A 1,139,070-nucleotide genomic window follows, 5' to 3' on the forward strand; every position below is an offset into this window, starting at 1 on the left:
AAAATATATTAAAAAAAAACGAAAAAACCGCGATAACATTAAGGGTTAATTTCGCCCCTTCAGAGTGAATTGCCGTAGAAAAAAAGATTCCTCCTTACATACTCCAATGTGCTCTACATTCGCACGAAGCTTAATTAAAATCAGAATTTTCAGGTTGGTAACGATTGCTTGTGGGTAGAATGTATGTACAGATGTACATTTTCCCGTGGTGCAGTTTTATCTGTGATAAGTAAGAGTTGATATCGTATTTTTAGAATCACGCGCGACAGTAGATCGAAATCGCGAACAGGCCGATACACGAAAGCGGCAGATAATGTATTAAACCTGCTGAAAGGGTTTAAGGAATCGAAATCCCCCTTAGCTGCTGCGCAAAGCACGAAAACGATCTCGATTCCGCCAGTCTTACAGGATTTACTGATTGCGATCGCAGGGGAGGGCTGCGTGGAGAAACCAGTGTCGACCTTGTGGCGCAATTACGTTACCAGCAACAGGCCGGACGTGTCGATGAGGCTGACGGTCACGAACGGTGGTTTGACCGCCACGACGAAGGACCACGGCCTGACGGAGTACTGGGCGCACAGGGTGACCTATTGTACAGCGCCTGCATCCCACCCGCGCCTCTTCGTCTGGGTCTATAGACACGAGGGACGCAGGCTGAGGCCCGAGCTCAGGTGTCATGCCGCCCTCTGCAGCAAGGAGTCCACCGCCAGGAGGCTAGCCTCGACCTTGAATGCCAGGCTACAACAGGCGCTCCTGGAATTCCGACGGGACAAGGTCTCCAGGCAAAATGCTAGGTAAGCAGATCGATCGTGAACGCACCGAGGACGTTCGAACGCATGCCTATACTACGATCAGCTCGAGTTCCTCTCGACCCGTTAACTGAGTCGTTCCTTCGCCCAAAAACGCTTCGGCGACACATAAAAATCTGTACATATTTAATCACGACTGACTTATTTAGCGAGAACGACAAGGTTGGCTGGTCATGTGAACACAGATTGTATGTAACTCGTCATGCGAAAGGTTACACGACTCGCGTATAAAGAATTTACTCGTCATGAAAGCTTCAACCTTTTGAAGATAGAAGACGAACCTAGCGAGTTACCTACATCAACAGCACTTTTCGCTATTGCCGTTGCAAAATTCTTCAGCTTGCTTTTTAATACAGCGTTTACGCGGTAACGTAAACTAAGTAGGGTAATATTGCTAGTCACTTAGCGTGTATTAAAGAAGAAGAGGGACAAAAGTTTTATGCACTTTCGCAGGATTTCATAGAGCACTTAAAGCAAATGTAAAATTGTTGATTTTTATATTATATAACAAAATGTTACAGAAGCGTGTCAATGTTCCCCCGGTTTAGGGGATATGCGCGCTGTTGGAAAATAAATGTTTCATTCAGCGGATTACAGTTCAACGCGAGTAATATTCTCTCCTTTTGGTTCAGCGTAATTGTAAAGCTTTTGCCCTCTGGGAAAACTTTTCTGAACGGCGCTTTATCTTCCCCAGTTAACAGGTTAACAGTCTGTGTTATTTAATTACCGGCAGAGTGTTCGAATAAAAGGACTGAAACGGTGATGTGTATTACGGAAAGTTAGTTGAACAGCTTTCACGATGTATTAGTTTCACTCTCACTGATTTTGGGTACAGTTACTTTAAGCGGCAATAACGTCGAATGTATTTAACGTATTTAAACATTCTATCTATCTCTGTAAACAATAAAATACCTGCTGAGCTGGCTCCGAATAATAATACATTTTTATTACAGTATATACTATATATTATACATGACAATTTGACAAAAAAGTATAACATAAATTGTTAGAGATTGTGATTTACAGTAACGTAAAAGACTAAATTCAACGGTGAGTATTTTCAGCCGTTAAACTTGCCTTTGAATTGATAGTCAACTGAAGTATCGATATAATCAAGAATATTGTGAACTACTACGGGGAAACTATGTTTAGCAAGTTAACTAAAAACTGTAAAGGAGAAACTTTTTAATTTATCCTCATTCTTCTGATTCTCATACAGACCATGGCACCGTCATATTTTGCATACGTATATATAAGAACAGTATTCTTTGGAATATTCACTTATCCTCAAACTGTCGCTAATAATTTATAGACGTTGATCGAAATTTTCCTATAAATCTTGCCACTAAATCTATCCCCAACAACTCACGAGGAAAGATCAGAGACGCGCGGGCCCAGTTCATAGCTATTGGAAAGGTCCCGCACTGTCGTTTGCCTTGGCACACGAAAGTCAAGGATAGTAGCTTCCTCGATTAATTCGATAACGGGGAAATCGGTCGCTTTTCTGTGCTGGTAGACACGAGCTACCGTAAGACCGCGACCTCTCCGTTTCGAGACAATTTGGGTCACGTCCGTAGATCACGGTGCACACGACTAAGTCACGATCCAGTTCGTACAGATCGTCCAACGACTTGTGTTTGACTCACAATCAGTGTGTGTATGGATCTAGGAAAATCACGAGAGGTCAATAGGCTCTTCCCTGAATGTATCGTCGGCGCAAGTGACGTTAGAAATGCCGGTCGTAAATCACAGACGGCTGTCCTGAATATCTGAGCCCTCGCGCGAGAAATCGAATAATTTACCGCGACAAGGAAAAACGAGGATCCAAGTATCGAAGTATAATCTTTATTTATTTGCGAACCTGTTGCTTTCAGATTGTCCCTAGCAAACGCCCTGTACGAGAACCCTTCGTTACCACGGCGAAAGCTACTGCTAAGCACCGGTGGGCAAAATTATCGGCCACCCCTCGAGAGATCCAAAAGCGCGCCGAAACTTTCAGCGATCGAGGAGGACATCGTCGCCGAAGAGATAGAGCAGGAGAGGATCCTCGAGGAGCTGAGGACCCTGGAGAGCGTGGCGTGCAGCTGGCAGGAACAAGACAGCTGGAGGCTTGCTCGACTCTTGGACGCTCTGAATCGTGAATCCTCCGATGAGAACGGAAGCATATCCAGCGGATGCGAGACAGCCAGTACAGCGACGAGCGAAGAAAGGGCTCCTGGACCGGAAGATAATCACGCTACAGGTCAATAGACTGCTTTAATACAATAGTCCCTCTCGCTATATGCACGTATACCATGCTTGCCACATTTATTCGGTACTCTAAGTCTAGGTAACGAGCCCTTCGCCCATATGCAGCTGAAAACAACTCAGGGGTTAGAAAGATAAATACTCAGAATTAGAATTTTTATATTTTTCACTAGATTCTTCGCGAATGCGTTAGCAGTCTAAATCAGAGATGAGCAACATTTTTATTTAAATAAAAATTTCGAATATCGAATAAAGAATAAAAGTTAAAAAAAAAAGTTATTCGTCATGTGGTGAATAAATATAACCCGGGTTAACGAAAGTTCTCCCAAACTATATAATCAGAAGTTTTTAATATTTTTACTTTAAATCTCACTTACCGTTCCAACATAAACAAACGTTCGCTTTTAAGCGTCTTATCACTAATACTAAAATGATGCAGACAGATGTGGATGGCGATTAATTCTGCTTAACATGGTAAGAGAGTTTTACCCTCGTTCCGTAACCCTGCAATGTATGTGCTTCGCAGGTGAAACAGAGCAACAGGCGAACAGGAGGGTCATGTTTTCTGACGAGGTCGTGAGAAGGGGTCCAGGACCGCGAAGGAACTCCGAGGGTTCGCCAAATTTCATGACCTGCGCCGGGAGCCCGCGTTTTCACCGTCGCAACATCGCCGTCAGCCGCAAGAGGTTCTCGTCGCGGAACGAGGAGGACGAGTCGATGGAAGAGGAGGAGGAGGAAGAAGAGGAAGAGGAGGAAGAGATAGAAGATGCGAGCTCGCATGTGTTCGACTTCGAAGATGTCGAGGATTTCGACGACGTGGTCGACTACAGGCCGAGGGGCGAGATACTGCGTAGGATCGAGGATCCACAGGACAGAGAGAGACGGGTTATGGAGAAGTATCCCGGTAGGATGAGTCACGACATGTCGCAAAATGACGAGTCCCCATTCCTGACCTTGGATTCCCTCGACGAGGAAGTGGACAGCGACGAAAGTGGCTACGTGGAAGCTCCGCCCAAGTCATTTCTGGGCCAGGACGACCGGAAGGACGAAGAGGAAACCAATAACAGCCGCGCGGAGTCACGTCAGGGTCAGGCCCAATCACCAGACGTTCTCAGAGGATCGAAAGCCAACGCGCAGGAGCCTCAGAAAGCGAAACACGATGATTCCAAAGGATCGATGGAGGAAGAAAGGGGCGAAGAGGATGTCGAAGCCAAGGACGCGTCGGTGGTCGTCGACGACAATCAGAGGATGAAGGAGAAAGAGAGGGAGAGGGCTGATTTCATCAAGTGTCCTATCTCAGAGACAATAAAGAAGCTGGCGAACGCGTCGCTGAAGAGCTCCAAGTCCTTGGAGATGACCACAAATAGCTGTCTGAAGGCACTGAATAATTTGAAGGCGTCGAAATCTTTCGAGGGTGTTAAAACTGTCGAGATGGATGGAGAATCGCCGAGCCTTCACCAGAGGAAGCAGCTGTTAGCTCAGCAGGGTGTTGTCGTTTGAACACTCCCCTGAATATGAACGTCAGCCTGAAGACGCTCGAGCGGTTTATCCTCTTCCGATCTCCAATGTTCCAGCATCGGAACGGGTAGACTGATGCGCACCATGTATTGTAGATTCAAATTCTAAGGCGAATAGGAAACTTTGTAAAGAAATAGCAACAGACGCTTTTCGTTAGACACACCCGGGGAGTTCGTTTTGTTCACTCAATAAGAGTCTTTTAGCGAAGTCGTTGTATGCGTGTTGTTGATTTAACAGAAACGAAACGTCGCTTCGAGGATCGAACGAAATGCGTAACGTTCCAACTTAAGAAAATACGTATTGTTCTACCGAATTGTTGGAAGTCATGGCGAGTTTTCAACGTTTTCCTGAGGAGAGTGTCGCGAGGGATAATTTTAATATAGCGTCGTCCATTGTTATACGTCATCTCGATCGTGACGTTAACGATAATTAATAAAATTATTTGTTACATCGGCACACTAACGGTAAAGGGAATGTTGCGCGATATGTTGTTGCGAGACGTTGTAAAATTATCAATGGCTATCGAGTTATGAGTGTGTACTTACAAAGAGAGGGAGAGTCGAGTGAGTTTTGTTCGTGGTTGGAGGAACCTTCGAATTAAAGGAATACCATCGATTAATGAGAAATGAATACCTTCGTGAAGTTAATTACCGTAAACTTGCACAATTAGCTGCAACGAAAGCAAAGATCTTGTAAATACATTTAGAGAACGTTAAGAATAATAGAATTTAAAGTTTCGTTATCCAAATTCTGTATCGAGTGTTTTTAAAGTGAAATAAACTCTTTTTTTCGTAACGTTACGAGAAATTGGCCTCTGATTGTAATTTTACCAAAAAACGCAACATCTTGTGCGCGACATATTATGTATGTATAAACCTTTGTTACTGGCGAGCAAATTTACGTTCAACACACTTCTCTAAAATTAGATTAAACGTTACGTCCTGTGCTAGTCACGTGGAATTTATTCGTGAAATTTATTTATAAATTCTGAACAGTCGTCATTCGAAATAGTAACAATAATTAATGATCCACGTTTCTTGGAGCAAGAACGTGCTGTACACGTGCAACAAGCCAGACACCTTTACTCAAATTTTTATTACAGTTTCCACTCTCTTGCGCACTGAAGATTCATTGAAATGTACCTAAAACGAGCAGTCCGGATCGAACATATTGAAAACCAGTGTTTTAATAAAATCCAAAACGCTCGTCGGCCACGATAATGTCACGCGAGATAGAAAAATGTCCGGGGATAATTGCTAATTGTGATAATCGCTGTACGAGAAAGATTTGAGGAACAATAAAAAAAATCCCTAAAAATCGAGAATCTTCCTTTCCTCTCGTTCTATGACCTGTACACGCGTGGGCCTCCCTGAACTTATTCAAAATGTCGATGGAGTATGTAGCATCACGGTCACGAATTGGTCGATCATCACACAGATCGCGTGCAGAACCACAGAAAACGCGAACTTGCTGATCCCCAGGGTGTAAATCTCTAGCTACGGATTCGGGTCAATCGATAGGTATGGAACTACTCCATGGCCAATAACCCCGCGCCATCTTCTAAAGGGCCAACATGATGATCACGTTTTTCGAAAAATATAGCATATTATGCAACATGCCTATTTGAAAATATCCCATTTTACTGTTACATAAATGATCCGAATGTCGGTTACATAACTTGCATTAAAGCACCACCATTAGGAAAATATCGTTTCTGGAAGGAGCAAAATTGGAATATAGTATATTTTTTATTGAGAATATTCTTTAATAATTATATTTCGTATTAGTAGGTAGGCTAACACAGTTCTGGCTCATCGGTGAGGGGGTGAGGGGTACCGCAGTTTGTGGCGCGGTGTTGAGGCGGGGAGAGGATATCCAGTTAGAGAAAGGGGTGACGTCACAGGGGAGGGGATGTAGTTTGATTAGTTGAAGAGTTGGTGGTGATGGTAGTGGGAGCAATTGGTTAATTTTTGCAGCGAAAAGTCCCTGGATTCGATCTAGTGACACCGCCGATCGGCGCAAGTTTCTTAGGTTTCTCATAGTTTCCGTATTACCGCCACCTGTTGAATGTTTAAAGTACTTTGGCCACGGCGTCACTCACTTGGCGCTGGCGTCGGTTCGTCTTTTGCGCGATTCTGTGGGGATTTCAAAATAGACGACGGGTCCGTGCCCGTGGAGCGCTGAAGCACTCAGCTCACGAGTTGCGCGGGAATTTCAACGATGGAATGAAAATAAAGTGAAACCCTTCTGAATACTTTCTATGTTTGGATTTTTAATGAGTAGCTAGACGTTGACTGTTCTGCTAACAAGTTCGATCTCTCGTTTCTACAAAGTCGCTCCTCGCTTGTGCCCTCCGAGCGCCCTACACCTCTGACTCCAGGGTATCCTTCGAAGTTCCTCCTTAGGCCTTTCGTCTAATCAAAACGGTGATGTCCTTCAAGCTTCGTCAGTGGGTTGTTCTCTAGCCCTCTCTCCGTCCTTGGCCCTTCCTTCGCGCTTCCCTCCACTCTCGGCTGGTGGTCGAGACAGGCTTTCCGATTACATAGATTACATAAGCTAGTTACATTACTTATAAGACTTTTTCAGAAACTGAAGAATGTTTAAAAACAGAAAATGATTTTGTAATCGTGTGCAATCATGCGGCATCCTCTACTAACTTAGTAGCTAATAAAGGATGCCGAATGCTTAAGCATTTGCTTAAGAATAAGTAGCAACTATGAATACCGGCCTTTGTACTGCTCACAAGGTATTAATATACTTCTACCGTCCAGTGTACTTCGTAGGTATCGCCGGTAGATGGGAAGCGTTCCTTCGTCTATGAACTGCTATGAACACAATTATATACATGATATACATAACATTACGATTACGTATAGAAGTGTCTTTCTTCAATGATAAAATGCAAACTATCCATTTGCTATAAAAATTTCATTAAAAGAGCACTTTTCCTCCGAAAACATCGAGATATCATGAACTAAAGCCTTCAAACTGCTGGCTTTTGTACACAACCTATTTACATATATGCGTTCAAGCAAGTAAATTAAAAAAGAAAGCAACAAATGTTTTCATTACATTGACATTCTTTGTTCACATTGTTGTTTAACGAAAATAATATGAATAAAAGTTGTTCCCACTAATCTGTAGTTCAACAGTGTTTATTTATAATTCACCATTGGTTTGCAAGACATTGTAGCGTAATACTATAATATCATTAACCATGAGCAGCATCATATTTGTCTTGAATTCGTTCAAACAAATTAAATCCTCGAAAGCGTGTCATAAATTGTTAGGCGAATGTTTTATTAAAAAACGTTTCGTTCAATATAAGAATGCATTTCTTTGCAATTTCCAACAATGTCAAATGTTACATTTGACTGCTGCTGAATTAGAAGCGTCTAAAGAGGTTAATAAAAAAGCTACCGACCTGACAGAATTCAGAGAGCTGTCAAAGAATGGCCCCTCGTTAAAAAACTTCATGACTCATGAGCGTATAGATGTTATCGATCCTATCATCGTACCGAATATCCCTTACATTAAAAGTATCGATGGCAGTGACCAAAAGGGTAAATACTTACAGAGACTATAAATCAATAAACCACTTACAAAGTGCTAATAATATTAAGAGAATACTCTTATTTCGATTTCAGTTTATTTTGAAATTTACGGTTGCCAAATGAATGTTAACGACACGGAGGTGATTTGGTCAATTCTGAAATCGAACGGATACAAGAAAGTAGAAAGTATAGAGGAAGCGAATATAGTTCTACTCGTCACGTGTTCCATCAGAGATAGCGCCGAACAGAAGATATGGAACAAGCTACAGACGTTGAATGGTATCAGAAAGAGAAAGAAATCTATGAAGATCGGCTTATTAGGTATAACTGTGAATTTCTACCAGTTTGTAAATAATGCGACAGGGCGACCTTGCAACGACTTGATTTATTACACGCAGGATGCATGGCGGAGCGATTAAAGGAGAAAATATTAGACCGAGGTCGGCTCGTTGACGTAATAGCTGGACCAGATAGTTACAAGGACTTACCAAGGCTTCTCTCTGCACCGGATCACGAAACTGCTGTTAATGTCCTCCTGTCATTCGACGAAACGTATGCAGACATTACGCCGGTACGATTGGATCCAGACTCCAAAAGGGCTTTTGTGTAATGACTCATCCTATTTTATGAACGAACGAAATGATCGTGTTCCACAGTATTAGCTTGCAACACGTAGTGTACACCAGGGCTGTGGGGTCGGCAGTCAAAACTCCCGACTCCGACCCCGACTCCTCTTTTTTTTATATATATATATATAACTAAATTACTAATATTTAATATATAGTATGTTTGTATATATTATATATCTACAGTATAAAAAGCTAAAGCAATCGCCGCGATTGTAATCTAAGAACTGAGTCGGAGTCTGACTTTGAAAGTTGGGCCACAATGGCCCTGCATTCGTCGTGCGAGTGTTAAACAAAAATATATCGCGAGCGTGTGTAAACATGTAGAGGTCAACAGACTCGGATGTTTATAAAATTTACTAATATGGAGTCGGTGTTGGAGTCGGCATATATTTTTTCGACTCCGACTCCGGTAATCAGAAATTCCTTCTGAACTCCGACTCCGCGACTCCGACTCCACAGCCCTGGTCTGCACTGTGAATATAATATTCTGTACTGGTGTTTTTAGTACAATAATGCGAGGTTGCGATAACATGTGTACATACTGCATCGTGCCGTTCACGCGAGGAAGAGAACGATCACGACCGATCGACAGTATAGTCGCCGAAATTCAATCGTTGTCCGATGAAGGTGTAAAGGAGGTAGTGCTTCTCGGGCAGAATGTGAACAGTTACAGAGACACGTCACGATCAGAGTTTTATACAGCTCCTAATGCAGAGACACATCTCGCGAAGGGTTTCAAAACGGTATACAAAAAGAAGAAAGGGGGACGCAGATTTTCCGACCTGTTAGACGAGGTGTCGCTTATTAATCCAGAAATGAGGATAAGGTACAGATTGTGTATATTTATATCTACAGCTGTTCACCTCTGCGAAATGCAGCGTTCGTTGAGAATCATTTTTTAGATTCACATCGCCACATCCCAAGGACTTCCCCGACGAAGTTCTGCAACTGATAGCCGAGAGGCCGAATATTTGCAACGAAATTCACCTGCCCGCACAAAGTGGCAATTCTACGGTCTTGGAGAGAATGAGAAGGGGATACACGAGAGAAGCATACTTGGAGCTGGTACACCATGTACGCGACATCCTCCCAAATATATATCTTTCCAGTGATTTTATTGCTGGATTCTGTGGGGAAACGGAGGAAGAGTTTGAAGATACGTTATCACTGATAAAACTCGTGAAATACAATAAAGCTTTCTTATTCTTGTACAGCATGCGGGAGGTAACTCACACTTGTATACATCTGTTCCAGTTCGTATTGGATAATACTTTGTAAATTACAATTATGCAACAGGGACTACAGGTATTTATTGCTATAAAACTGTTCCTTACTTTCAGAAAACTACTGCACATCGCCGTTTAAAGGACGACGTGGAAGAGAGCGTGAAGAAGGATCGTCTCGGTAGGATGATTTCGTTGTATAGGAGTGAAGTAGAGAAAGCGAATAAATTACAGATTGGACAGCTGCAGCTTGTACTTGTCGACGGGGTAAAATAATTTTATCGAATTCGGAATAATACAATCGTAGTGTAACAATAATAGTATGTCGGAGGCGGATTTGGAGATTTCGTGCCCCTTGGCTAACAAGCGTCTGCCGCCCTTTCCGTGAAATATCATCAAATATTTTAATTTAAAAGAATTGAGACAATTTGAAAATTAATTGAATATGACCACTGACGTATGAGTTATTGCTAATTTGCTAGATGATAAAAAAGTTAATTGTTTTTAAAGTTGTCCCAAGCCTCTGTATCTATCCTTTTTCAATTTCATTCGCTCGAAATTCGCCGCTCTCCAAAATTTGCCGCTTCCGAAAATTTGCCGCTCCCCAAAATTTGCCGCTCCCCAAAATTTTCCGCCCTAGACTGCAGCCTACTTAGCCTATATATGTACAAATCCGCCCCTGTGGTAGGCTCTGTAGTATTTGAAATGGTTTTAATTAATTTTGATTTGAACCTTAGGTCAGTAAACGTACGACCGAGTACCTTCAGGGAAGAAATGATGGTAACACGAGGGTTTTGATTCAGAATATGGAAGCGGCAACTGAACGAGGCTCTGACATCAAGAGGCCCGTAAAGAATGGGGATTACGTCGTTGTGGAAATCTGTAACGCTAATTCGAACTCTTTAACGGGCATACCTTTGTATCATTCATCGATAGCAGAGTACGCTTCACCGTCTGTATTATAAATAAAACGGCACGATAGTTTGCGAAAGTATCGTTTGTTATTTAATCACGTCTATCGCTGCAGAGTACATTTCAGATTTGCAACGAGAGAATTAAACTGTAATTAATCGTACGAGACTAAACCGAGATATTTACCATTAACGTGACAATATTGTGAATAAAGAAAAGCATGTACATACTATGATACACGTATATAATAAATAGATATAATTTAACCTAATTCTGTAGTACATGCATTGAGCTATAAAAATACGTGGAGAGTGAACAGCAGTGGGAAGAAGTAGAGGCGACAGCGGTCCGAGGGAAATAGAAGATAACGGCTGAACCTGTCTGTTCAGGCTCAATATTATTCAGTTTTGCGGGTAGCAGAGTGGGAGGTAAAGAAGCCAAGCCAAGCCAAACTTTGACACCTGTTTGTAGCCATTGATAGCCATTTGTAGCTGTTTGTAGTGGGCTTGGGATATTCGTGGATTGGTGATGAAAGTGTAGAAAATGGTTCGTTGTCGCGTTAAAAAAGGATGCCATAGATCACAAGCCAAAGACAAAAATCACCACTTTTTCTCATAACCTGTAAATTTAATGATGTACGTATAATGATTTCAAGCAATAACCGAACTTTCGATGTTATTAAATAACGAAGTTAATGAAATTAGTATCAATAAAGAAATCTCTTTTCACCTTCAATTACTTCCTTATACTTATACTTTATGTATAATTTTAAAAATTAATCAACTTCATTATGTTTTATTTATGTATGTATATGTAACGTAATGTATGTAATATGTCTGTAATATTCATAACATAATTCATCATAAATTTTAACATAATATCAAATTTACAGTTCTTTTCATTATTTCTGCTTTAATTAATATTTTAATTCATTCATTTCTGACTTTAAAATTTTTAAATCTTGCCTCTTTTATCGGAATTTCGAGGGCCTCACCAGAGGGCGCTGAATCTCGTATATTACTTTTTAACACGGGCTCTTATGGGATGCTTTCACTCTATCTTATCCTCTTTGATCTGTACTATCTGTGTTATGTTGTGGTTATGAATTTATGTTGTGCGCGGGTAATTTCACTCCCATGCACTATACATCCATAGCCTGTTGTGAGACAGAGATAAGTTCGCCCGTTATCTTCCCTCTTTCTCGGACCGGCCGTCATTGCTCAGTTCACTCTCCAGGTATTTTATAGCTCAATGAGTACATGGCAACCTACGTGTAAATACACAACGCTTCCTACAATAGAGACGACGACATGATCTCTCCTTCTAAAAGAACGATATACATAAACACGTCGATAAAAGAAGTAACAATGCCGTCGCGCAATTTGGCGAAGCGCGGCGATACGAAGAGAAAAGTTTGTAAACAATAAAATTGATTCTTATGGAGCCGCGTATACTAGACCGAAGCGCAGCGATAATTAATTAGTCATTATTAATTTCCTTCGATTCGATTTGCTTTGCCACGCTGCGCTTCGCCAAAATGCGCAATGGTCTTTAACCGGACAACAGTCTTCTCTATCATCTACTCAATTTTTACAAAATACATCTCGTAATCAGTGGCGCACCCAGATGGGGGCTCCAGGGGTCCTGACACCCCCAAAGAAGGGACTTTATAAAAAGCGAAGAAAGCTGACTTTTATTCTTTAAATAAATTTGTATAATCACCTAAAGAATTTCACTGAACTTGGATTAAAAATATTTTTACCCGATCAACCCTGCTCCCCCTACGATTAAATCCTGAGTGCGCCACTGCTCGTAATACTTGTCTTCTTAAAATTACATTTATAAAATCCACTTCGGTGCCTTCGGTGCCTCTTCAAATAAATACGTGCCGGGATAGAAATTTGGATGAACCTTCAGCGAGAGTCTACAATTCCACAAGCTTATATCCTAAAGTATAATAATTATAGACTATTTACAAAACGATAACGCCTCCTCGGTCTCTGAAGCAAGGGGCATTTTGTACAAAATCGCTTAATACCGAATAAATGTTTATACACGACAGTTTCGTTATTTTGTAAACACCTGAGTACCTAGGTATCGCTAAGTCATGGAGAATGGATGTCTTTGGAAGTACGCGAAACGTCGTGCCATTTAAATGATGCGCTCCACGTTTTAAACGAGGCTCGCGGTTCCGATGTTAATGACAACGTTGTCGGCACCGCATTCGTAGACCGTGAGATCGTGGTTCCTTGGTTGTTCTAACAGCGCGGCCAGCTGCTCACCGCTGGGAAATGCGTTTGGGGCGGTTGGGAGAATCACGTCGCATTCCAATTGACCTGAAACGTACGAACTTACTATCTGCTCTTTTTTAAAAAAAAAAAAAAATACTTGTTCTATGATGAAAATGAAACTCCGGACGTGAGATAATATTACTATAGTGATGTCGAGAGGCACAGACATTTATAAAAATATGTATAGGTACATACAAGGGTGTAGAAATATAGATAAGGGTATTACGACAAACAGATAAATTTGTATAAAAAGATAGCTTGAGTTCTATTAGAATAGTGCTATGGACGCAAGTAACAGGACACTATTTTTACCTGATAACGAAGGTGAAGCACCCTTGCTTGAACCATACATGCGAGTGCTATACCCTGAATCATTGTGTGCATCGTGCAAAGGCGGTGTCGGGCTATAAACCGCATTACGGGACCTAAATGGCATTCTGGCGATACTGTTGTAATGCACGTGCTCCGATATCACTCCTTTCCCAGCGATCCCTCCGCTAAGTGCTTCCGGTTGCTCGTCGTCCTCCCCCTCGCTGCTCTCGCTATCGTTACCTATGTTCAACGGTTGTGGCGATAATTTCAAAGAGAACTCGCGCGTGTCACTGGATCATATTCGACTACAATAAATTTAATTCTCTCTAATGCAATACTGATTTCACTGTTGTTATCCAGAAGCTATTTGATCCCAGAGCTAGAGGGGACATTGAACGATAAAGAAGCACCGAAACTTCACAGAAATTTGTCAAATTGCTTAAGATTCAAATTCACCTTCTCCATGCCAGCCATTTCCCACGCCACCCTGTGGTTGAACCCTCTGGTTTTGGGAGCACTGGCTATGCTCGGGGCTAGTCGGTTCGCTGCTCCCTGAGCGTGCGCCTCGCCACCCGTTATGCATGCCAGGTACTTGCTGAAACCGCTTGATCATCTCGTGAACGCTCCGCCGACCGGAGGACCTCCACTCGCTGGAGGTGTCCTCGCTCTTCCGCGTCGCGCTGCCCTCTTCCTGGCAGGAGCCCATGCCGTGGTCCCGAGACGAAAGATCCTGAGGAATTCAGAACGGCAACTTTTCATAATTCCGAACAGATTTATTAGAGGAACTTCTCCTTTCCTAACACACCCGGCGTAAAATATTTATAAACGTCTACGAAGGTAATTTAAGAAGCTCTACCTATCGCACTCATAATTCCAACACCCATAAAATTAAAAAATGTCAATTCTACCTTCGCGTTTACTCTAGATTCTAAACTACGATGCGAAAGACTTTATTAGCGAGAAGAATTGTTTCGCTGCGCAGTGATACAAGGGGCAAATAGAAATGCTTGAAAAGAACCCGTTTCGCCTCCAGTTCCGTCCCGTTAATAGACCCAGGACTCCATTCAAAGTCGACAAGCCGCGTCGGTTTGATTTCCCTCGCGCGCAAGGGGTGTCATTAAACCCGCGGCTTAATCAACACCTCCGTGGCCACTCGGTGACCAGCGGAATTACCAGCGATTACACACTCACGCGTTGCTGATGGACCTGTTGCCTGGAGCCGATGGACGGCGAGGAGGCGGCCCCGAGAGGCGAGCTGCGGTCCTGCTTGATCACCCCGTCGAAAGTCTCGTTGAGCCTGGCAGGCACGTCGAGGACCCTCAGGGTTGACCTGGAGACGCCGGAGCCGGAGGGTAGGTCCCTCATGGACTTGCTGAGCCTCGGTATGGCTGGTATATCGAGGTCGTCCAAGCTGCCGCGGTGGATGGTAGTCTCGCCAGGTATCTCGAAGCTCCTCTCGTGCGGTCTGTCGTCCAGCAGGTCCTCCAGCGACCTGGCACGGGCTGGTGGGCACGAGTGTTCCCCGCTGAACGCTGCTTTGGCTGGTCTCTCGCTGTGCCTGCCTCTGCCGCCGCGCGCGAGCCGTTGCTGGAGGTGCACGTGCCTCTCGTCGCACCTGGACCTCTCCGCTGCCACGCATCTGGTCAGCTCCGAGATCTGTCCCCTGGTCCTCCTCTCTAGATTAGCCACCTTCAGGTCGAGCCTCTCGTGGGCCTGGTCTATGTGCGCCTTCAGCTCCGCCTTGTCCCTCTCTAGCTTAGCCTCCATGTGCCGGAAGAACGGAGCACAGTAGCACGTGTAACCCACCCCCACTGGGCCCTTCCTGATGTTCCCGGCCAGGTCCAGGTAGTACTGCTCGCCGCGGGCCAACGGGTCCGGGGGCAGGGAGTCCAAACGGGGCTGGGGAAATGCTTCCGGGTCGGGGTAGTAGTGGCAGCCGTATGGGGACCACTGCCTCCCCATCACCGCCTTCTCGAAGTGGACCCTGTTCTGCTTGCCACCGGACGGTTTTAACTTCTTCTTCTCCTTCTTCGTGCAACTGTCCCTGCTGCCGCTGGTTCCGCTACCCGCCTTCTCCCGCTTCTTCTCGCTCTTGCCGCCGCTCTTCCCGTCCACCTTGTCCGCCTTATCCACCTTGTCCACCACGACCGCCACGTCCTCCTCTCGGCTCTTGCTGCGCGTCCTGCTCTTGCTCCGCGCCTTACCGATTATCTCCAGTATCTCGGCGAGGTTCTTGCGTCGCGCTATGTCCTTCGCGGTCTCTCCCTGCTTGTTACGCAGGCTACGGTCGCAGCCTGCCTCCAGCAGGATCCTCGTCAGCTTTCGACGGCCCATCGCCGCCGCGATGTGCAGCGCCGTGTCGCCGTTCTACGGTTGGAAATCACGGCTGATAAGTACGGCTTTGGCTCGGGACGAGTATCAGAGGGAACGAGGGGGAAGTATCATGCGGGGGTGAACGAATGTGTGAAGCTTTGGGAGGAGGAACTCGAGCGGGTGCTTTGGCAGTGTGCGACGGTTTGCAAGAGCGCATAGGCTCGATCTAGCTCCTCCACTGCTCTGAGCAACAATGATTTTTACCGCACTTTATAAATATAAATTAAATAATTATAAATAATTATTTTAAAATATAATTTTTGACAGTGAGTGAAAATTTTTCTAGCTATTTTTTGAATAGCAAAAGCCTGTTGTTGTATAAAAAATGTAATATTCAGAAATTACCAACTAACTATTTTCACATCCCCAAAGAGTGTCCCAAGAAATAGCCCCTTTTTGGGTCCCACGATTTTGGAACTAAATTTTATGCCAAATGATAGCTTATGCTGTGACATCAATCACTCGAAATTTTCAAGTTGAGGTGACAATTAGTTTCTGAGATATGAGAGGAGAAAGAAGTGACAATTCATTAACGCGTCAGCCCATATGCTTCGATGTATAAACAGTTGTGAGCTTAATGGTGGTAAAATATGAATTGCACAAAAATGGACCTGGTAAATTTTCCCGCCGCGCCCGCGATATAGGTACATACAGTCTTTGGTGGGAGTTCGAAGAGTCGCGAAAAAGTGGAGGTAACATCGTAGATTGCTTCCCTTCGAAATCTATAGAAAATTCTAAACACCGAAGAAATGAATACCTACGTGATTCTCACTTACTTTATTTTGGTCAGAGACGCGGCAGAGCGCAGAGATCAGGATCCGCGTGACGCCCGCGTGGCCGTATCGCGCGGAAGTGTGCAGGGGTGTATCGCCGTACTAAAAAAGTAAAATACAACACACTCTCGCACCAAGCATTGTACGACTCTACCTACTAATCAAAACGTAAAGCAAACTACGCCTCCCTCCCCGACGGGCATTTAAATTCCAACACACAGAGCTTCTTCGCCGCGCAACGGAAGCTGCGCAAAAACCAGGCCGAGTCGAGGATCGTATATTTTAATCGCTGGCGTTTAAGCGCGATAAACGTGTCCAGTTGTGAAGGGAGAAGCGCGTGTGGACGCAGGCCGGGCCTATTACTCACGTTGTTTTGAAGGTCGGGATTGCACCCCGCCAGGAGTAGTTCGCGGCAGCTTTGGTTGTGCCCGTTTTGGCAGGCGAGGTGAAGCGGCGCGAATCCAGCGAGATTCCTCGCGTGCAGGGGCGCGCGCTGAGTCCCGAGCGCCTTCGCCAGGGCGGCCACGGTTCGGCTGTAGCCCCGCCAGGACGCTTCGTGCAGCGCCGAGTTTCCATGCTGAAAACACGCAGCTCGATTGATGGAACAGCCTCGTCGAACGCGGCTCGTTTCAATATCGATCGATCAAATGCCCCGGCGTGCTCCGCCGCCTGTCGATCACCGTCGGGATTACCGGGAACGCGACGGCGGAGAGCGGAAGGGGCAGGGATGAACGCGCGCGCAACTTTCCAGGCAAATCGAGTACCAATGAAATCGGGCAAAACGACAATGAATCGTTGATCGCTGATTTCCCTCTGTTCTCGTTGGATACATTGATTAATTGATTCAGTTTTTCTCAGGGGAAACGTAATCGAGGAAGCGACAGGTGGGGGTTGAGAAGGGTTAGTACTTGCATGGGGCAGATTTCTGGGGGGATGGATCGTCAGTTTGGGATTTCTTTGGTATCAGTGCTGGGAGGTGATAGATCACGTAGAAAGGTGAAGATTGTGATTTTAGAATCATCCAATTTGGGGTTGGTTTACTACTACTACTACTACTACTACTACTAATAATAATAATAATAATAATATTCGTTAACGGACAGTACCCTTTGGCGCAGATATGAATAATGGACGGTTTAAAGTGTACTGTTAAGAAGTACAGAATATAGAATTAAGATTGATAGCTCATACGATAGGTATAAGGTCGCCTATCAAGTTACCTATTTAGAGTTTGGTGTTTATAACAAGTTCAACTTCTCGCTGAATTTACCATACTGTATGAATTTAGATGGAAGACTTCCCTTCTCGCAAGAGAACATCCCGAACCCGGAAATTCAAAAAATTCTAAAACTTTGTGAATATCTAAGGAATTTCTCCTGATTACAACGCAATGTTTTTTTGCTTCCCAAATTCACTCTAAGGGGGTGTAAGTGACTCGACCAACTCTCCGGCTCCACCGCGTCTCCCGGATTTCACTGTATACTCCTTGAGTGAATAACGATGTCCCGTTTAAGTTTGCGCAGTGTTGAAAAATGTAAACGTAATAGCTGACGGAAGTGGGCAGAGAAACGGGGATCGCGTGGTTTCGAGACGCGAATCCGCAAAATGGCATATCGGCGACGGTTATCCGGACAAGTGGCGAGCGCGTACACGCGAATACAAGCGGGGCTGATCTAAATTGAATAGACGTTTTGTGATGTAGTGCGCGACGTTACCCACCCTGAAGGGAACCGCCCACGATAAGCTTCGCTGGCTGGTACCTCCGGCTACGTTCACATCTCCATTACCTGGACTCTCCACTTTGGGGTCGTTCACGTGCCTGTGCACGCTTTACCTCCGCGATTGACATGTTTACCGAGTCGCAAATATCATTTCTACGAGGGATACGGGAACGCAAGGTGGTAACCACTGGCAAATACGTTCGATATTCCACTGTTCAACAATGATCTACTGCAGCCATAGCGGACCTACGGCACGCAGAGAAATTTTGCTGGCACGTAAATGATTCGCAGGTGATGTCATTAATATCTGTACGTTAATCTAAAATAATTGGTATATGATTACATACACTAAAATATTTTTGGCCAGCTTTTACTGTACTATGTCATGTCACGAGTTCATTCCTATGAATTTCTATGTTAATTTTTAAACTTGTCTAAATAGAATTCGGTAATGATTACTTTTCTATTAATTGTTTCCTCTACTAGGGGGTCTCCCTACTTTGCGGCCTGAAAAGGAGCGTAATATATTTGGGACTTTTTTTAAGAAAAACCCTCACATTATATTAACTGAAAACTTTATGTCTATGTTTGTACATATTTAGGCAACATTAAAAAAAAAAATAAAAAAACGGTATCTAAAACTTTAAACGCGTTTTTCACATAACGTGTGCAATAACTAAATATTTCTATACCAAAACAGAACATAATAACCTGTTAAAGTGTCCTTCGTCTCAATTCAAAAGCCAATGCATAGAAATATGCATGTACTTTCTGAAATAAATTCCCAAAGATTCGTTTCTTTTTCCACCTCCTGACGGTAGGTAACCCCTTAAGGATGCCGGCACGTCACCAATTCGATGAATATTATTTATAAATTTTCTGCACGCGCAGATAAAAAGGTTCTCCACCACTGATCTACTGTACAGGCACCTGATCTATTTTAATCTCGGCACGATTTGAAATCACACCAATATCTGTACAATAAATATTTCCTACATTGAACGTTAGCTCTAAAACGTCGAATAGTTCACCTCATTACGGTCCTCCAAACACTTTACTTATCCCCACACAAATTCACGAGGAGTTCAACAGTTGTTCGATGTACTTGCACCGCACTGTTCCCGACCAATATCCGCCGGTTCTCGGTAGCATCTTAATTACAGGCGCGATATGGGTTCCCCGGAATACGCGAGCCTTCTTCCGTGTGAACGGGAGGATGACCGGCGACCTCCTTGCCGTGGGGTTAATGCAGCGTCCTTGGAAAAGAGACGAAGAGGAAAGTACGAGAGATGTAGCGACTATCGCGTCAAATCTCGTGGCATTTGACGCGGAATGACTCGCATACCAGCTTCCACGGTATTCCAGGCCTCTATTTTCTCTGTTTGCGCGGGCAATTTGCCGCTGGTGTCCCGCGGCGAATACACCCAGCCCGCGTATCGGTTTCGCGCAGTGACGTCGATGATCCGAGGATCGCGCGTATTACCGGCGAGCGTTTTTCAGGGGCCGCCTAATAGAAAGAGGATTCCTCTCGTCAGGGATAAATCTAGCGACGGCCAGTCGACGGAGCGACCCTTTCTCATCTCCATTCGCCTCTGAGTGGCTTAAAGTTTAATCCCCCGGTATTCACTGTTGACGATCGCACGCGAGGGATTCATAAAGTCGCCCGAGTCCTGCGGGTAAATTGGAATTTAGTGGGGAACTGTGGCAACGATACTGTAACGAAGAACGTTACAGCAGGGTGGTCCTGCGCGCTATTATTTGCGTCACAGACGCTGATTGAGAATTATATGACCAGCCGAGGTTCGTATAAGATGGGGCTGTAGTTAACGGCGATGGTAATACCGCGGATGATTAAAAACTCAGAGGCAAGTGTTTCCGTTGGGGACCAAAAGATTGCAAACGTGCAAGAAACAAAACCTGCTGGAACGCTCGGCAGCTTTCCAACAGCTCGGACCGCCGGCACTAAACGAAGAGCCGTAAATGATGACAATACTAACAGTAAACGTCACATTCATCACTATTCGCCTATTGCATAGATTACGCACTTCCATTCCTCTCTACGAGGTTGCTCGCTTCCGCGATACCCACTTCCTCGTACGCGCAACCCTCAATGACGCGTTCAGTCGGGGATATTAATTTTCCCGCTTTTCTGTTATTCCCGCGCGGTGGAAATAGTGCACGTCGGCTGGCAATGACGTCGCGGCGTTTAGCATAATGCATTACGCGTGATTTATTATATATTTATTCAGGCTGTTGAACCCCCCTCGTGCGCCGAGCCTATTCATCCGAGCCGCGCTCCTCTTGCTTTCACTGTTCTAGCCTTCGTTGACCCTGAGCGGCGCGATCACGACGCGCCTCCGCGGCGAAGGCACGTCGATATACGCCCGTAGACAACGGCGACCGCGATGGGTCAACCATAGCGCGTCAGGGTTTGGAGGCGACCGCTCCGAGGGTCACGACGATGCTATCGCTCAAGCGAGAGAAAGAACGGCTTATTCTTTGCCACGGCCGGGGGGAGGAGGACGTTGCATGCGAGCTGCACGAGCCACCGACACGAGCTTCGGGAGTTCCTGGCCAACGGCAATGCATCATCCGATTTTTACCCTCTACTCTCAACAATCATCCGCGCAGGCAACGCTATTTGTAGTCGCTCGGTGCGGTGGCAGGGGAGTTACGACGATTCTGGATCAAACGTGGATGCCAGAATGTGGGAAGAAGGTGGGGACACTTCTGATCACCTCTATTTTCCATTATTTCGATTATTCCATATTAATTCAGAGAGTCCCGTCGAATAGGGACCCCGTGCAATCTTGAATCAGGGAAATTTTGGCGACCGAAGTTGGAGGAGTTATTATTATGAAATGACTATGTTTATTTATTCCGTTTTCTTTTATATTTCCCAGGTGTTCATAAAGTAATTCTGATGTTCAAAAAATCCCGAAATTCTCAGGATTAGTTACATCGAATCCCGGGATTTTCGGGATATAAAGAACAGCCGGGGTTGTTTTCCCTACGAGTAAGTAATCGTCCTCGGTTGCCTTTGGTAAGAACCGCGTTCCCTCGATATGAAACTGAACGAAACCGAAAACACAAACTTCCCCTATCACCCGTTACGAATATTAAGCAGCACGAGATCCAAAATGAATGCAAAACCCTTCTAAGTAAGTCAAAGTTGGCCCACCATCCGGCACATCGATGGACTGCCAATCCATTCACCAGCCAACAGTTGAACTACTAAAAAATAAATACCTCACTCGAGCAAAAACATTCCATTAACCAAACTACCACTCTATCCATCCCCTGCGACACACCCTCGCAAACACGCGCCATATGCAACACCTCCTGCATCCTCGTTCTATTCCCTCGATTACCATTCCGCGGCGCTTCTTGCGACGGGCCATCTTGCCTTTATTCCGGCCGCATCGATTCGATCGACCCATCAGTGGGTCGTATCGCGCGTAATAACGAGAGGATACAGGAGGAGGACGACGCGTGTACGCACAGGAGAAGGGGAGGAGGGGGCCGTGATGCGCGCGTGTATAGTCGCGTGGTGCCACGGTTCATTGACCAGCAGCATCGTCTTGTTCGCCAGGTACGGTCAGGTCTGGCTGGTTGCCGCTCGAATGCCGGCTGGTCTGCCACACGGTCTTCTTCTTCTCTTCCTTGCAGCGTGTGGCTTTTTTCCTTTGTTGCCCGCGCGCGCTGCTCTCTACACTTTCTGTAAGTACCAGGGGCCCGCGGTTCGCCGCCGCCGCGCCGGTTGCTCCGCTGCCCGTCGAATAAACCACAATGCAGTGGCCAGGGGCGGACAAGGCGCGAAACCGATCGCCTCCGCCGAGCTGACATTCCTCTAATTTCGGCGGGCCACGGAGCATCTACGGCCGCGCACTGCTCTCGCCTACGCGGGCCCAGGCAGCGGGCCCAGCGGCCGCGCGGACGCTTTCGGGGAACCGGTTCCCCTTCACTGTTTACCTCGCCGCGTTTTAACGCGCGATCGGTAACACGATAATGCAATCCGTTTTCTGCGGGCTTTTTTCGTCCGCTGGTGGCTTAAGTTTGGGCCTCGGCGGCCCATCTGCTCGGGCACCCACGAGCTTGCGAGATACACTGGCTGGAGGGGATTGGAGGGAGTGTCGAAGCTGGGGACCGGATTCATATGAAATATAAGCTGAAATAGAGTCCAATAAGTCCCGCTGTTTCTAAACGACTTTATTTAACTTCGCTACTCTGTCTGTTTATTTGGTTTATTATTCCATTAACATTGTTTGAATGGTGGGTTCGTGTTCGTACTGTTGTAAAGCTTGTAGTTTTATGTGTTTTAATATGTTGAAGATTTCCTTATCTGGCTTTTCATTTCTTTGCTGTGAATTTAAAATTCTGGGTGCCAAGATGATAAATACGAACATTTCGGGCAGCTGCTGTTATCCGAGTTTAATCGAGTTGTACCACGTCCCAAGCCGCTCGAAACATATGTGCCATTTATGGAGGAGACTCCGTTGCAGAGAGAACAGCTCGAATACGGTTTTCGATTTTCAGATCTCTGACGAGCCACCTTCTGGACAACCGTCAGCCTTCAATGAAGACAGAGTGGAGGACTTAATTCTGGAGGATTCTGTCAAGGTGCACTGTTCACCATAAATATCTGAAGCCAATAGGAAAGTTTGAAGAATAATATATTTCTATTAGGGTGTGCGAATTTAATGGGTAAATTTAATTTTTTTTTTAATTTTAAAATGACTATTGACAAAGTAATACTGTTTTTAATCCTGACTCTGAAACTGTCTTCAGAAATTGATTTGAGTGAGGTTTAGCTACTTCAAATCACAGTTGAAAAAAGTGAAAATTAAGTAAGATTTAACTAAAATCTACATATTCATATACTGCTTAAAGTTGCTGACATAAAAGCATGAGAATGAAAACAAAAATATGTGGAAATTAGTATTTATTACATTCGCGTGGAAATGTATGCAAATGTGTATTTATTACAAAATTAAAATACATGTAACTTTAGCAACAGATCTAGCCATATGTCATTTATGTAGTAAATTTAATGCTATTTAACAAAGTCCACCGAAGAAGTGATATCTTGTTTGCTTCTGTTACGGTTCATAAGCTCAATTATTATTTTTTTTTATAATTTTAGTAATTTTGGTATTTGTCTATAATTTCAAATGAAATTCCAACTAAGTAGGTAAATAATGTGGGTATTACACAAAATGTAAAGGTAGAGGTTAATTTTAAACCTGAAATTGTACAGTTTGTCCACTAGTCGTTTTTAAAATTGAAACATTGAAAAAATTGACACACCCTAATACACATCCTTTGTACCGTCTCCCCAAAATCCCTTCTCCAAGTTTAAAAATGTGGTGAACTATTTGAAGCTTGTATCAACTGATCTGTGAAGCGGGTTATTTAAAAGTATAAGCTGTCAGATTTGTCTTTGGCCATTCCCTACATGGCCTTAAGGGGGTGTACCCGTTTGAACCTTCGGAAAATGTGTACATTTTGTGGATTTTTTTACAAGTCAACGGCTCGATGAAGATTTCCCGTTTTTTTACTATCTTTACATAGTATTATGAACTACTTAAAAAAAAAGTTTCAGTTAAATAACTATTATTTTTCGGAAGTTATGCATACATATCCAAAAGTCTCTCGATTTTAGACGGCGAAACGGTGGGCCTAAAAACTCGCGCTACGTTCAACCAATTCACTTCCAATTTTGTATGCAGGATCGTAATAAGATTCCACATCGTCCAACAAGGGCTTTTTTTATTCCGATTCCCCGTTTATTATTTATAAAGAAATAAGGTGGCCTTTTCTCTTAGAAAAAAGTAACTTTACCTTTTATCTCTCACCATTTCCTTATTTTTCAAAATTTTCAAAATCGGCCCCGTTGGACGATAGCTATTGACATACTTTATAAGAAGATTTTATTGTTTTTGATTTCAGACACGACATACCGCTGTTTTCAGGCCCACCGTTTAGCCGTCTAAAATCGAGAGACTTTCGGATAAGTATGCATAACTTCCGAAAAACAATAGCTTTTTAACTGAAACTTTTTTTTAAGGTAGTTCATAATACTATGTAAAGATAGTAAAAAAACGGGAAATCTTCATCGAGCCGTTGACTTGTAAAAAAATCCACAAAATGTACACATTTTCCGAGGATTCAAACGGATATACCCCCTTAAGGCCCAAAATGTCTGTCCACCTTGACTCGCTTATAGTCTTGAAATATTAATGCGATGGGTAAGAATGTTACCATCTTTCGGTAACCGTTTTAACAAGCGTTGAAATTTTTCAGTGGTTCAAAGAGGAATGTTATTGTGACAGAAGGAAATTCGTTCTTTCCGTGTCCATTCTGTGAGAAGTAGCGATAGAAGTAAAGACACTTTGGTAGGAGTTTTAAAATTTAAAGAAGCAGATATACTTGCTTTTATGTAAATGCAGGGAAGCAATCGGTAGTCATAATACATTAACCTCGATCTCAAATGCTGAATAATTTTGACCCTATTGCCCTATTTAGACTCTCCGGCATCTAGGCTGAAAGATACAAAAGTCTTCCTAATCAATTCCAATTAACACGGAATGAGGAAAAGGGACAGAGATTCCTAAAAAAAGGAACTATGTGGACAAACGAAGCCATAGATTCTGCGCTTAATTGATCGTAAGAATACCTGGATAACGGTGGCCGCCTGATAGGCATCTGACATCTATAAACAGTCACCTGGAAATCCTGCGTGCCGTAATCAGACTGAGTATGCTAAAAGTATGCTGATTTATGAACGGATGCGTCGATGCAACTTTCAATGCGATTTTCCACCCGGTTCTTTTCCAGAAGAAGAATAAAATAAATAAATCTCTACGAATAAATCCCTGAAATAAATAAATCTTAACGTAGCAACTATTATTTGAAATGAAATTTCAATGTATATAACTTTAACACTTGACTACAGAAACATTATTTTTCCACACATGGCTCTAAACCCTGTGTCTTCTTAAATTTTTTTAAATTAATCTTCTTCTATTGTTAACAATTTGCTGAATAAATATTGCGTCCAATAAAAGCGTATTAAGCATACAGATAATTCCTTTTTTTTGGTTCCAAATGGGTTCTGAAATAACTCTCCCAAGAACCTACCAATCGTGGAACATTTTATCGTTTGTTTTGCAGGGGGCACCGTTAAAGAGTTAAATATACAGTATTCGTTCGGGTACACCAATGCTCCACAACATTCTGCAACATTATTTCCGTCCGAGGGCGCGCTGGAACAGGATCTGACAAAAGCAAAGGGCGGATTTCTTGATGCGTCCCTGACACGTACCACTCAGAAAGCCGATCGGTGGCTTTGTAAAGATGATCCTTGCCCGGGGCATTGTTGCATGTGCATAATATAGCCGAGCCATTATTCTGACTCACGCCACGAACACTTTGCTTCTCGTTTCGTGAATTTCTGCACACCACGATATTAAACTACTGCTTCGACGTACAGTGACTCGCATTAATGTTCGGACACTTTTTAAAATCGCATAACTTTTTTAGAATTAATCCAAACGACTTGAGTTTTTTTGAGAAGCTAGAAGGATTAGTTTGCTAACTGACGCGTTTCGTCGTTTTGAAAAAAAATGTATTTGGTCGGAATAGCGAAAAGAATAGTAAAGGTCGATTTTTAAACTTGTTTTTTGTGAGCTTGTAATGAAAATTCAAAAAAAAAAAATCGTTTGTAGATTGCAGTAAGTTGTATACGTGCCTAAAATTTTGATCAAAATCGGTTAACGTTGCTCCCAGCTACAAACGTTTAAAGATCGCAGAATAAGGTCGAGAATCGCGAAAATTCCCGAAATCAGCGTTCAAAGTTTAAAAATCGACCTTTACTATTCTTTTCGCTGTTCCGACCAAATAAATTTTTTTTCAAAACGACCAAATATGTCATTTAGCAAACTAATCCTTCTAGCTTCTCAAAAAAACTCAAGTCGTTTGGACCAATTCTAAAAAAGTTATGCGATTTTAAAAAGTGTCCGAATATTAATGCGAGCCACTGTATGCACCATTTACGGTCGACCCCTTTGTCTACGCTTAGCAATACAAGACAAGGCAACTGTCACCCCAAAATCGCTATTTAAATAATAATATCCAGTATTCGGGGGTTATAATTATATTCACGAATTAAAGAGACTTAATCATTCATCGCGATGTAAAAATTAAATTCAGGACAGAAAAGAAGTTCATATAAAAAAAAGCACCCTCTACCCATACAGTTCACGGACAAGTAATGGTGCTGTAAATAAACAGACTCCACGGACATGTTTTTCTCGGTATCGACCGCGTTAGTGGTCCCTGTAAACCGCGGCGTGAAAATTCCACTCGGTTCTTAAAAAAAAAAGAAGATTTAAGAAACGAGGGAAAAAAGGTGGACGGAGACCACGAGGTCGCTGAATGCAGTAGGTGCGATATCTGATCGGTGTCGTGATTTAAAACACACACTGTTCTCGAAACCGCAACCCGTTCGCGGTTTTACAGCCAGGAATCCAGATCGTTTCTGCATGGATGTTTATTCGTCGTTTGGTTCTCCTCCAGCGATTCGAGAACAACGCTGTGCTTTATTACAGGACGCCTCCCAGCCAGACAATTCACAGCAAATTTGCGTAAAGTTTATCGAATATCAAATCACGTAATGCAACAATGTTGCGCGCTTTTTGAGTGCTCACCTCGGCGTTAAATTTAAGACATGTAATGATGCAATTAGAACAGAAAATATCGTAGCAATCTTTATGCACTCGGTGAGGATAGTCTGTTCAGGTCATATTTGAATCATATTTGAGTCACGACGTGCTGCTAATATTTACACAAAATCAAAAATTATCCGATCATTCTCGAAAGCGGATTGCGAACGTTCCCGCGTCAGACCGCCATCTATTTACCTTATATTCGTGCAAAAATTACCTACAGTTGTGCATTGAAAAATAGGGATGATATTTGAATCACATTTGCAGCAATCGATGCGGCACACAATGATTGCAAATTGCTATCATCACTTTACGTTATATTTACAACGTACGTTTTAGTCATATTTAGTAAATTAACATGATTCTAACGATGTAGCAATATTGATCAAACATGTAGTAAATGTATTGGTTCATTGCATGATCAAGAATTTAACTCATGCTACGATGTAAAATTTGGATAAATTTGATGTTATATATTTATTCGAACAGAATTTACTGTACATTGCTTCAAATTTTCGATAAATTCATTTCGGCATCTCAGGACGATCTCATGAATTCACTTTAAAGTCTATCTGGGCTGGCATCCCTTTATACTGGACAAATGCGAACAACGACCGAAACTATTGTAACCGTGTAAAACGGCGAGGATTAGAATTTTTGGTGTAAAATTTCAAACTCGGATTTAGCGGTGCTTTGAAATTCTGAGCGGATCGGTTTCTTTTAATATAAACTGGGGGGGTATTACTGGTGATATGCAAATTGGGTCTTCTATTCTTTCGGATGGTTCTTACGCGCACAAATTGATGCTGTTGGTTTCTTTTAGGGTTAGCTGAACTCCCCGACAAAGTGCTTTCTTTCGTTCGCGACGATCGTAATCGGCCAATGAAATCGATTCCATTTACTTCCATTTTCTACAGAAGGACATCCAGCTTCTTGGCTTCTTTACGAGCCAGCTGCGTCGAATCACCGTAAGATTGATCATCGCTGTCCGTTCTGGCACGCTGGAAATTACGGAAACCGATTCCGGTTTCTAAGCGCGCAAAGTGCACCAATCGCCATCTTTTTTGCCAAGCAAAATCGCGGAAGGGGAGCACGGTGTTTTACACGCGAGGTCTTCGCAACGCTCCAGCAGTTCTTGCGACTCTGTAGAAGGATAGTCCTCGCAGGAGTTTACACCGTGTTAGCCCTTCCACCAGCCGCGAGTCAAACCTCCCCAAAGTTCTCCATTTTAATGCACCAAGCTTCTATATTTTTATTCCGTGTCAGATTTGAATTTAGCTCAAAAGGGGAGGACACCACGTGATAGACATCGATTCTGATGGGCCTTGGCACGATGGATCTTTATCCAAAATAAGTAAATAGGTGTCCGAGCGTTTCGGAAAATAGGCCTTAATAATAGAGATGTTTATAAGTAAATTATTAAAAATTTCATAGTAGCCGTGGGGTTTTAGTGGGTAAAAATCCCACAACTACCCTGGCGCCCGCGGGGAATTCCCTTCTGGATTCTGGCCATTTCTGAAGAAGCTTCGAATAAACACCTGGCAAGTCCCTGTAACAATTCACCTATTTTCCCCTCCACTTCGTACCCATTAATATAAAATCAAATCCGGTGATTTCTCTCCAGGGGATACGACCTACGAACACTGCGACAGCTCCCCCAGCGAAAACAACATGGCTTCCTCAGCCCTCCTTGGCGTAGCAGCGACGAAACTCAAAGCGTAACGAACTCCGCGCATTATCATTCCACGCGACGTGCGTTCCGAAAGGGAAGAGCCAGGCTGCTCGAGGAATCCGCCGAGGCAAAACTCGCCGTCGTAGCCTTGTTCCCCATCTGTACCACCGCTTTGTATCCTCCACCTAAGTAAGGAACGCGGCGAGACGCGCGCGCGAGTAAGGACAAATGCGCGCACGCCCACGAAGCACCGGCCACGGGCTTCTAAATCACCAGCGAAAGCTGGCATTGTTAACTTCTGATGTTTCCCCTGGCCGCCATGCATCAGCCGCGGAAGGTATCCGTTTACGCGAAACGGTGGAACGGAGTCCAAGTGGAGGAACGATGGGGATTTCCGTGGCGCGCCTTCGGTTCACCTGGCTCGCGTGCGAACGTTGCTGTCGTTGCTGAGGTGTGTGCTTCGATGCGGTTAGGGAATTCAATCCCGGAATACGGTATCCGCGATCCTGGCTGCTTTTTTTGGATTCCAAAAAACCCGGGATTCGATATGACTAATCCCGAGAATTTCGGGACTTTTTACAAATGTGAATTACTTTATCGACAACTGAATTGAAAGACTAAGTTACGCCAGAGAAGAAAGTGGAGATGAAGGAAATATTAATCGCGGCAAATCAGCCTATTGAGATACGAGATATTAGTCAGCCTACGTTACAGGGAAAGTTGCAAAAAGAAATCGAAAAGAGTACGAAGCGAACGGAACCTGAAAAATCCCCAAAAATCTGATTTACTGACAAGCCAAAGAAAAGGGATGAGCCTCTTCGAGGATGGTAGAATCTGTGGACATCATCTAGAACACAGTTGTGTTAATTGAATTACACTGTAATTTAATTACGTAGTTTAATTACATTGTATTTCAATTATATAGTAATTCGATTACAACGTAATTCAATTACATAGTTCGAACTTTTTAATTAACTCAATTCCTAATTACAGCAATCATGCGTGTAACTGAATTACAATGTAATTGAAATACAATGTAATTAAATTACAGCTCAGAACTCTGAAGAAGTGAGATAAATGATTATATTTATCTTTACTCCCGGAATCCCGAGATAGACTTTAAAAAATCCTGCACTCCCGGGCTAGTAAATAATGGCCGGGATTGTATTGGCGATGGATTTAGGATAAAGGATCCCAATCAGGGTAAAATCGATTAAAAAAAAAGGGGGATCACGGTTTGTTACCATTTACACTCTATTATTTAAGCGTAACAAGGAGGTTCAAAGAGTTTTGCACGGAGCACAGTGCGAGCCTCCAAAACGACTATGCGAACAATCAAATCACGTAGCTCGTTTAAAAGACCGATCACTGCGAATAACGCCCATCACTCACACGAAATGAAACTCCTGTTCTATAACAAGATCATCAATCACGACCTATCCTCGACGGGGATATACCAGGAAAACCACTGGAATGAAAAAAAATTCTTTACTAACACATTTTAAATCCACCGCCCTCCGAAGTCTCTCCATTGATCGATATAGGCACGCCACGATTATAAAAGTCCTTACTTAGACACCAATAAACATCACCACCAGCGTATTCCGTAAAGCAAAGTATCAAACCAGATGTGAGTAAAAATCGGATTATATCGTATCAAAGTTTCAGTTCTCCGTTCGCCAGAGTAAAACACTGGAGGGAGGGCTGCGCCATTATCTTTGCTCTCTGGCGTCGTTCGTCGGTGCCATGGCAAGCGTGTAATTTATGTAACTTATTATTCAAGGTCCACGGCACCGAGAGCCGAAGTTGTCGATCGTCACGGGGCTATCTATCAGTCCCGAGTCATTAGAGGAGTCGGCGGCGGCTGCGATGGCCTACCTTGCAAAGGATCATTACTACGTTCTCGCATCGCTGCCTCCTCCGAACGAGAGATCGTCTTAACCATAACGAAAAACCACCACGCGAAACCTGTATCCGCACAGGGAACGCCGAATTGGGCTGAAATAAAGCGAGTCGGCTTGCAACTACGCCAAGGCAGAGTTGGGCAAAACGTAATCTAATTACAATTTACAAAATTGCGATTGAACTGTAATTGTGTAATTAATTACGCGTTATTTTCTGTAATTGTTAATTTAGGCAGTTGACCATTTGGTTTTTGCCAATTGTCTAAATCAACGATTACTGAGAATAATGCGTAATCAATTACACAATTACAGTTTAATCGTACTTTGTAAATTGTAATTAGATTACATTTTGCCCAACTCTGCGCCAAGAAACACCTTTTCTTGGTGTTTCTTTTTCTAAGAAATTGTGTTACTTCCTTCAGAGTTTCCTGGGCGGTGAACAAAGCGTGACAGTGTTAGTATTGGAAATGGCTTGCTACGTTATATTCGCGGTGGATGGCGAGGTGCACGCGATAAGGGAGGATTTCTACGATCTTCTGCTACACCTGCCCCCGAGCGCTGGTATAATGGGCAATTTTACTTCGGAACGCGAATTGAACGTTCCTGCGCAGGACTGCGAGGTAAAACGATCGCGAAATTACCGTGATCTCTTATTCGCAGTCGGAGACAGGACGCTGTAAATTCTGTTGGTTTTCTCTCGAGGAATGTAAGCGGGGCAGCCACGAATCGCGGTGTATTTTAGTTGGGGCATCCAATGCGAGGCACTCCGCTAATTTCTGTGGGTGATTGGCAACGAAGCAATCGCTGAGCTACCGTAATTTCCATTCAGAAGAACTTCGAAGGTGTTATTATATTTACTTACGACTGCACGCGGAACGATCAGGAATCGTAATATCTTTGTTACGGTAAGAAACGCGTGGAATACGAATTGCCCTAATTTCACGTGCGATTCTAAACACCCAATGCAATTGCAAGATTATAATTCGACTCTTGATTGAGCGCAAAAGAATGACAAATTATCCCAACACGAATCACTATTTCAAAAGGCAAACATTAATTTTCCCTTGTGACTTCATTGTCGAATTTCGTTGCTCCTTGAATTGAAAGTATTAGAAAGGGTGTAATGCAATCGCGAATATACCTCGACGAGTAACGCCGTAAAGTTTCTTCCGATCTATGACCACTCGGGGCTGGGCGCTAGTAGAATTATTAGGAGCTTTAAATGTCCAACACGGAGATCTGGTGCTCGGAATTTATGGGAAACATAAAAGTGGGGTGAAGTTTTAACGATCGTCGGGCATCTTTCAGGCACGAGTTTTTAAACCGCTCTGCGTGGAATAATAACCGATTTCGAAGGACCTACGGGGACGCGTGTTTCCGTGGCTTTTCCACTTCACGTGGGACTCTCGGCAGGGTTTTGATTTGAGGGCCATAACAAAGCCGTAAAAACGGAGAGATTGGGTGCGAATGTTAATAGGAGTCGTTAGTATCTATGGGGGACCTGGTAACGCGCTTCTGAAATTGAATTAAATATCGAAATACCGAGAGCCCTCGGTTTGTAATCGGATTGCCAGGCGCCTCGTTCGTGCGCGTTATAAAAAGTTAATTTGACGGGAATTCGAACAAGTGGAAGGCCGAGGGAAAAGTCGAACGATCGGGGCGAGTTAGTTCGACATCACTCGAGATTAAGCACGGTGGAGTGACTTTTACGGCTGGTCCCCGAGGTGTCGGCGGGCTTTTACTTCGCAACAAATTATTCCGGGCTGTTTCGGAGAGGGATTTGAAACGAATACAGTGCGATAACTGTTAACAGGTACTTACTTGATCAGTGATAAAGAATCGCCGACGATTAAAGTCATTTATAACTCTTTTAATGAACTTTGAATTGTATTGTACTGACCCTTTCTTATCGTTCTTCTCCGACTTTCTCTGTAAATATAATTCGCACTAATTACCCAGATGCTGCGTAAATGTAAATACTGCGCCGTCCCTGCTACCCATCGTTATCTTAGCCAATGCGTCACCTATCCAAAATCCTGCGATTCTGCCCTATCCCGTCATCCCCTCTCTTACATTCGGAAACCTTTAAAACCCATCACAGTCCCTTATCCTACAGCATTACTATTCCAAAAGCCACCAGTGTCAGTCACGGAGTCAAGTTAAAACAGTTGAATCTCCAATATTCTTACTTTAATTGAATAAATATCTTTATAAGTATTATTCGTAAAAACGATAGTTTAAGGGGTTATGCCTAGCCAGGCGGTCGAAAAGAGGCGAATATTTGTGAATTTTTTTTGAAGAAGCGGAAGCGTGTATTTTTACAGAACCTTTTGCGCTTCGAAGAGCAACATTTAAAGAACATTTGGTAATTTTTTCGTGGAAAAATATTTAAGTTTATAAGAAAATAACAAGCGACATCCAAGAAGCATTTTTAAAATTTTGCTTTCGCGGTGAGCACTGCCATTCGTAACCAGATTATCTAAAATCAAAAAACAAAAAAGATTTCGTTAGTGTATTAACGTATCCTCAGGTTGACGGAGAGAATTTTCCGAAATATTAAGTTCAAACAACGTGGCAGCTATTTAAAGTTGAAATCCTGATTTTTTCGCGTAATTTTTGCAGGAATCGTTATCAGCGAGTCGCACTTCTACCGGTCTGACGAAGAACAGGGGTTCGCGGAAACGGCCCCGACGCGTGTCACGCCGGTTGCAGCCGTACAGGGTACCGTTCACCTTTCCGCGGTTCACCTCTAACCGCGTTAAACGCCTGAAATACATGTCCCCGCGGTTGTAGCCGCGCTGCTAATTAAACTATAAATTCTCGTCCGGAAACAGTGGCTGTTCGACTCGGCTCGGGGGCTAACGATTTCGCGAGAAAGCTTCTAACGAGGGGAAAAGAAAAGTAACGCGAGCTTGTCGCTGCCAGGTGATGTCACGCGAGACGAGGCGAAGGACGACGCGGGGAGAAGCAGTATATACGGGGTGTTCGGGGTGGAAATGGCTTGAAAAAATTGGGGAAGTAGTTCTAGGTGGAGAAGGTTGTGGCAATTAATACTCAATTTGTGGCAGCAACTGAGTATCTGTTTTTTTTTAAGATTTCGATGTAATAGGGGTGTTCACTGTTCACATGGCCTTAGATTTTTATTTACAAGGGGAGGACACCACGTGGTGGACACCGATTTTGATGAGCCCTGGCACGCTGGATCTATGTCGAAACCCGAGTAGCACAAAATATTGCTTAAATATCTTTTCCAAATATTATAAAAATATTTTTTTGGCCTCACTTTTTAATATGACAAAAATGTTGATTACAAATATTATATGCACGTACTGAAAATGCGAAATAAATTTTTTGAAAATATCCTGCAGGCCAGGATAGGTTTTGTGCCTACACACGAATATATACGACTAGGGTATCTAAGGGTTCTCCCGATTAAAATCATATCAAACATCATGCAAATCGGACTACTTTCACATAAGGAATACAAATAGCTTGTGTCAAAATAGTCCGATTTCCATGATGTTTGGTATGATTTTAATCGGCGGAACGCCAGGAATCCATTGGCGTCGCTTTCGCACGGATCTGATGAGAAATGAGGAATTCGAAGATTTCTCATTTTTAATAGGTACTCCAACTCCTCCGAGGGTCGAAAGCCATAACTTCGGAGAGACACCACGGGGGGTTGATCTCGTCACGGTTGCCAGGCGGATCAGGCGTTTCGAGCCAATCACCCTGTATATATAAACAACTGATTTAGGCACGCGACAGCAACGTTCCTGTTGCGTATACATCAACACGAAGACTAAGACTAACTGCTACAATGAAAAGGAGCGCCGAAAGTTCTGGGTAGCCGAAGCTATCGTCGATCACACATTCTATCATGTTCAATGAAAAATTCGTTACGTACTGGCGAGCACCTGTACACAACTTCTGCATCGGAACCTTGAAGAGTTCAGAAATTTCAGTAACTGTTACGACTCGAACACGAGTTACCCAGTTTTCACTAAGAATTCCCGGCAGAATGGCCCAAAGACACTTCCTTCACTGGACACCCTATATATCAAAGCCCACGGCCATAGTCGGCAAACAGATCTGTTCGCGGAAGCTCTTCTGCTTTCACGACGGTGCGACACTGGCTACGTGTCATTGCTGTTGCTGTCGTGCTTCCGTGCGTTAACGGGGCGCGTTGCACGTGTAATGATGATGACTACATACAAGGGAGCGTAATGTCGACATTGAATGTTGCGCCAAGTCTTTCATCTGTGCCTCCAACCATGCGCTCCGGTAATAGGAGAGCAAGTAGTTGATACATAATACGTTTTCTAAAAGGTCTATGTAGACTCGTGACTCGCGTATTTTTGGGGTGCAATCGTGAGAGTCCAAGATCAATTGTAGGGGGATCGAGTTAGGGGTTTTGGATACTATCTGGGTTTATGAAATTTTCGCCTAATTTTGGAGGCTAAGAGGAATTTCGGACGTCTGGAAACCTCTAGGAGGCAGACAGAAGAAATCCGTATGGATAAAATGAATTCTGACACCCTCGACTCCTATTTAGACTAAAAGGGACGGTTGCGCTCGCAGTGACGACTCTTTGACTTGACGGTTTGAAAATAAGGGAGCTATTTAGCTCATTGTCGGGTATCCCGGGATCGCTAGTTCTCGTCTTGAAGATATGCTTCAAGGAATAGCCATCTATGAAGCAAGCCCCAAACCCTAGGGGAGAGTGACACTGATACTTGATTTTGCACATGTTTGAAAGAGCAAATAGTAGTATTTAAATACTTAAATGCTAAGTATTCCTAGTAGCACGAAATATTGGTTAAATATTTTTTCCAAATATTAAAAAAATATTTTTTAGCCACGCTTTTTAATATGAGAAAAATGTTGATTCCAAATATTATATGTACATACAAAAAATGTGAAGTAAATGTTTAGAAAGTATGAACTAAATATTCGTGGAATATAAAAGAAATATTTAGAAAATTTAAAGCAAATATTCTGGAAATGTGAAATTAATAATTCAGAGAATGTGAAATAAATATTCAGAAAATGTGAAGTTAATATTTAAAAAATGTAAAGTAAATATTCAGAAAATATGAAATAAGAATTTAGGAAATGCGAAATTAATATTTAAAAAATGTGAAATAAATATTCAGAAAATGTGAAATAAATATTCGGAAAATGTGAAATAAATATTCGGAAAGTGTGTAATTAATATTTAAAAAATGTGATTCGAATATTCAGGCAATATTGAGTAAATACTTGAAAAACATTTAAATAAGCATTAATTTTGAATTTATTTAAACACTTTAAGACCTAGAGTCGTAAAATCTGAAATTTTACACCGAAACTTCACGCCCCCATTTTGAATAAACACTCAAAGCGCGAGAGTTAGAAGCTCCAAGGTCTTAGGTTCTACACTTCTAACTCTCACGTTTTGAAATTTGAAACTCTGGGTTCTGCTTTTTAACACATCAAGCATGACAGTTGGAAGACCCAATTCATAGATTCCAAATATCTAATACTAAGTCTCAGGTTCTAAATGAAAGCCCCTCCAATCCTCCCAAACTCCTAAACCCCCAGATCTAATCTTCCAGACCTAACTCAGTCCCAAATTCCGAAGTCTTAACTACCTTAAAAATCCTCATTTCCCTGAAGAAGGATCTCGAAGGTACGCCACGATTTCCTCTCGATTTCCAACGAGCCCCAGTGGAAATCCCGGCGCGCCATTAACTCCCCCTTAGGTCCGAGGCTGGCCGCTTTCAGAGCGCGTTGAATTCGCGGTATGTAGATGTCCCTTTCTTTCAGGGAAGATGCATTGCGCGCGCGAGGCATCCGCTGCCGGCGCGCGCGCACGGAAATCGGCGCCGCGCGGCGAAAGAATACGAAATACCGGCGAGAATTCGCCGGTATTATTCACCGGCCGAGCGGAAAAATGCCCCGCATTAATCGCGCCGGCAAGAACCACTGGATCACCTGCCTCGGTACGGCAACTACACGCTATATTTCCATATACGAGCACCGGGCCAGATGCAGCTGCCGCGATGCGCATCACGGTTGCAGCGATCTCATCGGACGGAGACTCGAATCGCATCTCCGGTTTCTTATTTCGCGCCGTGTCCGGAGGGTTTTTCCCACTCGAGGGGCTTTATTGGACGCGGGTGCAAGTAGCAACTTCATTTTTCGGACGGAGCTCGGCAGGAGTTGCTATTGTTGGAAATTACTCCGCAGAGGTTGAAAATAAATGTCACACTATAAACACAACTATGGTTTATTGTATAGATAGACAATACACAGTGTGTCCACGTATTAATGTTAGTTGGTTATATATAAAAGTATACAAGAAAAAAAGAAACTTTAAGAGACGGAACGCGATCTGCACGGTTTGGTCAGAATTTTCAGACTGGCTACGGTCGTCACCTTATGCCCCGGTCAAGACCCTTCGCCCCTCTTCTCCAGAAATAGAGAAACGCAGCCCCTTAGTCCTAACACTGAGACTCGTTGAACTCCAACAGCTATTTCTAATTTTTGGCGGAGTCCGCAAAAGTTGATGGTTCTAGTTTTTGGTGGGCTCGGTAGAAATTGAGAATTGTAATTTTCGGCGGAATTGTCCGAGGGGGAATTTTTGCAGTGTCCACTTTTCCAGATAAAGTAGGATCTACTGCGATCGAGTGGGGGATATCGTGGTACAGGTAAACAAATGTTGCTGTAGCGTGAGTGAATGAACTTGTAAAGTTCAGCAATGTAGGTGCTTATTATATACCGCGTCGAAAAAGAGATATCTCCCAGAAGAAAAGGTTTTGTCGTGTAAACAGGACGCGAGGGACTCGGTTAGCACCCCAGGACCTATAGGTTCAAGGGCAAGTGCATTCCTCGCTTATTTTACCACTCACTTTATCCTGGCCTTTATCCTGAACAAAACCTGCTGTCAGCTCGGCAAAAAGTATCCCGTTAACAGTTTACTTTTTCTCATTTCTCATTCCTTTTAATATAATCGCAAAAATGAAAGGTAAACTGCGAATTCGTAAAAGTTATTTTAGCAACGCAAGCGAAGGACATTTAATACAGTGCCATTACCCTTTATAATTGATAAACCACAATTGAAGGGTCGGCTGCAATGAGGGGACTAGCGCTCGAAAATGGGAAAAATTATTGTCCAAATACTAAGAAACATTGGAAAATTAATTATTTACTTCTGAAATTTTCAACATCCAGAAAGTATATTCAGAGAATATTTAAGCCAATTAATGCCCCGAGGACTGAAGTGTCAAAAAGCAGGTGTAATTAAAATTTCTCAAAGTGGCCTTAAAAATCCGAAACGTACCAATATAAAGCTAAAACTAGACTAAACTATGCTCGCTATATTAAACAGTGCTGAACGCCTAAAAGTCCCCAGTGGCGATCGCCAGTGGCACGCATCCCTCTCCCGCAATTCCATTGCGCGGCCAAAAAAAATGCATCTGAATCTCCAACGATCGCTCGGACCAGAAAGCTGCGTTCCCGTGCATCCTCGGGCATGTGGAACGCTAACGGTTCCACGAAGCATTTTCAACTCATTTCTGCGACGCTGAGCAGCGCGTCGAGATAGACGCGCGCACTCAATGCCATATCGATCCTTCGCATACGAAGAAAGATGAAAGGATCAGCGAGATGACAAAGGCGCATCCTTCCCGGGAGAAACAAAGGGACCAAGGATATTAAAACGGCCCTAATCGATTTTCGCGTGCACGTTGGTCCTTTTTCTATTCTGTGAACGCTGCTCGGCTGCGTTCCTCTTCTGCGAACGTCGAAACGATATAATCGGTCCGCGCCCATGCAAATGGCCCTCACTTTCCGGTGGCGGGACTCGCCTGGCCTCTCTGCTCATTGTCAGAGCAGCCGATGGAGGACGGTACCGCGAGGGAGCGACGACTGCTCCCCTGCATCGATTACAGGATGCTCGGCAAGGTAAATGAATTACGAGTCAATTGTGCGCGGCTATCTGCCCGGCCAGATGCAGGAAGCGAGGACCGCGCGATTATTTCGCTGGGAGACGCTGCCTGTCCCGCGTGTACGGGTATAAACGAGCGGTGGTCCACCACTGTGCATGCGCAGGCGCGAGGCTCCGCGACGCAATTTTGGAATTCTGCGGGGTAGAAGGTCACCCCAAAATCAGGCCCTTTTTAGCCCCTTTTTGGTCCCACGATTTTGCAACTGAACTTTGCGCCAAATGATAGCTTATGATGAGACATCGATCCCGATAAATTTTCAAGTTGAGGTGGCAATTTGTTTCTGAGATATGAGAGTGTTGATTTATATTGAAATCCGATATAACAGGATTATGAATTGTTGCTTGTGAATTACTTGGCACAATTCTATTTGAATCCTCTACTGTACCCAGACTCCGATTCTGGAAAAAAGCTATCTCTTTCTTTATAAATTTATACTTTTGGTAACGATTACGTTTCTCCGACGTTTTTAAATACGGAGTTACTGAAAAGTATAAAATGGGATACGAGGAAATACTATATATCATTGCGAACTTTAATTGTGAATTAACGGTTATGCAGAGCATGAAATAAATACATTGCATATGTAAATGGACTTGCCTTCTCTGCGAATGACAAAACTAGTGATAATCGATCTCTTAACAATTATTTCTCGGTTCACTGTCTCACAGCGTGATGGCTAACTGGTGTCGAGATTGACGAGACGCTACACGACCATATTGAATTGCTACGCAAACAATCGATTGTCAACTGTTCAGTCGCCAACGCGGTATATTAATTTTTCCATAATATAAAATGAATATTTCCCGAACATTCGGAAAAAAATATTTTGTTTCTACCATTGCATAAATATTTACTTTATATTTGAAAAAAAAATTGTTTTCATAATATAAAATGAATATTTCCAGTATATTTGAAAAAAATATTTGCTTCTTAATCTGAAATAAATATTGTATGTATATTTAAATATCAAAAAGAGATTGAACCTCTTTTTAATATCGGATGTATGTGCATTCAATATTTTATGCCACTAGGGGTTCATCTGACAAATAACCCAAATATGCGACGAATTCTCATTGTTCAAGTTACACTTCGTAACATAATTAGTTGTATTTAGAGTTCTTCTTGCGAGTGATTTATTTCGTTACCATTCCGCATGAACGTGGGTCCATTAATTTATATCTGCAGTCAACGGTTCTGCAATTACGTACGAGCATTTATTTGCACAACAATCTTCCAAAGTTCCCTCCCTTCGCTGCTTCCTCCCCATATCATTCTCATGCCCCAACTTCAGCATCCCATTTTCCCGAAAACCTTAAACTTCCCGCTCCCTTAATCCGTTCCCCGAAATCACCGTTCTGAGATGAAGAATCCGTTACTGTTACTCTCTCGCCCGTCGACTTCCTACCCTGACGAACACCTGGGGAGCCCGTGCAACGAACCGAGGCGCGCGGAAAAAAAGAAATAGGGACACTCGCTAGTTATAAATTCCACGGTCGATTTTCCGGCCTCTCCAGCCATTCACCTTCAGGACGCGTCGCGGCCGTGGCAGCGCGATGCGTTCGTTGCGTGCGACATATGTATTTACCTGGGGCACGGTGTTTTATTTGGAGCAGGCAGAGGAGACACGTACACGGTGACGGTCTAACGCGCCGTAGAAGAAATGTAAATTTGCCGGCGCTGGTATCCCCGCGGACCGTGAGATTCCGGCCGCGGGCGGAACGATTTACCGCGGTAATTATTGCAAGTTATCGGGAATTGTACAAGAAACGCATGCACGGCAGGGATTGGCCATCTGCTGTCCCGACGCACGAGCATCCGTTCGCGTTACAGTTCTTGCCATCCGCGGTTTAGTAGCTCGCACGGCTCTGATTCCGGGGAATTAGTCGTTTCTTCTGGGGCACGATGGCCGACGCTGGGCGTTGTTGCTCGAGGGGTTGCGTGATAGTTTAGCGCGTTAAGGTCGGGGCGCGTAGAATCAGTTCCGTGTTAGCTCCGTGCAACTGGTAAGAAGAAGAGATCCTCTAATGCCGCTCTTCAGAAGAAGAATATCACTGACACGTTGGAACCGATACGCGTGCACAGGCCTTTAAGGGGTAACATCCACCTAAAGGTCCGGGAAAAGCATACAGTGACTCGCATTAATATTCGGACACTTTTTAAAATCGCATTACTTTTTTAGAATTGGTCCAAACAACTTGAGTTTTTTTGAGAAGCTAGAAGGATTAGTTTGCTAACTGACGCGTTTCGTCGTTTTGAAAAAAATGCATTTGGTCGGAATAGAAAAAAAAATTTGTAAAGATCGTTTTTTTAACTTTTTTTTGTGAGCTTGTAATGAAAATTAAAAAACAACCGTTTGTAGATTGCAGTAAGTTGTATACGTGCCTAAAATTTCATGAAAATCGGTTAACGTTGCTCCGAGCTACAAACGTTTAAAGATCGTCTACGCACACATTTTAGCTACGTGACGGCTCAGTGAAGTCAGTGTCAACGGTCTGTTTGTTTCAGCGTCAGTAACAGATATAGACAAGGTTGAACTGCTCGATTCCAGAATAGGGAAACGATATATTTTGCCATTCACACTCAGGGAACTGATACGTGTGCGTAGGCCTTAAATGGCTGGTACATAGTGGGTGATTGGAGATTAAGGGGGTATACCCGTTTGAACCCTCGGAAAATGTATACATTTTGTGGATTTTTTTACAAGTCAACGGTTTGATGCAGATTTCCCGTTTTTTAACTATGTTTACATAGTATTATGAACTACTTATAAAAAAAGTTTCAGTTAAAAAACTATTGTTTTTCGGAAGTTACGGATACATGTCCGAAAGTCTCTCGATTTTAGACGGCTAAACGGTGGCCCTAAAAACTCGCGCTACGTTCAACCAATTCACTTCCAATTTTGCATGCAGAATCATAATAAGATTCCGCATCGTCCAACGAAGGCTTTTTTTATTTCGATTCCCCGTTTATTATTTATAAAGGAAAAAGGTGGATTTTTCTCTTAGAAAAATTTAACTTTACCTTTGATCTCTCACCATTTCTTTATTTTTCAAAATTTTCAAAATCGCCTTCGTTGGACGATGTGGAATCTTATTATGATTCTGCATGCAAAATTTGAAGTAAATTGGTTGAACGTAGCGCGAGTTTTTAGGGCCACCGTTTAGCCGTCTAAAATCGAGAGACTTTCGGACATGTATCCGTAACTTCCGAAAAACAATAGTTTTTTAACTGAAACTTTTTTATAAGTAGTTCATAATACTATGTAAACATAGTTAAAAAACGGGAAATCTGCATCAAACCGTTGACTTGTAAAAAAATCCACAAAATGTATACATTTTCCGAGGGTTCAAACGGGTATACCCCCTTAAGTAAATAGAGATTTCAGATGCGCAATTTGGGAATGAAGTTTTTAATCTGATTTTCAATAGTCGTGGACGGTATATAGAGTAAGTTCTTGTACTAGTACCGATGGTTGCTGATGGTTGGAGCTGTGGAGAATCATTATGTGGGACTTTGGTTGGAAGAGGAATGTAACTTGAAGCTGCGTGGGTGTTTTAAATCTAAATACAGGTGTTGGTAGATTGTAAGTACTGTTTAATTAGAGATCATGGGAATTTGGTGAATACGGTGTACATCGATGTCGATCTTGCACGTCACATGGGAAAGCAATGGAAAATATATAAGGAATTCTCCACGACCAGTTCTCCAACGTGCACGTCCTCAAAGCTCTTACTTCTTCGAAAGAAGTTTAGAGTGGCACAATGATTCGTCAGACCAGTTGAAGCGTACACTTTCTTACACGCAGCCTTTCGTTCGAGGTAAGCAAAACAGGCGGGCGTATCCTCGAATACACGCAACGGCAAGAAACCTGTTGCAGTGTAACGCAACTATTTTCCGTCATTACGGAATCGCAACGCGTACCCTGAGACTGAACAGCGGGGCGTTTAATACCATTTTTAGAGTGTACCGTCTGCCGCAGCCCAGAGAGAATGCTATTCGCCGGGCAGCGTGCTTGAACTTGCAATTTTGATAGCCTTCTGCATAAACCCGGTGGCTCGAAGCTTCCACGTTCTTTGGATTCTCGATTATAATACTTTGCCCCACCTGTGACACAGGAAGACATTTCCAATACGGGGATAAATTAGCTAAAATAGAATTTTTATCACTGCTTCATCTTGAATTTTATCGATCAAGTCTCAAAGGAAGGATTCAGGAGAATATACTACGTTCCATCACGCCTCTGAAAATTTCCTTAATTACTTACTTTAATTTATTTTCGAATTTTCAGAAAACCTTCCCCACCAAAAGTCACCCAAACATTTTTCTCCCGCCTTTTCCAGTGAAATCGTGATAATTCCCTTGCGAACAGCAGACAACTAATTGCCACTCCGGCACAGTGAACAGTGAAAGTGTCGGAGAAGGAAGTCAACACAAACACGACACTAATCTCATTACGCAACCTGACGTCCCCTAATAAACGAAACATATTAATACCCACGCCTAACGCGAAACATCTCTCGCCGGGGATATCGAAACGATTTATCAAACGGGCAAATGAAAATCTAAATGTGCTCGGAGCACTGACGCCCAGTCATTGAATGTTAACGCGGAGGGGCAAAAAGCTCGGTGTACCGTACGTACGGAGCCAAGTGTCGGGCGTGCTTGTTATGTGACAGGTTTACGTTGAAGAGGCCTGGCGACTCCACTTCCGCTGATCTAGTAATGATACTGCATGAACGCAGAAAGCGCCGTAGAAGACACTTTGCGCAGAGTAGTCGAGATTACCAAGGCTGAAGCCATCACGGGCCTAGCCTTGCCAAGGGGCAACGGCGTCGATCTAGTCGATTTTGAAATTCCTCACCGCGGAAAGCCTGTTGTAATTTCGAACACTTAAACAAATTTCTTCCATTCACTGTTGTAATTTTCTCTACGTGTCTAACAGTAACTTTCTTGGACTATCAGTTGAAGCGCTCCGAAAATTCATAACCCCATAAAATCATAAACTCACATAATCATAAACGACCTTCAGGTCATTCCTGTTCGCGACTTTTCCGGCTTTCGCTCTTTCTTCTAACCAATTCGTTTTACTCGATTCTTTAACCCCTCTAACATGTCCATACAATTTTATGTTTATTTAATCCTTTCGCTGCTCACTAAATTAAGAGAGTGTGGTAAAAAAGTGTCTACTCTTCTTATGATTTGTATTGCTGGTGTAAAAGTATTCCGGTTTACGCGACATTTGGTACGATTTTAATCAGGAGAACGCCAGGAATCCATTGGCGTCACTTTCGTATCGATAAGATGAACAATAAAGAACATCTTAATATACTGTAATGAATATTTTACTGCGGTCAGCCGTGGATTTATACCTGTTTCAGAAAAACTGCATTCTTTATTCTTTATCGTATCGATACGGAAGTGACACCGCTGGATTCCTTATGTTTTTCCAATGAAAATCGTAATCAATTTCATGTAAATCGGACTATTTTTAAAGAAGTTAGCTTTAAATTATATAAATCATTTTTTCATGTGATTTCCTTCATTATAGTCCGAATTGCGTCGTTCTTGGTGTTATTTTCATCGGAGAAACATAAGGAATCGATTGGCGTCGTTTTCGCAAAGATCTGATGAGAAATGCGGAACTGGAGATTTCTCACTTCTTAATGTGTAATTCCTGTCTCCTCGGGGGTCGAACCCTTCGACCCGAAGGACATGACATCTCGGATGTCTCGAGTACCTCGGGTAGTTTACCCGGATAGCGCTTACCCGGGACATTCATCTCTACCCGGGAAATTTTTCTCCCCCCCGGGTATCTCACGGGTACCCGGGTACTCGTCTCCCGGGAATCAACAGCTCTAGTAGAGACCTCTAGTAGCCACGAAATAATTTGCAAGGATGGTTTTACTGTTCCTTCAGAGGGCAATCTTCTTCCCTTACTTCCTTTCTGCAAGCACAGGATTTCACTGAAATACGTTTTAACGAAGTGTGTAATGAGCTCCCGTGAAGATTATCGTCCACTCCACTCGCGAACATCGATAACACAGAGCTCGATTGTCCCACAGCAAGCGCTTGTGTTGGGACCAGCGCATTCAGGGGACGAGCGACCACGGTCTGGAAGGTCTCTCCAGTCATCCTGCGGTTTCTCCGTGGACATAAACGCGATGTACATTCGATTTTTTCGTGGCTGACTTCGTGCCACCGAGTCAGAAGTCTCCCGGACACCTACCTCGGCCATCATTCACGATCGTAACGGTGGCTGGCGATCGTGAAAAGCGACAGGGACAATGGAAGCTAACTGCATTGTCGCGGCAGGCGAATTCGATAACAATAGCAGGCTGCTAAATTCGAGTTCCGATGCAGGGAATAGTGCAGAATGGAGTTGAAAGCGATTTGTTGAGTTTGGCGAGTTTATAAGGATGGATTTAATTTTCAAATCCCTTCAGACTTTAGAGGTCGAATCATCATTTTACTGTGGACCTTCCGAGGATTTTCCACTCGATAGAAAATCAGAAATGTTATCTAAATGCGACTAATCTTCGATATAAGATGGGGCGCTGATGGGAATACAACTTCGTAATGAAATTCAAACTTCGTGGTCACAATTGCTGATTTCTGTAAATACCCAGCAGGATTTACCGAATTTTATATATCACGCGAAGCTCAATAAATCATTTCTAAGGAAATTTCATTGATTTAATTTTCTACCGCGTCGTCACAGGTTCCCCGTAACCGCTTCCCTAAAAGAAGACAGAGTAGCTTCTAACAGCAATTTCCTTTGTCGTAATTCTGAAAACGTTCGCGAGACCTGTCAAGGGAAATAGCAGCGACGTAACTTCACCATTGACAGCCATCTCCACAATTTTGCAACAATCAACCATCAACGGTACAATCTTGTCATCATCAACCACAGGACGGTGGAGTTTTACTGCAAATCGCTTATCAAGGAACCTTAATGGTTTCCGCGTGAAAATTCATTTAGCTACACAATCGAACTTTTTTTTCCTTCCCCTCCGTCACGGTTTCACAATTTCCACTCGAGGACCACAAAAGACTGAAACGAGATTCCCCGCGCGATACTTCCGCCCTTTTCACCGTCTAATCGACAATTCGCGTTCTCACCAGATTCACCAGGTCGCGGTTACTTACTTCGCAGCGTGGACAGATTTAGCTCGCTGTAAATTAGTCAGGAATCTGACCGTCACGATTACCATCGTGACTTCCCCACTCGTACTTCCTTTACGAATAAACGTGACTCATTTACTCCGCGGTCACTGGCGAACGATCCATGATTAATTACTGTCCGGGGGGATTTCGATCATCCACGCGTATCTGACATTAAGCTCAATTAAACTTGTCCCAGCGTCACGTGTTATCTCTCTCTGTTGCGGTTTAGAAATATTAATTAAGGCTGGCCGTCTCCTTTGAAAAGTTGCTTTCGATTCCTCTCGAAACTGAGTTTCGTTTGTTTTCTTCGAAACCAGTTTCGTCTTTTTGAAAAGCTTTCGTGTGGCATTTAATTGGCGTGATTCAGGATCCAGTTTGCTGTTTAATCAATTAGTAATTAGTAACTACGTATTTAATTATTGCTATATAAATAGGTACCAATGTAATGACTAGTAACTATTAAATAAATAATATTAATAATACTATTTGTGTTCGAAGCTATTCTGCAGTCAGAAGCGTGGAAAATTGGGGTTGATACGATTTTAGAGGCAGACAGAAGCGAGAATGATAAAGCTAGAAGGGAAAGTGGCCTCTCGGTATCAATCGTCACAGATCTCGCCGCTCATCCATCATTTCGTGTTCCCAACGAGACGAGCATCCTGTCGTATCAACCCGATGCGTGATGCAGACGAGCCAACTACCGCATGAAATCACCTGGAACGCTGGCTGAACGGTGAGCGAGATAAAACGAAGTAGAAACTTCAATCTACTTCGGTCGGGAGTCGCGATGATTAATCGTCTTTGCGGTAATACGGTTTGGCGCAACTTTTTCCCTATGATTCACAATTAAATTTGCACTCTCGTCGCGAGAAGTGTCCGGCTGCTGACTTTAGATGAAATGCAAATTTAAGATTAACTCGAAAACAGTGCAATTTTCGTAGTACAACGTCGTGTTAATTTTATAAATATTTAGGAAGGCTTTGGAGCATTAAATATTCCATGGAGACCTCGATGTATAACCTTTGCACTACTTTTTTGTGCTTTTAAATACAGTTGGATAATTAAGTAATTATTAAATTAATCTAAATTTAAAATAATCTGTATTTAAGGGTGATCGAATTTTATAAATTTAAAGGTTGTGTAGAGTTATTTGATATTAAAAATATTTATATTTAGAGTTATTTGATATTTAATTTCATTAAAAATATTGATATCTTTTATCTTATTATTTTATATTTAATATAAATATTTAAAAAAAAAAATTTTTTATCTTATTATTTTATATTTAATATAAATATTTAAAAAAATATTTTTTTATCTTATTATTTTATATTTAATATAAATATTCTTAATGAAATTAAATATCAAATAACTCTGAATATAAATATTTTAAACGCAATTAAGTATCAAATAACTCTACAGAGCCTTCAAATTTATAAAATTCAATTATCCTTAAATACATTTGCCACTTCGAACACAAGCAATTCAGTTTTGTCCGATACCAGATCGAGGTGAAAAGCTTTGCTTGATCAGCCACAAAGATCAATTTTACTGCTCTCCGAAACGGTATAACCGAGATAATACAGGGGATTCCATCCTTCGAATAACTCCAATCACTTATCTCGCCGATCTAATCGAGCACCGACATAATTGACATGCAACTTACAAGTTAGTGCAAGTTGAGTACATTTAATGCCAAACCAGGCCAGGTTGATAAATGTTAAACGATCTTCAGATGGCTACTGATAAATCCCGATGTTTTGATGTTTTTGATGAATATCTTCCGACGACACGTAAAACATTATATAATGCTTTGATACGGTAAACGCGTGTTAGGTATAAATGCCGATCGAGACAAAGTGCATGCTGAGGAAGCAGTCGTAGCTACCAATAGTTGATGGATGAAATTGGCGAGCAAATTGCTAGCTGCAACTCATCTTTCATATTCCATATTCAAGTTTAACATTCCTCGTCTACTAAACTTTTCTTATTCACTCACATTTCCTCCTCGCTTTACACTGTTTATTAAACCTCAATTTAATTCACGATTTAAAATATTCATAAAGAGAGAATCACGAAACCTCGTCGCTTGATTCGATCGATCCATAAAAAAAGAACAAGTGTCATTTAAATAATCCTTCTTACGAAGCAACTGCTTTTAAGCTCCCATCAAACGAAGACCCCCCTGTAAAGATCCCTGTTCTTACAGCCGTTGTAATTAATTCGTGTACCGTGAAAGACGAGCATCCGCTGCGCCGAAACGCCGACGATGCACTTAATTTATTCAGCGTTGACCAGCCCCCGTACGACTTCCGCCGCAATTCGTCTTACGCGATCATTATTGACACACTTTCGCGAAAATGCTGGCGTTATTACGGGCCGCACCAGCCGCCGAAGAGGCGCTCCATGACGAAATTGGAACGGATGCAAATTACACGAGCGCGGAACACTGCGTTTCGATCAATCTCCGCTGTAATGAAACGTGCTCCGCTGCGATGAGCGTAATTGCGAATATTTTCTGTACGCCGTACACGCTGGGCAAGTATGTTTTTCATCGAGATTACTGTATTAACGGTCGGGGGGAAAATTTCGCTCACTTTCGTTCATTTTCAATCGAACAACTGCGCTGCGATTAAGATGACTCTGTTGGAAAGCTTTCATCGAGAGAAATCGTATCACCCTCCTTTTAAATTTAACCCTCGGACGGCCGCGCCTGGGACTATTCTGACCCACGTTTTCAATGCTTTTGAATAGTTTATATCAAGGAAACGATATCCAGGGGCGGACTTGGAGATTCGACGACCCCAGACTGATAAGCGTCTGCCGTCCTTCCCGCGAAATATCGCCAAATATTTTAATTCAAAGCAGTCGAAACTATTTCAAAATTAATTCAATATGGCAAGTCACGTACAGAGGGTGGCCAAATTATTATACTCGAAACATTCTCGTCAAAATCTGTGAATGTCGTAGCTGTAATTAAAGCGACAATGCATGAATGTTATTGTTTTTTTCGTTTATCGATTAGCTACATCATCTGGCAACATTGCGAGTAATTTTTCAACATATAAATCTCATTTGATTTTAAAACGGCGGGGATAAAATTATTAGAAATCAGACAGAAATAATAGAGAATATCATCAGAGTACGGTAGAATATTTGAAAATTGCAGGAAGTAGCCACAGAATGCATTGAAAGCGTGCAACGCCGTCCAAGCGGTGATAAAAGCTAAAGGCGGAGTCACCAAATGTTGAGTAATAATTGTATTTCTCGTACAATATAGACTTAAACAAATGTATTTAATTTGCATTCTTAAATGCAAATAGTATTAAAGAATAATATCATAATATTAAAAACGAGAGACCTATTTTATTCCATCGCTTAAAATCTCAAGACCTTTTGTTTGAGTGTAAGAATTTGGCCACCCACTGTATGAGTTATCGTTAATTCGCTCCATGAAAAAAAGTGAATTGTTTTGAAAGTTGTCTCAAGCTCCTTTGTTTAAAGCTTTCCCAATTTATTTCGCTGAAAATTTGTCGCCCCTTGTAACTCCATAGCTTTCCAAAAATATAACTCAATCCCAACACACACTTCAGAGCACTACTGCCCTCTTTAGTTAAAATGTCCTGTCTAACATTTTGAAATAACCAAGAACACCGAAGTTTTATCATTTACTTTATACCGTCCTTATTTCCCTTCGTTAAAATTAAAACACGTTGTCATTATTTCGTAACAGCCTAATATAATTTTTTTGCGATAGGTGTACCGGCAGGTGTGATGTATTATTAACGTGCCAATTAATTAATTAATTATTTAGATAGGACATTATAAGCATTTGGAAAGAAGATAGGTTAAATACACTGTACTGTTTATAAATCTTTACGAAGCACGTAGAGTTTTCTAACTTTACTTAAGGGGGTGTACCCGTTTGAACCCTCGGAAAATGTATACATTTTGTGGATTTTTTTACAAGTCAACGGTTTGATGCAGATTTCCCGTTTTTTAACTATGTTTACATAGTATTATGAACTACTTATAAAAAAAGTTTCAGTTAAAAAACTATTGTTTTTCGGAAGTTACGGATACATGTCCGAAAGTCTCTCGATTTTAGACGGCTAAACGGTGGCCCTAAAAACTCGCGCTACGTTCAACCAATTTACTTCAAATTTTGCATGCAGAATCATAATAAGATTCCACATCGTCCAACGAAGGCTTTTTTTATTTCGATTCCCCGTTTATTATTTATAAAGGAAAAAGGTGGATTTTTCTCTTAGAAAAATTTAACTTTACCTTTGATCTCTCACCATTTCTTTATTTTTCGAAATTTTCAAAATCGCCTTCGTTAGACGATGTGGAATCTTATTATGCTTCTGCATGCAAAATTTGAAGTAAATTGGTTGAACGTAGCGCGAGTTTTTAGGGCCACCGTTTAGCCGTCTAAAATCGAGAGACTTTCGGACATGTATCCGTAACTTCCGAAAAACAATAGTTTTTTAACTGAAACTTTTTTTATAAGTAGTTCATAATACTATGTAAACATAGTTTAAAAACGGGAAATCTGCATCAAACCGTTGACTTGTAAAAAAATCCACAAAATGTATACATTTTCCGAGGGTTCAAACGGGTATACCCCCTTAAAAGGTAAAAGACGCGTGGAACTTCAGATATTTCAACGTATCTCAAGAAATGAGAAAATGCTAGGATAGGACGGTTTAACTAAGGAGGGCAGACTACTAAACTAAAAAACCTCCCCAAATCAATCCCATCCGAACCTTACACCACAGAGATCTCCCTGAAAATCATCAAGAACCAGACACCCGCAGCCTTCGAATAGAACGACAACACGGATATCACGTGTCCCCGTTGAACGACGTGCGCAAGCCCTTAGTGGGCCCACGGCGTCCAGGTAAAGGGGATCGCCGTCGTAGGTGCTCGAGGAAGCGGTGAATGGGTGAAACGAGCCGTCCACTAAGTAGCCTTTTCGCATGTTGATTGCGCAGCGGGCACGCGGCATTACCATAACTCGATGTCTTCGAGGACCGTCAACCGTAACCGCGGCTTAACGGCCGCCGTTCCCGTTAGGAAATGCTGGCCGTTGGACGCGGCTCGGTCGCGTTTCCCCGTGGCTACGAATTAAATGCCGAAACACGTCTGCGCAATAACGATCGGGATGCCTCGTGTTCACGCGACCACTTCCCTCCCGGAGGGGCCTCATAGAGCCGTTGGGGGCATTACGCTTGGGTCTGATTGTTCTTCCGGTGATATGTAAATGGGGGACGGCAGTGTAGGCGGCACGGCCATTTCGAGTGGCCGGTTTGGGGAAAGGTATCTGTCCACGGACTGGATAGCTCAATCGGTGAGTGAGCTGCTCGCTGGACGAGAGATCCGGGTTCGAATTCTTATCTCACCAAACGATCCCACGATTCTTTTTCTACCTTTTGGGTCACCAGTCTATTAGGAAGCTGGGGTGATGTGGATTGAAGTTTCGTCGACGAGTAGGTGATAGGTTTGGCTGTATTACTGTTGCAGGTTTTGTGGATACTGTTCATCTTGGGCATGGCTAACTTTGTGGGCTGCTGGTGTAGTTGTCGGGATTGCTTTTCCGGGGGTTGAAGCGCGAAGGGCGTAAAATTCGTGAGAGTAGTTCAGAAACACCCGGTAGATTGGGAGTAGTAGCGGTGCCCTGCATTCCTACGAGAAAAACGAAGCCCACTGGATTCATTTATCACACTTACTTTTGGCATTATGCGCCAGATAACGGTCCTGATTCACGATTACTTACTAGAAATAAGGCGAACTCGCTGGTACTGGTATGTTAATAATTTCTTCGTATATTTCTGCGGGCGAAATTAGTGTTTTGATAAGTGGTAGTGGAGCTGGAATGTTGTCAGGTATAAGTAGGGGAGAGCGAGGACAAAAGTAAGACTTTTTACATTTGGCCTAGCTTACAATTGTCTTTTATAGATATAAAAATGAAAATTATGCCTTAAGATAGGTACTATGTTCCTTGGTCTATCATTTGGGCCGAGATTCAGCCTTGCGTGATAAGTAGTTAAAAATTTATGGCAGTTATATTTTATTAATATCTATAGTTTAACTATAAATATTAAAAAAAAAACAAAATAGGAGAAACTTAGCTGAACGATCTAAATAACAAATTTAGCTTGCCCAGTAGAATAAAAGAGACACTATACACATGTAACTGTGCAAAGCAAACGTTTTCGAAATGATTGTGGAAGGGAGGAGAAGGCGTGTTACTTTCATGACGCCGTTACGTTTCTCCCCGCTCTCCCCTAGTTTTGAATCCTCCTAGTCGCCTTGCTGAAAAGTTGTCGCGAGAGTAATTCGATTTAAAATATGGGAGAATATTCTTACAGATGTAAAGCAGCAATATTGACAAATGTTTGAGAAACAGCGGAAAGATCAGAGCACTGTATTAATTGCATTTGAGTATTTTGTAAATAAGCGAAGCTACTTGTACGCTTTGCTTGCGTTTGATAAAGGAAATGGGGGAAGGGTAAAGACTACGTCCGCGGCAAGAAAGAAACGCTCCCCTCGCGATTGGTAGCACCGTTTGAAGGAGTAATTACTCTGGAATTATAAAAACCCCGCCGGCGGGTTTCAGCCACGGTTTTAATTACTTTATCCTTCGCGCTGCGCGAGTACTGTTTTCTCTGTTTTATTCGCCACGGCGCAACGATTTTACACGCTACTTAACTTGGACGTATCCTTTCGGGGAAGAAAGCAAACGTTTCGTGTAATTCGAATTGTCGAACCGAGTCTGCGCGCTGACAGCGTCGCGGATTAAAACAGACACTGTCACAAAGATCTGCCTCATAGCAGAACCTTTCAAAACTCTAAAACTTTGTGAATGTGTAGGGAATTTCCTCCTCAGTACAATGCAATTTTTGTTTGCCGCCCAAATTCACTCTAAGCGGGTGTAATTAACCGCTGAAAATCCGGTTATTTTCCGATTTTGTGCTATAACTCGTGAACCGTAAAATAATTTTCTTCACCAAATGATAGATCTAATTAAAAGAAGTAACATTTGTCTTGAAACCTTTTCTAGATCCCTTACAGATCGCGAGTTACAAAATCGAAAAATAGCCGAATTTTCAGGGGTTAATAAATTCCACCCGCTTAGAGTGGATTTGGGCAACAAACAAAAATTGCGTTGCAATCAGGACGAAATCCCCTACGTACTCGCAAAGTTTCAGAATTTTCAGAATTTTCGGGTTCGGGATCTTGCGAATCAAAGACTCGCGATGCGTACATTCAGATGGGAATTCTTTCTTAAAGCTGTCACATAAACTGCTTATTCAATTAGTCAAAGGAATCCATTCAGGCACAAATGAAGTAAACAAGGAGCATTATACTGTAACATTCTACCAACTGTCCATATAATATCATCGGCTAGTTGGTAAAACTGACCAAGTCCACTTTTTTTAAGAAATCAGAGGGCCTTTACTATAACATAATCCACGTGGCATTTGCTAAATCTCAGAATCTGATTTTTTAAAAAGAAAGTGGACCTGCTCAGTTATACCAACAAGCCGACGATATACCGAGTGTCCAAGAGCAGAACTTCAGATTTCAAACAAATAAATGTTATTACTCCAAAGAACTCATCCGAAGAATTTTCTCTTCCACCGAACTGTTCCTTTGTCAAAGCCACCGGTATCATTGATATTCATTTTAAACACAACGTGCCACCCTTTGCACGTTTCGCCTGAAAACTAGCCCGCTTCAGGAACTTAGATCCAAAGCGTAATACCAATCGGACAAAATCAAACTGTACCGTCTCGTCGATCACAAGACCGAGACAGTAAACTCCCCAGTTCGATAAGAGAAGAATCGTATGCTGAGCCTAACAGGCGCCCAACTACGCTAATACGTGCGCCTCGCATGAAATAGACAGTCAATTAGATACACCCCGTCCAATTACTCGGATCCTCCTCAATTACCAAGCACGATTTTTCGCCACGCGGCAGAAGGATTCAATTTACGATCCACGGATCTCCGCCCTGCGCCCTCTGTCTTCCTCTCTCCGCCGCCCGGCTAATAGGAGCCGTGTGTGCATCTCATCTCGCGATCCGAGTTACTTGATTAGCGGTGTCTTTACAACGCTGCAACATTCGCGGGAATCGCTGCTCTTGCGCTCGGCTCATTGCGAAAGGTCAACCGTAATGTCAACGATTTACTCTCACCTTGCCGGCAATCTAATGCGAATTAGGCGACGCTTTACACGGAGCCGATACTCCGCCACGGTGTGGCGCAGGTACTTAATCGCTATTCCAATGCTAACGAACCGCCGGAACGCTGATTAGAAATTTAATGCCCTCCTGCTGGATAGATATCTTGATAGCGCGAGCATCGGTTCCAAGAGGACGCCTTTGAACGGTCCCTGTGCAGAGGTAACGCGATGCGCGGGTCTATCAGGCGGAGAGGAGAGGTGAAATCTTGAGGGAGGATAAAAAAGTTGAATCTGTCGATAGCGAGGAAGGTGTCGGAGGTGAGTGTAATGGCGCTAACCTCTGACTTGCTAAGAGCTGATCGGGTACTTATTACAGAGCTTTATGAAACTTCTGACTCGTATCTAATTGCAAGCTCAGCGAAACTGGCAGTTAGCTGTGTAACAGCAACGTGAGCGATTGGAAGACTGAAGAAGAGTGTGCAAAAATCTAAGCGGTCGTGTCTTCGGCTTCGGATCCTCCTGGATGAAAGGATTATTCAGACGATAATCGAGGGAGAATTTTATCCGAATAATGCTGCCCCGTTGCGCTGGAAAGGTGAGCGAAACTGTGCGCAAGAAGAGGAATCCTCTTCCTGGTGGAAAAAGCGCTAACGCGGTCTATATCGCGGTGCTTACGCCGGTATTATATGGACTGCGAACGCCGCGGAATGATAAACAATGATTAAGCGCATAATAACTGTCAGTCCATGGCAAGGAATGAAGGAGAGACTTGGTCGAGATCAAGGAAGTGCAGGCACGCACGTGAACTCACGTTGAGTGTCTGGCGCATTTGATGCACGCGTGCATTTCGTGCCAGAACCCCCTCAGACTCTCGACTCCTATCCACGCATGGGTAGAACGGGCCTTTGTCTGCGCTGGCTATCCTTCCTCTCGGCGCACGGAATTTGCTACTTGAAATAACAACGCGCAACACTTTGATAACGAAGTAGAAGCGCGGAGATGTGGAAGAAGCTGATCTGGGCTCGTTGCACGTAAATTCGTTTATTTTACAGAAATCCCGCTTTCGCATTTTAGCGGGTAAGTGGAATTTCAGATACAGGTAGGTACTCTGAAATTGTAATCACCGATATTCTGAATATTCACCGACGATACCTCAGAATTTAAAATTCGAGGAATTTTATAATATTCCTCTCTGGTGCCGCAAGGGTTTAAAATTTCAATATCTAAGAGGGCTGATTCCACTCCCTCGGAGTGAATTGCCTCGGGAGAAAGAAATTGCTCTGTGTACACTCCAATATGGATTACTCTGCGTTTTATTAGTTTCATTAGGATCAGAATTTTCCGCCTGTGAGCCACTTTCATTTCTGGGGAGTTGATCGGGAATGAAATTTTAGTTTTCAAGCGCACTTATCCCGAAACTTAATGAACTCGGGCGAATCGTTTTCCTGCTATCCACGATCCACCCACGTCGCATGCTTTCGTTGGAATATTTATGACGCGCGCCATTGCGCGTGTTGATCTTATCAGGGTGGTGTGAATCGACTGTGAAAGAGAGGAAGGGAGATAGGCAGAAAGGTGAAGGAGAAGTTAGAGTTTAATGCAAGCCGGGTCACGACGCCCGACCGGGATCACAAGTTCGTCGTCGTTGTCTTCGTGGTTGCATTAACAACGCCTGGCACAGTCATGGTTCACCGTGAAGACATTATCCAGCCCGGGGCTATTACTCTCTGTGTCGTTTATTCCTGCATTGTTTTCCACTCGGAATAGCCTTTTGTGCGTCTGATGCTTTTATGGCTTTCATATTTTCGTTGGCAACTCCAAGGATCTAATAATTGATATTATAGTATGCTAAAGTCCGGCAATGGCAGTGTAATATAGTTCTTCGCTAGATATTTTCACGCAGAGCTACGTCTTTCTATCGAAAGAAATACTTTTTTCCAAACCGAAACGATTTCTGCACTGCCCAAAGAAGAGGAATCAGCTAAAGTAGCTTCCCAAGTCACCGAATAATTGTATTAATCCTGCGTGAAATTACTTGTGAAAGTTTTTACGAGTTGAAGGAATATTTGAGTTTCTTTTATAAAATGAAAAATCTGAACTTTGTAAACCCTTCTCATCCCTGTTCAGTGTTATAGTTAGATAGTTGGCGTGGAAGCCTTAAATATTACAAGCGTAATGGTTTCGCTGAAACCTTGAGGAACAACGGTCTCTGTTCAGTTTGAAGAATCTCTGAAGGAGCTATCACACTTCTCAGACGCGGAGGAACTATCTCGAAAACCAGTTCCTCCACCAGTGCTCGAATGCACCTTTGCCACGGTAAACTGATACGGATTTATCTCGGCCGATGCTCCTACTATTATTCGTGTTACCTGGTTGACAGTCGGTCTGATAACGAGGTAATTGGCGACCGCTCGGCGCTGGAGATTAGAATCGTCACTTGGGCTAGGATATTCTTGCCAATTCACGAAAACCTCCCCCTGCCCTACAGACTTCGTCAAGAAACTTTCAACCTTTGAAGACAGACCATATAAACAAATACGTACACTAATCGTTTAATAAGCTTTAAACTTGCCTCTAGTACACTTCCCACTTCAGATAACAAACAACCTACTAACAAATTACACCATTCACACGAGATCCATCAGAGCTTAGGGGGGAACACCACTGTGACGGCCGGAAAAGTAAGCCATTTCTAAAAGAAAATTTTCAGGAATAATTTAGAATTTTCATAGAAACTTTTTACCTTTAGTACGCTGTCTTAAGAGACTATACAAAGAAATAAATAGAAAACCATCCATAAATTTTAATATATTAATTAATCTTCTAGACCCCCCGCGCGAGCTGGTCGATTGCGTAATATGGAACGGCAGGTCCGAAATCAAATTATATTTTTTTTTTATAAACTATATGAGTGTAGTTTTCGTTGTACGTACCGATTTCTTAAACAAATTATTTTCGTAAAAATGGTGCGCTTTAGAAGAAAAGTTTCGAAAATCCGCAAATAAGATGGACAACGGAAACTACACCCATATAGTTTATAAAAGAAATGAAATTTGACAGAGTTACACATTCGACCAGCTCGCGTGGGGGGTCTAGAAGATTAATTAATATATTAAAATTTATGGATGCTTTTCTATTTATTTTATTTTTATATAGTCTCTTAAGACAGCGCACTAAAGGTAGGTAATAAGAATGTTCTATGAATGCAAATTATTCCTGAAAAAAATCTTAATAAAGGTGGCTTACTTTTCCGACCGTCCCAGTGGTGTTTTCCCTTCACGTTCAACCAGAACAAATTCAGAACGGCCCAGAATAACTACGCATGATATCACCAATGCAATCCAAAACTCCAAGACTGAAGACTTCCACCACTTTGTCAGTGTGATATCTGATGCAACCTTATTACCTAAAAGGACCATAAATTCCCCCCCTCGATTCGTCCCCCACAAACACACCACCGTATCATTAGCTTTAATATAAAAACCCTTGCAGCCAAACCCAAGCAGGTCAATAAACCCCAACGTGATACCGTGTCGAATCTCTGTCGGTCAGAACTCCGGCCAAGTGTGGCTCTAATTCTAATTGTAAAACGCGTATCTTCATTAAACTGTTGTTGCGAAGCTGACTCGAGTGTCCGTGGATCGAGGAAACCTCTCCGGAGCTATCTCCCCTTCATCCAAATGGTAACTACGTCGAGGCAAGGCTAACCACCTAAGAATCTCCTAGGAATCGGTTCTGCGCTGCTGCGTGTCGACACGTTTCAGCTCCCTTCTCTGTTATCAATGTAGGTTAGCCTGATAACGAGGTAACGAACACCTGGCAAGTGGCACGGACAGATTCGCCAGGCCTGATAACCGGCCAATTGACGATTGTCCAGCCGAACAGAGAGATTTATCGCGTTGATAACGAAATAATTGACAAGCAGTGGGTCCTACTGGCAGATTTACGGTAGCCAACCGGCGCATAATACGACGAGGAGGGATGGGGAGGGCCAAGAGAGATTCCCTCCGCGGGATAACGCATCTGCATGCCGGATTAAGGACGAGGCAGAGTCCAGGAACCGCGGACGAAACGTTCTGTGAGGTCGAAACCAGTTCCACCGTATCCGTTTAGACGGATCTAGGCGCTCGAGCAACAGCATAATGCAGATTCATCTCGGGTACAGTCTTACCCTCGCCGGCCATCGTCTCGGGCCTGATAACAACGTAATTGACAAGTGGTTAGATCGTGCAATTACGCGTCATTACACGCGGCTCCTCGCAGATACGCCAAGCCCGAAAAATGGGGGGATACACTCTGGTGAATCGACGCGAAATCAACTCTCCAATTGCAGCTTCCTATTCTTCTTTCTATTGTATCTTCGGCTTTAGACGAGTCCACAGTGCGCTATGCTTGAACTGCAGTTAGGCAGGGTTCGAAGGAAATTTCTTACCGAACCTTATTTCTGCGCGAGAATCGTGGAGTTACTTCGACCATAAAAGCTTGCCCATCTCTCCATCACTCAACCCTTTAGCGTCCGGATAACCATAGAAAGGATGTTTCCCAAAATTATTTACTACCTATCGAGTTTTTCTATACGTTCGAAAATGATGTGACGCATACGTCACGGTGGGCGTTAAAGGGTTAAAACACTGATTTCTATAATAAGGAAGTCAGGCATTGGCTGTTGATTCTAGAGTTAGAAAGCTGCTGAAATCAGTGGAAAGGTTAATGCTAAATTCTCATGTGAGATGTTGAACAAGTATTAAGATCGCAAAGGCGATTTGAAGGGAATAGAAGATGTTCAAGAATCTTATTTCTAAATATCGATTTCGGGAGACGTTTACCAGCAAGGAAGCATTATGTAGCGAGGTATGTATGAGTTTTTTTTTCTTCAAACTTTCCGTCGAATTTACCCTGACTCACCTCAGATTGACATCGTTTAGGTACTCGAGTTTCGTTCTTGTTGCTCGAGTTCAACATGGCGAGGCGGACTCATTAAGGCTGTCGAACGCGATCCCCATGGACCAACGTCGATGGACGTGTATACACACGTTTCCCCGGGATTCCGCGACGTTAGCCCTCGATTCAGGCGTAAAGTAATTTATCGAAGGTTCTAAGGGGCCGCCGATTTATGAGCAAAAAGAGAATCGACGTCAGAAGTTGCCAGCAGCAGAGCGCCCATTATCTCGCGGACGCAGCGAGACGGCTCGGTGAGGCCGCAGGATTTCCAGCCTGATAAGTGGTTATCATCTTTGAAAATGATCCTGCTTCGAATATATATCATGCTGCGCTGTGTGATACCGATCACACGCTTCTAGGGAGTTTGGATAAACTTATGAGCTGCATCAAGGATTCCTTTAACGTCAAATACTTTCGTTTACGTCCTATCATGGGTTGAGACCTTTCATACTTTTAGAGAATCTCAGGATGAGGTCTGGAATGGAGGTAGGTGCTTATTATTCTATGAGTACAGCAGTAGAAGAAAATTTGAGGGTTGCTCCTGGGAATTTGGTGTTTTGCAATTGTATAGGTATAATTTTACAAATTTCTTCTGATTTCTGCTGATTCCTTTTGCTTTTCTTTTAATTTTCTTTAATTTTATAAATTTCTTCTGATTTCTGCTAATTCTCTTTGACCATCTTTTCATTTTCTTTAATTTTATGAATTTCTTCTGATTTCTGCTGATTCCTTTTGATTTTCTTTTAATTTTCTTTAATTTTATAAATTTCTTCTGATTTCTGCTGATTCCTTTTGATTTTCTTTCAATTTTCTTTAATTTTATAAATTTCTTCTGATTTCTGCTAATTCTCTTTGACTTTCTTTTCATTTTCTTTAATCTTATGAATTTCTTCTGATTTCTGCTAATTCCTTTTGATTTTCTTTAATTTTATAAATTTCTTTCGATTTCTGCTAATTCTCTTTGACTTTCGTTTCGTTTTCTTTAATTTTATAAATTTCTTCCGATTTCTGCTAATTCTCCTTGATTTTCTTTTAATTTTCTTTTAATTGTCTTTAAATGCTGAGTATTTCAATGTTACTTCATTAATATACTTACTTTTTCTTCGTCGGTTCATTTGGATCGATGACAGGTGAAAAATGATTCGAGTTAAGAGTTCCGTTCGTCGCTGCGATCAAGGCGCGGCTCGTTTCCTTTCTCTATGAATAATTCCACGAAGACACGCGGAAAGCTCGAGATGTATCATTGTCATACCACGTACATCGCAAAAAATGTATGATACGCGCAAAATTAAGCTTCGCGGCCAAGGAATGACGATCTAACGTTTAATTAACTGTCCACCGGGAATGGAGCACCTCGGGCAAAAATACAACACCTTAATCTTGCCGTACACCTATTCTATGCACCTGTGTGAATCGCAGAAGCTGTTACACAGCTGTTACACAGAAGCTGGTACATATTTCAAGGAAATAAACCACTGAAATTGTTTAACACTACCTTCCCCCATGCCACAGGAAGCAGAATTTTAAAACACCAATTAAATTGACCAATTTAACCATCAAATCGTCTTCAAAATAATAATAACAAATACAAACGATTAATATTCCTTTCATACAAGAGATTTATATATTCCAAGTTTCCAGACATTTAATCAAACAACTAAATACCCCGCCTTCCTCTTCCCACTCTCCAAACCACAAATTCTTCACTTAAAAGGAACAACTAAAAATTTCATACGGAGTACATATATTTTTTTTACTTAGGATAATCGCATTGTTTAGCATTTCTCCATAAATAAATATAACGTAACTGCGGGTAATAGGGTCAGTAAGGGTTTATACAAAAATCGACTTTTGAAAAAACCGGTTTTCGAATTCCACTATTTCTAAAAAACCGGTTGAACCGGTGTTTGAATTTTCACAAAAAAATATTATTAAAATAGAAAATAAATATTTGTACGTTTTCAGTTTTTTCAATGCTTATGGAATTAGAAAAATATAACACATTAAAATATACTATATCAATACAAAATCAAAACAAAATATAATTTAAATAACTAAAATCCGTACAATTTTTCAGTTCCTTTAATATTTATGGATCTACAAAAATATAACGCAATAAAATACACTGCACGCAAAATCAAATGAAAAAAAACTAAAATAAGTAAATAAAATCCGTACAAAATATAAATCAGAAATCTTTATTTCATTCAGTATTTTTATTCCGAAAATATGAACTCATGAAGATTAGTTTTACAGTAAACTGTTACCTACTGCGATATGCTTGTGTCCGAGGCGATTTCAGGTTGAAATGTCAAACGTTTTTAATTAAATAATTAATTCATTCTTATATATTAATTCTAGTATATAAAACCAGTTTATTAAAATTGAAAACCCAGTTTTCGGATTTTACAAATTTATTAAAACACACCGACACTCCCAGCTGTCATTTTTCCTTGGTAGGTCAATCTACGATACCGGTATTGCTCCCTGTCGCTTTTATCATACGACATGTCATTCGAAGAGTTCGCCTTGTCGTACGTAACGGAGACTGCAACTATTCCCAGCGTCAATCTTTTTCGCTACCTCCGACTGCCGGCGCAGAGTAGCTCTGGAAAGCCAGCTTCTATTAGCCACGGAGTTATTTGCAATGAAATAAGCGCAGCTGAATATAGACGGATACATATTGCAATATTAAACAGACGAGAGAGTTTGTTCACCTCTGCCGGCGTCTCGTGTAACGCCGGCCGTAAGTATAGCCATGGCCGACGCAAGAGCGCATAACATCTTTGCATACGCTGCACGCGGCTGCATTCTAGTCGCAGCTCGGGGCTGCAGATTCGCTCATCCGTTTGATCGCCAAGAGCTGCGAGATCTCGACATTCCGTGTCGGTCACGGTGCAGGAAGAGGCACACTCTTTTTCTTGCGCCTCCTCGAGCTGGATAGCCAAGTGAGCGCGCTCGCCCTTGCACTTTTCTTCGGCATCGGACGGACTGGCAGAGCGAAGCCGGACGAAATTGATGCGGGGGGTGGTTGTTCACGGATTAGTAGTAGGTACTACACGATGTTAGATACCCTCGAGCTGGAAGTCCGCGTGGACGCGTTCGCCCTTGCACTTTTCTTCGGCATTCGACGAACCGAGAGAGGGAGGCTGGACGAAATTTATGCGCGGGGTGGTAGTTCACGGGTTAGTACTATATAGACGAGTTTAGACAGTGCCGCATCCAGAGGGGGGCCAAGGGACCCTGGCACCCCCAAGAAAAAGGTACAAGTAGATTAATGTAACCACGACTGAAGTAACTCAAGAGCGTTGTTTTTAACCATGACTCAAGTAACTCAAGAGCGTAAAAAGTTGTAAAAAACAACGCTCTTGAGTTACTTTGTTTGAGCGTTGATTTTTACAACTTTTAACGAGTTTAGACAGTGCCGCGTCCAGAGGGGGGGCCAAGGGACCCTGGCACCCCCAAGAAAAAGGTACAAGTAGATTAATGTAACCACGACTGAAGTAACTTAAGAGCGTAAAAAGTTGTAAAAAACAACGCTCTTGAGTTACTTTGTTTGAGCGTTGTTTTTTACAACTTTTCACGCTCTTAAGTTACTTCAGTCGTGGTTACATTAATCTACTTGTACCTTTTTCTTGGGGGTGCCAGGGTCCCTTGGCCCCCCTCTGGACGCGGCACTGTCTAAACTCGTCTATATAGTACTAAACCGTGAACTACCACCCCGCGCATAAATTCCGTCCAGCTTCCAGGTGATTACGCAATTTTATTCATTAAATAAATTTGCATAACCACCTAACGAATTTTATTGAATTTGCGTTAAAAATATTTTTATCCCTCCAACTCGGCTCCCCTCAAGATTAAATCCTGGGGGCGCTACGATCTTAGATATAAGAAGTGTACTTGCACCCCCTTCGATAATAAACTGATATGAATTTTGTAGAAAATTGGTGAGGTCAATTAATCCTGCCACGGAATCATAAGCACGATTATTTTACCTATGCTCCTATTTAAAAAAAAAAAAAATGCAGGAAGAATAGAAATTTCCTGAATTGTATTATCCTATCAAGTAGTATTGGCGCCTCATTTCTAGAGTACTACCGTATACATCACCCTAAAACTGATACCTCAAGCTTCCTGAAGATTCTCGAATGTGTTAACCGAACCCTCCCCAGCTCCCAGAAATTGCAACCTCCCGACTCCCTCGCCTCTAATCCTTTTTCCTTCCCTAACCTTTCGGCACCCGCCGTCGGGCACAAATGTCAACCGCCGCGGAAATGTTAGCGTAGCTAAGTGGCGGCCCTACGGATCGTGGGGCACGTTTTTCCCCATATAAAGCGCGCAGAGAAATCTGGGCCACGCTGGCGTAAAATACCACCGTGTCTCCGCGACAACGTTGAAATGCGTGTCAACTTAATTGGATAAAGGTACGACGCGGTTTTACTGGTATCGGGTATCGACGACACGGCTAGAGACAGTTTTTCCGCCAGCCACGGCGATTTCTCCTCGGCCCCGGTGGCAGTCGGAAGATTGATAACGTGATCACCACCGCGCGCACCGTGGAAAAATGGACAGGTTCCTCTTCTTTCTCCCAGCCAGCGCTTTTTACCGATACACTTTCACGGCTAATTATCCCGGCTGCGGTGCCCGGTGTACGCCGCGGCAGCGTTTTTCGCGGACGGTTCGTCGCACTTTCACTCCGGGAATCGTCACCCCGCGGTAAACGTTGCTAATAAATTGCAATCACAGCGATCGTTTCGCGAAACCAGTCCTCCGCGGTGCGCAGGCAAAAATTCAACGGGGATTAATTCGTTCGCGTCGCCGCGCGGGTACTTGCTTTCAATTACAGCCCCGCGAAACGGAGTCGCTTCTTCTTTTTCCAGGGGAACAAGATTCACAGGCCGGGATCTAATAAATGTTTCGCTGCGTATGTAGATACGTATCTTCGATTTGGTGGCATTAATTAGAAAGCTTGTGAAAAAAATTGGTTCGACAGTGGTAGCTATGAGGAGAGTCAGTGAGAATAGAATTTTAACTCACTCTGTGTTCGGCAACGAAGAGTTTCTCTGAAATTCCGGTAAATGGTAAGATATTTTCTCCTGAACGGTGAAATATTTTATCGAGAATCCGGAATATTCTTCGAACCCTGCAGGCGTTTTAAATAACGAAGGATTTCACAAAAAAATCTGTATACTTTAAGGAGAATCGAAAACTAATACCTCCTTCTGAATAATGGAAACTTTCGTAAAGGTATCTGAATATATGATACTGAATTCTTCCTCCACTTTACAGTGTCGGTCTAGGGTTAAGGGGAGGTTCCGGGCTAAAATGCGATTTTTTATTTATTTCATTTTTCGAATGTTCCAGCTTTTAGGGATACGTGTATAGAAGGATTTTTTATTTGATATTCTCTAAGAGCCATCGGGCTAAATTTTTGAATTTTTAGAAAATAAGAACATTTTGCCATTTTGAAGAAAGCAGTCGATTTTTCGTCTACAATTTCGATCTTTAAATGGTGAAAGAAATATTAAAAATTAAAAATTTCAAAAAATGGCCCAACAGCCCTTAGATTGTCATTCTACATAGATCAACGTAATGTTCATGAAAAAGTTTGTAAATTGTCGAAGTTATCATGCTGATAAGGAGGTTGCATAGGTTGCAGAAAATGAACGGCAATATACTTCAGAAGTGTGTCAAATAAATCTTTTTATATGAATAAAGGTCCCAAGAACAAGATACAATTATAAACTTTTCAATTTATTTCACACCTCTCGAGCAAAAAAATCCCAAAAGTGATAAATTATTTAGGCGCCAAGAACCCCTTAATACGCTCGGATGTCACCCCAACTTAATAAAATCAACTTACCCTTATAAAATTGGTAAAGGTCAATTAGACTCATGGTTGTGGGCCAAAGTCCTCTGGGTACCCATAATGACACGCGCATCTTCGATGCGAGCATTTTGGTGGGCTAGGATCTAGATGATCCCCATTTAACGACCATCGTATAATAATCTCGAAATATGACGCTCCAACTGGCACCTCCGCTGCTCCCACGCCACTGTCGGACTCGTGGGTGGCTCCTAGTGCTCTTGATTTAACCGGTTCTACCTAACGCCACTGTCGGATGATTCGACCAATGTCATCTCCTCGTAGAACGTTTCTAGGAAGTCCACTGATCTTTCTTTTCAAATGGAATCTTTTACAGTCAGACACGTTGACCTGGAGGAAACGAGGTCTAACAGTGGAGTCTTGGGACTTTATGATCATGATCTGCTGTGTATGCATCTATATAGTACGGCGTCTTGCCCCATTGAAAGTCAGTTGGCGAAACTTCGTCCCTTGAAAATGTACTGTAGCTACTTTAGCTACCGGACATCGCTTTTGTAGTTACTGCACAGTGGATTTTTGGGGGAAGGAAGGTATTTTGTAAGAGGGTAGCAATTGCGTGGTTCAAATGTTGGTTCCGAAGTAATATAATGGAATGAAAAGGTATTTAGAGACGAATGAAGCAGATACTACACTTGGATTCAGGGTTAAATATCCGGTTTTCAAGATCTATATGGGTGGATCCATGGCAATGAGCCATTTATAGTATCTCTGCCCCTTGTTCCCTTTCATACGTTCTTCTTTTTGGGACAGATTGACGGAGGGAACGAAGTTCGGGTCCCGGGACCAGATAAGAATGAGTGGAATTGGTAGTGATGGATTGGAACTAATGCCTGAAAAAAAACTATCGAATCTTTATTCGTTTCCAGATGCTACTTCGGCGTTACTGAAGACTTCGACTAATTTCGAAATTAGTTTCCTTTCCTTCGCGTTAACTACCTTCGAAACTAAAATCTTATAATGTTAAAGGATAAAGAGTTTGGCTTTAACTTTAATCGACTCCGTTACTATGCATCGATCGCTCGTACATTATCGGAGTTCCGCGAAATCGAGTTCTCCAAGAGACAAACCGGTGCTAATTTATTTCATGCGCGAAGAGATTCATCTGCGAGACACGTGTGCACGGATATTATTCGAGTTATTTCAACGTCACGATCTTAGATTGATTCCTGCGATTACAGTGTTTGCGCAAAACTCTGCGTGCTAAAATAAAATTAATACTAAGGTCCCTCAACCTTTATTACTTTTTTACTAAATATATCGCAATACTTGTTTTCGTAATAATAAATGCACGAATCTATACTATTATATGAAGAGAGAGCCGATTTTTATGTTCGCACAAAACTCAAGACCTATTGAACCGATCTTCCTCAAATTTTAACACGTTATTCGTGCATACTCTAGGATGGACATAGGCTATGTAGCATATCTCATAAACGCGTTATTAACATGTAATTTATGTGTAAACATTTCAAGTGTACGGCTGTTTTGTAGACCACGTGACCCGTGTATACGACAGTCTGTCTCGCGCGCATGCGCGTATTCGGCCTGCGCGATACCTCGCCCGCAGCAGTACCGTGATGTCACCACCAGATGGCGAAGCTTTTCGTGCACTTTCTCGCTCGAGAAGTGGATTACCGCGGACATATATGTTAGAATGATCATACGGTTCCAAATTGTTGTTGCAGATTTATTTGTACCGCGTGTGGTTGTTACAATGCCCCGGGTGAGATCAAATTTGTCAAGATCCGTCCACACCTGCTCGATGTATGCAATACTAGCTTTTACCACCAGTGTTGCCAACTCAGTTTTTTGAAAATCCGTAGAGAAAAGTTCAACATTCCGTAGAATTCCCCTTTGAAAAATCCGTTGATCTACGGAAAAATCTGTAGGGTTGGTAACACTGTTTACCACTCAGCTTTCACCCGAAATTTAGATTCTGATTTGGTAAAAAAATTGTTTTTTATTTATTTATCATTTTTGTGAAAATAACCACGTTCATCTGGATTAGGTAGGTATAATGAGCTAGGAGAAATTTCCTGCCACCTGAGTTTTTACCGTTCGAATGTTTTTAGGCAACAGACAAAACACACAAAAACACTTTCTGCTTTATATATTAAGATACACTGGTAAATCCTGGACTTATAAGAGTGAATGTTACCGGAAGGTTTGCACTGAATTATGATCCAGGAATTAACTAGATATGTTAACTTAGGAGAAGTTCAAATAGGAGCGATGGATAATATTTGCCATCATTGCTCCGGCAGGTGATGCGCAATAACAATTCACCCTAATGTCAGAAAATCATTATACCAAGAATGTTATCTTCCCCGAAATGTTACGAGGAAATCAAGCTTTTCTTCAAAACACTTAATTTCCTTAAAAGATATTAATTCTAATAAACATGAATTAGTCACGCTAATATCTCGGGCGAGGCCTAGATGGGGGACGCTAGTGATAATATATTTATTCCCAGTAGAATGTGAACCATTAAAGTTTTGAGGTGATATATGTACCATACTTATAAATCACTATTAGTAATTTTGATGTATATAGAAAATTGAAAGCAAAGATATTTTTAAATAATTTTTCTAATTATCTCATTGATGATCACAACGTATAACACAAGTGTTTTCATTCATGGCATATTTAAAACTATATGCAACTCGTAACTTGTCATTATGAATTTAGACATAGGCTTCCACAATGTCAGGATGGCCGAGCGGTCTAAGGCGCCAGACTCAAGGTGATACCTTGCCCGTTCGACGGGTCCATGAGGCTTCTGGTCCTCTCTGAGGGCGTGGGTTCGAATCCCACTTCTGACAAATTCTTTTGCACCTACTCACTCTACCATCGACACCATTAATCAAGTTAAAAAACTAATTACACGCTAAACAATCGTCGATAATGTCTCTCGTGACGCGCCCGAGCGCAGCGTCGAACAGCCCCCGCGCTGTCGCGTGTTCAAATCCCGTTACACTCAATATACTTTTTTTTTATTTTAAAATATTTAATATGCTACTGTATAACCAATCCTGTCTTCTAGATATATCGAAAAACACATATAGTACAATTAATACGAAATAATTAACAAATATAAATACCAAAATGGAATAAAAATTATATCTATGAAACAGTCTCAGTGAGCCGAATTTAGGCTCGTGAGGAGGAAAGTAAATTCACACGAAATCACTTTGAAATTTAAACGAATGGAACGTCACAACTGTGCGCTGCGAAATGCGCAAAGATTTTTAAAACATCTGATATATCCTAAAGTGAACATTACAAACCCATGTTGAAACAATGTTCGTTTCTTTCTGAACAGCCGCTACTTAACACCGTACAATTAACGACCGTAATTTCGAAATCTACAGTGTTTCTGAGACAACCTGCCGATAAAATAACACGAACAACGACTGTGCCTAGCCTCCATAGCGCGGCCTATTTCTGGCGTTGCTATTTTTCCTCTTTCCCACACGCTGTTGCTAGTTACCAGCGCCCTATGACACAATAGACACGAGCTTCAACATACAATGAACCAAGGTGCGCTGAGAATCACGGTGTGGCGTAATAATGCCCTTAAAAGGCGTCGAGTGGCATTTCTAATGCACTAAACGAATTGGCATATAGGCCGTATTATCTTCCCGCTGTCGCTTAATGAAATTTACAGTCTTCGAAATACGGTCTCTTAGAGGCGCGACTTACCGCGTCTGAAACGCGATTACGGTCGAACAGTTAATCGTGGATTAAAGTCAGAAATTACATTTCTTCGAGTCTTGTAATTTCTTTTCAGGTTCCACTTAGGAATTTCGTATCCTTCTAGGAAATCGTCTACCTTGAAACTTGAAGAAAATTAAACGAACTCCACTTTCCTTTAAGCTGGAATAATAAGCTCTACCTTCTCTAAACGCAGCGACTAATAATAAACTATACGTCTCGAAATTTAAATCGTCAATTCTAATTTCCCTCCCATGGTCCCAAGTCACTGATTTCTCTCCCACCCAGAGATGCGCAAATTTTTTTTTTTAAATAAAACTTTCGAGTAACGAATAAAAATTAACAAAATTATTCATGTGTGGAATAAAGTTAAAGTTGCAGTTGAAGTTAAAGTCGAAAAATGTATTAGACGAATAAAAAAATGAACTTATTAATAACATAAGTCAATTATACCTGAATAATCTTTTACTCAGCTCATGCCGAACTCTGCTCCCACAGAAACGAAGCATTACCATCCACCGAATTACGTTCGTATGAGCGAAACAAGGCAATTGAATAAAGGACGTGGCCGACAAAATTCTCGAGCCAGCGGCGAGCAACGCTAATCAACCATATTATGTCAAAGCCGACATTCCAGGGCCAGACACGTCCACTTCATCATCCACGGGGGAAAAAGAAGTAACTGTCCACCGATCGATACATCTTGGAAGCGAGCGCGGCTTGTCGGAAGCACGGAAAGCCAGTTCCTCGGCCGCGTTATCGACCTACATTAAAAGCGAAACGTCATTTGCTCCGTGACTTATGACTCGGCTCGGCTCCCCTGGACTTTGTTCCACCCGTGTACCATGCCTTCTACTAACGAGCACCACGCTGGCTGCCCTGATTGATGCTCGATCGACGTTCCTGAAAAGAGCAACGGGTGCACACGTAGACCTAGCCGACTTTCGCGTAAGCTACATTCGGATTGCCATTTGCCTTTCCCTTCTAATTTCTTGGCCGTGGCAATTAGGTGGACAACGTATCATTACCGGCAAGAGTTACGAGCAGGGTGGGGTCCGAGAGTTTTTACATTTCGGCGACACCTCGTTGTTAGGCGAGCCCCTCGACCGTCTTTCATGCGGTTGAAGTCGTTGCCTCGGATAGGGGACATCCTGGATTATTTCCTGGTTATTTTCTGCGCGAGCTAATTGCGGACCAATATGACTGGACTCGTGCGCTTATGTAATAGGCTTGGCAAGTAATAGGGAGATTTCCAAGAGAGCATATTTAAATAGGCGGAAGCTCTGCAAGTGAAATTGGTAACTCTGTGGGGATGGGGATGATTAGATTCAAGACCTGGCAGGTTATGTACTGTCAATGTGAAATTGCTAATTCTGTGGAGATGGGGATTTTTATTGCTATATCATATCATTAATAATATTAGGTTATTATATTAGAAATTATATTCTAAGTTACTTTCTAACAGCCGTCGCATACCATGGTATAGTCACCACAACCACAATTAATTGAAATTCAAGTAGGTTTATAAAATTAAATTAATTTCAATGAAATACGAATTTTTCGTTCTCATTTTTTGTTTTTCCTTTCTCTTTTCCTCATTCTTCCGTTTTCTAGGGCCCCTGTACGGCCCGGGGCCCGGGTGGCCGGCCCTACCCCAAATCAAACTATCGCTACCAACGTGGCAAACAGAGTTGATATTAAAGTTGGCTGGCAGACGCGTAGCAAAGTATCATTTTAAACTTTCTTCTAACCACCATTGCATCTCCCCCTTGTTCCCTGGCCAACGAGTGGAACCGATTTCTCCGAAACCACAATTGGAGCGACCGCAAATGAAGCTGCGCCGGGGGTAAAAAAAAACGTGGAAGGTGAAAACAGTGATACAGACGGCTGCACCGCAGTGGTGTATATTCGCGAATCGCATTTTCCCCCGTCCGACGGTCCTGTTTGTTTAATGCTGCATTCCTGGCCGTGCTGGCCACGCGACGCAAGGTCCACCGCGAGCTTCTGCAGCGGTCGAACGTGTTGCACTTGAATACGCTTGCACACGAGCGAGGACGTGAAAGTTCAACAAATCACGAGCCTGGCAGAAAGAGTAATAGATGAGCAGCGACACGCTCGCTTTCACTCGACCACGGCTACCGACAGTGTTTGTAACTGTCTCGGGAATGCGTTTTCTGGGTCGCCAATGTGCTTAGGGCCTTTCCATACGAGATTACTGGTATGTGCCTTGGGGTATAACAAAGGTAGGTGTAATGTCATAGTGTAGTAAGGGTAAGAAGGAAGGAAATTTCACATTTTCTGAATATCTACTTTACATTTTTTAAATATTAATTTTACATTTCCTGAATATTTATTTCACATTCTCTGAATATCTATTTCACATTTTCTGAATATTTGCTTTATATTTTTTAAATATTAATTTTACATTTCCTGAATATTTATTTTGAAATTCTGAATATTAATTTCACATTTTCTGAATATCTACTTTACATTTTTTAAATATTAATTTTACATTTCCTGAATATTTATTTCACATTTTCTGAATATTTACTTCATATTTTTCAAATATTAATTTTACATTTCCTGAATATTTATTTCACATTCTCTGAATACTTATTTCACATTTTCTGAATATTTACTTCATATTTTTTAAATATTAATTTTACATTTCCTGAATATTTATTTTGAAATTCTGAATATAATTTTCACATTTCCAGAATATTTGCTTTACATTTTCTAAATATTTCTTTTATATTCCTCGAATATTTAGTTCATATTTTCTAAACATTTATTTCACATTTTCAGTATGTGTATATAATATTTGGAATCAACATTTTTTTCATATTAAAAAGTGTGGCTAAAAAAATATTTCTTTAATATTTGGAAAAAATATTTAACCAATATTTTGTGCTACTAGGGTGTACACATGTAACTGTGTAAAGCAAACGTTTTGGAAATGTTTGTGGAAGTGGGCAGATGGCGTGTTACTTTCGTGACGCTGTTACGTTTGTCCCCGCTCTCTCCTACATTTATTGCTTACACGGAAAAATATTATATTTTTTAAGAAGTGGCCACACATGGTGCATCCACCCTATCTGGCTTCGACCTTAGTTTTGGAAAAGTGAAGGCTGAAAATGTGTGAATGTAGCTTCCTCTGAAGTTTCTGATGCGAAAAGGCTCTTAGGCTTCTACTGTGCCTTGGTACAGTTTGATATTCGAAGCATGTATTAAATTAATCTGGTCGGCTTGTTTCCTGGTATCTTTTTAAAAGACGATGTACCGCGCGTTTCACAGTTACGTGAAAAACGAATGAGTACGTAGAGATAATGTTCGATTATATTTTGCACCGCGTGTTTGCTCTATGCGCATATCTTGCTTGATAATGAATCGCTTCCCAAGCTTTTAATCGCGGATGATAACCTCTTCGAAAATGGAACGTGTTCATTATCAAACATACTTCCCCCCATTCTTTCATCGTTCTTATTATGAAATTACATTTTTCTCAACATTCTACGTGCTTCGTCGCTTACAACCCTCTAATTTAACCTTCTATTTCAGTATCAGAAATGCTCAATTACCGAGTAATTATCATCAGAATATTCCGTATAGGTTCGATAAAAGTGAGCCTCGAATTAATTGGTTATCGCGTAATAAGCGAATTCTATTACGGTCACTCTGCGTCCAAGCTCCCGTTCCACTTAACATGGTCCAATTAATTGATAAGACGATGAACGCGCGCGCGTGCGCGTACGCGTTCAGGAAGCGCCTCGTTTAATTAGCGCCATCATAAAAGACCAGCCGCGTCATTACGTAAATTATTTCGTGCTTTTAGACAGAGCGTATTAATTATTCTGTATGCGAGGGCTCCGCAGAATGGCGGGCATCGAGGAACATTGTGCAACGTCTGCGAATACAGTGGAAGTAATCTTTTACAATTCAGACGCCATGTCCAGAATTTCTTCCAAAATGGTTAAAAGACACATTTTTTCATTTAACAGCCAAGGTAGCTATATATAAAACGTGAAAATATAAGAGTAAAAGATTTTGCCACAAAAAAGAAACAGATTCGCTGCCACTACATTAGACGCATTGTGCTATTTAAAAATAAATTTTAAAACCAAAAGGTAATGTTTCGCTTTGTACAGATTTTGTATTAAATAAATAAATTTACCAATTATATTTAATATCTATTATTTCACTTACACAAGTTTCGTATAAATTAGACAGGAACAATCATTTAGTTAAAGTTCTCTTGCGTTTTTGATAAGTATTATCAAACGTTATTCCAAAAATATAATTTTTTTTTCAATATTTTTTTCAATTTCTCGAGGATTCTCAAGAAATACGATCTCATTTCTGATTTCTCGAGAAGCAAAAAATATGGAGAAATCGGGAACACTGTCTCCGCCCATAACGCAACACCTACCAAATACCTTGCAAATGAAATGACCGCAAAAGCCTCTGTCTTCGCCAGTCAGTCTCGCAAAAGCAACAGAAACGAAGAGAAAAATCCAAATCGAATCTCCAGCTAGAAAGCTGACGCGGGATGCAACTCGCGGCGTCGCGATTCCCATACATATATCCTCTTCCCTTACACGCGAATCGGGTTTCGAATACCGATTAAGGCGAACGAAACGTTACACCGAGCGATCGCTGCCGCGTACTTGCACTTTCGCTACGCGAACGATTAAGTGCACGCTAGATACAACAATTTCTCTGAACCCTATTTACAGAAGCAATTTATGGAGGGCCTAGCGCAAGCGAAGCGGCCGACGATCAATAAAGAATTCACGATCCCCAGGCCGATCTCGCGTGTTCGGTGCACGGCAACGGCGATTTATAAGGTATCGGGCCCCGTTTCGTTTCGCATTAGTTAACGATTACACATCGTTTAGATCGCGTTTCTTATCGTCCCGCGGTTTCGTGCGCCACGGCCGATTCGCAAGGCCGCTGGACGTGCCTGGCCACCGCCGATCGATCGCCCTTTTTGCTCGGCAAGAAGGAAGCTGAGCAGGATCGAACCCATGGTCTATTTACCTTCTTGCTTGCCGCTCGTTTTTTTCGGCTGTCCTGTTCTTTAATCGTATCGGTGGAACGAGGCTCTTAGCCTGATTGGCTTTGTAAGAAGCAGCCACTTTAGGTGTATTTAATTTGGGGGGGAGAGATTGTGGGAAAAAATTGTTCTGGAAGTCGAGGATCCTTTGGTTTGATCTTGAAACGATAACTTGATTAATACAATTTTGGTCTGTTTTTCTCTTCTCTTTTATTCAATTTTAATTGAGGCAAAAAACCGCGTTCTTGTTGACACTCAGATGTTAGATGTCTACTTAATTCGCGTTTGAATATTTTTGATGAAGGCTCGCAAGGGAAGATTCCGAAGCCGAAAATCCAAAAAATTCTGGAACTTTGTGAATATGTAGGGGATTTCCTCCTGATTAGGGTAAATGTCCCAATTACTGCCAGCGTCCCTATTACTGCCACTTCGTTTATTTTACTTAATAAACACGCAACGTATAAAGAATAGTGTAAAAAAGAATTTATCTCAAAATTGGGACTGTTTTTCTTCTTATTATTGTAGTACACTCTTTATACGTCTATTCTTTATACGTTACGTTTTTTTAAAGTGAAATAAATAAAGTGGCAGTAATAGGGACACTGACAGTAAATGGGACATCTTCCCTACAACGGAATTTTTGTTTGCTGCCCAAATTCACTCGAAGGGGGTGAAATTAACCCCCGAAAATTCGGCTATTTTCCGACTTTGTGCTATAACTCGCGAAATGTAAGAGATAGAAAAAGAGTTTTAAGACAAAAGTTACTTCTTTTAATTGGATCTAGCATTTGGTAAAAAAATATTTTACAGTTCACGAGTTATAATAGAAAATCGGAAAATTACCGGATTTTCAGGGGTCAATTACACCACCTTAGAGTGAATTTGGGCGGCAAACAAAAATCGCATTGTACTGAGGAGGAAATTCCCTACATATTCACAAAGTTTCAGAGTTTTTTGAATTTCCGGATTCGGGATGTTCCCTTGTCAGTGAAATGCTTCGGTTACTAAATGGACGCGGCAAGATCTCTTATTTCAACCCTTTGCACTCCCAAGCAGAGTTGGGCATTATTTAAATAAACTTTTCTTCGAATAATCTTCGAATAAAAATTTCGAATAAAATAGAGTGATTCGAGAATCTTAATATATAAAGCAGGAAGCTTCTCTATGTGTGTGTGTTTGTCTGTCACCTAAAAACTTTCGAAGGATAAACTCTGGGATCACGAAACGTACCTCAGCTCATTATGCCTGACTAATCCAGATGAATGTGATCATTTTAAAAAAAAATATCTAAAAAAATTTTTTTTTTTATAAAATCAGAATCTAAATTTCGGGCGAAGGCCTGACTAATCCAGATGAATGTGATCATTTTAAAAAAAATATCTAAAAAAAATTTTTTTTTTATAAAATCAGAATCTAAATTTCGGGCGAAGCCCAGTAGTAAAGCTAGTAACAAATAAATTTGTATTCGAGATCATTGGAATAAAAATTCATTAGACTAATATCCAATTCACGTCCCCAGTATTCCTCCATGGAGCACATCGTACTTGAAACTTTCTAATAGAAGCACAAGAAATCGTAGTTCCTAATAAATTACTTACTGGTAAACTGCTGCTACTTTATTATTTCCTATCCTACCACAAGCTCTGCAGTTGACAAGCGCATCTTCGGACAAAGGCACCCCTGATCGATTCACGATCGAACATGCTAATGCCCAAGCTCGCCAGAAGAACATTCTCTGTCCCGTGTTCACGGATGCGTGCACGGGGCCCGATGCTTTTCGTTCTAGGGGAAGCTTGTTCGTGCACCGGCGTTCTTGCCCATCCGCTCAATGATCTTGCGCCGTTACGCTAGGCCTCGTAAGTGAATTTAGAGCACTTACTGCCTCCGTCGTGCTGGTACCGAGTTACCTTTACGATCTAGTAATTTCAGGCTTCAACAGCGGATCGACGATTTCCCGGTTACCGCGCTACGTGTCGTGACGGACGATCGCGTGTGTTTCCAGCCACGGTTTGCTTTACATGCGTATATACCTCACGTGCCCAGGTGCCCGGTCTGTGTTCTGCACGAGACCGTCGCGACTGTTCGCGCCCGGCCATTCAAATGGAATGCGTTCAGCCTTAGAAACACCAGTCGACGTTGCACCTAGCTGAAGCTGCTAAGAGTGTGTACTCTGCGGAGATGTAGCGAGTGCGACTGGAAACCTAGTCTAGTGGTTTGCAAAGAGGTGTCTCTGAAGATGCAAACCACCAAACATAGGTACACTTTTCTTTATCCCGTTCTTGCACACCCTGCAGGCTTGAAATTCGCAAGTTCCCGACCTGAGGACTCGCTCTTGGGAGTCGAAACACATACAGAGGCAAGTCCCAAGCCCTGGGGAACAGTAGAAACGACAGTGGTATTGCGGTTGAAACGGAGATGCGTATAAAAGTTGTTGATACCCACCCGAGTGGTTTGTAAATCGATACCTTCGATGGTAGAAGTCGTCGGATGTGTTTTTCACCACTCACTGCAAGGTTCTACACTCCCGAAGTCAGGACTTTAAAACACATACACTTGAGAATAACCTGTACATTAAATTTCGACTTGTTTGTAATCCAAGCTCCCTAGGTTTTCGAAGAGGTGATACTAGCGGATAAGGAATAACGCGAGTAGCTTCATAAATGCGCAGGGTGAGTCAAAATGGACCCCGGCCAAACAGGAGCTAATTGGACACTGGCACGTAGGTTCCGCGAATCGACGTCGTTATAAGTGGCATCGGGGGAGATCGTTCGAGCCGAAAGTAGCAAGAACCAAAAGTGGATCACGCTGCGGCCGGCTCAGTTGAAGAAAATCTCTGGCCGCGAAGCTCGACCTCGGTTCGCCGAGAATCGTGGTCGACATACGCGGTCAAGTGTGCTCGGCCATAAGGCGTTGCAAATGCGACAAATGAGAGAGGAAGAGAAGGCTGGCACGCGGAGAGTGGACTTGTCCGCGGGAAATCGTTCCACGTTCGCGCGTCCGAGGGCCCTTCGCGATTGTGAAGCATCATGTCGGTTAACCGCGCTCGCGTCCAGACTCCGCCAGCCGGTTTCTGGCCGCTGAAACTCCATTTCACATTCTCCACGGTGCTTTGGAAATTAAAACGTCCCGCGCTTCCGTGCCCGTCGGGACTGGCCCCCATCGGGCCCAAGTCAATTAAGTCATCGAACGGAGAAAGATGAGGCCGCGAGGACGAACAGATTTCGAGCGCGTTCACGCAGACGCGCCGGGAAATTCTGCGTGCATAGTTCGGGGGTGCAAGGGTGAAGGGAGGATGGAATAGGAGATGGAAATTAGAGGTGTGGAGGAGGTGTTAGGTACTTTTTCATTTGGGGACTGAATATTATGAGATTACTTGGCGACTATTCTCTTTCGACGGGAAAATGGAGATACGATATATAAAGTTGTGTTGAATGTAGATATGTAATATAGAGTAGTGTATGTAGTGTTGAATGTTGTAGTATCTAAATGTTGTAGTACCTACTGAGTGCGGAGATACTAAGTAGACCTTAAGGGGTTATACCTACCTGTATGGTCTGAAACCAAAAGTATATTCGGGATTTTTTTTTTAAAAACTTGAAGACTTTTTTTAAATAAACAGTTGTTTATTCGAAAGTACATATTTTAACGTTCTTGTAGATTTTTTTGCAATGCGATATCTAAATAAATAATGGAATTATATCCGATCTCCCGGCAGCGTTTTCTTTTATTACGGCGACCACTGTAGCTTTTACCTGGTTCATCGGAAATAAAAAATTCGACCAAATTTAGTTAGTATACTCGATTATCTAGTCCTTAATCATGGCTTCTTTATTTTCGTTGCGTAGTTTTCATTTTACAGAGGAAAAATGACAGCGATTCCGTGGCGAAAATCGATACTTTTGCTATGAGAAGCTGATTAAGGACTAGGTAATCTAATATACTAGCAAAATTCCCACGAATTTTTTATTTCAGATGAACCAGGTAGAAATTACAGTGGTCACCGCAAACTATATATTCTTCATTTATTTATATTCGCCATCGCAACAATTACTACAAGTAATTTAACATGTACACTTTCGAATGCACAAAGGTTTGATTAAAAAAGCCTTCAAGCGTTTCCCCCAAAAATTTCCGAATACACATGTTGTTTCAGACCTCGCAGGCATAATCCCTTAAATCTGCAATACAAGCACGAGAGTAGCATTCTTTTTCTAGACACTGGAGTTTAGGTGCGCCAGAAAAATATTGTCTTCGATAAAATTGATATTCTATTCTACATTTTACCTTTCCCATATCTTATTTGCAGGCTCGAGATGTTTTCCCTGAGTACACCTAAGGTTCTCGATATTTCATTCTTTCTTTAACCCTTCCGCATCGACAGTACCCTACAAAGTACTTTAGAAAGAGATTGAGACGATCCTATCCATTCTTAATGGTCCAAAAGGACATCCTGCATCCTGAGGAGACTCGAATGAACAAAACTGACGCCGAATGTGCGCACTCGAAGTCAACCTCGACTCGAGTTGTCGTTCCTCCAACTCGGTTTCTCTCTTCGGGGATCTGGAGGGCTCTCCAGGCTCTAATGCGTCGCTTTATAAAAATTTCCGACGGTCTTTTACGTCCGTTTGCTCAAGATGTGCATGCAGACACGAATGCGCGGCTTTTAGATTCTCAAAATAGAACTGCTTATACTTGACTTCTATCCACAGTTTCTACGCTTCGTATTGCATATTCCAGAATAAAAAAATATCGTTCGCTTCAGATCGTACTAATACGCGACACAATTTTGCATTTCACAGACGCCACTTTGTACTTACTTCTATATATACCCACTTCAAAGTAACTTTTAGATCCCGTCGATTTACATACCGCAATTCATTTAACTTTCGCGTTGTTTAAATTATACGCAGAGAGTAATGATCATTGCACGAGCCTGGAGTGGTGGAATGCAGTTCGAGGGGCAGATAGAAGGGGCGGCAAGAAAATTGGCGGGGTATAAGCAGCGAGTCGCCGCGAGATAGGTACGTGACAAAAGGATGCTGTCGGTGAAGCAAGCACTCCCGTAAATTCTTACCAGCAATAAGACGAAATTATCGTTACCCCTGCTTAATAGCAATATCCAAATTTTTCTCCCCCCGCGCTGCATTAAACGACCAGGACTTTAATGCCCGCGATGGACTGATTAGCGTATAAGTACTTTCCCTTGTACGCTAGAAACCGATTTATCATCCCTGAATATCCTATAAATTTTCGTCGAGTGAGATACTTATGACGTCCAAGCATTCTAAGAATGCCGTAATACTTGCACGATTTACGTTCGCGAGTTGGCCCATAATGCGTACAAAACAACAAAAAAAAACAGGTTAAATTATATACGTGCGATGAATAGCCATTAAGAAATTACAAGCGAGATAAGAGGAATATTGTGTAAACACGAGACTAATAATGATTAATTCGGTACATAATGCGAGGTAATTAAGTAGTTACCGTCCATTTTAAGTAGCGGTGCACAACGATAAAATTTTTGCATCCCCCAGTCGAGTTCTAAATTAAAAGAAATAGTCACCGGAATGGTAAAATGAAAATTCTAGGTGCTGTTGGATGCAAAACGCGTAATTAGATTCTTCGTTCTCTTCTGCATATGTCCTCTAAATTTCATTTCCGTATGTTTAAAATTGACAGAGCTATGGTTAATTTTGTGAATCGATGTTGATCAACTAAGTTTCTCTTCGTCAGAAATCTTGTCATTTCAGTACCATTGTTAATAAATTTAGTCATCGTTATTGTTAACTGTGTGTAATGATGTTCACCCTCACGGACTACTCCTACAGGGCGATAATTCCAATTAATTTCACTGATTAATTTATTACATAATCCCGATTTGAAATAATGCAACTACAAAGGAGATATATAAATTTTCTAAATATTACCTACAGACAGTTCTGCAACAACTTCACTGTGTATAACAAATATCTAACTTCGTAATGTTTACAGATACCTACTTTTCTCGAAAGTCACTTTTTCCACTGAGGCCCTTCTTGCATCCAACAGTACAATAATTGTAAAGCTACTGCAAGTTTGATATTTATTTATTTATTTATTTATTTATTTATTTATTTATTTGTTTATTTATTTATTCATTCATTCATTCATTCATTCATTTATTTATTTATTTATTGATAAAAGGGGAAGGGTCCCCATTAGTGTACAAGATTGGTATTACAGTTAAGACGGACAAATCACAAATTATGCAAGTTACTACGAACCGAGTCTCTAAAGCTGCTTATGTTAACATCAAATAAGTCCATGCTTTCACAATATGTATTAGCTACGCCACATATGCGGTTTACAGGGTCCGAGTTGATCAATGAGGAAATATACTGCTGGGGAAGAAAAGTACGTGTGAATCTAAACGATCTCACAGGAGCATAGAAGTTAATCAACTCAAGTCGTTGGGGGCAATTAATGCGGCTGTCAATAATCTTAAAAAGGAAAAGCAACCACACGAAATACGAAACACGAAGTACGTATTAATATACTTTCCATACAACTATACCTCAGCACTTCTGTACGCAGAATAACTTGAAGTATCAATTTATACACAGATATAAATTAATGTCACTTACAAGATTCCACTTAAGAGAACTAGATCCCTAAAAACTGCCCACCAATTCCCACGAAATTTCACAATCACCACAGAAAAAGCGACCCACTTTCACCCCCTCCGAAAACACCGAAATGAAGCAATTATCAGCGCGCGCGCGCGCGTTGCTCGAGGGCAGATCGCGATGCCCGTTCAAATGATACGGAACCAGGCATGTACACCGAGGCGAGCAAGGCAGAAAAAGTCTCCAACGACGCCGGGATTATCGGAAAAAATCCTGTAAAACCGTCAGAGGAAACTGTCGAACATCGTCGGGCATTTCGACGGCGCGTATCTGCCGCTGGGATCTTCCCGCGCGCGCGCCAATCCACGGATTCCCTTTCCCTCTTGTCGGGGATGAAAAATCGGCTGGCGGATTCGAGGTGGTTCCGCTTAGCGGCCAAGGGGCACGGGGACGTCGGGCTGCCGTCGAAAAAGGACATAATGGAAGTTTCGCGAGGCTCGACGGGGTCGCGGACGAAACCACCGACATCCAGACGCCGGTGCAGCGGCGAGAGAATGCAAGCCGTTCGCGGGTAGCGCATTGCCGACGTTTCTTTCTTTCCGCGATCGTGGATCGATGCACGCCGAGCGTCGATAGCGCCACGCTCGCCAGCTTGCTACGACATTTCGCTTCAGCCTCTAGCGCCAATCTTTTGACATTTGCATCCTGGCTGCGGGGAATACGCTGGATGCCGCGGGATATCGAGGCGTCACTCTATCCTGGATAACATCGGGAACGTGTACCGCTAGGGGAAGAGGATGGGGCTGAGGACTCCCCGCTGAGAGAGATCCTGCGTCTGAGGACTCGCCGTACCGACGTGGGAAGAGCGATTTAATGAAACGTTGGATGGGGATTAAGTTTGAAGAGCCGGTAGGTCTTTTTGCGCAGCTTTTTCAGCAGGTGTATATCCCTGAATGATGGTCTGGGTTAGGTCTGGGTCACCATGCGCGGGGAATAAATTCTGGGGGTTTCCGTGCGGCCGATTGTGAGGATAGATATAATTGCGGGAAAGTAGGGGAGACCGGGGCTAAAAGTTCCGGGGGTAAGTTGTTCCGACGGCTCTATCTTCATAAATAAAAAGAGCATTGCACTTTAAATTATTTCTTCCGTGTGAGTTCATCACGCCACTCTGTCACCCACTTTAATAGCGTCCGCGACAGCGAATCGTGCGGTTGTAAGCAAGGACCTAATAGTCGCGTACCAGATAAGTAAGAAAATTTCTATCACCATTTTTTGGTCTATTTCAATTATTTAACGTCGATATTATAGATTTATTCGTTCTTATGGATCAAATGACGTTTAAGAACAAGGTGTAATAGCGTTTATCGTTTCAATATATGTATAAGCAGAATAGCCCAAGTTACCCCAATGCGATAACAACTTGCCCCAAATAGGGGTAAGAAGTTCCGCTTGGATCGGCCACAAATAAATTACTTTCTATGAAAAACCTATTACAATATATTAAATACAAGCTTAAAATCAGAAGATATAATAAATTTAACAAGAAATTAGCCAATAGCGAAGAGAATAACTACATTATTTTCCAGTCATTTTTTATGTTTTATCGAAATCGCAACTTTTAGCCCCGGTCTCCCCTATTGTTATTTATTGCGCGATCGTATTTGTTTCTTATACGATGCATATAATGCGCTCGAGTGCTTTTAAGCGTTTAAAGAGTTACGAGTCAGCCACGCGCAATCCACCCGGGGAATAATAAATTCTCCTCTTCTTACGGCTAACCGCTTCCCGAAATAACCGATTCATCTTACACGCGTACCGTCGAATTCCGCGAAACAAGTGGACGGGGACAGAGAGAGGATAAATATTTTCTGCTGGTTAATACCATACATTACGGCGGCGGGAGGGGATCGGTCCTGCCGGCGTAAGTACGTGCCCGATGCTCATTAAACGATTCCACCGATACCGGCCATCATTATCGGCGCGATAATAATCAATCGGAGATGTTTCGTTCCGCGAGGCGCGGATTAATCGATCCCGGATCCGTTGCACGTCGATAGGCAGCGCGCGTTCGACGGCAGGCGCTTGTATTCGCATGTACTAATAAATAACAAACGTCGAGCGCGATTCTTTGCTACGAGAAAATCAATTTTGAGTACAAAGCTTGGTAAGCGGGGAGCCTGGCTTTCCGAGGACTTCGATTATACAGAATAATTGAATATATTAATATATAAAGCAGAAAGTGTACGTGCGTTTGTCTGTCGCTTAAAAACTTTCGAACGGTGAACTCTGGGGTCACGAAATGTGTACCAGCTCATTATGGTTGCAAGGGGAGGACACCATGTGGTAGGCATCGGTTTTGATGAGCCTCGGCACGATGGATCTATGTCGAAAATAAGTAAATAGGTGTCCGAGCGTTTCTGTCAATGGGCCTTAATAATAGAGATGTTTACATGGAAATTATTAAAAATTTCATAGCGGCCGTGTGGTTTTAGTGGGTAAAAATCTCACTACTACCTTGGCGCCCGCGGGGATTCCCCTCTGGAGGAGTCGGAGTGCCTTTTGAAGATTTCCCCAAGTTAAAAAAAATTTATAAAAAAAAATTTATTAAAAAAAAATTTATAAAAAATTTATTTTTTTTTAACGCGAAGATATCATCAAAAGGCACCCCGACGCCTCCAGAAGGGAATTCCCCGCGGGCGCCAGGGTAGTTGTGGGATTTTTACCCACTAAAGCCCCACGGCGACTATGAAATTTTTAATAATTTCCATGTAAATATCTCTATTATTAAGGCCCATTGGCAGAAACGCTCGGACACTTATTTACTTATTTTCGACGTAGATCCATCGTGCTAAGACTCATCAAAATCGATGTCTACCACATGGTTGTCCTCCCCTTGTTAGCTAACCCAGATGAATGCGACTATTTTCACAAAAAAAAAGTAAATAATTCTTTTTTATAAAATCAGAATCTAAATTTCGGGCGAATCCGAGTAGTAAAGCTAGTGTCTAATAATCACAAAACTTCGAAATAAAAAAAAAGCTTCGAGATACAAAAAAGTAACCACTTCCGAATAAACGACAGTGATTCTAATTCGAATATGACCGAATTAAACACGTAGATTTGCATTCGAAAAGAAATACTGTTCCTCGTTTTCTGAAAAGCTCAGGTCACTTGGTTGCTCCTAATTACGCACTCGAAACGGGCCATCTTCGTTACACATTTCTTTCAGCGACCGCCCCTAACCTACCCGAAAGATTATAAACACCGTTTAAGATAACATCGACCGTGTTTCGCAGCTGATCGTGGCAAATATCGAGATCAATCGCTGGTCGCCATTAAGACGTAAAGTATACACGCCCATCATGATTTTCGTGTCGTTTATCTCGTGTGTGTTCCGCTGGCGAAATTGGTAGTTGGTACTCAAGGGACGACTTTCGGAGCAGATTGCTCGGGCTGTGTCCTCTGGGGAGACGAAGAGAGACTTCTTGGCGCGAAGCTTGGTAAATGTGATACAATATCTGTAATGGCAGCCATTAACTACTTTACGACGTAATGATAGCGTGGATATCGATCCCACTATACTTCTGACATTTGGATCGCAGGATCCACGCCGTCGACTCCGATGAGGACAAGATAATTGTCGGCGAAAGGTGACCGAGTCCTGATGCGCATCGTGCTGCATTTACTCGGAAGAAAAACACCCGAAGAAAGACGCTGCACTCGATTTGCATACGATATTAGCGTAGCCGAGGTTAGTGGCCACAAATTGTTCTTTAACAATTACAGTGCTGTTATTTTTTAATTAAATATTTTTTAAAATATTGCCTTAATATGTACAAATGTAGGCATGAAGTTTTTAATTAATATAATTAAAGGTGTTCGCTTAAAAAGGAATTCCAAGTATCGCCTTCTTTTCAGACCGTCATACTATAGAGAGACCCCTTAAGAATGTATTGGGCCTATCTTCAAAATGGTACCAGGTTGATGAAAATTTGTGAGATTGTTCTTTCTAATCTTCCTGAGATGCTCCAAAAAATTTAAACTAATTCATTAAACGGTTGCTGAGTTATAACGATTTTAATTTTCACTGATTTTACACGTCGGTGCTGTTACGGAAACAGACGATCTTGACAGATAAAACGGCTGAAGAAATTTTGAATAAATGGTACCTATGTTTTCATTTTTTTTGTACACGTAGTATATGGATAAATGAAAATATCTGCCGAGTTTCAATTGTTTTCAGTATACCGTTTTAAAGAAATAAATTATAACTAAAAGTTCAACAAATAATGCTTGAAAAAGCATTTGTGCAATGAAAAATACTTTTCTGGGAGTAAAAATAAGCCTCCAACTGTCGTTCGAGTTCCTTACATTTAAATTTACTATGCGTAACACGTAGATATTAAAATTTCATGTACTTTTGTCTAATATTGTACGCCCGACACATCCTTAAGTACCTAATATGAGAGCTCCAGATACGAACTAACTAATCTACTCTCTACATTCTCCATCATCAATCTTGAATCCCCAAACTCTACAGACCCTCCACGTACGATCATCGCCCACTCTCCCAAGTCTAACTGACCTCCATTCAGCTTTCATCCTGAGCACAGCACAGCCACCAAACCACGCTGCCAGAAAAATGAGCTGCTCCGTCGGCTGCGAGACCGCCGATTTCACAATTTACCACTCGTCGACTCGCGACAGTCGGCCTGCCAGGCGGCTATATTTTATTCTTCCTTCCCATAATCGCATCTATCAACCGACCAGTCTCCGGGCCGCAGATTTATGTCCCACCGTCGGAGTGTCGCGTTCTCGTTAACAACCACGGACGCACGTCAGCTATTACGAAACGAACGAACGTCCCAGCCCCGAGGGAGCAGCTCCGAGAAAGTGATAAAGGACCGCTGCCACTGCTGGCCGCGCAAAAATCCCCGTAAATTGTTTCTCCCGAAAGAACGCGAAATTATTGCCACCGTCCTCCAGCATTCCCTGGTAGCGATTTCTCCGCGCTTTTTCCGTGCCGCTTCTTTTTTTTTCATTCGGGGACCACGTGCTGCGTGCCAGGGACTCTTATTACAAATATACGCGTATCGGCGCGCACAAGCGATATTCTCCCGTCCATTGGGTCGAGCCGGTCGTAAAGCGACGGAGAGAAATGCGTTTATGCGAGTGTGGCGTGAGAGTTTCGATTTTCCACGGGCGGACCCCGGGGCTCTGACGCGACGCCTCTCTTTGTATTAAATTCCATTCGAAAGCGTTGTAATTGCAGCTAAAGTGTGCATCGGCTGCATTACTGCGGCTACTGGAGTATGTAATGGAGTGTCGACGAGGGACTTTGTACGCTGAAGAGTGCTAGCGGACCTTTTGGAAGCCTCTGTGACTTGGAATGTGTAATTTGGGTAGCTTCGAGGGATGCAGAGAGTGCTGGCTTTAGGAAGTGATAGTAATATGTCGTTATTGTACAGTAAGGTCTGTGATAATAAGACAGAGGTGTGTAGGAAGGTAGGTGTTTGAATTAAACGAAAGCGAAAATTGTTCATTGCTGTTAAAGCTGTTTAGAAAAACTGTGAATATGATCAGAATAATAGCTGAGAGATAAAAGGGCGATCAGTCTGGAGGAGCCTTTACAACGTTCGCGCTTGACCACGCGTCGAAGTCACCAGTCGACGAGAGCACCAGTGTGAAAGATCCTTAAATATTCCTTTTTTTAACACTTCTGCCACAGAAGCTATTAGCGATTCTTATTTATACGAGCAGACGATACTAATTTATACCTAAGTCTTCCATTTTGCAAAAGCATTACCTCAAAACTATGGTAATATTTTTCTTATAATTTAAAAGGTTGTTATCCCACTTTTTTCTCTAACATTAAATGTGCTCGACGAAATTCTGCGTGACGAAGCGATACATCGTCGATAGCTGAGGCTATGCGACAGCCATTTAATTATCGGGTGATAATTAATTGAAATACAACTCGATGATTACTCACTACATTATCCTGACGCGCCACATCCGCCTCGTGCTTCAGCAGCAACTCGACCACCTCCAAATGGCCTTCCGAAGCTCCCTTTTGCAAAGCTGTGACGCCAGTCTGAAATAGAACGAATAAAAGTTATCAATGCCATTGCGCATATCGCTCGGTGAACACCCCCTCTTGTTATTTAACATTAGAAACGCGCTGATCTCGTTCTTGCGTGTATTGCAAGATCCTTAAGACTCCTAGCAACTTTCTAAACCATGAAAGATTTATCAGCTGCTTTCTTCTACTTATAAATATTGCAGCCGCGAACGTGTTATTTTCCTTTTTAAAATTGAAATGCAGCAGTTCTTGTAGAAAACGTGTCTGAACTCGGAATCTCTTGTACCTACGCAGTTTTTACTGAAAATAAGTTTTAATAGTCGCTCCACGACAATCCTGTATCAGGAATTTTCTTGTAGACGATGGAATTCTATATTTCACTGCTTAGATCCACTGGAAGGCGCATTAAATATTAAGACTACCAAGTTATTTTCAAAATACAAAGTTATCCAACGACTCAATTTTGTCGATATCTTCCCAGCTTCTCTGAAAAAGACACTCAGATAGGAGCAAAGAAATAAACTCTTCAGCGCGACCATTCCAATCTCATTAAAAGGTAACAGAGACACGAAACTCAGGTTTCGGGGACTTTTCGTACGGTCACAAATTAAGCAATCCCACGGTAAGGGGGGCGTGTTATCTCTATCACTGCTCGAAGGGTCTTGGACGATCGTATTCCCAGGAAAAGGTTTACCAAAGCTAGAGGAACTGTGAAGTAACCCGTAGGGGAAGAGGAGCATTAGAACCGAGGAAACTGTCGCGCATAAATTGTTAAGGCTGCCTCACATGCTCGACGTTTCACGTGAGTTTGTACCGTTAGGGTGGACACAAAGGAAACGAGGCACCGACCACTTCGACGTGGGCGTTAAAGAGACCCCCTATTCACCAATTTTAAAAGATTTAGTACTAGAAAACTGAATAATATCTTAAATACAAGAAGCTTCTTTTTGAATATAATACACAGCTTCACGTAATCAAGAACCAAAAGTGTGATTGATCTGTTCTTCGCTGAATAATCGATTGGCGTTTCGATTTAAAAATTCAACATGCAGTTTCGACACAAGTTCCCAGCAAACACCCATCCAGTACCATTTGTATAGATTACTCGAGAATTTTTCTCCAGAGGTGCCCAATGGCGGTTGCTGCTCGTAGGTCGGCGCATCGACGAGATCACGAGCGGACAAATGACCATCGGGACTATTTGACGTGGCAGGATACTACCGTCTTACAATCAGGACGACAACCGCGACGAAGACGTATCAGTATCCTGCCAATAATTCCAACGCGGTAGGTACTCGACGCATCCTCCATAAATCATGAAGCCATCCCTCGGAGCGAAACTTTCCCTCCCCTTCGCCCAGCGCCAAGCCACAGAGACTCTCAACGAGCGGCGAGGAGTCATTGACAAGCCCTACACGAAAATTGCGAGTCCGCGTCCCTGTAAATGGAAAGTTTACTTCGTTTTTTTTTTCCCCCCCTCTTGCCCCTCGCGGGTTACGGCGCGGATGCGCGACGTGTGCACTCATGAATCATTGAAATTGCCTGCGCGAGCGATGGAACACTCGCTGCGAGGAGCAATCTTCCTTTAACAAGGAGAAAACACGCGCTGCTTCCATTTCTGGCCGCGCAACGTGATCCCGCCTTTACATAATTTTGGAATATTTGCAAATTACGGTCCCAGCACTGGGGAACACGAGTGCGCCGAGCTTCTGGTGGTTTTCTGGTTGTACACGGTGCTTCGCTGTGTATTCAACAAACTTTTCTATTTTAGTATTTTATTTTAATGTAAAGGATACGGGCCAATTAGAGTTTCAAAGTCGTCCTCTCATGGGGTGTCAAAGGTGTAGTTTGAAATTTGAAATGCTTTTTATAAGCACTGGTGAAACATCGATTAAAACGTTGTAGACCCCATCCTTTGGTGTTAGTAGTGTTCCTTCTCGAGAATGCTTCCTCGAGAATTGCTCGAGAAATTTTATAATCGCTAATTTCTTATTTCTCGAGAAATACTGTAATTTCTCGAGAAACTTAAGTCTAGGAAAAATATTATAAATCTCATTTATTTTCGTAAATGAATGTATTACTGGTATAACCACATCTACAGTTTATAATACATCTTATTAATAACATTAGAACCTATATGAATTCCAATAGAAAATCACATTACAGAAGATTCGGTATTATTAACTGCTGAAGGTGCTCTTAAATTCTTATTTAAAAATTTAGAAAAATTGTATACTGAATTAAGTATCTAATGAGTTTGTTGTGGCTATTAAGAAAGAAATATAGAAAAGAGGAGATAAGACTATTCTATCCCGTATAAAATTTTTCCACGATCCAGAATTTCTTCCAAAATGGTCAAAAGACGCATTTTTTCATTTAACAGCCAAGATAGACACAAAAAATAAATAGATTCGCTGGCGCTACATTAGACGCATTGTGCTATTAAAAAATAAATTTTAAAACCAAAAAGTAATGTTTCGCTTTGTACAAATTTTGTATTAAATAAATAAATTTACCAATTATATTTAATATCTATTCATTCGTTCACACGAGTTTCGTATAAATTAGACAGGAATAATCATTTAGTTAAAGTTTTCTTGTGTTTTTGATAGATATTATCAACGTTATTCCAAAAATATAAGTTTTACAATATTTCTTTCAAGTTCTCGAGAATTCTCAAGAAATACGATCTCTTTTCTGATTTCTCGAGAAACAAAACATATGGAAAAATAAGGAACTCTAGGTATTAGTGACTTGAAGTCAGATAAGGAATTAATTTCCTACCTCATTGATAAACTCCACCCAGAGTAGTCGACTTTGTGCCAAGTATCAAGGTAGGGTAAAGGTACCAGCAGTTGACCATGTATCAGTAGTTGACAACTTTTCAGAAAAAACGTGAAAAATAAGGTTTTTCGAAGTGGCGACCTGTGGGTATTAGGAGCCGCGGCGCGCTGTTGAAAACAGATAGTTGCTCTTCTAAAATCCTTATTTTTCACGTTTTTCTGAAAAGTTGTCAACTACTAGTACCTTCACCCTACACTATCGCGCGACGACTACATACCGCGTAATTTAGCAATGAACTTCTCAGTGGCGACATGGTGGCCAAGGGACCAAGTTAGCGCGAATCGTTTTTTACAGCGTTCGTCAACATTTACGGCGCCATTGGTCACTCGCAGGATCTCTGGTCGAGTAGCCAAGCAATAACTGGCTGCCCCTGTTGCTAATAAAATGCTTGTCGGTCGCCATGTCGCCCTTTGTTCCTCACTGTCATTACGGAAATGAATGCCTTACAGCAGAATGAGTATTAATTAACCCGTGGTTAGTTTGCGGTCTCCGTCCAGCTCGCGGTTAGGAGTGTGGAACTCCTGAAAGGGGTCGGCGTCTGGGCTCTGAAAATCGACCTAAAGTCTGGTTCGGAGTTGGGCAAAATGTAATCTAATTACAACTTACAAATTAGGATTAAAATGTAATTGTGTAGTTGATTACACATTATTTTCTGCAATCGTACGTTTAGGTAGTTGACGAAACCAAATGGTCGACTACCTAAATTAACGATTACAGAAAATAATGTGTAATCAACTACACAATTACATTTTAACCCTAATTTGTAAGTTGTAATTAGATTACATTTTGCCCGACTCATCTGGTCTGGTTCATACTGAAGGGGAAGTATTCGATAGTGCATCTATCGAGGGAGCATTTGCAATATTTTTATGGCTGAACGTGTTGCTTGCGTTGGTTCTGATTTGGAAATGGATGAACATCCTTCGTGAGCCACTAAGTGTTTTCACAAGAGGGACCAAATTTTGAAAATTATTAAAACTACATGTTCGCAGAGACGAAGATCGTTCGTGCCTTTCTGATTATTTTATACGCGCAGAAAGAATAAAATAATGTGAGAAATAAAGGGAATCATTGAGTGATGCCAACAAGTATCGATCCCATTAGAAGTTTTCCTTTTTACGAAACATAATTCTTTGTAAGAAGTCACTTCCTATCGGATTTTTTAAATTTCAGTGCGGAACGAACTCCTGTCCCGTTAGCAAAGTGCAGAACTGCTCCAAGAAGGCGTCGATTTCACGCGACGTTAGCCCGAGTAACGACCGAGCACCTAACAAGAAGGGGGACACGCTGCGCAAAGGAAAATCGCGTTAATACACATGCTAACGTCCCTTTGCCTTCTGGAAATGAACCTTGTAAAGAACTTAACTCCCCTGTCGTGATTACCCTACGACGATCTCGGTGATACTGTGAAATGTCCTTGCAGGCATGTCGTATTTGTCCGGATACAGTGCCTTAAGCCACTTTTCCACGTGCAAAAATTACGGTGCAGTTGTTACTTAAAATTTGTATAAAGAATTACTTTTCGAAGAATCTATGCATTACTACTTTCATAGCCGCGTTCCCACAGGTGAAATATGCGGTGCAGGAGTATATTAATTGATATGAGATTAAGTGTAAACCGTGTCGAATATTGTACACGCGAAAATGTGGCTTATTGTTAGTATGAAAGGAGCCTCATCCTCCCACATAGTTTAATAGTGCTTAATAGTACGTACGATATCAAGCAAGGTGCGTTTAATCATAATCCCTCATCCTTTATACTCAGGAGCATTTAATCCACGCGCGATATGCGTTTCCTCCTCATCAAGTGCCTTAGAATCACGATCATGATTTGTTTGCGCAGCTAAATGGGAAATTCATACAGTTCGCTCGGAGATTCTCCAAGTTAATTGACATAGGTTTATCGTGATTATAATTATCGTTGCTTCGGTGCAACCTCGCACATTTACAATTAGGGGAGGCCGGGGCAAAGTGGGACGAAAAATGTTTGAAGTCGAATAAAATTTTTCCCTTTCGATAAAAATGTGTGAAAATAGATTTATAATACAATTTGAACATTACTATTGATAAATGACGAATATCAATAGTTAAAATAAACTTAAAGTATATTAAAATTCAACTTGAAAAGAAAATGCAAAATCGACCACTTTACCCCATATATGGGGTAAAGTGAGCTTCTGTCTGGGGTAAAATGAGCTGAAATAAAATATGAGTTTTAATGAAGGATATAATTATTAAATCAACTTTATTAGAACTTTTAAACTATTTAAACTATTTTTTTTAAATATATTTCATTAATACAAGCTTAATGTTAATAATTTGTACTTTGTAACTTTGTACTTTGTGTTACTAACCTAAACTCATTTTCTCCTGAAAATGTGTTTTTAAAGGAACTTTGTTTACACGAACAGTCTGACGTATTATAAATAAAACAAATACATACATAATTTTTAATAAAATACGTTCGGTTCCCAGCTAGCTGACAGGTTAGGTTATTGCGCATCTTTTCTTTGCAACTCAGTTTACCCCGGTCACTTTGCCTCGAATATGTACTCACTGGAAAATTAATTATTTAATAATGTTAGAATTAATGTTTTCTCAAACGCGTGTACATGTATGTTTATAAGCTTGTTATAAACACGCAGAAAAAAATGGAGTTAAAATAACACATTTAAGAATCATTTATCCAAAAACCTAAATTGAAAAAAAAAACAATTGGAAGCCTCTAAAACATGATTTTTTTTTAAATGAATTTCCATTGTTCGATACCTGAATGTGCATACTTATCATTGTCGTATTACATACGTTTATTACGTCACCAAAATTTCTAAATATATTCTATCGTTAAAGAATAAATTAAGGAAGCTCATTTTACCCCGGGGTTCACTTTGCCCCGGTCTCCCCTGCCAAAGACGGTAATATCGGTAAGCTTACACGTCCACCCTGGGTTAACAGATAGGTAATTTAAAATTCAATCAATAGACTGCCATTTAGTGAGCAGAAAATTCGATCATAAAATATTCCCGTGCAACAAAGTAACTACTTTACATTGACTTTAAAAGCTTTTCAGAAACTTCATGGGTAAAATGTCCCATGCCCCATCAAGTCCCTACAATTCTCCTATTTCGAGTGATAATTATGCAAAGAGGCCTCTAACCAATAATTACAGCTGAATCCCGACGATTAACGTTAAAATTACTGACTGAACATCTGGGAATCCAACAAAATCGCTCGTACAGGAAGTGGTGGACGGACGCGGCCATTGAAAGCCGCACGCAACACCTTGCGCCTTCCTTTTGCGCAAGAAGCAACACCGTGGCCTCCTCCTGTCAGCTGTACAGCGAACACATTTAATCCGGGGATTAGGCAAGCGCCGGGACACCGGGCTTCTCCTATTTGCCGTTAATCTCTGAAAATGCGACGACGGAAAGCCACCGGCGATCGCACTCGCGCCGATAGCCGATAATAAAACAGGGCATTATGCATTTATCGCTCGCCGTCCAAGCGTCATATTTACCGATAGGCACTCGCGCTAATACTATCGTAAAACATGCTACGTAATTAAGCAGTGGCCGACTCTAATGATTGGGATTAATGTCCAGTGACTGTCGTAAAATGGATATTGGAAATGGTCGTGCGGGGAGATTCAACAAGTACAAAACGCACGCTGCAAGCCGAAGACTACTCAGACTGGACCTGGCTTGATATTCCACTGCTAATTAATCGCGACAGAAGTAGAATCAACCCCTAAGAATTGGTAGTTCAACTCGTAAGAATTGAAACTGATAATGAGACTATGCGATTGAATCTGAGGTTCGAACATGCCACTGCAGGTTCTAGGATCTTAAAACACCGCACAGTGTTGCTAAACCATGCTTCGAACGCGAAGAAAGTAAAAAAAAAAAGGTCTTCGAATATTGCTTTTGAGTATTTATTAGGGCTGTATAGGTAAGTACATCTTAGAGTACTGGAAATCATAAAACATTTTAAGAGATGGCAATCGGGAAACACGTGGGAACCAGGTATACTACAGGTATATTGTCTTCAGTTTTTAGTGGTGTATAATCGTGAATTGCAAGCATTTTCCATTTTTTTTTATATTTTTCTGTGATAGCCTGTGTTTCTCTAAGTATGTAACATGCTTTTGTATTAATTTTTTACACATTTCATACATAAATTTGTGGAAGTTCTTCTCATACTTTCTGTCAGCAGGTATTCTAAATTAAAAATTGCACACGTTTGCATTTGTTGCACTTTTCGTATATAATAACATATATTTAAGATATTATTTGACTTCCAGGCCGCGGATATCTAGGCAAATATCTAGATGTTACATTTTATCTTTACATTATTAAAATGTCCGCGATGTAAGTGTCCAATTTTTTTTTTTTAGAATTTCATAGGAATACTTAAGCTTTTCATTGCAACATTTTTTAGGACTTTCTCGCTATTTTTAAGGACTCTGTGTAACATTTTATAGAAATTTCATCGCTTCTCCCATAACAGGCTGTGTATAAGAGCGCAACTTTCATTTCAATTTTCTCATAAACCGTGCTGTCAATCGACTTGAAATTTTAACACAATGCGAACCACAATTTGGAAATTAGATGAAAACACTTTTCAAAGATTTCTCATTATTTTTGCTGCGGTATCGAAGCTCCTTAAGCATTCCCCGGCTCAACAAAGCGCCCCAAGGTAGACCAAGTTAATTTAGATTCCTGCGTGCGCCTCGTTCAGCGGAGAGGTAACGTCGAAACGTCCCGGGCAAAAGCTCGCGCGGTGGTTGAACGTTACGTGATGGAAGCCACGACTAAACCGCGTAATTGACGTAACAACGTGCATCATGAACTTTCGCATAGCCGCTGCCCGTTCCCATTTATGGCGCTAACTAACGACGAGTGGCATAACGCGTCCAGAAGGGCTGCCATACACCGATGCCCGCGGATCACGGGATGGAGGAGTCGCGGTGAAAGCGGACCATTGTCTCTACGCTCGCCGGTGGTTTCGAGCGGACAAGTGTTTCCTCGCGATCCCCGCGAGCACGTATCAGCTCTTTGTGATTTATTCAAGCTTTGTGCATCGGTAGGCCCTAGAATCCACCGCGATTAATCCCACGGCGATAAATCTTTTACCGACTAGCGCCAGCGAAAACGTTCACTTTGCACCGTTTACTTCGCCATCTTCGCGACCAGCACTCCGCGTTGATCTCCCGCTTCGCTTTTCGCGAATGAGAATCGATCGAGCCGTTCGCTTACGCGGAATAAATCTGGGTGATTGTCCGGATTGTTTAGCTTCGATCTTGCAGAACGCGTGGGAGAGAGAGAAGCGGCGACGAGTAGCTAATAGATTCTTCTGGGGTGTAAGCAATCTGTGATATAATCTTCGATGATTGAAAATGGACGTACAAAAGTTGAGACTTTAAACTTTTTTTTTTTATATAATTTTTCTTCCACTGAAGGATGAAGATTTCGTTGATGTATGTGCGCTGCGCGCGCAGGAACCTTTAAGTGGCACGGTTTCTATGAAATAAATATGTTGCACGGGTGCGTCGTGCACGACGCTCACAGAAATACGCTCTCCCACGCACGATCGACGAGTATCCGGAGAGGAGTGTTTAATGTATTCACCCCTCTTTTACAGAAGAGTCAGCCGAGGCATGCTAATTGCCTTTTGGACAATAGTGGGATACCACTCCGGCATGCGATCCTCTGAGCACGTTCCACCGTACATCGGGAATAATTTCGTCTGAGCTCGGTGCTACGTGTGATCGTGATTCCAGAATCACATTATTACCGCGAAGTCACAAAAAAAAAACAGAATTCTTTGCTTCCTTTCGTACAGTAGACATAAACTCCAAGTACCTAATACTTCAAGTGTACGCACATATGTTTTATACAATCTTCATCGAGTAATAATTGAAAGTCAAAGTATATAACTTACAATTAAATATGAATGAATATTAACTTAAGTAAGATTATTACTAATTTCAATTTCTGAAGTGTCTAGCTGAATAAGCATAGGGAAAACTGCCCTAGCACCAATTTTAGTAAAATTATATAGTATTTATTTTTATTTATATATATATATATTTTTAATTAAAAATATATATAAATAAAAATAAACACTATATTTATTTTTATTTATATATATATATATTTTTAATTAAAAATATATATATAAATAAAAATAAACACTATATAATTTTACTAAAATTGGTGCTAGGGCAGTTTTCCCTATGCTTACTCAGCTAGACACTTCAGAAATTGAAATTAGAAATAATCTTACTTAAGTTAATATTCAGTTGTAAGTTATATACTTTGACTTTCAATTATTACTCGATGAAGATTGTATAATACATATGTGCGTACATTTGAAGTATTAGGTACTTGGAGTCGGAGTGCCTTTTGAAGATTTCTCCAAGTTAAAAAAAAAATTATAAAACATAATTTATAAAAAAAATGAATAAAGTTTTTTTAACGTGGAGACATCTTCAAAAGGCACCCCGACGCCTCCAGAAAGGAATCTCCCGCGGGCGCCAGGGTAGTGTGGGATTTTTACCCACTAAAACCCCACGGCCACTATGAAATTTTGAATAATTTCCATGTAAATATCTCTATTATTAAAACCTATTGGCTGAAACGTTCGGACACCTATTTACTTATTTCCGACATTGTCCTCCCCTTGTGAGAAAAATTTCAGACCTCTACCCCATGTCGTTAGGGTGATATACGGATAACAACCCTAAACTTTACCAATTTTTTTTTCAACAACTATTTAAGATATTTGAATGCTTCCAAATGCAATTATTAGGTACTTAGCTATATACTTTCTTCGAAGTATCGTACAATACGTGTTCACCCATCGTTGCAGCATAAGTATTAGGTGGTTGCAAAAGTTCGTTCGCTTTATTCAACCAAAATCTTCGTCAAAACTGAAAACAGAACAAGTTCTTTTAATCAAACTACCCTTATCCTTGGCTATCTATGACCGTTCAAGACATAAAACAAGACATTTCCGTATACTTCCGTAAACATCGCGTAACAATGAGCGAACGAACTTTTGCACCGACTTAATATATTCAGTGATTCGAAGTAAAAGCAACAGGATCTCCTACACGGCAAAGTTCCAGGGAACACCGCGCAACGAGGGCTCACAGCGAGGGCGAAATTCGAAGGACGAGCCGTGGCATTTGTCCGAATGAAACCGGCCCCGCTTTTATCGTCCAAATAAAGGCGGGATCGCGAGAACGTCTCTCCCCTTGGACAAGAAAGGGAGAACACCAACGGCACGGCGCAGCATTTGTCTAACTAACAAGCAACGCACACACCTGGGCGACTGTTAAATCATCCTGTATCGGTATATTCAACGGAGGATAACACGTCGGACTCTTCGGAATTTATTGCACGGCCTTGATTTATCCCACGAGGTGGATCCCTGCTAGCCGTTTCGTGCGCGCGTACCATCGAACGAAACGGGTATTTATCGGCGATAAAACGTGTATACATATGTGGGATTATATAAGAGGGTTAAAGACAGTAGGTACCAATAGGTACTTTCCAAGAACCTGAGGAAAATGATGACTATATTAACCAGGAAGTCGAGGCCGAAACAGTGACCGAAATTCGTGACCGGTTACATTTCCTTCAATAACCTGTGATCGACATGAGAGATGAGAAATTGTAGAGCTTCCAGCAAGAGTAATCAGTTGGCTTCGTTTCTTGGTCCCTAATGTCTTGATATTTCTATCATTTTTAATGTATCACGCAAAGTTTCATCGAAGGAATTCATTTGTGAAATGTTTTACCATTAAAATATGTGTTATAAACATTAAATTTGCATAGCAGCAGTCGAAAATATTTGTACATTTACCCGTGTATTTCCCTTCCCAATGTATCGTACATCTTAGTCCTCCCTTAATAAAGAACGAGGAAAAAAGTAATGCTATACGCTTTTATACGCAAAGAGAAGAAATTCTTCATTTCAAGTACACTGCCTAGAAGGATACGCAACTGAAAAATTTTGCTATAATTTGCTACCCTATAAGATATTTACATTTAAAGTGCTTAAGAGGGTCTTCTACAGTTATAGACAATTTTTTGCATCCTCCGGAATTTTTTTATAACGAAACTATGAAACTTCTTCCATTGACGTTTTTTTTTACATGTATTTGTTCATTTTTCAACAATACGTACAAATTTTTACATTGAGAAATACTCAAAATTGGTGGCAGTACAGAGCCTCGTACGCAGAAGGTTGTACCGAAAGGATATTCTCATTGCTCTCATAAAATCTCAAGATCTATTTAACCGATTTCATTCAAATTTGGTGTGTATCTTCAATACACATGTTGCTATAGCCCGTACTAGAACGAAGTCAAGATTATTATTTTTTCCTACTTTTCTTTACTCTGGAAATGTTAACAAAAATTTCGAAAATTTGTATTTCAATTTCAAAACACCACTTTTTCTAATTGTCAATGTTCAATGAAAACAATTTTTCTAAGCTAAAAATATGCCATTCATCGCCTATTGAACGAATAAATAATTAAACGGTCCATTGATTTTCGCAGCATTAAACACGTTTAACGAAAAAAATACGTAAAAGACAATATTTACGCAAGCGGTATTACATCCTCCATTACGAATTTTATATTTTCGACGACACATTTGGTATCAGCGACCACGAAAACTGTAAAGTACTAGGTGTCTGTTAGATTTGATATTTTTTTCAGGTACTCGACCACCATTTCTTTTCTTTTTGCAAATTTCACTTCAGATTCTGAATCAGCGACCTCGAAGACCCATGTACACCAATGTTTGTACAAATCGGAAAATGCCTTCATATTTTGGCAAGCTTTTTGGCGAATTAGACCACTGTGCGTCACGTGCAAAATCTAACAACACCCGAACGATCTGAATGATCAACCACGGGTGTTAACAATTATTGCTTTGACTTAACATTGGAAAGAGATACAGTAATTGAAAAACATATTTTCACGCAATAAGTACACCGTAGTAGTTATCGAGTTGATAAGTTTTTATTTCTATTTTTGGCAAATTTCTCAAATCCAGAGCATTCTGGAGAGTTTACTGGAGAATTTGTCATAACTCGAAAACAGTGAAAAATGGAGCGGCACCCCTCTTGCTGCAAGGTCTTCAATTATGATCGTAATAGTGCGAGACTCGAGCGAAATGCTTCACTGAAATTATTGCCCTTTATTTTCTATGTTCTTCTGCCAAGTGTTGCAGACTTTATTATTCTCGCAGAAATTATTTTCACGCAGCGACCAATGTTTATGCCGCGAAGCTTACGTAGGAAGAGGCATACACCTCGAATGCTTGGACGATAATTGCCGCGTGTCTAGCACCCCATCGTTACTTTCATTAAGTTGAACAGAACGGGCAGTGCTAAGTGTATAGTTATATCTGATGAATCTGTCGATGGAACTGATAAGCCTCCCCGCAACAAGGTGTAGTGTTTCTTTGATCAAACAGTGGATTCTCATCGGCCGGATTTGATGTTCTTGTAGATAGCGTTTCGCTGGTTTGATTTATGAAACAGGTGTAACAAAATATTCAATTTTTAGTGCAACCGAAATTGAGAGACGAGAAGTTATTGTAATTAAAATTCCAACGACAGCTGAATAATTTTTGACGCTTTAGTAACCGTTTGCAGTAAATTGGACTATAGAATTTTGAAGCGTAATGGGAAATAGTAGAGTCGCTAAGAAACTCGTTATCAGAAAGAACGAAATTATACTTTCGAAAGCCGGGCTCGAATGAGAACTGTGCCACTACGGCCGTGCGGAGAACCTACTCCCTGGTAAGCTTGTATCGGCCGCGGAACGCCCATGTGCGTTTACCGCACGCGTAGAGTCGCTCATTGAATCCCCGCGTTTTCATGAAAACGATCGTCGTAAATTCGAGAATAACCCAGACAACATGGAAATACGTACCGCGTAATCACGACAAATATTATTCCCCGCTACTTTTATAGAACTTGCATATACGAATATAGAAATGATAAATCTCCCAGAGGAATAAAGAAGTATTATAATATTTCTGAATTTTCTTTTCAATCGACAGTAGTAGAAGCATTCAAGCTGCTATATCGTTTGTCAAATATTTTAAATGATTAATAGAGTGGAGTAAACTACGATGTATGTTAGGGGTGGTTCACCCCTTCTGTGACTTTAATCTTTTGCTAAGTCTGAAGTTATACATTGGTAGTACACCGACATTGAAAGCGAAAGGTAGAGAATTGGAGAAACTAATCGTGCGTTAATTCGATTTAAACGTGATTTGAAATTGCTCGGTACGAGAGGCTTCCATGTTTGGGGTAGTTACCCCTATACGACCGTGTGGCCTAACGGATAAGGCGTCGGACTTCGGATCCGAAGATTGCAGGTTCGAATCCTGTCACGGTCGACGCGAATTTTTTTTTCGCTATTCTCAACTAAATAGCGCGGTTGAAATGTCGCGTAAAATATTTTGCCAAATGAAACTCGCCAAAAATTCATTGGCACGATATGTTCTTTTCGCGTGCATTCTGCCATTCTACGGATACTTTCGAGAACGCAATGAACGACAAATTCGAAGATAAAAAATTGTAAACGAATATTTACTTCTTCACTAATATTTAAGTGGATGATAGAATTGACTACATCCGCCACATTCTCTGCGAAATAAACTTCATTTCTCCGGTAATATGTTGTTAGTGACTGCGCTTACTACCACTAACGAAATATTCAAGTGTTATCTAGCACAGAAGACTCTATTTGAGCAGATTACACGCTTCTCCCGGAAGCTAGGCTACGCCGCGGCTGCGATAAGCAAAGTGCTCGCGTCAAAGTGTTGATAAATTTGACTGTGACTAATACGGGCAACGATACGGGAATAAGTAAACGCGATAATATTTTTACGTTGCGTAAAATTGCAGGAAAGTATTATTTCGATATCCCAGTGAACGCGTGAATTTTCAAATGGAAAAATAATTCCCACGTAATTACGAAAATTCGTCCGAGACATTCTGCACAATTAATGCACTTCGCATAATATTATTTGCTTCATTAAATACTGAACGGACACGAGAGGCTGCTTAAAATATCGCGAGAAAATTTTGTTATAATATCTCTCTGACGTATAAATCGTATAAATCTAATTCCTAAAAAATATTTCCAGTAACTTGTCCCATCTGCTTAACAGATAACTACACACAGCGCGTGTACGCAAATTGCACCCCGAAATTCAACCCATTTTGTAATTCCAACTTCGTAGAATGAAGAGGAAGGTCAGGCGGAGACAAAGAGGATTCGATGTTTTGTGTCCCAAAGGCGATTACGTAGTAACAGCGTAAGCCAAGGGTGGCGGAGCAGAGAACAGCGGGCCGGGGGTGCAATTACCACCGGTGTACACGTAATTACGTTTGTTACACGATGGAAACGGGACTCTCGCCTAGGTAGCGGCGTGCAGTTCGCTTGAAACGGACGCCGGCAAAGGTTGCGGCCGAACACTCTATAATTCACCGCGCATACTCCCTCGGTATCGACCTACGATAGTGTCGTCGGTTAATTTGTTGCTTTCACGACTGGCCACGTTCTACGGCCAGGCGCCGATCCGCCCGGGGGAAATAAAATTATCCACGTTAAGCAGGCGGCGCGATGCACACTCGCGATGAAGGGAGAGCGAGGCGATAGACAAAGCGTTGGAGGAGGACGGCGGCAGATTGTCGATAGTGGCGTTGGGGGAGGAAAGGGGTGAGCAGAGCGTGGAGCAGAAAAGGTGAGGGCTAGGAGATGATCGCGAGATTCGGAGGGATGGATGGAGGAATGGTTGAAGGAGCGAGGAAGTGCTGTTGTATTCCGTATTTTTCGTATTACTTTTATTTTATTAAATAACTTTATACGAATAACGGAAACTAAGACGATTACAGATAAATACTAGATTATAGATTCAGAACTAGATTCTCGTGTCCAGACTATTCGGACTGAAGTGCTCAAGTGCTTCTGACTGGAAGAATTGCGTGTAATATATATATATATGTACGGTTTTCGGTAAGCTGAAAAGTGGGGGTTGTCCTGAGTTTAACGGTCGTTAAGGGATGAGGCATAGAGATCGAGGTTCAAGGATGAGTAATAGGGTACGGATAAGGTGATAAAAGAAGGACTTCAGGATGCTTACTATTGCTATCTGGAGAAACTAACGCGCTGACTAATACTTTATATAGATTTAAATGACGTTGGTATACAACAGTGCAAGGAACGGGCAAAGCTATGAAAGAAGACACAGAGAGTAGAGTAAATGAAGAAAGAGCCGCGTGACTTGGCGAGGACGAAGAAGCGAAGAATTCGGAATAAAATATTAGGGAAGAAACAAGTGGTACAGACGCAACGAGAAAGTGAGACGTATAAAATACGGATCAGACGAGAGATTCTAGTTGGCCCACGACCGGAACTCGTACGTGAGGCGAGAGAAGGGCGCATATCCGCTTGCAGAGGGTAGCCTCCACGGCGAGAGGCAGCGGAGGGAGGATTAGGTGCTATAAATCAATGCGTAGGCGTTGCGCTGCACGTCTTGCATCGAGGTTCCCTCCGATTGTTTACATTTACTCGAGCGGAGTAATTGATTCTACCACGGGGCATTGAAATATTTTTGCAAATTACGATCAAGCGTAGGATCGAGTTGGCGAACAGGTACCTACTCTTCCTGATTCGATTTTTAATAATTGCTACTCGACTCTTGCCGTTCAATGCACCACGTCTATTAGAGTTAAACTTTAAAGTTCGATTATTACAATGGCGGTGAAAAGGAAGTTTAAAGGGTTTAAATTGATATCTAGTGACTCTAGTAATATCTAGTAACTGCTTTTAAGTCTTTGAACTTAACTTCTACCACTAAAGGCAAAGAAAAATTTCAAACCAAATTTGACGAGATGCACCTTTTTCCGCGAAAGGAATCTTCGAAGGCCTATTCAGATTCGACGATTATAGAACACATTAATAACCCAAGTGTCTAATCTAATTGAAAGCGCGTATACTGGAGTGCAATACGTGTTAATTCGTGTTTAGTCGGTTCCCACTTATCTGCCGGCATGAAATGTTTAATTGTTTGGCCGCTTTCTACCGTTAAATCACTCACTGTCGAAGAATTACTTTGCCAGTAGAGATCGCTTCATCTGGCGGCGTCCACGGAGCAAGGTAAGTCGTGCTAGAAGCAGCGATTACGAATTGATTTACTATGTAAAAGGCTTTTCCACGTTGCACTTTCATGTCGTAGATCAGAATGATCTGTTGTCGCGTCCTTGACAGTCGATATATTACCGTCGCCCGAGGATTAATAACCCTGCTGCTAACAACATTATTATGCACTTGCGATTGTGCATCTACGTGGGTAACGTTAATGCACCCGATTCCTCCTGCAGGTGAACGTATATAACGATCCCTGTTGCACGAAACCCAACAGAAACCTCAAGGAAATCGTCTTAATGCGTCCAACTATCGTTCTTCGGGAATTAATAGAAGCTAACTTCATGTCTGTGGTATGAGGAACCCAAAGTCCTTGAAGAATTCCAAATTTGAATACTGGTTCTTTTGATAAAAGGTATTTGGACAACCCAAATTATCTATACTATTATATAAAGAGAGAGGCGATTTTTATTATCGCTAGATTTATGTTAAAACTATAAATTCTCTATCCTTACACGCATAGTTTTCTTTTAATTGACGAAAATCAGGCAGGATTTATGATAAAAATTGAAACTTTTACTTTAAACATCAGCCATTTTTTCCGAAATCAATATTTCGAAAAATCCTTCGTTCAAATACTAGATGATATAATATAATAAGTAAATTCTTTTGAATTTTTTATTTTAGATGATCGACTTTCGAGCAGCAGTGGTGTTTTTTTTTTTAGAGAGCCTTCGAGTGATGGATAATAACTTAGTTATTGATAAATATTTTTAAATAAAAAAATTACGATGCACGGTACTAGATGCAACCCTTAAAAGGAAAAAAGATTTTTTGTGAAATGTGTCATAGCTTTTGAGTAAAAAATTTCCAAATACCACCCTTTCTTCGGCCTCCTGACTGAGCATGCCCCCTTAAAAGATATTGATTCTAATAAACATGAATTAGTCACGCTAATATCTCGGGCGAAGCTGAGATGGGGGACGCTAGTTACATAATACAGCAATGAAGAAAAGCTACAAGCAAACTATCATAGGATAAGACTAATTATGAGACTCCTAAGAAGGCACCAGATTACAATCGACACCCACATACCCACCTTCGTAGAAGGCTCTAAAAAATCAGCCAACTGTACTGTAAACCTTCCATTCCACAAATTATTTTCCACCATCACCGGCGACAAAACCTCGCGTCAACCTGTCGCCACTGCGCGATCCACCCGTGATCTCCGCGAAATCGAAATCCTCGGTGGACGGAGCGTAGCCACGAACGAGGAAGTCCCGTGTATTCGCCGGGGAAGAAACTAACTCGTGGACGTGAGCTGAAAGGAAACGGGCTGGGTGGGAGTCGAAGCGAAGTCATCCAGCATCCGCGAAAAAAGAACTCGCGAGACCTCGTCGTGGCTCGCCTCGACTCATCTTCCAGCTAGATATCCGCGCTGACAGCGCGACTTGAGTACATCATCAACCGTTCTCCAACTTGCCGCACGACAATTACGAGACGTGAGACTATTTAGTTTCGGCCTCGGGACAGTGCACGCGCTCGTGAATCACCGTTCTACGTTCAACATGCTCGCTGTCGCGTGATTGACCTGGTAGGACTGGTGGCGTGAAAATGACATTTATTTAACAACATTAATGGGGGTGCCTCAGAAAATAACTAATTGCAAGCTTCAAAATTATACTCTATACTGTCTGATGATTATCTAGTTAACTCAGAAGCTCTTAACTTTAATCGAAAACTCTTGGCTCTATGAGTTGAAGAACTCTTCTTTTTTCAATCGCTAAACTCTCAACTTAGCGTAGCGTGCGTAGCATCGAATTTTCGAGCGGAGTAGAAGGCGACCAGGTAAGGTCATACAGTTCAACTGACGACGAAACCTCCCTTGTTCTCAGGGCCCGGGGTTTTCCCAAATTTCTGCACGCGGCACGCGTTTCCTGCGGTTCTGGAAGGAACGCGACCGTGGTGGCATTCGGTTTCAAGCAAGCGTCTTGAGCGGTTGCGCTTTTCGTCCGCTCAACATTTTCTCTCTAAAGAAGCTTTTGGTGTACATCCTTAAATAAACCATATGCTTTGTTGAGTTTTATTAAGACGCGTAAGTTATTACTACCCTCGCGTCTTCCGCCTCATTAGGATCTGACATTCATATAGTCATAGAAAGTGTCACCATGCATTCAAATTCCTGGTCTAGACCTAACCCAAATTCTCTTCTTTTGTTTTCTAAGAATCCTTCTGCTCTTATCACTGATGCTTGGATATAAAAATTCCAAACACTAGTGTTAAGTTGGCGCATATGAAATTGCCGTTTCGCGCAGAGAAGTCTGAGTGGAAATATTTCTTTGCTTTTTAACTATGTTATTCATTTGCTTTTTGAGTTTCTGCGACATATTTCATATTTATCACCGATAGAACTGTACCGTTCAAATATGTATACCCTATCTATAATAACGCTATTTTAATAGTTTTCAAAAATCAGTAGATAGTTGAAAAAATGCAAAAACATCGACAGCGAACGTAAGTTCACCCCAAAAGGTGCGGCCAACAGGGTGTCAGAACGATCGGGACGTCCGGAGGCTCGGTTTTACTAATTATTTTTGTGATAATGTTGTAAATTACTAGGCACTCTTATTTAACAGAATAAAACCAAAAGATACCGTTTTTACATCGCGTCAATTTTGCCACTGAAGATTTCGCTTGCACTGACCCCCCGGTGGGTCACACCCTCCTGAACGTGTTAATACAGCCCGTCTGTGTACAGGTTGGAACGCTGGGTCAGCGAAGCAGCCGGCAGTATGTTTTTTATCTCGAAACAGGCTTCTTAGCGGTTTTTACGTCTGCCCGCGATAACTGTAACAGCGGCCGTACGACTGCTGAAGAAGCGTACGCGAGCCTCTTAATAAATACGTTTTATCAGGAACCGTAAGAAGTGACAGGGACGGATAAAACTTCACTGCTGGAGGTTCTCAGTGTCGCCTTTCCCAGATTTAGATTCGATCTTGGCGCTGTAACGACCGCGGACGTAGGCATCGGTTACGCCATATACAGGGAACGGCAGCCTTTGGTGGAAGATTTTTTATGGTCAGGAAGGTTGCATGTAATGGTGGTGGAAAGATGTACAATGATTGGAGAAGTTGCAGGATGAAAGGGAAGCGGTGTGGAGGTGCTGGATTCCTGCACATGTTTTGGTAAAATTTTAATGCGAATAAATATTTTATTCAACATACTTGGCGCTGCGTCAAGTATTTTGTTTTAAGTCGACTTCATAGTTCTTTCTTATACAACGCCCGCTAATTCATTGAAACCGAAGCTGAAAATCTGAGCACTGAATCGATTTGTGGCCAATAAAGGAATGCCAAGTGTAAAAAGTGACAGAGGAATCAGTGTTCGAACGGAGAACGAGAGTACAATTGGAATTAGCACAGTTGATTTCACAATCTTTGCGCGAGAAGGTTTTTAATGTTTTTCGCGAATTAAAGGGTTGAAGGTGCAATTGGAATTAGCAAAGATGATTTCACAATCTTTGCGTGAGAACTTTTTTCGTGAATTAAAGGGAATTAGCTTGTTTCATACATGAGTCCTGTTTATGGGGGGGATTGCAAGTTACAGAAATTCTTATTGGTATCACTGCAGAGCTCCCAGGTATAAGCATAGGCTTACCTCTCTCGCCGCCTACCCCGCAAGTGAGGTATCGAACCTCCTTAAGTAAGTTTTGTTCAGATCTCATGTTCCTTAAATAAGTAAAGTAGATTCGAAATGTTATAATATTAATCCAGATTTAACTGCTACCTGTTTTTTTTTAAATATTACATTATACATACTTGTATTATATATACACTAGCTTTACTACTCGGCTTCGCCCGAAATTTACATTGCGATTTTATAAAAAAATTTTTTTTAGTTGTTTTTGTGAAAATGGTCACATTCATCTGGATTAGTCAGACATAATGAGCTGAGGCTCGTTTCGTGATCCCAGAGTTTATCGTTCGAAAGTTTTTAGGCGACAGACAAACACACAAACATATAGAAGCTTTCTGCTTTATATATTAAGATTAATTAATGTGTCGGTTGATTTCGATGGTGTTAAGGAATGATTTCTCGAGGAATACTTGGGTGTCCTTCTTCCCATGTAAATGATTATTAATAATGTCTGTAAAAGGAATACTTAGGAATATTTCCATTTTTTAATATTGTTATATGGAGTATCCATAAGCCACTGTATGTTCAAAGGTAATATCTTCAACTAACTTTCTTCCAGCTCCAGCCCTGAAGGAGTCACATTCGTAGTTCAAACATTCACACTCGAACATCCAACAGAAGAGCCCTCAGGATTTATGAAATTTGATATGCACACTTCAGGTGGTCCTTAAAAAAATCTCGAAGCTAACAGCCAACCCCAAAGTAGAAACTCAAACAAGAGACCTAAACACATCTCAGATTCCCAGTTTGCTCGTCAAACAGACTTCCTTCTATCCTGAATTCCTAAAAAGCGCTAGTAGCTCTCCTCCCATGCCACTTTCACTTACGTGTAGACGCCGACGGTCGTAAAAAAACGAGTCGATCCATTCATTAAACCTTACACCTCGCCGCCGAACCAGTCTCGATAACCCCGATGCCTGCGAACCCGTTAATGAACGCGCTTCTACGTTTCCGCGTGTCTTATAATCACCATTACCGCCGGCGATGCATATTCATTGGTAGAAGGTAGAACGAACGGGCCGAAACCGGATCGCGGAATATTCATTTCGAGAATTATTGTACACAGCGCTGCAAGAAGAAGCGCTGCCACGATGCAGCAGGAATTGGAGCTGGATTAGAATAAGACAGAACTGGTATGGGATGCAGAGTAGACTGGTACTGGATTCGCTCTGAACTGGTACCGTACTCCAGTTTGATTGAAGGATATACAGCTTCTCAAGGACCTTTTCAAGCACGAGCGAAGGTCAAAGTCGAGGCGAGACTCGAGGACTTCTGTTCAATGGGATGGGAGGCCTAGGATAGCGCAAGACTAACAGAGCATATAAACGACGTAATAAGATAGGGTAGGTTTGAATGGTATAGGAGTGATCCAGAGGAAGATTAAGAACATCTATTTTTCAGAGAATATTTCATTTCGAAGGGATTGATAGATTATATCAGTGCCACAAGCTGCACTCAATCCTGTATAAATATTTAACTAGTAGCACTGTACCTGTCCTCAGTTGACAGGAACAAGTACCAGGTCTCCCACGTTCTTTCTTTGTTGCGTTGCACGTGACTGTTTCGCGATGCGAGTACCTGTAAATAATTTATTCGAAGAATTACGAGTAAACGGACTTCTCGGAGTATTAAGATTGTTGTTGGAGTCGTTGCCCGAGTTTCCCCATCCGAGTAACTGTAAAAGCCCAAGGAAGCCAGCTAGCAAGGACGCCTGTAGACGCAACCAGCAGCGTTCCGATGAGCGATGGAGCACACCTACCGGATCATTTGCTCTAATGCAGCCTGAACGAGCGAATCCGCTCATTATCCGGATGGGGAACATTTAGTTGAGCACCTATCCAGCACGGTGCCGGGCCCTCGCTACAAATTACAATCATCTCGACAGATTACAGCCAGCTTCGTCGGTTTCCGAGGCGTCCGCGTATATCGCCGGCATTAGTCCACTGACATCGATTAACTTCTGAGTGAGACATTTGGCGCTCGAAATTGCTCTCGCCTACCGACCTACGCTCGCCTACTTGATGAGGAGTTCGATGGAGCTCGACAAAAAGCCGGAAACACCGGGGGAAGGCGCTTCATTAACCTCGCCAGAGCTCCTTCAAGCGGTTCGGTTACGGTTGGTTTTGTTGGCACTTGGAAAGTAGTAGGGGAACGCTGTTTGCTAAGAAATCTTCGTCCTTGAGAGTTTTTCGCTCGAACAGTTTGATTTCAGGAGTTTAGAGTTGAGAGATTTGGAGGTGAGGGGTTTGCAATTTCGAATAGAGGGATTTGAAGTTTGAGGAATTTGAAGTTGAAGGATTTGAAGCTGAAGGATTTGAAGTTGAAGGATTTGAAGCTGAAGGATTTGAAGCTGAAGGATTTGAAGCTGAATGATTTGAAGCTGAAGGATTTGAAGTTGAAGGATTTGAAGCTGAAGGATTTGAAGCTGAAGGATTTGAAGCTGAAGGATTTGAAGTTGAAGGATTTGAAGCTGAAGGATTTGAAGCTGAAGGATTTGAAACTCAGTAATTCCTTCATTTTTTTAAATTTCGGGGCCCGGTTGCACTTAAAATACGTAGAAAAGATGTAGCTAGCGGAATATGCAAACATCCTAAAAAACAATTTTGGAAAATTTTGAGGGTAACCTACCCCCTTAAAGCAATTCTGTGTCAAACACATTGAAAGTAGTGTTCCTGATTTCTCGATATTTTTTGTTTCTAGAGAAATCAGAAATGAGATCATATTTCTTGAGGATTCTCGAGAATTCTCGAGAAATTGAAAAAAATATTGCAAAAATTTTATTTTTGGAATAATGTTGATAATATTTATCAAAAACACAAGAAAAATTTAAATAAATTATTATTCCTGTCTAATTTATACAAAACTTGTGTAAATGAAAAAATAGATATTAAATATAATTGGTAAACTTATTTATTTAATACAAAATTTGTACAAAGCGAAACATTACTTTTTGGTATTAAAATTTATTTTCAAATAGCACAACGCGTCTAATGTAGTGTCAGCGAATCTATTTCTTTTTTGTGACAAAATCTATTACTGTTATATTTTCACGTTTTATATATAGCTATTTTGGCTGTTAAATGAAAAAATGCGTCTTTTGACAATTTTGGAAGAAATTCTGGATCATGCAAAAATTTTATACGGGATACAATAGTCTTATCTCCTCTTTTCTACATTTCTTCTTTAATAGCCACAAGAAACTCTATATACTTAATTCAGTATACGATTTTTCTAAATTTTTAAATAAGAATTTAAAGGCACCTTCAGCAGTTATTAATATCGAATCTTCTGTACTGTGATTTTCTATTGGAATTCATGTAGGTTCTAATGTTATTAGTAAGATGTATTATAAATTGTAGATGTGGTTATATATACACGTTCGCGATTAACAAGTAATACATTCATTTACGAAAATAAATGAGATTTATAATTTTTTTCCTAGACATAAGTTTCTCGAGAAATTATAGTATTTCTCGAGAAATAAGAAATTAGCAATTATAAAATTTCTCGAGAAATTCTCTTAATAATTTCTGATAATTTTCTTAATTAGCCCCCAAATTCATCAAGGAGATTTATAGTAACAGGTAGGTACACACAGGAGGAAGTATTCTAAAATGTTTCTTCGCATAATTCAGCCTTTGTTGTACTATCCCAAGACTCACTTTAATTTAACATAAAACAATTCCTAATGTATCTGAATCAAGCCTTCCCCGGAGTAAAGAGCCAGCGGCTGACCTTCATCAGCGACGTCCATGATGAAATAAAACAAAGTGCCCGGTAAGTATGGAGCAAGAATGGATCTCTTCGAAGAAACTGTACTGATATTAGGAGTAACTAGATGATAGACCCGCTTTCAGAAAATAAAGGATTTTCATATCCCGCGGTGTTAAATACCAGCTATAATAATACGTGCTGTCGGCGGATGATTAATAGCTGCTAATAAAACGTACTTGCGCGTACTCCCAACTTCCTGTGTCTCGTAATCAGCCACTGCGAAAAGGAATTTTCAGTTCCTAATTAAAGGGCCGAGATTTTCCTGGCGCCAATCCGTACAACAATCTCCGATGATATTGCTGTAATTTAATCCGACCTATGCTCAATCAACGTACCATTAGCTAGCGCGGTATAAATTAGAAAACGCGGAACTGCATCCTATGCTCTACATTAATCTTCATCAGCAACATTCGCGGCAACTATTAAGAAATTTACGTTTCTGGAAAATGCAATTATCGCGGTGGGAGGTCGTGCTGGGCCTGAAGCAATTTCAATTAATTAATAATACGCTCATAAAGCAGTGTTCTACATATATTTTCTTCGAGACACACGTCACGATCCAATTGGGAAAACTTCAGATATGGATTTGAGAAGATTTCAATGGTATTCTGGTTGCTGTCAAGAGAAGGTTGAGACATAAGGTCTAAACATACTTGTTAGTTCCGTGTCAGTACCGTCGCGTCGTGCCAGTGGTAAAAAGAAGAGACCCTCTATGCCCCTCTTCTTCTTACCACTGGCACGACGGAACTGACCGGTACTGAAACGGAACTGATATGTGTGCGCAGACCTTTAGGAGTCGTCCTTAAATTACGTAAGGCCTGGGGGGTTAGGGGTCAGGTAGCGTCTTATGTAATATTTTTCACTTAATTTTCAATATGAATGGCTCAAAAAACAATGTTTCATCGCACACCCGAAACCGATTTAAATGAATTATATAAATCTTAATAACTGAAAGAATGCAATGTAAAAAATATTACGTAGGACGGGGGGGGATATAAAATCTCACGAATTTTTATACTGGGGGAAGGAGGGGGTAAGAAATCGCCAAAATTACCCTTACGTAATTAAAGGACGGCCCCTTAAAGTAGAAATTTTGTAATTAAGAAATTCGACTTGAAATTTAAATCGAGTTGAAACTTTTTGAATTAAGGAATTTCGAGTTATAGCTTGAGTTCACTCAACAATTATCGAATTCTCAACGAAACTTTTGTCTCTGAGAAGAGTTTCCCAGATTCGACCTCATTAATGGCGCCAAGAACAGATGAATCAACGTTCCTCGAAGGTTAGTGTGTTAGAAATAAGTGTCACAATGCCTCGAATTAGAGTGCGGGTTTCAAAGCTCCCCTCGTTAATTTCTCGTCGAACAGCGAGACAAAAAAGATGGCGGGAGGGCTAGGAAAACTTGGAATTAAATTTCGCGCTGTTCGACGTCTATCCACGTGTACGCTACTTGGTCTAATGAGTTCCTGATGCAGCGAGCATACATCACTGTCACCGAAACGATTAATACCTCGCCTCTGCGGCAGAGTAAGCGATACACGCACAAATAATTCTGTACAATTTGCAAAAAAAGGGGTGCAACGCCAGCGATGCTTCAAAAATTCTCTTTCCTGAAAAAACTGAAAACTATCAATTTAAAATACTACTGCATAATTACCGCCCTTGATAATTGATACCTCGAGCAATCTTCTCCAAGAATATTTTACTCGTAATTTCACTCCTAATTAGTCTCGTGTCTATTAATTTCCTAGTTTAAGGATTTACCTTCTATGTAATTACTATTCCCTTAATTAACACTTTGCATAATCACCTCTAACAGTAATCCATTGTAATTTATATAGTCAAATCTTGCGAATAACGCTGCTGAAAATAGTTTAACAAAAAAAGATCTGTCCTCAACAAATTGTGTTTAGAAGGATAATTTAGATTATGCAGCAGTCGTTGTGTCTAGCAGCAAATTTTTGTTGAATGTTTCTTTGATCGTTTATTAGAGGTAATTTTCTCGAACACCTTTATGTTTAATCCTCCTCTGTAGATCCTTCAAAGAAACGAAAGAGCAATTCGCCAGAGATACCTTCCTGGAAAGATACTACCTTTAAAGTGTACCAAGTCGTGACTTTCGAGATGTTGTCTGAGAGATCCTCGGAAAGGATCGGCACGAGTCCTTCTCAGAATTCATGATTTCGTTTCCACGGGTCAGCGGGTCGCGCTTATAATTGCTTATTAAAACGGAACGGCGTCCAGTTAACGAGGCCGATCCTTGGGAAATATGTGCGCGTGATAAGAGGGATTTGTATTACGACGGGCGTCTTCGTGAGCTGCAGGCCCTTCTAAATCACATTGCCACAGGCCTCACGAAAGGATGTATCCTCTAAATAACTTTCAGAATGAAATAGAGAAGCTTCGTGGAGATGAAGTATATGAAAATAAAATGTGAAATAAATTTTCTACTTTTAGTTACATATACCATTTCTTTCGAAATGAACTGTATATGAAATTGAAATCTGAAATAACTTTTCTAATTTTACTTAAATATACTATTTCTTTCAAAACGAAATAGAGAAGCTTCATGGCGATGAACCATATAGTAATAAAGTGTGAAATCAATTTTCTAGGCTTAGGTAAATACAGTGGCGGATTTAAGAAAAAAAGGCCCAGGGAAAAACGTTCTGAGGGGCCCAATTTCGGGAAAATGAAGAGGTAGTTTACTAAACACGGGCCAAGCGTAGTAGTACAGAAAAAAATGTAGTGCTTGGTTAAAATTATAATTGTTTTTAAAATAGGGCCCTAGGGCTTCTGGGCAGGGGCCCATTTTTTGGGAAAATGAAGAGGTAGTTTACTAAACACGGGCCAAGTGTAGTAGTACAGAAAGAAAATTAGTATTTGGTTAAAACCATAATTGTTTTTAAGAAAGGGCCCCAGGGCTTCTGGGCAGGGGCCCATTTTTCAGGAAAATGAAGAGGTAGTTTACTAAACACGGGCCAAGTGTAGTAGTACAGAAAAAAATTAGTATTTGATTAAAACCATAATTGTTTTTAAGAAAGGGCCCTAGGGCTTCTGGGCAGGGGCCCATTTTTCGGGAAAATGAAGAGATAGTTTACTAAACACGGGCCAAGTGTAGTAGCATGAAAAAAATGTGTTTGGATACCTATACCTAATCATAAATTTTTTTTTGGTTACGGGGCCCTAAGGGGGCCTTTTGTGCAGGGTCCAAGGCGACAACTGCTCATCAGCCGCCCTGTTAAATCCGCCACTGGGTAAATATACTATTCCTTTTAACTTCGGTTCTTATCTAATAAAATACACTACCCTTCATCATTCTTGCTTCACACACGTCACACAAAAGCTTGGCAACCCCAGCCACGAATTAGAAGGGAAACTGATTGAATATTCGAATGTCCAAACTCTCACAGCTAGAATCATCGGAAATGATCAAGCACCACTGTGCGACGTTTAATTCGCATACTAAAAGCATACATCAAACTCGTATCAATATTGTATGAACTTATGGTGATTGCGCAGATATCCAATACTATTATATAAAGCCTCGAATCGAAATGGAACACCGGGCAGTATTTTCGCCGGAATAATCGAAGTAGCAGGAACACAGCTCGCGGTACTTATAAATCGCACAGGCACCAGATAAATAATTTCACGAGCCCCGTTGCAAACTAAGTAGTATGAAGCGTTTATTTACGCGTAAATTAGGAGGCGAGGCCACGATGGCACCGCGAAAAGGCGATTTATCGCGGCCGAACAGTCGCAATTTTTGCGCGCGCAAATTTATGTTTTGCGGCCCCTCTGTCGAACAGTGCACACCATTAACCCCTCGCATGCTGCACATCCCACAGGCATTCTGGAAACACGTGTTGCACGAAAGCCAGGCATTTTTCCCCGCGAAATTACTAGTAAATCCCGGCGCGGTGTTAATAAATTTATACCCCGCGCGAAAGCAAATATCGGCGGGAATTATGAGCGCCGTCAGATTTATCGGGGATTAAGGCCGCGATTAAACAGTCTGGAAAGAAACGAGTCGTCAGTCCTGGTAATTTCTCGTCGAGGGTTTTCGCGCGATTGATCGGCCACTTTCGAGTTGTCGTAAAGTTTTTGCGAGGGATCCACCGGCGGCTGTTAATTAACCTGATACTGGATAGTGATTTTACGACGCCGTTGCGGAAATATTTAATTACACCCTCGGTTTCGATCTTTACTTCCATTTGGTTATTTGCGCGCCACATTGTTTTGTGCGTAAGTAGGTACATTGAACGCGAGGGTACACTTAAAGTTCGATTTATTTGATTTGCTAAGCTGCGCAGGATTTAGCGGGGTGTAATTTATTGAATTAATTTGCCGATGTCTACGGCTGAGTTTCCATGGTTTATCGAGTATAAATCTTACGGAATTTTATATAATTCGTGTTATTAGGGATTTATCGATTAAAGTGTTGGGATATTATTGAACACACGTTTTCCTGTTCGCCGTCAGAAATTATTACCTATTTTATCGCGATTAGCGCCTCAGTGTGTTATGACGCTGGGCTCGAGGTGCAATTAAGTGGGTCGTTAGAAAAATTCACCAGCGATCGCGCGTCTCACCAACATCGGCCCCTGGATGAACTTTAATTAAGCTGTGCCGTTTCGAAGCACTTCGGATCAGCCTGTACCACCTTAAACGGTGCAATTTCATTACGCTAATGCCGGAGTTTCACCATCTAACGAGGCACTAGGATCTATGTAAGTGGTTTCCGTGTACGAAACCCATTTTCGTGCACGTTGCACTGAGGTGAGAACGAAGGAAGCTTTTCTAACGTAACTGCCTCGCGTTAGCGAAATTTCTGTGTAAATATGTAAACCTTGCTTCCCTTCTCTCCTTGGATTCTGGTATACTCTGACTGCGTTCTCGCTTAACCTTGTATAATATATTTTCGTCGGTTGCGCGCTTGCTAATTGGCACAAGATGCCTGATGTGAAGCGGTTGTAACTGTACAATTTCTGTGAATCATAGTGTGTAATACGTGTGTTACAAAAATCAGAGTCTTTCACCTAGAAAAGAGTCTTTGAATCGCAGTGCATAATACAGTCCTCAAAAAAAAAAAAAACTGTTGTAACTGTAATAGTTTTTGCGCATGCGTATTCCAAAGTCAAAGTGTTACTACCACCCCCGGTCTACCCTACCTATTTTGCCAGTGAGGACGCGACTTATAAATTAATCTTCTCTATCCATCACAGCACCGACTCATATTCCAGGAACCTTCGTTCCCTCCCCCAATCGTTTCCCCCGTTTCAACACTTTCCCCCATCGCTCCAGCCACTTTCTCCTCCCCTCAATTTCCATCGAACCCATCAATCCTGCTCAGCCGCCATCCAACGGTCACTTTCCTCGCGTCGATGCTTCCTCGATCGTCGCCGTATAAATCGCCACCCCCCACCCCCCGTACGCGCGCGCAAAATTTTAATAACCGAGCGACCCAGACAGGCTATCGAGCCGCGACATAGAATTGATACTAACGAGCTTTCGCCCGGCTACCTGGTCATTAGCCATTCGCGAATGCGTGTCTCACGGGCAAATGGTGCGCGCCCGACTCGACTGTGGCAGATGCGAGAATCGATTCGGCCAAGCGGACGTTAGCAAGCACGAGACCGTACGGTGTAGGTAGCGGCGCTATTTATTAAAGAAGACGTTAATGCTGCCGCTGATTTATCATTACAATGACCTCGGCAGGACGCGCGAACGCTGCGTTTCGTGCGTTCGTAATGTGTGACAGGTGTTCTCGGTATGTGAGGCGCATGCGCTCGGTGACTGGTGTTAAGCCTAGGGTTGCCGAGTAACACAGACTGTACGTGGAACTCAAGGGTTCCTGTTTTATATTTATTTCGAGGCACATGTTTCACTTTATCTGGCTGAACTATGTGGAGTGACTTCTGTAGCTTACGAGGGAAGTTAGGTAACCCCGGAGATTCGGAAAATTCTGCAACTTTGCGTGCGAGTAGAGTAGTTGATGCGTGAGATAAACCTATTTTTGCTAGCGCCATAGTGCGATTTTAGGGGGTGAAATCACCCCTTGAAAAAAATGCAGAATTTACTTCTTGCAATATTTAGAAAACATTGAGGGATATTGGAACGAAGTGTAAACAAATGTTACATTTTTTTTTATATCCGCAAAACTGCGTAAAAGTAATTATCCAATTACGGATTAGCGGTGGCAGTAAATTGAACAGTTTTCAATAATTATTTTTATAATAATTTAGTAGGGGAGACCGGGGTAAAGTGAACCTCGGGGTAAAATGAGCTTCCATAATTTGTTCTTTAGCAAAAGAATAAATTTACAAATTTTAAGTTTATTTTAAGTATTGCTATTCGTCATTTATCAACAGTAATGTTTAAATTATATTACAAACCTATTTCCCCGCATTTTTCATTGAAAGGGAAAAATTTTATTCGACTTCAAACTTTTCCGGGCTCACTTCACCCCGGTCTCCCCTACTTAACTCATAAATGAATTCGTCCCAGGTGCCTGAGAAATCTGATTTAAATGGCCTCTATCAGCGAGGCGGTGTGTAAATCGCCCACGCTTTAAAAATTCATAAGGAGGTAATCGTTTAACCGCGTGTATCCCGTTGAAATTGCAACAGTACATCTTACCCCGCGAGACCGCTCGGAAAACACTTTTCCACCCGTGGATCCTCGCGACACGCCCTGTACAACCCTGAGCTAGCTCGCGCGTCGCGATTCAACGTTGCATCGGGCACGGCCAACAGGACCTGCGCACGCGAACCGCGCGAATTATGCATAAATTCGCCGCGAGTCTGTCGTAAAGAATCGTGCGACCGACGTAAAGCTCCTTCGAGATTTGTTGCTCAATATTACGCGTTCCCATGTAGCTTAACCACTTCTCGGGAGCGTCCTTTACGTTGCAGCAATTACAGACTGATAAGAGCGTTCTATGCGCGGCTATTTAAATATTACCGTGCTCCGCGTGTATTTTAAAAGCCACGGTTGAACGTGTAATGTATGAAAATTAGAGGGATCGTTGAATTGTAGAGGTAATGCCGCTAATTAGTTGCAATCAACAGGTTTCCGAGGACAAGTTTGATCGTTTACTTGTCGAGCTTGTAGATATCTGATTTCTGATAAAAGTGGCAGTGCAAAGTGATGCGTGGATGGTAAAATTGTTTATGAGTTTCATAGTGTCTACAGAGTTTCGAAATAATTCTAAGCATAATTGCTGGTCATTGTATCACACTTAAAGATAAAATACTGAACTTTAAAGAAAAGGAAGTGGAAAAGGATTTTGTACAGTGAAGTAGAAGCTTGAGATCGCGAAGCTGTGCAATCTGTAAATAAATAATTTTCCAATTTACCCAAGACCAGCACGTGGTAGAACATAAATTGATAGCAAATTTCCCATCGACTATCCAGGGATATTTGTGAATCGTATTTCAGCCATACGTTCTCTACCACAGCAAAGCAGAAATGCATTAAATTATAAACCTCGCTCCATTCCCTCCAGCTACCCTCCTACCCAACCAGAATAATCCTGAAAAGTCCTACACAAATACCAGCGCCTATTTGCTACTCCTTTTTGCTGCGCACTCGTTCAACAATCCAGCTGCTACCACTAGATCCCGTTGCACCTCGATAAACCACAGAAATCCCACTTTTCTCACGGCACGCGATTTTTTCTTTACGAGCCAGCTGCGATCACGAGCCTGCGTTTAAATGTACCGTGCGACTGAAGATTTATAAATATTGCGATCTCCTCGAGGCCTCGTATTTTCGAGGCGGCGCTGCAGCGCGAGTGGCACGAAGCTTCATTGATCAAAATCACCAGGCGATGCGGCTAGAGTATAAACCAACTTTGATTACGCCGACCGGGCGCGATCGTTAAGCTCCGAGTGTCCGTTTAAAGCGAGAGGATTTACGATGCTACCAGGACCGAGGAGGAGAGACGTTTCCAGCGGCCCAATTACTTGCCAGCGCGCGGAAACTGATTCCGTAAACCCGACGTTTATTCACCTCGATTCTGAATTTTAAGCGCCGTCCCCGCTGCGCGGCGAGTTTTAATTTGCGCCGATAACGACGCCTCAATCGCGCGGAATTCGTTCAGAGTTTCTTGAACTTCGAGGAGAACGCGTTTACAGGCACTCAGGCTCTGCCTGCGGCTCGATACCTTGCATCGCAAACGGTGGAAATGGGCGCAGGAGACGAACAAAGTATTCTCCGGGACCAGATTGTGCGATGTCTAGGATCCTATCACTAGTGGGAATATTTCACCACGAAATTTTAGTGGATCTTTAAAACGGTAACAGTAGACTTACAAGGGAAGATCCGGAAGCCGAAAATTCAATAAAAAAAATCTGTAACTTTGTGAACGTGTAGGGGATTTCCTCCTGGTTACAACGGAATTTTTGTTCGCTGCCCAAATTCACTCGAACGGGGTGGAATTAACCCCCGAAAATTTGGCTATTTTCCGATTTTGTGCTATAACTCGCGAACTGTAAGAGATAGAACAAAAAGTTTCAAGGCAAAAGTTACTTCTTTTAATTAGATCTAGCATTTGGTAAAGAAATTATTTTACAGTTCACGAGTTATAATAGAAAATCGGAAAATAACCGGATTTTCAGGGGTCAATTACACTCCCTTAGAGTGAATCTGGGCAGCAAACAAAAATTGCGGTGCAATCAGGGGGAAGTTCCCTACATATTCACGAAGTTTCAGGATTTTTTGAATTTCCGAGTTTGGGGTGTTCCCTTGTTAGAAGAGAAGACTACGGAAAGCTTGAAATTACTATTGAAATAAATTAACATTTCCTACATGTACAAGCTGACACAAACTTCAAAGTACCCTTGCTTCACTATCTTAACCCGGCGGGAGGCGCACCCCATATTGTAACACAGGTTGTCGCTACCGGGTCAGAAATACCCAAAATTGAAACGTAAAAGAACCAAGGTTTCAGAATATTCTTTTTTTTAACTTTGTAGTTTTTATGTTAAAGTACAGTGTTTTAAGAATCAAAGAAATTTTTTTGAATATCTTAAAATATTTATTAAAGTTCTTTAAAAAATTGTAACAAAAATTCAAACAGTCTTCATATTTTTGCAACTAGCGCTTCTGAAAAGAAATAATTTTCAATCTCATAGTATCGCTAAAAAAAATTCGTCTAGTTTAGTGCTGTTTCGAACGCCGCAGAGTGGCGCAACCCCTTGATATGTAACGCAGAAAGTGTTTGTGCGTTTGTCTGTCGCCTAAAAGCTTTCGAATGGTAAACTCTGAGGTCACGGAACGTATGCCAGCTCATCTAGATAAATGCGACTATTTTCTTATGTCAACTATTTTCTAAATGTGACTAAAAAAAAAACAAATAAATTTGTTTTTATAAAATCAGAATCTAAGTTTCGGGCGAAGCCGAGCAATAAAGCTACTTAGTTCTCAATAAATTCATCACGTCGATTATGAAAACTAAACTGACTAGACACATATATAAATTTCAAATCACATCTGAAATCCACCGAGTAAAAATCGCAGTAAAAAAAAATCTTCAATTACATTACCGTCAAAGTTTCCATCGATTCTTTTAAAAACGAAAGTTTCCCTAAAAATCGAAGTTTCAAATCGAAGTCTCTGAAGCCATAGCGAACGATTTCTCGCGTTCCCAGCGATCTTTCTCCCCTCCCGAATTCCAAACGCTTAGAACCGCGGATACGGGCACTCACTATCCAAAAGCGCGCGACATAGGTAAAACTCGTTAATTAGCCGAACGTGCGCGTTTCGTGGTAGCCCCCAGTGTTCCAGCAAAGAGGAGGATGCGTTTTACATGCGCGACGAGTGATCGCGGTCGGCGCGTGAAGGAGCGCGTCGACGTCGGGCCCCCATCGAGCCCCGGGGCGAAAGTCGCTAATCTCACCTGCAGAAACCCGGCGAAACGACAACGTAACTTTCCCCATCGGGCCAGGCGTGTCGCAATTTCGATCTACATACGCTTACACGTGTACGGGGCCCGAGATCTGCGCGGCTATCGCTGGATCATCGCGATTCTTCTGGTCACGAACTATAGCACCCTTTGTCGGTGCACACGCGATAACCGCTGCGAGCATTGGGCTGGTGTACACCATAGACTTTAGAACAGGGTGATCTTGAATTTAAGTAACGACACTTGTGCTTACATCGCAAAAGGATATTTTAGGGATTAAGTTGTAAAATGGATTTTCCATTTATGTTGTATCGTTCACAAAATACTCTCATCTCACGTCCCGTCTTATCTCTATTATATTCTTCGCAATAATCTTCCTTACCATGGGCCCAATTCTCGTTCTACTCGACACCAAAGTCTCCTCTCCATACCGACACACTTGGCATCTAAATTTCAATCATCCTTCGCTTATATTTAGGGTCATTACTATAATTCCCTCCCACCTGATATTCGAGGTTTAAATTCGTTTGCTGATTTTAAATGTAAAGCTCGGCGATATATAAGGTTACATTATGCGTCGCAATAACTTTCTAGTTTCTTAATGTTAGTTAGTTTTTAGTCATTTAGTTAGTTATTTAGTTATGGTTAGGATTCTAACAGTATTGTACTGTAGCCTGCCATTTACTTCGCTTCTCTTTATGCATTATTTTCTTCTGTGGATGTGTCAAGTAATAAAGACGAATAATAATAATAATAATAATAATAATAATAAAACATACGCTTGAAATTGCAGACGTAATAAGGTGAATGTCACAATTTCTGCCCACTTCGTAATTTTCTTATTATTATATGCGTTACGTTCGTACTATAGTTGCAACAAAATAATTCTAAATTATTTGAACATTTACGCGAGTGTTGCACGAGCGTGGAGCAATACATATACGTAATCGTGGGTTTTGGGAGCGAATAAAGGATGAGAATCCACCGGGTGAACTACACCGTGTGTGTTTAAGGAGGAACACCACTGTGACGGCCGGAGAAGTAAGCCATTTTTATGAATTTTTTTCAGGATTAATATACAGTTTTCATAGAAAAATTTGATTACCTAACTTTTGTACGCTGTCTTAAGAGACTATAGAAAAAAAAATAAATAGAAAAACATCCATAAATTTTAATATATTAATTAATCTTCTAGACCTCCCCACGCGAGCTGGTCGAAAGTGTAACTATGGAACAGCAGGTCCGAAATCAAATTTAATTTTTTTTTTTATAAACTATATGAGTGTAGTTTCCGTTGTAATATAATATGTATAATGTATAGTAACGTGTATAATACGTGTGCTCGGGCACACATCTGGAAATATCTTTCTTAAATAGTTTTTGAATTGGTTGATTCATTATTAAAGAATTAATCAATTACTCTGCAAATTTTGATGACAAACAAATTTTTCGCACCTTCTTCATGACGAGTTACCTCTTAAATCAGCAGAAATTGGGACATTCACCTCAGTCCGTGTTTATTAAACAAATTCGAAACCAGCGAAATGGTGACTTAGTCGCCCCTAATTTCACAGAATTAATTTTAAATGTATGCCCCCGGTACGAAGAAAAAACGAATGGAGAGAAGCGATTCGAGAAAATCCACCCTTATTTACATTTGATTTTTCCAGGGTTGCGCGTAAATGACGAATAGAGGAGAGATGAGAGACGGGGAGACTGGTTTTAGTTAGGCGTTTAGTGAGCGATTAGTTTTCTGTCGATTGGCTTGAGCTCGACTGACACTCCAGCAGACGTGGCCGCGACGCGCCTCTTCGTGGCATAATCTGCCCGCGAGAATTATTATTTACGACAGGCCGATAGAGAAATTACCGCGGTTTCCTAGGTAGAGAGGGGCCGCCCCTGATCGATTTTTCCCGCTCCTGAGCGGAATATATTACAGACGTGCGGCCTGGCTCGCGATAAAGACGAGCTGATTTATCGTTTAACTATTACACCGCTCGGAGGGCCGCCCTCTGAAGACTTGCTTAAGCTTGACCGACATACCGTTGATAGGCAGGTTCATTCGATCCTCTATCTTCCGCGGAACACTCTTCCGCGGGGTCTTTACTCCTAATGGACTGGCATCGCGAGCTGGAGCTCCGACGAGTCCAGCAGCCGAGGAATTTCGAGGCGAGGATCTTCGTTCACCTTCATCCCCGCGCAATTTTCCTTGGAATAGCGATGGACTCTGCTGCAGTGGGCGGAACAACACTTCCGCGACACAATTTAAAATACAGGCTCCTGTTTCTCTGGGAGTACTGATAGATACTTCAAGTACACCCAGGGGCAGGTGTAAGAAACGTAAGAATATCTTTCACCGCCAACTTGTACACCGAATAGTGAAGAAGAGACTCCTGAAAATTTAACTTTCGAACCCTCAAACTCCCAAGATCCACCAAGCGTCGAAGGTTCGTGAAACCTTTCGAGACTCACTGCCAACCCTTACCCTTCACATTAACAGATTGGAGTGATGTTCGACCTAATCGATGGAAAATTCGCAAGAGCCTCGGATCCAGAGTGGAACCGAGCCAGCGTTTGAACGCCGAAGAGTTTGCGCGTCAGGTACAGCGGCGGTAGACGCAGATCGTGCGGCAAGAAATCGATCGCGATCGAATCGAGATAAATAAAACATCGGAGGACGGGCAAGGTGGCTGCTGGTAACTGCGCACGCAATATCTGAGCTTCGATCGACGATACGGACAGTCTTTATTTCCGCGATAAGTCATCCGCCGTCGACGCGTTATAGGACCACTTCGCTGGGCCGATTAACCCGGACTTTAGTGGCCAGTTACTGTCGCGCCGAAAGGATATCTCTTCCGCGATATTGCGACGGTGGTTAACAAAGGACGTGTTCCAATCGACCGATCGACAGGCCGGGAAATTGTCTTCGGCACCCTCCGTGGCGCGCAGAATTCGTAATAAGGTCGTCGCTGGTGGAAGAAAGGAAGATCAGCGAGGAAACTCGTTCCATGATCAAGGCCGAGGATGGGGCAAGGGAATTGAAGCAAGAGGAACAGATGCTAGGATATATGAAGATACACGCGCGGGGATAGTTCTGCGAAAAATTACGACAGGTGTATCGAAGACTCACAGTCCTGTCATTAGTAGCCAGTAGCGTTCCTTCTCGAGAATACTTTCTCGAGAAATTTTATAATTGCTTATTATCTGTAGTCTGTACTGTAGTCTTACAATGAATATTCGTTTGATGCATCTTCTGCAACGGAATGCAGGATATTTATAAAATAAAAGATTTCATATTTTAATAAACTTTAGTTGCCATTTTTCTTTGTCTTTGCTTAGAAAAAAAATGTATCCTGACCCAGATTCTGGCACCACTTTACTATTTTAGGAAGTAGCTACGATGAAGCAATAAATAAATAAATTTACCAATTATATTTAATATCTATTTTTTCATTTACACAAGTTTCGTATAAATTAGACAGGAATAATCATTTAGTTAAAGTTTTCTTGTGTTCTTGATAAATATTATCAAACGTTATTCCAAAAATATAATTTTTTTTGCAATATTTTTTTCAATTTCTCGAGAATTCTCGAGAAATATGATCTCATTTCCGATTTCTCGAGAAACAAAAAATATAGAGAAATCAGGAACACTAGTAGCCAGTCAGGGGTACGCGTTTCTTAGGTCTGGGTGTAGGTACTTTGCGAATGTGCCTCGAGGCAGTGCCAGAAATCTGACGAAGCGAGAGCAGTTGGGACGGTTATGTTTTGTGTGAATTTCCAGGCTAGGAGAGAGGCTGCTACGATTAATGGATCTCTGTATTCTACATATGTTACGACGCGCCTATCGACTGCTTCGATTTTCGGGGAATCTGAACCTGAGTTATCTACGGACACCTACTTCAACTTTCCAATCGGGCTTCATTAAGACGTAAATCGAGGATGATATTCGGTGAGAGTAATCTAAATGTGACGCATACGAAACAGTTTCTTAATAAGGAATCCGAACAACCTCAGTTTGGAATAGAATCTTTTTTCATACTTGATTGCTTAGAGAATCTTGCGAGTATAATGCACCCTAATTTTAATTAATTATGGTAGTTTTGAATAAATCATTTAGAATTTTAGGAATTTCATGTTAATGTATTTATTTCATATATTTTAAGTGATCTACTCGTTCTACACGAGTAGGGGATTCAAATGTTCAGACGTGGGACGTAAGTCTTGAAGGAGAGAGGTAATCCTCGAATAACAGGTTCACAGCCTGAATATGTACCTTGAAACATTATGCACGCTAATCTTCTGTCACCTGCGGAGAAAGCTTAATGGAATGTCGTTCATGCTTCGTTATAATCGAAACATGAAATTCTTCCTTCTTTAAACGCTTTTACCCTAAATTTTATTTAAAAGTTTGTATAACTTCAATACTTATAACTTTACTCATGGAATCAATCACATTACTACAATTTGTAATGGGAATTATTTAAACACAGAATTGTGGCGAGGTCAGGTTAAGGCTAATGAGGCATTAAGAGCAAAAACGGACTAACCTACGTTGAAAGAAATTAATTTTTCCTGTTTTATTTGATTAGTAGAGCCTTTTGGAATACACTATTGCCACTAACTCAATTTCGCAAAAAATGTGGGTCAGTCCGTTTTTGCTCTTAATGCCTCAAATGTAAGTTACGTTAAGTTAGTTTACGTCTGGGTTAAGTTAGGGGAGATTTAAAACGTAAGGAAGGCTATAAGTGAAATAAATCTAATCTAATCTACTTAAGCGGGGATTCTCGTCTAACAGCCCCAAAAGTAACTGATATTTAAGATTTTTTTTTGAAAACCCTGTTGGTCATATTGGATTAAACTCTTTTGGGATATGTGGAGGCACCTTTAAACTCGCAGAAAATATTTTTTTTTATATCGATCCTTCTTATTATTTATTAATTATTGTGGAATCTTGTCCACCTCTTCGACGACGTAACTCCTGCTGGCGGGGTGTGTAGCACCTATCACAATTATGTGATTGCGAAAAAAACGAAGTTTCTTAAAGTTAGATAGTTTACGCTGGAATTGGTCTACTTTAAAGAAAGAAAAAAATGAACAATTGAATGAGTTATAGCGTTTGAAAAAAAAGTAAGTTTTTTCCTTAGACAAATTCTTCATGTTATCCTTTACATCGACGAAAAAAGTATTATAAATAAAAACTAAACTTAACAATTTAGGTCCAGCCCCAGCGTGAATTATTTAACTTTAAGAAAATTGTCTCCTCTTTGCAATCAGATGACTGCGACAGGTGCTCCACCTGGCGCCAACATCGTCGAAGAGGTTAACACGATTCCACGATAATTAATAAATAATAAAAAGGATCGACATAAAAAAAAAATTCTACAAGTTTAAAGCTGCCTCCTTATAACCCAAAAGAGTTTAATGCAATATTAACAATAGATTTTAAAACAAAAAAATCATAAATTTCGGGGGCTGTTGCGCGAGAATCTCCCCTTAAACACAGAAATGACTGCACCGGGTCAAAGAAGTTCATACAAAACCCACGTGGTATAAAACATCCAGCATAGATGCACGACTGAGACCTGACAGTTTTCCTAAATCGCACAGAAAGAGAAAGGCGCAATTACGTTTTACGATCTATTTCATCCGCCGTGATTCCACAATCGGTCAGCTCTACTAAATTCCATAGTCTCGCGACACCTCGTTCCCCGTCAACGCGCGCTATTACCATTTTCGTCGCAGCACAGTTTCGCGGACAGACACCACTTGCCTTTCCCCTTAAACAGTGCAGACAACCAGTCGGCGGCGTCTGCTCAGGGTTTACTGTTTCGCGCGTTTTGCACCGTGAAACGGCCCCGCCAGTATCTTTGTCGTCGCATCTCACGCTGCCGAGAGGCCGCGGCTGCGATCTCATCAACCGCATAATAGGCAGACGTCGGACGAGCTGGACGTGCTCATATTTGACTCCTCGGCCGGCGTTGCGACGCGAAATGGCAATTCCGTTCCCGTGCATTATACAAGAGCGTAAGTGCCATTTCGAGAGCAGGAAACAGGGGCGAGCAGAAGCACCCGTGTCGCGGCACAAAAGGGCGCACAAGCGGCAATGAGAGCCGAGGGAACTTCAAAGGCATCCTGCTTCTCGCGACATCGGTCGTGTATAACAGAGGACAAAGAATCGCAGGTACCGAGGGGAGGGTGATTTATGTTTCAGCAATCCTTAGAAATGTTTTAGCAAGGCTCCAGCAATGTTCTAAGTAGCATTAGCATTATTAAGGAGGTAGTGGAGCATTTCAGCTTCAGAAAATTGATTTTTCTTCACTGATTTTCAAAGTCTTATCCTTTACGACCGTTTTCAAAAAAATTGCATGAAGAAATTCAAATAATTGTCGAAGTTATTGCAGCGAACGTATTTGAGTAGACTGTCGAATAACGGCCTCGCAGAGCGATATTGGTATAGGGGACTTAAGGGGTTGTACCTAGTCAGGCGGCCAAAAGGAGGCGAATATTTGTGATTTTTTTTTGAAGAAGCGGAAGCGTATATTTTTACAAAACTTCTTGCGCTTAAAAGAGCAACGTCTAAAGAACATTTGGTAATTTTTTCGTAGAGAAATATTTAAGTTTATAATAAAATAACAAGCGACATCCAAGAAGCATTTTTAAAAATTTGGTTTTGCGGTGAGCATTGCCATTCGGAACCGGATTATCTAAAATCAAAAAACAAAAAAGATTTCGTTGGTATATTAACGTATCCTCAGGTTGACGGAGAGAATTTTCCGAAATATTAAGTTAAAACAACATGGCGGCTATTTAAAGTTGAAATCCTAATTTTTTCCTGCAAAAATCAAGCGAAATTAAAAAAAAATCTTTTAAATCTTTTTGTATAATATAGGAGTAGCTTAATAAATACCAGAAAAATTTATTGCATTATATGTTGTATCTACGGAGAAAAAAATCTTTAAAAAGAGCTTGATTTTCCAAACCATCACAGTGGACTGACTCCTTAAGCTACGTTTAGAGAATATTTCGGTAATGCGTCAGCAATTGTTTAACGATGTTTTAGCATTGTTTCAGCAGTATGCCAGCAATGTACAGTATTTCCTCGTTAGTGGCTCGCTGGTCGGGACGGGGCGTTGAGCCCGTATCGTGAACAGGGCCCTAATTCCGAGTGTTCGTTTCTCGCTTCTTTCTGGCCGAAGGGGAGAGCGAGATGGAACACTGCGTGCGCGGCGAGCGTGCGCGATGGTCGCGAGCGCTTACCGTGAGGACGAAAACTTGACGCAGGCCCGGCTCACGGTAAAGGACAGAGTGTCAGGCGTCCGAAAGACAGAGCGAGACAAAACATCAACGCGTCGTCTGTCTCGTACACGACCTCGCCCGCTTTCAGTGCCTCTCGCTCGCTCTCGCCTTCGCCGGACAAGAGTGAGACCGAAGCGGTGGGGATAGCGAAAAGTCCGTATCGTGTAACCGAGCCCTTAACGAAGAAATACTGTAGTCCCAGTGCTAAGAATATACGAGCAATTATCCAGTAATGTACCAGCAGTACACCAGAAATATAGCAGCAACGCGCCAAGAATGTTTCCCTAATTATATTCCAGCGATTTATCAAACTGTTCGTTACTCATCCAGCGCGCATACGCGCGCGTGCGCGTAGGATCGCGATCCACGCTTCACAATGAACCGGCGGGACCAAGCGTGTCGGTATTCTCGTTATGAATTTCAAGATCCAGCGTCTCTGGTCACCGGCGGACGAGTGAAAAAAGGAGTGGTCGCGGGCTCCCAACGTCCATCGGCATGCTGTTTCTTATTTCAGACCGCGCGCGGCGCATCCCGATCGAGGCAGCCTCTCGTTGCACCGAGGACACGTCGTTTTATTCGAGAAATTGTTCCCCTGGACATGGAATATCGCTTGATTCACAGCGATCTATCGCGAGGGTAAATAGATCGCAACTCGATCTGACGAGCCCTGTCGATGGGAACAGACACGCGCAAAGTAAACGGGCAGATAAAAAGTTCGGATTTCTTTCGGTGTCTGCCCGGAGTGAATTTCATTTCACTCGAAATTATCGCAAACCTATCGTAACCCATATCTCCTACTGCTTATTACATCAGTTTCAAATACGGACCTGAGATCTCATATCGACGATTACTCGACCGCCAGAGAGGGGTAAAAGCTGGTTGTTAATTAACGTCACCTCACTGCTGGGTCTTCTTCTTTTTATCTTACGCGTACAGGTGTCTGCCATTCCTGACATACGATTAGCCCCCGTCGATTTTTCTCGGCGTGTATACCGCGCTTTCAGCTTGTAATTCGATGGACAGACCGAAACGTAACGAGTCTGCGAGCTTCCCTCTGCTTGACGCGCGAATAAATTCTCAAATAACGCCGAGACTTCATCGTCCTTCTTGATCAATGACAAGCCAAACCAGGCGAAGCGAGTTTACCGTGCAAAGATCAGCTGTCGAAGAACTACGCGAATGAAAATATTTACGACGGCATTCTCGAATTTACGTGCCACGCACATTTTTCATAGTAATATGATTGATAAAATGATTATTATCCAACAGATTTTGGCCAAGACAGCGAGCTACACACCTGTGCAATAAATATTTTACAGTAGTATCTTCGTAGTACTTTTAATCAGCGAGATATAAGTGATAACGTGTTTAATATTCGAATGATACAATAAATATTTCCAGTACTTATATACATTCGCATGATAGCAAAGTATTTATCACGATAGATAGGGTAAAGGACCCAATTACTGACACCTAACCAATTACTGTCACCTTAAGCTATTTTACTTAAAATAAGGAATAAGTAAACTATAGTATATAATCTATAGTATAGATTATAGGTTGAACTACATACTTCCTTTTGTGTATGACTTTACAACGTTTATTTATTCGTTATTTTAAGTAAAATAGCTTAAGGTGACAGTAGTTGGTTAGGTGTCAGTGATTGGGTCCTTTACCCTAGGTGGTCCCCAAAACTGTGAATGGTTGGTAAAGTGGTGCCAGAATCTGGGTCAAGATACAATTTTTTTCTAAGCAAAAACGAAGAAAAATGGCAACTAAAGTTTATTAAAATATGGAATCTTTTATTTTACCAATTTTCTTCATGCTATCTTAGGAAAGATTTCCTGCATTTCTTTGCAGAAGATGCATCAAATGAATATTCATTGTAAGACTACTGTAATATGTTAAAAATTTGTTGCTTCATCGTAGCTACTTCCTAAAATAGTAAAGTGGTGCCAGAATCTGGATCAGGATACAATTTTTTCTAAGCAAAGACGAAGAAAAATAGCAACTAAACTTTATTAAAATATGGAATCTTTTATTTCACCAATTTCCTTCGTGCCATCCTAGGGAAGATGTCCATCACGGTGGAGCTCCCAAGATCTCCCTGTATGCTAAACAAATCGTAATTATGATATCTAATGAATCGATCTTACAAATGAGCATTTCCAGGCGAACACAATCAATTCGAATTATGCCAACCGGCTCGACAAACTTGCCCTGACGTCTTACATTATCTCAATAATTTGCTCCGCGTTCGCGGCACACTCGCGCTAATAAATCTAATTATCGCGAGGAAACGATCGTCTCGGTTACGTCTTGTCTCGTATGCAAACGAGTTACCGGCCTCTCTCATACACGTCGAAACGAGCACCGCGCGCTACCTTCTAACGCGCTGTCTACAGTCTATCGAATCAACAAACCGGATAATTTATCGAGCGTGACACGCTTAGAAAGTCCACGGCGATGTTTCGGCGGGGGATCGCGATACGAACCACGACTTTCCTTCGGTGCCTTTGAAATCCAGAAATCAAGTGCCACATCTCTCTCCAAGCTCCACCTAGCCCCAAGAAGAACCTGGACGCACCAGCGTCCCCAGGAATTATCAACGCGATAACGCGCGCTCCCTATTAGAAACGCATTCGCGAGAGTTAAGGGGGGCCTTTCTAAGGCTATCTGGCCAGAAGAATAATCCAGTTGCAGCGCGGTTGTCAAAGAAACTAATGTGCGATAACGCCAACAATACGGAGATATAAGGGTGCAATTAACCCCGCCGTCCCGTGTCCAATCTTCAATTACGATTGCGCCGTGGTTTCTCTCGTTTTCATACGAAGGACCCCGCGAGCCGGTGCACCGGCTCTTATCCGGTGTTGCATCGAGCCTCGCCGCGGATGCACAATAGGCGACCGACGATGCACGAAGATCCCAGCAACGATGCTCCACATAAAGAGTGATCGATCCCTCGATGGCGGGCCGCTCTTGGGAAACGCGAACTCCGCGGGCGAGGAACAACGCTGCGCGGCCATTTGAAACGCCTGCAATTTCCACCGGAGCATTCACGGCGCACAATACTTCGGGGGAAATGCACATAAAGCTGCCTAACTGCGCGCCATTGTATGCCTCGAGTTAAAGGCCGGACAATAGAGATAGCTTGGAATCCGTAATTGAAAGGAGGGAATAGAAAGTGCTCCATCCAGATCTACGTCTCGGCTTATCCTGGATCTGGGTTTGCATTTTCAAGCGGGCTGGATCGAGGGTGCTTTGATACTGGTAATTGAACGGTAATTTCTTCGTTGCTGAGTGAAGCTAATTTTCGCGAGTGCGGGGTAATTGTGCATTGGGTTCTAGTTGAAGAAGAAACGGAGGACTTTGAATTGCTAGCTTCGAATTAGTAGGAATCTGCGTCAACGTCTTTCGTTGAACATTGGTTGAGGCATGCATGTCGAGGCAGATGTCGATGCCCGAATGACCCATTTTTAGCGCGAGGCCTTTGCACTTTCTCCTAATTAAAACGTTCGTATCCTTCGCGCCGTTCGATCGACGAAAACCGAAAGCGTGACAGCTCCACGGCGGATTTGCGCCAGCCCTATTCGCCCTCTGCGTTATTAAGGGGGTATACCCGTTTGAACCCTCGGAAAATGTATACATTTTGTGGATTTTTTTACAAGTCAACGGTTTGATGCAGATTTCCCGTTTTTTAACTATGTTTACATAGTATTATGAACTACTTATAAAAAAAGTTTCAGTTAAAAAACTATTGTTTTTCGGAAGTTACGGATACATGTCCGAAAGTCTCTCGATTTTAGACGGCTAAACGGTGGCCCTAAAAACTCGCGCTACGTTCAACCAATTTACTTCCAATTTCGCATGCAGAATCATAATAAGATTCCACATCGTCCAACGAAGGCGATTTTGAAAATTTTGAAAAATAAAGAAATGGTGAGAGATCAAAGGTAAAGTTAAATTTTTCTAAGAGAAAAATCCACCTTTTTCCTTTATAAATAATAAACGGGGAATCGAAATAAAAAAAGCCTTCGTTGGACGATGTGGAATCTTATTATGATTCTGCATGCAAAATTTGAAGTAAATTGGTTGAACGTAGCGCGAGTTTTTAGGGCCACCGTTTAGCCGTCTAAAATCGAGAGACTTTCGGACATGTATCCGTAACTTCCGAAAAACAATAGTTTTTTAACTGAAACTTTTTTTATAAGTAGTTCATAATACTATGTAAACATAGTTAAAAAACGGGAAATCTGCATCAAACCGTTGACTTGTAAAAAAATCCACAAAATGTATACATTTTCCGAGGGTTCAAACGGGTATACCCCCTTAAGGGGTTATGCCTAGTCAGGCGGTCGAAAAGAGGCGAATGTTTGTGAATTTTTTTGTATCTCTCTCATATATTCAACTTTATACTACCCCTAGGTGACAATCCTTTAATTCAACAGCAGAGGAAGGAAACGTGCAAGGAACACCTAAAAGTCTCTTTGCCTATGTACCCACTTAATACACAGTGTAATTCAATTTTTAAATGGAACAGATCCAAATGTAACCCGTTCGTGGACAACAAGGCACGATAATTAATACAAGAATTCGAGAAAAAAGCGACCCGTTTGCCATTGAAAATGCAGTTTCATTGCTGCTTGCAACATCATCCTAAGTAGTCGACTTGCTTCTTTACATCCCCATTACGCGGATAGTACCTACCGGCGGCTAGTATCGATACCGCGAGACTCCTTCTATTTTCGAATGCTTGAAGAGCGCAGTTAAATCCTGGCGCGTGTCATTGGTCCTTATCAGCTTGCCTATGCAGGCTGCAACTGCTGGCAACTGCCGCGATACGCTCGGGACCTGGCGTTGCGTATGTACGAGGATGCAACGAGCGAGCGCATCGGATCGCGATACAGTGCGCCCTGCACTCGCAGAGTGGGAGAAGCGCACCAGTCAAACTGGTATCATTGTTCCAGGCGTGCGCTGACGCACACGCACGCCTGCGACTGCACCGATGCGCCGTGCAGCCGTACGCAAATAGTCCGAGTCCGGACCTTCGTGCAACCGCGGTCTTGGGTGCTGTTTCTTCGGAGGCTCTAGGAGCTACACTGCATTTATCGTATTAATGAATAGGGAATACAATGAAGGGAATTTTGTGGTATCATTTTTTTGAATTTTAAGAATGGATTATAAATTTTAGTGAAGATATTTATGTTACAGTTGGTTCAGACTGAAGGTTGTTTCGTGGGAGTTGTAAAGTAATTTTTGGTAATTTAATGAATATCACAGATGAAAATTTGTGGTGTCTTTCTTTTTTTTTAATTTGAAGAGTGGAATAGAAATTTCTGTGGAAGTATTTAATCTGTTTCACTTGGGGCATCTTTGGAAGATTCTGTTTCAAAGTTGTTTCATAGGAATTGCAAAATAATTTTTGGTAATTTAATCAATTTAATGAATTTAATGAATTTTAAGGGAATGATAGAAATTTCTGTGTAAGTATTTATGCTTCGCTTCGGACATCTTTTGGGAGGTTCGGATTGGGAGTTGCAAAGTAATTTTTGGTAATTTAATGAATATGACAGATGAAAATTTGTGGTGTCTTTCTTTTTTTTTAATTTGAAGAGTGGAATAGAAATTTCTGTGGAAGTATTTAATCTGTTTCACTTGGGGCATCTTTGGAAGATTCTGTTTCAAAGTTGTTTCATAGGAATTGCAAAATAATTTTTGGTAATTTAATCAATTTAATGAATTTAATGAATTTTAAGGGAATGATAGAAATTTCTGTGTAAGTATTTATGCTTCGCTTGGGACATCTTTGGGAGGTTCGGATTGGGAGTTGCAAAGTAATTTTTGGTAATTTAATGAATATCACAAATGAAAATTTGTGGTATCTTTTTTTTTTAATTTGAAGAGTGGAATAGAAATTTCTGTGGAAGTATTTAATCTGTTTCACTTGGGGCATCTTTGGAAGATTCTGTTTCAAAGTTGTTTCATAGGAATTGCAAAATAATTTTTGGTAATTTAATCAATTTAATGAATTTAATGAATTTTAGGAGAATCATAGAAATTTCTGTGTAAGTATTTATGCTTCGCTTCGGACATCTTTGGGAGGTTCGGATTGGGAGTTGCAAAGTAATTTTTGGTAATTTAATGAATATGACAGATGAAAATTTGTGGTGTCTTTCTTTTTTTTTAATTTGAAGAGTGGAATAGAAATTTCTGTGGAAGTATTTAATCTGTTTCACTTGGGGCATCTTTGGAAGATTCTGTTTCAAAGTTGTTTCATAGGAATTGCAAAATAATTTTTGGTAATTTAATCAATTTAATGAATTTAATGAATTTTAAGGGAATCATAGAAATTTCTGTGTAAGTATTTATGCTTCGCTTGGGACATCTTTGGGAGGTTCGGATTGGGAGTTGCAGAGTAATTTTTGGTAATTATATACTCTCCATTCATGGGATGAAATTTCGTTGCGACGAGTAAGCAGTGCGACAAAGTAACGTAATTATAAAACTTGATATAAAAAAATCACAAACTTGAACTCTGCATTGCAATGTAAATTACCTGTGGTTTTAGAAATATTCGTCTTTTGAAATCAATGTTGTGCTATCTAAATAGCTGCGCTTATCATGTCCAGATACATATAATTCTACCGCGAGCGTAGGTTTGAGGATGTAATGACCACTTCTTCAGAATTTCATCTTGATTAAGACGCAGATCTTTACTTTGATCAAATTTCTGTGGCTCCTAAATACCACGCCGCCTCGTTAACGCGACTTGTTTCGCAATAAACGGCGCCGCGGAAATTTTCAAGCGGTATCCCCCCCCCGACGAAAAAGCAGCCACGCCGCGAGATGAAAAAAACCGAGATATAACGAGGCGGTAAACCAGTCCCCGATAAAGTGTTAAAGTTCACTTTGAATAAATGGATGCTAGTTAAAATATATTAGTACAGGTGTTGCAACGCGAGCCAAGGAAATAAATCTCAGCTACTCTGCGCATGTAATGGTCACGGACTTAATAAAACACACATGTTTAATCTATCCACATTTCCGCTTCGAGTACAACTTACTCCAAGGCCCTCCGCAATGGTACGATCCAGTATTTTTTGCGAATCAGTAATGATTCTGATTCAAATTCATAATCAAAGAAACTGATCCCTTGTTTGACGATACAGATAAAGCGGAATTCTGAGAATTTTATTCGAGTCTTTTATTCGATTAACTTTTGAATTAAGGGGTTACACCTAGTCAGGCGGCCGAGAAGAGGCGAATATTTGTGAATTTTTTTTGAAGAAGCGGAAGCGTATATTTTTACAAAACTTCTTGCGCTTAAAAGAGCAACGTTTAAAGAACATTTGGTAATTTTTTCGTAGAAAAATATTTAAGTTTATAATAAAATAACAAGCGACATCCAAGAAGCCTTTTTAAAAATTTGGTTTTGCGGTGAGCACTGCCATTCGGAATCAGATTATCTAAAATCAACAAACAAAAAAGATTTCGTTAGTATATTAACGTATCCTCAGGTTGACGGAGAGAATTTTCCGAAATATTAATTTAAAACAAAATGGCCGCTACTTAAAGTTGAAATCCTGATTTTTCCCCTGATTTTTCATGATTTCAAATTTAAATAGCCGCGATTTTGTTTTAAATTAATATTTCGGAAAATTCTCTCCGTCAACCTGAGGATACATTAATATACTAACGAAATCTTTTTTGTTTTTTGATTTTAGATAATCTAGTTCCGAATGGCAGTGCTCACCGCAAAAGCAAATTTTTAAAAATGCTTCTTGGATGTCGCTTGTTATTTTATTATAAACTTAAATATTTTTCTACGAAAAAATTACCAAATGTTCTTTAAACGTTGCTCTTTTAAGTGCAAAATGTTCTGTAAGAATACATGCTTCCGCTATTTCAAAAAAAAATCACAAACATTCGCCTCTTCTCGGCCGCCTGACTAGGTACAGCCCCTTAAAGGACACCGCCAACTTCGTGAACATCTCATTCCCAATGCCCTCGCTAGAATATCGGATGCCGTTTCGACCCGATTGGTTAATGGGCGATAAACTTTTATTCGAACAGAAAACGACCCAGTCGCTGAAACATTCGGGTTCCTTTATACACACGTGTATTCTAAATTGAAACTTCTGGGACGATTAAAATTTTATAGATCCTTAACCTCTCAATGTTAATGTCCCAATTATACGTTCTATTTTAAGGACAATCAATTAACTCCTCGCGTAGGCTAGGTAAATTATAGTAACAAAGTAAAATATCATTTCAATGGATGACGAGAATTACCTACGTCTAAAATTCTTCACACGTGCCTTCAAACTGGACTTTACGTACTTATCTATGTAGCGGATGAAATTTTGAAACTGACATGGTAAAGAGTGTGTACGGTATGACTCGTGGCAGTAGGGAAGATCGGAAGGATACTTTCTAAAGCAACAATTAAAAACCTCGAGCTGTTTGCAGCCCGCGAAGGCTGCATCGTAAATCCTCGATTTCGACACGATCGCGCGAGCGCAAAACCGTCGAGGCCTATTATATCATGCGCGGAGCGCAAAAGTGAAAGCCCGTCAAACTCATAACCGAGAACATTTTCACCTCTCGCCGCGTAATCTTCGCGTGTTATCAGAGCCCCGCGTGACGAAAAGAAAGAGACTACGATGCACGGTGGAACGCGAAACAATATATCAGCGGCCGCGTGATTAGTTAATAACAGAGCATTCGTTATAAACGATCGGGAGCGCGGTCGGTAATTAGACCTTTAGATCGCCACTTTCGCGATAGGCACACTCGAAACAGAATCACGAGTGGAAAAATGCTCGGGCTCTCTGGATAATGCTGTTGAGGCCTGATGGCCACTTAAGGCACGCTCCCACATGCCTAATTAAGTGACGAGGAATATTTCTTCTAGTGCTTGTCCTAGGCTACAGTTTTACGCGTGTAATGCGCTGTGTGGGGTACACTTCGGAATTGAAAATAGGTTTAGGAAGTTGGAATTAAGATTATAAATTTACAATTAAATTTCGCAAGCTGGAATTCAGATTAGAAATTTAGAATTAAGATATAGGAAGGTGGAATTGAGATTGGAGACGTAGAATTGAGATTAGGAAGTTGGAATTCAGATTAGAATTTCAGAATTAAGAGTAGAATTGAGATTAGAATTTCAGAATTAAGATTATGACGTTGGAATTGAGATTAGAATTTCAGAATTAGATTAAGAAGCTGGAATTGAGATTAAAATTTCAGAATTGAAATTAGGAAGTTGGAATTGAGATTAGTATTTCAGAATTAAGATTAGGAAGTTGAAATTCAGATTATAATTTCAGTATTAAGACTAGGAAGGTAGAATTGAGATTAGAATTTCAGAATTAAGATTACGACGTTGGAATTGATATTAGAATTTTAAAATTGTATTATGAAGTCAGAAATAAGATTAGGAAGTTGGAATTGAGATTAGAATTTCAGAATTATATAATGAAGTCAGAAATAAGATTAGGAAGTTGGAATTGAGATTAAAATTTCAGAATTATGATTAGGAAGTTGGAATTGAGATTGGAATTTCAGTATTAAGACTAGGAAGGTAGAATTGAGATTAGAATTTCAGAATTAAGATTACGACGTTGGAATTGATATTAGAATTTTAAAATTGTATTATGAAGTCAGAAATAAGATTAGGAAGTTGGAATCAAGATTAGAATTTCAAAATTAAGATTCCGACGATCGAATTAAGATTCGAAATCTGAAATTAATAACTTTCCAAGTCAGAACCACCAAGCAGGGATCATTTTTAAAAAAGCAACACGTATTATCAGGATATCTAAATTACATTCCACTTCTGTGTATGTGCAGATCCAACTGGGTTTTCCGCTGTACGTTTCACATGTGGGAGCGCGGCTTTAGACCGTCCCGCAATAGCCACTGGCCTACCACTACGTTTCCAGGATTATTCGTCTTATCTCTGTTGTATAATTACGGAGAAAGTACCAGAAGATGAGTTCAGGCCGTTTTATTGCCAGGAAAGAAGCACGTCTCGTCGACGCGGACTCGAACCCTAGCTGGATTGCGCGAACCTGCTGTACGACAATTTTATGGAGTGGCAGATTGATGACTGTACTGCACACTGCACGCTTAATGTGAGAAAATATGTTTCTCTACTCGAGTGAAGGAAGTTGAAAATCTATTTGTCCGTCTGTCGACACCAGCTCTTGATGGATCGATCGAATTACGTATAATTCAATTCAATCTTTACGTAACCGTATCTTTCGTCCGTTTTTCGACGAGACAGTGGAGGAAGAAGCAACCTTTTGTTCCATTCTACGTTGCTTTTAATTTCTGAATTAAAATGCTAAAATAGAATAGCAGTTGCCAGGGACCATCAAAAGTAGTATACTTCTGGGCATCGATATACTAATTTATATTAGAATCCCTGATTACAGCTCTAAAGCTATCGTGGCTGTTCAAAGTGGACCGCGTTTTATATTAATTCAGAAACTACGAATCTTAGAACAAGTTAAAACCACTTTCCATAGAAACGACTCCTGAAATTATACAGAATAGTAATCTGCGTACAATTTGGCCTCCGCCCTAATTATAATTTGAAATTCATAAATCTCTTGGAGCAAGCATTTAATGACGCTGCAAGAAGCACCAGACACTGCGGATATTGGACGTAATAAATGAGGTTGGATTTAGTTTTTACTTTTGGGGGATTAAACAGGAGCCAGCGAAATATTGCCAGCCGGCCAAATAAACGAGATATCATGGCCAGATATATGGGATTGGAGTCACGTCGTTTGCTAAATTAAATCTCACTCGACACGCAAAAACATCTCGGGTCCGTGTCACTATTCTTTTTGGTCCCATTTTGCGGACCTTAGGGACCCCGAGGCAGGCGCATCAATCTGCGAAGAATCTTACCTGTTCCAAGATCTCTAATACCCGGTTATCCTTTCACAGTGGCGTAGAGCACAATGGCCGATAGTGAAACGATACCACTCCAATCGAAAGCAATCCCTAATAACATAAAATTCGAAAGAATCAGCGTTCGTTCTTTGTCCAGTAGCCTAGCCTCCTTCAATTACACGTAATTAACTACTTTAAATTTCCGAGGGCATCCAGAGGCACCCGAACAATGCAAGAATTTAAATATTGCCCCAAAGATTGCAGAAATTTAAATACTGCCCCAAATTCTACAGAAACATTGAAATCCGCGTGAATCGCAGAGTTTCAAATAAAAGATACAAAAAATATTTCAACTCAACTCCCAACTTCAAAATTCAAGTTGCCTGCATCAAAAATGTCACACCTCACTGTACCAGCCCCCCAGAACTCAGGACCCCCCTTTTGTGCGGCAGAAGTCTACAAGCTCCTTTCAATGAAGGATATTAAGGAGTCATGCTCAGTCAGGAGGCCGAAAAGAGGGTGGTATTTGGAAATTTTTTACTCAAAAGCTATAACACATTTCTCAAAAAATCTTTTCTCCTTTTAAAGATTCTCTAAAAGAAGGTTTCTGCGGTGACCACTGTTGCTCGAAAGTCGATCATCTAAAATATAAAATTCAAAAGAATTTACTTATTATATTATCTAGTACTTGAACGAAGGTTTTTTTTCGAAATATTGATTTCGGAGAAAATGGCAGATGTTTAAAGTAAGAGTTTCAATTTTTCTCATAAATCTTGCCTGATTTTCGTCGATTAAAAGAAAACTAAGCATCGGATAAAACAATCCCTCGTTCAAATACTAAATAATATAATATAATAAATAAATTCATTTGAATTTTTTATTTCAGGTGCTCGACTTTCGAGCAGCAGTGGTCACCGCAGAAGCCTTTCTTTTAGAGAACCTTCGAGTGATGGACAATAACTTAGTTATTTCTAAATATATTCAAATAAAAAAATTACGATGCACGGTACTAGATGCAATCCTTAAAAGGAGAAAAGATTTTTTGAGAAATGCGTTATAGCTTTTGAGTAAAAAATTTCCAAACACCACCCTCTTTTCGGCCTCCTGAGTGAGCATGACCCCTTAAAACCCTTTGGAGAGCGCAAGATAATCGCCACTTGGTCCAAAGAACTACTAAAAGGAACCCAACAGAAGCATCCCAACGGGCGAGGTTAGAAAAAGGAGCAATGCCAGCGACGGACGCCTATGCTCCCCTAAAAAGCTATTTTCAGGCCTCTCATAATTACAGACCTGGCATCGGACAAAATATAATGCACGGGCGAGGGACGTGCGCCAAATTCCTCCGGGCAGAATCTTTCAAAAACGCGCGAGCCGTAAAGGCGCGCGTATAAATCTCCTCCAGAAAGGAAGAAGAATCGGCGGAGGCATGCAAAGGGAGGAAGGGAGGGAGAAGGCTACAACGAAGCCCCGAAAGCATGGGCGCTGGGCACCAGGAGTTTATCGAGAGTGGCCACTCTCAGCGTGTGCGTGGAGATTTATCGGATTTATCCAGTGGCCCGTCGGATCTTAGGTCCACTTCGAGCTACGACGATACTTGGAAAGGGGGCTGAACGAAGGGGGGGAAGCTTATGGAACATATTAGGTGACGTGGGTCCGGGGCTCGCCCCTAGATGACATCAGCCTACACCGTTTTCAGGCTTCCAAAGATTCCTCCTGCTATTATATTACGCTATTAGTGGCTGCGATAAATCGTGGGATCGCTCCCTTTGTAACGATAAGCCGAGGCTTTTGTAATCGTGGCGCAATTAGGAGTGGTGGTTCGAAGTTTCAGAGGAATTTCTGTCTCTTTTTCTGTTACCGATTTGGACTGCGTGGGCGTATGAATCGAAGAAGTTTTGTGAGGAAGGAAACGTTGGTCCAGGTAATTTCGAAAATGTGAAGTGGTGGCGCCATTATGCGCGGTGAAAGTAGATAGGAAGGAATTACTTTGAATATTCCTCCGATGCTTCCAGAGGAAGCATCCGCGTCGCGTGATTTACACGCAGCTTTTACGGCTGCTTGAAGTAATCGATACAATATGACGCCTAATTTTTAATCTCCGAAGCATTAACGCTGTACGAATGTCACGAGCCTATTCCTCCAAATTGCTTCCTCGCAAATCCCGCTATAAATCTCCCCGAGCGAGAAGAATGCATCGATTTACAAAGCTTCGCAGATTCATCGTGAGTATCGGGCCAAGGTAGCAGCAGCAGCGCGGCGCAAATAAAACTAAAACGCGCACCACGGTAAATCGTCGTAAATTTCACGGCTGTAAATGCCATTCGAGCATCTCCTTTTATACGTATTCCCTTCCCAGCGCCGGGATCGCGTGCGTTGCACGACGGTTAGGGGAGGCCGGGGCTAAAAGTTCCGATTTCGATAAACCATAAAAATGATTGGAAAATAATGTAGTTATTCTCTTTACTATTGACTAATTTCTTGTTAAATTTATTATATCTTCTGATTTTAAGCTTGTGTTTAATATATTGTAATAAGTTTCCCATAGAAAGTAATTTATTTGTGGCTGATCGAAGCGGAACTTCTTACCCCTATATGGGGCAAGTTGTTATCGCATTGGGGTAAGTTGTTACTATGATATAAGAGTTGCCTTTTAATGAAATATTTCATTTTCTAATGAAGTAAAGCAGAATTTTATTAATAATGGTTATTTATGAAGGTTCGGACCAACAAAAATGTATTATCTTTAAAAGAAAACCAAAAGCGACAGTTTTTATTTATCTTTACGCATAACTTCGATCGAAGTCGTGTCCCTTTCCGCCTTTCATTCATATGTTCGCATCTTAAAGCACAGCGGAAACAATTTATACATTTGCGGTAGGTCTGTGACGATAGCACCCCCAAATTCGAATTTTTGGAAAAACTCAACGGCATTCGTTTGTCCATCGTTTGCCCACGTTTGCCCATAAAAATTTTTTTTATGCCCACCCTTCAAAAAAAAGTTATGAACAAAATAAAAAATTTGTCTTCATCACCCATCATGAATGCATTTCAATTTTTTAATAGAAGGATACGAATATACCCGATCTGGCCACGTTTGCCCACTCTCAGATTTCATTTGCCCACCCTCCAGAATTTAAATAAAAAATAAAAACCGCGAAAACATGGGTATAGATGAAGCGATCGCGTTAAAGTTCGATTATTCTCGAAAATATTATCAAAATCGTTCGTTCAACAGTGCAATTCGTTAGTTTAGATGTAGAAGAGATTTGCCCATCCATTAATTTCGTATGCCCACCCTTCAGAATCGAATTATTAATGAAGATAGCCAAGAAGTGCGGTACCCGTTAAAGCGATCGCGTTAAAGTTCGATTTTTCTGGAAAATATTATCAAAATCGTTCTTTCAACGATGCATATCGTTTGTCCAGATGTAGAAGAGATTTGTCCATCCATTAATTTCGTATGCCCACCCTCCAGAATCGAATTATTAATAAAGATAGCCAAGAAGTGCGGTACCCGTTGAACCGAATACCTTTCCGTTCGTTTTTTCCCGAATGAATTATCAAAATCAATTGTACTTACCGTAAAGGTTGAAGGTGTTTGGTGACATGTTATCCAAGAAATGTTGCACACACTTCTTTCTCACTTTATTCGAACGACACTTCAATTTGTATCGCTCATCGAACACTTCACACTTTTCACACATCTGCAGCATGTGCAGAATAACACCAGAGTGGTTTTCTAGTCATTTTTCACTAATTACCGCAATGATATCGCACAACGGAAATTAATATAATCTCACAGTTACTTCACAAACCGTAAATGAATGCACGGTCTCGCAAGAGTTGCGTCCGAACTCTGTAGACCGACTGACTTTCGTGCGTCGTTGGAAGGAATTCGAGGGTGTCGCAGACATCTGTTTACGTTTCGGCACGTTCGATGACGACACGCAGCGTTGATACCCTAAAGGGTAGCAGCGCCGAGTGCCACTGCCGAAACGTAAACAGATGTCTGCGATAGTCTCGAATTCTTTCCAACGACGCACTTCTTGGCTATCTTTATTAATAATTCGATTCTGGAGGGTGGGCATACGAAATTAATGCATGGGCAAATCTCTTCTACATCTAAACTAATGAACTGCATCGTTGAAAGAACGATTTCGATAATATTTTCCAGAAAAATCGAACTTTAACGCGATCGCTTCAACGGGTACCGCACTTCTTGGCTATCTTTATTAATAATTCGATTCTGGAGGGTGGGCATACGAAATTAATGCATGGGCAAATCTCTTTTACATCTAAACTAATGAACTGCATCGTTGAAAGAACGATTTCGATAATATTTTCCAGAAAAATCGAACTTTAACGCGATCGCTTCACCTGTACCCTTCTTTTCGAGGTTTTTATTTTTTATTTAAATTCTGGAGGGTGGGCAAATGAAATCTGAGAGTGGGCAAACGTGGCCAGGTCGGGTACATTCGTATCCTTCTATTAAAAAATTGAAATACATTCATGATGGGTGATGAAGACAAATTTTTTATTTTGTTCATAACTTTTTTTGGAGGGTGGGCAAAAAAAAATTTTTTTATGGGAAAACATGGGCATACGATGAACAAACGAATGCCGTTGAGTTTTTTTAAAAAATCGAATTTGGGGGTGCTATCTTCACAGACCTATTTGCGGCAGGGCAAGTTTTTACGGTAACAACGTGCCCCAAGTCACGGTAACAACTAGCCCCTACCGACACATGTAGCAATTTCAAAGACTATTCTGCTTATACATGTATTCAAACGATAAACACTATTACACCATGTTCTTAAATGTCATTTGATCCATAAGAACGATTCAATCTATAATATCGACGTTAAATAATTGAAATGGACCAAAAAGTAATGATAGAAAAATTTTTACTTATCTGGTACGCGACTAATAGGTCCTTGCTTACAACCACACAATTCGCTGTCGCGGACGCTATTAAAGTGGGCGACAGAGTAGCGTGATCAACTCACGCGGAAAAAATAATTTAAAGTACAACGCTCTTTTTATTTTGAAGATAGAGCCGTCGGAACAACTTACCCCCGGAACTTTTAGCCCCGGTCTCCCCTACTTGCGGAATTCTTGCCGCAACGTTCGCCTCGGAACCACCCCTAAACAGTTTTGAGTTTCTGCTAATTTCTAGTGAGACGTGCTCGCGAGAACTTGAACGTGAATCCCGTTGCGAAACATTCACGAAATCCATCGAAAATATTGTCTACAGTCCTCGCGAACTTCGACTGCGACTGACAAATTTTATTTTCAGTAAAACTGCGCGCCGATGCCACTTTTAATTAACGAAGAGGAATTTGAGATTCGAGGTGTGGAATTTGTTGGAGAACAGCTCGCTGTTCAACTTGCAGAGAGTCGAAAAACTTGTTCAAGCTCGGCAGAGCGTTTCCGTAGTCCTGGCAGCGCACGTGGAAACGAATCGAAAAGGGCATAGACAGGGGCCGCTGTGAGTTTCTAGTGTTTCTACGTCACCAATAAATATCGAACTTTCGTTTGCGGGTACCGAAGCTGCGCTCTGTGCAGCCCTGCTCTTCCCCAGATTGCCTTATGCAGAGAAAAGGTGCATGTACGCTCGTCAGTGCCCACTAATACTGTTCCCGATTAGCAAAAAGCTTGAGCCAAGGATCATTGACACTAATTAACCCTTCAGTCTCAAACGTTCGCATTGACGGAGCCTCTACGTTGCGGCGTCAAAAAATTTATCTACTTCGAATTAGGGGAGAGCGGGGACAAACGTAACGGCGTCGTTAAAGTAATTATTATTATTATTACTTTTATTGAAAATTAAACGGGCATTGCCCAATACAAAGCACAGTTACAACGACGTGATAGGATTTTCCTGACACGATAGTCTGAAGAGCTTTCAACTGAAAGAGGAACTACTACTGGAAAAGAAGTCGACATAGTCTACATAGGAGCCAGCACTGAACATTAAGCGATTCATTGGATCAAGTGACCCACATTTAGATTTGAATTTGCGGTATACGAAAGGTGGCCTTTTTCTGATATATAGATCAACGAGTTCCAGTAGTGCAGAACAATTAATTTCACTCTTTATGATCTTAAACGGAAAGGTTATGTCCGTTACAGTTCTGCGCGCAGAAAGCGTTGTCATATTAAGCTTAACAAGTGTCGATGCAAAATCATGATCCCAGACAGGCCTGTGAATGTGTAATTTATATTCTGCAAACCGCAGAAACCTATGTCGCACCCTTTCCAGTTGAGTATTGTATTTAATTGTATTTGGAGACCATATAATGGATGCATACTCTAAATGAGGCCTGACCAAGGATGCGTACAATAGCTTTAAGGTATGGGAAGGTGGGGTAAAACGGAACGCTTAACTTTGGAGGGTGATAACTTAAAATCGGGAGGAGAAAAAGACACGAGACTTCAACGGGAGTCTTCGGTGGACATTAGACTATAAGAAAATCAGAGTCATTGTTAAGAAAAATCTTTGGGAACGACGGAAAATGAAATTTACCGGAGGCATTGAAATCTTCGCCTCGCTGAAATGGTGGGGTGAGACGGAACACCCACTCGAAGACCGTGTAAACGTACAAAATCTTTATTTTTATGATTTAAAATGTATTCATTTATGTTAGAATCTATAAATATATGTTTTAGGTATAACTATTGCAAATAAAATATAACAAAAATATATATTATATATTAAGAGTACATATTTTATTAGATAACATGAAAATTACGGAAAATAATAAAATATAAATATAATATCGTAAAAGAAGGACAGATTAATACGGTTTGTTTATTATTTTATGAACAAAAATCACATACAAATGTATCATCTTCCTTTTCAGCACTGGTGCAGGCCTCATGGGCCTCAGGCCAAGTGTTTTGTACTTTGTGTTACTAACATAAACTCATTTTCGTCTGAAAATGTGTTTTCAAAGGAACTTTGTTTACACGAACAGTCTGACATATTACAAAAAAACAAATACATACATAATTTTTAATAAAATACGTACTTATAATATCTAAATAAATTTTTCAACAAAAACATATATTTTTCTATCTAAATTTTTTTCAAATGGGCTTCAATAATTTTTGGCAGACAGGTTTCACATAAAAATAAAGACGTTTTAATACGATGCTTAACGCACTCCTCATGAGCCCATAAATTGCACTCCTGACATTGAATCCTTTGCAGCTCAGTTTACCCCGGTCACTTTGCCCCGAATGTGTACTCAGTGGAAAATTAATTATTTAATAATGTTAGGATCAATGCTTTCTCAAACGCGCGTACACGTATGTTTATAAGCTTGTTATAAACACGCAGAAAAAACTGGAGTTAAAATAACACATTTAAGACTCATTTATCCAAAAAGCAAAATTGAAGAAAAAAAAACAATTGGAAGTCTCTAAAACTTGATTTTTAATTTTTTAAACGAATTTCCATTTTTCGATACCTGAATGTGCATAATTATCATTGTCGTATTACATACATTTATTACGTCACGAAAATTTGTAAATATATCCTATCGTTAAAGAATAAATTAAGGAAGCTCATTTTACCCCGGGATTCACTTTGCCCCGGCCTCCCCTATATTTTCATGTTCACGGAAATAAATACATTCCAAATGTATTAATTGGCTCTGCCACGCATTTAACTGCCCTTTCCCTTAAAATCGCCAGCAAGCTGGCGTGTGGTAAAGGCGAGGGAGAAAAAGGCACGGTTTCTGTCACAGTGCGAGGCGAAGCAAGGAGATATCCACGGGAATTTAGTACGAATATCCACTGGCCACCAGCAGCGTGTGTACGGACTCTAAATACAGGTACGTCGGTACCCCTTGCTGGCAAGATCTAGCCAAACGTGTTCTGCAGCCACGGGGAGAAGATTGGCCGTCAGTCACCGTGGCAATGGATGCATTGTGCCTACGCCAGAGCCTAGCTGGATCTCCCTAGGAGATAAGGAAGATGATCCCGATCGCTTTTTCGATGTTTCCAATGAATCATTGTCTTCGCTCGTTACGATATCAGATAGGCGCGGAACAACGTTCTTTTCTTCTATACTTATCCTTCGCAGACTGGATGGGGGTTCTGAGCTTTTCACTACTGGAATTCGATGACGCTTTTGATAATATTCGAGGGGCGTTTCGTCCAGTCGACGTGTAGTTTAAATAGGTGAGCGTATGAATGAATGGTGGGTTGTGGAAGGATCTGAAGAGAGCTAAATAATAGATGGGGTATCGTTTAAATGTGGACTGAAAAAGTTGATGGAGATGGTTTTTCTAAATCAATCTTTGCAGCTGTAAATTTCAGGTCTTGTGTGCCTGTAGCAGTTAGATGGAATGTCTTATTTGGGGGTGATAGCAGGGATGAATTGAGAATAATAGATTCCCGACTGAATCTCTGAGTGTTGATGGGGAAACTTGGGAATTTGATATGGCAGTAGAGAATACCTATTGGTTGCAGGCATGGAATGATGAAGATTTGATGGGATTACAAAACTTAATTCTGTCGATAGAGGAAACAAAGAGTGGATCGATGGAAAATTAGATTTTAAAGCTGCTTGACGACTTCATTTGGTTTTCAATTTCTGAAGATTGTCCTGCATCTAAAATTTCAAACTGGGATTCTGAAAATTCAGCTAATAGTAAGTCCAGCTATTATCTCATGATTTCCTTTTGCGATCCTTTATTGATTGATACAGTCAGTGGTCTAACCGCTGCCAACTGGTGCCTCGATAATTCGCAAGACCCTTCCTTCTTTTATTCGCGTATTTCAGATGCAGCCATCGAATGTAACCTATAGAACACCTTTCCATCGTCAACTCCGTAAACCTATAATTACACAGTAATTATCGCTGTACCGTTCGTTAGCAGGTATATTCGCATTGATATATTGCGCGACTGACGCGCAGAACAACCCACCCAGCCTCGTGAATTATTAGCCAATTCCGAGTTATTCGCCGCTTCAGGATTTAGTCCCCGTGCTTCTGGAAACGTACGTAACATGCAACCTCGAGGCATCGTAAAATAGTCGCTTCTAATTTTTCAATATTACATTCTCCAAATTGAATGCTCAATTTGCGAGCACGCGTGTTTGTAGAAAAAGTGCTATCCCAATTATTATTAACGCGAGATTGATGCGTAGGCCATCCGTGAAGCAATTATCGATCATCAATCTCTTGGAGCGATTTATTTCAGATAATCATCTTTGTACCTGTCTTCTTCTATCTGTTGTGGTCCGGAAATGTATTGAAAGAATATCACGGATGAAAAAGATGCTGTTTCTAAAGCTTCTCTTAAAATCCTACGACAATATTGAAAATGTAATAAATTATTTGCGACAGAAAGTCGAGGCTTTTAAAGCGATTGTATCTGCCTTGGGATAGCAGTTTTGATTAATTGAATACGTTTGTTCGTCCCTCTGTTTTCTCACGTAACGATTATAGGAGTTATGGGTATGTGATTTCCTGTGCAATCATCTCATCAAAGGAATAACAAGGCAGGAAAGTTGGTGGACAGGACTCACATTGTCTGCAGCGTTGACATCGGCTTCTCGAAGTAGCAGAGTCTCGCAGGCCTCGATGTGGCCAGCTGAAGCCGCCAGTAGAAGAGGACTTCTGCCATTCTATAACATAACACACATTTCTATTAAGGGGAGGTTCCAGTCTGGGGCCCCCAAAAATAGGTGATCTTTAGGAATTAATTAAAGGAGAACTATTATATATAATTTAATGGGACTTTCTGCATTGTATTAAGGATGTCTTAAATTATAGAAATATATTTTTTGTTTTATAATTAATCATTGCAGACGGCACTGGGGAGTCGTTAAAGTCAAGGCGTCAAAAAATTGATACAAAACGGTGAGACCTGTATTTCCAAAAATTATTATCTGATTCGACTGAAGCTTTTTTTTTATTTTAAAGAATATACTTCTGGCTAGGGGAGAAACTAGAAAAAAAAATACAAAAATTGAAAATTTATAATTTTCAAAGGCGTTGAAAGGACGAAAAATATAGGGGAAAAGTGATTTCAAACTTCAAATATCGTTATTTTCTTAAAAAATGTCATTCTTGCATTTTTTTTCTGGTTTCCCTCCTAGCCAGAAGTATATTCTTCAAAGTAAAAAAAGTTTCAGTCGAATCGGATAATAACTTTTGGAGATACAGGTCCCACCGTTTTGAGAAAAACGCGTTTAAAGTTTTAACAAAGGTTGAACATTCGAAAAATGAAATATAAAAAAAACGACTTTTAGACCGGAACCTCCCCTTAATACCTGTCCGTATAAATTCCTACAAATAGACCTGACACGTGAACTAAATTTTAACACCCATAATAAAATCCGACGAAGTGCGATGAAAATTGGGAACAATCAGTAAGGTACACAAAATACAAATTCAGGGACACGTGACAAAATTTCCACACTGTCGATTTCGCAGCTCCAATAGTGCCGATGGAGTTCAATGTGAAAGTAGTTCAGATTAGTTACACCTTTTCTTATTATTTCTGTGCAGGCTGGAAGCTGAGAAAGTCGATCGAAAAGGGAAAGCGCGAATCTCACCGACGAAACTGAACTCCCCAAACCGTTCCCTGGATCGATTCTTCGCGATTCATCAGCAGGTCAATTAGCGACGTAATTAATAGCTACCCGCATTTCGCTTTGTAGCACACGCATTTCTCGCGTCGAATTAGCTCGGGATCGAGCAGAACGCTGCCTTAATTAGCCGAACGGAGGTACGGGAGACAGGGCTTGATGTCTGTTGCGCGTTTAAACTCAGCCACGTCTCTAGAATATCCGCGAATCCTAATATTTGTCTGGCTGCTTTCGGGGCTGATTGCAATCTCCTTTGCAGAACACTAATAATAAGAAGAAGAAAGGCGAAAGAAGCGATAGATAATTATTTCATTGGACATTCCTCTGGTCACCTTAATTAGGTTTCGTAACAGCAGGACCGCTAAACTTTGCAAATTCATCACTCTAATTTCGTATTTTATGATGTAATAAAGTTCGTGATTATTATTAATACGAGGAGCGATTGCTAAATAAATTGGAGAGCGATATTTTCAAAGTGATAACTTTAGTAGGAGGCGTCGAAGCATTACGTCTTCCGTTGTTACAAAAATTGGACCTCTCCCGTGTTACAGTTAAGACATATGTTGCATTTTAATAAATTGCAGAGTATGTACATCATTTCGACGCGTTCTCAAGCTACGTTCGGATTTCCTGCACGGTTTTGCCTCGTTGCCTCGAGTAATAGAGCGAACTAACTCGGCGTGTTAATGAAGAAGTATATCTTATCCCCGTGTTCCCTGGTGGCGGGAAGCGTAATATATCAATATAGTAAATAGTTGTAGGCATAAATCACGTGGACGAGATTTATGGGTAACGTAAATTTCATACGAACCAACATTGTAATTCCGTGCAACGGACTAAATAACTCATTTAGATCGGGCAGAAATGTTCAACTATCACCTAGCGGCTAAAGTACTTCCTTCGAAAATGATATTGAACTTTCAGTGATTTCTTTTAGAATGAAAGAAATTTTGTACATTAAACCTCGCATTCCCCTCTTCAGGATGATCAAAATTAATATAAACAGAAGAATTTTAATGGATCAACACTTCGAAACCAGGGAAGGTACCGCAACTCAAGCATTGAAATCACCAATCACTCTCTATAGACTCCCTCGAAACTCATTACAGATTATAGAGAATCTATTCGAAAGACTAGCTAAAAAATTCATCTCCAGGAACAGAGTCACTGATCAGGTAAGCAAATCTCAGAAAATTCTCTTCCTCGCACGGTAAAATTCTCAGAAACCAAAGTGAACCAAACATCACAGAGTGTGAAGTATAGAAATTGCGGTATATGATTTTTTTTTTAGAGAAAAGAAGCTCGGGGGTACCAAGTAAATTTGAGATACGTGGCTCCACACGTGAGCCAAGTATCACTGTCACGGTTGCCTCGATCCCGTGATCGATCTTCATAATTTCAATTATTCCGCGCACTCGCCGTCGATGCATCAGCCAAGCGACTTGCCTATGCATCGCGCGCGCATAATAAAGCGCTTCGGCTCTTCAACTTCGCCAGCGGTGAGGGAAAAGCCGTTGGACGATTAATTTCATCGTCGCAATTAAGGAAGAAGTAATTGTAATGAATGCGCCGGTGCGATCTGGGGCCCCGTTGCCTCGCAGCGTACGGGACCAACGTTTTGACAAATGCCTACCGAACACGCTTATCTGCATTCCCACCGACGTCGACCGTCACAACGGAGATGCAAATACGTAACGCAATTAATATACCGCATTCCCGCGGCAGATATCTTTTATTAAGGCCCGCGGTCGATCAATCTGCGACTTCAGGGGCGATAATTAAAAATGGGGCGAGCGGTAATGATTTTATCCAGAGTGTTTCGCCAATCACAACGGAGTTGCGCAAAAGAACGCGCAGGGGATTGCTTCACTCTGGTCATTCTGTTCTCGTGGCACTAATGGAAGTGATATATATAGTTTATCTTAAATTTTTCAAAGAATATTTGCTATGTAAACTTCTTCCTAATTTTTTTTTAAAAAAATCCATATCTAAGCTGTGAATCGTATAATGTGTACTTGTTCCTAATTTTTTAAAGGAATTCTTTATATCTAACAAAGGAATATCCCGAAGCCGAAAATTCAAAAAATTCTGAAACATTGTGAATATGTAGGGAATTTTCTCCCGATTACAACGGAATTTTTGTTTGCTGCCCAAATTCACTCTAAGAGGGTATAATTGACCCGTGAAAATTCGGCTATTTTTCGATTTTATTTTGTAACTTGCAATCTGTAAGAGGTAGAAAAAAAGTTTTAACACAAAAGTTACCTCTTTTAATTAGATCTAGCATTTGGTAAAAAAAATATTTTACAGTTCACGAATTATAACAAAAAATTAGAAAATAACCTGATTATTTTACGATTCTGTGTTATAACTCATGAACTGTAAAATATTTTGTTTACCAAATGCTAGATCTAATTAAAAGAGGTAACTTTTGTGTTAAAACTTTATTCTATCTCTTACAGATTGCAAGTTACAAAATAAAATCGAAAAATAGCCGAATTTTCAGGGGTGAATTCCTACCCCTTCGAGTGAATTTGGGCAGCAAACAGAAAGTGCGTTGCAATCAGGAAGAAATTCCCTACATATTCACAAAGCTTCAGAATTTTTGAATTTTCGGCTTCGGGATCTTCCCCTGTAAGCTGTGAATCTTATAGTGTGTACCTCTTCCTAATTTGTTAAAGGAATTTTGCGCTACCTAATCTGTGGGTCGATTCGGTGCACTCTGAAATTTATAATTGACTAAATTTAGACACAAGGCTCTTGAAGAGTAGGATGTAAGTACGTGTACCAAGCAGTAGTGAGGTGCGAGAGAGGAGATAAAAGGAAGGTGTGAGAAACAACGGCGTCCATGGGAGGTCTTTGATCGCTAGTGACTAAATACTAATGCCTCGACACTACTTAGATCTCCTGCAAAATCTCGAATCTAATTATCGCCATCTCTACAGAATTCGCACCGCGGAGCTCCCTTCCGTTTCTGAGCATGTGTAGGTATTTGAAGACTTCACTATTGCTCTACATCTACGCACCAGCAACGTGTTCTATCTCTTATAATTAATCAGACGCGAACGTTTTATTAAACTGGCAGGTCGTTAATTCCTTATGTGCGTTACGAAAGGTATCTTTCCACAGATACTTTCTCGTGCCATCAAAAGTAACAGAGACTATTTCAAGTTCCAGATGACTCATTCGGTAACAAGGCGTAATTATCGCGTCCACGGTGAAATATATTAAACAGACTACATTTACGAGTCGCAATAAGCGCGCCACGAAGGTCTCGCGGACGAATCGAAAACGGCAGAGAGGAAAAGGACTCACCTCATCCGGCAGCGGTTTAATATCCTCGTCGAGGAGCCGCGCAACCCGCGCGGCGTCGCCACGTGCGGCCGCCTCGCGCAACTTTTCTGCCATTCCAGCCACGCATCTGCAAAAGAACAGGAGACGAACGATTATTAAAAGGACCCGCTTGAAATCTAGTGCTCTTCACCCGTCCGTGGCGGATTATTACGTCTGGCGTCTGAAATATATTGAAATAAATGAAACTTCTTTCATCCCCCTCCCTTCGAACATATCTCCGCGTCCAGGGTTTTCTAATCTTTTTGGAATTTCGATTTGTCTCATTTTTAATATATACCCCCTTTCCATTTAGAACTGATAATTTCTGTTAAGTATATAACTACTTAATTGCAAGCATTAAGCGCATACTGTTGGATAAAATGATGCAGCTTCTGTTAAGTGAAGAATTTTGCAGCTTCTTCAGTGAGGAATATACAGAGTTTATAGAATTACTAGCTTTACTGCTCGGCTTCGCCCGAAATTTAGATTCTTATTTTATAAAAAAGAAACTTTTTTTAGTTTTTTTTGGGGGGGGGGATTCATCTGGATTAGCCAGGCATTATGAGTAGATGCACCTTTCGTGATCCCAGAGTTTATCGTTAGGAAGTTTTTAGGCGATAGGTAAATGCACAAACATATAGAAGCATTCTGCTTTATATGTATACAGTGACTCGCTGATTTCGGGAATTTTCGCGATTCTCGACCTTATTCTGCGATCTTTAAACGTTTGTAGCTCGGAGCAACGTTAACCGATTTTCATGAAATTTTAGGCACGTATACAAATTACTGCAATCTACAAACGGTTTTTTTTTAATTTTCATTACAAGCTCACAAACAACAAGTTTAAAAATCGACCTTTACTATTCTTTTCGCTGTTCCGACCAAATGCATTTTTTTTCAAATCCACCAAATACGTCATTTAGCAAACTAATCCTTCTAGCCTCTCAAAAAAACTCAAGTCGTTTGGACCAATTCTAAAAAAGTTATGCGATTTTAAAAAGTATCCGAACATTAATGCGAGCCACTGTATTAAGATATTCCTGGACTGTATTTTCTTCGAATTCCACACTGCAAGGAAGGCGAGCAAGCCTTGAAAATAACGAAATCAGTGAAACTAGAGAACTTTCACCGCCGCATTATTTATCATTTCCGACGATAATCAGATAAGCTAATTGCTCCTTGATCCTTGCATCGAAAATTATCTGGCCGAGTGCTAATTAATTGATTTTAATTTTATACCACAAAAGAAACGACACATTTTATCGATATCCGCCTATATTATTCAGAAACTAGGAGATAAATCCCAGGAACTGCAGTTTCCGCCGGAAGTCAACCGGTTGAATGCGCTGTACGCGCATACGATAACGCGCAACGAGACTTGTACCGAGTGGTTCGCGAACAAGATATCGATTTATGTTAATTTTCAAGCGTGGATGTGAAAGGCATTCGCACTTTCTTCGCAATTATTAGAACTAGGAGAAATTTAAACCAGTTCTAGAAGCATTCGCGAGGAGACGCGTATAGAATCGATTAGGGTGTTTGTGTCACCTCTCGCAACAAACGGTCCGCACGGTGAAATGGGACTGAGTGGGGTCAGGCCCTAGGCGAACTGAAATATTTTGGTTCTGGTTTCGCGGCTTGAAGGACACGACGCAGTTGGAATTGAATTTGGTCAAAGTAAAGGCATTCGCAGGACGCGAAGCCCAGGGGTCTTGAATATTTAAAATTCATTTGGTTCTCCATATCATCCACAGCATATATTTTTTCAGTCCAGTGTTGATGTAAAATAATTTCTGGTTATTCCTAATGTTTCCAGATTAAAATTAGATTTCGATTTATTAATTTCAAGAAACTTCTAATTATGGATACACTCTGTTGTCTCGATGGAAGAAATCCGAGGTGGCAAGTAAGAATGTACAGCTACCGCAGGTAGCCGGGAAGTACGAGGATTATTCTTTGCACGGTGACACGTCGGAGGAGAATAAACGCGGGAGCACACCTCCAGCCAAATTAATATTACACACGAAATCACAATTCGTAGCCCGCGCAGCCAGATCTTCATTACAAGAGGAAGGAAGGGCGTGACGATGAAGAAAAAGGCGCGTATCCTCTCCAGAGGGAACAATGATACACGGCCCCATTGTTTCCGGAGACAATGGACGGGATGACTTCGCCAGTCGATAAAAACTGCTCGTCCATGGGGATGATCCATACGGTTCTGAGTCACTTCTGCGCTCATGAGAATATTAAATGACCTGCACGCGCACCCCAAATTTCCATGCATCGAGATTCGTACGTATATATGTCAATCGGTTGGACTTTAAAGCAGCAAGATAATTGATCTTGCGAGCTAAAAACAGAATGGTAGAAATAATGGTAATAAATATATTTACTTATCCGGTACGCGACTAATAATAGGTCCTTGCTTACAATCACGCGATTCGCTGTCGCGAACGCTATTAACATGAGCGAGACAGAGTGGCGTGATCAACTCGCACGGAAAAAATAATTTAAAGTACAAAAAGGCCTTTTTATTTTGAAGATAGAGCCGTCGGAAGAACTTACCCCCGGAACTTTTAGCCCCGCTCTCCCCTACATACATACATACATGATAGTGGATTTATGTTACGGAAACAATCGATAATTATCGACAGTGTTGGAATGTGTACAACGATGGACTGTTCCTGGAGTTGGAGTGTCAGGGACTTTGGGGACCCGGTGACTTGTGAGTTTTCCTTTCTTTCGCTACAGGAGACCCAAAAGAGGGGAAAACGGTCTTCTCGACCGCTGCGCTTCTCAGTCCGAGAAAACCCTCCGAACGGTTAACTTGTATCGCGCTAAAGACTATTCTTTCTATTACTTTTAGTTTAAGTTTTATACAGTTCTTATTATTATTATACTGACGATGGACTGTGTAACTTTTATTTTCTTAAATAAATAAACATTATATTCTAACAGACAGTAAGGATCAAACTGTCGATTACTATCGACCACCATCGATAGCCACGACCATCGATAATTCTCCACCACTACAACTGCTCATCAGCCGCCCTGTTAAATCCGCCACTGGCAGCGACCCATTTCTAGGACACACTTCGCTGCCTTGAACGCAACGGTGCATTTTCCTCGCTGTTATCTCGTTGCAGCGAGAAGGTGGGGACATGGAATTATCCCGCAGCTGATGCACTAAGTGGATGCACTCAGGATCCTCGACCCACGTACACTGGGCAGCGTCGCTTTTTCTTTAATAAGGACGCTCGCGTACTCGTCGAACGGCGTCTATTAAGTCGTTGTCCGCTTCCAAGCCGCGCGCTGTTTTTCGCCGGAGCCAATAGGGGGAGGAGAGCGATGAAAACGAACGGGATACGGAGGGAAAGCTCCGATTGATACCGCTTGTATCTCTCTCTTTCTGAACGATCATCTCCCAGGACACAAGATTACGTAATGTTCCCTCTGAATTGTAAAAAGCAAGCGTCATTATCCAATCAGGAAGCGGCCAGCGTCGCAGATATACGAGTACAAGATCGATTACTTAGTATTCTACGCGATGCGATTCCAGCCGAGGGAGAACGGTTATGCATCGCGCGGGTTCATTAACGGGATAAATTGTACCTGGGGAGCTAGGCTAACCGTAATGTAGAAAACTGTACACCGATTTCTTTCGAGGCCCCATGGTCTTTAGGGATGTACGTATATGTCGGGGCCGAGCACGCGGTGTCTTTCTGAAGGAACACTCTCGTGAATAGTGTTCCTGATTTCTCGATATTTTTTGTTTCTCGAGAAATCAGAAATGAGATCATGTTTCTTGAGAATTCTCGAGAATCCTCGAGAAATTGAAAAAGATATTGCGGAAATTATATTTTTGGAATAGTGTTGGTAATTTTTATCAAACGAATTTTTATTAAATATAATTGGTAAAGTTATTTATTTAATACAAAATTTGTACAAAGCGAAACATTACTTTTTGGTTTTAAAATTTATTTTTAAATAGCACAATGCGTTTAACGCAGCATCAGCGAATCTATTTTTTTTTTTTTTAGCAAAATCTGTTACTGTTATATTTTCACGTTTTAGAAATATCTATATTGGCTGTTAAATGAAAAAATGTGTCTTTTGACCCTTCTGGAAGAAATTCTGGAAATTCTTATCTCCTCTTTTCAATATTTCTTCTTTAATCGCCACAAGAAACTCATTAGGTACTTAATATAGTATACAATTTTTCTAAATTTTTAAATAAGAATTTAAGAGCACCTTCAGTAGTTAATAATATCGAATCTTCTGTACTGTGATTTTCTATTGGAATTCATGTGGGTTCTAATGTTATTAATAATATTATAAATTGTAGATATGTTTATACGTTCGCGATTAACTAGTAATACATTCATTTACGAAAATAAATAAGATTTATAATATTTTTCCTAGACTTAAGTTTCTCGAGAAATTATAGTATTTCTCGAGAAATAAGAAATAAGCAATTATAAAATTTCTCGAGAAGGAACACTCTCGTGAATACAGTGGGTGTTAGGGTTTTCGAGAGATTTCAGACGACTAGGATTATTACAAAGGTCCAAGGTTTTTGAGGGATGTAGAATTTTTAGGATTCTAAAAGGTATGGAGTTTCGAGGGTTTTCGAAGTTAAGTGGGTGTCAGAGATTCCAAAGGATCATGGAAGCCTCTGAAATGTCGATTTCCTAAGATTTGGAACGAGCCAACTGAAGGTTATCACGAAGAAGCTTCGCAAAGATTAAAAGACCCTGGATGTTCAAAAAATTTCGGTAACTCCATCAGTTTTATTAATTTTTGACAATTTAGAAATCTCGTTTTACCATCCTTAGGACCTCGAAGATCCTCTACTAACCTCCCAAAAATCTAAAAACTTCTAAAACCCCCGAGATCCCTGGATCCAATGCTCCCAAAACTCCTAGAACCCCCTATCTCTCAAAGTCTCCTCAATTCCTTGTTAAATCACCCGAAAAAGGAGGGAGAGACTCAAAGAAGAAGCAGACGAGTCTGAAACGCCGATTTTTCTCAGTAAAAGCGAAAAGAGCAACCTTGAAATAACGGTTCGCTTATTCCACTGCCTATTTACTCTAAGGTATCTTATTCCGCGAACAATATTTTAAGGTAGCCAAGCGTAAGGGAACATAAGGAAGCCCCTCGGGCTCTAGCACCTCTAATCATCGAGATCAGCGTAATCGGCGACATCCTCGGCGATCTAAACGCCTGAATAAAAATGTCTGATCTGGAACATAAACAGCGAATCCTGCGAAATTGATTCTCGGTAACCAAGCTGAGGATTAATTGTACGTTTCATTCAAGAATCGCGAATGAACGGATTATTTCACCAGCCGAGGCACTCGATGCTTCGGCACGGTGATCTATTAATTTCACGAGCATCGTAAATTAAAATGAAACGTCCTGTAGACACGCGTGCACGGGTGCACGCAGGTGCATCGGCGTGCAACGTGAAATTTTCAACGATCGACGTTGATTAATGATCCACGGTTTCCCTTTAACAACCGCGGCGCGTTAAGTTCGTATCGACTAATCGAAGAAAACTTTGCTCCGCGGCTCCGAACGAAAAGTAAAGCAAAACACACGGCAATACCTGTGTCACTCGGATTGTCGCGAACATGTCCCCATAATTAAATACAACGCCCAGAGCCTCTGCGTGGCAAATTTTTTAGCCGACATTAATTATCGATCAGTCAGAGCTCATTAAGGGATATTTGAGAAACTGATCTCGGGCCAGATACTTGCATATCTCGTACCGGCGACGAGAAAATCTGTTCTTTCTGCTTGATTGCTCTTAATCGTGGATGATCTTAAAAATTCGAAAGCGTGCTTGTAGAATTCGACGTGATAAATATTCATCGAAAGCGAACTTCGATTAAGGAATTTTAGAGCTTGAAATACGCGCGAAGTAAATTTAGCTGTACTTTGGTTGCTGGCTACCGTGGATTTTACTTTAAGAAAATTCTCCTGTGAATTACGGGAGGGGTACGTGTATCTACGTAGTAATTTAAAAGTCTCGACAGCAGTGACTGGTCTGAGTGCGAAAGAAACGAATCGATGACGGATATTAACAACGCCCAAGACGTTTTATAGCTTCAGCTGCACGCGTCGTTCAGTGGCTCTAATCTAAAATCGAGCCAATAAAATTACTTCTCTCTAATGCATCGTGAGTGATAATGTCAGAAATAACCTGCAGCTCGAATCTTGAGGATAAATTTCATTCATTCCCGCACCGTGTTCAAGGATTCTAATTTTATCATCGGGTTTGTAGAAATGGACCAGTGTATTTGTTTTCGGCTAATTGTGGTTTCTCCGTGCTGGGGGTTTAAAGGAAGCTGTAAGCGATTGGCGAAGATATTTTTACAATTGTACAAGGCAGAAGGGAATTGAAAGAAGTTGCATTCATCGTGAAATTGCTACGGGAAAATCGTTCGATTTTCTGTTCAGTTTGATGGAGTAGTGCATACAGATGGGGCAACTTAGACGGTGAACGGGTTCAGCTCGCAAGGATATACTCATGAATCCGGCGGCGATTTAATTATCGCGCATCCATCCTGCGTCATCGTGATCAATGAAGGAGGAACGTCTTTCACCGAAGCAATCACCGTGTCCAACAACGTAGCTTAATAACTTCGGAACAAAAAAGGAATTCAATGCATGCCGCGAATTCCTGCGTGTAATACGAATCCTGAATATATTGGTCCCGGGAATATGAATCTTGAATACGAGGAACCTGATTAGGTAGATCTCGAATATGTGGATCTTGAATAGGGTAATGGACCCAATTACTGTCACCTTAAGCTATTTTTCTTAAAATAGCGAATAAATAAACTATAGCGTGTAACACGGTACAACAGCCATCTGGACTTGTAACATTCAATAGCCGTTTCTTATAGGTTTTCGTGTCCTGAAAACGAATCCGCAACCCATTTGTCGACATCACCCTCAGTTTTTGAGAAAATCGATTTTGAAAAAAAATGCAAATTTTCAACTTTGAGCACCTTTTGTGTCGAAACGGTAACAGTTATTCGATTGTTCGTTGCGTCAGGTTATTCTATGAACCCTCCTGAATACAACAATAAAATTTTATTATTACATTATGAACATTTAAATATGTTTAAACAACGATCAAAGGGAAAAGGACACCCGAAATGCACCAATTTTTGCAGATATCTTTTAATTTATTTCCAAAACTAAGGGTCTGGGACAAAATCTGACCATCCCATACGATGCAGCAGACATTTTTCCTTCGAAAAGCATCGACAGCAGTGGCAAGTCTCGTTTTGTTTTCAATACAGAAGCGAAATAGTTTGGCAAAACGTGCGGCGGCGACAGTGGTAGTCACGCGCGTTAAGCGGTTGTGTTATACTGAGCGGCAATGGATCGCGCGCCGCCGTTGACTACCACTGTCGCCGCCGCACGTTTTGCCAAACTATTTCGCTTCTGTATTGAAAACAAAACGAGACTTGCAACTGCTGTCGATGCTTTTCGAAGGAAAAATGTCTGCTGCATCGCGTGGGATAGTCAGATTTTGTCCCAGACCATTAGTTTTGGAAATAAATTAAAAGATATCTGCAAAAATTGGTGCATTTCGGGTGTCCTTTTCCCTTTGATCGTTGTTTAAACATATTTATATGTTCATAATGTAATAATAAAATTTTATTGATGTATTCGGGAGGGTTCATAGAATAACCTGACGCGAACCATTACGATGCATTAGAGAGAAGTCACCTCGAACTCATTAATCCCAACCAAAACAGCCACAGCGAAACAATCCAATTTCGATTTCGATCTGTACCTACCCAAGCAATCACGAACCACTGGAATAATTATTCTACCCGTGGAAAAAGCGAAATTAGTCGAACAGTGTTAAATCACTCGAGACATCAAACGTTCCAAGCCCAGCCGTCAGGCCCAAGGTATTCATCAAGGTATCGGGACTGACGTTAAAGCAGGAGCGGCCCAGAGTGAACTCGAGCGATAACGTGGCCTGTGTACACATACGTCCTACCGATCTCACGATCCGATTATCCTATCGCTTCATCCTGATCGGAAAAGCGACGGGAATATCGGGCTGCGGCCCCGGTACATCCTCGACAGGGGATGCCAGGAGCGAGGCAAGCTCATCGAAGCCAGCCTCGTAAAGCATCCTTTTTTTCCAATTACGCGTCCGAGGGCACTAATTACTGTGCAACTCTCGTTGCCCCAGCTGCAGAAAATTCCCTTCGCCTCCTTTATTTCTTTCCTCCACTCCGCCCTTTTCGAAGGTAAACTCTCGCGGTCAGGCTCCATGAAAATTAAGAAAACCTCGACGAGGATAAACGTGATACTTGACGGGAATCAAACAAGAGGATCCGGTCAGAGTATCTGTATTAGCGAAGGGGTATCGATAGAGGCAAGAGTCTGTAATTTGTCCAGGTGGCATTGATTTAGGGTCAATTGATTCTCGTTTCAAGAGATTATGAAGAAATTTAACACAGAGTTCTGCGAATGGTAGTTAATAGTAGGTAGGGGAGACCGGGGCAGATTGTAAGAAGAAAAGTTTTCACAGTTTTTTCTCGAAAGTGCTTTCCTCGATCAGGAAATAATTTGCGTGATTTACTACTTACATATGTGGTGAAGTAATTGCGTGAAAGTACGTGACAAAATCTTGGACACTTAGAAAATTTATTACGGCAAGAACACCGTTGGATTCTATAGCCATTATGCTACATTCTGACGGTTTACCCAGTTCTTTACCTCACGCTGAAGCGTAAATATTAAATTACCTCATGTGGGGCAAAGCGGTACACTTTTGCGTGGGGTAAAACGGAACAACTCTTATCCCTAGTAGCACAAAATGTTGGTTAAATATTTTTTCCAAATATTAAGAAAATATTTTTTTGGCCACACTTTTTAATATGACAAAAATGTTGATTCCAAATATTATATACACATACTAAAAATGTGAAATAAATTTTGAAAATATCAACTAAATATTCGTGGAATATAAAAGAAATATTCAGAAAATATAAAGCAAATATTCTGGAAATGTGAAATAAATGTTTACTTTATATTTGGAAAAAAACATTTTTTTCTAATATAAAATGAATATTTCCAGTATATGTGGAAAAAATATTTGCTTCTTAATCTAGAATAAATATTGTATGTATATTTAAATATCAAAGAGAGATTGAACCTCTTTTTAATATTGGATGTATATGCATTCAATATTTTGTGCTACTAGGGATGTATGGGGAAGAATGGAAACGTCTCTTAGTACGTGTTTATTTTTTTCTTCCAATTATTAGATTGTAGATTGAAATTTTAATTACTATCCTTGTTTCCAAGAAAATTGATTTTGCATGGAAAATTATCATGTATGAGATACATCTTTCATTCCATCAAACTATTAGTTTAAATTGCAATAAATAATATAATTATTTAATGCAAATGCGTTCTCCACGCTCGTGTTGATATTCGTGTATAAATCCACGTGTATTTGATTACATTCAATAATTTTCATGTTATCTGGTAAAATATTTTTTCTTATATTTTATCTATAATACTTACACCTAAATCATGTACTTATAGTTTCTTACATAAACGAATACCTTTTAAATCGTAAAAATAAAGATTTTGTACGTTGGCATGATCTTCAAATGGGTTTTCCGTTTTACCCTACCACTTGAGCGAGGCGAATATTTCAATACCTCCAGTAAATATCATTTTCCTTCGTTGCCAAATATTTTTCCTAACAAAGTCTTTGATTTTTCTTATAGTCCATGGTCTTCTTAAGACTCCTACCGAAGTCCCTTTTCATTTTTTCCTTCCGATTTTATGTTCTCACCCTCCAAAGTTAAGCGTTCCATTTTACCCTACTCTCCCCCGCAGCGTATATTTTGCTTCCGAAAAGTATTTTCTAGGCTGAAGCAGCGCGAAGTAGAAAGAATTGAGCAAATTTCTAGGACGAGAGCTAAATTGAATTTTACAGAGTCAGATAGACGTCCAATCAAGGTTCTAGCAACATGAAAATACTGGAAAAGCGACGATTCACCAGCAGTCCGGGCAAGAAACCTTGAATCATCACAGGCAGCGATGGACCAATCTGTATAGCTCTATAATCAGAAGCAGTTGCTCGAAAGACAAGATCGTAAAGCATGCCTCCTCGGCTCGTTTGTCTTTCAGTAATAATTACACGGGGAAACTATCGCGAATGCAAAGGGAATTATCGTCCCCTTCGAGTCTCTCACAGCACCTGCTGTATCGATGAAGCCAGCAGAGGATCCAATTTCAGGATGCAGGGTGGTTTGTTTCATACCTGTTTGCATAGTGTGCAAAAACCGCGAAGGGATTAGTAGATCCTAGATAGTAGTCCGACGAAACAGAGTACGTCCGAATGCAAGAAACTATGTAATGACAGGTTACAGTTGCAAACGCGAGTGATGCTTCATGATGTTTCATTATTTCACATTCGAGTTGCAATCTGCGAGATGGTTCTAGAAACTAGGGTAGATTATAGATCACTCTTTGAATAAACATACGGACAGTTGATACCCTAGTAGCACAAAATATTGAATACATAAATATACATACTATATTAATTGTATATTGAAAAAAAATATTTTTGTCCAAGTATAAATAAAATATTTATTTAATATTAGAAACAAAATATTTTTTTCCGAATGTTCGTGAAATATTCATTTTATATTATGAAAAAAATATTTTTGTCCAAATATAAATAAAATATTTATTTAATATTAGAAACAAAATATTTTTTTCCGAATGTTCGGGAAATATTCATTTTATATTATGAAAATTTGTTTTTTTTTTCAAATATAAAGTAAACATTTATTTCACATTTTCTGAATATTTACTTTTTATTTTCTGAATATATTTCTTTTATATTCCACGAATATTTAGTTCATATTTTCGAAACATTTATTTCACATTTGCAGTATGTGTATATAATATTTGGCATCAACATTTTTGTCATATTAAAAAGTGTGGCCAAAATAATATTTTTTTAATATTTGGAAAAAATATTTAACCAATATTTTGTGCTACTAGGGATATGTATTTCGTATGTTTATATAGGAAACTCTTACTTTCGATTATACAGTAAGGTGCAAAACTGAACACGCACATTGAATTTTAGCATAAATTATATTTCATTCAAATATTATAAACACATACTGAAAATGTGAAATAAATTTTTTGAAAATATGAACTAAATATTCGTGGAATATAAAAGAAATATTGAGAAAGTATAAAGCAAATATTTTGGAAATGTGAAAATAATATTCAGAGTTCCAATATAAGTATTCAGGAAATGTAAAATATATATTTAAAAAATGTAAAGTAAATATTCAGAAAATGTGAAATAAATATTTAGGAAATATTAAATTGATATTTAAAAAAATGTAAAGTAAATATTTACTTTATATTTGAAAAAATATATTTTTTTATAATTTTGTTTCTACCATTAAATAAATATTTTATTTATATTTGGACAAAAATATTGTTTTCTAATACAAAATGAATATTTCCAGTATATTTGAAAAAAATATTTGCTTCTTAATCTAGAATAAATATTGTATGTATATTTCGATATTAGAAAGCTATTGAATCTCTTTTTAACATTGGATTATGTGTATTCAATATTTTGTGCTACTAGGGTAGGATATAAAAAACAAAACACGTAATATTACGTACGATGCTTTGGCTTTCCATGAAAAATATTAAATTCGTATTACTATCGTTATATTCGTTTAATAAAAATTTTCTTCTTGGAATCACTTTTGCACCGTAACTGATGTACAATAAACTGTCTTTTGCAGAATTAGTATTTGGTCCACAAACGTTTGCCTTTAATAATGGCTCGAGCACGGTTTGCTGTATTTAATATTACATTCTCGCAGCACTCTGGCGTTCGCGGTAGTTTACGAAGAACGAAACTTTACCGAAGAGCGTGGATCACTTTATATTTATTCGAGCATGTAGATTATTGAGTGAAATTTGATATTACCTCCGCTCTCCATTTCCAGATACCGGAGCAAGTAGTTGAATACTTAACTATAGCAGACTTACATTATGTACGCACGAGAAATCCCTCCGGCTTCGTGCGCGTACATATCCAACAGTACTTCAGCCCTGGTTCGAGGCATCTCTGACCCTGTTTCCAGCGTGAAACCCGAGTGATTCGAAAACGAAGAGCGTATCGTTTACTACAGTCGTAAAAGGATTAATCAAAGTGTTATTATAAGCTCAGATGGAATTAACGACCATGGTGAATTACGAATCAGATAATACCGACGGTGTTAATGGCTTTAATTAATTATCGTTCACCATTAGAGGTGAGCAAAGCAAATATTTAAAGTACAAACGAGGTGGAAGATTTCTGACTTCACAATGAAGGGAACGCGATTAGCGATGGCCATCCAATTCATTCACGCGAGAATTTCCAAGCGATTCAGTCACTCTACTTCGAATCCTATCCTGTGCTATTCAAATCTCCAGAACTTTCAGTCCCGATGGTTCTTAAATATTTCAACAAGTGCTGAATAAAGAGAAAAGCCGAGGGCACATAGAAAAGCTCTGAAATTAGTGAAATTCAAATAATAGTCGAACCGAGGCGAGGCCTACGTTAGCGTAAGAGTTCGAGGACCGGTAAATGCTAAAATTTACAGGTAAATTCCCAGATTCGCCGGTCTTTCAATTTTTACACACCTACATGACACATTCGAAGTGCTTCGAAGCATCCTATAAAACAATGCTAATCTCGCTCAGCAGATAGCTGCAGAAAATTAACAATAGAATTAATGGCCCGTAGCGTGAGATTCCTCTCCGTTTACTTCCCCCTGTATCGTCAGTTCTCCCACCGAGATTTCGCATGGACATGGCAGAGAAAAGGAGAAGAAAATCATTGAGTCGCATTTTCGGCGGCTGCCGCAAATTCGATTCACGTCGGTAATTATCCGCCGGCTGGGATCGGCGTCGATCAAGGGCCAACGTAGCTGTACGTCTCTGGCTGTCTCGCGGCGAAGGCGGGAACGTGGAGATCTTTTAATTAGAGATCTCGCGAGATAAGGATGTCCCTCCACCTTCGCGTTATCCGTCTCCCTGGCCAGGGGCTCGTCGACGAGCATTCCTCCCGTGGTCACGAGCGCGGAGAGTGACTTGGCCATCGGCAAAAACCACGGGGAACAAAGCGTTCAATTAAATACTCATCCTAGCTGGCCAGGCATCAACCGAGAGATCAACTTTCCGCCGATCCCAGAGGATGACCCCTGACGCGCGACATCATCTCCACATCCTTCGGCTCCTTTTGGGATATTCGATTATTAACGGGGCACTCGCCCCGAAGTGCATGAAAAGTGCGCAGCCTTTGTGAATAAAATTTCTTTACCACGAAATTAAGCTACTCTTTATATTCTACGTTCCCTACAGCACGCTTAAAGGGTTACGCCACCCTGAGGCGCTCGAAACAGCACTAAACTAGACGAATTTTTTTTACCGATACTATGAGGTTGAAAATTATTTATTTTCTTCTCATGGGTAGAGCATGTATTAGTGCATGTATTGTATAAATACTGTACAAAAATATTAAAAAATGACCGAGTTATTTGTTCTCCCGCGAAGCTCGTCCGCCGTTACACGCGTGACTAACCTAACAGATTATAACGAACATGTTCGTGTGAAATCAAAAACCGGCGTGTGTTGTACAATAACCGGCTTCGTCTTAAATTTTCTGTTTATTTCATTACCTTCCTAAAAAAAAATTCCGAAAATGACTGCAATTTTGCTCCGTCCGAGGTGACCTAACCCCTTAAAACCGTTTCTTAACTTCTATGTTGCAATCTGAACGGATTCAACTATAGATCGCAAAAGTAATAATTAGAAGGGTTTGAATAATAAGTATTTGCAAAATATTTCGTCCACCGATAGAACAGATTCGCGTAGAAGATTCCCAAAGCAGAAATTAATCAGACCAGTCTACCTAAAACGTCAGAAGGCGAAGTCGAAGTAAGTTCGATTGTTCTACTCCCAGGATTTTCCATCGCGTCCGCAAACCGGTTGGACTCGCTCTAGCGGAAAAAGGCTACCGATTCGCTATTGTGACTAAAAGGAACAGCACGCTGGGCCCGCAGGATGTAATCACGATATTTATTTACGGCGACGCTGGAGATCGTTAAACACATTCAGCTTCCAGTCGAAAAAGAAGCAACAGCCCTACCCAACCCGACAGAAACCTGAATCCTAACCAGGCCTCGAATGAAAACGAAAGCACTTGCGTTCAGTAAACAACGCGGCCGGTGTGATCGTCTCCTATTCCGAAGGAAGCGAAACTTTTTCCCCCACGATCCGGCACTTCTTCCTCGCGCACTGCGAGGCCCCTCTCCGAGCGCCGCGAGAGGAGCCACCGCTGCTTTCATCAGCTGCCTCCCCCCGTCACGGTCGGCGAGTGAAAAGGAGAAGGAAGGAGACGGACTTCTTCCAACCGATGGAAATTCGTGACCAATCCATTTCGTACCCCCATCGACTCACCAAATGGATAGTCCCCGAACGAACCGAGAAGCAAGCCGAGCGCTGGTTTTTACAGACTCGAGCCAGCCATTGCACGCTCATTTGCTTTTAAACGATCGCCGGGCGAAAAAGCAGCGTGACGGTGTTTCGAGGGAAAGGAAAGTGTGCGGAGCTGGAACATCGACGAGCAGCGGATAGGATACGCCTAACGATGTTTTACTTGGTACCAGTGTCCTGGCCTCTAATGAGGCATTCAGTCAAAACCGATCCACGAGCTCAGATACTGGCTGGCATTTCAAACGCGCTGCCGTTCTCGGTACCATTTGTAACATATTTGCACGGACCCGCGGGTCCCTGTTTACACTTTCAGCATATTTAACAGGTCCGCGAGATGGCTTGCATGATGCTGCACGGTCGATCACGTTTATTCAAATGCGTGCGACGGGAAATGGGAACACCGAGGAGTCTGATGATGGAATTGCTACGCGACGCAGTTTCTGGGGACGTTGGGATCCTGCAGGGGGTGTATGGCAGAGGTGTGCGGGTACCCGACTTTTCGGGCTCGGGTCCGGTCGGCTAAAGTCGGGCGCGCTCGGACGGGCCCACGGGTAGTTCGACTGTGTCGTGTCTGTGATGCCAGATCGGGGACGGGTTCCCTCGAGAATTTCCCCCACCTCGCGCATACTACGCCGGAGCAGCGTGTCCGTGAGCTCGGCGCTTCGGAGTCCAACTCACGGACACGCAGCTCCGGCGTAGTGTGCGCGAGGTGGGGGAAATTCTCGAGAGAACCCGTCCCCGATCTGGCATCACAGTGTCGTGTAGCCCGATTACTTCGGGTAGCGCGATCGTGTCGGGTAGCTCGATTATTTCGGGTAATGCGGTGTTTGATAAGTTCATATACGTATTCAGCTTCTTTAAACAACCGAGTAATCGACAAGCAAAATCTTTACCTATATGAAACTGCAGAATAAGATAATTTTCACGTGAAAAAGTAACGCTTCTAACGGGTTTATTCGAAATGAACTTCGTTTGATACAACCTGTATATTGATTTTGTATAAGGTGCATAAGTTGAATTTTTACTTAAGGAGGATTTCGAACAAATCCGTTAGGAGCATTATTTTTTCACGTGAAAATTATCGTATTCTGAAGTTTCATATAGGTAAACAGTTTTGTACATGCTTGTCGAGTACTCGGTTGTTTAAAAACACCGCATTACCCGAAATAATCGAGCTACCCGACACAGTCGGGCTATCCGTGGGCCCGTCTGTCCCGGGCCCCCGTGATGGAAGACACCGGTTCTCGTTAGATCACCGAAGTTAAGCATCACGGGGCGGTGTACTGGGGAAAGATGGGAGACCACCTTTCTCCCGGTGCGCTGCTGCTGCTGGGGCCCGAAGGAGAGAGGAGGGATAAAAAAATGGGACTATAGTTCGTTGGGCAATATAAGCAAAAATAAGCTTGAAACGCCATCCTGCTTAAAACACAGGAAAACAATAAAAACAAACAAACATTCTTTAGGGTGTGGAGTTAAAATTGAAGTGTTTTAAGAAATTTAATTTAATAAAATTTAATTTAATACAGATGGGACATTAGAGATTCGTTTAAATGTGACTTGTTCTTCTCTATTGGCTCGATGGTGTCTAACGTGAAAAAAGTGTGGAATTAAATTCTTGGTACATTTAATTCGATACGTAAGAAATTTGCGAGGTTGAACTGGGAATTTATGACCGGGTTGTCTGGGAGGCAACCATCCAATGGATATTCACGAGGTTACACCAATTCACGGTGGAACGTCGAATTCTTTGGAGATGCTTTCAACCTTTTTGCGCAACAATTCCCTTAGTCACTTCCGTTTGATATCGCCGTATGTTACGTGTGTTACGGGGCGTTTATAAACGATGCAGGGCAGCGATAAAATAAGAGGAGCAAATTAAGTTTACCGTGTGGTCACAATTCGGGCTTCCGCACGATGCAGCTGCTGTTCAAAAGGTCGTGAAGCGTTAATGAGAGGGTGAAGAGGGAATCTTAATTAATTTTATAAAAAGTGGGGTAATTCGGGACACGCTTATTATAAGGGGGAATTTTGCTACGTAATGCAAGCTTAGTTGAAGAAAGGAAGGGAAGAGAGAGGGCTCTGTAAGTAAATGGAGACGACAGAAGTGGAATTAGAGAAGAAGGAAAGAATGTAACTAACAAGTAATATTTTTCTGGTAATTCTATCGAATGCTGCTGCAAGTACTCACGAGTCATCTTCCTTCCGACGCTATCGCGATGACTTTACGTTCAGGATTAAACTCTTCGAGAAAGCAACGCGTTTCAACGTGGATCACATTCTTGGTGGAATGCTAGTATTTAATGTACAGAAGGTAGGTATCTAGTAACTTCGTTATGCGTGATCAAACGATGATAATTATTGAATGTACAGGGTGTTGCACGGTAGAATTTATTAGTGGAATTAGGAACTGGTTTCGGGTGAAATTATTCGATGAAATAGATAATACACAGAATAAATGTAGGGAACTATCAAGACAACCCTTAAGGGGCCATTCTACTTTAATTGGGCGAAAAATTAGGGTATAATTAAAGTTTTTTTCAGTAAATACAACAGATAATAAAATTAATATTTTTGGTATTTATTACGCTACTCTTATTATACAAAAAAAATTTAAAAGATTTTTTTTTTAAATTTGTTTAATGCTTTTTTTACAGCGTCAATATGGCACCTAAAAAGAGGTATGTAGTGGCGCAGGTGATTTTCGAATTTTTTGTTTCAGATAAGCCTGAGCCAGAAAATCACCACGAACACATCTGTTTTTTTAGGTGCCATATTGACGCTGTAAAAAACCATTAAAACAAATTTCAAAATTTCTTTTTTTTGTATAATATAAGAGTAGCTTAATAATGTCCAAAAAGATTTATTTCATTATATGTTGTATTTATTCAGAACAAATCTTTTAAAATATCTTAATTTTTCGGCCGATTAAGGGGGGACCCCACCCTGAAGCTACTAACAAAAGACAAAATTAGGGATTTATTTGTTCGTATAAATAAAAATATAGGGGTTGGATTTTTTATACAGCTTTAAAGTATGTATCTTTATTCTGCTAGAATTTTTTTTTTTTATGAAAAATTGTACAAAATAACGGCTTCCCGGGATACTGCAAAAAGCTGGCCCACACTCCCGGGAAAGACTGGATCATCTGAGAAGGAAATATAAAAAAGATATATAAACAGGGGTATATTATCCTTGATCTAACCTAGGATTTCCTCCAAATTCTAATTATTATTGAAAATTATAGCAGTTTCAAGAATTATTGACATTAATTTTTTACATAAAAATTTGCACTGAAATGCTTGTAAAAAAACGAATAATTGAAATATTCAAAAAAATCCTACGCTAGGTCAAAGATGATATATTCCTGTTTATATATCTTTTTTTGTATTTCCTTCGCAGATGATTCAGTCATTCCTTGGAGTGTGGGCCAGTTTTTTGCAGTGCTCCGGAAAGCCAGTTTGTTCGCCGTTATTTTGTACAATTTTTCAAAAAAAAAAATTCTCTAGCAGAATAAAAATTTATACTTTAAAACTGTATAAAAATCCAGCCCCTACATTTTTATAGATACGAACAAATAAATCCTTAACTTTGTTTTTTCTTAGTGGCTTCAGGGTGGGGTCTCCCCTTAAAGTAGAATGACCCCTTAAGTGACAAAAAACATTTTTTGAATACCTAATAATCACCTTCAGCTACCCTTCGCCCATGCACATCACATCTCTGCCGCCGTTCATTAGCAATTAAACGAGGGCCCTTGCAGCATTCAATTCTTTCGATACACTATTACATCGATTACAAAGATTACACCAACACAATGTCTGCCACCAACCAACCAAGTAGTGCGAGTCAACCTCAACTCCTACCTTGACTAATCCGCCAGAAAAGCCCCACATACTCCAACACCAACTTCAACTACTAACACTGATTACAAACAATAAAAGATCACACTCGCAACACACAATCGATGTTCCCTGAACCATCTATTCTTTTCTAAAAAAAAAAACGTTCTCAACTTGAATATTCTGATTTTAACGAAACTTCGTGTGAATGCAGAGCCCATTGAAATATACAAGGAGCGATTTTTTCTACAGAAATTCACAATACAGAATTCTACAGAATCCACTCGCATTTTTTCGACTTTTTTAAATAACTTTGTAATGGTACGAGATGGAACTAAACTTTAAATATACAAATTGTTGACTTCTTCATATACTCTCACATTACTGAAAGAAAAGTAAAGTTATATTAAAAAACGAAAAAACGCGATAACTTTAAGGGCTGATTGATTACCCTTCGGAGTGGATTTCTGCAGGGGAGAAAAATTGCCCCTCGCATACCTACTCGAATATGCTCTACAGTCTACGTTCACACGAAGTTTCGTTAGAATGAGAATTTTCCGGCTGGGAAGGCTTCCTTGTCAGAACGAGGCTCGACTCACTACGAAAACGGTGCGCGTGGAAGGGACGCCGTGGATTTATCGGCAGGTGTAGCACAGCGGAGGAGCACGCTGGATTCCAGGGTTGAACGACGACGGGGTGGAGAAATAAAGTCAACGAGATGCGAACGAGATAACGCACGGGGAATGACTGACGTGGCCGCGCAAGATTACGTCGCGACTTTAAAAGGACGACGCGCCCTGTCCGGTAGCGAGCTGCTCACCTATCGATTGCGTGACACGGTCACGCTCGTGAACGTCGAATTTGAATACAAGCGGAGAGACGCTTCAATGGAGCCCGCTCCCTCGCTACCTGAATTATCTGCGGTTACTGCGAGTCCTGCCTTTATTGAGTTCGTATCTATACGAGGCACACAGTCGCTGGTACCCTTCAGCCTATTCAAGATCCTGTGCTGAGTTTCTCTTGCGTCTTCGACGATCTTCGCGGTTGTTAATTGATAAATTTGTGGCCGGTGTGGAAACTAGTATCAGCGGGGATATTGGTAGTAGTTTACTTTTTACTTTTACGTGACTGTGATTCGTGACTCCTGCATTTATACGTGTTTATACGGGTTTTCGAATTTTCACAAAAAATATATAATTAAAATGGTAAGTAAATATTTCTACTTATTTTAAAAATGGTAAGTAAATATTTCTACTTATTTTAAAAATGTTCAGTTTCCTTAATATTTATGGAATTACAAAAATATAAGAAAATAAAATATACTGCATACAAAACCAAATGAAAAAAAAAATTACTAAAATCCGCACAAAATATAAATCTTTTACAGTGATACCAAATTGTAAATCTTTATTCCATTTAGTATTTTTCGTCAGAAAATATGAACCCATGACGATTAGTTTTACAGTAAACTATTATCTACTACGATATGTTTGTGTCTACGGCGATTTCAAGTAAAAATGTTAACGTTTCTAATTAAATAATTAATTCATTTCTGCATATTAATTCTACTACATAAAACCGTTTTTTTTTTCTAATTTAAAAACCGGTTTTCGAATTTTACAAATTTATAAATATAATCCGATTTTCAAACGCGGTTTTTTAAAAACGACAAACCCTAGTTACAGTTAAAGCTACAGTTAAAATTAAAATTGCAAGATTTATTCGACGTTGAAGTTGAAAAATCCGACGAATAAAAAAATTATCTTCATTCGACACATGACGAATGATTTTTTTTATTCGTTATTCGAAATTTATGTAAATAAAAATTTTGTCCACCTTTAACGCCAACCACCAAGAGCAACGCAACTTCAAACCATCCGCACAATTAAAGCCAGCGGTAAGTCATCGAGCTAATCATACACATTACGTCGTTTGGCGACTCATCAATTATCATACCAGCTTCCAATAGCCAGTCCCTCAATTGCGCCTAATCCTCCCCATGTCCCGCGCATACCCCGGCAAAGAACAGGGCGTAGCCGTTGACATTAACCCGCATCGTGGATCGTTCGCCTACTAGCAATCGGTCCAGCGAAACAACTTGCCAGAATACTTTAAACGACGCGCCCTAATGATACGGTGAAGCGATACGTCGCCAATTGAATGGGACGTGACGTGGCAACGCGACAAAACCATGACGATCTAAACTGGTCATCTCGGATGGCACGCCGCCGCGCCGTCGACGGTACCTGCTGATCCTTGTTGGCAGGATTTCGCTCTATTTATTTTAACCGCGACGTATCGATGATCGCAAACCACAGTGGAGAACGCTGGACGATGGTGAACAAGCACAGCGATACGCCCGCTGTCCGGTTTTGCCCGCGCCGCGCCGCCCGGCGCTATCGACGCGCAACGGGTTAACGAAATTGCTGTTGTAAGTGTTTCCAATCGATTTCACCGGATCCAACGACTTAATACTAACCTGGCCGTATCAAGGTCTTTATTAATTATTATCCACGGCGAGGAATGATAATCCTCGGCGGTACCGCGGACAACTCAGTCGCGTTACGATTAGCGGGCAAGATAGGGGGTTACATCGCGAGCCCTTCGCCTGTAATCGACTAATGTCGGGTAAATAATTCTTCCCCCTCTGTCTGATGGGGAATTGACTGGAAATCTGGCTGCAGACGATGGATCGATAAGCAGCAAGGGATGCCGCGAGTTGCAACGCTTCTTGCACGAGAGGATACTTTGTAAGTTATTAATTAGGGTTGATAGTTTATGGAACGAGGATATCCAATTTTTCTGCCGCGTATCTGAATCGGTGATCTGAATTGGGTTGATGAGGAGTACGATATGGGGGGTTGAGTTAATAATCTATACTATTATATAAACAGAGAGCCGATTTATATGTTCGCGCAAAACTCAAGACCTATTGAACCGATCTTCCTCAAATTTTAACACGGTATTTCTTCATACTCTAGGATGGACATAGGCTATGTAGCATGTCTCAGAAACGCGTTATTAACGTGTAATTTATGTGTAAACATTTCATGTGTACGGTTGTTTTGCAGACCACGTGACACGTGTATACGACAGTCTGTCTAGCGCGCATGCGCATATTCGGCCTGCGCGATACCTCGTCCGCAGCAGTACCGTGATGTCACCACCAGATGGCGAAGCTTTTCGCGCGCTTTTTCGCTAGAGAAAGTGGATTACCGCGGACATATATGTTAGAATGATCGTACAGTTCCAAATTGTTGTTGCAGGATTTATTTGTACCCCGTGTGGATGTTACAATGCCCCGGGTGCGATCAAATTTGTCAAGATCCATCCACACCTGCTCGACGTCTGCAATACTAGCTTTTAGAAAATATTCCTAATAATTCCTATTCTAAATTTCCCATTTCTCCAATTATATATTTTCCAACATTGCGTCTGGTTTCTACTCTACGAGGCCCTGAAAGCAAAGTTCGCTTGAACCGAGAAAGCAGCCCTCGAGATTTTAAAACTTGCGTGGCTACGCGGAGACATCGAAGCTGGATATCGGACCGTTCTCTATCACCGAGCTCGTAAGTCGATTCCTAACGAGTACAAAGCGGCATATCGTCGATTCTAATTCTATACGCACTATTGTATGCCAATTGTACAACGCTGAGAACGATGAGACTGCAAGAGGGTCTACACAGCAGATAACAAGTGGCGATACGCGGTCAGAGACGCGAAAGAGGAAAAGAAAGGATCCCAAGCAAGTAGAATTCACGGAGCATCACCGGAGACGCGAAACCAGTATCGACCTTATTGTTCCCGGGTAGTATTGTCTTCGCGGTTCGTTAAAATCGTAGGACAGACTGGACGACGCTACATATATAACAGATATCAACCTTCTGAAACACCAAAAGCTTATTGGGACTCAAATGCGTTGTGTCGAAATATTTAAAATTCTTTAGAATGGACGTGAATCCTCTAGTGAGATTTCTTCGCTTTCGCAGCTCCAAGTCCGTGAATAGAATATTAGAAGCTTCCACGAGTTGGGACTGTATTTTTGAACGTCGCATTCAAATGTACAGTGTCGCGTGAATACAATGGGACTCACGTTCTAATTAGCCGTACAGTTAGATGGCATACCAGGAGACAATGACGTTTATTATAATCATCGTACGTTCAAAATTGTCCACCACGGAAATCCATTGTATTCGAACGAGGACCGACACGATTTCCTTACACCCTTCATTATGCACATTCACTGACATATATATGAAAATAAAAGTCAATTCACTGTGAGAAACAGATTTATCTATCTGCTTTAGAGTTTCGACAGCTCTTATATAAAATCAAATTAAGGGGGAACATCGCTGTGACGGCCGGAAAAGTAAGCCACTTTTAAGATTTTTTTTCAGGAATAATTTACAGTTTTCATAAAAAAAATTTATAATAATAATAATAATAATATTATAATAAATAGAAAAACATCTATAAATTTTAATATATTAGTTATCTTTTGGACCCCCCCCCCCCCACTCGAGCTGGTCTGAAATCAAATTTAATTTTTTTGTTATAAACTATATGAGTGTAATTTCCGTTGTAGGTATGGATTCTTTGATTGAAAATAAATTTTTTAAAATACGCTCGAAAAACTGTCCATCTTATTCGCGGATTTTCGAAACTTTTCTTCTAAAGCGCACCATTTTTACAAAAATAATTTGTTTAAGAAATCGGCACGTACAACGGAAACTACACTCATATAGTTTATAAAAAAAAAATGAAATTTGATTTCGGACCTGTTGTTCCATAGTTATACCTTCGACCAGCTCGCGTAGGGGGTCTAGAAGATTAATTAATATATTAAAATTTATGGATGTTTTCCTATTTATTTTTTTTTGTATAGTCTCTTAAGACAGCGTACTAAAGGTGGGTAATCAATTTTTTTCATGAAAACTGTAAATTATTCCTGAAAAAAAATTCTTAAGAATGGCTTACTTTTCCGGCCGTCACAGTGGTGCTCCCCCTTAAAAGAGAAAATCATCTTCGGACATAGCAGCAACAGGATTCTTCACTTACAACGAAAAACATGAATTTCCCTTTTGTCGAGTCTTCAAATGTCACTGAGGTATTTCCGATCCCTCTATTCGATATTTCCAATCCTAACCAGAGGGACATTCACAAGCAACACCGATAGCAAGCCGCATAACGAGCAAACTAAGAGCATTCGTTGCGCCGATCTTTTGATGCCATCTCACCACTGTACGTTTCATGACTCGCTAGAATCGCGGTATCGATCCCTCGCGAGGGTATTGTTAGCCACTCGAACCCTCGAAATGGATCGTCACAGCCGGCAGAATGTGCATTTGCATCGTGATTCGTGAGTAATCTCTGGTACAACACGGGACGAACGTGAAAGGGAGAATAAGTATTTCGTATTAACAAGAACGAGGAGGAATAAATATACCTCTGGAAGGAATAAGAGAAAACAAAGGACATTCTTCGAACAAAGTACAGTGTTCCTCGCATTGTTGATACTCTATTAATGATCGAGGAACGAAAGTTGGCGGGTGGAGGCAAGAGGCACACGAACTTTCGTGACGAGGCCAATTTTATTTCCTGCAAACCGTATTGTTTTCAACTGTCATTAAAGTGCACCGGGGAGCGCGCACGACCGGGCCTAATCATACATCAAAGACCGATCCTGATGAAGAATCTGCGCGGCGCCCAACTCTATAATCTCCAGCTCAGTGCAGGATAAATTGTACACTGGCGATGAATCGACGGTGATCGATGTCCTCCATCGACCAGGATCATCCGCGATGGAGAAAAAAAAAATGGCGAGATGAAGAAAAATGTCGGATAGTATCTAGGCGGACGGAAAAATCGGGATGTGCTTCGAATGGTGTATTTATTTAATGCGCGATAGCAGGCGACGATGACAAATCTTGGCTGCATCAGTCAACCTCGAGAGATTCATTTATTTAAATAATTTCCCCTTGCAAGTCGTTGAGCTTGGAAGTCTCTCATAACGTCCCACAATATTTCAAGAAATAAAGCCAGAGATTACTACGAACTTTCCGGAATGTAGAAATAATATTTTCATAAATTATTACGATCGAATCTGGCAGCTTCTGAATTTCTTCGTACACAGTTATTGAAGTTGCCACGTAACAATTTGACGGGATGATGCCACTTACCACGCATCGAAATCCCCAGAATACCGTACAGTTGATAACTCATTTTCTACTAAATCCCAAAATTGCAGCTTCCTTTTTCGCAAATTTCTGAATGACACCATACTCCTCTCAACTCCCCAGTGCCCCGTACGAAATAATTATAAATAAATGGAAAGTCGACGAAGAGATTTGCAATTCAGAAGAATTGTTCATCCCAAAGCGCTATCAAACACCCACGCAACAGATCGCAAGTGTTAATTCGTTAATCAACGTGGGCATTGAATGAAATCGTTATCCTAAGGGATCAGAGCAGGCGATGGAGCAACGCTCGATCGGCCCGCTGCTTTGAATACAATCTGGGGTCGCTCAAAGTTATTAGCCCGCGACTGATTAGCAATTAATCTCGCTCGCTGTTCTAGCCCACAGAGCGGGTGATTTTTCTAAGCGATGGCACTCTGCCCTTTGTGCCGTTAATCCCCATGGACAGTTTAATTGCGCATCCTATGGGAGTGGTTCCTCATGGACGACCGTATAAGGAGCACGTCGCGGGACACTCGACCGTTCGCGCGCACGTGTGCTGGCAAAATATATTGATAGCCGCGTTATCACGTGCACGGCCGCGCTGGGGAACAAAAGCAACAAATGGACAGTACACCCCTTTCTCCTCCCCCCCCCCCCCCCTACGCGGGAATGTATCGAGCGTTCTTGGAAGCCAACGCGCGGCACGGGGCAGTGCTCGCTGGCATTAAACGCCAGGGTTTAGTGCTAATGGAAACGCTTCGATTTCGAAAGAAGCTTCCAGGGAGCGTTTAACAGGTCTCGGTTGAGTGCTTTGGCGAAGAATGTGGCAGGCTTAGAGGGCACGTTGCGAGGATATAGAAGGAGATTCGATCAACGCTTGTGTTGGGAGATAGTGAAAAGTTATTCTGCGAGCTGAAATTGATACTGTCGACAGTAGGCCATATTTCAAACCCCTGATCAGCTTCCGATCCCACCCTTAATAGAGTTTAGGTAGGATTTAGGAGCTGTTCTAGTGGTAGCGACTTCTAATGGTAGAATTTGGAAGCTGAGCAGGAATTTGAAGTGTTGACTACCTGCTGTATGATTTTGTAAGTACCATAGATTTCTGTTATTAGAGGAGTAATCATGGATTGAGATTTTTATGTGAAAAGTGAACGCAGAGGCGAATAGTATTGCGTGAGAGTAGCTACTGGAGTAGAGATTTTTAATCTCGAGCTCAAGTACCCTCAAGGCGTTGAAGTTAGATTTAAGGGGTTGCATCCACCTAGACGTCCGGAAAAAGCATACATGTTTAGGAATTTTTTTGGGGGGAAAAGTATAAGTGAAAATTATACACAATGTTTTTCTATTAAAAGATGCATCTTTTAACTATATTATACTAAATTTTCATGAGGTATTATCATTAACTAAGGGAGATGTCGGCTTGGATATGAGTCGTGTGTTTTTTAAGCATTACCTGGTGGATATTCTCTAGGCTGAACGGTGCATCTGAAAGCAAAAGTTCAAATAGATTTGAAAAGTAAATAACTTACGGAAGTCCGAATTTTAATGTTGTATTTTAGTAAAAAACGGCGAACGTTTGAAGTTGAAATATCGAATTTCGTGGAATTTTTTTTCTTTTTTCAAGAAGGCTTTGCAGGTATTTCCATTAGGTATTGCAAAATTGAAAGCAAAATTTAAAAATATGAAAACGTCGGGTACTTCCGAAAGTTATTTATTTTTAAGATCTATTTGAATTCTTGCTTTCAGATGCATCGTTCAGCCTAGAGAATATCCACCAGGTAATGCTTAAAAAAAAGCACGACTCATATCCAAGCCGATATCTCCTTTAGTTAATAATAATATCTCATGAAAATTTAGAATGATATAGTTAAAAGATGTATCTTTTAGTAGAAAAACATTGTGTATGATTTTCACTTATAGTTTTCCCCCAAAAATATTCCTGAATTTGTATGCATTTTGCGGACCTCTAGGTGGATGTAACCCCTTAAGGAAACCTTTCAGCTTGAATAGAAGAAGAATGCATTCCAATATTCTATTTTTATGCATTTAGAGAATAGGCCATAGCTTTCACCTAACTGACAAAGGGGTGCATGACAGAAAAGTTAAACCACTCGTGCGAGATACTCCTCAGATCCTCAGTAAAAGCTTAACAGTGAACTACTCACTCAGCAGTAAAACACGGAGAATTAGCCGATCATTCAACAGCACAATATGTAAAGTACTCAATCCATTTCACACTCACCGTTGCCGCTACATTATCGCCGCGACGTATTCCCTCGCCACCACGGCCCTTAGCTTTACGCGCGCGGGACACGAAAGATGCTAGTAACGTTATCTCGAAGAAGATTCAGAATCACAGTGTGGCAGAACCAGTGGTACAGGACGGGATCGTGAACTTCGGCTCCCGTCGAAAAGGGAGCATAATGAAGACGCGAGCGTATAAGAAAAGGCGTGCCAAGAATCCAATTAAACCAGCTTTACCTTCCTCGCTATCTTAATCGACCGCTATTAAATTTTACCAGCCACCCGATAAAGCAGCGAACTAAGCACCCGCGACGCGCCGCCAGTGCCCCGTCTAATAAACCCTATTTCATGACTGCGCGCGGTTTGATAATCCCTGGGGAAAATCCAAGAGTGCGCAATCGATCATCCGGGGCGAACTTTCGCTTGACCAGCATCGAAATTGAGCGATCAAGGGTAACGACGTGGTCGCCAACAGACGAGCTTGATGGATGCGAATCGGTAACGTCGTCTATAATTAACCGCCACGTAAGACCGAAAAAACGAAGAAGTCGCGATAAAGTTGCGGGCAAGTAAAACACGCCGGGGGACAAGTTAATGGAGCATACATATAAGAGTAGCCACGGCATAGGGGGACCCGTCCAATCAATATTTATATTAAACAGCAGCCGGATACAAAGTGTTCACCCGGTAATTAGCCGCGTCCTTGGCAAGACTGATAGGCGAAAAGTAAATTATTCATTACAAGGGAAGACGTTCTTTTCTCCTCTGTTTACTTTCTATTACCACACGAAACTGTGATGCGCAGTATATATATACCGAAGAAAGGGGACCAGGGTACGGCGAATATCAATTGGGCCCACTTGCAAGGAGAGTTTCCCAAGTGTCCGCCTCCGATTGCTTTGAACTTTGGATATGTTTTACGGGACCGAAAAATAAGAAACAGGTACCTGTTTCTTTTATTTTGGCCTGTTTGCATGTTTAGCGGGTGAAACCACCCCTCAAAGTTATAAGATTTTCAGGTGTTCACCTCCGATTGCTTTTGTTTTTGGATATGTTTTAGAATTTAGACGACCGAAAAATAAGAAATACGTGTCTTTTTGTTTCGACCCGTTTGCATGTTTAGGGGGTGGTACCACCCCTCAAAGTTCATAAGGGTTACAAAAGTGTGTTGAGTAAAACTTCATATAAATTTCATTTGCGGTGTAATTATCCAAAAACCAAAGCAATCGGAGACGAACACCTGAAAATCTTATAACTTTGAGGGGTTGTTTCACCCCCTAACTATGAAAAGGGGCCGCTATTAAAAAAAAACACGTATATCTTATTTTTCGGTACTTTAAAACATATCCAAAATTCAAAGCAATCGGAGGCGGACACCTGGGAGACTCTCCTTGTTAGTTATGCAGAAAGCTATCAACCCTCAAAATGACAAGAAATTAGTTAAAAGCAGTATATACTCCATGTCATTTAAGAAGGAGCCCGTTTCGCGCATGTAGAATGAGCTCATTGGCTCCGAAAAAGCGTTGGTGGGGGTACAGCCAATAGTGGCTTCTCCCGGCACCAATGAGCGTCAACCTGCGCAGAACCGGTCTAAACTCGTCGATCGGCGGGTTCCTTCTTAAATGACAGGGAGTATAGATCCCACAATGTTGTGATCTTTATTTTGCAAAAAAATGACCACCTCTTACCTTATATAATTAATATTAAAACTACCAAGCTATAGTTCCAATTTAAAGTTAAGAAACAAAAGCTGCAGAAAATTTAAAATAATATTCGTTACACTATCGAATAACCCATTAAAAAGCATTGTCAAAGAATAACAGGGAATAAAATATACACAATAGAAATAAAGCTACTTATCTTTAACAATTAAAATCCTCAAACTAAAACTCAGTTTCGGATCGTTGAGGATCGGTAGCTTTCTGCATAATCAGGCCCAATTAACAGTCCGCCGGAGTTTTCCTCCAGCGTACACATTCCCTTCGTACAGTTTCGCTGATCGCTGGTAAAAAAGGGGTTCGAGGGAACTGGTCGACGGGATTGCAAGAAATATCAAAAACACGGGGCTCCTTCTTGCCAGCGGAGATAGAGAAAGAGTATCGTCCGGGGCAGGAAGAAGGCGATACCGGTTTCGCCGAGATCGAGGATCGAGGAGGTTCGCCCCGGCTACCGAGGCACGACTGAAAATTACGCAACGCGTTTTCGTCGCCATCATCGTTCACTGGGAATCGATGATTCGTGGCACGGCGAGCGACTGGCCCGATGGAATCAAATAATATGCCCGCGACGGGGCCCCCAGCGCGGCTGAAATTGAAGGGGGCCCGTCGCGATAATTATCTCCGATTATTCCCGAAGATCAATGCAGAACGAATGAGCGGAAAGAGTCGTCAGAGCCGGCCGACGATTCTCGACTGAATATCGGTGATCTTAACGAAGGTGGATGCGCTAATTAAGCCGCGTATTCACCTGCGCATTCGCCCCGAATGTGCATTCGGCGCGCACCGATTTTTTGCCCGTTCGGAGCTCAGCGCGCGTTCGGCGCGCATTCGGCGCGCATTCGGGGTTGAGTGAAATTTGCGGCGTCCATTTCATGGTATTGTTCGGACCCGAATGCGCGCTTTGATGGACCGCCAACAAGCGGATCGGCCCGAATGCGCGCCGCGCCCCGAACACGCGCCGAACACCGGACGAGCAAAAAATCGGTGCGCGCCGAATGCACATTCGGGGCGAATGCGCAGGTGAATACGCGGCTTTACACGAGTCACGATCGTTCAAGACTTACGATCCCTCGGCCCAGGCAGAAAATAGACATCGCGATCTTGATCTGCGCGTCTGTTGCCGCTTTAGAGGGCCGGGCGAGCCGATCCCGTCGCTGGACTTGCACGATGGGCAATTTGTACGCGTTATCGGCATTAACTATTCGGAAACGCGACGAGAAATTAGGCCTCGTTAGCTTATTATAAGAAAGATAGGGTTATCTGGTGGCGGGATGTAGGAATGGTAACGACAAAGTGCGGTCTAATTGGTGCCATCGGGGCGATGTCGTTTGCGAAGGATGTAGATAAGTGTTTGAAGTGGTTCAGGGGTTGTTTTGTGGGTACTTAGAATCGTGCAAATTCTCTGTATGCAGGAGCTTGTTCAAAAGCGAGGGAGGAACAGATTTCTTTCTCGGCAGATGGCTGAGGAGTCTCTCCTTGGATTTGTATGCTTGAATGGAAATTTAGTAAAAATGGATTATCTAACACATTGTTAATCTAAGGTGTAACCTGAATCCCACAGGAAACAGAAGTGAAAGCGTCGCCACGAAAACTAACAAGCTTAATGGTGAGAAAACGTTCAACAAGTAATTTAAGCTAATTCTTCCTCCATTAAGCAAGATTAGATACGGAAATTACACGGCATTAAGAAGGACACGAGAGACAGGGGATTGTGTCATTCTACTTGCTGCTACTTAGTCGAAACCTGTGTTCGAGTTTAAACGAGATAGAAATCCCACTTTTACAACTGCAACATCCAAAGTATCTTATACTACAATGATTCCTTAAGGGGAGGTTCCGGTCTAAAAGTCGATTTTTCTTTATTTCATTTTTCGAATTTTCAATCTTTTAGGAATAAGTGTTTAAAATGGTTTGTTGAAATTCGTAAAATTCCCGAAGCTATAGGCATTTGAGTAGCACCAAATGCATGGGTAACACCCGGCTACTCGGCACTCGCGTAAAACTTTAAACGCGTTTTTCTCGAAACAGTGCTCTCAAAACGGTGGGGCCTGTATTTCCGAAAGTTATTATCCGATTTGACTGAAATTTTTTTTTTCGAAGAATATACTTCTGGCGAGGAAGGAAACCAGAAAAAAAAAATTATAATTTATAATTTTCAAAGGCGTTGAAAGGACGAAAAATATAGGGGAAAAGTGATTTCACACTTCAAGTGTCGTTATTTTCTTAAAAATGTCATTTTTGCATTTTTCTCTTGGTTTCCCCCCTAGCTAGAAATATATTCTTCAAAATAAAAAAATTTTCAGTCGAATCGGAGAATAACTTTTGGAGATACAGGTCCCACCGATTTTGATCAATTTTTTGACGCCTTGACTTTAACGACTCCCCAGTGCCGTCTGCGATGATTAATTATAAAACAAAAAATATATTTCTATAACTTAAGACATCCTTAATACAATGCAAAAAGTCCCATTAAATTATATACAGCAGTTTTCCTGTAATTAATTCCTAAAGACCACCTATTTTTTGGGCTCTAGACCGGAACCTCCCCTTAAACACAGTGTTCAATCTTTACTAAAAACACTACTATTCTAAAAGATTTTAAAAACAACGCAAATTTGCAATTCATAAATTTCGCTAACTTCGACTCTTCGTGGAACAGTCGAAGATGACCTTTTATACGACGAAGGTAGTACTATCCCAGGTTACGAATTAGAGATGCCTTTTCTCCCAGCCTTTAACTCTCGCGTCACAGTCGAAGACCACCATTTATTGGACAAAACCATCGCTATCCCAGTTTACGCATTAGCGATGTTTTACAACCAGGACGAGCTATAATTCCCCCCCCCCCCCCCTGTTAATGCCAGAATAAAGCGTACCTCCGCCAGCGGCCATCATGAGAATCGGCATTTCTCGCGAGCGCCGCAATGGTAATGGCTGGAATGCAGAGGAATGCGTGGCAGAGTGGACCGGCGTGTTTCATTCCCGCGGACAGCGAAAGGGATGAGTAGATAATTGTCCGCCATTTCTTTCGGTCCCGGAGCTGACCGACGCTGGATTCCCTCTGTCCTCGATAGGCTCTTGCGGCTATGTACGTATCCACCCTCGGATAAAATCATTTTCCCAATTAACCGCGGAATGAGAGGGACACCAGTTTCCCTTCCTGTCGGAGAAAAACCGCGGCGGACGCTAACGAGGGGCGGGAAATTCGATATCACGTCCCCGTGACGGAAAAAGGTATGCGCCTTCTGAACATGCGGGTGATGGGTACTCGAAACTTGAGAATTCTTTACGTACACTTCGAGGTAAGACTGCCTTCCTAACCATCTTACTCCAGTCATTTACCTCAGCTGGAATTATGCTTCGTAGAATTTCGAAGAAAGTTCACAATGATAGGGATGTGAATAAAGAATATTTAATCGTGCGTGCATCGAGTTGCTTAGCTACTTACTTCAACCTGATTGTACTATTTATTTGTTGCGTGAGACAATTTGCGATATTTACGTGGGAAATGCCGTTTTGTTTATTCTACCATTCAAAGTGACACGATTTGTATTTAATGGGCGTACTGATTTTATCGAGGGAATCTAACTGATAGTGAAGTGTTACGTATTCTTGCAAAAGATGTCGATGTACAGAATTGTCGAAATGAAGGAAGTAGTGCGCCATCTTTCAATGAGATACCACTTAGTAAACTAAAGCCTAATTAAGTCCCGAACACCAACGGTTAGGTTAAATAACACTTGAAAGAAATAATTATGACAGGCAGAGCAACGGACGAATTAACGATTAGGCTACTGCTCGCTCCTCTTCTTATTCTCGAGATCGAGGAGGCAGCCCCGGACGCCAAGGGAGCGATGCGAGACGCTCAACTACCAGTTTTACGTTTGAACAGCTTTTTACCGGGGTGAAGAATTTATTCTGAACTGGCTTGAATAAGAGGAGCGTCTTACGATTAGCAGATTATAGCAGGGATCTGGAAGCTTCATCTGTAGTAATGCAAGTAGGAATTAAGTCGTTGGGTTCGCGGCTCATCGCTGGAAGAACGAAGGGATGTGCAAACATTGAAGGATATGAACGATGCGTTTCGATTTGATAATGGAGTTATTGCGAACGATTACTGAAATTTGGGGTAATAAAAATTTATTGTAATGGAGGAGGTAGGAAGTGTTTCAATATACGCATCTTTTCCCGGTATAAGGATTCGTTATTGAATGATGAACTGGAACTTTCAGGAACTGAATTCAATGTTTCGTCTGCCTTCCTATTATCCTAAGTAGAAAGAAAGTTCCCTACTGAGTATTTGCTTAATTATCAAGCTCGCTGTTTCCCACGCATCGAAGTCTCCAGAACGACTTCAATGCTGCTACCACATTCAGAATTTTATTACACCAGAACCAACCACGTTATCAGGCTGAACTTTTTCTCCATCCAATTTAAATTCAGTTCTCTCGTAAATATCAAATTTTCAACTTGCCAGTTTAAAAACCACCATAGATAAAATGTTTTCTTTACACTTGAAAAGTTCACCCCCAGAAAATTAGTGAGTCGCTGAACAAGCTAATAATTAATCTCCAAATTAAAACTCTTACCAAAAACATTCAAAGGGAAAAGAATTTTGCGTTACTTTCTGAGAATCGCAGTTGTTAGAAATTCATAATGGACGACGAAACATTTTTAACGTACAGAGATAAATACCCAGCAGGTTCCATAGACCAACTGTTTCATAAAACTTCCTAATTACCTTTGTCGGTTAATTCGTTGCAAAATAACAGAATAAGAACTCTAAAAGAGCTTGAAATATCCCCCTTAAAAGTAATTGTCTCGTTAAAACCTACCCTAGCGGTCGCCAGCCCCCTTTTGCAGCACATAATTTTATGCGATTACGAAGTAACAGAGGGGTCGCGCAAACTGTAAAATAAGATCCATAAAAGAGCTTGCTGTGCGTAATACGCCTTCTCCTTATACTTTCTTCAATCGACGGACTCTATCGCGGTGTTACGAGTGGCTTGCACGCAACGAACGGAGATAAAGTCGCGACCGTTCGAAATGATGAATGGAAATCGCGGCATGATCTCGAGACCGAGCCGCGGCCTATTACTGGCTACTAGAAAAACCTCCTGTGGACGTTTTGCTGGATTATTCCGTCGGGTATCTGATCGAGGGGAACGAATCTCCTCCCGAAAGAAACCTGACTTCGAACGCCAAGGAGTAAAAAAGGGGGAAAAACTCGTAACGAATTTCACGACAGTCCGTGGCAAACGGCGTTAACCGCCCGGTAATTATTTTCAGTCTAAGAAAGAAGTCTTGTACCACCAAACCGGTACAAAACACAGACGAGTTTAGACGTCGACGCAGCTTTGGGCATACATGCGGCGTCTAAAAGATAGAATTCGACGAGCAGTGCAATATTTCCACTACTCATTATTAGAAAAGGTATTATTCCTCCAGGTGACAGAGGGATCCTGAATTTTATTTACTTATTTATTTATTTACACGTCGCAACTCAAAAACTGCAAGAAATGGGGTTGCACCCCTCTCGACGCAAGGGCCCCAATTTCTCCATTCGCGTAGAAACGAACTGAGAATAAATCGCTGAAATATATAGACAATTTGGAGAAGTAAGAACTCGAGGGAAATTTTACAATTGCCATACCTGCAACTGAATTTTCGAATCCTTCGCGAATACTTGAAACAGACCTTCCCATAGATAAAATCCTCGATGCGAGTAGACTTCATAGTAGAAGCATTACTCCGCTGCACAGTACACCCACTTCGATATTAAGACATAAGCGTTACGTCTATCGGGCTGCGAAAAGTTCGCTGAGTGCCTACGCACAAATTATCGAGGAGGCTCCGGTGTACCTCCGCGAGCAAAGAAACAAGTCCCCCATTAACGTGGCCGCGGAACAAGCGACGATCTATTCGCCATTGCGCTAGGGAAAAGTCGGCGAAACGTTTGCGCGTGGGCGCGAGTGAGAAATGCGTAAATTTACATCGACAGCAAGGTGTACGACGAAAGGTATCGTACGCGTACGTCATCGTTGGCACAGGACATACAAAGCGCGTAGTTAAAGCCGGACACGCGGCCGTGCTTGCACGCGCTTCGCCCGAAGTAATGCATTACACGGGACAACGGTTCCCTACCTCGCTCTTTACGGCTGGTAACATTAAGATATTTTACCGCGGAACGTGTTAATGCCGTCTCTAGAAAACGGACCCGTGTTATTGGTAATAACTGTGCGCGTGATACCGCGTCATTACGATTCCCATGTACCACGGGCTTGCGGATTGGATAATGGCGGCACGGTGCTTGATTAATTGGGGAATTAAGGATTATATCCCCACCTGAGTTATTATTCAACCATTTTTTGTTTATGGAAGATGTGGATCCCGGAGGTATCCTGCTCGGCGTGTTTATCGGTAATGTCAATAGGAAGTGGGTAATTCTGTAAGTCGTTAGAGAAGGCGACGTTTAAGGAGAGAATCGTGAAACAAAGAACATTCAGATTCCACTGTGTGCGTACAAAATAAATTAGGGTAAGTCAGGGAGAGATGGGCAGTGACAGTATTTTTTAGAAGGAAACGCCCGATGGCGCTACCTTCACGTGGATACAAAGGTTTGTAAATCCACTGTGAAATTTAAGCTAGTGCTTCAAAATGTTTGCTGTGTATTTTGGTCACCTTATTTGTGTTATTTATGCTGAATATTTTTAGCTCTCAAGATGTATTTTGGATAGTGTATTGTTTACAGTGTTTTTAACCGGAAAGTATTCAGGGTTACGTTTGTTAGTCTAAGTGAAATGGATTTGGCCATCTTGCCAGGGCTGTAAGGGGGAGATGGTCAGTTTTTGTCCGGGTGAGATTGCCATAGCTCTATTTGATGTAATTTCAGATATTTTAAAGGTTGTTTTTGTAGGTATATCCTCTAAGAAAATAAAATTTGGCAATAAATGTGATTCCGTTCAAGAGTCTGCCTTTGACATTGATAATTGCATTGGATTATTGGGCCCATGAAAATTGTACAGCGTTTGGTACTATGCGTGAAACATGCGGATTAGACGACTCACAGCAAAAGCCCAAAGAATTTTCGAGCTGGCAAAAGCAAAAGTGGACGAAAATTAGAAAGGATCTGCGATAATTAGGTAAGGTCCACAGCTTGTTAGCCTGAATTAAGGGAGAGATGGGCAATGACACTTTTTTTTCATTTGCAAAAATTTCTGTATTAAATAATAATTTCTCGTTTATTGATATTAGCGGATATCTAAACAGAGGATTGAATTTTGGTTCTACATCATTTTCGTTGGTTTATTTCAAATAGGTTGGCTGCAGGAGGCTCCAAACGAAACTATGACCATCTCCCCCGGACTTACCCCACCACAACTGAGCACCGAGGAACAAGAAACCTCAGTTCCCATTTTCCAAAAAAAAACTTGCCGCCAAGGATTCCACGAGAGAAATACAAACGACCCGTGACCAACAGCCCAAAGAAACTGTCGTCCCTTTACCAGCATCTCAATTACGAAAGTTGTCACAGTTCGCGTTAAGCGGACCCCTGTTCCTACTGGAGCCACCATATTGTACCAGCCATTGAGCATCCTAACGCCGGCACAGCGAGCGCCATTAACAGTTTTTCTAACGGTACGTCGGTGTATTATGGTCGTGAGATTACGGCCGAGGAGCGGGAGCCGGGATTTTTCGAATTCTAACGATGCAAGCCTATGGTGGGTAAGCACAATAAGTGCTTCCTAGGACGGCTCCGCTCCGCTGTCCCGCCGTGTACGTTCTGCATGCAAGAAGATCCTGGCAACAATGGCTGGCACGAATAGGCGGCTCCTAAGCCCGATGACCATAGACCCTCTCCTCGCGACCAATTACGAATAATGAGAGTAAACCGCGCTGTGTAATCGTCGATGCCTGAGCGGTCGGCTCGGCGAGCTGACCAGCCGGCCGAGATTTTAACGAATTCACCCTCCGCAACGGCGGAACAACGCCGATCTTGTAATCGCGCGGCCGAAGAGATCCCTGAGAAGCTCTCTGCAGGCTCGCGCGAAGGGACGTAGAACGGTGGGAATCGATGATTTCCGAGGATGAGTGATTTATTCAGATCCTCGCGGCTTTAATGGCACGGGTTGTTGGAATTAATGAGGCTGCAGGGTTCGGGATGTACCCTGTGGGTCATTAGTATTAGGACACCTACTCTGTGTGGAATAATTGCGACAAAAATATTGCCAATTTATTGAAGAGCTCTAACAAATTTCATTCTATTTGGTATTTTAAATTAAACGCAGTGGGGGGTATTCAATCTGCACCAAATAACACAGTTCCTGCGAATGCAGCAGCTGTCCTAATACTATCCTAATAGTATTTCACTGATGAGGAGTGGAAGACGCGAAGAAATATTTTAGGAACTAAAAATTAAAGGTCGTAGATGTAATATCATCGTGACGATGTAGAGTGTAGACAATCCGAAAGACCAACGCGGTTTCAGAACCCCAACGAAGCTAAGTTTAATGTCGGAAAAATAGAGTTAGAACCGTTCCCCAGGAAGTTTGCGGGGAAAAGGCTCTAACGGCTTCAACCACGAGTACTTTATTGCCCGAGTGCCGAGCTAAACCAGACAGAGTTGCGTAAGCGTGCAGTCTGCTGGCTACATTTCAGCGATTCAAAAGGAAAATGCTAAACTTCTTCCTGCAATAACATGTAAAATCCACCCAATTCATGTCACTTAAAACACACACTGCCGCGGTCGTGCAGGAAGTCATAAAATAGTTCGCCGAGCATTAAACGATGAAATTAACAGGCGGAATCGTTTATTCTATGGACAGAAACTACGTGCTTCATTCGTTTCGTTTTTGATTGACACCTACACAGCTGGCCAATGGCAAACGAACTTTGCGTTCTAACATTTTTTTTAAGACTTCAGTCAGTTGAGTCTCGGGCTAAATCACAGGTAGACACTTGGACCAGTGGGGGCCACGATTGTCCACGGGGTAAATGTAATCTCCGATACTCCTAATCATCGTGCTGAACGATTACACAGTCGCAGCAATGTTGAAACAAGTCGCTGCAGTACCGAGCCTCTCAAGCACCCGCTATCTGCGCGGTAATAGATTGCGCAATACCAGAGATCGATCTACCCCAAGGCGTAATTACAACCCATAACAGCTCTAATTAATAACAACAACCGGTATCGCGTTCGATTCGGACGCAATAGTTGCTAAATGAATCGCTAACTCTATCTTATGCCGTACGAACGCAGTTACACAGGGGATCCAATAGATCATGGTACATAGAACCACTTAAGTACCTCGTTCTTCCTGAACAACTGAGTAAAAAATATAGAAAAATTTCTTCCACTAGAGTCTAAAGGGAATAATATTCAGAAACTTCACTGCTTGGTACGAAGGCAAATTATTCCTTCGAATATTTTCTACAATAAAAAATTCTGCCAGAATTCTCACTCTCCTTTTCACGAAGAATCAACTGGTGACAGGTCACACCTCTTCACCCTGTATATAACCGAATCAACCTAACCTACCGAGCCCCGTTGAAGACCGGTAGGACTCGTGCCACCCGGAGGAGGGAAAGGCTGGTTGCGTTCGCTGGTATTCGATCTCAGCTGAAATTATTAATTCAATTACGCCGCCGTCGGCACATGGCAAATTACAGTGGATTTATCAAGCCCGCATGCGTCCACGTGAACGCGAAATACGGCGAAACCCTTGGGAGGAGCCCCCGCCCCCTTCTTTGCTACCCCCCCGAACGGTTATGAATTCCTTAAGCGCGCCATTAATTGTACGCTTATCCTTCTCCGTGGAGAACAGATGCGCTTCCGCGATGGCGGTTAATGCGCATGGGTGCCGACGTCCAGAGATATTTATGGGCATGCGCGTAAGCATCATGTGCGTGGTCGAAATATGGAAATGCCCGTGGAAACGAGAGATACGCGAAAGGAAATTTTAATTGCAACTGTACAAGGGCCTCTGCGAACAGAGAGCACCCATAGGATACGTTAAAATAGAGACGTGCCGAGTCGTACTACGCGCAACACTGCGGCTGAGCACTTGTGCATCGTTGCACAAGTTTCTTGGGTAGATCGTTAGCTGTGGGAAAAATATGTGACAGGTCGCTTGACATTTTTGGTTAAGGTTTGAATAAAGATACTGATTGGATGAACTGGAGATTTGTTATTTCGCAGAAGTTGGTAATCATTACACTGCGGATGTTTATGCGAATATATATTTTCACAGGAATGGACTGAGCATGTGGGACTTTGATAGAAATATGTTTCGTCATTAGAGGGTTTTAAAATATATTTTTTATTTTGCGTGTGTTACATATTTCTAACCTAAACTTCCAGAGTCTATATAGTAATCATTTGGTGGTAGCTTCCAGTGTAATAGGAAGTTCTAATACAATTTTGAACGATGTAACTACTCAGTAAGCTCGTCTACAAAGTGTACAATAATATTAAAAAGTAAAGGACTAGAGTTCGTTGGGCTACATAAGAAGTTTTCTTGAAATGCCGCTGTGGTATGGGGAGTACAATTTTTTGTAACTGTACCAAAGGAAAAACCTAACCTAACCTAATATCAAAAAGTTTCAAATAACGTCTTCAGCTAGCATTCCCCAATAATGTTCGCTATAAATATTCACCATGATTACGAAATTATATAAGTACTGCACAAACAGTTCACAAAAACTAAAGCCTCGGAACGCATCAAAATCCGCATGAGAAAATAAATAATTCCACGATTCTCCTCCTTAATACGTCTCACCACCTACTGATCAAATAATTCATCCATTATTCCAATCTTAATTCAATTAACCCAACTCCTCAACCGTCCATTCGTCTCTCCCCTACCTTCAACAGGAGTCCACCACGAACCAACCACGTCAAACTATTTATAATATATAACGCACACTGCCACCCGTTCACATTTGCATATCTAAACCAGATAGATAAGGGGGCTCAAGAACCCCTCAACGAAAAGTCGTCGCAGAGTGTAGACTTGGTCGAACAGAGCCCTCAAGCTTTATCGTCCGCAACAACGACGCGTCTCGTAATGCGAGCGTGTCGCTGGCATCCGAGCATCTTGAAAACGACAGGATCGTTTCCGACAGCCGATGTCCCATCGTACCGGCAGATACGCGCGGTTTTCTTGAAAATCCAGCAAGACCAGACGTCCGACGAGTTTTTTCCCCAGCCCGCGAACCGATGTCGTACCAAAGACAGGCCACTCGTACGTACGCTGAATCTACTAGCCGCGGCTGTTCAACACAAGACCAGATCCGCCGCAATCCGCCGCATGTCTCATTGCCCGTCGCGCACAGAGCGACGATCTCTTTCAACGACCCGTGGAAAAATGTCTCATGACCACCCGATCCACTGCTGGACGCCGGTTTAAGGCAGATTCACACGTATCAGTTGCGCGACGATGCAGTGGCGCTAGTGTCGGTGGTAAAAAATATCGGCTCCCTGTTTCGCGATGGAGCCGTTCACACTCGACGTGTCGCGGACATCAGTATTTCTCGGTTAAAGGCGGATTCGCACGTATACAGTTCCGAGACGGTGCGGTGGCGCTAGTGTCAGTGGTAACAAGTGACATGCCACGTTAAGGGCGGTATTCTCAGTCTGCTAATTCTTAAGCAAATGAAAAAGACTAAAGTTCGTTGGGCTATATAAGAATGCTTCTTGAAATGCCACTTATGGTATAGGATATATATATATATGTATGTGTACTGTACCAAGGAAAGAATAAACCTAACCTAACCTAACCTAATTAAGCAAATGACCAGCGGCCGTAGCCGTGATGGAAAACCCCGGTTCTCGTTAGATCGCCGAAGTTAACCTTTCTCCCGGTGCGCTGCTGCTGCTGGGACCCTAAGGAGAGAAGAGAGAAAAATGAAAGACTAATGTTCGTTGGGCAATATAAGCAAAATGCTTGAAACGCCATCCTGTGTAAAAACACAGGGAAAACAAAAATACAAATACAAATTCTTAAGCAAATGCTTAAGCATCCGGCATTCTTTACTAGCTACTAGGTTAGTAGAGGATGCCGCATGCTCAAGCATTTGCTTAAGAATAAGTAGCGACTGAGAATACCCCCCTAAGTGTGAACTGTTCTATTCCGAAACGGGGAAAATATATGTTTTCCACTGACATTGATGGCACTGAACCGTCCCGGAACTGATACGTGTGAATCCGCCTTTAACCGAGAAATAATAAAGCCGACCCGCACCGGGGAACTATCGCGGTGGCAACAGGGCCATTTGCAATACTCTCGCGCCTTCTGCCCACGTCTCCACGAGCACGCCTACATGTACAGGGTGTAACCGTGGACAAAAGCGTTCAAACACGGATCAGATGTGGGAAAAATATGGCTTCGACAATGGTGTATTAGCTGAGCGAGCGTTGTTCGCGAAATTTTACCGCGTGGGCTTAGGAGCACGGCTACTGGTTCATCGATGATAAAAGATACGAGGTGTATGCCTTGTGTTACATGCCTGCTTACATTTGTTGATTCAAGTGATGCGTGTCGAACGGTACTTTATCGTTTGATAGAATATGAATAGAATTTTACTGATTCCTGTTTGGTAATGCAATTCATGCGAGATTTGATCATTTCGTTCTTCAGTTTGTTACTTTGTAGTTTGGTTAGAGTTTCGGGCATTGCTGTCTCTTTCGGCACCACTTTGTATTCTTATATTAGTGTGCAATAAAGACTTATGTTATTACATTATTAGGTACGGTTTAATATTTCTTCCTAATGTTACCTACTGCAATGGACCTCCCCCTGAACCACTCCAAAATTGCATTTAAAACTCATCAAGAATTAAACCTTACCTAGTATATTATTTGACATTATTAATAAGCGTCTTAAGATCATTGTAGGCCCCTGGGCAAAGCATGTATTGGGGCCCTTGAATAGGACTTAAAGTGGGACCCTTTTTTATTTGAGGGCCCCTACTATCATGGGACCCCTGGCGAGTGCCCAGAATGCCCATGACATAAAGACGCCACTGATTTATTACTACTTGTTGAAAAAGATGAGGCTGTTAAATGATAACGAGATAAGAACCAAAGTTAAAAACTCATCCCCGGGTGTATACGAATGCATTTATAGGACAAAATGAGCTCCATGTTCGACCTGTGTTCAGACTATCCGCCGTTCAAGAGTTAAGTGAAGCCGCGCTACACCAACTACACACTCGGTAGCGGCAGAATACATAGAACGAGCTGCTGGAAACAGTGATTCGGCGGCGTGTCCGCAATACACCGTGTATGTTCGCGCTAGCACACCCAAAGGACAGGAGACTATTCCCGTTCGCGGCCAGGGTTAAGCGATTCCATCGTTTTCTTACCGTGAACCCGATCCGCCCTGGTGTGCACAGAAAGCGCGAGAACCGTGGTAGAATGCCGCGAGTCTTGTATAATTGTTATGGCGGAGTAATCGGCCGCACTGTTCTCACATGAGAGCCGGTCGATCGGGAATGCGATCGGCGTGAAAGTACTGACAGTTCCTAATGAGCGTCGGGGGGGAAGAAATACGAGGAGTGTGTGCGACCTTCGGTAGCGCTTTAAGGCGATACATTTTGTTTTTAACCCCTCCGCGATCTAGTTACGATCGATCTCCCCAGCTACGTGAGCTCTTTAACCCACCAGCGCCGTGGTGAAAATACTTCTTCCCTTTTAGATGTGATTGGACGTGGAGGACTGGCGCCTGCCTCCGTTGAGGTAGATGCGAAATTGGGAAAAAGAAGGTGATATGTATTCATCTGCAGAGGGCTGGATAGTGGAGGTTTCTGTGGAACTATATCAAAGTTGAGAGAAAGAAGACGACATGTATATTTATCTGTGGAGAGCTGGATAGTAGAGGTCTCTGTGGAGAGCTGGATAGTAGAGGTCTCTGTGCAGATGTATAAGAAATTCGGAGGAAGAGCTAAGTTAATATTTATATTCCCATGGATAGTGGAGATCTCTGTTTAGAAAAACGCAAAGTTGGGAGAAGAAGGCGAGTGAGTATCTAATTAAAACAGTAAGCTAATTAAGCAACGGAGATCTCTGTGCACAGAAACAGAGAATTGAGAGGCAGGCTTAAACGTTTTAAGACTTTCTCAGACGTCTTAAGACTTTCTTAAGACGTCTCAGGAGGAAGGTACAAATCGATACCTGCTCTGGAGATTAGATACGAAAGATCTCTGCGAAGACGAATGCAAAATCGACAAGAGTATGAAACGCTATCACTCGATTACAAACTTAAAAATCAACCATCACGATATCCGACAAAATCTGTAGAATAGGAACACAGGGGTAATCTAAATTCGCCAACCCTTTCCTTCCAAACGACTCGATTCTCACGATCGGTAGAAATTTGGAATAATTATATATGTATTAACGAGACAGTATTTCAACGGGCAAGTAGGGTCGCAAGGTACCTTAATTCTTTTTCGTACGTTGGCGTACGTTTATTTATGCGACCCTGGCAGACATTAAGTTTAATGCAGCGCCGATCGTCGAGCTCGTATTATCATAATACGCGACGATTAGCGGCACAGGAACTGCGGCGAGGAAACTCACGCTGTTTTATGCCCATAATAATTGTGCTCGATGAAACGTTGAAGCGAACGTGTACGCCAAGAGGGCATTAATTCGAACAACTGTGCCGGCTACCAGGCGTAACATTACACGTATGTCACGATAAAAACCCATCATTTTCCCTCCGTCCCTTGGTACGTCGATACGTCAACTTCATGTTCCGAATCGCTGGAAAAACACCCTTATATTTTTCCAATTTTCACGCGCTCCTCGCGACATCGACGGTACACTTAGCATCGCACAGTGCGTCCACTAAAGATACAGCGAAAGTAATTCCTATCCAGGGATCCTTTTAGACAATAAAACTCCCATTTCCATTCTACACAGTTTGGGGCACCCAAGATTACATATTACTCAGGAAACCTCAGAAACTGTGCCATTTAGAGAAACGACGAAAATCGATGATCCACAAATCTCGAGATACGTCTCGAGTTGAGACCAGAAGGGAGGCTAATTCAATTCAAAGCTGAGCCAGCGAATGGTCAAGGAGACGATAACAAGAGTACCTACTCGCAAGCCCGCGAACAGATACTCAAATTACAGTGATCGAGGCTTGACAACGGGCAGCGTTCGCACCGACGCAAGAAACTTGAACGTGAAAGGGGTATCAAGCCTGTCCGCGGTGTCTTCGCTCCCGTTTAATAGAAAAACCTTCGAATAGCGCGGCTCCATCGCAGACAGCGAGCCATTATTCCGCAACCCCTTGGATGCCTGGAGCCCGCCATTGAAACTGTCTCGCGAGAGCCCGGTCGAGGTGAACCGCGTGGCCCGCTCTGGAGGCCAGCCACGAAGCCCTGTAATCATCCTTGACTTCTCTATGCCGTTGCGCGCGTTTATCCGTGTAAAGCTAAGGGCGAGTTTGCGCGACGCCGTTCGCCAGGCCTGCATTAGCGTAATACGGGGCGATTAGCCTATGTAAGAAGCCCGCTCGGGCCAGCTCGTGCTCCTCCGTCGTCGCGAAGGAGTGCTAAGTGACGATGTCCTCCCTGTCGTTGCGCTTTCTGGAGGTGATCCGGTTGGATCGTTCTGCTTTTTCATCGGTGAGCGAGCCCGAGCAAAAAACCGGCAGCTACGGATACACGGCCAGCGCCCGCTGCCGGCCGCGACGAGGAAAATCAACGAGGACAGGGAGAAATAAAAGCAACGCTCGTTCACTGGACGTTTCCCTCGGCCCACACCTCTGTCGATTGTTTTGGTCCTGAAAAGGTACGGTGGGGACTCGAAGCGTCAGGTACTATTGCGAGATGAGAAGAAACAAGACTACCCCTAAGCTGAAATCTCACAGGGGCAAGGGGAATCGCCCGCTCGCTCCACCTTATCACCTCCAAGAAGTCCTACTTTTCGGTTCTTAGCGGCTGTCCATATCCGCGGGTTGTTGCATTTGGTTTCGTTCGCGTTCTTCCTCACGGGACGAACTGTGTTGGAATACCAGCGGCCATGGCCGTGATGGAAACACCGGTTCCCGTAAGATCACCGAAGTTAATCATCACGGGGCGGCGTACTGGGGAAAGATGGGTGACCATCACCTGTCTCCCGGTGCGTCGCTGCTGCTGGGACCCGAAGGAGAGAGGAGGGAAACAGGAAAAAAAATGACTATCGTTCGTTGGGCAATATAAGCGAACTGCTTGAAACGCCATCCTGTGTGTTAGAAACACACAGGAAAACAAAAAATACAAAATACAAATACAAACTGTGTTGGAGGGGATACGTTGACGCGAGTGGGCGATTCCCCTTGCGCCTGTGACATTTCAGCTTGGTGGTAGTCTAGTGTCTTCGAATCTCGCAATAGTAGAGTGACTCTTCTTGGATCCCTTGTTAACGAGCTACCGACGAGGGGCAGGGAATCATTATATAATTCATCGGGTTCGGTTTCTTTGGAATTTATCACTGGATAAAGCGCCATGGCAAGTGATCAGGGTACTACGTTTCAGGGTGTACAGTTTCAAGACGATGATGAAACTTAAGTGAAAGCTACATATCCCCCTCGTTCCGTCCTCCCGATTTCTACCCCATTAAGGTGTTGACGCGCGATTACAGATCATTCCGTATTCCTCGCACACGGGGAACTATGTACCTCGAGTGTGCCACGAGCTACGCCTCGGCCTGCGCGAGGGCAACGGTGGAGCGTCCTCGGTGTCCATAAGCCGAAAGAAAACGGGGCTTCGGATGGGAAGGGGATCGGTAATTATGCATACGATCTTCGAAACGATTCATGCGTGCAGCGGATCGGATCGAGGGGTCCTCTTATTCCTCCTTTTATTCCCTCCCTCCTTCCCTAACTGCGGCATCTTTTATTTTTCGCCGAGCGCGCCGTCATTATCTCGTCCCGATGGGACCGGTACGCCTCGCGGAGCAACCCGGCCTTTTTCCCGCGCAACGAAAACCTCCGCGTTTCCGGTATTCTCCGCGGCAGCGACGACAAGGCGAAAGAGGGGCCTCCTTTGCAGCGACGGCGGCGTTCCAGCCGATTTCCTGACTTATTGGAATTCGCCTCGCACCGCCGCACCGCCCGATCTCGAATTATCTACTTATTTAATCACGCTTGTTAACGCGGCCGGCGTCCGCGCGAATTAAGCGGGGATTTCATATGCAAATCGACGAGCGCACGGTCACTATGAATCAATTAATATGCGAAACTCGTTCCCAGAGCGATGATAAAAGTGCGCGGGACCCTCTCCGTTCCTTTTTCCGCGCATCCACGGCTAAAGGCGAAAGCGCTTTTATTTATTCCCGCTCGAGCGCCGCGCACGCAACGCACGGCGAGCGCACTGTACAGTGTTGCGCTTGGATCGCTGCGCAGGTGTAATAGGGAGGTTTGTGGGAGAAGTCAGACGGGGCGGTGGGAGATGTTTGTGGGAGATCATTGGTGGCGACCGACCAATGGGAATATTGGATAGCCTAAACAACTTAGAATCCTGATTGAAACCTGAAGTGTGGAGGTCTTTTGTTACAAAACGAAAATCTATCTTTTATTATTATCTATTATTGAAATTAGTGTTGTATAAAGCTCGAGTCTTCAAAGCTTTAAGCCTTAACCTTAGTGACTCAGCCTTTAAGGCTAATATCATATGAAGCTCGAGATCTCGAAGTTCGAGGTTCAAGCATTGAGGCTCAAGCCTCGAAGCTGAAGGCTCTTGTGTTTAATAGTAATGAAGTTAACTCCAAGTCCTTGATATTATATCTTATTTTGTGCAACCACTATTGTAAAACCTTAAAATTAAACACAGAGAAAGATGCTTTTTATGGTTCCACCAATTGGTTGGATCCGTGTTTTAATAATACAATAAAATTACAAAACTATACAATAGTATTTTTTTGTAATTGTAGTCATTTGCAACAAAACTCTTTGATAAAATTATGACAAAACACAGAAAGAACAACACAATCACTATAATATAAATTTCAGTATATTTTCTGGTCTTCTTATAACATTTGTAGCGTTCCTGCTCGCTACATTCTTGGTTTGAACGTTTCTCAACATGAGATTAATTGATCATTGTCGTACAACAGCAGTGTACCGACTGAGCTAACCGAGCAGATCATAAAGGCGATTTAACCGATTTCGTTTCAATCGTCAAGTGAACCGGAGTACATTGCGCCGACGATAACGGTCATTTTCATTTAGTTTTCTGTTCAGGAACGTTTAAAGAAAGAATATAGTGAGACAAACATTATAAATGTTATAAAAAAAACTCGTAATAAACTGAAATTAATATAATAGTGGCTTCCAAAACTCGAGCTTTGTACATATTCACTTCACTACGTACAATTTATACGACTCGAGCCTTCGAGCTTGAAGACTCGAGCTTTAAAGGCTAGAGCTCTCACGGCTACAGGCTTCGAGCCTTTAGAGTTTGAACCGCGACTCGACCTCTTGAAGCCCACGGCTCGATGCTCATTTCAACAACACTAGTTGAAATTGTTTGATTTTCAGCGATAGAACATTCATGCTACATTTAGTTAGTACAGCCCATGTTTCAATTAAGATCTACCGTTCCCGCTTTTATTTTGCCTCTAAACTATGATAACTACGATAAGTTATATAAGGTCGTAATTACAACCACAGAGTTAAATGACCTGCAATTTTGAAGCACCCCTTATACCACGATGCAATTTCTAAAGTAGCGTATATTGAATGACAAAATCAACCGAGGCTTTTCCTCCGATTAACCACATTCCACCCAGCGACTATTACTCGAGGCACATCTTAATCGTAAAAAGAATGTTTCCCTTCGAAGACATGCAAAGCTCGAGCTTCTATCTCGCAACGCGATTCCACCTTACAATTACCTTCATTCCACAGAATAATCGCCTATCGCGATCCAACGGCGACTAAGGCTACTCTGAATCCCCTTAAACCTTGTAGCCCCTGCGTACAAAGAACCTTCGGTACCGTTCCGGTAATTAATACAACACGGGGGGATACCAGATTTATCGTTCGAACCCTCGTCCGCGAATTATCTAATTATCTAATCGCGCTTGTTAACGCCGCCCGTTGCCCGCGCCGCGACAGATTAATTGGAATCCGTCCCGGCGACGATCGGGCCCCCGATCATAGGGATTCTTTCCAGGAATCATCGATCATAGGAATTCTCCCAGGCTCGTCTCATACGGCCAGCCCAATGGCGAGATTACGGGGAAAGAGTATTCCCCCGGTGACGAGCGTGTACTCGGAGAAGTGGACGTGAAATCAGCGAGTATGCAAAACGCGAAGGGCGCTAATCAAAGCGAGGATCGCCAGGGTACGTCGGACGCCTTAGGTCGTACAGCTTGACCGAGAAGTTTTTACGCAATAAAGCGAACGATGCGGGATAAGTACCGCATCTCTCTTATTCATTCGACGCGCAGATATCGCCTAGCTGTTTTGCCTCTTAATGTTCTTCGCTGCTGTGAATGATGATGTCAATCGAGCCGGCTGGCCTGTGCAACTGCCGTCGGAGTGTATACCTGAATTTTCTAAGCTGCAAGAGTACACACGCAGAATCGCGCGCTTCAACTTCGCGCGACTCCATAGACTTCGCTTCATATATGAGCCGAGGATGGCGATGAAAGTTCGAAACGAATTTTCTTAGAATTTACACGCCTTTACCGGGGATTATGGACAGGTGCTTTATCAAGTAATCAAGATACTCCGCGGAACGATGCCTGGGTTACTTTAGACTCTTCAGCTGTTAATACGGATATACTTGCGTTAAATGAAGTTCCGTGAAGCTGCACAGGCGAGGTGTATTTATATGCAGCTAAATACATGTTATAGGCCGACTCAGCAGTCGTGGCGTCTTATGGAAGAGGAGAATGGGGATTGAAGAAGAGAGGAGCCTGTGTGCCCACTATTCTACAACCCCTGGCAATGAGTTTGGAAGCAAACGCAAAAATACGAAATTAACGAGAAACACCAATATTTTGTATGTATAATATGCAACGGTATAGATATGAAACGCGTGGCAATGTTAAATTGGTCTGTTTTAAAGTAAAAGCACAAGAAATAATTAAGAATTTTATTGATTATGTAATACAAAGTATGGAAGAAACAAAACGTGTCTGGGAAATAAGTATGACCGATGTTCTGGAAAAAAGTATCGGTATATAAAATCAGTGGTTCCAGGATTTGGATGATCTTTATTTTCAACATGACAATGCAAGTTGTCATCGAAGCAAAATAGTTCAAAACTACCTTCAACAAAAAGGCTTTCGAACCATAAAGTGGCCAGCAAATAGCCCAGATTTAAGTCCAATCGAAAATTTGTGGGCACTTTGGAAACAATTTATACGCGACAGAAAACCAAAATATAAAAATGAACTTTTGGAAGCCGTTAAGCTGTGATGGGAACAAATTTTGCCATCACAGTGTGAAAACTTAATTACATCGATGCCAAAACGTATACAAGCTGTGACACGTGCACGTGGGAACGTCACAAAATACTAGGTAATATAAATATTAAATCAATTATTCTTAATTTCTTTGCAAATTCATAATGTTACATACTTTTTTCCAGAACATCGGCCCGTTCCATACTGATTTCCCAGACACATTTTGTTTCTTCCAGATTTCGTATTATAATAAACAAAATTCTTAATTATTTTTGGTGCTTTTACTTTAAAATAGACCAATTTACCATCACCACACGTTTCTTATATATACCGTTGCATATTATGCATAAAAAATATTGGTGTTTCTCGTTAATTTCGCATTGTTGCGTTTGGTTCCAAAGTTACTGCCAGGGGTTGTATTCGCGCGGATGAATTTAAAAGAATTTTCTGTCGATCTACCCATCATTTTTCGACTCTCTTCTGACCCGAGTGTTTGAAGATTAATCGGCGAGGAACGAAGCCTCCGCCGTAATTTTGTCACCAACCAAACGAGAAACACCAAACAAAGGAAACTAAACTGTTGTAAAAAAATGTCCGACACAAGCTTGGAATATTCATGTCGATTTCACGCGGGGACGGAAAAAGGAAGCTGGAGGGTCGCGGCACAAAGGGAGTGAGCGCTAAGAAAGGCGAAGGCTGGGCGAGAAGATGTCGAGATACAGGGGAGGCGTAGGAGAAACGGAAAGGAAAAGGAAGAGGAAAAGGGTGGCAGCGGGAGGGAGGGAAAACGTATGCGCAACATCGAGACCCCCTGGATACGTGTTTGCTTAGCACTTTTGGCCGGAGAGGAAACAAGCGTAGGAAGGCTGTCCGCCGCGAAGTTTACGGCCGCGGAATAAATTATCGTCGGTTTCGTTGCGTTCCTTCGAAATTCACCGTAAGTACAGGCGCGCGCGCGCGCGCTGATGGCAATGGTTACGCCGAGTAACAACGCACGGGGCAACAAAGGAAACGGTGAATCATAAAATCTGATACGCGTCTGGAGGGTTAATTCTCTGCTGGTGGGTTCCGTTGGTGCTTGTTGAACTCGGCGGTGGATGGGGCTGATGAAAGCTCCTTGTTACTGTCGTCTCGATCAAATTCGATAAATGGCTTCATTACGATGTATTATGGGGATGAAAGGGCTTTACGAGGGCGATTCAAGTATCGCGAAAATAGGGATTAGAAAGTGGAGGAAGCCGGAGCGGCTGATGAGGGAGTCGTGTGAAGTGTTACGTGTTAACTTCGATGGAAGTCGGGTGGTAGATAGGAGGGAAGAGTGTTGAACTCGTGTTGGATTGATTCTGTTGGATATTCGATGATTTAGCAGATACTTAGTGAAGATCGTGTTTCGGTCACTGATGGGTTAAGTAGGTATCTTCGATTTGGGTCGGATGGATGTGGTTTCGTGTGGTAGTCAGTGTTCTCGAAGGTGACCTAGGGGAATAAGAAAATTCAGAGCTTGAGAGATTGAGGGTGCAAAGTGATTAAAGAGTTATTGAGAATTTTTTTTATTATTACACGCCTTTATTACTTCCGTAAAAGGCGAGGTGCGGCCAGTGTGCTGTTACTATACCTGACCTTTGAAGAGTTCTCGTAGGAAGCACTGTAAGGGTGAAAATGAAATATTTTGCTTCTTTTATTGGAAAATGTTCTACGTGCGAATAATAATACTGTAATACAGAATTCGATTTTTGACAGTGTTTTCTACAAGGACTCTTCAATTAAAGACTTTGGAGCAAGATTCTGAATAGTGGGGAGTAATAGAAATATTTACTTTTTGGCTGCCAATAAGATCGAAGCGTCTAACAACAGTATTCTATGCCCCTGAACGAAAACTACAATGCGAAATATTCAGTGGATTGAGAGCAATAAATTAGCAAAAAAATATGCTGCAAGAATGGGATTGGTATCTTTCTTAGGTACAGAGATACAATAAATAGCTACGCCAGCTTAATATTACGGTAGCATAGCCATTGTTTCTCGAAAACGGCTGGAGCAAACAAATTAATTCTTTGGCAAATAATTAGCAAATAAATAGGAAAAAATATCGTATTAATTTTTGCGTTGGCCTTTCCAAATGGTTACGCCAGCTTAATATACGCGAGAGCAGGCACAAATTGCCAATGTATTAATTAAAAAACTGATATGATCGTGTATCCCTCCTGTTCAACTATCCGACCTGTCCCCTGTATACAAATAAAAGCACCTCCTGTAGCTAACATTTTTAACTTTATCAAGATACTACCGCAAAATACCCTTTCTTCCCCAAACCCACCGAATCCCACGAACCTCCTCCCCAATCTTTGGATACCAGAAAGCCTCGACTACTTTATCCCCCGATCATTCGCAGGCGAAAGTTTCGCCAGCGACCCAATACGCGCCAGTATATTTCGCGAGCTCTCCAAGCGGCCCACCAAATCGTGTTTACGCGAAACGGCGGAGGGACGCAAATAAAATGGCACGAGGCTAAAGAAATATACGCCTTTCTTGGCACGAAGTGGTAATTTGTCACGTCCGAGATTAAGAAGTCGGGTGATACTGAGCACGCCTAAGAAATGTGCGATGTCACCGTGTATCGTAGATACGAAACCGCAACGAGGATTTAAGGCCCCTGCTATCGGCTTGGAAGACGACAGTGTTCAGCGGAGACGTGTACCGTGCCGTTTCCTACGGTAGGATTATTCCTCTTTTCCCTTCTCCTCTTTTTTTCTTTTGTTCTCTTTCCTTCGTTCGTTTCCCTGCGGTTGTGGTGGGCAGACCGGTCCACAGAGAGCTAACCGAGACGTTGCGCTCGAACGCCAACACCTCTGCGCCCTTTGTCACGGTCAGCTCGAAACCCCCCCGAATCGGGATGTTCGAAATTTCGGTCGATATCTACCGAACCAAATCCAGCATCCACCTATCGTAATGTTAGGTGCCCGAGAGAGATCCCTTGCTAATTCACTTGCACCGATAAAAGCGGGGCAAGGAAAGTTTCAATATTTAAAGCTGTGTATCTTAGTGGGTGTTATTTGCAATTTTGAGTATCGTTTCCTGTGCATTGTGTAAAAAAAAAGTAGCAGGAATTTATCGTTTAAAAGTTCCCTGGTGCATATATTGAGACAGTTTTTTGTATGTAAGTTAGCAGCACTGTACTCGCAAGGGGAGGACACCATGTGGTAGACATCGATTTCGATGAGCCTTGGCACGATGGATCTATGTCGAAAATAAGTAAATAGGTGTCCGAGCGTTTCTGCCAATGGGTCTTAATAATAGAGATATGTACATGTAAATTATTACAAATTTCATAATGGCCGTGGGGTTTTAGTGGGTAAACATCCCACAACTACCCTGGCGCCCGCGGGATTCCCCTCTGGAGGAGTCGGGATGCCTTTTGAAAATTTTAAAAAAAGTTTTAAAAAAAATTTATAAAAAAAATAATTTATAATTTTTTTTTAACGCGAAGTTATTATCAAAAGGCTCCCTGACGCATCCAGAAGGGAATTCCCCGCGAATATATATATATATAATTTATTATATATAAAAAAATTTATATATATAAATATTTATTTGTTAAAATTATATATATATATATGTTGATTAAAAAAAGCATAACCTTGATATTTCTTTATATCTTTGCATTCCTCAAAATAGGGCCAATCACTGTCAGGTGGCCAACCACTGTACTCTTTACCCCTACCAAAGGAGCGAAAGGAAGAGAAAAGGAGTTACAAACGTGCAAAGGAATTTTCAAATGCCAAGGTAACTCATCTTCCCCACTTAACAGATTAAGAAGTATCCCCAAAACTGATCCTGCGAGGATAAAATTCTACACCTGACTAGCCAACGAAAAATATCGCTTCCCTGCTCGTGTTTCTCATCGTATTTCCTACCGATCTGTTAACAATAGCGAACGAGGAACTCGTGCCAGCGGGCAGGCACTTATGAAAGGCGACTCACGCTCGGCACAGTCGCATTACGTAAACGAGTTTCGGGAAGGGACGCTAAAAGGCGACCCGGCTTTTGATTAGTTAAGCCACGATTACATCTTCCCCCGTGTGTACCGCCTAACTATTACGGAATCTCGCCGTTTAACATCTATTCCGGGATTCTGCGAGCCTAGGGACACGGTTGCGCGCATCTCCCCGTACCGATTCCAGCGCCGCGATTAGGCTAATTAATGTCCGGGGCACAAGAATGTACACACGCGTGACGAGATATTAGATAAATGGCTGCCGGCTTTGCTATCCGCCTGCCACGGGAATTTTCCGCTCGAGTACCTTTCGGATCCATTGGAGACCCCGGCCGGTCTCTGCAATATCTGAGCGGCGTAGGAGGGATCGGGCGGATCGATTACAAGCGACAGAAATCCATTGGGAAATGTTAATCTCGAACGTCCACGCCAGGGTCTCGCTGCTTCCATGCAGCTTCTACTTAGGCATCAACGCGGACACCCACTATCGCGTACACGTAATCTATTGTTGCAGCAGGAGGAATGAATTGAACGATTTGTGCGCCCCTTCGGCACCGTCGATGTGGAATAATGTTAGAAGGGCAGGATTGATGATTGGTGATCGTCGAATAGGATCGAGTGGATTTCTGTAATTTTTATAAAATCCCTAACGCATGCCTACCCCCTACTCACTGGCAAGGAAACATCCCCAGCTGGAAACTCCGCGCGGATGTGATATCGCTAGAAACATTCGACGATAAAGATATATTTTCTGGTCGCGTATAAAAAGCGCAGCGTAGACGGCGGGATTATTTATCGCGTATAAAAAGTACACGCTAAATAAATCGAGGGATGAGTGTGTTATTAATCAAACCGCCCCCTCCGCTTCGGACCTTCCACCACGAGATTGCCCGAAGTAATAAAGCCCGTCGATCGAAGCTTAAACACGAACTTACGACCCCATTGATAAGTGCTCGGATAAAAGCCTCGCCCTCGAGCATCGGCTCCTCGAGGATCGGCCGGAACTTTGGGAACATTGCCATAAATTGCACCCACTTATAACTCGACCGGCCCGCGCATACTCCGCGGATAAATATTTACAGGCACGTCCATTAACTACGTATTTATTAATTCGTTAATTATAGCGCGACCAGAAGGCCCGGCGAATGCGCAGAAATGCGACCGTACCCGGGAGGGGTGGGACGCGAAAGGACGTACAAAGTATTACACGGCGCGGAACGCCGACCGTCAATAACGTTAAATATACACCCGGACGTATAAAATACGACGCCCAGGGACTCGGCGTTAACCCGCTTATCAATCTGCACACGTGAACTCGGCGTGTCCTTCGCCCGTCCCCACGGCGAGGCTGAATTATCGTTACGACGCCAATAACTCAGGAATAGTATGGACTTTCATCGCGGCCACGTTCATCCCCGAAGCAAGTGGATAATAAAAGAGTGGAGTCTAATTACTGGCTGTCCCTGCCCCCCCGGGAGGGTAGTAATAATCGGACCTCCTCCTCCTCCTCCCGATGCAAGTATGTAGCCGAGGGAATGTGTGCACCGAGAATCAGCTATCGGGCGACCTTGAGGGACAGCGCGCGGAGGGGGATTGCCAACGTTAATTGCCAGAACAAATAAGGATGGAGCCTGACGAATGAATGGTAAAGTCTGCCGGAGAGGCAGATGTTTATGCAGGGGTAATTAAAAGCGATTAAAGTTTCGAGTAATTAAAATTTCGCTGGAAAAAGGTATGGCGACGGATATGAAGCGACGTGAGGTTAATAAGAAAAAGGAAGTTAAGAAAGTTGCGGATGGTGTGAGGTAAAAAATTGATAGACTTCGGCGCATAATTACTGAGGGATTGAAATGGTAAACGATGCAAGTGTGAAAGAAATGAAAAATTATTTTTTCAGTAAACACTGTCAGGGATTATAACCGCCGCCTAACCCTAACCCGAATCCGGGTAACCGAGGGAAGGTTACTGCAACCCGTAGTAACCCTGAAGGAACGGCTCCCGAAGAGTACAGAGAGCCGGTTAACCCGCTCACAGCGGGTTACAAGTGACACGCGACATTCTACCTCCAAAATCCGACTATGGTCGCTCCGCGCTCATCCGTCGTTGCGATGCAACTGCAATTTTAACGAGAAAAGGGTTGCATGCAATAACGTCAATCACTTGCAGAGTTTTGTTTCTCGGTCTAATTTTTAATCCCTCGAAGAAAAATGTGACGAATTTCCTTGAGTTATACCCGCGACATTACACGCAAATCGTTCCTTGGTCGAATTTTTATTTGTAATAAAAATATTTTTTAACACAATTATTATATACGAAATTCAAAGAATATTGTCATTTTTTCAAATTTAGAAACATGTCACCCTCGAGGAGAAATTCGCGAAATAAAGATTTGTTTACAATTTGACGTTACATAAATAATTTTACAGTTTCAAAAAAATATTAATCAAATAGGTAAAACCTTCTGCATTAAAATAAAAAAAGAACGAACCTAATGCGATATACAGTTTCTGAGATAAAAATTCATAAGTACAGCTGGATTTCACGAAATTAGGGAAAATCTACGCCCTCTACCGTATTACTGTAACCCGCTCTGAGAGCGGGTTAACCGGGTAGATCTGTGCCTGGATGCCTCGGGTTACCCGGTTATGCGGGTTGGTCTACGGTACTGAGAACCGAACCGGCTCAGGGTTACGGTTACAATCCCTGAACACCGTGAACGCTGGAATAATTTCCTTTAGTTTCTAGAGCTGTCGCAAGATAAGTATGTATAGGTATACCAACGTCGCTGTAGTTGAGAAGAAAGTACTGAAAACTTCCACTTTTTACAGCCGTTCCCATTTCAACGACTCAATAATTGTAACCTACTCGATTTGAAGTGCGAATAGGGCAGGGTCGTCCGCGATTCTCAAACAATTATATTCGTCGCACCGCAGAATAGGAGATTTCAATTGTATACCTGCAGAAGTTGCGACGGTATAAGAAGAAGAGGCAAGGGAAATTAGGATTCAATAAGTGAAGATTCTAGAGGTATACGTGTTCCGTTCCTCCTTCGTTCTTCTCCCCCTGAAAACCGCTGTTATACCCACGTGTAAAAAGGGGTGCCATTAGCGGCAGCCTTTCGCCCGAAGAATCGCATTTCACCGGATTCTTTTACGGTCAGACTTACAGCCCATTGGGATCGACACGACCGATCAGCCTGGAAATTGAGTCATCAGCAACGCTTAATTGATCCCGCTCCACCTGGTGCGCGTCCAAGTCCCAGGCTACTCTGATCATGCGTGGCAGACAGACTGAGGCAAGACGCACGCAGAAGCGGAATGGCGGCCAGTGTGCTGTGACTTGTACGACAGTCGCGATATCACGCGCAAAGTTCTGCTCAAACGCACACGCTGCAATGCGATACGCCACTTCCTGCTACATTTCTGCTACTCCATTAGCAGCGCTAGGATAATCTTCTCACAAAAATTAAGCAGCTCGAGGACAAGCCCCTCCAGCAGCGCACTCAGGATTTATCCTTGAGGGCAGGCGAGTTGAAGGGATAAATATGTTTTTAATGAAAATTCATTTAAAAAGTACTTTCTGCATAATCACGCCCCCTATGAAAAATTTTATTTTCCTTTATACGCACCACCATAATTTTTCAAGCACACCACCAACCGAAATCTACCCTCGCACAATTCGAAGCGAATGGTACACTGCGCGTAATAGCCACAGATGAACATAACAAATTCACCTAACGCGAGTCGCTCGCTCCGCAGGAAGTCAAGCAGCAGAAACATCGGGAACTCGTTACTTCTGGATCGCCGCTGATGCATTGCCGCGAAATTTGCGCGATCCCTCTGTGTTGCACTCGCCGATACAATCGCGATAATATATCAGCTCGTTGCAAACGTAAATGTTACGCTCTGCTGCGGCTTACGATACCGGCCACGCGGAATTCCATAGGATTTATTCGCCCACCAAGGCCGTCCTTTTTAGCGAAACGAGCATAAATCCAGCCCTGATACAGTGATTTACCATAACGTTAGCCCCTTTAAACATCCCCCGCTCTCTTTCTCTTCGTCGCGCTAATTGCGACAAGGGAAGCATGGCGTCGGCGAAATTTTACGACGCCCTTGTAACGATAGCTCGCGACAGAGCAAAGTAACTCGAGCTTCGAAGCTGGGACACTCGGGTGAGAATGATTCTTAGTGCATTTTTATTTTTTGGGAAACAGTTTTATTTTTTTTTTTAATTTTTTTTATTAGAATATCGACTAGGAAATAGGAAATTTATTCCAAGTTGAAAAATGCCAATTTGCGAAGAGTTGAGTATTCACAAGTAGAGGTGATGGGGTGAAACCAACCCCCAAAGTTATAAGATTTTCAGGTGTTCATCTCCGATTGCTTTGGTTCTTGGATATATTTTAGAGGACCGAAAAATAAGAAATACGTGTCTTTTTATTTTGGCCCATCTGCATGTTTACGGGGTGAAACCACCCCTCAATTTTACAAGATGTTCAGGTGTTCGTCTCCGATTGCTTTGGTTTCTGGATATGTTTCAGAGTACAGAAAAATAAGAAATACGTGTCTTTTTATTTCGACCCGTTTGCATGTTTAGGGAGTGAAACCACCCCTCAAAGTTCATAAGGGTTACAAAATTGTGTTAAGTAAAACTTCATATAAATTTTACTTGCGTCATAATTATCCAAAAACCAAAGTAATCGCAGACGAACACCTGAAAATCTTATAACCTCGAGGGTTGGTTTCACCCCCTAAATATGAAAACGGGCCGCTATAAAAAAAACACGTATATCTTATTTTTCGGTCCCCTAAAACATATAAAAAATTCAAAGCAATCGGAGGCGGACACCTGGGAACCTCTCCTTGTCAGAGGAAATCGTAGTGAAGTGAATTGAGTACTGCAGTGTTTTCAGTAGCTTATTGGGAATTTTGGTAACTTAAATATATTCCGTGAAGAGTAATTTATTATTCCTACGTGAAGCGGGTGATTGAAGGAACTCTGTATATTTGATTATCGATGCAGATATCTTTGAATGCTCCTGTTAGGGTAGTTCGACAATTCCCCTTTAAACCTAATTCCATTCAATTCTAATTCTAATAGCGTTGACCCCTTAATTTCACAGACTTCCCTGAGAAGCTCAGAAATTGTAAAAATAAACTGCTCGTATATTTTCTACAATGATCGTGTGCAAAATTCGAGGGAAATCGCTCGTTCAAACTGTGTATGCTCCCTTAGTCGGTGAAGCAACGCGGGTGTAACATCGAAAACGTGCGAAACCAAGCTGTTGCCTCGACATGACCGTGTCCACACAGGGTGATTACACACGCGTTAGGAGGACCTCAAACAAAGACCTCGAGTCCCGCCACCGGAAAAGTTTCAGAGACCGTCATTGTCGCGTGACCAACGACAGACGCGTTGTTGCCCACGCCATGCAGCTAGCCGGACGCATATTGAATAAAGAAGACAAAAAATATGCATACAGGGTGTGACACAACATGTGGGAAACGTGTTCATATAAACATTGCATTTATGCTTTGCTCCCGAGTCGCAGCGACTCACAGTGGGGAAATTTCGCGATTTTGTGGCCAAAACCACAAAAATAAATTCTTCAATTCGACAAAATAAATGCAAATGTCAATTGAAGAACTAATATGAGTATCAAACAGTAAAATTGGTGGCATTTGATACTCATGTTAGTTCTTCAATTGACATTTGCATTTATTTTGTCGAATTGAAAAATTTATTTTTGTGGTTTTGGCCACAAAATCGCAAAATTTCCCCACTGTGCACCGTTGTGTGACAAAAGAGGTTAACTGTAACCTCAAATTACCTTTTATAGCCTATAAATCCAGAAAAATACAGACCATCCCGAACCCGGAAATTCAAAAAATTCTGAAACTTTGTAAATACGTAGAGAATTTCCTTCTGATTACAACACAATTTTTGTTTGCTGCCCAAATTCACTAATGTGGTGTAATTGACCCCTAAAAATCCAGTTATTTTCCGATTTTGTGTTATAACTCGCGAACTGTAAAATAATTTCTTCCCCAAATGATAGATCTAATTAAAAGAAGTAACTTTTGACTTGAAACTTTTATTCTATTTCTTACAGTTCGCGAGTTATAAGACAAAATCGAAAAATAGCCGAATATTCAGGGGTTAATTTCACCTCCTTCTAGTGAATTTGGGCAGCAAACCAAAATTTCGATGTAATCAGGAGGAAATCCCCTACTTACTCACGAAGTTCCCTTTTTTTTTTTAATTCTCGGGTTCGGGATCTTCATTTGTCAGTATCATTACATTAATCCTAATAATTTCGTACTGATCTCTCAGCTTGTTGACTTAAAAATGTTGTAAAAAGCCTAGCCTTTTGCGAGAAGGCTGACATTTGGAATTATCTCGCCACAGATATATTCCCGTGATGTTTGCCAGCATATAATCTCACACCCCGTGTGCACATGCAATATTTGCAGGCAGGCAAGCCCGCCAGGGAATTCAGGATACGTCCGTTGGGTGGCACGGGCACGTTTCGCGGCCCGTCGTCGTTCCCTTTCAGCATGAACGGGAACGTTAAACTCTGACTTCCACGAAACCACGGCGATGCCCTTTCGTCCATACAGAACCACGTCCCGGGCGTTTCGTCATTATGCTTTCAGTGAAAGAAACGCTTCGCGCATATTGGACGAGGCGTCGGAAAGAATGTAGCACATTCCCTTCGGGATCGCTTCTACCCGCCCGGAACACGAATAAAGTTCATACGCACGTGTACCTGATCACCTTTCGTTCCTCAGTTACAAGCAATTTTCGGGGCACGAGCGGTGGCGCCCGAAGTCCCGCAACTTGAGCTGCAACACGAGGCTTTGCCGTGCTTGCGTCTTTAATCTCTGAATGATTTGAGGTTTTCAACGTAATTTCTGGGGGTTATTAATACTAATTAAGGATAGATGGACTGTAGGTGTTCCGGTGGATATTTAAAAGAATACAAAGTAGCGTGGGAGCAAAGGGTTACTTAAGGGGTTAGGCGATTTTTCGATTAGTCTCGTGTTCTGTTCCTTATTAACAGATGAAAATGAAAACTTAAGTCGACAATCACGTGCTCGACTTTGAGTAGCTGGCGTTTTTAGAGAAATTAATTTTTTCAGAATCGGCACCGACCAGTGCTAGATTACAGTCTTGAGAATATTCCTGTAAAATTGTATTCAAATCGGTCCAGTGATCTCTGAAATAGTTTTGCTACCGCAAATGCTGTGACTATGAAGAGGCCTTGGGAGAAGGGGCTGCTATGGCCCCATTTCTCAAGATACGAAATTTCTTTTTGGAGAGGATACAGCACAATTTATACACAGCAAGGTGTATACCTTGATCTTTAAATACGATGTTTCTTTATGGGAAAAAAAATTCCCACTTGTCAAGGGTACGTGATCCCTTAAGGGGGGAGCCTGGTGTAGCGGATCGAAGAAATCGATTTTTTTTTTTTTTGCATAAATCCATAGTTAAACATCACGATAATATGCTCCCAAATCAGCAAAACGAAATTCGAAAAATTAAAGCGGATATAGCCGATTTTGCTACGGAGCGCCAGGCTACCACAAAACTTTAAATGCGTTTTTCTCGAAACGACAGTTTCACACTTTGCGGGCAATATTACTCCAAAAATATTCAACCAATCGACTTGGCCTTGTGCACGGATATTTGTGAACATTTTCTTCATAGTACTAAGTTATTAGTATAATGATATTGTTTAAATAAATAACTTTTTTTTAGACATTTAAGGCAAAATTTCGTTGGAAACAGTGAACTTTTTATTCAAGAGGCCGCCATTTGTTCATTTTGCATCTTTTAAGTTTCAAATTTCTTCATTCTGTGCGTACACTCATAAACTAAAAGAAAATTGTTCGATTTTTGGTTTCAGATGAAACCAAAAGACGCTACGTTGCCCGCAGTGCAATAATTGCGTCGCCAACGGACTGGGCATAACTTTGTTATTTGCCGCTCTTTTTTAATAATTTTTTTTTTGTTATATACCTTAACCTGTTAATACAATATCCTGAAAGTTTCAGAAAGATCTATCAAATACTTTCTTTAAAAAAAATTCCCGAAAAATGCCTCGATTTTCATTTAGTTACACCAGGCTCCCCCCTTAAGTGTTGTTGATCCGTGTAGGGTAAAGGGCCCAATTACTGACACCTAACCAACTACTGTCACCTTAAGCTATTTTACTTAAAATAACGAACGAACAAACGTTGTAAAATCATACGCAAAAAGAATTATGTAATTCAACCTGTAATCTATACTGCAGATTATACACTGTAGTTTATTTATTCGTTATCTTAAGTAAAATAGCTTAAGGTGACAGTAATTGGGCCCTTTACCCTGCGTGAAATTTGGGTGAAGCCAGGTTGATGTGCCGCAGTACTCACCAGCCATGCATGTTTCCCCAAAGCGAGTGTGCAGCGTTTGTAATCCAGGCAGAGGTGTAAATTATACCGTACTTCCAACACACTGTGTCAATTACATCTGAAAGCACATCACACTCACTCGCCAATGGAAACACTTTGGTCGCGCGAAAATGGTTCCCACTATGCCGGCAATTCGAAAGTAAAGCCACTTTCAAAACAAGCGTTACTTTGCTCATTTGTCTCCGCTTCCAACTGTTCTTATTGTCTCTGATTCTTCGCCGTAGAATAAGTTGAAGCTATGCCTGCGAGGATTGCGTAAATGTAATCAGCTGCAACGAGTAGGTGGAGAAGAATTCATCCACGGAAGTAAATGAAGAACGCTATCGAAGGGTTCGATTTTTAAACAAATGTTTCCTTTTCTAAGCTATTTCGAAACGACACTAATCCAGACATTCCTAGCCCGAGGACTTGGGAAACTGTTCCGCGAATTACACCTAAAAAAATCACTCCTTGAAATCTCATTCCTCGACTCTTGCAACGCCTGTTTGCCTCTTTCAAGTTAATTGCAGGCGTATAAGGCAGGCACGAGTTTCGCGTTGCATACGCAATCCACGTGAAAATCGCGGAAAACTTACTGCAAAAATTCAAGGAAAGGAGTAGTAAGCTTGAACAGGGGAAATTAAATCGTTCTAATTAATGAGACTTGGGTTAGGCGTGGAGTAAGCCTGTGGATCAAATAATACTGTTAGCTAATAGTATTCCCATTACTGCTCGATTTAATGCACGGGAGTCTGTATAAATTTCGCGACGATACACCTATTCCTCAACTCCGCGTTTAAAACCGTCAGATTTCTTCCTGCTTCGAACATTTTTTTTGGAATACCATTTTCGCCTCGAATAAGGACATAAAGTGTAATTTAGATGCAAATCCGTCTATCTATATTTACCTACAATCACCCTGCCTTCCATCATTAACATTACTAAACTCTGACGCTGCGGAACAATATTTCCACCAGAACGAACCAGAGACCGATATTCTTAATACCACAATGAGAATCCTCCACCCCCGCGGTAACATTCATTACCCAACTGCAATAGGGTAGTTAAATTAATTTCCGAAATTACTTCCCCGCCGGACAATAGGCACCTGCACTTGAAAAAAAGGAAATTTCAGCCGAAGAAGAATTTCATTAAATACCACTCCATATCCCCCCCAATTACCAGCAAAGCTACCCAACCTTCCCAACACATTCCACCGAATCTATCGACTCTCCCATACGATCCCATTGTTCCGTTACGAACTCCTCCGAGCTCCAATTAACCAAAAACAACAAATCCCCAAACTGTATCCACTTCCTTTCGCACAGCTGTGTACCTCAGCGGAGCTACGCCGAGCCAACGGAAGGCTTTCGTTCCGAGAGACCGTCTGCGCGTGCATCGAAGTCTCCGAGGGCCCCGGCCGAAACCCGCGCTACGGAACGGCCGACCGGAAATCCAGCTATGGCTTCGTCGCCTATGGAATTGCCGTATCACTATTGTACTCCTCGTTGACACAACGTTCACCACCGCACCGCATCCGCGCGACCGAAGTCGTGCCCCCCCCCCTCGAAGAACGTTTCGGTGCCCCGCACAAGATGCACAGAATCCTCTGGCAGCGAGAGGTGGTGGTCGCGATAGAGGCGCACTAAGTTACGGCGACGAAGGTGCCGGCACCTCGGTCCGGTGTATTTAAATCGATCCAACGTGGCGCGCGTCTGCGGTAGCAACCAGTTCGAAGGGACGGTTGCACTAAGACTGATCCATGGATCGCGGCACGTACGAACGAATGCCGCGAATCGAGCGAGGATCCATAGGATCCCCACCACACCTGCCACCCAACCCCTTCTGCCCGGCTCGGTTCCCCGCTCATTTCCAACCGCCCGACAACGGTCTCCTTTTTCTGCCGGCCCTTAACCCTCTTTTTCTCATCGATGAACGAACGATTTCTCTCTCGAGCACGGCTCGCGGCCGCGCGGGGCAATAAATGCAAACCGGGCACCGATCTCCACCACTACGCGCCATTTCCACTCCTCTGGCCAGCGTGCTTAATCACGGCACCGACCGGGCTTCCGGCCGCGATTTCCGCGGGACTCGCGTCCCGGCCGCGTTGCTTTGGATCGGTATTAATAACAATGGCGAGTTTATTACTAGGCCGATTGCGGGTAATTAAGTGGCGAGGCTCGACATTCCTGCTCGTTTCAAATCTGAGTCTGTAAATGTAATCACAGACGTAAGGGGACTAGGAAAAATCGATTTCTTATTGCAGTTTCCGAAAGTACTGTCTTTTCTGAATAAAATGCCGCTTGGTTTGTATTGAAATTCGCAAAATTGTAGATTTGCCGGCTAAAACAAATCTGGAGAAACTTTGCCCAGAAACTTTAAACGCGTTTGTCTGGAATCTTTTCTTCTCTTGGTTTGCGGCTAGTTGCGGATGAACCGAGGTTCAGATGGACGGGAAAAAATTACAGGATGTGTGAAACATGTGCCATTTCGCGCCAAACCTGTGATATGGTCCGTCAAAGTTCGAGATTTTCATTAAAAAAATTAAGAAGTCGCGGATTTTTAGTGGCGCACGAACGCGAGCTAAAAATCCGCGACGTTTTTCTTGGTTTCCCCCCTAGCCAGAAGTGTATTCTTCAAGATAAAAAAAGTTCCAGTCGAATCGGATAATAACTTTTGGGGATACAGGTTCCACCGGTTTGGATCAATTTTTTGACGCCTTGACTTTAACGTCTCCCCAGTGCCGTCTGTAACAATTAATTATGAAACAAAAAATATATTTCCGTAATTTAAGACATCGTTAATACAATGCCGAAAGTCCCATTAAATTATATGCAATAGTTTTCCTTTAATTAATTCCTAAAGATCGCCTATTTTTGGGGGCCCTAGACCGAAACCTCCCCTTAAAGGAAGTGGATAAGAATAAACGAATCGGTGGCAGGTTTAAAAGAGGAGAGTTATCGTAAAAAATTGTTGAATACTGTTGTTATTGTTAATGTTCCACGGGTGAAGCACCTTTTGGTTTGCGGTAGATAAATATTAGGTCGGTGCAAAAATTCGTTCGCTTCATTGAACCAACGTCTTTGTTAAAAGTAACGGTATATTACAAGTTTTTTTAATCAAAGTATTTCCTTTCGCTACCTTTGACCCTTTGCTACTTTTCTGGTAAAAGTATACGCAGGTAATGAAAGAAATATCATCTAATAGTAGGCGAACGAATTATTTTTGCACTGATGTAATGGTATGGAAATTACAATACAGAAATACTATATGCTAAGTGAGGTATAAAGTAAAAAGAAATTTACGTTAAGCTAACTGTGTAAAAGTGTACAGTGACCGATTGAAGATCTTTCACAATTTCGGCATAAGGTTTCGCTAGTTCTAGTTGATCAATTCCATTAATGGAGTTGTGAGAATTGAAGCTGTGCTGTGCCAAGGTAAATTTGTAGAAAAGGGAAGGAGATCTGACAGGCGCGTAACAGTAGGCGCATAGAAATTAAGGAAAGCTAAGGGATCAGAAAAAAAATTATTGGTTTGGCTTAAAACCAATTGGTTTAAAAATTTGTTAAATATTTGAAAAGGGATAAGGTGATGCCAGTGAACGTTATGGGGTGGCTGTGTTTAAATTGTGTTTCGAAGTTGAAGAAATGAAGATTCCAAAGACTTCAAGAAGTAAAGAGGTGTAAAATTGCTGTAATGAAAAATTGCTGCGTATTGATTTATCAAAGGAAAGTCGAAAACTCAATCCAGCGCAATAAAAGTGAAGGTAGTTGAAAATTGAACAAAATGTCAGAGTTAAAGGTTAACGCCGTCGCTTGTGTATCATAATTCAAAATCCTCTGTCAAAATTCAATAATGTGGAACAGTCGATTAAAAAATGTCTCATCTTCTAAAAAGTAAATACATATCCAAGAATTATGTTCATTCCTTCGTTATCCCCTTCGCAAATTTCCCCTTAAATTAAAAAATTTCCGAATAAGACTCCTTTCCCCTTCCTTCCATCAATTAATTCTCCCTGAAATCCCCCTAATCCAGAACCACATTAACATTCCTTATCACTATTCCAATAGAATGAAAAATAAAACCACCATAATGTAACACGGAGAAGGAGGAATACAATCAACCATCCCGCGAGCCTAAATTTCCCACCAAATTGTAGTAGAACATCCCGAAAGTAACGCCATGCAACATTCCAGCGAAACGTTAAACAGTAACAGCTTCCCGAGCTCAAGCGATAAACGCAAACAACAAAGCGATCGGGACAGGGCGGTGCGCCCGAGGCGGGCAAAGTCACGCGGCCGATACGCAGCCATAAAAAACACGACACTGTGGAAAATAAAATTCGCCAAGTGTCTAGTCGACGACCTAAAAAATTATGGACCTGCGGGGCTACTGCACATGGAAGCAGTAAGCAATGTAATTGGAAGACCCATCAAAATTTGGAAGTCGGATGGCCGCGTCTACCGGACCGTCAATAACGGTCGAAGCAATGAGAACGTTAACGTCCAATATCACCAACGGAGGCCTGAATCCATAGGTCACTGGACGTTGCCTGGTAATAGGGATCCGGGTAACGTCGAGACAGATTTAAACGCGTGTCTGTTTACGGTGATCGCCTCTCAGACTGGGAGAAGCGCCACCAAATTACGAGCGAGCACCGTGAACTACCTAACCAATAATCTGACTGCATTAACCGACATTATCGACGAGTTTTTACCATCGAATGGTAAGGAAGGGACGCCGCTGATGATCGGCGGGGCTTGGTACACTGGCACCTCGCCCCATGCAGCGCAGATCGTTCTGGACAATTCACAAAACGTTCTGTGCTATGGATGCCGGGATTACGGGCATCCAAGGGGGCACGCGTCACATGACCGCGCCACAGGTCCGAAGGACAGCGTAGAGAATTATTCCCGAACAACCGGCGAAATGAAATCCGGTTTCTTAAGCAGATCGGATCAGGACCACGTAGCACATTTCGCTCTTCGGCACGCGTTGGCTCAATCAGCGATGAGGAGCTTGAACGCAGGCGCGCAATCTCAAGCGGTAACGCTGATGGCGCGGGATTTGGAAGGCACGGGTTGCGTTTTGCCGAAAATGAAAGAGTGGTACAGTGGCCAAGAGTACAGCGGGGAACTTGATATTATCCGGCTAACGTTGGTGTTACGACACCATGACGGGAAATATAATGACGCGAACGCGGACGTGTTTGTGCACACGTTCTATCCACGAAGATATTAATCAACTGGTGGGAAATTGTTATTACAGTATTTCCTCGTTACGGGCTCGGTTTGGTGTACACCAGGCCTTCCCAAGTAAGGGAAAACCACTCCTGAAACACATTCGGTTCCCCCTCCAACGCTACGCCCTCAGCTAAGGTGAGACGATTCCTACTACCCTTTCTCCGAGGAGACAGTAACGCCGCTAGGAAGCATGTTGGGGCGCTTTAGGGTGGAAGTACCAAATGTGTCGAGTTTTTATAGGGAATTTCATAATCACTTAAAAATGGTAGGAAAAGTTAAAATTTAAACTAGCATTTCAAAATGACGTAAAAAGAATTTAAAGAATGTATTACATACAACCGTACAGTAATAATTGTATCGTTGCATGTAATAAATGTTTTAAAATTAAATAGTTTCTATTAAACATTGAATACATGGGAAATATTTTATGCAATTATTAGGAACAGAATTATCGAATTTTTTAACTACAGCCTTTTTGTAAATAAAAGTAAATAAAAAGAATTTTATACAAAGATAGCCCGAGTTGATTAAGAGTATTATTTTATTGAATTATACAGTCATTTATAAATTGTTTCGATATTTATAAAATACAAAGTAACAAATATATACAAACATTTCATAGTGATATTTACATTTATAAAGATCAATAGATATACTATGCTACTTGGTGGATGCACCATGTCCATACCATTGTTCTCATACAGTTCCTTGCTACTTCTATTTCATTGCTATTCTCTACACAATCTACTTTAGTTACATATTCACAACCAAACCGCAGCATATCTTCGCATTCATTCATATTCCCTAAAAGTCCTTTAGAAAATTCCAGAATGTCCATCAAGTGTTCTTTACTGACAATCGTCTTCATGTACTTAGACAGAAGCAACTTCTGCAAAATGTTTACGTATAACGTAAATATATCGATCTTAATATCTTTAGAACAATGCGACTTTAAATTCAGCGCGATATTTAAAAGCATCAACTTGTAGTGGAAGGTGTCCCCTTTTATATTTAACACAGTATTCAACACTTTATCCATTATTTTCACTATGAGCTCCATATACGGAGCTTCGCGAGTATAGGAATTCTTTGTGACTTCGAATAACCACGGAAGCAGTCCGTGACCTTCTATAAGAAGTACAGACGCCTTAGTAATTTTCAATGTAACATCGATGACTTCTAAAATAAGTTTCTGAAACACGAACATACAAGATCAACAAATTTAAGAACAGAAACTGTAATGTTAATTCTCAGAAAATCCATCGAACCTTAAAAGAGACTACTTATTAACAGTTTTAAATCTTACCTTCGTTTTCGAATCTGACAGATTACAAGTGTAGAAATCTAAAAGCATTTTAAATAAAACACACTTGAAAGCTACAGCCAACTCGTTCTCCGTCTTCATACCATCGCGAATAGTTTCCAAAACCCAATGCCTGTGTGCTTTATGTTCTACGTCAGAGCTGTGAAAGAGCTGCAGTAATTCCGGTATTGCGTTTATGTCTAACGCCGGTTTAGCCATCAGGAAAGTTTGTAAAGGTGAATAGAGAGGATTCAATGGTTGCGTAGCAATCAACGACGTCCTTGCCAAAAATGTAGAGACAAAACTATTTAAACGCACGTTGTCCAGCTCCGATTGCGACGATATAATACCATAACGTAGCGCATCTATTAGCCGCATCCATAATAACTTTGCTTTCGAGCTGTGAGAAAGAAGAGTGAAATAATTCCAGAATAAAGTAAAACAGTGCACGCAATTACTGTCACTAAAATTCTTTATGAATTACCTTGAAGCATCCAAATGTGTATAATATCTAGCAATGATGGTATAAGCTACCATACGAACATCGGAATGATTGCTACTGCACGCAGCAAATGCTAACGCCAGAGCACCACTTTGAGTAATTTTGTGACACGATACAACATTATTCTCGGACAATAAGAAACATAATAGTGGTAGATAAAACGCTGGATCGTAGATATTACTTGCATTCTGCACTTCGTTATTCTATAAAAAGATAGAAAAGGAGGTTGATATTACTTAATACTGATAAACACATTTCTTGAATGCACCCACCTTCAATGCTCTGTTCACAGGATAATTCTTTATAGTGTTATTAACAATGTTTTCCTCAAATAAGTTTAAAACTTCGGTAGTAGACGGTTGCCTCCACAAACTCATGTGTGCTTCACCTTTTACGCTGTAATGTATCGCTGCCGCATTCCCCCACAAATAAGGCCGATATTCGTAAATATTAATATTATTACTCTCGTAATACTGCAAAATCTGAAACCAATACCTTCGTTATTACTTGTTTAGAAGATATATGATAATTATTAACAACCCTCTTACAAGTAAAATGTATCGATCAGCTTCGCTTAAGGTAGCATTATAGGCTGCTAAATAAACGGGCACGTGCGTTGCTGCAATAACGGTTTTGTTCTTTTGCATAAGGATCCACAATAATTCTACTAGATACTCTGAAAAAGAAACAATCATTTAGCGAGTAAATAAGCGCATGCTCTTTTAATAGTATTGTTAATGCATGCATACTTTTTGTATCTGACGATTCCAACATAATGTTAACGAATTCAGAATGGGAAGTTGCCATTTCGAATAAAGTTTTAGCATATTCATCATTACTATCATTCTTATACGCAATATTGCATAAAATATTTAAAGTTTTCAGTACAGGCATTGGTTGCTTACTGGCCTTTAATTCTTTAAGACCCAACTTCAAGGAAAATCGTGTGAACTGCGACCACGCGTGACTAGCATTCAGCGCTTCGAATACAAAATCTCCTTTTCTCTCTTTTAGATGCTTGATAGCGTCACTTAATCCTTGACAAAGAATACAAAGTTTTTGTACATTTTTGGACTCCTTCTTCAGAGTTAAAGTAATTATATGAAGAAGAACTTGTATCAAATTCATAACCAGCTTCCCAGTGTCGTCTTTTAAAGCTGAACATCTATTGTATACACACTGAAGAATATGTATATACGGCATGGATACCATATCCAACTTATCTCCGATTTGTAAAATAGTATTACAAGCTTTGCTGCACGTTTCATAATCAAATGTGTTGTTAATTAAATAAGAGACTGCGGTAACATTCTCTTCTATCCAGACTTTTGTATCCTTGGGATTGCACAAATAAAGCAGAATCTCAGCCTCGTAATGTGTCCTTAATCTTTGCAGAAACTCCTGGCTCCATTTGAAATTTAAATTACTTGCAATTATTGGGAATACGGTATTACTTTCTTTTACACTCTCAGACTTCATCATGTATTCTATGAAGATTGGTATGAATTTTATATTTTTGCTAATTAGAAATGAAATTAGACTGACAGTTGTATCTGTCATCTTTGTTGCTAACAATGATGAGAAAGTATCTGTAAATACATCGTAGATATTAGATTCGCACGAGCAGAATAAAACAATATGATAATGTGCATGTATCTGATAACTCACCTCCATCGACACCAGCGATATTGAATGGAAATTTAGAAAGATACTCGTGTAAAGTTACTTCCCACTTTTCAACATTCGTAATTCCCTTCGACTTTAAAGCAAGTAGACAGGAACACAAAGATTTAACAAATTCTGCATCCAATTCAAAATATGCATCACGCTCGGATTTAACGTCATCGTTACTAGTAATTTCTAAAAGTTTCGGAATTATGTGCCCATACATCGACAAATCTGCACCGTCTTTAGAAACAAATATAGTGTCTTCTAATTTCACGAATTTCTTAAATAAATATACAATATCTTGCGGCGTTAGCTGCAACAACTCCACCAGACTTGTAATTGTTCCAACATCGTTTATCTTGTCGCCCCTTTGTCGTTTGTCTATCATTCTGTGTAATTGCATAAGTAACTTATTCTTGAAATGAGAAAATAGGTTCCTCGTGTTGGTCGTTTTACCCAAACGAAGTATTACGTTGCAAATATCAATGACTGTAAGAGTTATCGTATTCTTCGTGAAGTCTTTACTCTTCTGGTGGAACGGGGAGAAATAATATAAGATGACGGGGTGAGTGAAAATAGATTTCGCACATTCTTCCACCAGTATCGAATTGTCTGGATTTTCTTTTGCAATGTGTAATAAATATGTTAGAAGAATTTTATAATTATCAATTTGGGCTTTTGTAAGCTCGCCCCGTTTGGCAAATTGTGTTAAATAGAACACAGCCATCTTGAACAAACACGTGATTTCGTATGTTGACAAAGAGTGATGGATTGTGACAGTCTCGTTGTTATACTCAAAGGTAACTATATTGTCACCATTAAATACGTCATTTATCTGTAGCTTCGTATCACTCAGTAATACTAAATTCAGCTTAGATATTAAATTCATCGAGGGAAGTACCTGTTCAATACGAATAGGACGACTGCCTTCTAACCAGCTTAACAAATATTTTTGTACTGGTAATTCTTCCACACCATTTGTTAGATGTATTAAACATTCAGGCGCAACTTGATAATGCAATATGTGCGTCAAGACGTAAGATGCGTAAGATAATATTGTCGGATGTAAATTATTCTTCATTTTATGTAACATGCAACACGTGAGTGGTGATACCGACGTAAAGCGTTGCATACGCAAGCCATTATTCTCCAGATTTTCGTGAATATAATCCTTATCTATCAATTCTAAAGATTTAAAAGAAAATCATTGAAAAATTGTGAAACATAATGTAAACATATTTAATTAATTCTTACCGTCAAACGTGTCTTCTAATGGGCCAGTATGAGTTACTGTTTCATTAATGGCTTCTTCTGCTTCGATTATTTCATTCGCGTACTTCTCAATATCTCGGGACGTTCTCTTTATAATATTCACAAACCAACTTATTGCTTCGTCTTTTCCATCCAAGTTTACGAAACCATTAATCCAGATGTCCAACTGATCATTGGACCCTTCGAACATTCCAGTAGCGTTTAATAAAACTTTAATCGTTACTTTTATACTCGATGAAATCGAAGATACTTCTTCGTTCAAAAGAGATATTAAAAACGACAGCGCGTCGCTGAATATTTTCTGTAAAAAGATGTCCTTTTAGAATCTTACATAAATAAGGTAAAGCTTTACTTGAAATTATAATATCTTACATACCTTTTGCGGTGAGAATTCAGTAGGATTCAGGATAACTAAGAACTGTATAACTCTCACTTTTATAGAGTTAAATTCAATGATATCGTCTAATTGGTTCAATACGCTTAAGAATGCACTAGGTTGTAAATCAGACAGTGTGTGCAATAATTTCGGACATATTTCGTTATACATATGTAATAAATTTAAAGTGGCTGTCAAGTGCTCGTGTTTCTTTGGTTCTGGAATGTTTTCCTTATTACCATTCGTGTCTTCGATCGTGCTTGACACCAAAACAGAGTTCCACACCTCCAGTACCATATTTACATTGGGTGCAGTCTGTAATATTAAAAATTTGTTTAGTGTAGCAACAGAATCATTATTGCATTTAAAAATGTACATGAACACAAATCTGTAAGATATGTACCTTCATCGTAGACTCTACTACATAATTCTTAAAGGCACAGCAATCAATTTCCTCACTGTAAATTACTTTTGCAGCTAATAAACATTTTCGTATCTGCTCAAACATGGACACAAGTGTAAGTATTGCCTCGTGCCTTACTATGATATTAGAATGAATTAAGCTTGGCACGATTGCATGCTTCAATATTGTTCCTGATAAAGTTAAAGATACTATCGCATTAGCTAATTGATAAACATTTAATTCGGAGGAACATGTTCTTAGGCAAGTTTCTGCATCCACTGATTCTATTATCTGTAATAAAACATATTTAATAGGAATACTTCGGAAAATAAAGACTTCAAAAACCTATAGATGTATGCGATTACCTTTCTCACAAATTTCATTGCCGCGATCCATTTTGTCGACACTCTGGGTTCAATGTGTGGCTCCAAGAGAGTAAACTGGGACTTTATTAAATCTGGGCATGCTGTCATTATTTTGACTATTAAGTCCGATGGTTTCTCATGTTCCCATGGTCGATCTAAGCTTTGAATTATTGTGTTTACTAATTGATTATGTTTCACTTGTGCAGTACCAAGCGTGCGATCATGAAAAATAATGCCACATCGGTTAGATGTTAATAATGTAATTAAAAAATCGTGCACAATTTCTCTAACAACCTAAAATAATGAATGCATTGTAAGGTAATGGAATAAACATGAAAAACTTACAGCATATAAATATCGTCACAACTTAAAGTACTATTAATAATAAATACCTGTTTTTCATCAACATATTGCGGACTCAAAGTATCTCGAGTTTTACTTTGAGGCCAATTGTTCGGACCTTTCCAATTGTACAAATACACAAGGTTCTGAATAACCGATGTTGAAAATATATGTAACTTCATAGTCTTGCTGATTTTTGAATTTTTCAGAATATAAGTCTTGAGAGTGGTTATAACTAAAGCAACAATGTCTTTGGAATCAAATATCATATTAGGGAATATACTGGAAAGCAGATTGTGCTTATCCAATAGAGCTCTGATGATTGTGACATTGCCTTCTATCAGGAAAGACAGAATAAAATGAATGAGACAGTTCCTTATGTTCTGACTGTCCGTAGGCTTTGTGTGGCGCGCGAGGGATTTAATGACTTCTGGTAGCAAAGACAGATGTGCGAGCAGTTCCCGTGGAACATTACCCCCTAACGAAACCATTGCGGCGAGCAACTGTAAAACCACTTTTCGTTGTTTTGCGTTACTTTGTATGGAGAGCATGGAATGTATTAATGACAAATGCGAGTTGATTAAATGCCGGCACGCTCCCTCCGCACTAGTTTGGTATTTTGGATACTGTGCCAAAATTCTAAAAACATACAGAAGCTGATATAAATTTATCTATAATACGATAAATTGGACATTAAGGGGGGCAGACCACTGTAACGATCCGAAATGTAAGGGTGTTTTCAGGAATTTATTTCAACCAAACAACACAAGTAAATCAATGTATTGCTTAGTATAGTTAATAATGTACATATCGAAGAGTAAGAAAAAAATTTCTTCAATCAAATTCGTAAATCCGTTTCCTGTACACTCTTCGTCAAAATGTGGGCTGCGGCAAAATCGTGCTTGTCGTATTGACAGTGCCCAGGCCGTATGATTAATCCGAATTCAAAAAGACAAAAATATTTAGAAACTAGAAGCCTACATCTATTATGTGACGATCAAAAGAAATCAGAAAATGTGGAGAAGAAAAAATCGATTTTTCCGATTTTTTACAGTGGCCTGCCCCCTTAATTAAGCTACATTTAATACGTACTTTATTAATAATATCCTTACTGCAGAAAATACAACTGTAACGGTACCAATATCTTTTTTATCCGTAGTACTTAATAGTCTTATTACCTCGTGGATATTGCCACCCGCATTCAAATACTCTGCAGCCAAATCCCTTTCTTTGTCTTCGTGACAAACTTGCACAAACCTTCGCAGTGTATCTAAAGCGCTAGCAGAACTTAAACTGGCCCTTAAAAATTTACCATCTAATGGCTCTGTTTGTTTATTCATACTTTCTTCGTGTTTAGTACTAGTTTCTGCGTCTGTAATAAATTAATTATATACAATTCTTTTGGCGATCATTTTATACAAAACACGAGAATATGTGTACACATACCAGTTATTGATTCTGAAACCTGAACTTGTATCCTTCCTTCAGATTCTTTAGGTGCTTCTTCAGTGCATTCCCCGGCATTCGCATCTTTTGTGAATAAATCCATTTTAGTTTTCTTCTTTCGTTTTTTAACTACTCCATTCTCTTCGTACGATGAGTTCCTCTTGAGCATGTTTACATTGTTATGTTCCTTACCGTTAATATTACTACCATCTGCACAAATGATTCCCCCTTGAAATTACGAGTAAAATATATTATATTATCAACTAAGTATATGAAAATTTCTTGTTCAGATTATTCAAAAACCCATTGGAAGAACAAAGCATTTGTTGTAATACCAGAAATGAATTAATCACTGAGTGATCATTGTATTGTTAATGTAAAGTAATATAAACACACCCTCTTCCTCTACTGTGTCTTTCTTCTTCTTCCTTTTTCTAATGCCAGTTTGATTGTTCTGTAGTACATCATCCTTTTGATCAAATTTCATTTTCACAGAGTTTACTGTATATAAAAATTAAAGATTACACACTACAAGCACACTCAGCTTGTTCTTTAATTTAAGAAAAATCAATCCTACACAAATAAAACACGATTTCTACATTAAACAGGTGAAGTAACCTGTGCTATGAGTGTGAACCACGTGCACTGTTTTCATTGTATATATCGGTCAGAGCTGGTCTGGAATTCCTGAATAAATCCTACTCGTAGTGGAGGGGGGACACCACAGGAGTGGCGTTACTGTGTGCGTGAAATGCCGCCAGCGCCAACGCGAAGCCAGCCACGGCCAATCAACGTCGACAACCTATTTTCCGGCGACACTGATTGGCCGTGGTTGGCTTCGCGTTGGCGCTGACGTCGGCGGCAGTTCACGCGCCATTAACGCCAGTCCTGTAGGTGTTCCCCCTCCACTACGAGCAGGATTTATTTAGGAATTCCAAACCAGCTGTGATATCGGTTTATATCTAATATCTTACATCCATGCTTCTTACCCCCACTTTTAAGACCCAGGAGCGAATTTGTGTATAGCTTATAACAAGGACAGTTCGTTTTCCATCGCCTCCTATCTTGGCGTTGATTGGTTGACGTCGCGGCGTCATACGCGCATGTTCAGACGCCATCTTGAGCACTACGATCAGAGCGCCACCTCGAGCGAGTTTCACTGCGATACATCATCATGGACATACGTATCCCCATAAAAAACTTAAAAAAAGTAAAAAAAAATACGCCAAGTACATGAAATCAAATAAATCACAAAAAGTAGAAGATAATAATAATTACAAAATAAAAAAAAGATGTGAAATCAAAATGAGCTGCAAGTACATGAAGGTGCTTACAGTCAAATACTTGGCGTGGCGAGGTATTGAAATCTTCGCCTCGCTCAAGTGGTAGGGTAAAGTGGAACATCCACTTGAAGACCATGTAAACGTACAAAATCTTTATTTTTATGATTTAAAAAGTATTCATTTATGTAAAAAACTATAAATATATGTTTTAGGTATAACCATTACAAATAAAATATAACAAAAATATATATTATGCACATAAAAAATATTTTACCAGATAACATCAAATTTACTGAAAATAATCAAATACACTTGGATTTTTACATGTATAATGAATATCAACACGTGCATGGAGAACTTTAGTTTTTATTGCATTTTAAATAAAATCGTGTAACTTAAAAAAAAAGCTTTTGAATTTTTTTATTATTTACTTTTTAGTGTCTAAGTTTTGATTTGTGGTTACATGCTGATTGCATATCGATTGAATTGATTTGATTTGTGGTTACAGGGTGACTTCAAATCGTTTGAATCTGTGGTTATGGGTTATATTTATGATATACAAACATAACGCAAATCAAATTTGGCCAACTTACCTTGTGTTTGAGACTGCATTCTGGTTGCAATTCAATGGTACAGCAATACATATTTGTAAAAACAGGTGACATCTAAAATTTTGACAACGTACCTTATTTGACACTCGTCACATTATAAACTGGCTGTAAGCTGTCAAAATTTGAGTAGATTGCATAGTGAAGATAGCGATTGACAGACGAAACATGTATTAATTCGTTTTGGCTGAAGTGTAACGCGTATATACGTATTATGTTGACGAAAATTTTCTTGGAGAAGAAGAAAAATAAGAAAATCTTACCGTTTCCGACAGATCCATGAGACGATATTACGATATCTCTGTCATGCGTGGACCGATTTTATTGAATTTGGTTTTATTCGAAAGCTTATATGCGGTTTACATAAGAAAAATGCCTTTAAATTTAGGAAATATTGCAGGCGTGATGAGATATTGATGAAATAAGGTTCAGGTAAGGCTGGATTAGCCGGGCGACGAGTAAATGATAGCGGTAGCGACAGTCGACATATACAGGGTGTCGAAACATGTACTTGGCGTCGAGACGCTACCGCGTCTCTAGATATAGCTTAGAGCATATATACATGGAGGTCTCATGGCCTATGTCTCCTGTGGATCCAGTTGCCGACCAACATCGTGCGAGAGAGAAAGCATCGTGCGAACTGGTGCGAGAGAGTGAAGTATAGAAGAATAATCGACCGTAATGCGCATGCGCCGATATCGTGCGAGAGAGAAAGACATATAAATACGTCCGTAAAACCTGTAACAATATTTTTCCACACGTTTCGACCATCCGTAGATGGTATGCAGTGATCGATGGTCGACCAGGATTTACAAAAGAAGTATTCAAAGCTTTAAAATGTCAAGTTCTTAAACAACAAAGTCAAATATTTTGCAATTTAATGATGAAAGCATGCACCGCGTATCACTTCAAACCATACCGCTTGCAGCAAATTTTACGATATCGGCGCATGCGCATTACGGTCGATTGTTCCTCTATACTTCTCTCGCTCGCACGATGTCTTTCTCTCTCACACGATATCGGCGCATGCGCATTAGGGTCGATCGTCCCTCTATGCTTTTCCCGCTCGCACGATGTTTTTCTCTCTCGCACCATGTTGGCGACAGTTTCAAGCTTTCAATGAGACCTCCATGTACTTATATATGTTTTAAGAGATATAGGAACCATCCATGGACGTAAAGGACGGTGCACATTGAGCTATAAAAATACCTATAGCTCAATGAGTATGATACGTACCTAACCTATTTAATGTACACTGTTTCCCACATGCGCCCCCCGGTGGCGCTGTAATTCGTTATGTTGCTCGACATATTTAACCACTAATTAGTATTATTCCCATTAAAAGGATGAAAGTTCGTGATAGGAATGAAATATTCCGTATGACGAACACTTTTCACCCCGTAGGCGCACCCGGTGCCGATTCTAAAGGGCCGTTTGCAACAATAATAGGATCGTATTAAGAATGGCGCCAAGGTGTCGCCATTTTCATAAAACTTTACCAAGACGGTAAATTGAGAAGGCTGTCGGGAGGAAGAATTCCTCGAAGGGAGTGCGCGTGTCGGAATAGAGCAGGAAAAGTCGCCAAAAAGCAAGAATAATGCGCTGGCCGTAAGTATATCTTCCCTCCGTGCTATTTTCCGTCGATTTGAATCGCTTTCTGGCACAAAACACGGAACCTATGGCATGGGACTTCCGTTTAATGAACAGGAACAGGAAGTTCCTCGCAATCTGAAATGGCAAAATAAAAACATCCTGTGTCGAAGAAAATTTCGAAAAATACGCACGCTGCGTACCGGAGCAAGTAGGCAAAACTGAGTAGACTGCGCCCGTTCGATCGAATTCGAGTCAAATTTTCGTTTTCCGACCTACTTTCGATCCCGGCGATGCCTCAAGGTCGAGCAGCGCCGATGAATTGCACAGTGCGAAAAATGGAATGGTCACGGCTAGCCCTATTTATATTGAAAACCACCCAAACGATACCAACTATCATGGATCATTTGATTTTAGTGTGCGTCACAGAGAACGGGATTGATTTCGATACACGAAAATGCAAGCTGAAAGTATTTGCACCAATGATATCGAGGGTTTGGACTCAGACACCCTTATTCCTGTACGTACGCAACATGCATCGCTGCACCCTCGTGCCGCCTATCGCTCCGTAGACGCGTTGCTCTGTAACATATCTTGCAGGTTGAAATCCTTTCGTGCGATGTCTCTCATCGTGGACGGCCCCAAGATGCCTTAACGATAGTGGAACTGGGGAAGCAACTTCTCTTTAGCGCGAAATACGGGGACACCGATACTGTCCGCGACCTGATGTGCAGAGGCGCGCCGTTCACCACGGATTGGGTATGTACCTTAACGATAGAATCGCCATCGACGGTAACCAGCTTAATGGAATCGCTCTATTTCCAGCTGGGCACGAGCGCGTTGCATTTCGCTGCTCAGAATAACCACACCGATACTGCGGAGGTTCTGTTAAGAGCAGGGATCTCGAGAGATGCCAGGACAAAAGTGGATAGAACACCTCTGCACATGGCTGCGTACGAGGGCCATCATCAGATGGCACAGTTACTTCTTAATTATGGCGCGGATGTTGACAGTAGAGATATGGTAATTGAAATGGAGGTTGCGAGAGTAGAATTGGTATATAGTGTATTTAAGAGAAGTAATGTTTGCAGCTGAAAATGACTCCGTTACATTGGGCAGTGGAGCGAGAGCATATAGAAGTAATGCATATTCTGCTGGAGCACGGAGCTGACGCGAATGCTACTAGTAAATTTGATAAAACGCCGATCAGTCTCGCATTGGAACACGATAGATTAGACCTGGTAGATATATTACAGCAGGAAAGACAAATTGTAGGCCTGAGAGCTCATCAGCAGAGCGAGGCGAACTCGGAGGAACTCGAAGTAGCGACTCATAACTTAATACAGTTGGAATCTGAGAGAGAAGAGGAGCAAAAGTTCGAACTGTCTCACCAGTCGCAGTCTAGAAGGAAAATTACGCAAGGTGTGTTTATTAATGCCTAATTATTGTAGATGTTAATCGTTACCAAGATCACTAATCTTTCTTCGTTATTCAGTGCAAATGGGGAAGAAGCAACGAATGATCTTTCAACAGATCCACATTGGACCAAACATCGATGCTGATCAGGAGAAAGAAGTGGAGGATATGGACGAAATCAGCAACGCAAATAATGTTAATAGTGGTAGAAAGCGTAAAGATGTTACAGCTGTCGGCGGTGTGAACAAACAGTTTAGGTTATTAGAAGCTCACGGAATCACAATGATACCTGTAGATAATGATTCGTCTATCGTAGAAAATGCAATGGAAAGTGGAAGAACAGTCGTTTTGACTGGTATGGAATATTTGAAAGTAATAATGTAAATTCTACCTTCGTGGTCCCTTTGACATGATCTATTTTTGCAGAAGCTGGTAAACTTGCTTTAAATTTAACAAGGAACTCTCCGATAGGTGTGAAACGGCTGCAAGTAACCGGGAAGAAGGGGACTCCCAGGAAAGTGATAGCAATTAGAGCAGATCAGATTTTAAGTCACAATACGTCTACCCTCTCGTCCAGAGGGCCCAACATATTAAAAAGATCTTCTGTGGATAATAAGGCTGGGAAATTGTTCATCTCGTCAATTTCCAACGCTGCGGCCGTATCAACACCTGCGCAATCTAAACACATCATTTCTTCGCCAGAGGTACGAGCTTGAAGCTTGAATAGAATCGATTGACGATTTCTTATGATTATAATAATAAATGCTTTCGTTTTCTACTGCTTTAACAGAACAAGATTATTAGCTCTCCTACGAAAATGGCAGAACCAATAATTTTACAATTAGACGACGACATAGAAGAAATTACCGAAGATGCTAACGCGGATAATGAGCCAGTGATGGACATTGCCGTGCTGAATAGACAATTGGCGGAAGCGCGAAGGCAAGCGGCCGAGTACCGTAAGCGACTTCAGAAGAAAGAGGAAGAGGCAGAAATATATAAGCAGCAATTGAAAAACATTACAGCGCAAAGAGCGTCTAAGTGATTTTGTATGAGTATATATTTTGCATTAAGCTTCATTTTACGAGTAGCCCTGCTTTTTCTATACGAAAACTTTTTACGTACACAATTTTCAGCTTCGCGAGAGACTTCGATTGAAAACTCGTGCCCATACACTCTCACCCATCTTTCTTTCTCGACAACTCATTGCAAAGCATTGTAACAATAGTACTTACGCGAGCTTTTCATTACTAACTGCTTTTTGTAAAGTGTACCCTTAACAATTTACAAGATTCTTCTCATTTCTATGTCGCTAATACTGTGTACACGTACCAGAAAGTTTAATCATTTTAATTGAGCCTGATTCGCACGGGAAACGAGAGTGCTTTCCGAAAGTCTGCGAACACGCGAGACGTTTAATTTGCTTTCCACATAATGTCTCCTAATAAATCGTAATGAATCTCCTATTTTATACAGTGCCGCTGGTTTCAGAACAATTCACTTTGCACGCGTCAAGTTAGATATCGGTGTCTAGGAATGTTACGCGAGTTCACTGTTCTAACTAATGCTGTTACGAAGTACTATTAACGCATAGTATTTCTCGAAGCTGTATAAAACTTTCGTATCGAGCATATATTGTTAGGCAATACCGAAAATAAAACCGATACAAAAATGTAATAGATACTATAGAAAAAAACGCGTATTTTTAAATTATATACGATCTATTTTGTACATAGTAAATTTTTATATATATCGTAAGGTTGCATAATAATTAGAAAATGTTTATGCAGTATTGATAAATAACTAGTTACACGATGGAAAATAAAGCAGAAAATTTCTATAAAGTTTTGAAATTTTATGAGGGGGAACTTAATATAATAACGTTTCCTAACTATTTATATTTTGTAGACCAGAAGGTTGATAACATTTCGTGAAAGAAGTTTATCGTGTACATTACTTACGGGATAGGAGATAAATAACAGTTTCGTTAAATTTCCCCACTGTGTCAGCGAAAGAGATATTTTTTGCGGGACAACACGTTCGAAGCATAAAATGTGGAAAGCAAATAGACTCCTCATCGATGTAAATTAAAATTCCCTTAAAAGGCTAGGCAAGCATCGGTCGGATACTGTTGCCGCGTTGTATGTTCCCGTGCAAAACGAAGCAATTTCATTCGAAAGATTTTTCCCGTCAGTTCCGGCGCGACGAACCCATAATTCAAACCATGTTTCGCGAAAGGATGAATAACTATTTTTTTTTAATCTACCAATCTACACGGTGCTATACACTCTGATGAGATCCCGATATCAAAGCAGTTTAATTTAAGAAGACAGGACAAAGTGAAATCATGTACAGCGGACGAAAAAAGAAAGTAGTCTACTCAGGTACAAACGATGCAATGTATAAAGTACGACGGGGGATCGAACAGTATCAAACATCATCAAAAAGAACACAACCGATTACATAATACTAAGACTTTTCTAGTAATATATGTTGTAAATACAAACATTTATACATATGCTGATAGAAGTTGTTGATGAAGTTACGAACTTTCATTCAGAAATAAACATTTTATATTTCACGAGCCGTTTGTACTGATCCCGTCGCATAACGATCCCATAAATGATCATTCAAAAATCAAACGTACCACACATCGACTGCAATTCCGACCTGCAACAGACCTGCGTGGTGTGCGTCGAATGATCACCCAGGCATACAGATTCCAAACCCCTACAACCTTAAACAATCATCCGCAAACACAGAAAACTCCATAAATCATCGTACAAGAATGACCGAAGCGTTAAAAAAAACTGCATATCCTAGCTGTATAAAAAACATACCATCGATCGAAGTTATTTCTCACAATTCCTCTGGCCACGAACACGATCGATAACCTCGCGAAGGTGCCTCCCGCGCTATCGATTTGAACGGCGCTCGCGGCAGCACCGTCTACCACGAAAACTTTCATATTTTAAAAACTTTGCTTATCGATCAGTTCGATAGATTTCCGTTTCGCCTGCCGTCGCAGGGAGAGGCGTTGTCGCCCTAGTATTGCTCTCTGATCGGTGGATCCAGAGACGAGCTACGAATAGCGGACAGGGTTAAAGTAAGATCCTATCGTTTGCTGCAGGCTTAATGGTGCCGGGACAAGGAGTCCCGTCTCCACGCTCGCATATAGGTATACAGGCTCGTCCGTGTTTCTGGCTCGCGCGATCGATCGCAGCAGTCGCACAATCTCGGCCCGCTACGAACGTCGCGCGTGTTTACCGTGCGTTTGATGTATAGGCGGCGTATAGTAGAAGGCCATGTAAATGGTAGTCGTAAACAGTGCGGATAGCGAAACGGAGCATAGTACACGGCCGTGTCCGCTCCAGCCGCGCGTTTCTCTCTTCGGGGAATTCGTAACGGCCGCGAGTGTCCACGGTGGACGGGGTAAGGATTAGCTAGAAAAATATTCTCCTTCTCTGTATAGTCGGCACTGATCGATCGAATCGTTCGGCCCCCGCCTGCTCCAAGTCGCACGGAACTACGCAGAACTACGTCATTCGGCGAGAGCATCGTTCCCGAGGGGAGGGGGGGCCTTGAAATCTGCGCTCCGGACCTTCCGTCCCAAACTTTTCGCGCTCTTTCGACGTAATCGAAATTCAAAGGTGCATCGAGCAAAGCTCACGCGTGGATCGTTGATCCGTGGGCTGGCGGGGGTTGCTCGTTGAATGGATAGGGGTGGCGACGGAGACTCAGAGCTGAGTAAAATTTTTGGGCAGGATCGCGTGGATGGACACGGTTGTTGGAATAGTGGGAGTAACGTTGTATTGTTTGTGGGGGGGGAGTAAAATAAAGTGGGTGGGAAGAGGGGTATAGTAAGTTGGGAAATGAGATAGTTTTTTTGTTTTTAAATAGTAAATAGATGAAATGACAATAGTTTATTTTAAATCCTGAGGTATTTTAATATATGCGGTAGGAAAGGCACAAGATGGAAGAATTCTTGTGTGCATTCGTGCGTTTGGTAAGAGTAGGTTTCCGTAGGTTGCTTTGCAGTTTGTTGCATCGTCGAGGTTAGTTACTTTGCATTTCTAAATAGTAATTCAAGAATTTAATACAAATAAAATGCTATTATGTTATGATAATAATAGAATCAGATTTCAAAATAACCAACTACAAAGTAAATACGACAAGCAATATATAAAGGAAATAGCTTCCTCGTAATGGTCTGCGTGTTCCCAAAGAGTCACTAGCTTCATTATCCGATTCGCTATAAGTATACATTCTCTGAAGGTCGAAGGCTCTTCATGTACTATTTACAATTTTTTATGTCTTTGCTGAATCTTCAATGATCCATTCCCACCGTACAATCTCAATCGGCGAGACTGAACAGAAAATGTCAATGAACAACGAGCCGTAAGTCATTTATGAAATAACTGCCACAATTTCTGAACTCCGATGGTTGGGTAAAAAGAATTTTCAACAAGAACACCTGTTACGCAACAAGAAATGCACATTGCAGAGCGCGCAAGGTCAAGGCATTGGGAATGATTTTATCCAGACCTAGCGTCAATCAAAGTACAACTCCAAGTGCGAGTAACTTTTGGGACATGATTTTTGTAGCAGCCAAACTCGCCTAAAGCCCTCCAGCTGACCTTGGATCGATCATTAAAAAACAAAACTGTCCTTCCACTTCCCTTCCGTTTGAGCACACACACTCATACCAACGGATTCTTTGTCAATCTCAACCGAGGTATATGGTTCAAAAGTGGCGGCCACCCTTGCATGGCCCAGCCTATAGCCTAATTACGCGCTAAACCTCCGAGCAGCAAAACTATCTCACGTCCATCGGCTCTAAATCCGAGAACCACGTTTTACGCAGCTCTGAGTACAGTGCATTAAAGTCACAACGAAAAAGTAGCCCCCTCCCCCCCCTGGCGCCGCATAAACGCGGCTTAAAGGCTTGCAGGTAATCGTGCGTCGCGTCGCGGCAGGTTGAGAACCCCCCAAATGTTTCGCAGCCCGGACCCGAAGGCGATGTCCAGTGCGGCGCGCAGCAAGGAACAGGGCCGTTTTCGTTGTTGTTGTCGCCTCCGCGGTGGCTATTACTTCCCGGCTGCCTGTGTACCCTGTGATCCAACAGTGACGCCGATCCTCGCCGGATAGAACGGCCGAGGCAGCCAGCGAACGTGCCCGGGGAACGCGATACCCCGCGATTACGTGCATCGTTATTATTGCGCCCGAAGGTGCGCGCGCGCGCGCGCGTCGCGCGTGCACACACTACACACGTCGTGTATACATTATATACTCGAGAGGCGCAACGATCTCTCTCAACGCCTGCTGTGTATATCCCCCCTTCCCACCTCCTCCTCCTCCTATTCCCTACTCCCTCCCCCCTTGCGTGTGTGTTTGTGGTGGTCGAGCGCGCCGTGATATGTGGAAAAGTGCGAAGTGAACGAAGAACGGGAGAAGAGAGAGAAGAGCGCGCGCGCGCGCGCTCTCGTGTGTGTGTGAAAGTGTTGGCTTTTCTTGAATGCCCTGCTGAACGTTCCGGCCGAAAACAAAGTGGAAATATACGACGGGCGGACGGAACATAGAGCGCGTGTGTCCCTATCGGCGGTACGGCGGCTCGCCGTCGTTTTCTACCCCCGTGTGTGTCCCAACCGCCCGTGGCCTCTCTCGGTGTTCCTCTCCTGGTTCCCTCCTCGGTTCCCTCGCGAGCGAGGCGCGCGCGTGTGTGCTCCATTCGACCGAGCGTTTCTCTCGCGGCGGACCGACGCGCGCGGAGTGTTAGTGGCGGTGTGTGGCAGGTAGAGAAGCGATCAGCTCGGCGCGTATAAAGCGAAGGAAGTCGGAGGCGAAGCGGGAAGCGGCGTCGGAAGCTGGCTTAAACAGGGGCCCACCCCCCCGTCCACATCGTTGGCAGCGTCGCCTGGTCCTTCGCGGGGCGCAAGCTGTTGCCTCGGCTGCCACCACCAGACGCGGTTTCACGAAAATGCGATACGAGTTGTTAGGCCGCCTAGCGTAGTATATCGCCTAGCGGCCACGGGCCCAGAGAGAAGCGGCTGAAAAATGGCGTCCGATAACGAAGCCTCTTGCGCGAGTGACCCAAATTTCGCGGTGATCTGCTCGTTTCTGGAGTGCTTCGGCAAATCCTGCGGCGTCCTTTATCCCGATATCGCGCGCCTTCAAGAGATGCTCGAAAACACGCAGGAGGGTGAGTAAACTCGAGCGTGCATACGTGTATGGGTAGGATGGAGTGAGAAAGCGAGCGAAAGAGAGGGAAAGAGACGGACAGAGAGACAGAGAGAGAGAGAATGACTGACCCGCCCCCGCGAGGCCAAAAGTCTCGCGTGCGATATTATGTGTGTGGTTTTTTCATCCTACGTCCCGACGCTGGTTCCCCCCTTTACGAATTCTCTTTCTTTCTTTCGCGCCCGTCCCTGTTATGTTTCTGGGGGGCCGATTAATTCGTCTACGAGTAAACACGATACATGACTCTGTTTTCGTTTCCTTTTTTTATATTTCAATCGGAGACATTGCTTACGCGGATTCCCGTCTTCCGTCACGATTTAGCGGGCTTCTGCATCGCGGGGGATTATTGTGGATGAATTAGCGGCGCGAGAGGATCGCCTTGTGATCACGATTCATTGATAGGCTTGAATAATATTATTGACAGGCGAGTTCGATTTGCTCTCAACGCTGTTGTTATTTTCTCCCGTGCTGCCACCTCCCTTGTTGTCAACGTCGGTCACACGTGATTACAAGCCTGCGAACGTGAACCGTGTGTCCGTGGTTCAGCGTGGGGCCGTGTATGAAATTTCTTTTTACGCGGTGATTTTGAGAATGTTTATTTTAGTGATTACCGTTCGGAGTTTTTTTTCTCTCTTTTTTTCTCGAGCTTTTAGTCTGGAAGATCGAAGTGGTGTGTCGGCAAATAAAATTTTGGAATTTTCCGAGACATATATTCGTTTATGATTTAACGAGATTTGTGGTTGACTGAGACGAGTACTTGGTGTTCGCTGTTTCCTTCGAGTAATTTGCTTTTCTTTGTAGTACCGCAACAACTGGTAGATCTGCACATCAAATTGTTACGTAAAACGCGCAAGACAGTGTCGCCGGAGAAGTGGGAACGAGCGCTGGTGAAGTTCTGCCACACGTATTCGAACCAAGATGGATGGGAGCTGGAGCGGTTCGGTTACAAGAAGGCCCGCATTGCTGTCAAACTACGCTTACTTAAAGTATCTACACGATTACTTTATTATAAAGCTTGAGTTTAGTTTTTCAAAGTTATGTACTAAGCAACTGCCAGGTTCAATTTGTTCTACATGAAAAGCCTTGGTCATTGCAGGTTCTTTTGGAAACGCAGTTCGATCTGAATCAGAAGTTTAAAAACGAGGTGAACAAAGTAGCGGCCAGAGAGCTGCGCGTGGAGCCGCTCGGGAGAGATAAGTCTGGCTTGGCGTATTGGTGCCAGCTCGACGAAGAGTGCAATATAAGGGTTTATAGAGAAGATTTAGACGAAGAGAATTGGGAGCTTGTAGCTAAGTAAGTTTTGAACTTGCGTACGTTTCATGCTTTTCGAGCTACTCTTAAATGTATTCCAACATAGATGCTTAGTTAACATTTTGTTAACGCTAGGGATCGAGAAGGTGTTGTTAATCTTATAAACACCTTGTCGGATGGTGAGGTCGGACCTATACCGATCAATGAGGATAGTAATAGTTTAGAAATTTCTGAGAAACCTATTATTGACACGGGGCAAATAACAACGTCACCGAGCCTGGAGGATGAGGCTGTCCAGGAGAATGGTATCCACATTGAAGGTCGGGAAGAGAAGGAATTAGGCAAGAACGAGGGTGAAGATTCTGAGGATGATCAAGATGACACAAACGACGCTGACAACGCAGACGACGATATGGACGAGGACGAGCTAACGGATGACAGTTCTAAACAAAATACGGAAGAAGAGGACTCTCAGGAAGCAATACAGAACCAAGCGATAGAATCAAATTACACGGAGACCCCTCTCTTGGTATCGCCAGCATTAAAAACTGTAAATGGCAAGGTTGATATGTTATCGGAGAAAGGTACAGTTGCTTTGCACGAAAAGATGCACACACCTCAAGAGATAGTCAGTTCTGGTGCGTTCGATACCAAACCCATAGGAACGTATAAATCCGAGGAGCACATGGTAGTGAGTAGTTCAAAAGTTGATGCAGAGGAATCGATGCCCCTGAAATCAATCGGAACACCAGTTATCACCTCTCCTCTTAAATTGGTAAATCCCTCCGAAGCGAAACAGGCGTTCGAAGACAAAATGGCAGCTGGAATAACATCGGTCGGCGCTGCGTTAAATATAACAAAGAAACACGAAGAATCTGTGGAACAAATCGTGAGACCACTCGATAAATTGCCTGGAAAGAACAGTCTCTCTTTTCCATCTAGCGACATGCCAATGATGCACAGCAAACTGTCCGTCAAGCCGATAGACCAGTTGGCCGCGAACCTTGTCAGGATACAGTCCGAGAAGCTCGACAAGCCGAGTGGAATGAAGTCGTTGGAGAAGATAGCGGAGAACTTGGCAAGGTCGGGGAGCATCGTGGGAAGCGTGGTGAACGGGGACGACGACAGATTGCCGCAAGATTTCTGCGCGAGAAGTCAAGCGGAGAAAGCTAATGCGCTCAGGGGACACAGAGGCATGGATTTGTCTACTTCGCCCAGAGGCTGGGAAGTCGCCAACGAGCAGAACAGGCCGATGGATTTCTCTGGGATCGATCTATCTAGTCGAAAATTTAATAAGAGTATAGATCTACCCTCTCCTGGATACAGAGCACAGGATTTCCAGCACAGAGAGATGGATCTGAGTACGAAGAAGCTGAACAAACCGGAGGTTGCGAATTTACAATACGACGCTCGGGCTGTGATGATGCGCAACCACGCGATGGTAGCGGACTTGAGTAAAAGGCAAATGTCGTTCACTGCTTACGACATGCCGTCTGGCCCGTACCACAATGCCGCGAGGATACCCAGCAAGGAGGATCACAGATTACCAAACTACACGATACTTCCCGATCCAAGTAAGATAGCGGCTTTAAGGATGAACACGACACCGGTGAAGCGTCCATTGGAGGGAGACGATCTGCAGCAGGATATGCTGAAGAGGATAAGAGCGGACGTAATACCTATCCGAGGGTCTATGGACAAAAGACCCATGATAGGTAGCAATTGGAGGGACGAGGTTGGCGAAGCCATCGAGGAACCAGTGATGATGATCCAAGGCGAAGGCTCTGGCAGCGACTGCGACGCGGTGAACCCTGTCCTTGGCGAGGCAGTAGAAGAGCCCATCATTTTTTTTTACGGGGAAGGATCTGGCGAGGAATGTCAGACAGGTAACCCTGGCGACGATGCAGCTGACAATAAAGAAAGCACGGAATCAAAAAGCGAAGCCGATTCGGCTACTTCGTCTTTATCAGCGAACAAAACCTTAACCGAAGATAGCCTTACGAACGAAGTGACTGCTGGGCCTCTACTAGCGAATAAAGGTAGCATAAAGTTGAACAGGAATTACCCTCAGTCCAGCGATGGCGTAAAGGGTAACTGCCAGGTGGGCTCCACGCAGGAGAAGCCAAAATTCAAGCCGACGCTGGGTGTTCAGATCATACCTAAGAACAGTAGTAGCTCTGTGAAGAGGTTGTCCAGATGGGACGTGGGCAAGCCAGGGGAGAAGACCGAATGCGACAGCAGTATCATATCAAACGAAATAGACATATCACCGAAGAAAAGTGAAACCGACTGCGAGGACTCCGCTAGTGAAAGTCAAGACGTTAAGGTAGATGGAAACTCTATAAATATCGAGGCTGCAGCGTCGCAGAAGAGAAGCGTAGATCTCGGGGATCCGCAGGAGGATCCGGGCGAGAGTTCTGCCCAACAGAAACAAAGCACCACTGTCCAAGACTCCATCCAGTGCGATTCCTCTATATCTTTGTGCCAGGCAGATACTTCGGAAGCAGTTGAATCCTGTACAGAGACCACACCTTGCAAAGACGCTATGCAAAATATCTGCGACTCCGATAGCATAGCCTCGCACGAGACGGATGCTAAAGAAAAAGTGGATAACGAATGTAATCCAATGGCTTCGTCCCCGCCAAGATTTTTTTTTGGACCCAACTGCATTTCGTACACCTCGAGGTCAGGAATCTTCGAATCGCAATCTGATCATGTAGTTTCGACGACTATACAATCGAAGTCAGATACGCTGCAATACGAATGCGTGTCTTCTTCCAAACCTGTGGAAGACATGATCACCTCGTACAAATCGGAGGATTTCGATGTAACACAGACGAATAATAATTCACTGAAAGTCAAATCGTATACGTCTGAATCCGACAATTCGTCCTGCGAGAATGATAATACGAGTAAAGTAGAAAGTGTTGAAGGACCAACTAACACGTGGGAACAAACAGTCTCATCGAAATATTCCATAGAACAGAATCGTGCAGTACCGAAGGCAGAAGCAAGTCTGTCCAATTCTCAGCCGACACTAACGGTCGAAGAAAACTTCAAACCGTGCATTACGGACGCTGTGCAAGATCCAATCTCCAGCAGCGAAACTATGACAGAAGAATATTTGAAATCCGAAGAAGCAAAAACTCTGGACACTATTCCGCAACCTCACAGTACGAATGATTTAAGTAAAGATGATCTAGATACGAAAGCGGAGAACACAGTTGCCACACCGTCTATAACACAGTTTAACTTATCTGTCGAATCGATGGAACACGAGACATTAGAGCAAGGGTGCAGTAAATATGAAAGGCAGTTACAGAATGAAAAGTCAGATTTGGAGAGCAGTGCTCTCAAAGCAGTGACGATACCAATTTCTTCATCCGAGGACGAAGCTGACTGTAAATCCTTTGATGCGCTGGTGCTTAAAGAGAACGAATTGAAAACAGATTCAGTGTCTGTTAATAATTCGTGTTCATCCTCCCTTGTTCAATGTTCGCAGCTGGAGGCAGAACGCGAAAGTGATTCTTCTGAATCGAATCATGCGAATGGAGCAGAACTTTCCACGTATCAAGAAGTGGATAGTTCAGCGGGAAAGGAAGCAGAGAATGTTTGTGAAAAGGAATCTGATTCGTCCACTGAGAATTGCAGTAAACAGAATGAAAAGAGCGATAGCTTCTCAGGGTTCGATAGTCAAGAGGAGCAATCGATAGACACTGATAATGAGAAGAGCGAGAACCAGGTTGGTTCTGATACAGACTCGGCGTATGTTAATTGCGACAAAGACAAGATTGATACGTTAATGGATGGTACGCAAGACGAGGTTTCAGGAAACTCTGAGGGAACGAAAGAGAAGACAGTAGTTGGCTCGGTTATCAAAAACTCTGTGCCTGATGTTAATACTGAATTAGATTTTGCGGAGAATTTTGCTGTTACTAGTTCAGAGTCGATTGAACAGTGTAACAAAGACGCGTTAGTTCCTACGATAAGTAGCTCGGATGATGGTTGCATTCGCGACACTTCGCCCCATGAGGGTGTCAAGGTGCAAGCGGATTCTGAGAAATCGTCCTTTAAAGATGAATGTCCTATTTACAATGTATTACCAGAGATAGTACCTGACACAAATAATTTTAGACCATCCAAATCTGATGCTGTTGAGATTACGAAAGAAATGGATTTATCTAACTTAGTTCAACCTGGCAATGAAATCGAGGATGCTGCATCGAAGGATCAGAGTTCCTCTGTCGATGAAGAATCGAATGAAAATACAGTTGCTAGCGATCAATCGGTGGAGTCCGACGAATCTACCAAAACGCACGAAGAAGAGAGTTCCAGTGACAATGTGTCGCAGGACAAAGATGCCGATGGTACTTCGTTAGAATCAGGTGCCTCCTCCGTCGAAGGTAACAAAGATGATGCGTTGGACGTTCCTGACGCAGAAGAGACGGAGAACGTTGTAAATATTCAGCAGGACCCTCCTATTAACATGGTGGAGCGTACAACTTCAGAGCAGGAGAACACAGATCGGTGCAATGATGTTAAAGATTGTGTCGAAGAGAGCAGTAAAGAAAATAAGGAACAAGATTCGACAAATAATATACTAAAGAGTGCAAATAATCCAGGAGAAGAAAATAATATTACCGAAGAGCCATGCACGGAGGTAGCAAAATTCAATGAAGTAAATGCAGATCCTGTAAATCCTCAGGAATTAGCGAGCGATGTTAAACAATCCTTAGTTGCAAATTATGATAGCGGTGATTCGAATGATGGCAGCGATGATGTGTTTGAGCCTGTTGCTGCAGAATCTTCTGAGACTAAAAATAATTCGTTTGGCAATTTAGAAGAAACCGTGGTTAGCAGCGAGCAGAATGAAAAAGAAAGCGTTGAAAAAGCAACTGCGAACGCTGATGTGCTGGCCAATGAAATACAAAGTACATTTATTAACGATCAGCAAACAGGATCACCTATAGGAAGGAATATTGAGGAAACAGAGGAAGCTGAATGTAAAGTAAAACAGATAAGTAACGAAGAAACAGTTGGGAAAGAATACAAATGTAATGTTTTTCAATATGGTAAGAATGATAAATCAGTTACATCGGTTAATGAAAGCAAAATCGCTGATAGTCCCACGGAGACGGAGATCACAGAATTGGCAAAGACAGAGGCGCCGCCGGTCCTTTGTGAATCTGATTCTGGAAATCTGTGTAATCAAGTGAGCAGAGAATGTATGAATTTGGCATTAACTAAAACAAACAATTTAATGGACATGGTGAAAGCAGAAGAAGAGAGCAAAAGTTCAGTTCCAGTTACGGAGAAACTAGCGAACTTGGTTGAGGAACAAATAGATGATTCTAAATCAGAATGTTCTGAAAAGGAAATTAGAATTCTTGAGGGGACGAAAGTGGGAATTGAACCTAACGACACGAATAATGAAGTGACTCGTGCGAATTCGATGGAACAGCATGTTAAGTCTATAGAAGAGAAACTGGCAACAAATTTAGATAACGATATTAAGTTTAACAATACTAAAGCTATGGAGCATGCTGGAGAGGAGCTCCCACTCGTAGAACCATATAAGAAATTGAAGGAACTCTCACAGTTTGGCGACAAGGAGAATAAATTCGATATGAACTTGCAGGAAGAAAGTCACGTTAATAAAGAATTGTCGGAGGAAGTCGATGCGTCTGTTCACTCAGTACCAAATCTTTTGCCATTGAAATTTGACAATATATCCTCAGGTATAAATAAATCAGAAATATGTAAGAATAATATTTCAGCTATATCGGAAGGCTTCAAGCCCATAGACAATTGGCAGATTGTAAACTTCATGTGTGAGAAGCCAGAGAACTTGGACGTTATGGAAAATCATGAGAAGCGCAACGAATCGCTTGGCGTTATAAATAAAATGATAGAAACTTTGCCCGAGAGTATCGTCCCAAATGCGAACGACAGCGCAGCAATCTTTGGCGAGCAGGTAGCAGCACCGGAATCAGCTGTTGTTAAGAACGATTCTAAGAAAGAGGCTAGTAAAAGATTAAGCGACGTCTCTGACATTCAAGATGTTCCTCCGTTGAAATCGAAGCCCCCATACATAGAGTCTAACGAGCAAGTATTAGAAAATTTAACAAGTTCCGAAGTGCAATTGGACAAGAGTTTGGATAGCTTTAAACAAGTAGCTGTACCAGTCGAAGAAACTAAAATAAGCGGAGATGTCGTATCTGACACCAGCGTAACAAAGGATAAGTTGAGCACAGTTTCTAACGAAGCAGATACATTGAAAGACGTTCAACAGAACTGTGATGCGGATAACGAAGATGAGAAAGAAAGTTCAGAGATCCAGAGCGTGGATATAAAAGAAATCTCCTTAACGTCAGATGACTCTATGGGAGTGGACAACGAAAACATTTTTAATACAGCCCCCGAAGAGGTTGATCCTTTGGCGTGCACCGATGAAGATACGTTAAGAAAGCTGGGCGAAGAGCAGGCAGACACGTGTACACCTAAAATAGGCATACGAGTGAAGCCTGTGTCTGAACTCGTTTACGAGGGCTGGAAGTTGGACTCTACGGAGTCTCCAAAAGTATCTCGTAAACGGCGGAACAGCTCCCACGACTCCAACTCGGACGATGGAGGCACGAAGCAAGAGGAGGATGAAATGATGGGTGGCAAGAGGATAAGGTTGCGCGGGAAACGTTTATCTGACAAGCAGCTACGGAAATCTATAGAGGAGAGTCGCGTGGTGACGATAAGCTCGGAGGACGAGGCTGTGAAATGTAGTCCCGAGAAGTCGGACGAGCTTGACATTAAGGATGTTAGCGACGACCAAAGCACCCCCCACCTGGTTGCAATCGAGAGGAAAGCGAGAGGACGTCCCAGAGGAAGGCGACGGCGTGGGTACAGGGGAAACGCACGTGCAATTCGTCCCAAACACTCTGAATTTCGGGGCAATAAAGTTTCAGAGATATCGCCTGAGATTCACCTTAACGTAACACAGACTAACAATGATGCATTGAGCATGACACCAATCTCGCAGAAGAAACGAAAGAAAAGTGAGTACTTATGTTACATCAGTATGATTTAATAAGAGCTGATTGTGATTTACTGTACGCAAAAATATTATTCATAGGGAAAATGGTTTTGGGCCTCGAGGTAGGAAGAGACATCGCTGAGGTACAGTCAGGAACGGCACTGGACGAGGCACCAGTCAGACAGTCTAGACGAATAGCCCAGCAAAAGATCAAGGAAGAGGCGGATAAACGAAGAATCGAGGAGGAAGCTGTAGTCGAGAGAAAGGATAAGAAAGACTCCACGGAGAAGAAGAAACGAAAGAAGATAAAAGTACATTTCTATTGCGTGCGAACATTTGATGGATGTTGATGTATTGTTGTAACTCTTGTAACTTTTCCAGCCTGAAAGCGAGGAGGAGATTATAATAAAAGAAATAGAGAAGGAAAAGAAGTCTAGCAAGAAGCGTAGGAAAAGGAAAAAGAAGAAAATGCAGTCCAAATTTAACGAAGCGAATCCATGGCAGAGCTCCTCGGGTTCTAGTAGTGCCGAAGAGAATGAGAACGATGAGGAAGATGACGACGAAGAGGAAATAGAGAGCGAAGGTTCTCTGCTTTTCAAAAGTGACCATGAGTTTTCGCCAGAGAGTGATCTCGAGAAGGATCAGGAGTCCGAACCGCTAAGAAGAGCCAGAACTGCTCAAAAAGGTAATACGTAGCCATTTGCAGAGTCTCGCATGTTTTAGACCTACGTATCTTAACGAATACACTATTTTCTAATCAACCGTAGCTCAAAGTGATGTGGAAGAAGCAGACGATGAATATGCTTGCCAGAAATGTGGCAAGGCGGATCATCCAGAGTGGATACTTTTGTGTGACTCTTGCGACAAAGGCTGGCACTGCTCGTGCCTTAGGCCAGCTCTTATGCTGATACCTGAGGGTGATTGGTTCTGTCCTCCGTGTCAACACGTATGTTTACAATCATCATAACAGATTCGAATAAACTTTCCATCTGAAATTGAACGTACGTGAATTTAATTTCAGAATCTCCTTGTGGCTAAATTGCGGGAGAGTCTAAAGACGTACGATCAGTTAGCAAAGAGACACGAAAACGAGGTGTTAAGGAAGAAGCGATTAGCCTTCGTGGGTATCAGTTTAGATAATGTGCTTCACAAGAATGAGTCGCAGCGTCACCAGAATGGATCCAAGGCGTCCAGCCAGGAATCAGACAATGGTATTTATACTAAGCAGTTCTTGCAAATTAATACTGCATATGAAGAGCTGTACTTGTTGACTACATGACTGTATATTTCTGTTTACAGAATCCTCGTCTGCCTCCTCTTCCTCGAGCACAGAAACTTCCAGCAGCGAGGAGAGCGAGCCCGTGTACCAGTTGCGCGAGAGGCGATGTGCTAACAGGTACAAATTCAACGACTACGACGCCATGATCAATGCAGCGATCCAGGACGAAGTAGAGGCCGTTCGGGGGGCTGGGAATCAAGGAAGAGGGAAAGACATCGCGACGATAGTTAACGCGGAGAAAGAGGAGGCGCAGGTAAACTGATTTGTTACGTATTTGAATGTGGCACTAAGTCCTTTCTGTTTCAAGTTTCTCTAACGATTTTTCTCGCCCAGCTTCACTTTAAGAACGAAGTGTTGAACATGGAGGAAACGCAGGAGAGTAAAGACAATATAGAGAGGAAATCGGAGAAGGACAGCGACGAGGAATACAAGATCGAAGGGGACGACGGTATGGACGAGGAGGAAGAAGAGCAAAAGAGAGTCGTGAAGAAGTTCCTGTCGCGCAAGAAACATCGTAAATTGAACAGTCTCGATATCAGCAGCGAGGATGACCCAGAAAGCGACGAAGATTTCAAAGGCTCGAGTTCGGAGGAGGAGGAAGATTTCGACGATCATCTGACGTCCTCCGACGAAAGCACGTTTGCTGATGTGAAGCGACGCAGTAGAAAGGGGGATCCACGATCGGTGCGAAGAAGTACCAGGGCCAGAACTACTCGCTACGAGGGAGACTTCAGTGAGTACAGTGGAACAGATTTGTTAAAGCTACTTTTATCGTTGTTTCTTTATATAATAAGAAACTTCTAAATAATGGTACTTTTTACAGTAAACGATGATAGCGAGGAAAGCGATAGGCCAAAGAGGAAAAAATCTCGGTCCACGTGGGATTCTGATAACGAAGACAGTGACAATTCCTGGCGACAGAGGAAGAAGAAGTAAGATACCGTGTTCGTGTAATGAAACCCAGGTCGCTACTGTGCTCTAATAAAACTTTGTTCCAGAAGTAAAACTTTACCAACGTCTAGATACAAGACGTTGCCGAAACCGAAGAGCAGGAAGAAAAAAAAGAGAAAACGCATCATCGAATCTGACAATCAAAGCGATAACGACGACTCAAACGACGAAGCAAGGATCGAAGCGCAGTATGAGACGCAGCCACAGTTAGAGAACAGTGAGTCTGTGGTGTCCGAAGGGTTAGATGTGAAACTCGATAATGGGAATGAGATTAACGAGAACAGGGACGTTAGCGAGACAAACGATGGCAATTTGAAGGAGATGAATACAGAAATACCTGATGTACCAGCAACTTTGCCATTAGTAGTGCCGCAGCAAAAGAAGAAGAAAGTAAGTTTACCCTTTTCACCGTTTTTAACTTCTTTTTAAACACGTTCTCTTAATTTTGTTATAGGAAGTCACACAGAAATCTAAGAAGGCACCATCCATTCGAAGAAAAGTAAATTTCATTTCATTCTACTTCTTTTTTTTTTAATAGACGCGGTATTCAGGTCATGCAAGTTCCATTGCGTTTTTAGATAATCTACGGTGGTCTTCCAGACGATAATAAACCAGAGGAAGAAAGTGTATTAGGTAGACGAACTCGAGGGAGGAAGATCAATTACCAAGAGGAAATAGCGTCAGACAGCGAAGAGGTAAAAAAAATGGTATTAAAAATTCCTGTGGAATTAAAAAACATTGTAGAAGTACAATATATTTCTTGTACTATTATAGGAGTTGAAAAAAGCATTAAGGAGAACCGGAGAAAGTGAGGACGAGTTCGTTGTGAAGGAAGGTGAAGACGTAGATGAAGATGTTGAAAAAGATTCAGATTCAGGTAAGTTCGAAAGCGTGTTGCTGCATCGAGTTAATCTATTCATTAATGTACTTTCTATTGCTATCGGTAATATTTCGCAGGCGACATCTACAATCCAAAGAAAGACGGTCACAAGCAGAAAAACAAATCGCCAAAGAGTAGGAAACCTCGGAAGAGCAAAAGTCCAGGAGCTAAGCGAAAAACGAGTAGCGACGGGACTCCGAAACAGAGGAAGAAACCAGGCCCCAAGCCCGGTAGCAAGAACAAATCCCGGAAGCAGAATTTTCTGATGGGTTCCGTGATCCAGAAAAGAGACGACCAAGAGGCGGAGAAGGACATCATTGCGAATGTGATGGACAATCCTATAGGAGAGATGGACTCTAAAATTGACGACAATCTTTCAGAGAACGTGGGACTGACCGGCACGACTATGTCAGCGGCTGGTTCGTTCACGGGGGACGTGCCAGAGGGTTCCCTGACCGGCCTCGGACCCGGCGAGCTAGCCGACTTGGACGACGAGCAGCTGGAGCAGATGATGATGGAGGACGAAGAGTACGGTAGGCGCCAGTTGGAGCTAGCTGCCATCGAGATAGCCAAGAAGAAGAAGAAAGAGGAGAGGGAGGCCAAGAAGCTGGAAAAGGCGCGGCTAAAAGCATTGGAGATATTAGCGGCAGAGAGGCAGAGGGATCCGAACGCGCCGGAAGGGATCGACGGCGAGGTACCAAAGAAGAAGAAACGAGGCCGACGTAGCAAGGCGGAGATTCTCGCAGAGCAGATGCGCCGAGATGGCGCGCCAACCCTGAACACCAGCAGTTTGCCCGTCGCTGTGCCGCAGAGCATACCAAGTAATATACCAAGTAGCATACCAAGTAGCATGTCGCCTAACGTCAACCCCATTATGCCCACGATTATGACGCCTGACGCGGAGAGGATCAGCGAAGGACACATTCCCATGTTAACCGGACCAGAGGGGCACATCTTCAGCCCCGACGGGTCCCCCATGAAACCTAAAAGAAGAGGACGCGGCAAAGGTAAGAAGACACTCGCCCTGGAGGCAGCTAGAGCCGCGGAAGCAGCAGCGAAAGCCGCCTCTGACGTAGGTTTGATCGGCATGGGCACAGACTCGAATCCAGAGATGAAGCCTGGCGACATACCCAACGTGCTCCCGACGCCAGGAAGTAGCACCTCCGGCTCGGCACCGTCCACGCCGCCAGCTGTGATCGTCACCACCCAAGGGCCACCACCGTCCTCGCAGACTCCGACCCCGCAGTCCGTCTACCCGTCGATGCCACCCAGTAACCAGCAGCAACAACAGTCTTCCGTGATCACCAGGATGCTGCAGTCCCAGCCCGTGTCCAGCAGCCCGCAATCGTTCTCGGCTGCAGCGGCGGCGATGGGGCACAAGTACTTTGGTGGGCCAAACGCTGGCGGTCAAATCATGGCCGGCCCCAGGACGGGCTACGAGATGCAGCCGCGCGGGAGGATACCCTCGCCGTACAGGCAAGCCGGTCAATCGGCCATGCCGCCTCATTTCGCGGCGGTGAGATCGGGAACACCGCCGATGAGGATGAGGGTGCCTGGTCCGCAGATGTATCATACGCCCCACCACCCGATGGACCCGTCTCCGTCGGGCGGTGGGCCGATATCCATTAACAATCGAGATCGTAGCTCTCCGCTCGGACCTGGGCCGGCGATGATCCCGCCAGCCGCCGGGAGCCCTTTAGCGAAGGGTGGTCCTACACCTCCTCCACCGCCTCCTTACGTCAGGGGACCCCCGCCATTGTCCAGGTTCGCGGATAACCCGATGGGCCCCAGGCACCAGATGCCACCTTTCACGAACGCTTCTCCGGTGAACCACAGCATGCAGCAACCGTCGCCACCCCCTAATCGACCTCCCGGTAACTTCTCCCCCTATCATCCACCACCTCCACCCAACTATCATTACGGTGCCTATCCACCTCCTCCGCCCATGTCCACCGCCGACGACGCGGCCGCGTACCAGGGCTCTCCCTACCCTGCGGACCACTTCTCGTCCCCCGCGGACAATCAGCCCCCGATCCAGGCGCCGCCACCTCCCCAGCCCCATCCGTCGCCGCAGCAAGGGCATCCGAACGACGCTGGCTCCGGGAACAAGCAGTACGACGAGGAGGGTACCGGCGAGTTCGGCGGCCTGGTGTCGTACTTTAGTAGCCAGAGAGAGGACGATCTTGATTCGTAGCATGAGTGAGATCTTGGCCAACCCTGAATCGTTAGGTAGGGGCACGGTGTTTGGACGGGGCCGGGGCCAGGTTTACCTTTTTCAGACAACGGCCAGGTAAGATCGCAACTGTTGCTCGAGAGGGACAAGTACAAGAGCGAACGAGCGCGGGGAAAGATAATCGAGGAGAGGGATGTTACGTGTGAAATGTAATCGTAAATAAACAGTAGGTATTATAAACGTATGCATATACGGGATATGTGTCGGGGGCATTGAAAAGTTTTTCATGATATAACGAAAGAGTATTCGCATTAACATACGACGACGATGTACGTTCTAGCATTATTTTATACACTAAACGCGTACTTGTAATATGTTTCTAAAACGTAAGGGACAAGTAGAGATTAGAATCGTCTTCCTCTTCGACCTCTTAAGCAAACAGTTGTTTGATTGTCTTTGCACTTACAGAAGTGAAAAGAAAGACGGATATGCCGGGCGGTGACCGAAATCCATGGTTGGCCAAGGGAATAACGGAGAGGCGGGGAAATTTAATGTATCGCTATGGAGCCTATTTCCTAAGAGTTGTAAGCTTTTTGTAATTAGTTCGAGTTTGATTAAATTTATATAACGAAGCGAACAACCACGCGCGAGTAGGGACGCAAGCATAGAGGGGGAGTAACGATGGAGGGTGTTGCGTTTGCGTTAGAGAAAGGGATTACACACGAGACACACACACACACGCATACACACATACAGACACGTATACACACAAAGATCTGACCAGAATTTTAATCTATTATCCGTTTATTAGTATTCACAGATGAAAATTCCGTGCACAGTTACTTCCGGATCCGTCGTAGATGTGTAGATGTCCTTTCCCCGGAATAAACGTTTTGCTGTTCGAAGGAAAAAAGAAAGTCGGTGTTTTAGTAGCGATCCGAGAAGAATGGCGAGGAGAAATGAAACGGGGGAAAAGAAAAAGAAGAAAGGCGAGGAATTATTGACAAATTCGGACTACGCGCCGTTGTTACGTGTATATATGTAAATACGATAAGTCCTTTAGATTATATTACATGTATTATATATGAAACACAGTCACGCAGAATAACTATTAACGAGACAAAAGAAGAGGACGGGAAACGAGTTAGTGCGACGGGCACAAATGTAATATTTAAATTAAAAAGAAACGAAAGGAAACGGCATCCGATTATAATAAATTAACAAATGGTGTGAAGACTACTACTATAATAATTATTATTTATAACGAGAAAAAAAAAGAAAAGATTAAGAATTTATGATAGGTAGTATATTGTATTTTACAAATTTTACTTGATAATTATATTAAAAGGAAAAAGAGGGAGAACACAAAACAAACATTGAATATATAGTTATATTAGAGAACAGGAGGCTGCTGAGTCCAATCCTAAGAAAGTGTGCGAGAGTGTATGTGCGAGAGAGAGACCAGACGAGTGAAAGGAGAAAAAGAGGCGTGTAGATAATCGGCGAATAGTTTAAAATTGGAGAAATTTTTATTGTTTCTATCGTCGCGTGCAATTGAGAAAGATGAAAAGTTTACATAAATATATATGTACCTACGTGCGAGATTTATATGATTTTTCAGGCATGTGCAACCGTATCGACAGCTAACAAATTTTTTTCTTATTTTTTACTTTCTGTATCCTTTCTTTTCTTTTCTTTTCGGACGATCTTTCAAAGACGCTTTTCAAGCTTTTAAGGAAAAGGAGAAATAAAAATATATATAAATATATATTATATATATACATACGCAGATGGTTATATATGTATAATAAACTGTAAAAGAATCCATTATTGTACGAATATTTCGTATTGTAAATCACTATGTATTTGGCCCAAAGGTCACAGTTGCTCGTGCCTATAGCGAAGTCTCAACAAATTCGTTTGCTGAATCCTCTTCTTAGACCGAGCGCCTCGAGGGGGTGTCCTTAAACCGATGCTCCCTCGATTAACGAAGAAGATTCAGTATATGGGGAATGATTCGATCAAGTGATTCACTGAACAGATACGATTACGCGCGGGGCGAAGATATATATATATATACATATATATATATTCGCGGGAAACGAGAACGAGCAATGTTACTTCTGTTTGTATTATTTTGTATTCCGTTCGACGACGCGCGACAGCCTCCTGCTCTTTGATCGAGCCGCAAAGCTGGTAGTGTCTTTGCGCCACAAAAAATCATGTATCTGTTTAGTTATCACACGTACGTGCATACCTAATATAAATAGAAGTTATATAAATAAATACAAAAAAAGGAAGGAAATACATTATCTTAGGATTAGCTGCTTGGGATAGTTTCCTTTTAACTTGAATGAACGTTTAAACGAAACCGAATCGAACCGATTCTACCCACGATTCTTACACACCGCCGTATAACGTAATAGAGAGAGTTTCAAACTATCGCTAATTTTTATTATTTTTTACACACACCTATAACGATAATAACTTTTTCGGTTGTATACCGTTCAATGTACAATCTCTCCTATCGTCTTCTTTGAACGTAAACGTGCGTCTTCGGACCGATCGTAGTTAGGATGCGCTTCAAGGAAAATGCGAACTCGCGGTGGAAATCTCTGCACGGTTTCTATAAACTATCCACTCCTCCAATTCTCGAAACCCGATCTTTGGTAAAAAGGGAGAAAATAACGGAACAATCACCGGTTGAACATATATATATATATATAAATGGTGAGACGTTGAAATGTTTCAATATGTCCGAAGACTCGTTTTTTTTTTAATCGTCTTAAATCCACTGAATAAAACATGAAAATTAACAATAAGATAACGCGAAATCGATTTTTTCAGAAGATAATACATATACATACATACATATATATGTATATGTACATTCGTATATATTTGTATTGCTTTTATGCATGGCACGTCCGCATTTAGTGGAACCCTCGTATATTTCGTACGAAATATATTTGTGATAACACAGTGAATTCGATCTCAAAACCTTGGATAAACGTTTCTCAAAGCGTAAATCTAATGTAACACTCGGAACGTGTGGCGTTACGTTTTTGCATGTGTACCGAACATTTCTCGCATTTATGAGTGTTTCCTTGAAACGTAAACTGACGAAGTGTCTTGTCGGGACAAAACAGTAAATGTGGTGCAGTTTAGCTTTTCTTTTCATAAGGGTCTAGACCAAACGCAATTATTATATTACATGTTGTAGCCTAAATACAAAACATTTTGTAATAAAATTCAATATATTGAAATAATATTATAGGGCGGTTTTCTTTCACTTCTCGAGCATTCAGCGCTATATCGAAATAATTCGTTTATTCATGCCTCTGTGTTGCTTCATAATAATATAAAACTTTGTTCACATTACAAAAAATATGCATTATAGTCGCCGTGTCTTAAAATAAAAAATCAGATAGCTATCCGCTGTTCGACGTAAAACCGATAGCAGTATTTTTGTTATAAACGAAGAGAGAGATAGTGCCGCGACACTGCGTTTCACGTGAATTCTGTGTAAATCGTTTACGTAGCTCTTGGGAACATCTACGGGCGAGAAAGTATTTCAAACTAATGCCTAGCGTGTCGTTGCGTTGAACGAAAATAATATTATAGTTCGATTGTGCAAAGTATTTTATAACAAATACAATGATCTTGTATTATGTATACAATAATTGTACTGCAAATAAGGGAACTTAGAGTGAGACTTGCAATCTAAGTTGGTGTTTTGGTATATAACACTGAATATCATTTAACAATCTTAACTTTATTATGAAATACTTTGTCGCCAGCTGGCTTCACTTCACCGAATCTAGCTCTCCTTTTTTCTATTCTGGCTTCCAATTCTGCCTGAAAATATAGCGGTAAGCATTACGTGTCACACATGCGTTTAAATGCAATGATATTCGATCTATTACCTTCTCCATCAAAGTAGAAACAGAGGTGCCAAACCTTTCCGCTCGTTTCTTTAAAACTTCGTACGTCGTATGCTGCAAATATATATAACGAATAACACATCTGAGAATCACCGAGTATTTTAATTCTAATTAAACGGAAGTACGTACCACAGGCGTCTTCACGGACGCAGCTGATTTACTGTTCTGGTTAATAATACTGAATCTCGCAGACCTGGCTTCCTTTTTAGCAGCTTCCGATAAGGGCATACCAAATTTCTTGGCCCTCATTTCTAGCCTCTGTTTAAACGAGCAATGTGAATTACGTTAACAGATCATACTACAGCTGGAATTGTTACAATTTATACTAATTACCTCTTTGATGCCGAGCTCCGACAATTTAATAATTTTCCTCTCCGGCGGTGCAGTTTCAGTTATTTTTGTGTCGATTTCAGGCTTCTCCACTTGCTCAATCTTGACTTCTTCGATTACTGGTTTGCGGTTCAGAACTATTTTCTTTGCGCTCACATTACTCTCTGTAGACAATTTCCTTTTCTGGCTAACTTCCTGCGAGTCAGGTTTACTCGACAGCTCCTCTATTTCTTCGTCCTGTACAAAGATACTCGTTACCATTCCAATAGGACTATTACATCTGGTTTCACATATTATTGGATTACTTACACCAAGGACCGCATCTTCGTCTAAGATCTCTTCCGCTGTCTCGTCCAAGGATAACGCGGAATCTAATAAACAAAAGTATCGGTCTATCAATGCAAAACTCTCGCACAGAACGATGTACTCCAAATACGTATTCAAAAGCATATACCACCATGAATCGCTAACTGAAGCCTCTCGACTAACTCTGTCTTGTTACCAGTGGTAGGAAGTCCCCTCTGTTTCAATTCGATCTTCAAGTCTGCGACCTGTTCGGAAACATTCATTTAAAGCTGCGTCGCAACTACGCGCCCGACAATCTCAATAACAAGAAATACATTTTGTACAATCAATTCTTTCCGTAACACAGCGATTAACGTAAACATAATCGTTCCTTCAGCATCTCCTCCATTTTGGAGGTTAGCTTTCCGGGTACGTGGGATATTAATCAACCAAGATATACACGAGTTACCTTCATTTTCGAAAGCTCGGTAAGCCCTTTCTCGTACGACGAATCAGCCATGGTATTTCTGTATTATTTTATCTCAACTGATGGACCTTTTCGGTTTCCGTCTTACATGTCACTATTTGTTCACTGGATACTCTTCGAAAATCGGAGCGGAGACAAATCAAATCGAATTACACGCAACATGAAATGTTCGATATCACTGCTCCGCCGAGCGCGGCTTACCCCTGATCGATCAGGTTTCGATTGTAAATAGATAGCGTGCTCGTAAGCTGAACCATCAAACGTGTTACTCACGACCAGCGTAATACGATAGACCGTTTATCTAGGAAGTAACCCTCTCGCAGCGAAGTGCAATTATAACTAAAACTTTGAAATGTCTCTTGTTGCGATCCTCGCCCTAGCGGTGTTTAGCGTAAGCTTCTAAAGCGCGAAGTTTGAACCGAACAAGTTTCATTTATTAGAAAAGTGTTAAGGGTGAACGTTTCAACATTAGATATTTAGATGTTTGTCTTCGCCTCCTTCTTAAACGCTCGAAACAATGTATATATTGATAAAAAAAGAGGAACATACGAGAGAAAGTAGAAATTGGGGTTATGTGGAGCGAGCAAAAAGCAGTTATGCTCTCCATGAATCAGAAGCGATCACTGTTCTGCCTGCACCAATCAGAAGCGATCACGAAAATCATGGATCAATGTGAAAAATCACCGTGATTGGGAACGAACTTGATCGGATCACTCGTGATTCACAAATCGCGGTTCTAGCTAACACTAGTTAGAATCTAGACGTCTCACAATAAAAACCAGTTTGATCTCCACAAAATATCCGCGTTCTCTTCCTAAATATTTGTGAATTATTTAACAATTTAATTTAGTTCCAATTTATTTGGTTTATTGAGTTTTGAGTTATTTGTCACAAGTTAATTAGTCCATTTATACTAACGCGTTTCGCGAGCAGAGTTCTTCGGGGCTCCACGGGCGTCGAACCGCGCAGGAAATCCCCACCAGTCAGAAGTTTCCCCAGCCAGCCGCGCAACACTCTTCACTTTATTTTCTCCAACCATTTAAATTCCCGCGGAATCTCGCGAGCTGAGTGCTTTAGCACTCCATGGGCACGGACCCGCCGTGTAATTACAAAATCCCCACTGACCGTTCCCAACAATACCAACGGTGCAAACATCTCTCCGTATATACGCTGCGTAAGCCCCTTCGATATATCGATTATTATTGCGACACAGCTACCAAACCTAACCTTGAAACACGCGGCAATTGGTGTATATAGGTTAAGTGTTGGTTAGTGTTGTATGGAAAGCACAACCAGCGCAAACTATAGAGCACTATAGAACTGTCAAGTATCATCTTTGATAGTTGATAGTTGCTAAGGTTGACAATGGTAGATGATTCAACGAGGAAAACATTAAGTAACATTCCACTGTTACAAACGAAAGCAGGACCTAGGGACAAGGAGTTATGGGTGCAACGATTAAAGGAAGAATACCAAGCTTTAATTAAAGTAAATTCAAGTTTGTATATTACTCCATATGGCTGAGATTCTTGCTGAAAATTTAACGCTCCGTCGTCACACCTTATAATCACAAATTGGTCACACATTGTTCAGTTACCATTTTCGTATTTTTGATTCTTTCAACTTTTCAATGATAATCGTACATTCGTAATAGGGTAAACCAACCAGTAATTGACCGCATACCAGTGACTGACCATTAGGCAAAGAAATGTCAATTATAAATTGAAACATTATTATATGTTTATAAATGGAGTGTAGTTGCACTTTTAATATCCTATATTTTTAGTTACATGTATTAAGCAAACATTAATACGTACAATTCTTATTAAAAGTATGCAGTTATTTACTGGGCTGCTACACGTTTTGCATTTTATAATTTTTTTTTTGAATTGCGATAAGAATAAGTAATTATTTTTATAGAAATTTCAAGAAAAATAAATTTAAATGCAATTTCACCAGTTGTTTTGTTGTTATACATAAATATATTTGAGTATTAATCTCAAAGGTCCATTAGATTCAACAATTCAGTCATCCACTGGTTGGTTTACCCTACTCACACTGTAAGAATGTAAATTTTGATATGTTGAAATTTGTATTTGAAAAAATAAATATGGACAAAAGCGATGTTTCTTTGTTAAAATTTACAAAATTTCTCAATTCACCATTATTTACGTGGCAGAAACTAATGTAATTGCTGTTTAATGAAACTAATCTTTGCACACATTTCAGTATGTTAAAAATAACAAAGATTCAGATAACGATTGGTTCCGCTTGGAATCGAATAAAGAGGGGACAAGGTGGTTCGGCAAGTGCTGGCATATACAGGATTTCTTGAAGTATGAATTTGAAATTGAATTTGATGTAAGTACTGCTCCCTAGCATGTACAATGGTTATCAAAGTCTTGAATTCCATGTTAACGAGTAATATTATTGGTATTCCAGATACCTGTTACATACCCGACGACTGCACCAGAAATCGCTTTACCAGAACTGGACGGTAAAACTGCGAAAATGTATAGAGGTGGAAAGATTTGTTTAACGGACCATTTCAAGCCTCTATGGGCCCGCAATGTACCAAAATTTGGGATTGCTCATGCCATGGCACTTGGAGTAAGTTTCCTATTCATCGACGAATCTTTGACTCGCCATTTTCATGGTTTTACGAACTTAAGAAATTGTGCTTTTTAGCTGGGACCATGGCTGGCGGTTGAGATTCCTGATCTTGTAGAAAAAGGAGCGGTGGTGCATAAAGATAAAATCGACGAGCATAAATCGTAATACAGCAAAGGAATGTCGTGATACTTATTGTTAACTGCGATCAACGTACTTGTTAATATATTTGAACAGAATACAGAAAGATTTGTATAATGGGTATATTTTAGGCTGTACTTCCGAGAGGGGCCGGTGGCCGATCGAGATGAAAGTTGGTGGGTATTACGAGGGGTGTGGAAAGACCCCAAATATAAAATTTTAGCTTCGGCAATTAATGCGTTCAAAAAATACAGGGGTAAATGTGCATAAAAGGGTACGCCTTACCGATTTTTTCCCCCCTCTTAACAATATTTCTATTGACTTATACCGACACAACGCATTCCACTTTCCAACTTGTCCCGGGTATTAGTATTGGTTGGGGCTAGATTAGTGCGAGGGGCGCGCGACCGCTCGCGGGCGCGTAAAGCATGATAGCGAATGATGTGAGTTTAGCGATGCTAAGAATAAGACTGTGGTTACAAAATTTCAAAAATAAAAAATGGCAGGACAGGAGGGTTCCTGGGCAGGGGGTCTGCACCAACGCCAAAAAAAAAATAGTAATTTTTTATTAATATTTCGGAAACTAATAAATACCCGAAGCTACAATTTTAGATTTAGGGTCCACACCCCCTCCCCCAAACCTCCCAATCGGCCACCGGTCCCTTTCAGAATAATATCCATATTTGATACTAAATATAAATATTTACAATGCTTCGCATATTATTTACAGTTATTTGTCTTCGTCTATCTTAATTTTCTTAGTTTCTTTTACAATCTTGTCTAACTTGTACAGATCCTTAAGGGACACCTCTCCGGTACCTCTTCTTATAGGCTTCGGCTGCGACGGGTCCGGCTTCCAACCAAGTAGATATATCACTTGAAACGTAGCAGGTATAAATGGCACGCCGTCTTCTTTATTTTTCCCATACAGCTCCTTATATATCGCAGCAGCTGCCAGCATAGTATCTTTCTTTAAACGTAAATTTCGATTTCTTGCTGCGTTATTCTCAGCCATTCCTATAAAGTCAAACCTCTAAAGATAAACAAGTCAATTGGGAGGTACTAAAACCAGGGCTGTGGAGTCGGAGTCGGAGTTCAGAAGGAGTTTCTGATTACCGGAGTCGGAGTCGAAAAAATATATGCCGACTTCAACACTGAAATTCACTCAAAGGGGGTGAAATTAGCCCCTGAAAATTCGGCTATTTTTCGATTTTGTGTTATAACTCGGGAACTGTAAGAAATAGAAGAAAAAATCAAGACAAAAGTTACTTCTTTTAATTAGATCTATCGTTTGGTAAAAAAATTATTTTACAGTTCACGAGTTACAACACAAAATCGGAAAATAACCGGATTTTCAGGGGTCAATTTACACTTCCTTAGAGTGAATCTGGGCAGCAAACAGAAATTGCGTTGTAATCAGGAGGTAATTCCCTACATATTCACAAAGTTTTAGAATTTTTTTAATTTTCAGGTTCGGGATATTCCCTTGTCAGTTCTCAGATTACAATCGTGGCGATTGCTTTAGCTTTTTATACTGTAGATATGTAATATATACAAACATACTATATATTAAATATTAGTAATTTAGTTATATATATATATATATGCATGTACTGAGTATATTAACAATCTATTATAAATGCAGGAGTCGGGGTCGGAGATGGAGTAAGTGGTAAAAAAAAAAAGACGGGTCGGAATCGGGAGTTTCGACTGCTGACTCCGCAGCCCTGACTAAAACGCAAGAACTTTAATCGCTACCTTTCAAGTCCCACATTAACTCAAACATACTTGGATAACCGACAACCATTTCATCGGTATCAATAGTAAGCATCGTAAAGTTGGCCCTCGTTAACAAACCACCGACATCCCTGATGTCCGCGAATGGTGAAATGTGCGCCGAGATTCCGCCATCCCTTTCTAACTCCGCTAGTTGTAAAGAACTCCTGAAAAGAAGTGAAGTATAATATAATCCTACAATCCTGATATTCCACGCCTGTGTCGATTACCTCAATTCGTATAAAGTCTCTCCTCCGAACATAGCTGCCATGAAGACCCCATCGTTCCTCAAGCTCTCATTGATACTCCTGAAGCAGCCCGGTAAGTTGTTCACCCAGTGGAGACTCAGCGCGCTTATTACTAGATCTAAACTCTCCGGTTCAAACGAGAAATCTTCTTCATCCATAACTGTTCGCGTAACTTTAATCCCCTCCACAGTTTCAGCTTGGCCTACGAAGCTGGAGCACGCATCGGTCAATATCAACTCCTCTACGTAGTCTGGCAGAATGTGCTTCGAGACGTGGCCACGGCCACATCCTAAGTCAAGCGCTCTTTTGAATTTTCTCTTTATGTCAAATACTCTATCTGATAGCCTGTAACCTACTTCGTCCTTGATGTAATCATACAGATTCGCGTCAGAGGCTTGGGCTGCACGTTCCCTCTGGAGACGCTTCGCATTTCTGTCGAACACGTACATCACACTGTCCGCTGGTAAAGCGCAGTTCGATGTACCGGTAAATATGCTGCGGGCATTGCTCCAACTTTGAGTGTTCAACTCGAGCCGAAGTACGCAACGCTCGAGCAAGTGTAACATTCTTTTGTTTTCCTTCAAACGATTACGTGATGATAATATTCAGGCGAATTTTCTGGGCATGTGCTTTTCATTGAAAAGATTGATCGTTTTCGATGACCCTTGTGCGAGGTCTGCACGACATAACCTATTTTGAGATAGAGTAGAGAAATTGGAGCTCGATGGTTTTTCTTACGAATCGGATCATTGTTAGAAATTTTTAATTTCAATAAGTTTGATTTACTTAATAGGATATAATTAGTAATCTGTAAAGAAATTATAATAAATTTAATATTCTCTTTGGTATCGGGTACTAAGATTATATATACTTTTTATTAATAGTACCTAAATAGAGGAGAATTACTTTGTTAGGAGATATGAGTATAAAGTAATTAAACAGCAGCAAGAAATACATTTATGCTTGTCTTTTTAATTTTGCAATATTCTTGGAATACAGCTGAAATCAAAGTTTCCTGTGCCCAGATAACATTTCATTGTTACATTCTATTTATAATGAAAAGTATCGTATTTACTTTCTAGACGGTAACCGAAGATGGGTGCGAACGATTTGTATCTATCAACGGTTGACTATCAAACAATAAGTTACTTTACATATATCGTATATTTTGTGCATGCACATCTAATATTAGGAGATTCGTAAACTGCCTATGCTCGAATGTATAGATCTCTAATTTTTAACACGATATACTATTTCCGACGTGCGCATAAAAATTAGAATCTTAAAAGAGTAATACGATATCTTAAAATAAAATTTCAATGCCACAATTATTATCACATACGTCTTTAGTGGTAATGAAGCACAACAATGTCGAGAATAGCGCACGATGTTGCTCCAAACTCAAGGTACATTCAGTGAGATAGAAATCGATCATAAATGCACCATTGTTCGTTTAATCAAATATGCGTACTAAGATGCTAGAATAATTGCTATTCGAGTAAGAACAAAAATCACCATGTTTCTGCCCTAGAAGCATAAATAAAACTTGAAATTATCATATATTAATCGAATAAAAGGAATTTTATTTTCCTAATGAAAGAATAAGTATCATTTTAAACAGTTTCGAGACTGCATAACGTAATGTAAAAAATCAGTATAACTTTCAGATGCGTTTTAATAATTCTAAAAGTATACTATACAATTAATAAAGCGATTATTGTTTTGGTTTCGGAATAATATAATAAAATACTTTTAAGAATATCAAATTCGTAATTCAGTTTGTAAGGCAGCACCCACTTAGACGATTCTGACGCGATGCTTAATTACGAATATATTTGTTGAAACGCATCAGCAAAATGTGATATGATCGATACGAAAGATATAAAATAAGCGCTAATGATATTCAAGTACGTATCATTTAATATATAAAAATTTAAGAGCCACGTACAAAATGCAAGTGTTAAAGCGTAAAGTCCTACATAAGCTTACTTAACTTTAATCGTATGGTGAATATGAAGCTTTTCGTGACATAGGGTCAAAATTGCAAGGAAGATTTGTGCGAAAGTAACTGAAAGAAGTTGAAGGAAATGTAATTGTTCGACTGTGAGCGTAAAGATTCTAACTTCAGCTTCAATGTTTATCTGTGCTGCTTTTAATTCCGGCGGTCAGTATAAAGTTTTTTTTTTTACAACCGATTGAATGAGCTTCGATGTGAATGTTAATGCTATAATTAAGTACAAATATTAACTTCAATGCAGAAGTCATTCATGTACACCTACTGATGTGTGAAATCGAATGTACCTAATCTTCGCGGGTCCTGCCTTTTAACACGTTAAAATTTACTAATAATAAAAATGTTTCGCAACCGTGGAGAAAGATATTAAAAGAAATGTTCTATATAAAAGTCTTATTAATAGAAAAATTTGTACAGTTATATAAATCACAATGAAAACAAATATCAATATATTTAGAGGCACAATATATAATATTACACCTGAAACCTAGGAAAGCCTTTTAGAAATTCGTTGCATATTCGAGAATGTTGTTTAAACAGTAAAAAAGCAATTCACTATTGTTCGTTACAAATAAGCATGAGAAATGGTACTTGCATTCAGACAAACCACCTAATTAATAGTTGATGAAGTATAGATAGCGAAATAATGATATGAAAGCAATTATATATCTCTATTATATTTAACATAATTATTGAGACTTTGCGTTTTAGAACTGCGATTAAATTGCCATAAAAATATTTTCCTTCTTCTATAATACAATTTAATTTTAGAGCGCCACCGAGTACTTTTTAGCAATCAGCTGCGAAGTGTTGGAATTATATACTTTATACTTTCTACGCTTGCACGAACATGCAAGCGAACAAGTATATTAAATAGTTTCCACTCCGGGAACATGCAGATTCGCTGCAAGGGTACGTGTCTTAAAAGAACATGAAAAAAAAGAGAAGACGATCAATTAGAGTGTGTGAATTAAAGTTTTTAAACGGGGCATGTTTTACGAAGATAATATCGAAGCTTAAAACCTCGCGTGGTAAGAGTAACAAAGCCTCTTTGCTTTTCGAAAATCTCAATAATTGATGATGTTAACGATGATTACTTTGGCCTCAAACTATTGACAGGAGTGGGTAATGCGAAATGTGCGGACGCTGCAAGAGTTGTCGCAGTACATGTGGGGGCAGGAATATCACCGATAATTGCAGTAGCATTCGTTTCACTCTTGTAACGAATATTAGTATATTCCCGACCTAAATGCAGAGATTTCTGTAAAGATAACAACACACAGAGGATGAGTAAGCGAGGAAAGATCACAAAGGCGTAAGTGAAAGCCGCGCTCGATGTAATTACCTGTTCTGCCTGCACTCGCTGCGAAACGGTTTCTATGTAATGCAACACAGCGAGGTAAACGAATTTATACTGCGCTTCCGTCTGAACCATTCCTGATCTTTGCGAACGTACTCTTTGAATCGTTCTCTGAATATCGATCTCACAGTCCAGCCCTGCAAGCCGAACACATAAACAGTGAGTGCCACGCAGTGCATAGAATTTATACCAAAATCGTGCGATCGATTAAGTTTACCGTGTCGCTTGATCTGGTCAAGGATCATATCGATGACAATAAATGTTCCAGTCCTGCCAATTCCGGCGCTACAGTGCACAAGAACTGGCCCTATATTTGACACAGCTTGACCGCTCGATGCAAGAGAAGCAGCGATCGATTCTTGCCTCGCGTTCACATCGTGAAGAAAGTTCAGTACGCAGCCTGGATCTGACGGGACACCATGATCAGGCCATGCCTAAAATCAATTTTATTTCACGAAAGAAATTGAAGCGCTGTTGCGATAACAAGAGACTTACTTGAAAGTGGTAGTGATAAATTCTTCTGGACTCCGTAAAGCACGGTTCGCTTCCATGTAACAGAAACTCTCGCAATGTGTAGTCCGCCGTTGAAGTACGAGACAACGCACGCACCTTCCATTCAGCCCCGTACTCTGCGACTTCACCTTCTTCTGGCCAATAACGAGCGCATTTATTCTAAAATACACGCACACGTTTAGAATGGACTTTGAACACGCGCGTTGAAGTAACGCACCTTTCCTCTTTCCATCTCTTTGGTGGTCATAACTATCACTCGCGTGTTCTCTTGGTACACCATGTGCCAGAAGTCTGGTATTGTATTTGGGAGGCAGCCTTGCGTCGCGATGTAACATTTATTGAACGAGCCACCGTCTCCGCAAGTGCCGATTCCACCAGTCTGTCCATCTCCATCCTCGTTCTGTATATATTTGTGCGTCAACGAGATTCCAATGCATATACGTAAGATAAATTTCACATTATCCAGATAGATTTACCCTAATGTAGTTAGCATTGATGTAATCAGCCCCAGGAACGTTTAGATCGACCTCCTTCAAGCGCACTCTCGTGTGATCAACTACAGAAAAGTGATTCAGTAATTGAAATCTATACGTAAAGGCACGGTTAAACACGTGTAATTTTTATGGCTTGACGCGCAACGAGGGACCTCGTGCCGTATGAAGTTCGGAGTGTTCGGAGCGCAATGCGCGCTGTCGCGCGTGTTTAACTCTGCCTTTAGAGTGAGATTCAACAGCGAAACTGAAGACTATCTTACATGGTAAGATATTTTTGTACCGATTCTTCGCTCGGTTCTCAGGGCGTAAGCCTTCCTTTCTGGAAAACAAGTGGCGGCATTCTAACTGCTGCAATGACTCGAACTCTTCCCAGAAGCCAGCTTTTCCTTTACCACGCCCTGCTCCTCCTTCGTTACTTCCTGTAGCTCCGTTCCAACACAGCCACCCATTGGAGCAGCCATTTTCTTTATGCAGCTGCCTCACTCTGCTCTCAATGCCGCTGGCATTTATACGAGTGGCATTGAACGGTTGCCTTGAAGGTGGCACGAACGTTATAAGATATATTTACAAATATTTAAGAAGACGATATGTTATTACGCTTCCTACCTCAGGTGTACAACGCTCCCACTTGTCTCAACCATTGGATTACGCTTGTAATGTTCTATCAGATCACTGAGACTGTCAAACTTATCGCCTCCTCCAACATCGTACTTATTATCCTACAATATTTATCGCTTTTCAGTAACGGGGCGTCAGCCTTTCGCTTGTAACTCGTAATAAATTGATAGATACACATTTAAAGTGATACGTATAATATAAAATATGAAATGTAATTAACCTGAGATCGTATTATAACATGTGTAACACGATCGTCTGTGCGCACAGATAATACAAAGTCACCAGGTTTACTTTGGGATTCGCGAACCAGAAAAGATCCGTTTTTACCTCGCTCCAGCATTAAACGTTCTGCTTCTTTGGCTGATAAATGGCCATGGAACCACCTTTACCCATATTTTTACTATTAACACATACCATGCTATATGCGTGCATTCAAAGTAACAGTAACAAGAGAGAGAGTGTTTTCAAAGCATAACAGAACTGATTGTAATGTTCATTTGTGAAAATGGTGACTAGAGAATTCTGCCTCGAATGAAGGGATACCTTTCGGTAGTCGGGTCCGCACAGTTTAAGGGATATTTCAATTCAATAATTTCCCCGTTCTTTTCGCGCAACTGTCCACCGTTTTCCATATAAAATTGCACGAGTTCTGACAGAGTCGCAAACTTCTCGCCGCCGTACAGATCATAGAAGTCTCCAGTGTTTTGTATTTTAATATGAGTCACTTCGCCGTTTCGTCTGAGAATTAAATAAGGACATTCGACATTATACAATAGCGATTTTACCACGACGTCCATGAAATGTATATAATCGCTGGAAGAAATATTTTATGCATTTATGTACTCACCTAACGGACAGCGTAAAATCACCGGGATTAGATGAACTCGGGCGTGCTAAAAACGAGCTATCGTAACCTCGTTCCATTAATAAATGCTCTGCTTCTAAACCCGATATATTGGGATGAAACCATCTGTAATAAATATTTGGTCGTTACCTTGCGAAGGATTGTTTAGTCGTCAAAGTGGTAATTACGGGATACACAGGGCTGAATGTTTGAATATCATCTTGGTTCACATAAATATTAAGGGGGACATAAAAAGAGATTCTATTGAGTTATACGAGCGCATTACAGGCAAGAGATATTATTTTGTACTCGTGACTGTAGAAAACATTTTTTGTATAAATGATAGCGGTAGCATTAAATTGATAATGCACACATTAATTCCCCAATGTAATTACGATACAATTGGTAAAAAGGAAGATACCATTAATAAAAGGTTTAATCCGTTAATGCTCTGTAATCGTTGTATAACGTGATGAGAAAATACGTGTAAATAAGTCTGGAACACACATTGGACGGTAGAGGATACATGAAAGTGAGCGATCGAGTGGAGAAGTAAATATCCGTGCTGTAAATATCTGTGACAGATGCCTATATAAATTGGCACTGTTCTTATCCATTTTTGGACATCGGGGATTCGACGGCGTTAAATGATTTAAGTGCGCATACCTTACCTCTGACTGTGTTCGACTAATCCGCGGCTAACACTGATAAATAAGTAGGCCTGTTCCAGCAAACGTCCGTGAATTATGATAATTACATATTTTTTATGCAAGTACAAAAACGTGCCTCACCTGCGGGATGCCATGTCGTGACTCCGGCTATGACCACCTGGTTATTAATAATTCATTACGATTCATCGATACTCGCACTTATAATTCGCAATTGTAATTGCCCTCCTAACTTAGCGCACTAGCTAGACATCGCCATGGTCTTTGACATATTCACTTTGCGCAAAAACAAAAAGAAACCGAAAGCACTAAAAGATTCTGGCATAGAACAGCGCTTTTCAGATTAGGCTATTAGACGACTTTTTAGGCGGGCTGGCCGCCCAAACCTAATGCTGGTTTCATAAAACTGTGGAGCTTCTGAAGCTTACCGCTAGAAGGCTACAACTAACGGCTCGTTCTCGCATGTTCTGGGTATACCTTTTCAACGAGATAATTGACAGTGCCTTGAGATTATTTCAGATAATTTGTGATAATTCCTGTCAACCCCACTATTGCGTCCCGAAAAATGCTACGAAAAACGGCACTCCCATCTATGACCCAAGGTTCTATGCACTTAGCTGTTCAGCCGGTAATGGACTCGTTTCAATTTCTCACTTCCGTCTACAAATTTCTTCCACTTTTACACTGATAATTCGGGATAAGTTTCTCGAAGCGTCGAAACCTAGAAACGCAAGGCGGTTTTGAGTTTCGGGGATTCGAAACTTTCGAAAGCCAGATAAGAAAAAGTATTCTATCAATGCATACAAATTATTCGCAGCGAGAATTTGTAATTTGTTATATTTTTGTTTGTCTTTTCTTTAACTATGATCACATGATTTATGCAGAAATTTTGTTGACCTAAGTTCTTACAGCGAGATATACCCTAGGAAGCTCGAATACAATCGTATCTTGACCGGCCAAATCGTTTGAGCCGATTGTACGTGAGACGTCACGATTGGTGACGCCGCGGCCAACCAGCGTCGATAACATATTTCCCGGTGACGCTGGTTGGCCATGGTGTCGGTTCGCGTTGGCGCCATTTGGCTGGCTTGGCGCTGGCGTCAGTTCTTGGAGCGCGAAGTTCGAACTTTAAAGAGTTAAGCATGAAGTTTATTACATTTGAAATTTGTTTTCGCCTCCTTCCTTATCGCTCGAAAACAATGTATTAATTTAAAAAAGAGGAACGAACGTACAAAGAAGCCTGTTTCTTCGCCTCGCAATTCATCACCGACGTTGTAAAAGCACGGACGTGTTATAATAAAGCCGAACCTTTGATCAATCTTTAAATATCTCCGTTCGTTTCTTAATAGTTCTGGTTAATATTCAATAATTAAATTTAGTTCAGTTCAATAATCTTTATTTCGTTCAAAGTTATTCGTTACAAATTGTCTTGTCCAATCAACTTCGCACGATTTGCGAGCAGAACCCTTTTGGTTTTCACGAACATCGGACTACATTGAAATTCCCTCAAAAAGTTAGAATTCCCAGCCGGCCCCGCAACATCACGCACACATTACCACCGCTCCTGTAGGTGTTTCCCCCTCCATCATTGGAGCCAACTCCCTCCAAACACTGCAAGTTACAAGTTCAGTCACGCGGATGATTTTTTCGTAGGGTAGATCGCGCTGTAATCAGCGATTGAGCTGGGTTGCCGATTAATACGACTGATTGTTGATTCTGCCGGTTATGAACGATATTTGATCTCTGTGTGTACTGTATAGTTGCTAGTGTTAGCTAATACAAATGCAATTCGCGATTGTTGGTCGGGCAGGAGTCGCCCGGTGTGCGCGCGTTTAACAAAGCCGGGTAGAAAGTTTCTTCACGGCGAAGATGGGTCAACATGTGTCGAGGACCGATTTCGAGTGGGTTTACACGGAAGAGCCGCATGCGTCACGACGAAAAATAATATTAAGTATGAATATTAAATGGCACACATGTCCTTCAAAGCTTCTTCAATCTATCCGTGACCTTAGATATTTTTTCTATCAATTATTAATAAAATGACGAGGTAGAGTGATACCAGTCGATAACCGCAAAAGCAGTTTCAATTGCCATGCAGTATCTAATTTATGTAGACTGATTAAGAATTCTTTCCTCGATGATTTTATTATGAATATCACGTGTCGGCTTATGTATCTTGTTAGTGAAATGGCTTTCTTTTCAGGCAAATATCCACAGATAAAGAAACTCTTCGGATACGATCCAATGTTTAAATGGATAGTCACAGGGATGGTGTTAATCCAATTTATATCCATGTTCTTCGTAAAAGACTTAAGTTATCCGATGCTGTTCCTCGTAGCATACTGCTTCGGAGGTGTTATAAATCATTCCCTTATGCTAGGTATGTATAAGCTATTCCAATGTGAAACGCATTCGTATAATAGTGCCTGAGAAACTATTTTACACAGACCCTTATCAGAGTCTGCTAGTACTGACGCATCATTTCCAGTGAAATCAATTATCAATTCTTATCTGTGGAGTATATTACTTACGCATTAGATATGACTCATTGGGAGACCCTTTAAGTGCTTGTAACGGAATTTATTTATTAGTGTCTTATAGTTCCAAATGCACAATTTAATATTAAATTTTATTGCTTCGATGTTGAATATTAGGACTAATTAAATTTACTGCTGGTATGTTTATAGCGATACACGAAATAGCGCATAATCTTGCCTTTGGACATGCCAGGCCCATGGCGAACAGGTTATTCGGGTATTTTGCCAATTTACCTATAGGTTTACCAGTGTCTGTTAGTTTTAAGAAGTATCACCTTGTGCATCACCGTGTAAGTACAAATGAAAGATTACTTGCTCGTGAATTATATTTTAAATAAGCTGGTTATTACAACAAACAATTTACAGTATCAAGGGGACGAAGCATTAGATACTGATTTACCAACGTTACTAGAAGCAAAATTATTTTGCACGACATTGGGGAAATTTTGTTGGATAGGTTTACAGCCGTTTTTCTATGCATTTAGACCTCTGATAGTCTATCCATTGGCACCGACGCTATTGGAGTTTATAAATTTAGTGATACAACTCATTTTCGATGGGTTGGTTTGGTACTTCCTAGGTGAGTCTTTATGTTGAACGAAATTATTGTTTAATATCGGTTTTATAAGTAACGGAACATTAAGGGGGAGGCCTATCTAGAAATTTTCGAAAAATCGATCTTTTGATTTTCATATATTCTTGAAGTACATCTTGAAAATATTCCCTGAAAGTGTCAAGTTAATCCGACCAAAACTGATAAAGTTATATGCGTGTAAGTAGGTAGGTGTTCCTTGGTGTAGCGCTCAGATTCAAAACTTTAAACACGTCATCAAAATCATGTTTCCAAAGTTGGTGACATACATAACTCGAAAATTAATGAACTGATTTACTCGAGGCCTTGCAAGCCTATTTTAGGGTTAAAAATCTAAGTACTATCGGGAGCGTTTCCTTTTTTTTGTCTAGATTTTTTTACACTCGAAAAAACGATCGATTTTTTGCCAATTATCGATGCTTCAACTTTGCACAGTTGCTATTTTGTCCCAAAATAATTTTTCCAAAATCGGGCCCGATAGCGCCTAGATAATTTCATATATTATTTAAAAAAATTCGAATTTTCAATTTTGGATGATCCTGCATCGAGCTACGGTAGTCACCGCCAAGCACCTAAAAAAAAGGCCGTCTCGGGCATCACCTATAACTCGCAAACCTTTCAATACTTTTTACCACAAAAAATACTGAAATATCTGTAAGATATACTCTTTCCAATAGACTAATCTTTAATAATAAAAGTTTACCGATTTTTCAAAAAATAAAATTCCCAAAGAAGCATGTTGTTTTGACCGTTCTAGGTAGGCCTCGTCTCTTAATTTATCGTTCAAAGAAGGGATGTACTTATACAGCGGTGACTTGTTAACGATTGTAGTATTTTACTTTAATGCTATATTTTTATTTTCAATGCAATTATTTAGGTGGAAAAGTATTAGTTTATTTGCTTTGTGGATCTGCAATGGCAATGGGTTTACATCCTGTAGCTGGGCATTTTATATCGGAACATTACATGTATAAGAAAGGCTTTGAGACGTATAGTTACTATGGTCCATTAAATTGGATTACATTTAACGTTGGATATCATAACGAACATCATGATTTTCCAGCGGTTCCTGGTTCCAGGCTACCAGAGGCAAGAGCCAATCAATTTTAACAGTCTCATTCGTTGAAAAGCGATTTATTCCACTTACTCCATTTTGCTTAGAATAACATTATGTCTATGCTTCTTGTAGGTGAAACGAATAGCCTCCGAATTTTATGACAATTTACCACAGCATAACTCTTGGGTCTCTGTGCTGTATGATTTTGTTATGGACCCTGAGATAGGTCCATACGCAAGAATAAAGAGAAAGCACAAGGGGCTTAGTTCCTAAAGCCTAGAACCTTTTTTAGAATGATTAATCTAATAATTAGCATCTGGAACTTAAAATTATGCGTATGCCTAATGTATTGAGTATTATTATGAATTTATTATGTTATATTCAGTATTAATCGGTAGCCATCGTTGCTTTCTATTATTGGATACGTATACTAATGCAACGAACGTAACGAACTACAAATGCGAGGAGCATCGGAGCATAAGATTTCCTCAAGTTTCTATGGTACGTTGGAACATAGTAATTCTTACAGCGTTGCGTATCCAGTTTGAAAAATCTATAAAATTATATCGTACCTGCTCTATCGTTACAACATTTAGAGCGCAAGGGAAAGATGCTAAACTAGCGAGAATTTTTCTATTTTATGATGCCTGTAAATAACAAGTGTAATAAAGGAAACTATATATCTAACATGATAAATAACCAAAGATATGTGCGATGATATTTTTTCAGCTGCGCGCGCATAGTGGAAGCACAAATTTCACAATTTTGTAATCTAGTCATAATTGAATAAATTCTTTATTACGAATGATAGAGCTTTACTCAAATGAATGTATATTTTAAGGGAGTAATAAAGTGAAATTATTGTTGGCTCGTGTTCATTGCAGTACCGTGAAATCGTAATGTTAAATACTTTATTCAAACGATCCTTTAGGTAACGAGATTAATACACTCTTTTTTCATTCACAATCTAGGATAGATGTCCCAATTACCGTGCATTTATACTTAAAGAAGCCGTACAAAAAAACTCGCAATAAATAAAGAAGTAAAGAATTTTTTTAAATTAAGTTAAACTATTAATGTATGTGTTACAAACGAGAAGGTTGCATTTTTAATCAATTATAGTAAAGTAAAAAAAATTAAGTATAGTAAAAAAAATTCAAAAATGCGTATAAAGATTTCGATGGATTTACCCAAATCCTTACCGGAAACGGTAAGGAACACGTACTTTACAGAAGTGAATAAATTGATAATTATCATGATTTTCACTTATGTAAAGTATTTATTATATCATAAAAAGTTCAAATTTTATGAAAAAATAACGAAATGAGCACTTTTGAAACGTTTTCGTATTTTTAAAGTGAATCCGGTAATTGAGACAGGAATTTAACGCTTGTCCCTATTACCGTGCCCCTCGAATCTCTCTGGCTCCCAATGTAACTGCTAAATCTAATCTTACTTTCGTTTCTCAGAACGGGTGAACAGAAATTTATATTTGCATATTTTGTTTTTGTAATGAAAAGGTCATTTTAAAATTACATAAAAACACCTTTCGTAGAGAAAAAAATGTTTTGAACAGTTCAAAGTTCAAAGACATAACCTAACCGCGGGAACGTTATTCAAAAAAGGGCACGGGAATAGGGATAACGCATTTTTCAGGGCATGGTAATTGGGACAAAAACGTGTATTTTTATTTCAATTAAAAAAATATGAAAAATTAACATTTTCAACCCGAAAAAATGCCTTAATAAAGAGAAAAGTTCAAAATACCAATATAAATTTTCACCAAGCAAAATTAAAGTAAGGAAAGTCAGTAATTAATTCCTTCGCAAGCAAGTCGGCGTCAAAGCAAAGAGGAGATATAATAAGAGGCGTCACTCGACAAGGACAGAAATAATCTGGGGAAATCACTAAGACAGCCAATTTAAATGCCCATTCGGCAATGATCGGTAAACCACGGTAAACTTCGGCAATAATCAGAAAATTGCGGTAAGGTACATTTAGTCGATTTGAATATCCCGCTCGAATAGACAACCAATTTAAATGCCAAGGTCAAGTAAGGACTTCAAAGGTTCCGCCCGGAGTGACGCCTCTTATTATATCTCCTCTTTGTCCATGGGCTGCACACACTGCGTGATTGTAAACTATGCCCTAAACCAGGCAACCAACACCCGTTCCACATAGGGAGTGATCGATATAATCGCAGCCATCTCGGAGCAAAACCGGAAATATACATATCTATCTCTTTCTATCAGTATTTCTCTCTCTCTTTCTGTCAGTATTTCTGTCTCTTTCTATCAGTATTTCTGTCTCTTTCTTTTTTACGGTTTCTTTCTCTGTCCACTTCCGCTTTTGCTCCAAAATCGCGGCAACCAATCAGCGACGATACACGTTGTTCCGATCACTCCCTAGAGGTTCACTAGTTCCACATTCCACTGATTCCAGTCACGTATCCCATTCTGGAACCAAAGCACCCGGAACCACTGAATCGGCAGTCCTATATAGGTGTGCGCAACGAATTTTTTCACGTTTAGTAACTAACATCGGGCAAGTAGGAAAGTGGTTATCGATGTTTGTTTAACGCGACAATGGTAATACCAGTATCTCGCGCTAAGCGAATCCTCTGATACTGCCACGTTCGGTACCTCAATAGTAAGGAATAAACGAAGTGGCAGCTCAACTCCTCAATCTCTCAGCTTTGCCGCGAAGTGTACGTTTGTTAACTGAAACGCGAACGATGCCAGCACGCGTTTGGTTTCTTAATTCGTGGCGCGCGTACAGCGAAATTTGAAATAAAGGATCGATCAGGCTCGTCGCGAGCGATTCGCGTCTCTTGGGCTTTCGCATAGGCGTCGATACTTGTAATGCCCGTGACAGAAGGGAAGCGATAACAAGATAACGCTCGCCTGTTTATCGTACGATGGTTTCTCGCTCCGCGAGAACCTCCGACTGCGTGCTCGCGCTCCGTGCAACGCGTCTGCAATGGTGCATCGGTCTGGCCGTGGGAAAAGTAACGTGCACGTGAACGGCGGTATTGTGTACACATGTTTGTCTGTAGCACGGTAAACAGAATGGGAAAGCAAGAGGGCTCTTGTTGGTGGTTCGTGAAGGCCGTGAAATGGATCCCCGTTATTTTCATCCTCACCATTGTTATGTGGTCCTATTACACTTATGTGGTGCAGCTATGTTTTTGTAAGTGTCTTAGTCACATTAAAAAAAACACATGTCACTTTGTTTATGCGCTAGATGCATCATTACTATTGTTTCATTTCCCCGCATATGCAGTACGCTTGGTTGAAAAGTATTCCCGCAAACGCATGGCGGGGAATGGTAGCTCGTTTCGCGAACACCTCTGTAATATTTTACGGATATGGTCTAGGCGAGAGTGTGTGGCGTAGCTCTACTTGAATTCTTGATTTTAATGAAAACAGCACTCGACTGTGTTCAAAGAGAATTTAATTTGCTCCGAATTATACTCCAAAGCGTATAATTTAGAGGTATTATAATTTTCAACGTAAGGCTATGCATAAAACACGTAGAATTAATTTCCTGGTTGCATCGCTAAGTATAGAATGTCTTGTACAATTAATATCTCTTTTCGCTTGTTTACATGTGCTAATAGTTTCACTTTTCCTTCTTTCAGATACGATAGATAATTATGTTCAGAAAGGTACATATATTTTTTCTAAATATCATTAAATAATACTAAATAGTATTAAATTGGTGTTAATAATTTTTTGTTTTGTTACCAGCCTTTTACTTGTTTTTCTATCACGTCTTGTTTCTATTATTTTTGTGGTCCTATTGGCAAACTGTCTTCACAGACTTATTAGAAATACCAAACAAGGTAAGAATCTAATCCACGTAGTAATCGTGAAATAAATACAAACATAGTGTATTAACGATGCGTTATTCCATATAGTTTAGAATACCGGACCTAGAAATAGAGAAGTTTCACAAAGCTGAGACAGAAGAGAGCCAGAGGCAAATATTAGAAAGATTTGCGCAAGATCTTCCAGTGACGAATCGTACTTTAAAAGGAGGTAGAGTGCTCGTCGATTATCCATCGTTCGCGGATCACGGAGGGCGTGTAGATTTCATAGAAATCACTTGTTCCAGTAATACGCTTCTGCGAGAAATGTCAGTTGATTAAGCCAGATCGCGCGCACCACTGTAGCGTGTGCAGTACATGCGTCTTAAAGATGGATCATCATTGCCCGTGGGTAAACAACTGCGTAGGCTTTCACAACTATAAATTTTTCTTGCTGTTTCTGGCGTACGCTCTTCTTTACTGTATATTCATTACCGCTACATCTTTAGAATTCTTTATTCGTCTGTGGAAAGTAAGTACAATCCTCGTATACTTGAATTAGCCGCAGTAGCAAATTAGCTACGAATCGACGTATAGTTTACAATTATACGTTGTCGTCTATTATAAGATTGCTGTGCACGCCGCTTGTTTACACTTACAATAATATGAATATTTACTGCATAGTCAGAATTGGATGGAATGGGTAAATATCAGCTGCTGTTCTTATTCTTTGTGGCACTGATGTTCGCTGTCAGCCTAAATTCCCTTTTCTTCTATCATTGCTATCTCGTTATACATAATAGGTCTACGTTAGGTAATTAAAACCATTTCTATATGAACATTTGATTCGTTTATCGTCTAACATCCGAGACCATTTACATCATACGGCGTAATGTATTTGTAGAGGCGTTTACACCACCCATGTTCCGCACAGGAAAGGACAAGGATGGTTTTAGCCTTGGAAAGTACAATAATTTCCAAGAAGTATTCGGCGATAATCCTAAACTATGGTTCCTTCCTGTTTTTACTAGGTAAGCTAATGGAAGCGATTCGAACGCTTCGTATTCTTTAACATAATGCTTCTACTTCGATAATACAATACAGTTCCTCTTACAATAAGACTGTGAACCATTTGCACAATATACGAACGTAAAGGATTTAATGTATTTACCGCAGTCGTTTAAGCGTTTACAGTTCATGCTTATTTACTACGTGAAACGGCATGTGTACATTGTTATACGTACACTTATGCATACATCGTGTAACGTAGAAGTTACTGTGAACTTATGGATATTAAGTGTTGCATACCGCAGAGAAAGTTAGCACGTTCGAATATTAAATGTGACCGTGCATAGAGAATCAATATTTAGAAGTAACATGGACGTATTTCAGCCTGTAGTATCACCTATCGTATTGTATTCTTCTTTTCTTTTTTTATGTGCGCACTTCGAATCGAGTAGACATTGTAGCACGGTTTCATGAGAAAGTAAGTTATCGTTTCATAGGCGAGATATAAAAGTGAAGAAAATGGTGGAAATGAAAAAGTTTATGTGTATTACTTTGCATACAAATTGTATAAACTGCCTTAAAAATCAGACTCGTTAATAGAATCACTGAGTCGGAGCAGAATTCTACATTCTGATCGATTATGTCGTGTTAGTTTATGTTTGATTTCTTCAGAGATAAGTACATTAATACGGTAGCAATTGAATTACTGTTAAATCGCGATGGGTGCGTTGAATGTGTTCTAGTCTTGGAAATGGTGTCACCTATCCAGTGCGCGCTCAGCATCAGGGCACACCCAATACATACGACTCCATGGGCAGTACTCGAAACAGGTCAGCATTATAGAAATTTCAAGTGCCGTATGTAATGATAGTTGCATATAAAACTTTACTATGGAACTCATTAGTATCATTGATTGAAAGGCAGTTCATATTTAAATTACGCGAGCAGACCGATCCGGCATTCCGAATGCTTTTCAAAACGAAACATTTTCTTCATATTTTCTTTTCCTCTAGATTCATCTGTTACTCCATTTCATTCGAAGAAGGCCATCTTTCTTTCATTTCCAAAGGATTCTCATTTACTGTTTATTTTATACAGAGTTCCAGAGTAATGAAGACGCATACAAATCGCTTCCTGGATGCATGCGACTGTTTATTTCTATTGCGTTCTCATTCCTTTCCTAACTTACAACTGTAGCAAAAGGAACAGCTGTTATAAAGTGTGTTTGTTTCTTACTAACATTGATACTTATTTTGTGGTAACGTAATACTAATGAAATTATAACTCGGGGTCACCGTAGCTGTGCGTATTTAACACTTGCTGTCTGTTGATCGTTGAAATGCGTGCTTTGCAGTTTTATTGACGACTATGGTAGCGAACGATGCTAAAATTCTGATGGGAAGACTCGCGATATCTCGGAGAACAATTACAAAATCTCGTTACAGTTTTAATTCCCTCCGCGCGCTCTTATTTCAAATGGTACTAGCCGCGTACCATGACCAACGACACTTACAATTACTGAAAATATTTACATCTCTGTGTACGATAAGATTAAATCTGTACCCTTGTATTTAATCTGCAGATAATCAGTAATTGAGCCGGACTTTGAAATAGGTATTAGCTATATTTTTTTTAAATCGATATTTAAAAGTGCATGCATTCTTCGTAGATGCATCATATCGTGCATTAATGAAATGATATTTACTCGGTATAAATTCCTTGCAATTTTTGGAGGTATTGTGCATTTGGTTCTTACAGATCGATACTTATTGAATTATTAGATGTGGCGTAACTATGCTTTAATGTCAATCGTAATGCGTGGGGCATTATGAGGATGAATTAGGGACGAATCAGGGAAACGTACAAAAATTCCAAGCTCGAGACACTTTGTAGCTTATGTAGGCTTTTCAGAGATAAGTAGTTACGCTACCTCTGAGTAGAAATGGGATTACATCAAGTAGAAGGTAGGGTGTGGGTTACAGTTTTGGCGATGGGGTAAACTTTCCTGAACGGCTGTGCAATGAAGACACGCATACTCTATTGGGACATACTACCCAACAGTGGGGTGATGAGACCGAGCTTGACTCTCCACCTCCCTATGGGTCCCAAGCAGGTATTGTATAGTCTGAATCAGTATGTCGAGGCAGTACGATAGTCTACGTGCATTAGCCAGATTCATGTTACAGTATCCCTAGTACGAACCCCACATTAGCTACAATCATTTCCTACGTTACATTCATAGAGAACATACACACTTGTATGAACCGACATCCTTAATCGTCTTTTCTTTCCTTACAAATAATCATCGCATCATTCGACGGAAGGTAGCGCTCATTTTAGAGTATTTTAAATATCACAAATGCGCGTTAAGTGTACTTACTAAACACTTTATTGTATGCTGTTCACATTGATTTAATGAAACTGTATAGTGATTGAAGGGAGGGGTATATTATACAAGTATAGTATAATTTTGCATTTATATATCGCGCACAGTATTCTTTATCCATTAATATAATTCTGATCGTCGGACTATTAACCGATAAAGAGTCTACTATTCGTTTCTCGATGAGAACGAGTCAGTGCCGCTAAGACAGTGCTTTAACGTAGCAGTCAGGGGATGGCTGCGTACTTATAAATAAATAATTACCTGGTAATCGGTGTACATTTTTTATAGTGCTTGGTACAAACGCGTAATTTGTATAATAAGTAAAATAGGTAGACGCCTAAATGCACAAGGATTATATACGATATATGTCAGTGGACAATGTTACGTTCCTTACTTATGTATTTGCTAATGTACAGGAGATATACATATAAAATACCATGTATGAGACACACGCGAAATACTACTGTCTATTACTGAACAGAGCTGTAATAAAAAAAATAAAATAAATAAAATGGTAAAGTTGAAACGTTCTATGTATTTGTGGTACATAAAACTTCTTTCTATATTAACGCTTTCTCTACAAATACTATGCATCAGTGTAGAATTATTTCTTTAGATACGCATGTTCTGTCGGGTCAGATTAATACGTGGATATTTAGTACACTTGTAATTGTATGTTCGAAGGTAGTACTAATAAAATTAATACTAACACAAGTCTAATCGCTTATTATTGCTTGTTAATTAATGGAAAAGCATGGCAGCCGATGTATTATATTTTCCAGAATTTTATTACGCTTCGAGTGTATCACTCTTTAACTATTTTAAATTACAGCTTAATGCTTCTGTGAATGCATCACGTATGTACTCGATTCAATGCTTAAGTCTAGTTTTTGGCTGCAGGTCCACCATTGATCGGTTGACTTTGGTAGAAGAAGCTACAATATTGGCTCTTGGCACTGGGTAATGTCAGATACACCTTCGATTACGTTTTGATGTCCCATTGAAAACTGTTGACATTGATGAACTTCCTTCGTTGTAATAAATTGAAAGCGACAACGTAGTTTAAACGAAGCGCCAGTTAAAGAATCAACGTACAAGATGCGAAGTTTATCAAAGTTCATTAATTGTATTAACATTCTGATTCTATAGGGTCTTTCCATGCGAAATCGGACACTTTTCGGAGTAACATTTCAGGTTTAGGTGAAATATTGACGCACGTTCAATTAATTTTCATTTGGCCAATTTTAATGTGTCTGTATTTCTGAAAACGGGTCCGTAAAGAGGAAAAATAGGACTATATCCTTATTTTTCAAAATTTTAAATAGTGCCCTGCTATCAAAGCATGGCAGTCGTTTAGAAGAATTGCAAAATAAATGGTCAAAAAAAAATTTTTTTCAGTGAAATAATTTTTATTGGATACTTTTATGTCTTCGTCGTAAGCACCCAAAAGCTCACTTCCATCAGTTTGTTAGTTCAACAGTTATAATTTTTTGAAAAAAAAATTAACGCTATATTTCAAAGAGCTGTAAGATCAACAATTTTTGACATTCTGAAAAATTCGTCGAGATATATTTATATATCCCTAAAGACTACAACATATCCAAGTGTCACCTAAATCTGAAATGTTACTCCGATAAGTGTTCGACTTCGCATGGAATGACCCTATAATAACACGTTTGGACTACTTGGAAATGGTGTGAATGCGAAGTAACTGAAAGACATTGCGCCCGATGCGTAAAGTTAATTTCAGACGCAGTAGAATTCTTTGCGAGCAGTGTACCAAGAAGAAAGTTGCTCGATTTGACTTACACGCAAGCAATTTCGGTAATCGTAGATAGGGAAATTGTGCGCTGTGTCGTTGCATGCTATTTCTGTTTTAAAGGGTTACAGAAACTAACATTTCACGCTTCATTTCTTTGCGCCCCTAAAGCGCGACAATCTAAATCATTGTTTCTTTAGAGCCTTTTATAATTCTTTGTACTTTTATGCCAGATAACTTCAATAATTTTGGAAACTCTATAAATGTGTATATAACAAATCTCTATAGTCAATTGAAATTGGTGATCCTAAAGCTAATTAGATGCTTCTTAAATATTTTACAGCACTGCTGTGATAGGTCCTACTGCAGATGCCAACGAACCACTGGTGACTGCAACCGAAGTAGTATGACGCAAGAGTTTAAAGTTTCTTCACCTTCATTACGAACATATCTTTGTTACTAACACAATTTGGTTTTGCAGTCTTTATATGAATCTTTTGCATTTATGACATTTCATTGGGATTAAGCTGCTCGTTCAAAAAAAAAATTTGCAACGCTACTGTGTTGATCTCGTTAATGAGTTGCAAATTGAACCAGTTCGTCTCTATGTAGATCGGCTTATACATAGTTCGATACTTACCGTTCAAATTCCTTTTTGGATTCAATTATCCAATGATAAATGCGAAGGGTTGATGTTGAGACCACCTTCACAACTATTATACAATTCGAATTTTCTTCTATGTATTCTATATATTACTGATGATGGAAATGCAAAGTAATTTGCCCAAAACTTTTGACATTTCGTGTATGTGTGACATTATTAACAGTACAGTTATTATTGCGTACGATAGCGTATTTAATTATTATGCTGCATTGCTGTTAAAAATTTATATCTTTGGAATTTAGGGAGTGGAGAACAGATATGATGATAAATGTAAACTGTTATAACTGAAAGAAACTATTGCCATGAATTTAATAATATGTACAATAAAGAACTAGGGCTATTGGAAGATAATAGAATATTGTTTTCAGAAAATTATTAATATTTTAATATAATTGTCGGGATAATAGGACATTAAGAAAAATCCTATTAAACTGTACAACATATATATTTCATGCATATCGAAAGTAAAAGAATGCGTACAGTTTAATGGCCTGAAAAGGTTAATATAATTACGGACTTTAAAAGCATTGCTTTCATATTTATTAAAATAAAAGTATTTCTTCTTCTTTACCTGTCTGATACTTCGATCACTAATGATTTCAGTATTTAGTTATATATTTCAGCATATTGTTGCCGAGTTTCGTCTTTTAATACAGTAAACTTCTGCCACAACGTATTTTGTATTTAAAAGTTACTTTATTTCGAATTAAGTTATTTTTTAACGGAAACGCGAATAATCTATTTTATTTATGAGAGGATTATGTAACAGAACTAGCATATAGTTTGTGTAATTCTAATATATATCGGTGTGTTTAAAATTGACCAAGCCTTGCATTTTCATAGTGGTATTGTGTTCGGTGTAAATCAAAAGCTGAGGACTAATTAATGCATTATTATTAATTACAAATATTAAATACGAAACGAAATTTTGTTTATTTTCCGCTTTCTTATGTACATGATATTTGTAATAAAAATTGTGTAAAGAACATGTATGTAGCTTTATGCAGATTTCAGTATTCTACCCGTAGGCGACGATGAGAAATAAAAAGATCATTTCTACAATTTATAGCCGAATTTCTCCACCCAACTTAATCCTTTTACCGAACTTGATTTTGGGCGATACTCCAAACCAACATAGCCGCTGTAACCTTCTTTCTCCAGGGTGGAAAGAACGTATTTATAATCTATTTCTCCCGGGGTATCAGGCTCGTGTCTGTCTGGAACTTGAGCTACTTGCACGTGACCTATAAATCATAGAAGAAATTAATTACCTAAACCTCTACATTTATGCGTTAAAGACGGCGTATACCTATGTAAGGTAAAAGTTCTTTGATGTTGTCTGTAATATTGCCACAAATGTATTGCAGATGAAAGATATCAAATAGCAGCTTCAAGCTTGGACTGTTTATCTTCTTTACTACACTTAAACCTGCACAGAACGTTGTATGTTAGCAATAACGAGCGTTACTTATTTTACCGAATCTTTGTTTTGTGACATTACGAATGATTACCTTTCTGAAAGCTATTCATATAATAATTTGGCACTGCTATGTTATTGATAGGTTCGATGAGACCAACAATCCCTTCCTTTTGAAACTTTTCAGCAGCGTACGAAAGATTCTTTTCATAAACATCGTCGTTGGTAGATGTTGCCTCGCTGACCTTGCCCGACATTACATGAATCCTGTTGAAAGACATTAAGGGGAGAATTTGAGTAACATTGTATGATTCATCGGTGTACATGACCCTATTACCTTTTGCAGTTTAAAGCTTTCGCGTACTCTATCGTTAAATCAATACTCTTCTTGAAGTTGTCTTCCTCCCCGGGTATCGCTGCAAATCCCAATTCCCCTTTCGACACATCACCTATTGAAGTAATACGCTTATAAATATTCATAATCGACGAAGCCATCGTTTGTATTGATCTCTGTCAGACATAATTCTTAAATACCTGTGAATACATTTATGAGAATTTGTTCAACGCCTGCATTCTTTTTAGCTTCCAATACTTCCTTACTAGAATAGCCAAGAGGGAATCCGCTTTCCACTGCTTTAAACCCAGCGTCTTTCGCTAATTTGTATCTTTCAATGATGGTCGGTGCCTCCGTAAACATAAAGGACAAATTAGCGGCAAACTTTAGACTCATATTTGCTTCTTCTCCTGGAACAGAATCGCAACTGTGACCACTGACTGGTATAATATTTATGGTATTGTAGCATTATATAACTCCACTTATAAGAGGAAATAGTAGATAAGAATTATTCTGTTATCAAATACAAATAGATATACTTCAGCTTACAAAACTTTATAATTATTCTATCTTTCTATACATGCCAATACAGTTACAAGAATCTTCCTTTTTTACTACTTAAGATTTCTATCAATTATTATCAATATTGGCCATGGTATCAACAAGCATCAGACTAACCTCGATTACACAGGATCAAAAAAAAATTAGGAATTTCCTGGAGTGACGCGGAACTTTTATCAAACCATTCGCTGTCTGAAGATTGAAATCTAGTATTAAGTAATTGGAAGTACGTGTTAAAGATTCGTTACATCTAATCTTCGTTCAGTTAGCTCTATTTACCGAGTATCTGTTTCAAAACTAAATCCTCTAACTTACAAAATATCTTACACAGTAGCAGTGGAAGTAAGGAAAAATACCAATGTGTTATAATTAGAATTTTATTAAATACAGGAGAATTATTAAGTGCAATTATGTTTTAGAAGCAATATAAAATAACGTACAAATCAATTTTGTGTACGGCTAGTATGTTTTCGTTAAAAAATGTAAAGCTGTGTAACATCGTATATTATACGAAAGTGGATATCTCAACATTTTTACAAATGCCGTTCCTGCGCGACAAGTTTAATGCACTGAAAGCTGACGTAATGTAACATCGTAAACTAAACGCAAAAGTTGGTGAATAACGTGATTGCGATTATCAATCGTCATCGTCACGAACACCTCCGCTTGGTACTTTCGGACCTCCGGCGCGTTTTGCCATAATGATTTGATCGACCTTGAGAACAGTACACGCGACACCAACAGCGTACTGCAGGGCCCACTGTTTCGTCAGGAACAAATCGAAGATTTCAGCTTCGACCGTGTCGATGAGAGCTGCGCCTTTGTTCTGTAAATGAACATTCCGTTATTAAGATAAAAAATTTGGCGAAACCTAATAATTGCAGGTAAATGTATACGTACATCAATATCGAAGCCGTGATTCTTCTTGCCCTCCTTATGCGCAGCGTAAAGTTTCGATATCAGCTCATTAGCTTGGCTTCCACTGTTTTCCGCCAAGGTTTTTGGGAATATTTCCAAGGCGGTTGCAAATCTACGTGCCGCGTACTGGTCTAGGCCGGGCAGGGTGTCTGCGTACGTAGCCAGTTGCGAAGCTAGTTCGATTTCAGTGGCACCTGCGCCAGGGACGAATTGTCCGTTCCTTGTTATTCCTTTGAACGTATTGACACCGTCATCGATAGCACGCTCAATATCATCCATGTAATTTTCAGTGGATCCCCTAATGATCACAGTACTGACTCGGCTGTCGGTGCTGTCTATTGAGAATTTCACTACCATGGTGTCGCCTACTTCATTGATGCACACCGAATCCGCGTAACCCAACTCTTCTTTCGAAGGTGGGACCTTGAAACAGAAATTATCAATTAAAATTATCAACTCGTTAATGTTAGAAAATATTATCGTAGAAACGAGTTATTTACCAATTTAGGAAGCGCAGTAGCGCCAACAGTTTTGCACAATCTTCTAACGTCGAACTTGCTGGGTATACGAACAGCCATTAAACTATACTTGTTCATGTAATGTAAAGTCATGTCGCCAAACTTTCCACCAGATACAATCACAGACGCTCCGCTGTCAGCGATTGATTTTATTTGACTCTCTAACAAGGATTCCTCCCCGCGGGAGAATTTCATCAGCTCGTCCGCGGACTTTATTAAAACTGTCCCTTTTGTTTCCGTTTGCGTGACGTCCACGGCACAGGTATAGACAGCAATTTTTGCGTTTTCCTTCTTCGATACGTCCCCCTCCACTTGCCTTTTGAATACCATTCCCTGCACAACTTCGGAGCTCGAGAGCCCGCATCCAAGGATTTTGCAGACGCGTACATTGTCTACGTTGAAAGTCGTTTTCTCAGGTAAAATGGACACGCAAGCTCGGGTGACGAGGGAAGTGAGAGCGTCTTCGTTTCCATACTGTTTGCTCATAATGGCGGTTTTAATTCCAACTTTTACTTGCTTCTCATCTCGATAATCTTTTATTTCGTAGCAAATTAATGTTGGTAATATTTGCAATGCTTTCTTCAGCGAAGCTTCGTATCCTTCGACTATTTCAGACGTAGTAATTCCCTGTTGCAGAGGATATTTTTATACTCGTTACGTTTCGGTTTTTGGTAATAATGGAAAATGTCAGTGATTATGTCACAGGCGAGGTTTAGGATAAACCAAACATTCAATGGAAATTGTTGTCGCATGATTCGGAAGCTTTACATACAAGTCCAAGAGAGGCGGACAAACTTTCAGCCGTAACAAAGTTGCAAACCAAAATTTGGCTTCCGAAGAAAGCAGAACAAAGCTGCAAACTGGAATTTTGGTCCCCAAAGGCTTGAATTCCATTTGCAACACTGCTGATTTGAATATCCCAGTCACATGAAAGTTTCACAAAGTGAATAGCAACACGAACTCCCACAGGATGTTACATCCGTCTTACACCTCGCCTGTGGTAATGCTTAAAAATTTTACCAAACGGAGCAGTTCCTCCGCAGCTTCGAGAAGTGCTCCAGCGAAGATTATAACAAAATTTGTTCCGTCTCCAACTTCCGCCTCTTGCATCTTCGATGCTAAGACCAATAATTTGGCCGCTGGATGTTCAACCTCCAGCTCGTTGATAATGGTGGCCGCGTCATTAGTAACAAATAATTTCTCGATATGATTGATGACCATCTTATTCATGCCATTGGGACCATAGGCTGTTCGGACGGTTTGTGCAAATTGCTTGCATGCTGTTATGTTCCTATAAACTGCTTCCTCCAAACCTGAGAAATACTGATCGGAAAACAAAAAACTTGTGGTTACCAGGTAGACTGAATTCTAGTAATCGGGGAAGCTTCTAATTGGTAGCAATTAGAAAGATCAAAGCAGTGGGATTATTGACCCCAAGACTCGTGCTATAAATGCATACAAACGCTTTCTGCTCAAAGTTCATCGGAAAATGAATAGTTGAAATCAATACCATACAATTCTAAAGAGCTGGACATGTGCAGGCAAAAGTTGTGAGTGAAAATTATACGATCATTTGTGAATACAAATTCGGGTATTCAGAAATATTCAACTTATAGGAGGTGGGAATAATATTTTTGTCTGAAAGACTCTGATACCCCAAATCCTTTCATTGCAAATTTTACTCAACTCCATTTCAAAGTTGCATGCATTGAACTGACAATTTGTAGACTAAAAACCGGCTGCGAATAATTTGAGGAGTAAGGGGATTAAAGGAGCGTAGCTTGTTAAAAAATAACGCAGCTTTTAACGTGGTATAAGACTTTGTACGTGGGTTGTTCATATTATGCCTATAAAAGGTAACGTGTCATGGAACATTGTATCCCATCCCTTTGGGCGAGAAAACATTAGTTAGTCATGGTCCAGTAACATGGTTCGAAGGCATGTATAACGAGCCTCGCGGAATTTTATCGATGATGTCTGAAACTTACGCGGGCTCCGTCTTTCAGCATTTGGGCCATACCCGGCGCTTTCGGTACGTGTAAAGCCATGTTTTTCTCGAAATTGAAAGAGCTTTCTCTTCACGTGCGATTCACAGTTGATACACCGCTTCAATTTTCCGTAAAAAATGGTAGAGTCGAGATCTTTCTTCAGAATCGGTCACTGAAGCGACACCTTCAGTGTGCAGCGGAACGAATTTCCCTAGACAAATATTTCACTCTTTTGTTTCGTGCCTCGATCTTCATTAAACTCATCAAATCATGGGGTGGGTTCAGCAGACTCAACTGTTGAGTGATCTTACTACATTTTACTCTAAAGTTGCACGTTCATTAGTCGACGCGATTAAAATCTAGGGAAATCATTAGATCTTACTAGATTTTTGAGTGTGCTGAACGCATCCATGAACAAATGATAGGTTTGTTCCGATTCGACTTATAACAAGTAAATAAGTCGAGAAAAAAAGAATAAAATTTTTTGATATTTCGTTTCATTTCCGAGAAAATCGACTTTGAAATTCTTGACGGTGCGACCAGTCGCGTATAAGGAAACCTACCCTAATGAAATTCACGGGCGATTTGGGCGTAAGTGGAATACGCCCAGAAGCTACCGTAACTTCGCATAGGGAAATATCGGCTTCATGCGATGCTGCCTTAAGGGATAGGCTTGCTATGAGAAAACATTGATAAAATTTAGGAATCATCGGGGAGACGTGGGGAGACGGTATTAATAAATTGTAATAAATTATTAGGATTCAAATATAGTACAGTAACGGAAGTTATTGTTAGTGTAAATTCGGTGAGTTAAGTCGCACACTTTCGAAACTTCTAAAAGTAATAAATAAGAACGTAATGATTGAGAGGAATCTAAAGAGAGTACTTTGTTTGTCACAAGCATTTGACAGAATTTCGTTACCCGCAACTGTTATGGATATGGTGATTACGAATCTGCAACAACAGCGTCACATTACGGAGCAGCTGCGTCGCGAAGCTGCTATGAAACGGATCATGGTGAGCAAAGCCGTAGAGGACATCATGAAATACATCACGGAGCACGAGCAGGAAGATTGTCTCTTGGTCGGTTTCTCATCACAGAAGTCTAATCCCTTTCGTGAAAAAAGCTCATGTACCATTCTTTAAACTTGCGTGCTTAAAATGAAGGGAAAATCAGTTTCAGTTCCCTTACCGAGTAATTGGATTTTGTATTTATGTCATTTAACATTCTTCTTGGAAAAGCAACCTGTCAATTATCCTATGAATTATGTGCCTGAAGTAATCGAGTTCTTTGGCGCATGATATGTTTAATTTATTGTATTATTAGAAGTAGAAGTAGACGTGGAGGATGTTTGTATCTTTGATATTTAGATATTCATTTGAACGAGTTAATTTAATACGCCGCTGTTACCTTATCGCCATACAAGAATGATTCTTTTTTTTTAAAACAGAATCTCATATTTATCGGCCTAGAAAAACAACGAAATATATATTCGCAGAATATTTTAACAGTCTTACTTGCCTATGTATATTCATAAAACCGGAGAACTATTTTGTACAATGTTGATCTTATGAAATGTTTAACTATGACTGTTACGCGGTAGGGGCGAAACAAAAGTAAACTTCCGATGTTGATGTAACTTGTACAAGATTTAAAAGTATGTATGTTGATTCAATGACCAAATCATATTTCCACACCGCATCTGTACAACCGCATGTACGTGTATTTGAAGTGTCTGTATATAACAAAATTGATGTACTTTTGTATAATATATATCGCTAACTATATAATTGTACCAAGCGAGAGATTTGAATTCTAATAAAATGTTATAAGTATAAACTTTTAACTCATTGTAGCCTGATGATATGTTAGTACCATTTAATAGAATTAGTGAACACTTATAGGACTATTTATGTGATTCGTTACTATATAAGATTGATTTTATTTGTGAACAAAGTATCTATAAACATGGATTGTATTAAAAGTCTTACATGTCTAACTTCGATTTTAATTGGATACTTTAACATTTCTTGTTGGAGCAGCCTAATTTTTCGTAAACTTTGTTGAAATAAAATTCTACTTTAATTCATTTTCCGTTAAAATTCTAATTTGTTTACAGATAAAGGTATGCTACAGAATAATAGGAAAATGATCGTGTATTTAGAAAAATTAAAAAAAAAAATTATGTGCAACAGCCATGCGACTTGATGTGGCCTCAGAATTATAAACATAACCTAGAATTTGACATGCTTTTGCGTATTTACGAATGTCAACATTTTGAGAGACAGATGCCAAACAGGATTTACCACATAAAGATTTAAGTAAGATAGATAAACTTTCTTGCTCAAGTGGTAAAATATTAACGCGCGAAGAATGTATTATGATATTTTAGATATTCTTGCTCATTACTTCCTTCGATCATAACGAATATATCAGTTTCAGATATCAGCTATGTTTTCTATCAGTTTGGTAACGTTAGACAGTTACCAGTCAGCTCCGTTGCCCGAGCTCGATGTAACATTCTCAGATTTTCGCGGGACAGTAATTAGACACGTCCCAGTTATTAGAATATTTGGATCTACCCCTTTTGGTAAGTTGCATCGCAATATATATGAAATTCATCAATGTCTTACACGATGATTATACGTCTTCTTTCGTGTTACATTCAGGAGTAAAAACATGTTTGCATATACATGGTGTATTCCCTTATATGTACGTACCATGTACGATAGAAAAGAGTATAGACAGTTTCATTTACAAGCTAGCTGCAGCGATGGATTCTGCGATCAATGTGTCTTTGGGATCTGCGATGTCTAACACTCAGCACGTTTATAACATTCAACGAGTTTCTGGAATGTAAGACAGGACATAGGGTAAAGGTACCAGTAGTTGACCATGTATCAATAGTTGGCAACTTTTCAGAAAAACGTGAACAATAAGATTTTTAGAAGTGGTACCACCAATGGTACGCTACCGATTGCGTGCGGCGTTTCCACCATTGGTTCCTCTTTAAACCATGCTCCGTCCGAGGGACCCGCCTCAGGTCTCAACTCTCGAAAATCAGACTGTAGGAGCCGTGGCGCGCAGTTGAAAAGAGATAGTTGCACTTCTAAAAACCTTATTTTTCACGTTTTTCTGAAAAGTTGTCAACTACCGATACATGGTCAACTACTGGTACCTTTACCCTACATTGCGCAGATTAATAATACTTGATGACGTACAATATTTATTTCAGCCCTTTCTATGGATACCACGAAAAGGAACACCTGTTTTTTAAAATTTATTTTTATAATCCAGCAATGATTAAACGAGCAGCTGATCTATTGCAAGTAAATAATTTTCGTGCTTATAAATATCAATAGAGGTGTATTAGCATCGTAATAAGCGTATTATTTCAGAGCGGCGTGGTACTGAATCAAAGTTTGCAACCCCACGAAGCTCATATTCCATTTATCTTGCAATTTATGATGGACTACAATCTCTATGGTATGAGCTTAATAAATCTGAAGGACGTGAAGCACAGGCAACTTCTGTACACAGAATCGAAAGAACATTCTTTGAACCTTTCCGATTCGCAGAAGTACCTCCCTGCGTCTGTTCTTAGGCAGAGCACATGCAAACTGGAAGTAGACGCGCACGCATCTGCGATACTAAGGCAAGAGATTCAGAACGGTTTGGATTTAAATCCTGGCATCGCGGCAATTTGGAATGATGAGAATTGTAGAAGGGAAGCTAAAGGTTTAAAGCATACCGAGTCACAATTATTGTATACAAATACTAACGATAGAGTTTACGGTTCTACAGATAATGATATTTATCAAGAGGAAAGATTAGCACGGAGACTGCAAGCTGTTTCACAGGTACAGTACACATATTTGTTAGATTCTCAAAGAAATCTTAATGCTCACTGATTAATTTCTATGCTTAGATTAATGAAACTCCAACATCTGTGACGCCAAGTACGCTCAGTTACCCCTTGGAGGTAGGAAACGAAGAGGAAGAAAATAAAAAGGAACCGCCTTTGAACAGCGAATTGTTAGAGCTCGAGAAATCTTATTCGTCGGTGGAAAATTTGCTTCGAGAAGAAAGCGTTGACGCCAGTATCTGTAAGTTGTAACCAGTCTTCTTCAGGGCTCTAAATCTCAAAAATTTATTTACTGAAATTATTACATAGTTTGTTTACAGTGGATACAGAAGATCTGCATTTAGTCGAGATGTTAGCTAATTTGGCAGAAGCAAACTTGGAAGAGAAGATTGTGGACAACGATAGTGTGTTAGGCTCTCAATGCTCTACCTACAGTAATGAAGTCAAAGAGGATAATGAAGACGATGATGTTGAAGATCTAAATATTACGAGCTTAGATTTAGACAGCCTTAGTTCATGGAATTCAGTTTCTAAAGGCCCCAGTCAGTCAAGCGTATCTGAAATGGAGAACAAATATGCTGAATGTAATAAAGAAACAGCTGGCACAGTTGAGAATAATACCGAAGATGCTTTGCTGAACTTTCCACAGTACGATGGTTCGACTGACTTGCTTCTAAACAATGGAAAGGAATTTTCAAGGAAGTCCGATACTACTGAAATAAGCAAAGAAAAGTCACTGTGTAAAGAATTACTTAATAAGAATATTATATCCAGCCAATTAAATTTTACAAATATCCTGAAGCGTAGTGACTTCTTACAGAAAGTAATAGGTTTCGAATTCATTTTGAATGAAGGCATAAAAAGAAAGATATATGAAATTTTATATGAACGTTATTCCTCGAAGTTTATTGCATTTAATGCAGAATTATTTAGTAAAAATGCACACAATTGCATAGTAAACGTGAAACTTCGTCAAAACCAAACGCGTGAATTCAAGAGCAAGAGGAGGAAAGCAACGCAAGCTTTTAAACAGAATTCCCTGTATCCACGTTCGAAGAACATGCTAAACACGTGCAAATTAGATCATAAAGACTTAGACGTTTATGATTTAGAGGGAATAGAACTCGCATTGTCATCGGGGGATTATACAAATTTGAAACATATAGTTAATGAAAGTTGTTCTAATCGCATTAGTTGCGGTGATTCACTTTCAGTCGAATTGAAGGTACCTGCTCTTGATGGTAATACGATTGAAAGTTCCAGCGATTCTGAGTTAGATCAAGATCTTACTATTGACAGACAAGAGAGACGTATTTGTGTTTATAAATCATGCACAAAGTCTAAGAAGAACGAAGAAAACGTTGTTAACGTGTCGTTGAAAAAGCGAAGACTTGAGTTTGACCATCCAGAGTTGGAGTCGCCCCACAAGCGGCGTAATACCAATTCATTGCAAGATGAATCAGATTATACGCCTACCAAATCAAGAACCGTACGAAGCCCTCGCTCTTTGTCAGGAAAATATACTCCTCTCGATGTAAGGATACTATCCCCAAAAGCGGATAGAAATGCTTCTTTGGGAAATGATCCTGGTAGCTCGAGAACATATTCTGCGTCTCCCTGTACTACTCCGAGTCGTGCCAGTCGCCAATTGAGAATGAATTTGCTGCGTGAGAAAGTTTTTGGTTTGTCGCCGGACGTGAAACAAGGTAAGCAATATATTTGTATTATAATCGTTCCAAATCTTACGCATTCTACGTATCACCGTTTCTAGCACATCCTATATCTAACGAAGCTGAAAGTACTAAAGGGACGCTTGTTCTTGGCAAGCTCAGAGATAGGTGAGTGTAACGAATACGGTTTTTATGTTTGCGAGAGACTAATTACAATTTTTCTATGTATCTTCAATGTACGTAGCGCAGGTGTAAATGAGGAGGCTACTGATTCGAAGAACAAAGAAGGTAGTACAGTAAATATAAAAGATAAAAGTAATAAAGAGGTTCGTAAACGATTAAATTTTTTGAATGTTAATGAGAAAAAGATCGATCCTGTGAAGGATAATATTGATGAATCTGAACATTTGGCACTAACGGAAGAGATAATGAACGAATCGCGTGAAAATGCTTCTGCTAATGTTTCTATAATGAATTTCACTCATCACCAAAGTGTTATGAAAACATATATGGGAGAGGATGAGAAGGTAAATGATGAAGATAAAACTTTAGATTTGAGGGTAGACAGCTTCTCGGATGAGACATTGCAAGCGAACGAAGAAGGAAATATCGAAGCTCCACTAGACGACGAAGAAGATGTTTGCGACATGACATTTACGCAGTACCTTAGCAAGAAATTAGAATCAGAATCGGACGTCGCGAATGTTCTATCGGTGGAAACCACAAGCGATACCACGAAGGATAAATTAATTACTATTACGACTAAATTTAATCCGCCAAGCAGAGAAAGAATTGTAAATAGTATGAAGATGTATGATATCTCAGGATGCAAATCAACTGCACCGTTTTTCAGTAACAGGGTCGATCTTATAAAGCAAGAAGAAAATTCCAGGAAAAATAGCAGCCTTAGTGATTCAGTTCCTTTTAAATCTAGCTTGGAAAGAGTTACAAGTATTAAACTTTGGCGTAGAGTGAAGATAAATGAATTTTATCCTTCCGGAGCAAACATAAAGTCTTGCAACATAAAAAGAGTTCTTGCCGGATATAATTCAATTGTAATTCAACCTCTTATTCAACCACCGACACCAAAATGTATCAAAACTTGGTTGCGAGCCAAAGAGTATTTACTGAAAAAGAGTAAAAAGCATACAGAATCGAAAAGTGATCCGAGTACTGCAAAAGATACGAAGGTAGAGAAGACACATTCGTCGGATTCAAATAATGAAAAGACCGAAGAACATAACACGGTTATTGAAACTATCGCTGATAATAATGAACACGCAAAGGTTCCATCGCAAGTATCTAACACTTCGGAGTACTCAAGTGGATCTAATCATAGCATGAATCCTTCGTTACAAAAGATGCTTGAAAATCCACTGTTGTACAAAAATAAAGAAACGCAATATTTAGGAATTTCTTTCGGACAAATCGAATATAGTATGAAAGGACACACTGGTAATGTTGCGGATGAAAATCTTCAAAATGTCAGAGGTCTGACTGTGGTAAATATTTGATTTTAGAAACAGTTTCTGTTCTTGTGTGAAATAATAGTATACTTTACGTATCGCTAACACCTTGTATTGAAATCGTTACAGCATCAATATTTAACACTATTGTCAGTAGAAGTACACGTTGTCACGCGTGGCAAACTTCTTCCTGACCCAGAACATGATTCTATCGAAGCAATATTCTACGCTATTCACAACGATGTTCCATTATCGTCGCACATGGAGCGAATGGAACATGGTATGCATAACAGTAATGTCACTTGAGACCAGTGATTAAAGAATGATATTGTTTCAGGCGCAATTCTTGTGAATCCTTCTATACAGAATTCAAAAGTGAAAAACATCTACTCTTCTAGTACAACGTGTCCGGCCTCGTACGTATCGAGCGAAGAGGATTTATTCAACAGCCTTGTAACATTGATCAGACACTATGATCCAGATATTCTAGTCGGTTGGGAGATAGAATCTCTTTCGTGGGGCTATATCCAACAGAGGGCTTCGCGCATCAATTTTAATAACTTTATAAGGCAAATTTCAAGGATTTCGAATGTACCAAATCCTAAGGGGCAGGAAACAGATAAAGATAATGTAAATGATATGAAAGTACCGGGTCGGATTATTCTTGATGCTTGGAGAATAATGCGACACGAAACAGGTAAGATATACTCTAGAAGCATTTCAAGAATGAATTATGAAGTTACGTGTACATCATTTACAGCGTTACTGAATTACACATTTGAAAATGTGATGTATAATGTCATGCGCGAGAGGATTTCGTGCCCCACTTTTCAAACATTGACCGATTGGTGGAAGCACAAAAGTATAATGATACAATGGCGAGTGATCACGCATTATGTCACAAGAGTCGTAAGCACATTGAAGATATTGATACAGCATGATATTATTGGTTTGTATCTCTCGTTAAGGGGTCGTCCTTAAATTACGTAAGGCCTGTGGGGGAGGGAGGGGGTAAGAAATCGCCAAAATTACCCTTACGTAATTTAAGGACGACCTCTAACAAGTTTCAAAATTTTTTGAATTTCTGGGTTCGGGATGTTCCCTTGTAAGTGACATTACGTAGCTATATATTCTGCGTTCCGCTTCACATTTCATAATCATTCCAGGACGAACATGTGAACACGCAAGACTTTTTGGAATACAATTCTATGAAGTTTTCTCCCGAGGCTCGCAGTTTCGAGTTGAATCCATGATGCTGAGGCTTGTGAAACCTTTGAACTACATTCCCATTTCGCCATCCATACAGCAAAGAGCTCAAATGCGAGCACCGGAAGCTCTACCGCTTATAATGGAACCACAATCTGTATTTTATGCCGATCCACTGATCGTGCTTGATTTTCAAAGCTTATATCCCAGCATTATTATTGCTTACAATTATTGCTTCTCTACTTGTTTGGGTCGCGTAGAACACATTGGGCAGTAAGTATCGTATTAATACCTTCGCGTTCTTCGCGAGGTGTAATACACAGATATAATTTTTCTTATTTTCGAAGTCACGAGCCTTACGAGTTTGGCGCAGCGACATTAAGATTGAAAAGATCAAGGGTTCAAAAATTAAAAGGGAAGATAAACTTCTCGCCATGTGGCGTAGCTTTTGTTAAACCAGAAGTACGACAGGGAATATTGCCACGTATGCTCACAGAAATACTTGAGACACGATTAATGGTAAAAGAGTCCATGAAACTCCATAAAAACGACAGTAGTGTACTGCAGCGTATTCTACACTCGCAGCAGCTGGGTCTCAAACTGATTGCGAACGTTACGTATGGCTATACGGCCGCTAATTTCAGTGGAAGGATGCCCTGCATCGAAGTATGTCTGATGCAGTATTCTTCTAGAAACATCGAGTGAACTTAATTGTGATTACTATTTCAGATTGCTGACAGCGTTGTCAGTAAAGGAAGAGAAACATTGGAGCGAGCAATTAAAATAGTAGAATCTACAGCAAAATGGGGCGCACAAGTTGTTTATGGAGATACCGATTCGTTGTTTATTCTATTGCCAGGACGATCGAGGAAAGATGCATTTGTTATCGGGGCTGAAATGGCTGAGACTATTACTGCAGCTAATCCTCCTCCCGTAAAACTGAAATTTGAAAAAGTTCTACAGCCATCTTTATTACAAGTAATACTTCATTCCGTCGCCTTAATATTCAGTAGAAAAGATTAAATGCACAATGTTAAGATATGTTTTATGATTAGACTAAAAAGAGGTACTGCGGTTACATGTACGAATCTCCTGAACAAGAAGAACCTGAATATTTAGGCAAGGGTATCGAAACTGTCCGCAGAGACGGTTGTCCAGCCGTGGCTAAAGTAAGTTTAGTTGTAAAATACCAATACGGAGCACGCAATTAATTGCATCGATTCTATATTCTAGATACTCGAGAAGTCATTAAAAATTTTGTTCGATACCAAGGACCTTTCTTTGATAAAGCTATACGTTACTAGACAATTTGATAAGATTTTACGTAGGAAGATATCGATTCAGGACTTAACTTTCGCTAAGGAATTTAGAGGCTTGCGTGGCTATAAAGCTAACGCTTGTGTGCCTGCGTTGGCATTAACGCGAAGATTGATTCGCAAAGATCCCCGAGCAGTACCTAGGACGGGTGAACGAGTACGATATGTCATAGTAGCTGGTGCACCGAATCAGGCACTTATTCACTGCGTGAGGACTCCAATGGAAGTAATTTCAGATGAGGGCTTAACTCCGAATTCAGTGTATTATATAACGAAAGCTATCATACCGCCCCTTAATCGGTGCTTGAACCTGATTGGCGTTGACGTTAATACATGGTATAATAAATAGTGAATTTCATATTTCTGCATTTGTATATATAATTTGCTGTTTTAAACATTGATTGTGTAACGTGCTTGCAGGTACAGGGAAATGTCTCATCGTCAGACACCCGATAAAGCGGTCAGTCTGTTCACGGACAATCAAAAGTTAACTATACGGCAGTTTTTCAGTACTATCGTATGTGCCACTTGCGAAGATCAAACGCAAAGAGACATTTGCACAAACTGCATGGCGAATCCTACACGAACAGTTACCATTTTACACGAGAAGCTGAGATGGTTGGAACGTACTCATTGCGAGCTTACAATGGTAAATATAAGACTTTTATAATTCTAAATATGAGTTTTATAAACAGTTATCTGTCTTTCAGATCTGCCAGTCTTGCACTGGTTACAAGGACGACGTGAAATGTGAATCTTTAGATTGCCCCATTTTATACCGCGCAGCCCAAGCTCGAAGAGATCTCATTCAAATACCTTATTTAAACAGTATTATCTCTAACAGCAGTAATTTTTGTACAGGCGAAACGAACACGAGGTAGTAAATTTATATTATTCTGTGAGATTGTAGTTATACTAAATATTATTTTTATACAAGCGAGAATAAATCTTGGAGATGATTGCTAATGGAACGTGGTGCTGATATCTAAGTAATTTAGGCCTCTATACGAATAAAAGAATGCGATTCTAAGTGGAAGTAATGAAGGCTACCAAATTTACCGTTTGAGTAAACCATAAAGCTTTAAATGTGCAATTTCATACTGACGCTCGACGCTCGTTTTGAGCGTCAAAACCAATCACGTCATCACAGTCGAAATCCCGCGAAACCCAAGAAAGTTTCGAGAATTCAAAAGTTTGTTCTTTTTTCGGGATTTGAAACTCTCGAAACCCGAATAAGAAAAAGTATAGAATCAAAGAATAAGGAATCGTTTGCGACATGCCTCGAGAATTTGTAAATTGTTATATTTTTGTTTAAAAATGGTCAATAGAGATTTATGCAGAAATTTTGTTCACTTCAATTCTTAAAGCAAAATATTCCACGTATAAAATAGAATCATAATTCAAATTTCGAGAGCTTCGAATTTCGAAAGTTTCGAATTCGAGTTCTCCAGAATTTAAAAATTAGGTTCGAAGGTTTCGAACCCACCCCCTTTATGCCCTTTATTTAAAAAAAAGTATAGAGACGTATAGCGGTTAAAAGATTCAAGGGGCTGTAGGTCACGTTATCGACCACTTGCGCAAAGTAAATGCCACCCGTAGCCCTCTATTGCCGAATTTATAAACCATTTTAACGAGACGTCACCGTTCATTCCCGCCACCAGTGAAGAGATCTCGGGCGGGTTTCCTCGCGCATGCGCGGCTTTTGCAGTACCGGATCTATGCTGGCGGGAGGGGCAAGTAACGCGTGATCAGGTACCCCATGGGTGATCAATGAACCCCATTTTATCGAAACTTGTACTATACTGATGCTAAAATCGCTGCGCATGCGCGAGGAAACCCGCCCGAGATCTCATCACTGCACGCCATCTACATACATTTGTATTCAGTGGTTCACGAATTCTCGCAAAAGGGAGTGCTTCATCACGCTTTTGTCTAAAAGTCTCAATTAGCCCATTAAAGTAAAAGAAATTTTATCGATCAGACCCGAAAGGCGGACCGTCACGAAACCCGCACTGCCATCGAGATACATGGGCCTCTGTTAGAAATCCCCTACGATGTTATTTCGCGTATACGTTTTTCCCGCGCAGTGTTAGTTTGAAAATACGTGACTCCGTTATTGTACGATAAATAATTAATACTGTCATTAAGGCACAATCTATTAAACTTTTCGATACCGTCCTGTCTCCCGCGGATCGCCGCATCCGTCACTCATGGATAAATACATTCCGGGCCACATCAACCGCTGGCCTTTATAGTTAACAAGATGATCATTCATTTTGCCGACGTGCTGCAGATTCCGAAATCGACATTTGCACTGCAATCGCAATCCTTTTGATTGCACGCCTGTAAACCGTCTAACTCGTAGGATACTGTTTATGTCTAGCAACATACAGCATCCAATACACATACCTTGTATTTACCGTGACCTTAAGGGAAAACCGTTTATAAATTTTGTACGTATTATGTTGGCTGTGTTTTATTTACGTCCGAAAAATTTATCGTTGATCTCGTGGATATTACAATTGTATAGAGATTTCAACAAAGGAGCAACGTTCACAGACTGTATCGTGGCTTGCATGTATTCTACTCTCTACTCAATTAACACGATGTCGCATGTCCGTTCTTTGTATGCTCCATCGCAAACTGATTTTGCGTCCAATTCCTCAGGGGGTACAATGTCGTCGCGCAGCAAGTCGCACAGCTTAAGAGTCTGCTGTTTCTGCGGGCTCTCGGAGGACAATGAACTCGAGTTCGGGAAGTTTTACAGGCACGGCAATATCGTCACGCACTATTACTGCCTGGTATGCATCTAATGCAGTTCTCATTCTGTGGATAAGAGTTTCGATGCGTAAGGCGTGCACAATCGTTCTAAATGTACGTGTGATGTTTTGCAGCTTCTGTCGTCGAACATGGAACAAAAAGGGACCGATGACCAAGGGATTTTGGGATTTCTAAAAGTAGATATACAGAAAGAAGTTCGTAGGGGAAAGAGATTGGTAAATAATCTTATGTAAATATGAATAAAGTAGTTTCTTCAGTATTCGTTTGAACTTAGCGTTTCTTTAGCAAGTGGTGGGTAACTTGTAGCATTTCCTACCGACTGCTGCATCAAATTTTCCTCCACTTTGAGTCTTTAATAGCTTCTGTGTCTGGAATATTTGCTAAGAGGCGATTAAGGATTATTTAACGAATCTTTAATTGGCGGTGTTGATCTTTTAAGGTATGCTCGTACTGTAGGAAAAATGGCGCCACTTTGGGATGCTGCAACGTCAAGTGTAAACGAATATTTCATTATCCTTGTGGGCTAAGGGCTGGAACCTTAAACCAGTTTTTCGGTGAATTTAGGTACATTGCTCTTGGTTTATCCTCTTCTCACGGTTTAGATCCTGAAGTAGAGTAACTACAGTCTCGTTACATTTTAGGTCATTTTGTATAAATCATAGACCAAAGCAGAAGCTAGATATTCAAGTGAAAAATGAAATGGCGAAACCGAACGAAGTAGTATGTTATATATGTTACGATAACGTAGAGCCTAGTGACGTAATGAGCACAATATGGGCCCCGTGTTGTAAAAAGAACGCGTGGTTCCACAGGAAGTGTGTCCAAGTAAGACACCGATGATATCCCGCAGAGTATACGATTATTTAAGCGCATAGCAGTGCGTATCTGAGTACAGACATTTTGTTTCAGCAACTTGCTGTGAGCGCTGGGTACTTTTTCAAATGCCCTCTGTGCAATGATAAAAAATCGTTTCAGACAGCCATGCTAGAGTTTGGTATTTTTATTCCGAGTCAGTGAGTAGAAAATGAATCTTGTATGTTTGCAAGGGAAATCTATTGGGAGCGACAATTAATACGTTATCTCCTTTCCAGAGATGCCTCCTGGGAGCTTGTGCCAAATGCGTTTCAGGAACTTTTATACAGACACGACCAATGCGACTCTCCGATATGTCTTTGTCCTAAAGGCAGAAAATACACGAGCTTTAATGCGTAAGTGAAAAGAAATACCGTATAGGTACATCATTTATTTTCTAAATATGTTCCCGCAGAAAGTGGGAGCTGGCGCTTTGTCGAACTTGCGGTTCGCAAGGAATTCACATGGCCTGCGGACAACTTAAATGGGGCAATCCTATTTGGGAATGTAAGGAGTGCACTTCCATATTAGGTAAGCTACTTACGGATGATACATTCTCCCATAAGTTATCAATGAATTTAATTGAGAATGAATGTATTTTGATGTATTATGATGTATTTTTCCATTTCCATAGGCAAATCCAATGGAACTACTAATGTAAACATAAGTACATTACAGTATGTATTCGCTCTTATCACTTTGTCAATCTGAAGTATTTAAGGTCGTACAAGTATTAATACGAAATGAGAACAGCATTGCGCATTAGGGCGGGGCGATACTACATAGGCGAAAATTTAAATTTGAATTTTCAGTTGGCCTGAGTGCGGGATAGTTGTCTTTTGATTAACCAAACACAACTGTAAAAGAAATTTGGAAAAATATTCATGTCTGCAGGTTCCTTTTTCTCTTAAAAATGTAAAAATTCAGAATGTGATTTTTTTTTCTTTTTACATTTTGTAAAATGTAAAAAATAAGAGAAAAAACAGATTTTGAAGAGAAAAAGGAACCTGCAGACATGAATATTTTTCCAAATTTTGTTTACAGTTGTGTTTGGTTAATGAAAAGACAACTATCCCGCACCCAGGCCAACTGGAAATTCAAATTTAAATTTTCGCTTGTATAGTATCGCTCCGCCCTATTGTGCATTATGATACATTTGTAACTTTTTAATTAGGAATGATTCTGACTCGGAAGCCAGTGACATTTCTGTTGGTAAAGATTCACCTATACCGTTCGCATCAACAACACCGGTTCTCAGCTCTACGCCACACGCGTCAGCCATTAAGCTACGTCCTGGTCCACGGACGTTCAAGTTGAAGCAACTTAAAGCAGCTAAAGAAATGCTCAGGTTAATATGTATGAGATGAGAGAATATGCTCTAAGTGTATTACGCTAACAAAAGTGTATTTTATTCGCCAGTATGCGATTGAGCAATAGTAGTAACTCGCAAGCTACTCAGAATATGGTTGAAACCTTACGCCTATCCCACGTGGGAGAATCTACAAGTGACAATGGAGCTTCTCTGATTAAGTCCCATTCGTTATTATCGAATTTAATATCGCGTGATTGCGAAGAATATCCTAGGCCCGTGCCTGAACATTCCAAGTCGCTATTAACTCCATCGAATAATAATTTTTTTGCATTTGACAGTGACGATGATGTAGAAGTAACTATGCTCTTACATAAAATATAATGATATTCACGTGTACGTGCTGATAAAAGTATTTAAATGTTTCACAGATTACTAGCGAGAGTTTATCGAACAGTACACTTGATAGTGCTAATGGATCACGGTCTCAAAGCATTATCGAAGATGGGAAAAAGAATTCTAGTTCACTCACAGTGTCGAAGTTCTTGGGACGACATAATTTTAAAAAGACCGGAGACAATAGTTCTATGACGAGTAATTTAAAAGTTACTAAAACTGCCCGTTTAAATGAATCTAGTTCGCAGGATGTGGAGAAACCCAGTGTTTTAGAGGAGATAATAAACCTGGACCAGAAGGATGATGAATGCGATCGTACTGATTCCCTTTCGAACATCCAAATCACCAATGTAATATCTTTACCACCCGAGAATTTCGGAATTATGCCCTCTGTTAATGACGCGGAGGGAGCTGACGACATTGAATGTTTGACGTTACAAAATACAAATGACTCATTGAATCATAGTCGGCTGTCTCGATCGCTTCCTCAAAATGATAGTTCAGACACAAGGTTGAAAAGAAAATTTGACAAGGCTACGTTGAACGCAACCAGTTCGCTAGTAGATAAATCTAAGAAGATGAGAAGGAATCTGATCGCGCACGAACTGGGGCAAAAGTCATCGTTCACATTTGTAGACGTTAAGAATACTGCGAACTCTATCATGTCTCTGGATAACATTTCAGCCCCGACGTTTAATAAAACTGATGAGAAAATAGATAATAACACGAAGGAGAACAACGCTTCGGCGAATGTATCTAATTCACAAAGTAAGGATAATTCGTACATTGAGATCGACGATGATTGGGTTACGAGTAAAAGCACAGCATTCGTACGTACATACTGCGCAAAGCCTTCAGCGAAAGGTGCTGCATTGAAATATAAACAGAAAGACAATAGTAACGGTACAGTTGCATGTAGTACAAGCGACATAAATGAAAGCAATAAAATACATGGAAACATGAAGACGGAAGAAGTTGCAAGAAATGTAAGTAGTACGTAGTTTTTCTTATTACAGAAGGATTGCCTTCTTGATTTTCTTTTTTATTGCTGAAAATAGCTGTGTTGACAATACTGATATGACCTCTGTACCCTGTGCAACAAGTTATATCTATATAAAAATTATTAAACTAGAAGTATTCTTTCCTATATCAATTTTAAAACAGAGTCGTTAACCCTTAAGTTGTTCGCTCCGTTGGCTCACATAGCTTTCATGCGGTGAGCTTTTTCCTTTACTTTCACGCACCTTATAGTAATTCTTTTATGCGCAATGCTTTTTAAATGTGCCTTAAGTGGGTAGTATTGTGTCATTTCCTACGTGGTTTTTCAAAACGCGATCTTAAATGTGTAACGAGAAGGTTCACGCTACTTATGGGATGACTTAATATACCTAACTTAGAGACGGGCGTAAACTTGAGAATTTCTTTAATGCACCGCAGTTTAAGGGTTAATTCTGATGAAAAGTGGGGTACGGGGATTGCGTTGTTGTGTGAATTTCCCCGTACCTTCTCTTCAATGTATAACTGGAAATTCTAACAGTGTGACGGGGATGCAGGCACAAGTCCTGCTGCTCGATCAGGAAAGAGTAACCTCGCAAATGACACAGGAGAATCCAACAAACCGGATCGCTCCCATTCAAGATCGAACAGATCACATACAACAGGTCAACGCAGATCACAAAATGATAATGAGAAGTTAGTATCGTAAACCATGTTGGACGTCTATATCATATATCGTAACAGTCTGTTCGAATGAAACGTACCTATGATGATTCGTCTGAACACTTTCATTTGTGTAATAAGGGCACGTTACAAATCTGTGTGAATTATAGGGCAACCATTTCAACATCTACTGTATCAAACAACCTCTCAAACAGTGTTTTCCACCAGAAAGAAAAAGAAAACGGAAACGAGTGTCATCACCCTCGATTGACATCGGAGTACGTACATTTGCGCGACCTTAAATTTCGTGTGTGCAATTCAAATAATCTGCAGGTGATTATACGTATCTCTTTATCATTATCAATATAAGTTTGTGTTTTTAGAAGATATTTATATACGCACGATCAATTACCCTTTCACAGATGATCTTATACAATAAGTATCTTGTAAATATCAATATGGAAAGTGCAACAACCACCCCGAAGAGGAATACCAGGTTCAATGCATCTACGCGGAGGGCTGTCCAACAGAAGCCCTTTAAAGCGCAGAATGAAACAGTCTCGAATTGTAAATGCGAGGACAAATACAGCTTGCTTGTTACCGTTCAATCTGATAATTATCGCGACGATACGAAGGAGAACTTGGACCCAGTAACGCCGATCTCTTGTAAAAGCGTAGCGGACAATTTACCCACGAACACAGCTTTGATAGCGAATAATTTAACAGTTTCTGCGAGTAGTAATAATCAAAGCGACGGTGATAATCCGACAAAGTCCGTGTACAATGGGACTAAAGTAATCGCTGATAATAAGTGGTGCCATGGAGAGGATGCTAATTTAATCAGCAATACTGAAAGCATTTTCGATGCAGAGGAACCTCTTAATGCATCTCCATACGCGAATTGCGGCGACAAACACTTTAGAAGTATCAATAATGTAAAACGAACTATTCAAAGTCTAAGCTCCGATCTCGTGGCAAGCAGCATAAGTGCAACGAAATTATATCAACTTGACTCACGTCTCCACGATCATGCGAATGGTAAAATAGAGAGTAGAAGTAGGAGCGCAAGTAGAACTCCTTTCAAAGTGAGTATCGATCTGGAGAAGATAGAAGACTTCATGGGCGATAATCCAGACTTGTTCCACAAACACAAGAGTCAGAACTGCGAGCAAAGTCTTGAGGATGCACGTCTTTTAAAGGGGCGGAGTGATGTGGCGGAGAGAATTAGTTTACCGAGTAGACCTGCGACGAACTCGGCAACAGATGAATTGAAAAGTTTCGGGGATTTAACATTGTCTTTGCCTAGGAACAAAACAAAATTTAGAAGCCACGCGAACGAAACCAGTGAGAATATTGGAGATCTAATAGGAGCGGGCGATTTGGTTCAAGAAACGAGAAGCATAAATAATTCCTTGTCTCATAATCCGACATGTGATTTGAAACGTACTAGCAGCCGTTTCGAAAAACAATGTATTTTCAATAGATAACACAATATAAATATATATATATATATATATATGTGTGTGTGTATATATAGGCGAAATGTAGTTTATAGCTTATGAAGGTATTAGTTTAAGATTATTGAAAACAACTGCATTCGTAAACACTGGCATAAATAACAACTAATACCCTTACAACAATTACTCATGAACGTGTGTTTTTACACGTAATTAGATATACGTACGTACATACCCGCAAAGCAATAAATTTACTGTATTGTTTCGAAAAGTATACTACTTAATTGCTCGTATCTTTAAATTGAATTTTCGATTCTATATATACAAGGTTTGATGTTTCAGCCCATTCTACTTAGGCTTTTTTATTTTTCAAGATTTCGGACATGTATTCTTTTTTTTTTGTTACGTTTAATTACTTATTTAAGATAAAAAATAAACATAAGTTTTCTAAAGATAACTACGACATTTGTAACTCCTTTCACAAAGACATAAATTAAAATAAATAAATTTCAGAGGCGAGATTTTAAAGCAAACTTGGGCATAGCACTAATTTTAAGTTACATTTAAATGTTTATCGTAGAAATGAAAGAGAATCAGTCATGCAGAGTATTTAAGCGTAGCAAGCAAATAAAGAAGTGTTTACACATTTGTAGAAATGTGATAAGTACTCTACTAAGACAATATATTAGAAACGTATCCTTCGAAGTAATCTTTATTGAGTCAATTGCTTCAAATCTCTGTGGTAAAAAGATTTTAGTAGCTACGACCAAAAAGTGTATAAAATTTCGGTTTGCTCTGACAATTAGGATGGATGCACTTTTGTTTCTCGAGAGGTGTTGATGAAGTTGGCTGTTCGAATGGTATACAAAGACTTTTTGCGCCCATTGATACTGTTCCAGGCTCCTCCCCTGTGTCCTCTCTACGAAGAGAAAGAAGTATGTAAACGTATTTCATAACAAATAGAAACATATCAACAGCTTAGTGTAATATTTACCGTGCACTGTCAGCTTTAATGTTATCTTCGCAAGGTGATTCTCCACAAAATGGTGATAACAGTAGATTCTTTTTATTCAGCTCAGAACAGAAGTCATCCCAATTATCTGCTCGCTTGATGTGCTCATTCAGATTTTTTCTTGCTCTGTTAAAAAGAATGTTAACCATTTAATAAAGCAAGTAACCATTGAGAATCCCTTTCTAAACTGGTATTTACCTAGCCAGCATGCTTGACTGTATATCAGCCAACAACGTATGCAAAGCGACGACTACTTCGCCTCGCTTCGCAGTCACTCTTTCAGAAGTGTCTCTGCGCACAAATGTAACTTGATTCTTCTCCAAGTCTTTCGGGCCTAATTCAACCCTTACAGGAACACCTTTCAACTCCCAGTGGTTGAACTTCCAACCAGGAGTGCGATTACTGCGATAATCAGACTTCACTCTAAGCGCTTTATCTTTCGACAGTTCGCTCAGCAATTTGTTACATTCAGCGGACAAAAGTTCTCTCTGCTGAGGCGATGTACTCGCTGTGATACCGCAAGGTACTATGACCGCTTGGATACAAGCTACATTCGGTGGAAGCACTAAACCTTTATCGTCCCCATGAATCTGTAAATGAAGGTTCTTCTGCGTTTAAAGAATTTCACGCGACAGCGACAACCACGTACCATTATCATAACGCCAATCGTTCGAGTTGTTAAACCCCATGAATTCTGATAGACAAGTGTTTTCTCGTCTCCTTCCGCAGCACCCTCCACTTGAATATTAAACATTCTTGAGAAATTCTGCCCCAGGTGGTGACTCGTAGCTCCTTGTATCGCACGACCACTCGTCGAGATGAAAGCCTCCACTGTAGTAGTATAATCACCGCCAGCGAACTTTTCTTTTTCAGTCTTACGACCTTTAACAACAGGAACTGCTAGCAAGTCTTCGTACACTTTAGCGTACATATTTAAAATTATCATTACTTCTTCATCGGCCTCAGCTTTAGTGCTAAACGCAGTGTGCCCTTCCTGCCACAAAAACTCTCTTGTACGCAAGAAAGGCTTGGGGTCTTTGAATTCCCACCGCTGAAATAAAATAGGACAGACACCTTTGATCAATTACAAGTCAAAACACTTCTCAACGTAATCGTTATGTAAATTATATTTACCACTACGTTATTCCATTGATTGAGTTTCAGAGGAAGCTCAGTATCCGACCTCAGCCATTTGGCATAAGCAGGATACATTACGGTTTCTGACGTGGGTCGTATCGCAATGGGTTCTGCTAAATCTGATTCTCCGCACTTTGTGACCCATGCAACTTCAGGTGCAAAGTCTGCGATGTGAGTTTTTTCTTTCTCCAAGACTGCTCGCGTAACGAAAATAGGGAAATAACATTCCTGAACACCCAGCTCTGTTATTTCCTTATCGATGTACTCTTTTATTACCTTCCAAATGGCAAAGCTCCATGGGCGGAGAATGTAACAACCTGATACATCGTAATATTCAATCATACCACTCTTGGTGATAATTTGGGAATACCATTCGAAGAAATTTTCCTCTTTCTTCGCCTCCAATCCCAGTCTGGTTCCGGTTTTAGCAGTGTCTACATCTTTCGCGCCTTCGCTTTTAACTATTTCTTTGCTCGAAGCATTCTTTTGCTTCTCAGCCTTAGAAGTATCTTCTTTTTTCCTCTTTCTAGATGTTGCATCTGGCTTCGTTGGTGTCCACTCCTGACCAGTTAATGTTTTATAGTTAACTTTCAAATCTAACAGAATTTTTACTTCTTGGTCGATAATGCTCTTTTCAGCTTTAGAATCTTTCAATTGTCTTACTTTATCTCCTTGCTTTTGTACGCCCTCCGAAAGTTGAGCACTATTAGCTTCTTCCTCGTTCGCTACCTTAGTCGCTGGAGCAGCGGGTGGTTTCCACTCTTTTCCAGTTGCGGCTTTGTAGTCAGCTTTCAACTTCAGAAGTGCCTTTACTTCTTGGTCAACGATGTCTTTCTTTGCCTTCGAAGCTTTCAACTGCCTTACTTTATCCCCTTGTTCCTGTATTTTCTTGGACATTTCTTCGCTACCAATTGCTTTGCTCGTTGCATCGGCTGCTGCTTTCTTATCTGCTTTTGGGGAAGCAGTATTAGCTGGCTTCCAGTCCTGTCCAGTCGCAGACTTGTAATCCGATTTTAAAGCTAAGAGTTTCTTTATTTCTTCATCGATAATAGCTTTGTCTGCTTTCGAAGCTTTCAACTGCCTTACTTTATCCCCTTGTTCCTGTATTTCCTTGGACATTTCTTCGCTACCAATTGCTTTGCTTGTTGCATCGACTGCTGCTTTATTAACTGCTTTTGGGGAAGCAGTAGTACCTGGCTTCCAGTCCTGTCCAGTCGCAGACTTGTAATCCGATTTTAAAGCTAGGAGTTTCTTTACTTCTTCGTCGATAACAGCTTTGTCTGCTTTCAAAGCTTTCAACTGCCTTACTTTATCCCCTTGTTCCTGTATTACCTTGGACATTTCTTCGCTATCAATTGCTTTGCTTGTTGCATCGACTGCTGCTTTATTAACTGCTTTTGGGGAAGCAGTATTAACTGGCTTCCAGTCCAGTCCAGTCGCGGACTTGTAATCCGATTTTAAAGCTAGAAGTTTCTTTACTTCTTCATCGATAACAGCTTTGTCTGCTTTCGAAGCTTTCAACTGCCTTACTTTCTCGGCCACCGTTTGGGTTTCAATAAACAATGTGTCAACACACAAGCCTGTTGATACATTGTTCTGTGCTGCAGTCTCACTTTCTGTTCCTGTCCAATCAGTACCCACTTTGTTTCTATACTCCGTCTTCAAGCTTGCAAGGCGTTGCATTTCTTGATTTATCTTCAGCTGTAATTCTTTGATTTTGCTCTCTTGCTGGACGATATCTACGGATAATTCATTCCTGTTAGAATTAACAGGAGCTGCTTTCGGTGATTTATCTGAAGTCATTCCTGGTTTCCATTCCACTCCTGTGCACGTTTTGTATTCAGCTTTTAAATTTAGAAGGCCTTTTACTTCTGCGTCAATCGTAGCTTTGTCGGCTTTCTTGGATTTCAGACTACGTATTTTATCCCCTAGAGCGACAATCTTTTCATTGATCACATTTGCATCCTGCGTCGTATCCTAAAATAGACAATCGCAATTTCAAGAAACATATTACTAACTTACGATCATGAAATTATAAGATAGGGCATACATTTTTCCGAGGGGACTCTTTAACAGAAGTTGCTGGCGCAGCAGTGGCAGGAGAAGCAGTTTTCGTTGTGTTCGTAGTATGTCCATCGGGTACATGGAATAGAATTAAGGGTTGCTCTCTGGAGGAAAATGGACTGGCAGGTGCATAAGGCACATCGCACCGGAAGAACCCTTTCCTCTGTAACTGAACTATTTCTCCCTTCTTTACACGTTTCAGTTCTACTTCTCCGAGCATTTCTACCTCTGTCTGAAATGTTCATTGAATTCATAATAATAATTATCCACATTTCTAATCATGATGAAACACCAAAAACCTACTCTCGTGTCGTTTGCAATAAAATCCTTGAAATCATCATCTTTTCCCAAAACTGGTTTACTAATAATATGATCAAAGTAAACAGCGTAACATGGAATTAGATTAGCCTGACCACTATTGTTACTTTTATCAGACGGCACCGCTAACCACGTGATTTTCAATGTATTCTTGTAATCTTTATTCTCTAAATTCAATTGCGCTGTTATTTTCTTAACGACGCCATTCTCCTTCTCAATCTTTTGTATCAAGATGTTGCCCCAATTAATAAAGGTTGTATTCTGCCCTTCGACCAGCATGTTCGCATCATCTTTTTCTATGTACAGCGAGGGAGTTGCTAATACTCGCTTAGTACCCTTCGATGGATCTTTCGGATGATTCTGAACAGTTAACCATTCCTCTTTTGCATTAGTTATGTGTACCAGTACAAGTTTATCAGAATCTAAGGCAGTATACCTGAAAAAATGACGTTATACAAATGATTTCTATATTTCCCGATGTGCAATGATAACTTTCCATATCGCGACATACCTAGTGACAATTGGATCGATGACCTTTTTGTTGAACGCCCATATTTTATCCCACTCCATGAAAACGACAGACTTCGAGCTACCTTGAGCAATTATAAATTGCTTCAATCCTTCGACGGTCATTCCTCTCCTTAAAATACCTCTTACGGTTGGGAAACGTGGGTCGTCCCAACCATCGACTAGGCCTTCGTTGACAAACCAAGTTAATTTCCTCTTAGACAAAACTGTGTTGGTCATGTTCAAACGCGAGTACTCCCATATATAAGGACGTCTCAATCCCAATGCATCGATTAGCCAGTAAAATTGAACATCTCTGTCATGATACTCTGTCGTACGTAAAGTGTGAGTAACATTTTCAACAGCGTCGACAATGGGACAAGCGAAATCGTATATCGGATACACCCTAGTGAAAAATGAACACGTTTCACATTAAATGTTAATTTTCTTCAATCTCTTAAGGGGGAATAACCGTTTGACAGTGTCGAAAAACGTTTTTTTTTCTATTTTACATATTTTCATAGATTGATGTTTTAGGAATATTATAAATCAAGTCCGATGTAAAGATTCGGAAGATTGACGAAGTTATAGGCATTTGAGTGAAACAACCCAGGTAGCACGGAGCAGCGTGGCGCGGTGGCTCGACCGATCGCAGCGGAACTACATTTTTCATTACGGTGGCCTAAAAATTCGCGCTACGTACAACCATTTACTTCCAATTTTGCATGCAGAATCGTAATAAGATTCCACATCGATCTGCGACGCCTTTTTTTCATTCATTCCCCGTTTATTATTTATAAAGAAAAAACGTAGACTTTTCTCTTAGAAAAATCTAACTTTTTCTTTGATCTCTCACCATTTCTTTATTTTTCAAAATTTTCAAAATCAGCGCCGTAGATCGATAGCTATTAACATATTTTATAAAAAAATTATTGTTTACGATTTCAGACACGACATACAGCTTTTTTCAGTGCCACCGTATAGCCGTCTGAAATCAAGAGAGTTTCGGATATGTATCCATAACTTCCAAAAAACAATAGTTTTTTAACTGAAACTTTTTTTTTAAGTAGTTCATAATACTATGTAAACATAATACAAAAACGGAAAATTTTCCTCAAGCTGTTGACTTGTAAAAAAATCCACAAAATGTACACATTTTCCGAGCGTTCAAACGGATATAGAGTAAACGCGCCAATAAATTGAACACATAAGGCTAATGAATGAACGCTATTATAGAATTATGTTTGCAGCGCGATTGATTCCACGTGCTGCAAAAATTATTTGGATATGAAGCAAGAAATTAAAAGAAATCTTTAATTAATTAGTTGCTTATTTTAATAACTTATTTGACTCATTTTAATAGAAAATGTCCATTCACTGGTATACGTGTTCATTTACTGGTACAGCCACCCTACCCCCTCAATCTGCAATATATACTTGTATTTTGTTCCAGTTCGAGGATGTGGCTCTGGTTTGCACCGATAAATTGTGGGATCCCGTAAACACCCATTTGCTGATTGATAATCAATTTTAGCTCTAACACAGCATTCTTGACCTTTGGTAGTGCCTTGCTGCATTTCATTCCATAGCCCAAGATTCTTTTCAACAGCTGAAATGATAAACAGAAAACATCTTATTTGTTTCGTGAATTCTTAACGTAACATTGCCTTTGTACGATCTTCTAGAATCTAACGCTTACAATTATCTCTGTTCGATGACATTAATTTCTGATCACGTTGTTCCTTCATTATGGGAGCGGGAGTGTCATCCACGTACGCTTTCCCCTCTTTTATTAGTTTCGTACAGTATTCCAGCATTAAATCGAAGTAATCAGAAGAATGCGTAAAGCGGTCCGGTTTGATTTGCAGTAACTCCAAGTCTTCTAAAATAGCTTTCTCAAATTCCACATTCTCTTTAGCAGGGTTCGTATCATCGAATCGCATGATAAGCTGCCCTTGAAATGCCTCGGCGTAATACTGATTTAACAATGCTGCCTTGGCGTGACCGATATGCAGATACCCGCTTGCCTCTGGCGGGAAGCGTACTACAACCTATTACAGAACCAAATCAGATTATAAAAATACTCCTTGAAAACTAAAAGCGGTGTTAAAGATATAATTCACTCACTTTCCCCATTTCCGCTCCGGGTAAATCAATAAATTTACCTTCCTGTTTCCTTTGTCCACTCTGCTTAACAGACTTTTCTGGCTGTGCATTATTACAAACAGGCACCTTAGCATTCTTCTTAACAGACGACAATGCGTCCGCGACAGCAGGCAGTGAAAGCATCTGTTTATACCATCTACTTATATTGACAAATTCTTTCTCGAACTTTGCTAAAAAGTCTTTATCCAGAAGACTACAGAACACATGGATATCGGCTAACGTTAACTTCTTGGAGACCAACCAGGTGGTTGTCATCAACGCATTGTCCAAATAACGCAGCTCAGTCTCCTTCAGTGGCAGCGATCCCAGAGGTCCAATTGTGAAAGACAACCAGTGATCGACTTCAGTTTTTTCACGAGGATTGATACCGCCTGAGCGAAGTACGGAGTACAAATGAGTGACAAATTTAAAGTGGCATACAGCACGAGAAACGACAAAGACTGATTAGTTTACCACAGGCCTGCCCTTTAGGATGCAAATACCTCCTCAAGTTATGGGACCCGGGCAACAGCCAAGCGTGGAACTGTTACGTTGCTACCACAGCATGGGCTGCGGGAGGACAGCAAGACTGTGCGTGCGTCCATACTGGCTCGTACCACGAGTCTATGTAGCTGGGCCTCACTCGTATGGGCGCACACACTCTTGCAGTACTCCCAAAACCCACGCAATGGTTAACAAGGTAACAGTTCAGCCCTTGGCTCTTGCTCGGGTCCCAGAACTTGAGGAGGCATTTGCACCCTAATAGGCAGGCCTGGCTTACCATATAGATCGGTGTGCGTGGTTCTTCCAAAATAACGACCAACGTCATAGCTCCTTTCTCCTAATGCTTCATTCTGAGAATTCGTTAAGCGAACATTTCCATCGCCCTTCCATTCATCGCACCAAACCACCTCGATCTTCTCTGTTTTCTCTGAATTGACTACCTCTGCTACTATCAGAGCATCTACATAAATTAAACGTGTATTTAATAATGTCACTGAGCTGGGAAGAAACATTAATATTAGCCATGTCGAGTGAATGTTGATAGCCAGTCAAGAATGTTTCAACTGTCTTAAGTTTCGCCAACGATTACATCAGAAAGACGCTGTTTAACGTGCGTCTTCGTGTCTTCAGGATTTAACGTGCATTTGACGAAAAGGAATTGACGAAAGTACAAGTGTACGAAGAAACGAAGTGAGGCTAAGGTTTTTCAACAGGAAAGCATGTTGCAGATATTATACTTTACTCTAGTCGGCAAATTTTTTTCGACATCTGTTTTACGATTCCATCGAAACAAGCAAAAGTCATTATAGTTTTTGAAGTAACAGGTGTTATAAGATAACCTACCTGTAGGAGGATTTTTAGAATTAACTGTTAGCTTGTAATTCATATTTGTATGTTAGATCTCGGCTTAAACAACAACATTCATGAATAAGTCCACGTAGGTTAGAAACGCTCTTCCACGTGCACAAGTGTGCCCACTGATGGACACATGGACACGTGACATAGATAGTTTGTGCGTGTGTCACGAGCTTTCGGCGAACCTACAGTGGCGGACGAAAGAAAGTTTACAATTTTTAAAATCGTATAACTCTTTTCGAATTATTCCAAACGACATGAGTTTTTTTGAGAGGCTAGAAGGATTAGTTTGCTAAGTGACGTGTTTCGTCGTTTTGAAAAAATGCAATTGGTCGGAATAGCAAAAAAAAAATAGTAGAGGTAGTTTTTTAAACTTTTTTGTGGGTCTGCAATGAAAATTCAAAAAAACCCATTTGTAGATTGAAGTAAGTTGTATATATATGTGAAATTTCATTAAAATTATAAACGCTTAAAGATCGCAGAATTCCCAAAATCAGCGATATTCGACTTTATTCTGCGATCTTTAAGCGTTTATAGCTCAGAGCAATGTTAACCGATTTTGATGAAATTTTAGGCATGTATACAACTTACTTCGATCTACAAACGGTTTTTTTTACTAATCCTAGCTTCTCAAAAAAACTCATGTCGTTTGGACCAATTCTAAAAAAGTTATGCGATTTTAAAAGTTTCGTCGGACTTTCGTCCGCCACTGTATATACAGGGTACCCCGAAAGCACTAGCATTGCAAACTTAATAATGTAATAACGAAAAGAAGCTAAAGCTCGGATGATTCATTAGAATTTTGAAGAAAAAAATAAAGAATTGTTAAAAACTTATTGTTTTGAATTTTTTAATCGCATTATTATTATTATTATTCCTTTCGATTTGTATCCAAATGTTATTCTTATCGTGTTCAAAGTGCATCACCCGTTAAATAAATAAAGGGTAAAGTATTAAAGTTCCCTTTAAATCCCTACCATTACATTAAAAGCCCTCTAAAACTACAGAAGCATACCTAAGCAGCAATTGATTTTAACTATAATAATAAAAAATTTAGAAAGGTTGCATTTATATTTATATCTTCTCCAGCAACTGGCTAATAATAACATTTCTAAAATTCGCAATATCTATCGATCATCCCGTAACAAATGTACAAATCAGCCATTCTTCTTTTAACAAGCTTTTACTATTAGATATCAAATCGTTCTTCCCTCTTTCTCCCGCGTCTCTCCCCACGCGGTTACCTTTCATCGCTTTTGATTGGATTGATCGCGCCGTTACGCCGATCCCATTTCGCAACGATCCTTCGATAACCGCATGAAGTAAGAGTAAGGAGACTTATCTCTATATCCCAGACAGAAAAAAGTTGGTCACGATAAATGTTCCGTACAACGGGATGTTTGCCAAATGGAATAACTTGGACTTTGTCGTCGCCATCTTGAATATTCGTCTCATAGTACATGTTACGTGCAGTGCGTTCTGTTCAGTTCTGATGCAAATTGTACAAGAAGTGTTTAATGCTTTGGTTGTAGTTTTTATAATAAATTTTGAAGTGAGTATATTTTGGTTACAATATTATTTCTAATCACATGATATTATAGGGTTTAGAAGAAAAATGGTAGAATTTTCTTTAGCATAAATTCTATATAAACTTTACTTTTTATAACCTAAAAATATTTATATGTCCAGTGGATTAATATTAATATTTAGTGACGAGCAATATTTTTTATGTTATTATTAATAATTAAAGGGTATATTTCTAAGTATATTCAAATATTAATATGAATAATTTTTAACGGTATTAATATTTTCAATTTTTCTTATAAGATAATTGCGATGCATTTTAATTTTTAATACTTTTAATTTCTATAGTAACATCCTAAGTAAAATGGCCTGTTGCATCAAGGAATGCAGCTCTAGAAGAGAGAAAAATGGATCATGCAAAAAAAGGTTTTTTACTGCTTACACAGTAAATATTTATATTGTAAGAAATAATTCTTTTTTTTTTCAAAAGTTATACACACACACACACACACACAGACACGTGTGTGTGTGTGTTATATTACGTGTATTATATTTAAAAGTTGAAATGTATAATTTTTTTTATAGAATGACATGTTCATCTCATGGTCCAATGTTTTGTGTAATAAAAATATAAAATTAAGCAAGAAAAGCATGATTTGCGAACTGCACTTTAAACCAGGAGATGTTATTAGAGAAGATGCCTTTTTACAAGACGATGGAACAGTCATGTACGTGAAAACAGGAAAACCAAAATTAAAAAAAGAAGCAATTCCATCAATTTTTCCACCAGAAAAGGTACAATACTATCAGCAGATGGAACGTAGAAATAATAATGATGTTATGTCTTCTGAGCTGTCAACTGAATGTGAAATCTCTGAAAAATCACATTCGGTGGAAGAACCAATTCCTTCTACGTCGCATGAGGATAATAAGGAAAAAAAGGAAATCAGCAAGTTTTCTACTCAACATTTTGGAAAAAGTACAGAGCTTCCTACAAGCTATTGGGTTTCTTATTTCTTTTGTAACTCTTTGTATAGCATAAATAAATATTATATATTATTATACCTTTCAATATTGTTACTTCTTTTTCTCTGCAACAATGTATATATTCATTTCAATTTTAATTTTGTTGAATATTGATTATATACCTCCTATAGATAAGTATTCAAAAATATTCTCGTCCAGTGTTCTGCTCTTTGTGATATATTTAATTATACTAACTTTAATTAATGTAAACATAGTTTTTACTATAGAATTTATTTCTTTTAAATTTAATTTTTATATATATATATATATATTTTCTTTTACTTATATGATGATTATTTTACTCATACTGTAAGTTATGAATTTTTTTCTTTTAAAAAATAACATTACTTTCTTCCAATTTTTCACATTCACACGTCCTACTGTAATAGTATTTATTGCATCACCCGTACATTATTTTTTGATTTTCGGATATGTGTATATGTAATACATCTCCTGTAATGTAACCATGTATTTGTATTTCTAACCCTTTTATCTCATCATCTGTCACTTACAATTTCAAGATGGCGACAACAAAATCCAAGTTATTCCATTTGGCGAACATCCCGCTGTACGGAACAGTTTTTCTGACCACTTACAAAGTTTCAATCTAGGCAGATGAGTCTCCTTACTCTTACTTCATGGGTAACCGCTATGCGCCGCTCGCTAGGTTTTTGCGCGCACGTAGGCACGCTAGCAGGAAAGAGTAGACCTCATCGATTTGTTTGAAATTTCGCACGCTTCCGTAATAGCCTTCCGTCCCTTTTTCCTTTTCTTTTCCCCACAGGAATATCGAGCGGCGGCCTCCGAGAAATGGGAATTATTAACACGTTTTTAATTTAATCCGACACCTACGCGTAAAGCGCGCCGGTGCACGGGGGGAGGGGGTATAGAGCTGATACAGGAGTATACGCGAAGGTGGGTCGGTCACCTGGAGATAACTGTAAAATGTCATCAACGAATGTGTGTCAGGCATGGATCTGACGCTCCTCGGTGACACTTGTGGGATCCGTTGTCACGCTAATTATGTACCGTCGACGTTAATTTGATCGGAAAGAAAGCGGCTACCTTCGGGATAACGACATCCTTTCACGATTACTCGAATGTACGTAAATACATCCGTGTTGGAACGGAACGCTCGTGAATTGTCAGTCGCGACGCGCGATAGGTGCTGGCGTATTTTTCTCTCTCTCTTTGGTCTCTTTCACCCGTCGGGCGCTCGTATGGCTCGAACGCGGTTTGAATTTCGGGAACGTTTATCGGCGATAGCAGTTTCGCTGGTTTATTCGTCGTTTATTTGTTGATATCTTTCCGGGCACGTTTTATAATCTCATGATTGCGCGACTGACACGGAGAAAGATACGCCTGTATGCGCACGGCTTCGGAGATATTGTTTGTATGCCTCAAGGAAGAGATAGGAGAGCATATTGGGTGTATCGAAGTTTCACGACGGTTCGCTCTATTTCTCACTGATTTTTTATGCGACCCTTTAATTGCTTTTGTGGTACTTTGAGTACGTTCAAGTTGGATGTCCTCACACTTTTCTTCAGCGATATTTTGAATTGGGGTTGAAGGGTAATTTTCATGTTACTCTTGTGAATATGCAGGCTTCTCTATGATTTTCGTTCACTTTCATTCGTTCAAGCGTCGCTAATTTATTAATATGTTTTTGCATTGCAGATAATAATACGGGTAACATGGAGGGACCAGAAGTAACGTTTTTATTTCAATTCGGTTTGACCCGCGATACGGTCACCGTCGACAGCAGCACATTGACGCTCAAGGCTCTGAAGGAATTTGCCTGCGACTTTATAAATACCAAGTGCCCCGAGCACGGTTTAAATCATTTGTTCGAACGGCTGCTTTTATTCAAGCATGATTATAATTCCACTAATATCCTGCAACTTATTACGAACGCAACGGAGGTTGTCGACGAGACTTTGGTGGAGATTGTCTTGACTGGTACACGTCACTTTTATTCAGAATAAAGGCTGATTCAGACACGTTGAGTAATTTAGTCGAGTAGCGAGTAATTTAGTAATTTACCGTTGTTTTACTAAACTACTTGACTAAATTTTAGTGTTCACACACGAAAAAGTACTAAATTACTAAATTGCTCAACGTGTCTGAATCAGACTTAATGTTCGTTCAACGAGTCGAGTCACAGCTATAAACAAAGACGAGTGAAGGCGTTCAGGCGGAACAGAGATGGCAATGGCAAATCACCAATAGCAATTTTGTTTACAGCTGGTGACTTGACTCGTCAAATAGAGTATAATAACATAATCGTCTGGTTTTGGTTTAGCACAAGTGCCAAATGAAGAGGTTCCCCTTCGCCCCCATGCTTTAACGGTTCATTCTTACAAGGTCCCCACGTTTTGCGACTCTTGCGGGGAAATGTTGTTCGGTCTTGTTCGACAAGGCCTAAAATGCGAAGGTACTCGTAACATACAGTACGATGTTGGGTCGTTAGATTAAAACGGTGTCTCTGACTAGTGCGTTTTACTTCGCAGGTTGTGGGATGAATTATCATAAAAGATGCGTTATTAAAATACCTAACAATTGCTCACACGATGTCAGTCAAAGACGGCGCAGTTCGGCGATGCTGAACGTACCGAGATCGCCGAGTCAGGGATCCACAAGTAGCTTGACCAGCATCAGTGATGATAATCATAGTACAAATAATACGCCGAATGTGAGCCAAAATAATAGCACTTTGGTAGGACTTTAGACGTTACGCAACTTACGATACGTTTCACTTCTTATAGTATTGTAATAATCCCTTGTATGTAGACAATACCAAGTATAATGGCTCCGAAGCAATCCCGCTCTCCTTCGTTGGGAGGTAGACCGGTGTGGGTCGAACGAGAACTTGCGACGCGCATTAAAATTCCACACACCTTTGTAGTACACACTTACACTAGGCCGACCGTATGTGGGCACTGTAAAAAGCTGCTAAGAGGTTTATTTAAGCAAGGCCTACAATGCAAAGATTGCCAGTATAACGCGCACAAGAAGTGTATCGAAAAGATACCTAAAGACTGTACTGGAGAGAATCCGCGAGACAATACAGGTTTCATTTCTATTGCATCTCGTTACCTAGCTTTGATTAATGAGCACGGTTTTAACAGAAATTGTTACGCAGGTAATGAGTATCCTGACAGTGGCGTTGGTAGCGAGCCAGAAGGTAAATGCGATGGTAGAAACGAAGAAGGCGATGGCGACAGCGATGCTGAATCTCCGTCGCCACCTCAGCACTCTTCGTTCGCAGCAGATGAAACGAAAGCATCCGAGGAGTACACTGTATAAACGCTTTTATGATGGTCAATGTAAAATAGAGTAAGGTCTTCCTCACGTTTAATGTTATAACTAATAATACGTTAATCTTGTAGGATCAAGTTCCAAGCAATGATGATATTATTTACGACGAACTTCAAAAGTCACGGCCGTCGAGGTGAATTGTGCTCCTTTAGTTATTAGATCCTAACGCTCAACATCCTATAATGCATAACTTAATCGTAATAGTTGCAGCTCCACGCCGAGCAATAATATTCCTTTAATGCGTATAGTGCAGAGTGTAAAACACACAAAGCGACGTGGTTCGAAGGTTTTGAAGGAAGGTTGGATGGTGCATTTTACGAATCGTGACCCAGTGGTAAGTGATCGATTCGTACGGACATGAATACGCGTATGTAATATTGAATTTTTATGTCTTTAGAGGAAGAAGCATTATTGGCGTCTTGATACGAAAGCTATAACATTATTCCAAAGTGAAAGTAGCTCCAAGTATTATAAAGAGATTCCATTAGTTGAAATATTGTCTATCGAGAGTGCCAAGACATCGCGTTCAAGTACGTATTTAACAGTTACGTTTGAGCTTGAGGTATTAGAAATATTAAATCAAGTATCTTTTAGGCACAATGCATTGTTTCGAGTTTAAAACTGCGAATATTGATTACTACGTTGGGGAGGATCCTTCGTACGGAGATAATTGCAGCCAAGTTCCTCCTCCAGAAAGTGGTATCGGAGCTCATGTAGCTAGATCATGGGAAACTAGTATTAGACAAGCGCTTATGCCTGTAACTACTGTATCCAGCAGTGAGTATCTTCCTTTTTCGTCTTCTGCGTACGTAGAAGATTATAGAAAGAAGCGCTAACAATCCCGTGTTTCCTTAGATCAGGAACAATCCACGGAACCCGAGGAAAATATTACGGATATGTCTCAGTTGTATGAGATCTATCCGGACGAAGTGTTGGGCTCCGGTCAATTTGGCACAGTCTACGGAGGTGTTCATCGTAAAAGTGGCCGAGCAGTTGCCATAAAAGTGATTGATAAATTACGCTTTCCTACGAAGCAAGAAGCGCAACTGAAGAATGAAGTCGCTATTCTGCAGAATCTTTCGCATAGCGGGGTGGTGAATCTGGAGCGCATGTTCGAAACTCCAGAGCGGATATTCGTGGTGATGGAGAAGTTGAAGAGTGACATGTTGGAGATGATACTGAGTTCTGAGCGCGGTCGCCTCAGCGAAAGAGTGACCAAATTCTTGATCACCCAGATCTTGGTGGCGCTGAAGCATTTGCACAGCAAGAACATAGTACATTGTGATTTGAAACCCGAGAACGTGTTACTGAGCAGCGACAGTGAATTCACTCAAGTCAAGCTGTGCGACTTTGGCTTTGCCAGGATCATAGGAGAGAAGAGCTTCAGAAGGAGTGTCGTTGGCACTCCGGCGTATCTAGCTCCGGAAGTGTTAAGGAACAAAGGTTACAACCGCTCCTTGGATATGTGGAGCGTTGGAGTAATTATTTACGTATCTTTAAGTGGTACGTTCCCATTCAACGAGGAAGAGGATATTAACGAACAAATCCAGAATGCCGCTTTCATGTATCCACCCACTCCCTGGCAAGAAATCTCATCCGATGGTATGCAACCTAATGATTTAGAATAAACTCTAACAAGGGAACATCCCGGACCCGGAAATTTGAAAAATTCTGAAACTTTGGGAATATGTAGAGAATTTCCTACTGATTACAACGCAATTTTTGTTTGCTGCCCAAATTCACTCTAAGGGGGTGTAATTGACCCCTGAAAATCCGGTTATTTTCCAATTTTGTGTTATGACTCGTGAACTGTAAAATAATTTTGTTACCAAATGATAGATCTCATTAGAAGAAGTAACTTTTGTTTTGAAACTTTTTATCTATCTCTTACAGTTCGCGAGTTATAGCACAAAATCAGAAAATAGCCGAATTTTCAGGGGTTAATTTTATCCCCTTCGAGTGGATTTGGGCAGCAAATAAAAATTGCGTTTTAATAAGGAGGAAATATCGTACATATTCACAAAGTTTCAGAATCTTTTGCATTTTCGGGTTCGGGATCTTCCCTTGTAAGATTCCTTCGACAATAAACACTATTGCCTCTTTCCAGCGATCGACTTAATTAATAACTTGCTACAAGTGAAGCAAAGGAAGCGTTTCACCGTGGACAAGAGTTTGCAGCATGTGTGGCTTCAAGTAAGCATGAAATGCTTTCATGAAATCGCAACTAATTCTGGCTGACTTCGAAGCGCAGGATCGACCCTAATTATGCTTGCGATGTTTCAGGATTATCAGACGTGGTGTGATTTAAGAGAATTAGAAGCTAAAGTGGGATATCGTTACTTGACTCATGAAAGTGATGATGCCCGGTGGCTGGCGTACAGTAGCCAGCGTACATGACAGAACTCTCCGCCTACATTGAACATCGAAACATTGCCAAATAATCTGTCGATACACAAAGGCTGGGCACGCTGTGCCCGGGCCACGATACGGCGTTTTATTCGTGCCTGACTTGAACAAGTTCACATAAGGGAGTACAATTTTATCTGTCACTTTAAATGTTAGAATAACTGATGATAGTAAAGAACACATCATTAACGAACGTATCTTCCAAGATAATTTTACATAGGGGATAAGAACTTTTACTTAAATGACATCTCGATCAGACTGCAATATGTAAGATAAGGCACCGAACAAATGACTGTAGGGAAGAGCGCGCAGCGATGTTTATATAAATGTTCTAAAGGGAGCTGGACGTGCTTCGATGCTGTGAAGAATTCATTACACTGTTTCAGTATAGTTAACCAGATATTCGATGAAACAGTACGTACATACGTAGCACGATCGCGTCACTGGTAACAATTACTTCTCTCCTCGCGAGGCAAGTAATCGTTCCGTGCCCTTTTATCACTTTAACACACTTCTGGATGCATAATAACATTTTACAGATATCTTTAAGTGGTAACCTCTTTAAATGAATAATATACAAGATATTTTCCAGCTTAAATATAGAATTCAAGGTGTAGCATGTTTTATAACTGCACAAGCGTTGCTTACAGTTGGAACAGATAGATTTAATATATATAAATAAGTATATGTATTATATACTATATCTCAGTTTTTTTTAAACATTTGTCTGGAATTTGGAGACGGATTATTATCGTAGAATCTTCTTCGATGCATTTAGATTTTCATAGATTAGACGAATGTATACAAAATTATGCTAGATAGAAGACAAATTTACCGAGTCGCATTTTCTCTCTAAACTTTCCAAATTACAAAACTTCGATGTCTGTAATTCGTGTCTTACATCGCGAACACTTGAATTTACCAGGGGAGATCGTGAACAACAATAAACTCTGGATTATTTACTCTTATGTGATATAAAATATTAAGATCTTAACGTGTACGATACATATGAAAATGTAGTCTTCTTATGCTTCCAGTTTCGTATAACGCAATGAATCGTGCAGATATTTGATTCTATTGATCATAAGAGGAAAGAAAGGATTAGTGATTAAGTAAGCGCATTTCAAATGATAGGAGATCTATCATAAATATTCCGAAAGATGTTCTACATACGGTTATGGGCATAATCGCTATTGTGATCAATTTTGTATTAGAGAGTAGAAAACGAAATTTGTTGATATTATTGGATCATTGGAAAGTGGTGGAGGAGAAGATAAGTTGTACATTTTACGTATGCTTGATATTCCATTCGTACTATTGAACGATAGCTTTTTTGTTCGTCTCTCATTGTTCTGCAACAAACGAAGAAGAAATATTCCAAGATCACCCTATAAAAGACAAGAGATCGTATACTTCATTCTTCTACTGTGTTCATTCCTCTAATTATACTTGTTTCCATTAAGTGGCGCCTTTTGTTACTTAAACCATTAATGTTAATGGATATGCATTCCTTCGCAATCGAAAGATATATTTTCCATGGTTTGGTACTTAAACATTTGAAAGAATGTACGTTGTACAACATATAACTAGCTAATTGAATTTGTCTCGAGAGAGATTAATGGCACGTTACTTGTAATACTAACGCGATAGTTTTTAATATTTTTTATTACAGCAATGTTTCTAACTACTAGCGATAGTGGATTATAGAGATAGGGTGAACTGCATACATAATAAGGAGGCAAGAAATATTCAGAAGTAATTAATCTGAGAATCGAGAATCAAATAGGTATAAAGAAATGTAATCTCCAACTTAATCAATTATCTCCCAAAGACTGAGTTACTCTTGGATAGCTATATTTGGCATTTTAATAAAATTCACGTCTTTGCCCAGTGGTATGCAAACATTCCGAATGCAATGTATTTTAGAGTAACTTCCACTTTCCTTTTGCTAGATTTTTATATTTTTCTATAACAGACAAATTATTTTAATTGCGCCTCAGTTAAGTAATTGAATCTCGTTCGATTTATTTAGAGCTTCCGATCGCAAAGTATCTGATTATCTTATTTTACGTTACGCTTCTCACGTATATGTATTTAATTAATATATCATTCAGTGTACCGTTACAGACGGTATACGGCCTATATTTTTAAAAGTTTATTTCGAAGGAATTATTTCTGTTACGGGGCGCATGTAATGTGCTTATTGTAACGTCTATCCTTGTGATTAAGAGATATTTTATTAGACACCGTAATGGAGTTAAAAGCGCTAGATCGAAGCAGTTAGTACTGTTGATACAATATCTCTTAGGATATTAATACAACGTGCGTTATATTTTATAATAAATTTTCAAGACGTATTGTACTTTTAATTGTACGTAGAGAAACTTGTGCAATGTCAATAGGTATGATTATACTTATAGAGTTCTGTGCGCGCAAAATATGGTATCGGTATGCATAGCATGTTCTCGCAACATTTCCTGCACAATGTGCGCTGAATGTATCTTTTACTTATATGATTGATGTAAAAACAAATTTATTTGTACATATATATGCGTAGTTTATATATTTTTAAATTTTGTATCGCTTAAAGCGTACTTAATAATTCCTTTTTACATGGGTGTTTAATTTTACAAAAACTAACAACGCGTTACGATTGAGCTAAGTTTATGTTACAGCCACCCGATTAACAGAGAAAAAGTACTTAAAAGAAAGACGGTAATAAATTGTAACAGACGTAGGTCATAAGTAAAACTAACAAAATTTTCGTAAGAATATTAAAATGTTAATTCATTATTGTACTTATTATAATAATGTGAATAAATAAATTATCAATTACAGCGAGCTGTGCAATGGTTCCAAGATTTATAGCCCACTGTAAATATACTCCTGCAATTTCTGGGGAATTAATCATGCGTTTAAAATGGATTCTTAGCACATACAAAGAATGCGAAGCTTTAAGACAATTTGTTTAAATTGGACGTCATTACAACGCGTACATAATCTTTCATCTTGTCCTCGTTAATTCTAACAGAACTTCTACCTGAAATAATAACATCCTGGTTTGTGTCGCGCTCGTGTCCGAGCACGTCCCCTCAGTCGTAGCATAAACTTAAATCGGGTAGATACTTTTTCGTTTAACCGTGGGTTGGAATAAATTATCGCTTCATATTTTTATTGTACGTCATTAATCAGTAACAATGCTTATGACAAATATGTTAACGACTGCGTTATGTTTAAAGATATTTTTGTGGAACGCTAGTTTGGCAGAATGGATAGATATGCCACAGTTCTCTGACGAGAAAAAGGTATACAGGTAAGCACAGAAATGTTACGTTAGAAGGTATTAATTAGTTTATTTAAAAAATGTTTATTTCACTCGTTCGCAGAATGCCCTCCACAAAACAAGATCATTTTCATAAATTCGCCCAAGCAAGCACGACAAGTCAGTTTCCTTTCGAATACCAAAGTATGGTTCCCGAAGAGTTGGTAACAAAAGAAACAGTAGTTAACGGAGGTGGAGGAAATCTCTCCTATGAATTAGATCCTATTAATGAGTCTGGAAGTCGTGAGAAGTTCGACGAAGACGATACACTTGTAATCAGCACTGAGAAGTACGATGAACCAACGGTGGAGGTAAATACCGAAGTCTTCTTGTCGATGTAGATATTCAGAGACTGGAATATTCTATTCTGTGCTTCGTACATACTTTCCAGGAAGACAGTACAAACAAGGGATACTCTAACGAGTCTTCGCTCTCAAACGATACAGAAATTTTGAACTTCTTGCCGGTGGATGTGCTCAAAAGTGTGCACCGCACTTTAAAGTCGCAGTCTACATCTAGCGAGGGGAAGATGCTGTTTCTAAAAGCATTCGAAAAGACCTTAATGACTGAGATAGGTATCAGAAACTTAAATTAAGGGGGGGAACCTGGTATAGGACGCTGAAAGCACGGTGATTTTTTAAGAATTATTTATCAACAAATATAAAGAGAATTTTTCCAAAATTTTGAGGGTGTTTTACTGCATATTCAAACAAGAAAACTTTTTTTCATTCAATAATAATTCATTTAATATTGTTTTATTGGTACATCTTCGTAGCATCGCGCCGCCGGAGTTGTCAAATTGTTTACTACTAGCGGATCCAATTATTGCTGGAAATGAAAAAGCCGAAGTTTGTCTTAATTGACATGAATTTATATCGTTGATGTATTAAAAAAATTAGAAAGAAGTCTAAAGTTGACAAAGTTATTCGCTACTAATAAAACAATATTAAACGAATTATTATTGAATGAAAAAAAAAGTTTTCTTGTCTGAATATACAGTAAAACACCCTTAAAGTTTTGGAAAGATTCTCTTTATATATGTTGAGAAAATAATTCTTTAAAAATCACCGTGTTCTCAGCGTCCTAAACCAGGTTCCCCCTTAATGAAACACCAATCAAATGCAAAGAGCAAGTACTTACTCGCACTCTGGTTTTCTAGAATCTAGACTTACGCGGACTGTGATAGGTGGTAGAGAGAAAAGAGGCACCGAGCACTACGATCATGGTCACGATTACCATGAACACGACACAGGATTTCCTTCTATAGAAGGCGCGCTGATGGCTATATCCTTTCTCACATTCGCAGTGTATCTTGTTCGTCTAGTTATGGTAATTAGTTGATCGATTATGATACGTAGTATCGTAAACAGCAATCAGCATTCATCCTTACGCATTACGATTCTCCTCAGCTCTTATTCAGAAACATGAGCAACCCTGCACCGACTACTGGACCCACTCTACTCCTCGGCAGAAGAAAAAGATCTGTAAATGCTCTCGACGAGGACACAGCTAAAATACTCAGCTCCGTAGAAAGATTTTCCTCCAGCTTTCAGTGAGCTCCCAACTCTATTATATTAGACAATTCGTTATAAAGGATTATCATAAAACCAAATAAAAATAAAAAAAAAAAACACTTATGCATCGACTAGACAAATGGCTCTAACACTAATCACATTAAAACCTTCACAGCCAAAGAAATCCTTTGCCTGCCCAATTCGATTCATTGTAATACATGGCCATGGAGTTTTACGCAGCCTAAAATTTTACAATTTAGCTTGCAGAACTGGTTGAGATGTAGGTAACAATACCAAACTACGATATGAACCCGGTGGTCGTTTTAACGAAAGACTCTGCAGTTGTGCAAGAATTGGCCCCAGTCGGGCTTTGTCAATTTGGTATGTATTTCGGTTTTCGTATGGACTTAAAATACCTTGCAGTGTCAGATTCTGCACTGTTGTGTTATATAAATCGAGTGACAATGAATACGGGTGTTGCCCCCATTCATTTCCTTCGACAAACGCTTCTTCTATTCGCCTCTGCGCTTCGATTAAAACCGCTTGTACCGTTGCGTAATTTGACTTCGATTCATCCCACTGTAATTACAAAAGAGTTGCATTTAAGGGCACGCACCTTAAGAGTGCAGAACGTAATGAAAATATTTAATTTCACCTCGAACAGGGCAAGACATGTAACATATACTGCGTCGATGAATGGCAATATCGCATTATGCAAAAGGGAAAATACTTTTAGATCTTGTGCCTGCACGTATGTATCGTTGAGAATATTAACATAATTCCGTTTCGATAAGAATTCTAATGCCTCTTCCCATTCTGATTTTAATAGAGATTCTTCCTCTACCAGAGGTATCGCAAATTCCGTGCTCAGTAATGTTCTCAGTAATGCGTATCGTTGGAAGGCGACTCCTAGACGTATAGAACAGTAGAAGAATGTTTACTTCTTTCAATATGTACAGACAACAAGTCTGTAAGTGATTTCAATGTTACCAAGTTTAGCTCCTTCCGTTCCCACTGCCAGCGTGACAAGAGCTGGCTTGAACACGAACGACAAAGTGGGATTCAAGTAAATTGAAATATTAATAACTGAAACAGCAGTTTGCATAGTTTCCTCCGATAAGGTGTGTCCTTTGACGCGCGTGTCGTTCTTTACTTTTGTCGTCTTGTGTCTTTCTTTGAGCCTCAAAACTTCTGACGAATCAAATCCAAGTAATTCTTCGTGAGGCTTCAAGGTATCTAGTATTTCTTCTCTCGTATCGTTCGTATCGTCTGACCTACATAAAATTCATTCTGTGATAACATAATAGTAAAGTACCACTACTATTTCTTAAAGTGAACCTCACCTTCCTGTACGTATTGTCGCGTTAAATACTTGCAAAAGATCCTTACACCATAAGTAATCGCTGATTAAAGCGTCACATGTATATGGATCATCGGGGTGCGTTTGGACCCTCTGATTGAACAGCAGAGCAATTACGTTGAAAGGCATAAGAGTTGTGTTTCTCTTATGCGAATCTATTATACAGTAGGCTAATTCTTCGATGACAGTTGGCGGTAGCTTTGCGTAAGGCGATAGTACTCTCGCTTTACGATGCTCCATATTTAAAAATTGACACGCAGAAATAGGCTGGCCAATATTGAAAAAGACACGGCCATAAGCATAAGGTTTCTGTAAAATAGAGAGGGATTGGAAGAGACCAGCCGTAGATTCTTTCGGTTTCGGCACTCCTAAAAGCTCGTACGTGAATAACAATTCTTCCGGGGGTCGCTCGTAATTAATGCTTATAGGTATAAAATGTATATCAGGCACGTTGGCTTCTAATAAACTCTCTAACATGATTGATAAAAGACCTGAAAGCAAAACCATATGTTAATACTCTCGTTAATCAGTAGTTATGGGATCTGAAGCGCTTCGAGTCTATATATGTGACGAAAACTTCGAAGCACTTCGAACATGATTCGAAGCTTAAGGGGTAATGCCACTGTAGAGCCCGGAAAGGCAGCCTGATTTTGAGAATTTTTTATGCGAGTATAGTGAATAAAATACAAAATCTGTTTGAAGGCCTTTGTTGTACATACCTTGAAGTATGATCACAATTTTTTAAAAAATTTGTAAATATGTAATGGCGGCGCCACAGCTCAACAAAAGAAGCTTCTTCTGAAAAAGAAGGGTTCCGCGGCCGGAAAGATTTCTTCTTCAATTTTTTACCCAGGACAAGTAAACAAACATTTTTGAGTTCTATATAAGATTATCTCGGGAAGTACACGAGGAAATGAAAAATTACTGTTTTTTGTAAGAATGCTGCGTGATTGAACAAAAACTAACGTGAAAAATTGTTGAAACGTTTTGTTCAATCATGCAGCATTCTTACAAAAAACAGTATTTTTTAATTTCCTCGTGTACTTCTCGAACTAATCTTATATTGAATTAAAAAATTGTTGTTTTTTTGTTCTGAGTCAAAAATTGAAGGACAAATCTTTCCGGCCACGGAACACTGTTTTTCAGAAGAAGCTTCTTTTGTTGAGCTGTGGCGCCGCCATTTTATATTAATTTTTTTTTTAAATTGTGATCATACCTCAAGGTATGTACAATAAAGGCCTTCAAACAGATTTTGTATTCCATTCACTATTCTCGTATAAATAAATCTCAAAATCAGGCTGCTCTTCCAGGCTCTACAGTGGCATTACCCCTTAAAACTCTTGAAAGTCTTGAATCTTGATAGGTCTTGAAAGTCTTGAAAATGAATATCTAGTTGCCAAAAACTAGCCAGGTTGATCGGCCAGAGGGTCCCGCCAGAGTCGCGGTTTATGACTGTAGTGTCCCGTGAGTCGGCGGTGGACGTACATAAAGGTCCGAAACCTATCGAGACTTTGAAGCAAGAGTTTCAGAACTTCTAAGACATTCAAGACCTATCAAGACTTTCAAGAGTTTTAAGTTTCGAATCACATGTGGTGCATCAAAGTGCTGCAAATCCCATCGCTACTAATCAGTAATCGTCGTAGAGACATTAATTCCGACATACCAAACTTTGGTACTATGCTCTTCAGACTTCTACTTCGAGTGCCCTCGATAAAAAATTCCATCGCTCTATCGCTATGCTCCACAATGGACATTATGTACGCGCGAAATACCCTTTTATACAGTACGTCGTCCGAGAAACGACGTCGCATATAAAAGGCTCCAGTTTTTCTCAGCAATTCCCCTATTATGTACATCTGGTAAAAGTCCATGCCGCTCGCAATGTTTGGAAGAGCCATGTCATACGAGAACAACATATACGACAGTAATATAAAGTCCAAATAGCTTCTATGAGACGGCGCGTAGACGTACTGCACTTGAGAAATCTGCATCTCTTTCTTCATTCTGAATATCGCGCTCTCGTTTATGTAAATGCTTAAGAAAATTCTTTTCATCACTTTGGTGATGATTATACCTGCAACATAGAACTTATCTATAACGCACAATCGCTTCGCTTCCCTTCTTCTTTAAGCTTCATAGTTTACCTAGCCAGCGAACAGTCGCTAAATGCGCTTTACTAGCCATCTCGTTAACCATCACGCGAGCTTCCCTCTGGACCTTGCTTACGTCCATTTGATGCATCGCAGCCAAAGACGCGATAGCCAGCTTGACTCTCCGATCGTTCAGTACAGCTTTGATCATTTGACTCCTCGAATACTTGGATTCCGGCGAAAGTTTGTGCGGCAGCAATGGTTCCATGGACCGAGAAACCCATACGATATCGCAATCTTTACGTCTCGCTAGCAATAGATCCACAAATTCTGGGCACTGTTCCATTTTTGCAGCAGGATGACTATGACAATCTCATAAGATCTCCAGATTCCTTTGCAGCTGAATGACTACTGCTAAAAGCCCACTAACAGGATAAAGTCCAAAGATCAGTCTTCCTTAATTTGGAATTCAGATGACATTAACAAAACTTTACCTGGGGATCCTGTTTACAAAGTAAACAGTTGCATCAACGTATGCATTTGCATGTGCATAGGTTACTACCACAGATGAATGACAGATAACAGCACACACCGTGGTTACTGCACACGGTTCAGCGAATCTATTGCGCCTGCAGTAACAACTACACTCAACGCTCCGAACATTCCACCTTCGTGATCAATTTATCATTCTCTTATAATAAAATTTCACAGGCATATCTACTTCTGATAATTACGATCTGAAACACAAATTTCAATATCGATTGTTCGCCCAGTTCCACCGATTAATGGCAGTTGTCAAAACAAAATTCTGACGCTACATATTTTCATCGTCAGAATATAATATATTATGATTCATCGGTTATAAAAATCTCTGAAAACAATAAGTCCTCCGGACAAGGAGAATGATATTTATTCGCTAATTGGACAAATTCAAATGTGCATGACAATTAAATTCGCGCGCAATTGCGCCGCAGGCAGTGCCTGCGTTCGGCCTAGTTCGGAGTGCGCCCGCTTGGCGCTGCTCGCGCCCACTTGGCTCCCTTTCTGCCTAGCAGTCGTCTGTACTCTCGATTTTAAATGAGCGATTGCCTTTTTTAAAGTCTCCCTCGCGTGGTTTGCGTGCTCCATATACTGACTGAATGACTATGGGTGGCGAAGAAGGCCTAGGCGTGACCACCGGTCAGCCGAATCTTTACAAGCAAGATCTCTCGAAGCTAGTGAGTAATATATGCGCCGAGTTGCCCCAATAATCTGACAAGCTTTCATCATATTTCTCATAACCTCAATCTTTCCTGCCAGCACATACTGCAATACCCTTTGCTCACATTTACTTCGATGAAAATCCTCAGTGACACACCTTCGGGGAAGTAGTAGCGCGTTTAAAGGGTACACACTGTTCGGAGAGTTCCTTTTACTTCGTTCTTTGTCGTTAACGACATTAGGAGTTAGTTCGCATTGGCTTCTTCGCAGTCATAACACTTTATGTGTACTCTACTTTCTCGTAGAGTTATCTTCTTGTGTCTGTATCAGGACAGGTAGCGTGCACGATTTTATAGGTTATATAGGTTTCTTTTGGTCTCTGGGGAAGATAAATGTAAGTGTATGCACTCGCCGAAAGGTTTTGGTTTTGAATGGTTGATGTTGTAATGCGAATCGTGGAATGTTAAAGAGAAGGCTTCTATATGAGATTGTTCTGTTGTTTAGGATGTTAGTAAATTGACCGCATTATCACGCGAGGTCATCAGTAGACAAGCTACTATTAATATTGGTAAATACAGCTTCTATTTCAATAATTGTTTCGGTGAGAACGTGAAATCCTATGAAATATAATGGAAATTTTGTGCAGGTACCATTGGTCATGTAGCGCATGGAAAGTCCACAATTGTGAAAGCTATATCAGGAGTACAAACTGTTCGGTTTAAGAATGAATTAGAGAGGAACATTACAATTAAACTTGGTAAGTAGACTGAGACTTCTAGAGATTATCCAGAATGAGCACATTCTTCTGAGGTTTGCACTTGTTTAACGGGCTCAGTTAACACTCCCTGGGAATTTAACTTAACTGTTCCCAAATCGCATGCCATATTAACATAAGATTTAACTGCTTGAGAATACCAACTTTTCATAAACAATTTCATAGAAAATAATATCTCCAATGTAAGTCGTTTAAAGTGTAAATACAAGCTCAGCATTCTACTAAAAGAAAAGCGATAAATACATGGACTTCTCGTGTGAAACTAGGAATATAGTTACAGTGGCTCACTTTAAAATCGCATAACATCTTTAAAATTGGTCCCAACGATTTGAGTTTTTTTGAGAAGCTAGAAGGATTAGTTTGTTAAGTGATGGGTTTCGTAGTGTTGAAAAAAAAATGCAATTGGTCCGAATAGAAAAAAAAGTAATGGTCGTTTTTTTCAAATTTCTTTTCTTCTGAGCCTTTAATGAAAATTCAAAAAACCCGTTTGTAAATTTAAGAAAGTTGTATACATGCTGAAAATTTCATAAAAATCGGTTAATTCTCGAAATCTGCGATTTTCGACCTTATTCTGCGATCTGTAAACGTTGTAACTCAGAGCAACGTTAACCGATTTTCATGAAATTTTCAGCATGTATACAACTTACTTAAATCTACAAACGGGTTTTTTGAATTTTCATTACAGGCTCAGAAAAAAAAGTTGAAATAACGACCTTTACTATTTATTTTTGCTATTCCGACCAATTGCATTTTTTTTTCAACTCTACGAAACACGTCAATTAACAACTCAAGTCGTTTGGACCACTTTTAAAAATGTTATGCGATTTTACACAGTGTACGATTATGGCTGTGAGCCACTGTATATGTTATGGTTAAACTCATTTCAATAAATATTAAAGAAAGTCTAAGTTGCATTTAAAAAATAGATACTTAACGGCTTAAAAGGTGAATAGTCAAGTATGCCCTTGCTCCGATGGAGTCTGACTTCTCCAAAAGCAACAAAAATATTTAAAATTACAATATTACTACACACGCTCAATTTGAGTAAATGAATTTATAAATTAAAAGCTACTAGAAAAAGATAGATACGAACACCTAATATACTCTCTACTAACGACTACTAACTTATTCCGAATATCTCAACAAAAACATTTGTCTTGTCTCAATTTTGAGAAAGGATCAAATGTATCGTGTTCGCGTTTTGCCACGTAGGTGGCGCTGGGGGGCGATAAATTTCCTCGCCATTTTGTAATATTGTCTTATTTCCGGCTCGCGCGCATGGAAGATTGTTTCGTAGTATCGAAATGTTGGATTACGTTAAAAAATAATGTTTATCCACCGTACTATGTAACGATTTTAAATCTACATTTGCCCCTTTAATTTAAGGTAATAATAACGCCATGTTTCTGTTATTTCTCCGAAATGTTCTCGATGTTGAGTCCGTATGTGTACGATGTTTAAAACAATGGGGGAATGTTCGAAGTAGATTTTAATTGTTTCGCCGGCGCGATGAATTTTTGAACGATTACGGAGGCGTACCTCGTAACGCGAAAGAAAAATCGTTTTCAAGTAGACAGGCTGAAACGTAACGGAATTCTTGTAGCTATGATAATTCTAGGTGCATAGATACATCGCGTTTGTAGAGCTTAGAATTTTAGACAAGTATGGAATTATTATTATTAACAGCTAATCTTAATTTTTATTAATGCTCGTGCCTGTCGATACACACGCACTGTGTGTAATCCGAGGCGCAAAGAATTAAAGAGACCATTGATTAAAGCATACCTTAATAAGATTTCTTGGAATTGCTACAGTATTTATGTAAAAACGAAGGCGACAGATAGAAAGTGCTTGTTTGAACATGAAGTTCGAACAGAGTGTTGTAAATGTAAGTATAATGTTTCTTGTATTAGTGACAAACGAAGGTAAGTGTAATTATGCGTTAAGAACTTCTTAAGATTTCAACATATATGAATCTTTTGTATTTTTATACATATGTGTTAATAAATTTGCTACATTGTAAGTATGTGAAACGTAATAAAGCACAGGATTCTTTAACGGTGAAACTGATGTGTGTTCTACTTGTTGACACCTTAAACATAATATATTTATGTGATACTACTTTGTGCCTTAGCTCCTGGAGCAATTTAGAAATGTGTAATGCAGTTTTATGTAAATACAATGGACATATTCATGTGAAAAGTCTGTGCGATGAAAGATGTTAATGTTAATACCTGAAACCTTTGTACGAAGAACGATAAAGGAAACTTGCATAATGTACCCTAGGAAGTATCGTAAATGCAGAATAATGTGCGTAGAAAGAAGTTTAGCTAAATTGTGATTAAAAAGATTTCTGTTAAATATTCCGATGAATCGCTTTGAGGCAATTGGGATTCGTGGTGTACTTTAGCGTACCCTGTGGCGATAGCAAAAGTATTATTAAGGTATGCTTTAGTCGGTTAGTGTTTGCGCGTCTTTGGAAGCTGTAAATGAACCGCTCCGTGGTACACTTAATGTTATCTCGCTGAACGGTTTTTCACACGAGGCACTTTCCTTTGCGTAATAGTTTTACGAGTTGTATCGATTATATCGCGATATACCGAGCGAGCGTCTTGCTTACTAAATGAGAGAGAAGAACGAAGAGGATTCAAGGGATTTTCGAAATACAAGGTTGTACGTTAGTGCTAAGAGAGAAGGGAAGGACGATTATACAAGTTAAACAAAACATGGAACAATGTGACTGGAGAGAATGACATCCTTTAAATGTTTGGCATTACAGACGTTGATGCAGAGGACGGTACCGGAGGGGAACAGGAAGACAGTCTTGGCAGTTCGAGCGACATGTCTCCCATGCGTGAAAAAAGACCGGCTTCTCCAGGGAGCGTTCAGCCATCCGTCAAGCAACTGAAGTACGATCAGAAATTGAGCTACCCTGAAGGAGGTTGTAACGATAATGGCCTATCAACAGAGCATTTGAGTAGCAGCAATGCCCTCTTGAAACAGGATGGGGAGAGACAAGCCAAGAATAGGAGCAAGCTCAGAGAGAACTCGGATCGCCCAAGGAGTCGTGAAGCTAGTGTAGAAAGTACAAGACTGAATGAACTGAACGGTAGTGATAGGACTAATGCCAATGGTAAAAGCGATAGTAATATTGACAAATTAGAAGCAAAGTACAAATTAGAAAATGTTAAGTTAAAGGAGCTGAGGATCATACTGAAGGACATTAAATACGACGGTAAAAACGGGAAGAACTCGTCGGTGGATAACAATCTGTGGGAGGTAGAGAGGATCCTTGGAAAGAAAGTAAGTGGAAGCATGCTGACGTATTTGGTGAAGTGGAAAGACTGGGGACCGGAATACAACACGTGGGAGCCGACGTCGAATTTAGTAAATTGTTCGGATATATTAGAAAACTTCGAGGCACAGAGATCACAGCTGCTCGATCGTTTCAAGAGAAAGGTAAACTTTTATCCGACCGATCAGGACGTGGAGGAATACTGGAGCCAGCTTAAATATAAAGGGGAATCGCTGGCGTCCATTTATGTGGAGCAGAATGCAGTATTCACTAGCATAAGGAACTTCTTTAAGCAGAAGCTTGTTAGGAATTGTAAACTGGAGAAGTTTAGTAAATTTGGCATTCTTCGTATGTTACTCTGCGACGCGAGAAGAAAGCAGCTGCAGTCGCTGGAAGCGTGGGAGATCGGTATGAACAATGTCACCAAAGGTAAACCATTGATACGGGTAGAGAACATAGTGGATTTGGAGGGGGCGCCTCAAGACTTTTATTACATAGACGAGTACTTGCCCGGCTCTGGAGTTATAATACCCGACGACCCACCCATCGGATGCGAGTGTAAAACGTGCGACTCCAAGGCAGACTGCTGCTTCACTCAGTACGCCGGATACTGTCCTTATACCTCAACGTGTAAAGTTCGAGTTCCACCTGGGACGCCCATATACGAGTGCAACAAACGATGTACTTGCGACATAAATTGCATGAACCGAGTGGTACAGCGCGGCACACAGATGAAGCTTTGCATTTTCAGAACTGACAATGGAAGAGGCTGGGGCGTGAAGACTTTGCGAGCGATCAGAAAGGGGACTTTCGTGACGCAATACGTCGGCGAAGTGATCACGAGCGAGGAGGCCGAGAAACGTGGCAAGGAGTACGATGCTGCTGGTAGAACATACCTCTTCGATCTCGATTATAACGAGACCGAGGAACAGTGTCCGTATACTGTCGACGCTGCTATGTACGGCAACATCTCTCATTTCATTAACCATTCCTGCGACCCGAACCTGGCTGTCTACGGTGTCTGGATAAACTGCCTGGATCCCAATCTCCCTAAGCTCGCTCTGTTCGCAACCAGGGACATCAAGCAGAACGCAGAGATTACTTTCGACTACACGTGCCAATCCTCGAGGAACAGCGAGAACTCTATAAAGCAAGATGTATCGATGATGGCTGGTCGGGATCTAGGCATCACCACAGAATCTCAAGAGGAATTTGAAATACGACCAGAGACCCCCGAGTCCGACATATCGACCAATAAGACTTTGTGCAAATGTGGAGCACAGAGCTGTAGACGATACTTGTTTTAAAGTTTCTTTTCTCGCAAGTTCCACCATGTTATACGTTAGTATCGGATGAAGTTATATGAATACTGATTTTAGTTTCAATTGTTTTAGCGATCCTGTAGGAAATAGCATACGCTTTGCAGGATTAAACTATTTATATAAAATTACTAGAATCAAGAATGATCAAGTATAATGTATTGTTTAGTCTGTTAGATATTATTTTTTTCTTTCCCCCTTGTATTATGTTTGAGTATTGAGTCGCGGCTAGGCGAGGTCAACAGAGATCAGTGTCTTTAAGAATGAACGCCGGTACAAATAGTTTTTATAGTTACATGGATCGTTAGCGCGCACGTGCGTCGATTAAAGGCGACTCGCTCGGGGAAGCTTGAAGCCAGAAACGAGAATGGTATTTTATGATTCTGCATAGTTTATGTCATTGTTTCTCACGATTTGAACACCCCGATATGTTCATTCACTTAGACGCAAAGTGACTTACTTATAGTTGGATGCGCTTAATTTAAGTATGAACAATTACTGTGACTCTCTATACATTATAATAGTGTTTGAATAAAGATCAATTGTTTGTACTGAAAAGTAACTATACAACGCCGAGAGAAAATATTTTTGTTAAATGAATTGAATGCTGCCAGTAACGAGTACAGTGGGCCTACATAATTAGCGATGAGATGTTTCCTAGATGTGCATAATTTTATTCGAACGGAAATAAAGCATTTCATTACCGTAGGTGTAAAGGTCTAAGAATCTACGAGCGTATAACTTTACTACAAAACGTGAACGTACGCTGAAGTCTGGATACGTTTCATAATCCCTTAATGATTATTTCTCTTATAGTGTTCTTCTGACTTATGCGTAGAAATTGCTGACAATTTTAGTTTCGCTCTTCTATTATTTTTCGATACTAAGGGAATATATTTCTTCATTTATACTTATTTTCTTTTAGTACTAACGACACAATTTATCCCCTCCCCAAAACAAACTATTTATTACTAACACAGTATTGATGAAATGCTGCTCTCATTGTCACGTTGAAATACAGAATGATTATTACAATTATGGAAATATTGGTATTCTTTTTCAAGCTATGATAATGTATGTTCAATTATGTCAGTCGCTGTACGCGCTACCATTTTATACCACTTCTAGAGTTTTAAGGATAGAACTACGGTCCTTGAATTTTTAGCATCCTTTTTTCTCCATACATGTTGATGAATTCTCTTTCATTAGTATGCACGTATCCATTGAGAATTTATTTCTTGCTCGTTAGGTGTACGCTTTAAAACATTTGTACAACATATATTTGGCGTATCTGTTTTACAAGGTGATTTGTAATAATATACTCTATCTTCTTTGTATTAATGTTTCTATGAAATTACAATACTGCGTCATTCTGCCGGATAAGCATTTAGTTTTTCATTTAATGGGAGATAAATTTGTAATTGGACTCTTTCGACGGTACAGTTTCGCTTGACGATGCAGCGCATTTTATGGATGTTTAATTCATAATTAGAACTAATAGAAATGTTTGTGTACCTGTATCAATTTCGGTAAAACTTCAAAAGTTATTTGTTCACGATGTTACACGTAGACAGCTAGACTTGTGTTCACTATTTTCTATTTAACTAGCTTTACAGTTGATTAATGTTTAATGTACCAACAGTCGGAGGTTGAACGCACAACGCTTTAAAAAATTATACAAACCTCTAATATGCAGACAAATCGATACGTTTAGGAATTCATGAAATTGCGTTAAAATCGGTCTCTAGTAAATTCAAATTGAATGCTTGTCAGTGTTATCATAAAACCTTTGCCACGCGTTTATCATATCAGCGGTTTAAAATGTTGATTGCTCACAGAACAAGTACGTTGATTGAATATCTTTAAATTATTTAAGATCATAGATGTAAGGAGCATGTAATGTTTTCTTTGTGTATATGCGACGCATAAACAAATAAATGTAAATTACTATACCCATGCTTGATCCCTTTTTTCAACGCGATAATTGCTTCCGCAATAAGCTACGCTTTAACTGAGCCCCTGAGAATGAGTATCGTATTCAATCGAGAGTTCAGAATTAGCTAGCAAAAGAATTGTACTCGGCTGAAGCAAGGCCAGAAATTTCTTTAAACTGTTTCGTTTCAGGGTATGCGAACGCAAAGATTTACAAATGCGATAATGAGAAATGCCCAAGGCCAGCTTGTTACATATCCGGAGGGTCAAGCAAAGATGATTCATTCCCTTGCCTGCGCCAAGTTTGCACTGGACGGTTTCAGCTGGTGCGCCATGTGTCCTTCGTTGATTGCCCAGGGCACGATATCCTTATGGCAACTATGCTGAACGGTGCAGCTGTTATGGACGCAGCTTTACTCTTAATTGGTACATAGTTGATATACCTTTTATAAGATTCCAAATAATAGAACAGAGAAGAGCGGTCCACTGTTGAGTGACACGACACTTTAAGGGGGAACACCACTGTGACGGCCTGCAAAGTAAGCCATTTTTAAGAATTTTTTTCAGGAATAATTTACAGTTTTCATAGAAAATTTGTATTATCTACCTTTAGTACGCTGTCTTAAGAGACTATAAAAAAAATAGGAAAACCTATAAATTTTAATATATTAATTAATCTTCTAGACCCCCCACGCGAGCTGGACGAATGTGTAACTATGGAACAGCAGGTCCGAAATCAAATTTCATTTTTTTTTTATAAACCATATTTTTGTAAAAATGATTTAAAGGTAAAAAGAAAAGTTTCAAAAATCCGCGAATAAGATGGACAGTTTTTCGAACGTAAATAAAAAAATTTGTTTTCAATCAAAGAATCCATACGCACAACGGAAACTACACTCATATAGTTTATAAAAAAAAAAATAAATTTCATTTCGAACCTGCTGTTCCATAGTTACACATTCGACCAGCTCGCGTGGGGGGTCTAGAAGATTAATTAATATATTAAAATTTATGGATGTTTTTCTATTCATTTTTGTATAGTCTCTTAAGACAGCGTACTAAAGGTAGGTACAAAATTTTTCTATGAAAATCATTCCTGAAAAAAAAAATTCTTAAAAATGTCTTACTTTTCCGACCGTCACAGTGGTGTTCCCCCTTAAGATCTTCTTTGAAGGATACTAAAATCAATGGAACCTTATTTGTAGCTGGTAACGAATCGTGCCCTCAGCCGCAGACCTCTGAGCATTTGGCTGCTATTGAAATCATGAAACTGAAGCACATCGTAATCCTGCAAAACAAGATAGACTTGGTGAAAGAAGCTCAGGCGAAAGAGCAGTACGAACAGATCCTGAAATTCGTACAAGGTATTCTGCTCTCGACACTAATCCCCTGAATTATTACACTCATACGTTAACGAACAAATGATGCTTCCCTTGATCAGGCACAGTGGCCCAAGGAGCGCCTGTTATACCAATTTCTGCGCAACTGAAATACAACATCGAGGTCCTGTGCGAATATATCACGAAGAAGATTCCAGTACCGTTAAGAGATTTCACTTCAGAACCGAGATTAATTGTGATCCGGTCGTTTGACGTGAACAAGCCTGGTTGTGAAGTGGACGATCTGAAAGGAGGTGTTGCTGGAGGAAGTATTTTAAGAGGAGTATTAAAAGTACACGAGAAATATCCATTCTCCTATTCGTTCCTCTTCCATTGGCACAATAACTTGATACGTCCGTTACTTCGCAGGTGGGTATGGAAATCGAAGTACGGCCTGGGCTGGTATCGAAAGACAGTGAAGGGAAGTTGACCTGTCGTCCCATATTCTCACGCATAGTATCATTATTCGCTGAACAGAATGAACTGCAGTTCGCTGTCCCAGGTGGTCTCATAGGTAAGTTGTGTCATAAATGCTTAAAGAAGAAAGAACATAGAAATAGTCTCTGTGTAATAAATTTCTAGGTGTCGGGACAAAAATCGAGCCAACACTGTGCCGAGCGGATCGTTTAGTGGGTCAAATTTTGGGAGCTGTGGGAGCTCTGCCAAAAATATTTATTGAACTTGAAATATCATATTATCTCCTTAAACGACTGCTGGGAGTCCGAACAGAGGGCGACAAGAAAGGAGCAAGGGTAAGGCCAGCGTGCAAAATTGTTAAGGAAACACCACTCTGTATCATAACGGTGGGACTGTCTGATCAATAGGTACCGAAATTATCGAGGACCGAGGTGCTGCTGGTGAATATTGGATCCTTGAGTACCGGAGGTCGCGTGCTAGCCACTCGTGCTGACTTGGCGAAAATCAGCTTGACGAATCCCGTGTGTACAGAAATCGACGAGAAGATCGCGCTGTCGCGTCGCGTCGACAAGCATTGGCGGCTGATCGGCTGGGGCCAGATATGCGGCGGGCAAACCATAGAACCGGTTATAGATCGAAAATAATTTCAAACATCGCGGGGGCGAAAATCCAATGTAAACGAGGAGAAAGAATTGAACATAATTTCTACGTGAAATGTTGCTTGGAACGTTTATAATAAACTATAAAATACACACTATTTGCGTGTCGCGTGGAGCATTATTCCTAAGGTTCCTATTCACCCTATAATAAAAAATCAAAGAAGGAAGTTATTAATAGGCGTTTCGTTTGTATTGATACAAGGGTAATTAATACGAAGCTTGTTTTACCGAATCTGCTGTAATTGCGAGTCCCACATTGTGTTCCACAGAGGAATAAGTTAAGAGGAAGTAAATAATTAAATATTTTATTTTAGTTATGTCAAATTAGGTATAGATACAAGTCCCGGTTGAATGTATGAAATTGTCATTGACACGCACGCCAGAACTATCGGTGAATTATTCGCGTCTTGTAACAGACGGTGCAGTTCGATCGGTTGTAGAAATGGGCCGTCTTGTCTGAAATAGGAATGGAAAGATTATTAACCGCGTCAGATTCTGGAGCAGAATCTTAATACCGTATAGGCCAAAAATGGTAGGATAACTTTGGAGGTGATTTTATAGAAATTTATGAACATTATTAAAAATATAACATAAGGTTCTTCTTATGTTTTTTTTTAACAAAAAATCGCGGTATAATAGCCGCACCAATTTAAGTTTTCCAATTTCTTTAAAATCCTCTCCAAAGTTATCCTACCATTTTTTGTCTATCATCGTTATGCTTTAAGAAGCATTAGTTACCTTATTACAACCATTCGATACAGAGGGGGGCCGGGATTTGCCTTTCTATAATTCTGCGTACTGGAATAAACATTGTACGATATCTTGTATCTACTTTTCTTCCTCCTGACAGTCTTTTCGGGTGCGGACTTAATGATTCTAAGTTTGCTAAACACGTCCTCGAGACTCGCACTCTTTGGCCCAATAAGTGGACTACGCAGCTGTCCAACCACTTGCACTTCATTGCAGTCTTCGATCTCATCCTTCTCCTCATCGTCGATAGTAATTGTCTTCTCTTCGCGCCATTTAGTTTTCAACTCCGACCAAGAAGACATTCCCGGAAGCACTTTGAACGACGACTGATAACTTTCATTGTAGTTCGATGCGTACGAATTTTTGTGATGGTTTCGTGGCCAATACCTTTGACGAGGCTCTGGATGCGGCACATTTCTACCTACGCTGCAGTGAACTGATGTATTCTCTATAACTCTTTGGTGGTAAAACCTTCTGGGTAGCAAAGGACCCTGGCGAACATTGTGATAAATCTGGTTCCGAGTATAAAAGTTCCTTATCGGGTTATTTAAGTTTGGTACTTGAAAATTGTTCATTTGCACCGATAGAAACCTGTTTTGGTGAATAGCCGTGCTATGATTCTCCAGAGCAACGTAGACGTTTTGAAACATAGCACCTCTCTGGTGCCAGTACGAATTCTGGCTGTACGCAAATGGAAATCTATTATTGCACGCATAGTTCGGATCAAAGTTTGTGTACTGTCTGCGCTCCATGGAGAAGTAATCTCGCGTAAAAATATTTCTGTTATATACATTAGTTGTTAAATTCTGATTATAGGTAGCAACGTGTGGATTACTTCTCACATTATTGCTGGCATATGTGTTGCTGGGTCGTGACATATTCTGATTTACGTTGTTGTTCGTGTATTCTGAGCTTTCGCCGTATCGTTGCCTTCTATCTGATTGACGTAATTGTTTTAATTTTATCACATCGTAATGGTAAACAGTTTTCTGAGGTTTTATACTATGCGGCACGTAACCCCTTGAGATCTTCACTGTGATCATGAGCAGATGGGCAATGTTTGGAATTAGATTTAACAACTCCATTCGTGTCATAGGCTGTGGCACTTCTTGGATCTCGTCGTCGGAAAGTTCGATGACCTAGTCGAAAGGAAATTACTTGTGAAATTGGCTGTACTTCCGAAAGGGACCGGTGGCCGATCGAGATGAAACTTGGTGGGTATTACGAGGTGTGTGGAAAGACTCCAAATATAAAATTTTAGCTTCGGCAATTAATACGTTCAAAAGATACAGGGGTAATTGTGCATAAAAGGGTAGACCTTATTGATTTTTTTTAATCTCCTTACCACGGTCCCTCGTCTTAACAATATTTCTGTTGATTTTGTACCGACACAACGCATTCCACTTTCCAAATTGTCCCGGGTATTAGTATTGGTTGGAGCTAGATTAGTGCGGGGGGCGCGCGCCCGCTCGCGGTCGCGTAAAGCATGTTACCGAACCGATGTGAGTTTGGCGATGCTAAAAATGAGACTGTGACTATAAAATTTCAAAATTAAAAAATGGGGGGACGGGAGGGTTTCCGGGTAGGGGGGCCTGCACCAACGTCCAAAAAAATTTCTCCCCAAAAAATTAACAATATTTTTTTATTAATATTTCGAAAACTAATAAATACCCGAAGCTACAATTTTAGATTTAGGGTCCACACCCCCTCTCCACCCCTCCCCCCAAATCTCATCTCGATCGGCCCACCGGTCTCTTTCGGAATAATATCCGTGAAATTGCATTAGCGTTAATATTTTAACATTACAAATTATGGTTGTAGATATTACATATATTACCTCGTGTTTTGCTTTTTTACACTGAGGTTCCTCGTTGGGTGGCGAGGATACTTTATGCTTCTCTGAACACTGTTCAGGAGTCTTAGTATTAGATTCAATTATAGAAATGTCGGAAGGTAACGATAGCTTGTCGGTTCTCTTGGGTAACAATTTCACGTTTCGTTGTATACGCGCTGAACGCCAACTTGTCGCTGAATTATTGTTCCCCATGTCACAGTTATTCAAAGGTTCCGTGACGATCTTGATATTACCCAACAACGTTTCCTCCGATATAATCTCCAGTTTAGAATTCCGCTTCCTTTTGCTTTCATCGTTTTCAGCCGCCTGTGAATTGGTACCTAATTTTGAACAATTCTCTGCTGTGTCTTTACGCTCGGCATCTGCGTGTCGAGTCTCGGTATTTTCTACGGCGCAAAGAAGACCCTCTATAACGTTATGTACATCGTCTGGTATATTTAAGCGCTCCGTCGCATCTTGACAAATTTCTACACGAGAATCATTTGCCTCTGTATCGGCCACTTCTCGACTACCAGCATCCATTTCATCAGACTTATCTGTAGAAGCGTTGGTCTGTTGCTGGGAATCAGCCATCCAGAGACCATTTTCAGGCTCGACGATCACCTTACGCCTAGCGCTGGGACTCTCGTCGCTTTTCGTATTCTTCTCTGTGTCATAAACAAAGCGTTGTATACGATAACCGCAACGTACTAATTGACTGTAAACTCTATACTCCTCTATTGAACACTCAACATTATCGATTAAAAGTTCGTAAGCTTGTTGAATGGACAATGGGACATCGTTCCATGTAAGTTCCAAACAGTTCTAAAACAAAATAGTGTCTTACTTTCTCCCCGCTATATTAGACGGCGATCCAATTCTTTGTACAAATAATACATTTAAATCGTACGATAACATACAGCTTCTAAGAGAAACAATGCTTCTTCTGGTATTAAATACAAGGCACAGCTTTTCTCCAGGCCAAAATTACCCCAATCTTGCCCCGAGTATTTCTTTACTCTCGCCCTTTTCTGCGCTGGCAACCATTCGGCGCTAGCCAGCTGAGAACTCCGATCTACTCTTTCTACGGCTATTAAATTCTTGCGAGCCTTAATGCTCTTCTCGATCTGCATATTTTGTAGCCACGAACCATCTGGCTCGAATTGCTTCATTCCAGTCTTTGGAAGGGTTTTCACCGACCTCTCGTATTCGTCCCAAGCGTTGTATTTAAGACCCTTATTCTGCAACAGCTCTTCCGCTCTGTGAAAGATCGACGCTTACAGTGTTTTGACACGATAACAGACACATTCATACCGATCGAATACTTACGTTAACGCATTGGTGGGCAACTTCTCCCTTCCTTCCGTCATGTTTCCGCGGCTGCTTCTGCACAATTAGAAACAGCATTTTAATTTAACTACTTACGCTCGCTTCAGAATCCATCACAGTTTGTTACCTGCACTGTTAAAGAAGCATTAAACTCGCAGGAAGTTCAGAGACTGCACAATCCCTGGTCTCAAAAACTATGCTTTCATAATAAGACTTGCGAGTGTCCTAAGGATTACTAACATTAACTAGTATTACCACTGGCATGTGTGTTTCTGAGTCAAAATGCAAGACGCGTGTAACAGCGCTGTAAATATGCCGGTAAGTGCGTAAAGAGAAATAAGCAAAACGTCGGCGCGAATGTTTCAGTATGTCAATAAATTGTGATTCTTGTATATATTTTATCGATAATTTTTACGTACAGGTATATTAATCACGTCTCATTTTCCTCTTTTACAAAAAATTGGCGTAACTTTGCAGTATATACATGTAGAAATATACACGGTGTCCCACAGTAGAAAACGGTTTTTCAGGAACACGGATAATAAACAATTTTTTTCACATTTCGAGCTCACTAGGGTATTTCTTGTAATAAATTTGGCACTACAGTTGTGATACCCCCCCACCAACAGGGATCGGCGGGCTTAAGCTACACTGATAGAGGGGGAAACACTTACAGGAGCGGTGGTAATGTGTGCGTGAGACGCCACGATTGGAGACCATGAAGTAATATTTCATGTTGAAGACAAACCAACGCCAGCGCCCAACCAGCGTCGACAACATATTTCCCGGTGATGCTGTCAACAAAGAGGGACCCAAAAATGAGGCCTTGTTTAGCCTCTTTTTGGTCCCACAACTTTGCAACTGAATTTTGTGCCAAATGATACCTTTTATGATGAGACATCAATCACAACAAATTTTCGAGTTGAGGTGACAATTAGTTTCTCAGATATGGAAGGTCAAAGAAGTGAAAATTCGTTAACGCGTCAACCCATACGCTTCGATGTACGAACTTCTATGTCAGTCCGATAATTTAAACAATTATTTCCAGAGGTTTTGCTGACTGCTAACAACGAATTTGAATTAGATTTTCAAAATTCATGAAAAAAAATAAAAATCAAGAAATATAAATGTCTGTGTAGTGGGTGTTTTTGTTAAATATATCATCCCCCATATTGAATCGGCCATTGTGAATTTTGAAAATCTAAGTTCAAATTCGTTGTTAGCAGTCAGCAAAACCTCTGGAAATAATTGTTTAAATTATCGGACTGACATAAAAGTCCGTACATCGAAGCGTATGGGCTGACGCGTTAACGAATTTTCATTTCTTTGACCTCCCATATCTCAGAAACTAATTGTCACCTCAACTTGAAAATTTCGTGTGATTGATGTCTCATCATAAGGCATCGTTTCACATAAAATTCAGTTCCAAAATCGTTGGACCAAAAAGAGGCTATTTTTTGGGTTACTCTTTCGCGTTGGCGTCAGTACACGCACCCATTACCACCGCTCCTGTAGGTGTTTCCCCCTCCATCAGCGTAGCTTAAGTCCGCCGATCCCTGCCCACCAAGGGCTAGAAACGGCAGCAGCGCACTTTAATTCTTAATTAAAATACAAATTTCTTCGTTTTTGGATACTTCCGACGAAAATAAAGTGCATTATATATTTAGACATTCTTCTAAAACTCAAGTCCTAAAACATGAAAGAATTTTATTGCGGTAGTAAACAGGGCCGGCATGAGGCGGGTTCAGCGCGTTCCCGGAATCCGATCCCCCGCTTTAAAAGGTCCCTAGATAGATATTTATTATAAAATTTATTTAAAAGGCCCGGCCAGACCTAACCCAGACCACGAAAAATTCATCTTAAATTTTGCGGGGCCCTATGCACAGACAATTATTATTATAAAATTTATTTAAAAGGCCCCGCGGTCTACGAAAAGCTCATCTTAAATTTTGCGGGGCCCCATGCATAGATATGTATTACTATTATAAATTTTAGAAGTACATATAAATGCGCTTTTTTTCGCTCCGCAAAAGATTGGAACCCGGTTCCGCAAAAATTTACGCCGGCCCTGGTAGTAAATTCATTTTATATGGGACACCCTGTATGAACGACAAACGGGAAAATAAATAATTTTCGATTAGAAGAATATACCCAGCGAATTTATTATAAAACTATTTATACAAAGTCTTATCCTTTTTCTTACCAATGTATGTGTCCTTAGTGCTTTCCTGAAATAGATGGATATCAAAATAGCTTGCAACGAAACGCTCATTCGGTAGAATTTAAATACACCATGTAGGGCATGTTTACCTCACCTTCAAACCCACCGTCGCCATTGGGCAGTGGCAAAGGAACAGAGTGGAACCGTCCAATTACCACGGAACATCGGAGAACTATATTTGGAAATAAAAAGAAATTCCGCTACGCGCAATGTAACTGTAATCGGTTTTACCCGATGTGGGGGCTACAGTTGCCGCGTATGACAGGAATAAAATGCACGGCAGATCCTGCGGGGGAACAAGCAACATTTCCGCGCATCATCGATGGTAGGTGTAGGCGATTCCCATGGTGCGCCCACTCATTGTTAACACGCTAATGCGAAAGTAAATAATTGGGCGATCGTGTGTGTACACAGGCCTGAGTTTATGTTAGTGCGAGGTCGAGATGAGCTTCAGCCTTTGTCGCATAGAAATGATTGTAATTCGTCGCACAGACTTATTGGGCGTTACAGGACGGTGCCTTATCGCAGGATGCGCGGAGCACTGATATCGTGATATCTCAGATTATGATCGCGTTGTCTCCCGGATATCAGTGGCAACTAGCTGTCAACTGTCAGTTTTAGGGCGCGAGATATCCTTCCGATCATTACATACTTTCATGTTGTAAGTGATAACAGCCACGATCTCGAAAACCGCCGAACAGTGCTTGTGTTCTAAATAAATAGATTCGTCATTTGCGGGATGGGGGTGGGGGGCGTTAAATGTTTATCATCAAACGCCCGGATTCTATAATGCAGTAGTTCTAAGTTCTCGAATTGTTATTCTCTTTGTAACACAATTAGTGGGAATAAAGCGATATTAATATTAACATGTTGGGATCGATCCTTGAGCTGCTTTAAAGTGTTTCGTAATATATAAAGTTTCCTCGGGTACTAACGCCGGGGAATATTTATTACTTGTTTAAGGAAATCGTTGCTCTGTAACTGGTAAAGACCAATTCGTTGTATTTTGCTTCAGACAATTAGAAAGATGCTATGGCGTCCACAGGATCGCATAATGAGGACGGGGATGTCGAGAGCGATAAGTTTGAAGGATCGAAGATCGACCGGCATGGGTTTCTTCAGGATTCCAACTGCAGTACGGACAGGTAATGTCTTAATAAACAGACTCGACGATCGTAGGATATTTCTGACTGCGTTAATAAAAATGCATCTTTGTACACGGATGCACCAGCCTGGGGAAGCAAGGAATACCGCCCGAGATAATGCTGCGGAGAGAGCGGAAGTGGATTCAGATGTTAAACAACTGGAGCTACTTCATGAACACGAACTATCGTAAAGTCAGAGAGAGATGTAGAAAGGGCATTCCACCTTCCGTGAGGCTTCGCGCGTGGTTGAACCTCTGCGGAGGGCAGTTGTTAATGGACACTAATCCAAATTTGTTCGAGGAGTTGGTAGAACGATCTGGTGACCCGAAGTACATAGACGATATAAAGAAGGATCTCCATCGGCAATTTCCTCATCACATAATGTTCATCGGGGAAGCTCCCGGGCAGGAGGAATTGTTTAAAGTATTGAAGGCGTATTCAATTTTGAATAGCAAAGTTGGTTACTGCCAAGCTCAAGCACCTATCGCAGCATTCCTGCTGATGCATATGCCAGCGGTACAAGCGTTCTGGTGCCTTGTTGCGATATGCGACAAATACCTTATTGGGTATTATAGTCAAGGAATGGAAACGTTACTGCGCGACGGAGATATTCTCTTCGGTCTTCTCAAAAGAGTATCTCCCATCGCGTACAAGCATCTGGTCAGTGCGAATTAACTATTTCGAACTCAGCTGAGAGTTCAGACGCGTGTAGTTATTCTCATTGATTTCCGCAGAAAAAGCAGAAAATGGAACCAATCCTGTACATGACCGAATGGTTCCTGTGTGTCTATACGCGAACACTGCCATGGGAAAGTATTCTACGAGTGTGGGACATGTTTCTCTGCGAGGGCGTTAAGATTATATTTAAGGTTGGCTTGGTATTGTTAAAGAGCAGCCTGGGTCGCGCTTCTCTAGTTAAGCGTTGCCCGACGGTTTACGAAACGCTCCAAGTATTAAGGAATCCTTCTCAACATATTCCGGACGAGGAAACTCTAATTTATCAGGTAGAGTAGAAAAGCTTCCCCTTTCGTGCATGTGTTTTATTAAACGGACGCGACGTTACAGGTTCGAAAGTTAAATTTAACCGAAGAGGATTTCGAATACGAGCATCAGCGTCAAGTGCTGAAACGGAAAGCGGCAGAACAAGCGTCTCTTTCCGCTACCAATCGGTCAGACTGATTACAAGAAATAGATAGCGCGTAAACCGAGTAAAGAGCTTACAGGTATTACTCCAAAGTGTGCCTTCCTTTCTACTCTTCATATTGTACAGGTCATGAAATTTATACTTTTACAAAAGCATAGAAGTATGCGTAGTACATATTACGAAGCTTCTTTATTACAAGTTTAAACAACTCTTAAATATATCGTACATGCGCGTATACATTCCCCAAATAGACGAAGTAACTTATCCCTATTTTTCTCTACTGTAACGGAGTTACGAAAGATTGCACAATACTTCTAGATGTTCGTAGTATTGTCCGATGCTGTACTATTTCGAGCATATCTCTCTAGCTATTAACTTCATACAATCCTATCGGTATTTATGTACAAAAGAGAAATTGTATAACATTACATTTTTTTAAGAATAAAGTTTAGTATATATAATAATGTTATCGAACACAAAATTGTTTTGTTCAGCTCGATGTTGTTTTTGTTAAAATTTAAATACATGTTGTGAATATATTTTAGCAAGACCATTCCGTTTCATTCCAACCCTGCTAATTCCGGCCGCAGAGTTATGTAGATTCACGCATATTAACGCTTATACTTGCAGAAATAAAGATTCTTATCCTCATTGTCTAGTCGCATATATTCTAAGCTACCTGATGGAGTCCACGTGGCGTCCTTTAAATTTCTCCAAGAGATTGTATCGATCGATAGCGTTCGTGACGACGTTGGATAAGTAAAAGAAATCGTCTTGAATGCCCCGCGAGTGAAGTATGTCGAATTGGGGAAGTTTCGGTAAGAACAGAACGCTCATCATGAACACAATCGCCATGGTCACGAAAGTGCTCACGGCTACGAATAGTGGGCTTGACAGCTGTGTCTGAGTAGTTTGCGCAGCTTCCTTATTGTCAAACGCACTGGCAGGCTACAAAGAACGACAGCAATTTCATATTCAGAAGGTTAGAATAACAGTTAATCTCTTTTAAAACAAGACTGGATTCTTTAAAATTGTACATGGTGCTTCCGAAAGTGTAGACACAACCATAACTGGCCGATAGAACTCATGAAAAGAAACAAAATAATTCTCATAAACTTAGATCCTCGAGCTAATTGTCTTCGGGCAATGTTTATTCAGCCGACAAGTTAATAATTCCATGTGCAACAGTAAGTAGCGTGGAATGACTAATATCAATATTAACCGAGTGACCTCGGAATGAATATTTAGTAAACGGTAGGTCTTCGTTTGCTTACGTTTTCGCTAGCATACTGAATCACCACGAGTGGTTTCAGTCTCTTCCCCTTATGAGTTCTATCGTCCCACTTAAGGGGTAACGTCACTGTAGCGGCACAAAAACGTGGCGTAGGGGAGACCGGGGCTAGTTGGTACAGGGGGCAAGTTGATACAGGCAAGTTGATTCAAATAACATTTTTTCATGCATTTTGTATGTATTTTCTGAACTTTTCATTTACAATATATTAAAGAGGAAAGACCAAAGTATATTTTAGCATATTTGTTATCACGTAATTGATTAAAACAAAAATGAAAAAAAATTGAAAACTGAAAAACGTATCAACTAGCCCCGGTCTCCCCTACCTTCGAAAGTTGTTTGTGGGTAAAGAAAGAAATAAGTCGAAAATCGGTTTAAATGCTTCTATTATACTATTTTTTCTTTTCTTTTTTTCAAAATGGCACTTTAAACGCGTTCTTCTTGGAACCAATTTTTATTCGTTTTACTTGAAATTTTTAGAGAAGCATCAAAACTACATCTCCCATAGAAATACGTACTGAGATTGTAAAATATTGTTTTTCTGAGAAACGGTAAGCATTTGAACATACATTTTTCAGCTAAAAAATTGTTCATAACATTAAAAGTTTTCAACAAATCGTAAAATGGGTACGTATTTCCATGGAGAATGTAGTTTTAAGCGAATCAAATAAAATCTGTTTGAGTTATGCTGCAAGCCAGTTCGAAAAACGTGGTTCCGAGAAAAACATTTTGAAAAGAAGGAAAGAAAAGAAAAAAATAGCTTGGAACTACTTAAGATGGATATACTAAAGGGGTTTGAACAGATTTTCGACTTATATCCTTGTTTACCCACAAACAATTGCCAAAGGTACACTACGTGTTTGTGCCGTTACAGTGGCGTTACCCATTAAGTTAAGCCACCCTGTACTTATCGAGCGAGCGGTGGTGAACATCAGTACTACAATTGATTACTTACAATCGTCTTATAACCATGATCCTTTCTAAGCTCTGACACGAAGGTTTTCAGTGGGAAGAAGTAATATTGGTAGAGCGGCTGCTTGACTGGGAACTCCACATGAGTGTCCGTAACTTGAGGGGCCTCCCCAGTAGACAGTGCGTTAGTTAACGAAGACAGACCCATCGTCGAGCCCTTTTCCAGGGCGCTCTTGTACATCGCCGCTAGTTCAGCCCGCGTGAACCCGAGCATTTCCGGCTCGCTGACTTTGGTGACGGTAGGAGGCTGAAAGAACAATCACGTTCAATTCTCTATCCATTAACGAAACGTCCCTATGATTATCTAACAACAACTTCATCATTTCAGCCACGAGCACCGCGATTACAGCTAACTGTACTCTTCAGCGTTTCTTCGCGATATACCGGGTGGCCCGTCAGAACCGATCAGCGTGGTTCGAGAGGCAGCAGCGAATGTTTTGGAATTAACACAGCGAATTAACACGATGCTTCCTTCACCTGATAGTACTGTGATATACTCTCCGAGTCGACTCTGCGCAGATCGATCTTCTCGCTCGGCAGAACGTTGTAACGGGGGAACGTATGGTTCCTGTACCTCTGGACGTTCTGCCGCCCGTTCATGTTGATCCTCTGCACCGCGTACCCCTGCTTCTCATTGCTCTTGTAATCGTTCAGCCTGTCGTGAACGTTTACAGAGGACGGTACGTTGAATTCTTGAAGCTGGAACATCACCTTCTGTAGATACTCTCCGCTCGACTCGCCGCGCGCTGGTGTTCTCGCGTCGGCGGGCTTCAGCGCAATCAAAGCAAAACAGATCAGCTTTATTCTACGTGCCGCCTTCATCTTGCGTCCAATTATCAATTAGCGGCCGCCGTATAACATTCGCATGTTAGTTAACGACGACGATTATTAACGCTTCCACCACCGGAGGAACTTGTTCAATCAGTGGCACCGCGGAGGCACACTCAAACTCGATTACTTGCGAATTTTCTCACGCGATAAGGGAGCACTTGTAATTGCTTTGCCATATTTAAATCACGGGGTGCTTCTGTCAGGTACCGACGGAATTTTGGAAACCGAAGTGAGGAGCACCGTTCACCGTCATCTTTATTAATCGTTAAGCCGTTAGTATATATATATATATATATATATATATAATTAATAATCAGTGATCGCAGTGCTTCCTTTGCCACTGAATCTACAAATTCCACGGTCGTTCTCTTTATCTCCGCGAGCTCTACTCCATATCACGCACAAGCGCGGGGAACACTCGCGGCTCGCATATTCGCAATTGTACTACCGGGGATGGACTGCACGAGTATCCTCGGCTAGTTTATTCCCCACCAAGCCTTTAAAGAATCCTCTACTGGCCGTGTACCCGAGAGCGTCTATTAAGACACACGTGAACCTGTCAGAAGCTAGACGAGCGCGTGTCGTTAGCATGTTTCTGACTGGATTGACGCTTGACGTTCTAAACGCCTTATATCCGCCATGAAATGTACGATTTTTAATTTACCAATTGCGCCGCGCTATTTACAGCGTAATTTACGATATTCCACCCTGCTTCGCGAGCAGCAGGAGTACCGCGGGTTGCTTAGGGAGATTTATTATTACCCGTGAAATTCAATGTACCGCCGTTACTCGTTTCGGCGCGCGGAAGGAAATGCCGAACATGCGTGCGATGGTTTTAATGGAAGGGGCTCCAATAGGGATAACGGAGGATTCGAAGCTCATTACGCGCTGTTCCGTTATGGGACGAGCTTATTTCGCCCGGGGTTGCTGGGTTTCAAGAGTATAACGGACGTACCCGAATCCGCGGGAATACCGGACGGACTAGTTCCCTCCCGAATACGTGACACTTCGGGGACACGAACACTGGGCTGGGCGGGCGCCCTTTATTCCGTATTCTCGGCGAGCCGTTACGCGCGGATGGATGATTATTACGTGATTCGTAAGAAAAATGGGAACAGTACAGTAAACCAGACCGGCGGGGATGTGTGACGAGTCCCAACGCGGGGACAGTTTTGAAATATTTTTTTTCTGGGACTGTCGAGCCCAGAGCAATAGCCCGCGAAACTTTCTTGTTACATCTAAGCATACCAATTGCAAGGGGAACCGTATCGACCTGACTACGTGTTTAGAAATTTTAGAAATTTTACAGTTTGAAGTTGTTTGTAAAGATATTTTTCATTCTTAGGAGTTGTTTGTGATCGTCGCACCTCAGATTTTTAGCTTGCTATTAATTCCGAGGCATGCGAGGTCGCGACCTCCCTTGTGGGAAGATCAGTAGTCGTGTAATAACCACCCAGGTTCAACCCAGGCTCATTAACTTCGTTTAGTCGAAATGCGCGCCAGAAACCTGATTTTCCTTTGTTCCAACAACCATGTCGGATTGTTTCGTTCCGCTGCTCCGTCATTTAAAAGGAGCCATGGAATACGGTGATGGTGACGTTTGCGGTCTGCGGGTCTTATGAAAAATAATTAAAAAGGCTACTTCAGCTAATTGGATGATACGAGTGAAATGTACAGTAGGACTGTATTCTAGCGGTTCTTAATCTTTTTTACCGTGGACCCCCTTTAAAGCCCTGAAGTACCTGAAGTATTTATTTGAAACTGCACTAACGGCCTTCAAATTTGAGAAGAAGGGAAAAATAAATAGATACACGAACTCCTATTACAATATTTTTATTGCAATGGTTCCATACGATTTTAACATAATAATATATACATCGCGCTCCCCCCCCCCCCGTCGGGAGTCCGCGGACCAGAAGTTAAGAACCGCTGCTGGATTTAAATAATTGATCATTTAATTACGCGTACAATTTGGTTTGCTATTTATATACACGAGGCCCTCTGATCTCTAGGAGCACCAGAGAAAAAGTTCCAACGAAGCGGTTTGAAAAATGGCCCCCGTCCAGGATTAATCGTTCGTCAAGTTATTATGCAAATGATCCCAAGCTTGCAGCGGAGTACCGCGCGTACAACAAACCATTGAGGAATCGCGGTCCGCTGAATGGATCTACGAGGAGCCGTTAGACGACAACCCGCGATTTCCCTTAATTATCCGTCGTCCACCGTGATTATCCAGCCATTATTACTGATCATAATACTCCTTTCGTTAATACTTTTTTCCACTGGCCGAGAAGCGTGCATTCCCTGCCGTGGAATTAACTTGGAATTCCGCTCTTCTCTCTCTTCCTCCGTGAATAACGACTGAGAAATAGTTTAACGCCTCCATCGTGCTGAACGTTAGGCTTTTTTTTTCTCGAATGGAATAAGTAATAACAATGCTATCCGAGCTTCTACACGCATTTAACGGTGCATCGACCTACGAAAACGAACAGTTCCCCGGATCGAAAACAATCATCACAAGCGCAACCGATACCGAAACGGCTTGTGCCCCTCGAAATACCCGTCATTCCGAGGCAAATTTAGGTTAAGTACAATCATTCGCCGGTCGATACAGTATCATTTCCCGCGCTGCCCACGAATTACGCCTGGAATTCTATGAAAACGCTTAGGCTCGCAGTCACGCGAACGTTTGAGAACGTACCGTAACCTCTTCTGCCATAAATTCGACACTGCTCGGGTATAGCATTACTAAAATCAACATTCGAGCAGAGATTCGTACAGGGGATTCTCCAAACATCTGAACGAAGCGCAGTATTCGGTATTTTAATAAAATTTCGATAACTCCGAGGGTTTAACAAAAGGTAAGACAGAGGAGAGTAGTGGGGAGGAGTAAGGGACGAGCTGAAATCGCAGAGTACTTATATGGCTCATTATTGTGTCGTGTATTTCCTTTCACATCGAGTGCACCGTTACCGATATCGCTTTACAATTTTTTTCTTCTTTTCCTTTTCATACAAAAGAGACGATTCGATGATCACTGCCGTTAACATCGTTACCTTATAAGACTTAGAGCGTCTTTGTTACACATCGTGTCTCGTAGATACAATAATATATATAATACATATATATATATATATATATATATCTTTGTCCTTAGCGTAACCATCCTCTGTAAATAATCGAATATCATACAAAACCTAAGGCTACACGTAATTTAACCTCGACTCGCCGTTCTGTAATGTACGAACGTAAACATGCTAATGCGACACGCGGCTCAAATTTAATCGTCCGTCAATATCCCGCGCAAATTTACAAGAGTCTAGCTTGTAGAAATAATATCGGAGACGATGGCGATAGGCCCTAGAGCTGTTCGAGTGGCTCGAAATTCGATTCGAGCCGAGACTCGGTTTGGGGCCGTCCTTAAATTACGTAAAGGTAATTTTGGCGATTTCTTACCCCCTCCCTGCCCCAGTAAAAGAATTCGTAAGATTTGATATTGCAACCCCCTTCTTGTGTAATATTCTTTACATCGAATTTTTTCAGTTATTAAAATTCTTTTAAAGGTTTATAAAATTCATTTAACTCGGTTTCGGGAAATTTAAACTGAAACTACTTTTCTGGAACGTTAATGATAGAATTTGAATTTATTGAAAGTTAGGTTAAACATATTACGTAAGACGTTACCCGACTCCTCCCCCCCCCCTTGTAAGAAAACGTAAAAATATCGCGACCCCCCTCCAAAAAGCGTTACGTAATTTAAGGACGACCCCTTTCCGATCCGATCCGAGCGGCTTGAAGGAACCGAGCAGTTCGAACGTGTTTCAACCGGCTTGAAACAATCTAGTGGCACGAACGATCTGAGCAGATCCATACGTACAATGTACATCCTTCGTGCAGATTCATATTATTGAACAGTTCGCTATATCGAGTATGATAAATGTTTCGGATATTTTATCGTATGTTTTTCTAATGGAGTAGATATAATGATCACGCTGTCCGACAAGGTTTTTTAACCTTAATGAAATATATCGTTTCCGATGAACTTTTGCTCGCTGAAAACGAGTTTGGCGGTGAAAATGGCGTAGCACGTCATGATACATCGATGTTATGAGTCCACTAAACAAACAATTTGTTTAAACAAATGATTGCAAAATTACATGTTTCGGTACATATAGAATCGTGTTCTGCGGGGAAAATAACTAAACAAATATATTTATTCGAAAACTTTTTTCACAATATAATTTGTTAAACAAATTGTTTAAACAAATTAATTTTACAAATCGTATGTCGGATTCGGAATCAGTGAACTTATTACTGTAAGAAAAGTCTTAGCCCTTTCGCTACAGTTCCCTCTGTCGGAAACTATACTCGTACTCGTTTTTATATTAAACTCAATATTCGAATGTAAATGAAATAATTTTGTTCATAAAATTGTATTTGCAACGACCAGTTTCTTAGCGTAAATATTCTTTGTTTGTAACTGTCATGTGAAAATTTTCATTGCATGCTCGCTATTTTGAAACGTAAACGCTTTGCATTAGACGAATATAGTCCTCCATAGTAGCGAAAGGGTTAATATAGCTTGCAATATTCTAAGCACTCATATTTAATTCAGCCACTGCATTGCAGTAGCGCAGCTCGAAAGTTTTAATATTTCCAGATCGTTCGAGCCACCCGATTGTTTTAAGCCGCTCGGCTCGGATCGGTTATTCGAACCGAGTATATCCCGGCTCGCTTTTTCCGAGTACTCGAACGGCTCTAATAGGCCCTCTGTCCGGAGCGTGCACGTTCCCATTCCCCGATCCACTGTAAAAGCGATTTGAATTTGCGCGCGTCCGTCTCCATTGCGCCTGCGCGCGCAGTAACCGCCCACCACAGTTCGCGGAGAGGGGATCGATGCTGCCGCGGTTAATTCGAACGATCACGCGGATCGCCATCGACTTGAACTTCCGTTTGGCGACGAAGAGCACCTGAAACGGGTAAGTATATTCGTGTAAACATAGGCTCGTCATCGCTCAGTATCCTACTCAACTCGACACGATCAAGGTGTACTATTCGTGGTTTGCGACTGACATTAACTTCCTCTTCTTGCGATCGGTGTAATTTACTCGTCAACGGATCAAGGACGGATCCAGAGGGGGGCGATCGCCCCCCCCCAAGAGTAATAAAATAGAAAGATATTACGACATACTGTATTATTCTGTATAAATAATTAATATGAATTTAATTATTTAGGCTATAGTGTCAGATAGAGATATTAAAATATAAGTTACAAGCAAATTTTAAATCTTGTAAAAGAAGGTTAAAAAATAATACTTATTGTATATAAATACTTATGTACTTTTACATATTTCGCCCCCTCCAAAAAAGGCTCTTGAATCCGCCTCTACAACGGATAATGACAGCTGTCTATGTTTACTCGAAGTTTCTCCCGTTTCAGGTTAGTACCTAGAAGGGATACAGCGAGAGGAAAGCTGCTGGGTGTCCCTAAGTTTACAGCTCTGAGGTTTCGGAACAAAAGGCTCTTCCGGACCTCTTTTTACAAAACCTCAAAGCTGTACACTTTGGGACGCCCGTAGCTTCTGCTACCTTGAATGTGATTGGTTTTGAACGAAGTTCTTTGAATTGTCAATGATCAATCGAACGATTCGCTTTCGATAACTTTGGAGCGTAAGAGTTCGTCGCGCGATGGTTGTAGGTTAATGGCAGAGGTTCTCCCAGCTGGGCTGCAGATTTCCGATGGAGTGAAGGTAAATACACATTTGCGAGTGACGCCTAATCGCGACGGTGTACACGAATACACGCTGCGACGTATTGAAAAGGGAAATGGAACCGCGGTAATTCGTAACGCACTCTTAAATACGGGCGCAACGGAACCTACATGTTTGTACATGGTAATACGATACAGTAACGAATGGTCGCGCGTGTACACGCCGAGTCTCCGCTTAACGGATGGTCGTCAAATAAGCAGAAAACAGTTCGGTACAGGCTACTCATTGAAAATTAGTTTAACAAGTCTATACAAGTCACTAGAGGCTAGGTAAAATATTTATTGCTACGGAGGAGGGGTTAAGTGATCTCATTGAATTAATCGTAACGAATACTTTCGATAATACTTGTCCGTAGTATTCTTCTAACGTACCGTCAGCGTATACTTCCTCCGCGGCAAGGAAAGATCGCTGGGAATATAAACATACCGGGTGACCATTTTCATTGCAAGCGGATGCGTTTAGAAAAGCACGAATTTTTTAGCTCCAAATCCTATCGAAATATATCCGATTTGTAGGTCGAAATGGAGTACCCTATATACAGGGTGTCTTAAGAAATGTTACATCGAGGAATTACTATAACCGCAATAGTAATTGCCTCGGGCATTTTAGAATCAAGTTTTTCAGTTAATAGAGATAAGTAGATTTCTCTCACTTCTATGAAATTTCCGCGACCTTGATGCGACATTGGAAACCAAAGGGAAGAGATTTGAATGTAGTGATAAAATTTTCACCGCTCAGCAATTTTAAGAAACCCTGTATATATAAAACTATCTGTCCCCTGTCGTTTTGCTCCGAGTGTGTACCGTTTTAAAAACAAAAGGGGTAGTTACAAATGTGTGTAACGTTAGCCGGTGATTACACTGAAAGATTACTACATACATATCGCTGTATCAGTTGTTAATTATAGAGTATTAATATTCCGACATCATGCAGTCACTTGAACGCAACTAAATTAGGCTAGATCGTAAAACTTAACGAGCTCTGTTAGTTACAATGCCAGCGCTTCAGCAAACGCGCTGGAAACACGCAACGGCTCGCCATTTTCGTGAGCTACTTTCGCCCGGCATTTACACGAGTATCCTGTAAAAAGTCTTTAAAAAATCCGCGTGTATATGTACATCCCATGTATCAAATGTAAAGGTTGTCGGAAATTATTGAAATCAGCGGTTAATGGAAAATCACTAGTTATAAAAGTAGAAGATCGAGTGTACATAAAAAACGTGGCCAGCGTCGCCAGTTATACAAAAATTAGGGGCTCGTGATTAATCACATCTTAAAAATCATCAGTCGCATAGAATATCACAGGAACGTTAGTAGGTGCCACTGGATTTGTGTATACTGCTTGTGTACGCGAATATAGAATGATGATGAAAGAACTTTAATACCTGCACGCGTCATTAATTTCGCCGTAGCGTTTCGCTCTGGAATTCATTTCCAGACAACATTTCGTGCCCGCAAAGTCGCTCGAAGCCTGCGCAGAAAGCTTTCTGGACTGTGAGTAGCGGATGACGCATTATAAGAAACGTAAGAATGCCCTTGTCAACGATCTTATTCAATACCATTTCAAAATTCATTTCGTGTATCAAAATTGTATAAAACTTCTCGTTCCAAGCATCTCGACTTCCAAGCAAAATAGAATTTCTTTGTTTACGCGAGCAGACTGGGGTTCGCATTTCGATTGATCTATTATGCTTGGCAAGTCTTTTATTCCCTTGTTTCCTTAGTGTAATAAGTTTGTGCTGCTACGATGCTAGAGACCGGACTGCTTTGCCGAACAACAGTCGAGCGCATCTCCTTTAAAATAGCGAGTCCTTTTCTGTAAACAAATTTATTTCAGCTTCGTATCTTATAATTATTTGTCAAAGTGCAGCACAATCATATTCACAATATCATGGTTCACCGTTATGGCAATACAGCAGAATTTACAAAGTTCTACGCTAGGTCGTTCGAGTACTACGGTTAACGCTGCCTCCTCGCTATAGAGATGAATTTTCTTGAATGGCATCATTAACTCTTAGGTGGCAGGTGCTTAATCACCGCCGTCCGAGCGCAGGAGTATTTTCTTACATCTCGCACGAATTACTGTCCATTAGAAACCGCCGCCTCCACCATTACCGATACTCTAGTCATACAACAGACGTCACGCACACGTTCTTACGGGGCACGCTCTATTATAATTTGCACTACAAGTTTCTAGCCAGTTACATAGAGCCATTTACCTCGAGATGAATTAAAGTTAATTCCAGATCGCCGATTAATTCTTAACGTCGCTTCTCATTTAAATAAAAGCTAACGCGTTGACACGGCCCGATTGCAGTAATAATGTGTGCCGCAGTAACTTCCCCTCTGTTTGGCAAAGACACTGTTATTAACTTTAACTTATGTCCGAGGTATCGTTTTTAATATAATAGCGTGTTTCAATGTGCACCTTACAAAATAACAAGTTCGCTATCCTAATCGAAATATCAATGCGGCTGAAAAGAATTGGATACCCGAAGCTTCGTCTTCGAGGTGGGCCGTATCCTTGTGACAAAAGTAAAGAACGAAAGTTTGCGTAGATCAATTTATAACAATGCTTTTAATCCTTCTACTTCATACACTGGCTGCAAAAATGTCGATGTTTCCTTTATACACGTACTATAATATTAAGATGCGTATCGAGAACAATACATGCAACCGATTGTAAAGCCGCGATCACAGTTCCCTCGATTTAACCGCCAACGCTTTCGTTACATTTATTGTTCTCCGTCGCGCATTTCTGTGTGCACGTGTAACACGATCCCCAGCTTTGCGAAACAAGAGTCCGGGACACTTATTAGTTTTGCGTACGATTCTTATTAAATACTTAAAAACCGCAGAGTCTATAAATAACAGTTATTGTTCTGTACTTAAACATCACTTATTCTCTCACTGGTAGTAGTAATAACAATATAAATTAAAACAGATAGATTCGTTAGATGATCGGGCGCTGCGCTTGCGAGTTTTATTTCAGAAAATATAACTTTGTGAATTCGCTCGAATGAAGAATAGTTTAGTCCTTTCCGCATACAATGCCTGTACTTCCGACAGGTGCTTGTTGTGCGCGTTAATTTAACTTACAAGAAATTACGCCGAACAGAGATTTGAGGTGTATTCGTCGCACAAAATGTTTAAGAATCCCCACCGTGCTGAAAGTATCTCTAAACTCCACCCAAGGTTAATGCGAATAAAGTACAATCTCGCAAATATCTATATACAAATAGAGAAATCCAAAGAAGAATACTTGCGATTATAAAAACTTCTGCCTAATGATCGTAATACAAATTTATGATTGTGTCAGTAAAATTATTTACAGCTTGTCGAATAGATTCTTATAAAGCAGGCCTAGTTTAAAGTTATTATCTTCCGAGACTTCGAAGCGGTGGAAATTCATGTACACTTTGCACCGTTACAGGATACTTATACGTACGAAGTAAGCGTGTCACGAACATAAAAGAGATATTGTCACATCGTTCGTTAATAATACAGTAAGCAACAGCGACAGGCGATAGACAACGATATAATTACAGACGGAGAATATACGTCTCTGGGACTCCTATCAATTACAACATAATCGAAGCGCCAGCTAGCAATTAATTAGTCCTCGAGTAATGAGCCGATTATACACACATGTACATCGAGTAGGTGCGTGCCGTTCGGCACGGAAATGGAATGAAACTGATTCGAACGGTGAAAGGAAAGAAAAAACAGTTTGCCGACCGAGCGGGATGATAAATCAAATTTAACGTGATTGTCCCCTGCCACTACTAGTGAGTGGCTTAGCAGCGCACGTGCCGGAGTTAAAAACTTGACTAGAAATGAACGAGCGTGCGAAGGAATACAATGTATGGTAGTGATTTCGCGAATTTCCTTACACCAAAGATTCCATTTTTTCTTTCCTTATCTATAGTAATCTCGTCAACTCGCTTTCACCACTTTTCTGCCGACGCTATCCACCGTGCACCAGAACACTAACAGCTATAGGCAGTTCTTGCGTCGAACATAAAACCTCCCTCTATAGCTTCGGCGCAGTGACTCAACGTGGTTCTTAGATCGAAAACTTAAAACAGTTCCTTGCGAAGACGGCTACTAGAAAAATAATGCGTTCGATTAAGATGCGAGTAGCCCAAGCCGCTTCTCGACTTATACATGGCAGTGGTGGGGAATCGATCGACTAAATGAAAACTACATATGTCTGTCCGTGTTCTCAAGTGAAACCTAGCTCCTACCGTAAGCCCCCCCCTCCCAATTATGCGTAACATTTAGTCGGCGACTTACAGAGCACACTCGCTGGCACGCCACACACACAGAGATATCCCTAGAATTTTCTTGCGTATGAAAAAGTAAAAAATGATTCTCCCACATGTGTTACAATTCACAGCGGTTTACAATGCCGCGTACGAGCTAGGTACGCGCTCTCTTTCTTTCGCGCGCTCCCCAACTGAATTAGAGTATCAGTCTTTCTTTCGAAGAGAATTCAGCGCCGGGCGCGCGGTACACACGCTCCTATTTATATATGACACCTTATCTTACAGATAAATCTTCCACGCGTGCGTGATGTGATTGTTAGTAATCATAATGTAAGGTAGATCATATTAGCGTTTGATCTCTCCTTGTCACGGTAGAATAACAACGCGCGTCGGTAGAAACGTTTGGAAGAATACAAGAGTCCAGCATTCAAACCATATGAACTTTACCATCTACATTTGACCGTGCTCAAAGAAACTTGTTAAATTATCGATACGCTGAAATTAACACGCTGCTTGGATCCATAAAAGTTTGCCGGCTCCTATGAATCGTAATATCAATATCATATAAGTCGAAATATCATATAAACATTGGAATATACAAGACACGATCAATGTTAGATCGTAAGTTATATGGTCCACTTATCAGCATATTCATACGTCTTATAAATAGGCTCGGTACTTCGCTAGTCCACCAAGTAGCCGTATTTTGTTAGTAAAAAAAGAAGCACTTACTTTGCTGGGTCAGTGCTCTCTCCTCGACTCTTCCATTTCAATCACAAGATATTTAACACACCGTTTTCGTGGTTCCTTTCTCTTGGCATTGTCAATAAAAATAAGTGATCGAGATAGTTTCACAGCGTCGCTGAGGGTCATCACTGTACTACACTTTGTAATTATTTCATTCGTAGAATCCCATCGAACTGATTGTACGATTCAGTTGAAAATTGTCCAGCGTCCACTGCTTGTTGCATCAGCGAACGTCCTTGGTACACATTACCTGGTAGTCCGTGCACAAGTAGCTCGGGTTTGAAAAGTTTCTAGCTCCCCGTGCACGTGTAAGTCTAACGTACAATGCTGTCATCGTTCGCCAATACTCCAGCGATTTCTTTGGTTAGCCCAATACATGTTCTCTTGAGCGTTCGTACGTTGTCACTATCTTTTTCATACGTCGAATGTCTATTACGCACATCACCAAACATCATTTAAGGTATCTCAATCTTATCGTGGCATTAAGAGGCTGACTCGTCGTCCGCCAAATTGTACAGATCCGAGTAATTCACGATAGCACGGTATAGAAATTCGTATTGCGCCTGAAACGTTAATGGAAACATTAGCTTTGCATGCCTACCGTAGATTTTGATTTTCTCGCACGAAACTCAAGGTACGTACAAAGGTGCTGATCATGCCGTGTCTCTGTGAGCGCAGCTTCTTCGTCGTTGTGAAAATGTCCACTCGTTTCTCAGTCCGCAGCTGCTGAACCAGTATGCTAAGAGCAACGAACATCGAACTCCTGTCAGACCCGTAACTGCAGTGCACCACCAATGAACCGCTCGACTCCGTGACATTCGTAAGCGTTTGGTTCTCAAGCTCGATCAGACCACGGGTTACTTCAGGTACTTCTCCTTCCACTGTTGGCCATCCGTGGTACTGGTACTGCGTTACCACCACGTTCTCGTCGGTTTTCATATTGGAAACGGAGAATTCGCGGCGAGTGTAGTACGGGCAACTCTCGCTCTGAATGTATCTAACTCTTATGTGATCGTACACGGCTTCGTCGTCGGGCCAGTATCGTGGACACTTCCGTGGACCTTCGTTCAGCTGGAAGAAGTTCCATGTATCATATTAGAAAGCTCTCAGAGGGATTAGTAGTTGAAAGTAAGGGCAACGTTCGCAGTGCATAGTTCTTACATTCCTTTCGATTAAAACTTAACGACTCATTGAATGTAATTCTACAATTCTGAACCAATCTGAATACTAGTAGAGTCATCGCATTTAATGTTAGAAATCTAGTGTGCAACTTAGGCGCAGAGTTGGGCATTATTCGAATAAAAAATTATTCGTTATACTCATATAACTTCATTTTATTCTCAAATAACTTCATTTTATTCCCAATTCTTATTCGAGATCATTCGAATACAAATTTATTCGAATAATGCCCAACTCTGTTTAGGTCGTCCTTAAGTTACATAAGGTTTTTTGGGGGGAAGAGAGAGGGTCACAAATTTCTTACGTAATATTTTTTAAATGCAAATATAAAAAATATTACTTAAGGAAGGGCGAGGGATGGAGGAATATAAAATCTTACAAATTGTTATACTGGGGGAGAAGGTAAGAAATCGCCAAAATTACCTTTACATAATTTAAGAACGGCCCCTTAATATCATTCGCTCTCTAATATTCTTACCTACAGCCAGCGACCCAAACATATTTCTCGCTTGACTTGAAACAAAATTAATGATTCCTACGAAAGATAAGTTGCGTGCCATGTGCTGCACCTACGCAACATTGAGACCGCAGGACATGAAACTAAGAATATAAAACTGATCGTAGCTCGTTCCACCTCTTAAGAAACCACAAGTTTACTCACGTCGGACAGCATCACTATCGTAGAAATGCCCTGTTCCGAAATCATTCGCCAGAAGTCCGCTATGGTGGTCTCCAGCGGGTCTTGAGTGATAACGAACGACTCCGAGTTATCGTAGCCCTCGATAAACGAAGCGTTTATGTACGTCGAATGTTCTCTGCCCGGAACGGGCGTGAGTATCACCCGATTCCTGTCGTACGGTATTATCAATTCGCTTCTATTCTTGCTCTTGTTCTCCTCCCCTCCGCCCACGGAGAACGACTTTCTGTCCTCCAGCACCGAGTTGATTTTCTACAAACATACCACGTACAGCACGCGCCCCTTTACCTCATCGGAAACATTCCAAATCCAACATCCACTTACATCGTACTCCTCTTCCATCCTGCACTTCTCTTTACCATTCTCCCTCTGCCGCAGCTTGGCGACGGTGGCCTTCAGCTGGGAGGAAGGGATCTCCGTGTCGCCGTACTGCGCCATCTCCATCAGCGCGCGGTAAATGAAAATATACTGTTTCAACGATTGCACTAAGAAGTTCCGCTGGTGTCTCAGGTCGCACACCGTGTTGAAGATCGACACCTGACCCTCCTCGGCAAGCTGCTGCAGCAGCGAGTCCAACGCCACCAACGTCCCCGTTCGCCCGACGCCGGCGCTGCAGTGCACCAATATCGGCCCCTTCTCCAGTGAGTACGCCTCGTTCACTCTCTTAATGAACCTGAGTATCGCGTGAGGGTGCTCGGGCGCCATGAAGTCCTTCCACACCAAGAAATGGTACTGGACGATGGTGCGCGTGTCCCGTTCCCCTAATCGGGACATCTTCAATTCGCGCACCACGTAGTCCGAGTAAGCTCTCTCGCGGATATGCTCGACGGTGATGTCCCCGACGTTCTTGGTCTCCCCTTTGTCCGGCCAATACTTGGCGCACTTGGTCTTAGAGTATTCCTCGAGGTTGGTCAGCATGAGTATCAATTCGAGGTGCTGCTCCCAGATCATCCTCCAGTAATCGCAGACGGTGTTCTCCATCGGGCCCTGGGCGCATATGAACTTCTTCCGCTCCTTGTACCCCAGCACGAAGTTGGCGTTTATGTAGTCAGACCCGCAGATGCCGTCCATCTGCGCCAGGCGTATTCTGGTCTGGTCGTAGCACTTTATATCAGGGTAACGGTTCTTGTAGAGATTCTCCCGCGCCTCCGAGGCCCTCGTAGTGCGGTCCGTGAACTTGTCCGGCAGCAGCTCGAACTCGTGCTGGAAACCGTAGTCGGAGTCTCGGTGTCGCTCGAGGTAGGATTGAAGCAGGTCGCTTCTAGGAATCGGGGGCATGTCCGGCGGGCTTGCTGCGACGAGCTGATGCCTTCCTCTGAGACTCCTGCATAGGTGCCTAACAGAAAACATGTATTAGAGCTTGTGCACGCGTCGCGGTCGGAAGCACGCTCGTCGAACGCTTCTCCACACCTGAAACTATTCCTCAGCGTGATCACCTCTTCCCCCCTCTGCTGCGCGCGCTTCGTATACCTGTGCAATATGCAGAGCGCGATCAGGAGGATAAAGATGATCAGTATGAGGGCAATGGAGATCTGCAGGATCACGCTGAGCGTGGTCATGTCCGGCGACGTCGCGACCCCAGGCTCGGATCCTCCGTAAAGGGGATTGAAGTAGTTGCTGTAGGCTGGTAGAAACTTGTCCCCCTGGTTCCCGAACACTGCAAAATGAAAGCTCGCTGCACCGTTCGACAGAGAAACCGCGACATACAATCAGAAATATTAGCTGTACCGATCACTTCAATGAATCCAGTGTAATTAGCCTTCTCATCCAAGAAACCATCCTGCGGTAGGTACAGCGACAATTCGAGCGACCCGTCGCCGCCCTTCGTCTTCTGATTGGCCGCATTGTCTCTTTTCCTTCTCGCTATGTTCTCTGTGTGGTTACTATCCATCAGAGCAGCCACTGTTGTCTCTGTCTGCTGCGTAGTGACTGGTACCGTCGTCGTCGTCGTCGTCGTCATCGGAGTAGTCGTTGTTGTTGGAGCAGAGGTGGTGGTCGTCGTTGCCGGTGTCGTAGTCGTCGCTGGCGTGGTGTTTAACGGCGCCAGGGTCGTTTGAACTTCAGGAACGAAGTGTAATACTGGTGGGGCGGCTTTCGGCCGAAGTTCGATACATTTGTCGCACATGGTACTGCCGTTGAACGATTCCCCGTCCCCGAGGAACACCTCCGATATCAATCGGTCGCTGTCGAATGTCTCCGCGACGTAAGCGCCGCCGGAAGGTGAATTGTGGGCGTACTGGTAGGAATATATATCGATCTCCTCCGGCGGCGGTAGATCGCTCACGCTCTTCTGAGGCGCCAATTTGATCAAGTAAACTCGATAGCAACATATAGGCCCGTTCCTTTCGGTAATACGCGGCAGGTAAAGTTTGAACAGCTGTTTACCCTGGTTCTCGATCTTTCGCCACGTCCGCATGTTCAAGCTGTCCCTATCCGGAACTGTGACCGGTGTGGTGCAGTTCCCAACAGCGTCTCTCCCTTGCGTACGAGACCTGGTTACACCGTGCACGCGGACCTTTCGACAGAACGTTATTACTCACATAAAACGCCTGGACTCGATAAGACCAAGGGTTGCGAAGTACGTACCGTGTAGTTTGTATTAGGCGGTATTTGGTTGTAGTTTGTACTGTTCTTTTTGTGAACGCTCCAATTCTGCGGCCCCCAGATCTCGAAGTCCAGACGGCCCATGTCGTTCTTGAATTTAGCGGCGCCGGTTAACTGTATGTTGTAGCGTGTAATAACGCCATTTGGCTTCTCCGGATGGATCCACGTGATGGAGATAAAGCTGGAGCTGCTTATATTGTCGAATCGACAGTTGACGGAGAGATTCTGAGGTGGGCTGGCCACTAAAATTGAAATCAGATCAAGTTACTTGACAGTTTATAGAATACAGGAAATGATAGGGTTACGTGGAACCATTTCACCTCCATCTAACGTAGTGCCGTTCACTTCGATACTCCAGTTCCCACATTCCTTCGTGTACTCGCTGCACGCGGCAATCCTGAATTTGTACGTAGTCGCGGGATCAAGATCAACGAATGCGTACACAGTGAACGGCTGTGCTGGATAGACCGCCTCTCTTTTCTGGTCTCCATGCGTGGCCATTAAATTGTAATAGTGGACGTGCTCCTTTAAGTCAGCCGGTGGTACTGTCCACCCTATCGTGATGGAATTCTCTGTGACACCGTTCACAGAAACTTTTGGCACAAATATAGGATCTGCAATGAATTTTCCGAATAAGCTGCTCCGTCGAAAACAGAAATGCATATACGTAGGATCTGCGCCTTGTCCCTTACCTTTCTCTAGAGTGGTGATCCAACGTGGATCTAATCTAACGTGCGAAGCACCAACAGTGTTCATAGCAACGATACCAATCTGATATGCCGTGCCATTTTCGAAGCCTTTCAAAACGTAGCTGGAATTACCGCCGCCGATCTGTTCCGTGTAATAATGGTACTGATCGGTCCCATTTTTCATGTGCTGGATAAAATACTTCTTAATCGGTTCATTGCCGTCGTTTACGGTCCAATTCAAAAATATACTCCCCGCGCCAACTGCCTTCATGAAATCGATGCTGACTTTCGGCACGTCGATCACGAACAGATGCCGGAAAGCACTGATCTCGCCGTTGTAATCGTGCGCTTTGCAAGTATACGTCCCGTTGTCTTTACGCGTCAGGCTTGAGAATTCTAAATTTAATACGGTGTAAGTTTCGTTGATCTGCGTCACAGTAGTAAGATCTTTTAAATGCTCTGTACTTTCCGAATCGTTCCCTTTTACCCAGGCGAACTGGGACAACGGATAGCCATGTACGTGGCATGTCAGATTGGCCGATTCCATTACCTTCGCCCTGACGTCTTCTTCTGTCGTTATTCGACCCGGCTCTAAAGCAGAAACAATCCTTTGTTAGACACGCAATTACGAATTTACAACACCGACATATACTTAGAATCAGTACTACGATTGATAATCACCGATAATTCTGATATGAACGTCTTTCTCCGTCACTTCTCCTTCTATAGTCTGCGCCATGCACTTGTAGTCTCCGGTATCATTCCTGCTAGCTTGCTTAATGTCCAAACGTCCGCCGGATTCAAAATCCTTGATGGTGGTGAGATTCTTTCCATTCCTAGCCCACCATATGTGACCTGGCACGTTAAGTTTGCAGGTCAGCGAGGGCGTACTGCCAGCCTCTATACCCTCCAAATCTTGCGAAGCTGTAATTTCTATATTCGTCGGGTTCTCATTTCTTTGCTCCGTGGTTTCTATTTTTTCCATACCTGCGGGAAACATGCAAGCATATTTTTATCAGCGAGACCATTTAAGTAGCATAATTATTAATCTTTAGATATTGACGATATAATATTAATGCGCAAACAAATACCAAACATTACTTTGTTAAACTGCATTACTTTTAAGTATTTTATGCGTCTAAGTCGGAAAGTCCTTGCCAAGTAACGTGTGAATGAACCGAGTAGTTATCTCGTTAAGTCATTAAAATTGCAGCAGCCGAGTCACACAAACCAGGCAAGTTTTGTCTTAATGGTATGAGTAAGCCAGCGGCTTTAATGTCTTTTACTAAGACTTCTTTCCAAGGAATATCAGTTAATTATCGAATTAATTATCCAGGGTACATAAAAGCTTCATGCATCGTAGCTTGGTACATCTGATATAGAATCGTTTGCATGGGTTTTGAATTCTTTATTTACAGAAGACAATATTCCTTATCGCGATAAGATCGATGACTCAATGGGCAGTGACGTTCCTTCGCATTAAGCGTCTTCTTTAAATTACACTATCACGTTACGAGATTAGATTGTATTTACGTACCGTGCAAAAGTAAACATACGACCGAAAGAATACAAATCCCTTTACAGTCTCTCATTTGACTCTTCCGCCGGTTCGGATTGATCAACGATTCGACGATTCCGCGATTTCGAATCGAACCCTACCCATCCGCGAAAGCGGTAACTCGATATCGCACATACACAAATAGACGAGGTGAATATTCCTAGTAAACACGTAGGAGCGTAAACAAATGGGGAACATTTAAATATCCGTAGTTCCCCTACCGAAATTTAATTGCCAATCCACCCACTTCCTCCCTAAAATCAATCATACTCCCGCAACTGCTCCTAAGGATCATTAACCTTCTTAACGAAGTAATCCCACAATTTTTCTCATTGGTGCCAACGTTTCAAACACATTCCGTGGCGGTCAAATGAAACGGAAATCGATCGAGTTGTAACGCGATTACGCATCAATCTTGACCGGCTAATTCCCCATCAAAACAAAGGTCTCGACGAATTATGCAGGCTCCTTAAAGCTGCATAAAAGCCCTCGGAAGGTTCCAAGAAATAGAAGGTACACACTGTGCGCTGTCTGCTGTACACCCAGCGACACTGTTCTACCTATCATTTTTCCCGCAATTGCTGTGCCACGAGAGCCCCGACCATAAACAGAAGAGAGATCGCGTAGCGAGAGGAGAGATAAGGGAGGAGGGCGCGTCGAACGATAAAGGATTTAAAACGATCTCGATAGACCGGCGGAGTGACATACGATGTCGGTTTCTGTTGTTAATCAATCGTGCATGGCGGGCATCTCGCGCACGCTATTTCGTTCGACTCGATCCGCGTTCGATTTCCGTCGGCGCGTTTGATTGTTGCACGGGGATTATTTAACAGCGGGACCAGCGGCGGCGATAGCGGCACAGGCCGACGAATGACAGCGGCAGGGAGATCGTGCGTAGAGTGACTGGCCCCGCTTATGCATAAACGTTTATCGCAGCGGGCTCGGCGCGGCGCTGGACGGGATAAGAGCGGAGGAAGGCCACCGTGTCGCGTGCGGCTCGGTCGCGGGTCCGCTCGATGGAACGGTCGCAGGACTTACCGGGTTCGTCGAGGCCGGCGACGATGAGCACGGAGAGGCAGAGTACCGTCAAAGGGACACCCGACATCGGTAGGCCAGCTCGGGGAAACATGGCGTCGTGACAACCGGGCGTGAGCGTTGTGTATCCCTGGGCCCTTTTTCTCCCCGCTTCCTGCGAGCTTCGTGCACCGCTGCCCGATCCCCTTTCACAATCCCATGACGTGCGGGCCACTATCGCCTATCGTCCATTTGAATCCGCGGCCCTCCGGTTCACTGTTTCATATCACGCCCCGCACCTTACGTGCGACGCACTTATCCCGAGATGCTCGGCCACACTTCGCGAATCTCAACCCCGGAGCAGCAGCGCCTGGCGAAAACTCGATCACACATTAACGCCGACGCGTGTGTACACACGTAGGCGCCCACACGGCGAGCGGTGCGGAGCGGAGCGTGTGGCAGCGACGTCTGCGGAGGTGCGCTCGAACGAGGACGCTTGGGGTCCGCTGGCTTGGTTATCGACGGAGGTGGGATTGCACGCTGCATTTAAAGCATGCAGAGGGTGCGGGTGTGCGGGGAACGCCTGCCAGGCGTTCGGGGGCCGTGGGCGAGAGACGTGGCTGGAGTAATCCCGCACGCGGCGAGTGCTGAGCGGTTAAGTTATTAGTTGCAAAGGTTCGATAGGTTTTTTAAAGACATTTCCATAGCTGTGTGCGGAAATGTAACCAACGATTTCGGAGTTTAAGTTTAATTTATTGGAAATTCAAAGTTGATTCAATGCGCGCTGGTAGTGAAGTTCACTTTCCGAATGGCGGGAAACTATTGGGTGGAATTTCAAACGAAAGAATTCGAAATGCTACTGTTCGTTCAATTCTAATGTTTCGGAGTCGGAAGTAGCGTGAAGTGGTTGCTATTTAGTGTATACAAAGCGTACTTTATAGTTCCTCGTCTTATCCTATTCGAGGGAAATATTTAAAAAGACTGCCTTGTATATAACTCGCAATTATCATGATTAATAATGTAAACGGGTAGTAAATAGTATTTAGGATATTATACTGAGCTTATTAAATTTCTACGCACTGAATAATATTCCATCGTCATTATTATTGCTTCGCTTCATTATCGGTGAAGCTTGAAATCGTTATTTTTAGATTGCGTCCTCCAGGTGGCTCTCCATGAGTGTAACCGGCACTGACATGCACATATTCTTGCCTTCGTAAAATGTTCTTCGGCCTGTTTGGTTCTCTTACCTTTATTCTTTCCTCCTCGTGAATTTCGGGGCAGCGACAACTGCCATGGCTGAGTTGCTTTTAGATCCGAATATCCGGGGCTGGGTGTTCCTCCCGATTGTTGTGATCACGTTCCTCGTAGGTATTATTCGGCATTATGTCTCGATACTCGTTGCCTCACAGAAGAAGGTCGAGGTGCACCAAGTGCAGGACAGGTGATTTACTTTGGACCCCGGTTTTCGGAGGAATTAAATCGGAGGAATTAAAATTTATCTCCTTCCGCAGCCAAGTGATGATACGCTCCAGGCTACTCAGGGAGAACGGCCAATATATTCCAAAGATGGCATTTATCAGCCGAAGGCATTTCTTTAATAACGAAGAAACAGGGTATTTCAAAACGCAAAGGCGAGCCCCAGTGTCGCAGAATCCTATGGCCGATCCTAACATGATGAAAGACATGTTAAAGGGGAACGTAAGTAACGTCTTGCCGACGGTGCTCATAGGTGGCTGGATCAATTGGATGTTGTCCGGCTTCGTTACAAGTAAGTCTGCCTGGAAGTAACACTCGCAACCTTCCTTGCCCTTCGCTTCGGTTTTAAGAACGCGAATGATCGCATTGCAGCTAAAGTACCATTCCCACTGACGTTGCGCTTCAAGCCGATGCTGCAACGCGGTATAGAATTAGTTACTCTCGACGCCGCATGGGTGTCGTCCGCGTCCTGGTACTTTCTTAACGTGTTCGGCTTGAGGTCCATCTACACGCTGGTTCTCGGAGAAAGCAGCGCCACCGATATGTTCAGGCTTCAGCAGGACCAAGTGTCTGGCGCCGCGATGTCTATGCCGCCGGATCCAAAAGCTGCTTTCAAATCGGAGTGGGAAGTACTGGAGATATACGAGCATACTTGGGCGCTGCAGGGTGTCGAAGCGGATCTTATAGGGTCCCCGAGGACAGACACCAGTGAAAGTATGTGAATGTCAAGAGCTGCCCGACGTTAAGATGACTCTGTAATCTCTATAAGTTGTATGTTACAGGTAGTAAATGAAAGACAAACAATACATCTATATCGACAGATATAGCATGTGCCATTTCAGAAAAAACTAATCAAGGTTTTAAGTAAATATTAAATCAATTACTAGTTTTAATTAGCACAAGAAATAATATATTATTTATAACTCTCTCTCTCCGAAGCATCGCTTCGTGTTTGGATACACATTTTAATCACATTTCGGTAGCCCGTCAACGCTGTTCGTTTAACGTGTACAAAAGTTGTCTATGCCTATAAAAATAGCAACTTACTTTCAACTACTACACTCTTAAGGTACAAAGAATGCATCCGTATTTAATATTCATCAGTCATTAAGCAGTATGTACAATAAGATGTATTATAATAAATGTTTGTTTTATATATATATATATGTATGTTACGAAAATGTAATGACAAAGTTTTGAATCCTTGAATACATTTTATGTATGATATTGAATCATTAAACCATGATTCTCAATTATTTCCTACAACCGTGGTCTATGCACGAGCATCGGCTCGTATAATGTGCAAATTTAAATGCATGTATTTACAATAATTTATACATATTGTATATATGAAACATGTTATTATATAGCATCTACGTTGACGATTTCAGGCTCTTCATTTCGGGATATAAGTCTGTTCTACGATGATTTTCACACGGCATATTCTCTCGTATTTGTTGTAAAAGATCCAAGTGAATTTCCGCTACAGCCACGTCGGTTTTGTCGCTGCACTGCGCTATCACTGTTCCCCACGGATCTATGATCTAGTAAGGTTTCATAATTCATGTAAATAATAACGATACGTAATGTTTTAAAACACCTATATCCTAGTAAGATTATTTACCATGGCGTGGCCCCAGCTCACTCGTTTCTTGTTATGCGTACCAGTTTGAGCGGCAGCGACAACGTAGCACTGAGTTTCTATCGCCCTGGCACGTAACAATACTTCCCAATGCGCGGCACCTGTTTGGTATACAAACGCTGATGGGTACGTCAAAATCTCCGCCCCCATGTTCCTCAGTGCAAGAGACAATTCCGGGAAGCGCACGTCGTAGCACTAATTTCATCGTCAAGTACTTGCAACGTTCGATAACACAATTCGATAAAATTTTACTTTTTTTTCGGACTTGTAACATTCAATAGCCGTTTTCTTATAGGTTTTCGTGCGCTGAAAACGAATCCGCGAACCGTTTGTCGCCACCAAGCTCAGTTTTTGAGAAATTCGATTTTGAAAGAAACTGAAAAATTTTCAACTTTTAACATTTTTTGTGTCGAAACGGTAATAGTTATTCGGTTGCTTGCTGCGTCGAATTATTCTATGAACTCTCCCGAATACAACGATATAAGTTATTAGTGCATTATGAACATTTAAATATAATTAAATAATGATGAAAGGGAAAAGATTTCTCAAAAACTGAGCGTGACGGCGACAAACGGTTCGCGGATTCGTTTTCAGCGCATGAAATGTTACACGTCCAGATGTCGAACTCTGCAGGGAATGATATTATTTTTGTGTTCAAAGGATACGATGCTAAGAGCTAATTTACCAACTGGCGTTGATACTGGTGGTTCGATGCTTTCCCCTGGTATAACATAATCAGATTCCATTAATCGAACGCCGGTACTTTTATTATCCATGTCGTACAAATGAGCTTTACGATAAGTACTAACAATTTCACCTTCGCTATTTATTAAAATGTGAGTATTGTGTATACATTGTTTATTATCTGGTACCTACGAAGGTAATTAAAATGAGAAAGCTGAAAAATGAGCGCTGCGATCCATAAAGCCTTCTAAACTATCTCACCGCTTCGTGCAGCCCACCTAAAGACAGCCAAATTGTATTTGCCCTAGCAATTTCTTTGTAACTCGCTACTATCGGCCCATTCAAAGGTTGTGCCATAGCTATCGTATCCTTCTTATTATCTGCCAAGTAATCGCACGCTTCAGGCAAAAATGCGATCTATCAAATATTTCAGAAACATATGCGATCAAGGTCAGTTTCGAATAATTGAAATTGTCAGTGTCTCTTATACTTACGCAGGCTGATCTAGATTTGGCTTTCGCAGCGAGTTCGCTCACAGTTTGCAGATTCTTTTCCTTATCGTTCGTCGATGTCATTTGACAAACTGCGATTAATGGGTTCGCCATCGCACTGAAGGGCCTTCTGAACTGTCCTCTGAAAGAGCGTATACGCATGGCCGTAAAAGATGACAAAGCGAGCAGTACCATTATTTTGTTTATAATTTTATTCAATGAAAATTTGTAATATATATATATCTAACATTTATGACGAAACATTTGAAAGATAATTTCTACTGAACGAATACAAAGAATAGTCCAGATGGAAGCGAGTTACATTACGTTCAATTTGAATGGTTTATTCGATGCGCGTCCTTTCTTACAATTATTACCTGCAGCACTTGGCACTAGCAAAACCGATAATAAATCGCATGCTTATCATTTATTTACTTTACAATATCATTTCGACTCTATTACTCTTGTAAATACGAAACGGTGTAAAACAGTACACGGTGTATTAACGTTTCCGTCGATTGTACTAACACGTGTTCTTTTAAGGATTGAAGTAACAATTGTTATAAATCATTAATTACATCTATATGCAAGTTAAGTACATGTGACAGTAGCCTTGAAATTTCCAATTTATTTCTATGTCGAGCGAGAATCGTATTAGGTTAGGGAAAGGGGGCGGGGCCTAGGGTGAAATTGAATTGCGCGCGCATCACGTGCCGCCTGAAGTGAGACGCTTGTGTATTATTTCAATTAGTTTCAAATTCGCGCTCATCGAGTGCGGGTCGGTTGTTTGGCAAGAGTCGTGATTACTCGTGCTTTGAATTAATATTATCTAGCTGTAGAATTTTAATGCAATTGTTCGATTAACGTGACGAGTGCTATTAGTGATTAACGCGATAAGGATACCGTCAAGGAGATTCGGTGACCAGATTTCTTTAGAAAGAGTTCTGTATTCGCGAGAAAATAATGCAACTGGTGTAAGTCTATTTTTACTATATTTCTTTGTGCTTCTGATAATCATGGTGATATCTAAGATCGAGGCTTCGAGTGTTTTTCTTGCTACATTGTGTTATATTGAAAATGCACTTTATTTGGCAAAATAGTTTCCTCTTCAGCATATTTCGTTTCCTCTCTATATATACGCGGTAATGATTAACGAAATTTTTAAAAGTCTTTTGCAAGAAAACCACTCGAACGCGGTATAGAGTTTCATTTAAAGTGTCTATTCTTTTGCATAGTATAGTACATATGTAGTAATAAAAAACTTTGAAAGTAATACCACTGTGATGATTGAAAAAAAGGGAAGTAGGGGAAATCTGAAAGAGTCGCATGTTTCGAGCCAAGCAGTAACTTAGGGTAGCTGTAAGGTCTATTTACACACGATTCCGAGAACTTTCGTTCGCGCCAGAGACGAAACATATCGTTACTGTGGTTTTATATAGTTCAGTACAATGTTTTGTCTGTGAATTAGTATATTTTTGCTGTTTCACTGACGCGTCATTGATGCTTCCGGATTCTCCAATTTTTACAGATTTTTCAATTCGAAATGATTGACGAGCAATTTATAGAATTATTTCTTCGGTATCCAGTTCTCACATTCCTATATAGTGATATTCTTATTCATATTATTATTTCCCCCGATGCTTTTTTCCTCCGCCCAAAACTAGGTTATTCATCGCCAAGCTATTCCCCGAAATCGAGCGTGTAAACGTACCTTTATTTCGCTAAACGTGCGTGCTCCGCTATCGGGGGTGTTCCTAAACCTACGCAAAATAACTCCGCCGGCATAAGACGCGCCAATGTTTTTCTTTATTCTATTTTATTAAATCGTCATAGTATATAATACACAAGTGAAACATTCATTTATTAAATTCATCCGTTAAGCAGAAATAATTGTTCTCCTTCGTAGAATTACGTTACTTGTTTCGTTAAAAAGTCGATAACAAAAGGACAGTACATGTCTCTACGGAAATTGTCACCACTTACTAGTATTATCCCTTCGAGGACACTCAATAAATACTACTTGTTCTATTCGTAAATGCATCCATATCGTTGTTATGGAATAAAAAGACGGAAAATCATACTAGGGTTCGGGGGAGGGTTCGTGAGGAGAGCAGGAGGAGGAGAGGGGGGAACTAGTATGCAGAACACAAGAATATCACGCACTCGGATCATTTGTTCGACGAGATGGGGGTGGGGGGGAATAAAAAACGAATTCTCTCGAGTATCTGAATAAGGTGTGAAGGGGGCGGGGCAATGGCGTAGGAGGGGGGAGGGAGGAGAGGAGCAGGAGGATCAGGGGTTTCCAGAAACAACGTCGTACCAATGAATACTCTCCTGGGCGTGTAAGCTGCGAATGCAGTCGCGGTTTGAATCGAGACGCACGTGTTTTCTTTTCTTTTTTTGGAACGCACACACATACACACACAGTTATTTGCCTTTAGTGGCTCGTATCGCCTTGCAAATCTCGATCCACGGGTGCCCGTAGGAACTGCAAATGTCACAGACGTTCGACGAGCTTGACGATGGTTGACTAGGTTGGTGGCCGGGTGTGCTCTGCGAGGATGACCCCCCTTTCTTCGGCTTGCACGTGGACGACGAGAGGTGTAGAAAATCCACCGACTGCGGCAGAGAGGCGGACGAGCGTGTCTTGCGCGACGACGGCAGCGTCGACGAGTTGTACGACGACGAGGAGTTCGAGGATGGCAACGTCGAGGGCGATCGCTCCAGCGATGGAGATTTCGTCGCCTGCGCTGACCGGCTCGAAGGCGACGACAGGCGGATACACCGTAGGAGGTTGAGTCAATCATTGAGCAGACCCTGGGACACGCTGATCAGCTGCTCCTTCAGAACGCGGAAGGATGGTCGCACCTCCGGGCAGTGGGCCCAGCACTTTCGCATCACCTGCAAGGAATTCACAGGTAGACGAGGGGATTTCATTGGGGAAATCCGCTCCATGGGTCGTATAGCAAACCTCGTAGACTTCCTTGAAGCAGGCCTTCGGTCTCTCTAATATGATCCCACGTTGAACTCTCTCTACGACCTCGGTGTTCTTTAGACGTCCGTAAGGCATCTTTCCACAGGTGAACACTTCCCACATGAGCACTCCGTACGCCCAAACGTCTGACTTGGAGCTGAAGCGGGTGTAGTTCAGTACCTCCGGTGGTGCCCATTTGATGGGGAATTTAGTGCCTCCGCTACTGGTGTACTGATCATCGAGCACATACCTGCGAATGGTTTAGCTCTGTAAATTTAAGGGGTTCTAGTAATAGGACTTGGAAATGGTAGGAGTGTTCACCTCGCTAATCCAAAGTCTGCGACTTTCACTACGTTTTCTGAGCCCACTAGACAGTTGCGCGCAGCGAGATCTCTGTGAATGTAGTTGTGCCTTTCCAAGTAAGCCATTCCTTTGCAGACCTGTGATCAGAATTATGGGGCTAGTTGTATGTGAACCTTTTAAATTTGTGTTTGTGTTGGAATATCGACCCTTACCTGTATGCACATATCCAATAGAAGGCCAACGTTCGCTCCTAATGTTGCTTCGTGACGATGGAGGTAGTTGAGAAGAGATCCATGTCGCATGTACTCAGTGACAATGTATATCGGCCTATCTTTACTGCATACGCCATACAACTGGACCAAATTCTGGTGTTGGAGTTTCCTAGACGAGACACAATTCAATATTTAGCATCCGATAGCTTGGTTACAAACATTCAAGCTTCCCTGTTGACTTACGTCATCACTTTAGCTTCCTCTATAAAATCATCTTCGGACATAGTGCCTTCCTTCATCATTTTAACAGCGACATCTATAGAACCACGCCACTTTCCCCTTCGCACGACTCCAAACTGTCCAGAACCAAGTTCCTCCAGCAAATGTAGCTCCGCTGGATCAATCTCCCATTTGTCTACGTACGAAGCAGACATTAAACGTTTACGTAACTTATTTTGATTCTGAAAATTTGCCTCGAATGGGATTACGTACCATGACTAAGGCCAGCGGTTGCTGGTACAGGGCGATCGCAAGGGCTAGTCTTCAATCTGCTGGCCAATCCTCCGCTGTTGTGCCTGTGGTAGTTTACCAAGTCTGGTATAGAGTCGCAGCAGTGCTTCTCAGAGAAGTAAAACTCTCCCCTTGTGTTCTGCTTAATGTGATAGTGTTTCACGTGAGGATGTGGGCTGTAACGATACACACGTCTCCTCAGCATTCCTCTTTGGTGAAGATGTTAATGCACAAATGATAACGCTTACACTTTAGTGTAGAGGGAAAGCGTGTAGAGCCCTTTGGTAGAAGAATTACGAACAACGAAGCATCCTTCTTTGTCCTCCTGCTTGAGCAATGATTCTGCGCGTTGCCTAGACATATCACCCACGTACCATCTGCAATTCAGACCATTTATCACGTTGCAATTAGTATTTACAAATACCATATACCATTCCTCAACTAAACCAAGCTCTTACTCATATTTCTGAAGACCCAGGAGCTCCTTCTCCTTCACATAGTTACTAGGGATGTAACCGATGGATCTGAAATCAGCAAAAGGTTCCACTGTAGAGATACCCTACCAGGCAGTTTACTAATTATTAATTGGTTTGCGCTACGGAAACTGTATGAAAGTTCCACAAGCTATCCTGAATGAATGTCAGGTAGAGGTACTTAAGTTTTAACGAGATCCAATTAGTGATTAACAGCGAATATAGGAACTAGGGCTGTTAACGAGTTTCGGTGTTTCTCGGATCATTCGATGGGTCGCTGTTACGGTTTGATATTTTCACGTGGGATTAGCATTGCAAATATCACGCACGTTTGCGTCGATTAAGAGCACAGTAAATATCGGATCCTGTCCCAGGTCCCCTCGTGTTTCCTTGACACAAGCCGCGCTTCCTTACGCCGGTGTTTGCGAATCAAGGCTGTATCTCGAGGATCCTCGACCACTTGGCGCACGACAAACACAGCTCCCGCGTATAATCCGCTTTTGGGCATACTAAGTAGTCGTTATGGAATATGAAGTGATGGCTGGCGAGAGAGAGAGAGAGAGAGAAGGGGGAAACTAAGCCTTTAAAAGCACTCAATCTCCAAATATGTACTATGCTCACTGGGAACAGAAGGCAATTTGGATGCATCGCAGTGACAAAATTCAGTCCATGTTCACCTTCAACCGCAGAAGCATAAAACTGTTAGCGCAGTGCCAGGGTGGGGTTGTTTAATTTAAATCAGAAACCAGCTGGTACGTGGGATTCCACTTCGCTGAATATGCAACTACACTTGTGTCGATGCCAGACAAACTTATGAAACTGTTCGCTGCGAAAGCAGTGTAAGGAATTGTTGACGAAGGGCAGAGGCTCTACTACGTAGCATAGCTTATCGAGCGGAGATTCAATTAGGGAGATAGAGGAATAAGGAAGGTGGATCTTAAATGAAGAAATAAGGAGTAGCCATTGGCTGGTTTGGTCTTATCCTATCAGCTGATGGTCGAATAACATTCATTACAATTAGAACCCTTTCCAGACACATTTATCGTGTTCCTCTCTTGTTCGTATCCTGTGCTTTAGCTTTCTTATGGTAACGGTACTATTACATACCCATGCTCGTCTTTGACTTTCCACCAGTGCTCCTGAGAATCATCCAGCACCTCGTACTCTGCACCCTGAAACAACAGAAACTCATTTGCCTCTGGCGAGTACTGCGTTCCTAGAACTGCATCTCTCCCTACACTCTTCCCATGCAAGAAGGTACAGCGAGCTTTGTATCATAGTTCTCCAAGAAAGTGGCACATTGAATCCTCAGTTCTACAGCGTGATCACTACAAAGTGGTCAATAGGATTATCTTCCTTATTGGTGGTTCCAAAAAATACTTGACACGGAGGGGAATAGCTTGCGTTGGGAATCGATTATCGTGAATGGAAAGGTCAAGGACGTTTCAAGGTCAATCCAATTCTTTTCCAAAAACTGCTATATCTTTTATAAGAGTGTCTATCGCTTCCAAGGCGAATTTATCAATTTAACATTCAAGGTCACTCAAGGTCATTCAAGGTCACGAAGCCGCAAGGAATGTCGATAGCGTAGGAGTTCAAGGTCGAGAGTTGAAGCATCTGTCGTGGAACATAACGATGCAAGGCGCATTTTGGGAATCACTCGCATCAGTTGCTAGGCAATTCAATTTCGACCGTTTGAACAACAATCCCGTCGAAATTCCACATCGATTCCCGGTTTCTCCCCGTGATCCCTGCGTCATGGCTCGACCCAGTTCCTCCTATCGCGGAAAGCCCTCCGCGGTACATTGATTCGATGCCACAGGGACTTAGATCAAATTGAACGAAAACTCGAGAACGTTCCCGTCGGATCTCTTGAGCGTTCTGTCTTTCACGGCTGAGAACCATGCACGTATCGATTTATCGTCGAGGGGTAGGTGGCCCCTAGACCCTTCAGCCCTTTGTACACCAACGTATTCGCTCGTCGAATGGGATAGAGATCTTTCTCTCGAAGATGGAAATTCGGGATGGGAGGTTACCATAGGCAGGTCTCGATCTAACTCTTCCGCCATTCTGGGCAAAAATGATTTTCGTTACCCTTTATAATTAGTTTAAAATATAATTTTTCACAGCGAGTGAAATGTCTTGTAGGTATTTTCTGAATAACAAAAGCCTTGTGTTTTATAAAAAAAATGTAATATTCATAAATTACCAATTAACCAATTATGCCGCTCCGGGGCAGTTGCCCTTTTTGCGCCCCCTAGGTCGGGCCCTCAGCCCGATGTCGATACCGATGTCGGAACTAATAATTCAGAAACTTCTACTTCTATAAGCTCTAATGATGCCCCGTGTGTAACTGCAATTTAAAGTTTAATGCGAAGCGTACTCGGAGTGGAAAGGGTCAAGGCGCACACGTACGCTCCCGAGTGCCGTAAAACTTGGCAAGTGGTCCGTTTATAGTGGCATAAAGCAGCGCGCGACGGGCAGCGGCGCTGGTCCGAGTGTCTAATGAGGATCTGCGAGCGGTTACTCCGCATATTAGAGGATAACCGGTATCCACAGGATTCCGTGGATGCCCGCGCCGAACTCGGCGATAATTCGATCCAAACGGGACATTATCGAGACCGTTATCCGACCGCAGGAATCAGTGGCGCGAGAGGCCCATCCTCCGTCCAGGGATTAGAACTTTAATCGCGTTCGAGACCTAATACGTCCTGCTTGTTTGGCAACTCCCGTCCTCGCCGCGCGCTAAGAATTAAGGCCAGCCCCGCGAGCCTTAATCGCATCGGGCTTTCCCGAACTCAAGTTGGACGTGATTAGATGTAGTTGAACGTCGCCTGGAAGTGGTGATTTGCGACTGAAAGTAGTTTGGGTGAAAGCATATTATAGAGGGAGTTTAAAGCAGCTTTTTAGGGATTGCTATTCGATGCGATTCGCCGTAGTTTGATAAAGTTCGAGTGGGTTGAATTTCGTGCGACGTGATGCAAATTCTACTGGGCGTGGTTCTGCGTTCTGTAAGATTTACAAGGGGAGGCCGGCGACATCTGGGACACGGATTTTGATGAATCTCATATATGTTGTAGTGTAGGTGTAGCAGACCAATAACTGCGTCACATGTTGGGTCCACTACCCAAGAGTTTCTGAAATATTAATAAAAAAAGATGTTTATGCGTTGACGAACAGAAGCGATAGCGAAGTTTATTGCAACGATGAATAGCGGCGCGTGTAAAGGGCAGGTCTCGCACCGGAACTTTCACCGGTTCGATTCTCACTGGGATCACTTTTTTTCCTATAAATGTATTTTGTGTTTGGAACGTGCTCGCTATAGCGGGTCTTTTATAAGCAAGCTTATAAGCCGTGTAGGCGACGTATTTTCTTTTAAATTAAATGTAATGTCCACTAGAAACTAATTGTACAATTAAAAAATGTACCTGTGGCCGTACATCTTTTATTAGATGTGGATGGTGTCGTGAATTTTATTGTTTCATTTGTTTTTACGATAAATGTCATATTTTAGAATGTAAAATAGTACTTTATCTGTTGAGGAATAAAACAATACAAAATACATTTATAAAAAAAAATGATCCCAGTGAGAATCGAACCGGTGAAAGTTCCGATGCGAGGCCTGCCCTTTACACGCGCCGCTATTCATCGTTGCAATAAACTTCGCTATCGCTTTTGTTCGTCAACGCATAAACACCTTTTTTTATTAATATTTCGGAAACTCTGGAAACCCAGATGTCGCGGCTTCCCTTGTTAGTTCGAGAGACTCTCTTCCTTCAAATATGGCTCGATTCGGTTTGTGATTTGGGCCGCTTTGGGGTTCCTTATTCAAGCACGACTCTACTGGAATTCGGTGTGATGATGTTTGTGTAGTTCTGTAATGATTTCGTACGGCATGCTTGAGTATATTTATTTTATATTTAAGTGTAACAGAACCAAGGGCAGGTTTGGATATTTGGATTATTGTAGGAATAGGTTTTATAATTCCTATATGTTCGGGAGCACGTAAAAAATCGACCTCGCGGGTGGTGGGACTCGAACCCACTTTATCTTCGGGGTCCTCTGCGCTACTGGTCAGCCGCCTTACCAATGTCGCCAAAGTCCACCCTCCGAGGTCTCTTGTTCCGGGCTCCCTTTTACGGGGGTTTCTGATCCCCCAATATCATAAAACATTTCAATTTAAAAGAGTCGAGACAGTTTTAAAATTAATTCAATACGACAACTCACGTTATTGCTAATTCGCTGTATAAAAAAAAGCGAAGTGTTTTTAAAGTTGTCTCGAGCTTCGGAATACGAATCGATGAAATTCTCTTCCAAGGGAACGAAGAAAATCAGTTCATTTGCTCTGAGAGCCTGAAGAAGTATCGAGGGCCAATTCGCAACGGGACATCGACAACACCCGTTTTAACGCAGTCTGAATTTCCATGCCAATGGAATTTTAGGTACCCCGCAATGCGATTAAAACCGCGCTGTACAAATAACTGTCCGGCTAGTTCGAAAGCAATTCTTTCGCGGCGGCACAATCGCGCGTGAAAAACGCTGCACGCGTTTCCCAGAGTCGATGAACTCCGCCCCGTGCAAATTAACAGCTCGATTATTCCTCCATCGATGGTTTTCTTCAAAGGAACTCGAATTGAAACTCGCTTACCTTCTCGAGAGATAGATCGCCCCCCACTGTCGCTAGAAAAGGGTACAGAGCCACCACGACCTTCGTTCTCATCATTATTTTATCCTAGAAGATTGATTATTAATTTAAACTCCGTCGGAAGACACCGATTCTATTAATGGCATTGCGAGCGAATCGAGGGTATTACCTTTATCTTAGAAGACGGGGTCCCAGGCGTGCCCCCTGGCATTATCGGAGTTGAGGGGGTTCCTGAAAAATAAACAAAAACACCAATTCAGTGATCGCATAAATTAATTATACATAGCGCATATCTCGCTTTCATACGCGTTGAAGAAATAAAAGGACACTTTCCTAAACGCGTGACTTTTTAATTGCGCAACAATTGAAAAAAGTGCCATTGTTCTAAATTTTCTCTGCAAAGAAAGTCTCGCTTCTTTCATTAATGATAATATTGATAATCATTGAACGTAGCACGGAGAAACGGCTTTGCAAGAGAAACTTCATAACTTGCATCGTAACGAGCTCGTGTTGCTCACAATGAATGCTAACGAAGCCCCGCCAATTTTTCACAAAATATAACTCGCGGAACGGAACGAGTTTTTAAGAGAGAGTAACTGGGGTGCTCGTATAGCCTGCGAGCACGGAAAAGGAATCGTTGATCTCTCCTCCCCTAAATCTTCATATCGTCGCTGGAAAAGCTCTCTCGCGATGATCGGGACCGAGCGAGGCACGAGTAACGAGGCATTAATTTCTCGCTCGTTTCCACGATAAATTTCGAGTGGGCAGGGGCCGCGATTTTGATTTTTAATTAACAGAGAATCCATCGATGCCGGTCTCAGTTAGTTATAAATCGGAGCCGAGCAGGAATTAAAGCGGATTTCGTTGCCAGACCGCTACCAATTAACCGTCTCCGTGGCCAGCCAGTAATTAAACAAGGATTAAGAGTTATCGTTTCGTTTGCTTCCCTGTTGCAAGTACAGGCTGCAGTCTTTAGAAAGAATTAATTCGTGGCCCGCCGGTCGTAAGTCCTTTGGCCAAACGTTTCGCGATGTTGTGTCTTCTTAATTAGAATTGAAGATTGCAAATCGTCGTTATGTAGATGTAATATCGTCGACGCGCGGTCGTTAGGTAGTCGAGGTATAGTTGAGCTGTAGCTGTTACCGAGATGAGCTACCTGCTACAATCATTTGGGTATCTATAGTTGTAGTCTAGTAGAATTATAGTTTCGGCATAGTTGTCACCCAGAAACGACGGAATTCAGGTATAGTTGGGGCACCGTCCGGATATAGTTGTAACATAGTCGAGGTATAGTCGAAATACAATCTTAATACATAAAGCAGAAAGCTTTTATATGTTTGTGTGTTTGTCTGTCGCCTAAAAACTTTTGAACGATAAACTGCAGGATCACGAAACGAGCCTCAGCTCATTACGTCTTACTAATCCAGACAAATGCGACTATTTTCACAAATAAATAAAAATTTTTTTTTTATAAAATCAGACTAAATTTTGTGCGAAGCTGAGTAGCAAAGCTAGCTGCAATATAGTTGTGCCTCCATAATTATTATTATCATTGGTTCAGCCGTTGTATAGTGCATAAATATACTAGTACAGTAATACAGTTAGTAGCGCACTCAGGATTTAATCTTGGGGGGATCCGAGTTGAACGGACAAAGATATTTTTAATGCAAATTCAATAGAATTCATTGCATAATTATCAAACCTATTTAAAGAATAAAATCCAAGTTTCTTTTATTTTTGCAAAGCTCTTCAAGCGTGGTTACATTAATCTTCTTTTTCCTTTTTCTTTGGGGGTGCCAGGTGCCCATGGCTCCCTCTCTGGGTGCGCCACTGAATACAGTAACATACAGGCACCTACATGCTGCGTACATTCGCACCTAGCGAAACACGATTTTTACCTTGACGTCAGCAATAAGTATCATGTCTTGCAAATGTCACGCGAGCACCGTCGCAAAACACAGCGCAGAAGAATCCCCCTCAGCCGGGCAACTTCTTCCGTATCATTTTCATATCTGTCTCCGAAAATACGCCGCGACAACGGGAATACTAAAAGCAACGCGAATTCTCCGCTCCGGGCGCAGAAAAAGCTGCCGTCCGAAGTCACAAGAAACGTTTATTCCGCCCCTGGATCGGACGGTCGAGTAGACGTCTGGCGAATTAAACGAACGCGCCTGTTCTCTCGGCGGAATTCAATCTCGCCGGAGCCCGTCCCCCCGGTTCGCTTCTAACGCATCCCAATCGAATATCACGAAACAAGCCTGCGTCTGAACTTCCTAAGAAACATTCGAACGCGAGTAACGTACTCCCCGATTCTCCACCAAAAACCGTCCAGCAACGCGAACTTTAATCCACTGCACGGGAACGAGAAGCCACAGAGCCCCGGCCTGCACGGCAACTCTACCGGTATTTCATTCCACAACGGTGTCCCGTAACATGTCTGCTAATACGCGAAAATAATACCCCCCTTTTCCTACGTCCGAGGCAGCGTCCGATTCTTTGCGCCCGCGATTACCGCGCCGCCTAACGAGCGAAGCCCGTCGTTCGCTCGTTAGCCGGCTGATCCGTTTACAGACTGTACACATTTTATGTATATTTTCGCGGTGCTGCAACCCAGTCGGACTTCTCCAGAATCCCCTTCCGTCGCGGCCTCGCCCGTCGAACCCACCGCTCCGCTCATTTCTTATTCCCTCGTCGACCTTACGTCGCACTCGGTCGATCGCGATCCCACTGGTCAAAGTAATTCGTCGTCACATCTGCCACTCTGCCGGCACTCTACCACGGATTCTATCGGCCCGCTAGTGAAAGTGCCGGTTCGAACGCGTGTCTGCACCGTGGCCGGCTTTCACTCGCGATTGGCACTCGATCGAATTACACGCTGCGACTCCAGGCGAAGGGGGCCGAGGGAAGAACGAGGCGACGCACAGATTCGGATTGCCGTTTGGGAGAGTGCGGCTTCGGGCGGCAGGACGCGCACCGGAGTGCAGGTGCGTGCACCGTGTGCGCTCGGCTGTCGGAATATCAAGCGGCGAGCGAAGGACGATACCGCGGCTAGTCTCCACCCTGTCTAGACAAAATCAATGCGACCTCAACCTCCTGCATCCCCTCCAGCACCCCTTAGACCGTTCAACGTCCCCACGTGCGTGCCTGCTGTGTCCCTCTCTCGTTTTCTCGCCGAGGCCCCCCCTCTCCGTCGCTCTTCCGAACTTCCTCTTCGCGTCGAGTTTCATTACCGGAAGCAGTTCGTTCCTCCCTGTATGCGCGCGCGCGCGCGCGAGATCACAGGGATGGGGATAAGCAAGTCGCGTCTCCTCGAAACCTTCTTACAGAAGCTTAGTGTCTGTTTTAGCGTTCTTTTTTTTAGCTTTTGTGTTGGTTCAGGCGGGCGTCGAGCGTGTAGGTGGTATAGGAGCTGGGAGAGGTATAGTGCGGTTGTTGGTATTTGGTGGAGCGGTGGAATAAATATGTTAGAGTGTTGGCAATAATGAACTGACAAGGGATGATCCCCAAACCGCAAATTTAATCGATTTTAAAACCTTGGGGTATGCAGAACTGTGAGAATTGTAAATTACCAAATGATAGTTCTAATTAAAAGAAATAACTTTTGCTGGAAAATTTGTTTTATAATACAAAATTGGGAAGATAGCCGGATTTTCCGGGGCCAATTTTACACCCTTAGAGTGAATTTGGGCAGCAAAAAAAAGGGCGATACTTGTATTTATCTCCAAAATTTCATAATTTTTTTAATTGTCGGATTGGGGATTTTCTCTTTGAGAAATATTAGGAGATAATGATTGTATTGATGTATCAATCGGTACCGTCACTCGATGGCTTAATTCATGATCTTGACAAATTTCCCAGCTACAGATTTGTCTCTAAGTTTTATTTTTATTTTGGTAGCAGGATAGAGCATAACGCATAGTACGTTTCTTTTTTAATATTTAATTTTTTTTTCTACCTCGCAGCGTTACAAAGTTATATTAAAACACAAAAATGTGATAACTCTGAGGGCTGATTTCACCTCGTCAGAGTGAATTTCCACAAAAAAAAGAAAATTACTCGTTATATACTCAAATGTGTTCTACATTCACACGAAGTTTCATTAAAATCAGAATTTTCCTTTTTTTGTGAAAATTCACTCTGACGAGGTGAAAAATATATATATAGGTTACTTGATAGTACCTTTTTTATGCAAATATTGATTTTCTTACAATTAGTACTACGGTGTGTGCAAGACGTAGAAAAATATGAAACTTAGTACAGTAAACTGAGGAAATTTTGGCAGTACGGGTAATATTAGCAGTTAATTAGCATGTATTAAAAAAGGAAAAGGACAACAATTTTATGCATTTTGACACTTTTAGTATATTCACAGAAGATGCAATGTTATGATAGGATACTCAAAGCAAATGTAAAAATGTTAATTTGTATATTATATACCAAGATATATTCACTATTCAAACAAACGTAATACTCTGTAAACTGCACGAATATCACAAAATATAGTACTATCTGAACCACGCCGATTAGCGCCTCCCCCCCCACTAATCTCCCGTCATACCACACCGTGACTAATGGTTCCCTATCAGATGAATACGGACGTCGATATTCGCGATATTCCATTCGTTTCCTCGCTTTGTTCCCGAATTCACAACGTTATATCGGTCGCCCTTTTTTTTGCTTTCGGAATATAAACGTTCTCCTCCCAAAAAAAGAGAAATCTGAAAGGTCGACGACGCGGAGCATTGGTCTGAAAAATTGATGAACCGCGAGTTCGACAGTCACCTTTTCCCTTGCGCCGTTCGTACAGCAAACAAAAGAATTAAACACGCACGATAGAATCGTAGAGGTAAATGCTCGCTCACCCGGCAAAATGTTCGCTAGAATCGCAAAGTTCAAACCTCCCTCTATCGATACAAACGAGTGGCGAACAGGTGACCTGCTTCTGCGGTCCCGTGCCGAAACGGAACACGTAAAAACAGTATACTCGGATACAGATAATAAAAAATGAAACGGCTGATTCTACGCAACAAAATAAGGCGAAAGTGAAGACTAATAAAATCGCGGTGGAGGCTTAGTTTCTTAGTTATTAAGCTTTAAAAGTTCGGTTGAGGAACGCCTGAAGCACGGCAACTCAGCGGTCAAGTTACACGGTTTGCGTAGGTCAGTGAGGCCGCGCAGAGTCGCCGCGCGCGCCGCACAGTGGCACATAATGACATTTTTTTTTCAAATCAGTCTACTGACCGTAATTTTTCAGTAAACTTGACAATTTTTTTTTTAAATTCTTCGCAATTAAATTCTCTATCGAGCTGTCCTGTCCGATTATCGAATTTCGTTGCTGGTTTTTTTATATTTAGCGAAATATACTGATCTGAAAATTAAATGTCATTATTTTACCACTGTGTGTCGTCGAAAACCTAACTGGTGGTCAAAGCTAGCATAATAAACCGAAAGAAAATAGAAAATGTTATTCGTTTACTGAATTATAATATTTTGGAAATTCATGAGTATATTCTGAGGAAATTTGGGTTCACAAATTTTTTTTTGGGGAATAGAAAATGATGATCATCTAGCAAATAAAACGTTCGCAACGTTGCACGCAGGTTGTCCTTCACGAAATTCGATCCAAAGGCGATGCTACCCACGCCAATTGCTTTCTTTTAATTACCCACCCTCGATGCGCATAGTTTCGCCCGGTGCTTCGCATTCGTTTCTACCGTTTGTCCGTGACCCGTTAATTCATTACAAGGCCGACGATTCATCGTATCGTGGAGATTTCAGGCCTCTTGTTGAAAAGAGAGGCTCGCAGCGGGGCGAGGCGCTCCCTCGGCGCAAATTGTGAAAGAAAAATCCCCGTTTCGCCCGAAACGAGTTTCCCTCGGATTTTCGTCCGCCCCGGAAACTGGGACACGGCTCTTCCGCTAATTCCCCGCCACGTTATTCCTTGGTTTATTAATTCGCCGACGAAGCGGGCCAAGTTTCTTAAACGATAACCAGAAGATGTTCTACTCGAGATGATTATAATTAATTCAAAATTCTCGTTCAACGGGCGCGAGTGGAACGTGGGAGGTGGGTCACGCGTTCGCCGAATTTTCACGAAGGCCCGACGAAATTGAAGAAAATTATAATAAAAACTTTCATGTCACTTTCGAGTGAAAGGTGACACCAAATAATTTCTACTGGAAACGTACCTCCCTGCCTTCAAGCTTACACGGTACGCGCCACGGTGGATATTCAGTGATAATGAGAAAAGTAAATTGCAATATTTTTCATGAACTCAGCTGTTTTTGGTTTCATTCTGATTTCGATAATAATTTTTGAGAGATATCATTTTTCAATTTTCTTTTAATTTCCAATAAACATCGTGAGCCACCAGTAGCTCACGTGGCACGGAACGCGTTAAAGGAGTTATTCAGAAGGTATGTTTCGGCTACCCCACCCCTTGTACCGAGATTACGGTTAACCACGGAGATCCCCTTCATCGATTCGTGTTTACCCCAAAACCATATGGCGCATCCATCTGCGCTCAGCCATCGAAACCACCCCCCCCCCGCCCCGCCCACAATTGTGCAACCACAGAACCAGAAACATCTCAATCTCCCCAAAGTTCGTGGAAGCGATGAAGCATCAGGGAAGACGGAAAGTTGGAGGGTTCGAAAACCGAGATACGACCAGAGTTGTGCTGGGGATGGAAGCTCCTCCTTTGTGCAGCGATGATCGATACCCAATCACCGGATCCATCAGGATATCTGGACGTAGTGGTCACAGGTGGGGAAGATGCTTCTTATCATCGAGACTCGGAATATTACTGGACTGTCTTCAGTCGTCGTGCTTTAAAGCTTTGGAAGCTCGATTCATTTTCTTAGAATCTTCCTGTTCCACGTGGAAGCCGTTGCTTGATTCTAGATGACTTTGTATACCTTGAAGGGTCGATAGACTTGGAGGTTCTCTAACACTGAAGATCCTAGTTCTTTCCTCCACCTTTTGTTTCCTTCCGAGCGAGTGCAATAGGTGGAACAAGCAGTAGCGTGGTCCAGACTGCGCATGCGCAGGCGAACAGGCCGCGCCCACTTCACTTGGCTCCGCCCACTTCTCTTAGCCCCTCCCACTAACCTCTCTGTATTTCGATGTACCTGAGGAATTCTTTTCGTTCTTCTCTTAAACTATTTACATATTACTATACACAGCGGAGTCTCGGTAATTCGAGTAGCCGTTTATTTTGGATTGCCGAGGCTTGACTGTGATAGATGGCGCTGCATAAGAAGATCGTAAACACGAGATCGTTACCCCCGGTCCTTTCGTTAAGTAGCGAGATTTATGGAACAGAGGGAGATCATCGATCATTCTTTTTTCCCCTGAGACGAAGAGAACCTTGAAGAGGGCCCCTCCATTGATCTCGGCGCTGGTCCATTATACTTTTTTCCATGACGGAACGTCGGCATGTGTATACCGCTCGGTAAAGGGCGGCTCACTTTTCGGATATCTGGGGCGCACAAATCAACGTATAATGATCCAGGCGGGTCGGACTTTAGCGCCAAAGCCGGAGGATTTTCCTTAAGGGAGTCGTTATTCTGGTCGCGTCTGTCCTCCCTTTCCGCGGGTTTATCGTACATTTTTAACGGCCGTTGAATACACACCGACATAGAGGGGCGGTGTTCGAAATTCACGAGGTGACGCCTTTGCCTCATCATTTGAGAGAATCGCGGTGGGCGGGGAAGCAGACGCGTTAAATGTGTACGAAGTGTAAAAACAAACGTGTAAAAAATCCTCGGGAATTCATTATTAATAATGGGCCTTATTGCGCAAAGTGCAGAGTGAAATTATAACATTTGATAAGAAACAATTGAGCGGAAAGTGTAGCAGAATTCTGTATGTTATTACGCGTGGGTCAAGAAAGACCCACTCGTCGTCGACGAAGGTTTAAAAGCGAAGAAGGTTCGGGTGTTCGAGGATTTCGAGGTATCAGCGTTCGGTTAGCGACGAGGACAGGCGCGCGCCTGTAATTGTGCCGGGCGAAATCCGTGAAATTCGCGAGAGAAAGGAAAGTTTAAATCAGAACGCCGACTTCCTCCCCCGGAAGACTTCCATCTCGTCTCGTTCCCGTATAATTGCTGTTAAACGCCAGCGGGACAGTTACGTGCTCGTCGCGGGGAATTGGATTTCATTGATGGTTGATTGCGCTTCTCCAAAGCAGTTAAACATTGCGGACGCTTTAGTCCGAAATTGCGACCGAGACACGAGTGGTATAATATCGTGGCTCTATACCGTACATAAAAACGGAGACGTTTGAAATCACAATTACTGCATCCCGTCGTTACCATCTCCAACAAGAAAGTAACGAAGAAAAGTTACCTAGCTTCAGGGGCCACAATACACAATGCAGAGTTCCAGGAAGCTTGAACGAATTTAGCCTCGTCGAACACGAGGCATAAATTATACAATTCCCACCTCGTAATTCGTCGCTTTATACACAACGCGCAATTAATAAAAGCACTTGAATCAATGAAAGCAGAGTACGCGCCAATTAACGCGGAAACTGATCTCAAAATTCCGCTGATGAGAATTCATTCTCGCCCGGAAAATGTAGTCCGCTCGCACGGACCAGCAAATAAAGGCGGATTCACAAACGCCAGTTCCGTGACGGTTCAGTGCTATATCAGTGTCAGTGGGGTTTTTGTTACTCTGGTATAATACGTAGAAGGGATATAGGCGAGGTCGTAAATCTGCGGGAGTCCCAAAATTAACAGCTACAGTGACTCGCATTAATATTCGGACACTTTTTAAAATCGCATAACTTTTTTAGAATCGGTCCAAACAACTTGAGTTTTTCTGAGAAGCTAGAAGGATTAGTTTGCTAACTGACGCGTTTCGTCGTTTTGAAAAAAAATGTATTTGGTTGGAACAGCGAAAAGAATAGTAAAGGTCGATTTTTAAACTTTTTTTTGTGAAAAGAATTTCGCTATTCCAACCAAATACATTTTTTTTTTCAAAACTACGAAACGCGTCAGTTAGCAAACAAATCCTTCTAGCTTCTCAAAAAAACTCAAGTTGTTTGGACCAATTCTAAAAAAGTTATGCGATTTTAAAAAGTGTCCGAATATTAATGCGAGTCACTGTACGAGGTTTGGCATTCTTTTGGAGGTTAAGGTTTCCAGACGACCTCTTCTTCCCAAAACTTCGAAACTCACGCAGCTGTCGCAGTCTCGTTATATCCCTTTTACGTACTGTACTCTCATATCACACATCCGTCTCAGTTACTGCCGCTGAAACAAACAGGCTATTTATCGCCACTGACGCCACACAACCGACACATGTGAATCCGCCGTAAGGATTCGTGGAGCTGGATCGAAAATCGCCACGGGCGTTTCCGGGGCCCGAGCGACATTACCACCTTGGTGGGTACACAAAAACCGATTAATTACCGATCGTACGTGGCCGAGTGCCTAGCCGTTGCGCGTGTAGTGATATATTGTGTGCAGGTTGGTCGCAGGCATGCATTGTGCGCGAACAGTCGCGCATACAACGCCGAGGCCGTGCTGGGCGCATTGGCCGCGTCCCCGTAAAGACGTCGACGCAGAGTAAATACCAGCTGCGCGGAGACAATAGGGAATTTAAAGCTGTTACGCAAAGTAACTAGATTTCCCTCGGTAGCCATGGTGGGGATGGCGCGGCGTCGAGGGGGGGACGGTGTTCCGCGCCTATTGTGCAAGCATGACGCGTTCTTTCCGTTTGGTTCGTTGATTCGCGTGATTGTTGAGCCAGGTAATTGTTGAAATTTTAATTACGCTGCCGCGCTAATCGATCGAAGCGTTCCTGCGAGTGCAGGATGTTCGGGTGTAGGTTTGAACGACGGTAGTGGCGATGTGTGACGGGAGACAGGTATTATTAATTTAAGTGGAAAGTGTGGAACGTATTAGTAAATGGCACGGTACTGCGTGATATAGAGGAACGTGTCGTAACTCTCTAGCTGGGTCACTCGTGACCCATGCCATGAGTCACCTTCCCCTTTTTTGTTTCTTTGAACGATAAGATGCTTGGATGAATCCGGGGAAAGAACTTCGCAGGTAGTGGTCTCATTTAGAAATTTACTTTGAAGCAAGTGCAAGAGAAAATGTGCTACTGGTCGGAATTGACTCGGAGGCTACCTTGCGAGGGTTAAAGAGCATGGGACTTATTCCTGTGTAAGTGGCGTAAGATTACGTGTCTCATGGGAACCGATCTTTCTACCTACGCGATCACGAAGGAATACCCATCGAACGCGTTACGAATCTGTATATAAAGTCGCACAATGGCTGAATTACAATCCCTGACCAATCAGACGCCTCGAAAACTCAATTCAACTTCCGAACCGGCCATCTGTCTTTCCCCAGGAAATTAGAAACGGAATCTAGTCCCGTCCTGCGACGAGTCAAGTACTTGTACAGACAGCGCATTCGGTTTCGGTCGCGTGCCTTCGATTAGCCGAATAATCGATTTCACACGGTTGCCCTTTTTCTTCGCGAACGTTTTTATAGTATTTCGTGACCACTTCTGTAGTATCTTCTGAACGTTTGTAGGTATAGTATTTCGTGAACATTTAGGGCATTGCCAGGCCATAGCTTCCCGCCTAGAACCTTCGGCTCCGGCGGCCACAATCGAATGAGTCGGTGGCACCGTCAGCTTCGACGTTCAGTTTAACCGAAATTAAGTCGAGCCTATCCGAGGCTTTCTGGCCCTCCCGTTTATGTAAGTTCTCAATTAGCGCATAGACCGTCCAGGCAGCTCGGCTGCCAGCCATTTCTGTCGGGATATTTGAGCTGGGGTAAACGACCACGCGCTCCAGCCACCGTAGAATCTCGTAGGATCGTCTAAATTGTCGGCGTTTCCGCGAGATCAGTCCATAATCGTCGAGGATCCACGGATGAAATTTGAATCCCCGACGAACACCGTTATCACGACCCACTGCCACGTTTAATTTCCTCCACACACGCGCGGGGAACGCGGTGCTCAAATTCCTCCGTGCATTCGTTTCTTTTGGTAGTCGTTCATAATTCCCTCGATTTTCGTTAATTATCCACACTAAACTGGAGGCTGCCCTCTTGCTTGGGTCCTCTGTCGTTAATTGTACCGGTGCCGAGGGTCCTCCATACAATTATCTTCGCTCTTGAGCGTTAATTAGTACCACTCTACTGTGCTGCCCCCTTCATCGGCGTATCGGAGAATCGACGATGGCGCCGGCACTTCTGGGGGCACTTTTGTAGCTACACTGCTTTTCGATGGATCAGCAGTAAACGAGGCGTGTTTTGCTACCACTAACTTCAACCCTTCGTGGTCAGACGGGGTGTATCGCACCCCAGGATAAGCATTCGCCAATATTTCTGTAAATTTTTGGACCTTGGTAATAAAATTTAAAGAATTTAAGAATTTTAACTAAATTATCGCTTTTGTCCACAACTACTTTTCAAACACGAATGCCAACATATAAAAATTTACTGCATACTGTAATGAAATATTTATTGCATCACCTCGGAATCCACATCCTAGAAAATAATCTTCACGAAGTGGAAGTGGATGCTCGCTAAATAATCGAGTGGTATTTACGTTATCTATTTACCAATAAATATTCCTAGTAGTATTCAGCTAACAGATTAACGAGTTTGCATGCGGTATTGTCATGACTGTGCAGTGTGCAGCTTCGATAATAGTTGCTCGTATTGTAGGCCGACAAATGAAGACTAATCCAGAAGAATCGCCCCGTTATGGATGTTTCCCTCCGTGCAGGCGGCGATATATGCGCGGAATAAATGCCCCTCTGGCGATGGTTGTGCTTTATCGATCCCAACGGACATTTTTAATAAGGAGCAACTAATACAGGGGTATGCTGACTTTCGATAAATGGCACACCTGCGCAAAATACAGGGCGCTTCACTAACTATGAACATCTGAATGATTGCCGTTGTCGTTGAAAATTCGAAGAAATTACTAAAGGGGGTGCTTACAGGAAGGGCCATTTTTTTCTAACAAGGGAAGATCCACAATCCGGAAATTCAAAAAATTATAAAACTTTTGGGATACGTAGAGGATATATAGATATGTATTGCGCGATTTTTTTAAAAATGTAATTTAAATTAAAAAATTAGGAAAATTAACTGCTGCCTTGATACCATGCAATGTTTGCTCGAAACACTTTCCCACACAGCGAGTGGTTTACGAGTAATTTGAAGTGAAGTTAGGTGCCTCGACCTCCCTGTATATGTGGCCATTCTGGGCGGTTCGAAGTTCGACTACGACCCACCTCGATCTCCGCGGAACTAGTTCTCGACTCCCGGCTCGAATAACTCCTGGGAGTTGCAAACTTCCGAATGCTCCAAGTATTTTACGTATCATAAACCCCTATCGCAGTTCTTCATAATAGGGTCCACGAAATGCCCCCCCCCCCCGCTGCCTATTTTAATAACCCTCCGCGAGTGCATGAACTAGGGAGGATTATTAATATTCGGAAGTAGAAGGAACGACAGAGGGAACCGTTCTCGAGGGCCAGAATCGCGTAACTTCATCCAGCTCTGCGACTAGCGAGTAGTGGGAGGGAACGATCGGGGGTTAAGCCCCTCGTGCATCTCGAAGACAGGATCAAGAGGGCAAACGATGCTGCTGGTGCATCGGAGCTTGTGCAGATCTACTGGATATTACGCTGGGGGCATCGATCTGACAGCTCCCTCCATTGCACTCGTGCTTTCCACCCCCAACTTGTCAGCGGACGCTGTAATTTATCCGGCATCGGATGAAACCGCTTGAAAATGTTTCATTCAAAGGGTATTCTCTTCTTCCGCAAGTTTTACGAAGGCATTGCTACGATTCAAATCTTTCGACGACTAATTTCCAATTGAGGGTTGCGAAAGACCTTCCCTTCCTCAACGAAACATTCCCTTCCCACAAATCGCATAAAGGTACCGTAGCGGTTCAAATATTTCGATGATTAATTTCTAATTGAGAAGTGCAACAAAACACCCCCAATTCCTCCGCAAAGCATTCTCCTCCCCACTAAATTTCCCCGAGCACCAAAAACAGTCCACGACAATAACTCCAGTTTCTCCGCCGCCTGCTGCTCCCCCTTCATTTCAATTACCCCGAAACAAACGTCTTCCTTCGAGCTTCACCCCCCGCACGCAAGAAACCCCCAGCATCCAGCGATATGTCTGCTTCAGAGCGAACTGTATCGCTTCGAGTGCCACTGTACGTCTCCTCCACTCGCTCCTCGAAACCGGAAACACGGCTGCTGCAATAATCCAGAGGACAGAGGCAGGGAGGGTGGGGGCCTAGGTGGGGGTCGGGGGGGGGGGTTGGTAATGTATGCGTCTGGCATCGATCGCGTGACTTGGACACCTTCGAGAGACTGTGCGGTGGATTCGAGTCGAACGAGACGAATCGAAGGATCCTCTGGACAAGGAGGATCCTATATCAGGACTGAGGAGGGGGTAGGGGGTTGGGCACTCGGCACGGTGCCCGCGGAGGAAATTGCAGTGTCGCGTTCTGCAAAAATGCCACCGCCCCCTGCTGCTGGATTAGTTCCAGATCCGGTGAATATTAAATCGCGCGGGGGATGTTTTCCCCGCCACTAGGGGACCCAGTTGTTCCTAGGTGTGTCTTCGGGACGAATCCGAGTGTCGAATGCATGAGCTGCTTCTGAATAGTTATTGGCTTCCACGGGTAAAGAGGTAAACAGTGGCGAAATTCTGAAACGCTTGTTGTTAATTTCGAAAGCTGATAGGCGTTCGGAAGAGTCACTTCGGTGCAGGCGTTACCTTCGTGGAACCTATCTGTACTACGTATGTTCATTGGGGGTTAAGTGTAACGAAGAAACGAGGAAAGAATGCTTTGATTTTTTTTTAGTTTCACAGAGGAACTGTTTACCTGTAACCCATACTTGAAACCTACATGCTGGAAATATTTATTGCATCACTCTGAAATTTACGTAGTTAACTATCTAGTGAGCTGCACATTGTTGCAATACTATTTTCCTAGTACTAATAATAAGAGAAGTATAAAGTAATAACGTGTTTATTCGAGTGATGTAATAAATATTTCCCAGTACCTATATTTGACTGAATCTCCTCCATTACACCACAAAAAAAGCAACAACTAACTATGCATTAATCTAACACAATCTGACGGTGTAATAAAAACGTATTAGTATTGTTATTATTATATTGTTACGCGTTCATTGAGATTTTCCACCGCCAGTCGCTTTTCTAATCAACGAATCATCGTGCAAGTGCTAGAGAATGTTGAAAAGCGAAGTTACACTCGTCCCATCATACACTGTGCCTCCCACGTGCTAAGTCTCAAAGCTGTTCAGACACTGGAATCTCCTCGGCGTGTTTTCACGCCGACGCCAACCGAGGTACCACCCAGCAGCCGTCGCGTTTTCCAAAATTCCTCGCGAACAGTGAATAAGTAGCCGGTGGAGGAGAGTTCCTCCACGAAACGTGGCACACTCGGGCGTTCCACCCCGGCTTTTAATAACAATCCGACAGCCCTTAATCTGGATCGGTTCCAACTTGTTCGAGTACTAAGCCGCGCGAATGAAACACGAAATCGCCTTTCGTTCGCGCTTCATCCCCGCCCCCATTCTCTTCTTTCATCCGCCCGTACGAACCTGCATACGTGCGATTTCGCTTAAGAGAGATTAAAATTTCCCACCCTCCACGTCTACAATCTTCATAGTTCCACGATCCCTCGATTATCTGCGTCCGTGAGCCCTCTGCAGACTGTCTGCTCGAGTGGGGATTTTACGATACTTTCCTTCTTTTTTTTTTTTGGTTGAATATTGCTGCGCTAATTCGGATATGTGCAAACTGCAAGACCTAATGAGGATGTAAAATTCCACAGGGGCGTGTGATAGAAAGCAATGGGAGACTCTGCAGCAAGCGGTGCCTCGAAGTTGAGTAATTTTTGGGAGACTAATAAAAAGTATTAACGAAATATTTTTGCATATATATATATTCAAAGTATTTGACCCATTTAAAGTGTATACATTAGCAGAGTGTGTATTTTGCAATGTTACTAAGCAAAAATATTTTTTTTTCTTTGGTACGGTGATTTTTTAATTAGCTGCCTCCTGTTTAATGCAAATCCTTCAATTAACGTCTTGTCACGCTTTTTCTTCCGGGAAGTTTATCGCCGAGCATTGAACTTGCATCGGGACACCATAATTGGAGCTCGCGGAACCTGTTTTCTCGTTTGGTCTAGTCGATGTTCGAGGAGCCTCTGCGTGGCTGTTGAAAGCGCAGCCTCGGCCATCGTTGCTGTAAGAATGTCGATGATTTCACGTCCGACGAAACCTAAATTCGATTTCATCGCGTGGATTATGTGTTTGCTACACGGATTCCATGCGTAATTGTGGATGGTTCAGTTGATGTAAAACGCGAGTCACTTTGAGAATAAGCGAAGGAGGTGTTTAATTATCGAGACTGGGGGTAATTGGCAAGCTTGATGATAGATAAGCGCAGTGGTGATTAGAGAATGTGAGGAAAATTATATTATTGTAGTATCTTTGGGGATTCTATTGCACTTCGATTTATGGAATTATGGGAAGGGTAAATATTTGAAGGTTCGAAGAAAAAATTAAGGAATGAAAGGATCATTTTTCTGAAAGTCTTTGCTTTCGAGTTATTTTTTTAAATACAAAGGAAGCCGAAGATAAATTTTAAAATATGTACTTAACTTATGAGATATATCTTCTTGTTTTTTACCTCGAGTATTTTGAAACTATGAGAAGCATTGAATTTTAGAAAGTATGTCTTCTTCTTTAAACAAAGAAATTTTAGTTCCTGTTGATCCTAATCACCTTTAGATTTGTAAAATTCAATTAATTACCGGATATTCGGTCTACCCACTGGTCCCAATATCTTCTCGTTCAATGATCGATAGATCGAGGCTGTCCAGAAGAGGATCGCTGAGAAACATCGGCCAGTAATTACACGTGACTAATTAATCGCCTCAATTAACGACGGCGTGAATGCAGCGTTAATCATCCCCAATCAGATAATTGATTCGCTTCCAATATCCCATCCTTTAACGCGGCGTTGTCTTCAACCCATATCGCTAATTAATTCTCGATGAACTGTCCGGACGAGAATTTAAACAATTTCGAGGCATGCGGAATTATCATCGTTTATACTTGATTTCTCTCACGAGATATTTAAAATAAAAATCGTGTTTGCCCTTTGGCGCATTAAGTCCCTGAAACTTCACTCACGTAACAAGTAGCGACAGCGATTTTTATTTTAAATATCTCGTAAACAATCAAGTATCTACACTTTCAACCTAACATGGGTGAAATACTTTGTAATTCTCTACCTTGCCACGAATTTTCATGAAAATCGGTGCGTAACACTGCACGCGGTTCTGTCGTCAGTGTCCGCCGCGTCTGACCACGCAGCGACCGAGACTACTTGCCCCTTGATCGGGCCACCAGCCGACCGGTCGTGACAGAAAGTATCGCCACCTGGGACAGACACCCGAGGCGAAGCTCCTCGACGAAATCTGGCGGTCGAGGAACAATACAAAGGTTGTCTGCGCCGAGATCTAGAAGCACTTGAGCGTCAGACTCTGTTGAAGGTCCGACCAGAGGCATCGCAAACGATAGCATTGCTCTTGACATCGAGTGTCCCTAATAATATACCATGAAATTCCGGGGCTCCCGCGACGGCCCTAATTTCTGAAAGCGTTTGCGCATCCACTTCAAAGGGCAGGCGGCCGTTCAGCAGCTAACGAGACACGCCACCTCGTTTGAGAGATTAACTCCTCCTGGAGCGACGATTCTTCGACGTAACAAGCGGCGGAAACGCGACTAGCTTCATTAGGGGCTTGATCACGCCTTGCGCCGCTAATTAAATCGCCTTAAGAAAGGTTTATAACGCTTTGGAGGGTGTAGTAACGCTTCGACTGAACGTTCCGAACCTCAAATACAGCATTCCCTCGATATATGTACGTGGGTGGGCCCCATCGACGTGCTTATAAAGAGGGAGCATGTTTCATGGCGTTGCTTCTTCAGTTTTATGCTCGCAGAATATTTTTATAAGATTGTAACGTTTCAGCCTTACCATAGGTTGGCGAGAGTTAGTGCTAGCTGGTGCCACCAGAGGTCTAATCTCCCAAACTTTTTCTCGCAAGTGCCTGGTCCTAGTCTCGTTCGTATATATACAAGTTCCAAGTTTAGTCCCCACGCGTCTAGGGCCGGTATTCATAGTCGCTACTTATTCTTAAGCAAATGCTTAAGCATTCGGCATCCTTTACTACCTACCTAATAGGTTAGTGGGAGGATGCGCCCGCATGCTTAAGCATTTGCTTAAGAATAACTAGCGACTATGAATACCGGCTTAGGGCGGCAGGGCCCATCGACTGTAGCCCTACTGATGGGATGAGTCCCTCTGACGGTCCCAAGACGAAACGCCGCGCCTCTTCTTTTCCACCTCGATCTTTAAAACGTCAATCTACCTGCCCCGCACAGTACTCCATTGCGCGCAACAGGCCATTAAGGATTGATTACGGTTGTGTACACCCGAGGTGACGCGGCAAAGGAGGAGGGAGGACCCTTCTCGTCCAGGAATGGCGGTTCCGGACGTTACAGTTTTTCATAATCATCACCCTTGCAAACTTATCTTGCACATAGATAGTCAAGTGTAGAACACTTCGACGCTCTTACAGAGTACCACGTGTCCCCTCGTCAACTATGCCCGTGTTTCATCCCTCGGGGATATCGCGTTCAGATCCACGTGGCTCGCGATCGCAGCCAGCGAAAAGATTTAATTGCGGGTACAGGAGGGGTAGACAACTGGGGTACGCTAAAAAGGCTTCCGAAGTGGCACGTAACCACGCTAAACAAGCCAGCCAGCCGACTGGAGGGAGAGGTGGGGGGGAGAGATAGGTGGGCGACGCGACGTTCGTTTTATTCCCGTCGTAAACCGCCCGCGGGCATAAAAAGCTTGAGTAACCGTGCATTTCGGCCGGAACAATACCGCCGCCGGAAATGAATGGCCGCTGCCCGCGGAAACTGACCCAACTGTGTTTGCCGCGTTCCCTTGAATATAGAACTCTTCTTCGTTTCCTACCAGGAGACGAAGGGAGGTGGTGGAGGGAGAAAGAATGGGGTTGGTGAAATTTCTCGCTGGACAGTATTGTTTCTCAAATCTATTCTTCCATTGTTTCCCGATTCTTCAGACGACGTTTAAGTACACAGCTTTAGTCTCTGTATTTAGCTTTCAGGTAACTGATAGCTTTACGTGTTTAATTCTTCTCGTACTCCGGGGATTTTAAATATGAGGGGTACTGCAACCAAGGTACTATTATATGAAAAAACGGCAGGCTCTGAAATGGGACGTATTGCAGCAGAATTATAATGAACAAACTGGATATTTCGAATGTTATACACTTCGGGTGGTGCGTGTAGTAGAGCGAGAGAAGAGGGTGGAAAGTTGGATGGGAATTGTGCATTGCAAGGGGAACGTTTTACATGAGAGACTGTTGAAGTTTTGGGTAGTTGCATCGCGTAAGGGAGCTTCGAGGGGCGGAGCGTCCGCCCCTCCGCGTGTCGTGACGGTATCTAGAGAGGGGGAAGCGCTCCGCCCCCTGAAGTAGTTCTACGCGATCCAATTGGCTGAAACTTTAGTTCCTTTCCAACTAAACGCTAACACAGTTCTTTTTCAATTTGGCACTCTCATCGAGCAGAATATGTGGGAGCGAAAAAGAATTACTTACCGAATTATTTACCGATGGGATGAATATCCCCTGAGTCAACAAAAAACATTTCAGCTTCATTCATCGCAAAAGCTTTCAGGCGAAGTAATTATTTCGCAGTCCTTACGCCAACGATAATATTTGCATTCGTATTTGCGTAGCGAAGATTCCCGTTGTTCCCGTGTTCCCATATTCACGCACTTATCGATTCGGTTTCGTGCGCCCGATTTTGAAACGTTCCACCCCAATCACACGCTGCCAATTGCCTCCCTCTTTGCCGTAGAATCGCGAACAGCAAACGTTGCCGGCTTTCACCTATGTCCAGGGAGGCCGAAATGTCACATCTGATCACTGGTTTCGCTCAAATTCCAGGTATCAAGATAATAAAACCACCAAAGATCCTATGTACTCCTTATTTCCACGTTTCAGATTTCTCGTACGTTCATTTAGAGCAACAATTTCAACGAGACGTTGACAAGACGAACACTAATAAAATGAAACACAAATGGAAGTTGAGAATACACTGTGATTGGAATGAAAAGCTGAATGCAAGTGTATCTGCGCATGGTTGCGTCAAGCCCAACTAGAAGATGGACGAGTGGGCGGAGTCGGTGGTGGCGCCACAGGGCAATTCTGTGGGAGGGAACGTTGAGTACTAGTTTAGAGGTTCGACAGGTGATCTAGTACAGAGGTTTTACTACTTCTTGCACTTTTTTCTTCTCCATCATCTCCCACAAATCTCACTATTACTCAGTATACCTATAATATCGTATATTTTCATAATTCCATGGAAATGTACGGTTGCTTTAAGTTCTTCGCTGAAGAGGAGCAGGAAAGTCCCAGCTTGTATCTCGGTCAGCGTTGTTTGCGCACCTCTCCGCGCAGTCCTCTCGCTGATTTTTCGCAATCCTTCACGACATTTGTTTAACTCGATCTGTTTGCCTACCGTGAAACGGAGACCGTCAGTGTACCCACGCTATGTTTGATCGATCTTGTAATGACATGGCTCTGTGTATGGGTGAGCGTTCATGTGCATTTGTCTGTTCTACTGTGTCTCTATACCCCTCCAATTGTTCTTGGATGTCTGCGTTTTGTTTTTTATTTATCTGTCCCAATTGCGTTCTCATTTCGTCAACCCTGCTACGTCTCTTGGGTCCTTTTTGACCCAGTTTTTGACTCATATCCTGCCCCCGTCCACGGTGAACATGATTGAGAACTACGGAACTTGCACTGGGGACTCTGCTGCAACTGGCCCAGATAAAGTTTACCGTGGCCATTTGAGTAATTTTGTGTTTTGTTAGCCGATTAATTGAGCACGTTAATTGGGCTGTTTGGCGACGGGTAATTCCGCGTTTAGTTGCTCGATTAATTGGCCGTGTCGACGCAGAGGGCTGGTCAAATGTAAATGGGACATTGCCATAGTGTTCAGGCATAGTTGTTCCGGTGCTTCATGGGGCATTGATTGCATCGAGCCGCTCGACCATAATTCACCGTGACTTCCATGGAACGTTCAAGTAACGTACACTGATGACCAAAGGAAAGCTTAAAACACATAACCAACGATAAGTTAATACTAGTCCGTGCGGATAACGCCGATGGGCGTTCAGCGAGTACTGTGAGCAAATGAGCCTGAATGATTCCCGCACATGACAAAGGGTTACATATTATGTTGGTATCACTGTCCAGTTCTGGCAACCCACGGTATGTAAATTTTAAGATATTATTCTTTCCAATGGAACCATCTTACTTTTCCTATTCACAGTTTCAACCTTCTTTTTTACCACCACTGTAAACCTCCAGTTTTAAGAAACTTTTTCATAATTTGAGAATATCTATTTGAGTTACACGATACTCTTGATAGCTAGGGGAATCTTCTGGGGATCTAGGGGAAACTTCGTAAACAAAAAGTGGGTGTAACGAAGGAAACTAAAGAACATTTCTGCTTTCTAAGCTTCCGTGCGGTTCCAAACACTCTGATGATAGAAAATTCAGGGGGAGTGTGTGGAAAAATGCTTCTCACGATGTTCCATAAAAAAGAACGTCTATTTTGAAACCACACGCGGCTAACCACGAGGCACGACCACACGCCACGTCACAGGACGCTGGTAGTAAAGGGGGATATATCGAAGCGTGGCGGGTTGACGGCTGCCAGGGGCAAGTGGGAAACGCGGAACACCGTGCTGGGGGAAACTAGGGTGGTGAAACGTTGAAATTTGTGGTTCTGGGGAATTCTGGGAGCCTGTGCTCAGGCCTGACTCATTTTCCAGCGGTCTTGGCTCACCTTTCCTTCCCCACCTTTTATCTCGACCGTTTATCTCTGATCCTATGAATAGGAATGACTGGTGGAGGGTAAATGGATCCTTTCGTTGCGTTCAAGGATATTCTCAGACCGATAACTCGATTGATATATTCAGCAGCCACTCCACTTGTCCGCGCAAATCGTAGATTTCACGCAGACACCGTCGCCATCGATGTCACTGGCAAATTGTCCACGTGATGTAAACATAATCGCACTTCAATTAAGCACCTTTTAGACCTCAGCTTGATGTACAGTAGTGCAGTGGCTCCCAACCTGTGGGTCGCGATTTGTGTTCAATGTCAGCATTGAGTTATTTAAAAATGATAAAAACTTGCCATGTGATGCTAAAAGGAATAAAAAATATGTTTGGAAGAAATAAAAACTAATAAGATTAAAATGTACTTTTACTTTTTTGCAGCGTACTGTTTTAATTACTCCGCGAAAGGCAAATTTATTTTCCTGTAAAATACAATTGCGATCCCAGTCGCGACCCACAGGTTGGGAATCGCTGCTGACAGATGAGATGAGTGTTGGGTGATCTGAGTTTTCCTCTACAAAGTGTTTAAAGCATCGGGAAAGTTGATTTGCCGATTTTCATCAGGCGATTGGAGGTGGTATAAAGCCGTTTAATGGAATATATGATGAAGCTCGATCGCGATGGATTATCGGGGCACAGAAGCGAGAGCGCGTCGATACCGTTTGGAGAAGGAAAACAGTCGGCGCGATGTGGAATGGTCGAGGCAGCCTACTTGTTGCCACCGGATGAAGCAATTGTCGTAGGAGAGCGAGCTGGAAGGTCCCCGTATATCATTGCGCTCGATCCAATCTACTTCACATCGGAACGACAGTTTTAGGGTTGATCAGGCACGAGCTAAAAGCAGCGAATCACTTAATCCCGTTACAATCCGTCGTTTGCATCTGCTGTCATTGTCACGACTTTCCCACGGTGCAGGAAGTGTCTGGAGCCAGGGCTAAAATTGCAGTGGACGGCTGAAGTTCAAGAATTTCATAGCCTTCATGATTTTAAGCAGATCAGATAGTCGCGGTGGGTTTCTGTGGCTCTTCAGGCCTTGTGTGGATGTTCTGGGTAGCTGTGCTGGGTTCCTCAGATTTTAATTAGGCTTCTAAGTTGTGGGAACGGGTGTCGAGATTTTGAGGGTTTTAATTGCATTTTTTTTTAGTATTTTAGAGAGTGGGGTGTTCGCAGTTTTAGGTTGATCAGGTGATGGTATTAGAATTCTAGGATTGGGGACCTTTTGGTCAAATATTATTCGCAACTGTATGAAATTCTTGAGATTTTGTTAGGTTTCTAAATTGTAGGGAAGGGTATTGAGATTTTAAGAAGTTTAATTAAATTTTCTGATTACTTCAGGGCCTTGAAATTTCAAAATTCTATACTTCACTGTTCTAAATCCTCCACTCAAATATAATGCCAAATAATACAAAATATATCACTAAGATTCAAGTGCAACTGTTCAAGGTCCAAGAACTTAAGAATCTCCAAAGACCAAACTTTCAGCTAGATTCCCCTAGCCTTAATCGCATCAGAGCCCTAAAATTTTACACATTCTACGGAAGCATCCTTCACTCTTCACCACAGTCCCTGGAATTACAGTGCTTCTAAATATTCCAAATTTCTCAACACCCAGAAGAGATTTAAAATTCTAATCAACCTCATACACAAAACCTCGCAGGTACATGTCATCTTCACCAAAATAGAAGCATATTTATTACAAGGACTGACGTTTCGAGGCGTACCGGTCCGACCGGATATCGAATCGACGCGAGGCGCGGTGAAAGTGCGGCTCCTTAGCGCGTCTCCCGTTTCAGAAAGCAGATACTTGTGCGAGCCGCGGTGTCCAGGAGCAGCGGACGCTTGCGGCTTGATTTACAGCGGCGCGATCGCGGCGCATTCGAATGTGACACGGCGATCCGCGGAACGTGACCGGAACGCCGAGCCTCGGCGTGCATTAGATCGCCCGAGCAGCGTGAAATTATGCTCGAAAGAACCCTTCCACTAGGGTGCAACTGAACTGCTTCCTCAAGTCGAGTTTCCAGCCATTTAATGCGATTATTATCCCACTGTGCAACGAGATTGGCGTGAAAGGGATGATTGGAAATTTTTTATCTTGTTTCAAGCAAGGTTGGATCAAGGAGGTGGGGGCTAGGGGTGGTCGCAGCCCATGCCCCACTTTTCACGGGGGCCCCGATCTATTTAAGTAGAAAAATAACTGAATGAAATTTTGTTCGCTGCTTCCCTTTTGAAATAATTAGAAATCGCACTGAAAGTTTATTTTGAAAAATCTTTTCGATGTTTGTCTTTGAGAATTATTTATATTGCTTATGATTAAATGTTATTTAATCTTATTTAGAACAAATTTCAATTTTTGCAGATTTATTTTAGTGTATTTTTTGTTGGAAAACAATTTACATTCCCCCGCCGATTTTCAACCAATGGGGCCCTTGAAGGATTGATAGCTGCAGGCCCCAATAATTTTAATTCGTCCCTGGTTTAAAGCGTCCTTACTATTTCACTCCTGCACCACAAATTTTCTAACATCAACCCTTTGCAATCGAAAGCTAAATAGGTACACGGTGATCTCGTTAAATTTTGTGGAGATGAAGGAGCTCGTATTGCATGGGATTAGTTAAATCAGTGTTTCCCAATCGTTTTCGAGTCGTGATTCCCTTTTATAATATTCAAATAAGGTAAATTTAATAAGGTAACGAAAACATATTAAAAATAGGTATTTCAAAATATAATTCTAACTTAATAATACTAAAAAAAAACGTGGCGACCCCACAGAAAACACTTCGCGGCCCACAGGTTGGGAATCACTGAGTTCAATCATTAGTTCGGGAATTGGTCCACTGTATTACTTTCTTACTTTAGAGTGATTGATTTAAGGAGCACAGTATTGAGTAAAAATAAGTTTAGGGGTAAGTCACCCTTATCAACTCTCATTGCCATTACTACCACAGGAAAACAATTTATATAGTAACAGGATGAAAATCTGATTATAAAAGCTTGTTTAAAAAGTAATAAAAAAAAGAAATCATACTGTTATGGGTCAAAATTGACCCGGCGTCCGCTGCAGACGTCGGACTACCCACCATGAAAGGTTTTTCTGTCTCTTACTGCAGTGCGTTACGTTCTGAAGGAACGGAATTAAATGCTCAAGGCCACTGCAAGCATCCTGCCTCACAGAACATATAAATCAAAGAGTTTTAATCACCAGCGTCCGAATGAGTGATACTGTCACTGACACAGTTCCATGTTAACCCCTACCCCATTCGCCGCGACAGCTGACCCCTGTTTGACACACATTCCCACTGATAAACTAAGAACAAAAAGAAACGGAAGGCTAACCGATTACGCGAGTCAACAGTGAGCTTATCTAACGCCAGCGAGGAGCGATTAGCGAAAACACAGGAACGTGACATCATTCCGCGTAGGCGATCCTGGAAAGGAGAACGTCGAGCAGGTCGCAGAGTCCCGTGGAGCTTTGCACCATTCCTCCGATCAACAAATTGCACAACGTCGCGAACGATCATTCGCGACACCTCCGCCCATACCAAAGGATCAACGGAAAAAAAGCAGGGATCAGAGTGTTATGAAAACAAGTAACTCCTCCACGCCAGCCGAATATCCAAGCTCTTTATTCTCTCACTACCCTACATCCTTTCTCAAATTCAGAATATTTATCTCAACCAGGAGTTTCATGGTTACGTGTAGAGAATCGCCAGAGTAGGCAGCCCAAATTCCTTCCTGTCAACGTTGCTCATGTTATTGTTCCCAAGGTGGACGGTCCTCAGCGCGGGGCAGCCAGCAAAGGCTCCAGGATCCACGGCAGCGATCCTGTTATCCGACAGGTCGATCTTCTTCAAGCCGGACAGCCCACTGAGCATCGCTGGTTGAACGTGGCCCAGCTCGTTCTTCTTCAGGTCCAGCTGTTCTAGCTGGCCCAGGTCGGAGAAAGCACCAGCTTCAACATCGGCGATCCTGTTGTCCTGCAGGTGCAGGATCCTCAAGTCGATCAGTCCCTTGAAGTCCACTCTGGAGACGCGGGTCAGCTGATTCTGCTCCAGGAACAATCCATCCAGCTTGTGCAGTCCTCGGAAGGTTCCGGGCTCAATAGTGGCTAGTCGGTTGTTCTCCAGGTGAAGGCGGCTTAGTTCGGGCATCTGGCTGAAGCTACCAGCCTCTATGGCAGCGATCTTGTTGTCGTTCAGCCAGAGGAACATGAGCGAGGAGGATAATCCTGAGAGCGAGGCCTTGTCGATGGATTCGATGTCGTTGTGGCCCAGGTACAACCACATGAGGTTCGCCAGGCCAGCGAACGAGTCCCTGGGCACTTTGTTGATCTTGTTGAAGATGAGGGACAGGGAGTGCAGCTGATTGAGCTCGGCGAACAGGTTGGCTGACAGCGGCACCACGTTGCTGTCCAGGTCCAGTCGCTCTAGCTTCTCCAAGCCGCGGAAGGACTCTCTTTTCACAACGGAGATCTTGTTGCCGAAGCTGAAGCTCAGGCGTGTGGTGGTCAGGTTCTTGAAGGCGTTCTCCCTGATGGCTAGGAGATCCAGGTCCTCGATCTCTAGCTTGTCCTCTGATTGCTGCTGGGTCACCTCCACTAGCACCCCTTTATTGTGGCAGACTGTGTAGCCATTAGCTGGCTTGCAAGTCGGGTCACCCTTGGAGGATGCAACCGCGCAGGACAGCAGGAGGATCGTTGAGAAGAACGAGGATAGTTTGAACATGCTGAGGCTGAATTAAGAGGATTGAAGGCTCGGTGGCGACTGAAGAGCCGGAGGGTCGGAGATGTTTATATGCGTTACTCGCTGCATATTGCAGAGGCGATTAGATAGAAACTGACCTCTGACAGGGTTATCGAAGGAGCTGCAGATTCTTTTTGTGGAACTGGGGTTTTCAACCTTTTGATGGAATTTTGTGATTTAGGGTGTGATTAGCTTGTTGGTACTTTGTGGTAGTCGGCTCTTGGGGACTTGCGTTGAACACTTGGGGGAGGAACTCTTCTCTTCAAGTGTGTATTACAAATCAGAGGTTGAGGTCAGGTGGTAGTCTTTTCTTGGAGATTTGAGATTTATTCTTGAGGAAGGAACTCTTCTCTGCAAGATGGCGACGGTCTGATTAGAATATGGTGCATTAGTAATTAGGGGTTGAGGTCAGATGCTATTCTTTTCTCGAAGACTTGAGATTTAATATGAAGAGGGTAACTTCTTTTTCAAGGTGACAACATTTTTCTTGAAATATTGTGCATTCCAAATCAGAGGACTTAAGCTTGACAACTGGAAATCTGATCTGCCGGTTCGTCCTTACCCTCTAGTCTCCACGAAACCTTCCCTTTTCTTCGACTCACTAATGTAAAAAAATAACACGACTTCAACATCGAAACGGAGCCCCTGAAGTTGCATCGATCTACGTGTACAATTCAGGAGCCCATTTTTCCTTCCGTGGGGGATGACCTACTTCTCCCACCTGCACGAAACGGCCGCCTTGTGCTTTTCCAGGGTAATTAAGTGATCCAAAACAAGGCTAATTATTCCAGGGGCCATGCCGCACGGCACGGGGACACTCGTTCGGTAAAAGGAAGGAATGGGTGTCTGGCTTAGGTGGCGGAAGCTTTGCAAATTTGTCCATTCCTTCAAATATTGAAAGAGCCATATTTAGATACCCAAAGTGCCATATCTGGCTCGGGAAATGTATGTTGGCGACCTCTATCATAGCCCGTTGTTATGAGGGAATTGTTGAAGAGTTGAGTGAGTATAAAAGATTCCTAATACGCTCACTAACTTCACTAATATATTTATTATAATATACGGACACAATGTGTTCGGTATGAAAATATTTTTTCGTCCCCTCTCGCTCGCTCTTGGCTTTTTTCACTCGCGGCATTGCCGGCTCGGAATAGAGTCCGTTATTCGTTGTATGTTAACCGCCAGCCCCGAGCGTCGCGCTTATAACGAGAATTTACTGTAATTGGAAGAATGATAGAAGAACTCCGCCGCGATGAGGCACTAAAAATGTTGACAGGCCCCCGGACTACAATTAGAATTCGCACAACCTAAACCACCTACCTATTTTCCCAATCTCTTCCCCGTTACAATTGGGACATTCCACGCGAAATCGGACACTTTTTGGAGTAACATTTCGGATGTGGCTGAAATTTGAATATGTCGTAGTCTATAGGGATATATAAACATATCTCGAAGGATTTTTGAAAATTTTGAAAAATGTCGATTTTACAGCTGTTTGAAGGTAAGTGCTAACTTTTTTTCAATAAATTATAACTATGGAAGTAGTAAACGGATGGAGATGAGGTTTACGGCGATTTGTAGAAGAGACATTGAAGTTTTAAGAAAAAATTATTTCAGTTTCAGAAAGGGGAAGGATAGAACTATATTCTGTTTTTTCAGATTTTTAAAATCGCGCCCGTTGTTAAAAAAACTGCATTTGTTTAAAATAATTGCACAAAATTGCAAAAATTTGTTTCTGAAACTGAAATAATTTTTTCTTAAAACTTCAATATCTTTTCTATAAATCGCCATAAACCTCATCTCCATCCGTTTACTACATCCATAGTTATAATTTATTGAAAAAAAGTTAGCACTTACCTTCAAACAGCTGTAAAATCGACATTTTTCAAAATTTTCAAAATCCTTCGAGACATGTTTACATACCCCTAAAGACTACAACATATTTAAATTTCAGCCACATCCGAAATGTTACTCCAAAAAGTGTTCAATTTCGCGTGGAATGTCCCTATTCTCAGCACCCCTCCAAACGCAAGCACAATTCGCCTTTCAACCAGAAAATCACCCAAGTGAAAATCGAACACCTTCGAGACCTACGGTTAACAAGAAAAGGGCCCACGAGTTCGTCTTAATTCGTCGCAGCTTACCCACTAAACGGGGGCGCGGCTTGACTTCCGCCCCGATTCTAGATCGATGTCCTCCCCCTCCTCTGGCACGGCAAAGTTGCTCTCCAGGCTTTATTAGAAACCGTCGCGGCAAGGAAATATCTCGATCGAGCATCCACGTATCAGGGACGACCGGATATTTATCGGCGATATTTCTCGCTGAGTATCGGCCCCTCGTTTCCCTCCATCTTGAGGAAACGCGTACTTCCTCCCCCTCAGCCGCTTCCTGCCACTCCATTTTTCTCTCTTTCCACCCTCTATTTCCCTTCTTTCTCCGCTGCTTTCCCCTCGAGTTTCCCCAATCCTCCCGGGGGAAACGATTTATTCCAGACACCCATTTCTTGCTTTTATCGAACGGGTGTCCCCACACCGGGCGGCACGGCCCCTGGAATAATTATTCTTGTTTCGGACCACTTAATTACCCTGGAAAAGCACAAGGCGGCCGTTCCGTGCAGATGGGAGAAGTAGATCGTCCCCCGCGGAAGGAAAAATCGGCTCCTGGATCGTGCAGGTAGATCGATGCAAATTCGGGGTCTTCGTTTCGATGTTGAAGTCGCGCTGTTCTTTTTACATTAGCAAGTGGGAGAAATGGGACGTTTTGTGGAGGACAGAAGAAAACGGTAAACCCGCAGATCAGACTTCCAGTTGTCAAGTTTAAGTCCTCTGATTTTGAATGCACCATATTCCAAGCAAAACGTTGCCATCTTGAAGAAAAGGGTTCTCCCCTCAAGTGTGTAACCCAAGTCCCGAATATACTGAAAAAGAATTAAATTTTGCAGTTTGCAATTTAAGCATTCGCCGCTTTTTCCATTTGCCCCTTTCACCGTTTTGCCAATTTTCAACATTAATTATCTATTTTAGTGCGGACGATAACGACAAACCAAGAGAATCACCCCTTCGAGAATTGCAAAAAATTAATGAACACTTTCTAATTTGATTCTTAGATGGAAGTTTAAAAAATTCTTAAAATAATTGAAGTGCCTCGTGTATCGCGTTTCCATATTTCTTTACATTATCACATATGAATGATTCTAGTACAAGCGAAAATAGAAAGCATTTTGAATATGAAAATAATTTTGTTCTTCATTTCAGATGTGCACGAAAGACGAAATCGTGCTTACTGTCACTAAATGTACAGTTCAGGTCAAACCGTTTTCATTCAAATGTACTGATTTTTTTAAAACCAAATTCGCTATATATTATATTTAAAACCTACTAAAAACATTGTACAAAAATAGAAATTGTACATTGTTTCTTTCTATTAAAAAATAATTTACGAAACTCACCTATTTTTGGAACCTTGCAATGCGAATACCCCTTTAAAGAGCGAAATTGTTTTTAAGAAACGTTCGAAGGGGGATGGGTCGTGGTTTAGTCAGACAAGTAGGAAGTTTCTGTAGAATCATATCTCTTGGCCCCTCAATAATCATTGACTCAGAAAAATTTCAAACTTCCAACTAGAAACTGAAGAACCAATTTTCCCAAGTATCTTTCTCAATAAATAATCTTCCTTAAGGGGTTACGCCATCCTGAGATGCTCAAAACAGCACCAAAATAGACGAATTTTTTTATGATACTACAAGGTTAAAAATTATTTCTATACTTCTTATGTTTCGGGCATGTATCAATGAATATATCGTATAAATATTACATAGAAATATTAAAAAATGGCCGAGTTATGTTCCAGCGAAACTCCTCGGAATCACTTTTCCCAATCACGCAAATCACCTATTTTTGGGACCTTGAAACGCGAATATCCCCTCAAGGAAGCAACAATTTAACCTCCCACGCAACCGAGATATCCTCATCGCCACACCCCTCAAACTACATGTAACCACACCAAGAACAAATACAATTCCAACCCGCGCGTGCATCGCCACCCCAAAAGCAGGTACCTCAGCAAAGAAAACCACCCCCGTTTTCACAATCCCCCAGTTTCCATCCGCGCCAAGTGAAACAGAATCAGCCACGGAATCCACTCGATTTAAAATTCCTCCACCAATCAAGAGATTCCCAGCGAACCCCCTCCGTTCTCAATATTCAAAATGGATGACGTCTGGGGATAGTGCTCGAAAGCTTTCCACGAGATCAGACACGAAACGGTGAACGCTTGCGCTGGCGGTGGCGCGCGACAAAGAATCCCGTCGCGCGCTCCCCGGTCTAAATGGATTGAACGCTCCCCCACAAAGGGAGCGCGCTCGCGAAAACATGCGGGCAAGGTGGCAAAGGTCCGCCGCGCGAAATGTGTCAACGAGCACTATCCTTTCCACGAGCGTCTATCAATCTTCCTGTCTGCTTCTTTGGCGAATCTCGATCGCGGGGTCTACGCGTCGAGGGATCACGGAAATCGACGTCAGGGTCAATTTTGACCCGTATTAAGGGTCCGTTCTATTTCGCCGGCCGAAAAAGGGGCCTATTTTCAAGAATTATTTTCTTCGAGAAGTAATGTACAGATTTTAATTTTTTGGGGATTAAATATTTATTATTCTTTGGTATGTACTACTTTGGATAAAAATGTGGTAGAATGCTATATATTATAGTACGGTTGACGACTTAGTAAGAGGTCGCGGTAACAGAGGTGCGGTAAGAAATGTGGACCCGGCTTTAAGTGATTCCTGCCACTGTTACGCGAGGTGACGTTACGCTTGGGTCGAAAAAGTCCCAGGAGCTGGTGGTCGAGGGTTAATTGGTATTCGTGGGGGGCTGGCCGAGACCAGGAGCGTCGATTACATTTCAAATTCGACGTTTACCGTCCGTGACATCTTTTCGAACGCCGATAGGCCACTCGACGATGCCAGGTACGTCGTGGATGGCTCTCAAGGCTGTCGCTGGTCACTCCCAACTGTGCAACTTTCTATGGTAGCGGGTGGATGGCCAGATGGAGATTGCATTTCGTTTGAGTCCTTGAGCTTTCTTGGTTTAATGGTGCGTTCGGGATTAAGAGCCCAAGTTCTTCGACGTGGATGGAGGATGTGAGAGTTAGTTATTCTAGTTTGGGCGTTCGTTGAGAACTGTAGCTTGAGGGAAAGTGTTGGCAGATGGTTGGAACTGTTGGAAGTTTTATTGTGGTCAGTTTGCAATGGGATTTTCTTGATTTTCTTGATTTCTTGAGTCCTTGGGGATTAGAAGTCGAGGATCTTTGAGTTGTCTGATTGAAATGTGAGTAATTTTAGTTTGGACGCCCGTTGAGAACTGCCTTAAGAGGGGAACTGTTGGTGGATGGTTGAAAGTTTTATGTTGTTCAGTTTCTATTCGGGGTTTTGAAGGTTTTCTTGATATTATGATTACTCGAGGACCAAGAGCATCGACCCTTGGAGCTGGCTGGTTACAATGTGGCACATTCTACTTTGGACGCCCGTTGAGAACTGTGACTTGAGGGAAACTGTTGGTAGATAAAGTTTGGTAGTTAAAAGTTTCACGTTGTTCAGTGTCCAATTGAAATTTTGATGATTCCCTTGATATACTGGTTCATTAAGGGCCAGAAGCCTTGGTGTTGACTTTTTACAATATTATTCAATTTACTTTGGTCGCCCGTTGAGAACCATGCCCTAAGGAATCCTATTCGTATCTACTTAGATCTCCAAGTTTAGGAATTTTCTCATCACTTCAATTGCTTACAATTCCTCTCAGGGGCAAAGCAAACTCACCACTTGGTCCGCCCTTTCACAATATTATATTTCGCAATAGAATCACTTAGAAACCAATGCATCCCGAGGATAATCAGTAGAAGCCCCCCGAAATAACGCGGATCACCTTTCCTCGTCAATTCTTCCGCGGAACTTCATTGAAATTCGTGTTCGGTAGCTCGCGAATGCGAATAGCGACATGGAGAATCCGCGGCCTCGAGCGTTCGCGTTTGATTCGCGCGTTTTCGAGTCGCCAAGGCCGCTCGATACGAGGATCAGCCTTGTTAATGTCGTTTATAATTCGAGGTTGTACAACCGGCTCGTTATCTGCCTCGCAAAAGTGGCAGATGTTCTAGCAACGGTTTATTGTTTCTCTTCGTTTTTTTATTCGCTAGGGAACAACTATTTTCACAGAGAACACATGTGGATAATAAGGATAGAAATTTACGCGGAATGTTCGTTCCAAGTGGTTGTTTTTAGACGATTAAAATTATTTTTAATATAATTATTATACTATAAATATATTATCTTATAATTATTCTATAAAAATTATATTTACTACAATTCAATTATTTTTATATCATTATGAATGCAGTCTAGGGTTTATGCAAAAATGGATTTTGAAAAATCCGGTTTTCGAATTCCAGTATTAAAAGAAAACGGTTAAACCGGTTTTCGATTTTTTGCAAAACAAACATAATTAAACCGTAAACAAATATTTATTCTTATTTTGAATTATTTCAGTTTATTTAATATTTATGGACTTACAAAAATAAAATAAAATATAGGTACCTTCTCTCTATATGAAACCGAATAAATAAGAAAAAAACTAAAATAACTAAAATACATCCAATTCCGTGGAATCTTTCAGTTCATTTAATATTTATGCAACCACAAAAATATAACAAAATAAAATATACTCACAAATTATAAATTATAAATCATGATTTCACTCAGTATTTTTTTTCCGAAAATATGAATTCATTAAGATTAGTTTTACAGTAAACTTGAACTACAAACGTTAACGTTTTTAATTAGATAATTAATTAGTCTTCAACTTTACATATTAATTCTACTATCTAGAACCGGATTTCTCAATTTAATTTTCCCCTTAAGAAGGGGGGCTTTTAAACCCGCATTTCAAAAACCGACAAACCCTTATGGAGTGTATCAGTACAATAAATAAATAAAAAAAAAGATATCATGTGAGTAAATAAATTATTTACAGCTTAAACAAATTACCACGTAAATCGAGAGATGAGTGTAATTCTATGAATATCGATACCCCTAATTATCAAACCAATTACCGAAGAATAAACGAAATTAGATTACATAATATTCTGCCTGAAACAATAGCGGCACCTGTAAAAAGAAGCTACAGCTGCTCCATAGTTGCTGCACCTTATGCTTCACCGTTTAGTAGACAAAGGACGGGACTGAAAAGCTCGAAAGAACCAGCCTCCACTTCCCAACAAAAGAAATTAATATTTAACAATTCGCTCCAGTTCTATTTCGCGACATCCAGGCTCGCAGCTTCGTTTTTTATCTCGAGCCTACGGCTTCAATGAATATTTCCCGTCCACTTCGGAATAAATTTTCGGGAGGAAGAGGCGCCGGACTAATGTGCCGCCGCGTCCTCGATCTTTCCCCGGCGGAAAGAATTCCGTGACTACGCGCAAGGACGATCCGCTCGCGAGAAATCCACGGCAGAGGAGTGAAAGTCGCTAGTCGGACGGGCGAGAAGAAGAGGCATTCCATTCGATGGGTATCGCGGATCGTTCTATGGATCGTGGAAAGAACACTTCCGCGCCCGCGGTCGATTGCGAAACGCGGCGAGCTATGAAACTCAGACAGTTGCCGCGCGAATGTCTAGCTCGATAATCGCCAGCGCCGTGCACGTACGGGTAATTGTCGCGCGAGCAATTTCCTCCAAACGAGCCACGAGTCGCGCTTTAATCGTTTAACGTGTTGTTTTTTTTTTCATCCGCGTGGTTTGTCTTGGTGGGATTTCGACGAACGTGGGTGTGTTGAGCGGTAGAGAGACTTGAAAGGCGCGTGATCGGAGGGAGAGCTGAGTAGAGGGGCTCTGTGGGGATGAGGAGAGACTAGTTTCGGGGTTTGGTGAACTAGTATGGAGGTTTTGCTATTCCTTTGTTGATTTAAGTATTTAATTCCTTGTCCCACTTTTTGAGCCCTTAGAAACTTCACTATTGCTTGGTAAATCTATGTTTGATGGACCTACAGTTGTCTGCAAACTCAAAATTTGGATAATTATGGTAGAAGAATAATTTCTATTTCAATTCTTTTAAAAAGATTAGTTCCATGATTTCGATTTGCTTTTGTAGATTGCTGGGGATGCGAAGAGACTAGTTTCGGGGTTTGGTGAACTAGTATGGAGGTTTTACTATTTATTTGTAAATTGGAGGGGAGGGTCATTTGGATTGGGAATAAAGTGTGTCTTTTTCGGATTTTTTGTAGAAAAACTATTGAACCAAATGAGTTCAGGTTTTACATATATCTGACACATGCGATGAAAAAATTACATATTTTTTCAATCCAAATAACACATGGGTTTAAAAATACTGGCACTGGTGTGGAGACGTTTCTTCATTTATTTTTTTAAATTGCTGACCCTGTAAAACCAGAACCGCTGAATAAAAACGAAAAGCCGTAACGGAAATTAAATTACTATCGATATGACCGTACGGTGAACAACAAAAAAAACAGAAAAAACCATAATACAGGAAGATGTATCATTTAAACACAAAGGAATGCATTTTCTTACGCTCTTTTTTGAAGTTTTCTTGCACATACAATACTTTAGCGTATGGCTATACTTATAGTAATTAAAATTCCGTTCCGTTTTGTTGTTTCCGTTCAGCGGTTCTTGTCTGAGAGGGTCAGCAGTTTAAACAAAGAAACGAAGAAACGTCCCCACACCGATGCGAGTACATATTTTTATAACTATGTGTTATTTTGAGTAACAAAAAAATATATGCAACTTCTTCGCCGTATATAGCAGATGTACATAAAACCTGAATTTATCAGGTCAATAGATTTTGCTAGAAAAAATCTGTCAAAAAAAAATTGTATTCCCAATCCAAATAACACTCCTCTCTTAATTCCTTCCCCCTTTTATAACTTTTCTAAACCTCACTATTGCTTGGTACACCTCTGTCTAATCGCTTTATGATTATCTGCAAACTAGAAATTAGAATGATTATTCTACAAAACTACCCCCAATTTCAATTCGTTAAAAAAAAAGAAAACTAGTTTCACCCTTTCGATTCGTTCACATTCGCAATTAGACTGAATAGCCAAGCTCGCTACCTGACCCAGTACCTACTTCCCATCTCGCAAAAATGCAAACAGAGAAGACATTTACCGCCAAGATTGTGACACACGGGAACAGAATCGCAGCTCCTGCTGCCACGCCTAATGTCAAGATCGCAGGTGCCCCTGGCCGGTGTTTTTCCACTCGTCGTGCTGCACGTATCAATTATGGACCGGGTGTACAACCGCCCCCATTTCGAGGCGTACAGATTTCTAGCGGCAAGCGGCCGTTTAAACCCCCCTCCCCCCCGAATATAGATCTCGACCGGGCGGACACGGCCGACCCAGACCCCAGGTGGATATAAATCGCAGGCAACCGGTACACGCGTACGGCTTGCGTTATTAATCCCCCGTACAGCTCGATCAACTTTTCCCATTCTCGGCCAGGTCAGTCGGAGAATTAGTTCGGGAAAAACGCCCACGGGGATGGGCAGTGGATATATTTTTTTTAATCCAGTGGAAATAATTTTTTTGCCCGTCCCCTGAGAAAGTTTCGCGTCACTGTCCAATTTCGAGTGAAATCGAACGCGACGTGGGCGTTTCGAGCTGATTGGAATCGATGGACTCCGAGAGATCGGAAGCGCGCTTTTAGCGAGCGTACGGTGGCGAAAGTGGGCGATGCGTGGCGGTTTGTGTTGCAATATTGATTGTGCGAGGGATCTCCTTGCGCTTCAATCTAGCTTGCTCATATTTTACTGTTACAATCCTGATTTTACGTGGAACGGTCGGTGGCACGGGGTTTAAACTCAGGGAATCGATTCGGGGCGATAAAATGGATCGAAAATGTGGAATAAAGTTTTTCCGTAGGACCCTTTGTTTTTGGGCAATCGATTTTGAAAGTGTGTGCTCGCTTGGATAGACACCTACGACTTCAGTGGAGATTTTCTCGAGAACGAAGCCTTGAGGAGGGAAATGTTGTTCTACAGTTTTTGTTCGTTTTATCGAGACGAATCGATTGGTATGCTTCAATGTCGGAAATAATGTTAGCGTGAACAACAAATTAGTGAAATTTATCTGGAACGTTACAAAATTTCGAGGCTACTCTTTGAACCCCTATGACGACGATCTTGGAAGTAATTCCATCATCAATTTTGAATCGTGCACTTGATAAATTTCCAAAATGATTTTCCCTGCCCTTTTTCGAAAAAAGACCAATTTTAACCTTTCACTGTCAAGTACAGAGAGAGAGAGTACAATTGAATAACCTAGATTGTGAGATAGACCGTCGAAGAGTGCCGAGTGACTTCTCAATCGATAGAAATTGCCCGGTGAGCTGACATTAGGCGTCGAAAAGAAGGGAATTCTGTGCTTCTTATGAAACGGATAGAGGCTCGATCGTGCTCCGCAGCCGCGCCGTGTAACCTTTTGCATTTTGCGCAAGCGATATTTCAATAAGAATACAATCGCACGGGCTGCTTGGATGCTTTCCCCTCAACTGAACCGAAAAACGGCGAAAACGCGAGCAAGAAACAGCCTTACAGAATCACCCACCCTTCGAACCTCGCTGAGACAATAAAGCAAGCAAACTTTTGTAATTATTCATAAATCCTGACACGCTGTAACAGTCGATCTTCGCTTTATCCGAGGTAGAGTATTTCCCAAAAGAAGTCCATTCTTTTCGGAAAACAAAAGCCATTCAGAAACCCTCGCAATTATCAACGATGTCCCATTAACCTAAACAAATATAAACAGCCCCCTCCCCCCCCCCCCCACTCGAACGTTAAATCCGATGATATTTTCTAGCAATAAATTTCGAACCTAAATTTTGTCAGAGTTACTCGAATTCGAGGCTTCCTGTCAACAAAAGCATTTTGCCATTTCGCAGCCCACTCAATTACCGTCTGTGCAAGTGCATACATTACGCATTTAAATTCGAACGATTACGAGTGGCGGACGCGTTTACTGTTTACCATTCCCCGTCCATTCCGCGTATATAATTAAGCGGCATTATTAGATTAATAAACCAAAGGGAAATTAGATTCCGAGGCAGCAGCGTTTCCTGCTCGAAGCAACATATGGTCGGCCTTTCACGACTGTTTTAAATAAACTCTTATCAGTCCCTCCTATCGAGGAGTCCTATCGATATCACGTAATCAGCTGCATTTTAACTGTTAATTGTTTAAAGGGCAACATACCACCAACGACTAGAAAAACCAGGGTGAATTTTGACGATATTCTTTTTCATTGAAAATGTGTTTTAATTTGAAAATCTGTATGCGCGTCTTAAAATACATAGTGTAATGTGTAAAATTGTGTGAGTTTAATTATAAAACTAAGAAGACTGAATATGTAACAGTGCTTTTCTCCAAACGGCACTTTAAAAACGGTAAGCAAATATTTCGCGGGAACTAGTGGACCGGTTCAGTTGAAATTTGTAATTATTCCGTGTTCGTCGTAGGATTTTATTTTTATACGTCACAGTTCAGTTTTTATTAATTAAAAAAAGAATGATTTTTTACTGCACAATTGTACATCCGTATACAAATGCTCGCCATTTTGCGGAAAAAATAATACTTTTAAAATCAGCTGTGTCAAACTCCAGAGTCTTTTATGTATTTTTAGAGGGATGTTTTTTCTTTTGTTTCGGATAATCACTGTCGGAGATATTTCGGTTACCGCGGAAGCTGTTCTGGGAAAAACTATCTAACAGAAAAATTGTTATTACACGTTCAATCTTCTTAGTTTTATAATTAAATTTACAGAATTGTTACATTAAAGTATGTACTTTAAGTTGCGCGTAAATATTTTCAAATTAACAAATATTTTCAATGAGAAAAAAATTCTCAGAGTTCACCCTGGTATGTTGCTCCTTAAATCCTCTCCTCGTTCAGAGCACTTCTTTCACTCCTTCGCCATGAAATTTCAAGCACCTGCGAGCAACAATTGTCCGTCTGGTACCTGTGGCTCCTGCGAACCAGGCCCTTTAAACACGAAAGCTCCTACCGATACCCAAATTCAATTTCAAATTAAAAAAGACACGTACCACAGAGGAGCAGAAATTTCGAGTGAGCGTGTAACGATGGCCGAGGAGTTAGTCGATGCTTTAATCACTCCCCCGCCTGCGAGATCTCGTTCTGATTGATATACAGAAGATTTCACTGGAAAGTTACGTATACAGGTCGAGGCGGAGCAGATCAACGACCTGAAAAGTAGCTTCCAGACGAGCGGACGTATTTCTATGCGAAAGTGGAGGATGCGTCCGTCGGTGGGCGAAGGAAAGGTGTGAAAAGCTGCCTCGAAGGTACAAAAAGTTAATTAGAACGTACCGGAGTTGGCGTGGCCATGCCCAGCAGCGCTGTTGGTCGCTGAATGGACAGCGTTGGTCGCCGCGTTCGCGACGTGCTTCAGCGCGCTTATCACCATCATATCTCCTATCACACTTGGATCACAACTATCACGTACCTCCTACAGGTCACCCAGAATCCCCTCCACCTCCAGCACCAGCCCCAGTCAAATCCAACCCCGCACAACTGGTCCCCAAAGTTCACACTCCGAATCCTCCGAGGATCATGACCGACTCCTCACTGTGGCTCGCGAAAACCTTGCAAATCCATGCTTTAGACCCCCAGACTGGTGAAATAACGCTGTGAAGTAGTGTCCTGGAGATGCACTACCGGTTTCAAGGGACACATACGAAGAGCGAAGGAGTTAGCTTGCTCTAATTAACAGGATTCTTGAGCTCTCTGGAAGATTCACGTTCCACCACTGTTTTCGCCGGGTTCTTTGGTCGGGGAGGGTGATTTTTAGGCGGTCTGTTGGTTCTGGAGGCGGCAGCTAGGCTGTGCAGGGTCTATGGGCTTTGGAGAGGCGGCGCCGCGCGCGAAAATCGTCTCGGGGATGGCGAAAGAGCGCCTCGCGAGCGTCGTCTGGCGACTAAAGTGCGGCCTCAGCTCGCGGTAGACTGCGAAAGGCAGCCAGGTCTCTCGCCCCCCCTTCTGCTTCCTCGGCCTTCTTCGGAGTTTCACCTTCACGGAAGTCTCGGCTGACGCGAGTGTAGGTGTCGGGACACCGACGGATCCACTCTATTTCACCGCCAGAGGGGGATGACCTGGGAGCCGTCACGCCTATGGCTTCGCGATAATCGAATAGCTCGGGCTCTGGTTCCTTCGGCATTTCGACCCAGTTCGCCGGCGACACGAGGAGTCGCCACGAAGGAAGCGAGCTTCCACGGGTCGGTTGTAAGAGTTATTGGGGATTGAAGGGGGGCATTGATTGGTGTTGAGCCGAGGTTGTTGATCTTTTGGTTTGGGCGAAGGTGGTGATCGAGGGAGGTGAGTTGCTGGAGGACGGATATTGGGGTTGAATGATTTGTAGTGGAGGTTTCGAGAGGATATTGGTTGAGCTTAGGGGCTGCGACGAATATTAGAATAATCTATGCATTCGAATAATTGGGAGTATTTGAATAATTATAGGTAAACAAGATTGGCAAGATCGACAGTACTTGCGAATTTAAATGAATGACACATTCAGCTTTCCCTACAACTGAGAGGTAGCACATACAGTTATTTTATTTCACGTATTTGTATATTAATGCAAAAAATACCTAGACAATTTTCTGATGCATTTGGGTTGTTGCAATCAGAACAAATAAAATTTCTTAAATTATTCAAAGTCAGGGAAGATTTTTCTGGCTCCTGAAAATTTTCATTTTTGCCACGTACAGTGCTCTAGGACTCTTCAATTATCTCTGGTAGTAGAGAATTTGAGTGTTTTAGATAGGAGAGGTGAGGAGGTAGTCATTGTCTAATAATGAATTGGGTATTCAAAGAAAAATTATCAAAAATTAGGGGCGAGATTCGTATTGAACTGAGGATGCTGGACTTTCGGTTTGGGTGTATAAGGAAATTCAGTTATGGAGGAGTGAACAGAAGCTGTTGGGGTTGGATGATTAATATTGGACATGTGAAGGAGTAGTGACCTGCAGGTAAACTGTAGACTTGGATGCAACAAAATTTAATGGTTTAGAAAGGGTGTGAATTGGTAGCTATTGACTGAAGCTAGGTGGGGGGGTTTGATTGCTGTACAGTAGAGACTGTTGGTCTTCTAGCATGGCTGTAGAAGGTAATTAAGTCACTATGGTGTGAGTTGGTGGCTTGGAGGGAAGTTTGAGTTGCGTTGGAGACGCAGGGGTTGAATGATTGATATCCGAGGTGTGGAGAGACACTGGAGGAGGCCTGAGAGGGCACTGACCTCTAGGTAGACTGTAGAATTACGTGGAAACTAATTATCCCTGATAGCGGAGAATTTCAGGGTTTCAGGAATGGAGAACGAGGAGGTAGCCATTGAGGTACTTTGAATGGGGTATTAGAGGAAAATTGTTTCAATAAATTAGAGGTAGGAATTGTAATGCTCTTGAGTCGAGATTATTATTCCTTTAATTTTAACGTAAAGTGTACTTAAACCAAAGCAGAAAGAAACGTTGATGACTTTGGAAACTAGTTCTCTACAAGATCTGAAATTTAAATAATCACCCTTAGAAATTTCAACAGCCATTAGCTGAACTTGGGCAACTATCATACAGTGGTTCTCCTCAGGATCGCAAATTTAAATAATCACCCTTCGAAATTTCAATAGTTATTAGCTGAACCGTAGAAGAGCAGTGACAAAACTAGAAAATCCGACAAAGTGAAAGAGTTTTATTAGAAGACTAGAAGAAAGAGACCAGCTTGTATCCACCAGTTAGATATACGTATACCATAGACTACTCAGATTCATATTTGCATACCGTCGAAATTATTAAGGTACAATGGGGAACAGTGGCCCCATTCGTGCTAGCAGAACCTAGGAGTGCTTGAGGTGTCTGGTTCGCAAAGTTTGTCAAGAAACTGGAGTGTCGAGGTGGAAATCGGCGGAGGATCAAAGCGCTTAACTTCCAGACTCAATAAGATACCAGTTTCTGGCTGCACGCCGGTCAAACGGTACGTCAAATCAAGTTTCACGGGCGCGTTGACTCTAAAGGCAAGTTTGCTCTTCGCCAGTCGTTGCCAATCAGCCTCGTCAAGTATTCGAAACGTCGGTGGAGCATCTTTAACTGCTGTTACGCGGCTGCGCGACAGCAATTCTAACCGCAGCCACTTCAGAGCAACGAGTAATTAGACACAGGAAACATTTAATCAGAATGGTCAGAAACGAAATAGTTGGGTCTACCTGGCCCCAGGAATACATTGAAAATATGAATAATAATCTTAGATTGTTGAGAGGACAAGGATATTTGCATTCAGGGCTTGAAAAGGGCATTTTACGTTAGCTATAGTCAGGATAGAAAATATTTGGCTGCTGCAGGTCATTTTGCTGCAGAATTAAATAAGCTATAGCCACTGTGCCAGGTGCCTCTGTTTGAGAGGTAAAGAGGAATTCCTTTACCAACATTTCGATCTCTCGAATACAGTGGTAGGCGGAGCAATGGGAGGAGAGGTGCAGTAGTGGGGGAATCCTTGAGGCGTAATGTTGGGCGGAGCCTTGACGCGCAGTGGTGGGGTAGCCCCGCGAAGCGACCGCCGGCAGCCAATATCCACTGTTCAGACTATAAGGAGAAGTAAGGAGATCGCCCGCGTGGAACAACGAGCTTGTTGGTCCCCAGAGCTCGCGATACACCGATAATCCGTCGCTGGATCCCACCAGTGTTTGCTCCACTAACGTCACACGATATTCCACGTCGAAATTCAAGCCTCCGCGGCGTCCACTCCGCGGCATCTTTTCGCTGGAACTAATACGGTCGTTCGCCGACTTCGCGTGCGGTCGGTGAACGGTGGCCCCGGCGAATCGAGTTTCATTTACACACACGCTTCTGCCCGCATCCAGCAGGTGAACAAATCGAGGAACATGAAAAACATTACACGGCCACCTACCACTTTTGCAACGCCCTTTTTTGTTCGCCGCTGTTCACTGTTCGCGCCTGGCAGCGCGATCTCGTGAAAGCGTTCCTCCATCCAACGTTGAAAGTAATCGAGGTACACGGGGAACGCTGATTTAAAATTAGAAGTCTGGGATTATGGGGGAAAATATGACAGCCACTGTTTCTCCGTTGTTTGAGAAAAAGTTTCACGAGCAAAAGTTTTTCTCTCGTTGGGAATCGTAAATTTTTATTGCGGCCTTTTCATTCGCAGCTTTGCACGTCACGTGATAATAGCAGCGCTAAATTTCCCTTTTTTTTTATTGTTCACTTCACTTATCGTAAATTTCTCATCGTCACAAGCTATGAAGTTACAAGCCGTGAAAGGTGGCGTGTATAGAGTTCATGGTTAATCAAACTGAAAGGGTCCCAGCTGTCACGATTGATATTTCGTTTTTTATTTCGTTCCTTGTCTCGGAGAGATCGTGATAATAATTGAATCACGTGGAAGAGAATATATTCTCCGAGTTAAATATCGGGGGTTGGAAGATGAATATGTGTGGAAGGAACGACGAGGGGATTTCATACCAGAGAGAAAACTTAAAACAAAAACTCAAGGAAACAGTTTCGAGTTTTCCGACTATCAGGTAGGTGATTGCGTAACGAAGTTGCCGGGTTGCGGGTAATGGGATCAGGGCTTCGTTGTCCACTTCGTCACCCTAGGAAGTCCAAAGGCCCCTCGGAAACCACTTCATCTCCCACGAGATTGCAATTCGTATTTCGACCTCCTTGTCCTCGTGAATTCCACGCGAGCCTGTAGGACGGGTTGCGTCAAAGGTGCCAGGAAATGCCATTCTCAAAGAAAATACGGGAGACCGAGGAAGGAAAGCTTCTCTGCGAGGAGGAACAAAGAGCCTCCGCCCCATTTTCAGCTGGGGTTTTCGGGGCTCAAGGGCAAGGATTCGCGCCACTAGTGGCAATTCTCCGCGGAAAAGCTGTCACCCGTCGTCCTTGCCCGATCAGATCCTCGGTCGATCCTTTTTCCGGGGAGTCGTGGGCCGGGGAGAAGTCTCGAAGCTCCTGGATAATGGGGGACGACGCCTTAGTGGAGGGCGAGCTCAGCACTTTGCGACGAGCGGCTATCTCTGCCAGTCTCATCAATGTCCAATTAAGCGCAAGAAGATCACCGTCGCTGCTAACGTCTAATGCCTAACCGCTCGATGAACAGTCTTCCGTCTGGATAAGAGCTTTGGACCACCTAGAAGTGCGCGATGGACAGAAGACTGTCGAGGGTGAAGACACCGAGAGACACTTAGTGTCTTCATGGTTCTGGGGGGAAACAGAGTCCTTGGTTCCTCGGTTTAAGTACTCTGAATAGCACTGAGGCTCGTAGGAAGATTTAACAGCCCTGCTTCGATACTAGTTCACGAACCCCGATACTAGTTCATTGCCATCCCCAACGGAGTTTTACGCAGTAGGGAGCTGCTTACTACCACTGTATTTGTGCATGCGAAATCCAAAGGACGTAATATTACGTCGAACCCTTCCCTTCTTCGCAAATTTAGCACATAATGGGGATTATATAATAATTACTATCTGAAAACAGCGGAAGGAGTGTAATAACAGATGACCACTCAGCAAATGGTCACTAAGCGAGTCTGACTCGCGCGCAACGTACGCGAAACCAACTCTGCCGATGCCGATCGGCCGCGGCAAGTTCTCGCTGCCTCCGCGGGCTGAAGTTCGACACCCGGAGGCGGTGGCTCGTAATTTCATTTCCGCTGCTCGCCCTCGCCTCCGTTCCGACGCGACACGAGCTCTCCCGTCGCGTTTGTCCCGGAAAATCGGATGTCTGGAAAATAGAAGGTGACTGGCGTCCGTTTACTAATTTTTCACGCTCGATTGCGATCGGAAATGGCGGCGCCGATCAGCGGAACGAATAAATAGTGTACAGAACAATTTGTTTGCTACGCGTCGATCAAGGTACAGGTGAATCGAATCGCAACTGAACGTGGACGAGGGTACAGAATTTACAAAATGTATATACAGGGTGGTCCATAATGAGTAGTTTAGCAATGCAAGCGAAGTATTAAGAAGAGAACTCAACCTGCGGAAGGAGATTGAAAATGCAAACTACGATCTGCATTTAGGAGGAGTTGCAATAACCAAGAATGAAGCTACAGGGCGTTCCAAAATTTTTGCAAGCTGTGCAACAAATGGTCATCGAGAATCAACTTCCGCCATCGACGAAACTTTCGCTCGGAGGAATTGCAACCGTTCCCCCATTCCCCAGCTTTCAACGCTGCTGAACTACCCGCCGCGAGTATTTGCTTCCGCCGATGTTTGAATAAATATTCGACGAGTACGGACTCGTAAGGCGGGTTCGCAGAGACGCGACAGCCGCAGAACTCCATGTTACCTCCTGGAGAACTTACACGAGCGAAAATTCCGCGGGGCCATTTCTACGTGATTCATATCCCGCGGGCGGGGCGAGGGGAGGGGCGGGGCGGATGAAACAGTCAGCAAATTTAATTGGACGTTGACGATGCATTATATTCCGTTCCCGCCGCCGCTATTCCGCTGGGAATTTTACTCGCTTCTCCTCTAATTTCGAATTTCAATTAAAGGGAGGTGAAATATTTGCCCCCTCCCCCTCCATCTTCTCCGCTTCTGTTTCTATCCTAAATTGCTCGACGATTACTCCCTCGAGCAGCATTTCCTTGAATGCGGCCTTCCCAGACGGGAAGGAAGAGGTGCCATTTATTCTCGGTACTGTTTATCTTCGTTTCGAATTAGTCTTTTCCTAATTAATTGATTTTAGGGTGCGTAGGTACTTAGGTGTACATAAGGAACGAATATTTGAGTATCAATGGGAAATGAGTTTATTGGTATAACGAGGTCTCGTAATATAAACCTGCAAATGTCACTATTGCTTGGTACACTTATAAGCTAGGACTTAATTTTCTGAAACATTGTTTGAAGGCTTCATTCGCTCGATGTAAGAAAACAGTGGGAGCGTTCAGCGAAGGGACGGAGCAAGAGCTGCTGATTACACAGTTTCTGGACTCCGTTGATACAACCGCTTCTCAATAACCCCTCGTCGACTGCCTTTACAGTGGCATACAGGACCGAGGCCAAGATTCGTGCCGTCCAAGCAATTTTTATTAAAACTCCGCTCGCGACGCGGGGTGGGGAAATGCATTGTGTGTCACGAGGCGTGCCATTTCCTCCTCTATCGAGGTAAAGTGGCTCCAACCCCGGTCACGGAAACCCCGTGTCGCTTCGTAATTGCTGAATACCACTGTCGAACAAAAATTCATCGAGGCAACGTGATTTTTAATTATCACGATACGATGTCGTCATTTATATTCTAAACAAAAGAGGCCACTGGGTATAGCGAGCTGTATTGCTGAAGCACAATGGACTAGCTAATGAAAATTTCACTCACTCGGCTGAAAGGTTTGTCATAGCATTTCTGGTTACCAAAAGCAGAATTATAATTGAGGCAGATTCAATTGACCACTCAAGATCACTGGGCGTGGCTAACCCCTCCACACTGGCCACTCCCATTACAGAATAGCCACGCCCACTAATCCACTTTACCCAATTTCCTTCGCAAAAAAATTCCTCAGACATTCCACAGTTTGCGATCCTATGTACAACTTGAACCAGAAATTTACACGCGGAATACTTGCAGAAGCAAACTGCATCACTGAAACCATTGCAATTTCGCTGAAATCCTAGGCGAGCTCTTTAAAACCATTTACACCGCTGACTATCTATTCGCGTTTAAAGGAACTATGGAAACGCAGCCGGAAAAATTTTTCCGACCCAAGAGAGAGGAGAAAAAAAAGAGGAAACAGACGAATTGGAAAGTTAATCAAGTCGCAGAGGCGAACGGGAGCGTATCGAAGTTATTCGTCTCCCTGTTTCGATGCCCGGAACACCTGACGCGATAATTTATCGAGCTCTTTAACTTTCAAGTTTCGTCCGCCCCGCCCCTTTCCCCCACTCCGCCACAGCCGCGTGAATCACGTGGATAAAGGTTCGCCCCGAATATTCTGCGATTTCAATCGCTTCAACCGTGGCTTATTTCTCCCGATTCAACTCCCCTCCCCCTCTCTCTCGACCTCTTTCATCGTATCGAACAAGATCGCGAATTTACTTTCCATTTACGCGACGGAGAATAATGCCTCCTTTGACGCGCCACTGTTCGCCGGGGGGGAAAAAGAATTCACGCTTCTCCAAGAGCGCGTGAATGGAGCGAATAAAGAGGCTCGGGGATAGAATTGAACGGGAAATTCGCGAAGTCGAGGGAAGGGCACCTTTTTTTTCAAGCTAATGAAGAGACGCCCGACAACGTGGAAGAAGCTAGAAAGTTAATTAACGCTTCCGCGGCTGACGACGTATTACTGCGCTCTCTGTTTTGTGTCTCGGTAGCTTTTAACGCGCGCTTCCTTCTTTCAAGCCCGATAGTAACCATCCTCTTTGTCCTCTTACCTCGGTAAGCTGAAACGTGGAAATTGTTCGCGTGGTAAGGTGGTGGTTTAATTTTTGGCCCGGTATTCCTCTTTCTTTGTGGTTAGTTCTACTGTTGGTGGTAGTATCTTTATTAAGGGGAATAAAAATATAGGGAGGTTGGTAGGAAATGATAAATTCCTTTGATAGTTAACAAAAGATTCATCTCCTTGATTTGCATATTTATCTAATTAAAAATTTGAAATAACGAATAAAAGATAAACGATTCTATTCGTTAAAAGATAACTTGAATTATTGGAGCCTTGAATAAGGAATAAATTTTTTTCCATCTTAGATAAAGATTTTGCCCATCATTGGAGTAGAAGAGACCGCGTCCTTGATCTGCTAATACAGTCGCAACAAAGAAGGGGAACAGGAAACGTAGTAGAGGGGAGGGTCGGTGGGCGTGGCCAAATGGCACGATGGGCGTGTCCAGACAGCGTAGTGGGGGTTAACAGCTCCAGCAGCCAATTACTCACGATACTTTCAAATGCCACAACTCGAAGAGGAACCAACTACGAATATGATCGTAACGGAATATTCAAACTATCACCAACCAATTTAGGTCCACCCTCCGCATCATCCCTCCCAGATTGAAATCCCCAGGGCACCTTAAAAGGTGATACTTTTGCAGAAAAAAGCCCAGCAGAATCCTGAAACAAACTTTGCCACTCGTTTCGCTCGCCGCTCGAAGTCCTCCGCCCGTGGGGAGCGCGCTTCGAGGGCCCGCGCGCGATCCAGAGTCGGCGTAATTGCGAAAATATTAGTGGTAGGGCTGGCAGGATCGTGGGCAAACAAGTTATCGTATCGTCGGAGGGAAATCGGCCGTCCAAATACGGCGAATCGATATTCAATTACGGGTGTATCGCCGCGGAAGTGCGCGATAAGAGGCGACCGAGGAAAGCAGCTTTCACGGCAGAAATATCGACGCCGCGGCTGGAAAATGAGCCGCGGAACGCCCCTGATACTCGCAGCCCTGCAACCCGCCCGACAGGCCCCCCTGGCTCTCGTTGTTTATACACCCTCGACGGGACTATCGAGTACATCGAAACGCCATTTTAATCGTCCAGCTCGCTCTAACGCGATAAAGCTGGAGGCACTCTGAAAGTCGAGTCTACACGAACATTCTGGACCAGGTCATGCGAGGGTGGGGCGCTCTATTTTTCGGTTATTTTTAAAGTTAATTACTTATTTGTGGGGATTCTCTGCTGTGACTAGGAAAGATTCGGGGGAGGAGGATCTGATTGTAAAGATTGGCATTAAATTCGACTCTGATTTAAGGGGTTATAGCATTTTGAAAATGGAAGAAAAAAAATTTCCTTTAAATGATAGTTTCAGTCCCAAAAATACTTTAAACGCGTTTTTCTCGAAATGGTGATTTCACGTTGCGTTTTTCATTTTCGTTATCATTTTCTCAAACAAAAAAAATCTTAAAGATAGCTGCTATTTTCAGAATCCAAAGTGGCGTGCCCCCCTAAAATACTAGTGGGTAGGTGTACCAAGCAGTGGTGACATTTCTTGACTTTTTTTTTTAAATTGGGGAACTGTGGTGGACTTTAAATCAAGTCGATCCTGACCTGAATCTTTCTTTTGGCCATGTTCGCTGGAGCTGTCGCTATTGCTTGGTACACCTCTGTTCAATTTAACATTGGACCATTTTTAGACGTTGTATCGTGCTTACAAAATATTGTTTCCCATCGAATAATGGGTTTCAAATTGCAGGAGCCTTTACCTGGAAATACCAGCCCCTCTTTCAGCCGAGCAATAATTCGCGATTGTTAATTATTCCGAGAACGATAATGGCGAATCGATACTCATTGTTATTAATTACCGCTCGTTCACGGCTAATTACGAGGCCGCTCCCCTCCGGCTACAGCGGGGGCCCGCTCGAAACGGAAAACAGAGGTGAAATAAAAAATATGTAACAGCGATACAAACGAGAGAACGAGTGCTCGGGTATTATCGTTAATCGTTGCTAATTAGCGACTGCTAGTCGCAGCCTTTCTTCCCGTCGAACGTAAAGGAGGTAGGCTCGAAACTAAAGTTAACAATAGATGAGAGAAAATGTACATAGGAGGGTGGAAGGAAAGAGTTTTCAGAAATTGCACGCTTTTTAAACCACCACCGATCGGTACCTAATCGTTCGGAACTAATGAATGCCTGATTATACAGCTTGCACCGTCATTAATTAATACGCCCCGCGGTGCCATTAATTACCTCTACTTTGGATGAAGCGTGCGCCCATTGATATTATTACCGAAGCGTTATTGAACACAGTCTATACGCTTTTATGAATTCCAAAACATTAGTAAAAAGGATATTATCGAGCTGGAGATACAAAGGAACGTGATTATGTATTGATAATGTGATAAACAATGTCTATCGTTTCTGATCGGTCTCAAGAAATTGTTATACTCCATTTGTACATATTTTTTTTGCACGTGTTCTGTTTCCACTGTTATTTGTATATCAGTGTCTGGATTTTTTAATTCTATGTCATATGAGGATCAATGGATAGTTATTAATGTTTACAATGAGGAAGAATTAGGTATAGATATGCAGAAAGCTACGAACCCTCAATGATCTGAAACTGAGTCAATTTAATTTGAAGATTTTTAATACTTAAGGCAAAGTAGCTTTAACTTTATAGAGTATATTTTATTTCTTGTTGTTGTTTTATCATGTTTTTTAATGGCTCGTCTAATAGTGAGTAGTATAATTAATATTATTTTAAATTTTCTGTAGTATTTTGGTTGTATTTTCCGCAACTATGGTTTGCTGGTTTTAATAATTGTATAATGTAAGGGTTGGTAATTTTTTCAAAATAAAGATCACAGAACTATGGGATCCGTACTGTGTTTATCTAATTTTTTAGGATTAGTAGCTTTCTGCGTAACTAAATCCAATTAAGGGGAGGTTCCGGTGTAGAAGTCGATTTTTTTTTATTTCATAGAACCTCCCCTTAAAGAGCTATCATATGGAAGACAGTTTATTTGTCAGGAAAGGGTGACGAAAGAATTTAATTAATGCATCGAATGTTTCTCTAAAATGTTTACAGGAAAATACTAGTCACTATGTTTCTCCGTGCCCCGTCGCCGGCTGCTTAATCAATAAATCGAATCCTATTTATTATTCCAGCGGCGTCGCTCGTAAATCCCTTTCCGATGGCTTTACGCCCAGAAACCCGATATTCAGTGATTATCAAATTGTGATAATCCAATCGCGACTGCACTTTGTTAGGACATGTTTTTAGCACCTTTTGAAAGAAGTCACCGGTTACTTTCTTTACTTTTCAAAGAAAAGCTTTGCCTGCCAGAATTCTGCAGCTAAGAGGCTTCAATGTAAAGTGCAAGCGTCTTGGGAGTTACAGTCAGAAGGAAATCAAGTGGCTGCTAAGGTCAGTGAGACATTACCCCCCCTACACTGCTTTGTTCCTCCCACCGCGAGACTCTATTACTCTCTTGGCTCCGCCCACTGCACTTGAGTCATTCAAGTGGCACTTCGACTCTGCATGGTCGATTAGGTCTTAAAGAAACGCGTTCCAATAATTGTAATTTTACAATTATTGTACATTGGCAATCGTAACAAAATGACGTCAGTTTGAAAAACAGTTCGACAAAACAACCTTTTTCTCGATTACTTTTCGAAAAAAAATTGTTAATTGAGGTACGGTTGATAGCAACACTCATACAGATTAAGAATCTTTTCCAATTTTTTGTTTTAGATAATATAAAGAAAAACATTTAAAACTAAAAGAAAATCTTTTTTTGTAAAATGTAAGAGTGGCTTAATAAATTCGAAAAAGATTTATTTCATTATATGTTGTACCTATATACTGAGAAAAAATCTTTAAAAATAGCTTCATTTTTCGGCCGATCAAAGTAGAATGCCCCCTTAAGAACGCACACTAGTAATCAATTAACTTAAGCATATTATCTAGAATCCCCGACCTACAAAACAATTTAATCTTACAACGTCCCCGAGGCAAAACTCCCAAAGAACATTCATATGTATTCAATACATTGGGAACTACAATAACCCTATTACCCCCGACTAATTTAAAGATGTATCGCCACCGAAATTAACCGAACACCACCTCCACTCTTACGACCACAATGTCCCTCTAGAATTCCAAAACACCTTCCATACCCAAAGCATCAAACAAGGATACCCACGCATTCGTCATCCCCACCACGAATAACACAGAAGCGTCTACGTGTGGAGGCAATGGAGGCTCCAGTAAACCGCCAGCCATTTACCACCACCCAGGAGGGAAAGGGTGCACATCGCGACTCACAAGCACTCAAACACGAGCATCCTTGGGGTTGATATATTCCATTTTGCAGGATGGAACGAGCCCCGCGGAGGATTATCCCCAGGAATCGAATTATCGACACCCTGGAGTTGGTGAAGGTTGCGAGGGAGCGCACGGGTAGGAAAAAAAGTGGCAAGGTGTTGCCACCGCTGGCATTACACTTGCTAATGGGCGGAGAGCGGCAGGGGGGTGTACGGTCCTGGCCAAGTAGTCGAGAGATGCTTCGCGTCCAAGTACGAGCAGCAGGCGTACACACGATCATTAACCCCAATTACGTAGTGCGCACGACGGGTCCGAGTGCCAGGCCTCGGTCATAATGAGCTATCTATGTGCTCGTACAGAGAAGTTGGGCGCGAAGGGTGCGTCGATGACGTTGTGCACGCGTGCGCGAGCTTTCGTCCTGCACGGAGCGTGATAATGATGCGCCCTTGCGAGCTTCCTCTTCTGGATCGTTAAGCGAACGTCGGCTCCGCAGAAGTCCCGATTGGGATCTTGGTTGGAAGTCGTTTATGTCGGGGTTAAAAGCTGGCGAGTTGAGTTATTTAAATAATGTAGTGGTCGGAAAGCTTGTGGTAGGTGAAAGAAGACTTCTGCATCGATACTAGAACGCCTGGAATCCTCGAAACTAGTTCAGTGGGAGGAGTCACGGAGGTGGCGCCCTCTACTGTTTGCGCATGCGCAGTGCGGTCTTCGCGGCCGCTTGGTACACCTGTAGCACTGTTCTTGGAGGTCTTGATACATTAAATTAGAAAATTTTTTTTACACTTTGCTTCCACCGATATTGTGACTCCCCCGATATTCCATTTATCGAAAGAATAATGCGATTCGTACGACCCGAGGTCCTGTGAATTGAGACTGGCGAGGAATTTGGAGACCGGATTGAAGATTTTATGACGAGTTCTTGCGAGTCTTTGCCTTCTGTGAGTGGTAGGATTGTCCTGTGGGATTTAAAGGGTAACTATTTTTCTTAAATTAAGGTGGTACAGTGTAACTTTGTCAGACTTCTTTGAAAAGCAGCAATTTTTATACCGAACACCCAGTTTTCTTCATTGCCTTCTCTAGGTTAACATAAAACAGATCTTAATAAATCTTGAAAACTAACCTCACAAAATAATTTAGAAAATCCTGAATCATTTGGGAAAGAAATAATTTAGAAAATCCTGAATCATTTGGGAAAGAAATAATTTAGAAAATCCTGAATCATTTGGGAAAGAAATGATTCAGGATTTTTAAAATTACTTTGTGAGGTTAGTTTTCAAGATTTGTTAAGATCTGTTTTATGTTAACCTAGAGAAGGCAATGAGGAAAACTGGGTGCCCGAATTAAAAATTGCTGCTTTTCAAAGAAGTCTGACAAAGTTACACTGTACCACCTTAATTTAAGAAAAATAGTTACCCTTTAAATCCCACAGGACAATCCTACCACTCACAGGAGGCAAAGACTCGCAAGAACTCGTTATAAAATCTTCAATCTGGTCTCCAATCGCACAAATCGTCGAAGCAAATTCAAAAGCTTCAGCAACACGAGCTCCATTTTAATGTCAAGACTTCCATGCGAAATTCCTCGCCAGTCTCAATCCACAGGACCTTGGGTCGTACGAATCGCATTATTCTTTCGATAAATGGAATATCGGGGGAATAAATTACGAGAAACCTCCCAGGGCCTCGGCAGGCGTATCAAGGCTCTCGATTTTATTAAGCGATCGAATAAATAAGACAACCATGTCGCGTTCGGTTTATGAAAAGTTCGCCATTGGGATCCGGATCCAATGTACGCGCGCGGTGTCAGCTTTGCTAGGTTCGCCCGCAAATGGACGAATTCCTCCTTTGGAGGATAAAAAAACAAGGGTATCTTTTTAAAATTTATAGAGAATAAATTACCAGGTGGATTGTCCCCAAATTTTGCATACGCATTCCCCAGCTTTTTGACAATATAAATAAATTGTTTCGTGTGCACGCAATGAAAGGATAAATATTCCACAATCTCTGAAAATTCAAATCGGGAGCTTCATTATTTTTTGTGATACCAGTTCTAAATAAATCTCAAATCCAAATAAATAAACTTTTGCAAACTTGAAGAATGTAGTTCCGAGAAAAACGGCTACAAAAGTGTTTGCAATAATTCTTGCGCACTTACGAAGTTTGTGCATTTTATTCTCTACAAATCCGTAAGAAACACCTACGCTTTAGGGGCCTCCGAAGGAGAAACTTAAGCTGAACGACGCGGAGCAACCGAGGACAGAGGAATCGATAATGTCTTTATCGAAGCTCCAGCCAGCGATTGGACGGACGTTCACGCGTGGGACCGGTTTCGTTGCCAAGGTTCGAGAGGCGAAGATTATCGGTTAACTGTACCAGCCCCCCTTACCGTTGCTCGTGATAACGGTAGAGAGACCGCGCGAGTGCTCGATTCTCAACGATCGATGCTGCAATCGCGCCTCGCGACGCCGATGAAAAACGACCAGCCCCGCGAACTTACTTGCTCTCGACGGACAGCCGGTGAGAAATGGTACGCGTCTACTCACCTGCAACAGAAAAATATCGGTTCGGTTCAGATAAATGGGCCTCGGGCAACAGAGAATCGATGGTGGTCATTAAAAGATTCAATTTCATACGATTGCGAGCTTAATAATTCGAGGGATGCTTTCGTATATTCCTGATTTCACTGTTCCATATGTTGCACGATGAACAAATACGGGGAGAATATGGAAGCTCGGATATTGAACGAAGGGATAACAGATATTTTATTAGAATTGGAAGTAGGTACAACAGATATTTAATTAATTAATATCAAAAAGAGGGCCAAAAGATATTTAATTAATACCGAAAGAAGGGACAACGGATGGAAATTAAAAACGGACCTGGAACTTTACGAAATTTGACCAATTTCGGAAAAGTTGTGCAAAGGGACTGCCACCAGTGCTAGTACCTACAAAAGGGGGGAATGCGAGTACTCGGCTGACGCAAGATAAATGGTTCAAAGTGAAACGATTCTAGCTCGAAGCCATAAAGGGAACAGTTGGCGCGCGAAGTCTTATCGCGGGACGACGCGTTGACAATTTCAATTTAACGCCCACTATCGGTAGGTACATACGCGAGCCAGGAGCGAAACCATGGGCCGGACCCAGCTCCCAACAATTTCGCCAGTGGGAACGCGCGTAATTATCGTTCACGTCGCGTACGAGTGGAGTGCACGTTCCGCGAAGCAGCTAATCGACTATTTGCGTATATCGATGCATCATCAACGAAGCGATTCGCAGGCCGCGAGGAAACGTAATACCATCGGCGAGTTCCCAACCACGTTTCAAATATTAACCGTATTTTCCAATGGCCATCCGGGGATGATACTTCCGACGGCCCTCTGTTTGGCTCTCGATGCTGCGGTTACAACGCGAACGTAGTCGCTTGCTCGTAGTGGTGGTAAATACAGAGTAACTTCGAATTCAGTGCTCCGAGTTTAGAGTGTTATAGAGGACGATTAAACGAACAGTTTTTCCCTTTACGGTTTTTCTGTACGACGTCGCGTAACGGAGATACGGGTCTCTGAAAGTTGGGTCAGTGTGCGCCTGGCGACAGACAACCCGTAGGCCGCTTACAGCAGGTTGCCCGTCGCCAGGCGCTCGGTGACCGCAACTTCAGAGGCCTGTAACTTTCTTATACGACGTCGTACGACAAAATGATAAAGTGAAAAAGTGTTTGTCTCGGCGTCCTCTGTACCATCCTATGTTTACAATGCAGAGTTTTTAATCACCTTGCGTGTTATAAGTTAATTAGTGGTTTTAGAGCGGTTCAGTCGGTCGATATCGATTAAAAATCGCGAAAAGCTGAATTGTAATCGCGATTTTCGGTTGATACGAGGGTGAAATGTGAATTATAAAACAAGCGCGTACATTTATTTCGGCCAGCAACGCCGACATGTTGTCGCGTCATCGAATTAACCCCTGATTATGCGCGATAAAGGCTTATCTAGAATCGGGAATTAAATCAGATTAACGAGGCCCCTGCGCTGCCACTGGCAGACATTACGATCAATCCGCAGTTAAATTAAATCGGCTAGACATCCATTACCGGTAGCGAGGGCCGGGGGGGGGGGGGAGGGGCGGGGAATTGGAGCCGATCTGTCTCAATAGCTTCAAGCATATAGGTAGGATAGGATGTTCGTGGCGGCTGGCTGGAAGGCGGAATATTAAAATTACCCCCGTTATTCTTTGCTCGATGGCAAGACGGAGGAAGGTCGATTGACCCACTTCCTTCCTGTCCGTTTGTAAATGAAAAAAGTGGTCGATAGGGAATCGCCTTCTATACTTGCTGCGATTATACGAAGTTGGAGCACCTACTGCAATATCGACGACACCTTTTGGCGATGGAGAGGATGGAGAGAAAGAAAGACGAAAGCCGATCACTTTGTGTCCTTCATTTTACTAAAAATGGATCCTCCATATTTAAGTCGCGAGTACTTCACGATCGATCGTCGTTTCGCGAGGTTCTTCCCATTGGGAAACGGGATTTCTAATGAAAGCTGTTTATCGCAGATGCACGTTTCATTTATCATTAGTAACATAGTGACATCTCTCAGCGAACAGAAAAGTGGGGGAGCCGCTTGGCAAACTTCCAATCTAGCTCATCGTTATCCCCACAGTGAGAAAGGATGACTTTATCTAGTTTCTTATCTCCTGTTTGGGCGTGCCTATCGGAGACAATTTTGAAAGTAATTTTAAGAACAATTAATGGTGACTTAATAAGTGTCTCTAGTACAGTTTCCAACTACCAATAGTGTGATCTTTTGGCAGTAGTCCTTCGAAATTGAAATATTCCTCCAATTCCTCCCAATTCTCCAAAGCTATGGAGTATTTGTAAAATTGAAACAGTAATGTATTCAGACAGGGCATGGATCGATATCATTTTACATATTTAAACCGGCGAGCTCTTAATTGTTTCCCATCTGTTTTGCGTTATTGAAAGTACAACGTACAACGAGGCGGACATTGTTAGAGCCTGTATCTCATTACCGCGATATAACGGTGCCCCCTTTCGTCGTTATCATAATTGGACACGGAGGGAACGTGCTCCACTAATTAAATCGCCGACACGCGTAAGATGCACTCGGACATCGGCCATCGATTATCGCGCGGTATGTGCAATTAATCACGGGCTCCGTTATTAATTCTTTCGCGAGCAATGGTCGCCTCGACAACTTTCCGACAGGCATAATTGCACCGGTTTCATCGACCTGCACTTCCTCAGAAACATCTCTATTACTTCTACTAATCAAGAAACTCTTCCCTTCGCTCCGCCAGCTGTAGTGCGGTCCAAACACCGCGCAATAGAGAAGTCTCCAGCGCGCATGCGCAGGCACTAAGCTCCGCCCACAAGGCCCGCTATTACTTGGCAGACCTGTATCTCCTTCGCGCGTGGTTCAGTAAATAGCGACAATGCTGCTACGAAGAGAGGACAAGCGACAATCACAGTTGTAGCTGATTTATGCGCGCAGCCCGCCCGCAAGAATATTCGAAGAAACGTCCCCCGAATGAAGTTCTCTCTAAGATTAAACCGTCATCGACAAAGTTCCAGCGAGGACCTTCCGTCCTTCCACACCTTCAGACCTCGCCATTCCTCTCCCCTTCGAGATCTCATAAATACATCCCGTGGAATCTGCAATCCTGTCGTCACTTGGCCCTTTTACTATTCCTCCCGCCGAGTGCGCGCATTTTCATTCTCCGTTTGACTCCGCAGACGCTGCTCCTCAGTTCGCGAGCTCCTTCCCCCGTTTCCCCATTCTTCCTCGCATCGTATTTACGTTATATAAGCCAAGGGGGGCGAACAATGGCGGTGGAACGCGGTGTCTGTTCGTTATCTCGTGCCTAGGAGAGCCCCAGATGCGCGCCTGCCCCGACAATGCTCAAGACCCGACAAAGACTTCTGGGCTCTGGCTCCTAAACTTTTGTGCGGTCGTCCTCTTTCTCCCCCCTCCACCGTCCTCTTAATTCCTTCCACCCCCGCTCCGCCCCTTCCCTGTCACTCCTCTTTGTCTGACGAATGCGACGGCTCACGGTGCGCGCCTCAAAGCGAGCCATACGCCGCGCGGAGATACATTTCGCGCGTAATTTAACTTGAACCGCTACGTCGCTACACGCGAGTCGCAAAGGGGCGAGGACAACTCCGCTCCAGATGTCGACGGCACCGTGGCTCCACGCGCATACCCTCGACCATCCCGCTGCGGGGAGTCGCTAGGACTTGAGGGAGGATGTAGATGGTGTTTTTGAAAGCGTGGTGCAAGAAGGAGGAGGAGGTGATTCGTCGGGTAAAAGGGGGCTGGGAATACAGATTTGTCCCGTTAAGGAGACGACACTCGGGGGATTAGGCGGCGTCTTAACGGAATGGTGTGCTATTCGACTCGATTTTCGTCTTTGGTGTCTATTTTTAGTAATACGATGCCACTGTTTTCTTCAACGAAATTTGTGGCTTATCGTTTTCGCAGGCCCACTCGCTTACTCTTAGTCTCTCGCACTCGCCGCGGTAATTGCAGAAGAAGAAGCGGAGATAGAAGTGTTCTCTTAACGGAACGGGGGATGCGATCCTATGCCGGGACAACACTGGGTAGATTAGGCTATTCCATTCGTGACGATTTTTTTTACCGAAATATATGAGCATTATTGTGAGTCATAATGAGATATATATCATAATAATAGAGTTGAATTATTATAATAAAACAGAGTAATATTATTATATTAATATTTATATAATAATATTACTAATATTAATATAATAATATTACTAATATTAATATAATAATATTACTAATATTAATATAATAATATTAATATAATATTTATATAATAATATTACTAATATTAATATAATAATATTTATATAATATTACTAATATTAATATAATAATATTTATATAATATTACTAATATTAATATAATAATATTTATATAATATTACTAATATTAATATAATAATATTTAAATAATAATATTATTAGTCTGTTATACAAATATAATAATGTTATTACTCTCTTATATCAATATAATAATATTATTACTCCATTTTCTTATTATAATATATCATACTTATTATACTAAACATTAATATCAAATATTAATATAATATTATATAATACTACTGATATAGGTATAACATTACTTTTTTCACGTGAAAAAATCTCGCCGCCCGGATCCTTAGGATTGCAAGGAAGAATGGAGTATTAGCAACTGCATGCACCTATACACATTACTATTACAAGCAACTCAACCTGTTGCTCGAGGCAGACAATTTTCAATTTAAAAAAGGCAAACGCGTAGCTTCTATAAGTATTTGTTTGACTAGGGACTTCGGCTTTGCTAGCCGCGCTTCACGCGAGAGGTCTCGCTGTACGGCGTAGCCCCTGAGGCAGGCAACCCGTAGCACCGCAAGGAAGAATTCATTATTAACGCGACACCCAGTCGTCGGCAGGGCAGCTTGCAACACGCGGAGAGTCCGCGCAAACGAGTCGTTTACTCGCCAGCGGACATTCCAAACTGCTCGCAACGGGAACTTCCCTGTGCAGTTATGCAAACTCGGAGCTCAAAACGAGCTGGCTCCCGCGACAACAACGGCTGCAGGTGCTGCGTTTTCGAAACCGCTCACGATCGATCATACTGATTCTATTACTACAGATCGGTGCACGTGAGATTGCCGTTTCGCATGGGGAAGTTTGAATGAAAATATCTTTCGCCTTTTACCTAATTTAATTATTTCATTCTTTTGAGTCTATGTGGCATTTCTCGAGTCGCAAGCCAGCGTTAGCAATTGCCATTGTATCCCCAATATGAACACAAATTATTGACAGCTTTACGGAGCAATTACGTAAGGGTAATTTTGGCGATTTCTTACACCCTCCCACCCCCAGTATAAGAATTCGTAAGATTTTATATTCCAACCCCTTATCCCCCTTCCTTACATAATATTTTTTAAATTGCATTCTTTCAATAATTAAAATCCTTTTAAAGGTTTACATAATAAAATTCATTTAACTCGGCTTCGGGAAATTTCAATTAAAATTACTTTTCTGGAACATAAATTATAGAATTTGCATTTATTGAAAAGTAGGTTGAAAATTTTAGTGCCTTCAAAGTGATCTGACTCTGACACACGAAGAACTGCAAGTTGAAGCTCACTAGGGCTTTTATTCAGAGGATTAAATACTTAAAGTTTAAAAGTCAATATAATAGGAATTCTCGACAGCCTATTGCGCTGGGTTCAAAGTGCTCTAGCACAAAAACTTGAGGGCTCAGAGGCTCGGCGCATTGAAATTCTTGTTCGAGCGACCAAAATCTGCAACATTTCAAAAGCTAAGGCAATTTGACTGAAACCCTTTCTTCCCTATAAAACGTGCCGGGGTCCTTTTGATTAATTTAGTGTTTGGGCACGCTCCTATAATATACTAACCACAAAATGCTGCCTATTCACTGGCACGAAGTCCTATTTTATCAGTGGAACAAGTGTGAGAGCATCGACACGGCGCGGCAGATGGGAAATTCAATCGCGGGCTTAATTAAAATCAAGATCTCGCTGCGAGCGAACGGCCGCGTCAGGAATACTCGACGGGAGCTTGAACTTTGTAACTCCATCCAGGGAGGCGGAACGGTCCGAGCTTTGCATCCGGCGACACTCCAAAGTTGTTTAACCTTTACGACAAACGGCACGAAAGACTGCCGGCCTGCGAAAGGGATTTAAAGCGCACCCCGGCTAACTTTTGTTGCGTTTTTTTTCCATCCCACTCCCGCATTCCATGACGTTTCGAGCGCCAGTGGAAGGGTACGTCGGGAAATATTTCCCGATGAAACGCAAACATTCCTTGCTCCACTGCAATTATCCTTTTTTCATCTCTAACTATGCACTATTTGTTGGTGCACGCTCCTATAATTGTCCTTTTATTTAAAAGCGAGCGCCAACTGATTGAAGCTCGGTATAGGCCAACAAATGGTGTTATGATATGACTGATTGCGAATTTAAAATGAAATAATTAGAATTCATTTTATAGTTTCTTTCTTTTCGAGTACCGTAAACTGGGGGAACGTTGGCATGTTTTTGGAACATTTTCCTACATAATATAAAAATTAACATTTTTACGTTTGCTTTAAGTATCCCATCATAACATTGCATCTTTTGTGAATGCACTACAAGTGTAAAAATGCATAAAATTTGTGTCCTTATCCTTCTTCGATACATGTTAAATGCCTGCCGAAGTTACACCGTAACGGGGTAACATTGGCACATCATATATAAATAGCACTAAAAAGTTAAAGTTTTACTACATCTGAACTTCCATTAACACTTAAATTTGTTTCTTTTTATGTTCAATGTACTTTATTTTTTATTTTTCTTATTTTATTGTTTTCTTTATCTTTTTAATTAATATTGTTAAATTTGTTTTAGGTGTCCTATTATAACATTGCATCGTTTGCGATGGTAATACAAGTGTGAAAATGTATAAAATTTCTTTCCTTTTCCTTTTTAATAGATGTTAAGTAGATGCCAATGTTACCCCGTACTGCCAATGTTCCCCCAGTTTACGGTATTGTTCTTTGATTGAGTTTTATTTCCCGGCAGAAGTGGACCGGGTTGCAAGACGGAGAGGAAGAAAGGGAGCAAGTAGTGGAAGATATTTTTCTGGCTGGGTGAAGAACACCGAGGCTTCGACGCTTCCGGCATCACCCATTAACGCTCGATTAGAAACGTATCTTTCGTAAAATTGCCCGTGGAGCGTTACTGTTCGATCCGCCCCGGAATCTTCCTCTTCGACTAACAGCAGGGCGGTGCCTGGCCATTCTTTCTCGCTTCCGGTTGCGTGCACCAATTTCCGTCGAGGGAACTGGCGGGAAGACTTCAGGGAAGGGACACGAGACACGCCGACGGGTTGCCAGAAAAGTGTTGCAAAGTGAGTAATGAGTTTCAATGAATGACGTTTCTGTTACTAATTTCATAGAGTCAAAGGAATAAGATTCGACTAAGTTCCCTTATAGAAATCACACAGTAGTTCAGTTTTTAGTCTTTATTTATGGCAACGGTCGGGCGCTGTTGCCATTTAAACTGTTCGCACGAGCGCGGGTTGCAGGATAAAACGCTGACCCTGTACTTTTAGAAATTATGGACATATATAGATTGTGTCTCCACTTCTGATTATTAAGTTCGTGCTAACTTTGAACTTAGAATAAGAGTTCTGTATTGTAAACAATTGTTTACTCTTTTAGCGGCTTAAACGAAACGAGGTTAAATTTTTCCGTCAGCATTTTCTGATAGCCTTAGATCAGTGCTGGAAGTTTCGCTTCTATCTGCATAAAGGGTAATTCTAGGGATCCTAAACGTGTTCATCGCGTACGCTCACCACCGACACGTTCGCTCGATCGACCGGACATCTTTCGTTATCTGGATGCGGTAGGCCGATACAAGGGATTGTTCCAGATGCAAGATTAATCCCGTATGATATCGAAATGCTGTTCAACGATGGACGTCGGCATGTCCATCGGATTCGTCGTTACCAAATGGATAGGACAGCGTTCTATCGTTTAATCGGATTCGTTTCCGGCAAGCTGATAAACTATTTTTCAGTAGAACGAGCTTGATTGGGTATTTCTTCCCTCATCAATAGCGGATTCGACGTTTCAAACGGATACGATTTCGGCGCCGAGCACTTTCAAAGGAAATCTGCGACGCTTGCTATGAGCGGTATCAGTACTAACGAATCAACATCCATCAAAGTGCTTTTGTATTCAAAAGGGAGCTGTTTCTATTTGATAGCCAAAGCACTGGGTACCCAGCTGCCTCTGATTCCCATTAAAAAATATCGGCAGAAATTCGATCACCTAACTCCGGATCTTTGCTACTCGCTCAAGTGTGTCCCAAGTTGCCATTTCCATATCATGGTTGAGGTACCTACATGTCGTGTCTCTAAACCCTTATAGCAAGCCATCAAAACCACACCTTCCACCCCCAAGTCCACAGCTTCATCCCCAGCTCAAAACTCCCCCAAATCCCTCCATCCACACATCAGCTCTGCCCCAGAAACCCAGCCACCCCAAGTCAGCATCCCACCCGACGTGCCCCTGACTCACACACAATACCGCAATCATCCGGAAAGAAAGGCATCGTCAGCCGCGCGTCCGTCTCACCCCATCGAATCTGCTCGCGGAACTGAACGTCCAACTAGGTTTCCAGGGCAGACGCGTAATTCCGCGCGAGCATAATGAGAATGGCCGTAATTTCGGGGGGGCCAGCCAGCTCTCCATTTGCCAGCAGCTCCTCTGCCCTCCCGATTTCCTCGTCCGCGGCGGTGTTCCCGGCCGTTCCGCGGGAATCCTGAGCCCGGCGGAAGGTGGGCGAGGAAAAAGCTTCTCTTCGGAGCGCTGGAGCCGCGAGCGATACCGCGCGACGACGAGGGCCGCGGGAATGGCTCGAATCCAATCTCGATTGGGTCGAACAAGGGATGTTTAGCTAAGATCCGCGGAGTCGGCTGCTCTCGGCGGGTAAATAGGTTAAGGGGCACTTGGCTGGTTGGAACGAGCAGCGGCGCACGGACGTCGACGGATCGCGGTGTATTGTGACGACACGTACGGACAGGAATCGTGTATACATATGCACGTACACGGGCCGCCTTATTTTTACATCGGGAGCACGCCACCCTCGGGCTCCCCGCTTCGATAACATCTTTTTGTGCCGCCCCGAACCGCGGGGCGTTCCTTGACCCGTCTCTGTCGCGCACTTCTGCTGGGAAATGGTCCCCAGCCGTGACTTTTCCTCCGTTATTTCCTGCCTTTGCGGAGAGTGAAAGCTATAAGGTGCTCGGAGAGGATAATGGCACGTGGATTGAATTTGCGGTACAAAAGAGCGTTTTGATATCGGGGCAAGAAGCTGAGCTTTCACCCTTTCGCTCGCTAAACTAATGAAACATGGAGGAACATGCATCCAGTTCCTGTTTCAGACAAATATTTACCATAGACTAGCGAACAGGGCTTCGAAACCACAGAAAGAACGTCAAACCCCGATAGATGTTCGCTTTTCGTCCCCACTCACGAACATGTATCGAAGCATTCACTGTAACTTCTCCAAATTAAGCAGTACCCAAGAAGCCATTATACCTAAAATTAAATCACTCATACTGACACACGTTATCCATAAAAGAGCCACTATTTTCGCCCACACCGGAAAACAGAAACGAAAATTAGTAATCGCTGATGTGGAGCTCGGAGCCCCGAGACTTAATGAGCCCTCGACAGGCGTGCGGGAGGAAACAGGGTAGGGCAGAGGCCTCGATAACGAGTATATAGGCGTCAGAGCACGGCTGGCTCGGTCGCTACCAGACCCGTAATGAGGAATTCCTCCTAGGGACATTTCGTCGGGCGGATCCTAGTGGCTTTGTAGCGTTGCTTTATCGCCGCTGCGAGGCGCGCAACGGCTCCTAATTAGGCCGACGGAGGGCGGTCCGGCGAGTTTATGCGCGATTCCTTTCTTCGCCCGGCCTTATCTTGACACGCGTATTACGCGCACATGTTTCTTTCCGGGCGGGGATCGGGGGTGCGGCGCTGTTTTCCCGCGGCGAAAGCGGAGGACATTCGGCGCGGATGAAAGGCACGGGGGCAGCGCGTCAAAGCACCTGAGGCATTTCTCAATTACACACCCTGCTACACCGCCGAAGGAACACAGAGGCTGAGGAACGGGAAAATGGGACGAAGTCGGATGGCAAGGGGGCGAACTGGGGGATTTATTAACCTTTGAGGACCTATTGTGGTGGTACACTTCTGGGGTAATATTCTGTGTTGTGTGGAGGATAATATTAAATGCACAGGGTGTTTTTGTTAGTAACAGGAATTGAAACTTTGCAGAATTCTTCACTAGTTCAACTTGAGAACTTTATATAGTTGTATAGTTGATTGATAGTTACTTAATCTTATTTTCCTTTCTAAATTATTTTTCTTTTGTCCTGAACGTCTCTTTAGGAGTTTAGGTTGTAAAGCAGCAGTTATATGCTCAACCTCGCCTATTCGCCATTATTGTTATCTTTGTAATTGTAATTGTGCAATGGATACATTTTTAATGGTAATAATTTATTGCACTTTTCGATCTTAAGATTGGAATTGCCTTAAATTGTGTAAAAACCGCGGAAAAAACGGAGACCTCGGGCGATGGGCCTCGAACTTGGGATCTTCGGGAGGTCCTGGTACTGGCTAGTCGTGCCTTAACCACCTTGGCTACTGCTGCTCTTCTAGTGTATTTATTTTCCAGGCCCCTCTTATGTGTACAGAGCTCTCTGATCCCACAATTATAAAATATTGTCAAGTGCTCCAAACGAAACTTTTTACTATTTTTAAACACCCCCAAAATTGGTGAGAAAGAAATTCCGAAAAATAGTTTATTTTACCAAAATGTAACTCCCATTCCTCCCTCTTTCTAAAATCTTTACTATTTTCTTCAGAGGAATAAAGTCGTCGGTTTATTCTGAAACCGTCGGCGTATGGCAAAGTGTAATTGATATAATTAGGGGAAGGGTAATAATTCAATCTTGAAGCAGAGATGAATCTGATGGAAACGTCTTTGTCGTAATTGTTTAAGCAGAATTGTTCACTGGCAAATCGATAGTCTTTTGCTTCGAAACACAGTTTTCTGGACGAGCCGTCGACGATGGAAAAAAGTGGGCAACTTTCGGGCAAACAACTTTTTACGGGGATGTCAGACGAAGGAGCAGTTTCAAGATGAAAGTAAATGGAACACGGCGGCTGCGGTTTCATATGAAACTTTCCCGGAGTGGCGAACTTTCGTCCACTCGATAAAAAATTTATCCCCCGCCCCACCAACAGGCCGAATCGTTAGCGCGAGGCAAAGCTCCTCCTACGTACAGGATGTGTGCCTGCGGGGCTACCTAAAAGCAATAAAGTTACTTCGAAAATGTGTGCTCGTGTTATGACATCCTAGAATAGTATTTACTTTAATTACACAAATACAGAGGGGCAGCAGGTAATAGTGCTTTTGGAGATATTGCCCACTACTGTGTGCCTAAGGTAAGAAGAGAACAATTGGTTCTGATCAACCGGGTTATTGATCCTGCAGAAACAGAATAGAATTGAAACTAAATTCGAGCGGTGCATAGACAAATTTTAGTCTGCAAAGAATTACCAACCCTCCGCACTCCAACGTACTTACTAGTCAATGAACAACAGATCTTTTGTTTTTTGCTCCACTTATTAAACGTAATTTTTCATTAAAAGTTAAATACAAAACTTTGGAATCGAAGAAGAATATATTACACTGATTTTAAATTTAATAATTCCACAAAGGGTTCTTCAACTTCTCTTCAGAAGTCAACCTCAATAGTATTTATTTCCCATTATCATATTTCCTACTGGTAACGTTATCTGCATTTACTTCCTTTTCCCCCCCCTATTTTACATTTCCTATTTCCCCAATTTTTAACATAAGAATGCTGAAATCCCCGAGGCAGCTAACAATTGCTGAAAGCAACGTGGCATTAAAATGCATGGGGGAGAGTCAGGGGCCACAGAAGTCGTGCTAGGGTTAAAGGGGAATCGAGTTGGCGTCGTCCGGAGACCGAGGAGTCACCGTTTCCGCGCTGAAACGCTGAACTCGGCTGAATCCGTAGTCCCTTGTCACGCGACCACCACTTTTACGGGATATTTGCAACCGCAACGGTCGATGTCAGCTCCCGATGGAATATCAGCGCAGCCGGTGCAAAAACCCTCGGCAAATTGGCGTCCCACGTCTACGTGCAGCCCGTGTGTACATTTCAAAAATCGAAGGAGCACTGTTGACTTTCGAGTCCCGGTGGTCCCGCCCCTTGTGGCCAGGCAACCAGAAAATGGGAGCCGATGCCAAAGTGGGGGAAGCAGTGTCATCTGCACACGAAAATGTACTGGTGAAAGCAATGAAACAGTGATGTGTATTTTGTTAGAAAATATCGAAATTTGAATCTTAAGTTGGAGGTGAGTAGGACCCCCCCGTGCGGAATTTGGTTGGTCGTATTTGGAAAGTATATGGGTTCGACGCCTATGTGCGTCCAACGCACAGGGAGGACTGATTGAATGCATATGGGGGATAAAAGAAGATTGGAGGGTTTGTGGTGTGGTATAGATCCTTCTCCAGATCCTGAGCACGTGGAAGGTTAAATTAAACAAATTATGAATCTGCTAACATATATTTTAATGAAAAAAAAAAACAAGTTCGTCTGGCAGAAATAGAATTAATAAAAAAAATTGATACACAAAATGTCCACAGTTTAAGACTCCTTAAATTACATCTGAGAGATAGTACATTTCTATCCAACTCATACTATACTAGACTTCCAAGAAGATTTACATCACAAAACGACGATGAAATCTAAATTAAAAGGACATTCAGAAATATACACGATGTTACAGGAGTACCAAGCAATAGGAACGTCTCCAATGCGCATGTCCAATAGAATGCACAGACGTCACGAAGTAGGCGGAGCCACAGGCTCGCCTAGTCCATGATACGAGGTTTGTGGAACAGCGAACTAGTTTAGGGGTTCAGACGAACTAGTATCGAAGCATCATAATCCTCCGCCCACAAACCTCACCATTGGTCGGCACACCTGCACACTACACACAAAACTCAAGGGTCAACCCCTCAGCTACAAGTTTCACCCACACGCGTCATAAAATGGCAACGTCGCATCAACTGAATCTAATTTAAAGGAAAAAAATTGAAAAATTTATAGCGTTTGAAAGAAAAAAGACTTTTTTCCTTAGATTTTACTCTATATCGATAAAAGAGTATTATAAATAAAAGCTAACATTAAAATTGTAGGTTCAGTCTCAGCGTAAACTATCTAATTTTAAGAAATTTTTATTTTTCTTGCAATCAGGTGACTGTGACAGTTGCTGCACGTCACACTAACAGGAGTTAGGTTGTCAAAAAGCGATTACTAAATAATAAGAAGGATTGACATAGAACATTTTTTTTCTACAAGTTTGAAAATATCTCCTTACATTCCAAGAGAGTTTAATCCAATATTACCAATTATTTAAAAAAAAAGATCATAAATATCGTTAATTTTTGGAGCCGGTTACACGAGAACCCCCTCTAAACTCAAAAACATCAACTATCATCTACAATCCTTGTTTCTTGTTGCGTACCGCATAAGGAGCCAAAATGAAGCCACAAAGGAGCACATAGTGATCAATTGCAAATTGGAGCGAGCTATAACTAAAAGGTTAACCCCGATCTGCGTCGACCAAGTAGGGGGCTAGGGTGTTGCAAGGTCAGTAGATGTTGACTTCGCAGAAGAACGCGTTCAGCACTTGGCACTCCATGTCGTCCATCCCGCCCTCTTTGACGAGGGCCCCGCAGTTCTGATGGCCACCGTAATTGTCAGGCTGAGGCCACACCGTGGACCACTTGTCGTAGCCAGCCTTCTCCAGCGACTCCCCGGTCACAGTCACCCAGTCACCCTCCTCGAACAAATCGTGGGTTCCCACCCAGACTTCGTTCAGGTTCGCCTGTCTTACGAGATTTAGCAAGATGCTCTCCTCTGCCAACGAGTTTATCACCGCCAAGTCACCTATCGAATTGGTCACTTATTCCACGGGTTGCCGTCACAAGGGGCACAGAACTTCCGGGGCTAACAGTGAGGGATAACATGTTCAGAAGCTTCCACGGGAGCGAGTCGTTAAGAACTGTTGCCTACCCCACGGGGTGTTTAGAAAATCCCATTGCAAAAATTTACTATCGAATTTGGCACCTCAGAATTCAGGAAAAGGTCGGAGAGGAAGGTTGAACCGTTTGTCATACGTAGCGTGCGGAAATTATGATCCTCCATTTGTTTCCTGTACTCATTGAACGCCTATGTGCGTTCTCCGCACGGATTGAGTACATATACACAATTATCATTCGCAAAGGGTAAATAAAGGTGGGTCTACGATATCTGCAACTATCCCCATTGTCTCACGACTCCCCCTCGTTTAAGCGGCTATCTAACTTGATTCCCATCAGCGAAACCTCCCGATTCCCCCATCAAGCCTGCTTTTAAATGAATGATTTGCTTCACCTCCTTCGTTTAGACATGCCTGGCGAGCCGTGTTCCATTTCACCTTCTTCCGGTGCAGCTTGTGGGCCCCTATGCCGCGAGTGATGACATAGCCCTCCTTTAATGGCACGGTATTGGCCCTCCACTGTTTTCCGTGCACGTGGAACAACTGATTGTCTGCCTCGTAATTGTTCTGGCAGCTGGTGGTGTCTAATAACACTGGAGCTGAAAAGAGGGCGCCCCTCGCTGGTCAGCTTACTCGCCGTTACGCGCGCTGATTAAAGGCTCCGCGTGTCGACCACGCTTAAATTCCCTAGACTCGAGTTAAATGCCCCCTTTTCAAGTAGCTCCTCCGATCTCAACTATTTGGCAGCACGGATCTCGAGGCTTCTGTGGTGCGGACGAAAAAGGGATACACCTCTGCCCCTCGACGGGAAGCTTCCTTGTTCCCCATGAGAACTGGGTTTTACACTCGTGACATTTTGTCAGAATCAGTTGTACTCGCCAAAATAATAAGAGAAGTTGGTGCACGCGTATTGTACGGAGATTGATTTTTTTCGTCGCTCGCGTTACGTCTTGATACTTATGCGCATTTCTCGGGTTTCACAATCATTGTAGGTACTCTACATATTCCGTTTGCTTTCTTTTCTGTGTAATGTCCGCCTTTACTAGGTATCGTTTGTTACCAATTCTGTTAAGAAATGGGTCTTACCCGTATATATTAAATAAATAAATAAATAATAAGTTTTTTTTTTATATTTGGTAAAACACGAGCCCGAAATACCTATGAATGAAAATATGGTATGTTATAGGGATTACAAACCGGTAAATCGGTAAATCGGTTTGAAGCTTTTTTTCACTGATAACGTAGTAGATATCGACGGAATTATGCAAATATCGAGAAATACGTATTTCTCACGATCTACCGGTAAATATCGAGAAATACGTAATTTACCGGCAAATATCGAGAAATATGTAATTTACCGGTAAATATCAAGAAATACGTAATTTACCGGTAAATATCGAGAAATACGTAATTTATCAAATTACCGGTACAAATTTGGCGATTTACCGGTAAAAATTGGATGTATAGCAATGTAGCGCATATATATATAGCGCATAATTCCGTCGACATCTACTACGTTATCAGTGAAAAAAAACTTCAAACCGATTTACCGATTTACCGGTTTGCAATCCCTAGTATGTTAAGCCAATTGACGAACACGGCAGTCTGCCGATTGCCCTTTGACAGACATTTCGAGCTGGTGTTTTACGGAATATAAAAATGCTTGTAACTGACAAACTAAGCACTATCGGATGTACGAGTACACCAACTTTTCTTATCATTTTGACGAACAGAGTCGATCCTGAGAAAATATCCCACAGTTTTATAAACACCTTGTGCATAGATCTTTTATATTGTTTGCGAGCAGTAAGCTTTTAAAATGTGGCCCCAGTTGGCGCCTATTTAGCGCGGCTCATGGTAAATAAGGCCCTGCTCATACTAACAGCCTAAAGATTCCATATGGCATCGGATATTTTGTTTACTTCTCAGAAAACCCGAATAGCAAAGATCTCTGAATATCAAATTCCGCGTTTTTCTTTCTTAAATTTATATGAAAATTGAAAATAGCTTTATTCCTCCCCCACCCCCGTGATGATTGATGGACACCAAGCAGCACAGCTCTGAAGCAACGTGACTGTACGTACATTGGAATTGTAATTCATATTTAGCGCGGAGTTGCGATAAGTGCAGTTGGTAAGTATTACCGAATTCGTTATCGAAGTTCTCTGCGTCGTTACTGCACAAAGATGGCCTTCCACCTGCCTCCTTGACCGCGGTGAACTTTTAGATAACGCAAATGAAAGTGAAATGCAAACATACGTACGAATAATGATTTAAATATTTACTTAACGCGGATGTATCGGATGTGTTGTACACACTGTGCGATAATACACGTAGGAGAGAGAATCAAGAAGATTAGTGAATTCGATCATCTCTAATTTAAATCACTCGGCACTCTCGTCATGGGTTAGGACAAGTTCTCTTTTCCGTCGACACCACGAGTTTAACGCTTCCAACTGGCGACCACGCGTCAATGTTATTAAAATTTTCCGGACAGCTTCGAAGATTCCGATTCTGATTTCCCGGAGGAAGCTCGACTCGATGGGGCGTTTACCAAAACCTAGCGCCGCGTGAACTGCTGATCCCTTGATTAGACGTGGAACGTGTACCTGGCTCATTACCTGTGTCTGCTGCTCGCACCTCGCGGTGGATTCTTCCCGAGAAGCAGAGGATTATCAAGAAACTCTTATACATGGTGAGCGGGCCTTGCTGGACGTTCACGACCTATCGACAAACATCGGGAATAACGTCGGGAAAATCTTGGCGGAGAGCTTTTCAGTCACGCTGGAACGAGAAGTAACGAAGCGGGGTACAGAAATTTCATTGTACTGACTCGACCCAATCGTCTTGGTCCTCAGGCATTCAGTTTGGTAGAATTTCGAAAAAGGCCTTTTTGCAGTACAGTTGCTACCTTTTTCGAGGTAACATCCGAAGCATAGATTAATAAATAGTCCCGGGTCACGTGAAAAGATCCTTAAATTGGTATCTTTTAATTGGTATTCCAGACGTACTCATTGGCAGAAACAGTGCTGGTTTAAAAAGGACAGGTGATTTATAAATAAATCATTTATCACCCACTGACGAATCTTGCGTCAAAAGGCCTTAAGTGTCTCTTCAGAAGCTTCTCTGAAATCCTGATTTTTCCGTGCAAAAATCACGCGAAATAATCAGGACTTCAACTTTAAATAGCCGCCAATTTGTTTTAAATTAATATGTCGGAGATTCCCTGCGTTAATCAGAGGATACATTAATATACTAACGAAATTTTGTTTGTTCTTTGATTTTAGATAATCTGGTTCCGAATGGCAATGCTCACCGCAAAACCAAATTTTTAAAAATGCTTCTTGGATGTCGGTTGTTACGTTATTATAAACGTGAATATTTTTCCACGAAAAAATTACCAAATGTTCCTTAAATGTTGCTCTTCTAAGTGCAAAAAGTTCTGTAAAAATATATGCTTCCGCTTTTTCAAAAAAAATTCTCAAACATTCGCCACTTTTCGGCCGCGTGACTAGGTACAACCCCTTAAGGGGGTACACCACCTTGTGTTAAAAATTTTTTCTAGCCAGTTGACATTTCCTTAATTTATACAATTACTCAGAAATCGTAGTTGACACCGATGACAACCTACTCCTATTTAAGTTGACATAAGAATTCTTTATTTTTAATGTTCCAGTCGCTTTTGGAGATGGAAGCCAGCTGACAAGACACGAGGTAGGTAGACAATGTTATATAACTCCGCCATTTTAAAACATGGTGTGCCCCTTAAAGGAAAGCATAGGAAACGTATGAATATACCCAAAGTACCATCTAGCTGAAAATGAGTACCTACTTCAGAACTGTTTCCTTCGCACTAGCTCAATACAAATTAACACTATTCCTACCACGACCGCTCAAATGACCGTTTCTAAAATTCCGATTACAATTTCCTATATCCAACGTAACTGAATCGCCTATAAACTTCACGACTTTTCCTCAAATATACGTATGTGTACATGATATACTTCCGAATAAAAGAAACTATATTTTTATACTGTCAAATTGGCTATTATCTTCATTTTAAAAAATATAACTTGTGCTAAAGACCGATCATTTCACCGGTCGCGGTATGAATAGGTATACGCGAAGTGTCGGTAGGAGCAGCGTTAAAGAATCACAGAGAAACGTGTGAATACATCCAGAATACCAGGCACGAAGTGTCTTTACCTTGCCTCAAAGAAAGTCTACCAACCTACCAAAAGAGTAAAAGGCAAAAGAATCTCAGGAACTCGACCACCCCCACCTGGACGCACGGCGTTCCTTATACTGACCGTAATTCCCCCATATATCCCCGAAGGATCTAGCGGAATACTTCCAAGGAGAGCGTGCACTGTTCGCCAAAGGAGCGACTCGCGATGGAAAACCAAACACTGACGTGTCCGCTTCGCAAACTCCAACTGACCGTGCTATCATCGCTCGCGAGGCATCCTTGCGTTGTGTCTACGCCCCCCCTGCGCCCCTTAATCGCCAACCTCCCGCCGGCAGTAGTTCCTCCTTTTTCTTCCGTCGCGCGTCGAGCGGGCCCGACCAAACTGGAATGCCGGCATTCCAGTTTTCCCGATTGAACCACCGGGACCTTGGATTGCGATGATTCTCGTCGGATCGCTTAATTACGCACCGCGCATGACTCCGGAGATGCCACGTCGCCTCTGCGCTGGCTGGGAGCAGCGAGCTGCGGGCGGGTTCCTCGAACTGGCGCGCAAGAAGTCGCAAAGTGGCCCTGAAGCGAACGGCGATCTCCTTGGTCGGCTTCTGCGCTCCGAGAACAATTTGGACGATGGTCTTTTTCGCGCTTTAATGCGAACATTGTAGTTCGGTTTACGGGGTAGCCGCTGGGACGTTGAGCAGGTGTGGCGGAAGGATTTTTCTGGCAACGTGTGACGGAATAATCTTAGCAGGATTGTGTAGCTCGATGAGTAGTTGGCGGACGTTGAAGTATGGTCATAGGTAAGGACGATACTTATTAGATATAACTGCATTGCGGTGTTTACTGTAGTGCTTGTCGCGCACAAGTTTCCACAAGCGTGAGCAGCTTCAGTTTAGCTTTTAACACTCGATAATCCCATGCGACTTTGAGGTAAGATATTGAGGTGGTAGGTAGGGAGTGTTTATGGAAGTGAAGGTTGGATAGAAAAGGAGAAAAGTAAAGAAGCGTAGGGTTTGTCCTGGGGCCTGCTAGTGGGCTCATCAGTAAGGCTTAAGGGTAGGTTCGGATTTAAATGTCGATTTTTTTTTTAGTTCATTTTTCGGATGTTCGACCTTTTAGGAATGCGTGTTTAAAAGGATTTGTTGAAATTCGTGAAATTTCCGAAGTTATAGGCATTTGACTAGCGGCAAATGCATGGATAACACCCGGCCACTCGGCACTCGCGTAAAACTTTAAACGCGTTTTTCTCGAAACAGTGTTCTGAAAACGGTGGGATCTGTATCTCCGAAAGTTATTATCCGATTGGACTGAAACTTTTTTTACGTTGAAGAATATACTTCTGGCTAGGAGGGAAACCAGAAAAAAATACAAAAAATTGAAAATTTATAATTTTCAAAGGCGTTGAAAGGACGAAAAATACAGGGAAAAGTGATTTCAAACTTGAAGTGTGGTTATTTTCTAAAAAAATGTAATTTTTATAATTATTTTTAGTTCCCCCCTAGCCAAAAGAATAATCTTCGAAATAAACAAGGTTTCAGTCGAATCGGATAATAACTTTTGGAGATAGAGGTCCCACCGATTTGGATGATTTTTTTTACGCCTCGACTTTAACGACTCCGCAATGCCATCCGCAATGATTAATTGTAAAACAAAAAATATATTCCTATAATCTAAGGCATCCTTAATACAATGCAACAAGTCCCATTAAATTATATATAGTAGTTTTCCTTTAATTAATTCCTAAATATCATCTATTTTTTGGGCTCTAGACCAGAACCTCCCCTTAACTAGCAGCTATAAAGAGGCTTAACTACCTGCCTTAGACGCGGGGATGTTGGGAGATAGGACGAAACGGGTATATACAGGAGAGAGTAGATGGGGAAGCACTTGCGTAGATGAGAAAGCGGGATAGGTTGAGTCGTTGGTGGAAGAAGTGGAATTTGGACGATGGAATGACATTTTTGGATGACAGATTGTGGGAGGTTGTTTTCAATTGTGGAGCTGTAGGGGACAATGGGCCTGATGAATAAAAACTAAGCAATTCCTACAAGCAATTCCTTATTAGCCAAATCAATTGCTGAAAAAGCAATTACTTAAACAAAAAAGGAATTTCTTATTTTCATATGAATAAAAATCATAAGGAATTGCTGGTTTTGCTAGACCGTACAAGTAAAAGGTACCTGTGACTGCCGGTAACGTTCTCGGGCTACCCCTGCTCGCTCGCGTTCAGTGCTCCTGACTCGCGTCGATGATGACTCGGATGTTTTCAATTAGGGTCGCGAATTTCGAAAGGATTTGAGTAGCTACAGTATCTTCTGAAAATTTTAATTCTTAAACGAAGGTACCCTGAACATTGCGTAGAGAATAGAGTATCTAAACTCAGAGGGAATATTGAATTATTTAAAATCCTACATTACGTACACACATATCTCACAGATCAGATTTCTGTGAATTACAGTTCAAAATCTCATACACTTCCCCTAATTTGGTACCACAAATGCTCGAACGTCTTAAATGCCTCAAACACTTCAAATCTTCAAGCACCTAAAGTTTTTCAAACACTCAACCACCTAATACACACTAAACATCGATTACCACTAAAAAAAAAAAATTCAGATAAGTTGCACCCGCGATATATTTTATTGTAATCATTGAACATTATCGAAGTTTCGCAGACAATCGTCTCGGAGGTTCAGGTGTTCGTCCCGGGCAAGCTCCATCCACGATGACCACCAATTGTTCAGCATAACTTGATCTTACAGAAGTAGGGGAAGGATAAGTCGCACTCAATGTCGTCTATTCCACCCTCTTTTGTGAGGACCCCGCAGTTTTGCCGGCCGCCGTAATTGTCGGGCTGATTAGGCCACACCGTGGACCACTTGTCGTAGCCAGCAGCGTCCAACGTTTGGCCTGTCAAAGTCACCCAATCGCCCTCCTCGAACTGATCGTGAACACCTAGCCAAGTCGACTCGACATTCTCTCTTTTGGCCCAATTCAACAGCATCGCCTCCTCCTCAATCGAGTTTATGACGGCCAATAGACCTAATCAACAATGGGGAATCCTCTAATAAAACCCTGTGGCACGAACGTGTGACACCTCGATCAGACTTAGGTGTGCAGAAGTATTGAAATAAGTCACCCCTTGGATTTCCTTCGTGGGGGTGCTATGAGAAAATCTGAACAGTGGGGAATTAAGGGAGGGATGCATTTCGGGCTTGGAAGATGATTAAGTATTGAAAGAAAGAGGAATTTGGATGATCCGGGGGAAGTTAAGTCTCGGGTAAGTCTGAAGAGAAAATTCTCTGAGGTCTAAAGAAGAAATTGGGTAATCTGAGTCGGGTTAGGTCTGAAGGGGAAATTAGGTGATCTGAAGAGGGAGGGTGGGGGGGGGATGATTAGTGGTCAGTTGGATCGCGAACGATAGATTTCGAAATGGCTAAATGGAAATAATGTTTCGAGATTATCAGTGATATAGAAATAACGAGTGCTCCATCTTGGATTGCGTCATTTTGATACCACTGATCGATGAGATATCAGTGTAAACGATGCATCAGTTACTTGCGTCATGAGTAAGTCAGAGGTCAGAGGCAGCACAGAAATAGATGTTTTTGCTGTCTTAAATTACTGACCGTACTTCATATTGCGACATTGACAAATTATAATTTTAAGAGATCTTAACGCTCAAATTAAACAAGTACATATTTCGCGTCACAAGAAAGGCACAATTCATTTGTTAACACATGTAGAACGCAAATAGTTGACAAGGGGAATGTCCCAATTTCTGCTCATTTAAGAGGTACAGTGACTCGCATTAATTTTCGGACACTTTTTAAAATCGCATAACTTTTTTAGAATTGGTCCGAACAACTTGAGTTTTTTTGAGAAGCTGGATGGATTAGTTTGCTAACTGACGCGTTTCGTCGTTTTGAAAAAAAATGTATTTGGTTGGAATAGCGAAAAGAATAGTAAAGGTCGATTTTTAAACTTTTTTTTTGTGAGCTTGTAATGAAAATTAAAAAAAAAACGTTTGTAGATTGCAGTAAGGTGTATACGTGCCTAAAATTTCATCAAAATCGGTTAACGTTGCTCCGAACTACAAACGTTTAAAGATCGCAGAATAAGGTCGAGAATCGCTGATTTCGGGAATTTTCATTACAAGCCCACAAAAAATGTTTAAAAATCGACCTTTACTATTCTTTTCGCTATTCCAACCAAATACATTTTTTTCTCAAACCTACGAAACGCGTCATTTAGCAAACTAATCCTTCTAGCTTCTGAAAAAAACTCAAGTTGCTTGGACCAATTCTAAAAAAGTTATGCGATTCTACAAAGTCTCCGAATATTAATGCGAGCCACTGTAACTCGTCGTAAAGAAGGTGTACAAAATTTGTTTGTGATGAAAATCTGCAGAGTAATTGATTAATTCTTTAATAATGAATCAACCAATTCAAAAACTATATAAGAAAGATATTTCAAGGTGTTTAACTATTAGTAATTTGTAATTAAATATGTAATCCTCTAAATGTCTGTGTTTCTGCTTATGAAGAATGTTTAAACAATTTAGAATTATTTTCTCGCAACTATCGTACAAACGTAACGCATATAATAATAAGAAAAATACGAAATCAGCAGAAATGGGGATATGAGCAGAAATTGGGACATTCACCTCGCACAAATTATTTATTCCACCTTATTCCGCAAAAGTAACCCAAAATCCAATGATTTCCTCTTTCAGATCGCTGACCACTCATCAAATTACAAAACCTCCATATCGCGTTCGAAATCTAGTCCCAAGGTAGTCCCAAACATCCCCCCTTTTTCTGTTCTTTATCCACTTCACAATCCACATATACAAAATAATTTGCATCACCTCCTTCGTCCATGCAGGATTTTCGCGCCTGGTTCCACTTGACCCTGCGCTTGTGCAGCTTGTGGGCCCCCATGCCCACAGTGACCACGTAGTCATCCCGCTGCAAGTAAGTCATGCACCCCATCGCCCCCTTGCGCAACATGTCGGGCGGGCCGTTCACGAAGAACACCTGCTGGCCAGCGTGATAATTAAAGTGACCGTTCATGTTAACTATCGACGGCACGGAATCTGGAAGAATGAGTCCCTCTTCGTGAACTTTACCCATCTCCATCGCGACCCCTCCATTTCAAGCGTCCCTGCTCCTCGCGCTGGCAGTGCGTTAATTGAAGAGCTCCATTGCGAAAAACGGATTGCTGTAGACTTATCGCGTTCCACAGTCGCGCGTGACACGAGCAAAAGTAATTAAGGTTTGTTTACTAAACAGACGTCACTGAATACGAGTAATCGCTGGCCAAGGGAGAGGACGATTACTCGATATGAAATGATAAGTGAGTCTTCTGACTGGACACGATAAGACGCAATCAATTGTGTAAGAGTTCAGATTTGTTTCCCTGTTCTTTGGCAGAGTGGCGAGTGGATGATTGTAATTAACACCTCGAGCCCACTGGATATTGAGTAGCTTGGTAATTTTATGTTGGCATTCTTTTAAGTGACATTTTTTTGTGAGGAACACAGAATCTTTTTGTAATGGATTTTTACAATGGAAAATGTCCAAGTGTTTTAAAGAGAAGTTTAAATCAATTAAACTGTGAATATCATTGGATGCTGGTAGTACAGTAGAACCTCGATTATCTTCTAACTAACAGGATGATTATAATAATAACTCACCATTATGAACAAGTTGACTGAAATAATAAAAGAGAGGCACAAAAAGAAGGAAATCAAGAATTGTGAATGAAAGTGGCACGAAAAGGGTGATATTTAGGAATAGCATAGTTCAATGAACACTATTGGTTCTAACAATATCGTTGCAACTAAAATTGCCAAGAATCAATCTGTACTTAAATACCCATCAAAATTATAAGACTGACAAGGGAACATCCCGAACCCGGAAATTCGAAAAATTCTGAAACTTTGTGAATATGTAGGGAATTTCCTCCTGATTACAACGCAACGTTTGTTTGCTGCCCAAATTCACTCTAAGGGGGTGTAATTGACCGCTGAAAATCCGGTTATTTTCCGATTTTGTGTTACAACTCGTGAACTGTAAAATAATTTTTCACCAAATGCTGGATCTAATTAAAAGAAGTAATTTTTGTCTTGAAACTTTTTTCCTATCTCTTACAGATTGCGAGTTACAAAATAAAATCGGAAAATAGCCGAATTTTCAGGGGTTAATTCCACCCGCTTAGAGTGAATTTGGGCAGCAAACAAAAATTGCGTTGTAATCAGGAGGAAATCTCCTATATACTCAGAAAGTTTCAGAATTTTTTTAATATTCGGGTTCGGGATCTTCCCTTGTGAGTTTTTATTTATTTCAATGTTTGGCAGAGCGTGCAGTGATTAGTGCAATCTAAAGTCGTCGATGATAATACACTGTTGTTCGCAACAACTCGTACGAGGCAAAGTATCTTCAGTATATTAAGTCACACGGGAAAACCCATGGCATATCTGCTGGAAATACCGAAACGCGCTCCTTTCCCTGCAACAGGCGTCGTGATCAGGCGTTTCGGCTTTATCAATTCACTTCACGATCTCAGGCCGCTGAGTTCACGGAAAAACATTGTACAGGGTGAATCACTCGAGTGGACAGGTCATACCTCTCGCTTGGTTCAGTGCTGCAGGAAAAAGTTGAATGATTTTAGGTGATATCCTGTGATATTCTTGCAACAGCAGTGGCGCATTCACAAAACGGATTTACTCGGGTTTTCTGAATGAAACCCCACGTTTCTTTTATGTCAATAGATCCTGTAAGGTGTGCTGCTTATAGAAGTATTAGGGTAACGTAATTGGGAAACGAATATTTTCAAAAATATTTCGAGTTTTTGCATTGGCAAGTCATTGAAACTGTTCTTGACTCTTGGGGGCGTGAAACAGAGGGTAGGAGGGTGGAATTTGAATACTAGCCGAATATTAGGCGATTCTTTGGCGAGAAGTCAATCGAATATGTAGAATACAATTTTTTCGTACAAAGCTTGGTTTTCGAGAAAATCGATTTTGAAGATTCCTTAAGTATCGTTTCCAGTGACTATATGATACGTTCGAAGAGAGATAGTAAAATAGTTCTATGTATAACCCTATTGGGAGAATTTTATTAACTTTTTTCCATAATATTAGTCAAATAAAGCTTCGACTAAATTATCTTTACGTGATCGTAATTCCACTGTGTATTACGAAGGTGCTCAGGGAAAAGTTTAGTAATTGCAGTTTTGTCTATTTGTATGGACAATTTTGATACCTATTTTAATAGATGTTGCTTATCACGTTGGAGGTACTAGTACTTTGTGCCAGGTTTCTTGATTCGCCTTCTAAACACTTTTCTGACACTACTGCACCACTACCAGCATTCGAATGACTACAATACCTGGCACGAAGTGTTAAGGGCAAGCTCCATGGCCTCAAAGTCGCCCTTCGGAACAGAACAGCGATCACCACTGACTTCATACCACACAATTCCCTTTTCCACGAGTGCACTTGAATTTATCACCCAAACAATCAGCGTACCTGCAGTGGCGCGAGTCTCACGGCTCTTCACTATTCTCATCTGGTCCGACTTCAAGTCAACGGTGTCGGTTTGATTTCGTTCTCCATTGCAAAGCACTCCGCTTGAAAAAGCGACAAGAGTCAGCAATAGTTTGTACATGGTGCTTTCACGCGGGGAATCAAGTGTCTAAAACAACCTACAGACAGAAGTAACGTAAGAGAAATTAATACGGAAGGAAGATGGTATTAACTAGTAGTTTAAGTGCTAAGTGTTCACTCCAGTGCACTCTACGCCAGTGCGGGGAACGCGTATGGGCGTTCAATGTGCATTGTTGGGGTATACGAATGAGGGACTTCCGCACGGGGTGTACGCGGAATGTTTGACTCTGCCTGTAGAAAGGGTTAATTCGAAATTAAGCTAACTGCTTTGGGCAGGGTCACTTTATCTACCATAAGTTTGTCTTCAGTATTCATAGAAAGAGAGAAGCTTGCAGATTCACTTGTGTCATTTATGTAATACATATATAGCATTGAAAATATTTGTTGCGCAATGTATTTATTACAATAATGTGTAGCTCACTATCTTGATCAAAGGAAATCATTTTATCACTCATATCGCTACGAAAATTCTGCGCGCTATGAAAATTTCAGAGTGATGCAAATATTTCTCACTACTGTCAATTTACAAGAGGCTATTTGAGATCGTGGTCGAAGTTGATTCTCTGTTGAATTACACTGAGCCACCAGTGATTAAACGAAGTTAAGTAAACATTTTTCACTCACGATCGGTCCAACCAAGTGCTACGTACTCTGTAAGTCCTGAGCCCTTTTCCTAATACACCCTGTGCATACCAGTGTATTGACCGTAATTTTGGAAACACAGTTGGCAACAGTCCCTGGAGTTTCAGCAGGTAGGATCTTGGCCCACCACTGTTGGCTAATTGGTTGTCAAAGTTGCCACGCTGGTGCGCGAGAACTTGAAGGCGAGCACACTGGCGTCTGTGGTTCGCGAGATTCAACTGACCGTGCTACCATCGGTTGGAGTTTCTTCAGAGTGCACGCATATCCCCTCCCCGTTCTTCACCTTTTTCTCTTATTTTCTCGTCGGTTCTTCTCGCTGTTTCCTCGTGCTGCACGCCGAGCAGCTTAGCGAGAGTGGACAGTCGACATCCCACTACTCGAGTTCGTAATACGGAGACCTTCGGTTGTCTATTTTTAAATTGTGTACTTTTTGGGGGAACAGTGGATTCAGAAGAGATTCAAGACGTCTCAACTTGTTCAACATGCTCTACCCATAAGAAGAAAATAAATAATTTTCAACCTCATAGTACCGGTAAAAAAAATTCGTCTAATTTAGTTAGCTGTTTCGAGCGCCTCAGGGTGGCGTAACCCCGTAAGTGACATTTTTTCTGAGGAACACAGAATCTTTTTTCAATGGATTTTTACAATGGAAAATGTCGAAGTGTTTCAAAGAGAAATTTAAATCAATTGAACTGTGATTATCTTCTAACTAAAAGGATGAATTTAATCCTTAACTGGTATACTGTTTTTTCAAACGTAACTGTTATCTTGGGGTCGTGGCAGACCCCAAATAAAAAAGGACACAGAAATTTGTAAAGTCGACATTAGATCAACCTCTATGAATACCTATTTTGTTCGTAGGTAATGTATAAAATAATAGATACGTAGAAAGTTAAAGTATTATGATCAAATTAATTAGAAATTCAGTTTACAAACTTAGACAACCAAATATTTTGCAGCGAACCTTGCGTGCTTGGGGTCATGACTGACCCCAGGATACCAGTTAAGGGTTAATAATAACTCACCACTATGAACAAGTTGGCTGAAATAATAAAAGAGAGGTACAGAGAGAAAGAAATCAAGAATGGTCAACGTGTCGGTAAATAAACATTGTCGGCGAACTCAGTGTCGGTGAAATCGTGTCGATGGAAACATTGTCGGTGATTTAAGGGTAGCCGAAATCATATACGTGCACAGGCTCACTGCCCGGCGACATTTCAGACCCCTACCCAGAAACGAAATAATTCTCGATATTATTATAACAACTAATGTGTGAACAAAGACCCCGAATCAAGGAAATTCGTGGAGCATATTCACTGTTACAACAGCGGATTTTCGTTTGCCTCCATGAGAGCCCAAATAAAGAGCGCATTTCGAATCTGTGTTCAGCGCGCGTTTGTATCTCCACCACTTCTTGGAATCCTTCAGTCGAGAGTGAGAGAACAGGTGAGCGAACGGGAGAGGACGAAAGAGTCGACACGCGGTTCCTCGGCTACGAAAGAGAGAAAGCATGATGCTTTGCCTCGGTTCGTCTTTCACCTCGAGCTCGAGCTGGGCCCGCGTGCGGGCCCACATGTACAATGCGGTAGCAGCTTCTACATTGTACATAATATCTGTTTTAGGCCACTGGTACTACCCGTTATCGAATTTTCCAGGTTTTGGATTTTTTACGACATATTTGGGTGGATGGAAACTTCATGCCTGAACCTTGTAGGTCAGGGCTGCACAGGAGCTAGTTCTCAGCGCCTAACGGCGAGCAACCGGCCGAGCGTCGAGCTGTCCCGTTGCTAAGGGTAGAATCAGTGAGGAGAACTGCAGTAGCGTAGGTGCGTGCTCGTAGGCGCGTAGCGTAAGTATATATGGCTGGGTTCTTTGTGAGGCCCCAGGTCCTGTAATAGATCTGCTCTGCACTGGGGCACACAAGGCACCCAGCCATCTATACTTACGCTACGCGCCTACGAGCACGCACGCACCTACACTACTGCAGTTCTCCTCGCTGATTCTACCCTTAGCAACGGGACAGCTCGACGCTCGGCCGGTTGCTCGCCGCTAGGCGCTGAAAATTGAATTCATTTTGTTTATTTGGTTTTGTATAGAGAGTACATTTTATTTTGTTATATTTTTGTAATTCCATAAATATTAAGGAAACTGAACATTTAAAATTTTTGAACAAAACACGTACAAATATTTATTTACCATTTTAATTATATATTTCTTGTAAAAAAGGTATTTTTTTTTATATTTCTGTATAAAAAAGTACTAGGTGGTACTCTGCAAGTCGTGAACATTTTTCTTGAAAAACCCTGTGCATATCAGTGCACTGACTGAACGTAGTTTTGGAAACACAGTTAACAATCCCTGGAGTTTCAGCAGGTAGGATCTTGGCCCACCACGGTTGGCTAATTGGTTGTCAAGGTTGCAACGCTGGTGCACGAGAACTTGAAGGCGAGCACACTGGCGTCTGTGGTTCGCGAGATTCAACTGACCGTGCTGCCACCGGTTCGAGCTTCTTCAGAGTGCACGCATATCCCCTCCCCCTTCTTCTCCTTTTTCTCTTATTTCCTCGCCGGTTCTTGCTGCTGTTTCTTCGTGCTGGACGCCGAAGCAGCTTTGCGAGAATGGACAGTCGACATCCCAGTACCCGAGTTCGTAATACGGAGACCTTCGGTTGTGCATTTTTAAATTCTGTACTTTTTGGGGGAACAGTGGACTCAGAAGTGATTCAAGACGTCTCAACTCGTTCTGCCCGCAGTATTATAGTTACAGCTATGCGGGATTGTAATTACTAAAGTTTGATGTCGAGAGGATTCGAGTAGATTATATAGTGAGGAGGATTTTTACATGACGAGTTAACTCGTCCTACACAGTTCAGAAGAATTTTTACATGACGAGTTAACTCGTCCTGCACTGTTCAAAGAAATTTTTACGTGACGAGTTAACTCGTCCTGCACTGTTCAAAGAAATTTTTACGTGACGAGTTAACTCGTCCTGCACTGTTCAAAGAAATTTTTACGTGACGAGTTAACTCGTCCAATGTGGCGCTAACATGTATGTAGAATTAGGTGTGTTCAAGGTGATAGAGAGAGTGGGAACCACTAGTTTCCTGATTTACGGCATGTTTTCAATCAAGGTCACGAATCTTTAAGGGAATCCTTCAACTTATGAAATTAATTTTTTTTAAATAAATATTCATTGAACACTGAGTAGTGAGAAGAGTATCCAAACTTAGAGGGAATACTCAATAATTTAAAATCCTGCATTACCTACTCATGTACCGCATCGATCGGATTTCTCTGAATTACAATAAAAATTCCCATACAGTTCCCCTACTTTGGTATTATAAATTCTCGAATACCTTGAACACTTCAAACACCTCAAAGCTTCAAGCATCCAAAGTTCCTTAAACACTCAATCACCTAATCCACACTAAAAATCCATTGTCAGTAAAGAACAAAGATTCCAGATAAGTTGCACCCGCGATATATTTTATTCTAATCATCGAAAAATGTCGAAGTTTCCAATACAATCGCCCTGAAGCTTCAGGTATTCATCCCGGACAAGCTCCACCCAAGACCGTCGCCGGTGGATCAGCATAGATCGATCTTACAGAAGTAAGGAAAGTTATTGATGCAACCTTCGTCGTCCAATCCCCCTTGTTTTACGAGGACCCCGCAGTTTTGGTTGCCGCCGTAATTGTCAGGCTCATTAGGCCACACCGTGGTCCACGTATTGTAGCCAGCCGTCCCTAACGATTCGCCCGTCAAAGTCACCCAATCACCCTCCGTGAACTGATCGTGAACACCTAGCCAAGCCGAATCGACATTCTCTCTGTTCATCCAATCCACCAGCATCTTCTCCTCCTCAACCGAGTTTAGGATGGCCAATTGACCTAATCAACAATGAGGAATCCTCTAATAAACACTGTAGTACGAATAGCTGATACCTCGATCAGATTTCGGTGTGCAGAGGTTCGAATTGAGATACACCTTGGCGGTTCATTTGTGGGGGTGCTGCAAGGAAATTTGAACGGTGGGGAATTAAACGAGGGAGACATTTTGGGCTTCGGAGATGATTAAGTATTGAGAAGAAGAGAAATTTGGGTAATATGGAGGAGGTTAAGTCTGGGAGAAGCCAGAAGAGGAAAAATTTGATGATTTGGAGGGAGGCTAAGTTTGGATTAGGGTCTGAAGAGAAAATTCTCTAAGAGGTCTAAAGATGAAATTGAGTAATCTGAGAAGAATATTGGGTGTTATGAATGGCGTTAAGTCTGAAGAGGAAATTGGACGGGGTGTCAAATGATTTCCTCATAGATCATTGATCACTCATCAAATTACAAAACCTCCACATCACATTCGAAATCTAGTCCCAAGGCCAACCACTTCCCTCTTTTTCTGTACTTTATCCACCTAAAAGACCTCAAAACCCACATATACAAATAATTTGCATCACCTCCTTCGGCCATGCAGGCTTTCCGAGCCTCGTCCCACTTGACCCTGCGCTTGTTTAGCTTGTGAGCCCCTATGCCCACAGTGACCACGTAGTCATCCCTCCGCATGTGACTCACGCACCCCTTCTTCACCTTGCGCAACAGATCGAGCAGGCCGTTCACGAAGAACACCTGCTGCGCAGCAGTCATATTAACAATCGACGGTACGGAATCTGAAAGAACGAGTGAGTTTTACCCATCTCCATCTCGACCCCGCTATTTCAGTGTTCAGCTCCATTGTTAGAAACGAACTTTTCGAGCTGCATTGCAAAAAACCAACTGCTGTGACACGAATCGAGGGAAAAAAGTCGTAGTGTAGAAATAATTTCGTTTTGTTTACTGGACAGATTTACTCGGGTTTTCTGAATGAAACCCAAGAATTTTTTTATGCAGATAGATTCTGTGAAATGTGCTACTTATAAAAGTATTAGGGTAACTTGGTTGGGAAACGAATATATTCCAGGATATTTCCAGTTTTGGCATTTGCAAGTCTTGCAAGTGTTCTTGAAGCTTGAGGGGTTGAAAAAGATGGTGGGAGAGTGGAATTTAAGAACAGCGGAAAATAGGGTGATTCTTTGGAGAAAAATCAATCGAATATGTAGAATACAATTTTTTCGTACGAAACTTCGTTTTTTGAGAAAATCGATTTTGAAGATTCCTTCGAATTGCTTAATTTTCTGATTTAATTGTAAAGTTTTGTTTCTTATGACTACTTAGATGGTACGTTTCAACAGAGTTCTGTATGTTACTCCATTGGGGGAGTTTTAATAATTTTTCCCCATAATATTAGTCAAATAAATGTTAGGCTTAATTATCTTTACGTGGTCGACATTCCACAGTGTATTACGAAGGTGCTCAGAGAAAAATTTAATAATTGCAGTTTTGTCTATGTGTATGGACAATTTTGATACCTATTTAATAGATGGCTGCTTATCACGTTGGAATTACTAATAAGTACTTTGTACCAGGTTTCTTGATTCGCCTTTTAAACATTTTTCCGACACTACTGTACCACTACCAGCATTCGAATGACTACAATACCTGGCGCGAAGTGTTAAGGGCAAGCTCCATGGCCTCAAAGTCGCCCTTCGGAACAGAACAGCGATCACCACTGACTTCATACCACACAACCCTATTTTTCACCAGTGTACTTGAATGCAACACGCAAATAATCATGACTTAGAACGCGTACCTGCAGTAGCGCTACTCTCACGGCTGTTCATTATTTTCATCTGGTCCGAGCTCAAGGTAACTGTGTCGGGGAGATTTCGTTCTGCATTGCAAAGCACTCCGGTTGACAAAGCGACAAGAGTCAGCAACAGTTTGTGCATGGTGCTTTCACGCGGGGAATCAAGTGTCTAAAACAACCTACAGACAGAAGTAACGTAAGAGAAATTAATACGGAAGGAAGATGGTATTAACTAGTAGTTTAAGTGCTAAGTGTTCACTCCAGTGCACTCTACGCCAGTGCGGGGAACGCGTATGGGCGTTCAATGTGCATTGTTGGGGTATACGAATGAGGGACTTCCGCACGGGGTGTACGCGGAATGTTTGACTCTGCCTGTAGAAAGGGTTAATTCGAAATTAAGCTAACTGCTTTGGGCAGGGTCACTTTATCTACCATAAGTTTGTCTTCAGTATTCATAGAAAGAGAGAAGCTTGCAGATTCACTTGTGTCATTTATGTAATACATATTCAGTACTGGAAATATTTGTTGCGCAATGTATTTATTACAATAATGCGTAGCTCACTATCTTGATCAAAGGAAATCATTTTATCACTCATATCGCTACGAAAATTCTGCGTGCTATGAAAATTTCAGAGTGATATTTCTCACTACTGTCAATTTATAAGAGGCTATTTGAGATCGTGGTCGAAGTTGATTCTCTGTTGAATTACACTGAGCCACCAGTGATTGAACGAAGTTAAGTAAACATTTTTCACTCATTTTTTTTTCGTACTCTGCAAGTTCTGAGCCCATTTCCTAATACACCCTGTGCATACCAGTGTACTGACCGTAATTTTGGAAACACAGTTGGCAACAATCCCTGGAGTTTCAGCAGGTAGGATCTTGGCCCACCACTGTTGGCTAATTGGTTGTCAAAGTTGCCACGCTGGTGCACGAGAACTTGAAGGCGAGCACACTGGCGTCTGTGGTTCGCGAGATTCAACTGACCGTGCTACGATCGGTTCGAGCTTCTTCAGAGTGCACACATATCCCCTCCCCCTTCTTCTCCTTTTCTTCTCTTATTTTCTCGCTGCTTCCTCGTGCCGCACGTCGAGCAGTTTAGCGAGACTGGACAGTCGACATCCCACTACTCGAGTTCGTAATACGGTGACCTTTGGTTGTATAGTTTGAAATTGTGCACTTTTGGGGGACAGTGGATTCAGAAGTGATTCAAGACATCTCAACTCTGTCGAACTCTGTCGATTCTAATTACTAAAGTTTCTTGTCGAGAGGATTCGGGTGGGTTAGTGAGGAGGATTTTCGCGCGACGAGTTAACTCGTCGTACACAGTTCAGAAGAATTTTTACATGACGAGTTAACTCGTCATACCTAGCGCAAAGGAATATTTCAGTAATGTGTTAACTCGTCATGCCCAGTGCGGAGGAATTTTCAAATGACGAGTTAACTCGTCTTGCCCAGTGCAGAGGAATTTTCAAATGACGAGTTAACTCGTCTTGCGCGGCACATAAATGGCTAATCACCTCTATGATATACTCTGGGATTAGTTCAGTAAATTTCGGTGGACACAGACACAGGAAAGACCACAGAATTGATCATTTCGTGGCCCCAATAATCCGCGCTCTATCATTTTCCTAATTCGTCCATTCCCCTGGTACAATTCTATTTCGATCTACAGTAGGAAGGATAGCTAACGCTGGATCATCTATCTCGATAAATTTCGACCGACTCCGATCAATCATAGTTACTCGAGTTTCATTCGCACTATTCTTCAGACTCCGGCGACTCGAAGAAAAGAGGAAGCTTCCGAAACTTTGAAAGTTGCCAGTGTCATGATTAAAATCGTCCACGTTCTGAAGGTATCTATCATTCCAAAGTAATTCCTCGGAATTACAAATTGGGAGAAGACAATGAGAAACCGATTACCCCACACCCTTCCACGCCTCTAATTTGCTATCCAATATTTAAACATTACAATCGATGCCTACATCTTAACAATTCATATTCCATCGTTCCCCAGTTTATCGCCCCCACCCATTTTCCTGTAATCAATTACCTCGTACGCAAAAAAGATAATAATAATATTTATTTTATGGGACAAACCCATTACAACAAGTATGTGCAGTGCAGTAATTTGCACAGACCATATAGGAACAAACACCGTGTTCGAGTCAGCAAAAAACAAGTAAAAATATATTTATAAAGAGTGTAAAGAGTATAAAGATAAAGGATAACCTCTTGCACTGCGACGAACTCGCTCGTCGTACGACTAACGAGTGCAAAACTGTGGAACATCAAATAAAACGATAAAGCAACATCGAAAGCAGCAATTCTTATCAATATACAGTCCTGTCTCTCTGTATACGCGAGCGTCGGGGCCGGGCGCACGCAATTTGAGAGACGAGTAGCCTATTCGGCTTGCTTCGATTCCTCCTCGAGCGCTCGAGTGGTATGGCGCGACGCGCAGTTGTTTTCTCGTTCGGCATTTGGCTTCTTCGGATTTTTCTTTGATACGCGATACCCAAATTCTGTCGCTCAATCGAAGAAAATTAATTGATTCCCGGTATTTCGACTGTGCGGCGCGACTACAGAAGAAGTAGCGGGGATAGCTTCACGCGTATAGAGAATCTGAAAGCGCGTGCAATTTGAGAGACAACACTGTATTTTAAAAATTCTTCCATTCTCGCGGTGCAATCGCCACTTAAACCTATCATCCACGATTCATTACCAAATTAAACTCTAGTATCCCACAGTGAACAATATATTCTGTTATTTAGTGCATATTTTCTAAACATTTATTTCACATTTTCCGTGCGCGAAGAAACATACGTATTCAAATATGAAAAAAATATGTAACCAATATCTTGTGCTGCTAGGGAACTGTCCCAAAAGAAATCATCCTAGAGTTATAACCTCGAAGGAGTACCTTATTGGTACCCTTTGTTGGTAACAATTGCGTCAGCAAGAAGACAAAAATGAATTTGGTTACGTGTGACAACCGCCGACGAAAGCAGTAAACTAACTGTCAGCGGACCCATGGGTCTGTGAATGTTTGTTTATACCTGACTGACAACAGGGTAAAAGACAGAACGCAGGCCTGTCCGTTTATCTTAAGTGGCAACGGACTTTTCATATTGCCTTTGCGTTTTCTCTTCACTGCGAGTCTTGCCTTCAGTGCGGTACGACGTCCCTCCAAGCTTAGTTTAATAAACGAGAATTTCAAAAGAATAAGTATTTTGTGGTTTATTCAGCAACCCATTTCCAATACCTTTTCTACTTATGAGTAATTATATTCTTCTGTCATTATTATTAGTATTTTCTTATTATTCTCTGTTAGATTTAATAACAGCAAATTGACTGACTCTCGCCTATTGCATCTGGTCCAATTAGGCTCGCATTGCTCCAGCGCTGTTACAATTTTCTTAATTATACGTGGATGGGAACAGAACAGAGACCTGAAATTTCACATCCTTATTACTATTAAGGGAAGTAACAACTTCATTTCATGACTGACGGGGAATCGATATGAGTTTCCACCGTGTTGCTACGCACGTCAAAGAACAACTGAATCGGTGTGCAACGTTAATTTAAAGTTCGCCGTAACCGGGAGGCACGCCTATACACGCGAGGGGGTTGGAATCCAGGAAGCTGAAGGTGCAGGCAGCGTGTAAGGGAAGAGAAATGGATTTGCAGCTGCGAATTGTCGCGTTCGTGACACCAACCGAACGGGTTGGCGGACTTTTTACGGGGCTTTTCCATTTGCGGTTGTTGTGGTTGCGGATCAGCCCCCCACTGGGACGCGGTGCACGGCCGGGCCAACCCCCTGGCAGATGGATATTCGAATGCGCGCGTGTATTTAGGGTGCTGGTGATTCGAAGTAGTGGTAGGGTAGACCGGGAGCGATAGTAACACGTTAAATATCTCAAAATATATGATAGATATTAACACGAATTTTGGGTATATAATGAAGAATGACATTTCGAATACACACATGCATATCCTAGCAGTATAGATACACAATAGGCATGCACAGTGAAGAAAATAACTTTTCGATACCCTAAAGTAACTTTTCCTTACTGATCTAAAATTGTAATATAAATACTCCCTTTGCAAGTACGTGTTTTCTCTATTTTTTTAGTATTCAATCTGGCCATTTTTATAGTAATACCGATCGTTACATATCACTTTTAAGTGTCTCGATAATAAAAATTTATAATTCAAGTTCAAAAACCTGGTCGGGGGCGATTGTATAATATTGTCTTGTTTGCATGGAATCCTATAGCACAGCATAAGCAAACCAGATAAAAAATGGGTGCACTGTACTGAAGGTAAAGATTGATTGCATGAAGAATGCACCAGCCAAAACGTTTTCTATTTCTGCCACAATGGCGACACCGCAAAATCAGGATTTCAAATTTAAATAGCCGCCATTTTGTTTTAACTTAATATTTCGGAAAATTCTCTCCGTCAACCTCAGGATACATTAATATACTAACGAAATCTTTTTTGTTTTTTGATTTTAGATAATCTGGTTCCGAATGGCAATGCTCGCCGCAAAACCAAATTCTTAAAAATGCTACTTGGATGTCGCTTGTTATTTTATTATAAACTTAAATATTTTTCTACGATAAAATTACCAAATGTTCTTTAAATGTTGCTCTTTTAAGCGCAAAAAGTTCTGTAAAAATATACGCTTCCGCTTCTTCAAAAAAAAAATCACAAATATTCGCCTCTTTTCGACCGTCTGACTAGGCATAACCCCTTAAAGTTTTACACGAGTGCCGAGTGGCCGGGTGTTACCCATGCATTTGCCTCTACTCGAATGCCTATAACTTCGGGAATTTTACGAATTTCAACAAATCCTTTTAAACGCGCATTCCTAAAAGGTTGAACATTCGAAGAATGAAATAAAAAAAATCGACTCTTAGACCGGAATCTCCCCTTAAGCCTACAGGCTTAATGTAATGACAATTAAAAATTGTCTTTGTAGATTTATATAAGTTGGATACATGCTGAAAATTTCAAGGATTATGGAAGAACAATTTGTTGTCCTGGAAATCGAGTTTGGAGGCCCTAGAATCTTCCGTGTCTTTCCCACAAATGAGTGTTTCATGGAAACACCAAAGAAGTGTTCCTAGTTTCCACGGAGAATACAATGACAGGACTCCGCGTTTCGCGAAATTCTGCAGGCTGTTTAATATTCAGCCAATCCGCAACAGTCAAGGGCGTAGCAACTCCGCGAAACCATCGCGGAAAAACGAGGAAGACGTATTTAGAAATACAGCAGGCCGAGCATTATCCACTTGGAATTTCCATTCTGGCGTGCGTCTCGGTTAGCTCTTGAAGGGGGATAGAAGAGACTCTCTTCGGAGCCTCGTCATGAATATTCGCGGGACATGTCGTCCCCGAGCTGATAAATAAAGAGCACCAGACTCCACAAAAAAAAAGACGAAGAAAAAGAAAGCGAAAACAGTGGGAATGCACGATCAAAGCAGTCGAACGTGCCGGGCAAGAGAAGTTCCAAGAACGTCATCCCTCTTCCTGCGCGATCCTTGAAACGGATATTACCGTTCCCGAGCAACGGCGGTCGAAATAAGACTGGAACGAATAAAGGAAAACGAAGTTCTTCCCTGGGAAAGCTGTCGTCCAAAGTGCGCCGAACAACCAAGAAACAGATTTTTGGAGGAGGATTGGGGATTGTAGAATGTAAGCAGGAGACAAAGCGTAATCATGCGGCGTTCGGGAACGGCCTACGGCGCGATTGGCACATAGGTGGCGCCACTGAGGGGCCAAGGTGCCCTGGCACCCTCCGAAGAAGGGGCTTTGTGAATTTTATTCTTTAAATAAATTTGTATTATCACCTAATGAATTTCATTGAATTTGCATTAATGAAATTTTTCTTAAAAATATTTTTACCCCTTCAACTCGGCTCCCCACAAGATTAAATCCTGACTGCGCCACTGGATGGCGCTATTCGCTTTATTATATGTGATATATATTCTCGAGAATTCTCAAGAAATACGATCTCATTTCTGATTTCTCGAGAAATAAAAAATATTGAGAAATCAGGTACACTAGTCCCAGCGCCCGAGGAGTGTTTTTCTTCTACAAAAGGGAATAAAATCGGTTACATTTGGAGATAGGAAATGGCCTGGGTTAGGTCTGGGTTAGGCGAGCCGTGGCGCGAGATATCGAAAGGGTTCGCGGAGGGGAGGTTCTAGCAAACGGTTTCGACGGACGCGCGAAGAAGAGGAACGATCGATGCGCCGCGGTGGAGAGGGGGGGGGGGGAGGGAGGAATTAAAGAAAATTAGAAGGTGGCTGGGGAAGGGGAAGAATTCCGACGGTACGCGCTAAGTAGGGATTAAGCGAACCGCTGGACCGAAATTATGAAAAATATAGGAAGCTTCGAGGGGCGTGATGAGGAAGGGGTGGAGGGGGGGTGGCAAGGGCTCGCCCCAGGTTTCTCTCGGTTCAATTAGTCGGTGAGTAATAATTTACCCGCGTGGTTGTTTTGCCGGTCGAGAGATAAATGCCGGGGGGCGCACCCGAGAGCAGCGGAGAAAACGGTGCGGTCCGCGCGGCCGTTGTGCTTGTCGTTATTTCTCCATGATCGATCGATTATTGTTCCGCGAGATTCGAAAGAGCAGGGATTAAGAGGGTGGCGCGGGGGCGCTGGGCAATTTGTATTATCGTATCGAGTGGGACAATTGCAGGAGGAAACTCGGTAGCGACAACCGCCTTCCATCATCGAGAATAATGACGCCGATCGTGGCAGCTCGCAGCGGCATTGTTGCCACCTGGGGCACAATGTGGCAGCGGGAACAAACGTTCGGCACAATGGCAACGGCAGAGGATCGATGAATTCGCTTAGCAGGTAATGAGTGGACGATTACCTGTTGTAAGCGATAGGCGCTGCTTTTGACACGTTGCGACTGGACGAGTTGTTACGTTCGGTAGTTCGGCTGGCTCGTCGGATGGAAAAGGGGCTCGCGGGGGTGTGGTGGTTACGGCAGGGGGGCGTGGCCGGCCGCGGAATAGGGATTGGTATTTTCCAGCGCAGTTTTGGGTTTTGAAGATGTGGGCATGGAATTTGTGTGTGCTCAAGGAGAAAAAGATTTGTGGGTTTGGGAGTTGAAGGATTTGGGAACTGTTGAGTTGTGGATGATAACGATGCAGGGGTTCAAGTGTTCAAGGGCTCAGAAGATCAAGTTTTCACGAGTTCAAGTGTTCAAGTATTCAGCTGTTAAACTGTTTAAATGTTTCAGTCACCACGATTAAAAATTTCAAAGCTTTGGAGATTCAAAGGTTCAAAAGTTTGCAGGTTCAATCGTTCACATGTTCAAGAGCTTAAAGGTTCAAACATCCACGGGTTCGATTGTTTAAATGGCTAAGATTAAAAATTTCAAAGCTTCCAAGGTTTGCAGGTTCAATCGTTCACATGTTCAAGAGCTCGAAGGTTCAAGGGTTCAAGGTCCCAAGGATTTAAAGAGTTAAGACTCCAAGACTTTAAAGTTGAAATATTAATAGGTTCAAAGGTTCACCTTCCAAACCCCCAATCCCACTCTACATTTATCCACTACGCTCATTAAAAACGCGCCAGGTTCCAATGAATTCCAACTGCAACAGCACAACCTTCTCCACCTACCAGTTCAAGCAGAAATTTCAATCTCGCAAAATTTTCAAGCCGAAGGTTGTTACGAAACCCATGATACATCCACTTCGAAATCAGGTCAGATCAAGAATGCTCCACTTGCTTAGTGTCTTCAATACCCATACCTAAATTCCGCCCGGATATTCTCGATCCAGAGCCCCGAATTTAGATCCCGCAGATTGCCACGCGTAACGATACGCTCCCGGTTTCCCAACGAGTTCTCTCGAAAATCAGCGGGCGAGATCTGTCTGTTTGCCGCCGACTACTGGCAGCAGAGGGGAAAAAAAAATATTCACTATCCTCGACTGCAGATAATCTACAAAGATCTTTTCGGGGGCCCGTAAACGATTCGAATGTCTGGCGATGAAGGCGTCATTGTACTTTGGTACAGCGCGGATGCGGGACCCGTAGAGATTTCATCGTTTCCACATCGCTCGGCACAGTTTCTCGCAGTTCCGGCGAAAAATAGACCATCCTCCGCTGATGGATCTGGGTAAATTAGTTACGGAAGTCTCTAACGTTCGCCGATGGGAATTTTCTGAGCTCGTTCTTGCGTAGGTACCCTTTGACCGAGCAATCTTTATCACTTGGTGGTACTGTGGTACGTAATCTATCGATATTGTATGTAGATAAGGCTAGGAAGAGATCGGGGATGTAAGTCCAAGATTCCCAGGGATTATGAGGTCCCATTCACTGATTCAATAGATTCTGAAATTTTATAAAAGCTGCTGTAGCTTTGGGAAATTATATTTTATCATATACTTTTCAAACCTTCGGATTTGAACCTTTTTACACTAGAAATTTTAAGATACTAAATATAAAATTAATATAATTGAAGAGTCCTTATAGAAAACACTGTAAGTGCCAAAATTTAGAAAACATTTATCGGAAAATGTTCTATGTGCCAAATTAGCCAAACTCGCGAATTGTAAATTACCAAATGATAGTCCTCATTAAAAGAAGCAACTTTTGTCTCAAAACTTTCTTCCTACCTCTTACAGTTCGTGAGTTACAACAGAAAATTGGAAAATAGCCGGATTTTCAGGGGTTAATTTCACCCGCTTAGAGTGAATTTGGGCAGCTAAAAAAATTGCGTAATACGTACATATCAAATTCACTATAAGCAAGTGAAATTAACCCCTGAAAATTCGGATATTTTCCGATTTTCTGTCTATATATATATGTGCATATCCCTAGTTTCATAATTTTTTTTAAACCTATCACTTTCAATTACCCTATTCTTAACCCCATCACAAATTATTCAAACTTTCCCTTACCTCAAGTGTGCCTTGAAATTAACGAACACCCCAAGCTTCTTTCAATACACCCTCGCCGATTCCTCCTCAAATACATCCACCCCCCAAATCAACCAAAAAATCACACCATCCACCCACAACGCCCCCATAATCATCATCGATGTAACTCTCAAGAGGTTTCGCCACCTTGGAGCCAAGGAAATGCTCCGAGGATCGCTCCCTCATTGCGAGAGCAGCGAGGGGGTGAAACGCAGGCGAGGAACAATCCTCAGCGGTTATTGAATAATACAGCCCGTGCGACGTACCTGCGAGATTAGTCGCGAAACTCCAAAAGGACCATCGGCAGCCAAAGAGTTTCATCACGCGATCCTTGGTCCCCGAGGCGCGCCTAAGCGAGGATGCAGCCGGGAGGCGGGGCTGGCTCGTCCTGATTCCCCAAATCAGCCATCGGTCGGACGCTCTTCCGTAATCCAAGCGGCATTCACAGGGACCACGGCTCCCTGTGAAAAGGGCGGCCGCCCCCTCTGCCCTGCTGCAGCGGCCCTCGTATCCAGGCCGCGGGTAATCCGAGCGGGATTTCGCCGGTCGCGTCAGAACCCTCGCGCTGCGCGATAACGCGGCGCTTCCGCTCGCGTCCACGGGCCCGCGGGTTCCTTCGCTCCGCAGGGAACCCGTGATTTCATTCTCGAGCGAGCAGCAAGCGCGAGCTTCGTCGGGAACGGACGCGTTGCACTCGTCAGGGGTGTCCTGGGGCGGGGTCTGTCGAACGAGGAGAATAGCTGGGGTTGTGCTGGCGTCACGGGGTCCCGATTTAGGTGGTATGGTGTTGCTGTGGGAGTGTTGGTTGGTGGAAGGGTGGCAGAGCTATTGGTTGCGGGTGGAGGAATCTTGGTATGCTTTAGGTGAGCGTTTGTAGACACTCCATGGTTGTTCCTCTTCTTGTTTTTCACTTTTCTTGTACGTTCCAGTGCCACTGTAGCGGGAGAGTTGAGTGTCTGATAGGCGACTGGGTTATGCTACTATGTGGAGCAAGCAGAGGATTTGAATTGAGCAATCTTCCAATTAGTGCCCCCATAGAAGCTACAATTTTTAGAAAAGACTCTGATTATGACGTCTCTATCCTTTCTTTTGCAACAAAGTTTCTAGGTGAGCGCTTTGGTATAAATTTAATGGTACGCTGTGGTTATCCTTCTTTTTATGGTCGAGTGCTACTGCGGTGGAATAGTTGAGTGCCTGGGTTATGCTACATACTATGTGGACCAAGAAGAGGATTTGAATTGGGCATTCTTAGTGTCCCCGTGGAAGCTACAGTTTTTAGAAAAATTTCCGAGTATAATCTCTCTATCCTTTCTTCTGCAATATAGTTTCTAGGTGAGCTTTTGTATAAATTTCACGATCTGCTATTGTTGTCCTTCTTTTTATGCTTAATGTTGCATACTAGGTGGTTCAAGCAGAGGATCTGAATTTAATGATTTTAATATCACCAAGTAAGCTACGCTATTTTTACAAAATTTTCAGATCATGATCTCCCTATCCTTTCTTCTTCAACAACCTCCCGTTCCCCTAGGTTCCATCTCGCCTAATCCTCCATCCCTTCAGCTCCCCCCAACTAAAGTCCCCGAATTATCAGCGATAAATTCGCCGAACAAGCAACTCGCAATCTTTACAACTTCAACTATGCCCCTCCGTCAATAAAATACCCAGCCCATTCTCGACGTCGAATCTCCGCAAGTTCTCAACACCCATTACTCTGCGCAGGAATCGAACGGGACAAGCGCAGAATAATCAACGGCGCTAAAATTCTGCGAAATGGTTTGATCCGATTGGAAATGCCTGGACCAGGGCATTAAGGATCCCAGTGGGCTCGAAAGCAGTGGCCAGGCGATCGTAATAATCCCAATCGGCATTAAAGTTCGACAGGCTAATGGCTCGGGGCTCGCGAGATACGGCCAGCAGTACGGTTTATTGGCAGAAGAGCGCGCGGGACCGTTCATATCGAGTTTCTGCAACAACGGCGACGATATTTGTGGTCGAGTCAGCTGCTACCCTCGAGAATAACTCGCGCCCTCCGCGATCGAGGTGGAGCCCTGTGCGTGTGCCCCATTCTCGTCGAGAGATCTATGATCCCCCAGAAAATGGGGTTACCGACGATGCTTCCAACTTGGCGTCTTCAAGCGTGCATAGAGGCAGGGTGATTGGCCCTAAAAATATTGGCTGCCAGGAGACTAGGGGACCCACCCACAACTATTAGGCTATCATTTAATTGTTATAAAAAATAAGTAGAATTTTTAAAAAATACATGTGTCAAAAAAGTACCATTAAAATTTTTGTGAAATAATTGTACGTGGTTTAGTAATACTGTCTGACGTTTCTAGGAGCCCAGCTACAACTATAGGGGAGTCATTTAATTTTTATAAGAAGTATTTTAAAAAAATACACAGGTGGAAAGTACCATTAATATTTTTCTGCATTACACGCATATTTTTGCAGTAATATTTAGTAATATTGTCTCTTGTTTAAGTCGATACCCTGGCCAGTCCGCCACTGCTGAAGAGTTATGTTAAATGTGACACCCAACAGGTAAGCTTTACCTGGCGAATGTGATTCGAATCAATCCTGTAGAAGGAAATTTTCATCGTTTCTTTTTAGTCCACGAAATTTTGCGAATACAGGGAATCCTTTCGAGTAACTTCCTTAGAAGAAGTGAGTTCAGAGCAAACGGGTTCTCAATGAATTGGCTCAAGGACAGTTGGCAGAGTGAAGTGTTTGAAGACCCAGGAGATTTTTACACAGACGAATCAAGATCTTGGATAAAACACTCAGTACAGAGATTCCCTGGTAGATTCTTCCAAATTTCCCAGAGGACTATACTATCCCCTGAAACCCGAGTCCTAAATTCTAGAAATCCTCTTATAATTGTGGGATCAGGAACCTACATAAAAGGGAGCTCGGAACATAGACCTCGGAGGATCGACTTTGGTGGAGTCGGTTACGCGCCTGGGTAGTACGCCGAGGATCCGCAGGTCGCGAGTTCCGAGTCCCGTCGCTCGAGGTCCGTTTTTTTCCAAAAAATCTGCTGATAATCTACACTATCCACAGCCCACAACCGTGGTGGACATCCACTCCCGCGCGAGGCCCTTTAAAAGAATCTACGACCTCGACATTCTCATCTAAAAGATAACCTAAACAACTTGCCTCGCCCTTCAAAAGCAAACTAGAATAATTTCTTGTCTGAATTAGTTCTCCAGGCACTTAACCTCTAAAATGTCCCCCCTTCAGGCCCCTATTTAAACGATGTCCCTCGGTTTATCAGGCTTTAATCGCCAGACTGTCGCCCGCTGCCACCGTTAGACGCGATTTTTCTCGGCAAGGTGCGCCCCACCCTAGCCGCAGAGGCTGTTGAACGCGATATTACCCTGGCCGTACGCGTCCTCGAGTCTCCGTATTATGCAAATAAATGCTCGGTTAGATTCGTAACCGTGCGTTCTACCCAGGGCAAGTGGTTAATAATACGTCTGCGGCTAATGGGCCACGACGGTTCCCGTTGACTTAGCCACAGCGTCAGGGAAGACGGAGGCCCCCGAAGGCCGCGGATACACGGTCGATAGGGGTTCAGGTTTTCTTCGCCAGGAAGTTCGCTGCAGCCCTCGCTCCCTCTGTCTGTTTGACTATGGATCAGGCTACTGATTGCAGCCAAAACGTTTCGTGGAGTGGAGATGGTAGAACCTCGCGGCTGAGGGAAACTGATGGTTAGGCGGCTTGAATTGCGCGTAGAATTTGAATACAGGGGAGTCGAAATTCAACGACAAGCTCGTATCCCTTTTGAATCGGGGGAAAGCCTTGATGTACTCGCTATTTCTGGCGCCTACACATTTTCACTTTACTTCGCTTTTGGGGTGTTAGTAAGCTCTCGTGTGGCAGATGCTGAGTCAGCTTGGACCCAGGACTTATTTACTAGGATCGCTTTGCTTATTTCTAGGAAAATAGCTAATTATAAATTATGGTAAGATTGGAGTGTAATATATTAGGCTGGCAAGGATGAAATTTGTAGTTAAGAATATTGCCAACTTTAACAACTTATTATTTGACATTGGCTTAATATTTTACCGTTCTGTTTTTTTTGTTTTTTTTTTTGTTAGAAAGTTACATATCTCGCCTGTTTAAAGAAATCATTGTAAGCACTACAAAATATTAAAAACTTTTTTTAAAAATTAATGTGGGATGGTAATATTTTAGAGACATATTTTCGAAACCCTGAAATATTTGAGAATCAAACAAAAAAAAAATAGAATTTTTGGGTAAAATACCTACCCCCTTAAATGGCAAAAGGGTATAGACAATATGGGTGCATACTTCGGTGAATAAAATAATTCCTTATATTTGTAAGTTATCAACCAACTTTGCCTGTTTTTCTACAAATTTCATCCTTGACGACCTGATAAAAGCCTGTCCTGGGTGGAATTATGTGGGCCGAAATGGACCCGTGTACGTTGTGCGGGCGACTGATGAGAATTTCTGAAGTTGCCGCTGTCCACAAGTTGAAATTAAGTCATTCACCCTAGCTCTATGTCATGTGAAACAAAAACCCTTAAATTCAGCTTCTGAACAACTATATATATTAACTTCGAGTGCTACCAGTGTACCCACGTTATTGAGACTATTAATTCTGTTACGCAGACGTGTAGAAATGCGAGTCTTGAACATTCCTTCCACCACTACTGTCTAATAATAATCCAAAGCCCACCTGAATAAAAAATCCGCCATATTGAAATGGTCCAAAAAAACCATATGAAAAACAAACCTAAAACCGAACACAACCCCTACGCAATTAAAAATCCCAAAAAATTGAATCCTCGAAAAATTCCACTGTAATATTAGATGGCCAGAAAAATGTCAACTCTGGTGGTGGGAAATTTCGAGCGCTCCGATCGCGAAAAACTTGCGAGCATTGATGCTCCATAGGCACGAACCGTCCCAGCGTGAAACTCGACTCGACCCGCCACAGAGGACAGGGAAACGGCGCTTTCGATGGCAAGCGCTCGTCGCGACGAAATCTGTGGAGTGATAGAGGGCCAAGGGACGAGGGGCGTCAGGTGCATCCAAGCGTTTTCAATAAGTTCCACTCGACGCGAGCCGAGCAGTTCCAGAGTCGCCATCGATCTCGAGGATCAGAGCCGCGCGCGATACGCTTTTCCCAGCGGGGAATCCGCCTGGCCGAGGCTGTTCCCGTGGACTCCAACGGAATTTCCAATGCGACTGATGGAGGATTGGCCATCGATTGGCAGGAGGGCCCGTCTGTCGTGGAGGAGAAAGGTCCGGCTCTGGTGAAAAGGAAGAGGGGCAGCTTTTTGGGAGAAATGGGAGTAGGTGAGAACTTGAGGATGCTGAGGAATGGCACTGATTTTTTTTTAGTTGCTCGAGGCGCAGAGTAATGGTCCAAGGGGAGTTTGCGTTGACAGTGGGAATGGTAAATAAAATATTATAGGTTGAGAATGGGTGCGTATGTGGTCTAAAATGGAATTGTATAATATGGGAAGCAAGGGGTAGAATAGAATCTTTCCTATTTCTGAATATGGTATACTATTGCACAGTATCCTCGAATATGATTCCAATAAAAAACATTTCCTATCCGCCAATACAGTAACGAATAAAAAAGTTAGCATTTTTTTTATTTCTGGTATTTTTTAGCATCGACTTGGAACCGTGGTATGTGCTCAATATGCACATTCTGATGGAGAATTTAAAGCTGTATAAACCCCAGTTAAAGCTGAATTTATTTAACTAGCAAACGGAAGTTTTATACGGCATTGAACGGGAGGACACATTTTTGGGGCCGGCAGAGGAGTTACCATTTCTGGTAACTTTTTAAGCCGTCCTAAAAGCAAACGGTGCCCCCAGAGAATATTAGATTCTTTATCACTTCTCAAAAATGGTAACTTTCTGTCGGCTTTAAAAGTATATTATTACCTTGTTTAAAGTTACGTAAGGTTTTTGTTCGTTAATTAAATACATTCTGGGTTTCATACAGCTTTTAATTCTCCATCAGAGTATGCATATCGGGCGCATGCTGCAATTTTGAGTTCGATGTAAAAAAAAAGTAACAGAAGTAGAGTGGATCGAGGAAAGTGGTGAATGTTTCGTTCGCTACCTTGTGCGAACTTAAATATTCAAATTCCGAATTTAAAAAACTGCATCGGACTGCTCCCAGTTGTAAGTAAAAATTTCCTATAAAAAATATCTCTCAGACTACTCCCATCAGAGCACAAGGACCTCTATCTTTCAACGAAATATTTTTTCTCCACTCCCAGCGCTCAGCGGAAGAAACAATGCTCAAGATGGAGGTCTCTGAACCCTCCTTCAAATCCACTGCTCAATTCAACAGAAAGGGAAAGAAACCTTTGGCGGGCGGGGCCCCGGGTACACCCCGTTCACTTTTCACTGTTCACTAGGCGACGGTTCACAAGCACCCACCTTCGACGTTCGCGTGCAACAGTTACGCGTGGATAAGCAGGTGCGCCGCGGTGCGCGGAGTTTCACTGACTGAGCCTGCATCGTTCATGGCTTTTGCGTCTAACAGGAACCACCGTCCCCTTCCTCCCGCGCCTTTCTTCTACTCGCTGCCATTGGTCGGGCAGGTCGAACCTAACCGTGGCAGCCTACCTTCTGTCCCAGATGTCAGGTTCAGGGACCGTGAGTCCCAGCGACTCTCGATCGCGAACTCGATCGAAAACTCCACCTTTCTCGATCTCTATCGGGGAAACGCTGCGGTTGTGAAACAAGGGAGAGTTCGCTGAGAATTTGGAGACTATAGAACGACTTTATCAAACAGAGTTTTTAACTTTTTAGCTTGTCCTTGATTTTTCTTAGATTAGGTTAACAGCAGCGGAGCTACCGCAAAAGGTACTGCGCCTTTTGCGCGATGATTCAAGAGTCCTCGTAGAATATACTACAAGTACCAAAATTTTAAAAAAAGCTTTCTTTTATCGGAAAGTCTTCTTCGTGCAAATGGGATAGCTATAGTGTGGAATTTGATTTTTGGCTCTATAGTGTTTTCTTCAAGGGCTCTTGAATTTTTGTTCTTTTTATATTTTTTTATTGGGTTCTTTTTGCAATTCGCTATAGGCACACTGAAGTTCTTGTAGGTAGTGGTACTAATATATGGCCCTGGGGCTTAGGCCCCTCCTGGAGGCAGATACTTGATATTATGTTTTAATTAATATTTTAGCAGTGCTGGTCACTGGTTGCCAGAATAGTGGCAGTGAATTAAATATGTCAAAGAAGGAAAGGGACGAATGCATTTTCACACCTGTAGTACCTATAATCACAAAGGATGTCATGTTACAATAGAATACTCAAAGGAAACGTAAAAAATGTGAATTTTTATATTGCACCTATAACAAAATGTTACAAAAAAACCTGCCAATTTTCGTCCAGTTTACACGCTACTTCAAACTCAGGAATGTCGGTTTTACACTTTCGATTGACCACCACTGTGGGTTCTCAGATCCTGGACGAAGATGATCTGGAGACCTCAGAGGCTACCCCCAGTAAATACTGTCGGATCGCTACGTTTCTCTATTAAAAAAAAAACACCCTACCTCCATTGATAAAACAACATATCCCCTTCTACCTGTAACTTCACCACACTCAACACCACTCAACGTCTCCCCTATCTCCCAAATCCTCCTAGCACGAAATTTCCAAATTCTAACAACTCTTTGGACGCAGTCATAACGTTACCTCGTGTAACAGTAGCAGAAGAAGCTTCGGAATGAAAAAAAATCCTCCCTACTGTTTTAAGAAAAAAAAACATCTTTCAACATTGGAGGGGAGTGATACACAGAAGAATCTAAGGCCAAGAAGAGTTAAATAAAGAGAATTAAAATAAAGTAGCACGCACTCCCTCTTGAACCTCAACGTTCATTTCTTCCAAACGCAGGAGATCTCTCAGAAAAGTTCATCCTCCTACAAGTTACACCTGCAAGCTTCTATCACGGCGCGGTACACGCTGAATTGCCGTGATTATTTCGCGGTTACAGCAATTAATTGCCTCGCGCATGGCGGACGGTTTGATGCACGAGTCGCGGAGCGATCGTCGCTGCTCTGAAAACCGGCCGCCTAATGCCGGCGATTAATCACTGCTATCCTGGCGGGCCAACTAATTGCTCGGCTCGCGCCGCGCTCGCCCTGCAGCTCGATTGTTAGGTACACAGAGGAGGGAGAGCTGTCTCTCGACAGTGGAGCGTAGCGAGGGGGGAGAGGAAAAGAAAAAAGAGGAATTAGTCGAATTCACCGGATCCGCGGAGCGTGGGCTGCGCCGTGACGATAAGTCCGATATCGGGGCCGCGTTCATTACTTTTCCATGATAACTCGGGGATCGCTCCCATCCGCTTCGCGCGATAGGAGCGCGCCCCTTTCGCGTCACTGCCGCTGAATCGGTCGTGTCAGGTATCCCTGTGTGTGCTCGAGGGTATCGGGTAATGACGTAGTACTACATACGTGCTCCTGTGAACGAGGGTTCGTAGGAAAGAGATGCTGGTGCGAGAGGATGTGGTTGAGAGGCGTTTAGGGTGGAGTGCGCGGTTCTCTGAATGGGAGGTGGGTTTTTAAATGGGGTACTATGTGCGCACGTGTTTCTTGGATTATGGTTAATTTATTGGTTGGGAGTAGATGTTGTAATGCGTGAGTTATATAGGTAAAGGGACTAGAAATATGGAGCAGGGGAGACCGGGGCTAGTTGACTCAGAGGGGCAAGTTGATACGTGAATTATCTCGACACCGTATATATGTAGCTCCATTTCAGCGAGGTATGTGAAGATTGTTGTTCAATTCTTTCCTACGATCCAGCATTCGAGTGTGTGCATTGGCGTTGACAATCGTTTTTTAACTGTTTTCGTTTATATAGAGAAAAAGTAAATAGTTTTGATACATCAACATTGATCGTCAAAATAACATCTTTTCATTCATTTGATTTTTTTTTTCATTTTCTCAAGTTTCCGCTTACTATTTTACCACAAAAATAGTTATTATGGAATTTATAGCTCAGGAAATTCTCTACAAAACAGTTCCTATGAGTTCTTTTCGTAGGAGTAATCCTTTTCGTGTGTGTCGGGTTCCCAAGTTTCAACCCCCATACTTTTGACAGCGGAAGATCCGGAAACCGGAAATTCAAAAATTTATGAAACTTTCTAAATATGTAGGGGATATCCTCCTGACTACAACGCAATTTTATTTGCTGCCCACATTCACTCCAAGAGGGTAAAATTGACCCCTGAAAATTTGTTTTTTTTTTCGATTTTGTGTTATAACTCGCGAATCGTAAGAACAATAAAAACTGTAATTTACCAAATGATAGTCCTAATTAAAAGAAGTAACTTTTTCCTCAACACTTTTTTTCTAGCTGCTATAGTTCGCGAGTAATAATACAAAATAGAAAATTTTGTCAGGGATCAATTGCACCCTCTAGGGAAGAATGTGGGCAGCAAAAAAAATTTCGTTATAGTCAGGGGACCTTCCCCTACATATTTACAGAGTTTCATAATTTTTCGAATTTCCGGGTCCGCGATCTTCCCTCGTCAAAAGTACGGGGGTTGAAACTTGGTAACCCGACATACACGAAAATGATTACTCCTACGAAAAAAACTCATAGGACCTTTTTTGTAGAGAATTTCCTAAGCTATAAATTCCATAATAACTATTTTTGTCGTAAAATAGCTAGATAACGAGATATTCGTGAAATACTGTTTTTTTTTTAACCCCGATGCGGATTTTCGACATAATGTTTGAAACGACGAAATAAAGGTCCATACCAAAATTTAGATTGCTGGGATTTATTCCGTAGATTGGACAGAGTTCCGTCTAATGTCACTGGACTACTATGTGGGTTGACCTCGAGGAACAAGTTGCACTATGGGAGCAGATTTCAAGGTGGACTCAAGAAACACGTAGCAGATACTACGTTCACAGTTCTCAACACAATGCTGTCCTGTCAACAATCAACTCCGATTCACAGAAGCACGTAGTACTACGGATTTGTATTTTCATTTGATTAAGCGCGTCGAGCGGGCCTCTTTCCCCGTTTATATCTCGCAGATCCCGACGTTCATTCGTTAATGCACCGCCGACAGTCGAGATCGATATCGCCCGCCCGGTTTCCCTTTGCCGAGGATTTGGCCGCGTGTTTGTACGAAATCGTCGCGCGTCAGCCCACGATTGATTTTATTCATGACCTTCGCCACGGAAGTACTTTAGATGCGGCGTACAGGCCGGGAGGAAAAATAGCGGAAAGTTTTCCATTTTAGATGGGCCGCCGATAAAAAAAGAGGCACGTATGCGACGGCGACGTGCCTTTGAGCGCTGCCATTTCGAGGACGCAGGGTGCAGCTCAGTCCCGCTAAAACAATTCAATCCTCCTTCGGCATCGATTTATCTCCACGTCTCAATCTACGGAGAGAACCAACGCAAACCACCATTCCCCCTCTGGAATCCTTCATTGCCCTCAAAAACAAAGGAAGCCTTTCTGTATCCCGAATTTCTTCAAGCCTCTCCAACTGTCTCTCCAGCCATCAGAAATTATTATTCTAAATAGCACGCCAAGGACTGCACGTGGAACACTACAAAACTTAACAATCAATTTCCTGTAACTAAACTCGTAGAAATATCAATTCCCCTGCAGGAAGTGTAGTGGACTCGTGTCAGACAGCCTTTCGACAACACTTTTGGTACAGCAACCCTCAAATCGGGTAGCTCTAAAAAGAAAATTAGATTTTGAAACAAATTCCTCTGGCAACTATTGCAGAACTGGTGTTGTTCTCGGGCAAAGTGGCTTGGAGAGCTTTAATTGCCCACTTTAAGATGGACTCTGCCTGAGAATAATAACTTTTATACAGTAGGTGCTAGAGGAATTTGTTTTAAAATCTAGCTTTGTGGACAAAGCTGCCCCCTTTGAGGGTACATCGGGGTTACCACGAATCTTGCGTCATCAATCGTCACAACAGTACCATTCCAAAGTGATCACTCAAAGTCACGATTAACTCCTAACTGCTGAGGTGGGGTCTCATGGGATTAATGTACCTACTAACTGAGGGTCTTGGATGCTACGTGGCAAGGAAACAGGCAAACTTATACTCTGTGTATGGAAATAAAAATTAGTTTGTTAGTCCCCACCATACCACTTAAGTGACAAATTTTCCAGCTTATTAGTGAAGACTTCAGGGGGCTATATTAACATTCGCTCATTAAGCGAGACCTATAGTAAGTAAAAGTTCTTTAAAACGTAAAAGAAAGTTTAAACTAGTTTTGCTCGAAATTTTTGATTTCTCATAAATCTGAACGAACGGAGGTTCGGGTCGCCTTAAAAAAATTACAGGATGCGTAGAACAGATGCCAGTTCCCATGGAACCTCTAATACAGTAGGTGGAAATTCGAGATTTCCATTTAAAAAATGAAGAAGACACGGTTTCTTAGTAGCGCACAAACAAGGGAACTACTTAAGCAGTTGTGAGAAAAAGCTTTCTTCTTTTACTTTTTTCTTTTTGTGGGTTTCGAAGTGACTTAGGAGGACTAAGTAGGCAATCTTTTTCCTTGGAAAAAACTGTCTTCTTTATTTCTCTATTATTTTTGTTGACTTCAAAGTGACTTAGAGGGACCAGGGAATTATTTTCCGTGGAAAAAAGCTTTCTTTTTTATTTCTGTTTGCTTCGACGTGACTTCAGAGGACTAGGCAGTGTTTTTTTTTTCGTGAAAAAAACTTCCTCATTTATTTTATGTAATTTTTTCTATTTGTTGGCTTCGATGGGCCTTAAGGAGACAAGGCAATCATTTTCCGCGAAAGAAAACTCTTTATATTTAAAACAATTCTTTTATCCTTTTTATATCACTTGAAGATCAGACAATATGCATATCAATGCCCAACACGAGCCAGCCCCAGTCTCTAGATCCATAGCTACCTTCCAGACGAAGCATCGACCTGTCCTATAAGTCGCCGTCCCTGTGACGTCAATCGACCGTACGCCCGATTAAAAATGCAACGAAGTCGCGCGTCGAGAGGGCGAATTTCAATCCCGACGCGAGACAATGCGATCGAACGAGGAAGGAATTCGAATGCTCCGCGCAGCGGGTCTAAATACGTCTGCACGGTGAAAGATACCTCTCCGTCGTGACGCGTCGCCGCGAAGCAGAAATAAAAGGGAAATGTGGCCGCTATTTCATACACACCGCCGTCGAGGACAGGCTGGTGGATGCATTTTCGTTGCTCCCGTTTTTAGGGAGAATTCGGTTACGTCCCAGAAGGGAGGGCTGCGGTTCGGCTCACCAAGAAGCCGTGGATGGTTGCGTGGCACGAGGAAATAATTTTCCTCGACGAAAATGTGTGTCCCGGTCGCGTGAATCCGCGATCCTCGGCGTCAGTCACGTGACCTGCGACGACTTGCGACGCGATAGGAATACTTGAGTCGTTTCCTGCCAGGCTGACTCGAGACACTATTTTTAATATAATTCGTCGACTACTTAGAACCCCTAACTGTGTCGTTGTTATTATTATTACTACTACTACCACTACTGCGTTGCTGAATGCACCGTTGAATTCTGAACGAAGCCGAGAACCAGCAGAATAATTATATATCGAAAGGAACTGAATACTTCCAATTTGTAAAGAATTAATTTCGAAAGCCCATCAAGCACAGTGCACACGGTACACCAAAGAATCCCCTCAAACAATGTTGCTCGCGGTCTTTGAACGCTTTGAAGTGAAAACTGCGAGCACCAATCGACGTCAATCAGCTTTCAATGGACCCCCCCCCCCCCCCTAACGACATCATAATTTCGCAGTTCGCGTTAATCTACACCCGAGAGGAAAATTAATGGAGTCTAAAAACAGTCACGGCTGTAGCCGTCGGTGCTCCAACATCGATTACAAACGACTCCCCCCCACTCTCTGTTGCCACAAAAGCAAGCTGATCAGATATTCCCAGTGTGCTTCCCCAGTGTCGAGGCACGGTAATTCCAACGAAAATCCCTGCAAATGAATCAACGAGTGCGCTCCATTCTTCCACGAGCGCGTGGTCGTTGGACGCAACGCACGCGATATTAAATCCGGGGGTGAAAAGCGTGGCAGGGACCCCGGTGTTCGCAATTCGCGCTCGCGTTGAATCGCTAAGCTCGATTATATAAAAATCGAGCGAGGCAAATGATATTCCCAGGGCCTCGGGTCCCACGGCGATTCAAAGTCCACGGGGATGATCGATCGTTGCATAATGGGGGGCGGGGGTGGTTTCATTGGGACGCTTGTAAGGGGTTTTTTCGAGAACTGCAAGAGTTTATTGGATTGGGGAGGAAGAACTGTGTAAACTGGTTGGAATATGTGTTTAGAGGGGGTTGATTAAGTGGCTAATGATTAGTGTCTCCGTTATTGGGTTGGCAACTAACAAGGAGAGTATTTTAGGTGTCCGCCTCCGATCATTTTGATTTTTGGATATGTTACAGAGGACCGAAATTTTTGATTTCTGATTAACTGTTTATGCCAATATTAGCAATTGATTAAATTCATTCGCATAGATCCATCCTTCGTGATTAAAAAAAATATACGCAAGTCCATACCTTCAATAATTTAGGATTAGGTCATTAAAATTAATATCCGTAAGCGGGTTTCGTAAAAATCACCGAAAGCAGGTAACTTTGAAGATTTCTATTTTTTTCAACAATGCCGAATCTGCAAAAATGACGACTTAACCCTCCCTAATTTCAAACGGACTACCATATATTTCAATATCATGAAAATCCGAGACATCGAGGATTTCAGAAAAGTATCGTGTCTGCTTCTATCTTCCACGCCGAACGCAATGCACTCCAAACTCCCTTTGATGTGCGAAAGAAAACCTCACTCAATGTAGTGAAAGAAATGTACGCTAGATGGTGCTGCTCGCGCGAATATGCGGGGAGCGCCTCTCGTAGCGGCTCCCGGCGCGTACAGCGCCGCCATACGGGCAGGGATAAAACAAATCTCCTGGGAACAGTTTCCTCAAGAGAGTTTCCTCTGGGCATCACTGTTCCTGGCAACTCCGGCCAAAGCCCACGACTCTGTCGCTAAACTACCCTGGACTCCAGTGCGCTTGCCTTACAGTTCTCGTGCACCAGCGTTGCTACCTTCGCGACCGATTACCCAAAAGTGGTGGACCAAGAACCTCCTGCCTGCTGAAACTAGAGGGATCTTCCAACTGCATTTAAAAAATTACGGTCAGTATACTGGTATGCACAAAGTGTTTGGATAAAAGAACTGAGATGGCGCAGTGTACGTAGCACTTAGACTGATCGAGAGCGAAAAATCCTTACTTAACTTCGTTTGAACACGACTTTAACGGGTCGACGCGCAACGGTGGACCGCGTGCCGTACGAGACGCATGAGTGTGATTTCAGCTGCGCAGAGTAGTCGGCTGGCAATGCGCGCTGTTGCACGTGTTTAAGCCAGCCTTTATGAATTTGCAGTACTAGGAAATAATTACTGTATCACTCTGAAATTTACGCAGCACGCAGAATTTTCATAGCGATATGATTGGTGAAATGATTCGTGGTAAAGTTGTTGTTCAGCATGATGTTTGAACCCTCAGCGATTTCGATGACCTCAGCATGTGTTTATCTTTAACATATCTTTCTCCTATACATGTAACCGGCCGTGAGAAATATTTTACGAGGGGGGTCGGCAAAAGCGCGATAAACACAGCGTAAACCCTTCGACTACAATATCGCGCGAGAGTCGTTGTACGTCGATCGGGCCAAACGTAAACAGCAGGGGTCAACCGAAACGTGAAATGGCCCGAGGCGTGACAAACCTCTGGTGTTGATTATGCTCCGGCCGTCGGAACTTAAATCGTAGGGCGAGGAGTTAAATATAATTCCAAACTATGTTTTACAATAATATGATAATATATCGTACAAAAGACTCGGAGGGCTTCCACAGTGGCGGCCAGCGTATCGCAAAGACCGTACCAGAGGCCTAGTGGCGAAGTCGTAGCCATTGTTATGATATGGGACGGACCTTCTCGCGCATGCGCGTCGTTTGCAGTAATGTAATGTATGTAAGGTACCCGATTTTATCAAAACTTGTAGTATACTGACGCTAAAATCGCCACGCATGCATGAGAAAATCCGTCCCATATCTCATCACTGATCGTAGCGTCCTTCGGACCTGGGGTTCCCCACGTACTCCCGCGCAAACGGTCCCAGCCAGTGTGTTTGGGCTTCCGGGGGATAAGCCGCTGTTCCGGGACGCCACTCGAATATGCGTTCAACGGATTTTCTTACACGGCGGTCGCCTTAATTTCGAAGATATTCGCAAAAACTTTGGCACAATTTTTCCCGTGTATTTGAACGGGTTTTTTTTTTAACAGCTTTACCACGGCCCCCCTTCTCTACAGTATTTCCGTTGATTTATTCCGGCACAACGCATTCGACTTTGTAACTTTCCCCGGGTATTAGTAAATATTAACGAACCGATGCGAGTCCTAAACTCCCCTAGATGCTAAAAATGAGACTTGCGATTACAAGCGTCGCTCTGTCGAAAAGAAACACGAATGTTACGCGCCATCGAGCGATGCTCCTCTTGCAAACAGCAAGTTGAAGTAAAGATTTTTGCGAATATCTCGGAAAGTAGGAACGATGGTTACATGTGTAGGGATAAGTTGGTCAAAATGGCCACCTTGACAACGGCGAAGGACATGCTAATCGACAAGTTTACCTGCTTCGTATCCAACTTGTTTTGATCAAGATAGTGAGCTACACATTTCAATAATAAATAAATTTCGCAATAAATATTTTCAATGCTGTATATGTATTACATAAATGACGCAAGTGCATCTGCAAGCTTCTCCCGTCCTATGAACCCCGAAGACAAACTTATGGTAGAGAAAGAGACCCTGTGCAAATCAGTTTACTTAATTTCGAATTAACGCTTTCGGTACATAGAGTCGAACATGCCCCGTACACCCCGTGCGGAAATCCCCCATTCGTATTCCACAACAATGCACACTGAACGCCCATAAGCGTTCCCCGCACTGGAGTGAATGGCTCTGATCGAACACTTAGCACTCAAAGTACCAGTTAATATCAGCCAACCCCTGTATTAATTTCTCTTACGTTATTTCTGTCTGTAGGTTGTCTTAGACACTTGACCCCCCCCCCCCCCGCGTTAAAGTACCATGGGCAAACTGTTGCTGGGGCTGACTCTACTCGCTTTTCCAAGCGGAGTGCTGCTATGCAATGTAGGACCAAATCTGACCGACACCGCTAACTCGACCTTGGTGTCCTTGAACGAGACGGAAGTAAGGAACAGCCGTGTGAGTCGCGCGTCTGCAGGTACGCATTCTAAGTCAAGAGTGTTTGCATGATAAATTCAAGTACAATTGTGAAAAAAAGAGTTGTGTGGTATAAAGTGAATGGTGGTCGCTTTTCCGCCCTTAACACTTCGAGTCAGGCATTGTAGTCACTCAAATGCTGGTACTGGTACAGCAGTAGTCAGAAGAAGGTTCGAAAGGTGAGTCGAGAAAAAAATAATATGATTATGCAAAATGAGACTGAAACACTTTACTCTGTAATATGTTCAGAAATATCCTTTACTTTGAATAACTGTTATGTCAGAGGATATATCAGCTGCCATATTAGTTCTATAACCGTTATTTTTTAGGTTCTACAGACGTTTCAAAGCGGTTATAGAACCGATTCTTGTAGCGTTTGTACAGAATTTTACGATAAATGAAATCACAACATATTACAGTCGTAGATCAATGTGTATAAGGAAAATTGTTTAAAAATGATCGCACCAGATTAAGTAGTTCACGCTTAGAGTTGTGTTATTCATTGAATAAGGATGGACCTACCTGAACCTTGCATTCATTTGTTTTATGCATTTTAGACTCTGAAAGAAATAAATAAATAAAAAAAAACAAAATTCGTACAAGAGTATAAAAATTCAGATCATTTTTAACGATAAAAAAATGAAGAAAAAAAGAAAGCGGAATATTTTTCCTCGACGAGATCTAGTTGCCGGCGCTAAAGGGTTGAAATACTTCAATATTCTCAATTTTAAAAATCCATTCAAAGAGGAGTCTGTGTTCCGCGAAAAGAATTGGCTTAAAAGTATCTCGATATAAAATTACCAGACTAATTAATATCCAGTGGGCTCGAAGAGTTAATAACAATCATCAACAGGCCACTCTGCTAAAGAACAGAGAAACAAATCTGCCCTCGGACAGAATTAATCGCATCTTAGGATTACTCGTGTGCAGTGACATCTGTGTATTCAACACACTTATTAGATTATCTCTACCCGACTCCTTCTTTTTCCTCAATTCGTACCACGCACGACTACTGAACGCGATAAGTCTGCACCATTTCGATGTTTGCAATGGTTCAATTAACGCACTGTCAGCGCAAGGAGCACGGACATGGAGATGGATAAACTTCACGAAGAGGGACTTATTCTTCCAGACTCTATGCGGTCAACAACGCGCGGGGGGTGCGTGAATCACATGTGGAGGACCGACTATGTGATCACTGCGGACATGGGAGCCTACAAGCTGCACACGCGCTCGCTGGATTGGTACCAGGCACGGAAATCCTGCACGGAAGAAGGAGGCAAGCATTATCTCTGTTTAGGCACTTCGAAATCTCAGTTCTGCGATCCAAGTGACCATTAATAACCCCCTTCGGTTCACCCGTGTAGAGCACCCAAATTCCTCTTCTTGTTAAATACTTAATCATTCTTCCAGCCCAAAATATCTCCCTCCTTTAATTTCCCACCATTCAACTTTCTTTACAGCACCCCCACGAAGAAAATCCCAGGCGTAACTTAATTCGAACCTCTGCAAATTCGATCCAGACATTCATGCTACAGTGTTTTAATAGAGGATTCCCCATTGTTGATTAGGTCAATTGGTCATCATAAACTCGCAAGAGGAGGCGACTATGTTGCAGAGGTGGCTTCGTACAGAGTCGCGTGTCACCGGCACTTGGCTAGGTGTTCACGATCTATTCGTGGAGGGCGAATGGGTGACGTTGGCAGGCGAAACGCTGGAAGCGGCTGGCTACGATAAGTGGCAGAAGGGTGAGCCTAACAATCTTGGATTCTTACGCGGCGAACACTGCGGGTACCTCGGCAAGTACGCGGATGGAATCAATGACGAAGATTGCTACATCGACAGTCCTTACTTCTGTAAGATTTACATATGCTGAACCACCGGCGGCCATCTTTGGTGGAGCTTGCCCAGCATGAATGCCCGAAGCGTCAAGGAAATTGTGTGAGAAATGTCGACCATGTCTGAGAATTACAATAAAATATTTCGCCGTTGCAACTTATCTGGAATTTTTGTTCTTCAGTGAGTTCTTGAATGGAATCGTTATTAAGCCAAGCTCACCCCTTCTGTCCCGCCTAAGAGAGTGGCTCGACGTCGAGGCCTCGAGGAACTCATCGACCTGGCAAAAAGCGACGCTCCTTCGAGTGTCTCGCGGATCCATTAGAATCATTGCACCTCCGTTCGTAAAATATTTGACGACACTCGCGAATTCAAGCCCCCGCCAGCGGCAAGCTGCCGTGTCGGCTGGACAAATGTTTGCCATCGCGTGAAATTAACGTTTAGACACTCGATTAATTCACCCCCGCGAAGGGCTAACAGCGAAGTGAATCTCGTGTATTCAGCGTTTCCTTGGAATCTCATTTTCGCGAGGCTCCATTCGCGCGGTAATGGATTCTGCGAGCTCCGCGGGGCAGAAATTCTGATTACCCTGTCGGCGCTCCTTTTTTTGGGACCGCTTTTAATGGTATATTAAAATACAGTATCGCCGCGCGAGTATTAGGACACCTGCTTTGTGTAGAATGATTGTAAAAAGCATTGCAAATTTATCGAAGAATTTCGCTTCAGTTGGTGTTTTAAATTAAAAGCAGCGAAAGGTACCGAATATCGCATTTTCTGCAAATACAGCTGGTGTCCTATTACTTATGGACAGCAGTCTATGTAGACGGTACAATGAACCACTCACCGAAGAATAGCATGCAAATCGATGGTCCTCGAGGTGTACTCACCTGAAACAAAAAGAAGGTAATGGTTTAGTAATATGTTCGCTACCACGGTGGAATTTAAGGTTCGACAAAGAACTTGAGAATTCGAGGAAAAAGCAGTGACGGATTTAAGGAAAAAGGCCCAGGTGGCAAACGTTCTGGGACACCCTGTATACATAACAGAATTACAAATAAAATGCGCGTGTGGTATGCAAATTATGAGAAACAAAAATACAATATAGTTTGGATAAGATCAATTTCTTTTTTTTTTTTGAAGATTGGGCACTGGGTGCCTTCTGGGCCCCTCGTCTATCCAATGCAGAAATTGACAATAAACAACTTTACATAAATGTTCATTAGTGTTGGGAGATAGCTCGCAAAGGCTCGCGCGACTTGAAGGGGCATTTTTCAAAACCTTGGTCCCATCGAAGTGTTAAACCACGATGAGACAAAAATATCGTGTCTCACATATTTTATTGTTTTTTTAATTAATTCGTGATCAGTTTCATGAAACTAAACTCTAATGAAACAAGTTCGTGATATATTTTCAAAACTCTAATCAGGCCCTGTCCAGCGTAGGGGCCCCTCACGCGTCTGCTTCCCCTTCCAACCTTCCTTTCCAGCAGCGTGACTCCTCGTCAAGGAAACCTCGCGACGCTGAAAAGGAGACTGTGACATTTCCGTAGACAAGGAAGCTCAGCCGCCAAGCGCGACGCCGACGTTCACTGCTACTTTGAATCGGCCGCGTCTGTGCGCCATGCCAACGGCGGACGATGGTGGGGGCTTTTGCCTCCCGGGAGGCAAGTTGGACAGCGCTGATGACAAGTCTTTCGCGACTATTTCCATAATTTACATTTTTTTAGTTGTCGCTGAGATTTTTGTCTCGTGATAGAAAAGTCTCGCGTGAAACCTCGTCGTGGGTTTGCACCTTTAAGGTTTACGATGGCCCCCTAAAAATTGATCGAAAAGTAGCACTGCCATATTAAATTACAAAAAAAGTCGAGTTTGCTTTAAATTCCTCGAACTTCCATTCTTGCCAAATGCATTAACATTGTCTGCGTTATAAATGAATAATTCTAATGGACAGCGAAGAGAATTCACTTTTGGGGTAGGAATGGCAATTATGAAGAGATGAAGAGGGGCGCTCAGTATGAACGTTCAAAAAGCCGCAGCGGTGGCTTTAACGATTGGCTGCCATGCTCGTGTACCAGAACACCTGACCGATATTTACGGGGCCCGATAATCCAGCGGCGCGTAAAATGTCATAAAATATCGCGTCTCCGATGGTAAATACGAGGGGAAAACGGAATCGAGTCGGGTGGAATTTACATTTCACGTGCGGGATGTGTAAAGAAGCGACAGCTTGAAAAATGTTTTAAAAAAGAAAAATGTACCTTCGGATTAAAATTCAAAATCATTTCTCCTCTCTACATGTTCCTCTCAAAAAATGGATAAAAAGTCCAACACAAACTACAACCAATTGCAAACGAGCCATTTAAAAAAAAAAAAAAAAAACACTGACCAAAAGCCTCTTTCAGATGAAAAACGTATAACATTCACCGTGTGCGGGAATCCTCCACATGCATTTCCTAGCCATATCCACTGAACGCCCATTGGCGTTTCCCGCACAGCCTGAACACTCATACTCGGAGGGAGAAACCTTTCGTCATCCAAAATATTTTCAAACTACCACTAAAATTATTTCGAAGTTTCTCCACACCTTTCTATATCATTTCTGTATAACTAACCTACCCTCTTCCCAAGAATACTAAGTCTCCAATTTTACTTTAAATTCTACAAAACTAAAATAGATTTCTTCCACCCAGTGCGCACTTTTATTTAGTACTCGTCACTGGGAAATCAATAAAAACAGCCCTCGTAAACATTGCATCAGTGCATTCATAATCGAGCAGAAAGCACGCTGCAAAATAAAAAAGGGTCGGGGGGGGCGGTGGCGGTGGAGGGAAAAAGGGGAAAAAGTAGATGCATCCGCGTGACGTGTTTGCCAATGGAATTTTCGTTCTGAATAAATTTTCGTGGTAACGAAGGACGGGACAGAGGCGGGTGCAGTTCGACGGGGCTAACAACGTGACGATTTCGTCAACGGGCCCGCGAGAGCGAGGCATTAAAAAAGTTCCGTCTGCCGTTCGTTAAAATAAAGAGCGGCATTTCGTTTAATGCGCTTTTCGGTCTCCGTTTTACTTTTTCTTCCATTTTTTTTCCTTTTCCCGTTTTCACCTTTTTCCACGGGAGACTGTAATGGATTTCCCGACCAACTGTCCTTTATAAAAATGAATACGCAGTTTAATGTTTTTTCACTGGCCGTTGTCGGCTCAACGGATACGTTGAATGCTCCTCTGCGATTTATCGCGTTGTAGTACCCACCACGTTCTTTCCCTGAATTTTCTGAAGATTTAGATTCTTCGGAGAATTTCGAAGTTTTCTGAGGGATGGATTTGAAGTTCAGGGCTCTGCGTGTAGTACTAAGGTTTTAGTTACATGCTAGGTATTTTGCGTTTAGTAAGTACTATATTATTAGATAACTGAGCGTTCTGAAAGTAATGGTACGGTTTTCAAAGCTAGAATCTTCGAACGTGGTAGTAGATTCGTTTTTCAGTGGTGGAATATGCAGAATGTTGTACTCTGTTCTGCAGGTATTTTGCACGTAGTGTTACGTTTTGTAGTTATTTTGCATGTAATATTACGTTTTATAGGTTTTTTGCACGTAGTACTACGTTTTGTACGTAATTTGCAAATAGTACTATGCTTCGTAGGTATTTTGCACGTAGTACTACGTTTTGTAAGTATTTTGCAAGTGGCACTATATTTTGCAGATATTTTGCAAGTAGTACTACGTTTTGTAAGTATTTTGCAAGTGGCACTATGTTTTGCAGAGATTTTGCAAATAGTACTATGCTTCGCAGGTATTTTGCACGCAGTACTACGTTTTATAGGTATTTTGCACGTAGTACTATGTTTTGTACGTAATTTGCAAATAGTACTATCCTTCGTAGGTATTTTGCACGTAGTACTACGTTTTGTAAGTATTTTGCACGTAGTACATACTATATTTTGCAGATATTTTGCAAGTAGTACTACGCTTTGTAAGTATTTTGCAAGTGGCACTATGTTTTGCAGAGATTTTGCACGTAGTACTACGTTCTGTAGTTATTTTGCATGTAGTATTACGTTTTATAGGTATTTTGCACGTAGTACTATGTTTTGTACGTAATTTGCAAATAGTACTATGCTTCGTAGGTATTTTGCACGTAGTACTACGTTTTATAAGTATTTTGCACGTAGTACTACGTTTTATAAGTATTTTGCACGTAGTACACACTATATTTTGCAGATATTTTGCAAGTAGTACTACGCTTTGTAAGTATTTTGCAAGTGGTACTATGTTTTGCAGAGATTTTGCACGTAGTACTACGTTCTGTAGTTATTTTGCATGTAGTATTACGTTTTATAGGTATTCTGCATGTAGTACTACGTTTTGTACGTAATTTGCAAATAGTAATATGCTTCGTAGGTGTTTTGCACGTCGTGCTACGTTTTGTAAGTATTTTGCACGTAGTACTACGCTCCTGAATAACTAAGTATTCTAAACTCAGTCCTGCGTTTCCAAACACTAGACTCATAGAACGTGGTATATACTACATTTCTCAGTGGTTAAATATTTAGAACGAAGGTAATGCATACTACGTTATTGCCTACTATAAGCTTTCAGAAAGTGTTGCAGTAAGCTTTGCCTAAAGCTCACGCACGTACCAGTACGTTAACAGAGAAATTTGAATACACAGAAACTAAAGGCAAACCAGTCTTTATTATCACAATTTCGTAAGCGCAGAAATTAACACTCACGAAAGAAGCTTTCCAACACGTGTAATCAATCACACGTTATTACGCACATCCCCCCCCCCCCCATTCTACCCCGGTATGAATACTTTAGACGAATCCGAAACACGCAGAGAGAACACATGGTTTTTTAATTTCGCCTGGTCACTGGAAACTTTGCGGACATACTCGCGCGCGTTCGTTACCTCCTCGTAATTTATTTATCACCAGCGTCCGCGCGCATCATCCAACCTGAATGCTCCCACCCCCTCCCCCGCCCCTCATTCATATCCCGAGGCGTTGGGGAATTTTTAATCAAAGCAGCCCGCGCGTCACAGCCCCCCACCCCTTGCACGATTGCATAATTATTGAGACGCGACCCGTACCATTCGTGACCATTTAGCCCCATACCAAATCAAAAATCAAGTCAGAGTGACAGATTATCCAGCGAATAATTCTTCAACAATGTGCTGAAATGAAAATTGTGTGCTAGTTGACTCGGTAAAAGTTAATGAAAAATTATAAAAATTCCCCTAATAGAGATCCATTTTCAACTGTTTTTGAGGGATTTGCGTGACTCGCATTTTGTTCAATAATTTATGAATTAAATCTGTTGACTTCAGATCAGCTAATAAATATTTTCTGATTATTATTAATATTGTGTGATTTATTTTACAACAACAGCATCAAATGCGGATTCAATGGGAGATTTTCAGTTGTCTCTAGACTTTAGAATAATGGCGAAAGTATATGGTCCCATGTCCAGCAATTAGGGGTTGCAAAATATCGAATATTCTGATTAGAGGCTTCCTCCACTCCTGAAACTGAAGATAAATAGCTATCCTCTTCCTTAGATAACATTTTTTATACCCCATTTTGCCCCGTGGCGTATAACCGATGGAACGTAAGGCGAGTTTGCAAAGAGTTCCCCACCCCCTGCTGGCTTCTTTCAATGACACGGATATAAATTGGCGCGGTAGGTTAATTTCATGGCCGGCGATCGTCAAAGGGTTCGTCCTTTCAGACCCGTTCTTTCTTGTTCCTCGTTTTATTAGTTGAAATCTGACGTAATCCCTTCCACGAGGTGAAGCAATTACAGTAGTGTTCTCCTGATACCAATAGAACGAGAAGAAAATAATGTTACGATTCATTGCATCGCGGGGCAACCTTAATTAACAACCCCGCTCCCTTCATCGATCGTTTGTATTTACATTTCTAGAAATCGCGAAAAATAAGCAGAAACAGTGGAGCAACCCAAAGTTTCAGTAGTATGGACTAGAATAAATCAGACAGTAGTGCAACGCGAGTTTCACGCTGCCAAATTATTCTCAACAAGCTCAACTTTTCAGTCTACCATTCTGCCAAACTCTCATGCCCAATTATTCCGCTAATGAACTTACAAATATGAATCTTGTACACAGCTGTGCGTAAACCGCCGATGGGCGTTCCTCGACCACGCTCAACAGACGTAATTGCTAGATTTCCGCACACGGCCTACGCTCGCCGATTTCTATTCAAAACCGAAATGATTAATGTCCATTTACAAGTGCACTAGGTGGAAACAGCTCAATTTCCTCTAACTTCCCGCGCCCCTACACTCGCCCCGTAACACTGGCGCAACGAGGAACCCGAACTACCTCCAAACGATTCTCCAAAGTATTAAACAGCCAATCAAACTTCCCCTTCAAGGCCTGCTTCGCTAAAAAGGAAGAAGAAGAAGAAGAAACCCACAAAGGGGCGCTGATCACAAGAAAAGAAGGAAACCCTCGGATAAGCCCGCTGACGTCTTCCTCTCAGACTCGAATGGAGCTCGTTGAAAGGGCGGCAGTGAAGGGGTGGGGACAGAGAGGGGGGTAGGAAAGTTCCAGAATAGGCTAGGGCTACTCAACGGGGCGCACACAAGCCGTGGGGAGTTGAAAACGCGCGTTTATCTATCCCCCTCGTCGTCGGTGGTCCCTTTTATCAGCAGGCGCGACCGAGGCTCGCGACATCAGCGCGAGCAAAAAAGCTCCGATGCCAGGGGGTGAGGGAGGGAGGAGCCAGAGGGGAAGGTCCGCGGGAGAACGGAAGTATCAAGTTTTAACGAGGTCCCCCGTGTTCGGGTACACGACTCTGAGGGACACTTCGCAGACACAAAGACGTTGGCTGCAGAGCCCGCCCAGAGCACGTTTCTCGGGGGGGTTGAAAAGTGTTCCACTGCGAGATACACTGGCCTCTGCCCTTTTCAAATAGGGTGGTGGGGCTTGGGAGCTGGAACGGACAGGATTGGGCAGCATTGAACAGTGGATATAGGCCTTTTGGGGACTTGTAGTTTGGGAAGATTCAAGGGGGGTGAATGTAGTAGTGGCTGGTTTTTGGAACTGCAAGTGGATTGACAGTATTGTGGGAATGAAAGTTCTTTGTGAACGAGTGCAACGTTTCTGAGTAAGCTAGAGTTTTAAACGTGGCTGAAAGGTGTTTGGGAGTTCTGTTTTATAAAAAAAATTCATGGCGATATTCTTCTGTTTCTCTTGCAGTTAAGTTCATTTATACAGTAGCGGATAAAAAAGTCAACACTTTTTCGATCCACTCTACCTCTATTATTTTTTAACATCAACTCAAAACGGCAGCATGTGCCCAATATATATATTCTGATAGAGAATTTAAAACTGTATAGAACCCAGTTAAAGTTGAATTTATTTAACTAACAAACAAAATCCCAGCACAACATTAAAAACGACAACACCCTTTTAAAGCTGTTAAAAAGTTACCACTTTCGAAAAGTAACACATAAAATCTGATATTTCGGAAGGGCACCTTCTGCTTTCAGGACGGCCCAAAAGAATACCAAAAGTGGTAGCTCTTTTGTCGGCTCCAAAAATATGTTATCCCGTTAAATGTCATAAAATTGTTTTTTTTTGTTAGTTACATAAATTAAATTTTAACTGTGTTTTATATAGCTTTCAATTATCCATCAGAATATGTATATTAAACACATAAAACAGCTCCAAGTTGATGTTAAAAAATAACAAAAATAAAGCAAATCGAAAAAGTGGTAACTATTTTGTCCGCTAATAATAAAAATCTATTTTTGAATCTTTACTAGCATTGTCATTTCTTTTTTACAACTAATTTGTAAAAACCTTATTTATCTCGGTTTTAATGTTAATGGACTTGCACCGATTGGCTTCTAAACCTGCCATTTACATCGAGGATATGGATGATGGCCTCTCCTACCTGCCATGCAATTTTCTGTTAAATTGGTATTCAAAACTACACTGCTCTCGAAGTGAGATGCAGCAGTTGCAGTGAGTTTCTAGAGCCCCTCTGCTTCTCCCCACATCTTCAACCCCTCTCCTCCAACACAGAGCATCCCCCACGCGAGGACTGTTTACGCGGAATCTCCCAGATTATTAAAAGCCACGAAATCGTCCGCTGGAATTAACGTCGCTAATCGCGACAGTCTCCCACCCCCGCCGCTGAATAAAACATGAAATTAAAGCTTCCAACCGTGCTCCGCGAAAGTTTCGACGAAAATGCAGGGATGGAGACGAGGCCTCTCTATTTATTAGCGCGCGGTTCGACGATATCTTCGAGTGCTCGTAAATTTCAAGCAGCTGCCCCCGTTGCCCCGGGATAACGAGGTAAATGGAATTTCCAGGGAAGCAAGCAGGCACGATGCGCGCCTCGGCTTGTTTGCATTTTTCGTTACCGAACAGCGTACCGAAAAAAGAAGAGCGCCGGGAGGGGAGAAGAAGGGAAACAGAGTCGGCAAGTGGGGTGCAATTAATATCGCGTTGGATGCGAGCGGATATTTAAAGCCTCTCGAGGGTTGAAGGGGAGGCGGGGGGGGGGGGCTGAATCGTAATTCCGAATTTCATAAATCACTGTTCCGTCGTCGAGAGAGTAATAGGGGGAGGGTGTTGTGTGTTTACAGGTGTCGCCAGGGTGGAATATTTAAAGCGGAGTGGAGCGTGCACGGGGATAAATAAAGTCAGCCGGAGAAAATATTATTCTGCGGATAATTCAGCGGAAAATAAACTTCTCCGCTTTGAATGCAACGAATCTGGAAGAATGCCGGGACGTCGCGGGGAGAAACATTTTCCTCGGGGTGGAACGCGAGATTAAGCCCCGCGAATAATGGCTACTCACCCCTGGCCACTCGCCCCTTGCCCACCACCCTCCTTGCAGCCGCGGCAAGCTGTTTTACATTTAAATCAAACCTGGTGTCTCGAAATCAATTCGAGCCGTGGCCCCGGGTGTTTTACAATTTAAATACCTGGGATCGAGGCGGGGAATAAAAGAAGATCGCTCATAAAGCGTCCATTAAGTTGATGGCAGTCGCCTTCCGGGCTTCGTGGATTCACCTCCGGGACGACATTTTGTTTCTGCTGGGAACTGGGTGGAGGGCTCCCTCGAGGGGACTTAATCGCGTGAAAATTAGAGTGGTGGTAGATGAAGGCAGGTGTTGGCTTTGAGAGGCGTGATATTAGGAGTTGCGTTTTGGGGAGCAACCCTTATGGATTGGTTTCGCTGGGAATATTTCGGTGATGTTGTATTATTTAAAAGCTGTGGATTAAGGGTTTGCTTTGATACTGCGAATATGTTGAATACCAACTCAATCAGCGATGGAGTTATCGTTCTGGGGAGCAACCTTTGGACTTTGGTTTTGCTAGGAATATTTCTCTGGTGGCCGGGCCATGGAGTGGTAAGTCAGAATTATTAGTTCTGCAGGAAGACATTTGGAATGTTTAAAGTGCTATGGAAGATCAGGTGTTAAATTTTGGACGTGAAAGTTGATAACACAGATGTTGAAAGAAGCTTTTATTTTTAACTTCGATTCGCAAAACACAACAAGAAAGAAACTGTTTAGGCTGGAGGTGAGATATTCTTTATACTCATTTGCCTGCCCACCAGAGATTTAAGGGGAGGTTCCGGTCTAAAAGTCGATTTTTTTATTATTTCATTTTTCGAATGTTCAACCTTTTAGGAATGCGTGTTTAAAAGGATTTGTTGAAACTCGTGAAATTTCCGAAGTTATAGGCTTCTGAGTAGCGGCAAATGCATGGGTAGGGGAGGCCGGGGCTAAAAGTTCCGATTTCGATAAACCATAAAAATGATTGGAAAATAATGTAGTTATTCTCTTCACTATTGACTAATTTCTTGTTAAATTTATTATATCTTCTGATTTTAAGCTTGTGTTTAATATATTGTAATAGGTTTCCCGTAGAAAGTAATTTATTTGTGGCTGATCGAAGCGGAACTTCTTACCCCTATATGGGGCAAGTTGTTATCGCATTGGGGTAAGTTGTTACTATGATATAAGAGTTGCCTTTTAATGAAATATTTCATTTTCTAATGAAGTAAAGCAGAATTTTATTAATAATGGTTATTTATGAAGGTTCGGACCAACAAAAATGTATTATCTTTAAAAGAAAACCAAAAGCGACAGTTTTTATTTATCTTTACGCATAACTTCGATCGAAGTCGTGTCCCTTTCCGCCTTTCATTCATATGTTCGCATCTTAAAGCACAGCGGAAACAATTTATACATTTGCGGTAGGTCTGTGACGATAGCACCCCCAAATTCGAATTTTTGGAAAAACTCAACGGCATTCGTTTGTCCATCGTTTGCCCATAAAAAATTTTTTTTTGCCCACCCTCCAAAAAAAGTTATGAACAAAATAAAAAATTTGTCTTCATCACCCATCATGAATGCATTTCAATTTTTTAATAGAAGGATACGAATATACCCGATCTGGCCACGTTTGCCCACTCTCAGATTTCATTTGCCCACCCTCCAGAATTTAAATAAAAAATAAAAACCGCGAAAACATGGGTATAGATGAAGCGATCGCGTTAAAGTTCGATTATTCTCGAACATATTATCAAAATCGTTCGTTCAACAGTGCAATTCGTTAGTTTAGATGTAGAAGAGATTTGCCCATCCATTAATTTCGTATGCCCACCCTTCAGAATCGAATTATTAATGAAGATAGCCAAGAAGTGCGGTACCCGTTAAAGCGATCGCGTTAAAGTTCGATTTTTCTGGAAAATATTATCAAAATCGTTCTTTCAACGATGCATATCGTTTGTCCAGATGTAGAAGAGATTTGTCCATCCATTAATTTCGTATGCCCACCCTCCAGAATCGAATTATTAATAAAGATAGTCAAGAAGTGCGGTACCCGTTGAACCGAATACCTTTCCGTTCGTTTTTTCCCGAATGAATTATCAAAATCAATTGTACTTACCGTAAAGGTTGAAGGTGTTTGGTGACATGTTATCCAAGAAATGTTGCACACACTTCTTTCTCACTTTATTCGAACGACACTTCAATTTGTATCGCTCATCGAACACTTCACACTTTTCACACATCTGCAGCATGTGCAGAATAACACCAGAGTGGTTTTCTAGTCATTTTTCACTAATTACCGCAATGATATCGCACAACGGGAATTAATATAATCTCACAGTTACTTCACAAACCGTAAATGAATGCACGGTCTCGCAAGAGTTGCGTCCGAACTCTGTAGACCGACTGACTTTCGTGCGTCGTTGGAAGGAATTCGAGGGTATCGCAGACATCTGTTTACGTTTCGGCACGTTCGATGACGACACGCAGCGTTGATACCCTAAAGGGTAGCAGCGCCGAGTGCCACTGCCGAAACGTAAACAGATGTCTGCGATAGTCTCGAATTCTTTCCAACGACGCACTTCTTGGCTATCTTTATTAATAATTCGATTCTGGAGGGTGGGCATACGAAATTAATGCATGGGCAAATCTCTTCTACATCTAAACTAATGAACTGCATCGTTGAAAGAACGATTTCGATAATATTTTCCAGAAAAATCGAACTTTAACGCGATCGCTTCAACGGGTACCGCACTTCTTGGCTATCTTTATTAATAATTCGATTCTGGAGGGTGGGCATACGAAATTAATGCATGGGCAAATCTCTTTTACATCTAAACTAATGAACTGCATCGTTGAAAGAACGATTTCGATAATATTTTCCAGAAAAATCGAACTTTAACGCGATCGCTTCACCTGTACCCTTCTTTTCGAGGTTTTTATTTTTTATTTAAATTCTGGAGGGTGGGCAAATGAAATCTGAGAGTGGGCAAACGTGGCCAGGTCGGGTACATTCGTATCCTTCTATTAAAAAATTGAAATACATTCATGATGGGTGATGAAGACAAATTTTTTATTTTGTTCATAACTTTTTTTGGAGGGTGGGCAAAAAAAAAATTTTTTATGGGCAAACGTGGGCAAACGAAGGACAATCATTTCCCACCGATAAATCATTAAAACGTTTTCATGGGGGTGCTGATGAAAATTTTTTTTTGCCATAATTTTTTTTTTAAGGGTGGGCAAACGAAATTTTTTTATGGGAAAACATGGGCATACGATGAACAAACGAATGCCGTTGAGTTTTTTTAAAAAATCGAATTTGGGGGTGCTATCTTCACAGACCTATTTGCGGCAGGGCAAGTTTTTACGGTAACAACGTGCCCCAAGTCACGGTAACAACTAGCCCCTACCGACACATGTAGCAATTTCAAAGACTATTCTGCTTATACATGTATTCAAACGATAAACACTATTACACCATGTTCTTAAATGTCATTTGATCCATAAGAACGATTCAATCTATAATATCGACGTTAAATAATTGAAATAGACCAAAAAGTAATGATAGAAAAATTTTTACTTATCTGGTACGCGACTAATAGGTCCTTGCTTACAACCACACAATTCGCTGTCGCGGACGCTATTAAAGTGGGCGACAGAGTAGCGTGATCAACTCACACGGAAAAAATAATTTAAAGTACAACGCTCTTTTTATTTTGAAGATAGAGCCGTCGGAACAACTTACCCCCGGTCTCCCCTAACACCCGGCCACTCGGCACTCACGTAAAACTTTAAACGCGTTTTTCTCGAAACAGTGTTCTCAAAACGGTGGGACCTGTATCTCCAAAAGTTATTATCCGATTCGACTGAAACTTTTTTTACTTTGAAGAATATACTTCTGGCTAGGAGGGAAACCAGAAAAAATACAAAAAATTGAAGATTTATAATTTTCAAAGGCGTTGAAAGGACGAAAAATATGGGGGAAAAGTGATTTCAAACTTCAAGTGTCGTTATTTTCTAACAAAATGTAATTTTTTTATTTCTTCTGGTTTACCCCCTAGCCAGAAGTATATTCTTCAAAATAAAAAAAGTTTCAGTCGAATCGGATAATAACTTTTAGGGATACAGGCCCCACCGATTTGGATCAATTTTTTGACGCCTTGACTTTACCGACTCCCCAGTGCCGTCTGTAATGATTAATTATAAAACAAAAAATATATTTCTACAGTTTAAGACATCCTTAATACAATGCAAAAAGTCCCATTAAATTATATATAGTAGTTTTCCTTTAATTAATTCCTAAAGATCACCTATTTTGGGGGGCTCTAGACCGGAACATCCCCTTAAGGAAAACTGTATTCTTCGCAAGCTAAAAATTAGTTATAAGTATACAGGCAGTACGACCTCATTTAACGATGGATTATCCACTACCACGTACCATCCACAAGACCTATGTATGTAACCTAATACTCTTAACAAATAAAATTCTTAATACTTTCCTCCCTTTTTGTACATTCGTGCTTATTAAACCTCGAGCTTTAATTGCTGTAGGAATTCAAGGAAAGTTCATTGAGAGCCCCCTCAACCATCAATTGAGCGACACAAGTCGAACACCGTTGGGGTTCGTTATCGATTTCGTAAGAGTATCCACGGCGGCGAGATTCGAGCATCGCGTGGAAGCTGAGGAAACTTCACCAGTCGACGCTGCAAAGTTTTACGCGAAGGGAACATCCGTATCCTAGCGTCCTGAAATGTAAGCCCGTGGCCCCCGCAGCCCCCCCTGAATGCCGTGGAAAAATCACTCCGCGTAAAGAAGGCAGTCTAGTGTTAGCTATATGCCACGTGATGCCCGGAAAGTTGCAAGCCTCTTGAAAAGCCGGTGACAGGAACTCGTGGAAATTTTCACCTGAAATTAGGTATTTATATCGGGCTGCGCGTGGCAGCTCTCCATATAGGTCTCGCAAGCAGCTGCTGAGTCCTTCTCTATCGAATATGGGGGAAGAAGTTGGTTGGTAGCTTTGGTGAGTTGTAGCCCTAGGGTAGTCATTATTTCAGGACACTGGGATCCTTATTTTAAGGAGCTTGGTCTTTGGGAAACGAGAACCCTTACAATTAGGGTAGGATTTAATTTTTTCTTTTTTTTAAGTTTAGTTTTGGTATCTAGAACACTGTGACCTTTACTTCAAGGTCCTAGGACCCTTATTTTAGGAACCTAGGTCCTTAGAAAACTAGAACTCTTATTTTAAGCTCCTTGAGTCCTAGGGCTGTTGACTCCACTGAAAGTTTAGGTCCCTAGAACACTGGGCCCCTTATTTTGGGACCCCTAAGTTTTAGCACACTGGGAACCTTATTGTAGTAACCTAGGTCCTTAGAAAACTAGGGCCCTTACTTTAGGATTCTAGGTTCATAAAAATCCAGAACCCTTGTTTTATTATTTTACCCCATTCCGTTAATTTAGGACCCTTGAATCCTAAGACACTAAGATTTTCACCTGACCCTGCATCCTCACAACACCACCCGCTTCGTCTACAACTCTAGACCCCTAAAACCTAGTACCCTCGAAAGTTTTCTCCTCAAATCAGGGACCCAGGAAAGTATTCAGCACACTTTCTAACCCAGACCACTCCCAAGGTCCTGGGACATGTACAAATGTAACCAAGCAAGTACAACTCTGCGATAAATAACGAAGAATTTCTGCGAGGCATAGTGCACAACCCTCTTTCCGCGCAAATACATCAAACTTCCGCGTGGATACATGTATTTCCGCGGTCACAACTGAATCACACGCGAGCAAGGGATTATTCCCGAAAGAAAGCCTCGGTGGGCATTGAAAGGCCGCACTAACGGGGTTAAAAACAAAAGCTCCGCATTATACACGGGACGGTACACGGCGAATATTCGTTAGAAAGTAATGAAAGCTGTTGTTCGGATGCCTGCTGCTGGAAAAATCGCTGTTCCCCTCCGAAAACCTGGAGGAACGCTTGGAGTGATGAGCGCAAAAAAAGAGAGGAGAAGAGTAAAAATAGGGGAACAAGAGACGCGCGAGAATTCCGGCGAATTTTCCGCCGAACCATCCCCAGCCGACGATATTTTAACGTGCACGCCGCTGGTTTACACGACATCGCGGTATCATATTCGATCGGAGAGCGGGGGCAGAAGCGATGATAACGGGTGAGGGAAATTGAAAGAGTTTAAGAAGACTGTGACGGAAGAACGAAACATTCCGAAGATATTAAAGTTGAAGTTATTGAAATTGAATTTTCACTTCTTGCAGCTCACGCGCTTTGAAAATTTCGAGTGTAAGAGGAATAGATGTCCGCATAGTAACTTGTAGATATGTATACCTTAGATGTAGTCTTCCATGTTTCTATTCCAGCAGGAATAACTTCCACAATTTCAATAAAAAAATTTACACATACAGCAAATTCTCGTTATAAGCTCATTTCGACTATGCGTTATATGCTCGGTCGCTATCTCCGAGCATGGAGCCTATAACGAGAGTTTACTGTACTCAACACCAAATTCACAGATTTTCATCGACTGCCTCCACTCTGTAGATGGAATCTTACAGCATCGAAAATAATTAGAACCAAAATGGTACATCAAAAACACCAAGCGCAATGTTAATCTTACTACTACTTTCCTCGTCGACTACTTACTCAAAAAGCCGACAGAAGTGTTATGCATAGTAGAAAGAATGGCCCAAAAATGAGGGGGTTTTTCATTCGTTTTGAATGCCACCTTATGATGACGCATTAATCGCAATAAATTTTCAAGTTCAGTCGACAATTAGCTTCTGAGATATGGAAGGTCACAGTTAAATAAAACAAACAGTTACTACACAGACATTTATTTGTTTTTATCTTGACCAACTGCGACCTCCCATATCTCAGAAACTAATTACCACGTCAACCTGAACATTTGTTGCGACTGATGTCTCACCATAAATTATCATTTGGCACAGAATTCAGTTTGAAAATCATGGGACCAAAAGGAGCCATTTCTTGGGTCACTCTTTCTTTCAAATTAGCAACAGATATTCTTCGCAATTTCATTCGCTATTGGCCAACGTAGCTTAGGAAGCAAGGCGCAGCGAGGGCATTCAAAGCGCAGAGCTCGGAAGAAGAGATCGCAGGGAATCTGCTGATGCTGGAAGTCCGACGTTAATATCGAAGGAAGTTGGGCAAATTTAGAACGGCCATCGAGACGCAACAACGCATTCGAGTGAGCCATTCGGAACGATTCCGACAGTAATACGACCATAAAACCGACCTCGTTGCTTTTCATCCCCAAAGATTATCCCCAACCTCTTCCCTCCACTATGGCGGGACACACGGGAAATTCGTCGTTTATGAGCTCCCCTCCCGGCTAGCGTGCCTGAAACTTTTCCTTAATAACGTCATCGTCCTGAAACATCGTCGAGTCACGAAGAAAAAGGAGTGGGGGGGAAGTGCAGCCACTTTGCCCTAACCAGAGCCTCGATCTGTCAGTTTGTTTACTCTTGAGGCCACGAACAACCACCCTGGCCACCTCCGGATTAACCCTTTGCCCTAAAAATTTTCTAAAGCTTCCGAGCGCTGAGGTGAACTTAAATGGAGGAAAAAATAGATGTATTAATTGTTAATTTATGAATTAAATAGCGGGGATGCTTCGTCTTTTGTTGAATTGTTGGAATGTCGAAGCCAATGAAAACTGCAAACGTTAAAGCGTGGATATTTATTTATTTACTTATTTATTAAATATCACTGTACTAGGGATATTTAAAAATTCGGTGTTTGCTATATAGTGATCATTTTAAGTGGACCACCCTGTAGGGTACGCAACAGAGAGAGAAAACACCCTTAGCTTTCTCTGCAGCGATTCCCTGCGATTTCCATAGATAAATCTTTACAACCCCCTTTAAAGAATTCTCAGCCAATAAAACACAACCTACATCTGAACTTTCATCTTATCAGGCCTGTCAGAAGTTCCTGCCCAGCTCGCAGCATCCTGCTCACTTTTAGGATTCGAAGAAGCGTTACGAGCAGTCAGAAAGTTAAATTAAAGTTACAGAACTCAATAGCCTTCGTTTCGGAGACAAGAATCTATTTTACAAATTTTCATGATACAAACAAAGTAAGCAAGAACTTCTAACTGACTATATAGTATTAAGTATTCCAAGGGGGGATACAGGGAACTTGACCCACTTTTTAAGGAGCACAAATTGCGATTCTGTTACTCGGAATTTAAGGGTGGATCTGAACAATCCAGAAATACCAAACATTCTACTCCCACGGACCTGAAGGTGAAGTTACAACCCCCTCTTCGTTCTTCCTTGCTCGAGAGAAAGGCGTGCTACCCTCGACTTCGACCGAAGCCGATTCAATTTCCGCCCCAAGAATTACCGCCGATATTTCCCCGTCGCGCCCCAGCCCCCCCGGTCGAAACAGATATTTCTTCGTGACACACAGAATCGGCGACTCGCTCGACGTAATTATGCGCTCGAGGGGCCGAGGCGGGCCGACGGTGTTCGACTTCATTTCCGTAATTGATGCCGCATAAAGCCCGGCCCCGGAAGTTACGTAACTTTCGAGGGGGCTCCAGCTAACGAACTCGTAATCGAGGAAACAAGACCGAGGAACGTTCCTCGTCCCCGTCAAGGGTCGTATTTTTCCCCCACCACGGCGCGCAAACGGTGCGAGCGAAGAGTAAAAGAGGCGTTAACCCCCTTGGACGGCAGATAGATTCATAGTCGACAAAATCGAGTCCACTTTAACCCGTAATTTCATTCGGAGACATCTTGGAATAAACTTCTATATTAGATTTGGATCTTCTTACCATCTGAAATTCTTATTCTATTATTATACTGATTGGACCATTTAGAAGCACACGCAGACGTTACGAATAATAAACATAAATATTGCGTCAGACGAATAACTATACATATCGTTGGCTTACCTACTAGTAAAACTGATCAGGCCCACGTTTTTCAAAGATGAGATTTTTATCTGAGTTAACCATTTTACGGAATTTGTAAAGTTACAGTGATAAGAAAGTTTGGGTGAAATTGGCCCAATATCAAATATTTACTAGAACCAAGCGTGCAAAAATAAAACTCAGTTCATTTATTTATTACGGTTTAAGATTTTAAGCACTTGTTAAATTTTTACTAAATTAAAAATAAAATCAAAAATATAAAAAATAAAAATATTATTATTTTTATTTATTAACACATATTAGTTATTTAAAGATACGAACGAGTTTTAGTCCAAATAATATATCAGTAAAGGAGTGAGGATGTGTGACTCGATTTTGGGTCAAAATGACCCAATTTCCGTACAAGGGTTGTCTGTTACAGATCAACATTTCATTCTTGATAAAGAGTCTGACTTCGTCAGTTTTACCTGTTGGTATTGGCCAAGAATATGTATGAGAAAACAGAAGAATGTTATTTTTTTTATATGTAAAAAAGGGAGAAGGGAGAAAATAGTGACTATAATGGTTAGATCCAGTTTTTACAGGTTTTAATTGCATTAATGAGGGGGGGGATGCAAGTAATTTGATATTACGCCATTGGAGGATTAAAAACGAGGAGTACGTTTTCTCTGTACAGCGAACGGAGAAAGTTATATTTTCCCGTTGCTCCGGGGCAGAGCTCGGCGGAAAGGCGAGCTGGGGACGAGACAGCGAAATGAAAATCGGCAACAATAATCCAGCCAATTGAAAGCCATCCAATATGAAGCGGGCGCCGAAACGACTATCGGACTCGTCACGAGCAGATCCCATGTCCCTTTTGTTCGATCCCCGTCGACTTTTGCCTTTTTTTTTTGCCTCTCCCTCTATTCTTACTTTTCGCTCAGTCGAAACGTGGGCAGGAAGGACACGCCAATTTCGAGGCGCTTTTTTCGCGATGTACTCGGTACAGCGTGACCTGATTGGGCGGAGCCAGGACAATTAATTGGTAGCGTTGGTCTTGCAATAAAGCTCGGGAATCGTAGATTCTGAAAACTGGCACACATCTCTGTTATAAATACGCTGTGTGCCGGAAATATGCAACAGTTACATCCACGCATGAGCGTGTGCAGTGCGAAATTCAAAAGCAATCGTTTTTGCGTTCCCATACACGCATTCTGTTTGAAAAGAGGAGAAACAATTGAAGAAGAGACTATGCATCGCAACAGCATCGTTTTCCTGTAAAACGCCGCTGAAGTTTCAGCCAATGAGGTCTCGCAGACTGGTCCCCGGAAGGCGGAGCGCCACCCCCACTCTGCTCACTGCGCCAGCCCACAGTCCGCCTTTAGAAGCAACTCAGCGCCATCTGATTGGTTGAAACTTGAAGAAGCTTTTAACAGAGAACGGTGCACTTGTTGCACTTACTTCCAAATGATTTTCTTCTCGCCTTATCAAGCAGAACGCGTACAAATTAAATAAACAAATTATGTAAACCTACATTCTGCAGCAGCGAACGATTACTAGGTCTCGGGTTATCTTTTGCAACATAATTTCCATTTTTCCCACTTTCATTGTCTTTTCTTCCACAGCATACAATTCCCTATATGTGCGCACATCCTTTATTATCGTTACTACCCTTTGCAAAGCACTTGCATCTTAAGCTCCACACCTCCGCCAATCCCTCCGTCGCGCTAAAGAAATCAAAGTGCCACGAGGAAATTTACCGTCTCCCCAAGGACGGTAAATCGTGTCGAGCCAGGAATCTCATCGAGAAACACGATTCAGCCGGTAATTTTCGGGCCTGGCAGCTCGAGAATATTTTTCCATCAGATCCGAAGGTCTCTTTGCGGGGCTCGCTGAGAGCCGCGAAGAGATTGCGGGTTGTGAGATGGGCGGGAGGGGGCGCGCCCGCTTTGAGGCGGTGCTTATGTTCCCCCACCTCCCCCGAACGGAAACCGCTACGCTCAGAAACGCTCGGGATATTGTTGCTCGGCCAGCGGAAAAACCATTTTGTCCCCGGCACAATTCGACGGCCGAAATCGAACGCTATATATATATATATATATACCGATCCCGTGGAAAACTCGTTCCACCCCCGTCGCTGGCGGTGAATCGTTGGGGCGGGGGAAGGAACACGATGTAAATCGCTGGATCGCACATAATGTCCCCCGTAATTCAATATTAGGGTGGCACTACGCGCGCACGATAACGGCGGGCGTAGGATTAATTTTAACGCCCGCCACGCGATTACAATATCAATTCGCGCGGAAGCGTGTTATCCGGCCTCGCTACTTATTTAATTCCGCCGTCGAATAAAATTAATAGCTAGCTACGCGGACGCAAGCGAGTGGTTATCAAGCTGCACCTCGAGTTCCAGAACCGGCAGAGTCATAATTAATTAAAGTTACGTCGATGCGGTGCCGCGTGTGTCCGGGGGCCTGCCACAAAGGTCGTTTTAATTAAATCAAATGCGAAATATCCCCGAGTCGAACTGTTTGCTTTAATGTTCGACGCTGAACAGGGGCGAGATCTCTCGCGCAACGTTTCCCCCGGCGGCCGGAGAGGGGGGGGGGGGGGGGTGGGGCGTGTTTCGGTAAATAGCGAAGGCAGGCTAAAACGTTCCAGAAAAAAGTGGCTCGGAAAGATGTCAAGGTGCTTCTGAACGCGGAAAACGCTGGCGAAATGTCGCCCGGCCGAACTGGGTCACGGTGCACGCATAGATGTCGTAAATAACTCCTAATAACGCGTTCGCCGCGCACCGACCGCGGAAAAGCAACCTGTGCGCGTTTCCCAGAATCTCCGGACCGGTGGGATCGTGTAATCGACCGAGCGGGGAAGTGCGCGAAAACTATGCCACCAGTTGAACGCTCCAGCTCCCATTACGGGGGAGAATTTTTATAAGGGGGTGTAAGGGATGAAGGATCCGTGCGGAAGCTGGGATCCTGTTGACGAATGTGCGGTAGGTACTGGGAATATTTCACGCACGAATATAGTTGCAGGGAAACGGGGGCTTAAAGTACATGGAAGGGGCGTATCCAGAGGGGATGAGGGTACTACCCCCTCCCCCCCCCCAAAGGAGATTAATGTAACCACGACTGAAGTAATTCAAGAGCTTTATAAAAAAAACTGGATTTTATTGCTTAATACAGTAGACCACAATTATCCGAACTACTTGGGATCGAGATGGTTCGGAAATCGAATTAATCGGAGAATCAAGCATGCATGTGTTTACTCAGTTTATAACTATAGGAATTACGCCTGTAATTACTTATTAAATACAAGCGTACTACTGCTGTAATTTCTAGTGTAATGTATATTACGCGATATATATGTGTGTGTAGGTGCAATACATAATAACTTCTGGTTCCAAGAAGTGGTGGGGATAGCGATGATGCAACACCTGGTTCGGATAGTTCACACTTTACTGTACGTTTGTATAATCACCCCAATGAATTATATGAAATTTGCATTAAGAGTATTTTTATTCGTTCAACTCGGTTCCCCCTAAGATTGCACCCTGATTGCGCCACTGATTCCACACTTTCCAATGGAAATGTTGAAAAGCGTGCAATTAAGGAGGTGACCAATCAGCTGAGCGAGACCTCGTGGTGTACATACCTACTTGAAATATTATTAAATAGTAGGAATATTCACACATCCACGCTTCTATTACTATTTTACTATTTTTCATTTTGTTTTTTATAACTAACAAGGGAACATCCCGAAGCCGGAAATTCAAAAGATTCTGAAACTTTGCGAATATGTAGGAAATTTCCTCCTGATTATAACGCAATTTTTGCTTGCTGAGCGAATTCACTCTAAGAGGGTGTAATTTACCCCCGAGAATCTGGTTACTTTCCGATTTTCTGTTATAACTGTAAAATAATTTGTTCGCCAAATGATAGATCAAATTAAAAGAAGTAACTTTTGACTGCAAACTTTCATTCCATCTCTTACAGTTCGCGAGTTACACACAAAAAATCGGAAAATAGCCGAATTTTCAGGGGTTAATTTCACCCGCTTCGAGTGAATTTTACATATTCGCAAAGTTTCAGAATTTTTTTAATTTTCTGGTTCGGGATCTTCCCTTGTAAGTGACGATCCCTAACATATGTTCCAATTATCGAGGTTCCACGGTACTGCTTAGGAAAATATTATTGCAAAGTTTATTTGTTACAAAAATGCGGTGCTCACTCTGTCTTGCCTAAATACGTTGGATACGAATTATTTTATCATTTTCATATTGCTATGAAAATCATTATATTTTTGTATTATCAAGTCTTTATTACTCATACTAGAACAGTGTTTCTCAACCTTTTTTGAGTCGCGATCACTTTTTATAATACCCAAATAACCTGCGACCTTCCCTCCCCCACGTAATGTAAGATAAATTTAATAGGGTAAAGAAAACACATTAAAAATAGGCATTTCATAATATAATTCTAAATTATTAAAAATAATTCTTATTTAAAAAAATAAAATAAAAAACCGTTGTGAATTTCCAGAAAAACTTCGCGCCCCCCTCTCCCGATTGGGAATCACCGTGCTAGATTAATACATGCGAGATCAGTGAGAAGTAGAAAACCTTGTGCGTAGTATGTAAATTTGAGAGTGACGCAGTAAATATTTCCCAGTGGCTACAGCCGTGGGGATATTAGTCGGGAATTTCCCAGAGTCTTCGAGTCTAGCAATTTGCCGCAGTATTCAGCGTCGCCGGTGCAAATTGCTATTGTCTACGACGCGGGTTCCTGGAGACCAGGGGTATCCGTCGCGTTGCTCTCGACGACTTCGGGGTGTAATAAAGCAGGCGCGCATCCGCGGCATAATTCGTCGGATTTACCTGACGTCGCGTCTGGCACGGAGTCGAGGGCACCTGCCCTTAAAGGATGTCCCTTGAACCGTCGCGACGCTGCTCGGAGAATCTTTATCATTCTAGGGGAGGGGGGTATTCTTAATCGCGCCTGGTTGGATCCGCACTAGGTCGGAGGCGGGTGTAAAGCGGCTTTAACTTATTTGCTGAGCACTTGAAGAACGAGGTGCATGTTAATGGATGCTAGTGGGGCGAGGAAATCCTCGGGAAATAAATAGGGAGTGGTTGGAGCGCGAGACGGGATGCTGATGGAGCATCAGCGTTACAGCGGTAAGTTGTAATTACGGCTTTGGAAATTAGCCGTTACGGGTGGACAGTTATTTGCGATGTTTCCTGTTGCTTGGATCGCTGACGGGTTGTTTATCGGGCGGGTTGTGCTACGCTGCTTGGGAACGATGATGGTAGAGGATTTATCGTGAAGTGAGGTTTTCTGTGGGGTGGGTGGTATCTTCTTTGATATCGCGTTGCTGAATTATACATTTCTGGATGTCGCGCAGCAATGCGTTTTTGGAGATCACGTACTATAGTCTGATTTTCGAGAGTTAAGGTTTAAGGAGGAACCAATGGTACGCTACGGATTGCGTGCGAAGTTGCCACCATTGGTTCCTCCTTAAAGGCCAGTGGGTAAGAAGAAGAGAAGAGGGACGTAGAGGGTCTGTTCTTCTTACCACTGGCACGACGGATACGGAACTGACACGGAACGGATATGTGTGCGCAGACCTTAAGCCTCAGGTGTCAACTATCGAAAATCAGACTACGGTACGTTCTTGCCGCACTGATTCCGGGAATTTTCGCGATTCTCGACCTTATTCTGCGATCTTTAAACGTTTGTAGCTCGGAGTAACGTTAACCGAGTTTGATGAAATTTTAGGCACGTATACAACTTACTGCAATCTACAAACGGTTTTTTTTTTTAATTTTCATTACAAGCTCGCAAAAAAAAGTTTAAAAATCGACCTTTACTATTCTCTTCGCTATTCCAACCAAATACATTTTTTTCCAGGACGACGAAACGCGTCAGTTAGCAAACTAATCCTTCTAGCTTCTCAAAGAAACTCAAGTTGTTTGGACCGATTCTAAAAAAGTTATGCGATTTTAAAAAGTGTCCGAATATTAATGCGTGCGAAGGCTCATCAAAATAGGTGTCCTCCCCTTGTATGTTTTCGGCGACCACGTAGTACTTGTTTTTTTTTTTTGGAGGTCACGTGCTACTACGTCCTCTTAGTACTGCGTCTTTTCATTTCACTTACCACTACGTCCTTAAACATCGCGCCCTACGACATTAATACACCACGTTGCATCCCCTCACAATGAATTCAATCCGCAACTCCTCTGTGAAGTCACTACTTCCCAAACGCAATCCACAATTTCGAATCATCGTAGCCAAACATCCCTAGACACGTCAAGGACCTGATAATTAAAACCCACCGTCCAACAGCGAGGCAGCGCAAACAGCAAAAAGACCCAGCACCAGTCACCCCTTCCCCGGGCAACGGTTCCAGCGAACAGGGAAACGAATTCTAAAGTGCATTCAAACATCGTTCCGCCCCAGTCCCTTCGCGTTAGTCGGCAGCGACGTCGATGCCGGGAATTAACGATCTTTTGTTAGGATTCGGGAATCGCAGCATCAGCGCGTAAAACGGGCCGAGCTCGAAACGCGCTGGGGAGCCGTGCGCCGCTTCCGTTTCGCGTATCTTCCATGCCCATCGGCGCAATTCGGAATATTGCTTCGCCCACGCACACGCGGCCGAAATAAAAGGTCGAGGGATCGAATACGTTCCTAGCCAGGTGACAGAATTACACGCAGATTTCCCGATCCGCGGGGAATGATGGCTGCAAACAAGGCAAGTTAATACCGGGAATCCTCGTGCATCGGAAACGCGAAACCTGGTAATCCAATGACAAACCGGCGGGGAAAGTAAAGGCGATGCTGTCGAATGCTGAGTAACTGGGCTCGTATTTACTTCGCTGACAGGCGAAGGTTATTTAAAAAGGAGTTGAACTTTCGAGTGTAAAGAATTGAAATTTCAATTGCGAAGAACTGAATTTCAAGTGGAAAGAATTGATATTACGATAGAAAAGAATTGAAATTTCAATTGCAAAGAATTGCCATTTCAAGTGAAAAGAATTGAATTTCAAGTGAGAAGAATTGAATTTCAAGTGAAAAGAATTGAACTTTCAACTAAAAACAACTGAAACTTCATCTGAAAAGAATTGAAATTTCAATTGCAAAGAATTGCCATTTCAAGTGAAAAGAATTGAATTTCAAGTGAAAAGAATTGAATTTCAAGTGAAAAGAATTGAATTTCAAGTGAAAAGAATGGAATTTCAAGTGAAAAGAATTGAACTTTCAAGTGAAAAGAATTGAACTTTCAAGTGAAAAGAATTGAACTTTCAACTAAAAACAACTGAAACTTCATCTGAAAAGAACTGAAATTTCGAGTGGAAAGGACCGAAAAATTTTCAACCCCTACGCATTCTGTTCAATTTTTTTTAGATGGACCAGGATAACCTTCTATATTACCCCGAAATTCGTTGGAATATCTAAGAACGAAGTTCCATCCACAAAAGCACAGAGAATGGAAAGAGCGGTCGGTCCCTTTATCGAGGTTCGTAATTTTCGGATGAAATTAACATCCCGCCGATGTTTCGACGCCAAGAAACGCTGGAGGATCGGGGCCAGCGGGCGTTTTGTAAGTAAATAAGCGACACACGACGAGGGAAACGGAGAAGGGGTGCCGCCGTGTGCCTGGCAGCCTATTAAGCTGACCTGCTTCCCCTTAGCCTGGCGCTGAACTCGAGTCACAGTAACGCCCGTCGCCGAGACCTCTTCAAGGCCCGTTTTCAGACTAGAAGGGAAACTGCTCAAAGACGTCTGAAATGAGACGATGCTCTGAAAATGATATGAAACGACGATGAAACTTTCAAATCCCAAAGCTGTGAGTTAAAGAGGCCCTTTCTGCGAACCTGTGAGCCATCTCCGCTCGCGACAATGCCTCCCCGGGCAGAAAATATCGGGCAGCGTAATTGAAATGGAATCTCACAAAAGCCACCGTGGTTGGAACCTTCAAGGGCGGGTAGCTTGACCCTTCGAGGAATGCAGGGTCCATTCTGACCCATCGTTTCATTCATATACAGGATATACAGCTTGGGATGGGCTTTCAATTTAACTAGCTTTAATTTAAATAACATTAGTAACCAGTAACATATGTGGCTTCATATTTAGGACGGGTCAAGGTAGATCAGCATGGAAATGTATCGACAACGACAAAATTAACCAAACGAAATGGCCCAAAAACGCCAAAAATGTGTATATTCTTTTTTTGCAACGGCAAAATTGAAAAGAAATGATACGTTTAAACGATTTTATTCAGCTTCGATCCTCTGTTTGCTTCTTGTATGTTAGTTACGTATCTGAAAACTGGAATTTAACACAAAATCTACCAATCCACTGAATACGTATTACCACACGTATAACATAATTTACATATTTAATCAAGGTTAAAGGTAGGATTAATTAGAAAATATTTAATAAACTTATTAAAAAAAAAAGAAACATATCTGAGTTTAACGTAAACGACATCGACCTGCCCCTGGAAATCCAAAGAACAGGGGGCAGGAATGGAGTTATAACAGGGGATGGAATTATAGCAGCCCGGCGAATTCTATTTAACCGCGTGTCCCCGGGTCTCGTCAGCGGGTCCGCCCGTGAATTATGAGCGGGCTCGGTGCACTGTCGTCGCACGCGTGCATCCGCCGCACCGACGATAGCCATCGGCATACGGGATGCGTATGCTAATGGTAACGAGATTCCCGGGGCGACAAAGAGAATAAAGGACCGCCGCCCAAAGGATAACGGCGTAAACGTGCCGCGTGCAATTAAACCGCTCTCCATCAAAGGCACCAGGCGTAATTAACGCCGCCGTTAGATTATATAAATATTTGAGCAGGAACATGGCGACCTCCATGGGCGAGGGCAGAGGAAAGTCGTTCAAGGGGGGGTGGACCGAAGGAAGTCCGAACTCCTCGGCCACCTCCGCGAACGACTCACTGACTTTTTCCTCCTGCCCATAATTATACGAACTATATAGGACCTTGGGGCGACAGCGAGGACTCGAGGGCCTGGGGAACTAATTGCCAGGATGGGGGAAAAGTCAACAGAGGAGTGAAACGTCGCATCCCCTCGATGGGGATGAAGACGGTCCTTCGAGGATCTTTAGGGACTTGTTTCTCTTACCACTTTGTAGAGGATCGTAGAGCGATCTTTTTACTTGGATATTATCGAGCTGGGTATAGGTACTGTACTCTAATAACTGTAATTATTAATTACGAACGTGACTACGTGGTGCTGGGAAGCGAGACGTTCCCCGCGTGCGGAACGGAGATGGCAGTAGCTGTTATCCATTAGCGTTGGACGCCTTTAGGCGTTGTTCGCACGCGAGTCAGATTCTGGTCAGAAGCCGATAGTAGTCAAAGGGTTAATTTGATCACTGGGTCATTTGATCACTGGGTTTCTTCTAGGAAATGCCCTAGCACCCTATTTAGTAGACTAGTAGACTACCTAGTAGGCCGGTATTCGAAATTTTGGCGCGAAAACGCTTCCGCGCGCTGGGAAAAACCCTGACCTGGGCGAGTCTAGCCGCCAGATGCGTGCGTGGCCATAGCCTGACTCAAACAGGCCCACGGGGGAAAACCCAAGCGTACCGAAACTACAGAAATGTCGCCTCACAACTATGGAGGCGAAGTAAAATCAATCTCCATAAACAACTTCGGAAAAGTAAAAAAATTACGCCAAGTACATGAAATCAAATAAATCACAAAAAAATAGAAGATAATAATTATAAAATAAAAAAAGATGTGAAATCAAAATGAGCTGCACGTACATAATTTTCAATATTATAAGTTACAAATTATCACCGTGTCTCTAGATCTACATATCTCGTGTTGATGGAATGTCCAAGTGACGAGTTAACTCGTCTTCCACATTTACCAAGTTAATAGATAAAACCCGCTACATTTCAAACTCAATCCTTCGACTCTAAAATATCGTTGCAGTCACGAGAACATTCCGAAAGAAATGTTCATCAATCTTTCCCGTATCGCCGGGCAGGCGCGTTTCAATTGATCGAAATTGCGGCCCCGCTGATATCAGCTGCCTTTGAAGATGCCGCTGTGGCCACGGTTTCGCCGCGAGCAGCGGCGTAATTTAATTACGCCCCCGTTCGGAATTACTCGACTTTCTTGGTCGCCAGCTGGAGCGTGCAGCTCGCGGTACGATCGGGTATAATGCGATGCGGAGGGCCGCGGCATTGTCTTCCAACAGGGCAGACATGCATTTATGTATGCAATACCAGGCCCTACCGGCGCTCTAACGCCGCAGCAACAGCCACAAGCATCGGAACGCTCTAATACACGCTGTTATAATTTATAGCGCCAGCCAGGCCTCCTCTGTCTCGCCCTACGGTTTTCGATACATCATCGCCCTCCTGGCTGCTGCAATATTGATTACGCCTGGAAATTAATAGTCACGGTCATCGATCCGTCGCTTCATTATCGCATAGTGTTTCCACGAATAGTTTTCCCGAGCTTCCTGGTCGGGAATATTCTGATAGGAGTTAAGAAGGTGGAAGGAAGGGCGGAAAAGGGGGAAGCAAAGTTCTGTGAGCATTATTGTTAGATTTAGGGGTATTGGAAGGTAGGAGGGAGTTGATAAAGGGGGCAGGTGGTTGGTTAAATTTTTGCGAACTATCTCCACCACAATTTTTTGCACCATCTTCAAGCTTATCCTTTGTTACGAGCCGGGGCTGCGGCAACGCGAGAGGCCGGCGAGAAGGGTATTTCCCAAGGAATATGGTTAACGAATTTGTTAGTAAGGTGCGCGGACGAACCTGATGCGAAATCAGGGAGCCGCTTGGATTATTGACGGCGAGGACGAACCTGATGCGAAATCAGGGAGCCTCTAGGAATGGAGTCAAGCGCGGACGAACCTGATTTGAAATCAGGGAGCCGCAGGAGGGTGAAACGTCGTGAACGAACCCGATGCGAAATCGGGGTGTCACTAGGATGATGTTCACAGACGAACTCGACGCAAAGTCGAGGAGCTGTTAGGAGGTTGGATTATTCACAGACGAACCTGGTGCGAAACCAGGGAGCTGTTCGGAGGTTGGTAGACTTACAGACGAACCTGGTGCGAAACCAGGGAGCTGTAGGATACGGACGAACCTGATGCGAAATCAGGGAGCCGTAGGAGGGTTACACGTGGACGAACCCGATGCGAAATCGGGGAGCCACTAGGTTGGTAAAATTCCTTTATTTGGATGAAAGGTTGCTAACTAACCTGATGCTAGATCAGGGAGTCGCGGGAAATGTTATTAATGCCTCGTAACTCTTAATTTTTATTTGATACAACTCGAGCGGTAAAGTTGTATCAGTGGGTGAGCGCTACTAAGTTTAATAAGGATCGCTGGGTAAAAGATGGGTTTTAACGAATCAACTCGATTTAGAAGTGAACACCATTCGTGTATTCAAGATTAGTTGGTACAAATGTGAATGTCGCGATTAAATAGTGTAATAAATGTGTGAAAATTACCACTAATTTGCTCGGTGTTGACGCACTGGCGATGCGGGGCGTACGAGCGGCTATTACAAAGTGTCCAATAGAATGTAAACCGAACTCGCGGATTCTATGGGGTCAACTGTGATTCCGACAGAGACTTTAGCTCGATCTTACTGAATTTAACCGACTCGGTACGAGCGTGACACAACGTTACTCTACGCGTAACTGTACTGCTTTTAACCGCAGAGGGTAGAAACCAAAGGGTTTATATAGTCCCAAAAATGAGTGGGGATGCATTTGAAATTTCCATATAAGGAAATTCTTCGGGGTCGTCGTCGTGTCACTCCCGTTCCCATGGTCGTGATCCAGATGGTCGAGATCATGACCCCCCTTAGTGGTATGTGATAAGCAAAAGGATTTTTAGGGCGTTTTCCCTTCGTAGACGCGAGCTCGAAAAGTGGTTGAGAGCGGCGTATGGGGAAAAATCCACATACGTAACATCTCCCCCCGTAGACAAAACATCGCGATTCTCGCGATGCTTTTCAAAAGAAGGAAAAACGCCCCACAAATCCTTTTGTAAACAAGAGTGTGAGAAAGAATTGTCGGGTGTAGTGTAATGTAATGTGTACTTATCGCTAGGTGTTGCGGGGTGTAAAAGTTTAGTCGTCGCTGGGTATCACGTAGCCCAGCTCCAGCCAGTGGTCAATGACGTCTAGTGGAGGTTGTCCGGGTAGCCGGTCGAGCGTTAGCGTGGCCGTGAAGCCGTCCAGTGTTGACTGTATGTTGGCGAGGAGGCCCTTCCTTCTCGCCATTACCATCTCTGCGATCCGCGTCGTCCTCTGGAGCGGTCGGCGGGAGCGTAACTTAACGCCCCTCAGACGGATCCTCACTGTCTGCCAGGGGAGGGCATGGAACCGCGGTGGCAAGGATCGCAATTCCGCGACAGGGCAGTCCATCGTGATCCCATAATCGCCAAAGAAGATGCTGCAGATGGTCCCATTTACTGCGGTGACCTCGCCGCGAAGCCACCCCTTCCTGGGAGACTTTATAGTTACGAGTCGTCCTGGCCTGATGCTGGACATTGTTGGCAGGCATAGATGTTGTTTCGACATCATGTGTACGTTTAATTCGCGTATCATGACCTTCGCTGCCTCGCTGTACGTATCCAGGGCGACCCAGAACAGGGTGGGGTCCTCCACGCACATGACCAGGCAGCGGCAAGTGTTGCCGAGGTCACGCGCTGAGATGGTCCTCATGTTTGCGTTTTTTCGTGACGATCTGTTCGCCTGGTGTCCAATTACGAATGTTGTCGTCGGTTATTTCCCGGAGCACCAAACAGTCCGGGATGCAGCGATGGGGTTTAATGTCGGTTTTTTGGACGCCCACCGACTTGACACTGGTCTTCCGAGTCAAAGAGCTTCGGCCCCCCTTGACAATTCCTCCCGTGCTGCGGTTATACGGCCTTGGTGTGAGTGTAGTACCCACTCGGGATGAAGTTTCCCAAGATCCGTGATGTCCTGTTTGTACTGCTATGGTCCTTGTTCCCTCGTCTAGCGTGGTCTGTGTAGCGATGCTCTTAGACATGTAGAAGCAGGAGTTGTGCTGAGTTAAGGGGCCTGATGCCCTGCTTTTATAGGGAAGAAACCCTTATCGCGCCCCCACCCTGAAACTATACGTGTCCCAGAGGAGGGATTCTCGTGGGAGTGGTTTCATCCCTTTAGAAAACTGTGGCGCACGGACTGTGAGTTTCGGATGTGCTTGGTTTATTTATTGTTACTTCTTGGTTTTCTTTGGGAGACTCTGTTTTATTGTTGAGTTGACGAAGTTTGCATTTCATGACCAATATCGTGTTTACTATGATCAGAATTACTATTATGCCCCCAATGGAAGAAAAGGTTGAGACCTGTACCTGCCGAATGGATGTTTGGTAGGTGGCAAAATTCCTGGCTCGTTGTTCTATTTCCGTAAGTGATAATGCTGTTGGAAGATCCTCCCATTTTGTGGGTTTCTGCTCGTTCATTTTCAATACTTCGAAATGATGTTCGGTGACTTCTGGTATAATTACTGATAAATTGTAAGATTTAGAGGGATAATATTCAATGTTTTGTGAGGTATTGATGGTTTCCAATGATTTTAATTGTACCGAGTCTATTGTTGCTTGGCAACCGGGTTGTAGTTTAAGGATTCCAATGGTAGCGATATTTTGCGTTATAGGTTTCTTTCCTTTGCAATAAATTTGTGCCTTTTTATTTTCAGGCATGAAGTAAAGCCATGTAGCTGGTACATTTAAAGTCTGCCAGTACGGTTTTACTTGTGCGGTCAATTTAATGGTACAGGTGTTCCAATTTATCGAAGTGGGGTTTAATAACAGAGTAGATTCACAAGTTGGTTGTCGATCTGCTTGGTATACTGGTAGGGTAGTTGGGCCCAAAAATTGATTGTGGTGAAACCGGCAAATCTTCAAGTATTCTTCCGTTGGGGAAAAATATTGTTGCTCGTCTGATGAGACTGCAATGTACTGGGTTTGCGGCTGGATATACGAAACTACCCTTTTTGTTCCAAGGTTATGTGTCGATGGACATGGGTATATTTTATATAAGCTGTACGTTTTTTGCTCTAAAAGAGGTATGGTGAGTTCGAAAAGTATCCTTCCTCTGGTGAAAATTACATTTAAATTTGTTATTTTTTCAATTTGTTCCATAAGTAATTCTTCGGGTGTTAAGGGAAATTCATAAACAAGTGTTTCCTTAATTTTTTGAGCTGATCTCAATAATTGTTCTGGCGACAGAATAGCAGGGTGTAAAATGCCTTGTTTCGCTAACAATATTGCATCTATTAGCAACAGTAGGTTGGTGCTATAATCGTCTAACCCTCTTTCTATTTCGATTACAGAGTCCCTGATGGATGCTTCGAAACGTAATCTGCTAATGTCTGACTGTGTCTCTTGTAATGCTTCGGAGTGTATGACCATCGTTTTCGTCAGTTGCGATACAATTTGAGTTAAATTAACTAACCTTGCATGTGCGAGTGAAAATTCTCCTTTTATAATATGCGTTTGTTTAGCTATTATTTCGGTAATTTCGCGTTGATCCTTATAAACTTTGTTTAATTCGCGGTTGTAGTATTCTGCATCTTCTTGTGATAAAGTTCCAAATAATGTTTTGCTGAGAGTGCCGATGAATCCAAAAGGTACGCTGCGCCGTGGGGATGGTTTTTTAAAATGTGGGGTATCACCTATTGCAGTGCGTATCAGATTGCTGTAATGCACGGTGTTTTCTTCTTTCTTGATTAACCGAGGTCCCAATTCCTTGCTGAGGCAGTTGATGGAATCGTGGCGATTACAGAGTTGATTCATCGATGAAATGTAATGCTTCACATGCGGAGCATAGCTGAGGTACCGAGTAACATCTAGAGAGGTGACTAGGCGCCATTGTGATTGGAAGGTCCTTATATCAGGTAATTTTTCATAGAAGAGTCCGGTGTCTCCTTCGAGTGGTGTTATGATTTGATCGTCGCTAATGACAGCGAGTGGCAACAGGAGCAAATATGCGAAGATCATGGTTGGTTTTCAGCTGTGAATGGAGAGTAGGCATGTTTTAATTTGTCCTGATGCTTTGTGATTAACTTATTGTGCGTTCGTAATACTACGTTATTCAGGTCTGTCACGTCTATTATCTGGTATGGTCCAATGTAATGTGGATCAAATTTACTGGTGCGCGGTTCTTTGAGTACGTAGACAGAGTCGCCTTTGTTAAATGTTGCTGGTCTTGCGTGAGCATCGTAATAATTTTTCGAACGAATTTTTGCTTTGTTTAGGTTATCGGAAGCTATATTACGAATATTAGTCATGTGTGTTATTAATTCTATTAAGTAGTCTCCAAACGACTTTAATTTTTCGCCAGTTGGGAAAGAACTTGGTTCTCGAGCTGGTTTTCCAAAGATTAATTCGTATGGGGTGAAATTCGTTGCTTCGTGAACGGATGTGTTATAAGAGAACATTGCAAACGGTATTAGTAAATCCCAGTCTTCGTAATTATCCATGTAATGCTTGAGATATTCGGTGAGTACAATGTGACTTCGTTCTAAAGATCCGTTGGTTTGTGGTCTATATCCCGAGGTTGTGATTTGTTTGATTTTAAATATTTCGGATAAATTTGTCATAAGTGTTCCGATGAAGCTAGTTCCTTTGTCTGTTAATATTGCGCGGGGTGTACCGTAGATTGCGATGAAATGTCTAGCGAACGCATCTGCAATTGTAGCAGCTCGAATATTAGGTATTGCTACAGCTACGCAATATTTCGTTAGATTATCTTGAATAGTGAGAATATGTCTGTTCCCGCTGGGTGTAATTGGTAAAGGTCCCACTGTATCCAAGGAAATTTTGTCGAAGGCTCCTATAGGTGTGTCGGTGATCAACATCGGCTGACGAGTTTTCGCTCGAACTAATTTCTGCTCTTGACAACTTTGACATCTTCGGATGTAGTCTTGAATGTCGTTGCGCATTTGTGGCCAATAGAATTTTGATCGGATGCGTTTGTAGGTCTTCGTTACTCCTTTGTGTCCTCCAATTAAACTGTCGTGAGCTTCGCAAATGATGTGCTGTCTGTCCTCTTCGGATGGTGTAGTGATGATACAGTTGCATAAAGTAATCTGTAGGCAGGTTCCTATGAAAACCTCTTCTAATATCTTGACGAATTCATTGGACGGTATTTTGTGAAGGTCTCCCGTGGCAGAAATTCGAAATGATTTAATCTGATTTTGATCCAGGGTGTGTTGAAGAGTTTTCAATCCGTTAAGCACGTCTACTCTTTTAATATTATCAAAGAAGTTATCCGAGACTATTATACTAAAGGTTTTAAATGATCCATTGTCGGTTGTTATCACCCGTCCCTTTTTCGGTTGAGCTGCTAAAAGATTCGGTTTATTAATCATTTCGGTGTCCAGCAATAATTTTCCAACTGGGTTTACTAAATTGCAATCGGCAGAAATGAAGTGTACGTAATGTCCTTCTTCAGCGGTAAAGGTGTTTGAAGAAATGATAATCTTATGTGGTTGGTCTAGCGGGATCTCTTCCAGATTGTCAAGGTCATTTGAATTCTCGGTGTCGGTAGTGAAGAATGGGTAAGGGTCAAGCGTGCGGTCGAAAACCCTTGATTGAGTTGACCTGCTGTCAGGTGGTTGTTCCACACTGACTTCGGTCGTGGCTCCTGCAGGTAGCTGGTTTATTGAGGGTTGTAAAGGTTCATCCATGACTTCTGTTGATACTTGTGGTGTACCAAATAAATCTTGTTGAATGTTTCTTGCATTTTCTATTACAGTATTTTCGGCCGGTTCCTCAAAGGATATCAGATCGTCAAATAAGGTCTGGTCCTTATCTAAAGGAACGATTTGAGTGGAGTTTGCTGCGGGCGAAAAAGTGTTTATGGTTTCCTGGCGTTCATCTGGCATGGTTACCTCTTGAGATAAGCTGGGAAAAGATCTGTTCTTGTGTATAATTGGAGAATGTTGAACGTTCCCACGTGCGGTGTCTTCTATCTCGTCTGAACTGCTACTTGTCTCCCGGTACTTAGGTCGGTTTTCCCTGTCGCGACGTAGCTGTCGTATACGGTGCCCAATTGTCTCGGTGTTAGCGTCTGTTTTCGGTATCTGGACTTTGAAGTCAGGATCCTGGAGTTCTCGTGGAATAAGTGGTAGGCAGGCAGAAGAGGGGTTGCGCGATAATGCGTCTGCGTTCTTATTCGTCTTTCCGGATTTGTGGACAACCTGGTACTCGTACTCCAAAAGTCGGAGTTTCCATTTCATTAGTCTAGAAGTGGGGTCTTTGACAGAGTGTAGCCATAACAGTGGTCTGTGATCTGTAACGAGGGTGAATGGGGTTCCATAGATATAAGGCCTGAAGTATCTTACGGCGTAAACCATGGCCAAACATTCCTTTTCAGTAGCTGAGTAGTTCTTCTCAGGTTTATTTAGGCTGCGGGATGCGTAGGCAATCGGCAGGTCGCTTCCTATGTCGCCTTGGCTAAGTACAGCTCCAATAGCGTAATCGGAGGCATCTGTTGTTACAATAAATGGTTTACTGAAATCTGGATATTGCAATATGGGTTGTTGACAAAGTTCGTTACGTAATTGCTTAAAACTTTGGTCTTGTTCTTCAGTCCATTTGAATTTGATGCCTTTTCCTAATAGGTTAATTAAAGGTTTTGCCTTTGTGGTGAAATTAGGTACGAATCTTCGGTAATATCCTACAAGTCCTAAGAATTGTTGAATGTTCTTCTGCGTTGTAGGTGTAGGAAAATCTTGAACAGCTTTTAGTTTCCTAGGATCGGGTCTTACTCCTTCCTTTGAAATAATGTGTCCAAGGTATGCAACTTCCTTTCGCAAGAATTGACATTTGTTGGTCTGCAGGGTTAATCCATGTTCTCGAAGGCGATTTAGCAACTTTTTGACTTTAATATTATGTTCCTGTAAGGATGATGCATAGATCACTATGTCATCCAAGTAGACAAAGAGGTCTGTTCCTTGAAGTCCAGTGAGTGCTTGATCCATGAGGCGTTGAAAAGTGGGTGGTGCATTCTTTAATCCGAAAGGCATTCGAGAGAATTCGTAATGTCCATTTGGAGTAGTGAATGCTGTTTTTGCTTTATCTTTCGGATCCATCTCTATTTGATGAAATCCACTAGCGAGATCAAAGACTGAAAAATATTTAGCTCCTCCTAGTCGATCTAAAATCTCGGTGATTTGAGGTAATGGATATTTATCAGAAATTGTTATTTCGTTGAGACCGCGGAAATCTATCACCAATCGCCAACGTTTTACTCCATTTTCATCTTCTTTCTTTGGTACGATCCATAAAGGTGAATTATATGGAGATTTAGAAGGTGTAATTATACCATTTGATAATAAGGCGCTGATTTGTTTTTGAATTTCCTTTTGATGAATGAGAGGATAGCGATATTGTCTCGTATTGATTGGAATATCGTTAGATGTATGAATTGAATGTTTAAAGTCGGAAGCCTTACCTAGTTTATCTCCAGGAAGATAAAATCGGTCAGGAAATTCTTTAACTAAATTTGTAACAAAATTTAGTTCCTCCTTGTTCAAATGTTTGGTGTTTAGAGTTTCCAAGATTTTCTGTTTCTTATCTTCGTTAGTTTTAAAATTTAACGGGTGTTCTGCAGCTGAGTAAAAATCTTCATCTGATGAACTGAAGATATCAAACGGCTCCAATGTTTGCGGTTCTATCTCCACGTCTAGGGGTTCATCGCTGGTGTTTGTTGCCATAACGTAGCACTTTCCTTCACTGTTCTTTACAACTGCTTCCCCTATGTACAGATGTTCGAGGGTCTTGATACGTGGTAAATATCCTTCCCTAATCCTGGGGTTTGTTATTGTTATAGCAATCTGTTGCGACGTCCTAGGTTCAATACGATGTTTGGTAGACGTCGGTAGTTTGTTAGTTTGAGGTATGTCCTGATAATTTGAAAAACGTAGAGGTCGGGTAGGTTTATTTTTTAATACCAAAGTCCCATGGTAATAGGAAATTTCGGCCTCCTCCTGTTTTAAAAATGGGCTTCCTATTAGTCCGTCTGCCTCTATTGCAAGCTCTTTTACCACATAGAAAAGTGCGGGAGCTTCGTGGATGTGAAGAATTGTTGTTCCTAATGTATGAATTGGATTAGTTGTAATTCCAGTTAATTCAATTTCTTCCCGAGAGTTTATCGTAGCATTTTCTCCCAGGGCGGTAATAACTACTAAATTTACGGATGCTCCGCCATCAATTAAGAATTCTCCCGTTCCTGACTCCAGTTCTGGAACCTTGGTTTTGATGCGTGGGGCAGGTGCTTCCTTGACGAGGTTTCCTCTTCGAAGCGGACTGTCCTTTGGCGAGCTTCTTTGTTTCCGCTCATCGTGTCGCCTATACGTTGAGCGCGATCGAAGTTTAAAGACTTGTTAGATTCGACAGATGAATCTCGCGAGTCTCGTTGATATCTCGGACTACGCGGATGTTTCCTACAGGATTTTCCGTCATGTCCGGTCGTACCGCAATGCCAGCAGTATAAACTCGGCTTGCGATTTTTATCGGGATTTTTTAAGATGGAATAATGTTTTTCTCCATCATCTGCGTACGATGAGTCGGAGCGATAAGAAGGGGATTTCGAGGGGCTCCGGTGACGCAAAGTCCAGGCCGTCGTACGTGTCCGTCCTTCTCGTTCCTCTTCAAAACCAGATGTTCTTGTAGACCGATCCCTGTTTTCGTCGTACCTACTTGGAGAATGTGGATACGACACTTGACGGTCGTTGTGGCGAGAATCTTCAGCGTAATGTTCTCGACGAGACCACCTGGAGGGTGAATCATTACGGGGCGACTGTCGCCGATTCCTTAATTTTCTGTCTATCTGGAGCACGGCGTCGTAAGCTTGTTCAAGTGTTTTGATGTCTTGAGTTTGAGCCGACACTTTCCAGGAAATTCGATCTGGTAAACCATCGATGAAGTTTTCTTTAACGTCCTTTTCCATTTCTTTGACGAAGTCTTCAGCATGATCCAGATATCTTTCCCGAATAGCTCCGCGCGCACAATAAACGAGATGACTGGTCCTGTCGACGTATTGTCGCAGACTTTCTCCTTCACGAATATGTAATTTCGCGATTTCTACTTGGAAGTATGACAAACTTCTTCCCGGCGCGAATCTCTTTTTCAAATGTTGGACTAATGTCTTAACAGAGTTGAATTTGTGCTCTAACGTGCACCTACGTGCCGGACCGATCAGTTTTGTTAAAATTATCGCAAGATACTCAGCTTCCGTACCCTCAGGAATCAAAGTTAACCCGTCTTCCACATTTTGTGCAAAGCGCGTCAAGGGTGGACTTTCACCGTCGAAGGTTGGAATTGACATAGTAATGTTCTGTATACATGTCCGTTGCGTCAAAAGCGACATTGAGTTTGCAATTGAAACTGTCAGGTTCATAATGTCGTTAGAAGAGACGTTAGCCTGTGTGCTTGTCATTTTGAAACTTTCTTAAGTGACTTGACTAGCGAAAACTAGTATATTGTCAATAATAAATTACGAGTGATTTTAACGTATTTAAAAACCAAATTTTACGGCGATTCTAATGCAGTAGCATCCCACCGCTGTCACCAGTTCTGTTACGAGCCGGGGCTGCGGCAACGCGAGAGGCCGGCGAGAAGGGTATTTCCCAAGGAATATGGTTAACGAATTTGTTAGTAAGGTGCGCGGACGAACCTGATGCGAAATCAGGGAGCCGCTTGGATTATTGACGGCGAGGACGAACCTGATGCGAAATCAGGGAGCCTCTAGGAATGGAGTCAAGCGCGGACGAACCTGATTTGAAATCAGGGAGCCGCAGGAGGGTGAAACGTCGTGAACGAACCCGATGCGAAATCGGGGTGTCACTAGGATGATGTTCACAGACGAACTCGACGCAAAGTCGAGGAGCTGTTAGGAGGTTGGATTATTCACAGACGAACCTGGTGCGAAACCAGGGAGCTGTTCGGAGGTTGGTAGACTTACAGACGAACCTGGTGCGAAACCAGGGAGCTGTAGGATACGGACGAACCTGATGCGAAATCAGGGAGCCGTAGGAGGGTTACACGTGGACGAACCCGATGCGAAATCGGGGAGCCACTAGGTTGGTAAAATTCCTTTATTTGGATGAAAGGTTGCTAACTAACCTGATGCTAGATCAGGGAGTCGCGGGAAATGTTATTAATGCCTCGTAACTCTTAATTTTTATTTGATACAACTCGAGCGGTAAAGTTGTATCAGTGGGTGAGCGCTACTAAGTTTAATAAGGATCGCTGGGTAAAAGATGGGTTTTAACGAATCAACTCGATTTAGAAGTGAACACCATTCGTGTATTCAAGATTAGTTGGTACAAATGTGAATGTCGCGATTAAATAGTGTAATAAATGTGTGAAAATTACCACTAATTTGCTCGGTGTTGACGCACTGGCGATGCGGGGCGTACGAGCGGCTATTACAAAGTGTCCAATAGAATGTAAACCGAACTCGCGGATTCTATGGGGTCAACTGTGATTCCGACAGAGACTTTAGCTCGATCTTACTGAATTTAACCGACTCGGTACGAGCGTGACACAACGTTACTCTACGCGTAACTGTACTGCTTTTAACCGCAGAGGGTAGAAACCAAAGGGTTTATATAGTCCCAAAAATGAGTGGGGATGCATTTGAAATTTCCATATAAGGAAATTCTTCGGGGTCGTCGTCGTGTCACTCCCGTTCCCATGGTCGTGATCCAGATGGTCGAGATCATGACCCCCCTTAGTGGTATGTGATAAGCAAAAGGATTTTTAGGGCGTTTTCCCTTCGTAGACGCGAGCTCGAAAAGTGGTTGAGAGCGGCGTATGGGGAAAAATCCACATACGTAACACCTTCGTGCTTCCACCTCGAGCTCACGGAAAGGTAATTGATTGATAATGAATGTGAGGTGCATTTGGTTGCATTTGTGTAAATTTAGTATTAATTTACTTTCAATCCTTTTTAATTATACGTTTCTCCTGTATTATATACTCTAATTGTTTTTGCAAATGCATTTCAACATCAATATTAATCCCGCACAACCCTCACAGTCGAGGCCTAAAATCTCTACGATATCACAGCCCCCCTCCACCATATTCCAAATTCCGTCCCACCTAAAAGCCCAAACATTCACGCCCCCAAACTCGCTCCGGAACAATTCCATTCGCCGCGATATCCAGAGGGATTACGTTCCCAATGGATCGACGCTCCCGAGCGCGATTAAAATCCCGCACCCTCGACGTGGCCGTTATCCCCCGTCCAAAAAATAAAAAGCTTCAATAATCTTGCACGGATCGTCAGTTTCGCGGAGGAGGAGCAGGCGCGACGGTGCCGCGAGTTTTCAATCTAACCGAATGCACTTCCTCCCAGCGATGATCGTGTTAATCTGGCGGATCCGCGTAACGCGATCCAACCCGCGCCACGTAAAATGCAGCCGACGCTAGATCCAGATAGAGCACGCCCGCGGCCTGCACGGTTTTTCCGTGGACGCGGAACGCCGCGAGAAACAGGGGATGATGCGGCAAGTGTTGCGCCAGGCCGATGCAAAGCGTCCCTGTGCCTGATCTAGGCCACCCCTCGGCCACCCACACCCTGCTAATGGATTACGGGGAGGTTCGATAGCAATTAGGATGATATCGAGGGGGCCCGACGCTTGAAAGGAACCTCGCGAGCCTTCGACGTAATTGCTCGCGAGAATCCAGGGGGATTCTTCGTTATTTCATTAATTATTTATTTTGTAGAATTATTAGCGAGTCAGGGGGATTCTACTTTGGCTCTTGAACGTGGCAATTATTTCTACCGATTCTCTGTTCACCCCTTGCTTCGCGACAGAGTTGGGCATTCAAGGAATAAAAATTTATTCGTTGCTCTTGAATAACTTCATGTTAGTCGAAATTTCATATTTTGAGGGTTGAAGGTAGAATTTTGTATATTTGAAGAGTCCTCGTAGAAAGCGCTGTAGATGCCAAAAAAATGGAATTCTTCTCTCGAGACAAAAAACTTGAGTGGTTTTGAATTATTTACGAGATTTGATTTGTTTCGATTGCTAAATATGCTTAAGTATACGATACCCCAAATGCATCGCAAATTTTTTTAATTTTTGCATTAATATAATCCGAATTTGTGAAGAAAGAATTGTATTTGTAGGAAACTGTACCTTATTTACATAGGGAAATTGCGTCCAGAGAAATTGGCACGTGGGACATTGTCTGATAAAAAAAAAATAATAATTTTAGCATTTACAGTTGTGTCACTTTGTAAATGGTGTTGGATGTCGAGGAAGGAATCAAAGGTGAGCAGAAACTTTATTACAAGCATTGCTACGGAACGAAGCGAGAGGTACTTATTGTTATAGTTTCTCCGTATGCTACTTAATTATTAACTCGTCGAATCTCTGCCAGGTTCAAGTACCTCCTTCTACGACAGAGGAGAACGCCCAGTTCGGTGGGAAATGAATTCGTCGTCCCATTCGCTACAGTTTTAATAAGGAAGGCTCTTCATTAATTTCACGCGTAGCATGGGGAACTATCAGAAGTTCGGCGCAAGTTTCGAAAACTCCGCTGCCAAGTATTCGCAGTAATTCAGACTTCCCTTCCAGACGAATTAACTTCCATCTAATCCTAACTCTCCCCCTCCCCTGGCCAACTGATTAATTCGTCAAATTTTCATTAAACTCGAGTATTTCTGCTGTAATTACAGTGGAAGGTGAATGAAAGTGTTCTAGGTAGCGATGGGTATCGACAAACTTCGAGTCGATTCAAACAAGTGACGTTAATCTCGAATCACTTGGGACGTTGGTCCAATTTTTAGAATTTCAAGTCGTTTTAAGTCTGTTGCTTCTTTTTCATAGCATAAGTTGAATATGGAAGTTATGGAGAATAACGGTAGCAATGTTAAATATTAAAAATTAATTTTTTTCTATTCTAGTGACTCGAAACAGAGTAGTTTCGCAAAGTTTAATCTAATTCTGTGCTTTCGACTGTTCGCTAATTAAGTAAGCAACGATTGCTGAAAGACTGAAGAGATTGAACGCGTCTATCGCTACGTTTCGGTAGACCAAAGCGACGTCGCGCAGCTTCGATCGCCGCACTTTTGAAGCTCGTAATTGATAGGAATCGTCGCCCGACGAATTATCGACGTGTCCGACCGGTGAGTTCCAATCAGGAATGTGATATGGTGCGTACTGACCCGTCAGCTTGTAGCCAATTAGACGGATGCTTCTACATCGCGATCCCCAGCAAACCCTGACCTCGAACACGTGGACCGTTCGATTCCACCTTCGACCACTCGATCCCATCTCTCCCTTTCGTGTTTAACGCTGGCTGAACACGATTTAGACGAGGCCCGTCTTCCATCGAGGATATCGAGATTCAATTCTGACGAGACGGAGGATTAGCTCGTGTCTTGGGAAACAATTGTCGTTCCTACTATTCCCTCTACTCTTATTCGTGAAAAATTGATTTCCGAATGATAGCCACTGTATTTACCGCAGTTGGTAGTATTGGTTCGAGTATTTGTAATTCGCCAAGTTGAGGTAGCAAAAGAGGGTGAAGAGCGGCAATCAGGGCAGAGGGGGTAAGTAGATTTCCGGGGAGACAGTGGAGCAGATTCAATTGGTTGACTATCAGCGGTGGAAGTTAAGGAAGGATCGTTGTCGTAAACTTGCACGCGGAATTGAGTTTTCTATTTTCCCGCTGGTTGCCCCGTTCGAAAATGATCACCGAGCAGTACCATCTTCGGGCAGTATCCAACTCGATAGCGAAAATAAAGGGCACCATTGTAAACGGGCTGGCAGCCGTTACGGAGTAACGCCAGCAGCTTTAAAACTCCCCCGCGTGAAATCTATCGCGATCCCTTTAACGGTTTATTAGCTTGCATAAAACCTTATCGGCGTTTTATAGCGACGGTTAAAGAGTTACTGTCGAATATCGATTCCCAGAGCGTTATCTACCTCGCGGAGAATGTACGAGCCAATGGGACTGGCTTATACAGTCCATCGTTTTCGTGCAGCCTGTACCGCGAACTGGGGATTTCATGGGCCACGATTTTTAATTCACGGCTGAGTGTTGCACTCGCGCGAGTACAGTAGGGACGAAAGGAAGCGGACGCTCAAGGGTGGGGAAAGAGCTATCCCCACTACTGAGTTTTCATGTTCCCACCATAGAGTTTCGCTACCTCCACCGCAAAGTTCTGCTACTCCCGCTAGAGAGTTCTGCTATCCCTACCGTAGAGTTCTGGCTACTCCCACCACAAAGTTCTGGTACTCCTACCAATTTTTCTATCCCCACCACAGAGTTCTACTATGACCCCCACAGAGTTCTGTTACTCCCACTACAGTTTTGCTACCCCCACCATAGAGCTCTGTTACTCCCACCAGTTTTGCTATCCCCACCACAGAGTTCTACTATGACTACCACAGAGTTCTGCTACCCTCGCCGCGGAATTCTACTATGACTCCCACAGAGTTCTGTTACTCCCACTACAGTTTTGCTACCCCCACCATAGAGCTCTGTTACTCCCACCAGTTTTGCTATCCCCACCACAGAGTTCTCCTATGACTACCACAGAGTTCTGCTACCCTTGCCGCGGAATTCTACTATGACTCCCACAGAGTTCTGTTACTCCCACTACAGTGTTGCTACCCCCACCACGGAGTTCTGGTACCCCCACCCAAAGTTTTGCTACTCTGATCTACCGAGGAAGCCAACAAGCACGTTCTTCCTGCTACAAAGGGGACAAATGAGCTACCCCGAAGTATAAAATGAGTTACGTTTGAAGTGATTAAAGGTGAGGCACTAAATAGGCAACTTATCAAGCTCATTCCTATATAAAGTGTTCCAAAGTATTGATTGGGAACGGGTTTTCCCCATTTCTATCTTCTCTAGCGATAGAATAGGATGGAACAGAGAAACTAGTATCCAGCGCACTTGATCAAGTGTTCCAGCTGAAGCATTAAGAAGTTTCCGTGGGGATCGTGTTGAGATCAGTTTAGTAAGAAATCTTAGGAACAGCACACAGTAACCTCATAGTGCGGCGAAGTACGATCCGAGCGGAGGAGTTACGTGGGCAGCAAGACGATGTTACATAACGACCGCTAACTTCCGCGGAGGAAGTCGGACAATGGGAATCAAGGGGTTGCACCCTACGGGCAGGTGGTGTTCCTGTAACTGCTCTCAACAAATCCTTATTTCCCCCTAACGAGGGAGAGACAGAGCGATGGCCAGGCCTTATTGCATCACGTCCTCGCTTTATGTCGAGGTCTCGCGTGATCTCGCGTCGCTGGGGCGGTCCATTGTGAGGGGATACTTGAAACTCTGATGAGAATTTAGAAATTCCCGCTTCGGGGAAAGATGTTGTTCCAGATTCTTTCATATTTCGTCGTATACTTTTAGATCCTTTCATATTTCTTCATATTCGTTTAGAACTTTTAATGTTCTCCCATGGTTCTTCTAATTCTTCCTCAGGCTTTCATATTCTTCAGTGTTTTAGTAGATTCGTATATAGCCTCCCGCATTCTATGGTATTCTTACCACGTTCTGTCATAGCTTTCCATATTACTCCATATTCTTTTCCATTCCTCCACAGCTTTCCATCTTCCCCTTATTCTTCTCAATTCTTCCCCTAGATTCCCACATTCTTCTCCATTCCCACATTCTCCGTAATTCCCATTTATCCTCCTACATTCCCCCCTATCCTCCTATATTCTTCCACACCCTTTCGCATCCTCCAAAATTCTGCCACACTCCCCACAATCCTCCACATTCCTCAATATTTCCCCATTCCTCCCAGAAATTCATAACAAAGCCCACTCGAACCCACGCCCACCTCCACAACCTACAATCGACACCCGGCCCACGTCACCTCCACTCGGAATCTAAAATCCGAAACCCGCTTGTCCCGAAATCCCGCCAGCACGGGTACGCAACGCGGAATAATCGACGAGCGGCGTTTGGACGAAGAAGTTGAGCCATTTCGTGCAAGTTCGCGGCTGAAGAGGATCCGATGGAAAAAGTTGAAGCTCGGCTGCCTATTGCCAGCAACGGTTTCCTCGAGTGTTTGTCGAGCGATCCCGCGTTCCCCGTCGACTATCGTTCTTCCCCGAATCCGCAAGCATATGCACGGGACCGTCGATTTGCATGCCCTTCGCGCATGTATCACGAAACTCTGCCGGGTTCCCTTAGCCACGGGGAATTTAAGATTCGATTTCGGCTGGTTGCTTTAAATGGTAATCGATTCCCTTCGAGAGGGCAGTCGGCTTGATTTCCAGCAGCGATCTGGCAGCTCTCGAGCGAGCGGAGCCTGTAAAAGGTCTCGTTCGATATTCTCCCAACGGGACAGAAGCTTATTCTACAGCAGTCACTTATAGGACCGCGATACAATGGAAGTTGAAGTTCAATGAGAGGTGCTGTTTCCTCCAAATTGGTTACAGCTTCGCTTCAAGTGAGGGCTGCAGTTGGAACGAGCTCAATTGGCTGTTCAAGGCTACTCCTATGTTCATGAAGACTGGGATAGTTTATTCTTTATTGCGCAGAATGATTGCAGTAAATGTCAGAATATTGTTCAATTGAATACAAGGTAGAATTGAAATGTCCACAAATGGGACGTTCTGAGTGTCTTGAATAGTAAGTGGAAATCTATGAGCTACAGTTGAAACAAGATTAATTAGAATTGTTTCACCTTAGATTACCTCAGCCTTTCGTACCCGAGAAAATCAATTTGCATGAAGATGCAGAGTGGAGGTGCTCGCTCAGTGACTTTCAACAGACTATACTGACTCACACCTTGCAAAATATAACACTCCTCATCACTGACTCGAGAAATCTTATAAATTCCCAGTGACGAACGCCTATAACCAATATGTGCCGGAGAGATTAATTTAAAACGTCACACGTGGACCAAATGTCTCCCAAGAAAAGAATGAAAACACAAGAGAATGAATTTAGCCAATCTACTTTGGTTTTACCTTAATTATTCTGAGGATCCAAAATCCCAAATATCCTCCCAAATTGTTTTGCATTCACGAAGAAGGAACTGTAGGTGAATCCATTCCCAGGAACAGACACATGTCGCCACGTAACCGAACTCCTCGAAACGCGCTAAATCCCACGCTAATTCGGTTAGACCGAGGGCCGTGAAGTGTTAAAGCCAGGGGCTGGCCAACTTCTTAGACACAACCACCGCTGCAGGCAAATAGACCCGTTGCTCGAGCGAGCGAGGAAAGTAATCGGATGAATCGCTCTCTGGAAATTGAACTGCTGTATTCCTGGGGGATGCAAGCTGCTTAGACTTTCAAACAAACGCCTGCTTTACTTAACTCCGTCGTACAACTACGTTATGCTCCCGAAGGACCGCGGTTAGCGTCGGGAGAGCCTGTCGAATCGGTCGATCCTGATTACGGACCAGAGGCAACTGCTTTCCTCTTTCTTCAAACCCGGCAAGAAACATGTCTGATCGAGTGAGATGATTAGTGTATCAGACAGTTCGATTAAATAGTGATCTAATAGAGTATAAGCCTGCTATTAGTTCAAGAAAGAATACTACACAACAGCTGACAAGAATGAAAAAAATTGCTACAAAGAAAATTGAATGATTTTTTATGCTGCATGTAACCGAATTATTTAAAATTTGTGGTGGGTATAATTTTTTATTTAAACTACAAATTTTAAACAATTTCGTTGCATAGTTTTAGACAGCATAAAAGCTTTTAAGTTTTCATTGTAATAATTTCTTTATATCTACTATAGTTTCAAGACATACAGGAAAGTATGAAATTACACATCGAGCTTTAAGGGTTACATAGGGTGCATGCACCAGTTTTGGCCACCTCTTAAAAAATATAATATTTTCCGTGTAAGCAATAAATGTAACCTTATATTTCTGGTGGTATACTAAACAAAGTATTTACGATGTGAAATTCTCCACACAATAATGATCAGCAAGCAATTTAAATATGAGATAATGAAGCACATGGCCAAAACCAGTGCAATGGCCACAAACGGTACATCTACCTTCGACATGTCGGAGAATAGTGTCGTTTTATAATTTTTTTTTCATACAAAAAAAGGCCATGTTTAAAAATCGAGATGTACACCTTGTTGTGTATAAATTAAGCTGCATTTTCTTGTAAAAGAAATTTGGTATCAAATTTAAACCAAAGTAGATTCCCAAAGTTACTCAGAGGTCGAAGGAGTGGATTTTAATTTTAAAAGGACTTGTGCAGAGGAGAGTGGCACTGAGCAGCCACTTATTTTTCTTCAGACTATACCAAGCGACGAGACTGACATTCCGTGACCCATTTTATTTTTTCACTGTTCCTGTTTCCTTTCTGCCTTTCCGAGTGCAAGCTTCGGTAGGCGAATTTTTCGCGAAATCGTAAACAACTCGGTCGGGCTCCGCCGTTCCCGTGAACAAACGCAGCGCAGGAATGTCGCTCAAGGATTCCCTTTCGCTCGATCGCTTCTGTTTCACCGAAATATTAACGTCCCCGGAGGGAAGGTTACGCGCGAGGGGGAAAGAAGAGCCGGCTCCGAGGAAAACAGGGCAATATCGACGTGATATCGCAGACGGAAACTTTTCCCTTAGATCACGGATGCTCGACTCCGAAAGCATCCCCGCGATTTCGGGGCGCACCGTTGGAAAAACTGTCGTGGCCGGGCGTTATTTTTCGGCACGTCGAACTGCTCCACTTTCCGCGTCCTCTGTACGACACCGGAGGCTCCTTTCGAGCGACTGATTCTCCGGATTATTGCCGTTGTCTTCAGCTTCGTGAAATTGTAAGGAAATCGGGGAAATTAAAGTACACCTTCTTTGAGGCTATTCTTGCCATGGAATATTTTGTAGAAAGTGTTGGGAACACTGCCTGAGAACCCGCGGATGTTTAGTTTGAAAACAAGCCAAGCTTGGTGGTGACTTTATACAGGGTGTTCAAAAGAAGGGTCTGAGTTTAGAAATATTGATTTTGGAATGTAGTGGGTGATCAAATTATTAGAGCCACAGTACGAAATATGTTCATTGTGTTTGTGTGAAAATAAAATTAGTCAGTGTGACATGGTAATGGCCTGCAGTGTTGCCAAGTGTAGATTTGCAATTTGCAAACGACAGTTAATACTTCATGAAAGAATAATAAGAATTCAGTGTAACTGGGCTTTTATTTAAATATTAATTGTTTTAATATAAAATGGTCAATTTATACAGGCGACATGCATTTTTCAAAACCCTCTGTGGAGCTTTTTCAGCAGGAGCAAACGAAAACTTTTCAGAACATGAAAGTGCCCAATTTCATGTGTATTAAAAACAAGTTTTGATGTTTCGACCACGAAGATGGGAATAGTTGTTCAACTGACATTTGTATTTATTTTGTCAAATTCAAAAACTTCATTTTCGTTATTTTGGCCATGAAATCGTAAAATCTCCCCACTATGCGCCCCTCAAAGTGTTAGCAACCCTTTGCAAGTGGCTAACCTAACTACCCCCTCGCCTTGATACAATAAAAGCTAATAAAACATGAAAGGGATAATAGCTTGAAGAGCTTTGTCGCAGAACTACGATCGTAGATTATTTACTCGGCATTAGTTGAACGAGGAAATGTTGAAGGAAAAAAATTCTATACGAACCGATTGTTGAGCGTGCTTGAGAGTGGACGATGGGGTTGTTGTTGGCCTCCGAGTTGGTGGTCTGCGGTCGATCGGTTATAGAGGCAGTGGTGGAGGTGGCGATGGTGTTTCCAGATGCCGAGCTGAAGCTCGACGAGGACGTGGAGGACGGGTTGGTTGCGTTTAACGGCTTAGAGGACCAGGAACTGCAAGTGTCGCAGCCCTCCGCTGAACGTGTCGACAAACGGCAGCAGGACCAGCGTTTACCGCTCCATAGACCGGCGTGATAACGACCGCTCAGCCCCGGATTCTCGCTGCACACTGAGAACAGAAACAGGAGTGAAATTAGTGGTGGTGCGGATCGAGGGAAACGGAAGGTCGCCGACGCAAGAGGGGCTCAAAAAATCCTTAAGGGGACTAGGCTGTCGAAAAATCGATTTTCTTTATTGCACTTTCCGAAAGTACTATCCTTTCTGAATAAAATGCTGCTTGGTTTACAGTAAAATTCGCGAAATTGTAGATTTGGCAGCTAAAAATGTCAGGCGGCAACCTATAGCGTCGCCTTTACCCAGAAACTTTAAACGCGTTTTCCTCGAATATTCGTCACTCTTCATCTTTTTCCTGATTGCGAACGAATTGAGGTTCAGATCGACTTGGAAAAAATTACGGGATGTGTAAAACATGTGCCATTTCGGGGCAAACCTCTTATAGTATCTGTAAAAATACGAGATTCTCATAAAAAAATTAAGAAGTCACCGGATTTTTGTAGCGCACAAACAATGATGGTCTGGGTTAAAAAAATTCGGTGGCTTCTTAATTTTTTATGAAAATCTCGAATTTTTACGGAATTTTTACAGTAGATATTCCACAAAAAATTCCCGAGAATCGCGTTCTTTTTCGAAGGCTGACTAGGCATAACCCCTTAGTAACTTTTTCAAGATCAGTACAGGGTCAGTTCAAAATGACCTGGAGGTGAGTTGGGAGTTGTTTCAAGGTCAGTTCAAGATCAGGGCACGGTCATATCATTTCGGGGTGACCTTGGGGTGAGTTTGGAGTTACTTCAAAGTCAGTATAAAATCAGGGTTGTTTCAAATATTCAGAGTGACCTGAAAGTGACTTTAGAATCGCTTCAAGAATGGTTCGATACAATCTCGAAGTCAATCTCGGTTGATTTCGACATAAGTTGAAGTGAATATCCAAGCTAGTTTAGGGTGATTTCAAGGGTAACCTTAAATCCGTTTGATGTCCATTTTAAGGTTCCTGAACATCGCGCATATTCAATTTGAAAGCTCAGAGAAAAAAGGTCGCACGAGATAGGTGCCTCTTCTCTTATCCCGAAAACCAGACCGCAGGCACCTAATAAATCCACGGCTCTTCTTCTACACGGAATGTACTTTACGATAAAATCGGGGAACAGATGGGCGAAGTTCCCTCTGCCCACAACAGCGGAGTTTCTTCCCGCCAACTACACGAGAATCCTCTCTTCGCCGAGACAGTTTTTGTAACTAGTTCTCGGTTCAAATTAAACTGTCCAAGTCCGTTTACGCGGCTACCACTGTTACCTACTTGCAAATGCACCGATGGGAAGGAAAAGGCAAGCCTCCGCAGCTCCTTACGCCGGTATATAGCCGCAACAAACATAATTGGTCGCTCAAGGCTACCCCCACCACGCCGCTCGCTCCTACGCCCCGCCCACAGCGCACTCTATTCCTCGCCGAACGCATCACGCCGCAGTGCTTCCTCCGATAATAATCTAGCCACGAAATTATTCATCACCCCATTATGCTAAAAATCAAACAAATAACCGCTTTAAATTTCGAGCGAGTTCGCGACAGATTATGAAGATGTTTTCTCCAATTTAAAAGCCCCCTTTCGCGTAACACCCACTCACAACCAATTACGTTCCCCACCTCCCCAAGAAACTCCCTAGAAGCGAACCAACGTGACGCAAACTTAGGGGAAGAGTGGAGAGTCTTCTGTAGAGGGACAACAGTTACGTTGGATTAATAACTGGAAGAATTCGATGAAAACGATCGCCAATAAAAATACACCGATGCCCGGGCGAAGTTTATTAAACTAAAACCCCTAAACGCGGGCAAGCTTCTCGGGCCGCTGGTCCATCGAGATAGACCAATAACCATTACTCGCTCCGGCGGGAAAAAAAAATATTGAAATACCATTTGTCCCCAGCGACAACGTCCAATTTATTCGACGCGGTGCTTCGCTGGCCGTGGTGTATTTGACAAATTATCCACCGCGCTCCCCCCCACCCCACCTGCTACCGGTGCGCGTGAAATATCGCCGAAAAATCCTGTTACACCTACCGACGTTTCGTAAAGAGAGTTCCACACAATCGTTGCATGAGAAAAAAATGGAAATGAGCGAGTCTAACGAAAATGGGGACGTGAGATTTTTTGCGGTCACCTGGTGAAATTTGGAACTCGATTTTCTCAAGAAATTTTCGACCCTGCGTTCTGTAGCTTTGGTATGTTGTTGTACAGGGTGTGCGCTAAGTGCGTGCAAAATTTCAACTAAATCGATGACCTGAAATTTATACCCCCTCTCATACACCTCTGTAACTATAATAATTTGCAAAAACTGAGCACTGAATGGTAACTTTGAGAAACATAGATATATGATAGCATTCTGTGGAGAGAAGATGATCTTACAATTAGTCTTATGGAGGACTAGTTGACACAAAAGTCAAAGTTTATAGGACTTTGACCTTGAAAAGGAAAGCCTCTTCTTGTTTAACCTTCAGATGGTGAGAAGTCGATACCTGCGTCCATTTTGACCAGTAGTGATCACCCTACTACACGGATTTTAAACACCCTTCTTTTTTCAGAGAAATTCTACTTCCGTTTTTTTATTTTTTTTTTTTAGGATTTTTTCGCTTTCTGAGAATTCCTCTACCCATATCTCCGATTTCTGTGGATTCGTCTACCCATTTCTCCGACTTCTGGGGATCTTTCTATCCATTGTTCCGATTTCTCAGGATTCCCCTATCCATTTTCCGATTTCTGTGGATTTCACTACCCATTTCTTCAATTTATAAGGCTTCCTCAACCCACTTTTCTGATTTCTGAGAATTCCTCTATCTTACACTCGACGGTACTATGTTCGGGTCCAGGCAGACCCAGGCCCCGCTGGTGTTGTATTTCGGAAACTCCACGACCACCCCCTTCCCCCGGCGCGGGGAAAATTTTTTTAAGGTCACCGCTGCAACCCTTGGAAGTCCGTGGAATCGAATAACGCGACGACGAGCAAAGGAGATTCCTCGGGGCGGATCTCTTCCCTCGGAGGGGAAATCTAAGGGATTGTTGTTGGTACGTCTGAAACACCGAGAAAGACCAATTTCCTTTGGGGGATAGGGGGTCAAGATACTCGCTAACGAGGGAGAAAAATTAATTAATCCCAGTGGCTCGTTGGAGTACTGCGCGAGAGACGGAACTGCAATAATCGCGCTGTCGGAGGGTTGCTGTTGGCGCGAGGCTTCCTTTGGACGAGGAAAGCTGCGCAGGGGAGGAGGGACGTCGGGGATATTGCGATTGAATGGTTAAAAGAACGAGCGAAGTGTGTCAGAACGTCGGGGGTTTGGAATCCTGAGCTGAAAAGTGGAACAAGCGCGCCATTGGTCAGACAAGCCAGTAGTAGTGGTCAGCCATGGTGTACTAATGACGTTGGTCAATAGGGGGCTGTTTCGCACAAGTATGACTATATTAATTTGCAAAGAACAGTGAAAGATAGAAGAAAAGGAGGAATACAGTGTGTCAGAACGTTGAGAGTTTGGAATCTTGAACTGGCAAGTGGAACAAGTGCATCATTGGTCGGACAAGCAAGTAGTAGAGGTCAGTCATGGTGAACTCAGCCATTTCACAGAAGTATAATTACTATATTAATTTGCAAAAAAAAACACAGTAAAAGATAGAAAATATCTAAACAAATTCCAAATACAAAAAACTATTTTTTGTGTATATAAGGAACTTAAGAAACCATTTCCTAAATTTAAGCTGATAAAGCACGTTGATGGCGGAGATAATTTAAAAAAATTGAATTTTTCGATAATTATTTTTATACAGATTTGTAGATATAAAAAAAATGCAACTTTTGTTTAAACTTCGTTTCAATATCTCTTACCCTTCTCGAGATATTGCGCGAAAAAGAAAATTCTACATTTTTTCCAGGGTTTATTTCATCCCGTAAAACCGCACTATGGTAGCGACAAAAAAATAGGGTTGTGTTGCGGATTAACACAAAGCTGCATAATGCTCTGAACTTCCGGATCGCCGAACTTCCCTTGTGAGTGGGACGAGCTCCCAAAATGCGACCCACTTATTTCTAAGGCACCCCGCGTGAAATAATTGAATTTTTGCAGAGTGGAACTGGGACGAATTAGACAGGACAATAAATATCACATGCGAGAGGCTGTCAGGAAAACTTCTGACCCGTAAACGTCTTACGAGGGGACGTTTCACATCCGCGAACGAGAAGTGGTTGCACCTCGGAACACGTGAAAGGCTATTCAAGCTTCTTGCGCGCGGCAACGATCATCTTGAAGAGAATGCCGCGAGAGCGTTTCAAACGTACGCCAGCCGCCACATGAATCCGCGACTTTTTCAGAATTTACGCCGCCTCGCCCTCGAAAAAAAATGGGACCAACTCGCGGGTGCGACTCGTGGGCTCATTTCGAGAATTGAATTCGTGTAATGAAAGCGCGGAACTTTTCAAAGCTGCCTTCCATAATTGAGGGAACAATTTAACAAAATGTTGAAGAATATGTTGCATTCAGTTTCCTAAATTGTGTACGCAATTACTTTCTGCCAAGTGAAACCCTCCATTTTTGGTAAACTTCTGCGGCAAAGGGAAAGGTCTTTTACAATGCTAAATAAATTGTTTAATTATATTAATTTTTACTAATGATGAATGCAAATTGTTCAACGTGTGATGCCAGTATTTAGAAACATGAAGATTATGTGTGTGCCAGTTTGTGGCCTCTATTGTTGAGTAGACCGCTAGAGGGCGTGGATATGGGCGGAGCTAAGAAGTGGAAGCACCAGTGGTGGGGCTAGCTACTCCCACAAGGGACACCCTTGCTCACCGATTGGAGCGCAACTTTGTGGGTTTATAGAGTGACTCAAGACAAGAACAACGGTATATTTCATTCGCGCCCAACCGCCTTTTAAGGGTGTGCAAACTAACCTCAAAGTTAAACTGTCACTCCCACTTTTTTGCGTATAACTCCTAAAATACAAGAGACAGGAAAAATTGTTTCAAACAAAAATTTATTGGTGCAATAAGCGCTGCAAACTTGCGTTAACAAAATTTTGAAAAGTCTTTTTCAAGTATTTTTTTTAACTCCTCTCAAAATTGTGTTAACGCAAGTTTGCAGCACTTATTGTACCATTATACTTTTGTTTGAATTTTTTTTCTGTCTCTTGTACTCCAGCAGCCGATCTCTTCTCCCTCTACTATATCCTGCTGTATATGCAAAAGACAGAGCTCCCTTCTGTTCCCACTGGACTTGAAGATACAAAAGAATGAATGCAGTGTCTCTTTTGACTCCGAATCTCAGTCATGCACACACCCACAATGACTCTCCATATTAATTTCTGGTCTGAAAATTTAAAATTCATATCTTTTTCAAAAATAAGTATCGATAATAAATAACACATGTAGTTTTATATTCATAATGGATTCTAATGTACCCAGCAACCACCAAGCGAGCACTAATGCCTGAATTGCCCAGAAGCTCGTCGCAGTGGAGTGTTGGCGAGAGAAGAAAGGAAGGAAACATGGCAGAATCCATTCACCGACGCAATTAATCTTTATCAACGCCGACTTGCCGCGACGGAAGCTCTCGGCTGCATGCATATGCATTTGCCCCCGTGGCGCAAAAAATTCCAAAGGCTCAAAGGGACCGATCGATATCAGCTCCGAGGGATTTGTCCGCGGAGACAATATCGACGGGGAGCATCGCACGCGACAGCCCCGGGGCGGACACGAGAGCGCAAAATAGTCTGCTTCTGCTTATTCCTCTTTATCCGCCTCCCTTTCTAATTATCCCTCGTTCCTTGCTCACTCCCACCCCCGCTCCTTTCTCTCCTATCGAAATTCACGGGGATTACGTGTTGATCGTCCCGTTAGACTGTCCATTGGTCGATAAATTTCGCGAGGGCTTGGAACAGGGAGCTCTCCGCGAGGAATGCTAAGAGAGATCGTCCACCTCGTCCCAAGGGAACGAGTGACACGAAATTAGGTTCAATTACGCTCCGTTTGGGGAAACTTGGAAATTTGCTAGGTCTCTGTGGAGCCCGCGGAGAGAGTGTAATTTGGAGATTCGATTTAATCATACTTTTACCCCTGTTCCACTCAAAAGACCGTACAGTTCAGCTCCCTCGTTACTACGCTCAATATCGCTTTGTTCCGGAAGACATTTCGAAATTTAGTGGTCCTTTTTTGAACTTACAGTACAGTAACTCTCGGACTCAATTTGGTCGGAGTTTCAAGCAAGGTGGCTTCTGTCCAACACAAAAGACCGACCACTTTAACTCTCTTGTTACTACGCTCGATATAACGCTTTGTTTGGGAAGAAATTTTGAAATGTAGTAGTCCCTTTTGGAAATCACAGTAAAATAGACAGCGGTGGTCGGAGGAGCTTGATTAAATCGAAGTCTTTATTTAAAATAAAAATACATATATTACCTACAAGTCTTTTTAATCAAACCATTCTTCTCGGGTGTTTATGAACTGCTGTCACTTTTCTGGTAAAAGAGCAAGTAGGTGTAGTGAAAAAAAGACATTTATATACACGTAACCACTTAACAGTGAACGAATGAATTTTTGCACCGACCTAATATTTCCACTAAAAAGAATAAAAAATTGTGTTCCAGAATTTGTATCCAAAAGATTGGGGACTCCAGTAAACCCCAGGATTATTATTATTATTACGGCTTTATTAATCATATTAAATAAATAATATGAATTTAGCTGACTAGAGTAAAGGCGATGCTGCAACGGCAATACTATTGAAAAGCCTAACAACTATATAACTTAAACTAAAACTATTAAAAAGAACTACAGCTACCCAAAGACAGTACGTAGTTGATAAGGCAGACATATAGAAATATGAATTTTAACATTACATTGAGCCACCACTGTAACACCCTATTCCACTAAAATCACATAGAATCTCTCGATCCCTACAGAAACCCTCAAGAATAGCACCTCAAAAATTCCCAACACATCCAAAGAAATCTTTCTCCCTTGAACCAAATGAAAGCACAACCAACTGAGCTTCCGTCACAAGCAACGTCCGACGAGCTGCTTCACCAACTTGAAAATTCCAAGTATCACTTCAGGATGATCGCGATAAGTAGGGGAGGGGGTGTTAGTGAAACAGATCGTTTTTTTCCCGTCTGGGAATGTTGAAGCGAAACTCCAGCGAATGAGAATGGAATATACATAAGAGACGTGGGTTCGAGCGTCCCGCCAGAAACGCCGAGTAAGTCTCGCGGATATTAAGGCGAGGCTGGATGTGACGCGCAGAGATAGCGGAAAAAGTTGAAGATTCTATTTCTGAGCATGAATAATACCCCGGCACTACCCTCGGATGAGATTCTCGGGGAAACTCGTTAAAAGTTCGACCATTCACTAGGGCGGCGACAAATCAATCATCCCGGGCCCAGGAATCGGGGATACGTCAGCGATATCTTGGATCGACCCCGTCCACCGAATTCTGACGCCACTTCCGCTCATGAATCAACTCCGAAACTGAGAGAACTGATAGACGAAGAAGCTGCCTGTCGAGTTCTGCGACGGTGGCAATATCTCTGGGCGAAAGATTGCCGTGGATCACCGAGGCTGGGTCCAACTGTGCTTGAATTTCGGGGGATGGATTGAAAGATTAGGATCAGTTAAAGCGTTGAGTGACGCGAGGTTTTAAAAAATACCCCATCGAGTTGATCGGGCCTTCTCTAAGGATCGCTGCTGCGGTGACAGTCTTTTTTAATTCGCCTTGAAAATATGAGAAAAGTGGAGGATAGGGTGCAACGCGCATAGTGCGCGGGAAACGCCCATAGGCGTTCGGCGACTGTAGTTAAGATATGCGAGTAGATGAGTCCCGCACGTGGTGTATGCTCAGGCGTTCTAATTGTCAACATACCCAAGGGTTAAGGGAACTTTGGTTTAAGTGGAAGCGTTCGACTATGGGGATGTGGGTATATGATTATTGAGTGTGTTTAGGTGCCAGTTGGGTTTGGAGGGGACAACTGTTGGGGTTTATTGAAGCTGAAGTACAGAATGGTAATTTCTCTATTGATTTAGTGGATGAGGGAAAGTTTGGCTTGTTCAGGCTTAGGTAATTTTGAAGTTTGATTTTGAAGCGAAACTCGCATGCGACGAGTGGCAATTTTGAATCTAAGGCAATCAGAGTCGCGTGGGGTGGGAGGAGCATTTGGGCTTTAGGATTCCTGTGGTAATTGCGAATTTTGGGGAACGTTTCGTGTGGATGAAAACTCCCGAACAGACTTCGCGTGAAATCGATATTATAACTAGCTTTCAAGCCCTGTGTGTTTACAGCCCCCACTATAAATAGCCGCCATGTTGTTTTAATAATATTTCAGGTCTGTGAGATACATGAGTGGGTAATGTAGGATTCTAAATAATTGAGTGTTCCCTCTAAGTTTGGATACCCTGCTCGCTACTCAATGTTCAATGTACCTTCGTTTAAAAATCTCAAATTTCAAAAGTTACTGTCCTCAAATCCCTTGAAGATTCACGACCTTAATTGGAAACATGCCCTAAGTCAGGGAACTCGTGGTTCCCGCTGTCCCTTTCAATTTGAACACACCTAATTCTATATGCCAGGGCCGACCTTAGACCATACATTTATGTGTACTTATATGCACATAGGTGTAATGGATAATATCTACCTTTAACCCTTTCGCTACGGCGTACATTTCGGCGAAAGTGCTTTTTTCTAAAAAAATTTATTTTTTTTTTAAACTACTAGAGGCGCTGACTAAAGTCGACGCTGGGATCGGCAGCTCGTTCCGTGAAAGGGTTAAAAGAGTCGTTGCAAGATTCTCCAAAAATTGAGTGGCAATAAATCATCCCCCGTGGGACGACCCGATGGGCCAAGGAGGTTGCAAAAACAGAAAAGATTAGAAAAGTAAGGATGAACTCACCAGCACGGATGGCACGAATCCACTCGGCGCGGTCCTGTTCGCGGGCAGCGAGAAGGTAGAGCGTGTACTCCTGGCCAGCTTCTCGGTAGCCCACCTGGAAGGGTAGCCCCGGCGGTATACCACCCCCGCCGCCCCCACCGGTCCCCGCCTCGCTGCCCGCCACGTCGCTGCCGACGCCGCCGACGGCGTTGCTCCCAAGGCTCGCCGTCTCAACCACGTGGACGCTCTCCACCGCGATCCTACCTCGTTCCTTGCGACGCTGCGATATGCAACAGACAATCGTTCTGTTAGCCTCGTTTACGTCGTTGTGGATGGGTGGAGTGGTTGTTTGGGGAGAGGTGGAGAACACTTGAGAGGGCAGAGGGTTGCCGGTAGAAAGTAGGGTACAGTAAATCCCCGTTATGAGCCCGACGAACGGGGCTGGCGGCGAGCTCATAGCGGGTTGCGGACACGCTTCCGTGCGGCCAGTGGCTGTGTCGACTATTTCGCTTCTTCTCGCTCGTTGTCCGGTTCTCTCACTGTAGTCCACAGGCTTCCAAGAAATGGTGGGGATAGTCGCCGGGCTGTCAGCGGGAGGTAAAAACGGGCTCATAACGGGGATTTACTGTACAGGGTAAGCAGGAGAGTGGAGAGTAGACAGTAAAAAGTAGATAATGGAAAGTAGACAGTAAAGAGCAGACAGTAGAGGGTGGACAGTAAAAAGCAGACAGTAAAGAGTAGACAGTAAAAAGTTGATGATGGAATGTAGATAATACAGAGTAGACAGTAGGGGTGGACAGTATAGTTTAGACCAGGGTTTGCCAAACTATGTTCCTCGGAACACCAGTGTTCCGCTGAACCTGAATAGGTGTTCCGCGGCAATTTGGAAAGGTTTTATACACTGCAACGCATTTAAGAATCTTCTACTAACTAGGAATTACCCAACCTAAAAAATAAGCTAAGTGTTCCGTTAAAATTTTCGGGTTTGCGAAAGTGTTCCGTTGCAGAAATAGTTTGGATAACCCTGATGTAGACAGTAGAGGACGGACCATATAAATCAGACAGTAGAGAGTAGACAGTAAAAAGTAGATAATGGAAAGTAGCTAGTACAGAGTAGACAGTAAAAAGTAAATTATTAGCGTCACTTGAGCTACATTTCTGCAAAGTTTCAGATATTCTGAAATTGTCCAGTTCCCAAACTTCCCTTGTCAGTAGACAGTGGAAAGGAAAAAGTAGAGAGTAGATGAAAGAGCCCAAAGCAGAGAGAAGGACGTGTCTGGAGGGCCACTTAAGGGTGTACACAAACAGCCCCCTTCCGCTTCTCCTAAAAACGTCCGCCATCTTGTATCTCAGAAAGATCAAATACGCACAAAGTTTCAAATTACCAAACGGTACCTCCTACACTATAGAACAAATAATGCCACCACACAATCCCCCAATTATTCAGACCACCCAATCCCACAAACCGCTCCTCCTCCACAATATTTACGCATTCATCCCCATCCGGCAAGTTGGCTCGCCCGCCGCCCACGATCCGTAGGTACAAGCTGATTGACAATGCCATTCGATTTTTCGATATCTCCGAAACCGCCAGAGAAACGAAACCGACAGGCGTATTCCCATCGTGTCAGCCGTGCATCTCGACGTGCATTTATCAAAGCGGGGGATCTAGATTGCGTGTACGAATCCTATTTCGTCGGATACGCGCGTTATTTGCGCGAGTAGAATGCAAATGCTACTTAGACAGCGCCCAGGCAATGTCGACCCTGCTAATATTTGGATAAAAGCTTCACCATGCGCTGCTTTCAGTGGCAACGATCCTAGATAGAGCTCGCAATCCTGGGGACGCTTTCTGAAGGCTATCGAGGATCGTCGAAGGGGGTGGTGGAGCTTCAAGGAACATTGAAACAGAATGCGTGGAAGCGAGAGATTTCTATGTTATAATCGAGGTTGGCTGAACGAATCTCCTGCTTGGTGTGAATCACGAGTGTCTAAAGCTCTTAGAATGCACGCGGAGGAAATAGGTTCAGTACCTAGACTAGATATAGCGAGGTTGTGGAGGCTGCGAGAATCCCAAAGATTATAGCTTTGAGTTTTGGAATTTTTGGGGAGGTAAGGTTCCTAGATCTCTTGTTCCAAAACTTTAAAGCTCCAGAACTTTAAAGCTCCAAAATGTTAAAGCTTCAAAACTTTAAAGCTTCAAAACTTTAAAGCTCCAAAACGTTAAAGCTTCAAAACTTTAAAGCTTCAAAACTTTAAAGCTTCAAAACTTTATAGCTCCAAAACTTTATAGCTCCAAAACTTTAAAGCTTCAAAACTTTAAAGCTTCAAAACTTTAAAGCTTCAAAACGTTAGAGCTTCAAATCTTTACAGCTTCAAAACTTTAAAGCTCCAAAACGTTAAAGCTTCAAAACTTTAAAGCTTCAAAACTATAGAGCTTCAAAACTATAGAGCTTCAAAAGTTTAGAGCTCCAAAACTTTAAAGCTTCTATACTTTAAAGCTTCAAAACTATAGAGCTTCAAACCTTTAGAGCTCCAAATCTTTAGAGCTTCAAATCTTTAGAGTTTCAAAACTTTATAGCTCCAAAACTGTATAGCTCCAAAACTTTGTAGCTTCAAAACTTTAGAGCTTCAAATCTTTAGAGCTTCAAAACGTTAAAGCTTCAAAACTTTATAGCTCCAAAACTTTATAGCTCCAAAACTTTGTAGCTTCAAAACTTTAGAGCTTCAAAACGTTAAAGCTTCAAAACTTTATAGCTCCAAAACTTTATAGCTCCAAAACTTTATAGCTCCAAAACTTTGTAGCTTCAAAACTTTAGAGCTTCAAATCTTTAGAGCTTCAAAACGTTAAAGCTTATAAACTTCAAAATTTCAAACTTCGGGATTCTCTCAGCTTCTACAGCCACGCTATATTCTTTCTAGATACGGACTGTACATGGTTGCACGTAGCATATGCGGGAGAGACGCTGACAACTGTGGAATAATTGTGCGGAGAGCTTGGGGCAGTTGAAAATGAGTTGGGGAGCAGAATTCATAACCAGTTGTTTTGTTGGAAATGTTTTTTACTCCTCCTGCTCCAGAACCCAACATTCCTACACATATTCCAAACAAAATAGCGTCTGAAGCCTACTAATCGATTTGAAGAAAATGGACGATTATACCGCAGTTTCCTCAGCTACGATATAATGTAGCGGCTTCTTTCTCCGCCGTCTTATCTTTCCTTCATTTTGGGATTCCATCTCGGGCAGAATTCCTTCTCCCCTCGGGCGATAAAATCGCGGAAGTTCTTGTCAGAGCATCCAACTTGGGTCTTCCGTTTCACGCTCTCTCTATTATATAATTCCCTTCGTCCCTCTCTAAGTGCTTCCATTCGTTCCGTGCCCACCCCTCCCCCCTTACCTTTTCCTTGTCCCAATGGCAAAGGAACAAGCTACAGGATTTTAACCCCTTCAACCCCTTTACGTACTTAAACCTCAAGACTGTAAGCGTGTAAAAATTTTAAACAGTCTCCTTGTCATTCTTTGGGAAACTGCCAGTTATCTTCGATAGGAGTAAACAGTTTCGAAGGAACAGCTTAATGCAAGAAAAACAGTTTATTTTAGATAATTAATTGAATGCATCTGAATGTGGAAAGATTTGAATAATTTTCAGGAAAATCGTGTAACAGTGTCGTTCCATGATTTGTGAAGCTTACATTTCCGTTAGTTTATCTAAATATGAAACAATGAACGCCACAAAGCGAGCATTCCATAATCCCCTAATTCAAACAGTTATGTCCATCCATTAGCTCGCACAACGAATACTTCACTGCGCCAGAAATACCTCACACAACTAAATCCACGAGCACACACTCATCGTCTCCTCTCTACAAATAACAACCTCCCATATACTATCCAATAACGAAACAACGCCAGCGTAAATCAAGCCAAAATCTGAAACAATTCGTAACTCAGATAGCAAAATCACTCAGAACGATGGAGCAAAGCATTCGACAACAAATTCGATAACGCCCAACTTCGCGATCAGAATCATTCAAAGATGTCCAAAAGCAACTTCAAAATTCCTTGCCCACTGTCCACGGGCGAAGGTGGATCAACTTTGATCCGTATTTCATTTTACTAGACGAATATTTACAATATATGCGTAAAGAAAATATATTTTCTTTAATTTGTATCGAGCGCGCTTTGCATGCTCAGCGCACTCTCTGAACGGCTCTGACGTTTGAGAGAGATAGAGAGGGAAAGAGGGAGCGAAAGAATATACAGAGCACGTGTCCATAAAATAATTAAATAAAGATAGTTAATTAACAGAACAGGTTAGAACGATATAATTCGAGTGTAAATAACGAGAGTGAACAATAGACTCTAATTGTCGTTTCTTTATTTACAGGTGAGTTTGTAAATAGCTGTAAAAAGTGTAGATCAATAAGTATTTAATAAAACATACACTTTATTTACAGAGAAACAAATTTAGTCTGTTGTCTGATTATTAACATCCGATAGAATACTCAGTCTTATATATGCACTTGTAAATTCTGTGCAATCATTATGTCAAATAAGTTACATTACAAGCAGTAGAGTTGTATTTATACACTTACAAATAAATACCATAACTACATGAATAAATCGTAGAATTAAAATCTGAGGAAGTTCGTTCTCTGATGTCTACAGAAAAAAATTTTACTGTAGGTAAAAAATGACCCGGTCCCAGCGATTAAAAATCAGAATCATAAAAAATCATTACACTGCTCAAAGCCATTAGAGGATCATTTCTGTGAAAGGGAGGGAAGAAGCGCTATACTGTGAAAAAGATTGAGTTTAAGACAATCATTAATCAAAAATTAAATATTCCAAGTGAAAAGAAAAAAATCAGAACTACTCTAATTTTACACCTATTGCTCTTCAACGACAGCAGTCAATTATTTGAGACCACAGTCATCTTCTGTTTACATAAACACGCGCTTCTAACAACGAACTGTATTTTTGCCAAAAATTTCCCAGGAATTATGTACTTGCAATAAGTGATCCTGTAATTGTTTCGGGCAGCGTAGTTAACCGAGAATACCGTCCTTGAAAGCTTCCAGTTTATCCCCCCCAACGCACTTAGTCCCTCTCGAAAATCGTCTGTTCAAAAAACGCGTCGCTTCGAGCGCAAAAAAATATCACAAATTGCAGCGCGATATTATATCACTTTAACTGCGACACGTCGCTGTCCCAGCACCAGCAGCCTCTCCGATCCACGGCAGAATCGTAAATCACGGGGTGAAATTCGCAAAAACCAACCGCCGCCCCCTTACCGCCCGCGGAGAACGCGTTTTTATCGCCCGCTCGGCGAAGAAGCGAAACATCCACCAGCAAATAACGCAGAGTAACTTGACAACGCGTAAAATTGATACGGCAGTGTTTCATCGTGGCGTCCCCACGGGACGTTGAATCGCCGCTAAAAGGGGCTGGTTGCTTTCCTCTCGATCGAAGAACCACGATGACAGGTCCTCTGACACGCTCACTGCCACTCGGTTCTCCCGTGCTTTCCATTCACTCGCATTCCGTCAAATGTGTGTCGTCGGAAGCAAGAATATTTTGCGCTTCAATGTTGCTCTTAATATTTTGGAGCAGTCGCAGTGACAGTGATATTATTTGGAAGCTTGCAAATCTGAGGGCTGTTATGAGTATTCTATTATTTGAAAGCTTGCGAATCTGAGGGTTGTTATAAGTTTTGTGTTATTTAGAAGCTAGAAAATGTAGGGGTGGTTATCAGCATTCTATTATTTAGAAGCTGGCAAATGTAAGGGTTATTGTAAGTGTTATAAAATATATATGATATATATATAAAATAAAATATATAAAAAATATATTAATATAAAATATAAAATAAAATATAAAGTAAATAAATATAATTAACTGTCAATGAAATAAATAACTAATTATTCCTCGCTTAATAAACTGCATGGACCTAGAGTATAGCGTTTCATGCAATTATTCACGAATGCTTCATAAAATTCGCGGATAGTGGCAGTGAAGATACTGAAGGTCAATCTCGATCCCCCTGCAACCTTTCCTACAGTTCCTCGAGCCTACCACGCGATTTCCACTCCCTTGAAGGCGTTTATTGTTCCCTGCGAAACAGCCCAACGACACCACCATGGTGGCGTTAAGTTGGGCGTCGGTGGTAACGGCGTGAAGCTTGAAATCGCGAGAGGAAAATCGGTGAACAGACTCGCTTCGGAGTCTAAAGGGATGAAAGTGGCTCGGTGTGTCTGGAATTTGGCCAAAAGTTTGATCATCTTTTTCTAGGGGTCGTTCCCAGCACTTTCTCCCTCCCCTGCTTCCCACCCCCTGAGTGGAATACTTGGAACTAAATCTACCAAACATTTTCAAAGTAAAGGTGAGTCTTCCCAGATTCATCTATGCATATAAACCTCGACGGGTGTACCTTTTCTATACCCCCTACAGAAACGCCACAGTCGCAGGGGATTGCGCTAGGATCCAACGTCGGTGGAGGCCCACCCCTTCGTCCTCCGCGCACGCACACGCGACAAATCAAACAATTTTTATCCTCGTGGATCTTATTGGAAACAAGCCACCTGTGCAGCACAGCGAAAGGGAGGGACCTAACATAACTGGTAATACCGAGGGGGTAGCTCTTTCCGAATGGTGGAAATCCGGCGAGACAAATCGAGTTTCCTCCGTCTATGGAGGGATATTGGCTACGTATATACATCCAGAGGGCTTTATGCAATAATGCAGCCCCGGGCTGGCTGTGTACACGGCGCTCGAGCGCGCGCACGAAATTTTGTGAAACACTACGCGATAATATTCTCAACAGGTTATTCGGTATTTCGCCATCGTCCTCCCCGCGATAAATCGCATTACGCTTAATGCTTCCCCTCTTGATGGCATTTACGTCGCGGATTAAAAACGACGGGACGCGTTACCGGCGCGGTGGGAACAGGTGACGGGAATTATCTCGCGGATGGAAACTAAAAACCAGCGGGGGGAAGCGTGCTGAACGGTTTTCGTGGATAATGAATTTCAAGCGGGAGCGGTGCAAGCTGGAGCGCGAGGGAGACGGGAGGGTGTGCTTCGATACTAGGTCCAAAACCTCGAATCTAGTCGCTGATAACCTCAGGGAATTATTATTATTATTATTATTAAACGTCTTTGTTGCACAACACAATAGCTAAAAGAAGGAAAACAAAGACAAAAGCAAAGGCGACGTTCAGTCAGGGATTGTTTTTCAACCTGACCTAAGACGACGCTATTTAAGCCTAGGTTAAGTTGTCGTCTTAGGTCAGATTGAAGAACAATCCCTGACTGAACTTCGCCTTTGTTTTTTCTCGTACTAATTTTCATATACAATTTATACAAATTCTTGTATTAATTTTAATACAAGAAATTTGCTAGAAGAAAAGAAGGCAAAACGTACTGACCAGACGTAGATTGGGTTAAATAACATTATAACTGATGAAGAAGCAGAAAGGATTTGCAAAAACATCTGAAAGAGGAGAGGGTAGGAAGCGCGCGGATTTCAGAAGGAAGAGAATTATAATAATGGGGGGGGGGCGACGTAGGAGAAGGAAGCGTGAAGGTAGTTTGTACGATGACAAGGGATGAAAAGCATGTCTTGCGAACGAATACAGTGGGCAGTGTGAAAGGAAGCGTTGGTAGGGAGAAGGTTAAACAAATAAGGAGGGGAGCGGGAGCGTATAGTTTTGTATGTGATGCAACAGAGATTGGAGAATCTATCTTTGTCTCATCGAGAGCCAGCCGCATTTTTGCAGGAGAGACATGGGCAAATTTACGGGCACAAACCGAGAAGCGGAAGCAGGAGTTCTGAACGAGTTGAACGCGGGAGGCAAGACCGGCAGATAGACGAGGACCATACACGACATGATAAGCGATTGCGATAGGAGAAGCTTCCGATGAGTAGCAAGGAGGTATCGTGAAGGATGTGGAATACGGAGACGAGTATACGCAGCACGGTAAAGGTCGGAAATATGGTTTTCATAGTTTAAAAGCGGGTCGAAACGGAGCCCGAGACTTTTGAGAGTGCTGCTTGGGATGATGCTAGCTGAATCGGAGGAGAGTGAGAAGGGTGGTAGCTTGGGTAACAGAGTAGGGGAACCGATTACAATCAAGGAAGTCTTAGATGGGTTAAGGGATAGCCCATGCGATTCGGTCCAGCTCAGTATATCCCCTAATTCCTGTTCGAGTTCAGCGGTGGTTGTGTCGATATGAGCAGCGCTAGCAGAAGTAATAAGCTGCGGGTCATCCGCATACATGTGAGCAACCGAAAACTTAGGAACGTGTAGGAGGTCCACAACATAGATTAGAAATCACTGTGAACTGGAGCAGGATGTTTAAATTGTGATGGGTGGTGAAAATACGATAGCTCCATTGGGATGAATTATGTGTTACAACTTAAAACCTTTAGATTCGCTGCTTTAAATAGATCTGTTATTCAAAGCATTAACTTTGTTATGTAAAAATGTGAGAGGTAAACTTCCTTTTCACCACCACTGTAGCTAACTACTTTTATACCTTCTATTTCGGTATATGTGTGCATAAGAGGCTTCGCTGTTGGTACGTGTCTATTGAAGTAAACCTCGAATCCATACCATAGTCAACCCTATCCCTAGAGAACCCTGTCTCTATCTTCTATCTGATTGTGAGTATAAACTCAGAAGACCACTATTGCCCAATACAGGCTTACCATCTTAAAACTTAAAACTTAAAACTTAAAACTTAAAACTTAAAACTTAAAACTTAAAACTTAAAACTTAAAACTTAAAACTTAAAACTTACAACTTACAACTTACAACTTACAACTTAACCCTAACCCCATCGCTATCCCCAAAGACCTCTCCATCTTCTGATTGAGTACAAATTCCCATGAAGTACGAGTATGAAGACCCACTATTGCTCAGTACAGGCTTAGCAACATAAAATTTAAAACCTAACCGTATCCCAGCGCTATCCCCACAAAACTCGCACCGCGGAATAAACCCAACCCATTGCTCCGCCCACTTTCCCGCCTCCCGCCCCCGCATGCGCACTAGAGACCTCGCTACTGTTCCCAACACCCACAGAGCCCTCACTGAACCCTAATAATTCGCAATAAAGAAGCGTCCAGTACTCAACGACCACCCCAACCATACCCTGTCGACAATTTTCGAGAAGGGTACCCGAAGCTCAACCCGGAAGAAGCACCGCCGCCGGAAAATTTCATTTAGGCCGTTCCCAGCAACCCCCTCTGACGTCTTTATTAGATTCGCCCACCGACTATCCCTTAATTACCGACGTCATCCTTCGATAGAACAGCCGCTAGCACACCCTCCCTGTTCCTCTACGCTCCACCCAGGCGGGGCTCTCTCTCCGCCCGCCCACGCGACTCGCCCGTCCGCGCGGCCGTCGAATTTCGTTCATTAAATGAATAATCACGAACGGATAGAGACAGGGAGATGAAAAAGGACCGCGGGAAAGAGCAGTATAAAAGGAAAACGCGGTGTTCTTTCCCGCGCGAGCAACTTAACGACCGGTTCGCGGAGCGCGGCCGGTGAAAAAGCAAAACAGGAAAGACTCGGGGCTCGTTTTCTCTCTTTATACAGCCTCGCTCGAATCCGCGCGCTTTTGTGAGCGGGGGGGAAATAAAAAAAAATCGCCCCCCGCGTTTGAATTACTCGGTCCATTCGCCAGCTACTAGCGGATCTCCCTTTCCCTTCTTTTTCACCGTTAAGAAGTAACAACGAATAATGAGGCTGGTTTTTAATTAAATACTGCGCCCTTTTCCCGCCGTTCCATTTGCGCCAGAGGCCGGGGTAGGGGGGCGGCGTGGAACGGGGCCCTTTCAGCGGGGCAACCGACAACAAACGCGCTCCCAGAGGCTTGGGAAAACCGATTGGTCCGGTCGGTGGTTTTCGGAGCGGAAATATTATCGAGAGATCAATCCCCCCTGCTATCCTCCCCCGCCCCTTCCGGCGGGAAAGGTACAGTAATGGCGTGCAGGGGCCGTCGCAAGGCGGGCAGGGTGGGTCTGAAGGAAATATCGCGAAAATAGCGTTTCGATTGTCCTCCAGGAGGTAACTCGGTTGGTTGTTGGAAAACGCGAATGAAGTTAATTGCGAATCTTATGAATCGAGGGACCCAGTGGAAAGCAGGCATTTGTCATTGTTTTATGATCTTTTTATACTACATTGCAGGAACGAATTAAGAGTATAAAGGAACAAAAATTTATGCATATGTACCATGTGCCTGCTTTCCACTGAGCCCCTCAATTCTCTGCTCGGGGAAGTGTTGACGTATTCTGCTGCTATAAATTGAGATTCTGATTTTATGAAAAAAATGATTCTTTGTGAAAATAGTCACATTCATCTGGATTAGCCAGGCATGATTAGCTAAGGCGCAGTTCATGACCCCAGAGTTTATCGTTGGAATGTTTTTAGGCGATAGACAAACACGCAATCATTTAATCTTCCTGCTTTATATATTAAGCAGAGAAACTGTTGTTTGTGGTGGAGATATTAGAAATCGAGGAAAAGATTAAACTTCAGATAGTTTTATTAGAAAGAATTGTATTTGAAAACTTCAATTCCTATAGATTTGTATGCCCAGAATAGACTTATTGTTAAAAATATTAACTTTACTCGACAGATACGTGAAAATATGAGTTTCGCACTTGCCTTTGAAGTTTCCAACTCGAAAATTTTGACTCTAATGAAACTTCATGGGAATGTAGATAACTTAAGGGCTGATACTCCTTCAGAGTGAATTTCTTCAAAAGAATGAGCTATACGTTCCCAAGAATTTTCAGTGAGTTCAGAACTTTCGAGTTGGGAGGATTTCCTTGCCAGAAGAATTCGGAATAGGGGAACGAAGAAATATTAGCGAATATTCGTTCCACTTTGGTGGAATAATGATACCTATATGTGTAATGAATTAGCTGAGATAATCGAGGATCCACCCTGCAGAAACGTACGAAATTCTTCGCCTTTCAACGAGTCAAGCCAATGATCCAAAAGAACGTTCATCCTGAAGCAAGCCCCACTCGCAAATTTCACGCTCGCCGACACCCTGATTCCATTCAGAAATTCATTAAGCCAATCACGCCGATGGCTTTTGATCAGCGAAGGGCGGCTCTGAAAGGAGCCCGAGCGCAATTTGTCACGAGGGTCGGGCTCCGATAAAAAGGACCATCGGCGAGGTATCGATGGCAGAGGAGTGTTTAAAAAGTAATTTAGGATCGAACGCGAGGCTGCAGGTGACGCGAGCCTCAGACCGAGAAGGTGAAGAACGATTATGAGTGATCGTGGAAGATCCAGAGGAAGTGACTTACAAAGGGGATGGTGTCAAATTGATGTCTCACTTTTTGATGAGACTCGTATCGATAAAAGATACCCTTAATGGCTTCCCCCCCCCCCATGGGCCTTAATTTGTTTCTCAAAAACCGAAAGGAAGATTCATCACCACCTGATTACCAATACATATGAAATCATGGTCGAGTTGGTTCTGACAAGGATTCTTCTGCGGTAGAAACCTAGGAAATGCAGTTAGTAGATAGAATTAACTCTGCAGACGATGAACCCATACAATGCACGCAGTCTGTGCGGAGAACGCCAATGGGCGTTCAGTGAGTACCGCGAACAAATGGGACTGGGGGATTTCCGCACACGACATGTGCAAAGTGCTTAACACTATCAGTAATCAGGTGGTAAGCCTTTTTTCCTGATTTTCTTAGAAACTAGGGCCTATGGATAAGGAAACTAATGTGGCGAGCCTCTACTTTTACTGACACGAGTGTAATGAAGAAGTGAAGCATCAATTTGACTTCTCCTTGTTAGCTTCACCTCAAAGGGGGTGGAACTGGGATCTCACCTCCACGATGCACGTTGATGCCTTCAACTTGTGAAAGTCCTACGACGCTCGTTGACAACGCTCCTCCCACGTGGAGAGCAGTGTCGATGGGGAACACGAAGCTTCTGGACGCAAAGGTCGAAGAAGATGCACTCTAGGTGATTCAGCGATCAGAGTTGGTCCAAATTTTTCGCCGATATTTCTTGCAACCCCTCTGGATCTTTACATAGGTTTCGATGGAGGAACTAGGAGGGAAGATTCAGAAGTGGAGGTTGGAGAAGTATATTGTGGATTAATGGGTTGTGTCTAGTCCCTTGGGTTTTGGAATGGATCCCTGAGATTGTGATGAGGTAGCTCGAGGATCCCTTTTGTGGCGCGCGGAAGCCTCGGTAGATGAGGATTGATTGGGATCAGTTGCGTGTGGTTTCTGGTGGGTTGCTCGATCCCTCTTGCAGGACCTCCTGATGGGCTGGGGAAATTTCTTTAGGGGATTTCTTGGTAAGTTGTTCAAGGCTTCTTCCTTTATTTCCTGATGAATTGCTCGACCTTTCTTGTAGGATCTCTTGATAGGCTACCGGATTCGACACCGAGCTACTCGATCTTTCTCTCAGGACTTCTCGCTAGGCTACTTGACTGTTCCAAAACCCCCTAGAAAGTTACTCGAGCTTTCTTCCAGGGCTTCCAGACGAGTTACTCAACTGTGCAATCTTCGTGGATCCCAGATACCAGCGATCGAGCCTCCACTTCAAACTTATCGCCTCGATCCACCAACTCCAAACTGAGTCGATAATACTCCGAACGAGCAATCAAAGTCTCATCTGCCTCTTTCCTGGATCCCAGGACCCTTTCCACTCACTTTAGCTCTCAGTAGGTACCAACATTACCACAAACCACGAGCCCTCCACAAGATCCTCCAACTATTCAACGGCTGCTTTCGATCCTTTTGAACATCAATTTGGATATATCTGGGTCTGAGATCACGATCGATGGATCAGATGTGAAACAGTGGCCCAAGTAGCTGGACCTTGAATCTTCGATTAATTAGCAGGGGTCTGAGAAGTCATACAGGGGGCACGTGCAATGGGAAAGTCTAAGGTGTAGGGTCCTTTCTTGAAGCAAAAGCTGTCTTTTTGAGGTGACAACAATCTCCTTTAGGTGCAAAATTCCTTCTGTGGGTGGAGGCTACCTTTTCAAGGTGGACACTCTATTCTTCAAGCGAAAGCTACTTCTCCAAGGTGAAAGCTATCTCTTCAAGGTGGAATCAACCTCTTCAAGGTTTAAGCTACCTTCTTCAAGGTGTAAGCTACCTCTTCAAGGTGTAAGCTACCTCTTCAAGGTGTAAGCCACCTTCTCCAAGTAAGAACTTCCTTCTGGATCCGTAAACTCTATTGTCGAAGCAAAAGCTGCCTCTTCAAGGTACAAGCTACCTCTTCAAGGTGGAAGCCACCTTCTTCAATTAACAGCCACCTTCTCGCCTCTGCAAGCTACCTTGCCGAAGTGCAGCTCCTCGACGCAAGATCCGCCTTCTCAATCCAAAATCTCTCCACCAAAAGCTACCTCTTCAGGTACAGTCCACCTCCCCGACACCTTTGACCTCCATCCAAAGCACCCTTCTCGAATCAAAGCGCCTCCCTCGGAAGGGCTGCACGCGGAACGCGACTGTCTCAGTGAAGAATGACAAGACTCGCGGTGCTCGCGAGGCAGAATGGGCTAGCCCAATACGAACGAACGAAACGCTGAGCGCGACCCCGAGGACGACCACCGACTGAACCGCGGAGCGTGAGCAACTCGCGCGACCGCGCCACCGAAAGAAAGAGCCAAAGGAAACGCGGTGGAGGGGGCAGCGGGCGCAGGGCGCATGCGTTGCCCGCTTTACACATGGTCCGCGAGCACGTTACATCCACCCCCGTCGCCGGGGGTGGTCCCCACCCCCGTGGAAAGTGGCTGGTTGGCCGACACGGGCTGCGTTAGCTGTATACGCAGCTAACTACCTACCGCCCGTTAACCGTGACCGATGTGTACGAGGCGACGCATAAGCGCACAACGATGTCTCAGGGCAAATCTACGCTAATCTACAGCAGTGGTCGAAAGAAAGTCCAAACTGTGACTGGTAATCGTGATAAGATAGCTGCATTAGAAAGAATTACAGTGGTGCCCGGTTAAGAGGGCACACTCAGATAAAAATCAACTGCAAGTTGTTTTACAGATATAATTTTGAAAATATATATTTTAATAATATTTTGTACGCTGCATTGAATTATGTAAGAATTAATATAGTAAGAAAATTTGTTGTCATAATTTAAAGAAAAATCCCTTATCTCTTTACTGTCACATACACAGACTACAGACAAAATTTTAGCTCGAAAACTTCATTTTTGTCAGAGTTATTGTAATTCTAAAATGAATTGTTCACAGTATAGCTTATAGGTAAATTAAGATAAATATTTTCAAAATTTTATCTACAAAACAACTGGTAGTTGATTTTTACCCGAGTATCCCCCCTTTTTTAATGAAACGTTAATCCTTCATGCAAATATGTCAACTTCGAATTTTTCGCTCGACGCACGTTTCTCTTTACCTGCATTTTATACAACTTCCCTATCAGATAAGGAATATGTAATTACGCTTTTTGGAGTTACTAGAATGATTTGCAAATATTTTACGTTGGCAGTAAGGGCCAAGATTTGGCCATTTTGTATCATCCCCACCACCTTTCTTTGTGCATCCATCTTCATCCTCATGCTTCACCTCCTCAAGGTCAGAGAAACAAAACAGATTGACGAGGAAAGTGAAGATATATATCAAAATTTAACTTTCCATAATTTTCGTCCTATTTTTACAGAAATGGTACGAATTGATTGTTCAGGTTCTGCCGATGAAAATGAGTACAAACACGACATAATTCAGACTACTTTTAGGACCCAGGGCGAAGGAGCCCATAGGCGTCGCCAACCTACTAAACTGAGAGCCTCCTTCCCCCTCCCGTTAATTGAACCTTCGTGTAGCAACTGTATACTCCTAAGTGCTCTAAACGAAGAGAACAGGCGAGAAAACTGGGCATAGATCGCGATTTCGCTTCAAATGGGAACTGAAGAGGGGCTCTCGAGTGAGGGAAATGTTAAGGCCGCCTGGCGGTTCCCGCCCGAGCGTCATCCAGCCGGAGCCACGTTCAGTTTCCCAGAGAAAGCACGCTGCTCGCTTTAAAGACCTTTGGCCCCGTCACCTGAGCTGTCGCCGCCCCACAAAAGCTGTCCCCGTCCAAAAGCACGCTGGGAAATGTGATCGCGACGAGTGTTTTCACCGAGATGAAGGACTAAAGGCGACGCGGCTGAATCGGCTGGAATTCGCGGGGATTCAATGGAGGATCGCTCCAACGCGTGGCAACGGTTAGAATCGTCACCAACGTGCCACGATTGCTGGTTAACGCGAACAGAGCAATTATCGAATCACAGAATACGTTTCCCGAAGGACTTTCAGTACAGCGAACAACATTCGTGGGTGTACCGAGCAACAACGAGGCTCCGACCGCGCATGCGCAGGGAAGGACGTAGCAGAATGGGCGGAGCGGAGGGAGAGGATAGGATCCAAAGGCCTCCCACTGTCTATTTTCTTTCACGCAACAGTAGGTATATACTACTTACTAATACTAAAAAGCAGAAGTGGGGGATATGGAAGGCATGTATTCTATTTCTCAGCATTATTTGTCGATTTTGTATCGCCACTTGCTAGCCTTCGTAAAGAGGCACTGGAATTTTCTCTGCTGAAGTGTAGGGATGTAAAATTTTTCCAATATATCGATATATCGAAGCATACGTATCGATACACGATATGTCAGAGATGAGGTATCGATAATCGATATATCGTGTATGTCGATATTTTTCATGTTAGTAAAAAAATGATATTAATTCTTTAATATTGTTTATTAACCTTTATAATAAAAAATGAGATCATTTACTATCTGGATTTGTTGATTTTCATATATTTCCAATTCATTTTTCATTTACATAAAAAATTAATTGAAATTTCTACGAAAAGTAAGCAAATTTTTATTTATTCATTTATTATACGGGACTAAGCCCGATATGAACAACAGAAGTAAATGCCAAATTTTGTAGAAAAAGAATTCCTTCGACACGACGAACCCGAAGACAGCGCGTCAAATGTGAGGTTATGTTTTCAACGATGTTCTATTGTCAGAATAAGGAACTACGTTTATAAGGTTAGTATACAAAAGCAAATTTTAACCGATATTACAGTCGAACCTCGATAACTCGAATCTCAAGGGAAGGGAAAAAATCTTCGAATTATAGAGGTTTCGACTTATCGAGTTTTCGAATTGTAGGTGTTTACAGCAGAGCCGATGGGAATGAAAAAAAAATTCGACTTATAGAGGTTTTCGAGTTATCGAGGTTCGAGTCATCGAGGTTCGAGTCATCGAAGTTCGAGTCATCGAGGTTCGAGTCATCGAGGTTCGAGTTATCGAGGTTCGAGTCATCGAGGTTCGAGTCATCGAGGTTCGACTGTATTAGAATATATCGATACATATATTCGATATGCTTTTCGAAACTATCAATACAGAAATTTCGAAATATTTCTTCATTTTATCGATAAATTTAATATATAGATATATCGTTAACGTCTCCACTGGAGTGTACAGAGGTTTAATTTGGAGAAAGAGAGTTTTATACCGGGCAGGTTGTTTCCGTTATTTTAGAATGTATGAAGAAGCTTGTGAAAAGGGGGTAGATATTTATCTAGGTTTCACTATGTGTTCACGCTTCTATTTTCTACGAAAACCCAGGAGATAGAAACATATGTGTCTTCGAATTCAAACGAAGAAATAGTCGACACTCACCTCCCCATCGCCGTCGTAGTAAACGAGGAATCGCCTGGTGAGAACGAACCAGCGTTGCTTGTAGTTGACGGGGGTGAAACGCTTCTTGTTCTGGGAACGCTTCACCATAAACCCCTGCCTCACCACGTCCCCGCTTTTCGGCTCCAGCTTCCCATCTTTCCCCGCCATCGCCGAGGGAGGGCCACCCTGGGGAACACGCGTCCTTGTTAATTCCACTGGCGTTAATTAACTTTCAGTGGAGGTGAAAAGAAAGTTTAAAACATATAATACTTATTATAAATAATACTGGGCTTCAAGCGTTATTCTGGGACCACCCAACTCATGGGGTATAAATGTTTCGTTCACAGTTCAAACTTTTCTTTGACCACTACTGTAGGTACACCGAGCAATAGAGAGATTGCCAATGCGATGGAACAGCAATTTTTTTTAGGCTACTTCTGCGGGGATAGCGGTGAACTAGTTTCGAGGTTTCGCGGGTGATCTAGTATCGAGGCAAAGCTCCTTCTCTCTCCCACTTCCTATTTATAACTCTCTCTACAAATCTCACTACTGCTCGGCACTGCTGCTTAATTATTACAAGTATCAATTTACTATGGAAATTAGATTTCTAGTTGGACAATCTCGTATAAGTTACGAGCCTCGAGTTTTTGAATGAACCGTATCGTTGAATTCCATGCTCGTTAATTGTTTCCAGCCAATTGAATCGTTTCTCCAACCCCCTCCCTCCCTCTTCTGGGCGCTCGCACAACCTTGAGCTTTCCTCAGGGAACTTTAACTTTATGAAGCAGCAATTACGCAAGTTCCCCGATGAACTTTCAATTATCCCTATTCGATTATCCGCAACCGAGTTTCGCTTTGACTTTTTCATCCGGGGAAATAGTTTCGCGCCTCACGATAACGCGGAACCACGGACGAATGTTGTACGAAAGATTTCAATGGCACTTTTCTCTGAAGTACTACCAGCAGCATTTTATTTTGTTTAAATTTTATGCGAAGAAAAGGAAAATTCTTAGGTGTATCATTTTCGTAAGATTTATTTATTTCGAAATTAAGCCACGTCCGAGTTTCGAGAATGGAATGGTTCGCTTTTATACGAGAAAATGGTACATGGAAGCGTAGCTTACAATATGTACGAGACGCTTTGTGTTCGCCGTGTATAAAATAGTAAAACATTTGGGATACGAGGGGCCCCGAAGTACCTCCTATCTCGTTACGTGTATTCTGTAAGTGGTTCTCTGAATATGAAGACTTCACAGCCTCTGGGCCACCATGGGAGCCCAGCATGACTCGTCCACAAAGAATTCCCATCTAAAATAGTGAGCCAGAGGACTGACTTCGAAACTTCAGCTGCGCTATCGCGAAACGAACCTGAACCGTCTTTCTTTGTCATAACAAGAATTAAAAGCAACAAGACTTCCACGGTCCCGAATCGAATTCAGATTTTTATTTAAAAAGAGAACATCACGATACACCTTCTAATAATGTTACAGCTCTTTTTAAAGTAGTAGGACCAGACGGTTACCCTGTAGCGTGCGATTAAATTTGTCTACTCAGTTCCATTCGAAAAACGCATGAGTCATTTCGAAATATTGGAGAGTGTAACTCCTTCAAAATGGACACTTTCTCGTGTTAGTAAAATGTATGGAACTACCCAGAGGGCCGCATTAAAAGGAGCAGTCAATACACAGTGGAGGAGCAACAAAAACAATTGAAAAAGTCTCGGACCAGAAAATTAATCGTTCCCATTAAAACCAGCTTCCTAAAACGTCAAGGAATGTATAATGTTTTGCATTCGAGTGGGTGTTATCCTCCGGACGATTCGTCCTCGGGATCCGCCATTTTCTAATGCTAAAAATGTCCATCTGGTTCCACGGTGCAGAACTCGATTCGGTCCCAAAAATTCGGACGCATCAGCGTACAAAAACCACGAAATTCCTGATCGCGCGTAACTGTTAATAAAGAAGCTTGTATACCAGTATTCCCGAGCGTTTCCACTTCAATTTCCAAAAAGAAACAATGCCCAAGAAATGACGAAAATTGAACAAAGTACGCGGCGGCATGAAACAACGAAGCACAGTTGCCCCATCTGATCGCCTAATACGACTGACAATGAGCCTCCCTCGTGAATAGCGTCGTCGAAATTGAGAACCGCGAAAGATGTCGCTGAAACCGCGATATCACTTTGAATTTCCGGCCGTCGAGTTCCGTAGCCGCGATATGCTCCCGCGAGAACGCGGCATTATTAACCCAACCGTGAACAATGAATTTCATTTGATTTAATCGTTCGAGATTTATTACACCGAGTAACGAGTAACGTTAAGCCAAGGCGATATCGCTAGGTAATAGCTGGAAAGTTACATTTGCTTTGATCCGTGGACGATACATGTTATTTATAATATATTACCCACTACGTAGATATCCACCCACTATCAACTCTAGATACCCGCTATCAACTTGCCAACTCACTGAAATTACGCGATACTCTAATGTTGAATATCTCTTATTATTATGCGCAGCGCTTTGGACACACGCAGCTCCGCTCGAAAACCAGGTTTGAAACTGTGCGCAGCGCGAGGAATGAAATTAAAAGGATGCTACATCTGCGTGTAATCGTAAGAAGTTAAGGCTGCTTTCCAATAGACTTCGGTGGGGTTGATTAGAAAGTAATGGAGAATAAGGCAATGCGATGCGCTCTATGAAACTACAGGTTGAGAGCATTGTAAAACATTGAATGTTATAGTAGAATATATCACACGCAACAAGGTAGAAAGAAAAAGAGCCAGCGAGCGAACGCCAAAGAATGAAATCTAGTAAGAGCGCACCACGCGGTACATAAATACAACGGAATCCTACACAAGCTAACGCGTTCGTACACCACTCCACGCTTACAGAAGCTTCTCGAAGTTAAGGAATCTCGAAACCACAAAAGAAGCATTTAAAGCAGGAGATCAAAAGATAGCGATACATGGTATTTTCATATCTGCAAAAAAGGACGTGCATTCGAAGAATCAAGCGACTTTCCACAATTCAACGACACAGCCTCCCTTAATTTCAATTTCTCTTTCTATTGCCGACTATCGACTCACGAAGCCTGCCTTTTGTTTTGCAACTTCGTTATTTCTCGTCGAGCTTAAAGGCGTTTCGCTGGCAAACGTCGAGCATTGATTTAGCGAGGCATCGAGCTGAACGAAGCAATCGCCCCGCGATTGCCGACGGACAACAGGGCCGTGGACGGCAGCGCGACAATTTTGTGGTTATCCTGACACCTAAACCGTGCGGGGCTTCTGCTCGGCAGCCGTGGAGCCGGCGACGAGGGATTCTCCTGCGGGGTACCGGGAACGGGGAAACGGACTCACCATGCACCAGGTTACCGCTACCACGCCGCAGTTGCAACGCTTGTCAGGGGCATGACCGGTGCCCAAACAAAGAATTCACGTGGAACGGACGCATACACACACCGACAATCTGTCAAACGTAGACGTCGCCGGAGATTCACGAGACGGGGCAGGAAATACCTCACTACGTTAGTAGAGCATTTACCCGAGGAACGGCGCGAACGCGGGCACAGCCTCCCGGGGCGACGATGGGAATGCTGCTCGGTGCTCAGCGGCGCCGAATTGCTGGCGAAACCACGAAAATCCCCGGCCTGGGTTCGACGTCCGCTGGCGTTAACGTATTAACTGCCCAGCCAGAGAATACCTGTTGACTCATTTTAAAAAAACAAGATGGCCGACCCGAAGGCTGCGCTGCGCGTTGTTTTGCTCGTGGCCGAGCGATATTCCCTCGCCCTACGCGGCGCGCCTAATTCTTCCTAACCGGGGGGGTGAAAACAGAGGCCCGCGATACCTAGTTTCTGAGAATTTTACGGACAAGCATTGGCGTGGAGGTGTGTATTAAAACCATCGTTAAATCGAATTAATGCTAACCTAGTACTTGGTACCGTAATATCGTGTTAAGGAGTGGATATTATAATTCAGCGAGGCAACGTAATAATTTCGAGCTTACTGATACATTATAGTCTGAATTGTTTCAACGGATGTTTGTTGATTTGGTGTAAACGGTGCGTAAATTGTTCCAGGCGAAAGGGGGTGACGGCTGGGCGCGAAACTGCGCGCCTGCGCGGTGTGGCTCGGTGCATGGGACAGTTTGACAACAGTGCTTCCCTTCGGTGGAACTTAACCTGCGTTGTATGTCGGGGAGGAGTGGCTTGTTGGTACTTTTAGCGGAATAGAATCTTACTTAATCTTTAAGGACGACTTGGGGCGTCGGAGATGGCTGCTCCCGAGGCGATACAGGTCAGCTCGCTACCGTTGCCGCCCGTTCAGTACATCAATTTGTACACGGATGAAAATGTACGTCGAGGGAGGGCACCCAGGCCACCGCCGCCTATACACGACACCTATTCCATGTTCGGGAACGTGTTTAATGCGGATGATACTATTATCAGGCCTCTAGAGGCTCAGGGGATCAAGAGGCTGTACCCGCAACACTTTGATCGTCGAAGGGAGCTCAAGAAGCTCAATCACTCCTTGCTGGTTAACTTCTTGGACTTGATAGACTTGCTCGTGCAGTGCCCCGATAGTCCAAGACGCGCCGAGAAAGTGAGTATACATTAGTGTACTCGTCGCAGAGGCATGTTTCCAATAATCTCTTCTGTCGTTTGTAGGTGGAAGACCTTAGTCTGTTGTTTATTCATATACATCACCTGCTGAACGAGTTCAGGCCACATCAGGCCAGGGAAACGTTAAGAGTCATGATGGAGCTGCAGCGCAGGCAACGCATCGAGACTGCGCTCAGGTTTCAGAAACATTTAGACAAGGTACAAGGAGTATGGTCAAAGAGGAGATGTAATAAGAGGCGTCACTCCGGGTGGAACCTTTGAAGTCCTTACTTGACCTTGGCATTTAAATTGGTTGTCTAGTGATTTCCCTAGTTTATGTCTGTCCTTGTCGAGTGATGCCTCTTATTATACCTCCTCTTTGGTATGGTTTTGCACTCGGTATAGCACATAAGGTGGTGGATAGGAGGGTACAGATAGGGAATTCAATCCCGGGATCTCGGCTGTTTTTTGGATTCCATTTTTATATTTTTCAGTTGTTCATAAAGTAATTTACGTTTTTATTATTATTATTTCGATGGGAAAACCCTTTAGAGTACAAAGTGTTAACAGAGAAATACATTAAGACAAATGAAATAAAAATACAAACAAAGTGAAATAAAATAAAGTTTAGTTTTTAAAAATTCTCGGGATAAGTTATAACTTGATATATCAAATCCCGGGAGTTTTAGAATCCAAAAAAAAAAACAGCCGGGATCACGATCCCGGGATTGAATTCCCTAGGTACAGATGAATTTCGCTTCAGGTTCAAGAAATTCTGCAGCACGCGTTGCAAATGCTGCCGGACACTTCGGAACTGGATTCGAAGCTGGCGCTAAACACGGACGCTATGGAGTGCGTCGATAGTTTGGGATCGGAGCAACAGACCGCGGATCCGTGCAGCCCGTGCGATCGTATTATGTGCAAAGTAATAGACGATATGATCTCGTCGAATGGACTGTTCTAACTGATTAAGTAGTCGTAGATTCTCATTTCTGACGTTCGTCTTGTATAAACCACTGTAATTATGAATGTACCATATGATGTAACGATAATGATTCTAAAAGCATAGATAGTTTATTTATTAAATGAGTAAAAACGAGACTGTTTTCAGTTAATGTGTATAGGAAAAAAGACAGAGTACGATCTAGGTGGATGTTTCTTTATTCAATTACTAGTAGTGTAATAAATTTGATAAAATAACGTCTACATGCTTGAAACGATAGTAACTATGAACATTTGTCTTGGGAACATTACGGTACATTGATACGTAGAAGCAAATTTTTATGTGGCTGCAAAGTTGACAAATTAATAATTATAAAACGTTTGGATTAAATATTGCTCTCCGAATATATAGGTAACCTTTTTGTGACTGGAGTTTTTGGAGTGTTTAGAAATATTTTACGTTAACGGCAGGGGTGTGCGAGTACCCGGAATTTGCCGAAATTTACGAGTAATCGACAGTTTCAATTTTCCGAGCTGCTTGAAATTGACGAACTGTTTGAAAAGAATGCGGGCTACCTACGTAAGGAACTCAAACAGCTCGAGTATTCGGGCCGTCGTGAGACTTTAAATTACTCGAATATATTAAATAATAATAATAATATTCAAACGGATCTCCAACTTTTGAACTCGACTCGCCTCCACCAACCAATCATTATTCGATTCGAAATTCGAGTTCGCGCGCACCCCTAGTTATCGGGCATAAAGAATTACAACATATATTATTATGCAATAGCAATGTTTATTAAGTTAAATGATTATATTCATGAATGATTGTTATTACAGAATTTTTGTTCGACAGTGGATAGGAAAAGGACAAATTTTAGTTTTAAACTCACCTTACAAAACAGCTACCATCAATACATTAAATAAAAGACAATATACAGCCGTGTATCAGCTCCTGAAAAAAAAGATTACATTACAATCTCTCCTCCTCCGTAATCCTCCTCGATGGACCCACGAGCATTCTGCAATAAAGAAAATGATTATTTCCGCTCCACCCGCACTCTTGAGTTATTAGTCACCGCGCAGCATCTGCAAAATAAAAGCTGTATGATGAGTTATATCTTCTTTCCTCCGTAATCAAAGAAACTCTCAGGCTTGCTTGCTAGGTTTAAAGAAAACCTACTGCGAACGATATTCCATGTACAAGCACTAGTACTATTGCGTCGAACAAATATATGTTTTTAATAAGCTAAGACAGGAACGGTGTATGTGCCAGTAACATTGAAATACTATTTGTATACATAAAGGGCAACATACACAAATAGAATGAAGTAAATATAACGTTTACTACGCTAAGGATTGGAAAATAGGAGTCGCCTTTAAGTTTCTTTGATTTAATCAGCCGTCCAAGATCACGTCCTTCGCTCACGCCCTGGGCAGTTGCTGCGGCACAGTATCTGTCGACAAAGATATAACAGAGCAGGATCAAGGATGGCAAGTAGGAGGAATCAGGGGACAAGGGAATACACTTTGATACTATTTTAACGTCCGAAATTGTCTGTCTTTTCCAAATACGCGTGACACCAATGTCCATGTCATAGCACGAGCCAGTCATTCTACAATTTCAATTTTCAAATATTCGATCTTCGATACATGGCATTCTTTGCTGCAATGGCTGATGTTTCTCTTCGATCCCTTCGAATGGCTACCATAATGCCTTCGCACATTTCTCTCTTCGTTAGTTTACGCTGTAATGCCTGTTACGATATCTGCGATCGGTGCTTCGATTTCACTTCTTCAAATTCACTGCGTCGTTCCTGTCTTGATGGCGTTTCTTCACTTTCAGAAAGTCCTCTTCTCTCCGATCTTCTCCTTTGTCTTAACGATGTCCATACGAAAGAAAAAAATGAACGTCTTACAACACCATGAGTATATTACGTCACACGAATGTCCTCTTCTTTCAATGTCAATAAACTTCATCGAGAGCCAGTGGTTGCTACTGGGTTTAATGAACAATCGATTCGTACAATCTTGTATTTCGAAACCTGCGTACGTACTTAAAGCTGTCACAAAAAAAAAACACTTTCTTTACACTATGCGTATAGAACGAAAAACTTTATACTTTCGTCACTTGCTTTCAAACCACTCTCTGTAAATAATCACTTTTACATTTCCCGTTTGTATGTACATTTTACAGGCCAGTTCATAGTCTTTTATATTATTGCAGCTCTTGTGGTTTGGGTAGTTAGTAAAAATTTTTTCTCCATGTGCCACGGCCTCTGGGCCTGTAGCCACCTCGACCTCCTGACCTATTTCCTCGAAATCTACCTCGACCTGCAACGGAACAGAATGAATGACTACAGCCGTACTTCTATGTACCCCGCAGACCTGAGCAGTTTTGAAATCACATTATTTGAAATATTATTTTAAAGAATATTATTTATTTGAAATATTAGTTGAAATATTATTTCAAATAACAGGTTATTTTATTTCGTAATTATTTCATTTACGAAATACAATTGCGTTATTTTATTTCAAGAAATAACTTTGAAAATAATTATCTTGTATCTAAGATATTAAAATAATGAAATACTCATTCGATAGGTGCAACCGATATATTTCAATCGTATCGCGATTACTTTTCTGGTTATCCGATAATAAGAGACGTTTTTCTGAAGAATAATACCCCCTTCGATCTCCCGCACCAATAGAACGATTATTTTGTTTCGCAACTGTATCACATGGTCCCAAATAAAATTCTCTTACTGATGAATTTTTTGTGAAAGTTTCGCTCGAAGCAAACTGTTGTAAGAACTTCTTGAAATGAAATCTTTTAGCTGCATTATCGTGACTGATTAATGAAACAGTTCATTATTTGAAATTGCTATAATTTCAAATAACAGTATCGAAACTAACAAACCGGAATATTATTTCAAGTCGCTATTTCTTATTTTAATTTCAAATAAACTTTGCCCAGGTCTGGTACTCCATGTTCCAAAGAATAACAATTAATGCTCCTAAATACCATAATTTGATGATATGTTTGAACTGTATTTTCCACTAGGCGGAGTATATATTTCCCTCTTACTTTTGTCCTCTTTATTACGCTTATTCGAGTTACTATCGTTGCCAAATGTAATCGGTGTGTGCCTCTTCTGGGCAGACGAGTTCTTATCATTCTGGAATAAAGCGCAGCAAAATTCAGCGATTTCGTTGTACATTTGTCCAACGTAACGTACTTCCCAACGGACTTACGGGGTTACATCACTTTGGAGCCTAAATAAATCAGCTGTCATTAAGGTTTTTTCGGGGGAAAATGATAAAGAAAATTAAAAATATATAACAAAGCATTTATTGTACATCTATTGAAGTATACGACAAAATTTTCGGTTTCTTTCGTTCGAACAAAATGGCGTCGCTGGGACCGGTCCCACGTAAGCTTCTATTTCGAAGCAGGCGAAATTGCTGTGCAAGATAACTACAAAACAGTTGGACCTAGAGTAAAAAAAAACATTTTCATTTTCTACACGATACATACTAAAAAAAATATGTACCGGTTTTACGATATATCGAAAATTGACCTTGCTACGGACACGTTCATACTCAAATTCTTAGTTAAAAAATGGCATCTTTTTCAAATGTCCACCATTTCCGCAAAAAACCATACTTTAGAAAATCCGTACATATGTCTTAGTAAATATCATGTAGAAAATATAAATCCAGGGTTTTTTATTCTAAATCCAACTGCTTTGCAGTTATCTCGCACACCAATTTGACGCGCCCGAAAAAGAAGCTTACGTGGGAGTTGGGACCAGTCCCAGCGACGCCATTTTGTTCGCAGAAAAGAAGCAAAAAATGTTTTCGCGTACTTCAATAGCTATACAATAAACGCTGTTATATTTTCATTTTCTCAAAAAAAAAATCTTAAAGATAGCTGCTTTTTTTAGGCTCCAAAGCGATGTATACCCTCAAGTCTTCGCTCGACACTCACCTTCTTATCGTTGATCGACGTTTTCCATGAAAGATGTATAACGCTCTTGAAGCTAGGCGGCGAATGAAACAGATCTTTGATCAACGTATTAATATTATTCGTCGTCTTCAAAGCGACAACTTTCAACTGATTCTCCTCTGACTTTAATTCCTCCTCCGACTTCCCACTAATTGCTTCCCGTAACTTTTTTATATAACCTTGAATACCACGAGCAAAATACTGTAACCTTAATCTGAATTCCTTGAGCTGTTCTGGATCTTTCATTAAAAATTCCGGAGTTTGTTTGCATAATTTATGGAAGGCATACATAAGACATTCAACGTGACTAAATTGTAGTTTTGGTACCTCGGTTATTTCTGTAGCTGGTGGAAGTGGCATGTACGCCTAGAAGTAGCGAAACGTAAGTTTCCGTAGGGAACATTAAATATCTCTACTCTAGCTAAACAGAATCGTTACTCACTATAAGGGTATTGTAAAGCTGCTGCACTTTCTCTTCCGGCTTGTCGATCGTCCCACAGAATACAGCCAGCTCGGCAAGAATCTTTAATAATTCCAGCTGCACCTCTCTACCATCGGGCGCATTGATCAAAGAGAGATGCGGCAATACTTGTACACAAATGTAAGAAACGAATCGCGAGGAATCTATTTGAGACTGTAAACAAGAAGATACATGAAGAAACAAGCACAACTTTATTTACAGACGAAAAAATAATACTCACACTGAAGAATGGAAGTGCGTGTTTAATACACTGTACGAGCCTGTTCCATTGTTCGACATTAGTATGTTTGAATGCTTCGGATAGTTCTGCTTGCTCCACTGTGATATCCACTAGCTCCTGCTGTCCACTAACCGTCGAACCTAATCTAGTCCACGCAAGAATTTCCATGATACTGTGAAACTCGTCCGCGGTTACATCCTGCAAGAAGAAACATCATGAGAATCAGACGAGAAACAACACGCGCGACATATTTAGTCTAAAGCCGGCTACACGCGTAACTGCATACTTGAGCGATAGACTTGTACCGATTTATTGAACCGGGACCCAATTTTCAATTCCGCAAACTTTTATGTTGTGATTTTGCAGTGCGATCAGATGTAAAAATTGTTAAGTAAGGAGAATATTAAATACTAGCTTTACTACTCGGCTTCGCCCGAAATTTAGATTCTGATTTTAGAAGAAGAAAGTATTTTTTTTTGCGAAAATAGTCTGCTTTCTGCTTTATATATTAAGATAACGTGTGAAATATCATTTTAATTTAAATTCAAGTGAAAGAGACATAGCGTAAAGGTACCAGTAGTTGACCATGTATCAGTAGTTGACAACTTTTCAGAAAAACGTGAAAAATAAGGTTTTTACAAGTGCAACTATCTCTTTTCAACAGCGCGACGCGGCTCCAAATACCCACAGTTCGCCACTTCTAAAATCCACATTTTTCACGTTTTTCTGAAAAGTTGTCAACTACTGGCACCTTTACCCTAACTGTTACTAGACGGGAAAAATATGTTTTGAATCGAGCGTCGGATCCCAAATTGAAAATCAAGTATTGAAATAACGGGTGCCCGAATATATTTATCCATCGACAAACTTTCGGGATCCCGACCCGATTCGACCCGAGGCTCGGGTACCCGTAATTTCGTGTACCCGCACACCCCTACTCGTCACCCCTTTGATTAAAAGGAAGAACACTATCATGAGAAAGGCTATTACCCCACATAAGGCTGCTCCCGACTTGCACAAGTCTGTCCTTCTCCTACACATGCTCAAGTATACTTACAGGCACACAACCTGTGCAAATATACAGTTCAGAAGTTCAAACCAGTTCCATGTCGTTTGTATAATCAAAATACTTCTGTGACACTATCATACAAACGCTCATGTCTACTTGCGCGATAAATTTCTGCAGATATACCACCCAAGTACACAGTTACATGTGTAGCCGTCTTAATTGCAAATCAACGCGAGCCCTACCTGTAACACTTTCTTGCACTCTGAAATTAACAAATCCTCCGGTTCCTTCGTAATAACATCGTGCCCCACAGCTTTCAGCTTCGTTGCCAGAAACTTGATGCAACGTTCGCGTGTTCCATCATCTCCGTTGAGAATTTGACTAAAAAATCCGCTTATTGTACCTACAAGAAATCGAATTGTAAAAAAGAGACAACCTCGCCACGATATCCTTACACTGCGATATATATATACGAGTCATATATCTCTGTACCTTTGGGATCAGTTTTCATGAGAGACATAACACTGTTATGAACTACAGCTAATTCCGACGGGTCTTGAGCTTGAAGCAGCTGAGCTAAGATATCCGCGATCCTAGCTGTGTGCTCCTTGTTGTCTTTGCACAGCGCAGGTAAATCTTTAATAGCTTGCTTCCTGATCTGTAAATAGACCGTGCACACTTATACTCGCGATCTATAACGGCCAAACTATACAAGCGCCAATAAAACCTACAGCCATATCTTCATCTTCGCACAGATCTAAATGAGCATCTATAGCCTGGTCAGCCAATTTTGGGAAATACTTAAAAAACCTTGCGATGAACTGCGACGCCAGTCGCTTCTCTTTCGGCGACCCTTTCACTGCCGTAAGGATCTCCAAGTATTCCTTCTCATGCTGTAACGGACAGAAGCAACAACCTTAGATCACATTATACATATCCGCTGCCCCTGCCCCTCCCCCCCCCTGCCCGAATATCCGCGCAAAAAGGCGGATCGCGTCTGGACCAGAAATATTCGAAGCGCTTTGAGATTTTGTAGCAGCCGGGATCTAAAAGCTGAGACGCAACCCCAGACGCTCTCGAATGCGACGGGTCGCGGAAGCTAGATGGGGCCAAACGTGGTTAATCGGTATAACCAAATCAGTACGTTACCTCAGCCAGCTTGTCTTTGGCGTCAGCCAGAATGCCAAAATTTTTGTACAACTTCTCGATACTGTCCGTACTCATGTTAAACTGTTTATGTAATCTCTACACTTGGAAACACAAGACACATAAATACGATCATGTACTTGAAAATCAGAAATCTAGCCGGCCACGCACCACGCCAAGAAACGACAAAGATGGCAGCGATTCCATCTGTATACATATATGTCCGGAACACAAATGAACATGCCGCGCCGCGCCGCCGCGGCGCTCGCGTCGCCAGTGAAGCGATAATCGCTATCGAAAAAAATGACGATTAGGGTATTTCTTTGATTCCTTTTCAAACATTGAGGAAACCCACATGTATGCACTACGGTGGCCCTTATTTACTCTTGGTAAAAAAATTTTTCAAGATTTTCTTCGGGGCACCCTCCAGAATAGTTCCTAATAATTAAAAAACAAATCCGTGTAAAGTTTGAGCTCGATCGGATAACAGGAAAGGGTGCCCCTGGGCCCTTACACATTAAAATAATTATTTTACAGTTCGCGAAGTCGATTTTATATAATATCTTCCAAGCTATTGATCCGGACAAGGAGCATCTTTTATGTTGTATTACTTTTTCCCGTGCGACAGATTTTTTTTTAATTATTTGGAACTATTCTGGAGGGTGCCCCGAAGAAAATTCAAAAGTCGAAAATAAGTGCCACCCTAATATGCACTCTTTGAAGAAAAATGTGTAGATCATGTATGAGAGATTTATATTTCGCATATTGAGGAAAGAAACGCAGTTTCTAGCTCGCAAGCGTGATTATTGCAGCCAGAATGAGAATGAACAGTCGCATATAGGTTTTCGTGTAAAAATTTAATGTCTTCATCGAACTCTGCGTATATGTATAATTTTTACAAAAATATCCAAGTATTTTCCATTGAGATTTACAATTTCTCTGTAAGTTCTGGCACAGCCTTAAATAAATCAGCGACTAAGCCGTAATCGGCTACGTGGAAGATCGGAGCGTCCGGGTCCTTGTTGATCGCCACAATTGTTTTCGAGTCTTTCATGCCAGCAAGGTGCTGAATTGCCCCAGAGATACCCACGGCAATGTATAGATCCTACGAGAAATACATTAAAATGGGAGATACTTTGATAAGAGGGAGTCGGTCCAAAGTTTCACTTACAGGGGCAACAATCTTCCCCGTCTGTCCAACTTGCAGGTCGTTGGCCACATAGCCAGCATCCACTGCAGCTCGAGATGCACCAACCGCGGCGTTAAGCTTGTCCGCGAGCGTGTATAGCAGCTTGAAATTATCAGCGGACTTCAGTCCTCTGCCCCCGGAAACAACAACCTTGGCGGACGTCAGTTCTGGTCTATCAGACTTAGTCAGTTCTTGCTTAATAAACTCTATCGAACTCGACTTATAGTCGCCAGTAGGCACAGGGTCGCATTTGGCGCTGCCTCCTTCCAGAGGTGCCGGCTCGAAGGACGTGCCCCTGACTGAAGCTACTTTTACATTATCCTTGCACTTCAAGGTCTGAATCGCGTTCCCTGCGTAAACTGTGCGAACGAACGTATCCGGCGATTTAACTCCGATGATATCGCTTATGGGAGACACATCTAATTTAGCTGCGACCTTGAAAGACATACACACCCATTGGTACAATGAATGATCTTGCGCTGAGTTCCTAATCAGAAACACTCACCCTTGGTAGCAATGCTTTACCGAAAGCAGTCGCTCCGGCTAAAATATGAGTAAACTTGTGCTCATTTTGAGTGGCAACGATGAGAGGAGTTAATGCCTCTGGAAGAAATCCTTTAAATGCATCGTTATCTGCTACCAGTACCTTGGTAACTCCGCTGGATTTGCTAACACTTTGCGCAACCGCATCGCAGTTAGTACCAGCGACTAGGACAGTTATATCGCCGCCAATCTTTTTGGCTGCACTTATCGCGTTGCTGGTAACGGGTAGCAAGGTTTCATTATTGTGCTCTGCGATTACTAATGTAGACTCGTAGCGTGCCAATGAACCAAACTGTAATTATCGATGCATTCATCAAATTTCGTAAAAAGTTACTCGATAAAAATCCATCCGTGTGCCTAGTTTATCTATTAACTCAGCTTTATAAATATGCAGATGTATGAGTATGTATGTACGGTGGATTGTTTATGCGATGTTTTTCGACAGATGCTTAAGTAAATCAGGAATGAATACATGTATTATTATATGAAAGAAGTATAACGAAATTGTGCGAGCAGTAGGAATTATTTATTATATCCCTGTCTCATGAAAATTTACTTTAAAAATTCGAGTGATTCGTAAATGTTCGGTGCATGGTTAGTACATAAAACAGATGAGAATCGAAAATCAAAATCCATTCTACTCACTCTGTTACAAACTCGTAATGTTCTAAAACACGCGTGAAACATTTTTCACGATAATAATTCTGGAATATCGCTAGTTAATTGATTCTTAAATAATACAATGAACTTAATTCATGTCTAGAGTCTAGAGATAAGGTTCAAAGTCCTTTCTTACGGGGATAACGAGTAATGTACTCATTCATATTTGCGCATGTGTGTAATACGTGATATGATTATAAAACAGCAACGCATAATAAATTAGCAGCATTTTAATTTCTCCTTTAAAATGCATTTGTTAAAACATAACGCGCGAAACATATTCAACGTAATATCTTTTGAATCAAGCGAGTACAAAAGAATTAATGTAAAAAGATAAACGCAATTGTTGCGTTTTATCTAAACGGTAACATCATTTGTTTGGAATATTGTTAAACAATGTAATATTTTTGAGATTGATATCTAGTTATTTTTTAATTGTTGGTAACGTCCATCTAGTGACATTTTTTAATGGAGACACTGCCAGGAAATAACACAATGAAGTTCTCGTTCACTTCGTGAGTTGCTGCAAGAGCAAAATGGTAATTTCTAGGTTATATCGCCAAATCCGATGTCATCGTAGACATCCTACGGTTTATATTAAAATGATTTGTAGAAAATCAGTTGTGAAATGCTAATAAATATCGTGATCTGTTTCAGTCGGCTCACAAAACGTTTATTATCAAGCGAAAGCTTGCCAAAAAGCTGAAGCAAAACAGGCCGATTCCCCAATGGGTTAGAATGCGTACTGGCAATACGATTCGGTAAGAATTCTTGAAATATTTTATTTTAGTTTTTCGTTTATAACCGTCTTATCAGTTTATTATTTCCATTCATTGTTTTTCAAATATTAAGTAACGGTTACCTGAAAATGGTACTGAATAGTTACAAAATTATTTTCATAGCATGCGCTCTAACGATACAGTGGCTCACAGCCATAATCGTACACTCTTTAAAATCGCATTACATTTTTAAAATTGATCCAAACGAATTGAGGTTTTTTGAGAAGCTGGAAGGATTAGTTTGCTAAGTAACGTATTTCGTCGTTTTGAAAGAAATTGCAGTTGGTCGGAATAGCAAAAAAAACAGTAAAAGTCGTTTTTTCAACTTTTTTCTGAACCTGTAATGAAAATTCAAAAAACCTATGAGTTACTGTACATCGTTCAACAGCCTCTATTAGAAATTCTGCAAAAGACATTTACTTCGTGTTTGTGATATAATGTGTTCTGTTTCAGATACAATGCGAAGAGACGTCACTGGAGGAGAACAAAGTTGAAGCTGTAAATTAGTTATGATTTATATTCGCTTCAGCTCTACTGTTGCGCATTAATTGTTCATTCCTAAATAAATTCGATACATAACCTCCAATATGTAACCTTGTTTCTCGATACAATAAACCCAATTTCTTTGAACAGTATAAAACGTGTTACGCATTAAAAATTAAATGCCTAAGTTTATTTTTACGTGCAAGATACATTTATAATGAATAGTGTACTTTGCGATTGCGCATTTCAGTCATCCAATCTTGCAGCATCTCGTCGCCAGTCTTAGGAGCAGGCAGATAGTAGTTTTTGGGTGGCTTTCCTTCCTCTAGGCGTACAAAGTAATGACAGTACTTGTAACGTACTTCGCCAGGGCGTCCCCTGGCATGGCGACGTATTCCCTTTATTACTAAACCTTTCGTCGCGAATGATTCCGCTAAGGAAAGAGCAATACGACCATTAGAAGCAGAGACCTATGAAAGCACTGAATAATCGATATACTCACCGACCCATAGATTACTCTTAAATTCAATGTTATGTTCCTTGATAGCCAGTTGCTGCGCTTCTAATATCACTGCCTTTGCGATGGCAGCACCTTTCTTCGACATGAAACTTAACTGTTTAACAGCTTCGTCTACGGTCATGCCTCGCACGAAGCCCGCGATGTACCACATTTTTAACGGGCTGTATTTTACGTTCGCTTTCATGTGGCAAATGTACTGTAAAGCGTGTAAGAATGGTATTGTTCCTTGTGTAATAATGAGCACGTAAAGGGGCGCATTAATTTTCGTAGCCAGAAACTTACTCCGGGTCGTTTCTCTTCGCCTGGCTTTTGAGGATCAAAAATAACTTTGTTGTAGTTAAGAAACTTTGTAGGGCTTTCGTCTAATACCACCGGTGATCCATGAATATTAGAACATTGTATGGCATAAGGTGATCTTAATACACCGGCCAAACAATTTGCGTTAGCCGCAGTGAATATGTTGGTCGATGCGAATCGTTGCGCACACTGTTTTATGGACTGCATTTTCTGTGAGAAACACGCATTGACTTTCAATAAGTGAATGGTAATACCGCTGCTGAATCGATCTACTATAACTTGTCTGTAATGTAGTAACTATTCGAACTTCGAAGAGGCTAACATACATCGAAACATAACCCCTAATTGAAGAAATATCATTAATTACAAATAATATAAACAATGAAAAGTATACCTGTATTCGCTAAATATTGGTTATAAATACTAAGGAATTGTTCAAGTAACTTATAAACGATATTTCACTGTAAGTTCAAAAGAAAATGCGCACCGCGCAACTACAGCAAAGAGGTACAATTTAATAGCAGTGTGTCGGTATCGGCATCGCATACGGAATTATCAGTTCTTTTCGAGAATAGACTACCATTCCATTCATGTTAATACATGCAGGACAGTTTTCTAATGCGAGGTAATTATTTGCATTTCTCGAAAGGAGTAGGCATGTTGCTCCTCAAATTTTATTACAAGCAAATTCAAAGAGAAGATATAATAAGAGGCGTCACTCCGGGCGGAACCTTTGAAGTCCTTACTTGACCTTGGCATTTAAATTGTTGTCTATTCGAGCGGGATATTCAAATCGACTAAATGTACCTTACCGCAATTTTCTGATTATTGCCGAAGTTTACCGTGGTTTACCGATCATTGCCGAATGGGTATTTAAATTGGTTGTCTTAGTGATTTCCCCAGATTATTTCTGTCCTTGTCGAGTGACGCCTCTTATTATATCTCCTCTTTGAGAATAGGCCTGTTTACACGTGCGCTTTGAGTTCCAACTTCCAACTTCCAGCTTCCAACTGACGGTTTTTGGAGCGGCCGTGTAATGTAAACGAGCTTAAGGTCACACGCGCCTGGCACCACCTGGCGCTGTGATCCGCACTACAGAACAAGGTGTCATCGTGGCAAGAATAAGTAACGACTGTGAATACCCCCCATAGATGGAAACAGATGGAAATGCCGCGCTTCATTTTCTGGCACTAGCACAGAGTCAGTGCGAGATACCGAATTCGCTACATGCCCAGAATATGTATACACATACATACCTACACATAGAAGTTTTCAGCCGATTTTCTAATTTCGAATTTCGTGCCGAATTTGAACATCGATATCGCCCCCTTCCGAAGGCTTCCAAAGCTACGTTCGCGCGACAATTCTTGGCCCCCTAATGGCGAGTAGGAGAGTCGCCGCCACATTGGTCCGTCGCGGACGTCACCTATGTGACGTTTCCTCGGTTCCATTTAACAGAATGCTCTATCCGTTTTAGCGTGTTCGTGACGTAACTTATACCAAATTGCTATGGCGGAGAATTAGTGGAGCGATTGAATTTATTTACCATTCTGCCCCGTCATTGCGTTAGGATAAAGTTTGCTTCAGCCCGCGGCAGAAGATCATGGATAGCAACAAGGATGAGGCGGAACGGTGCATGGAACTCGCGGAACGGTATCTCCGCGAGAAGAAGTACGACGAGGCCGAGAAGTTTGTACGTAAAGCACAGAAACTTTATCCGACGAAGAAGGCGGAAGGTGAGCCCCCCAACTTACAAAATCCACGTCAGTGTTCCCCGTCTGTGGCGACATTAATCGATTGCCTTCTATCCACCTCCCTGTACGCACCGTGACCACCGAACCCGTCACGTCCCCGTTTTACACGGCACTCCTGTCACTGTGTCGCATCCGATTAATAAAACCTCAAGCTATCCAGCAGGGTCGTTAACTTCGTCCGAAATCATTTCGTTGCTTATCGCCGAGTCTCCTAAACGGTACGCCCTCTGCTCCGGGAGAATGATATCCCTCGCTTCCACTCGTTTCCATCATCGGATTCTGTATTCTTCAAGTTTGCTCGCAACAGTGGTCCGAGCGAACAGGCCGAGAATGTGAAATAGATAGATGTATCGTCGCGCACATCGCCCTCACGTAACCGACTTGTATTCGCAGATGTGTTAACGAAAGTGACGATGCTTTCGAAACCAAATCAAAAGTCTGAGTCCGAACCTACCGTTAGAAAACGTCAGACAACACCTAAGGAAACATCGTACACCCAACCTTCTAGCGATTATACAAAGGAACAACTCGAACATGTTAAAAGGTACACGTGTCAGACAAATTGTAAGACATATTAGCCAGAACGAGAACGTTGGAATAAGTGAGCTGAACGAGTTTTATGCAGATGGTCCGGCTTTGTGTGCGCTCTTGATAGTACTATATCTTAGTTATTCAGGGTTGACAACCTGGTGGCTCACGAGCCACCAGGGGCACCGCCGCCTTGCTGCCACGCTGAACGGCCTCTCTCTATGCTGACCAGACTCTGACGATTCGCAGTGGATTTCTCCTTCTTTCCTTCTCTTTTCGATTGCGATCGTCAGAGTTTGGGAGGTATGGAGGGGGCCATTCAGCGTGGCAGCAAGGCAGAGGTGTCCTGGTGGCTCGCGAGTAGTGGTGGAGAATTATCAATAGTTTTCAATATCGAAAGCTATCAATATTTTTATATGACTATCGATGGTGATCGATTTTAAGTAAATGAAGAACTTCAATCGTTGTCAGAGTTATGCAAGAAATATCTCTATATTCCGGCTAGTTTCGCAGAGTATGAAAGAATCTTTAGTAAAACTCAACAAATAATTTCCGAGAGGGGGTCCAGAATAAAAGCAAAAAATGTTGACTTAATCGTTTATTTAAATAAAAATCAATGGCTATTTTCGTACACTACTCTTTTTTTTTAAACACTTCCTATATTCTTCATTTTGAATTCTTTTCTATTTGGCATTGAACATCAATTATATTCAACTGTTGCTAATTTTTTCCAATAAAGATGACGATTATTATACACTTGTAATATGTAGGTACATACATGACAGTGGATTTATGTTATGGGAACAATTGATAATTATCGACAGTAGGGATCAAACTATCGATTACTATCAACCACCATCGATAGTCACGACCATCGATAATTCTCCACCACTACTCGCGAGCCACCAGTTAGTCAACCCTGTTTTAATATATAAAACAGGAAGCTTCTATATGTTTGTGTGTTTGTCTGTCGCCTAAAAACTTTCGAGCGATAATCTCTGGGATCCCAAAATGTGCCCCAGCTCATTATGCCTGACTAGTCCAGAGGAATGTGACCATTTTCACAAAAAGAAACTAAACAAATTTTTTTTTATAAAATCAGAATCTAAATTTCGGGCGAAGCCGAGTAGTAGAGCTAGTTATTTAATGGAATAAAGCAAGCACTCCTGGTATCAATAAGTGTATATGTAACATTGCCTCTAATTTGTAACATTTGTATCGCGAAAAGTTATGTAACCACAATTGTATACCTTTCTCTACTTATTTTGTATTAATCGTACATGTACATATCTTTAAACTGAATCGATAAGGCGGACGTAATTTCGTTTGGTTACAGAATTAAGAAATGCAAAGATTACTATGAGATTCTCGGTGTAAATAAAGATGCGACTGACAGCGATATCAAGAAAGCGTACAAAAAGCTGGCGCTGCAGTTACATCCGGACAAGAACAAGGCTCCGGGTGCTGCGGAATCCTTCAAAGGTAAACGCCGCTTTGTGAGGTACATTTGGGACCGTGTTTAATTTACGAGTATCGTTACGCGTGACTTGTATCGCAGCTATCGGAAATGCGGTCGCAATTCTCACTGACGCGGAGAAGCGGAAACAATACGACATGTATGGCCCCGAGGAGGAGAGAATGCAGAATGCTCAAGGCCGTCAAAATAATTCACATTACAATTACACGAGAGGGTTCGAAGGTACTATCAAAAGTCTATGTATATCTTTATTATAAATGTCTTAAAGATTTCTGTCGCTAACTGATATGGGACGATGAATTTCTTGCAGCTGACATTACGGCGGAAGAATTGTTTAACATGTTCTTTGGCAGCGGTTTTCCACAGCAAGAGTTTTATATGAGACGTCCCGGCGGAAGGTGGATGAGGCAGCAAGACGTTCAAGCCCAGCATGCTCATTCTCAGGTACGCCGACGGGGGCAAATGTCTAGCCACTGTATGATACCTATTTTACGAGTATCACGATGTATAAGAAGTATCTTGATTTTTAGCAAGCGAACGGATATACCACATTCCTTCAGATGTTGCCTGTCCTGTTATTAATATTATTAACTATGATGAGCAGTTTGTTTATATCAGATCCTGTATATAGCTTGCATTCTAACGCGTAAGTGTCTTTATAGTTTATGACGAATATGTATGACAAATGATGGCGAATGAAATAGTTTTTAATTAATACCCTTGCGGGGATGTCTCGATCTCACCGCTTCTGCTTTAATCTCTTGGCTGTTATCTCTGGTAGAATCTAAATTCTAAACCTAGCGAATGGTCTGTGTGAGAGTGATTATATGCACATTTTAATTTGTGCGCAGAAAATATTCTGTACTGAGAACGACTCAAGGATTAAAGGTGCCATACTATGTCAAAGAAAACTTTCATACTGAATATCAAGGCAGCTTGCGTAGGCTAGAAATTTCTGTCGAGGAAGAGTACCTGAATAATTTGAGACACGCCTGTTATAGAGAGAAGAGCTACAGTAAGTATCCCATTCACACTGTCGTCCCATGTGCTCTGGTACGGTGGGGGGGCAGGGTTATCTATGATTTTTCTGGGACTAATAGAGCGCGCAGAGACGCGTAAAAATTTGTAAATTTCTTTGATCTTTAGGGGAAACAATGATGTGGAAGGCACGGAACTTCGGGGATCAAGAGTTGTTTTTCAAAGCTAAGAATATCGATATGCCCTCGTGTAAGAGGGTACAAGAATTGCAAGCAGCATAGCGGCACCATATAATTGAATAGAACTTTGTTGTAGATAGGTGTATATTATATTCACACGTGTGTAGTTATATTACTGGATGAATCGAAGGGTATCGGACATAATATACGAGCGCATATATTATGCTTCTTCGCATGATGTACTTGGTCCGTCATGAATTTTTACATGGGCCATTCAAGCTGTTTGCTCTGTACTCAAATTGTAAATTGTTTGATACACGATCGATCGCAATAGCGTGCATGGCGAACCCCAGCATGAAATATAAATTATCGACGTATAATTTAATCGAGTTAACGTATAATTTCAATTCAAACAGACCGAGGGTCGCAATTTTACGACGAGTAAGCCACACGTTCGTTGGTCTACATGTAAGGCTAGAATTATTTATGTTTCATTGCTGTTACACAAGGAAGTACCAATGAAGCCGCGTAGTCAGTGGCGAACGTGATTTCGAAGCAGTCACGAATGCTGGCAGAGTTCGGACGTTAAAATATTTCGATTCTTGCCGCGTTGTTTCCGCCACTGATCGAAATAGCGCGATAAAGACAACTCGAGAAACTGATTAGCACCGATACAAATGATATCCACGAATACCATTGTTACGTTGAAGCTGCTTATACACGACGAGACTGTAGGCGACGAGAGAAAGTTTAGACGGTTGATTAAACTTTAATTGTAATCGCATAAAAGAACAAAGTATATAAGTCACACGAAAAAAAAAAACAATGTACGCTAAGTAAGGTTCATTAACAATACGAGGCAACGAGTGAGATTATTGCTTGCATTTCTTTCGACGAAAATCAATTGTTTCGACTTGCGAGAGTCGGGTCCGCTTTTCAAGGCCTAAGTTGGCTTTGAACGCTCGAATTTCATCCGCATTTCTTTCCCGCGTAGAAAAGCAAACTGGCTCACAGTATTAATATCCAAGATCACGAGAATATAGATAATTATCGACGTTATTGAAACTCCGTCTCGATTAAATTCAGAGGGCCGCTCTCTTCGGGTGGAACAGTGTCAGTTACATTCCTTCCGCCATGCAAACGACAAAGGAAGTCCGCGGTAGGTTGGCTCCACTTCCAAGATTCACGTAACTGAAGGCACGAGAGGGGAAGTAACCGTAGGAAGCATTACTCTTGTGAAATGGTAGCGAGCGATCGTTAACGAGGGATCGCAACTCATCCTCGCGTACGACGAATTTTTATATTAACGCAACGCTGAAGAGGAAGAGGAAGAGCAGAGAACATTTTCTACACTATCAGCCATCCACGGGTGTCCATTGTTATTATTATACAAATCACAGTGTTATCGTTACGAATAATACCGATTGTTATGCCTTTTTAATCGCGCCCCCCCCCCTCCCTCCACATCTGTAATGCCCGAAATCGTAGATTCCTCGAAATATTCATTGCGAGCTCTATCTTCGAACCGCACATATCAGATTTCTTTCACGATTCGGTCAGCCCGCATACTTTTAATGGCACTTAATTATCGGAATCATTGTATATTGTATATCTAAAAGTATTTTGATTAGCTTCGAAATAAAGACACTTCGAGAACAGTCGCCACTCTATGTACGCTCCTTTCCATGAAGAGTACACCGATGTACAGAGTCGAAGAAAAAGTAACACTCTTTGGGTTTCCACAAACACCTCGACCACTTATTTCGTAGAACGCTTAGAGATAAAAAGTAATCTAGTGTTTCCAGACGAAGAAGGTCCACCGGTACAAATGCAGAGATTCTTGAAGGCCTGGACCTTTATTTTTCTTGCAGCCTGTACACGTCGCGTACCGTGACCGTAGAGCAATGAATCCTTTTCAAACATTCTACTTGCTCGACAGCGATAAATGCACGCGCGTTATGCAAATTATCAAAGTGCATTTCGCATTGTCATCGTTGTTGAATTTGAATTTTCCCGCCATAACTTCGATCAGTTTTCATGGCGTCGTGGTTCTTGAGGTTCTTGACTTTGACGATTTCGATGTCTACATTGTTAAAACACTTGTACGCGTAAAGAATACGCGAATTAAATGTTAGAATCAACCATACGGCAATTTGTTATACGTGATTATTGCAAAGATCCACGCGTAAACGATACCCCAGCCCCATTCGAATCGCACCACTTTGGCGCGCGCTGCCGCGGCGCGGGAAAGTTGCGCGCCGAGAATGAATTCAAATCTTGGGGACCTGGAATATAGGCAGATATATGTATATTCCTCATCAAGCTCCAATTTCTCCGTTATCGCTCCCCGCTCAAACTTTTCTTCGTCGCACGTCCGAGACTATCTAGTCGTTTCCCGGTTTCTTTCTACGACTGGCTTGCGTCCTCTCGGGACTCGTATTTAAAGATGGGGTAGGTGGAGGATTGAAAGGGGGTAGGAGCTTTCTTCTAGCGGTCTTGGGCTTGAAGGCACCGTATTTGGTTTGCTCATCTTTCCGGAGGGAATCAAAGCTTCAAAAAAGTGCGAAAGCTTAATTGGAGTCTTTCGAAGGAATGCAAGGAAAGAAGATCCCAGAGTTAGGAGCGATGGGGCCGCAGTGATGGAGGGGGAAACACCTACAGGAGTGGTGGTTGCGTGCATGAACTGCGCCTGCGTCAGTCACGCACACATTACCACCGCTCCTGTAGGTGTTTCCCCCTCCATTCACTGCGGCCCCATCGCTCCTAACTCTGGAATGCCCGGTCTATTGCGTTCAATCTTCCTAGGCGAGAAGCATTTCGTTATCAGCCAGATAACGACGACTGGCAACGGCAAAGATCCGCAGAATGTTTCAGCGTGAATCGTCGCTGCTTAAATCCTCAGCTGCGTGATCGAATGTTTCGATGATCTGGAGTTGTAGTAATTCTAAGTCAACAGTGAATGGAATTCCGTTCAACAGTTACTAATCCAACGTCGAAAGGTCAAGTGTCCGTAACGATTTCAATTGATACGGAGTATTTATAACTGGAATGCATCAAGAGGAAAGAGTCAGCCGATCGGGAACCGTACCCGGGTTCTTTCGCTTCTCCAATATTAAACGTCTGTTCCAGATCGCTTCGTCCGTTCGACCACGTTCGACGATTAACGCGCCTTGCAATGTCGCCGACAGCATCGGTACCCGTGATCGTCTGGCTTCTCACGTTCGGTTCCTTAACCGCGACGACTCGATTTCGCGGCGGCTATGAAGACAGCGATCTCAACGACAGACCGATAATCGGTGAGTATCCGATCCTGAAATCTATAAAACAGAGATCAACTTAGAAAGAGATATCAGCTTGATACTGATCGGTCGTTCAGGGGGATGTTTTATTATTGTTGGAGCCTTACGAACGGGGCGAAGCCACGTGTGTAAGGCATCTACCTAGAAGAGAGATCAGTCGCGGTCGCTGGGCCCGTGACTCGTGCGCCTATTTCAGAGACAGCAACAATGTTGCGAGAAACATTTTTAGCCATTTAAGTTAGGATGCAAAATTCAGTTAAAACTGCGCCTTCAGAGCATGGCATTAAACATGTATATACAGGAGAATAATAAAGAGAATGCATTGAATAACTGTTGTATCCGATTCTCCGCTCTGTCGGTAAGGTAGGGCACGTCATTGAAATGGTAAAAAAAAATTTCGAGTCATCAAAAATCCTTCTCGCAAACCGGTTTTCGGAAGTATCGCCCAGCTGTCAGCTGTTATCAACGAAACTAATTATAATTTGCATGATTTCACTGTTGTAAAGGTATCGTAGCGCAGGAATTAAACGGACATCTGAACAGAACATACGGTGATAAGTACAGTAGCTACATCGCCGCGTCGTACGTGAAATTCGTTGAGGGCGCTGGCGGAAGGGTCGTGCCGATTTGGTGAGTATCGATGCTGCCTTAGATCGTACTTCCATCGGTTATCTCATCTCTTACTGTACACCACCGCAGATCCAGAAACTTAATGTTATAGGAAGAGCTTCTGTACAGAGCAGAAGTAGTGTCGACGGTGATATTCAGATAGTTTGAATGAGGAAGAATCTTTCCCGGAAGATGCCGCAACGCTCGGAGCAGAAGGCGCCACTAGCGCATGTACTGCGGTTTTGCATGAGTGCGCATGCGTGAATAGTTTGGGCGGGAATTTTTCATTTGTGGAATGTATGAAGTTGGTAGTTACATATTAATGTTTTATAGCACACCGACGACAAGTGGCACGTGCGTTGGTGGCGCCACGGGCTGTAAAAAGTTGCAGTCATCTTCCCCATTGTTGTAAAGTTTAGGGTGTCTGATTAGGTTTCGATGTTCACTTCCCCCTTCTTTCTTCCGTCATGTTGACTTTATTTTCGGCGAAAACGATGGAACTCGGCTGTAATTATTAGAGGGCTAATCTTCCCTTAGGATCGGTCGGAGGTACGCGTACTACGAAGACATAATGGGGAAAATAAACGGGTGAGTGGAAGCTAACGACAGCATAAAAATTTAAGGGCGACATCAGCACTGAAGGACGTTAAAAAGCAGTGCATATACAGGGTGTCTCGCTACAGGTGGTAAAGCTTTTAGGGGATGTTTCTACAAGCCAAAATTCAATTCTTTAATATCACGCTTCGTTTTCGAAAGAATTGACTTTGAACTTCAGCTAGATACGCGCTAAAATTAGTGGCGCCAATTTAATTAAAAATTTAAAATTGAAGTTGAAACATATTCGCTTTTTTAGAATAAATTTAATAAAGATTATTTTTTTAAAACAAGCGATTTTTTCTCAAGCCCCCTTAGCCGCACCTGCGGACGTCCGTACTATTATATAATGCTTTTATTTCTATAATGATCCATGCTTTCCACAGAGTTCTGTGGCCAGGTGGAGGCACTAATTTGACTAGTCCCAACAGCTACGGCGGTGCAGCGTATAAGATATACAAGTAAGAAAAATGACCAATTAGCGAGAGGAATCTCGCTGTCTCCAAATTTTTAGCGGCCATCTTTTAAACCACCCACTTACAGAATCGCGAAGAAAATGAACGACAAAGGCACTTTCTTTCCAATTTTCGGCACATGTATGGGATTTGAGTTACTCGCGTTCATCACCACGGATCGCAAACTGAATATGACGCCCTGCAACAGTGTAGATCAACGACTACCTCTCGAATTAAAGCAGAGTAACTGTTTCTCTTCTTTTTCTCTCTTTTAAATGGAAATTCATGCAATTGTCCCGTTTTCCGTTGCGTTCAGGTTACACCCACAGCAAACTGTTCGGGAACGCCCCGAGGTACGTTCTGGACATTCTGGCGAGCAGAAACGTCACCGCGAATTATCATCGGAACTGTGTCACAGAGAAAGTACGTTTCTGTTCGCTCTGACAAGACAGGGTGATTCCCCGTGCGAAATTCAGTTGGTACTACACGTTGAATGAAATTTTTAAGACTCCTTTTCCGAGAAAACTGAATTATTCGAATCGTTAGGTCCGCGTGACTAAAAGTCGGCAGAATTTAAGGAGCAAATATCGTATAACCGCGAATAGTGGGAATTTTACAACTTTTTTTACAAGTTTTTCTTCATTTGAAATGAAAAGTCGCTTCCACCTTCGAAACGGTTTTCTCTAGAAAACATAGCCCCGCGGAGTAAAAGTTATTCTACGATAAAATGACGAGTTGTCAGTCCACGAGGGTTAATTTCACTCGCAGTTGTGTCACGGTTGGCTGATAAGTTCTCCTGATCTTTACTCAACGAAAATTGAAATTCCGAGTCCCTCGAGAACGGAGGGATTTTTAATTCGAATATTTCGTTCCACATCTTCGACTTACTTTTGCATCAGGAATCACTTCCATCCCAGTTGCGCACTAATTTTTAAGACGCTCCGTATAAAGACGAATTCTTTAGAAGCGTGTTATCTGTCGCACCAAATTTCAGGCTCTGAATACTGCTGGCCCGAAGGACAAGCTCCGCGTGCTGTCTTTGAATCACGACCGGAATGGGGTTGAGTTCATCTCCTCCTTGGAATCTGTTGATTACCCGTTTTACGGGGTGCAGTTTCACCCCGAAAAGAATGCATACGAGTGGAAAATAGAGATGCGTATTCCACACTCGAAGGAGGCTGTTCTAATCAATCAATATTTTGCAGATTTTTTCGTCAACGAAGGTAAGTCTCTACGGAAGTCGCTATAAAGCACGAAATACTAAACGCTCTGTGCACGGATGTTACTAATAAGAATTCTTTTGTGAGCAGCGCGCAAGAACAGAAACAGATTCGTGTCTGCAAAGAACGAATCTGAGAGCCTGATCTACAACTACCCGACTACATACACTGGTTCGAAAGGGTCTTCGTTCACGCAGTGTTATTTATTCGAGTAACCGAAAATATGTGTGGTAGATAAGCGTAGGAGATGTTGCGAGTTGAAGGTAGCGTGCGTTTCGTCCTGGGCCTGCTAGTGGACTTTAGATGCTGCTTCAGACACGGGGATGTTAGGAGGTAGAGCGGAACAGAAATAGTACCTAGAAAGGAAATACTTAGCGGGGTTCTGAAAACTGCACAAGTCCCAAAGTTGACAACTTTGAGGTTTCGGAGCAAGAGGTTTGATATTACTTTTTGGAGGAAAGCTTCACCAGACCTCTTCTTCAGAAACCTCAAAACGGTAACATTGGGACACTCGCAGCATTTCATAATTCGTGTTGCTTTTAAAGATATTTTCGCATTCCTTGTCCCTACTCTACCCGCCTTACTTAAACTGTTCGATCTGGCATTTCAAAAAAATCGAGTGAACTGAAGTTTTATCAGCTTCCTTGTGCCGTCCTGGTTTTCCGCATTTCAATTTAAAAAATGTCACTATTTCATTACAGCCTAATACAATTTTTTGTAATAGGTGTAAGACAATGTATTATTAACGTAGCAGTTAAATATAGGATATTAAAAGTGCAAGTACACTCCATTTATGAACATATAATAATGTTTAAATTTATAATTCACATTTCTTTGCCGAATTCACTGGTATGCGGTCAATTGCTGGTTGGTTTACCCTACAACTCGAAAATTATATGGCCAATAAAGTATAAAGTATAATATCGAATTATATTTAAACTCCTGAACGGTACTGTGCGCAAATATCCCTTATGGTCCATTATTAATTGCCATCGAACCTGCATATGACACTGGCACGATTAAAAGTTCAACCTAAATCTATCATCGTCATCAGTATTACATAGAACTATGTTTGATCGGGAGCGTTCCTACCTGATCGCGCGAATTGCCGAAATAACTCAGTGACGATTATGGTATGGCGGTGGGAAGTAAGCTAGCGTTACAAGTTAAGCTCGGCGAGGTCTACCTAGACATTCCATTCCAATAGTATCTATTTTAAAGGATCGAGATCTACTTGTCCATCCGCTGTCTTGCGATTGTCTGTAACCACTTGTCGCATCTCTCAGAAGCCAATCCCCCCCTTTACAATTAAGTAACCGTTTATCTGGACAGTGGTCAGCTCTGTCTCAAGGTCCCCGAGAGGAAAGCTGTCCCAGGCTGCCAGGTGAAATGTCAGTCGATGCACCCACGTGATTTCACCGCGATTTACGTAGCAGCGCGTTCCAGCACTTCGCGGAACTGCCTGTGCCACATCGCTTATAGCCGCGAGCAGCCGATCGAACCACGTCGAATAACGTTTAACCATCCGCGCTGCCATTTCATTAGCGTCCGCTTCGTATCGCTGACTTTTAACACGGTCCGCGCCTCGGTGGAAATTCACATGTTCGGTCTGTAGACAGTGAGGAGGAAAGTGGATCGCCGTAATCAGTTACAGAAAAATAGTAGTCCTGTTACAGTCTTCGTAATTTCAGTTTCTTCTCCCTCTAGTTTCGAGTTCGGCACTGAATTAATTGGGAAATACGAGTTTCCTTTGAATGAACGTGTTAAAGAGGAAACACTAATAATTAATTGTCAAAATTTCCTCGATTACCTTGGCGATAAACATAACACGAACAATTTCCACGAGCATAGATATTATATAATCGGGGGGAGTGTCTAACGTGGCTGGAAAAATACATCGTTAATCGCTTCGCAGGTGACATCAGGTAGGATTCTGTTCCTTCTAATATACGTTCTTTGTCGTCCTCTATCTCCTTCGAACATAGCGCCTGTTCTTTCATCGTCTCTTGGTTTCCTCGAGCCTTCCAATGCCATTGCTGTACCTCGTACAAATAGTAATAAATTGCGTTGTTCCACAGCGACTGCACGCGGCCTCACTGACCTACGCCACGCGCGCAGCTGGCCGCCGAATTGCCGTTCTCCAGGCGTCCCTCGCCGGAATCTTCAAACCTTGAAAACTTAAAAACAAAGCCTCTACCTCATTTTCGGTACTCTTCAATTTCATCTTATATTCTTTTCGCGAAGAATTTTCCCGTCTCACTTTCTACTATTTCTACCAAACGCTCCGTGTATTTGTAAGCACTGCTCTTAGGTTTTTAACTTGTTACCAGGGGCGGACCCAAATTGTTGGGACTATCAAACCTTCAAAGGGTCCCATTGCTTAAAAAGCGTAGCCGGGGGATGTAAATATTTTTGTAACAAAACATGCAGGGAATACGTAAATATTTAAAATTGAAATTTATTCTGGACAAAAGTAAATAACATTTAATCATAACGAAAAATAATGATTTACAAATAAATAATATTATAAGACAGACATCGAAGAGATATTTTAAAATAAACTTCTACTGTGATTTATCATTATTTCGAAAAGGAAGTAGTAAACAAAATTTCGTTCAATAGTTTTTTTACATAAATCGAAGGCTTAGAAGACTTAGGGCTACGTTATTGCGTACTCTCTTCGTCCTCAGCTTCTGTTAAAACAGCGAAAACCTGTGGCCCGCTTTCCACACCATAATTTCGAATTTTTCTTATACTCTCTGCTTTATTTCTCCTGTAATGCGTTAGAATACAAAGCGTCTGCAATAGAGCAGCTATTATTGTTATATTAGAAGTCGGACTTTTCGTAAGATCTCGCGCGGGGGTCGGCGTAAGAAAGTCGCGTTCCACTTTCTCTGCTCGGCTGCCCTCCGCCAGATGTAAACATTTCACTGAAATTAAGGATGCGTGCTCGGCCAGACGCCGCGATTACTCGCGCGACTTTCGAACGATCCTGACGCGCCACGTTCTCCATCTTCCTGGAGGTTGGCTTTTGATCCTGGTTGCCTTTGCTCGTTAACAGATCGGCATGGAGGCAGAGGACAAGCTGGCGTGCGATCGCGGAGCCCTCAAGTTCGACGAGGCCTGCGTCCACTTGAGAACCGAGGATGAAGATTTGAACGCGTGGCTCTACTCCTTGTCGGCGGACTGCGCGTCGGTGAGTTGCGCGAAGATACAAGGCAGAGGCTTGGCCTGTTAACCGAGATAACTTTCTTTAAAAATTTTGAAAACTCCTCCGCTTTGTAGAAAGCAAGTTATTCATTTCTTTACAAGGGAGAGCCCTTTCGTGCGAAGATAAAATATTTTATAATCGGTAGCAAGGTCGAGACTAAATATAAAATACAAAATTACATTACAGTGGTTGATATTTGTTACTCTGTCGTAGAAAGAGAGAGTGCGATGTTAAAAAAAATTTAGTCCGCTGTTAGAGTTGATTCATCGACGAAATTTCAAAATTTCATCCGCGCAAAAGCTGCGAAATCAGTTAATTCCCATGCGATGATTTTTCAGTGGTCACTTTTGAGTAAACTGCAGGCGTTTTTGATCGCGAAATGACCCAGTGACGAGTTAACTGAGATTCGGCGTAGATTTAAATCGGACTTAATTTACAGCAGGGTTTAGTAGATGGTAATCTAATCTTGGTCCACTTTTTGCTTCACTATTGGCATAATTCTGCTCGAATCTTGACCTAATTCTGACCTAACGACGATAAAATCTTGAGCTAACCGAGACCCAACTGGAATCCAATTGTACAGCACAATTGTAGAACAGTTCGAAACTCAAATTCGATTTGAATCTTCTACTGCAGTTAAAGGAACCGCGCGATTTCCACAGAAATCTAGCCGTAGGTATCAAAGTTGAAGATGTTGATAAAAAGGTCATGATTCGTTTGTCACAGTGTCCTTACACCCGGATCAAACAGATATCAGCATTTTCTAGGACCAAAGTGATAATCGACACAGCAAGGCCAATGTCGTTTAGAGTGATAGATGCTGAGGACCCCAACGAGCACGTTTCCGTCCAAAATACGAGGTGCGCGCTTTAATTAAGCAGAATTTAAAATCTTCCAACTATCAAGGGAACACTAAAAAATTTGCAGTTTAAATGAAAAAGTATTTCTCGCTATAAATGTTAAACAGTTTCATTATACAGTTTTATAGAGCATAAAAACCATTCAATTTTCATTGTAACAATATTTATATATACTATAATCTTCAAGGTACTTATGCAGGAAAATATTCACCTTAAAGAACCAAAAAGCCTCTTTTATTGAGGTATTTTACAAACTTGTAAAGCTGCAAAGAAATTGGAATCTTTGGGTTACCAAAGTTAAGAAAGTTAACCCTGTGCAACTAACTCCCGCGCGATTTCCATTTCTCTCGTCGATATTATTGAAGCTTGGGTCATTTGCGTGATTTCGTGTTCCAGCAATGTGATCTGCGAGTTGTCGCCAAACCTGGGACAGTATGGCGTGTACGAGTTGACGGTGGCGAGCAGTGATTGCGATATAAAGGTCGTGGACAAGCCAACTTACCCTTACACAGGTAAGACACCGTTTCAAGTGGAGACTTTATTTTCTACTCAAATCGAAGTGCCTGGAAATTACGGTCGATCGTTGATAACTCAGTATTGATTCGACCATATCGCTGTATAATCACCCAGAGTTCCACAAACAGACGTGTTTTCGAATCAAGATGTAAAAATGTATCGATAAGGGATATCTGTCCGTGCTAACAGTGCGAAGTCAATAGTTAACAGGGATTTCGAATCCAGAGCGTAAAAGGCATTACTGTTATTAATAATTTTTTTTTTTTTTTAATATAATGTGGTCCCCTTATGTCTGTTCATTTATGGACGAACGTGTAGCCGATGATCTGTAGCAGTCCTAGACTAATGATCGTGAAATGGGAAGCTATTCGTTTTAAAAATGTAAAGTTATTATACAACCAAAGCATGTGTTTTTCAGAACTCTTCGTTATTTTTGGCGTGCTGCTGTTGGTCCTTTTCGGCCTGTCTGGTGTGAAATCGTTATGGAAGATGTGCAAAAAAAGATACGCGAAGCGCCAGGTGAACGAGGGGACGAAGCAACCCTTGAAACGTCGAGTGAAAGCTATCGATACGGTTCGAGGGTGAGTCACCAGGTGGAAAAGTGGGTAGCCAATTTGCGAGGCTAATTCTGTGGGGCTAGCGGTGAACTAGTTTCGAGGTCTGGTCAGCGATCTAGTATCGAGGGTATATAATTCTTTCGAATGGAACCATCTTATTTTTAAACTTCTTTCGACCACTACTATAGCACCCCTTCAGAGTTAAAGCTGCTACACCTACATAGAAATATCAATTTTTAAACATTCTTCTGTTACCTACAGTATTTACACAGATTTATCTGATGTCACAGGGCAAGCACCCTGTTCATGATATTCGTCAACGATGGGTCAGGTGGTTACAAGGTCCTAGGCCACGCGACTTGGAACGGTTTGCTGCTTGGGGACCTGGTGTTCCCTTGCTTCATCTGGGTCATGGGGGTGTGCATCCCTATATCCCTGTCCAGTCAGATGAAACGCATGATACCGAGGACCACCATACTGTACGGGATCATTAGGGTAATCAGGAATTTCAGCTGCAAACTCCGTAAGGTGGTAGAGAATGAAATTCTGAATAAGTTTCCCTCGTGAAATTTTCCCATAGGATGTCTTATAACAAAGTTACAGCCGTTTGAAGTTTTCAAAGTCGCCATTGGTGTAAGTAGATTGCATACCTACAGGGACAGGTCGCTAACACTTTTCAAACGCTTATATCTTTGTTATCCGACGCACTAGAGAAATTTTTTTTACAGAAAAGTTGCGTAGAATTCGATCCTCTATAAGCTCGCAAAGTTTGAACGGTTTCCGTGTACTTATGGGATTTTGTGCAGCGTAAAATTTTCATGAATTCGATATTTCAGAACGTGTGATACGATCTCCAACTTAATGATTAGTTAGTCTATTTTATACCTCGTCTGTGCTATTACCAGCAGCCCCCTCTTATCGTTAGCACATAATTGAGGAACACCTAGAACCATGAACAAATGAATACCTAAAACATTTCGACTTCCCATCTTACCTCTTTCATCGATACATATATACTGCTCAGCCATCATTCGCTGAAGTTTCGTGGAGGAACCTAAACAAGTACCCCATAAAGAGATCTGTCCCCCTCGCAATCATTTAATTCTGCATTTCCAACAGAGGAGCCTCCTGCTGTTTCTACTCGGGATATCCCTGAACTCCGCGTTCCGTGGTGCTCGGCTAGAAAGCATCCGCGTGTTCGGCGTTCTCCAGCGTTTCGGCCTAACGTACTTCGTCGTTTCCGTGACGTACCTCTGCCTGATGTCTAAGAGGCCAACGAGGGTTCAGGTAAACGTTCGCGGGCCCATATCGAATGATTAACGTCAGATTTTAAAGGAACTTTCGGCCTCCAGTATCCGATGTTGCGCCACGTGCAAGACTTCCTGCTGCTGTTACCCCAGTGGTGCGTGATGTTCGTCATTCTGGCTGCCCATTGCGCCCTCACCTTCTGCCTGCGCGTCCCCGGATGCCCCACGTATGTACGTGTAATTCGATGCAAGGCCTACCTTTCCGCGCCAAGTGATCGAACGAAATCTCCCTAGCGGTTACCTTGGACCTGGGGGCCTTCACGAAGACGGCAAGTACGTGGGCTGTGTGGGCGGCGCAGCTGGTTACATCGACAGAGTGGTACTCAAGGAGGCTCATCTGCTATACTTAAAGAACGTGTACAAGTCTGGGCCGTTCGATCCTGAGGGGATTCTGGGTACGCAGGGTTTAATAATGATGAAACTCGTGGTGTAAGAGGCTATGCGGTGATTCTTCACGGTAGAACGCTTCGAAATTGTAGAATGAAAATTCCTCATTTTCGAAAATGTCTGTCTCTCAGTGAGTCAAATAAAAGAAAAGTTTTTCGAATAAAAGTTGTTTGATATGCCCATACCAGGCCCCCTTTCACACCAATCAACTTTTAACAGAAATACTTTTCTCTTAATTCCATGGTTACGGAGATACTCAAGGTGGTAATTTTTATTAACCCACCCGGTATATTGCAGGGTGATTCTATGCGACAGATAAGACGAAAATGAAGAGTAACGAAATCGCGGTGGAGGCTTGCTGTCTTAGTTATTAATATTTAAAAGTACAGGCGAGGAACGCCTGAAGCACGGCAACTCAGCGGCACGTGTTGCGCAGGTCAGTGAGGTCGCGCGTAGCGAGCGCCCAAAAGCGAGCCATACCGCAATTTCGACTCGTTTTCTATCAAGATTCACCGCGTGCTCGCTTCTGCCAATAGTTCATCTCACTCTTTGCATAAAAATAACTGCTTTCATCGGTGCCACCTACGTCTGTCACAATCGAGATTCGAAATGGGTCGAGTTTCTTTTTTCAAGGTACTCTGACGTCAACGCTCCACGTGTTCCTCGGCCTGCACGCGGGTATAATCATGATGTCGTACAAGGACTGGAAGGAACGCGTGGTCAGGTGGCTCGCGTGGGCGGTCATCTTTGGTTGCATGGGATGCGCCCTCCACTTCACCAACGTGATCCCAGTGAACAAAAGCTTATGGTATATACTGTATACAGTGGTGGTCGAAGGAAAGATCGAAGCTCATATTGTTATCACTTGGTCTATTTTACACCCCGCCCCCCATGAGATACCAATTTTAAGATACAATTCTTCTGTCTATTTCTGTCACCATTTACAGTTCCATGGCAACTATCTGTTCGCTAATATTGCTCAACATTTTTGTTCCGTGACAGGTCTCTGTCGTTCGTGCTTGTAACGACGTCGTTCTGTCTCGCTTTTCTGACGGCGTGTTACTTGCTCGTGGACGTGGCCAAGGTGTGGAACGGTGGCCCCTTCCGAATATCTGGTACGCGCGACTTTCACGCGATTGCTCAACGCGAGTATAATATATTTTAAACTACACCGAGACAGATAGAGTATTCAGCCCTGTACTGGTTTGATTAATTGCAGGCATGAACGCTTTGCTGCTGTACGTCGGCCACTCGGTGTGCTACCGAATGTTCCCTTTCCACTGGCGCATCGGCGCCATGGAGAACCGCGCCGTGGTTTTGCTGGAGGCGATTTGGGGAGTCGCGTTGTGGACGATCATCGCGTACATCATGCACAGGAAGCGATCGTATATCACTCTCTGAGACTGTATCATAGATACCTGAGCAGTGAAACTCGAGTTACAGGGAGCTATTTGAATAATTGTCCAGTAATAAAATGACTGGTGGGTGAAGGAAGGTACCGGAGGACTTAAGGTGGCCTCTCATCTTCATGGTTCGTGTTAAATCTTGTGGTGGCTGGGGGAATCTTGCTTCCTGACTGTCTTGAAAACAAGCTTGCATGGAGGTTGTTCAAAGTCACTTGGGGGTCGCTCCAAAAGGATTTAAGGAGAGTCAAGTCTATTTGGGGATCACGTCATGGTGAATCAAGGTCACGTGAAGGTCGATCAAGGATACTCGAAGATAGCTTGAGATCTATTTCAGAGGAAGTCAAGGGTATTTCAAGGTCATTTCAGGGGAAGTCATTGAATCACATCGAGACTATTTCAAGAGCAACCCACGCCCCACCACATAGCTATTTCAGGGTTACTTCAAGATCTCTCCAAGGTCATTAAAGAAACTTGAAGATCACCACCGTATTGCTGTACCACTCGACTAGTCCCCTGAACCATCGAACTTACTGCAACCTCAATTCCATGCCACTTCAAAGTCATCTTCAGCTTTCCTCTTATCTCCCATACTTACAAAAGCCTCTCTATCTGCCACTCCTACGCACACATCCCGTACGAAAATAATTCGTATGCAGCGCCATCGGGCGGCTCTGTTATTAGTAGTTTTCTCTATCGGGCGGCGCTACTAATCAAATCATTTTGAAATACATTCAGTCATGTTTGTACCACCGGTGGTACGTGTCATCATAGACGAGGTATAGGCTCCTGAACCCCGAAATAGGTTTTCAGAAAGAAATCCGGCGTGAGTCGTTGACAAACCGAGCCAAAGCATAGCTTAGCGAAAGCTCGCCCTCTATGTTAAACTCTCACTTTAAACAAGTCACACGTATTCGACGTATAAGTTACTCTGCCACGGAAAAAACGACGAAAAAATCGGTTTTTAATTTTTTTAACTGCGGCGCACCGAATTGAAAAATCTGAAAAAATTTCAGGACAATAGTAACAATCATACGTACTTACAGTAAAAATATAATTATAATGCCAAGCCTGCTTCGATACACAATCGGCATTTTTCAGCATTTTTTGGCGTTTTTTATTTTTCACAGCTTGGTTTTTCAATTTAAAAATCTGAAAAAAATTCAGGACAATAGTAACAATCATACGTACTTACAGTAAAAATATAATTATAGTGCAAAGCCTGCTTCGATACACAATCGGCATTTTTCAGCATTTTTTGGCGTTTTTTATTTTTCACAGCTTGGTTTTTCAATTTAAAAATCTGAAACAATTCTCTAACATGTGCCCTGATGACAGAAATGCCTCTGATTTTTTTCAATATTTTTCATCCTCTAGTATAGGAGAAATTCGGCAAAAACCTGATTTCCTATTTTTGCCCTTTACTACCCTCCGGGTGGAGATACGAAGTTGAAAATTGCCACAAATGTTTCTTTTTTAATAAGCTTTCGAATGATTCATCGTGAGTCGAATTCGGTTCAAGGGCACATTTGACCATCTTAACCGGCTATACCCTTTAGTATACCTCTTTCCACTTCATGTTCTCCTGATATATTGGCCAAAATCTGGCGAAAATTTTGAGAACGCCCAAAAATTTGGCTATATACCAGGAGAACATGATGTCAAAAGATGTGGCACTAAGTAACGTCTTCGGAGAGAGAATCGAGGATGCCTTCGAAGCTGAAATTTAGTATACCTCTTTCCACTTCATGTTCTCCTGATATATTGGCCAAAATCTGGCGAAAATTTTCAGAATGCACAAAATTGGGCTTTGTAACAGGAGAACATGCCGTCGAAAGAGATGGCACAAAGTAACGTTTCCGGAGAGCAAATTAAAGAGCGAGAAGTGGCGTAGATGTTTCGAGACAGTGACTGTTTAACGAAGAGACGCAGAAGTTTTCAACGCCTCTTGAAAGGCCTGCGCCTCTTATTTGCAACTTTAAGGCGATGCCTTTGAAGCTGAAATAGCCACTAAACATTTGTTGTCATATAGCATATATTTAGGTTATATTTTCTGTCACTTCGAGGAGCCGACCACATAATAATCACGCGCATCCAGTCTGCGCATTTTCACTAGCCCAATTCAACATTCAATACAATTTTGTATATATAATGTTTGTTGATAACTGCTAAAAATGTCTAACCTAACAAATTTCATTTTCTGGGGACATTCCCTCATCTATTTTCCTTTTTCACTTAGAATTCCTTACTGCTAACGTAGAATATTGTAGCATAAGCACATTTCAAGTAATTAAAATGTACAATGAATTTTCTACGTTTACAGTACCAGCCGGCTTTCCGTTTAAATTTTTATAAGTATAACGGAACAGCTGAGAATTTCTTTCCTTATTCAGAATAGAATACAGAAATAGCAAACAACTCCCTCTCGCGTTCACCGGGTAATCGTCGATCTATCGGTATTACCATTTCTGTGCAGGAAAAAATGCTGTAATACCGACCTGCCGAATCGGCCAGGTCACGTGACGTGTCTACCCCCTTAAAGGTCGCCAGCCTCTTATGTATCATGGAAGAGGAATTAACCTCGTCCTTCGAAAATTCCTCCGCACTGGGTATGACGAGATAACTCGTCACGCAACAATTACTTTGAACTGGATATAACTAATTAACTCGCACGTGATAATCCTCGCTAATCTACTCGAACCTCTCGATAGCAAACTTCAGCAATTATATCAGTGGAAATCTGTAGATAACTATGCTATGTGCGCAATTTAAAAATTCACAATGGAAAGTATTACGAACTCGAGTAGGGGGATGTCGTCTGTCCTGTCTCGCTAAGCTGCTCGGCATACAGCAAGAGGAAACAGGGATTAGAACCGGCGTAAAAATAAGAGAAAGATGAGAAGAAGAACCCCCGTTCCTCTTATCCTCCCCGATAAGTGGGTACTATAAAAAAGCTCGAACCGATGCACGGTCAGTAGAATATCTCGACCCCACTGACGCCAGTCTGCTCGCCTTCAAGTTACCCTGCACCAGCGTTGCTACCTTCCCAACCAATTACCCAACAGTGGGAGGACCAAGGACCTCGTTCCTGCTGAAACTAGAGGGATTTTCGAACTGTGTTTTGAAAAATTACGGTCAGTATACTGGTATGCACAAAGTGTTTGAGGAAAGGGGCTGAGGTCGTGCAGTGTACATAGCACTTGGTTAGAATGATCAGCACTTGTTGGCGGTCCATCAAAGCGCGCATTCGGGTCCGAACAATACCATGAAATGGACGCCGCAAATTTGACTCAACCACAAACGCGCGCCGAATGCGCGGCGAACGCGGTTTATGCAACTTACTATGCGTTGTGAGCGCGCAACCGTGTGCACCTTGTACTTGCCATCCTATAGCTGCATAAGCCGGCGGTGCATTATACAATTCATATACATGGTTGAATTCGTAAAAAAGCACCATACATTTTTAGTTATTATGAAAATCTAAAAATTGCTAAAAATAACGTGAGGTAAAATTTTATTTTTAAGAAAAAAAACTTTTTCATAAATTTTTTTGACGGGAGTTTGTGGCGCTTATTGCACCATTAAACTTTTGTTTCAAACATTTTTCTCTATCTGTTGTACTTTGGGAGTTATACGCGAAAAGGTGAAAGTGCCAATTTGATTTTGAGGTTAGTTTTCACCCCCTTAAAGGGCGACAGAGCCCAAATGAAACACACCGTTGTTCTTGTCTTGAGTGACTCTATAAACCGGGTTCGCGGTGTTCCCTTGTTAGCACTGAAAGTACCAGTTAATACCAATCTGCCTTCGTATTAATTTCTCTGACATTACTTCTGTCTGTAGGTTACCATGGACAAACTGTTGCTGACGCTGACTCTTGTCGCTTTTTCAAGCGGAGTGCTTTGCAGCGTAGTACCAAATCTGCCCGACACCGCCAACTTGAGCTTGGACCGGATGGAAATAATGAACAACAATGACAATGAGATTAGCAACGTTACAGGTACGCGCTATTATTATTTTCACCGCGTTAGTTAGAAGATAATCGAAGTTCTACTGTACTGAGAGCGTACAATAACATTCATAGTTTAAACGATTTCAATTTATCTTTAAAGCACTTCAGCACTCTCAATTTTAAAAATCCATTAAAAAGAGATTGTGCGCCCCTAACAAAAAAATTTTGCTTAAAAGTTATTATCAGGCTAGTGATAAAATGAATAGGGTCTTATCGTGTTCAGTCAGAACAATCACTTATCATAATATCATATCGAGTAATTGCCCCCTTCCTTTATCAGCGATTACAGTAAATCCTCGTTATAGCCGCGTTTTTACCATGCGGCAGTACGCCCGGTGGCTATCCCCACCATTTCGAGAGCGAGGGCATCCGAGAACGAGCGAGAGGAAACGAAAGAGTCGAGGGCAACTTCGCGCCAACTATTTCCTTCCCTCTCGCTCGCTCTTGGACTTTCTCACTCCCGGCATTGGCCGCACGGAATAGTGTCCGCATCGCGTTGTACGCTCGCCGCCAGCCCCGTTCGTCAGGATTGATACAAGTCTTTACTGTACCCGTACTCAGTGACGCCTCTTTCCTAAACAAACCGAAATTATTTCTACACCACTCCTCCTTTTTTCTCGAATCCTGGCACAGGCGACTATTAGACGCTATAAGTCTACACCAGTTTTTTTTGCAACGGGGTTGTTCAATTAACGCACTGTCAGCGCAAAGAGCACGGACGCTTGGAATATAGGGGTTGTGGTGGAGATGGGCACAGTTCACGAAGTGGTACTCACTCTTCCAGATTCCGAGTTGTTGACAATTGAAGAGGATGACGATGTTGATTATCAATCTAGCCGCGACGTGAACGGCCAGCCCTTGGACATGCTCAATGTGATGAAGGGGTGCGTGGATAGCGTGTCGAGGGATGACTACGCGGTCGTTCCGAGCATGGGGGCCTACAAGCTGCACAAGCGCAGCAGGAAGTGGAACGATGCACGGAAATCCTGCCTGGCCGAAGGAGGTGATGGAAATTATTTGTATACGTGGGCTTCGAGGTCTTTTAGGTGGATAAGCACCAGAAAATGGGGGAAGGGGTTGACCCTGGAACTATATTTCGAAGGTGATGTGGAGGGTTTGCAATTTGATGTGTGATCATTGATCTATGAGGAAATTATTTGATATCGTGATATTTTGGCTCGTGCAATAAGTAATTTCTATATTAATTATTTGGTGCCTGAAATCTAACAAGGGGATGACACCGTGTGGTAGACACCGATTTTTATGAGCCTTGGCACGACGGATCTATGTCGAAAATAAGTAAATAGGTGCCCGAGCGTTTCAGCCAATAGGCCTTAATAAGAGAGATATTTACATGGAGATTATTAAAAATTTCATAGTGGCCGTGGGGTGTTAGTGGGTAAAAGTCCCACCATCGTCAACCTCCAGATCACCCAATTTCTTCTTCAGACTTAGCCCAGACTTAAACTTCCCCAGAGCACTCGAATTCCTCTTGTTCTGAATACTTAATCATCTTCTGAGCTCAAAATATCTCCTTCCATTAATTTCCCATCGTTCAAATTTCCTCTCAGCATCCCCCCCTCCCCCGAAGGATGTGACTTGAGGTATCAGACGTTCATGCTGCAGGGTTTATTAGAGGATTCCCCATTGTTGATTAGGTGTATTGGCCATCATAAACTCGGATGCGGAGGAGAGGATGCTGCTGAATTGGATGAAGAACGAGGATGTCCAGGATGTTTGGGTAGGTGCTCACGATCTGTTCCAGCAGGGCGAATGGGTGACTTTGACAGGCGAATCGTTGGAAGCGGCTGGCTACGATAACTGGTTACTGGGCGAGCCTAACAATTCGGGCGGCAACGAACACTGCGCGCACCTCAAAGATAAGAGAGGAATGAACGACATAGCGTGCTCCAATGCCTTTTATTACTTCTGTAAGATTTACCTATGCTGAACTAACCTCTTACATGGAACTTGCCCAGGATGAATACCTGAAGCTTCAAGGAGATTGTGTGTGAAACCTCGACATTGTTAGATGATTGCAATGAAATATATCGCTGCTGCAACTTATCTGGGATTTTTTTTTCAGTGACAATCGATGTTCTGTGTGTATTAGGCCGGGTACAGACTTGCGGCACGAACGCTAACGAGGCAAGCCGGGGCAGAGTGAGCATGCAAGTGTTGCACGTCTGTGTCCTTTTTTTCAATATGAAATTATACAAATCATTTTTTCATGTGATTTCCTTCATTATGGTCCGAATTACGTCGTTCTTGGTGTTATTTTCATCGGAGAAACATAAGGAATCGATTGGTGTCATTTTCGCAAAGATCTGATGAGAAATGCGGAACTGGATATTTTTCACTTCTTAATGGCTATTCCTCCCCCCGGTGGTCGAAGCTTTCGACCCGAAGGCCATGACGCCGAGTGAGGCATCAATTATGGAAAGGTACTCTGTGACGTCTCGGATGTCTCGAGTATCTTGGGTAGCACCTAGCCGGGAAATTCTTCTCTTCCCGGGTATCTCACGGGTACCCGATCTCCCGGGAATCGACAGCTCTAATTCCTACCACGCGCAGCGTTACAATCTGTTTCGAGACTTCACCGGTAACGTTACATGTGACCCTACAATGGTAATGGGGTCCTAGGACTCCGCAAACCGGTGACAGAGAAATGCATTGGGTGATAGGTCTATCCTATATCTAGTCTGTGGTGCCGTCGTGAAGATCTTCGCTCACGTCTATTACAAGCAATAAACTTCTCCAAGATTCTAAATCTCGCACTCCCCCGCCCCAGTGGAACGCTCGCCGACAGTGAAAGGCTCAAGGCGAACTTTACAAATAATTTATTTTACACAACTTACATAAATAGCACAATGACAGATCGAGGTAACGACAGTATCGATATACAAGTACAGATTCGACCGGTTACGTCGCGTCGATCGTTTCTTCTTTTCTCTCTCTAACGAAACCAATGGGGAAAAAGAAAAAATGGCACAACGAGGGTGGGTCGAGCGACCGACTATCCGCGTTAATCGAGCGCGTGTCTCCGCCGTGGAGGTTCAGGGCCTCGTTCGTTGCGCGCCCGTCGACGAGAGTCGCACGACTATAGCGACCCGCTTCGCAATTCCCGAGAACTTGTTCGTCCCTTGACAGACGTGCGCGCACAGTGGTGGTTAAAAAAAGGAGGACAATCAGGGGAACATATTTGTAAAGGATGGGAGCAACGAATACAGTGGATGAGGGAGTGATTCTTTAAGGGGAGGGGGAATCGTCGATAAGGTAGAGCGCGCACACCGACGGTCGTCGCGCGACCAATCGCCGCGGATCGTCGTCGTAAACGAAATAGAAAATAAAAAAAAGAAGAAGAAAAAGTGAAAACACACTAGCAATGTCATGTTTCCTAAGGTGGTACCCCGTCCTTGCTCAGTAGTCAGTTGCGTCGGGACCTGGAAACACGAGAAGAGCGCTGTTTTTAAAAAGAAAAATCGCAGGATGGTGAAATTCTGGTGCTACGGGACACTGGCGAGCAAGTAAAGGCGATCTATTCGCTTTCAATGGAAGAATCGTTCTTCCCCTTCGCTTAGGAATAAACCCGCGCGCTTTCGAGTAATTTGCTCAATTTGAGTTTATTTTTAAAACGCGAATTTATATCGAGAATGGCTATTTGCGGATTGCAATATTGCGAAGTGTAGTTTCGTTGGTGGAATGAAGCTGACCGAGGCAGTGAATGACGTTAATGTGCGATTTATTCGAAGCGTGGATCACTTTGACGAGCAATTCTGGAGAGTTGATATTGATTGAGATCGATGATCGATTTTCGAGAAGCTTTGATCGTTAATGGTCTACGATTTTCATTAGTTCGATGGATCACAGTGATCACCTCGATCTGATGGACCGGTTTCTTCGTCCATACCGAATGATTACGTCAGCGTGCACGGTGCATGCGCGCATGCGTGCTCGCTGCTGGCGCATGCGCAGTGTGGCTCGAGAAATTGGGCCGGAACTGTGGCCGCTGATTAAGGGGCGTTTTCAGGAATTTATGAAGAGTAAACTACTGGCTGGAATGCTTTCAAAATTTACACACATGTTCACTGGCTTTTCAGCAATACGTACAAATTTTTTCTACGATCTCCGAAAATTTGAAATCGATAGTTTTATTAGTTTTTGAGATACTACTTCGTGCAAACGCGAGAAAGGAAGCTTCGAGATAAACAGTTTTAAAGTTTTTACAATGATTCTTGTGTACTGGCGAAATTTGGGTGTATTGCGCTAAAGTCAACGAACATTTATGTAACATTTGTGAATAATCCACTCAGTACTTTATTCTCTATACATTCCGAAAAAAATATTTGTATTTTGGGTCTTCGAAGGAAAAACGCCCCTCAAGGGAAGAGGGAGAAAACTGTTTACAGCTTTACCTTTCTGTGGCTACATTTCTTTAATAATTCATTATTTCCATATTTCGAAAGAGACAGCAGAAGTTCACAAATAGCTCACTGAATGGTGTAAAAGTCTTCTATAACGCTTTTCTCCATCTTGGGAAATTACATCGATACCTGTATGGCAAGTTGGATGGCTGCAGATGCAATTCAAACACAAAAGCATGCAGGGAACAGTTAACGGAGCTACCTTTTTATTCCCGATGTATTGAATCGTTGCTTATAACTGAATTAGTTGAAAACTTGAATTGCGGGAGAAAATGTGTACAGACCACTCCAAGATTCCTGTGAACGCTAAATTATCTGGCTTCATTCGTTATCAATCGATCGATATCTGCATCGACCGTGTCTCAGAGTCACACTTCCATTAACAAATAAAGAAAAATGTAGAAGCATTAATTCTAAGTATCTCCAACTTCAAAAAAACATTGACTGGGGGGGGGGGGCAAAAAAAAATAAAAAATGAAAAACGAATGCACAAATCAAGCATTAATCCGCTCCAAAGAATAAAACCGTGTCACACGTGTCGAGTCGACGTCGTTCCTTCAGTTCGACGTTAGTTAGTAACAAATCCCAACAAAAATAGAAAATAATAAAAATAACAAAGAAACAAAGAACAGAAATTTCGAGTCACGTAGGATCGACACCGTAATCGCGAGATGGATGCTTAAACGAAAACCAAAAGAAAGAAAAGATCACCCGTGGACCTGGACGTTGGTGGCCATTTTTGGCGAGCGCAAAAAAAAAACGAAAGTGGTGCTGATGTAAAGAAGAGTAAGAAGAAGAAGAAATAGAAGGAAACAAACTGAACAAAGTAATAAAAAAAAAATAATCCAGAAAAAAATAAAGAAAAGTGCAGAGTGATGTACAGGGTGTTTCAGAAAAAGGTTACAAACTTTTGGAGCTCATGATGCTTGCGGAAGCAAGCAGAAAAATCTTGATAAATATAGTTCTGTCCACTATCGGTACTATGATAGCAGAGGTGTGGTTTGTTAGGTAAACAAACACTGTTTACATTTGCATTTCTTTATAAAAAATAGTTTACGTTTGCGTTTAAATGGAAATGATTCGAAACACCTGCTGAGTATCCTGTTTATCTCGGTAAATATTGTTTGCAGGACAGGTATTTATTAGCTCTTTGCACTCCAATTAATACGAATCTCTTACTGAACATTGCATTTGAATGCAGAACTTTAAAATGGAGAAAAAGTATTATATAACGATTTCGAGAACAATAATTCATTTAATTCTATGAAACAAAAATTTCCCCTCTTTTACTAGGTATTTTTGATGCATAGAAGTAGCTTTAACCATCCCGCTGCGTCACTTAACCTAATACCCACAATATTATCCACAACTAATAAAAATTCAATTAAAAATGCCACATCTCTAACTTCCCATAAAAATTTCCCAAATTCTCCTCAACTTCCACTGCAACATGTAAAATGGTAAAAACAAACATACACCAATCACCAGTATCCCCTCACGAATCACGCAGCGAGTGAGATAACTCAATCCTTTACATGCTATAAAACAATTCGACTACAAGTCATACGCCATATGCGGGACTCCCCTAACCACGTCTTCCTACCACAGACTCCGCACGCCCCACGCGCGTTCCCCGCACCCACTAGACATACCCCGAACAAACCCCCATCAGTCAAACTTCCCGCTTGGAGTGCAAAGGGCCCAGACTTCTCCGCTTCCTTCCCATGCATGACGACCCCTCTAACATCCCCGTAACCCCTTCCTTGAAGCACCCTCGCACAGAATATACATACACATATACTATACATGATATGGGAACGATATGTACCGATAGAAAAAAAAACCACGTAGCCTGTAGCCCCCCGGGCAATAAACGTCAGCCCAGTCTTGCGAATCTAGAGAAAAGTTGCGCGAGGCTCGTCCGTGGACCGGTTGCTCGCGGCCAAACTCGCGGCCTCATTCTGCACCGGGCCATCAGCAGCGGTCGTTTCTCAAGGTCACATAAGCGGAGGGATTAGGAGATATCAAGGGGGAGTCGATTTTGCCGGCACCCAGCGCTACGGGCACGCTCTTCGTGCTCTTGATCCTCGGGCAGAGCACGTTCACCCTGTACGACCACAATGGCCGCCTGCTCTCGAGGACTTTGAAGGCCTGCGAGGGCAGCACGTCGTGGTCGTTGGACGTCGGCGACTTGCACGTCTTCCACGATTGGTAATAGGGGTCGTCCTTGCAGAAGGCTCTCTCTTGCCTGCTCAGAGGGTGTCCATGATCCCTCCCAGCATCCCCATCTTGGACGGGTGGCCTCGGGTTCGTAGTCACGTTGGGGCGCTCCGTGTCGTGGAGCCGCCGCCACGTTTGCTCGCAGAGGGGCGAGTAGTCGGGCGAGGTAAGCCCGCTGGAATAGTTGGAGCAGTAGTTGTCGTCGTAGTTGAAGCTGTTCTTCAGAGGCAGGCTGAGGTAGTCCCTCCTGGAGGGTGGGTCTGGGGTCTTCTCTATGTCCTCTGGTAGAACAGAATCGTCGTTGAGGAGCTTGAATAGCCTGGAGTGTGTCTGGGTCCTCTGGTACTTCCTGTTCCTCGTGGAGGTGCACTCCGAGTCTGTGTCCACTTCAGAGATCATCCGACTCATGTCGGACGTCACGCCACTGTCCTCGTCGTCAGTCTCGTCCTTCGAGTTCTGCACGCTCAGAAGGTGCCTTGGTTCCTTTGTTGGCTCCCTCTCGGGGTCCTCTTCCTTCCTGTTGCTCTTGGAGGAATCACTGTCCTCTGACTTCTCGCTTCGCGCCATTTTTGGGTTAGCACTGTGCAAACTTCCTGGATCCTTGCACTCGGACACCACCACTTCTGGCTTGAGAATGTTCTTGTTGTAATCTAGTGGTTCGATGCTGCTTTCTTTCATATTAGAAGCATGAACTGTGTTCTCGGCTGTCTGAATGGGGTTAACTTCTTCACCTAAAGATTCACCATTGAGGATAGTTTTAGTCGAGGTGTCTGAGCAATTCTGTTCCTTGTCTCTGCTTTCTTCCTTCCTCGCGGAAGTTTTCCTCTTCACGGTGAACTCTGTTTCAATAGTCTCCCCGCAGTTCATCCGGCTCAACCTCGTTGGGATCTTCCTCAGAGTGAAGTTCACGTGAGGCACCACTGCATCCTCGCACTTGTCCGCCTTCCTCTCAGCCACTTCCTCTTTCTCCGTCTCCTTCGAGTGGTTCCTGGGCCTGCGCGTATCCGCCTTCTCCCTCTTGACAGTGAAGTCCACGCTGGTGTCATTGTCCACCAAGAAATTTGCTGAAACCTCCTCAGTCCTCTCCAGGCTCCTCTGCTCCTGCGCTTTCACACCCCTAGTCTCCTCCTTGCTATACACTCTTTCCGGCTTCACAGTGCTGTCTCCAACGATCACAGTGGTCACGTCTTCGTTATTCTCAGACACGGAGAACTTGAACCTGAGTGGCAGGCTGACGCTGACAGTCGTGGTGTCCTGTTCATCGGGAGGATCGTCTGTAGCCTCGAAAGGAGTCATGTTCCAGCCACCTCTGGGCTCCTGTGGCCTAGGACTCTCAGCATCTGCGTGCTCCACGTCTTCATAAATAACGCTAAGTTTGTGAGGGAAGCTCCCACTACCCGCTTCCTCAATTTGCCCATCCACCTGCTCCTCCCTCTCAGAATCGCTATTATTCTTCTCCAACGTGTTCTCAGATTCATGCCCACTATTGAGGGCTTCCTTATGAGACCCAGTCCTCGCTCCACTCTTCCCGGTATCTTTATCGAACCTCCCATGAGGATTCAGCCCCAGAGAGTACGCCATGTAGGAATCAGAATCCTCGCTGTCCGACGTCGTGTCCTCTGAGACCCTGTCGCTCTTCGAGGTCTCTATGACAGACTCGTTGTCTGACTGGGATTCGGAGTCGGTGGAGTCGGTGGAGTCGCTAGTGTCGATGTAAGTGTAATTGGGCACAGCTACGTTCAAGCTGCCATTTGCACAAGGCTTCTTTTCTAGGTTATCAGGCTGGGAGTCGTTGCCCTCGGACGCAGCCATAACCTCTGGTATCTCCTCCTCATCGGTGATGTTCATTGCAGTGGTGCAATCGCTGTCTTTACTATGAGTACTCGGTGTTCTAGACACGCTGTTCCCTCTGTCACTATTCCCTCTCCATCGAGGGAGGCCATTTAAACCGTTCAACTCAGCAATGTCCTCCTGAGCTTTGCCCTCGTTACTTCTGTCCTCGGGAATACCCGCTGGCTCCATGTTGGGTACTATGGCGCTGCCTCCTTGCCCACTGCGAGTGCAGATGGCGCTGCGCGCAGGGGCCACGCAAGATGGCGCTTGTGCGCCGGTGCACGCGGTTTTGTCGGTGTTAAGGGGGTTTACGTCGAACTGGGGATAGCCCGGGTAATTCTGGTTGTAAATTGGGAAGTAGATGTAGGCTGTGTGGTCGGGATGGGGGTAGGAGCCGTTCGCGACGCCTGGATACGGAAGGGGGTAGTAGCCCCACCAACCGCCATCTGGTGACCAGAATGGCGGCGGGCAGGGGGGGAGGAAGACGCCCTGCTGATTGCCCGGCACGTTATTCTCTGTTTGGCAGGTGTAATCTGCTTGACGATTTTCTTGCGTGGCTACAACAAAACAGCACAATGCATTCAGACAATGTGTTCAACTGTTCCCATTGGGGAAGTGTGGTGTGGCTCTTCCCCTCTGCCCCCTTCGCAGGTCCGACCTGTTCGCTGTTTCGAATTTGGTGCGCGTTCGCGGAAGACGGAAGAACGTTGCGGTAGACATTTACTTCGCGGGCTGAGTACGGTGGAGCTTTCTGTAAGCCCGCTGCGCCTCGCGACAGCTGTGCAAGTATTGGTACTCTTGAGATTTTTAGATTTTTTGATGGATTTGAATCGTGGAATCATGTATCTGCTGAAGAAATCAATCTTGATCGGATCATCGCGCTTGCGCAAGCGGGAGCTAGGGGAATTTTGCATGACAGGGGTTCGCATGATCACGGGAGCCTTTCACAGTTGGATCTGTTGCGCGTTAAGCGCTCGTGATCACAAGAACCCCTGTTCAGTAGAATTGCCCATGAATGGACGGGACCAATTCCCCTAACGCGCTACGCAATTTTACTGAACAGGGGTTCTCATGATCACTGACGCTTAACGCGCAATAGATTAAAATGTAAAAGGCTCCCGTGATGATGAGTGGAAGGGACCAATTCCCGCAGCTCGCGCCTACGCAAGCGCGATGGTCTGATCAAGCTGAAGACGAGTTAACTCGCGATTCGAAAATTCTTCTAGGTTAATTAAAACGAGTAGATTCATCGCTAAGTTGCAAAACTTTCATTCACCTAACAATTGTAAATAATTATATTATATCATACATCGCATTTGCTATATACAAAACTGAATAAATTCGTCTGTAACCATTTTTAAATATACAATTCCAAATAGACTGAAGGCGTTTCTGGCGAAGAATGACTCATTATCAGTTAACAGGTTAATGATCTTTGACTGTTTCACAGATTATTAGAAATGAGAAGAAACGCAACTATCGAGAAGCTTCTGAGCATTTCCTTGCTAAAGTAACATTTTCAATACTGAAGAAGTATGATTTTTTTTTTTTTTTAAAGAATCATCTTTGAACATAATTGTCTGTTGGAGTTTCATGTAATCGTGTAGGACTGCGTGTACAGAATTTTACAAGTATTTACAATTTTCCCTCCGTTGAAGCTCGAATGTATGTAAGATGGGCGAACTGGCGGCAGCGACGCGAGGCAAATGTCTAACGTGGCCGTACTTCCGCTAACTCGAAGTCGATAGACAAGCGAGGCGACACGAAACTGGAGCATCCGACGGCATTGATAAGCGACGTGTAATCGGTTACGAGAGAAAATTAAAAAAAAAATCCTGTGTTCAAAGGAAACCATCGAAAATTTCGCCGATGACCACCGACGGGAAGACATTCCCTCCGCAACGAGCGACTTCGTGTGAAAAACCACGGCTGCGCTCGACGAGGAAAGCATGCGAGTAATATTCTGGACGTAGTTCTTTCGTCGAGGAATCACTCTTCCTTTTACCTATCAACAGTAAAAACTCTCTCTGCTTCAATCTTGAAAAAGCGTTCCATCGGGAATGCTGGAGGAATATTATCTATTTATTTGTATCAACTATTTGAGAATTCACTTGGAAACATAACCGAAAATCAATTTGGCAATTTATATAACAATATAAATGGCAATTTATATTATTCCGCTGAATACTATTCGAAGGAAATCCTTTAAAAAATAAGCGACCCCGAAAAATAATTATTTACATAAGTCCGACGTTTCTAATATTCTTTTCCCCTCCAAAGTGACCAATCCGAACTAACATATACCATGAGCATAGCACCTCCCTAGGAACAATTCTGTCAAGATCGGCGTTCCCTTCTCCAAGTCCAAAATATTCGTGATCCAGATACATGCAAGTGACAACTCGTGACCACGATTAAATCCCAGCGATAGTGAACACGTGAAATCGATTAATGATAGCATGCAACATTCCCGGTTAAGTACCCAGTCCATTCCCAGTAGCTTGCCATACGCCCGTCCGTTAAGTTCCACGAAATTATTCCTGCACGGCTAACGTCATTGTTGCAGACAAATCGACCAGAAACAAGGTCGGGCAAAACAATTCGATCATCCATCTGCCGCAGACTCCTCGCGCGACGACCTCGATCAACCACTCGCGTTCAACAGCTCCGAATGGCAACCGTGACGTCGGTTGCAAAGGATCAGGCGAATTAATTATCCACGACCATCCCAACAGCAGGGATGTCTTTTTTATAATCCTCGCGTGAAATTGCACGTCGCAGCAAAGTCTGCCTCTGAATATCGTTCGGTACGTCATCATGATCGAGGCGAGTCCCGATCGAAGGGGAATGACGCGGGAACGTGTCGGACGTCCCTTAGACCGGGAGTCGGCCTGAACACCAAGGAATTTTCGTTTATTCCTGTGAACACAGGATTCGGGAATGTCCCAGCGACGGCACGCAACGATTACTTCGGCGTTTCATTAGAATGCGAGGACGCTTGTCGCTGAACGATTAATGGTACTGCGTCTTGCCGAGATATAGTGAATTGATTTAGCCGTTCGGGACCCAAGTGGCGTTTACGGCGATATCCCTAGGGATGGAAATCAGCGGATGTATTAATTACAAGGGAACGTTCCCAACCTTAGGATTCTGGTTACAATGAGACTTCGCGCGAATGTGGAGCATATTGGAGTCTGCAAGCAGCCATTCATTTTGAGAGGGTGAATCAACCCTTAAAGTTTTTTCGTTTTTTTTTTTATTATAAGTTTACAATGCTGTGAGATAGAAGGAAACTTTAAATGCAAGATACATTGTTCGATTTTGCATGCTCTATTACACTGCTGGAAGAAAAATAAAGTTATAGTGATACTTATGAACTTAATAATAGTAAAAGTAATTTCCACAGAAGAGAAATTGCTCCATGCGTGCTCGAATATGCTTTTCTCTACATTTACGTGAAGTTGGTATCAGAATTTTCGGTTTGGGAAGATTTCCCTGTTAGTCAACTATTGTGGGGATGAATTTGTTTGATTGGAATATTTATTGCATCACTGGGAGATTTTATATATTATCGCTTATAGTTCAAGTTTGCTTAAAGTTGTGATCGAAATAAGTATCGTGGTAGTATCGAGAAAGTGGGCTGAATATATCCCTAGGTTCTTGAGTCGAAATAAGACACTTAGGGGCACTTTGACTCGGTAACATCAGTATACCTCTGCAAGGCACTGTACAGAACGATTGGTCAATAGAAGCTGTTTTTTTTTTGCGATTAATTTCATGGACGAAGTAGCGTGTTTTCAGTATCCTGAATTATTATGAATTATTATTACTATTATCGATTATGAGAGTGTGTATTCGCGGAAAGGAGCACGATTACGACGGTGATACGACATTGAGGAGGATTACTCCTGCTTGTGGATACTCACCGATACTCTCTGGCGCCGTCATAGCTTGCAGTATCCTGAAGGACCTCGAGGGAATCGCGCTGCCCATGTATTTCTTTGGCTCTAGGACCTGTTGCTCGCTGGGTGGCAGGTTCGCTTGTGTTTCCTCTGAAACATTTCAATTTTGGGTAATAGGATTGGGAATTGTAACTCGTCAATGTTCGCGGGACGAGTTAACTCGTCGAAGCTCACCGGACGAGTTAACTCGTCGAAGCTCAGCGGACGAGTTAACTCGTCGAAGCTCAGCGGACGAGTTAACTCGTCGAACCTCACCGGACGAGTTAACTCGTCGAAGCTCAGCGGACGAGTTAACTCGTCGAAGCTCAGCGGACGAGTTAACTCGTCAAAATTCGCAGGACGAATTAATCCGTTAGTGTTCGCAAGACGAGTTAACTCGTCAGAGTAAATAGGACTATTTAACTCGTCACAGACAATCTGTGTGAATTTTTCCTAGTACTCACCAAATGTCTTCGAATTTCTGTTCACCCTCTTGTTTATGGCGGATTGGGGCCTCGGAGCTGCAACACACATATGTTTGATGATATTTAAAACCATCTTCCACCCTGATGGTTTTACCATTCTCTATCCAATCATTCGGATATAGATTTCTCTTCCTCAAAATAGTCAAGAGATATGCAATATTTACAACATATGTTATCACTGTGCAGCACCAAATCGAAGAAAACTCGGAACTCACTTATTGGCGCAACGGGAGCGTCACCACCTTCCGTCATGGTTTGCAGGAAGCGGAAAGCGCGCGATGGGATCGCTGCACCACGATATCTGGGATCCTCCTCCTGATGGAGGAAACAGTCATTGTCCACTGCAGAATCGAAAGAGAAGACGTCAAGTAAATCAGGATGAACAGTGAATGAAACGCTAAAAAAAAAACAATTTTCACGAGGCACTGTCTTACCCTGTTCTTTGACTCTGTTCATCAAGATCCTGTCGTCATCCGACAGCTGCAGCTTGCGAATCTGTTCTGGGTCGACGTCGTTCGTTGAATCTGTATCAGTGATCTTCTGGAGAACACGGAACGATCGAGATTGAACTGGACCTGAATCTGGCTGTACAACTGGCACTGGTCCACGTTGCGGTGCCCTGCCAGTGATTAATGATGTTCAGATCAATTCAGTTGTTTGTGTTATTAGCTATCAACGTGAATTTTAAGTAGTAGAAACTGCAACTACCCTACAGTCTAAATTGTTTTACTTAATGCAGTGATAGTACCTAATTATTCAGGTACTGACACTGATGAAAGGTGTAATGAAAAGGTCACTTTGACTTGACCTAAATCTAATTTAGATTTCCACATTATACTAATCCTCCTATACTAATTTAGATTCCCACGTTATACTAATCTTACTATACTGATTTAGATTTTCACGCTATACTAATCCTATCATACTAATTTCGACTTCCACACTATACTAATCTTACTATACTAATTTAGATTTCCACACTACACTAATCCTACTATACTAATTTAGATTTCCACACTACACTAATCCTCCCGCACTAATTTAGATTTCTGCATTATACTAATCCCCCTATACTAATTTAGATTCCCAGAGAACTATATAACAACTTACATCCTCACAGTCTGGTTCTCCACGTTAGGTGTATTGTTCCTAACTACCGGTTGCGAGTAGCCAGCATTCGAGGCTGGCCCACCAGCAGCTTTCTTTTCGCTGCCTTCCACCATGACGGGGATGATGAAGGCGCCACCCGACGATTGTTGAGGCTGAATAGGTGTCGCAGGCTGCTGCACCTGATTTTGCATTTGATTCGGAGCAGTCGGTGGTCCCCATCGCTGCTGATGATGGGGACTCGTTTGCTTGAACTGGTGGTGGCCACCCTCGCGATTCACGTCGAACACTGACGGTCTGTCCTCGAGCTGAATCAATTTAAATATGTCAATGTTCATTCCATCTTCATGGAGAATGTTACAAGTGCTTGGAGTAAAAGTGGTGTCAAAATGAATTTGAGTTTTTCATCATTTTCTACGAAGTTCTGCTATCCCAAAACCTCTATCCACCATAGTGCACCCAAGGTGTTTAAAATTTTATGTGCAGAAACTGTACTGAATGTTTATCAAAGGTGCCCATTCTGGACACTCAAGAGCTTCCCACTGTTTGCAACCCTTATTCCATCCGAAGTATTACCATGTTTATTCTACCAGAACTACAACTACAGTATACCAACTACATCTAAACTCTACTTAAATACACGTGTACCTAGCAATGGCGAGCTCGCCATCGCGCATGCCCAAACAGAAAGTGGATAGATAAATGAACCAAACTCACTCGGCACACTATTAACTACATTCAAGATTTTTCATAGACGATCTTGCACAATCCCTTATCCTTAACTGACCAACCCAAAACCTCCACAAACCCCCTCTTTCCCACCCTCTTCAATCTCCAACAAACCTCCACATATTCATTTTTCGAAGCATTCCTCCTCCCGTATCCTTCTCAAGTTTATATAACCTCCGACTATACGGTAATATAATTCGAGTCGATTTGATCAGTATGGAGGCTTACACGAATGGGTATCACGCGTTCCGGCTGCTGACTCTGCGCGCTCTGAGTCCCCGGGGGACTCGAATACGGGCGTTTCTGTTGCTGCTGACTGAACTGCTGCGGCGGCTGTTGGTACTGGTACTGCTGAGGCTGCTGGGACTGCGGCCTCTGCTGAGCAGGCTGCTGTTTCTGCTGAGCCGGTTGCCACAGCGGCGGCTGCTGAACCGACACATAAACCGGCGGCGACGTCGGGCTATCCGGTGATGAGCTCAGCTTGCCCGCGCCCGGCCGTTTTGCCCACTCCGGCAACTCCTCCTGAGGCTTGTTCTTGTTCTGGAGCCAAGGCGTCGGAGCTTTGGCCAGAGTCACCTGGGTCGGCGTGTTGGGGCTCTCGGGGGTGGACGGCTGCACCGAAATCGTCACCGTTGGCGTCACTTTGTTTAGCTCCGGCTGCTTCTCTAGACCTGCAATTTTGAAGGACTTAATATACTTTCTGGCGTTTTGTTCATTCCCTGAAATTTATAAACATCTGACGTACCCATAAGAAATCTATTTCTGTGAAAAAAAACCTCATTTTATGACACCACCTGAATTTATAAAGTGAAATTATGACTTGCGTCGACGTTTTTTCACGTTTTCATTCTCTGTACCGATCGCTCGAAAGAATTTTATGTCAAGGAGCATTCCTCCAAATCTTGCGCCACTCAAAGTGTCGAAAATTTTTTGGAATCGAAAATCTCCATCTCAAATCTCAAATATCTCTTTCAACATAAAAACAAAAAACCCGAAATTTCTCCCACGAAATGTTTTGTAAACGAAAATCTCCACCTTAAACGCCTCTTCCAGCATAAAAAGAAGAAACCTGAAATCCATCCCAAAAAAAATTTTGGAAACAAAAATCTCCATCTCAAATATCTCTTTCAGCATAAAAACAAAAAACCTGATATCTCTTCCAAAAATTTCTTAGAAATGAAAATCTCCACCTCAAACGTCTCTTCCAGCATAAAAGCAATATTTCGAAATTTCTCAATCTTGTTTATTGCAACGCACCATTTGACGGAGTCTTGCTGGCAGGCGAAGTGGGAGGTGTCCTATTTCCTGGTGGCGTCGGCGGCGTCCTGTTCCCAGGAGGTGTCTGTGGTGTCTTGTTGGCGGGTGGAGTCGAGGGTGTCCTGTTTGCGGGGGGTTGGACTGGAACGTTGGTGGGGAACACTGGGATCGCTACCTGGGGCTGAATGAACAGGTTCACCCCTGCATTGGGCGGCGGTGTTGGCTTCGGTTCGAGCGCTGATTTGGGTGGACCCTCGATGCCCTCGTCGTTGGCATTCTTCGCCACCCTTCGTGCCATTCGAGGGCTACGGATCTGGGATAAATCCAGCTTGCCACCCATCCCTGGCGTGTAGGTGAAGGGTTTCTTATCCTTCGTCAGCATCGCGTTCTGGATAGCGGCTGGAGGTTCGTAGGCATCGTTGCTGGCGATCTGCGGCCTTCTCATCGTCGGAGCCTACGATTCCACGTGGAAAACAAAGGCAGACTGTAATTTCTATTTATAGCACCTCAATTGTCGAAAGTGACGTCCAAAGTCGTATTGATTATATTCAAAGTGTCTCGTTGGTTGTTGTGGCACTAATATTATCTCTGAAGGTCTGGAGCGACCGTTAATGACTGTTGTAGAATTGAAAGAATCAAGAAAGTTATCCTCGGGAATACTCGACCTCAATATATCACGGTTCTGATTTTTATGATAACTTATGATTCATGGGTTGGGAGGGAATAATTGGGCAGAGTGTGGTGAAAGTAGCGATGGGTTCGAACACACCGCGAGTATCGTTGTTTGAACGGGGAGTTATAGAATCTGGGAAAGTGAAGCTTGAGTATGGAGTAGGTATTAAACTTGATATGAACCATAAATGGAGGCTTTATATAAAGAGTCATTGGACTGGAAAATTATATATCATTCGGAGTATGTACTTAATAGTGGTAAGTTACAACACGTTCACTTTATCAACCTCAAAAAACACTACAAACAAAAATACTCGCGAGACGTTCAAACCCATCACTACATCCACGAAACAGTGCTCCATTGAGCAAACACTACCCCTTATTCGAATTTTCTTCCACCCCCACTTAAAAAACACTAAAAAAAAAGTGTCATCACAGTGCAACCCTTACCATGACGAATCTTGCAAAACACAGGGAAAGTGAGACCAAGGAAAATAGCTATAGGAGACACTGAACACAGTTACACAGCTGGTTCGCGTGACAAAGGAAACTTTGGTGTCGTCGACACTCAGCGGTACGTCATTTCGACGGGGGACAAAGATGTTCGCGCGCTACGGGGCACAAATGTAAACTGACGACGTGCTCACCTCAGCGGTGTTGATCCTCATAGCGGGCACCTGGCCGGGTGCTGGAGGCGGGGGCGGCGGTGGAGGTGGCGCGGGACAGAGTCCTGGAACGATTAGCGTTTCAGTGGAATGCTAACGAGGGCCCAATTACCCGAGGCCCTCCACTTTCTTTCTCGCGGCTTCGCGCGCTCCCGAAACCAATCTCGTCTGACGATGATTTAGGTCAATTTAGGACTTAAGAATCGAGGGTCCTTCGTAAACACATCGAACTTGCTTTATTACCACAGCAATAATCCTTTGGAAGACCTTTTCAAATTGGATTTTGGGTTGGTAGTGAAGGTGCTTTGGGAAAGCTTCTGATTTAAGTTTTATTACTGGAGTTCGATTTTGGTGTGCGGGGAAATCTATTTTGGAGGGACAGGGAGATTGTGGAAAGAACGAAACGATTTTGCATTTCTGGGTATCTTTTTGCTTCTGGGGAAGGGGGGAGGGGCAATAAAACAGTTTTGGGGAAGTGTGAAGCTCGTGTTACTATTAATTTTGGAAAAGGATTTTTGCCAAATATGAGGATCCAAGAATACTTATATAATTAATACTATCGTGTACTGTGCAAGTCCAAAGGAAATCTACTTTTTCATTTAATTCGTAAATGGAAATCAAGGGGAAGTTGTACTTTTTTCGGTAGGATTTTAAATTTTTTGCTCGTCTTTAATTGTTGTGCGAAGATACCAGTGGTTTCATCGTCAGGAAATTTGGAGGCGCGGTTCATGTTTAATCTTGGGTGTGCAAACATTCCACTGTTGCGTAAGATTTAGGTATCGAAGAGATGCCTGCTCCTCTGCAACTCGTCGGGGTCTGTTTTGTGTAAATACAGAGAAGAACTCCCGCATATTTGTGTTATTTTCGAAGACACGGAAACCTGGCGAAGGTTGCGTGATTCTAAAGTACACAACGCAGCGCGGAGGACACCACTGTCGAGGCCATTTTTTTGTTGAGATTCAGCCATCGATGTTTTATTTATGAACATTTATGTTCCTTTTTGTATACTTCTATAGAATAAAAAAAAATTCATGCTTATACTGCATTCCGTTATATGTCCATCGGTGGACTTTTAATGTCCTTTTTAGTAACAATTTTGTGGCAAAATTTTCCTTACTTTCCCCCGAATTAATTTTCAATTTTTATAATAATTTTGTAGCACAGATGTATTTAATTTAAAGTTCACTCGACGGACATCGTTCTGTTTCATTTTCCAAAAGTCCCTTCGCGAGCTTCATTGCACAGAATGGTAATTTGCAAATTCAGGGTAAACAAATCGATCGAATTTGGTTTCTCGACGGTATGCAATGGACCTCGTCATATGCACCATCGGCCCGTAAATAATTATTTAAAATTGACGTGGATGTACGCACCTGCCATTAGACCGTCCGGATTCCTGCAAAGAGAATATATTTCAATAATTAATCAAGCTTGATTATCAACTCAACCCTTTGCGGTCTTTCATATAGGGAACATTGAGCATCAAAAGTAGAAGAAACATAAACATTAATCTTTGGTTCTTGTAGCCAACAAAACATGTTTAAGGGGGGAGCCCTATTTAGGACGCTAGGATTAAGCTGATTCTTGGGAATTTTTTTCTGAGAAACTGTTAAGCGGATCTTTTCCAAACTTTCAGGGTATTTTAGTTCACATTCCAGTAATAAAAATTAATTTTTTCGTTACAAAGTGTTCGGTAGGAATGGAGATATATGAACACGTTCGTTAGGACTCGCGCGCCGGAGTTGCAAATTTGCGATTGTAATGGTGGCCCCAATTCTTCCCTGAAATAAAACAACCAAGGATTTTCTTATTTCTAGTACAATTACATTGTCGATGAACCTAACAAACGCGAAAAAAGTTAAAAGATGGCAAATTGGTGGGACTTGAAAGAAAAGTTACGATTCTGTTCCAAGATATTCGTACTATTTATGGAAAAAGACTTGTTCAATTAAATTTATTTATCAAAGTTATAGGTCCATCGACAATTTAATTATACTAGAAATAAGAAAAACCTTGGTTTTTGTTATTTCAGCGAAGAATTTGGGCCACCATTACAATCGCAAATTGCAACTCTGGCGTGCGAGTCCTAACGAACGTGTTCCAATATCTCCATTTCTACCGAACACTTTGTAACGAAAAAATTAATCTTCATTGTTTGAATGTGAACTAAAATACCCTGAAAGTTTGGGAAAGATCCGCTCAACAGTTTCTTAGAAAAAAATTCCCAAGTATCACCTTATTCCTAGCGTCCTAAATAAGGCTTCCCCCTTAATAAAACTGAAGACAGAGGGGACACTGAAGTGTAACATCCAATTAAAAGCAACATGTAACCGCAAAGGGTTATTTTACAGACTCATAAATATTCCTCAAAATTAAAATAAACAACCCTCCACGAGGCCACATATTCTTAAACCACCAATAAAAGAATTTCAAACATTCTCAAACATCCCCCAACTAAGAAACACACAACCCAGCACAATCTCGCCACTGCTACAATACAGAAATTCGCATACACGCAACCTCCTGCATTTCCAGAATTCAGCAGACCACCCCAAAAGTCCCCCGAAGCTACATAACTCAAAAATTAAAGTACAGATTCTCAACATCTCCCTATCAGCCCCAAAATGCTCTCCAAAACCACTGCGTCTTGGGAGTGCGAGAAAACTTGAGTCTCGAGTACCCGACGGTCGGGAATTGCAGCCCGATGATTCAGATGCTCGGAAATTGCGCGAAAGCCCACGTGGGAAACGCAGGGAAAGATAGTGCGGCGAGACTGCATCGAGCTCGGCTCGGGCATTCCGAGCTTATCTGCGGAACGCAGTTGCTCGTTGAGTCACGTCGCTGGTATCGGTGTATTTTCGTCCACCTACGTGTGCCGTGCAATATTTTCGAGCGTGTCGGTGGTGCACGGCCGCTGTCAAAACGGGCCGTTTCGATGACTTCGCGATTGCGTCGGCGGCGGTCGCGTTCCAATTAGCGTTTCGAGGACGTGGACGCGACGAAAGCAGCGGTCACGTTGAGCAGAGCAGGGTATCGTGTCGGTTGACAGAGGTTGATCGTGGGAACGCAGATCGAGAAATTTTCCGCTGGTACGTTATTTTCACAGCGGTCGGGACAATCATATAGAGGGAGTTCCATTTGGAGGGCACTGCGCCATTTTCGGGAGCTACACACGTACTCCTATTGCGGGAACTGAGAGTATGTGTACCGGGACACGATGAAGGATCTAGGATTGTACACGAATCGGGTGATTATTTTGAAGGGGTACACCGTGGAAATTGAGTATTCGGAGGAGATTGTAGGGTGGTAGACATGGGGGTGTTCTTTTTTAATGGGAGAGTCTAGAAAACGAGGGATTTTTAATGACAAAGTTCATGCTCGCATGATTCGATACAATGTGGCAATAGATAGAATGGACGCTGCTGAAGTGGTATTTTTAAATAATATTAGCACTTGTGCCAAATGGATCTCAGATACAAGGTGAAACCATGTTTCCGCGTGCAATGTACTTCGAACGTGATGCACAATTTATTTGGCATCGTGGGACATAATGGCTACTGACTCATGGATTTCTGTATTGTGGATAAAGGAAGTGTGAGCGTTCAAAGTGTGGACACCCAATTTATGGACGTCCACCTTATGGTAATCCCCAAATGAGCACGTTAAGAACTAGGAACGTCCGCAACTGGTAACGTTCGCTACTGGAGCTCTCGCAACTATGGGCGCCCGGAATTAGGTGCGCTCGCAACTAAGGACATCCGGAATTAGAAAAGTCCACGACTAGGGAAACCCGCAACTAGGTACACTCACAACTAGGGTCTTCCGGGTTGGGAAATCTCACAACTAGGGAGACCAGCAACTAGGCGCACTCGCAACTAGGGTCGTCCGGGTTAGGAAAGTCCGCAACTAGGGAGACCCGTAACTAAGGGCGCCCGCAATTAGGCGACCACGTGTGGGAACATCCACGACTAGGGTCATCCATAACTACAGCCGCCCATAACTAGGAACATTCAAACTGCTTTTTGAGTAATCAAGAAACGAACAAGCAACTGGCAATCCACATTCTCGCGACCGCGAATTATCTCGCAGTGACTCGACCACGCTCCTGGTGATATCTAAATAATCCTTTTAAGGAACTCTTCGCTTCTCCGAAGGTTGCCTCGCTTAATTACTTCTCGAATTAACGGTGACAATCAGCTTCCGGTTCGACCCACGTTTTGCGGTTTGCCGTGCCGTCCAGGACGATAGAAAATATCGAGCTCGAGACTACACCTCAAAACATTGGAAGAAGTTCAAGACAATGGCTTATTTTTGAACCAGCAGGAAATAGCTCGAGTTTTGTTGGATATGTACTGGGTGGTCCAGCGAATAGTTGCCATCTGAATATCGCTGTGGCTACAGAAAGCGGAAAGTTCGATTGAAACATCTCTGTCACAATTTTCGGGAAAAGAAGGGCAATTTTGTTTTGACACTCGAAATTCATCTTTGTCTGTTTGTATCTGGAGACACGGGGAATTGAGATTTTTTTAGTGAAACGTGAAAGAACGATTGAAAGTTCTGCGAAGAGACGTGGAAAAAGAATTGATGTTTCGTGAAGTGATCCTGATTTATATTTTGTCAGATTTCTGTGTAATCAATTTTCAACCGACTTCTGGAAAGAAATCTTATTTCACTCTTGCTTTTTGAATGACATGGACGTCGCGACGTCCATGACACGAAAGAGTGGCCAGAAGTTATCCCACTGATGAAACATCAGTTATTTTTACAACAGTTTCAAGGAACAGTCGGCTACTATCTGCTTCATATTGATAGTCCCCTATTTTTACTGTTCTCTAGGTGACTGAACCTTTGAAAACGATCAGGGCACTGTAAATTCTAAGACTACCAGTGACTGAAGATTGATTGGTCGTTACATCAGACGTAGGAAGATAGCTGACGGCTCCAAAAGTTTCCGTTTCCTATTTCAATGTTGAGGGACCAAAGGATTTATATGCACACTTGTAAGAAATATTTCCAGGTAAAATATGTATCTACTCTGTATGTACTATTAGAAAATTTTGTGAAACTTAAAAAATGTGGTAGGTAAGTATATTTTTCTTTGAAGATACTTAAAGTTTATGTAGAATACAAATTTTAATACATGTAATTAATTCCCCATGTAATTCAATATTTCTTCTCGAATATTCTTTAATAAGAATCATTGTGACTTAACCACAAACATGCAATTTCACAATGACAGTTCGAAAATAAATGCAAGCAACGCCTAAAGTTTTCTGAGCTCGAATAAAGAAACGATTTCCTCGCTTCGCAATATATACTTGGTTGCTCGAAGACCCGGTAGACATCTGGTCTGCGCGAAAATCCGCCGCTTTTAATAATAGAAATTTTGGAGAAGAGCGAGGAACAAATGGCGCTTTTATTTTGGCACCGTGATCGCGGCACGTGTCGATTATATCAGCGTTTGTACAGGCTGCTTCACATGTGGATGCCCAAGTTTCAAGTTCACCAAATTAGTAACATTAATAGAGCTTGCTACCGAAATGTATCATAAATAAACGATGAACTATTCTTGTTGATACCATGGAAATACTTCGAAACGATGGCAGTTCAAAATATCCCAGGAATTTTTCAAAAGCAAATCGTTTCTGCAAATTTCTTTATTTCTTTGTTGTAACCAAAAGCTGTTTACATCTAGAAAGAGATATCTTCTTTCATGATTAAGGTGAGCAATAGCAAGGTCTCCAATGCGCATGCCCGAACAGAAGATGGAGAAGTGGGCGGAGCTTCGAGCTGCCTCCAATCGCTAGCACGGATTCTGCGAGTACGATTCGTGATTTGCCACTCGACTGTTTTTTCTTTCCCACCTTCTAGCTATCACTATTGCTCGGTACACCTAGATATTCTCAGATTTTACACACTCATTTGACTGACACCTTACGCACAAAGCGCCAGGTGATAGCGTAGGGGCTTATAGAAAGTTAACAAGCTTCCAAAACCCTGATCTGAAGTTCGAAAATTATTCGCAGTCGTCGCTGACGGTATTTTCGCGAGGACGATCTTCAGAAGCGCGAGTGACCGTAAACGCGTCGATCTTGAGTGCAGACCGCCACTAAATTTAACATTGAATCAGACGGGTGACGTCATTGTTAGCGACGTTGGAGCTGGGAATCGTAATTCCTGGCGGGTGGTTCGACTTTCTCGGAAAACCCATCGAACGTTTCCACGGCTGGCTGTGTGTTTGAGAAACGAGGTGCTCCCTCCCTGCCACGGTGTGAAGAATAAACGGTGAATAATCGAACCAGGCTATTTCGTGCCTCTATCCGACAGTACGGTATTTCTATGCAGGCATAGTGCCTGGGGTCTACGAACTTCCGAGGGCCCACGAGGGAAAGGGAAACAGTGTAAATCGGAAAATTTATTTTCGGCAGTATCGATTTACTGTAACGAACTTAATAATTGATATCACGAAAGGATGTTTCATGGATGAGGATCGATGTGAAATGGATTTTTGAAGAATCATCTTTCCATAATATTTACTCTGCTACCGCGAATTACCCATATGACCCCTCTCCCAAGTTTCCATATTTCCCTTTTTTCTTCTTCCCCTATTTCCTTACTTCCCATTTCCCATATTCTCCTATTCTCTTATTTCCCAATTCCCTTGTGTCACAAATCCCTTACTTCCCAATTTCCTTATTTTGCAATTTCCCAATTTCCTTATTTCCCAATTTCCTTATTTCCCAATTTCCTTATTTCCCAATTTCCTTATTTCCCAATTTCCTTATTTCCCAATTTCCTTATTTCCCAATTTCCTTATTTCCCAATTTCCCAATTTCCTTATTTCCCAATTTCCCAATTTCCTTATTTCCCAATTTCCCAATTTCCTTATTTCCCAATTTCCTTTTTCCCAAATCCCTTACATTTCAATTTCCATATATCACAATTCCCTTATTTCCTAATTCCCTTATTTCCTAATTCCCTTATTTCCTAATTCCCTTATTTCCCAATTCCTTTATTTCCAATTTCCCTTATTTCCCAATTTCCTTATTTTTCTAATTCCCTTATTTCCCAATTTCCTTATTTTTCAAATCTTTACTTCCAAATTTCCATATTTCCCAATTCCCTTGTGTCACAAATCCCTTACTTCCCAATTTCCTTATTTTGCAATTACCTAAAATCCTTATTTCCCAAATCCCTTACTTTTCAATTTCCATATTTCACAATTCCCTTATTTCTTAATTTCCATATTTCACTATTCCCTTATTTCCTAATTTCCTTATTTCCCAATTCCCTTACTTCCCAATTTCCTTATTTTCCTAATTCCCTTATTTCCCAATTTCCTTATTTTTCAAATCCTTTACTTCCAAGTTTCCTTATTTCCCAATTCCCCCATTCCTCTATTCCCCTACCTCTTCTCGTATTCCCCTATTCTACTCTTCGCCTCTTCACCGCTCCCCCTATTCCCTTATTCCCCTATTCTCCAGTTCCCCAGTTCCCTCATTCCCCTCCTCGCATAACCCCTCCACACCAACTCCCTCCGCCCCTAATTTCCCAGCATATTCAAAACCACTGGCGCGCAATCGTTCGCTTTCCATCGACTCCACGTCGATTCCCCAAAAGCCGAGCTTTCTCGGAAAAGCTCGGTCACGGCGAACCAGCAGCGGCGCGATGTCGCGACGCTCGGAACCCGGCCAACAACCGGCCGTGGTGCGTGCAAGTGTATTTAGGTAGATACGCGAGGCGCGGTTAAATTTAGCGCCGGCCGACCTGCGCGTTACCGCGACGCACAAAATGCTTCCGATTATCTTATTTTTAGGGTTCCGTCGGCCGCGGTTTTTCCGCACCGCGGCGAACACGCTTGACGGTCCCCGATCGCAGCGAATTCGCGGGATGACCGACTCTCGCGAGTACACGCGAACATTTCCTTCCAGTTATGGAGGTCTAGAGGCCTGGCTACGGGGCGTGGAAACTTGGTGGGGATGTATTTGTTGTTACAGAGCTCTTCTAAAGAAGTGCTGGAATATTTTACACATCCACTTCAATTGATTCAGGTATGTGGACCTGAAGATTAGTTTTCAGATATGAGGATCTTCTGCGCGTTTATAGAACTGCTATATATACTAAATGCCAGTCACAGAAATCTCCCAGAATCATAACTTTTTATTTTCCTGGAGAGAAGTGTTGAAATGCCACAACATTTTCCCCTCGATTTCAGTAAACCACTGTACCAAAGAAAGAAGGCTAGAAAACTCGTGAAAAAGCTGTTCGAATTCCAACTCTCTAAACCACAGTCCATTAAGTGAATCGCGAATTGCTAGACGAAAAACGAAATCAGATGCGTTCCACGTGGGAAAGTGGCGAGTTTTCAAAAAAAAATACAGACGCGAGGCGATTGTCCTCGAAAGAGAAAGCGTTGGTCCGCAAAAAGGGGACCACTCGTGCGATGTATTACGTCGATCCACAGTGAATGCCTCGATTGTCGACCAGACCGTCGAAACTGACCCCAGCGCCTGCTGGGAGCACAGTAGAGCCTTCATATCCTATAACCTCGATACTTGCGTCCGAGTCTTCTTCACTACATCTCGTAGACGAGTATTTAACAAGCTAAGGAAACGGGAGATGGAAATCACTACTAAAAATGACTGTATCTCAAAAAACAGTTTTTCTCTTTTTCTTTTTTTCTTTTTTTTCTTAATAGTGAAGAAGTCTTCAATACTAAAAATGACTGTATCTCAAAAATTATTTTTTTTGCACCTATTCCTATTTATTCAACTTTTTTGTTCGTTCCTAGCTCTGGAATATATAGCCTGTCAATTTTCATTCGAACCACCCTCCAGACAGAGTTGGGCATTATTCGACAAAATTTTCATTCGAATATTTATTCCTATAAATCCCCAAGATTTATTCGCGAATAACGAATAATTTTATTCGACGAAAAATTATTCGTTATTCAGGAATAAATCTGTACCGCCATTCGAGCCAGATTTATTCGAATAATAATTTATTCTTTATTCGACCTGATTGAACGACGAATAAATATGACACCAGAGATCTATCAATGGAAGCCTGCACTGTGTCCAACACACGTTTGGACGTGCATGCTCAACGCGTGCGTATACGTCTGAACGCGTGTGTTGGCTGGGTGTACCTGAACGCATAGGGAATCCCGCCTTAAAGAATTATCAGGTTATGTGTTTATATATTATGTAGGAGTAACAAGCCACGTTATTTTTCAAGCAATGTGAAAACGCCACTCTATGTACTACCGCGGTCATACATCTTCCTGCAAAGCGCAAACTATGACAAGAGTTACTTAACCTAAAACATTAAGTCCCACCGGTGTCAGACAGTGGCGCCACCATACATCGCCGAAATCACGTGATCATTTTATTCGTCCATTAACTCGACTAAATTTCCATTCGAATAAGAAATTATTCGAATAAATTTTTAAAAGTCATTGGTTATTATCGAAAAATTTCATTTTATTCGAAGTTTTTATTCGAACACTATTCGAATAAAAATTTATTCGCACAAATTTATTCGAATAAAAATTTATTCGCACAAATTTATTCGAATACTTATTCCAATGAAAATTTAGTGGAATAATGCCCAACTCTGCCTCCAGAACACCAAGACCATACCTGACAACAGTCTCCAAAGTCATCCATCGTTATCAATTTTGTTTCTTTGCATGCAATAGTACAAACTCCACCAGAGGGATAATACTATCCTAACTTGAAACCAGCCTTTCAATCTTCAAATGAAGATTGCTCCACTTCCAACCCACCTCCACCCTTAAAATTCAAAAGCCAACCAAAAAAGGGTCTCAGTACCCACAAGAACAGCACACACATAAGCTTGCCCACAAAAGTACAATCTGCATTAGTTTAATACTGCTATCACACCTCAAAACCATCATTTCCAATCTCTGAAATTCCACCACCCCCATATGAAGCTACTTCGAACCCACCCTCACCCGCAGAACCTAGAACCCACTCAAAAAAGTGTCACAGCACACAAACATGCAAAATCCACCAGCGCGGTAATACCACGCCTCAGAACCATCAGTTGTTGCATCTCTAAAATTTCACCACCCCATACAAATTTCCACGAAACCCACCTCCACCCTCGAAACCTCCCCCAAAAATGGCAAAGCATCCCCGTCCATACGCAACTTCAAAGTAAACAACGCCCGAAATCCTGCAACCTCTTTCGCTCTTCCACAAAAATTCATTACCAACCATCCCTCCCCTCAAATAATTCCCCTCGATTTTTCGCAAGGTCCGAAAGACTCGTGTCCCAGTAAAATTCCGAAACCGTTCGCCGTGCGCGAGTTCACGTTCCCCAAAACGACCGTTCGACGGGATGGAAATACACCGACGGGTTTCTAGGTCCACCGCCTACGAATCGTCCAATTTTGAACGTCTCGAAACCTTGCTCGACCCCTCCCCTCGCCCCCTTCCGCGCCCCGTCCAGCGGCTATTAGCATCCCCGCGGGACGTTCTGGTCGTGGCAGGGATCGCCGCGATCCTAGGCGAAACGACGCGCGACAGGGGCCTCGTCATCAGGGAAATTCGCAGGTGTGAATGACCCCCTTGGTACCGAGGGGCAGCAGGGAAATTTGTTGTTCATTGCCACGTGCCGTGGCCGACTCGGCGTGTATTTTTAACGCCCGTCGTTCTTCGACGTTGGCTGAAGCAAGCGTGGCGAACGATTCAGCATCCTCTTCGATGCGGGATAGAGCCTCGACACTTGTCACTATTATTATCATTGTTTTAGGGAGTTTGTTGCCGGCGATCACTTGGGAATGTCGCGGCGGTCGAGAGCGGGCGCTAAGAAACGAATTTTGGTAGAGAGTGGTGGGCGCTGTGGTATTTTTGGGAGCGTGTTTGCCGTGGAGTTTTGGAGTGGCTGATTTTTGTGGATTTTGGGCCTTTTTTGGAGGTTTGAGGGGTTTTGGGGAGGAAGATGTGGAGGATTTCTTGGGGAATGTGTTGGGACTTTTAGTTTCTAGGAGGGAGGGGGTTGAACTGGTGGGCTATAGATGTTAAGGCACTTATTGTTAGTCACACCTTGGAAGTGTGATCTAAGACTGGATCGCGCGTGGGCGATCTAGAGGATCGGGAGGAGTCTGGGCCAACGCGAAGTCACACATTAGTTTGCGAAAATTCAAGTCGTGTTTCCCGTTGACGAGATGGGAGGAGCTTGACAAGTGCAGAGGTAGTTGAATCCGCTCACGAATCTCCTGAACTCTCAAGTATTTCATAACTTCCAATACACAAACTCACGCATACCCAAATTCATAAACGTCACAATACCCAAAATCACGAATTTCCGAATCCCCAAATTCTCGAACTCGCGAATTTCCAAATCTCCGAATTCTCAAATCCCGATTTTTCAAATCCCCGAATTCTCAAACTCGCGATTTTTCAAATCCCTGAACTCTCAAACTCGCGAATTTTCAAATCCCCGAATTCTCAAGTCACGAATTTTCAAATCTCCGAATTCTCAAGCTCACAATTTTTCAAATCCCCGAATTCTTAAATCACTAATTTTCAAATCCCCGAATTCTTAAATTACTAATTTTCAAATCTCCGAATTTTCAAACTCGCTTTTTTCCAAATCTCCGAATTCTCAAGCTCGCGATTTTTCAAATCTCCGAATTCTCAAATCCTGATTTTACAAATCCCCGAATTCTCAAATCACGAATTTTAAAATCTCCGAATTCTCAAGCTCACGAATTTTCAAATTCCCGAATTCTCAAATCACGAATTTTCGAATTCTCAAACTAACAAATTTTTAAATTCCCAAATTATCGAACCTCGCAATACCCAAAGTCCTGAATCTCCGAATCCCCAAATTTTCAAATTTTCCAATATTCAAGCTCACGAATTTCCAAATCCCCAGCTCACAAACCTCCCAATACTCAAACCGACGAGTTCTCAAATCCCGAAATTCCCAAAACTCTCAATATCCAAGCTCACAAGCCCCAACGTCCTCAATTCACAAACCTCTCAAAACTTCAGCATTCCAATACCCAGACTCACGAATGAACTTTGCAAAGTCGATGATCCTTTGGATTGTGGTTTCAGATGGGCTGGGGTGAGGGATAGCGTGGGAGGGGTTGATCGAACGGTCTCGATGCATCGATTATTTCATCGACTGCCTGGTGAGATTACTCATCCGCGTTGGATATAGAATCCCGTCGTGGGTGGCGACTATAAACACGCTTCTGAGCTTTCCCTGCCTCGATTCATCGAGTTGGCTCCTCCATTCCTCCGCAACACTGTCTTTTGCCTTTCTCCCTACCATTTTCTTGCTTCAAACACTTTTATTGAATTTCTGGTATAGTTCGTCTTAAAGAATTCTGTGGCATTTCCTACTGGTAACAGTTTAGGGATCATGAGCAATAATAAAGCCTTCACTGCGCATGCTCCAACTTTCCATTAACTCCGCCCACTTCTGCTTGTTGTTTTTGGCAGACATTCTCTGGGTTAGATAAAGTATACCCAATTTTGAGTTACTCGTAACTTTTTCTTCGTTTCCATTGAGTACAAATTGTGATTTTAGGTTTACCTAGGTCATTGTTCATCTGTTGCTTTTTATATTTGATACCTATTTAATGTTCATAATTCATTTGACTTTAATTTAAACCTAATTTCCCTCTCTATATCCCCATCGCAAATATTTTCCTCTTCATTCCTGCCTACCAAAAAATAAAAAAAAAGCTTATCCCTACCTCACCTCTCCACACAAACATTTTCCCCATTCTCCACAATTACTCCATAAATAGCACATGCCCAGTTAACCCAACACTGATTAAGTACACATTCGTGGGGATCTCGAGTACTCTTCAGACCCAACCTCAGCCGGAGACTAGCAGACTTGAATAAAAAGATATTCCTGCTATTTGCAATTTTTCCAGCGATTTGCACGAAGTTCATGCTAATTAGGAAGCTGATCCAGTGGGCATAACAAGGCAACATGGAGGATGAAGTAACAACGAGCACCAAGCAAACATGAATGACCCAAGTGCCTCGGTGGAGAATCTGTTAATCGACCATAACCTTTTCCTCCTCGACGATGGAATATAGGTCGAGTGGTTCTTTCTCGGAATGGTCGCGAGGCCTATCGCTCAGATGGCCATCCTCGAGGAACGAGTTCCAAGCCACTTGCCATTTTTGCTTCGACATTGTGAGCAGACAGTGATCAAGCTGACGAGAGTCAGAAAAGGAAGAGAAGAGGGCGAAGGAGCTAGTGTGCACCATGATGACGAGGCGAAAAGATCTCGACCTTTCCCAACCCCCGTCACGTGCTCCAAAAAGCTCCCGCTATTTTCGTACAATCTGGAAACAGAGAAAATCAACTGCGCAGATCGCCTCGGTCACCGAAACGGAGGCAAATATTGCTTGGGCTGCTTTTATTTAGTGTTCAGAGATTTTTGAAGGGGTTTAGGGGTGGTAAGATATATTTCAAGGTTCTAGGACTTCGGGGTAGAATTAATAAATAAGTGTAATTTAATAGAAAATGGCACAGTCTTTTAGGATTTATGAGGATTGAGGAATTTTATTGAGAATATATGGGAATGGAATATTGAAGATTGTTGATGTTAGGAATACTGTAGGTACTCACGAGCACCGAATTGGGAACTAGTTTAAACTATCCTACCATTTCTGGGAGCCACAGACGCAATGAATCTACGCGCTGCAACGGCTCAGAGTTCCCATCTCGTTAGTCAGAGGTAAGTCGAATGGAGGGTTCAATAGTGTAGAAAATAGTGAAGCTCAGGATGCTTAGCTTCAAATTCTTGAGTTTGCAAGCGTTTCGAGCGCGGAGCATAAGTTTAGGATACTTAAATTTAGAAAGTTTCGGATAGATTCACGAACCTAAGTGTACCTGAACCGTACCTAAATTTATAAAATTTCAAATTTCTGAGCTCAGGAGATTCCCAATTCCCAAGTTCTCAAACCTCGCACTACTCAGGCTCACAAATTTTCAAACTCTCAAGTTCACAAAGCTCAAAAGACTCAAGCTCACGAATATCAAAATCTCCAAGTTCTCACACTTCCTAATACACAAGCTCACAAGTTTCCAAATTCCCAAGGTCTCAAATTCTCCAAAGCTCCAAATCCTCAAGTTCTCAAACCTCCGAATACTCAAGCTCGCGAATTTTCAAATCATCAAGTTCTCAAACCTCTCAATACTTAAGCTGACGAATTTTCAAATCATCAAGATCTCAAACCTCTCAATACTCAAGCTCGCGAATTTTCTAATCATCAAGTTCTCAAACCTCTCAATACTTAAGCTGACGAATTTTCAAATCATCAAGATCTCAAACCTCTCAATACTCAAGCTCGCGAATTTTCTAATCATCAAGTTCTCAAACCTCTGAATACTTAGCTGACGAATTTTCAAATCATCAAGATCTCAAACTTCTCAATACTCAAGCTTGCGAATTTTCTAATCATCAAGTTCTCAAACCTCTCAATACTCAAGCTGACGAATTTTCATATCATCAAGATCTCAAGCCACCAAATACTCAAGCTTGCGAATTTTCTAATCATCAAGTTCTCAAACCTCTCAATACTCAAGCTGACGAATTTTCAAATCATCAAGATCTCAAACCTCCGAATATTCAAGCTCGCGAATTTTCTAATCATCAAGATCTAAAACCTCGGAATACTCAAGCTCGTGAATTTTCAAATCACCAAGTTCTCAAACCTCTAAATAGTCAAGCTCACAAATCTCCAAATCCTCAAGTTCACAAACCTCTCAATACTCAACTTTACGAATTTCCAACTTCTCAAGCACTCAAATCTCCTAACACCCAAGCTCAGGAGTCTCTAAATCCTGAAATTCACAAAACTCTCAACATTCAATCACACGAATCTGCAATTCCCCAAGTTCTCAAATATCCCAATACTTCAACCCATGATCTCCGAATCCCCAAATTTTCAAACGCTCCAATACTCTAATCCCAACAAATCCACTACCCAACATGACAGATCACAAGATATCCAAGCTCACAGCCCTCGTACTACTCAAACCCATCGAACATGAAGCAAACTTCCACCTACAACTCTGTAGCCCCAGCAAACGAAGTCTAAGGAACCCCATCGGGGACTGATGGTTCCCCCGAGTCTGCCGGGCTAGAAAATGACGATAGGTACGGGAAAAGCCATTCTTACCCCACGAAGGTCGAGGTGCTCATGTCGGATAATCTTTGGTATCCGCTGGACGATACGAAATCCGGTGTCCAGGGTAAGCTCGCGCCTATTCGTGCCGCTTTCCACCAGCCGACGATTGGAACCGGTTCTCTCTGGCCGTGTCTGTTCCTCGGAGGTCCCGCGAGCGTATGTAGGAGGTGGAAGGTGGAATATATGGAGAAAGGGACGAGCAGCACCGATGCCGACACTAGCGCGCGCCCGCTGCTACTGCGGGCAAAAGATCTCCTGGCTCGATCATCGCGCTGCGCGGCCACCCGCCATTATTCCGATTGGGCGATCCTCGATCTTGGATGGCGCGTACGGATGAATCGGTGTTTCGGATCACGCACAATTCGGGTGGAGATTAAACGGTTTGGGGTGGTGGAACTTGGGTGGTTTTGGGGAGGTATGAGAATTTCAGAACTCGTCAGTTTTGAGCATTGGATGTTTTGGGAATTTGGGGATTCTGCGTGCTCGCGAGATTTCAGTATTACGAGGTTTGTGAACTTGAGGATGTCAGGACTCGTGAACTAGGGTAGTGAGATTTTTGTGAATTTTTATATCTGGGGAGTCACGAGCTTGGAAGCTTCAAAATTTGTGTATTTAGGAATTTTAAGACTTCGGCATTTGGGGGTGGAAATTAATGAGATTCGATAGTATAAGGGACTTTGTCAAGACTTATGCGTCCTCAGGTGTCCTCTAAGTTTAGCTCCTTCAAAATTCACACCCAAAACCTGTATTACATTAAACTCATAAAAATACACTTCTAATTACAAATTTCTGTTTTTCAGACGGAACGTGCCTAAACTTATTGCCCCGATCTTTCCCAAACGCCAAACTCCATTACCTGGAAACTGCGAATTAGCAAACACCACTCTCCCTTTCTTCTACGCAACTGATTTCGCGTCAATTCCGCGATCATTGAAAGCGAGATTGGTTCCATCCGATCGCCGTCGCGCTCGAAGGAAATAATAGCGTCCGTAAACGGCGGCAGGTGGTTTCTCGACAAACGAACCCGGCACAAAAACGACCTTTCCTGATCCTGGTATCACACTTTCGTCGAGATCCCGTCGTTTCTTCATCGTTGGCCAACTGTGACGAAAGTAAACGCCGCCAGATTAAGCTTGGAAATAAACAATAACGCGAATCGTCGCTTTCTTCTCACCAGCATACGCAAGAAGCCCTCCATTTTCTTCTCGCCTTACGCAAAAATGGCAAAAAACACTCGCTGCGTGTCCAACCCAAGGAAAACCTCTGAAAGGACGTCGAAATCGCGTCCGTTCGACCGAAAACATCTATTGCGATACACTGGCACGGATATTAATTAATTTCACTGGCGGTTAAACAAGAAATACGTTTAATCACGAAACCATACAACAGTCGGGGTATGACATAACTTAGAATAACAATAATAATAACGTGTCGTCGTTAATCGAGTGTTTTTACACTTAATAATTATTTCTCACCGATTTCAACTAAGTAAAGGGGAACGTTAATAATTATTCGAACGACAGTGCACTGGAATATAATAATTGTTTCTCAAATCCATAATTATATTAACGATATTAAAACCTTACCAAAATTGTATTCAAACATAGTAGCCTTATCATCCACTTTCTATTCCCTCAAATTTAAAATAACGTATGCCTAAATATTTATCCATCTAGAAACATGAGTTATAACAATAATCAAGATTATTACAAATACCAAAATCAGGCTTCTTACAATTCCATACATATTCATCCATCCACATTTCTTTTTCCTCGACAGAACAGTGCTGTAGCTCAAATCTTTATTAATAAAAATATCAGGTGGTGCTTCTTAATTTTCAAACTCCCCATAAAGACGCTCTCCACAAAACAAACCCAAGCGCAACTCCTCAGTCCTCGTTCGAGCAATTAAAAACGCTTGAATTCGCATCACCCAATTTTCTTCGAACTTCTCCCAAGAAACCTCTAAATCTTCCACTGAACTAAGGGTGCTAAAAGTGACCAACCCCAACCTCCTAGACTCTCCCAGACATCAGTGCCCTATCAAACTCCTTCTCGTGCTCAGAAGTGCTCAACATGAAGGCTGGAAGCGTGAAACCAAGTACCCTATCGTAGACGGGCCTAGTTTCAGCGACATATTCATAAGCTTCGGCTTCCTTCCTCTCCTCCTTACTCCCAGGACCTACAGCTTCTCCCTTAACATCGATGTTCTCACTAGCGGAAGCTTCTGGCTCGGCAGGAAACTGATCCTCAGCAACAATTGACCTGGGAACCTTCTTCGAAGTCTCTGCTTCAGCCTCCTTCGCCTCAGAAGGAGCAGTTTCTCCCCCAGTCTCATCAGACGTGACAAACGCGCACTCCTCCTTCCTAAAACCCTTCTCATCCACGCACTGGTAGCAAGTCATCTTGTCGCGCATCATTTTCTTACAATTAGACCTATCCTCCTTCCTAAACGCCTGCAGGAACTTCTGTATCTCCGCTTTCTTCTTGAACGCGTCGTAGAAGTCTGCGTCAGGCTTCTTGGCGCCCGATTCCGTGGCTGTGGACCCTTTCGATTCCGACCGCGCCTCGCTGGGGCCTGAGGACTCGCGGAACTGCCGCTTGGCGGCACTGGCGCTGGCGTAGGGACTCTTTTCGGTGGAAAAGGAGTAACTGCGGTCCTTATAGGAGGGTTCTTGGGACTCTTTTTGGTCGGAGGCTTCCTGGGACTTGTCTCCAGACTCGGTAGGGCTGCCAAAGGACTTGGACTTGGTGTAAGAGTAACTTTTGTCAGTTGGTTCGTATTTATACGAGCACTGCTCGGAGTTACTGCCCGTCTTTGGGTCCTTGCAGACTTTACAAGTCATAGAATCCTTCTCCACCTCCTTGCAGTTGCTTGGTTCGATGTTCTCAGCGATCCTCTCTGACTCTGACTTGGACTTGTCATAGTCGGAGGACTCTTCCTCCTTGGGGACCGACCTGGACTCCTCCGAGGCAGATGTGTAGTAGCTGGGCCTTGTCTCATCCTCTTTGAAGTATGAACTGGACTTGGGGGGCTGGGGTTTCTCGTAGAAGCTCTCAGGAATGGAGTAGTCCCTGTGGTAGTCGTCAGACTCGCTACCTAGCTTCTCCGAGGCCATGTCACCCTGGGACCTTGGGTCCTCCTTGGAGGAAGAGCCTCTCGGGCCCCCGAAGCTCTTGGACCTGCTGAATTTGTACACTTTATCGTCCGGCTGATAGGTGTAGGAGCATTTCTCGTAGTTTCCACCAGTTTCTGGGTCCTTGCAGACGGTGCACGTCTTCGAGTCCCTCTCCACCTTCTTGCAGTTGCTGGAGGAATCCTTGGACTCTTCGCGTGACTGTTTTTCAGGCTCATCTCCGCCAGCGGGGCGCTCTTTGACTGGCTTGCTCTCGGAGTACTTCCTACCAGCTTCTTCTTCTTCTTCATTGTCCCCAGCCCTTCTTTGTTCGGGATTCTTGAAGGAGCTGGACTTACTATAAGCGTATGCTTTCTCGCTTGGCTGACGAACGTAGGAGCACTGCTCATACTTCCCATTGCTCTTGGTGTCCCTGCAGACCATGCAGACCATGGAATCCTTCACCACCTTCTCGCACTCCTCGTCCCTCTGCCTGTACTGCGCTGGGACGCCATCTGTTGCTTCAGAGAAGATCTTCTCGTTGAATCTGTACGGACTGTCGTGCTTCCTGTAGTCATCCGAGCCTCTGAAGCCAGAGGAGCCGCCGCTGGACCTCCTGCTCCTGAAGCTAGAGGGCGTGCTGACTTCTTCCACGTTGCTGGAGTCTGCCAGAGGCTGGGACACGTAGGAGCACTGCTCGTAGGTGGCTCCGTTCTTCGGGTTCTTGCATTTGTAGCAGACCATGCTGTCCTTGGCGTTGGTGTCCCTGTTGGTCTTCCTCGCCTTGATCTCCTGGCAGTATGGGACGCCAGATTTGAACACCACATCTCTGTACTTCTGAGCGTCTTTGTCTGTGACCGCGTAGAAGGGGGATACTAGCTTTTTAGAGTGCTTGTTCTCTCTGGGCTCTTTCTTGATAGACGCTAGCCAGTCTCTGGGACCGTCGAAACGCTCCACGGAGTCGAAGATGGGGTGCTTTCTTCTGGACTCGGAGGAACCGCTGTGGGATGGAGACTGGTCGGAGGTGAAGGCTTGGGGAACCTCGTCGTCCATGTAGCTCCATGGGCGAGGAGGGGACAAGGATTTGAAGCGCTCCTCGTGGAACTTCGCGGTTGCTGAGGCCCACAGGATGCTCAGCGCCAGGCAAACCTGTTGGGGAGAAATTCAGTCGGGGTATGAAGAGACTTCTTTGGTGGTGACAGTGTGTCACAGGGTGGGTAGGGATGAGGATGTGGTGAAAGGGGGAAAGGGTTATTTGATCTGAGGAAGAGGTATTTGTTCTGGAGAATATAAGGGGGGAAATTGTTATTTTATTTGTTATGGACAATATAATGGAAGAAATTGTTATTTTATTTGTTGTGGAGAATATAACGGGGGAAAGTGTTACTTTATTTGTTTTGAAGAATATAATGGAGGATATTGTTATTTTATTTGTTGTGGAGAATATAACGGGGGAAAGTGTTAGTTTATTTGTTATGAAGAATATAATGGAAGATATTGTTATTTTATTTGTTGTGGAGAATATAATAGGGAAAAGTGTTATTTTATTTGTTGTGGAAAAAATAATGGAAGAATGTCTCATTGTATGTGTCCTGGAGAATATAAAGGGGGAAATTGTTATTTTATTTGTTATGCACAATATAATGGAAGAAATTGTTATTTTATTTGTTGCGGAGAATATAACGGGGGAAAGTGTTATTGTATTTATTATGAAGAATATAATGGAGGATATTGTTATTTTATTTGTTGTGGAGAATATAATAGGGGAAAGTGTTATTTTATTTGTTGTGCAAAAAATAATGGAAGAATGTCTCATTGTATTTGTTCTGGAAAATATAATGGGGGACAGTGTTATTTTATTTGTTCTGGACGTTCTCTAGGCAGAACATGGTGTCATTGAGTAAGTGATACTTAAGCTGACTTCTTTAGTGAAGTTTGTATTGCAGTTATATAATTGTTGGCAGGGTTGTGCAGGAGTGTAACATCGGGGGTACATTAAAAAATACAATTTTGAATTTTCAACTTAAGGCGAAGAATATTCTTCGAGATGCTAGAAAAAGTGATTAGATCATGGTGTTGGAACTTTTCAAGGTTAAACGTCCATCCCTTTGCTGTGAATTTCGTTCGAGAGGGACAAAGGGTATTACTGCTGTACTAAAATGTAAGTCTGAAAGTACTAGCAATGAAAACTAAAGGGCCATTATAATAGTCGCAGGAATTTAAAAAAAAAAAGTGTAGTAATGAAAAGGATTACAAATTACCTTTTGAAAAAGTGACGATCACAAACGAATTACAATATTGAAATAAATTTGCAAGTAAAAATTACCACTCGCCATCCAAAGCCGTAAAGTCAACAAAAGAATTATGATTTCAAAATGAATTTATAAGCAACATAAAGTAGTGGAAGGGATTCCTAATTACTTTTTAAAACAGTCTCAATCAGTAATGGAATACAAGAACGGAACAAATTTCCAAAAAGCGTGACAGAAAAAATAATTACATCTTTATCCAAAGCAATAAAATCGGCAAAGGAATTTTAATAACAAACTGAATTCACAACAAATACAAAGTAGTAAAAGGGCACATTAATCGAAGAGTGATTGTAGAAAACACTGTAAGTGCGAAAATTAATATTTTTTTATCGAAAAATGTTCTACGTGTTAATAGTAACATTATAGTATAGAATTTGTTTCCTGGCAGTTACAGTGTTTTTTACAAGCACATTTCAATTGCTTTTGAAAACAGTCTGTACCGCAATGGAATTTCTAAGAAAAGCGTAGCAAAGAAGAAGCTTATTAATCGCGATTGAAAACAGTAAGGACAACGAACCTTATAAGACGCCATACTGCTGATTCGCCAGACGGTGAAGCTTAGTACGTTTCCGGTTCCGGTTCGGCGAGCCACATCACTTTCCCATGAAATGATCGCTGCGTTCGCTGGAAAGGCTTTATATCGACTTAGGGTACCAAAATGGACCACACCCCACCTTCGCTCTCCATCAATCTGCCCAGAATCAGTGGGCACACCGATCGATCAGAATGATTTGGATCATCGACCGTGAAACAGTGCCGGACGTTGTCTGTCTGCCCGTGGCGACTGACAAATCTCCATTTTTGCCTCATTAACACAGAAAAAAAGCGGTGACAGAAACTGCGTCGCTCTGGTCCTCAATCAAAACAGAGGGGGTGGTCGAGTGCTCTCGAGGAAGAACTTGAGGACGCTTCTGAAGAATCGAAAACCTTTATTCATTCGTTTAATGAGGTTTTAGGAATAGTAATATAAGGAATAAAGGTTTTAGGAATAGTAATATAAGGAATAAAGGTTTTAGGAATAGTAATATAAGGAATAAAGGTTTTAGGAATAGCGATGCGAGGAATAAAGGTTTTAGGAATAGCGATGCGAGGAATAGTAACAGTAGAGTATTGTAATAAAGAACAGTAATATATATTTTCTTATATTTAGAAGATGGTAGGAATTGTAACTAAATTTTAAAAAATTTTAAATAACAGGCGTACCTTATTTTATAATTATTCATCACTCGAGTAATTTCTGTGATTTAATTTCTGTTAATGAAGATTTGCAGAATAATTAAGGAGGGTGCAGATTTGTGCAATAATTTAATACATATTTATCTCTTCTTTTAAAGTGAATTTTGCAGCGGATAAGCTGGACTAATGGGATATGTTCGCGATGGGTGTCAATAAGGGTAGGTGGAATTCCAGATAGAGATGGAGCTCCCGGGTGAAAAGGGCGATCCAGGGTCCGTCACTGCGACGGAACGTTACGAATCAGAAGGACACAGCCGAACGATCGCTAACTGGCCACTTTCATTTATGCAACTCCGTTACCGCGGCCGACGAAAAAACGCCCGGCGACGGACAATAACCCCATGGAGCACGAACGATATCGTAGACGAGGCTTCGCCGCGAAAAAACCCTCTCCGCTGAGTAGTTTTCTTTCAGAACCTGCTAATCTTCGCGCTCGTAATCGACGCACCTCAAGCGCGACCCCAGAGACGCCGCCGTTTTCACGCCTCTGTTTCGAAACACAGATTTTCTTCGCGCAGGCTGTGCAGCAGGGAACTTTGAGTAATGTGGGACAAATTTGTGTGAAACAACGCTCGTGTGAGTCACTTGAATAATTTGGGAATTAAAATTGATTTGGGAAGGTTGAACGAGGGTGAAAGAAGGGGAAAAGAAGAATGAAGCTTTTGAGATTGGTACCTAATTGTGGAGATAGAGATAATTTTGGGGAAGACAAGCTGGGATTGTAAAATGTGGTGGCTTCTGTTAAATACATCGAGGAATAGAGAAACAGTGACTTAAACTCTTGTTTGCCTAATTGCACGTGGAACAGATCATATTCCAATCTAATGAATCTCTGATATGAAGTGAAGAAGGTGGTCGATTTGGAGTGGAATAAAAGAAAAGATGATGCAGCATAATTATTGAAAAGGATTCTTAACTGCGAATGAAAGAAGAATCTATTGAAATTCGAGAAGGTGTTTCATATCTCTTCCTCCTCTTTGAATGCTCATAACTTGTAACTTACCAGGTTGCTTAGCTACAAGTGCCCTTATTTTTAAAACAATCATCCCCAATCTGTTGCTCCAACTGATCCACACTCTCAAATTAATAAAAAAGCAAGCAATAAACTTTAATTTCAACAAACGTGAAGCACGAAGTTTTTTAACGCATAAAGTCATTTTGCAATTTGGAAACTCCAACTCTCTACCTCCACGCTCGCCGCCACTCTCCATCCAACAAACTTTTTGCTAGAAATTCGTAAATGCTCCGTGCGTTTCGCCATAGCCTTCGATAAGTAATCCATAATCGAAGGAAAGGGGCACTGTTCGTTAAAAGCCAGATCGACTCATGATTGTTTCCGGGAGTCGCGACAACCATGACGAACCTGCAAAACGAGCGACCGACGCTCGAGCTTCTTACGAAATGCGAAATACAGTAAAGGGCCCCATGCACGTATCGATACAGATCGCGACACGTGTGTCCGAGATTTTTGAAAAGTATCAAACAATGGATACACTTTGAAAGGAAATCAGGAAACGTCAGTTCCGTTCTCAGGCTTCAGTTCTCCAACACGCTAAATATTTAATAAAACATAATGCCCGCATTATCGATCGTAAGCCATTTTAATAACACTCCAATGTGACGTAAAGATATCGATACAGATCTGACCGTGCATGGAGCCCTTCACCCTCCGTGGTCAGACCTTATAATCACAAACTGGTCCTGCGGGGTTCACTGCACCCCAACGTAATTTTTCAGTTACCACTTTCGTACTTTTTAATCTTTTAACTTTTCAGTGATAATTGTACACTCGTAATACTTTTCCTAGAAATATAAATTTTGACATTTGTATTTGAAAAAAATAGTTGTGGATAATAGCGATTTTTCGTTAAAATTCGCTAAATTTTTGAATTTTATTATTAAGGTCTAAGAATTTGCAGAAATATTAGCAGAGGCACATACTGGGGTGCAATACACCCCGTGTGACTATGAAGTGTTCTTCGTTTAAGTTCATCCTCGTTGCGGGCATTTTATTAACAATCTTTGAAACAGACCAGGTCGTCCTTCGTCCATTGACAATTTTATTAATTACCACAGAAATGCTGTGACTTCGATTTGTCGTGGAATTTTCAGTTTGATTTGGTGGGTGTTCACTCTTTGAAGGGGAAGTTACGTGGGTAGACGGAAATGTGTGAGACACGGGGCGGATTGTTCTGTTTCTCGAAGAACGCGTTCGTGGGTGCTGGCTTTAGCTGCAGCTTCGACGCCATCTTCTGCAGCAGGATCTTTTCGTTGTCCACGCTCTTGGGCGTCTTCTTGTCTTTCCCTTTGTCCTTTGCATCGGTTCGTTTGCGGTAGTAGAGGACCTCGCCGACTAAGGTGATCATGGCCAGGGCGAGGCCGAAGAGGGTTGCGATGAACACCCCACCTGAGGGTTTTATTTAAATTAATATTGACTACCGGGGGTGCACTTACTGTAAAATCGACATTTTTCAAAATTGTCAAAAATCCTCCGAGATATGTTTATATATCCCTAAAGACTACGACATATTCAAATTTCAGCCACATCCGAAATGTTACTGCAAAAAGTGTCCGATTTTCCGTGGAATGTCGTACACGAAAAATTATGATTATTTAGTTTGAATTTTGGGGTCGGAGAAATAGGGTGAAATAACCTGTTGAAAATTTAAAATTGTGTTCTTATAATTTGTCTTCGTAAGTTTCAAATTTCTTCAGATTGAAGTGTACTTTTGGGGGGATTAAAGGTTACAAGGTGAATTATGTGGTTTTAATTTAAAAGATAAGGAAGATGAGGAGCAGTGGATGCTGAGGAGTGGTAGAAGGACTACAGCGGCCATTTTGTTTAGACCTTTCTCGTTTACTTATGAAGGAAGAGTTGTAGAGGAACAGTAAATAATAGCTGGAGTCCTAACTTGGGGAATAACAATGTTATAATTAAAATTGAGGCTCAGATCAAACAGAAGGAGAGCAGAATGGACGACACCCCTTGCGAGTTAAAGCTTAGAGCTCTTTGGAAACTGTGGGAGCCTTTGTGCCATCGCTATCAATTACAATTAAGACTACCTTACCCAAACTCTCCAGCGTGATTCCCTCGTTGTCATCAGCGTCCGAGCACTGCGCCTTCAACGACTGGTTCCAGTACTTGGACGTCAGTGTTTCGAAGTACCTGTCCTTCTGCAGATCAAGAATCCTGCAAAGAGTCCCTTTGCACTTCAAATTCTCTTAATAGCAAAGAGCAAATGTCTGAAAAATGTCTCTCGAAAAACTCTATCGCTCCTACAACACCCCCTGGTGCTTCGGAGAAACCTAAACGGGGTATCCCGAAGGCAATTGATGATCAACAAAGAGGAACAAGAAAATGAAGAATTCTGTGGAGACTTCTCGAGGTACAAAAATGAAATGGGAACGAGTGAAACGATTTTCATTTAAAAGCAGTACCTTCTGCTTATTTCCTCCTGAAGATGACTCCCCTGTTGGACAGCAATGGCGTAGGGCTGCTCGGCGAAGACGTCGCCAACTTCAGTCAGGTTGCAGTTCCTCGTCACTTCGTACTTAATCTCCGACGATTCGTGGATGAACGCGAACTCTGAGGTCTCGCTTTCAACCACCTGAGGAAAAGGAATAAGGAAAAGGGCTTCGGTGTCTAGAATTTTCTCATGATGACAGAGGATCAGTACCTTACGAAAACCTCCGACAGAGGTATTCACAGGGCCAACCTGCGTGATCGCCTGCAGAATATGACCGTATTGCTCTTTGATGGGGTAGTCCCAGACACGGTACTCCACCTGATCGCTGGTGCTGTTCAACGTGATCTCCTTCCACACGCTGGGCATAAATCAGGGGAATTTGAATTTTCTGTTGGGTCTGTGTGAGGCGAGGAGGGCTAGTGGTTGTATCGCTAGTTTGTTTCTCATGACGGCCCCCTAGTCACGCGAAAAGGTCACCGTGGGATTTTAGTAAGTGAAAGTTTTACACTACCCCGGTTCCTCTCCTAGGTGGCCACGTTAAAAGAAAAGTTCTAAGTCTGGTGACTTAAGGGTCCATTCTACTGTACAGCTCGAAAAAGAAGCCTATTTTCATGAAATTTTTGTCAAGGACTAATGTATGGATTTTAATGTTCTTTTTTATTGGTTAATTGTTTATGTAACAAAAATAAGAAATAGAAAACAAGCCCAAATATCTCGCAACTCACGTGTACAATTTATCCTCAGCGTGCTTCATGTTCTTGAAGTACTGGTGAACGCTGGAATTATCCAGGACGGTGTAATTTATTCGGGATTGTCTAGCGAGTTGCTCCAACGATTGCACGGGCGTCTGTATAAAAAATGCAGGTGAGCCTCGCGAAGCTTTAACAGCTGGTACATATATGTTAATCAAGGAAATTGAAGGAACCTGCATCCTCTCCACTGTCAGGAACGCAGCCAGATTTGCTGTGAACGTGGCGAGCATGAGAACCACGAACAGCCAATAAGCAGCCACCAGCGTTCTGCTTGACAGAGCTTTTGGAGCTTCACCCCCTCCTTGGGGCGTGAAGGATGTCAACGCGAACCAGAAGCTCTCCTTCAGCGTGAAATCCCTTTGAACAAAGAATTATCATCTAATTCGAAACTACTTTGCATTGATTTTCAGTTAAAATCGTAATCAAAACCATATTAAAACTTCTCTAATTAGTGAAATATTTGAACATTCGAATATTTAAGTAGGTACTCGAATGATATTAGTAGAGCATTTGAGTTTCCGAATGTTATTAGTCGAATATTTGAGTATTCGAATATTTTTACTCGAACATTTAAGTATTCGAATATTATTACTAGAATATTCAAGTATTTGAATAATATTACTGGAATATTTCAGTATTCGAATATTCAAATATTTGAATAATATTACTGGAATATTTCAGTATTCGAATATTCAAGTATTCAAATATCATTACTGGAATATTTCAGTATTTGAATTTTTAAGTATTCGAATATTATTACTGGAATATTTCAGTATTCCAATATTTAAGTATTCAAATATCATTACTGGAATATTTCAGTATTCGAATATTTAAGTAATCAAATATTGTTGCTGGAATATTTCAGTATGTGAATATTTAAGTATTCAAATATTATTACAGGAATATTTCAGTATTCCAATATTTAAGTATTCAAATATCATTACTGGAATATTTCAGTATTTGAATATTTAAGTAATCAAATATTATTACTGGAATATTTCAGTATTCGAATATTATTAGTTGAATATTTAAGTATTCGAATATTATTATTTGAATATTTAAGTATGCGAATATTATTACTCGAATATTTGAGTAATCGAATGTTATTATTCGAATACTTGAGAATTCGAATATTATTATTCGAATACCTGAGAATTCGAATCTTATTATTCGAATACCTGAGAATTCGAATGTTATTATTTGATTAGTTGAGTATTCGAATGTTATTATTCGAACACTTGAATATTGAAAATCTTACCGGCAAGGGTACGGGTACAGTCGTTTATTGTTCCTCGCACTATAGGGGGAATACTTATCCAGTATCCAGATCATGATCCCCGTGAGTGTTAGTGCCCCGACTATGCTCAGCCAGACCTCCACCTTCAGCACCGTCATGAACTTGAACAGGGATGGTTTACGAACAGGCTTCCTTATCACTTGCAGAAGAAATTAATATTACTGTAATATGAACACAGACTCTATATAAATACTTGCAAAAACAGATATCTGTTTACCAATCAGTATACCAGACTGCTCAAAATAGGGGGCCACGAAGTCGATGACCTCCTCGCGTTCGGACGTCATCGTCAACGCTGCAATTACGACATCGGTTTCCTAAAGCAAAAAGCATAGCTTTTAATTAACACAATGAACATTTTAGGCAGATGGGAAGTGAAAATTCCTCAGCCTTGGAAATATTAGTTCGAAACTGGGTGCTTTTAGAAATGCAGTCATTCTTGCAGGGAAGCATGGCGGGCAGCAGACTAGCAGGCGCCTGTGAGTCAATGTACCGGGTGTATCAAAAGAAGCGTTGCAAAGGAAGTTTCTATTTTAACGAAAGTTAAAGTGTTTTGAGAAATAAATTTTCTATGTTATGAGATTTTTAGAAATGATTCTTATTTGTATTATTTTCTACTTGTCTCACTTTACTGTATTACACTACTAAAGCAGTGGAGCATTGATCTCACCCCCTTCGCAAGGTCACCGATCAGTCCATCCCATTGTCCATTGGGTAACTTTCTCCCAAATTGTCGATCGGCAGGGACAACGAGCTCGTAATCGAATTGCATCTCTTCAGCCAGCTTGTTCATGAAGTCTATGCAGTAACCTTCCCATATTTCCTTGCCGTTCTCGTCTCTCATGACTCGCCCAGTGATTGGGTCTTCTTTGGGCATCGACCAGGGAACTGCCTGATCCAATTTTAACATCCATCATTAATTATGCAGCTATAAATGCTGTAGAAATTTAGTGTAGTATATTCCATGGATTGCAACAGTGATACGAGGTCCTGTAAATCGATACTCGTCTCTACCTCGATACTAGATCGCCTGGCAAACCCCCAAACTAGTTCATACTGGTCTCCTCTCTGTATTTCTCTTTGGGAATGTACATTGGAGGCCCCACTGCTGTTTGATATATTAGAGGTTCTACTACTTACAGGAGCAGTTCCAATTCGAAGGAACCTTCTAGCAGGTTGAATCTTCTTCCCTTCAACTTCCTTGATCTTGGTGTGCCTCGTCCAGCTAGCAAGGGGCTCCAAAGTCCCATCGGCAAGAGTCTCCAAATCGATTTCAACTTTGTACGTGATCAATCCTTTCTCTGATAAATACTCGAAGGTGTCATTGCCCCCCAACCTCTAAAATAAAAAATTAAATTAAATTCAATAGTATTGTATTCCCTAGTATTTGTAACTTCTTCAACGGATGAAAGCTCTGAAGGCTCACAGCTATCAAGTTCTTGTTGAAAGCTTCCAACGTGGCGTTCGAAACGGTCTGAGTCTCATTTGGGGAGTTGCATCGACCAGTTTTTGGCCCCACGCTGATTCCTGACTTCTGCAGCTCGACCATCAGGCTCACTATGAGGCCCAGCAGTCGTTTAAAGTAGTGGGAGAATACCTGCATGGGATATTTTTAAATGAAAAGCACACTGATGACGGAGAGGACTGAAGGAGAGCAAAGAAATGCACAGATTAAGTAGAAATCTATTAATTCAGATAAACGAATCTAAGAGCAGACGAAAGCAATAAAGTAGCATGAGAAATCGAAGAATTTTAAAATACATGAACTTCAGGGGAGCAATTGCAAGAAGGTTCCCCTATCAATCGGCAGCAAACGTCCACCCTCATCGACAAAATGGTAATCGATACGTTCAACCGCGCGTCACCGGTGATGTACTTGAAGTCCTTGTAATTATGGTCGGTGAATGCCAAGTTCCATATTTGGTCTCTTTTGACTAGACCACCTTGGACAGCCTGCAACGTTTTATTCCGTTCGAATTAGCCGCAAACTTGATAAGACTATGAAGATCGTTCAAGTGGCTCACGGTTCTGAAAAGCTCCTCCATTTTGGACGTGCCAGCGTAGATCGTGTAATAAGATGGCGATGGCCTCATGCTCCGTATCTTCGACACCGTTCTCTCTGTGAAGTCGTCGATCACGACCAGTCGTATGATTGAGTTGCCGATCAAATAATAGAGGCTCTGATTCAGTTCTGGAAGAAGCGAGTCGTTTGGCGCACAGCTGCCAGGGAGGTCGGCTGGGAGATGAGAAAGGGGGTGTTGGTACGTACCCCTTTCATCTTCGAATATCAGGCCGACGTCGGTGGCGTTCTTCAACATCAAAAGATCATCGATCGCCTGCACGTACGGATATATCTTGCAGTCCCCCCGTTTGTATATTATTCCGTTCTCCTCGGCCAGGAACCGAAGCTTTTCCCAGCCCGTCCATGTCATGTCGAGTATTATACTGATTCCCTTAAATAAGGCAGCACATACTGCAAAGGTGATTTTAAGGAAACGAGAGTAAGAACAGGCCGCGAGTACTTGCGGGCGGGGTTGGTGGTAGGTAGGTGATATCGCTGCTAGCGATCGCTTTGGACCTTGCGGATTTATCTAGTTGCTAGTGGGTTGGGTGTTCGGGGTATTAGGTACTTGGAATTTTAGGTATCTGGAAGGTTAGATATTTGGAATATTAGGTAAATGAAAGTTTAGGTATTTAGAACTTAAGGTATTTGGGACTTTAGATATCTGGAGCTTCAGATATTTGAAGTATTAGGTTTTTGGGATATTAAGTATTTCGAAGATTAGGCATCTGGAGCTTCAGGTATTTGGAATATCAAGTATTTCGAACATTAGGTATCTGGAACTTCAGGTATTTGGAATATTAAGTATTTGGAGCTTTAGGTATCTGGAACTTTAGGTATTCGGATCTTTAGGTATTTGGGACTTTAGGTATCTGGAGCTTCAGGTATTTGGAGTATTAAGTATTTGGAATATTAAGTATTTGGAGCTTTAAATATCTGGAACCTTTAGCTACGTAGAAGCTCAGGTATTTGGAACTTCAAGTATTTGGAATATTAGATATTTGGAGCTTTAGGTATCTGGAACTTTAGGTATTCGGATCTTTAGGTATTTGGGACTTTAGGTATCTGGAGCTTCAGGTATTTGGAGTATTAAGTATTTGGAATATTAAGTATTTGGAGCTTTAAATATCTGGAACCTTTAGCTACGTAGAAGCTCAGGTATTTGGAACTTCAAGTATTTGGAATATTAGATATTTGGAGCTTTAGGTATCTGGAACTTTAGGTATTCGGATCTTTAGGTATTTGGGACTTTAGGTATCTGGAGCTTCAGGTATTTGGAGTATTAAGTATTTGGAATATTAAGTATTTGGAGCTTTAAATATCTGGAACCTTTAGCTACGTAGAAGCTCAGGTATTTGGAACTTCAAGTATTTGGAATATTAGATATTTGGAGCTTTAGGTATCTGGAACTTTAGGTATTCGGATCTTTAGGTATTTGGGACTTTAGGTATCTGGAGCTTCAGGTATTTGGAGTATTAAGTATTTGGAATATTAAGTATTTGGAGCTTTAAATATCTGGAACCTTTAGCTACGTAGAAGCTCAGGTATTTGGAACTTCAAGCATTTGGAATATTAGATATTTGGAGCTTTAGGTATCTGGAACTTTAGGTATTCGGATCTTTAAGTATTTGGGACTTTAGGTATCTGGAGCTTCAGGTATTTGGAGTATTAAGTATTTGGAATATTAAGTATTTGGAGCTTTAAATATCTGGAACCTTTAGCTACGTAGAAGCTCAGGTATTTGGAACTTCAAGTATTTGGAATATTAGATATTTGGAGGTTTAGGTAGTTGGAACTTCAGGTACTTGGAATCTTTGGTATTTGCAACTTAAGGTACTGGTGATGTTAGGTACTTAGAACTTTACCTATTAAGAATTCTAGGTACTTGAAACTTCAGATCGTATCCGTTAGGTATTTTATACTTTGGGGACTACCGATATTAGGTATTAACAATCCTAAGTACCCAGAATTTTAGACATCAGGAATATTAATAATAATATACAACTACTAATAGAAATATTGACTATGAAGGGTTCAAGACCTCCACAGCATTATTACTTCCTTAACCTTTTTCGAAACTGGCCGCCAAGTTCACCCTATCCAATTCGACGGTGGATATATGTACGGTGATGAGGTCGTCGCCGAAACTCTTCTCTGCCTGGGGCACAGCCTTGTTCAGAACACTCAAAAGTGATGCGTCTGGTTCGTCCACCACTATCACTGCGCAGCGTCACAAACAATCAACGAATATTAACCATACCTCCAATGGAAGAACAGAAGCATTTCCACTAATTAATTAGCACTAACGATGCTGAAAATTTGTTTTCCACACATTTCCCGTCGCATAATTTCCCTGGATCACGTAAGTGCACGAGCCACGCGAACTCGTTACGCTATATTTTATTCGAACCGATCCGATCTAATCGTGCATTTATCTACACATTATACCAAGAAATGTGCACGCCAATTAAGCGAAGCCATTTTTTCCCGTAAAATCGCCCCGCAAGATATGGAATACTTTCTGCATATTTCTTTCAGCGTACACTAGAATATCTTGTACATACGGTGTTCCAGAAGAAACTCAACAAAATTTAAGAACCTGTTCTGTTGCCATCTAGAAACATATTTTCCAATTTTTTTTATATTGCAACCTATATTTCCCTTCTGTTGTTTCAAAGGAATTCCCTTATCACGAGAATAGTGGGTACTCAAAATATTTAACTTGACCAAAATATTTAAATCAGCCAAAAGTTTCCTTAACTTGCAAAAGGGTGTTTTTTTGTAATTTATAACTATTTATTTTATTGTTATATATTTTCCATTTTGCGAATAGTAATGAAAGATTCCAAAGTTTGGTCACGTGCTTTCGGAACACCCTGTGCATCCTATCTGAAGCAATTATCGCGCAACGATATCTTCCAGCGCATGTTTCGCATCTTTTCCCATTTCCATTTTCCTCGGTGATCATCTGCACGCCTCCTTTTGTGTGTCAAGGGCCAGGGAAACGCGAGGATGGTTGCAGGAGATGCGCAAGGTTTTAGACAGACGTTTAGGGTATGCATAATTCAGGTGATAGCATAGGCTGGACTCATATCGAGGACGAATGAAAGTTTCATACGAAGCAATTAATGATTAAGGAAGTACTATCGATGAACCTAATGTTTACAGTCTTCTGTGTCCCCAGGAAGCAGCTCTAATTCGCTGTTCCACATTTAGAAACCTTAAAGCACTTAATAGGCATTTCAATAGAAAATAATACTCAAAGTTGACAGAATCCTTACGTTGCGAAAACAAATGTTAACACTCTAAGCCTTTTAACTTTTGTGCGAAGCGTGTAAAACTACATCAGACTTTTAAGAACTCTTGGACAATACTTTCGATGTTTTTCAGAAACATGGTCGCTAAATCGCGCCACAACCTCGGCGTGGAAACACGCCAATAGCAACCGGAGTGAGGATCTTCCAGTAGCCACAAGAAAAACAATTCTCATCCCCCGTGGTGTCTATTAGCAATAAAATCGCTTGCATATTAGTTTCCTCTGACTATTCAGCAATTATAGGGCGTGCAAGACTCAACTTTCTTCGAATTCCATGTACTTCCTTCAGAGTACAAGCACGACCAGTCATTGGCACCAACACAGCGTCCGAATAACTTCCTATCCACTTCCTGATAATAATTTGTGAACCTTTGCATGTAAAAGAAGTCGGCGGTGTAATAAAGTAAAATAAAATGAAATAAAATACAAAAAAATCATAAGCAATCCTTATCCCACGCTATTTATCAGACATACATAAAACAAAATATAGAACGTAAATGAAAATAGAACGAAAGTAAACTGAATATATGAAGAATATAACTACCACACGTATACTTTTCCAGAATTCAAAATCGCAACCTTTTTTCATCATTTCTCATAGGCAAAGTCAAGATGAAAAATCTGAATCAACCACCAGAAATGTCCCCAAGCACTTTAGGTGCCACGGAGACTTTAATATTAATATATAAAGCAGAAAGTGCTTGTGTGTTTGTCTACCACCTAAAAACTTTCGAACTGTAAACTCTGGAGTGACGAAACGTGTCCCCGCTCATTGCGCCTAGCTAATCCAGATGAATCTAACTATTCTGCCAAAAAATAAATAAAAAATTAAAAAAAAACAAATTCTTTATAAAATCAGAATCTAAACTTCGGGCGAATCCGAGTAGTAAAGGTAGTAGCCCATAAATCTATCAGTGCATACAACTCCCCAGCCCCGTGGTGCTCCTACAGCCCCTCAAGCCTCTTCAAACCTCATCAAACCCCAGCAAACTCTATCCAACTGAAGCGACTGCCGAGTCCCAAGAACAATTACAAAACGAGTTACCAAAATCTTCGAGTGGGACTTCGAGGATGATACCACGGAGGACACTTACGCATGGTCATCGGCGTCTGAGAGGCGGAGGGTCCGCAGAGGGTGCCGAGAAGCAGGACCAAGGTCTTGAGCGTCGCGGACATCGCGGAGGGCCGTGTCGGTGTGCAAGGATAGACGAGCGACGGTCACATATGAACGGAAACGACTGGAGAACCGTGGAGGACAACGTCGACGGTGACGCCTGCGCCTGGGCCCCCGCTGACCTATGAATATTGCACCTGTGCTTGTGAAATCGTGGTCCTTCTTCTGCCACGGTGATGTGCGCTTCGACTGTAAGCGAGCAGGCCGCGAATCACACGGGAACAAAGAGCCTGGCAGCGATGTGACATCCTGACACGTTACGCCGTCCGCGGGGGAATCGATTTATCGGTCGACGGCTGCCAAGGATTTTCGAGGTGAACGCGCGCGGGTCGATGCCGACCCGCGAAACGCTTCGTGGCTTCTGGTGTGTTCCGTTTCTTTCGGGAGAATCTTTTGCTGCGCGCGAGCTTTGTCCGAGGGTTCTCTTGTGTGGCGCGAGGGTTGGCCCGTGGGGGACCAAAGTTGGCGTTTCATTGTTGAGGATTTTTTTATGCGGGGTAGTTATGGAGTCCGTGAATGATATTTCTTTATTTTTCTTTTGGTAGGGACACAGAGCTTGGTGAAGTAAACAATTCTTGTATTTAAAGTTTTGTTGTACCTTGTTGCGTTATGAAGTTATATTATAATAGTGCGGATAATTTAAGGGTGGTAATTTAAGAGATGAGTTCAGCCCTCCGGGGTAGATTTCTGTAGGAAAATATATACAATCTGCTCTACGTAATTTTAGGCTTGGGAAAGCTTTCTGGCGAGGCTTGTTCTTTTTTTAGTATCTAGTGGGAGAATGGCCCATGTGGGACCAAAGGAAATTTTGTAAAGTTCTCCAAGTGTCAAGAACCTCTTCGAGGGAGATACCTACTTGTGTAGCTCAAGGCATTGTTGTATTAAACAAATGGAGGACGATTGGGAGAAGATGGCAATCGTGGAGTAGAGAAGTGTGTCATTTGGAAATGACCTTTCACAGTTGGAGGGTTGTAGATGATTTACCACAAGTTTGATCAGAGTCCTATGTAGTCAGTGGCCGAACAGTTATTTTCGAAACCTATTCAAGCCCTGCTTCAAACTCTCAGGCCTTCCAAATAGACCATAACAAACAAGTAGAAAATAATTACAGTATCTAACACCATGATACTTAATAAAAAAAAATAATGCGAAGGAGTGAAAAAAATAAAAAATTTGTTGGTCGTGGGATATATATGTACGCCTTTCGTATACTGTATTGATGGAATTGGCTGTGTATATATACAGGTGTATATATGTCAAGTCAACTAACCCCATCGTATTTGTCAACTAACCCCGCAGCCGGGGTTTGTTGACTTATTCGTCTCACTACTCTAAATATAATAAAAACTACGACCTAGACCTGAATTAAAACAATTTTAAAAATTAAGCCTGTATGCCTAATGAAATTTGTAAACTTTTGGTGTGCAACAAGTCAACAAAATACCAGGGCTCCTACTATTTCTCGGATTTACAGATAACCGAGTCTTGGGTATCCGAGTATATTCGGATACTTATTTAATTTAGATTCGAGTACCTGAGTATTTAAGGGAAATTAAAAGAAACTAAATTTCCAAAAATGGCTTCCTTAACAAAAAAATACCCATGCATACCTGCAACGTCAGCAACTTCGGAGAGGGTCTTCTTTACAGCGGCTAATATTGCAACCACCAAAAAGATCACGTTTGTCACCGGAAAATGTAAATAAACTTGTCTTTTCATACCAAAATAGGAAGTTATTATCTTAGTGTGTATGTATAACTGTAAATAAAATATTAATATAATTTCCTTCGCATTTCTTGTTTTAATCACTTCGGTTAAACTTGCTCTCTTCAATTAGAATCGATATAAAGAAAGCTTTATTCAGCCATGATGATAAAATATCCGAAACAGGGTACTCGGATCCAAGTACGGATATCCGGATACTCAGATCCGGATTTCGATCCCGATTTCGAGTTATAACGAGCGATCCGGATACTCGGATATCCAGATAGTAAGAGCCCCACAAAATACCAATGGTCTGTTTATAAAAATTAGTCAACTAGCCCCGGTCTCCCCTAGAAACTTCCTAACACATCCACCCACGTTCCGCCAAGTCATTACGCTAACGACACCCAAGAAGCTAATACTTCATTAGAGACCACCCTGCCCCCACTTGCAACAGCACGCTCACATAATCCGCCACCAAAACCACCGACTTCCCGACCGCGTTGTTCCTCCTTTCTACATGCAATAAATGATCGATACGCATATTATTGATTCGTTGCAGGCAACGTGCGATTGCATCACAGAGAGCGAGGTGGGGGGGGGGCAGTGCACCCATTACGGAAAATAAGCCTGTAATCTCTAATGCCTCGCTGAAAACTCCAATTTCCCGATCGATAATTGATTATATCGCGTGGAACGGCGAGCAATTTTCGACGCTGCAGAATTCAATTCGCGTCCCGTTTCCGTAGCCGGGCATTATCACGGCTGAACGATAAAGTCCCTCGTCGAGCCGCGTCCAGCCGCTAGATCGCTCCATCGAACGTACGGGAATTGAATCCCGTCGAGCGACGAGAGGAGGCGGGGCCGAGGGGCGGGCGGCGGAATCGGTTTCTCGATCGTTGGATCCTGGCACGACGGCGTCACGTTTTCCCATTATCAGTCTTTCCCATCTCTCTTCCCTGATCATGGTCTAAGGTTGATTAATTTCCATGGTTGAGGAAACCGGCGAATCGACGGTGCGCGGTCACAAAGGATAATGACGCGAGAGGATGGAGATTGACCAGCGCAGATGTTCCACGGGAGGCAGGTGAAGCGAGATGCTTCAATAATCTCGCACTATTTTTAAATAGTACCGCTGCTCGTCCTTTGTGCGATCTTGAGCGACTCGGGGACTCGAGGCGTACGCTTTCACGCTTTGTTCTTTCGCTGGAGATAGAAGAGTGTGCGAAATTACGATGAGCCAGGTTCCAGTGTTATATGTTTGAGAATATGACCGTTCGAGGCTTTAGGTTAGCGAGTACATGTTTGTATGGTGGGACTGTGCGGGGCACGCCGATCGGCGTTCAGGGAGTATGGTTAAGAAGTACTGCTGGGCGGTCTCCGCACGTAGTATACGGTCAGTGTTTCAGTCTTCGTGCTGAAAGGGTTATGAACGAGTATTTTTATTTGGATGTAAGTGAGATTGATATGGAGCATGAATTACGGAAAAGGTTAGTCTTCTGAGTCGCCTAAACAATTAAAAATTTAAGCACAACATGAATTTTAGTCTCCAGCACTCCTAAGTCCCTTTTGTTAAATACGTCAAACGACAGAACACTGTGAACCTTCGTTTCTGGACCGCTGTAGCGCCTCCTATTCATCTTATTCCATTAACGTGTTGAATTAGTATTACAAGGAACATGACAGGGAAAACTATTTACCATTCGCGGTGGGAAATTGGAAACGGTGCAAACGACAGGAGGCAGCACAATTTGGTTGCTGGCTGGGTACCTCGATCAAAGCTTGTTTTCACCCAACAGATGTCGCCCCGTGTGTGCCAGAGGTACGTACGAAACAACAAATCTGATTACGCGTTCCGTGCGTTGCACTTCGCTTTATGAATCGGCCGATCGCGTTACGTCACGCGCCGGCTTGCATAATGCGATGCGAGATCTTATCGCCGCTTACGTGAATAAAGATTGGTACAACCGGGGGAGCTGAATAGAATCGTGGTCGATAAAACAGAAAGTGACCACATCGTCCTAAATTTTCGCTCTGGCGTGACAGATCGCCGCGTTAAAGGAGAAGTCCTCTAAGCCCAAGCCGATCTTCGGCGACCAGGATCGATACTTCTGCTCGCGCTTGGAGGCGCGGAGGAATTTTCTGGCAACTCGAACGTGTAAACAGGACAGTAGTCGAGATCGAGGTGTTTAAGACGGGTCCTCGTAACTGTACCCACAAATCGCGATTCCTTCGGCATTCCCGTGCCCGAATGGATCGTAAAGCGGTGTTTGAAAAATACCGCGCGGCACGCCTGTTGGCATGGCAACTTTTCCAACGCGCTGACGTATCCGAAGAGTGTCGGTATATTTTTCTTGCATAAATTAGTTCACCAGACGCTGCACTTCTTTTAATCGGCACCGATTTTCGGACCGAAATACTGCTCCACTTTCGCGGAAAACGGGACGCGTAACGCGCGATGCCTTGGCGTCACAGTAATCATTGTACTGTTGAGGTTATAGCTGCCAGCCACGATATTACTATTATTTTTATTATTATTATTAAACGTCATTATTACCAGGGCTTGAAACCGTCATTATAAAGATTTCAGTTCTCGAAAGAGTTATGAAGAACGTTTATTCTGAATAACCGTTATAAAGAACCTAAATATCGGACTGTATAAGTATAAGTTACGGTTCCTATATAGCTCTATAACTTTTATTTTTTAGGTTCTATAACTTTTATTTTTTAGGTTCTATAACTTTTATTTTTTAGGTTCTACAACTTTTATTTTTTAGGTTCTATAACTTTTATTTTTTAGGTTCTATAACTTTTATTTTTTAGGTTCTATAACTTTTATTTTTTAGGTTCTATGACTTTTATTTTTTAGGTTCTATAACTTTTATTTTTAGGTTCTATATAAGTTACAAAGCGGTTATAGAACCGATTCTTGTAACGATTCTACAGAATTTTACAGTAAATCAAATCACAACATATTACAACTATAGATTACTCTGTGTAACCAAATTGTTTAAAAATTATTCTAAATAAGTAAGCAAATATATATTATGTACACATTTGTACATATGTATACAAGTGATCCTTGCATACCGCCGAGTGTATACATATACATATGTACAAATGTGAACATAATATATATTTGCTTACTTATTTATAATAATTTTTAAACAATTTGGTTACACACAGTAATCTATAGTTGTAATATGTTGTGATTTCATTTACTGTAAAATTCTGTAGAATCGTTACAAGCATCGGTTCTATAACCGCTTTGTAACTTATATAGAACCTAAAAAATAAAAGTTATAGAACCTAAAAAAAAAAAGTTATAGAACCTAAAAAATAAAAGTTATAGAACCTAAAAAATAAAAGTTATAGAGCAATATAGGAACCGTAACTTATACTTATACAGTCTGATATTTAGGTTCTTTATAACGTTTATTCCGAATAAAGGTTCTTCATAACTCTTTCAGTCAGAACCTTTATATAACAGTTTGAAACAGTTATTTTCGAAACCTATTCACAGCCCTGATTATTACACAGAGGACAAATAGGAAAGGATATTCTACGCCGATAAATAAACTGCAACAGTTATGCAATGTTTCAACGTATCGCGTTCCCCTTCGATATTGAAACTCGAACCGCCTTGCACACGCCACGTGCGGAAATCCTGTGGCAGCATTACCTATCCACACTCCCCGAACGCCCATCAGCGTTCGCCGCACGGGCACTACTTCGTCCAACTGAACGCATAATATGCCTCCACAGTATCCAAAGACTCAGCTACAGCTGTTCGTATTTCATAGTTTCCTGCGTCGAGAAAGGCAGCTTCGTTTGACTGGGACGTAAGATTTGCATAAATCGGGCGAACGTTTGGTCGACGATTTAACTACCGTTACGGGAGAAGCTAGACGAGGGCAGACATAGAGAGAGAGAGAGAGAGAGAGAGAGAGAGAGAGAGAGAGAAAAGATAAGGAAACGCGGGCGCGCGCAGGAGCGCGTGCGCTAGAAACGAAATGCACGCGTCAAAACGTATTACAATTTCACGCACGAAAAGTTGCACCGAAAGGTTCGTGGAACGCGACGGGTGCAACGGATTGCACCCGCGCGCGGGGGAATTACGCGCGGCGTTACCCGGGACGGAGCCGCGGTAGCATTTCCAATAACGTGTGACGACGCTGCCACGAAATTCGGATGAAAGTAAGCAGGGAATGGGAGAGAGGAGGGGAAGATACCTCCGCCGACGCAGGAAGAAAGGAAGGAAAGAATGGAATTTTATTCAAGAAGCGCTCTAATGCGGGAAGTCCTCGCTCGGCGATTTCCGGATGCAATCGGCTGTTTCCGGCCTCGGTCGCCCTCCCGAACTAAAACCATTCATACGAAGGAGCGAGAAGGCTGGATGGTTGGAAGAGAGGGAGGATAGGAAGGTAGCGAGTGCGAGGGAGAGGATTCGGCGAAAGAGGGACGGAAGGAAGCTTCGGGCGAGTGAATGAGAGAAGCGTCGAGGGAAGGAAGGGAGAAGGAAAGCGTCGCGGCTGGATACGGCGGCGGGGCGGGAGGGGAATACGCGAGAGGTAGGCTCGGCGGGCTCGGCCGAATCGAGAAGGCTGGCTGGCAAGAGAGTAAGGAAAGCGAGGGAGCGGACTGGCCGGCCGCGCTGTACTTAGCGGAGCACTCGCGGCGACGAATCGACAGCAGATGTGGCCAGTTAGCTCTGTGCAGTGTGCTAGTCCGAATCTCGGTGTGCCGGTGGATATCCACGCAGTCGACAGCTATCGATACGCTACCCTGAGCCTCGGCCGCGGGTAGATGCGAGCGCAGTGGCTTCCGAAGTATTCGATGACAAGTAGCCTGGCTTAGAAGACGGAGATACACGCCAGCCGTGCTGTGCGCCGTGTGCCGTCCGCGACCTGTACACACGAGAGATTGTTGGTAAACCGGGGATCGGCGGATTGATCGTGAAGGGAGGAAGCGACGGGGGAATTTAAAATCGAATGGAACAGTCGGTCGCGCGCCAGCACCAAGAACGCAGTGACCGTCGTACCTGTCCGTCGGTGGCCGAAGACTCGCCCGATCGCGGCACGGGTAGCAGTGATGTGGCAACGTTGCCGGTGGCTCGCGAGCGGAGGAGTCAGTCGTCGCTCGGCCGTTCTGTCGTAGTCCGTGTCTGACAGTGCGGCGCCGCTGCGAATATAAGCCGCGAGGGAGGGCCCGTCGGGGCCCGGGGGCCGATAGTACACCGCGAATTCTCGCACCGCCGTGCGGCAACCGCCGCGATGACACGTACGAGCGGATCGGGCACCGCGAGCACCGAACGGACAACCGTCGCAGAGACACGTTGCCGTCGCGCGTTACCACGATAGCGTGCGTGCGCGCGCGCGCTCCCCTGGTGTGTGCCCGTGATCGGGGCGCCCGATATCCGCCTGTAAAATAGCCCATCGGTGGAACGAGACCGCGCAACGAGGAGCCGCGCGGAGAGAAAGGATAGGGATAGAGCTGACTGGCTCTCGAGAGGGGAATACAAGTATAACAGTGTTTTCGAAGCGTATCGTCGCCGCTGCTTGTGTCTCCTGCTCCCGAGTCCGCTCTCCAACGGTGGGAACAGTTCCTAATAGTGTGTAAGTGCTCGCGCTCGCGCGGCTTCCAGCATCGTCGGGAATCGAATGAGTGCGTGTGAATCGTGACAGAACGCGTCTCGTGTTGCCCCTACGGAGAGTGTGTAACCGCGAGGAGAGGAGAGAGAGAATCCCGTCGGGACTTTACGCCGTCGTACGCGGCCCCTCCCCGCTTCGCACGCGCTCGCTCTCTCTCCTGTACGAACCTTCTCCTTCTCTCTCACGCCGCAGGCCCATTTATCTATCTCGTATCGGCCAGTACGTGTGCCCGACGTCGTCGTCCGTCGTCGTGTCTCTCTCTCTCTCTCTGTTGCGCGCGTTGTCTGCCGCCGACCGTGTATACCGAAGCAGCTACGTGTGTGCGCGCTGGCAGAGTTTTCACTGGCGCGACACGGCACGCGCGCTCGCCACACCGCCACGACACGTAAACGAAACCGGCCGTCAGGAGCGAGGGAGAGAGAGATAGAGAAAAGAACGGAGGAAAGACGGAGACGGATAGCGAAGAGAGACAGAGACAGAGAGAGAGAAGAGAGAGAGAGAGAGGTGAAACACGGGAGTGTCAAAGATCCCGAGGAAAAATCACGGAGCATGGGAACAGTGTGTGCCGTGGACTGAGAAACAGTGTGCAACCCGGTCGCGGTGCCTGGCGCGCGTGTGTGTACCCGTACCCATCGTCCAGCAGGATCTTTCTCGTCTAGCCGGCTTGCATTTCATCCGGTGTGTGCCCCCCAGTGTGTCCCTTTACCCGAACGAGGAAGAGAGGTTAGGTTAGGCTAGGACTCTCGCGTCACCTCCCCCTCTCCCCTTCCACCTATATCCGTCCTTGTCCCTCTACGGTGTCCCCCCTCCTCTCCCCCTCCCCTCCCATTCCCCTCTCTTTCTCTACGGCCGTGCACGCGAAGAGGAACGCAGCAGCCAAAGCCATCGGGCAGCATCAGCGGAGTAGAGCAGAGCGGTGCCGAGGAGAGCAGACACAGCAGAGACCGTGTGCCGACTGGGTCACCGCCACGCAGGGCAATCAGAGGATAGAGAAGGAAAAACGCAAATGCCGATCGCCGGTGGGATTCTTGTCGCTGGAACCGCGGCTCATTGCCTGTCTTCCGCCGCTGGCATGCTTCGATTCCTCGCTAGACTTTCAGGTTAGCACGCAATCTCATCTCTTATGCCGAGACCGAGGGGGGTAGAAAGAATCTCATTGGCACGCTTGCTCCCGATAATTTCTCTCTTATTTTTTTTTTCTATCCCCGCCTTCTTTTCCCTCGTTCTTTCGGTCCGGACAGGAGCGTCGCCTGGCGATATAGAGACACGAGGGGGGGGCCCCGATCGACTCGTACAGCCGGCACGAACTATATACTCGTCGACGAGACACGGCTACCGACGGCCCGTTCCCGATCGGCCGCGATGCTCGATGGACAGGGCCACGCGTGGCTGCCGCGTTTCTAATGACAGCCTTCTAGTGACAGCTCCGCGGTAGATTCGTCCTCTTGTCGGTGTCTCAGTCGCGTTCTTTAGGCGATCGGCGCTGCGCGTCCGTGGCCACGCCAGGCTAGAATCCCGCGGACAGAGATTCCGTTGCGCCCCCGTCGCCGTTTGATCGACGAGGGCCGGGGAATCCGTGCTCGTGCCCGATTCCGCAGACTTTCGAGTCGGTGCGCCGCTACCCCGACCCCCCCCCCCCTCCCCCGCCTCTCCCCGGTTAAATGCGAGCGTACAGCGAGCGGACGAGCGTAGACAGAATAAGAGGAACAAAAACGGGAGACGGCCGGCCTCGCTCGTAACGCGCGCGCCGCGGGTATTAGACGTTGCTCGCGTGTGTATCCCCCGTGCACGGCAGAGGATTGATGCGTATCGACTCGAATTTCCAGCGTGTCGCGTGAAATTAACCTTCCCCGCCGTCACTCCGCCCTCTAATCCCTAATACATGACCTCGGCTGATCCGGCGCACACCCGGTACAGGTCTGCGCCCGCTTAGCAAGCTTTCTCTGTCGCCTCGCGCCGTTTCGGGAACTCCTCCCGATGCAACGCGGAATTATCGCGGAACGGGGATCGGACTTGCCTATGTGTAACGAGTGACATCGAGTTCTGGGAATCTTTTTAGGCTTGCTGTACATTAGTCACTTCTCTTTTCAGCCGATTATACCTTATTTTCGGAGGTCTTCCGGCATGAGCTGGAGTTAGCGCGAAAAAGACCGCGTTGCGGGAATGGCGGAAGATGGTGGCGATAACACGCGACGCGATGCGTTTTGCACTCGGGCGCTGATAAGAGCTCGCCAATCGGGATTAAGCTTATCTAGGAACGATTCTTTGTAAACAGGAAGGAAATGTGTCGGAGGCTTTGAGCGTATTGCGGATTGGGTGTTTGTATTGATTAGGTGGATTTGTTTGATGAAAAGGAACGGCCACGATTCCGGCAATCGGGGAGTCGGTGCAGGAATTTTATCGCAGGTTGATATGAACACTCGTGGCTGGATTTATAATTAACTATTGCTTAGTAGGGCTCGGACTCTGTGCATTGAACTTGTCTTCTTTTTCTTTTGTATACCATGGGAATATCCCGTTTAATAAATAATAATAATAACAACATTGCATTCTCGGGCATCTACACAGATATCCGACTCCATGTTGGGTACTACCACGTTCCAATACCATAGGTCAGTTCAGTTCTTTCCACATCATAAGTTGGAAATATGCGATGGATATCCGTGAAAATATGCAGTGAATAATAATTCGTCGAAAGGTACTTTACCGAGGTAGGCTGCGTTTACCGAAGATCGATGGGAGGTTGTAACCTCTAATGCTTTGTTATTCGAATCTTTACTGTATTATTTTCGTATAGTTTCACTCATATTCAGATCTGCGAAACAAAATTTTTTAATGTTAAAAATTCTCTTAAATGTTCACAAATATTGTTACGTTTAACGTGAACATCTACATCGATTCGAAAATAGGTTAGATCCTTCGAACGTTCACGAACATCCAGTAACTAGTCGAGTCAACGCGAATATTGACGCAGTCCCCGGATTCGCTTTAATTTTTTAGAATATTATTAAATCACCTCCATGTGCATTTTTTTATTATTATTATCTACGGGAAAACCCTTTAGGATACAAAAAAGTATATACAGATAAGTGCAGTACCTAAAATAATAAAAATACAAAAAAGAACAAAACCATATCAAACAGAACAAACAAAACAGAGCGGTCAGCAAACTACGATAAGAATTCGCAGCAACAACGGACGTAAAAATATACTAAATTAAACAAGGAATCGATTAAACAATTGCCTCCGGAACGAGTCGAACGCGATCGAGAACAATATCGGCTATATAACGGTTAACCTCATCCAAAGCACGGTTTAAAGGATCAACAGTGCAATGCCTGTAGTCCGGAACCCTCGTTTCGAAAGTTTATTAATATTTAAACTTAGTGCTATCACTGCACAATCATTTTTGTACATTGCGTCAATTGAATTATTATTATATCGACTCTTAAATGAAAGTGATGCTTACAAGGGAACATCCCGAACTCGGAAATTCGAAAAAATCTGAAACTTTGCGAATGTGTAGAGAATTTCCTCCTGATTGCAACGCATTTTTTGTCTGCTTCCCAAATTCACTCTAAGGGGGTGTAATTGACCGCTGAAAATCCGGTTATTTGCCGATTTTCTGTTACATATCGTGAACTGTAAAATAATTTTTTTCACCAAATGGTAGATCTAATTGAAAGAAGTAATTTTTATCTTGAAACTTTTTTTCTGCCTCTTATAGTTCGCGAGTTATAACACAAGATCGGAAAGCAGCCGAATTTTCAAGGGCTAATTTCACCCCCTACGAGTGAATTTGGGCAGCAAACAAAAATTGCGTTGTAATCAGGAGGAAATCCCCTACGTATTCGCGAAATTTCAGAATTTTTTGAACTTCCGGGTTCGGGATCTTCCCTTGTCAAGTAACTCTTCCAATACTGAAGGCATCGTGCCGATGCAGTCCCTGGCGGTGAACGCCTGTAGGCGTTCACTTTGTATGCTTAATAAGGTGAATGTCCCAATTTCTGCTCATTTAAGAGGTTACTCGTCGGGAGGAAGGTGTGAAAAATTTGTTTGCGATCAAAATTTGCAGAGTAATTGATTAATTCTTTAATAATAAATCAACCAGTCGAAAACTATTTAAGAAAGATATCTCAAGATGTTTAACTACTAGTAATTTGTAATTAAATGTATTGCTCTGAATGTCCGTATTTCTGCTCACGGAAAATAGCGATGTACGTATTTCTACTCACCGTTTGTACCATTTTCTGCTCGCATAATACGTTGCCCTTTCAGGTTAAAATAAGTTACATCTTTTATGGAGCTGTTTCATAACACAACAGTAAAGCATAAAATAATGATAAACAAAAAAATAAAATAAAAAAATGAAATAGAGGTTACAGCGTACATTGAATTGCGAGGTTGCGTTGCTAAAATTTTGGTGAGTAGAAATTCGGACACGACGGTGATTCACTTGACCCTAAACCTAATCACCTGTTTTCTACTTAAGTAATCAAAAATAGTGCAAAATCTACACCCAAAGCACAATACGGTATCTGTTTTTCTTAATAAACAAGAACTTCTACTGCAAAAACTATTTTCTGCCCGATTATCGAATACCAATAGTGACCCTTACCACAACCAGCCAAAACACGGTCGAAAAATCGTGTGTCCCTCATTTTAAAAGTTTTCCGTTGCTTACGCTGCACTTTGATTAGCCCCAAGCTCGTGCAACACTCGCGTAAATGTTCAGATAATTTAGAATTATTTTATTGTAACAACAGTACAAACGCGACGTTTATAATAATAAGAAAAATTCGAAATGAGCAGAAATGGGGACGTGAACAGAAATTGGGACGTTCTCCTTACATACAGCTAGATCATATTCTCACGTGGCTTTCGCAACTGCACTTCGGCACCCAAAGGTTTCACTGAATCTTTGCCATTTTCAAGAAGATCCTTTGCCCACAGCATTGCAACCCTAAATCTCAGGAATCCTCCACCCTTCCTCCCACAAAGCGCCCCTACGATCCTCGACCCTGCACCCACACCTCTCCAAATCAAAATCCACCAAATATCCCTCGCCCTATCAGCCCCCACCACCACCCCCTCGATTATACCCCGCCCAGACGGCGGTTACTACCGCCACGAAAATAAATTTTGCCCAGTATTGCCGGTTCATTCTAAAGGCGCATAGAATGATAGCTATTTCCGTTAAGGCGAGAAAAAAAGCCCAGTCCCGGTGTCTGTCTCCGCGGGCTTCTAAAGATAAAGCGTCTGCCGGCGATTCGACCAGAAAATCGGCTACCTCCCCTCGCGTGCACCCCTCGATCGCGCTCGACGAGACGATTCCCGAAAATGGTGAAAAAAATTGTGAGAAATTGAACGCTGGCTTAGCGGGACGGGGGAGAATCGCGGCGTAGTCTCGATCGGATCTATTCGAAATCTCGATCGAGGGGGGTTAGAAAACAGACGCGGATGTTGACTCACTGCCGCTCTCACTTTTGCCCCGTCGATTCCCATCTCGCATATTTGCGCGCCGATCGCGGGCTCACCTTCCGTCGACGCGCTCGCGGCGCACCCGTGCTCGTCGACGACGAATTTCCCCCTCCCCCTCGGAGCTGGTCTCGCGACGCTAGAGGGGCGAACTGGTGGACAGAGAATTTCAGATGGTAAATTCTCGGGTGTTCCCGTCGGTGCGCTCGCACGCACGCTCTCGACTGTCGACAGCCTGGGTCTCAGACACTTCTATTTATATTTTGATGTATCTGCGCCTGATTTTTGCGTAGAGGTTACTCATTCACTCGTCGATGAATTAAGGGTACAATGGGACGACCTGGAGGGGAGGGGAGGATCGGTTGTATTCCGCTCGACGGGCGTGTCTCTCTCGCGGCTCGATTCAATCGAAACACGCGCGTGCCTGTGTACCGTTGTTTCTAGGTGTGATGACGGAAGGTGGATTCTCCTTGTTTGTCTGGGAAATTGGTTCGCCGGGATAGGCTGCTTAGATGGGAAGGTGAATATTTGATTAGGTTAATAGCAGGCTTCCGATCTGCCTCCTTTCTTTTCACAGGCTTTTATTTAGCTTCGCTTGTGAGTTCGTTGGTTTGTCAGGGCGAAATCTTGTAAGCTAATTTTGACCCACTTGCATATATCCGATTCACTTGAAACATTGCACAGGTACGTACGTAGTTCCGACGACGATACAATATTTTCGCTGAAAAGCGAAGAATAATTTACAGTATTTTTTTTTAAACACGCTTTTATTTAAACGTGCCAAAGAGGAAAGTAATTTTGATACCGGTCTGAATTAGTGCCTTAGAAGAATTCCCTTGTGCGACTAGAATTAAAAGCCAGAGGCGTGAATATTGAATATTAATAGTTACGCAAAAATTAATTAATGCACGGCACGATCTTGCGTCTTTCTCTTGGTGATTTTCAATCTGGTTGGATCTTAGGATAGACTTTGAATTGGGGAGTTGGACTGCTCGCAATCAAGTCGAATGCGAAGACTAATGTATCAAAATACGTGGAGCGTTATAAATGTTTATATAAAAAGAACAGTTTAATCTTTACGCCCCACGCTTTTGTTTCTAGTTATACGAGGGAATTCTTCTAAGGCAGTCATTTAGACCGGTATCAAAATTATTTCTTCCCCTTTTAGTACGTTTAAAAGAAAAATCTATATTCCGCTGCAGCAAAGACGTATAATAATAATAGTGCTGGATCTAATAGTGTTTTTAGGTCAACCTTTAATCGTTCAATCCCTTCGCTACTAAGAGTGATTACATATAGTCGCTCGCAGCTCCGTATAATAAAACAGCTACGTAAACCAATAAACAAATAGTGATAGCGATAATTTCTTTAAACAGACTAACATCAGCGCTTCTAAGTAATAGCTTGAAACGGTTCTACTGGGCGTGCGCCTAGAGGTTAGCAGCGTTCTGCATTCCCGTATTGCGTGTGCGATTTTCAAGTGGCGACTGCTGTTGCGAAAGGGTTAATTGGCGATACTTTGCACCTCTGCAGTGTAATACTCTAGGTCTACTTATGTGCCTTGTAACTAGGAAGTCAGAGTTGCACACTTGTCGCGAGTAGAACTGAAGTGGCTGAGGAGTTCCCCTTTTTCTTCAACCCCTTCAGTTTCCCTCGCGGGGGCTGCAGAACACTCAACCGTTACTTACAAGACCTTCGATATTCTATCGCAAATACGAGAGGTAGTTAAATGTTTTCCCAGCAAGAAGCTACCACTGCGAAGCACTCAACTTCGAAAAGTGCCATTTCTACCTATTTCTATGTACATTTATATTTATTTACTATTATTATATTTATTTATTATTTGTACACCCCGTGAGAACAAGAATTAGGCACCACGAAATATTTCAAGCTCCAAAGATAAATCGTTAAAATTAATTAAACAAGGGCGCGACGCCGCCGATACACGCGAGGGCCGGCCATATTCTCGCGGATCGGATCGATCGGCGATTAGCGTGAAACTCAGCGGGGCCGGCTCTATCGATCAAATGATTCACGGTTTTTCCGGTCGATCGCGATCAGCGGGCGATAAAAACGGTCCCCGCGAGCGCGCGCGCGCGCGCTCGTCGTATGAAATTTCGTGGCATAAAAGACCGCCAGAGTGTATTTCTGTCCCCATTAGCAAATAGCACATGAATTATACATGGCGGTCTGTTAATTAGCGGCGATGTGTTATGTGTCGGGTTTATCGAGACGGAAAATTAAATGGTTCGATACGCGCGCGCATAGAAACCGAGAAAGAGAGAGGGAATGTAGCCTGTGGGTGAAACTGCCGGAGGGGATTCTGTCGGACCCAGTTCGCATAGAAGATTTCTTCGAAATATTCCTAGAATTCGAGAGAACCGACGTTTGGCAAAGTGTAAATGCGATTTTGGAAGGGCGATGGCCAAGGATTGCTGCGGATTAGCTTGGATTCGATAGAGCAGGTTCCCTTGGCTTCTGCTTCGTACGAGAGTACGTGTACAGGACGCTTCTGATATTAATGAGTTTTATCGTAGTGATCTTTCTGTTTATTTTTTCATCGATATGCAATACGAAATATTAAAAGAAAAATCTGTCAATGCACCCATATCGAACACTGAAGGATCAGTGCACGTTGGAATTGTAATTAACTCGTCAGCTTCCCATCCTGTTTCTATGGTACAGAGGTTTAGAGCCGATCGTTTGTGGAATTCACGAGGTGAAAGGGCGATTTCGGTTCGTCCGCTAACGAGGATGCTCCTATGACTATGCTAGCTGTGTATCCGGTATCGCGTCCGATCTCGAACGGTGAAAATCGTCGGCGTGAACTGTGTCGCATACACGCCTGCGACTGTCTCTACCTGCTCGTCGAACGGCAGGTCGTAAAATCCCTCGGAAATCGCGTTTTCCATCCGGGAAAGCCTGTCGAGATTGTATTTTATGAAATATTTTCCTTCCCCCTATTATCCTCGCTATTCTGCGATCCTTCTACCGTTTCAGGGAGCGTCGTGGGCTTATTTTGCTTCCCAGGGAAGCTTGATCCTCTTTCAACGCTGCTCATTAGAACGAATTAAAGTCAGGGGTTGAAGGATCGACGGGAGGGCAGAGTTTTGATGGGTAAACAGTTTCTGAGTTCGATGCTGTCGAGTTTTTAGTAATGGAATTAGAGATTTGGAGATACTTGATCACTTGAGGGAGGTAGAATTGAATTTCGCACGCGGTAAGTTATGTGTGTCGATTATTTGTAAATTGTTTAAGAGAGTTCTGAAGGAAAATGCGAAGTCGAGGCGTGGAATAAGGTTCTTTGCACGAGATTTTTTTTTTGAGATTTTACTCGCTTCCATGGCATTGGCTGTTTTTTGTCGGGACCAGAAATAGGGCTACTTTTCTCACCAAAGGGTTATGACGACATCTGAAAATCATCTGATCGTTCAGAGGAGGAATTTAGATGGTAGATTTTTAGATTCTATATTCTTCAGATTCTCTAGATTTTATACTCTTCAGATTCTCGTGATTCTATATTTTTTGGATTCCCTGGATTCTATAATATACTCTTCGGATTCCCTAGATTCTATATTTTTTGGATTCCAGATTCTATATTCTTTGGATCCCCTAGATTCTATAATATACTCTTCAGATACCCTAGGTTCTATATTCTTTGGATTCCCTAGATTCTATAATATACTCTTCAGATACACTAGGTTCTATATTCTCTGGATTCCAAATTCTATATTCTTTGGATTCCTTAGATTCTATAATGTACTCTTCGTATTCCCTAGATTCTATATTTTTTGGATTCCAAATTCTATATTCATTGGATTCCTTAGATTTTATAATATACTCTTCAGATACCCTAGGTTCTATATTCTTTGGATTCCCTAGATTCTATAATATACTCTTCAGATACCCTAGGTTCTATATTCTTTGGATTCCAAATTCTATATTCTTTGGATTCCTTAATTCTATATTCTTTGGATTCCTTAGATTCTATATTCTTTGGATTCCTTAGATTTTATAATATACTCTTCAGATACCCTAGGTTCTATATTCTTTGGATTCCAAATTCTATATTCTTTGGATTCCTTAATTCTATATTCTTTGGATTCCTTAGATTCTATATTCTTCGGATTCCAGATTCTCTGGATTCTCATACCCTTCAGAGCCCCTAGATTCTATATTCTCTAAATTACCTAAATTCTATAATATGCAACTTTAGATTCCATACTCTATAATGTACTCTTCAGATCCCCTAGACTCTATATTCCTTACATTCCCTAAATTCTATATTCTTTAGATCCCACATTCTAGAGAGATACGCGCGGCGGAGGCCCGTGAATCTATTCCAAGCGCGGCGGCCGAACGAGGAGGAGTAGATTTCTTATGGATCGGTTAGAAAACAGGACGGTTTTCGTGTCAGAATGAAATCAGGCCGCAGCGATATATCGTCGCTCTTAACCCCGCGATGCCCTGCCGCACGAAACTTTATTTCCACCAAGCCCGCCGCTTCCGCGGCTTTTACACCCTCAGGGACTGCTGCAGTGGACGCAGTGCAGGCGGTCTGCTGCACCTGATGCGCCAAATAATAATACCTACCGCGTTGTGCAACCCTCGAGCTACTGCCGTCACGCTCTGCCCGCCAACACGCTGTACAGGGCTGGGCCACCTGAAAATGTATTTGTCGCACGGCAATTCTAAAATCAGCCTTTTTGTAAAAAAAACAACCGATTGCACCTTAATTAGGCTGAGGAATCATAGTCCTTCTGTAACACTTTTTTGTATATTATTTATTTATTTCTTATATACTTCGTCTCATTTACTCGTGCATTCGACACTGAAGGTCCTTTACCCGCAAGTAGATAAACAAATAAATATTAATGTATAATATATAATACCTACTTCAATACCATTTAATGTCGAATGTTTCCATTACATCAAGACAGTCTAATGGAGGTAAAAATTTGGTAAAATCGTCAGGCTGATTTTATTCACAATTGTCCTACGACATATATTAATTTGAATATTTCTGATCTCGATGCAGGAATCTTTCTCTTTGGAGGAATCCAAAATTCTGAACCACGTTTTTGGGAACAGCTAATATTTTATATAAAGTTCCCGGTTATTTGGCCCATTAAAACTTGTCTACATTTCAGCATAGAGAAGTACAGAAGACTATTATTCCCGGAGGAATTTCTTTAGGTCAGTTTGAAAGCTAGGGTTAGAAGGTTGAAGGAGCTTCAATATGAAATTGCTCCTAAAGAATTGTACAATAGGATATCTTTTAGTCGGTACATATATTTGAAAACTCACTTCATTGTTTCCCTCATAAAACGCTTTGATTGCTACCTGCAGACATCCCCCTTTCAAATCTTCAAACGTTTCATGAATTCTAAAAAAAAAATCAGCAACCGCTCGCGTCAGATACAATCCAGAATCACATGGCAAATATTCAGAGACCGAAATTGTTAGACCAGCGCGTGATTGCAGATGGGAATCCTGAAATCAGACAGGTAGAGCCTTGAAGGGACCTTGCAGCAACCCTGGCGTCCCCAAACACGGCTGTTTCTCATGCAAATGACGCGTTCGCACCTCCTCCAATTTCACAGCGAAAGCGGTCGCGCCGACTCGCCCTCCAAGGAGCCTCCTGCAACCCTCGCGAAGTTATGCAAATTCTGGAGACTTTCGTGTGCACGTTCCGTCTGTCTTTCCTTGGATGGCAAGTGGACCCGAGCGATCCATTCTGCCGCGACACGATCTACGGGCGCACGAACGCTTTTTCTCCACCGAAACAGTCGATGCTAATTCGCCTCTCGCGATCACGAAACCTCCCCCCACCCGTTGGCCGTGCTATTATCAAGGGTTTTCGAGGTTATCGCGAGCCCTTTGACGAAAGAAGCAGTTGAAGGGATGGGGAGTCGGGGTGGATGTTAGTAGAAGAGTGATAAATTGCGCTGGGAATTACGCCTCTGGGCTGGTGAAAATTTCAGGCGATTCTGTTCGGAGTTTTCGACCTCTCAGTGGAGGAGATTCGATGGTTGATATTCTTGTTTGAGTGTGCAGGGGTGGAATGCGAAGTGGAGTTTAGTTTTTATGTGGAAACTTTATTTGGGATTTATAGGGTTCCCTCTTATTGTTCAGTGGGCTGTAGAGGAGTAGGTACTTTAGTGATAGTCATAGTCGTAGGAGTAATAGTCATATTCTGTTAACAGTTTATTTTTTTTACTCGTAGTCTATTTGGTAGTATTCTACTGATAGAGTAATTTGTTAAGCACTACTCTATTAATAGAGTAAGTACTGTGTTATTTGTCAGTGATCTATACATGAGGACTCTGCTGATGATTATTCTGTTAATAGTTTATTCTTTTCTTTAACTCGTAGTCTATTGGGTAGTATTATATTAATAGAGTTTTCTGGTAGGCACTACTCTGTTGATAGAGTACTCTGTTGAGCAAATTCTGTTGGCCAGTAATTTGTTGAGTAGTATTCTATTGGCACACTATGTACTTTATGCACACTACACTATGTTCATCACAACTCTATTGATACAGGTTCTTATTAATCAGTGTTCCAGTGACATAGTACTCTACTAACCTTTAGAGGGCGTAACTATAGTGTCCACCTAAGAATTTGGATACTTTGCCGGCCATTTTTGGTGGCACATATGCATAAATTTTAAGTAAATAAAATTTACCATTTCACCTCTAAAGGTTAAAGGGTCTGCCTGCCTACTTTGACGGCCTGAAAAGCTGCGCGGTATTTGTTTTTAAAGAGAATCTCAAATTATATTAGTTTGAAAACTTTATGCCTATGTTTGTACATATTTAGGTAACATTTAAAAAAAATATATTTAAAAAAAAACGGTGCCTAAAACGATGTTTTTCGAATTGGTTAGCATGATATCTCAAAAACCAACCACCCGATTTATTTAAAACTTGGTATATATCTTCAGTAGTCGGTTTTTACAAAATTAGACTTTTGCAATTTAAAATTCAGCGAATTTTTTTTTCAGAAATCGATGTCTGTTTTAGACGCTGCAACTTTTTTTACTTTTCAGTATTTCTCATATAATCTAGTTCAGATGATAGCCACACTCATCCAGATTGCACAATTTTTTCAATTTTCTATTTCAGGCAACTACAGCAGCTGATTTTATGCTAACCATGCGAATATGATTTTTGTAAGGCGCTCTATTTGAAGCACTATAACTCCGGATATAACCACTATTCTTGCATACAATTTCCCTTCTAGTGAATTTAGGCGGCAAACAAAAAACTTTCCTTGTTAATTAATGATCACTATTTACTGCTTTCCACTGCTCAATCGATAAATCTCTCTTTTGTCCACTATTTCACCACTAAAATACTCTATCACTCATCCATCGCTAGAATCCTCCAGTCACCGTTGTTCTAAAGAGAACCCACCCCTGTAATCAGCAATCAAAAACTACCCTTCATCACCCAGCATTGTCCCAACCAGTCCATTGAGCCCCGAAAACAGAACGCGAAATCAGAACGGAGGACTTGATTCCGTAGGAAAGTCGGTGCTGCTCGGTCGCTGGCAACGATGAATGGAGGCGGCCGAGGGGAAGCGTTTTTCCGATTTGATTCAGATCGCGTCGCTCGCGAAATGGGGAACACGTGTCGCGGGGCCGAATATCCAGCGTGAACCTTTAAAAATAGAAAAGCCCGCCGAGCCTCGTCACAGTCGCACGTATACGCGTCCCGGACGCTAGTTAATAATCTCGATTTCTCAAGGCCGTTCCAAGCCAATTTTTCACAGGCTGCGCGCATCTAGGACCTCGACTCGACGGTGAAAGCAAGTCCTCCGCACGGCCAATTCGAAATCCGTTCGTTAACCCGCCAACTGGGTCACTTTTCGATTAAAATCGCTCCTTTGGCTATATGCAAAGTAATTACACAGGGTGTGAAAGAATGATGATATTCGTTCCCTTCGTGGCTTCAATTTTAATATCAAGCTCAAAACTGGATTTCGGTTTTAATTTCTGTGACGAGTTAACTAGTAGTCAGAGAGGTAGTTACTCTACCTCCCCATTTTTCCACCCCTTCCCAGTTAAGCAGCGTCAAAGCGGGGTGGCAATTTCTTTCAAATCGCTCGCGTTTCGACGCCCCGTTTCCTGTGGCCCGAGTGCATTTTCTGTTTTTATATTCCTCTCCTCTTTCCATATGTCACGTTCGTTGACGTGCGCGGGCGGAGGAATGGGCAATATCGCGATGGAATGACGGCCTAAAATTTAATTTATACACAGCGCTGACGTCTTACGAGCGACTCGCGTGATTCCCTCGATTGACGTGGAAAAGGAGCTTTCTCATTCACTGATCGAGGGTAGATCTCTCGGAGAATGCTTCCCCCGCTTCTTGGCTGCTCGCATAAGCCTTGCCACTGTTTAACACCCCTGTAACACTAACCCCTGCAATTTTTAAACCTGAGAATTCACCAAGCACAACAAGATGAAAATTTAACCCAAAAGATACGTAGAGAAAAACTGCCACTTACGATGAGTGTACCTAGTCCACGCGTGGAACGCCCATCGGCGTTCAGAAGCACGCTCGACGTATAGCGCCATGGGACTTCCGCACGCGACGTATGTTCGTCGGTCGAGTTCCATCACCCGAGGGGTTGATCACCCCAGATCAAGATCCAGGGGGTCCATGGGTCTCTAGATCACCCGATATCCGTCTAGGAACCATAAAATATCAGCGGGGCCTTATTTGAGTGACGTCACAGTTGGCATCTGGGTCCATTTGGACCATTAGTACGATTCCTGTTTATCAATTTCTCAGTGTCTCTCTATTACTACGTAGTATCCACTATCGTGTCGTTACGTATGTACATCTGGGTCAAAAGTGACCCAGACACCTCGGTCCGAGGGTTGAAGCAGGATTCTATTTACGCCCAGGACGGCCGTCAGCCGCTGGCCGCCTCTGTGTAGGTGAAGCTCGTGAAACGCGGGAGGACATCGGGGCGAGGGACCGAGCGACAGAGACGAGTGCACCGTACGAGCGGCGCAGAGAGAGGCGAGGAGAGAGGGAGAGGAAGGGGCTGACTGTCTTACGAGCGTCTGCGAGCGTATCCCGCCTTGCCGGCGCGTATCCAGGAAGTGACGTCAGCCAGGCGACGTTCTTATGAATTAATTTGCGGAAATCGAGCCTCCCACCTACCCCTTTCTCCCGCGTGCAGATCCTAATCCTTGCGATTGCGCAATCCTAGCGACGCCCACGCGGCGAAAAGTCCGCGCTACTAGACGCTACGCGCGTTTCCTCCGCTCAGCTGGGAGAGTATAGTCTGTGATGGAGCCTGGTAGATCGTGGAGACTTTGGCGAGGAATCTGGGAGGAACAATTTCCCTGAGGATGCAGGGGCCTAAATGTGTTTTTCAATGGGCTTTGAGGCAGCTTTTCTTGGGGCGTATTGGTCCTCAACCTAGGTCTGTGAAGTTGGCACTGTCATCACATTCCACTTCAGAAACGATGAGAAATGTTCGTGGGGGTGATGATGATACATTTTTTAATTTGGTCATAAGTTATTTTGAAGGGTGGACTAACGAAAATTTTATTGCGGGTGGACAAACGAAGACTGTTTCTATTTTATAAAAAAAATTACACTCGAGGGTGCAAAGTTCACATACCTCCGCACCTGAAGTAGCGAAGTTCGTGGGGTCTTAATTTGGGTGGTTGTGTTTATGTGCTTGTGTGTTTGTTGTACTGTTTTGGGCCATTACTATGCCTCTATAAGGCGCTATGCAGGAGACTTCGATATAACCCCGCATGAAAGCTCGAAAGGTGACAATAAACGAGGACCTCCATTTTTTTTAAGGACCATTTTTCATATGGTTATGCGAATCTACTTGTTAACGTGGTGGTCTCGTGGTGTTGCATCAGCTTGGTAAAGACGTCGATCTGGTGGATTATTAGGCCGCTGTTCAGCTGTGGTTTTAAAAGAACTGGTGGGATTGCGGTGGATGTCTTTCCGTCTGAGTAAAAAATCTAGGAAAATGAATTTATCTCTTACTTTGTATTACCTATATCGATTGCCCAAACGTAGAAGTCTAAATATCGCCAAATGAAATAAAAATGGCACGCCACTTCCATAATCACCAGCACCATTATGAAGGTCTACTGTATTCCTCCTAAGTTCAGCACAATGTTCAAGCCTGTTGTTAAATCAATCCTACCCATTTTTCACATTTTTCTTTCAATCTTTCGGTTCACCTCCCCCCTCTGCTCCGTTCCTCGAGCTTCCCTAACGCTCCACTTTGTGAAGATCCCCCACAAAGAGGTCTTGCTCGAAAAACTGTTGCATCCTCGAGGGTTTCCCGTTAGGATAGGCTGCATCGACGGAATCGGCTTCCAAGAAGCGATTTTGCATCGCAAATGACCGGCGGAGGAGCGTTGCTGCCGCGAGAGACGTCGATGACTGTCCGCCTCACCCACGTACCGCCAGGCGATGAACAATAGTTGAACGTTGACGGCAAGATCCTCGCTGTTGTCGCTATTTTAGGCGCGTCGCCGAACCGGCATCCACTGCGAGCGTGATATTCGGTTTCGGAAATCGGCCTGTCGGGTACATAGAAGAGTGGCTAGATTATTCACGGTTTGGTGGAGGATCGATGGCATGCTCAGTGGAGGTTGTCGATCGGGAGTTGCACCCACGCTTCAACAGCGAGTGTGTAGTCATTGGTTGCGGCATGAATGACTGATTCAGGAGAAATTAGCGATCAGGACGGGTGTAGTCGTTTTTGGCATAGTTGTGCGTGAATTGGGTGGTCCCTTTGGCGGGGCGAGGGATGTGGGATAGTTGGAGGGTATTCAGGTTTGTGGGACCTTCTTCAGGTATTTGAGAAATAGAGGAATGTGTTTAGGGCGAGGTTTATTGGAATTTGATGACTTTATTCTGAGTTAAAAGTAGGGTAGGTATTCTTTTTTGGTTAAGTCCTTAGTTGGGATTCCTGTTTTTTAAGGGGGGAATATTTAGTGGGTATTCAGGTTTGTGGGACCTTCTTCAGGTATTTGAGAAATAGAGGAATGTGTTTAGGGCGAGGTTTATAAGAATTTGATGACTTTATTCTGAGTTAAAAGTAGACTATACTCCTTAGTTGGGTATACTATTTTTTGGGTAGGGGGCACTTGTGGATATTCAGGTTTGGGAGGCCCTTCTGAGGTATTTGAAGGCTAGAGTGATGTGTTTGGGGGTATCACTGGGAATTTGATTCGCTTGTTCCGGACTGAAACTAGTCATCTGTTTGGTCCGGTTCTTACTTGGGTGTTTTATGCAAGAAGTATGATATTTTCTGGATATTCAGGTTTGGGGGACCATTGTGAGGTATTCAGGGCTAAAGAAACGTATTTGGGGGATATCTGTGGGAATACGATAGCTATGTTCTGGATTAAAATTAAAGTCATCTGTTTAGTCAAGTCCTCACTTGGGAAGCTTGTCCTGTTCTATGGGAGGAGCAGTATGTTTGGTGGATATTCAAGTTTTGGGGACTTTTATAAGGTATTTGAAGGGGATGTCATATAGTCTGTTATATAGTCTATTCAAATCGTAACGTTCAGAACAATTTACTCACCGCATACCTACACATCTTGCATACATTACTGAAGAAGTAGAGCACCCACTAATCACATCTTGCCCAAGTCAAATACAAGAACAGTCATACGTTAGAACGTCAGACACCTACATCCACTGCACGCCTTAATCGAAGCCGAAAGGGTCACTGATTCGATGGACCCCCACATTCGAGACAAAGGCTGCAGCGATCCATTGGTCAGACACCTACGTTCTATCTGCTCCACGTCTTGATCATTTAGAACAAGTCTACTGACTCTATATCTATATCTCATCGCACTGCATATTATAAAGACTAAAACGTTGTAGGTATTATTAGTTAAACAGTAGAGCATGTATGTTCCACCACAACTCTAAACACTCTCATAGGAGGCAATAGTTCTCTCAATAGTGGGCTATATAGGTAAGTGTATAGACATTGAAAGGCCATCTTCTAGAAGCTAGGAGAGAATAAATACCTTAACCTTAAACACCCTCATCTATTCAAAATCCTATGCGAAACCCAAAATGTCACTAATTGGACATCTACTATATATCCCTATTGACTAGGGTTTATACAAAAAACTGACCTTTGAAAAAACCGGTTTCCGAATTCCACTATACCCAAAAACCGGTTTCGAATTTTCACAAAAAAAATAATTAAAATAGAAAATAAATATCTGTACTTATTTAAAAAATTCAGTTTTTTAATATTCATGGAATTACAAAAATATAATAAAATAAAATATACTCTATACAAAATCAGATAAATAAAAAAAATTAAAATAACTAAAATCCGTACAAATCCGTACAATTTTTGAGTTCATTTAATATTTATGGATCTCCAAAAATATAACACAATAAAATACACTGCGTACAAAACCAAATTAAAAAAAAAACTAAAATAACTAAAATCCGTACAAAATATAAATTATAAATCTCTATTTCATTTAGTCCTCAGAAGATATGAACTCATGAAGATTAGTTTTACAGTAAACTGTTACCTATTACAATTTGCTTGTGTCCAAAGCGATTTCAAGTAAAAATGTTAAAGTTATTTAATTAAATAATTAATTCATTTTTACATATTAATTCTTGTACATGTATAAAACCGTATTTTTTAAATTTAAAAACCGGTTTTCGAATTTTACAAATTTATAAAAAAAAAGGTTTTTAAAAACCGACAAACCCTACTGTTAACCTTCTACATTCTACCCAAGTATCAAACAATCACACCACAACCCTGAACACCCCCATCCACTTGAAATCCTAAACAAAACCCAAAACGTCACAGATTAGACATCTACATATCCCTATCGATCCTCCCCATTTCACAGAAATACACACCAAGATAGGCGCCCACCACAACTCCAAAAACACCCCCATCCACTCAGCATCCCAAGTAGAGCTCAAAACTATGAGCATACCGACATCCACATACGTCCATTGAACCACGTCCCCAGCAACGACTGCAACGACCAGTCCGTTACACGCCCACCGCCAGCGTACCCCCACATTCCTGCCAAACTCCGGAACGATCTGCTCCTTCGATATCCACGCCTATTATCCGGCCTTCACACTTCCCCAAAACAGGGACAATCCAGGGCCCTCGGAGCGCCGTCAAAGGAGCTTGGATTTCTGCCGTTTGTCGTGCTGCACACCCCGATCCGGAGCACGATAGAGCACGCCGCACTCGGCAGCACCTGGACCCGTGCAGGAGAACGGGTGCTGTCCAATCCCTCCCCTGTATATATAGATGTCTCGCCAGTAACGAGCCACCCAAGGGTTGACGTGCAAGGATGGCCCTCGGAGTCGGGCGCAGAGGGGCATGTCGATGCAGTTCGACTGGCAATACCGACGGAGATCGGTTGGCAGAGAGGGTTGGCCAGGTGTTTGGGCCACCATAGAAGGAAACCACCCCCTGCCTGCGCTCCCTACTTGCGGGATAGAGACCGCACGCTCCCCATGGCCCCTGTTTCTCCGCGTCTTCGACGCACCCTTCCGCCCTCCTTGTCCCTTCCTCGCTCTCTTGCTCTCTTCTGACTAGCTCCGACCTCCCTCGGCCCTCTGTTGCTCTCCAGTTTCGACTGCTCCTCGTTGTACCGGGTGTCGCGTGGCGAATCGCGATTTTGCTAGTGGCTGAAGTGATCTGCTTTGCGGTGATGATGCTTTGGGGTGGTATGGAGGTGTGTTGCTGGATATTGTGGTTTTGGGGGTAAGGATAGGGGTATGTTGGGAGACTGGTCTGGGGGAACATAGTTTTTGGAAGTGTTATGCGTTGCAGGAGTCGGTAATATATTATTTCTTATGGTGTATTAGCTAGGAGATTGGTACAGCTTCGTAGGTGTCCCAAGCAATAGTGACACGGAATAGAAGTTAGATCCTATGTAAATAAACTTCTCTCGAGTTTCACTATTACTCGGGGCGCCTATGAAGGTCTACCCAAGCTTCTGAGCAGCACTATATGAGACCTAAGGTGGTTAGATACTTCCATGACACATAGGACTACCACGAAGTCTACCAAAAGCCATATACACCACTTGCATCCAGCCAACTGACCACCCGTGCCCAAACTATCCGCCAATAGCCCATCTAGCAAGACTCCCACCATCCCCAGCAACTCTCAAACTCCCATTCCTCTTAACCACCGCCTCCACAGACCAGAAAGCATCGTCCACGACCACCAGCGGGACGAAATGGCCCCTCAGTCAGGCAATTTTCCACGATTCCGACCCGGACCACCAACCCGGCTCCCTTTCAACGACCCGCCGTCCCTGGATGACCGTCCAACGCCCCCTATTATCGGCGGGCAGCGCGGCACGGGGTTCACGCGGCTCGTCCCACGGCTGCAGCGGTGTTCGCGGCGCTCTGCCCCTCTCTTATTGATCAGCTCGAGCGGGATCGAGTAGGGAAACACGGCGAAGGGCGACGAAAAGGGGTAGCGGATCGATATCCCATCGTGGTGTTGGCGCGATCGAAGCCACCCGGTATAGGAGCGATGGACACTCAGGAGCACGAGTGTCCTAGCGGCTCAAGCTCTGTAATATTACACCCTCGGGCGGCAAGCGACGGCTCGCGTCTCTGCGTGCGCGAAACTCGTCGCCGTGGCTGTTTCTCGACCACGACCTCGACGTCGGTGCTGGAGGTCTCGTTGCTCGTCTACGTCTTGGCCGCTGTCCGTCGTCAGCTTCCTCCCTCGCCTCGTCGATTCTTCCTTCAATCCTTCCCGCAACTTGGGCAATGACCTCTGCCGTAGATACGTAGTCCCGCTGTAAAGGCATTCCCTCTAGATTTGGTCCATCTTCTCTTCTTACTTTTCGATATTTTTCTAGCTTCATCTTCAGTTAATTTACAACAGGTGAATCATTTATGAGATATGCTATAAGACTGTTAGATTCTTCACGAAAATATGACCTTGTTCGGGCGTCGTGTTAGCTTGAGTTGGAATTCTAGCAATGGAGCTGCTCTGACGAAGTGGAATTTTATGGGGAAAGTTAATTTGATGCTTTATTTATTGTAAAGCTTGAATCTTTATTAGAAATCACCCGAGGCACATGATTCAGGCGTTGAAGCTTATACTGTGGTAATTTCTGTTCCGAATCAAAGTGGAAGGCACGAAGGGTGTTTAATAAAAATTGAGAATGTTAAAGGTGAATTAATTTTCATTTTCTCGCAATGGAATCTTTACATCCCTGTATTCGTCTAGTGTTCCCTCTCCGCGTCAACTCTCACGAAGCGTCACAAAAACTCGAAGTTCTGTGCTTCTCTGTTTTTTCCACTAAAATTGCCGGATCTCTATCGTTTTTCTTTCCTCGAATCCTCGATGCTCGAAAGATTGATGGACGCAGAGATGGGGGCACGTGGCGGAGGACGATTCTCTGGGAGTGTCGGAGTGGCTAAATTGGCGGTGAAATTAGCATGCCTCGCGGCAGACGTCTCGTCGTCGATGATATCATCTTTTTTATTGCAACCGCAGCCGACCTATTGCACCTCGACGTCGTCATCGTCGGCGATTTGCACCTCTTCTGCGCGGCGGAACGCGACGGGGCGGCTAATTATTGGGTTGTGCAACGATTTCGCTCGTGTCTTTTAGTAGAACGCCAATTCCCGTTGCTTTCCAATGACCTAGTAAAAGCTTTCATTTTTTGATATTGAAAATCCCAGCGGGTAAAATCACAGATTTCGAAAAACAATTTTATAAACCGGATCCGGCTGAAATTGTAAAGATTGATAAGAATACACGAATTCTAGAAGATGAACTCTTCAGTTCTATGATTCAACAACTATGCGTACACCTTGTGCGGAAATCCTTCTCTCCTATCTGTTAAGCATGCTCCTTGAACGCCCATCGGCGGTCTCCGCACGACATGAACGTATATGTACGTCATACGCGTAAAGGAGGTTAGGATTACTTTTATGGAGATTCACGGTAAACATTTGTAGCGGTCACTTCCCTGGGTTCCCAGTCCACTGAGTGGTACTGGAATTTTAATACTAATTAGGTTTTAGGGTCTTTGTAAGATAATTTCGTCAACCAAATTGAGGGCAGAGCATTTCCTCCATTTCGTCTCCTGTAGAGCACGTAGAGAGGGTTAGAACCACCACGCACAGAATTGCTTATCAAAAGTTCAAGGATTTTTTAAAAAGTTACGAGCAAAAAATTTCATAAAAAATTTTTCAATGAAGCTCCACTTTATGGCACGTTTCCTAACGACTCTTAGCTAAGTAAGCCATCTGAAGGAGAAAAGTGAATCCGCGATAGCTTGGGGGTGTCGAAGGCACGCCTCGAACAGATCCAGTGTATCGAGCGAGATAAGGTTTTATTGCGTCACGTGCGGCGAAGCCGTTCGTATGCTTTCGAGTTAACACCTTTCCCATCAAATGCACCGTCCCCTATCGAGGAACAAGGTATTTCGGGATTTCCCCCGGCTTAACGGAGTCGAGATAAACGTTATCCTATCGAATGTCTTTAAATCCGTGTTCGTTCGCCAATAACGAAGGTTCCCTCGTCGCTAATTGCCGCCAATCTACTGGCAATCAATTACAGGAATCCCGTTACACAGTGTGAACCCAAGAACAACTATACTCCACCACAAATCTAAAAATCAATCGAGAATAAAATTAACGTCCAAAAGTCAGTGAAATTTCTTAAATTTCTTAGATTCTTAAATTACGTAAGGGTATTTTGACGATTTCTTAACTGCTCCCTCCCCAAGTATAAGAATTCCTAAGATTTTATATTCCAACTCCCCCCTTCGTCAAGTATAAAAATTCTTAAGATTTTATATTCCACCCCTCCCCCTCCTTATGTAAGATTTTTTACATTACATTGTTTCAGTTATTAAAATTCTTTTAAAGGTTTGTATAATTCATTTAACTCGATTTCGGGAAATTTGGACTAAAATCACTTTTCTGGAACATTAACGATACAATTTGTATTTATTGAAAATTAGATTAAAAAAATATTACTTAAAATGCTACCTGATTCCCTCTTCCTCCTTGTAAGAAAACTCGAGAAATCCTCCCTCCCAACCCTCACGTAATTTAAGGATGACACCTTCCCAAATCAAATATCAGTTGAGTTAAGTCTGGACATATTTTAAGTTCCTCTTTTCATCGCAAAGTTAATAACAGCTGATAAGATTTCAATTTTCATACAGCGCCCGATAAAAACGCTGGAAGTGCAGTCGTGTGAAAGTGGAGTGACGATTTGCAGACCCGTTGAGTAGCTAAGGGGGCGTGTTTTATAGCTCGACGTGGAATTCGATTGGGGGTGCAGAGACACGTCAGGCAAAAGCAACGAGGATTGCCAGGTTCCGATCTAGGGGCTCATAAATCCGTCGCGTTTTCATGCACTTTACGGACTGGCAACGTGTCGTTTGCCTTTTAAATTCCAAATTATCGATCGCCGAAATCTATGAGCCACCCTCCGTCTCTCTCGCGCCCGCTAGGAGGGTGGATCGTTCACGCGACGACCGTAAAACCGGCGTTGTGCATAATAAAAGAAAAATGTCTGCATTAGCCATCGGCACGAGACAGATTTTCGCCCGTAGATACGGGGAAATATACGAACCGGGCTGCCGTTACACGCACGCGTGGAATTGAAACGAACGGCCGCACCAACCGCGGCCGAAAATCGTCAGGCGTGCTTCGAAGTGGGGCATTGAATGCCGGATATCTCGTTCGTCGTTGCGTTTACGAGGGAAATATGTATGACCGATGTTGTTGGGAATAGAATTTGGAAACTTTTTTGTTCTATGCAAAGTTTCGATAGGATTGATAGTTATAGAGATATTCTAATCTCTAGTGGCCTAAAATAGAAATAAAAGGGGATGAAATGAGAGACCTAAGTAGTGTATGAAGGAGAAACGATGAATGAATGATCAAATGATGAATAAAACGGGGGACCTAGTATATGTAGGATAGAAGAGCAATGGTTCTATTGAATTATTTCGTGGATTAGACGAAATATTGAATTAATGACCGTGGTTGTTGGACAAAGAAGAAGGGGAAACAAAATCCATGAAGTACGAGACACTACCCGCGTGCAACCTCACGCGTACCTACACCCTGACCGGGACCACGAAGGCCACGCCGAATATCGATTCTCGCCAACACTCGAAATGGATATGGAAGCCCGAGGAATGTTGGAATTTTCTAGCCTGGCTGCGAGGAACCTGCATCGACAGCTCTCGTATCCGCCCTTATTCTCCCAAACCACGAACTGTTGGACCCCAAATATCGAAATCCCAAAGATCTCTGACCTCCATTGAGGTGTGGCCTATGAAATTACCATTTCTGCAATCGTGACTTGCATCGTTCCATTGGTATCTGTATTCCTTCTGTCTTTTTGCGATTGCAAGATGAAATTGTGATATTCTCGGTACTGGAATTCGCGACTTTCATTAAAATCCCAAAGATCACAGATCCACATTGAGTCGTGGCACCTCAAATTATCATTTCTGCACTTCTGACTTTTATCAAACGACATCATCTCATTAGTATCCATACTTCCAGTCTTCTTGCGATTGCAACCTAAAATTGTGATGTTCCAAGTGGAATTTGCGAGTTTCGTGTGAAATTCTAAAGATTGGAATTTCAAGTTTTAGGATTACATTCCTTGAAATTTCAAAGATCGAAATCTCAAAGATCAAAATCCCAAAAATGAAAATCGCAAATATCGATATCCCATATATTAATATCTCAAAAATCGAAACCCAAAAATTGAAATCTCAAAGATCGAAATCCCAAAAATGAAAATCGCAAATATCGAAATTTCAAAGATCGAAATCCCATATATTAATATCTCAAAAATCGAAACCCAAAGATTGAAATCTCAAAGATCAAAATCCCAAAAATGAAAATCGCAAATATCGAAATTTCAAAGATCGAAATCCCATATATTAATATCTCAAAAATCGAAACCCAAAGATTGAAATCTCAAAGATCGAAATCCCAAAAACGAAAATCCCAAATATCGAAATTTCAAAGTTCGAAATCCCATATATTAATATCTCAAAAATCGAAACCCAAAGATTGAAATCTCAAAGATGGAAATCCCAAATATCGAAATTTCAAAGATCGAAATCCCAGAGATCATCTCAAAGCTCCATAATTTCTAAATTCTAAAATTACCATTATGCACTCTTAACTTTTATTAAACGTTATTATCCCATTAGTATCTATATACCCTTTGTCTTCTTGCGATTGCAAGCTAAAATCGTGGTATTCTTAAATGGAATTCGCGAGTTTCACGTGAAAAATGGAAATGCACTCGTGTAGAAGGGCTGGTCGGCGAGGTCTACGATCGGAATGCGACGATAAAGTGTGACGGTTCGCCGATGGCGACATGTTTTCCTAGAGCGCGTGGAAAAGTACGCGAGAAAGCGGCGCAAATGGGACATCGTGATCGACGAGACGCGCGCGCGATAAGGAAATGTCCTCGATTAGTGGCCGTATCGATTCGCGGGGAACGATAATCGCAAGGTACAGCCACTTGGTCACACTATCGGGAACTTTGAAACGCGATGTGACTTTGGACCATTGGAATCACTGTTCTATTTCTCCTTTTGATTGAGTCTTTTCTTTAGTTCTTTTAATTTCTAGTAGCATTTGCTGGATTTTTCAAATTCACGTACTCCCATTGCTAGAATCCCCTGCATTTAAGCTCCTCGACTTTCTTCGTTCGTCAACTTTCTGTCGCATGAGTTTGAGGGAGATTGTGGCTTGTCCTAGTTTGTAGAACCACTCTACTTAGGGACAAGGAAAATCTTAGGTGAAATTGTTCGGAAAAGCATCGGCAGCGACGACAGTTTGCCGAGTAGCGTCGCGTGTCAGCAATTCCTCGCGTTCGTTTTTGTCGTCTGGCGGTAAAAATGCCCGGATTTCGGAGCAGCATCGATCGCGTGCACTGTACACACGGGGTGTTAGGAAAGTAAGGGTTAGGGTATTCACAGACGAATCCATGTATGAGGATTCATTTAAAAAACTGGTCTTGGAATTCTTCGTTACCTTAGAATCTGAATTCTCCGTATTCCATTCGAAAAGGGGATACAAATTTGAGAAGGAACCATGTGTCGCAAACGAACCGTTTTCTGGCAAAACGTTGTTAAACTTTGGGCCAATTAGGTACCGGGGAGTGGCTCCTGAAGGCGGAGCCCCCACTTCGCTGAACTCTGTTTCCAAAATCCAGTTACTACGCAACTAAAGCTTTCTTTTTCTTCAAAATCGCTTTCTCAAGCCCCGTGGCTCCTTATACACTTACTCTGAGTCCATTTTATTAAATAATTTAAGCCAGCGTGATTTAAGTGTTGCTAAATGAAATCATTCCTAATCGTTTATCACTCCAAACGAAGTTGAACCAACTCTACATGAAACTTGCAAGCCCAATAAGCGAAAGTAATAGGTACCAGCTTCTCCTCTCAATATCAGTGCCACGCATCAGCGGTAGCGAGAGTGGGGGGAGTGCTCCGCCCACAGAAGCCCCTCCCAGCGTCCCAATTGGCTGAAACTTCGCCACCTTTTTGCCACGAAACCGTTACTTTCCCAACCATGCTTCCTTATCAACTTTTCATCGCCCTGTATCCAACTATCTACCTGTAACCAAAACCAAAAAAATAAAAATAAAATTTACCAAATTTCCCGACGTGGAGCATGAAAGAAAGCCTCCATTCTCTTACATTTACTTTACTTCACCCCGCAGTCCCGTGATCGCTACTTCGCCCTCACCCTGTACGTGCACCGAGGCAGACCGCGGCCTCTCCTTCATCTCGTTACATTTATAGACTTACAGAGAAGACTTTCGTACCGCGAGACGCACGGCCGAGCGCCGAGACGTGTCTCGCGCGCGTCGCGACGCGACTCACATATTAGTCATCCATATTTCCGATTAACGAAACGCGTGCCTCCGCCTGCGGGGCGGGGGTGGGGCAGGTGGGGGCGCCAGGGCGCTAAAAATACCTGGCGATACTCGGAAATATGCAAAACCACCGGCGTTCCGCGCGCAGGTATACGCCTGCCACCACCCATTAACGCAACTGGGTCAATGGCGTTTGCTGCCCGTTTTGATTTACGATCCCCCCCCCTCCCACCCTGGGGGATGCACCGCGCGGAGGTTGACCACCCAGGAACAAATTGGCGGGGTGAGAGCACTTCTGGGTCCGGTACGTTTCCTGGACGACGTGCCTCGAGTTCTGCCCCCTTGTTTTCAGGATGGAACGCAATTATTGTGGGTTCTGGGATTCTGGGGATATTGGGGAGGGTTGGGAAGATTTAGGATGTAACATTGGGGAAGCTGTTTTATTTTTTTTATTCACTGGAAATGGGAATATTGTAACAGATAGATTAATTGAATGAAAATATCGAGTTGTTGCACCGTAGAGGTTTACCTAGCAATAGTGACATCTCTAATGCGCAGGATTTTTTGTTTTACGGTGTCAATTCTGTGAGGATCTCGCATATTAGTGTTGAGTGTGCTGGAGGATCTAATATGGAGGCAGTTACTGTTAATTAACTGGAAACCAAATACCTTCAACAGACTTTTTCCTCTATTTTCTTAATTTCTACAAAGCTCACTATTGCTTGGCACACATGCACTCTGCAATCGAGCTATTCCACGTCGAAACGAATAGGTGACAAATTTAGTTTCACCGGTTCTCTTCAAAATTACAGCATTTGTCGAAAACCTTGCAAAACAAAGTATACTAAATTTCAACGGCCTATGTCAAATAGTTTTTGAAATATTTAATGTTAAAGTTTCGAAAAATAACTTAGACTGTAATATCTCGGTCATTTTTAAAGATAATACCACCGTCTTGGGCTGATTTTAAAGCTGAAGGAATGCTTTCTCAACCCGTGTATAATCACTTATCACTTGTTAATGAAAACCACTTTAAAAGTTCAATTCGTCACACCAACACTATCCTTGAAACTTTTCACGAAAGAACCCCTTCATATTCCAAGATCCAACCTCTCAACGCTCACTGCCGTGCGGAAATCCTCCACTCTCGTACACCAACCATGCTCCCCTAACGCCCATAGGCGGTCTCCGCATGGACCGCGCCAAATGCTCACATCCATCCGTAGCGAAGGATTACCACCATAATCGGTGGTGCGCTTAACAAGCTCGTTCTCCGTGACTCATTGCCAGTCAGAGCATACAATGTACACTTCGGCGTCGTCTAGAACCCAGTCTCCCTCTCACGCGGAATCGGGCGGTTTATCATCGATCGGAGAAAGATTATGCCCGACGCCCCGTGGCCGGGGTGCGACGGGGGACTCATGAATATTAACCCCGAAAGTATAAGCCGAGGAATCCTTATCGATGTATATCTTATAATTCCTCCGCAATGACCGTCGCCGGCGTACGATAATGTTAATAACACGGCCGGGTCGAAATTATGGTTTCTCCCCGACTGCCTTTCCACCGTGAACGAGAAAACGCGACGAGCACTTGTACCGCTAGATAGCATCGGGCGCGGGATGACTCTGCATCGATTCACGCATAAATTAAGGCGCGCGGGGCCGACGGAGTGCCGTTAAGCGGCGGGGCAGCCTCGCCGCGCGAAAGTCGTCTTTCGACTAGCCCGCCGGGACGATTACGTGGCCCTCGTGTCATGCGACACATTCGACGGGTTTTTATAACAATGACGTGGGTGCTTAGTAATCGAGTGGGATGCGTTGGGTCTCCCACGAGCGCGAGGAAAGTTTTCGGGAACCAAATGCAAAGATAACGTTCCCACTAAGTGAAACACAGGGCGTGGAAACGGTTGATATTTGTAATTTGGGCAACTGGATCGGTGGAGGATTTTGAAATTCGGAATGGGGATTTTTTTGCTCCTGTGTGTTCTACTCGACAAGAGGATTAGGAGTTGAAAAGGAAGTGTTGGTGGCAAACGCACCGTTTCGCTGTAAAAGAAGGTTAAAGTTTGGGTCAATGGGATTCAGTGGTGTAGCTTTGGAGGCGGAGCGTTCCCCCCAACTGTGGGCTAGCGTTACGGAGCGTGGAGGGGGAAGCTGCGCGAGAAAGAACTGACAAGGAGAGGTTTTTAGATGTCTAACTCCGATTGCTTTAGTTTTTGAGTGTTTTAGGGGACCGAAAAATAACAAATATTTTTAATAACAAATGTTTGCATATTTAGTTCCTATTGTTAGTTTACAGAATGTCAATACAATTATCAATATAAAGTAGCATCCAGGAAATTAATCCCTTGGGAGTGGTTTTTACAATTCTACCGAACTCATTATTATTATTAAAAAATCCATCTTGCATACTTTAATATTTTTTACGTTCATTATCAACTTCCTTCCACCATACAACTGCCATCTCTCAAGGCCCGCCGAAAGCAGTTGAAAAAACTCGAAATCAATCAGCTGGGCCCCAGCGAAAGTCCCACGTTGCCCCACCACGATTATTGCGAACAGTACTTTTAATTGGCCTTCCGAGAAGCAGCTCCCTTGTCGGTGAAGCTTCTCGTTCCACAGCAATTTGCTTCTCGTTCCGAAGGAAGAGGGCTCCCCGCGTCGACGTCCCTCCGCGAGGCAGAAACACTGGATCAGGTCCCAAAGGATCCGCGGTAGGTTTGGAAGCCACGCACAGCGTTCCGCGCAGGTAGAGGGGGCACGCAGCAAGGGGACCCCCGTTAGGGGCCTAATCTCTTAAAGACAAGGCAGATTATTCCGCCTCGTTCCGCTCGCTCCGAAGAGTCAAGAGTCTTCGCTGGCCCCTTTAATTTCCCCGCCGGTCCCAATTATGGCTGCCGACCGCGGTAATGCCCGTCGACGGTTCTATACACACCGATCGAACGTTTCAACGACTCCTCGTTGGGCCTCCTTAGTCCAGCGAAATTAGGATCTGTCTTCGGAATAAATCCCACCAAGCTAAATTTTTGTATGGGCCTTTATTTGGCCATTTTAAACAATATGTCAAAAGTCTCCATCGATCCGACCGCCGCTAAAACTTTTACAGAGGTTTGAAAAAGAATATCTCGTTATCTAGCAGTTTTGCGACAAAAATAGTTATTATACAATTTATAGCCTAGGAAATTCTCTACAAAAAAGGTCCTATGAGTTTTTTCGTAGGAGTAACCATTTTCATGTATGTGGGTTTACCAATTTTCAACCCCCATACATTTGGCAAGGGAAGATCCTGAACCCTGAAATTCAAAAAATTATGAAACTAAATATGTAGGGGAAGTCCTCCTGAGTACAACGCAATTTCGTTTGCTGCCCAAATTCACTCCAAGAGGGTGCAATTGACGCCTGAATTTTTTTTTATTTTGTATTATTACTCGCCAACTGTAGGAGATAGAAAAAAAGTGTTGAGGAAAAAATTACTTCTTTTAATTAGGACTATCATTTGGTAAGTTATAGTTCTTACAGTTCTTACGGTTCGCGAGTTATAACACAAAATCGAGAAAAGAAACGGATTTTCAAAGGTCAATTTCACCCCTTAGAATGAATTTGGGCAGCAAACGAAATTGCGTTGTACTCAGGAGGACTTCCCCTACATATTTACAGAGTTTCATATTTTTTTTAATTTCAGGGTTCGGAATCTTCTCTTGTCAATTATATGGGGGTTGAAACTCGGTAACCCGGCATACCTACATGAAAATGGTTAGTCCAACGAAAAAAATTCATACGACCTTTTTTGTAGAAAATTTCCTAGACTATAAATTGTATAATAACTATTTTTGTCACAAAATTGCTAGATAACGAGATATTCGCGAAAAACCAAATAAAGGTCCATACCAAAATTTAGCTTGGTGGAAATTATTCCGTAGATTGGGTAGATTTCCGTCTAATTTCACTGGACTACCTCTAAACCCGCGCTGAATCTATGCTGCCCAGAATGGCCGGACCTTCTCCATGCCCCCCCTATCAGACGTTTTCAATTAATTGGATCGTTGCTGGCGAAAAGAGGGGGCACAGTACAAGCACCCCGTAGATTACGTTATTATGACACCGATCATTAGGGGTACGAAATCATGGAAAACTAGTTTCACCTCTGGCTCCCCCAAACACGTCAAGGCTCGCTCGACCCCCTCTCGTTGGCGGGCCAGAAATCAGAGGGGCCTTGCGACGGGGACCTCTCGAGTTTCCCACGTGCATGCATTAACGGGGATCGGCGAGAGGAGAATCGAAGTGGATTAACGATCGGAAGAAAGGAAAGAAGCGGAGCCATCGGCGACTCCATCGAGCTCCCCCCCGCGACTGCCGACGGGAAAAAGCACGAAACGGAAAGTAGATTAAGGCCATTGAATTGGGTTAGCGGGGCACAATGCGGAATAATAAAGCGGGGCGCACGCGGCGGCGCACAGGACTCGTCGTAATCGACAAATGAAACGGAATAAGAGGATTGGCTCCTCCGACGGCAGTCATCCTGAACAAGATTGGCCTGGACCTACGGGGGGGATTAGGAGGAGGGGAGGTTGGACGGGGTGGTTGGCCCCTTGGTAGCCCCAGACGAGATGATGGGAAGAAATAAGGAAGATTGCTGCCTCCCTTTCTCTCTTGCCGAGCGTCCACTTTTTATTGTGCTCTTTCTCCTCCTTCACCTCTTCCCCTTCTTCTGCCCCCCCCTCTGTCCGACGTTTTCTCTTTCTTCGGGCTGTGTGTGTGTCCTGGCCGGTCGGCTATTGTCGCGGGGCCCACCAGGGCGGTAGCATAATGCCGTCGTTTGTCAGCGCAGCTCCGTCTGTCCAGGCTCCTCTCCTCGGCCACGTGATTAGCCGCGGCCAGCGGCATTGAAAACGGGCACAAACACCGCCAGGAGCTCGTACCAGGGCGCGCCTCTCGCTGGACCAATTACCCTCCCCCCTTTGGTCCTTTGAGCGCGCTACAAGCGGATTCGCGACCCGAGGGTCTCCTCCGTGGGCGATGCGCGCGGCTCTCGGGATTCCTGAGGGGGTGACGAGTTGGTTGGACTGTTGGTGGACGTTGCCTTCTACCGCCCCTCATTTTCGAGGGTGGTTGGTATTGTTGGCTGAAGCGTGGTGGTCGTTAAGGGAAGTTTGTAGGTCTGATGGGTGGCGGGATTGGGGAGCTTTTTGGGGCAGAATCGATTGTGATTGCCGTGGGGGAGGAATTGGAAGGGCAGGTTGCTGGATTCTCGGGTGGCTAGTTTCTGGGTCATTGAGCTGGGTGGTTGTGTGGTGCAGGGTAGCTGAGTTGGATGTTGAGGCTTTTCGATTTATATTGGTTGCTACAGTGGAGTTTTGATTCTTCTGTGGGGTACTAAATTTCCGTTGATCACTCTGCATATCGAAGTTTAATAGCTACTGGATCTGCTCCATTCACAGTTCTATAATTCTGTTACAGTATTATCAACTAGGATCTATCTAAGTGCATCCCACAATCTGTCATCTTCCACCAGAGAAAGAAACCTCCCCCAATAGCTACCAAACCCATTGCATCTATATTACCTACTACAGTCCAAGACATAGAAGCCCTAAACTCTCAGAAGCGTTTCCTAGGGCCCACGCAAGTTCTCCAAATGCATCCCAGAACGCACCATCTTCTAGCAGAGAGAGAAACCTTCCTCACCAGCCACCAAATCAATTTCATCCACAATTCCACAACTCCATCCTGCCAATCCTCCAATTACCCATCAGAGTCCATCGCATCCAGCTCCTAAACACTTAAAAACAATTCCCAACACCCACACAAACCCTTAGCCCAAGGTACACACGGGTGTGTACCTTCGGAGTGGTTCGTCGGCGGGATCCAGCCGAGGCCCGGTTGTTCGTCAATTTTGCGGCGAAAATTGATCGAGGAATACAACGTGCCCTGCCGCCTGCTCCCCCGGCCGTGCTTGACAAAAAACCATAATCGTGTGCCAGCAGGAGGAACCATCTGCGGCTTCGAAAATCATGATGCGGACCATGTGCCGGCTGCCAACGATACCCTTCCAACGTGTAAGGGCTCCTTCGTAACCTGGCTGCTCTCTCCTCTCCCTCTTTCTTCGTTTACCCTCCGCGCAAGTCGAACCACTCGTACACCTACACGTGTTCCATTGGGCGCGCGTGTTCCCCGCGCGCCTCCTTCCAGGGGCCAGACCTCTCGACGCTTCCATCGAAACCGCGACGAAGAATCGTCGATAATCCTATTCCGCTTTTTGCTTGCTCTTTGGCTCGTCTGGCTGAAAACGGCAGGCGGAGGCTCCTTTGGGGAATATTTCTGGAAAGGGGTGTGACCGGCGGTGGGAGTTGAAGGGGTAGGGTTGATCGAGCGTGGTAACTGGGGTGATCGCGATTTTATTGGAAATTTTGTGGTCTTCCAATGTCATCTGATTTTATATTGGCTGGGAGATATCGGGGTGGTGGGTGTACAATTGAGGACCTTGTAGCAGAAGTGCAGCTAGATCTTTACTAAGTTCGAGTAAATTAGAAGAAACGTTTATGAAATTATTGCTTTAACTTGACACTGAAAAGAGAACACTAATTGAGAAAATTATATTCTCACGCAATAAGTAGTAGTTATTGAGTGGACAATTTAGTTCTACTTTTGCTGAAAAAATATTCTTCTATTCAAATTTCCATTTTTATTTATTGGCAATGAATCGCTGATTTATTATCGAATTTGTATCAAAAGATGTAGAATTTCGCACGTCGTAACTCAGAAATGGGGTGCACCCGTCTCGTTGCAAATGTCCTCAATCGGGATAAGTGAAAATTTTCAGTTTTTTCTTTTCAACTGCAGCGATTTGGTATATACTCTATCTTGCGAGCACCCTGGTGTCGACATTCAGCGTTTGCGAACGGCCTATGGTGCGATCGGCACATAGGTGGCGCCCCGTTGCTTTCGGCATTTATAGAGTTCGGAAGAGAGTAACATCGGAGACTCTGCGTTGGGGGAATTGGTAACGCGTCTGCCCAGTACGCGGAGACACCGCAGATCTTGGGTTCGTGTCCCACCACCCCGAGATTCTGTTTTTCACCTGCACCAAAATTAAAATAAATTATTCTAGCATCCACCAGCGTATTCCGTACAGAATCTCTACATCCTAAAGAAATAACATTTAATTTCTTCGATGATCGTTTAGGTTTTCAGCTCCTCAATTTCTGGTAATTCTGGCTTTCTACTAGCATAGAACAACACAGAGCAGCAAAAATCGCATTGTATTCCACAGCACAACATCTTCCCCTGAACACTCCGAAATCTCTGCAATACGGAAATCTTCAACATCCTGATACACCACGCCCACAGACACAAAACTAGAATTCTACGAAACAACAGTGAGGTCTCCAACTATGCATACCCAGTGAACAAAAGCTTCCACAGTGCGAATTTCAATGTGAACATAACTACTTTCGACGTTTGACAAGCTTAACATAACTCTAAGCGTTCCCATTGGCTCTCTGTTCAACCAAGCTCCTCCCACAGCTTCCCCCACTCACGTAGCTCCGCCCACAAGCCTCACTATCGCTCGGTACACCATAAATCGTTCCCCAAATCCTTCCACAGGGAACTGGAATAGAATCCACCGGCTTATCGCCCTCTACAACCCCTGGCAATAAGTTAAATTGTATCGCGAAAATTCCCGAAATCAGCGATTCTCCACCTTATTCTGCGATCTTTAAACGTTTGTAGCTCGGAGCAACGTTAACCGATTTTCATGAAATTTTAGGCACGTACACAACTTACTGCAATCTACAAACGGGTTTTTTGAATTTTCATTACAGGCTCACAAAAAAAAGTTAAAAAAAAAACGATCTTTACAATTTTTTTTTTCTATTCCGACCAAATGCATTTTTTTCAAAACGATGAAACGCGTCAGTTAGCAAACTAATCCTTCTAGCTTCTAAAAAAATCTCAAGTTGTTTGGACCAATTCTAAAAAAGTTATGCGATTTTAAAAAGTGTCGGAATATTAATGCAAGTCACTGTACTTCCCAGACACATTTTGTTTCTTCCATATTTTGTATTATATGATAAACAAAGTTCTTAATTATTTTTCGTGCTTTTACTTTAAAATAGACCAATTTAACATTACCACGCGTTTCATATATATACCGTTGCATATTGTACATAAAAAATATTGGTGTTTCTCGTTGATTTCGTATTTTCGCGTTTGGTTCGAAACTTATTGCCAGGGGTTGTGGAAGGCAGCTTTCGTGTCGACCTCGGCTCTCATCGACCCGTAATTAAGCATATCAGCGACTCGTGCCGTGTTCCTTCCTAAAATGCGCACCCTAATCGACCGCCGAATCGCCCAGTGACACGGAATTCTCACGGTTGGCGGCTACGCGCTCGTCCTAACGGACCCTATGAACGCGAGACCGCGATATCGGCCGGCTGCGGGGGTCGGCCAATTAACGAAACGGATCGAAACGGTTTAATTAGCGGAGATCCGCGTGCAGCGCTGTGCTTCGAAACGCGAATTCTTTCCGCTTCCCGGCGGAATTGGGCAGCATTTCGGGCGGTGCTATCGAGGCGCCATCCGTATTATCTTGTTCCCCGTCTTTATGCTGTACCCGCCGTGTAAAGTCTCCGTGATAAGCTATCAGGCTTGTTTCCTTCCTTGAAGAGGCAGGCAGGCGCCACGTGCAACGCGACGGGGCCACCTGTCACGCACAATTTCGCTATTGAGGCCGAAACCTGCGCCGGGGGGAATAATGGAAACACTGTGCGCAAGGTTACAACGAGGAGTCCTCTTTTGGGGACGCCAACCAGCGAATTCTTAAGCCGAAGGAGCTTTCGACTGTTCAGGTGGGTGATGTGGACGTAAGATTGGAATTGAGCAGTATTGTAGATGGGAAAAGTATCAGTAGTATCGTGGATAAGTAGGCTAGCTAAATTAGGTTCCATTAAACCTGCAAAGGCATTGAAGCGCATCCCCTGTGCGGATATCCTTCGGCCGTATCTATTAAGCATACAACCTGAACGCCGATCGGCGTTTCCCGCGCAGATCGTACGCCCCAATTGAACGGATACGTCCGTGTTTCGCGGCGAGCAAAAGTGAAGATGTTAGAAGCTTCACCTTTCTCGATCTCTTTAATTCTGCTCGCGAGAATTAAATTACCCATGTGCATACACTCTGTGCGTTAAACGCCTATGGGCGTCCAGCGAGCATATTTATCAGATACGAACATAGGATTTCCGCACGCGGGGTATGAAAAATGTTTCGATCCCTGAAATAGGAGCTCCATCGAGCCCCTCGTTCTCTGGGATAGCTCGCGATGACGCGTATCTTCCGATCTGCCAGCAGGCAACGAAGCAGAATCCTTCTTCTGCGTTAGCAAAAAAAAAATGGCCGATTGTGGCTGTGCCATAGCCGTTTATTATGTCGCAATTCGAAGGAGGCCGTAGAAATTAATACGCCGTTAAGGGGGGCGCCTACAATCTCCTCCGGGGCCCGCCATTGTTTCCGTGGGCGCGTAAGAATTCTTTCGGCTTTTCCAGAAACTCATTGTCCCGCGCGAAACGAGAGAATCGGGAACCTCTATTCATTACGACAGACAATAACCGCCGTGTATGTTCGTTTAATTTTTTTCTTTCCTTCCTCTCTTTCGCGTTCCTTTCGTGGTGGGTGACGAGCAGAGAGGAAATCGAGCGGGATTCCGCAACGAGTCTCGCCCCGTACCGATCACTCGTGCCTGAAAACAATGCGGTCTGGCAGATTTTGACGCCCTACTTTCCCAAGTGGGGGATAGCGATAGGTATTTCGTAACCCGTCGATTTCGTTCTCGTTGGGCCCATGGGCCGGTGGCGAAAATGACGAGGGCAGCGTTGGGTGGATTTGGCGAGACGATTCCGTTATCTGAATGGGGAGGTAGCTCCAATTTGAGTAGAGATGACTCCCTCATCTGAATTGGTTCTAGGGATCTTCAGTGTGGAAGGTCCACTGAAGGGGGATCAAACCCTGAAGCTACAACAAATTAGGGATTTATTTGTTCGTATAAATAAAAATATAGGGCTTGAACTTTTATACAGTTTTAAAGTATGGATCTTCATTCTGCTAGAAAATTTTTTTTTTTATGAAAAATTGTACAAAATGGCAATGAAGAAAATGGCTCCCCGAGCACTGCAAAAAAACTGGCCCACACTCCCGGGAATGACTGGATCATCTGAGAAGGAAATACAAAAAAGATATATAATCAGGAATATATTATCATTGAGCTAGCGTAGGATTTTCGCAAAATCCGATTTTTTGGGGGAAATTATAGCAGTTTCAAGAATTCACTTTAATTGTTTACTTAAAAAATTGCACTAAAATGCTTGTAAATAGTCGAATAATTGAAATATCAATAAAATCCTACGCTAGATCATAGATAGTATATTCCTGTTTATGTATCTTTTTTGTAATTCTTTCACAGATGATCCAGTCACTCCCAGGAGTGTAAGCCAGTTTCTTTGCAGTGCTCCGGGAAGCCATTTTGTTCGCCGTTATTTTGTACAATTTTTCATAAAAAAAAAATTTTTCTAGCAGAATAAAGATACGTACTTTAAAACTGTAAAAAGAAATCCAAGCCCTATATTGTTATTTATACGAACAAATAAATCCCTAACCTGTTGCAGTTTCAGGGTGGGGGACTCCCTTAAGTCCACCCATGAATGTCACTATTGCTTGGTACACCTGTACCCCTACTCAGTATTAATAGCACTGCTCCCCTCGAGGTCAATACATCTTAAAAATCGAAGAAATTAACAACGATTCGTAGTAAAGCGGGTCCCCATGTTTTTCAACACCGTATCTGTTTATCTGCCAAGTAACGGAAATCGACCGTGCAACATGTCCTTCGCGACGAGCGTGTTAAGAAAAACTGCGAATAACCGCTGTTTGTTCCTTGGGAGCAGAATATAGTAGGAAAAGAACACTCGCGGCCGCTGTTAATCATCGGCTTTTACCGCTGGGAATCGGATATTAAACAAAAAGGAGAAAAAATCAATTCTTGCGTAACCAAGGACATGCACGCGTCGAGTATCCTTTGTCTCAGTTTTTTGCCTTCTAACAGCAACATCGTGTGCTCCGACCGTTATGAAGAAATGCGCTGTTATATAAGTAAAATAAAAAATGCCGCTGCGTCAGAGGTTTTACAAATCTTTACAGACTGACAGCCGCGGCGATGACGTAAAGGAATATCAATTTAGAGAGACAGGGAAGCTGATAAAGAATAATATTTTTTGGTGCAATATATCCCAGCACCTCAGTGGGAGATGTCAAGTTCATTTCCCTAAGAAAGAACGGTAATTTTTGCAGCACTTGTACACTTTCCTTGTCCCAAGGCCTCTATTGCTCCCGTATAATAAACTGCTCCTGCCTTTTTTTTTTAACTCTCATTGGTCGCATCGCCGCGATACCATGTACGCCTGGAAGCCTTATTGTTTCCCTTAAGGGGTTATGCCTAGTCAGGCGGTCGGAAAGAGGCGAATATTTGTGAATTTTTTTTGAAGAAGCGAAAGCGTATATTTTTACAGAACTTTTTGCGCTTAAAAGAGCAACATTTAAAGAACATTTGGTAATTTTTTCGTAGAAAAATATTTAAGTTTATGATAAAGTAACAAGCGACATCCAAGAAGCATTTTTAAAAATTTGCTTTCGCGGTGAGCACTGCCATTCGGAAGCAGATTGTTTAAATTCAAAAAACAAAAAATATTTCGTTAGTATATTAATGTATCCTCAGGTTGGCGGAGAGAATTTTCCGAAATATTAAGTTAAAACAACATGGCAGCTATTTAAAGTTGAAATCCTGATTTTTTCGCGTAATTTTTGCAGGAAAAAATCAGGATTTCACTAGTCGTTTTTAAAATTGAAATCGACACACCCTACTGTGGATGGCTTAATTTACGAGTAGACAAATTAGAGACAAAAAATCTCTGCGATTACTTATTCAACAGGTATTTAGAAAATCTTACACCCTAACTATGGAGCTCAGCTCTATCAGCACAACCACTTCCTTCCACCTCAGAAACCCTGCCCAGGTTAAGAAAACATCGTTCATTTTTAAAAACCAATCTTATTAAGTTTGCACTAAAAAAGTGAATATTTTTAGTTAGTTAAAGTTACCCCTCCGCATAATAAAATTCTGCGGACGTCCATGACTCCACCTACCCCTGTCTCTACCAAAATCTTAACCTTCTAAACCAGCAGAAGGTTAAGATAAGGTAAAGCTTTTTACTTCAGAAAGAATCACCCAAACCAACCGTACTAATTCCCCCAAAACACCCTTCAACTACTCCTGTTTCTGCTCAAATCTTAACCTCCCACCTCAGTAGACCCCCAACTACCCCTGTCCCTACTCCGATCTTAACCTCCCAACCCAGCACAACCACCCCTTTCTACTTCAGAAAGAATCACTCAAGCCAATTCCTCCAACCACCCCTATTTCAGCTCAAACCCTAACCTCACACCCTCTACCACCTCAGAAACCCCATCAATCCCACAAAAAACCCTCCGACAACCCCGTATTTCTGCCCAAATCCTATCCTCCCAAACCAGCACAACCACCCCTTCCATCTCACAAAACAATTACCCAAACCACTCTTAGCATTCCTCAAAAAAAAAATACACCTCCACCTTCGAAAAAAATTCTCCAGTACGAAACCCGTCTACCCATCAGCCCACCCACACCACCGTCAGTCCCAAAATTCTCTCCGCGCGCATATCCTCCTCGCAGCCGAAGTTGGCGCAAAAGGTGGCCAGGGCAGGGACACACGGAAGCCTTATTATTCCCCCGAGGAGAGAGAGAAGGAGAGCCCTTCGGCACGCATTAGCCCCCGCCTCGATTTCGGGGCTACATTTCATGTGCGTGGCCGTGTGCGCATACACACGCGCGGGCGCGCGAGACGGGCGCGTGCCCCGGCCAGGCGCAAACGAGCGAGCGTTGCGAAAAACAGGTAATGGCGTTGAAGTGCATTCGGCAGCTGCACGCCATGAATACCCTTGTGCACGAGGCGAGGGAACATGTGCGAGCAGCCCGTCTACTTTGGACCCATGCCCGCACACACGACGCGCCGGACCCGCCTGCGGCCCGTCGCTGGGGCCCCGCGGCCCCGTCGAGTGGAAAAGATACGTCCTGCTCGTCTATCCGGCCCTCCCGTGGCTATTATGCCATCGAGAGCTGCATGGTTTTTTTATCTCTTCATCGATCGACCCACGCCCGACACGTTCCTCTCCTCCATCCCCCCTTTTTCCACCCTTGCTGCTGCTGGTCGGTCGCGACCCCCTCGCGGCTCTGCTCGCGAGCTAGATCTCCTTGGGACCTCTGCGCGCTTAACACTAGAACTACCGACAATTAATTTCTACGTATTTCTACCAGGCAGTAAGAAATGACTGGTTACTTGTTAAATACGTTGTGCAAGGAGAAGAAATATTTATTCATATTTTTTAATTTTTATATTGTTAAAAAATTATAATAATAGAATAATAGTAATTATATATATATAATATTTATACTACTAAAAATGGTAATTTTTTTACCAAATTCTAGTGTTGAAACGTGTAACGTTTCCCTGCATTGGGGATACATGCATAGCTAAGGGAGGGTTTGGTTGACTTCAGTTATTAAGGATGTTTGGAATAAACGAACCTTTGGATTTATAGTGGTTTGAGTAATTTTACTGTTGTGAGGAATCGTGCGGGGTAGTAAGTGCGCTGTTAAAATGTATAGGAGCGTTAGTTTTGATGATGCAAGATAGAGTTAGTGTAAGTGGAGAATAATAACGACAGTTGACGTGTTAAGTTTGTTCTGTAGGGGGTAGGTTTTGGTGTCTTTTGGAGGTTGCTGGGTCTGTGGTTCTGGGGGTAGAAAAATTGGTGTTTGCGCTGTGTGGTGGGTACTTTATTGGGACACCTATACCTATTCTGGATTTTGTCCAGCTGGATGAAGTAGTTAGGGTGTGTGGAACTGTGTATTGTCAACTTTGGGAGCTTAAAATTACGTTAGGGGTGAAAAAAAATTTGAAACTCATGTTTTCATGTCTCTGCATAACTAACTTAATACTAGGCTTTAAGTTTCACGTTGGCATCACTGTTCATCTCTAGCAACCCCTGATATATGGGATATACCTTTTAAAATACAATTCTTTGTATTTTTATTACCTTTTCACAGTTTCAACTTCTCTCAACCACTACTTTATCTCAGTCCACACTTCTCTTGCAAATTATTTATTACTTTAGTCACTACCCTATTTTGAAACCCTTGGAATATTCAAATCTCCCTAGCTTTAAAACTCCCAAATGATTTTCAATAATTCAGCTAATAAATAACGAGGGTCTCGATTCGTTTGTCAAATAAAAAATCAGAAGCTACAAACATTGTAAGATTATTAATTAGATTGAAGAATGGAGGACAACCTGTTACTGGCAGACGGGGTTTGGACAAATTTAATTAGGGTAGAGCGGCTCTAGGGGTGGAAAGGTAAACAGGAATCGTCGTTAATGGGACGATAAATGTCCTTTCTGGGTTCGTTGGCCACGAACGACGCTTTTTATGCCGACGTGCCACGAGCCCTTCTTCAACCCTCTCTCGACGCGTCCCTTTTTCTTCTTTATATCTCCGTGAAGTGGGCCACCTCGTTGATCTTCCTCTGGGTGAAGAGCCGCGTGAAGCGTCCCTCTTGAGCCTAATCTGCGTGATGTATCGAGATTATCCTATCGTCGGATGTTCATATGAAACTACTGGCGTGGCGAAGAGGGAAGTGGAATCGTTTCAAGCCTCACCACTTAAACTTGAACTAAAATTAATAAAATACCCTTATTTTGTTTAATACAAACTTAGAATCTAAAAGAAATTACTAAGAATTTTATATCCAAAACTACTTTCAACAAAAAATAATAACATACACGGAAATCAATAGTTAAAAAAAAAATTAAAAATAATTTACTAATATTAAAAGTATCTTTTATTTTTAATTCAAGTGTACTTATTTTTCCTTAAGAAATCTTATTAATTGAAGTGTGGTACAAATTGTAGAAGTGATTGACTTGAACTAGAATTAATAAAATACCCTTATTTTATTTAATAAAAACTTATAATCTAAAAGAAATTACTAAGAATTTTATATCCAAAACTACTTTCCACAAAAAATAATAACATACACGGAATTCAATTCTTAAAAAAAAAATTAAGAAATCTTAAGGAAAAATAAGTACACTTGAATTAAAAAAAAATACTTTTAATTAAGTAAATAATTTTTAATTTTTTTTTTAAGAATTGAATTCCGTGCACGTTATTATTTTTTGTGAAAAGTAGTTTTGGATATAAAATTCTTATTTATTCCTTTTAGATTCTAAGTTTTTATTAAATAAAATTAGGGTGTTTTATTAATTCTAGTTCAAGTCAATCGCTTCTACAATTTGCACCACATTTCAATTGACACCCCACACAATTCCAGTGCACCTATATTTTTTTCTATTAAAATCTGATCAGTTGCTTTGAAGAATATAAATCACCAAAATCTTCTAATAATCGAGATTCTCCTGTGCAAATCCATTTTACTCCCTCCGACGAGAACAGTGTCTCTGGTGACGTCTCTTGAGCACAGATTCCCTTTCCAGCAGCCAGCAGATACTCTACGATAGTATCAATAACGATACGCCTTCTTCATCTCTTCTTTCCACTCGAAGAGCTCCTGGTTCCTTTACCTTTTCTAATGGGCCACCTCATTGATACCCTTCAAGACGAGCATCCTCGCGACACCTCGCTGGTGGTCATCCTTCAGGGTGGTGATTTCATCTTTCCTACCCTCTTCTATCCCTTCCTGGGCGTTCTTTCGCTCTGACTCTATAATGGAGTCTCGATAATTCGAGCTTCGCTTAATCCGAAGTCTGGTTAAACTGATTTACGCTTTATTATAGTAATCCTTCCCAATAAGTATCTGTTTATGAGGTATTCTCTTCTAAGTAGAGTTTTTATCGAGAAATTGAAAGCTTAATCTGAACGTCATTGAGTCCCACTTCGGATTATCGCGACTGTCTTCTACTTGGATTTACTACACAATCTTAAATACAGAAATTATTTGGATAGATATTCTTCGGAGCGAAAGGAAGTGTAAAGAAAATTTTATACAAGATTCTCAGCGGGGCCCACAGGGGCCTTATACCAGACATGGGCAAATTTTTTATTTAAATAAAATTTCGAACAACGAATATAGTTGAAAAAAAATTATTTGTCATTCGTTCGTTAACCCGACTTTGAAATTTTATTTAAATAAAAATTTTGCCCGCCTTTGCCTATGCACTATTTTCTGGCACCCCTGAATGTGGAGTTGATCAATCTCAAATGTTCCTATTCAAATATCATGGAACATGATGGAATATTTTGTAAATAGTTAAGTGACACAGGCTTCTTCTGATCATTACAGTAATTCCCAAACTGTGGGTCGCGACTCCAAGTGTTTTCTGGGGTGTCGCTATGATTTTTTTTAAATATTATTAAGTTAGCATTGTATCTTGAAATACCTATTTTTATTGTATTTTTTATTAGAATATTATAAAAGAGAATCACGACACAAAAAAGGGTGGAGAAAACAGTTCTAATCTAAAGCAAATTTTTCCCTTCAACCCTCAGAAATCAATTAATTTCACACACACATGTACACGTGACTTTTAGTCATTCTACTCATTCACCCTTATACCAGCGAAAGCCCCGCATATGGCGATTGCAGGTTTAATTGCATTTTAAGTTACGACGCCATTAAATACATAATCAGGGGGCAGAGCAATTAAAATTGGGGTACGGGTCTAAGAGCGACGAAAGCCTGCCTCGCGGCGTGAAATGTGGAATAATACTGTTCGCTGGTGATTAACCAGACAGATCGATTCCCGTCGATCGTATCAACATGGATCCATCTGCCAGCTGGCTGGAACCGGCTGGTTCTGCTCCCTCTTTCCCTTTTCGTCTATTAAGAATCGCGACGCGCAGTTGGCGAAGAGCAGTTTCCCTCTCGTTCTGGAAACGTCCATCGTCTGACGTAATTTCTCCACCCAGGAACTCGGAATTGGGGGTGAGGAAAGGAAATTCAAAAGCAGTCCAGCTCACGATTTCAGTTCTGGGCTAGGAAACCTTCTGTGAAATAGGAGAGTGAACTAAGGAGCAGAGGAGAGAACAATGTGCACCCTTATTGCTCCCTTCTGAATTTTTTTTCTGTTTTTTATTTGCCATTTTGAATTTCAATTTGCAATTTACTCTTGCATAATTATTTCTCCATCCCCTTAATTAACCTCCTCCACACGTCGTCCCTCAACCCCCATTTTCCAGACCTTATGCCCCCTTCCCCCTGCTTTAATAAAAAATTCAACTTCCCACATTGAATCCCTCAACACCACACCACGTGCGGAGATGCTTCAGTCCCATTCCTCGACCTCGGTCCCTGAACGCCCCACGGCGTTCCCCGCACGAGCCCTCTCCACTGACCATACACTCAGTTTCATGCCACTAAAGCAGTAATTACGCGCCCGGACACCTTCAGAATTCGACTCCAATTTACTCATTACCACACCCCGGCTCGGTTATTACTATAAACCCTGAAATTAGGGGTCGCGTCTCGTCTTCCCTTCACTTTGTTGCGTCTTGTCTATAGTCCGCACCAAGGAGCGTCTAGCGGCGCAAGGGCAGAGGGGTGGAGGCAGAAGGAGGGCTGCTGTACATTTTCATAATCTCTCGGCGCGATTCGATGGCCAAAACCGCACCGGTTCGTACGTCCACGCATATGCCTCGGCAGAAAACCGTGGATCGCACATGCTCTCACTCGGGGCACGTCCCATTCAGAGGGGCGCAGCTGCCCGACTCTAGGGACACGTCGCCGGGCACGCGCCTCTTGCCCTCCATAACCTGTTTTTTCAAAAATTCCGCTCCCCTCGGCGCCGAAACTCGAGCATAGGGCCCTCCGTGCCTCCCCACCCTCCGCCATTCACCCTTCCTCCATCCTCCTCGAGCTCTTTCACCGAGCGTCCAGCTACTCTCTCCCTTTGTACAGAGCGATCCAGAGAAGGGGTCCGGGGACCTCCGAGCCGCACATTACTCGATAATTGATGGAAAAGTAGACTTTGCTCCACCGTACTTGCGAGTGACTACTGTGATTTTCTTTACCGATTAACACTCGATTGGGGGTTGCTAGAATTTTCTAACCTCAAAAGAAGATTTGTGGAAAGCGTAATAGTATCAGATCGGGGCAAAAGTTTATTCGCTTACTATTAGGTGCAAGGAAATTTATTTTCTCACTATAGCTACTTGTACCTTTCCCACAATTTTTTTCAGAATAATGGCAGCAGGTCGTAGACACCCAAGGAAAATACTTTTACCGCTTAACGTCTCACTGAATTTTAGGAAGAAGTGTTACAATTTTTTAACATTTTTTTACCACTTTTTTTACTGTACGCGCGAAACGTTATTACGTAATATTTTACGGTGGTGGGTCTTAAGGGGTTAAAGAAGCTTCTAATATATTTTTACTTTCGCTACTAACTTCAGTTCCATAAATCGACCTAACTTTTCCACCGATCAATAAAATAGTAAATCGAGGGAGGAAGTTTTTCTGACAAAAACAGGTTCGTCCAAGTTGCGCGTGGGGTGCCTTATTCCAAACGACCATGCGAACCCTCACCCGGTTGATACAATAATAATTACGCTATCCGAAGGCCCGAGGACCGGTGAGGATTCGGTAATTGGTGATTAAGAGTGACGCGCGTCTGAATTGCGCTCGATGACGTGGCGGTACGCGAAGAGGGTCTGTAGAGGCGCGACGAGCACCCTCTCGAGGTGCCCTCAGCTGTCGACTGGGGAGAACGTCCCGCGCTTAAATGCCCCACGACGCTGCTTTTTAATTACCCTACACCCCCTGGTCGTCCGTTCGCCCGTTGCATTATTTACGAAGCCGCAAGGACGATTGCTGGGGGGTGGTGGAGAAGGGGAGGGGGGGCCGAGGGAGTCGCTGGCCGATTTGCATGCGTCGTCGTCTTGGGGGGTGAGCGTCCTCCGAGCAGACAGAGCAGCTGCCCCGTGTCTCGAAATCTCTTCGACCCCCTGCGCCACCCTCGAAATATGTATTTTCCTGTTCCCTCTCATGGGGATAGAGGCTGGGGGGATTGAATTGGAAAGAAAAGGGATACGTCGAAGGGCAGGAAAGACGAAGCAAGGAGACACCCTGGCCTGACCCCCCTCTTTGGGGCACTTGGGGGTCGCGTGCGCCTGTGATGCTTATACATTTCGCTGTGTTGGTGGCTGAGATGTATATGGAGCATAGTCATGGGATTTCAATTGTCTTTGGACATCGCGGGGCATTGGGAAGGTATATCGCAGTAAGCAAGGCAGTTTTTTTGATCGATAACACGGTAAAACAGCCATCTGGACTTGTAACATTCGATAGCCGTTTCTTATAGGTTTTCGGGCCCTGAAAACGAATCCGCGACCCGTTTGTCGCCATCACCCTCAGTTTTTGAGAGAATCGATTTTTAAAAAAACTGCAAATTTTCAACTTTGAGCATCCTTTGTGTCGAAACAGTAATAGTTATTCGATTGTTCGTTGCGTCAAATTACTCTACGAACCCTCCCGAATACAACGATCTCCATAAAAACTGCGGAAAGTAAAACAATTACGCCAAGTACATGAAATCAAATAAATCACAAAAAACAGAAGATAATGATAATTATAAAATAAAAGAAGATGTGAAATGCGTACATAAAGGTAATGATAAATACAAATAAATATTTTAATACGAATAAACATTTTATTCAAAATACTTGGCGCTGCGTCCCGAATTGGTGCCACTAGACTGAATAAATATTTATAAATTGCATTAAACATGGTCCAGTAAACAATTATATTCTCTTTTTGCACAATCTGCTGGCACGATTGCGGTCTGAGTATGCAACCCTCCATTTTTCATATACGCGGTATATTTTTTTACACGTATTTTTCAGGAACGTATCTATCTTGTAAAAAGAGAATTAAGCGTGCACTCCTCCCACTGCTCATATTCTTCACCATCTTGCTCTCCACCCCGGTAGCACCCGCTCCTTCTGTTGCGACGGCACCTCTAGGCTTACCCGAGGCTGGCTTAACGCCTAGCGTTTAGGGGCAGCTGGTAGCACGCGCGGGGGTGGGCTCGATGGCTCGAGCCACGATCTTCGACCAGCATCCTCCACGATTTCATTCCCATCGTATCCTTCTCGGTTACCGTCGTTACGGATCAATTGTAATCGAAATTGGAATCTCTGGGGGTGACTCCTCTCGCGGGGCAACCCCGTGGCGAGAGGGTTACTCCTTGGGGGAGGATTCTTCTTGGGCTGTCGAGTCTGCGGCGAATAGTCACTGGAAGTGTCTTCACTGTCGCGTGAAATTATTATCTTGATGCGATGCTGCGTAATTTATAGGGGGTTGCGAGGTGGGTGGCATAGGGATGAATAAACTGGGGTGTTTCTTGGAGGATTTTGTGCTTAAGGATATTTCTGGAATTTGGCAGGAAAGTACTGTTAAATGGGGTAACTTTGGCCCCAGAACTAGATTTTAAAACTAATTCCTCCAGCGTCTATCGTATAACAGGTATTATTTTCAGATAAACTGCAACTCGAAGGAGGCAATTGAAGCTATCCAACGTACTTTGTTTGAGACTAATATCTGCTATACACTAGATACTAGTGCAATTTATTTTAAAATCCAGTTTTTCGGTCAAAGTTGCCCCACTTGACGGTATACAGGGTGTTTAAAAAATACTAAGGAGGAAATGTTAAGCACAAGCCCACGAATCTACCCGTCCAAAGTAAACATCGATATTAAATTTTGCTCCTGCTCATTTCTGGCACAAAGACAAATGTTGCCATTTTACATTTGACTCCCTTAAAAAACACTCTCTCCCGTTTTACTACCAGAACCTAAAAAATAAAAGTTATAGAACCTAAAAAATAAAAGTTATAGAACCTAAAAAATAAAAGTTATAGAACCTAAAAAATAAAAGTTATAGAGCTATATAGGAACCGTAACTTATACTTATATAGTCTGATATTTAGGTTCTTTATAACGGTTATTCCGAATAAAGGTTCTTCATAACTGTTTCAGTCAGAACCTTTTATAATAGTTTGAAACAGTTATTTTCGAAACCTAATCAAGCCGCCGCGCCATCAACCTAAAACTCCCGCCACTGCTAAAGAATTAATCCACGAGCATCAACCCCCCTAAATCTTCAATCCCCTCTGCAACACCTTGTCGCGTCCAAGAAAACACATCTGCAAGAAGCTATCCACAATACAGAATATGCCACAAGTAGCCCATTCTCAGCCACCCTTGGTCCTCCTAGTCCCACCAACAATGCGACGCATCAGAACCTCCTTCCAATTCCACCCTCCAGCCATCAGATAAACTAGGAAGGGAAAAAGATGATCGAAGGAGCAGTTACTCTTAGCCTCTCAATCGTATCGGGACGCAGGCTGCTCCCAGTTCAGCTGAAAATAAGGGGTAGAGGGACACGGGGGTGTAGAGATCAAAGGGGGCCCAGGGGGGAGGGAGAGGTTTGGAACTGGCCTAAACGCGATCGTTCCTGTCCTATCTCGCCCCTTTGCATCCCCCTGTGCCCGCTGGAGGTTTTTTCAACCCCAAAGAGGGTGGCAGGGGGGACAACATACTCGGACTTATGAATTTCCGTGTTTAAACGAGGCGCAGCTGATACCAGACCGGTCCCGGAAGGGCCAGGAGGCTTGCTTCTCGCTTTGGAAAATCCTGCCCTCCCTCGGACCCCCTTGTGCCACCCTCCCAATGTCGTCTGGAAGCTGCAGCTTTTCGGTGACACGTGACCAGACACGCCCCAGGATTTCTCGTATAATTCGAGAATCGCTGTCGCGATACATTATTGTAAGTCTACGAGGGGGTTGCACACCCCGGGTCGACCGAGAAGGTGATGGTCCTTTTTGGGGAGGGCGCCTCCTCGAGCTGGGAATCCACTTAATAAATCCGGGGGGCTTTTGGGGACGTTGAGTTGGAAGTGTGACTGGTGTCTTGTTTTTTGGGGATAATGGGCTGAGGGTTAGGGGCTTCTTCTGTCGGTTTTGTGTTGTTCGGGATTTGGGAGTTTGGATTTTGTTGAGGGAGATCCCGTTGCACTTGGAATTCGCGGGATTTGGGTTATGCTTGCCAGGGCTGGGGATTTTGAAGAAATTTTGTGTCAGTGAGAATTTGGAACTTCACTGATTTATTTGGTGTACCCTCCACTTGAGATTTTATTAATTTCAGTTACATTTGTCAAGGGTTGGGATTTGGGAGAAATTTTGTATCACTGGGAATTTGAAATTCTTTTGATTTAGGTTACTCTAGTCAGGTTTTGGGATCTTGAAACAATTTTGCGTCACTGGGAGTTTGGAATTCTTTTAATTTAATTTACACCTGTCAGGAGTTGGGATTTTGAAGATGTTTTGTGTCACTGGGAAGTTTAAATTCTCTTGGTCTACCTTAAACTTCCCACAGTTAGGATTTCATAATTAACTTCGCATCACTAACAATTAAGAATTCTAACTCTTCACTATTTCTGCTTCTTTCAGTTCATTACTTCCTCGACTTGTTAATTCCTCGAGACGTCACCTCGTCGCTCGAAAATCCCTTCCTTATTAACCGCTAATCCATCCTTCAAATCCCGAACCCTCTTTTTGCAACAGCCTGTAGAGGCGAGAAGAGAATTAACGCGCATTGTTTGTGGAGCACGGTTGGCGTTGCGTAAACCGCGTATCCGCTTTCGTCCGTCGAAAGGAAAGGTATTAGACGTTTCTAGGATAGTGGCTAGAAAAATCAGACGCTCTACAGTGCAACTCTTTCAGAAGATATCAATTTCCATCGCTCCCATTAACCTACGGCAGAAAAATCCGTGGCAAGACGCAGAACCACTATCACTGCAACAACAGGCACACTTCTGCAGAAGTAAAAAAAAATATTTTTCCAAATCTTCCCTTCGATGCCTGCCAACTTTTATAAGATGGGTCACTTGCTCTAGATTTTCGTTTTTAATCGCCGAATCAACATCGTAGATATTGATGAAATTCCGAGGATAATTGTTTATGTGTTTATATCTTGAATTCTACTAAAATTAATGGCACGCTGCTGCGAATAGGGACGCAAAAATTCTGAAACTTTGCGAGTATGTAAGGAATTTCCTCCCGATTATAACGCAACTTTGATTTGCTGCCCAAATCCACTCGAAGGGGGTGTAATTGACCCCTGAAAATCCCGTTATTTTCCGATTTTGTGTTATGATCCACGAACTGTAAAATAATTTTTCTACCAAACGATAGATCTAATTAAAAGAAGTAATTTTTATCTTGAAACTTTTTTTCTGCCGCTTATAGTTCGCGAGTTATAACACAAAGTCGGAAAACAGCCGAATTTACAGGGGTTAATTTCAACCCCTCCGAGTGAATTTGGGCAGCAGAGAAAAATTGCGTTGTAATTAGGAGGAAATCCCCCACATATTCACAAAATTTCAGAACGTTTTGAATTCTCGGATTCGGGATCTTCCCTTGTGAGACACCTCGTTTTTTATTTTGAAATTACGCGAACCTAAATGGGATGAAATTGAAATCTTACTAGAAGCTGCGTGAGCAGCTAGGAAATCTTCTTCGAGTCTACTTTCAGCTTTTGGAAATCAACTTCCGCGGCCGAATGAGTGATAAATGACAAACATTGTTTCCTCAAGTTATTACTGTCACGTTTTTCCTCGATCGCTACTATAACCATTTCCTTCGAGTTTGCTTCCTGTGCACGCATTGAAGTCACCAATCGCGAGCCTCTTTGGTCGCTTGTTTCACTGAAGTACCTGTTTGACTTCATCGTTTCTATTCAAGTTTCAATCGAAGAAGAATTGTGGAATTCGTTATGTATCAGTGAAAAGAGTTGAATTGAAGAAAAAAAACATTATTTCCTCGTTGTTGTATGCTACTTTGCAGCGTGTTTATTTGAAGAAACGGAGAAAAGATCGGATTCTAGTTTTGGCTGACTTTTAGTTATTTGTATTATTTTGCAGCTTTTTGGTCAACTAGGATTTTGAAAGATTCAAGTGGAAGATTACTCTGAGTTACGAAAGAAAAGAAGGGAGGGTTTTGGAGGTGGAACGATGAAGGTTTAGGAGGGCAGCTGGAGAAATGATCAGTGTCCAGTGTGGCCTCAGAACTTTCATTCATATTCAAGAACCAAATGAGGATGTTCTTTTGGGTTTTAAAATTATTTAATAAGCAAGTCGAATTAATTTTTTTTGTTATCATTAACCTGCATCATTTTGTAGTACGAAGCAGAACAACGCAAAATTTGGAATCCTCTTTATTCAGAAAAACTACTTCACTTGCAACATTAATCATAAACACTTAAACACTATTAACTAGATTAGCAGCATAATCAAACATCGTCCAGCACTATACTTAAACTATCTCTCGCTTCTTGGAGAACCAAATTAAATTCTCTGACTATCCCTCCATTTACAAAAGTAAACAATGCACCTAATCCACAAGCACTCTTCAAGAATGTGTAGAGTTTCGACAACTTTGTCTCTAGGTCCCCATTTTCAACACTTTAACTAAAAAATCACCAGCACACAAATTGCACCCCCAAAACATATCTATAGATAAATCACAAGACACATAATTTAGAGCCACGAAGCACAAGATTCAATATAGGTAATTATTTGGTTCCCATTAGATTCGAACAGTCATAAATCAAAATCAATGAATCTCAGGGATTTGCGGAAGGAGGGGATTTCGTAAAAACTGCTATAGACGTAATTTTATTTATAACTAGGCGACACGACCGTTCCCTTTGCAGCTGACTTGATGTGTATTGTGACTTAAAGTGCGGCCCACGTGGTCTGCTCTTGATAATTGGCCATTTCCCTCGTCGACGGCCCGTTAAACGCCTCTGGCTCGCTCTTCTTCGTCTTCCTGGCGAGATCTCGTTCTCGCGAGAACCACGAGCCTCCTTGAATTTAGGTTATTTTCTAATTGCACGCACATTACAGTCGCTTCCGCTCCAGAGGCTGAACCTCGCGTCATCTCCGCCATTTCCACCCCCTCCTCCCCCCTTGGATCGATGGGAAACTCTGAATCAGCGCTGGAATACCATGGAGTGATTACGTGGCTCGGGACTTTTATCGATCACCTCGAGTCGTCGCCTCGAGATAGTTGAAAGCTTGTGGAACCGATATGGAGTCCAATTAATATTTTAAAAATTGAAAGACGGGGACTTTTGATATTTTAAAAGTTGAAGGCAGGGGACTTTTGATATTTTAAAAGTTGAAGGCTGGGGACTTTTGATATTTTAAAATTTGAAGGCTGGGGACTTTTGATATTTTAAAATTTGAAGGTGGGGGACTTTTGATATTTTAAAAGTTGAAGGTGGGGGACTTTTGATATTTTAAAAATTGAAGGCTGGAGCCTTTAATACTTAAAAATTGAAGACAGGGGACTTTTGATGTTTTAAAAGTTAAAGGCTGGGAACTTTTGATATTTTAAAAGTTGAAGGCTGGGAACTTTTGATATTTTAAAAGTTAAAGGCTGGGGACTTTTGATATTTTAAAATTTGAAGGTGGGGGACTTTTGATATTTTAAAAATTGAAGGCTGGAGCCTTTAATACTTAAAAATTGAATACTTTTGATGTTTTAAAAGTTAAAGGCAGGGGACTTTTGATATTTTTAAAACTCCAAGGCTGGAATGCTTTCGGTTTTAAGGGATGGTGGAAATTTCTGTGGAAATGGTTCTTGAGTCGATGTGATGATTACGAATTACACTATTGTTCACAAGTATTAAGTATTAGGACACCTGCTGTACTTTCAGAAAATGTGTATTTGACACAGATCGAATACTGCCCCCTGCTTTTAATTTAAATTCCGAATAATGTAAAATTTGGAAGAGCTATTCAATATTAATTATTCCACGCAGAGTAGGTGTCCTAACACTTCTGTTTTATTGCATTGTATTGATTCTCAGGTCCCTTTGAAATAGCTTCGGAAACTTCCCTCTACTCTCTCTCCAAAAAAGGTTAAAGAGACTTCCTAGTTGCTCAACAAAGCTAACTCTATTCCCATCTCCTATAGCACTTTTCATTTCAAAAGTACTGAACAAAGCAAAACTCTATTTCTATTATTGATACCACTTTGCTTTCACAAATCCTAAATTCGTAAAACAATCGCAATCAAGTTCACTGTTATTCACTAATGTTATGCCCAATTTCAGCTTTGTCTCAAAGTACAAAGCACCACGGTTCCCCAAGAAGACACTGCATCCATAGAAATCATTCCTGCCACCTTCCGCAAGACTTCCTCCTCAATGCCACCGTTTCGGGTGAATCAATCTTTTTATCATGCAAACTCAGGACACACCGCTACTCCCACCGACAATATCCTCCTGAGAGTCACTGGCAAAACGTGTCGCTAATTTTCCCACGTAGCGAGAAGTGCTGCAGTAGAACGGTTCAGCGACGATTGACGTCACATTTGACGCAAAAGACGTCAGTTTAGTGTGTCACGTTCAATATGCTAATCGAAGGAGAGTGCCAGCGGGGACTGTTGCGTTACACGGGCGTTAATTGCTAATTTTCCAGCGTGAATTCCACGCGAATCGCAAAAGCCCCGATTGGCATTGATACCGGCGTGACTCGAAAAATGTAAATTGCACAGGAAAAGCAGATTTAAATTTGCATTTGACTAACAGCTGGATACTGCTGCTAAACTCTTTATAGCTACTCATACTTTTACCAGAAAATTGGGGAAGGTCAGAGATAGCCAAGGAAAATACTTTGATTAAGGGGTTGGGCCACTTTGGAGGTTTAGAAAAATCGAAAATTTCTTTTTTTGACTTAAATAATGCTTTATCGTTTTCAATATAGAATACTGCTGATTTTGATACGACGCAAATGTTTTGGAATGAGTTTACCTACAGTCGATTTGGTCATTATTAAAAAGTAAAAATTTGTGGGGGTGATTTGAAAATTGAAAATCTCGCGGTCTGGCAGAGAAGGAGTGTATTCAGAATGTTTAAGTATAATCAATTCAGTATTTAATAATAATTTTTAACTTTTTAAGAATTAATTTATTCTTTTAGAATTTATAATTCTCTAAGAATTAATAATTCTTTAAAGAATTATTCTTAAGGATTAATCATTTTTTAAGAATTTATTTTTAAGAATTAATAATTCTTTAAGAATTTCTTTTTAAGAATTAAGAATTCTTTAAGAATTTCTTTTTAAGAATTAAGAATTCTTTAAGAATTTCTTTGTAAGAATTAAGAATTCTTTAAGAATTTCTTTTTAAGAATTAAGAATTCTCTAAGAATTTCTTTTTAAGAATTAAGAATTCTTTAAGAATTTCTATTTAAGAATTGAGAATTCTCTAAGAATTTCTTTTTAAGAATTAAGAATTTATTAAGAATTTCTTTGTAAGAATTAAGAATTTCTCAACAATTTTTAAATATTAATAGATATTTAAGAATTTTCTTTCCATTAACATTTTCACAGGTAAAAATTCTCGTTCTGGTTTACAAAATATTCCATTAAGGCCGCGAAGTTTTCAAATCACCCTCGAGTATTTTTAGTTTTTAATAATGACTTTGGTTCAATAGAGAACGACCTTTTACACCAACCTATTGATTTGTTTGATTATGATTCGTCTTTTAAGTTATGATTTGAGCAATGATTTAATCTTCTGGTATTTGTCGCGCCTTCGAACCGGTCTCAATTTGTTTATTACTGGAGCGTGGGTATATTTAGAGGTTCCACGAGGAAGCGAGAGAAAAATCCAGGTCAATTAACCTGCTCTCTGCCGTTCGAGATATCGTGGACAGCTTACGACACTGCCATTACTGGGACAAGGTCGCCGTGGAATCTGGAATGTCCTCTGAAAAACGATTCCGGTTCGGATCTCGCGCGACTCGGCGCGAACGAACGTGCATCGTAGGATCCAAATCCCGCCTCGATGTTAAAAATGAAAACGGGCTCAAAAGCAATCTCAAATTTAGGAACGAATCATTACTAGGCAGCAAACACAATCTTTTCTAGAAAACATCTCATTGGGTGCAATTTCTTCGGAATATCAAGACTCCTTATTCTGTAATAAAAAATACCACGGCATTTCAGGAACCTTCCCCTACAAACTGGGTTTTTTTGAAACCCCGAACCACTTGCAGAAATGTCTCAAAAAATGAAATCATTTTAAGCAACGTTTTGCCACTCTTCCAGCAGTCGAGTCTCTGTAATTTTTTTTAAACATTCGTCCGAGTGTTGTATCATTTTGGGAAATATACACTTTGCGCAGGGAGGTTCAAGGAACGACGTGGTATATTTTAATGCACGACTTTCGCGTGATTTTTGGTTACTTGGGGGAGGTTATGAGGTCGTAGGTGGTTTTAAATATCGGGGGGTAAATATTGTTCGTGGTTTCGAGGGTTGTCGCCTTTTCACGAGGGGGGTGGTTCAGAAAACAGAGTGCAACCACGATACCTTTGTGGACGGAGGGCCCTCGCAAGGGCCAGACGGCGTTTCCACAAAGTGTCAGGCTTTTCCTGGCTCGAGGAAGCATCGTGCCCCTCCCCCTCGCGTGCGGCCTTTGTGCCCTGTTTGCAAGTAAAATATTTGCCTCGCGAGACGAAATTGTTTTGCGCCGTGCGCCGTTGAAACCATCTGCCACGATTACTCCCCCGATCATTGGATCAGGTTGCGCCACGGGGCCCTATCGGGGGCCCGTTTCCGTTTTTCGCGAGATTTCCACCGCCGCTCTCGACTCTCGGCCATTGTATCCACAGCTTGCGCGATGATATTGTCCCTTTTCGGGTAGGTCTGTTTCGGAGGGTTTATCGAATTTTTCAGGGGTGCTCGAGGGGGTGCGGTGGATTTCAACGAGTTTTGATGGAACTGAGGAAATTGGTGGGGAAGTTATTGAATTTTTCAGGGGATTTTGATAGCATTGAAACAATTAGGGGTTGTGGGTTATTTAATTTTTGTGTGGTACTTGAAGGGGTACAGTAAATTTGTGGGGGTTCTGGTTGCATTGTGGAAATTGGGAAGGTTCGTCGAATTTTTGAAGGGGTACAGTGGATTTGAGAGGGTTTTGACAGAATTGAAAAATTAGGGGTGGAAGTTATTACATTTTTTAGTGGTATCTGAAAGGATACAGTAGATTTGAGTGCGGTTTGGTACGGTTGTAGAAAGTGGAAGTGAAAAGAGTCAGGGATTAGAAGTTATATTTATATTTGTGACGTTTTGTCTTAATTGTTGGGTAATTATTTAATATCTTGCGATTGTGTGCAGAGGTTGACGCGATATCGCGTTTCGCTTCCGTTTTATTTTTAATACAACGTAGAAACTTGTGAAAGTTACATAGTAGCGTGCCAAAGAAGCGTTACTTTTGTTCCTACAGCTTATCAGTTTCGAGAAAAATGTACCTGATCAGTGCTGAGTATCTGATTCACATTATTGGAGAATTGAGGGGTGTAATTGGGACGCAATAAATTCCCGGAATCTTGAATGTGAATCTGCAATCTGACGTTCTAAATCGGGAACTTTCGATTGGGATACATATTTTCCAGTTTCTGTGGAGAAATATGTAATCGTACAAAATTCTAACATTAACTTTGCTGGGGAATTTACTATCTTAAAGTGTAACGACTCATCGACCTATTTAATCCCCCCTGGCACAAATTCAATTGCACGATTTACTTAAAATTGTATTCCAGGCCCTCTAATCCCACTTTTACATAGAGAAACACTTGCTTATAAAATTCCATATAAAACCTCAGTCAAATTACTCGAATCTCCCTCTGAACATCCAAATCCCAAAACCTAAAATTCCCAAAATCGTCTCTTCCTACCCCAATCACCCAAAATCCCCCTACCTCATCCTTCTACCTCTAATTAAATCGTTCGCAATCCTCTTGTGCTCCTGGAACCCTAAAATCATCCCCACAAAGAAACATCCTCGCACTCGGAACCTAAATACCACACAAAGAAAAAAACAAAATTCCAAAAACCATCTCAAACTATCCACATCCTTCTCCAGCTCCCTAAACTCCCACTCCCACTTTAGGCGCCTAACCCAATACCCCAAATTCCCGAAAACCATCCCCCCGTCGGCCACCCCCCATTACTCATCACAGTCCACCTCCACAGAAATTCCCCGACATACGAGTCGCCAAAAATTTCACGCGTCGCGTGCCTGCAGCGCCGCAAAAACGCATCCATGCCTCTGAACGCCAGTGGGCCCGCAGGGTGGAGTCGCGCGTGGCCGCTTGCCACGTTGCGTGCACACGCGCGCGCGCGTTCTACTACTTACCCCCAAGACAACGCGTTTACCCCCCTCTCTCTCTCTCTCTCTCCCTCTGTGTATATATATATATATATATATATATATATATATATATAGAGAGAGAGAGAGAGAGAGAGAGAGAGAGAGAGAGAGAGAGAGAGAGATACAGTAGCAGTGGTGAAAAGGAAGTTTAAAATTTTAAACTGTGACCTGGATGACAGAAATGATAAATAAGATTTGCCCACAAATTTCTAAACTCACCGTTCCAAAATAATTTGCCCAGAGATGGGCAAAATCTTTATCCGAATAAAACTTTCAAACAACGAACACAATTTTTTACCTTTCAATCGTTATTTAAAATTCTTCTTCAGGCAAAGATTTTGCCCGTTTCTGCTTCACCCCCCCCCCCCCCCACTGCCACCGAAAAACCTGCACCCCTCCCTCGCCCTCTACCTTGCATTTTCCTCACGTTTCCTCATGCACGCAATAAAGCCCACATTATCATCATCACCGCGCACACACTTACACGTATCTCCGCCGAGGCACGGCCCATGTACACGGTTGCACACATCCGTACGTGGATCAGCCGGCTAGATGAAGCGGAGAGCCGTCGAGATAAAACACACTGTAAACGGCCGGGGTCTGGTCGGATATTTGGTTACAGGGAGGCGGCGGCACGTGCGCCGTAGCTCCGGGCCAGGTGGTGGAGCTCGTGCCGTTGAAGGAACAGAGGAGGCAGCGGGGGTGGGAGGCCCAGCCGAGCCTGGTGCCGTTGGAAGGGGAGCAGGAGGATGCGAGGCTGTCGCGGCCAGCCCGATCGGGGAGCTTGTCAGTTCACCGGTGGCGGATGGCGAGGTCTGCTGCAGCGACAGCAGTACCACCAACTACCACCACCGTCCTCACCACCTACGACTCGTCCGCCGTTGCCACGGCCATCGGCCCGCGCAGCAACAGCAACAGCAGCCGCACCACCGACGTAGGTGTCACCAGCGAAGGGACGGCTCAGAAGGGGCCAGCGAGCAGCGCGTCGTCGACGGGGAGGCCGACGATGAGGCTTCGTGCAAGGCCCAGCCCGCCGTCGCTCCTCACCGGGACATGCACCAGCTCCACCATATCCATCACCACCACTACCACCACCACCGGCATCTCCGCCACCTTCACCAGAGACTGCGGGACGACAGGCCGCCCTGCGACCGGGACGACGACGCCGCCGTGGATCGCCTGTCCCCAAACGACGCCCACCACGCGGATGCTACCACCGCCGCCGTCCACGATCACAACCCTGCCACCGTCACTGCCATGACGAGAGGATGCAGGATCCCGCCCTACCTCGCCACTCTGCTCATACTCTCCTACACGCTGTTCGGCATAGCAGGTTAGTGGACCAGCGTTTTATATTCGCGCGGATAGTTGCTCTATTCTGTGCGCCACTGTGGATGGAGCAAGTTCAGTGACGACGGTGTAGAGGTTCAGTGCTGAGTAGAGAGAGTCCTCTACTCTGGAAAAGGTGTAGGGGTTAAATTGACCCGAGGGTGCTGGGTGCGGTTCGACCTAAGCTGAATATCACAGTGGACGTGTTATTTGTTGCTTGTGAGATTTGTTGGACAGAGGAGAGTTTTAGAGCAGACAGAGGTCAGGATGTAACGTGGAAGATTATTTTCAGGTGTATAGGAGTGTAATTACGATGGGGATGTAATGTGGGAAATTATTTTGAGGTGCATAGGGTGTAATTATGACGAGGGTGTAACGTGAGAGATTATTTCGAAGTGCATAGGGTGTAATTATGATGAGGATGTGTTGTGGAAGCTTGGTTAGGGTGTAATTATAATCAGGATGTAATGTGGAAACTTACTTTGAGGTGCGTAGTGTGTAATTGTAATCAGGATGAAATGTGGGACATTATTTTGAGGTGTATAGGGTGTAATTTTTTATCAGGATGTAATGTGGAAGCTTACTTTGAGGTGCGTAGTGTGTAATTGTAATCAGGATGAAATGTGGGACATTATTTTGAGGTGTATAGGGTGTAATTTTTTATCAGGATGTAATGTGGAAGCTTACTTTGAGGTGAATACGGTGTAATTGTGATCAGGATGTAATGTGGAAGCTTGATCAGGGTGTAATTATAATCAGGATGTAATGTGGGAGCTTACTTTGAGGTGAATACGGTGTAATTGTGATCAGGATGTAATATGGAAGCTTGATCAGGGTGTAATTATAATTAGGATGTAATGTGGGAGCTTACTTTGAGGTGAATACGGTGTAATTGTGATCAGGATGTAATGTGGAAGCTTGATCAGGGTGTAATTATAATCAGGATGTAATGTGGCAGCTTACTTTGAGGTGCGTAGGGTGTAATTGTGATCAGGATGTAACGTGGAAACTTACTTTGAGGTGCATAGTGTGTAATTGTAATCAGAATGAATTGTGGAACATTATTTTGGGGTGTATAGGGTGTAATTTTGATCAGGATGTAATGTGGAAACTTAGTTTGAGATGAAAACGGTGTAATTGTGATCAGGATGCAATGTGGATGCTTAGTTTCAGGTGCATAAAGTGTAATTATTATGATCAGGGTGTAATGTCGGAGCATATTTTGTGATATATAGAGTGTAATTGTGATCAGGATGTAATGTGGAAACTTACTTTGAGGTGCATAGGGTGTAATTGTGATTAGAATGTAATGCGGAAGCTTAGTTTGAGGAGCATATGGTGTAATTATGATTCAGATGTAAGGTGAGAGCTTATTCTGTGGTGCATAGGGTGTAATTGTAATCAGAATGTAATTTGCAAGCTTATTTTGAGGTAGATATGGTGTAATTATGATCAGGATGTAATGCGGAAGCTTATTTTGAGGTGCATAGGGGTGTAATTAAGAATTATACTAAAGATGTGCTATGAAACTATCCGCTGTTCAAAGTGAGTTTGTTTGTGCCGAGATTTGAACACGTTTACATTGATCCACAGAGTTTACATACCTCTCCCAGCTATTATACTATAGTTGAAGGTGTTTGAGCTGATGGAAATGGAGCTAAGGAGTTATGTACATAATGTTTTGAAGGTGCTTGAAGTATCGTGCTATGTTCCTTCCACACAGAATTCACTGAATTGAGTAGTTAAGACAGTGGTGCATTTTTGTTCAGTGAATATTGTGACCAGTGGTGCTCTTCGCGTGGTAGACTTTGAGAAGCTGGTTTTCTGTGTACATAGTTGATTATTCTGAGTTGCGTTTCATGGAAAGAATCGCCATTTTGTGTGGCTTCTACTTTTCCTCGTTCGAACTTGAGTCAAACAATCTGTGATACTTTTTTAAATAGACAGAAATTGAAAATTGGGTCCTCGTGTAGCGTGTTGCTCTTGTTTAACGCGAAAACAAACTGTTTCTCGTAAGAAAAACGTGGAATTGAGCGCTTTGAATTTTCAGTTCCTTAAAACCTTAATTTCTTGACTTATTTCAAGTTTTTTGGAGTCCAGTTAATGTGTATCCTCGTTTTCAGAGTTTCGTACGATTTTAACCCCTCTCCTGCCTAAATTTCTCAGCGCCCATGGAAATACTTACCACAGAGCAGAATTCTATCTCGCCATAAAAACCAAGAATCTTAAATTCTAAATTCACTACCTTCTGCACAATTCAATTTCCTAAAATTCAACTCAAACATCCCCACATATATCTGCCACCCTATACCACCCTTCAATTAAATCTCTAAATTAAAAACTACCAAATTCAAGTACCCACAGCTCCAACCACCACTCCACTTCGAAATTCCTCAAGAATTCTAATTAGCCACTCCCAATTAATTCTTCAAAAATTCGTTATATTAGCATCACATTGCAAAAGTATTTTATTTCATTCAAAAGTATTTTATTTTATTCAAAAGTATTTTATTTCATTCAAAAGTATTTTATTTCATTCAAAAGTATGTTATTTCATTCAAAAGTATTTTATTTCATTCAAAAGTATTTTATTTCATTCAAAAGTATTTTATTTCATTCAAAAGTATTTTATTTCATTCAAAAGTATTTTATTTCATTCAAAAGTATTTTTAAAATTCCAACTGCTCACGTTAACTTCCTCGTAACTGTCTCTCAGTGAAGCCTCGCTTATATTCAAAATTCCAGTAGATTCGGCTGAAAAAAAAACACTCCAATTGCTTCGAGATGAATCGACGCTCTTTCCAAGCCATACACAAACCGATCCCCATTGTCCCTGGCACGTAAAACCCGATCCCAATTGATCGCGCGCGTGGCGACAGATTGCGACAGTGCAACGCGTGCATCGGTGCAACACATACCGCGCGCAAATTGCTCGATTTTGAACACATGGTATTCAAAACCTGCGAATCCCTCTCGAAAGGGAGCGAAGGTGCCATTGGACGACAGAAGGGGAGGGAAAAGAATGCAACTTGCTAATAACGATCCGCGGGAATTGCAACCCTGCAAATTTCTCCAAATGACAGGCTGTTGCGCTCAGTTCAACGCCCCAGCGGCTCGTCCCACCGAACAGTAACAATTTTCAAAAAAAAAAAATAATAATAAAAATAAAAACTGTACGCGAGTTCCGTCCACGAGGGGCATTTCTTTCTTTTGTATCTTGCATCCACTCGACCATTACCAAAATATAAATGATGGTAATAAAAAGTGGCAAGTTTGCGCGGAGGTATTACAAAGAAATTTTTTTTCAAAAAGTTGCACACCTTGAGGGTCCATTCATTAGCTCAACGTTTCATCAAAACTGAGGTCCCCTTCCAAAAGGGTTGTTCCACCTCTGTGCTTTCGACAAAAACACATTAAAACCTTAATAGCAGAGATCGAAACGCAGAACGTCCGCCGCGTGCGGGTCTCCTCCACTTACGTTCCCTCGCCACGCTCTTCGAACGCCCATCGGCGGTTCCCGCACGGCCACCGTCCACCAACTCAATTTCACCAAAAGCAATTATAATCTTCGATGATTATTCCCCCTATTTTGCAAAAATTCATCACCGCCCAGCTTGAAGATTGTCCATTTTCACGGTTTCGCCTTTTCCCCAGAAGGTGGATGTTTGGTCGCGAGGCTCGCCGGCCAGGCACGCGCAGACATTGTCGTGTCTGCGCGGCAGATTGCAGAATTATAACAGGTGACAGATAGAGGAGGCCCTTAGACGGGCGGATGCAACGTGCTCCCGCAGCCCTGTGCACACTGGAACGCGAGGAGCGCGCCGCTGCACCTCGCTCCTACCGCCATTGCGCGCAGCATGTGCTGCTGGTGTCCCCGAGCTTCGTGTCATACACGGTGGAATGTTCGATTTGCCGCAGGATCACGGATTTCTGGGATGCCTGCGGGCCCTTTTTACGCGGCTGGGTCTTGAGCATTGGAGGAAACCACTTGCCCCGATCTGGGCCGGCTAAGGGACGCTCGATCGGTTATTGGGAATGAGAGATTAAGGGGTTAGGCCACCTTGGATGGAGAAAAATTGCAGTCACTTTCGACATTTTTTTTTTAGGAAGATAATGAAACAAACAGAAAATTTAATATTAAGCCTGTTATTGTACAACTCTCGCCGGAAGAAATCGTATTTTTTTCTTTTACAAAATGGCGGCGGTAGAGCCGTGATACGCAAGATTTTAAGGAGCGACGTTTTCCACGGTGTTCAATCTCACGGCTATACCGTTTGACCTAGAAAAAAAAATCAAAAAGTTTTATTTTCTACATGCCTGAATCTAGTGAAGTACGTAGGGAAATTCAGAAAAAATAATTTGTCTCGGAAAAATCCAAAAACCGTCAAAATTAGCAGTGAATCCTTCCACACGAAGCTAGCAAAAAAATTGGACACCAAAAAGAACGGTTTCCAAAGTTAAGTTTTTTAGGTGGTCCCAGCTTTTGAAGGTGGAGGAAGGGGGGGTGGAATCGAGCAGGAGCACTTGGGCCCAGCCCCTAAATACGGTGGCCCTTTGTGCCGAGCGAGGCCTGGAAGCCAGTTCGGTATTTCTAAAGCGGGGCCCATTCGACAGTTCCTCTTCCCCCGTGCCGTTAATGGGATAAACGATGGTTGGCCTTTAGTCGTTACACAACTTAATCGAGTAAATTCGCCGACGTCGCCGCTTTCTCGCCCAGCCACCGCCATTGATCCACGGTTAACAGGACGATTGTGATTCCGCGCGAACAATGGGGGTCCCTGTTCAATGTCCCTCGAAGGGGGGGGGGGCAAGGTCGATTTTTCCGCGGTTAACGTTCCACGCTGTTTCCCGTGGATCCGAAACATTCACTTTGAAAACGATTGAAATCAAATTGTCGAGGATTTTTGGAGTCGTTGAACCTTTTTTTTGGAAGAATGGGATATTTGGGTATGAATTTCTGGAAGCGTAGGTAGTTTATCGAGGGATGAAAGGTGTCTCAGTATTTGATTGGGCCTGAATATTAACTGGTTTGAATATTAATTACTTGGAAAGTCTTTGTACGCTCTGTTTACTGTGGAGACTCGATAATCCGAAGTTAAGGCCCAAAATGGCTGAAAGCATTAGAGAATTTTTATTTAAACGCAGACGTTTCAGGGGACTTTGTGAGTGAGGAAACTCGTTGAAAACAGGAATTCGGATTATCGAGACTCTGTTGCACAGCCAACTATGGCCATTTCTGGGCCAGTTAATGGAAGCGTAGTAGTCGGCAGTTGATGTTTGTATTCTAATTTCTCCTGATATCTGTCCACAGACGCCTGTTCATCGCGGTCGACGCCGAAGCCGCGGCCACCGACGCCGACGCCTCGACCGAATATCACATTCCACATGTACACGTGTCCACCGGATTATGCGGAATGGTACTGTCTGAACGGTGCCACATGTTTCACCGTCAAAATCGTCGATTCCCTCCTCTACAATTGTTTGTAAGTACGCCACACGATTCTGTTTCTTTCGAACCCCTTCGCCATAGAAACTTATACACGCGATCATCTGCCCCGTGCGTGAAACGCCAATGGGCGTTCGGGGAGCACGGTTGCAGAATAGGGCTGGACGGTTTCCGCACGCGGCGGAGTGTTCTCACTCGAGTTGGAAAAGTTAATATCGTTGGCCAGCACCTTGTGCGTTTCTCCTGCTACTGGGAGCATTTACGCGTGGCTTGAGAAGTTGTGGGAGATGGAAATATATCTAAATCGAGGGATTCCTTGGGAGGAATAGAGAAATGGAGGAGGAGAAAATTTGAATTGTGGCGAGATACAAAAGTATTATAATTTAATAAGTGGAAAGTGTATTCTAGAGTCTGGGGTAGATAGAGGGGTGGATTTGTCAGCGTAGATGACGGATACGGCGAGTAAAAGTTCGTAGCAATAGGGTTTAGACAAATATATGGCAGTGTTGGAGCTTCTTTGACTACGAAATGGTCGTAGAAACAGCTGATTTCTTCGTTTTAAGTTAATGCACGAATGTTGGGGTACTGCAAATTGTAATAGACTTTAAGTACGTTTTAGTGTTGCCTTCACTGATAATCAGCGGATGTCAATGTTTGCAGGCTCAGGTACTAGTGTGTTTATACCTGGGTTAAGTATGATTCCGTATCTTCGAGACGGCGTTTGTAATGGTGGATGCAGGATGATTTACAGCCCTGTAAAGTCATTGCTGCCGGCCATTAAGGCTGACGTTTTTTCCGATATTTCCCTTCTGTGCGAACGCAGCTCTGCTAATGGGTTTCGCGGTGGAGGATCGAAGAGGGGTTGTAGGATTTTCAGGGGCAAATTTAAGGTGCTCGAGAAAATTGGGATTTTGGAAGAAATTTGGGATCTCAAAGGAAATTTTGGATTTTCAAGGAAACTTGGAATTTCGGTGGAAACGTTGTATTTTCGAGGGAACTTAGGATTTTAGGCGAAATTTAGAATTCCAAAGGAAACTTGGAAAATCAAAAGAAACTCAGGATCTCCAAATACATGCATAAACTTAGAATTTTTCAGGCGAAATTTTCGAATTAAAGATTTCTAGGGAATACGAATGAAAAGTTTCGTAAGAAATTTAAGAACCCTTTGAAACTTGAAAAATCCACCCCACGAGAAATTCGTCAAATATTCCCCGATTTCTACTCGCAGTCAGCAGACTATAGCCAGCTAAGCGCAAAGATTCCACGCACCAATTATGGCTAGATTAAAATCGACAATGGCGAGTCGCCGATAAGATAAGCTCCTTCGAATCGACGCTTCGGGAGAAACAGAATTATCTCACGATAGAACGATTGCGACATGCCAGCGCTATGCCTGGAACTTCATCACCGCAGGGACGCCTCGAAATCTTACGTAATGAGACACACCTTCGGTAAATACGACTAAGTCTGACATATTAGACGAAAATACTCGCGACCAACCGACACGGCCGAGACGTGCCAGCTGAGACGAACGAGTACCTTTCTAGAAAGCACAAGGAACCATTAAATCGTGAAATCAAAATCCCCAGGGGTCACGATTTCCCGCTTTTCACCATCCAGCTGACTAATCACAAAGCTGGTGATCCGAACGCTGCTGCCTTATGCACTAGGCAGAACAGCGAACCTCTAAATAGCTCGTTTAATAAACTTTCATTTCGCAAAGTATGAAGATCCTGCAATGCAGGAATTGCAATTGTATTGGAAGCTGTGAATAGTTAAAGATGGGAGTTGAAAGTGGATAGTTGTGTACTAGCTGAGAGATATCTTGTTTTTAAAATATCAGGTCGTCGAGGATGAAATTTGTAGAAAAACAGGCAAAGTTGGCTGATAACTTAATAATAAATATAATGATTTTTCAGAAATGATTTTTCAACTCTAACTTTGAACGCAGCTTTCACCCCCCAAATATGAAAACGGGGAAAAATAAAAAAACACGTGCTTCTTATTTTTCGGTACTCTGTAACATATCCAAAAATAAAAATGATCGAAGGCGGACACCTAAAATACTCTCCTTGTCAGTTCACGTGGACTTTTTCACTTTACCGATTTGAGCTAAATGCGTTAATATTGTTCGTTTGCTAACACCGAATTTCAACGATAATTCATAGGCACTCTGAGGTGGGTCAGACTCAACGGTGACCTTTAGTTCGTCGTTATAGACCTTCGATTGTGGGCGACCGCGTGGCTCATTTGCGAGGTCAAAGTTACCTGTACGAAATTTGGAGAACCAATTTGATACCGTCTGCTCTGTAGTAACGCTAGAGCCAAATACACTATTAATGTTTCGCGCGGTCTGCGATGCCTTAGTTCCACGCAAGAACTCATACTTCATAATAGTGCGAATTTCCGACCGTTCCATTTTCAACAAAATTAATTTTAAAATTTTTTTTTTAATATTTTGTAGCGCTTACAATGGTTTCTTTAAACAGGCGAGATATGTAACTTTCTAACCAAAAAAGAAACAGAACGGTGAAATATTAAGGCAATGTAAAATAATAAGCTGTTAAAGTTGGCAATATTCTTAACTACAAATTTCATCCTTGCCAACCTAATAGTAATGAACTGGAACCAAGGAAGGATTTTTGGAAGTAGCTAGAGGGATGATAGAGTGAGCCAAGGTTTGGAAAAGTTCAATGAAGACGCAGAGGATAGGGTGTCGAAGTGTTCATACTATTTATAGAGTACAAAGTTGCATCGAAAGCCAAAATGAGTTACATTAATCCCAGACTGATATTAGAAACTCCTAAGTGTCCCCAAATTGTCATTAGAGATGATATGCAAAATTCAGAAGACGATGTATAGTACACAGTTTCCAAAGAAACATGCAAATAATCACGAGTCACTATAACCCCATCTTCACAACCCCTAAACATCGGTTCATGCTTGCACAAAGGCGCACCTTACACCCAGCAGCCGCCATTTAACCCTCGGCCACGGTAGAGGGGCCTTTTTAGACCCAAGCGTGAAGTCACCAAGCGTAACAGTAGCAATAAAAACTCCAGAAATAAAAAAAAATCACTTCTCTACTGTTCCCCCTAAAAAGAGTACACATTTTAATCACTTAAAATGCGTATAGTAACCCACTGCAGTAGAAAAGTAAATATTATTTTTCTAAAGTTTTTCCCACAAGTAACAGAATACTTAATAGACTCAAAACTGACCCAGCCATCGACTTCCGTGCGATCGCTCTAATTAAATCCTTCGTGGCTGGGGGCCTTTTTTACCCAAGCATAAGGCCCACTTACGCAATAATAAACACTGCTAAAGAAAACCTCAGTTATCGATAATAAAATTGCACAAATATTGTGTGTCCACTTTTTGTGAAATTGTATATTTCTTTAATTATAAAGCGCCCTTGCACTTTCAAATCTCTTTCCCCCCTCCCAAAAAAGCGCTAAAAATGGACATGCAATATTTGTGCAGTAAGCCATCGATATACTGGGACCGACACGACAGGGCCCAAGGCCCAAAAACAGGCCCAGCCACCGACCGCAATGCGATCGCTCCAGCCGGCCACCGTTCGATTGTTAACGTTTTAATATCGACGCCGCGTGGAACCGAAACGGTCCCCGGAAGAACTCCCAGCACTCGAATTCCCAGAATTTCGAAATGCCCCTGACGGATGCCCGCCCGCGTGCGCACAATCGATGAATGGGATCCGGAGGATCTCGTCGCGACGCCTGACTTTTTTCTCGCTCACGCGCGCACCCTCCGTCACGCGGGGTTGGATCTGCCGGCGGCGTGGCTGGAACAATCGCGGGGGCGGAAAGGTGCCGGTAAAAGGACAGGATCGTTCGTCCTTTCGCCACCCCGCCGGACCAGTAATCCCCGGTTGCGTGCCGTCGTCACGTACGCCTCGGATTCCTGCGGGACTCCCATAGAAAAGCGTCGCAAGGATCTCTCGCTTTCTCCTCCGATCATGGACAGACACGTCCTCTTAACTGGTCGATCCTCGTCGATTCGTGAGCGTCGGGCGCAGGTACCATTCAAGGTCAACGGAGAGGGATCTCGGTGCCTTTGCAAAGGAGTTTCGAACGATTCTCCACTTGCTTTTCTGGTTATGGGAGGCTGTAAAGGAGGGTGTTATTTTGGGGGAAGTCGAAGGATTTCTAGAAAGGAGGTTGTATATTATGAGGCTGGGTTGTAAATAGTTGATTTGACTGTGATAGTATTCATAGAGCAGCTTCTTTAAAGGGAAGCGGGAAAGTGGGCGGAGCTAGAGCCCCCTCCGCAGCGCGTGCACTAGTTTCGAGGTCTCTGGCGATCTAGTATCGGGGCGATGTTCAATCTCGCTTTTCTTTATCCTTGTACGGATATTAGGGCATTTTTAACCGAATTCGAGTCATCACAAATCTTCACTCCTCCTTTACTAGTGTATTATTTCGACCGAAGCTTCTTCATATTTACAAATAACCGTCAATAATAAATAATAATTTTATTAATTTTATTATTTTAATTTTTTTTCACTGTAGCAATTTAATAAGTTCTTGAAACAGTAAACCCTAATAATTAAATGAACCGAGTTGTATTTTCGCATCCCCGTTTCTTGTTAACATATGATATTGGGTTAATCTCACCCTTTACTTATTCGTGGCACGTTTCAAATTCGGTGTAAGGGTTAACACCACTATCTTATCTTGTATGTTTTTTCTACCCCAATTTTCTTATCTCTCTAATTATGCTAAGTCCCTCGACTTTTATAAACCTACTTTACTTTTCATTTCTTTGAGGAATCTTGTAATCGCGAGGATAATGGAACTTTCTCTGCCATTATTTCAAATGTTTAAAGTATAACTGCACCGAGCTAACTACGTTAAAATTTGAATATTCTATGGTCTCAATCACACATCAATGATTTACAGGCGACACCATTGACATCTGTATATTAATCTAAAATAATATTCACATGGTTAGACGTACTAAAATATTTTCCACTCGCTATTACTATACGACAATACGTAAGGCATATAAATTTATCAGTTCATTCTTATAAAATCGTATAAATGAGCCGTTTGTTTTGAAAGTGGCGTAAGTCCATTCATACCCATCAAACGCGTATTATTTCTTAAATAATCTTAACTATGCTAATTGGGATGATAAATTTGACACCCTTGGAAACCACTATATTATCTGTTACCCATATTTCTAAATTTAATCCAACGCAAACCCTTCGATATCTCGATTCGAACATAAATGGACTTACGCCGCTTTCAAAATAACCGGCTCAAATTCATTCTTAAACTCGTCCCAATAAAATTTCGCGCCGACTAACTTCCCATTAATTTCCCTTCGTATCAAAAACTACCCAGCACCTCAGCAATCCGATAAATCGAGCATTTGATAAACATTATTTATAAATTTTCGGCGCGCGCTCAAAGAATTCAGAAGCTTTTTACCTGAGCCTGCAGCTCAGTATTCCCTCGCGGGATCTAGGTTCCCGGCTCTTAAGTCATTTTTCACACAACAGCGGCTCAAGAATCGCCCACAAAACGCCTGTGAAACTAGTCGGAGGCGAGGCCTGGGAGATTGATCCCTCTCTCGGCCGCGCGGCGCGCGCTACTTTTTCCTCGTTCGCGCTCCCATTATTTCCGGTGGGACGAGCAGCAAGTAGTTCCTCAAGCGGAGACGGAGAAAATTCCTCGTGGAAAGTGCTGGATAACGAGCGTTTCCACTTTCACGAGGGGACAGACAAGACACTCCGGAGACCCGATGGCGTCCGCCGCCCCGTTTAATCCCGCGCGGAAGCGGCGGCCCGCGGTCGCGTGATTCAGCGGGGCCCAGCCTCGGGCCGCCGGGAAAAATCGACGATTTTCACCGATCTCTCTCTGGGGCGCTTGCGGTACTCGGGGCGCAACGGTGGACACGGTTGCACGCGTGTTAAAGAATGACGTCAACGTGTCGGGGAAAGAGCCGAGGAAACGAGATTTACGGTATCCTGAGCAGAGATCCCTTTTTTTTTTCACCAGCTCGCTGTAATTACGCGCCGGGCTGCTTGGGAAATATACTGGAAGGCCGTCGATCGAATCGATAAACGGGCAATGAAAGTGAGCCGCGAATAAATCATTGCACCGTGCGTCAATAATTCTTTTCACTGCCTTGGGAGCCGTTTTCGAAGCTGTCACTTGGTTTATTAATGAAACTAACAGAGTACACTGATTCTTTTGAAATTGAAGGGTCCTTGTGGAAAACACTGCAAGTGCCAAAAATCAGAGCTATCAGGGGAGAGAGGGAAGTTCCCTGACTTTCAATTATTTACGAAAGGGTTTAGCCGGTTAAGATGGTCAAATAGTTTCAAATGCTTCGGTTTTTTCAGTTTCTTTAATTCCTACGATGTTCTGCTGTACGTGCAAACATTGAGGATCGCATAAAACACTTATTTCATGAGGCAATTCGACGTATAAGTTACTCTGACACGGAAAAAACGACGAGAAAGTCGGTTTTTAATTTGTTTTAACTGCGGAGCAACAAATTGAAAAATCTGGAAAAAATTCAGGACAATAGTAACGATGATACGTACTTACAGTAAAAATATAATTATAGTGCCAAGACTGCTTCGATACGCAATCGGCATTTTTCAGCATTTTTTGGCGTTTTTTAATTTTCACAGCTTAGTTTTTCAATTTAAAAATCTGAAACAATGCTGTGATATGTGCCCCGATAACAGAAATGCCTGTGATTTTTTTCAAAATTTTTCATCCCCTAGTATAGGAGAAATTCGGCAAAAGCCTGATTTCCTATTTTTGCCCTTTACTACCCTCCGGGTGGAGATACGAAGTTGAAAATCGCCACAAATGTTTCTTTTTTCATAAGCTTTCGAATGATTCATCGTGACTCGAATTTGACCATCTTAACCGGCTTTCATTTGCTTTGATTGCTAAATAAGCTTAAGTATAGAATAACCCAAACTACAAAATTGCCTATTTTTTGCATTAATATCTTTTAGTAACTATTGCCACTACCTTGAACTTTTATAACGTTCACCTTTTAGTCACTATCGGTAACTTATTTACAAAGGAAAATTCAATGCAATTCCCTTTCGGTGTCTACTAAAAGAATGCACTGGGAATTCAGCCAGCGACCCAAATCACACCTCGTTATCACATAAGTCAGCTTGAAATGCAGTGGGGCACCCAGAGCGGTGCCAAGGTAGCCTGGTACTCCCAGAGAAGGGGCTTCGTAAAAATTAAAGAAAACTAGATTTTATTCTTTGGACAAATTTTTATAATCACCTAAAGAATTTTATTGAATTCGGATTAAATGAAATGGCGTTAAATAAACTTGTATCCATTCGATTCGGCTGCCTCCTCGAGATTGAATCCTAACTGCGCCACTGTTGAAACGCGAGGTGGGTCTAATTTGACCCGGTATCACAGAGCACAGGATCAGCGATATTAAAACGTTTGGTCGCGCGGTAGCAACGGAAGCGTTACTCAAGCGCTCCGCGCCCGAGAGAGGCGGATTCGCGCGGAAACGTTTGAAAGCAAAGCATCGAACCCTATCAAGCTATCGCCTATCGAGTCAAGGTACCCAACAAATAATTAACCACGACACGAATCGGCCAGCGAGATCCTCTACCCGGCGAGGCATCGCGATCCCAATTAATCATACTTTCGACCACGATCGGGCTCCATTCGGCTAATTATTCCGCTCGAAGGGCGAGCGATCGTGATGGGTACCGTTGGACGAAATCGACCGTGGGAATCCTTTTAATTATCGCGTAATTACGGGCCCTGTAAACCGATATATTTGCGGGCAACGTTTCCTCCCTTCTTCTCTCCCGTCTCTCTTTCTCCTCCCCCTCCTAGACCTCCACCGTTTCCTTTTTTTTTTTTTTTAATAATTAAGTGTACTAATTGGGTGGTTCGAGCGATGGTGTACCCATCTGATTAATGCCCGATACTAAAAGCGGTTCGTGCCTAAAGAGTACGTTTTATGGCTTCCTGGATTTCGCGCGGCGTTTCGCGGAAGTTCCTGCCGGCGTTCAAGGAACAATAAAGCCGACGCCGCGTTCCACTCGCACTCTGATGCGCGGGGCCTGTCTGGCGGTGCTGTACGTTTCCTCTATTTTCTCACCACGTGTCCGTTTTTTTTCTGTTGCTTTGCAGATGCGCCAACGGATATATCGGGCAGAGATGCGAGTTCAAGGATTTAGATGGTTCCTATTTGCGTAAGTGTCATACGCTTTACATTGATTCGAACAATTTTGACGGCGGCGGGGGTTCTTGACGTGGATCGTGCTATGTGGGTTTGTGGAGGGGAGGTTCGTGAACTTGAATGGAGGAGACATGAAGTTCTCTGCTTTTTGAAGGGTATTTCTTCATTAGCGTGGAAGATAATGGTGTACTTGAGAATTTTAGTTTGGAAGCGGCACGAAAAATGTTGAGAACCTCTGCAGTTGAGATTCTGTTATTATTAATTTAAGAAATTAGTTAATGCAGTTTAGGTACTTTGTATTTTAAGTGGCATAACTTTGTGATGTGTTTAATGGTGGGAGATTCGAGAGGGGTGTGTATTCTTAAGAAATTTAGGATCTTTGAAAAAATTTTAAATTTTGGGGTACAAAATATTTTAAGTGACGTAACTTGATAATGGGTTTAACGTTGGAGGATTGGAGGGGTGTGTGTAAAATTTTGAGGGAAATTTAGGATGTTTGAAAAAATTTTAAATTTTGGGGTACAAAATATTTTAAGTGACATAACTTGATAATGTTTTTAGCGGTGGAAAATTGGAAGGGGTGTGTAAATTTTTTAGGGAAATTTAGAATTTTTAAGAAATTTAGAATCCTTGAAAAAATTTTAAATTTTTGGGGTACAAAATATTTTAAATGACATAACTTGATAATGTTTTTAGTGGTGGAAAATTGGAAGGGGTGTGTAAATTTTTTAGGGAAATTTAGAATTCTTAAGAAATTTAGAATCCTTGAAAATATTTGAAATTTTGGAGGTATACAGTATGTTAAGTGACAACTTGATAATGTGTTTAATGGTGGAAGATTGGAGGGGGTGTGTGTAAAATTTTTAGGGAAATTTAGAATTCTTAAGAAATTTAGAATCCTTGAAAATATTTGAAATTTTGGAGGTATACAATATTTTAAGTGACGTAACTTGATAATGAATTTAACGTTTGAGGGTTGGAGGGGTGTGTGTAAAATTTTGAGGGAAATTTAGAAATCCTAAGAAATTTGGAATCATCGAAAATATTTGAAATTTTGGGAATATACAATATTTTAACTGACGTAACTTGATAATGAGTTTAACGTTTGAGGATTGGAGGGGTGTGTGTACAATTTTGATGGAAATTCAAAATTCTTAAGGAGACTATCCCAACTTGAATATAAATATCTTTCATACGAAGAAACCATTTTCTTAGAATCTACGGGTTCCATATCTCCTCAACTCAGAGAACACAAGAAAAATTTATTACCCTCGCAAAATGTAGCAAGCAAGCTTCCTCGCTCCTGCACCCCTGAAGTGAAAAGTGTTGAACTGTGTCTCCCGCACGTAGCATCTAAATCCTCCCCTAAGATGGCATTCGACTGCTCCCAGAGGACACAGTTCGCGCCAGGAAGCTTGAAAGCAGTGTCCCCCGTTTGCGAGTTTCGCGGGATGTATAGTCCAGCAGACTCGCGATCGCACAATTAGTTGGCATTGAATCTTCGGGGCATCGGAGCGAGTCTGAGAAGCAGGAAGCGGTGTCTGCGATGCCTAAAGAACCGATCTTCTGTTACAGCTTCCCGGCAGCGTGTAATGTTGGAGACAGCAAGCATCGCCGGCGGTGCCACGATAGCAGTATTCTTGGTCGTTATCATTTGCATAGCGGCTTACATCCACTGTAAGCGAAAGCAGAAGGAATTGCGGTCGAGGTACGCGTTCGTTTACCTCTATTCTGCCCCTGTTCGCTGCCTATTCTTCCTTAACGTCTGGTCTGGCTGTAAGAAAAAGTGGGAAGAAGGATAGTGGACAACCAAAGATTACTATAGTTCATTTACATTCCCCCTAGTCACCATCCACTTAAGTTTGCGCTACATAGTTTAGTCACTACTCTATCGTGGAAGGTAAAACAGATAAGATTAGATTAGATACGGATCACTAGAGTACTTCAATTTTATTAAACTTCGGTACCAAGTGGAGTAGAAATAAAAGAAACTTTAAAAGGACAAAGTGGTTAATAAAGCCATTCATCGCTGAGGATTTGTAGAATATTATAGCAGTTTGCAGTGCTGGATTAACCAATAAGCAGAATAAAATCTCGTGCTTAGGCCATCAGGAGAAAGGCACTATAGAATTTTTCTGAATTTTAAAATCGTACTTTTGTTAGAAACACGTCTCAGTTAAATGCGTTGAAGTGATCACTCTGTATGAGGGGCCTCAAAATCTTTTGAGTGCTTAGGGCCCTCAATGGTCTTAATCCGGCCCTGGCAGTTTTGTACCAGTTCCAGTGGAAGGAAAAGTGGGGGAAATTGATAAGCATAGGGTGTGAATGGTTGATTGAATTCAGACCAACGTTAGGGGACATTTAACATTCGAATTTCACATTAGACGCTATTTCTGTGCCAACAGCAACTGCGTCGACACGGTGGATGGTCCTGGCCGAGATCTGGAGCTGAGGCCGTTTAGCAACCGCAGCCGCTCCCTCATGATCTTCATGAGCAAGAATCCAAATAGCTCGGTAAGCGAGGGATAGGATACTCTTAACGTTATTCTTCCTCTCTAACCCACGCGGGTCAAAATTGACCCCGTATCCGCTGTGCAAAGAATAAACCCGAAATCCCCAATTTCACCCTGCAATTATCATCCTCTACTTCCCAAAGCACGATATCAAACCTACAAACTACTAAACCTATTCCCCAAATCGCTACCACAGAGTCCGCGCGGAGAACGCTCATAGGCGTTCACCCCCCGTGCTTAACAAATATGAGTGCAGGCGTCCCGCACACGGCGCACCGCTCACCGCCTCTTCACCCACCAAAAGTTCACCTCGCATTTAACGCACCACCTCGTTTCCCCAGGCGACGATAGAGCAGACGAGGATGCCAGGATGGAGCTGCCCGGAAACGGAGTCCATGAGGATGGCGTCCATCAGCGAGGGCAAGCATTCGAACCAATGAGCACGCCCTATCTCGCGCGAAATTCCACGGACCCGAGGCGAGGCGTGCACCGTGGGCAACGTCGACGCAACGCGTCCACGGGAAGGGACATCACCGCCTTCACCCGCCACCGCCACCACCACCCCGCTTTCTGTCTCTGTCCACGGACCACCGAGTTTCGCGAGAACGTCCCCCAACGAAACGAGCGTCCCCCGAGCGTGCTTCTGCAGCCCCAGCGGCAGCTCGAGCCTCCACCCACGTCCACGGCGGCAGAGGACCCCGAGGAAGGTCCGCCGAAGATCACCGAAGCTGATGGAGCTTCGTCGAAGCTCGCGGATGTTTGCAAATCTCGTGGAAGCTTGTGAAGCTCGTAAGAGCAGGCCCGGCGGAGAGCCTCGAGCCAGAAAGCCAGGAGGAGCGGAAGAGGCCGCAGGGGAAAAAGGAAGTGCGTAGCCGAAACTTTAAATAGCTGGACCTTACGGAAGAACAAAGGACACGTGGAAGAAGGGAAGCTTAAAAATACAAGCTCGGAGTGTCAGTGCTAGTGGTAGCGGAGCAGCGCCGTGAATGATTGTTCCTATCCTGGAGAGATAATAGTTTAGAACAGACAAGAATGGGGCCTACGGGCTCGGGGGTTATTCCTTTCGAGCGACCCCTTCGATGGAGAAAATTGTCGCGGGGGAAGGATGCTTTCCTTGGTGATCTTCTTTTCCCCCTACCCCCCATCTTATCTTTTCTTTCTGTCGCCTATTGGATTTCTGCTTTAGCGTTCCCCCTTTGTTTAATCGATGGTCGGAGTTCAGCACAAGTTCCTCGCGAGTCGACGCCACTCAAGCGGAAAAAAATAGAACGATCCGCGTGCCAGGAAACAGTAGAGGCGCTGGTAGCGTTCGTTGGCACGCTCTGTCGCGAAATCACTTTTTTTTGTTCACCCTCCTCTGCGCTCGCGAGGCGGCGGGAAATCGAAAGTGGGGCTGGCAGATCGAGGAATTCGCTGGCTGGATCGCTTCAGCGTCTCGAAACGTTCTCCAGCCTCTGCTTAACAGCTTTGGAAAGGTGGCATCAATTCCGGCGGCTTCTTACCTTCTCTGGGAAGTGGAGAGGAAAATTCTGGACACTTTTGGTACTTCAAATTTAAGAGAAATTAATTTTGCCACCCTACGTTTCATTTACTCAGCTTCTCGAGGGTCCGTCCTGAAAAATCTCCATTAAATTCGAGCTCAAAGTCCTCTAACTTCAGAACACTTTTTGCCTCACTTTCCCCAAAAATTTCCACCCCTCCGCCCCATCGAATCCTCGAGCAGAGCGCAGAGCGTTCCGCCTCTTCTGTACATAGTTAAACGCGTACAACTCGTCCGTTCAATGCAAGCCTATTTATTTATCGAAGTCCTGTACGTTAATTATACTTACGTTTGTCCGTTTCTTTCGCACAACACGCCGTAATTTAATTTATAATTTATCGACGAGCAGAGAGAGAGGAAGAGACGCTCGGGGGCGTCCTCCGTGCGGCACGATCCAGAGAGGAGAGTCGGGAGCCACGGTGCTTAATTGTTCGTCGACGAACAGGCCGCGCCGTGGTCGCGGAAGACGAGCGGGGGCAACGACGCTGGCCCGTGGACGGCGAGACCACTCCGCGCGGCAGGACTCGGCCCGCGTCCCGCTCTCGCGCTTGTAAATAGTAAATTATCCGTTGCGTAGGGCCGATCGACTCGCTCCCCGTGGTATTTATCTGACGGTTAACCGTTGTAGCGAACGAACTACAATCATGACGCTCTTATCAACCCCTCTGACCATTAAACTCCTCTTCAATACAGTGACGAGTTCGACGGCAAATAAATCCACCGGGAGACGAGTCGCTCGGACGAACGTGGCCGGTTGCTCGCGCGGGGTCAAGAGACCGACGAACGGAGAAATTCCTCGAACCTCTTTGGGTGCTTCCTGAACGCTCGGCGACACGCGAACGGTATCTCGCGTGCGGAGAACGCCCGCCAGGCGTTCGGTGGATACGGTCTACGAACGGGACCAGGGAACTCCCGCACGGGGCCAGGGCGTTCGGGTTCTAGTGTCCTAAAGAGGTGACGCTTTGCAGATTCGCCTCGAGGATTGTCATCTCTCGGCGGTTTAAATGAACGTTATTGTAATAATAGCCAATCTGCAGCGTCTGGGTAGCCGTGGCGCCGCGTGGATCGTTGCCCCCCGGCGAGATAGAGACGCGCGATAATTTTCGCGCCGCCGACGCCCTTAAGAGAATCTGCCCCTATCGAGTCGACGGTGATTTGTACATTTGTAGATACGTCGCGGAGCGATGAAAGCTTCCAAACGCTCTGGAACACACACACGTACGTGGTACGAAGGACGATCGTCGTCTAATTCGTCCCCGAACGCGTCGCGATCGTCCCCCGTCGATCGACGATCCTCTTCTCCGCTTTCCTCCCTCGCACCGCCTCCCTCAAAAGGCCTCGCATCCCCCTTTCCATCTAGCTGGCCTCGATTTTTCGGTTCGTTCAAGGGGCAAACACGGGCGATCGAGGGAACGAAAGGCAGAGAGGGCGCGGACGGGTCGCGACAAGATTAATTAATATAAAAAAAAAACGAAGAAAAAAAAAAGAAACGGTGGCCTAAGAGTGTTTCCTCGCCCGATTACGAGCCGAAAATTCGTAATCATCGGCGAATGTAATTTATAAACAGTCCTATAATCGACGCCGGAGAAACAGCGTAACTCTTAATTTAATTTCCTCCAGTCCCCAAACCCTTCTCCAAACTGTGTACCCCCCTCCCGCGTTCTTTCTAATCGCGATGTTCGTCGTGTACTTTGTGTACTTTGTGTACTTGGTTCCTAATTTATTCTTACTTTCGTAATTATTATAATTATTACCGCTAATCACGGTCATTAGTTTAACGATCATTAAGCATTCGTTTCGTCTCTACTTTCATTTCCTTTAATTATCGGCCAACGGTCGATTAATCAGCTAGTATCCCTAATGCTATCCACGTATTTCGTTTCTACTTCTTCTTCTTCTTCTTTTTTTTTTGGTTTTCCCTCTTCTCTTTCTTCACCCCTTTGGTTAACGATTGTACGTATTAAGGGCACCGGGCGTTTATTATTTATGCGGAGAACGAGAAGCCGGAGAAAACGGGCAGAGGGCACGCGAGAGCGTGCGCGCGCCCGAGCTGAGCCGCGATCGAGACGACAGCCAGCGAAATGGCGGCACGCGTTGCTCCGCGATCGAGGGAACCGCTCGCCATTGTTCTGCGCAGTTACGATCCGCAGAAACTTGATTGCGGAAGAAAGATCGGTAAGCTCGAGTGTCACTCGAACACGATCATTCGAGCGGCGAGCGGTCGATTGTGGGACAAAGCGTGCCCCTAGTTCGAAGTCACAAACGATCTGTAAAGAGCATAAAGAGTAGCGCCATCTTGTAGCGTCCCTGGTCATCGCGGATCGAGCGATTTCCTCGTGTTCTTCTGATTCTCGTTAGAAGATAATGTAAGGAGCATCTTTGTTCCCCGTTTCCATTCTCAGTGCACGAGTAATCGCCCGATCCCGGTGATCGGCAGCGCGCAGAGAGCGACCAGAGCGGCCAGAGAGTGGCATTTTAGTGGATCGGACAGCGCCGTAGCCGTGTATCGCGAAGACGAGGAAGAAGGAGGGCCGGAGAGAGGGGAGAAGGCGATGCGTCAGACGCGAGGGGAGGATGGGGCCGGTCGGACGCTCGGCATCTACTTCGGGACGAAAGAAATATCGGAGAATATTCTTTGGCCCGGGGGCAGACCGCCTCCATCCTGAGGAACAACGATCCTCGCACAATCGATGGGAAAGCTCGGGTGCACCGGAACCGCGAAATTCACGGTGGCACGATCCGTCTTGCTTTTCGATCGATTGCGTCGCGATCGCTCGCGCTTCCCCCTCTCTTCTCTCCTTTCTTCCCTTTCCCACTGTGTCCCAAACCTTCCCCACCACGCTCCAAACCGCACACAATTTCCCCATCTCCCCCGTCCGCCCCCTCCTTTCCTTTTCCGTTGTTCTTCTCTTGTCCCCCACGCCCCTCCCCCACTTTTCTTTTATATACATATACGAATATATATAAAGATACATATATATTTCCAGACCGGAAATCTTGGCGCTCGGAGACACGCGCAAGGTCTCCGCGGATTCGCGTGCTACGCTTAAAACGACGGCGGATGGTAGGTACCCCGTCCGACATTAACCAAAATCCGTACTCCTCCTGTCTCTCGCGCGGTGCGTATGCCTGTTCGTTTTGTAAATGTACCAAAGACAATGTCGATTAACTGACAAATAAGTAGTTTATTTAATGAGAGTAATAATAATAATGAAGGCGGAAGATAGGGAGAGAGAGAGAGCGAGCGTGTGTGTGCGCGCGCGCGCGCGCGTTTGCGCGCGAGAGGAATGGTGAGATCGGGAGAATGATCCGAGAACAGGAATTTAAAATTCGCGCCCTTGGCGGTGGCGCGCACGCGCGTCTGCGCTCCCTCTCTCTCGGCGCGGAGAGCGATTGAACGATCATTAAATGCGGGACATATATAAATGAATAAATAAATAAATATATATATACATATATAAAAGTTATTCTATCCAAAGGAAAGCTGCTAAAGTGTCATTTAGCTAGAGAACGAGATTGATCACCGGATCCGCAATGTTGCATCGAAACATTGTTATTATTTTTGTAAATGAAACCATGTACATGTGTATTAACTTAGCGTGCTCTGCGTATGGAAGCTTACGATATGTTGATTATTATTATTATTATTGCTATTATTATTATCTATTTTTATTATTATTATTATCTATTATTATTATGATTATGATTATTATTATTATTATTATATTGAAAGGAATAAAAACTTGTAATCTTGTTTCCCGAAATGTTTAAATAGCATAAATATCGAGAGATCTTACACGTTAACTAGTTTCACGACTGAATTCATTGAGACCAAGTGGCCAAGCCGCTATCCCTTCCGTACTTTTCCTTCGACGATGGTGATATGGAACGAAAAAGATGCAAAATTATAATAAGGAGAATGATTTTTATGAAAATCACGAGAAGAAATAGATTTCTTATTTTAAAAATATTTTTCAATTCGACTCGGTAGCATTAATACCTCTGAAATATTATATTCCGCTAATACAGAATTATTAACGCGGTCGTACATTAAAACGCGCCTTAAATCTCTGCGAAAGAAGTACACATTCCAAGCACCACAATTCTCTGCAAAAGTATTCGATTTGAATTCGACTAGAACTCCCGCCAAATTGAATGTGATTTCTCCCAATACAATCACTAATCACGTACCAAATTGACAAGAAGAAGTAAAAACTGAAGCAGAAATTAACAGCGAACGAAAGTACACCTCGTAAACGTAAATAATCTCCCCACATAATGGATCTACCATATTCGAGGATTCAATTATCCTGTTCACCGCGCAGCTCTGCGGCGCAGGCTGCATAGCAGGCTATTAACACCACGTGCACCGAAAAGTGTCAGTTAAGTCAATTTTCGCGTGACGCTCATGTTGCTTGGATCTCCTTATGTCGCGTCGTTAAGGCAGTCGCGGTTCATCGGTTCGATCACTTTCTATCTTGTCATTGAAGCGCGGACAGCTACTCGGAACAAGAATTCTAACGTTCGTCGATGCCATTCTAAATGTACAGGGCGTGGTAGCGTGTTAATCGTGAGAGAACCGTTAGTGGATTTCAGTTTCGTTGTGCGCGCGCGAAATACAAATTCGCCCAGCTTCAATGGCGGCTTATGGAACATTCCCGTCAACCTCTCGCGAACCGCCCTGCCCTGTAAGTCCATACACCTCCTAATTATTATTTAATGTTCGTTACGCCAATAACGAACGCTATCTCGAGGCCAGGTGAATGGTCTCGTTCATGCGGATAGACCGGAATCTCATGAAAATTCAATCTCACCGAAAGATGTCTCGTTTCACTGCATCTTTCCCCTGGCGGGATTCCGCGTTCGAATAACACGAAGTAATAAGAATTCTTCGAGCACGTTTAATGCAGAACGAGGCAGAACTATTGTTTGATGATTCCTTGCGACACTTGAGACGAATGATTCATCTCTGAGTCATACGATTAATGATATGATTTTGCCAGGAATTGTTGAAGAGACGATACTTAGAAAATCAATTTTTCAATTTATTTTATAACACAACGATCTTTCCCCTTCTTTTCGAGATGTTACAATTTGTTTCCTTGCGGACGTTTAAAGTAGAAACATTCACACGAAGGATTAAACGCAAGAAAGTCTTTCTTATTCGTATATCATGCAGCATGCTTCCATTCACGTAGAAAATGTCTTCTTTGGTTTGTTGAAGTTATTATCGCATTCGTTTGCATATTAATCGATTGGTTAACTGAAAACATGCTTCCAAGCATTCATCTAGATGTGGATAATATATACATACATGATACAGTAGCGCTCTAACTCTTTAGGTGTCGACGATTCGAACGCTCCGCCCACGCCGCGTGCGAGACTCCTTTAGTCGCATCTGTTAAACATAGCCGCTGAACGCCAACGGGCGTTTTCCGCGTGTACGCGTCCATAACGCCCAAAGGGTTTCTCTTCGAAAGGGATTATTTACATGAAACGTTGCGCGCGTAACGAGTGACGCGTCTGCAACGAGTAAAAAGGGCGTAGGCGACGAATTATCAGACGGTCAAGTTAATGGTGGGAATGGTGGGTTTGAAAAATCGTCTGACAATTCCTATTCGCCTGGGTTAATTAACTATAATGAGCATTCTGTCTGCAAATGGCAGAGAAAGTAGAAAGTCAACGAAGCATCAACGTAAAAGCTCGATTTAAATAATATAAACTAGTTCGCACCAAATATCACAAAATTCGTGCCGTCTGTATTAACCAAAATAACGGGTTACACTTTAAATTGCTTGGGGATCTGCGGCAGGAGTTTGTGCTTCCTTAAGTAGCCCCTCCAGAATTCTGGAGTACGCATTTGGAATAGTCCGTTAAACTGTTGGGTGGTCCGATAATGAAGAGGTCCGTTCGGGGTCCATTTTATTACACTTTGCACTACCTCGTCGAATTTGTGCCTCGACAAGCTCAGCAGCGCGGAGATTACACCTTCTTGCTGCTCGTCCGAGCCTAGTTGAAAGAAAAATCATAAGGTATCAGCATGACTTTCAGTGCCGACTGCGAAATATACGTAAAGCTAAATTGAACGGTGGTACCTTCGCCAGAATTGATCAGGTCGCACAGCTGCTCCACAATCTCACCAACTGAATTGTCCTTATCGTCTATTGGGAAGGCACGCATAAGATTGCCTGCAATTCGGAGAGTAATATTAATTCTGAGACACGCAGTATGAAATTGGGAACGGAACCTAATGACGATAAAAGGAATAGCTATATAGCTTAAAGATTCATTAGGACAGTCAAGCCGGGGATCCACCTGGAAGCTAGACTACGCTATGTTATGCTATGCTATGCTAAGTTTTTAAAAGCTAAGTTAGCTTCCGAAAAAACATAGCACAGCTTAGCTTATCTTGTGGTGGATATGGTTCCATAAGGATGCATTGAAGCTAATTTTTTAAAACTTAGCATAGCTTAGCATAGCTTAGCATAGCTCAGCATAGCTCACCATAGCTGAGCATAGCTTAGCTTCGTTTTCAAATGGATTCCTGGCTTAAGGATCTAATGAAGCTAATTTTTTAAAACTTAGCATAGCATAGCATAGCTTAGCTTAGATTTCAAGTGGATTTCCTACTTTAACAAAGCATAGCATAACTTAGTTTAGCTTTCAGGTAGATTCGCGTCGTTGAACGCGACACTTACCAAGCAGGCAAAATGCTCTGTACGTGCTAGGAAGTTTGTTATTAATTATCATTGGCAATAGGGCACCGCGAATGACGTTCTTGTACGTCCACGTCGTGCCCTCCCTTTTCGCAAGAAGTATGATGGCCGTTTCTATATCATTGTCACACTTCTCTGTAATATAAATTCGGTCTAATCAATCTTCTCGTATCAATGCTTCCATTCTCCCTAGACTATATTATGAGATAGGACAATGTTGATTTCTATATATGCTTAAATACTCAAATTCGTTGCACTGAATTAAAGATGTGAAGGTATTTACTCACCTTGTAGAGCTGTTAAGAGTGTTTCCATCAAATCGTTCGGCAACGTTCCCGTTGGATATTTGTAGAATATCGATACTAAATTCTTCAGAGCATTAAGCTTAGAGAAATCTGTTGCTTGTTGCGCACCGATAACATACGCCATGCATTTTGGCAGCAATTCTGCAAACGATATTCAGTAAGCATGAACAGGTTTCTAAATTATTAAAATTACTTCCCAATTAACGTAGCTATAAATCGTAGATGCGCTATGTACCGTTATTCGTTTCGTTATTGGGAAATACTTCTGGCCAACAAGTGAATACTGTATACAAAACAATTATCGCATTAAGTCCCAAAGAATACAGAGCATCGCAACAGAATATCCTTACTTTTTCTCTGTCTTTCTTAATTCGCGCTAGAACGGCGTACATCCTGGCAAGGGACTCCAAGACTGATTTCTAGACATTCAAAGATACCGTCAATCCCATTATTACATTAAATGTGATAAGTTAGAGTGATAAACAAAAAGACATTCGAACCTGTATCATCTGGTTAAGCCTGAAAAGTTTGTACTCGATGCCGCTCTGCACGAATTGGAAAGTTGCCGGGTCTTTCAAGTCGACTAATAACGCTGCGATTCTTTGCTGCGGCTTTGTCATTAATGGCGCAGGCGGTGTGTGACTCTTATCCAAAGAGTTGCATTCCTGTTCCGTGCTCAAAAAGTCTACGATACCTCTGAAAGCGGACAATACATTAATACTCACTCGCTCTACATAAATCGAAACCACAAATATGCTACGGTACTAACTTCGCTATTATACGAGGGCTGCACGAACTCTTCAATTTCTCAATCACATCCCAGTGCACAGAGCTTTGCCACTCGTCGTCCACGAGCCTTTGCAACTGTTTCTTTACAAACTTATCTACACGACAAACACAGACGCATTTGTAACACCTTGAAAATAAATAATCCAATTAAAAAGGAATTGTAATCTTACCTGTTACCAAACGAACGTAAAGAAGCTTCTTAAACTGATTCTTGCAGTGTTTGTTCGGACTTTTAGTTTCACTAATATACTGTTGCAACTTTGCGAGCAGGCTGTGCGGCTCTGTCTTACATTCCACAGTAGAATTTATTTCCTCCGTAGACGCACTCCTATCTATTTCTTCCTTGAGGTCTGGGAACGTTTCTTCCGTGAAGTCCAAACATGCTTCTTTCTTCAAGTCATGTTCGTGAATGTCGATTAGATCCATGTCGCCAGACTTCAGCACGAGGTCACTCAAGTCGCACGGTTCTTCATTCTTTACAATGCCTTCGAGATCTTTGTTGTAGTCGCTTTTAGAGACAGCAGTATCCTCAGGGTAATTACTTTTACTATATTGCAAGTCTAATCGATTACACGATCCTTCTTCGAAGCTATACGTTTCACTGATGCTCAAACGTTTATTCGCTTCTGACTCGCCAGTGTTTAATACGCTACTGGGTACCCACAATTCATCAAGCTCCTCGTTAACGTTGTTCTTCGACCCATCCTTTTCACCTTCGGTAGCCGCCTCGATTGAATCCGTGAAATTATTCTCGGACTCCTGTTTCAAGCGATCGCACTGATCGTTCGATTCAATTTTCATTTCGTTCAGTTCCACCGTTTCTTGAAGAGGATTGCCAACACTGGAGTTAGTAAAGGTACGGGAATAACTTGATGAACGTTTACGGGATAATTGTTTAACATCGGTGATGAGTGCCTCATCAGCGTTGCTGTCCTTCGTAACATCTGCTGTTTCAGGATTCACCGCGTTTAAACATGTCAGTTTCAATTGCTCTAGCCTGCTGCCGCATTCCTTTTGCGACTCCTTACTGCTATCTTCCTTCGCCACTTCTCGCAGGACTGGAGTTTCACTTGGATCCTGAGTATTCCTTTGCGTTACACTCGTTTCCTCTGCCACTGTGTTCGCATTTCTCTCGATACTATTAACAGCGGCACTGGGTGTTTTGATTCTTGCGCTTGCTGCTTTTGCTAGACACTTCCTGACTCGCAAACCTTTCAACGGGTTCTTCTCTTCCACTGTCGTGCTTTTAGGAACATGTGCGATGCGTGGTTTCTTTTTCTTGGGAATATCGTCTCGCGTAGTAGCATCCGTTTCGCCACCCAAGTGGTTTCCTTCTTGAGAGACACAAGAGCCCTCGAGCTCACAAGTTTGTAATTCCTGGTGATCCGATACGTTCTGACGCGGCTTTACAATTCTACTGCTTTTCTTCAAATTCCTTAGTTTCTTCAACAAATGCTGTCGACAGGTGACCTTCTTCTGCTCCTGATGTTCGCTAAACTTTCTCTTTCTAGAGGAAGTTGTGCCGTACGAGGTAGAAGTTGTCGCACGAGGAACTGAACCATTGAACCTGGACGTTTCTATTTCATTATCTTCCATCTTTTCAGCGTGCTCGTCTGAATCGAACACTTCCGAGCTAAGTCGTGCTTTTACCAGTTTACTAGACTTAACCACTTTTATGGGGGACTTTTTCAGACACTGAGAGCTCGTCAGCTTAGTTTCGACAAAGGACGACACATTCTGCGTAGAGCTCTTTACTTCCGCCACATTTCTACGCTCCACTGGACCTGAACAAGTATCTATATCTGTTTCAAGGTGCACCAGCTTACTCGACTCAACTGAATCGGACAATATCCCTGAATCAGTTTCGCCCCCGACTGATTTAACCGATTCAGCTGAATTCCGCATCGCTTCCACCACCTCGGCTTCATCCGTCTCTGCGAACAGTGTGGGATGCGTTGGGATCTTAGATCCGCTGGCCTTCGTATGTGAACTTGCCACCTCTGTGCGCATTGCCTTCTTGGACTCGATACTAACATCCGTATTCACAATGGCGTCCTTGAATAACTCATCGGACATATTCGTGTCCGAGTCGCTAACTAGCTTCTCTGAATCGTCACTGTCGTTCAGCAGAGCATCTGATTTGTTGAGAAGCATAGAGTGTCGGTACTTGCGTTTCTTAGGCCTCTTTTTAGTAGGACTCTGCTCCCTTTTCTTCGCAACCGGCTCCACTCTCCAAGGACCGCTGTATCCACTGTGCAATCTTTTCCTAGCCTTCACTCGAGGCAATTTGGACTTGTTCGCATTCTTTCCCTTCTGCTCCTTCTTCGCATCAACATCCTCCTTTTTCTTATTATCGTATATGTCAGCCATCCGCTTCCACATCTCCATCATGTTTAATTGCATGGAGCTGTTGATGTCGTACATGCAACAGGCACTGGAGCGCGCGTGCTGCCAGCAATTGCTAGTCTCTTCCGCCCTGGCCTTACTCAGTTTCTTCTTTATCTTTATCTCCAGCGTGTCGATCCTCTTTTGTAACGAAGAAATAATTGACAACGAGGAGGCGACTGCCCCCATATCCTCGCAACGATTACTTTGGTTAGCTGTGCTCGAACTTGTTAAGGGATTAACAGGTGTCGAGCCAATGTAATAAGCGCTCTGACTCATTACCCTCGATGGTTGAAGGAAGTTGTCGCAGTAATCGGTATGGTTCAACGCCATTGGCGTTTGAGGAGACAAAAAGTTCGCAGAGATAACGTCAACATGGTTGTGCTGGTTTTGTAAATGTAGAGGTGTTGGTGGAGGGACAGGGGTTTCCAATCTCGTTGGATTCTCAGACTTACACTGCTCGCTGTTCGTACCTAGAATCACAGGCGATGAATGCTTCGGGCTTTCTTCTACACGTAGCAACTATAAACAACTTACCAGACGATGCTCGTAAAGGTGATGGCACTTTTCTGGGCGGTGATGAAATTTGCTCGATAAGCTGTGGGCACGAATCCGTCATAATTTGGCAGATTTTGTCCAGAGGTGGTGGCTCTAAAGCGACTTCGCATTTGGCACAAAATAGGGGATATAAATTGTCTTTCACGTTGTAGAATTCATCGGTCATTACACATTTCTCTGTGACTCTCGGCTTCTGCGGTATTGATTCCTTAATAGGCGTCGTGTTCATTCCGACATCTTTTGTTGTTACTTCTATAAAAGATGAAATTGTAAGGAACGAATCGCTTTAAATTCCTTTACAAGCCTTTCAACTTACTGTTACTAATACCGTTGCTGATATTAATACTGCTACTGTTTCCCGTAGAAATTTTCTTCTCCAACTTTTTAATCTTCGCATCGTAAGACTTCTTAACATTCTTCAATTCCTGCTCCAATTCCTTAACTCTCACTGGAATAAAAAATCTCGGGGATGTAAATCAATCGAGACGCTTAACACTAGAACAACCAACGATTGACGTACACCTACTTCTACCGGAGGGGTAAAAATGATTTGTTTTTTAAATTAACAAGTCATTTAAGAAAAGACATTGGCATTTTATTGCGTTTTTATATATTTTCCTATTTTATGAGCGAAAATTGAATATAAACTGTATAATAGTAATAATAATACAATAACGATAGTAATTTTGAAAATAATTACGCATAAAATTCAAAGACATTTTTTTACAAGTTACAATTATTTTAGCAGAGCATGTACCACAGACTCGCTTATTACATGTACCGCAAATATTCTTCGTTTTATTATTAGTACAATATGCTATTTGACACCGTTTACGTTTCATCGAAATATGTGTATGGTAGAAGGATGAAAAAATTGAGCAAACATAATACATGTATCTTATAGCAATTTTTGTACAACGTATATGTATGAAAATATACTTAGTTTTCTAAAACTGTATTTGAACTATACGAAAATATAATACGGGAAACTTCTGAAACTAAACATTTACCAGCGTTCCGTGAGGGGTCAAAATGACCCATCTCGGTATATGTACTGTGCCCGGATGGAAAGAAGTCGGTCGAGAAACTCTAGGGTCCGAATATCAGGTCCGAAAAGTATATCCCTATTGGCAGCCGCGGCAACGTCGACGAATACAAAGTAAGCAAACGGGACACGGGCGGCGGGAGCCAATGCGAGCGAAGTGCCTTTATTCTTTATACGTTACGTTTTTTTTTATGTGAAATAAATAAAGTCGCAGTAATAGGAACACTGACAGTAAATGGGACATCAACCCTATTACATATAAATTTTAAAGAAAAAACAAACGAAGATCAAAACTATTACACAGAATTAATTATTTACATGTTTTCGAGAAAGGCATACAAAATCTTAGAAAACAAAATGTACTGGAAATTAGTAATGATTAGAAGAATTGCCAAACAAGTCATTTTGACCCTCCTTGGTAGATCTAGTGTTAATAATCGAGTATCGCACCACTCACCTTGAAGCGACGATTTCTCCAAATCGTACTGCAAAATCTTGTCGTTCTGTTGAGCTTCGACATCTTTAATCTTACATATCAGCTGCTGTATATATTGTTGATCCGCTGCTACCTTCAATTTGTGATCGTTCACTTCCGTCGTCGAAGCTTCGATCTTCTTTTTGTACTCCGTATTTTGCTGGGAAAGGGACATTAATTCAATGTCGGGTAATTATTTAGAAGTTTCCCATCCTCGCCGATTTCAATGATTTTTGGATATGATGTCGGGTACACGATTCTAAACAACTTTTTCCTATAACTTCTTCCTATGTTACCGCCGCTCGATCTTCGTTTCCGAGATGTTTGCGAAAAATTTATTTTGCCTTATTCCGACGCAACGCATTTCACTTTCCAACTTGTCCCGGGTATTAGTATCGGTTGGGGCTAGATTAGCGCGAGGGGCGCGCGACCGCTCGCGGGCGCGTAAAGCATGATAGCGAACCGATGTGAGTTGGGGTGTTAACGGGCATCTGCAAGTTTCTGGTTCAAATCTCTAAACTCACATCAGTTCGCTATCATGCTTTACGCCCCTCCCCCCCCTGCCCGACAAATTGAAAAGTGGAATGCATTGCGTCGGAATAAATCAACAGAAGTTTTTCGCAAATATCTCGAAAACGAAGGTCGCGCGGCGGCAACATGTATAGGAAAAATTTGTTCAGAATCTTGATCTTGGTAACATATCCAAAGATCATTGAAATTGGTGAGGATGGAAAACTTCTAAATAATTACCCAAAGTCGAAACCGAATGCTACTGCGAATGATAAGAAACCCCTTTATACTTACGAGCTCCAATTTAATAACCTTCGCTAGCGTACAGTTGTAGTTGCACGTTACTTTCTTCGTTTGTTTGGTCAGCGCATCTAGGTCCGTCTTCAAACGCTCGCTCTCTTTTAACTTATCGTTATACTGTTTAATCACTTCGCTGAAAGGACAGAATTATGAGATAAAATCCCACGCAAACGGAGCATAAGAAGAATAAAGAATTCGCGCTCGCAACTCACTGCGTCCCGCAGAGTTTATGCTTCAGCAACAAATAGGATTGCGTTAATTTTTCCAAACCAGCAACATCATCCTGCAATCAGATAAATAAACGTACACACGCATGGTTCGTAGAAACGAGGGCTTAGGAATGCTGAATAATAGCAATGATTATTATCTTCGCAGGCAGATCGGTAGGTAAATACAGTTTAACCGGCGCTGAAGGAGAATATTGCGTTCGGAGTGCTCCGATCGTATTTTCGTTATTAATCGTTACGAAGCTCGCAGGTTGTATAACCTCAGAATAACCTAGACGATCGCTATTACTAAATTCGATTCGAAGGGAACAGTTTAAGAATGAAATACGCACTTGGACAATTCCGTTCGTTTTCGAATCCAGAAGACTGTTATCCATGTCCACGCAAATGACAACGAGTACTATTTATTCTAATGTCATTTATATTGACAAACGCCGAGTGGATAACACGCTTCTGCGGTGTTAGTTTTGATGTTTATACCCTAGTTCTAGTTGTGGTTAGCGGTGCAAGGTTCCCTCGGTGTAAAAAAAAATCACTGCAGGCGCGTGCACGTGAAGTTGCTAGCGTAGTGTGTATTTGAAATTGGTAGCGCTTCGAATCGATATCAGATGACCAATAGGAACGCGTGCTTTAGTAACCAATAAGGACGCTGCATTCGAAGCTTAAGTTTACATTCATTCCTCGTTCAAACACGTCATGTAATTATTCATTAATTACAGTTTGATTAGATTAGAATTGTAGCTGTAATTATCTCTAATTCTTCTTATCATATTCTATTCATTCGTCCATTCATATTGCGCACAACTGTGCTACGATAAAGATGTAAATTTTTAATTTTGTAACAGTAATCTTTTGTTCAGCTGTAATAGTTTCGTTTCTATTCTTGTTCCAAGCTTTAATGATAGAGTGACTTTGCCTAGTTATGGGATTTACGTCTGTCGACTTTATATACCAGAACATTGCAGAATGAAACTGATGGTTATCGAGGGAAGGCATTTTCCACGAGCACAACTGTATCTAGCGAATATTTCTGCGTTTAAGGTTGAGTCTACTAGGTGGCCTCAGTGATGCGTCCAACTAGTTGGACCAGAAGGAGACGCATTTTTCTCATCCCCCTCCCGTCCATCTTATCGCATCACTCGCTAAATACATCGAAGCCGAGAGCAAAAAATACATACTAGATTAAGCGAAAGTTGAACAAAGGAACCTCAGACGCAGAGGGCGAAATAAAATCTCAGCTATCGTTCTTTGTTAACAAGACAACGTTATATCACGCTACGTCCAAAGTAACAACGCATCTACTTCTACCTACACACACAAAAGCCTAACGAGTATATTTACGATACAATCAATACCATTAGATAACGTTAGTTAATGGTCTGCGACTTAAACAGAAGTTTAGTTACATTTAATCCACAACTTGCACAATTTGCTCCCCAAATCACGATTCCTGCAGAATTAAAAGGGACCTGCTTTTACCATAAACTTGTATTGTTGCCTCAAAGAAAGCACCAGCCTACCATAAGAGCGGGCAAAATAACGTTCCAAAATAGTAAGAAGCTGTAAGAATTGCGGAAGCCGTTCCCCCTCGATATCAATTCAATTAAGCATCAATTCCATCCCAATGTACAGGGTGTCCCAAATATCCACGATACCTCTAAAAAAACCAAACCCTTTCCACAAGACCGTTTCGTCTCCCTAAAATCTAAAACGTCCATACATCCAACTTCGTTTCGCTCTCCCGCTCCCTTCCTTCGTGCCACGAATTACAGGACACCCTATAGCCCCAAGGGCCACCCGATTCAGACCGATTCCGTGGTCGACTGCAGAACAGGGGAAAATCACAGGCATGTTAAGAGCGATATTTCCAATCGTTGCAAGTCCGATGGCTGCCGGTGGGATGCACCGTCGGGTCAAGTGAAACCAATTGCGAAGTTTAGCAGGAATCAATTGATGCAGCAAGATCGGCGGACTTCGGGACCGGGGGGGCCGGGCAAGGGGCGGGGTGGTGGACGCGCGAACGTAGTTGTGTTCGTTGTTAGAGGAAGTCGGAGGCTCGTCTAACGACGTACGCGTTAAAATTAAATCCAGCCGGAGGCCGACGGCTACGTCTTGCCGACGGCGACGACGACGGCGACGTCGCGACGAGATGCGTCCTCTAGCTCAGTCTCAAGAGCACACCCCGGCTGTACGGGTGTATCCCGATCTTCGGTGTCATTATATATATATATATATATTTTTTTTTTTCGCCTAACCAATTCTCGCTGAATCCCTGTGACTCCACCGTCGACCATCGTCGCCGCTATCGGCAAACCAAGACGCTTCTCTTCGGCGTTACGTCCTGTTTCGCAATCGGCGGACCCAGTTGGTGCGGAAATCCCTAGCTGAGAGTAACACGTCGCCCGTAACCGAGCTCTTCTCTTCTCTCTGTCCTTCCCGCCGCTTCGCCCGAGCACGAGGTAATTAGAACAAGAAAGACGAGAACGGGGGAAAAAAAAAAGCGTCGGCGCCCGTGGGTAGCGTTGGGCGCCCCGTTTGACGTCAATGGACCGTGTCCCGATTTTTTCGCGGGTTGGTATTATTGGCACGGGAGCGCTGATATTTCATGCCGTCGCTGGACGAATTTGGTTAGGGACAGTATTTTCGTTTCGCTTCTTTGTGGGAGGCTTCTCGTCGCTGCTCGATGCAATGACAGCTAGAATGCTGGAATGAAAGTTGCCAATTCATTATGGGTGACTTGGAATTTATTACACGCCTGTGGTTGAATTAAGTGTTGGTTACCTTTTGTGGAGTTCATTGGGAAACGTTGGGAGTTTTCGAGCGCCCTTTTTTTTTGTTTCAAGTTTCGGTGGGGGTTTAAGAGAATGGATATTTTATGCTTGCTTGTTTTGAATGAGAATGCTGAGCGGGATATGTCGCTGGGTATTATTGGAACGGAAGGTCGATTTGTTTCTTAGATTTTCTTGAATGATCGTAGGACGAAGTTCTGCACAGGGTGGGGAGTGTGTCATCGAGTCACTAGCCTTGATCGGCTGCCAAATAATTGATAGGGAAAGCGTACTGCTGTCACATTCTCGCGCTAATTTTACCGGCGCGATATCTACGACGCGCAGTTGACAATTGTCATCGCTATCTTGAAGCGTACCTTCAATAGTTCGTGCAGGAAAAATCATCACTCGACCATAAACACCAAATGTTCAGTGATATACAAACAGACCAATTGCGCAAAGAAATTAGAGGTTAGAAAGACGAATGATTAGGATAACACATTTTCTTATCCCTCCCAGCAAAATTCTATACACATATTCGTCCATCGTTCCCCGAACGATTTCGCTACAAATTTTCGAGCTTCCAAACTTTCAAAGTTTCTGCAATCAAGATGGCGCCCTATGTTAGAATCCACTGAATTGTGAATCGATATTGATATTCATGTTACGGACGCTCGGTACTTCTATTTTCTGAATGCGATACATATGTTTTCAAGGATTCGTGCGCTTGATAAAAGCTTATTGTGTGTGACGCACAGATGGATCGAGATGACGAGGACTTCGGAGAAGGTTTCATCACGGAATCGCACCCACTCAGGCCGACGCATCTCTCCGTGCCTCTCGGTGGCCGATCCGATTCCAGAGCGCCGAGTATCAGCAGCAGTGTCAGTGATCTAGATGTCCCAATTTACACCCGAGAAACTACTATACCCGTTTCCGCTCGGAAAGTAAGTACAGCCGTGTGCCATTGAACCGTATTCCGCCGACCGCTGGCCGAGCTCGAAGCGTTTACATAAGTAATCGTTACTCTAACCTCTGCCCAGGCGTAATCTTTCTCACACGCGAAACATAACCAATAATTTTGGTGACGTACGAGGAAGCTGTAATAAATACGAATGAGTAATTGATGCATGATATCGCAACATTTTGGCATAGAATAGCAACAATGTACACGCGAATACTGAACGTTTCGAAACGCGTGCACGTATTACGGGCATCGGTGTCTGTGTGAGTGAAAAAAAAAACAGCACGCGAGGCAGAGCTTGATCTTGAAACGTGCGTGCATTGCTGGATGGAGTAATGGGGGGCCAAAGGTAGTAGCGCATGCAAACGTGGTTGCATTCCGTGTACACGCGTCCACGCAGGAAAGCAAGCACGCCGCGGAAAATACGCTGTATATTTAGAAAACTGTCGAAATTGTATCTATTCGTGGCTAGACGTAGACACGCGACGCCTATTCAACAAGTACGGCGACGCGGGAATATACGGGGTGGAACAGAAATTGGTGGTGAAACTTCAGAGGGGTATTCTAATCATCTTAACCTGTTAACTGGGGAAGACGAGTTGACTCGTCATTTGAAAATTTCCACGCGTTGAATAAGACGAGTTAACTCGTCATCTAAAAATTCCTTCGCGTTGGATAAGACGAGTTGACTCGTCATTTGAAAATTTCAACGCGTTGAATAAGACGAGTTAACTCGTCATCTAAAAATTCCTTCGCGTTGGATAAGACGAGTTAACTCGTCGTCTGAAAATTTCATCGCGTTGGATAAGACGAGTTGACTCGTCATTTGAAAATTTCCACGCGTTGAATAAGACGAGTTAACTCGTCATCTAAAAATTCCTTCGCGTTGGGTAAGACGAGTTAACTCGTCATCTGAAAATTTCATCGCGATGGAAAAAACGAGTTAACTCGTCATCTAAAAATTCCTTAGCTTTGGGTAAGACGAGTTGACTCGTCATTTGAAAATTTCAACGCGTTGAATAAGACGAGTTAACTCGTCATCTAAAAATTCCTTCGCGTTGGATAAGACGAGTTAACTCGTCATCTAAAAATTCCTTAGCTTTGGGTAAGACGAGTTAACTCGTCATCTAAAAATTCTTACGCGTTGAAGAAGACGAGATAACTCGTCTTTCTTTATCTTAGGAAAGGAACAATTTCAGGACCCACGTTTATAAAATACTTCTTCATCCATAAGATGAATAAAATACGCTACTAAAGTTTGTCCACCTATAACTCTCACACCCTGTATAACACTGCGAAACGATAAGTGCATCGACTAAACAGGGTTTCGGGCTCGGTCAGCTGCATTCTGCATGCTTAAACGAATCAATATATTGTTTATATTCCAGCATAACCTAAAAAACCCTTATTATCACAAATTATCGAAAAATTTCCACAATATATGAATGTGGAAACACGCCGACGCCGTTCGGAGTGTTGAGATGTCGAAATAGCGTGATTGTAATTTACAATTGTGAAGAAGCGACGCTTTTACGACATGCTGGTCCGTCTCGACACTCGGAAGTGAAAGACGAAGAGCCCGCGCAGAATTCCTTCAAGTAGCAATTCTTGACCTTGCACACCACAGATCATTGATCGATTCCTCGGGGCGAATATCGTTGCCTTCAGTAATACTTTCTTGATCGAACGGATCTGTGTGCGGTTTCTGCGAATGACGCAAGACGCAAGACGCGTTCTCAACTACCGCACGTAGATACGTACTTGACCCTAGTTAATAGAATTCTAAGCATTCAATTAATATGCCCTTAGTACCTATCGGGTAATTAAACGATACTTATCGCTGGCGAATCGGCATCGTACCAACGTCATATGATAATGCGTTCGCAGTTCGAAACGAATGCAAATGAGAACACGGATGTTCTTTAGGAATTTGTAGGGAATAGACTACCGATTGGATTGCTCCCAAATTTTACATACACGTTCATTGAGGTTTGGACAATGCGCACAAATTGTTTCACGTTCGTACAAACAATAGTTTCTGAAAAATATCATATTAAAAATTTCATGAACTGATCGTAAGGATTTTTTGTCTTATTAATAACAGACAAACTATCGTAGATATTGTTATAGGCCTAGTTCATGCAATACAGTAAATCCTCGTTATAGTCCCGTTTTTACCATGCGTAGTACGCTCGGTGACTATCTCCACCATTTCTTGGAATCCTTCGGTCGAGAGTGAGAGGACCCGAGAACGAGCGCGAGGGAACAAAAGAGTCAACTGTTTCGTTCCCTCTCGCTCACTCTTGGGTTTTCTCACTCGCGGCATCGGCCGCACGGAATAGTGTCCGCAACGCGTCGCTCGCCCGCCGCCAGCCCCGTTCGTCGGGTTTAATACGAGTGTTTACTGTATAGGGATATATTTCCTACGAGCTCTGCAAATTTGAAGCTGATAGCATCGTTAGTTCCTTAGATATCACTTCCGCAAACTTGAACTCTAAAAAAAAGCTTCGAGAACAGTTTTAAAGTTTGTACAACGATTCTTGTGGTCTTACAAAAACTTTTGTACATTAGTAGCTTATTCCTGATAAATTACTAAACACGCCCATGTTTTTCGTGTCTCCGAAGGACAAAGCCTCTTAAAAAAAAAATGCGACGCGTAATTCCCCTAGAATTATGACGATTCATTGTCGTTTCAGCGTAACACGCCTCACAATTCCCCCGGTTCGGTACACGGGGATCAAAAATAACACGTCAAATCTAAAATAAACGACGATAAATTTCCGCGGCGCCGAGGAATGACGCGCGCATTTTAAACAGTAGCGCTTAACCGTCGTCGAAGTATCATAATGTAACAGTTCGAAGTGCGGACTGTTTAAATACGTCGAGTTTAAAATGTCGAGTGGATAAAGCACAAATCATTCATGCGAAACTCTTTCACCAATAACGCCCGTTATTTATTCAAACCGAGCAGCCTGCGTGCGGAACATACACACATATAGACGGAGCGTAAGCCGAGGGCGGTGGCAAGGTTCGCGGTAAGGGGAGCGATACGAGTAAATCGGGTAACTCAGTGGTTATACATGCCGAATGCATCCGAAGCTAACCGACGTGTCTGTATCTGAACCCATGCCTTTTCCCCTCCTACCTTCCCCTCGCCGATAGTCCGAGCTTCTGCTCCGTCTATATATGTCTATTATGGTGCGGAAGGTTAGAATCCTTCGCGATGTCGCCAACAGGTGGATTTTCCCTTTCGTTGGCTCCTCTACGCAGGGACACTCTGTGGGCAGTCTTATTGACCCAAACAGGGGTTCTCACTCCCTAGTTCCACAATGGAAACAACCGCGTATAGTAACATCACACTGGTAACTATTTCTTTAAGCCTGCCTAGTGCCTTATCGATCCTCGAAAGCGGCGAGCATCTTGATCGATAATATTCCGCATTTCTGCGAGCGGCTACTCGATTGTTCGCACGTAGGCGATGGTTTGAGAACACTTGCTAACCTAGCACGCGATTGGTCGCCGCGGTGGGTGTGCACAAGGCACGTCACCTGTCTGCGTTCCCCTCTCCGCCGAGGTATAATGTCGTCTGACGCAATCGCACATGAAAATTACGATAGTACGAACCAGTGGCATATCCTTGGGCAGGTATATATTTAATTCACAACAGAATCGCCCGACATAGGTACGTAGCCTTTTACTTATTGAACCGTCGCTGCATAACGCACTTACATGGAAACGGATCGAACGTTGTCCTCGATGCGCGACGAGCCCAGTTCTACTTTTACGAAAATGTATAAACACTTGTAACCAGTGTAGATTCTTATTCGCTCGCGTTGGCCCCTCTTTATTGTCACGCAACGGTTAATTGAGATCGTACGACGCGTCGGATATATATTCGAGCTTTACGTGCCACGTGACGCGTTTCCAACGACATTTGAAATTCTTACGTTACGCACGGCACGTCTACGCGGCGTATTTTTCTCGGTAGAGTTTACTCGTTTCAGTCACGGACATATATCTCGCGACTGTTGCTCGGTTGTCATGGAAACTAACAGGAGCGCTCATGGGGGAAAATTTCATTTAGATATTTCGCTTCGGGTATCGTGTAGGTTACAGTTCATGGTTGGATATTTTAAAACACCGGGCCCGCTGAACGCCACTGGTTTAAACTAACGAGGCACAATTTGAAATGCAAATAATTGTTTTGCATGAGCACGCGACGAAGGAAATGACTTTGAACTTCTTCCACGCGTTTATTTTACTGGAGATAACGTATTCGAGTTGATAACACCGTTTAGTAACTTCTGAATTTTTTGTTGTTTTTCTTTTTCATCTTATTTCGAAGTTGCGAGTCGAGGGACGGCGATAAGATTACCATGAAATTTGAATTCGTCGGATAAGAGTGCTAAAATTAGAATAATTATATACTATGTACGTAATTACACATTAAATTTACCAGACCCGAAACATTTTGCGAACTGCTTTTTGAACGAAAGATTATGAGCAGCGGGGGGATATTAGCGAACTCGCGTAGTAATTGGTTACTGATGTAAGCCGAGGTAGACTAAATGTACCATTGACTTTGTGCAACTGACCAAGCGCATCATTCCGTTCGAAAACCCTTAAGGATTCATGGAAGCAATTACTTTCCAAGTTCCTCATGACAATAGATTAATAAACATCTATACGTCGAAGGACTTATATAATCTGCAATAGCTTTCAGTTATTATGTAATTTATTGTATCAGATTGAAGTTTAAATTTGCGGTTTAGCGATACATATGCATCAGCATTTCCTTAGAATCCGTGGTAAACATTGCAATTAATTAACAGAACTGACTGTGCAAGCCAAGTCCACTTCAGTCGCAGTGACAAAAAATATTTCATACCTGGTATCAAAGAACCAATGCGCTGAAAGGAATACCATTGAAATTCCGTACAATTAGCATGACAATTGAAGGAGATCAATTTAAGTAGCCTGTTGCATACGGGACACCCTGTATGCATACAGTACACACACGACGCACGTAGGTGTGAAACAACGTAAGTCGGGTGGACGTATATAGTCTCGTGGTAGCGTTAAAAAAAGAAATGGAGAAAATGGCAGGGAAAGAGAGGGAAGGATTCTTGGGGGCTCGCCATCTGCCGAGCAGTGACGTCACCTAGGTTGCGACGAGCGCGGAGCCATCGCCCGTCGCCCACGCCGAAGCGCCACTCGTTTTTACCTGAGAGATAAGATAGCCAAGCGCGTTCCACTACCTCCGCGCCTATTACCGTTCCATTCTTTCCCTATTTCGGTAAACACTCAGCGCCCAAAAGTGAATTCCAGCCGCCTCTCCCATTTACACGATACCGTTATTTACATACCTGTTTGCCTGGAAAGAGGTTAAGTCGCCGCACGCATCGAGTGCACTCCCGCTGTCGTGAGGAGAACCACTTTGTCCACTTTGTAGGTATATATGTAGATCGAGACATAAGTACCGTCTTGAGAATTGTAGAATAAACTTGGGGATAGCAGACAGTTTTTTTTTATGATAAACATAACCTTTCGAGAAACGTTCCGAGTTCCATTGGTACACATTTTTGTCGTCCGCTTGCTTACACATCGTTTCGAAGGAGCTGGATTTTCTGGGAACGGCGCGATTTTAGAGGTTGTAAAGGTCAGTGGGCAAAGTCGTTGAGATGGTTATCACGTTTGGAACTTTCGTTTATTCGAGGATTGCGGTGTACGTGGGTTTTAGTCCGGAAAACGTTCGCGCGGTATTGAATACGCGTTATAGGTAGTTTAAACGATATCGATCTACCAGTGAACGTTTGTCCTAAATAAGAATCCGTGGCGGCGCAGGCTCGACAAAAACAGCCGAAACTGGACGGCCAGTATGTCTCGTGCATCACCCGCGGCTACGTGTTTTGTTGTTCGTGGAGTAATGTCGCTCGGTGCGTCGTCACACGATCGAGCAATGTATAAGTGGCATTTAGAGAAATGCCGGAGCGTTAAGTAAGGTTTCCTTGTTACTTGGAGGCTCGGTAGCAGGATTTGTGATCGTGGTGATATTGGTCCTGGTGAAACAATATCCCTAGGACGCGTATTGTTACGTAAGACCTCGGCTTGATGAGACTGGAGGCTCGTGCAGATACGGGGACCTCAGAATCGCCGTAAATGTAAGATAATATTACGAAATCTAATCGCGGCGGATAACATTTGAGGTTATTCGCTTTTCGGTGTGCGAAAATGGGTGTACTAAGGGCAAAGGTCATTTTCAGCTTGAATTTCTAGTGGGGGGTGTATAAAAAACGCGAGGCAATGGAATCTTCGTGATTATAAGAATTGCGAAACACACTTAACTTTAGAATGTGTTTCGTAAGAAAAGTGAAATCAATTTTCAAATGTACATTAAGTTGTATCTCCTCGAATCTAACTCCAACTGTACCCTCGAATGCAATAAATCTTCACACAAAATCGATCTTTCCCAAAGAATACTTGAGTTCGATAAACCGGGCATAGTGACCAGAAGTTGGCACGCGCTGGGTAATATAACAAGGGCTACTGCAACTGGTTTTCAACCTTCCAGTGCTGCCTATAGAGTGAATAGTTCAGGTTAGGTTAATCCTTTGAATATATACGTAGACTGAGACTTATGGCGTACGTGGTGTGCGGAAATCTTCCAGTCTCGTATCTCCACAATACCCATTGAACGCCTATGAGCGTTTCCCGCACGAGCTACGTATAAAGGGTTAATATAACCTAAAAGTTCTGCAAGCATAATTTCAATTTTTCTTACATATATCTTTCTCTATAACATTCTAATTCACCTTCTGCAACAGTGCTCTTGTCATTACTAACATATCCCAAGCAGCAAGTGGGGCCTTTTCGAAAAAGGCCACACTCCTTTCGTCATCCGGATCGTAATCGTTCCCGCGGGATACAAATTGATCCGTGGCACGCGGGGTGGGTGGATGAAGCAATCCTAGGTACGGGGTTGCAACGGAGGGTGGAAAGAAGGTGGTAAATTTTCGCGCCTGCGCTCGAAAATCCCAGCCGCGGGATCTCGGTCGTCGTCCGTGCATTTATCAGTGGGGTATAAGCGCACGAGGATCGAACTCTCTCGCTTAACGGAATAGTCGAGCCCGCGCGTTTCCTTCCGCTACGTCATCCACAGTAAGTACACACGTGAATACGCGCGCACACTTGCGTCCTCCTCTGAACCTTTTTCCATCGACTCTCCGCCAGAGTCCACCGCTTCTGTCCGTAAGATTCCAGTGAATCATACGCGTTTTCGCGTAAATGTCCGCTGAAACGGTTATTACCTTTCCGCGCGGATAGACGGTGTTGCGGAACGGCTGACGAGTGGCCTGTAATCGTCGGTATTGGACGCGCGGTATATAATCGTTGCGGATAGAGGGGAAGGTCAGGTATTCTACTTGGGAGAGTAGATAAACGGGCGCTGGGGCGCGCTCGTGCGTTCTAGACATGGGGAATTGGGACCGCGTGGGTTATGGGGAATTCACCGCTCAGTGTGCGCACCTAGGGATAAAGTAAGGTTATGGGTTTCTAGGTTACGTTTATAGGAATTGATACTCAGCGTGTATTTGGCGTGGTTTTGAGTCAAGACTTTTGAGAGAAGATGGAATGGTTTCTGTGCGATTCGTGAATATTCGGGTGAGTTGTGTTATGTGGTAGAATGTTGATGGAAACATCACTGAGATCTTATCGCTAAGTACTAATTAGTGCTTCGATCGTTCTGGTGGGTTAGGCCAGTATCTATTCTTAGTGGATGCCGCGAATTTGGTAGTGTATGTAAAAATAATATCTTGCAGGCCTGATGATACTTCACCTCGAGGGGCCCGTTTTAAAAAAAGAATGGTAAAGATAGATGCCATGTCGTATTAAATAATCCGTGAAGAAAACATCTTGATGGTGCTGTCGGAAGATGTCATTAATGACTGCCACTCTGGCGATTAATTTAATCTATCCGACCAGCAGTGATACACCGAATAATCACGGATCACGACCCCGTGTGTAATACTTAACAATATTGTTTTCTTGGTATTGATTAAGCCGGAGATTGTTTATACCGAATTTATATACACGCGAGCTCGGACCGTCCCATTGATAACCCCTGCGGCCTTTACAATCGCCGCCCGATTGAATACAAGATGTTCCAAAAGTGGGTGGTCAGAATGAAATGAATTAGTTTTCCTAAATTCTCGAATACGTTACGTTGTTCGCGTAGTAAATTTACAGAGTGATTCTTTGCGGCTAAATAAGACGAAAACCACGAGTAGCCAAATTGCGGTGGAGGCTCCGTTGTTTAGTTATTAAGGTTTAAAAGTCTACTCTCATACTCTCGCCCGATGTCGGACACTGTATGTATGTATATCGGTCCATAGCGAAGCTTATGAGAGTTGAGAGAGGCAAAGCAGTCCGTGCGAGGTGTTTACCCCGATACTAGATCGCCAACCCCGAAACTAGTTCATGGCTATCCCTGCAAGGTGCACAAAATACAATGGGTGATCTATTCTTATCTTTCTCTGTGTTCTGTACTAATATAGAAATGTAACGATGTTATGTAGGATAATATAAATATTAGTCGAGCACGATCATCCCCAAAATTTGACCACCTATTTCTCGGACACCCTGTATATCTCTTACAACGTAATTACAACAATGAACTAGCGTGGGATCCGGTACTACCGAAGCGCGTTTAAACTATAGAATAAATAAATGTAATCTGTCTCCCTTTGTTCACCAATTGTGTTGCATCATAATCACGCGTGATTGCTGAAAGACCATTATACGTACAGTAACGTTCATAAGTAGCCGTCCTCTTGTAGAATCAATATTTATCATTGCACAAAGTCTCCCAGTTAAAAGTACACCCTGAATCACAAAATTCTAACTACACCCCGTTCACTTTCAATATTCATAAGAAATAGTCTCGAAAGTCCCATCAGTGCCGTCTTATCGTTTTCGGGGGCCCTGAGGCGGCTGCATATGGGGCCCCCTAAATTATTCTAAATTAAACGAAATCAAAAATACCGCACTAACGCGCGAAGTGAATAAGTATTAAATTAATTAAATAAATAAGATTAAACGTGGGGTGCATTCCACGATAAATGGGCCCCATTTTAAAATCTAAATTCAGTGTATCTATTCGTTATTTTCTTTCCGCCACAGTTGTAGGGCCCATTTCCAATTCTTTTCTGGCTTTTACGAACCTATTTTTTTTTTAATTTTCCAATTTTTCAGGGGCCCCCTGAACTCCGGGGCCCTGAGGCGGCTGCATCTTCCACCTCTATGTTAAGACGGCACTGAGTCGTGTAGGATCCATTTTGACCCATCACTTCTTTCACGCACATCTCAAAATAAGCTTTTCATATTAATTTTTGATCCTGTCGAGATGTAAAATTTTGATCTGCTTTAAAAATTAATTGCAAATCACTCAGGTGTAGGTAGTAGTTAGGGTGGGTCAATTTTGACCCAGTGTCTTCTAACCGAAGGTTGACGTAGCTATTACATCATGTACAAATATGAATATTAAATTATTATTATTATTGTTGTTAATGATCTTTTTTACTCCACAGTATCTGTAGATTACATACCATGTACAGAATTATTGTTAAGGATCCAGTGAAAGATAGATGCTAGCTAGGAATTAAACCCCCGCAGTTGTTTATAACGTAGAAATGATTGAAAATATCGCAGGATTTATTAAACTCGTTCTCAAGAGAGCACCAGTAGGCGTATCGGTTTCTACTCGTTGCCCGTGGCACCTCGGTCGATCAGAACTAGGATCGAGTGCAGGGTTGCGTAGGTAGGCTGCTCGGCAGTTTCGTCACGGTTGCAAGCTGATCCGCGCGACCAGTCTGTCCAGTCAATTCGTATATGGATCATGCGTGTGCCAATCACGCTTCCATGGATGGTCCAGCGCCGTGGAGCTGTCTGTCACATCGGAGCACGACTATTCGCGGTGAATTTTCGATTTCGTTGCATAGTGCATCCATATAGAAAGCAGCCTTTGGATCGAAGATGAGATAATCGATCTATGGTCGTCATTTTAAGATTTATAAATATATAGAAAATATATTCTTTAATTCTTAAAATTCTTAAATCTTAAAATTCTTTAATTTTGTCTGAGAAGTGAGTCTCTAAGAGAAAATATTTGCATTCACAAAGATATCTTAGACTTCGACCGCAAAGAGTTAAAATGTGTGAGCAGAGTATGACGAAAAATTGAGATGTGGAGGATCTGGTCCACGAGTTGTCCTTTTTTTTTTTAAAAAATAAAATTTTTGTAAAGGATTCCAAGTATTTATTTCTCAAGTTTTGAACATGGTAATCCGATTTTGAGCACCCTCCAGAAACATAGGATTTAGGATAATATTTCTCTACCACTTTGAGAGCTGAGGTTTCAAACGCTCAGTCGCGTGCGGAAATCGTCTGCTTCTATCTGTTAAGCACACTCGGCGAACGCCCTTAGGCGGTCCCCGCACGGCTCGTACCGATTAAAGTGAAGCGCACAGACTTTAAAGTGTTCACGTTAAAAATTGAACATGAATCGAGTTTATCCTGTGATTTTTTTGGGGGGGAGTCAGGAGCGAGCAGATTTCGAATGTTAAGATGCAATAATAAACAGAGCATAACTGTTTGGTGTTTCTTTTTGCAAGCAGCCTCACGATGGCGTCAGAAAAGGACAAGGTACCGTCTAATAAACGAAACTAACGAACACTGTCGACCTTCTAACCCCCTAACGCTTAACAATTCCACTTTAGTCAAGCAACGAGATTCAGGAGCAGGCTATGACGCCGACAGCTTTGACTCCAGCGCCGAAGGTAACGAAATTTTTCCCAAAAAAATTCAATGCCAAACATTCTCGACGCTGCTTCTCTTATCCCCCTCTCCACTTGTTTGCTTTCTTTTTTACATGCAGTCTACCACGGAGGATAAACAGCCGGTGAGTACATACAAACGATAAATTCAAGTTACACGTTGCTGAGAACAACTTTAGGGCCTGTTGATATCGATTCACGAATTTTTTAATTGCTCCCTCATTCTTTCTGTATTATTCTTAATAGTCACCCCTCCTTTCTTTACTCTTCGCAGTTTCTACGTTCTTCCCCTTCCAATTTCTCGCCAATCCACCCCTTCTCTTCTGCCCATTACAAAGCAATAAAACTCCAGGACCTAATGGTACTCGCTTAGAAAACTTCCCTATCCTTCCTCGCTATTCTCTATTTTCCTTACCACTTCCCTCCCCTTTCTTCACTCTCCCCATTTCCACCCCTCGCGGAGTAATTTCAGACCCTAATAACACCCCAGTGGTACTCACAGAATTCCTCGACCTTGCCCCCTTCCTCTCCACTTTCCTTATCTTTCCCTTCGCCTCTCCCTAACCCCCCGAATTTTCTACATTCAATTTCTCATGATTCCACCGTCCTCCCCCGCCTCTTAAGACCTCCCGAGCGAACCTAATCGCTAGAGTTCCATTTTCGGCCGTGTCGAAAGTCCGATGATAAAAAACAGATCGTGTAGGCCTGTCTGCGTGACGCGACGAAGTTTGACACGGATCGATGGGCAAAGGTCACGTCTCTACGCTTCTCAGCCCCTTATCTTGCGCGCCCTACCCCCCACCCTCGTCCCGCGCGTTATCGAAACGACGCGTGCAAATTTTTCGTGGCTTTACATTCCGCCGGGTACGTTGCTCCAATTAGCAATAATTGCTCGTAACGAGCGGCTGCGCTGAAAATTGACAGGCAATTAGGTTTAATTGCACCGACGTTTGACTTCCCATTATGCGGGAGGGGGGTAAGGATAATCCGGTACCTTTGGAGACCTTTTTATTCGATTTAATTCGGCGAGGTTCGGTGTCACGCGAAAGTTGACATTGGGGATAAATCGTGATGATTTTTTTTTCGTTGATATGGTATTAGTGGTGCAAGTAGAATTTTAACGAGATTTGATAATTGAAGGGACTGGCTGTGATGATACGAGGTTCGGAGGTGTTTGCATTGTTTGAGGTGATTTTAACCCTTAACTGGTACCCTAGTAACATTTATTGTTGGGATTTTGATGGCCAACTAATTCCCAACTTGGGGATACTGTGGGCCAACCAGAAATGCTACTAGGGTATACTGTCTTTTCAAACGTAACTGTTATCTTGGGGTCGTGGCAGACCCCAAATAAAAAAGGACACAGAAATTCGTAAAGTCGACATAAGATCAACCTCTATGAATACCTATTTTGTTCGTAGGTAATGTATAAAATAATAGATACGTAGAAAGTTAAACTATTATGGTGAAATTATTTAGAAATTCAGTTTACAAACTTAGACAACCAAATATTTTGCAGCGAACCTTGCGTGCTTGGGGTCACGACTGAGCCCAGGATACCAGTTAAGGGTTAAGTTTGTTTCGTGTGAAACATTCACTGTTGCTCGGTGTGCCTTCAGAGGAGCTATAAAGGGAAATTGGAATTCGGTGACGTAGGAGTCGGGGGTGTTTGAATTGGGAGATCGAACCGTGCGATTGGAAAATTGGAGCTGTCTCGATTTGAAAAGTAGAACTGTGTATACCACTGAAACTGTGCGAATTAAAAAGTAGAATTATATATCCGAAGAATTGAAACTGTCCAAATTAAAAATCAGAAATTTACATCCGAAGAATTGAAACTGTCCAAATTGTAAATCAGAACTTTATGTCCGAAGAATTGAAACTGTCCAAATTGAGAAGTAGAACTCTGTATTTGTTAAGAATTGAAACTATGCAAATTAAAAATCAGGTAAATTTATATCCGAAGAATTGAAACTGCCCAAATTGTAAATCAGAAATTTAGCGACCTAATTTTTTTACAAAATAACCCAGTCACTTGGGTAGTCATTAAGAAATCATATGCCATTTGTAATACATATATTTTCTCCTTACTTTTTCTACTTGAAAATACGTGCATTTTTTTTAACGACTCGATTCAGATTTTTAGTTTTCTTTTTGGATCAGAACTGGTTCTTCGTGAGATACTTCGGTTATCGTTTTTGTTAGTAATTGAAGTATTCTTTCACTGATAACGCAGTAGATGTCGACGGAATTAATGAACGCATATGTGCGCTATATTGCTGCACGTGATTTATCGAATTACCGGTAAAAAGTTCGCGAATTACCGGTAAGAATTTGAGGGTATTTCTCGCGATTCACCGGTAATCCGATTTACCGATATTGCAACGCCTACTTGAGTGTTCATTCACTGGGCAGGTGACCCTAAGTGATAGGAAACTTAAACCGACAGCGGGTCCCAAAAACAAGAAAAAGTTTCTCTCGGAAGTGTTTACTCGACAGGGATCAGTCCATTACAAATGGAGCATATTTCTTCCTCTCACGTCCCGTGTCAAGTTTAGCGAGTTCATAGAACTTCCTCTTGGGACGAGTGATAACAAAATCACGCCCACTCCAACGAACCCCGTTTCGACTATCTCCAAAATTATCTCCCAACAGTGGGACGGATTAAACGCGCGGTCGGCGAGTAGCTCAAGAGCGATTTACCAAAACGGCATATTCCCATTTTTGACCTTGAAGCAGATTTTCAAAGAATTTTCAGCAGATTTTCAGAAAGTAGTAGACCAGGATGTTTAATTACAGGAAAATAGTAGTCGCGCTATAGTCTTCATAATAATGAGGCCCTGGTGGCCCGTGGGACGTTTTTTAAGAGAAAAAAATATCTTTTCCCGCGCAGGAAACGATCACCGCGAAAGAGGCTGCGTCGCTATAAATATTATTCCCGCGAGTCTGTTCGTCTCGGCGAAGAATTGATCGCGCGGCTGCCTAGTATCGGTTACCTTTCGTAACCGCCGGCTCGAGGAACAAGGTATAATGCGTCGTTTAAGAGATCTGCCCAGGTTACGATGATGAGCGTGCTCCGCTTCAATATTCTTAATTGCAAAATTAGAGAACGACGCGTCGAGCATCGCCGGTAACTGGCTGCGTCCGGTTTTGCATCCTTGTTCGAGGCGACTCGCGATGTCGAAGATAAGCCTACACTCAGCACCGTGGAAGATTTTTTCCTGCCTCCACTCTAGATCAAACGTTTAAAGAAACAAAACAAATCAGATTAATAAAAGCGGATGGTTTGCTTGGAAATATTTTTTTTTTAATTACTCAGGTGCGCGCCACTGTTTCACCCCTGCGCGAAAGCTAGGGGGGTGCATTTTGATCTCGGTGACTTTCCTCGGAAGATTTTTGGAACAAATTTTAATGTAGAGCTTGAAATTGGTAGAAACTAAAATTCTTGAATTCTTGAAGATTACTCGTAAGTAACGCGGCGCAAATAGAGGGGGTACAAGGGGCTCTGGCACCCCTCTCCCCCTCTAAAGAAGGGGCTTCGTGAAAGGAAAAGAAAGTTGGATTTTAATCTTTAAATAAATGTTTAAAATCACCTGACGAATCTTATTGAATTTGCATTAAAAATATTTTTATCCGTTCAACTCCCTCCCCCGAGACTAAATCCGGATTGCGCCATTGAATTTAAGTAGGGAATTTTTCCATGGGTCAAAATGGACCCGACATCTGCCACGCGCGGATCAACTTAGGTGTTACGTAACACGCGACTGTTCCAAATCTCCATTTGCTCTCGGGAACTCCGTTAATTGCATTTTGTCAATGGGACAGAGGTCATTATCAGCCGTAAAGTTTTATCAGCGATAAACGTGATGCGGGCTTTATTGCGCGATAACAGATCGAACGCGTTAAGTCACGCTCACGTGAGAGCGGCAGATTAAGCGCGAATGCACGCGGAGTAACTAATATCCCATTATGCAGGTTATGGTTGTTGCAACGACACTTTTCAGATTAATGGTACTATCCTCTTAACGTGGGATGGATGAAATCCAAACTCGTGCAGGGGACCAGTGTCTCGAGATGAAATGGAGACGCGGATAAATAGTCGCGGACGCAAGGACGAGCCCGAGAAACCGCGATGGTAGTGTTCGTTACGACGATATTCGTCGCTGCTGCGGCCACTGCGGGCGCGAAACCGCGACACATTTCATTCCGAACGCTTCGCTGGATCGCTCGCAGAAACTACTTAGCCAAGTACCTACAGTATTCCTAATTTCACGAATTAAAAATAATTGGTAACTTAAAGTTCAGTGTAACACAGTAGAAGAGGTAATAAAATTTGAAGCTATCGCAGAATACAGATTTTTAATAACCTAGTGTGGAAAATTTGGAAAGCAATCGCTTTCATTAATTTGTAAGGAATAATTTTGAAAGAATTTTAATTGCTCTTGGGAAAAATAATTTTGGGACAATTTTAATTCATTCTTTAAGGATTATAATTAATTGTTAAAGAATTTTAATTAATTTTTAAAGAATTTTAATTAATTTTTAAAGATTTTAAAATTAATTTTTAAAGATTTTAAAATTAATTTTTAAAGATTTTAAAATTAATTTTTAAAGATTTTAAAATTAATTTTTAAAGATTTTAAAATTAATTTTTAAAGATTTTAAAATTAATTTTTAAAGATTTTAAAATTAATTTTTAAAGATTTTAAAATTAATTTTTAAAGATTTTAAAATTAATTTTTAAAGATTTTAAAATTAATTTTTAAAGATTTTAAAATTAATTTTTAAAGATTTTAAAATTAATTTTTAAAGATTTTAAAATTAATTTTTAAAGATTTTAAAATTAATTTTTTATGAATTTTAATTCATGTTTGAAGAATTTAGTTGATTTTCAAAGATGCAATAATGGGCTCGGTCAGTTCTACCAACAAGTCAACGCCTGTTCGCTTTATCTGCTGTCGTATCGGTCGAACTTTTAGATTCTGAAAGCGATTACTCATCGCATGACGCGCCGACGCACTTTCTACTTTTCAGTAGAATTTTGTGATACCTATCGGCTAAGTCATTCGATCTTTGAACGGAGGGGAATACCGTTTCCGTTCGAAATTACGGGATACGTGGTTTTCGCGTTCGTCGGACGCGCTAATTTACTCGGGCAGGCCACAATTTCCGGTTTATATACCGAGGAAGGGGTTTTGGGATGAAATCTGGTGATTAGGAGAGAGAATTGAATAATTTGTTAGGGTGATAAAATATACTTTTCGCGGTTAGATGTAAATTTGTACGCAGGGCTGTAAACTTCAAAGTGTAGCAATAAATGAGGGTTCCTATTCTTTTAATAACTACAGTACAGTTAGGGTATACTTTTTGACATAATGATCTCCGAGTATTGCATCAGCTCACTTGCATGCAAAAATAATTATTCGAATTACAGTAGACCCCCTAAATAGCACAGTAGATAAATTTGAAAACATTGCAATAAACAGGGATTTGCCATTTTCTCCAAAAAAATTCCCCTACAATTAACTATAATTTCTAACATGGCGATCTCTTAGTATTGCATCAGCTCACTTGCATGCAAAAATAATTATTCGAATTACAGTAGACCCCCTAAATAGCACAGTAGGTAAATTTAAAAACATTGCAATAATCAGGGATTTGCCATTTTCTCCAAAAAAATTCCCCTACAATTAACTATAATTTCTAACATGGCGATCTCTTAGTATTGCATCAGCTCACTTGCATGCAAAAATAATTATTCGAATTACAGTAGACCCCTCTAAATAGCACAGCAAATAAATTTAAAAACATTGCAATAAACAGGGATTTGCCATTTTCTCCAAAAAATTCCCCTTCAATTGAGTATAAGCGAAGCATACACATCTCCCGCGTTGCACGGGGGTCTGCAGTACTTCCTTTCGCGCTTTGTAGAAAGCTTGGCGGAGAGAAAGGGCGGCTGCAACGAGGCTACGCCGTGCCTCCGTGACGAACAAAACGGTCCTCCGCTGCGCGCGACTCGCGACTCCTTTTTTTCACGACAGTTCCCGTCCCAAAGAGAAATGCCTGACCTGGGTGAGAGGTTGCGTTCGCCCCGTTGTTTGTGTTCGCCCAATGGGATCCGCTGCGGTGGGGCCGCAGCCAGCCTGGAGAGCTGGTTCGGTGCGTAGGGGGGGGGGGAGGGGGGGGGGGGGGAGGAGGCACAGATATGATACTGGTTTCGAAAATCGGCTTTCGCCCGCTCTCGGCACCGAATGTCGTCTCAGTAGGCTGAGAAACGCGACCGTGAAACGTGCGATTCGATCCGAGTGCTTCTCCTCTTCCGTTCGATCCCTCGTTGGATGTACCGTCGCGTGTGCACAGCAACGAAGTTCCCTTTTTGTACAGTGACCGACAGGACCTTTACCGAATCGCCATGAGTCAGTCGTGGTTGCAGGTAATTGAATTTACGTATTCATTCAGAGTCAGCGTTAGCTTGTGATTGTTCGGACGGTGCCGAAGCGGTTGACTTTTGGAGGTCGTCGGGGCTTGGGGTTTCTGTTATTGTCGTCTGCTTGGCTCTGGTGTAAATAAAGAGTTCTTCGCTGAGGTACGAGGGATATGTTGTGGCAGAGTAGATGTTGGGGAGATAATGTAACGCGTGAATTTCGAGTAGGGAACAGTTTAGTTGGGAAGTAAGGAGTGTTTGTGTTATGGCTAGAACGCTGAGGGGAATAATTGATTATTGGTTTGTGTAACAGAAAATTGAGGTATGTGTTACTTAAAGGTATGATGAGATATACTTTAGGTACTGTGGAAAAGTATAGTAGTGAGATGAAAAATGAGATGCTCTGCGTGGATTGATACGTAGGTTCCTCAAAGGTCAGGAATTTTGGCATTTCGGTTTTGGCGGGCTCGTCGCGTACTTTGTGGGAAATGTGACATGGGATTTTCGGTTCTCTGAATGGGTGGGTGGTCTTTAGCACCTGTTCCTTTGAAATCGTAGTCCTGTGGCCATCCATTGATATTCTTTCTACCTATGATTTAAGTTAACTTCGAGCGTTCAAGCTGTGGAAAAGTCAAAGGGTGAGGGATTATAATTCAGAATTCACTTGGGTTTCAGATTTTTTTTTTGAAATCTAGAATTCCCGTGGAATCCAAAATTGTTCTTGGAATCTAGAATTCCCGTAGGATCTAAAATTTTCTTGATATCTAGAATTCCCGTAGGATCTAAAATTTTCTTGAGATCTAGAATTTCCTTAACATCTAGAATTCCCCTGGGATCTAGATTTCTCTTGAAACCTAATCCCGTTGAGATCTAGATTTCTCTTGAAACCTAAAATTCCGTTGAGATCTAGAATTCTCTTCAAATCTAAAATTCCCTTCGAATCGAGGATACCCTCGGAATTTAGTCGATGGCAAAGAGTCCCCTTCGCAACATTCGAGTTTTATAGAAGCAAGCGATGGAGGATCAAAGTGTTTCGTAACCCCCTTGTATAGAGACGTAGTGGCATTCTTCGAAATCGGCTATTGTACTTATTCCTGGGCACCTGTACGAATGTTATTAGCGTCTAAACGCTAACACTCGATTCGAACGTCCGAAGCAACGTCTAGGGGAGTTTCGAAACGCGGAAGCGCTCATCTCGAATATACTGGGTGGCCCAAAAGTCATGTCGCCTATGTCAATACTGGGTAAACTAACAATGATTTTAAAAAAAAAAATTTTCCTGTAATTTGACGATAATTTTCAAAGTGCTCTTTGTATTCAAAGTGCAGAAATGAAAGTTCTCCTATCATCCATGAAAATTTCTCGAAAACGAAATTCTCGAATTACAACAAATGTGTTACATAATATTGCAGAATTTTGCTTCATTGACGCACAATAAATTCTCAGCTTTTCAACCGAAGATAAATGCAATTAAAAAATTATAGTAAATATAGAGCTAACCAAGCTTTCGATCTCGAAAAGTTCGCTTAAAAAAAAAATCATTTTCAAGCCTGCAACTTTTCGATACTTGAGTGGTTGACTTATTTGACCTGTCGCGCTTTTTTTTAGCCGATCGGGGCTCGTAAAATTGACGAGAAACACGTACGCCCATGCTCGAAGCTTAACCAACGCGTTGCTTGTCTTCTCGTTTTAAAATCGCGATGGAGGTTCGTATTTGTTAGTAATATTCCAGGAACGCCGTCAATGTCATTGGCTGACAAAATTCTCGCGTCACATGCTGCTCTTCATAAGTACCAACTGTATTTCTCAAGCAGAAAATATCCATCGACGTCAGTCGTTAAGAGGATCCACCTCACCTCGACAAATAACACTCGCTGACGAATTTAAAATTCAATAACATTTCTCAACCGATATCTGCGGTTTACGTTCCGAATCGTTTCGCAACTCGCTGCTAGCAAAATTCCCCGCTCGTAGGTGAAAGGGAATTGATAAACGAAGATGGCATTAATTTAAAGCTGTGCTGAGCATCCACACTGGGCCAAGGTCCCATCCGCCATCTTTTTTTTCTGGACTTAAAGCGGAGAGTGACCGAACGTTCGCTCCCTATTTTTAAAATCCCATGTCTCCACTGCTATCCAACTGATCTCCGCCAGACAGGCATAGAAACAAGCATTTATTCGATTAAAAATTTAGTCCATCCATCGCGTTGGGCCATGTGCAAGTTTGATAACTGGGAATAATCATTGAAACGGAAGTAGTAACTTCCAAAAGTGAAAAGTAGGGGGGAGGGAAATTTGTTATTTACAATATTCCAGTGAGAATGTACTTTGAAAATTATAATAATAATCGTAGAATTGTGGCATTTCCTTACCCCTCTAATCTTCACAATAATAATAATAATATAATTATAATAATATCTTCCACTGAATTTTTTAATATGTCATTATTGTTATACCTATCAGTTAATGTCCGAAAATGTAGGAAAACAATTATTAGCGCAAATCACTTACTGCTGTTCGCAGTGGAGTCTCGATAAACCGAGTTCCGCTTAATCCGATCTCCACTTAAACTTATGATTCGATTAGCCACCCCAACATTCAGATTCAGATTTCACGTAGCGAATATATGCATACGCCTATATTAACCGTAGGGTTAATTGAAGGTTATGTTTTGAAGATTTTAGGGTTATCGTCATATTTATAAATAGATCTTCGTTTTAAAGGGGCTTGCCGTAGCATTGAGCTCTCCCCAGCAACTAGTGCACGTATCTTCCGCTTAAAGGCGGATTCACACATGTCAGTTCCGTTTGGCTGCTATAAGTGTCAACTTTTAATATTTCTTTGGTTATAATAAACTCAGTCACCTAACTTCAACTTAACAATATGTTTATTAAATAAGGCAGTGATACGCGACCATTATGAATTAACCAAATTCTTCGACAACCAATTATTATATTATAAAAAGAACAACGCTCCTTAACGACGTATATCTGCTAGGGGAAAAACATTAGTAAATATTACGCCACATCCGCGGCATTCGTAAAGATGAATGCTTCTTACGATAATTGATAAACCAAACTGCTTTCATTTATATCCCCCCAAGTCAGTAAATAATCACTTCGAAGTTGGAAAACTTCCCCTTCGATAAACAAATTTACAATTTGAACTGTAAGTACTAGAATTCATGAAAACGATCGATTTTTTTTTTATCTATTGAAACCAGAGTTGGGCAAAAATTGTATTCGAATAAAAATTTCGCATAACGAATTAAAAAAACATTATTGTTGAATGAAAAAAAAATTAACTCTATTCGTCAAGTAATCTGAAGTTGAAGTAACTTTCATTCGATCCGTTGTTTAAATAATTTCTTATTTAGTTAATGCCGCCCAACTCTGATTGAAACGAACGTTTCCTTGAAAAGTGGAAATAGCAAAGCAGAACTTTCCTGCGTTACATATCAGTACTTGGAAAAATATTGTCATTGGAAATTGAAAAACTAGGCGACTATTCCAATGACGATAGAAATTCAACGCGATAAACTGCTATCCTCAACCTTTCCACCTTCGAGCTCTCACCCTTAAGCTATAAATCACTTTTTTTTATCACTTACGTATACAGAAGTGTGTTTTACAACTTCACGTATTAGCAACTCTTCAATGTTTATGTGTTTTTATTGAGACTTATAAATACTTAATGCAACTCACAATTACAGGGGGTATTTTGCTCCTAGTTTCGCCTAGTTGGGGGTGCCTTCTCTTAGCGCCAGATTTTACCTAGTTGGGGGTACCTAGTTTGTACTAATCGAAGTAACGATATTCATATATACGACGCTCCAGTTGAGAACCATGATTGGTATTCTGTCCATTATACCAGAGATGACGCAAACTGATAAGTAATGCAAACACGCAGTACTTTTTAATATCATGCATATTAACTAAACGTAAATAAAGATCGAACGGTGCTCACGGTAGAAAAAACAACGTGCATCATGTTGGAATTTCGCTTTCGCAATTTCAAGGACCGTAATGGGATTTTTAAACGCCATTACGCGCGCATGCGCGGCCCGCCATCTCCGGCCATTGTGTTTCAAAGTGCTTCGAGGAACTCGAAGAAATTCAAACTATTCGAAAAATCCTCCAAGGTCTGTTTTGTATCGCGAGGAAAGAAAGTCTGTTTTTTTTTTTCGAATGAACCGGTTTAGAATCGAAACAACTGATACGTGTCATTCGGAGCTATTTTTATTTGAGAATATCAGAACGGAAATTTCGGAGTCAGTCCTGCTCTGTTATCTCCGTTGGGCAGTGCTTGTCTCGAAACGAAACACATAAGAGTCTGGCGCTTAAATTCGAGTAGATTAAAATTTAGTTTCTAAAAATAGATTCGTCTATTGTTTTTGTTGACTCTTATGCCAGCTCCACTTTCAAATTTCCCATCACTTGACTAAAAAAAATTTCATCTTGTTGTAAGTGCTTCCTCTTGACCCTTGTGTGGAGAGTAATCAAGATAATGGAACTGAGATTCGTGTTATTGATATTGATACTGTCGCGTGTTTCTGCGATATGAAGTGTGTACAGTAGGAACAAAATCAATTGGCCGCTCAACCTCTGTCGTAGTGCTCTGCTACCCCCACCGCTCCGCCCATTGCCTCGCTGCGCACGCGCGCAGGTTCAATGCATACATGCACTAATTTAGCAAAATAATAGCAAGTACAGTAGCTTGAAGGGATTTGTGAAAGCTGCGGGAGTTCCAAAGTTCACAGTTTTGAAATTTGGAATTTTTTGGGAGGAGGTAAGGTTTCCAGACGTCTTCTTCTTGCGAAACCTCAAAGCTGTAAACCAGTATTTCCCAACCTTTTTTCAGTCGCGATCCCCTTTTATAATATTCAAATAACCTGGAACCCTACCCCATAGAAATTAAATTTAATAAGGTAAAAAACATTAAAAAGGATATTTCAAAATATAATTCTAACATAATATTATTTAAAAAATAAAGAAAAACCGTTGCGACCCCCCAAAAAATATTTCACGACCCACTGGTTGGGAACCACTGCTGTAAACCCTTCTAGGTACTGTAACTGACAAGCTTAACACGTCTACTGCCACGCACGCGATTATCCCACATTTAGTAATGCATCTTTACTCTACATCATTTAGTAACCGTGATACAGTAATACTTCCAAAAGAAAAGTACAAGTTCAGTGTAATAACATATCTACAATTCAAAACATTTCCCGTGAAAACCGCTATACAAATGCATACGAAGCTCAAGATTATCCTACATAAAGGCGGATTCACATACATATATCAGTTCCCCGACGTCAGTTCAGTGCCGACAGTGTCAATAGTCTCTTCATTTCAATGCCAGTAACTGTCACGTACAAATGTGCACTGCTTCGTTCCAAAACAGAAAGCGATATTTCTTACCACCCAACCGCCACGGCACTGATGTATGATCCGTTTATTTTGAAAGTGGTGTAGGTCCATCTTCCGGAAAATCGATAACTTTGTGGTTATGGTTTCAAAGTGAGGTTAAGTTTTCGTAGAAATGCCCTATGAACAAGAAAAAACTGAACTTACACCATCCCAAAATTAGCGGCTAATGTGTGAACCCGCCTTAACTCTACATTTCGGATGATGTTCTGTAAAGTTCGCCTCCGAAAGTGTTCACGATTATTATTAAGTTTTTCACGAGCTCAGCTCGGTGGTTTGAATATGTACAGCGGACTAATATTAGTCAAGCTATATTCTTCTGGCTTTGGTGTCGCTGAGAAATTTTATTATCATTATTATTACTACTTATTTATTATTACTATTATTCCAAATCGAAGACGAAGAATCCACGACGTAGAATTCCGCGCCGTTCGAAGCGAACTTCCCCGAATCGTGGACTCAATCGATGCCGCTTAACGCGCCTCGAAACAATTCAATAAAATCTTCACGTGCCCGTGTGTGGTGTCTCGTAGCTATAATTAGGACGCCGAAGGCTCGCCACGGGGCTCGTTACGAGGGGCTCGCCACCGCTGGCCAATCAGTGCAGTCGGTGCATGGCACGCCTCTTTCTCCGCCAATCGGCGCCCGACCACAGCGGAGAGCGGGAAAATTTCACTGTCCCACCGCACCGTAACGTCTCCCGTTCCAGAATTGGCGCTCCGACGTCACGCGGCGAAATGGAATTTCGTAATTGCCACCACGGCCACCGGCACCGGTACTGCTGACACTGTTCCTCCTCGATCCGTACACCGTGTACATGCTTTCGAAGCTACAGCCTTGTGCCCACGCGCGCGCGTGCGTCTGGACGCACAATGCCAGCGGCCGCCCGAAACTCGCTTACGAAGCGATTTCCTCGGTATCATCGTGGCTGGTCGGTGTCGTGTTCTTGAAATTAATCCTCGGGCGCGTTTCACTCGGATCGGAGGGAAGATTGCCCGACTTTCGCGCCTCGATAACGCGTTTAACGAACCGCAGATCGTCTGGATGATTAACTCGAATTCGAGCCTCCCGACGTAAAGTTTTACGATCGTCGATAACAAAGGAATCCTTCTATTCTGCGCCGAAACTATCGAGGGGGTTCGACGACTTGTCACACGATCTCGCGATCTTATTGGCGTACGGTTTATGTTCGTTGATTCGGAAACAGATAGCGCTGGTTGACCTTGAATAGCGAGAAACAGATTAGAGGATTAGTAGAGGAATGTAGTATCTCCAGCGATCTGCCTCAATATCTTTTCATGCTTTCGGAGAATTCGATCGGCGATTGGTTGCATTCTTTTACCATATAGGGAAGATGTTATCGTAAGAAGTGACGAGAACATTGACCGCTACTTTTTGCTCTTTCGGTAGGAAAAGTTGGCTTGTTCTTGTCAGCCGCGGCGTTGGATTTTCGGACGGTCCGCGACGAAATCTTGGCTAGACTCCGAGGAGTTAGCAGTTCGGTGAAAGACCGCGCCGAGGGGGAGCACTAGAAGCCAGCTGTGGCAATGATCCCCGCATGGATACAGGACGTTCCTAATAACGTTTCATAATGTGCATATTCATGAAAAATCAAAGATCGCGTGAGAGTCGTATTTTTTTTATCGGCGCTCCTCGTAGAGGTTCTCTGTGCAACTGTCCGCGGTTAGCTTTGACTTTCCGTCTAGCTTAAACCGTGAATTATTTATACGATATACAGGGCGGTCCAAAAGTCACGATACATGCGATTCAATGATTCCCATGGAATTCTCTTGTACATGGCTCGGAGAGAGTCTGCTTTGAAAATGCTTGGCACGGCGCAGTGGTTCTCAATGCAGACATTGGTTGCAGTAATTTGCAATGAAAGATTTTCTTGCAGAATTATGTACAGTTTGCTTTACAGTGTTAAAGACACCTGTGCATAGAATATTTCCGATAGCATTCATTGCCAAATAAATGGTCTCGAGTACCTGTTAGAGTGAGAAAAGCTATCTGAGCTGTTTAAGCTCCCTAAGCTCCAGAGCTTACGTTCGACAGCATTACCCTACACTCTGTTAAAAAATATCTCTCCAAATCCCCAGTTGCAAACGACTTTTATCTATTTCGTGAAATCCTCTACAATTTCCCCCTAGCATTAGGCTGAGTCTGCTATCCAACACCACATTCACGAAAGCTTCTAGAAAGTTCGCAAAATGGAATATGAACTGTTTAAACTTGAACCACTCTGCATTGTGCATTTACCTTAAACTAGATAATAGCCGTCCTTCACATAGTTAATATTCGGTTCGCGAACATCTGCAAAATTCTCCATGAGCATCACAAAGTTTCCAAAATATATTCATTTTAATCTAACCCCGAGTGTCCGATTTTTTTTATTGTTAATTATTTATTACTCTATCGGGGAAGCACAACGGAATTGCAGTATTAAAATAAATGTCGGGGCTGCAGCGCAACCACTGTTAACAAGCCTAACCATAATCGAATGAAATCATCGGAAGCACTTTAAAGGAGGGGACGCTTTGAGAAGCACTGGCCGCCGGTTTTCGCACGTGTATGGGTGCGACGTATCGTCTGCAGCGCGTACGTGTGCGCGCCGGTGGGCTGGAGCGGTATAAAAATGCGTGGCGGGGGTACCGACCCACAGAGTAGTCTTTGACACGTGTTTGAAAACACCGGAGCAACTTACTTTACATAAGACAGTCCGCGCCAAACGTTCCATTTCCCAAGCATTCTGTTGGTGCGATCCCTCTGGAGTCAGGGAATGAAACAGAGCACTTCGATGACTCTGAAAGCGATCGACATCGAGTTACCGTGTTTCAGGAGAGCGGTAAGACACACGCTAACCCTCCTTTCGTTATATACACTGCCGTTCCAAAGTATCAGGACACCACCTACACTGTATGAAGTAATTGTGACAAACGTTGAAGCTTCATCGAAGAACTCCAGCAGATTTCACTTTATTCGGTATTTTACATTAGAAGCAGTGAAGAGTATTCCATCTCTACCAAATATCACATTTTCTGCAAATACAACGGGTATCCTACTGTTTATGAACGGCAGTGGGCATAGAATAAAGTACAAGTGTTTACTCTGCCTCGGTTGAAGGCAGTGTTTCCAAAAAGAAACGCGTGGAATCTTGCGAAACGAAGGATTCCCTCGGAAACCATTTCTTCGAATACATCGAAACATCATCCGATCGTCTTGTTTAAATTTTTATCTATACGCGCTACATGCCATTCCATACTGAATGAATATTCAAAATGGAAGAAGGTTATTGGAAGGATAACTTGTAGCGATAAACTTGTTTTCATTAGATTCCAATTTGTCATTTATACTCTATGCGCGATACGAACTATCTGTGAATTTTCATACCGATACGGAGGTGCGTCGGTAAGTTCGGTGCCGATGCGACTGGACGATTAAAGGATGCGTATGCGTACAGTTGAACGTAGGTTACCACGGTGCTTCCAGAAGTGTGAGTTCGCGCGTGGTGTCCCGTTCAATAAAGATGTGTTTAACTAAGAATTAATTCTCTGTGTTGCAGGGTCTAAACGGGCGATTAGCGTTCGCCATCGCGGCTGCTGCGCTCGGATCATCCTTCCAGCATGGGTACAACACTGGTGTCGTTAATGCACCTCAGCAGGTATTTCGCAAGACACAGTAGTCAGCATTTTCCTCTAACCTCTTTCCACCGATTCGCGATTCGACTTTTTTGCATTGTGCCCCCTATCGCGATCTAGATTACCGACTACTTCGCTAACGAGGCGTACGCGTAACGGAATTTTTTTTACCGATCCGGGATTAATCGGTCGACGTTAATCGGACGATAATTGGCTGATAATTGCGTCGTTGGTCGTTCTCTCTGCATTTGCACGTTGCAAATCAGCATCTGAAAAAGGCTCCACCCTCTCCTAGCTGCTGTAACATGCACTCTGTTGATGCAGTAAGCAATATCGTTAAATGGCTCGCTTACGTAACGCTAATTTTGGCAGTTATCATGCGAGCTTAAACGTGTGTACGTTGCTTTTAAATACTAAATTCAACCTTACCAATTACCACCTTACCCAAGGCACAATGCAGCCGAGGACAGTCCAATTGGCGTTGGTTACTTTGAGTACCTAAAGCCGCGTTCCTGCGTGTCATAGGTGGCGCCTTGATATCTGATTGCTGTGAACGTTATTATTAGTCTAACGCGTTCCGAGTTACTGGGTCATTGGTGACCCGCCGTATTAAATAGGAAATGGAACTAGTTTAAAAGAAAAAAATCAATTCCATATTCAGTAATCGCCGAATGCCAAATATGTGGTTCCGCCTGTAAGGGGTCGTCCTTAAATTACGTAAAGCTTTGGGGGGGGGAGTCGTGATTTCTTACGTTTTCTTACAGAGGGTGGAGGGGAGTCATATAGCGTTTTACGTAATATTTTTCAACCTAATTTTCAATAAATACAAATTCTATCATTAATGTTCCAGAAAAGTTGTTTTAGTTTAAATTTCACGAAACCGATTTAAATGAATTATATAAACCTTTAACAGAATTTTAATAACTGAAAAAATTAAATGTAAAGAATATTACGTAAGGAGAGAGTTGCAATATCAACTGCTTACGAATTCTTATACTGGGGGAGGGAGGGAGTACGAAATCGCTAAAATTACCCTTACGTAATTTAAGGACGGCCCCTAAGTAACGCGAGTAGTATCCTCTGGGTCAAACTGTACCCCGCATCCGCCATGCAAGGACTTATTCCAGATGATAACACTTGTCACTATTGTTATTAACCAACGTTGTGTCGCAGCTTATCGAGGACTGGATCAGTAACCTGAAAACGAACCGCACCGGTCAGCCGCCGACACAAGGAGAGGTGACGATGATATGGTCGATCGCGGTGTCGATATTCTGCGTGGGCGGGATGATCGGCGGCTCTCTGGTGGGCTCTGTAGCCGATCGTTTCGGCAGAAAGGGTGGCCTGTTACTGAACAACATCCTGGTACTCCTCACAGTCATCTTCGAGGGCAGCGCGAAGTCGGCGAAGAGCTACGAGATGATTATCATCGGCCGGTTCCTGATCGGCATCAACGCCGGCTTGAACGCCGGCCTGGCGCCGATGTATCTCTCCGAAATATCGCCGATTCATCTACGCGGGGCCGTCGGTACGGTTTATCAGTTAGTCATCACCATGTCTATTCTGGTATCGCAGATCCTCGGGTTAGAGCAAATATTGGGCACGGCCGAGCAGTGGCCGTTGCTCCTGTGCCTCACGATCGTGCCAGCGATCTTCCAAGTCGCCACGCTTCCGCTGTGCCCCGAGAGCCCCAAGTACCTGCTGCTCAGCAGGGGCAAGGACATGGAGGCCCAGAGAGGTATGTGTTTTAATTATTTAGCAATTAATTCTATGGAAGTGGTGCGTTACCCTTAAAAGAGCAAATAGGACAGTGGAAGAGGCAAGGTCGGTTTTGGCGTAGGTGGTTAAGGCGCAGGCTGACTAATTTGGTGGTACCCTTCGAAGATCGCGTGTTCGAATCCCAGTGGGCCCGTCTCCGTTTTTTTCCGGGATTGCTAGGATTGCTTCATTGTTAATCGCGTTCGTAGTGCTCTTATCGTTGTCTCTTTGCTGTTTTATGGACATTTTAATAATAGGGGGGTGATTAGTTCTTGACATTCTTCCGCTGGGTGGATGATAGAAAAGAAGAAGGCTTGGTTGGTTGGTTGGGTGTTGTGTGTGTGTGTGTGTGTGTATGTATGTATGTGTATATATATATATATGTATATACTATACTATACCTATATAATAGGGTTCAGTATTTCGAAGTACTGGATGAGGATATAGAACTGCTTATTAACTGTTTCTAAGATCCTGACCTTCTCAGGGTCAATAAGAATTTGAGATCATGTTATCAGCAAAGATTATTATACATTATTCTGATTTTAAAACAGAGGAAAACACCCTCTATATACCGAAGCAGCAATATATCACAGAAAGACAAAGCGCGTATTAATCGGTATTCTCCAATATCGAGGCTGGGTGACGTTTCCCTCGATTGATCGTAACGAGCCGACGGTCACATTTGTATTATTTGGAGCGAAACGTTTATCGGTGACAAGCTTTATTGTTGTTGCAGCTTTGTCCTGGCTCCGCGGCACGATCGAAGTTCACGACGAGATGGACGAAATGAGGGCGGAGTATGAGTCAGTGAGGCTGGTGCCAAAGGTCACTCTGAAAGAGCTGTTCGTGAATTCAACGCTCAGGATCCCGTTGATCATCGCCATCATGGTGATGTTCGCACAACAGCTGTCCGGTATAAACGCCGTGATGTTCTTCTCGACGAAGATCTTCATGATGGCGAAGCTAGACAAGAACGCCGCTCAGAACGCGACGATGGGCGTCGGGGCGATGAACGTCATCATGACATTCATCTCGCTGATACTCGTCGAGAAGGCTGGAAGGAAACAGCTGCTGATGATCGGCTTCACGGGGATGTTCATTGACACTGCTTTGCTGGCTATCTGCCTTGCGTTCGCTGTAAGTGTCCCCTTTCTAGGCGAAAAGTTCTATCGCGAGTACAGACAAGAAGCCACAGTGCTATTGCCCAGCCGCGCTACGAAACAGTTCCATAAGAAAGATTAACAACCTCTGCCCTGCCTTATCGCCATTCATGTCCACTCCAGAAACCCTTGAAACTTCCGAAGCATCGCTTCGCCACTTCCATTCAGTTCGTTACAAGTCTAGGTCAATTGATTATAAGTGGTCGGCAATACTGGCTCGCTTCACCGCATCCTCGATACAGAGGCCTCCGGATCTAAGGAAATTTTATAGCGCACTGTAGGCAAACTCGTAACGCGACGTCTTTCCCTTCTTCCAGGACAATTCCAGCACGGCAGCCTACTTCTCGATCGTGCTGGTGATCATGTTCGTGGTGTTGTTCGCCACCGGGCCAGGTAGCATCCCCTGGTTCCTGGTGTCCGAGCTGTTCAACCAGTCCGCGAGGCCCGCGGCGACGTCCGTCGCCATCGCTGTCAACTGGACAGCGAACTTCATCGTCAGCATCGGCTTCCTGCCCCTGCAAGAGGCGCTGGGCGCGTACGTGTTCATAATATTCGCCGTGCTGCAGGCGTTCTTCGTCTTCTTCATCTACAAGAAGGTGCCCGAGACGAAGAACAAGACCATGGAGGAGATCAGTAGCATGTTCAGGCAGATATCGTACCAGTAAGAGCGCGCCCTCGCTGCAACGCGCATAAGGAGAATTGATTTCAAGAGAAACGGAGGTGGAAACTTTTTAAAGGAACGTCTGTTCATGGATGAGAATGAATCGAGCGTGAACGCGTGAATTTCTTTGAGGGTTTCGTGACTTTACCCACGACCGAATGACACACGCGTCTCTGTACCAACCATTCACGTGTGGCCGTTGCGTTTTAGCAAACGTTGAACATAATTAAAAGGAGAACACATTTCTTTCTTTCTTTCTTTTTTTTATATAAGCGAAACATTGTTTAAAGCATGTTTGTATTTTAACGTAATGACGACTCGGACGAATCCAGGTTAAATTGTCACGAGCTTTTACTTTGCATTAGCTGTCGAGTCGCGTGCATACGCCTTCGAGGGGGTTTAATTGTAAACTTAAATCTAGTTCCTATTGTTACTGGCACAGTGAACTTATATCGTGACAGGAAGACGGGGGAGGGTACCGGGCCACGGCAGACTCAACAGTTACGAATCGATGTTCGTTTATTGTCAATTCGCTCGTCTCCTTTTAACACTTTTCCCTTTTGTAGACGCTGTACCGAGCCTCGAATCGGAGACGTTCTAACGTTACAACGTGTACAAGACTATTTAGTTTTAGGGTATCGAACAGAGCTCAACTGTAGAGGGACAAATATTTTATCCATGGAATTATATATATTTTTGAAGACAATGGAAACATTCTGTGAATGATTGAGAAGTTATTTGAAAAGGGAAACATCTCGCCTCGCGGTTCCTCACGAGTAGCCACGGGAATTAATCGATCGTTCGTTCTCCACGCTTCCTGTGGCGCGCCACTGTGCTTCAGAGAAAGAGAAAAGAGTCTCGCGGAGGGATAATCAATCGCCGATGCTATGCAAAACATCATAACTCTAGTCACAAGGATGCAAATCTCTATTTCTTGTTTTCGTGGAATGAACACCCGGGGGGGAAATTTCACTTTCGCATACTTTTTCCTGACACCGTGTTTCTCGTATTGCCGGAAGCTCTTCTTTTCTCTTCTTCAAAGCGGAAGCTCAGCTCATAGGGACACCATTATTTTAACTCTCCTGGAGACTTTGAAAACACTCGTTGGGACTCGCGAGACTCGTTGGGGGGTGGAGAAAAATTTCGTTCATAACGGACAATTTTTTCTTCCTTTAGAGCTTTGTCGGGCGCATCACCGCGGCAGAGGTTTTATCGGGACGAGAATGAGAGAGTAACAAAGCACTATATATATATATAACAATTGTACATAGAAATATACGGTAGAGTAGCGTCGTATAGCGTATAGAATAATTATATTTATGTATGCATGTAATTAGTTGACAGTTGAGATACTGTAAGCCGTTGTTATTATATTTATTAGATATTTAATTAATTGTAAACCGCAAACAGGAAACCATGCTAAAGTACAACCGTACACGCGTAGCTTAGGAGGGCAAGGAGCATGGGCGACGTTGCGCCGTTTCGTAATCGCGGATCAACGATGCGACATATTTTTTTTCTCTTTTCTTTTGTTATTTATCGTGTGCATCCTTGGATCCGTATAATACTCAGACATACATAGCTATAATTTTTAATACTGAAGACACGCGTGTCTGCGGTGTGCCAGTGAATGTTACGAAAGACATGAGATATCATCTTCCGAACGATATTGTTAAAGAAATCCCGCGCCTGGAGACACTCTGGCGCGACAAAAATGCTATAAAAAAAACCACTGTCTCGTGTTTTGATTAAATTTTTGAAAATATAATCAACGAAAGATATTCATGACAGATGTGTGACGTTATTCGAGAACGATAGCGTTGGTAACATTTCAGAAACCGATAAGTGGAGGCAACGAACCTTTACGAATTAAATCATTGCCGGATAAATCGAGCAGCAGAGGCGAATATATTTATTCCTTGTTTACCGATCATCGATTACGCGAATCCATCGACCATAGTCACGAGGCACACCGATACAGTGTAGGCAGAACAATAACATGTGGCAGCAATGAACGTTTGATAATACTGTTTATTGAGTTTAACGAACAACAGGAACTATTCGAATCGTAGATTCTATTGATTTATTCGTGGCTGAGAATTGAGCGCATAACGAGTCTCCACTGTTTGTAAGTTTGAACTCCGTTGTAACTCGTAGACGATCGAACAAAAGCGTAGTCTGAACGAAATCAACTGGCCGTTCGAGGTCGCTGATTGGCCACCCCTACCACCGTCGTTTTGCCCCGCCCACCGCCCGCCATCTGTCGCTTACTCGTGGAAACTAGTTGCTGCTACAATAACAGAGGTCACACGTCCGGTTGATTTTGTTTTGACTGTAGCATATTCAGGAGCCGATGGTTGCGCGACGAACAGTAGCGGTAGGAAATAAACACGGAAGTTTCGCGCGGAGAGTGTCACTTCCCCTTGGCTGACGTGTATGAGTGTGGTTTTCGTTACGTCCAAATGAAATTTCGCAACGGGCAATAAAACCGTCTGTACACATTTAACTGTAACATTTAAGGGAGAATCAAAACGTCTTTATAATCGAAGTTTATTGCGCACATATGTCGTCTTAGCAGAGACACCGTATTTAGTTGCAGAATGGAGTACAACGTGTCTGTAATTAAGTGTGGAACCTTTCGTTCATCGATTTGTACGTGGTATAAGTCTCTTTTGCGGTACAATTATAGCATTTAGCTGTTAGCTTCTTCTTTTATACGCAAGCACCTTTGGTCAATCGTCTTCTTTCTTTTAGAGAGGTCGATCATACATATCTGTTGTAAGATGCAGCGGGTAACACGCGAACATCGCGCGCTCAAACACCGCGTCATTTCTATAACCGTTTGCATCGAGGATTCATCGTCTCGCGATCATTTCGATTATTTAAAAACACAACATAGGTCCACCCTGCTTCACAGTTTCTCATCGGACATTACTGTGGATATATGTAACGCATTATAGACTGTGACTTTTGATGCCAATATACAAATTATCGAAATAAACGATTTTATTGTAACATTTGCCGATTACGGAGTGAGAATTCAGTGGATGTGCGTACAGGCTTAAATATCGCGTCGCGAACTATAGAGATCGTTAATCTGAATTGGATTGGATTTTAAGTATCGCTGTTTGCCTAACGCGCAAGACAATCCGCGCGTCACGCGCGTGGGCAATACGAAAATAAATATTCAAAAATAAATAGTTCGCAATGACGCGCTCGCGCGTTATCGGAAATCTTCTAAAATTATCGCGCAATTGGCAGAGATGGTGCCCAATAATCCAATAAGGAATAAGCGGTGGGCGTTTTTGGGTATCGCGATGCGACACACTTTCTCAATTTTCTTTCCCACATTCGCATTAGCGTACCCTCGTTACTATTTTTAAAAAACGGTTCATAGAGAATTGCATGCAAATAACGAATTTTGTAAAGAAATCTCGTTTGTTACGAAATGTACAGGCCGCAGCCATTTTGAACGTGAGACGAAAAGGAGAATTACTTATAAGCGATCGGATACTTTCGCGAGACCAAACGTGTACTGCCAACTTTTTGTCGATACCGTGAATTGTACGAATGGGAGGAAATAACAAACTCGAGCAGCCATCAGTCGACATCGAAGTATCTGCGGAACGCGAAGAAAACTGCCACCGCGGGAATGATGGCGCTCGTGTTGCGTAACAAATATGGAAGACGCAGGTATACACTTTACTATATGTTTATATGGAACCAGTAGTATAAAAATTAATTTAAAAGTTATTTCAGTAAAAATGTTGACAATACTTTAGACACAATATTGGAATATGTAAAAGTATGTAATGTGGACAATTTTACTCGGTCCACGTTTTGGTGGATCTATGAAAACTTAAATGGAGATCATTGTTCATTGTAGCGTTACAATTTGCTACGCAATATTTTTTGCTGCATACAGTGCGTCGATACTGTGAAAAGTGGTAGACAGCAATAAATTGTATATCTGCGTCAGCCATTACTATTAGTTCGGGTACCAGCCGCTAGTGTCGCAGATTAATTTTAAACTCGCAATTGGCGCGCATCCGCGTTCCTGAAGAGTCAAATAAAATCCTTGTCATTCAACGTCTCGTTGTCAATAAATTCTCAATCAATAGTTCGCTACACCATTCTCAATTATTACTCGTCCGAACTGTTTCATCGTAAAAAAAAACATAAACAACTCCTCCGTAAAATTCGACGACTGCGCCACGGCTAACAGCGCCTCGCGCGGCTAAGCGCATGCGCGCTCTTTCGTTACCCGAAACACGTTCAGATCGTGTGCTGCGACTGGCCGCGTGACGTTCATTGACGTTCGTCGATGTAGAAGCAGCTGATCGATGGGAAAGGCGCACGGTAGTGCTCTACTTCCGTTCGCCACCGCGAGATGTCGGGAGTCTACGATGCTATGGGGGGCAGAGAGAAACGCCGCGCGCGGCTCGCATCGTCCGTCAGAGTAAACACAAGCACGAACACGGGCCAGAGGCACCTCGTGCACGCTGCCAGTGGCAGAGACATATCCTCGCTGAGTGTTTTAAAGGGATTGACGGTGAACGCGGCGGCACAGCGACGGTCCGGGTGCGCTGTTCTAGGAGCGGGTGTCCGCTGGATACGACGTTCGCGTTTCGCACGGGGGGGTGGGTGGGGGGTGGACAGGTGAAAGGGGGTGTGATGATATGTGACGAGGACGCGGAGCGGCGGTGAGGCCGAACATCGTCGGTGAACGGCATTGTCAAGAACTCAGGACGCTTAATGTGCGCGGTGCGGGCGCGTGGCACGCTCGAGGCGGCCACAAATGAAGAAGAGGGAAGCCACGGCGAGGGCGGTAGAGAGGGAAGATGTCGAGTGGCTCGGCCCCGAAGCTCGTGAACGGTGAGAACAGGAAGGAGAACGTTGTTCACGGGTACGAGCACGGGGACAGGAAGGAGGACGAGAGCGGCGCTGCTGGCAGCACTGCCTCCTCCATAGTTGTTCTCGCTGGTAGTGCTGGTAACGCTGCTGCTATTGTCGCTGGTGCTGGCACTACTGCGTCTAGTGCCGCTAGTAACGCCGGCAGCGACGATGATAATGGCGGTAACGGCCGCCCGGCTGATAGTAGTGGTAACGGTGACAGCGGCAGTAACAGCGGTTGCTGTGTTACCGGCCTGACCGCCGGGGGCGTCGTCGACAGCGTGGAGTTTCGCGACGTAAACTCCGAGCCCGAGACACCGGAGGAGGATCACGAGGCGTTCGACGAGCAAGCGGAGGACGGAGACGAGCTGAGCGACACCGAGTATCGCGTACCGTGCACGGGGACGTGCTGCGTCGAGGCGCCTATCGTCCTCAGCCTCGCCGCTGCCAGCAACGCCGCGGACGCGACCAGCACGGCCGCCAGCATAATCGAGCACGACGATCGAACGACAGCGGCCGTCTCTGCCGCCGCCTGCTACGAGGACGACGAGGAAGAGGACCGCGAGGAGGAGGACGACAGCAACATGGTCGCGGCGATGAACGAGCACCTGTCCACCACGTCGGCCACCAGTGGCGTACGGAGCAACACGGCCTCAACGGCCAGCGGCGCTGGCAATCCCGTCGCCAATCAGAACAACAGTTGCCCCCGCAATGAGTTCGAGAATGTCGACGAGGATGGCAAGCCGGCCGCTGGTATACTCAGCTTCCCCTGTGACTTCGATCACATGTACGCGAGCATGACAGACGGCGGTGCGCCCGCTACCGCCACCTCCACGCTCGGCGTCAGCCCCCTTCGCGGCAACGAGCCGCGCCAGAACGACCTGACCGAGGTGAAACACCTCAAGGAACTGTTGCTCCTCCACCTCGATCTGATACAGCAGCAATCGGAGCAGATCGTCACTAAGGACAAACTGCTGGCGGCACTTCGACAGGAGAACGAAACGGTACTCTTTTCACTGTCCCCACTCGAAAGACCCGTCGCTCTTCTATCGTTATCTAGCCACTTAGATCCGCCCCGGCTCCTCGATTATCGTTTATCCGCGGCCGCGTCAAACACGTCCCGCGGAACGCCTAGTCCAAAACACCCGCGCTTATGCTCGCACGTCAGAACCTCTACCCCTCCTCCTCCTCCTCCCCTCGGCCGCTCTGTTTTCCCGGTTTTTGTTTCCTGTCCCTGTCATTGGTCGCCGGAGCTGTGAAGGTCAGGCGAAACGTCGACGCCAGGTGGCGCGGCTGCGCGAGGAGTCGGCACCTTCGAAACGAGAAGCACGTTACACGTTCTGCGTGATTCTCGCGCGCGTTCCACCTCGGCGAGAACGTTCGTTCTGGGAAATGGGAGGACTTTTGAAAGGATCGAGCAGTTTCAGGCGACTCGAATGATAACCGCGGTCGTCGATGCTGCGCATTTCTCCGATATACGTGCCCGAATAATTTCGCTGGCGATAATGCCTGGGATACGGAGGGAAACCAGAGCCCGACCGACCTATCGTTTGTTGACAGTAAATAAAGACGTTTAATTGAGTACCGTAGATCCCGCAAGATAGCTTACCTCTTCAACACTCGGGCCGAGGAGCCATTCTCTCCGCGACGGTCATAGGTTTCATTGTAATTACATCTTTGGAGTACTTAACGGTCAGTTTTACATAGTCGAGCTCGTACGTGCGATTGAGTCTTGTGGCGTTCGACGGCTCCCGTCGAACGTTAATCCTGTCGCGGATGATTCTGGCGAGCGTACGATTAAGGACGTGCAGCGGCGCATTTCTATTCGTCCCTTTGTGTTTCTACTTGTAGCTGAAGCTGCGTTTGGAGCGTATGGACAGGCGTGTGAATCTGCAGAAATTACGATCGGAGAGTAACGAGAATTCCATCGCGTCGGAGCACGCGGGGGCGTGCTCGCCTCCGAGCATCAATTCTGTAAACGTGCCATCGACCAGTGACATTCATAGGAACGTTCAGCCTGAGAACAATAACTCTCAGTACAATGAAAGCTTTAAGATACGTTTGAATACCAGCGGTGGCGTTACCACTGTCAAACAGGAGCCGAACGATAGCCAAGGCAAGCACGAGACGAAAATAGAAGCTGGTAGTGATATTAGATTAGAGTGGGAGGAGAAGAAGAAGAGGAGATCGGACCCGATACCGTTGTCCGGCGGAAGTAAGAGGAAAAGGGGCATCTCGTGTTCGTCGACGATCAGCAACGAGACCACCTCGACGGTACAGGATAAGGCGCTAACCCACGAGCCCGGCAGGAGAGGAGACAGGAAGGGGAAACTGCTGGCGAAGAAGGAATCTATCCTCGCGACGGAGGAGCATTATTACACAGCTGTAGGAGATCCTAATTATACGTTAAGTTTAAAGGAACCTAGTCCGGTGGAAAGTGACACCTCCTTGGAAGTTCCGAATTGGAGAGTAAAGATATATACGAGCTGTTATACGATGGAGGGGACTGAAAATTTAGACGATGAAATTTTTAACAAGAGGCATTTAAAATTGGAGAACGACGAGAGGCGAAGGAAAAGATGGGATGTACAGAGGATAAGGTTCGTATCGCTTTCGCTGGTAATATTTTCTTTTATTGTACCGTTAAGGGGTCATTCTGGCCTTTTTTTTTGTCACTAGGGAAGATCCTGAACCCGGATATTCAAAACATTCTGAAACTTTGTGAATATGTTGGGAATTTCCCCGTGATTACAGCCCAATTTTTGTTTGCTGCCCAAATTCGCTCAAAGGTATATTTGACCTCTGAAAATCCGGATATTTTCCGATTTTGTGTTATAACTCGTGAACTGCAAAATAATTTTTTTTACCAAATGGTAGATCTAATTAAGAGAAGTAACTTTTGTCGTGAAACTTGTTTTCTATCTCTTACAGTTTGCGAGTTATAACACAAAATCGGAAAATAACCGAATTTTCAGGGGTTAATTTCACCCTCTTCGAGTAAATTTGGGCAGCAAACAAAAATTGCGTTGCAATCGGCAGGACATCCCCTACATATTCACAAAGTTTCAGAATTTTTTGAATTTTCGGGTTCGGGATCTTCCCTTGTCAGTGAATACAATGAATAACAATGTCAAACGTTTTTTTTTTTTTTCATTTATTAAGGTACTTGTAATGTATATGGAACAATTTTTTAAATACATTTTTAATTGTGTTTTTTCGACGTAGGGAGTGATTTCAGCACACAGACTCATCTGAAATAAAAAAACCATACTGATTCTTAATCATTACGGGCGGTATTCTCAGTCGTTGCCTATTCTTAAGACGATCTTAAGAATAAGCAACGACTGAGAATACCGCCCTATGAGTACTGCTATCGCAGGTGCCAGAATTAGCCACGTAAGTCAAAATTCAACAAAATTGCGCGCATTCAAACTTCAAGTTTCGAAATTTTCCATTCTCACTTGAAGTTTGATTTCAACAAAATTGCGCGCATTCAAACTTCAAGTTTAAAAATTTTCCATTCTTACTTGAAGTTTGAATGCGCGCAATTTTGTTAAATTTTGACTTGCGTGGCTAATTCTAACACCTGCGATAGCGGTACTCATAATGATTAAGAATCAGTTTGGTTTTTTTGTTTCAGATGAGTCTGTGAGCTGAAATCACTCCCGCCGTCTTTTCAAAGGCGCGATTTTTAACTCCAGACAACATTGAAAAAACACAATTACAAGTAGCTTATTAAATGAAAAAAAAAGTTTGACATTGTTATTCGTTGTATTCACTGAGAAAAAAAAGTCTGAATGTTGCCGAATTTTGCGGCGTGGTTACCAGAATGATCCCTTAATAGCCGACTGTTGTTCGGGTGGTAATGAATGATGAAATTTCTCTCTCAGAGAGCAGAGACACATCGAGAAGTTGAAACAGAGACAAGAGCGTCAGAATCACCAAGCAACGTGTTACAATACCAATCACACAGGACCCTGCCCCTCAGCGGTCGAAGAAGAGTCTGTGTCGTCGTTATGGCCTGACCTAGAACAAATACAAAGTCTTCAAGTGGATCCCCAATTACCTGTTACTGCATTTGGTGCTCCTATTCCTAGTTTTACTCCAAGGTAAATAGAAACGTAAATAATGCACAGCAGGCCTGTATTGTATTAATTGCCTACGATTTTGTAATTGCAGCGAATTTTCTCTGCCTTGGTCAAACATGTCGCGATCGAGCAGTCGGCGTCCTAAACGATCAACAGGCAGAAGAAAAGCCACTAGGAGATAAACTTTTACAACAGTGGACAGGACTATCTTTTGTCTTATAATTTTTAATCTTCGTCATAGAGACTTGCTCCCTTACACCTCCGTCTGTTCTCTTTTCTAAAACCGTATTCTTTTTACTACGCAAAATAGGGGCACCAAAGATATTTTTATTACCTTTTTTAAAATATAATTCTGGAAAGATGACCGCAACCGATAGGAGTACCTACCACTACTTCACTTCTCTCTCTCTCTCTATCTCTCTCTTTTTTTTTATTTTCTACGTATTCTTCGATAGAGTGTTTATTCGTCTCCGAAATCTCGTCAGAAATCGCCGATCTTACGATTCGTTGAAATCGTTGGGGGATCATTTTATTCGTGCAACTGTGTATATTCTCGCAATTTGATAAGAATGTTGTCCATTTATTTGATTTTAATTAGTATTTATTATTTATATCTATGAAATCTCATTCGGGATCGTACAAATTATGATAATCAACTTGAACATTCAAATCAAATGCATTTTCTTTCTTGCAATGAATTGTACAAAGATCGAAATCCAATTGACACGGAATACAGTGAAGCTTCTTTGTAAAAGATTAATATCGTGCTCGAACGAGCGATAATAATCCGTTTCGAACTCTTCGTAGCCCCTTTTCTTTCGTCTCGAATTGATACAGAGGAAAAAAATATTCGTACCTACGGAATTGTCTCGTAACTACTTCCAAAAAAAAAAATATCAGGGGTACAAATGTATTTATTGTATTACATATTTATTGTTAAGGACTAGAATACTCTTCAACGGTGAAAATATGTAGTTAATAGAGTAAATCCTACAGCCGGACCAGCTCGAAAACCACATTGGATCAAGCTCCCATTCATTTCCTTCAACACTGCACTCGGAGTACAGTTCCGAGCGTATCGCAGATCCTGTAGAAAATTTCTGCTTCTAGAGGTAACGGTAATAAATTTGATCCACTGTGGTTTTCAACGGTCCATCATGTTTTCATTGCAATCTATTCCGATAAGTATCTCATGCGTCCATTGATAAATTATCTCAGCTATGTTGCACCATCTGCGGACCATTTTTGTAGCATAATTAAACGTAAAATGTGTAACTATCTGTGGGAGATTTCAAAACACCTCTAGACACAGCCGTTGTCTTCCTGAAACGCCGAAGATCCATCGAATGAATTTTGCTGCGCGTCTTCGGTGATCCGACGTTTCAGATAATCATGCGAAGATAACGCGGAAGATTTGTCGGAAGTAATCGAAGCCCGGAGCTACTGCGAAAATTGTAAAAATGAATCTGACGGGTCTAATTTAAAAACTAAATGTGCGATAGCGTTTTAAACTGTGGCTATTTGAAACGTATATTTTCGTGACTCCTGCTCCGAGGCGCTGCTCTCGGGGTACGAGTTTGGCAGAGAGCGATATGTAACGAGGTTCGGAGAACCACTTGTTTTAACGTGGTAAAGATATGTATTACGAGTTGAGGGAACACATTCATCCTGGTGAATTAACGTAAAACAACATAACGTACATGTATCGGCCATGTTGAAATCATAAACCAGTTATGCAGGAGATTTATATAGGTATCATTTGTAATTTTACCGTTTTTTATTAAACAGTTGAAAAGAGAAGGAAAAGGGGTTACGATTACAAAATGAGCTTCGGAGATCGCTTTCTTAATTGGACAATTAAGAATTATCGAACGATCTGTCTCTTCGAGAATTGCTAAAAAAAAGTCACGCTTTACGGTTTTCTACGATTCGACCGGTTCTCCAGGAACTTTGCGATTTATTTTACACCGTGTTCTATTCCTTTTTCTTTCTTCCTTTTTTGCTTTTGCAAATTTTACCGTTGCACGTAACTGCAATTCTTAACCGAAAAATTTTGCTAGAGCGCACCGGCCGCGCGCGTTTAGTTGTATCACCTCTATTTTATAATCGACAGATGCGACGAGGTACTCGATTCAACCGTCCATGAAAAGTATCAGAGTTTCATGAACCGAAATGCTCGACAATTGAGACACGGCGAACATAGTGATTAGAAACTTGTAAATAAAGAAACATCTTTCCAATTAAGCGTCAGTTTTCGTTCACACGATTTTATTTAGGGCGAATCAAGCGACCATATTTTTTTTACATTAAAGGAAATAGGCGCGCGTAGCATCTCGCACGGATATTTTCAAAAGGATAGCGCGGTAAACGGTTTACGTTCGTAATTCGTTCGGACCGAAATTTCGTTAATTCGATTTCCCGTCTCTTCGAAGATTCTTTCAAAATGACAAGTTCATTCCTCGTTACACTTTCAATTTCCAGCGACGTTATTTTATTTAAGCCCACCTTAGACTAAAAGGTAGAAGTTACCAAAAATGGATAGATACTGGATATCAGTACGTGTCCATTTTTTTTTACAAATTACCAACATTTCAGCACACTTTGGAATTAACGAGATTTCGACCGCCTATGTGTAACAAATAACTTACAGGATCTGTATACATATATGTGTATACGTCTATGTATTCAGTGTGTATATATATTTATACTGTATAACACACAGACGCAGGTATAAATGGATGTATATGTATCCTACTTGATTGGATCGATATACGCATACCTTATAACGACACATTGTATATATCGGTCTATATCATGTAATATATGCGGGAATATATCTATTATATTATGTACTATATATAAATACTATACTATATAATATAATACATATATCGTTGCTGTGCATACAGGTTGTTCCAGAACGTATCCCGAAACCCTACAAACCTTCGCTTCCTAACGTCGGCGTTAACGATGCGAGCGTTCGCTTGAAACGGACCCTTGCATTCTTAACCTCTATCAGGCGCTTTTAGTCGCTTCGAATCGATCGGAACAGGCGACTCGATCTCAGGGTCCAGTCGCGGCTTACGGAACGCCCTGTGCGCAAAGCAAGCTACACTTTAGAATTAAGAGATATTGAATAAATAAGATTATTTCGTACAAATGAATGCCTCGATAAATGCCAATGATCAAGCACCCCGAAATATGAAGACCGAGAGTACTCTTGATAAGCGTACGATGTAACCTTGCAATAGAAGGAGTATTGCAAGCCGATATTTTTGGAACCGTGCGTTTCTGTTTCCGGGATTTATGTTTACGATTAGAAGCACTTTCTGTGGACGATGGACGGCCCCGACTCGTCGTACTCCTGCTTCGAGATCCACATCTGCTGGAAGGTGCTCAGGCTGGCCAAGATCGAGCCGCCGATCCAGACCGAGTACTTCCTCTCCGGCGGCGCGATTATCTTGATCTTCATCGTGGACGGTGCCAGTGCCGTTATTTCCTTCTGCATCCTGTCCGCGATACCCGGATACATGGTGGTGCCACCGGACAGCACGGAGTTCGCGTACAAGTCCTTGCGGATATCGACGTCGCACTTCATGATCGAATTGTAGGTGGTCTCGTGGATCCCGCAAGACTCCATGCCGAGGAAGCTCGGCTGGAACATCGCTTCTGGGCAACGGAAGCGCTCGTTACCGATGGTGATCACCTAAAATCCAACCGTTCATTTACGCTACTCCGTGTACCGTGAGATTCATCGGCAGGAAATGAAATCCCGTAATCGCGATTATTCCCTCGGCCGGAAAATTATTCGATCCTCGAGCCCGAATTTGCAATTTTTATAATTGGTTCCTTGGATCCTGAGATGTTTTTGAGGCTTTAATCTTAATCGCCATGGAAATTGTTCTTTCGGTAAGAAATCTTTAAATTCGCAATTTTCACACCTGTCTTTTGTTTCGAACTGACGAGATTGTTTCTTTGAAGCTTTCAAGGGACAATTTAATCGCCGTGGAAATTACTTTTTAGGTAAAAAAATTTGTCGATCTTTAGATTTGTCATTTTTACACCTTTTGAACTGACGAGGTTGTTACCTACGTTGAAGATTTCAGGAGGGACAATTCGATAGCGGAACAGATTGCTAGTTTGGTTTCAAGGAGGTTTTACAGATAAAGATTTGAATTATTATAATTACTTGTCCGTCGGGTAGCTCGTAGCTCTTTTCCAGCGCGCTGGAGCCAGCAGCGGTGGCCATTTCTTGCTGGAAGTCCAAGGCGACGTAGCACAGTTTTTCCTTAATGTCCCGAACGATTTCACGCTCGGCGGTGGTCGTGAAGGAGTACCCCCTTTCGGTTAAGATCTTCATGAGATAGTCTGTTAAATCCCGACCGGCCAGGTCCATACGCAGGATTGCGTGCGGCAATGCGTACCCTAGATCGAGGAGGAACAATGTTATCATCCTTTCGACACATCTCCTTTCTCAAGCGTTTCAATACTGTTAAATCTCGTGTCAAGAAATATTACGGCGCTGTAACTTCCAAGAAGCATTTCATCGATTTGTGTGTAAGAAGATGGCGCGTACCCTCGTAAATCGGCACAGTGTGGGAAACTCCGTCACCGCTATCTAGCACGATGCCCGTGGTGCGCCCTGAAGCGTAAAGCGATAACACGGCCTGTATAGCAACGTACATCGCCGGGGAATTAAACGTCTCGAACATGATCTGCGTCATTTTCTCCCGATTCGCTTTAGGGTTCAAGGGCGCCTCCGTTAGAAGGACAGGGTGCTCCTCGGGAGCAATCCTGAGCTCGTTGTAGAACGTGTGGTGCCATATCTTCTCCATATCGTCCCAGTTCGTCACAATCCCATGCTCGATCGGGTATTTCACCGTTAACACTCCCCTCTTGCTCTGGGCCTCATCTCCCACGTAACTGTCTTTCTGACCCATGCCAACCATGATTCCCTGTGCAAGTTTTTGTAGAGCTTTTGTAAGGAGGTATCTCAAGCGAATTAGTATCGTAAATATATGCGGCATTTAAACTGCTATCTGTTAACTCAAACTCGACTATTACTGCAGCTCCAATGTCAACGTACAGTCTACTGTCAGGTAAAAGAGTCCTCTGCGAGTTTTATTTTACGCAAGAAATTGAATCTCGCACCATCCGAGTACTTTGTAATTAATTTCAGTGTGCTAGCCCAAGGCGTACGAGAGATTAGCTATCGCTAATCCCCGTGAGAAGATAGAGGCAATAAATTTGCTTTACCTGGTATCGAGGCCTCCCAACGATGGAAGGGAACACCGCACGTGGGGCGTCATCCCCTGCGAATCCTGCTTTGCACATCCCCGACCCATTGTCGACTACTAAGGCAGCTACGTCGTCGTCGCACATTTTAAGATAGAGATATCTGCTCGTTGTATGCGAAAGGAAATTCAGTTTACTTGTCGGAAGGAACAAGTAATTTTTTTTTTTTGACTAGATTTTGTACTATCTTAACAGTGCGTTGACTCCTCTAATATTGTTCCAGCGGAGAGGATGGAGCAGCTTTATATCTAGTCCCCCTCTTCTTCCACCTCCGCACATCCATGCCTGTATTTTAAGCAGCTCCTTATACCTCGGCGAACTGACATACGTTTCAGTTAACGTAATTGCTTCTAATACACTTAAGATCTCGAAAACCTTTCATCGACCTCTGTCAAACGTGCGAAACCTTCCCGTAGTACTTAGCACGTCCTTCTCTTTTTTTTTATATTCCTATGATGTAGTTCAGACGACGGGAAGTTTAACGCAGGCGTTAGGTAATTACAGTTGTATAAATTACTGCACGGAATTCATGGAGTTCGTATAACAGTACTAATATTGCACCTAATACAGAAGTTAAGGCGTATAGCTTATGAGGGGATTTAATTGGTTTTTAAGGTATGCCAATTAAGAGAATCTTATTGCAGTGCATACGCACACGGCTCGCATTAACTAGAGCATATAATGTATTTCCTTGTCTCCTCGAATACATTGAATCCTCTTAACCGAATGCAATTTAGACCGCCAGTATACTTCGTTTATATTTAAGATCGCGTAAATCCTGCTTATTAACGAAAGTGAAAACCAGCTTCCCAAGAGTTCGTTGAACGCAAATGAATTTGTTACAGAAATTATGGGATGCAATGTGTTACAGGATCACGGGAGGAAACGTTTCTAGAGGGAAAATATCTTATTTATTATATAAACATTTATATACAGCTAATTGACAACGGTGAATTTAAAAAATTCTCTTCGTTCCCTAATCGCGACTTGACTTTATACTTCAACTAAGAATATAATCTTTCGTAAAGGAATCGCGATAACGAAAAATCCTTCTCGTGTTTTTAATAGTTTAGGAACTATTTTAAGCGGGAATATAATCTTGTTTTGTTAGTAGAATTTAGTGATATGTGTACAATGAGTTTTCCATTGAAATTATCGAGCACTCCTCTTATTTACGCGCGAATGGCAGAGTTCTGTGAAACGGAACATTGTCGCAATGTTTGCTTCGATTTAAATTTCTTTTATTCCGGTTATATAAGTTAATGTCGCCTCCATATTTACAGAAAATGGAAGTTTCAGTTTGCTAAGTCTCTCGGAATTAACGCATTTTAGGAACTCGCTGTTCCGTAGAATGACCGCCATGCAAAGCCTCATTATAATCGGTGTAATACATTCCTTAATTAACTGTTCGACTAATCCTTATAATTAGGCCGTGAAATTAAGTACCTAGTTTGGGTTTAATTTGCTGTATATCCTATTTCCAAACCGTTCCTTTTTTTCGAGTGGAGAAAAATGAAAAAAAGAATCGGATGCATTAAATACCGTACTCGCAATTACAGAGTTACGTATCTTCGGCTGCGATTCTATGCAGTAGCATACGGATACAAATAAATATTTCCACGGTCGCATACTCATTCGTGTCCGAAGCTGATTTCCTCCAAAAATGTACAGACCCTAGTGTCCTATATTTACAAACAGTTCCGATTAACACGCCTCCTCCTGGCGTAGCGAATTTTATTTGTCCCAAAGTCCGATCTCCTTCATTCTGGTTTGGAAATATTTCTCCAAGGCGTTGGCGCAGCGGTAATATTCGGTGTCAGGGCTGTTGTACAGGCGACAGTTGGTGAATATCCGTGTCATGTCCGCGATAAATAGTCTCCTCGTAACGTAGTACCGCGCTTTCAATCGGTCAGTCATAGTTTTCAGGTCTGAAAAGTAGAAATCGAGTCACATGGCTTCGTTCCGCGCAACTGTGATTCGAGTCTCGGCTGTACTCACCCATAGGATATTTGATATGGTCGTAATAATCAGGAACGTCATTCTTGTCTACGGGTTTCAAAAACGGCCACGCTGTGCTATGATTCTTTACGCTGTTCAAGACATTCTTCAAAGCATTGTACAGAGAATCAGTAATATCCAAGCACGCCTCCATTGGCTCCGGCCCTTGCGTCCCTTTCGCTACTCCCCTCGTTCTTGTCTGAGCGTAACTCTTCCAGCCAGTCTCGCGGATGCCTGGAATAGACTCGACAGGGATTCCTCTGACGCCTTCTTTGAAGCACGTCAATCCGGGGTGCACCTTTTGTATCTCCTGCTGCCTCTGATGAATCAGCTTCTTAATAATCTCCTTCTGCTTTCGTATGACAGCCGTGAACTCCGTGTACACGATCTTGGCATTCAGCTCGCAGTGCATCAGCGTCGCACCTTCGTAGTCCTTAATGTACCCTTGATGCATCGACCGCGGCAATTTAATGTCTTTACTGAACCCTTGCTTCTTAAAGTATCCGATCGCGAATTCGTCAGCGAACGTAAGGAAGTGCAATATGTTGTTCTTTATGTGGTAATCCTTCAGCATGTTCATCAAATGGGTACCGTAGCCTTTGACCTGCTCTTGACTCGTAACAGCGCAGAATACTATCTCTGTGAAACCTTGCGTGGGAAACATACGGAAGCAGATGCCACCGATCGGTCGACCATCTTTTATCAGAGCTAGCGTCTTGTGCTTCCTATAAGTACAACATTGGTAAAATTACACAGCGGAGGCAACTGCTGCGTGGAAGATGAGCAATTCTACTTACGGGTCGAAGACTAGTTGAGATATGTACTCCTTCGGCATTCTGGGCAGCTGGTGGCTGAACACATTGTGCAGTCCGATCAACCAAAGCATTGTCTGCTTAGAAACTGGCTGTGTCAAACTGTTCCCAACAACGTGGAACTCTATGATCTTCTTACTCTCCTCGATCTTCGCAGTCTCGTCGCGTGGGACATTCGGTGGGAATACTGCGTCGGGCCCGCACATGTAATTAGGATCGTTGATAGTAGCCACGATTTCAGCGACAGTCTCCTCCGGTAGATCCTCAAAAACCTCTTCGTTCTTTCTCCTTTTCACATCCGAACGGCCCTCGGAGTGCGATCTCTTCTCATGAATCTTCTTAATCCCGGGACTGATATTAATCGTCGTATAATTGTCTCTGTCATTCGGCGTAACCGTGACTTTCTCAAATTCCCCTGCCCTTCTCCCCTGATTCGCCTTCGATTCCAAAGCGGTTTGTAGATAAGTAGGAGGCACTTGCTTGAACTCGGGATCCCAGATCGGTGAATTGTCCGAGTAGATCTCTGCTTCTAACATCGAAAGGAATCTTCAATCAGAGTAATATTTTAATGCGTTAAACAACAAAGTGATGTAATAGGAAGAACAGCTAAGGAAAAGGGTTGGCATACTTGGGAAAATGCGTCAAGACTATCACTCTCTTCTCCGGTGCTAATTTGTCTCGCTCGCTGTGACATTTATCCAACAATTGCCTGGACACCGGTTTGAAAACGGCTTGGACAAACGTTCGCCCAAAGACTAAGGACGTATCGTAATGCGGCAAAGAGTCGCAGAACGCTGGTATGTGGCAGAAGACCAGCCATCGCGTATGATTAATTTTGTAAGCAGGAGCGTCCTCCGCGCTGATCGTACCTCTCCTGGCACTAAGCGGATCGAAGTTCCAGTGATTCAAACAGTGCAGGAACATCTTCGCCATATCGCACATAGCTTGCATGTCCCTTTGAGGCAAGTGACCGTATTTGTACGCGACAAAGTTCATCACCGCCTTCGCTATCGAGGGTCTCTCGAACGGCGGCTGCCCCAAAGGGCCTTCTATCGTAGGCTTAGTTATAGACTGTATACATTTCCTCAGTAGCTTGTACAGATAGAAGTAGACTTTCTTCGTATCAGGATCTTCTTCCTTCTGCAAACCTAGGAAGATATTGTCGGCGTCTATGACCATGCACAATAATTTATTGATTTCGTCCTCGGACTGATTAGTCAGATGCGAGACGTGGTTCTCCAAAACGTGCGTGCAGCTTTTGCAGGGATCGAAGAAATTTATAACAGGCTGCTGCGTATCGGTTTTGGGCGATTTGGTCAGCAGCTGCGGATTCTTCCATCCGATGCACTTGCATTCTTCGACTTTACACGCGCTGTAAGTAGCGATCTTGAGTATCTTCTTCATTTGCGGTAGATTCAACATTTGCTGCTTCCGCTGCTGTATCCTCTGAAGATTGTTTTGCCGGCTGCTTGGCTCCTGAGGCCTGGCGGTGGTGGGTTCCCTACTATTGCCTGCATTCTGCGACGTGCTGGTCACTGGTTGACCACCTTCCTCTGCGGGTTGCGGCGGTGCGTTGCGGGTTACCTCTTCACTGGACATGTTTTCGCTAGAAATTAAAGAGCCACTTACCATTGACGCGTAAAATCGTTGAACTGAAATTAAGGTTTAAGAGTAGAAGCACTCTTTACCATATTTGGGTATCTGTTGGATTTAAATCTGGTTTCTGTGCGAACGCTATTAAAGAGAAGAACATAGATTTATACGAGCAAGCATTTTATCTTTATTAAATGTATGTTAAGAGTACAATGCTGTGTTAAACTTACATTACAAGTAATACACTTTAAACGTTAAAATTACGTCTAATAATAACACTCTAATACCTTCGACGGCGAAACGTCAAGCGGATAGTTTCATAAAATCAGAAGGAGGGATCATGAAACAAATGTCACATTTGTGTGTTATACAGTCTATACCAATTGTTTACAAACTCGCGAACATGTACAAGAAATATACAAGATGCATTTGCTAAAATGCATTGAACGCTTCTGCGCGAAGAATTTAGCGCCATCTACTTTATGAATAGGAAATCTCGCTCTTTTACTGCCACTAGGGAATTAAAGTACTGTCTCGAACCTGGCCAGCCTTCTCATTCATTCCCCACTATAGCAGGGAAAGTATTGTCTCTGCCTTTTTCTAATTATGTAGGGCGAATTCCACTTACGTCCAAATCGTCCGTGATTTTCATTAAGCTAGGTTTTCCTGTACGCGAATGGACGCATCGTCAAAAATTTCAAAGTCGATTTTCTCGAAAATGAAACGCGATATGGAAAAAAGTTACTCTTTCTTTTCGACTTATAACAAGTAAATGAGTCGAGAAAAAGGAACAAAATTTTTTGATATTGCGCTTCGTTTTCGAGAAAACTGACTAATTATTACAGTTGTATACCATTATATACTACATGTATATTAAGAATTTGCTAATAATTTTAAAATAGTATATATAAACTAATCACAAGAATTAAAAAAAATAATACATAAATCTGTATTTTCATTGATATCATATTTAATATACGTAATTTAACAATAATTCGAACATTTATTATTAAAATATTTCCTTATATTTATAATCCAAAAGAATCAAAACCTAGTCTATATATATTATCAATAACATTTTGGGATGCTGCTGCTATATTTTGAGCTCCACTTGTTCCTGATTGATTATCAACAGACATTCTTGCAGCAATTATACTTTTATAATCTTCATGTTCAATTATTCCTCTTAGTCGATCAAGCCTTTCTTTCAGATCTATTTTAACTTTGTATCATTTTGTAATATTCTCATAAACAGTATTGTCTTTCAGCATTTACCTGTTCATCAGCTTCATTTTGTTCTTATCTTATGTTTTCAATTTCTTTATGTAGTTCTTGTTGTCTTCTTTTTCTAATTAAGTTCTTCAACTATATTTTCTGATTCAGATGGGTTAGGCCCAATTACGCTTGGTATAGTAGTTCCAGTGACAATTTTTCCACTTAATATTCCTACAATTTTATTCATCCTGTTTATTTTGCCTTTCTTTGAATGTGTGCTAAAGACTTATCGATATAATAGTTTATTAAAATATTGCTATTTAAGAGAACTAATACTTCGTTTTTAATTTAATCTATAACATCCTAATTATTCATGCAACTTAATTTTATTATGTACATAAAAATATTTATCTTCTTTTTTTATGAATACATTTTTATGAATTTTGTACTTTTGTTTTGTCTCATTTTGATAATTAGATGAAAATTAACCTTTAATTCTTCCAAGTACGGATTGTTTTTTCTGTGTAATATTTTCTTTTTTCATTAAAACTTCTTCATCTTGTTTTTTCTCTACATTATGCCAATCTTGAATATCTAAAGTATCGTGAAAAATATTATTTTCATAATGAAAATTTTCTTTTTGTTGCTCGGTGAGCAGATTTTTCAAAACATCTTTATTTACAGTTATTAAATTCACGAAATAATTTATTTGCTCCAGATCAATTTTTATTTCTTCATCATATATTCCATCTCTTTTAGCTTCTTGACGTATTTCATAACTTTCGTTCAACATTGCTTTTTCTTCTTCACATCGACGAATATAAGTATCATGTACTTTCTTTCGAAAATTAGCAATTTTTCCTTTAATTTTCTTTCTACGAATCTCTTCAGTTTCCATGATTAAATCAATATTTCATTTCTACGCAATTTGTTGACGATTTCACTGACAATCACTGACAATGACTGACAATCACTGACGAGTTCCAGCCATTCCAACCACTTCTAACTTCCAATTAGCGATGAAGATCTTTATTTTTTTGTTGGATCGATCTAAGATCGATCTTTCACCGATCTTTTTTAATTCCGATCTAACAAGGATCGATCCTCTTTTCCTTAGGAGCGGTTAGAACAAAAATGGAATTTTATGCGTAGAAAAGGACTAACCAATCACAAAGTACATACGGAGGGTTCAACAGCCAATCAGTGTGAGCCATTAGCATTAAAACCTGCTTAAGCATTTGCTTAAGAATAAGTAGCGACTATGAACACCGGCCTTATTGGCATTTTCTTATTTCCGCTACGCAATCTGGTGGCGAAAATTAAAGCAGTCTAATCGGGTTAGCTGTTACATGTAATTGGCAGTATTGGGAATTTCGACTGCTTGATGATCGATTTTGTAAAATTTAACAGACTATTTAATGACAAAAACATTATTGCACTGTTTCAATATTTGTGTGACACCAGTCCTGTAACGCGATTGACCCGCTTACAGAGCTTACTTTAGTAGATGGCGCTCTCACAGTATTTCCCAATAGCTCAACGGCTAAAATACGTAACAAGCTATACCAACCGGGAGAAAGTATAGCATCAAATGTTTCTAGATCGAACGTGCAAGCCGGTGTAAGCCAATAATTTACCCGCCGCTACAGCGCGGAAACACGCCACTGCCAGGCAACTGATTCAGGCTTTTGATGTGAAAACACGTCACTGCCAGGCAATGAGTTAATACCGAACAAGATTCTAGTCCTCTCTTCTCGAGTAGGATTAATCTTCAATACATATTATTTTCTACAAAGTGTGTTTGCAAAATTAATACATTCCCATATCGATTTTAAACATAACTTCCGCTACAGTTTCCAACGATCGTTCGATTTTATGTCTGACGAAATTCCCACTGAAATCAGCCTCGTAGAAAGCTCCATGGATTTTTAAACCGCATCCCAGACTCGTAGCGAGTGCGAACTGGTTCCTCGTAACGTACCTATCTACTTTCTGATACGTGTTCGTTACAAGTCACGAGTGGAAGATTTCTCATATTCCATCGTATTGTGCAACGCCTTTCCTTTTATTGGGATATATCTCCCGTACTGTACAATTTATAATATTCTCGTACTTTTAAGATCGGACAGACCTTCGGACGTGTAAGCAAGTTAACCATATTTTCGCTCGCATGAAACTGCACGAGACTTGCTAATCGAACTTCTTGTAACCGCCAGGAACGGAGAAAGTAGACGCGAAAGACACTTGCGAAGTTGGAGGAATTATGGCCACTTGGGATGGTTCTTATTCTGGGCCGGAGGATCAAAATTATTACATGTACTCCGACCAAAGTGTTTCTGGTCCGGCAGCAGGGAACTGGCCGTACTTTCCCAACAATGTAAATAATGATTATTTAAGAAGCAATCGAGAGTTTTACGGGCAAGAGGATGCCGCGTTCGACCAGAACTGCCCGAGCACTTTCTATCGGGGGAGCACGAACGTCGCGGCGAACCTGCTGCCTGCGAGCAATAATTATCAGGAGCATTTAACGAGCGCTGCTGGTAGCTCTCAAATGCCGAATAACGTGGAGTACTTTCCAACTGCAGTCAATCCTCAACGGGGCTATGCCCCCGCAGATTATTGGAGGAATGATTACGATTCGAAAACGACTAAGAGTAGGCATAATTTCCAGAGGAAAACGGACGAAGGTGCGGCCAGTGGTAAGAGGCAGTCGAGCTTGCACGCTATGGCTGAGGAGTTCATTCCGAGCAGCACCAAAGTGGATGACGGGAAGCCCGAAGCGCAATATGTGAATGCTCCTTCGTCGATAGATAGCACGGACTCCCATGTCAGGAATACGAAGTTGTTTCCTAGAGCATCGGACAAATATTCGTCGCACGATGTAAACAAGTACGAAAGGAAGTATGATAATAAAAGAAACGCGAATTACAAGCCCAAAGAGGGACACCAGGATCAATTCCACAAAAGAAACGCGTATAGAATCTCTTATCAGCAACAGGGCAGGGGTTCTAATAAATTCCAAGGGAATAAGTATTACACTAGCAAGCATTATTCGGATAAATCGCAAGTAGATGCCAAAGACGCCGGTTCGGCTGCTTCGGGCAGGGATATGGCGGATAATGATAATGCTTGTAACGACGAAGAAGCTTCTGTGCCGAATGTAAATGCAGAAGAAGCTTCTGTGGGTATGAATGTGAAGTATCCAAGTAGAAGCAGGAGATTACCGAACGAGAATAGCACTTACAAAGGTAGCACTGCTGTGAAAGAGGACAGCGTACAAGCTAACGGATCAAAACAGAGTAGTAATCAATTCGGCTATTATAATTCCGGTCCCAAGCAAGCGTATAATCATCGTAAGAATCCAAGGACGTACCCGTACAGCGATAGGCACAACAGAGAGGAGACTGGTTACAGAGAGAAAAGGCGTAATTATCAGGGGTATAACGGGACTTGGGAGAACTCTAGCAAAGAAGATAACTCCGAAGCGAAAGAGCAGGTGCACGGTCAGGACGATCGTAACGAGTCTAGGAATCCTTCCGGCGTCGGAATCGACGATACGAGTTTAGGAAACTCGCTGGAAGTTAGACTCGGAGCGAAGGAGACGAAAGAGAAGAGGTATAACTATCAAGGGCATAATGGATTTAGGGAGCAGAATAAGGGAGATAGGACTGAAGCTTTCAAGGAGAAAGATAGAAGCAAGAGTTACGTATTCGAGAACAAAGAAAGGGGAAACGAGAATTGGAGGAACAAGAGAGAGATTAACGAGAGGAGTATTCAGAAGCGGGGACAGAATAAGAAGCCTTCGATTGGTAAGCGCGTAGTTTGAGCAGGGCTGAAATGTTGTATGCTTCTGTGATAATATTGTTTCATTTAATCGCTGTTTAGATGATGACGCGAGCCAGAGGGAGAGATTAACGGACCAATTGAATAGAGGCCAGCTGGAATGTTTAGTGTGCTGCGAGTACATCAGGGAGCTCAATTATACTTGGTCTTGTTCCAATTGCCATCATGTTTTGCATCTGAAATGCGTGAAGAAATGGGCCAAATCATCGCAGGCGGGTGAGTAGAGGCATCGGAAGCAGTCCGACGTCGCGTTTATCAATAATTACGAATAATTTCCTTTTTAGAGAATGGTTGGAGGTGTCCCGCGTGTAGGAATGTGTGCTTAACGATCCCGGAGGATTACCTTTGCTTCTGTGGTAAGACGGTAGCGCCTGAATGGAATCGTAGAGACGTTGCGCACTCTTGTGGCGAAGTCTGCGGTAGAACATTATCGAAAGACACCTGCCCTCATAGGTGTACTCTCCTGTGCCATCCAGGGCCTTGCCCGCAATGCACAGCGATGGTGGCACGGTACTGCGGTTGTGGCAAAACATCGCAAACGGTGCAGTGTTGCACTCGTAAATTATTACAGTGCGATGCTGTATGCGGTAAGGATCTGAATTGCGGCGAGCATAAATGCGAAAGCACGTGCCATCATGGAGAATGCGCGAATTGTGAAAAGACGATAGAGCAAGGTATGAGAATGTTAGCGTAATCTAAGGGTGTCCCAGAATTGAGGGACAGTCCGGAACATGCAATATCCTGATGCAATGCTCCGGATTGTCCCGAAATTCTGGGACACCCTGTATAACTCAATTCTGCGGAGTAACCGTATGCCTAATCATAAATCCAATTTTAGCGTGTTACTGCGGTAAAAACAAAAGGGAAGTAACATGCCAGAAAAATGTCCCACTCGTGTACTCGTGCGAGACTACTTGCGATAAACTGTTAGAGTGCGGTAATCATACCTGCGCGAAGTTGTGCCACGCAGATTCCTGCGAGTCTTGCTCTCTGACGCCGCAGAAAATTACAACCTGCTGTTGCGGGCAAACGCCGTTAACAGAGGACAGGCAGACGTGTTTAGATCCGGTTCCTGTCTGCGACAAGATATGCTCTAAGAATCTAAAGTGTGGTCAACCTAGTAAGTACCGCGAAGCTAACGCGCAACATTCATTCGGTGAAATGTGGTCGAGATTGGAAACTAAGCGCGCTCTTTTGTAGATGATCCTCACAAGTGCAAGGCGAAGTGTCATCACGGTGAATGTCCTGTTTGCGATCTGACCACTGACGTTAAGTGCCGTTGCGGGAACATGGACAGAGAATTGGACTGTAAAGACTTAACGACGAAAGCCGATGATGCCAGGTGTGAAAAAAGATGCATAAAGAAGAGGTCCTGCGGCAAGCACAGATGTAATCAATTGTGCTGTATAGAGGTGGAACATATTTGCCCTTTGGTGTGCTCCAAGACTTTGAGCTGCGGTAGACATAAGTGCGAGCAAAGTTGTCATAAAGGTATCGTACTATGTTGTATGTGCAGGGGCGGATTTGGAGATTTGGCGCCCCTAGGCTAACAAGCGTCTACTGCTTTTCCTGCGAAATACTATCAAATATTTTAATTTAAAAGAGTCGAGACAATTTCAAAATTAATTCGATATGACTACTCACATACGAGTTATTGCTAACTCGCTGTATGAAAAAGAAGTGAATCCCTTTTAAAGTTGTCTCAAGCATCTGTGATTAAACTTTTCCCAATTTCTTGCTCTCTAACATTTTCCGCTCTTCAAATTTTGCCACTCCCCAAAATTTGTCGCTCCTCAAAATTTGCCGCCCTAGGCTGCAACCTACTTAGCCTAAACACAAATCCGCCTCTGTGTGATATTTAATCGATGCAAAGAATATAAAAACACTTGAACTGTTACGTTAACGCAGGAAGGTGTCAGCCCTGTTGGCGCAGTAGTTTCGACGAGCTCTACTGCGAATGTGGAGCCGCCGTGATAGTTCCTCCAGTTCCCTGCGGCACCAGAAGACCTGTCTGCGACAGGCCCTGCTCTCGCCAGCACTCTTGCGGGCACGAAGTATTGCACAATTGTCACAGCGAAGCTACTTGCCCTCCTTGCACCGTTCTTACTCAGAGATGGTGTCATGGCAAGCACGAGCTGCGGAAAGCAGTGCCATGTTACGTTACCGAAATTTCATGTGGTTTACCATGTAACAAGCCTATATCGTGCGGACGACATAAGTGTATCACTATTTGCCACTCTGGACCGTGCGAGAAGCCAGGACACCAGTGCACTCAACCGTGCGCCACCCCGAGGGAGATGTGTGGACATATCTGTGCTGCCCCGTGTCACGAAGGCAAATGTCCAGACACACCGTGCAAGGAAATGGTGAAGGTAATTAATCGAATTACACGATCGATGCTTCTTTGCTTTTGTAGTGTCCTCATATTAAATTGATTGGCTAGGTCACCTGCCAATGCGGACACAGGACTATGTCCCGGGTTTGTGCAGAGAATTCGAAAGAGTATCAGAGGATAGCGAGCTGCATATTAGCCAGTAAAATGGCCGATATGCAACTGGGTCATTCTGTGAATTTGGAAGAAGTCTTCGGTCAAGGGGCGAAGAAGCAGAATCAACTGAAGACTCTGGAATGCAACGACGAGTGCAAGATAATAGAACGTAATAGGAAATTGGCGCTGGGTCTGCAAATCGTGAATCCGGACTTGAGTGCGAAATTGATGCCTAGATACAGTGATTTCATGAAACAGTGGGCTAAGAAGGACCCGCACTTCTGCCAGATGGTGCACGAGAAGCTGACAGAGCTGGTTCAGCTGGCAAAGACCTCGAAGCAGAAGTCACGCAGCTATTCTTTTGATAGTATGAACAAGGATAAGCGTCATTTAATTCATGAGTCCTGCGAGCATTTTGGTTGCGAGAGTCAAGCGTACGATCAAGAGCCAAAGAGGAATGTTGTTGCCACTGCCGTGAAGAATAAGGTAGGTGTTCAGTAATATCGAATCGCGTTACATTCCTTAATTTGTATATTTACATAATTTCGTTACAGTGCTGGTTGCCAAGCTATAGTCTGTTAGAAATTGTACAGAGAGAAAATGGTCAGAGGAAAGTTCCAGGCCCGATGCTGAGTACCACGAAACCCAATGGATCCGTAAAGTAAATATCTCGTGGAGAAAATTGAAAAGCGAAGCCTTCGATATCAGAATTGGGCATTAGTCGAATAAAAAATTATTCGTTATTCTCGAATAACTTCATTTTATTCGAAATTTTTATTCGAAAATTATTCGAAATTTTTATCCGAAGATTATTCGAAATTTTATCCAAAGATTATTCGAAACTTTTATTCGAAATTTTTATTCAAAGATCATTCAAATAATGCCCAACTCTGTTCGATACTCTCTACAAAATGTACTGGCGGTCCTGTCTTTCTGCTTAGTTGACAATCTTCTTCTTTCAGGACGATATTATCACTGCCTCCAAAAAAGAACCAAATACAATCAAGCACAAAGATGCCAGAACCAGAAATAGATTATTTTGATTATCAAGGGTAATATTGTTATCTGTGTACCGTGTACAGTGTAAGTAATGTGAATGATATATAGTTATTACCATAATTCGGGAGGACATGTTATACGAGTACAATCGATCGGTGAAACTTTTAATAATTCTTACGCGTAGAATGTGGATGCTTGTGTGATATTATATTCGAGTTGTTTAAGCGATTCATGAAACACGAGTGTATAGAAATTGTGGAATTAGAAAATAACAAGGACGAGGGTTATTAATCTATGGAGCTTCTTCATTGTAGTTTAATAGTGTGGTCTCTCTGTTTACTGTTATATATAGGGGTATGCGAGTAATTGATTTATTCGAGCATTTGAATTTTCCGAGCTACTTGAAATCGACGAACTGTTTAAAAAAAAGCTCGCTATTTGAAAAACTGCAGACAAATTTTCAACTAAAAAATTCTCGAATTATTCAAAATTACTTCTTAGACTTTGTTAAACTAGTATTTGCTAGTAAATACATAAATAATCGAGTAATTCGTGTAATTCGAATATTACGAGTAACTCGAAAGTTAATATTCGAGTAATTCGACAATTTTTTAGTTGAAAATCTATCTCCAAGTAACTCAAAGTCTCACGAAGACTTGAATATTTGACCCCTTTGAGTTTTTCAAGTATCTCGCATTTTTTTCAAATATCTCGAAAAATTCCGGATACTCGCACACCCCTAATTATAGATAACAGCACAGCGCTTTCTCATTTCGCGAATGTTCCTTCGCTGGAGGCTTTAGAGAAACTGAGGCGAAGCAATGTAATCGATGTATCTGGGCAGATGTTAAACGAGATTGTAATCATAATAAGAAACAACAGCTCGAGACTTATGACACTTTATTGTGTTCATACTTTTCCTTTTCACATTTGTTCATCTTCATCACCATTTGTACGCTTGTTAAGTATCATGACAATATCGTAAGATGGAAAAACAACAGACACACATCTATACACCCACGTCATACTAGCGATAGTCCAACTATTATCTAACGTAATGTTACTACTATTAGAAAATCATGGTTCTAGATAAGTATTATTCGAAACGTAAAGAAGAGCTCGCAGAAACTCACCGTCGCTTCTGGTTAGGCTAACGTCAACTAACAGAAGGCATTTATGTAAAAATGCTGCGTAACATAGCAAACATATATCGATATCTTATTTCGTTACATTACAACTTTAATTTCCACTCAATTATTGTTCGGACTTTAACGACGACTAAAATAATCCAACATTTACTGTATTACATAAAAAAAAAAGTTTCTCAGCAATTTCTGGTACGTATTTTTCTGCAAATGTCCTCCAATTTTATTACTGTATTGAAAATAGCGTAGGTACTTTTCGCAACGATTTAATCTTCATCGATAAAAATAGTGATTTATTACGTATAATTTTTGAACAGCATTTATCAGTTTAATTAAAATGATACCATCTGTGTTATTGTACATTGAATCGTATATAAATATCCATTTATATTAATAATTTCGTAGGACTACTCCGCATGGGTCGATCCTTATAAACATTTAATGTAGGTAACATAAATATTTGGCACATCGAACATTGATAACGTACTGTTATATACTAAAATCTATTGTATCCCCTAAACAAATAGTCAGCGAGACCTTTCATGCTTGTGTAAGTATACATGGTCTTTCGTTAATATCACAACGGAATATGGATCGAGCGAAACATTTCCTATATAATCCGATTAAAAGAATTAAGTGCAAATAATTTGGACGCGTTAACGCAGAGGAACATTGATTTACGCGTGCTTTCACTCTAATAATACGCGTAGCATATATAGCTCTCTTTACGACAAGAAGTGTTTACGAAAACTTAAGAAAGAGCGAACGGTGAACACGTTCGCGATGAGAAATAATTCGTAGCGGCCAGTCTCTTTGTCTCGTAAGGTAAGATATTGTTATTCGACACTTACATAAGCGTAAAAGGGCCTCCTATTCTACACACAAATTATGTATCACATGTAGGATCACAACACTGTTACGATTTGCATTTGCAGATAAGTTGATTACACATCAGTTATAAAGAATTTCATTTGAACATTTAAGAGTAGGGCACTTTGAACTTGAACTGGTATTCGTTAACTACTAATTTCATCAATTGGTGCAATAGACGTAGAGTAAAAAGTTTTGTTGCTTATGAGTGATTTATCTACTACTATAAATATTACTCTTATGTACAGATCTCAGGTTCGCGTTCTCGTTAGGGAACAGTAGGTTTCTCTTTTGAAGATCCATTATACCGTCGCGACGATATGAAAAGACTTTATGCTCGGCTTCAAACATAGTTTCTTTATAAGAAGTTGATAAAAAGAGCAAGAACCTAAAACATTATCAGAATAATACTTCTTGAAACTAATCTAATTCGAAGAATAGAAACGTCTCTCGATCAAAATATATTCTTTAGAAGAACATCTCTCGTGTAAAGCTTCTTTAAAAATGTGATATATTTATATATTTCTTTTTATATATATATAAGTCGCTAGAACACACGTTCTTATTTGGAACAACATACTGATCTATTGCTATATTTATTCGAATAACACTTTACTAGACTCGTCAGTTTCATTTCGCCTGTAAAAGCACGATGTCGCGGTTCTATCTCGACCTCTAATCGATTGTAGATATAAAAGAAAAATTGTTACGTTTCGCACGGTGAAGTAAATTAAGATATCTTTCTGAGCTCTCGGTGGAGAGACACCGTCGTGTCTCTCCTCGCTTTAACAGCTTTCTTTGAAATATTGATGGAATCTCGTTATTCCATTCTGGAGTATACAAAAATGATAATAGTAAAAGAATAATACTGCGTGGTATGCTCTTACGAGTTTCTGAGTACAAGTAAGAATATAAACTTTTAAAAATACTCGCTTTGGCATTCCAACTCTTTGATCCTCGGACTTAAAAAAGTATATTGCTTCATATGTAAGGATTATTATCCCGTTTCAGGTGTACGTTATAGTTAGGATAACCGCTTAGGTACTGGTGTCGTGGGCTCACCGAGGGTTGCTTAGTAATACTTGCCATTGCCCAGCCCATTATCAATTCAATACCTCGGCAAATAGTTTGATACACGATCCAGGGCCACGGTTTAGGATACTGCGCCAGGACTGGTCGCGTACCATATTTCACAGTCTCGGCCAGAAGCCCTGAAAGTATGAAAGCAAAGATATTTTCCAATTAGTTAACGATAAATAAGTAACAGCGCATAGTTTTAGATATTTGTTTAGAGTAAGAGGTTTCATATTATTCTGGTACTACTAGTTGGTTCTGAAGAGTCCTCTGACTCTAGGTGACCGATAGATACATCTGCTCTTTGCTAAAGAAGAATTGTAGAGGTGTGCGAGAACCCGATGGTCAGGAAGGGTCGGGTCGACTCCCAATCTCAAGAAAAATTCTCGTCTCGACCCGAATCGATATTTTCGGGTTCTCGCACATCTCTATGAATTACCATATGGGCCGAAGATACGCGCAACGTCGGCGACGCACAGAATAATTCCCAAGATCGCAGTGGCGTATGTGACGTTCAAAACTTTCCGAATTTGCGATCTCCTAACGGCTGCGGTGTTCGTTTCTAATATGTGCAGAGGCGTGTCGGTCTTGCTTCTATTCACGTACGCTATGTGATTCAATATCGAGTAGAGCGTGAAGTCGTTATTCTGCAAGTACATTTTCAAATAAGCAAAATCATACGATTAAACACATTTTATTATATAAGGTGCCCTAAAATAAGTGGGAGTTATTTCAGGGGTGACTTCAACGCATCTAAACAATAAAAGAACATATGTCCTGTTTGACTTTGCTTTCGAGTTGTAGCGAATTTTGTATCGCGATAATTCTTTCGTTACAAGAGCATTGCGTGTGAAGAAAATCAAGTTAAATAGAACATGTATATATATATATATATATGAACTTCTTTTTATTGTTTAGATACGCCCAAGCCACCCCTAAAATATTTCCCTCTTGTTCTGGGACGCCCCGTGTACTCTCAGTAAACTAAGAGTACCGTTACTTTTCCATCAGCCGCAGTATTCTCAGGTAACAGATTAGTCTCGACGGTTATATCTTCCGTATCTTCCTTCTCCTTCTCATTCTTCCAGGACAGATTCTTCTTCCGCGCCTTCCCGTCGTCCGTATCTTTCTCCTTCTCTGTCATCAACGCTGCCTTCTCGCTACAGTCAGGCTGGTCCGAATCGGACTCGGATTTCTCCTGTATCTCCATCTTGTCAGGAACTATGCTACGCCCATGAGTGGGACTTCTACTCAAAGTTCTAATACTTATGTCGCTACTTCGACGACTTAGATCTAGAGGCTTCACCTGGACGAGCTCGGAGTTACGTCGGAAAGGAATCTCCGAGTTCCCACGAAATCCGGATCTTGAAATGATATCGTTGATGTCTGAGTTACGCCTGGAACCTGAGACGTAAGGGAGAAGCAAGCTGTACATTATTTTGTTCGCGTCGCTGTGCGTATATTTAGCTGCAGGCTTTCTCTACCTGCCGGACTTATGTCCACAATTTTAGGGAACTTCTGATGGTCGCTCGGTAACATTCTTCTGGGCGTTCTGTTCCCAAAGTCGCTGTTCCGTTTCAGCTTCGAAGCGAACTGGGAGCTTCTGTTCTTCTCGTGCGAAAAGTCAGAGCACCTCCTCAGATCATTGATGCTCCTCACCGGTGTAACATTCTCGGAGTGTCTCCTGGACATCCTGTCCTGCGACAGCTTCCTGTCGATCACTGGCGAATGCCTGGGGCTGAACTCGGAGCTGCGCCGGCACTCCGATCCTGATCCATCCTCCTCGTTTATAAATCTACCGCTGCACTCTGAATTCCTGCGAGAAGATCTGGACGCATCGCTGCTGCGCCTGCTGCCCATGGAGCTCCTGCGACTCGGGCTGGACACTGTTATTATGGGCAGAATGGCCGTCGACGGCGTAGGCGTAGGTGGTCTGACGTACACCTCTGGTACTGTCGATACTGGAATCGCCGTCTCGTCTTGGGATGATATGCTTTTACAAGGCGACTTGTCCAGTTCCTTCTGAATTTGCTCCTTCTTCTTAGGTGGTTTCAATGCTCTCTCTACAACGTCAGACGTTACCACTATTAAAACTGTATAGCCGTATTTACATTCTTCGATCGCTTACCTTTCACATTTCTCTCCGTGTCAGTGACAAACGTCGCAGGTTCCAGTTCCTCTACGTCCTTAACTTTTGGACCGAGCAAAGTAGGTACCAAGGCAGCGGCGACAGACGATGCTAAATTACTATATGGTGCTAACATGGCCAGTTGCATGATACCTGAACGTAAACCAGTTTCATCAGGAATGCCAGCGATCAATTTCGCTGGCTAATGGAACTGAGCGTGCGAGCACGAACCTTTCTGATGCGTGTTGGAATTGTCTCTCATCAACATACTACTTGGCACAGTTTGCAGCAAGTGCATTACTTTGTAGCCCGCGTGCAGGAATGTTAAGTATAAAAGAATACTCCAGATGAGGAACACTGTTTGCACCACGTACTTCACCATGTAACAGTTGTGGGAAGTAAGAACGATGTTGCTCGCAATGACAAAGATAAAGTGCCCCGTTATGATTAAACTCAGGCACGATTCATTCTGTATTTTGTCTGGTCCAAATTTCAGCTGCAAATTTCTCGAGTTACACGGCGAGTCACTTCCTTAAGCTATCCAGGATTCTGGTCGTTGAGCTCACCTGAGTTAACTGCAGGAAGGCTAGTTGTATAAAGCTAAAAGCAGAAGTGACGCAGGGGAATCCAACGTCCCATACTATCGATCCAAGAATCTTGGGCATAATGTCCTTAAGATTATACGGATCTATGAAAAGACAAGCTGCTCGTGAGGCTCCGAGTATACACAAAAACATATTAATCGTCGACATAAAAGGCCTGCTCGATATCAGGGATCTGGAAACAAGGCGTTAAATATGCACATCTTTGTCGCACCTCTGACCCAGGGTACGTATCTGCGTGTACCTTAAATGTAGAATAGACAAAAACGTGTAAAATGCGAGTACAAAGAAGAGGCACGCAAAGCCGTATGTGTGCAGAAGGAAAATCCATTTCAATTCTTCGTTTACTGAAACCAACGATGGAGCGATGACTAGTAATCTGTCTAACACTGACGACGACACCGACGGCGTTGATAAATTTGAGATGCAGTTCTGGCCAGGTATCGATGTCGACGATGTTACGTTCATGCCTTAATAAAGTAGAAACAATTAATTAGCATTAGTTCTGCGAAGCGAAGTGTCCTGAAATCTTTGCGCTCTTCGCAGAACCAGAATTATGTAAACTACAACTGATTTACAAGGATTACGATGCTATAGAATGAAGCCGATCTTTAAAATTCATTAATACGACTGTTAACGAGTCCATAATATTTTAACTACCCACTGCTAGATTTCTATTGACTTATACTTTCAAATAGCTGCATATAAGTAGTGACTACAATATTGCAAAAAGGAATGATAGGATGATAAAGAGAACTGACCATGGGTCCAATTAGTCAGTCTATCCATAATCTCTGGTTTGACATCCACAGCACATCACTAATTCTTATTCTGATCCTTTGGACTCTAAGGGCAGATGGATCGAATGTTTCTCAACCGTGAGAGTGAGTTATCACAAGGACGAACTTGGAAATGTGGCAGCAGCAACAGGCTTTGCCTATAGAACAGGCCGACTTGCACCCCTTCCCCAAGTCCCATCCCTTTCTCTCACCCTCCTGCTAGAAATATTGATTTTACTCGGAGGATTGGAGGGAGAGTTCAGACTGTCCTGAGCTTCGCGCTCGTCAATTGTTTATCTTTAGAATTTAAATGGAGCACCGCTAAATTTATCAATTTAATCCTGCTCCATTGTTTATTATTACATTGTATTCCTCTGGCGCGCCACCCTATCATTCGAAACTCTTGACTTTGTATTTTTAAATAATCACGTCTATATCACGCTCACCCTTCCTATTTATAGAAATCATCAATTCCTCCAACCGCAACGGGGAAAACGAGATTAAAGTTAGGGAAATTAAACGAAGGACGAGAAGTTCATTTCCCTTCTTAATTGATCTTTAAACACCTACTGCGAGCTCAACTCGTTGGCAAATATTTTAGTAGCAAGGGTGACTCGCATTTCTGATGCTCGTCTATTTTTCTTCATGCTTTCCAGGGATGATTGTATCAGTAAGGAGAAATCGTTTAAATCGAGTCGTCGGGAATAAACTTCCCCATAATGAATCATCGATGCTGGCACGAGCCGGATCTATATTTAGGTGCAAATCAATTACGTTTCTATCATTCGGCGAAATCCGTCGGGGACGAATGAGCGAACCTTTCTCATTCCAATACAGCATAAAGTGTACCGATTTGTGGCGCCAGATGCGTACACAGTACGCTGGGCGTGCAGCGAGACACTATGACATTTGAAGCACGTGATTTATTGAAATTCAGGAGTATTGATCCGAGATTCAAGAGTACTGGCTGTATTCAGTATTATTCAAGAAGCTTCCAGTATTATTCAGAAGCCTTGAAGTTTAAACATTAAATTAAAGATTTGATGAAGAAAGAGTTGTAAAAACGAACCGCCCTTTATTACGATAGAATATGTACACTCTGTTTGTATTTCAATCTTATTCTTAAGTGCTCTGCGCATCGTAAATATATTATTATTAACACGAACAGTACAAGCAGCAGAGACAAAACTGTACTCAACTGTGTCGTTGGGAATCAACAGAGTAGAGAGAGTTAGAAAGCTTATATAAGATACATTCTTAAGAGTAGATGCTGTACGATTTGTGACGATCAATGAAGATGGCATGCTCTAATCGCGATTAATTGCAGCAGCAGAATTATGGGGCTGAACACTTCCGAGTATTCTAGCGTGCTTTGCCCCGACAGCTTTTTACACAGGAAGTATTTAAATACAAATATTAACAGCAGTAACATGAGGCTCCACACTACTCGTGGAATAGCAATCTTGATGATTCCTTCCATGCCCATTCTTATGAAGATGATCGCGTAGAAATAAGTGTTCAGACCATCCGCGACGAACAACGGCGAAAAAACTATCCACCACCCTGTGCTACCTAAGAAGTAGTCTTCGTCTAGCTTAAGAGCCAGTAATATCGTGAATATGGTCAACGAGATCAGATTTATCCACATCTCAAAGATCGTCAAGCCCAGCCAATGCACCAGCTCGTTCAACGAAAATATCATTTTAAAGGATTATTCAATTACTTTCTCATTCATCATATCGCCGACGTCTTTATTCCTTGTGCTTAAGGCTACCTATCGAGAACTTTCTGAACACGCGGATGTGTACAGTCGAGTTGTTCCTGTTGATTGTTTCATAGTCGGCGCTGTCGCTGAGAGGCTCAAAGTCATCTACAACAAAGCGCAACGTTTAAAAGCATGCGGAGACAAATTTATCTACGACCTAAAGTATCTCTGTACCAACGATAGACGTAGTGGAAGTCTTCGCGTCTAATTCCACTCCACCGTAGTGGATCTCCCTCAGCTGTAGCGCCAAATTGCAAGCTCTAGGTACAGCTGCGCCAAGACCATGTATGATCAGTTCAGAGGCACCGTCGCCAAGAAGTTTCTCGCATCTCTTCAGCTGCGCCTGAGATTCCAAAAGTGAAGCGGAGAAATTAGCAAGCACAGCATGAGAAATTAACAAACACCCAAACTTCTACCTCCCAAAAACTGTTCCGATTCTCCCATAAATCAACACCTTCTCGCCTCACATCACTACTTACGAGACACCCTGTATTTCCCCCCACCCCCCTAACGCGATGCAAGCAACTTTCTCCGGCAGCCCTTGCAAACGCAAATACACCGAAATGCCTGGAGCAGTTTAATAAATAATTGCGTCAGAAACATAATCAACGCGTAAGAAAAGAGACGCAATCGCGAAGGGAGTCGCCGAAGAGTCAACTCCCCGATTTACTATTGACAATGACAAAAGAGAAGGTTATATACTCCCTGGCGAATATCACCTTAAAGTTGGTCTTGTTCGTTACGTACACGTCCCCGTCCCGTTTCCTCTCGGGACCGAACGGCTGCCTCTTCTTCGCGATATAGTCGTCGGACAGTAACTTCTTGCGCTTCGCCCCGGCAGCGTTACTCGCCTTCGAAGGGCTCTTACTCGACACCGAGCACTCGTGCACATCGGCCATTCTGACAGATTCCGCACGCTGAACTCCGTTGATCCTCTCTCGCCGCACGTAGGGCCGCTCCGATTGGCACGGGGCCGCCTTCCCGGTTTACTGACCGGCCAATTCTTCCGATTTTTCGCGCAACGCGACGGCGATAATCGAGGAGGATCAACAACAATCGGGTATAACCTCGACGATCGGAGGCATCGATTGATGGGCGTTTTGAGGGCGATTTAGTGCATTCTACCGGAAACCGAACGGCATTCGTTGGCCCGCTGCAAGACACCGTGCCCGAGCGCGATGAAGGAGCCCGAGGTGGACCCGAAGAACATCATAAAGAGCAGGGAATTGCTTTACAGGCTTATGATCAGGTTACATATTCCCGTATTCTTTCGCGTGCATGCTGCTCAGCTTTCTATATCTCCGCGACGCAACGGGGACGGTCACGTTTCCTACTTCGTGCCTCCCGCGGGAGAGCATATTTTGCATAAATTCTGCGGACGATCGAACATGTTGATAACGCGCGTTAAATGTTTTAGCCAGTTGTTTTACGACGGGCACCAGACACTGGCAGTGCAGCTGTCCAACGTGATTCAGGCGGAGCCACCGTGCCCTCCGTCTGACCGGCTGCTGCACCTGATGCTGATCGGGCTGGCGCACGAGCCTGATCAGTCCAAAAAGGACACGACAAACTCATCCACGTTCGCCTCCACGTTCGACAACACCTTGGGGCCCGGATTGGACCTGGAGTTTGAGACCGAGGCACAGACGCAGGCTCCGGAGCCGGCTCAGTACGAGACCGCCTATGTTACTTCTCACAAAGGGAATTGCAGAGCAGGAGCGTTCTCTGCGGATGGGCAGTTGATAGCAACTGGCTCCGTGGATGCTTCGATTAAGATTCTAGACGTCGATAGAATGCTAGCTAAGTCCGCGCCAGACGAAATGGCTCCGGGCGATCAGACCGGCGGGCACCCGGTTATAAGGACGTTGTACGATCATTTGGAAGAAGTGACGTGCCTGGAGTTTCACCCGAGGGAGCCTATTCTCGTGTCCGGCAGCAGAGACTTCTCCATTAAGCTATTTGATTTCAGCAAAGCCAGTGTTAAGAAAGCATTTAGGACTATTACGGACGCGGATCAAATACGATGTCTGTCGTTCCATCCGACCGGCGACTTTCTAGTCGTCGGGACTAATCACCCAGTCGTCCGACTGTACGACGTCAACACGGCGCAGTGCTTTGTCTGTAGCATACCGAGCCACCAGCACACAGCTGGGATAACCAGCATCAAATACTCGCCGGACGCCAAGACTTACGCGTCCGCTGGTAAAGACGGCAGTATCAAACTGTGGGACGGCGTGTCGAATCGATGTATAAACACATTCGTGAAGGCCCACGATGGCTACGAAGTATGCTCAGTAACGTTCACAAGGAACGGAAAGGTTTGTTTTACATTCGCTGCTTGGTACAGTCGAAGGTTGTATTCGCGGCCGGAGTTATGTAACTGTGTGATCTTTAATTGCAGTACTTACTGTCGTCGGGTAAAGATTCTTTGATAAAACTATGGGAATTGTCTACTAGCAGATGTTTAATAGCGTATACAGGTGCCGGAACTACAGGTAAAGGGCCAAGATATTAAGTATAATCAGAGTATATAAGTACGCCGTTAAGTTCAGTTAATCGCATTGTTGTAACGAGTATCGTGGTTAATGCTATCAATTGCTACCTTTCGATAGGCAAACAAGAGCACAAAGCGCAAGCTATTTTTAATCACACCGAAGATTATGTAATGTTCCCCGATGAAGCTACGACATCCCTGTGCGCATGGAACTCTCGAAACGCATCTAGGAAGCAGTTGTTGTCGTTGGGGCACAACGGGCCCGTAAGACTGATCGTTCATTCGCCGACTGCTCCAGCGTTCTTGACCTGCAGCGACGATTTCAGAGCAAGATTTTGGTTTAGAAGAATGCCCACTCATTAAGCTAGCATCGAGGACTCGGAGGACGGACATTTGTTTTAAGGAACTCGATAATTTAATAGACTCTGTGGTTTTACGTACGGTTACCGAGCAGAACGATATTCGTTCAGGAAATTAAAGAGAAAAGAAAAAGAGAAAGAGGAACAGACATAGAATGACGTTGTGAAAGAAAGAATCGTACATCCTCCGTCTCGGTCGGACATTCGACTACCGTGCCTTGAAGCGTGAAAAAGTTTACCGCTAATAGTTTATGTTAAACTGCTACACGATCTAATTTCAAATCATTGTACATATTCCTTTCGCCTTACTTTGAAGTAAAAAGAACGACGATGTCGTTTTCTTCTGATACCAAACCGCATCGATGTCAATATCACTAATATACAAAATTCGTGTAACAAGCGGCGCGGCTTGTGCGCCCTTTAAATCGCCATACGGTCGAAACAATCGAAAGCGGTCGTTTTCGAATAAGACATTCTGGCGTGCCACCCGCGCAGGTAAGTAGCAAGCGAGCAAAATTCACCACCGCACCGGTATACGGAGCAATTCTCGATTCGGTGTTCGCAAAGGTACAAGCCAGATACATTTCCTTTTCTTTTTAATAACACCGGAAATTCAGTAGGCGAGCAGTGGCTTAGAAAGACAACGGGAGGGATGATTAGTGACGATAGTACCGTATTTCAGCGGTAAGGTTGAAAACAGATAATTATGGAATAATGTGACGGTTAAATAAGTCGGAGGAGGTAGAAAAGAATTGAAGGAATTTTAAAAGTTTCCCCCCAGGGTGTAGGAGTCGCGTCGCTACGCGTCGAATTGCCGAATTAATCGCGAGGCGGCGCTCTGAACTCCCGCTCTACGTTTGACGATGTGTCACGTGACCCACGCTAACCGCCATCTTTGCTTATCGTATAAACAGTGCGACCGGGCTCAGCACGAATTCTTGCCGAGAAATCGCGCTTTTTCCCAGTGTTTTTGAGTGATCCGATCGCGAGGAAATGTCCGAGATCAAGGCGGAGAGCAAGAACGACAACAGCATCGAGGATGCGTCGAAGGTAAGCGTACGCGAGCGGGTGAAACGTACTCGTCAAGCCGAGTTTTCATGCTTAGGCGGCGTGCGTGCTCCCCTCGGAATCAGGGGGAAGACGCACTCGTTCTCTGGAAAATTCGACGGGACGGCTTGCCCCGCGGCGTACGTGCCACGGCGTGGCGTGCAATTACGGGCGGAACGGCGCCGTACGCGCGAGCTGCGGGGCTGCCTTATTGCGCGTGGCCACGGTCTCGGCGATATTTCAAAGCTGCGCCGTTTGTCCTTCATTGGCAAAGATGGTGGATGTTTTTTATTTGTGACTCCCGTGACCGGGAGAGCCGTCGCTCGGGTCGGGGCAGGCGGTGAACGAAAAAGGCGGGAAACGGGCAACGGCGGGCGGATTACGTGCCACGCGGTTTTCCACGAAAATACGGGGCCCCCTCGGGAACATCGCTCGCGGCTGCGATGCTAGAAATACATATCGACTCCGGCAAAATGGCGGGAAACTTAAACAAAACTTTGAACGCGTTGGGCACCGTGTGGTTCAACGGTCCTCGGTAATCTTATCGGCAGCGGCGTGCAATTATCGTGCTGTGCGCGCTTTTTTTTCCTCTCTCGTAGCTTGACGTAATCCTTGAAGCGATCGCGGCTTCGTTACCGCAATATCGGCGACGCACCGTTCGGGGGAGAGTAAGAGAGGGGGAGCTCCGGATTCGCGGAAGGCTCGAGTAAAATGCGACGATGAAATGCTTTCAGGACCATTCCGGGGAAGAGAAACCGACTCCGGCGAAAAACAAACGAGGAGGAACGAAAAGGCTCTCCACACTCGAGAGGACGGCCCAGGAAGGAGAACGGCTCACAAAGGTGTGTGGCTCCGTTTTTCTGCTTCAGATTAGATCGCTCGGCGAGTCGGCGTACGCTCGAAAGTCCGAAAAATGTTGTTAAGGTCCGAGGGGCCAAGGTTTTCACCCTCTTCGCCTGCTTATTTCCCTCCATTTAGCCTCCCCGTCCACTCTGGCTGCCTACGTGAGCAGAAAGGGCGCCGGAGTGGGGTTTGGGAAGGGATGGAGTGGGGACGGAGGGGAAGTCTCTCGAGACTGTAGTGGGGAGAGCTCTCGACCAATAGGCTGCTTTGCCGCCAATTATGAATAGCTATCTGTAGATTCTTGATCAGTTACCGTATTCTTTGTTATTAGCCCGATTAATAGAGCGTGCCTTGTAGTAATTCTTTCGCTGCAAGTTTTTCTCATGCCAATTTTATGTTTTCACGTAGATTCCGAGTATTTCATTGTCGATCCCTTGTCGAAAAGTAAGAATAAGCCTGGAAGCGAGCTGGAGTAACGGCTGAAATTTCCATGGAACCGTGACTTAATGTCTCATTGCAGGACCTGAACGCGTCAGTCGGCGAGATGGAAGGAAGGAGGCGCACACGCAGCTCGGCAAGGGGGCTGGCCTCGTCTGCACCTGTGCCATCGCCGCCCAAGAAAGAGAAGAGGGACACATCGTCGAAGGGCACCGGCCGTGGACGCGGGCGTCCCAAGCGGCAGGAGAAGAACAACGAGAACAACACCGACGAGGAGGCGGCGAACAATAAGAGTGAAAAGCATTCCGAGGAGGAATCTATGAAGATGGACGTGGACGAAGCCAAGGAGGAGACAGAGAAGTCGGCGGACAGTGAGGGCAAAAGTGCCGCGAAGGGGGAGAGTAAAGAGGCAACTGAAAAGACGCTGGAGTCCAACTTCAAGGAGGAGAAGGTCTCAGAGGAGTCGGAGAACTTTGCGGAAGAGAGCAAGAGCACCAGTGTCAGTGAAGAGAAAAAGGACGAGGACATAAAGGACAGCTCGGACTCGAGTCAAGACGCAACGGACGGAACTGCGCAAGCACTGCCGTCATCTTCATCGGAGTCCCAAAACCCCTCTAATACCACTTCCACCGAAGAAAATAAGGAATAACCTCCTTTCGCCTGTTTACCAACTTCATGTAAGCATTCTTTTACAATTGTTTTTGTAATTTCCGATCGGTCTTGGTTGGATCTCTTGTCGAACGATTCGAGGGGGAGAGAACAAGAATGTTTAGGCCTCGTACGTCTAAATGTAAATTCATAGAAATCCAATATACAGTACAATGCTCTAGACTGATCGTCGGAAACTAATTGTTATTGTTAACTCTAACTTCCTTCTTAACCGCGCCCCACGCATTCTCGTTCTCTTCGGACCAAGTAGGAGGTATTATACCGAAACACTTTCTGTGAAATTCTGATGAGCCGCCGAATGTTGTCACACGGTTACAGAGAATGTTACAGAATCGTAGAGAGCGTCGTTGAAACGTAGTTTTTTTGTAGCTTCTTTAGAAACGAGAACTGTTTCCCCCTTTTTATATAAAATATTCATTTTACTGCAGCAGGTACCAGGGCGGCGCACACATTGGGGTTACAAATCCAGTCCCCCTCGTCTATTTTAACAAATTGACACCTCCTCGCTGATCGTCGCTCTAATCAGAGCGCGTGTGTATCAATTTTACTATTCTCGTTTTAATTGGGAAGACGGTATATATTCGAGCGGCGTTTACACTGCGTATCCGTCGCCGGGGCGCGAACACGTGACTTCGGGGCCCCGGGGTGTATTCGATGTGGTATTGAGCGTACCACAGAGTAGTTGTTTTTAATTCAGTTTTACTCCGACGTGGGTGTAAGGTAAGCCCGTGGCACTGGTTAGCGGACGATAGCAGGGGGAGGTGTAGAGCATACGTTGTTCATGTACAATGATAATATTATTGTAAAATATATTTAATATGGACTTATATAGAGAGACAAGTTGTTTTCAAATCAGAGCTGAGGCAGGAGCCTTATAAGTGAAGCAGCCTTCGATTCAGATCTGATATGGAAGTAGCTGAAATTAATTCGTACATAGCAAATTACTGTAATACCTTATCTTATATAAATAATGACTGAATGAAATGGAATATATGAGAATTTACGGTGAAAACGATTTCTCTCTTAATTTTTTTTTTTCTCTCATGGAATACGGAAATAAAATTTCTGAGAAACGCGGTTGCAGCGGTTGATATCTGTTGTTCTCCTTCCTTGCGCAATGCTACTAATATTAATCGGTCTGTCGTTTATAATCTGTCTTTATTTTTTATTATTACTTCTCTATCCTTTTCTCATTTAATCTCCCTTCGTACTTTTGTAACTAACACTTTAACGAAAGCGCGTTTCGTCCTTTACCTGTCGAATGGGGAGCAGGAAAGAGGTTTATTGTAAGATAGAGGTGTGCGTATGTATATCACGCGGCACGTTTGACGTCCTTGCGATCTGTGAATCTTCTTTCTTTCTGTTCATAATGGTCCAATATTAAATATGTTGATATTATTGTGTATCTGAACGGTTGTGAGTGTACAGATAGATTATATATTTCATTGCACTTATAATTAAAGACAAAAACCATAAAAGGGATTTACACATCTCTTAACGTACACACATATGGGATGACAAATCTGAACGTCGAACGTTTCTAGAGCGTTCAAGAAACGTGTGCAATCAAGAGAAGCAATCTTTTTTCCCGTCGCCCTTCGGTCTCGTGTGCGAACGAAGGGCGACTCTGGCCCGAATGTTCTCGGAACGAAAAGCTCGACAGAGGGTCTCTTTTAGCTCGTTTATTGGATAAGCTCTTAATTCGGGGTAACGTGAAGTTTGTAAACAGAACGGAAGAAAAAGAAAAGACAACCAATTTTAACCGAGTCGCGTGCGTACATCCGATCTATCAATTACCGATGTGGTTACAAGCAAGCAAAAAAAAAAAAGGAAGAGAAAGATGGGATTTGTTAGTGTCCGTATGCTATTTTCTTTTTCTTTTTCTTATGGTAATAATGAAGTATATGACGAGACGAAGCGTCGCTTCAATAAGATTGAAATCAAATGCGATACGCGTGTACATAGTTAAGGTTAAGTCTTCGTGTGTGGCAATTGATCTTATCTCCGACAGTTTAGCGCGAACAGGAACGGAAGTTCAGTGTGTGCAAGCGTTGAGCACCGTGTTACATAAGGCGCATGAAAGTGTAGCATTCGAACCTGTGTTCCCCGCTATCGAAATCAAAGATATATGGAATTCTACATTATATTGCATTACGTAATTGCATTAAAGGTTCAATCATTTTTAAGAGAGTAAATGGCAAACTTATTTTATCTACGCATAAGTATAAAACATAGGCGGTTAGCGTTCTGTGGGAGGAAAATGCCTACGAGGTTCGATATTAGAATTTTTACGATGTATTTACGATTTCTCGAGAGCGTGTTCGTCCTTGCTCCAAGTGCTTTTATACGGGGCGGGGGACGAAATAGTGGTGGAACCGAGCGACGGACGATTCCTTATGCAAAAACAAGAGGAAAGTGTGGAATAATATTTTCTCATCCGAGGCTTTGTTTTTGGGAAAATTATATCCAATTTATTCGTCTTTAAATACTGCAAAAAGAATTGATTTTAACGTCTGAAAAAGTGTAATGGGAAAGGTAGACATGGTAGTCTTTGGAAAGTTTGTGTTTATACACATAGTGCCTTCGGGAAAGATTAAACGGTACGCTCGTAGCAATTTTCAGACTCGATAGTCTCGAAAGCAAAGCCACAGCCGAAGAAGAGGTATATCGTGCACTTTTATTTTTTTGTGCGAAGGAGTATCCTTTCCTCGATTGTACTATGGTACTGTCCCCGCTCCGTGCTCCCCGAAGAATTCTGATCGAACGTTGTTTACCCCTTTTGTTAATGTAGTCTGTGCGAATCTGGCTAGGAATACGAAAATGATGGAAAGCGTGAATGAGATAAATCGTCGTTCCGTTCCGTTTTCCTCCTGCACTTTTTGTATTAGATTGCGTTCGAAGGATCGATTTTCATTTCCGATCGGGACCGTTCCGTCGAGGACGTTGAGATATATGCGAGCATTCGATGGAAATTGAAATTTCAAACACTTTCGGCCGAAGTATTATAGTTTCTTGGGGTCCGTTAATTCTTATCGAATTTCGAATGAATTTGTAATACGTTAATACGAGGAGAATAAAACGATGGAAAATGTTCATTGGATGCGTTGGATCTCGCAGGTGTCTGAATGGTGTCAGTTTATGATCCATTCACTAGCGGCTCTGATGTCACAGCCACGTATTTTCTACTTTTTTTCTGTTGGGCTGGCAGATTGCAGTGTGGAGTTTGGTATAGTAGTTGGAGGGGGGTATAGCGAGGTTGTAAATCTGCAAGTTTTATGCCGCGGTGTTTTTGTATGACTCCAGCGTGGGCCATCGGTGGTACACGCGGCATGAATCGTGATAAACTTGAGTAATCGCACCGTTTGATGTAGCGACCCTGACTGAGGCTTTGAGTCGTTATCTTACTGTTACTTTGCTCGTGATTACGCACGAAATATATTTACTTTAGTGTCACGCCGATTCTAAGACCTCGTCGTGCCTCTTGGAGGTGCCATACGATTTTTTGTTGAGCATAGGAAGTTGAGGTCATTGATAAGAGCACTGAAGATAGATGTAGACAGTGAGTGTGGTTCTGCAGTCGTACGCCACTCAGTGTTTCGTTTGAAATCCGTGTGAAGTTATTCAGAAAACTGAGAACCGACAGACGGTAAGTTATCAATGTTTACTTCGCACACAGACGAGGTATAGAATAGATCTATCAAGCAATGTATTTTTGTATCGCCGGTTTGGGGGGTCCTAGGAGCCCCTTACCATTTTAGTGTCGCATGCAACGTTACCGGTGAAGTCTCAAAACAGATTGTAACGCTACGCGTGGTAGGAATTAAAATTAAGCACGAGTAAAACTAGGTTATGTTTTGAGAGTGAAAGCCCGCGATTTACAAATGTTTCTGTCAAAGTAACAATTTAAAAATCGTCTTATGAACATATTCCGTTCAACGGAAGAGAACGGAGGAACACTAAAATGGTAAGGGGGTCCTAGGACCCCCCAAACCGGCGACACAAAAATACATTGCTTGATAGGTCTATTCTATACCTCGTCTGTGGTACCCTTAACCAGGGGTGGAAGAAGTGAAGGAAGGAAATAGAAAAAGAGCAACGCAGAAAACTGAAGAAATGCCGAGATCGGTAAAAGAGTAAGCTACGCGAGAAACAACTCCGCTAGGGCTCGCGCGGGCCTGGTGTTCTTGACGAACGCCAGGCCCAGGCGAAACCCTCGAGAAACGAACCATAGAAGAATAAGTAGGCAGGAAGTTGTAAACAGTAAGAGAATTTAGAAATGTGAAAGTTAGAAACGTAGGGAAAGAAAAGTATCGCAGAAAAAGTACGTGGTGGTAGAGACGCCACAATAAAATCAATAAAAAAATAAGACTTTTTGCAAAAGGGGTAAAAAGGTAGCGAATACATATTTGAATTTAGTATCGAACTTTAAAACTAAATATTAAGGCTGGGACAGACACGTCGAGTAATTTAGTTGAGTAGCGAGTAATTTAGTAATTTACCATTGTTCTACTAAACTACTTGACTAAATTTTAGTGTTCACACACGAAAAAGTAGTAAGTTACTCGCTACAAATCTAAATTACTAGACGTGTCTGAATCCGCCTTAAAAGGCGGCAAAAATCATTTTTGCCCCGAGCAATGGAAGAGCTATATCGGGCTCGGAATACAGTCTATTGTTAACATTAAAAACATTATGATAACAAAAAGTTTTTAGTATGCATCAAGGATATAGTATACAAGGTTGGCCGGTGCGTGCCGCAAAAGTGCTCTGTCTGGAAAGAATAAAGAAACATTTCGTAGGAAAAAATGACTGAAGTTTACTGTATCTTTCATTACATAAAAATCTTCATTCTGTTGCAACTTATTTTAGCGATTCATCACGAGAGAAAACAGTTTTCTGAAAAGCTTTAAAAATTGCACGTAATACTGGTTAATAAGCGCTAAGGAATATTCGAGACGATCGATGCTTCTTATTCAACGGCCCCTTGTTTTTTACAACGATTCCCTAGTTTTACACAGACTTTGATCAAATACATGCTTCGGATGAGCCTGGCGTTCCAGTATTACTCTAAGATATGTGATTCCAAGTATACTTCGCTAAGTACTCGTTCCGGCAACTTACGTTTAAAAGAAACTATTTGCACGAAGTAGTATGAAATGAAAGTTCAAGGCATAGATACGACTTATGACTAGCGTGAACTGGCTAAAGAATATAAAAACACGTTGAAGGAAAGAAGAAAGTTGCTCCCCTCGAACGTAATCATTGCCTTTTAACGTAATATGCAACAACTACACTCCTAGCTGTGTACAGTTTAAAAATTAGGCGTTTCTCGTAGAGTAAGAACACAATGCCTTCCGTAATTTACATACAATCCTTTTTGTATCAATACTTTACAATCGGAGCAAGTATCCCACTCAACATAAATTATCTACAGTTAATTCGGAGTATTCTTTCTTTCGGTTTTGCACACGTGCTTTCCCCCCCAAACGCCGTGAGATTACTAGATCAAACGCGCGAAGAAAAGGAAAAAAAATTAGTGAGGCAACGCGTTGTTGCAGACACAATTTTCTTTTTTTTTTTTAGATCTCAAATGCTCGAGACAATTAATAACGATCACCACATTCGAAAGCTACGTTAGTAGAAAATCCTATCACAAATCGTGGCTTCGAAACGTTACTCTTATATGTAATTATGTAATACTATGTACTTTAAATTAACTTTACGTGTAATTACACTTTCACAGCTGACAGCTTTCCTTTTCTTTTTTGCTTTTCAGAATGTTTGTCTGAAGCATTTAAGATTATGCCCGCCGACCGTTCGCGCTGTTAATTGCGCCCGGCGATGCTACACGCGCGCTGCATTCTTCGAGACTTTTCCAATAACATTAAGGAAAGATTGTCTAAATTTAAACCGCCTGTGGATTATTTCGAGTGTGACCCAGATAAAAGGCCAGCGTGTCGGTCTGGTTTCGTAGATTTCTTTTCGGTTCGCGCGCAATTGCGTGCGCGCAACTTCGAAGAATGCAGCTCCTATGCAGCAGCTGCTTAGAAGATTTAAAGAAATACTGACTGTAAAAGAACGCTTGGAAAAAACGAGGCGCAATCGGAGCGCGAACGGGTCAAGCGGTATATTGTTTGATATAAATGCGTTGTTGCCTTTCTTTTTAATCGTAGAAACACCCGATAGAAGACTATCCTATTTACACTCGCGCATAGTCTTTTTCTCAAAACGATACATCATAATTTAAATACAGTCTCACGACCGAACATCAAACAGTAATTTCGATTTCAGTAAATTTCAAAGGATTTCAAGTTTCTTGAACGTTCCAACCGCTCTAATTTCCTTAATTTTTTTTTTATAATTTACTTTTTAAATAATTCTTTTTTTTAGACTTTCCCTTATCATTATTTATACTCGCGCGTAATCGATTGCCTCGCATTTTTAACAAATTTCGCGAACGTACGGTACATACGTAAACGGTTCTATTCGTAATGTACGAGTTACAGTGGACATTGTATCACATTAATTTCAATATTACTAAAAATACGATCTGCTGTCCCGATCATTGTTCATTCTTCGTACCATCCCCTCTCTCATTTTCGAGCACCGGCGTGCCGCGGCATAAATAAGCGATAACTAGCGAATAATGATTTTAGAACGGAAAATCCTCGTCTTACATTATAAAATGTATAGTACAATTAAGAGAAAGTATTCAGTTACGAATGCTACTGCAACGAAACGTGAACTTACGCCCCTCTCGGCCTCTGCTTTTTGGTACGATACGATACAAAAGAGATATCCGACATTTCGCCGTGTACGACAGTAAATACATCGATATTTGTACTTTCTATGTGAACCTCTAACGTCGAACTAAAACCAAACATCCTTTCTTGCTCGGTATGACAGATAAACAACACTGAACATCTGATCCAGCACCTGAAAAGTAACCGGGCATTAGTCACTATACATTCTATTTCAATCCTTAGCAATCTATAACTCTGTCAGTGTTTCCCAATCTTTTTCGAGTCGCAACCCCTTTTTATAATATTCAAATAACGCCCTCTCCCCCATATAAAGTAAGGTAAAGAAGACACATTAAAAATAGGTATTTCAAAATATAATTCTACCTTAGGGCGAAATCATTTTCATTAAGGTAGAATTTCAAAGTCGATTTTTTTTGGAGAATGAAGCGCGGTATAAAAAAAAACTGTTCCTTTTCGACTTATAACAAGTAAATAAGTCGAGAAAGAGGAATAAAATTTTTTGATATTGCGCTTCACTTTCGAGAAAATCGACTTTAAAATTCTTAACATTGCGTCCAGTCGCGTATAGGAAAACCTACCTTAATGAAAATCACGGGCTTCGGGGGCGATTTGGGCGTAAGTGGTAAGAATTTGCCCTTAATGTTAAAAAAGAAACCGTGGCGACCCCCCAGAAAACACTTCGCGACCCACCGGCTGGGGATCACTTACATTTATTTCTAACGTAATTGCTGTGTCTATAAGCAACTCACTTTAAGGCCTCGATACTGCCACTTAACGTCTCTTGTTCCCATGACGTCGACTGAACTTACGACTTTTCCTGTAAACAAGGAACAGAGGCATTGAAAACACACAACCGAAAGCGTTGGAAAGCTGCGCGCACAGATGGAGAGGCGTACCTAATTTTACTTGGCGAAGGAACTGGAGCATGTTCGGCGATAACAGGTAACACAGACGTGAATTTATCAGTTGGACGTAAAAGACGCGCCGTACGGGACGACAATCTCCATATCAGTCTTTGCCTGTGAGGAGTTTGCTCTTGGGCATTGTATTTGCTCAATATAGCACCTACAGCTTCGTGTGCAGAGAAGAAACTTGTATCTGAAATCTGTCGAAGGGGAGGGTAGGTATCAAGCTGACGTTGCTCCAGTGTCGTCAGAGTACAACAGCTGGCGGATCATTCTGACAATACCTTACATATTTTCTGAAGCTCTACGGCAAACTCTAAAAGTCTAAGCATTTGATTTCTTGGTATTACAGATGGATTCATGGTGGGGCAGCTGGGCCCGGCGGTCGCGGACACGCTGGGGTCCGCGCCAGCGTCCAGCCGATTCACCGCGCTGTCCAAGTAGTTGCAGAGCAGAACAAGTGCCACTTCCGATGGCCTCAGGCTGGCACAGTTGCCATCGCAGGCAACCATCTCCAATCTGAGGAGAAGCTCAGACTCCTGAAATAAGCGCGTACGGTGCCATTGACGTTGGTGGTATTCTAAAGTCTTACGTGGATGATAAACTAACTTACCGTCACGATGCTACTGTAGACGTCCCCTATTCCTAGCTGCGACGCAACAGCATGGAACATCGCATTGTAGTATCGAAGGAAAGTCAAGGGTGTGAGAGGTCGGGTGCCGGGCGCCCACTCTAGTTTGTTCCTTATCACTTCTGACATACGTTTAAGATCACCGCCAGTGCACTTGCACTGGGAAATAGAGACCAAGTGATCAGCGTCCAGAGACTGCGCCAGCTGGACAGCGGCTATGTGAAATGCGGACACGCTGATGCAGGCCATGTGCTTCGGCCTTGCCTTCATTTTCGTTAGGAAACGGTCCATCAGGTTGATGGCGATAAAAAACACGTCCGACGGCAAGTCGTACCATACTTTTAAACATCTTAAAACATGGGCAGATCCGTCGCGAGCTCCGATCGTTATTTCATCATTCTGAGGAAACGAGGAAAGATTTTGCGTGTGCGACAGGCGCTCCGTAGTTCGCAGGTGCGGACGCACTGTACGGCGAGAGCTCTCCCTAGGCTTTCGTTGGGTACACTTACTTGCGATACACTTGGTAACTGAAGGTTAGGTTGGTACTTCACTTCGAGAACCAAGGCTTCTTGCAGTTGTTCGAGCAGCGGGTGGATTGCATCCGGTACAGGCAAGCCCGATGTGTCCATTCCTGCGATGTGTGACCAACAGCTAACTACAGCAACAACGAAGGGATAATAGAACACAAAGGGTGCGTAGTGTGGCTGATGATGCGGGTGTCACACAACAAGAATGGCGCAGCTGGCTAGCCTTGTATCTGGAAGAATGAAATAACATCGATATTAAGGTAGCCGCAGGAATTAATCTCGGCTTAAATGTTATCGCATAGCTAACAAACGTAAACAGAACATCCAAAGGCTTACAAACAAGATACGGATTCATTTTATCGCCGCAGAACGTATTTAAATGTTTAACAATTTCAGGGAAACACGATGGAACGTAAAGTGACCAGACGTCCCGCATTTGAGCCCTTTGTCCCGCATTGAAAAGTGCCCCGATTGGACATGTAACCTTTTACATTTCCTAGGTGGCATAAAGTTACTGTTTCCTCTACTTTTTTTGTTGCGAAAAAAGAAATATTTTTAATTTCGTTTCAATGTATCACTTTATAATCACAAGTATGTATTTTTAAATATATTGTAAACGCTTTAATGAACTACGGAAAAGATCTCACGGATCTGTTAACCCTTTTTCTTTGCTTGCTTGCTTGCTTGTCTCACATTGAAACAGAAAATATCTGGTCACTTTAAAATAACACTAACTGGTGTGATACATTTTTAATACAGTAAAAACTCAATTGAAATTCCGGTTGCTTTCGATTTAGAATCTAGATATTGTAATTTCTCAGCGCTATTAGAGATCGGAGATTTATTGCGCTCCCCATTGTGACATTCTCAACTGTCCCGTGCGTACGTGTTTGCATCCACGCGCCGTAAACGGGTCATTCGAGAGTTTCGAAGAACGCACTAGAAAAGGACTTAGTTCAAAATAACATGGACCACTTGCGATTAACCATGTTTTTCCTTTGGCGTTGTTTCTAATTACCACGTTAAAAATTCCATTGTGGGCAGACATTCGAGTTTTACGCGCGAAATAATCCGAACATGCTAGAACAAAGGAATCGTGTCATTGCGAGTGCAATAAGATTTTGATGCTCTTGACGATCGGGAATCGTTCGGAATTCGAATGTTTGAAATTCCGCTTGCAGCGTGATTCGATTGGTGATGAAAATATGTACAGAGACCAGTAGTATATTTGTTCAGATTAAATAGGTGCAGCGGGGTATCGAGTATAATAGCTTTCAGATTACGAAAATATCTGGAATACGCTTAACAAAGAGGATAGTTCTTTAACCTCGCTATTATCTCATTCAAATGATGCAATAGCGTAGGACACCTATCGAATTGAATCGATCGAGGAATTCTTCGAAATATTACGAAACAAGAGGTTATTAAGAAATAGAATATTTTTTTAAATCACCAGTAAAGTTTTTTTTAGTGAAATTTATTAGTCACAGTATAGTATTAATTCCTTTAATAATAATAATTAAAGAACAAAGTCGGCAAGTAAAAGTTTAAAAGAAAGATAAGAATTACTGACCGCTATAAATAATTTACTTTGCCAAATGACGTAACAATAAGTTTTCGGGCAATGACCTTCGACAGCATTGTCGCGAAGAAAAAGAAATGGCATTGAATTAAAAGTTGAAACAACTTTTAAATCAGCGACGCGCTTCGTGGAAGAAAGGAAGCTATAGACAATATATCGAACGGCTGATGCAACGAACTGTCAAATTTAAGGATGAGAAGGATTCCCTTTAATCGACTTCGACTGCTTAAATCGCGATTAAAAGAAGCTCGAACGCGCAGATTTGATATAAATTAAATTTTCATTCTGATTAATCAATTCTGACTGAAGTACCATAAAATGTCTAACATAAAAATTTCCGCGGCATCTACATCGAAAATTGCCAAACATGGAAATTCAAAATAAATCAATTTCACGAACAAGAAATTAATTCAGAAAGTACCTAATTCTTTGATTCGCGCTATTTCGAGTGATTTACAAATACACGAATCCAGTTCTTCTGAATTATATCGACTGGGGAAAGTCAAATATGTATATCGTTATAGAAACGTGAATAACAGATGCTGATATAAGGAGATTAATTACTGAATTGATTTGAAAAGTTTTAGACTCAGGAGAGTACGCACAGTTCCATTATTCATTCTTGGCGGGAAGTTGTATTCGCGAAGAAATTTCTGGCGTTTGATAAAAAAAAGTTTGTGTACGTACGACTTGTTTCGAGTGCGGTGGTCCCTCGAGATCACTGAACTACCAAAAAACTATATACGCTTCTTTTTTTTCTTTACGTAAGAGCAAAGAGCCCCGCGAGGAGCAGACGCACGCTCGCCGAGCGCGTACTTTAGCGATACTGACTCGCATCTGCTTGAATCGTACGGGTGAACGATGCCCGAGCAGCTACGATCGCGCACGAACTCGCGCGAAGCTGATTGGCGACGTCAAGCTGACACACGAAACTTTTTACTATCAACTCGTTACCTCGGCAAAAAGAGTTCTTTGTTTACATACGGAGAGCACGGATACCTGATACTCCTTTGTAATCTATCTCGACCAATTTACACGCAAATTTCTTTGCGCTTCTGGTTACTCCAACGACCTTATAAATTCGTAAATCGAACTGTTTACATCCTCATTAAGAAAGAATTTAAAGAATGTCTCAGAAAAAAGTATACAAATTACTTGGAAAGTGATTCTCAGTTTATGTATTTATGCAGCGTAGTTGCAGTTCAACGCACTTTGGCGCTGAATGAACTTTGAAGCGAACGTTCCATTTGTTTATTTCCCCCACTGCTGGCATTATCGCCTCAATCATCGCGGTAAGACGTCACAGCCAAAACAAACGCGCACCCTGCCCAAATTTACGATTCGAATCTGTGCAAAACAAGCTTATCTGCTGTGGGTCGCTATTGTTATTATTTACACAGAATGAGGAATGACGCAAGCTACGGAGCAGTGACTGGTTAAGTACGAGAATAGGAATTTATCGAATACACAGTGTAATCAGTCACGATTGAAGCGAAAATCAGAGCTGCGCTGTGTTAGCCTGTAGGAGCGGTGTCTCGATACGTATGAAACGATCGGGGAAATGTAACAACTCTACTTTTCGCGTTTCACCACCATTTTGTTTCCGTTAGAGGTGCGAGCGTATTTGGCGAGTGGGTTTGAGAAGAGGCGCGGAATGTCACGCGGAAACTTACCCGGATGCGTCCGAAACGCTTTCACGTAAATGGATCACCCAATCTTGGCTTTTGTTGTCGTGTTCGCCCGTACAGATAGGAAACAGAGCCGCGGACGAGCCGCTCGGTTTGACAGTTGCCCCGACAATAAGAAATGGCGGAGCTAAGCTCGTTCAGCTGATCATTACGCGTCAGCGCACGCTCATGCGCAACGAAAACATAGTCCCACCGCGAATTGTAAACAATCGCGCGGCCAATCGGATTCAAACTTGTCGCTGGCACGATTCATTTCGCTTCGAGCGTTAATTTAACAATGGGTCCGTGCGCGATCCAGTATTATCATTCTCGTCAATTAAACTCTAATTAACGTATTCCTCGATAACCTCGGGGTCAAGAATTTTCGATAGCAACGCGCGAGATGCAATGCTTCCAATTATATTTCAGATATTTTTGTTAAGGTGCGAATACCTACACGGTGGGATTTTACATGAGACAAACATCTCGGCAACAACTAAATGTGAATAATGGAAATGGTCGCGAGAAATGAGATTTTTGAAAATATATAAATAAATATATAAATATATTGAATATATATATTCATGAACCTAATGACAAATTCATTAAAAAATAATAAAATAATTGTTTCGTGTGAGACACGATATTTTTGTCTCATTGAGATCGAGGCTACGTGTCGTTTGGAGGAGATTAGGAAACGCGAATTGCCAGTGTCCGATAATCTGCACGACGCCAAATTGAAGGCCGAAGGCTTTCTCCAGCCGAGGTCAAATTTCGATGAATCGTCGTTTATCCATTAGCATCGGTTAAATGTGGTTCAGGAGCAACTCGTTCGGGGAGGTCATTGGTCGGTTCAGAATATATACAAGGTGTTATTACGGGTGCGTTCCACTTAAGCCCAAATCACCCGCAGCATGGACATAGGAATACATATAGGAACGGAGGAATAGTTGCGGGGAGTGATATCCTTGCGGGAGGGGCGACGAGGTAACATACGCCTTCTTTCTATTGGCTGCTGTTTCGCACAAGCGCAGTTATGTGTAATGATGAACGTTTGCCGCGTCGCAAGCAACCCCAGGGGTGGGACGCACCATACAAGAATATATTTGAATGTAGAGAAAATGATTTATGTTTCGGATTCATTCGTTATTCATAATGGCATTGTTTACATCAGTGACGGATTTAACGGGCGGCCGATGAGCAGTTGCCGCCTGGGCCCGTGCCTAGGAGGCCCCCAGGGCCCAATCTTCAAAAAAACAACTTACGATTTTATCCAAACACTATAATTTTCTTTCTGCAGTTTTACACTTAGTCCGTTTTTAGTAAACTAGGTCCCTCTTTAGGTCCCTCGGATAGAGTTGGGCATTATTCGAATAAATTTATAATCTTTAATAATTTAATTTTTATTTAATTTGTATTATACGTTTTTATTCGAATCATCTTCGAATAAAATGAAGTTATTCGAGACTAACGAATAATTTTTTTATTCGCGTAATTTCAAATAAGACTCGAATGAAAATTTATTCGCATGCAAAGTTATTCAAACGAAAATTTATTCGAATAAAAAATTCTTCGTTATTCTCAAATATCTTCCTTTTATTCGCAATTCTAATTCGAGATCAATTTATTCGAATAATGCACAACTCTGCCCTCGAAACGTTTGCCGCCCGGGCCTTTTTCTTCAAATCCGCCGCTGGTTTACGCACAATCTACTTTTGCACATAAATAAGAAACCGTCCGAGGGAAATAATTAAGCGTGCTTTTTAACCGAGCCGAACGTTACGCGCAACACTGTGTCAGTAGCAATATAATACTGTGCCCTTTTACGCTAAATACTTTCATTCAAAGTACACCGGGGTAAATATCACATCTCAAGTCATAAAAAAGCATTCTTCACACACAGCTGAATAAATACTACGAATACATTTTCTATTCTGTCATACGTCGAATACAAAATCCTTTATCACAAAATTTATCTAAGGAGTAACCGTTCTAACAAAGCATCCCTTATCCGCCTCGTTTGTGCATGCGCTTTAATCTGACTTCACTTCCTTATTCTCTCCGAGCTCCAGCGACTTTACAGCCCTCTCTAACGCGAACAAATGTTCGTCGTGTACGCCCGGCGCTATCGCTCGCATAGCATTGGCTAGATTGTACAGGTATTCGGTGTTGGCGCCGCTGGGACCGTGGGACACCAGTATATGTCTCGCTATCGAATGTATATCTTCCACTCCGGCGAAATTTGGATTATCCTCGCTGCCTATGTATATCGTGATGTGAAAAGGCTTGTTCTCCGAGGTCGCCTGCGGCAAACTCGCGCTCCTAGGAGCATTGTTCACCACCGAATGTGTTACAGTGTGCTCGATGGAGTGCGACGGATAGAAGACAACGCTTTTCCTCTCGTAGCCACCTTTCTCCCGATAGTCCAAGTGCGTGACGACTTTGTCTATGTCCTGAGAGGATATTTTATAAGCTACGCCCCACACTTCGTCGTTGAGATCGTCGGAGGAAAGTAACGTGACCACACGACCAGGCTGTAAAAACATACAATTCTTCGTCCAATTACGGAGTAGCATTCAAACAGTTCAAACTTTTTAGATATGTATAGTGCCTCTACGAGCTATAGTGACTTAGGTGTGAGGTCACTCAGCGGGGTTTTAACCAATATCCTGCTGGGTATGGGTCGCTAAACGTGGCCCCCTACTACCTCTTGCAGGACTGTGTTTAGGGAAGACCAGGACAAAACCGGGGCCCTAAAGATTAAGTGTTACAACTTCGATTTTAATAGAATAAAAAAGAAATTGAAGATACGGTTTATCATTATTAACATGTTTCAGCTTCGTTTTTTTGTTTCAGATGTGTCTGTGAGGTGAAATCACTCCCGCCAGGGAGGTATTTCTTTTCAAAGGCGTGATTTTAAACTCCAGATAACATTGAAAAAACATGATTAAAAGTGTATTTAAAAAATTGTTCCGTATACATTACAAGTAGCTTAATAAATGAAAAAAAGTTTGACATTATTATTCGTTGTATTCACTGAGAAAAAAAAGCCTGAATGTTGCCGAATTTTGCAGCGTGATTACCAGAATGACCCCTTAACGGAGGTGGCTGTTTGGAAGAGCGATGAAGTACTTACTCTGCTAGGTACTCCCCTGTGATCAGTGCTTTTCTGATGGAATCTCCTGACGTATCCCTTGATGTGGCCAATCAGTGTCTTCTCGAATGGAAAGTCTGCCTTCCATATGAGCGAGCCGTAACCGAATACCCACATTATTGCTTTTCTTATTAAATGGTGATTATCTTAATGACTTCTCTGATTTCCTATCCACAGGGATTCCCGATGGACACGCGCGGTCATTGAGTAAGTCATCGTCGGCCGTCCTAAAAATATTTCACGGCGAAGTCGTATCTCATTGTCGAACGGTCTTTAACGATAAATAAACTATTGTCCGTAAGGAGCGAGGAACGTTCGTTGTGTGCGAATGTTTTGAATGAAGCTCGCGGGACACGGTCACTTCGAGCGAGCGTGTATTTCTCAGCATTTCTTAGCCACTATATAGTTTCTTCGGCACGTACTTACGTTTCGTTTCGCAACTTCGGCTGAAGTAACTTTTAATCGCATTGCACAAGTCATCATTCGCACGTGCAACTGACAAAGATTATATCCGACGAGCACGCTGACGCTCGAGGAGTTTTATCAGCATTCATTGCCCCGCAGAACGGAGATGACTTTTTAGTCGATTGTATTGGAAATTTTGATGATTAGCAATGCTCATTAACTGTAGCGCGTTACTCGCTGCACTTTAATGCAAGGTTATTAAATCCATCTTCGAAATGATCTCGCAATTTCTGTGCACTGACGTGCTTGCCATCCGTTGCGTGGACCAGTTAGTTTTTGTAGGTTAGTCCGAACATTGTGTATTAGCTAAATATGCCAATATCACTATCTTGATATATAAAGCAGAAAGCTTATATGTTTCTGTGTTTCTCTGTCGCCTAAGAATTTCCGAATGGTAAACTCCGGGGTCGCGAAATGTCAATCCAGATGAATGTGACTATTTCCGCAAAAAAATTTTTTTTACAAAGTCAGAATCTAGATAGATATAGTGTTTGTGTGGATTTAACTTTCGCTGATACCACAGTATTTTAATTCCTTCTTCCTTCCACTATCCTCCTTTGTATCTTGTTTTGTTATCTGAAATTTATTTACTTGTTTGTTTTGTTTGGACGTTTACAATTGTGTGTTCATGCTGGCAAAGGCCTGTGCTATGTTAGTTATGATTTCAATGTCGTTGCTAAATGCTAGTGCTCTAAAAGTCAGAATCTAAATTCCGGACGAAGCCAGATAGTAAAGCTAATATATATAAATTTATTTTCAGCCTCAACGGCCTTGAAAAGGAACTTGGTTTTACAAATTTTCCACACTTTGACATTCCTTCTATCTTACAAACTACAATCTAACTCATCTTTCTTTTCTTTTAAACTTCCTTTCTATCTCTCTCATCTATTCTACTATGCTCCCATTTACTGTCTCCTCTAATACCCTTTCTATACCTTATCCTAGTCTCTCTGTTTCCGTGCAGTCTTCAATTAGATGCTTCAAAGTCCACGGTCCTCTCTCGCACAGTCCACATCTTCTTCCTTCATCCAATACCTGTTATTCACGTCGAGATTTCCACACCTCGCTCTGGCTATCAATTTCTGACTATTCCCTTCCCCCCTCTTACTTAAATACTCCAACGTACCTATACATCTAATTGACTTATAATATTTATTGTACCTGGACTCTTTAATACTATTAAATTGCACTTGTGCCTGTACTTCCCTATCTCTCTCTTCGAGTATTAAATGCATTTCCCTACCCTCCTGCTTTAATTGTGTAACCCCTTCTTGGCTATAACCATTCCTCTCCAGGTACCCAATCCTTTCCGACACGCTTCTGGTCCCCCCTCTCCCCTCTCTTTTTTCCTTTATGCATTCCTTTACCCATCTCCGTCCTACCGCGTTTAAGCCTTCCTCCTCGAATTTCCTTGCTCTTTTCCCAGCCTCTATTCTTATTTTGTCTCTTAGTAAAGCTAGTATCACTACGTTATATAGCAGTTATTTGTGTTGCTGTAAACGTTAAATCGAATTCTCAGCCCTCTTCCTAAAGCAGTGCTCCGCAACTGGTCTGCCACGATGCCGAGTGTGCTGCGGCGCAGTGCCTCCGAGAGGAGACAAAGCACAAGTTCTCCTTTGAACAAAGTTTTTCATAAATAACTAAATGTAATTTCTGTGTATACACTTTGCAACTTCTATATGGTTTGTATATCTTTGCTTGTGAAAGAAGAAAAGTTTGCGGAGCACTGCCTCGAACGATAACTCTGCTTTGTATCGCATTATGATTCTGGGTCTCTCATTGTAATTCCCTTCTGGAGTCTGAATAATACATCGTATCGTCCCATGCAGGGATAGGCTGCACGTTACACATTTTCAACGCTGATACGTGCAAGATAGAGGGGAAGATAGATTGCCTTTATCCGGATAATATACACGGGATCGTAGATGGTTCTAATAATAAATTGGCTGTGTTTGGAGCTAACTCCTTCTGCACGTACGTTATTCGTAAGAAAGAAGGGACTTTAGCGTAAGTTCATCAGGCATTGTATCGCCACCGACGTATTCGCAGGCGATGTGTTTATAATGGAATGTGTATTTCAGAATTGAAGAGGACGTTAAGAGAAAGTGTCTCGGCGATTGGATAGTCGCAGCGAACTGGTCAACGCTCCAGGGGCGTGACCTTTTAGCTGTTCTATCAGCTCACAACAATGTATATATGTATGATCTGCTTGACGATGGCTATCGAGATATATGGTGCGAAGAGAAATGTATTTTGTATCCTTACGCTCAAGTATTTGGACAATTATTTCCCACGAACTTAAGGATGTGTCGGACGTACAATATTAGACAAAAGTGTATGAAACTTGAAGTACTTGAATATCTTCGTGTTACGCATAGTAAATCTAGATGTAAGGAACTCGAACAACAGTTGTGAGTCCTATTTTTACTCCTAGGAAGGTATTTTTCACTTTACAAATGCTTTCTCAAGCATTATTTGCTAAACTTTTGACAGTGAAAATGCCCTGAATTCACAATTTCCTCGAGTTATAATTTATTTCTTTAAAACGGTGTAGCGAAAACAATTGAAACTTGGCAGATATTTTCATCAACCCGTATACTACATGTAAAAAAAAAATTGAAAACATTGGTACTATTTCTTCGACATTTTTTCAGCTGTTTTATCAGTAAAGGTCGTCTCTTTCCATAAGAGTACGTGTAAAATCAGTGAAAATTAAAATCGTTATAACTCAGCAATCATTTAGTGAATTCGTTTAAAATTTTTGGAGCACATCAGGAAGATTAGAAAGAGCAATCTCACAAATTTTCATCAACTTGGTACCATTCTGAAGATAGGTCAAATACACCCTTAACATTATTGAATACAGATATGCTGGATCCATTTTAGTGAAAAAGAACGAGGACTTGGTAATACTTAGCGGGACAGTTTTTCAAGAAATATTGATATGGGAAGTGACTCGTACTTCTCGCAGCGAGACTGCACCCATTTTGCATCGTTTAAAAGGGCATAATGTGGGGATTAGTACTTCGGCGACTAACAGCGGGGAGAACCTGGTTTTGATTGCTGAAGAAAGGCGATTTTTCGCGAATGTTTTTAACGAAGAAAAATAAGTTCAATCTTTCCAAAACTTTAGGGATATTTTAATATATATTTATTAGGGGTGTGCGGATTCCCGAAACTACGAGACCCGATTTGCGAATCGAGAGCCGATTTTCTTGATTAAAAATTCTTACATCTGATCAGATTGCAAAATCACAACTTCAAAGTTATCGGGTAGCCGAGACTCGAGAACTTTTAACTTGTGATTTTGCAGTGTGATCAGATGTAAGAATAAAAAGGAAATTTTAATTGAAAATAATAAAAAGAAAGTTTAATTGAACAATTTCGAGTTCGTCGCGCTGAAATTTCATTTTTCCGCGGCCTAAACCAGATTCTCCCCTTAAATGTATTACACTTCGCTTCGAGAGTTTAAATCTACCAATGTTTCCTCAGGGTGTAATTTTCTCAGTCGTATACGACCCACTCACGCACTTAATTTGCTCTACGTCTGACGACAGGACAGTAAGATTATGGGCGGTGAATCATGGCGAAAATGAAGGAACGGACAACGCAAGTTGGAAACGAGCGAAGATAAAATTAATACGAACATTGTTTGGCCATGCAGCTAGAGTCTGGAGATCTGTGATTAGAAATGGAACTCTAATTACGATAGGGGAGGCAAGTAATGTAATAAAACACAATTAACCACGACACTTATTTTTATATTCATCGCTAAAGGACTCCCTTATGTGCACCTGGTCGTTGGACGGTAAACTGCTTAACAAAATCTGCGCTCATCACGGGGCAGCTATATGGAGCATCGATGTGTCGGAGGATAATAAAAACGCCTTCACCGGTGGAGCTGATGGTGCAGTTTACGCATGGTCTCTGGCTAACGATTGTATTCAAAGAAACGTGCTGTTACCCAAGACGCAGGAGTTCACCTTGCCAAAATACGTTTGCTGCCTAAGCAACGGTGACTTTTTGATTTTCAACGAAGACGGACATGTCTTCGTTTGTAACAGATCGCACGATGTTCCGATAGAGTTAGTGTACTTAGAAAGATACAGTACATACTGCGTTATGGAAGTTTCCTTTTGCCGTTCCTATGTTTGCTTCGCATCGAGAGACGGATACTTAACGATATACAAAGGTACAGAAATAAATATATAAATGAACATTATATAAATTATCCGATGACTTGTGTGAAATACTTGTAGCAACTGATGGTTCGAACGATAGAAGGTTGCAACAGGTTGTTGAGGAGAAGATAATGGAATCGCGAATATTCTCCATACAGTGGTTGCAAGATAACAAATTGATAGCATGCGGATCAACGGGAGCTTTGAAAATAATAACTTTCTCTATGGATGGTAAATACAAAGCGATGGCACGAGTGTAGCCTTTGGCAAGCTACTCGTTACTTTCGTGTTTCTTTCTGTTCCGCGTAGGATCAGTAACTGTGCGGTCAACATGCCTGTTACCACCAAGTCGAGAGCGTTGGTTGACAGCAGCTGTACTTTACGAAGGATTATTGGTATGCGGAGACAGAGCTGGGAATATGCATGTCTTCGAGCTTCGAGAGTCTGTTTTGCGTGATCCAGCGAATGTAACTGAAATGGATCATAGGCCTATTCAAACCTTCGCTAAGATTCATGGAAAGATTGGTATTCAGCACTTCCTAGTCCTGGGTTCGAAATTAATGTCTGCAGGTCGCGATGGAATGTTGAGGTTTTATGAAATAAGCAAACAAGAAACTACGAAATTGCATGCCCTGCATAAGGAGAAAATGCCGATGGACTGGATCAGCGGTAGCTTGAAAACTTCTGACGATACTTTTGTATTAGGCTTTAAGGAGGTATACGAATGTCGAAAGAAATATTAAGGGGGTATTCCACTTCAGACGGTCAAAAAAATCGATTTTTTTCTTTCATTTCGATACCGACTATAGCCAAACTCGCCCTGATTAATGAAGAGAATAGCCGAAATTACGGCAACCGTAGGAAGACTTTTTTAGCGAATCGGTTCAAGCGTTTGCATTACCACAAATTTTAATTATTCCTGTCTAATAAAATTTGTAAAACATTACTGAAGCATGGATAAATATATGAACCAATTTGTAGCGGAAAAATTTGTATAGATGCTTCATAAAAAAATACGAAAGATTGTGTAAGAAAAAGCGCGTCTCGCACTAGAATACCCCCTTAAGTTGCCACGTGTATATATTTATAAAAAAGTGCATTGTCTCCTTTATAGGTACAATTCATAATATACAGCCTGCTCCATCACAGAACTGTAACAAGAATCCCTTGCGGCGGTGGGCATAGGTCATGGGACTGTATGATAATAGACGAATCGATCACATTCCTTTACATTCGCAACAAACAAGTACACGCGTCCGACTTCTCGCTAAGTTCTATAAAATCGCCAGTGTTATTGGTAAATAACTTGTTCTTGCCTTTCATTGTAATTCATAAGGGCTACGATAATCGTGTATCCATTTTGCAATTTTTAGAATGGCTTTCATACGAAGGAAATCTACTGCATGAATCCCATATCAAAGATCGGTGATGATGATATTTGTGTATCTGGAGGGGAGGATGGTACCCTTCGTATCGCGTGTGTCTCAAGTGATTCACTGAAAAATCATTGTAGTTTTCGAACGTTGGGTATTTTCGATGGCCACATCTCCAGCATAAAATCCATAGCTTCTTTGAACTTGCGATCGAATTTCTCGCGTAAACATCTTGTTTTCTCGGGGGGTGGGAGAGCTCAGATAAAAGTGTGGGAGATCGATATAAAAAACAGGGAAAGAGTCTTACAAGACGCAGATATATCTTGTTGCGACGTCACGTCTCACATGTTGTACGGATTTGACCGGAACCGCAAGAAACAATCGCATAATCAGTCTTACGTGATGCAACCTGAGACACGATACATGGACATCGAGATCTATCGTGACACCAAAAGCTTACATTACGTATTGCTCTTTGTCGCTTGCGCAGATGGATTTGTAAGGTATAATTCTTTTTCTATAATTTACTGTAGCTCCTATAGCTTCTAATCAGAAAGGCCAAATTTGCAGGATCTTTCTGTACGATGTTGACACCAAACATATTTCGTTAAAAGTACATGCGAAGTGTGGTGATCGTTGCGTAGCAAAAATCAGCATCTTGGCACATGAAGACAGAGTAATTGCATTGACCATGTCCACCGATGGAATTGGTCGCTTCGTTGATTTCACTGAGACTGTGTCGAAGATATTAAGCGAAGTGGAAAGTGAAGCTCAGGAATATCGAGACTTTGCCGATGCATTTCTCGACAAGTTTAGCTTGCATCAATCTGGAATTAATTCGTACGACGTAAGGACGATCAGGAAAGATGAATATTTATTGGCAACTGGGGGCGATGATAATTTGTTTAGTATCATTCGTTTTAAAATTTACTGTGGAGGGGATGAGAAAGAAGCACGAGTCTCGTTGTTATCGAAGTGGAGTACTTCGACTGCGCATTATGCTCAAATTACAGGTACGCGTGCAGGGTTTTTAAATCCAACGAAGGGAATAGGTACATAAAGATTTATCTTTTTAGGAATAAGGTTTCACGGTGAGAAGCACATTTTTAGCATTGGTATGGACCAACAAGTAATCATGTACAGTTATGATTATAGCGATGACAATCTATCCGTGGAGGTGTTGAAGCAGGTCTTTACATTCGTGACTGATGCGAAAGGCTTAACTCTATGGTGTGATCCAAAGTACGTTAATCATTTAAGAAACAAATATGTCGGATACAATATAGAATGTATGTTAAGAGAATCGTTAATATCGAAGTCATATTGTTTCAGAGGTGAACCTGTTGTATGCATTTATGGTAAAGGCTTTGAGGTGATGCGCTGTTGAAAATAAATGAATGCAAAAAACAATTATGATATCAGGTAACACTGGTTCCTTAAAAGCAGGGCCGGCGTGAACTTTTGCGGAGCCATAAAGAAAACACATTAATATTGTACTTCTAAATTTTATAATAATAATGATCTCTGCGTAGGGATCCACAAAATTTGCGATGAGGTTTTCGTAGACCGTGGGGCCTTTTAAAGAAGTTTTATAATAGAAACCTATGCGTAGGGCCCCGCAAAATTTGCAATGAGCTTTTCGTAGACCGTGGGGCCGGGTTCCAGGGAACGCGCTGAATTTGCCTCGCGCCGGCCCTGCTTAAGGGTTTAATAATAAAATTGATATTTGAATTTCCAATGGTTCTCCAAGTCTTGCTTGAATTCTAACTCTTCGTACTACCATCAGATGGCGAATGCATAGAAGAGCACATCCAACATCCAAGTTAATGCAGTTGATTCGGTTATCTGATCGCATCGCTCGAATTCTATTCAAAAGAAAAGAGTTTCCACTGTCGAGGATTAGGTCCTAGAAATGACAAGCATCACGATATCGGCGGTTCGAACGCGAACGAGTATCCTCGACAAGTCGTTGAGCAAAGGGAAAGGAGAGGTTAGCCTGAGTTGTTTTGCACTTCTGTTTTCGGAGCTCGTACAGTACTGTCAGAATCGAGTTTACACCGTGCCAGAGTTACAGACCAAGTATGTAACCGACCGATGCTGTGGGAACGTTGATGTGTTAAGCGAGCATTCTCCATTTATTGGTTAGGTTGGCAGAAATAGGCGCAGAGGTTGGCCACAGAATAACAGATCTTCTCGTTGTCCGAGAGAAGAGTGGGAAGCGTGAAATAAAGATACTGAGCATACTGCTGTTCATTAAAGGTACAGTATGGAAATCGCTGTTCGGCCGCGAGGCTGACAAGCTGGAGCACGCGAACGATGACGATCGCACTTACTATATCATAGAAAAGGAAGCATTAGTAAATAAGTTCATATCGGTACCGAAGGATAAAGGAAGTTTGAACTGCGCCTCCTTTACCGCCGGAATAGTCGAAGCTATCCTGTGCGACTGTGGCTTCGTGAGTACTAACTCTTGCCGATATTCTCCGGGAAGCTTCAACGTAGAATCTTAACTGACAAACTCGTTCGTATTTGTAGCCAGCGAAGGTGACGGCCCATTGGCACAAAGGGACGACGTACATGGTTAAATTTGACGATGCTGTTGTCGCTCGCGATAAACAGCTGGAAGATCGGTAATCGAAGATGAAGCATCGCTATGGGATACTTTTAAGATAAATATAAGAAGCTACAAGTTCCACGAATAAAACTTAGAAAATCCAGTCCTCTATGAATTCAGACTCTTCCTATAACATTCAGTGACACTATATCTTTTGTACATTGGAAAGAATATCGTTTAAATGTTGGCACACCTGAAACTTTGATTATCGAAAGTCAAATGCATAATAAAGATTATGAATTATCTTATTTGGGCAGTGATCGTTTTGCTCGACGCGTTTCAATATGTACCATCGTGGTTTAAGCATTTATTGTACTATGCGGATGAGATAGTTAAATTTACAAACTACATTTACAAATGTCCCATCAGAAGGAAGCGTTAATTGAATCTGAATTCCCTATCGGCGTATCTTACAAGCCCGGAGCGGTATTTGTGTTCTTGACGGTCCTGCAACAAGAGATCCAATTATTCTCGCGATCTGTACACGGTTATCTATGAAATATCTTTGAACGCTTAACGATTCACCTTCATCCCTGTTCCGACCCACATACAAAGGGCAATAAATCCAAGAGTGCCGCAGAAGCCTAAAAGGAAACTTTTACCAGTTAGCTTCACTTGGTACTCGTGCGTAAGTCGCATTATGCCGAATCTCTGCATTGCCGTGTCGATCTAAGCATAGGAATGACGTTTTACGCTTGTTACAGGATATTTGTCGTGTCAGAATTAATAAGAATATTGATAAATCGACGTCCGTAAAGTTTTGTGCGCAGCGTCGCGCGGAGCGAACTAGTAATTATGATTCTGCTCTTACATAATTTTCATTTTTCGTGGGATCATAGAAATGACTCCGAAATGTATTATGCGTGACTGCAGCGGCTTATTAAACGTAATCTGAAGGATTGGACGCGGATATCGATAACTTTTGAACTAAGTATCTAATGATATTCTCAGCTGCCCGTCGAAATCATGTAAGTGAGGTTAGGTACCGACAGATACGTACAACTATTTCCTGTTTCGTTGGATGAAGAATTTGTCTCAAATACTTTTCACGTAATTCTTTCCTCCTCGCGGCTCTCCATTCTATTATTTCCCGCGTTTTTGGCGACACATCGAACGACTCTATTTTGTTCGAACCCATTTTTCAGAAAGTCAACATCAACCGTCCGGCTACAGCAACGACAGCAACTACCTATCAGATGCTGAAGATAGTGAGACTACTCCACGGAGTGCCTCGAAGTAGACGGTTGAGTGGAACGAAAGATTTTTTACATTCTGGAGTTTAAATTAAATCGGCGTTTTTGAGAGAATTGTCCGATCGTTGTTGGAAATAATATGCAGCACACGTAGCCTTGACTGGTTTATATTATTTTTATTATGGGTGCCTATTATCTGTATACGATACGTGGAAGAATTGATTTAAAAGCAAGCATGCAGTTCTGAATTCTCATTTAGCTGAAGAAACATTTTCTTTTCCATATTTATTAATACGTTGACTGCCATGGGGGTCGTGGCAGGGCCTCCTTATCCAGTGGGCTAAACTGAGTTGGGCATTACTCGAATAAAATTTATTAAAAAATTATTCGTTATTCTCGAATAAACTACAGTCCAGGGGCGCAAGTAATCCAAGGGCGCTTAAGGGTATCCGCCGGTCAAATCGCGCGAAAACATAGGTGACTTTTATGATTTTTTCTAGAAAAAAGTATACAATGTATGGATGTAAAATTTTTTGCACTTTATTCTGCTATAAATGTAGAGTATAAAACATTTTTTTTATTTCACTTTTGCGCACCCCTTCCTCTAATATCCATTGCGTGCTGCACGGTGTGTAGAGTGGGTACGTGAGAGGTTAGGGCGTCAAATTGTTTTAACCCAGGGCGCTCAAATTTGCCATAACGGCCCTGGGTCGCAGTGACACCGCCTCGAACTTACAATTTTTCTTTCGAACGCTTACGATAAATAAGTACATTTATTCGTACTATATTGCTACCATTACGAATGATGTAGAATAATAAGTACTTTACATCATTAAACCAGGAAATATTCTTATTTCCGGCGAGACGCAATTGAATAAATTTGGGACAATCGTCTGACGTTTAACGGCGCAGGACTGTCCTTTCAAAATTTCGCGGGTTGTTTAAATTCAGAGTCAATAACAGTCGATGACTGATTCTAAAAGATAGATCGTAGGATTCCACTGTGATCAAGCACAAATTATTGCATAAATCAAACGTTATGAGAATGAATAAAGTTCAAGATGAAAATAGTAAAGAATTAGAGATAATTACACTCGTGACTGTATGTTAATTTGCAGAATTAAATGCGAGATTTAGGGCGAAAAATCGAACGGCGTATTTCTGGAGTTGTTAGAATATACAGTGTGTCCTGTTTGTCCGCATACGAAACGAAAAAATGTTTCGTATGAAAGTTGTTTAATTTGATGGAGGAAACTTAATAGAATATTAGGATTTGCGTTTCAGCTATTATTTATAGAGATTTCAATATCAATGTAATTCTTTTAAATGGACTATATATTTTTATTACTTCCACTTTATTATGCATTTCAAGACGCGTTTAACGATGTGCGTGAAGCGTATGTTTAAACAATAATTAACCGCATATCGTAATGAATATTCGTGGCAAATTTCAAGTGGCAATTTATGATCTATATATAGAATATATAATTCCATTTAAAAAATTACATTGGCATTGAAGTCTCTGTAAATAATAGCCTAAACGCAAATCCTAATATTCTATTAAATTTCCTCCGCTAAATCAAGCAACTTTCATATGAAACATTTTTTCGCTTCTTCAATAGTTAAAAAAATAATGGCGTCTCTACAAACGAATCGGACATACTATGTGTATAATTGCGTAAGCATCGGACTCGTGATAAAACTGCATCGGACTGGCGATAAGACTGCATCGTTCACGCGCATATTCATGCGATTGAAATGTGGGTTGTTAACAATTATCAAAATCACATGACAACTGCAGCGTATGTGAAACGGATGATCGCATTCAAATCGGACAAAGTGCCAGGGGCAAATGTATAAGATGCACGTGAGTAGATAAAAGACAACATGATATCCTACTCCTCCAGTGACTCCCAGTTCCCATCCAATTCCTCCCATTTCCTCAATCCTTTAGCATTAATCGACCCTTTGCAATAAAATTAACTGAACCCACCGAAGGAGACATAAAAATATCTTACCAATATCATCGATGTGTGGTCAAGCACCGTTACACTGCATTCTTTAATTCCTGAAATTCAACGAGCCTGTACCTAATTTCAGTGAACATAATAAAGAAAACACACGAGAGGAATACAAAAATCATCATCGACTCCTTTACCACCAACAGTCGAATCATTTCGACGCTACACGTTTATTTCCAGAAACCCTCTCCCCCGTGCGGAAATCGTAGATCCCGTATCGTTACCATACCCAATGAACGCCTATGCGCGTTCACCGTGCGCGTCCCACCGATGGACGCAAAGGTTACGAGCGCTCGTACTGCTCGCAGCTGGCTCGCAGCCCCGAAACGGTTAAAGGTGCGATTCCGTGACCGACGCTCAACCAACGAACGAACGTATCAGAGGGAACGAGCATCAACCGGAAAAGCTAAACTGAATTTAGCTTTTCCGCTTGACGCTGGAAGTCACGTGGAACGATCACGTGACTGGTTTTGACGCTCAAAACGAGCGTCGAGCGTCAACATGAAATCGCACCTTAATGTTATCGGTAAAGCGATAGCAGTAGCAGAAGCTTGTTTCCGTGGAATATTTGAATGCCATTTACGGTTTTCGTAACGAGTAAGTACTTCAGTGTCACGACGAGCGCTGAAGTTGGGAAACTCTGTCGCGGAACAGAAACGAATCGACGATGATGGATGAATCACGTAGAGGAAGGGGAGGGTATAGACTATAGAATATAGGAGGAGAGAGAGAGCGTCTCTCGTTAGTCCGAAGCAGTCCGAAGTGACACGAGATACGCTGTGGACATTCTTTCGACGTGTTTCTTGACTGATCGTTCTCCATAGCAGGTAAGAGCACACGAAAATATTTCCCAACATCGATCGTATTAAAGAAAAGCGGAAAGGCCGCGCGACCATCCCGTCGCTTTCTCCATGCTTTCACGAATCTGCTTCGTTCTTCGCCATTTGACGAGTCTAAGCAGCGTTTGTTCTTTGTTTCAATTGAAAATTATTCACTCGGGGAAAAAAGCACGCAGTCTTTTATCGTCCTTTGTCCCAACGGACCCCTTATCTCTCGTCGAAAATTATACAAAGTATTTATGCGTCACTCGTCGAAACCTGATTACACAGGAAGCGTTCGAATTACCGTTAGCCAAGGTGATATAATCACGCTTTGTTTGAAGTCTGTAGGACACGCAGATAATAATCTATTTAGTGCTCTTTATTTCGTGGGCAGATTCTAAACAGTCGATCGATACCACTTTGTTTACGAAAATCGGGAACGGAAATAAGCCTATCAACGTTCAAATCGAGCATAAACCGTCGCACTGCAACGTCTTTGTTCGTATGATTTGCGTAACACATCAATTAAAGTAGCGTGTACGATCTTTTGCGCGTGACGTACATTTCTCTGCGTGAATGCAACGGTGCTCTCATAATGATAGAAGAGACACTGATTTCTTTTCCGGGAAAACATTCGCGATTGTAGGGTCCCCGTTGTTTTCCACGTTCGATGCGATCATTCCCGATTTCTGCTGTTTCGAGCCACCGCGAAACTTTATAGAATATTTGGCGAAATCGCATAATCGTTATTTACGCGCCAGTGGAGTATATTATTTCAATCCTGCTTATCAACTGTTTAGGTCCTTTGTTTATTCTGCGCGTTCTTGTTCCCTTTCGATGTTTCCCATGCTAAATGCGGCGCAAATAAATTTCGAATAATTAACGTGTGTACAGCACTGAAATTACTTGAAACTACTTCTTTTGTTTAGGGGTTTTCTAAAAATACTTTCATATTCCTTTTCAGATACACCGGCGTAATCATGCGCGCACTGTTACTCTTATTCGTGGCAGTAGTCGCCACTGCTGAGGCCGTTTCTTTCTTCGAATTGGTCAAAGAAGAATGGACGACGTTCAAGGTATATAAAGCGTTTACGTCGTGTTCTTTGTACGGGGCATTTTGAGATCCAGAAGAATGTCATTTAGAACTATAGAAGCCGGGTATTTGCATCGACGAGAGTAAGCGTAGCATCGCAATGAAAGAAGTCACGGTATTGGCGACGTTGACAAATATAAACACGAGCAGAGATAGTGCAAAGTTAGATATGTTAAGTAGAAACACACGCGTACAGCGACAAATATTTAAAAACGTGTTTCCCTACGATGTAAATTTGTACGAGAAAATTCTACAATTCTAACTTATTTAATGTCGTGTTTCGCAACACGCACTGTGTAAAATAGTGGGAGTTTTATGCTGTTAGATAAATCAGTTGCTCGAGTAAATATTATAGATTTCCTTGTATATATATAGACCATACCGTCGTAGATTAAGCCTGACCTCTATCAGTACCTATTTTTATCTCCCGATAAAGTCTGTAAAATAAGCGATCGTCTTCTTATTTTGTATTTAACCCCTGCCCAATATCCGAGTCTGAATAATGATTATGAAGACAATGGTGGAGTTTCTAATTAATGAGTCGTCTCGTTGATAACTTCCAGGCGGAGCATAATAAAAATTACAAGTCTGATATAGAGGAGAAATTCAGAATGAAGATATATATGGACAATAAGCACAAGATCGCCAAACACAATGGGAATTATGAGATGAAGAAGGTTTCTTATAAAATGAGGATGAATAAATACGGAGACATGGTAAGTAACGTTTATGAGACGCGGATGGATGTACGTGTAACGTAACGGCTCCGTTTCAGCTGCACCACGAGTTCGTCAATGCAGTAAACGGCTTCAACAAATCCATAAACGTTCGATTGAGGTCTCAGAGGCAGCCTGTGGGTGCTGCGTACGTCGAACCAGCGAATGTACAGGTACCGGAGGCTGTGGATTGGAGAGACCAAGGTGCTGTTACTGAAATTAAAGATCAGGGCCACTGTGGTTCGTGCTGGGCGTTCTCTGCGGTATGTTTTGCCAGCGATAATGCCTCCATTATTAAGTCAGTTTCTTCTCAAAAGCAACGTTCGCTTGTTTTAGATCGGAGCTCTAGAGGGGCAACACTTCCGACGAACAGGTGTCTTGGTCTCTCTGAGCGAACAAAATCTGATCGACTGCTCTGGAAAATACGGTAACAATGGATGCAACGGGGGATTGATGGATCAAGCTTTCCAATACATTAGAGAGAATAAAGGTGTCGATACAGAGATCACCTATCCGTACGAAGCCGAAGATGACAAATGCAGGTAACTGCCGTACAGTGGGAGAAAATCGGTGCTTCAGCGGCAAAAAATCTAATTTTTGAACGGATCAAGATAAAGTAATAATTCTTTTTTAAGTAATACTCAATTACGTTAACTAATACGATAACGTTACTTGCATTATTACTATTTAAAATTCAAAAATATCTCTTCCGGCCACTCTTTCCGAATATCCTTCCCCTTTTGTTGCAGCTTTAAAGATAATATTAAAGGATCCGATGGAAGTAACATAATACAGAAGTGATCTTGATTAACTCTTTGTCTTGATATTTTGAATTTTTTTTTAAATAAACTCAGAGTGTTTTAGGATATAATTGACCAAGTATAGACAGGAACATTTATTTTTAATTACAAGCAATCGCCTACAATGTCTTCGAGTTACTTACATTGTTTGAAACAAAAGAATCGCGACGTTTCACGAGCTATCAAATTTTGCGTATAAATTTCAAAATACTTCATAATTATTTAGTAATTTGTTAGAATAAATTTGTATCGTAATAAGCTTATTATTTGGTTTATTTTCCTAAACTAATCTGGAATTGGATTCTGATCAGGAACCGGGTCCTTGACGGTAGTACCATTTTCAATGATGCCTCAAAGATATTATACCTTAAGAGCTTACCTATAATTGTGAAATTTTTTTAGCGTCACTCTTAATCGTCTCTTAAATTGCAGATACAACGCGCGTAACAGTGGTGCCTCTGATGTTGGTTACGTAGATATTCCTGAAGGAGACGAAAATAAACTGAAATTAGCTGTCGCTACAATAGGACCAGTCTCTGTTGCCATCGATGCTTCGCGGGAGTCCTTCCAGTTCTACTCTGAAGGTCAGTTTATTATTAAGAGCAGAGCACATCGGACTCCAGTACAATTTAAATCACGTGATCTCGGTTTCAATACGCTCTCGTCGTCTGTGAATCCATAGGGGTCTACGACGAACCTGAATGCTCCACGGAAATGTTGGATCACGGCGTATTAGTAGTGGGATACGGAACAGACGAGAACGAGCAGGACTACTGGTTGGTGAAGAACAGTTGGGGAACTAAGTGGGGCGACAATGGATTCGTGAAAATGTCCAGGAACAAGGAGAACCAATGCGGTATCGCTTCCACCGCCAGTTACCCACTCGTGGGATCTCGAGGATAGTTTTAATTGTAAAGGCTCTGTAAATAAGTCCGAGGGTGTATACTTAAACATGATCGAACTGAAGAACTCTGGGCTGATATTACGTAATGTATGTTAATGATAAGGAACGTTTAGGTATTTTATATTTAAGTTTCTGCTTGTACATCGAAAGAAAAGAAATATATATTTTACAAGTACATCGATTGCTTTTGTTATTACTTTTACGCGCGTACATACGTCGCGCCGGTGGCGCGTTTCTGAGAAAGGGAAATCCCCATAGAAAACTTCAAAAAAGTAAAAAAATTACTCCAAGTACATGAAAAAGTCGAGGACGAAAAGGAGTATTATCAAATCACAAAAAAAGAATAATAATTACAATATAAAAAAAGATGTGAAATCAAAGTAAGCTGAAAACTAGTTTAGTTTCAAATAAAAAACATTTTGGTTGCAATTCAATGGTACAACGATACATATATGTAAAAACACGAGGGATCTCAAATTTTGACAAATTATTTGACACTCGCCAGGTTATAACTTGACGGTAAGTTGTCAAAATTTGGAATAGATTGCATAGTGAAGATAGCGATTGACGAACGAAACATGTATTAGTTTCTTTTGGCTGAAGGTGTGCGTGTAGGGAATTCAATCCCGGGATCCCGGCTGTTTTTTTTTTATTCTAAAACTCACGGAATTTGATATATCAAGTCAGGGCCGTTCCTGGCGGGGGTGCAGAAGGTGCCCCCGCACCTGGGCGGCCAAAACCCAGGAACGGCCCTGTATCAAGTTATAACTTATCCCGAGAATTTTTAAAAACGTAAATTACTTTATGAACAACTGAAAAATATCAAAATGGAATCCAAAAAACAGCCGGGATCCCGGTATTGAATTTTCTATGTGCGTGTAACGCGTATACGTATTATGTCGACCAAATTTGGTTGAAGAAGAATCAGAAGAAAAATCTTACCGTTCCCGACTGATCCATGAGACTATATTACGATATCTCTGTCATGCGTGGACCGACTTTATTGAATTTGGTTTTATTCGAAAGCTTATATGCGGTTTACGTAAGAAAAATGCCTTTAAATTTAGAAAATATTGCAGGCGTGATGAGATAATGAAATAAGTTTCAGGTAAGGTTGGATTAGCCGAATTACGATTAAAAGATACGCGGCAGCGACAGTCGACATATACAGGATGTCGAAACATCACAAGGCCCGCTGATTGCCGGCCGTTAGTGGGTGAAACGTGCTAACCAACTCTCGAGCGCAAGATGGATGCCATTAGATCGGCATGGGACGAAAGCTGTGGACGGTTGGAATGTAGGACGATAAGATATTAATATATGTGCATCATAAAATACAGCCTTGTAGCGGTTAAAAATCTTCTATGGCCCAAAGATTGTGGATACGTGCAACGATATCGCACAAGCTTTCTCTCATCGAACAGTAATTCTAAGGTGTATTGTAAACATAACCTAGAAACCATCGAAATTAGTCGACGTCAACGTCATGTATTCAACGATTTGAGTGAATGAGTATGTATAAAAAAATTTACGAAAGAACACACCTTTTCGGGCGCGTTTACGCTTCGCATACGCGCTATTATTTTTCTAACTATTGAAGAAGCGAAAAAATATTTGTATGATTCGATGGAGAAAACTTAATAGAATATAAGGATTTGCGTTTAAGCTATTATTCACGGAGATTTCAATATCAATGTATTTTTTTTAAATGGAACTGTATACTTTTATTATGCGTTTCAAGATGCTTTCAACGATGTGCACGCAGCATATGTTTGAACAATAATTTACCATATATCGTGGCCAATTTCAGTTCCGCTTGGTGTCTTTTACTCATAAAGGTATCCAGTAAATTATTGTTCAAAGAATAAAAGTATATACTTCCATTTAAAAAAAATACACTGATATTGAAATCTCTGTAAATAATAGCTTAAAGGCGAATCCTAATATTCTATTAAGTTTCCTTTGCTTTTCCAATAGTTAAAAAAATAACAGCAATATATTGCGTTAAATTATTAAAAATGTTATTATGCAATCTCGCATTTGCTTGCACGTTCGCAGGGAAACTGGATTCTCTGCAAACTATGCCTATTAGATTAAAGATCTGTGTTGTTTCATGTAACTAATGCATTTGTTTGTTCGTTACAGCTACTCGCACACAATGGGGGAATTGAGTGTGTGTTTCCAAATCGACACTGACAATCGTCAGAATTTCCCATCCGCCGTTGCCTTTCAAACTTTCAAAAGTCAGAGAGACTCGTTTTACGAGATATTTAGAATATGGGAGGAGAATCATTCGGTGCCTGGGTGGATATTCCAGATAGCTTTGGGGAGTAAAATACGAAGGATGCTGACGTTGCACAACGACACTATAAATTATTATCATTTCGCTAGACTATTCAAATCTCAACTCTTAATCTCGTGCATACAGAACAGACAGCAGGCAGGTTTAAAGATTAACGTTCGCTTAAGGGGTCATGCTGGTAATCACGCCGCAAGATTCGGCAACATTCAGGGTTTTTTCTCTCAGTGAATACAACGAATAACAATGTCAAACGTTTTTTTTTTTTCATTTTTTAAGCTACTTATAATGTATACGGAACAATTGTTTAAATACACTTTTAATTGTGTTTTTTCAATGTTATCTGGAATTAAAAATCGCGTCTTTGAAAAGAAATACCTCCCTGGCGGGAGTGATTTAAGCTCACAGACTCATCTGAAACAAGAAAACCAAGCTGATTCTTAATCATTATGAGTACAGCTATCGCAGGTGCCAGAATTAGCCACGTAGGTCAAAATTTAACAAAATTGCGCGCATTCAAACTTCAAGTTTCGAAATTTTCCATTTTTAGTTGAAGTTTGAATGCGCGCAATTTTGTTAAATTTTGACTTACGTGGCTAATTCTGGCACCTGCGATAGCGGTACTCATAAAGATTTAGAATCAGCTTGGTTTTCTTGTTTCAGATGAGTCTGTGAGCTTAAATCACTCCCGCCAGGGAGGTATTTCTTTTCAAAGACGCGATTTTTAATTCCAGATAACATTGAAAAAACACAATTAAAAGTGTATTTAAAAAATTGTTCCGTATACATTACAAGAAGCTTAATAAATGAAAAAAAAAAGTTTGACATTGTTATTCGTTGTATTCACTGAGAAAAAAAGCCTGAATGTTGCCGAATTTTGCGGCGTGATTACCAGAATGACCCGTTAAGGGCAGCTTCTATTTTTCGTTGGTTCTCAGTTCTTTACTTGCCTTTTATTATCCGTAGGCAGAAGCGGAAGACGATGAGAGTATAAGTTTCTTGAAGGCATTGAAGAATGTGAACCCAAAGAAGTTGAACCAGCTTCAGAAGCGATTGGTAACTCCGCAGTCCTCTAACAACCAAGTCACCGGGCCGTCCTTCCCAGGAGTTCAGGAGTTCTTCAAAGATTTCATATTGTTCGCCTTTAACCCAATCTTTTATGTTCATTTGGAGAATTGTCTGGTTCACGAAATAATGGAGTTGAACGATACTCAGTTCAGTGGCAGCGAAATAGAAGATTCGGGTATGACGCACTCCGCAGTTTGAAGTATTAGCACAAGTTGCGTATGTAAATACATGGTTGTAACATAATCTATTTGCAACAGAGACAACGGTCGACGAACAGGCGCAGCAAAATTTTATCACTTGTTTATCTAGCCTGCGACTCCTTGCAAAAGTGCTGGGCCTCGTCGTGTCTTTGCCGTATAGGTCAGAATCGAGCAACTTTAAAGAGTTGGTCGCAACGCAGGTGGAAGCGAGAAGTAAAGTAAGTGACGCGCTGGATGTATTTGTATTCAAAGTTTAATGCATTGACAATTGAAACTAATACGCTCTCCGTTCAGGTTCTGCCAATAGTGAATCTGCGCCTTTGTCTCCACAACGCGATAACATTAGGAAAATTATCATTGACCGTACCGTGGATAGCAAAGTACTTGGCGATGTTGGACCCTGTGTCGCTCCGATTGCCGTATTACAAACAGATCCTGGAGCTTTTGTACTACATATACAACACTGTAAATCAGTCCGACTTTTCTGTGCCTGATAGTCCCATTTCTAAAAGAACAGCGATTCTTCTCAAGTCCACTTTAGGTTGGTTATACGAATTGCCAAATCTCCCGAAGGATCTGTACCCCACTTGGCAGAAGACGTGTAAAGTGAAGGAGCTGCGGAGCCTTAAGCAGCTCGACAAACATTACGTGCAGAGGAATGCGTTTTTAGAGGAACCTGTAGTGCCTGTTACGTCCGCTAAATACAATTTGGATAAACTAGAAATGATCAGTGAGAGAACGCTGCGCATATGCTGCCCTCCAGTTGGATTGAACGTATCCGTAGCGAATTCCAATGTGAATCTACACAATTACAATTCGAACAGACACATTACGCCTGTCTCTAGCCAATTGAAGTCTGCCAGGAGGGCGGGTATAAAGCATTTAGAGGTGAGCTGATCTATCTTCGTAGGTGTCCCATTAGGGTGGCCCTTATTTATACGTGTTGATTTTTTTCTCGTATCTTTCCTCTCAACCCGTAGAACGGTTTCAACTCATAAAATATAGTCCCTGAGAAAGTTTATTGCTTTCGGATACCAGGAAAAGGTGTCGATCAGGTATTAAAGTTGACAATAAGGGTCACCCTAGTGTCCCGTAAATGGAAATATTATATTCTTCATGTTTCGACAGTTGCAATTGGAGGAAGCATTTTTTCACGGACAACCAGCGTCCACCAGAAAAACGGTGGACTTCGTGTCCGAGCGAGTTGCCTCGACTTGCGTCAAGCATATATGTAACACGTTACTAACGTCGTCCAGAGAGACGAATCTCAACACATTCAGGAAGATTCTGAAGAAAAAGATGAGCGAGAGACAATCGGAGAAGCTGGAGGAACCGTTGAGTAACAGTATTACAGAGTTCAAGGTGATTTGTAGTGGACATTATAGTAGTAGAGTCTTCTTGATTATTCTTTTTTTTAGAATAGCGAGAAATGTTGTTTTCGAGGTTCATATCGCGATTGTCTTTGTAGGCGTCGTTGGGGAATGACATGAATACTTTAGCTACGAACGTGTCTAAGGAATTGAAGGACCATTGCGAAGCAACCATACCGGCGACTTGCGAGGCTCGCGTGGCTAAATCTATAGAATCTCTGTTGGCGGAAGATTCGTCGACGACAGTGAAGAAGATGTGCGTGAAAATTGCCACGAGGATGGCCACGGAGCGCATACACCAGTGGATACAGTCACATATAGTGGGTGGCTCGTTGTTCGTGAAAGATATGGAGCTGGAGTTGAACAGGTTCCTGAAGAACAACTCGCCGGTGCATTGCGCTCAAGAGAAGAAACACAACCCCAACGCTGCCTGTCCTACGACCATCATGGATGACTTGAGAGTAAATATTCGTGCATACTACGGGGGTTTCGAAACGAATATTAAAACTAGGGATGGGTTTATCGAAGCTTGGAAACCTCGAGACTCAAGAAAATTTTGAGTTTCGAGAAATCGAAAGTTTGTCCTTCTTTTTCGTGATTTACAACTCTCGAAACACGGGCAAGAAAAAGTATAGAATCATTGAATAACGAATCGTTCGCAGTGTGGTCAGTAGAGATTTATGCAGAAATTTTGTTGACTTCAGTTTTTAAAGCAAAATATTCCACTTACAAAACAGAATCAGAACTTCAAGTTTTGAGAGTTGAGAGTTGAAAGATTTGAAATTTGAGAGTTTTGAGAGTTGAGAGTTAAGAGTTGAGAGAATTTCGATGCCTTACAAGCTTCCGAATCCGCGTTTCGAGAATTTAGAAATTAGCTTCGAACCCACCCCTAATTAAGCCCCACCTTATTAAATTGCAATCCTTCCAGCAATGCGTCTGGAATATACTCGACAATGCTGGAGAATCTCTGACCGTGGCATCTGTATCGACCATATTGGACAACCTGTATCAAACTCTGAACGAAAGAGCTGACCTCGTAGTGGGGCCTGAGAAGGTCTTGCACTCCCTTAGTACAGATTTCGCGTTATTCTTAGGTAAAAAATAATATTAATCTTCCATAACCCTGTTACACACCGCGAAAGATATGATTAATAATCCTTCTTTTATATTAACAGTCGCATATCGAAGTGACCTGCTCACACTGAAGGTTCAAGACAAATTTATGAAGATATGGATGATGAATCGTTGGAAGGATTTGGAACTCGATTCTCCTTTAAATAGAATACTCAGTCCAAGGAATGTGATGTTGCTGGCACAGTCCGGTAAAGACGACACTTGGCCATTCCTTGGCAAGTTCATTAAGAGATTAATCGAGAAGGACATCCTAGATATCGATACCCTTAGCGATCAATGCGTAGCTCTGTTTAGACAAGACTGGCCCGTGGTAAATTATTCTCCTCGCACTGTCCGCTAGTAGAATTATTCTTCGCATCGAACCATAACGTTCTTCTTTCTCACTTGCAGCCTATATTGAAGCATTTATCGAAGTGCGTGATGGAAGCTATTTCGGACTTCAAGGCGTCGGACGAAGCAACGCAGAAAATAAAGTATCTGCTGGAGTGGATAGCGGAGACATATCACGGGATAGAATTTTGCAACGACTACAGTCCCATGGATTGATCGTTCGCCCAGGCTTTTAGCTTATTCTCCTTCGAGGGCTAGCGTATTGTATAAATTCTACAACTCTCTTGTGATAGGCGTGTAAATTGTTGTAAATTTAATTAAGTTAACGACGGGAAGAGACGCGCGTGTACTCGACGCCACCTGCTTCGGAGATTGTTGTTACAGTATTGTTCTAAATTACCGTAACGAGAATTGTGGTTGTTCTTCGGTGGTGTGGAGAGTCGTATGTTCAAAGCGGCTCGTGCGGTTCCTTCGATCGGATGTCGAGCTTGTACGATATTCTCTCGGCTTTGGATTTAGTAAAGGCGCTTTTCAATTGTATCGAGAAAGTGTTGAGATATTCACCGAAGCGTGCACAGATTTAAGTGCCCACTCTTAGATCGAAAGTTACTTCTCTATCTGAAAGTTGACTGTTGCGTTTTATTCTACTAAATATGTATTTTATAGATAAGAACGAGATTTTAACTTTTTGTATGTACGAAACGTGAAATAAACGGAGATTTGTTTTTTAACCGCCTGCCCTTCCACTTGCGCGCGTTTCTCTTTCAATTCTCTGGGGAAACAGAACGGAGGAACATAAGCACGTTTTACTTTTATTTCGTTTGTGCATGTTACAGCATTGTTCCTTTTTCAAATTGAGCTTTCAGTGTCCATCGTTTCTGTATTCAATTACTGGAAAATGTGCTTGGAAACTGCTGCGTGTTTGCCGCATGAATTGCAAAGAAACAGCCGTTGGTATCGATTGTTCGAACGACCAAATGCGTAAATTTAAATTCAATGAAATAAATGACCGTTGAAAACGTGCCGTGAATTTCTATTATTGATGGAAAATTGATGAAAGCATTTCGATTTTCATGAAAATTCTATTGAGAAAGATTTGTTCACTAGCGGCACAAGCAGTTATATTGTTTCTTTATTGGAAGACATGTATTCGATAATTTTGATTATTCGCATCGATAACTTTTCCCGCTATTTTCAGGTGAATTGTTACTGTTGATAACTTTATTTAATTTTTAACAGAAATGTGACAAAATTTCCAGAATCTCTAACGTAGAAATATTCAGGGAGTGCCTTCTCAATTATTATTCGGGCATTTGAAATTCCAATTGAGTAAAAGAATATAATTAATTTATTTAAATGTTATTAATAGTGTACTGTTGCTACAATTTTTAGTAAACATTAATAATCCAAATTACCTTTTCCCTCCCCCTCTTAATCGCCAACAAATATCCGCGAATTTTCCACCTTTTTTTATTTTTAATTTTCCACCTGTTTTACAGCATCAATTTCGTGTCTTTTCGTTTCAATTAATAAAACTGACATAAACAAAATGTAATATCTCAAAGGACTAACAGTAAACACGTAGAATTTGTTTCACAAGATTTCGTTTAAAAAAAGAACTACATAAAACGTATAAAAGATTAAATATAAATTAACACCTCCATTTCAATTGAATTTCATAAACATTTTATTGTCAAGTAAAGATTTGTCATTGCACCTGGAATATAAAAGACACAGATAATATGTTACCTTAAAGATTATAGTGTATTAACGTCAAACGACGCATAACATTTTTATGGCGAAAGTATTTCTACAGTATAAGGAGCGTGACATTTCGCGCATCATCTATTAAAATTTCGAAAGTGTAATTTCTGCAAATCTGGGCTAAACGCACGATTTTACTTGCTTGCCGCCAACGTGCGTTATAGTAAAGTTTTAAAGTTAATTAAGTTTTACAGTTTCGCAACTTTACCATCGCAACGGCGATAACCCTTTTGTTCAAATGTTTTCGCTCCCCGCCGCGCCTAATTCGTCAGTTACATGCGCGGCATCGGTTGCGCAAGCGACTTGAGCGCGAACTGATTTTGTCGCAGTTCGCCGTTGTCGCTCGAGCAGATCGTACGCGTTGTTCTACGCTGCTACATCGGACGATCGAGTCAGTGACCACGCGTTAAGTTCATTCCTTCTGACAGCTGCTTCTACAGCTCAAAACTATTATCCCCAACAAATCTCCATACCTCTCCGAACGTAACGAAGTGACTTTCAATCGTGCAAACTTTTTCCCACTTTTACTGACAATCAGCGAAAGTATTTGAAAGCTTTATTAGTTCACGCGTCGCTATGTGTGGCGCGCAGTGCCATCTTTGATTGACCAGCATCGGTCAGGGCAACCATCAATCAAATCCCCAAGAATTTGGGACTATTTGTCGTGGCAGGGATCGCGAAGGAACCACGGATAAACGTTGCTAGTTTCGCGAGTCGTGGGAAAGTGTTTCCTTCGGGCGACAGTCGCGGAGTGGTTTCGTCGTGTGGGTGACCTTCGAGGGAAAACGAAAGCGATCGTGCAGCGAGCTTTCAAATTGCCGCGGGGGATGTTGGTGTGTTTGTACACGCGAGAAACGAGGGGCATTCCGATGGTCTGTTACTCTCGTTTCGAGGACACGGTTTAACTCGTGACTTAAGGACACGCGATCGCTTCTCCAACCACCTCGGAGCACGTGTTCGCCGTGGGCACGTGGCACGCAGGGAAATGTGAAGGGACAGACCGTACCGTAGCGCGACTTCACTTGAGAGTCTCTCGGAGGATTCCTGTGCTTCGTAAGGTGAGTCCATAGAACTGCTAATCAATTATACGGTTCTGGGAATATTTATTGCATCTCTTTCAAATCTACATAGCTGGTATTAGAATTATTTTAACAAAGGTATCGGGCACTGTGTGTCTAGTTAACAATCGTGTAAAAATACTTTACGGATAGGTATTAATATTATACTAAATGAGGTGGACGCGAATACACGCTAAGTATTTGGGTGATGCAATAAATATCTCCAGTACTGTTTATTTTATTTTAGTGATGATATGGAGTGATGGATAGTGGGCAGGATTTCTTTGTAGATTAGAAAATCGATGGAAATACGATTGAAATGACGTCACTGTTTAAAATGGACGTATGTAGATTCTTTATGGTTTATGGTAAGGTTATATATTTATAAAAGGGCAAAGTAATCAAAGGTTATGGGCAGGATTGTTTTGTGATTGCTTTTGCTGAAGTCACAATGCTGCTTGAAAGAGGTAAGTAATTATAGTTATAGAAATCGTTCGCGATCTTTGAACACTCGAAATTCGAGATGTACCGCCTAGGGTTTTGGCCGACTAGTCGCCGACTACAAAAGTGGCCGGATAGTCGACTTAACCGACCAGTCGGCCTCTAGTCGATACATCTCTACTCGAAACGATTGCTCTGGCAAAGAAATCGAGCTCCATTTGTGCGAGCGAAATAGGTTAGTTTTTATTGCTTGTATAATTCTAGAAGTAATAATGCACTAAACCGCATATCTAAGGCTGGGGTTTATTGAATTCTAACTGACAATGAGACTTAAGTTAGGTTATACCACAGTTATTCAACTAACATCTAACTCTCACCTAATGCCAACTTAAACTGAACCAAAGTTACTCCAAATATCCCTAACCTAGTCCCCGAAAGAGCATAATTTCATAATTCCCATTCCAGTGCAATCAGAAAAGCCAGTCAATCGCAATCGTCCCAAGAAACCAACAAAATAATTCCCAAAGAATGATTTCAATTACACAAAGCATTCGCAGCCTTAAAATTAACATCCGTTCTCGACGTTCTGATCGCGGAAACTCCCCACGCGTTCGTTTAAATTCCCAATGCGGCGCAACGAGTTCGTGGGCAATTCTTTCCTTTCGATTGTAATTCACCGCGGACCGTAGCTCGCGGAAAGAGCGAACTTTTACAGAGGCGAACGTGCCACGGGCCGAGCATTAGCGGGGCCATTAACGGGCGCAGCACGGGGGGAGGGGGGAGGGGGGAGGGGGGGAGCGTGTTCTGGGAATCGGTCAGTTTGTTTGTAAACGGGAACGGGCGTTCTCGTGAATCGAGCCGGAAAGCCGACCGATAAGGTCACCACATTTAACGACTCCCGAATCCATGTGGAAACGAGATACAGAAACACGACGGGGCACAGCTTGTTGGTCGTCGTTCACATACGGGGACGTTTTTTTTTTTACAAAAACAACTGTCTCCCTTGATCGACAACCCGTCTCCTCTCTCGCAGAAATAGCCAGGGAGATACAAATAAAAGGGGGACAAACGCTGTGGCAATTCCCCTTGGCTGTGTCCTCTTCAACTAGTGCTTTCGTGTTTGCGCGTATTCTTGCTGGGAATAAGGATCAGTCCACGCGAGTTTGCCTGATAAGTTTGACGGTCGCCATCGAGTTGGAAGAAACACGAGAAGGGAAAGTTTCTCCCGCGGAAGTTTAGGATATATTGAAGAAGTTTAGCCTCTGATTGCCGTGGTGAGGCGTATCGCGTGACTCCGCGGCACTTACGTGTCTTGAAACGATTATTCCCTTAACTTATTTCCAACCACCAATCATCGAGCCACTCGCCCGAGCTACGCCGCCGGAATAGCCATGAATCCTAGCCCGATTGCCGGGGAAAGTATTCGAGGTTATGGACGCCCGAAACTGTGTACACTTAGCTGAAAGATATCGCTCCAGTTGCCACGAATGCACGGAGAATGGACCAACTTCGCGCGATTTGCATCTGCTTTACACTTCTCCGATATTTCGCGAGTATGGTCTAGCCGAGAGCTTAAGACGTGGCTTTGCTCTAAACCGTGCGCGCGAAATATTGTAGCAGCGTGAAGCAGATGCTAATCGCACGAAGTTAGCTCACTCCACGTTCTGTGCTCGTGATAATTTGTACCAGCACTCGCTGCGACACTTTTCTGGCAAGGTGTATCATTTCTGAGAAAAAACTGTGCTCGAGGTTCAGGTGAAGCTTGGCTCACGATATAATGAATTTTAAATTCTAAATATCAACTCGAACGAATTCTACATTCTACCGAAATCGTTTAAATTGGCAATGGGAACCTCCATTACCCGATCTTTTACAACCGGGATGCATTGCTTTTCAAATATTCTACTTTTCCCGCGTTCTGTTATTCCTAGAACAGATAAATTCATTTTACCACGTATCTTCTTACATAGTGGACCACCCGTTCAAGCTTAAAAATTCGAAGTTATTCACGGTCCCGAAACTAACCCCCCTTTTAATTTCGAAACTTTTCATTTATGTTTTTGGAAAATAATTCTACCCAAGCATGGAAACTCGACGATTTTTGAAACTGAGCGTAACGATTCACCTTCCGGTGTCTTCAATTACCTATAGATCCGAGCAGTTAATTGAGGAATGCGATGCATTATGCGGAATTTTAGGGAGGTGAAGGGGGGGGAGGCCGCAATTTGCGGGCGGCAGTGTCGGGCGCCATTTTGATTCACCTCTTTACAGGAAATTACCAGGCCTGTTTCAATTTGCCCTTGCCCGTGATACGCGACACTCCGTCGCAAATTAAATTTTCCCAGCCTCCCCCCTCCGCCACCCTCTTTTCAACCCCTCTTTCCCCGGCAGTCGCCAGGCGAAAAGAATGCCGGTCTCTCGTTCCATTTCGACCTTCAAACTATTTTATGCTTCCCTGGACCAACTGAAATGGCCAATTGGAACGGTCGAAATCTTTTGTTGGAAAATCGCAGAAAATTTATTTCAGTAAATATTGGGCTGTTAGTGGATTAAATATTGAGATCTTGATTAACGGGCTGGGGTTGAATAACACGTGGATTAATAATGAGAAGAGCGGGATCCTGATTTATGGTTTTATTTGAAGTATGAATATTACAATGTTTGCATGGGATTTTAATTATCGGCGATTCCTATAATATATTGGGATCGGTGAATCTGCTTTGAATGCAGAATAATTTGAAGTATCTGCAGGGTAGACTGCGGTTTTCCGAATTAATGGTGATGTCTCGTTTAGTTGCTGAATAATTCGGGAATGCGGAGGAAGTTGATTGTTACATCTCATTACGTTGCAAATTAACCTGCGATTCGGGTATCAGTTTAATTGAGCTGCAGGCTGCTCGAGGTAATTGGTCTGTGAAAATTACAATATTCATTATTGGAACGAGAATTTTTATTGCAAGAGTTGGTTGATTGGAATTTGAAAATTTTGAAATTTCAGAACTCTGAAAATTTGAAAATTGGAATATTTGAGAATTTGAAAATTGGAATATTTGAGAATTTGAAAATTGGAATATTTGAGAATTTGAAAATTGGAATATTTGAGAATTTGAAAATTTGAAAATTTAAAAAATTAATAATTTAAAAATTTAAAAATTTGGAAATTTGAAAGTTTCAAAGTTTCAAATTTTAGTATTTCACTGATTTTCACAAAAAGCCAAGCTCGATGTTTTATTACCTCCGCATGTATTATATGTACGGGGTGGTTCAAAGCCGTAAAAGAAATAGAATTAATCGAAATCCTCACAGCAAACAAAAAATTGAAATATCCTCTTTCATTTTGCAGTTTGAGACTTTAGTTTGCGATTGGAAATTGGAGGCGACGAGGTGCTTGAGTACATAAATTATAAATAATCTTCGAAAAGTGGAAAAATGTGGGAAAATCCAGGTTGAGGTGAACGATGTGGCTCGTTATTCAGTACAAATTTCTCCTTAGAATGGGAAGTGTCGACAGAATGAGGGAGGCCGTTAAAAAGCGCTCGATTTAACTTCAATTTTCTAGTCGATGATTCTCTAGTACCCATGCATAAAGTGTAATAGGATCGAGGGATGATTTACGCGTATAATAGCATATAATATCGAGGATCATAAATCTTAATCGGTGTTCCTGGTGCTCCCTATAGAACCCATAAATCAGTGCACCCTACGTTGGCACTAGGTAGATTACATTGGCAAGTCAAGATCCGAATAATCGAATAAAGATTGTATATTTTATCCAGTCCATGGCTCTTTTATACCCCTTACAACCCCGTGAACATAGACTAGCAACCCCTGCTTCTGGTCGAGTCTAAAGGTTGCATTGTAGTAGTTGCATCACATTTGCATGCTATAAATAATTCAGCAAGCTCATAAATTTTGAAAGTATAATAAGTGTAATAAGTAATTTTCATAAGCGAAAGTATAGATATACATGAGAATAGTGAGGTTTGCAGGAGGAATTAACAAGAATTACCGAAAAAATATTAATGCTTCGATACTAGTTCGCCAAACCTCGAAACTAGTCACTTTCTATCCCTACTGTACAGAGGAGTGGCTGTAGTGTTCCATCTCCTTCTCACGATTTAAATAATTCGGTCCAAGGACCTATTTTCTCTTCAAAGGAGGGTGGTAGCCCCATCTTCCAAAAAAAAAAAACATGATTTTATCCAAATACTATATTTTTTCCCTATAATTTTAATAGTATAAATAATAGTATACAGGGTGCCCCAGACCGTTTGCCACCTGGGCCTTTTTCTTTAAATCCACCGATATTTAGACACAATGTTTAAATTTACAAGAATATAAATAAATTGAAAATTATATCCCTCAAAAAGTCAGAAATCGGTTCCAATAAGACCACGGACGATTGATTCCAGATGCGACTATAGCGGAGGAAATGGAGACATTTTACACGGGCGCGATCCACGGCTTCCCGCAATCGAACGGCGGCGTGGCCAATGGGATCTCGACGGGGATCGCCAGCTCGTTCGATCAGGACGGCGTTTTGAGCCTCATCGTGGTCCTGGGCGGAAGTCTGTCCCTCGTCGCGCTGGTCTTCGCCTTCATTACCTACAGGTAAGTCGAGACAAATCCATTACCCACTGTAATAAACGTTCCCAGCGCCCGAGATAGCTTCTGGCCCTATAGTAGGATTTAAGACTCGGGGGGATTAAATACCAGTGGCGGAGCGGGGTAGGCAATCGATTAGGGCTGAACAGCAGCTAATAGTCGCCTCTGCCTTCTGTTCTCCAGAGTGTAATTATTTAGGCGCGTGGCTGCGACTAGAAAGCAACGAACGACCGATTAATCGCGCGGCACACATTCGGCTGCAGTCGCTAAACACCCTCTTCAGCTTCGATTGTTCCCGCTACAGTCCATTCCCTCGAGCTTCGTCGTCGGTCCGCGCGTTTGCACTCGTGAAATCTGTTTGGACGACGGAGGGTGGTCTGTTTCATCATAGTTTAGCAGAGCATTCTATTGATATAGTAACTCCATTGATAGAAAAACACGTGCTTTAAGTGCCTTTATTCCGGCAAGGGACAATTCTTGATGACATTTCTCGGATTATAGTTCTCGATAAATATTTGACGCCTATCGAATATTTCACCCCTTTGGTCTAATACGCGCGAAATGGACTAACAATCTATAAGAAAAACGTGTGAAGAAAGACTACTTTGTAATGTATATTGTTTAAACAAATGGACGCATTACGAATCTGATTACGTAGCTTAATTTGTTTAAAAAAAACATTATTTTCGTCTAAAAGTTTTTTTTCTCTATAATGCATATTTTCCGAGATATCGGGGCAAACGTGTCTTTCACTCTCAACTTTGAGGGCTGATTTCTCCCCCTAGATATGGATCACTGGCGATAACGAAAAGTAGACGTGAAATATTTTTTCGAGAACTATAATCTACGTAAACCCCATGAAAAATCGGCGCGTAACAGAAATTCCCTTGCGGGTATTACAGCTTGAACCCTAGCTTAACTCTGTTTACATTTTCTTCCTCGAAAGTGCTGGAGCATTGTAAAGAATACAATAGTGGTAGATATAGGTATCGCAAAATTAAAACTAAAACGTTTTCTTTTATTCGTGCTTGATCTGTTCAATGACAAGATGCAAAGTTGCGAAGAAAGTATTGTGGGATCAGTAGTCGCTATAAAAGGTAGTCCGGAATGAGGGATCTCGGAGGATCGACTTTGGCGAAGTTGGTTAGGCGTCTGCCCAGTAAGCAGAGGATCCGCAAGATCGTGGGTTCGAATCCCATTTCCGGAGGTGCGTTTTTTTCGTGGCTCCCGAACACAGGAATTACTAAACCTATATTCCTACAGTATAAAAAATTCGTTATAGAGCTTCTGTCAATATTAGGTGGCAGCAGAGCTGCTTCTGGGGGCGGGCGGAGCTCTACCCTCACTCCGCCTCCCTTTCTCTTACGTCACTAGCGTCGTCCACTGGTGGGGGGAACGCTCCTCCCCCATTAGCAGCTCTCCTACAACACAGTCCAATTATCTCGAACTTCAGCGATTTTCCAGGAGAAAACAACGATTCGTTAGGTAGGATAACCACCAGGTTTTCAACTTGTTTGTTATTGTCTCGACGAGCGACACGACTGAAACGTGTCATATGAAACCGGCGGCGCTCTGTAAAGGAAAACACGTTTCCAGCGAATTAATCCGCTTACGTCGCAGTCCCCCTCCTCTGTATTTTCACAAATTCTGCCCCGCCTGTCGGGCACGTGGACAGCGCGATTGAAATCATGACGCCTGGCGATAATATCGGGGCTTCTTGGAGTTTCCTGTATTTCACGACAGCTAGATGGGGAAATAACGATGACCAACGTGGAACGAGAAAGAAGACGGCCGCGCCTTTCTATTTCCCTTCAATTTCCGGCGCGCAGCGTGACGTTATAAAGTCTCCACCCGCTCCCTCTGCCCTCATTACGGAATATCGCGGGGACCTGGTATCCGTGGAACGTTAAACCGATCGGAAAGTAATAACTTATTGAATTTCGCGAGCGTCGCCGTGGCACAATACACGCCCGCGAGCTTCCGAGATAAGGGCTGAAATTCTAGACGCCTCGCGCGGGTTCCGCGGTTCGCTTACAGTCGAGTCAACCACCATTCAATAACTGTAAACTGGCGCACACATTGAAATTATTGAGAGTCTAGGATGGTCGCGTAAAAAGGGTGGGAGGTTAGCGCAGATAAGGGGAGAATTAGCACGCCCTTCTGTGTAATGTAGAATCTAGATCAGGAAAATCTCAGATAACTGTTAATGCTTGCTTTTCAATTCTTATTTTTAAAACGATTGTAGTTCACGTGTAAAAGTTTAGTTCGTAGATGTTTATGGGCAAGAGTATGATTTGTAAAAGTCCACGTGCAAACGTTTAATTTGTAGAAAATCACGAGTTAAAATTTAATTCGTAAAAGTCCAAGCGCTGAAGTTTAATTTAAACTAATTTATTCCTTTTCGTAGAAGCCACTTATAGTGGTCTCACCAAGTCCAATGGTTCCAGGAATGTTTCTGATGAGTTTCCGAATTGTGTCGTGATAGTCAAATTGTAATTCGGATACAGGTGACCAAGGTGTGTGATTTAGATATTTGTCCATGCAATTTATCGGCAGAGATGAATTTCATCCTAGCAAATGAATTAGCTACGAGCATCGAGGTAAGGCTCGATAGGGAAACGGAATTGTTTCAATCGGTTAGGTAAGCTTGATTTATTCGTCCGCTAGAGCGGACCGGACGAGTATAAAAGGATTAAAGTATCGGCTGGCACAAAGCTCGCCGCTTTCATGCATAACTTGTACACTTTAGATGTCCGTTGGTATTAAATCCACGGATTCTGATCGTCAACGGTGGCAAATAAAGTGGAGCGCCGGCTGATCAATTAAGCCACGATATATACACGTATCAGCTTTGGCCAGAAACTAGCGAACGTTAGCCAAGCCACGCTATCATTCGCTTTTCTAAATTCGTAACTCGAGGGTGTATAAACTTTCAAAATTACAGACGCTATTAAAAAAGTGAAGTTCGCGAGTTTCTTACACGAATCTTTACATTTAGATGTGCAATTTGTTAAAAAAAAAATCCATTATAAAATGGAGGTCTATATATTCTACTCGATAAGAGGACAAAAACTTCAAAGGGAACCATATCTCGCAAACAAACCGTTTCTCTATAAAAGACTGTTAAAGTTTCAGCCAATTAGATCGCGCGAAGCGCCTGCGGGCGTGGCGCCCCGCCCACTTCGTCCCCCGTTCTGAGTAAGCCCCATAGAACTCAACAATTTCTTACGAGAGAACCGTTCAACTGCGAGAAGTGGTTCCTTTTAAACTGTTCATCCATTTATCAAGTGGAGTATATACAAATAAAGAGAGAACTTTCACCTCCAGTCCCCTCGCCGATATAAACCTTGCAATTATTTAGGAAACTCAGACCATTACTTCTTTCTTAACAGAAGATAATTTACAACACATCCTCAATTTTCCACTCCGTTTGAATTTTCCCCTCTCAATATTCGAGTCACGATGTTTTCCTTAACGAAATCACTTCAGTAAGTTACTACCCCCGCTGTAAAGCGCGCCGGGTTAATAAGGGAGAGGGTATCGCGCCCGGGATATTAAAGATCGTAGGTTCAACGTAAAAGTAGATATATATATAGCCAGGTTCGTCGCGTATCTCCTCCTAAATCATCCTTTAATCAAATTACCTGGCGATGAGGTAAATCCAGCGGAGCGTAGCGTCGAAAGTCCTCGCCCTCCACCCTTATCAGCGTGAGGTTTCTTTCGCAGTCCTTGCTCGATAGAATCCCTGGAATTTCCAGCGGCGAGGGACGGTCTTCCCTGCTGCCTCGTAGGTGCTACATTAAGGCTACGCTCTAAGGCTTTCATTAGAAGCTTCCTGCAACATAGCGCGAGGGAGGTGCTGAAAGTGAAGGTAATTAACGTTTTTACCGAGGAGAAAACACTCTGGGGCTTTAACCGGGCGCGAGAAGTCGGAGTACAAACTTCCCTAAGTAGTGCTGTAAATTTTTTTTTCTCAAAAAAATATACCGACTACGGGGTGTATAAATTTTGGGTCACCGATTTGGCTGAAATTGTGCATATGCATAGTTCTCGCCGTGCATAGCACGGTGCCAAGTGCGGGAGACGCAATTATCAGAAGTTTCGGAGAAAACCCAGACTCAAAATTGAAAAATTCATTTTTTTGCTGATTAATAGAGACTTCTGTGCGAGAAGGTCGATTTAAGTAACTAGTTATAGGAATAATTGGAAATTAGGGGCAAATTCACTCTAAGGGGGTGACATTGACCCCCGAAAATTCCCCCATTTTGCGTTATAACTCGCAACCCCTATAGGTTCATTAACCACTATTAGGTTGCAAATTCATAACTTCGATAGAAAAAAGGTTTTCAGACAAAAGTTATTTCTTTTAATTAGCACTATCATTTGGTAAAAAAAAACTATCTCCTACAGTTCGCGAATTATAACACAAAATCGAAAAAAAAACGAATTTTCAGGCGTCAATTATCGAAAAGAAGTTTAAACAAAAGTTACATCTTTCAAATTACCCCCACCACCAATCTTTAATTCGATAATTATTTTTACACAGTTTTCTGGATATAAAAAACGGTGCAACTTTTCTTAAATTTCTTCTCGATATCTCTCACCGTTTTCCAGATATTCCACAAAAAATAAAATTCTGCACTTTTTTCAAGGGGTGATTTCACCCCTTAAAACTTCACTGTGGCACCAACAAAAAATAGGTTTGTCCTACGAATGAACTATTCTACTCGCACACAAGATTTGCCTAATGTTACCAACTTCCCCTTTTAATGCACTTTCTTTCCCGCGCATGCGCATATATCGAGGGTGCAAAAACCGGGAAACTTTGGACTCGTTTTTCTCGCAAACCACCCGACGGAATCGCCCGTGCTTTTGCAATATTGTTACACATACTCTGCCCTGCCGATCCACCGGATTGGAACCAAAATGGCCACCTGAGCCTCGCGCCGAACCTTCGTGGCGCGTTTCGCAGCGAACTGGCTTTGTCGCGGGCCAATGGGGGAGAATCTCGTTAAACGTGGAACAAATTCGCGGCGCACCACCGATCGCCGTTTCGATATTTAATCGGCGCACGTCGCCGGGTTGGACTCGTTGCCCAGGACGTGTATCAATTGCAATTAGCGGGCAAGTTCGAATGGTAACGTTTAACGAGGCGCTGTGTGCACACACGTCGTTTTAATGAGAAAAACAATTGGACGAGGACGGGGCTCTCGCGGTGTATTGTGTAAAATTGCGGGAGAACAAGGGGATGCACTCGTGGGGCAGCCGCGAGTCGATAAGTTTGCCCTGGATACGTATGGAGTGTAAAAGAAATAATGGTGGCGGTTTTCAGCGTATGGATCTAGTAAATCGAGTGGAAAAAAAACGATGCCTTTATTGTGTCATATCTTCCATTTGAAATTGAGCAATTTCTGTCACTCCGCCGTAGCTTCGGATTTAATATCCTTCGCAAAAGGATGCACGGAATCTGAGTCATCGATTTGCTTCCAATTCTGCACATGGGTGGTCCATAATATATATTGCATGGTACAGTTTCATAGTTTATGAGAAAATGGAGCTCAAAGTTCTGCTATTCTTTACCCTCGATATATGCATGCACTCGCACGTGATCAAGAAGCGGAATATAATATGGAATAGTTACCATTTTTAATTGTCAGATATTTTACTTTAGGCTCATAAAAATTTGAACTTGAGTTTTTCACAAAATTTTAAGGTAGGATTAACTCTGCTTTGGGGGTTCCTGGTTGCAAGTGTCGAAGCATAAATGGCACCTAATTACGCAACTGAAATATCTACCTAGTTAGGGGCCATTTTTTCTGAAAGATCGTGCAAAATAATTCTGCGTTTCGCAGCCGCTTGAGCTGGAATTCGCGAAAATAAGGGGTCACCTTCGTTAAGCTTTGAAGCGCCCTAACGAACCACGCACCCCTCGGATGGCGATGAAAATGGATGTGCATTATAATCCTGAAGTCGTGTAAATCGTTAACCCGGAGTCCGGACACAGACGTTTCCATTTTCTTCTATTTCGAAGCGTGCACTTTGGATTTCTTTGGAACGATACTGATCTAGGGAATTTTATCGAGGTTCGGGACACGGCTGGTTGCTTTCCTTTGTCTGTTTCAGGCGGTTTACCAATTTCCACGTAGGGAAACGTCCTTCGGGCGTGAGTAATGGATAGACGTAGGCAGCAAGTTTTCACGCGTCTAGGGTGATCTATCATGAATAATATAATTGACTAATGGCACGATCCTCGGCGCTTTACTCGAATTTCGGGGAACTGGGGAAACTTCTTATCGCTGGCGAAGTGTCGAGGTAACTTTCCAACTAGGAACGATCGCTTCTCGAGCACGCCTGGCCTCGTAAGTAGGTGTCTGCAGTCGATCAACGTGGAGAGTGCGTCATACGCGAGTTTTGATTGATATTTGCTTCGTGGCGGGGGAGATATATATATATATATATATATATATATATATATATATATATTGGAGGTACGAATGGAGGGATTGAAGGCGATGGAGATCAGTCATATGGGGGGGGATAGATTTACAAAATTTTAGGGATTTGTGTCTTGAAGGTAAGTATTTCTTCGATGGGTAATTGAAACCGAGGAGTTAGAGGTTGAAAGATGTGAAATGTGAAAATTCTGTTTTCTGAGTTTTCACTTTATGTTTATGTTGGGGGAGTAGTGTATTGAGTTCTTTGAGTAGGATTTGGGAGTAGAAATTTGGGATATTAGTGGTGATGAATGCATTGCGACGCATTTGGTAGATTGGAAGCTGAAATTAGAAGATGGAAGCCTTCTTTTTGAAGAGTTTTCAAATTCTTTGGAAACTTAATATTCGCGTAGGAAACTTAGGTATCGAGTTCTTGGAGTAGAATTTGCGAGTAGAAATTTGGGATATTAGTGGTGATGAATGCATTGCGACGCATTTGGTAGATTTGGAGCTGAAATTAGAAGATGCAAGTCTCCGTTTTGAAGAGGATTCAAAATCTTTCGAATCTTAATATTCACGTGTGAAACCTATGCATTGAGTTCTTATAGTAGAATTTTCAAGCAAAAAATTTGTGATGGTGCTGATGAATTGGCTTCTCATTTGGTAGATTTGGAGCTAAAATTAGGAGGTGGAAGCTCCCATTTTGAAGAATATTCGAAATTTTTGGAAACCTAACATTCACGAGTGAAACCTACGCAGCGAGTTTTTACAGTAGACTTTTCAAGCAAAAAATTCGGGACACCAATGGTACTAAACGTGATGCCTCAAATTTCCCACAAAATTTCACGCTGCGAATATGAAAGCAGACCTATACCCAGACCTACGTATCAAGTTCCTACGGTACAATTTTCCGTAAAAAAAAATTCGAGATAATAGTAGCGACGGACGCAATGCCTCGAATTTCCCACATCTGGAACTGAAAATAGAAGGTGAAAGCCTCCATTCTACAGAGTATTCAAACTCATTCGAAACTTTTACTTCACGAGTGAAACCTACGTATCGAGTTCCTACAGTACAATTTTCCAGCAAAAAATTTCAGATATCAGTGGATGCTGCTAAATGCAGTGCCTCAAATTTCTCACATCTGCAGCTAAAAGTAAATGATAAAAAATTCAAAACCACTTTGCATCTAACACTCAGCGACATGGGTGCAACGAATGGTCTACCCCCCCCCCTCCCGCCCCTGGCTCAGTTCGTCCAAAATGAAATTAATTTATTACAAAATAAGAGTAAATTAAATTCTAAAGTAATTCCGTATTACACGACCGTGGTTATAGTAATAATTCCTAACCACGTACATTAGGGTGGACCTTAAAAGTTAAAGACAAAATGAAATATTTTTTTAAGTCGTAACACCCTGATTTTTTTGTTTAGATGTAGGTACAGATATTATATAAAAACTTTGGACAAAAAACTCTTATGTTTAGAGGTAGCTCAGGAGAGTCGATTATAGAAATTATGGAAATTCAATATGTAATGGCCATATTTTAATTTACACGTTTACATTATATTCCATTTACATTTATATTTGATAATTTGTTCAATTTATTATTCACAGAGGCTTAGATATCACACAGTGTCTGTTTCCTATCGTCAGGTTACAATCTACTAATTGTTTCACTTAATTATACGTCAGATGGGGTACAATGGCACCTTTCCTCGGTTTATATTTTTCTTAATGAACAAATCCACGCATTTGGGAAAATCTCCAGTGTTCCATGCCCTTCGATATAATTTCACAATCATTGACCTACCCCTAAATATAGATCAACTGTGCTCATGTTCTTCTCGATTTTATTTTTTATGGAACGAACAAATTGAAATGGCACGAAGATCATTATTTATTTATTAATCATAAACGGGTTAGAACCTATTATATAGCAAGGATACATGACATTATGCGTGTTGAATAAAAATAAATCTAAATATATGCATACGATATCAAATTAGACTTAACAATGGAAAGAAAAATGAAAAAAAAATAGAGGTGAAGAATGAGTAATGAGAAGTGAAAAATGTACAATGAAAATGAAAATAAGAATGAGAATGAGAATGAGAATGAGAATGAGAAAGGAAAAGAAAAAGAAAATAGAAATACATAGAAAATAGAATAGAAGTGAAAAGTGAGGGGTGGAATTAAAAGTGTATGTATACTATACTATTAATTTTAGTTTTGTCGCGTGAACGGATTACCAGCTATTTTGATCCTTCGCTCTTAGCATTCTGTGCAATTTACTCTTTAATACGTCAACAGATTCATGAAAGAAATCAACTGCATCAGCATATAAGTTTGCTTGTTGTAGTAGCCGGTTAATCGAGTTAGATCATATTTTCATATTTGAAAAATAAGCCCCACCCCACTGTCCACGAACTCAAAATTCGGTCTCACTATTTATCGCTCCTCCCTGAATTAAATATTGTCCCTCCCTCAATCCTAGCTGCGCCTCTGTCCAGCGAAGTGTCCAACTCTCCCGAAGCTTCGTATTCACGTTGCGAAGCCTACGTACCAAGTCCCGGGAGCAGAAGTTCCCACTAAAATCAATATTATCATCATCCACTCAGTCGAATTACCGCCTTGCCACATTCTTGTGCGTGGCGAGGAGGACTATCGACGATGATGGACGCACTGCATCCAATTAGGGGCAACCGGAGCCGACGGCTGTCCAGGGGCGTCAGGTGTGTTAAAGCAACGTTAATTTACACACGACGCCATTCGATGCCTATTACTCATGCTCCCCCTCCCACGGACAATCGCGATTGGATGGACGAGGGCTGATAATCCGCGAAGTTTCCGAACGGGCGCCCACATAATTCATACCGTCACATTATTCCGCGTGGCCGGCTACAATCCTCTCCCGATCGGCCGTTCTGCTGGCGCGTTCAACGCCAGGCCGTTCGTTCCCCTCTATTTCCCTCGTCGAACCGAGTCGCCACCAGCCAAGATGCAAAAATCATACTTCAAATGGACCGGCCAAGAATCCCGTTAACCCTCGATTCGCTGGCAACAGCGAGGGAGTAAGCAGAATTTCTGCGCGACCCAGTGCTCACAGTTGCCAAGCGGCACAGTGGGCCGAAAAGTTGGCGCCTCTTGGGTCTTTTTTTTATGAAGATATCGAAATGAAATTTGCAACAAAAAATAGGACAAAATTATTCCTTCCGAATGATGTATAATTTAATATTTTTTTACATTTAGTTATTTAGTTTTCAATTTTTTTTATTTTGCGATAGAAAAAAATTAAAAACTGTCCATTCGGTACTGCATTTTTCGGTGGTTTAAGTCGAATTTTGGGGAAACTTTTGGTTTTCAAGTTGTAAGGAAAAGTTGAGTCATAAAGGAAAGTAGCAATAAATCGTTTTGATTAAATTAAAGACCAGACTTTTGGGATAAAAATCTTCTTTTATTAGTAACCAATGATCTATTAAAAAATAATTCTATATGCAGTAACGAAAATAGCGACATTTTTTAACATTGATAACTCATTTCACGGTGGAATTTTTCACATCCACACCGTTGGAGCTAGAACAAAAAGACAAAAAGTTTTGTAATACAAACGCTATATATGTACCAGATTCGGACCAATAATTTTTGCAAAATTTTGAAAACTCTTTTTGCAATTAACATTTCCATAAGAAATTTTCTAACAAAAAAAAAAGGAATTGTCTTCAAATGTTTGAAATTCTTTCAAAACTCACTATTTTTTTCGAAATCTCAGGTGGGTACTGTTAGATTTTAAATTCTGTTAGACTTGCTAGATTTTAGTACCTAACAACATATTTCATGGAGCAACGCCTCCGCAGTGTCCCCTTTAAGATTTATGAACGACTGACAGAGTGTCTACCACAAGAAGGACATAATTCATTAGAAGCTCTCGCAGGTGCTCGGATTCTACGAGGAGACTCCCCTCAACAATACCCCTGTTTCAAAGGCTCACCTCCCGATCCGCAAACCCGCCTACTTAAACGTAAATACGCCAACAGACAAATTAATCCGAACGCACACGTCGAAGCAGCCGCTGGAATTTACATTGCAGGGGCCAGAAAGAATGCAGCTTGATGCAAAGCGGGGATCGAGCCTGGATTACGTTTCAATTAGCCCAGCTTACGTGGACGGGCGTGTGGGACAAGATTCATATGTGGGTCGTGCGAGGTGGATTATTTTATAGTTCCAAAAGCGAGGGCTGCCCCCCGGGAGCGGGGTTTGTGTTACCTGAAAAAGCTGCAGGTGTGCGAGGGGGTTGAAAAAAGGAGGCCAGAGTTAAGTGTGCTTTATCACGCTGCATACGTCATAAAAATCTGGAACGACGGTCTCCTGGAGAGGAGTCGAGCAAAAAGAAATCTCGGCTGAGTTCTTCATCCTCGGAGTCACCCCCCTCTGCACACACACACACTGGGGCGCGTGTCTTTTTAATCCGCCCCCTCCCAGCTTGAGTTACGTCTCAACTTCTCGCCTCGCCCACAGTGGCCAGATATTTTTAATAATGCTGCGCAGGGTGCATTTATGGTGGGGAGAGGAATGTAGAGAAATATGAAAAGAGCGCCAACTGAAGTATTTTTAGATCCCGGGGAAGTAAGGTTTTGAAGTGTCTCATATTAATTCTGACGCAAGGTCCACGGAACCCTGAAATAGGATCCGGTCTTTCGAGTTTATAGAGATCGAAACGCTTGGCAGTAGGTCGCGTGCGAGAGTCCTCCAGTCCCATTTGTTCGCAATACTCCCTGAACGCACATCGGCGTTATCCGCACTGGATGCCTGTACTGTTGAAGCGTATATGTGAGTTTATTGGCTGCAAAGAGTGAAAGTTTACATTTCATAGATTGGGGGCTTCTAAAATTGTCTGTGGATACCAACATAATATTTATTTAATGCCTAGTATTAAGTCATACTTTAAGTTAAACTTTAAGGGTTAGTGGAGTGTTTTTTTTTTACTTTTCTTTTATTATTATATACAGGGTGTATGTTTCTAAAATTATGGGGATATAAGTGCACCTAAACCGAGCAATAACAATATTTGTGGGAGTCAATCAGGAGTGGGAGGTCTCCATTAGCGACTAGTAACGCCTCTATTAGATCGCCTGTTAATTCTCCACTTGAGAGATCCCTATCCCCACAGAATTCACTCTACAAAGTAATCCTGCCCACGTATGGTCCACTCTGGGGACCTCGAATCGATCAGTCGAATCCTCAGCACGTCAGGGTTTATTTTCTCCATCGCCATTATCTCTCCCTATTCCGAAGTTCCACCCTATCACTGATCCTTAATACATCTTCCCTTTAACGAAACCCCAGCCACAATGGACTAAAAAAAAAAGAATATCGATAATATAATTAATGAGTCCTTTGCTCTGCCCCGTAATACGATACCGAAGAAAATAAAGCTACGTTAAACAATGTGTTCGCCCTCCGACGAATGCAAAGGGTGGGGGTAGCTTGGACGGGAGATAGTGGCCTGTAATTAAGCGCATCCTGCAGTGTGTCGGCTGGGCGAGAAGGGGGTAAATAGTGAGGGTCGTTTAACTTGATTTTCGCGTTATCTTTAACGAGGTTAAAGTCGCAGTGACGTCCTATAGTCCGGCCAATGTCGTTACGCTCCCGTTACATCCAATAGAATCGAAAGCCTGAGCCCAAGCTCAGGGAACCCCCGAAGGGAACTCGATTTCTTCCATCCAAGTATGTTTACTGGGACTCGATAGACGTGCACGACTCCTATCTACGATCGTATCTCTTCTCGTTCGTCTTGAATAAAGGGAGCTACCGAGGTGAGCGGATAGGATTCGATCAGATTATTAACTTTATGTGGGATTATCTATCTGCCCCTGCCACTTTAATTCTTTAGTTCACTATTGTTTGACATACACATTTTACTTCTACTTTATATGAACATGGTATTATCGATTTTCCTTTTTCCTTTGGAGAAGAAAAGGCTTGCTCTGCTTTATGCGTAAGGTGGAGTGGCGAAGCTGCAACTTTAACGTAAAAATTTCATAATAAATTAGATTAAAGTTTCATAAATTTTCATATACGTTTGATGCAAGTAACAGACTTGTTTAATAGAAAGAAAGAATAGTTACGAATAGGATGTTTAAATAATAAGTGGAGATCAAAGTTCAAGATTAAACTTGTTCTTTGTTTCTATGCATTCGTCTCGAAAAAAGGATACAAAGTTGTAAAGGGAGCGTGTGTCGCAAATGAACCGTTTCCCTGCAAAAGATCGTTAAAGTTTCAACCAATTAAGTCGCGCAGAGTCGCTTCTAGAGGCGGAGCGTCGTCCCCACTGCGCCACCGCCTATCCTACTCTGCGCGCTCTAATTGGCTAAAACTTTAACAACCTTTTGCAGCTAAACCGTTCGTTTCCCACACATGGTTCCTTCACATTTTTTTATCTCCCTAACGACCAGAATACACAGGGACCATAAACATTTCACTACAAATATCGAGGTGAACGTAAGCTTCACTTTAACAGACCTCCACTATTCCAAACGCGTACAATCCTCTGTGAAAGTTGTGTTAAATACATTTTTACGCCTGGTCGAATATCTCGCAGCATAAAATCCATCCTCGTAGTTCACGGGACAAACAACACTTCTGCATCACCACGTACACTTTTACAACCGCCGAATTGCAATCTGCGACGCGTGCACGATTTAATTATCACGCTGATTGATTAGCAGCCTGGCGCCGATTATTACGTTATACAATTCCGCGCAGTTAATTCCCATATCGATGACACAACGCTGCGAAATGTCGCGTACTGGATCCCCCCCCCCCTGAAACGTATTAGTTACGCGATTAAAACCGCCACCGTGAAACGAACATCCTGCGATCTATCTGCATTAATTCGGCGACGAGATAGTATTTCCTGTAAACAGCTCGATGCATCCCGCCACTCTGAATTCATCGCGGAATCGGTATCATCTGCTTAAAAACAAAAATGTCTCCAGGAGCACTTCAGTTTTTTTTGAAAAACACGATCGGCAACGCGATGTTGTCATATTTTTTCGAAACGTTCTAGTGATCACTAATGTGACTCACTCTGCACAGTCTTTTTTACACGAAATACAAGCATTCAATTTGATAAGTGTATTTCATTAGTATTTCAGAATCTTTTTTTTATTGTTATTCTGTTTTGAAAAATCGTGTTTTTCGTCGTTTCTCGGTTTGAGGACGATAATGGTGTAATAATAATAATAATTGAAGGGGTCTTCTTTAAATTACGTAAGGCTTGGGAGAGGGGGGAAGCTTTGAGAATTTTTTACATTTCCTTAGAGGAGTAGCGTCTTGCGTAATATTTCTCAATCTAATTTTCAATAAATGCAAATTCTATCATTAATGTTCCAGAAAAGTAATTGTAGTTTTTTCCTGAAACCGCGTTAAGTAAATTCTACAAAATTTTAAAAGAATTTTAATAACTGAAAAAATGCAATGTAAAAAATATCACGCAAGGAAGGGGGGTAGTGGGTTGGAATATAAAATCTTACGAATTCTTACAGTTTGGGGAGGGAGGGGGTAAGAAATTGCCAAAATTACCCTCGCGCAACTTAAGGGCGGCCCCCAAGTGGCAAAAATCAATATAAAATTTTATACTACAGTATTACCATTGGCATGTAGTAAATTTTCCGATAATTTTTTTTTTAATTTTGGCAGTTGCAGTGCTTTCAAATAGGGACTCTTCACTTTTTCATTGCACCAGTAGACATTAGAAATAACAACGAGAAGATAAGAAACGTAGAAAGAGAAAATAGTAGACGTTTTATTTTTTGTTTATTTACTATCAAAAATCCATGAATTTTTCTTTCGTCCCTGTCGAAAGAGGCGGGATCGTTTGCCGCGGTTTGTTAAGGAAAGCTGAGGCATGAAAATAGTAGAATTCACGCGATGGGGTAATTAGGTACGCGTCCATCACCTTTGTTTCCTTGTTTTAAGCCCCGAGCCAGTTCCTTCTCGTGCTTTTCGCCACAGAAGCGTGAACCTTCGAGCAGCAGGAAATTCTCATGAGGTTTTCTCGCGGAGTGCAAGAAAGTGGGATTTTATGGCAAAGGTGAGAAGTGCAGCGCCGATGTTTTCGCAGCTTTCACGTGGACAAAGTAAATTGTAGCTTTCGAGGGTGAAAAAGCGGGGGTGATAACTGGGCGACTCGTCTCGGCGGGCGCGTTTTCTGCAGGGTTGAGGGGGGGGGGGGGTGCAAATATACTTAGGAGTCTGTGTCGAGTTTCAGCTGCGAATTGCCTTAGAGAAGATGAGCAAACGCGGGCGCGTTTGCGTTTTAATTTGATGTAATGAGCGACGCTGGAGGCGGCCTTTAGGTGGGATTGATGACTGCTGGTCTAGTGCTTTGATGGGGGTTTAATGCGCAGGGAAATGTGATGATATTATCTTGTGTGCGTGCAGAGGGCGATAGCGAGGTTTCTAATGCGCGTGCAGTGAGCGGGGACGCTGCCCTCTCCACGTTGCATTAACGATAAGAAGGTTGATGGGAACTGTAGATCTGGAGATGATTGGATGATCTGGTGACACGTGGAGACTTGGATTTTGAGGAAAAGAAGACCTGGAAGTCGAAAAGCTGGAGACTTGAAAGTCGAAAAAGTGAAGATCTGGAAGTGGAAAAATTGAAAACCTGGAAGTTGAAGAAGGAAAAACTGAATGTTGAAGAAAAGAATAACCAGGAGTTAACAAACAAAAGACCTGGAACTCGAAGAAGGAAGAAAACGAAAACTGGGAGTCAAGGAACTAAAGACTTGGAAGTTGGAAAAGAGAGAATTGAAAGTCGAGAAACTAAAGATCTGGAAGTCGACAAACTGAAAACCTGGAAGTCGAAGAAGGAAAAACTGAAAGTTGAAGAAAAGGATAATCAGGGGTTAACAAACAAAAGACCTGGAACTCGAAGAAGGAAGAACTGAAAGTTGAAGAAAACGAAAACTGGGAGTCAAGGAACTAAAGACTTGCAAGTCGGAGGAGAAAGAATTGAAAGTCGAGAAACTGAAGATCTGGAAGTCGAAAAATTGAAAACCTGGAAGTTGAAGAAGGAAAAACTGAAAGTTGAAGAAAAGAATAATCAGGAGTTAACAAACAAAAGACCTGGAACTCGAAAAAGGAAGGATTGAAAGTCGATAAAAATGGGAACCGGGAGTCAGAAAACAAAATACATAAAAGTGAAAAAAGGAAGAACCGAAAATCAACGAAAAATGAGACTAAATATCAAAAAAGGAAGTACACATCCAATAATTTTCAACGTTTGGAGACCATTCCTACTTTTGACTAAGAATTTCAATTTGAAACTCTTCTTCGCCTCTCCCTACACACATTTGTTGCATTGAAACTAGTGAAAGTAGAATAAGTCATCCAGTGCTCAGTCAGCCAGCGACGCCGGACCAATTACTGACCCACGCTACTTGCTGCCCTCTGATTCCACTACCAACTAGACTTTATGCCATTTTACCTTCCATTCGAAATTATTCATCGCTTCTCCACGAACTTTTCTCCCGTATTTTTGCAAGCGTGGCCCGTTTGCCGTCAGGCCGTCACACACGCGTATTGTTTTAATACATTTTAAAATAATGGAAAGTAAATACATATTGGGGCAAATGAAACGTCAACAGGATCACTGGTTACCACCGAATGTCGGAAGCAGATAACAAAGAGGAAAGGAACGCGCGGGAATAATAAAAACGAGTGTTCGATCGAACATTATTTTTTCAAATTAAATTTTTTGCTGACCACAGTTCCGTGCCAGCCATTTCATTCTCCTCCTGCATTGGCACCAGCACTCCTCGATTCTAAATATTCCACGTGGATTTCCAAGTATCCAAATGAAATTCGATTTCTATAAATATTCTTTTTAATGTTTACATAAAAATTTTGCAAAATTTCAAACATAACTTCAATTCCCCCTTTATAAAACATTTAAAGTCGGTAATAAAAAGTGCGACGATTATCTTCCCCGTTAGAATATTCTATAATATTTCTCCAACTGTAAAAAGCAGAGGAATAAAAGATTTTAATAATCGTTCGCGAGTGAAAATTTTATTTTTTAAATTAGCCAGCCGAACTGCCGCGAAATAAAAGTTGAGGGTGGTATTCTTTTTGATCCTTCTGCTCTTTTCCCGCGAGCTTGCGCCAGCAAGGGTGCACTCGCAGGTACGCTCGCAGAAAAGTCGTAGCCGTGTCGTAAGTAATTAATATACCAGAGGAGCTCTGCGGTAAGTTCGCGTTTACTTCGTAACGTAAACCAGGAAATGAAGGTGTCGTTGCGCCAGAGCGAACGAGCTGGCTGGTATTAGCCACCCCTCGCCGTTCCAGGGGAGCTGCTGGTACGCTCGCAGCAGGTGAAAATGACCGTGAGTCGGAGGGCGACAGTTAACGATTCCTCTGCCACCCATTTCGAGTCGCCCACGAGCGAGCTGCAAAATCGACGGTTGACTTTTCTAATTTCTTCTTCTGACCCCTGCAAAGAACGTTCTAAGGCGTTAATTGCGCCTTTCTTTTAATTAAGCGAGGTTGCGGGTGGTTTTTGTGTAAAGCTACTGACCCGTTTCGTTAATTTTGGTATTTAACGCTTTGACTAGGCGACGTGCTTTCGCCGAGATATTTTCTGGGAAGCAGGGGAAGTATTGGGTGAGTGTTAATGAATGTTTACTTGGGAATGGTGATGAATAAATTTTAAGGGGGCTGGTAAGATTCAATGGTAGGAGAAATGAGAGTTGGAAAATTGGAGGATTGGAAGCTGAAGAAATTTATTTAAGATGTGGAAGTGACAATTTAGATTGAGAATGTGAAGTTTTGGAAATCAAACAAATGGAGTCCAGGGAGTCGAAAAAAGGGGGAACTCAAAGTTGAAGAAAACGAGAACTGGGGCTCAAAAAGCTAAAGATCTGTAAATTAAAAATCTGGAGGTCTAGAAGTAAAAAAGGGGGAAACCGAAAGTTGGAGAAACCGAAAACTGGAAATAAAAAACTAAAGATCTGGAAATCAAAAATCTGAAGACCTGGAAGTCTAAGAGCAGGGAGCTCAAAGTTGAAGAAAACGAGAACTGGGACTCAAAAAGCTAAAGATCTAGAAATTAAGATTCTGAAGACCTGGAAGTCGAAAGATGGGGAGCTCAAAGTTGAAGAAAAGGAGAACTGGGGCTCAAAAAGCTAAAGATCTGGAAATTAAGATTCTGAAGACCTGGAAGTCGAAAGATGGGGAGCTCAAAGTTGAAGAAAACGAGAACTGGGGCTCAAAAAGCTAAAGATCTGGAAATTAAAAAACTGGAGGTCTAGAAGTAAAAAAGGGGGAAACCGAAAGTTGGAGAAACCGAAAACTGGAAATAAAAAACTAAAGATCTGGAAATCAAAAATCTGAAGACCTGGAAGTCGAAAAATGGGGAGCTCAAAGTTGAAGAAAAGGAGAACTGGGGCTCAAAAAGCTAAATATCTGGAAATCAGAAAACTGGAGACCCAGAAGTGAAAAAAGAGGGAGCTCAAAGTTGAAGAAAACGAGAACTGCGGCTCAAAAAGCTAAAGATCTGTAAATTAAAAATCAGAACATCTGGAACCCCAAAAACTGGATACTGGAATATTCAACCACTCTTTTTTCGACTATGAGTTCCCCCCTGGAAAGGGTGAAGAGGATGTTTATAGTTAAAATTTCCCTACTTTTAGGATTAAGGTCTTTAATCCCGCTCCCAATGAGCGTCAATTCCGTTTCCCTCACCTAAGAGGATAACATTTTACCCTTTCCGTGAAGCACATACTTCAGCCTCCCTTGATCTACATTTCACAACCACAGATTCTAATCCCACATTAAACCTCGTTCCCTCGAGGCCGCTACGCGGGTCATCATTTCTGCAAGTTACGTTTTACTTTCGACGTACATTATCATTGTAATTCCTACAAATTAACCTCAGGTCCTCAGATCGCCTACCGCGGTGGCGACTCATGAAATAAATCCACCCGCGGTTTCTCACACAGCAAAGTAACTTCCGCCACGCTGAGCACACTTTACCCGGCGAGTCCACCAACACGCCGATCCCTGTAAATAGCATTCGCCATTCGCTGTCCTGCCACGCAGTAATTCCTACAAATTCCACTTCACTTTGACCTCCGCCGTCCAGCAATAATTCCCTCGAATTACGTGGCGTTTCGGCTTTCATACGTTGCCCCCTTCCGGGCGAGTACAAATAACGCCGCTGTAACGAAACTTTTACATTTTTCCATGCAAACATCAGCGAGCAGTATAAACAAACCGGGAACGAACCACGATTCGAGTGGAAGCGAGCGTGGCTGTTTAAATTCATGCGTCACAGAGGAGGGAAACCATCGACTGTACCCCTCCCTGATCGAATGAATTTATTCGCTGGATTTTCTAAAATTTTTCATCGCTGTATTATAATGTAGCTGCCTTCAAATTTCCGCCCTGTCTGGGATCATTAATTTAATTTCACAGATGGAAGACAGGGCCGCGGACCAGCCACCGCATAATAACAGCGCACCAGGGGCTGTGCGCGCGTGAAAGCGCGTTCCCTCGCGCGCCCCGTGCAATTCCCGGCGAATTCCTGTTTCGATTTAATTTGACTAATTAAACGGTGGTCGATTCGCCTAGGTCAGCCCGCGTCAAGGGGGATATTTGCCAGGGATGGGGGATTCCCAGGGATTCGCAGATGGCTCGCGAATAAATCCGCGGCCGAACTTTCGCCCCCACTAATCGAGTTGGTTAAATTAGTTTGACGTGGGCACAATGAGGGCGGAGCTCTATACTACCTTGTGAAATTTGTGGTTCTGGTATTTCTCTGGCTGTGACGTTCTTTCTGCTCCTGGTCGAGGTTTCCTAGGTGACAACAATTGTGTTAGTCGGATGTAATGGGGAGCTTCTTAAATGATCGAGAATGAGGTCTGATGGTGGACTTTTTAAGAAGACCACTTGAAGGTGGCTGAGTTTTTAGTTATCAGAGTGGTAGTTCATTGTTAGGGGATTTATTTGAGTGGTTTGAAGGTCTGGATACTTGGGACAGTCCTCGGAGGTGGTGGGGATGAAGGGTGAACATGTTTGGAGGTCTCTAGGTGAACCTCTTTGGGGGTTCTAGTTTTATCGACTTTCTTTCATTATGTAGATGATGTCTCTTTGGGAATAGATTCCCAGACTCCCAATTATCCTTGCTGGATATTTAATTATTAATCTTCAAAGGATCCTACGGACATGTTTGGAGGTCTCGAGATGAACCTCTTTGGGGGGTTCTAGTTTTATCGATTTTCTTTTGTTATTTCTCCACCTTTTCACAGCAATCTGTGCGCATTATGTACAATGTTTCTTTGGGAATAGATTCTCCCAGACTCCCAATTTTATCCTTGCTGGATAATTTAGTATTATTAATCTTCGAAGGACCCTAAAAACCATTTTATTCATTCGGACTTCTTCCATTCCTCTTTAAAATAACTTCTCACAATTACCTATGTAGGAGAAAAACAGAAACCTCAGGCGATGGGACTCGAACCCGCGACCAACGGGGTCCTCTGCATTACTGGCCAGGCGCGTTACCAATTCGCCCAACGCCGACTCTCCGATATTACTCTTTTCTGAACTCCACAAATACTGAAACCAACGGGGGGCCACCCTATTTGCCAATCACACCATAGACCGTTCCCAAACGCCGAATGCTTACAAATATTTAGCCTTTCGACGCGAAGAATTCCCGAAATCCTGAAATCCTGAAAGTTTTCAATGGCTAAAATCGAATTCCCTTCAGGAATGGTAGAAACCTTGATGGCTTTTCGAGACTTCAATCAGTCGAAGATTTCGATATCTGTCTTTCCCTGCACCTTCTTTACTCTCTTACCTACTCCCCCTGCCCGCTACCCCTTCGCCCAAAATCCTGATTCGGTTCTTCGTGCACTATCCTCGTTTCCGTGCCGAGGCTTCAGCATTAAAAGGAGAGAACGGGAGCTATAGTAATGGCTTTAAAAAACCCGAGATGGGGAGAGATTGCGGCTTTTCCCGCCATCTTTCCTCCCCACGCGAATCGGCGTGGCGATTTTTGTTCCCGGCCGGCGTAAGAGGCTTTCGGCTGAAAGAGCCTCAGCTCCGTTCAATCATACGCGCGGGATCGTAATGATCCCTTCGAAGCCGCGGAGATTGAACCTTAAGATCCTAATATTCTGTTACGCTCTGTTCCCTCGATCCACGTGGTGGACTCTGAGAGCAGCTCTGACACCCTTGTTATTAACGCTACACAGGGGGTGGCGTCTAAACCCACGAGCTGTCCCATTTTCCCTGCTCTTGTCGGACGTTTGCAATAAACTGTCAATCAAGTATCGCATAACTAGGCGCTAACTATTCCCTTACCTCGCTATATGCGCACGATCTGAGTGAACTAGCGCGCATATATCGAGGACTTACTGTGTACATCACTTAATCGACGAAGAAAAGAAAATACAACGCTGAGTGGTGGTTAAAAGAAAATCGGGTTTCATTGCTGCTGATCTTAGAATCTTCGTGCAATTATTTATGCCACGTTTTCTCATAAACTAGTGGATATAACAACGCTTTTAATATTGAGGTGGAAACATAACCTCTGAAGTACGAAATACTAAGGTTTAATTAATTACAGAAATTTAATAATCGTATAACTTTATTTATTTAAGTCGAGGGACTTAGGCTTGGATTTTATTTGTAATGGAACTTTAACCTGCAAATTTAATTTTATTTGTAATGAAACTTTAACCTGCAAATTTACTTTTATTTGTAATGAAACTTTAACCTGCAAATTTAATTTTATTTGTAATGAAACTTTAACCTGCAAATTTAATTTTATTTGTAATGAAACTTTAACCTACATGTTTAATTTTATTTCTAATGGAAGCGGTTTATTATTGTTACCGTTCAGAGTTTAAACTTTCGTTTGACCACTACTGTATAGAAGGCATAAAGGTGGTAGGATTAAGAAATTGCGATGAAGTGATCCAAAATTAGCCATTTTATGAACTTCAGGAAACGATTATGAGGGAAGTGGGCGTACAGTAATGAAAGCTGAATAAGAGTCAAGAGCAGAATGGGGAAATTAATGGGAGATACACTTACCTCGAGGTAATATTCACCCAGACAAAAGAGCACCGGCGGGGAAGTTTCTTGGCTCGAGCAACTCGGTTGCGCGCCAAATCTCGAACCTAATCCAGGTTCCGCTCGAACGAAATCGGGGTCTTTAGTAACCGTTTCGCTGACACGTTCGTGCTTCCCTTGTTCCCCTTGATCAGGATCCACGATCTGCTGCGGGTCCATTTCCACGAAACAAGAATTCTTTTCCAAAGGAGAACGTATCTGTTTGTCGATCTCAGTGTTAAGTAAACCAGACGACTACCATTTCGAGCTGTGCCACAATTTTCTCCATTCACATCTTTCGTTTCATTCTGCAGATAATTAAATGACTATTTCAATTTTCAATACGGAGGGTGGGTCAAAATTGACCCCCTGAAAATTGACTCCGTGTCCACCGCGTAAATATTGCAAGTGTTCATCGATTATTTAAAATTAGCTCGCTGCTGCACTTACGAGAGAAAGAAGCCTGCAAGATGTAATTATTATTATTAATTCAAAATCTTAACATTGACCTGATCTCCTGCTACCCTTCGAAGACCCCATTTCCCCGCGATATCTAACAAAACCAAAGCACCACGTTGATTTAAATTCCGGCGAGGCGCGGTGGTGCGTTTAAAGTGCAGAGTTTGGGAGTTCACTTTCCAATTTACGTCCGTCAAAGTTCCGAGTCCCTTCGAGCCGATTCCGAGCGCTGAATCCTTGCCCGTCGAATCTCCCCGCGGGAGCTGGTTTCTCGCGTGAAAAATGAGAGGACCGGGCTAGCGTATCAGACAGCGGAGGTATAAGCAGATATTCGTGCTCTTCGAGGCAAGGACCATTTCTGACGCGATCCTTTTCAGGGATAAAGCGCCGTGAAGCCCGGGCGATATTCGTTGCCGGCACTCCCATGAAGAATGCTCTCATCCCTCGCCATTTCCGCCGAAGGTTAATGCAACGCGTCAGCCCTCGTCCTTCTTCGTTTGCCGTTCGCAAACTTTACCTACCCGTCGTTCATTCTTCTAATGGACGATAAGCGCCCTCTCTCTGTCCCTCTGTCGCTGACTGGGAAAACCACTTTGTCTTCCTGTTATTGTTTTCCCGCCTCGAAGTGGATCGGACGGGGGATTGAACGCGAGTAGATCGAACCAGCGACTGTGCTCTATATCGAATTTGGCGGTTAAACGTAGTCATTGAGAGGGGCTGGGAATTCGATTGGAAAATACGTTGGTGATGAAGCTGAACCTTACCGATTTCGTGGGTAGATAACGGAGTGGAACAGGTAGAATAATATTGCGGCGTCGTTGAAATTGGATGGTTACGCGATGATTGAGAATGTAGTCGGTGCACGAGCGATAGTGGAGGCTGCAGCGCGCATGCGCAACCGAGGGGCGGGGCACTGGGCGTGGCAGTGGGCGGGGCATTGGGCGGGACTACTGCACCCTCCACTCCAGAAAGTGAATCTAGCGATAATAATTGGATGTTCTTTAAATTCAGTATCACGTTGGGGAGACTAGTTTGCTTTAATATTGACTTCGCAATTCTCACTGGCTGCTTTGCTTTTCACCCACCTTTTCTTAACTATTTATACAAACATCATTATTTCTTAAACCATTTATGAGAATGTAATTTACGAAGACAGTTATATTTTCATAAACGAGGCTGTACAATTAAAGAGGAATGCAATCGATCGCACCCAGAACAACCACGCGAGGATTGCAATAAAATTTGCCCGTTACTAATAATCGCTCAGCGTTGTCAGTTTCGATCAGGCCGAATTACGAGGGAAGGCAGAGCAGACTGGTCTGCGGGCCTAAATCCCCTGTAAGTCACCTCGTAATAACCCCAAAAGCTCGGTTTACTTATCCGAAATTAATGGTGTAGCAGACGTGGAGGGGGTGGTATGCAGAAGAGTAGAGGGGAATGGGGAAGTCTGACCGAAATGGTGATGTTTCGGGGGGGCATGAGAAGAAGCTGAGATCCGTTGTGAAGTGCAGTAGTAATTTAACGCATGAGGCATCCTTCATGGAAAAGACAAATAGAAAGATCTGAGTAGATCCAACCGAGTTTATCCTCGCGTTTATTCTCCCGTCAGAATTTATTTCCGAGAATGTAGGCAGCCTGTTTTTCTGCCTCTAAATTCTCGAAAACCTTGTTTGATTACTGCATAGCCTCGTGTCGACTGCCTGTACAGAATTACCGAGCAATAATGAGGTTTGTAGGCGGAGTTAAGGTGGAGGTAAGTAGGCGTACATATTATATACTCTAGACTACGGTATCCATTTATCAGGTGTAACAAAGGGCAACGTAGATAATAGCGCACAAGCAACCTACAGTTTCACATTTACTTATACTCCATTGGAAATGACTTACAATTAAGCTAAGCGTGCCAACTTCACTTGGGCTAAGTTAGGCAGAAGTCTACCAACCCTCAAAATGACAAAGGATTAGTTAAGGGTAACCTGGCATCACAGCATTCCAAGAATAGGTCATTTTTAGGATTTTATTTAAAAAAAAGGAAACGTCGTAGTGTTGAAAACTTTTCAGGCTGTGTTTGCACATCATTGAAGATAATAATTTTGTTTTGCATACCACCAAGAACTGGTTAACAGGCAGCAGTATTAGATAAAATATGCAAAAGAAATTTATTATCTTCAATGATGTACAAATACAGTCTAAAAAAGTTTTTTTAACGCAGTGACGTTTACTTTTTTTTTAAAAATAAAATCCTAGAAATTACAAATTTTTGGAGTGATTTGACGGATGGGTGCCTTTAAACAGATTACGAATCCCTTAATTTTGCGATGTTCATTTTGCAAAAAATTACCAACCCATAAAAACGCTCTTACATTGTACAATTTTATTATTAAAACTACCAAGGCATAGTTTCACTTTAGGCTCGAAGAACAAAAACACAGAAACTTGAGAATAATATTAATTATACCATACTACTCACTATTATATAATCCATTGAACATCACTGTGCAACAATAACAAGAAATAAAATATACCCAATAGAAATAAAGCTACTTCCCTTTAACAATTAAAACCTTCAAACTAAAACTCAATTTCAGATCATTGAGCTTTCTCCATAACTTGGCCCAATTAACGTGCACCTTCAAATTCACCTAGGATCTTTATAAGAACACTTATAACCCTTTAAGCATCCATATCAAACGCTCAGCAGAGGCTGCAGTGGTATTAAAAAAAAAGTTCAAACCTCATATTCTATATTCACACATCTGCATAATAGACTTAAAATAGGCTTTGCTTATAATGCCTTCGCTGATCTATTTTACAACTTCCAACCTATGGAGTATGAATTTTAAAATATTATAAAATTCTTTCTAATGGAACTATTTTACTTCTGTCGTCGTTCATAGTTTAAACTTTCTTCTGGCCATTACTGTACACTCTACACTCGCATTTACTACGCGCACCCGTGGAGCGTAGCGCTGACAGTATTCAAATGGCATTCATCCATCGTGGTTGCCGTACACGCACCCCAATTTCAAGGTTCTCTGAAAATATTAGCAGTGTTCAGGGTGTCCTTTTAAAAGGAAACACAGGTCTCCTTCGCTCCGCGACACTATTCGCTTGTAAGCGGCTTACAGGCCATATACCCCTCGCCTCAGCCTTCCTTCGAGATTCATCTTCGTCATCCTCTTAATATCGCCCTGTCCGCGATATTAGGCGCCGTTTTAATATCGCTTGGAGAAATTGCGCCGAGACTGACAGCTTTACTCCCCGGCTGCCTTTCATTCTTCCATAATTAGCGGCTTCTCTACTTGGAGGTCATCCTTTCTGCGAGAAACCGCCTTAAACTTTGTCTACGTGGAATCTGGGCTGCGTAATACCCTTTAGAACGTCGGATGAATATTATTCGAGACAGTAATTAATTCTTCTTCCTCTGCCGATATTCGTGGTGTGGCGTCTTTGGCGAGCCAAGCTGCTTTATCTTCCTAACTGTTGAAAATTGACGACGTTCATTTATTTCCAATACATTTATTTAACAGGTAAGTGGTTAAAACCGTTTGAGAATATATACAAGTTTAGCGAAAAGAGATACAGTAGAGAAGACTATATGAAGAGTGGGGGGAAAAAGGAGGAATGCCACAAAACAGCTTTATTGAGAGAATCAAGTTTCAATACTTTAGTCCATCAGTGAAGAAACAAGGTTCAATGAACTTGATTGTATTGTGAATAACAGGAAGAATTTATACTGTAATTGGGCATCAGAGAAGAGCTGAGCAAAAGGGTAATTGTTTTACATTGTTTTAGTATCTTTCACTGCAGAATACTGTAACAAAATAAATGTCCAGTTCTATTATTATCTACTCAAGAATGTGTAGAAAGTGACGTCCGAGAGCTACTGACGTAGTGCAGGGTTGCAGCAATCAGAAATACATAGTGTTCTTGTTTTGCTCCAGTGGTGGGTGGACATTCCCTGTCTTTAATTAACCAGAGTGTACCAAATCTTTAACGTTATCTTATATGGACATTTCTGCTTTATAACCCTTTGTGATTCGACAGTTCTGTGGCCCAGTTGCTAAACATGGACATTCATGTGTTTGTAACAACTTTTTTTCTTGTTATGTTATATTACAGCTTTCAGAAGTAGATATTAATCTTCTGGTTCGAAGCACTCTGCGTCTAAACCTTGAGAAGGTACACCTCTCCATTCGGTACTTAACTTTCACACCGCCTTTCATTCGTTCAGCTTGGCCTAGCTGCCCGTTCCCGCCCGCGCTGCGAGCAGTGTGTTCCTAAAACTATTCAGTCAACAAACTTCAGTGCCCTGCTATATCTATTCCAACGATAAAAATGGTTAATACGAATCGATCTCCACAAATATTCATTACTCCTTAAAGAGAATATTTAGATCCGAATAAACGTTAGAAAATAACATTGTCTCGCCATCCCAACAATTAAAACGTGCTCCAAAATTCCATCGACACGCACGGAAACTTACAAGGGGAAATCACCCCACGAAAAAAAATGCGGAATCTTCTTTTTTGCGAAATATCTCGAGAACGGTAAGAGATGTCGAAAAGAAGTTTAAACAAAAGTTGCACCTTACTTTTATATCTATAAAACTGGGTGAAAATAATTATTGATTTAAGGATTGGTGGTGTGGGTGATTTTGAAAGTATGGATTTTTCGATAATTATTTTCACGCAGTTTTGTAAATATAAATACAAGATGCAACTTTTCTTTAAACTTCCTTTCGCTATCTTTTACCGTTCTCGAGGTATCCCACAAAAAGAGGATTCTGAAATTTTCCAAGGGGTCATTTCACCCCCTAAATAAGCACTGTGGCACCAAGAAAAAATAAGTTTGCCTTACCCTACGTGCACACAAGGTAGCATAATTTTCTGAACTTCCCGCGTGCCCAGCTTCCCTTTCAGCGAAGGACTTCTAACTACCCCTATTGGATCTCCACCCACGCCGTCAAAATACCCAAAAATTCTTCCAAAACAAGATAAGTCCGCGCTCAGAATCACGATTCAAAAGCAGGGTCCTCGAAGCAGATATAATCAGATTCGATTCCGAAGACACGTGACCTCCCGTCCAAGACTTTTGGCGCCCCTGATTTCCCAAAGGGCGAGCTCGCGATCGATATCCCCATCGATCCTGTTCCCTCTGCCACCATCCTCGTTCACTTGGGCGCATCCCATATGTAGACCAGTGGTTCTTAATCGTTTTGGCATGGTCTGCCGTGCCAGACCTCGTTTCCTAGCGGTATTTATCGCAATTACGCTGCAAATTGGCCGAGCGGCTAGCTGGCTCGCGTTTCAAATCGCTCGGGCCTCTTTGATCATCCCCCCCCCCGCCGATTGATAAAATAAATATTTGATCCTGTAGCGTTCACGGGCTCCCTGTGCGCACGCTGGTCTTCTAGCTATGATTTTTTTCTCCTTTCATTTCTTTGACTTGTTTCGAGGGGTAGGTACGGTAAATAGTCGGATACGTGTTTCAGAGCGCCCTGTGGAAGGGCGGTATTTAATGGAGGGATATCCATTTGCCATGGAAGAACCACTGCAGGGTAGATGGGTGTCGTAGCATCCTGGGGACACTTTGCGCGGCTCATAAAGTGTTTCGCGATTGAATTAGCCCAGCGCTATCGATACCTCGGCGAAAACGTCCTTTGAGGAAGGGCCACGCTGACGAGTGTACACTGTGCGCTGATATCGGGTGTCCTTTGCAAGTATTTTTCCCTGGCGAGGCGCTGGTTCCCTGTGGAACAGCGGAATTTTTTGTTTCTTGCTTTTAGTGTTGGAAAGCTGATTTTGACGAGGGTTTAAAGGTACTTTGGTAACGAAGCTGCAGGGCCTCTTTGGAGGATTTTCTGCTGCCTACTTTGGAGGATCTTCTGTTCTCTACTTCGAAGGACTTTCTGTTTTCTACTTTGAAGGACTTTCTGCTTTGGTTCTTCACTTCTTTTGGGAGATATCTTTGGTTTTGGTGAAGCCTGATTTTGGTATTTTTATAATATTTTGGTCAATAGATATTGTTGTTATGAGTATTCTGGATTTCTCAAGCTGTAGAGTCTAGAGTCTAAATTGTGGACACTGTGAGTTTGCTAGTTTTTGGAGGTTTTTTTTGGTATCAACGTTTGGGAAAGTATTCTGTGAGAGAAAAACGTTGTGAACCAAAATCTCGACAGTGAAGTTTGAAGCTCTAGATTATACAGTGATTTCGCTATTTTCTCTCCTGTTGCTCGGGAAACTATCGTGGGAGATGAAGGTTATATACCACTATCACGAGTATTGTGAACTCAGCTCTCGATTCCGAGCTTCTTCTAAGCTCTGGATCCACCAAGGACTCCACTCTTTTCTGTTATCTTCCCGCCTTGAAAGTCCTCTGTGACAACCAACTGGTCCATATCACGAGTATTCCAAACTCAACTTTTAACTCCGAACTTTCAATCTCCAAAATATACAATAATTTCACTAGTTTCTCCCATATTCCCAAGATTTCGAAAATATACCGCGTGCTATGAAAATCACCGCTACTCCAACTATTTTGAACTCAGTTCTTCACACTGACCATTCCACAGCCAACATACACAATAAATAATTTCCTACCTTCCCTCTATCTTCACGTTCCTCTTGCCTTAAGGGGGTATTCTAGTCTGACGAGACGTTTTCGTCGCGTTATTTCGGAATTTTTTTTACAAAGAACCCATCAATTTTGTTATTATTCAGGTTGTTGCTACATGCTTATTGATATTTAAACTATCTTCACAAATTTTGTCGATAGAGAAAAATGAAAATCGAGCGCAGCTGGCTGCTTCAAAGTAATCGTGAGAAAAAAAACCTGAACCAAAAAATGTAAAGAGATTCTTTATTTGTATGCCTTTGGCTATCGTCCCTACCAGAATTATGATAAAACATCTTGTTTTTAAACTTTCACAGACCTTTTTAAAGTTGAAAAAATGTGCGAAAATGGAAACTTAATTTTCAAACCGTCGCCATTTGCTTAATTTTCAATATTTGTATATCATTCTGGTACCGACTATAGCCAAAGGTATGCAAATAAAGAAGCTCTTTACACTTTTTGTTTCAGGTCACCAGAACGAGCCTAATCATGGCCTCGGTGGCCCCATTTTTGTCACGATTACTTTAAAGCAGTCAACTGCGTTTGATTTTCATTTTTCTCTATCGGCAAAATTTGTAAGGATAGTTTAAATATCAATAAGCGTGTAGCAATAAATTGAATAATAATAAAATTGATGGGTTATTTGTAAAAGAAATTCCGAAATAACGCGACGAAAACGCCTCGTCAGACTAGAATACCCCCTTAAAAGCCTACCGCGACACAAAACTTCCCTCCGCCACGAGTACGGCGAAGTCTCACCCCTCGCTTCTGAACATCCATGCCTCGAAATCACACAGCGATTCCGTCCTTTCCCTCTATCGCGACGATTCTTGGGGGTCCCATTGTGCGATAGATCTTAGTAGATGCCCGTCCCTCGGAATTTCCCCGCAAAAATTGCCTGTGTACCGCATAGGACGGGGGGGAAATGCAGGACCGTAGAGCCGCATTGCATATTCGGAATGGCATATAAGATTGCCTTGCGTCGGCCAACCTTATTCCACGGTCGTGGAGCACTCCTAACGAAATGATTCGAAATGCCTGGGGGGTATCCCGGCTGGTTCGCTGCGCCTCTTCGTCCTCTCGTTGCCACTTAAGTCCTTTCGAGAGCTGTGTTTAATCCGACAGGCGCTCCTTCCACGCGAACTTGGCGCCACTTGATCCTCGGGAATATGTATGCGCGCGCGTCGGCGAAATTAAACGAAATTAACGAGGTTGCGACTGCCGCGCGAGCGTGCCGCGTCGCTTCGACACACATTTCGACGAAGTATTGCTCCGATATATAATCGAGGTCCCGCTGCAAGGTTTCTGCTGGGTTGTGCTGCACTTTCTGTGTTTACCGAGCCCAAGTTTTCCAGGTTACCATCAAGCTTCACCCCGATGGAATTGCAAAGTTACGAAAAATGGTAATTAGGTATTTACATAGTTGCGATCGATTTTAAACAGAATAGGTTTATTTTAAAGTGGAACCGCTGTACACGCCCTGGTAGGAGGTTTGTCAAAGTCAACGCTCGGCAATTCACGCATTGAAGTAATAGAATATTCTTATTATGTAATGACTACATTCCCTGGATCACTAGGTCGCACCCTTTCTTAAAAAAAAAGAACCAAAATATTTAATCGGGCACCAGCCTCCAGAAAGTTGGCCCAACTAGGTAACCAGGTAACAACTAGGCGACAACTAGGTAACAACTAGGTAACAACTAGGCAACAACTAGACATCGACTAGATAACAACTAGGAACCGCTAGGTAATGCTTTGGGGGCCGTCAATCGGCAACTAGGTAACAACTAGGTAACAACTAGGTAACAAGTAGGAAACACATTAAGATAACATCAAATACCCTACTAGAATCTTCTTCCTTCCCTTCGTATTTTCAACCTCTCTTCAAACTTACGCCCACTGAAACAGAATGCAGTTCGAGACACATTCTGTTTTCATAATGTTTCCCATCAGGTAGCCGATCGACATATTCCTGTTCAGTGCACTACGAAATGATCCGTACACGGTCGCGAGATTTCACGACACGACGGCTAGCAGACGATACTCGTTCTGCATATACATGGAGCAAGTGCACGTATCTGGGTGCATCGAGGGCCGCGACACGCCAGGTCGGTTGTCTCGCGTCCAATCTGCATAATGTCCTGCGCCTCGTATCCGTGGATTCCTGCCGGCAGCTTCATACGTATTGTAACGTGCTAAGATATAGTGACTAACCTGAGGGCACACCCCTGCGGTGTGTAAATCGATGTCCCTGGTAGTACAAACCGCCGGATGTGTTGCTCGTCGCCTATTACAGGGCTGCACTTATTTCTTCGTGTTTCTATGTACCACAGCACCTTGAAACACCTATAAATGCTGTGATCCCGATCTCAGGGAAGACAGTCAGGGGTGCTAGAAATTCTGTGCACTTCTGATCTCGGGATTGATATTCCCGCCATTATGTAAGAATTCTTATGACATGAAATTTCTAGTTGAAAAACTAGTTGCGGAGAGAAGCGATTTTTTGCTTAAAATTCGCCAAATTTTTAAATTTTAATATTAAAGTTTTTAGACTAAACGGAAACATTGGCAAAGGAAACAAAATTGCCTGGGGTGCGATACACCCCGTGCGACCACGAAGGGTTAAATAACCAATTAAAAAACATTATAAAACAATAACAAGAAACAACAAAAAAAAAACAATAAAAGCAAAGCTACTTTTCTTTAACAAATAAAATCTTCAAACTAAAACCCAACTTCAGATCATTGAGGGTAGCTACCTCCCTCCATATTTAGGCCCATTTAACCTTCCCCTAGTGGTCACGATCTGCTTAGGTTCCCGACACACCAGCAACGTTCAAATATGCCAACTATCTCCAATCAGTCGACAATTCAATGAATTTCTACGATACCGTGGCTACTTGTTGATTGCTCATCGACTTCTGAAAACCGTGAAATTGATACTCGACTGCCGTGGCAAGAAAGGCCCGTCGATGAACAGCGCAATATCCCCCGGAAAACTGGAAGCTGCTTGAACAAGGGCCATCGAGGATCAGGAATCAGCCCGCGTGCAACGTTTCCTGCAGTTGCACGATGCAAATGCTGAAGGAGGCTTCCCAGGGGTGCAGCCACGCGGATCTATTCGCCCGTTGCTCGCCACGGGAGGTCGGAATCGTAAGTTGCTCCAAGTTCCTCCGACATTAATGAGGGCGAAACAGCATCGCGGGGCTGGCTAAGGGGATATTTACGACGCTCCGCGTCCGCTGCTGAAGACACAGGTCTCATATTTCACGAGATCTGCCCCCCCTCCGCGTTGAAAGTTTACACTCGACTGGAGCTCACTTTTTAGGCTGGCATATTTCACCCTCGTTAATGATTAGATTCGCGCGCCTACCCGCGCTTGTACACCTGCAGCAACTAGGAGGAGCTGGCAGTACCTTCGTTACGGGGAATTGGAAGAAAACGGTGTGCTTGGAAAGTGCACAGCTTGGGACACGAGCCCGCTGCTTTAGTTTCTTGGTACGACGTGAACTGCAGTAAAAATAAATAAGTAGCCTGCTGCATCGATTGCCTGCAATATTGTCGAGTAGTTACAAGTATCAATATCATCTGGACTCGATTCCGTTGCTACAAGTGTCACTACTGCTTTGGTGCAGCTCGATGAAACGAGTTTCACTCTGAACGAGACTCGAGTGCTTCGATATTTGTAATTTGTCTCTTGTAAGTTGCCTGGGTATTATCATTCAGATGATGAATTTGTATCCGCACCGATCGCGTACCATTGTCCCTGGGAGTTTCTTCGATTACAAAGGCAGAAGAGTAACGAAAGAAGACGCTGGAGAGGTTTTACTATAAAGGAACGCGATTTCGAGTGACCACGGCCGATCGATCGCAGCTTCCCCTAAGATTTCACCGGTATGCTCTCGAAGGCACTCGATATCTGGCCCCATTCGAGCGAATTGTTAAGCCGATCAGCTCCTGACCCAATTAACCGCGGATCCTCCAATCCGTCGCGGACTTTCGCCGCTGTGCGACAGGTTCGACGATCTCCAAACAGATTGCGCGAGATATTTTTCGTAATGGATCATGGTAGTTCGCGAAATCGTCTGTTTTCGTATGATAATTGTGGAGAAAGTGTTACTTAACGTGTGGTAAAATTCGAAGGGGTAGTGCTTGCACAGCGGGACCCCGATACTTGTAAATGGACCTTTTCTATTGCACTCTGTCAAGAAGTTGTAGAAGTAATTACAAGATCCTACTGTACATGAAAAAGTGAGCAAGAAATATGGAATGCAATTTCGTAATAATAGGGTAAAGTAGCCGAATATGAGACCCGTTTCTTAAAAACATCATAACTCCTAATTGGGAACACTTTTATTAAAATTCGATACACGTTTTGAAAGTGGAATATGTATTGCTTAGCAACCTACCGAAAAGTACTATAACAAAAATTCGGTTTCTTCGTAATAAAGTGAAAAACGAAAGTCATTCAAATGCGCAGATGAAAAAATGGGTTCCTAATATGAGACCCAGTATGTTTTTTTTCTGAAATTTATATTTTCTTTCTTTTTTTATAAAGTAGGCATGTGAAACCTATTTCTTCATTACCGCAGTCTTTGTGGGCCCACCACCGAAGTGTTGATAATGTAATGATAATAATAACAATAATAATAATAATAAAAAAATATAATAAAAATAAAATAAAATAAAATAAATTGATAATAATAATAAGAAGAAGAAGCAGACAAGTCTCTATTTTCGAAAATACCCATTTGAAAATTCTTCTAACCCTTATCAGTTACATATAAAAATAATTAGTAATTACTAATGCAATGAATCTCTACACAGAAGTAATCTGAACTCGTAAAATAAATTTTCTCGAATAGGTACTTTGGGCAAAAATTGATGAAAAGATTTTCAAAAAACCGGTCGAAAAAGTTTCGACTTTGTTCTCTACAAAAATGGATTGTGAAAAGTGGTCCCCACCCTTTAGAAATCAGCGATAAAGCAACGGTTTTCTCGGAGATTCGATAAGAATTCCGCAGTGAATCGGCCGAGTTCCACGGAACGAAATTCGTGAATGGAAATTCAGATCGAAGCGATAGCGAAGCCGTCCTCGACAGGTCGGAACGAAGTTGGGGATCGTAGCTGGGCTTCTCATTGTGCCTGGTCCGTTTTATGGCAAACAAGGCTCATTGTCACGGCCCCGCTTGCGTGGCGGTGAACAAACTTTTAACGTCAATGCAAGCTCGCCCTTTTGAACTTCGCCTCGTTAGACGCTGTTTATACTCGATTCATTTTCCACCAACGCACGGAGCGCGAAGATAACGTAATGACCATTAAAGTAACCCTCATTGCCATTCACCGACAGAATCATACTACTTCGCACAAAAAAAAGCACCGATAAAATTGATGCTCAATAACGTTTCTGGTATTTAGCTTTGGTAATCGACTTGCGAAGCCACCTCGATTACTTACAATCGAAGAGGATAAATTCCTTCGCTGAATGCCCCTCAGAAATGGCAGTATTCCAAGGCTTCGAATTACGAACCCAGTTATTGAAACGTCTCGGCAGTCGAGGGTCTAAAATCTTTCTAGCTTGAATCCCGTTGAATCGTAATTGCTTTCTGAATATTTCACACGTTGGTGACTACCTTGCTAGTAGGTAGTTTTATTCGAAGTCTACGTTTGAATATAAAAGTATCAGCTGCTGGAGAAAGGTAAAGAATAGAGAAGAACGATGGAGAACGACAGAGAGAGATGGACGATCAATCGACGTCTATACTGGTTGTTTGCATCGAAGGAGGATTCCAAGGTGTTTCTCGCGGATTTACGCGTTCCCATCAAAGCAGGGAGCCGTCGTAGCGATAAAGTCTGTCGAGTGATTCACGCCGATGTCATTTCCCCTTCGATCGACATGCCAGCAAGATTCGAGGGTGCTTTTGAGTGTCGTTTACGCCTAGTTGTACAGAGAATGAGGATGGAAGGAAAGAAGATTTCAAATCTTGATGGTAGGAACTTTTAACGAAACTTTCACGCCGTTTATTGGCGATTGGTGAAAGTGATTGGCGGAGGGTGGGTTTGAGGGACTTGTTAGTAGTGATGGGATTGAAGGCGATGCGAAACGTCTGAAGTTAAAACCTGAGACACAAGAAATCCCAAAATAGTTTACTAGACCATTGAACAATCTTGCAAATAGGATGTCGTCCTGAAGGCTTTGAACAGCTTAGAAGTCTTGATAGTCCCGATACTCTACGATAGTCATAATAGTCTTTATAGTCCTTGTAGTCTTTATAGTCATAATGGTCATTATAGTCCTTATAGTCCTTATAGTCTTTATAGTCTTTATAGTCTTTATAGTCGTTATAGTCTTTATAGTCTTTATAGTCGTTATAGTCTTTAGAGTCTTTACAGTCTTTATAGTCTTTATAGTCTTTATAGTCTTTATAGTCTTTATAGTCTTTATAGTCTTTATAGTCTTTATAGTCTTTATAGTCTTTATAGTCTTTATAGTCTTTATAGTCGTTATAGTCTTTATAGTCTTTATAGTCTTTATAGTCTTTATAGTCTTTATAGTCTTTATAGTATTTATATTCTTCTTTATAGTCTTTATAGTATTTATATTCTTCTTTATAGTCATTACAGTGTTTATAGTCTTTATAGTATGTATATTCTTCTTTATAGTCATTACAGTGTTTATAGTCTTGATAGTCTTAAGATTATAGACTCAAACTGTCTGAAGACTCCGTACTGCTGATTTGTTCAAAACATTTGCAAAATACTGAAGTGCCATCTCTACCTGCTAGAGCAAGGAGTTTCACAATATCGTCTGGGAATGATAGAAATCGAAGCTGATCGATCGCTTCCAGGGTCCAGTGGAATTCTCGTCTGGATTCGCAGCCACACGGGCTAAATGGTCGACGTGCTTCAACTTTCAGAGAGGCTTTTAAGTTGAAGCTATGCAAGTGGCCCCCGCAGCGTTCTCGTCGATACCATTCGGCCAATGTATCGACGATTAGCGCGACCCTCCGACGAGGGTGGAAGTTATTGTCGGGGTGTGAGGTTGTTAGATCAAGTTGTTAATTGCCCTTCTTCAGAGATAGGGATCTGTAATTTTGACAAGCTGAAGGGGGACGGTCAGGGTTGTTGGCGATGGAAAATTCATTGATCAAGCTTTGGAATATGTACTTCGAATTGAAAGTACGTCCTTAAAGCCGTCACGTTATAGAGTTGGAAGTTCAGAATTTGGATAACAGAGGAGCGAGAGCTGAAAATTTGTATCGTGGGATATTGGAGGCTCAAGATTTTGTGTAATATAAAATTCGAAGCTCAAAATTTGGTTAATATAGAATTCAGAGCTCAAGATTCTGAGCAATGTAGAATTGGAAGCTCAAGATTTTTAGCAATATAGAATTGAAAGCTAGAGATGTGGGTAATATAGAATGGAAAGCTCAAGATTTGGACAACATAGCATTGGAAGCTCCAGATTTGGATAATATAAAATTTGAAGCTTAAAATTTGGGTGATATAGAATTGAAAGCTTAATATTTCGGCACTACAGAATTAGAAGCTCAAGATTTAGACAACATGCAATTCAAAGCTCAAGATTTCTTTAATATGGATTTAATAGCTCAAGGTTTCCATAATATAAAATTCAAAGCTCAAGATTTCTTACAATATGCATATAAAACTCCAAGGTTTCCACAATATAAGAATGGAAGCTCAAACTTTTCACAACACAGAATTGAAAGCTCATAATTAGGATCACGTAAAATTAAAAACTCAATATTTTAACTATACAGAATTGAAAACCCAAGATTTGCACACCATACACATTAAAGCTCAAAACTTTCTCAATTTATATTGAGAGATTTAGATCTATATTGAGAGATTTGGCTTTATAGCCAAGTAATCCAAATCAAACCCCACAAGGGAAATACCTTTCCAAATATACACACACAATCACACTTCCATCTCAAATCTAATAATCCACTGTACCAAACCTATATCCCCATCCACATCTCGATTTTTTCCAATCATTACAGAGCGCAGAACAAATTCACGGTGCAATCGGAAGAGAAGCGATAGCTCGAGCAAAATTCGGTCCAAAATTTTTTCCCCACAAATCCCAGGTCGACTCAGGGTTCATCTGAATTTCAGAACCGTGGCCATGCAGCTTGATACGCTCAGATATCGGACAGAGGAAAGTTCGTTCCTAACTAGCCTTGAGGTGTTGGAATAAACTAATTGAGTCGTAGCGAATTAAAAGTCGCAGCGTTATCGCGACACGGGGGAAAGTTTGAACGCGAGTTGCCAACTTCTCCGTGCACTTTTTGCCCGGCGACTTTATTAATTCACCCCGAGAAACGACTTCGAGATGTTCTTCTCCAACTGTTGTCGCCAGTCCTTTCTTCCTCTTCCATTTGCAAAGCAATAGTCAGGATGGTGTCTGACACTTTGAAAACAAAGAAACTCCATCAACAATACGAGTTGGAAACTTGTAACAAACTATCCAAACAGTTGGAAAAATATTCCGCAGACAGTATTTTACATTCCATAAAATATAATTTCAAGATCAACTCCACCGCATTATTAAAACTTTGCCGCCAGGTTATTAGTTGTTAAGGCAAATATCGCTCACGAATTTTTAAACAATTGAACAGCGGATTGGCAGGGATTATTTATGGGGGAAAGATTTTCCCCAGTCCCATAAAATCAGGAGCACGTCAAGAGACCGATCGTGATTTTATATCCGACCAGTTGGAAGGGAATAGGGAAACGCTTTCAGAAGAGGATTCGCGTTGGATTTTTGGCGGATTTAATGCCGCGATAAAAAATAATTCCATGCTTTTCCATTGCTGGAAAAGCTGTCCATCCCGATGCACGTCGAACCTTTTCAACCTCGATGGCTATCGAACCGTGGACCCCGCAATATCCGGCGAAGGAGGATACGACGGCTGAAAATATCGAGGGAAAACCACGGGCCTCTAGAATGCCACGATCGTTCCTCGTTTCAGCGCCTTTGCGTGCGTCGATTTCATTAAAATCGCTATCGATGTTGAATCAAACCTCTATAACTCTGCACCTTCAACGATCGAGGGAACTATATTAAAATAGAAATCCAGCTTCTTAACAGATATCTGATAAAAAAGAAATGGGGATCTCAAAAGCGCAGGTTCTCAAATCAATCGTTTTGCGGATAAGGAAAATTAATTTATTTCAACGTCTCTATCGTTTATCTATCATTTTTCTAAAAGGTTGAAATGTAGCTTTTATGAGTTGTATTACATAGTTATAGGTACTCCAAGCAGTAGTGATGTCTCCACTGCGCATGCTCAAAACAAAAGTGGGCGGAGCTATGCCCCCCCTCCAGTTCGCAGCGTGGATTCAGTGCTATGAATGCTTCTATCATGCTCCTATATTTTTCATCCCTTTTTTAATTTTCTACAAACGTCACTAGTGCTTGCTACACATAGACAGTCGTATATATTATATAATGCAACTCTGAAGCAGGCCGCACAGTAAATATATTCAGGGAGCCACGCGAGAAGTCTCGTGGACTGAAATTTTTTAATGAGCAAACAGGTTACAATGAATAAAGGGGTGGTATTATCCAATGCGCGCGCTCTCCAATCTGAAATCGTGCGGGGAAAATGTTGGCGGCGCATTTAGTAAATGTAACGACACCCGGGAGCCCATTCGTTGCTCGACAGTTCCACCTTTGAATTATTCATGCCAGACGGGCAGCAAGTTCGAGCTTGAGGAATCGACGTCGAGCGGAGAGTTCGCGTTAAAATCCACCGAGTTCCCGCGGAAAAACATTCCCGTCGGGGGTGTCGTGTTTCCGCTTGCTTTCAGCCCGCTCTATTGTCGCGGTGTTCCTCCTTGTTCCTCCCTTTTCCGCTCGTTCGACGATAAAGGGGAGCATTTTATGTTCCCTTCGACGGTGTCGTTTAAAGTTCGATACCTACGAGTTATTTCTGTTTAAAAATTCGGTATTTACGAGTTTGATCTTTGTGTGAGAAGGCATGTATAGTGTCAGTAGAAAATGTTCACTAGTTGTGGGTGCACCAGGCAATTGTGTCTTCCGTTAGATAGAGGAACGCTTCGATATTATAACCTGCTAAATTTCCGATCTAGGCATTATTTTCACAGAATTCGAGCTATAGAGTGGGCGTGGCCGATTGCTCCGCCCACTTTGTATCCTCCCACTTTGAACCCTCCCACTTTGAACCCTCCCACTTTGAACCCTCCCACTTTGTATCCTCTCACTTTGTATCTTCCTACTTTGTACCCTCCCACTTTGTATCCTCCCACTTTGTAGCCTCCCACTTGAGCATGCACACTGGGAGCCTCGCTATTGCTCGGTATCCCTACACAGAAGCATGGCGAGATAATCGAGAGAGGGGAATATATATTCGCATTCTACTTTCTTTCATTCTCTTTACTTCAGTTGTTTCAGTCATTAACCACAATATATTTCCTACAACGCCCCACTTTATTCCTATTCGTGAAAAGGAAATTGTGTCTTGTACAGAGCAGTATTCTCGAAGAGTGGAGCGTAAGGTAGGAAAAATGAATTGCCACGGCTGACGGTTTTAAAAGGGCACGCGTTATGACCGTAACTCGGCGGGTCTCATTATTTTCATAGAAATAATAAATCGCTTGCTCGCGACACGCTGGAGACGGCTGTGCTCCGTTTTTAATCAACTTACACGGACGCAGGCGTATAGACGGGGGAATACACGTTCGAGTGCCTCAGTTACGTCGAAACGAATATTTCTCGATTGTCCCGTATACTTCTCCCCGGGACGCGATAACGAGCCGCTAGCGTAGAAGCGCGCTTTATTCGCGCACAATAAATCCGTGTTACGAAAGCTGGCGGGAGCTACAAGTGGTTCCATAGTCGGCATTGTTACGTCCTCGTTTCGGAGTTTTAATTGTAAACAGAGAGTTGGATGCGTTGAGATATTCAAAGTTGCTCCGCGGGCTTTAAGAGACAATACTTTCATGACCGCGATGAAGCCAAATGTAGGGCACGACTTGCTCTAATTTCAAAATTTCAGGTCAGTTATTGTACTCTGTACGTGGATTCCACTCGCCAGTAGGATGAAAAGTTGTAAGGAACCATATGTTGCAAATGAATCGTTTTCTTGTAAAAGAAGGTTAAAGTTACGACCAGTTGGAGCGCGCAGAGATCCGAGGGGGCGGAGCGCTCCTCCCACTAGTGGCCACCAAGCTCCGCCCAAAAGCGTAACTCTGCGTAATCCAATTGGTCGAAACTTTAACTTTCTTTAACAAGCAAACGGTTTACTTGCGAAACATGGTTCCTTTACAACTTTTCATTCTACCGACCGGTAGAATAAGCGAGGGTAAAGAAATTTGATCTAGCACCTCAATGTCAATGCAAATTGCACTTCCTTCTACCTTCACCAAACGGATCACGTAGTTTCCTAAATACCCTCATAAAATCAGCCTTAAGCTACATCGACTTGATCGATATTCGCAAGCGTTACATATCAAACACCCCTTAGCCCCAGCTTTACACCACCCCGAACGCCTGCACCGTTGTTCCCCCACAGGGTACACTTCCCCCGATAGACTACATCAGGGATAAAGGGTCCACGAATATTTCCCCTTACCCATAAAGTCTCCTCTAAAACGAGCTCCCGCTGACAACGCGTGGACCCGTTGAAACCTCCCTCGCCCATGGCAGAACATCGCACCTTTAAATCTGAATCCCACCCCCCGAGACCCTGCCACGATTCCTCAGACTTCCCAACCGCGAAACTTTCCAGTCATCCCTCAGCCTCCTTATCTCAACGTTTTCAACCGGCTTCTCCATAAAATCGCGTTCCTCATTGGAAAGCCCCTCCCCCAACCAAGAATCCTAACAAATTCTAACGAAAGAGGAGCTCCTTTCATCCCTCCGTTCAATTCCCCGTCTCGATGTCTCCCGCCTCTGCAGCCGCGAATTCGGTGTCCTCGTTTCGAATCATCACATCCTCCCGCGTGGAAGGGGCATTAATCCCCGCTGTCTCATTAACGCCGCGCGACAGGCAATCCGTCGCGCAGCCCGCCCGGAGGCGCGCGCTTGGAGAGAGGGGAGAAGAACCGCGCGTCTCCCCGTGAAAAGAGTATCAGTGAAAGGCCGGCTGCAATTACGATTCCATCGAAATCTGGGCCAGGACGCGGCGGCCGTTTATCAGGACAGGAGTCAGGGCCTGGGACAATGGAAGCTGCGCTGAATTCCCTTTCCATCCGCGCCACGTCCATTCAGCGGGCATGCTGCTCGTGATTAACGCTGTAGAAAGCACCCTCGGACTCCCAGCTAATTAATTCTTTCTTCGGATCCACCGTCGCCGCGTCTGTTGTTTCACCGTGACCGTTGCCACTCGTCGCACCTACAGCCGTTTCCCCACTGTGTCTACAGTTGCCAATCGGCAACGCTGCTCGGTGGTGCCTAGTGTTCCTGATTTCTCCATATTTTTTGTTCCTCGGGAAATCAGAAATGAGATCATATTTCTTGAGAATTCTCGAGAAATTGAAAAAAATATTGCAAAAATTATAAAAATTAAAATATAATATTTATCAAAAACACAAGAAAAGTTTAACTAAATTATTATTTCTGTCTAATTTATACAAAACTTGTGTAAATGAAAAATAGATATTAAATATAATTGGTAAATTTATTTATTTAATAAAAAATTTGTACAAAGCGAAACATTACTTTTTGGTTTTAAAATTTATTTTTAAATAGCACTATGCGTCTAATGTAGCGTCAGCGAATCTATTTCTTTTTTGTGGCAAAATCTGTTACTGTTATATTTTGACGTTTTATATATATATCTCGGCTGTTAAATGAAAAATGCGTCTTTTGATCCTTTTGGAAGAAATTCTGGATCGTGCAAAAATTTTATACGGGACACAATAGTCTTATCTCCTCTTTTCTATATTTCTTTTTTAATAGGCACAAGAAACTCATTAGGTACTTAATTCAGTATACAATTTTTCTAAATTTTTAAATAAGAATTTAAGAGCACCTTCAGCAGTTAATAATATCGAATCTTCTGTACTGTGATTTTCTATTGGAATTCATTTAGATCTAATGTTATTAATAAGATGTATTATAAATTGTAGATGTGTTTATACGTCCGCGATTAACTAGTAATACATTCATTTACGAAAATAAATGAAACTTATAATATTTTTCCTAGACTTAAGTTTCTCGAGAAATACTATAATTTCTCGAGAAATAAGAAATAAGCAATTATAAAATTTCTCGAGAAATTCTCGAGAAGGAACACTAGTGGCGCCAAACGAAGTGTACCATCCGTTCATCCTAAGAGAAATCGGTAAGGGCGTATGTCTACCCTTGGGATTCCGAAGACGTGTCTGTGTGTTTGGGTCGCATGGTTTGCAAATCCAAACGCATACCGATTTACCGATCGGCAAATACCGATACAGTGGGGGCGCGGCTTACGATTCTCCTTCGCGCAGGGTCGCTGCCGGAGCACGCTTTCCCGCGAGGGATGGAGAACGCGAAAACAATCGGGATCGAGGTCGATTTCGAGTGTAAACGCGATCAGCGAGGCAATCTACGTAGTGGGTCGGCACCGCGAGAAATGGGTTTATTATAAACCGCGGATTTGCAATGGAGATCCGGGCGCTCGCGGAAATCGGCTTTTCCAGCGCGTCCGGGCGGTCGATTTTTCATTGGGCGGGATTATCCTGGGAAATAACATTTGCTTCGTTTACAGAGAAGACCGAGCGCGTTATCGCGGGCTATTGAAATTCAGAGTGTTTCGCGGGGAATCGGTGGCTGGTTAACTTACGAGTCATTTTTCGCGCAAGAGTTATAGCTCTCGGGTGGTGATGTATTTTGGAGATTCTGTCGGGGCGGTGGCTCGGGTTTGGTAATATTTCGCGACGGGAGATTTCTCTTGTATGGCCGCTATCATTTTTCAGCGTGCTGCCTTGCACGAGAAGCGTTTTTCGGTGCTAGCAACCGCCCGCTTTGGGGAAAGGGAAAGGAACGCGTTCTGCCTCGTAAATTCGCGCGATACTCGCGTATGGAACGTGCTGGCCGTCAGGATTGCTGGAGTTTATTCCGTGGTTTGGGGATTATTTGGGTCTTGAAGGGAATTTTGGACAGAGAGCTGTAATATTGCAGTTTAATTTGGAGGATTCTTGGCTGAAGTTTGTTTGTTGATGCAGCTTTTTGGTATTCATTATATGCATTAGTTGCGGCAGTTTCGGGGTACGGATTGCAGCGGATTCTGGGTAAGTAGAAGACAGAGTGGTAGAGGTGAAATAAGGATTAGGACAGAATGTGGGATTTAGAATTGAAGAGGTTATTATAGAATTTAACTCTCGGTTGTCACACGTATTTCTTCGAACAGAATTGTCACGCTGGGACGATTCGACCTCAGTTAATTTTCAATCAGCTGCTGGCTGAAATCTATCCGTTAAATTAAGGGATTGCATAAGTTTGGCTGCGACGAAAATGATTGGCTTTAGGAATTTTTATTTTGAGGTTTTAGTAAAAAAATAGAAGAAAATACTAATTGCACATGATTTGTTAATCCATAAAGTGCACGAAACAAAATTTTGTACTATAATTTTGGTATTAAATTATTTACAATTTTTTAGGTGCTTTAGACCACTGCAGAAAGAATGGTCAACATGATATCTCCCTTTCAACATCGATGGATCTGAAAAGTAAAATGATATTCTTGTAAAATAATGCTGCCATTATGGGCTGAGAGGCCAAATGTTTTTTTAAAAAAATGTGGCACTTTAAAATTAAATGACAATTTTTTAAACAAAGTATAAAAAAGGGCTGTCAGGCCATAATGACAACATTACTTTGCAAGAATATTATTTTATTTTTCAGAACCATCGATATTTAAGGGAGATATCATGCTGGCCATTTTTTCTGCGATGGTCTAAAGAACCTAAAAAATGATAAATAATTTAATACAAAAATTATTGTAAAAACAATTTTTCGTGCACTTAATTAACATTTAAAGTATCGTCGTGTTTCAAGTTTAAACAGTAGTGCCGTTTTCAATGATGCCTCAAAGATATTTTACCTCAAAGTCATATTGCGACAATCAAGGTTCAATAGACCAGAGTAAACTCGAGTAAGATTAAGCAGAGTCAAGTAAAATCTACTCAAGATTCTGAAATTTGTAATAAACCTAAATAAAATCGCCTAGAAACAAGTAGAATTGGGTTCCATCGAGTAGAACAGCAGGAAATTTGGCGGACCTGTGAAACAAACCACGAAACAGAACCCACAAAAATGCACTCATCGAAATACAGAATAAGACACAAAGAATCATACAATTCACCATAAATTCATCCTATACAACACGCGTTCCAAAGCTAAACATGTTCATAACACCCACCCTTGACCTTTCCTCCCTGAATTTGGACCGACCAGCACACAGGCGCAAAAGAAGAATACCGTTGAAAGCTCCGAATTTATGGATCAGCCCAATGCTTGTCCATTTTCGCGGGCGTTCGTACGCAATTCAGCGAAGAAAGAGGTCCGAACGATTCCCTTGCGGATTGGTCGATTCGGGGTGAAAGAGGGAGGAAACGGAAGGAAGTCGCCCCCAAAAGGATTCGCTGTATCGGGGCCGGTGGCTAGAGGCCGAGGTTTTCCGTTCGTCGTACGTGACCGTGTCGATGGGAGGACGAAGTGTGCAATTAACGAAACGCGGTTGGAATATCGATAACCCCTAAAGCGGGGGTTCGGTTCTCTCGAAAAGCGGTCCGCGGAAAGAGCAGATGGAGGTGGGTGAAAACGAGGGTTAGGGAAAGGGGTTATAAAGCAACAACGTGATACGCCAGTGAAAGCAACCAGAGAAGAGGGGACGGAAGGGATGCAGAGAGTGACCGCGCTCGCTTGAATTTCAAAAGCTCACAGCTTCGCGGCTTGGTCCGTGCTTCATGGCTCGGAACGCGTCGGAAAGCTTCGGGCAATTTATACCACTCGACCCCTCGAGCCGTCCACCGAAACGGCTGCGCCCAAGGCCGAGCTTTTCTGGTTCTGAGATATCGAATTTGGAGCATTCTGATCTTCAGCTTTTGAACATTGCGTTTCCGAGGTTGGGGAGTTTTGATCTTGAGCTTTTGAGGTGGGTGATTCGGGATTCGGAGCTTTCTGATCTGAAGCTTCTGAGATAAGAGATTTAAGATTCGAAGCGTTTTTATCTTAACGTAACGGATTCCAAGCGTTCTGATCTTGAGCTACCGAATTCGCAGCGTTCTGACGTTGAGCAACCGAATTTCGAGTGTTCGGATCGTGCGCTACCGAATTTGAAGCGTTCGGATCTTGCGCTACCGAATTCGGAGCGTTTCTGATCTTGCGCTACCGAATTCCAAGCGTTCTGATCTTAAGCCTTCAAATTCGGAGCTTTCTGATCTTGAGCTCCCGACTTCTGAGCATTCGGATCTTGCGCTACCGAATTCGGAGCGTTTCTGATCTTACGCTACCGAATTCCAAGCGTTCTGATGTTGAGCAACCGAATTTCGAGTGTTCGGATCGTGCGCTACCGAATTTGAAGCGTTTGGATCTGGCGCTACCGAATTCGGAGCGTTTCTGATCTTACGCTACCGAATTCCAAGCGTTCTGATCTTAAGCCTTCAAATTCGGAGCGTTCTGATCTTGAGCTGCCGACTTCTGAGCATTCGGATCTTGCGCTACCGAATTCGGAGCGTTTCTGATCTTACGCTACCGAATTCCAAGCGTTCTGATCTTAAGCCTTCAAATTCGGAGCGTTCTGATCTTGAGCTCCCGACTTCTGAGCATTCTGATCTTGAGCTACCGAATTCGGAGCGTTATAATCTTGAACTTCAGCATTCAGATCTTTATTATTTCGAGCACTCGAGATGAAAGCTTTATAATTTGGAGCTTTGCCATCTTGAGCTCTCAAGGTGGGACCACTAGAATTCGGGGCTTTATTATCTTGAGCTCTCGAAATGGGAGCTTTGGAATTTGGAGCTTTCTAATCTCGAGCTGTCAAATTCCTACCTTTCTGGTCTTATCCTTTCATATTCGGGGCTTTCTGGTCGTGATTTTTCAAGATGAAAGCCTTCGTACACAGAACTTTTTAATCCTGAGCACGCGCTAACGCAATGCCCCCGAATCTCGCTGATTTGTTCGCTCTGCCGCGGTAGCGTAATTGCACGACTCCTTTGGGGCTGCGTTTAATGTCGTGGCGTTTCGCGAAAGGCTACAAGGGTCGTGCTAGCAACCTCGACGTACCATTATTTTTCTTTGCCGTTGGGCATATAAAGAAGTTGAGGGGCTGCATTATTACAGACGAGTTCTTGTAAGGAATTAAATCACCAAGATTCAGAGACGGTTTAAATTTTAAATAATTTCATCCCCGAATCACGTGGTCTGCTGGGCGATTAGTGAGCACATGTTTTAGAATTTAATGTGTAACGATAAAGTTTCTCTATGATATTCTTAAGTCCACTTCCGAAAGAAAGATTTTAATATTCTTGAAACGTAAGATCAAGCAGCATGAAATTATGGCAAGTGAAATACGAATTTCACGGGGTATGTTAGGTGAAACGATGCTGGGACCTCCTCGCCTCGGATACGCAATATCGTACACGAAATTCACCCTCTCTTACTTCGGCTTCCGAAGGAGTACGTACATACGCTATTTTATGGAAATTTCTTTAATACCTTTATGGAAATATTTTCGCCGTGTTTCGGCTCGCCCCGCGACGAAATGACATTCCTGCTATACAGGTGGAGAAGATTGCATGCATTGATGTGTAACTGTACGCTACGTGGCATTCACTCGAATCAGCTTCTCCTGCGACATATTCCACTTCGGACTTTATAACAATACATACCGTGAACGTCAGTTCGTTTGACGCGCAGCTTTCGAGTTGGAAAGTTGTAACTTTTCAGTTTCGAGCTTCTGTGCTGAGAGGCTTCGGTCACTGAGCTTCCTACGTCACGGATTTTGGAATTCGGAGCTTCCTGATCTTCAGCTCTCGAAGTGGAAGCTTTGGAATTCGGAATTTTTAACATGGGAGCTTTGGAATTTTGAACGTTCTGAAGCTGAGCTTTCGTAGTTGAAGATTTATGCTCTTGAGCTCTCGGATTCGGAACTTTGTGATCTTCAGTTTCCAAATTTAGGGCTTTTTTTATCTTGAGCTATCGAATTGAGAATTTTTAATATGGGAGCTATCGAATTGAGAATTCTTAAAATGGGAGCTATCGAATTGAGAATTCTTAAAATGGGAGCTTTCGAATTCAGAGCTTTCGGATCTTCAACTTCGGAAGTCGGAAATTTCGAGATGGGAGTCTTAGAATTCTGAATTTTCGAGTTGACTGCTTTGGAATATGGAGCTTTGCGATCCTGAGCTTTCGAATTTGAAAGCACCTGCTCTCGAGCTCTCGAATTCAGAACTTTCTAAATGGAAGCTTTAAAATTCGGAACTTTGTGATCTTGAGTTTTTAAATTCGGAGCTTTCTGAGCTCAAGCTCCATAAAAGAAATCTTTCCATAACAATATTGAGCTTCCATGTTCAAATCCTTCTCACCTTAATCTCCCAATACAGAAACTTCCCACCAATATTCTCCCAAAACCCCAGGATCCTAACTCCACACACTGAATTTAAAAATTCTCCGCCACTTCGCTTCCCCCAATCACCAACGATCAAACTCCCCTTACCCAACACTCCCCCCACCACCCACCACCAGCCACTTCAATCAACCCTCCAACCCACCTCTAAAAAAACAACCTCCCAGCGCCGACACTTAAAAATAATATTTCCACAGCCATGGTAACCCCTCCGCGACATTAATTAACACAACGCTCCTCGCCGCTCCCCCGCGATAATACAACCCCGTACATTATGAAAATAAATGACTCGAAAACGAAGCGCCGCCCAGCCAGATAGAAACACTCGGCGGCATTATATTAATTACAAGCCTTTGCAACGGTCAGCGGCAATTACACAATTAATTAAATCTCCATCAGCCGTTATCAAACATTACCCCATTATTAATTGCCGCCTTCCTCCACTCCAAATTCGACTTCTCCAGGAATTCCTGCGTCCGCCAGAGCTTTCGTTGCCGCGTTCCGTGCTTTGACGTCCGCTTCTTCCCGGACTACGAATTCCTCGCCCGGTTCTTTATGCTCCAGTTCACTGTACCGCCTGGCATTCCATATCCGTTTCGGTGACTCTCAACTGAAACCGCCAAGCGAAAGCGGAGAATCGAAGCGGCTTATTCTAATCTTCTATCCCGCACGGTTACTTCTTCCTCCAGCCGAAGATGCTCCGTACTCTGCACCTCTGCCATCGGGTATGCGCTGCCTCGTCCAGTAATTGAATCTCGTGGCACGCGCCGTTTACGTCGGGAGGAGCGGACGAAATTACGGGGGCACCCTCGATCGTATCAAATAATTGGGCAACAACGCCAGCTGACGATCTTTCTATCGAACAATGCAGCGGATCTTCGGTCCCGGGTCTAGTAATTCGATTAGCATCCGTCGTTACTCGAGTTACTTGCCCCCCTTTTTCTTCGCTGGACAAGTTTCTTCGGAGGATGTCGTAGGAGGGAATTCGCGTTAGGGCAGGCAGGTCGATTGGAACAGGGAGGAAGACAGTGACCGGGTCAATTTTGACCCAAACCTTTCTTTGCTCTTGGATTCCTTAGGAACGCGATTATTTCCTTGTATTAATTAATATTTTCAACTGCAGAGATTGTATTCTCTGTATAGATTGGAGGTATTGTGAGCCTGGGTCAAAATTGACCCAAGGATCACTGACGGGTAAGTCAACCTGAAATACCGAATGTAGTATTTATACACGTGTACTATTTTCATTTTTCGAAATACTTATTTGGGACTCAGATATACAGGGTGTCCCAGTGTTAATGGCGATACCGAGGAGAGGGTGATTATACGCGAAAAGATAAATCGAAAATATACAGTAACTTTGTTTTTATTTCAAGCTTTATGTCGTATTTTCATTGATAAGCCAACTCTGAGCAGACAGATAAATAAAAGCGCATAATATTGACAAGCAATGTGCATATTCGGTGCACACGTACTCGAGGAACATTGCAAGTCGATTTTCTCGAGAACAGAACCTCAAATGAACAAAAATTTATACTACACTTTCGACTTGCGTTTTTATTTATTTATGTAGGAAAACCCTTTGGTACGTACAGAGGATAGAGGAATACAGTAGAGGACTAACGCGTAAACGGAGAAGCACAAAAGTGAGCAAAATAAAGGAAAGAAAGAGTATCCAGATATAAAATAAGTAAAAGAGAAAAAATACAATGAAAGTAAATGGAGGTTGATAAGAATTGTTAACCACCATCCTCACTGAATTTTTCATACAGAATCTCCCCTTTTGTACTACTTGCAACGCACCTCTACCACTTTGACAACATCGAAGCTGCCAATCCAGCGAAACTTAAATTTAGACCTCGGAATGTCACTTTGACTTTTCCATCAAGTGTTGCAAAGCAGATCGGAAGGACCCTGAACAGAGTCAGCAGGGAAACTTTCTCCGACAGGAAGCTCGCAAAATAGAGTCGAGTTGCCTTTGCATTCGTTATTTTCACGGCTCGCAGGAGCACGGAGATAAGCTCCCTAGCTTCTCTGTTATCGCGCACTTTATCAGACACGACCCTCCCCCCACCACTCCGGAGTAAAAAAAGTAGACAGATCGCCGAGTGACTATCGAACTCGATCGCGGGACCGGAGTTTCTGCCGTGACTCGACGAGCTCTGTGCTTATCGACGAACCGACAGGACGCGGGAACTTTGGAGCCGTCTCGATGCAGACAGAGCACCGAAGCCATCACTTAGGAATCAAACCGGTAGCCTTTGCTATCGGGAACTTCGGGTATCGCGCGATTCGAGCTTCTAATCAACTTCGACTCTGGGCTCCCGACCACGGGAACGTCCCCCCCCCCCCCCCCCCAACTTGAATAGCGTGCAATCGATCAGAGGAACTTTCATCGCTCTGCTTACCCCTAAGTAACGTTTCGGTAACTAGGCTTTGAATGTTGGGAACTTTGTGAATGTTTGAAAATTACCAAAATTACATTTTTTGATAAGGTAACGACTCTTGAAGTTTGAAATAGTCTTTTCCTTGCGCTTTTCGTTCTTCTAACGCCTTTAAAAATACAAATTTTTCATTTTTTTTAAATGTTAGAGGTTTGCCCCCTCCAAAAATGTATATTCTTTAAAATAAAAAAGGTTTCAATCGCAGCGGTTAATAACTTTTCGAAATATTTGTCCCACCAGTTTGACTGACACTGTTTAAAGGAAAACGCGTTTAAAGCTTTACGCGAAGGGGTTCTGCACTTTTACCTACGCATTTTTTTAAAGGTTAGAGGTTTGCCCCCTCCAAAAATGTATATTCTTTAAAATAAAAAAGGTTTCAATCGAAGCGGGTAATAACTTTTCGAAATATTTGTCCCACCAGTTTGAACAACACTGTTTAAAGGAAAACGCGTTTAAAGCTTTACGCGAAGGGGTTCTGCACTTTTACCTACGCATTTCTTTAAATGTTAGAGGTTTGCCCCCTCCAAAAATGTATATTCTTTAAAATAAAAAAGGTTTCAATCGAAGCGGGTAATAACTTTTCGAAATATTTGTCCCACCAGTTTGAACGACACTGTTTAAAGGAAAACGCGTTTAAAGCTTTACGCGAAGGGGTTCTGCACTTTTACCTACGCATTTCTTTAGATGTTAGAGGTTTGCCCCCTCCAAAAATGTATATTCTTTAAAATAAAAAAGGTTTCAATCGAAGCGGGTAATAACTTTTCGAAATATTTGTCCCACCAATTTGAACAACACTGTTTAAAGAAAAATGCGTTTAAAGCTTTACGTGAAGGGGTTTTGCACTTTTACCTACGCATTCGCCTTTTACACTCCACTTTTCTAGCATACTAGATATATAATTTCTAACTCTACTATTTTTCTCATTCTTCTTCTCTTATAGTATGTATTTATTTTTTATCTTCTTGTTAGTTTCGTAATGTCTACTGGTGCAATAAGGAATAATTATTACTCAAATGCTTATAATTTCAGGAGTTTTTCGAACTTCAAAAAATACTTTTAAACGCCTGTGTATTTTAATGGTCGAACATTCGAAACATGTAATACAAAAATCGATTTTCCAACGTTTCTAAATCGGAATCTCCGCTTAAGCATTTCTACTCTTCCCGGCGAGAACTACAACCCCTAAACTCTTACACCCTGTGTAACCACCATAAAACTCAACCACCTTTTCCACGCCAAACCCTGCGAAATTTCCTAGCTACCCAATACCAGAGATAGGCAAAGATTTTATTCAAATAAAAATTTCAAGTAACGTATAAAATTTTAAAAAATTATTCGTAAAATAAAGAAATTAACTTTATTAGTGAAATGGTCTAATGTCAAAGTAACTTCTATGTGATCGGTTATTTAAATAATTATTTTATTTAGTTAACGCCCAACTCTGATTAATACGTTCGAGAAATCCAATTTCCCTGGCCGGCACCTCCACTAATTCATATTCGCGATGAAGACTCACTCAGCGACAGTATCACCTATACCCTGCACGTATTTAATCCAAATTCTCAGCACTTCGTGCCGCCCCGCCCCTGGTTAGTTATCGATACCGCCGTAAGCACCGGAGGACAGAAGCACAGCGAATACGAAACGTCAATCGTCGAATTGGACGAGTATCGTTGCCGTCCCACACTCTGTCCCGCAAGAAGTGGCAAGATTTATACACGGATCGATCGATCCTCCTGCTCTTTTTCATCGACGTGACGCCCGAGCCTCGAGGGTCTCTTAAAAAGCTTGTCGCCTAGATGAATCGCCGAGGTGGGGTTGCACGAAGAAATGAAATTCAGTGAAGGAACGGTGCACGAGCGGCGCCCTCGAGGCGTTGATCGATAGATCGATGGAAGCAGGCGACGCGCCCCTTATCGACGCGTCGAGAGCTTAATCACCACGGGCGTCTTTAACTGCGCGGGCTTTATGCACTCTGGCAGCAGCGTGTGGCCTTCGTTTTTCTCCCTCGACGTCTCAAAGAGATCTTAATTATGAAAGGGGACGAGAGCGCTGAAGAATTTCGGTGCAATTAATTTCGGGGGCGGGCTGGAACTAACGCTAATGCAAGGGAAGCAGGAAGCTCTAGTTCTGCGAATTAACGAACCGATAGTGGGGAATTTTGGGGGGTGGAATTTTTCTGATCGATTTTCCTCGAAGGGATGGAGGAAAAGAGGGAAGTGATGATTCTTGAAAAAGGCTTTATACACTTGTCAGAGTTAGAGGGTGGTCTTCATTTTCTCTCTCTGAATGTTTTGGAGAGATGTCACTCCCATAAGGACCAATTTGAGCGTAATTATGTCACGTGATGAAGTGAAATTGATATAAGTACTGGTTAAATAGTGAGTTCTTATTGGTGTATTTCTTAGGATATATTTTTTTTTTGGGAAAAATATATGTCCAATCAAAACAGTCTTTTAGTATGTTTTAATGGAGTGTTCAGTGCATTGTTCAGTATTTTTTTCGACATAAAATAAATATCCCATATAAAGATGTAGGTAATACAAGTACTGTTTGAATACGTCTTTCCTTGGTGGACCTAATCTCAGGACAACGAGTTGATCTGCAATCAATATCTTGACATTTAGTGGTTTAATAGGGTTACGTTCAGCGCTGGTACTAAAATCAACATTATTCCCTGAGAAATTTCTAAATGGCAGTCGTAGAAAGATGGAAAATCGAAAATCGTAACTTCTGGACGTTTTTATTAATATAAGGAAAAATATTTCATATTTTCAGTTAATACTATTTCATGCCAAAAAAATTTAACAATACACTGAACACCCCATAACAATATATCAAAAGCCTGCTTCGATTGAGCTTGTACATTGCCACAAAAAAATTCCCAAAGAAATACTATTTTTCGCGCCTGCGAATGAGAATACCTCCTTAAGAATATACAGTTTCGGTAACTTTCGCGGCCACTCTCTTTGCACACATCTCGTCTCAGTAGAAAACAGAAAGAATAGAGGGATAATCCTTTCCTATGGTACCTTTTCCCCACTGCGCAACCATCGAAACTTCAGCCGAATGAATTATTCACAAGTCGAACGAGGAATCGCGGGACGGACTTTCACGGAGGTCAGCCCCTCGAGCAGGAAGAATTTAAAGGTTCCCGCGGTCGTAAAGACTCCACGCGGAACTTTGTTACTCTTCCTCAATAACGACCTGGCAACGCTGATTTTCCAAAAAGCTCCGCCCCACGTACACCACAGTGTTTCCGTTCACAGCCTGTCAAACGCAGAATGCTTGAAATTCAATTTTTGCTGCATGTTTTAATGAAAGCCTCTGTCGCTGCAAAATGAATTCCTTTCGCGATTGAAAATTAAATGCATGCATTTTGCAATTACATACGAATAATAATTATTTCTTCATCGAGTTTATTACAACGAAGTCAATTGCCTGGCTAGCACGCAGAAGAAAAATTAGTAACCCTATTAAAAAAACAAAAAAGTACATAAATTATCAATCCGGAGTAAAATTTCCTCGAAACCCGTGCGCTATCCTAAAGTCACCATCGAATGCAACAACTTTTGCTCGAAACAATTTTCAAAATAACCCACGGGCGAGAAGTTACGAGCATATATATCTCCCGGCACATTGGTCCGGTATGCATGTCTGACCATAAACGCTCCTCATCTCCTTACTGCCTGCCTGGCATTGCTCCCCTCCACTTTGGCCCCGCAAATCAATCCTACCTTCCCTCCAGCCACATCTATAGTCAAATACTATTTTCGTAACCAACTCCACGCACTTCTATACCCAGAATCACCTCCCCTTTGATTCATCCACGACTCCCCCGAAGCGCCCAGCGCGCAGACTATTCTTCTCTGACGCGCTCGCCTGAACTTCTTTCCCTGTCTCCACTCTGCGGCCACAGCGTCGGAAATACAACGAGAACGAGTGGAAACTGTCCGTATTTCCGGTCTCGGTGAACGCGAACGTTCTTGTCCACGGTTCATCCTGCAAACAGAGCGAAGGAGACGGCGGAACACTTTGATCAACCCACGACGAGCCATCCAGTTTGCTCGGGGAATAGTAAATTTCGCCCCCCCCCCCCCGGCTTCTTTTTCATCCTTTTTCCTCCCTCTCCCCGTCTGGAGCGCTATTTCGAGGGCGGTCTGTTTGCGAAATCCAGCTACGTGCGCGGGTCGCTGGGAATATCGACAAGAGTCGAAGGTCGATTCGAATTCCGCGCGGCTATGACTTCCGTATAGAAGGAATTTTAATAAAGACCGTACGGATCGCTGCTTACCGACGCGAAATACCGAACGGCGGATTAGTATTTTCTCATTTACCCCTTCCACGGTCCTTCTCCGCCGTTCGTCGCATTCCTTTCTGCAGCCTTGCAATGTAATCTTCTTTTTTAGCAGGGCGATGTTGAAATGGAAAACGCTGGGAAGCTCGAGAATCGCTGCTTTCCGGTGGACGTTTTCGGATCCTTGGACGCTAGGTGGGGGAATGGTGTTTGGAGACTTTATGTTTGAATTTTAAGAACGATAATTTTTGGAGGATGCTGGGCTGACGCTTCGGGAGGGATGTTTTAATAGTGGAGGGGTATAATGTGTTATCATATAGGAGTTGGTGCCTGGGTCCAAATAGACCCACAGTACCTAGTCATCACACAGGCACCGCTGAACCGAGGGTTGATATAGCATTTCAGGTTTAAAAATGGAGGAAAGTTTGCCAATCTTCGTGGATTGTTGTTTCCTTTTACAAAGTTGCTAAGGATGGTGTTAAGTCGAGGGCATAGTATTATTCTAGGCTGAAGAAAGCTTCTGTTCGCGAGGCATGAAGTCTCCCCCGTTGTTATATTTGAATTCAGGTGGCAAATACTTTAAAAATGAACTTGAAGTCCTTCTGTTAATTTAATCTGTGTAATCCCGAGCTCGCACCGTTTCAAATTTGAGAACGAGGGTGCAAAGTCCTGAAAAGTAGCCTCGAAGCTCCAAATTTCGACATCCGCAGCCACAGACGACCACGAAGAGTTGGTCCCCTACATGTTTAATCGGCGCAATCAAAGATACCCTTTCCTTTCGGGAAGCAAAAAGGGGTGGTGGTGTTTTACGGGACATTCGAAGCTCCATTTGGCCGCTCGCCAGCGTTTCTCCCTCGTCCCAACAAAACGAACGAAAAAAAGGGCCAAGGGGGTGTGGAGTGCGTGTTGCAGGCTGCCAGGAACAGTTTCACCTTGACCAAGCCCGGCCAGCGTGTTTGATTTATGAATTATTCACGCTCGACGAATTACTCGCGGTGCAGTTCGTGCGAACCCCTACTTTCCCGCCCATCAACGGCCCTCTTTCACCCGTATTACGCCATATCGCTTTCGAACACGTATGCCTGGCACAAAGGCAACTCGAACCCCTTCCGTTCCCCTCCAACTGTATACCTATCCTCAGTGGCGGATTTAAGAAAAAGGCCCACGTTGTAAACGTTCTGAGGGGCCCATTTTTTTCGGGAAAATGAAGAGGTAGTTTGCTAAAAACGTGCTCAGTGTAGTAGTACAGAAAACAATTTAGTTTGGATACAATCATAATTCTTCTTTTTTTTAAGATAGGGCCCTAAGAGGGCCTTCTGGGCTTGGACCCATTTTTCGGGAAAGTGAAGAGTAGTTCGGTAAAAACAAGCAAGGTGTAGTAGTACAGAAAAAAATATAGATATTGTTTAAAATCTTTCTTTCTTAAAATGGGGCCCTAGGGGGGCCTTTGGCCGGGGCCCATTTTTCGGGAAAGTGAAGAGGTTGTTAACTAAAAACGGGCTCAGTGTCGTAGTACTGCCACGCCCCATCTTTGTCACTCCCACGGACCTCGCTATTGCTTGGTACACCCGTGACTTACCTTCGCAAGGAGATTTACAAAAGTTCTATCTTCGAAAGAGGAGTAATTGCTGAAGAACTCGCTCGTAATGAACCCACTCCAGGAATGGCATTCGTCATTGGAAGCCTCTAGGAAAAGTTCGCGTAAACACGTAACCCAGTTGCAGTTTGCTTGCAAGTTACAGCCACTTTCGAGTTTCCTGGATCGTGTGGGTCGCACAGGTGTGGGAAGTCGAGGGAATTCCGCGCCCCTTCACGCTCTCCTCGAAATGGAGTCCCGTTTATTAGGATACACCCTCTATTTCCTCACTGTTCAACGATTGTTTGACACGAGTCGAATGAAACCTCTCCCCCCCCCCCCCAGATGGGAGGGGTGATATGGAAAAGGTGCTTCTTTGACAAGAATCGCACTGTAAATTGAATTTCACGTACCCTTGCCTGCTACTCCCTTTTCGCGGACGAATGCAAATTGTTCTTGCGTGGGAGTACATTGCACACTTGCTTGTTTGTCTCCGAATATCGCGGAGGGTATCTTTCGTAATTTTTAGAGAAATACGGAGTCTCATAGCAACACTTAGTGGTGTGTGAAATATATTGCAATGATTAACCAATGTTAACTTAAATCTAATATTATTCTGCGTTACCATAGGTAGAATTCTGAAATAGTTCCTTTTAAATTGTTTTGGTTTCTTGTTAAATTGTTAACTTGTTGAATCGTTAACTTGGCAAATTGTTAATTTTCCGAATTGTTAACTTGTTACATTGTTAACTTGTTACATTGTTAACTTGTTACATTGTTAACTTGTTACATTGTTAACTTGTTACATTGTTAACTTGTTAACTTGTTAACTTGTTAAATTGTTAACTTGTTAACTTGTTAAATTGTTAACTTCTTAAATTGTTAACTTGTTAAATTGTTAACTTGCTAAATTGTTAACTTGCTAAATTGTTAACTTGTTAAATTGTTAACTTGTTAACTTGTTAAATTGTTTACTTGTTAAATTGTTTACTTGTTAAATTGTTAAATTGTTAAATTGTTAAATTGTTAAATTGTTAAATTGTTAAATTGTTAACTTGTTAAATTGTTAACTTGTTAAATTGTTAACTTGTTAAATTGTTAACTTGTTAAATTGTTAACTTGTTAAATTGTTAACTTGTTAAATTGTTAACTTGTTAAATTGTTAACTTGTTAACTCGTTATCTTGTTAACTCGTTATCTTGTTAACTGGTTAAATTGTTAACTGGTTAACTAGTTAATTTGTTAAATTCTCTGAAGACTCTCTTTCTAATTATCGCCTCCAGAGGTTCTACAGGTATTAATTAGCTTTTCCCAAATTCTTTTTAAAGTGATATCTTCGTTCCAAGCGGAAGCCTTCTTCTGTCTACTTCACATACTTCAACCTGACACTCGACTTCAGAGACACATCCCGCCTCGAAAGACACTCGCGCCAGATTTCTGGGTCCCCCGTGTCTCGTTTTTCTTTATTTCATGCAGAAAAAGGAGAAGCTAGTCTCTTGGAAGTCACCGTAACGAGCGCACGTAGTTACCTAATTTTTCAAAATCCTCGTTGTGTTTTAGCCTGTTCTCGGACCTGAGGAGCCTAGCAGGCACGACCCTTATGAATCTCTTGGCGGCCCTCTTCATGGTTCAACTGCTCTTCATCGTTGGAGTGGGCGGTGTTCAGGTAAGTTTCGACAGCTTCCACTGAGCCAAGGATCTCCGCTTTTCCTTCCTATCCTTCACCGTGCTGGGCAAATGTGTATAGAGACAGCACACCAGAGATTGAAAAATCGAATTCCGAAAGTGGGAGCTGAAGTTGCTGTGCCCCTACCGTAGTTACATCTCTGTAACGACCTCCGAACTTCATGTAGTGCAGTGAGTACTACTAGTTTCAGAGTTGGGATATTTGTTAGGTAAGTGTATTTGAAGAATTGACTATTCGAATTTAATTATCTGGGGGTCCATTTTAAAATATTTCGAGTTATTGTATATCTACTTATAATTCAACTCGTTACACTTCTAAAACAAACTCTGAAATTTATTTTCTATAGTGCGTAATACTATTTATAGAGTTATAAAATATTCATATAAATTTCAAGAAATCGAGTGCTCGAATTTAGCTATCTAGGGCAGTAATTTTAATAGATTTCGAAGATTTTCGTGTTGTTACTTATATTGTTTCTACTTATAATTCAACTCGTTACATTTTCATAACGAACTCTGAATTTTATTTTCTGCTACAAGTAGCATTATTCTTAGGACTATAAAATTCTTAAATATATTTAAAGGATCTAGTGTTCAAATTCAATCGGCCGTAGAGTCCATTTCGAAGTAGAATTTAAATTTATAGCATTTCTATCTTAAAACCAATTAAACAGATTTCTGTTCCGAACGTTACACTTTACGCATGGAATACCACGGTTTCGAATGCAGCAAGTTACTCGTGCGCACGCAGTAAAACGTTGACTACTCGAATTCAGTTATTTGGAAAGCCGATTATCGACGACAGCGATAGATTATACGTAGAAACTGCGGAGCTTCATACATAAGCAATGTCGGTCCCCCGGAAAACAGATCGCGTCTTCCATCCGCCAGCCTTTGAATTTAGCATCTCGTAAATACTGGGTATAAGGAAGTATCGTAGGAAAATTAGAATTCACTGAAGACTCTAATTACTAGTGCAAAATAATACTGATTATTACATTTAATATTCGCTTTATCCATAAAATAACTATTTTATTCAATTATTCAAATATTGAATAAAATATATTCATGTACATATTTTTTTTTAGTAAACTCGTAACACTCATAATAAAAATAAATTTTCTTGAACTCTCCAGTTTACACCATTTTAGTATTGTTCTTATCTGATTTGCTAAACAGTCTCTACTTTTTCTTAAGCGAATATAATTAATAATGTTTAGTATATTGGTACAACTAATACATTTTTAGAAAACTGGTACTTTGTAGTATTACTTTTTGATTGGAAGATTAAAATTAAAGGTCTTATTAGTTTTTTATTCGCGTGTCTATCTACTGGTACAGTGAAATTTCGGAACGGCCCTAAACCTGACCATGTGTGCAAACTGTGAAATAAGTACGAGTTATTGTTGACGCAATATTAAAATCGTTATTTAACACCTTAGCAATTATTACTTTGTATTCCTATTATCTTGTTTTACTGATAATATTCAATTCAATATTCATGTGTAAAATTCGCGTGTCACACACGAATATAAAATACACATAATATTAAAATTAATCATTCAATAATAGATTGTTTTTACTCAAGTTTGTTCACTGATTTGAATAAATTACTTATACAGAAAAAATATGCCAATAGGAAAAACTATTGTGTTGTTTTTTCTATTTAATTTCCCTAGAAAACATCCAAATTACTGATGTTTCATCATGTGTCCAGGTAATGGGACAGCAAAATCGAGACAGCGGGACATACTAGTTAAGCTGTCCAGGAATTGGGCCATTGTAAGGACTATGAATTTTCAATATTTTAAAAAATTATTCAATTCAATAACATGCTGGTTTTTTTAATGATAAAGTACACGCAGTGCCCCATGTAATTGCAAAATCGTTTTTATATAAATCGACTTGTATAACTGCAAAATTCTCAATCGCGTTTCCCCCGTACCTTAAATGTCCACGTATTGGGACATTTACCTTATCGAGGTTCGTGCAATGAACGAGGCTTGAAATGTTATTACATAGCAGGAGTAGTCACACATCCAAGCTTCCCCTTCTAACTACCACTTTTCATTTTCTCAAACATCTCTACCATGTGTTGCCGGAATGCAACACACGAGGTTCACTTGCAAGTTATCGAGGTCCTACTATACCCTTCGCCATCTACTATATCCGTTCCAGGAAAATCGAAAACGAGTTCATTCTTTGTTTCGCAGAACAGTGCAGGCCCCGCCGTAAGATGCTTAGAAAAACAGACGTCCTTTTCCATCCCTGGACCAGCTTTGCCATTGAGTTTTTATCACGCTCGAAGCGAGACCGTTCGAGAGCTTTAAATCCCCTTTAATTAAGTCTCCGCGAACCTGCAGCCCCGCCGCGTCGGCTTCCGCTGCGCCCCTTAACCATCGTCGAGAGAGAGGCTGGCTGGCCGTAACCTGTGGATCTTTATGGATCGAATTCGAAAGTTCCGCGCAAGTTTCGACACGGGTATAACCAACAATCGACACTCGATTAGAATCGATATAGGATAGATTGCGGTAAACCTCAAGTACATCTTCGATGCAGAGTGAATAGCTCATTGATAATGGAGAGATGATACAGATTAATTTTCCTGTCTATTCTCGGAGTAATATAACCCTAATCTCATTTGTCTCTAATTCTAATTCAGACCTAGCTTAAAACGTAAACAACCCACACATGGACGACTAAACCATTTTTTTTACGAGAGGAAATCCATCACGGAGGGGACCAGGGTAGTATGAGACTCGTACTCAATAAATTTCGACGGTGAAAAAAACAACATACATCACCGGGGATCGAACTCACGACTATCGGATTTGTAGCCTGACGCGCTATGCGCGCGGCTATTACAGCCCCCCACATGGCTTACACCTGAAGCAGACCTATACTGAATCTAATGCAGACCCCGCCTGAACCTAACCAAGGCTTAACCCACTCGTGACTATCAACCATAATGTGGCATGTTGACAATCTGAAACATAAAAGTGCTTTTTACCACCCAAGGGCAGAGGCGAGTCCTACGTGAACCGCCCTATACCACGGTATATAAGAAACTTCTAGCAGTCCATCAATTTTTTAGCAGCAATTTCGTTAAATTAAAGAAACGGAGGGAGTGTTTAGATCCTCGGGGTGGTGGGAAACTGGCGTGGAATCGGATCCACCAAGTCGTCGAAATTCGTTTCGTTAATCCACGAGAACGATTCGAGCTCCGTCGTTCCATCAATTATTCCTTTCGAATCGAGTGCAGTTAATTCCCTTTAATTACAGTTACTCCCGCCGCGGGCTTTATACGGCACCTGTAATTCGCGCTGCAAAGAATAATTAGCGTTTTTCTCTCGCCCCTCTACTGCGCCGTGCGATTCGACGACGGGGTTCCCGTTGGATTATTTTATTTACGAGCGGCATCGAGCGAATAAAGAAAAAAAGGGCTGAAATTCTGCCTGTAGAACTCGGCGAGTAATTAAATCCCTATAATCGATTTTCATCGGGGACCTTTCCCCGATGCCAGAGGGAGGGGGGGAAAAATTATTCATCCTCGCTGATTGTCGCGGTCGAGTCCGGCTCTCCGCTTGGATTATTGATTTTCGCCGCTGCTAACTTTCCCGCTAACTTTCGCCTAATTGGACCGCGGCGCATTCGAGAGAGTCAGCCCTCGAAATTCCTCCAAGAAACCCAAGAAGCATTCCTCTTGGGGTCGGACGCGCGTCGAGGACGAAACCGTGGGAAATTAGGGAGTTCGGGTGTAATTTCGTGCTTTATTCTCCTGTGGAAATTGTCCCTTCGTGGAAGGGAAATCAAGGGAAACCATCGCAGACGCGATCTAAATAGATAACTACTCCCGAGAAAATAACCAATGGAAAATGCATTTTTTTTTCAAAGTTCTTTCTGTTTCTGCATATTCTCCTAAACAAGAAGATGAAAATACACGCCACAAGCGAGCCGTTTACTCACAAAAGATTGTTAAACATCTAGCGAATTGGAACTTGTCAAATTGCTGCTGGAGGCGGAGCCATTCCCCCACTCAGCGACGCAGAGTGAAGGGAGACAAAGTGGGGTGAAGGCTCCGCCCACAAAAGCTCCTGCGCGCCATCTACGTGACAAGAACTTCAGGATTTTCTTCTAAATACACAATTCAACCAAGATACATAGTTCCTCCCGAAATGTTCATGACAGAATCAAGCAAGCGCAAAGAAATCTCGAAGAAATTAATTTGGAAATTAAAAACGTGACTGTTGCGCAACGTCCTAACCTAAATTTCGTCGCGAGCCTCGAATTTCACGGTCATAGTAATGAAGAAGCAGCTGAAACCTGGTCAAAGAGAGGGGCACAGTGCAATTTTAACGACGCAACGTCTGTTTTCCACGGCCCCGTAACGTCGTAATAAAAATCCACCTCAAAGGACGCGCGAGGCTGCCGGAATTCCAGCGGTAAAAACGAGGGCGGCTGAAAACATCGGCGCTAACGGGCGTATTGTTGCCGCGTCCCGCTTAATTGTAGCTGGAACCGGCGGTTGCAAGCGTACAATCGGTTTGCGGGGCAAGTTTGCGCCGCGGAAAACTGATTCTGAGATGTGGCGAAACATTCGCAGAATGGCAGCTACGGTGGCAATGAACATCGATGAGGAACGTGATTACTGGTTCCACAGAAACAAAGTCGTTGCACCATACTGGGATTCCTTGAAAACACACCTTAGAAGCACTTTGGAATATTCGAAGAATTCAGGGTATTCGAAGAATTCGGAGTATTCGAAGAATTCGGAGTATTCGAAGAATTCGGAGTATTCGAAGAATTCGGAGTATTCGAAGAATTCGGAGTATTCGAAGAATTCGAGGTATTCAAACAATTCGAGGTATTAAAATAATTCGGGGTAGGTATTCGAATAACTCGGAGTATTCGAAGAATTCGCAGTATTCGAATAATTCGGGGTGTTCAAATAATTCGGGGTAGGTATTCAAATAACTCGGAGTATTCGAAGAATTCGGAGTATTAGAATAATTCTGGGTATTCGAAGAATTCGGAGTATTAGAATAATTCTGGGTATTCGAAGAATTCGGAGTATTAGAATAATTCTGGGTATTCGAAGAATTCGGAGTATTAGAATAATTCTGGGTATTCGAAGAATTCGGAGTATTAGAATAATTCTGGGTATTCGAAGAATTCGGAGTATTAGAATGATTCTGGGTATTCGAATAACTCGGAGTATTAGAATAATTCGGGGTATTCAAATAATTCGAGGTATTAAAATAATTCGGGGTCGGTATTCGAATAACTCGGAGTATTCGAAGAATTCGGAGTATTAGAATAATTCTGGGTATTCGAAGAATTCGGAACATTCGAATTTCGGATTGCACTGAATACGAATCTAAACGTTGAATATTTTTCCACGTTTTACTGAGCTATTCCTTTCATTTATGACCTTCACAATTATTTGTTTTTCAAATATCAAATTTGAAACTTTATTAATCTTTGGCAAAGTTATAAATTTTGAAACGAAAGATATAAGTTCTATTTAAATTTCGGATATTCAAATATACGAATACTCAGGATAATCGAATATTCGTAACAGCCCCTACTTTGTTCCCGGTGCGACGTATTTACAGCGGGACATCTCTGTATGTGCTTCATCAGATTTTGAGTTCTACGAGTTGATCATTAAAAGATTCCACCATTCGTCGCGCATAAATTTTAATAAACTAAATAATACCAAGCATCCATGGCAGACGGATCTATTAAAAAAGTAAAGTGAAACTTGAAGAAGATTATTATCCTGGATGAATCGCGTACTTACAAGAAGAGAACCTTAATATCTCGGCCCGTTGGACGATTTTAATTTTTAATACAATGAACCAAGACACCTCGAAGTTTCTCGTTTTTCATCCCCTCCCCAGTCCGAGATGGCGCTGGATTGCCATATCCAGCGCGAATGAATCGCGGGATGTGATGTATTACCGTGCACATTAAGGGAGCTGCGTTTTACGAGCGGATATAGCCTGAATACGGAGATAAGGGTTAGTAAACGGCCCGTGGAAGATTTTAATGGAAGTACATCAGGGCCCCTGCACCTCGTAACTTGGCGTCGTAACCCGGTATTAATCTTCCTCGTCGACGTGCTTGTGCGCCTGGCTACATGTGTGCCTACTTATTTTTCTTATTCTCCGTGCACGTGTGTGTCTGTGTGTTTTTATAATAGATCACAGGGCAGATCCTTCGTAGCAGGCTCTTTTACGCGGGCGTTTCCCCGTGCCAGATCGTTTCGCGGGAAATTAGGGCGGGCGATCAAATTAGGCGGGCGATTTAGGTCCCCTCTGTGTCGTTACCCCGTTTTCCGGCTTCGTGTCTCGCAGTGTCGTCGCGATAACTATGCTATTGATAGTATACGATACGAGGCGGTTCAGTATAGATAAGGGCTCCATTAAGTTGCGATGTCGGAAGCTACGTGAAACGATGTAACACGGTGACGTCAGCGGACACACCGAACCCTGCCTTCGGTTTGATGAGGTAGCTTACAGAATTTCGAAGGGCGAGGAATAAACATATCCACCGATCATTTATATTTTTCTTGAAGTCGGAATAGTGGACGTCGTAGAACCGAGGTTATAAAGAAATAAGGACATTATTGAGGCAAAAATGACTCGAGTGTTTTAGTAGCCTTAAGGGAACACCACTGTGACGGCCGGAAAAGAAAGGCATTCTTAAGATTTTTTTTTCACCAATAATTTACAGTTTTCATAGACAAATTTTATTACCTACCTTTAGTACGCTGTCTTCACAGACTGTACAAAAAAAAAATATATAAAATCATTCATAAATTTTAATATATTAATTAATCTTCTCGACCACCCAACGCGTGCTGGTCGAATGTGTAACTATGGAACAGCAGGTCCGAAATGAAATTTCATTTTTTTTTTATAAACTATATGAGTGTAGTTTCCGTTGTACGTACGGATTCTTTGATTGAAAACAAATATTTTGAAATACGCTCGAAAAACTGTCCATCTTGTTCGCGAATTTTCGAAACTTTTCTTCTAGAGCGCACCATTTTTACGAAAATAATCTGTTCAAGAAATCGGTAAGTGCAACTGAAACTACGTTCATATAGTTTATAAAGAAAAAATGAAATTTGATTTCGCACCTGCTGTTCCATAGTTACACATTCGACCAGCTCGCGTTGGGTGTTCTAGAAGATTAATTAATATATTAAAATTGATGGATGTTTTTCTATTTTTTTTTGTTTAGTCTCTTAAGACAGCGCACTAAAGGTAGGTAATACAAATTTTCTATGAAAAGAGTAAATTATTCCTAAAAAAAAATTCTTAGAAATGGTTTACTTTTCTGCCCGTCACAGTGGTATTTCCCCATTAAAAGAATGAAAACTCAAGTGGGTCAGTACTGACCCGGGTTCTAGTAGGGGAGACCTGGACTGGTTGACTAATTGTTAATAACTTTGCGCCGACATATGCTCTACCGCGGAAAGATTCACTGTAGAAAGAAGTCACTTCTACTGTGCCTTGCATTTACGTCAGACCCCGCGATTGCACGTTTTTTTTAACAGTTATCAGCGTTTGTCGAAAAATTGACTACGTAAGATATTATTTTATCTTAAAGATTTTATTCTTTCACGCTCTATATAGTTAGGATAGAATAAATGTTAAGGGACTGCTTTAAAGTTTATTTATTAGGCGATATATCGACACAGTATTTTTTTTTATACATAAATAATTCAAGGTTATATAAATTATTGAAGTTAAAATGATGGGTCGGGGCTGGTTGACTAATAACGTTAATAAGCTTTAAATTGTTATTTTGTTATTCAGAAGGCGATTTTTATTTTTTGTTTAAATTTCACTGTATCATGAATACATTATAAGTTATGTTTAAGTTGAAAAATTTACCAGTATATTATTAGAATATGAAAGAAAGAAATTAATATTTTATAATAAAGCAACTCCTGTGACATTGTGTTATTTTATTACCACTGAGATAAGTTACTAATAACATTTCCTTAACTGATTGTACCTATAGTCAACCTACCCCATACCGTAACCAGCATGGAAGGTGCTAGAAAAACATGAAAATACCTTAATAATTGTTGTCACATTCAGTGAACATTAATAATTTAATCAGATAGCCAAACGTGTGCCCTATCAAAAATACTAACCGGTTTAATGATATTTCGTTCACATAAATTTATTAAAAATCAAAAACTGAAAAGCTGGCCTACCAGCCCCGGTCTCCCGTAGAGCTGAGAAAATGAGAACACAGTTGGGTCCAAAATGACCCATGGCAGTGTTGAAGAAACAAGGACATTATTGGACAATCGAAGACGTTCGCCATCCAGCACGTCGCCGGTTAAAATAACGCGTTCCGGTTGGGCAGACGGCAAGGAAACGCTGTGAAAATATTGACAGAGGCCCCCTGAATAGTCTGGAAGCAACGAAGATCGGTAATTTTGAGGGAAAGCGATGGACTATTGCGAAGCCGCGCCACGCTCGCGACGGAAACGCAATCAAAGCTGGACGTAATCAAGCGTTACGGGAAAACCGATAAAAGTCCTTTGCTCTGGCTAGTGGAAAGACGGGGGAAAGCCCCCTTTGTTGCCTCCAGTCCATATACGCGGCTGGAATTAATGGGCCACGCTCTCTAACTCCATCTTTCCCCCCCACTACCTCCCTCTGGTCGTCGCCAGCTTTTCTATCCCCGAGGGACATTTTTTTACACAGAATGGGCACTAAACGCGAACAATTCTGCTCCTCGAAACAAGTTGAAGCTGTGGGACGAACTATTCGCGTGAGCAGCTTCGTTTTCGAGGGAAACCACTTTCGAGGCAGTATTGAAAACGTTCGAGCCTGTGACCCGCTGCTAAAACGCAAGGTCCTGTGAAAAAAAAAAACTGGGGAAAATTGAGGACCTTGCAGCAAAAGGGGCGCAGCTCCATCTTCGCCAGCTTAGAGTAAATTAGAAAAAAAAGTATTCATAAAATCATTGCTCTGAGTTAACGTTAAAGAGAGAGCACTAATTGAAAAATGTATCTTTTTTCTTCATACAATAAGTAACAGTTATTGGGTTGATAAGCTTCGATTTCTATTTGTTGGCGAAACAATATTCTATAATAAAATATTAATATTAATATTTCTATTTTTATTTATTCGCAATGAATCGCCCACTCGTTATCGGATTTCCATCAAACGTGAGCCAAACGATGTAGAATTTTGTTTACCCATACACGTCATAGCTCAAACTCTGTCGAAAATGGAGCTGCACCCCTCTGGCTGCAAAGCGTTCAATTATAAAATAGATATTGCAACATTGGAACAGTTGATAGGGGAGGTTCAGCTGAAAATTGAATCCGCGAGGAGATGAATTTCATTCTACCTTGAGGATCACATTAACCCCCCCCCCCCCCCCCCACTCAAGTAATTAAAACCCCTAGTTAAGGGTGGGAGTCTAGTGTAAGGGGTCGAAGAAATCGATTTATTTTTGCATAAATCAATAGTTAAACATCACGACAATATGTTCCCAAAGCAGCAAAACGAAATTCGAAAAATTAAAGCGGATATAGCCGATTTTGCTACGGAGCGCCAGGCTACCACAAAACTTGAAATGTGTTTTTCTCGAAACGACAGTTTTACACTTTGCGAGCAATGTAACTAAAAAAATATTCGACCAATCGACTTGGCCTTGTGCAAGGATATTTGTGAACATTTTCTTCATAGTACTAAGTTATTAGTATAATGATATCGTTTAAATAAATAACTTTTTTTAGACATTTAAGGCAAAATTTCGTTGGAAACAGTGAACTTTTTATTCAAGAGGCCGCCATTTGTTCATTTTGCATCTTTTAAGTTTCAAATTTCTTCATTCTGTGCGTACACTCATAAACTAAAAGAAAATTGTTGGATTTTTGGTTTCAGACGAAACCAAAAGACGCTACTTTGCCCGCAGTGCAATAATTGCGTGGCCAACGAATTGGGCATAACTTTGTTATTTGCCGCTCTTTTTTAATAAAATTTTTTTGTTATATACCTTAACCTGTTAATACAATATCCTGAAAGTTTCAGAGAGATCTATCAAATACTTTCTTTAAAAAAAATTCCCGAAAAATGCCTGGATTTTCATTTAGTTACACCAGGCTCCCCCCTTAAGCAAGCCTTCTTACACCCTGCGTGGGAGTTGCGAATTTCTCGAGAGGAGAGCCCCGCAGAAGGAGCTTTCTCCCATCCCTTCAGCTTGTTTGGATTTGTAAAATAATTCCCACGAAGTATCGTTTCCCTACAGCGGAGATCCGAGGGGGGGATTCCGCGTAGCTGAGGACAGTGTTCCCGAAATACGGCGTTGAGGATATAACCCGGAGCCATGGGAGAAAGGACATCTTCAAAAGGGTGGATATCGTTCCGAGGCGTCGAATGGGAGGCAAGTAGAATGGCGAGAAGCTGGAGAAGCTCGCAAGAACCTTTTGCTACGTGACTCAGGACTGAGCTCGGGATTATCCCCGTTGCCGACATCGGCTGTCAGTATTAACACAGAGGAGGTATAGGTAGAAGAGACCGAACATCCAGTGCGTTTTTCTGGCCAGGGTTGGCGGGGTCCTGGTCCTCCTCGATAAATGCGAATACCTCTTGGAATACCTCGTCAAGGAATTAGAGCTTACAAGGGAAGGCCGCGACAACTGGGACACGGATTTTGATGAATTTTGGGTCCACTACTAATATCATGATTAAAAAAATGAAAAAAGAGCAGTGCAGAGGAACCGAGAAGATCCTGGTTTCGAATCCCCTCGCCCCGAGATCCGTTTGTTCCATGGCTCCCGAGCATACAGGAATTACTAAAGCCTATTCCTACAATAGTCACCTCAATTCCCCGCAGAATTAACACGCGCAAAATTAAATCTCACGAGACAACAAAATTATCAATTTCCCTCGATTCTCACCCCCACCCCACAAGTTCCGTAGATCTCTCAAATCCAAATTCTAAGTGCTGGGACAACCTTGTACACCATCCTTCTCAAAGCCCGACTGCATTGGGCCCATTCGAGGCCAGGAAAAGACTTCTATACGACGCTCGCAATAAAAGTTTCAAAGTTCGCTTCCCAGGATTTATGGAACCCCCGACCATCCCCGCCAGTGCCTGGGAAATCGAGAAGTTTTATCGTCGCGGGACTTCATGAGTAAATCAGAGCGACCTGTGTCGAGCCACCTGGACAGTCGATCCCCTCTTTCCACGCATACTTCGCCTTTTAATTGCCCCCTCCAAGAAATCGAAGCCCCCAGAACCTACCCCCGCCCGCTCCGGAACGCGAAAGTACCTTGAGAACTGGGACGGAGGATTACCGTTCCTCCGTGAAAACGCTGGTCGACATGGGGGCTTTCCAGATGTAAATCGTGCCATCAGGGTCCACTCGACGACTGGTAAAACCGCGGATCGCCGTGGAGGATACAGTCCTCCCTCTCTGAACCTCCTCCGATAATATCCTTCCACCAGCTGCAGCATAAAACAGGGCCCATTACTGGCACGTATGACGGCATGCCACCGATTTCACGAGCCATGAAACTGTTACTGTGCGAGGGATCGTTAAAGAATCTGCCTTGGGGGGGAGGGAATCGATTTGAAATTCAATGCAATTAAGGGTGGGCTAAGGGGTGGCGGAAGAGGAGGGGGGCTTTTTTCTCCGAGTAACGAGGCTTCGATTGGCTTTGACTTCAGTCTATTCCGCTTGAATTACCGTGCTTTTAAAACAATTACAATTGTATTTGCACGTCGCTGGCGAGCAGTCAGGGCAATCGAATCGATGCGAAAACGGCCCAACGCGAATGGTATAAGGGATGTCGAGTTGTGGTCCAATGGTTCAGGGACGCGATTTAGGTCGCAGGTCATCCGGGTTCTTTAATTCCCGACCGGTTCGGGTGTTTCGCCTCGGGCCATAATCAATCCCGTTCTTCGTTCCCTGCCAGCCCGGTGCTGGGATGTTGGTTTTCGGGAAACAGCTCCAAGTTTCCCGGGCAGGAAGTGGAGGAAGCTTGCTTCGTTAGTGGTCCATTTTTTTTTTTGCTCAGCGAATTCGTGGGGAATATCGAGCTGAGGGTTGGTGGAATATTCCTCTGTAATTTTGAGTTTTAAACTTTAATCGGAGGGTTATGATTACTTTTAAGCATATTGAGGGGCGCGTTTGATTTTTGGGAAAAGATACGGGACTTGTAATTTACTACTTGGTGCTTTATAATTTTTTACGAATTTAAATCCAGAGGTCTGTACTGAAATTTATTTTACATTTACTTGAAAGTGCTTGAAGATTTCTTGAGATTAGGATCTGGAGGGTTGTTGGTTTCTGCCTCCAAATTCTGAGTTTTCTTAAAAATTTTAAAATGGAGTAATCTAGGTAGATCGTCGGGAGTGAAAGGAAATGTAAAAGTCTTCGTTTAAAGTAAAAGTGTTCCTTCGCAGACATGATTCAATAGAATGGCAAAGTTCACGCTTACCCTTAAGGGGTTAAACTAATTTAGTCAGGTCAGGAAATATCGCATCTTTGGGAATGTATTACTAACAAGGGAACACCGCGAACCCGGACTCTACGATTGGAACGCAACTTTGTGGGTTTTTAGAGTGATTCAAAACAAGAACAACCGTGTCTTTCATTTGGGCCCTGTCGCACTTTAAGGGGGTGGAAACTAACCTCGAAGTCCAATTGGCACTTCCACTTTTTCGCGTGTAACTCTCGAAGTACAACAGACAGAAAAAAATGTTTCAAACAAAAGCTTAATGGTGCAATAAGCGCTACAAACTTCCGTTAACAAAATTTTGAAAAGAGTTAAAAAAAAATATATAACTGACGAAAAACACTCTTTTCAACCTTTGAAAATTATAAATTTTCAATATTTTGTATTTTTTCTGGTTTCCCCCCTAGCTAGAAGTATATTCTTCAAAATAAAAAAGGTTTCAGTCGAATCGGATAATAACATTTGGAGATACAGGTCCCACCGATTTTGAGAGCACTGTTTCGAGAAAAACGCGTTTAAAGTTTTACGTCAGCGCCAAGTGGCCGGTTGTTACCCATGCATTTGCCGCCACTCAAATGCCTATAACTTGGGAAATTTCACGAATTTCAAAATATCCTTTTAAACATATATTCCTAAAAGGTTGAACATTCGAAAAATGAAATAAACAAAAATCGATTTTTAGACAGGAACCTCCCCTTAAGCAAGTAATAAGATCCAATATAGACGACTCACAAGATTCACAAGATTCGCTCAAGTGGTAATACCATTAAAAAGCACCTACACAATATCAACAATAAACCCATACCTACCCAGTGTACCTACACAGAGAAAAACAAACTTATTAATTTCCCAAATCGGAACAGCATCCTAAATCCTTCATCCACCCAAGCTACCAACACAAATCCCTATCTTCCAACCCCTTAACAGCAACTACCTACCATCTGCACCCCAAACCGCGAATAAATATTAAATATTTCGAGGCAGTCCTGCTGCTAGATAATGATAAGTAATGTCCCTTCGTGATCGAGAAGTGGGACGATTATTATCGAGCCAAGCCAGGAATAAATGGCGTCCCGCGGAATTTATGCCCGTGCAGAATGGCGGAAACGGAAGTCACGGGGTGTCGTTCGAGATTTACCGACGTCGCCGAGAATTTCATTTGCGGCCGGAGCACGGACAAGAACGACGGGACTGCAACAAAAAAAAGCGTTTAATGGATCCGTTTAAACGGCTCCTCGCGGAACGAATCGGGCGACCGCGACGGAAAATGGTAATTACTGTAATTAACGCGCGTATTCCGGCCGAGCTGCCCCCTGAACCGAGGATGTAGCATTGCCGCACGCCCCCAACCCTCCCCGATGTCGTCACTCCTCGTATTCTTCGTACTTTAGCCTTTCCACGCGTTATCGCCACTTACAGCTGCCCACTCAAGGCGGCACTTTAAGGGAACGCACTCTTGAGGAGTGGAATCGCTTTGCTATGGGCTAATGATGAGCGAAATTGCATTTTAACGCTGGGGGATGATGGAGCGAACTTTGGAGAAGTAGTGGACAGGTGCTTTAAGTTTCAAAAGTGAGGGACGGATGTAATAGGCGGTGTTGCGCGGAGCACTAGGTTGCCGGCTGCGCAGTGGCTCGTGTCTGCCACCGCGCATGCGCACTGGAGACCTCACTGTTGCTCGGTACACCTGGACCACCAAAATTGAATTTCCTATTTTATTACACTGCACTCGGGTAAGGAGCTGTATTTCTACTTGTTCTTAAACAAAAAGTTGCCATTGAAAATTAACATTTAAGCAACTTGCAAAGTGTAATAAGAGATAAGCAGTACAGTTTTTAATATTCATCCTTTGAATTTTTCTTTTCATCTTTCAACGCCCACAAACATTTCGCAGAAGGTAACGCGAGCGATAACACATTTAGTTACATTCAATTAAGGGTGGGGCGATTAAGAATTCTCGGGAGCGTCTTCGGAAGCAATGGTCGCCATGGCGAGGACGCCCCTTCAAAATTTAATTGCTGGGACGTGATCCTGGTGAAGACGAAAGCCGAGGCACGGGAAGGCAGCATTCGTCGCGGGGTCCTGTCACGCGCCACGAAAAATTCCTCCACGCCATTGCTGTTTTTTATGGAGCACAGAGCAGCGCTGCAGTCGCCTCGGAATATTAATGGCCAGGTCAGAGATAAGAACACCTGCGCGCTCGGGGATTGTTGACTCGATATTGCGCGACCCATCCCTCGAATATTGACACTCGATATCCGGCCGAGCGCGCGAGCCTTTCACGATAAGGCGGGGGCAGGTACGCGTACCTCCTAATACAGCCTCGACTATCACCGATCACCAAGATTGCGTTTCACAGTGTTTGCTCTTGGTAAATGCGCCTCTTAGCTGCCGCCTCTTCCTGATGGGATGATGTGGCGGCTTCGTTTCTTCCTTGGCTCCAATTTTCCTCCTTCGCTGATATTTTTCGTAGTTGCAACTCTGGACCACACACTTGCGCGATTGTACTTCTTCGTACTTGGTTCGTTGGCAGTATCCCTTCCTCCTTCTGTCTCCACTTCTTCTTCTCTTCCGTTCTTACGTTCTTAACATTTCCCCATCTGTGTTAACACTTCAACCCCTCGACTGTTTACTCTGGGCATTCTTCGGTTTTGGTTTGTTCAATGTTACTTTGTTTTTGTAACAACACACTTGGTTTTTTAGATTCCTTTGGTATACTACTCTGGACTCGTTTTGTTTGTTAGTTTCTGGTTTCCACTTGAGCTGCGTATTTAAATTAAGCCTGGTTTTTCTTTGTTTCTAGGACTTTTCCCAATTCTTACACTGTCAACTCTGTTTCTTTATAGGTCTACAGCCGACGCATAGTGGTCGAGAGGAATAAACTTGGAACTTGTATATATACGAACGCGACTGAGACGTGGCACTTGCGAGAAAGAGTTTAAAAGATTAGCCCTCTGGTGGCGCTGGCGAGCACTAACTCTCGCGATCCCATAGTGCGGCTGGGACGTTACATTGTCATTTAGCTTTTGTATCCATTAGCCCCATATCGACTGTTTTATTATGTTTATACTTCTCAATCTTATATTTACCAACTCTATACTTTTCTTCCTATATTCTTCCCTGATAGCCAGATCTGGGCAGCAGAATCTGACATCAGAACCGTAGTCGTCTGTGTCCGCAGATGGCTGCGTTCTGAGGTGCAGAGCCTGATGTCAGTACCTGATGTCAGATCGGCAGCAGATTCTGTCGTCTGCTACGGTTCTGTCGTCAGACTCTGCGCTCTCATGCCAGAGCCAGACCCTGCTACCAATCTGATGTCAGACTGGAGACTGATGATTATCAGGGCTTTATTGTTTTACTCGTCAACCCCGTTGTCTTGTTCCTATACTCTTTATCTCCAAATTTATCAACCCTAAATTGTTATGATTATACTTGTCATCCCTAAACTTATCAACCCCATATCTTTGTTCCTACACTTCTCATCCTATATATTCACCAACCCCCCTTTCTTGTCCCCACACTCTTCATCCTCACAGCCATTACTCTCATCCCCTCACCCCCAACTTCTTCACCCTTTCATCTCACAAGTCAAGGATTCAACAATACTCCCAGAATGGAAGCTTCCGCCATCCGTAATCTCTATTGCCGTGATCAAAATCATCTGAAGCACCAGCTGCAACCAACAGTATTTGGATACCTCCTCAACTTGCAGTCAGTTTACACAAAGAGTGAAACACCGATCTCTGCACCTATACTCCACGCTCTCTGTGATCGATCAGCTCCGCGCCACATCACTATACACGTCGCAGTGCGCTTTGTAACAGGATCTAACAAAGCAACCGCGGGAGATGTTACGCACCAATGTTTATGCAACTTCGTAGGTGGATAGATAGCTGAAAACTATTTCGCACGCGTTCCGATCGTTTACTCAGTCGCTCAGATTCTTATGTAACAATAAATATCTCACCTTTCGAATTAATTAGTTCGTTAAAAACTATAACATTTTGACTCGAAATCACCTCGGGTACAAGCATATTGTAGTACCAGTTTACAGTGAAACCAGTCTTCATGAGTTTATATTTCCCGAAGAAAAATACTAAATGAAATAAAGATTTATAATTTACATTTTAGTACGGATTTTAATTATTTTACATTCTTTTATATTTGGCTTTCTATGCAGTGTATTTTATTTTATTAAATTTTTGTAGTTCCATAAACACTAAAAGCACTGGAAAATTTTAAAAGTAGATATAAATATTACTTTACTGTTTTAATTATATACTTTTTTTTTGTAAAAAATCGAATACCGATTTAACCGGTATTTTTGGGAGTAGTGGAATTCGAAAACCGTTTATTTAGAAAGTCGATATTTATATAAACCCTACTATCGCGACTAGACGCAACGTCAAGAATTTCAAAGTCGATTTCCTTGAAAACGAAGTGCAGTATCAAAAAATGTTATTCCTTCTCGACTTATTTTCCGCTTATAAGAAAGAAGCAGTAACTTTTTTTACATCACGCTTCATTTACGAGGAAATCGACTTTGTAATTCTGCACGCTGAGTCCAGTCGCGTATAGGAAAGCCTACCTTAAAACAGATTCTTACGCGTATCAACCCCAAGTTCGAAGCTCCTTCTCCCCTTTAAGTGGTGCCATTAGCCACGACCCTCCCTTAGCACCCTGGCATCAGAACACAAAAAACTCGCACAAACGAGCCGTGAATGATGGATAACTCAACAGGGCGTTGAATCTGAGGATCGAAGGGGAGGAACGGGTCTCGCTTTCTCGCTATTTTATGCGTGGGGCAGGGCCGCGTGTGTCTCCTTGCGAATCACGGCCTCTTCGTGCACCAGGAAGCGAACGCTGCTCGATACCTTTTCCACGGGAATCGTTACGGGCTTCCTCTGGGAGCGAGGATGCGTCGCACAAGGACGCGGCGCCTCGTTCAGTGGGGGTTGCAGCGTCCCAGCGGCACGTGGGTCGTTGAAGGAAATACCGAACGATTCTTTTTTGCTCCCGACCCCTCGCACGCTGAGCGGGATCCTCAGCTGCGCCCTCGTGCACCAGATCCAGGGGATTTATCTCCTGCGATCAGAGGCGCTCACGAGCTGACTGCTAAATAGTTTAGCCTGTCTCGGGGTGTCGTCCGAAAAAATTCTCCAATTTGTACACTTCAGGGGGTGAATGAATGCTTCCTCTGGAAAGTGAAATTTTGGGGGATGATGGAACGTTCGAGGAAGTCGAGAGGTGGAATGAGTCGAGGATTAATTCGGGTCTACTGTTCAGTGAAACGTACATGCGAAATTGGTCACAGGCTTTTGAACGTTATTTGGATAATTGTATTTCAAATTATATATTATGTAGCAAAATGCTTTCGCCTGAAAATTTGTATTTTCTTTTAAATTTTGCATCGATAATAATAGCACAAATTTCCGCTCTAAAATAAAGCGTCTATTTAGTTTCCCTAACACCGAAGGTGGTGGGTTAGCTTCAAATATAGGGGTTTCAGACAACTTTAAAAACAATTCACTTTTTTTCATGCAACAAATTAGAAATACCTCATACGTGAGTTGTCATATTGAATTTATTTTAAAATCGTCTCAACTCTTTTAGATTCAAATGTTGGGTGATATTAGTGGTGGAAATGGGCCCTTTCGATATCCTTCAACAGCCACCAGATTGTCCACTGACTATACTTTCATCTGACCTTTTCATTTTACGTTTTACAAGAATTCCAATTACTTAAGATTCGTTTAATGTCACAGTATACAGTAGAGATGATCCATCAAAGGAATTATACCGTACATGTACCAAGTGACAGTGGCTCTCAGAGAAAAATGGTGCAGCATAATTTCTTGTAATGGTATTCCCTCAGAACTTGCGGCTGAGTGTACATTGTGTCGTCGGGTTTTTAAAAGAACTCCATCACAGGCTGGTGAAGAAGGTGCGAAAAGTTGGCGCGTGGACCAGTGAAATATTCCCTTCTGTGTTTGCTTGCAGGATTCGGAGCTGTGCATTTCCCTGGGGCTGAGTCTGCAGTACCTTCGCATGACAGTGGTTTGCTGGCTGGCCGCGATGTGTCATCATCTTTACGCCACCGTCGCCTCGGTCCCACGACGCGACGATCCGCCGACCTACCTCAAGTACAGCATCTTCGCCTGGGGCGTGCCGTTTCTCATCCTCGGTGTGGCTGTGTTCCTTCAGATCCAGGAGGCGGCCGATATTTGGAACATTTCGGACCTGACACCCTTCAATTGCTGGTGAACTGTCCATTTTTCCCCCACTTGTTTGTAGAAAGTGAAAACCCCTTTTCTGGTTTAAGGTGGAAACCCCTTTTCTAGTTCAAAACTGAAACCCTCTTTCTATATTAAAGTGCAAACCCATTTTGTACTTCAGAGTCAAGACTCCTTCTGTAGTTCAAAGCCGAAACCCCTTTTCTAGATCAAAGTGCGAACCCTTTTTCTAGTTTAAAGTGAAATCCCCTTTTCTAGTTCAGAGCCAAGACCCCTTCTTTAGTTGAAAGTGGAAACCCCTTTCTTAGTTCAAAGTCAAAACCCCCTTTCTAGTTCAGAGCCAAGACCGCTTCTTTAGTTCAAAGTGGAAACCCCTTTTTCAGTTCAAAGTGGAACACCCTTCCTTGATTCAAAGTGGAACCCCCTTTCGCAGTTCAAAGTGGAGCCCCCCATCGATAGTTCAAAACAGAAACTCCTTCTGTAGTTCAAAGCCGAAACCCCTTTTCTAGATCAAAGTGCGAACCCTTTTTCTAGTTTAAGGTGAAACCCCCTTTTCTAGTTCAGAGCCAAGACCCCTTCTTTAGTTGAAAGTGGAAACCCCTTTCTTAGTTCAAAGTCAAAACCCCCTTTCTAGTTCAGAGCCAAGACCGCTTCTTTAGTTCAAAGTGGAAACCCCTTTTTCAGTTCAAAGTGGAACACCTTTCCTTGATTCAAAGTGGAACCCCCTTTCGCAGTTCAAAGTGGAGCCCCCCATCGATAGTTCAAAACAGAAACTCTCTATGTACTTCAAAATAAAAACCCCTTCTTCATTTCCACTGTATCAAACATATGAAATCCACATTCGACTGGCACAGGTTCCTAGGAACAAAGGCAACGATCTATGCCTACGGTTTGCCAGTGGTCCTGCTGCTGCTCTCCTCGGGCTATTACCTAATCAAGGCAGCCATCGTATCCAGATACACGTGCAGCATGCAATTAGAGATCAAGCAGCGCGAGAAGATGAAGAGGCGGAGGGCGTTGCAGCTGATTCTCTTCCTTAAGGTCAGCATGATAGTGGGATTGGTGGCCGGTTGTGGAGTCGCGTCCAGGGTCTGGAAAGTCCCTTTCCTTTGGGCTGTGTTCTGCACTGGGCATTCCCTGCAGGTAAGAAACAATCCACCATTCCGAATCCATAGTTCTCTGAAAACTAAACAAGTAGCACTTTATCCAAAGAGTAGAACATAGGACGGTATAATTAGATACTTTGAAAATAGAATGTGTCTCAAAATGAATCTGATTTGAACTGGTGTACTGTAGATCAAACTATCCCTTTTTAAAAACTCCAGACTCTACACTTGCTGCGCATCAGCCTAACCAGACATCGAACCCTAACTAATCCAATCCCAAGTCAGTTTCACATCAATTGTAAATCTGATCAATCACAAGAAATACCAAGGTTCATCCTTCCACTTCTCGAGTCCCTCTCTACCTTAAAAAAAAAAGAATCAAGAAAATCCAACAAGTGGATAAAGTCAAAGAGTAACAGAAAACTTTCTTCCCTATCTCGATATCCTCAATTTACCTAAAAATCTCTTCTCAACATGGCACCCAAGTTAACTACCTGAACCAAGCTCGATAAGACCCAGTTCAGACGATTAATAAAGATCCAGTAGACTAGTGGGAGGATATTCAACTGCGCACGAATAACAATCCACCCTAGTTAGCTTCTTAATCCAACAAGCCAGTAGAACCTCCCACCCCATCGTGGAAAATTTGCTGGCCAGGGGCAGGGGGAGCTGGAAATAGTTTGACGTTGTTGCGTAACGTTTGAAAAACTTAATAAGCCGGGCCCCGGATGCCAGAGATTAAGAATACGAGCGGGGTAACGAGTTTCTGGCCAAGCGGCTGCAACTTTTATAGGCGCTGCTGCGGAAACGTTTCTCGCGTTCCACCCCCTCGGGGTAGTTTCCAAGTCAATTTTAAGTTTCGAAAGAGTGCGCGCACGACTTTATTACCGATGCAACATCGATGATGGTTGGACGAAATCTGCATGGAATAACAGCCTCGGGACAACGAGTTCGGCAACTTGCATTGTTAGCCCCGGCCAGGGCAGCGTGCCGCGAGTTTCTTTGGGAGTTGGCGGAAGTTGGGGACGGAGGGGTGCTTCTCGTTAAAACTACGTCGAAGGCTACTCGATCGATGAGTGAATTTGAAAAGGGATGGTAAGAATGGGGCTGGAGGAATTCATGTTTCAGGAGGACTTCCCCAAGGGGCCTGTGTTCTCACCGATGCACAAACGTAGCGCCTTAAATCCACGCATCTGTAATTATATTTCGGAAGTATGACAAATGCAATTCTATGCAACAAGGATTAATAAATATTTAACAAAAATAAAGTCGTTAAAATGTGTGTATTAGTTTTTGAAAAAAATTTATGAAGATAAGTCCCTGGTTCGATCAGCAAAGTAAGAGACCCTTAACATTTTCCGCAGAGTCATTTCTGAAGGTATAGGGCAGGTAGTCTCGGTTTATGTCTTATGACATCAGCCGAATGTTTGTGATTTTTTTTTAAAAAAGCGGAAGCATATATTTTTACAGAACTCTTTGCACTTAAAAGAGCAACATTTAAAGAACATTTAGTATTTTTTTCGTACAAAAATATTTACGTTTATAATATAGTAACAACCGACATTCAAGAAGCCTTTTTAAAAATTTGCTTTCGCGGCGAGCACTGGCATTTGGAACCGGATTATCTAAAATCAAAAAGACAAAACAGATTTCCTTAGTATATTAGTGTATCCTCTGATTAACGGAGGGAATTTCCGAAATATTAATTTAAAACAAAATGAGTCCCGAGACTCTCAGCAATCTCCACCCAAACCATCATGCTCCAAATCCACAACACAAATTTTCTCAAAGAACCCCACTGCCAATTTCCACTTTGTTCCCTAGAAAACCCAAGTCTCTATTAACTTCTCCATTAGCCTCCCCTTGATACCCAGAACACCACTTTAATCTCGAGAACCTATTCCACCCTTCTCACTTCCAGAAGATTTTCCAAAAACCCCTCAACGCAACCCACCCCCGGAAGACCTCCCCATATCAAAGCCCCTCTCAGAACATGTCTCCTTAGAAGTTTACAGCAGCTGAATCGACGGAGTCCATTCCATAGTTTCGACTCGGTTCCCGCAGAACCCCTGACTCGTCACTTCGCTTCCTCCCTGTCGTGTGAAACTGTCATCCCGTGTGGCGATCCTCGATCGACGCGGCTACGACGAGATCGAGCGCTCGGAAGGCGAAGTCGCGATAAACTGCGAGCGGAAAGACTCGTCCCCCGCGCGGGAACTCGGCCGCGGAAGTTTCCATCGACTGACATTCGAGTCGTAAACGGGTGGCTCGGTTGTCGAGTGTCCTCGACCGGCAGGGATTTACCAAGGAGCCATCCCGCAGGAGAAGCCATCCAGCAAAGCAGCCCCGGCCCATCTTCCCCCTGATTCCTACTATCGATTATTCAATCCCTCTTTGCACCTTGATTATTCCTTCCTTACCTACTCTTCTTTTCCATCCATCCCCGTCTTGGCTCGCCCAATCAATCTCTCCGTGCCCCTGAAACGTTTCCACATCACTGGGAATTCATTTTCCCGCGCTGGGTGATCAATGCTGGTACGGCAAGGTTGCATAGACGGTAGTAGGCAGTTTTAATATTTGGAAGATCGAGGTCGACACTGTATTATGCGGATGTCGTGTGCGGAGAGCTTGCTGTCTCATTTGTTCGTAGTACTCGGTGGACGCCCATTGGCGTTTCTCGCACAGGTTGCGTGGGCTGATTCAAGAGATGCATAGGGTTCGTGATTTCAGATGTGTTTAAGATTTAAAGGTTCTTGAGTAATAAAATAATTTATTTTTGTTAAGTTAAGCTTCCAAGTGGGGCCTTTCTACCTCGTCTAAATATACAGAGCGGACCAATAAGAATTACCAGCTTGAATATCTCCGGAAGCTTGGAAGCAAGAGAAAAGTTTTTTGGTAGAAAAGGGGTCACGCTTCCATCGTAGCCACTTTCACACCAAAATTTTGTCAAAACAATTTCTCTCTCAATTCCATAGCTTTAGAGATATTCGACTTAGTAATTCTCATTGGTCCACCCTGTATATGAATTTTCATAAACAGGAAAATTCCCTTTCAAATCCCCCCCTTCACTCCCACCTGCGATATGCTCGAAACAATTTGCCCGAATTCCTGGAGGCTCCCAGCAAAAACCACCCCCCTCCCGCAAAAAATTCAAAGCACAATTCACAGCTGCCCCGTAAACGCGCGTCTACGTTTGCGATAAATTATGAAGCGCTGCCAGGTGTTCGCTCGCGTTGTTACACGGTCAGGAGCGCCTTTCCACTCGGGCCAATTTGTCAGGAACAATGCCAGCAAACGTCGGTGCAAGATACTTGGGAAATTGGGACGCGCTTCGGGGCGAGCGTGGCACACGTGCCCCATAACGAAAAGCGAATTATTCATACGAAACGAAACGGACGCCTTTGCTCGAACCAGCAGCCTCGACGGAGGCAGTAGTCGATGTAAAGGCGAGAGGACCGCCCCGAGAGGGGTGATGGGGGTTGTAAAATTTCGCCTAACGACAGGGTGCCCAAATTTTTATTAAATTGTCTCGAAAGAAGAACGGAGTTTCTGTCACAATCGAGGAAACACATTTCGAATAGAGGAGCGGAATTATATATATATATATATATATATATATATATATATATATTTATATTATATTATGTATATAATTATAATTATATTATATTTTTCCATTATCTAAGATTTCTAAATTTGTTCTTATATATATATATAATTTTCCCATTATCTAAGGTTTCGAAAAGTCTAGAAATATTTACTGGATACGTAAATATATATAGTATATATATATAGTGTAACACGTCCGGAACCGCCATTTCTGGACGAGAAAGGGAATTACAATCTTTTCATCCCGTCGACGCCGGCGTAACACACCCTAAGGGCCCCCCCCCATTCATATTAGTCAAGTTACTTGGGGTTGAAAGTCGCTTGAATTCAAGTAACTTGAAACTACATCACTAATGTAAACCTATTATTTTATTATTGGACTTGAAATATATCCCTTCAGATGTCTTTCAAGTTTCAAGTGAAGTAGAGATATATTTGTTATACTTTACTTGCCTTGAAATACAAAAACTTGACTAATGTGAACGAGGCTTAAGAGGCCCCCGGTTGAGCCCAATTCGAGTACTACTGTACTACTACTCTCTTCTCTACTTGTGTACGTACTTGAGCAGGTAGGTTGATCGAGGAGGGAGAGAAACAGAAGTGCATTTTTTATCTTGAGACCGTCAGCTAGGACTCATTAAGTAGTGATAGAGTCGACGAACCCTGCCCCAGATGCATGGGGGTCGAGATAAATAAACTTGGAACTTGTATATATACGAACGAGTGTGGGACCTGACACTTGCGAGAAAGAGTTTGGAAGATTAGCCCCCTGGCGGCGCTGGCGAGCACTAATATTCGCGATCCTAGGGTAGGACTGGGATGTGGCAATAGACTATTAACTGCTAATGGATTACACGACGCGAGAAATTAATATAATTGACTGTAATTTTGTTATTAGCTAAGATTTCGAGAAGTATCAATATTTAATTGATATGCAGACACTTCTAGTGGGAATACTTCCTTGTAAGGTGTGCGCTATCCCCTCCACTTCTCCTCTTCTTGCCGCGACGAATGAGGAGCCGAGCGCCCCCTCTCCATTCGCAGTGTCTCTCATTCTATGCCGTAAGGCGATAAAAGGAAGTTCAAAAGACCGCGCGAAGCGTGAAACATTGGCGATTGGTGCAGGGAGAGTTGCATCCAAGGGGCCAGAATTCTTGGAGGCAGACTGTGCTCGCTACGTTAACAAATGCTCGACGAGCGCGGGTTGAAAAATGAGACCCGTCGGAAGCGATCCTTGGTGTTGGTAAAGTAATTGATTTGGGAGAATATGCGACTTGCGAGGCACTAGGTACTTTAGTAAGTAATGAAGCTACTGTAAGGAGTGATCTTCTGATTGTTTCGAAGAGCACAGCTGCGCTATTTCTCTCGGGAGACGCTTTGCTTTACTTTCACGAGGAATCTCATATCGCTCCACTGGTTAACTGGTGTTTTCGATGGCACGGCTACCGAACTGTGTGTTTGGAACTGTGACGCCTGTTATGACTTCATTCCGCTTGGGTGCGTGAGCTGCGTTAAATTTTTAAGCTACTTATGCAGGCGCCACATTTCTAGATTCCCAAGGGAAGTTGAAAATTACATTTTAATGGATGTTGAACATACGCAACGAGGATATTCGCATTGCTTTAACATTATAGTCTGTGGGATCAGGAAACCTCTTAAGAGGGAGCCCGGAATAAGAGACCTAACAGGATCGGCTTTGGTGAAGTTGGTTAGGCGGCTGATCAGTAAACAGAGGATCCCCAAAATCGTGGGTTCGAATCCCCACCACCCGAGGTCCGTTTTTTCCGTGGCACCCAAAAACATAGGAATTACGAAACCTATTCCTACAAATAATTAATTAAAAAACTTGTGTTTTTCAAAGAACAAGAAGAGAAGAATTATCTGTACTCTAGTATGTCACATCACACACACTCTTCTTCCCTCTGCAATTACTGCTTCAGCCTTTAATTGCTTCGATACGTAATGTAGTCAGACTGTGGATATCTTTCTAAGGAAAATTTGAAGGCAGATCGCCCAAAGCTAATTTGCTTTCCATATACAGAATATATGGTGTTGCATGTAAAAATTCGGGGACCCCTCGGCAATACTTGCAAAACAACTTTCCAGAAAAAGGAGAAAGCACAAGTGACGCTGGAGGTGTCCGCTCACAGGAACTACACCCTCTCCAACTCTCCTCCCTCTGCAGTCTACTCTTTCCTGACTCTAAACGCACACCTTCTTCCTCTCGAACAGAACAGGAACGTACAAACTCAGTAAAATTCAAACCGGACCTGAAGTACCTGAACCAGAGAAGAAGAGTTTAACGTGGAAGGAGTTGGTCTGACTATAATCGAACGTTCTCACCCCCTCCACTGTTTCTTGTTTCACGCTCCATTTGGAATAGGGCCTGGCCGTGGCGTTGTCCGTCGCGTGCAACTGCAGGGTGCTGAAGGTCTACGCCAGGAAGTCCTACAGGCAACCGAAGCAGCAGGTAAAAATCCTCCGTGATCCTTGAGCCGTCCTTCTGATCCTTGGCACCCTCTCCACTCATCCCACTTCGCCCCTTGAAAAGGAACAGGGGTGGTTTCCTCCTCCAACTTATCTTCTGACTTCTATACACACTGCCTTACAGAGGAACACAAAAGAAACAGGGGGTAAGGTCGGCAGCACCCTTCGGTATAAAAGCATGCTTTCTGAACATATGTGCTTTGAGATTCTACTGTGTGTAGAAATATAAACAAATCAGTGCAGGCTTATCGCAGATGAAGATCACAAGGATATCCCTCTACAATAGTGGACAAAAGAAAGTTTAAAACCCATACCCGATTTAGGGCTGCAAGCAGGGCAACTGCCAATTAGTAGAAAGAGAAGAATGAAACCAATAGAAACCAATAAAGAAGTGAAACTTTCTGAAAAAGAGAAAAAAAATTGAAATTTAGTATCAAGCTCATAATTTGTTTTTAATGATTTTTTTACATATTTCATGACAGTTGCGGTTTTTCAGATTTGAAAAATAGGTACCTACCCCTACCTATACATTCCATTTTATTTTGTTACTTTTTCTTTTTATGAATATTAATTTTTTTATAAAGCAAAAGGTTTCCGGTATTCAACAAATGTCTACAAAAAATTTCCCTCACTATCGAAAACTATATTTCAAAATAATCATTTATAATCTTAATATATGTGTTTCTCTGTCGCCCAAAAACTTTCGAGCGGTAAACTCTTGGGTCACGAAATGTGTCGCAGCTCATTATGCCTAACTGATCCAAACGAATGTGACTATTTTCACAAAAAAATAAATAAATTTTTTTTTTTATAAAATCATAATTTAAATTTCAGGCGAAGCCGAGTAGTAAAGCTAGTTAAATATAGAGGGCGGCAAAAATCATTTCTGCCCAGAGTTGAAAACTCACATTTTTGTATGCCTACGTAACAAACTTAATACAAACGCCGGGCTTTAACTATTATGTTGATAAAAATCTTAAATAAATTTTAAAACAGAACTTTTCCTTCTCGGCCTTTGCAATTTAAACTTTCTTTTAACCACCACTTCAGCGAGCCCTAGTTGAATCCTTATACCTCTGTGAGGCACAGTAAACCACCCCTATTCTCAAAAAGAAGTATCACTCGCTTCAAAAGCAGGCCACAGGAAGAAGAGGCACAGTCCTCGTACCAATTTCTGAAACAGCCCTCCCAACCCAGGATCCCCCATTCCGTAGCAACAGCTGACACCAGAATCCTCCTCTCTGTTCCAGATCGCCCAGTCAAGTAGCAGCATGCAGCTGCTGGCACCGGCCCCAGACCCAGTGTAGACCGTGCCCCGTGCCAGCCCCACGGAGCACGCACCAACGAAATAGACGAGGACCGGTCATCAAGGATCACAACTATTTTTTCACACGAAATACCGTTCGCGATCCCCCTGGAAGCAACCACCAAGGTCGGTCAAGCCACCACCCCTAGTCCCTCCAGCGTTTCAAACACCACGACCGCTGTCTTCTGCCTCGGCGACGAGAAACCGATGGCGGGAGCAATCGCCGGGGACATCGGAGAAATACCGAACGCTCAGGGCTGAATCACTCCAATTTCCGGCGTGCTCGTCGAAACCGGGCCACTCGCCCGCCGAAAGTGCATCCTAGGTTCGTCCGAGGTCTTCTGTACCTTTGGAAGCTCGAGGAGCTCGCGCGGGGCGAGAGAGAGAGGGGAGGGGCGAAGAGTAAACAGAGAAGAACGAACGTGGAGTAGCCACGATCCACTTGCTGAATTAGCTTACCGGGCGGATAGGTCGGAGAATCGAATCCCGCGGATGCGCCCCCGAGCCACTGCAACCCGAGCGGGAAGCCGGGGATAGCTGTGTCAACATATCATCGCTAATATCCACGATCCTTGGTACCCGCGCGCACGACATGCCACGCTGCGACCGTCCGCGATCGCTTTGGATGAACCGCAAGGGTTTGGGGAGGGGTGAGGGTTGATTAGCATGATTTCTTTTTATGCATCTGCAATAGTTTGCGTTGGAGGTAGAGGGTTGTTCTCAGCGGGTGAGGTTTCGATCGTTTTGATTGATTCTGAAAATGGTACTTATTTTAGAGGAGGGAGGGTTGATTGGTGGTGCTTGGACCTTGTGGATGATTGAGTGGGAGTTGTGACGTTTTTTTTCCATGTAGTTTGAGATTGAATGGGCAGCGTGGAGTTGCTTGGCAACTTGGACCAAATGGTTAATTTGTTTGAGAGGGTTCAGTGGCGCACTCAGGATTTAATCTCCGGGGAAGCCGAGTTGAAGGGATAAAAATTCAGAGAAATTCATTAGGTGATTATAAAAATTTAGTTAAGGAATAAAATCCGTGGTTGCATTAATCTCGTTGTTCCTTTTTCTTTGGGGCGTGCCAGGGTCCCTTGCCCCCATCTCTGAGTGCGCTACTGAGAGGGTTAGCACCACTTTGAGATGTTTGGGCCAGCAGAAGTGGGCCGGGAATTAGTGGGCCTCGACTCGGCTGGACAGCTCTGAAGATCTTGATGAATCTTGGAAATCTTGGCGCGCATTGCAAAGTGGATGGCAACCTGAAAGCGAAGAATATCTTAACCACCACACGCACATGCAGGATTGCGAAATCAAGAGTCATCAAGATTTGCAAAACTTTCAAAATGACGATGGATTTATAGGAAATATTGAACAGTGTGGACCGATACCAATCGCTACCTAGAGCTTCCAATTTCAATGCCCGTAGGCAGGAAGCGAGCGGAAGATAAAGCGTTTCCTTCTCTTTAAATCAGAAACCCCATGGATAATTGTATTGCTGTCACCGAGCAATTCTGTTGCGCCCGGATAGAGTGCTTTCGACCACGATTTTCCACGCGGGACAATGGTCGTTTTAAGGGAAACCACGTGGCGGAAACGAGGAAACCGAACGGCGAACTATCGATCCGCCGTGAAAGGAATCCGCGCGCGTTGCGTCCGCGCGCGCGTGCCTCGCGGTTTCGCGGCCTGCATTCTCCCCAGTGTCGCAATTAACACTCGGTAATGACCTATGCGATCGCACCGAGCACACGTAACCACCGGCATTCTGTAAATGTAAGCGCATGTAACTACGAGGAAATAAAATATTTTGAAGCCCTAACTGTGCCTTGAAATCATTTTGAATAGCTCAGCACAAATCTTCATTCCCATGTCCTTCTTATAGAGGATCCTCAAAATATTCAGCGATCTTATTGTTAACAATTCTTCGTGGGAATTCTTAGCACCCACTACTTTGCAATATAGAGGGTGTTGAGCAACAGGTACCAGAAAATGGAATGAATCTTTTTTTTTCAGATTCAAGCGGCACTCAGAGAGTGATCCTAAAAGAGACAGCTAATTTACTTGCAGGGCTGGGCTTTCTCTATGGAGGGGCCCAGATGCAAGAAATATTCTTGGGCCACAAAGAATTCCTCAACGGTAAAGAAGCGTAACACGTTTTCACGAAAAACAGAATGACAATGATGTAATAAAAAATAAATGTTAACATATTTAAATATTTGACTTTTTTGTTGCCATATGATCAATAATGTTAGATCATTATTTTAGAAATTAAAATATAAAAATATATTCAACGCAAAATGAATAAAATTCATTAGGTGATTATACAAATTTACATCAACAATAAAATCCAGTTTTCTTTCCTTTTCACAAAGCTCTTTAATTACGTACCTCAGATGTGGTGACATTAATCTGTTTTTCCTTTTTCTTTGGGGGGGAGGTGGGCCAGGGCCCTAGGGCCCAGCTCTGGGTGCGCCACTGGTCAGTAATATTGCTACTTCTGTGTTTAGAGCGTAAATTCAAGTCGATTTATAAAATTAAATTACTTTTAAACAAATAAAAAAACTCTTCGTTTTCACCTTACTCTTTTTTATTTTACCTTTACTCATTTTTCCTTTTTGTGCCCCCCGACCGGCCCTGATTACTTACCCACTTCCAAAAGAGCCCATAGAACCGCCATCATCAACTTAAACTCTTCAACAAAACGTGAGCTTCCCACTGCTCTTGCTGGCCTTCGTCATCCGCATTTCATTTCCCGCGATTTCTGTCTTGTTCTTCATTAGCTGATGGGTAATGATGCGTACCAGGCGACGAGGACGTCGAGGACCAAGAATTATTCGTTCGGTGGACGCAATTGGTGAATGGGTCGCAGCCGACCGCAGCTCTCCGGGCCTTTAATCGAATTCCCCGGCGCGATCTCGAAATCAGTGGCGTCACGGGTCTAATTGCGAGGCCGATTAATTTGCAGGAGGTCAGTCACGGTGCCTCGATAATCCTGCGAGAGAGGGATTCGCTGAAGGGTCAGGGAAGAGGTGACGTTAATTCAAGCAACAGTAACCGCGATGTTTAATGCGAACAGAATTGTCAAGTGGTGGACTGCTAAGCTCGAGCGAATAGGGGAAGATAAAAAGTTCCCGGGCAAAAGCACAGTGGAAAGCGGCGGTACAGAGTGACGAAGATTTTCGGTCGAGCGCGCGATTATTGAGAAACCGATTCGATTTAATATCGCCGGTTATACGTTGGACAAGTTCGATGAGACTGACGTCCGGTTGCTATCTCGCAGGGGCGCGTGGCCACGTGTCGCGACGGCGAGGCATGTCAGGGATATGGAAATTGAGCCAACGCCGGAAACATACAAGGTGCACAATAACAGGCAATTGGCAACGAACGGGAGCGCTTCTACCTGGAAAAAATAAGAGGAAAATGAAGAGTAACAAAATTGAAGTGGTGGCTTCGTTTCTTAGTTATTAATATTTAAACATTGGGCTGAGGAACGCCTGAAGCGCCGCAATGCTTTCTCGAGAATTTCTCGAGAAATTTTATAATTGCTTATTTCTTATTTCTCGAGAAATACTATAATTTCTCGAGAAATACTATAATTTCTCGAGAAATACTATAATTTCTCGAGAAATACTATAATTTCTCGAGAAATACTATAATTTCTCGAGAAATACTATAATTTCTCGAGAAATACTATAATTTCTCGAGAAACGTAATTAACCCTAACGAGCGTATTAATAAAGGCAAAAATATTTTTTTTAAGGTTATGTCATAACCTCTTCTTGTAAAGGATTATCGAAAGGATTAAAGAAAATCATATATTCTTCGAGCGTTTTGACCGGGGAATTCTCTTAAAACAAAAACTGATATTTCCACATATTTTTTTCTTCTATTTATCTCCATACACCCTCTGTAAAAGAAATTCCCTTTTTAATGGTGCCACGTAACTTCTCGTCCAACATGTTCTCTACAATTGTGATACCTCCGAATGACCTTGAGTAAGAAACTTCTACCGGCAGGATGTATTGTCAGGCGCAGACATTGTGGCAGTCCAGTGTACCTTAGAAATGGAGCAGCCACAGAGGGTTTGTTCGCGCGGAACGGGGAGAGATAAAGAAGGCCACGGGACGGGCTCGTAACCGACGTAAAATACCCTCCAGCCGACGGAAACGCGCCCGTGTCATCTCTTCCCGTCCCGCGAGCAACCTGACATTTAATTATCGAGGAGCACCGCGACGGGTGGGTAGGGCGCAACTAGCCGCGCCCCTCTATTCTATTTTCTCGTTCTAAAACAGCTCCTTTTATTGGCTTACAATGGTCACGGCTCTATTGCATCGCCCACGACTTAGATATCCAGTAAACGTCTGAGAAGGCTGTGCGTAAATCTTGGGTGCTGTAGCTCCATGGGTGCTCCTAAATTCGGGGGAAGCCCGTCCTCCTACTTTGCCCCTGCGAATGCAACCCGTTCAGGCTGAACGGAATCTGGTTGCGAGGGCCACTGGTGGGCTACCCCCACCATGACATCTATTGGGACGATATTTTAGTCAATGATCGATTTATTGAACTCCTACTGGCGGAAATACTGTTCAGAGTCACTCAAGTTATAGAAACACTTGTAAAGTAAATTTGGAAATTTGGAAATATACTCAGTCGCACGTGAACTCGGGTTATTTGAACGAAAAATTGTTAGTGGGGAAAATCAATGAACTCCTATTACGTGAATATAATTGATAAAAATTATTAATATTGGTATTTGTTAATATTTATTAATATAAATTTATTAATATTTAATAATATAAATTTATTAATATTTAATAATATAAATTTATTGATATTTTATAATATAAATTTATTAATATTTAATAATATAAATTTATTGATATTTAATAATATAAATTTATTCATATTTAATAATATAAATTTATTCATATTTTTATTTATTAATATAAACTTACTAATATTTATTAATATAAATATTTGTTAATATTTTGTTAATAATTAGCGCTAGAATTAATTAATAAATCCACTTATCCGAACTGCTTCGTCACCCATCGAGTTCGTGTAAACGGAGCTTTACATTATTATTTCTTCGTAGTATAATAAATAAAGTCCCAATGACAGGGGCGGATTTGTATTTAGGCTAAGTAGGCTGTAGGACGGGAAATTTGAGGCGAAAGAAATTGAAAAGTGTTCAAACACAAAGGCTCCAGACAACTTTAAAAACGACTCACTTTCTTTCCATGTAGCAAATTAGTAATAACTCATACGTGAGCTAACATACTGAATTAACTTTAAAATTGTCTCAATTCTTCTAAATTAAAAAATTTGTTGACATTTCGCGGAATAGGGTGGCGAACGTTCGTTAGCCCAGGGGCGCCAAACCTCCAAATCCGCCGCTGCCCAATAAACCGTAAGTCGTGGAGAATATTAGGGCTATTTACAATTATTCTGTGGAAGGTTACCAATTCTCGTTCAGAAAGTTCGCCGCGTCTCCCGGCTATGCAAAAACAGACGAGGCAGGGTTCCAGTGCCAGAATGTCTGGAGCCGCTGAACATCGACCCGTTTACGTTCGCCAGTGGAATGGTACCGATGGACTTGTCCAAAGAAGTCAAGGGCGCCATGGCTGTCCCAACGATAACTGGGAATGAGAGCGCAGCGATTAAGGACGTCACGTGCAAGCTGCTTGTTCTTGACGCAAACAGCGTTCCAATTTCAAATTCATAGAAAAATCACGTCGACTTAACCTCCCATCGGTTACCCTTTCATCTTTCATCTTTTAAAATAGAAGGATCTCTCAGTCGATATTAGTCGATAATTGAAATGGAATCCGCGAGGAAATATCTCCCTCGAAAAATATTAATTAAGAGCGGTATTCACAGTCGCTACTTATTCTTAAGATCACCTTAAGCTTAACAAGCGACTGTGAATACCGCCCTAAATAACAGCATTGATTGATAAAGAAAGGCCCAGGGCCCATTTTCGGGTTCTGTATATCCTAAATTGAAATTAACCTCTTGAGCACGAGAGTTGAAACTTTTGCCATATGTGGTGTGCGGAAATCCTTCAGTCCCATTTAAACGCAGTACCCACTGAACGCCTTTCGGCGTCGTCCGCACAGGCTATATCTAATGGACTAAACGAGAGTAGAGGTGCTTTATACACTCCAAAGTGATTTTACCAAAGTCCGTATCTTCACACATTTATTTCAGCTTGTTCTGGCGACGAAAACATGTTTGCTTCAAGTGCCGTAGGATTTTACGAGTTCGCTGTTACACCGAGTATATCTACTGCAGTTATACTGTTTTCCCGAAATGCCCTGGGAATGGACAAAATTACCATAGACTTTCCATCTTCAACGATTCAAGCCGAATTCACATCGAACGACCCGAACCGTTACCCCGTCCCACTGTCTCGGACTGATCACGCCTGCAAAGATAATAAAAAGTATCGAATAATCATTCGCCGGGCGGTGTGAAATCGATCGCCAGCGGAAGAAAAACAGCGGAGCTGGGAACGAAGAACGGGGAACGATAAATAATCGTGTCACGGTGGAAAAGCGGCTTGAAGACATCGTGTGACTTATTCCGGTCGAACTCACATTCGATTTCGAGGAGGCAAAGAGAACAAGTATATAGTATCATTGCATTGGAATTTTGTTTCTTCTAAATTCGAATGAAATTAAAATATTCAGTCGAAGCTGCAGCATCCTGTCGCGAATATTGTTTCACCTGAGGCATAGAATGTTGCTTAAATGATTGATTATGGTGTATTAGGTTATGAGTCCACAAATGGGAAAACTAAATTTGACAGAATTTTTTTTTGCATTTTTGATTGATATATCGATTAAGTGTCGTTTATCAGGATCAAGCTTGTCGAGATCGTATCCGTCTTCGCGCGAACCAGACGCCCCAGGCTTGGGACGTATAATCTGATCGAACACGAAAGCGGCATTACGGAAGCGAAAAGTGTGGGGAATAAAAATGTTCGACCAGTCTGTCACCAGGCTGTGACATTTTCCTCGACCCAAGTAATACAACATCCTCGTTGCTTCCCTCCAGCCAAGGCTATCTGGTCGATTCCCTTCATGGCAAATGTTTTTTTTTGCCGTTGTGAAATGAAAACCTGTTGCCATTTTAAGTGTATGTTATATTGTTGTGTGAAGAATGCCTTCGAATTCGATTTATATACAGAACAATTGATACTTAATTATCGTCCCTTGATTACTTGGCAACAATGGACTTCTGTTTCTTTTACATATTGTTTGCAGAGAAAAATGACGCCGAGCTTCCAATTGTGTCAGGAGTCGATTTATTTATATAGTCCCGACATCTACCGAGTGCTCTATATTGAAGGTGTTGCCATTATCGGCAGTCTATATTTAAGGTATACCTCGTCTGTGGTTTGTGAAGAGACTGGCAGTCGGTATCGAGTATGTTCCTGTGTTCATTTGCCGATGATCTCACGCGAGTCTGTCTTTATCGTCGCAATCATTATATTAAATAAATTGAGTGTTGTGTTAGACGGAGTCATACTTTATTTTACTACGTACCACCTCATTATTATTATTATTATTATTTCACGGGTATAGTGCCCTTTAGTTTGCAATGATAAGAACTAAAAAAAGGAGGATTACATATAAACTATAACTAAAACTAAAGATAAGAAGAAAGCTGAAATTAAAATTTTAATTTTCTCTTTCTCCCAATTTTGCCCCCTTTCAAATTTGCCTGCTTGCTCCCCCCTAGATTGGGTCCTGACTGTATTGGAACAGATCGATTGGTATTTCTATTTTCTAAATATACACACAAAATTAGCAATTTTAAAGTCCTCAATGTTCTGTGATCCATACAAAGGCAAAACTCTTCTCTATTAAAAAAGGAGCGGAAAACAATAACTTTTTATATTCAATTCGCATTGAATACTAGTATCACTTCAAATATAAAAATTGGATTTGTAGCTTGATCGGTTTATAATAAAATTGAAGGAAAAAGTAGAATTCTATTTCATAAGCAGTTCATATGACAGATGGCATTGCTAATACACGCATATATAGTATTCTAACATTAAATGGTAGCATTTCTGAGGAAGTGCTTGCGGAGTCAATACACCAGCACCGCGTATCTATGTATAAATGTGAGTATTTCTATACATGCACGTGCGATTGATCTGAGAGTACATATTTGAAGTGAGCATCTTTCAGCTCCAGCCCATATCTTTGGCGAAACAAACAGTGCTCGCGCGCCAAACTTATTCAGGGAGGCTACCACCTATTCCTCCTGATACGCTTGAGTACACCGTTCGCGGCATGACGTCTCCCATGCAAATTGATGGAAGCTTAGGCGAAGGTGTAAGTATTTTCAGTGTTTCCATCCTGAGACAAGTTAGGCTACAGGATCAGTAATCTTTGAATTTATTACAAACCTATCGCGTGTCGTGTCTGCTGTCTTCTACAGGGTGGTCAAGTATTAAGAATAGCACTTTCCCTGAGTACACTGTATAGAATTCCAGTTCATATTAACAATATACGAGCGGGCCGTCCCAAGCCTGGCCTCGCTGCGCAGCATTTAAAAGGTATACTCTGTCTAATCGCTAGAATACGATTTACAATTGCCGCTGGATAGATTTCTAATCGAGCAGCGTTTCAGGAGTCGAATTGTTGAGAGATATGTGCAATGCCCGAGTCCAAGGAGCCCACATAGGATCGACGTCGTTGGAATTCAAGCCCGATTCTTTGAACGCAGATAGGAGGCACACGTTTGTCGCGGACACAGGGACCGCCGGTTGCATTTGCTTGCTAGCTCAGGTAGCCCTGCCCTGCGCTCTCTTTTTCCCACCGAGAGATCCCGTTACGCTAATCCTCAAGGGTGGTACAAACGTCCCCATGGGGCCGCATGTAGAATACCTCACGGAAGTGTTGAAGCCATTGCTTAACAGATTTGGAGCTGACTTTGATTTCAGAGTCGTGGCAAGGTATATATACTCAGCGCAGCGTGTTTCCTCCGAGAATATTAATCTTTTAATAATCGATGGAGGGGTTATTATCCGAAGGGAGGTGGCGAAGTGCATTTGTACATAAACCCTGTGCAGGCTTTGAAAGCTGCTACGTTAACCGATCCTGGCGTGCCTCGTAGCATAGAGGGATGGGCGTACGTCGCAGGAGTTGTCCCCATTAAAGTACGTCGCCGAGTTTCCCGGCAAACTTGCCTCGCACCGCGAGTTAACATATCTGTTTGTCGCAGGAGGCACATAAGATGGCGAGCGATGCAAGGTCGGTCCTAGCAGACGGGCTGAGCAAGCATAACATTCGCGTGCCAGCCGTAAATATCGAAGCCTATAAGGAAGACAGATCTGTGGCTGTTGGCAATGGATCTGGGATCAAGTAAGATGCTTCGATAAGTCGAGAAGAACGAGTTGTGCGTATTTAATAACGAAACGTAAACGTTTCTAGCGTAGTTTGCACTACCACTAGTGAATGCATCTTCGGTGGTTCCGGCTTGGGTTCCGGTCGACAGGAGCAAGTGGCTCCAGGTGTACGGGCTGGTAACGAGATACTGGACGCGATATTGTCAGGATCCTGTGTCGACGAGCACGCACAAGATCAGGTATACTTTTTGAAATCTATCAGGTATACTATTTGAAGACTATCGTCGATTTTTATATTCTATGGCGATGTTTTTATCCGTGTGTGTGTGTGTTGTAGTTGGTAATATTCATGGCCCTGGCAAGCGGCACTTCTAGAATTAAACTCGGAAGCAAGCAACTTACTTGCCACACCGAGACAGCTATAAAAGTGGCGGAGATCATGCTAAGTGACCGTAATCTTCGTTTCAAGCTGTGCGAGGACAAAGGCGTCGGGGACAGTACTTGTTATACTTTAGAGTGCGAAGGCTGCGGCTACCAAAATACGAATGCGGGATAAGTCTTGTATGCTTTTACTATCAGCACTGTTTAGACGCGAAACGCATGTATACGTGCAGGAATGTTACTCTACTCTACAAGAGTGACGGAATTGCGGTAAAGGCTTCGTTTTCGAGAGAATTGACTTTGAATTTCAGCAAATACGCGTGCCCCTCAGGCGCCAGATTCGAAGTCAATTTATTGAAATCGAAACCTTTACCGCAATTCCGTCACTCTTGATTTTAGTATTGACTATCGATAGAGCAACATCCTGCATGTACAGCGATATGTATGTCTCATTCCCTTGTTTTTACTCTTTTTAAGAATAAATTATGCAATGGAATCTTCGATATTCGTTTCGGATTCTGTGACAGAAGGGAAACGAAATTCCAACGGTTTATTTTCAGTCGTAATAAGTTTTGTTTAATAAGAAACAATCATTCCTGTTTTTGCCTGAAAAACGGTTCTATCGTCCGCAAGAATTCTGCCTCGAAGACCTCGTCCGAAAAGCGGCTCACTGACGCCCTGGAAAGAGTTGTTTAGAATTTCTCGTAGAGATACTCGAAAAGCAATGAAATTAATACCTAGCAGCCATTTTAATAGAATTTCTGTCTTCCGAGTGCATATTGATGATAAGTGCCATTATTGATGCGTATTCCTCAGCATCTTCCGCTATAAAACCATTCTGCGATCCCGGCTGCGTTTCTATTATGTCAGCCCTGTAATTATTACCAATTGTATCGTGAAACTTCCGTTTCCGTTCGATCGATTACAAGTTTCGAATAAAACCTTGGACCACCAGACGCGTGAGCCACCATAATCAATCCCGCCGCCATGCATTCGACAACACTGATGCCAAAGTGTTCGTTCCACATTGTATGCAGACCTATCGTTGCTTTTTGCAGCTCCGACGTAAGCTCCGAGTACGGTATGTTCAATTTAAACTCCACGTTTTCGTCCAACGCAAAGTGCTTCGATAAATCCTGCATATCCTTCACTCGACCTTCGTCCTCCTCGTTCCGACAGGACCCAATAAGAATTAGTCGAATCTGGAAAGATCAAGTGCGATCAGCAATCGAGCGCATTAAAATTAAGTTACGTCGGGCTCACCTTCTCCCACGTTTCTTCTTTAACAATCGACCGAAGCTCGTACAACGCTCTTAACATTAACGGATGATTCTTCTCTGGCCTAAATTGCGCCACGGAAACTATACGAATGTCGTCAGATTTCTTATCATCACCCAGGAGCGGCAGTTGCGTTAAGTGTTTCACATCGCACGGTGGATAAATCCTGTGCGTCTTTAACGGACACTTCCAGATCGTGTTAATGTGCTCCTCGGTCCACGAAGAGTTCACCATTATAATCTCCGCTCTTCTGCCGGCCCAACCGTACATCTAGAGCGATTGCCAGAAATTACAATGTTCGAGCATAATTACTTCACAATCCCAGCGTACTTACAAACGCAAATAATTTGTAGTAAGCAATCTTGGCTGCGGATAAGAACGGATTTCTAGCTATGACTTTTCTGTTATTATGCGAGATGACTCTTCTGTAAACGTGCCTCAACATATCGGTCGAAATCGTCGGGTAATGAGTGTAGCTCGCTACTCGACATCCGCCAATATATTTGAATAACGGGTACGTGAATGCGTAGCCCATTGTGTCAATGTAAATGTCTGAAATTATGTTACGTTTAATCGGTGAAATAATCGCCGAGGCTACGCGAAATTTGCGTACCTGGTACGAAGCTGTTTAAAGCCTCGATGCCCAGCCATATCGATCCCAAGCTTTGACCCAGCAGCGTGAAATAAGGGTACATGGTAGCTTCCACCCATCTCCGCTTATGTAGATACACAAACTCCACTTTGCGCTCCAGTTGGAAGTTAAATACTTTCTTCACTTTATTGAGAATCTGCTCTGGGTCGGCGTCCAGGTCCCCGGTGTAAACTACTATATGCACATTCGGATACCTGCGAACAACGGAGTGTTAACCCATCGTGGTCACACCTTTTAATCAAAAGTTGGGCACACGGGGTTCACTGTACCCCAGCGTCATTTTTTCGAGTTACCATTTTCGTATTTTTGAATCTTTTAACTTTTCAGTGATAATTGTACGTTCGTAGTACTTATACAATCATAGTCTAATAGTCTGTTTCTAGAAATGTAAATTTTGATATGATAAAATTTGTAGTTGAAAACGAGCAATTTTCCACGGTTGTGGGAAAAAAGTGATTTTTTAATTTTTTTTATTTTTTTTCTTGCGATAAATCCCCTTTGGAAGTCGTAAAGACACAACATTTTAACTCGAAAATTATTCTTGGGGTACAATGTACCCCGTGTGACCACGAAGGGTTAAGCTCGTTAGAAGCTCGAACCTGGTTTGTATGGCACTGATCGCAGCCCAGAGTACTCGTTCGCCACCGCCACCAGAATTACAGTAAGGATGAAAGAAACCCACGACCGTTTCCTTACGCGATCGTTCGGCTCGTTTCTTGGCATACAACTTCCTCCAGGTTATTAACAAAACAGGCAGAGCGATGCAAATGCACAGTATCTTACCGATAGCTAGTACCAACAACATAGTTAACGATAATGTCGCTCAGGTTCTGAAAGAGCGACAGAGTGATAAATATACGGGAAGTTTGTTATGACTTAAGCTTCCCAAGTGATATTCATGGATCTTACACAAAGGTATAAAAGGTTTGGGTCTCCGTCGTGAAGGCGTTCCCGAGTTCAGCGAATTGCTTTGACACCTGTACTCGCACACTTATTTACAATTGCTTTGTGAATTAACAGCAAAACTTTCGGCATACAATAGTCAGCTGACATCATTAATTGATACGCAGGACTAAAACTGAAGCATATAATGATTTATTTACTTTTCGCCCTCATTGTCCCGTGCACATACCGGCTTAGGAAACAAATCGATCATTGATAAGGTCCGACAAAAAATACGTTTATTCGAAATAGCAAATATGAGACGATCCTCTTCGATATGTAAATTTCTACGTTTAATTATTTAATTCTTTTAGATTAATCTATCCATCGTTCCGTCAACAAAACTAACAGCTGCTACGAGCAGACGACGTTTCATCAAATTTTACTCATAAACGTGAGATTCGATTTAAACGTTTATTGGCTGAGAGTTTGATAAAATTCGTCCAATCTGCGCCGAGCTTCAGCAGTTGATCGCAGTGGTGATCGAGAAGCAGGTTTGAGCGAATTTAATTTTAAAGTCGCGAATAAAATTTATATGCATTAAATATTCAATTTCATGGAAACTATATTAAGGTAGCGCTCAAGTCTGCTCGGGGCAAATCGCGCACTACCTAGTGTAGATGTCCCAATCGGAACGCACCTTGAGTTTCTGCGTATGCTGCACGCTCGCTGCACCGGAAGTGAAAAGGTTCTAGGGAATTCTCTGCACCACCACTACGCGCAGTAACTAACAATAAAACGGAACGGTTGTCTCTGCACTTCATGCGCAGTATGCGTGAATCGGAACGCACCCTGCTTCTCCTCTGCGTTTCTGCGTTTGCTGCATGCTCGCGCAGAGTATTGACACCAATTCTTAGGTCCATGATCGGAATGCACCCCATGTTTATATGCTCCAAAGTTCGAGAGTTTCGAATCACGAAAACGATGGAAACTTTCGAATTCTCGAAACTCGAAGCTTCGAGGGGTTTCGAATTCTCGAAACTCGAAGCTTCGAGGGGTTTCGAGGTTTCGAAGCTTCGAGAAACCCATCCCTACTTATCATTGAGGTTCCCTCCAACCCCGCAAAGTTTCAAAACAATTCGAATTTCCCTTGCTCGAAACCCTTTTGTCGACTTCTTTGTCGACAGTGTACGCGCCAGATCTGAGTCTCAGGTTCCATTCCCGTTTACCGCGTCCCTGGAACACTAACCAAACCTTGAGCAATCTATTGCCGATGAAGCGCATCGATAAAGTTGACCAGTGATTCAGAGTGTCACAGATGTGAAGGGAAATCCATTGTGCTGCCACTGCCCGCGCTGCGTGCACGCAGCTTGTCGCAGTTCGTTGGTTCGTAGCCCAATTGTTATTCCTGTCCAACTCCTCCGTTGGTTCGCGCGTTCGGGTTACCAAACGGAGAGGCTACCGTAATACTCTCTGTCCGAGTCTCTAGTCAGCCGTTTCGACAGTCTCCAGTTAAAGTACTCGTGACGAAAGATAAGATACTCGGAACCCAATTTCGGTGCGCGAACTCGGAGCAAAGTCTACCTCGACGGTTGTCAGCGCGATTAAATAGTGGCCGCGAAAGTCCTCCGAGTGATGTGTCCTGTTTCGATGGTGCACAGTCTGCGGGATATAGGGGACAGATGCAAGCACAAAACAGACGTCTCGTTTTGATGACAATTCTTGCCCTGCTCCACAGGCTTCAGTGGTGCGTATACTTTCAGCCTGCTCTGCCTTATACCGCAACTCTCGATACCTGTTGATATTCTTCAATGATTGTAACACTCTCACGCTTCAGATTAACAAACGCCGACACGCGACTTAATTACCCGCCTTGCGATATTTTGGGCGAGTCCGCCAACTCTTATCTGAACGACGAAAATGTGCGGAATTTCAATACACTGACCTTTCGACAATTCTTGCCCGTGATTAATCGTTTATCTTCGCACGTGATTCCTCTGTACAGTCTCCTCGCAATTATTCCAATTTACATGTGAAACGGTCAGGCTTGTGGAAGTGGACCGAATAAAATATGGGTCTGTTGACGACTGAAGTATACGTTTATCAATGCGCGTCGTTTTTGCAGGAAAGGATGGAGGTGATTCACACGAAGGAACTAGCGGAGGAGAATTGCCAACCTGATAGGACAAATATAGGTATTTAGATATTTCTTCAGATTTCTTCGAGATTCTTTCACGAATCTTGATAAACGTAATTCCTATCGCACTTGTATTAGACACTCGCGTAGCGATTGAAACTGATGCACTGTTATTTTCTTTCAGGAGATTCTAATAAAACAGCAGAAGCTGAACTGGCATCTGCGAAAGATGGGTGAGCGTAGCTTTTATTAAATTCATTCGTAATCACGTTCTACATATTTTCTTTACTCGAAACCTTGGCTTGCATCGTTATTTGACTTTGAATTTCATGACCGACCGAGAACATATCTTTCGATGAAAGAAAATGAAACGGAAAAGCGTTTTTAGCAATTGAACGTTTGTTGCGCGAATAAGCAGAAAAGTCTAGGTTTAAATTGCGTTTGGTATTTATGAGGCGGCGTTCCAAGGTCTAGCTTTAAACACAAATATTGGTGCGCATACGATGGACACTTTGAGGTGTTGTTAAATAGTGCTATTATCGGTTTCTTTAATTATTCAATTGTCGTTGGCCAACGAAGGTCGAGCGACTATTCTCTGAAAGCGTTGGTTACCACGTAGTCATTGTCTGTTCGAACGTGCTTGAATCTAGTGTGAGAGGGTGCTCTGACAATCAGAAGTTAATAAATAAATTCAAAGATCAGAAGTACTCGCCAGACCGATATATGTGCTGCCCGATCAAATTCCGTACACAAATTATCGGGCGATTGTTTTGAAGTGGAACAATGCTGCGGCGGGAGGGGAGGGAGGAGAATAGAAGAAAACGTTATCAGGCGATCGTATTTCAGAAAGCACGACGACTCTTTGTGGCGTTATTTTCTAATCAAACGGGCTAGATCCATTTTCGATATTTGATCTTCGATTGTTCTTCGGAGGGAACCGTGCGGCGAACACGCTTCCGTCGCCTCTGCTTTCAGTGTGACTTCGTCTCTCCGCTGTGACAAATTCGAGAAGCTAATCCTCCGATTTCTACGATTAAATCAGAGATCTCGACGTGTTCTTTGTGTAATATACGTTTAATATATTCACAGAATTTTTATAAAAATTTTTCGAACGTTCCGAATCTGAACCCTCACCGCTCGGTAATGCAGAAGGTTCTGAATAAGTGGAAATATAAACTATTGAGTTCTACTCAGAATTTTGGGTAAGTGTAGTTCTCATTTTTTCAAATTTCAATTTCGAAAACAGTGCTCGAAGCCGATTTCGTCTTCACTTCGAATCGTTTTTGTTGTAAATTTTATCCAGTCAGATCTCAAAGATGCTTCCGAGGGCGTGGCGTTTCCCCCACTCCGCCCCCCTCCTTCTGCGCGTGCAAACCGGAACAAAGCCGCGATACGCTCACTTATCAAATTTTTACCTTCGTACCACCCACCTAGAACACATGAAACTAAAAAAACTGATCTTAAATATCCCCGTGAAGACTAATTTCGAGAACAGATCTTTGTATTAACAAAGATCCAAATGCAAATACGCAGATTCAGTAGTGAAAGCCGTAATCATTGTTCCTCCCACGCCACGTACATTCTACACGTTCTAATACCAACTCCACTCAACCGAGAGTGACTGAAAACAATGATAAACAGTCACCAGTAGCTCGATATAATTTAAAACGAGAATCAATTCGCCTCCCTATCGTTTCCTCCATGATTTTTATACTCAGCACTGATAATACAGTGGGAAATGAATCCACCCTTATCATCCAACGTTCGAACGTTCATATTTGCTGGGACTTTCAAAAGCAATCGAAAGAATTCGTTGTTCCAATCGTAAAATTGCGAAACTCCAGGAACTTGATTAACTTTAAAACTTAAAGATAAAGAAAAAGGCATGGATTTACATTCAGGGAGGGGTAATAAATAGTGAAAGACATTTTGTTATTACATCTTACGTATAATTAGATGGACCGAATGCGAAATTACTTCACAATTTAATTTATTTTTATTCTGTTATAAATTAATTTAATTTTGGACGTTCGACTAATTTATTATTTTTTGCCCCTCCTTCGCTACGCCTATGATGCGTTCAGCTCAGATTCACAAAAATCACGGTTTCGCACTTTTGCCAATTCTCTAAAATGGAAATCGACGGCTAGATCGATATTACGATTTAGTTCCAACGTTCGTGCAATGTATCGAAGCAAGTCGTAAACGGAACGCGCGGAGGAAATTACACGGCAGAAAGATCCTGTCGATAGAACTGGAGCACGCCTTTCTCTCTCGTCGGCGTGATACTTATTCCAAGTGTCCAGGTGTGCATATCTTCCAGTCGTGGAGCGTGCCTCGTTCTCGTGGCATTTCACTCGGTCCAGCAACACCACGAACGTATTCACGACGTTCCTGTTACCGAAAGTCACCGGGACGCTGCCCGGACTCGCTTCGGAACAAGTCGAACGTGTCTGGTACGTTTCCCCGTGCCACTCGAAGCTCTCGCGTTCTAAGGGAAAGTGCTGAATCAAGACGAAATAAAGGAAACGAGATAACCGACGTTTCGCCGAGTTATCATCGGTTCGCGGTTGCAGGAAGTTCCGTGCAGCGACAGTGTGCACGCCGCGACCGTTGGATATCGACAGATAGTTCAATTAGCGATGTATAGATCGAACGTAGGAGCAAGAGGCTCTCGGGAGATCGAGCGAGACTACTGCGGACGAAAGTGAAAAGTGAGATTTGAAAAAGACCGCGGAGGACGAGGTGACGGGAAGTGTTCAGTGTAAACGGAAATTCTGCGTGAGAACTGTGCGCGACATTTGGATTAGAAGTAGGCGAAAGAAGTATAAGTATCGTGTAACATGGACAGCTTTGTTTTGTGCACACGTATTTATCATGGGACAAACTTCTTGAAGTGAGTCATCGAGGTGCCGAAAGTAGATGCGATCGATAGACGACGGGAAGGAGAATCGATTGCCATGAACTTTTTCTTCGATATTAGGACTGACAGGTACCTAGCGCGTAGTTGAATCACAGAAACTGCTTCTGTTAGCATCCCTTTTAACTTGTGCAGTTTCTGTTGAGCGATTATACAGGGTGGAGCAATAATAATTCCCACCTTGAGTGTCTCTGGAATTATGGAAATACATAGGTACGTAAGAGAAAAATGTCCTTTTCATATTTTATTGGGAAAAATGTTTCTCTTACTTCCATGCTTCTGGGAATATTCAATATGGTAATTCTTATAGGTCCACCCTGTGTATAAAGAATACCAGTCACGTGTCAGGCGTGACAGAAAGGGCCTGATCGTATTCGTTTCTCTTTCGTGAAAGCGAGTGGCGGCCATTATCGAATATTAGGCCCGCGTAAAGGGAACAGTTGATTCCACCATTAATTCAGTCCGACCCGACGGATGGAGGATCTGGTTTCGACTTCCGGTCCGTCGTTCTTACGACAACATTCACTCCCTTTGCTGGCGTAAGGCGATACTCGAGGCGTAGGTATTTGGAATCCCGAGTAATCGCATAACATCGCACTTTTTTGCGTGCAATGTATCGTATGCTTTGCATGTATTATCTTTCGTATTGAGGTAGAACAGAATCGTTCTGCCGCAGTATATGCCAAGGGAGTGGATCAGTTTCAGTGAAAAGAAATCAGTAATGTGACCTGTCCGCTTAATCCTTACTGCATTTTCTCTGTAACGTACTTCCTTACCACTTACGAAGTACATACTCTTGAGCCCAAACTTCAATCTCTTACCTCAAAACGGCTGATTCCCTACCCGCAGGTTCTCTTCGCTTCGTTATTTTCTTGTCGCGTGGTGACAAAAGAAACCATTCCTGGTAATTACATAGCTTGCTATTATGCGCGCGGTTGTACGTTCCTGTAAAATTCGTAGCGCTTGAGTAAATAAAAAACAGTAAGTCAAACATTGAGCTTCGCATTCTTGCATCACTGTGGCGTACAAAAGATAGACGGACAGCCCGAGGTAATCCACAGGGATCTTGGCCGACAGTCGTTTAACGCATAACGTGCCGTTCTTTCGATTTCGTTGCTGCTTGCCGTTCGTCGCGCGATAACGCGACCTATGCCGGGGAAGGCTCGCATATTGTTGCGCGTGTGAATCGAGGAGCATGAATCGGGCAAGGATGACGAGGTTCACCCTGCCTTTTGTGCATCGGGCCAAATCCGCGCGGAACAGTGTGCTAAATTACCGTGCTGGGCCCCCCGTTTGGTCACCTTTACACGAGGACGGCGTGGACGAGAGCGTGGAACTGATCGGGTCAGTACTATATACTCGTATTTCTGGTGGAAATTGGACTTAAGAGATAAGTGGAAGAATATGCGGGGATTAGTGGTGGACGATAGATTTGGAGCTGGAGGTTTATAACCTATATTTAGTTTCCTCGTTTCTTGGACACTAGTTGAAGCGATCTCGAAGTATTGGAAGGTGCTTCGAAAGTATGTAAGGTCGCGTTGAGGAGATATAGGGCTTCTTAGGTTATGTGCTTGAGAGGTATAATGGGAATTATTAAGTTCCACGCTTGGGAGATATGATCGGAATTCTTAAGTGCCATGCTTGAGAGGTATTATGGGAATTCTTAACTTGCACGCTTGGGAGATATAATAATGATTGAACGCCACGGTTCTTTCCTAAAAAATAAAATCTCCCTGGGAAGATTTAGTAATTGTTAACTTCCACGCGTGGAAAATATAATAGTAATTTTTAACTTCCACGCGTGGAAAATATAATAGTAATTTTTAACTTCCACGCGTGGAAAATATAATAGTAATTAATTTCCACGCTTCTTTTCTAAACATTACGATCACCTCGAGAAGCTAGAATAATCCTTCACTTCTACGCATCGGAGATACAATAGTAATCCTTAACTTCCTCGCTTAGAATATATAATAGTAATTAACTTCCACGCACTGATCCTCAACGTCCACGCTTCAACGATACGATTCGTACGATAGTAGCTATACATATTGCTTTCCCGTTGTTTTCGTCGAAGCAACGTCAATCATGCACCGCGTTAATTTCGAAGTATCAGATGATCCATCAAAATACGATCACCTTGAGAAGATATGAATTAAGCACGAAGCGCGGTTCTTTAACTACAATCACTTCAATAGTGACGTCAATGAAGTCCGATTAATCTGTGCACAAATGCGTGGCATTTAATCGGCGAAAGCGTCACGTGCAGAAAGTGTAACGGGTTTTATCCTCTTCGCCCTCGCTTCCTCATCTGCCTGTGGGATACCATCTGAAGGCGTGCACCCGTGGTCGGGTCTCTGCAACATGTTTCTTTTGTAATTCGAAAATACACTGCCGTCCAAAAGTATCAGGACCAGTAAGAAAAATTTATCGCAGAATTCTAAGGAATTTTACTTTATTTAGTGTTTTTAATTAAAAGCATTCAATCTCTACCAAATATCACATTTTCTGCAAATACAACAGGTGTCTAATAATTATGAACGCCGGTGCACCTTAGGAGATAACGGAACATTTGATGAACTCTCTTTCTCTTCTCGATGCTTGGTCACTTTCAGTGTCGTTCAAATGTAATTTAACAGTTTCCGCGGCACAGTGGAAATTCAGAATTTTTATAGGACTATAAAAAGTGATGAGAAAATTAAATCGCAAAAATAGTAATTGTGTAATAGTCTCCATAATTTCAGCTCTCTTTTTATTCTATTTTGATTTCAACACTAAATTGAGTAATACCTTTTTCTGTTGAGTAAGTATCTATTACGTATTCTGTGTCGCGGGGTCGAAGAGCAGCGCATCATGTTGCAATAGCTTTTACAGCTACCAATTCGCTTATTTCTAAGAGAAATGCAATGGCCGTGTATTCTTTTTTTTATAAACAATTGAATTAGATGGAATGTAATCGCGGCAAGGATGGATGTTATCATTTTGTTCATTATAAAAAATAAAAGTTGCTTGACTCTACTTTGTGAGCTGCGATTACGCGTCTAAACAAGTCGTGTGTAACGTGTTGCAATATCAGTATAAGATGTTCAAAAAGTACGCGACCAAATCTACTTTATGTGAAGTTATATTGATAATTGTTCTGTTAATGTTAATAGTAATTGGAATTAATTTCTATGAATTAAATTAACGGAGTTCTAGGAAAGATAACAAATCTTCGAAGAAATCACTGAGTCACACACAATCATGTTTACACACTTCGTAGCAACGTTGAAATTAGTTGTAAGAACATAATTTAATGGAAATGAAAGATCCAAAGCAACTGATACAGACCAGAGAATTGTAAATTAAACATCTATTACTGTATTTCAAATGAAAAATATAAGTCGAGTAATATTCATTCAAACAAAAATACTCGCGGTTGGTTTAAACCCATCACTACTTTCGCTAAATAACGCGCAACCGGTGCCACCCAAACCACTAAGCAAAGGAAGCCCAGGAAAGTGAGAATTAAAAGAATGTTTCTCCCTTTGGAAGACCAAATACTAAAACAAACCTCCCAAATCAATTTTTTTTTAATCCAAAAACCTTACTTGGTTGTACTTTCGAAAACCTATATGGCTAATCCGAATTGGCTGAAACTTTGGAGATAGGTTCTTTTTTGCCAAAAATAATGATTGCAAGAAGGATTTTTGACTTGAAAAAAGATTTACCACTTGAATAATCAAAACTACTACGTTACTACTTAAATTTACTACTACGTCACGTTTCCAAAATGCACCCACTTACCCCCAAAAATCGAGTCACTCAAATCTCCACTACTTCCTACCACATCACTACTAACCATCACCCAAAATTCCAGCCAGAGGTAGTCGTCGAACTTCTTCCGCACGCTCCCACTTTGGTACATCCTATATAGAATCCTCGCAGATGAGCCAAGCGCCGGAACGAAGTGCCGTGAGCAAAAAGATGCGAGAGCAGCTGAGCTTTCGAGCTGACACACGATTACAGAAGTTATCAGTCGCTCGTCGATATCAATTCGAGTCTAGCATACTGCCTTGTGTTTCGGTGCTCTCCCCACTCACGTCGCTGCGGGAGCTTCGACGACGGAGTTCGACAAACGTGATACCCAATCCCGGTCAGCACGTGGAACTCGCCCGAAATCCTTGTCCCACTGGACCGCCCCGATCGCTCGAAGGAAATCTCTCACTTTCCTGCACCTGTACTTCAAAAAATTCACAACACTCGACGATCCACGAGAGGGGGGGTTCTCTTGGACCATCTTGGACGTTCGTGTCACTGTCCAGCTGTTACCTCGCGAACGTTTATTTCACGCGAAGAACGAACTTTTCTGGCCCATCTCTCGGCCAAAGAATTCGACGTTTCAACCGTCGCTCGCTTTATCAGTAAACTCCATCGCGCTCGTGTCGAAATGAATCAGCGTATTCGACGCGCAGCATTAGCAGCGGCGTAATTTCTCGTTTACAGACATTTACCGTAATCGAACAATTTGCGAGATTCGTGGAAGCCTGCTGGTGGTTCGTTTTTTTTTGGTAATATCGTTGTAGTGGGGGTTTGTTGGATGATTCTTATCGGAGGGGGCGCGTCGGCTTATCGGTGTTCCAAGGGCGTTAGAAGTTCGTTCGAAAGCGTCGGATAAACATTGAAATTCCCACCGATGTCGTAATACAGCTGGTACTGATTTTTCTGCCATTACGAGTACCACGAGCGTCGGAGAGATTTTCAGTCTTTAGTTGGTCCTTGATAGAACGATGGACGAGGATAGGCAGCCTTTGATTGGGAGGAATTATGGGGCGGTGGATACTCTTTGGTAAGCTTCGGGATTTGGAATGAATATAATACTTAGGGCTCCGGGTACCTTGGAGGGTTGTGGTGATCAAGGACGCTGGGGTACTTGTAAAGTGATCAGACGTCCCGGATCGTGCCCGACTGCCCCGGGTTTGAGTTTGTTTGCCCCGCGTTGTAAACTGGCCCGGAACTTGTCCCGGATTGGACATATAATTTTTTTCAGTGTTTTTCATTTTGTCTTAATTTATCAGAAGCATGTGTTTATTATATAATTAAATAAACTAGGAAAATGGTGTCCTCACGAATCTGTTACGGCTTTCTTTGCACATCCCGCATCCCAACATAAAAACATCTGGTCACTTTCGGTACTTGGGATTCGTAATCTTTGGGTTCTTAGGGGGTTCTTTTGGGGTTTTTAGAGCATTTGAGTACTTGGCTTATGGCAGTGTTTCTCAACCTCTTTTGAGTTACGACCTCTTTTTATGATATTTAAATAACCTGCGACTCCCCTTCCCCCTTACAAGGTAAAGTAAAGAAATCGCATTAAAAATAGGTACTTCAGAATATAACATTAACTTAATAACACTTAATTATCTTAATACATATATTAAATATACTTAAAGATAGATGATGTTTTTTAATTATCTTTAGTGTAGTAGTTGTGCTTGCATCTGGGTAACCAGCCTCTCTTTTTTTCATTTATGAAAAATCAGTGTTACAACATTAATTGAATATGACAATGTAACCATATAAAAAGAAATAAGTGCTAAGAATTGTTAACTAAAATGAATCGCGACCCACAGGGTTGAAAGCACTGGCGTAGGGTATTTAGAATTTTTAAAACATCGAAAGTACTTAAATTCTAGAACATAGAGAATATGTACCAAGAATTGAAGAGTCTTTGTAGAAAACACTGTAAGTGCCAAAATTAATTATTCTTTATCAAAGAATGTTTTACGTGCCAATGGTAATACTATAGTATAGAATTGGATTTTTGGCCTTCCAATGTTTTTTGCAAAGACTCTTCAATGAGGGTACTGACCTATCCAAGGACAGCCGCAAACTTTTTTCTACAGGGGGGGGCAACTTTGAGAAACAGTAAAATTGACATGCCACGATTTAATTAAAAAATTAAAAATATTCACTTTTTTATTATAAACTTAATAAATATCAGTTTTTAAAAATAAGCGATTCTTCCTGGCGCACACAGAGGGGGGCCTGGCACCCCCCAAAGATGGGGCTTTGTAAAAAGAAAGGAAACAGCATTTTATACTTTAAGTAAATTTTTATAATCACCTAATGAGTTTTATTGAATTTGCATTACAAATATTTTTATTCGTTCAACTCGGCTTCCCCCACGATTAAATCGTGACTGCGCCACTGTTTAGAATACCTAGACTACCTAGACCATTTAAAGTACCCAGAACACGGAGTACCTACCTAAATCTAAATAGTATAATGTATGTACTCAACATACCTAGAGTATATACCTACATATACCAAGAAATACGACTTTCATTGCCAATGGCACCGCACCCCCTCAGAGAAAGCAGATAACACCGTGAAAATTTCTTCATCTCATTTATGTAAACAATTCTACATCTCTTGTCCCTTGAAATAACGGGCGATAACGACCGTCAACCCACGTATCGTTATCAGTACGATCGACCTTCGTGATCGGTGTCTCCAGCGTCTAAGTATCTAAAGCTCGATAATTAATCATTAATCACGTAGCGTCCTGATGTCTTTTTAAACATGCCCAACGTTGGCTTCTTTTAAAAGAGACATCCTTCGCGGATGGCAAAAGTGTCAAGTGAAATATTGTTCACCGGCACGATTACGTGCATCGTGTGTATTTTACATCGAAAACGTGGCCCGTTGCCCACAATCGCGCCAGTGTCTCCACAGAACAGTTACATAAAAAAGATAAGCCGAAGAAACATTCCCCCTCAATACCCACGGTGCCACTGTGTGTCTTGAGTTGCCAGAACGCGAGAGAGTAAACGTTGTTGTTTGTACTGTAAAAACTGTCACCGATAGGTAAAAATTGTGCCGCTTTCAAACGCTGGACGTGATACTAGGCAAATGCATTTACACGATTTGCGAAGTTCGCTGGTCGTACGATAGTAGCCTCACTTCCAGCCCGATAACGAGCACTTTTTTTCATGAAATTACCGGTAAGCGATTCGCGTCTGTCGTTACAGTGATATCTAGTAGGGCTGGGACTATTTGTCGAATTTTTATAATAACATTCGAATACTCAAATATTCGAAGTTTATTCGTAGCATTCGAATACTTGTAAAATATTCGAAGTTTATTCGTAGCATTCGAATACTTGTAAAATATTCGAATATTAAATTATTCGAATAGTCCCACCCTTATTATCTAGCTGCATAATGACGTTTCCTCTCTCCTGATTGCAAATTTAAATGGCACTGGAGCAAAATGGGTACCAATATGATGAGAGGGAACGTGTAATTAATTGTAATTAAAGATACACTGCATGGCGAGATTTATTGCACCAATTTGTAGCGCCATTTCTGAAGATAAAATGTTGAACAAGAATCGTATGTTTAAAGTGAACGGTTTTCTTGCAAAAGGCTGAAAAAGTTTCCACTAATTGGATCGCGCGGAGTTGCTTCTGTGGGCGGGGCATTTCTGGTACGGTACGCCGCGCCAGTCAGCAGTGGCGGGAGGCAAGGTGGGGGGAACGCTCCGCCTACAGAAGCAACTTTTGTAAGAAAATGATACATTTGCAATGTATAATTCCGTTTGAACTTTTCGGCATTTTGTCAAATGGAATATCTACATGTACATACAACCAATTTTGGCCTCGAATATCTTTTTTTAGAGCTGCCTCGATTCAGATAAATCTTTAATTTACCGAGGCACACTTGAAACTAAGGTTACGATTCGTCTCCGATTTCTGGAGACAGTCCCTGGAACACGATTTGTGTCCCCGATTTTGTCCCCAATTCTGAATTTAAGGTAATCACTTGTCCCCTATTCTCAACTTAAGGCAATGATTTTCCCCCAATTCTGAATTTAAGGTAACCATTTGTCCTCAGTTCTGAACTTAAGGTAATCATTTGTCCCCATTTCTAAACTTAAGGTAATTATTTCTCCCTAATTCTGAACTTAAGGTAATGATTTTGTCCCCAATTGTCAACTTAATCACTTGTCTCCGATTTTCGGTAATAGTTCCCGCTTCTATATTTCTTCTTTAAAATTACCAAATAATCAATATCCCACCGAAGCAACGAGTTTGCTATTAAAATTCTACTACTTTGGTCACAGCGTAACCAAGTCACCGAGAAGTATCGGTGATTCCTAAAAAAGAAATATTTCTCATATCCCCGGAATCCCTAAGAAAGAAATGGTCACCTTACAGTAGGCTTCGTATGCCGCTTTATGGCTAATAGAGATAGATAATGACGCACAATTAACGATAGCAGCATTGTTTCAGGGATGGAGACGATGACGCCGATTACGAGGGCACGACGCACTTGGTCCGCGTTCCACGGCCCCATGAGACAGAACGTTCCTCGAGCACGTCTACTGTCAAGATTAAAATCGAGGGAATGAGATGCCAAAACTGCGTGAACAACATTGAGAGGACAATTGGTGGTCAACCCGAGGTTGCAAGTGTTAAGGTGAAGCTGGAGGAGAAGGCCGGTTACATAGAGTACAAAGTCGACGAAATTACACCTAGCGAATTGCTGGAGGCCATACAGAACATGGGGTTCGTGGCTTCTTTATGCGAGGATGAAAGTAGCAGTAATGAAAGCAAGCTGAAGAATGTACCCCTGGAAGCCGCCGTCAGCACTTGCAGTATCCACGTGGATGGAATGACTTGTATGTCTTGCGTGAAGAACATCACAGGTGAAGAACAAATTCATCAGAGATTTTGTGAAGTACTATAGCCGAACGAGTAGAGATTGTATATTCCTGTTGGTCGCCTTTATTATTGCAGGCGTTCTGTCAGGAAAGTCGGGGGTAAGCGCAGTGAACGTCAACTTGGAGGACAAAGAGGCTAAAGTTTCTTACAACGCTGACGATCTAACAGCTGAGCAAATAGCTGCGCGCATTGAGGAAATGGGCTTCAGTGCGTTCGTTAAAGAAGTAAATGGTAAGGCACTTGGGACGACTGTGAACGCAGCGTCGACGAATAATAACCTAAAGGATGGAGAGGTTCTGTTGCCAATGAACGGAGGGGGTGACGTGAAGGCCCAGGATAAGGTGGCGAAGTGCTTTCTGCATATCACAGTAAGTAAAATAGAGAACACTAGAACTTAACAAGGGATCCCGGTGATCGCAAGGAAGTTATCCTCCAACCTGTGGCTTCGATTCGTGTTCCTAAAGGGAATGACCTGTGCTTCCTGCGTCGCTGCCATAGAGAAGCACTGCAAGAAGTTGTACGGTGTACAGAGCATCTTGGTGGCTTTGATGGCTGCCAAGGCGGAAGTCACATTCAATCCGGACAAAATAAGGGCAGTGGACATTGCTTCCAGCATATCCGAGCTTGGCTTTCCTACCACTTTGATCGAAGAGCCAGGGACCGGGGAGGGAGAAACTGAGTTGAAGGTAAGTCGCTCTGACATTATTCTAGTAACCTGCTTTATAATTCCTGAAATTCCTTATACTTCTGAGTTCCCAGATTACAGGTATGACGTGCGCGTCCTGTGTTAACAAAATAGAGTCCACCGTGAAGAAACTGACAGGAGTTCATTCAGCCATGGTCGCGTTGGCAACTCAACGAGGTAAATTCAAGTACGATGTGGAGAAGATTGGAGTTAGGGACATCGTTGAGTGCATCAACAAGTTAGGCTTTACGGCGACGTTGTTTAGTAATAGGGATAAGGAGAACAGAGACTATTTGGACCAGAAGTAAGCGCAGTGGTTTGTGGAACTTAAATGAAATAAAAATCTGCACGTCTCTATACGTTCTATCTTTTATTTTCACAGAGAGGAGATAAACAAATGGCGAGCAGCGTTCTTAGTATCATTAATTTTCGGCGTGCCGTGTATGCTAGCCATGACGTACTTCATGGTAGTTATGTCCGCCGGCGAGAAATCCCACAAGGACATGTGTTGCGTGGTACCTGGTCTTTCTTGGGAGAATCTGATCCTTTTCATATTTTCTACGCCAGTCCAGGTAATTCTAATGAACCCTGTCTGCAAGCATCACAACTCAATTTCTAATCAACTTCAACATCCACAGTTCTTCGGCGGCTGGCACTTTTACGTGCAAGCCTACAAAGCTTTAAAACACGGCTCGACTAACATGGACGTCTTAATCTCAATGACCACCACGATATCATACCTCTACTCCGTCGCCGTGCTCGCAGCAGCCATGATAATGCAGGAGCACATTAGTCCCCAGACGTTCTTCGATACTCCCCCGATGTTGCTAGTGTTCATTAGCTTGGGTAGATGGCTGGAGCACGTTGCGAAGGTTTTAATCTCCACATAAAATCTCTCACCTCAGTGGCGGATTTAACAAAGAGCAATTACCGCCTGGGCCCCTGCCCAGAAGGCCCATCCAGGGCCCCACCTTAAAAGAAAAATCATGATTTGATCCAAACACTATATTTTTTTACCCGGTTTTTACTACGTTTTGTCCGGTTTTAGCAAACTACCGCTTCATTTCCCCGAAAAGGGGCCCCTCAGAAGGTTTGCCACCTGCGTCCCTTTCCTTAAATCCGCCACTGTTTCACCTACAGCCCCTATGAAACAAATAACCCAACACAAAGTAACGAATCTTTGCAGGGCAAAACCTCGGAGGCCCTATCAAAGCTGTTATCCCTAAAAGCGACGGATGCCGTTTTAGTCACGCTGGGTCCCAATAGCGAAATATTATCGGAACGATTAATTAGTATAGACCTAGTGCAGCGCGGGGACGTGTTGAAGGTGGTGCCGGGCGCCAAAGTCCCCGTCGACGGCAGAGTGCTCACAGGGCACTCCACGTGCGACGAGAGCCTGATAACTGGCGAGAGTATGCCCGTGCCGAAGAAGAAAAGCTCGGTGGTGATCGGAGGCTCGATAAATCAGAACGGCCCTTTATTAATCACCGCCACCCACACAGGCGAGCACACCACGCTGGCGCAAATCGTTCGACTGGTGGAAGAGGCACAGACGAACAAAGCGCCCATTCAGCATCTGGCTGACAAGATCGCTGGCTACTTCATCCCCCTCGTCATAGCCGTGTCCATAGTGACGCTTATCATCTGGATAATAGTCGGATACGTGAACATCGACAAGCTGCCGATCTTGCATAACGATCAGATCAATAAGCACGGGATGAACAGGGAGGAGATCATATTCCAGTACGCTTTCAGGAGCGCTCTTTCTGTCCTGGCCATCGCTTGTCCCTGCGCTTTAGGTCTGGCCACTCCTACAGCTGTCATGGTTGGCACCGGGGTCGGCGCACTGAACGGGATTCTCATAAAGGGCGCCGAGCCTCTAGAGAACGCGCACAAAGTCAAGTGCATCGTATTCGATAAGACCGGTACGATAACGCACGGCGTGCCCATGGTGACGAAGATCGGTCTCTTCGTGGACGAGAAGGTCTGCTCGTTAGCGAAATTCTTGGTCATCGTTTGCACCGCCGAGACGAACAGCGAACACCCGATCGCGTCAGGTGAATGCTCTAAACGGTCGCGTGTTTATCGTGTCGATAAAAGGTCCTGTGTAAGTTTTAATAAGTGTCTCTTCTTTTTAAGCAATCGTCCGCTACGTGAAGGATACCATTGGCTCCGAGGCGACGGGCAAGTGCTCCAACTTCCAGGCAGTACCTGGCTGCGGCCTGAAGTGCAAGGTGTCGCACATCTCCAACACTTTTACGGACGCTTTGAAGTCCGAGAACATTATTAATTACGTGAACCAAGTGAAAAGGTCTTCTGAGACGTACACTTTGAACAGTGTACCTATAGATGTTGTGTCGATTGCCGGCGCCAGTCAGGAGAGGCAGAATCTGGATCTGCAGTTACTGCTGAGTCCAGATTCACAGGGTGACCAGGATAATCCCGAGGACGTTTATGAGATATGCATTGGTAATAGGGAGTGGATGCGGAGGAACGCTGTGAATATATCGCAGGAAGTGGAGCTGAGGATGACGAACGAAGAAGACTTGGGTCACACCGCTGTTCTGGCGGCTGTGAACAACGTGCTGGTAGCTATGATCAGCGTGGCAGATACTGTCAAGCCGGAAGCCCATCTGGCAATTTATACTTTGAAGAAGATGGGCCTGGAGGTGATCCTTCTGACTGGGGATAACAGGAAAACTGCAGCTTCCATTGCCAGACAGGTAAACTAGAATCGCGACACAGGGTGAATAATTTAAGCTAAAGAGATTGTCCGAATGTAGTACACTCTCCTGATTAAATATTGCCCGGCCGAATTTACCACAAGACACACTAGGCGCAAGCTGGGTCATTTTAAAACCTTATAGTTGCAACATATAATACTTCGTTTTAAATATTAAATTCATAATATAAAAACTAGCGGCAGCTGTAAAATGCCACCGAGGCAAAAAACTAAAACAATTGCGGCAATAGCTATTTTGTCCCCTATATCTACATATTCCACACAACCGTAGAAATAAACTTGTTCTTTTGAAAGGAGAAGGCTTCCAAAAGTATAAACGCGGCCCTAAATATTGCAGTAATATGTCGCTAATCTGTGCATTCTTATAGGTCGGTATCAGCAGAGTGTTCGCAGAGGTGCTGCCTTCCCACAAGGTTGCAAAGATTCAGCGGCTACAGGACCAAGGGTTGAGAGTCGCGATGGTAGGAGATGGCGTGAATGATAGTCCTGCCCTTGCACAGTCGGACGTGGGCATCGCGATATCCTCCGGCACAGATGTTGCTGTGGAGGCTGCTGACGTGGTCCTCATGCGAGTAAGTTGCAGTATGGCGTCCTTAATTCTCAAACAATTTATCACCGAAAGATAGCAACATTCTAAATACTCCGATATTCAATAACAATCCCTTTAGAACGACCTCCTGGACGTCATCGCGTGCTTGGACCTATCCAGGAAAACCGTTCGTCGGATAAGGCTAAACTTCTTATTCGCCAGTATTTATAATCTACTGGGCATCCCCATAGCCGCTGGAATATTTAGCTCGTTCGGATTCTTCTTGCAGCCGTGGATGTCGTCAGCAGCGATGGCTTTAAGTTCTGTGTCTGTAGTTGGAAGCTCTTTGCTATTAAAATGGTAAGTATCAAAGCAAAAAGACGATCCTCGTTAATGTGCTGTTGCGGTGGAGAATGAAGTATGAGATACTTTTGCTGTGTTCGCAGGTACATTAAACCCACGAAAGCTACCCTAGAAACTCCCGAATATTTAACAGCAATGCGTGCCCATTCCACAGCAAGAATGATCGATTCAGACACGATATCTCTCCATCGTGGTTTGGACGATTCAGTAATGCCGATCATGCACAGGTCCGCGTCTACGCTGTCCAGGTACGCTCACACTCCTTCTATGCTTTCAAAGCTCGTACGAAATTGCAACAATCCCACTGCCTGACGAGGCCCAGGACTGAATGGTTGTAACAACGGAAGGTGTTGGTTATACTTCTTAATTATAACATGCTAATATCAAGGTGTCGGCTTTTCTTTTATCTTTCGCGCTTCCTTCTTTTTTTTTAATCATTTACTTCTCCTTTTTGTTATCGTGCTAACGCAGAGATTGAATGTCGATCGCGTGATCGACCACTGTACATAAAACTACTAACTTGTAATACGTTGAACAGTTTAAGTAGCACATTTTCTATTTGTATTTGATTGCCTCGCGCTCGAATGAAACAGGCTGTGAGTTTACAAATGATTTTACATTTGATATGATGTTTATTTCGAGTCGGGCGTTACATAATGTTATCTTCCTTAACGAACTAATAAAACTTTACGATTTAAACTGTACTGTAAGACTGAACAAACGAAAAGTTAATCAAACGGAGAAGAATGTTCGAATGTAGTACTATTCTTGGGGGACCGTGGGTAATTCGCGGGGACGATTGGTACAAGGTGTTTTTAATCTCGTGAAGAATTGTAAATATTGTATTAAATGTAAATAGGTGGTTTAATGTTAAACAGGGAATGTTGGATCGTTTTTAATTATGATTGTATATCCATCTCGATTATTGTACAAAGAGATTTTGTAAATAAATACTCGTACTTTTTCAATAGACACATCTGCTAGATGCATTACCCGATCCTGAAGATTTGCTCAACTCTTAGTTCTTTCGGTTTGTATATTCTTTTGCATGCCTTTGCAGCGTACAATGTCTGTAATATATCTCTGGCGGACGGGTAAACATGTGTATGTCTAATTTTGGTGAAAACGAGATAAGTACGCTAACATTTTCTACATTGAAATATTTTTCTTGTGTGCGATAAATGTTTGACGCCTTTCTAAAAAAAAATTGTCTAACTCGAAAAGAACGAAGAATCATGTTCCACTCAATATATTGACGCTGCCGGTTCTGGATCGCGGCTATATATCGAGAGAAGACTGTATAAATCAGATTTGTAGCATTATAGCATGCCATTCATTTATAATTTAAAAATGTATTTAGTTAAATACGACGAAGAAAATAATATCTCACCTCAAGCTAAACAGTTTCTTTTTTCGTACTTTTTGTAAATCGAAGTTAAAAATAAAATTTGCTTTGCTCAATTTGTAACTTCAAATTTTTGTATTTTTTTTTCAAAGCTGAAGTATATTTTGACAGTCCAACGGGACGGGACATATGTTATCAACATTCGCGACCAAAATTTAACACATAGCACTTTAAATATTCTAAGCGTCCTCCTGCAAAACAAAAATTTCCGACTTATACTCGTCTGCCTGCTCACCAGAGATATACCGGCGCGTTGATTTGAACTGCCCTCTTAGAAGTTTATAATGTTACAGCAGAAAAGAAAAAAGGAATGTTCTGCGAATTAAAGCACCCTCCTCTGCTAATTTGACAGTGTGTTTGCTTCGACCTGCTTCCAGCAAGTAGTATTGATGTGTAAAGTATCCTGTGACTAACTCCTCCACTGGATTCGTGTCTCACACGGTACTTAAGAATATCTTCACTTCCCGCAATGCTTGCGATACCTGTTACGTACAGAGGTACATGAATTCTCTGACTATACCGCAACGATCGCTTCACTGACAGTACTGTATCTAGATTCATTGTGCAACGCTGCTTTGTAATTAATATAACAGATATTTTACGTAACTGCATAATATTACAAACTGAAAAGAAATCCCTTTGAATGCAAGGAAAGGTAATATGTATATTGTAATTCATACGTCGATGTTCTAATGTATCGTAATTGGCTTAACACCTCTTTTGTGTTGGAAAATTCGATTGCAGGTTGTTCAGAAGATCCAAAGACGACGTAGAGGGCCGTCTTCTCGGCGAGGACATAGACGAAATTGATTTGGTCACCGATTTCTCTGGTTACAGGAAAAACGTAAAGGACCATACGAGCATAACTCCTTTATGACATGTAAAATTGTCTTCCTCAGAATGTCAGGCTTGTTGACACGCATTTTACGAATATTTTCTCAGCCTGTTTGCTGAAGGACTAAGTCTGTAATATTTCGCCAAGCCATAGTACTAAAGTGTAGTTCTCGTTCCGAGGTCACGTCGGGTACGCATTTCGCAGATACGAAACTTGCATTCTCTTTGTGAAACGAAAAAGAACTTACGGAGATGCTGCGGAGAATTCTAATGGTGCTTTTATACATTCATAATTTACTTTTATCTCTTTTATACGAACTGCGTTAATAGTATTGTGATATTCGTCTTTTGATTAACTTAAACGAAGGTACCGATGACTTCCTATGTTCTGTACTTAATACACTTTATTAAAGACGCAATATTTATTTTATAAAAACGACAATATCATGATACATTTAAATATCGAAGAGAGTATTACGCAAGGTGATATGTAGGTAAAAAGTTTACGTGGACCGCGCTCTGGTCCGGGAACGCGTTAAAAAGACTTGAAGCGCACTCAAAGTTTATTCAGACAAAATAAATATATTTTCTTTAAGGACATTAATCGAATCCTTACAGTCGTACAGCTCATCTAACGTTCCGGTTAGATCTCTTAAACACCTATCGATCGCAAATGAAAATAATAAACCGTGACTAACTGATTTACAGTCATATACTTTTTACCTATTATAAATATCCTCAGAACAGAATCTTTTATGAAAGCATAAACTGACATGTCTGTGGAGAGAAACAGCGAGTACAGTAATTCTAAAGGTATTCCTTTTTGGTATCAAAGCTTTAGTATATAAATATATATATATATATATAAATATATATATTTAAATTACTTTTAAAGACTACTTGAAAAAAAATATTAAATCTGTGTATATACTTGTATCTTTGTGCCACATCTTTACCTTAAAAATGTATATTAATGTATAGTAAATATTTTATACATATATATACGCATACATATATGATAACCTTATATCAATTCGTTAAATACTTTTTTACATCCTTAAAAAAAACCTTAAAAAAAACAGACGTTGGTAACAAAAACATAAAAGTGTTCGTATTGATCTAAATTATAAGCTCGTAGTCTCTCAAGCGTCGCATCGTGTTACATACACTGGTCATTGATGTTAGCATAAGAGGAAATAAATGCATTTACGTCTGCGAAGAAGTTATTTGATGCAGCATTTGAGGTTGAGGTGTAGCTGCTATTAAAGTCTTGTTGACTGCTTTCGCTACTGTTAGCAACATATGGCATGACACCGTTGGCCATCGATTGGTACATGTTAACGTCCGAATTGAAGTTACTCTGTCGTTCAGAGTGATTTTTATGATAGTACGAGTCTAAGTTATTAGTATAAGTGCACATCGGCTGATTTTTCCACGACTGGACGTTGCTATTATTCATCGAAGACGCATTACAGTTCCAGTTATTTGAATGGAAATCGTTGCAAAGATTCTGATCCCACAAGTCGTTATACCACATTGGACATTGCATATCATTCTGCTGCGACGTACCGCTGCCGTTAGTTACATTCTCGTACTCCAGACTCGAGTTAGGCGGATTACAGAGTAAACTCTCATTCATGTATCTGTAGCTCTGATCTTCGGAAAGAATACTATCTGCGTTCATTAAATTGTAATAGAAACGTTCGTCTGCTATGTTAGAGATTCTATTAACATCAAAGTTCGACTTTGGCTGATCAAAGTTCTGTGCATCGTTTAACATGCTCGCGTTGTTGCACGTTTGCGTATCGTAGGTCGTGAGCATGCGATTATAATTACTATCAATCGCAGGACTTTGCTGGACACATAGATACTTATTGTTAACTTTATTATCCACGTTACTTTCTTTAAGTACTGCTTTAGGTTTCCACGTATCGTGCTTCAAGTTTATCTGCATATTTCTGTAAAGGCTCAAGTTTTCCTTGTTGCGTTCATTCTCGCTGGCAGCGTCGCAATATAAATTCCCAGCTGCCTCGTTGCTGTTTTTATAGTTTATCACTTGTACGTCGGGAATGGACGTACACTGCGTCGCGTCGCAAAATTGTCTCCCGTTCGTTGTACCGCTCGTACCGTCCGCGAGAATTGTAAACGGTGATAGATTCTTATCAGGTCTGTAATGTCCATCTCGCTTGTACTTCAGGAAAAGCATCTTCAACTCGTCCTGCGTAAGCGTCTGACAGTTCGACGACCGCTTTAAAACCAGATTCAGCTGTTTAATCTGGCGGTCGTATATTTCTTTGTTATGCTCCACAAGCATGTTCGAGACTGCTAACTTCTTAGGAACCTTCCACAGCTTCTCGGTACTCTTCTGTTTCGCTCTTTGCCATGCGCTGGTTTTCTTACGATAGTGGAACGAACCGCATACCCATTTGCTCCTAGCATTCTGCGAACACACCGTTCGCATCGCAATCTTAATCTCTGTGGTCGTTCTTTATCAATTCAGTTCCCCAGAATAATATTAACATCTTACCAGATTCCTTTTCTTCAGTGTGACTTTATTTTCCTTCAGCTGCACTGCAAGCTTTCTTCCTTTCTTGTCTTTGGCCATAGTGGTATCTGAATTCGAATGACAATAAAGCAATCAGTGGCATGTATTTCGTTGCACTAAGCGAGAGGCACTGATGTTGAATTCTAGACAAATTACTGGAATATAAATAAGCCCCACATAAAGAGAGATAATATTGAATCTATCGAATCTTCTAAGATATCAAAGGTGAAATGAAGAGAAGTATTTCTTGATATTAAATTCTTTCTTAATATTCTCTACTTACTATAATTTATATATTGAAAATGATTTCTGTAAGGAACAGCTTAGGTTTCTGTCATTCCCCGTTTCCAGACGAGCCACGTGAGATGCACGACGTTATATAGACGACTTTCACGCTGACGTATTTATTATTTTAAGACCCCTTCGTTGCCTCTTCACTCGGCCACAGTGATGGAACGTTCGCCTGACCCATTGTTCGAAACCTATTACAAGAACTTTTGAATAATCGATGGAAATGACAATGATGCTTGACTTCGTTCAATTATTGTGGATTCGTCAAAATTATAGTAATGTTTTATCACACGTTTTTTTAGTGAATTTTGTCATTTTGACGACTGTCACTGTATATAAGAACGACAGTCTTTTGTTTCCCCTATCAGTTTAGTTGCGTAGAGTCCAGCGCGCATTTTGGCGAAGCGCGGCGAAGTGAAACACGGCGAAGGAATTAATAATAAATAATTAACTGTCGCCGCGATTCGGTCGTCAATTGTTTATAAACTTTTCTCTTTGTATCGCCGCATTTCACCAAAATATGCGACGGCCTCTACCTCGCTGAGTATTTTTATAAAATCGATTTTGACAAAAAGTAATGTTAAGGAAAGCCGAAAAAGTAGTATGCGTAAAATATTTATTTCTTTTAGATTATTGATGAGGGGTAAGAAATAATAACAAGTGGTTTCGTAAAAAATCATGCACATTCCAATTTATTAACTTACTCTAAGAAAACTGTTTACATAAATGAGAAACATAAATACGGGTTAAAAGAGAATCAAATAACACAGTTTAGCTCTATCTATAACAATTAAGACACTTCTTCCGCTCTTCATAGTCGTACCTGAAAGCAAACAAGCAGGAGCATTGCCGTAATCGTAGAATCAGTTTCTGCGTTTCAGTATTGAGAACTTACACAGGGACAGAGCAGTTCTGACAAAACTGCTCTGAGCAAGCGACGCACTCGAAGAGGCAGGAGCTGCACAGAGGCTGATCGCAATAGGAGCATTTACAGAACATATTCTGATTTATCACTCGAGTGCATTCGCAGAGGTCGTACTTTGGTCGAACGTCCTTGAAACATTGAAAACAGGGAACATTAATTTGCTAACTCGGGGCCAACCAAGTAACTTTGTGTGAAATGTACAGCATTAGCGAACGGCTTACCTTTATAGCCTTGTCCGTCCCTAACAATTCCAATTTGCTGTTCAGCACCATTTGCTTTGTAGTGGGTTCACATTTCCCTTTGCTAGAGCAGGGTAACTTTGGTGGAAGCTCATCGGCAGGGTTCATTTCTAGAGACGTGTTCAACTTTTGGGAAAGTGACTTGACACCCTCTTTCAACAAGTCCATCGTTCTGCCTAGGTGGAACAGGGAAAGAGCAAAGTAGAATGTGAACGTTTGAGTGATAATTAGTTATAACCTCCGTACCGTAAACAGTTTGCATGCGTTCCTCTCGGCAGACTCCGTTGTCGACCTGCTTCTGACCTACGTGTACTTTTAGTTGAGGCGGCAAATCGTCTTCGAAGGGACATGGACGCTTCGGCATTTTTATCAATCTCTCTCCCTAACTGCCCGATCAACAAACAAACTTCGGGTTTCGCGACATTCTTATCCGAAGAGTTTCATACGATCCAACCACGTTTCGTATTGGACTTATGTCTGTTATTATTTGAATATCCGTTACTGAGTATGTTGACATATTGAATTAGGTTTTTCTTTGATAACCTATTACTTTCGATCTATATAGTACAGCCGTTTCTGTGGTTAAACTTTATAAAATTTAGGGTTTTAAGTAGGAGTGGGTTCGAAGAAAATTTCTAAATTCGCGACAGTCGAATCCGAAAGTTTGAAGACTTCGAAACTCTTGCAAATCAAAAATCTCGAAACTCAAAAATCTCAAAAACCAAAAATATCGAAACTCAAAAATCTCGAAACTTTCAAAACTCTCGAAACTTAAAACTTTCGAAACTCAAAAATCTCAAAACTGGAAAATCTCGAAACTCAAAAATTTCGAAACTTTTGAAATTCAAAACTCTTGAAACTCAAAAATCTCAAAACTCAAAAACCTCGAAACTCAAAAATCACGAAACTCAAAACTTTCGAAACACAAAATTTTCGAAACCTAATACTCTCGAAACTTGAATTGCTAATTCTGTTTTGAACGTGGAATAATTCCCTGATCTGGCTTTCGAGGTTTGAATCACAAGAAAAGTGTAAACTTTCGAATTCTCGAAACTCGAAACTTTCTTGGGTTTCAAAGTTTCGATGCTTCGAGAAACTCATCCCTGGAGTTAAGTTTCGTCTAAATTGCTCGTGCCGTAAATAAATAAATAAATAGATAAATTGAATTTATAAAAAGTTTATTCTAGGTTTCATTGATACATAACAAGTAAAATTGGTAAGTAAATTTTTATGTGGAAGTTGGATAATGTTGAAGGGAAAGGTATCGAACCGACGACAAAGTTAGTAATATCTGTTTATTAGTAATGTTGCATTATTATTACTTTTATACATATTTGATATTGGCCATCAACAAATATGTTACAATTTTCATCTCCCTGCAATCTCGTGTTTTATTCGTTTGCTCGAGAAACTAACGATATTATTTCATAATAATACAGAATAATTCATAGTCATTGCGTGACAAAGTTACCAGTAGCGATCGTTTAGTACGATAACTGTACACCGTGCTCGTAGCTCGCAAGTAACCTATGCAGAGTGACGATCGAGTCACTCGAATCAATCCACAAAACTATAATCGAACGGAACGATTGCGATCGGTGTGAATGATACTCGGCTTGCCGCGGCGACTGTCCCCATTCTCAGAATAAAAATTCGTTCGAGGTCGCCGCGAAAGGAAAGGTCGTCTCGTTTGTTTCACCGCGAGACACTCGAGCCACAATACGCGTACACCGTTGCCGTGTGCTTCCAAAAATCCAGCTATACGCCATAAAAAACAGAAGAAACTACTTCCCCTACTCGGAGTATGGGTCTCAGGGCAGGATATTTCATCTTCTTCCTCGTAAAAAAATAGTTCACTGCGAGTGCATTGAATTTGGCGCGCATCGCCAATCCCGCCAAAAACTTTCAGATACTTCGCTGACTTCCGGTCGTCAGAGCTGGACATCGTCAAAGTATCCCTATTCGCAATAAAAAATACCATCTCGCTATTTAAAATCCCTATAATCCCAAGGTAATTAATGTCTGAGAAATAAATAAACTGAAACGTCATTTCAAGTCTTCTTATTTTAATTTTGAAAAATATTCGCCCAACTCTGCTGATCGGTTCACTGCGCGATCATTTAACTTTTAATTTACTTTTTCTCAAAGTGACTTGGTGGGATTCGCTCTACTTTATGGTTACGTCGATCAAGCGACGAGAGCTCTGTTTTAAAAGAAACGGAAGTGACGTACTTCACGATACAGTTGACATCGTCGGTGCTTTCGACTCACTTAGTAGTTGGCTTGAGTTCGCCGGGAGAGTCGTCAGTTCGTCTGTGCGCGGTTTAGTTCGTTGGTGATTGAGTTGTTAAATCGGCGCCACTCGAGCCGACGTAACCATCTGTCATCAGAAGTGTTCCTTGTTCGCAAAAGAAGCAACAACTGGTCTGTAACTTCGTCGTAATCGGCTGCAGACGGTGAGTGCCTAAATCATAGCTGTTACGCGTGCATTCTTGCTTCGAAGCTCTTCGTGGAAACCTCGAAGGTGGATTTATTCAAATGTTCACATCTCGACACAAATGAATTGGTAATTTTATTTTGTATCGGAACATTTCGGTAGGTGTGAGAATTTGTTTCTACTAGAAAATCGAAGTAAGCTAAAGTTCGCGCGGGTAAGTCGAACGAAACGGTTTATGGTCACAGCCCTGTCCAAAGCTGTTCCTATTGGCAAACCTACTCCCCCCGCATTTTGTGTCTGTTATATAGTATATGCTGCACATGGAGTGCTGTGTTAGAAACTCCCATTTGAAGTAACCTCTTAGTTGTGAATTTTGCAAGAAACTATGTGACGAGAAATTCTTTATAGCTTTAAAGAGATCCATTGAACAAAAGAAATTCCCTTTTCTAACATAAATGCATATTTTGTGAATGTAAATAGTTCAAATGGCAGTATTTAGTCGATTAAATAGAAATTCAATGACGCACAGAGAGGGACAGAATTGTAGACAGGGCCGGTTGCAATGAAAAATACTCTTTCGGAGAAAACATGTTCGGACTCACAGCCGTTATTGTCAGTTGTCATGGACGTTACTAAATACTCGGTACATACAACGCGCAACTGGTAAATCGAACAGCTGTACGTCTGGGATCCACTTACCCAGAATATTGATTATGTATCTTTGATATGAACTGTTTCACTCGCGAGTCGCCTGATCTTCCTTATCGACCAAGCGCTCGGTCGGTAATTATTACCGAAATAATCGAATTCCTCTCGCACGCGTTGTCGAATAACAAAAGCTCTGAGGTACATCGAATTTTGGAGAAATCAAAAAACATCTCGAATTCTTTAAGTATTTCGCAGGATTATTTTGGAATATTTTTTATACAACAGAGAAATGTGGTTAAAAGTTTTTAGTGAAAGATTTCACACGAAACACACAATAATCGATACTCAGGATCGAAGCTCGCTGGTGCGAGGCACGAGTCGCGGGATCCCCCGTGTACAATTTCGATTTCAGAACCTTTCTCTTGTTCGCCCTCGAGATATGCCTGTATTCGAAAATGTAGATCGCTGAAAGAACCGTGAAAGGAGTATTTTCATTGGCTACGTCTATAAGTACTCGATAATTCGGCGCTAGGGATGTTTCTTCATTACGAACAGCCAATTGCACTTTCAATTATCGCGTCGAAACATTGATAGCGACTGGTCATTCTCATACGGCCCTGGGTAACATTACTTTCTGCTCGTAACAATACTTTATTGCTTCGTTATCCTGCTACTTATTGTGCACTATAAGACTTAGAATGAGTTCCGCGCAGTTCTGCAACACTTTCGGTGACGATCGAGCTCCTGTTGCGTGTTTAGGGTTAGGTACTACGATTACTTTAAGGTGCAGGGCCGTACGACGAAATTACTACTTAACCTTTGCACTCGTACCGACTGTAACCCTACTCTACCTCATTCGTATCGAAATCGAATTTTACTATCGTAACCTTGGTACACAAAGTAGCACACCACCAGTGCCGCGGTACACGAGTAATTAGAATCATTCTTCGATTAGATTGCGTCGATTTTAGTGACTTTAATGTATATTATTACCCACCGAGGAGTAATCCTTTATGTCGATAAGGAAGAGTATTTGTGTACGAGTGCAAAGAATGGGAAAGGGGCAACTGATCCGAGGGGAACTGAATGCTGCGGTGTCAAACGATAATAAACAGCACAGGGAACAGTATAGCGTGAAATGAAGCGTCTCCGTGTTGTCTTAACCGATTCGCTAACGACACAGCGACCGACGCGGCGGAACTGTAAATCACGTTTCATTTCGACTAAACTTCACTAACTAATCGGACGTTGTTAGATCGAATTCGCTAGGAGATACGTCGACCTACACATCCAGACAACGCTCTCTGCTCCAGGACAATGTTCCCTTTCCGCTTCCCCATTCGCGCAGAACTGTCTACCCAACGGTTCGAATCATTCAAGGTCGTTAATAGGTAGGACTATCTCGTTATTCCTCGAAGAGTGACCAAAGCTCAAATCAGAGTCTCACGTGCCCGCTATCTTTTAATCTTTTAACTTACCAACGAACTTGTGCAGCATAATTTTACGTCTAACACGATTCCGTCCTGAATACGTAATATCGGATCGTATATTTTGGTAACTAGCCCTATGAACTTTCCCCTAGACGCGATACGAATCGGTTGAACGAAGTCGCGCTCCCGAATTCGTGGCAGTTTAACACATTACCGACAGGGGGCGAATGAAACGGCGCAGGTGGGACGTCTCGATTGAATGAGTGTGATTTAACTCGCGGCGTAGCGTGAAGCGATAAGTGTCTACCGGGTGGCACTGAAACGTAAACGAAGAGCACTGCGGGTACCCTGTGCACTTGGAGGGAAAATCCATTCCCTTTACAATTCTCGTGGTGGTTCGTCCCCGTGTCGTTCTATTATACAGGGAGTTTCGTAACAGGAGAGGCAAGCGGAGGCTGGTGATCCTAATAGAAAAATAACTCGAGAATATGCAGCAGAATTTTGTCACAACAGTCTTCGTTTTCGAGGAAACTGATTTGAAATTTCAGCTGCACAACTTTTTGTGATGAAACACAATGTCTTCAAAAGCAAAGAGTGTCACTTATTCCTTAGCTCTCGACTTATTTTTGTATTAGGATCACCAGCCTCCGCTCGAACCGTCTGTTATGAAACACCCTGTACAAGAAAGTATGTATCAATTCGGTGACGTTCCAGTTTCGTCCCGCGGGCAACGTGAAACCACTTTAATCACAGTGTCGCGCTCACGTGTTGGCTTCTCCGGCCGTGCGGCTAAGTGAATTGGAAGGCGAAGCGGGTGGATCGTTAGGGAACGAGGCGTTTGGTTCGAGTCGAACGGCTAATTGGGAGCGGTTGGCAAGCTCGGGAGGTTGGCAGGGAGCCCTTGCAGAAACGACATTACCGACGCGTTACCCAGTGGGTAATTAGCCTCGTTCCAAGCGGGGAAACACCGATTTTGCGCGTCAAAGCGAACATTGTTCCGTGAAATTTTTCCGCCAACGGAATTATCTCGGGGTCGAGGAGAAAATCGACTTTGGAAACGTTCCACGGTCGATCCAAACAATAGGAAACCTCCCTTCACTGTTCTGGATAGCTGGTAACTTCATGCGTCTGCATCGGGCGCTATTCGGTGAAAGTAGCGATGGGTTCAAACACATCGCGAGTATTTTTGTTTGATTCTTCGTTCGAAGTATTCAATTGCTTAATATACATCTAATTCTTCATTGAAATCGTAGGTGGGTTAGAATATCAAACATTCCCCATCGTTCGCGTCGATTTTCTCATCGATCCCTCAGCAATCGGTGACGGTCAAAGCGCGTTGGGTTAGCTCGGAGCGTTTCGTTCTGCCTCTCGCTGTGCACCGCATCGTACAGAGGTTTTCGTAAATATATACACATACGAGATAAATTGTATGAGATGCGTCCGAAGCGTGGTAATAATCTTTGAACCGCGAGCGACGAGAGAGAATATCTTACAATAGGTAATATGCGTTGTCGAGGCGCGACAATTGCAACGGCGTGGCTGGCCTGTTGGCGCTCGCTCAAAAAATCCAGCGGTAAAACACGTCGAAGCCTTTTCGGATGCTTCGACTGGCCCAATCTTCCTATCGTTAGCATTATTATTATTAAGTTATTAGTATTATTATTAGTACAGTTAATGAAATTGTTGCAAAAATACTTCGTGCAAATGTAGCCTCGGAGATTTCGATTACGAGTTAGTCCTGAGAATTCCTTTCTCGCCGATCGATTTTGATCGGCGTTCAATGTGACAATAGGTGTTCAAGATCTTGCTTCCTGTACCTCCACGCCTCCCCACCACGCTTCTGTTTGGATTTCTTGAGCAAGGCTCGCGGCAACATGCCCCTCCCAGTGAAAGCAGAGCGCGCCCGTGCGTGTTTACACATAACAAAAGGGTCAACAAGTAAACGTGCGATAAATCAATCGATTGCAAATCGCCTTTATAAATTGTATAAAAATCTCCTCTATCATTCCGCCCTAGCTTAAAATGCCTTAAGGATACGGTGTCTGGAATTCGTATAGATTCCTACGGTTCTCTATGCCCAGTCGAAGGGACACAACTTCTCGCAAGCATCTACCCGCGAGACTCGTCTCTAGTCGTTCAGGAAAGCGCGCGTGCCCTCTGTGGGCGCATCGACAAACACGAGGAGGCGCTCTAAGCGTGCTGTCTTCTTTCCACGGGGAAGCTGAACTGCGAAAGTTCGGGCGATACCCGAGGGTTCCTCCATGTAGGTGGAAGTAATAAATTCCGTGGAATTCTTTCTTCATCCTCAATGTGAAACTCAATGTGGAACTACTGAACGAATCTCTGCTTTGCCAGGCGCAAAGATTCATTTGTAAAAACGGAAAGCTCTATTCTTTCTACTCTAGCTTTAAAAAATTCAGTAACTTAAACTCTCCCAGAACGTATCCCTCAAACACAGGCAGTAGTAAACCCACTGGCGCCTGGCTACTGCAAGTAGCCTCGATACAGAATAACCTCCAAATTCGCCGCATTAAGTCCCATCCTCACTGTCCATCCACCATATTCCTCCAAACCCTTTTCAATGGATCCTGCGCTGTGGTATTTGTGTTTCCTCGTCACCACATCGCTAAAACCCACTGAAAAGTGCATCCATCCGACAATAGTCTACCGACGATCAGACAAACATTGAGGACGAGGCTTTAGGCAGTGTCAGTATCCCCGTGGAAGGGAGATCCAGCGTGGATGCGTTGCGTCGCTGTCGGGGGTTCACGCAAAAGCGAGTCGAAAAATAAATCGGAGACACGTGAGGGATTTAGCGAGTATTGTTGATCGTCCGTAGTGCTGTATGCGCGCGACGAGGCGAGCTCGGCCGCGTTTCCGATACAACGGAAAGAAACAGGAGACAGAAAGGTCGGCGGGCCGATGTATCTGATACTCGTCGGGCCCGTTGATCATTCACTCTAAAATTCACCGAATTATGTGCTCCAATCTCTCGTTCTCTCTCACACTCTCTCCCTTTCTTTCTCTCCACCCTTAAATTCGCACGATATAAAATCCTAGCTTAGTATGGCCGGTAATTTGTTTCTCTCGCGTCTCTCTCCCCCCTCTCCCTCTTCTGCGTCATTTTCCTTCACACCCCCTACCCCACCCCATTTTTTTCCTCTCTAGTTAAGTCGTACCACTTACGTCGTACGAGTAGAGCTTCATATTTATCCGCGATTATTTAGTAAATAGATAACCGCAAGCTTACGACTAGATCTGAATTCATAAGTTTAGTGGTGTGTGTGTGTGTGTGTGTCTGTTGTGTGTGTATGTGTGTGGGTTGCGTACGTTACTAGAGATTCGCCTTGACTATCTAACGACAACATTGTGTTTCCTCCTATTACCATTGCCCCATTCGACCTCTTTCGTCCACCTTTTCTTTCTCCTGCACACACACCGAAGCAGTCACACTGTCCGCCATCCATCTCACTCTTGTATTGCAAAGCCCGGATCCGTCGACGCGTCGTAACAATATCTGCAGTTGCACGAGCGTGCGTGCGTTCCCCCTCCCTGTTCCTTGAGATTCCCTACACTCCTACGAAGTACTACGTACACGCGATAGGTGGCAGCAGCTCGGCGAACGAGCGTTTGGCGCCCCCTAACTCCTTTCTACCTGCAAGCTTCTTAATGGAATGTTTTAGTACAGAGTACGGATTATCGAATCCGTAAGAACGAGTAATTCTAACCGCCTACCGAGCCATGCTCTGGCCTCCTCTATCTACACCGCTTGCATCGTCGCCCGGGACTCGTTCCAACACCCTGTAGGACCCAATCGCTTGAGGAGGGATCGAAAACGGAGGATTCCCTTTACCACCGTCGATCATGTCTAAAAACCTGGCACTTAATGAACTGCAAGCAAAAGGAGGCTGGAATGTACTGGTAAAAGCTAGTGAATATACTGGGTGTCTCGTAAATAATGGTACAAGCGGAAGGGTGGTGATTCTACGTGAAGAAATATGGATTGGATTGTTTTCACAACTAATGTTCGTTGAAGCTTTATGTATATGCGAGGAAATTAAGTTCGAGTTTGGGTCAAGCATGCGTGCACCGAAGTTTTTGAGTCGGATGAGTTCGTTGGAGTAAGGGGAACTATCTTTCCCGAAGGATCTATGCCGATCCAAAGGTTCGCGTAGGAACGAGTCGCTTTTGCAGCGACGACGTATACAGGCATACCTAAAGCGAGAGCTTAAGGATCTTTGACATTGCAATTTTTGATTCCAGCGAACATTTAAGGATCGAATCCTCTCGCCTACGTCTATCTGGCCGCCAGGACTTTAACTTACTACATTGCCTGTCGTATCCTCTGCCGATAAGATTCTTCAGATTCTTCGAATTAAAAGTCCCTAGATTGGGGAACGTTCGTGGAGACATCTATGGTGGAATTAATGGAACTCGAAATAAGGTTTCTCCTTCTGTTAGAATTTCCTAGCGAATTTCCCAGGGGACTTTCCCTGGGGATTATTTCACTGATGCTAAGAATTTTGGAAGATGTCTCAGGATCGGCAGGAATCGACTTCGGATTACTGTCTATAACGAGCCTTCGAATAAAAAACGTCTGCTAGTCGCGTCGTTCCACTAAGAAGCCGTGACAAATTCTCGAGATATGTCTGAGTTAGTGTCTGTGTGTTCGAGAAAAACGTGTTACGATAATTATACTCTTTTTTTTTTATTTTCCACCCTCCTCCTCGCTTATCTTTAGGTTCTACAGTTAGAAACGCTAGATATCCTATTCCTCCTCGCTGACTATTCGATTCTCCCCGCCACTCCCCCCTCTCTACCCCTCCCTCTTATTATTCGCGCAAGAAGCAGACAAGAAGCCGTACGCGTCTTAACGCTCGTAACTGAGAAACCTACTTACGAATGTACCTGTATATATATATATATATTCTCATTTATTTATTTATATATTTATATTCGTATTTATATCTATGTATTATTAGTCTTTTGAAATGTTTTCCTCGTGCGTGCAAAAAATAAATCTCCCGACGCGATCGTTGCGCCGCGAGTGAATTTTCTTATCATCATCTTTCGTTTAACTTGTCTCGTCCCTTCACCGGTGCCTTTCTCTCTTTCTTTCACTCTACTCTGTACCTCGCAACGGTCACAGAAAAAGAATACCTTCCTCTACAACCGCATGTGGAACGTTCCCGTCCACGATCGCGTACAGCCGTACCGAGCAACGGCGAGCTCCCCAACGCGCATGCGCGCAGCGTGGCAAGTGGGCGGGGCTCCAGACTCCGCCCACTCCGCAGCTAGGACTCCACTGTGGGGAGCAGCTACGACTAGATTCGAGGTACGGCGGGCGATCTAGCATCGAGGCGATACTTTCTTTCGACTCTTCTGTAATTTCACCTGCAAACTCGCCGTTGCTTGGTACGCCTGTAGCTTTCTAACATCGAGTCAGCAGGAGAGAAAAAGGTCGAAGATTCAAAGATCCGTGTGTTGAAAGGGCGGCAGAGGTGGCTCTGGGTGGAAAGAAAATGAATCGTGTCTTGTGCAGGGTAAACCGTTCGCAACGTTTCTTTTCCTTTTCGAGAGTGAAAATGGAAAATGCCGGGAACGTATAAAAAACTGGCACGCGTCCTTTAAGCGCTAAATATACGCTACGAGGTTCTATCTTTATTGCCTGAGGGGTGGATGGGGTGTAAAAATAGCTGAGAAACGTTTAATCGCGCGCGATCCTTGCGTCTCGCGGAGTTTCCATTTTCACCCCGGAGAACTAAGGACTGCGTTCATCAGAATGTCTCGGATTCGTTTCGCGGAACGTTGCTCGCGTCAGTTCCAGTCTGGTTGGATTCTTCTCTGCACATGGCGCGTCGAGCACTGTGCTTTTCACGATGAAACATCGAGCGGTCGAAGTAAAAGGGTGGTCAGCTCTTTTGGGCAATTTAGAAAAGCAGCCGGGAATTATGAACTTTGCGCGGATTAACGTGCAACTAGGCACGAGGGTATGTAGGGGAAAGTGTTTGGGGATTTTTTGAATATTTCTAGGAGGGGTATTAAATTAAAAGATATAAATGATTTTTGTGGATGGATTCATTTTTGGAGGTGATTGATATTTCAATTGAAGAAGCTTAGATGATCGATGTCCCACCGTGTCGTGGCTTCTCAAACGAGGAGAAAAATTTGAGAAAGTATGAGATTTTGAAATGGAATCGTTCATAATCCAGTCGATGGTAAGGCGAATGTCTCCATTATTGATCTGTTACCCCGATTTGGTTTAATAATTTTTCCTTTTTGACTTCGGCGTGGAAGATGTTTGTTTAGTTTTTCTTTGAATTACATAAATCAATGATAAAGGGAACTTTTTCGAGGGAAGAAAAGGGAGTATTTCGTGTACTAATTTACTCGTGTTTCGATCAAATCAATTTCGATATTGAAAGGGTCGTTACCCTCGATAATTCATATTTCATATCACTTTCTTAGGTTTGAGTAAAGAATATTTATATATATAAATATTCTTATATATATATATATATATATTGATTGATGGGGCCGTTCATCTTACACGGACGAACGATCGACGGAACACTTAACGTATCATATATGCAACGAAATTGTTTAAAGAATCGCTTTCGACGAATCCTTGTAACAAACAGAACCCTCTCAAGGAGTAACTGAAATTCCTAATAGCCTAAAATTTGAGAGACCAGAGAAGTCAAATAAAAATCGATCTTGATGGAAGGCCAGGGGTATGTGGAACCTTTTCTTTTTCTTTGAATTCTCGACGGAAACTTTATCTTCGCGTAAAGTCTATTCCCATAAAAAATTTCAATCTCCTCTGAACACTTCAAGTTTCCACGAAAATTTCAATTTCCAGCGAAAATTCCATTTTTTTTGTTATCGAATATTTCAGCTTTCATCGAATTCTTCAAGTTCCCTAAAAAAATTGAATTTTCGCTGAAAATTCAGATTTCCATCCGAAGCTTCGGTATCCACTTAAACTCAGTTCCCACAGAAGCCCATAATTTCCACCCAAAGCTTCAATTTCCCTCGACTTCCCCGCCTCGCGTGCTACCGGAACGAAAACGCTACTCAGTCATACACAACGGAACAATACGTACCAAGTAAAACGCTCTTACAACGGGGCGATCCGATGTCCACCTACACAACATTCACTATTGCACATCACGTTGCGCATGGAAACGCAAAACTACCAACGAAATTCACCGCGAACCACCACGAAGACACAAAACGTCACGAATAGCGTTCCCATCTTCAGCTTCTATTCGAGCACTTCGCGCACGAGCTGCTGAACAATGTATCCTGGTTGAGGAACCACCGCGTCCTCCGAGTCTCTCGAACGCGCCAGCCCCACTGTGGCCTACTTTCGTTGCAGATGAATCCGTTTCCGCCGTTACTTCCCCTTCGATCCTGTCAGTCTTGCCAGAGACAATTCCGTCTAAAACCATCAGCTGCTAAAATTCCATTTGAGAACACTCAGCACACTTCCTCGTGTCTACCTCCAGCATCAAAACTCTTCGCAATCCCCTGTCTTTTCATGCTTCATCATTAATCAGGGTTCTCGAGCTCCTTTTCTCCTATTCTTCTTCCTTCCGACCGCATCCCTTCTTCCATCGTCTTGGAACGTAGCCGTTCAGCCTTGAACGGTGTCCCTCGCGAGACTCCCCCTTGTTTTCCCACTATCTCTCCTCTGCACCCTCGTTTCATCGACGTCGATCGTCTCTGCATACGCGTGGACTGGCCGCGCCAGGACTCACCAGAGCCTCTGGGCGGTCTCCCACAGGTTCTTCAGGCTGGATCGAAACTCGAAACGAAAGTTCTGCTAGTATCACGCTATGTTGTTGCCGCTCATCGTGGTCACGCACTTCTTCTCGGGGGTGTTCTGGCTCTCCGAGTTGCTGCGCACTGCCTTCGTCGGGCTGCCGGGCGTGGGCGTCGCGTCCCCTGGTAGAGGGTTGTTGTTGTTGGTCGACGTGGAGCTCCTGCGGCCGTTCTCGCGGGTGGGCGACTTCACGTCGAACACCAGCGTGTCCGACTCGATGTCAGAATCGATCTGGAAATAATAGTCGAGGGGAATTGTATGAGACAGTGGTCCTTCGTTGAGAGTGGAGAAGTTTGGAATTTTCTAGTGGAAAAGTGATGGAGCAGAGATGTAACTAGCCCTTTGCATGCAGCCTGTGGTGCGAGGACCGCCTATGGGCGTTCAGCGAGTGCGCTTAACGAATAGGGCTGCAGGCGTTCCGCACATGGGAAGTGCTTATGCGATGGACTATTGTCAAGAGGAGGAGTGTATAGGTTGCGCGTTAGAATAGTGATTGCTTCGAGAGCTGGCTACTTCTACATAGGCTAACGTATTTTTTTGTGCAGTTGCTGCTCGCCTAGTTTGGTCGTGTGCTCTAATTCTTCGAGGGTGGTTCGAAAGACGCTGTACGATTAGGAATACAATTTGTATTAGGTTTCGTAATTCCTGTATTTTCGAGCGAAACGGAAAAAATGAACCTCGGGTCGATGGGACTCGAACCCGCGGATCCTCCGTTTACTGGTCAGCCGCCTAACCAACTCCGCCAAAGTCGATCCCCCGGAGGTCTCTTATTCCGAGCTCCCTTTTATGTGTACTTCTGATCCCACATAATTATACGATATCAATCAGAAATGCTTCGGAGCATCCCTACCCTCTAACAAACTTGCACAGCGGCTTTTTTAACACCCTCCGTTATTGCTTATTATCGTTCAAACTCTGAATGCATAGCGTGAATAGCCTAACTTGCCTTCTGAATGCGCTGTACAGTAACTAGTACCACGAACTACTAGTAGGATCTTTATGAATGAAGGGAAAGCGATCGAGAACTCAGAAATCACGACTGGGGGGTATTAACGTGCCAGCTTCACCTTCAATAAACAGTTTCAGCGTGGATCGTCGATTCGAACAAGAACAAGATAATTATCGTGACAAAGACGGCGTCTACGTGAAGGAAGATGATGCACTACCTTGTTGAAACAGACTACCTGTCTGGTAGCTGGGTGAGGGTTCAGGAACAGTCGTTCGCTGGTGTCGCTGCCGCAGCTCGAGCTCTCGCTCATCTCCGTGGCGTACTTCCTGGCGGCGCGGGGACTCGGCGGAGCCGCCCTGCTCTGGCTCCCTAAGCTCATCGCCACGTTCCTGGAGCACACCTGCGACTGGATGTGCTCGCAGACTCTCCTGAAGCGTCGAATGTTACCTGAAAAATTAAATCGGATACCTTCTGTTAACACTTCCAGCGGGACATCGTTATCCTTTAACGTCTCTCGCAAGGTATTCTTCTTTTTGGGTTACTATATTCTGGGAGGCATCTAGGCTATGGGGATCTATGAGTTTGGTACCTCCTTTTGGACGAAATTAGGGTGAAGAACTTGAAGATTAGTTCTCTTGAGTTTTCGTGGTAAAATTGAACAGGTTAGGATTTTTCTTTTCTGTTTCAATGACATTATTATTATTAATAATAATTACAGTGCAAAACTGAAGATAATAATATCATTATTATTAATATATTTATATATTTATTATTATTATTAATATCTTCAGTTTTTCTCGCCAGAACTGTAATTAGCTTGAGAGAACTTTGCTCAATCTTCGATCCCTTCAACTTATAAAATTTTGGGAGATTCTCAGCTCCCTCGGTTTAATTTTTTAGGGGGATAGGATTTTTGACAGTTCAACCGAGGCGATCAGTATTTCTGAAGCTACAGAGTTTTGTCCACCTGATTTTTACTCACTCCCGGTAATCTAATATGTAGTTTACTCTTCAAGCGCCACATTTCTCTGCCATTTTCAGAATGGAGTCCCCCTCCCTTGCAAAACCCTTCGATTTATTATTTCGTCAAATAATCGCCCCCCATTTGATATTCTACTTCGCGTTACGAGACACTCCGTGTATCTCCCCCCTCTCGGCAACGCAAAACGAGGGTGGTTCGCTCGTACGAGCGACAGCGGGCGAAAGCAAAACACGAGGACTGTACATGCAGATATTCTACGCGCGCGTACACGCCGGCAAGGCGTAGGGCTCCACGTGCCAAGGTAACATCGATCTAGTTGCGGTTGGACGGCTGCCAGACAGCGAACGCAGCCACCTTGCGATCTACCATTGTCTGTGCCTCGCTTTCGCGGCTGCTTTGCGTCCTCCACTCTTTATCTCGAAATTCCAGGCACAACGCTACTCCACGGCGAGCTTAAAATTACAAATCGCAGAACCCGACCCTCGCGAGGGAGCGCGGGGAATGTGGCCCTCCGACTTCCACGAAACTTGGTGTAAGGTTTTCTGAGGAAAGGGAGCATCCGTGAAATCGCTACTGTACTATTGTACAAATTTAATCACAGCAGAAGGAACAAATAATAGTGGTACGAAGAGAACCTCGAATTGGGGATTTCTAGGTCACCAAACTTTTGAAACCTTCGACCCTGAGCACTTAAGGGGTTGCGCCACCCCGAAAGTTTTGAAAACACGATTTTTGTTTCTTTGCATTTTCTTATTACGTGGAGTTTTAAGAATAATTTGAGTCATTGTAGACGCAAAAATTCCCCAAAATAGCCGAGTTATAGGCTTTCAACGAGGCGCGGATGCCGATATTCCGCAGCAGGTAGCGACCATTCTACTTATCTTCTTTTGCGTTTTTCTCGAAACTACATTTTCAATGATGACCTATCAAATATCTCCAAAACTATTTGTCCGATTGAGTTCAAACTTGGCACGCATATTCTTAATGGTATTGTCTACGATGTAGCGCATCAGTTTTTCCATCCTATACCCCATTCGTATATAATTAACGGTTTAAATTAGTTTTTTCATATGAAAAACGTATAATTTTTTTCACTTTGCTCTCATTTGTGCAATAAATTTTTTTTCCTCAAATCCCTATGCTACGTCGTAGGTATTTTATTAAGGAACACGAAAATCATCGGGTTTCTGATTTCAGACGAACATGTTCGTTATAATTTGTTAGGTTAGTCACGCGTGTAACGGCGGACGAGCTTCGCGGGAGAACAAATAACTCGGTCATTTTTTAATATTTTTGTACAGTATTTATACAATAGATGCACTAATACATGCTCTACCCATAAGAAGAAAATAAATAATTTTCAACCTCATAGTATCGGTAAAAAAAATTCGTCTAGTTTAGTGCTGTTTCGGGCGCCTCAGGGTGGCGTAACCCCTTAACAAAGTAGCAAGTGGAGGTCCTCTCCTGTTGTTAATATCTCCTGAACTTGGGTGAGCGCTACCTGCTTGCACAGTTATGACAGAATCGGTGGGCAACGGTTCCTGGGGGATTCAGTCGTTGAGGGTTCGAGTGACGAAGAGGTGTGGACGGAGGGTGGTGGAGGGTCGAGGTTCACTTACCACTCAGCAGGGTGAAAGTAATGGCGAACAGAGGTTCGTTCGGTTGCTTCGAAATGGCACTGATGTCCACTTGGAAACGGACCTGCCTCTGGAACATGGCCGGCGCCGTGCTTCCTCTTTTGTATTCCACTCGGAAGGACATTGGCGAGCTCACGCTGTGGGACAGCTCCGCTATCTGTCGACCGAAATTTATGCTTTTCTCACTCGAATCACTTCCCTCGCGCCAGTTCCCCCGGACACGCGTGAACAAAGGGGAGATTCCGTCGACGTTTACCGATAAAAAAGCGTGAATCAAGTCGGCCTTTACGCTGGCCAACACCTTCCCCTTGACGAGCACGGTGAACGTCTCGTCCTTCTCTGTGGTCATCAGGCTGCCGAACCACGATTTCTTCGTCAGCTCCGGGGAGGAGTCCGGGGTGAGGTGTACCTGTGATTTACAGAATGTTAGTTGCTTAGACAGTTGCAGAATATTTTCGTAATTAATGGAGCATCTCAGGTGTCAGGTTTGGACGTGACCTGGGGCTATGCATCAAATCCTGACTCCCAGAGTATGCAACTAATGAATTTTCTGTTTCTACTGTATACACGGTAGAAATTGCCTAATATTGTTATTTTGTGCAAAGGCGTAGGGGAGACTGGGGTAAGTTGATACAGGGGGCAAGTTGATACGGACGAATTATCTCGACACCGTATATATGTAGCTCCATTTGAGCGAGATATGTGAAGATTGTTGTTCGATTCTTTCCTGCGATCCAGCGTACATGTGTACATTAACGTTAACAATCGTTTTTTTTAAACTATTTTCGCTTATATAGAGAAAAAGTAAATAGTTTTGATGCATCCAAATTGATCGTCCAAATAACATTTTTTTATTCATTTTGTATGTATTTTCTCAAGTTAACGCTTACTATATATTAAAGAGGAAGCACCAAAGTATATTTTGGCATTTTTGTTATTAAGGAATTAATTAAAATAAAAACTGAAAATAATTGAAGACAGAATAACGTATCAACTAGCCCCGCAGTGGGGTAAATTGATTCACTCTGCCTTCGTCCAAATAACATTTTTTCATTCATTTTGTATGTATTTTCTCAAGTTAACGCTTACTATATATTAAAGAGCAAGCACCAAAGTATATTTAGGCATATTTGTTGTTAAGGAATTAATTCAAATAAAAAATGAAAATAATTGAAAACTGAAAAACGTACCAACTATCCCCGGTCTCCCCTAATTTAATCTAACACAACAGTTATCGCACGTTTCACTCCTAAACGTGCTCCCGGATTTCTAAAAGAGCCTCTTGTAAGTACGATAAGTATCGACTCAAAGTCACGCGATGAAAAGCAGCGAAGCTTGCTTCAATACCTCAAATTGAATCGCACAGCAGGAATTTATGAGAGCGCGTACTAGCTGCGAATGAAATAGCGTGGTAGTTTATAAATACGTGCCTCCTCGGCGCTAGGGAGCAGCTTGCGTCGATGGAATCGTGGGCTACCCAGGAACGAGTTCTTGATGGTGGTCAGCCTCGATCTCCAGTGATGGGCGCCGGAGCCTGCCCCAGTGTGTGGCGAGCCTGGCGGTGTCACGCCGACCGCGACTACTGCGAAAGTAACAATCGTTTAGTCGCACCACTGCATCCTCCGCGGTACGAAGCAGCTCGTCACTTTACTCCTTCATTCCACATTCGATCGCACAGAAAGTACTACACGCGAAACCGTAAATTCAGAGCCCCTTCTCCCCGACTCCATTTCCCTGTACACAGGATAGATTAGACAGCAGTGTAAATTACGTGTAACAACTTGGAACAGGCAAAGGCTCGATTAGAAACGATGAAAAAAGGCACACCCTGTCTACTTTTAATTATCGACCATGCGTTGCACGACACGACCGTAATCCCGCGCACGCAAAAGTCTACGCGCTGACACAGAGTGTCGCAGTTCCAATCGAAAGGAGTGATCACCTTGAAGAATGTATTCTCGTACCCGTGCTTTTTCCTTGGATCATCTGGATTTTTAAAATGAAACTGTCCGCAGCTCCTCGCGTCATTCGCAAAGCTACCGTTTCGTGTCCGAGCACAATCGATTGCCTTTGGTTAATCGCTGTTACGGCTGAAGATGTCGCGCTGCCCCGACAAAGGGACGTCCTCCCCCAAGCTCTCGGCCGAACGGCCACGAAGACGAAGACGAAAACGCGGGGGCAGGGGAGCGAGACTTTCGTCGACTGGGTGCGTGTGCATCCAGTCGTGTCCCTTTAACAATGACCCGTGAGCGGTGTGTGCTCGTTACGCGGCCGTGGATCACTTGCATTTTTTAAGACCGCCCCAGCTAGTGCCCTTTTCTCGAGATAAAACGCGTGCTCAGACATCGAGGAGGGCTCCCACCGATGCTCCCAGCCTTTGTTCCGGATGTATAAACACTCTGGACACCTGCGGCGCTGCCTTCGCGCAGCTCTCCCGCCCAGCGACATTCAGGCACGTTTTAGGATCGCGAACCGCTGCAATCTTGCTCTTCGTCACCTGGGACGGTCGACTGACGATTTAAACGGGTGATTCTCATAAGATCGCGCTACTACGAACATTTAGGTGATCATTTATGAAAGTGACTTGTACAGTTCGAGTCTAGAGCAACGCAGCTGAGTGTGGCAGCAAATGGTACCAAACAGAAGCTTAGAAGTCTGAGAAATGAATTTAAACTGCAGTAGCACCTGTGCTTTCTTATTATTATTATACCTGTGAATTTTATTAAAAGGTATTTAAAGATTTCACTTCAGTCGAGTGATTTATAAATATAAGTTTCAAACAATATTTTTTTAAATAGAGATTGTATTTATGATGAAACAATCAAATTTAAAAGTAGACGAAAGTTTAATTTAGTTAGTAATTTAAGTAAAGGTAATTTTAATGCCAGCAACAGCGCTTAAACTAGATTTATAAATTAACTTATTTAATTTAAAAAAAAAATAGACTGCATGTAATCTATTGCACTCAATCTTTATCAAGAAAAATATTTAATAACAAAATGAAATAGTGAACAAATATCTCTTTAACACTACGAGTCATCGTTATCTGAATCTTTTTTTTGAGAACTGTTCGCTTGGGCCTGTCAGGTCCACGCGTAGGTATAAGGTTAAGAGGGCTTGTGTGTCGATTCAGCGAAAAAAACGTGAAATTGTTTCCAGTTGAAGAATCCTCAATGAAATTCCCAACAGAATCCTCAATACCTCCTTAAACAATGCCTGATTAGTCGTCGAGGTTTCAGAGTCTTTGTTCCAACGGCCACCCTCGATTTTACGAATTTTCATTTACCCGGAAGCGTACGATGTAATTTACCGACTTGTTCGAAGCAATTATCCAGAGTGACAATTCGGTACACAGGTATTATGACGTTTCTGCGCCCCTTTGTTCGACTGGGTCCCTCGATCGTTGGAACGCGCTCCATTTACCGATAGCAGACGCTTTTAGGAGCGGGCTTCTCGTCGGGAATAAAAGACACCGTTTGGGGGATGTAACCCGGGCACTATTGAATTATCGTATTATCGGCCCGCTGGAAGTTCAATATCGACTTCGTATTTTCGCCGGGGCTATTGTCTTGCGCCGCGGCAAATTCCATTATCGCGGAAGCGACCGTCCGACTCGATGCCTCTGGCTTCCTATTTTTCCCCGCGAACCTTCGTATCCGCTGACGCGCGGGCGCAAGACCCACTATATCCGTATCCCTTACGCAATTTGCGAGGAGAAAATGTTGAACGGGTGGATATTCGGTTAGACGAAGATGTGGCTTTTTTTTTAGTGCGTTGCTGGGAAGCAGATGGAGGATTGGAGGAGATTTATGTTTGGCGTTGTTTGGAGGAAATGGTTAATTTTGGAGATAGGAGGGGAGGATTCAGGTTCCTTTGGAGTATTGATTTTGTGACGAATGAAGAATCTAGCGGGATGCGATTGGAGAGTTCAGTTAGGGGTGATAAGGGAATTCACTGGAAAGTAATAGGAGCTGGCTTTTATTTCGAGGTGGAGGGAAGTACTTCTGTACTCTGCAGATCTTCGATTCTTAGACGAAGTTTAGTCGGGAAGTAATTATCGATCGGGGAGGAATAAGACAGAATAAGTGTTTCGGTGTTACGGTTTCTACGTTGTTACTTCACTGGGTTGTGAGGGTTGAGTTCTTAAATAGAACTCATTCTGTTGGACACTTACTATTTCAGTTCACTGGAAGTTCCGAGTTCCCAAGCAAAACTCACCCTATTGGCTATTGACTATTCTACTTCATCACAATACCTGAGTTCCTAAGCAAAACTCACCCTATTTAACATTTGTTTTCCCCTCTATCACAACACATGAGTTTCAAAGCAAAACTCACCCTATTAAACATCTACTATCCCCCTCTATCACAACACATGAAGAGAAAAATTGACTCTATCAAACATCCACTATTGCGCTCTATCACAATACCTGAGTTCCCAAATAAATTACCCCTATTTAACATTTGTTTTTCTCCCTCCATCACAACACATGAGTTTCAAAGCAAAACTCACCCTATTAAACATCTACTATCCCCCTCTATCACAACACACGAGTTTCAAAGCAAAACTCACCCTATTAAACATCTACTATTCCCTTCTATCACAACACATGAGTTTCAAAGCAAAACTCACCCTATTAAACGTCTACTATCCCCCTCTATCACAACACATGAAGAGAAAAACTCACTCTATCGAACATCCACTATTCCACTCTATCACAATACATGAGTTTCCAAACAAAACTCACCCTATTAAACATCTACTATTTCACTCTATCACAACAAACTACTTAACAAAAAAAAATCATTCTATTGAACATCCACTGTTGCGCTCTATCACTATACCTGAGTTCCCAAGTAAAACTCACCCCTGTTAAACGTCTATTATTCCACTCCGTCACAAAACACCACTTTCCAAGCAAAACTCACCCCCATTAAACGTCTACCCTTCCTCTCCATTGCAACACGAAATTTCTCAAGCAAAACTCACCCTATCAAACATCCCCTATTCCACTCTGTCACAACGCACTACTCCCCAATCAAAACCCATTCTATCAAACATCCATTGTCCCACTCTATCACAACACACGAGTTCTCAATCAAAACTCACCCTGTTGAACGTCGTTTATCTCTATCCCCACGCTGGGCAGAGCCGGTGTCGGAGGAGCGACGACTGGATTGGTAGTGTTCCCGTTGCCCGCGATGGTCGTGATCGCCGACAGCCTGTGGGGACTTGCCGTCTGGCCCACATGCGAGGTCGGCAGTGCCCTGTGAGGGCTGAGGAGTCCCGCGACCGCGTTTGCGGCGTGCAACGGCGAGCTGCCGGGCGTCGACGCGTGCGAATGTGACGCATGCGTGTGGCACCCTGTGCTCGGCGAACGGCGGGCATGGTGTCGCGTGCTGCAAAAGATAAAGACAATGGAACTTTACTAATAACAAAGAAGAACATTAGGTATAATCAATTGTTTATCAGTGTTGTATTATTATCAATGGACTGTGTGCGGGTTAGAAAAAGTGTTTACTGATCTGCTTTTGATCTTTCTCGCTACACCTCGACAGTTTAATTCGATTTATTTCGAGATTCCTAAATATCCTGTAGATTAGCAATAGGTACATGATATCTAAGAGAATTCTAGCCCCTGGATAGTTGATTCAGGACCGGCCGTCTCTCCGGGTGCAAGATATATTTTGGGCCCCCAAACAATTTCTCAACAGCAAAGCAGTACAATATCTTTTCACGAAAAAAGAAATAAACATTAACATATTTAAATATATGAATATATAGAAATTTTATTCTAATTTCTTTCTTGACGATCCTCGCAAGTCGGCTTATAAAATTAATTTAATTTTAATCAAATAACAAATTTTCGTTCTCATTTTTTTATTTTCCCTATTCTCCATTTTTCCTTTTTTTTCTGGGGCCTAGGTGCCTTATACTCACTACACCCTTCTCCCCACTTTGGCCGGACCTGAGTTAATTACACTCCAACACCTACATGTGCATAATACTCTTCAACAGAACACCGCGAATTCTAAACCCTGTGCAGTGCTAAATGGTACCAGTAGGGGAGACCGGGGCTAGTTGACTAATTTTTATAAATAGACCATTGATATTTTATTGACTTGTTGCACACCAAAAGTTTACACATTTCATTAGGTATACAGGCTTCATTTTTCAAATTGTTTTAATTGAGTCTAGGTCGTAGTTTTTATTATATTTAGAGTAGCGAGACGAATAAGTCAACAAACCCCGGTTGTGGGGTTAGATGAGGCGTATATATACGCAGCCAATTCCATCAACACAGTATACGAAAGGCGTAGATATATGTCCTACGACCAACAATTTTTTTATATTTTTTTCCACTCCTTCACACTGTTATTTTTTGTTTTTATTAAGTATCATGGTGTTAGGTACTGTAATTATTTCCTACTTGTTTGTTATGGTCTATTTGAAGCCCTGAGAGTTTGAAGGGAGGATAGGGTGTAAAACTGGTAGGGTTGAGTTTGGAGGGGAGATTTGTGGTGGGGGAAGTGGATTTGAGCAGCTAAACTCTTTGCCTCGACTGCATCTTGAGGACAAAAAGTGCAATTTTTGGTGGTATTCCTACGCTTAGTCAAGTAACCCCGTCCGACATTGTCATCGTGTTAAGGGTCGTACGTACAAAACCTCCACGCACCGGATAAAATAAAATACCCTAAATTATAGTGAATGTACCACGTTTCCACAAAATATTCATGAAAAAACGTCAAGCAATACACAGTGGAGAAAAATTCATAAATAGTCGAAACAAAAATATTAACTTCGCACCGACCTTTTTAGATTTTTCATTCTCACTGACGGAACACGCAAGTTTCTGTCACGGTGGCACATTAAATGGCAAGCTGGTCATTCAGATGCTTCAATATCGCGAATCGCGGCGTAATTTATAACATAATCCAACAATTAAAGGGAATTAGTCAACTAACCTCGTTAGTCAACTAGCCCCGGTCTCCACTACCCTACTGCCCCACTAATAAACAGCATCACCAATGATCTGTATCAACAGTGAACGCTACTAACAACAAGACGCAAGCAGTATACCACCACCGTAGCCCTGAACGTAACAAGGGATCAGATCGAGCGTTGGTCACTCGGCTGAAATCAGATCGCAGCACGTTCCGCAGGCTTGGACTGGCGTCGATCGATTAACAGGGTTAGACAAAAGCCCGTCACCTGGTCGCACGAGATCGCGGGGCAGTGTTTTAATCGACCAATCGAGAGCCAATCGTCCGCGTAGGCCTCGCACGTGTCGAGGAACAGGGTCGTGACGGGGGAAAAGCTCGGCAGCACGTGTGGCATCGCGCACGCGACGCCAGAGAGACAGAGAGGGCGACGTTGTCACGCGATCGCGAGCTTCGAGGTGCAATCGTGTGTCTCGCTTAAGCGAGCAACGGTTGGCACAGTGGGGCAATATCTTTCCTTCATCGGTAGACCCAGCGACGGGGTATTGAATGGGAATAGATAGTGGAAGTGGAACAGGAGCTTTCACGAATTTCGGGATGTCAGAAGCGAGTAATGGGACGAACAGTGTGCTAATCTTCATAATATATTCCTTACATTATTATTAATATTCCTTATCTACTCTCGGAAATTCAGTTCTACGTATGATTAAGTTGCAATATTGATACTTGTACAAATAATATCTGTTCGTCTTATTTCATCTCTTTCTGCTATTTTCTTTGCTATTTGTTATTTTAACCCTTAACTGGTATCCTGGGGTCAGTCATGACCCCAAGCACGCAAGGTTCGCTGCAAAATATTTGGTTGTCTAAGTTTGTAAACTGAATTTCTAAATAATTTCACCATAATAGTTTAACTTTCTACGTATCTATTATTTTATACATTACCTACGAACAAAATAGGTATTCATAGAGGTTGATCTAGTGTCGACTTTACAAATTTCTGTGTCCTTTTTTATTTGGGGTCTGCCACGACCCCAAGATAACAGTTACGTTTGAAAAGACAGTATACCAGTTAAGGGTTAATTTCACCTTATTTGTCCGTTCTCTATCCATGGGGTTTCGTGTCATTATAACTTGCCAAAGGGTTGTTACTCGTGATAAATAAATAAAATAAATAAATAATATGCTTAGTATTATATGAAGACTGATATTCCGTGTCTCATCTTTGGATGCTATAGAGCACCATGTGGGGATTGCAAATTTACCGACTTTTTCAATTACCGGTAATTCGGTAAAACTTTCAATCAAAAGCGGTTTATCGGTAATTTACCGGTGTTTCTTTAAGGTATTAAAAATATAAGAGTAAACATTACAAAAAACTTTTTTTTTTAATCTAACCGAGCATTATTAAATATATGCAAATGAAACTATTCTGAATATAAAATGATATAAAAGAAAATAGATATATTTGTAGCAATAGTTATTAATGTGGATCTTCACCACGAAAACAATGAAAAGAATCTTAACTTGCATACATAAATAAATATTTTTTATTTAACGATTCTTTTTAACAAATAAGCGCGTAAAACATAATTTGTCTAAACTTTGGTCTCTTGATCGCGACCTAATTGTTTTACAAAATAATCCAGTCACTTGGGTAGTCATTAAGAAATCATATGCCATTTGTATATACTTTCTCCTTACTTTTTCTACTTGAAAACACGTCCATTTTTTTTATGACTTGATTCAGATTTTTAGTTTTCTTTTGGATCAGAGTTCGTTCTTCACGAGATACTTCGGCTTTCGCCTTTATTAGTAATTGAAGTTTTTTTTCACTGCTAACGCAGTAGATGTCGACGGGATTACCAGTCAAGATTTGAGGGTATTTCTCGCGATTTACCGAGAAAACGGTAAACCGATTTACCGGTATTGCGATCCCTAGTACCATGCTCCACTTGAGCAAGTGTGCGTAGAGGAAGGTGCATGGGACGCGAGGATCAGGTTTGATCAGCACAGGGTGGAGTTTGAGATGTATGGAATTCTATTTGACAAAATATCCAGGTGACGAATAAAGGGACAGTTCCCTAGGCAGTACAGGAGAACTATAAAAATCATGACACACCCCAGTGTGTTCAGCGCGTTAAGCTACACTTGTGACTAGCTAGAAAAGATATCTTCAACGAACACTATGGTACATACAGACTCTCAGCATCAGTGAGCCAAGAGACATCGCTATCTACAACTGCTGCAAAACGTGGGAGCAGAATCTCCCTGGGCCAGTTGCACCCTAATCCAGAGATTCGCCTTCTGAGCTTACCTGGACTGTCTTCTAGGCGTGAGAGGAGATCCATGGCTGATCTCCCCGAGGTTGAGGGCGGTGCTGCCGTTGACTCGACACGTGTCCACTCTCTTCCTCGGTGGGTCTGCCTCCAACTGGCCAGCCGAGCCCCGCATCCCGCCCCTCATCACCTCCAGCTCGTCCTCGCAAGCCGGTCTCCTCCGTTTCCTCTCGAGCAGCAGGAAGTATATCACCTTCTCCGTGTTATGGCTGCGGGGGGGGGTTATTGAAAAGAACGAAGATTTATCCCCGGTTCAAGGTTTCCCAGTGATCGCCGCAGCGGTCCTCTTTCAGCTATAGCCGGAGCAAAATCGATTGGCTGCTCACGGCCGCTGATAAAGGGGATGAAGCGAGAGGCGGCGATTTTAATGGAACTTCGTGGCCGGATGGAGAATTGAAATATAATTGGCGGACGCTCGTTAGCTCCGAGGGAATGTAATTACGAAATACCCTTTGCTGAGCGAATTGGAACAGTGTTATGGCCTGCAAGGGGTGTACAGGAGGTTGAAGACTTTTCGAGCCTTGCTTCTTTAGTCAAGAGCTCAGGGTCGTCTTCAGAGAAGTTTTTGGGCATTAGCGGTGTAATTAGAGGGGGCGAACTCATTTGGTGTAGCCTCGAGGATGTCGCTGGATATAAGACTTCAGCTTGTTTCGGCGACGTCGCGAGGCGTTGTACAGTAATTGGGGTAGAATCTGGACTGGCGGAGGTTGAATTATTGACTGTAACTACTGGGTTCGCGTTTCACTTGGAAGAAGCTCAAAGTCGAAGTTACGTGTGAGTAATAACGCGCGATCTTTATTAGCGAATATCTCCCATAGAATAATCAGATTAGAGTCCGAACTTCTGGATGACCAAGCGTTGACTTTAATCACTAGGTTTTTGTTTCACTTTGAAGAAGCTTAAAGTCAAACTTACTTATCAATAATAACGTACGATCTTTATTAGCAAATATCTTCTATAGAATAATCAGATTAGAGTCCGAACTTCTGGATAACTAAGCATTGACTTCAACCACTGATGACCCATTTCACCCTAAAGAGAGCTTAAAATGAATTCACCAGCGAGCAAGTCATTATTTTCGTCATTGAACACCCCGAAAATAATTGATTACCGATATAAATACTCCAAAACATATTTTGCAGTATTTCTCGACTCCCTGTCTAACCACAAAGTTTCATCGAACCCAACGAATGCTTCCTAAGGTTGCTCGATTTATGGTTTCTTTCCCTTCTGTCCATATCGCGAAACTTGTTAGCTCGACACTCGGAAGCTTGCTGGCAAGTCGAGCCGCGCGACTTCCCCCCACCCGGTTCGCGTGGTCGAACCCTCTTACTTGGGGCTGAGCAGCTCCTGGATGAGTTTGTCGCGCTCCTTGAAGCATCCTAGGCTCGCGATCGCCTGCAACACGTCTGGATCGATGGCCTCCACGGACGGAATAACGTGCGTCTGCACCACGTCCATCATGGACAGCTCCAGCTCCAGCTCGCCCTTCCCGGCTGCCGTCACCCACACGTGCCTATTTATTTCCGCCAGCTGGGGGAAATCGATCATTCGGGGGGGATTTATTGTTACCTGCTCGCAGCTCGTCAGCGTTCGGGCGGTTTTGGGAACGTTCCGTTGGAGCATGTATTCGCGAGTGGTCAGTTTAAAGGGGAAGCAATAATTGTATCTATTAAGAGTGTGACTGCTATGTGTGATGGTAGGGGTGAAATTGTAAGTTTGTTAATTAATAGGGTGGAGTATTGAATTTCTGTGTTCTGCGGATCTTGCATTGGAATTCATGAAAACCGAGAGTTGAGATACTTAAGGTAGTGCTCATGTTTTTATATTTTTTTCGACAGATTATACCTCGACTATTCACTATATCTCCCCTCTTTACTATTCCTCTACTCTTCACTATATGTCCCCTCTTTACTATTCCTCTACTCTTCACTATATCTCATCTCTTCACTATTCCTCTACTCTTCACTATATCTCCCCTCTTTACTATTCCTCTACTCTTCACTATATCTCCCCTCTTTACTATTCCTCTACTCTTCACTATATCTCCCCTCTTTACTATTCCTCTACTCTTCACTATATGTCCCCTCTTTACTATTCCTCTACTCTTCACTATATCTCCCCTCTTTACTATTCCTCTACTCTTCACTATATCTCCCCTCTTTACTATTCCTCTACTCTTCACTATATATCATCTCTTCACTATTCCTCTACTCTTCACTATATCTCTAGTCTTCACTATACCTCTATTCTTCACTATATCTCCCCTCTTTACTATTCCTCTACTCTTCACTATATCTCCCCTCTTTACTATTCCTCTACTCTTCACTGTATATCATCTCTTTACTATTCCTCTACTCTTCACTATATCTCCCCTCTTTACTATTCTTCTACTCTTCGCTATATCTCCCCTCTTTACTATTCCTCTACTCTTCGCTATATCTCTAGTCTTCACTATACCTCTACTCTTCAGTATATCTCTAGTCTTCACTACATTTCTACCACCAGGTATACTTTCTTCACTTCTGTTATTCTCAGGTTAGAGAAAGAATCAACTTGGAACATCTCCTCGCGAACCCTTTGTGGAAGGAAAGTTTTTCATACTGGACTTATAATTAGCTGACACCTTGGGCGTGGGGTTGTAGTGATGGGTTGGAACGTACCACGAGTGCCTCTCAGAATTTGAACAATAATCGTAAACACGCAAATGAAGGCAGCATTACTAGACCACAACGCTGATCCCAAGAATAATAGTAATCGCGAATATTATTAACAAAACATGCTCAAGTTGATTATTTCCCTCCGTCAAAGAATGGGCGGTATTTTATCAAGATATTAATATTATTATTATTATATTTCATCAACGAAGGTCTTACCGTTAGTCTCTTGTCAGGATCGACCTCGATCATCCCCTTGAGCAGATTCTGGCACTCGGGCGGCACGAAGTGGGGGATGTAAAACGCACCACGCTTCACCTTCTCTAGCAGCTTTCTCAAATTGTCGTCGTCGAAGGGCAACGCGCCCACCAGAAGCGCGTAAAGTATCACCCCGCACGACCAAACGTCCGCTTTCCTGCCGTCGTATTTCTCACCCTGGAATAGCGCGATTATTCCACGTTTTTCCACCCCGTTTAATTAAATCACCGACTGGTGGCTGGTTTGTAATAACGGGTCTCGCTGGAGGTAATTACTGGCGCTCAAGGGGAATACCAAATTTGTGAAAGAAAGGTGAGATTTTGTGAAAACGCGAGTGCTTTTTATTATTAAGGGGAGGTTCCGGTCTAAAAGTCGATTTTTTTTATTTCATTCAAAGGATTTGTTGAAATTCGTAAAATTCCCGAAGTTATAGGCATTTGAGTAGCGGCAAATGCATGGGTAACACCCGGCCACTCGGCGCCCACGTAAAACTTTAAACGCGTTTTACTCGAAACAGTGTTCTCAAAATCGGTGGGATCTGTATTTCCAAAAGTTATTATCCGATTCGACTGAAACTTTTTTATTTTGAAGGATATACTTCTGGCTAGGGGGGATATCAGAAAAAAATACAAAAATTTGAAAATTTATAATTTTCAAAGGCGTTGAAAGGGTGAAAAAATATAGGGAAAAAGTGATTCAAATTTCAAGTGTCGTTATTTTCTAAAAAAATGTTATTTTTGTAATTTTTCTGGTTCCAACCCTAGCCAGAAGTATATTCTTCAAAATAAGAAAAGTTTCAGTCGAAGCGGATAATAACTTTTGGAGATTCAGGTCCCAACGATTTGGATCAAATTTTTGACGCCTTGAATTTAACGACTCCGCAGTGCCGTCTGCAATGATTAATTATAAAACAAAAAATATATTTCTATAATATAAGACATCCTTAATGCAATGCAAAAAATCCCATTAAATTATACACAGTAGTTTTCCTTTAATTAATTCCTAAAAATCATCTATTTTTTGGACTCTAGACCGGAAGGTCCCCTTAACCCTTTACGCTGCTGTGGGGCGTAGAATTATAGTGTGGGTTTACGGAGGGAATATTGTCATTGGATCAGACTTTGCCCTATCCTCCCGTTAGAACTGAAAATACAGTTTTGATTAGAACTGTTTCTATTAACTTTTAACATCAACTCAAACCTGCAGCATGTGCCCAATATACATACATATTCTGGTAGAGAATTAAAAGCTGTGTAAAACCCAGTCAAAGCTGAATTTATTTAACTATCAAACAGAAACCCTCCATAACATTAAGCAACACAACACCTTTTTAAAGCCAACAAAAAGTTACTATTTTTAAAAAGTAATAAAAAATCTAATACTTTGTTGGGGCACTTTTTGCTTTTAGGACGACCTAAAACGTTACCAAAAGCAGTAACTCCTTTGTCGACTGCAAAAATGTGCTCCTCCGTTGAATGCCATATAAAACTTTTGCTCGTTAGTTAAATAAATTCAACTTTAACTGTGTTTTATACAGCTTTAAATTATCCACCAGTATATGCATATTAAACACATACCGCGGTTCCAAATTGTTGCTGAAAATAACAAAAATAAAACAAATCGAAAAAGTAGTAACTTTTCTCCGCTACTGTATATCCTTAGCAGACCCAAACATCTTCCTTCCCCAAATTCCAATCCCCCCAAATGAAGTCCTCCAAATCCCCTAAAAAACTTTATCTCCCCCCACCAATGTCCTACACTAAATACTCTGTATCTCCCACGACCACACCCCAACTTCTTTCAACTTCTCCCGCGCACGGTGTTACTAAAAAGAAAGTTTAATTCTAGGCTTTACGTATTACCTTGGTATCACTGCTCTACTCTAGGCAACCCCCATCTACGCGATATAAATTCCAAGATACAATTCTTCCCAATGCACCAATCTCCTTCCCATTGCCACTCACAGTTTCAAACTTTCTTTTCACCACTGCCGTGCCTCAATAGCCACAGCGAGCGTAAAGTCTCCAAAGGAGAGAGCCAGGGATTAAAAAGTTGCAATCTTACTCGGATGACTTCAGGGCAAGCGTAATGAGGAGAGCCGCAGCTAGTCTCTAACATAGAGCCAGCCGGCTGCAGCGACGCCATCCCGAAATCGGCGATCTTAATGTTATTCTTCTCGTCCAACAACAAATTCTCAGGCTTCAAGTCTCTATGACTGGAAAGAAGAAGGCAGGCCTTCGGTTACCGAACAGTGGCCCCCAATTCGCCCCGGGGGGATTCCGCGTGGCTCGTACAGGGTGGGCTAATTTGAATGGCCGATCGATCGGGGGCGAATGTTTGAACGGCGTGTCCCTGCCGTGAAATTAGGTCCGTTTCGGTATTTATTCGATTGGGGTAGGTTCCCGCGGAAGGGCAACTAGGCCCTCGGGGAGGAATCCCTCGTTTGCTATTCGCCTCGTTTTTCTCTCGCCTCCTGCTATTCAGTCGTTACACCCGTCGCGAAATTAAGTGGAAGGAATTTGGCATCGTGCACCGATCGGGCGCGCTCCTTCGCCGGATAAACTCGATTCTTCCTTTGGATTAAGCTCAACGGTAGATTTAATGGGCCAGGAGGGGGAGAGAGGCTTCTATCTTCGATTATGTACACCGGGTGCTCGAAAAAACGGGTAGTTTGTCGTGTGCGACTCCTTGCAATTTCAGAGGCGATTTCTGGTCTATTTTATATACAATTGCAAATGTAAATAGTGTTCGTTTGACTAGGAACGCATACTTTTAGTATAACAGAACCATGGGCAAGAGGAAAAATTCTTTTGGCTTGAGAAAAAATAGCTAATTTTTAAAAACTAAACTTTATTAAGTTTACACTAAAGAAGTGAATATCTTTAAATTACAATTTAAATTTTTACTCAACGTTGCCCCCCCCCCCTACACTACCTCAAAAAAAATTGCGAACGCACTTGCACAGAACTATTGTTCTATCTTGATAATCAGATATACCTGACTAACACGGAATCTTCGGTAACCCGATTATTTTGCCTCAATAGAAGTATCAGGTAATTTTTTGGTTCTTCAGGGTGAAAACACCACTCGAAGGTTAACGTGTGCTTTTCTATTTGCCTGTATACCGTGGAAACTAGAATAGAGTTATAAAAAAAATTGTTAAAATTAGAATTTAATGATTTTCTATGCTCCATAAAGCTGTGCAACGAATTTGTTTAGAATAATGAAACGTGAGCCCACCACAAACGGTTAAACAATTTCATTGCACAGTTTACGAAGTGGAAGAAGATAAAAAAAGTAGCTGGAAAAAATTGCCTGACACTTCCACTAAAGTTCCTCGCAAACTTGCAAAGTTTAAAAAAATCAGAATTCTTTAAAAATGACTTTTAGAATATATATCACTTCGCACGTTTTCACTTCCTTGGATGAGCACTAGGAGCTCCAAAAACTTTACCACCCTGTTTCTAAAACATCCTATGCATATAATTATCCCTTTCAAGGTGAATGCTGGGTCCATTTTGACCCATCTCCAATATCAAGCTACACGTATTAATTATTATCAGCACCTACTACTTATTTCAGAATATACAGATTTGGGACTGTAATAAAATCCGATTATTTTGTCGAAACAAAATTTTGTCCACCGCGCAAGGGTTACCTGTGGAGATACATCCCCATAAGAGCCACGCGGAAACCCCAGGCTTTGGATCGTGGCGAAAGATCGCCGGCTACTCACCATATACTATGGCTATGACAGAAATCTAACGCGGAAATGATTTGTCGAAAAAACCTCCTCGCTTCCTTCGGCGTCAGTCTACCCTTTTTCACTAAATAGTCGAACAGCTCCCCGCCCGACACGTGCTCCAGAACAAGGTACCTGGAACAGAGGGAGAGAGGCATCTGGAATATCCAGTGGTGGCGCGATTCGTGCCTCCCCGACCGTGCGTTTCCCTGTCCGCCGTCGCGATTAACGGCGGAACACCCCGTGAGCGAAACGCCTCTTGTCTACCGCGCGGATGCTTTTTCATTCTTCGTTCCGTCTCCTCTTTTTGGGGCAGCTCGACGAACGCCGCTGCGTTCCGAACCGGGGCGAAATTAAGGTTCAGCGGCGCCTCGAATTAAAGTTCAACGACTTCTCCAGCTCGAGGAGCCTCGAGGTTTTCCTCTTCCGCGTCTGGCGGCGCGGGGGTGTGGCAGAGGGGGTTGCTCGCGTACTCACAGGTATTTCTTGTTCTCGTACACGTCCGAGAGGCCGAGCACGTGGGGATGGTCGATCAGCTTCATGATCGCGATCTCCCGCTCTACCTTCATCAACACCGATTCGGACAGCTTTTCCCTGTTGATGATCTTGATTGCCACTTTCTTGCCCAACACGCAGTGGACCCCGAGCTTGACCAGTCCTGAAGCAGACGAAGTGGGAGTTAGAAATTTTTTGTTAGTCTTGGAAATAATGGGAATATATTTAAAGAAATTCTGAAGGAAGGATGAGGTAGGAATCAGATTTATTTCTAGTTTTGGAACTCGGAGGAACAAAGTGGAGAAATGTTTTATGAATAATGTGGAAGTAGTTTTGTTTATTATTGCATTGAATTAATTGCTCCCCTCCATATATCAATACAGCATTGTCAACCCAGATCACAAAATGTAGTCATATCCTTTTCATCAGATGTCTGAAGTTCGAGGCATCGCACTACTGCGAAGCAACCCGAGCCAAGTAGAACGGTCGTTAATAGTCAGACAGCACCTCTACAATCCAAAGATTGCATCACGCATAAAATTCATCGTCAATAAGACCCACTTTTCTCCCTTTCGTACCTATTTCAAAATCGATTCATCCCCATTGACCAATCTTAGGCGAGTAACGTGGAAAAGGGTCGTGGGATGTGTTTGTTCTGGTAAGTGCAGACCGTCTGCTCACTTTATCAACGTGTCTACCCATTCTCACTGAGTAGGGTCCTACCGTGAAAATAAAATTCGATCTGGTCTTCTTCAGGGAAGTACCTACATTTTTAATTCTATTTTTATTTTTCAGGGGAAAGGTGCTGCTTCCCCCAGTATTGGGAAAAGGAGAATCTCGAGTTGCGGGACATGTTTGAGGTCCTTCTTGAGGCTCTGAATCACTCTCTTCAGGGACATTGCGGTGCGTACACACGGCGCTACCTCGACAGGCAAACACAACGGTTTCACTCTGGCGGTTTCGAGTTGCTTCCACTCGGCGAATCACGGAAACCTTCCGTGCAAGGACTCCCTGGTATTATGTACGACATTATGTACAACGAGTGGAACTAGAGCCCGCTAATTCCCCGGCAGCTGTTTTCTCGAAGGGGAGGATTCTTGGTGAGTCGATGGAAAGATTGGGATTGTAATATACCTAGATGAAATTTAATGAACAATCTTCGAGCTCTACAAGTAATAATAATTTTCAAAGTTAATAAGAAACCCTAATATTAATAAGAATGTTGAAAATTAATAAGAAACTAAGGTCAGGTGTTGAATTCGATGCGTTCAGCATTTCGCACACTCTTTCGTTGAATTGACCGATAAATCTAAAGTGGAGCACGTACATTCCACGGAGTGGGCACGGAAACTTAATCGATTCAGTGCATTCAGTGTGGATCCTGAAATATTCCCGTTCCTCGCATAACATAGGACCAGGTTGCGGTATGCAACATGGTGTATCGTGTCGTGTCGCAAATGTTTTCATCGTGAAATACGTGACTAGGGGCTACTAGCACGATACCTGCATTCAAATGTCGATTCTCGCTTTAGGATTGCCACGGTTACATGATTTATCGCGACACTGTAAAATACAGTACACGCTGTTGTCTTTCAGGAGCCGGAGATTGGTAGAACTGAAAGCTGTAGCCGGGAATCGGTAGGCTGATGGTCGATAGATTGGAAATCGGTGGTGTGGGAATCTGTGGTGTAGAAATCGGTAGCTTGGGAATTTGTGGCGTGGGAGTTGGTAGCTTGAGATTTGGTTGCGTAGGAATCGGTAGCTTGGGAGTTGGTAGCGTGGGAATCGGTAGCGTAGAAATCGGTAGCTTGGGAATTGGTAGCTTGGGAATCAGTAACTTAAGAAACGATAGCTTGGGAGTTGGTAACTTGGGAATCGGTGGCGTGAGAATCTGTGGCGTGGGAATCGGTATCTTGAGAATTGTTAGCGTGGAAACCCGTGGCGTAGAAATGCGTAGCGTAGAAATGGGTAGCGTGGAAATGGGTAGCTTGGGAGTTGGTAGCGTGGGAGTCGGTAGCGTAGAAATCGGTAGCTTGGAAATTGGCCGTATGGGAATCGGTAGCTTGGAAGATGATAACTTGGAAACTGGTAATATGAGAATCGCTAGAATTGAAATTGAAACTATAGAATTTGTGAGCGTAGGAATTTTTAGGTTAGAAATCAGTAGAATCCGACTACCTAAGTAGTATAACTAAATTAAAATAAATTAAAGAAAATAAATTCTAACTAACTTATGCCCTACCGCGTCCCCTTTTAAAACGCTAAATAAACACTATTACATATGCTGAGTTTCAAATGAACGAAAACCTACCGCTACTCATCATTGTTATCCTAAAATTATCACCTTAATTGGCGTGCAATTAACCCACTTGTTAATTTCACCCTAGTATTGAAACGTGCACTTCTAAAAACAGGGATGTTTCGTACTCCAATAATATGCGAGTTTACATTATTTCATTCATCAGATTTTTTACAATTTACGAATCAATTTATTGTAACCATTTCTTACATGGATTACGATCACACGGTTGGCCAGAATTTTGGTAATTCCTGCTTCCTTGTTCCCTTAGCCTCCCTCGCCCGAACCGTTTCAGCGGTTCGACGTAGTCGCGGAGGGTGGGTCCAGTGGAAAGGAAAACGGTTTGGAGAACGGGCTTTGATAGGAGTTGCGTTGCAAGTGAGGCGAAAACTCGGCGGGACAGGTTCGAAGCGTTTCGAGTTCTCTGGCCCCTCGATTACGGCCGTTTCTCCGCGTGTTTACCTACTCGAGATGTCAAACGACTGCCTCGACTGTTTTACAGGGCGCATAATTAATCCGCGAGCGGGCTCTCGTTCGTGAAATTACTTTTCAGCCACGAATACGCCGATGGCTAATACAGGGCGCGCCAAAAGTCGCTACCTACCTTTCCCCTAGCTAAAGGAAATCGAAGTGGGAGGCCCTGTGACGTGACTCCATGTAATTCTGACGTCTCGTTACCAGTAGATTAAAGTAATTAAGTGCAGGCAAGTGCGTAAGTATGCAATTTCAGGTTTAAGTTTATTTCTGCGCGGTTTGGAGCGTGCAAGTCTAAAGCCAAGCGAGTTGAAGCATATTCGAGAAATCCAACACGAGTTGAAGCGTATAAAAAATAAGTAACACGAGTAGAAGCGTATGAGAAAAAAAAATACCACGGGTTGAAGCATATTCAAGAGGCCCGAGGCGATTTCCACCCGTTAAACACAGCTCTGCGCAACTAACGGTGTCCAAAACAATCCGCCCGATTCGATTCCAGTAAAAGCAAATCCGCGGAACGTAAATGAAGTTTCCCCGCACACAACCCCGCCATCAAAGCCACTCGCCTGAAATTCACCCTCCACCACCAAATTACACAGCGACTCTTGGTACGCTCTGTACTCGCGATGGCAGTGGAGTGGCTGGTGCTCGCGTCTCGCGCACGTTCGCGTGCTTAATTTTCGCTTTCCAGTAGGAAAGTGTCCCGCGAGTGTTGCACGATTACGGGGAAACTTTTCACCAGCCGAGCGCGGAGGGGAAAAAAATAATTAGCAATTCGTTCTCCGAATTCCTCGAAAGTCATCAGCCTCTACCTATCGACACTCGAACAACCCTCTCGCCTCAAATATAAAACAAAAAATCTTCAAAACCTTCAGAACCATTAAATTGAACCCCTCCATTTTGCACCCTGCTAGCTTGCCAGGTAACAGGCTACTAGCCTCGAGATACGGTACCAAAGAATTACCGCAGGCAGCGCAGTCCGATAAGTTATTGGGAGGTAAAAAATGAATGGATTCGATCCGTTGCCGAAAGCCGCGCGAGTTATGGCCGCGTCGGGGCTGTTCGTAAGCGACGAACGAAAGGAGGAAATATGACGGTATAGACGACGCGGAGCAGCGAGGAAAGCAGAATTTATAGGAGAGGCTAAATTGGCTTAAACCGCCTCCGAAGACCACAGCGACGCGATGTCTTTATCCATTTAAAAGCGGTCGTTGCAGACTCTTCCTCCCCCGCCGCCTCCTCCCGCCCCTCTTTGTTCTCTAAGTAGATAAGCGAACAGATGGGGGGAGAGTGATGGAGAGGGAACGGTGGGAAAAGAGGAGAGAGGGGAGGGTAGGGGGAAAAAAATATGATAAAAGAATGGGAGAGCTCGGTTGCGCCAGGCGATGGCGCAGAAGAATCGAGAGGACCCTTCGTCGATTAATTAATCGAATGCCCCTTTCCGCGAGTCGGCTTTCACGATTTTCCCGGTGATTACTATTCCTCTTCCAATTTGCTGAGCATTTCATAACGCTCCAGACGGCTCTCCTTTGTCCGGCGATAAACACGCCGCCGCGCGCGTTCGTTACACACAATGATATCGAAACGCCGCGCGCGGCCGAGTCGCGATTCAGCGATCGAACGGGATGGAAATTAGCGATGGATTAGCCTTTGCACGGACGGCCGGAACACTTGAGCGCGTACCGCCAGGGGTTATATTGGACGGGCTGGTAACCGTGTTTGGCGTCGGACATTTTTCTGAATCGGAAATCGACTCGCGAACGATGAGGTTGAAGTTAAGGGGAGATGGCTTGTTAGCGGAGGTGGAGACAGACAGGAGGAACAATCGAATTGATTGGGGGAGGAAATTAAGTTGAGCTTGGTTGGGAGCATGTACATTGCACATGGGTGGGTGGCTGTGGTAGGTTAGAGGATGGCAGTGTATTGGATGAGGGAGATTTTTGCGGATAGAGGGGTAACGGGAAGTGGGTGCAGGAGTTGCGAGAAGGGGAAAGGCGGAATGGTACTATGGCGATGGGAATATGGGAATCGGTGTAATTGAAATCGGTAGCGTGGAAATCGGTAGCGTGGAAATGAGTAGCGTGGAAATCGTTAGCGTGGAAATCGGTGGTGTGGAAATCGGTAGCGTGGAAATTGGTGGCGTGTAAATCGGTAGTGCGGAAATCGGTAGTGTGTAAATCGGTAGCGTGGAAATCGGTAGCGTGAAAATCGGTAGCGTGGAAATCGGTGGCGTGGAAATCGGTACCGTGGGAATTGATAGCTTGGAAATCGATGGTGTGGAAATCGGTACCGTGGGAATTGATAGCTTGGAAATCGGTAGTGTGGAAATCGGTAGCGTGGAAATCGGTACCGTAGGAATTGATAGCTTGGGAATCAATGGTGTGGAAATCGGTGGTGTGGAAATCGGTAGCGTGGAAATCGGTGGCGTGGAAATCGGTAGCGTGGTAATCGGTGGCGTGGAAATCGGTGGCGTGGAAATCGGTAGCGTGGAAATCGGTAGCGTGGAAATCGGTGGCGTGGAAATCGGTAGCGTGGAAATTGGTAGTGTGGAAATCGGTAGCGTGGAAATCGGTGGCATGGGAATCTGTAGTGTGGAAATCGGTTGCATGGTAATCGGTGGAACTGACCTAGAACGCGTGGGAATCGGTACCTTGGAAATCAGAGGCACTGGAATTGGTGGAATTGAAATCAGATGAATTGAAATCGGCACTTAAAAGACAATGAGCACGACTTTTACCCAAATACAGACATCAGTACCAGAAACGTAACTAGGTGGGTACATCAACAGAAATATAACGCAAATTTCATCTAACTAACATCCATTCAACTAATAACTAGGCGTTATAAAGCTGGTACTTTGGAAGTCATCGTGCATGACGGGTGAGGGGATTTAGAGGGGACCGATCCACGCGCAGAATTTGAAATGGCTCGATAGAACGAAAATTCCATGAAGGGTGTCGACTGGTCGCACTTCTCGACAAATCGACGGACAGGAATTGCATTAGCGTCAGTATAGGACGATAAAGTGCACTTTCGCTAACGACTTGCATCACGCACGATTTACCGACATCGATGCTAGACATCTCCTTCCTCCCCCTATTTCCCATGGAAATCAATCTCCCGCGAGTTTACATCCCACGTGTTCTGCGACACGATTGGCTCTAACGATGCACTGCGACCAATAACTCACTGATGTTTTTTTACAGTATCGACATAAATACAAGTGTCGTCAAGTTCCAATTAAATTACCGATCAATTCTGTCTTCTATGAATTTTTATATAAATTTCGATAGGTGTAAATTTATATTTAGGTGTCTAATCTCGAAAGGTCGGCAGGGAAAATATATACGGGAGTATTTTTCGCAAGCTTTAGGAAAATGAAAATATTTTGTGTGCTCGGTATCACTTTTGCCAAGATTGAGGGTAGATAAATGCAAATAAGCGTCAGTATGTGTGCTCACGCGCGAACATTTTGGGAATCCTGCTAGAATTTTCGTCAACGACACTTCTCTCAGAGTTCACCATTTATAAAAGCAAGCATTGTATATGCATGTGGAGAGATTGTCTGGTAGAACGACTGCAAAGTTCTTGGGATTTTACGAAATTTGCCAACGAGCCAACTGCTCCCTGTGGACAACGATTCAACCTACTTTGGCTGGCAAACATGCTCGAAAGATGGCAGGTTTTTATAACAATGTGACACAGAAACTTCGAGACCAGAAGTTTTCGTTAATATTTCAAATCAGAGGAACAGACCTTTTTATGCTTCTTCATTTTTGCTCGAGGTAGGTAGTCTTTGCTTAGAAGACCCCGGAATCCCTTAACGATTAAAAAAGAAAATTCATTCGGGTCTCGGGGAACTGAAGTAGTATGCTATAGCAAAAGAAAAAGCAATGTTCCGAAATAGAAATCACTGAGAAATACCTTCCACTATTTATTTATCAGAAAGACAGAAAACATACACACTCTCACGATCAGTAATAGTGAAGTAGAGTAATGAAGCCTCTTCCTCTGACCCTCAGCAGCCAAACTACTCCATCCTCAGCTGTATAATTATATCCCTATCCACCCATGTATCTTCAAACCACAACCCTTTCTCATTTTAATACTCACAGCAATAGAAGACACTAAATAAATCACGAAGCTCTACCACAAAGAACTTAAATAGACCGAACCCCATTTAAAATTTAAGCTATGTTGAAGATTTTCGAAAAAAAACACAGGGCACAGAATACGTGATTTTCTCGATTCATTTCGTTCCCAGAGGGAATTCCAGCCCCGCAGTCAGTTGCGTTACGGCGCTCGAGGGCGAGGGACTAACGAAGGTGTCCTTTGAATTTAAATCCCAGTTGGAAATAATTCCTCGATAAAGTCCTGACAGTACGGACGTGCCCCAGCGTCCGTCGAAATCGAGGGAATTCGATGAAGCGCGGGATCCGCGAAATATCGAGATATAATTCGATTTCGCCGTCGACCTCGTCCAATACGAAAAAAACCTGGTTCCCGTAAACGCATTTGCATACCGTCGTGTCGGGTCATCGACCGAATGGCGGCCCTGGATGCTGAATTTCAAGAGAATTGCCCCGTCATTATCACTGCGACGTCGCGTGGAAATCTGTTGCATAATTCCTAGGGGGGGAGTAGTGTACACGGAGTGGAGGGATTTCGTTCATTTAGGGAGATTTCAATGGGACTATGGTATGACGAAGTTGGCAAATTTGGGAAAGAATTTCGGGCGAGGTACATGTTGAGGGTTTCTATCTAAATTGAGGATTTTGTTCGTTGTTCCAAGCTATTCTGAGCAGTTTTTTTTATTAATTATAGCTGGTAGGGAAAGGGGAAAGGTGGAAAATGGGAAAATTGGGAAATGGGAAATTGGGAAATGGGAAATTGGGAAATGGGAAATTGGGAAATGGGAAATTGGGAAATGGGAAATTGGGAAATGGGAAATTGGGAAATGGGAAATGGGAAATTGGGAAATGGGAAATTAGAAAATGGGAAATTGAGAAATGGGAAATTGGGAAATGAAAAATTAGGAAATGGAAAATTGGGAAATGGAAAATTGGGAAATGGAAAATTGAGAAATGGAAAATTGAGAAACGGAAAATTGGGAAATAGAAAATTGGGAAATGGAAAATTGGGAAATGGGAAATGGGAAACGAGAAACGAGGGAAACTAGGGAAATGTGCAAACGTGGGAAATGGGAGATGAGAAAGGTGAAAATTGGAAATGGGAAATTTCTGGTGTTTTAAATTGAGATTGAGTGAAGCATTCTTGTGTCTTTATTCTACTTGTATGTAATCTTGTGAATTAGTATCAAGATTACTTTGAATTTGGGGATAGGGATTTTTGGTAACTATATTCTCTGGAATTTTTGGACCAAATCTAAGTAACACTTTTGTACCCCGTGACCTGGTAGATAGGATGTTTCTATTTTTTAAATTAATAATTTGAAATGAATATAATCACCACTTGGAAAACAGAAAGTTTCCCCCATTTCACAGCGAAGTGAACTTTCCTCCTCGAATCTTTCCTCTATCCATATTCAATACAACTTTACCCAATTACAATCGCTGCTGTGACTTCACCATCCCCTCCAATTAAACACCCAATCAGCCTAAATCTCCACCCACATTCCCACCACCATTCGGTCACCAAACATTACGTGTGCAGCTGCAAATATTATATAACTTAAAATCAGAACGTGGCATTGGATCAATCCCGTTCGTATCGCGAGCAAATCGAATAAAACGAATCCAATTCCGCCGGCGAGGGCTGACGGGGAAAAAAGTGCAACAGAAACTGAGCGCAACTTTTTTTTTTTTTGATTAATTTTTCCCCGCCACGAGGCAACGTCGCTCCCAGGCCCCGCTAATTAAACTAATTGAAGCGTCGCTCGTGCTCTCGTCGCGCCACTCTTCGATCCCTGATAATAGTCGCGCTATCCCACCTCCACTTTCATTCGCCCCTCTTCGCCCAGAGCCGGCCAAAAATTCAGTCTCCTCGCGACAAGTGGAGAGGCTTTGGTGGTTTGACATGGATTCATCGAATTAGTATCGAGGAGCACCTTGACAGATGTGGGATCGTCGTCGGAGTGTGGCTTCGCTGCTCTACATATGCACAGGGTAGTCACAGAAATGTGGGGCGATTTATGAGCTTCGGTTTTACGACATAGTGAATTAAGATTCGCGTGTAGCGATAGGAGATTCAGCGGCGGTGGCAAAAGATTCGCAGATAGTGGTGGTAAAAGGGATGCTTGGGAATTACAATTTTATTGCAATTTTATGGGTGCATGTGGGCAGCTGTTATTAGCACTGGATGCTAAGTATTGGGTCAGCTCAACTAGCATAATTCGAAGAACCCTCCATTTAATGAATAGGGGTACTTTTGTCCGTGATCAGTTTTCAAACTTCTTCCCACCCACCACTGCATACACTTGTCCAAAAGCAGCACTAGATTCTCTACTAATTTTGAAAATGTGCTCCTTCTAATACCGTTTATGTATATTCAGGAGCTGAAAGTAACCGAAGAGCCGAGGAGCAAACTCCTATTTTGAAATTTTGTAATATGGCACACCTAGGGATGGAGTGCAAAATCACTAACAGTGATTTATCACAGTGATCATGATTTTTTTAACTTGAGCGAATTGTTTACTGTCATCGTAATTCTTGATCTTGAGTGAATTACTTTTTATAAAATACTTAAGTATAGTTAGTGTTGCAGACAAAGCGTGCTAATTCAGCGATTATATACCTAGTATTTACATTCATAAATAGCCAATGCGTGCACGCACTGATTTGATTGGCTAAAGTCTTCACATATGCATTACACTTTTTAACTAAACTGAAGAGATATTCGTTAATTTAAATGGATCAAGAAGGATTACATTGGTTCGATATATACAACTGAAATTCTATAAGCACAGTGAGGACTTGAGAATGTTTCAGGAGAAATTAGAAATTGAGGTTATGTGGCGCGCGCAAAGAGCAGTTATGCTTTCCACCAATCAGATCACGAAAATCGTGAGTCACTGTTCCGCCTGCACCAATCAGAAGTGATCACGAAAATCACGGATCACTGTGAAAAATCACTGTGATTAGGAATCAACGTGATCGAATCACCAGTGATTCACAAATCACGGTTCTAGCCAACACTAGGTATACCAGAACTACAGTATAATACGTATAGTAGAGTATAATAGCGTATAATAGAGCATATGTATAATACAGTAACAAACAGAAAGTTTAAAGTAATCGTTATTAAGTTAAATAAGAGCTATGCAACTAAAAAAATGAATATATCGTTCCATTAAAAAACAAAAAATGAGGAGAGTCTCCTTTGACCCCTAGAAATTCCCCAGAAGAATTTACTGCGCCCTAAATGATTAGTAAATCCCCACCATCCCATTTAATGTAAAAAAATCGGAGTTGATTTTTGCAGTGGTTACAAAGAAAGCAGTTCGTAGCACTTTATATGGCCCACCCTGTATAAGTATTTGCAGAAGAGTGTCGCAGAAAAGTTTCAATAAATTTGCTCTCCACTTCCAAGCTGCGGCAGCTGCGAGTCCCAGTCTCTATAAGAGCATTATCAATCAGGATGTTCAATGGAGTGGAAGCTAGTATCTAATTCGATGAATAATTCGCGCAAAGAAGCCTACTTTCGAAGACCTCGCGCTGGCAACAAGTGTCTGCTGGGATTCGATGAAACTTTAACCAACCGTCTCGTTGTATTTTCACGAGGCCGTATTTAGCCCCCGTTTAAATCGAGATTCCTGATTATTATAGCCGGAATGCTTCAGGGAGGCTCGAGCTCCATCTGAGGATAGCGGCGGGATTAATCTTGGAACGAGGCGAGCGTTTGTTTACGCGGTGTTCCTTTCAATCGGGGATCGAATGCATCAAATATTCAAACCCCGGAAGCCCTTATTTCCTACCCCGGCCGGGGTGAATTCGATTTTTACCCTCGACCCTCGAAATTGGGTGGCTGGTGTGCCCTTACAGCGCCTTGGAAACGCTGTTCTTTCAATTTCTGCATCGAATATGCTGCGGCGACGAAATCACACCGCGTAGTATCTGAAAAATATTTTCTGCCTGCCAAGAATGATATTTTTTTCAGAATTTGATTAGGTAGCTTGCTTCTGTTTAACATTTTTAAAAAGCAGCTATTTTGCCTTCGGAATTATACAATTTTAAGTAAAAACGAAATTTGGGTAACGAGCTGGAAAGATAATTTGTGAACTGATCTCTGTTTATTATTCGCCATTTTAATTTGTTGCATTCAAATTTCATTTGTTAGCAATTTCATTTGTTTGAAAACTAATTGCCCCAAATTTATGAATTTGTGGAACGAATGCGATTGAAGGGTTTTTGAAGTTTAAATTGGAATAATAAAATTAATTCAATTGGTTAAAACGATTGTGAAAACGTGGAAGTAGATTAAACGAGGAACGTGAAAAGTGCGAAATGTATGCGTCTTGAGAAGTTCGATTGGAGCGAAACAGCATTTACGATGCACCCGAGGCAATATCGCCGCATAGCGTTCGATCTTATCGATTCGTCGCGTCACGCCCTGCGTGCCAATTCTTGCATCTTCGAGCGCGTGTGTCCAGAATTGAACACTTCTTACGCGCCGCACCGTAGTCGCTGAACTTTTCCTTCACGAACGTTCATCGATTTTGCGCGGGTCCCACCTACGGGGTGTGCAATAAGTAACAGCCACGCTTCTCAATCAATCTACTTGCCTGTCAGTGGATGTTCTCTGGCACACAAGAAACGGCAAACAAATTGTTGAAAGGGAGGTTAAAATTTTTATGTAATCTACTTAATAACAAAAGGATGAAGAGTACATATAGAACTATATATTGCGAATGAATCCTTTTCACATAAAGTACTATAATCAAACTTCCGACTTATAAGAAAATTTAAATTCGAGTCGAGGCTTTTCTGCAATTTGCTTCCCCCTCCACGCGCAGGGAGAGTAGGCGGAGCTGTAGAAACGCCCCGCCCACAGCAGCACCTCTGCGCAAAGCAATTGGCTGAAACTTTAACCAAGGCTGGATCAAGAGAGGTAATTAATGGGAAAAAAATAATTGAATCAGATTTTACTTACCGCTTTCCTTTCGAAATAATTAGAAATTACACTAAAAGTTTACTTTCAAACATCTTCTCGATGTTTGTCTTTTAATATTATTTATTTGTAAATCATTATTTTTCGGTACGATTAAATGTTTTTTAATTTTAGTTAGAATAAATTTATATTTTTAAAGATTTACGTACTTGGGTGACAATTTTTTTTTAACTTCGAAGGTTTGATAGCCCCAGGCCCATAAGATCTTAATCCAGCTCTGACTTTAACAATCTTTTATAAGAAAACGGTCCTTCGAGAAACATAGTCCCTTCTAAACTTTTCATCTGCTAAACGGGAACAGTACTGTGTGATCAGAAACTCCTATATGTAAAAAGGAATCCGGAATAAGACACCTCGGACGGTGGACTTTGGTGGAGTTGGTTAGGCGACTGACCAGTAATCAGAGGATCCGCGAGATCGCGGGTTCGAGTCCCATCGAACCGAGGTTCCATTTTTTCCGTGGCTATCGAACACAGGAATTACGAAACCTATTTCTACAGTACATTACAAACGAAGGCAGCAATTTAAAAGTCAAAATGAATTTTCTACCAAGCCTTCCTATATAGCAGGAATTGCCTATTTGCTTCGCAGCGAAGTACGTGCATGCAGCCATTCGTACTTGCGCGTCGCAGTGGGACTCGCGATTTCATTATCTGCCCGCAGTGCTCCGCGCAATTCCGGCCGTGAAACAGGGGTCTCGCCAGGAGATTAATGGACGACGCGGCGTGGAACGAGTTCCCATGAAACAGCAGGACAGCCAGCAACAGAATTCCGTACGCAACTCCCTGGGCTCGAGAACGAAAACTGTTTGTTCCATACAACCCCGACTCTGACGAGAGCAAGGAGGATTCACAATCGATTCGAGTTAAACTTGTCGCGGTTCCTCGAGAAGAAGAACCCGCGCTCGCACACCGAAATTGAATTCCCTTGTTATACGTCCGTGTACTAAGAGGGGAAACACAACTATCAGCCCAAAAAGACTATTCCCCTGTCGGCGGGAAACGCGGAAGAAAAGGAACGTCGTCCAGCTTGTCGCGGAGCTCGTTTAATCGTCGCACCCCGTTACTGTGTCGCGCGCAGACCTCGGCGATTGTCCCGGCCGCGCTTTGTCCGCGCTCACGGGAACAGCCGCGGTCCTGAAGCGCGGAAAACCGTGTACGCACGGATGAAAGGCCCATTCTTCGTTGGACTGCTTCTTCGCGTTTCTGTCCCTCTGCGGGGGGTAGCGCCTCGAAACGGGCGCGTAGAAAAGGAAAACAGAAGACGAGGGGGTTGACTCGGTTCCATGACACTCTTCCCCTGCCCTGGACCACCTTTCAACCGCGCGATAACACCTCGTGACTACTTTGCGCCTGCATTCCGCGGGGAAACTAAAGGTGGTCACTGTGTTTGCAGGTGGATGTGTGAAATGTCCATCGTGAAGTTCGGGTAGAACAGTGTTTCCCACCCTTCTTTGCGTCGTGATTCCCTTTTATAATATTCAAATAACCCGCGACCCCCTCCCATAAGGTAAAGTAAATTTAATAAGGTAAAGAAAACACATTAAAAATAGGTAATTCAAAATATTGTTCTAACTTAATAATATTAACAACAAAAAAAAACATTAAAAATAGGTATTTCAGGATATAATTCTAACTTAATAATATTAAAGAGAAAAAAACGTGGCGACCCCCCTGAAATCACTTCGCGACCCAGAAGTTGAGAATCACTGGTCTAGAGTCTAGACCTTGAAATTGGAGATTTAATTTTTTTTCTTTATTTCTGTATATTGCGCTTGACGAGGGGATAAGAAAAGGTGGTTAAAGTTTCGTCCAATTAGAGCGCGCTGGGTTGCCTCTGGAGGCGGAGCGCTGCCCCCACTCTGAATCCTGTTGAAGCGCTTGGAGGGGAGAGGTAGACGCGAAGGAGCATGGTTATTGAGGAAAACTTTGACGATTTGGTACGTGGAGACGGTTTGTTTGCTTTATGTTCTTCTTTTAGGAGAGAATAAGGTTCTTTGTATATGTGTCAATCGATACAGGTGGGTTGAGTTAGGTTCACTACTTTTTTCACACCCTCTAGCTGTCCTCCAATGCAATTGAATTGACACAATCGAAGACTTGGCAATCGATGATTTTGTGAAAAGCGACAAATAACAGGGTTCCATGAGAATCGTTGCTCCCCTTTCTTAATTGTACAGTGGAACAGATGAAAGTATGTTCACAATTAAAGAGAATAATTAATTATTGCCTCGTTGCAAATACAGACTTTCCGGGACGTCGTGCTAAGTTGTACTCTTAACAATTAAAATTCGTGTTCAGAAGCATTAAATTAGCCAATTACGCGTTAAATTAAGCGTGCAATCCATTGTCGAGTTAAGGGTGCAAAAGAAACTGACAGACTGTGCTTTAAACTTTCTTAATTGCGCGCTTTAATTGCATACCCTCATTTGCTCATGTTTTTACTCGTTTCCATTAATATAGAGCTTAGTGCACTTACGCCACTTTAACAAAAGGTAAGAAATTTCAACGAAAATACCCTAATTAATTCCGTTCACTATTAATTAGCCAAAAGTGTTACGTACAATCGTTTCACTTTCTTATTGAAAGTCATAATTATCAGAATGATTTCCTAAGTAATAAATAACCCCTTGGAAACTAACAACCATTATTCCACGTTCAAGTAAAAACAGAAAATAAAAAAATTTAACATTCCTTCAACTGTATACTTTAATCTTTCGATTACACTGCAAACGATGCGATACAAATTCGAATGAAGCCCACTTCAAGGTACAATCACCAAACTGGCCCACCAATAATTTTCAACGAAATCGTTAGCGTCGATTCGATGCGTTTGCGTGTCGATCCTTACGTGTTCCAAACGACAGCACGTAATTCAGTGTCGCCAGCCTCGATTGGGCCGCATTGTGCTCGGATCTTTGGACGTTGAAGGTAAGAAGCAATTCGATGGACGACAATGAGGCACGAGGCTTTTCGATTTTCAATGGGCCCTGAGGAAATCCTCGTTGAAAAGGGTGTACATAAATGGGAGACGTTTGTCATCGTGTTTCCAAAGAGCGTTGCGCAAGATTGCAGCTCGATTTACCTATTTTCAGGGATACGATCTTGTAATTTTGTACCAAAGAGCGTGTCACGGGTGAATCGAATACTGGATGAAATGAAAATATTACTAGAAGCTGACTTACGCTCATAATATTATTTTGTGACTTTAAACAAGATTGTGGGGAATTCAAAGGGTCTAGCCGGGTAATTTTGAAAAAGATATATGTAGCAGAGCTAAAAAGTACATTTTACGTGCTTCTTAAATCATTCAAATATCTTAAGTAGATGTTCAGAAAGAAAATGGTAAAGTTTAGGGTTGTTACTCCCAAAGCACCCTAACGAGAGGGGGCAGAGATTCGAAATTTCTCTCAGTGGATTTGTAGGCAAAGAGCATTATTTGGTATATATAAATACTAAAATTGGGGCTGGGACCATTTTCCCTATGCTCACTCTGCTAGACACTTTGAGTTGGAATTATGATACTTTCTGGGCTCTCATGGATGAGCTAAGTACAAGCGCAGCTGATTGCAAGTTAAATTTCAGTTGAGTGTAAGATTGATTTATATACAGAAGAATACCATTTTTGTAGTTTGTGTTATAGGCGAGGGTGGAAATGTAGCGAGGGGTTTAAGTGGTACTCGAATGGAGTAAATCGACAACAAATATTGTAGACTAACAGACCAAAATTTAAATTAGCTAACTCCAACCTTGACCACCGTAGCTTTCAAATCACTAAACCTTTAGTGACGTCAAGCCACTGACCATTTCGAACCCTTTCTCCAGCCCCCTCTATCTCATGAACAATGCAACCTACGTGCTCATCCAACTTTCACACTCCTTCCCATGAAAATTTCACAGTATCGAGAGACATTCACTACCCACCCCATTTGTTCTACAACCTAAACAATATCCTATACATGTTGCAGTACAAACAATACCAGGAGATGAGTGTCCCACATCCCAGAACCTAAGTGCAACCATCCCGCAATTTCTTCGATTACACTTATAAGGATACGTCCCCAATTCGAAAATTCTTCTTTAAATGTAACTTTATGTGAATATAGAGCATATCGGAATATGCAAGGAGCAACTTCTTTATTGCAGAAACTCACTCTGAAGGGATGAAATTAGCCCCTAAACTTGTGACGTTTTTTTTAAATGTAAATTTATTGTTTTTTTTTGGTAGAGTGATAGAGCATAACAATCTGATTAATTTTTATATTCAACGTTTTATTCTATCTCGCACCGTTAACATCGCACGCGATAACATTAAGGGCTGATTTCACCCCTTCAGAGTTTTGATAGCCGCAAGTGACCTCGCCAGCGAGCAGCGAGTAAAGTAGCGGGGTCCTCGACTCCAGCTCGCCGTAATTACTCGCTATCGAATTTACTATCTCCATCGATTACACTGGGCAAATTTCACAGTAAACTCGTCAGCGAGTAGCGAGCAAAGTCAATATTAGCTTAGCGCATATGAAGTTGCCATTTCGTCTAGAGAAGTTTGAATGAGAATATTTCTTGCTTCCCAACAGCCTCATTTATTTCGTACTAGCTTAAAGTACCCGGCGTTGCCAGGGTTATATATCTTCTTTCGGTGAAGAGGGAGGGAGTTTTTAAAAAGATTTCTTAGCGAGCACCTAAGGGCTATGAGGAACCTACCTACCAAATTTCAAGGTCATAGGATCTGTGGTCCCAGAGATATCGTGATGTGTCAGTGAGAGAGTCAGTCAGGCAGCCAGTGGTATTTGGATTTTATATATTGATGGTTGAGTGCACAAATATTGTATGACCACTTTTTGTGAAATTTCAGTTTTCATATGCAACAAATAGTTCCCGACTTTTTCTTCGTGCTGTATAAAGTTAAATATTACATTTATATCTACTTCATAAATTCGTCGAAAATAATATTACAAAAGTGCCATTGCGAGTTTAACCCTCCGTGGTCACACCTTCTTGTAATCACAAATTGGTTACACGGGGTTCACTGCACTCCAGCGTCACTTTCCAGTTACCATTTCCGTATTTTTGAATCTTTTAACTTTTGAGTGACAATTAATACTCATACAATCATCCTCTAATAGTATTTTTCTATGAATGTAAATTTTGACGTGATGAAATTTGTAGTTGAAAAAATAGTTGTGGAAAGAAGCAACTATTTGTTAAAATTCGCCCAATTTTTAAATTCTAATATCAGCGTCTAAATTCATTTGAATTCATAAAAACGCGACATTCGAACTCGAAAATTACCTGGAGTGACATACACCCTGTGCGATCACCAAGAGTTAAACGAGTTCTCAGAACCGTTAAAAGTGGCCATACAATATTTATCCACTAATAATTCTCTATGCCCGTGACATTCCTCTAGCCACAGTTCATCGCCAGCAACAAAGTACGCAACTCGGACGCCATCCACGATCGGCAATTTCATATGCACCGGAACCAATACCTCCGGCATAATCCAGGATTGATTAAAAACGTCTGCACGCACCGGTCTGCCCCTTTCCCAAGGTCTTCTCCAGCCGATAGGGTCCGACATACTGGTGGGTCTCCTGGGTGTTGGACCCGACGGGGCTCTCCTTGCCCTGCATCGCCGAGCCACCTTCCTCCTGGTCCGCCAGGTTGCTGGGATTGCTCTACAGGGACAGGCTAGCCGGTAACTCCGGGCCACCTTCCTTCCGTCCACGGCCCCCGAAAGACCCACCCGCTGCTGTCCCCAGACCCTCGATCCCCCACCAGGCTCCTTACCGCGTCCACTCTCAGTCCCACTACTGCGCGTCGCAACGGTGGTCCGTGACTCCCGGTCCCCGCCTACCGGGCCCGCTGGCGCCGCTGCCCGTTGGTGGGGCGATCACCGTCGAAGGCAGGTCCGGGCCCCGCGTCCCCATCCGACGACACACGACGAGCACCGCCGCCGTCCAGACCTCGTGCCAGCTTCCCTTCGGCGCGCCCACGTCGCACATGCACACCGCCCGTGTCACTCGCGCGACCTGTCCCTCGTCCTCCGCGGCTGCCTCCCGCGGATCCTTGTCATGGTGGCCGCCGCGGCAGCGACGGCAAGCGGGGGAGTAGGGCTCCGCGGTCTATGCCCCGGTGTCTAAGAGCGGCGGAGGGGCCAGGTGCCCGGTGCCTGTCGGATCAGACGGGGACGGCTCGGGTTCGATACACGAGGTTCGAGTGGCATTGGACGTTGGGGTGGGGGGCGCAGCTCACGTTGCCCGACCGGCGGAAATGGAGCTGCTCCTCCGCGGAGGCCAGCTCGACGCCATTGCGAGCTGCACGAGCACCCGCGGCCCCTCCGAGTCACCTGCACCACCTTCGCGAGGATCGACGTTCCGCGGAACGGAGTCTGCTGGCTGCTCAGTCTGCTCCGCGCTCCTCCAGCCTCCGGGACACTAGAGGCCCGCACCACTGGCTTCCTGCTCGCAGCGGTGAACTTCGTGGAACTTCGTGGAACACTGTTATTCGCTGGCACTGCTCGCGTTCCTCCCGTGTGCCCGCGACGGTACGAGGATAGGCGAGGAGGAATGAAGCGAGACCCTTCCCGAGCACCTCCACCCTACGCGCACTCGTGCACCACCACCGACATGTCACTGTATCCGGTACGGCACGGTTGGACGTTCCCCGGGTCTCGTTGGCTCGATGGACGGCTCGCGGGCAGCCGGAGTGGCGAGGTTTCCTTTTTTCCGCGAGGGTTTCGGTTTCAACCCTCGCTCCGTTCGTTCGTTTCGCCAAGGATTTCAGCCCTTGTCGTTCGCGGATGACGGAGCTGACGACGAACCGCGGCGCTCCCAGTTCGATTACGTGTTACACGACAGAACACAGAGGGGGTAGGCAGCGCGCGCATCTTCACATCCGCCGCCACCCCTGCGGACGCCTCCCCCGACTTAGCCGACTCGGTGGAGGCTGAAACCGTGGCGCGTAGTGAGGGGCTCGAGTCCATTCGAGTCCACGAACAAATAAAGTTTTCAATACTGTCGACGACCCTTGGTCGCTGTCACTGGTAAATTTCGTGATTTCACTATATTCTAGGTTCCTTCTCAGTGATTCTCATTTATTCAAAAATTCTTATTTAGGTTTTTATTTATTATTTGTTTATTAAAAGTTGCTATTTGAATCATTAAAAGTCAGGAAAGTTTGGGAGCTTCCAAGCTCCAATTCACATTGGAAACAGTCAGATTTCAGTAACTACTTATCATTTCCTAAAGAAACTTAAAAATTTTAGAACAGAGACGGGCGTGTAAATTGAGAATTATAGGTGCTGTATAATAAGTGTTAAAATAGATGCTGATTATTTTCCAAATTTCTTTAACGACCCTCAAGGAAGGTACTTCGCGTTTAACCTCACTTTGTTCTGCAGTAAACCGTGTGATCCAGCGATCGAGCGGTCAAACCCATCACTGCGGATGATAGCTAGGGGAGACGCGGCTCCCTCGGTTTGTCGTAGGTGGTAGGGGTTGGCTCGGTGTGTTCTCGTCGGTACCAGGGTAGTGTTCGTGGTTCGTGTCTAGGGTGAAAAAAAGGAGCGCGAGTGAGATTTCGGGATCGATCGCCGATCCTCTTAGGCAGTGAATCTTCCCTCTAAGACTCGTTTCAGACGAGGTCCTCAAGCGGGTGGTTAAGAAAACGAAGGTCGGCAAAAATCGAGTAGAAAGCTGGGAATCGTTCGCAATAATCGATCGATTATATTTCGGATTTTCATTAGGAAATAGTGTTTGTAGGTGTATATGCAAATGTACCGAGGAGTAGTGAGGTTTCATATGCGCACGCGCAAGCAGAATCTCGCAACCCTCCCACTTGCAGCAACTTGACCTACCCCTGTCCACTAGAATCTACAAATCTCCCAACGATCCTCAAACAATTTCACCGACTGACAGGGGAAATAATGGACACGTGTCATTGGACACTTCAAAAAATGATCTTCGTTGAAATTCCATTACTGCGACCAAAAGGATTTGAGGGGGTGGATCCACAGAACACTCATTCTTGCACGTAAGTGGAGATGCCATTGTGTCCTAGAATTATTCTACCTTCCCCTAAAAAATAATTGCTAACGTTTGTACACTCTTACAGAATTCACAAATTTCCCTTCAAAGATACAGAAATATTTGGAAATCCTACAATCTACACACTATATTGTACCATCCCCTATGGATTTACGAACAAACTCCAAAATTCTTCTTCACACCTAAATAATTTTTTGCAAATCCTACATCAATCTATTATAGTAGCTCCCATCAATTTACCAACAGCTTCCAAAATTTTCCTTGAAACTTTAAATTTTTTGAAATCGTACAATCTGCACACTATACTATCCCCTATCGATTTATGAGCAAACTCCAAAATTCTCCTTCAAACCTGAATAAATTTTTTCAAATCCTACAATCTTTAGTATCTTCACATTTCACACTATACTATCCCCAAGCAAACTCCAAAACTCTCCTCCAAGCCACCGCAAACAATACAAACCAAAACCTAACCCCTCCAATTATCACTAAATCTAATTAACATTCGTTCACCGTTCAAATAGTGCCTCCAATAATCCACCTACCCCATTACGAATACCTAATAACCGATTATGTAGATCGTAGCTACTAAAACGATACCTATTTTCGAGACCATTATACTTTCAACACTGCATTTAATCGACCACCCCCCGCTTCCCAGAGAAAACTGTTTACGCCCTCGTAAAAGCATCCACAACAGGGCGAAGTTCCTCGCAGGGGCGTGCTCCCGTTAAAATTGATTTCCACTGGCGGGAAGGATAAATTGTCATCTTCTGCTCGCCAGAAATTTGAAAATCACTTTGCCCGTCCAAACCGGGAATGAATTAATTTTCCGTGCGTGCGACGCGAATCGATCCGCCGTTTGTCTCGAGCTCTCTCATAATAAACGAACTCCCTAATTTTAGCGCGTGAATTCGAGCCGCAGTAGCTGGAGCGCGTCGTGATCGAACCTACCTCCGATGTTACGCCGTGCGCGATGAATTATTCAGGATGGAATCAGACAGGTCAAGTCAGGCAGCTTGGCCAGCCTGATTAATCATTTAGGTAGGGGGGGTTAATTATTGACGAGCGAGAATGTGCCAGCGTCGCTAGCCTCGCTCAAATTTCCAGACAGGTGCGTGCCCTTGCGCGAAATCCTTGCTGCTTGGGCGAGTCAGGGGTGGTTTCATCCCCCTCGAAGCGAAAGATGGGGGCTAATTCGTTTGTTTACTTTACTAGGTGTGGTGCAATTTGAAGTATAACACTAGAACTACCGACCCAGTCGAAGCGACTGGTTTTACATTTTCATTTGAAAATTACTCGAATTTATGACTTTGCAGTTCAGAAATTTTTCATAATTTTGGTTGCAATATATAATGAATTAAATTTATTAATTTCTCTTCCCCTCTCCCATACCCTTTTCAAAGTTACATATACACTATGCCTAGATATACCGCAACTACGCATTGTGACATTTTTTTTTCGGTAGATAGAATGTCGGCAAATGCGACACAAAATTCGAATAAACGTAAATGGGGTGAAATTGGATATTGGAGAGATAATAAATGCAATAATACTTGCGATCGATGCGGGAAATATGTTTGCAGGAAATGTACATGCAAAAAGGTCGCTATCCTCATTTGCAAGAGCTGCCTTTACTAATAATAAATTCACCATTTTTGAGTATGGAAACAGTTTATTTCTAAGTGGTATAAATATGCAGTATAATATTGTCTATATATTTTTTAACAATATAGAAATTAAAAGAGTATGAATAAAGGTTTATTTTCCCTGCATGGCGAATTTTATAAATAACCAGTCATTTGGACTGGTCTGGTAGAAATTGGTATGCATTAATTGTCAGTAGTTCTAGCGTTAATGATGAAATTCCTTTTCAGTATTCTTCTACGACACTATCGATTTCTTTAGTCCCCTCTCGCGATTACGTTGTTGGGCTATCTACATACATCTATTTCCCTATACATGTTTTACTGGTAGTATTAAGTGGTTAGGTGAATAACAGCTAACAGCCGGATCAGGTTTTTGCAATCTACTTTTCCGGGTGAGCCGGCAGTAGAGATGGCCCAGTCGCTAAATTTCAGACTCTATGTATATATAAGAGTACAAGCCAAATAATTGAGTGTATAACCTTATTTCGTTCTTTTCTATGTTCTTCTGAATATATACGCTGCAAAAGGAAACTGGAGGCTATATTTCGCCCCTGCTATTAAGCAGTAGTGCACAGAATATTATTTAAAATGAATAAGTGTAAGGTATAATTCATAAAAAAACTTGAGAAAAGTAAAAAAATTACTCCAAGTACATGAAATCAAATAAATCACAAAAAATAGAAGATAATAATAATCATACAATAAAAAAATATGTGAAATCAAAATGAGCTGCACATACATAAAGGTAATGATAAATACAAATAAATATTTTCATTTAAATTAAAAAGAAATTCATTTATGTATGTATTTGTAAAAACACGTTTATAACATGGTTATAACTTGACGGTAAGCTGTCAAAATTTGGAGTAGATTGCATAGTGAAAATAGCGATACGCATATACGTGTACGTATTATGTTTGACGAAAAATTTCCTGAAGAAGACGAAGGAAAAGAACAATTTTTTCGGACCGTTTTTGACAGATCCATGAGACGATATTACGATATCTCGGTTATGCGCGGACCGATTTTATTGAAATTGGTCTTATTCGAAAGCTTATATGCGGTTTGCATAAGAAAAATGCCTTTAAATTTAGGAAATATTGCAGGCGTGATGAGATATTAATGAAATAAGTTTCAGGTTAGGTTGGAATAGCCCGGCGACGAGTAAATGATAGCGGTAGCGACAGTCGACATATACAGGGTGTCTTTCCTGTACTTTCTCTCCTGTATATAACAACCATTTTATGTCAAATGAGCCAAATGTCCCGTACTTACCCTATGTTACCTAATCTCTGTCTCTACTATTTTCTTACAAGCATTAATGTTCCTTTCTTATCTTTTTATTATTCACAATACCTCCTGGCGAAAGAAAGAATTATTACTCCAGCCCCAGCTCTCTGGATCCCTCGGCAAGGGATTAGATGAATACTCTTTATTCGCCTCGAGTCAATGACGACCACCCCCTTCAAATACCCAAAGAGGAAACCCAGTACCTATATCTACCCTGAAGAATTGAAACGTCACTAAAAAACCTTCCACTTCGCCCTGGATTCACCTCTCCAAGCTATAAAACCCTTTCTTCCTAAAAAAAAAAGACGATATCACGAGGTGCTCGAATGGGGTTGCAGCCACGGATCGCGAGGCTTTCGCTGGGAACCGTCCCCCGGTCGCGAAGAAGCGAGACGCTCAGTTGTTAAGCGTCGAAATTCCAGCAAACGGGAATCTATTAAACCCAGTTAACCCCGAGCGGCTCGAGAGGGAAGGAGGAAGAGGGGTGTGCAGCGCGGAGGGGAGGGAGCATTTAACGGAGGGCACTTTTCTCGATGAGACGTGCGTATAAATATGCAAGGAAAATTACCCCGAGCGTTATAGCGCGAGCCAGCGGCGAGGACACCTACGGGGGTACGAATGCAATATAGATCGGGTCCTGAGGGGATCGGCGAGGGCCGGGGGAGAGAGGGACGACAGTCGGATGGCACAAAGGGGAGGGTGCAGAGAGAGGATCGATAGGTATATAGAGGCAGATAGGAACACAGGAAGCGTCTGACACCGGAAAGCTCCTGGGGGATGGCTTCTTACGAGCTGTGCCTGACCGACTGACAACCTCCCTTCTTTCCACCCCCTTTTTATATTACATAATCTTCCACTCGTTATTTTTAATTTCTGCAATAATTGTTGATAGGTGCTTGTGTGGGATTGTTTCGATTTTCTGGTGCAGTGACTTTGCAGCGGGGGAGAAAAGTATCGGGGCACCCTTTAACATGGAATAACTTTTTTAAAATTGGTCCGAACGATTTGAGTTTTTATCCAGACGTTAGAAGGATTAATTTATTAGGCGTTCTTCTAACTTTTGTATCTGAGCCTATAATGAAAATTTAAGGAGTGGTAAATTTTGGACTGGGCTTGGAACATTTTTTTTGTGGTTTTTTATTGCGGTGGGTGGTAGAATTATTGATCATTCTTTGCTGAATTCTGTCGTTGTTCAGTAGTGAGTTGCTCTGAATACTAGATTTTTCAAATTTTTGAGAAGTGTTGAGAAAAATTTGAGAAGTTTGTAGTGGGGGGTAGCTGATATACCTTTTCGTGGTGTGAAGGAACCGAGAGTGCTAAAAAATTTGAAGCTACTTTGCAACCCCTAAAATTTTGAATATTTCGAATCTTCTTTCTCACCCTCACCGTTCCCTACACTTTCCTCCACCCCCAATGAAAACTGTGCAGAGTATTAAATAGAGTTGCTTCAAAACGCACAGCACCGAGGAGCGCGTTAAATCTCCGTCTCCCCCACATCGCGCTCCTTCGCCCTCATTTTTATCGACCTCGAGGCCGAAGTCGACATCCACCGGCATCGAATCGAACCGATTTCTCGTTTTCCGCGGTCGTAAACTGTGCCCCTACAGTGCCAGCAATATGAGACGCGTACTTGGTTTGAAAGAGTTACGTTAAAAAGCGAGAAGGGATGAAAAGGGTGTTGAATACGGGAAAAGGGAGATACAAGATGTTGCAGTGGCCATTTTGTGTTGGCATGGAAATAGTTGCAGAAGAATCTTGGAGGAAGGCAGAGTTTGTTGAGCAGTGGAAAGCAAGGAACACGTATCTTTTTCAGCCGCGATAAATCAAGTTTAAGGGGTGAAAGTCCGGAGGGTAGTTTCACCCCTCTGGCGCTATCTTGGAAACTACTGCAGATGCAAAGAAGTTTCCTTAGACAAATGTTTCACGGTTCCGCGATGGAAGCCTCGGGAACTTGGATGCGATATATCAGATCCAGGATTCGGGATTTATTTTTATTCCCGGTGTTCTTAGCGCGCGCGTTTGCGGGCTCGTCGATTTATTAGCCTCGACTTTTCGGTATTTATGGCAATTAGGGGGCTCATGCTGCACGAGACAGCGCGCAAACCGCAGAGAGCCAATTAATTGCTCGCGGCTGAACCGTTGGAACTCGAAGGGTAGTCTCCTATTAGTTACCTTCGAATCCCATGCCACCCACAGGATCTCGGTGCCTGCTAACCTTAACACTTCGCGGAGCAATGATTTAGTAGCGGATTCAGCACAACGATATCGTGTCAACAATGGGGAACTTTAGGTATACCGAGCAGTAGTGAGGTCTCCGATGCGCATGCGCAAACAGGAGGGCATGTGGGCGCGGATAGTCCCCTATCACTTCACTGCGTGAATTCCGTGGTGTTTCTTTTTAGAAATACATGTTTTTACTCTTATAGACTTCAATATTGCTTAATTCTCCTGTCAGTAATCAGTTATTATAATTACACAGTAATATGTAAAGAAATAAAGAAATAAAGAAATAGAGAAATAGAGAAATAGAGAAATAGAGAAATAGAGAAATAGAGAAATAGAGAAATAGAGAAATAGAGAAATAGAGGAATAGAGGAATAGAGGAATAGAGGAATAGAGGAATAGAGGAATAGAGGAATAGAGGAATAGAGGAATAGAGGAATAGAGGAATAGAGGAATAGAGAAATAGAGAAATAGAGAAATAGAGAAATAGAGAAATAGAGAAATAGAGAAATAGAGAAATAGAGGAATAGAGGAATAGAGGAATAGAGGAATAGAGGAATAGAGGAATAGAGAAATAGAGAAATAGAGAAATAGAGAAATAGAGAAATAGAGAAATAGAGGAATAGAGGAATAGAGAAATAGAGAAATAGAGAAATAGAGAAATAGAGAAATATAGAAACAGAGAAACAGAGAAACAGAGAAACAAAGAAACAGAGAAACAGAGAAACAGAGAAACAGAGAAACAGAGAAACAGAGAAACAGTGAAATAGAGAAATAGAGAAATAGAGAAATAGAGAAATAGAGAAATAGAGAAATAGAGAAACAGAGAAACAGAGAAACAGAGAAACAGAGAAACAGAGAAACAGTGAAATAGAGAAATAGAGAAATAGAGAAATAGAGAAATAGAGAAATAGAGAAATAGAGAAATAGAGAAAATGAGAAATTGAGATATTGAGATATTGAGATATTGAGATATTGAGATATTGAGAATTTTGGAATTTGAGAGTTTGAGAGTTTGAGAGTTTGAGAGTTTGAGAATTTGAGAATTTGAGAAATAGAGAAATAAAGGAATAAAGAAATAAATAAATAAATGTGAAAAGTTGTGTTCACTGCCTAATTCTACTTTGATTTCTACATTAAATATTAATAATTTCAATGCAAAATCCCCTTTCGAAGTTATCACTATTTCCAGATAAATTGTATAAAAACAGAAGAATAATATTCCCAGAGTTTACACTAACATACCCTTGACAATTACAAAGTAACTAACTTTAATAATACACATACCTATACTTACATTTCTCTCATCCAAAGAGCTTAGAATTACGTTTTTCACCCTCCAGGATATTTTCGAGCCCCTCGTACAATTATCTTAAAATCTCAGAAGCTATCGCCGTCATTATTCAAATTCCTTTATCAGACCAGCACAAGTACTGTTTCCTCCGAAGCATAATTTATTTCAAACTCTCCTGTGTCCTCTCCGTTCCGAGAAGGGCAGCGCGAGTAAAAAGGGAGGTGGAATGCAGTCGATAAGGGAAACTACAATCGCCGCTCCCTGCCTCGAGGGATTCGCGCGAGAGATCAAAGACGAGGGCCGTTAATTTACGTACGATTAACCGAACTCTCGCGCGCGTCCACGGATTTCCTAGTCCGTTTCGCGAACGGTAATTAATCGCCTCCATCGCCGGATTCGAAGGAACGCTGAACGGATTTTGAAACGGGAACAGACCGGCGACCGCCTTTTCGCGACAGTTTATTTAGCGAAGGGAGATTAATCGACTCCGTGGTAGGGTGGATAACAGACCATTAAATTGTTGCGATCGTTCCTGCCTCGATTTAGGGGCAGCGATGACCGATATGGACACCGACTTTCTTAAAACTTCTTCAAATTATCTGTGTTCTTTTCTGAAACGACAGTTTGTCAGATTCACCCCGTGCGGGGTATAAAATCCATCCAAACAACCTATTCCCACTTAACTAGCACATAAAGCACTAGATATTCTCGAGGGTACAAGCAGAGATTGTAACCCGCCCGGAGCGGGTTACTAGTAGCATAAGACAGGTTTAGACAGCCACTTAACGTACTCCGGTCATCCGGCCGATAAAAAGAGCAATTGTTATAAATTTTTTACTCAATGAATAACAAATATAATCGTGCAAAACTTGTTACATAATATTCATCTACTTGTGCCCTGCTCAATTTTTCGGCTAGATAACGGCAGAGTACCCCTTTAAGTGGCTGTCTGGAATAGACTGTCTTATGTTACTAGTACCCCGCACCGAGCGGCTTACAATCCCTGGGTACAAGTCTCCAAACGAATTCTTAAGGGGTCATTCTACTTCGATCGCCTGAAAAATTAAGCTACTTTTAAAGATTCTTCTCTTAGTAAATAGAACATATAATGAAAGAAATCGTTTTGGTATTTATTACGCTATTCTAATATTATACAAAAAAAATTAAAAAGAATTTTTTAATTAGTTTTAAATGTATTTTTATAGTGCCAAATTGACATCTCAAAAAACAGGTGTCCGTGAATTCCACAGTCAGGCTTATTTGAAATAACAAAGTTGAGAAGATTCTTAATCTGTACGAGTCTCTGAATTTTAGTTGAATGTCCTTACTCGTGTCAATTGTGTGTACAATTTTCTCTGTGTACTGTCGACGCGGTTGAAAAATGTTATTCTGAGAAAAACACGTTCAAAGTTCCGCTCGGTTCAGTCGCGCCCTTGACACCGCTGCTCGGAACATACTATATCTCTGCCAATTTTGTGAATTTCTACATCAAATTTGGAGAGAGCATTCTTGAAACGCATGTCTTTCCGAAAATATATAAAAAAATCGATTTCTCCGTTTTTTTTACAGTGGTCTGCCCCCTTGACCACTCATTCCGAAACTAAACTTGTTCCGCCAATTATTAAAATATCATTTATTATTGGAATATTCCAAATTGCCCCGCAAAAGTCAGGAAACTCAAACTTTCCACCCCTTCAACTGGAACTCGAACATTAATTCATAATTGCTATAGTTTAATAACAACCCTATAACCTCATACCTCTAATATCCAAAAGCTGTACTAACTGCATCCCCACACTCTCCATTCTCCCGCACCCCCTCAACCCCTCTGAAACCCTCTCGCAATCACCACATCTATGGAAGCGAGTGTACGAGTTTCGAAAGCGTTCGTTCGCAGGGTAAAAATGGTCGTTGTCGTCCAGTTATCCCTCCCCCCAGCGGGGGATCCTAGTGGTTGTTCCCGGGCGAGTAGACGCAACGTGTTGCACCGGGAAGGGAGAAGAGGCCTGCTCCACTCATGGCACATCGAGGGCTGGATGCTGGTCGCGCGGTGGGACGCGCAAACAAAGTTGGAGGTTCACGTTTCGCCCCGTCCCTATTCATGCCCGCGCGGAACTCCCCGCGGCCGGAAACCGGGCGAAGTCTGAAGCATCCTGCGGCATCGCCAGGCCTCAGAATCCTCATTGTTCGGCCACGCGGAAACGCTTGGTTCCCCGTCTGCGCGCGGGCTTAACGCGATCGATCGGGTTAATGATGGAAGACACTCGGATTCGATGGTTCAACGCGTTCTTAGTTCTTCGCCCCTCGCCGTGCTGTTATCCTCGTGAATATGGTGGAACAGTGCTGAGGGAAGCACAGTACTGTCTCGAAAATTGGATTTGCCTCGGGACTGGCCAGTTTCAACTTTGGAGATCGGGCGATCTATTCGGCGTGACTTTATTATCTGCACGCGACGGCAACGAGATATAAATTACGGTGCCTTCTGACGCATAGAACTGATATGTTTGCGGAGACATTTTTTTGTCGATTGAACTTCAGTGCCGAATTGAGCAGCAGCCGAAGAATAGATGCGCGGAAGCTTTCCTTCGTCGCTTCTTGAAATCCCATCGATGAAGTGGGTGATGCGTATCCCACGTAGGTGGACCATATTTGCATTGGGAATGTGATTCTCCTGGAAGAGGGGGATCCCTCCGAACTTTGCAGATGATCCATCAAGGCATCATCCTTGGCGGATAGCGCTGACACTTCGATCAGGCTATGTAAAGGCAAATCATCGCGGCGAAGTTTCCCTGAATTTCTTCCAGCAGATTGATTCACCCTAGGGTACGATCAAATTTCACTTCGCGATGGCTGCTGAATAACTTTCCGGCGCCGCGATCAAACTCGAGGAACTTGTTTCGCGTCTTGCTGGGAACTCTTCGGGTAGGAACGTGTCTTAACTACCTTCCAAACTTCCTGATGCACCTGGTCGGTTTACGGTACAATCGTTTCTTTTCCAGTGCCTCCAATGTTTTGCAACTAGCAGTATCGCTTGAAGCTATTTATTTAAAAGCAAATAAATCAGAGCACCATATTTTTGGAAATCCCACCATAGATATGTAATGGTAATTAAAAAGAAAATTTCAAAACTCACATGTTCCATGTCTGCATAATAAACTTACCAATAGGCTTCGTGTATTATTTTGCTGTCACTGTTCTATTATGAACAACCCTCCAATATAAGGGATGTAAAATTTAACATGCAATTTTTCCAGTGGAACTATCCCTCTTACCATTCACAGTTCAAACTTCCTTCCCATCACCAGGGATTGGCAAAATTTTTATTTAAATACAATTTCGAGTAACGCATCAAAGTTTAAAAAAAAGAATTCGTCATGTGTTGAATAAAGTTACTTTTTTTATTCGTCGAAAGTTTTTTCAACTTCAGCTTCAACTTCAACTTCAACTTCGACTTCAACTTCAACTCGGCGGCTCGAACACGTGCCAAAAAATTATTCGACGTCGACAACAGTTAAAGTTAAAGTTAAAGTTAAAGTTAAAGTTAAAGTTAAAGTTAAAGTTAAAGTTAAAGTTAAAGTTAAAGTTAAAGTTAAAGTTAAAGTTAAAGTTAAAGTTAAAGTTAAAGTTAAAGTTAAAGTTAAAGTTAAAGTTAAAGTTAAAGTTAAAGTTAAAGTTAAAGTTAAAGTTAAAGTTAAAGTTAAAGTTAAAGTTAAAGTTAAAGTTAAAGTTAAAGTTAAAGTTAAAGTTAAAGTTAAAGTTAAAGTTAAAGTTAAAGTTAAAGTTAAAGTTAAAGTTAAAGTTAAAGTTAAAGTTAAAGTTAAAGTTAAAGTTAAAGTTAAAGTTAAAGTTAAAGTTAAAGTTAAAGTTAAAGTTAAAGTTAAAGTTAAAGTTAAAGTTAAAGTTAAAGTTAAAGTTAAAGTTAAAGTTAAAGTTAAAGTTAAAGTTAAAGTTAAAGTTAAAGTTAAAGTTAAAGTTAAAGTTAAAGTTGAAAAATTTATTCGACGCTGAAGTTGAAACGCTGGACGAACAAAAAATTAACTTTATTCGTCGAATAAACTCTCATCGAAGAAAAAATTAACTTTATTCGTCAAATATTCTAAGGTAAAGTAACTTTCATTTGATCCGTTATTTTATTAATTTTTTATTTAGTTAATGCTCAACTCTGCCCACCACTACTGTAACTACCTACTTTAAAAAGGAATAGCACAATTCTCTCATAAAACTCCAGTGCCCCGTACTCGCAATAAGGAAGCAAGTTTCTCAACACTCAATGTGTTCAACAGAAGCCTTGAATTTCCCCAAGATCCCAAACTTAATATCACCATTGCTTAACTGCATTTCCTCCGAGTGTCTCGCTGCTAGCATCAATCCAGCAGCAATCGTCGAGTCATTGTACAACAAGATGTCTTCGCGAGGGAGCAATTTGATACGCGGCCAAGGAACCGCGAGTGATATTCGTATGGGTGTGGCCTGAAACTTTTTTCATTTGAGCGATGCACAGCCGCGCTGCGTACAGAGTCCTAGTCGCGGCTGCTATTTTATGACTCAGACCGTCCAAGTTCATGCGAAAGTTTTTAAGTGGGCCGGGAGGAAGAGAGGGGTGGTAATACGTAAAAGGGAGGCGTGAAGTGTTAACACAGGCCAGAACAGCAGCAGACACTTGACGGGACCCCTCTTCCTATCCTCTTTGGCGAGCCTTCTTTTTTCCCCTCCCCTCTCCTCCCTTTGTTCCTCTTCCTTCGTTTCCACCGAACGCTTTGATGCCGCGTTCTCATCGGGCTTCTGCTTGCCCATCCTGTCCTCCCTCGGCTTCTGCGCTCCTCAAACTGCCGTTATATACTTTGCATTCTCCCTAATACTTCTTCCTCGCGTGCAAACGACGCTTCTTTTTCGTTTTTTCTCAAAGGTCGGCCGTCCTGGCTGAATTTTTTTACCTTCTGCGAGGATCGAAGGGCTAGGGGCACGGTAATTCTTCGACTTTGAAGCTTCGGAGGGGGATGAGGGATATGGGGGGATGCCGATTTGGTTGATTATGCAACGTTATTGCTAGAGGAGGAGCTGATTGGCCGAGTATTCTTCTGGCATTGTGAGATGTTTCATTGTGACGATTGCTTTGCGTGTCTGCGGTGTACCGAGTCCACTCACTGCGCCTACTTAAGGAGGGTTTGCGCCTTGTTCAGCCGAAAAATAGGTAATTCTTTGTGAATTTTTTCTATGAAAACGGTTCAACAAATTAATTTGAGGTTTGGCAGGCTGTTGTATTGTATCTTGAACTATTGTTCTGAATTTCTGTGTGACAGTGAAACATAAACATGGCAGATACAAAAAGAGCGTTGAAAAATAATCGTACTTCCTTAAGTTATTGGTTGTGTCTAGTCAATTTACTCGAACTTCCTTCAGTTATTGGTTGTATCTAGTCAATTTACTCGAACGTTGTACTTAGTCTACTCATTGTCAGTCAATTTGATCTACATATTTGGGTTAGTCACTAGATCTACTCGATTAATGCATTTAATCTACTCACTTGGTCCAATCACTAAGTTTATTCATTCTGTTCACTCTGCTTCATCTACTCATTCTGCTTATTCTCCTTTTACTCATTCCGCTCACTCTGTTTGTTCTACTCATTGTACTCAGCCTACTCAGTCTACTCAATCCACTCAGTTTACTCAATCCACTCAATCTACTCAATCTACTCAGTCTACTCAGTCTACTCATTCTACTCATTCTACTCGTTCTACTCATTCTACTAATTCTACACGTTCTACACGTTCCACTCAGCCAGCCTCAACTTCCCCGCAGATCATTTCATGTCTACTTCACCCCCACTTCAAATCCACTCCGAGACTACTTGAATTCTACCTCGTAGATTCAGCATTCCCATCAAAACCTCCCAGACTTTCCACAACCCACGCAGAACGTCCTCAGCGCCAAGCATCCTTCGCGGCCAATTCAGGCTTCAAAACCACCAAATCGGCCGAAAAGTCGCGAGAGGAGGTTGCAATAGAGCCCGTCCAATCGACACTTCGTAACCCATCGGCAGCAACGACTACCATTCAACGCAGTCCGCCGAAGCGCATCGCGCCGCGTGCGCAGCTTCGCCCAGCTTGATTTATCCAGCTGTAAATGCGATCTCTATTAAATGTGTATCCGCTACGCGGACCCCGGAGCGTGGTCAATCAGGAGGGTCTGCTGGCCTGACCCCCCCATGGGACACAATACAAGCTGCCCCCGCCTCCTTTAAGTACGAAGTTCGACACGGCCGTACCGTCGCGACGAGTTTATTAATAAATTACCACCGTGATTCCACTTAGAATAATGGAGGGAGAGGCGTCACGGAATCGCCGGCTAACTGACACGCCGTACACCCGCCGTTCTGCAATTATCAAAATTACTCGCGCTCCTCTGTAGGCGTTAGCAAAGTTGTGAACGAACAATAGAATGACAAGCAGCTGGATTAATTCAAGACGAGCCATCGGAAACTCTTTTGCCAAGCGTTAGATTTAGTGCGCTTTATTATTCTGTTAAGGGCAGGTATAAGAAAAACCTATTAGGCTTCACCTCGACTTCTACGTAGTCCTTAAAAATTATCTACGCATGATATACAGTAGGTGGCGAAATTATTTATCAAAGCCCCCTGCGTAAATTGACGATTTTACTTTAAAACAATTTTTAAATGAAAGCCTAGGCACTCGGAATTCTTATTATTCTATTATGAAGCATTGATGTTTGCAAATTGCAAATAGTCATTTGGTATTCTTAGCAACAGTGTAGGCAATATTATCTGTCACATAGATCATAATAATAATAATAATAATAACTTAATAATTATCCGTTTATTGTTAAATAAATAAATAAATAAATAATAATACGTCTGTATTACATTCCCAGAGAACACGAAGAGAAATAATGGACGAGATTCAGCAATTTGCTGTTCTTAAATCTAACCCAGACACTAATAACAAAATACAATAATAATAGAAAGAGAATATAAATGCTAATAAATACAAAACAATAATTTCATTTCCATACAAACACAAAGAACTATTTATCGTACTGTGGCTTCAATTATTTGAGCACTCGCTGTATAATCTGTATATAGTGCAGAGTAATAAAAACGATTAATAATAATTAATAAAAATAATAACTGCACCTATTTCTCATTAAAAAAAGGCCAATTTGCACTGTCCAGTTAAAACGAAAAAAATCCAGGGACACAATATTCCCCTAATTTTCATTATGACACTTGTATGGTTCGAGAGATAAATAAATAGTGCCATCGTCGCTGGAAATATCGCAGAAAATAACAGAAAAATCAGTCTCCGCGCAAACTTTCTTTCTAATTACGTGGGAAACCCTTTTTCGTCCATTTCCCTGGACACTATGTACACACACAAGCTCTGCGATTCCTTTATCGAATTTTTCCAGATAAATTTCGCGGCTGTTTATTTTACGGGGGGCTGGTCAAAGGCATTAGAGGGAAACTAAACTCGGCAACGATTAATTCCCCCGCCAGCTCTTTAAATTAAAAAGTAAGGAGCCAGATAAGTTTTTCAACCCCCTGCCGCCCCCATGAGTTCCTTTGCCCAGGAACAAGCGAGGCGCCGAGGATCTTGCGTTCTTTGCTGCGAGGAGGGAAAGGCCCAGGTTAACAGCGTACTTAATTTCCTTTTCCTAGCGACTAAGACTGACTGGACCGAACCGTCTGGTCCACAGCAATTACGCTCGTTCTGTAATAACTCGATAATTAGAGGCGTGCGAGCGTGACAAGCCGCGAACGCGCGGAAGAGAAACGCGAGCACTCGAGATGAAAGTAATTTAGTACGTTCTACATTCCGGTATCTCGCACCCTGCCACCCTTTTTCTTTCTCGCCCTTATCCCGTCCGTTTTACTCGCGCGCGTCTTGCGGAGGGACAGCAATGCGCGCGCGGGAAAGGGACGGAGGTCTGCCACCGGGGCTGTTTTTTAACGCCATATGCACTCGTGTTGCGAGGAACGTGTCCCCTGTGAGGTTATTAGAAAATTACAATTCGAAGGAGGGATTCTCAATTTCGTGCTGGGAGAATGAATTATTTTATACTTATATTGCTTTGTGTTACTGTAGTACTGTCGTGCAAAAGATTACAGAAGTTTCCCACACGCATAGCAAATCAATTTGGCCTTGTTGCTCAACTGTCTTGAGTAGAATAGTCTACAATGGCAATGAAATGCTCTGAGAGCTTTGTCAGTTTGTATATCACACCATGTTTGCACATCCGCATAAGGTTATCAATATGAAAACTCCCAAATATTTAACCGAGTTATTGTGTGGAACATAAATGACACGAAACGTTCTGAGATCCCTTTTTTTATCTGTGCTCAGGGCTCTGGTAGGTCATGGGCCTGCTAGTGAACTCGTCAGTGAGGTTAGAAGGTAAAACGAAACGGGTATATATAAGAAGCGGTAATTGAGAGACCACTTGCGAGAAAGCGGGATCGGTCGAAACGCCATCTTGTGGCGAGTACGCAGGTACCACTGCAATATCATATTATTTGTGTCTTACATTGCAGTGGCTAATTCACAAAAGTTCCATATTCAACTATTGTAATATATAGGAATCGTAAACCTTTATTCTCAAGTAAAGTGTCTACGAAATGCAACTGAAATTAAAGTCTGTTACTTTATATAGAATCTTCAATCTCCACCAATGCCCTAAAAATGTCGGTTCTAGAGAGTTAAATGAATATTTCACAAGTTCCCTAGTTGCACTATTGACACACAGCACCTACAGCATCTTTCAAAACTCGATCCCTGCGCATTCCAAATTATTACCTTCCCAGCCCCAGAAATAGTACTTCCACCCTACCACCCCTAAAATAATTAAACCCGCTCCAGCTTCCTCCTCCAAGCCCAAACCACCGTAGTTCCGCTTTCCGCGGCACTAGTAGTCCAGTAATCCACTGAAATCTTTGCCCCTGGAAGCGGCAACACGTTCGTGCCACATCGTGCGAGCGGTAACAGCACGCCAATGGGCGCGCGTGCGCGCGATTACGCGTATCCCTGACAAATAACCGAACACAGCCATTCCGGCGTCCCCTGCGAGCCCTTCGACCGCTCGGGGGATGCTTCGGCACCGACCGACGCCGAGGGAGAGCGCTGCTAGAACAGGGGGCACAGAGCGATGGAGAAACAAAGAGAGAGCGATACAGAGCAATCCAGAGAGACAGAGCGATGTAGACAGAGGGGCAAGAGGAGAAAGGTATACAGAGACGTCGACAGAGGGATCCGACGAGAAGCTCGGAGGGACAGGGCAGGAAGGGGTGCGCCACCCCCTTTTGCAAAGGGCCGAGTCTTACCGCGTTAATTGCAAGTACTTCCCTCGGGGTACCGCAACGAGTATACAGTTCCACCCACCTTGCACGCTTCCACCCCGTCATCCAGTAGGGTTTAAGGGTACGCGGGGACGATTTCCCCCTCGCGCTGCTCCCCCCCCCCTCCCCCGTTTTTCCCTTTTCATGCTCACCCGGCTCCTTTCATTCCTCGACGGTGGTTAAAATATTAGGATTTCCCCGAGGCCTCGTGCGTTCGCGTTAGGGATATCGCTGGAGAACCCCCTCTTTCCCCTTAGCCACCCCCTCCTTCCCTTCTCCCCGCGTGGCTGTTTCTTCAGTGACTCGTCGACGGCTCGACGCGACGCTACTCCACCCGATTCGGCCTCTCGAAAATCATACCCCCTTTTTCCTTCCACCCCCACTTCTTCAGGCTTCACACCCTCCTTTGGATACGAACTGGCCAAAATTCAAATGAAAAGGCGAGCCCCTCGCTCCGCGGTTTGAGGTAGTCGATCTCTTTCGTAGAATGTCAGCGTTTCTCGAACTCCAACTTCGAGGACAGATCTCGAACGATCCGCCGCTCGTGAGGGAGGATCTTCGTCTGGCGCATTGTTTCGTAGCTTTTGGGGAGGGATCGAAGGGGCGGAGTTGTCCAGGAAGAAGGATAAAGAGGTTTAAATCTGTGCTGAAGATTGAAACGGGTCACGCACGCCACGTGCGGGAATCCTTTAGGCGTATGCGCTCTGCGCGAGGCCGAACGCGCATCGGCGTGCTACGCACGGAGGGTGTTTAGTGGCTGCATGTTGGCGCGCGGAGTGTTGGAAGCGGTGTGGAAATTGAGAATGCTTGCTTAAGGGAGGAGCTCCGTGTAAATGACTAAAATAAAACCTGATTTTTGGAATTTTTTTCAAGGAACTTATTTACTCTAACTTGTTGAAACTTTCAGGATGGTTTTCACGATGTCTTTCACGCCGATTTATGGATACCTTTAACGCCGTGGCGGTTGCGAACTACTTCCTTGAATCGACAAACATATGTATATTGACTATTTTTTATTATGCAAAATTATTTTACTTTTTTAAATATGTACTGTCACCCTGAGAGTTTCTACGAGTCAGAATGAATAAGTTCTTTCAAATAAATTTTCAAAAATCAGGCTTTACTTTAGTCATCTATACGCAGTTCCACCCTTAAGACGAATTTAGGGGTGTCTCAAATGGGATGTTAATTTATTCCGTGGAGTATCCAGGGTGGCCAGGAAAATGTATTATTTACTTCTCGTTACAGAAACATGGTAGCTGGAACTTGGTGAATTCATCTTCGTGGATCTTCTATTCGAACATTTCCAACACGAATTAGCTATCAAGTTCCGGGGAGCTTCCGGTCTAAAAATCGATTTTTTTATTTCATTTTTTTTACACTGAAATACAGAACGAAATAAGTTTATCCTAAAGTGAGTAATAAACAATTTTGAAGCGGCGTACCCGAAGAATATTCAAAATATGACATAAAACATGAATTACACAAAATTGACAACAACATATGCCGATTTGGATGAATTTTTTGACGCCTCGACTTTAACGACTCCCCAGTGCCGTCTACAATGATTCATTGTAAAACGAAAAAATTATTTCTATAGTGTAAGGTATCTTTAATTCAATGCAAAAAGTCGCATTAACTTATACGTAGTAGTTTTCCTTTAATTAATTCCTAAATACCACCTATTTGCATGGGTTCTAGACCGAAACAGCCCCTTAAAGGTCCCTGGTGCAACGCAACGTTTGTACTAAGGCACTGCAAACTCGTCATCATCCCTTTCAATCGGTTAAGGACACCCCCGACCCACAGATAAGGCCCCAAGATACCTACCGATGCGCTGTTTCATTAATCTCGCGCCCGTGGCTGGAAGAGCGGGGCGAAAGTGGCGCGTGAACGCAGAGGGGAGGATAGAAGATTCCTGCCGTGTCCCGGATATGTGGCTTAGTCACCGGGGGTGACCATTGTGCTCCGCTGAGTGCACATTCGTGTAAAATCCGCTAGGAACGGCCGTGTCCGATGTCTGGATATCTGGCGTGACGTCGTGATCGCTGGATTCCCTTTCGATTGCAGCGTGCAGGGGATGACGCTTCGTGGAACCGTGGACACCGCGCGTAACGGTCGCCGTCGTCACTTCGCTAACCCCTTGACCGAGTTCTTGCTGACAGAATCAAGGTGGGTGAGTTACTTCAGTGGCTTCCAGGTTGATCGGGATGTCCAGAGACCAAGGAACTCAAGATTCGATGAAGGGGCTTCGCGTTGAATATTTATTTATGCAGAGGCGAGGTTGAATTAGAATTAAGAGGGAAGGGGGATGCAGGGTGAACGCAATCTGTTCACTGAATTCTAGAGTTACTTCTTGAGAAGCTAACCACCCCTTTTCGTGGTTGCACTGGGAGATGTTGATTGTTTCGTAGAATTCAATTATGTGGGTCTAGGTTCAGGTGTTCTTGCAACGATATTGCGGAGGAGACTGGTCTTCTCACGAAGCTATTCCAAAAAATTCTGTTTGTTTAAATAGTACATTGAAAATAGCATTTTTGTTAAATTTTTTTTGCACAGCTGCGCCCTTTATTGGAAAATACACAATTTTGGTGTTTACACCGTTTTCCTAGCTCTAGTAGTTTCTAAAATATTCGACCAGACCTGTTTCTCACCCCCAACCTGTTGGAGGGCTGTTTTCACCCCTTCAACAGGAATGTCAGCCGGTAAAAAAAGATACGTGTCAAATATTTTAGTAAGAACTAGTTCCTACCGCAATCGCATTAAAATCGATAATTGTCACTCCGATTTGTTCCCTTCTCAGAGTCCAGCATTCTTTATACCTATTCACTTCCCAGAGAATCTTAAACGCCACTCTTCTTTTTCCACCAAAGTACAATTAAACTATTTCAAGCGCCCCAACAAGCCCAACAGACCCCCACTTACTTAATCAAAATTCCATTAAAATTGCAATATCCATATCAATGTTTCTCAATGCCATCGATATCTCTACACGACTGCTGTGCCTTCCAAAACGGTCTCTATCGTTCCAGTCATTCCATTCCTACCAGAGACAGCAAAGAATTCCCCCAGACGCACAGTAGCAAGAAAAATCGACTGACGCGTGTGTGACGAGTCGTTCGCGTTATCTCCTGCCAATAATTAATTCAGAAAATAATCGCCAGGGAATCTGGCGATCGATGAAACCGCAACGTTCCGTGTTCCTCGTCTGACTCAGCCTTGTTAGTTCCACGCGAGAGGACCGTTCCACGGTCCCGCGGCTATCGAACGGATTTCTTGCAATTAACATTCGTCGCGGATGCTCGAGTCGGTGGGTTCTATCGCGATCCGAGCCCTCCTTCCGTGAAGCGTCGTCTACCGATTCCCTTTTCCGGACCAAAGAGACGTCGATTCGGGTTTGACGGCTGTCAGGCAACTTTCGTGAATAGCGGTTGGTCCGATTGCCTCGAGTTAATTAGCTTCTCTTTTTCCTAGAATAAATTCCGGTTGGAAACTGGCGACAATGCAATATTCAGCTGGGGAGAGAGAGAGATACTTGAAGATGTATTGTAAATGAATATCTTTGGGCAATATGTGGGGAGCAAGGCAGGCCCTCGCCACTTGAGGATTTTGAATTAAGTTTCTATGAATACGGAGGACTTTCATTTGAATTAGAAGTTATAATCGTTTTTGGTTTTTGGGAATTTGCATGGAGGGTGCTTTACAAACTAATATTTCCTACTAGGATATTGAAAAGGATCGATTATAAGATTGTTGGATGCTCGCGTGGAAGTGAATGGCGGCCATTTTGAGGTGGAAAAAGAAAATGGCTGACACTTGGAAAGGAATCATTTTATCGCTTAACCCTTTCGCTGCGGCGTTCGTCTATAGTCCACGCATTAAAAAAATGTATTCTCTTGAGAAAAACTTTTGGTCCTTTTGAAAGAAATTCTGGATCGTGCAAAAATTTTATACGGGACACAATAGTCTTATCTCCTCTTTTCTATATTTCTTCTTTAATAGCCACAAGAAACTCATTAGGTACTTAATTCAGTATACAATTTTTCTAAATTTTTAAATAAGAATTTAAGAGCACCTTCAGCAGTTGATAACATCGAATCTTCTGTACTGTGATTTTCTATTGGAATTCATATAGGTTCTAATGTTATTAATAACATGTATTATAAATTGTAGATGTGTTTATAAGTCCGCGATTAACTAGTAATACATTCAATTACGAAAATAAATGAGATTTATAATATTCTCCCTAGACTTATGTTTCTCGAGAAATTATAGTATTTCTCGAGAAATAAGAAATAAGCAATTATAAAGTTTCTCGAGAATATCTGGAGAAAGCATTCTCGAGAAGGAACACGCTTAAATCTTTCAAAATCGACCATTACTGAAGGACAAAAGAAAATAATTGCAGTAATGGGGTCCGCGATGAAAATACCCCACCCCTAAAGTAGGCAACCCACACCCCGTTTTGCATTCAGTGCATCCTCCTACAAGATCGATCCAACTAATTCACCAAGTGCTCCATGAATCACGATCGTCGCGAGTCCGTGGCTGGGCAGTTTCATAAAATTGAACCAGCGAGAAGACGTCGACGCAGAAATCAGCGTCAGCGTCTTCAGCGTTTATGGACTACGGCCATTTGGAATATTAGGCTCAGGGGGTAGGAATTCGTGGTCGACCTGGCTGGCTCGATTGCTCGAAAGGGTGTGTGCTTGAATTCTGGTCAGACTGATCCCATAGACTATTATTCTTCTCCCTGTACTTCATTTCAGCCTCTTCCATCCCTTTGACCAGTAAAATGTACCCTAAAACAAATCCCCTTTGCCCATCAAGCTTCTGCTGTTTAATTTCACTTGGACTTTGAGGGCATACAACGGAATTTCGTGAGATTCTACTTTCCAATTATACAATATTTATCTAAAACAAGTAAGTACTAACGATTTTTACAGAAATATTAATATTTAACATCTTTCACTTGGGCATTCAATCACTGCACGTACACCACGTGCGGAAATCCTTCGAGCCTATTCATTACCCATATGATCGGACGCCTATAGGCGTTTCCCGCGCGTGGTGCGCGTACATCTTACTCCCATGCACTTTAAAGCTTCTACAGCCAGTTCTCAGTGTTCTATCGAGCTTCAAAGTGAAATATCCCAGGGGCACTAAGCCCCTCGCTCATTCAGAGTCCCTCTCACTCCAAATTCATCTCGAAAGAGGAACACAACGTCGACTTATACCGAAGCAAATCTGTACGTCCACAACCCCCCGCAGAAAATCCGCTAATCGAGAAAGGGAAAGCCTTTATAACGAGACACGTCGCGAGGAAAACAAACGCAACTGCCACAGGGCCTACTGTCAGCCCCCCGAGCTGCCTCCTCCCTCGAACCAACTATTCAGCCCGTAAAAAGTGCGAATATTGATTACTCTCTCGTGTCGTAACAATAACATTTCAGTCCCCCGACAGGGGCCACTGTACCGCCAACATTGCTCGACACGCTCGGATACGCTGACCTCTTTATCACCCCGTTATCATTGTCCTCTCGCCTCAATTTGTCGACGGCCTCTGAGATACCGATTGCAGGGCGACGTTGGTGCCTCTGTCGTTTCCTCCAGCGATTTTTCAGTGGAAAGCGGCGCGGAGTGCTGGGTGGAAAGGATCGGGCCAGAGAAAGGGAGGTGGAAAATAGTGAATAGCCTTGTCGAACCATCTCTGGATACCTCGTTCCTCTTCGACGGTTCCTCTGCACGCGAGTGTGGTGGTGGTTCTGCAGGGAATTGGCGGTCGTGGTATATACGTATACTGTTTCGAGGGTTGCAGGATCGACGTCGATAAAAACGAAAGCAGTGACCCTCGACACGCTGCGGGTCAATCGTATCGACTTTGTTTCCGCTTCCGTCCTCGGCCTATTGCATCTAGTCACGTGTGCAGGTTTTATTATTCTATCGTTGCTAATACGTGCTAATGTCTATAGGCAGTTCGAGAATGTCGCGGGGTCTTAAACTGTTCTGAGTAATGCAATATGCTGCAATGTACATAAATATGTTTAATGAAATTCTGAAATCAACCGTAGAATTTTTTTTATTTTTTTTTTATAAAATTTCTAGAAGTTTCTAATCACAAAATTTGTTTCTAAAATTTCTAATCACTAATTAGTATATACTTTTAATTTAATGTACTGAGATACGCAATATACTTTAGCTACTTTACATTTGCGGGAGGAATACACGTGAGTTATTTAGGCAATTATTGAGTATTATGGTTAACGCGGTTAATGCGTTGTTTGGCTTTTTTTATGATATAGTTAAGGGATTCATCGAAGCTGGCAGACTTTTTTATTCCTTACTTTATTTGCTTACTTTATATTTCCTTTGTAATTTTAGCATTGGTAGCTATATCTACTTTTGGCTTTAATGTTTCCTCTGTTTTTTTTTTTTATTAACTAATTCTTCTAACCCTGTGTTTGTTTGTTTGTTATTATATGTAAAAGTTAGCGTGTATTTTATTTTAGATATCTCTCTGTAACATTTATTCTATCGTCTGCTTCTTTTATAACGAATCTATTATTTACTGTTTTCTGATTGATTGGCTGGATACCCGCTTATCGGCCCTCGTGTCAGCGTTGCTTCCGCTTCCGTTCACGGCCTACTGCGCCCAGTCGCGTGTACAGGTTCGGCGGGGGGAGGTGGAACCAGCGAGGAGTGACTCGGTCACCTCTTTAATCGCGGGGGTAATGAATCGTGCTTCATCTCGTGGACCTTTCTGTGACTCAATCGATTGTTCTGTGGGGAAGATGTTGTAGGATAGCGGTGCGGGATGTGTGTTCGGAGGGTGTGGATGACGGGGTGCTTGGGGTTGTGGTGGGTAGTGTGAGGAGGATTTTTTAGCAAAATAGGCGACTTTGGAAATGGAGTAAGGGAGGGTGGTGGTTGGAGCGAAATGAGAGAATTTTGGTGTAAAATAAGGGAGAAGGGGAGATGACAGTAATGTAAGGCAGTAGAAGACGAGTTTGACACAGAAGTAGGGGAGGAATGGGAGAAGTTTTGAGTAAAGTGGGGAACAGGAAATGTTGACAGTAACGTAAGACAAAGAGGGGAGTGGGTTTTTAGGAAAATGAGGGAGTGACAAAGTTGGTAGTAATATAAGGCAGTGAGGGGTGAATTTTGGAATAAAGTAGGGGACGAATGGGAAAATTTTGGAAAAAATTGGTAAAATCAGGAGCAGTCAAAATTGACAGTAATGTAAAATAGTAAAGGATGAATTTCACAGTGACGAAGGAAAGGAATGAGAAAATTTTTGTGCCAAATAAGGAATAAACAAAAGTTGGCAGTAACATAAGGCAGTAAAGGGCGAATTTGCAGAGAAATAGGGAAGGAAAGGGGGAAATTTTTTAGTATAATGAGGAGCAGTCAAAATTGACAGTAATGTAAATTAGTAAGGGACAAATTTTACACTGAAATAAGGACAGAATGAAATAAGTTTATCCTAAAATGAGTAATAAACAATTTTGAAGCGGCATACCCAAAGAATATTCAAAATATGACATAAAACATGAATTACACAAAATTGACAATAACATAAGGTGAACATTCATCTCCCGTTTCCGCGTTGACGAATGGCCCCCAGGAAACGATCTGCATCCCCGGTGATGTTTGTCCCAGATTTTCTCCACAATTCTGAATTTAAGGTAACCATTTGTCCCCGCTTTTCGGTAATAGTTATCCAATTCTCTATTCCGTCCTCTAAACATCCAAAATAATCACTATGAAACCGAAGCCATAGGTTGGCTATTGAAATTCTACTAATTTGGCAACAGCGTAACCGAGTCTTCCAAAAGTAAGGCCATCTCCAAAAAAAATATCTACCCCCGCAAACCCCACGAAAAAAATTGCCACTTTACAGTAACACGGTGCTAGAATAATTAAATGTTTAACCGAGCAGAAACAAATAGAAGAATTGCAAAATAAAATAAGAAACACCCCAACTAAATCCACAATAAAATAAAACATCAGCGAGAAAGCGAATTTTTAAGTTGAACCACAAAGCGATCTCCAAAAAAATATCTATCCCCGGGAACCCTAAGAAAAAAAATGTCCACTTTACAGTAACACAATGCTAGAATAATTAAATGTTTAACCGAGCAGAAACAAATAGAAGAATTGCAAAATAAAATAAGGAACACCCCAACTAAATCCACAATAAAATAAAACATCAGCGAGAGAGCGAATTTTGAAGTTGAACCACAAAGCGATCTCCAAAAAAATATCTATCCCCGGGAACCCTAAGAAAAAAAATGTCCACTTTACAGTAACACGATGTTAGAATAATTAAATGTTTAACCGAGCAGAAACAAATAGAAGAATTGCAAAATAAAATAAGAAACACCCCAACTAAATCCACAATAAAATAAAACATCAGCGAGAGAGCGAATTTTGAAGTTGAACCACAAAGCGATCTCCAAAAAAATATCTATCCCCGGGAACCCTAAGAAAAAAAATGTCCACTTTACAGTAACACAATGCTAGAATAATTAAATGTTTAACCGAGCAGAAACAAATAGAAGAATTGCAAAATAAAATAAGGAACACCCCAACTAAATCCACAATAAAATAAAACATCAGCGAGAGAGCGAATTTTGAAGTTGAACCACATAATGAACGCACGCAACAGTGACACAAGTCAGAGTAATTCTCAGCTAAAACACAGTCAGTACGTTGAACCCCCGAGTGGGTACGTAATTTCTGGTTTCCGCTGGGGAATGGTGATCCGGACGATAATGTTGGTCCTTTCAGAGGCGCCAGGTCGTCCGTGTGTGCCCCGCTCGTAAATAGAATTCAGGCTGAACGTGGTCTCCTCGTCGGGACACAAAAGGGCCCCCTCGGCACGATGATTTTCTGGTGTGCATCCACGGGATGCGGGCGCATCATTCGTACGTTGATGTACTTAATGAATCACTCGTCTACTACGATCGATCCCTCTCGCCCTCCACCACTCCGTGCGCCAGGCTCGCGGCACGTGGTAACGGAGGGAACGAAATATTTCCGTAATGGCTCTCCGGGAGCAAGTTGCAGGCGAGCGGCTGTTAAAAATTCGATAGCATGCTTGTTTACCGGAGGGAAGTTACATAGCAACAGCGAGACCTACATTCTATCGCAAATAACGGAAGAGAAATGCGCTTCGTGCCCTCTTATCTGGAAAACGGTCTGCAATCTGCATCGTAGATTTCAAACTTGCACCCGTCCTTTTATGTACACTGTATATGCGCTCTGTTATACTTTAGCAAAGTGTATTCCATTTGTAATCGAAACATCGATGTCAGAGGGAATATTATTCTTCTGGGAACTATTTTTCTCGTATGATTTATGGAAACAGAAGAGAAGCTGTATTACGTGGACAAGTAGTGGTAAGGAGAGAGCTCGCTAACACTGTTATTAGATAACTAGCGTCCCCCATCTCGGCTTCGCCCGTCCAGGATTAATATATAAAGCAGAAAGTGTTTGTGTTTGTCTGTCGCCTAAAAGATTCGAACGGTAATTTATTCCAGCTCATTATACCCACCTAATTCCACACGAACGTGGCTATTTTCACAAAGAAAAATAAACAAAAAACAATTTTTTTATAAAATCAGAATCTAAATTTCGGGTGAAGCTGAATAGCAAAGCTAGTATTGCATACTGTCGGGCAGGAGTGGATGATCTTGACAAATTTGATCGCACCCGGGGTAAGCCACTTCTCTAGCGAGAAAGCGCCGCGAAAAGCTTTGCCATCTGGTGGTGACATCACGGTACTACTGCGGGCGAGGTATCGCGCGGGCCGAACATGCGCATGCGCGCGCGAAGTAGACTGTCGTATACACGGGTCACGTGGTCTGCAAACAGCCGCACACATGAAATGTTTACATATAAATTACATGTTAATAACGCGTTTCTGAGACACCCTATACAGCCTATGTCCATCCTAGAGTATGCAGTAATAACGTGTTAAAATTTGAGGAAGATCGGTTCAATAGCTCTTGAGTTTTGCGTGAACATAAAAATCGGCTCTCTCTTTACATAATAGTATAGATATAGATATTAACCCACTGCACCTCAGCGTCATTTTTCAGTTATCATTTTCCTATTTTTGAATCTCTTCTAATTGTCTTTTTCAGAAATGTAAATTTTGATATGTGGAAATTTGTATTTGAAAAAAATAGGTGTGGATAAAGGCGTAGTTTTTTTGTTAAAATTCAGAAAACTTTTAAATTTTATTAGGGTCCAAAAATTTATAGAAATTTTGGCAAAGACATACCCTGGGGTGGGTTAAAAATAAGCCCACCATCGAATCAACGTCCCAGCTGCTTCGCAGTTGGACGATACGCATATGTCGCGCGTGGAATCGGCCATGAAGCGTATTGTCCCCCTTTTCCTTTATTTTGCGTGACGTCACGGTGTCGCAGACCATTTCCCCGACGGTCCTAGACGGGCAAATAATTTCGGCTCGTGTATCTTCGACCGATACAAGAACGGGGCTGGCACGGCGAAACGGCTGGATTATACGCGCCAAGGGCCGGATCTGTCACTATGCATGCCATCCTAGTTGTTCCCGCCCGCTGCATCGTCGTCGGGATTTTCGGCTCGTGTCGGGGCACGTGCTTGCAATAATTACAAGATTGCTGGGAAGTGTTTAAATTCAGCGATAAAGGAGGCTTGGAAGATGGTGTCAGAAGTCACTTTGTAATTTTCGAATTATAAAACTATTCAATTTTCAAGCTAGGATATAATTGGGGTTTGTTATTATTTTTCTTTAATTTAATGCCACAGAGCCCAGTATATACAAAGGAAAATAAAAAAGTGTACAAATAGAGAAAAATGAAGACATTAAAAACGCTTGAAAATACTCAAGAGGTTACTCGCTGGAAAAATTCAAATTTGTAGTTGCAACAAAATAATTCTAAACTATTTAAACATTTGTGCGAGTGTTGCACGAGCTTGGGGCAGTACATACATCGCTATTTTTCATGAGCAGAAACACGGACATTTAGAGCAGTATGTATTTAATTAGAAATTACTAATAGTTAAAAATCTTGAAATATCTTTCTTAAATAGTTTTTGAATTGGTTGATTTATTATTAAAGAATTAATCAATTGCTCTGCAAATTTTCATCGCAAACAAATTTTTTACACCTTCTTTGTGACGAGTTATCTCTTAAATGAGCAGAAATTGGGACATTCACCTTAACCAGCCTCATTCACAAAAAAAAGGAGAAGGGTAGGAGGGCAATGCAGCAACAAACTCCCCTTAATTGTATTACATGGAAGTTCGAAGAGCAGAGTATACTGCCCAGTGCCCATGGTTTCAGCCCTCGACTTTCAGGGCTATTTTCACCCCTTAGGCGGGGTACAACCTTGAGGTACGAACGCGAACGAAGCAAGCCGAGGCAGAGTAAGCATGCAAGCGTTGCACATCTGTGAACTTCATGAACGTTCAACACTTGCATGCTCATTCTGCCTCGGCTTGCCTCGTTCGCGTTCGTGCCTCAAGCCTGTACCCGGCCTTAGATGTGGCCTATGGCGGATAAAAAAAAAATACGCGACGAATATTTTAGACTATTCTGCAGATATGCAAAGTCTCATAGAAATCGGCGCGTGACACTGAAGCGATGTCGCTTCAAAGCCCCCAGTTGATTGTGAACTGAGCTTCTAAAAATTCTTGAGAGCAGAGTACACCCGTAAGGTAATTTCTGGAACGATAGCTGCCATTCTTGGGAGATTTCGAGAGCCCTCAGAATTTTCAAAGCCCCGCGGAGGCGCACAATACTCCAAACAATTCGAACGATTGCACAACCAAGTTGCTGGGAAGTTTGCGAGCGCGGAGAATACGGAATACCCAGGCCGACGGCATTGTTCTACGCGCGTATTGTTCCGTGCAATTTTCCTTCTGCCTTTCGAACAAAGTACCCGCGAAGTGGCCCCGGCAAATAATGCGCGGCGAGCAGAGAAGTCGGCGAGAAAAACGCCGGATGATAAACGTTTGGAGGCTTCCCACGGATCTAGCACATCCGTCTGCATCTACTCGGTCGTTAGGAAATTCTACGTGAATTCCATCGAATTTTTACAAGGCACAAGTTGCTACAAGCTGCTTTCCCTCGAGGTGCCTTTAACCTGTTAGGTATGTAGAGGAAAGGAGAGGAAAAACTTGAGGGGAAAACAGCTACTTGTGTAGACAATTCTTCTGTGTTTAGGCACCTGGCACCAATTTCAAAATTTCAAAATTTCAAAATTTCAAAATTTCAAAATTTCAAAATTTCAAAATTTCAAAATTTCAAAATTTCAAAATTTCAAAATTTCAAAATTTCAAAATTTCAAAATTTCAAAATTTCAAAATTTCAAAATTTCAAAATTTCAAAATTCAAAAATTTCAAAATTTCAAAATTTCAAAATTTCAAATTTCCAGGTTTCAAAATATCAAAATTTCAAAATTTTATTAATAGCTTCAACCGTTTCAGTAAGAAATGCATGAAACTTTTAATTTATTTCTTTTCATTCAATTTATTTCTTTTCGATCGAAATTTATTTCTTAATATTCTTAATATCCATACAAATGATAAATGTACGTGGTGATCCATTCACGCCCAAGAAAGCACAGTGGGCAGAGGTACACGTTCCTCCAGAGTTTGACTGTTAATTCTTCAACGACAGCCATTAACTCTTTTCCTACCGAATGGTTTAAAAGGGACATCGCATAAACGAATGAAACCAGGCGTTGCCTTCCCGCAAACACTGAAAGAAGTCAGATTTCAGCGACTTTCAATGGTAGTTTCAGTTGCACTTGCTAGCGAGGTAACTAGGGTACCCCTGCGCCTTGCCCGCGCGCCTTTCAGCTGAGAAAGCGGGTGGTCTCCGTTGAGGCGTTCGGCGGAAGGCACCTATGCACGTTTCCCGAGCGAGACTGGTGGCGAGGGGTGCGTGTGCCGCACGATCGCGGGCAAAGTTAATCGTTCGAGATCGAGGGTTGAGGGTCTGGAGCGCGAGAAGCGTGTGTACGCGTCTGAAGCGACGGAATGAGCGTCGCGACGTTGATGCGTCGTTGCGTCGGGGAACGAAGAGACCTCGGCGAGAATGAAAGGGTAACGGGTAATTAGTGCGAGAGGGAGGTAAGGGAAGGGAGAAGGGGGTATGACTGTGTTCTACAGCGTGGTTTTTGTGGGTGAGAAAGTGGAGGAGTGGAGGAGAATGCGCGAAGCTTATGGGGGGGAGTGAAGTGGGCATGGAGTGGAGAGGGGAATAGAAAAGAGACTGAGGGCCATTGGTAGGGATAGGAAGGATTAGTAGAGGGGATCGTAGAAGCAAATAGAGGGGATTAGAGGATAATAGAGGCGGTTGGAGGGGAGTGAAGGCTTGAAACTAGGGCTGTTCGATTCAGCTCAAAGAATCGATTCTCGAATCGATCATTCTAAAAAATCGAAACCAAAGAATCGATTCTCCAATCGATCCTTCTAAAAAATCGAAACCAAAGAATCGATTCTCGAATCGATCCTTCTAAAAAATCGAAACCAAAGAATCGATTCAAAAGATCGATCTTTTAACCAAAAGAATCGATTCAAAAGATCGATCTTTTAACCAAAAGAATCGATTTTCTAAAGAATCGAATAGGAATCGAACAGCCCTACTTGAAACTCAGTTCCGTCTCCGTTTCTATACGAGAAACTATAATTAATCAACTTTTCGCGGCTAATGACTTTCTTTGCCCGTTATTCCTTAATGTTCCCACTAAAGAATCAGCCGAAAATAGCGTCAGGATCGTACAGTGCCTCGATAATCCTACCAACAATGCCCAATCAACCCGCGCGATCCTCGCGCGAGCCACTTAATGAAGGGGTCATCAGCGTCGATCTATCTGCAAATATTCCGAGGCGAGCGGACGATAACAATCACAATCACCCGGGCATGGCTGGAAAAATGGGGAACGGAAAATTGGGAATCACGGCTCGGTCGGAGGATGCATCGGGTTCGGGGAGCAATCCGCACCCCCCCATTGTTCCGCGCTCGAAATTTCTGCCTGATCACCGGGAGGCTGGGACGGGCAGGCGAAAAAGAAAGGAGGAACGAGACGGGAGAAACAGGAAGTGGCGCGCATGGCCCCGGGTTTCCGCGACGCTGTCGCCGCGTGAATAGTGAATAGAGAGCCGAATAGAAGCCACGGTCGTTCCTCCTCCAATCTCTGTACCCTTTCACTTTTTAACCCAGTTTCCATTGTCAGGCAGACAGCCAGGTCGTTCCTGTCACACCCGCCGACTACCGAACCGAGCCTCGTAATTAACGCTATATCGCCGAGTTCCTGCCCCTCTACAGGCCCCCCCTCCGGCCATCGCTCGCTTTCTTTCCCGCGGTTTCCCTCGCGGGGGACGCTTTTGCGACGCGTCTCGCGCTGACACTTAGCGACATTCACGCCGAGGTGTCACTTTGAGGTTGAAACGCTGGTGTTTTTCTTTTTTATTTTCGGGGAGGGGGTCACTGGCATTGTACCAAATCCACGGTATTTTCATGCATACGCCGCATCGTTGCCGTGATGGACCAGAGTTGCTGGTGTGATCGATGACTGGAAGAGTCCCCTGCACGGTGGCTATGATAGTTACATTGCCTTGGTGCGTTATTGTTGGTAGGATTATACCGATAGTCGTAAATTAATTTCTGTGTCATTTGCGCAACGCCCTTGGTCCACACCACGGGTCACAAGTGGCACTTTAACTTGTGAACCGTATTCAATTATCCGAGCATCCCATCTTTAAAAATTTTAATCGAGCGTGATTATTATTATCATTAATATAGGACTATAAGAACGTAAGACTTCGCGAGACGAAGTCCATTTAGCTCAACTCTGTTGGGATGTAAGGAGGCATCTTTAAACTTGCAGAAAATATTTCTTTTATTTCGATCCTTATTATTATTTATTAATTACAGCGGAATCTCTTCGACGGAGTTACTTAGCTTCTCGTAAAGACCCAAGAAAGTCGCAAGTGAGAACAAATTTCGTGCATCACGCATCCCACTTCCCACTTCACTCTTATTATCACGAGCGATTGTAAGACTCGAGAGAGTCGCTCGCCAGCCTGACAGTGGTCAATATTCCCCACGGCGAGGCTGCGTTATGTGAATGGGGCTCGGTTACGCGATTACAAGTAAATGCAAGAGGAAAAGGAAGAGAGGGGACGGGCGAGCGCGCCGGGCGCGCGAAACAGCTGGCGCGAGGGGATTTTTCCGCTCGCGACACCAGTAGGCCACGATGTTCCTTTTGGTCGTAGCCGGGCGGATCGTTGACCAAGAATCCGCGGACCGGATCGCGTGCTGACGAACGCGAGGAATGATTAATATAAATCCTTGACGCTCCTTCGCGATTCGTCGAGCACGCCTTCGTTCCACGGACGGACAGGGCTACCTGTCTCCGTCCTTTCGTACGTGTGTCGTGGGCGTGCCTTTGTGTTGGTTCACATGATTCACCTTACAATTCTCTGTTCTTTCTCTCTCTCTCTCTTTTTTCATAAAAAGCTATAAGCTTGCGTAAGAAATGGTACTTGCGAAACGTGATCCATTTTATGGAGTACGTAGTTCTGTTAGGAAACTTTTGCAATTGTGCGGACCTGAAAAGGATATCGGGATGGCGACGAGGTGAATGGGATGGTACCCCTTGGTTGGTCGAAGATACGTCGAAGCAGTTAACGGGTATTGTTAATTGTCCGCGGAGAGGAAAGACATTTGTCAACGATACGCACGTTTCGTTTGTAATGATTCCGCGAAACAGGGGTGTTACGTAATTCGTGTAGTTAACGATCTCGATCTTTCCAGTCACGACCAGGGGAACGCTCTCACGTTTCGGTCCGCGTGTGACATTCAGAAAGATCATTGGTCGCGCAGTAATGATATGCGGATGAAACTCTGGTATGGGTCGGATCGAAATAGAACTGACAAGTGGTTTTAAGTTTTTGTATATCAAGCTAGTTTCGTTGGCCATTTATCTGGTGAGGTTTTAGTAGCCTTGGAGAGATACCTTTCTGTAGAGTTCCGCGGCGCTCCGTACATTTCTGCAGAGTTCTGTGAAGTTCTCGAATGTTCTGGAGTGTTTTTCAGAGTTCTGGAATATTCTATACTATTCAGTAGAGTTCTTCGACATCTTCGAGTTCTCGGCTCTCGAGTTCTCAGCTCTCGAATTCTCAGCTGTCGAGATCTCAGCTCACGAATTCCCAGCTGTCGAGTTCTCAGCCCTCGAGTTCCTAGAGTTATTCGAAGTTCTCGAATTCTCAGCTCTCGAGTTCTCAGCTCACGAATTCCCAGCTGTCGAGTTCTCAGCTCTCGAATTCCCAGCTGTCGAGTTCTCAGCCCTTGAGTTCCTAGAGTTATTCGAAGTTCTCGAATTCTCAGCTCTCGAGTTCTCAGCTCACGAGTTCTCAGCTCTCGAATTTCCAGCTGTCGAGTTCTCAGCCCTCGAGTTCCTAGAGTTATTCGAAGTTCTCGAATTCTCAGCTCTCGAGTTCTCAGCTCACGAGTTCTCAGCTCTCGAGTTCTCAGCTCACGAGTTCTCAGCCCTCGAATTCCTAGAGTTATTCGAAGTTCTCGAATTCTCAGCTCTCGAGTTCTCAGCTTTCGAGTTCTCAACTCTCGAGTTCTCAGCTCACGAGTTTTCAGCTCTCGAGTTCTCAGCGCACGAGTTCTCAGCTCTCGAATTCCCAGCTGTCGAGTTCTCAGCCCTCGAATTCCTAGAGTTATTCGAAGTTCTCGAATTCTCAGCTCTCGAGTTTTCAGCTCTCGAGTTCTCAGCTTTCGAGTTCTCAGCTCTCGAGTTTTCAGTTCTCGAGTTCTCAGCTCACGAGTTCTCAGCTCTCGAGTTCTCAGCCCTCGAGTTCCTACAGTTATTCGAAATTCTCGAATTCTTAGCGTTCGAACTTCTAGAATTCTTCAAGGTCTTCGAGTTCCTAGGACTTCTAGAGTTCCCGAACACCTCTGAGTTTCTAAACTCTTTCGAATTCTCCTAGTGCCCCTATCCCAGAGTTCTCCTACTTCTTAAAGATCTTACACTCCTCAGAGTTCCCCTTATTTTCCCTAGTTCCCCCAAACCCCAGTGGTCTTCCCCTTCCTACAGTTTCTACACATCCCAGTGGCGCCATAGATCTCAGATTTCGAGAGTTCTCGAATATATTCGCGAAAGCAGGTGAAATTCTCCTTCCCCTTCGCGTCCGACTCCCCATCCGGCGGCACTACAGTGGAAATCGAAGCTTCGCGCCGCTGGAGAGCGGCAATTCTGTTGTTTATCCGCGGCTTTCCCCACTCGTGGCAAGTGTTTTCACCTCTTTAGTCTTTGCTCCGCGTAGTGCCGGTCCAAACATCGCCAAGCCAGGCAACCTCGCGGCTTTGCTCCCTACGATCGGTCCCTTTACACACCCGAGAGAAAAAGTTTCGACTGTGCGCGCTACCATGTCGCGAATCTCGGGGATCCTCCTTCTTCTCTTCATCGTTGCAACAATTGCAATGGTAAACGCCAAACCGACGATATACAAGAGGAACCAGGACAATGTATTCGAGCCAGGTGAGTCCAGTTCAGTGCAATCTTCGATGTTTAAATAGTCTCTAGCCTCAAGTTTAAAATCACACGTATCTATCATTTAAGTGTACGAGAGTGTTATTATTATTTGTATTGCTCTATTAACGGGTACTAAAGCAAAGATTTAGCAGATACAAAAATATACACACGGCAAGGGACGATTAACGCGAAAGTATCGATCAGCCCACATTATCTGGAGCTTACAAACTTTTCATAACTGATCTTTTATATTCACTCACAAGGAGAGGACACCGTGTGGTAGACACCGTTTTTGATGAGCCTTGGCACGATGGATCTATGTCGAAAATAGGTGTCCGAGCGTTTCTGCCAATGGGCCTTAATAATAGAGATATTTGCATGTAAATTATTAAAAATTCCATAGTGGCCGTGGAGTTTTAGTGGGTAAAAATCCCACAACTGCCCTGGCGCCCGCGGGGATTCCCCTCCGGAGGAGTCGGGGTGCCTTTTGAAGATTTCCCCAAGTTAAAAAAAAAATTTATAAAAAATTTATTTTTTTTTTTAGTTGTGGGATTTTTTTTTAGTTGTGGGATTTTTACCCAGTAAAACCCCACGGCCACTATGAAACTCTGGAATAATATTTAAGAAAAACAAATAAAGTCTCACTTCTCCGGGAGTTTTACATTTCACCTCCAAAAGCTTTTCTCCACTTTCTGTTACCTCGCAAAAATGAGAATTTTTTTTCTCGACTGCAGCTTCCCTTTTGTACAGGTAGTCTTCCTTTGCATTTCAAAAGCAGCATTGTCCCAAAAAGTTGCAAGCAGAACTCGCCACTTCACTCTCGTCCCAAACGACCGTCGCTCCTTGGCGCAGCCACAACCGATTTCTTTCCCTTTCGCGGGGCTTCCGTTCCTCGAGAGCACTCAACGGTGTCCCGCAGATGAATCTCCCGGCAAAGGAAGCCTCGGATAACGATCTGGTCGAGAGGCTCCTTTAAAAATCGAAAGTTTCGGTTTCTCCATTCACAGCGGAGATCGAGGTCTTGGTCGCGCGTGGATCTCCGCGGTAAAACTTTCACCTTAATTGTTACCGCTGTGAATTGCGTGCGGAGGCAAGTCCTTCCTCTCCTCATTCTTTGCCACGGATCTGCGTGACATTTTTATTTACTCGTTTCCACGGTGAAAGCCACTGATTCTTCGGAGCGTGTATCGCCGCGCCACTATTTTTTTTTTGCAAGCTTGCAATGTAGGTACCTCGACGTCTACTAATGCTCCGACTCTCCGGAAATGAATTCAAAGACAGTGGAGAAACTGCGAAGCAGTGGGAATTATTTGAACTTAAGTAGTTTCAGACACCTCGACTGGCGTCGGCGTGTTTTCACGCCGAGGCACTTGCACCCTGCGCAAGCGCAAGGTTTCTGACGCGCATGCGCGTTTAAGTATTCTGGGAAACTCGAAAGCATTACTCTAGGCTCCCCGAGTGTTTAATTCGAATATTAGCGAGGAGTTCGCTTTCTACGCTCTTCACAAAATTAAGTCAGCAGTGGCAATCGCTCTAAAAGCTCTGACCGACTCGAAGAGAAGCTTCACAAAAGCTTGTTGCACTCGAAGTGTCAAATTGATAATAAATAATAAATATTATAAATTTAATAATAAATCAATAATCAATATTATAATTCACTAAATATTAATCTGAATGCGCGAGAGTTGACGTGTACGGTGGTAAAATAATAATGGAGTTGAGTTGGCAGAGTAACGAAACGCTATAAAGGCACAAAAACGTGATTAATTTATAATTCTTATTAAACATCTGCAATTTATTAAACTCCCAAGTTATTCGATCGTTTTAGCTTCTCACAGAAAATTGCAAATCTACCTCGGAAGATGGGTAAACAACGTAGCCTGTGACATAAGCCCCGATGACTAACTCGTTCACCGAGTGGTTCTTGAAGCCAGTTTGCCTTATTAGTCAAGACGATGAGACTAAGAACGGTTCGCAAAGTTGACGAATAGACAATATTTCCGTGTGCTGACGACGGAATGGTCATACCTCGAGAATAACTCCACTCCACTCTATTCCTTCCATGGTTGCCATTGTTTCGCTGCACGCAGCTAAATTGAAATGGATCAAAATGGATTATTGATGGTGGTGCCTCGTTAATTGAAACAGGAATCTCACTGTAAGCTAGCGTGGCCTGTCACGGCGTTAATTCTAAGGGCGACAGGGATGAATTGTGACAGGGGGGGGGGAGGGAAGTGAGAAGTGTGAGCGACGGAGGACAGCAGCCACGGTTGACCAAATAAAGGGCGATCTTCCGAGAACCGAATTTCCTTGAGGCGACGTTTGACAGGTGGGAATAACGGGAGGGTGACGTCAGTTTGCTTCGACGCGTGGGCTTCGATTATAGCGAGGCCACGATCGCGAGTAGATCGTGCTCCCGATGCAACTCCTAGACGCGCCGCGCGCCGTGCACTCTCCGTAAAAAATGGTCACCAGGTATCCAGGGCAAGCTGCAAGGCAGTTAGAGGCTCTCTGCTATAGTTGACCTAGTAGTGTTATTTACTTAGTGGCGAGAGTATTGGAGGCTCGACGGAGGAAGGAACCGCCCCTTCGGGGTGTGCTTGTAAGTAGTGTTCCTGATTTCTCGATATTTTTTGTGTCTCGAGAAATCAGAAACGGGATCATATTTCTTGAGAATTATCGAGAATTCTCGAGATATTGAAAGACATATTGCGGAAATTATATTTTTGGAATAATGTTGATAATAGTTATCAAAAACACAAGAAAACTTTAACTAAATGATTATTCCTGTCTAATTTATACAAAACTTGTGTAAATGAAAAAATAGATATTAAATATAATTGGTAAATTTATTTATTTAATACAAAATTTACTTTAAAAATTACTTTTTGATTTTAAAATTTATTTTTAAATAGCACAATGCGTCTAATGTAGCGTCAACGAATCTATTTATTTTTTGTGGCAAAATCTGTTACTGTTATATTTTCACGTTTTATATATATATCTTGGCTGTTAAATGAAAAATGCGTCTCTTGACCCTTTCGGAAGAAATTCTGGATCATGCAAAAATTTTATACGGGACACAATAGTCTTATCTCCTCTTTTCTATATTTCTTCTTTAATAGCCACAAGAAACTCATTAGGTACTTAATTCAGTATACAATTTTTCTAAATTTTTAAATAAGAATTTAAGAGCACCTTCAGCAGTGGATAATATCGAATCTTCTGTACTGTGATTTTCTATTGGAATTCATATAGATTCTAATGTTATTAATAAGATGTATTATAAATTGTAGATGTGTTTATACGTTCGCGATTAACTAGCAATACATTCATTTACGAAAATAAATGAGATTTATAATATTCTTCCTAGACTTAAGTTTCTCGAGAAATTATAGTATTTCTCGAGAAATGAGAGATAAGCAATTATAAAATTTCTCGAGAAACGCTCGACAAAGTTGAAATTATAGAATATTTACTATTATAGAATATTTCAAATTATAGAATTTTGAAATTATGAAATATTTGCTATATTAGAATATTTGCAATATAGAATATTTGCAATATAGAATTTTGAAATTATAGAATATTTGCAACCCCACTTCTGTGATCCCCCTTTGGTAGACTCTAAATTGATCTTCATTGGGAACCTAATAGAGATCGAACGAGCTTGATAGTGCCAGCGTCCAGAGTCCTTACTTGTATCCTTGATATTCCAGACTAAGTGGCTTGAACCTTGGAGACATCGATAATGATATGGATAGCAGAATGTATGGCACAGACATTAGTAGTGGTAGAGTGTCTGAAGGCAGCTTCAAAGCTAATGAAATGTCTGCAGGGTAATTTAAAAAGTGGCGATACACCTTACCTTCGAAGGGCGGCCCCATCATCGACGTTAATGCGATCGAGTTATTAGGCTGCTGGGAAAATTGTGTTATCGGGTCATTAGTAACGTCATAGTAGTTATTGGGTCACTAGTGATATCGAGTTAACGGCTTCTTAATAACATTGAGAGGTTCGGCGATCGGTAGTATAGAGTTAACGTGAAAGTGACGTTCCAATGGAAAATTGAAATGTTCGTGTGGTATAGTACAATCGATTAAGTGATTCAGCGCTTCTATCCATCTAAACACGCAACTATTTTCAACTATTTCGAACTATTTTACTGTACATCATCTTAATCTCGAGGAGTGGGCGAAGATTGGTAAACTCGTTTCTACAGTCGAGTCGAAGATGGAATCGATTTGGGTGACCTCCCACCACTTATCGAAGTAGGGAAACTGATTTCCTCTTTTCTTCCCGCGTTGAATTCAATGTCTAATGCCTTAGACGCCCATAGTTGACTTTTCGGCGGAAGTAGTGATGGGTTCGAACAAATCGCGAACATTTTTGTTTGTTTCTAATGAAATGAAGCTTGGGACGTTCAACTGACTGTCCCTGTTGTTTAACAGCCTTGGGACTTATTATTTATGTTTATTAACATCATTCTTCATTTTGAATAAATTCGGCACGAATGAAATAACTTTGCATTTCTATGACCTATTGTTACAATATAATCTCTACCTTCAATTTCTATTATTAAAAATACTAACATCCTTAAAAATAATAAAAAATTATAAAATACACAATATCGTAAACTTATTATAATTACTAAAATTTAAAAAAAAATAGATAACCATCGTAACCATCAGTGATAGAAACGCAAACTCATTTCATTCACGCCGAACTTATTATTCTTCAAAATAATAATAATTGTCAAATGCACTTTCATTAATTTTTTTTTTGTCCTCTGCGTATATTCGAAAATGAGTGCAAAATCCCGCATCTGAGTCAGTCTAATAATCAAATAAAATAAAAGAAAAGATCATTCCAAAAACTTCCCCCACCACCAACTCCATATTTCTTCGCCCAGACTATAGCTACTTCATCCACCGCCCCCGCGACGATATATCTTCCCCCGTAATCTCTTATCTGGCGCGATGTTCAGGATCCGGAAAAGCGGATCCGTAAATCCTGCGAACGCCCACGTAAAACCGATCCAAGACGATAGTAGAATCTTTGCAGACTGACCTTGGCTGTCGTTATAAAGCTGAAGAAGTGGGATGAGAGACAAAGAAGTAGAAAGGGTGGCTGATCGCAACAAAGTGTGTGCTGCTGCACAGAGCACGATCGTCACGCGAGCTAGCAATTCAAAAGCATTTACTCATGCTGCAAGGTGATGGGCGGAACACTGAACACTCAAAAAAAAGAAATACCCACCTCAATCTTTACGACTGTCGGAGGTAACATTTCAACTCACATCTAAACAGAAATATTGAGTTGTTCAGAAAGTTCGCTGCATTTTCAATAGACGAGGTATTGCAACTGAATGTTCTACTCTGTATTTGATGAAATTGAAACAGTTCTGACAAACGGTTATTATTAAATAAAGTGCCCAATTCTGTACAAAAGCATTGCCTTTTAATTTCCCTACAAACTTTCCGACACATGATAAAATGCACGCTACATAGAGGTTATTTCGTGCAAACTTAACTAGTTTAGAGGTTATTTGATGCAACGCGCCTCTGAACAGAATATACTTTCATAAGCGCTACGATTACGATAGAAGTATTTGCTCCTTGCCCCTCCCCAGTAACCCGCAACTAGGTAAAAGGTAGCAAGTGGCACAGGTGTGCCAGAATTCGTTCCACAGGCAAATGAAATCGACCGTGCTGGAACGCGCATTCCACGGTGTGTCGGTTCTCCGATTTGCCCGCCGGTATGATAATTAATCCGGGTAAATACCAGCTCGATCCGCGATCGAGAGTGACATTCCAGCTGGCGGGAATAGTTGCGCGAAAACGTTCCGATACGTTCACCGCGAGGCCTGACCTTTCAATTTTGCATACTCCTGGGTTACCTCCACTTACCGTGGAATAATAAATTCATTATTTAAATACCGATTCCCCTTTTCACAGTTTCTTATTGCCATGTTGAAATCTGCTAATGTTGAAACACGAAGTATAAATATAACTCCTGTGTACACATGGAAATTGATTGGAGTTATTAAAAGGAACAGAAAGTTGATAGAATTAATAGTCTGGAAAGTTGCAGTCTCTGTAACGTTTTTTTTTAACGCCAACTTGACAACTTGAAAGTTTCAAGTTTCTAGTAATTTGTGAGCAATAATATTTCCATTGATCTTTACAATATCTGATCATTTATTCAGAGCATGCAGGCGTTTGGTTGATATAGCGTATCAAAGCAATAATACAGTAATGGAATCGCTGAGTCGCTATTTGCAGGGCCTCGACGAGCAACGATCACAGATTTAATAGAGATGTCGAGTGGTGTTTGACGCAACAGCAATTCCAACCAGAAACCGCCGCTAGGCACTGATTTTCATTCGATTTTCACGCCAGCAGCCCGTCGAGAGCCAATAATTAAACAACCGACGTCGACGTCGCCGGCAGACGTCTGTTTAACGAATCGATATTCGATTAAGAGTGATAAGCAAATACAACCCATTATATCTGGCGCGGGTGTACGCTTGATAGATCGCGATATCGTTCTTCTGCCCCTCGACTCGTTTCTACGTTTACATTTGCAAGCGTCGTGCACTGTGTTCATATACGACGGCTCGGTTTCACAAATTGCTGAGATTTCTTGTCGAATATAAAAACCCGAATAAAAGAATGTGTAGGTACTACTTTCAGAAGATTCACATTTTTTTCTCATAATTATTTGCCAAATATTCTTCTTTCTTACTAAAATGTTATAAGTACATCTTCGTACCTCTATAGCTATACAATTTTTATATTAACTATATGAATGTTCGATGTGTAGCAACTTCTAACATAAAGCTGAGTGGTGATTCCCGAATATACCATGAAAATAAATTTAAGTGGAATCATACGAGTTTCTTTATTCCTGTGTTTCAGTGATGGTGCCAGTATCCTCCACAGTGATCCCCCTTTCAGTGTACAAAATGGAGTATAATTTAGGATTCATATCCAAGGACAAGAAGACCCAGTCTTCGTTCAAGCCAGAGGGAGGGGTGAAGCTGATAACGAGTAAATAGAACCTCGCTAATTACGTCTCTTAATCAACTGAAACACGCGCGAATGTTGTCTTTCCGCAGTCAAGAAGAGCCAGGAGAAGAAGACGTAAGGTAGCCCACGAGTCGAACATCCTCCAATTGTGATTCCATCTGCAAGGGAGACGATAGATGCTTCTTCCCCGGTGACACGTTTCCAAGCGAAGATCTATCGTCGACGTAGAAGCGCAAATTAGTTCAGTGTCGTGTTGTGACGTAACAGATCATTTCTCTGGGCTGTAAGCTGACTTTGGATGCCCGCGAATCCACTGATTCACTGAGAAAGTCGCGGTCTACATAGCTGCAGAGGCTTCACGCGAAAAACTGACTCACTTCTCGGTTCACGTTAGTCGATCGTTCCCCGCCGAGCGTAATCAAACGTCACGAAGCCAAATTTTAGTCAGAATGAAGACGAAGTCTGTTAAGTTTTTGTATTTAATTCCGAAATATATAAAGCATCGTTTCTGACATTCGTTTATGGAGTATGTACTCCAACCTACTAGAATCTACCTATCTATCGCTACGATATCTCCATTGCTTCCTCGGCTGAAACAGACGCAAAGATTGCTGTAAGAAGAGGAACGCTGGTTAAGAATCTTGCTGGCGTCGTTGATAAACTTACGCATCTCGTTGAACATGAAATCGTCCTGATATTCTTTGAGGAACTGCGCGGACCTATTTTCGTCGAGGAACAGGGAGTAGACACGCTTCACGTCCTCGATGTGAACCTAAAAGTACGTTCCAATGAATTTCAATGAATTCCAAACTAAAGAAATATTGCAGTATAAACTCTCGATATGTGCTCGTCTCAACTACGCGTTAAGCGTTCGTCGCTATCCTCTCCACTTCTTGGAATCCTTCGGTCGGGAGTGGGAGAGCCCGAAAGCGAGCGAGACAAGACGAAAGAGTCGACACGACGTTACAGTTTGCTACAAAAGAGAGAAAGCAAGCGCAGGAAATTTTGGGAAGTGATAAATTTTGGGGAGCGACAAATTTTGAGCACAAAAAATCGGAAAAAGTTTAAGCACACAGGCTTGAGACAACTTTAAAAATAATTCACTTTTTATGTAGCGAATTAGCAATGACTCGGATGTGAGTTGCCATATTAAATTAATTTTGAAATTATCTCGACACTTTTAAATTAAAATATTTGATAATATTTCGCGGAAAGTGAGGCAGACGCTTGTTAGCCTAGGGGCGCCAAACTTTCAAACCCGCCCCTGCTTTGCCTCGCTTCGTCTTTCACGTGCCTAAGCTCTGTCTCTCTCTCGCGGCTCAGAATCGTCGACACCCATGCGTTAAGCATTCGCGCAGCCAGTTCCGAGCGCGAGCCCATAGCGAGTGTTTACTGTGCATCCACGTTTACAGTATTATATTTACTTCGGTGCTCTTCCTTCGCCGACTCACAAGGGAAGCAGTTGTGATCAGCTGAATGGCGTATCTCAGTGACGTCTCCAGCGCGATTCTAGTGAGCACTGTCAAAGCATCGTCAGCCATTTCGCAGTCCTCCTCCTCGCACCTGATCTTCAAAATTTCCTTCAAGTCTTTCTCTTGGTAAGGAGTCGTCGGCACGATGATCATACGGTCCAACAGATCGATAGGAATGCCATGTGGACTTTTGTAGTTCGTCCCTCTAATCCTAGTTATACCTAGAAAGTGGAAGACCCGTATATTAATTAAAATAAATGCTTGAAAGCTGGTTCAGGTGCCGTCAAGATGCTGCACGCGTACCTCTGTTCGTAGCCATAATTACAACAGGCGCCATTTCATTTTCGAGCGCTCGATTGAGGAATGAGAAGCACTCGATGTCCAGCATGTGGACCTCGTCAATGAATAATACACCCGGAACGATTTCTGCCTTTCCTTCTTCGCGCCACTCGGCAACCTTCGCGTTTATCTGGTCCCGAACCTCTGCCTTGATCTCCCCAGTGTCGCCAGAGAATAACGCCAGGAATCCATGGGTCCTGCTGTTTATGACGTCGATTTCGTGCAAGGTCACTGTATGCACCACTTCCTTACGCTTCTGTAATTCACCCTCGGGGCATTGCACGAAACGTGTTTGCGAGCCAGTCGCGTCGTAGTCGCGGGCCCGGGTGAACGATCTTCCTAGCCTGTTGATCTTCCCCGTGGCTTTGTCGATCGTTATCACGTCGCCGGCTTGCACCTTGAATGAGCAAGTAGGTTAAGCATCCTCCAAAGGCAGTATTACGAACAGTGTCGGATTTGAGCAGAAAGGCCCAAGTGGCAAACGTTCCCATTTTTCGGGAAAATGAAGAGGTGGTTTACTAAAGAAACGGGCTAAGTGTGCAGAAAAGTACAGAAAAGAAATATAGTGTTTGAGTAAAATCATAGTTTTGTTTTTGAAGATAGGGCCCTTCTCTGCAGGGGCAACTGCTCATCAGCCGCCCGTTAAATCCGCCACTGCTTACGAATGACAAACAGCGATCGATGAGCTTCTACTAACTTTCTCCTTCATTAAGCTGTCGATCATCTTATTTCCCAAGTCGTAGATGGTCTCCATCTCCGTCGTCTTCAGCGTCAGCTTGCCAACCTTCGCTCCGACACCTGTAGCAGGTCTGTCTACCTGAATTTCGACTACCTCGCCCTCTATGATCTCTGTTTCCTCCTTGATCCTGACGCCGATGGATTTCCTGATTGCTTGGGTCAGTGCTTCTGTTTTGCCCATCTCCAAGGAGTATATTTCTGAGCCCGCCATTGAGGTGAACGGGGTGTCTAAGCCTAAGGCTTGTGCAATGCCCATGGCGATGGCGGTCTTCCCAGTGCCAGGCTGACCTGCTAATAGTACAGCACGGCCTGCTATCTTGCCGTCTTTGATCATTTCTAGGACAACACCAGCAGCGCGGCGTGCCATGAGCTGACCAACCATGCCCTGCGACACCTAAATTTAATTGAGATAGTGGAGGAGTATAGCTAATGCATGAGGGCCCTGAACGATAATATGTAATAAATAAATGTATTACATGGCGAGGTTCCAAGCTATCGTCCAAGCCTAAACCTCTGATATGAGAATGAGCACCGATCCTCTCTATTCTAGTGATCTCTCGCACTTCCTGAACCTTTGCAGCTGCGACAGCCTGAAACAAGAATGTTGCGAAGTTAATGCAATGCGATAGTACATGCTTGCGGCGTATATACGCTACTTCGCTGTAGCACACAGAGACAGATATGGATCAAACAAACAGTTGCCATGGTAACTCGTCTTGCCTGCGTCGTGAAAGGCAATGTGGAAAGAAGTACAGAACACGTTGATCCTGTTTTGAATTGCGGGAATAAAATATGTACAGATGAAACCTACTATCACGGATTATGCTGCTTTATATGTACTTTAAGTGTGTATAGGTTAGCCGCTGCATAGATAGCTGAGTGATATCTATGATATCGTAGTGTTGATGACATTATTAAGTATAATATCAGGATGTGGAAACAGTTACTAATTTCGATTTTCATGAACAATACGTACCGCCATGTTTGCAGATTCTCCACGTGTTTAATCTCGCAATATTAATTCAGCTACAACTGTTGTTGAGCGCTTTGAGCTTCTGCAAGAAACGCATTTAAATCGCCATGAATACTGTGCGTAAGACGCCACGATTGGAGGTGATTGGAGACGAACCGACGCCAGCGCCGAGCGAGTGACGCCAATGCGAAGCTAACCACGGCCAACCAGCGTCGCCGGGAAATAGGGTAGATGTACCGATCATTAGAAATGTTTGGCGCAGACACGAGGAAGTGTCCTCACTTTCCCTGGTTTACCCTTTCTAAGGCCGTCTGACCATGGATTGTCGCGTCAGTGACGCGTATGCAGCAGATAGAAGGATATACAAAGCAATTGAATATATTTTCTTTTCCTAAGAAAAGAAGAAATATTCAATTTCAATGTTTATCCTTCTATCTGCTGCATACGTGTCGCTGGCGCGACGATCCGTGGACAGGTTTTAAAGTAAACGGTACATTACACGTATACACATACACATACGTCCCGATTCACACCAATTCACACATTCACAGTTTAGTACGCACCTCATTGGTAGGAGGCGCTACAAACTCTGCTTCAACTTTCGTAAGAGGGAAGCTTGGCCCCCCTGGTGCCACCTCTGAAGTAACAACTTCGTGAAAGAACTGTGACTTGTGTTGCGCACTGTATGTTTAAAAACGGTAACTCTGAGAACCATATTCCACCGATTCATACAGGTCGGTAAAGTTAATAGACATGAAAAATAACTGCCCCTGCTAAGAAAAATGAAAACACTGCAAATGAAGAATTGCATACTAAATTACTTTTCAATTACTAAATAAACGAAATCGATCCAAATACGATCGCATTCTTTATCCTTATCACCGACCCACGGTAAAAAGTATCTCTTACCTCGCCATAATTGGTTTCAACACAGACGAGGTACAGCATAGACCTATCACCTTATAGATGTTCGTGTCGCCACCCAAACTGTATTACCGACCCATAATTTGAGGTCTGAATGTAGTGGCATCTGCTCATGAACAGCGTTCAACTCAGCAACTACTCTGACATGTGTTGAAAGGCTGAAAGGTGTTTGCGTACTTGTATACGTGTGACTCGTTTAGAGAGAGAGTTTGGCACAGGTAGGCTTTTGCTACGCTATGCTTTGGCTCGGTTTGTCAACGACTCACGCGGATTTTTCTCCGAAAATCCATTTCAGGGATCAAGACACTATGAAGCACAAAAATGGTATTTCTTCAAAGCCCATGCAAGCTATAAGTTGCAAGATGACATTGTTTATTAGTACTTTGCGTGTAGTAGAACCTTTTCACGTATCGTACGCCGAAAAGTATTAAAAATTCACGCTGTTACTGACATTCCCGCAAGATTCTAATGCACTTTTGAAGTAATAATAATTGGATATTACTGGCTACGAGTATTAGTTTATGGCCAACACTAAAATTTACAGTAAAATCTAATTCTTAAAAGACTCGCAGAAGGTTGCATGATGCACGAGTGTCGTGGTGTGCATGGATGCAACTGCAAGTCGAGTTACTTTTGAAACCCGCATTGGGAAATAAAATTTTGTCTAGCGCTGAGAAATTCATCGGTTCAGTGAAGTGTGTGCACGTCATAGTTCATATTGTCTCGTGATTTCTCAATTCGCGCATAAATTTCATCGATTACTGGACCATGTGGGAGGCCTTTTAACAGGATTCCATTTAGATATACCCGTTACCTAGAAGACTTTTTCAGAAACTGAAGGACGTTTAAAAACAGGAAGTGCTTCTGTAATCGTGTGCAATGCGATTGTAGAGTCAGTGCCTGTGCCTGCCAAAAAGTGTTTCATAGAGTACCGTGGTTCTATCGTATACTTCGTCGATCTTAGTAACTAAGGGGGAGAAACAAGTATGTCACTCATATTTCTCCAAATATTCCTGCAACTATTCATTTACACCAAGTTCCACTAAAATGTATTTATTCATTATAAATAATACTAGATGATATGTATAAGCATTAACATTAATGTATCGAACAATTAAACATTGAGAATAAAAGAGAATTCATTCGGCGTAGAAAATCATTTGCAAATTCAAGATCAAATGTTACTAATTGCTTGATATCTCAAGTTCTATCGATCAAAGTTAATAATAATTTCTACTGGGCGGTTAGGGTAAATGTTGTTAACATTATTTGTCATAGCAATAGCCAATGGAACGTATATTTTAGCAGAAAATCCATTTTTGCCGAAGAATTCGTTGGATTTCGCAATTGTAATTAACCGTCGACCTTGTTTTGATCGGGAGACATCGTTCCTCGAAGTCTAGATAAGGAGCTCACAGAGCTTCATGTACTCAGTCGTCGTCGGTCTTCCGGGCCTGGAGGACCTCCGGGGACCCTGCAGTTGTCGAGCTACCTGGACCTACTGGACTTCCTGGACTTCCTGGACTTCCTGGACTTGCTGAGGACCTGGTCAGGGTTTCAACTCGGGTCCATCCCCCTCCCCCCGATGCAGCCGAGCCACCTGGAGAGGCGGATTCAGGAGCCTTTCTTGGAGGGGGCGAAATATGTAAAAGTACATAAGTACATTTTTTAACCCTCTTTCACAAGATTTAAAATTTGCTTGTAACTTATGTTTTAATATCTCAATCTGATACTGTAACCTAAATAATTAAATTCACATTAATTATAATTCTGTATAAATAATTAAATTCACATTAATTATAATTCTGTATAAATAATTAAATTCACATTAATTATTTATACAGAATTATACACAATGTCATAATATTTTCTATTTTATTACTCTTGGGGGGGGGGGCGATCTGCAGAGATAGCAGTGCAACTTTTCAACTCGTTCAATCTTTCTACATGCTACCGAATAAAACGATTATATATATATATGTATTAAATTCTAGATAAAAGTTTTAGTATCGCGTTTTAAACATTCTAAACAATTTTTCTTTAATTTCACAATCATTCGAGATGCTTAATGTTTTGCATGCAAGTTACGCTTCTCAAGTTTAAATATTTCATATGAGTTTTATGAATCTTCTCTTATTAATAGTTATTACATTCGAGTCATTAGATTTTCTGAATAAAACATAAATAGGCAGTCTCTCTACGGGCCTCGAAACGCTGCGACCTCCTCGTAGTGAGACCTGGTAATTGGTGAGAACAGAGCCGATCCGATTGCTGCGATTGTCAAATATCCTAAATAAGTAGATAGATACAAGAATTTCTTTAAATAGTAATACTTTGATATAATGTAAAAATAAATGTAACTCGAAATGTTTGAATAAATCATTCCTTCCCTTCCTTCCACATGTATAAATATATAAAATAAAGTAATGTGGAATTCTCAAGATATGTGAAATAATGGAGTTCAATAACGACGTTCACCAAAGTCGGAGGACGGATCGGACGGATGAACATTTAAAATGCCATGGTATACCTATCTTAATGTATTATTTCCATCGATTACTGGAATATGTGGGAGGTCGATCGTCCAGATTCTACTGCAATACACTAAAAATAAGTATCTGGAAGACTTTTTTGAAAACACTGTACTCGAGTCCGATCACATCTCCTCAACTTTGAAAGACATATATGTATACATAGAAAGAGCAGGGTGCATGGCTGCAGCTGCGAAAAGTACATATTTCGCAATGGACATTGCGATATAGAATTATTTCCGGCCTTTGTGAAATTTCAACTTCCATGGGAAACAGTTGAGGTCGACAGCAACCTCTACCAATGTGACAACATTCACGAAAGGTGTAAGCTGACAGTTCGACTTCAACCGCGGCAGCGATCGGATCAGTGAATGTACCTGCATATTATTTCGTGATTTCTCGATTCGTGCATCAATTTCATCGATTACTGGACTATGTATGAGGCCGTTTAACAAGATTCTGCTGCATTACACTCAATACCAAGATGCCTTTATGGAAACATTTTACGCGAGCCCGAACACTACTTCCCACTGCTGAGAGATGTTTAGAAATGTGATGTGCTTTTGTGACCGCGTGCAATGCGATTTTAGAGTCAGTACATATTTCGCGATAAAGTATTTCATAGAGCACTGTGTGGACGCGAGTGCAGAGTCAATGTTTTGCGCATACAGAACTATTTAAGTGAAAGCACCGGTGCTCTAAGTGATTTTTCATCGTGGAATTACTGTGTCTACATAAAATTATTTCTGGCCTTGACGAATTTCCAGTTAGCTGGGAGTCGGTCGAGCGCCATAACACCGCCAACAACCCCTACGTCACAACATTGCCAAGCGGTGTCACCTCTGTCAGTTCGACTTTACTCGCGACGGTGATCGCATCAGTGAGTGCGTGTACATATTATTTCGTGATTTCTCGATTCCTGCATAAATTTCATCGATAACTGGACTATGTGGGAGATCGTTCAACGAGATTCCACTACATTACACTCAGTACCTAGAGGACTATTTTGGAAACGCTTTACTCGAGTCCGAACACATCTTTCCACTGTTGAGATATGTTTAAAAACATGAACTGCTTTTGTAATCGTGTGCAATGCGATTGTAGAATCAGTGCTTATTTCGCGATAAAGTATTCGATAGTGCACAGTGGCCCTGCGTATTAGTAATGTGAACGCGAACGTAAAGTCAGTGTTTTAACGCATCTAGAATAAATTCAGAGCACCAGTGCTCCTATTGCTTTTTCATCGCGAAAGTAATGTGACATATTTGGAAGTGTGACACATTCTATGGGGTACTGACCCTGCAACTGCTGGACATTCGCCTGCAGATCGAATAGCTACTGCTAAAAGGGGATGCTTGTCAGTGAGACTATTTTCAACGAACGGTGAGTGATACTTTTTCATTCTTTGAATTTTTCTGTACGCTATCGAACATAATGATTACTGTAGCGAGCATAGTGACCACGAATACGTACTTAGTACTCGCGAATAGTAAAATTTAATGCGTGTACTTCCAAATGTTTAATACACGTAGAAAAATACAATGAATAAATTTTAAATTCGCGATAGGAGTTTTAATATCGCGTTTCAAACATTCTAAACTTCTTTTCTTTAATTTCACAATCATTCCGGATGCTTAATGTATCGAATACGAGTTACATTTCTGAAGTTGAACTCTTTCGTGCGAGTTCTTTCAAATCTTCTCTCTTAACAGTAATTACATTCGAGTCATTAGATTCTCTTAATAAACAATGACAGTAATTTTTGGTACTACTTGGTTATTATGCTCGCTAGTTTTGCTTGCCCGTTGCATGTGCTAAATATTAAGACACACTGGTAGTAATATTACGAGAAATCAAAAATTGCCACTCTTACCACCTGATATCTCGACCTCAAATGGTCCCTTTATAAAATAACAGTATAATAATAAATGACTGCCGCCAAAGTGGCTGCTATATGAACTTAAATTTCTTTCTCCCTTGCATAAAAATAACTTTAAGCCACTAAACCTACAAATTTTATACATCGCGGAAGAACTTGCACATGTGCTTAGTTTTAACTAGCCATAGTCCTAGAGTCCATTAAGTTTTAATTTAAGAACTTTAGTCGTAAGAATTTTTCCAAATTTTCAAAAATGCATTGGTCGAATATGGACCAGAAATATTTCGTAGAAATGGGTCACTTTCGTAGGTACCTCCGCGTTGGTGTGCCTGGACTTGGTAACGTTTTCCAATGCATTGCGTCTTGCAAAACGTTGTCAAGCTGAAGCCTACGATCTAGTTTAAGGGTCCAGATCAAGCCAAACTTACATTCGGTGAGTTTGGTTCGGTCTGGACATCTATTCAGAAATGCACTTGCGTACTTCGAGCGATAAGCTTTTGTTCCGCCTCGTTCTTTTTAAATATAAGAGTGCCAAACACACCCTTCTAGAAATACAATTCGCCTTCGATCACTGATTTCTATTTCGCGCATGGTGTTCTCGCCCTTCATAGGCCGGCTGTGCTGGGTACAACTTATTACGGCTTTACACAGAGGACCATTGTTAGACGAAGATGTGCGACAGTTCTTGTTCTCGGTCACGCTCGCCATGGCTGTGTAAAGTCGTGATATGGAGCATGCCATGTAGAAACGAAATTTCGGTGGATCGAGGGTGAATGTTCGCGTCGCGCCGCGCCTTTCGGTCCTTTAGTCGTTTAGTCTCTTTTGCAATCTCAATCGGGGGATTCTTAGCTTTCGCATATCCCTCGAAAGTTACGCAAGTGCATATTTGCAATAGATTATGCCACTAGGGCTCATTGTAAAGAGTGCGATAGGCTAGATTTAAGGGTAGAGGTACGCTTGCTTGTTGAGAGTGACGCCTTTTACCTTTGCTTTTGCTTACAATTAGCTTCACCGTGCACCGTGTCGTTTCGCATTTAGTATACTTTTACAGACTTGTCATAGTGTATTTTCTATTTCCTACTTTCAATTCTCTTTTCTTTTTTTCCGGTAATATAATTCGCTCTCGGGAGAGATCTTGAATTAGCACAAGATGCTCGGGCACGATACACTCGCCTGTGCAAATTGTCGGCTTTGTGATGGGAGCGCGTATTGCAGCTGCATGTGATTTAATTGTGAGGCGGGCTGCTGTGAGTCTGACCCCTCAGGCGCGGCCCCTAGTGGGGAACTCCCGTTAATGGGGGGCTGGATGAATGGTGGTCGCGTATTAGCGTTTTGTCTGTGCAACTGCAATGCGTGAGTGTATCGAGCAGCTCGAGATCTCTCACGACGGCGAATCCGTGTCCGTTTTTCAATTCTTTTTCTATCTCTGCAATGAGATACTTAGCGTCTATTTGTCACTTGAAACCAGTGCAAGTGTGCCTCTAAAATATGCGAAAGAAATTGTAATGGCATATGTGTAGAAAGATCGACGAGAACCTCTCGTCTATCTTTCTTACGCGCGCATGCTAACCCTTTGGACTTTAAAGTAAAGTCTTTGGAAATAATTTTAGTAGTTTTTTACCTTATACCGCAATCACAGTCCAAAGGGTTAGTATAACGAAGTATAGTGTATATGTGTGCTGCGAAACTTAGAAAATTTAGCCAGGCAAGTCCAGTTTTAAGCGCATCATCGAAACATTCGCCGAGGGATTCGCCGAGGTTTTCTCTGGTGAATTCTTTAATAAAGAATTCACTAAGAGATTCGTTGCTAGTTTCAGGGAAGAATTAGATCTGGGTTAGGGTTTACTAACACTTTAGAGTAGAATTGGAATTTTTCTGGCATTCCATGCCATTAGCGCCTGATGAGGCTGCTTCTATTTCCTTTTACAATTCGGAATTATCATGCGCCTAAACAGGCTGCTGTATTTTTTAATTAACATTAAAAAGGATGAGACCTGATGATGGTACATTAGAATTAAAAAGCATTAGGCGCCCAAAAAGGCTACTCCTTCCATACATTAAGATTGAAAAACCTTAAACGCCCGAAGAGGCCACTCCTTTTTTCTATCAGACAGAATCAGAATTCATTGAGCGCCCAATGTGGCTGCTGGAAATTTTTCTCAAAGTCTGAATTGCGTGACACCTTGCAATTTAAAGGAAATTTTTTCGAACTTGTTTAAATACAAATTGTCTGTTTCAGTTATAGTGTTTGTGATCGCCCGTAATGCGATCGTAGAGTCAGTGTTTTTGCGCAAGTAAAGCTAGTCGAGAGCACCGGTGCTCTAATAACTTTTTCACCGCGAAAGTAGAGTCATGCACGAGTCCAACTGCAGCTGCAACGTTGAGAGCTAAGCTGGGGCTGAGTTGAAGGGTGCTCGTCTGAGAGCTGCTGGTCAGAGGGATGCTGGTCAGATGGGTGATGATCAGAGGGGAGCTGGTCTCAGGGATGCTGGTCAGAGGGTTACGAGTTTGCAGAGATGCAGTACCGATGATGACAGCGAACGGTGAGTCATTTTATAATTCTTTGAATGGGGGTGCATGTAGTACAGCTACTTAGCTCTTTCGATTCTGGCCGTTCCAACACAAATGCACGACATGCAGAGGCCCTTTTCACATGGTCGGTATTCGTTTGGGGAACTCTTATGCAATATTTCGCGAATATGGTCTAGGGCGTCTAGGCAGTAGCCTTATGGCGTGGTCCTTTTCTAAACCATATTCACGAAATATCGTAGAAATGTTCCCGAAACTAATGCCAATTATATAAGATGCGCCACTAAACGTTATGCATGTGTGTTCGAAAGAGCAGCATCGATTGAGCTGACCATACAAGGTACTCGTAGATAGTGACATGCATGTGTCTGTCTCAAAATAAAAAATAAAATAAATCAATACAATTGTTGCTCGCGATTCTTACAATTTTATATCGATTAATAATAATTCGTAAAATAATCGGATCGATCGAGTCAAGTAGAGTCACCGCGAAATTTTTTGAAATGGGTCTCAATGAAACTAGTCTTCCTAACAATCTTGCATTCTAGCAAGATCTTTTATGGTCGCCGGTAATGCGATCGTAGAGTCCACGCTTTTTTCGCGTCCATATATTTTCAAGAGCGCCGCGGCTCTTGTGTAGAGTTCTATTACCGCGAATTTACAGTCAAATTTTTGCGGATCTATGATTTATACAGAGCACGGGAGCTCGTGTTGATTTTTCGTCGCGAAAGTAAAGTCAACCTTTTGCGTATCGGAAATTTGTCCAGAGCACCGGTGCTCTAATTGCTTTTTCATCGCGAAAGTAAAGTAAAATTTTCGATTAGCTTCAATTTTCAGCTGCTTGGTATTCTAGGTCCTAGAAAGGACCTAGCTTGTGGGCCCTAGAGAGGGCCCAGAACAGGGGCCCTAGAGAGGGCCTTCGGCATAGGCCCTAGAGAGGGTCCTAGTCATGGGCCCTAGAGAGGGTCCTAGTCATGGGCCCTAGAGAGGGCCTAGCTCGTGGGCCCTAGAGAGGGTCCTAATCATGGGCCCTAGAGAGGGTCCTAGTCATGGGCCCTAGAGAGGGCCTTCGGCATAGGCCCTAGAGAGGGTCCTAGTCATGGGCCCTAGAGAGGGCCTAGCTCGTGGGCCCTAGAGAGGGCCTAGAATTATGCTAGCTTGGTAGCTAGCTAAGATGTACTAGCATGCATGCCGTAGAATGTAGAATACGAGTACCTTGTATAAGTGGGTCGTAATCTTTGTGCGTGCATTTTGGAAGGAAAAGCATCATACCTAAGGCACGCAATGCATTTGGTAGGATAAGCTTCCTACATAATGCATGCAAAAAGACCTTACCCAACAAAAACACATTCAGAAACTAAGGAATGTGAAATAGATGAAATGTGAAATAGATGAAATGTGCGCGTTTAATAAACAGGAGCGCTAAAAGTTGCTGTTTAAATATAAATTGTCGGTTTGAGTTATAGTGTTTGTGATCGCCCGTAATGCGATCGTAGAGTCAGTGTTTTTGCGCAAGTAAAGCTAGTCGAGAGCACCGGTGCTCTAATAACTTTTTCACCGCGAAAGTAGAGTCATGCACGAGTCCAACTGCAGCTGCAACGTTGAGAGCTAAGCTGGGGCTGAGTTGAGGGGTGCTCGTCTGGGAGCTGCTGGTCAGAGGGATGCTGGTCAGACGGATGGTGATCAGAGGGGAGCTGGTCTCAGGGATGCTGGTCAGAGGGTTACGAGTTTGCAGAGATGCAGTACCGATGATGACAGCGAACGGTGAGTCATTTTATCATTCTTTGAATGGGGGTGCATGTAGTACAGCTACTTAGCTCTTTCGATTCTGGCCGTTCCAACACAAATGCACGACATGCAGAGGCCCTTTTCACATGGTCGGTATTCGTTTGGGGAACTCTTATGCAATATTTCGCGAATATGGTCTAGGGCGTCTAGGCAGTAGCCTTATGGCGTGGTCCTTTTCTAAACCATATTCACGAAATATCGTAGAAATGTTCCCGAAACTAATGCCAATTACATAAGATGCGCCACTAAACGTTATGCATGTGTGTTCGAAAGAGCAGCATCGATTGAGCTGACCATACAAGGTACTCGTAGATAGTGACATGCATGTGTCTGTCTCAAAATAAAAAATAAAATAAATCAATACAATTGTTGCTCGCGATTCTTACAATTTTATATCGATTAATAATAATTCGTAAAATAATCGGATCGATCGAGTTAAGTAGAGTCACCGCGAAATTTTTTGAAATGGGTCTCAATGAAACTAGTCTTCCTAACAATCTTGCATTCTAGCAAGATCTTTTATGGTCGCCGGTATTGCGATCGTAGAGTCCACGCTTTTTTCGCGTCCATATATTTTCAAGAGCGCCGCGGCTCTTGTGTAGAGTTCTATTACCGCGAATTTACAGTCAAATTTTTGCGGATCTATGATTTATACAGAGCACGGGAGCTCGTGTTGATTTTTCGTCGCGAAAGTAAAGTCAACCTTTTGCGTATCGGAAATTTGTCCAGAGCACCGGTGCTCTAATTGCTTTTTCATCGCGAAAGTAAAGTAAAATTTTCGATTAGCTTCAATTTTCAGCTGCTTGGTATTCTAGGTCCTAGAAAGGACCTAGCTTGTGGGCCCTAGAGAGGGCCCAGAACAGGGGCCCTAGAGAGGGCCTTCGGCATAGGCCCTAGAGAGGGTCCTAGTCATGGGCCCTAGAGAGGGCCTAGCTCGTGGGCCCTAGAGAGGGTCCTAATCATGGGCCCTAGAGAGGGTCCTAGTCATGGGCCCTAGAGAGGGCCTTCGGCATAGGCCCTAGAGAGGGTCCTAGTCATGGGCCCTAGAGAGGGCCTAGCTCGTGGGCCCTAGAGAGGGCCTAGAATTATGCTAGCTTGGTAGCTAGCTAAGATGTACTAGCATGCATGCCGTAGAATGTAGAATACGAGTACCTTGTATAAGTGGGTCGTAATCTTTGTGCGTGCATTTTGGAAGGAAAAGCATCATACCTAAGGCACGCAATGCATTTGGTAGGATAAGCTTCCTACATAATGCATGCAAAAAGACCTTACCCAACAAAAACACATTCAGAAACTAAGGAATGTGAAATAGATGAAATGTGAAATAGATGAAATGTGCGCGTTTAATAAACAGGAGCGCTAAAAGTTGCTGTTTAAATATAAATTGTCGGTTTGAGTTATAGTGTTTGTGATCGCCCGTAATGCGATCGTAGAGTCAGTGTTTTTGCGCAAGTAAAGCTAGTCGAGAGCACCGGTGCTCTAATAACTTTTTCACCGCGAAAGTAGAGTCATGCACGAGTCCAACTGCAGCTGCAACGTTGAGAGCTAAGCTGGGGCTGAGTTGAGGGGTGCTCGTCTGGGAGCTGCTGGTCAGAGGGATGCTGGTCAGACGGATGGTGATCAGAGGGGAGCTGGTCTCAGGGATGCTGGTCAGAGGGTTACGAGTTTGCAGAGATGCAGTACCGATGATGACAGCGAACGGTGAGTCATTTTATCATTCTTTGAATGGGGGTGCATGTAGTACAGCTACTTAGCTCTTTCGATTCTGGCCGTTCCAACACAAATGCACGACATGCAGAGGCCCTTTTCACATGGTCGGTATTCGTTTGGGGAACTCTTATGCAATATTTCGCGAATATGGTCTAGGGCGTCTAGGCAGTAGCCTTATGGCGTGGTCCTTTTCTAAACCATATTCACGAAATATCGTAGAAATGTTCCCGAAACTAATGCCAATTACATAAGATGCGCCACTAAACGTTATGCATGTGTGTTCGAAAGAGCAGCATCGATTGAGCTGACCATACAAGGTACTCGTAGATAGTGACATGCATGTGTCTGTCTCAAAATAAAAAATAAAATAAATCAATACAATTGTTGCTCGCGATTCTTACAATTTTATATCGATTAATAATAATTCGTAAAATAATCGGATCGATCGAGTTAAGTAGAGTCACCGCGAAATTTTTTGAAATGGGTCTCAATGAAACTAGTCTTCCTAACAATCTTGCATTCTAGCAAGATCTTTTATGGTCGCCGGTATTGCGATCGTAGAGTCCACGCTTTTTTCGCGTCCATATATTTTCAAGAGCGCCGCGGCTCTTGTGTAGAGTTCTATTACCGCGAATTTACAGTCAAATTTTTGCGGATCTATGATTTATACAGAGCACGGAAGCTCGTGTTGATTTTTCGTCGCGAAAGTAAAATCAACCTTTTGCGTATCGGAAATTTGTCCAGAGCACCGGTGCTCTAATTGCTTTTTCATCGCGAAAGTAAAGTAAAATTTTCGATTAGCTTCAATTTTCAGCTGCTTGGTATTCTAGGTCCTAGAAAGGACCTAGCTTGTGGGCCCTAGAGAGGGCCCAGAACAGGGGCCCTAGAGAGGGCCTTCGGCATAGGCCCTAGAGAGGGTCCTAGTCATGGGCCCTAGAGAGGGCCTAGCTCGTGGGCCCTAGAGAGGGTCCTAATCATGGGCCCTAGAGAGGGTCCTAGTCATGGGCCCTAGAGAGGGCCTTCGGCATAGGCCCTAGAGAGGGTCCTAGTCATGGGCCCTAGAGAGGGCCTAGCTCGTGGGCCCTAGAGAGGGCCTAGAATTATGCTAGCTTGGTAGCTAGCTAAGATGTTCTTGCATGCATGCTGTAGAATGTAGAATACGAGTACCTTGTATAAGTGCAGAGAGATCGACGATAATCGTCAGTCTATCTCTCTTTCGATTTCGCTTTCGCGTTCGCGGTTGTCACTAATAGTAGAGTCAAATCATCGTTTCCCTCATTGCAAGCAATGACGGACGCGATGAGTTTATTGAAATGGAGGGTGGATGGGATCGGTGTTTGTTTCGGGATGGGTCACTTTCGTAGGTACCTCCGCGTTGGTGTGCCCGGTTCCTTGGTAACGTTTCTCAAGCATTGCGACTTGCAAAACGATATCAAGCTAAAGCCTACGATCTAGTTTAAGGGTCCAGATCGAGCGAAACTTACATTCAGTGAGTTTGGTTCGGTCTAGACATCTAATCAGAATTTTATTCTCTTTCAGGTAGGTATTTCTTCGATGGTTTTACATGATTTATTCTATTTCATGCATTTCTTCGATGGTTTTGCGTGATTTATTTCATTTCGTCGATTTCTTCGATGATTTTGAACTCATGAACACATGTCTTCCACAAATAATGTTGTTGTTTATATAAATTTTTATGTTAAATAAATTTGTTTGGCGTTAAATAAACCTGAATAGAATAGCAAGGTTAAAAGGCGTATGTGTTCTTGTTTTGTTGCGATCCTTCTTTCTCGGTCGTTGCACGGAATACGTTTATAAAACGATCTTTAAATTGTTACTCTAACAGAATCATTTGTAAATCGCGGGTTTCGACTGACTTCTTGAATTCTAATTCCTACCACACGTAGCGTTACAATCTGTTTCGAGGCTTCATCGGTAACGTTGCATGCGACACAAAAATGGTAAGGTGGTTCTAGGACTCCCCCAAACCGGTGACAGAAAAATGCATTGGTTGATAGGTCTATCCTATACCTCGTCTGTGCTCCCGTAAACGATTCTGTATCGATAAAGTTGAATGCGACCACGGACGAGGTATTCTCGGTTAAATTTATTAAATTTTTTTATTTCACACCTGCACAATCCTTATACATAATTACTTTATAACAAGTATAATTGGAATTATCGACATCAGTACAAGATGTTGAATACATCAACTTCCTTCTCAACATTATTTTATTCTTTTCACATTTCCTTGCATTATTTTAAGGAACTTTTGTTTATTGTATCTTCTTTCCTATTTCTTTAAACGTAATAATAAAATAAACGACTCGAATCTTAATACTCGTTTTCACAACGTCGAAACGATAAGCGATGTGACAGGTAAAAGTGGTGTGCTAGACTGCTTTTAAATACACAGCTTGTCAATTCGATATGTTAGTGGTGATTCTTCATGAGCAAATTTGTTGGTTCGGTTTGTGGTTATCAAAAATTGGGAAAATGGACAGTCTGACTACCGCGTCACGTTCATACCGGCCCTAGAGGTGTTATGCGTCATTCTTACAGTCTTTCCGTAGCAGGGGACCAAATTCTTCTTTTACCAAAAAGAAGATATAGATTTAGACAAAGCGTAGGTAAGATAGGCCTACATTTTAAGGAAGGTTCTGTGCCACCCAGGGGGACCAAGCCGTCTTTGTTTGGCTGAAGTTTTCCCGTTTAGTTAGCACCGTATTGGTAGGAGGCGCTACAAACTCTGCTTCAACTTTCGTAAGAGGGAAGCTTGGCCCCCCTGCCATGTGGTCCACAGACACAGCAATTGTCAATATAACCTGATATTTCTCCGTGTTCAACGTTTTTGAATTGGTTACAGAGTGAAAGCAAGCAATGATGTCAAAGAAGAAGAAAGTTAAAGTGTACAACACTAAGAAAAGGCACGCGCCTGAGGGGAAAATAATTGCAGAACTACAATCCAAGTATGACAGCGTAAGTTCCGATTTTCGTGTATACATCCATAGAGGAATCTATATATACGTAACTTGCCCTCATGAAGCATTGTGCACTTGCAGATCGATGAAAGCAAAGCAACAAAATTCACAGACCTTCCACTGTCACGGAGAACCCTAAAAGGCTTGGCGGAGAACAAATACATCGAAATGACAGACATTCAGCGGCAAAGTATCGGACTGGCTTTGCGCGGGAATGACATTTTGGGGGCTGCCAAAACTGGCAGCGGGAAAACTTTAGCATTTCTTATTCCAGTAAAGAACCTGGATCAATTTATTTAACGATACTTCGAGGGTACGATTTATAACGAATTCTGTGTCTCGTTTAAGGTCATGGAAATTTTGTACTGCAAGCAATGGACAAGATTAGACGGGCTCGGTGCGCTCGTTATTACACCGACCAGAGAACTCGCTTATCAGATATACGAGACATTGCGCAAAGTGGGCCAACATCACGAGATTTCTGCGGGTCTTATTATTGGGGGAAAAGATTTAAAGTTCGAAAAGAAACGCATGGACCAATGCAACATAGTTATATGTACTCCAGGTCGTTTACTGCAACATATGGATGAGAATCCTTTATTCGATTGCGTGAATATGCAGGTACGTAGTTGCGTAAAAAATTTCAGCGCTGTGTATTAACAATGAAATTGTAATAATTCCATGCTTGTTTATTTTTGTAATCGTAGGTATTGGTATTAGACGAAGCTGATCGATGTTTGGATATGGGTTTCGAACAAACCATGAATTCCATCATAGAAAATCTGCCTCCAAAAAGACAGACACTCTTATTTTCCGCGACTCAAACGAAGTATGTATCCCTAGAAAGGATTTCATTTGCTTCAGAGGTAGTTCATTCGTTAGTTTCTATACGTTGTATGCTTTTAATTTTATTAGATCTGTAAGAGATTTAGCCAGGCTGAGTTTGAAAGACCCTATGTACGTGTCTGTTCATGAACACGCGACGCATACTACACCCGAAGCTCTTCAACAAAGCTATGTTGTTTGCGGTTTGGAAGATAAAATGTCAATGATATGGTCGTTTGTGCGAAATCACTTAAAGCAAAAGATAATTGTATTTTTCTCTAGCTGCAAACAGGTACGATAACGGTGAAGGGTCATCCTTAAATTACGTAAGGTTTTTTAGGGGGGGAGAGGGTCGCGAATTCCTTACGTTTTCTTACAAGGGAGGGGGGAGTCAGGTAGCGTCTTACGTAATATTTTTTAACTTAATTTTCAAAAAATACAAATTCTATCATTAATGTTCCAGAAAAGTTGTTTTAGTTTAAATTTCCCGAACCCGAGTTAAATGAATTATAAAAACTGAAAAAATTCAATGTAAAAAATATTACGTAAGAAAGGGGTTGCAATATCAAATCTTACGAATTCTTATACTGGGGGAGGGAGGGGGTAAGAAATCACCAAAATTACCCTTACGGAATTTAAAGATCGCCCCTTAGTATAATCGATTACAATGTACGAACAGAAATAATGAGAATATTAATTTTTTTCAGGTGAAATATGTCTATGAAATATTTTGTCGCTTGAGGCCTGGCATAAGTTTGCTAGCACTTTATGGCACTCTACATCAACTGAAAAGGATGGAGATTTATGAAACTTTTTGTAAAAAACAATTTGCAGTTTTATTTGCCACAGACATTGCTGCTCGTGGATTAGGTAAAGAATGTTTCTGTTTCTTTTAATTACGTACAGAAAAGTTCAGTGCTTTGAACATTCTTTATAACAGAATTGCGTTTCAGATTTTCCTTGTGTGAATTGGGTTGTACAAATGGACTGTCCCGAAGACGTTAATGCGTATATACACCGCGCTGGTAGGACAGCTAGATTTCAGAGAGGTGGTGAATCTTTGTTAGTTTTATTACCCTCCGAAGAAAAGATAGTCGAGAAACTTAAAGAACGGAAAATTCCCATATCTATGATAAAGTAAGTTCAGAGTAAATATTCTTGTTACTTGACACGCATTGTGTAGCGACTGATGGAAGCATATGTTTATTTAGAATCAATCCCAATAAATTACAATCCCCACAACGTAAAATGGAAGCCTTACTAGCACGAGATGTATCGCTAAAGGAAAGTGCTCAAAGAGCATTTGTCGCATACGTAAAATCAGTCTTTTTAATGAAAGATAAAGAAGTCTTTAATGTTCATGCTTTAAATACTGATTCGTACGCAAGGTAAAGTCAGTAGATACTTTGTAATCGTAATTGAAATTGCATATACAGAAGCGTTATTTTATTTTTTGTTTGCAATTGTATTACTAGCTCTTTAGGTTTAGCTATACCTCCAAGAATTCGATTTCTTCAGAGAATGGAGCAGAGACGGCAAGCATCCAATAAGAACACCGGAAACAGGGAACAGATTATTACGAATAATAAATCGAATGTTGATACTGATCAAGAAGAAAATTCTAGTGGCTCTGATAGCGACAAATACGTGAAGCATGAAGGGAAATTTTTATCTCAGAAGACGAATAAAAATGAGTTTGCATTCGGTATGAAATGTTGAGATTTATGGAATTATATCTGTTGTCAGGATTATGCTTTATTATACTGTCTTCTTACGTAGATGATAGTGACGATGGCGACATATTGACCGTGAAAAGAAAGAACATAGATATCGAGGACATACCTGCCATCAGCAATACCGAAGAGAGTGTAGGTTCAAATAAAAAGAAAGCCGTTACGAAAGCTGCAGTAGCTAAAAAAATTCTGAAGAAAAAAATTGTGGCGAATAAGAGAACTACCTTTGACGACGAAGGAGAGGTTTGATTGCATTTCTTTGTATCAAATTTGAACGTAATATTTAACTATGAAATGAAACGTAATCACCGTAATGTTCCCTCCTTTAGGAACTCTTAGATCCTGCAAAAGTGAAAATCTCGGAATTGGCTAGAAAATATGAAAATGAAGAGGATTCTGGCATCAATATAGAACTGGCGAAACAGATATTGCGCGAAGAGGATAAGTTCGACAAACGGCGCTTTAGAGAGAAAGTGAAAGCGAAACATAGGGAAGAGAAACGCAAGTTAAAAGCTAGTAAAAAGAAGACAGACGAAGATAAAGTTAGTGACGACGATAAAGCTAGTGACGAAGAAGGTATGGAAGATAATACTGGCGACGATGCCAGCGAAAGTGAGGATAGTGGGCCAGATTTATCCTGGCTACCAGATCCAGATAAAATTTATGGCGAGCAAGGAGAAAATGAGGAAGAAGCTTCTGAGAACGACGATTCTGAGGATGATGAAGGGGAAAGCAAAATACATAGGTATATAGCAGAATAATTCATATAAAACACGTATCTAGAAAAATACACCTGCTTTATTGTTAATATTAATTTGATCTTTGGTAATCTTATCTTTATTGTTTACAGGCCTCCTAAAAGGAAACTTTTGACGCAGGAGGACGTCAAAAGAATAAAGAAAAAACGGAAAACAATAGTCGATATAGAAACTACACATTTGCAAGCGGATGAGGAACTTGCTCTAAAACTTTTACAAAATTAAATCAAGATACGTGTTCCCACTGTTTGTCAGACGATACTTTAATTCTTCTCTCGTGTGTTCTGATACAGCATTGTCAATATAATTAATTATGGATTGTTATCTACATCGTAGTTTGTATAAACCAATTGTTCCACATAGAAAATGATTAAAAAATTTATGATTAAAATCAGACAAAGTAAATTCATTAGCGCATTCTTTTAAATACAAATTAAATTAATACCATTAATGCAGATTCAATGAATGTTTATAAATATATATTCATTTGCGAGGCAATACCGTTTAATGAGATGTAGATAAAAAAAAAATGGTTCACATCTTAAATATGTCATGAGGATAATTACAATGTTCGAATAGTTGCTTATGTTAATATTAATACTTACAATGTATATTTTACAAAGTTTTGACGGTAATAATTCATGCATAGATGATGCTGTCATTTTACATAAAATATCAATATATTACACTAGTCAAATCTGTCACTTACGAGTTACTTTGCATAGCTTTGTGCAGTCCGCGTTATTTCATAGAATTCCATTAAATTAATGAATACGACCGCTGCTGCCAATCGCAATGATATTATAATACTTTCGAACAAACAATGGAATATCCTTGCTACAAAGCAAAATCCAATAATATGTACGCATTCTTCTACGATATATTATTATGCAACAAAATACGTTTTATCAGTCTTAATTAGATGCTATCTTAATGTGTTTCATTATGGCATCAACCACTTCCCTACTTGTCGCTTGTCCGCCAAGATCACGAGTATGAATACCTTGGTTAATGGTTTTATTAATTGCATTTTGAATTAAAGTGGCATGATTCTTATGCCCGAGATGACGTAACATATCAACAGCAGCATTTAACATCGCAATGGGATTGGCGATATTTTTTCCAGCGATGCTTGTGCCAGTATTACGAGTGCCTGGCTCAAATATTGTGTAATGATTGCCATAATTCTTGCCAGCTAGTAATCCCGCACCGCCTAATAGACCACAGACTACGTTCGATACAATCGCCCCATACAGATTGGTCGTTAATATGATGTCAAATTGATGCGGGTTGGAGACCAACTGCATACAGGTGTTGTCAATAATCATATTGTTGTGGATAACATCTGGATAATCTTTCGCAACTCTCGTTGCTGTTTCTAGAAACAGTCCATCGGACAGTTTCATTATATTCGCCTTATGAACCGTCGTAATCTTTTTCCTTCCGTTCCTTTTAGCATATTCGAATGCATATCTCGCCACTCGTTCGGAGTTAGAGCTCGTAATAACTTTCATGCTTTCCACGACGCCATCCACGCTCTCGTGCTCTAACATGGCGTATTCTCCTTCTGTATTCTGCCTGACGATCACAATATCGATGTTCTTATGGCGCGAATTTACTCCTGGATACGACACGCAGTGTACAACATTGACGTAAAGGTCCAACTCGTTTCGGAGGGCAACATTTCTAGAGAGCACAGAGGCCTCCGTGCTATGGGTTTCAATATTTCCTTTCAGCGCTACACCATTTCTACGAATGGAAGTAATAGCATACTGCAGATCGATGTTGTCGTCTGCATTGGGATTAATCTCTACGTCTTCGAAATCTACCGGTACACCTGCATAACTAAAGACCTGTGGATAAGAGCATGAAAAAAATTATGTAAGACGTCTGTGTAAAATAACTTTATCGCTATTTCCAGTTAAACATTATTTTAAATTCAATGTGATATTTCGCAAGAATGGCCAGTAACATAATATGGGAAGGTCATTGTGCAAGTGGATAATATAAATGTTGTTTATGTACCTCCTTCACATAGGTCATTAATTCTGGGCCAATACCAGCACCAGGTAAAAGAGTAACTGTGTGTCGCCCACCATAATGTGCCTTTGGTATAGGCATCACTTTCTTAATAGTTGGAGTTTTGTGTTGTATCTCGAACGCAGATAATGAGGAACATCGGTGAATTTGAGACAGAACATTTTTCGTACGTAAATATGTAACGATGGACCGACCAGCCATTTCGAATGTTATTCTACAAATTGCAAACGGCATAATTAAATTATAATGTTACATCATTCGATAATCCGCAGAAATTGAACGATATTTTAAATACATACTACTACTTTGCAAATTCTATTTTAACAATACCTTGAAAGTCCTTGCCAACTGCGAGTTTTCAGCGCCGTTCCAACTGTGCTTTCTGTAGAACGGAAAACCAACGTTAAAATTTTAAATAATAGCGCCATCTGTGAAAGTAGTGAGATAAAAAAAACTCCGATTCTCACAAACTTTTCTTTTATACTTTTAACGAATTAATGCTGCTACATATCCTTCGTGTAGTACGATTTTATATAACATGCTGTATTATACATTTCAGTAATACATTGGAAGTTACATTAACAACTTAATACTGCGAAATTCGTAGAAGGGTCTTTAAAAACAACTTCTTTGTCAAAGGATTTTGTAATATACGATTCTTAGTCTTAAGCAACGACTGATAATACCGCTCGAGGTATAGGATAGACCTATCACCTTATGGATGTTCGTCGTGTCGCCATCGAAACTGTGTTACCGACCCATAATTTCAGGACTGAATGTAGTGACATCTGCTCATGAACAGCGTCCAACTCAGGAACTACTCTGAAATTTGAAATGCTGAAAAGTGTGTGCGTGCTTGTATACGTGTTGCTTGTAGAGTGTAGTGTGACATAGAGGGCAGGCTTTTGTTATGTTATGTAGTGATCCTCTAAGGAGTGATCGGACAACGTGTATCGTCGCTGATTGGTTGCCGCGATTTGGAGCAAAAGTGGAAGTAGACAGAGAAAGAGGCTGTAAAAAAGAAAGAGACAGAAATACTGATAGAAAGAGATAGATAAACGTTTAGGTTATGTTATTTCCGGTTTTGCTCCAAAATGACTGCGGTTATACCGATCACTCCCTAGAGGATCACTAATGCTATGCTTTGACTCGATTTGTCAACAACTCACGCGGATTTCACTTCGAAAAGGCGCCCTTGTTGAAGGGCATTGTATTGAATAGAAGAAATATTTTGCTATTCATTTGAAATATTTTTAATTCATCATGTAATTGCCATTCTTTCATTGATAAGAAATTTAAAAACAATAATTGCTGTAAATGTTCAGGTGATAAACTATTTCTGTGATCAGTTAAAATATTTCCGGCTTTGAAAAATACACAAGGAAGGAAGAAGGAAGAATGGTAAAGAAAGATCCAGAACTGTCCAGAATCATCCAGAACATAAGAATCGTTTATAAATTTGGCGCGATTCCTGTATAAATTTGACGAGAATCCTGTATAAATGGCGGGAAACGTATAAGACCAGAAAAACCTACGCAAAAAGCAGTTTGATTGGTTCTTTCACTAGTAGCAATTAATTCCCCCAGACGGCAAAAAATCGATTGTCGATTCTTACATCAAAGAATCGATTCTGGGGAAAATCGGATACCAAAGAATCGATTCAAAAGATCGATCTTTTAACCAAAACAATCGGTTTTCTGAAGAATCGAATCGGAATCGAACACCCCTACATTCTTGAATTCCTATTCGCGACTTAAACTAAACCACGCGATTCGTCGTCTACATATACTTTGCAAGACATAATTGTAGAAAACAAATTCTATACTATAGTATTACCATTGGCACATAGAACATTTGACGATAAAAAAACTTTCTTTTAATTTTGGCACTTGCAGTGTTTTCTACAAAGACTCTTCAATTATGCAAACGTCCGCTTTCAAATCTCGCTCCTGCATACTTAACATATCGGTTGCACACAATTCTCTAGCTATGTTCACGCGATAGCGTAACACTTTCACCAACTTTCACTGTGTGAGCGGCAATAAGCACGCGCGCGGCTTATCCGAGAATTGCTTGCGCTCCGTGTACAGGTTATTGTATCTATAATGGTGATTTATGTACACAAACTTGTAATTTACGAAATGATTGATTTCTCACAATTTGTGATTGATTTAATTTAAGTACATGAAGATGTATAGACATTTTACAACGCTAGGTACAAAACGAATCTCCGCACATCGTGTCTTTCTAATGCCAAAGCAAATAATAGTACAGCGTTCAATGCGGCTGTGTTCCTTTTGTAAATTCTATCACTGGAAAACATCGAAATGTATGTTCTCTGTATTTAAACATTGATGTTTCTCAAATATGCAACTGCAGTGTGTCCTTTATTTGGTTACAGTTAAAGTGTGACTTGTTTACGCTGCTGTAACCGTTTCCTTATAACCTTTTTTAAGTCAAAATATTCTTCAGCATCGAGAATGTATCGGATTAATATTTACTATATTTATGAATTGCATAATTTTCGTTGCCCTTATTTCAACAGTAGTTTAAATTCACGCGGAGGGCTGTCATTTGCAATATAACCAGAAAGAAGCTGATTCTTTCCGTTAAAAACATATCGGCAATGTGGAACAACACGTATTCGTACGAGGTCTTATTACTGAGAAAATTCATTTCGAAGATTTGTGAGATAAACATGGTACAGAGTATGTCTTACTTACTGTATTTTAATATTACCCGTTATTTCTGCTTATGTGTTATCGTTTATAAACAGTTATAGCTGTATGGTTTAAATAATATGCTGCTATATGTTCGTGCATGAATTGATTTTTATTACATAAAAATTCATTGAAAATGTCACTGCTGCTGCCATATAAAAAATTCTATCCATGAGAGAAAGATCTGAGATTACCGCCTATAACTTTTACATGCTTTTGCAAAATCAGTCGCCCACTCAGGATTTAATCTTGGGGGAGCCGAGTTGAACGGATAAAAATATTTTTTTTATAACTTTTTTAAAAGTGGTCCAAACGGCTTGAGTTTCTTTTTTTAATCTAGCAGAATTAGTTTTCTAGGTGATGTGTTTCGTCGTTTTGAAAAAAATTGTAACTGGTTGGAATAGCGATGAAAATAGTGAATGACGTTTTTCTTTCAAATTTTTTCTGAGCCTGTTATACAAATTCAAAATCCCCGTTTGTAGATTGAATTAAGTTGTATACATGCTGAAAAGTTCATATAAATCGGTTAACGTTGCTCTGAGCTACACACGTTTAAAGATCGTAGAATAAGGGCGAAAATTGCGAAATCCCCAAAATCAGCGATTTTCACCCTTATTCTGCGATCTTTAAACTTTGGTTTTCAAACCTGGTTTTTAAAAACCGACAAACCCTAATTTCCATGGATCTGTTGGTCCGATATTATTTAGTTCATAGAATAGTTACAAACTATAACTGAAACGTAAAATTTTCATGTTTACAAATACGAACACATTAGCAGAAATAATTGGTAATGAACAGGTGGATTAGCTAAGTCATACTTGATCGCACGTTGTCAACGAATACTTAAGATTGATTTTCCCAAGAACGAAGCTCCATATGAAAGACTGTTATTTTACATTTTCAATTTGTTTTTGCAATTAAAATTATACCGTTTTCAGTTAAGGTACATTTATGTTGGAGCTGCGATAAACGATGAGAGCGAAGCGTAGAAATACATTTATAGTTTTATAATGGAAGTGTTTTGGTTCCTATCGCAGCTCCAACGTAAACTTACCCTTATACGAATAATGTGCTACTATATTACAGTTTAAAATAATACCAATCGATCTGAATACTCTGTGTATTTATAATCATATATAAATTGCAAAGATTAAACATCATATTTTATGTATTTGCGCAAGTCCCTTAATTATCTTCTATATGAATTTATTTAATTTATAGCTGTAATACATCATCAAATTCGTACTAGCACTACAACAATGAACCTACTAGGTCATTCACCAACCAGGAAAAAAGAAAAACAAAGGAATAAGAAGTATGCCGAGTTATTGGAAGGTAAAATTTCACGTTAATAATATTTTTGTAAATGAAAGTAAAGTAAATTTTTAAGTTAAACTCTTTTGATTACAGTAACAAATAAAACAACAAGTAATAAAAGGGCTACATTACAAAAGGCAAAAGCTTCTGACATATCTATGTTTCTCGATCGGCGTAATAATACTACAGGAGAGTCGCATAAAGTTGGAGATCCTAGTTTGAAGAACATCGCCAATTTGGAAAATATAGATAAGGAATGCATAGATGATATTCACTCCGATATTGTGAGTATACAGCAATTTTTTCAAGAAATTACTACCGAATGAAAGTTTAATATGTTATCAGCTGAAGCGGAGTTTTGATGAATGTAAACAATCTTTTATTGAAAATTTATACTATTGTATTTATAAATTACAGGAAAACAATATAAATTTTTCATCTGTCATCGAAATGGACTATTACAACCAGCTCCCTCATAATAAAGCGATACCTAATGATTTAGTGGAATGTCATGATATCGATGACATTGCTCCCCAGTTTTCCAAAGAAATGAATGTCGAAATAAATAAAGAGACAGATGAAAAGTTAGAGAAGATAAAAATGTAAGTAACAAGAAAACTGTGTATGTACACACAATTAGTGTAAAATTACTTACTGAACATAGTTCAGTGTATAAGTCTTCTGTCTTGCCAAACTTCAGATATTAGTTACATTTTCATTGTGATTAGTACCAATAACTTTCAACTTTAATTAATAGCAATCTTGTACGCATAATTATTCTTTAGGAATACGAAACCGAAAGCAAAGAGGGAACAAAAAAGTGTCACTGAGAAGTACACCACACAATATTATATTGAAAGCTTGTTGGTTCATATGCAAGTGTATTTAAATTGTGGATTGCTAAATAGAGCAAAGAGAACGTTAATGAAGTACAGAAAATTGAGGGAGAACAGTTTAAATCCTTGTAACAAATGCATTGACCTGTATAATATACTTTTAGAAGCTTATGCTTTTAGAAGAGATGTGAACAAAGTCATGCAGCTATACCTGTTAATAAAAGAGGATTGTGTAGCCCCGACGCCACAAACTTATGTATACATATTTGACGCTTTGGGAAGAGAATCGAAATCTAAGATACAAATAAGTAATTAAGATACAATTAAGATAAAATTAATTAAAAGAGGGAGAATCTATGATAACTGTTTCTGTTTTAATATATAGAGTTGTTGGAGCAACTACAGTTAGACATGTATAACGCGAATATATCTGTTGATGATATATTTAATAAATCTCATTTTAAACATGATCAAGAAGAAAATGTATTAAGGATAGTAAAAATGATAAAGCCAGAATTTGAGCGAACATATACTATGTTAAATACAGAACATAAATGCCCACTTTTATGCAAGATCCATATGGGGAATAATTACCAAAGTCCAGTGGAAGGATTAATGACGATCGATGCGTTGAAAGACTTCTTAAAGATGCAGCTTCAAAATGAGTCGGCAATTGAGGTGGAGATAGAAAGTATTGAAAAACGCGACAAAAACTCGGAAACTGTTTCTAAATCTGTAAGATATTATTATTTAACGTTCATTTAAATTTGTTTAAAGCCTACAAATTTATAGTTTCAAGACTATCCGTATCGTTCGTATAACTGTTTATTTTTCTTTAATCAGAGGTCAAAAGTTATCGAACTTGAAAATTATTGGAAAGGAACAGCTTTAGCAGCTTTCGAAAGGAATTTAAAGTGTTTAAAAGAAAAAGAATATCATTCTAATGCTTTAATGGTTTTACACCCATTTTTAGAAGTATTGGATAAAAAGTACTATGTAAATGCTATACTACGAGAAATTAAGCAACTAACTCGAGGTTCGGAAACTTACAGTACGTCTCTTAAATTACTGTGCGCTGACCTAGGAAAACATATTTATAAGAGATACGAGGTATGAGTTTATATTTAAACATGCATTAGATCTATTTTTAAATTATAACATTACATTCTTTAAGTGTTTAGGTGTTTTACAAGTATTACATTTATTATTGTTTGGTCTAATGTAAGAAAGCAAACTGTCCTCCTTTTATTTTCACATTAATATACATACTTGTATTTTACATTGCACATCGCTGAGAAATTATTTGTCTTAACCGTAATTTTCAGATAAAAATGAAGCAACAGTATGGAATATTGGATTCGATAGTTAATATTTATCAGAAATACTTGGAATGGTATTTGAATCCTAAAAGTATGCCACAGTTCAATGGTATGGATAATCGTACAGTGTGGCAACACTTCGAATTGGAAGAAAAAATAAGTATATGCGGTACATCCTTAAATGCTATGTGTTTAAGTTGGCCTACAGATGTAATTACAAATGTTGGCAAATTTCTGTACAATATCATCTTAAATGATATAATACTTAAACCTGATATATTGAAAGGACACGATTTTAAATGTTCCATTCCGGCATTTTATACGTTGTATAGAAATAAGGGACATTATTTAACGGAGCAGGTTTGTATATTGAACAATTTATTTGATGCATTATTTGTATGGCGATGTGATGTATTATAATGTAACATATTAATTATAGATTAAACCACATCCTTTTGTATCAAAGCTGTATAAAGACTCGCAGCTTGACACAATAACATTTGATTCATTTCTTGTGCCATCTCATAGTCCGCCGCGTCCATGGACTTCTATATACACAGGTGGATATCTTATAACAAAAACAGATTTTGTAAGAACTCCATATTACTCGGTAAGTGTGCGTGTTAATTATCAATTTAATTTTCAAGTGTCAAACTAATGTAATTTAGAATGCAGAGTTGGGCAAATATTATTTCGAAGTAATAAATGTGACGAATAAGTGGCGCGACGGTGAGCGAATGCTTCTTGAGATAGCGGCCGACCATTGATAACAGACTGTTGTATGTCTGGTTGTTACAAACAAGGGTACCCGACTCAAAACGTTATTTTTGGTTATCATAATGCAGCAACAATTTGTATTCGACAACCAGGATGACAATTTCAATAGTTTTTTAATTAATATGTTAGCAGATTGCCTGTTTAGCGTTCATCTTTTATTCGTCGATTTATTCGAATAAATTTTTATTCGTTCTCGAATAACTTCATTTTATTCGTAATTTTTATTCGAGTATTATTCGAAGCAGAATTTATTCGATATTTTATTCGAATAACTCCCAACTCTATTAGAATGTGTCATCTAATGCTATTATACTAAAACATCCTTATGTTTTATGCGAAAGAATTTTTTTTGCAATTGGAAATGGTTTTGAGTAAATAGCTATGAATAAATGTAATATTATCTCTAAATGTGTATGAATGGTTGATAGTTTGAATACCTACTTTAAACATCCGTGCTAAAGTTTTTACTAAAAAGATTTCCCTTCTTCTATCCCAAAATTGTGGATACTCTAAATTCTTTGAAATATCGGTCATTCTGAAGTAAGTGTAATCGTATGAAGCATTTAGTTTACAAAATAAAAAGCTGAATATTAAGATTCTTTTTACTTGCTTATGCGAGTTCTTTTAGCCAGTTATGTTTTTAACGTAACGTCGAACAGAAAAAAAACAGTATGTATTTTAGTTTTCCTTTCTTTTACAGGATTGCTCATTGCGTAAAGTTCAGGATACACCATCACAGCAATTGCTTCCTGTATTCGATTCTTTAAATCAACTTAGCTCTATTCCATGGACAATTAATTCTGCCATACTTGATATCGTAATTGAGGTATTTATGATTTCAGTGTCCTACTCCATATTCTTGACAACAAGTAGCCAGGTGTAGTAATTATAATCAACTTACATTTACGATCTCTTTTCTAATTAGATATTTCAAGACGGTGGTTCTGTAGAATTAAATGTTCCTCAATCAAATTCCGTATTGTCTCCTCCACCTTCTGTCGGAAGAGATTCTATGGCTGAAGAAAAGCGAAATGCAATAATAGCATGGGCAAAGTATAAGCAAAAAAAGTACGAAATGTATTCTTTGTGGTGCGATTCCCTCTATAGACTATCTCTTGCTAATCATGTACGTATTTCATCCTCTTCTTTCAAATGGCTTTTTTATTTTTCATAACAAATGACTAAACAGTAAGCTTACATATGTAATTACACATTATTGTCCGATGATTCCATTGGCAAACTACAAATGGATAAATGTTTTCCAAATTTACCTGTTTTTAGAATTTGAATTACTTTCTCTGTACATATATACATATTACTCTTACATGCGTTAATACGTATACATTTCTGTATTATTTTTAAAGTTTAGGAACAAAATATTTTGGCTGCCACATAATTTGGATTTTAGAGGACGAGTTTATCCTGTCCCTCCCCACTTGAACCATCTATCATCTGATTTGGGCCGCTCTTTGCTTTTATTTGCAAAAGGGAAACCTCTCGGTCCGAAAGGATTAGATTGGTTAAAACTACATGTTATTAACTTGACAAACTTTAAGAAGGGATCCTCTCTGGAAGAGCGCCTTAAATGTGCAAATCAGAATATGGAAAACATCTTGGACAGTGCTGCTAAACCTTTAACAGTAAGTTTTCATTCGAAACGATAGAATTGCTCGTCAATGTTTCTTTGGTTACATGTTGAAGAGCAAGATGGAACTATGATAATAATTATTAAACGTTTATACTAAGCATGTGTCTATAGATTTATAGAATTTCTATGACTTAAACCATATTAAATAAAATTGATATTAATTTATACCCGATAGGGTAAAATGTGGTGGAAAAAGTCAGAAGAGCCGTGGCAAACTTTAGCAGGCTGTATAGAAATAGCAAATGCGTTAAAAGCACCAAACGTAGAAACATACGAAAGTAAATATCCCATACATCAGGATGGGAGTTGTAACGGTCTTCAACATTATGCAGCACTTGGTAGAGATCAAAGTGGCGCAGAAAGTGTAAATTTGTATCCATTCGATACTCCAAAAGATGTATATACTGCAGTTGCCGCCATAGTAAGCTTTGCACAGTAAACCTGCCTACATTAAGTTTCTTGAGAAAAGAAATACATATGCAACTCTTCTCCAGGTTGAGGAGCAACGACAGACTGACGCTAAAAATAATATTAAAATCGCGCAAGTATTAGACGGACATATAAAGAGGAAAGTTATAAAGCAAACAGTGATGACAACAGTATATGGTGTAACAAAGTATGGCGCAAAGCTTCAGATAGCAAAGCAACTGAAAGGTAAATGCTTAGTTTCGTTTTAACAAACGATTCATTTCTATAGTCTTCTTCTCTAATTTATTATCCAAATTTTGCATAGATCTACCAGACTTTCCAGAGGAATCTGTTTGGGGTGCCAGTCTGTATTTAGCTGATAAAACATTTTACAGTTTAAGGGCAATGTTTAAGAGTGCTCGAGAAATTCAAGATTGGTTTACAGCATGCGCTCGAATTATTTCTGGCATTTGTGGCGAGAATGTGGAATGGGTTACTCCTTTAGGCCTTCCTATTGTGCAACCTTATAATAAACAGAAGACCATGCAAAGATATGTCAAACACATTGAGTTAGTAAAAGTATATGATATAAGCCATATTCTTGAAAAATATCAGGATGCTGATAAAGTGTTTCTTTATGCTTCAGAATTTCGTAAGACTTTTTGCGCGATGTGTGGTACTAATACCAACGTTTTCCTTATTTTACGAAGTAGAATAACGGATAAATTTATATATTTTCTAATACTACATCATATATTGAAAAGCAACATTTAATTAAAACATTTTTACATACTTATAGTAATTAAAAAAACAGAGTTAGTAGTTGTAAACATTTATTGAATCTCTTACTAACATTATCCCAAAGTCATGGTGGCATCTATGGAGTTAATTATTAATACAGTTCTGGAATGTATTTTTATTCTGATGTCTATCGCCATTTCACTTATATTATTACAGTTATCTCAAATATGAGGAAAACATATCAGATACATGCTTTGTGATTTTAACGAAAGCATTGAAATCAGTACTAATAGAAAACTTTCAACCTGTTTTTCTAATTATGGTACTTATTCTTCTTATTAATCATACTTAGACAAGAATTGCTTTCAAATATGAAAATATTACACAATGGAAAATATATAAACTAAATAAATATTTCACAAAGACTGTTCCAATCACACTTTCAGCTTTATACTTAACTTTAATAATATATACCATTACGTATTCAGAATAATAATAATAAAAGAGTCGATAAATGTTTACAGACACGCCTAAGGAACTCGGAGTGTTTCATTGCAAAAGCTTTATCAGTGAAAAAGATTCTTGATATTTCCTTAATTGGAAAAAGGCGTGCCGAAAATCGCAAAAATTGATATGCTATGTTATTAAATAGAATTGAACATGATTTTATCATCTCTCTCTGGGACTATACTCTGGTTTTGATACCACATTCACATTTACTAACTTCACCTTGCTTAGCTTGAAAAATTCGGAAATGATTTTCACAATCTTCTCACTAATTTTGAAAGACGCAGATTTTAACATTTTATTGCGTTTTATCAAACAAGAAGTGTATTTCATCAATGTTAAAATTACGTAAAACGAATTTTCAAATAAGGTGTAATTTTTATATTTATAGGAAACCTGACTCGTTAAAACAAAAGAATGCATTTGCACCAAATTTTATACATTCTCTGGACTCTACTCATATGATGCTCACTAGTCTCTATTGTAGGCAAGAAGGTATTACTTTCGTCTCGGTGCATGATTGCTTCTGGACTCATGCTTGTACTGTAGATATTATGAATAAAGTAAGTAAATTATTACACAAGTGTACTTAAAACTTTCAAAAGTTTTCTTATATCTTGTCATATATGTAATTCATATTATAATCAATTCATTTTATAGATATGTAGAGAACAATTTGTTGCCCTTCATTCTCAACCTATTCTCGAAGAATTAGCGACCTTTTTTACCAATCGTTATTTGCCAATCTATAGGTACGTAATATTAACGAAATCTATAAATATTTTAAATAAACAATAGTCTGCGATGCTTTAGTTAGGTATTTGTTTATGCAATACGTTGTCTTTCAATGATATTAAACCCGGCGCAGGCAAGCGATTCGGCGTCGTTGCGATTTCGTTAGTAAAATTGTGCCGAATCGCACAGCGTCACCGATGCGGAATCGCGAACAATGCCGCATCGCTCGCCTGCACCAGGCTTTGAAGGTACTATTGTTGTTCAGGGTTTAGGGTACTACTGAGCAAGTACTTATTTATATTTATATTTTTTTATTAAAACATTACCAAAATGTACGTAGCGTTAACATAGTGACATTTACATACTAATCCAAATTTCTTATGATTACAGCAACATAGAAGTTAATCATAAGAAATACATGAAAGACGTACATCAACAATTAACTTCTATACCATCAAAAGGCACTTTTGATATCAATAAAGTATTATCATCTACATACTTTTTTAGTTAAAACTTTACAAACGCTGCAATATTTTATGTACACTTGATATGAGAAAAATAAATGATCAAAGTTCAAAACTGTATTCATATTTCTAATTCCCGCTTTGCACGCTTGGTAATTTTTACGTTGTATTTATCTTCTGTGCTTTAGTACGAACAAAATTAATGTTTTAATGATGTCGAATACTTCTTATAGATTGGAAAGTAAATATGAAATGCTTGTATATTGTTACAAGTAACACAAGAAAACTAAAACTGTTTTGTTAAATGTTTACACTTTCTAGGTACATACGTATAAATATTGGCTTTGTTTCAACTTTTTATTCTTTATGAATAATATATTATTTCGTATAAAATGTAAAGTAAAATAAGGTATAATGTATTAAAATAGGAAGCTTATTCATAGTTTTCTTTGTCCTTAGTTCGTAATAATCGTTTAGATTAAAAGCTTATATCTTCTTAACGCTAAGAAATGCTAAAATATTATAGATACGGTTGCCATCCACAGTACAAACGGCAGAGATTAGCAGGATCGCGTGCTTGCTGTATAAGTCTCTCAACTTGGCCAGACACGCTTGATGCTAAACCTTCTTCAGTGCCTTGTAGTTTCTGTTCTATTCTTATAAGCGCTCTTTCCGCTGTTTTATTTCTTCCCGTAGAACCTATTGATAATAGTTCATTTATGTTTTCTCCAGTATTACTAAGATATTTGCATGTATTTCTATATTTCCATAGTTTAAGCCATTGATGAGCAACCTTTGGCCTGCAGTGGGCCAAAAGTGCAAACAGAATTTTTATTTATGGGTTGAATTTGTTATTTCTTAACATAGGTTTCCAATTGAAATAATTGCGGGCCGCAGATCCTGGCGGGGAGCAGGTTGCTCATCACTGATTTAAGTAAACTAAACGAATTTTGTGTAGAATTCAATATAATCGATAAATTACAGTAAATAGAAAAGTTCTGAGAATTATGATGAAGATAAAAAATGGAGAAATAATATTTACATTGACTGGTTTTTGGAAGTGATCTGGAGGTACTCCCACTTTGAATGCCGTGTGCCTTGGCTGGTGTTATAGTCCACGTGAACAACGGGTCGTACAGAAGAACTTGAAGTAACGTTATAATTACTTGTCTTTGATCGCGTAACACAGCTAAGGTCTTTTCACAGCAATGCCTCATTGTACCCTCTACGCCACTCACACCCATCGCTACTTCAATATTCCGTGTAAGGCGAAACGGAATAGTTTCAGGAACCGGTAACACTTTCCCCTGCTCAAATGCTATACCTAATTGTATTTAAGAAACTTGCTATCAAAGTATTCAGCAACCACACTATTGATATAATTTAATATTCGTCTCGTATTATATTTGGAAGTGGGATAATTATATTTACCAAAATCAATATGGATCACTTCAGCAGTTGTTTGATCTAGCAAAATATTATTCAAGTGTCTATCCCCTAAGCCTAAAATGTATCCGGCCATAGATGTGGTTGCTATGCTGGAAACAATAAGTACAAGTAACAAGTCAGATTTCATGTAACGCTTATACTAATTTATACGTTATAAAATAAATACCTGCGAGTGTATGCTAGTCTTCTTTGAAACCATGTCTCGGGAGATGGATATTTTTCGGTAAAGAAATAATGCATCACTGGGTGCAAGTGCGCACAGCAATTCATAAATGTTTTTAATTTTGCGTCGCTTGAAGATTTCTCCACGTGCTAGAAATGAGAAGAGATTAATAAACTGTCTAAATTAAACAATTATATCATGCGTATATTTATGTTGTATATAATTTAGTCTATCAGATAAGTTATTTCTCAGAGAAACAAGGATGATGCGAGAAATGTTTATTCAAATGGCACATGATTTTTTTGTATTATCATACGCAACAGAGATCTTTTAAATTTCCCTTTAATGTGTGATTTCATGCTGACGCTCGACGCTCGTTTTGAGCGTCAAAATCGGTCACGTGATCGGTCCACGGGACTTTCACCGTCGACGCTCGTTTTGAGCGTCAAAACCAATCACGTGACCGACGCTCGACCAACGAACTAGTGAGTCGGAGTGAATGAGCGGGAAGCGGAAAAGCACGGAAAAGCTAAACTAATATAAAAAAAAGTTACTGTTTCTTTTCGACTTATAACAAGTAAATAGGTCGAGAGAAAGGAATAAAATTTTTTGATATTGCGCTTCCTTTTCGAGATAATCGATTTATCACCACCTAGTAAATTAATGCTTCTGGCGTCTCAAAAAGCTCAAGTCCCAATACTTTTTTGTCCCACTGTATAATACTATTTCATTTCCCAGTAAATATAGTATTGTGTAAGTATAATCTTACTGATAATTTTTCTTTGCAAAAGTTTGCTGTATAATCTTTCGGGTAGTATTTCTTGTGAAGCCCAGAGGTCCCACTTGAACCATTCAATATAGCTACAATAGGTATTGTATTGTCACACCATTCTAATATTCCTGATCTTTGTGTTAATGGCACAACCTACAAGAACAAAATAAATAGTATTAACCTTAGATGCATAATGGATGTTCAATGCTGTAAAAAGAATTTCATTTCATAATACACATTCATAATAAAGGTAGTGAATAGAATAAAAGAAAAAGCTTGAAGTGACACCAGACAGCAGCTCCAACTACCCAATAATATGAAAAAAATATTCGAAACAGAAGAAAACCTTAAGAAAGCACTCGACCTTATCAGTAGACTAAATCTATATTGCGAAATATAAAGTAACCACTGACTATGGTCGCTAATAACCATGGAGTTGATATGACCTTAAAACAAAAACAAAAAAAAGGCTTGAAATATAAGTATTTAGGTCAGATCAATCATACCTTGTATGTTCTGATCATCAATTTTCTTCGTTTAGTTTCTTTGCGAGCTTTCAAAAGTGTATTCATTACATTAAAAACTTGTTGCATCACAGCATCTTGTCGTAAGTCATCTTTTCCCTGCAGAAATATATTTAGATAATTAGAAATCCAATATTTACCTCATTGAAGATATCATCATACATAACGACTGAGTTTCTTTTTTCTATCTGACTAGATACAGACAATCCTCCTATAACGCGATTAATTCGTACCGCGTTATAAGAAACTCAGAATTACATAGTAGAAATCATATTAATTCGAACCGCGTTAAGGCTCCCCCAAACCAACGCGAATTTCGCCGCGCGGAGCGGATACGCCGCGGATCAGATAACACTGCCCATAAGCCACCACGTATAAAAAACTGCTGCCTTATCTGATCCGCGGCGCGGAGCGGATATTCGCGTTGGTTTGGGGGAGTCTTTATATGGAAACTGCATTATGAGAGTACCGCTTTATATGAGGGTTTACTGTATTCCAATAGATAATAAACAATGTACTTACCTTTACTAACTGATTTCTGGAAATGCCATCTCTACCAATGCAAACCAACTTTTTTGGTGTGTTTAGACCGCCAACGGTTTCATATGTTTCTTTATATCTCGAAATAGTAATAATATCATCGTAATTTCCGGATGGCTTCACATCAATTGTTAAAGTTGGCACAAGTACATTTCTGAAATTTCTAATTTTCAAAATCTCTTGATGTTTAGGTATATTGATTGCACACCCAGCTGTAAACAAAGATTTTGTAAGAAGAGATTTAAAGATACTTGACAAAGAAACTTTGTAAGAAACGGAGATCTGAAGCTAGTTACCGATATTCTATTTTGCAGATACATATACCATTATATTATTACGTTTCCATGATAAGAATATGATAATATACTTGCGTTTATTTGAAGAGGTTGCGAGATTGGCCAGCATAACTAAAGCGTGTGATAACTTATCCATTTCATTCACAATTGAGCTGACATTTGGTTCCGATAATTCATGTAACAGTTTCTGAGCTCCAAGAACTCTAGGCTCTAAAGTCTTACTCTTTTTAACTGTATCGTACTCGTAATCGCCATACAAATTTTTCAATGCCAATAATACTGGCAACGTATGGTGCGGATGTTCTAGAGCACAACGTTGCATAAGTTTATATATCTTTTCAGAGAATTCATCGAAAACATTATTCATATGCGCTGCTAACTGTGGAGCGAGTGGAATGAACTTAAAAGATGGTATTTTGTTAAGATGTATATTTAATAAATCATTCACTTCTTTTTCATGTATATTGTCTAACCAAAGTGCTATTATCCTAAATATTAATAGATTATAGTCCTCGCTTTGTTGGAGTACTATCAAATAATATCTGTGCAAAGGAAAATATATAACGACAATATATATATTATTAAATGTTCAACGCATCAATAACATTTGTAAAATCTTACGCTCATAAAAATTTTATTTACACTAATAGACTTACCGTAGTGCTAAGATTAAATAATTGTCTCTTTCCCTCTGTATGTGCTCCAGTTCTGCGGCATCGTTTGAGTGTTGCCTTTGGTTCAAAATCAAAGCCTTCCTAACATCTTTATCCGCACTCATCGAGTTTAGACTAATCCCTTTACAAGGATATGTAACGCATTCTTTCAGGCTTTCAAATTGAGGAGATCTCATATACGAGCATATTTGCTCAAATTGGGCATCAGCAAAGCGAGCCAGTGCTACTTGTGTGTTATGTAAATTCTTAATACTGTTAGTAGTTTTATCATTAATCGACATGCTTATATCTATGGACTTGGAGTAATATTCGTTTATCACAGTCTGAAAAATAAAAGTAGATTATAAAATCTGATTACTGGTATCTAAATATATCATTTTTATAATTTACGTTAGATTTGTGACGCTCACCTGAGCATTTTCCGACTTCGTTTCGGCCATCCAGTCTCCATAAACTCGTAATATCCGTGCTCGTAAATTTGGATCCAAGGTCTCTTTGTGCATTAGCTTACGTAAAAGGAATCGTCCGATTTCCAAATCTTTTCTAAGTCGTGCTAACAGAGCTTCCCGATAAAGCAACTGATCTTGAATTTTCGCAGGCAAATCCCTTTGTTTCGCTAAGACAGCTTTAACGAAGAATATGTAGATATGAATAAAATGTGTATACATAAATTAAATGCTCTTCTAATTTCTATATTTATTCTTTGTATACCTAGCGAACGTGTAGCAACAGGCAAATTTTCTTTATCCGCTGCTATTTTTGAGATTTCCAAATACGTATTAAAAAGTGCATTCTTAATATTTATGTTATTAGCTAAAGTATCATTTATCTGGTACATAACAGTTCTTTGAGTTAAAATAGGTTCAATGTATTGAAACTCATTGAAATTTGCTACATTTTGCTGTTGCCACTTTTGTAATACTTTCTCATACTCGTCTTCTTTAGCAGAACTTAATTCTTCGATCTCGCGAATTAATTGTAACTGCATCAACTTTTCATATATTGTTTTAGTGCTTTCTGAAAGTAATGTGCTCTTATTGTCAGATAGAATAATATTACTCATATATTAAGAAGTTTATCGATTCTTACCTAGACTAATATTCCTGAGTGCTTTGACAATACTCATGCGAGCACTCTCAACTGCATTTTGTACACCTATTCCATTACCCTCATGAAAATATTTCAATGCTTGGTAGTGGTAAGAATGGTAATCAATTTCCCTCGTTCCTGATTTTAATTTATCATCATTTTGTGTATATAACGCCTGGTTCGCGTCGCAAAGATTCCAATTACTAAGTCGCCAAGCACATTCGTATTGAATATCTTCGTCTATTTTTTCACCAGTTTTAGATATGGTAGATATAAAATAGCCAAGTAAAAATTGAAGACCAGACTGGTGTAGTCCGTTTGCCATTTCTGCAATGCCATATAATCAATTACATATCTATGCTCGAAAACTGTTACAAGTAGATATATTTTTTACATAAATTAGGCTGCTCGTATCATTGAACTAATACTATAGTTAGAGTCCATCTGTGGAGACAAAGGTTTTCAAATCTAATCTACTATTAAATATTTCTATTTGTTTCCCATAATCAAGAAAATATTTGTAATAAAACGTATTCTTCCTGACATAACAAATGGATGCAAAAAGCAAATGTTCTGTGATGGAAACAATGTTCATTTATATACTTTGAAGTATCAATCCAGCTTTGTGTAAATATTCTATAGAATATATAATAGTAATTCATTAAACAAGCAAACATACCGCTTACTAAAACGCGGGCGCAAACCGCTCGTCTGCGCCGGGCCTTAGGGGCGGTATTATCAGTCGTTGCTTAAGACCAAGATCGTCTTAAGCCTGTGGCATACTCTACTAGTCTAGTAGATTAGTAAAGGATGCCGGATGCTTAAGACGATCTTAGTCTTAAGCAACGACTGATAATACCGCCCTAGGTGTCCAAAAGACGTAATTTGAAATACTAATTCGTTTACTCGCCTTGGATTACAGACGTGTTTCCAAAAGAGAGTTCTACGTCCTCGGCTAACATTACTCTACTCCATTCGTGAGTATGAACGTAATGCTGTATACGAGTAGAATAATCTTCCAAATGCGAAGAACCAGTACCACTAATGGCATCAAAATCACCTATTTCTGCATAAGTATCTCTAAGTATACTCTGTAAGACTTTTCCTTCTTCTGGTACCAGTTCGTAAATACGATCAATTTTTGAGACACTAGAAACTGTACTATAATCGCATAAAATATTTTCGCAAGACAATTCTGCATATAATATCGCGGTATAAAATGCTGAACAATACTGCGCAGCCTTCGCAATGTACATATAATTCAACTTTAAATTAACATTATCAGGAACTTGTATTCTAATATAATTTATAATATTTAACATACAACGCACAATTTGACGGTCGCAGCTTGTGGTATTGTGCGCTACGTACGAAGAAACATTAGCTTCCGTTACAAAGTTAAAATGATAATGAAAAAATTCATTGATACACGAACACAACGCAGTTGTGTGCTTCTTATCTATATGAATTAATAGAAAAATAATTCTTGGTAAAATTAATTCGCAGAAGTCAGTGCTTAATGCGCAAACAGGTGTTAAACTTTTAGAATAAAATCGTGTAAAACATTCTGCGATTTTACATGTGATTTCGACAATCCAATTCGAATATGAGCCAGCGGATTGAACTGTCCAAATAACATTAGTCGGATTTATAATACTCTGAATTTTTGTATTATCTATACCAATGTCTTTGATATCGGAAACTTTTCCAACTGTAAATAGTTTAATATACTTTAAAGGTAATACTAACTGCGACTCGTTTAAAACATTTTGTAAGCGTTCAATGTATTTGGTATTCAACAATTTTCGTCCCCAAGCGGATGAGAATACAGCATAAAGTGCATCAGCGCTGACTTTTCGAAGTCCTACATCACTTTGAAATAGAAATTTGGACATTGCGATTACTATTCTATATGTTAATATTTCTACTAAGTCAGAAGTTTCTTTAACGTGGCTTTTTTCTAAATGCAATATCATCGACGTTAAGTCAGTCGGGCCTAGTTCGCTTAAACAGTTTGATGCTTTAATCGCAACATTTACATCGGGAGAGGCTGTTAACTTTATGAGCTTGTATATTAACCAATGTAGCACACTTGAATCGTAATCCTCGGGCAAACCACGCGAAGTCTCAAGTTTATCGTACAATTGCTGTAATTCTTCTCCGCGGGTTGACAATTGTAGTTGCAAATGTGAAACATCCTCTGTACTGTAGTTTACGTTTCTATCAACTAGAGAGTTCAAGAAGTGTCGTACCTCTTCTTCTAAACTATAAAGTCTTTCGGTATTATATTTCAAAGCATTATGTACACTCCGCATTTCTTGAAAAACAGGAACATTTGGAAAAGAATTCAACTTCTCTATCGCATCGCATAGTATCTCCTTCTGGTCGATTAACAAAAAATCAAGTATTTTTAGAGCTATTGGCATTTCATCTGTCTGTACGATAGGAATTAAAGTTGCAACAATGAAGCTGAGAATGTCTTTGATTTCGTCGCTTCTTCTAGGTAATACGTGCTTTATAAATTTGTAAAAATATTTGCACGCCACTTCGGACAGAATGTCGTCGTTCCTTTTAATTATATGAAGTAAACTATAGCTAATATCTTTTATCACAAAGTTGGATAATTTATTGAAATAATCTTGGTTCAGTTCTTCGGTAATTAGTGTAACAAAGAATACATATTGATGAAAAGCTTTTATCTTATGTTCCGTAAATTTATTTCTGTAAATGTTGCTGATTAGACGCAACAGTATTTTCTGCAATATATTCGGACAATTGTTTACTAAAACAGATTGTATAGACGTTTCTTCTAGAAAAAAGTTACTTTCCATATATTCTAAACAACTGGTAATCGCTGGCTTTTTGAAATGAGGAGGATCTGTTAACGCGAATGAAATTCGTATCTTTAACATTTTCTCGAGATAGTCTTCATCGTGTAATCTTTCAATAAGATACGTTAATGTTTCTCCGAATTTGTCATTAAATAAGCTGGAGAATTCTTTTACTCGAACAAATTCGTCTTGGTTCGATACCAACTTATGGAACATCTGGTTTGCTAATCTTTTTCTACCACTGTCAGTATCCTCGCTTATACAAAGTAATAGCCACGCCAGAATTCGTGGAAAGATATTTTCAATAATTTCTTCGAATGATAAATTCACGCGATCGCAGAGAGACATGACGCTAGAAAATTCTAAATTCTGAAGTTTTATAAATACCAACGTATCGATATACGTTTTATAAAATTGTCCTTCAGACTTACATTCTGTCAAGCTCAAAGGAAATGGTTGTGACGAATATTTTGAGTTAAACCAATAGCTCATTAAATAACTTGAATTTTCCTTAATAAGGCTCGAATAACATATTTCGTCCTTTATAGTACTTATTGCTTTTGGTATTATTTGAGTTTCTATCTTCTGGTCTATAACAAAGCGTACCATTGCCAACAAAGCGCGGCATTGAAATGCTCCGTTCGTGGAGATTATACCAGCAAGCACTAGTAAAACACTTGCTACTTTGGTGTCATTCTGATCAATTTTCGCATTAGCATTTGTTATTTCAGTAGCAGTAATGAAATTATTTATCGAGTTCTCGATTTCTATAAACAGCGTTTCCTTCCATTCGAAAGCAATGCTCCTTGAAGAATATATTTCTTCTACACAGTTAATTGCTTCTAATCTCACAGCAAATAAGGGACTAGTAAGAGACGACAAAACACATTTAATTATTGGCACAAATTGATTGGGAGAATCGTGTAATCTATAATGAAAAAGAGAAGGACTGAGACGAATAATCCTTGAAACGCATTTAGTAAATTCTACGTGAACAAGAAAATATTTCATTTTAGACAGAAATGTGCTCAGCTCAGAAATAATATTCATTAAATCGCTTAGGTCCCTATTATTATCCGCACTATACTTTAACAAGTATGGTAAAACAGTTAACATATGAAGAATAGCAGTTTCATCCTTACGATACTTATGATATAATTCCATCCAATTTTTGAATGGTATTTGTTCGTGGTTTCTCCACAATTCTTTCTTGTCATATTTCGGTAAAGATTCTAGGACTATCATGGCCATTTTGAAATTAATTGTATGCGAAAGATCGTACATATCTATTTTAAGTAAATAGGTCATAAGTTTCGTTTGCATCGTACTCTTTTCTTGCCCCACGTCCATACAACAGAACAATGTTAAAGCTTTCGTTGTTTGTATTCTAATCGTACCTTTCTTACAAAAGCTACATTGTTTTTCGCGCAGGGCTGCTTCGTCTAAGAATTTACGCCTGCTTTGGAAAGAACTATAATCTTCGTAGTAATTGTTTGCTGTCTCATAATCGGCAATTTTATTATCTTCGATATTCATCAGGTTGAATATGTTCTTTAACATTTCTAAATTTGCAAAAGAGACAATTATTTTTGCCACATCTGTATCGTATGATGTCCCGTACAACACGTTAAGTGCTTTTATTATATTACAAAGATAGTTGTATTTGATTTTTGTTAGGTCCATATTCGCTAATAAAGAATAAGCAATGTCTAAATATTTTTTCATAATGGGTACAAGGCACACTTCCTCAATATTCGCAGCTATCATATTCAGCTGTCTCATCATCGATATTACTCTTGCTATAACAGCGATTTTTATTATAATTATATGCACATTATTGCTTTTACTACTTTCATTAATACTGTTACATAAATTCTTCATTAACGAATTTACAATATCTTGCATATAGAGTATGTGTTCAGTTGCATGTTTGTTTTGTGCAACATCTTCCTCTTCTGTTTTGATAAATAATTTCTCATTATATCTTAACAATAAGTAGCAATTCTCGATATGTTCGTGAACTGAATTGATACAGTCCTCGCTTTTTAAGCAGTTACATGTATCATTGATAGGTTCGACAAATTTTATCTGTTTCTCGTGCTTCGACTTTGACGTAATACTGATCAGTAATGAGCATAACTCGTCAATTATTATTTGCGTTGCCACCTTCTGCCAGGGTATATTCAATGCCCAGTTTAGAAGGCACGACCTGACAGAATTTGAATTCATTGTTGGTGAACACATATTTATATTGAACATTGCGATGTCGGTTGGCAACGGAAAATATTCACAAACTATTATTAACGTACGAAGACTCATGACAGACCACTTCATAACATTTGTCAGATAAAG

At 42.2% G+C, this 1,139,070-nt stretch overlaps 77 protein-coding genes, 6 long non-coding RNA genes and 2 other non-coding genes across 175 annotated transcripts in view; 43 read left to right on the forward strand and 42 right to left on the reverse strand.

The window, feature by feature from the left end:
- Window positions 1-5,891, forward strand: part of LOC143378713 (uncharacterized) — an 87,484-nt gene extending 81,593 nt beyond the window's left edge. Inside the window, exons 3-5 of the mRNA XM_076830639.1 lie at window positions 431-794; window positions 2,684-3,051; window positions 3,583-5,891. Of these exons, the coding sequence (XP_076686754.1) occupies window positions 431-794; window positions 2,684-3,051; window positions 3,583-4,556 (1,706 nt within the window). The 3' untranslated portion in view covers window positions 4,557-5,891. The remainder of the gene's footprint in view (window positions 1-430; window positions 795-2,683; window positions 3,052-3,582) is intronic.
- A 1,532-nt stretch (window positions 5,892-7,423) lies between these two features.
- LOC143378716 (CDK5RAP1-like protein) lies at window positions 7,424-11,163 on the forward strand. The gene is made up of 7 exons (XM_076830644.1): window positions 7,424-8,137; window positions 8,222-8,449; window positions 8,527-8,734; window positions 9,263-9,583; window positions 9,660-9,981; window positions 10,098-10,247; window positions 10,718-11,163. Exons 1-7 carry the CDS (start codon window positions 7,792-7,794, stop codon window positions 10,943-10,945), a joined length of 1,803 nt encoding a protein of 600 aa, XP_076686759.1. The 5' UTR covers window positions 7,424-7,791; the 3' UTR covers window positions 10,946-11,163.
- Window positions 9,943-213,361, reverse strand: Dgo (ankyrin repeat domain containing protein 6 diego). 2 transcript variants are annotated; one of them, XM_076830633.1, is made up of 10 exons: window positions 213,229-213,361; window positions 151,827-151,932; window positions 147,447-147,545; window positions 86,206-86,307; window positions 17,009-17,218; window positions 16,630-16,743; window positions 14,687-15,862; window positions 13,952-14,225; window positions 13,496-13,735; window positions 9,943-13,228 (listed from the first exon to the last, which is right to left on the reverse strand). In XM_076830633.1, exons 2-10 carry the CDS (start codon window positions 151,917-151,919, stop codon window positions 13,065-13,067), a joined length of 2,472 nt encoding a protein of 823 aa, XP_076686748.1. In that variant the 5' UTR covers window positions 151,920-151,932; window positions 213,229-213,361; the 3' UTR covers window positions 9,943-13,064. The 2 variants fall into 2 exon arrangements, with proteins under 2 accessions (XP_076686748.1, XP_076686749.1); XM_076830634.1 differs by having other exon boundaries at window positions 16,645-16,743; window positions 213,229-213,360.
- Trnal-caa (transfer RNA leucine (anticodon CAA)) lies at window positions 67,544-67,660 on the forward strand. Its single transcript has 2 exons — window positions 67,544-67,581; window positions 67,616-67,660. It is a non-coding gene; the product is annotated as a tRNA-Leu (tRNA).
- On the forward strand, window positions 99,494-99,566 carry Trnar-ucg (transfer RNA arginine (anticodon UCG)). The gene has a single exon. It is a non-coding gene; the product is annotated as a tRNA-Arg (tRNA).
- On the forward strand, window positions 102,438-103,208 carry LOC143378724 (uncharacterized). The gene is made up of 2 exons (XR_013088340.1): window positions 102,438-102,737; window positions 103,010-103,208. It is a non-coding gene; the product is annotated as an uncharacterized LOC143378724 (long non-coding RNA).
- A 4,067-nt stretch (window positions 213,362-217,428) lies between the features above and the next one.
- LOC143366391 (uncharacterized) lies at window positions 217,429-218,487 on the forward strand. The gene has a single exon (XM_076807454.1). The coding sequence runs from the start codon at window positions 217,429-217,431 to the stop codon at window positions 218,485-218,487; it is 1,059 nt and encodes a 352-aa protein (XP_076663569.1).
- Window positions 218,488-218,999: 512 nt separating this feature from the next.
- LOC143378708 (nucleolar pre-ribosomal-associated protein 1) lies at window positions 219,000-227,269 on the reverse strand. Of its 4 annotated transcripts, none has more exons than XM_076830632.1 (16): window positions 227,156-227,269; window positions 226,563-226,667; window positions 226,167-226,394; window positions 225,813-226,092; window positions 224,771-225,359; window positions 224,379-224,672; window positions 224,014-224,304; window positions 223,611-223,925; window positions 223,217-223,535; window positions 221,963-223,147; window positions 221,044-221,883; window positions 220,843-220,970; window positions 220,567-220,776; window positions 220,277-220,497; window positions 219,796-220,192; window positions 219,000-219,681 (listed from the first exon to the last, which is right to left on the reverse strand). In XM_076830632.1, exons 2-16 carry the CDS (start codon window positions 226,651-226,653, stop codon window positions 219,145-219,147), a joined length of 5,925 nt encoding a protein of 1,974 aa, XP_076686747.1. In that variant the 5' UTR covers window positions 226,654-226,667; window positions 227,156-227,269; the 3' UTR covers window positions 219,000-219,144. The 4 variants fall into 4 exon arrangements, with proteins under 4 accessions (XP_076686747.1, XP_076686745.1, XP_076686746.1 ...); XM_076830631.1 differs by lacking the exon at window positions 227,156-227,269 and adding an exon at window positions 226,744-226,834 and having other exon boundaries at window positions 219,001-219,681; window positions 226,167-226,376; XM_076830629.1 differs by lacking the exon at window positions 227,156-227,269 and adding an exon at window positions 226,744-226,834 and having other exon boundaries at window positions 219,001-219,681.
- Window positions 227,033-228,936, reverse strand: LOC143366495 (uncharacterized). Its single transcript, XR_013084746.1, has 3 exons — window positions 228,043-228,936; window positions 227,156-227,325; window positions 227,033-227,074 (listed from the first exon to the last, which is right to left on the reverse strand). It is a non-coding gene; the product is annotated as an uncharacterized LOC143366495 (long non-coding RNA).
- A 436-nt stretch (window positions 228,937-229,372) lies between these two features.
- Window positions 229,373-233,644, forward strand: Atac3 (Ada2a-containing complex component 3). 3 transcript variants are annotated; one of them, XM_076806723.1, is made up of 8 exons: window positions 229,373-229,665; window positions 230,065-230,167; window positions 230,248-230,406; window positions 230,473-230,670; window positions 230,739-231,069; window positions 231,143-231,418; window positions 231,493-231,767; window positions 231,854-233,644. In XM_076806723.1, exons 2-8 carry the CDS (start codon window positions 230,105-230,107, stop codon window positions 232,106-232,108), a joined length of 1,557 nt encoding a protein of 518 aa, XP_076662838.1. In that variant the 5' UTR covers window positions 229,373-229,665; window positions 230,065-230,104; the 3' UTR covers window positions 232,109-233,644. The 3 variants fall into 3 exon arrangements, with proteins under 3 accessions (XP_076662838.1, XP_076662839.1, XP_076662837.1); XM_076806724.1 differs by having other exon boundaries at window positions 229,375-229,665; window positions 231,535-231,767; XM_076806722.1 differs by having other exon boundaries at window positions 229,378-229,665; window positions 231,490-231,767.
- LOC143366028 (uncharacterized) lies at window positions 233,331-234,208 on the reverse strand. Its single transcript, XR_013084651.1, has 2 exons — window positions 233,904-234,208; window positions 233,331-233,800 (listed from the first exon to the last, which is right to left on the reverse strand). It is a non-coding gene; the product is annotated as an uncharacterized LOC143366028 (long non-coding RNA).
- Window positions 234,209-234,300: 92 nt separating this feature from the next.
- On the forward strand, window positions 234,301-252,048 carry LOC143366024 (uncharacterized). 6 transcript variants are annotated; one of them, XR_013084650.1, is made up of 17 exons: window positions 237,111-237,262; window positions 238,102-238,286; window positions 238,397-238,593; window positions 238,687-245,600; window positions 245,678-245,889; window positions 245,960-246,263; window positions 246,346-246,524; window positions 246,600-246,789; window positions 246,878-247,110; window positions 247,191-247,590; window positions 247,681-247,789; window positions 247,856-248,198; window positions 248,263-248,307; window positions 248,387-248,503; window positions 248,583-248,685; window positions 248,766-251,445; window positions 251,673-252,048. XR_013084650.1 is itself a non-coding variant. In XM_076806721.1 (17 exons), the coding sequence occupies exons 1-17, from the start codon at window positions 237,118-237,120 to the stop codon at window positions 250,880-250,882; spliced, it is 11,703 nt and encodes a 3,900-aa protein (XP_076662836.1). In that variant the 5' UTR covers window positions 237,111-237,117; the 3' UTR covers window positions 250,883-252,048. The 6 variants fall into 6 exon arrangements, 5 of the variants coding, with proteins under 5 accessions (XP_076662834.1, XP_076662836.1, XP_076662835.1 ...); XM_076806721.1 differs by having other exon boundaries at window positions 248,766-249,695; window positions 249,786-252,048; XM_076806720.1 differs by having other exon boundaries at window positions 238,687-240,877; window positions 240,920-245,600; window positions 248,766-252,048.
- A 2,126-nt stretch (window positions 252,049-254,174) lies between these two features.
- On the reverse strand, window positions 254,175-256,261 carry LOC143366026 (SAP domain-containing ribonucleoprotein). 3 transcript variants are annotated; one of them, XM_076806726.1, is made up of 7 exons: window positions 255,890-256,261; window positions 255,593-255,686; window positions 255,445-255,506; window positions 255,139-255,372; window positions 254,935-255,063; window positions 254,788-254,859; window positions 254,175-254,719 (listed from the first exon to the last, which is right to left on the reverse strand). In XM_076806726.1, exons 1-7 carry the CDS (start codon window positions 255,938-255,940, stop codon window positions 254,618-254,620), a joined length of 744 nt encoding a protein of 247 aa, XP_076662841.1. In that variant the 5' UTR covers window positions 255,941-256,261; the 3' UTR covers window positions 254,175-254,617. The 3 variants fall into 3 exon arrangements, with proteins under 3 accessions (XP_076662841.1, XP_076662842.1, XP_076662840.1); XM_076806727.1 differs by having other exon boundaries at window positions 254,175-254,715; window positions 255,590-255,686; XM_076806725.1 differs by having other exon boundaries at window positions 255,590-255,686.
- An 879-nt stretch (window positions 256,262-257,140) lies between these two features.
- Window positions 257,141-258,781, forward strand: Ufc1 (Ubiquitin-fold modifier conjugating enzyme 1). The gene is made up of 4 exons (XM_076830651.1): window positions 257,141-257,395; window positions 258,137-258,268; window positions 258,350-258,517; window positions 258,596-258,781. Exons 1-4 carry the CDS (start codon window positions 257,273-257,275, stop codon window positions 258,683-258,685), a joined length of 513 nt encoding a protein of 170 aa, XP_076686766.1. The 5' UTR covers window positions 257,141-257,272; the 3' UTR covers window positions 258,686-258,781.
- LOC143378721 (arginine-hydroxylase NDUFAF5, mitochondrial) lies at window positions 258,605-261,544 on the reverse strand. The gene is made up of 3 exons (XM_076830649.1): window positions 260,665-261,544; window positions 260,417-260,601; window positions 258,605-259,675 (listed from the first exon to the last, which is right to left on the reverse strand). The coding sequence occupies exons 1-3, from the start codon at window positions 261,246-261,248 to the stop codon at window positions 259,389-259,391; spliced, it is 1,056 nt and encodes a 351-aa protein (XP_076686764.1). The 5' UTR covers window positions 261,249-261,544; the 3' UTR covers window positions 258,605-259,388.
- Window positions 261,545-261,634: 90 nt separating this feature from the next.
- On the reverse strand, window positions 261,635-267,588 carry LOC143378715 (tyrosine-protein phosphatase non-receptor type 11). Of its 3 annotated transcripts, XM_076830642.1 has the most exons (13): window positions 267,317-267,588; window positions 267,197-267,246; window positions 266,529-266,651; window positions 266,225-266,419; window positions 265,902-266,064; window positions 265,670-265,782; window positions 265,324-265,595; window positions 265,046-265,125; window positions 264,787-264,969; window positions 264,552-264,728; window positions 264,274-264,490; window positions 264,042-264,193; window positions 261,635-263,957 (listed from the first exon to the last, which is right to left on the reverse strand). In XM_076830642.1, the coding sequence occupies exons 3-13, from the start codon at window positions 266,603-266,605 to the stop codon at window positions 263,790-263,792; spliced, it is 1,797 nt and encodes a 598-aa protein (XP_076686757.1). In that variant the 5' UTR covers window positions 266,606-266,651; window positions 267,197-267,246; window positions 267,317-267,588; the 3' UTR covers window positions 261,635-263,789. The 3 variants fall into 3 exon arrangements, with proteins under 3 accessions (XP_076686757.1, XP_076686756.1, XP_076686758.1); XM_076830641.1 differs by lacking the exon at window positions 267,197-267,246; XM_076830643.1 differs by lacking the exon at window positions 267,197-267,246 and having other exon boundaries at window positions 267,312-267,588.
- A 1,268-nt stretch (window positions 267,589-268,856) lies between these two features.
- On the forward strand, window positions 268,857-272,253 carry Ifc (delta4-sphingolipid-FADS-like protein ifc). Its single transcript, XM_076830543.1, has 6 exons — window positions 268,857-269,144; window positions 269,397-269,573; window positions 269,881-270,020; window positions 270,097-270,310; window positions 271,200-271,411; window positions 271,512-272,253. The coding sequence occupies exons 1-6, from the start codon at window positions 269,063-269,065 to the stop codon at window positions 271,650-271,652; spliced, it is 966 nt and encodes a 321-aa protein (XP_076686658.1). The 5' UTR covers window positions 268,857-269,062; the 3' UTR covers window positions 271,653-272,253.
- Window positions 272,254-273,843: 1,590 nt separating this feature from the next.
- On the forward strand, window positions 273,844-281,992 carry LOC143366340 (palmitoyltransferase ZDHHC2). 9 transcript variants are annotated; one of them, XM_076807365.1, is made up of 11 exons: window positions 273,845-274,568; window positions 275,020-275,046; window positions 275,129-275,223; window positions 275,299-275,419; window positions 275,496-275,719; window positions 275,872-276,001; window positions 276,092-276,218; window positions 276,939-277,025; window positions 278,178-278,308; window positions 279,482-279,541; window positions 280,684-281,992. In XM_076807365.1, the coding sequence occupies exons 1-10, from the start codon at window positions 274,421-274,423 to the stop codon at window positions 279,499-279,501; spliced, it is 1,110 nt and encodes a 369-aa protein (XP_076663480.1). In that variant the 5' UTR covers window positions 273,845-274,420; the 3' UTR covers window positions 279,502-279,541; window positions 280,684-281,992. The 9 variants fall into 9 exon arrangements, 8 of the variants coding, with proteins under 8 accessions (XP_076663479.1, XP_076663480.1, XP_076663481.1 ...); XM_076807366.1 differs by lacking the exon at window positions 278,178-278,308 and having other exon boundaries at window positions 273,846-274,568; XM_076807367.1 differs by lacking the exon at window positions 276,939-277,025 and having other exon boundaries at window positions 273,846-274,568.
- Window positions 281,919-283,554, reverse strand: Gip (hydroxypyruvate isomerase-like protein Gip). The gene is made up of 6 exons (XM_076807372.1): window positions 283,434-283,554; window positions 282,956-283,165; window positions 282,759-282,870; window positions 282,516-282,688; window positions 282,314-282,433; window positions 281,919-282,248 (listed from the first exon to the last, which is right to left on the reverse strand). The coding sequence occupies exons 2-6, from the start codon at window positions 283,149-283,151 to the stop codon at window positions 282,061-282,063; spliced, it is 789 nt and encodes a 262-aa protein (XP_076663487.1). The 5' UTR covers window positions 283,152-283,165; window positions 283,434-283,554; the 3' UTR covers window positions 281,919-282,060.
- Window positions 283,555-283,677: 123 nt separating this feature from the next.
- Cct8 (chaperonin containing TCP1 subunit 8) lies at window positions 283,678-286,899 on the reverse strand. The gene is made up of 5 exons (XM_076807362.1): window positions 286,741-286,899; window positions 285,773-286,075; window positions 284,735-285,379; window positions 284,217-284,657; window positions 283,678-284,142 (listed from the first exon to the last, which is right to left on the reverse strand). The coding sequence occupies exons 1-5, from the start codon at window positions 286,798-286,800 to the stop codon at window positions 283,954-283,956; spliced, it is 1,638 nt and encodes a 545-aa protein (XP_076663477.1). The 5' UTR covers window positions 286,801-286,899; the 3' UTR covers window positions 283,678-283,953.
- A 485-nt stretch (window positions 286,900-287,384) lies between these two features.
- Window positions 287,385-288,580, forward strand: Ggamma1 (guanine nucleotide-binding protein subunit gamma-1). Of its 2 annotated transcripts, none has more exons than XM_076830146.1 (2): window positions 287,385-287,545; window positions 287,642-288,580. In XM_076830146.1, exon 2 carries the CDS (start codon window positions 287,674-287,676, stop codon window positions 287,884-287,886), a length of 213 nt encoding a protein of 70 aa, XP_076686261.1. In that variant the 5' UTR covers window positions 287,385-287,545; window positions 287,642-287,673; the 3' UTR covers window positions 287,887-288,580. The 2 variants fall into 2 exon arrangements, with proteins under 2 accessions (XP_076686261.1, XP_076686262.1); XM_076830147.1 differs by having other exon boundaries at window positions 287,390-287,545; window positions 287,620-288,580.
- A 338-nt stretch (window positions 288,581-288,918) lies between these two features.
- Dnapol-zeta (DNA polymerase zeta catalytic subunit) lies at window positions 288,919-297,230 on the forward strand. 4 transcript variants are annotated; one of them, XM_076830142.1, is made up of 19 exons: window positions 288,919-289,062; window positions 289,178-289,331; window positions 289,411-289,597; window positions 289,977-290,070; window positions 290,140-290,601; window positions 290,670-290,847; window positions 290,927-292,312; window positions 292,378-292,444; window positions 292,521-293,778; window positions 293,872-294,022; window positions 294,080-294,439; window positions 294,503-294,691; window positions 294,909-295,221; window positions 295,296-295,614; window positions 295,678-295,926; window positions 296,004-296,117; window positions 296,182-296,600; window positions 296,685-296,913; window positions 296,975-297,230. In XM_076830142.1, the coding sequence occupies exons 2-19, from the start codon at window positions 289,193-289,195 to the stop codon at window positions 297,143-297,145; spliced, it is 6,285 nt and encodes a 2,094-aa protein (XP_076686257.1). In that variant the 5' UTR covers window positions 288,919-289,062; window positions 289,178-289,192; the 3' UTR covers window positions 297,146-297,230. The 4 variants fall into 4 exon arrangements, with proteins under 4 accessions (XP_076686257.1, XP_076686260.1, XP_076686259.1 ...); XM_076830145.1 differs by having other exon boundaries at window positions 289,178-289,325; window positions 289,405-289,597; XM_076830144.1 differs by having other exon boundaries at window positions 288,936-289,062; window positions 289,184-289,331.
- Window positions 297,231-298,139: 909 nt separating this feature from the next.
- Window positions 298,140-304,919, forward strand: LOC143366255 (uncharacterized). Its single transcript, XM_076807160.1, has 14 exons — window positions 298,140-299,065; window positions 299,159-299,260; window positions 299,485-299,609; window positions 299,687-299,870; window positions 299,955-300,058; window positions 300,137-300,253; window positions 300,313-300,428; window positions 300,532-300,574; window positions 301,072-301,245; window positions 301,317-301,563; window positions 301,638-302,588; window positions 303,140-303,294; window positions 303,432-303,594; window positions 303,684-304,919. Exons 1-14 carry the CDS (start codon window positions 298,640-298,642, stop codon window positions 304,746-304,748), a joined length of 3,972 nt encoding a protein of 1,323 aa, XP_076663275.1. The 5' UTR covers window positions 298,140-298,639; the 3' UTR covers window positions 304,749-304,919.
- Window positions 304,920-305,401: 482 nt separating this feature from the next.
- On the reverse strand, window positions 305,402-313,420 carry Gluprors (Glutamyl-prolyl-tRNA synthetase). The gene is made up of 13 exons (XM_076807159.1): window positions 313,249-313,420; window positions 312,683-312,865; window positions 311,884-312,293; window positions 311,456-311,807; window positions 311,194-311,365; window positions 309,761-310,162; window positions 309,235-309,685; window positions 308,918-309,163; window positions 306,865-308,844; window positions 306,380-306,781; window positions 305,929-306,320; window positions 305,713-305,856; window positions 305,402-305,637 (listed from the first exon to the last, which is right to left on the reverse strand). The coding sequence occupies exons 1-13, from the start codon at window positions 313,289-313,291 to the stop codon at window positions 305,472-305,474; spliced, it is 5,343 nt and encodes a 1,780-aa protein (XP_076663274.1). The 5' UTR covers window positions 313,292-313,420; the 3' UTR covers window positions 305,402-305,471.
- Window positions 313,421-314,726: 1,306 nt separating this feature from the next.
- LOC143378858 (uncharacterized) lies at window positions 314,727-315,856 on the forward strand. Its single transcript, XR_013088375.1, has 3 exons — window positions 314,727-314,812; window positions 315,133-315,244; window positions 315,370-315,856. It is a non-coding gene; the product is annotated as an uncharacterized LOC143378858 (long non-coding RNA).
- A 908-nt stretch (window positions 315,857-316,764) lies between these two features.
- On the forward strand, window positions 316,765-324,375 carry Pkd (serine/threonine-protein kinase D3). Of its 4 annotated transcripts, none has more exons than XM_076830183.1 (13): window positions 316,765-316,912; window positions 317,488-317,769; window positions 318,113-318,244; window positions 318,321-318,526; window positions 318,601-318,880; window positions 318,953-319,110; window positions 319,200-319,261; window positions 319,333-319,462; window positions 319,526-319,658; window positions 319,723-319,905; window positions 319,984-320,730; window positions 321,236-321,321; window positions 321,412-324,375. In XM_076830183.1, exons 2-13 carry the CDS (start codon window positions 317,505-317,507, stop codon window positions 321,523-321,525), a joined length of 2,496 nt encoding a protein of 831 aa, XP_076686298.1. In that variant the 5' UTR covers window positions 316,765-316,912; window positions 317,488-317,504; the 3' UTR covers window positions 321,526-324,375. The 4 variants fall into 4 exon arrangements, with proteins under 4 accessions (XP_076686298.1, XP_076686301.1, XP_076686300.1 ...); XM_076830186.1 differs by lacking the exon at window positions 316,765-316,912 and adding an exon at window positions 317,053-317,382 and having other exon boundaries at window positions 318,321-318,502; XM_076830185.1 differs by lacking the exon at window positions 316,765-316,912 and adding an exon at window positions 317,057-317,382 and having other exon boundaries at window positions 319,339-319,462.
- A 356-nt stretch (window positions 324,376-324,731) lies between these two features.
- LOC143378473 (uncharacterized) lies at window positions 324,732-326,510 on the forward strand. The gene is made up of 5 exons (XM_076830218.1): window positions 324,732-324,847; window positions 324,921-325,167; window positions 325,248-325,431; window positions 326,016-326,185; window positions 326,266-326,510. Exons 1-5 carry the CDS (start codon window positions 324,732-324,734, stop codon window positions 326,410-326,412), a joined length of 864 nt encoding a protein of 287 aa, XP_076686333.1. The 3' UTR covers window positions 326,413-326,510.
- On the reverse strand, window positions 324,894-330,642 carry Dhap-at (dihydroxyacetone phosphate acyltransferase). Of its 3 annotated transcripts, none has more exons than XM_076830198.1 (7): window positions 330,413-330,642; window positions 329,875-330,245; window positions 329,394-329,804; window positions 327,714-328,221; window positions 327,361-327,644; window positions 327,026-327,279; window positions 324,894-326,949 (listed from the first exon to the last, which is right to left on the reverse strand). In XM_076830198.1, exons 2-7 carry the CDS (start codon window positions 330,164-330,166, stop codon window positions 326,620-326,622), a joined length of 2,079 nt encoding a protein of 692 aa, XP_076686313.1. In that variant the 5' UTR covers window positions 330,167-330,245; window positions 330,413-330,642; the 3' UTR covers window positions 324,894-326,619. The 3 variants fall into 3 exon arrangements, with proteins under 3 accessions (XP_076686313.1, XP_076686312.1, XP_076686311.1); XM_076830197.1 differs by having other exon boundaries at window positions 329,875-330,234; window positions 330,315-330,642; XM_076830196.1 differs by having other exon boundaries at window positions 330,315-330,642.
- A 192-nt stretch (window positions 330,643-330,834) lies between these two features.
- On the forward strand, window positions 330,835-340,894 carry Su(var)3-9 (suppressor of variegation 3-9). Of its 5 annotated transcripts, XM_076830202.1 has the most exons (9): window positions 330,867-331,037; window positions 331,525-331,588; window positions 331,667-331,777; window positions 338,534-338,767; window positions 339,547-339,705; window positions 339,783-340,012; window positions 340,090-340,234; window positions 340,303-340,472; window positions 340,545-340,894. In XM_076830202.1, the coding sequence occupies exons 1-9, from the start codon at window positions 330,960-330,962 to the stop codon at window positions 340,779-340,781; spliced, it is 1,428 nt and encodes a 475-aa protein (XP_076686317.1). In that variant the 5' UTR covers window positions 330,867-330,959; the 3' UTR covers window positions 340,782-340,894. The 5 variants fall into 5 exon arrangements, with proteins under 5 accessions (XP_076686314.1, XP_076686317.1, XP_076686315.1 ...); XM_076830199.1 differs by lacking the exons at window positions 338,534-338,767; window positions 339,547-339,705; window positions 339,783-340,012; ... (1 more) ...; window positions 340,303-340,472; window positions 340,545-340,894 and adding an exon at window positions 334,575-337,163 and having other exon boundaries at window positions 330,835-331,037; XM_076830200.1 differs by lacking the exons at window positions 330,867-331,037; window positions 331,525-331,588; window positions 331,667-331,777; ... (4 more) ...; window positions 340,303-340,472; window positions 340,545-340,894 and adding exons at window positions 332,982-333,181; window positions 334,575-337,362.
- A 191-nt stretch (window positions 340,895-341,085) lies between these two features.
- On the reverse strand, window positions 341,086-345,267 carry Tsen54 (tRNA splicing endonuclease subunit 54). The gene is made up of 6 exons (XM_076830187.1): window positions 344,837-345,267; window positions 344,710-344,766; window positions 344,301-344,640; window positions 343,384-344,205; window positions 341,535-342,685; window positions 341,086-341,252 (listed from the first exon to the last, which is right to left on the reverse strand). The coding sequence occupies exons 2-6, from the start codon at window positions 344,748-344,750 to the stop codon at window positions 341,111-341,113; spliced, it is 2,496 nt and encodes an 831-aa protein (XP_076686302.1). The 5' UTR covers window positions 344,751-344,766; window positions 344,837-345,267; the 3' UTR covers window positions 341,086-341,110.
- A 1,833-nt stretch (window positions 345,268-347,100) lies between these two features.
- On the forward strand, window positions 347,101-349,683 carry Wkd (TBC1 domain family member whacked). 4 transcript variants are annotated; one of them, XM_076830207.1, is made up of 6 exons: window positions 347,151-347,255; window positions 347,492-347,591; window positions 347,946-348,075; window positions 348,162-348,735; window positions 348,810-349,079; window positions 349,141-349,683. In XM_076830207.1, the coding sequence occupies exons 3-6, from the start codon at window positions 347,963-347,965 to the stop codon at window positions 349,252-349,254; spliced, it is 1,071 nt and encodes a 356-aa protein (XP_076686322.1). In that variant the 5' UTR covers window positions 347,151-347,255; window positions 347,492-347,591; window positions 347,946-347,962; the 3' UTR covers window positions 349,255-349,683. The 4 variants fall into 4 exon arrangements, with proteins under 4 accessions (XP_076686321.1, XP_076686322.1, XP_076686324.1 ...); XM_076830206.1 differs by lacking the exon at window positions 347,492-347,591 and having other exon boundaries at window positions 347,101-347,255; XM_076830209.1 differs by lacking the exon at window positions 347,492-347,591 and having other exon boundaries at window positions 347,157-347,255; window positions 347,894-348,075.
- On the reverse strand, window positions 349,490-352,585 carry LOC143378468 (uncharacterized). The gene is made up of 3 exons (XM_076830212.1): window positions 351,960-352,585; window positions 351,466-351,729; window positions 349,490-350,167 (listed from the first exon to the last, which is right to left on the reverse strand). The coding sequence occupies exons 1-3, from the start codon at window positions 352,302-352,304 to the stop codon at window positions 349,895-349,897; spliced, it is 882 nt and encodes a 293-aa protein (XP_076686327.1). The 5' UTR covers window positions 352,305-352,585; the 3' UTR covers window positions 349,490-349,894.
- Window positions 352,586-359,896: 7,311 nt separating this feature from the next.
- Window positions 359,897-371,276, reverse strand: Ptp69d (Protein tyrosine phosphatase 69D). 5 transcript variants are annotated; one of them, XM_076830181.1, is made up of 11 exons: window positions 370,865-371,276; window positions 368,950-369,255; window positions 368,272-368,859; window positions 367,900-368,193; window positions 367,562-367,821; window positions 366,704-367,490; window positions 366,446-366,632; window positions 365,300-366,299; window positions 364,940-365,227; window positions 363,742-364,170; window positions 359,897-363,662 (listed from the first exon to the last, which is right to left on the reverse strand). In XM_076830181.1, the coding sequence occupies exons 1-11, from the start codon at window positions 370,953-370,955 to the stop codon at window positions 363,582-363,584; spliced, it is 4,311 nt and encodes a 1,436-aa protein (XP_076686296.1). In that variant the 5' UTR covers window positions 370,956-371,276; the 3' UTR covers window positions 359,897-363,581. The 5 variants fall into 5 exon arrangements, with proteins under 5 accessions (XP_076686296.1, XP_076686295.1, XP_076686293.1 ...); XM_076830180.1 differs by having other exon boundaries at window positions 365,300-366,311; XM_076830178.1 differs by having other exon boundaries at window positions 366,386-366,632.
- A 738-nt stretch (window positions 371,277-372,014) lies between these two features.
- On the forward strand, window positions 372,015-373,479 carry Emc3 (ER membrane protein complex subunit 3). The gene is made up of 4 exons (XM_076830213.1): window positions 372,015-372,284; window positions 372,355-372,611; window positions 372,692-373,033; window positions 373,102-373,479. The coding sequence occupies exons 1-4, from the start codon at window positions 372,136-372,138 to the stop codon at window positions 373,110-373,112; spliced, it is 759 nt and encodes a 252-aa protein (XP_076686328.1). The 5' UTR covers window positions 372,015-372,135; the 3' UTR covers window positions 373,113-373,479.
- Window positions 373,476-375,764, reverse strand: Nitfhit (ntrilase and fragile histidine triad fusion protein NitFhit). The gene is made up of 6 exons (XM_076830211.1): window positions 375,514-375,764; window positions 375,140-375,278; window positions 374,907-375,062; window positions 374,627-374,833; window positions 373,944-374,156; window positions 373,476-373,863 (listed from the first exon to the last, which is right to left on the reverse strand). Exons 1-6 carry the CDS (start codon window positions 375,561-375,563, stop codon window positions 373,693-373,695), a joined length of 936 nt encoding a protein of 311 aa, XP_076686326.1. The 5' UTR covers window positions 375,564-375,764; the 3' UTR covers window positions 373,476-373,692.
- A 1,757-nt stretch (window positions 375,765-377,521) lies between these two features.
- On the reverse strand, window positions 377,522-574,756 carry Btk29a (tyrosine-protein kinase Btk29A). Of its 6 annotated transcripts, none has more exons than XM_076830190.1 (15): window positions 574,490-574,756; window positions 570,950-571,135; window positions 554,267-554,525; window positions 545,103-545,402; window positions 384,423-384,484; window positions 384,257-384,340; window positions 380,716-380,780; window positions 379,594-379,659; window positions 379,384-379,512; window positions 379,118-379,311; window positions 378,869-379,040; window positions 378,626-378,794; window positions 378,432-378,550; window positions 378,108-378,360; window positions 377,522-378,037 (listed from the first exon to the last, which is right to left on the reverse strand). In XM_076830190.1, the coding sequence occupies exons 2-15, from the start codon at window positions 571,115-571,117 to the stop codon at window positions 377,936-377,938; spliced, it is 2,142 nt and encodes a 713-aa protein (XP_076686305.1). In that variant the 5' UTR covers window positions 571,118-571,135; window positions 574,490-574,756; the 3' UTR covers window positions 377,522-377,935. The 6 variants fall into 6 exon arrangements, with proteins under 6 accessions (XP_076686305.1, XP_076686304.1, XP_076686303.1 ...); XM_076830189.1 differs by having other exon boundaries at window positions 574,306-574,756; XM_076830188.1 differs by lacking the exon at window positions 574,490-574,756 and adding an exon at window positions 572,923-573,024.
- LOC143378466 (uncharacterized) lies at window positions 408,905-410,079 on the reverse strand. The gene has a single exon (XM_076830210.1). It carries the CDS (start codon window positions 410,022-410,024, stop codon window positions 408,993-408,995), a length of 1,032 nt encoding a protein of 343 aa, XP_076686325.1. The 5' UTR covers window positions 410,025-410,079; the 3' UTR covers window positions 408,905-408,992.
- LOC143378472 (hemolymph lipopolysaccharide-binding protein-like) lies at window positions 436,954-496,923 on the forward strand. Of its 2 annotated transcripts, XM_076830215.1 has the most exons (6): window positions 436,954-437,336; window positions 444,425-444,752; window positions 455,174-455,211; window positions 494,724-494,925; window positions 496,057-496,203; window positions 496,496-496,923. In XM_076830215.1, the coding sequence occupies exons 4-6, from the start codon at window positions 494,769-494,771 to the stop codon at window positions 496,798-496,800; spliced, it is 609 nt and encodes a 202-aa protein (XP_076686330.1). In that variant the 5' UTR covers window positions 436,954-437,336; window positions 444,425-444,752; window positions 455,174-455,211; window positions 494,724-494,768; the 3' UTR covers window positions 496,801-496,923. The 2 variants fall into 2 exon arrangements, with proteins under 2 accessions (XP_076686330.1, XP_076686332.1); XM_076830217.1 differs by lacking the exons at window positions 436,954-437,336; window positions 444,425-444,752 and having other exon boundaries at window positions 454,489-455,211.
- LOC143366392 (macrophage mannose receptor 1-like) lies at window positions 449,999-470,687 on the reverse strand. Its single transcript, XM_076807455.1, has 8 exons — window positions 470,500-470,687; window positions 469,676-469,851; window positions 460,554-460,781; window positions 458,427-458,725; window positions 455,808-455,942; window positions 454,119-454,221; window positions 451,893-452,096; window positions 449,999-451,406 (listed from the first exon to the last, which is right to left on the reverse strand). The coding sequence occupies exons 2-8, from the start codon at window positions 469,812-469,814 to the stop codon at window positions 451,108-451,110; spliced, it is 1,407 nt and encodes a 468-aa protein (XP_076663570.1). The 5' UTR covers window positions 469,815-469,851; window positions 470,500-470,687; the 3' UTR covers window positions 449,999-451,107.
- LOC143366496 (salivary C-type lectin 2-like) lies at window positions 492,658-613,124 on the forward strand. The gene is made up of 4 exons (XM_076807610.1): window positions 492,658-492,810; window positions 611,005-611,161; window positions 611,958-612,176; window positions 612,832-613,124. The coding sequence occupies exons 2-4, from the start codon at window positions 611,011-611,013 to the stop codon at window positions 613,122-613,124; spliced, it is 663 nt and encodes a 220-aa protein (XP_076663725.1). The 5' UTR covers window positions 492,658-492,810; window positions 611,005-611,010.
- Med7 (mediator complex subunit 7) lies at window positions 575,028-576,650 on the forward strand. The gene is made up of 3 exons (XM_076830214.1): window positions 575,028-575,550; window positions 575,616-575,768; window positions 576,313-576,650. The coding sequence occupies exons 1-3, from the start codon at window positions 575,221-575,223 to the stop codon at window positions 576,511-576,513; spliced, it is 684 nt and encodes a 227-aa protein (XP_076686329.1). The 5' UTR covers window positions 575,028-575,220; the 3' UTR covers window positions 576,514-576,650.
- Cass (apoptosis inhibitor cassowary) lies at window positions 577,271-583,594 on the reverse strand. Its single transcript, XM_076830205.1, has 9 exons — window positions 583,363-583,594; window positions 582,945-583,106; window positions 582,706-582,871; window positions 582,456-582,616; window positions 581,205-581,402; window positions 580,946-581,137; window positions 580,486-580,869; window positions 579,520-579,673; window positions 577,271-578,828 (listed from the first exon to the last, which is right to left on the reverse strand). The coding sequence occupies exons 1-9, from the start codon at window positions 583,435-583,437 to the stop codon at window positions 578,740-578,742; spliced, it is 1,581 nt and encodes a 526-aa protein (XP_076686320.1). The 5' UTR covers window positions 583,438-583,594; the 3' UTR covers window positions 577,271-578,739.
- Window positions 584,198-585,914, reverse strand: Wal (electron transfer flavoprotein subunit alpha wal). Its single transcript, XM_076807481.1, has 4 exons — window positions 585,737-585,914; window positions 585,054-585,383; window positions 584,531-584,983; window positions 584,198-584,464 (listed from the first exon to the last, which is right to left on the reverse strand). Exons 1-4 carry the CDS (start codon window positions 585,776-585,778, stop codon window positions 584,288-584,290), a joined length of 1,002 nt encoding a protein of 333 aa, XP_076663596.1. The 5' UTR covers window positions 585,779-585,914; the 3' UTR covers window positions 584,198-584,287.
- Window positions 586,214-587,114, forward strand: Rpl39 (ribosomal protein L39). The gene is made up of 3 exons (XM_076807485.1): window positions 586,214-586,290; window positions 586,409-586,512; window positions 586,984-587,114. The coding sequence occupies exons 1-3, from the start codon at window positions 586,288-586,290 to the stop codon at window positions 587,030-587,032; spliced, it is 156 nt and encodes a 51-aa protein (XP_076663600.1). The 5' UTR covers window positions 586,214-586,287; the 3' UTR covers window positions 587,033-587,114.
- Window positions 587,187-588,529, reverse strand: Mrpl22 (mitochondrial ribosomal protein L22). Of its 3 annotated transcripts, XM_076807484.1 has the most exons (5): window positions 588,225-588,529; window positions 588,109-588,147; window positions 587,816-588,040; window positions 587,516-587,729; window positions 587,187-587,446 (listed from the first exon to the last, which is right to left on the reverse strand). In XM_076807484.1, the coding sequence occupies exons 3-5, from the start codon at window positions 588,035-588,037 to the stop codon at window positions 587,226-587,228; spliced, it is 657 nt and encodes a 218-aa protein (XP_076663599.1). In that variant the 5' UTR covers window positions 588,038-588,040; window positions 588,109-588,147; window positions 588,225-588,529; the 3' UTR covers window positions 587,187-587,225. The 3 variants fall into 3 exon arrangements, with proteins under 3 accessions (XP_076663599.1, XP_076663597.1, XP_076663598.1); XM_076807482.1 differs by lacking the exon at window positions 588,109-588,147 and having other exon boundaries at window positions 588,225-588,528; XM_076807483.1 differs by having other exon boundaries at window positions 587,816-588,113; window positions 588,225-588,528.
- LOC143366409 (dnaJ homolog subfamily B member 1) lies at window positions 589,214-594,404 on the forward strand. 2 transcript variants are annotated; one of them, XM_076807480.1, is made up of 8 exons: window positions 589,214-589,523; window positions 589,978-590,128; window positions 591,449-591,594; window positions 591,671-591,811; window positions 591,900-592,033; window positions 592,120-592,235; window positions 592,441-592,604; window positions 592,736-594,404. In XM_076807480.1, the coding sequence occupies exons 2-8, from the start codon at window positions 589,998-590,000 to the stop codon at window positions 592,846-592,848; spliced, it is 945 nt and encodes a 314-aa protein (XP_076663595.1). In that variant the 5' UTR covers window positions 589,214-589,523; window positions 589,978-589,997; the 3' UTR covers window positions 592,849-594,404. The 2 variants fall into 2 exon arrangements, with proteins under 2 accessions (XP_076663595.1, XP_076663593.1); XM_076807478.1 differs by having other exon boundaries at window positions 589,216-589,566.
- On the forward strand, window positions 595,611-599,731 carry LOC143366479 (gamma-glutamyl hydrolase-like). The gene is made up of 9 exons (XM_076807595.1): window positions 595,611-595,745; window positions 595,876-596,042; window positions 596,552-596,675; window positions 597,192-597,242; window positions 597,635-597,709; window positions 597,792-597,946; window positions 598,020-598,126; window positions 598,698-598,926; window positions 599,014-599,731. Exons 2-9 carry the CDS (start codon window positions 595,922-595,924, stop codon window positions 599,136-599,138), a joined length of 987 nt encoding a protein of 328 aa, XP_076663710.1. The 5' UTR covers window positions 595,611-595,745; window positions 595,876-595,921; the 3' UTR covers window positions 599,139-599,731.
- LOC143378857 (heparan-alpha-glucosaminide N-acetyltransferase) lies at window positions 599,993-607,924 on the forward strand. Of its 3 annotated transcripts, XM_076830885.1 has the most exons (13): window positions 599,993-600,848; window positions 601,002-601,130; window positions 601,985-602,119; window positions 602,861-602,994; window positions 603,391-603,506; window positions 603,929-604,091; window positions 604,358-604,562; window positions 605,187-605,354; window positions 605,420-605,541; window positions 605,609-605,769; window positions 606,395-606,569; window positions 606,764-606,876; window positions 606,981-607,924. In XM_076830885.1, the coding sequence occupies exons 3-13, from the start codon at window positions 601,991-601,993 to the stop codon at window positions 607,160-607,162; spliced, it is 1,668 nt and encodes a 555-aa protein (XP_076687000.1). In that variant the 5' UTR covers window positions 599,993-600,848; window positions 601,002-601,130; window positions 601,985-601,990; the 3' UTR covers window positions 607,163-607,924. The 3 variants fall into 3 exon arrangements, with proteins under 3 accessions (XP_076687000.1, XP_076686999.1, XP_076687001.1); XM_076830884.1 differs by having other exon boundaries at window positions 599,993-601,130; XM_076830886.1 differs by lacking the exon at window positions 601,002-601,130.
- An 874-nt stretch (window positions 613,125-613,998) lies between the features above and the next one.
- Window positions 613,999-643,953, reverse strand: LOC143378456 (uncharacterized). Of its 4 annotated transcripts, none has more exons than XM_076830173.1 (13): window positions 643,695-643,953; window positions 629,880-629,902; window positions 628,489-628,571; window positions 627,170-627,623; window positions 626,141-626,583; window positions 625,187-625,491; window positions 624,511-624,695; window positions 624,292-624,417; window positions 624,056-624,112; window positions 623,577-623,702; window positions 617,426-620,207; window positions 615,800-615,970; window positions 613,999-614,616 (listed from the first exon to the last, which is right to left on the reverse strand). In XM_076830173.1, the coding sequence occupies exons 1-11, from the start codon at window positions 643,715-643,717 to the stop codon at window positions 617,572-617,574; spliced, it is 4,461 nt and encodes a 1,486-aa protein (XP_076686288.1). In that variant the 5' UTR covers window positions 643,718-643,953; the 3' UTR covers window positions 613,999-614,616; window positions 615,800-615,970; window positions 617,426-617,571. The 4 variants fall into 4 exon arrangements, with proteins under 4 accessions (XP_076686288.1, XP_076686287.1, XP_076686290.1 ...); XM_076830172.1 differs by lacking the exon at window positions 643,695-643,953 and adding an exon at window positions 638,627-638,679; XM_076830175.1 differs by lacking the exon at window positions 629,880-629,902 and having other exon boundaries at window positions 628,489-628,599; window positions 643,700-643,953.
- LOC143378474 (uncharacterized) lies at window positions 639,308-645,305 on the forward strand. Its single transcript, XR_013088269.1, has 3 exons — window positions 639,308-639,726; window positions 640,599-642,247; window positions 644,504-645,305. It is a non-coding gene; the product is annotated as an uncharacterized LOC143378474 (long non-coding RNA).
- A 412-nt stretch (window positions 645,306-645,717) lies between these two features.
- LOC143378461 (uncharacterized) lies at window positions 645,718-647,980 on the reverse strand. The gene has a single exon (XM_076830195.1). It carries the CDS (start codon window positions 647,869-647,871, stop codon window positions 645,718-645,720), a length of 2,154 nt encoding a protein of 717 aa, XP_076686310.1. The 5' UTR covers window positions 647,872-647,980.
- Window positions 647,981-652,408: 4,428 nt separating this feature from the next.
- Window positions 652,409-662,571, reverse strand: Ir8a (Ionotropic receptor 8a). Its single transcript, XM_076830787.1, has 16 exons — window positions 662,355-662,571; window positions 660,012-660,164; window positions 658,152-658,355; window positions 657,907-658,073; window positions 657,644-657,835; window positions 657,309-657,479; window positions 657,023-657,220; window positions 656,553-656,774; window positions 656,100-656,199; window positions 655,844-656,021; window positions 654,759-654,942; window positions 654,559-654,680; window positions 654,044-654,191; window positions 653,805-653,974; window positions 653,435-653,556; window positions 652,409-652,773 (listed from the first exon to the last, which is right to left on the reverse strand). The coding sequence occupies exons 1-16, from the start codon at window positions 662,434-662,436 to the stop codon at window positions 652,496-652,498; spliced, it is 2,691 nt and encodes an 896-aa protein (XP_076686902.1). The 5' UTR covers window positions 662,437-662,571; the 3' UTR covers window positions 652,409-652,495.
- Window positions 662,572-669,617: 7,046 nt separating this feature from the next.
- On the forward strand, window positions 669,618-749,373 carry LOC143366449 (uncharacterized). The gene is made up of 7 exons (XM_076807545.1): window positions 669,618-670,889; window positions 727,190-727,900; window positions 733,208-733,379; window positions 741,508-741,569; window positions 743,132-743,264; window positions 743,962-744,070; window positions 744,411-749,373. Exons 1-7 carry the CDS (start codon window positions 670,796-670,798, stop codon window positions 744,507-744,509), a joined length of 1,380 nt encoding a protein of 459 aa, XP_076663660.1. The 5' UTR covers window positions 669,618-670,795; the 3' UTR covers window positions 744,510-749,373.
- A 713-nt stretch (window positions 749,374-750,086) lies between these two features.
- On the forward strand, window positions 750,087-795,572 carry LOC143378992 (solute carrier family 2, facilitated glucose transporter member 1). 5 transcript variants are annotated; one of them, XM_076831215.1, is made up of 7 exons: window positions 773,314-773,349; window positions 773,424-773,483; window positions 773,582-773,605; window positions 788,895-788,993; window positions 790,144-790,708; window positions 791,468-791,868; window positions 792,209-795,572. In XM_076831215.1, the coding sequence occupies exons 1-7, from the start codon at window positions 773,329-773,331 to the stop codon at window positions 792,554-792,556; spliced, it is 1,518 nt and encodes a 505-aa protein (XP_076687330.1). In that variant the 5' UTR covers window positions 773,314-773,328; the 3' UTR covers window positions 792,557-795,572. The 5 variants fall into 5 exon arrangements, with proteins under 5 accessions (XP_076687328.1, XP_076687329.1, XP_076687330.1 ...); XM_076831213.1 differs by lacking the exons at window positions 773,314-773,349; window positions 773,424-773,483; window positions 773,582-773,605 and adding exons at window positions 750,087-750,297; window positions 762,446-762,634; XM_076831214.1 differs by lacking the exons at window positions 773,314-773,349; window positions 773,424-773,483; window positions 773,582-773,605 and adding exons at window positions 761,032-761,378; window positions 762,446-762,634.
- LOC143378988 (uncharacterized) lies at window positions 750,634-768,553 on the reverse strand. 4 transcript variants are annotated; one of them, XM_076831205.1, is made up of 14 exons: window positions 768,018-768,551; window positions 758,905-758,975; window positions 758,687-758,825; window positions 757,865-758,042; window positions 756,691-756,810; window positions 756,342-756,614; window positions 753,590-756,277; window positions 753,400-753,514; window positions 753,131-753,326; window positions 752,866-753,049; window positions 752,613-752,771; window positions 752,308-752,460; window positions 751,705-751,797; window positions 750,634-751,618 (listed from the first exon to the last, which is right to left on the reverse strand). In XM_076831205.1, exons 1-14 carry the CDS (start codon window positions 768,123-768,125, stop codon window positions 751,389-751,391), a joined length of 4,707 nt encoding a protein of 1,568 aa, XP_076687320.1. In that variant the 5' UTR covers window positions 768,126-768,551; the 3' UTR covers window positions 750,634-751,388. The 4 variants fall into 4 exon arrangements, 3 of the variants coding, with proteins under 3 accessions (XP_076687320.1, XP_076687319.1, XP_076687321.1); XM_076831204.1 differs by having other exon boundaries at window positions 756,679-756,810; window positions 768,018-768,550; XM_076831206.1 differs by lacking the exon at window positions 768,018-768,551 and adding an exon at window positions 759,252-759,518 and having other exon boundaries at window positions 756,679-756,810.
- Window positions 795,573-797,206: 1,634 nt separating the features above from the next.
- Window positions 797,207-803,777, forward strand: LOC143378991 (male-specific lethal 1 homolog). The gene is made up of 4 exons (XM_076831212.1): window positions 797,207-798,449; window positions 799,297-800,045; window positions 801,336-801,554; window positions 801,625-803,777. Exons 1-4 carry the CDS (start codon window positions 797,394-797,396, stop codon window positions 801,713-801,715), a joined length of 2,115 nt encoding a protein of 704 aa, XP_076687327.1. The 5' UTR covers window positions 797,207-797,393; the 3' UTR covers window positions 801,716-803,777.
- Window positions 803,778-803,926: 149 nt separating this feature from the next.
- Window positions 803,927-807,484, reverse strand: LOC143378993 (actin, clone 403). Its single transcript, XM_076831218.1, has 4 exons — window positions 806,790-807,484; window positions 806,110-806,488; window positions 805,723-805,958; window positions 803,927-805,239 (listed from the first exon to the last, which is right to left on the reverse strand). The coding sequence occupies exons 1-4, from the start codon at window positions 806,913-806,915 to the stop codon at window positions 804,850-804,852; spliced, it is 1,131 nt and encodes a 376-aa protein (XP_076687333.1). The 5' UTR covers window positions 806,916-807,484; the 3' UTR covers window positions 803,927-804,849.
- A 232-nt stretch (window positions 807,485-807,716) lies between these two features.
- Window positions 807,717-812,016, reverse strand: Gcn5 (Gcn5 acetyltransferase). 4 transcript variants are annotated; one of them, XM_076831210.1, is made up of 6 exons: window positions 811,519-812,016; window positions 811,327-811,372; window positions 810,267-811,244; window positions 809,624-810,184; window positions 808,827-809,551; window positions 807,717-808,756 (listed from the first exon to the last, which is right to left on the reverse strand). In XM_076831210.1, the coding sequence occupies exons 3-6, from the start codon at window positions 811,235-811,237 to the stop codon at window positions 808,563-808,565; spliced, it is 2,451 nt and encodes an 816-aa protein (XP_076687325.1). In that variant the 5' UTR covers window positions 811,238-811,244; window positions 811,327-811,372; window positions 811,519-812,016; the 3' UTR covers window positions 807,717-808,562. The 4 variants fall into 4 exon arrangements, with proteins under 4 accessions (XP_076687325.1, XP_076687323.1, XP_076687326.1 ...); XM_076831208.1 differs by having other exon boundaries at window positions 811,462-812,016; XM_076831211.1 differs by lacking the exon at window positions 811,327-811,372.
- Window positions 812,017-814,113: 2,097 nt separating this feature from the next.
- Window positions 814,114-820,665, forward strand: Stc (nuclear transcription factor, X-box binding stc). Of its 2 annotated transcripts, XM_076806869.1 has the most exons (10): window positions 814,114-814,418; window positions 814,663-816,255; window positions 816,332-816,505; window positions 816,574-816,963; window positions 817,128-817,409; window positions 817,490-817,780; window positions 818,198-818,661; window positions 818,733-819,263; window positions 819,332-819,438; window positions 819,740-820,665. In XM_076806869.1, exons 2-10 carry the CDS (start codon window positions 814,710-814,712, stop codon window positions 819,831-819,833), a joined length of 3,879 nt encoding a protein of 1,292 aa, XP_076662984.1. In that variant the 5' UTR covers window positions 814,114-814,418; window positions 814,663-814,709; the 3' UTR covers window positions 819,834-820,665. The 2 variants fall into 2 exon arrangements, with proteins under 2 accessions (XP_076662984.1, XP_076662983.1); XM_076806868.1 differs by having other exon boundaries at window positions 814,114-816,255.
- Window positions 820,666-821,186: 521 nt separating this feature from the next.
- On the reverse strand, window positions 821,187-826,525 carry LOC143366094 (uncharacterized). Of its 3 annotated transcripts, none has more exons than XM_076806872.1 (9): window positions 826,357-826,525; window positions 825,840-826,065; window positions 825,560-825,770; window positions 825,225-825,489; window positions 824,994-825,146; window positions 824,350-824,928; window positions 823,860-824,269; window positions 823,305-823,512; window positions 821,187-823,002 (listed from the first exon to the last, which is right to left on the reverse strand). In XM_076806872.1, exons 1-9 carry the CDS (start codon window positions 826,382-826,384, stop codon window positions 822,773-822,775), a joined length of 2,310 nt encoding a protein of 769 aa, XP_076662987.1. In that variant the 5' UTR covers window positions 826,385-826,525; the 3' UTR covers window positions 821,187-822,772. The 3 variants fall into 3 exon arrangements, with proteins under 3 accessions (XP_076662987.1, XP_076662986.1, XP_076662985.1); XM_076806871.1 differs by having other exon boundaries at window positions 823,866-824,269; window positions 824,350-824,949; XM_076806870.1 differs by having other exon boundaries at window positions 824,350-824,949.
- Window positions 826,526-827,429: 904 nt separating this feature from the next.
- On the reverse strand, window positions 827,430-828,076 carry LOC143366099 (transmembrane protein 203). The gene has a single exon (XM_076806879.1). It carries the CDS (start codon window positions 828,074-828,076, stop codon window positions 827,663-827,665), a length of 414 nt encoding a protein of 137 aa, XP_076662994.1. The 3' UTR covers window positions 827,430-827,662.
- Window positions 828,077-828,102: 26 nt separating this feature from the next.
- On the reverse strand, window positions 828,103-829,038 carry Rpp20 (ribonuclease P protein subunit p20). The gene is made up of 3 exons (XM_076806878.1): window positions 828,859-829,038; window positions 828,314-828,482; window positions 828,103-828,244 (listed from the first exon to the last, which is right to left on the reverse strand). Exons 1-3 carry the CDS (start codon window positions 829,036-829,038, stop codon window positions 828,126-828,128), a joined length of 468 nt encoding a protein of 155 aa, XP_076662993.1. The 3' UTR covers window positions 828,103-828,125.
- Window positions 829,039-829,245: 207 nt separating this feature from the next.
- On the forward strand, window positions 829,246-831,346 carry Cstf50 (cleavage stimulation factor subunit 1 Cst50). The gene is made up of 4 exons (XM_076806873.1): window positions 829,246-829,388; window positions 829,557-830,457; window positions 830,541-830,634; window positions 830,752-831,346. The coding sequence occupies exons 1-4, from the start codon at window positions 829,318-829,320 to the stop codon at window positions 830,994-830,996; spliced, it is 1,311 nt and encodes a 436-aa protein (XP_076662988.1). The 5' UTR covers window positions 829,246-829,317; the 3' UTR covers window positions 830,997-831,346.
- Window positions 831,347-831,867: 521 nt separating this feature from the next.
- LOC143366097 (uncharacterized) lies at window positions 831,868-835,459 on the forward strand. The gene is made up of 4 exons (XM_076806877.1): window positions 831,868-832,042; window positions 832,774-832,881; window positions 833,403-833,997; window positions 834,418-835,459. The coding sequence occupies exons 1-3, from the start codon at window positions 831,986-831,988 to the stop codon at window positions 833,967-833,969; spliced, it is 732 nt and encodes a 243-aa protein (XP_076662992.1). The 5' UTR covers window positions 831,868-831,985; the 3' UTR covers window positions 833,970-833,997; window positions 834,418-835,459.
- A 3,321-nt stretch (window positions 835,460-838,780) lies between these two features.
- Cycg (cyclin G) lies at window positions 838,781-846,230 on the reverse strand. Of its 4 annotated transcripts, none has more exons than XR_013084661.1 (7): window positions 846,072-846,230; window positions 842,799-843,046; window positions 842,272-842,688; window positions 841,943-842,197; window positions 841,650-841,858; window positions 841,462-841,570; window positions 838,781-840,925 (listed from the first exon to the last, which is right to left on the reverse strand). XR_013084661.1 is itself a non-coding variant. In XM_076806875.1 (7 exons), the coding sequence occupies exons 2-6, from the start codon at window positions 842,916-842,918 to the stop codon at window positions 841,525-841,527; spliced, it is 1,047 nt and encodes a 348-aa protein (XP_076662990.1). In that variant the 5' UTR covers window positions 842,919-843,046; window positions 846,072-846,230; the 3' UTR covers window positions 838,781-840,925; window positions 841,503-841,524. The 4 variants fall into 4 exon arrangements, 2 of the variants coding, with proteins under 2 accessions (XP_076662990.1, XP_076662991.1); XM_076806875.1 differs by having other exon boundaries at window positions 841,503-841,570; XM_076806876.1 differs by lacking the exon at window positions 846,072-846,230 and adding an exon at window positions 845,086-845,244 and having other exon boundaries at window positions 841,503-841,570.
- A 928-nt stretch (window positions 846,231-847,158) lies between these two features.
- Window positions 847,159-849,779, reverse strand: LOC143366200 (putative glutathione-specific gamma-glutamylcyclotransferase 2). Of its 2 annotated transcripts, none has more exons than XR_013084686.1 (3): window positions 849,202-849,612; window positions 847,574-848,599; window positions 847,159-847,532 (listed from the first exon to the last, which is right to left on the reverse strand). XR_013084686.1 is itself a non-coding variant. In XM_076807055.1 (3 exons), the coding sequence occupies exons 2-3, from the start codon at window positions 849,334-849,336 to the stop codon at window positions 848,099-848,101; spliced, it is 636 nt and encodes a 211-aa protein (XP_076663170.1). In that variant the 5' UTR covers window positions 849,337-849,446; window positions 849,646-849,779; the 3' UTR covers window positions 847,159-848,098. The 2 variants fall into 2 exon arrangements, 1 of the variants encoding a protein (XP_076663170.1); XM_076807055.1 differs by adding an exon at window positions 849,646-849,779 and having other exon boundaries at window positions 847,159-848,599; window positions 849,202-849,446.
- Window positions 849,780-849,829: 50 nt separating this feature from the next.
- Trs31 (trafficking protein particle complex subunit 31) lies at window positions 849,830-858,101 on the forward strand. 2 transcript variants are annotated; one of them, XM_076807048.1, is made up of 15 exons: window positions 849,830-849,966; window positions 851,514-851,691; window positions 851,766-851,939; window positions 852,551-852,695; window positions 853,177-853,401; window positions 853,462-853,876; window positions 853,944-854,096; window positions 854,175-854,581; window positions 854,980-855,162; window positions 855,239-855,741; window positions 855,809-856,251; window positions 856,315-856,480; window positions 856,571-856,660; window positions 857,025-857,228; window positions 857,385-857,497. In XM_076807048.1, the coding sequence occupies exons 1-13, from the start codon at window positions 849,900-849,902 to the stop codon at window positions 856,623-856,625; spliced, it is 3,114 nt and encodes a 1,037-aa protein (XP_076663163.1). In that variant the 5' UTR covers window positions 849,830-849,899; the 3' UTR covers window positions 856,626-856,660; window positions 857,025-857,228; window positions 857,385-857,497. The 2 variants fall into 2 exon arrangements, with proteins under 2 accessions (XP_076663163.1, XP_076663164.1); XM_076807049.1 differs by lacking the exons at window positions 849,830-849,966; window positions 851,514-851,691; window positions 851,766-851,939; ... (8 more) ...; window positions 856,315-856,480; window positions 856,571-856,660 and adding an exon at window positions 857,774-858,101 and having other exon boundaries at window positions 857,026-857,317; window positions 857,385-857,694.
- Window positions 858,102-858,129: 28 nt separating this feature from the next.
- Nd-b15 (NADH dehydrogenase (ubiquinone) B15 subunit) lies at window positions 858,130-859,034 on the reverse strand. The gene is made up of 3 exons (XM_076807056.1): window positions 858,853-859,034; window positions 858,378-858,521; window positions 858,130-858,299 (listed from the first exon to the last, which is right to left on the reverse strand). Exons 1-3 carry the CDS (start codon window positions 858,988-858,990, stop codon window positions 858,231-858,233), a joined length of 351 nt encoding a protein of 116 aa, XP_076663171.1. The 5' UTR covers window positions 858,991-859,034; the 3' UTR covers window positions 858,130-858,230.
- Window positions 859,035-861,732: 2,698 nt separating this feature from the next.
- On the forward strand, window positions 861,733-865,575 carry Ctsl1 (cathepsin L). Its single transcript, XM_076807051.1, has 7 exons — window positions 861,733-861,893; window positions 862,852-862,963; window positions 863,544-863,696; window positions 863,756-863,959; window positions 864,033-864,238; window positions 864,929-865,080; window positions 865,179-865,575. The coding sequence occupies exons 2-7, from the start codon at window positions 862,868-862,870 to the stop codon at window positions 865,397-865,399; spliced, it is 1,032 nt and encodes a 343-aa protein (XP_076663166.1). The 5' UTR covers window positions 861,733-861,893; window positions 862,852-862,867; the 3' UTR covers window positions 865,400-865,575.
- Window positions 865,576-866,620: 1,045 nt separating this feature from the next.
- On the forward strand, window positions 866,621-872,532 carry Dlt (codanin-1 like protein dlt). Its single transcript, XM_076807050.1, has 10 exons — window positions 866,621-866,912; window positions 867,546-867,844; window positions 868,670-868,942; window positions 869,025-869,185; window positions 869,262-869,855; window positions 870,096-870,329; window positions 870,436-870,798; window positions 871,266-871,431; window positions 871,513-871,781; window positions 871,862-872,532. The coding sequence occupies exons 2-10, from the start codon at window positions 867,559-867,561 to the stop codon at window positions 872,015-872,017; spliced, it is 2,502 nt and encodes an 833-aa protein (XP_076663165.1). The 5' UTR covers window positions 866,621-866,912; window positions 867,546-867,558; the 3' UTR covers window positions 872,018-872,532.
- Window positions 872,533-873,903: 1,371 nt separating this feature from the next.
- LOC143366199 (cadherin EGF LAG seven-pass G-type receptor 1) lies at window positions 873,904-965,958 on the forward strand. Of its 2 annotated transcripts, XM_076807052.1 has the most exons (7): window positions 873,904-874,623; window positions 879,477-879,675; window positions 936,781-936,886; window positions 955,413-955,672; window positions 956,500-956,788; window positions 962,744-962,830; window positions 964,098-965,958. In XM_076807052.1, the coding sequence occupies exons 2-7, from the start codon at window positions 879,497-879,499 to the stop codon at window positions 964,152-964,154; spliced, it is 978 nt and encodes a 325-aa protein (XP_076663167.1). In that variant the 5' UTR covers window positions 873,904-874,623; window positions 879,477-879,496; the 3' UTR covers window positions 964,155-965,958. The 2 variants fall into 2 exon arrangements, with proteins under 2 accessions (XP_076663167.1, XP_076663169.1); XM_076807054.1 differs by lacking the exon at window positions 962,744-962,830.
- Window positions 914,510-914,971, reverse strand: LOC143366393 (uncharacterized). Its single transcript, XM_076807456.1, has one exon. The coding sequence runs from the start codon at window positions 914,969-914,971 to the stop codon at window positions 914,510-914,512; it is 462 nt and encodes a 153-aa protein (XP_076663571.1).
- A 6,216-nt stretch (window positions 965,959-972,174) lies between the features above and the next one.
- On the forward strand, window positions 972,175-974,834 carry Rtca (RNA 3'-terminal phosphate cyclase). The gene is made up of 8 exons (XM_076806858.1): window positions 972,175-972,269; window positions 972,337-972,483; window positions 972,590-972,707; window positions 972,782-973,106; window positions 973,169-973,310; window positions 973,376-973,515; window positions 973,585-973,738; window positions 973,837-974,834. The coding sequence occupies exons 1-8, from the start codon at window positions 972,204-972,206 to the stop codon at window positions 974,053-974,055; spliced, it is 1,311 nt and encodes a 436-aa protein (XP_076662973.1). The 5' UTR covers window positions 972,175-972,203; the 3' UTR covers window positions 974,056-974,834.
- Window positions 974,430-977,250, reverse strand: Alg11 (ALG11 alpha-1,2-mannosyltransferase). Of its 2 annotated transcripts, XM_076806855.1 has the most exons (9): window positions 976,943-977,250; window positions 976,720-976,888; window positions 976,410-976,640; window positions 975,772-976,004; window positions 975,493-975,710; window positions 975,144-975,428; window positions 974,823-975,082; window positions 974,618-974,752; window positions 974,430-974,558 (listed from the first exon to the last, which is right to left on the reverse strand). In XM_076806855.1, the coding sequence occupies exons 3-9, from the start codon at window positions 976,613-976,615 to the stop codon at window positions 974,471-974,473; spliced, it is 1,425 nt and encodes a 474-aa protein (XP_076662970.1). In that variant the 5' UTR covers window positions 976,616-976,640; window positions 976,720-976,888; window positions 976,943-977,250; the 3' UTR covers window positions 974,430-974,470. The 2 variants fall into 2 exon arrangements, with proteins under 2 accessions (XP_076662970.1, XP_076662969.1); XM_076806854.1 differs by having other exon boundaries at window positions 976,720-977,250.
- A 690-nt stretch (window positions 977,251-977,940) lies between these two features.
- On the forward strand, window positions 977,941-998,012 carry Atp7 (copper-transporting ATPase 1). 7 transcript variants are annotated; one of them, XM_076806848.1, is made up of 15 exons: window positions 977,941-978,078; window positions 978,818-978,887; window positions 979,014-979,062; window positions 990,022-990,437; window positions 990,529-990,821; window positions 990,918-991,139; window positions 991,213-991,442; window positions 991,521-991,710; window positions 991,777-992,010; window positions 992,325-993,195; window positions 993,278-993,861; window positions 994,250-994,453; window positions 994,550-994,770; window positions 994,857-995,021; window positions 996,923-998,012. In XM_076806848.1, exons 2-15 carry the CDS (start codon window positions 978,824-978,826, stop codon window positions 997,053-997,055), a joined length of 3,876 nt encoding a protein of 1,291 aa, XP_076662963.1. In that variant the 5' UTR covers window positions 977,941-978,078; window positions 978,818-978,823; the 3' UTR covers window positions 997,056-998,012. The 7 variants fall into 7 exon arrangements, with proteins under 7 accessions (XP_076662963.1, XP_076662962.1, XP_076662965.1 ...); XM_076806847.1 differs by having other exon boundaries at window positions 977,943-978,439; XM_076806850.1 differs by lacking the exons at window positions 977,941-978,078; window positions 978,818-978,887; window positions 979,014-979,062 and adding an exon at window positions 979,448-980,031.
- On the reverse strand, window positions 983,605-985,947 carry LOC143366088 (uncharacterized). The gene is made up of 2 exons (XR_013084658.1): window positions 984,243-985,947; window positions 983,605-984,106 (listed from the first exon to the last, which is right to left on the reverse strand). It is a non-coding gene; the product is annotated as an uncharacterized LOC143366088 (long non-coding RNA).
- Window positions 997,558-1,000,159, reverse strand: LOC143366082 (uncharacterized). Its single transcript, XM_076806857.1, has 3 exons — window positions 999,841-1,000,159; window positions 999,540-999,625; window positions 997,558-999,452 (listed from the first exon to the last, which is right to left on the reverse strand). The coding sequence occupies exons 2-3, from the start codon at window positions 999,615-999,617 to the stop codon at window positions 998,172-998,174; spliced, it is 1,359 nt and encodes a 452-aa protein (XP_076662972.1). The 5' UTR covers window positions 999,618-999,625; window positions 999,841-1,000,159; the 3' UTR covers window positions 997,558-998,171.
- A 353-nt stretch (window positions 1,000,160-1,000,512) lies between these two features.
- Window positions 1,000,513-1,001,505, reverse strand: LOC143366084 (apoptosis regulatory protein Siva). Its single transcript, XM_076806859.1, has 4 exons — window positions 1,001,259-1,001,505; window positions 1,000,995-1,001,188; window positions 1,000,744-1,000,901; window positions 1,000,513-1,000,671 (listed from the first exon to the last, which is right to left on the reverse strand). Exons 1-4 carry the CDS (start codon window positions 1,001,374-1,001,376, stop codon window positions 1,000,626-1,000,628), a joined length of 516 nt encoding a protein of 171 aa, XP_076662974.1. The 5' UTR covers window positions 1,001,377-1,001,505; the 3' UTR covers window positions 1,000,513-1,000,625.
- A 788-nt stretch (window positions 1,001,506-1,002,293) lies between these two features.
- On the reverse strand, window positions 1,002,294-1,051,233 carry Sff (BRSK family serine/threonine-protein kinase sugar-free frosting). Its single transcript, XM_076806862.1, has 13 exons — window positions 1,050,784-1,051,233; window positions 1,033,338-1,033,518; window positions 1,032,855-1,032,995; window positions 1,031,183-1,031,333; window positions 1,029,080-1,029,295; window positions 1,027,537-1,027,736; window positions 1,026,182-1,026,412; window positions 1,022,033-1,022,322; window positions 1,018,354-1,018,505; window positions 1,017,180-1,017,332; window positions 1,016,906-1,017,080; window positions 1,014,540-1,014,751; window positions 1,002,294-1,013,586 (listed from the first exon to the last, which is right to left on the reverse strand). Exons 1-13 carry the CDS (start codon window positions 1,050,881-1,050,883, stop codon window positions 1,013,362-1,013,364), a joined length of 2,427 nt encoding a protein of 808 aa, XP_076662977.1. The 5' UTR covers window positions 1,050,884-1,051,233; the 3' UTR covers window positions 1,002,294-1,013,361.
- A 144-nt stretch (window positions 1,051,234-1,051,377) lies between these two features.
- On the forward strand, window positions 1,051,378-1,094,200 carry LOC143366086 (uncharacterized). Of its 2 annotated transcripts, none has more exons than XM_076806860.1 (3): window positions 1,051,378-1,051,723; window positions 1,093,578-1,093,709; window positions 1,093,778-1,094,200. In XM_076806860.1, exons 1-3 carry the CDS (start codon window positions 1,051,378-1,051,380, stop codon window positions 1,093,804-1,093,806), a joined length of 507 nt encoding a protein of 168 aa, XP_076662975.1. In that variant the 3' UTR covers window positions 1,093,807-1,094,200. The 2 variants fall into 2 exon arrangements, with proteins under 2 accessions (XP_076662975.1, XP_076662976.1); XM_076806861.1 differs by lacking the exon at window positions 1,051,378-1,051,723 and adding an exon at window positions 1,086,396-1,086,663.
- On the reverse strand, window positions 1,092,840-1,097,368 carry Rept (RuvB-like helicase 2 rept). Its single transcript, XM_076806856.1, has 7 exons — window positions 1,097,214-1,097,368; window positions 1,096,714-1,096,827; window positions 1,096,197-1,096,631; window positions 1,095,464-1,095,896; window positions 1,095,113-1,095,381; window positions 1,094,355-1,094,460; window positions 1,092,840-1,094,278 (listed from the first exon to the last, which is right to left on the reverse strand). Exons 1-7 carry the CDS (start codon window positions 1,097,217-1,097,219, stop codon window positions 1,094,253-1,094,255), a joined length of 1,389 nt encoding a protein of 462 aa, XP_076662971.1. The 5' UTR covers window positions 1,097,220-1,097,368; the 3' UTR covers window positions 1,092,840-1,094,252.
- A 13,979-nt stretch (window positions 1,097,369-1,111,347) lies between these two features.
- LOC143378998 (putative ATP-dependent RNA helicase DDX10) lies at window positions 1,111,348-1,115,196 on the forward strand. The gene is made up of 12 exons (XM_076831230.1): window positions 1,111,348-1,111,550; window positions 1,111,634-1,111,825; window positions 1,111,901-1,112,173; window positions 1,112,260-1,112,381; window positions 1,112,468-1,112,669; window positions 1,113,085-1,113,247; window positions 1,113,331-1,113,514; window positions 1,113,589-1,113,765; window positions 1,113,853-1,114,082; window positions 1,114,157-1,114,353; window positions 1,114,440-1,114,855; window positions 1,114,961-1,115,196. Exons 1-12 carry the CDS (start codon window positions 1,111,452-1,111,454, stop codon window positions 1,115,091-1,115,093), a joined length of 2,388 nt encoding a protein of 795 aa, XP_076687345.1. The 5' UTR covers window positions 1,111,348-1,111,451; the 3' UTR covers window positions 1,115,094-1,115,196.
- Idh3g (Isocitrate dehydrogenase (NAD(+)) 3 non-catalytic subunit gamma) lies at window positions 1,114,889-1,117,390 on the reverse strand. 2 transcript variants are annotated; one of them, XM_076831235.1, is made up of 3 exons: window positions 1,117,239-1,117,390; window positions 1,116,894-1,117,122; window positions 1,114,889-1,116,721 (listed from the first exon to the last, which is right to left on the reverse strand). In XM_076831235.1, exons 1-3 carry the CDS (start codon window positions 1,117,334-1,117,336, stop codon window positions 1,115,783-1,115,785), a joined length of 1,266 nt encoding a protein of 421 aa, XP_076687350.1. In that variant the 5' UTR covers window positions 1,117,337-1,117,390; the 3' UTR covers window positions 1,114,889-1,115,782. The 2 variants fall into 2 exon arrangements, with proteins under 2 accessions (XP_076687350.1, XP_076687351.1); XM_076831236.1 differs by having other exon boundaries at window positions 1,117,208-1,117,318.
- Window positions 1,117,391-1,118,915: 1,525 nt separating this feature from the next.
- Window positions 1,118,916-1,128,497, forward strand: Mtrnapol (mitochondrial RNA polymerase). Of its 4 annotated transcripts, XM_076831226.1 has the most exons (19): window positions 1,118,916-1,119,237; window positions 1,119,457-1,119,616; window positions 1,120,850-1,120,963; window positions 1,121,039-1,121,229; window positions 1,121,363-1,121,547; window positions 1,121,731-1,122,089; window positions 1,122,167-1,122,516; window positions 1,122,625-1,122,891; window positions 1,123,107-1,123,460; window positions 1,123,540-1,123,710; window positions 1,124,578-1,124,703; window positions 1,124,803-1,125,003; window positions 1,125,242-1,125,517; window positions 1,125,701-1,125,946; window positions 1,126,020-1,126,179; window positions 1,126,259-1,126,502; window positions 1,127,573-1,127,744; window positions 1,127,842-1,127,933; window positions 1,128,307-1,128,497. In XM_076831226.1, exons 2-19 carry the CDS (start codon window positions 1,119,535-1,119,537, stop codon window positions 1,128,425-1,128,427), a joined length of 3,711 nt encoding a protein of 1,236 aa, XP_076687341.1. In that variant the 5' UTR covers window positions 1,118,916-1,119,237; window positions 1,119,457-1,119,534; the 3' UTR covers window positions 1,128,428-1,128,497. The 4 variants fall into 4 exon arrangements, with proteins under 4 accessions (XP_076687341.1, XP_076687340.1, XP_076687342.1 ...); XM_076831225.1 differs by lacking the exon at window positions 1,119,457-1,119,616 and having other exon boundaries at window positions 1,118,917-1,119,237; XM_076831227.1 differs by lacking the exon at window positions 1,119,457-1,119,616 and having other exon boundaries at window positions 1,118,917-1,119,123.
- Tefu (Serine/threonine-protein kinase tefu) overlaps window positions 1,128,208-1,139,070 on the reverse strand; it is a 14,312-nt gene continuing 3,449 nt past the window's right edge. The window contains exons 6-18 of one of the 3 annotated variants that reach the window (XM_076831221.1): window positions 1,134,798-1,139,070; window positions 1,133,888-1,134,214; window positions 1,133,510-1,133,815; window positions 1,133,209-1,133,423; window positions 1,132,781-1,133,121; window positions 1,132,200-1,132,666; window positions 1,131,811-1,132,040; window positions 1,131,271-1,131,387; window positions 1,130,762-1,130,917; window positions 1,129,996-1,130,141; window positions 1,129,812-1,129,918; window positions 1,129,423-1,129,704; window positions 1,128,208-1,129,079 (exon numbers count right to left, since the gene is read on the reverse strand). The exon at window positions 1,134,798-1,139,070 is cut by the window's right edge and continues 97 nt beyond it. In XM_076831221.1, the coding sequence (XP_076687336.1) occupies window positions 1,128,901-1,129,079; window positions 1,129,423-1,129,704; window positions 1,129,812-1,129,918; window positions 1,129,996-1,130,141; window positions 1,130,762-1,130,917; window positions 1,131,271-1,131,387; window positions 1,131,811-1,132,040; window positions 1,132,200-1,132,666; window positions 1,132,781-1,133,121; window positions 1,133,209-1,133,423; window positions 1,133,510-1,133,815; window positions 1,133,888-1,134,214; window positions 1,134,798-1,139,070 (7,146 nt within the window). In that variant the 3' untranslated portion in view covers window positions 1,128,208-1,128,900. Of the gene's footprint in view, window positions 1,129,080-1,129,422; window positions 1,129,705-1,129,811; window positions 1,129,919-1,129,995; window positions 1,130,142-1,130,761; window positions 1,130,918-1,131,270; window positions 1,131,388-1,131,810; window positions 1,132,041-1,132,199; window positions 1,132,667-1,132,780; window positions 1,133,122-1,133,208; window positions 1,133,424-1,133,509; window positions 1,133,816-1,133,887; window positions 1,134,215-1,134,797 lie in introns of those variants that run through there. The other 2 variants (XM_076831222.1, XM_076831223.1) reach the window with 2 other exon arrangements.

This window comes from Andrena cerasifolii, chromosome 2 (assembly GCF_050908995.1).
Source record: "Andrena cerasifolii isolate SP2316 chromosome 2, iyAndCera1_principal, whole genome shotgun sequence".
Classification (NCBI taxonomy): Eukaryota; Metazoa; Arthropoda; class Insecta; order Hymenoptera; family Andrenidae; genus Andrena; species Andrena cerasifolii.

Coding starts and splice junctions, on each gene's coding strand:
- LOC143366449 (XM_076807545.1), top strand. CDS start 670,796: ATGCCGATCGCCGGTGGGATTCTTGTCGCTGGAACCGCGGCTCATTGC. Junction 727,901..733,207: donor CACGCTGTTCGGCATAGCAG/GTTAGTGGACCA, acceptor ATCTGTCCACAG/ACGCCTGTTCATCGCGGTCG. Junction 743,265..743,961: donor CAGAAGGAATTGCGGTCGAG/GTACGCGTTCGT, acceptor CTGTGCCAACAG/CAACTGCGTCGACACGGTGG.
- Dnapol-zeta (XM_076830142.1), top strand. CDS start 289,193: ATGTTTTCTATCAGTTTGGTAACGTTAGACAGTTACCAGTCAGCTCCG. Junction 294,440..294,502: donor AATAATGCGACACGAAACAG/GTAAGATATACT, acceptor CATCATTTACAG/CGTTACTGAATTACACATTT. Junction 295,222..295,295: donor CGCGTAGAACACATTGGGCA/GTAAGTATCGTA, acceptor TTATTTTCGAAG/TCACGAGCCTTACGAGTTTG.
- LOC143366391 (XM_076807454.1), top strand. CDS start 217,429: ATGCAACATTCCAGCGAAACGTTAAACAGTAACAGCTTCCCGAGCTCA.
- Gip (XM_076807372.1), bottom strand. CDS start 283,151: ATGAGTCTAAAGTTTGCCGCTAATTTGTCCTTTATGTTTACGGAGGCA. Junction 282,871..282,955: donor TCTCATAAATGTATTCACAG/GTATTTAAGAAT, acceptor TTACTTCAATAG/GTGATGTGTCGAAAGGGGAA. Junction 282,434..282,515: donor TATGAATAGCTTTCAGAAAG/GTAATCATTCGT, acceptor CGTTCTGTGCAG/GTTTAAGTGTAGTAAAGAAG.
- LOC143366409 (XM_076807478.1), top strand. CDS start 589,434: ATGGATAGCAACAAGGATGAGGCGGAACGGTGCATGGAACTCGCGGAA. Junction 592,034..592,119: donor CCCAGCATGCTCATTCTCAG/GTACGCCGACGG, acceptor CTTGATTTTTAG/CAAGCGAACGGATATACCAC. Junction 592,605..592,735: donor TTATAGAGAGAAGAGCTACA/GTAAGTATCCCA, acceptor TTTGATCTTTAG/GGGAAACAATGATGTGGAAG.
- Alg11 (XM_076806855.1), bottom strand. CDS start 976,615: ATGTTGTTGGTACTAGCTATCGGTAAGATACTGTGCATTTGCATCGCT. Junction 976,005..976,409: donor ATCAGTGCCATACAAACCAG/GTTCGAGCTTCT, acceptor CGTTGTTCGCAG/GTATCCGAATGTGCATATAG. Junction 974,753..974,822: donor CACGCGTCTGGTGGTCCAAG/GTTTTATTCGAA, acceptor TAATAATTACAG/GGCTGACATAATAGAAACGC.
- LOC143378473 (XM_076830218.1), top strand. CDS start 324,732: ATGCTTATGACAAATATGTTAACGACTGCGTTATGTTTAAAGATATTT. Junction 325,168..325,247: donor ACGATGAACCAACGGTGGAG/GTAAATACCGAA, acceptor CATACTTTCCAG/GAAGACAGTACAAACAAGGG. Junction 326,186..326,265: donor ATCTTGTTCGTCTAGTTATG/GTAATTAGTTGA, acceptor GATTCTCCTCAG/CTCTTATTCAGAAACATGAG.
- LOC143366199 (XM_076807052.1), top strand. CDS start 879,497: ATGGAGACATTTTACACGGGCGCGATCCACGGCTTCCCGCAATCGAAC. Junction 936,887..955,412: donor TTGGAGTGGGCGGTGTTCAG/GTAAGTTTCGAC, acceptor GTTTGCTTGCAG/GATTCGGAGCTGTGCATTTC. Junction 962,831..964,097: donor ACAGGCAACCGAAGCAGCAG/GTAAAAATCCTC, acceptor TCTCTGTTCCAG/ATCGCCCAGTCAAGTAGCAG.
- LOC143378461 (XM_076830195.1), bottom strand. CDS start 647,871: ATGGACGACGAGGTTCCCCAAGCCTTCACCTCCGACCAGTCTCCATCC.
- LOC143366200 (XM_076807055.1), bottom strand. CDS start 849,336: ATGTGGGTATTCGGTTACGGCTCGCTCATATGGAAGGCAGACTTTCCA. Junction 848,600..849,201: donor ACAGGGGAGTACCTAGCAGA/GTAAGTACTTCA, acceptor ATGTTTTTACAG/CCTGGTCGTGTGGTCACGTT.
- LOC143366086 (XM_076806860.1), top strand. CDS start 1,051,378: ATGCCCCGGTGTCTAAGAGCGGCGGAGGGGCCAGGTGCCCGGTGCCTG. Junction 1,051,724..1,093,577: donor CTGGCTTCCTGCTCGCAGCG/GTGAACTTCGTG, acceptor CCTGTGTTTCAG/TGATGGTGCCAGTATCCTCC. Junction 1,093,710..1,093,777: donor AGGGGTGAAGCTGATAACGA/GTAAATAGAACC, acceptor GTCTTTCCGCAG/TCAAGAAGAGCCAGGAGAAG.
- LOC143366094 (XM_076806870.1), bottom strand. CDS start 826,384: ATGGATAGACTGACTAATTGGACCCATG. Junction 825,771..825,839: donor TTGTCTATTCTACATTTAAG/GTACACGCAGAT, acceptor CCTTGTTTCCAG/ATCCCTGATATCGAGCAGGC. Junction 824,270..824,349: donor TGTGGACATAAGTCCGGCAG/GTAGAGAAAGCC, acceptor CTTACGTCTCAG/GTTCCAGGCGTAACTCAGAC.
- Tsen54 (XM_076830187.1), bottom strand. CDS start 344,750: ATGACGGAAGGAAGGGAGAAGTTGCCCACCAATGCGTTAAC. Junction 342,686..343,383: donor GTAAAAAAGCAAAACACGAG/GTAATATATGTA, acceptor CCTTTCGACTAG/GTCATCGAACTTTCCGACGA. Junction 341,253..341,534: donor TATCGAATGGTTGTAATAAG/GTAACTAATGCT, acceptor TTCCTATTTCAG/ACAAGACGGCCCATTTCTAC.
- Idh3g (XM_076831235.1), bottom strand. CDS start 1,117,336: ATGGCGCTATTATTTAAAATTTTAACGTTGGTTTTCCGTTCTACAGAA. Junction 1,117,123..1,117,238: donor AGTTGGCAAGGACTTTCAAG/GTATTGTTAAAA, acceptor TGCAATTTGTAG/AATAACATTCGAAATGGCTG. Junction 1,116,722..1,116,893: donor TAATGACCTATGTGAAGGAG/GTACATAAACAA, acceptor TCTTATCCACAG/GTCTTTAGTTATGCAGGTGT.
- Ctsl1 (XM_076807051.1), top strand. CDS start 862,868: ATGCGCGCACTGTTACTCTTATTCGTGGCAGTAGTCGCCACTGCTGAG. Junction 863,697..863,755: donor TGAATAAATACGGAGACATG/GTAAGTAACGTT, acceptor GCTCCGTTTCAG/CTGCACCACGAGTTCGTCAA. Junction 865,081..865,178: donor CTTCCAGTTCTACTCTGAAG/GTCAGTTTATTA, acceptor GTGAATCCATAG/GGGTCTACGACGAACCTGAA.
- Nd-b15 (XM_076807056.1), bottom strand. CDS start 858,990: ATGGGTTCGAACAAAATAGAGTCGTTCGATGTGTCGCCAAAAACGCGG. Junction 858,522..858,852: donor CAACGAAACAGGAAATAGTT/GTACGTATCTGT, acceptor TCCTATGCTTAG/ATCGACACGGCAATGCAGAG. Junction 858,300..858,377: donor GGGTCGGAACAGGGATGAAG/GTGAATCGTTAA, acceptor CTCTTGTTGCAG/GACCGTCAAGAACACAAATA.
- LOC143366099 (XM_076806879.1), bottom strand. CDS start 828,076: ATGATATTTTCGTTGAACGAGCTGGTGCATTGGCTGGGCTTGACGATC.
- Dgo (XM_076830633.1), bottom strand. CDS start 151,919: ATGGCAGAAAAGTTGCGCGAGGCGGCCGCACGTGGCGACGCCGCGCGG. Junction 16,744..17,008: donor ATCCCGACCTTCAAAACAAC/GTGAGTAATAGG, acceptor TTACTTTTTTAG/TACGGCGATACACCCCTGCA. Junction 13,736..13,951: donor AAATGGCTGGCATGGAGAAG/GTGAATTTGAAT, acceptor CGTTGAACATAG/GTAACGATAGCGAGAGCAGC.
- Emc3 (XM_076830213.1), top strand. CDS start 372,136: ATGGCTGAGTTGCTTTTAGATCCGAATATCCGGGGCTGGGTGTTCCTC. Junction 372,285..372,354: donor GTGCACCAAGTGCAGGACAG/GTGATTTACTTT, acceptor CTCCTTCCGCAG/CCAAGTGATGATACGCTCCA. Junction 372,612..372,691: donor GTTGTCCGGCTTCGTTACAA/GTAAGTCTGCCT, acceptor ATCGCATTGCAG/CTAAAGTACCATTCCCACTG.
- LOC143378988 (XM_076831204.1), bottom strand. CDS start 768,125: ATGTCTCGATCTACATATATACCTACAAAGTGGACAAAGTGGTTCTCC. Junction 756,278..756,341: donor ACCTTTACGAGCATCGTCTG/GTAAGTTGTTTA, acceptor CTGTGATTCTAG/GTACGAACAGCGAGCAGTGT. Junction 753,050..753,130: donor GGCTTAACCAGATGATACAG/GTTCGAATGTCT, acceptor TTGAATGTCTAG/AAATCAGTCTTGGAGTCCCT.
- Stc (XM_076806868.1), top strand. CDS start 814,710: ATGGCCACTTGGGATGGTTCTTATTCTGGGCCGGAGGATCAAAATTAT. Junction 816,506..816,573: donor GGCCAAATCATCGCAGGCGG/GTGAGTAGAGGC, acceptor TTTCCTTTTTAG/AGAATGGTTGGAGGTGTCCC. Junction 817,410..817,489: donor TCTAAAGTGTGGTCAACCTA/GTAAGTACCGCG, acceptor GCTCTTTTGTAG/ATGATCCTCACAAGTGCAAG.
- LOC143378708 (XM_076830632.1), bottom strand. CDS start 226,653: ATGAAATTTGATCAAAAGGATGATGTACTACAGAACAATCAAACTGGC. Junction 223,926..224,013: donor TAGTAGAGTCTACGATGAAG/GTACATATCTTA, acceptor TTAATATTACAG/ACTGCACCCAATGTAAATAT. Junction 220,193..220,276: donor ACACATTTGGATGCTTCAAG/GTAATTCATAAA, acceptor TCTTTCTCACAG/CTCGAAAGCAAAGTTATTAT.
- Pkd (XM_076830183.1), top strand. CDS start 317,505: ATGGAGGGACCAGAAGTAACGTTTTTATTTCAATTCGGTTTGACCCGC. Junction 319,906..319,983: donor TGTAACTACTGTATCCAGCA/GTGAGTATCTTC, acceptor GTGTTTCCTTAG/ATCAGGAACAATCCACGGAA. Junction 320,731..321,235: donor GCAAGAAATCTCATCCGATG/GTATGCAACCTA, acceptor GCCTCTTTCCAG/CGATCGACTTAATTAATAAC.
- LOC143378715 (XM_076830641.1), bottom strand. Junction 265,596..265,669: donor GGGAGCGTTGTACACCTGAG/GTAGGAAGCGTA, acceptor GCCACCTTCAAG/GCAACCGTTCAATGCCACTC. Junction 264,970..265,045: donor TCAATGCTAACTACATTAGG/GTAAATCTATCT, acceptor AAATATATACAG/AACGAGGATGGAGATGGACA.
- Sff (XM_076806862.1), bottom strand. CDS start 1,050,883: ATGCAGGGCAAGGAGAGCCCCGTCGGGTCCAACACCCAGGAGACCCAC. Junction 1,022,323..1,026,181: donor ACGCCTAGAAGACAGTCCAG/GTAAGCTCAGAA, acceptor TATCTTTTGCAG/CACGCGACACCATGCCCGCC. Junction 1,013,587..1,014,539: donor CTCACCCAGCTACCAGACAG/GTAGTCTGTTTC, acceptor TATTATTTCCAG/ATCGATTCTGACATCGAGTC.
- LOC143378466 (XM_076830210.1), bottom strand. CDS start 410,024: ATGTTCAAACTATCCTCGTTCTTCTCAACGATCCTCCTGCTGTCCTGC.
- Ufc1 (XM_076830651.1), top strand. CDS start 257,273: ATGGTAGATGATTCAACGAGGAAAACATTAAGTAACATTCCACTGTTA. Junction 257,396..258,136: donor AATACCAAGCTTTAATTAAA/GTAAATTCAAGT, acceptor CACACATTTCAG/TATGTTAAAAATAACAAAGA. Junction 258,518..258,595: donor CTCATGCCATGGCACTTGGA/GTAAGTTTCCTA, acceptor TGTGCTTTTTAG/CTGGGACCATGGCTGGCGGT.
- LOC143366026 (XM_076806725.1), bottom strand. CDS start 255,940: ATGGCTGATTCGTCGTACGAGAAAGGGCTTACCGAGCTTTCGAAAATG. Junction 255,373..255,444: donor ACGAAGATGCGGTCCTTGGT/GTAAGTAATCCA, acceptor ATCTTTGTACAG/GACGAAGAAATAGAGGAGCT. Junction 255,064..255,138: donor CGGAGCTCGGCATCAAAGAG/GTAATTAGTATA, acceptor TCGTTTAAACAG/AGGCTAGAAATGAGGGCCAA.
- Rpl39 (XM_076807485.1), top strand. Junction 586,513..586,983: donor CGTACTGGCAATACGATTCG/GTAAGAATTCTT, acceptor GTTCTGTTTCAG/ATACAATGCGAAGAGACGTC.
- Med7 (XM_076830214.1), top strand. CDS start 575,221: ATGGCTGCTCCCGAGGCGATACAGGTCAGCTCGCTACCGTTGCCGCCC. Junction 575,551..575,615: donor GTCCAAGACGCGCCGAGAAA/GTGAGTATACAT, acceptor TGTCGTTTGTAG/GTGGAAGACCTTAGTCTGTT. Junction 575,769..576,312: donor TTCAGAAACATTTAGACAAG/GTACAAGGAGTA, acceptor ATTTCGCTTCAG/GTTCAAGAAATTCTGCAGCA.
- LOC143366024 (XM_076806717.1), top strand. CDS start 237,118: ATGGCGTCCGATAACGAAGCCTCTTGCGCGAGTGACCCAAATTTCGCG. Junction 238,287..238,396: donor TCAAACTACGCTTACTTAAA/GTATCTACACGA, acceptor TGGTCATTGCAG/GTTCTTTTGGAAACGCAGTT. Junction 246,790..246,877: donor CAGCCAGGAATCAGACAATG/GTATTTATACTA, acceptor TTCTGTTTACAG/AATCCTCGTCTGCCTCCTCT.
- Wkd (XM_076830206.1), top strand. CDS start 347,963: ATGGCGTCCACAGGATCGCATAATGAGGACGGGGATGTCGAGAGCGAT. Junction 348,736..348,809: donor CCATCGCGTACAAGCATCTG/GTCAGTGCGAAT, acceptor TGATTTCCGCAG/AAAAAGCAGAAAATGGAACC. Junction 349,080..349,140: donor AGGAAACTCTAATTTATCAG/GTAGAGTAGAAA, acceptor GCGACGTTACAG/GTTCGAAAGTTAAATTTAAC.
- Mrpl22 (XM_076807484.1), bottom strand. CDS start 588,037: ATGCAGTCCATAAAACAGTGTGCGCAACGATTCGCATCGACCAACATA. Junction 587,730..587,815: donor GCGAAGAGAAACGACCCGGA/GTAAGTTTCTGG, acceptor CACGCTTTACAG/TACATTTGCCACATGAAAGC. Junction 587,447..587,515: donor TAAGAGTAATCTATGGGTCG/GTGAGTATATCG, acceptor CTCTTTCCTTAG/CGGAATCATTCGCGACGAAA.
- Btk29a (XM_076830188.1), bottom strand. CDS start 573,009: ATGCCGCCGCGTACTTTGTTCAATTTTCGTCATTTCTTGGGCATTGTT. Junction 384,485..545,102: donor TCAAGCACGCTCAACAATCG/GTTCGTATAGAA, acceptor TTTATTTTTCAG/GAACCCCCTCAACTCCGATA. Junction 379,513..379,593: donor CTGGGTCTTCAGAAATATGA/GTAAGAGCTTGG, acceptor TCTGAATTGCAG/ATGGTACGTGGGTGATATGT.
- Cycg (XM_076806875.1), bottom strand. CDS start 842,918: ATGGACACATCGGGCTTGCCTGTACCGGATGCAATCCACCCGCTGCTC. Junction 841,859..841,942: donor AGCTTCAGAAAATATGTAAG/GTATTGTCAGAA, acceptor CCCCTTCGACAG/ATTTCAGATACAAGTTTCTT. Junction 841,571..841,649: donor CCTTCGCCAAGTAAAATTAG/GTACGCCTCTCC, acceptor CCTTGTTTACAG/GAAAAGTCGTAAGTTCAGTC.
- Cstf50 (XM_076806873.1), top strand. CDS start 829,318: ATGAAGGAGCCCGAGGTGGACCCGAAGAACATCATAAAGAGCAGGGAA. Junction 830,458..830,540: donor CGTTCACAAGGAACGGAAAG/GTTTGTTTTACA, acceptor CTTTAATTGCAG/TACTTACTGTCGTCGGGTAA. Junction 830,635..830,751: donor TACAGGTGCCGGAACTACAG/GTAAAGGGCCAA, acceptor ACCTTTCGATAG/GCAAACAAGAGCACAAAGCG.
- Gcn5 (XM_076831207.1), bottom strand. CDS start 811,270: ATGGTAAGTGGCTCTTTAATTTCTAGCGAAAACATGTCCAGTGAAGAG. Junction 810,185..810,266: donor GTCTTGACGCATTTTCCCAA/GTATGCCAACCC, acceptor CTCTGATTGAAG/ATTCCTTTCGATGTTAGAAG. Junction 809,552..809,623: donor TCTCAACTAGTCTTCGACCC/GTAAGTAGAATT, acceptor TTGTACTTATAG/GAAGCACAAGACGCTAGCTC.
- Dlt (XM_076807050.1), top strand. CDS start 867,559: ATGGGGGAATTGAGTGTGTGTTTCCAAATCGACACTGACAATCGTCAG. Junction 868,943..869,024: donor CAGCGAAATAGAAGATTCGG/GTATGACGCACT, acceptor TATTTGCAACAG/AGACAACGGTCGACGAACAG. Junction 871,782..871,861: donor TTAGACAAGACTGGCCCGTG/GTAAATTATTCT, acceptor TCTCACTTGCAG/CCTATATTGAAGCATTTATC.
- LOC143378993 (XM_076831218.1), bottom strand. CDS start 806,915: ATGTGCGACGACGACGTAGCTGCCTTAGTAGTCGACAATGGGTCGGGG. Junction 806,489..806,789: donor TTGGGAGGCCTCGATACCAG/GTAAAGCAAATT, acceptor AAACTTGCACAG/GGAATCATGGTTGGCATGGG. Junction 805,240..805,722: donor ACGAGCTACCCGACGGACAA/GTAATTATAATA, acceptor GTTGGATTTTAG/GTGATCACCATCGGTAACGA.
- Mtrnapol (XM_076831225.1), top strand. CDS start 1,119,093: ATGAAGATGTATAGACATTTTACAACGCTAGGTACAAAACGAATCTCC. Junction 1,122,517..1,122,624: donor CGGAAACTGTTTCTAAATCT/GTAAGATATTAT, acceptor TTCTTTAATCAG/AGGTCAAAAGTTATCGAACT. Junction 1,126,180..1,126,258: donor GATAGCAAAGCAACTGAAAG/GTAAATGCTTAG, acceptor AATTTTGCATAG/ATCTACCAGACTTTCCAGAG.
- LOC143378992 (XM_076831213.1), top strand. CDS start 750,247: ATGGCGGCTTATGGAACATTCCCGTCAACCTCTCGCGAACCGCCCTGC. Junction 762,635..788,894: donor TACCCGTTTCCGCTCGGAAA/GTAAGTACAGCC, acceptor TCTGTGTTGCAG/GGTCTAAACGGGCGATTAGC. Junction 790,709..791,467: donor GGACATGGAGGCCCAGAGAG/GTATGTGTTTTA, acceptor TTGTTGTTGCAG/CTTTGTCCTGGCTCCGCGGC.
- Rept (XM_076806856.1), bottom strand. Junction 1,095,897..1,096,196: donor ACAGCTTAATGAAGGAGAAA/GTTAGTAGAAGC, acceptor TGCTCATTCAAG/GTGCAAGCCGGCGACGTGAT. Junction 1,094,461..1,095,112: donor GGCGAAGGAAGAGCACCGAA/GTAAATATAATA, acceptor ACGTACTTTTAG/GTTCACATCGAGGACGTGAA.
- Nitfhit (XM_076830211.1), bottom strand. CDS start 375,563: ATGATAAGCATGCGATTTATTATCGGTTTTGCTAGTGCCAAGTGCTGC. Junction 374,834..374,906: donor TAGGTGGGCTGCACGAAGCG/GTGAGATAGTTT, acceptor TTACCTTCGTAG/GTACCAGATAATAAACAATG. Junction 373,864..373,943: donor TGAGCTGGGGCCACGCCATG/GTAAATAATCTT, acceptor AAACCTTACTAG/ATCATAGATCCGTGGGGAAC.
- Wal (XM_076807481.1), bottom strand. CDS start 585,778: ATGTTTCACGCGTGTTTTAGAACATTACGAGTTTGTAACAGA. Junction 585,384..585,736: donor CATTACGAGTTTGTAACAGA/GTGAGTAGAATG, acceptor CGATAATTACAG/TTTGGTTCATTGGCACGCTA. Junction 584,465..584,530: donor CGGGGAAGATTGTTGCCCCT/GTAAGTGAAACT, acceptor TATTTCTCGTAG/GATCTATACATTGCCGTGGG.
- LOC143366255 (XM_076807160.1), top strand. CDS start 298,640: ATGTCTAGCAACATACAGCATCCAATACACATACCTTGTATTTACCGT. Junction 300,059..300,136: donor GGTATTTTTATTCCGAGTCA/GTGAGTAGAAAA, acceptor TCTCCTTTCCAG/AGATGCCTCCTGGGAGCTTG. Junction 300,429..300,531: donor GGAGTGCACTTCCATATTAG/GTAAGCTACTTA, acceptor CCATTTCCATAG/GCAAATCCAATGGAACTACT.
- Ggamma1 (XM_076830146.1), top strand. CDS start 287,674: ATGGATATGGTGATTACGAATCTGCAACAACAGCGTCACATTACGGAG.
- Ifc (XM_076830543.1), top strand. CDS start 269,063: ATGGGTCAACATGTGTCGAGGACCGATTTCGAGTGGGTTTACACGGAA. Junction 269,574..269,880: donor AAATCATTCCCTTATGCTAG/GTATGTATAAGC, acceptor GTATGTTTATAG/CGATACACGAAATAGCGCAT. Junction 270,311..271,199: donor GTTGGTTTGGTACTTCCTAG/GTGAGTCTTTAT, acceptor GCAATTATTTAG/GTGGAAAAGTATTAGTTTAT.
- LOC143378857 (XM_076830884.1), top strand. CDS start 601,991: ATGGAGGCAGAGGACAAGCTGGCGTGCGATCGCGGAGCCCTCAAGTTC. Junction 605,542..605,608: donor CGCGTCCCCGGATGCCCCAC/GTATGTACGTGT, acceptor AAATCTCCCTAG/CGGTTACCTTGGACCTGGGG. Junction 606,570..606,763: donor CCAGTGAACAAAAGCTTATG/GTATATACTGTA, acceptor GTTCCGTGACAG/GTCTCTGTCGTTCGTGCTTG.
- Cct8 (XM_076807362.1), bottom strand. CDS start 286,800: ATGGCTTTACACGTACCGAAAGCGCCGGGTATGGCCCAAATGCTGAAA. Junction 286,076..286,740: donor TGCTGAAAGACGGAGCCCGC/GTAAGTTTCAGA, acceptor TTTTCCGATCAG/TATTTCTCAGGTTTGGAGGA. Junction 284,143..284,216: donor ATCACGGCTTCGATATTGAT/GTACGTATACAT, acceptor GTTCATTTACAG/AACAAAGGCGCAGCTCTCAT.
- Rpp20 (XM_076806878.1), bottom strand. CDS start 829,038: ATGGCCGATGTGCACGAGTGCTCGGTGTCGAGTAAGAGCCCTTCGAAG. Junction 828,483..828,858: donor CGAACAAGACCAACTTTAAG/GTGATATTCGCC, acceptor TTGGAATCTCAG/GCGCAGCTGAAGAGATGCGA. Junction 828,245..828,313: donor TTCCACTACGTCTATCGTTG/GTACAGAGATAC, acceptor GCTTTGTTGTAG/ATGACTTTGAGCCTCTCAGC.
- LOC143366340 (XM_076807364.1), top strand. CDS start 274,421: ATGTTTGTCTGTAGCACGGTAAACAGAATGGGAAAGCAAGAGGGCTCT. Junction 276,219..276,938: donor TTCCTTCCTGTTTTTACTAG/GTAAGCTAATGG, acceptor AATGTGTTCTAG/TCTTGGAAATGGTGTCACCT. Junction 277,026..277,208: donor ATGGGCAGTACTCGAAACAG/GTCAGCATTATA, acceptor CTTTTCCTCTAG/ATTCATCTGTTACTCCATTT.
- LOC143378716 (XM_076830644.1), top strand. CDS start 7,792: ATGAGCAGCATCATATTTGTCTTGAATTCGTTCAAACAAATTAAATCC. Junction 8,138..8,221: donor CGATGGCAGTGACCAAAAGG/GTAAATACTTAC, acceptor TTTCGATTTCAG/TTTATTTTGAAATTTACGGT. Junction 9,982..10,097: donor TCTTGTACAGCATGCGGGAG/GTAACTCACACT, acceptor CCTTACTTTCAG/AAAACTACTGCACATCGCCG.
- Ir8a (XM_076830787.1), bottom strand. CDS start 662,436: ATGTCCGCGACGCTCAAGACCTTGGTCCTGCTTCTCGGCACCCTCTGC. Junction 658,356..660,011: donor GGCGGCCAGTTTCGAAAAAG/GTTAAGGAAGTA, acceptor TCACCTTTGCAG/TATGTGCTGCCTTATTTAAG. Junction 653,557..653,804: donor CAGGAGGAAATAAGCAGAAG/GTACTGCTTTTA, acceptor GACTCTTTGCAG/GATTCTTGATCTGCAGAAGG.
- LOC143366392 (XM_076807455.1), bottom strand. CDS start 469,814: ATGCACAAACTGTTGCTGACTCTTGTCGCTTTGTCAACCGGAGTGCTT. Junction 460,782..469,675: donor TGAGAGTAGCGCTACTGCAG/GTACGCGTTCTA, acceptor TCATTCTTCCAG/ATTCCGTGCCGTCGATAGTT. Junction 455,943..458,426: donor TCTGTAAGATCAAGTTATGC/TGAACAATTGGT, acceptor GAGCGATGATAG/CACGGTCAGTTGGAGTTTGC.
- LOC143378991 (XM_076831212.1), top strand. CDS start 797,394: ATGTCGAGTGGCTCGGCCCCGAAGCTCGTGAACGGTGAGAACAGGAAG. Junction 800,046..801,335: donor TGGGATGTACAGAGGATAAG/GTTCGTATCGCT, acceptor TTTCTCTCTCAG/AGAGCAGAGACACATCGAGA. Junction 801,555..801,624: donor ATTCCTAGTTTTACTCCAAG/GTAAATAGAAAC, acceptor TTGTAATTGCAG/CGAATTTTCTCTGCCTTGGT.
- Cass (XM_076830205.1), bottom strand. CDS start 583,437: ATGAGTACGGACAGTATCGAGAAGTTGTACAAAAATTTTGGCATTCTG. Junction 583,107..583,362: donor CCAAAGACAAGCTGGCTGAG/GTAACGTACTGA, acceptor TGTCCGTTACAG/CATGAGAAGGAATACTTGGA. Junction 581,403..582,455: donor AGTGCAAGAAAGTGTTACAG/GTAGGGCTCGCG, acceptor TTCTTCTTGCAG/GATGTAACCGCGGACGAGTT.
- Gluprors (XM_076807159.1), bottom strand. CDS start 313,291: ATGAATTACAAGCTAACAGTTAATTCTAAAAATCCTCCTACAG. Junction 312,866..313,248: donor TTCTAAAAATCCTCCTACAG/GTAGGTTATCTT, acceptor TAATTTATGTAG/ATGCTCTGATAGTAGCAGAG. Junction 309,686..309,760: donor ATCGATCCAATTGTCACTAG/GTATGTCGCGAT, acceptor TCATTTTTTCAG/GTATACTGCCTTAGATTCTG.
- LOC143366393 (XM_076807456.1), bottom strand. CDS start 914,971: ATGACTATAAAGAAGAATATACATACTATAAAGACTATAAACACTGTA.
- LOC143366084 (XM_076806859.1), bottom strand. CDS start 1,001,376: ATGCCGAAGCGTCCATGTCCCTTCGAAGACGATTTGCCGCCTCAACTA. Junction 1,000,902..1,000,994: donor GGACGGACAAGGCTATAAAG/GTAAGCCGTTCG, acceptor CAATGTTTCAAG/GACGTTCGACCAAAGTACGA. Junction 1,000,672..1,000,743: donor CAGAACTGCTCTGTCCCTGT/GTAAGTTCTCAA, acceptor GTTTGCTTTCAG/GTACGACTATGAAGAGCGGA.
- LOC143378998 (XM_076831230.1), top strand. CDS start 1,111,452: ATGATGTCAAAGAAGAAGAAAGTTAAAGTGTACAACACTAAGAAAAGG. Junction 1,111,551..1,111,633: donor TACAATCCAAGTATGACAGC/GTAAGTTCCGAT, acceptor GTGCACTTGCAG/ATCGATGAAAGCAAAGCAAC. Junction 1,112,382..1,112,467: donor TTTTCCGCGACTCAAACGAA/GTATGTATCCCT, acceptor TAATTTTATTAG/ATCTGTAAGAGATTTAGCCA.
- Trs31 (XM_076807048.1), top strand. CDS start 849,900: ATGATCTCGCAATTTCTGTGCACTGACGTGCTTGCCATCCGTTGCGTG. Junction 849,967..851,513: donor GGACCAGTTAGTTTTTGTAG/GTTAGTCCGAAC, acceptor CGTCCCATGCAG/GGATAGGCTGCACGTTACAC. Junction 852,696..853,176: donor ATCGTTTAAAAGGGCATAAT/GTGGGGATTAGT, acceptor ATGTTTCCTCAG/GGTGTAATTTTCTCAGTCGT.
- LOC143378472 (XM_076830215.1), top strand. CDS start 494,769: ATGGGCAAACTGTTGCTGGGGCTGACTCTACTCGCTTTTCCAAGCGGA. Junction 494,926..496,056: donor TGTGAGTCGCGCGTCTGCAG/GTACGCATTCTA, acceptor TTATTCTTCCAG/ACTCTATGCGGTCAACAACG. Junction 496,204..496,495: donor ATCCTGCACGGAAGAAGGAG/GCAAGCATTATC, acceptor ATTGTTGATTAG/GTCAATTGGTCATCATAAAC.
- LOC143366496 (XM_076807610.1), top strand. CDS start 611,011: ATGGACAAACTGTTGCTGACGCTGACTCTTGTCGCTTTTTCAAGCGGA. Junction 611,162..611,957: donor TGAGATTAGCAACGTTACAG/GTACGCGCTATT, acceptor TCACTCTTCCAG/ATTCCGAGTTGTTGACAATT. Junction 612,177..612,831: donor ATCCTGCCTGGCCGAAGGAG/GTGATGGAAATT, acceptor ATTGTTGATTAG/GTGTATTGGCCATCATAAAC.
- Atac3 (XM_076806722.1), top strand. CDS start 230,105: ATGCAAGCTGAAAGTATTTGCACCAATGATATCGAGGGTTTGGACTCA. Junction 230,168..230,247: donor ACTCAGACACCCTTATTCCT/GTACGTACGCAA, acceptor CATATCTTGCAG/GTTGAAATCCTTTCGTGCGA. Junction 230,671..230,738: donor ATGTTGACAGTAGAGATATG/GTAATTGAAATG, acceptor TAATGTTTGCAG/CTGAAAATGACTCCGTTACA.
- LOC143378456 (XM_076830172.1), bottom strand. CDS start 638,664: ATGCTTTGCCATTTTTGGGGGAGGTTTCGAGGGTGGAG. Junction 624,113..624,291: donor CGCTCCCGTTGCGCCAATAA/GTGAGTTCCGAG, acceptor TGTGTGTTGCAG/CTCCGAGGCCCCAATCCGCC. Junction 623,703..624,055: donor CAGAAATTCGAAGACATTTG/GTGAGTACTAGG, acceptor GAAATGTTTCAG/AGGAAACACAAGCGAACCTG.
- Ptp69d (XM_076830177.1), bottom strand. CDS start 370,955: ATGTTTCCCCGAGCTGGCCTACCGATGTCGGGTGTCCCTTTGACGGTA. Junction 368,194..368,271: donor GATCACCACTCTAGAGAAAG/GTAAGGGACAAG, acceptor AATTCATTGCAG/ATCCTATATTTGTGCCAAAA. Junction 365,228..365,299: donor GGATGGAAGAGGAGTACGAT/GTAAGTGGATGT, acceptor GTATGTTTGTAG/AAAATCAACTCGGTGCTGGA.
- LOC143378468 (XM_076830212.1), bottom strand. CDS start 352,304: ATGAAGGCGGCACGTAGAATAAAGCTGATCTGTTTTGCTTTGATTGCG. Junction 351,730..351,959: donor GTATATCACAGTACTATCAG/GTGAAGGAAGCA, acceptor TTGTTCTTTCAG/CCTCCTACCGTCACCAAAGT. Junction 350,168..351,465: donor ATCATGGTTATAAGACGATT/GTAAGTAATCAA, acceptor CGTTCTTTGTAG/CCTGCCAGTGCGTTTGACAA.
- LOC143366479 (XM_076807595.1), top strand. CDS start 595,922: ATGTCGCCGACAGCATCGGTACCCGTGATCGTCTGGCTTCTCACGTTC. Junction 596,043..596,551: donor CAACGACAGACCGATAATCG/GTGAGTATCCGA, acceptor ACTGTTGTAAAG/GTATCGTAGCGCAGGAATTA. Junction 597,243..597,634: donor ATAATGGGGAAAATAAACGG/GTGAGTGGAAGC, acceptor TGCTTTCCACAG/AGTTCTGTGGCCAGGTGGAG.
- LOC143366082 (XM_076806857.1), bottom strand. CDS start 999,617: ATGGCCAAAGACAAGAAAGGAAGAAAGCTTGCAGTGCAGCTGAAGGAA. Junction 999,453..999,539: donor CACTGAAGAAAAGGAATCTG/GTAAGATGTTAA, acceptor GTGTGTTCGCAG/AATGCTAGGAGCAAATGGGT.
- Dhap-at (XM_076830198.1), bottom strand. CDS start 330,166: ATGGAACAGTGCCCAGAATTTGTGGATCTATTGCTAGCGAGACGTAAA. Junction 329,805..329,874: donor AGCGACTGTTCGCTGGCTAG/GTAAACTATGAA, acceptor TCTATGTTGCAG/GTATAATCATCACCAAAGTG. Junction 328,222..329,393: donor GAGCATAGTACCAAAGTTTG/GTATGTCGGAAT, acceptor TTTTGCTTTCAG/GTCTTTTATCAATCATGTTA.
- Rtca (XM_076806858.1), top strand. CDS start 972,204: ATGGTAGCATTTCTGAGGAAGTGCTTGCGGAGTCAATACACCAGCACC. Junction 972,270..972,336: donor CCGCGTATCTATGTATAAAT/GTGAGTATTTCT, acceptor AGCATCTTTCAG/CTCCAGCCCATATCTTTGGC. Junction 973,107..973,168: donor GATTTCAGAGTCGTGGCAAG/GTATATATACTC, acceptor TAATCGATGGAG/GGGTTATTATCCGAAGGGAG.
- Atp7 (XM_076806846.1), top strand. CDS start 982,945: ATGAATCGGGCAAGGATGACGAGGTTCACCCTGCCTTTTGTGCATCGG. Junction 992,011..992,324: donor GGCTGGAGCACGTTGCGAAG/GTTTTAATCTCC, acceptor GAATCTTTGCAG/GGCAAAACCTCGGAGGCCCT. Junction 995,022..996,922: donor TCCGCGTCTACGCTGTCCAG/GTACGCTCACAC, acceptor ATTCGATTGCAG/GTTGTTCAGAAGATCCAAAG.
- LOC143366097 (XM_076806877.1), top strand. CDS start 831,986: ATGTCCGAGATCAAGGCGGAGAGCAAGAACGACAACAGCATCGAGGAT. Junction 832,043..832,773: donor GCATCGAGGATGCGTCGAAG/GTAAGCGTACGC, acceptor AAATGCTTTCAG/GACCATTCCGGGGAAGAGAA. Junction 832,882..833,402: donor AAGGAGAACGGCTCACAAAG/GTGTGTGGCTCC, acceptor GTCTCATTGCAG/GACCTGAACGCGTCAGTCGG.
- LOC143378721 (XM_076830649.1), bottom strand. CDS start 261,248: ATGTTACACTTGCTCGAGCGTTGCGTACTTCGGCTCGAGTTGAACACT. Junction 260,602..260,664: donor GAGACTTTATACGAATTGAG/GTAATCGACACA, acceptor ACTTCTTTTCAG/GAGTTCTTTACAACTAGCGG. Junction 259,676..260,416: donor GTTAATGTGGGACTTGAAAG/GTAGCGATTAAA, acceptor TTGACTTTATAG/GAATGGCTGAGAATAACGCA.